The following is a 1,153,433-nucleotide window of genomic DNA, read 5'->3' as shown; positions in this document are numbered from 1 at the left end:
ACATTCCCATCAACCATGAAGGAGGGTTCCTTTTTTCCCACACCCTCTCCAGCATTTGTAGATTTTTCTGATGATGACCGTGCTGGGGTGATACCTTGTTGAAGTTTTGATTTGCATTACTCTAATAACTAGCGACCTTCATCTCCTTTTTGATGTTGTATATAACTTGGGGCTCGGAAGCATGAGACTAGAAGGACCCTTGGGACAACCAGTCTAAGCTTGGATTTAATTGACAAGGCCCAGAAAGAGCAGGTGTTGGCTTAGGGTAGCTGAGCTGTTTAGCGGCTGTCTCGCTGTGTCTGCTGCCCAAGGCTGTGCCGTACTGCCCCGTCTCTTGTCTGGTCTGGAGCAGCCTTGGGGTACCGAGGCGCATTCTGTCTGGAGTGACCTCTTCACTGATCCGTGTCTCTCTTCTGGTTCTCTTGCATCTTTGTGAATGGGAGACCTCAGTATATCCAGTGCCCTGGATGTTGGAAACTAGCACCTTGAATGCCAACAAATGACAGTTTGAAGCTCGACTTTCTCCTAAAAATAGAGCCCTTTTCACCCAGGGTTAAAGGAGACAGGAACAGCTGTAACTGAAATCCTGCCATGAGCCATGGTTTTATGCTACCTTATTGAGCATTTATTTTCACTTTGTCCCTTTGCATTACTTAAAGAATGCAGACATCAAGAACGTGGTGTTACAGAAGTCTGTAAGAAAAGGCAGAGAGGAGAATGAACTGATAGGGTCGGTTACATTACTGGGGGGAGGAGTTGCAGTAGGGGATGAAGCTGGAAGCCTCTGATTCCATCTTCTAGACCAGTGGCACAAACTGTGTGTCGCAATCATTGAGAGGGTTCAGGAAAGCAGATTTTTGGGTTCCGTTGTCAGCTTCCTGATTCAGCAGGTTTGAGAGGGGTCCCGAGAAACTGCAATTTTCTAGCCTGCTTCTCCTGCAGGCTTTGAAAAAGAGGGTCAAGCCCCCTTCCCCATGGCAGTGACCACACCCTCCCTTCCTCTGGTCATCTGGCCATGTTCTCAGACATCAGACAGCTGGATGAGAACTAAGTTTCTCTTGCAATGCTGGATTTTCTTTTTGGTAAGAGGACTTTGGAAACGAGGGCCTCCATTGATGTTTTGCACCCCTAAATGGCCAGGTACTTGAAAATAGTATTGCGTGGGAGAAACAGAGGATGATTTGAAATAGGATGGGATTAATCCACAGCAGCCACCACACTCTCTATGGGGCATCTGCTGTGTGCATCACATGAGTTCTCTAGTACAGCAGCCATGCAAGGTAGATGTTGTTATGTTGCCCGTGTTCTACAGATGAGGAAATTGAGTTCTGCAGAGTCTGCCTTAGTGAGGCCTGGAGCTGGGATGAGACTCTCTCAGACTGTCTGTCATGCTAGGCTTCCCAGTGATACCCTGCAGCCATTCCGGAAGCCCAGAGAGTGAAGGCATCCCCGATGTTGGTGACAGCATCAGCTGCAGCAAGCCTCGTCTTTTGAGTATCTACTCTGTGCCAGATGCTATGCTGTGCTAAAGCATTTCATGTATCTTAAACCATGTTTAAACCCTGTCACTGCTTTGCGTGGGAGGTAGTGATGATTTCTGTTTTGCAGGGGGACAGGGTAGCTTGCCTGAGGTCACAGTTGGTAAGTGGCAGAACTGTACCCAGCCTGGGTATACACAGTTGCTCAGTTATGTTCAACGCTTTGTGACCCCATGCACTGAGCCCACCAGGCTCCTCTGTCCTTGGGATTCTCCAGGCAAGAATACTGGAGTGTGTTGCCATTCCCTCCTCTAGGGGATCCTCCCCACCCAGGGATTGAACTCACATCTCCTGTATTGGCAGGTGGTTTCTTTACTACTGAGCCACCTGAGAAGCCCCTGGGTGTGGCAGATGTTGAAGCCTGGGCTCATAGCTATTCTGTTACATTGACTGGCTGGGCCGCACCTGCACCCAGATTTGTGCCTGGGACCTTAGGGAGCAGTGATGTAGCTGGTGGCCCCAGGAGACTGGGAAGCAGGATAAGTTTGGGGGAAGAGACAAGTTCCCTTTGGATGTGCTGAGTTTAGGGAAATTCACCAACATCTCATCAAAGGCCCTACTGTGTCTTGTGCTAGGAGCTGCATTTGAGATGAGGGTGGGGAAGGATAAGTCTCCTAATATTTTGCTTACAGAGCTTTATTTTATTCTGTGACCCAGGACTGGCCATTAAAACAATAGGTCTTAGTACTGACTTCACAATGATGGTCATCTTTCTTATTTCTTCTGCCTCAGTACAGAGCAGCGGAGAGTAAGATAACCTCTGGAATTTATGAAAAGTGCTAGAGAAGTTGCACTGGAGAAGGCAATGGCACCCCACTCCAGTACTCTTGCCTGGAAAATCCCATGGACGGAGGAGCCTGGTAGGCTGCAGTCCATGGGGTTGCTGAGAGTTGGGCACGACTGAGCGACTTCACTTTCACTTTTCACTTTCATGCATTGGAAAAGGAAATGGCAACCCACTCCAGTGTTCTTGCCTGGAGAATCCCAGGGACAGCGGAGCCTGGTTGGGCTGCTGTCTATGGGGTCACACAGAGTCAGACACGACTGAAGCGACTTAGCAGCAGCAGCAGCAGCAGAGGAGCTGCACAGTGTCGTTACACGTGGCAAACCCACGCAGTGTTTAAGGTGTGTGCTCTCTATGCATTGCTGTGATGTTTGTTTTCCACAGGAAATGAGATGAGAGACAGGAGTTTAATTCTTATTGTAGTGGATGTTACTTCCTAAAAGAAGTTGAAAATAAATCCCGAATGGGCTTTTCATCATTATATCACTGTTTCTTAAGCTTTTTCCCCCTCCTCATTATCACTCTCCTAAGGAGCCTTTTTAGATTTTCTTTTTTCCTATTAATCCCACTTCTCCATGAAATTAAATGGAATCAGAATTTGAGCTTCAGAGGAGCCCCAAACTCTTGTAATAGCTAAGATTATTTTGCCCCTCCCAAGAACAGTTTTCGCCCTTTGGGAGGCGATAGGTTCCTCCGTGGAGGGTGCAGAATTTGTATAAAGCTTTGTAAAGAATGAAGTATCCAGGTTGGGATTTCAGAGCGGGGGTGGAAATCATTCTTCCCCATGGCTTTATTTAATATTTGTTTTCATTGGAAAAAGGCTCTCAGTAAGACTTCTGAAATTTGCCTTTTGCTGTCCCTTACAGCAGCGTATGTTTTGGGGAAAGAGATTTGTCCCAACCATGGTGCCTTTATCAAGACTGCTGGTACCTGCTATACCTACACTCCTTGAACCTCACAGGGACAGTTGTCACCCATCCAGTGATTTTGGAGGAAGGTGGAGCCTGGTTGGCAGTGGGGGGTGGTGTCTGGATGGTGAGAGCCGTGGGGTCAGACCCTGTCCCCTGTATTGGCTGCTGGACCCAGTTCCAGGGACAAGAGGACAGTGCTGACCAGCACCGGTGGGAACGAGGTATGTGCAAGCCTTTGGGGATGCATGGATTTGTGGGGTTGGTGGTTTGCCAGCGTGGCATGGGTAGGGGGTAGTTAAAGAGGGGTGCTTGGTTGCGAAAGCTGACATTTCCTCTCTGGCCTTTTCTCTCTCCCACTCGGTTGTAATCTCATCTCCCCCTTTCCTACAGATCTACCTTCCTGTCAGTCATATTCTTCTTCTTGCCATCACGCCTTCTTCTCTAGTATTTTCCTGTTTTTCTCTCTTTGTCTTAGCTTGGTTTTTCCCAAAGCACACCTTGAGACACGGACCTGGGTGTGAGTAGTTTCTTGTAGAGGGGATCCCAGGAAGCAGGCAATAGAGAAGGGGGTTCATGAGACACAGAAGCGAGGGAAGCCCTGAAGAGTGGGTTAATGAGCGGGTTCCTGCTGTGGGCAGCTGGAGGGCAGTGCTGCTGGGGGCTTTTCAAGAGGTGGTGCCAAATACACCATAATTACCCACCAAGGGGCAGGGAAGCTAGGGTATTTCTCCATCAACTCCAATTCCAGCCTGCCCTGCCCCATGGTCAGATGCAGGTTGCCATTGGTGTAGACCAGGAGATTTCTGCAGGCAGTGACCTTCAAAGGGAGGTGGGCAACTGGCTGACACTGTCTGCCATCCTCTCTCCTTCTCTTAATCTGACCCATTACATCATCGTGTTGGAAGGAAGTAAATATTTTGTTGAATTTTTTGAAAATATACTGATGTCTCCTAGTCCCAGTGTTAAAATTAGGTTGGATGAATATTTCATTTTCCAACACTAGTTATACACACTTAGAAAATTGTCTGGGGTCTCATATGGGATGTCTCTCTGTGTGTGTGTGTGTGTGTGTCAATGACCTCCAATGAAAAGCTGGTTTTCTTCCAAATTTAAGTGTATTAGATATATAATCTGAAATATTTATCTTACCACTTCTGATTTTTTTTTCTCTCCTGATAATTGCCCCTACTCCCATGGCACTGCCAGGCTGCCAGGGGCAGCTGTTACCCAGAGTCAGTGCTGTGCTGACAGTTGTGTTGAATGATCTGAATTCTGAGACCTTTCTTATGTTGTGCCCTTCCCTTGCTTTTGACACCTGAGTGTCCGTGAACACCTAGATTAGGAATTCAATTTTCTTTTTCTTTTTGAAAACATTTATTTTATTTTATTTATTTAGCTGCACTGGGTTTTAGTTGTGGCATGCGGGATCTTTAGTTGCAGCGCATGAACTCTGAGTTGCAGCATGTAGGATTTAGTTCCCTGACCGGGAATCCATCCCAGTCCCCCTGCACTGAGAACGCGGAGTCTTGGCCCCCAGACCCATCAGGGAAGTCCCAGGAACTCAGTTTGCTAACTCACCTTTGAAACAGACAGACTGACAAAAGTAACATAGAACCAGTAATAGGCTTTATTGAGATCTGACTACCTGTGCTGTGATAAATGCTTCACCATATAACTTTTATTTCATCATAAGACCTATGAGGTCTGCATTAGAATCCCCATTTTACAGCTTAGGAGACTGAGTCTTAGGCTGTGTAGCCTTGCCTAAGGTCATAACCAGTAAGAGGTGGAACTCACATCTGCCAACTCCCTGTAATACTATGCAAATTCCTACCATTTAAGCTACAAGTGATCATGAACCTGCTGTGTAGTTTTTAAGGCAGAGTGTTTTGGGTCCATTATCTCATGGAATCTACCCATAGCAAATCCTGTGAGGTCTGTTTTTCCCTTGTACTATTGATGAGAAAGCTGAGGGTTGGAGAACTTGGATTTTCTTATCTTTGTATCCCCTGGAGGTGCGCAGATCAGCTTTAAACTTGGTAATGAGTGTGTGTGTGTGTAGGGCTTCTCAGGTGGCCCAGTGATAAAGAATCTGCCTGCAGTGCAGGAGACTGGGGTTTGAACCCTGGGAGAGATCCTCTGGAGAAAGGAATGGCCATCCACTCCAGTATTCTTGCCTGGAGAATTCTATGGACAGAGGAGCCTGGCGGGGCTACAGTCCATGGGGTCGCACAGAATCAGACATGACTGAGCACACACATGCACGCACGTGTGTGTTTATGTGACATCACAACATTCTAATGTAAAATTAGCCACGTTCTGTCTCTCTGGCACCAGAAATAATTTCCATCATGGGTATTATCGGAACTTGAGATACACTTCTTTGGATAATTTATTGAATCTTTTGCTTTGTCTGGAAACTTTAGTATTGCACCTTTGAATGCCTTAACTGCTGCTGACTCCATCTAAACACACGCATACACACACATACACTCATACATACATAGTCTTGTAAGACTTGCATAATAGATGCCATCCTCTTCATATTTTAGCGCATCCCCTCCCTCCTGGAAACCTTCCTGTTTTGTGCCCTTGTATCACCCAGATGTGTCCCATTCGAGTGCTTTTGTACTTTTTGGCATTGTCTGGTTGTGTGTCTAGTCTGTGAGCTCCATCAGGTCAGCACCTGGGACAAGAGCCCCCACTGTCCCTGACACTAACTCAAGAGTCTGGAACGAAAGAGACTTTTTGTGATGAGTTTGGAAAGAAAACTAAAGATGCAGCCTCGAAGCCTGGGGGAAACCTTCAGGTTATGTTTCAGGGCCTGATGTTTTCATGACGCTTGAACTTGGCTCCTTAGTAACTTTTGTTTTAATTCACAGACAGATTCAGGCATTGCCTGGGTTGAAGGTAAATTTGCGTTGACCCAGTACAACCACTTTACATTCTGGACGTATTCTTGAATTTCTAAAGGAGGTTGTTCCCACACAGGTAAACCTGTATGCGATACGCATAGGTCTTCCTTCCAAGACGGATGTGACTAATGCACAGATAGTGACTGTGTCCCTACTATGGACCAGGCACCGTGTGAGGCCTGTGGGAGCCTCCAGGGCGGGCACACCCTGGTTCCTCAGGGCACCCCAGGCTAGTGGAAGAGAAGTCCCAAGGCCAGGGGCGATGACTCAGCGAGGAAGGATCAACCTCTGTTGGGATCCAGAGAAGGGCAGCATCTCGTGCGGCTACTGCTGGCTGGGTGAGGGCAGTCAGAGAGTATTCTCGATGAACACACTGCTTGAGTTGGGCCCGGGAGGACTGGATTTGCCAAAATGACAGTAAGACTTTTAGAACAGGGCAGTTGGGAAACACCATTTGTAAAGGGGAAGGTGGGGAGGCGAGGATGGAAAATGAGTTTAGGTAAGCTGTGGGAGTCTTTGAAGAAGTGGAAATGGCTCGGAAAGCAAGTTGTCCTATAAACTGACCTTCCTGATGCCTTCAGGAAATAAACCCAGAGCAGGGATGAAAGAGGCCATAGGGGAGCACAGGCTGGTGCAGGCAGACTAATGTATGAGGCCCGTCCCTTCTCTCAGTTTGCTGTGTGTCTTTCATAAAGTGACTTCACCTCTCTGACCCATGCTTCCTTCACCTGCAGCTAACAGGACACCGTTTCTGACCTACTGACCACACTGGGTGTCACGACATTCAGAACAAATGGCGGGTCTGAAATCATCTTGTAAATGCTTAAGATTCCACGTGCCTGTAGGAAATCAGTACTTTTTTTTTTTTTTTTTTTTTTTTGGACCTAGGATATAGAGGATAGGTTTAATCATACTTCCCTGCTCATGGTATAAAGACTTAACATTATTATTATGTATATTACTGTATTATTATTATGTGTGTGTGTGTACATGTGTGTGTTGGGGAGGGTGGATAGGAGATGCTGTTATGCTGCCTTCAGCCAGGACAGACATGGTACAAAGAAAGGAGGCTTGCACTGTCTGCCTGGGGGATCTTTCAAAGAGGTGGTATAAATCCTGCTTATGCCAGAGTCCAGCTCAGCGAGGGATGCTGTGGGTCTGAATATTAGTGGGTGGCAAGAAAAATACCTGTCCGAATGTATGTAGCCAGTTCCCACTACACGCAGGCCACGGGGTGGCTGAGAGGATTCAGAACAGGAAAGCACTTAGGAGTTTCTGAAAGCTGGGTCTGCAATCGTGGAGCATCTAATGTGCTGCACAAGCCAGGGGCCTGCAGTGCGAGCGCTGAAAACCTCAGCCTTCGTAGACAGTGGCTGCGCTGAGCATTTATCCTTGAAGTAATTTTTTTTTTTTTTTGCTTAAACATATAATGTGGTTTGCTTCAAACTATGGGGTCAGCTTCAAAAGTATTGAGTCACTTCTTCATCCTTCAAAGGGCATATTCCGTAAGTTAAGGACAAGTGCTGAGGTTTTGGCACAGTCTTTGAAGATTCTTGCCCCATAGGGCATGGGAGCCCTCAAAAAAGAAAAAAAGTCACATTTTTGACGAATGAACTGACATCACAGAGAGCTTTCTGTTAAATGGATGCTTATAGTATGCCCATGGAGGGAGGGAAAGATAGCCTATATCCTCTATTCATATGAATCCATGTGAGCTCCAAAATAATCCTTTTAAAGGACTTCTCTGGTGGTCAGTGGCTAAGACTCTGTACTCCCAGTACAGGGGGCCAGGTCTGATCCCTGGTCAGGAAACTCGATCCCATATGCTGCAACTAAGAGTTCTCATTCCAGAAATAAAGATCCCGCGTGCTGTACCTGAGACCTGGCACAGCCAAAAAAATAAGTATTAAAAAAAACCCCAAAAAGCCCTATGAAGTAGGTGCAGTTATCTCCATTTTACAGATGAGAAAACTGAGGCAGAGAGATTGACAGCCAGCTGAGACTGGTACCCAGGAAGTCTGGCTTATGGTCTGCGTTTACAGCTGTTATGCTGTGCTGCCTCTCCATGGCTGTAAGCAAAGGGAGTCTATCTGCAAATGAAAGATTTGATTTTGGCCATCATGGGTCTGTGATAAAGTTCCAGATCAGTTTGTGATTTTGGCCATCATGGGTCTGTGATAAAGTTCCAGGTCAGTTTGTCATCAGGCTCCTTGGGGCTCCTTTTCAGCATGGGGGGCATAGGTTGGCTGGCTGGCTTTGCCCCAAACTCTGGAATCCTGGAGGGTCCTGCCTCCAGGACCTTCCTGGTGTGACTGGTTGGCGGGGAGAGGGGGTCTGAGAGGCCAGCCTGGGGATGTCTTTGGAAACCTCCTGGCTCATCATGCATTGCCCATCACTGCACTGCACCTGCATCTTGCCTGAATATTAATGTGTGCTAATTTTCATATAGGAAGGGAAATTTCGGACTGTCAAATCCACATGGAAGACACTTAGTATCACAGAGAGCCTGTGCTTTCGTGCTTTTTGCTCTAAGGCACTCTGGCCTGGGTTCGGCTATCCACTTGCTGCCTGGCAGCGTGCCTGAGCTGGTCCCTTGCCCTCTGGGCTCAGCGTCTCCCTCACTGAAATGAATGTGGGGAAAATGATCCCTGGGTTCCTTCTGGCTCTTGAATTCTGAGAGTCAGGGGAGTTCAGCATTGGGGAAACCTGGCTGCCTGGGTTTGAATCCCAGTACTGTGCCCATAGCCAGCTGTGTATCCTTGGGCAAGTTACTCAGCCTCTGTGTGCCTCCGCTTCTCCAGAGCTTTTCTCCAAATTCAGATGGAACCCTCATGGCATCTTGTCATGGAATTATCATGAAGATCGCAAGAAAGGTGCCCGGTGCAGTGTCTTGCATTATCTCTCATTAATGTGTTTTCAGTGGCCATTACTTTTACCTTCTTACGTCATCATCAGCCTCTTTGTTGTCATGGCTACCATTCTGAGTGGTGCTTGTGGGGCGGGTGTTCACAGTGACCGCATGATCCCTTTGATTTAACCCCATTTTCTGAGCCAGGAAAGGGAGCTTCGGCGACGTGGCTGCGGTCACACGGCCTGTAAGCCGCAGAGCTGGGATACGGCCGGCCTTTCCCTGAGCCCTTCCTCAGGGAGGGCTCGCCCTTCCTCTCAGCTTCCCTCTCCTGTGGTGCTCCTTGCCCCCTCCCTAGGTCTTGCTTGGAACCAGATCCCTGCGAGGCCTGTGTGCGGCCGAGCCGTGTCCTCGCAGAGACCAGCGCTCATCAGTCACCGAGAGAAAGCTGGTTGGCCCCGTGTTCTCTGAGATCCTCCACAGGTGGATTTACGGTTGTCGAGGCCTCCTGGTGTTTGGAAGCTTTGGCTTTTTAATTTAATCTCCTTCAGAGTTACCTGGGGCCTTCGTGCTGTGAGCCCACCCCAGCTGATTTATGCCATCAGGAAGGGGAGCCTGGCACCTCCAGCTTCCTCAGCCGGCAGCCACTTGCCCTCGTCCCTGCCCCGAGGGAGCAGGGGCCTCTCCTGATGCCAGTGTATGAGCCGAGCCATGATGGGCTGGCCTGCCCCCTTGACGCTCTGGGTTCCAGCCCTGTCCAGTCGGCCCCAGGGTCTGTGAGGGATGGACTGGCTTTCTCTGTGCGTCTGGAAGGGTCCTTGTTAGTATTCCGGGCAGGCTGAGCTGTGGGTGGGGGAGCCTGCTGGGCAGGAGCCGGCCAGGAATGGAGGAAGCCATCTGTCTGGAGCTCCCGGGAGGAGGGATGGGGGGCCAGGCCCCTGCATGACGATCTGGCCTCGGTCACCAGGAGGCCCTCCCTGGTGGGCTGACCACTCATCTGTCACCCGGGCAGTGACTGTAGGAGTCTCAGCCCTTCCTCACACGCGGTTTCATGGTTTTACTCGTCTAAGTTTACAAAACCTTGCTGATGGTGTCAGGAAGAGGAGGCAAGTAATATGTTCTTCCATCCCTAGGTGGGAGGAAGTTTTGAATCTAAAGAGCCAAAAAGGTTTAAGAGGTTGAGGGAGGGAGGGAGGGAGAGAGACAGGGAAAGGAGGCAAAGGTGGGAAGGGGAGTGAGCCAGGGGCCTGGGGGGAGGGGAGGGGGGCCCCACCAGCACTTTCAGACCCCCAGGGCCTCCTGGACTCAGCATCCAGAGACTTGAAGGCTGCGGGCCCTGGGCCATGCATGTGACCGCAGGTGCCGAATTCTAATCTTGTCTGTCTGACTACGAACTTTGACAGTCACTTAGCCTCTGTGCTCCTCAGTTCTCAGCTGTAGAGCTGAAAAATAATAACAGTGATTTACCTCTCAGAGCTGGTGGGAGAGATCGCAAGTGGCAGGTGACAGGGTGGAAGTGCCTGGTGTCACTGGGTGTCAATCTGCTTGATAACAGGCTGGGGGACAGGAGCCGGGGCCCCAGGAGTGTTGGCCAGGCCCCAGTTTGAAATGGGCTTTATCCCTCCCCAGGGAGGGGCTGTTGAGGGGAACGCTGTCTCCCCAGCTCCTGAGTTGAGCATGGGGCTTCATCTCCAAGGTGCAGAGAGGATGAGAGCACATCTGGCCTCTCTGCACTCTGAGCTCCCCACGAGCTGGCCCTCCGCCCACACTGTGGGGCCTCTGCACATCCCGGGGATGCCCCTCTATTACAGCCTCCATCCTCCATTCCCTCATCCCTCAGAGCCTGCCTCCAGCATCTCCTCCTTCTGGAAGATGCTCTCCTCTTCTTGAGTTGCTTGCTGTACCCTTCAGTCAGCCCTTTCACAGCTGTTACATAAGCCTGTCTGTAATATTCACTGAACAAACCATGTGTTAAGCATTTATTATGTACAGACTTTGTTCTAAATGCTGGAAATGTAACCTTGAACTAGATAAAGACCTCAGGCAATAAAAACCTAAAAAGATTAATAAGCAAAAGGACTAGCGTTGCTATGAATCCTCTGAAGGAAAGGAACAGCATGAAGGGAGAATCCTGGGGATTCTTTTCGGATGGTGGTGTTTGGGGAGGGCTTCACTGAGGAAGTGGCATTTAGGCTGAATCTTGAAGGCTGAGAAACAGTGGAAACAGACTACTTTTTTGGGCTCCAAAATCACTCCAGATGGTGATTGCAGCCATGAAATGAAAAGACGCTTGTTCCTTGGAAGAGAAGTTATGACCAGCCTAGACAGCGTATTCAAAAGCAGGGACATTACTTTTCCAACAAAGGTCCATCTAGTCAAAACTATGGTTTTTCCAGTGGTCATATATGGATGTGAGAGTTGGACTATAAAGAAAGCTGAGGGCTGAAGAATTGATGCTTTTGAACTGTGGTGTTGGAGAAGACTCTTGAAAGTCCCTGGGACAGCAAGGAGGTCCGACCAGTCCATCCTAAAGGAGATCAGTCCTGAATATTCATTGGAAGGACTGATGCTAAAGCTGAAACTCCAAGACTTTGGCCACCTGATGCAAAGAGCTGACTCATTTGAAAAGACTCTGATGCTGGGAAAGATAGAAGTCAGGAGGAGAAGGGGCTGACAGAGGATGAGATGGTTGGATGGCATCACCAACTCAATGGACATGAGTTTGAGTACACTCTGGGAGCTGGTGATGGACAGGGAGGCCTAGCATGCTGCAGTCCATGGGGTTGCAGAGAGTCAGACATGACTGAGTGACTGAACTGAAAGATGAGAAGGAGGGAGCATTGCCAGGAGCCAGAGAATAGCATTCCAGGAAGGGGGAACAGCAACATGTTATATAATTTACATGTTGCGTTTCCATTTGTTGTATTTGCTTAAATTTGTTGAGACTTTCTCTTTTAGCTGCAGATTATTCTTTAGTTTCACTTCCAAATGTTTGGAGATTTTTTCCGATTGTTTTTCTTTTATTACTTACTGCATTGCTTCCATTATGATCAGAGAGCACAGTTTATATGATTTTAATTCTTTTAAATTTGTTATAATTTATTTTGTGGCTCAGGATATGGCCCAGGTCTACCTGGGTGAATGTTCCGTGGATGCTTGAAAAGAATGTCTAATATGCCATTGATGGGTGGAATGATGTGTGTCCGTGTGGACTGGCTTTATACAGTCATATGTTTTTTTAAGGAGCTTAAGAGGAGGGAAAAAACCCTAATTTTTGAACTTACTTTTATTTTAAATTGTTTTGAGTGCTCTTCATTTTGTCCTTGAGGGTCTCTATGGTGGATGAATAGTGTGATGTGTTCAAGGACCAGAGAGGCAGCTCATCTTGGCTGATGTATAAGGGGTCAGCAGAAGAGCTGGACAGGGACTAGGTCACCTGGCCCTCACAGGCCATGGTTAGGAGTTTTGATTTCATTCCTTACGTGCAGTGGGAAGCCATCAGGGTGTTGAAACAGGGAAGTCACCTGAACTGAGGGGACTTCCTCAGGATCCTTCAGGCTGCTGTTTGGAAGATAGATTAGAGGCTCATGAAGGAAATTGGGTGACAGGTCCCAGAACTGATTTTAGATACTGACCTAACACGTGTGTTGTGTATGCTGTGTGTGTGTGTGTGTGTGTGTGTTTAAGGAGATGTAAGCAGGCATGGGTGCATGCACAAGTCCTCATGTTGTTGAATTCTGGAAACTGGATTTTCTAAGATTCTGTTTTGGAAAAAATAATCCCTCTGGGCCAAAGGTGTATACCTTATAGTGAGATTTGGAAGTAGAGGGTAGAAATAGCCCAGGGCACCTGAAAACTTTTCAAACGTTCAGAAGACTTCCAGAACGGTGGTGGTTGTTGTTTAGCTGCTCAGCTGTGTCTGACGCTTTGTAACTCTGTGGACTGCAGCCCGCCAGGCTCCTCTGTCCATGGAATTCTCCAGGCAAGAACACTGGAGTGAGTTGCCATTTCCTTCTCCAGGGGATCTTCCCAATCCAGGGATCGAACCCGGGTCTCCTGCATTGCAGGCAGATTCTTTACCACTGAGCCACCAGGGAAGCCCAGAATACTTGAATTGTAATGCTGACATAAACGTCTCAGCATTTAGAACCCTATAACCCCTGCCCTGATATCAAAAGAAGATTTGCATGTTTTATCAAGTGGAAAAGTACAGTAGCTTACTTTGTACTTGTTCATAACAAGCACAAAGCAAAAAAGTCTGACCCACCAGTCTCTCTCCCTGGATTCTGCACTTTTAATCACTTGAATTTTTCTTTTAATGTTTGTTCTGTTTGTTTTTCATAAATAACACAAGCTTATTATGTAAAATTTAGAAAGAAAAAAAGGTAAGAACTTTTCTTAGAATTCTGTCAACCGAGCGCAAACATTGCTAGCATTCCTGTGTTTTCATCCCTTTTATTATGTATAGGTTTATTTCTTATGTATAGTGTAATTACTTTGTATGTGTATAGTTTTGTAAGCTGGTTTACTCCCATAATGCTATAAAGCCTTTACTCACTGTATCAGTCAGGAAGGGCTAGGTTAGCCTGCTGTAACAAGTAATCCCCAGGTCTCAGTGGTTTTAAACAACAAAAGCTTCTTTCTCCTTCACTTTCATGTCTATTATGGTGGATTAGAGCATCTGTGCTGCGTCCTCTTTACTCGGCAACTCATGGAAACAGAGCTACTATTATCTGTAATGTTGGCATTCATTACAACAGATGGAAAGAAAGCTCTGGAGTGTCTTGCATCAGCATTTAAATATCCTGAATGGATGTGGGATATCCTTTCAGTTAAATTCTCTAGCCAGAATTAATCACATGGGCCCACTCAACCACAAAGGAGCCAAAGAGTATGTTTCCATCTTAAGCCGAAAGCCAAAAATATTTGGTGAGCAGTGCTGATGTCTACGTACTATTTATGTCTCTCATTTACACAGTTGTTATTACAAAATATTACACGCACATGGAAAATACAGTTTTGCACAGTGCACTATTTCTCATTTTTCTTCCTGAGACTTTCTCTGCTGCTTCTGTATCTAGGAAGCCTCCTGCTTGGCCATTCTGATGTATATACACATTTGGAAATGCCAGGCCCTTGGGACAGCCCTTGATCAATGGGGATTGGAAACCAGTGGGTACCTATTCCCCTCTTCCTTCCATAGGCAGGTGAGTCTCAGAGGGTCCTCAGTGGAATGGAGGCTGGGTATCCCAGTGGTGATCAGCTCTGTTGAATTTCCTTGATTTGACTTTCTTTCGGTTCATGTTCAACCTTCCCAGCCCCTCCACTCCTGTCACCTGGGATTACTTCCCCAAATAAACTATCTCCTCATGTGCTCCTCTGTCTTAACGCTTTGTGTTTTGGGAATACCGGGGCAAGAGAGTTCCTTGCAGAGTTCCTCTGCATTTGTAACTGTGTCTCTCAAACATTCCTGGCCCCAGGGTCAGATGAATTTTCTTTCTCTACCACCGTACCATCAGTTGCTAGGGTTGCGGCATGTTTTTTTGACTATGTTGGAATTTGACTTTCTTGCAACAGCTGCTTTGTTTTCTGTCTTTCATTTTTCTTGGTGGAGGAAGCAGATGCCTTCTTCACCTGAGGACTGGAAAAAGTCTTTTTAGACTTTCATACATGTGGAGTGTGTGCGTGTGTGTGACTCTAGAAACTTAGAATAATTTGCTCCTTGACATTTCAAAATATGTGTGGTTGTCCTCTGATTTCAGTATCACTAATTAGCACAACACATAAAATTTTCATTCCTTTATGGATAATCTGTTCTGTCTTTTCCACACTCTACCTCCCTTAGCATAAGACCATGGAAGATTTTAGGATGTTTTCTTTATGGTATTTTCCATTTATCCTTTTTGGCACTTGATAGGCCCTTTCAATCTTATATCTTTCTGCAGTTCTGTAAAATTTATTTTGAGTACTTCTGTCATTATTTCCTTCTTGCCATTTTCTTTGCTATTTCTCTAGGAACTCCTGCTGGTGCTACTGCTAAGTCACTTCAGTTGTGTCCGACTCTGTGCGACCCCATAGACGGCAGCCCACCAGGCTCCCCTGTCCCTGGGATTCTCCAGGCAAGAATACTGGAGTGGGTTGCCATTTCCTTCTCCAAAGCATGAAAGTGAAAAGTGAAAGTGAAGTCATTCAGTCGTGTCTGACTCTTAGCAACCCCATGGACTGTAGCCTGCCAGGCTCCTCCATCCGTGGAATTTTCCAGGCAAGAGTACTGGAGTGGGGCTAGGAACTCCTAGTAGATGGATATTTACTTTATGGAATGGCCTTTCATGTCTCTTCTTTTTTTTTTTTTCCAACTACAATTTTATTTTTAAACTTTACAAAATTGTATTAGTTTTGCCAAATATCAAAATGAATCCACCACAGGTATACATGTGTTCCCCATCCTGAACCCTCCTCCCTCCTCCCTCCCCATACCATCCCTCTGGGTCGTCCCAGTGCACTAGCCCCAAGCATCCAGTATCGTGCATTGAAGCTGGACTGGCAACTCGTTTCATACATGATATTTTACATGTTTCAATGCCGTTCTCCCAAATCTTCCCACCCTCTCCCTCTCCAACAGAGTCCATAAGACTGTTCTACACATCAGTGTCTCTTTTGCTGTCTCGTACACACTCATTATCAGAGAAATGCAAGTCAAAACCACTATGAGGTACCATGTCTCTTATTTTCCATTTCATTTTCCAAATATTTCGTTCCATGTTCTATATTTTGAGAGGGTTCCTTAAATTTTTCTTCTAGTTTTTCTGTTAGTTTTGGAAGGGTTTGTTTTAGCATGTTCCTAATTCCCATAAACTCACTTCTTCTGGTTCTTTTTCGTTTTTTAAAAAATAGCCACCTGTTCTTTTTTTTTTGCATTATATATGTAATATCTTAGAAAATGTTATTAAGGATTCTTTGGAAGTTCTTGTCTGTTCCTGGGTTATCTCTATTTTCCTTGGAGTCAGTTCTATTGGTTCAGCGCACTCCTTTCTTTGGTAGTGTTTCCCCCCCTCCCCAGGTGTTTGATGATTCTGGTTATTCATTTATTCCAGGAATGCAGGGCTGGGGTGATTGATGCATGGAGCGGGAGTTGTTTTGGTTGCCCACCACCAAGTACATGGGCAGCTGAGTTAATTGGCAGACGTTTATGGAACGAAAGCAGACAGGTTGTGGCACTCCAGAGCCCTCATGCTTAGCTGAAGAATGTATTCTGGGATGATAATCCCCATGCTGGAAGATCACGCATCTCTCTGGGAGGTGGTTAAGTATCCTTAGGATTTTTATGTCCTCTTTTAGCCAAAAGCTCATTTGTTGCTCTTGGGTAAGGAGGTAAGTGGTGATGGGTGAGCAGATGGAGCAAGAGCAACACTTGTAACCGTCTGCAGTTTCCACTCGTTCCTCCCCTTCTTGGTGTCTGTGGCTTGGTTTCTGTGTTGGCAGGCAGCGTCTCCCTCCTTGTTATAGCTCCTTCTCCCCTCGCTGTATACTCTGCTTCTGCTACCAGCACTGTTGCAACTGCCTTCTGGTTTTTGTAAGTTCACCCAAAGTTCACAGTGCTTTTATGACATTGTCCTGTTTGTTCTCATCTACTGTAATATCAGTGGGCTTTGTGGAGAGAGGAGGAAGTGAACACACATCTTCACCTGGCCTTCAGAATCCATTCATTGTAATGATTTAAAACTCTGCAGATTTATGTTAACCATGCCTGGTTGTTGGATGTTAACTTTTTTTTTTTCCCATGGTTTTCTCTTCTCAAACCATGAGGAACAGCTTTATGGATGAAACTTTTAAACCATTCATTATTATTTCCTTGGGACTGGTTGCCAGCAATGGAATGAGGTTAAATGTAGTGGTAAAGAGAAATCAACCCTGAATATTCATTGGAAGGACTATGCTGAAGCTACAGGACTTTGACCTCCTGATATGAAGAGCCGACTCATTGGAAAAGACCCTATGTTAGGAAAGATCGGGGGACGAGAAGGGGGTGGCAGAGGATGAGATGGTTAGATGGTGTCATCAATATCACTGGACATGAATTTAAGCAAAGTTTAGGAGATAGTGAAGGACAGGGAAGCCTGGAGCACTGGAGTCCATGGGGTTGCAAAGAGTTGGGCATGATTTAATGACTGAACAACAACAGAGAGAACAATTGATCACATTCTCACTGCACCTCTTACTAGCTGGAGGTTTTGAGCAAGGTGCTCAGCATCTCTGAGTCTTACTTTCCTCACTTATTACTTGGGGATAAAATATCCATATCTCTTAGGATTGGGTGCATGAATTAAAATCTATGAGGAAAGTAATGAACATTCCAGATATTTGCCCTTTAATAGGCTTTTGAATAAAATAACACTTGGTATTATTGTTATTATTATTTAATTCTACAGGAGAGAGGGATTGATCAACTTTTTTTATAAAGAAAAAATTTTTAATTATGATTTTACTTATTGATGGCTGTGCTGGGTGTTCCTTGATGTGTGGGCTTCGTTGCTGCATTGTGGCGAGTGGGGGCTACTCTAGTTGCGGTGTGAAGGCTTCTCATTGCAGTGACTCTTGTTGTGGAGCACAGGCTCTTGGGCACATGGGCTCAGTAGTCATGGCTCCCGGGCTCTAGAGCTCAATAATTGTGGTGCACGGGCTTAGCTGCCCTGAAGCCTGTGGGATCCTCCTGGACCAGAGATCAAACTTGTGTCTCCTGCTTTGGCGGGTGGACTCTTTACCACTGAGCCAGCAGCGAAACCCTCAACTCTATCTTAGGATGAGAAAGGCACAATTTGGAGAATTTGTCACCTTCTCAAGCTGTGGCTCCCCTAAACAGCAACTTGCACGTGAACAGGAGATAGGGTTGTTCTAGAAGCTAGGCTGCTTTGGAGTGAGGTGTTCTTTCCCTTGGTGAGGAGAGAATCAAATTATTACTCAGAGGTAAAAAATTCTGTGAGGAGAGATGTTTGGAAGGTCACCCAAACCCACTGGTACCAAGCTGGGTGCCAGACGGTGGGTTTGGGCAGTGAGTGTCTGGTGTGGACATCTCTGTCATCAAGCTCTACCTGGGTGACCTCTCAAGTGGCTGTAGAGGGTGGTAAGGCTGGAGGTAAAGGGGCAGAAAAAGGAGGAAGTTAAACTCAGCCCATATCCACTGTGAGTCTGTACTCCGGCTGGCTGTGTAATAAGAGCAGAATCACTCGTGCAATGAGCATGGTGTCATCACTAGGGGGCGCTCCTAAAATGTCGATATTTGTAGAATGTGAAGACGCATGAGTGAGTGCTCCACGAGGGAACTGGGGACCCTGGAATGGGATGTGCTGGGGATGAGGCGAGGGGAGGCCCCCTCCCTCTGATAACCTGGGAAGAGGATGCTGAGGAACCATCTGAGCAGGCTCTGCCTGACTGTCCTTTTCTGCCTCATTTATCAGAATACATGTTGCCCTTCAAGAATTACCCAAGGTTCCTGAGGCATTCCAAAAGTACTGACTTTGCCCAGAGAGCTTTTTTATGTTCCACCTTTGGAAATGTTTTCAGAGCCAGTCTTCAACACACACAGATGCATACACACACACATACGTGCACACAAATCAAAAAAAGTAAAATAATCTGTCATTTCCTGAGAAATTCACCCAGCAGGATTGTTTTCTTTTTGAGTGAAAATAGTACTATCCGAGTTGACCGTTGATGATTTTGAAGTTCAGGTGAGTTAAACAGATTTTGTGGCCCTGCTGGGCTGGGGTCACAGAGTTCCATAGACTAGAGTTTGTGTCCTTGTGTTAAATCTTTGCTCTTTGAAAACCTGGTTCAGATCTCAAAAAATGATTTGTCCCACTTTTTCATATATAAAGAAGAAGGTATGAAGTTGCTCAGAAGGCCCCCCTGGAAAGAAGTCTCATACCTCGTGAACAGTGACAAAGAGCCTCCTGTGAGGCCAGGAGTACCCACTGGGATGTCCCAGTCCTACTTTCTTTAAAAAAACAAAATCAATAAAACAGCATAGATAACTTTGGAAAGTTTTATTGGGGTACAGTTGATTTACAGTGTTGTGTTCATTTCTTCTGTGTAGCGAAGTGACCCGGTTATACATATGTTACTCTTTTTCATATTCTTTTCCATTCTGGTTCATCACAGCATATTAAATATAGCTCCCTGTGCTGCACAGTAGGGCCTTGTTGTTTATCCATCCTGTATGTAATAGTGTGCATAGCATAGATAACTCTTAAAAGTACTAAGTAAAAGAAGGCAGGCTCTGAAGCTATGTACTGTATGATTCCACTTACATGACATTCTGGAAAAGATAAAACTATAGGAACAGAAATTAGATTCATGACTGCCAGGAATTAGGGGAACGGCTGAGCATGAAGAAATTTTGGAGGATGATGATGAAAATGTTCTATATCTCTATTGTCATGATGCTTACGCAATTATATAAGTTTGTGAAAATCCATGAAGCGATATACCTATAAAGGGTGAATTTTGCTGCCTGCAGTAAACCTGGAATCAATGAAAATAAAACCAGTGACATTCCCTAGTAGGCGCATCTCCTATACCTGATTCTCTTACATTTACTATAGGAAGAGCCATTCTTTTCAGCTTTGAACAGAAGGATCAGTAAGCTCTGAGCCTGCTGGGTTTTATTGAGTAACTTTGTATGGATGTGACAACCTAGAGTCGTGGTCCTTATTCACAATTTAGAGTGTTTCCAGGCATTCTGAATCCTCAAAGGAAGATTATGTTCAGAATGGTTTTAAGGTTGAATGTACTTTATTATATTTTTGGTCTTTTGAAAATTAGTAATTCACGCATGGTGGCTTGGATGACTCCCCATTACTGAGTGCAAATTATTCATCAGGCCAAAAAACACATTCCCCTCTAGTGGAAGGTTTTGCTTTGACTCTTGATATTGAAGTCATTTCTGAAATTATTTGACAAAGTAGGATCTTTAGCATAAAATGGTGGCATATGATGTACATTAAATGATTCTTTTGTCGAATGGTGTTTCAGATGGTAAAGAATCTGCCATCGGTGCAGGAGACCCAGGTTCGATCCCTGGGTCGAAAAGATCTTCTGGAGGATGGCATGGCAACCCACTCCAGTATTCTTGCCTGAAAAATCTCATAGACAGAGGAGCCTGGGGTATAGACCCATAGACCCCCTACAGTCTATGGAGTCAAAAAAGAGTCAGACACAACTTAGCAGCTGAACAACTTGATCTTTGTGTGGTTATCTGGAGGGAGGTTAAGAAATTTGGTGGTGACTGGGAATGAAGAACAGAGAAGAGCATTTGCAAGGGAAATGGTACAGGGAAGGAGGCGGGACTGTCCATGGTCTTGTCTCCTAAATGCTTGTCTTGGATCATCAGTAATTCCTGGACCTCTGAGTTCCATAGTCAACTGATAGCCCACACTCACAGGTGACTTTTTCCTAGAAATGTCTTTCATTTCGTAGCTAGAAACAATGTATTCCTTTTTCAAATCCTGTAGACCCTCTGTGTGTTTATCCTTTTGGACCCTTGCTGCCCTGACTTGGAAAGGTACATGGTTTGTTATTAGATTGTAAACTCAAGGAGATGCAGCAAGGTGCTTTGTGCACAGACAGCGCTCAGTTGCTACTTAATGGATAAATGCTTTGGTGAGATTTCTAGTTTATGTGCTAACCAAGCAGCATTTAGCTTTATGTAGAATGTTCTTAGTGATATTATTCAGTATAGTCAAAAATGGAAAAAATGTCCAGAAACTGGGAAATGGATAACCAAAATATGGCACAAGCTTGTAACACAGTACTACTACTCAGGAATACGATAAAATGAAGTATTGATACATGTAATGGTGTGGATGAACCTCAAAGATATTATGCTCAGCGAAAGCAGCCAGATAGACCCTGTATCAGATGATTGCATTTATATGAACTGTCCAGAAAATAGCAAATCAGTGGAGACAGAAAATAGATGAGTGGTTGTCTGAGGCTGGAGGTAGGGACTGAGTTTGACTGCAGAGCAGCAAGAGGAATTGTTTTTCGGGTGATGGAAATGTTTGAAACTGATGTTGCGATGGTAGCACAACTCTGTAAACATAATTCTATTTTGGAATCATACGCTTAAAATTGGTGAATTTTATGGTATATAAATTATACCTCAATAAAACTATTAAAGGGGCTTCCCCAATGGCTCAGCAGTAAAGAATCTGCCTGCAGTGCAGGAGACGTGGGTTCAATCCCTGTGTTGGAAAGATCACCTGCAGGAGAATGGCAACCCACTCTAGTATTCTTGCTGGGAAAACATCCCAGTCCATGGGGGTTACAGAGAACCAGACACGACTGAGTGTTCATGACTGAGAGTCACGACACAACACACTCAAAGCTGTTAAAATAAGAATATTCATAGGCACACTACTTTAAAAAATATTTTTATTGGAATATAGTTGATTTAAAATGTGTTTCTGTCATGTAGCAAAGTAATTCAGTTATGCATATACATATTTCTACTTTTTAGATTTGTTTCCCATATAGGTCATCACAGAGTATTGAGAAGAATTCCCTGTGCTCTACAGCAGGTCCTTATTCGTTATCTATTTTATATATGGAAGTGTGTGTATATGTCAATCCCAGTCTCCCAATTTATCCCCCAGGAACACTATTTGTATTTACCTTCCCCCCAAATGATGGTAAACTGAGAGAAGAATTCTAGTTCTAATCAGTGAGATGCATAAAAGATGATCTGCTGACTATTCCTCTGCTTGGGGTTCTGGGTATGCCAGAAAAAAACAGGGACAGGGATCCCATAACTGATTTGAAACTCAGTTTCCAGACAGTGCCAACATAGAAAATGAAAGGTGAATAATGTCAGTGAGCGTGTATGAAACAACAGAGGTAGGAGCAGCAGTATTGTGAGGAGGAAGACATGGTCATGATATTAAGAGGAGATATTTAGGTATTAAGAGGAAAAACATGTATAAATATGGATCTTTGTAAGTTAGGGACAACCAAGAAAATAATTAAAAAACATATAACTTTATTACTTTCAGAATAGCAGTAGGAAAAAATAAAGGTAGTTGGATTGATTCAGCAAGAGATAGGAAACTAGAAAGAAAAAAACCCGTGGTAAATAGAAAGTACAAAGTAGGGTGAAGAAATCAATCCGGCAGCATCAGTGATTACAGTTCAGATGAGTTAATCTCGCTGATTAAAACACAGGAACTCTTAGACTGTTACAAGAAAGATCCAGCAATATATGGCTTTAAGAGGGTCACATAAATGAAAGCATAGAGCAAGGTTGAGAATAAAAGATAAAAATGGCATCCCAGGCAAATAACCAAAAGAACACTAGGCTAGCAATTTCAGTATCAGATGAAATAGGATTTAAGGTGAACAACATGAAAAGAGATGGAAGTGATTATTCTGAAAATGCCACAATACCACAATATTCCAAGAAGATACAATAGTCACGAACAAATATAACCAACAACACAGCCTCAAACCATACAAAGAAAAAATTGGCAGAATTATAGTAATACATAGATAAAGCCACCATTGTAGATAGGGATTTTAATATATTCTTCTTGGAAACAGATCAGACAAAAATAAGCAAGAATATAAAAGATCTGTATAGCATGATTAATAAGCTTGCACCCAGAAAACACTAAATAAGTATTATTTTTGAGCACATGTGGCATTGTCATAAAAATGGATCAAGTTATAGATCAGAACGTCAGTATCAGATTTCTAAGAATTGATATCATTCAGATCATGTATTCTCTGGTCCAATGAAACGGGAAGGATTGAAATAATAAGACAGGGTAGAAATCAATAAAAGGGGGATTGAAAAAAATGACTCATTCAAAAAGCCAAATATTCTTTGAAAAGATCAGAAAGATAAACAAATCTCTGGTGAGATCTATCAAGGAATAAGGAGAGAAGGTGCTTATATATAAAATAACCACAGATATGGAAGCAACTTAGATTTCATAAGTGAATTGTATGAGCAACTGTACACAAATAACTGTGAAATACCATATGAAATGAACGGGTTTATGGGAAAAATAGGAGATTGCGAAGTTGGCCTGTTGACAAATGGAAACGACTGGAACAATCGCTGCTGAAGAAATTGAAATAGTGATGAAAACTTCTTCCTTCTCCCCAAGTTTTAAGGCCCACACAGTTTTATATGAGTAGATAGACCCTGCCTTATACAAGTTGTTTCAGAGACTTATAAAAATGGGAAAGCTTCTCTTGTTGCTTTCTGAAGCTTAGCACCAACTTTATAGCCTCAGTATTAAAGACTGAATGAAGATGGTACCAGCGAAGGGAAATGACAAGTCAGTTTTACTTAAAATCTGCAATAAAATGTTATTCTCAGTCCAGCATCATATTAAAAAATCATATAGCGTTAGATTTATCCATGGAGTGCAAGATGGCTAATAGATAAGCTCCCGCTGCATAGAGGTCTGTTTCTTGCTCACAAACAGTGATTGGCAGATGGTCTGTGTGGCAGTTCAAGGGCCCTGGCCTCTCATATCTTGGGTTCAGCCAGTCTAAGGCCCCAGAACCCCGAGAGAGTGTGGAGAATCTCCACTTACTTTATAGGCGCTTTGGGCCTCTGGGGATGCACAGCATTTCTACTTATGCTCTGCTGATGAGAACTAGTCCCAGGGCCACCCCTGCATGCCGGTGAGTGCAGTTCCAGGCTGGACAGCCATCTCCCAGTGACAGTGCCCCACCGTGGAAGGAGCAGCGCTCGTCTTTTTGCGATTGGGTGGCTAATGTCTGCTATAGATTTAACCGTATAAAATCTATCAGTAGGCCTCATTGCATGAACAGATTAAAGGAGAATCACCATAGGGTGATCGCGTTAGTGTTAGTCTCTCAGTTGTGCCTGACTCTTGGCGACCCCATGGACTACAGCCCACCAGCCGCCTCTGTCCATGAGATTTTCCAGGCAAGGATACTGGAGTGGGTTGCCATTTCCTTCTCCAAGGAGATAGAAAGGGCACCTATTTATGGCAGCAGTCTAGAGAAAAATAGGAGTAGATGGTGTAGCTGTCAGCGTTTGCTAGGTTATTCTGCAGTAGCAAACAACCCCCAAATGTCAGTGTCTGATATAAAAGAGGTTGATTTCCTGTTGATGTTATGTGTTGGCTCTGAGTTGGCTGTCTCTATTGTCTGTATTCTTCATTCTGGAACCCAGCCTGGGGGAGGCGCCCTCTCTGGGATGTGGTGATTCCTTAGCAGAGGGAATGAGCAGTAGAAGCACCAAGTGATGGCTGCAGGTGTCCGGTTGGATGTGTCATGTGTCGCTTCCTTTCACAATTCGTTGGCTGAAGGAGGTCATATGACCAAGCTTGGTATCAGTGTGGTGGGATCTATACTTTGCGCTGTGAAGATGGACCTGGTAGAAAGGGCAGCAGACAACTGGGAACAATATACTCTATCACGGAGAGGGTGCCTTTAACTTGATAAAGGCCTTCCTCCAAAAGCCTATTGCAAACATCATATTTCATCGACACATTTTAGAAACATTCTTTTTCAGGGTTAGCAAGAAGTACCCATGATTACTGCTGCCACATACTAAATAAGATTTTGGGTAATGCATTAAAACAAAGGCCAAAGGATTAGGAAGGGAAGAGACAAATCATCATTACTTGCATATAATATCATTTACTTGGAGAAAAAATAATTAACAAACCAATCATCAGTATTAGAGAGTTCAATAAGTTTGTCAGATGATAGAAACATACAAATATCAGTAGTTTTTTTGTACCACAATAATAAATTAAGAAATTATGATGGAAGATGTCGTTTATAATAGCAACAACTATAATGTATCTAGGAATTCATCTACTCAAAGAGTGCATACGATTTGCCCTGAGAAAATCTAAAGGGCATAAAAGAAGGCTAAGAAAGTGAAAAGAGAGACTGTGTTTATGGGTGTGAAGGAAGACAGTGTTGTCAGGAAATTTCCTAAAGGAAATCAGTTCCGAATATGCATTGGAAGGACTGATGCTGAAGCTGGCCATCTGATGCAAAGAACTGACTCACTGGAAAAGACCCTGATGCTGGGAAAGATTGAAGGTGGGAGGAGAAGGGGATGACAGAGGATGAGAGGGTTGGGTGGCATCACTGACACGATGGACGTGAGTTTGAGTAAGCTCCGGGAGTTGGTGATGGACAGGGAAGCCTGGCGTGCTGCAGTCCATGGGGTCACAAAGCGTTGGACACGACTGAGCAACTGAACTGAAGTGTTGTCAGGATGTCATTCATTTCAAATTAATCTATAAGTTTAGTGTAGATGAAGTAACATCATAGCATTTCCAAAGGCTATTGGCCAAACAGATCTTAACATTTGTATGGAAGGAGAAATACTCAGTAATAGCCAATTAGAGGAAAAGAGCAGAACATGTGGGGATTTGTCCTGCTGTCCCTAATACGAGTGTAGCATCTGAGAGTTGGTTGCTTCGACTTTCTCGTGAATAGCAGTTCACTGATTCCCGAGTTTGATTCCTTTATTAGAATCTTCTCTCTTATCGTGAATAAAGCCCCACTGTCTAAGCACTCATCAGATGTTTACGTGGTGCCAGCCTCTGGGGAAATAAAGAGGAGAAAGATTCGGACTCTGCCTTCCAGGTGTTCACGGTTCAGGAGGCAAAGCAGAACACAGTGCTCCTTGGCGTGATTGCTGAGAGATTATTGGCTGAGGACGGGGAGAAGGCGAGGGAGAGAAGGGAGCTGTGAGTAAGAAAGTAGAGGTGACGGGTGTCCTTAAGAAGGGACTCTTCATTTCTAGGGGAGGTCTGTGTTCAAAGCATACAAAACTGGCGCAGAGTGAAAAATGGGCCCAGCACAGAACCGCGGAGCACTCCGCAATGATGGAAATGTGATGTGGGGGAAGCCGAGTGGCACGTGTAGTTATGTATGTCTGCTGCGAGCAGCAGGATGGCTAGCGAGCTGCCAGGGAGAAGAGCAGCTTTCCTTTGATCACTTGGAAGCATCGTTTATTTCCCGATGGTTGGCTCTGCCTTTCCTCTGCCACTCAAACTTTATTGGGAAATGGATTCTCTTGCCAAAAGAATATGATTAATACTGCAACTGGTTGTGGGCTTAGCAACAGATTGATGGTTGTATTTTTAAAGGGGAGCCTGCTTACAGTTTATGTCGCCATGGTGTGTTGCGTTTATCATTCCTAAGTGGAAAAGGACTGGGCAAGTTAGATCTTCCTTCCTGTTCACCGGCCTTCCCTGCCACCTTGCATCTGTTATTTGATTTCAGAGAGTAAACATGCCTGGAACAGGAGCTGTCGCATCAGACTTGACGTGTGTGGCATTATCTGCAGGTGCTGTGTTGTTTACCAACGGACACAGTTTTCTGGGTGCCAGAGAAGAGATGGATTCCATGTTAGAGACAGAGGCTACCTAAGAGCCCAAGCTGGGGCCAGTGGGTCACCAAGATCTAGGTCCAATTCCTCATTCTCACAGATCCCCAGACTCATGACTCAGTGTCAGGGAGTTTGATTGCCTGACCGAGTCCATGAGACTCTGGTTCTAAAACCAGATTGATGAACTTGTAATTCATAATGACAAATAGAAGTTTGTTAGGAGGACTGCAATTCTAATTTATTCATTCATTTGTTCAACAAAGATTTGTTGAGCATTTAGTGTATGCTTCAGCTAAGCTAGAAGGTGGAGTGGCCACTAATTAGGCCAAAGTGTGAGGGTTGTGACTGGGGAGGAGCAGTTCAGGAAGCGAGAACAGTGCGGGCAAAGGCCCTGAGGTCTGCTGCCTCACACAGTCTTACTTTCATAGGTTTCTCAACATTGAAAGCCAACAGGGGATAGGAAAGGGCTTGGTGAGCATGGGCCCATCAAAAGGGTTACTGGGAGATGGAATCCTTCCAGGTATTTCCCCCTCCGTGTATACTCAGGGATGGTTGGGAAAGGGAATTTGAGTGGGCGTGTTTTTTAAATTGAAGTATAGTTGGTTTACAGTGTTGTGCCAATTTCAGATGTACAGCAAAATGAATCAGTTTTTCACATATATATTTATGTATGCATCCCTTTTAAAAATATTCTTTTCCATTATAGTTGATCCCAGGAGATTATACTTTGCTGTGCCATACAGTGAAGTGAAGTCGCTCAGTCGTGTCTGACTCTTTGCGACCCCATGGACTATAGCCTGCCAGGCTCCTCCGCCCATGGGATTTTCCAGGCAAGAATACCGGAGTGGGTTGCCATTTCCTTCTCCAGGGGATCTTCCCAACCAAGGGATAGAACCCGGTCTCCCGCATTGTAGGCAGATGCTTTTACCGTCTGAGCCACCAGGGAAGTCCTAGAGTAGGACCTTTTAAATCCATTCTACATGTAATGGTTTGCATCTGCCAACTCCACATTCCCAGTCCATGCCTCTCCCTCCCCACATTGGCAAGCACACGTCTGATCTCTGTGTCTGTGAGTCTGTTTCTGTTTTTTAGACGGGTTCATCTGTGCCATACTTTAGAATCTACATATATGTGATACCAGATGGTGTCTGTCTTTCTCTGTCTGACTTACTTAATATGGTATGTAGGTCCATCCATGTCGCTGCAAATGGCATTGTTTCATTCTTTTCTATGGCTGAGTAGCATTCCATTGTGTGTGTGTGTGTGTGTATATACAGACCACATCTTTATTCATTCATCTCTCGACGGATAGTGAGGTTGTTTCCATGTTGGGCTATTGTGAACAGTGCTGCTCTGAACACAGCGGTGCGTGTGTCTTTTTAAATTATCGTTTGTCTGTGTACATGCCCAGGTTTGGGATTGCTGGATCAGATGGTAATTCTGTTTTTAATTTTCTAGAGAAGCTCCATACTGTTTTCTGTAGTGGCTGCACCAACTTGCATTCCCACCAACAGTGTAGGAGACTTCCTTTTTCTCCACATGCTCAGTTGTGGCCAACTCTTTGCAACCCCATGGGCTGTGGCCCGCCAGGCTCCTCTGTCCTTGGAATTTTCCAGGCAAGAATGCTGGAGTGCCATTTCCTTCTCCATCACATGGAGTGGTTGTATTTTAAATGGCATGCACGTGTTCATCCTGGCCTCCTTCACTTTAGTTGGAGACTTCCTGCTGTCTTTTGGACCTTCTCAAAACCAAACCCTTAACTTCATAAGGGGCTTCCTCTTACACATATGGGAGGTTTAGCTGAAGTGGGTATCATGAGTAGTGCCTGGGTATCTGCAATTAAATTTTGAGTCATATCACCAGATGTAGGTCCCCCAGACCCTCAGTGCTGACATCACGTGGCAGGCAGTGTGGCACAGTGGGGCAGGGCGTGGGCTCTCTCACCTCTGCCTGTGTGCTTAATGAACTGTGCAGCCCGTCTCCTAGTTGACAAATGGCGTACGTAATATCTGTTTTCTAATTACTGAGAAGATTGAGATAATACATGTAAAGCCTTTAGACCTACTCCCCAGAGGAAGCTGCCTGTAGTTTTAATGTGATTGCTGTTATTATCTCTCACTCCTTTTCTTCAATCCCTCAATATCTGAATTCATCAAGTCCCTCTAAACCTTACCTTTAATGGAGTGGAGTTGAAACCGGAAGGTGGTCTGGACCAGATCGCACTGGCCCTCATAGTCATGCTTGGCATCCTGAACCTTTTCCTTTGGCAGTAGGGGTCCAGCTGGTGTTTTCTGAGCAAGGGCTGCTGTGACCCCATCTGTGGTTTAGAACCATCACCCTGGGGACAGAGGGAGGGAGGGCCAGAAGTCCTGTTGAGAGGCTGGTCAGGAATCGAGCTGAGATGAAGAGGGCCTGATGAAAGACTGTGGCTTGTCGAGGAGAGGAGAGGAAGGGGTGGTGTTTAGAAATATTTCAGAGGTACCGTCTTAGCGATCCAGTGATGTGGGAGGAGCAGGAAAGAGAGGACTCAAGCTGCCCCCAGGACCTGTATCATGGATCTGTACCAGGCTGGGCAACAGCGTCGCAGAGTGAAGCGAGGAGAGCCATGCTGATGGGCGCTGCAGATTTTTGCCTCCTCTTTCTCTCAACTAACAAGGAGTCCTGGGTTTTGGGGTTGGGAGTGTATCCTTTGGGATCTTTTTGGGGAGACCCGAGAAGACTCCGGAGAATATTTTTTCTCTTCTCCAATTAAGACCATGTATTTACAGTAAAAGGTCAGCTGAAGACTACATCAAAGTAAAAAACAGCCTCATTAGTGTTCTTCTTTTTTGAGAGGTTTTTTTTTTTTTTTTTAGTTTCATTTGGTTTGCATTTGAAATCAAGGATAATGAGATCAAATCCTATTAAGTATATCACATGGTAACATTTTAGTTTAATTTCATGTTGTGCATAGTTAAGAAGACTTTGTTCAGTTCGGTTCAGTCGCTCAGTCATGTCTGACTCTTTGCCACCCCATGAACCGCAGCATGCCAGGCCTCCCTGTCCATCACTAACTTCCGGAGTTCACCCAAACCCATGTCCATTGTGTTGGTGATGCCATCCAACCATCTCATCCTCTGTCGTCTCCTTCTCCTCCTGCCCTCAATCTTTCCCAGCATCCGGGTCTTTTCAAATGAGTCAGCTCTTCGCATCAGGTGGCCAAAGTATTGGAGTTTCAGCTTCAACATCAGTCCTTCCAATGAACACCCAGGACTGATCTCCTTTAGGATGGACTGGTTGGATCTCCTTGCAGTCCAAGGGACTCTCAAGAGTCTTCTCCAACACCACACTTCAAAAGCATCAATTCTTCGGTGCTCAGCTTTCTTCACAGTCCAACTCTCACATCCATACATGACCACTGGAAAAACCATAGCCTCGTCTAGACAGACCTTTGTTGACAAAGTAATGTCTCTACCTTTTAATATGCTGTTTAGGTTGGTCATTACTTTCCTTCCAAGGAATAAGCGTTTTTTAATTTCATGGCTGCAATCACCATCTGCAGTGATTTTGGAGCCCAGAAAAATAAAGTCAGCCACTGCTTCCACTGTTTCCCTATCTATTTGCCATGAAGTGATGGGAGATTTTGTTATCCCAGGTGAATCAGAGACTGTAGTTCTGCATTCCAGGAATCTTAGCCCTGGACCCCAGGAATCACAGGGAAACTGAGAAGGTAGGGATTTTCTTGGAACAATGAGAGGAAAAGATGTGCATAGGAGAAAAAGACGTTATCTGCCCACCCAATAGGAGGAGGAATTTAGTTACATTCTGGCAACTGCTAGGCTAAAATAAACCCAATTATTGTATTTTCCCAGTTAAAATAGTGGAAATGACTTTTAAATAGGGAATTTAAGATGACTGACAGTCGTGGATGTTTTGCAAACTTAATGAGGGCCAGAAAAAATTAAGCTCTGGCCAGAGGTTCTTCAACTCTGGAACTTAATGGGATTCTGGAATTGGGGTGAGTAAAAAGGGGGGTTCAATGCTTTGAGACCTGAGAATGCACATCTCTTGCTTTGAAAGGGCATGTAAAACTCTCATCACTGCGTTATGCAAAGGCTTGCAAAATCCTAACTCTGTGCACACCTGTTCTCTTAGCAGTTTAGTTTCTGCATGTTTGTCTTCTGCATTCAAAGACGTGCTTTCCATTTCAGATTTTATTTGCTGTCGGGTCGTTCCTGGGTCCAATGCAGATTTAGCCCACAATGTAGCTGTAGATCAGTCAGGGGGATGGCCCAAGTTGCCTGCCCAAAGTCAGGGAGGATTTATTGTGCTTTTATCTTTAAATTGAGTTGTTCACGAGGAAGGAGAATGATTTCCAGTTGGGCAACACATTTCACATTTCCCTTCTGCTGGGGTGCATCTGCGCAGGGATCCTGACTCCATCATAGAGATACAGCAACCAGTGGGATGGAAACTGACACGTGTATATTACAGCAAGCCTGGCTGCAAAATGAATTGCAATAGAAGAAATGCAGCCGGCCGTCTGGTCTGGCTTTTCCAAATACGTGCTGCCTTTCACTCCCTGTTAAGCTCCCAACATCTGGGTGTGTGCCTGGACAGGAGAGCATTCCTCACGGTGCCAGATACATCAGGAAAGATAGACTGGGCCATATGCACTTGAAATGATGCCATCCAAGGATCTTTTCTAAAATATGCCTGTTCTTTCAGCTTAGGGATGCTCATGCTATGCTGAGGAATCCCATGAGGGCTTGTAGTTCTTAAAACTTTCTTTTAATTAGATAGTGGTCTTATGCTGATACATCTCTACTGTTCAGAGCTGAAAAGCAGGACGATGGCCTAAAGAAAAACAATACACTGTTCATTAAGGACTGGATATTTATCTTCTGCATCCAGGCCGTGTTCTCCCCAGAGGGTCTATGCTGGGAGTGAGCCTGAGAAAAAGCTCTGGGAAGTGGCAGAGTGAGATGGGTGTTTTCAGAGCTGAAGTCAGCACATCCTTTCTGGAGAGCCTTGGCTTTTCAGGTGGAATCTCCATAGTGAGGACATGTTGCGTCCAAAATACGGCAGTAGGGTAGGAAAAAAATGCTATTCTTGCATTTTATGGTGGTTTTGACAGCCTAGTGTTTGACCAGTGACTCCAAACACTTAGCTGTTTGACTATCTGAAAACTTGGAATTGCAAGCCCCAACTAGAAATCTAGGCCAACTCTCTCATTTTAGAGATGGAGAAACTAAATTCTAGAAGGTTCCAAGAGCGACTTTGTTAAGGATCTATGGAATTGCAGAAAGAGAACTGATGTTAGGACCACATCTGGGCACTGCCTCTGAATAAAATGACTTTGAGCAAGAATGTAAGTAACAAGTGGAGTCTGTGCACAGGCAGTCTTCATGGAGTTGTGCTGGGGATCCAGGAGGCTTTAGTCAGTGTCCTGCTGAGTTAAGTGAAATGGTGGACATATGGAGCTTGGGAAGTCCTCACCCAGATTGCCAACAAGTAGATAAGTTTCATTTTCCCTGCTTTAATGACTCAGATTGTTGGAGATCCAAACCTGAGGGAAACATAGCTTTTACACTGGACAAGAACGTATGGTCACTAGCAGATATTATACAATTTTGTTTAGTTTTTGCTTTTAGTTAGCAGTCTAATATCAAGCAGAAGTTGAAGTGTATGTTGGCAGGTTTTTCGACAGGATTGGGTTAAGTCATTTATATTCTAGTTATTTACTATTTGGTTCCTCAACCTTTTTTTTTTTTTTTTTTGCATGATTGTCCCCATAAGGAGCCTTTTAGACATTTTCCCCCAATTACTACTCCTACATACAAATTTAATACTACAGCTATACTGTATGTATCTATGTATGTGCTTTATATAAAAAAAGATATTTTTACCCCTCCACACACATACCCCTGAAAGATTTGAGAATGTGTGACCTACACAAAAAGCCCAGATCATCTGAAGTAAACCTCACTTAAGTTCTTATTCTTGCTGGAATAAGAGACACATGCACAGCAGTTTTGAACAATATGGAAAAATGTTGTATTCAGTGATGGAAATGAGGGAAATGTACAGAAAATAGGATCACACTGGAAGATATCCATTGTATGTGTGTGTGCTCAGTTGCTCATTCATGTCCGACTCTTTGCGACCCCACGACTGTAGCCTTCCAGGCCCCTCTGTCCCTGAGATTAGCCAGGCAACAGTGCTGGAGTGCGTTGCCATTTGCTCCTCCAGGGGTTGAACCTGTGTCTCCTGCATCTCCTGCATTGGCAGGTGGATTCTTTACCACTGAGTCACTTGGGAATCCCATCCATTGTATATTCAGCATTAAAAAATCGAAGTCTGTGTTAAAAGTAGTTATCACTAGGGACTTCCCTTGCAGTCCAGTGGTTAAGACTCTGTGCCTCCAATGCAAGAGGTGCAAGTTTGATCCCTGTGTGGAGAACTAAGATCCCACATGCTGTGCAGTGTGTCCAAAGATTAAAATAGACAGATAGATAAGCGAATAAAATGAATATGAGGAGGAAATCTTTATAAAAAGGTGAGTAGTTACCACTAGGTAACAGATAACAGATTCTATTTTTTTCTCCTTTATATCAATCTGTATTTTCCTCCATGTTTTCTGTACTGAGCTTGGATTCCCTTTACAATAAAACAACAGTTATTTTGCAAAGTAAGCAAGTAGTGTTTGCTGCTTCCCTCTTTGTGGACTTGAAAGGATCTTAGCTGGTGACAGAAAGGCTGCCTAGAATCTACGCTTGTAGGCTGATGTCTTTCTGAAGACACAGATGGTCTTTTATTCCTCCTGACTTCTTCACATCTGCTTCTGCCTTGATCTTGTGGGAAGGGACCACACCTGGCCATTTTTTGAGCTTGGTGGAAACTTAACAGGATGTAGGCTTAAGAAGATACAAATTCCAGAATTAAGTACTAATTAAGTTCTTGGACACAAATCACTTCACACACTCCACTTAGAGGATTTGTTTAATTGACTGAGGAAATAGTTTGAAGGGGAAGAGCATTTCTTTTCATTAGTGTTCAAATGAAGTGCAAATTATAGAACTTGGGCTCCATATTTCCTAAAGATAGAAGCTTTGGAGAAAGGAAGAAAAATTAGGGACAGAACTTAGTTTAAAATCAGAAACAAATGCATTTTGGGTAGAAAAGTTTGGGCAATTTTCTACATGGATAATTTGAGAGCAGCCAGCTAGTGCTGGGTTGGAAATGAGTTTTTTTTTTTTTTTATTCCAGAACTCAGGTTTGCAGCCAGATTTTATTTTGTGTTTATTTCATATTCAGCTTGATTCTTTAATAAAAAATGTCTCTCAGGGCAAGAAGACAATGTGAATGTTTGAACCATGTGTCAGGGGCTTGCAAACCTACTTTGAGGAATTAGATGTTAAATGAGTAAAGATGGCATCTGCAATTACATGCACTGGGATGATATTACAGGGGTTATTAATCTGCAGGCTTCGGGGCTTAGGATGACTACCAGGTGAATCAGCAACCAATTTCTCCTGCATATTGCATCCTTACACAATTATAGCCAATGCATAACTATAATGTCTATGAGGTCATTATATTAATTTGTTGCAGGAATTGTTTTTTGGGTTCTTAATTGCATGAATGTTGCCTCCGAGTATCAGAAATGTTGGCCAGTTTCAACAGACAGCATCAGTTCAATCCAATTGAACTCAGTAGAAATAAGTGAGTGCCAGCTATGTGTCATGCCCTGACAATACAGAGATGAGAAAGGCAAGCTCTGGTCTCAAGGAGCTTATAGTCTAGAGAGCTAGATCAGATGTCCAGACTGGCCAACATAGACCACACAAGTAGGTGTGAGATAGCCTGAGGATAAACCAGTGGCAATTCTTGGTGACTGTTTCAGTGGGCAGCAAGTCTTCGAGGTGAGCTGAGGCTTCCTTGTGGGAAAGAAGCAGTTTTCAAGAGGAGCTGGAAAGAAGAGATTATTTAATGTGAACTTTCCTGTTTGGGGTTGGGTTCCCTAGAAACAGACCCAAGATGGGGGCCCATGTGAAGGTAAGTTAATTGAGCACACACTCTTAGGCTGTGCTTTTGAAACCCTAGCATACATAAGAATCTTGGGAATGGCTTGCTTATTTTTTAAATTAATTTTTTATTGGAGTATAGTTGATTTACAGTGTTGTATTAGTTTTTGATGTACAGCAAAGTGAATCAGTTATACATATACACATATCCACTCTCTTTTAGATGTTTTTCCCATTTAGGCCATTATAGAGTATTGAGTTGGAGAAGGCAATGGCACCCCACTCCAGTACTCTTGCCTGGAAAATCCCATGGATGGAGGAGCTTGGTAGGCTGCAGTCCATGCTAAAGGTCGGACACGACTGAGCGGCTTCACTTTCACTTTTCACTTTCATGCATTGGAGAAGGAAATGGCAACCCACTCCAGTGTTCCTGCCTGGAGAATCCCAGGGACGGGGGAGCCTGGTGGGCTGCCGTCTCTGGGGTTGCACAGAGTCGGACACGACTGAAGTGACTTAGCAGCAGCAGCATATTGAGTAGGGTTCCCTGTGCTCTACAGTAGGTCCTTATTAGTTATCTGTTTTATAAGTAGTAGTGTATATGTCCATCCCAGTCTCCCAGTTTATCTCCCCCCCACCATCTCTCTTGGTAACCGTAGGTTTGTTTTCTATGTTGGTGACTATTTCTGTTTCGTAAATAAGTTCATTTGTACCATTTCTTTTAGATTCCACATGTAAGTGGTATCATATGATATTGGTCTTTGTATAACTGAGTATGACAATCTCTAGGTGGGGATGGCTTCTCTAAACCCAAATTGCTAGGCTCCACCCCCAGAGTTTCTGAATCAGAAAGTTTTCAGTGGGTCTTGAGATGTACTTGTCTCACAAGTTCCCAGGAGATGCTGATGTTGTTGGTCTGGGGACCACATTTTGAGAACCACTGCTCTAAGAAGGGAGGTGAAGAAAACAGGTCTGGCAGGGGTAGAAACAAAGCAAGGTGTGACCTTGGCTGGTGTCCAGCTTCAGCCTGACTCTCTGTGCCAATACAGACTGTGCCAAATTTGGTTCCACCTTGAGGTGATGTGGGAAGGCCTTTTAACCCCCTGCTGCTGCTGCTAAGTCACTTCAGTTGTGTCCGACTCTGTGTGACCCTGTAGACAGCAGCCCACCAGACTCCCCCATCCCTGGGATTCTCCAGGCAAGAACACTGGAGGGGGTTGCCTTTGCCTTCTCCTTTAACCCCCTACATCCTCGTGTTTGTCAGTCACTGGCTGCTGTGCTGTGGTGGCAGTGGGTGGTCTGATCAGTGGAGGGAAACTTGGAGAAGGCGGCAGGTGTGAGACATTGACATCTAAGGAATCATCACCTCCTGGTAATGAGGGTCTGTGTGGTCCCCAGCATTGACAGCATCCACTATATCGCTGAAGTTTGAAGGGTTGGGAACACACTCAGATATTTAAAAAACAAAAAGACTAAAAAGCTAGGACCATTCAAACATATCTGTGGGTCAGATTTGATTTGGCATATAAGTTGCCAGTTGGTCACTTCCGGGCTAAAGGTTTTTCTAACAATTTTTTTCTAAGAGGGCATATGCTGGGGCTGGTGGATTTCTTCCAAACAGCTACCTATAATTAACTTGAAGTGGTCCCCTTAAGAGCCCACAATGAGCTTGGATCTCCAGAACGTTTTCCTCAGCAAAATAGGATGCTTTTCTGACTGATATTGTATAAATCACAGGAAGACTGTCTGAAGTCTTCCAAACTGGAGGCACCATTATGCAGGTTGTCATACATGACTAACCCATTATTATAGCCCCAGAGAAGCTGAGGGACTCCCACCTCATTTCTGGGGGAGCCCATTTCACACCTGAATAGCTCTTATTTTAAAAAGTCAGCCTGATCCTTATTACAGACTTGCCTTTGCTAAAAGACATCCCACACTGCTTCTACTTAAACACCTCCCCCCACCAACAAAGTCCCTTCCTTGTCAAACCAGAAATAATTCTTCCTCCTCCATGGTGCTTACCTCTTTAGTTAATGTTATAAAGGAGAGATCAAGGGTGAATAAATATAATGTGGTTTTATTATTTATTACAGCCCTTTTGGATTCCCACTTAGGGTAATAATGCAAGTAAAATTCATTTTGTTTCTAAGGAATCAATTTGCTATTGTATGCCAAATGCCATCATTTCGAAGTTAATGTAATACTGTAGATGATTTGTTGCTGCAAATAGAAACAGTTGTAGCACCGTCCAGTTGGTGGCCACTGATGCCAGAATGGTAGAGGTAACACCAAGCCAGGACTATGAAGTATACCAGCTGGATTGACCCGTTCACCCAGGGGCCCTGGGGTATGCTGAATGTGCCAGGGCTAGAGAGGTCCTGTGTTTTGGGCCCAAGTACAGCCTTGCACCCAGGACTGTAGTCGGGACCAGGCGTGTGTTGGGGTTTGCTTGTGCCATTCCTCCAAGCATGGAGCTGAGGGTCAGGGGAGGACAGAGCTCCACAGCCCTGGAGACTTATGTCTCTTGGATGCTAAGCGGCTGCTTTGTCATCTGTCCTTAGTGTGGCCTCGCTTACCTAGCAACCTCACCTTCTCAGAAGAAAAACTGAGAACCAGGATTTGGACAGCACTGTTGCCCTGCAGCTCCTGTGACCTTCTCACTAGTCCTTCCGCCCCTCCTCCTCCCCTTCTCCCGGGCTTCTGTTGCATTTGGGGCCACCAGTCGCACCCTTTCCATGGCTCTTCTCGCCTGGCCTTCTCCTGACTCTGCCCATGCCCTCTTAGTTACTATTATTTCTGACTGTGCTTTATCCCTGCCCTATATCGACATGCTCCAGTGTTTGCCCCTCTCTTCTCTCCTGGCAACATCGCCACCCTAAGGATGACCTCAGTATCTCTTTCTCTGGCCTTGATCTTGCTCTTAAATCCCAATCCAGCACTGATGACTTTCTGTTGAGATTCCTTTCCCTTGTCTCACAGGCTCACAGACTCAACAGGTGGCCAACTGAGTGCCCGATTCCCTAGTTTGCTGCCTCTCCTTTATTTCTAAGGTGGTGCCCACTTCCAAGGTACTTAGGGGTAAACTGAGGGCTTCTTGTTTTGTAAATACTGCTAGGGTTCTTGCCTGAAAGCAAAGCTCAGATCGTGTCACTCCTCTGTTTCAAAATTCCCTGACTCCTTTTAAAAAATGTATTTTTTTGAATTTAAAACATTATTGAAATGTGGAATTCCCACAACTTAAAAATAACCATCAATGGGATTTCCCTGGTGGTCGGATGGTTAAGACTTTGCCTTCCAATGCAGGGGTGCCAGTTCAATCCCTGGTTGGGGAGCTGAGATCCCACATGCCTTGCAACCAAAAAACCAAAACATAAAGCAGAAGCAATATTGGAACAAATTCAATAAAGACTTTAAAAGTGGTCCATATAAAAAAAAAAAACTCTTAAAAAAGTAACCATCTTAAAGTGAGCCATTGAGTGGCACTTAATACATTCACAGTCTTATTAACCATCACTTCTATATAGTTCCAAAACCTTTCCATCACCCTAAAAGGAATTTTGTACCCATTAAGCAGTTTTTTCCAACCATTTCCCCTTTTCCCAGCCCCTGGCAACTACCATTCTGCATTTCGTCTCCATGTATTTACCCATTCTGAATACTTCATATAAATGGAATCATAACATATATGGCATTTTCCACCTAACTTCTTTTTCTCAGCATCATGTTTTTGAGGTTCGTTCACATCGTAGCAAATATCATTACTTTGCTCTTCTCCTATGGCTTAATAATACTCCACTGTACGTATGTACCACAGTTTATTTATTCATTCATCCCTTGATGAGCATTGGGCTGTTTTCACCTTTTGGTTATCGTGAATGGTACTTCTGTGAACGTGTGTGCATATGTGTTTGAGTAGACACTGACTGTTGCCATGGAATTCAGTTTTAGAGCTTAACAAATATTTCTGTCAAGGTTCAGATAGTAAATGTTTTAGTTTTGGGGAGTCATAGGTTTCTGTCCCAACTACTCAACTCTGCCATTGTAGCACAAAAGTAGCCATGGAAACATAATGTAAACAAGTGGGTTTGACTGTGTTCCAATAAAACTTTATAAAAAGAGATGGTGGAGAAGCCCCTGGCAATCCAGTGGTTAGGACTCCACACTTCTACTACACTGGGCATGGGCCTAATCCCTGGGTGAGAAGCTAAGATCCCAGATGCCCTGCAGTGTGGCTTAAAAAAAAACACAAGAACCCCAAAAAACCAGAGATGATGGGCTAGATTTGGTCCACAGGTTATAGTTTCCTGACTTCTGCTGTAGAACAGAATGAAGCCCCTCACACTAGAATTCAAAGTCCACTCTGATTATGTCACCCTCCCCAACTTTCACCACTCTTTTCTAAGTCCCACAGTTCAAACAGAACAGGGTAGACGTGACCACAGGAGTGGAGCATCGAAGTGAAAGTCGCTCAGTCATGTTCGACTCTTTGCGACCCCGTGGACTTTACAGTCTATGGAATTCTCCAGGCCAGAATACTGGAGTGGGTAGCCATTCCCTTCTCCAGGGGATCTTCCCCACCCAGGGATTGAATCCAGGTCTCCTGCATTGCAGGCAGATTCTTTACCAGCTGACCACAAGGAGGGTGGAAAACAGGGCAGAAATGATGTGGAAAAGAGGAAAGTGTGATTGATGGGGGTATATAGGGGCCAGAGAGAACCCTCATGGGGGGCATCTCTGGTTTCAGCCCCCGAGGACTTGAATGCCAGCTTGATAAATTCTTATAAATTGCGCTCGTCTGCCATCCTTCTTCAGACAAAGCGTGGGCTTCTAAACTAGCTTGGATGAATAAGGCAGTATGGTGATATTCCCACACCTGTGTTAGAGAAATGCCTCTCGTTGGAAGCCATTCACAGACCTTCCACACTGTTCTTGGGTTAATCTCATTTTAAAAGGTGGAAGAAAAGGAGTTCATTGTCTGGAACATCCCCTTTAAAAGAGCTGTAATTCACCAAGCTTGCGGGGAAGTGTTCCTATAGGTGACAGGAAGGCCTCCGGGGACCAGTAAAGAAGCGTTTATGGGTGGAAACTGAGCTGAGTCCTTCCTGCATGAGCAGAAAGCTATCTGGGTGGTACAGACTGAGGGGTGTGTGAGTGTCTTCGTCCTTGTGCCTTGTGCGGGCACCTGCCACGTGAACGGTGTACGAAATTCTGGAAGGAGACACTTTGGAAGAACACAATGTCAGGCTGTTTTCCAGAGATGTTTTGTCTGAGAGAATATTCTGGCAGTCATGTTTTAAGGCTCCCGCTTTGGCAGATAAAAGGATAATGTAGACACCTGACAGGGTGGACGGGGAGTCATAGGATGGCTTTCCTGCTGGCTGGACTTGGAGATGCTTTACGTCTCTGAACCCCTCTGTGAGTGAGAGGTCCCCCACCCTGCGCCCTCTGCTGTCTGCAGAATCATGAGTCTGCTGGTCCCCACCAGCGTGCGTCTACCAGCCAACACAGCCGTTTCCCACCTTGGACCTTCTTGGTCCACTTTGTACAGAGTAAGGTACCTTGTTCTGAACTTGGGTGAGTGTCCACTCACATGGGCCTCAGGGTGGTGGACATCATCCTGGTTTATTTTGCAAAGGTAACTTCTTTCTTTTTTTTTTTCTTTTGGCATAGCTCTGGAAAAGACCATTTTTATGTCGTCAGATCTTTGGATTAAGTCTCTAAAGGCTGAGTGTCTTCTGGGAGAGATTCTCTACCCCCACTGGGTTGTATATGATGGTCGAATGTGTACCGCAAAATCCGTTTCTTTCTTTCCTTGTGAGCCACAGTCATTAGATGTGGTCTAGTTGTTTCCTAGACTCTCTCTCTCTCTTTTTTTAAACGTTGGAGTATAGTTGATTTACAGTGTTAGTTTTAGGTGGACAGGAAAGTGAGTCGGTTCTACATACACATATACCCACTTACTTTTTAGATTCTTTTCCATATAGGCCATTGTAGAGTGTTGAGTAGAGTTCCCTGCGCTCTGCAGTAGGTCCTTATTAGTCACCTGTTTTATAAATACTAGTGTGTACATGGCAGTCCCAATCTCCTAGTGTATCCCTTCCACCTGGCAGCCATACGTTTGTTTTCTTGTTGCTAGCTGTGGGCCTTTGTGGAGTTCTGGCCAGTGGAATGCGGGAACTGCAATGTATGTATATCACTTTCAGGCCTGGCTCATAAATCTGTATTGTTCTCTTCCTTTGCCTGCAGAAGACCGAGGCCATAGGATTTGGCGGGACTATAGGAGCCGAGGTCTGCGAATCTTTGTTACACAGTTGCATGAGCGCAGAGAAGACGTTCTAGTTATAAGCTACCGAAATGCTGAGATTGTTGATGTAGCAGCTCACCCGTGCTGACTAGCACCTTGTGCCTGGGACTGGGGATGCAGAGGGAAGGAGCTGGTTTCTCTCTTCGGAGGTGCCCCTAGTCTAGATCAAGGGTGTTCGGGAGATGGCTTGGAGCAAGTTTTGGCCCTGGGTGGAAGGCTCATCTCCATCAATGAGGACAGGTCTTGTCAGTGTGAGAGGAGAAGACAACTGTGAAGACAGGAGGGAGCCGGGGTGATACTTGCTGGCTTCCAGGCCCTTGACTGAGTCTAGAAATAACTTCTTCTGTTTTCTTAACTGAGCCCTGGGATTTTCCTGCCTACTGGCTTCTGATACATCCCATTAACCTTTTTTTGGGAGACAGTGGAAAAAGCTGTGCTGAGAACCATATGATGAGCAGGTGGTGGGTAATTGAACTGTTACCAGAGGCAGTCTGGGACTGTGGGCTTCCTGTTCTGTGCCAGTCAGCTCCTGTCCGCTGTTGACTTCTTGAAGACTTACTTGAACTTCATGTTTGTGGGGAGTACGGCTTGAGGACACCCGTAGACAGTTCAGAGCTTGAAGCCACAGCTCACAGTCTGACTTATGGTGGGATTTGATCAAGTGACATTTGTCTTGCATTAGCTAGATGTTGGCATTTTGTTGTTTTTAAATTTGAAATCATCTAGTGGAGGTTTTAAGGGGGTCATTATATAGGAGGAAGGTATGTTTAGTCAGGACAGGGTGACTCTTGGAGCAAACAACCTCAGCATGTTGTTGTCTTGAGACAGTAAAAATCTGCTGTTTTCACCCCATCCCATGTCGGTCACCAGAGGAGCTGTGTTCTTCACACTCACTCAGGACTAAGGACTTTTTTTCCATCTTGGGGTTCTTCCATCTTCTGGGCCCATGGAGTCCTTTCCATTCCACTGATGGATGCGAAAAGAGAAGGGTGTAGACTGTAGGACACCGTGGGAGGTTTCTATGGGCCAGGCCTACGGTTTGCTATTATTGTGCCTATCTACAGTTCACCGGGCAGAATTCAGTTACACGGCTGCACCTGAGCCTGACTGCAGGGGATCCTGAGAAGTGGGGTCTCACTGTGAACCCAGAAAGAGGAGGCGATGGGGTGGCAGTCGCAGTCTCTGCTGCAGCTGGGAAGGCATTCTTATCAAGAGTTGTCTGGGCTTCTTGAAAAACTGTTGTTCACAGGTAAATACAAGGAAAACCAAATCATAGAACAGAACCCTCCTGCTCTCAGCAGGTTTATTTCCTGAAAAATCCAAGTGGGGCTGTGCGCCAGGGAGTCTTTATTCCCTGAGACCTCTGGACAGTTAGGACCTGACTTGGCTGATGATGGAGCACGATGCCTGGGGTCTTGCTCAGGGTGCCCTTGGGTTGAAGAGCCATGTGTCAGTGGCTTCTGGCCGGGTGATGACTGCTTCCTTCTTTCTCTGGAGCCTTCCATAGGCCTTCAGAAGGCCCTTGGTCCCCCAGCTGTCATTATGGCACTGAGGGATTTCCACCAAAAGGGAGACAGCTCATGACACGGAGTGATCTGTCCTGAGACTGGCACAGTCTTTATCATTGGAAGTTGGCTCTTCAGCTGGCTGGAGGAGGGACAGGGATGTACCCCAAATGAAGGGTAATTGGAGACCTTTACTGGAAGATGGATTGACTGACCCCACTGGCAACGCTGAGCCCATCACTGTGTGGTCTTTTTCATTCATTTCACATATTGGGTTGGCCAAAATGTTTGTTCTGGTTTTTCTGTAATATCATATGGCGAAACCTGAACCAACTTTTTGGCCAACCCAATAGAATCACCGATATTGCTCCATCGTCTGCAGCTTCACACTGAGAATCTCCATTCTGCTGAGACTCTGGAAACTTTCTAATTCACCTTTGCTCTGGCTCCATAGAAATTATTTGTAAACCTAAATAGAACTAACAGTTTCCTGCAAAGCAATTTTCTGAATGTGGAAGGAGGTGACTGAAAAATAAGGCGATATGCTCACAGCTTCTAGCTTTAAAACGCACTGAAACCAGATTACTATACATTTGAAGTTTGCCATGCTGACCTCTGTCTCATTCCTAAAGAAAGACACTCTTAGGAAGAAATTAATACAAAAGGACTATAGAGTCCAGAATTCTTTTTTTTTTCCCTAATGACCTTATTAAAGAAATTACACCCTGGATAACAATATAGTAGAAAACTCCCCATGGAGTTGCTTAGAATGAAAATCTGATTCCTTGGAAAGAAAATGGTAATTGTCAGCAGTGTTCAGGCTTGAATTAATCTAAGATTCCATGGCCCACATTCATATATAAACATGAATTCTTTCATCTACATACATTTGGTATTCATTCTTGATTATCTGTCCCAGCATAACATTAAAATGATTGCATGCCAGAAAAGAATGTGTGTTGGTTTTCAGTGAGAGCTAATAGCAAGGAACATTTAGCAGTTTTAGATCCACCCAGCAAAGTGCAGTGCAGCATTGAAGCTGTTACTCAGATTATTACTTCTCATTATTATTAATTAATGGTAATGATAGAAGCTATTGTTATTGAAGGCCTACTCTTTTCCCAGGTTTAGGATGTATTATCTCCAACCCTGACAACAGCCTGAAACCAGGGTTCAGATGTGTTAAGGGACTTGCACGAGGTCAACAGCTAGGAAGAGACAGAAGGAGATTGAAAGCAAGGGCTCTTGGCCCCGAAGGCTTTTCTTTGTTTTTGCATTAAAATATCAGCTTTAGTCACGTATAATAAATGCACACTTTTGAAATGTACAGATTGAATTTTGACAAGTGTGAGCATGAAGCTACTACTGGGATCCAGGTGTAGGGCATTTTCTTCACCTAGAAATGTCCCTTATTCCTCCCCACCTCCACTTTGTAGTCTTGCCTCTCACGCTCAGCCCCAGGCTACCAGTGACCTAATTTTGGTCACCGTTGATTAGATTTGTATTTCTAGAACTTCCCAGAAGTGGAATCGTGCAGTATCTACTCTGTTATGTGCATCTCCTTTTGTTCTGCAAATTGTTTTTAAGCATCACCCATGTCGCTCTGTGTATCAGTTGTTTGTTCATCCAAGGCTCCACTGTCAAGCTTTAAATTGAGCTCCTGTTCTGTATATATTGGACAAAGAGTTGTTCTTCCTGAGTTGTGGCAGCTCCTTTATGGTGAAGGACAGGACAGAGATGTGGAGATCAGATTTGCAGATGGATTTTGTGGGATCTGAAAAGACCAGGGTGAAGGGATACCTCAAAGTTCTGCTGGCTCATCTGTAAAATGGTGCTGATGCTAAACTTTTTAATGGATTTATTGTGAGGACTAGAAGAATGAAGATATGTAGCATCCAGGACAGTGCGGGGCATGGTAGTAAATGCTCAGGAGGTATTAGCAATTCTTGTGTTCCAGCCTGAAGGCATGACCTCAGGATGGTGGACCCCACTTCACCAGCAGAGCTGCCCAAAGCCCTGAGTGGAGTGCTACATCCGGGACACATCCTCAACAGATGGCATCCTGCAGCCCTTCTGGGCTCACAGTCTAAGGAGATTTTGAAGCGTTGAGTGTGACTAGTGACATCCTTGGAGATGAAAGCCTTTGAGATGCTTAGATGGAGACACAGTAGATTTGATGGTCAAGACCTCTGGGCTCTGTCAAGAGGAGTGGCTGGTGGGCAGGTTTCATCTTCCTGGGAGTGTCAGGGACCAGGATTCAGGAAGAGAGAAGGAAACACTTTGAGAACTAGCTGAACCATGTATGCCACAGTGGTGTGGGCTGTCTCTGGAGGAGAAGGAGTGGGAATGTTCATTTTGATCCCAGAATTCCACACACGTATATTGAGCCCTTAGCATGAGTTACATGCTGTGCAAGATACTTTCACTGGTTTCTCTCTTTGTCCCCATCCCCCTTTTCTCTCCAGCTATTTAGCTACTAAACTACCTATTTAGGATCTATTGATAGATATGTAGATCTTATAATTATTAATAAAAATGTTTTGAAGTATAATTTACATCCTGTTAAGCACATGGTTCATTAAGTTTTGACAAATGCATACACTCCTGTAAAACCTGTAGTCTTATCAAGACACAGACCATTTCCATCACCCCAGGAAGTTCCCTTGTGCCCCTTTGCACTTAGTCCCCCTCCTCCCAGGAAACAGTCTGATTTCTCTCTGATACTTTGTCTGTTGATCATAGGAACAGAATCATAGAATCTGCACTGTTTTTGTGTCTAGCTTTTGAGAGCATGGAAGCCCTTGCTAAGTGCTGAATGCATGCCAGGCACTGTGCTGGTGACATTTGTATTGATTATTTCATTGAATCTTCACAGTAGCCTCACAAAGTCTGTGTTTTTGCCCCTGAACTGCTGAGGTTCAAAGAAATTAAATAACTTGACCATGGTCATGCAGATGAAAAGTGACAGAGCTTGAATTCAAATTTGGGTCCGTTGCCTGCAGAAGCTTCACTGTTTCTGTAATAATGCAACCCAGGTTTCTTTTTTCCAGTCTTGGTGTATTGCATTTTACGTTCTATGAGGCTGTATTACAAACTACAGCACCTTCTCAAAAGACAAAAAGAAATTCTGATCACAGTTGGCTAATCGGAGCACGGCAAGTGTGAAGTACGATTTCCCTTGGTTGCTCCTAATTTACATCTTATTGCTGACCATATATTTTTGTTTTGCATGAAGTGTTTATTACTTAAAGATAGATAGTTCACATTGCAATACCACTTCAGAGTACAGGCCTAGATCTGTGGAGCGTGACCATGTTCAAATTTGGAATCTTTCTGTTCACTGTCGCTGTGTTGGGGCAGATTTTTTGTTCGCTTCCTCCTTCCTTGTCTCCCATCCCCTTCTCCCATCCTCTCTTTTTCTTCCTCTTTTCCCCTCCATCCCTCCTTTGCTCTTGTTTTCTTTCCCTTGACTTCTCTCTAACCCCCTTTTCTCTCTCTTTCTCTCTTATGTTGCTTCTCTTGCCCTTGTTCTCACTCTCATACTTTTTCTCTCCTCCTCGTTCTCTTTTTCTCTCATATGCTTATTTCCTAAGAAAAAGCAGCTATCAGAAATCCAAGCTATTGACAGACATACGGTGCTACTATGGAAAGGCCTCCAGAGCCCTGAGGGTCTTCACCTGCTTTCTAGCTGTGTGCACAAGTGTGGGTGGGGCACTGACATCTCTGCACACTGTTGTTTGTTTGCAAAATGTGGATATTAATACCTTTCTTTTCTGTTGCTTCATTCATTTGTGCAGTAGAGATTTACTGAGAATATTCTACGTACCAGACGCCAGGTTAGGCATTGAGAGGGGAACAACACAGACATGGTCTCTGATATTTATTTATATTCTGGAAAGGAGACAAAGAATAAACAGGTAAAGGTGGGAGTCCTGTATAATTAAGTGAAAGTGAAAGTGTTAATTGCTCAGTTGTGTCCGACTCTTTGCAACCCCATCGACCCACCAGGCTCTTCTGTCTATGAAATTCTTCAGGCAAGAATACTGGATTGTGTTGCCATTCTGTTCTCCAAGTGATCTTCCAATCCAAGGATCAAAGCTGGGTCTCCCACATTGCAGACAGATTCTTTATCATCTGAGCCACCACGGAGTGAAAGTGAAGTCGCTCAGTTGTGTCCGACTCTTTGCGACCCGTGGACTGTAGCCCACCAAGCTCCTCCGTTCATGGGATTCTCCAGGCAAGAATACTGGAGTGGGTTCCCATTTCCTTCTCCAGCGAGAGCCACCAGGGAAGCCCTGTATAATAAGTCCCCTACATATAAACGAGTTCTGTTTGCAGAGGGTGTTTGTAAGTCCGGTTTGTTTGTAAGTCCAACACAGTTAGCCTAGGTATCCAACTAACACAATCAGTTAAATTGTACCGTACTAGTGAACTAGAATATGGCAACCCACTCCAGTGTTCTTGCCTGGAGAATCCCAGGGACAGGGGAGCCTGGTGGGCTGCCGTCTATGGGGTCGCACAGAGTTGGACACGACTGAAGTGACTTAGCAGTAGCAGTGAACTAGTATACCAGTGAAAAATGAAAGTGTTAGTTGCTCAGTTGTGTCTCTTTGCAACCCCATGGATTGTAGCCGCCCAGGCTCCTCTGTCCTTGGAATTCTCCAGGAAAGAATACTGGAGTGGGTAGCCATACCCTTCTTCAGGGGATCTTCCTGACCTAAGGATCAGACCTGGGTCTCTTGCATTGCAAGCGGATTCTTTACTGGCTGAGCCACCAGGGAAGCCCAGTATTCTACTATCATAGGTTTATAATACTTTTCACACAGACAATAAAATTTAAAGAAGCATTAAAAAATTCAAAAAGCGTTAAAACATTGAAAAAAGGAAACACAAAAAAACAAAGGAAGCATTTTAAATCTTATATAGTACAGTACCTTGAAAAGTATAGTAGCACAGTACAACAGCTGGCATCCAGGGGCTGGCATGGAGTGAGCAGTCCAGAAGAGTCGCTGACTGGAGGAGGGAGAGGAGGTGGGAGATGGTAGAGCTGAAGGACCGTCAGCAATAGGAGATGGAGGGCAAGCTGCCGTTTCATGTGAACTGACTTATGTGATTGGACATGTGAATGCATGTTTGTAGCTTTGACAGTTCACCGCTTGAAGGTTCATACGTAGGGGACTTAGTGTAACTAGCCCCTAAATACTCTGCAGGTCTCGTACTCAGGTGGCTCAATCATGATACCTATTTCCTGACTTAAAGCTTCATGGTCCGGAACTTAGCCTATCCCTTAAAATTTTTTTAACTTTTAATTTTGAAGCAGTTTGAGATACATAAGAAGTTGCAAAGATAGTGTAGAAGATACCCTGTATCTTTTCTCTGTCTTCCCCTAAAGATAATATCTTATGTTACCTTAATATATTGTCAAATCCAGGAAAGACCTTATTCAGACTTTATCAGTGTTAACATGCATTCTTCTCCTCCTCCTATTTTTTTTTCTCCTTCTCCTCCCTGTTCCCCTTCTTCTTCAATTCCTCTTCCTCTCCTTCCTCTTATACTTATTATTTTTCATGTATAGTTCTGTGAAATTTGATCACGTGTATATTCTAGTGACCATCCCCACAATCAGGAAGCAGAACTATTCCAAAACCACAGAACATTTCCCCTGAGTTACTCCTTACTAAGGGACACTCTTCCCCTACCTCTCACCTGTGGCAATTACTTCTGTGTTCTTCATCTACACTTTTGTCATCTCAAGAATGTTATATAAAAGGAATCAGATAGTATATAACCTTTTTCCCCCCTCAGCATGATGCGCTGGAGATCCATCAAAGTTGTTGTGTGAATCAACAGTTCATTCATCACTTTTGAGATAAAAGGAATCAGGTACAGGACACTTGAGAAAGAAATTCCTTTGTGAAAAGTCTTTGTTTTCAAGGCTTACCGTTACTAGTTCTTTGCCCCCCTCAGAGACCTGAACAGTTAATTTATTTCAGTATGATTGGCAAATTGGCGAGTTGGTAGATGATTGATTTTATTATTTGATTTATAAGTGTTTTCCTCAGTCTTACAGCAATTAGTTTTTCCATGGGCCCTAAGTTTCGCACGGATCTTTATGTGTTTGAGACACTCCTTTCAACTATGAAATATTCATTGTATTTTTGAGGTTAATGCTAGGTGCTGTAATGAATAAACCCCTGCAAAGTTTAGTAGCTTCACACAGTAAAATTTTATATCTCATTCCAGCAACAGACCATGTATATATACTCTGTCTTTAAAATCCTTTTCTCTATGAAATGATTTGGAGACGCAGGTCACTTCTGCTATGAACCTCTGCTATCTTTTAAGACCTTGAGGTCCCCTGGAGCCAGCCATCAGATAGAGGGAGAGCATGGGGCGTCACCAGGCTGCAGGTTAGCATGGGTCATACTTGGAGGTGGTGTCCTCCATTTCTTCCATTCCTGTGTCATTGCTAGAACGCAGTTTGACGGCTGGGGTCAGCTGCAAGGTAGTAAACAGGAGTAGATGGAAGGATGGGAAGATGACGTTCCTAATGGCAACCACATCTTTAAGGCAGCACTACACTCCGGAAGAGGGGAAGCACGATTATTGATGGATGGCTGATTGTCTCTGCCTCCATCTCCTGTCGAAGACCCCATTTCAGATGAATAATCTCAACAGCAACCTAACGGGAGGGGATCTAAGAGTTGAAGTTCTAGATTTGACTCTTCTTGAGCAACCAAGGCAAGTCATGTTCACTCTCTGAATCTCAGCCTTATATTATCTACAAACAGTGGGTTAAGTTAAATAATTCTGAAGCCTCCTCTCTTACATTTAATGGTTTTGTGTTGTGACCCTTTATTCGCAGACATATTTGAAAAATCTCTGCGATCTTGGCTGAAGGGGAGGTTCGGTCAACCTGGGTTAGTCTGTTCCTCCAACCCTATGTTTGCCACCATGGACTCATCTTTAACCTAGAGTCCCAGGGAAACAGAAGAAACCCTGGGACCACACAGCACAACTGCTATTGCAATCGGGAGGATTCTGACAGTTTAATCATGAGAGCGGTAAATTCAGCTCCTGATACATTTTTCACTCTGAGGATCAAGAAGCTGGTCTCACTGTGCTTGCCTAGATCACCGCTTGAGAGATAACAGACAATTCTGGTCATGCCAGGAAGGAAGGAAAAAGAAAACTGATCTTTCGTTCTGACCGCCTATCCTCTGTGCTGCTACCACCATTTTAGAGGGAGCCAGAGAGGACCGCTGGTGAGAGCCGCGAACATCTCATGCTTCCAGCCCATGATCACCCAGACCTCTGTTCCTCAGAGTAACAAGTGAGACTTCATATTAGTGGTAATTGTGCTGATCAACACTGTGTTTACATCTGGATGAAAGCGGAGGAAGAACTAAAGCCAGAATGCCTTCTGGGCAAATCCCCTCTTCCTTAATGGACAGGATCTGGAGGAGGCGTGGCTACCCTGTTTCCAAGTCAGGTTTCCTTCGGGGGCTGTGCATTTCTTCGTTTCTTTCAAGTCTCTGAAGTTGCTTTTCTGCATGCCTGGGGAACAGAGCAGGATGGCATTTGGTGCTCTTGTCGTCTGGGTTTTCAGGGGTGGATGAAGCTTGGGTGCTCATTAAGATTACTGCACCTCATCATTTTTAATGTGAGGCCCAAGGTAATATTTAATGAGGCTGAAAAGTATATTAATAAAATTGCTTGTAGTAATTAGCAGGAAATTATAATAGTAGGGTGATGGGGAGATTTTAGAAATCAGTTAGGAGTGATCAAGACCAATCTCGAATGTCACTGCTTATTATTTTTTGCTCTCAATCATCATGAACTACACCTTTGCATATTTACCTTTGAAAAGAAAGTCTTTGATGGGGCTCATGCATATTGCTATTATTTCATGTTGTTTTGTTCCTTGCTGAGTAACATAGAGCTAGAGGAGTCTTTAGAATTACTTGTAAACTGCCTTATTGCCCCCTAGAGGCAAATGGGAGCTCTATTATTTCTGCCTTTATGGCCTCTTACCTGAAAAGAGAGGCTGTCAGAGACCAGAGTCCACAAAGGCTTCTGTGAAGGTGAGATGAGACCAGGAGTCCTTTGTGGGGCTTATTAACCCAGAAAGTGTAAGTAAAGGCAAAAAACCCCAAAAGCTCACAGATTTGGGAGGTAGATTATGATCGAGGGTCCTAAAAGCTGTGCAACATCTTCAGGTTTGACTGTTGATTAACCCTTCTCTACCAGTCTCTATTCTGTTTTACAAGTAGATTTGGAGGTAAAACTTCTGAAATGAACAAGATTCCAAGAAGGCAGGACTTCTCAAGATTACCCTGGTTGAGGCTTGAGCTGGGGTGTGTTGGGGGGTTTCTTTGTTGATGCTCTTGTTGTTATCAACTCTGGCCTTTTATTTTATTCATACTCATCCTTGAAGAATCTGGAGAAAAACCTAAAGGAGGGCAGAAGCTTCCAGTATCTGAGACAATAATTATTTGTTAATTCATAAAATAAGTACCTAAAGTACTGAGATCAGTGTATTCATTTCCTCTGTTCCTTTCTCCCTCTCTTTCTGCAACATATTTTTTGTTGAGATCCTACTCTGTGTCAGGCAGACTGGATGCTGGTTCGTGCAAATATGACAGCAGATACAGCTCCTGTCTTTCAGATGTTCATCCAGCAGAGGTCATTGAATAGTCCGCTAAAGCCACGAGGGCCTGAAGGCTGTGAAGGTGTTGGGCAGATCATCGTTGCAGGGGGAGTGGGGACGCTTGAACTGTGTGGAATACAGAGTGCTCTTTCTAGGAAAGAAAGGTGAGCGCTGGCATTCCAGGCAGGAGGAAGAGCACAAACAGAGGCAGGGACAGAGTTGTGTGAAAGAGTGCAAGATCCAAGGAGCTTTGCGTACCTGAGTCAAGTTTGATCTCTGCATGCCTGTCGTGAATTTTGGGTGATGGAGTCTGGGAGTTTGTATGTGATGCCAAGGGGATTACTCTGGTCTGATCAGTGATGGGGATATGGCTGAAGAGTTTAAATAAGCTTGACCAGATGTTTGTTTAGAGGGACCATGCTGTCAGCTCATGCTTTGAGTGGGTTGGAGGGGAAAGCCCAGGACCGAGGGACCAAGGAGGAGGCTGTAGCAGTCATCAGAGTGAGAGCCGTACTGAGTGGCCTTGAGGGTAGAATGGAGGTGGTGGGTGTGACACATTGGGGATGGGTGGATGCTGGGTTTGAATGAAAAAGAAGACAGAAAGATCACTTCCAAATCAGAAGAAAATATACAGAAATGAAATCATATACTCTGTAGTCTTCTGTGACTGGTTCCTTTCACTTAGCATGTTTTCACAGTTCATTTACACTGTAGCGTGGATCATTTCTTTTTATGGCTGAATAGTGTTCCATTGTATGGATAAATTACATTTTATTTATCTGTTCTTCCACTGATGGACAAATTTCAGTTGTTTCTACCTTTTGGCTACAGTGAATGGTGCTACCATGATCATTTCATGTACAAGGTTTTGTTTGAACACCTGTCTTCATTTCTTTGCGGTATATACCTAGGAGTGGAATTGGTGGGTCATTGGTAATTCTAGGGCTTCCCTGGTGGTTCAGACAGTGAAGAATCTGCCTACACTGCGGGAGACCTGGATTCAATCCCTGGATTGGAAAGATCCCCTGGAGGAGGGCATGGCAACCCATTCCAGTATTCTTGCTTGGAGAATCTCCATGGACAGAGAAACCTGGCGGGCTACAGTCCATGGGGTTGCAGAGAGTCAGATGTGACTGAGCGATGAAAATTAGTTCATTCTCAGATTAACTGTGGTGATCACTACATGTATCTGTGAATATACTGAAAGCTATTGAACAGTACACTTTAAATTGATGAATTGTGTGCTAAGTGAGTTATATCTTAATACATTTTTTTTAAAGAAATAGAATGATTTTATCCTTTTTGAAGTTCCTCCCAGGGCATTAATGAACTTGCAGATTCAAATGTAAAAACATCCATTGTAGTTCAAAATGATACATTTATTTGTACACGTTTGTTATATCATATGATTGAAAGCTCTGTGAGACCAGCTGCCTTGTCTCCAGCCACTTATATGGTGCTTCAGTTCAGTTCAGTCTCTCAGTCGTGTCTGACTCTTTGCGACCCCATGAATTGCAGCATGCCAGGCCTCCCTGTCCGTCACCAACTCCCAGAGTTCACTCAAACTCACATCCATCGAGTCGGTGATGCCATCCAGCCATCTCATCCTCTGTCGTCCCCTTCTCCTCCTGCCCCCAATCCCTCCCAGCATCAGGGTCTTTTTCCAATGAGTCAACTCTTCGCATGAAGTGGCCAAAGTACTGGAGTTTCAGCTTTAGCATCAGTCCTTCCAGTGAACACCCAGGACTCATCTCCTTTAGGATGGACTGGTTGGATCTCGTTGCAGTCCAAGGAATGGTGCTTGGCGCATGCTAAATACCCAACAAACATCTGTTGAGTCATTGAATGATCTGCTTTTATAGTCCAGGCAACTGGTTTATTATATAGGCGTATGATGCTTTGCTTTACAGAGTAGCCAGTTTCCCTGGATTTTGGGTTCAGTACATGTGTTCCTTTGTTCATTTGTGTTACATTTTGAATCATTACCCCGTTATGATTCCAGGTTTCCTCCCAGCTTGATCGCTATAAGCCAGTGGCTGTGACCTTGTGGCGTTAAGTGAGGTGGGGCTGCCAAGGACTGGGCTTTTGGAAGGGACGTTGGGAATCTCGTGAGGGGGACCCAGGGTCTCCTATTACATGCGTTCCTTTTAGCTCATCTCTTACCATTTTGTTTCCAATAGACCATTAGTCCAAGTAGCAAACGTAATTCCAGGGATTTTTCACACATCCATATTTATTCTTTAAAATATAAAATTGAAGTTACCTTTAAATATTTAGGTTTTTAAAGTTGGCTACATTTTCATGTCAAATGATTTTGGGTCATTTTTTAATTCTCTTGGAGGCATGTAATTTCACTTTGAAAAAGCCATTAGAAAAATAGGACATATAGATTGATTTTAGTTATATGTACGTTTGTATATTTAAAGAAGTATTTATACATATCTATATCAATATGTAAAAGTTTTCCTTTAATATTTAGAAGCTTTAAAATTTGCCAAATTTTTAAAGTAAAATATTGTCTTTAATAAAAAAAAATTTTCCTCCGAGGAGAAACAGCTGCAGTTTAATCAGTTACTCGAGAAATTGCATGTGAAACACAGAAATTGGATTCATTTTTAAAATGTCATAATTATTTTCTCTTTGATAAAGTGGCTGAAAGGACCATAAGTGACCGTAATCTCGGGCAGCTTCTTGGAACAGGTGGATTCAAGAAATTTAAGAAATTAAGAGACTGATTTGGCTAAATATTTTCTTACAACCAAATCATTCAGTTTGTTTTTATTGTTTTTTTAATAGGTATACATATATCCCCTCCCTTTTGAACCTGCCTCCCATCTCCCTCCCCACCCCACCCCTCTAGGTTGATACAGAGCCCCTGTTTAAGTTTCCTGAGACATACAGCAAATTCCTGTTGGCTATCTATTGGATTCAAGAAGAACAGGTGGATTCACGAAGAATTTTAAGAAATTAAGAGTGACTTAGCTAAATATTGTCTTATAACTAAATCATTCAGTTTTGAGAGTGTCTGTTAAGAATATCTTGATGGAAGTTTAGGTTTCTACAAATATTTTGTAGATGTCATTGACTCTCAAAGGCCATCCGTATCCTCCCAGGACAAGGACTCTGCAGCACAAAGGGGAAGGAGCATTTATTGGAAGTGGCATGGTGTGCAGTAGCCATGCCACTTAATTAGATCTCATTTAATCCTCGCACACTTGCCTTTCAGAACTCTGCTGCAGATGGCACACACTCAGTTCAGATTGAAATTAGCAAAAGAAGAACACTGTTATTGGGTCATGTGTCTAGGAAGTTTAAACAGTGGATTCGATTTCAGGTGTAGCTGGATCCAGGAAATCGAAGAATGTCACTGGGACGTGCAGATTCTCTTCCGCTTCTCTCCACCTCTTTGTCTTGGTTCTATCATATTTTCCTTTCTGTCTGTTGAGAGTGTTCTCTAGAAGCTTCTATGCACACTTGTGTTGCTTGTCAGGGTGTCATCCCAGAGAAGAGGTGAGTTCCCGCTAAGTTCAAAAAAAGTGCCCTACAAGGATTCAGACTGGGGGAAGCTGGGTCATTTGCTCATCATTGAATGTTGGAGTGCAACTAGAGGATATGATATGCTTTGATTGACCAAGTGTGATGCCTGTGCTTCTGTCAGGGGTAGGCATGAAAGGAAGGAGTTAGGCCTGTCTATATCTTATGCAAACACAATATGGAAACAGCTGACTCATTAGGAAGGACACTGATGCTAGGAAAGATTGAAGGTAGGAGGAGAAGAGGATGACAGAGGATGAGATGGTTGGATGGCATCACCGATTCAATGGACATGAACTTGGGCAAACTCTGGGAGATGGTGAGGAAAAGGGAGGCCTGGTGCGCTACAGTCCATGGGATTGCAGAGAGTCAGACATCACTTGACTACTGAACAGCAACAACAACGAATTTTATGGGATGAGTTCCCCACACCAGAGGGGATTCTGATACCAGAAGGAGTGAATGCAAAGCCTGTTTGCTACTCAGATGAATATTTGCAAGAGTCATATAATTTTCCCACTTTACAAATGAGGCTCAGAGAATCTCAGTGGCCAGCCCAAGATTACTCAACTCTGAGGAGAGAGACCCAGGATCAAAGCTTAAGCCTACCCAGTTTCAGAGATCAAGCACGCCACCATTATTGGTTTCCTATAATGGATTTGGACCCCTGGTATGAGTAGACGTCCACCAGCGCAGGGCTGGGCCTGTCACTGGTCAGAAATGCAATGAATGGGCAAGCTGGCCCCATATGGCCTGTGAATGCTCTGCCAGGGTGACTATGAACTCAGCACTGACTGGGTGGCCCAGACCTCTGTGACTATAATTCTCTCTGCCTGGGCTTCCTTTCCCATCCTCTTCTCCAGCTGAAATCCTACCTAAACTTTGTGAAGCAGCTCAGTATCATCCCTGCCCATGGTTCTTCTCATTACCACAGTTCTCCTGGATTGAAGAGGCTGGCTTTCTCTTGCTGTTCTCAACATGGTCCATGCAGTGCCTACCACGTGGTCAGGGCTGAATTAACCAGGCCCATTGTAAGTGGTTAACTTGTGGGTGGTGCTCTGCAGCTCAGAGGCTGCCCTGAGGTTGCCTGGGCTCAGCTTTCCAGGTCTCCCACTTACCAGCCTCCCTTTCTCACTCGTAAAGTGAGAATCATAAAAGATTGGGAGGACTGGCTGAAATAACCCGTGTCAAATGCTTTGCATAAAGCCAGTAGTAACTCAGTAAATATTAGCCATTATTGTTATCTATGGCCGCTGGCTCAGGGAGATTTCCTGACTAGTCTAAATTCATACAATCGGATTGCAACAAAGCAGGTCCTTGAACCCAAGTCTCCTGGCTCCTGTCTCACTTAGCAGATAGGAGTGTGAGTTAACAGGCCTCATGCTGCTACCTAAAGCATATTTAAATCCAAAAGAAGGTGCCATTCCCCCCAAGAGAGTGAAGCTTCCTTCTCAGAGAGATTTTCCCAGAATACACTTGGTAGGGGATACATAAGATGTGAGAACTGAAAGCCTCATGCCAGTGGTATAATTTAGGGTTTAAACACAGATCTAATCTCACCTTGATTGTCTGTGGCCCTGTTGGCTCTGGTGGGAATTCAGTTCCACATGAAAAGCACATTCTGCAAAGCTCTATGTTTACCTGTGTCTGAGATGGGTGGATGCAGGACTATAATCGGGCTGCATTTTGCTGTTTATCCTCCTATTGCCAACTTCATTCCTCCTGGGAAATACATTGAAAATAGTGTTTTAGACACTGAAGTAGAGAGATGAGTTTGTGTTTTGAAATTTCAAAGGTATTGATGTGTATATGCATGTAGGGATCTCAAAATTTTACCAGACCTCTCATGAATTCTAGAGATCATCAATTAGATATATAAATGTATCCTTCTTTTTCCAAAGAAGATTCATCTTTTCTCATTGCAAGATGGACAGGAAGCTGTGACTCTTAGAAATTTGGATATTAACTCCACCACCTGCTCTGTCACCAGGGGGTTAGTTGGTGGGAGAGAAGAGGTGACTGGTTGTCTTTCCCATGTTCCTGGGATTGAGGGGCAGACAGGATGTGCACAGGGTGACAGCCTCCCAGGTGGGGCCGCCGCTGAATATTCAAGCCTTGCTTCTTTCTCATGTTCAGCCATCACGTATCAGTGCTGACGGCTGCCTCTGACACTCCCGCTGCTCTGCGGAGTCGGGCTGTGGGTGTTGCAGGGAAACGGCAGAGGCAGGGCTATCCCCTGCAGTGGGAGGGTGGTAGCCGGGCAGAGGTGAGTGGGGCCCTCAGAGAGGATCACTTGCAGAAAGGCTGCTGTTTGTCAGTCCCCCCTCCCCCCTCGTGGAGTCAAGGGTGGGACAGGGCTTCTTGGCATGTCACCCACTTTGTCACTTTGTTGACCTTCTATCCCTCTCAGTTATAGAGCAGATGGCAAAGATATGTAAGAAATTCACCATCACCAGAAAAGGAAAAGTAGAAACACTTTTTTTTTTCCAGGAGAATTTGGAAAAATGATGGCGAACATTCATAACTGCCTCCATGGGTGTCACCAGCAGCACCTGCTGTTTCTACTTCCTTAATGTCTCTCAAACACCTGCTCTTTCCTCCCCATCCATGGCCACTGTTGGGGTCAAGCTCTCATCCTCTCATATCTGCCCAGACACCCATCAGACTACCTCCCAGGTGGGTTCCTCTCCCTGCATCCAAAATCCTCGATGTTGGGCACACAGCTGCCTCAGGATTGCTAAATTCTACCACTGGCTGTGCCACTCTGGTGCTGCATCCTTCCTTGCATCTCCATGACTCATCTTTCTTGCTGTTGTTCAGTCCCTCAGTCGTGTCCAACTCTTTGTGACCCCATGGACTGCAGCACGCCAGGCTTCCCTGTCCTTCACCATCTTGCTCAAACTCATGTCCATTGAGTTGGTGATGCCATCCAACTATCTCATCCTCTGTCGTCCCCTTCTCCTCCTGCCTTCAGTCTTTGCCATCATTATCCTTATCCTCTCAGAAAGGATTTTCATGGCTGATTGGTGCCTGCTGGCTCCGCAGCCAGGCTTCTGGACCATCTTCCCACCCACTGCTAGCCCAGCCTCTTCTGCTTGCTTTTGCTGCCCCAGGGATGGCTCACTCTCTCAGGCTACCCCCACCCCACGTTCTTCCTTCTGTCTGGAGCCTCCTTTCTCTCCAGCCCAACCCATCTGCCTTACCAGCTCCCATGAGTTCTGGGAGCGCATCCTTACGTATCCTCCACTTCGAAGGCTGAGCCCAGGACCTGCCTCTGAATTCCCAGATTCCCCTTCCTCGCTTTTTGCAAATGACACGTGCCATTGATCACTGTGTGTTTTGCCCACTACACACCGTGAGTTCCTTGTCTTTGTGCCTCTGAGACAAAGAAGCAGTGTATGGTGGTGGTAGCGAGATGGTCTTGAGTTCCGATTCCACTTCTGTCTGACGGGCTTTGTGTAATTTGGTTACTTTTCTCAGCGGTTTTGCAGTAGGGATGAGACTGCCGCCATTTTACAGAGTTCCTGTGGGGCTTGAATAAGGTGACGCTTGTGGAACTATCCCCGGCACAGAGTAAGTGAGCTAAGTACACACCAGGTGCTCTTATCCTCCTCATCCCTGACACTAGCTTCTGGAAAATGCTGGATACTCAATCAGTTCTTGTTATTTGGAAGGACTGCACAGATGAGAGCAAGGGACCATTTTGTTGAACTCTGACTTTGAAGTGGCATTAATGGAAGAATATTAATGTTCTCATGTCTCTTTTTTCTCTCAAGTTTTTCTTTCCCCCCAAGAGTAGATGTTTCTCAGACGTTAGCAAAGCACTGAACTCGCGTAAGCGACCCAAGGGGTGCTTGGAAGGGGAAGCCATTTTGCCCAGTAAGCTGATAGCGCGAGTCAGGATTCACCTCCCTGCTGGTTGAGTGGCATGCCACATTTCCCCCTCTTAAAAGAACTAAATGACCTATATTTCTTTCTTAAATGAAAGTGAATGAAAATGAGTTTCACAGCTCCCCTGGAGATGCCTGGAGTCACACTGGGATGTCAAACAAAAATGTTGGGAATTGCTGTGTTCAAGCACAGTCTTCCTGGGCTCACCAGAAAGATGAAACCTATAGGCTTCAGCGGGTAGGAGGAAGGCGAAGGGAGAATCAAGGAAAACAGCTAGATTCTGAGGCACTAATGTAGGGGAAGAGGGAGGAGGCGGGGAGGGAGCCCTGTATTGAAACGCAACTGTTGAAGGGGAGTGATCTTTAACTTTGGTGAAAAGAAGCAAAGCCAGCCCAAGACATGCTGAATAATTGCTCAGGAATTATTCCTGGCCGCCTTAGAAGGATTCCTCATATGCTAAAATATTGAAAGCAGAAGGGAAATGATTGTTTTGAGCTTGGGAAATTTCTCAGTTCTCTGGCTTTGCTAATGAGATTTGAGCTCCGTTATCCTTGTCTTGCTGTGGGCCTTCGTCAATAGCAGAACTTGTATCTCCTGAGGGATTGTCTACTGAGTTCATTTCAGTTTAACAAGTGTTTATTGAGACCCAGGATGTGTCTGGGCCTGGGGACCATGCAGCGTGCTGGGGTGGTGATGAGTGGTTCTGTCAGCCCTGAGGGGATTCTGAGCAAGATGAGAGGGAAGGTGTTGGAGAATTGCATGTCCGTGGGCCCCATATCAGTGCCTGAGCCCAGCTCGTCCAGGGAGTATGTTTTCCAGTGGCTTTTGTAGGCCTTCTGGTGGGATGGACAAAGCAGGTCAACTGGTCTGGGCCCCTGAGCACTTCTCCCTGTGTCCCTACAACCCTGGCTGTCTTTGTTGCCAACTGCAGTGATGCAGCGATGGTCTTAAATCATGAAACAGGACACCCCGCCCTGTTGACTCTGCCTTGCACCTGGCTTCCCCTTGCACCTGGAATAAAATCCAAGCTCATTAGCATGGCCCATGAGGACCCTGCATGACTTGGCCCCTAACCAACCCCTCGTCCTCTGTGCTCCCTTCTCCCTGGACTTTGCAGTTACCCTTCCCTACCGTTCCTGAATTCCACATGGGGTGGTCCTCCTGAGTTCCCAGAGTTTGCCTTAGATAACATCTCTTAGCCCCAGAATCTAAATTTGCCTCCCTGGCCCCTGCCCTCTTGTATTCTCTCTCTGTCTCTCATCTGTAATTACTATTTGTAATTATTCTCTGTTTTCTCCCTCTTGTCTTCTTCCCTGAACTTGTGAACTCAAGAGGACAGGGCCTTTCTCTGTCTTTCTTGCTTCTTTGTCCCAGGGACCAGTATGCAGTGCTGTGCTGTGTCGCTTCTGTTGTGTCTGACTCTTTGCGACCCAATGGACTATTGACTGCCAGGCTCCTCTGTCCAGGGGATTCTCCAGGCAGGAGTACTGAAGTAGGTTGCCGTGCCCTCCTCCAGGGATCTTCCTGACCCAGGGATCGAACCTATGTCTCATGCGTTGGCGGGCAGGTTCTTTACCACTAGTGCCACTTGGGAAGCCCCAGGGACGCAGTAGCTGCTCAATAAATACGTGATCCGCCTACTGCAGCTGAGCCATAGCACTAAAGAAATGAGAAGAGGGAGGGATCTTAGGGCCAGGAGGTATGATGGACGCAGTGTTACTAACTCAGGAGACCTGAACCACATCCTCTGGCCCCTTGGGACCTGGGGAGCCTTGTCTCTAAAAGAAATTATGCTCAAGAAGCCTTCCTTCTGTCTCTCAAAATGCATTAAGTGTAAGAACTCTGAGACAAAACAGTTCACTGATTGACAGCTCTTTGGCCTAAGCCTGCCCCAGAAATGTTTTCCATGAAGAGATGTTGCTCGCTGCCTGCCTGTCTCATGCTGACGTTTTCAGGCTTAATTAGAGGCTGTTACCCCTTCTTAAGCAGTCACACACCAGACATGCCAAATAACCTTAGCACCAAGCGCTGGAACAGGAGAGTGGAATAACAATTTGATGTCGGGGAGTTAAAAGCTGAAGGGCTGTACCCACAGTCATCGGCTTCTTTGCTTTAACAAGTTAAGTGAGTTTGGTATGAGCGTTTTTTAATTTGTTCACTACTGTTTGATTGAGTCATCTACACTGGCCCAGAAGCTGTGGGAGGTACTGTTGAGAAAGGCTCCCTTCCTCTTAGAGAGATTGTTGAGAACCCCAGGCTGAGCATTCTATGCCCCCTTGCTCCATCTCGTCCAGCAACTCCAGGGGGCAGGCGCCATCAGCACCTGAATTTTACAGGTAGTGAAACGCACATTTGAGGAGCCTGCCTCGGTAGCAAGGCCCCACATCGAGAGGATGCAGGACTCGAATCTGGGTCCCTGGTTCCAGTGCCAACAACTCTTGAAAGAGGAGATTATTCCATGGGCGTCTGCTTCCAAGGAATTGATAACGTGCTGATTGTAGTCGGAGTGCCCTGCTGGAAAGAATCAGCAGCTGTGCAGTCCATTCTGCATCACTCCGGTTTTCCTCTCTGGAGTGTGAGACCACAGCCTCCCCAGGCCAGTCTCCTAGACCAGCACTGTCACCTCCAGGCTGCAAGAGCCACCCCCACCCCCAGATCTGCAGGTGGCCAGCCCTACTGCCCTTCTTCTCCTGTGCCTGCCAGCCTACGGGTACAGCCTGGTGCTGGGCTCCCTGCATGGATTCCAGGACCAGAGGCTGTGCTGGGTCCCAGATTCTGCCCGGACCTCAGCATACCCTGGCTCTGAGGTCTGGACTCCTGCTGATCTCAATCCCCAGGGACCTCTTGAGCCACAGGTGTGCCAACTCTGGGCTCACTTCTGTGGCAACACTTCCTGCTGGGCCTCCTTTGAAAAGACCCTCCTTCAGCCCAGCATCAAAAGAGGCTAGATTTGGGCATGCAAGCCATTCTCGGGGTTGGAATTTGGGGAAGGAGGAACTGTGTGTCCTGAAACTTGAGGAGCTGTGAGCCTGACAAATCTTACCAACTTCCCTGTGATGTGAAAGTTCTTCATAAAAACCTCATTCTTTGTGTTATTTGGGCCACTACCTCACTGGGTGATGCTGGGAAGGTCATGTTCCTGCCTGGCCCTCCGTGTATCCGTTTGTTATATGCGAAGGCTGAACTAGGTAATTTCATAAGTCTGCGGCCTGGGGTCTCCGTGACTGTTTTTTGGCCTCTGTCCTTGAACTTTCATAGACAGTCATGTGAAGGAACCTAGTATTTAGGATCATTTTGAGACCAGGAGACTTGAGATGGGCTTGGCTGCCTGCTGGCCGTATGATCTGGAGTCAGCCAAGGTCTTAATCTTGCCAAGCTTCTATTTCTCTATTTGTAAAATAGAGTCAACCTTGGAACCTTCCTCAAAAGTCATTTTTGAGGATTGCAGAGAATAATTGAGACAAGATACTTGGCTTATGTCTAGCACACAGTAAACTCTGATTAAACAGTAGCTCAGTGTTAGATGCTATTTATCCTTTCTCTTCCCTTCTTGCCATGATTCCCAACTTGCTGCCCTTTGGTTTCTCTGGATATGGAGCGCTTCACTCTTCTGTCTTTGACCGTGTGGGCTTACAGGAATCAAACCGCCCCACCACTCTCCCAGCGCCTCCCAGGGCCGAGGGAAGGTGTCCATGACTGACCTTTCAGACCTGCCAGGCCCTGTGTGCTTGCTGTTCACACTAACCCTGCAGGTACCAGGTGCCTGGCAGCTGGCAGGCCTGACTGTGGCAGGAGAAGGCTCACCTGTCATTAGGACCAGTGTCCTAGAGGTCAGAGGGATGTGGGTCTATCCCGTCTACCCCCTGCAGAATGTGGCCTGCCCTTGGGATTCCTATGGGCCACATGGGGACCAAGGTCCGCTGCCAGCAGACCTGGCATCTGGGTGTTTGGCATTGATGATTGTAGTAGTTTGCTAAGGCTGCCATAACAAAGTGCCACAAACTGAATACCACGGCCTTAAATCATAGATATGTACTGTCTCAGAATTCTGGAGTCTCAAAGTCCAAGTTGTCAGCGGGGCTACACTCCTTCTGAAAGCACTAGACAAGGATCTGTCCCAGGCTTCTCCCTTACCTTCTGGTGGTTTTCTGGTATCTTCAGCACTTTTTGGCTTGAGAAGCATCAGCCTGATCTCTGCTTTTATGCCTACTTGGTGTTCTCCCTATTTGTGTCTGATTGGTGACCAGCTTTCCACTTTTTTATAAGGTTACCAATCATACAGATTAGGGCGTTCCCTCATGACCTTGTTTTAAACTTGATCGGCGCTATTTCCAAATAAGGTCACGTTCTGAGATACTGGGGATTAGGACTCAAAACTGTCTTTGTGAGGCGTGGGTTGACCCGCAGCAATGATCAGTGATTCCCGCATATGGATAGTAACCTCACAGGGTACAGGCAAATTAGGGGGAGAGACCAGGGGAAACAAGGCACAAAGCACCCTGTTGAGATGATCTGATAGAACAGAAGCTTAGACTGGAAGGAGGAAGAGAGTGGCTTGAACCACTGGAGCTTGGAAGAGGAGTAATCCTGGAGGCACAGGTGATGGGCGGTAGCATGGATGTGTGGGCATGTGGGAGGAGGAACACCCGCTGCTCACCTTGGCCCAAGGCAGTTCTTCTTTCGTGGTTGTTCTTGTACTTGACCAAGAGGCAGATTTAATTCTCAGTTCTCAGGTGGCTGGGGGTTATAAAACCTCCACTTGTGAAAGATCCTAAGGTCACCAAGGAAGGCTCTTTCTAAGTCAGAGATTTGTGGGGACAGAGTGCTTTGGAGTCGGGCCGCTTTCTCTTTCCTCCTGCAGCCAGGATCTGCTGTCCCTAGGAGCCCATTTTTCATTTCCAGGGCTGAGCCAACTGTTGGCTCTGGGCAGGACGGGCTTGGCTTAGGAGATGATGTATGCTTTCTAAGTGTGCTGCCTGGTTAGTAAATTATCCCTGGGATCACTGGACGAGGACATGTTTTAAACCACAGCCTGCGGGCTTTGCGGAGCCTCTGCCTTCTGAATTTGCGGTGGAAATTGGTCTTGGATGATCAGATAGCACCTCTACTATGGGCCAGAGCCATGAAACTCACTGGTCTTGAAGAATGTCTCTACCTAAAAAGGGAAAAGAGGAAGGTAACCCTCGATGAGCACCTACTCTATACCAGGCCTTTAGCATGTTCTATTCCATCTTATCCTCACCCCAGTCCTGTGGAGCCACCACTATACAAATGAGGAACCTGTCCTACAAGTCCTACACGAGGGAGGTAAGACTCTGGTGTATAACAGACCTAGAATTTGAACTCAGCCTTGACTGACTGAAAAATCTCCTCTCTCTGTTGAGGGACACACATGATGTCACCAGGGGTTGGCCATCATTTTCTGTAAAGGACCAGTCGTAAATATTGTGGGACATACCGTTTTTGTCTCATAGAGTTAGCTCTGCCTTTGGAGCATCAAAGCAGCATTGATAACACATAAACAAATAAGCTTAACTATGTTCTGGTGGCTCAGATGGTAAAGTGTCTGTCTACAATGCGGGAGACCTGGGTTCGATCCCTGGGTCAGGAAGTTCCCTGGAGAAGGAAAAGGCAACCCACTCCAGTACTTTTGCCTAGAAAATCCCATGGACGGAGGAGCCTGGTGTCCATGGGGTCACAAAGAGTCGGACATGACTGAGCGACTTCACTTCACTTCATGTTCTGATAAAACTTTATTTCTAAAACAGCCAGTGGCCAGATTTGGCCTATGGGCCATGATTTGCCAGTTCTTGTTTTGGAATATCTAGCCTGACAGTAAACACCGTATTGGCCCAAGTAACCATGAGACAGTCAGGTTTACTTTTTAGAGTGAAAATGATTCCCGCGGAATCTGTGCAGCCGGCTGAGCACCAGAGGAGGCAGGTGACGTGTGACTGCCGTCCCTCCGGGGGATGACGCACTTTCCGGTGCTTTTTGATGACTCAGCCTTGCTGCTCTGGGGAAAGGAGGGCACTTATTCCCGTGGTCTGAACAGGGTGACTGAGAAGAGCACGATTAGCCTGATTTTCTGCTCCGTTGTCACCTTCCTAAATGTTGAAAAGCCAATTCTAAAGCTAATCATAGCAACATTTAAGAATGTTGTAGTTTTATTAGAAGATTTGTATTTACTGGACTAATATCACACGGGCAATGCCTAAGGAGACAGTATAGCAGAGTGTGTAAGAATATGGCTTAGTAATCAGAAAGATCTGGACTCCACTCCCAGCCGGGCAACATGCTAGCTGCCCTGAGCGCATCCTTAGCAGGTTGTTTTAAGCTCTGAGTCTCGGTTTCCTCAACTCTTGTGGTTAGAGTGAGGTTCTTAATCTTTCACACCTTAGAATTACCTGGAGGGCTTGTTAAAGCACAGACTGGGGGCGGATGCCTGTCTGTGCTGAGTTTCTGATTCAGTGGGCCTGGGGCAGAACCAAGAGTTTGTGCTTCTAACAAGTTCCCAGGTGGTGCTGATGCTGCTGGCCTAGGGACCACACTTGGAGAACTGCTGGGTAAGAGGATTCTAAATGTTTCAGATTCTGACTGTTGTCCAACAGAAGAGATTGTCAGAGGAGCATCTAAGTGGGATCGGGAAGCAGGGAATTGACTTCTGCATCCTCGGGACGCTCAGGTAGGGGCAGGGAGACCCTTCCAGCTTTTGCAGCAAAGTAAAACCACCCACGTCTACCCAGAAGTGGCGTTGGACAGACCCAGCTGTCAGTAGTTCCTTAAGAGAAGCTTCTTTGAGAGAAGCTCTTAGGAGGGTTGGGTGGAGGAGAGACCGGGCTTCTTCTTCTGCACTCTCTGGAGAAGAGGAAGAAATGTGAATAGGAGTTTTTTCTTTTAGGATGAAAGAAGGAAGGGAGACAGTTAACTCCCAGCACAAGTAGCCCCGGGGGTTATGGGATGGTGTCTGGATGTAGGTACTGTGTTTTATGACGCTGTGTCTGTCTCCCTGGGTTGCTCACCCCCTGGGCACTGACTGTACTCACTATTTTATCAAAGGGATTTTAGCATCCTGGAATTTTGGTATCTGTGTCCTGGTCCTGTGGGCTAATCCCTTGTGGATACCATAGGACAACTGTATCAGACGTTGTGATTTTGTTTATTGTAAAAAACAAAGCAGGAAAACTGTTCCTTCGTGAGTGTTTTTTGTGAAAGATCCTCTCTCCTTCCTCCCCAGTTCTGTTCTGTATTGGGTAACCACTATCGACAGATTTAGATGTATCTTTCAGGCATGTTTTTTATTGATCCTCATAATTCTTAATTCTGAATAATGGCAAACAGCCATCTAATAGCGTTGGCATTTTAATGCTCTCTTCCCAGCATGGTTATCATCAGTCTTTTTGATCTTTTTATTGCATAGATGAAAACATATTTTAAATTAGTATTCATTGAGTTATTAGGGAGATAGAAAAATATTTCTAAATATTTATTGAAGCTTTTTGCATTTTCTTTTCCTTTCTGTGACTTGACTTAATTGGTTATGCCTTTTGCACCATTCACTTTCAGGTAGTTTTCTGCGTTTTCATTTGTATGGATACCAGGAAGAGTAATTCTTTCTCTACTTATGTTGCATTATTTTTTTCTAGGTTGTTTTCTTTTTACTTGGTTATCGATTATTATTATTTTTGTCACACAGTCGTTTTTTATTGCTTGTTTTAATTTTTAGGTGGTGAACTTTATCAGTATTCCATTTGTTGGTTTCATGTCACCATCAGATTTGCCTTGCATTCATAAAGGAGGTTTTCCGTTTTATTGTGATACCTTTATGGTTTCTTCATCTTACCCTCCCTCCTTTTTTAAAATAAATTAATCTTTAACATATCAGACACTTATTTTGATGTAAAAGGTGAGGTAGAGAGCTGGCTTTATTATTATTTTATTGCATGATGACAGCTAGTTGTCTCAATATCTTTTATTAAATAATCTTTATGTTCCTACTTGTAGGAAATGCAGCCTGACTAGCGTATTCCTGTGTATTTTGGAGTCTAATTAGCTTCTCTTTATTTATGCAGTGGTGCCGTCTTGCTTTACTACTGTAGCTGTTATATGTTTTAATATCAAAGACAATTATTCCCCCATTACCCTGAAATATCAGAAATTTTACAGGTGTTTTTGCATGATTATTCTATTGGAAACATCTTAGAATAATTTTGTCAAATGGCCCCTAAAAGATCCTGTTTGGCTTTTGGTTCATTTTGCATTGGATTTATAGATTAATTTAGCCACCACAGACATTTGTATATCATGCAGTCCTCTTGTCTAAGCATAAGATAAGTTTCACCATTTACTCAAATCTCTTGCACTGTGTCCCTCAGTGGAGTTTAATAGTTTCATTTTTTACGTCTCGCACATTTCTTGTTTATTCCTACATCTTTGTTTCTTTTGTATATGGGATAAATGTATCTATTATTTTTAATTGGCTATTGCTGGTATAAAAAGATGGTTTTTAGGCTTGTGTTTTGTGTCTGGCTCCCATACCAAGATTCTCTTATTGGTTCTAATAGTTTTCAGTTATGCCCTGGGTTTTAAGGTAGACAATAATATCATTTACAAATAATGGTACTTCTGTCATCTCCCTTTTAGTACTTAATTGCTGTGACTTTTAACGTTTTTTTTGCTTGTGCTAGAAATTTCAAAATGAGGTTAAATAATAATGATAATAGCAGATACCCATTTTCTTTTTCCTGCTTCAGTTACAATACTTTCTGGCTTTTATTAAGTACGATGCCTTTTTTTTTGAAATAAATGTTCTTTATCATTGTAAGAAAGCAACATTCTATTATTAAGAGTTATTTTTTTGTATCAAGAATAAGTGTTGAGATCATTTGTGGTTTCTTACCCCATTGACCTATTATTTTAAAAAGTTGTATGACTAAATTTCAAATAGGAAACCATTACAGTAATTAACTTTAATTGGTTATGGTTTATTATTCCTTTAATATAATACTGGATTTGATTTGCTAGTATTTTATGCAGCACCATAATCCCTTATCTAAAACCCTTTGGGTAAAATGTGTTTGCAATTCATATTTTATTAGATTTGAGGAAGGTAATATGATGCATATCCTGTGAATGTTATGTAATAACCCCAGCGGAGTCTGGGGAAGAACCCTGTAATCAAACACATTAATATTTATGCAACCATACATAAAAATGCAAAACTAAGTCAGATAAATAAATGCTAGAAATAGTCTCTGGTCAAGGATGGCTGCAAAGAAGTTTAGGTCAGATTTTCTGTCTTGGGATGGGTTCTCCAGCTGTGGACCCCCAGACAAGAGGTGAGGATGATGGATCAGGAAGTGTTCCCAGGAAAAACAGATGGATGAGTGGACAAGTGTGAGCAGAAAGAGGAGGAGGCAGGGATGTCCTAGGGAGGGTGACTCTGGCTCCGTTTCTCAGGGGAGTTCTGGAAGCTAGGACCCTTGAGCTGCTCCCACGGGACAAAGGAGCTGCACCACAGCCATCAGTTCAGTCCAGTCGCTCAGTCGTGTTGAGTCTCTGTGACCCCACGGACTGCAGCACGCCAGGCCTCCCTGTCCATCACCAGCTCCCGGAGCTCACTCAAACTCATGTCCGTCGAGTCGCGATGCTATCCAGCCATCTCATCCTGTGTGCCCCACATGGATGTGGGTCACAAGGAAGGAAGGGGAGCTTGGATAACACTGACCACTGCCACCAAATGAGTTTTTTTGTAAATAAAAAACAGGTTTCAGAGCTTTTCCACCTTCAGAATTCTAGAAGAGAGGTTGTGAGCTGGTGTTCAGTTTTGGCCCCAGTATCCCCACGTGATGCAGTTTTGCTTCCAGTCTTGTTAACTGAGTTTTCCCAACTGCTTAAAATACACAGGAAACCCTTCTCCCTTTTTCTGGGCCATGGAGTATAGTTTATAAAGCACCAGAATCATTGATTCTATGAAGGCTTTTCAGCTAGCCTGCAAAGCCAACTAACACGGCACAGGTTTTGGAGGTAAATTTTGACAAATAGTGAAGTTTTAAAATAAGAGTTATTCATTTAGTCAGACTAGTTCCTAACTTTATATTTTCCTGAAATATAAATGCCTTTCATTGTGATCTGTTTTCCTGGTGGTGTTTCACAGAGTAGTCTCTCTTAAAATTTGTGTATTTTTCATAACATACCATCAATGCAGTTACTTCGTTCTCTCGTCTCCTTTATAGCGAGTTAAGTTGAAGCAGAGGTTTTGTCTAATTCATCGTTGTGTCACCGGTTTCTGACTCTTAATAAGGGCTCAATGAGTATTTGCTGAATGAAAGAATCTATGAATGAGGTATATTCATGTTCTCAATTCCCAGTTTTCTATATGTATCTTTTCCCCTCTTGCCAAATGTTTATCTATTTTAGGGTCTTTTGAAAAGAACCAGATATTGCTTTGATCAGTCCTGTCTTTTAAAACAAATTCTAGTTCATTAAATACTTCTTCTACTTTGTTACTTTGTTGCACTTTTTTTGAACTTATAAGTTGATTTATAATTTAATAGGAAAACTCAAGGTATGCATTTTCATTTGAATACAACTTTGTCTTCGAGAAGATCCCCTGAAGAAGAGAATGGCAACCCACTCTACTATTCTTGCCTGGAGAACTCCACGGACAGAAGTTACAGTCCATGGGGTTGCAAAGAGTTAGACATGACTGAACGACTAACACTTTGACTTAAAAAACGTCAAAAAAAGTAAAAAACTTTTGTCTTTATCCTGAAAGTTTTAAAAGGTAGTTATTTCTTTCCTATTTTTCTAATTAGCCTATACTTATATTTTGCTTTCTCTTTAATGCAATAGGTTAGCATATTTTAAAGTTTCTTAGTAGTTGAGTTTTTAAATATTTTATCTTTCATAACTTCAGATTTTATTCCACTATGATCACAAGCTAATCTTTGGGAGTTATTTTTATATTTAGTTCTTATAAATTCCTAAAAACAAAGTTAAGTTTTCTTATCTCTTATCTTCACCATACACCCTCAAAAGTGAATGAGAAATTTAGAAAGAGCTATTCCTCTCACCCAAATTGAACATGGGTTAGATTGTGTTTAGATTATGTGCTAGATTCTGTTCTTTTTCCCCCTTCCTTTTGGCAGGGTGGGGTACCATGTAAAAACCAAGTAATACATGATCCACCTTGCCCAGCTCATTCAATTTTGTAATAGAGGTTATGACAGAAATATAATGTCCTCTTTCATTTGCTGTCTCTGATGGAAGCATTCTAGGGGAAGCTTTTTCTCCCAGCCCCATTGGCCTTTGTCCTTGGGGTCAGGCCCCTTACTGGCTGTTGGGACAGACCTGCTGCAGTTCATAGGAAAGGGAGTTACTGGCCTGTCATCGTTGGTCCAGGCGTAGCATCATTGTACAGTTGAGGGTTCTGAGCAGACCTTTTCCACCCTCAGCTTCCAGAGGTGACCATGAAGATTACTCCTCTCAGTTATGGTGATGCCATGTAAATTTTCAATAAATATGCTTTATCTGGAATTTCTCTCAACTGGGCAGCCTGCTGTGAGTATGGAAAAGAGAGATTTGATACAGGAGGGCAATTAACCTTGTTCAGTGGACTTCAAATTCAGTTTTCTTAAACGGTTAGAAGCTTCTTTGCACTCAATCATTGGCTTTCTGCATCCAGCCCCCACCTCAGGATACATCAGGCCTTACCAGCTATATTTATTTACTACTCAAGACAGAGTTCTGTCCATTGAAAGAATATCATGTATTCTAAGAATAATTAAGTATTAGTGTTACTTTTACCTTTTAATCAGTTTAAGTAGTTATCTTTAATTATCTGGTTCTTGACCACAAGCTTCCCCCCATCATTCCATATCATGGAGCACCTGCAATGTTTAGAGGCAAATACAAGGATGAATCGGAACCTTTGTCCTTGAGAACAGGAGACAGAGAATTACAGCCTAAGGGCCATATCCCACAGCCCTAGAGCCATATCGACTTACCCACCTAAAGTTTTATTGGAAAACACCCCTTCATCTGTGTATTTTCTATCTTCCTTATCACAGTGGCAGAGACGAGCAGTTGCCACAGAGACCATCAGGTCCACCAACTTTAAAATACCTACTGTCTGGTCCTTTACAGACACAGTTTTCTGACACCTGATGTAGAAGTCAAGGTCTAGGCAGAGAGAGAACCCAGTCCCCAGAAGTGCTAATGTGCCTGGAAGCTCTGTGTGCTTTTGGAGAGGGTTGAGCCCATTTCATGGGTGTTTTTATTTTTTGAGTGGCTCCAAAATCACTGCAGATGGTGACTGCAGCCATGAAATTAAAAGACGCTTACTCCTTGGAAGGAAAGTTATGACCAACCTAGATAGCATATTAAAAAGCAGAGACATTACTTTGCCAACAGAGGTCCGTCTAGTCATGTATGGATACGAGAGTTGGACTGTGAAGAAAGCTGAGCACCAAAGAATTGATGCTTTTGAACTGTGGTGTTGGAGAAGACTCTTGAGAGTCCCTTGGACTGCAAAGAGATCCATCCAGTCCATTCTATGGGAGATCAGTCCTGGGTGTTCATTGGAAGGACTGATGCTAAGCTGAAACTCCAATACTTTGGCCACCTGATGTGAAGAGTTGACTCATTGGAAAAGACCCTGATGCTGGGAGGGATTGGGGGCAGGAGGAGAAGGGGACGACAGGGGATGAAATGGTTGGATGGCATCATTGACTCGATGGATGTGAGTTTGAGTGAACTCCGGGAGATGGTGATGGACAGGGAGGCCTGGCGTGCTGCGATTCATGGGGTTACAAAGAGTCAGTCACAACTGAGTGACTGAACTGAACCTGTGTGTTTTGGAGCAGGAGGTATTCTTATTGCCTCTTGGGCTCTACTCCTAGCGTGGCCCATTGGAACAGCCTGCTCTGGTCTGGGCAGTGGAGGGGCAGGGCTACCCCCAAGGGGCCCTCTCTCACTTTCCAGGGTCCTCAGGGCTGAGCTGGGTACCCAAACCTAGCCAACCAGAGAGGGTTACTCTGCTTTCTGTTGCCTCTACTGATATTTGCGAAATATCAGCACCTGTTCTAAGCCCAGAGACAGTGCTTTGTGAAGCAAGTGAAAGCCTTTGAGGCCCATGAGGACCTTGGCAGAGGCCAGTGGCAGCTTTGTGTGCCCCCTTCCTTGCCCAGACTTAGGGGATCTCTGCCAGCCAAGCCCACACTGTGCCAGCCCACTGGGCTTCCTCTGGAGATAAGTGAGGGCACGTGGGATGGTCAGTGACCAGCTCTCCTTCCTCTTCCTGCTAATCCACTGCTTTAGCTACAGAGCTGGGTCCACCTGCTCTTATAGCTGGATGACTCTGAACAGTAATGCTGGTAAAATGGTGGTAATAACAACAGTAACAGTACTGATGAGCAGCATCATTATGAGAGTAGCTGACATTCATTGAGGCTTAGTATGTGCCACTTTGCCTTCATCGGGGGTTGCCTTGGAGGCCAGATGCAGCCCATTGCCTATTTTTTATGTAACACTGGAACACAGCCATGAATTGCCCGTGGCTGCTTTCACATTACCAGGGCAGAGTCAAGTCGCTGTGACAGAGACCTTAGAGCCTGCGAAGCCTGAAGTTGTTACTGTCAGGGCCTTTACAGAAAAAGTCTATTGACCCTTGGTCTACATTCTCACTGAATCCCCCGACACCCTCCCTGCCATATGTCCATTTTACAGATAGGAAAGCAAGGCGCGGAGATTAAGTAGCTGGCTCATGTAGTAGAAGCTCAGGGTCTTCCCCTCTCACTTGGGATTGGGACTCTCCTCCTTTCTGGGTTGCTCTGAGTTGTGGGTGTGGGGGGTGTTTTGGGAGCAGAGTTGCACAGGCAGAGGGGAGGGACCCAGAAGGGAGGGGTCACAGTGTGGAGACACCTAGCCTCTGTGGTGCCGCTGCCTTGCACGGTGATATTTTTGGCATGATGGTTGGGCCGGGTTGGGGGACATCAAAGCCCTTCTCTTGCTGACAGGCTGGAGTTTTAAGCCAGGGAGCACCTGGGCTCTGGAAAGAGGGTCAGCAAAGCAGGGACTGATCTAAGGGGAGCCTGTGGTGTCTGAAGCAGAGCTGGGAAGCTTTGCTTTGAATCTCAGCTTCCCTCTCTCGTAGTGCTAAGTCTATGCTCACATTCCCTACCTCCTGTGAGCCACAGTTTCATGCTTTGTAGAATGGAGAGTGGGCTTCCCTGATAGCTCAATTGGTAAAGAATCTGCCTGCAACGCAGGAGACCCTGGTTTGATTCCTGGGTTGGGAAGATCCGCTGGAGAAGGGATAGGCTACCCACTCCAGTATTCTTGGGCTTCCCCTGTGGCTCAGCTGGTAAAGAATCCATCTGCAATGTGGGAGACCTGGGTTTGATCCCTGGGCTGGGAAGATCCCCTAGAGAAGGGAACAACTACCCACTCCAGTATTCTGACTTGGAGAATCCCATGAACTGTATAGTCTGTGGGGTTGCAAGAGACACGACTGAGCGAGTTTCACTTTCTTTCTTTCAGAATGGAGAGAGTTGGGAGAGGGGCATTTTCCTCTCTACCTGTTTTGAGTTCTTGTTGTTGGACTACTAATAAAACTGACTCATGACATTCACAGGAGAAGCAGCAGCTTGTTTTAACTCATGCACACGGAGGTCTCATGGAAAGGAGAAGTCTACGTAAGAATTTGACCGACGAAGGCAACTTTGTACTTTTCAGACAAATAATACATTTGGGAGGAATTGACAGGACAAAGAAACGTAGGTTGTGGATGCTCAGTGAAGTAAGAATCTAGACAGAGTTTGGGCTTGGAGTAATAAAGAAGTAACAGATGTGTTTATATAAGCTTCTAGGCCTGAATTCCCTGTCTCTGACAGTAAGGCTGTTCTACCTTCAGATACAGAGAGGTCCATGGTTCTTTCTTTGTTCTTGTGACTTTTGTTTTTACTTACTGAAGTGTCCTTGATGTACAATATTCTATGTTATATTGTACATCAAGGACACTTCAAAGTGATTTACCATGTTTGAAGGTTACACTCCATTTATACTTTTAAAATATCGGCTATGTTCCCATGTTGTACACTATATCCTTGTGGCTTATTTTATACCTAATAATTTGTACCTCTTTATCCCCCTACCCCTATGTTACCCCTCCCCACTTCATTCTCCCTATTGGTAACCACTAGTTTTTTCTCTTGGAGAAGGCAATGGCAGCCCACTCCAGTACTCTTGCCTGGAAAATCCCATGGACGGAGGAGCCTGGTAGGCTGCAGTCCATGGGGTCGCGAAGAGTCGGACACGACTGAGCGACTTCACTTTCACTTTTCACTTTCATGCATTGGAGAAGGAAATGGCAACCCACTCCAGTGTTCTTGCCTGGAGAATCCCAGGGTCGGGGGAGCCTGGTGGGCTGCCGTCTGTGGGGTCGCACAGAGTCAGACACGACTGAAGCGACTTAGCAGCAGCATCAGTATTCCAGAGAGAGAGAGAGAGAGAGAGAGAGAGAGAGAGAAAGAAAGAGAGTGTGTGTGTGTGTGTGTGTGTGTGTGTGTGTGTGTGTATGCGTACACGCATCATATCTTCTGAATTTAATCTGTTGATGGACTCTTGGGTCACCTCCACATCTTCACTATGGTAAATAGTATTGCTGTGAACATTGGAGTGCTCATATTTTTTTGAATTAGCATTTTTTTTTTCTCTTGGATACGCACCTTGGGAGTGGAGTTGCTCGATCATATGGTAGTTCTGTTTTTTGAGAAACCTCCACTGTTTTCCACAGTGGCTACACCTTTCACAGATGTATTTCCTGCTTTCAGGGAGACAGGAGGGTCAGAGTGTCCACCTTGCATTGACTGTTGCTTAAATAACTTTAATTCAGAATAATCAGGATGTCATTGTGGCGTGTGTGGGGGCAGCCCGCCCTCAGCCGCAGTAGGAGGTTGGTACAAAAGCCCACTTTCCTTTCTCTGGTCTTCTGCAGGTCTGGAGAGAGGTATGCCCTTCACACAAACGCAGACTCCTCCCTGCTGGTTCACAGGGAGGACTGTCCTGCTGAGGGCGCAGGGGATGGGTGGGGCAGAGGTGGGATGGGGAGTCTGGGGGGTCCTCTGGGATCCTGCCCAGGGACCAGCAGGTAAAAGGGTACCTCTGTGTACTTGCTGCAACACCTGGCTCTCAGCCACCGGGGAAAACGACCTGAGACCAGGAGGGGAACTCGGACCCTCCCTCTGCCTTCCCTTTATGCACTGCATCTGCTGAGCTCTTTGTAGATTTGGGGGTAAAATTACCTTATTAATCTTTCTTTTGTAAATACCACTGCGAGAGAAGGGGATTTTGCATTCACTCATCTTTTCATTATTATGGTAATAGCTTTCAATTTATAACTAATTAACGCTGCTCCTTCCTAACCCGGCCTTTATGAGGAGAAGCCAGCAAGGAATCCAGGAGTGGGTTCCAGCAGGTGGGAGTGTGGGTGTGGGTGGAGGAGTGGGTCCCTGTGGCTGCTTCTGAGGTCGTGACCCCGATGCCTTTGTTTATGGGTCCTGGTGGCCGGGAGGTCTGTTCACATCCGCCTTCAGGCAGGGGTTCAGGCTTGGCTGTCCATCTCTCAGGAGGAGATTGGCACACGGGGGTAGGCGGCAGCCAGGGCTAGGGAACAAGGAAACATCCAGAAGTGATTCCTTGAGAGGACTAGGAGGGAGATCCGGAGACATTGCAAAGGGAAAAGGGAAGGCTCAAGGGGACGTAACTCATGTCTTCAAGATAACTGCCATGTGGATCTGAACTTGTTCTCTGGGTCACCAAGGAGAGACCCAAGAGAGATGGGCAGTGGTGACAGGGGGGCAGATTTAGACGTGGTGTGAGAAATGTGCCCAGGGCTGTGACGTTGGTAGGTGTCTGAAATAGAGCTGTCCTCCTTGGGAGGCCTCGGGTGCTGCTCTGCTCGCATCCATACATGCACTCCGGAGACATTCCATTTAGTTCAAGTTTAAAGACACAGTGGCTTGACATGAATAGTTGCGCAGTTGGATCAGATAACCTGCAAGGCTTCTGCGATTCTGTTCCACACACCAAAAATTTATGTTTGGGGGAAGGTGCCTGGAAAGGGAGCTGGATATCTAGCTACAGCTGTTTTGCTCTTATTTATTGGTATTCTTGTGGAGTGACAGCCTCATTCTTCCCTGGCAGGCTAATGTAGGCCAGTCTTCCGAAATGAGAAGCCTGGAAAACATAGGAGGAAAGGGCGGGGGGTGGGGGGGACTTGGTAATGACATGCACGCATTCTCTTTGATCTCAGGCGTGGTTCAGAACACAGACCCTCCTGCTCTGCGGGGGGAACTCAGATAAGAGATTCCAGTTTCCCTGTGGACTTTTCTGAAACTACAGAGTCATTAGCTTTTCCCTGTTTATCAAGCGAACATAAATAGGTACAAAAATGGTTTCCCTTCTCCCTCATGGATTAATTATATGCATTCCCCACCCCCTTCAGGCCCATCAGATTTATTTGCTACTGTGTTTTCTCTGAAAAGATTTGGGACACTGGGTGAGGGGCGTGGAGAACACTTGGATCGTTATTGAGGCCACGTTGCTTCCTCCAGGGTTCCAAGGAAGCCCCCTTTCGATGCTGTCCAATAGAGTGCTCTGCCATGATGGACATACTCTGTATCTGACCTACCCAATATGGTAGCCACCACAGCCACTAGCCCCGTGTGAGTGGATTGGCAGGGAAAGGTAAAGCTGTACCAGGAAGTGTTTTGAACAGTAATAAAGAATACCTAGCCATAGAAAGGAATGCATTTGAGTCAGTTCTAATGAGGTGGATGAACCTAGAGCCTATTATACAGAGTGAAGTAAGTCAGAAAGAAAAAAACAAGTATCGTATATTAATACATGTATATGGAATCTAGAAAGATGGTACCGATGATCTTACTTGCAGGGCAGCAACAGAGACAGACATAGAGAACAGACTTGTAGACACAGTGGGGGAAGGAGAGGGAGGGATGAATTAAAGAGTAACACTGAAACCTATGTATTATCATATGTAAAATAGATAGCCAGTGAGAATTTGCTGTATGAGGCTGGGAGCTCAAACCGGTGCTCTGTGACAACGTAGAGGGGTGGGTGGACTTCCCTGATAGCTCAGCTGGTAAAGAATCTGCCTGGAATGCAGGAGACCTGTGTTCGATCCCTGGGTTGGGAAGATACCCTGGAGAAGGGAAAAGCTACCCACTCCAGTGTTCTGGCCTGGAGAATTCCATGGACTGTATAATCCATGGGGTCGCAAAGAGTTGGACACGACTGGGTGACGTTTCACTTTCAGAGGGGTGTGATGGGGTGGGAGGTGGGAAGGAGGTTCAAGAGGGAGGGGACATATGTATACCTGTGGCTGATTCATGTTGATGTGAGACAGAGGCCAATACAATATTGTTAAGCAGTTATCCTCCGATTAAAAAAAGAAAATAAAACAAAAATAAAACAGTGCTTGGCACCTACACAAAAAAAATACCGTAGAATGAAAAGGGCAACACAGCTAATCGCCCCGGGGCTTTTGGAATCAGTTAGCAGAAAGCATGGCCACTGAAGGTTGGAGAAAGACTCCCCCATCATGCATCTCATTCGTTTCTGGAAGCTGTCATTCTTGGCTGTGATGCCAAAGCCGCCTCTCCCAGTGCTGGTGATGACAGCCAAAACGCTTCTAATCACAGCTGCCCATTGGTGGCCTGTATGCACGACTTAACTGAGTCTTACAAGCAGTCGGCGGACCATGGAGACACTTGATGGATGGCTGCTGTACGTAATTCTGGACCTGTAACTTGTTGGGAGCTGTCAGGGCCAAGACAGCATGACTACTGGACCATCATGGCTTTGAAACATGGCCTTTTAAAGACTTGTTCCAATCAGCCACAGGATGCAATGAGTTGTGGCAGGAGCTGAGAATCCTGGCAAGACAGATCTCATGGTTTGGGGATAGAATTCAAAGCTTGCACCTCTGTGCAGGCGGCTGAGAGGAGGAAGTGATGGATGACCGCCCCAGTCTCATCCTTTCCTGCTCTGACCCGAAGACGCACAGCTTTGTTGCTTGGGGACTCAGAAGGGTGATGCGTAGAGAAATGACCATGGGAAGCCTTATGCTATGTCTTCCTGTCTCTCTGCACCCTCTCATACCATCCACTGCCTCCCTCTTGTTCGACTTCACCTATTCCTTCTAGCTTGGCCCCCAGTTCAGTTCTCTTCTTGGTCTCGAGTTTGGCATTTGCTGGAGGTGTTCTGAGACTTAGCCCTTGCTGCTTCTAAGGCGTTTGGCTCAGATTTGACTCCGTCTGCCTTCAACCGCTAGCTTGCCTTTAGGCTGTAGGATGCTGTGGCCAAGGTAAGTAGCACTGAGCATCTCCTTTGGTGGCCCAGGACCTTTCACTGGCACTTCATCCTTAGGGACATTTCGTGACCCCAGTTTGGCTCCCCTGAAATATCAGACCTCTGGAGGGGAAGACTGTGCTGAAATCTTTTCAAAAAGGGATTGACTTTATATAACAATTCGGTTCTTTCTTTGAGGACTAGGATAATCCATGAGTGATGGCAGCATATGCAGGATGGCGAAGACTTCCAGAACTGCATTGAATCAGAGAGGGTATTTTGCTTGTGACAGTTTAGGGGTGTTGGGATGTGTTTCTGGGTTCAAATGGTAAAAGCGAAAATCTAAGAAGGGATGCTCGTGTCCTGCAGCTTCTGAAGGTGCCTGGGGTTAGCTGTACGAGGAGGGACAGCAGCTCTGACTTACGTCCTTGTGCGGGGACTGTGGCACGCGACCTCTGTTCTCGCTTAGACTTAATGGGCAGTGCAGGAGCAGGGCTGGTAGGTGAAAGCACCTACACAGTAACTCTTGTTGCTCAGGTTTTGATATTCTTGCTTCCCTTGCATGTTTCTTCAAGAACAAAGATCTTCATTTGGGAATTTTTGGCCCATGTCACATAGGGGCCTTTCGCTTTCTTTTCAACAGAGAAATCATTGTTTCTTAAAGAAGTGGACAAGATTGAGATGGAAATGATGCTGGGGCTGTGTGCCCTTCTTGGGAAGTTCAGAAAAGGAGCAGACGATGGCTCTGAGATTTCTTCTAGACAGTATCTTGTCATTCATGTCTTGACTGGAGAGACTGGCAATCTAAGTGCTTTTGGGGGCTGTGTAGATAATATAAATGAGTTCCTCATGTAGTTAACGTGTTTCTCTGCTAGGGCTGCTAAAACAAAATACCCCCAGACTGGGTGACTTAACAATAGACTTTAATTTTCTCATAGCGCTGGAGGACAGAAGTGAGATGCAGGCAGGGTTGTATCTTCCTGAGGCCTCTCTCCTTGGCTTGCAGGCAGCCCCCTTCTTCTCTCTGTGTCCTCAGCAAGTTTTCCCTCTGTGTGAAGGCACCCCTGGCATCTGTGTCCAGATTTCCTCTCTTAGAAGGACACGGGTCAGATTGGATTAGGTCCCACTGTGGTAGCCTTATATTTCTTAGTCACCTCTTACAGGCCCTGTCTCCAAATACAGTCATATTCTGAGATCCTGGGAGCTTAGGCCTCAATATATGAATTTTGGGGGACACAATCCAGCCCCTAGCAGGCAGTGCAGAACTGTGCTCGGGAGGACTAAAACGCCAACTGGAATGACACCTGTTCTTCTGGACAGGCTCCAACTGTATACAGTCTCCAAGGCATTGCTGCACCCTCCTAGGAGGGCAGCAGAGAGTCTTCTCAAGGAGGGTCCCAGATGGTGAGAGGACTGGGGTCCCGGACAAAGGAGGGGACACTGAAGTGCTGGGGAGGGTCATGTTGAGGAGGAAAGACTGGACAGAGATTGTTGTTGTTGGTAGAATGTTGACAGATTTCCATGAGAAGGCTTTGTGTGTTGCTGAGAAAGATTCTGGGATGGCTAGGCAAGAGTCCTGGGAAGCCCTGAGAAGCAAATTTTAACTCATCTGAGGAAGGGACTCTTTGACTCATCAGAGAGCTCTAGAGAGAGTGCAGATGAAAGATAGAAAGTTCCTGAGCACAGGATGTATTCAGCCAAGGGGCTTCAAGTCGAGGATTTCACACAAGAGATTCCTGTCTCACCTTGAGACTTAGGCCCGGTAATGTGGAGGTGTCTCCCTGTCCTGGGACTCGCTCTGTTTCCAAGTGCTTTATAAACTAAGAACCACACAAACCCAAGTGATGCTAAGATTTTCACCATCAGGGTGAAAGGATGGGCTACTTTTTGCAGGCTTAGGTTCCCTTTCTAGTTTTCTGTTGCTTTCAGACAGCCATTCAGAGGCTGTGTGTGGGCACAGGCGTGTATGTACGTGAGCCCAGTGAGATGTCTCTCTAACACCTCTTGCTTTCCCCCAGCAGACCTCTGTGAAGTCTCTGAGAAGCGTCAGTCATGGTGAGCTGAGGATGGGGCTCACTTGAGATCTGCTGCCTGGTGGGAGAGCAGGTCACCTGTAAGTGAGGTGTCTGTGGATCCGGGTGCCTGCAGAGGTTCTGGGACCACAGAAGCTTCTGGCTGTGTTTGTGGCAGCCAGGGATGGCAGTGGAGAGGCAGTAAGATTTGGATGATCTTTAAAAAGGTTTCTGAATTTTCAGGGTGGCAGAGAAGGACAAGAGAGCAGCCTGCATAAAACGTCAGAGACGAGAATGTCTGTGTGAGGTTCTAGGTGCCAAGGCAGCTCCGAGAGGCCACAGAATCAGTTCTCCTGGGAGGAGGCAGAGGACGGAGGTGGAGCAGGTGGCAGGCACGAGGCTCTGTAAGTGCCAGTCTGAGAAATGGCCACACACATGTTCCAAGAGGGGCCTCATTGCCAGCTCTTGGGATCTGACACTGGACCCTGGGCAGGTCCAATGGCACAGAGGCCAAGCCAGCATTTCTGTTAATGCCTGTAATTTTATTAAGAACACAGATTCACTTAAGCATTTTCAGCTACATCTTTGATTCCCATGGGAATGCTTTGGGGACACTGTATACTACCTGATTAGTAGTACTAATACTGATCCTAGTTTACTACCTCTAGTAGTACTGATTCTAGTTACTCATACTTGCACTAATAGCGGTGGGATGGTGTGCCAAGCACTGTGATGAATAATACCCAGGGCTTCCCTGGTGACTCAGAGGTTAAAGCGGCTGCCTACAATGAGGCAATGGCACCCCACTCCAGTACTCTTGCCTGGAGAATCCCATGGATGGAGGAGCCTGGTGGGCTACAGTCCATGGGGTCGCTAAGAGTCGGACATGACTGACTGACTTCACTTTCACTTTTCACTTTCATGCATTGGAGAAGGAAATGGCAACCCACTCCAGTGTTCTTGCCTGGAGAGTCCCAGGGACAGAGGAGCCTGTTGGGTGCCGTCTATGGGGTCACACAGAGTCGGACACGACTGACGTGACTTAGCAGCAGCAGCAATGAGGGAGACCCAAGTTCAATCCCTGGGTCGGGAAGATCCTCTGGAGAAGGAAATGGCAACCCACTCCAGTATTCTTGCCTGGAGAATCCCGTGGATGGAGGAGCCTGGTAGACTACAGTCCAGGGGGTCGCAAAGAGTCGGACACAACTGAGCGACTTCATTTTCACTTTCACTGTCTCACTTAATCTTCATAATAACGCTGTAAGTTTGCCCGGCATCCAGAGGCAGCCATCTTCAGAGAGGTTAACTAACTCACCCACATTCTCGCAGACTGTCTGTTGGCAGAGCTGGGCTTTGTAACCAGGCACTGGGGTCGTGACCACGGTGCATACGCTTCAACCTCCTGCACCTTGGTGCCGCAAAGACTGTGGCTTGAGGAGCTTGCTGTCCTCAGGGCTGTACCCACGGAGAGGCAGCTGATGCCAGGTGATCTGGGGGCCCTAAGCATCCCTGAGAACAAAATATGACAGGGAACCTGTACTTAGCAGAATGCTTACCTCTGGGAGAAAGCTCTGTGGGGCGGGAAGGGGGCACTTTGATAAAACATTTGGGGTAGAGGGTGAGGCCAAGAGATGATCTCAAATAAGAAGAAATAGCCGTTGAAGTGCCCTCTGAGGGGAGGTCATTGCAGTGATTCGGGGTCATTGCAGGGCTTGCTGTAGAGGGAGGGATGTGAGTTTGGGCTCAGATGGAAGTGGTCCGGAGAGGAAAGGAGGAGTGAGAAAGGGGAAGCAGCCTGTGGCTACCAAGTTCCTGCTCAGGACACTCTGCCTCTCCACTAGGTAAACAGAGTGTTAGTTGCTCGGTCGTGTCTGGTTCTTTGTGATCCCATGGACTGCAGTCCGCCAGGCTCCTCAGTCCATGGGCTTTTTAGGCCAGAATACTGGAGTGAGGAGCCATTCCCTTCTTCAGGGAATCTTCCCGCCCTAGGGTTCGTACTCTGGTCCTCCTGCATTGCGGGCAGATTCTTTACCACCTGAGCCACCAGGGAAGCTCCAAGTAAATGTAGACAGTTATAGAATATCAGTAGGAGAAGTGCCAAATAACCAGTCGGCCTGGTGCCCACATGTCTCCATCCACTGAAGAAGAGAGGGGAGGCAATTGGGAAGTCAAATGGGCTTTCTGGGGCTCGAGTGAGCAGGAAGCATCCCTCCAGTGCGTTTGTCAGAAGGGGACAGGCACTTGGTTTTCCTCCACACGACTCGGTCAGCCTCCCCTGCGTGGGCCGCTGCAGCTCTCCATCTGGAGCGCTCAGGCAGCAAGCACTGGCGAGGACGCTTCAGGTCGCATCAAAGTCGCGATGCAAAATAGGTCAAAGTTATTCAAGCAACAGACGCCGAGCCATGGACCCTGTCTGGAAAGCTGGCTCACAGCAGAGGTGTGGGGCAGTGTTCCCACAGGGCGAGTGCTGGTCCTGCAGACCCAGAGCGGCAGAGATCTTGGTCATCATCAGGCACAGCAGCGGTTCTCAGTGTGAGGCTGTTGACATCAAGGTGGAAGTATCATTTCCCCTCCTTTCAGAAGAGACGAGTTGCAAGGACCTGCCTTTGGCTGCGAGGGCCTTTGCCTCTGTGCCATCCTGCCGTGGCTGGACATCTTTGGTGCCCTTGGATGTCAGAGTCCAGTTCCATTCTGTTCCTCCCTTTAAGTAACCCCCTGTGAAGCCATGTTGTTGATTCTTCCAAAATGGCCTCAGCTGGGCAGAAGTCAGACTCGGGAACTGCTCGCCTCCTGACAGCTTTGCCTCCCAACCCCTGGCCTCTTCTTGCCCTTTCTTACCTGTCCTGATATCTACCCCAGGAGGGCTTGATGCCACATCACTGTTTATGCTTATTGCTTCCGGCCTGCCTCCTGATGTGGTGGGGCAAACCCTCCTTCTCTAGCAAGCGCCTGTTGCCAGTCCTCCTTGCCCTGCCTCTATGGGGCTAGTCAGTGAGATGCTGTGGCACATACGCCCCTCTTTCCATTGGACTCAGTGCTCGGAAACGACTCGCGCCCCAGGCACGGAAGAAGTGATCTGACCTCCTCAGTCCTTCCTAGGTTGCTGCTGTACCCTCACCTGAAGTGATCTTTGAACTTCAGGAGAAGGAAATGTACTCAGTATTGTCCTTCCTCAGCTCCTATCTCAGTGTCCAGCATTCAGAAAGACAAAGACTGTTTGGGGAGACCACAGAAGCCAGAATGCAAGTCCCCTTGCCCTCCTTGTGTTGCAAGGCTCTGGGGAGATCTCCCTCCAGTGCATATATTGAGCCTCCAGTGCATATATTTCAGTTCTGAAACTTTCCATGCTGCATGCCACCCATTTCATCATCTATGCACAGAGAAATTCACAAAATTTATTCTCCTAAGTTATCTGATACGATAGACTGCTAGTTGTTTACCAATAGCTATTCATCCCTGAAAGTGTGAAAGTATTAGTTGCTCAGATGTGTCCAACTCTTTGTAACCCAATGGACTGTAGCCTACCATGCTCCTCTGTCCATGGAATTCTGCAGGCAAGAATACTGGAGTGGGTGTCTAGCTTAAAAAATACGTTTCCCAGCCTTCTTTGCAGAGCAAGTAACCATGTGACCCAGCTCTGGCCAATGAGATGGAAGGAGGAGCTTTGGGGCAAGGCTTCCAAGAGAGACCACTAGAAGGGAGGCTGGCTCAGCCACCTCATGCCACTTTTGTCCTGTGTCTGTTCCTTCCTCCTCAGTGAAACAGAGGCTGCATGTGGGAGGTGGAGCGGTCCCCAGGGACAACGAAGACCCTCCCCCCACCCGCCCCGCCATGGGGATAAGAGAATTGCAGACCTCTGACCTTGACAACCTTAAGCCTTTGCCTCAATGGCAACAGACATTTTTTTCTGTGCATTTCACGATGGGAGAAAACTCAAACCTTCATTATTGAACAGGCCGCATTGTTTCAGTCTCTGTTAAAGCTGAGTGCGGTTAAGATTTATACCTAGTGACACTGCTTCCCTTCTTGGAATCTCTTAACTGTATCTCCTTTGTTAGGCACAGCTTTGGAAGGATCCTGGCCAGGATGAGTTAGGTCACCCCTGTCTGAGATCTGCCCTTCAGTCCAGCACAGCCCCTCCTCACATCCAGGAGGGCGCAGGTAGAACCTGCTCACCTGGTCCCCGTGCCCTGCCCTTCTGGGATTATGACTGACTCCGTTCAAGTGAATTCTAATCTGTTTTTGCATCACATATTCTGAATGGGCTCCAAAGTGGGCATGCTTTAGACAAAAACGGGGTTCTTGCCTTTGAGGCAAAAGTGAAGAATTTTCAATAGCCACAGGCTTGGCTTTTACAGCTATGGTTCTTTCAACAAACTGAGCTAAGGTGTATTTTAGGGAGAATCCTCCTCAGGACCTCTTTCTGCAGCCTCTTGGATCTGCACTTGGCAAAGGCGAGGAGGCGTGGGTGAAAGGAAAAGTTTCCTCTCTGAGGGTTCACTTGGTCAGGATCTCACAGTTTCCTGTGTGGATATTGACTGTGTGTTCTTGATTGTAACAGTACTCTGGATAAGTGGTTTTTGCACAGTATCCATGAAACTGGTTTGGTCAGTGCCCTGGGGTATCTTTGGTCGTCTTCGATGCTGCCCAGCAGACCTGCGTTCAGGTCCTGGTGCTGTCACTTAACCCTGAGTGGGTGCCTAAGATTCTTCAGTAAAATAGATGTCATCAGCTTTAAGAGGACCATTGTGAAGACAGGGGAGGTAGAGGCTTAAATGCAGAAAAATGAAGTAAGTAACAGGGACTCATTGTAAGTAATGGAATAATGCCTGAAGGAAAAAGTGAGTCTTCTGTAATCTCTCCCTCTCCCAGTACAACTCCTGTGGTCTCTCTATATTTGTGCTTCCAGTCTTCTCTCTATACATATAAATGTACTCACACACCATAGACATGTGCAGTCTTATAGGGGATCATAATATCTACTTTTCCTTCTTTTGATTATTTTTCCATTATGATAGTTCATATAGATCTCATTCTTCTTACTGACTGTTGTCTTCCTTGCCTGGAGGTGCTATGGTTGGCTCAGGAACCAGTTGTAGGACATTTAGACTATTTCTTTTTTTTTCTCTCTTTCAAACGATGTGATGATGAATAACCTTGTACCCACATCTGTGTGTAGGTGTGCATGTACTTCTGTAGGATAATTTCTTAATAGTGGGATTCATGGGTCAAAAGTAATGTACATTTGACATTTTGATTATTCACAAATTCCTCAATAGGGGTTTATAAACATGTTCACTCACATTAATTCTGTAAGGAATTCTTAGCTCTTTAAACTCTTGATAATAATGGATATTTAATCTTTGCTAATCTAATAGTTGATAAATGATGTTTTGTGGTTTTAATTAAAATTTTGAATACTTGAGGGTTTGGTGTTTTTTTTTTTGTTTTGTTTTTTTACCTTTTTTCTTGTTTATTTGTCTTATGTAAGTGCTTTTCTGTTAATTGCTTGTTCAAGTTCTTCCTTTGTATTTTCTTTTAGGTTAAGACTTTTGTTGATTGACAGACACTCTTCACATTTTAAGGACATTAACCTTTTGTCATTAGAATGCAGATGTGTTTTGCATTTTTCACTTATCTCTTACTTGTGTTTTGCAGTACAAAACCTCTTTAAAAAAAAAAAAAAGTGTGGCAAGGTCAACTTTTTCACGTGCGAGTTTCATGTCATACTTGCTCTGCCTTTACCTTGTGGTCCTTGGGGTGTGTGAGAAGACATTAAACAGATAAAGTGGTAGAAGGAGAGGACTCAGGACCAGGAGTTCAAGGTCCTAAGTTTGAATCAGGCTGTGAGTCCTTGGGCTAATCACTCAGCCCCTCTGAACTGCACTTCCTTCAGTTGCAGAAATAGTCATACCTAAGATGGAGTGTGTGTGTTAGTTGCTCAGTTGTGTCTGACTCTTTGTGACCCCATGGGCCACAGGCCACCAGGCTCCTCCGTCCATGGAGTTTTCCGGGCAAGAATACTGGAGTGGGTAGGATTCAGTTAAGCACAACATGATAGCCCTGACATCCAGAGATGTTAGGCAGATCCTTCCTGCTTCACTTTTGTAACTGCTGTTCTGAGAAGGCCACGTGGAGAGTGGGTTGCCCGTCCTGGGTGACCTGGGTCCTTCCTGCCTTGGTGTTTGTAGTTCTGCCGGCAGGCTTCCTCTGCTGGGGTTTGCCCCTCGCTGTGCTCCTGTCCCGCCCTCTGTGGGGGACTGTAGCAGCAGGCAGCTGCCCACTCGCCTACCTCTGGGACACAGAGCACTTATAGCTCACGATGGGCTTGATAGGAGAGCTGGCAGATGGCTGTGGATCTGGAGGTCTGAGTTCAGAGCTCTTTGAGCCCTGCTTTCGTGCCAGGGGAAATCTGGTCTGCCCTTCCTTTGTACCTTCGGCCATGTTTGGGGCTTGATGGGTTAGCCACAGGTGCAAAGCAGGATGGGAGAGACCAGGGGAGTGGCAAGGGAGAGAGAGAAATTCAGAGTGACACAGGAGAGACAGAGGCAGAGAGGTCCAGGGAAGAAAGAGATGTATGCAAAGATGTATCAGAGGAGGGAGGGAGGGGGACAGAGATTGAGAGATACAGACAGAGACCGACCGAGGGGAAGGCTTAGCTGGGCAGAAAGCAGGGGAGAGACACTGTTCTACAGAAATAGAGAAAAGAAGAAAAGGGGAGAGAGATAACAGGGAGAAAGAGAGGAAGAGACAAAAAGGGAAATGCATAGAAAAGAAGCAGATGGGACCCCAACAGAGGCATTCCCATCCAGGACAACAGTACTGAATCAAATAAATAATATTTCAGTGTAGTGTTTTAAAAAAATCCAATTGGCACAGTCCAGCCCTGACGTTGGCCACCTGTTCTTGTAAAGCAGGCTTTCCAGCAGAAACAGATGAGGGTGAGGCAAGGCGGGTGGTACGAGTACACGGTCAGATTCTGCCTTTACATAGGTTTTTGGATTCTTCATCATGAATGTTTTTGACATTCGTTCGGATTTTTCCAAATATTGCATTAAGATAATATGATTGTTGTTATTGTTCAGTCAGTAAGTCGTGTCCGACTCTTTGCGACCCCATGGACTGCAGCAGGCCAGGCTCCTCTGTCCTTCACTCCCAGAGTTTGCTCAGATTCATGTTCATTGAGTCAGTGATGCTATCTAACCATCTCATGCTCTGCCACCCACTTCTCTTCCTGCCCCAATCTTTCCCAGCATCAGGGTCTTTTCCAGTGAGTCAGCTCTTTGCATCAGGTGGCCAAAGTATTAGAGCTTCAGCATCCATCCTTCCAGTGAATATTCAGGATTGATTTTCTTTAGGATTGATATGATGGCTGAGCTTTGTTTGTTTTTTGGTACTTCCTTAAATTTGTGCCCTTCATGCTAGTCCCTGTCTTGAAACACAGGGAGAAAGCAAGTGAGAGCCTGATGTTCCCATCAGAGAAAGAAGAGAGGAAGAAGAGAGAAACACAAGATGTGATATTATAGGGAGAGCAATCACACGACGCGAGAGAGAAAGAGGAACAAGAGTGTGATACAGGAGGGAGGGCGGGTGGAAGGAGGCTGCATTAGAGCAGTTGTAGAGATGAGCAGACAGAGCAAGCAAGATGGTGGGGAGAGGAGGGCAGGCTGACATAGGCAGAGGGAAGGGAAACAAACAAGAGACTGATGTCTGGTGAGAAAGGACAGAGACAGAGGGAGGGAAGGAGAGAGATCAAGAGCCTGGGGGCAAGTAGGGAAAAGGCTCTTGGGGGCAGTGAGAAGAGGCTGAGGCTGATGGCAGAGCAAGGGATGGTCCTCCTGGAAAGCAAAGCCGGCCTGGCTGATGCAGCAGCGCCCCAGGCTTTAGAGGAGATGCTGGGCCGGAGAGGTGGAGGCTGTGAGGGCTGCTGTCCCAGGATGGCCCTTACCTCCCCCTCCCCCAAACCCTAGACGCTGAGCTGATCTGCAGCCCCCCTTGGACAGGAACTAGGATGGAAGTGGGGGACACTGTCAACTGGGAGCAGGCTAGATTTCTGGCAGAAGAGACACCTCTCAATGCCTGTGTGCAGTGCCTTCTTTTCCTTTTGGCGGAAAGTTTAGTGGACATCCATTTATTCTGTGAATCTTTGTGATGTGAGTATAATTCCCCAGGTCTGTTCCCTTATCATATATGTATGTCTCCAAAGGAATCTACTGACACGTGGCTTATAAGTACCACTGGGGTACCTATAAGCTGGGGAGGTTGGTACTGTGGTTGTCCCCAGCTACAGGTGAGAAAACCAACCCCTGGAAGTCACTTGTCAATGGCAGAGCCTGAAGTCCAGCCAGGGAGGTCTGATTCCACAGTCCCACTGCTGCTGCTGAGTCGCTTCAGTCGTGTCTGACTCTGTGCGACCCCGTAGACGGCAGCCCACCAGGCTCCCCCGTCCCTGGGATTCTCCAGGCAAGAACACTGGAGTGGGTTGCCATTTCCTTCTCCAGTGCATGAAAGTGAAAAGTGAAAGTGAAGTCGTTCAGTTGTGTCCGACCCTCAGCGACCCCATGGACTGCAGCCCACCAGGCTCCTCCGTCCATGGGATTTTCCAGGCAGGAGTACTGGAGCGGGTGCCATCGCCTTCTCCGCCGCAGTCCCGCGCCCAGCTCTTATTTTGTGCTGGAGGTCTGTCAGGTTGTCCGTGCACTGTATGCCAAGGGCAGCAAGCTGGAGAGCACTGCAGTTCAGGAAGCTCGTGTTTCTGTCCATTCCCATCCCTAGATCTATCCTTGTCCCCAGATACCCTCTTTGGGATTTAAAAAATGATTTTATGTATTTGTTTATTTGGCTGCGCCGGATCTTAGTTGTGGCATGCACAATCTTCTATCTTCATTGCAGCATGTGGGCTCTAGTTCCCTGACCAAGGATCGAACTTGGGCCCCCTGCATTGGGAGTGTAGAGTCTTAGTCACTGAATCACAGGGAAGTCTCCTTTATCTTATTGATTTGTGTCTTTCTTTTTCTGCGCACCTAATCCATAGAAAAGTGGGTGTTTGTTTTTCATTGAATTATAGCACCCACAAAATCATGCTTGGCCCTCCTTGATTTATTACTGCTTCAAGGAAAAGCAAAGAGAATGGAAGTGACACTTCTGAATACCTACTATGTTCTGCTGTGTGTTTGACTAAGAGATGGGAATTATCACTCTGTTTTGCAGATGCACGAAGTGAGGCTAGGAGGGTTGGAGTAATTTGCAGTCCCTGAGAGGCAGGGCTGGGGTTTGAACTTAGTTCTATCAGATTTGGTAGTGGTGTCTTCCCTATGCCTCTCTGTTTCCTGAGGCCCAAACACGCCTGGTCTTTATGTACAAGTTCCAAGACCACGACCTTTATGGCACCCTGTGTTCTTGGGGTCGTGTTATAGTGGAAATAGCCAAGGAAAGGTTATGTAGGTTATAAAAGAGAAAAATTCTGTGGTCATAGTGGAGACCCATCATTGTTCCTGTACTGAATAGGATACAGGTGACTGTCAAGGGATATGTCCTGTAAAATCCTAGGTAGGACATGGAAAGTACTCCTTTTCCTTTCAAAGATCTTAGGCCTTATAACTTGTATGCAAATGTTTTAAAAGGCCTCTCTAGGCCCCTGCTTCCACATCCCTTATACTGTTTGACATGCAGAGTGTCATATTCAAAAGCAAATTAGTCTGAAATGAATCCTCTTTTAGCCTTTTTATTTCCAAAATCCAGATTTAGAATTTGGGTTCATTAATATGCACAAATGCTGCTTGGTTGAGCCTGTTTTAATTTCTCTGTGTGCTTTGTAAACAAGGATTACAAAGACGTTTGAATTTTCATGGCAGATTTTGGAGTAGTGTATACATTCAGGCCATTATCACATAATAAATAAATAACCCCCTGAAACTCAATGTTGATGATGCCATTCCCTGAATGCTGATTTTTTTATTCTCCTCCTGGTGTCCTGTGAATATGTGGCTTTGGCTTTAGAAGTCGCTGGGGGTTCTGAATGGGGCTGAAAAAGTCTGCTTTGCTCCTCCGTGTCCATTTGGTGTGCATATTCCAGCGTTAACACTGAGGGGAATGAAACCTCAGCTTGGCTCACGAGTCTGGACTTGGAAAAACACCCCGTTTATTAAATCTTTCACTAAATGGTGACAGTTGTAGGCATTAGTTACTCATGGCGTCTGCCAAATGAGCTGGAAGTGTAGGCTAATCTTGTTCTGTGCAGATAACCAAGACTTGCAGGGGAAGGTTCCAGCCATCAGAGTGAGTGGCCAGGAGTCAGGACAGGGGAGTGCCAGGCAGAAACTGGGTCCTCAGAGAGAGTTCCTTTTCCAGGATGGAGAGAGATGAGATGCATTTTCCTGTGATGCAACATGGCACCAGGCTTTAATCATTCTCTTTGCACTGGTTCTTGAGGGAAGGAATTGTGTCCAGTCGATAACAAAGAAGCAATGAAACCTAGTATATGTACTGAGCATTTTCTGTTAGAAAATGAGCTATTGCCTTATCTTTGTTATTTAATCCTCGCAACAGCCTTGAGATATTTGCTGTGTTACTGTCCTGGTGTCACAGATAAAGACACGAGTGCTTAAGGAACTCACCCAAGATCACAAAGCCGTGGAGAACTCAAACCCTGGCGACCGCCTGGAGCCCATTCTTCTAGCCCTCTCTCTTCCTGTGTTTATGTTGTATCCCAGTGTCCACGTGGTGCCGGATTCCGGAGTAAGTGATGGGAGATGGTTGCTGAGTGGACAAATGAATGAACAAGTAAGAAAAGGCAATAGATCCCTTTCTCTTCTTCTGGCCATGCTAACCCTTTGATGTCTCTGTGACACTGACTTGATGTCTCTCCCTAGAGGATCTATGGGCTCCAGAGTTTAGGGCTCTGAGCAGGGTGGCCCTGGTCATACATACTCCCAGGTATGGGTATCCTCACCTGCTTTCTGTGTTATCTTAGTTCCTGCAACATCTGTTTAATTTAAGTCTTAGCCCACATGCAAGCAGACCCAAGATTCTAACTTATTCATGCTTTCCTCTATCTCTAGGGTGCAGCATAGCTCCTGGGCACGTAGGAGGTGGCAGATTGTATATTTTCTTGCTCTGGCTGGTTTGAGGGTTGCTTGTTGGGAACCAAATGCATTAGTGGTGGCAGAAATCATTTCAAAGCACTCCATGCTTTAGGGGAGAATTTTCAGTCGCACACATCAGTCTCCTAGGTGTGCCTACATTGTGCTAGGTTAGGTTTTCTAGAACATGCATTCTCAACAGGGCTGACCGTACCTCCAGGGTTCTGAAATGGGGTATTTGAGAGTGAAAAGTTCTTGTTCTTTTTGTTTAAAAGGCGCAGATACACATACAGTTGTTATTGTTTAGTCACTAAGTTGTGTCTAATTCTTTGTGACCCCACGGACTGGGGCAGGCCAGGCTCCTCTGTCCATGGGATTTCCCAGGCAAGAATACTGGAATGGGTTGCCATTTCCTCCTCCAGGGGCTCTTCCCAACCCAGGGATCGAACCTGTGTCTCCTACATTGGCAGGAGGATTCTTTACCACCAAGCCATTAGGGAAGCCCATCCATAACCACATAAGTGGTTACATAACCACATGGGTGGTATATCTGTGTTTTTAAAGTATTGTGGGACTGATTAGGGAAACAAACTTCAAATTTCAAGGTTGCTTAGTGAGCACAGTCATGCAAAAGGGGTTGAGAAGCTCTGTTTTACAGGCAGAACCTGAGACAGGGGTTCATGGGAAAGTGATTTATGGATGAATGTCCCCTCAGGAGAAGAATGATGGGAAACAGGTTGTAGCAGCATAGAAAGTTAAGCAAGGAGGTGCTCCTAGCTGGGGGTCAGCCTCAGCCTGATCCCACAGGGAGCCCTGGAGCATGAACTGTACCAGAGTTGGTTCCACCTGGAGGCAGGTGGCTTTTTATATCCCATGTCAGGTGGGTGGATGATGGAGGCATCTCTCAGCTACCCCTGCCTCCCATAGAAACTGGGGGTGGAGTATCCCAACCCTGTAAAGGAGATCTGGGCAGATGCCACCAGCATCCTCTACACTAGCAGTCCCCAACTTTTCTGGTACCAGGGACTGGTTTTGTGGAAGATGATTTTTTCTGTGGACCAGAGTGTGGGGGAGATGGTTTTGGGGGTGATTCAAGCACGTTACATTAATTGTGTACATTATTTCTATTATTATTACATCAGCTCCACCTCAGGTCATCAAGCGTTAGATCCCGGAGACTGGGGACTCCTGCTCTGCAGTACAAAACCTTCCTTCCATAGCACTGGAGAAGTCCTCTGATTTTTTTTTCAATTGTGGTAAAATATACTTAAATGAGGGGCTTCCCTGGTGGCTCAGAAGGTAAAGAATCTGCTTGCAGTGCCAGAGACCTAGATTTGATCCCTGGGTCAGAAAGATCCCCTGGAGAAGGGAATGGCTATCCACTCCAGTATTCTTGCCTGGAGATTTCCATGGACAGAGGAGCCTGGCAGGTTACAGTCCATGGGGCGGCAAAGAGTTGGACATAACTTAGCAATGAACACTAACACATACTTAAATGAACAGAAATTTTACCATTTTAACCATTAAGTGCACAATTCTGTGGAATTAAAGGTACATTCCCATTATCATGCAACCATTCCCTCTTCATCTCCAGGACGTTTCTCATCATCTAAGACTGAAACTCCGTCCATCAAACCATTCCTTATTCCTCCCTCTTCCAAGCCCCTGGCCACCATCATTCTGCTGTCCATCTCCATGAATTTGACTCCTCCGGGTAACTCATAAGAATGGAATCGTGCAGTATTTGTCCTGCTGTATCTGGCTTATCTTACTTAGCATAGTATCTTTAAAGTTTGTTCATGTCTTACCATGTATCAGAATCTCCTCCCTTTTTGGGACTGAGTGATATTCCATTGTGTGTATATACCACATTTTGTTTATCCATCAATGGACAGATGCTTAGGTTGGTTGTGTCTTTTGGCTGTTGTGAATAATGCTGCTGTGAACATGAATGTACAAGCTTCTGTTTGCTTTCTCTAATTTTCTGCTCAGATGCATTGTTATCTTGTTGGGAAGCAGATGGCGGGGGTGGAGTATTGCTACAATGGGAGGTTCTGGTTCGTCATTGCGTCCACACCCTAGGCATAAATCTCCCCCTGTCGTTGGTATCTTTGGCTGTGGAACATGATGACTTTGACAGAGGTGGAAGGGATCGTGTATTTGGACAGGAAAGATTCCTATTTTGGGGAATTAGCATTTTGGAAGTATTTATAGAAATTCAGTTGGGTTTTCCCTTCCATTTTGTAAATATAAGAGGAGAAAATTAAATTTGGTAAGGTTTTAGGAACATTCTTTCTTTGTATTCAGCATATAGGACAGATTCTGGCCATTTATTGCCTGGAGTAGTTTCTTAGGATGGTATACTTGACTTTCTGGTCCTTGTTCTCCAGTGCCTTCTTGATGTTTATAGGGTATAAGCCTAACATAGTTAGGCCTAGCAAAAGCATTTGCATGAATGAATGAATGAATAAGCAAATGAATGAGTCCTAGAGGATGTGGAGGGTGGCTTTGCCTTGGACTCGAGCCTGCAGCACCTCATTGCTCTCAGAGTAAGCAGAGGGCATCTGCCTGGGGAGTAAGTAGAGGGTGGTCTGGGCTTTCACTGTTCCCCAGGCCGGGGGAGAGGGCAGCCTCTAGCTCTCAGGACAGCTGCCTTTCTTCTTGTCTGTATCCTCACACAACCTGAGGACGGTGGAAAGAGATGCTTACCTGTTGCCTCTCTCTCAGGGGACTTGTGAAGCCAAATGGAATGAGATCTTCTCAGCTCTTTAATCTCTTAAGAAGAAAGGAATTTTATGAGGATAATAATATGCTGTCCTTGATACGTGAAAAACCTGCTCAGTGCTCATGGAGAGTGGGGGCATTAATTTTGAAGAGTTTTTTTTTTTTTTTCTCCCTTGTAAGCGGTGACTTACACAACTCTGTCTTCCTAGCTGATGCCAGACATTTGAAAATAGTTTGATGAGGATGATGATTGTTGATGAGGGTGCTGTCCGCTGATACACATTGAGTGCTGCTGAGTTTGAGTCTGGGCTTCCCTGATAGCTCAGTTGATAAAGAATCTGCCTGCAGTACAGGAGACCCCGGTTCAATTCCTGGGTTGGGAAGATCCCCTGGAGAAGAGATAGGCTACCCACTCCAGTATTCTGGCCCAGAGAATTCCATGGACTATATAGTTTATGGGTTCACAAAGAGTCGGACACGACTGAGTGACTTTCACTGTTCACTTTCAAGTTTGAGTCTGTGTGCTAAATACTTTACCTGCATTATCTCATTTAGCCTCATTACACTGTATGGTCAATGCTATAGTTACACCAGTTGTATTAGTGGGGAAATAGGTCCAAAGAGGTTAAGTGACATGCTCAAGATCACTTGGCTGGTAAGGTGCTAAGTTTTACGTGTAACACATGGTTGCAACCAGGCTCATGATAAGAATACCCTAATGTAGATGTAGACTGAGCTCTAACCAATTGTACAAGAAGGGAGTAGATTTTCAATGACTTATGATGAAGAAAGACCTTTAGGAAAGGCTGGCATTTGAATCAGCCTTGAAAGACTAAAGGGTTTTAGGGGATGGAAAGATAGAGAAGGGCCTGCCTTCATGGGTGTTGAGTTTCTGGGGTTATTGAGGATTCAGGTATGGCTGGATATCAGATTTTTTAGGATGGATGGCATGGCACAGTGGATGGTGTGAGGACAGTGAACGCAGAAAGGGAGCTTGGGGCTTAATGATGGGAAGCTGGAATGCTGTGTGTGTGCCTCTCCTTGTGACCACAAACACTTAGGAAATGTTGGCTGACATGAGGAGGGAAGTTTGTGGACATAAAGCAATGACTAGCCGTGAAGAAGATGTGTCAACTCCCTTCACTCATCCCTTCAATGGGCATGAGTTTGAGTAAACTCCAGGAGTTGGTGATGGACAGGGAAGCCTGGTGTGCTGCAGTCCATGGCATCGCAAAGATTTGGACACGACTGAGTGACTGAACTGAACTGACTCTTATTTACAAGAGCAGCATATCAAGAAGCAATTCAAAGGTGATCAAACTTGCATTAGTGGCCTTTGGAATGTAAAAGCCCCCAGAAACCCAGGATTGATGAGACATGGAGTTTTCATCAGAGGGATGGGAGAGCTCTGTGGCTGCCTGCAGAAACATGAGGAGTTTGAGCTGGGTTCTTTGGGGCGGTCTCATTTGACAGGTGAACGAACACTGGCATTCTAGGCTGTGGCACAGGGCACTGTGCGTGTGTTTCCGAGGGCTGCCGTGACAGTGGGCTTCAGTTCGGTCACTCAGTCGGGTCCAACTCTTTGCGACCCCATGGACTGCAGCACACCAGGGTTCCCTGTCCATCACCGACTCCCGGAGCTTACTCAGACTCATGTCCATAGAGTCGGTGATGCCATCCAACATCTCATCCTCTGTCATCCCCTTCTCCTCCTGCCTTCAATCTTTCCCAACATCAGGGTCTTTTCCAATGAGTCAGTTCTTCGCATCAGGTGGCCAAAGTATTGGAGCTTCAGCTTCAGCATCAGTCATTCCAGTGAATCTTCAGGACTGATTTCCTTTAGGATGGACCGGTACATAACAATGTACTAGTTTCTCCTTAAGCAACTGAAGTGTGTTCTCTCAGTTCTGAAGATCAGGCCTGAGATCAAGTTGCTGGCAGAGCAGGTTTCTTTTGCGAGCCCTCAGGGAGATTGTTTTATGAATTTCTCTAGCTTCTGGTGGCTGCCGACAGTCCTTGGCAATCTTTGACATTCATTTGTATCCTTGCCTTTTAAACACATAACTCCATCTGTACCTCCATTGTCACATATCCACCTTCTCTGTGTCTGCCTTTGTCTCTGTGTTTTCTTCCTATAAGGCCACCAGTCATTAGATGAGGGCCCACCCTCATGCAATGTGACTTCATCCTAACCAGTCACATCTGCAAAGACTCTGTTTCCAAATAAGGTCACTTTCTGAGGTTTGGTGGACACTATTTAACCCAGTCCATACTGTGAGCAGAAGGCAGAGTAGGAAGTGCAAGGTGGGTTGGGTGATTTGTTCCACAGGAGGAAGCAGCAAGCTGAGTGTGAGGAAGGAGATGCTGATGGAAAGTATCCTTGGGACCCAGGTGCCTTAGGTGTGAATATCTTACCTAATGGTCAGTCCCACCCTGCTGGGAGTTGGGAATCAGCCAGCTTTGGCAGGGAGTGACTTGGGGGTGGAAGATGAGCTGATGAGAGGGGTATAACTGGTGGCAGAGAGCCCAGGTGGTCAGGGCGGTAAGAGTTCTTGGGCTTGGTCACTGTGGTCTGTAGGTTAGGGGCAGTGGGACTGGGCAGGAAGTGGGGAGGTGGGGACATTTTTGAAAGAGGACACAGCAGGCCTTGGTGGGAGATGGGATGTGGCAAGGAGTGAAGAGGAGTTTTGGAACCTGGGTGACCAAAATACTGAGAAAAGGAAGTGCCCGTTTTGTGGGAAAGATGATACTTTCAGTCCTGGATGTGTTGCTTGGCACCACCTCTGGGAGGCAGATGGAAGATGGGTATCAGCAGCTGGAGATGTGGTCCGCGGCTGGGAGATGCTCTTCCTCTCCGCTCTGCTCGAGTCAACCTGGAGTAAAGGGGCCTGAGGCATGAGGAGCCCCTGCACCGTGAGGGGTCAGATGATCAGACTTTACATAAATGGAGATGCAGCCACAAATGCCCGGTGACTGTGACAAGCCAAGCGTGCACAAGAAGTAAAGATGGTGGGACGATCTTTCAAAAATATAAACCTGAGCGTGTCTCTCTTGCCTGCCCTCCAGGGGATGGTCCCATTTACATCTGCCCTCCAGGGGATGGTGTCAAGGTTCCGCCTACCTCTTTAGCTTGCACGTGAGATCCCTTGAGGCCCGGGGGGCATCTTATGCCATTCTCCCATCCCCTCCTCAGTGCAGCCTCCCTGGACCTTGTACAACTGGAAGAATGCATGGTGCCCCCTGCCCCCTTACTCTGCCATTCTGCTTCTGCCGCCCGCTTTTACCCCCTCCTCTTTCCTGTCCTTCAGCACCCCAGCTGAGCATCTCCTAGCCTGTACCACTCTAGCTAACACGGCTCTTGACAGACCAGCCCTGCAGTAACCTGAGGGCTCCCCAAGGACAAGGGCTGCCCCCTGGGTGCCTCTGTGTCTCCAGCTGCTCTTGCAAGGCTGGGCACGTGGCATGCAAATGTCAGTGGGTGAGTGGCCAGTGAGTGGATAGGTAAAGAGACGAAACACTGTCTGTGTTTAGTCTTTTCCTTGGGGACAGCTCTTCTTAAACTCTAACTCTGCCCCTTTGAAGAACCACTGGAGCTACAGGGCATGAAAGCATTCAGGGTCTGGCCTCTTGTTCTGACTTGTCATTAGCTGTCCAAGCTATCCAGGTCATTAGCTCAGTCACAAGATGCTTGTGGGTCACCTGGCAGGTGTCTGAGTGACCGGAGGAGCTTTCTGTTCCTTCTGACCATCACAGGACACAGGAAATGAGTGAGGCGGGTGGCACGTGTGGTCCAGAGAGACGTCCGCCTTTGCCTCTTTGTTTGAACAGGGCCACGTGCTGACCCCCTGATCTCATAGACTGTAAGGCCATCTTTCTTGTCTTTAAGAAAAGTAATTCCTTAAGTCTTAAGAATGTGACAAAGCTGTCACTGCAGCTTCTGCCTAAGGAACTATAATCGACTAACATTTATTGAGTAGTTATGTGCCACGTGGGCTGGGCTAAGTCAGCATTTTTACTTGGATTATTGTATTTCATACTTGTAGCAGGTTCTGTTTCTTCACCCATTTTACAGTTAAGGAAACCCAGGCATAGAGAGGTTATAACATGGCTGAGGTCACACAGCTGCTAAGCGCAGATAAATCCCAAAGTATCAACGACTCTACTTAATACTTTCTTGAGCCTAAAGTCTTGGAACTATGTAAATTGGGTTGAGGAATGATTCTTCCTGTATTTTAAACAGAACATTTTGATCCTGGAGCTTCCCTGGTGGCTCAGATGATAAAGCATCTGCCTACAATGTGGGTGACTCGGGTTCAATCCCTGGGTTGGGAAGATCCCCTGGAGAAGGAAATGGCAACCCACTCCAGTACTCTTGCCTGGAAAATTCCATGGACAGAGGGACAGAGGAGCCTTGTAGGCTACAGTCCATGGGGTCGCAAAGAGCTGGACACGACTGAGCAATTTCACTTCACTCCACTTTTGATCCTGGTATTAGCGTTAGTAGACAATGTGCCGTGATGACAGACTGAGAGGCACTTAGAATAGGAAATCTTCGGTTTGTGTGTTTGGATGGTAAGTAGTTTTAAATGTCTGCAGAGTTCTGCCCAAATATTTTCCCTACCTGGTTCAAATTGAGCAATTCTGTTGGATTCAGTTGGATCAGCAAAAATCTATGATGAAAAATATTAGTGTTTCTAGATCTTTATCAAAATCATAACGTTTGGTATAGTGGCTTTAATTTACATATCAAAGTCATTGAAAATGAAATGATAAATAACTCATGAAGGCAAAAATGGCTAAAGATAGAAGAATAATAAGATTTGATGCTGCATGTATTTAAAGCCCAGAAGCCAGTATTTCCATTCTGAGAACTGTTAAAATTAAATATGTGTTTCCATTTCCAAGTGAAAAAATCAGAACCCACCCCCACCCCCCAAATACTTTTTTCTTTTTGAGATGATGTTGTTCCCGTCGGAACCCTTCAAATTATCCATGGAAAGAGCGAAAGTGCTTGGCTAAAAGACATCTTTCACTTTTCCTCTGCTGGATGCTTGTTTTTCCACGTAAGTGATGGATACTTTATTTTCGACTTGAGTGATGGTGTTTCAGGTCTCGCTTAACCTTTAGATTGACGGCATAATCTCATGAGGTGTAATCTGCTGTTTCTGGACTTCTTTTGAGGCTGCCCTAGATTCCTCCAATGGCTATGATTATTCCTGGGCAAGATTCATCTGGGTTCTGTTCATGCTGATATACAAAAGCTTTGTCCCCCTGACTTAGAATAAAATATTATTTTTACAGGCTCTGGAGAAGGCAATGGCACCCCACTCCAGTACTTTTGCCTGGAAAATCCCATGGACGGAGGAGCCTGGTAAGGCTGCAGTCCATGAGGTCCCTAAGAGTCGGGCATGACTGAGCAACTTCACTTTCACTTTTCACTTTCATGCATTGGAGAAGGAAATGACAACCCACTCCAGTGTTCTTGCCTGGAGAATCCCAGGGACAGGGGAGCCTGGTGGGCTGCCGTCTATGGGGTCGCACAGAGTCGGACACGACTGAAGCGACTTAGCAGCAGCAGCAGGAACTTCACACTTACTGTAGTCTGTAGATTTCTGGGCAGACTCTAAATTGCCAAACCACACCTTACCCCACAGCTTTTTTCTTAAGATAAGTTTTAATCAGCTTATCATCAATGTCTGTTTATGTACCAAACTACATAAACTTGCTAGACTTCTCAGCAAGGGTGAGTCTGTCTTCCTGGGGGCCTGTCTTGAGGGGTGCTGATGGGCTACTGAAAGTCAGTGACCTCCTGAAACAAAAATAATTTGATTTAGTTCTTTTTGAAAGATGTGAACAGATGATTTTGCTCCTCTGATTTTATTTAATGGGAGGAAACCACAACACTTCAGTAAATGCTTCTCATATATTTTCATATTGTGGCCAATAAAGAAAAAAATAAAAATGTAGCCCTGGGGAGAATAAGGGTTATAAGAATGTCAAGTTCAAAGGGAAGTGGAGGGAAGCTGAGCATGAAACAGACGAGCAGAGAGAGATGTAGACGAGAAACCAGAGCCCAGTGAAGGGGTATTCCGAGCAGACAGTTAAAGGGGAGGAGGGCGGGGAGAGGCAGAACTGAGAATTTCAGGATGTGGTGTGTTTCTGTAGATTTCGAGGTGAAAGAGTCCATGTTAATGATTTTTTTCCTTGGGTTTTGGGAATCAGAATAAATTATTTGATGCTGTTACCATGCTTTGCATGTTGATAGAATCTCACGCAAATTTAAACTGGAGCAATCTTTCTTGATTGGGTGTAGCTGTCTTTTCAAATGTATTTGAAAATAAGTTTTTCTTTCATTTTGGTGGTGGTTGCTGTTTTCAGTTTGTTTTTGAACAGGTATTATGTATACAAATATATCATGGTACCGGTACAAAACTGGAAAAGATACAGAAGGACTTAGAGTGAAAAGAAAATCTCCTTCTCTTCCTAGCTGCCAGGGCACGAGATACTGGGTGGTGTCCCTCAGGCCTCCCCCACTCCCCCCAGCAGGACTGAGACTTTCTTTCTCACGTGAAACCTGAAGATTATACTCAGGGAGGAACCAACTGTTTTCAAAACAGTTTTTAAAAGGTGATGTTTGGTTTTCATTTCTGATTTTTAAAAATTGTACCCTGTTGCTTAATGTCAAAAATTAGAAAATATGTAGAATTAGAAAATGTGGGAAATATATGGAAGAAAACAAAGCCATGACTCAAATTTGGGGCTATTTCTTCTGTTTTACCGATGGAGCTATATGCTCTGTTTCTCTACATTTAGGGTCCAACTCTGTATTCCTTCTTATTCTCTTTTAAAAACTGACCACATTAACATATACTTTATAATCGACTATCCCATTTCAAATTAACTTATTTCAGTGTTTCCCTCTTACTGGGCATATGGGTTGTTTCCAGTTTTTGCTGGTAGAAGAATGTTGCAATGAGAATCTTTGTGTACTTCTCTGATTGTTTCCTTAGGATCGAGTCCCAGAAATAGAAAAAGAGAATCAAAAACATTTCTTTTAAACATGTTTAAAGTTCCTGATGGCACTTTCAACACTTCAAAACTGTGTTCACGTTCATTTATTCACTTAACAGCATTTGAATACTCTCAGCATACCAGCTTCTGAGCTAGAAGAAGCTAGCTTTTCACTGAAGAGCTAAATAGACATAGGGTCTGCTTTCTGGAATATGCATTCCAATGGAGGAGACAGATAGCAAATAAGTAAACGATTAATTAATTTTAAAAATGACAGTTTCTTTTTTTTTTTTTTAATTGTAATGAAGGAGACAGGCAAATACCTGATAATAAGAGGGCAGGGTTGGAGAAGGCAATGGCACCCAACTCCAGTACTCTCGCCTGGAAAATCCCGTAAACGGAGGAGCCTGGTAGGCTGCGGTCCATGGCGTCGTGAAGAGTCGGACACGACTGAGCGACTTCACTTTCACTTTTCACTTTCATGCATTGGAGAAGGAAATGGCAATCTACTCCAGTGTTCTTGCCTGGAGAACCCCAGGGACGGGGAGCCTGGTGGGCTGCCATCTGTGGGGTCGTACAGAGTCGGACACGACTGAAGCAACTTAGCAGCAGTAGCAGCGGTGGATGCTACTAGGAGGAAATACTGTTTAAGCTGAGACTTGAATGATGACAAAACCTGCTCTGAAAATGAGGAGAAAGGAACATTCTAGGTAGTGGAAAACATCACGTGTCAAGGCTCTGAGGTGGGAAAGTCCTGGGAATGATTAGAAGGCTCGTGAAGCAGAACATAGGATGAAAAGGAAAGATGGAATGAGTGGAGAATGGGCAGTGGTTTGTCACCATCATGCAGGGCTTTGTGGCCATCATTGTTGAGAGTTTCCATTTTAGTGGTGAGAGCACTGAAAAGCCAGTGGAGGGGGAGCCTGGATTTAAGGCCCGTTTTTAAAAGAGCCTTCCAGCTGCTGCGTGAATGGAGACTTAGGAGGATGACAGCATCTAAAGGAGCAGTGATGTAGGTAATTGGACAGCCACCTCTGTGTCTGAGTGTTGTCCTGAGGACTCCTGGACTAAAGCCTGCAGAGGCTCCTAGGCAGCCTTGAACCTCACTTTCAGGAAGCTTCTAGTGATATTTATATCCCTGAACCTGTGTGTGTGTGTGTTTTACATACAGGACTGAAGCCTCACATAAATTATTCCATTATCATAATTTAAAATGTATTAGGGTTTCTGTCACTGCTATACATCTTAGCTTTGCATCTGAAATGCTGAAAAATAAATGAAATATTTAAAAATTACATTTCATTCTGCTATGGATACCATAAAAATAATAGATGCCTAATAAATGAGCAGTCAACAAAAACAAGACCAGGAGCTGACTGTGGCTTGGATCATGAACTCCTTATTTGCAAATTTAGACTTAAATTGAAGAAAGTAGGGAAAACCACTAGACCATTCAGGTATGACCTAAATCAAATCCCTTATGATTATACAGTGGAAGTGAGAAATATATTTAAGGGACTAGATCTGATAGATAGGGTGCCTGATGAACTATGGATGGACGTTCGTGACATTGTACAGGAGACAGGAATCAAGACCATCCCCATGGAAAAGAAATGCAAAAAAGCAAAATGGCTGTCTGGGGAGGGCTTACAAATAGCTGTGAAAAGAAGAGAAGTGAAAAGCAAAGGAGAAAAGGAAAGATATAAGCATCTGAATGCAGAGGTCCAAAGAATAGCAAGAAGAGATAAGAAAGCCTTCCTCAGCAATCAATGCAAAGAAATAGAGGAAAACAACAGAATGGGAAAGCCTAGAGATCTCTTCAAGAAAATTAGAGATACCAAGGGGACATTTCATGCAAAGATGGGCTCGATAAAGGACAGAAATGGTATGGACCTAAAAGAAGCAGAAGATATTAAGAGGTGGCAAGAATACACAGAAGAACTGTACAAAAAAGATCTTCACGACCCAGATAATCACGATGGTGTGATCACTGACCTAGAGCCAGACATCCTGGAATGTGAAGTCAAGTGGGCCTTAGGAAGCATCACTACGAACAAAGCTAGTGGAGGTGATGGAATTCCAGTTGAGCTATTCCAAATCCTGAAAGATGATGCTGTGAAAGTGCTGCACTCAATATGCCAGCAAATTTGGAAAACTCAGCGGTGGCCACAGGACCAGAAAGGTCAGTTTTCATTACAATCCCAAAGAAAGGCAATGCCAAAGAATGTTCAAACTACTGCACAATTGCACTCATCTCACACGCTAGTAAAGTAATGCTCAAAATTCTCCAAGCCAGGCTTCAGCAATACGTGAACTATGAACTTCCAGATGTTCAAGCTGGTTTTAGAAAAGACAGAGGAACCAGAGATCAAATTGCCAACATCCGCTGGATCATGGAAAAAGCAAGAGAGTTCCAGAAAACCATCTATTTCTGCTTTATTGACTATGCCAAAGCCTTTGACTGTGTGGATCACAATAAACTGTGGAAAATTCTGAAAGAGATGGGAATACCAGACCACCTGACCTGCCACTTGAGAAACCTGTATGCAGGTCAGGAAGCAACAGTTAGAACTGGACGTGGAACAACAGACTGGTTCCAAATAGGAAAAGGAGTACATCAAGGCTGTATATTGTCACCCTGCTTGTTTAACTTATATGCAGAGTACATCATGAGAAACGCTGGGCTGGAAGAAGCATCCGGAGTTGTGCTAAGTGCTTTCTTTCATTTAAGCCTCTAACCTACTTTATAGAGTAGGAGGTTCTATAATTACTTAATTATAATTACTCAAAGTAGTCTACACTTTGAGTAGCAAGACCCTAAGGGGTTTAAAATACCAATGCTTGGATCCTGTGCTCTTTTGAGAGCATATATGTGTATAGATATGCTATTGTATATATTTAATTTTATTCAAGTTCTCAAGTGTGTTGATAGATGAATAAGTCTTTGAATTTCTTTTCCTGTAACTGTTACCTCCTCATTCTATTTTTTCTCAAGTTTATTTTTAACTGGACTGTTTCATGGTTTATCCAATTTATTGTCTTTTTCTCTAAAGCCAGCTCTTGGATTTATTTATTAACTTTGGTGTTTTACTATTTAAAAAAATGTTGATTTCTACTTTTATTTTTATTAAGTCCATCTTTCTATTTCACTCAATTTTTTATTTTGTAGCTTCTTGAGTTGATTTTCTTAAATAGTTGATTATTTCTTGCTCAGTTATTAAAGTATTTAAGGCTGTGAAATTTACTTTTAGAGCACTGGCCACTTTCCATGTATTTTGATATGAGTTGGTTTCATTATTGCTATTTTCTAAAATTTTGTAATTGCTATTTTGGTTTTATTTTTGACCCAAGAATTGTTTCCAAGTGGTTGGCATAGTTACTTTCTTCTACTTTTGAAATTAATTTCTAGGTTATTATAGTCTGAGTAGAGAATATAATCTGTATTATTATTTCTGTTGGGGGCATTTAATAGGATTTTCTTGGTTGTTTAATATTGGTTTTTTGTAACTATTTAGCCGGCATTCGAAAAGGAACTAAATTATTTGTAGTATACTAAGTATGAATAAAGCTTTTACACTGACTTTAATAATATTAATCAAATCCTCCACTTTCATGCTTATTATCTTCCTGAATTAGTTACTGCTATTATTTTCTTTAATCTTCAACAGTTTTTAAAAATAATATTTGATGCTGCATTATTCAGACGGTGGATATTTAGACAGTTATAGTCAGCGCCCTTTATTCATGGGTTTTGCACCTGCAGAGTCAACCAACTATGGATTGGGAAAAAAAAAAAAATTCCAGAAAGTTACAAAGTTAAAACTTTAATTTCCCAAGTGCCAGCAACTATTTCCATAGCATTTATTAGATGTTATAAGTAATATAGAGATGATTTAAAGTCTACAGGATGTACAGATATGTGATTTTGTATGAGACTTGAACATCTTTTGGGATTTTGGTATCCCGGGAGTACTACATCCAACCCTGTAGAACCAATAAATCTGAAAGTTAGCATGGATTGTGCCATTTGACAATTTAAAAAAATGATTTTTTTTAAAAGATTTTTTAATGTGGACCATTTTTTTAAAGTCTTTATTGAATTTGTTACAATATTGTTTCTGTTTTATGGTTTGGTTTTTTTTACTCCGAGGCATGTGGTATCTTAGCTCCCCTGCTACTGCTGCTAAGTCACTTCAGTTGTGTCCAACTCTGTGCGACCCCAGAGACAGCGGCCCACCAGGTTACCCCGTCCCTGGGATTCTCCAGGCAAGAACACTGGAGTGGGTTGCCATTTCCTTCTCCAATGCATGGTGAAAAGTGAAAGTGAAGTCGCTCAGTCCTGTCTGACTTTGAGTGACCCCATGGACTGCAGCCTACCAGGCTCCTCTGTCCATGGGATTTTCCAGGCAGGAGTACTGGAGTGGGGTGCCATCGCCTTCTCCGCTTAGCTCCCCTACCAGGGATTGAACCTGTACCCTCTGCATTGGAAGGTGAAGTCTTAACCACAGGACCACCAGGGAAGTCCCCCCAAATGAGTTTTTGATAAAATTGAATACTGTTCTCTTTGATGAATTCAACCCAGTTGTCTGTAAGTAGGGTAATCTCTGCTTTCACTTTCTTTGGAATTTGTTTCTGGTATATTTTTGCCTTTATATATATTTATTTTTATATTTTTGTCTGGTATATTTTCTATCTTTGAGTTACAGCTTTAGTCTTCTTCCTGAAAAACATCATGTACTTGTTTTTACTGATTTGGGATTTATTTTTGAGACTCTGTTACTGCTAAGTTCATCCTTTCTGTGCTATTAGTTTTGATGGATATCTTTGCCTTTAAATCTCTTTTCTGTTTGTTATAATATTCATCTTTGCTACATCTTTGCTATACTTTAATTTTAAACTACAGCTTATTTTTTGTATTTTAAGAACAATGAAGTTTTATGCTTTAATATGTTATAGCTACATTTACCATGATTATTTAGACTTAAATCTATTTTTGAGTTTTATCAAGAATTGAAAGTACATTCACATCAGTGCTTACTTATCCTTGAACTCTGTAGTTTGACTGAGCTTTTGATTGTTGTGAGCACGTCTTTGAGTTGTTCTTTTCCTCCATGGTCCATTAGTATGAACCTTCTTGAGTCCTTGTGGTTTTGAGAATATCATGATTTTCATTTTTTTTAATGCATTTTCTTTTCCTTTCCTCTCTCCTTCCCATTTCTACATGATTATCCTTTTCCCTTTTGCTTTTCCACCTTTTTTCCCTTTATACATGAGTAACTGATTGGCTGGGTGTAAAATACCTTCTTCCTTGTATCTCTGTGGACATTTCTCCATTGTCCCTTGAGATCTAGGATGCTAAGGAAAAGTCTTCCTCTCTTCTCCTTTGTATGTCACTGACTGGCATGCATGCTTGTGCAATTCTGTCTTCATCCTTGACATGGTGGGATTTCACTAAGATATTTCTCCATGCTGGTCATATTTCAGTAATTTTGTCCTAACGCCTATGAGTCCTGTCAGTAGTCAGGTTTTCTCTTAAGATCATGAACTTTTTCTTGTCATATCACTGAAAACAATTTCTATTTCTCCAGTTCTATTTTGGGCCTACTCATCTAGATCCCTGCTGTTTTTCTTTCATAGCAACCATTTTCTCCCTGATTGGTTTTATCAGTTTATGATGTACTTCTATGGTGTGCACCCTTAATAGTACCAAGCTGCGCTTTTTCTCGTTGACTTGGCTCATTATGTTGTCTTTAATGCTGTGGTGGACTTGTTTCTATAACTTGTTTTCTTCGCTTTATCATTTCACTTTCTTATGATTTCATTTATTAGATTCAGATTTATTGTTTTCATATATTTTTTTTCAGTTTATTTAAGAGTTCAAACCATTTCTGTCACAATGGTTTTTTTGGTCCATTTCCTGGAGTAAATCTTCATAAGAAATATACTCTTAGAGATGCGTGTGCGTGTGTGTGTGTGTGTGTGTGTGCTTAGTCACTCAGTTGTGTCCAATATCTTGTGACCCCATGGACTGTAGCCCACCAGTCTCTTCTGTCCATGGAATTCTCTGCAAGAATACTGGAGTGGGTTGCCATTTCCTACTCCAGATGATCTTCCTGACCCAGGGATCGAATCCTGGTCTTCTGCTTTGCAGGAAGATTCTTTACCATCTGAACCTCTAGAGAAGCCCTTAGAAATGCATACTTATAATTTACTTAAAAGTTGTATTTACTTCTTTTTGTTAGTTGAAGAAGTGTTGCCTGTGTCTTTTCTCCGCATTTTACTGCCTTTTAAAAACATTTTGAGTCAGTATTTTCAAGTCTCCTTCTTATCCCCAAGGAGTCTGATTGATTTTCCATTGATATCCAAATCGTTTTCCTAGGTACCATCACATTCTCCTGTAGGATCAGGGAGAAGGGTTGTGTCTGAGGTTTATATTCTGTATTGAGTTGTTTAGCTCTTTGTAAGACTGGACAAGTAGAAGGAGGTGGGTCTGTGGTTTCTTGCCACTCGGGAGTTTTGCCTTTGCAGACTTTTAAAAACTTTTTTTTCTCTCTCATCTTCTCAAATATTTCATCAGGCTTCAGAGTCACTGATTTGAGGTCCTATCCTGGCTCACTGGGATGAGAGTCCAAATTGCTCCCCATCCCTCACCTCCAAATTTGTTTTTTCCGTAAAAAACAAACAAACAAACCCACTGAACTATTTATGTCTTCTGTTAGATATGAGCTCAGAAGCATTTTTATTCCCCAGCTCCCTACTACAATTTGCTCTAGTTTTACAAATGAGAATTTCAATTACAAAAACAATGCATTCTCATTATATACATCTCTGAAAGTCTTTAAAGAGGCTCAGAGAGGGAAACAAAAACTCCTTATAACCCACCGTATGGAAATATCCAGTGTTAACTTTTTGACACATATGTTTAGCCTTCTTATCTCTGTGTGTATATGAGTTTGTATTAATACAGTGTGAATAATATGCTTCATGGACAGCTTGTCTTTCCTTAGCAATATATTGTGGAATTTTTCTCATGTAGAGAAATATTCTCTGTCATTAATTTTAATGATTGTGCAGTGCTTTTATTTTCCTCACACTTACCTGTGTTTCTTAATTGTCTGTAAAGAGATGCTATGTATAGTAACTAAAAAAAAAAAAAAGGCAAAATGGCAGGAGGTACAAACTGCATTCGGGTATAAATTTGAAGTTTGTGTGGAATTGATTTACTGGGTTGGTCAATAACTTTGTTGGGCTTTTTCCATAAGATGTAACAGAAAAACCCAAACAACCTTTTTGGTCAATCCAATATTAGAGAAATGGTTGAGGAAATGGTTCGCTATAGCATATCTCTCTGACTGACACTCATGTGGGCACAGACGTTCACATCAGTGGAGTGCGGAGGGTGGGTAATACACCAGATGTCAGGAGTTCCATGGTGAGTCTTCTCTCACCCCAGCCGTGCGACTAGGGGCTAGTCACTTGGCCTCTTACCTTTATTTTTCCCATGTGTAAAACAGGGGATGGAAATACCTGGACTTGCTACTTTACAGACCTATTTTATTCCTAAATAAGATTGAAATGAAAAAAAAGTCTCTGCAGTTGCTTATTGAATGAGTAATTCCCTATACTGCAGAAAGACATTCTTGGTAGCAAAAATTCATTTCATTCCACTAACATTTATTGAGCACCTACTCTGTTCAGAGGCCTGTACAAGAAATCAATATAAGAGGTACTATCCTATGTTGAAATGGCCTTATTATGAATGTTTCATTTTTCTCAAATCAATGATCTTCTGGGTGACACTGCTGGCTTCTTCTCATCACTCTGATATGATTAATTCATTCATCATGTTAGACTGATTTAATTATTTATTATGTCGTTTTGTTTATTTAATTTGCATGTCAATCACCAGGGCACTGCATATCTCAGCTGACTGCGAAATCATATTAAGAAAGGTTTGGATGCTGATGCAGACGCCAGTGGCCTCTCCAGGGGCAAAAACTTTTCTGTAATTGAATACTTAGGTACTAGGATGCTACAGCTAGAATTTTTTTTTTTTTTTGACTCGAAGTTCAATCTCCTCCTTCCTGCTTCTGTCCAAGGAGACAGTTAGGTGTGAATTACGCATTCTTATCTGTCCTGTGGTCAGTGTTTGCATATTTTACTTTTCCACAGAGGGGGCAGCGTTTCCCTGGAGAAACAAATATGTCCAACTCACGGTACTTGACTGAAATGAAAAATCCAGTCATTGTTTTCTTATCCATTATCTCCTGATTGGATTTTTCAACCCAGATTCTAGTGTATTGGCTCCTCAGAGGTACTGCCTGGGTTCTTATTATTTCAGCCTCCCAGCTGGGAGCAGGTGGGGCCCTTGCATCCTTGGACTGGATTTGTTTACCTTCCTGATCATCAGTATAGTATTAAGTGAGACTGGGGGCCTGGACTTGAATCCTGATCATGATTCTTCTTAGCTGTGCGACTTTGGGAAGTTACTGAATAGGTACCGACGGTGATATAGCTAAAGAGCACTTAACACATCCTAAGCTTAAGCTAAATATTTATTTTATTGTCATTTAATTATCTCCCTCGTGCTCCTGTTCTATTGTTTTTTTTTTTTGTTTTGTTTGTTTTTGCTGTACGCCTTGATATGTGGGACCTTGGCTCTCTGACCAGGGATCAAACCCATATCCCCTGCATTGGAAGGCAGAGTCTTAACCATTGGACCACCGAGGAAGGTCCCTCCTGTTCTAGTTATTATTGCTGCATAGCAAGCCGCTCAAAACCTTAGGGGCTCAAAACCCTAGGGGCTCAAAACCCTCACAATCTGTTATTTGCTCATGCATGTTGGGCAGAACTTAGTGGAAGAGCTGCTCTCTGCTCCGTGCGGTGTCTGTTGGGAGAAGTCAGACTGGGGACTAGTTCAGTTCAGTCCCTCAGTCAGGTCCGGCTCTTTGTGACCCCATAGACTGCAGCATGCCAGGCTTCTCTGTCCATCATCATCTCCCAGAGTTTACTCAGACTCGTATCTGTTGAGTCGGTGATGCTCTCCAACCATCTCATCCTGTGTCGTCCCCTTCTTGTCCTGCCTTCAATCATCCCCAGCATCAGAATCTTTTCAAATGAGTCAGTTCTTGAGGATGTCTCATTTGCTTGACTGCCAAGTGAGTGTGGATAGCTCAGCTGGGCTGTGGGTCTCTGCTTCTCTCCACCCATGCCTCCTCTTGCACTGCTTGGACTTCCTTACAGCGTGGAACCTGGGTTCCCAGAGTGAGCATCCCAAGGGAGCCAGGAAGAAGCCGCATGGCTTTTTCTAACCCTTCCTCAGAAGACACCCATCATCACTTCTGCTATATCCTGTTTGCAGAAAGGTTCAGAGACTCACTGAGATTAAAGGGGAGGGGACTTAGTTTCTGTGTTGATGGAGCAGTGGTAAAGAAAGTGTAGAGGACCGTGTGGCTGGGAGACACTGTTCGCCCGTCTTTAGAAAATGCAGTCTGCCAGCACTGCTCTGAGATGGACATTTCTCCCTCTTCCAGAGGGAGGGTTATGAACTTCCTCTATGGTCATACATCTATGGAATCATTCACTGGGTTTTGGTTTCTGTCGATCTGGCTCTAGAAAACACACCCCTCACCCCTGATGAACCCAGTGGAAGTGAAAGTCCTCAGTCGTGTCCCACTCTTTGCGACCCCATGGACTGTACAGTCCATGGAATTCTCCAGGCTAGAATATTGGAGTGGGTAGCCTTTCCCTTCTCCAGGGGACCTTCCCAACCCAGGGATCAAACCCAGGTCTCCCGCATTGCAGGTGGATTCTTTACCTGCAGGGCCACAAGGGAAGCCCATGATGAACACAGGAGCAAACATTTATTAGGCTGTTACTGGAAGAACTTTAAATATATTGAATCATTTCACCCTTCTAACAAACTTTTGTGATGGAGGCTGTCAATATATCCATTTTATAGATGGTGACACTGAGGCATACAGCTATTACGAGGCTTGCTCAAGGTCACACAGGTAAGTGTCAGAGCTGAGATTCAAACTCAGGCCCCAAAGTCACCACATTTAACTGTATTCTCTTCTGATTCTCAAATAACTACACAGATTGGTTTTAATGACCATTTTGTGCCCACCCTCTTCTTTCTGCATCAAAGAAATATTTTTCTAATAGTCTCCCCCACACACCCTGAAGTTTCGTTGGGGTCACTGACTCTTCAATAGCAGGAAGACTTTGGGTAGCAAAGTGTACCTAACCTTGCATACCATCAACACATCCCATCAAGAAGTGTCAGGTTCTCCTTTGAGTGCTATCCTTGAGGGAAACACTCATGGGTACAGCTTCCTCATGTCCCTCCCTCCTTCCTGCTTTTCTTCTTTCCCTCAGCCAGGATTTGAAGTGCTAGGTTCGCATATGCCATGCCAATCCCTCGTTCCATATTCATTTGCTGTTGGGTATTGGCCAAGGTAGCTGCCCAGAGTGAGCCTGGCTGTTCTCACCTGTAGCATAGCACCTGCTTCATAGGGTTCTTGTAAGGGCATTAAAACTGTATATGAAGGAGCCAGACGTATAGAAGTTGCTCACACGTGTGCTGCCTCGCCTCCTCCCTCCTTCCCTCCCTCCCTCCCTGATATTCCTTGAAGCACACTCATTGCTGGAAACTGCCCTCTTGCCCTTTCTCACAGGAAGTCGAGTAGTTGCCTTCCTGATCGAAGGAACTCAGGAGAAGCAAGAGCAGTTGAACTGCATCAGGTGGTGGCAATGAGTTGCATTGGATTGGTGTCATGACAGAAATAAATCCCTGGTCCCTCAAAAAAAAAAAAAATAGAAAAAGAAAAATGAAATAAACAAATGAGAGTCTCTTGCTTTGAGGAGTGGGATTTTTGCCCTGTGTAGAAATGCAATGTATTGGATGCCTGATTCTGACTTGTGTGTGTGTGTGTGTGTGTGTGTGTGAAGAAGACAGTCCTTCCTGCAGTGTCTCAGCAGGCCTGCTTTCTTTCCCCCTTGCAGGGGACTATGCTGCCCACATCTCTCCTAGTGCCTTGGGATGGCCATTTGGGTCCCAGGGTCCCTGAATTTCAGAGCTAGGAAGGGGTTCAAGGATGATGTGAGTCCTCAAGTGGGCGCCCAGATTGGATGAATGCTTGTGCTCATGAGATTTGAAAGGCAGAAACAAGACTACAGTGATCTTTTGCTCCCCCAAGTTCTGATTCTCTTCCTTTTTCTACTGTACTTGCAATATAAACTCTGAGTTAGAATCAGTGGGTTTGTTTCCAGTTCTGATTATTTATTCATTAACCTTGACTGCATCCTCATGAAGGATCCTCTACAAGAATCCCTCAGCAGAGCTGCTCCTGGATTCCTGATCAGAAGAAACTGTGAGGCAATGAATGTTAGTTGCCTTAAGCCACTGAGATGGGAGATGTTTTGTTATGCAGCAGAGGTAGCTAATACAGCAGGAAGTGCACACGTGCCAGTACCCTTTGGAGGCTTTGTCCTCTTACCATGTCGCTGTGTCTCCTTTCTCAGCCTTTTTTGTTCATTTGTCCTTTAAAAAAAGTTATTCATTTAATTAATGTGATAGCATCAGGTCTTAGTTGCAACACTCCAGTTCTTTGTTGCATTTGCGGGATCTTCTGTTGGGGCGCATGGATGCTCTTGTTGGGGCACGTGGGCTCAGTCGTCGTGGCGTGTAGGCTTAGCTCTTCCACAGCATGTGGGATCTAGTTCCCCAACCAGGGGTTGAACCCATGTCCCCTGCATTACAAGGTGGATTTTTAACCACTGGATCTCCAGGGAAGTACCCATTTGTCCTTTTTAAGGACTCTTCTCAAGAGATTGCTGGGGACTCCAAAATTCCTGTTATGTGTCCTAATGAACAATTTTACTTCTTTTTTAAAAGCATTTAAATTTCTCTCAACCTGGCTGTGTCTAGTCAGCCTCATCATTTATAAATACATTCAGGTGCTTCCCTAAGCAAAAGGGCTGGTGGCTTTTCCATGACAAATTTTGCTGTTCTTCCAGGCCAGGAGACCTAAAACTTACCCAATAACAATGGTTCCCCCATCACATAATCTGAGGCTTAGAGAAGGGGAGTGACTTGCTCAGTGAGTCAGTGAGGAAGTAATAGAACTGGGTTTTGTTTCATTCCACAGACTGTCTCTGCCAAATACTTTAGGGTACATCTCTGATAATTCCACTGAAGTCTTCCTAATAGCAGAAGTGAATGCATGTGTGGGTCTTGGGGGTCTGGAGCATAGCCAGTGTAGCCTGCCTCAAGCACGATGTTTCTTTAAAGTTTTGCATTTTAACTTTAAAAATTCATGTGAATTTTTAATTCTGCTCATTAATGTATTCATGTTGATTTTAACAGAATATTATGTGAGTCTGGCTTGTCTCGGGTATACTACAATAACAAACTCTTGAAATCTCAGTGACTTCCTTGATTGGGGAATGTGCCTGGCATCTAGTAGTTGTTAGACTCTTTTTGGCCAAGTCATGTGACATGCACCATCTTAGTTTCCCGACCAGGGATTGAACCCGTGCCCCTTGCTGTGGAAGTACCAAATGCTAACCAATGGACTTCCAAGGAATTCCCATCTACTAGTTTTTTTCAATGTATGAGATAACCTGAGTAACAAGAAGTTTTGTTGCTCCAAATTCCAATACCACCCCAGTTTTGGATGTTTTAATTTGACTCTTAGCTTTGGGGGCAGGAAAGAAAAAAAAATCTCAGTGGCTTAATATACACACACAAAAGTGATTTCTCATTGAAATGACATTTTATTATGGGTTCTGTGGCTCCTCCAAGTGGTCCTTTTGCCTTGTGGCCTCTGAGGTTAGCTTGGAAAGAGAAGAGACAATGAGTGTGAAACATCCCTAGGGTTTTTATGGTCAGGCATGAAAATGGTTTAGAACCCATCTAGTTGACTGCAATCCAGTCACATGGTCCTGATGGACCGTAAGAGAAGACAGGAATGAAGTGGTCTGGGATGCACAGGAAGAGGTCTTTTTAAATGTAAAAAGACTTGATAAATACATAGCATTCCCTATGCCACAAATATTTTAAATTATGATCAAAAGAGTAATGTCTAAAGAGTTTTCTGCTGTTCCTGTTATTCAGTGGTTGAGATCGTGTTGTTCTGACACTGTCACTTGGAAGATTACGTTGAACAGGAGACCTGAAAATGTGTTTTGGGTTTGATGTCCAGACAATTTATCTTCTGCTTGTGTCCCAGTATCTCAGCAGGCTTTAGTCACATAAATTGGTTATTTCACTGTGTCACAAATGATGTCAAGGCAATCACCAAGCAGACAGGTTCTGAGTGCTGCCAGACAGGTGGTATGACGTACTGTTTTGAGCTGACATCTGTGGGTTTTGGTGAGGAGAACTCTGCTTGCTTATGTCGTATGGTTCACTATCCCTGGGAAATGCTTAAGGGATTTTTGAGCAGAGAGAATCAAGAATATTTTTGTAACACTCATACTTTAATTTTATTCATAGGTAAATAAACTAACAATCTCAAATAAGCTTTAGTCCCTGTGGCAAATTATATATTTTAAAAATGCTTGCAACAATAGATTCTGTCCCAGGTGCTTTTCCAGAACCTAATCAAGTTGCTTGCTCACTTGCTCCCCTAATCAAGTGAGCGGTTTATTTCTCTTCCCCTTGATGAATAGAAAGAGGTGGGAATGGTTGTGAGGCTGGGCTAGAAAAGGGCACACCCTTTCCCTTTTATCTCATGAATACTCGCCTTGGGACCCTCAAGCTCCATGGAACACACTCGAGGCAGCCATACGTTAAGGAAGCCCGAGCCAACCAACGTGGAACGACAAGACCCGAGACCGCGTGGAGAGGGAGAGATGTCTGTCAACCCTCAGTTGCCCAGTCCCTGTGCAATCACAGTCCCCCTAGTTACCCCACGCCAGAGCTGCCCAGCTCAGCTGTTCCCAAACTCCTCCTCCAGAGACCATAGACCATATTATCCAGAGAGATAATAAATGATTACTATTGTTTCAGCTCTAATTTGGGGGTGATTTGTTAAATGGCAACAGCAGTTTCCCCTAATCAACTGTAACCTTCCAGTCCTCCAACTTCCTTTTTTGGCTCAGTTATCGTGATGTTTATTATTAAAACACTAAGAGTTTTGCTTTGGTTGCTGGACAAAGATGTTAACTTACTTCTCTGCTTCCTGTTTTCCTGGGTGGCAGGTAGAGAAGGGTGTACATGGCAGCTCTGTTCCTCAGGTCCCAGGCCTGCTTACACAGAGCACCAAAGATGGGTTTTCTCCTTTCCCCAAATTTCCAGGAGGGAATAGGTTAAGGCAACTTGGACACGCATCTATATCGTTTATATGACTTCTAGCAACTTGTCTAGAATCAGCGGGGGAGGTGCTCAATATCCAACCTCCATTTAGTCATTTCATCCAAGACTCAAATTCTTTCCTTCGTGTCCTTGTTCCTGATGTGCCACACAAATAGCCTTAGACTTTCCTCCTTTTTTTTTTTCAGCTGCCTCGTTGCTTGCGGGTTCTTAGTTCCCTGAAAAGCAATTGAACCCAGGTCCTCAGCTGTGAAAGTGCAGAGTCCTAACCACTGGACCGCCAGTGAATTCCCAAGACATTCCTCCTAAGGTTATCTTGTGCAGGGCATGGACATCTATGACCTGGGGGCCAGATGGGGCCAACTTTAAAAAAAAATCATTGGTTTTATTTATCTCTGAAATACTAAAGATAAATATTCCCTATAATTTCAAGAGAACTTGTGTCACTTATGTTACTTTAAGTAAATAGAAAACTAAGAAAGAATAACGATTGTTGTTATTCTTGCGCCAACAAGAAAAAAGAATCTTTACTGGGATTGAAAAGTCTGTTGGCCATATTTGGAAGTGTTTTTAATCTGCCAGCGATCCTGAGAGCTTTTCTTGGGCTGAGTCATTTGTACCTGGTTGTAAAGCCATCCCCATGGTAGTTCTCACTTCATTAGGTGAAAGTTATCAGTGGGATCACAATGGTGAGACATAGATGTCTGCAATATGGCATCTGAGGTGTATCTGTGTGGGTGTATACCTACACATTTTCATGTGCTTAAAGTTTTTTTTAATTGTGGAAAAATTTTTGTTGTTGTTCACTTGCTAAGTCATGTTCAACTCTTTGAGACTCCATGGACTGCAGCACGCCAGGCTTTCCTGTCCTTCACGATCTCCTGGAGTTTGCTCAAACTCATGTCCATTGAGTCAATGATGCCATCCAACCATCTCACCCTCTGTCACTGCCTTCTCCTCCTGCCCTCAATTTTTCCCAGCATCAGGGTAAAATATATATACAACATGAAATTTATCATAGTAACTAGTTTTATACTTAAATCTTTTAGGTCTTGCCTATTATTTATTCTTATATCGTTGTGTATTTTGTGTATGGGGTAAATGTTTCTATTATTTTTTAAATTGGCTATTGCTGGTGTAAAAAAATGTGTTTTAGGCATGTAGTTTGTATCTGACTCCCATACCAAAACTCTCCTGAGTTTTCATGGTTTCTAGTTATGTCCCAGATTTTAGGGTAGACAGTCATATTTTAATAAATGTCCACTGAGAGATGAATGGATAAAGAAGACATACACACACACACACACACATATGTGGGTGTGGGTGTGTGTGTGTGTGTGTGTGTATAGAGAGGGTGGGGGATGTAGTACACACACACAGAATATTACTCAGTCATAAAAGAATGAAATAATGCCATTTGTAGCAACATGGATGGAGAAGGCAATGGCACCCCACTCCAGCACTCTTGCCTGGAAAATCCCATGGACAGAGGAGCCTGGTAGGCTGCAGTCCATGGGGTCGCTAAGAGTCGGACACGACTGAGCGACTTCACTTTCACTTTTCACTTTCATGCATTGGAGAAGGAAATGGCAACCCACTCCAGTGTTCTTGCCTGGAGAATCCCAGGGACGGCGGGGCCTGGTGGGCTGCCGTCTATGGGGTCGCACAGAGTCGGACACGACTGAAGCGACTTAGCAGCAGCAGCATGGATGGACTTAGAGCTTGTCATACTAAGTGGAGTGAGTCAGAGGAGGAGAAATACTGTATGACATCCATTATATGTGAAATCTAGTGGTACTTATATCATCTCCTTTTTAATACTTAATCTGATTTTTAGTTCTTTTAAAACCACATTTAAACATACAATTTTGTGGCATTTTTAAACATACATTTGTAGTGGTATACAACCATCTTCACTGTCCATTTCTGGAACTTTTTCATCAACTCCCGAAACGCTCTGCACACATTTAACAATGACTCCCCACTTCCCCCCGTCTGTAGCTCCTTTGTACCGCCTTTCTCCTTGCCGTCTCTGCATTTGTCTGTTTGAGGTACCTCGTGTAAGTGGACTTATCTGATACTTTGGATAGCTTTTGTTTTTTAATAAATAAGATTTTATTGGAACACAGCTATGCTCTTTCATTTCTGTATTGTCTATGGTTGGTTTTGCACTTTAGCAGAAGTAGGGACTTCTCTGGCAGCCCTGTGTTTAAGACTTCACCTCCAATACAGGACATGCAGGTTCGATTCCTGGTCATGGAACTAAGATCCCACATGCCTCCAGGCCAAAAAGTCAAAACATAACTTAGAAGCAATATTGTAACAAATTCGATTAAGACTTTAAAAAAATACAGCAGGGTTAAGTATTTGGAAGAGATGAGGTATGGACTGCAGATGATGATATGCTATCCATTGGTTTACACAAAAGTTTTGCAGTCTCCTGAATGCAGTTGAGGATGGCTGACCTCTATGATTATCTCATTGGTGTAGGAAAGGAGCCTCTTTTCCAGCCCACTGGTAGTGGATTTTTACAGTATGAAAGTCACTAAGGCCTTTAACTCCGCTTGGTCAAAACCCTACCCTCATTTTTCTTAGTTACAAAGTGCAAATCATTTCAGAATTCTGCCTGCCTTCTCTCCTGAATTTGTTTCTCTCCATAAGATTTAATTGACCTGTGAAAACTCTTCTTCCACCCTTGAATTTAGCAATTTAATGCCCTTTATTTCTGCTTGATAATCTTCATTCCTTTCCCTTCTATATATTACAGAAACACCTCTGATAAATACTGCCCACCTCACATGATTGTTTGGCAGTTAGGAAACAATATCTGCTACATAGTGTAATCTAGACAGCATATTAAAAAGCAGAGACATTACTTTGCCAACAAAGGTCCATCTAGTCAAAGCTATGGTTTTTCCAGTAGTCATGTATGGATGTGAGAGTTGGACTATAAAGAAAGCTGAGCTCCAAAGAATTGATGCGTTTGAACTGTGGTGTTGGAGAAGACTCTTGAGAGTCCCTGGGACTGCGAGGAGATCCAACCAGTCCATCCTAAAGGAAATCAGTCCTGAATATTCATTGGAAGGACTGATGCTGTAGCTGAAACTCCAATACTTTGGCCAACTGATGTGAAAAACTGACTCATTTGAAAAGACCCTGATGCTGGGAAAGATTGAAGGCGGGAGGAGAAGGGGACGACAGAGGATGAGATGGTTGGATGGCATCACTGACTCAGTGGACATGAGTTTGAGTAAACTCTGGGGGCTGGTGATAGACAGGGAGGCCTGGCGCACTGCAGTTCATGGGGTCGCAAAGAGTCGGACACGACTGAGCGACTGAACTGAACTGAACTGATGTAGTCTAACTTTTCAGGTTCCCCTTTTCCTGTAAGTGAGTAATGAATTGGTTCTCCTTATGTAGATGCTGACCTTTGTGTTAACATTTTACCCCCTCCATGAAGAAGAATCAGGCTCTGACCTGGAGTTCTACTACTGTGATAATACTTGTGTTTTCAAAGTCATTTCTCACTTTACTAGGCATTTGTTTAAAAAGGTAATTTAGATGGCCATCTTTCTTTATTTTTCTGAGATTTATCATTTTAGCCATGCTCTTTGATGGAAAGTGATGTCTGTAAATGACGTAGAAGCTTCTAGGACCTTGGGTTTACTGTGGCCTTGACTCACACTAGAGCTCTCAACAATTTTGTCCATTATCGATTTGGGTGCATTTGTGTATAAGTATGCACATTGAAAAAAATCAATCATTTTGCTCTCCTCAGACAATGAACACCAATCCCTTGTACCAGATGATTTGCCACTAGCCACTTACCACTTAACATCTTCATAAATGTCGACATTATAAATATATGGAAGAAAATCTCAGTGAAACATCTCAATCAGGGGTTGACAAGCATTTCTATAAAGGGAGAGCTAGTAAATATTTTTCCAATGAAACTGTTTACAAAAAGAGGCAGAAGGACATAGTTTGCCAACCTCTGTTCTGAATCTTTTATGATCATCCTTCTTCTTCTTTTTTTTTTTAGAAAAATCCTTTTAAATGTCTTCCAAGGTGCACATTATTTTAAAGGTCTTTATGAAAAAGCGATGGCTTCGTAAGGTGATAGATACTTTGTACATGATTGTTGTGATGCTTAAGTCCATTTTTAGCTTCTCTGATAACCTGTAATACCCAATCTGTGATACCCAAGCATCTAAGTGCATCCTCCTCCTGCTTCTTCATACCTTGACTTCTGCTGCTTCTGTTTATTCAGCTGTTCCCTGCCACCCCCCACCCCTGAGGGCTTGTGTTGTTGTGAGAAGCCCAAGTGACAATATGGTTGTTGTGTGATCTGTGACTGGAAGTTTTTCTGGCTTCTCTCCTTGACTTTCAAATTCTCAGTGGTTTCAAGTTCACATCTTACAGGGTCAGTTTTTAGTCACCAGTTTTCCCAGTTGAAAACATACTTAAGGTAAATAGAGCAGAAGTCCCCAAATGCAGAAATCTGTATACTCTTCTGCTGTCAGGGAGTTCATTGAGGGAAGGTGGAGGAAGTGGTTGGGGAAGCAAAACTGAGTGTTTGTGAATAATAAAAACAAGCAGTAAGAATTTGCATTGATCTCTGGGAGCCAGTGGGGTTCTGTGTAATAAGAAAGCAGCGCTTGTTTTCAGTGAGGCGCACCTCTTCCTCCCACCCCAGCTTGGCGGTTGCTCTCAGCCTCACTGGGGAAGCCGGGCTCCCAGCTCCCCTGGTTGGACTCAGAAGGGCACTAGCCAAAGGCCGCGGTGTGCATGGAGGACTCTGACAGGTGACTAAGTTGGTATCCCTGGGTCCACCTCCCAAACCACAAAAATGTCTTCTCATCAGCACTCTTGCCTGGGAAATCCCATGGATGGAGGAGACTGGTAGGCTGCAGTCCATGGGGTCGCGAAGAGTCGGACACGACTGAGCGACTTCACTTTCACTTTTCACTTTCATGCATTGGAGAAGGAAATGGCAACCCACTCCAGTGTTCTTGCCTGGAGAATCCCAGGGACTGGGGAGCCTGGTGGGCTGCTGTCTATGGGGTCACGCAGAGTCAGACACAACTGAAGTGACTTAGCAGCAGCAGCAGCATCTCTTACTGCCCAGAAACGCTCTGGTCTCTGTTTCCATGAAGAGTCATATCATAGCATGCCAATTGGAGGAATCCTGCTGATTGTGCTCGCACCCACATGAAGACTGTTTAAAGGTGTGATGTCATGTGAAAAGGGTCCTGGACTTGAAATCGGACAGTTGAAACTAATACAATTATGTAAAGTTTAAAAATAAAATAAAATTGGAAGAATTAAAAAAAAAAAAAAAGAAAGTTCAAACTGGGCTCTACCTCAATTCAGTTCACATGACTTTGAGCAACAGTATAGATCTAAGTTTTTTGAAGAAGGGAATGGCTACCCACTCCAGTATTCTTGCCTGGAGAATTCCATGGACAGAGGAGCCTGGTAGGCTGCAGTCCATGGGGTCGCGAAGAGTTGGACACGACTGAGCAACTAACACATTTCAGTACATCGACCTAAGTTTTCTGTTCTGTAAAATGAGTGTGATAATATCCATCTCCCATCTACCCATTTACTCACTCATCTACCCATTTACTACTCATTTATAATTCATTTATACAGTGGTTACGGAGGATCTGCTGCTGCTGCTGCCAAGTTGCTTCAGTTGTGTCCGACTCTGTGCGACCCCACAGACGGCAGCCCACCAGGCTCCCCTGTCCCTGGGATTCTCCAGGGAAGAACACTGGAGTGGGTTGCCATTTCCTTCTCCAATGCATGAAAGTGAAAAGTGAAAGTGAAGTCGCTCAGTCGTGTCCGACTCTTTGCGACCCCATGGTCTGCAGCCTACCAGGCTCCTCCGTCCATGGGATTTTCCAGGCAAGAGTACTGGAGTGGGGTGCCATTGCCTTCTCCAATGGAGGATCTACTGTGTGCCAAATACCAGGGGATGATGTCCTGAGACTTTCTGGTACATGATAGGTGTGAACTTATTGTATAGTAGATGTTGAATGGATTAGGGATAAAGGGTATAAAGGGCCTGGATGTATTAAGGTGATTAGTACCTGGTAGCTGTTACTCTTCCATCAGGATTATTCTCATTGTTGTTGGCAATCCCAGGTAACAGGGGGACACAGTTGCCTTGTTAGAGGGCTGCCCTCATTCCTAGCATTCCTGCCAGTTGACCTGTGTCAAGAGTCAATGTTCATCTCAGCTCCAGTGATTGACTGGATCACAGGTTCTGTCCAGGGGGCTCTGTTTCCCTGCAGCCACTGTCTCTCCCCATTTATTGCCTGGGAGAAGCATCTAATAAAAAGTCAATGGCTCTGCTGGTCTTTTGTGAGTGTGCGCTTCCCTGCTGCACGGGACATATACTTTCATTGACTGTCGTGAACCTGTCTGTCCTGTGTGATGCAGGGCAGGACTGCTGGTGGCACCGGGTGCTGGGAACCCTGGACGAGACTGAAGTCAGAGGGAGGAAGCCTCGTGTGTCCGTCCCACCCCAGACCCTGTCCCTGAGCGAGCAGCCCTGGGGGCCACACATCCACACCCCTTCATCTTCATGTCACCAGTTTTACTGGGAGCAACACACGCTCAGAGACCATGCCATCAACATGGATATTATAGATGGGGTGTTGCAGAAGGAGCATGTAACGTTTTCAGGCGTGACTCCTTAGTTTCATAGATGAGGTATGAGATGGGCACTCCCATCATTATTTTTACTTATTTATTTGGCTCCTCTGGGTCTTAGTTGTGGCATGTGGGATCTAGTTCCCTGATCAGGAATCGAACTGAGGCTCCCTGGATCATGAGTGTGGAGTCTTAGCCACTGGACCATCATGAAAGTCCCCCAGTCATTCATTATTTATAGTTACAGAGAACTTAACTCTAGTGCTCAGTACTCTAGGGACACAGTAACAAGCAGGACAACCAGCCTGTGGAAGCCAGTCTCCAAGACGGCTCCCAAGGACTGCCTGCCTTCTCGTCTTTCTAACTCTGCGTGGTCTTCTCCCACCCTGTACCCGGCCTGGTGTGTGGACCTGATGGAATTTGGTACAGGTGATGAGACGCTGCGTCCAAGATTTGCTTATAAGAGAAGACTCAGCAGGGTGCATCTTGGCCGGCCTCTCTGCCAGATACCTTGCTCTACGGGAAGCGGGCTGCCGTGGCATGAGCAGCCCTGTGAGGAGGTCCATGTGATCTGTGGCCAACAGCCACGTGTGTGAGCTTTAAGACGGGCCCCAACACTAGCCAACGTTTCAGATGCCAGCTACTGTCAGATGTGACAAATGTAGCAAGGGCCATGAAGGGAGAGACAGACAACAGGGAGTGGTCAGAATAGCTGCTGTGATGACATGTGTTGGCATATATATGCATATATGTACATTTCGGCATATATATATATATATACACAACTCGGTTGGAGTTTCCTCATACCTCAGTTGGTAAAGAATCTGCCTACAACGCAGGAGACCCGGGTTCGATTCCTGGGTTGGGAAGATCGCCTGGAGAAGGAAATGGCAATCCACTCCAGTATTCTTGTCTGGAAAATCCCATGGACAGAGGAGCCTGGTGGGCTAAAGTCCCTGGGGTTGCAAGATTCGGACACGACTTAGTGACTAAACCACCACCATCACATTTTGGTTTAGGGGGTGTCAGGAGGCTTTGTCCCTCTGACTTCAGGTGACGCCTTTGAGGAGGTGAAGTCTGAAGCAACTCCTGCAGGGTACGGAGGAGCTAAGCCTGAGGAAGTATCGGGGGGAAGTCCAGACCCCAAGGTGGGCGAGAGTGTGGTCTGTTTGTGGATGTGGAGTAAGGACAGGTAGCTGGAGCGTGACAGTGGGACAGATGTTCCATCAGAGGAGGCTGGAGGGGCGAGCAGGGGCCAGATCCCACGGCCTTGTAGGCCTCGGTGGGGAGTTGGGGTTTTACCATGCAAGCCAGCTCTGCCTGGTAGGACTTTCTGTACTCATGGCTGTATTCTGTATCTGCACTGGTCGATAGGGTAACCACTCACCATGGGGCGCTATTTTGTACTTGAAGTGTGACTAGTGCAACTGAGGCACTAAATTTTTAATTTGATTTATTTCGTATTGTTGGACTTAGTGGATACAGGGGAGAAAGTGCAAAGAAAGGGGAGTGTTCCGGGGAGCAGTGGGGCACTGTGACAGGAGCCTGTAGGACAAGCTCAGCTCACTGGCTGCTGTGGGGCGAGTGGATGAAGGTGGGTACCAGGAGGAGGAAGGAGGTAGACGCAGAGGTCCACTGACAGGTGGTGGCCTCTTGTGGCTCCTTGTGACTTCAGAATGACACAAGGTTAGAGATGCTGAAGCTGGGGTGTCAGTGCCCGATCTTCCCCACCTTGTCTAGCGTAATGCAGGGGCATGGCCTCCAAGACATCTGTGTCTTGTACACTACAGCGGACGGACAGGTTCCTCTCACAGAAGAGGGCCTGTCCCCAGCCCCTGGCCCCTGCAGAAGTCCCTGTGCAGGTGTCTGCACAGTCCTCCATTGCAGGCTACTTATCATCTGTGCTTTAGTTCTTCATCTGCAAAATGGAATATTAATACTGTCTGTCTCTAGACATCTCGGGAGCCTCAAATGAGGTAAAGCAGCGTAAACCACTTGCCTCTGAGTGGTGCTTGGTAGACTTGATGCCTGCCTGCTGTTGTTTGCTTTATCGTCAACATCTCTCAGCTAGGAGTCTCTAGCTTCTCATGCTAATTTCATTGGACCTCATATGAGCCTCAGGGCTGGACAGAGCCTGATTCAGAACTGCTTCTTGGGCTGTTATTAAGGGGTCTTCTGACATTGGATTCAAGGGACTTCTGCAGAGGGCAGCAACCCAGAGTGAGCTCAGGTAGAGGGGAGATACCTGAATGTTCTGGTCCATTTTCCTCAAATGTCAGCCATTGTCCCGAAGTGGACAGTATAAGTCCCAGGAAGCTGGCTGGCTTTGGGCACAGTGGATGCTCTTTAGTGAACCATGGAAGAGCCAACAGCCCCCAGGTCTGTGCCCTCAGAGCCGATGTCACTCTGGAAATACTAATTATCTTTGACAAGGAAACCGGGCCCGAGGGTCCTCTCATTTCCTGTGGCTTCAGGAAGGTAACGTGTGTCCAGTGGCATGTTAGTTTCAGATAACGTCAGGTCTTCTGATTACTACCAAGTGTTAGTTAGATATCATGAATAGATTTTTTTCCCCCTACTGCTCAGTTCTTGGGATGAACACTTTCTACAGGTGAATGAAGGAATCACCAGGAACCTCAACCTTTCTATATCATAGTATGAATTTTATTTCTCACTGTCTCACCTTTCCAAGTGCCTGTGGTTCACAGGAGTAGATTTAGACCTGACTGGAACTTCACTTTCCCTTATTCTGTTGGCTTCAGCTGTACTAGCCCCTTGGTTGTCTCTTGAGCGAGGAGGGGGTGCATCCCCTTGTTCAGTCCTCTTGTACGGGCTGTTCTGGGTGTCCCAGTGTCCTCACATCCTTCCCAGGAGGTCTGCAAGGCTTCCTCTCACATCTGCTTTGTTCAGTGTCACCTTCTCAATGAGGCCAAGTCTGATCATCATTTACATCATTTACATTACTTTACATCATTTACAACGATGGCATTCCTGACCCTGATCAGTTCTTTCTTCCCATAGTATTCAACCACCTTCCTGCTATATAATTTACTTTAAAAAACATTTATTGTTTTTGATCTCCCCCACCCCTACAACAAACAGATGAGGTCCACAAGAGTAGGGATCATGACTTTCTTCTGTCCTCTTGACTGCTGTGTCCCCACTTTCTGGAGCAGGCCTGGCGTCCATAGAAGGGTTGAGCCTTACAAGTATTGAGTGCATCAGTATCCAGGCTCTTTAGTGTGTGGTCAAAAGGTCCTGATCGCCAGTGTCAACTTGGACTTCCTTCTTTCAGGATCCATCCTGCTCTTGCTCCCAGCTGTAATAAATTCATTCACTTGACCTCGCTGTCTCTGTATCCCTCATTCCTGCTTCCTCCCTTGCCCTCTGTGTTACCCTTCTCTTTTCCACCCAGCCAGTATAGCCACCCTACAGGTCTCTAAGAGATCCTCAGCTAACCTGGCAGCCTCCCCTTAGCCCTCATTGGCTCTGCTCACCTTGTGATGTTCATGCCTGTAACTATTGACAATTCTTAGGTCTTGAGTTTCTCTTGAACTCTTCATGCTTATGCTTGGTATTACGCAAGGAGAATTGATTTTGGTGTCAGAAAAACCTAACTTCTTCTTCCCTTACCTCTTAGACTAGCTCAAGTTAAAGAACTTCCTCTGAGCCTAGTTGCTTGTCTCCCCAACTGTGGTTAATGATACCTACCCGGGAAGTTACTGTGAGAACTAAGTAAGACTGTACGTGAAAGCACATAGTAGGGGCTCCAGAAATGTGTTGAGTGTCTGTTGAGTGAGCTTAGCGTCCTGGGGTGGGCCTGGGGAGGTAGTATTAACTAAACATGTTTTATTCCAGTGTGCTGATTTTGGAATGGGAGCTTGTTTTTTGTTCCACATGAGAATAATGAGAAAGCTCTTATCTTTATTGGAATCCTTCTGCAGAAAGAGGAGAGCTGTATTTGTGTCAGAGATAATGCGGTCTTTTTACAGGCTTCTGTGTGATAGACAATACTAGGGGTCTTTTAACTGGTGTGTTCAGGGCTTTTTCTGTCTGTCTCATTGCATGGTCTGTCAATTCCAGTCTTTACTTGGCTTCTGAATGACTTTTGTGACATTTTATTAGTTATTTCTTTTTGTTGTGAATTGAGAAGGGCTGTGTGTGTGCGTCTGAGCCCGAGTACTTGCACATACATACCCACTTGTACACACAAGTGCGTGTGCATGTGAACACGTTTGCTTATACGTGGGAGGTGAGTGCTTGTGCATCCGTAGATAAATGCATGTCTGTTAATGTATATATGTGACGTGGGTGAGTACAGGGGTCTTTATTTGCATGTATGTGACTGTGAGTGAACTTGGTGCTTTCCTACAGACAAAGGCCCCATGGGCGTGGCAGACAAAGCCAGGCCTGGGAACTGAGAGCCCAGTGGGGTTGTCTGAGAGGGAGAAAGGGATGATGGCGTTGGGAGGAGAGCAGAGTACACAGCTTGGGGGAGTCTCTCTGACTGTGGCCTTGGCAACCAGCCTGTGGAGGGCTTCACTTTGGTGGGTGCCTGGACTCCCACTGTGGCTCTGCCCTTGGCAGCTCTGTGACCTTGGGAAGTTGCTTAGCTTCCTGGATTTGATCAAAGGATTAAACAGCACAATGAAGTAAATAGAGTGTTTAGTGCAGAGAAAAGTCACTCAGGGTAACAAGAATCTTCTTTCCTGACTTGCTTTCATTGTGATTTCCAATGCTGAGGTTCAAGGACAGTTGGTAGCCAGTGTAGTTCCAACAGGCTGCAAAGTGAATTTAACTTAGTGAAGCATAAGAGGAGGACATTTTAGGGTTTCCTTTTGGGCTCCCAGAATTGACCAGCACTGCCTGCAGAGGACCAGAGAGCTTGAAATAAGCAAGCATAGAAGAGACAAAGCCCCGGGGGGATTAAGTGACCTCCTCACCAAGGAGCCACCAGAGACAGGCTGGCATCAGCTCTGAGATCTGCTGCATGCTGACCCTGGCCAGGTGTGTGACCTTGGGCAGGTCACCTCAGTCCCTCTGGGGTAAAGGGGTAGTGGTTGTCTCTACCTCATGGGTGATGCGAAGTTAGGAGGTCAACCCACAGAACGCCTGGCATGGGGGAAATGGTACCTCTGGTCATCAAATCCCCTGACCTCTGCCCTGCATACCTGAGAGTGATGATGACAACCTGGAACACATCCTCTGGAGGGCAGGTATGAGACTGGATGGAAGGATGGAGGTTGTTCATGCTGGGGAGGCCAAGCCCGAGAGAACTGGCCTACTCACCTCTGTAGCCTTATGTCCCGACCTTCTTCCCCTTGCCCATTGGCTCCACCTACACTGGCTGTCTCTGACTTCTCAGGAGCCTTGTTGCCTCAGGACCTTTGCACAGTTCTTTTTGCCTGAAACTCTTTTTTTTTTTTTTTTGGCCTTTATTTTTGTTTTGTAAAGACTGGCTTTTTCATACCCTTTGATCTTATTTCACATCTCGTCTCCTCAGGTCTTCTGTGACCTTCCTGGCTAAGTGGGTACTATGACTTTGGACTCAGTCACTCTTTGCCAAATGCTATACCTGTTTCTTTCATAATCTTTATTATCTGCTCTCATCATGCTGCTTGTTTCCTCCTTTATGATCTGCCTCTCACACCAGACTCTGAGCTCCATGACGACAGGTGGGTGGCTTCCCAGCTATTGCCATCTTTTCATCACTGAGTCCAATACCTGCTCCATAGTGATGCTGAGGAAATGCAGGTATCTGGGTGCTCATTGCCCAAAGGTAGACATTCCTGGGGTAGACTCTCTGTGTCAGTTTAAGGAAATGTTTCAGTTCTTCAAGGGAGGAACATCCCTTCACCAGGGTGCTTGAGCCAAAAGCAGGACACTCACATATTGATGGTACTAGGTAAGGTTGCTAGGAAATCCACATCTCCTTGCAGAGAGTCCTTTGTGACATCTGCCTGGTTGGAGTTTCTTCCTGTGTGTTTAATTCTGATCTCTGAAGCTAGAGGGAGCTGGTAAAAATACCAGCTACAGACAGCACAGCCTTGTCTGTATGGGCTGGTGACTTTTTTTTTCCCCGCCTAGTGCTCAGCTCTCTTCACTGCCACCAAAAGCCATCCATAATCAAGGGGAAAAGAAGCAAATAAATGCAAATGTACTGCCTGATAATATCGGTTGGTTTTTGCTGTGTAACAAATGAGCCCACAACATATTGCTTTAAAACAAGAGCTGTTTTATTTGGCTCATGATTCTGTGGGTCGTGTAGGTGGTTGCAATAGTCTGGACTGGCTGTTTGGTCTCCACGGAGCTCTCTCATGTGTCTGAAATGCCCCGCATCGCATCTCAGGTGTTTGAGAGGCTGTCATCTAGGTGTCTTGGTTCTCCTCCTTGTGGGTTCTTACCTTCCAGCAGGCTCGCTCTGAGTCATTGCCTGCGATGCTCTCAGGATTCTAAGTGCAGAAAGAGGGCATGCACCAGGCGCAGGTACTTCTGAAAGCCTCTGTTTGCTGCATGTTTGCTGATGTCTTACTGGCCAAAGAAATTCACACGGCCAAGCCCACAGTCACTGTGGGAGGGGATGGCTCAAGAGTGTGGTTATAGGGAGGCTGATTTTGCAAACAGTTTACCACTCTGCTTTATGGTAGGTGCTTTGTGCTTAGTCGCTGAGTCATGTCCGACTCTTTGCGACCCCTTGGATTGTAGCCGTCCCAGGCTCCTCTGCCCGTGGGGATTCTCCTGGCAAGAATACTGGCATGGGTTGCCATGCCCTCCTCCAGGGGATCTTCCCAACCCAGGGACTGAACCCAGGTCTCCCACATTGCGGGCAGATTCTTTACCGACTGAACTACCAGGGAAGCCCTGATTCATTTCTTTAAGATCTCATTCACATCTTAAAATAAGGAGTTTCACTGTTGTTTGTCTTTCATGAATAGAGACTTTGACGCTCAGGGAAGTTGAAGGAGGTGCAATCACACAGTTGAAACTAAGTATAAATTGCAACTAAATATAAACCCACTGGACAAAGTTAAACAATCAAGGAAGATATTATTCAAGACTGTTGCAGCGGAGGCAGGAGGAGAAGGGGACGACAGAGGATGAGATGGCTGGATGGTACCACCGACTCGATGGACATTAGTTTGGGTGAACTCCGGGAGTTGGTGGTGGACAGGGAGGCCTGGCGTGCTGCGATTCATGGGGTCGCAAAGAGTCGGACACAACTGAGCGACTGAACTGAACTGAACTGAATGTTAGTGCAGGATCATTTATACTGAAGGGCTGGAGAATTTTAGTGCAGGATCAATGTTAGTCCAGATCATTTTCTTACCAAAGGAAAATTGACTTTCTTGACTTTCTCACTTAACATTTCATCAGAGCAAGGTGCCCACTGAAGTTAGGCTCGTACATTGCCACAGAGACTGGGAAAGAGGGACTTACCTTCTTTGCTGCTTACCTCTTAAGGAGATGGTTCCCAGGTCCTTGAGAAAGACATTTTGTTTCCTGGGGTGTAGAACTGGTAAGATGGTAAGCTGCTGGAAGAGTTCCTTGCATTTCAAAGAGGCAGAGGGAGAATTTTAAAGATTACAAGTTTTCTAAAGTAGATGCTCTAATGAAAGGGAGATGGGAGGCGTATAGTCAGTAAAGTAAGAAACTTGTGTAAAATGTAGTTAAATCCAGGATAACATTAAGATTATCTGAGTCAGAACTGAAGTTTGAACCCTGGTCCATCTGATTCCAACACTTATGCCTTTCCCCATAATTCACAGTGACCACACACCATGGTTTTTCCAGTGGTCATGTATGGATGTGAGAGTTGGTCTATAAAGAAAGCTGAGCACTGAAGAATTGATGCTTTTGAACTGTGGTCTTGGAGAAGACTCTTGAGAGTCCCTTGGACTTGCAAAGAGATCCAACCAATCTATCCTAAAGGAAATCAGTCCTGAATATTCATTGGAAGGACTGATGCTGAAGGTGAAACTCCAATACTTTGGCTACCTGATGCGAAGCCACTGGAAAAGACCCTGATGCTGGGAAAGATTGAAGGTGGGCGGAGAAGGGGACGACAGAGGATGAGATGGTTGGATGGCATCACCAACTCAATGGACATGATTTTGAGTAAGCTCCAGGAGTTGGTGATGGATAGGGAAGCCTGGCATGCTGCAGTCCATGGGGTTGCAAAGAGTCAGACACGACTGAGCGACTGAACTGACACACAATTCAGGGATATTAGGGTATAAACCTGTTATCATTTAGAGGCAGCAAGGGCAGTGTCTGAAGAATTTGAATACAAGAATGCATCCATTGCACCCATGGCTCCTATAAAATTACAGATGCAACATATAGTTCAGGCATCTTGAAATAAGCTGTAGAATTCAGATCCACAATGTCAGAGTCTGGAGGGCTCAGGAATACAAGGTAATCTATTCTCCAGCTAGCACAGGTGGGAGAAGAGGTCTTGTCCAAGGTCACAGAGTGAGCTGGGGTCAGACCTGAGACTGAGCCCAGAATTCCCTATTCCTCATCCCCAACCTTGATTTCTTTTGGCCCCATCCTCCAAGGCTTTGCATCAACGGCTTCTCCTGTTTTTTTTTTTTTTTTTCATTTCTTTTTAAAAGCTCACTGGCAGCTACTGCTCCAAGGCAGAAAATGTATTCATTTAAATGACTTCGTGTGGAAGTAGAAGCTTGAATAATGATGTTACCATTTATAATTGCTCTGATTAACCACACCACGTTTTGCAGTTTAGAATAAAAAAAGCCTCCTTCCTTTTGTGATGTGAATTTTAATTGCTTTCTCTCAGGAAGACCCCTCCAGACTTACCTGCCTGTTCCCCAGCTCCTGGAACCTCGGCAGGACCCCTCTAAGCATACCTGTGTGCTCCCAGAGTTGGCTGGTGGAGATGCAGGGCTGGGCACAGAGCTGATATTCTGGGAATACCTGGTTGGTTTGCGATTTGGGGACAGAAACTGCCTGCTTCCCACTGGCATCAAGTCTTATGCTCCCTTGGGGGATCACAGCGTTAGGGGCTCCCCAGGCCCAGATTGAAGATCAGGGATAAGGGAGCTTCTCTGAGGTGTTTGATGTTCCCTGTGGTTGTCATCCCTGAGATCACAAAGGGGACAGAATCATTTATAATTTATCTGCCAGCGAATGTGTCTTTTCAGATGGATTTACTTTCTTTTTTTTCTTTAACCTTAAGGATATTTTCACGGATTTTTCTTTTCTTGTTTGAGTTTTCACTCATATGAAACAAGAACCAGCACAGTGCGGTGGGAAAGGGAAGAGTTTAAGAAAATATAGGGGAATATTTATTTGATCTCAGGAGGAACAAGGGCTTTCCAAGTGTCAAAGCCAAGAAATGAACTCTAAGGGAAAGAATGATCGACTTGGTTACATAAAAGTCATAAATATTTTTAAGTAAAAATAAAATGACAGAAATGTTAAAAGACAAACCCTGGGAAAATATTTACAACATATACCATTCAGTATGGTCAGCTATCTTAAAATATATAAAGAACACTATTAATCAACAAAAAACTTGGTGTCTTGGTAGAAAAAAAAAAAAGACAATTAATGAAAGAAAAATTGCCACAGTCAATAAAAACCTGAAAAAAATCAGCTTTACTTGTAGTTATTGAAATATAATTATTACCGAATAAAAGTACCATTTCCGTCTATTTACACTGACAATTTAAACAATGATATTAGTGAGGATGAAATGATGTAGTTGTCAAAAGAGTATAAGTTTCTACAGCCTTTCTAGAGGGCAGTTTGAAATGTGGTTTGAGAATCTTAGATATATATATCCTTTGGACTTATAATTCGATTCCCAGCAATTTACTATTTTACAGAAATGGAGATGTACATAATAGATGGTATAAAAGGGTTTTATCAGAATATTACTTGGGATGGAGAAAAATGAAGTAAACAAACTTCACTTCAGTCGCTCAATCATGTCCGACTCTTTGCGATCCCATGAACCGCAGCACACCAGGCCTCCCTGTCCATCACCAACTCCCAGAGTCCACCCAAACCCATGTGCATCGAGTCGATGATGCCATCCAACCATCTCCTCCTCTGTCGTCCCCTTCTCCTCCTGCCTTCAATCTTTCCCAGCATCAGGGTCTTTTCCAATGAGTCAGCTCTTCGCATCAGGTGGCCAAAGTATTGGAGTTTCAGCTTCAACATCAGTCCATCCAATGAACACCCAGGACTCATCTCCTTTAGGATGGACTGGTTGGATCTCCTTGCAGTCCGAGGGACTCTCAAGAGTCTTCTCCAACACCACAGTTCAAAAGCATCAATTCTTCAGTGCTCAGCCTTCTTCACAGTCCAACTCTCACATCCATACATGACTACTGGAAAAACCATAGCCTTGACTAGACGGACCTTTGTTGGCAAAGTAATGTCTCTGCCTTTTAATATGCTGTCTAGGTTGGTCATAACTTTCCTTCCAAGGAGTAACCGTCTTAATTTCATGGCTGCAATCACCATCTGCAGTGATTTTGGAGCCCAGAAAAATAAAGCCAGCCACTGTTTCTACTGTTTCCCCATCTATTTGCCATGAAGTGATGGGACTGGATACCATGATCTTAGTTTTCTGAATGTTGAGCTTTAAGCCAACTTTTTCACTCTCCACTTTGACTTTCATCAAGAGGCTCTTAATTCTTCTTCACTTTCTTCCATAAGGGTGGTGTCATCTGCATATCTCAGGTTATTGATATTTCTCCCGGCAATCTTGATTCCAGCTTGTGCTTCCTCCAGCCCAGCGTTTATTATGAGGTACTCTGCATATAGATAAGCAGGGTGACAATATACAGCCTTGACGAACTCCTTTTCCTATTTGGAACCAGTCTGTTGTTCCATGTCCAGTTCTAACTGTTGCTTCCTGACCTGCATACAGGTTTCTCAAGAGGCAGGTCTGGTGGTCTGGTATTCCCATCTCTTTCAGAATTTTCCACAGTTTATTGTGATCCACACAGTAAAAGTCTTTGGCATAGTCAATAAAACAGAAGTAGATGTTTTTCTGGAACTCTCTTGCTTTTTCCATGATCCAGTGGATGTTTGCAATTTGATATCTGGTTCCTCTGCCTTTTCTAAAACCAGCTTGAACATCTGGAAGTTCATGGTTCATGTATTGCTGAAGCCTGGCTTGGAGAATTTTGAGCATTACTTTACTAGCGTGTGAGATGAGTGCAATTGTGTGGTAGTTTGAACATTCTTTGGCATTGCCTTTCTTTGGGATTGGGAAAAAACTGACCTTTCCCAGTCCTGTGGCCACTGCTGAGTTTTCCAAATGTGCTGGCATATTGAGTGCAGCACTTTCACAGCATCATCTTTCAGGATTTGAAATAGCTCAACTGGAATTCCATCACTTCCACTAACTTTGTTCGTAGTGATGCTTCCTAAGGCCCACTTGACTTCACATTCCAGGATGTCTGGCTCTAGGTCAGTGATCACACCATCGTGATTATCTGGGTCGTGAAGATCTTTTTTGTACAGTTCTTCTGTGTGTTCTTGCCATCTCTTCTTAATATCTTCTGTTTCTGTTAGGTCCATACCATTTCTGTCCTTTATTGAGCCCATTTTTACATGAAATGTTCCCTTGGTATATCTAATTTTCTTGAAGAGATCTCTAGTCTTTCCCATTCTGTTGTTTTCCTCTATTTCTTTGCACTGATCGCTGAGGAAGGCTTTCTTATCTCTCCTTGCTATTCTTTGGAACTCTGCATTCAGATGCTTATATCTTTCCTTTTCTCCTTTGCTTTTCACTTCCCTTCTTTTCAGAGCTATTTTTAAGGCCTCCTCAGACAGCCTTTTTGCTTTTTTACATTTCTTTTCCTTGGGGATAGTCTTGATTCCTGTGTCCTGTACAATGTCATGAACCTCCATCTGTAGTTCATCAGGCACTCTGTCTATCAGATCTAGTCCCTTAAATATATTTCTCACTTCCACTGTATAATCATAAGGGATTTGATTTAGGTCATACCCGAATGGTCTAGTGGTTTTTCTCCACTTTCTTCAATTTAATTCTGAACTTGGCAATAAGGAGTTCTGAGCCACAGTCAGCTCCCAGTCTTGTTTTTGCTGACTGTATAGAGCTTCTCCATCTTTGGCTTCAAAGAATGTAATCAATCTGACTTCAGTGTTGACCATCTGGTGATGTCCATGTCTCTTGTGTTGTTGGAAGAGGATGTTTGCTATGACCAGTGCATTCTCTTGGCAGAACTCTATTAGCCTTTGCCCTGCTTCATTCTGTATTCCAAGGCCAAATTTGCCTGTTAGTCCAGGTGTTTCTTGACTTCCTACTTTTGCATTCCAGTCCCCTATAAAGCAAAGGACATCTCTTTTGGGTGTTACTTCTAGAAAGTCTCGTAGGTCTTCATAGAACTGTTCAACTTCAGCTTCTACAGCATTACTGGTTGGGGCATAGACTTGGAGTACCGTGATATTGAGTGGTTTGCCTTGGAAACGAACAGAGATCATTCTGTCGTTTTTGAGATTGCATCCAAGTACTGCATTTCGGACTCTTTTGTTGACCATGATGGCTACTCCGTTTCTTCTGAGGGATTCCTGCCCATGGTAGTAGATGTAATGGTCATCTGAGTTAAATTCTCCCATTCCAGTCCATCTTAGTTCATTGATTCCTAGAATATTGACGTTCGCTCTTGCCATCTCCTGTTTGACCACTTCCAATTTGCCTTTATTCATGGGCCTGACATTCCAGGTTCCTATGCAATATTGCTCTTTACATCATTGAACCTTGCTTCTATCACCAGTCCCATTCACAACTGGGTGCTGTTTTTGCTTTGGCTCCATCCCTTCATTCTTTCTGGAGTTATTTCTCCACTGATATCCAGCAGCATATTGGGCACCTACCAACCCCCTGTAATACAAAGTAGCTAAAATAATTATGTGGTTTTATGTAATGGAATTAGTTTTAGACATAAAAAATAATAGTTTCAAGTACTATTGAATGCCATGTGAAAAGTCTCACACTAATGGCAATCCTAGATTGCTTATTGATTTAAAAACAACCAAAAACCACAAAAAATAGTAAAATATAAAAAATAATGTTTTAGAGACGCTGGGAAAAAGAATTTTCAGCACAATACAGAAGTTTAAATCATTCCTTTAAAACTTTAAAGTGAAACTAGCATTCATATGCACTCTATTAATCAGTTTATTTAAATTATATATAATCATACATGAATGGAAGAAAATGAACCAAAGAGTAGGCAGTTCTTATCTTTGAATGATAGATTAAGGGCAATTCTTAATTTCTTCTTCAATAAAAACTTGCAAACTCTTTAAAAAATTTACTGTAATAAACAAGTGTTTCTTTTAAAATCTGGGAACCTAATACAATAATATGAAAATAAGATGCTAGAATAAAAGCAGAATGATAAAGAATCAAGAAATTTGGGGGAGATGAGTCTGGGTTTGGATTGAGTGGCTCATTTCCCTTGTGGACCTTCATGAACCACTTTTCCTCCTGTCTATAGAATGAAGGTAAAAATAGCTCGGCAAAGTTGGTTTCTAAGGGCTAATTCAGAATATAAGTCAAGAACATGGCACTGAATAGACCTTTAGTAAATATTACTTAGGGTTTCTGTTGATCTGTTCGACATTTTGGATTTGGAAGCTAGGGTCTGGATTAGTCTTTGAACTCTCCTATGGTTTTTAAAAATATTTATTTATTTGACTGGGCTGAGTCTTAGTTTCAGCACATGGAATCTTTGATGTCATACCGTCATGCTTTTGTTGCAGCTTGCAAACTCTGGTAAGTTGTGGCATGTGGGATCTAATTCCCTGGCCAGGTATCAGAACCTGGCCCCCTGTATTGAGAGTGTGGAGTCTTAGCCACTGGACTACTAGGGAACTCCTTCTCCTATAATTTTATGTCTATTTGGGATTTCCTAATTATTTAGCCATAGCCAGTTACCCTTTTTCCAAAAGAAGACTAAACTGGGCTGGTTGTCTAGCCTTTGCATTACTATGGTTGAAAATTTGAATGGACATGTTCAGATCATATCATGCTGGGGTATGGACTCAGACATTCTTTCTGTTTTCTCTTGTTAGTTTGACAGAGTATTGTATAGTCGCAGTTTCCAGGGAGGACAGTGAGTTTGATGGACATGAGTTTGAACAAACTCCAGGAGCGAGTGAAAGACAGGGAAGCCTGGCGTGCTGCAGTCCACAGGGTCACAATGAGTTAGACACGACTTAGTGACTGAACAAGTGATGGCAAAGATGTGACTAAATGGTTATTTGTATAACATGTTCATGGACATGTAAAATCATAGAGTATTTTTAAAGAAAAGGTAGGAAATATGTATGAAGAACCTTTAAGCATCTTCGTATCTTTTGATTTAGTATTTCCTTGTTTAAGAACTATTGTTTTAAGATAATACAGATGCACACCTAATTTATAATTCATTCCAATCCTGTGTCCTTTTTGGAATCTGAGGGGGTAAAGCATAAATATGGTTACTTGTCTTCATGAAATCCATAGAGTTTGGGTCCCTTTGGCAGGAGGTACCATGCAGGTGGTGTGCTGGCTCCACTATCAAACACAGTTCTTTTAATCATTTCAATCTAGATTAAAGAAGTCACGTGGGGTAATGCAAAGGGTCTGATCACTGGCATCAGCACACGTGGCTTTGCATCCAGACATTGGTAGATGACTGACTTGGGACCTTGGCAAGATGCTTCTCTTTTCTGTGTGTTCATTTCCTCATCTGTAAAATGGGTATGATAACATTAGCCTTGCAGGAATTTTGTGTAAAGGGTAGGAGAGAATGTAGGCATTGTGGGACAGGCAAGACCAAGTGCTTTCAGATCACATCTAAGTCGGTTACCCCCCCTTTTTTTTTTTTTTGCAAATTGGAGTATAGTTGTGGGTACTGTAGCCTTCTGTGTTGATTCTCTTGGGTTCCTTGGGGAATAGCCAGGCTGCTAGACTCCCCACTTATCTGTAGCTCCCCTGGATCCTTAGCCAATTCTCCTAGAAACTGGGGGTACATATGGGCCTGGGGTCAATTCTGTCTTCTTTCCTCAAACATCATAATGCCACAAGGACACTTCTCACAAAATGAAAAGAGTTTAAAGATTTCAGATAAACTATTTTAAAATAAATGTTTTCTGAATGCAAGGGTTTTGTTAAAAAATACCACAAAGTTTGGAAAATACAGAAAATCAGAAGGACTAAGAAAACAAGGACATATATTTTCTAACTACTCGAAGATAACATTTTCAGTATTTTCTTGTATTTCCCTGTTGGGTTGCCTGTGCATTTTTATATAATCAAAACCATGCTGTATGTATTGTCATGCATCTTCCTTTCTTTTTCATTTGACCCTATAATAGGCACTTTCCTCATGTTATTAAAAACTCTTTGTAAAAATAGCTTTGAATGCCTGCATCTTATTCAGTGGATATTAGATAGAACAATTATTCATTTCAGTTACTTTCAAATCAATGGCAAACAATATTGTTGTCCATATCTGATATTTTCTGTCTCTTATTCTTTGTTCTGTATCAGATATTCCTCAAATTATTTCCTTGTTTGAAATGTCTATATATCAGACTCAAGGCTGGCAGAATTACACCTTCTTTCAATGTCTGTAATGACTCATGGTTAAATCTTTAATACATTCTAGCTGTTTCTTTAATGTTGTCTATAATTTCCATTGGAAATCGAGGTGCTGGAGCAGCTCTGAGGAGGAATCATGCTTCAGAAAGTGAAGAAAATGGTGCATTCTTGAGTTGGAGTGATTGCTGATGGCAAATAGAAAGTGACCATTTCGAGTGGTGCTGGGAACAGCATTTGTTTTCATTTTTGTTAAGAATTGGAATTAATGAGAAAAATGAGCGACATGTTCCATTTTCTGGGTAATGTGAATCCAGTCGTAATTGAACAGATTTTTCTCCTCTCTGTCTCCAGCCTTAGTGGGACTTGTACTAATTTTCTGGAGTTGTTCACCCAGCGCTTAGGATTGCTTTTAGCAGAAACGATCTCATTTCGGGAGCCTGTGAAGAGGAAAAGGAAATGTGTTCTCACGACTGTGAGTCAGTGTAGAATGAAAGAAGCTGCCGAGAGCTCTGCATGTGTCTGCGGGTGTGGAATTGTGTGTGAGTGTGTGTGTCAAGGTGCAGTGCATTTACAGAGAGAATGAAGTCTGTGTGGAAAGGAGAAGGTGAGCGATAACGACAAAGTTGTGTGCAATCCTGCTGGCCTGCTGCAGTGGCAAAAGATCAAGATCTGCTCTGGGGCTCAAAGGTTTTGGGTGATGTGGCTTACCTGAAGTTGGTGAGAAAATACCTAAAAATCTTTCTTTTTGAAAAAAAGGATTTATTGAATCTCTTGCAATATTGCTTCTGTTTTATGTTCTGGTTTTTTTGGCCATGAGGCATCCAGGATTTTAGCTTCCCAACTAGGGATCAAACCTGCACCCTTTGCATTGAAAGGTGGATTTTTAACCACTGGACTGCCAGGCAGGTCCCCAAAATATCTAAAAATCTTGATTGACAGCAAGTGTAAGATGTCCTGATATATACGCAGGGCAGGGGGTTGGGGAGTAAAGACCAGAGAGGCTACTTGACTTTGTCAGAATTGCACAGCTCAGTTCAAATCACTGTCTGCTTAATTGCAATGCTTTCCCCACATCCCGGCTCCCACCACTGCACCCTGCCAGGTAACACCTGTTCAGCCAGGATACAGTCTGCTGCCGGTTGAGGGCACATAGGTGAGCGATGGTGATGGATCCTGCTCCTCAGGGCAGGTAACACTCAAGGATGTTCTGTCCTCTAAAAATGGCAGCCCTGGATTTACCTGTTTTCATTTTGCACACTCTCTGCCCTCTCCTCAATAACTGTTGAAGAGAAACAAGACCAAAGAACTAAGAATCATGTTCTACCTGATAAGCTTCTCACTTTTGCACCTGTCAGAGGAGGTGGATCGTTACCTGGAGATTACTCTCAGTTTTCTGTTTGAAAGGAATACTGGCAAATAACCCCAAACAGCATTGATCCATTTATACCTGGGGCAGGTATGTGATTACACGTTTTCTACTATTTTATGTGGTAAAAATTCACACTGGAAATGTACCTTTTGTGGCTTCAGCCCTGGCTTTTTGTGTTTTTTTTTTGTGAAATAAAGATATTTGTGCCTGTGTCTTGAGTGAATTCCACACATATTGAAGTACCTGCTCTTTGCCACATATCATTCCAGGCAAGAGGGGAATGGTGAGGTCCTGTGTGAAGAGAGTTACAGTTTAGAGAGCAGGGAGACAGTGCGTTAGTCAAATGATCAAATAATTGCAAATAGTAAGTGCAGAGAAGAAAAGTGTCAGGACCCTAAGGGAGAGAGTGACGAAGGGGCGGGTGTTATGTGCAGCCTCTGAGGAAGTGACCCTGGAGCTGACATTTGAGGCCCAAGTGTCATGAAGAGTTGGGGGAGAGGAATCAAGATTTTTGCTGTTGTTAAGTTTTAGTTTCCTCCCTTAAAGTTGCTTCTCTCTCAGCTTTGCCCATATCAAATAATGCCACCATCCATTCAGTTGCTTAAACCAAAAATCTAGGAGTATCTCCATCCCTCATTTTCTCTTTCTCCCTCTCACCCTCCTGGCTCCACCCCTGAAAGATATTCCCAGCTTGCCACCTCCTTCCATCTCTACCTCCACCTGTCAATCATCACCTCCTGTCTGGACTACTGTAAGAGCTTCCTGATAAATCTTCCTGCTTCCCCTCTTGTCCTCTTATAATTACATTTGACTCTTGAGCAACATGGGGTTGAATGCAAGAGTCCGCTTACATGCAGATTTTTTTCTAATGGTGAATACATGACTAGTACTTCTCGGTCATGGTTGAATCTGCTGTCATGGTTGGATCCATTGATGCAGAACTGTGTACATGGAGGAACCTCGGATACAGAGAGCCAGCTATAGGTTACACACAGATTTACAACCCTTCAGAGGGCTTCCCTGGTGGCTCAGCTGGTAAAGAATCCTCCTGCAATGTGGGAGACCTGGGTTTGATCCCTGGGTGGGAAGATCCCCTGGAGAAGGGAATGGCTACCCACTCCCTCCAGTATTCCAGCCTGGGGAATTCCATGGACTATACAGTCCATGGGGTCGCAAAGATTCGGACACAACCAAGCGACTTTCATACATGTCACAGAGTGTTGTAGGACCCCTAACTCCTGTACTGTCTGTATCCTCCACCTAGCAGTTAAAGTAGGTAGACCAACTCTGTGTTGGCATATACATTTACCTTCAGTAGAGTAGAATAAAATAAAAAAATTTAGTTTCTCAATCACATTGTCTGCCTTTCAAATGCTCAAGAGCCTCATGTAGCCAGGGGCTCTTGCGTTTGACAGCATAGATATAGGACCTGTCCATTATGGCAGGATGATCTTTTGGAGCGCTCTGAGTTAGAGAATGGTCTTTCCACATTATACACCAGATCACAACACTCCCTGCTTGAAACCTTGGATGGTTTCATTCCTCACTGGGAATAAAATCCAAACTCTTTATTCTGACTCTGTACCGGGTCCCACGTGACCGGGTCCCATCTGTCCAACCTCACCTCATCAGTCTTCACTGGTTACTGCTCTTTAGCCATACCCTGACTTCCTATTTCTAGAACCCAGAGCTTGTTCACTCCTTGAGGTCTTATACAAGAGTTCACACCTTGGATTCCCTGGGCATGGAATGCCCTGCCTTCCCCCTCTAACTCAAATTCTTTGTGTTGATGGCTCCTTGTTGCCATTTAGATCTCAAAATACTGATAAATATCACCGCCTCCAGAAGCCTTCCTTGACTACCCAATCTAAAGTAGCCATCCAGTCACTATAGTAGAACCAAGTAAAATTGTCTTCAGAATCTGGTAACGATTGGATGTTTTGCTTGTTCATTTTTTGCTGAATTGTGTGTATCAGCCCATGAGTATGTGGGCTTTCGAATGGCAGAAAGCTTGTCCATCGGTTCAAGGCTATAAAATGCCAGCGCCTGGGACAGGGCCTAACTTGTAGTAGGTGCTCAGCTAACACTTGTTTCAGGAATGAATGAGTCATCACAGGGAGGCAGGATGGCTGGCAGCTCATATGGCTCTTTTGTGTGCATTAGAAAAAGGCACCTCTTTGCTGTGGTTGACCTTGTATAGTAAATACCCTGCACGCCTTCTAGCTGGGGAGGGGGGCATCCTCCCAGAATAGCAAATGCAGAGAAGCTGAGGCAGGTCTGTGCTTGATGTTTGAGAAAAAGAAACGAAAAAAAAAAAAAAAAAGACATATATTTCAAATACAGTCTGTAAAGGAGAGAGTAGAATGAAAAATATTGAGAAATATTGAGAAAATTGGGTAGGGGACAGGTCCCCTGGAGCCCAGAAAGCTGTGGTAAGGAAATTATATTTTATTCCAAGTAGAGTAGGAAGTCATTGGAGGATTTTTAAGCAGGGGAGAGGCATCGAATTTACAATTTATTTATTCTTACGATTTTATTTCTTTGCCTCTATGGATAAATATGTTTCAACGTTTTTCTCAGATACATGGTTTGGAGAAACTTTGAGTTTTGAGACTAGTTTTCCCACGGGGTGGGGACATGCTTTTCCGAAGACTGAAAAATCCTCCGATGCTTTTAGGTGCTGCAGTTAGTTTCCAGACACACGTTGACTCTTCTTTGAAATACTTTCTGGCATGTACTGCTGGTAAATTTGAAGGTTAAATCTTCGGCTTCCTCCAAAAGGTGACAGAGGCACAGAGTAAAACTAATTAGGAAAATTCCTGAGTAGTTGATTGCAGCCATTTGTTAAGAGTTTTGAAATGCAAATAAAAATTTGCTCAGCTCTTTCTCTGGAAGGGAGACTTGTTCAGCCTGGTGTTTGGTTTTAGAATTCATCTGCCTGTGAAGGGAAAAGTGTGACCTCTCTGCAGAGAGGCAGTGAGCACAGCTTGAATCTATATCCTGCTCTTGTCTCAAGTCTTTCTCTTGAGAACAAAAGAAAAATGCATTCAGTTCTCCCAATAGTATTATTTATCATATTCTCTCAATTCTAGGATGTGGTAAAGAGAAAAGAGGCCCCATTGGTTAAATTGCAGCTTTCTGGGAACAACAACAACATAAATATTGTACTGAAATTACACATCAATGGCAAGAAGGACTCCAATTTCAGAGAAGTTAAGTGTGAAGCAAAGTGTCTTTCTCTCTGTCATTATCTGTTTAGGAATCAAAGCCTATTAGAGGACTTGCTATATACTGAGTGCTTTAAATGCAGACTCATTTAATCCTCATGGCAGCTCTTGAGATATAGGTATAATTTTTACTCCATGTTCTAGTTGAAGAAACTGTTGCACAGAGAGTTTAAGTAACTTGGTCATGGTCACACAGCCACTGAGTGCCTAAGCCAGGATTAGTTGGACCGTAAAGAAAGCTGAACTCCAAAGAATTGATGCTTTTGAACTGTGATGTTGGAGAACACGCTTGAGAGTCCCTTGGACTGCAAGGAGATCCAACCAGTCCATCCTAAAGGAAATCAGTCCTGAATATTCATTGGAATGACTGATGCTGTAGCTGACGCTCCAATACTTTGGCCACCTGATGCGAAGAGCTGACTCATTAGAAAAGACCCTGATGCTGGCAAAGATCGAAGGTGGGAGGAGAAGGGGACGACAGAGGATGAGATGGTTGGATGGCATCACTGACTTGATGGACATGAGTTTGAGTAACCTCTGAGAGCTGGTGATGGACAGCAAAGCCTGGCGTGCTGCAGTCCCTGGGGTCGCAAAGAGTCGGACATGACTGAGCGATTGAACTGAACAACTGTCTGGCTCCAGGGACTGATCGGACCTCTGCAGTATGGGGATCATGTGATAATTTGGTGTGGGGTGGCCGTGAGCAAAATGATAGATGTCTTTCTTTGCTTCTCAGCATAAACACTCAAGTAGAGATCCTGATCTTTGACGGGTAGTTACCTAATTATGACTGATGGTGTCATTGCATTTGACTCAAAATTTGAAACACACGTCTTTATCTTAGGGTTTGCTTTGATAAAGCATTTTAAACACCATCCTGTTGCTTTTGGGAATCATCTTGCAGCTCAGCTGAGATGGCAAATCCTGCCTTCCTGCCCAGGAGAAAGCAGAGGCTGAGCTGCTGGGCAGAGATGGTGGGAAAGGCATCTGTCAGAGGCTGGAGAGCCCAGTGGCTAACCACACCGGCTCTGGGCAAAGACTGTTGGTTCCAGACCTACACCTACTGTTTTTTGAGCTGTGTGACCTCATGCAAGTTCTTTATCCTCTTTGAGCCTGTTTCCTTATATATAAACTGGGTTGAACAAATTCTCAACCACTTATCTGTAGCCTTGGGGCCAAATGTGTTTCTGAAGTTAGATTTACCTTTTAGGAAGGCATTGGCTTTCCAGGTGGCGCTAGTGGTAAAGAATCTGCTTGCCGGTGCAGGAGATGCGAGAGATGTGGGTTCTATCCCTGGGTTGGGAAGATCGTCTTGAGTAGGAAATGGCAACACACCCTAATATTCTTCCCTGGAAGATTCCATGGATGGAGGAGCTTGTTGGGCTACAGTCCGTGGAGCTGCAAAGATTCAGATATGACTGCGTGTGCACACACAGTCACGCAGTCATGGTCCATATACAGTCAAATGAAGAACACTCCTAGAAGGGTCTGGGATCACGCCCCAAAATCAAGCTTTTTGATTTTTTTGTAGCAGAAGTACAGATATGACCATTAAGAAGGAGAGAGAAAAACTGTAAACAAGATCAGAACAGTTTAACCTAAGTCTTAGCACCAAATACGTTTGCACCAAACTTAGGGAAAGATCTTTTGGCTTTCAAAGTTTTGGAGAATTCAGAATTCTCAGATCGTGGTTGGTGGATCCGTCCCTGCCTCACAGGGTGGTTGCCTGGCTTACGGGAAGGTAAAGGGTTTACTCAGCACGTTCCGTCGTCCAGAGTGAAGTGTTCAACAGCATTATCTGTTGTTGTTTGTATTTTTGAGCATCTTTCGTTGAGCAGAGATGAGTGTCACTCAGCCAAGAGCCTGGTGGTCCTGGTTGGATTCCGAACACCTTCTAGGGGTGGCTGTTGGATTCGGAAACTCTGGTCTGGAGCCCAGAGCGCTTGACCGCTCTCAGAACTCAGGCCCATTCTCTGACTTCCACTGCCATTTTGACTGGCTTTTGGTTGTTCCAGTCAAGAAAGAAGGGAAGAAATCGGAAGGATGCCTTTCCACCCCTCCCCTAGGTAGAGTCATCCTTTCTGCTGAATCTTCTCTTTTCTCTGTGGCTGTAAAATGAGGGAAAAATTGAGCACAACAACAACAGCCAAAAGAGCATTTTCCTTTAGGCAAGCACACGTGTGACACTCCATTAGCGATAAGTGACATCTTCTTCCATCTAGCGGGAATCAACACAATATTCACACTAACCAGTTGTCAGCAGCACCAGAAGCGGATGATGACTTGTCAGCTTCCATCCTGTCAGTCATTTTCAGGCGAACAGTGTGAGTCTCTGGGTTCCACATGGACACAGTCAAATGTTCACACTTCTGTTCGCTTGTCTACAAGTGCCTGATGGACAGTCTGAGACTTAAAGCAGAGGCCAGGTGGCTCCCACACAGAAAGAACATAGACTAAAGAGCTGTACAGACCTAGGTCCTGGTATCCTCACTTGTCCCTCACTGACTAGGAGACCTTGGTTGATGTCCACAAGCTGTCTGGACTCTGGCTTCCTTCCTTGTGAATATAGATAATAATAGTAATTCCTCACCTCACCAGGTCACTGAGAGGAGTAAATGACTTGAAGAATACGAAAGGTATTATAAACTGGGATGCTCCAGGAAATGCCAGTCTTGTTATGATGTATTTATCTTCAGTCAACTTTTGATTCGCCACCTAGAGTTCATTTGTGTAACTCCCAGCTATTCCTCTTGAGTCCTGGCCCCTTTTGCATTTAACTCCTCTTTCAACAAGGTATCCATCTATTGGTTCACTTGGTACTTTGCTGGTTGGTGCACTCATCCACATAGCCATGTCTCCGCCTACCCGCCCACTTCTCTGTTGGGTCTCTGTGTGTGTGCAGGTACTAGGCTATTGTCTGGGATCCAGAGATGAGTCAGATAAGGATGGACCCAGGCCTAAAGGAGCTCATAGGCTAACAGGGAAGTGGATGAGTCCACACACACATGAATGTAAATTAGGTGCAGTTGATGCTGTATCTCAGGGGTGGGCTGCAGACAATGGGGACATGAGGTGTGGAAGCTTCCATGAGGTCTGGAAGTTCTGTTGGGTTGGCAGTAGAGGTAGAAGGAAGGACTAAATGAAGTACTTGAAAATGAAAATAACACTTGAGCAGAGTCTTGAAAGGTATTTACCTGACAGACAAGGGAGAAGATAGTCCTGGCTGGACTAGAGAGTGTTCAGGGAGTTGATCTTGGCAGATATAAGGTGCAAGAGGCAAGCTGAGGCCAGGTACTGGGAAGCCTCAGACATCAGACTGAGAACTCTGAGTTATCCCAGTATCCATAATTGGGTTTCCATCCATTGATTGAAGGAGAGTATCAGTCTTCAGTTAGAAATTATGGAAACTCTTCCTGACATCTTTTTAAAAATTAACTAATTTATTTTGGCTGCACTGGGTCTTTGTTGCTACGTGTGGGCTTTCTCTAGTTGTGGTGGGTTGGGCTGCTCTTCACTGTGGTGAGCGGGCTTTTCACTGCAGTGGCTTCTCTCGTTGCAGAGCACAGGCTCTAGATGCTTGAGCGTCAGTAGTTCTGGCATGCAGGCTCAGTAGTTGTGGCTCGCGGGCTTAGAGCAAGGGCTCCGTAGGTGTGGCGCACCAGCCGAGTGGCCCCATGGCATATGGAATCTTCCTGGACCAGGGATTGAACCTGTGTCTCCTGCCTTGGCAGGCATCCAGATTCTCAACTACGGGACTGCCAGGGAAGTCCCCTTCCTGACATCTTGCAGAGGTAGTGGTCTTGGCTTGGAGGGGGCAAGGCTGAAGGCAGGGAGTCCGCGAGGAGGCTGCTATGAGGGGTCTGAAGATAGTCTAAGGGGGAAAGAAGCAGCAGGAGGGATTGGGGAATACAGGTACTGCAGAAGTGTTCAGGCACCAGTGAGCAAGACTGGCTACTATATAGATTCCCAGGGCCACTGTAACAAATGACCATGAACTTGGGCACTCAGAACCATGAAAGTTTATTCTTACACAGTTCTGAAGGCCAGAGTCTGAAATCAAGGTGTCACTGGGGCTTCACTTCCCTGAAGGCTTTAGAGGGCTGTCTATTCCTTGTCTGGTGCTGCCAGTGGCTCTTGGCGTCCTTGGTGGCTGCATCACTCCAGTCTCTGCCTCCGTCTTCACGTGGCCTTCTCTTCCATGTGTCTGTCTTCTCCTCTTCTCTTTCTTATAAAGATACTTGTCCTTGGAGTTAGTCCTCCCTGCCCCAGGTCATTCAGGACAATCTCATCTCAAGATCCTTAAATTAACATCAGTAAAGACCTACTTTCCAAATAAGGTCACAAGTACACTTTTAAGGGACTAGGATGTACACATATATTTTGGTGGAGGGAAACTGCTTTCCCCACTACAGATACTGAGTGGGTTAAGCAGCTCCTGTTCTTGGGGTCCCCTTAAATAGCTGGGCAGGAAGGGCTGGGCTCTTGCACGGATGCCCTAGCAAGCTTGTATAAACTCCTCATCTGCTGAAGTGCTCTATCATCTCTGTATGGTGCCTTCCCACAGTCTGATGAGTCGTAACTGCCATTCTGAAAGGAGGTGCTGTAAAGACACAACAAATAGGAGTTAAAGAGGGGAGCTCTAGAAATAAAGTAGAAATTCAAGTGACTGCTATTTGCAGAGAATCTAATTTCCTCTGACAGTTTTGCAGGTACCCTGGAATAATCGCTTAAGCAAAATGTATTTTCTGAAGACAATTCTCTTTGAATTTTACAAACGCTCCCCTGCCAGATGATCACGTACAATGGGGTGAACTACGGCCTTGCTCTATTTCTGTTTTTCTCCTTGTTTGTGCCCAGTTGCTGTTAATAATGTTGGCAGGACTGTCTTTGGGAAAGCAGCACCATTTTTTTGTGGTTCTGATATGGCTGCTGCTGACACCCCAGTGAAGAAGAAACAAGGGCTCAAGAGCCTGCTGTGTTGTTCATTTGGCACGTGCTGTCAGAGCATCTCCTATAAGCTGGGCAGTGCTTTCTGCTGCACATACAGGGATAAAATAGACCCAGCACTTCTCCTGATTTGCAGTCTTCAACATACATATGGCCTCGGCACCATGTACTAGGAGTAATAAGATGGCACGGGGGTCCAAGCAAGCTTGGAGGAGAGATGGATTTCCACAAAAGTAGAACTGGAAACACCCAGTGAGTGTGTGAAATATTACCAGCCTTATTAGCCATCAGGCATACTGATTAAGATAAAGTACCATTTCCACTTGTCAAACTAGGCAAGATATAATAAAAATGACATAATGCTCAGCATTGGCATTCATGTTAGAAAATAGTCTTACATACTCAAATGGGTACAGGCTTTTTGGAAAGCAGTTTGATGAAAGATTCAAAGGACGTGAAAAAGCAAATCTATTCAGATGTCACTTCCTTTCTGTGTCTTTTGCAGGCTCTTCAGGGCCCCAAAGTCCTCTTGGCTACCATCTTGGCACTTGCCACATGGGATTGGAATTGCTTGTTTGGGTATCTTCCTGTCCCATGGACTGAAGTCAGTGCTTCTGTTTCTTCACTGCTAGTTGTTCAATTGGCAAGTCACGTCGGACTCTGTGACCGTATGAACTGCAGCACACCAGGCTTCCCTGTCCTTCACTATCTCCCCGAGTTTGCTCAAACTCATGTCCGTTGAACCAGTGATGCCATCCAACCGTCTTATCCTCTGTCTCCCCTTCTCCTCTTGCCCTCAATCTTTCCCAGCATCGGGGTCTTTTCCAGTGAGTCAGCTCTTCATATCATGTGACCAGAGTACTGGAGCATTAGCTTCAGCACCAGTCCTTCCAGTGAATATTCAGGGTTGATATTCTTTAGGATTGGCTGGTTTGATCTCCTTGCAGTCCAAGGGACTCCCAAGAGTCTTCTCCAGCACCTCAATTTGAAAACGTCAATTCTTTGGTGCTCAGTCTTCTTTATGGTCCAACTCTCACATCCATACATGATTACTGGAAAAAGCATAGCTTTGACTACATGGACCTTTGTTGCTAAAGTGATGTCTCTGATTTCTAATGCACTGTTTAGGTTTGTCATAGCTTTTTTTCCAAGAAACAAGTGTCTCTTAATTTCATGGCTGCAGTCACTGTCTGCAGTGATTTTGGAGCCCAAGAAAATAAAATCTGTCACTGTTTCCACTTTTCCTCCATCTATTTGCCATGAAGTGATGGGACCAGATCCTTGGTACCATATTTTTCTGAATATTCTAGCCTGTGAAATTTGCTCAGTTGTGTCTGATTCTTTGCGACCCTATGGACTATACAGTCCATGGAATTCTTTAGGCCAGAATACTGGAGTGGGTGGCCTTTCCCTTCTGCAGTGGATCTTCCTGACCCAGGAATTGAACTGGGGTCTCCCTCATTGTAGGCGGATTCTTTACCAGCAGAGCCACAAGGGAAGCTCCTTCTAGCTTAGTAATAGCTTTATGATCGAGTGCCTCCCTGAGTGTTCTTTGCAGAATTTTCCTAGGTATTCTTGCATGTTTATTTGTTTAATTTTTCTTAAGTGTAGGGAAATTGCTCTACAATGTTGTATCGGTTTCTGCCATACAACAACGCAAATCAGCCATAATTATACGTATATCCCCTCCTTCTTGACCCTCCCTCCGCTCCCCGGCCCCCCCCCCCCAGGTCCTCACAGAGCGCGGAGCTGGGCCCCCTGTGCTGTGCGGCAGCTCCCCGCCAGCTGTCTCTCTGCTTTCTCCACTCGCCCCATCCTCTCCTTCCACTGCTGTGTCCACAAGTCTGGTCTCTCTGTCTGCGTCTCCCTGCAAATAGGTTCCTCATTTTAGCTTAGGTCAAATAGGTTACCATTTTTTCTAGATTCCATAATATATGCTCCCCGCCCCCCCACCCCGTATGCTGATCTTTACAGACCAAATTTAAGATAGCTTTGTCAGCTTCTCTTCCCTCCCCGTGACCGTTGCCCCCAAAGAAAATTAAATTGGGGTATTGTTTGTGATTTCTTAAATGTATAGATGAATCTAAAGAGAATCAATATCTTCAGCATAGTAAGTCTTCCCATCTATAAGCATGATATGTTTGGTGAAGTTTTATCTTATGGCTCTCAGTGAAATTTAGTGATATTTTTGTAAGTGCTGAATCTTTCTGGTTGAGAATTTTTTTTTTTTTTAAACAATGATGTGCTGAAGCCAGTCCATATCTGCTTGCAAGAGTTGAATATTAATATTTCAGTACTTTGATAAGATAGTACTTAACTAAACACAGTCATTCTTAAAACTTAAATAGTATAAAATTACAATGATATAAATTATATTAAAATATTCAGAACTCATGACTTTTTATTATTATACATTATCTATGTTCTTAGAGTTATTTAGCTTATTGTATATCTGTAAGGTAGAATTACTGTATAATGGTATTCCAGGATACATCTCTTTCAAGTTCTATGTTCAATGGCAGCATGTTGGTCATCTTTACTTCATCATTGTGTGAATCCTTAAACCACAGAAATCTACGGTGAATGCTAGAAACCAGGATTTCTTTTTGCAGGAGAGCCAGTAGTTAAACATTTACAAACACACTTTGTGTATTATTGTGTGTGTATGTGTAATTGACTATACCCATTCACATGTGTATTTATAGGTGTATCCATGGCAAATGGGATATTTTTCTCCCCAGCTTTATATTTTGTTATTGGCTGATCATGTTATATGATGAAGCTATTAGTTTATTTACTTACTTCTAAGCTGAATATCTTGTTGAATTTGTATGTTAAGTTATAATGCTTTTCTGTTGATTACCTTGGCTTTCCCAGGTAGATAATCACTTTCAAATAATACCAACTCAACTCTTTTACTAAGAATTTAAATCAAGAATAGATATTTATTCTAATCAAGTATCTTTTGGCATCTATTGATTTACTTGTGTGATTTTTAATTTAAAATTTATTTCACTTTGGATTAAATGTATCAATTGATTTATTAATGCTGCAATATCCTTGTATTTCTGGAATGAAATTTACTTAGTTGTATTGCATTATTGTTTTCATACATAATAGGACTTGGTTTCTTAGTTCTTTTTAAAAGATTTAGGCACTTGATATTGGCTTATAGTTTTATAATTTTTGCAATTTTGGTCACATTTTGGTGTCGTGATTATTATAGAAATTTTATAGAAATTCATTGTGAAATGAATAGTGGTGTGTTCCATCTTTTTCTCTGCTCTTTTAACATTTATCAGTGGTTAAGTGTTATTTAACCTTTGGTTTTGTGATCAGATAATACAGCTTATAAAGCACTTAAAATTTATCTGCTGAGGTTCTTTTGGGGAATTATTATCATTATTTTAAAACCATTTAAAAATACTCAAAGCACAGTAAAAAGAATTCTTTCTAAGAAAAAAAAAACTTTCATTTATCTCTTTTATATCAGCGTTTACAATTATACTAGTGTTTTCCGATCCTTATTTAAATGTTGCCTTTTAGATTGGGCACTCAGCGAGGTACGTTAAATTACCTTACTCTTAGGTTTCTGTTGATTTCTTGATTTCTAACAGTTTGCTTTATGATATTTCAACGTAGTATTAACTTGTTGCAGAAAATGTCATGATAGTTAGGATTTCTTTGTATATTACATCTTGTATCAATATAAAATTACTTCCTTTGTATTTGTTGTTGCTAAGTTGTTTGACTTTGCGACCCCATCAACTGCAGCATCCCAGGCTTCCCTGTCCTTCGCTATTTCTCGGAGCTTGCTCAAACTCACGTCCATCGAGGCGGTGATGCCATCCAACCATCTCGTCAGTCATCCCCGTCTCCTCCTGCCCTCAAGCTCTCTCAGCATCAGGGTCTTTTCCAATGAGTCAGCTCTTCGCATCAGGTGGCCAAAGTATTGAAGCTTCAGCTTCACTATCAGTCTTCCAATGAAGATTTAGGCTTGATTTCCTTTAGGATGGACTGGTTTGATCTCCTTGCTGTTCAAGGGACTCTCAAGAGTCTTCTCCAGCACCATACTTTGAAAGCATCAATTCTTCAGGGTTTAACCTTCTTTATGGTCCTTTATATTATTTAATGCCTTGTCTTTGAATTCTACTTTGATATGGATATTGGTACACCTGCATCTTTTCCACTAATAGGTGCCTATTAAACCTGCCCGTTCTTTCACATTTAACCTTTTTGAATCTTATTGCTTAAGATTGTGTCTCATGGAAAATACTTCATTGTACTCCGTTTTGGACTCAATGTCTTTTACTAGGGAAATGGAGACCATTGATACTCAGTGTCACAACTGCTCTATTCTGCTGACTTTCATCATCTCTGTGTGATGCTTTCTATTTCTTCTGCTTGTTTTTAGAGTTTTCTTTCTTCCCATCTCCCTTCCTTTTTAACTCTAGTGCAGGGCTTGCCAACCTACAGCCTATTTTTGTACAGCACACAGTCCATGAATGGCTTTTTCATTTTTAAATTGTTGCAAAACAAAATAAAGAATATACAGACAATAACTATGTGTGTCTCCAAAGCCTGAAATATTTACCAGCTGGCCTTTTTCTGTAGAAAGAGATTGCGGATTCCTAGTTTATTAATTTGGTATTCCTGTTGCATCCTGCTTTTAGTTTCACTGTTGCATACATTTAGCTGTGTTAGAAACATACTTAAATGTAACTTCCTAACTTAATTCTCAGTTGTTTAGGATATGGGATGCCAAATAGGATTTTTATCTATGTTTCTAATTTAATCATTATTATTTTAAATTATATGTCTTTTTTAAAAGAACTACTAATAGCATTTATATTGTTTATAACTGGATTTACATAATTGTTAAAGAAAATTCTTTTTTTTTTTAAGCTTGTTCAAGCTAAAAAAGTGAGTGGTGCTCACTACCTGGCCTTTGAAATATAACTACCCGTTCTTCATTTAAAAAAAGAAATCCCTATTTGGTTAGGGTGGTCACTTTAGTAGTTTCCTGAGGAGGGTTAATTGTCAGAGGAAATGAGTGGGTGGTGGTGGTGCTCTTTCTGTAGGTGCTTTCTGCATCCTTTTACATTTGGAAATATCTCTTTGATTCTTCCATATATATGAACAAAGAGTGCTTTTAAACCTTGTGAATATTTAATCATTAGCTTTTATACCCTAGTATTGTAGAGGAGAAGTCTGAAAGTATCCTTTAATTATGTAAATGTTTACCCATAGAAATATCCTATTTTTTCTTGTTTGTTGCTTGAAAAACTACAATTTAGGATGTTAGGACTTTCAGGGTAGCTTTTTTTAAAAGTCTGATCTATAATCTTTTGGGCTTTCCTGAGAGCTCAGTGGTAAAGAATCTGCCTGGTAGTACAGGAGACGTGGGTTTGATCCATGGGTCAGGAAGATCCCCTGGAGAAGGAAATGGAAACCCACTCCAGTATTCTTGCCTGGGAGGTGCTATGGACAGAGAAGCCTGGTGGGCTATAGTCCATACAATTGTAAAAGAGTCAGACATGACCTAGCGATTAACAACAACAGTAACAACAAATCTATGTTTTAGGAATGCTCATTATCTGTATATCTCTCTTGTCTTTCATATTCCTGTTTTTCTTTCTTATAATTTTATCAAGGGAGCTTTCCATCTGCACTGGTACCTGTAGTAACAGGCTTATCCAAGAATCCAAAGGCTCTTTGGAAATTCTGCCTTTATCATCATAGTTCGTGTTAGTACTTTAATTGGTGCTAGGAAATCATTGACCCTGTATGTCAGGCATGAGGTACAGAGGCTGAAGTTTATTCTGCACCTCAGTATTTGTCTTTTTTAGTAAAGCACCTGTATTAGCTTCCTATGGCTGCCATAACAAATCACCACAAACTTAATGACTTAAAATAGCATAGATTTATTATCTTACAGCTCTGGAGGTCAGAAGCCTAAAATCAAGGTGTCAGCGGGGCTGTGTTCCTTCTAGAGGCTTAGTTGTGCTGTGTGTTGGTCGCTCAGTTGTGTCTAACTCTTTGCAACCCCATGGACTATAGCCCGCCAGGCTCCTCTGTCCATGGAATTCTCCAGGCAAGAATACTGGAGTGGGTTCCCATTTCCTTCTCCAGGGGTCTTCCCATCCCGGGGATCAAACCCAGATCTCCTGCATTGCCGGCAGATGCTTTACTGTCTGAGCTAGAGGCTTAGGGGGAGACCTATTTCCTTGCCCTTTCAGGCAATGGCTTCTAGAGGCCGTCTGCATCCCTTGGCACATGGTCTACCTTATCCAGACCTCGGCTTCTGTCAGCACGTCTCCTCTGACTCTCCTTCTTCCCCCAGTTACTACTTAGGACCCTTGTGATTACATGGGGTCCATCGGATAATCCAGGAGAATCTCCCCACCTCAGGATCCTTAACTTAATTATAGGTACAAAGTCTCTTTCGCCATGTAAGTAACATATTCACATGTTCTAGCCATTAAGATACAGACTTTTTTTGTGTGTGCGTGAGGAGGAGGACTTTATTCAGTCACCACAGTACACTTCCCGGATGCATGCAGTCACCACAGTGCAGCTAAGGTGCTTCGGTCGTGTCCGACTCTTTGCAACCCCATGGACTGTAGCCTGCCAGGCTCCTCTGTCCATGGGATTCTCCAGGCAAGAATACTGGAGGGGATCTCCATGCCCTCCTCCAGGGGATCTTCTGGACCCAGGGAGGATGTATGCAGTCACCACAGTACCCTTCCCCCTTCACCGATGCTCCCCTGGAGGAGGGTGAGTTGGTCTGTTTGCTTCGCATTGTCCCCCAGCACATCTTTTCTGATTTCTCTCAAGTGTCTGCTGTGTGAATACTTGTCTTGCTAACCCTTTCTTCTACCCAGGACACCTGTTCTACTCCCTCCAGCCAAATGTAACTATATATAACCTTCTTCTTAGGAACTTCTTATTTATTTTTCTCTTCCAAGTAGCACCTTATTAAATAAAATAACTAAAATACCCAGTATTCCTGAGAACAGATATTATAATATATGGAGATTTTCTTTTAATGTGAGGGCTAAAACAAGGTTTTATGTTCCTAGAGAACTAGAAACACCATAAGGATCTTCATCACCTTCTTTTTTCTTCATTTCTGGAAAGTTTTATTTTATATATCACTGCTTCAGGATTCCATGGCCTTGGTTCTGCAACTTATAGCTTTCAAATACGTTAAAGTTCTCTAACCAACTCTTACATTTAAAAACAGTCTTTATATTTAATTACCTGTATTTAATTTTTTAGCCTTTTAGCTACATCCCATTTATCTGTTCATCTCAGTTTAAAAACTTTTTTTTTTCATAGAAACTAGGTTTTCTTAAATATATGGAGAACACAAAGCAGGTAGCCTGAAATTTGATGGCATTTCATGCAACACATATTTTAGAAAAGTTCTGTTTTCTCTGCATACTTTCAGATCAGATCAGATCAGTCGCTCAGTCATGTCTGAGTCTTTGCGACCCCATGAATCGCAGCACGCCAGGCCTCCCTGTCCATCACCATCTCCTAGATTTCACTCAGACTCATGTCCATCGAGTCAGTGATGCCATCCAGCCATCTCATCCTCTGTCGTCCCCTTCTCCTCTTGCCCCCAATCCCTCCCAGCATCAGAGTCTTTTCCAATGAGTCAACTCTTCGCATGAGGTGGCCAAAGTACTGGAGTTTCAGCTTTAGCAATTCTTTCTTAATTTACAAAATATCTTTCTAGGCCACCTATTGGTTATATTTTCTTGTAGTTATTTATAAATGGGGCCAGTTCTACCTATCCTGGTCTGTTCTCCAAAAATAGGGAAATGAATTATTTGGGATGTTGTTAGGGATGCTGAGCGTCTATTCCGATGCTGTTTGAGACCATTCTGCTCCCTTGGCGGACAGAGCTGCTGTGTCACTGTATTCCTGGATGCTTTATCAAGCCACTTGTTTAAAGAGATTTGTATGCGTGTGTGTGTGTGTGTGTGTGTGTGTGTGCATGTGCTCCTGGTACATATACATTAGTGTGTGGTGAGCGGTATTGGTGACAGGTGTTGTCTGATGATTGCACCTACCTAGAGAGGGGATGTGTTTATTGATTTGACTAAATGCAGTATTTTACTAACATTATCAAAATATACATGAATATATATTAAATGTACATACGACCTGGTCAATGACCAGGTAGGTAGTAAGTGAAGTGGGTGGTCAAGGTTCAGAGGGCTGGAGCCTTTTATTGATGGAGGGGAAGGACCAAGTACCAGGAAGTGGGTCAGCTCTTGGAGGTGAGATGCACTATCCCAGCATTGGGGTCGGCTGGTGTGGTCCAGGAGTGAGTTCCCCGTGGAGGACTGAGCTCTGTTAAGGATCAGCAATAGCAGTTCTCTGACTCCTGGGTTTGCTCCCTTCTAGATTCTCCCCTGGGGCTCCAAACATCTTTATGAAGGTTCTAGTGAGTGTCAGCTATTCACAGAGCCCCAGAAGGGCTTGTCAGGGGTCCTGGCTTTGAAGGGAAAGCAGAGTTCTCTGGGTGTAAGTGTTAGTGAATGCTAGAAACAAGAAGAGTGCAAGCAGGTGGAAGTCAGCCTGACACTGAGGTCATTTTTGTTTGTTTTGTTTTCCCCAGTTGTTCCCTCTGGGTTCAGTTCTCGGGAACTTTGGTTTTGTGGTATGGTAGAGGGCAATCACTGTATGTATCTGAGTCCCTGTTTCCTCAGCGGTAAAATGAGAATAATAACTCCTACCTTCCAGGGGTCTGCTGTGAATTAAGTGAGACGATACATTTAAACTACCTACCCTTGTCCTTGGCACTGGAATCTGTGCTTAACCGAATATGATTTTCTTCTCCTTTGTTCTCCTTGAATGAGGGATACTCTGCTTGGTTTGGGGTTAGAATTCAGTTTAAGATCATTTCTTTTGGTCATGACTGCTTCTTTAGCTTTTTTTGTGATTTTTTAAAGTGTAGCCAGTATGTATGTTGCACTTTCTATGAACCGTATATTGTTTTAAGCGCTTTTCATGTATTAACTCGTCTTATCTCTGTGAGAACCCTTGGAGGTATAGGCACTATGTCATCGCTGTTTTACAGATAAGAAAATTGTGGCACAGAGACCATAAGACAACCTGCTCAAAGATACGTTTCTAAAGAGTTTGAATCCAGGTTTTTAATTCACTTTTAACTATTAGGTTAGTCATTAGGATAGGAAGTTTGGTCCAATTTGGTAACATTTTAAAATAGTTGGAAAATGGTGAAATATATAAGATGAAAAAAGATACTTGATGAAGTGAAAAGTATAAGAAAGTGGAAATGTTTTGTATTTCCTTGATGATTGGTGAATTAAACATCTTTTCATGTATATTTTGGCTATTTCTCTGTCTTTAGAGAAATGTTTAAGTCCTTTGCCAATTTTTAAATCAAGGTTTTTTGTTTTTTGCTGTTGCATGGTAGGAATTCCTTATGTGTTTTGGATTTTAATCCCTTATCAGATATGTTTCCAAATATTTTCTCCCATTTTATAAGTTGCCTTTTCACTGTTGATTGTTTCCTTTGCTGTGCAGAATTTTTTTAGTTATTTTGATGTAGTCCCACTTATCTAATTTTGCTTTTGTTACTTGTGGGTTTTGGTGTTATATCCAAGATACCATCACCAAGTCCAATGTCATGAAGGTTTCCCCTAATGTTTTCTTCTAGGAGATTTACATTCTAGGTCTTATGTTTAAATCTCTAATCCGTTTTGAATTGGTTTTTGTATATGATGTAAGATAAAGTTCAGTTTCATTCTTTTGCATCTGCATATCCTGTTTTCCCAACTCCATTTGTTGAAGAGATTTTCCTCTCCCTATTGAGATGTCTCCTCACGCTTTAGGTTGGCTATTATAAAAAACCCCAAAGATAAGTTGTTGGGGATATGGAAAAATGAGAACCCTTGTACATTGTTGGGAGCGTAAAATGGTCCAGCCACTAGGGAAAAGAGTGTGGTTGCAGCCCAAAAGATTAAAAGTAGATTTACTGTATGATCCAGCAATCCCACCTCTGAATGAATATCTAAGAGAATTGAAGTCAGGTTCTAGAGGAGATGTATGTATATTTCCACGCTCACGCGGTATTATTCACAGAAACTAAGATACAGAAACAACCCGCAGGTCCATTGACAGATGAACGGATTTAAAAAAAGGTGCTATATACATGCAATGGAATGTCTTTCATCCTTAAAAAAGAAGGAAATCCTGCTGTATGTGATACCATAATTGTATGGGAAGGACATTACGCTAAGTGAAATAAGCCAGTCACAGAAAAACAAATGCTGCATGGTGCCACTTACATGAGGTGTCTAAAATAACCAGACTCATACAAATGGAGATCAGAATGACGGCTGCTAGGGGTTAGGGCAGGGAATTACGAGGTTGCTATACAACAGATAAGAAGTTTCAGGTGTAAAAGGTGACTAAAGTCTAGAGGTCCGCTGTGCAGCCCTGCGCCTGTGCTTAATGATTCTGTGTTGTGCATTTGTTTCTCATGTGGTGTTATTAATGCAAATGATAGAAAGTGGGAAGAGTAGGGAGATCAGAAGGTGGAGACTGTGTCATATTATCATGAATCAATGAGAATTGGTTTTTCAGGCAAATGTGGGCTCAGTTAAGGCATCAAAGGCAGAGTTGCCACCTTGAAGTGCCTCCCTCTCAGGAGATTTGCAAACTAATAGCCAAAAGCAGAGCGAGCTGGCGTAGGGGGTGATGGGTGGGGTGACATATGTCCCAGGGGGCTGAGGACAGTCCTGGTTTATGTCTTCACCAGCATAATTGTTAGTTTTTTTAAAATAATTTTTGGCCACCTTGGGTCTTCGTTGCTGTGACTGGGCTTTCTCTAGTTGCGGCAAGCAGGGGCTCCTCTTCCCTGCAGTGCTTGGGCTTCTCACTGCCGTGGCTTCTCTTGTTGGGGAGCACAGGCTCTCGAGCACTTGGGCTTCAGTAGTTGTGGTGCACGGGCTTAGTTGACCCCCACCTCTGGAATCCTCCTGGGCCAGGAATCCGACTAGTGTCTCCTTCATTGGCAGGTAGATTCTTAACTACTGGACCACAAGGGAGGTCCTATAATTATTAATAACTGTCCTTTTCTTTCTCCAAATTGTCCTGGTATATATGATTTGTTACATTTTCACCTTAGTAATCAGGTGGGGGAAATGCAGGGAACAGATGAAAAATGTTCTAGATGGACATTCTGAGAGGTGAGGTCTCTTTTCTCCCTGGGCATCAGATCAGTATCTGCAGGTGAGGTGGTTGGACCAGCCCTCGCCTATGCTTCTTTCTTCTTAGTTCCATACTCGCCTAAGCTTTCACGTTTTGGAGGTGAAGCATGCCCAAAGAGTGAGGTGTAATTTGTACAAGAAGCCCAGAGCCTGTCTGTAGGACCAACTCTTTCTGCCAAGCTCTTTTCTGGGCCCCCCTGCTTGACTGATTACAATAAATGAGGTGTCATTTAAGAGCAGATGATGTGGAGATTGCAAGTCTGGGCCCGAAAGAACGAAATATTAATTGATAAAAAAGTAATTAATGAAAACCTAATTAAAGCAGACATTCTGAGCGGGGCGCTCCTGGAACCCTGGGACGTTCTCAATTACCGACTTTCCTCTGAGCTTATAATGTGTAATTGGGAGGTATTAGGCTCTAATGGATGAGATTAATACAAAAATTAATTAATTAAAAAGGAAATTAAATGTGAGTTTGTTAAAAAAATTTCCAGAGGTGGGTATGTTCCACTGGAACAGTAACTGCTGGAAAGTTTATTGATGAAAATCTTCACAGATGACAAAGGCTTGCATGTGGGACTGACATGGGAGGTCCTGTTTTGTGACAAACTCACCCTGCATCATTTGTCTCCGTTAAATAGCATCTGGAGACTTCCCTGATGGCCCAGGTGTAAAGACTCTGCCTTTCAGGGCAGGAGACGTGGGTTCAGTCCCTGGTTGGGGAACTAAAGCCTCACGTTCTGCGAGACAGCTAAGCCTGCATGCTGCAACCACTGACACCCTGGAGCCCTTGTGCCATGACTAGAGAGTCCGTGTGCCGCAGTGAGAGATTCACATGACACAGCGAAGATACCACGTGCCACAGCTAAGACTCAAGCAGCCAAATCAATAGTAAATAAATATATTTTTAAAAATAGCATCTGACATCAGCTTGGGCTGTGGGAGTCTTAATATGGAAAAAATCAGAAGTTTTTCATTTTTTTCTCGAGGAGAGAAAGTTCACTCTGGCCTCCCTCTGATGAGGCGTCACTCCTACAGAAGAAGGTAAACAAAGATGGGGTCTTTTGGTGGCTCAGAAAGGAAATAGACTCTCGGATCAGTGTAGAGTATGGGATTAAAAAGAAATCTACTCTTCCTTCAGCTATATGAAAAATTAACTTCCCTTCATATCCAGGAGACCTGTTTTTACAGATGTTTATGGACTAGTGACGTTTGCGAGGGCCGCTAATGGTGTTGGCTTGCCGTGAGGACTCTCCTCTCCCACGTGCTTCTGCACACCATGACTTGACCTTCTGCATGATTCACTGCTCTGTTCTATTGATCTGCAGTTAATCACTTCTGGGTTTCGATTTTTCTCCCTTGAAATGAGTCAGGGAGTTGAGGCATGCTCAGCACAGTTCACGATGCAGCTCTAGCTGCTTCTGGAATTTAGTGTGCATGAAAGTCACTTGGGGAGCTTGTTAAGAATGAATGGACTCTGTGGTCCCATCCCCTGATTGAAGCTGCTCCTTCAGTTTCGGGGTATGGCCAGGGAATCTGCATTTGAATGTGGTGCTTTAGATACAGATGCCAGGGGCACCGCGATCTTTGAGTCGAATGCTTTTTGCCACTGAATGAACTAGTGCTTACTTTTAATTCAAAGATTTGGGTTCTCTGGACTGAATGTGTCCCCTCAAAATACACGTGCTGAATCCTCACGTCTCGTGTGATGGTGTTCGGATGTGGGGGGTATGCAGGTGATTAGGTCACCCTCATGCTAGGTAAAAGAGGCCCTAGAGAAATTCCATGCCCCTGTCTGCCGTTTGAAGTTGCGGTGGGTTCTCACTAGACACAGAATTTGTCGGTGCTTTGGTCTTGGACTTCCCAGTCTCCAACACTGTGAGAAATAGATTTCTGTTGTTTGTAAGCCATCCAGTCTGGAATATGGTAAGGGCAGCCTCAAAGGGCTGAGACCGTGTGTGTCCTGGACTCAGTTTGTGTGCCCACCACGTTCTCTTGGGCTTGTCTGTCCCCCGGCCTTGACTTCCTGCTCAGCGTACTGTACCCACTTCGGTGGAAAGTGCAGCATCTTTGGTGTCCAAACTTGAGCAGATAGAGCCTGGATGAGTCCTGTTCCATGGAGTGTGATCTTTTTCCAAGGGCTGCCTGGAGGGAATTGAGTATCACAACCTGTGCATGCAGGAGTCGGGACTCTGCAGGGTGAACTTGAATGAGAGAGCCAGGAAGCAAGGCAGCAGATAAATGCCTTTCCCTTGCTTTCCTGGGAGGAACTATCCAGGGCAGAGTGGCTCCATACAGCCGTGCCGAAGCTGCTGGCTGTGTTACCTTGCGAAGCTGTGGCCCACTTAAGGATGTACCACCAGGTGTGGGTTTTTCCTCCTTCGCTGTTTCACGTCTCCTTTTCTTTACTTTTGCTACCCGGGCATTGCATCCAGTGTTAGTGAGAGTGTGTTGCCTCAGCCTTTGTCTGTCCCTGGACTGATAGTGCACTTGCTGGCTGAGCAGGTCAGATAATCTTAGCGAGCCTTCATCTGTCCATCTGGTAAATGGGTACAGTAACGTTTATAATATATTTATTAATTATAATTAATATATTTAATATAATAATAAGATACGGAAAGGAATACAGTATGCCAGGATGCTTGCTCCCATCCCCGGGGGAGAGAGCTTCTGCCTGGAAAGACTCTCCTGTGTCTTCCAACAATCCCTCCTTTAAGTTCTGCTCACTAGGCCTCATCGTGGTTCTATTTCCTCAGAGTTCTCTTTAGGGAAAAATGTGATGATTGAATAATAGGAAAATCTGGTGTGCTTGAAAGGTCTATTTCTCCCGGGAAAGCCGTACTTTGGAATCTAGGTTACACATCAGCCTCTTGTGAGTTGGATCCATTAAGTTAGTCCCGCTAAGAGCAACCAGCTTTGACAGGCTTGGGTTCAGAGCTTGTAGTGCTGAGGGTCTACCTCAGCCTGCGTGACCGTACCATGGGGCAGCCATCCTTTCCTGTGTGAGAGGTCTTGGCGGCCCCTTGGCCCCTGTGATCTCCCTCTGGCCTCTGTGTATCCCTCAGGGTGTGATACATCCATCCAGGGCTGTGATCTCAACTAGGCACTACTTTGTCTTCCAGGGGACGTTCAGTAATGGCTGGAGAGATTTTTGGTTGTCACAGCTGGGAGAGGCACCCATAGAATCTGGTGGGTATAGGACAGGTGTGCTGCTCAACATCCTGCGAAGCACAGGACAAGTCTTCCCAACAAAGAATTATCCAGTTCAAAATGCCAGGAATGCCAGCTCTGAGAAACCCTGGTCTGGACAGGCTAGGTCATCTGGGGTTGCCTTGCAAGGACACTAAAAAGTCACCAAGGGAGAATTCCTCTGTCTCTGCAGAAGTGAGAAGATTAAACTTCTCCATGGGCTGAGAAGCCTCAGATGGATGACTCCTCTGAATCTTGGGGCCAGGCCTTCTTTTAGGAGTCTGGTAAACTCTATTCAGTAGGGGCTAGCTGCATGTGGAGGTGAGAGATGACTTTCCCACTGGTAGTGGAGGTCACTCAAATTCTCCTTCAAACAAGCAGTAAACTGTGGTTTCACTATTAACTCACCGATGACTTAACCCAAGAATGGCAAGGGGTATCACGGCAAGAGCATGGACTCAGACCTGTTTTCCAATCCTGGCTTCACTTGTTATTGAGCTGTGTGACTCTGAGTAAGTTTCTTAGCGTCTCTGAGCCTCAGTCTTCTCATCTGCACACTGGAGGTGGCCACGTCTGCCTTGCCATGTGCTTGTTGATGGAGAGCTTGGCACTGGTGGAGAGGTCCGCCCTTCCCTGACCTTCTGTAGCCTCTGTCCACCCTTCCCCGGTCTTATGTAGCCTCCCCAGATAAGGGAACTGACCTTCAGTTCAGATTTTCTTTCTTTCCCTCCTCCCTATACTCTCAAGTTGTATCTATAGGTTCTGCAGAAGAAGGAATGGTGTTAGAAAGAATAAAGCTGATGGAGAAGGGACCCATTTCATCCATGACCTGAAAGGGCATGAAAATGTCTATTAAGACACTTCTTATTCAGCTCAAGATTTTAAAAAACTTAATATAATTTTTTATTTTAAAGAAAACCTCCCCTCTCTTTAGCTGATGAGCCTGGTCTGCTCTGCATCCTCTCTCTTGACCTTCTACTGCTACTGCTAAGTCACTTCAGTCGTGTCCGACTCTGTGTGACCCCATAGATGGCAGCCCACCAGGCTCCCCCGTCCCTGGGATTCTCCAGGCAAGAACACTGGAGTGGGTTGCCATTTCCTTCTCCAATGCATGAAAGTGAAAAGTGAAAGTGAAGTCACTCAGTCGTGTCCGACTATTTGCGACCCCATGGACTGCAGCATGCCAGGCCTCCCTGTCCATCACCAGCTCCTGGAGCTTGCTCAAACTCATGTCCATTGAGTTGGTGATGCCATCCAACCATCTCATCTTCTGTTGTCCCCTTCTCCTCCCACCTTCAATCTTTCCTAGCATCAGGGTCTTTTCCAGTGAGTCAGTTCTTCGCATCAGGTGGCCAATGTATTGAAGTTTCAGCTTCAGCATCAGTCCTTCCAATGAATATTCAGTATTGATTTCTTTTAGGATGGACTGGTTGGATCTCCTTTCAGGCCAAGGGACTCTCAAGAGTCTTCTCCAACACCACAGTTCAAAAGCATCAATTCTTTGGCGCTCAGCTTTCTTTATAGTCTAACTCTCATATCCATACATGACCACTGGAAAAACCATAGCTTTGACTAGACAGACCTTTGTTGACAAAGTAATGTCTCTGCTTTTTAATTTGCTATCTAGGTTGGTCATAACTTTTCTTCCAAGAAGCAAACGTCTTTTAATTTCTTGGTTGCAATCACCATCTGCAGTGATTTTGGAGCCCCCAAAAATAAAGTCTTCCACTGTTTCCATTGTTTCCCCATCCATTGGCTATGAAGTGATGGGACCGGATGCCATGATCTTAGTTTTCTGAATGTTGAGTTTTATGCCAACGTTTTCACCCTTCTCTTTCACTTTCATCAAGAGGCTCTTTAGTTCTTCACTTTCTACCATAAGGGTGGTGTCATCTGCATATCTGAGGTTATTGATATGTCTCCCAGCAATCTTGATTCCAGCTTGTGCTTCATCCAGCCCAGCGTTTCTCATGCTGTACTCTGCATATAACTTAAATAAGCAGGGTGACAAAATATAGCCTTGACATACTCCTTTCACAAGTTGGAAGCAGTCTGTTGTTCCATGTCCAGTTCTAACTGTTGCTTCTTGACCTGCATACAGATTGCTCAGGAGGCAGGTCAGGTGGTCTGGTATTCCCATCTCTTTAAGAATTTTCCACAGTTTGTTGAGGGAGGTGGATATGATTATCTGCAATCCGCGGCTGAGGAAATTGAGGCTCCTACAGCCTTGTAAGTGGGTGAGCTGAGATTTAGACTCAGAGCCGGGTGACTCAGTCCGTCATCAAGTCCTGCTGATAACTCTTGAATCTACTGCCTCCCTGTATCCACTGCCGTCATGTTGGGCCAGGCTGCCATCAGCTGTCGCCCGGACCACTGACAGACCACGCCTGACTCCCCTGCACTCACCCGTGTTTCCTCTCAGCCCACTTCCTACTCCAAAGACGTTGAAATCAAGGATTGGGACCTTATCTCAAATATCCAGCACTGAATCCCCATGCTTGACATCATTCCTGGCACGTAGTAGGTGCTCAACACTGTTGTAAATGAATAAACGAGTGATTAGATTTGCATTTTGGAAAATTATCCTGGTTAATGTGATTTGCTCATCCATCCATTCATCCATTCCCCATCTCTCTCTCCGTCACCTGTCCCCTCCCCATCCATCCATCCATCCATCCTTCATCACCCTCATTCATCCATCTCTTTATTCATCTAATCAGTTTTATCAGAGCAGTAAAAAGGCAACACACATTTGGTGCTATTAGGTCAGACTGAAATAGGTATTATAAAAGGGCTCTTTGATGCAGAAAACATCATATGATTTCTTTTTTAAGAGTGAATCAAGATAAAAGCAGGCACTTTTCATGAGTTTAACATGTGCCTGAAAATTTGGACCTTCATCTAAAATATTAAAATACAACCTGTGCTTTTTCTAATTTTCTTCGTAGATGATCAGAGGCAGCATGAGTAATTCAAATACAAGCTAAATTCTAATCCCTTGCCTGTTAGAAAGCTACTTGCACCTTGGGGTGCAAAACAGAGATTGCAGACATATTAATATTTAAGAGCTTGGAGACTGCCTAAGCGAAGGTGGAGGCATGTAAAACAAGTACCCGCTTCAGAGCAGATTTTCATAAGGTCCGGTTAAGGGGCTGCACAATCTCACTAAGGGTCTCTGTCCACCATCCCGGCTGCTACCCCACACACCAGGCAGCCCGGCTCTGCCTCTGAGCTTGGAACTCTTGGTACCCCAAAGAGATCCTGGGGATTCTCTGCTGCTTTCACAGACTTTTCTGCCTGTGGTCATAGTTAACAAAGGCAGCTAGGTGAGGAGGGACGAGATTACCAGCGCAAGAGCCTCATAAATATGAGATGAGACGGCTGGGATGGAAATGAAAGTTGAGATGCTCAAAAATAAAGCGTGAAAGAGCCCTGGCCCCGTATAAGAACAGGATTGATCTCTGTACGCTGACAGAATGTACGATTTTCCCTTTGCTTTACTACAGTGCTTCTGTTTCTATAGAAACCACCAATTTTATAGACAGAGAGGCTGTGTGAGAAGGCGCGGGGCGTTCAGTTTGAAGCCAAGTGCCGTCAGGGCATTGGCACTCCCAGCCCTGGGGAGGGGCCTTTCTTCTTCGCTAGCTAACTAGCTCTCCTGGGAATAGTTAATGATTACCTGGCTTGGAACCTGTCGCTATTATTATAATACTTGCAATGCTTCTTCCTTCTGTAGAGCCCCTGAAGATGCGGCTAGTTCTAGGGCTCTTAGAAGCATTCCCACAGAGGGCAGTGGCGCACAGCCCTCCTGCCTTCCATTCATTCATTCGTTTAGCTGATACACACTGATATCTTAGCACCAGACACTGTGTCGAGCCCTGGAGGAGTCCACACCGTAGGAAGGGAGTCAGACAGGCAAGGCGACAACTTCATCTCAGTTCTACTAGAGAGGTTTTTCTGGCCAGGCTCCCTTAGAGAGAAGAGGCTGGAGCTGGTTGGATCTCAGGCAAGGGCTGGCAAGGATAAGCAGGGTCTGAGTGTTTCAGTTAGTTTTTTCTGTATAACAAGCCACTCCCAAGGTAGTAGCATCGACCAACAACTGTTTTCTATGTTTGTGATTCTGTGGACTGGAAATTAGGGCAGGGCGTGGTGGAAAGGTTTTTCTCTGTCCTATGTTTGTGGACTCAGCTGGGGTAGCTCAGAGGCTCAAGATGGCTGAGTAGTAGTTTGAATGTTGATTGTTCTCACCATTTGATATCTTCTGTGTCTGGATTGTCCAAGAATGGATTTTCTACCCACGGGTCTAGCACCTGGCTGGATGGCTAGAACAACTGGCCTCATACCTTCTCTTCCCTAGCTTGGGCCTCCTTCCATCATGGCCTTCTCAGGAGAGCTGGACTTCTTCACGGCAGTGGATGCCATGAGGCTCCTGATGACCTAGCCTCAGACATCCCAGAGCATCATGACCACTGCCTTCTGTTTGGGAAACTAATTGCTAAGACTAGAGCAGACTGAAGGGGAGGGGAGGGATGGGCCCTCCCTTGCAGCAGGGGAATGGCATGCATGTCTGGGGAGGGAAGGAGTTGGTGTCAGACCTTGGAGATGAACTTCCTGAACTTCTGTTTTCAGGAAAGAGGTGAGACTCTAATGAAGAGGAAGTCAAGATTGTAATGTTGCAGCAATGTGGTTGCTGGACAGTGGGTCTGACAGGTGTGAAGAGGATGGTGGGGAGTGGGAGATTGATGTTGCACATGGTGAGGGGCTCTTGGCTCAGGTTTTGACTCAGAGAGTGTGTTCCATAGTGTGTCCATGCGGCAGAGATCATGAAAAATGTCCATGGCCACTTGTGAGTATGATGCTCAGCATGGAGTTAGGCCGGGCGGTCTTGATTCTAGCTGCGGCTGCTGGTTATACACGACAGACTCCAACCCAAAGTGGCATAAGCAAAGAGGGAATAGGTTGGATCATTTACTTGAAAAATCCTGGAGTTGGGCTCTTCAAGCACTGCTGGACCGAGAGTCTCACACGAGTCATTGGTTCCTGGCCTCTCTCGTCTTTTCACTTTGCTTTCTTATGACCCGGCGGAACTCCTAGGCATGCTTTCCTCCTAGGGAAGGAAGAAGGCTGCATCCTTATACCTCTAGGATCAGTACTGGAGAGAAAACTGCTCATTGCCAACCACTCAAAGCGTGGACCAGACTTCTGCTGGCTTATATTGGATCCAAGACCATCCCTGAACCATTTGCTTTAGCCGGGGGTTTGCCAGATTCTGATTGGCTGACTCTGAGTGTCCACACCTGGGGCATGTGAGGGTGGGGAAGGCCAGCTCTCCAGAGTATGACCCGGATGTTCTTAGAGAAGGATGAGGAATGGACATAGGGAAGCTCGAGCAGCACTGTCCTCCCCAGGAGGCAGCTGAGGCTTAGGGAATAGATGAGATGGTCCAGGAAGAGAGTGTTATGAATGAGACTAGGGCCTGGGATAGGGCCCTGAGTGGCATCTAAGGATTGGCTAAGAAGGCAGACACCAAGAAAAAGTCAGGGATGGAGTACCCAGGGCAGGGGTGGGTGGGAGGAGAACCAGTGGTATGTGGCTTTCTAGAAACCAAGGGAAGGATAAGTATTGGAAGTGACTTGTGGAAATCAACTGAGATTCACTCATTCATTTAACAGATATATACTGAGCACCTTCTATGTGTCAGGAACTGTTCTAGTCCTGGGGATACAAAGGCAAACAAATCAGACAAAATCCTCTGCCCTCAAGGATCTTACATCCTAGATCCAGGGACAAGGTGGAGACCTTGGTGAGGACTGTCTCAGTGGCTGGCAGATGGCACTGTGTTGAAGAGTGAGTGGAAGGTAAAATGATGGGAAAGGGTGTGTATGTGTGTGTGTGTGCATGCGTGCGCACACTCAGTCGTGTCCAACTCTTTGGGACCCCATGGACTGTAGCCTGCCAGGCTCCTCTGTCCATGGGATTTTCCAGGCAAGAATACTGGAGCAGGTTGCCAATTCCTACTCCAGGGGATCTTCCCAACCCAGGGATCAAACCTGTATCTCTTGCATCTCCTGCATTGGTAGATTGGTTCTTTACCATTGCAGCACCTGAGAAGCCAGAGGCAAAAAGTGAGTTAGTTCAATTTCTCGCAAGAAGATTGCCAAGGGGAAAAGAGAAAAGGATCAAGGGCTGGAGTGGATGAGACATTGGGTGAATATTTTAGTTTATTCTTTTTTGGCTTAGCAGCTTGTAGGATCTTAGTTCCCTGACCAAGGATTGAACCCTTGCTCCCTGAAGTGGAAGTATGGAGTCCTAACCACTGGACTGCCAGGGGAAATTCCAGTTTCATTTTTTTTTTTTTTTAATGTGAATGGGGCTCTCTCTTTCCGTGTATATTGTTAATTATTTTTTGATTGCCTCAAATACTTTGATCTTGTGTATGGGCTAGTCAACTCTGAGAAGACCTCACCACTTGTCTGTTTACCTAAAGGAGATTCAGGTAGGTATTTGGAGGGAGAGAGGTAGTACTAGAATTTTCCCTGCCCCAAGCAGAAGGTCTGGGTGGTCTTGCCATCCAGAGAGGAGAGGAAGAAACCCCTTCCCACCTCCCTTTAGTACCTCTGCTGTGAGGGGCTGGGGAAAACCTGGGCCGCATTTAAGCACCCACAGTATGCAGAGGGGCTTCTCTGGTGGCTCAGACAGTGAAGGATCTGCCTGCAACGTGGGAGACTTGGATTCAATATGGGTTGGGAAGATGTGGAAAAGGGAATGGCTCCCCACTCCAGTATTCTTGCCTGGACATTTCCATGAACCAAGGAGCCTGGCAGGCTGCAGTCCATGGGGTCACAAGGAGTCAGACACAATTGAGAGACTAACACTTTTGGTATGCAGAGAGGATGTATTTTAACCTGCTCAAGTGTCTCCATCCTAAACAAAACAAATAATCCAATCTCCCTGGAGCCTGCAGTCTTGCTTTTTAAATTCCTCCTTCTCACCCACAGTGCCAACTGCTTGTGAATGGGGAATTGGGCAGACCTTAGGTAGCATGGGGGCAGGGCCGGGGGTAATGTGGATAATTGGCCCCTGGATAATTGAGAGTTGATTGTAATTAACCTATTTTAGAAGCACAGCGCAAGATCCCATACCTGCCCTTCTCATGCAATCTGTTCAGAACCCTCTTTGTAGCCGCTGGCTTTCACCTGACATTCCACGGTTCTCAGCTGAGGTTTATTTTTTGCACTCCCCCACCACCCCCAACCCCCGCTCGGTAACATTCGGCAAGGTCTGGAGACGTTTTGTGGAGCGACACGGCTGGTATCTAGTAGGTAGAAGCCAGGATGCTGCTAAGCATCCTACCATGCGCAGGGCAGCCCCCCAGGAAAGGGGTAACCTACTGAAGTGTCGGCAGGGCCGAGGTTGAGAAACCCTTGTGTTTGTGTGGCAGAGGGAGTGGCCATGATGTTGAGGGAAGGAAGACTTGGAGCAAAAAACTAGATGAATATGTACTGCAAATGATGGTGAGACTCCCACCAGAAGATAATGGATGTTGAGCACTAGGAGAGAATTTTTTTTTTTTTTAACCAGAGAATTCAGCAGTCGCATTTATAGCCTCAATTTGAGGCTCTTGTCTAAGAAACTGATAACATTCTGACTTTGTGTCATGTGCACAGCGTTCTCTGCTGACACCACAGTGGGGTCAGGTCGCAATTTGTTATCCTTGCAGCTAAGATGCAGTGAAATTTAAACTCTTGGGGTTGCTTATTTCTTGGAGTTGCCGCGTTTTGTTTTCTTCAGCAGCAGCATACAGGCACATACATATTAATGTTCCCCTCTCTGTGAGTGCTGGGCCTCCCGGAACCGGGCAGGGCTGTACTCTGGTGCCCCTCACTGGTCTGGCCCTGCCACCTGCCACCCCATGGCACTCCCCAGGTGATGCATGGAGACGGGCTGCATGCCCCCGACCCCCCAGGGCTTTTGCAGCTGGAGAAAGATTTCCAGGTGAATTTGATTCGGACTTTCCCACTTCTCAGGGTATCAGGGGAGGAGAGAGGCTCTCTGCTATGAATTCTCTGTATCCCACACTGGACACTTTGTCATCTTCAACTGACAAGTGGTGCAAAGCCCAGTGGACATACCGATCCATGCTGCAGCATGGTGAACCTCCAGAATGTGATGTGAAGTAAAAGAAGCCAGACGCAGAACTCACACATGAGATGACTCCATCCACGTGAAATGTCCAAAATAGGAGAATCCGTAGATACAAAAGCAGATTCGTGAGTGCCAGGGGCTGGAGGGGGATGGGGAGTGACTTCTTAATGGGTGAGTAGGGGGGATATTCTTTGAAAGTGAAAACATGTTTTGGAACTAGTTCTGGGTGGTGGCCACACAGTGTTGTGAAGGTACTAAGAATGCTACAAATTGTACGTTTGTAAATGATTAATTTTATGCCATGTGAATTTCATCTCAATTGAAAGAAATAATCCGATAGAGAGCTCAGTGGCCCATCACTAGACCACAGAGCCCTGGACCCACTGCAGGGTGTGTGGGCACTGCAGGGGTGGGGGAAGACCCTTCCTCAGGGGAGCCGGCCCCTAGGAGGCCCTGGTGGGTGACGCCCTGCCCTGCTGGACACGGATGCAGGAAGCTTCTGCTGGAGCTTTGTCTCTTTCATGTTCCATTGGAAGTGATAAATGAAGCTTTGCATCTGCTTCACGGCAGATTAGTCCCTGGAGAGGCAGCAGACACTCTGGCAGACAAGTTTAAATCCTCCCCAGTAGCCGGCTTCTTGCAGGATGTAAAACAGAGCTGGGGAGAGGGAGTGACTTGCCAGCAACATCATAGGGGCAGGGTGGCCAGCACGCCTTCTCCCTGGGCTCTAACATCCAAGTTGTCCAGCAGATTCAGGGCTGCAAAAGCAGCCCATTTTACTTGCCACATCGCCCTGTGCTCCACCTTGAGGGATGCATTTAGTTCCAGATCTGAGATAAACTATCCACCAGTGATGGCTGTGATGACAGAAGCCATCCTGCTGTCACTTATTAGCTGTGCGCTTTGGGCAAATTATCGAACCTCTCTGTACTCTGGTTTCCTTATCTGCAAGATGGTCATGATAATGCCTGTCCCACAGGAACCAGTGAAGCTTAGATGAGCATATGTAAATATATGTTCTTATATGTATATAGTGTGTGTATATCATATAAATACAATTATAAGTACAAAAGTCTGTCTAGTCAAAACTGTGGTTTTGCCAGTGGTCATGTATGGATGTGAGAGTTGGACAATAAAGAAAGCTGAGCGCCGAAGAATTGATGCTTTTGAACTGTGGTGTTGGAGAAAACTCTTGAGAGTCCCTTGGACAGCAAGGAGATCCAACCAGTCCATCCTAAAGGAAATCAGTCCTGAATATTCATTGGACAGACTGATGCTGAAGCTGAAACTCCAATACTTTGGTCACCTGATGTGAAGAACCGACTCACTGGAAAAGATCTTGATGCTGGGAAAGATTGAAGGCAGGAGGAGAAGGGAACGACAAAGGATGAGATGATGGTTGGATGGCATCACAGACTCAATGAAGATGAGTCTGAGCAAGCTCTGGGAGTTGGTGACGGACAGGGAAGCCTGGCGTGCTGCAGTTCCTGGAGTCGCAAAGAGTCAGACACGACTAAGTGACTGAACTGGAATGAACTGATAATTATATTAATAACATTGGTAATTATTACAATATATATTTTAATATAAACCAGAAGTATTTATAATATATTGTTGTTGGTTTTCAGTTGCTAAGTCATGTCCGACTCTTTGTGACCCCCATGGACCACACACACCAGACTCCTCTGTTCTCCACTATCTCCTGGAGGTTGCTCAAATTCATGTCCTTTGAGTCAGTGATGCTATCTAACCATCTCATCTCTGTCACCCACTTTTCCTTTAGGGTTTCCTATATAGTGGGTGGGAAGAGGTTTTCTGAGAAGCTGATGTTGGAACTGAGACTTGATTGAAGAGAAGAAGGTGCTGGTCAATGAAACGTGGGAGGCTTTTGGGGTGGAAGATATAGCAGGTGCAAAGGCTCTGAGGTGGAAGAGAACCGGCCTGTTCAAGGAAGTGCATAAAGACCAGGATGGTGGGCGTGGGTACTGAGCAAGGAATGTGACTCCAGAGAAGCTAGAGGAGTTGAAAGGGTGCTTTCCAGGCAAGACCTTATGGGCCTTTGCCAGGGGTGTGGCTTTTATTCCTGGTTAAAAGTGAAGCCAGTGCAGAGTGTGTGTGGCTGGCTTTGTGTTTTAGGAAGGTCATGTTGCTGTTGTGGGAGGGGATGGTTTGGAGAAAAGCAACTTGCAGGTTCTTGCACTTATTCCCAGGAGGGAATCCACCCTTGCTCTTCTTGTCTGCTTAGGAAGATGGAAACGCCAGCAGAGGCCCTTTTAGGTCCTCCAGCTCTAAGATTCTAAGCTGGTATATTCTCTGTGCTCCCATGCCTGCTCTTTAGAACTCGTCATGACTCAGTGGGGAGGTAGTGGGCACAGGGGAGTGAAAGGTGTTTTGGGAGGCAGACAGAACCCAGATCTTTTCTTATTTTGGCTGCTGTCTTCACCCACGTGTTGACCGTAGTGAACGAGGTTCAACTCAGGACCAGACTCTCCTGGAGCAAAGAGGGCTTAAGGAACGTCAGTGGGGTTTCTTGATTTGAGTTATACGGTGAGAGAGATTAAATGGGCGTCTTCAGTTCTTTTAAGCAAGAAGGGGATGTAGGGGATGTACAGCAGGTAAAGTGGGAGATTCTGCCTAAATGGAGGTGGAGCTTCCTGTTTCCTCTGCCTGATTCGCATCATTTCAGAGAACTGAAGCCACTGTCCAGCACCTGGAGGATGGGGGTGGGGGGAGTAAGCTGCTGGGTCTTCAGTGGGCAGCACTTTTCATTAGGCTGGGCTTTCTCATGCCAGCTCAGATCCAGGCGTTGGGCAAAAGTTTCTAACCTGAGGGCTCTGCAGACTTAACCACAAGCCGGGCCCCCAGAGCACTGGCTTTAGAGCTGTTGGGTCAGTCCCAGCACCTGGTAAGCTCTGATCTTGTACTTTGGGCTGATAGCCTCTGGGTGTCTGGAGACCTCTTGAGACACCTTCTACACTCTGACAGCTTCCTGACATCAGCCTTTTGGCAGCCAGAGCACCGGACTTCTGCCTGTATGTCCTTAACATGGGGGTTTTTAAGCTGGGAAGCCCTGTTGAGCTGGGAAGCCCTGTTGAAAGATCTCTTTCCCCTTGAAGTTGTGTCTGGGTTTTGATATAAATAAATGGATGATTGAAATGGATGCTGCAGAAATATGTCACATGGCAGTGAGCCACAAGCCCTTCTCTTGAAACGTGGACGTGCTAAATATCAACCTCTGTGCATGCCAAGGCTCTGTTGCAGAGATTAGCATGCAGTTAATGTAAGTGATTCCCTGTTTATTCAACAAGTCTTTATGGACCCCTGACCAAAGCAAAGTAATGATGATAGACATTTATTGAACACTTCTTAAAGGCCAGTGAGAACCAAAATATTCTGTGCATTTTATCTCTTGGAGTCCTCTGTCAACTTCATAAGGAGGGTACTTCCAATATCCTTTTCAGGGCATAAACTAGCTGAAACTTAGAAAAGGTAGATACCAGCTAAAGGTCATTGAGCCACAGCTAGTGGGAGTACTCAGTACTAAGGATGTGAGAAAAAGTCAGAAAAGGCCCCCTGGCTGTCTTTCATCCTTAGACTAGTACAAAGAGGCAGACTTTAGACAAACACTTAGACAACTACAAAAATGATAAAGGCTTTGAAAGCAAAGTTCAGAAAGAGGCTGTGTTGATGACCTAGCCTGTTATTTTTTGGATGGTGTTTGTTCCAGAAAGGCTTCCGCAGGGGAAAGTCATTGTAGCCGAAGAACATTCTCCGTCTGGAAGCGCAGGCTTGGGCTCCGCCATTCACTTGCACGTGTTCCCTGGGGCCGGTGACTGGGTGGGTGGGGAGCTGGCCTGTCTGTTTCCTCCTCTGGCCCCTGTTGATTTTCACCAGCCAGGGTGGATGTGCCGCACACATTTCTATTTGCAGAATGCCTTTGGGCTAGGCATCTGCAAATCCTCTGTGATACCTTTGGAATCAGGTCCCTATCAGTGGGCGTCTCCGAACAGTGACTCCCCCCTCCCCCCGCCCCAGGTAGCCTGCGTTTCTCTGCAACCACGGCCACAGCGTTTTTGCAGCCTGAGTGTTCTTCTCCTGGGTTTGTCTCCTGCCTCCATCCCTTGGAGAGAGTTGTATTTTTCTGCTTTTAGTGGTAATAATGACTTTGTGCTAAAGAAGGGCTCCTTGGTTGTGGCCTCTTTCACGTCACTCCCTGGATTGTGCTTTTCAGAGGAGTCACTGAAGGCAAGGCTGTTTGAGCATGTCACCTTCGATGTCATGTAGCCTCCCTTTCAGGAGAGTTCATGGACTTTTCTGATTTTAGCATAATTTTCTACTTGTAGGATATTCCCGTTGTACTAACACTTCTTCACCTCAAGGAGTGTATGGCCAAGTAGGGCATATGAGAGTGGCCCATGGAGTTTAAGTCCCATCTCTTTCTTTCTGCCATCTCAGGGAGTGACAGCCTCAAAGTGTGTTTTAAGAAGAGTGATCTGGGGCTCAGAGGGACTGGAGGGTGCAAAGAAGAGGGTGCATGGCTTTCTCCCTCAAAAGGACTGGAGGGAGACTGGTTAAGAAGCCATCACATCCATGTGACTGCAGAGGGCATTATTTCATTCTTGTTTATGGCAAAGTAATATTCCTGTGTGTGTGTGTATGTGTGTGTGTACACATACACACCACATCTTCTTTATCCATTCATCTATTGATAGACACTTAGGTTGCTTCCATGTCTTGGCTATTGTAAACAGTGCTGCTCTGAAGATTGGGATGCCACATGTATCTTTTCAAATTAGAGTTTTCATCTTTTCTAAATCTATGTCCAGGAGTGAGATTGCTGGATCGTATGGTAACTCTATTTTTCGATTTTTAAGAAACCTTCGTACTGTTCTCCATAGTGGATGCACAGGTTTACTTCCCATCAGCAGTGCAGAGGTATCCCCTTTCCAGAGAAAGACAGATATCACATGGCATCACATATTTGTGGAACCTAAAAAATTGATACCGATGAACTTATTTACAAAACAGAAACAGACTCACAGATCCAGAAAACAAACGTACGGTTACCCAAGGGGAAAACGGGGAGGTACATTAGGAGTTTGGGAGTGACACACACTCTACTATGTATAAAAGAAGCAACAGGACGTACTCTACAGGGAACTGTACGTATAACCAGGTCACTTGGCTATACACTTGAAACTAACACAGTCCTGCAAATCAACTATACTTCAATACAAATATTAAAAAGAGAAGCTGCACAGTCCAACTAGGTTTGAAAGGAAGGGCTGGATGTGAGAGACACCTGAGTAAGAAAATGGGCAGGATTTGATGACCCACTGGATATATGTATTGAACTGGATATGGGAAGAGGCAGAATGGTTGCAGGGCTTCTCACCTACCAAGTACCTTTATAGAAGAGGAGAATCAAGGGAGGCAGGTAGAAACTACTATTGACTGAGTACTTGTATCAGCCAGGCGCTGTGCAGAGTCCTTTTCAGGAGGACATCTTTCAGTCTTAACAGTGACTTTTCAATTCTTTGAATCATCGTTTTACTTTACTGATGAGGAAACTGAGTCTCTGAGAGCTTGGGCTGTTTCCATCTGAGTGGGCTTCGGAGCTCTTTTATGAACCTTTATTTTGCTGAGGGCCAGGCTTACCTAGAAATAGAGATAACATTTGTGGAGTTTATGAAGCCAAGGTAGCATCCTGCAACAGAAATCCACTATTTTTGTAGTGAAATGTACCCAGTGTCGAGAGAAGGTAAAACCATGGGCGTGGCGTCCTCATTCTCTGAGCATCCTTATGGCTCTTTAGGCTCTACCCCAAGGAGAGGCACTTCAGGTCTTGGTCCCTTTGTGTCTGAGCTGGCTGTGAACTTGTCCTTTGACCCAAGGTCAGGTGTCACATCTGTTGCTCCGTCTCTTATATGCCTAACACATTGTAGATAGTCAATGGAGTAAACAGTCTCCCTTCCCCTATTCACCTTTGTCTTTAATTTGTAAATCTATTCTGCCTTTATGAACTCATGTCACACTTTTATCTTGCTTCCCTGGCTGTTCCAACTCATCCCCTTTGCTCGTTCTTTAAATACAAATCCTCTTTGCCTTGGTTGTGGCTGTGTAAATATACCTCATTTCTCCACTGGGCTTGCGATCTCTTTGACAGGGTCAAAGGTCACCGTCTGACCATTGTATGTCCCCCATGTATCTATCTGGCATTATGCCTCAGGAGCTGGTCCGGTATAGCATACAGAGGGGCATTTAGAGGTAGAGGAATCTAGACTCACATTATGGCTCCACCATCTGTAGTTAGGTGATCTTGGACAAGGTACTTGAAAGACTTTCAGCCTCTATCCTCAGTGGTAGACCTCAATTAATAAGGATTGTCTCCTGGGAAGATTATATTTTTGGAATTAAATCAGGGAACTATATATAAAAGGTCTGGTACCATGTATGACGTGCTGATGTACAGTAGCCACTCAGTAAATGCTAGCATATTCTTGTCCATTGCCCATCAAAGAGCAACAGAGTAGTGGTGTTGAGCAGGAGATAATGTGCTTTATCTTTATCTCTTTGTTTAACAAGCCCTTCCAGAATGGAAAAGAAAATGCTCAGCAAGTGTTTGCGTGCATGGATGGATAGAAAGAAGGTAAAGTGAATTATCATCACTCTGTCACTCTCTATGATTTTCCCCTACATTTTTTTTTCAGAGCCCTTATTTCTACATGAAATGTTAGTATTCATGAATGATATCATGGATCCATGTTTTTATTTATTAACCTTCTCTCTTACTAAAGTGTAAGCCTTTTGAAAACCAGAACCTTGTCTGATTCACCAGGCTAGCTCCAGCTCTTTGACAAGAACATAACTCATAATAGATAACAATTGAATATTTGCTGAGTGAATAAAAATTGAATCAATGGATTGATTTCCATGTGATTCAGTGAACACTGTGTTAGCACCAGCTTTGGGTTAGTTACTGATATAGATGCTGAATACAGAGATGAACAAGGCAAACCTTGCTCACAAGAAGGAAGGGAGGACTTCCCTGGTGGTCCAGTGGTTAAGGCTCTGCCCTTCCAATGCAGAGGGTATGGGTTCGATCCCTGGTAGGGGAACTAAGATCCCAAATGGTACATGGTACAGCCAAAAATTAAATAAATTTAAAAAAAGGAAGGGAGAAGAGAAAAGGGAAAAATAGACAAGTTCCATTCCTCAGTCAAACGAAGAAGTTGTGTCCAGCTTTTCAAATTTCTGAGCTAGTGATGGTGGAAACACAGCTGAGTGGAAGGAGTAGGAATAAGTAACATCTGGAATGAAAGCTTTCTGTCTTTGGAGTTACATTTTCCTTTGGAATTGGCTCCCGTCCCTCACCCTCCAGGAGCCTAGAAGGCTACCTTATCTGGCAGGAGAAATTGACATCCCATTGAAATTGATGAAATATTTAAGCATTTGTAATCTTAGTATGCTAAGCATTGCCATTTGGGAAAAACACACTTAATAAGAGGCCCTGACCCATGTAAATGTGTGAGAGCTGGTTGGTGTGTCTCCTCTTTTCTATGGATTATACAGAAACCAGCGCCAGTTAAGGGGGCAAGTGAGTTGATAAAAGCATCTCTGGAGAACAAGTACTAAATGGCTTCTTTATTGCTCACCTCTCAAGGAACCTTCTGTTTAAACCGCCAGCAGTTAAGTGCAGGTTAGACCTGTGAAGTTATTATAAATGCCGTTCTTAAGCCTTAGAACTTTATTTTTTAATTGGTTTCTTTTCTTTTTTTCAAACCACTAATGCAATAGGAAGAATGAAATTTTGTAATTCCTTAAGACACAAGAACTATTGAGAGAAAGAGAACAAAGAGGCTATTGAAACACTATAGACTTTCCCTAAAACCCAAACCAGGCGGAACCCCTTACCTCCCTTCACTGTACAATGGAGCCCTCTCTAAGGAGCATGGGGGAGGGGACACAGGCTGGAAATACCCAGCACAACATGTTATTGAATAAGAAATAGGCTGCTAGAAAGAGGAAGGGAGAGGCTATTCCTGACATGGAAAAATGCAGACAGCCAGAGATGTGGTGCCCTTACTGAACTCATTCTTTTTCAGAGCCCTTTTCTGCTCCTTCTTTTTTATGTGGCCAGCAATTTAAGGTCTAACCATTTTCTGACTGAGGCTTAAAAATAAGTCAGTGAATGTTTTAAACAGCTTTTCTTAGAGGTCACTGTGATGAAGTGTTCCATTTCCAGTTCAGTCGCTCAGTTGTGTCCGACTCTTTGCGACCCCATGAACCACAGCATGCCAGGCCTCCCTGTCCATCACCAACTCCTAGAGTCTACCCAAACCCATGTCCGTTGAGTCGGTGATGCCATCCAACCATCTCATCCTCTGTCATCCCCTTCTCCTCCTGCCCTCAATCTTTCCTAGCATCAGGGTCTTTTCCAATGAGTCAGCTCTTCACATGAGGTGGCCAAAGCATTGGAGTTTCAGCTTCAACATGAGTCCTTCCAATGAATACCCAGGACTCATCTCCTTTAGGATGGACTGGTTGGATCTCCTTGCAGTCCAAGGGGCTCTCAAGAGTCTTCTCCAACACCATAGTTCAAAAGCATCAATTCTTTGGCACTCAACTTTCTTTATAGTCCAACTCTTATAACCATACATGACCACTGGGAAAACCACAGCCTTGACTAGAGAGACCTTTGTTGGTCTCTGCTTTTTAATATGCTGTCTACGTTGGTCATAACTTTCTTTCCAAGGAGTAACCGTCTTTTAATTTCATGGCTGCAGTCAACATCTGCAGTGATTTTGGAGCCCAGAAAAATAAAGTCAGCCACTGTTTCCCCATCTATTTGCCATGAAGTGATGGGACCAGATGCCGTGATCTTAGTTTTCTGAATGTTGAGCTTTAAGCCAACTTTTTCACTCTCCTCTTTGACTTTCATCAAGAGGCTCTTTAGTTCTTCTTCACTTTCTGCCATAAGGGTGGTGTCATCTGCATATCTGAGGTTATTGATATTTCTCCCGGCAATGTTGATTCCAGCTTGTGCTTCCTCCAGCCCAGTGTTTCTCATGATGTAGTGTAAAGAGTCATAAAGAACCAAGTTCAGATCCCAGCTGTGCAAAGGTAGGAAGGAGATTGGTGCTTCAGTGAGAAACTAATTGTTTAGACCCTCCATTCTAGAGGGCACCCCTTTGGGTTACCTGATTTTGACTTTGTGTAACTTCTTTTATCGATTGTAGGTACCTAATAGATATGTACATTCTCTCCCATCTGGAAGAGATTCCTGTGACCCATGCAACCTCCCTCAAATAATTTTACCTCCGTTTGTACATCTCTTGAATATTTCTTGCCTATGGATGGGGTTGTTCTTTGGGTTTTCTTAAGAATCAGTTATAGTATCTTCCTAACCTTCATTAATGATAGAATAAAATATATCACTGATATAATAAAGTAATTCATCACATGTTCATTCTATATCTGTATGAGCATCATAATTTCACATTTCTGGATTATCTTTTAACACTAGTTTACTCCCATATTCTAAGTGGCTTAACTTCTGGGTCTTAATGTCTTTATGTAAAGAATTAGAATTATCATGCTGAGTAAAATAATCACAAATTTTATCAAGGGTTTTGCCATTCATCGTCCCATTTGGTACTGATAGCTGAATAATGTTTAGCAATTAATTTTTAGCTATTACGGATGGTGAATGGGATAATGTCTGTGAAAACTCTTTTATCAAGTGTGATTCATAAAGTATGATTCAGCTGTTAGCTAGTGCTATTATTATTAGCATCAAATGAAGATCTAAGGGTTGCTTTTAATTCTCTGAAAACTTGTGATTCAGAAAGGAGAGGAAATTTTCCTGGTGGCCCTAGAAGCTGAACAGAAGCTAATGGAGAGGCACTGTAGGTTCAGATTTTGGTGAAGGCCTCCTACCACCAGCTGTATTGATGATGGCAGTGGGCTGCCTCTTGGGGTAGGAGGTTGCCATCGCTGACAGAGATTAGGTTCTCATGGTAACTGTTGCACTACAGATAGCCCCAGACTTGGACCCCTTCTGAGAAGCTTAGTGTGGAGAAGGCACGTATGGGGATAATAACCTCAGGTTACAGCCAGGGAACCTGAGAGCCATGGCCTTGAGATCCCTAGAGTTCTCGTGAGCCCTATGCCTTCATTACATGTGGATAATACAGGAGCAGCACCTGGAATGGTGCGTGACACCCAAGATGTGTGTGCCCTGGATGCTGGCTTTCACTAATCTATCCGCTTGATCATCTGTTACATCATTTACCTACACAGTAAGACACAGCATGTTTCTACAGCATTGTGATATAGAGAGATGCATGTACAGCTGGAATTTCCCACTGCACAGGTGTGGGCTACTGGCTGAGTCTGTGCCTTCCAAAGGGCCGAGCATTGGTAGGTACAAGGAGGAAACCGAGGCCAAGGGTACCAAGTGAAGCCCACCGAACCACCCTGGTCAAGCTGAACTCACTCTCAGGGTCTCTGACTCCCAGTCTGAAGGTCTCTCTTGTTTTCTGCCATATCCCAAATAGCTCCTGACCTTCACTTCTAACTTGCTCTTCCCTTAACCTTCAGTTTTGTTCTAGGGCCAAAGCCTTGGAGTTGTCACTGATAGCTTTTCTAACATACTCTCCGTTCAACACATCAGAAATCTTTGGCTGTATGTCCAAATGTGTGTGTGTGTGTGTGTGTGTGTATCCATCCATAATCTCAACTCTGCCCTGGGTTAATCCTTCATCAGCTCTCATCTGGGTTAGAGCAGCAGCTTCCTAACCAATCTCCCTACTCTAACTAATCTCCCTCTTTCTGTCCTTGTCAACCTACTAAAATCTGTTTCTACCCATTATTCAGAGGAGACCTGTTAAGCTGTAAGATAGTTTATGTCACTCCTGTGTCCCAAACCCCCAGAAATTCCTTAGTTCTTTCAATGGAAAAGCCACAGTCCTTACAAATGCCTCCAAGGCTTTCTGTGGTCTGCCCCTCACACCCTCTGTCTCATTCTAATTCTCATTCTCTTTTGCTTAGGTCACCCCATTCCCACTGGCTTATATTTCTGCCTCAGGACCTTTGCACCTGCAGCTTCTGTAATGTTCATCTGTCAGATAGCCAGGTGGCTCATTCCCCTGTCTCTTTGATGATTTTTCTCAAATGTCATCTTCTCCCAGGGGCCTTTCCTACCTGCTGTATATTTCCACCTGCACCCCTCATCCCTTCCCTGCTTCATTTTCTCCGTGGAAGTTAGCTCCATCCAACATGTTACATGTCTTGTTTACTGTCTTTCTCTTTCCCTTATAGTATGAGCTGAGGACAGGGGTTTTTGCTTTGTTTACTTCTGCATCCTTTCACCTACATTCAGAACAGTGCTTTGTCCATAGTAGACATTCATTGAACATTTATTGAGAAATAAATGAATGAGCTTCCCAGGTACTGTTATGTGCCAGGTCTTAGATAAGAGGTCCTGGTGATGCTCTCCTGGGGTTTATTTGGAATTTCTGGGGTAGGCAGTTCATGACAGAGTTCCATGACAGAGATCATTCCTGTCTCTCAGTATTTGTGCCCTTTGTAAGCCCTTCCCTTCAGTCATGGGCTAGACCTAGAGACTTGCTTCCAAAGAATAAAATATGTCAAACATCATGGGATGCCACTTCCTTGATTAGGTTACAAGAGACTAACTTTGGCACTGTTTCTTGTCTGGTAATTTCTCTTGCCCATAAGAGTGAGCATGCCAGCTGGCATGTTTTGAGACACTTTGTAGAGAGGCCCAGGAGGTAAGACCCAACCAGTGGGTCTTAAAGAATTGAGACCTCAGTCTAATAGCCCATAAGAGACTGAATCCTGCCAACCACCACCTGAATGGGCTTAAAAACAGGTCCTTTCTTGACCAAGCCTTCAGATGAGACCACAGCCCACACCAGCATCTTGATTGAAGCTTTATGAGATGCAGAGGACCCAGTTAAACTGTGCTTGGATTTCTGATCCATAGAAACTATGAGATAAGCCATGTGTATTACTTTATATTACTTTAAACTGCTAAACTTTGGGAGTAATTTGTTATGCAGCAGTAAATCACTGACACACTTCTGTTTTGACCCTGCCCATTGGAAGATATATATTTTTATTAGAGGGGTTGAATTCTCCTTCCTGTTTCTTTTTTTGGCTACACACACACACATACACACCCCCCCCACACACACACACAACACATACACACTTTAGCTTGAAACATTCTTGACGGTGATATTTGACACAATTTCAGGCCCAGCAAACAGCATTAGTGATGCCTTAATAAGACGGTGAATTCTCAATGCCTTCAGACACTGCTCAAGGCAGAGGCATGACTGATGCTTCTTGGATAATGCTGAGGTGTGTCTTTGCCTGGAAAGCTGTGTGGTATTTATAGGAAACTGAAAGTTAGGCACAGGGGAGAAATGAGTTCCAGACTGTTGCACTTATTTTCAGATAGAATCATATTCTCTGAAAAATTGCGTAGGATGTTGAGCTGATAGGGAATTCACCATGATTGTATGGCTCACGGGGCTCGTATTGTGGTGGAGAAAAATCATCTTGTCCGGTTGGGGAGGCGACAGTCACGTCTCCTTAGCCGGCAGGTGATCGATGTCTGAGAACAGGCTGAAGACGTGGCTGCCTCCTCCTTCTCGCTTGAAGCCACTGAGTGGCATTTTCAAGTAAACCAACAGAACAAAGGGTGCTTTGACAGAGTGGGGAGGCTCACCCCATGGACAGCACAGGCTGGTAGGTCCCACCTGGAAACTTGGAGATAAGCACTTGGAGATTCAAAGAGGCACCTTGTCTGGCATTCCTAATGGCTGAAAACTTGGAGGAAAGTACGGTCTCATTTGGAAGAGTTCGGGGAGGTAAGCTCAGTCAGCCAGCCAGCCAGCCAGCAAACACCAACAGTGTACCTGTTTTGTGCTCAACACCATGCTTAGTGATGGGAAAATATACTTCAATAAGACTCAGTCCCTGCTTTCAAGGAGTTCATAGAATCATAGTGGACAGTAGATATGTAAACATGAAAATATTGCAGTATAGTGAAATGAGGGCTCAGGCTCCACGGGAGGCCAGAGAGAGAGGAGCAGTTGGTCCCATACATAGGAATGGGGAAGGAACAAATGCAGGTTTTTCTGAGCAGGCAAATAAACCCAGTTGGTAAGTGGCAGAATAAGGAAGTAGGGAAACAGAGAGCATTCTAGATTGCGGGACCAGCCTGTGCAGAGACCCATAGGCATGGGTCAGCTTGGCTAAGTTCGGGAACTGAAAAGTGCATCAAGGCAGACATGTACAAGGCAGGAGAGAGACCAGAAGGTTGGGTGTGGCCAGTCTGGGTTGGCCTGTGGGCTGGGCTTAAGCTTAGATTTTGTTCTGAGGGCAACAGGGAGCCCAGGTAGGGCCTCCAGAAGGGTAGTCTCATCAGATTTGGAGTTTGGAAGTGTTGCTCTGAGGTTGCATTTAGAGAAGAGGTTGAGAGAGCAGGGGACAGATAGACCACCGAGAACAGAGATAAAGATATTTGTTTCTGTGCCACTCTGAACCACGCTTATTATTTACAGTTCTTTATTTTCCTACTTGTGGATCAACCACAGCCATTTCTAAGTGGTGGTAGACACCTGTTCGGGAGGTAATTCAGGTGGAGGTAGTCATTTCAGAACTGACCTATGTGTTGAGGGCAGTCACAAGATTTTCAAGTTCCTTCTCAAAGAACACATGAGGGCCCAGCTCAAGGATGTGCTGGCAGTAGGTTGACCAGTTGTCCTGGTTTGCAGGATGCAGGACTTTGAGTGCTGAAATCAGGGATGTCCTGGATGAACCAGGATACCTTGGTCACCCGAGTCAGTGAGTTGCTGCTGTCCAGGCTGCCTGATATGGGAGATCCAGTCCCTCCCCTTTTGTCCCCAACCTCCCTTCTCAGCCAGACCTTCAGATGCTACTCTGTTCTAAATTTTTAAGCTTCTTGGTCTGCATTCCATTGCGGTCCCCTGGTTTCTTTGTCACAGGTGTGTACTGCCTACTTGTAAAGACCTCGGTCTTTACCTGCAACCTAGCTGCAGTTTAGCCCTGAGGGCTTTGTCCTGATCAGGCCTGCACCCAACTGGGAGATGTGGCTGCTTTATTGGAGCTCCCCTCATCAAGGCCCTCCCCTGGGAGCCCAGATCTCCCCAGACTGACTTCTAGCCCTGGACCTGGCTTTTAGCCTCTGACTTCAGCCCCTCAATGTGAGCCCTGCCTTCCATCAGGCCAGGCTTCCCACAGGCCCTGTGGTCCCAAAGTCAGCATCCTTATCTTTGCCTGTCTGTCCTGGGTTTCTAACCCCCTAAGAAGTTTGACTCGGTGGAACTTGTGCCCGAACCAGGCCTGTGTGTGGTGTCCGGGGGACCAGAAGGCTGCAGTGACCTCAGACAGTAGTTCCCAGGCTGTGAGAACCAGGAGCACTGCTGTTAGGGACAGTGTTGACAGGAGTTTGCAGTGCTGTGTGGCTAAGATGGAAAGCTCCGGACATGACCTTCACTCTGTGCGTTCCCAGGCCATGGCTCACGCGTCCCAGTGTTCTGTCTGCCCTCTGAATCCCACTGATGAATTCTGGTAATCAGCTTTGTATGTGCTCACTTTCCAGTTAGAAGGGGAAAATACTCCACAGAGATTTATCGAGTGCCTGTGCCGTGTGTTAGCTGCTCAGTCGCATCCGACTCCTTGTGACACCATGAACTGTGACCCACCAGGCTCCTCTGTTCATGGAATTCTCCAGGCAAGAATACTGGAGTAGGTAGCCACTCCCTTCTCCAGAGGTTCTTTCTGACCTAGGGATTGAACCTGGACCTCCTGCATTGTGGGTGGATTCTTCACCGTGTGAGTCACCAGGGAAGCCCTGTGTGGTCAGCTAATCCCCACGCATGGCAGAGGTTTCCTCACAGCAACGTGTGTCGGTGCTGCTGCTTGCTCCCGCCTCCCCTGACTCACCTCCAGAGGCCTGTGCAGGAGGGTCCCCATCATTCTGTGCACAAGAGTCTCCAAGAGCTCTTTCCTCCAGTATGGGTTCCACTTGTGAGGCACCTTGAAGACCCCTCAGCTTTTAGGAAACAGTGGCTCCTCCTCTTTGGAGTCTGCTTGTCTCAGTCTGCTTTGTGTGCCTTCTGAAGACTGGAAATTCAGATCAAGTTTGGGCAGGGCTGGTTTCTGGGGAGGACTCTCTTGATGATTTGCAGATGGAAGCCTTCTTACTGTGTCCTCACGTGGGGCCAGGAAACAGGGAAGTGTTTCCTGGTGTCCTTTCTTAAAAGGATACTAATCTTGTTGGATCAGGCCCCGTCCTTTTGACCCCACTCAGCCTTCATTACCTCCTAAAAGCTCTTTCTCCGAATACAGTAACACTGGGCTTATTGCTTCAGTGTATCAATTTGGGTGTTGGGGCACAGTTCAGTCCACAGTGCTGCTCTTCCCCATGTCTGGCTCCTTACTTCCACTCCTGGTTGGAGGGCTTGGCACTCTGAGTGGGGCACTACCAGGGTTGTTGATGGTGGTCTTGGTTATGGTGGATGGGGCTGAGGGAGGGTGGACTGGTCCAAACAGCATTAAGATGAACAGAATTTTTAAAAGCTATATTCTGTTGGTATCTAGATATCATGCATGAGCATTATCCTAACCTCAGTTCATTTATCTGGCAGCTATATCATGCCACTGACTGGAAGGTACATTTTGTAGCTCTGGTGCAAGCTTTGTTTCATATACAGAAGGCCAGTCCTGGGAATTGTCTATGGGGCAGTTACATAGGACGTCATTAGTTCCCATCACATTGTTGGGGCTCTCGGGGGAGTTTTGTCAAATGAATGATATGAGGCCAAAGGGCCAGGGTCCCATCGCAGGAGAAGCAGATCCCTGGTAGATGGCAGACTTCTGGTTCTTGCAGGAAGACTTCATAAAATGAAGAAAGAATCTGGCTCCTGTCTACTGGAATGTGGACCTGGAATAGTAGTGATTGGCACCCCCTTGGCTGATAATAATGTTGGCCCCAGGAGAAATCTGTGAAGGCACCTGGGTGGCTTTCTATTGCGCTGATGCTGAAGCCTGGTGTCTGTGGTAGTGGCTGTTCCCAAGGTCAGCTCATCTTTTTCCCCATCAACAAGCATCACCAGGCCTTTGTCCTGATTTGTCAGAAACAAATAGAGGGAAATGATGCTTAAACTTGCCCCAAGTGACTGCTTCCTTGAACGGGTACCAAGCATGCTGATGGCTGCAGCCTAGAGCCAGGCTCCCTAATTCAGGAACCATTTGCAGTCAGATCAGGCACCGATGGGACACAGAACTGGCTGTCATGAGTTAAAAGGACCATTCCAATACCCATTTACTAATCAATAGTGGAGGAGAAATTTCAAGTGCTTTACAAATTGTTTGTTAACACGTTGCCATGGCAACTGCTAATCTTGGCGAGTCCATTCAGGAATGGGTTCTTGAGGCATTTTCTCTGACATATGCTTGCTAGGGCTGAGAACTCTTGTATTCCCAGAAACATCAGGCCAGGTATTATCTGGTAGAATAGATTTAAGGGGAAAAGAACATTGCCGTCACTTGGCTCTGAGGGTTGTGAGAGGAAGGAGAGATTTGCTCAAATCAGGATTTGGACTGTGTTAAGTCCAAGCACTGACCGTCTCTCCTCATCCCTCCATTCTCCTTTATTAGTTTTAAAATATTTTATTGGAAAAAAAATTTGTATGTTTTTTGTAATGCATATTTTCTGTAGAAAATGTACAAAAGAAATGAAAAGCACACAAGAAAATAAAACCATTCATAAGAAGAGAGGTGATTAATGTTCTATTTGGCACACTTCCTTCATATCTTTTTTTTTAATCCTCACGCTTATGCATTTGTATATTTTAAAGTTCAAGTAATTATGTATGTGACAGTTTATTTCACATCCTGCTTTATTACTTAATATTTTATCCTATGTTCCCCCCCAACTTTGGGTTATTTGGAACTTGAAATTTGTGATAACAGCATGCCCTTCAACTGCTTGAGTCAACCACATGTATTCAGCTAATATCCTGGTTTTGAGCACTTCTGAATTCCTTTACAGTGGTATGAGTAACCCTTTCCTGAATGCCCTTGCCTGCAAGTCATAAAATACTTTCCTAGGAGAGAACTACTCTATCTAGCCTGCGTCCCAAACTTCTTGCCAGGAATGTAGCAACTGAGATGTCCTGTGGCAATAACTTTTCCTCTGCCACCTTGCCGAATCGGTGGGCAGGAAAGAACACGGCGAGGTATTCCGTTTTGTTATTTTAGTGTCTCCAGCTTAGAGTTACCTAAAATCACTGATGGCAAAGGTGTTAGATATGAAAAGAATCAAAAGATACAAGAAGGTGAGTCCTTGGAGAGGAAATATCTTTTTGTTCCACGTTGAGGCAAACGAAGAGAGGCTTTAGTGTTGAGTGGCAGTACCTGGCCTGGAATGGTTGTGGGATAGGGGATGTTTCTCACCTGGAGAAGAGAAGGTAGTAGGGGTGGATAGAGGCCCTGGCACCTGGCACGCAGGAGTTAATGCCACAACAGAGACCTTGAAGCCATTCTCACACACCGTCTCTTAGCTGGCTGAAGGCCATCATTCTGACACCTGCTGCCTGCCCCGCTGACCCCTTCTTGGCCCCCCGGGGCAGCTGTGCCCACACTGCTGCCCTACCCACCAGACACATCACGGTAGGACATCCCCACAGTCCTGCTGTCAGCCCTCCACCTTGTCATTTTCACAGGACACACGCCAGATGCACAGGTCCTAAGGCACAAGGACAGGCGCAGCCCAGAGGTTCCCACCTCCTGCTGCTCGATCCCTGACTGTCTCATCCACCCCATAGCTCACAGCTGCAGGTGCCAGGGCTCCCCAGGCAGCTGCAGTCACCACATCCTATCTGCACCGTGTCCTCCCTTCCCCGCCTGCTGCCCCTTCTCTGGGCATCTCTGAGGGCCGCCTAGCTGGGAGCAGCTGTTGATTCAGATTTTCATCAGGACTTTGATAATTAAAACTTGAAGCTCTTCAGACATTTGCGTTCCATTACATTGAAGGAGCAGCTGTTTAAATTTGGGGCAGGGAACCAGAGCTTTGTGCGATGGGCTTGGGTTTAGATTAATCAAGTCTATAGATTCACTCCCCTTCTCATCATCCAGATAGAGGCTTTGGGAGAGCACACCCCTGCCCCCATTTTATGAACCACCACCATGTTCCAGGCAGCGTGCTGTGCGGCTCATGGCTAACAGCAGGCTGCTTTGGAGGCAGATTGTGTGACCTCAGATCTTAACTCTGCCCTTTATTGGCTGTGTGACCTTGAGCAGGTTACTTACCATCTCTGTCAAATGAGAGAACTCGAGTGATGGCTGGAGGACGGACAGAGAAATGTGCAGAGGACTGAGCGCAGTGTAAATGCCTGATTAGTGTTTTAGGCTGTTAGATGCCTATTGGAATTTTAGTTAATGCCCCTTACAGCTCAGTTCACCATATCGTACTGGTTTACAGATGAGGAAACAGAATTCCACGGGGATGAAGTCATGGATAGGAGGCAGCGACTGGGGTGTGGCTTTGGGCCTTGGTTTGTGAGACCACAGGTACGTGTCCATCATGCTGCAAACCTGTCTCCTTGCCCTCTTCTTCCCCTACCATCTTGATGCCTCGTTTCCTTTGTTCCACTTATGAGGCAGTGGCTTCGGCTCTGGGACTTGCCAAACCCTTCACCCAGTTCCTGGGGGCAAGAAGGAATGGAGGAGTGGTGTTTCTTCTTCCTGCCCTCTTCTTGTAGACCTTCAACCATTTCAAGGGTGATGTGAAAACACGACCTTCACATCGTAACCCATGTTGTTTTAGCTTCCAGGGCTGCTGGGACCTTAAGTATGCACACACATATACACACACACACACGTGTGCATGTACCAGCAGGAAAATCTCCCTTTCCTGGTATTAAACAGTCTCTGGATGGCCCAGAGCAGGAGTTGAGATAACCTCACCAGAGTGGTGGTTCCATCAGTAATAATAGAGCTGGTGTTGGCAGCAACTGCCATCCTTTCCCTGGGACACAATATAAGACCGGCTGCCACCCTGCTGGGGTTTGACATATATTATTTAATTGCATTCCCACAACAATCCTCCAGGTAAGTATGATTTCCTCTGTATTGAAGAAGAAGAAATGAGACATGTGGAGATGTGGAGACAGGCCCCTGGACACACTGGGGAGAAGTGTGAGGCTGTGTCCACCCAGAAGGCATGCTCATCATACAGGTTCTGACATGTGGGGAATTCTTTCCTTGGGGATGTCCTCCCATTGGGGTGCACAGCCTGGCCCAAGATTCCCTGGGAAGTGCATCCAGTGGGAGATTTCTGTTCCCCTCAAAACAGGTTTTTTTCTTGATCCCTTCTTTGAGGCTATAAGTTCCTCAAAGGCACCAGGTTCAGGGGAATGAATTACAGGAAGAGCTGTTTTGAAAAATATTTGTTGTTTGCTCCCTGAACCTAATGGTTAGTAGAGAGGAACCCAGAGTGGAGTCCAGGCTAACACTGCTCATCGCTAGGGTCTGTGACCTGGGGAAGAGCTTTGCCAGGGGGTCCAAGGGAGGACCAGTTCCAGGAAGTGAGGAGAGGAGGTGTGGGGAGGGACCCAGGGGAGGGTGAGTCATGTAGGTTCATCAGCTCAGGCTTGGTGAGAGAGGGGGAGCAGACTAGAGATGGTCCCTCGGGCAGGTACAAAAGTCACATCGTGGAGAGAACAGGGTCTGAAGGAGGTGCGTGGCCTGCTGGAGGTCAGGTTCACAGCCTGGCCCCGTCTGCTGATGCAGCCAAGGGAGTCAGCAGGCAACACCTAGCCAAACTTTCTGTCCCCTGCCCACGATGAATTACCACAAACCGAGATAGCCCATATGAAAGCTGTAGCTGGTGGAGTCTAGTTCCCCCTTAGAGGAGGCTTCCTGAAGTGTATTGGAGTCAAGTAATTGAAAGCTTTGGGACAACAGGTTGTCTGATGTTTGGAATCTATAAAGAGGCTATAGAAATTACAAGTACCTGGTACTCACATGCAATTGACAACCACTTATTGGAGTTTGGGAAAACTGAGAATTAAGCCTTCCCTTACTCAGCTGCTCTGTCCTCCCTAAAGTGGGGTCCCTAGATCAGAGGCAGCAGCATCATCTGGGAACTTGAAAGAAATTCTAGTTACCAAGCTCCACCCCCAAACCCCCAACCAATTTTACCTTAAAGATACAAATAAGAGAATTTTAATCCTTTTGTATGTGAGGAAGTTAATTGTGTAATGAAGAATGCAATTTTCTACATGGAAATATAAATGACAAATACAAGGATTGTGAACTACTGAAATTTGCCAGCCTCTTTGGAGTAAAAGCATGTGTCTTTAAGCCTTTTTTCCTCCTCATGAATCAAGGAAAAACTTCTTGTAAGAGAACAGGGAGAAAAGGTAAGATGAGAGGATTTTTCAGTGGGATGATTAAATTGTCTCATGGAAAATTTAATGTTATGTATCAATTTTAATATATGAAGCAAAATTTTCCGTCCAGAATTAAAGTGAAGTTTGTTTAAAGAGGCAACACAAGAATATTTCCCTTAGGTATAGGCTCCATTCACTTGGGATAATATCACAGCAAACTATTATCTTTTCATTTAGTGATTTTTCACCCCATAGATAAGCATTCCCTGGTGGCTCAGTTGTTAAAGAGTCTGCCTGCAATGCGGGGGACCTGGGTTTGATCCCTGGGTTGGGAAGATCCCCTGGAGGAGGGCATGGCAACCCACTCTAGTATTCTTGCCTGGAGAATCCCCATGGACAGAGGAGCCTGGCGGGCTACAGTCCATGGGGTTGCAAAGAATCAGACATGACTGAGTGACTAAGCACACAAGCACCCCCAAACTGACTGAATCAGAAACCAAAGCATGCTGTGATTTTCCAGGTAATTCTAATTTACCCTCCAATCTGAAACCTTAGGGCAGTGACAACCAGATCATGGCACGTGATGGTTTGTGAAGTTTTAGGTAACGTGTGGAATGGGTGTTGGAGAGCACTGAATTACACAGAGCAAGCTATTCATTTCTTATATTATCCCTCCTCTGCAAGGAGAACGTCTCAGTTTAGGGGTACCAGTAACAGCCTGACCTAGTAACACTTACTAGTGCCCATTTTTATCTAAAAGAAAGCATCTTTCAGAATCGAAAACCTAGGTAAGTAAGAGTATCCAGCCAACATTTACTTACTATTTTAGGGTTTCTATTAATTTTGCTTTTAGCCTCATGATATGTTTATGGTCAATGAGAATGGGTTTCTATTTTTGGTATTGATACAGAGTTTCTTTTTAAAGTAAGTTAAGAAAAAGTGAGTCATTAAAAAGCATTAACTAAATATTAGTACAGGTGTACTAGCGTCTGTTGGGGTTTGTGCTGGAGGCGTGGAAGTGTTGAGGCTGCATTAACCAAGTATTAGTACAGGTGTACTAGCGTCTGTTGGGGTTTGTGCTGGAGGCGTGGAAGTGTTGAGGAGGCTGCATTAACTAAGTATTAGTACAGGTGTACTAGCGTCTGTTGGGGTTTGTGCTGGAGACGTGGAAGTGTTGAGGAGGCTGTCTTAGACGCCAGCACTGTTGCAGAGACTCGGCTTATGGACCTGGCATGGATTTATCGATGGGCTTATGGATTCTCATTTTTTGGATTTTCTTCATTGTGGAGGGTGTTTTTCTCTGCTGAAAGGCACCACAATATGGCCACAGTGATTCCCAAATTATGGCCAAGGAACCACCTGCATTGGATTCCCCTGGGAGGCTCTTTAAAAGTAAGGATGCTTTGGTCTCACTCTTGAACCATTGAATGAGAATTCTGGAGCACAGGCTAGGAATCTGCATTGAACAAGCTCCCAGGAGATTCATGTGGCCAATAAAGTTTGAGAATCACCGGTGAGGTGGAAAGAGCACAGATTTGTGAATTCAACAACCCGTGTCCGTATCTTCACTCGGCCTGGCAACTCACCTAACCTCTTAAAACCCCATTTCCTTATCTGTAAAGCGAGGTGAGCAGCAATTGTTTTTCAGGATTGGGGTGAGGCTCAGGCAATTACCAGCTGTGATGTTCTTTGCCCGCATTAGCTATTTTCTGTGAGCTCAATTTTCTTCATCTTGGGGATGTAATTCAAAGCTATTTCATTTATGCTTAAGCCATTCTGGCAAAGACGTTGAGATGTTTGTATGGGGTTTAGGACAAGTTTGGTTCTTCTTGCTAGGTTTGCTCCTGTAGGTATGCTTTTGGGCATCAAAAAAAATTTTTTTTCCCTCAAAATGTGGCTTCAGATGCTAGCGAACACTGCATACTCTGTGTATCAGACCACGGCTGTTGCTTTTACCAGAATAGAAGGCTGTTTTACATGCAAATACCATGGCCTTCCTTTGCTAGTTGTGTGCTGTTTCAACCCCAGGGGTCTCCCAGGGCTTTGCAGCATAGGTTTTCATTGAAAAAAATAAATTGAAGGGTTAAAAGGAAGATTTAAAGTGGTGTTAAGGAGAATTCTTTTGTGGATTCAAAGCCTGAATCTGGATGCACCATCCAGCTTGAGATGGATGGGTGTTGCAGCTCTGGGCTCTGCTGACCCAAGGCAGCCTTGGGTGTCCCTCAGCCTGAGAAGTGTCCTCTGGCACAGCAGTGCACACTGGACCAGGGAATGGTGCCAGGGTTTCTGGCTCTTTCAGGACCTCCTTGTGTGACCTTGTTAAATCATCTGCCCTCTCCAGGCTTCAGTTTTCTCAAAAGCAAAATGGGGATAATAAGATCTTGCCTCCTGGGACTGTTAGAAGATAGATTGAGAAGAGATTTGTGAAAAGCGTGATGTCACCTAGACGGTGATGTGCGGACCTTGTCTGCCCATCTGTCACCTGAAAAGTTACGTGCAGACACTTTCTGTCTGTCAGGAGGCCTTCATTCAGTATTAATCTCCATGGTCTCGCACATTTAGGGACTTTGGATGTCATTTGGTTTAGAGATGGCAAATTCATGGACCATAAGCTCTGCTCATTGCATGGGCATGAATTCTTCTGAGTACATCGTGTTCTTTAAAAATTGCTTCCAGATTCCTTTAGATAGGTGCTGTGTTCTTTGGTTTGCTGAAGTATTCCTGCCTTTCTCTATTACTTGATCAGTGACTTTGTGTATGTATGTTTCCTGTGGACCCAGAAATCCCTGGAAGTGACCTTCTAAAGTCTTGATGTCAAGTATAGTCCCCGGCTGTAGGGGCTGTTACAGGTTTGACTGGTTCTCCTGAAGTCATGGTTTGGCATCAAAATAGCCATGAGTGAGGGGTAGGGAATCACAGGGTGGGATACCACCCCAGCAGTGGGTGGGCGGGTGGTCAGAGAGGGCTGTCCTGGGGAAGCCTGGATACTTGAAGGACGTCTCCAAGGGTGGGAAGACAGTAGGGGAAGGGTGGCCTAGGCTTGACTTGTCTACAAAGACAATGACACAAAGGCATTAAATGCCACTGTGAGTTTGGGTGACCCTCGGGTAAAGGGGGGCCGAGGTGAGGATTGTGAGGCGGGTGGTGACAGGGAAGGAACTCTCTTCTCCAGGGATGTCATGATGTCCTAGTCAGTGGCTCTGCAGGAAAATGGAACTCTACTCAAAGGTGTGTAACTGGAGAGAATCCCATGAAGCAACTCCTGGCGGTGTAGACATGACAAAGGGGATCCATGAGAGGTGCTGAGATACCAGGGGAGGCTCTGAGGAACAGGTCTGGGAGGGTACTAACTTTAAACATGTGGGCTTGACATATCTGTTGGTCACCCATGTGTGTCAGGCAGTTAGACACAAGTCTCAGAGTCCCGGGGACAGGTCTAGAGTAGAGATGTAAAACCGGGAGTAGTCAGTGTATGGATGGTATTTAAAGTCATGGGCCTGGATTGAGATCCTCAAGGGAACAGGGAAAAGAGAAGAAACTCAAGGACTGACCCTGAGTGCTGCAACATCTAGAGATCTGGAAGAGGGACAGAGTCTGGCCTGGAGGCTGAGAAACATGAGGTAGGGAGGGCAAGCGAGAAGAGTGTCTGGAATTTGGAGAGAAGTCAAGGGAATATTCAACTGAGTAGGTACTGCTCACAGGGCCAGTTGATGAGGTTTGAGATTCAGCAGTCTTTGGATTCAGCAACATGGGGGTCATGGATAACCTTGGAGAGTGTGGTTTCACTGTCCTGGGGACAGTAAGAGCCTCATTGGAGCGGGTACCAGATATAGGCGCAATGCCATTAGATGCGATGCAGTAGCTAGACAGAATTCTTTCCAGTTTTGTCTTGTTCCTGGGGGAGCAAAGAGGTAGTGAACATGCATGCCCTTACATGCTTGTGATAGTTTTTTATTTTTAAATTTTTATTTATTTATTTAATATCTTTCCGTGGAACATCTTTTTGTGATCTTTAACTCATGGATCCATAGATATATAGACAATATGCATATTGTTACATAAATTGGACTGTATTTTTTACATAACTTGAGTTAATGCAATATTACATAAGCTTCTTTCTATGGCAATGCATTTGAATCTACTAAACAATTCCTTTTTATTGTTTTGGTTTTTACTGAAAGAAAAAAAATACTAAAGAAATTTTGGGAAATGGAGAAGATGAAAATCATTCCCTAGACCCAGCTCCCTTGTACCAGCAATATTAGAATATATTTTAATTTTGAGCCCCCTTCCTTCACCATGGTTATATATTTTTTATCAACCAGTCCATTCTGAAGGAGATCAGCCCTGGGATTTCTTTGAAAGGAATGATGCGAAAGCTGAAACTCCAGTACTTTGGCCACTCATGCGAAGAGTTGACTCATTGGAAAAGACTCTGATGCTGGGAGGGATTGGGGGCAGGAGGAGAAGGGGACGACAGAGGATAAGATGGCTGGATGGCATCACTGTCTCGATGGACATGAGTCTGAGTGAACTCCGGGAGTTGGTGATGGACAGGGAGGGCTGGCGTGCTGCGATTCATGGGGTCGCAAAGAGTTGGACACAACTGAGCGACTGAACTGAACTGAACTGAATGTTAGTGCAGGATCATTTTGATACCTTGACTTTCTCACTTAACATTTCATCATGAGCGTTTTTCCATGCTGTCTCTTTTTCCACTGTAACTTCGGTAGTTAAAATTTGCATGATCTCATTAGGACCTGTTCCCAACCTCCATATTTCCTGTGGAGTCAGAGACTAATGAAGGGGATGAACAAAATGCTGTAAATATTTTGTTGTTTTGCAAACACAAGCACTCTTAAATCCAGTTTAATGATTGCTCAGTTTAATTAAACACTGTTGGTAGAACTCATTACCCACTTCTCTGCACTGATTACCACCCTGATATGAAAGATTCAGATGCACCTCTCACATTTTCTTTTTTCTTTCTTTCTTTTCTTCTTCCACAAATAAGAGAGGAGAAATCTGAAGGGAAGAATCTGATTCTGCTTTGTATGAGCTTCTGACCCATACTGGTAAATCATTTTGTTTGGGATCAGGTTCTCTAATCTTTTCACGTGGGAGGATTATGAGTTTTTCCCCCTCCTCTTTAAAAAAAAATGCGTTAAGATACAGTTTCCAGGCTATAAAATTTTTAGTGTACATCATAGTGAATTTACATCATAGTACATCAGGGAAAAGAACCTGATGCTGGGAAATATTGAAGGCAGGAGGAGAAGAGGGTGACAGAGATGGTTGGATGGCATCACTGACCTGATGGACATGAGTTTGAGTAAGCTCTGGGAGTTGGTGATGGACAGGGAAGCCTGGCGTGCTGCAGTCCATGGGGTCGCAGAGTTGCACATGACTGAGCAACTGAACTGCTGTGAATTTTGGTCCCTGTATACAATTATATAGCCACCATCCCACTGAGATACAGAGTCATTCCCTCACCCCAAGAAGCCCTCCTCCCCTGCCGTCCCCCTCTTTGCCTCCTGACATGTGCCCCAACTCCTTGCCCCAGGAAACCACTTTTCTGTGTTTTGATACTATAGCTTTTCTGTTTCTACAGTTTTACCTAAAAGGAGTGATATGGTATAGTTATTCGCGCTTGACTTTCACTTAAGTCTCCTGTTTGTGAGTGTCATCCATCTCATTGAGTGTATTAATATTTCATGCTGAGTAGTCTTCCATGGCAAGGATCTACCACAATTTGTTAATCCATTCACTTACATTTTGTTCCCTGTCTCTGACTCAACTCACTCACTTTATTCATCCTTAAATTGCTAGTGACAGAGACAGCCCGAGAGCTTCTGTTCATGTTTTTGATCACCTGGGACATTTCTGAATGCTGACTGCTCTGCCAGTACCTGTGCATGCTGCACTTCCCCTTCTGTGATGATCATAAATTGTAACTCAGTGGACGGGAATCCTCAGTGAGGACTGGGTCTTGAAGTCAGCAGATAAATTGGGACTTGCATACTGTCAAGATTACCCTTGGAAAAATCCCTTCAGGCCCCCGTGATAAAGTGTGTTTGGTTGAGTAATTCTTATGCACGCTGGAGTTTAGGGTCCCTTGAACTAGACTCAAGGACAGAACCAAAAGAAAGTAACTATGCAGATGAGTGGATGAGGAAGGCATTCTGCATTTCATGGTGGAAATCCAAGATCTATTTGGTCTATTTCAGCAGTCAGTCTCTGTGATTTTAAATCAAATGCTTTTATTTATTCATCTTTTTGATGGGAGGAGGATTTAATGAGATCATATGGGTAAAAACAATTAGCCCAGGGATTGGCACGTAGTATGGACTGCAAAATGTTTCATGGATCTGAGTCTATTTCTTACCCAATTAGAATCACATATAAACCCTGTTTTTTTTTTTTTTTTAATTGGGGTATAGCCAATTAGCAGTGCTGTGATAGTTTCAGCTGAATAGTGAAGGGACTCACCCATGCGTGTACATGTATCCTTTTTCCCCCAAACTCCCCTCCCATCTGTGCTCCCACATAACATAGAACAGTTCCTTGTTGGTAGCTGTTTGTTGGTTACTCATTTTATATAGGGCGGTATGTACATGTCAATCCCCCATTTTTTCTTTTTAATGTGGACCATTTTTAAAGTCTTCATTGAATTTGTTACAGTATTGTTTATGTTTTGGCCGTGAGGTATATAGGATCTTAGCTCTCTGACCAGGGATTGAACCCTCACCCCCTGCATTGGAAGGTTAAGTCTTAACCAGACTGGACCACAGGGAAGTCCCCAGCACCTGCTTTTCAAAACAGTTCAGAACTTGGCCCTCTGATCTTGGTCCGCTGTAGCTGCTGGTCTCTGCTGCAGCCCATAGACCAGCTATAACCCTCCTGCCTTTGAGCACTGTTCCCATAAACCCACGTTGTATGTCTGTAGATCAACGTTCAGTCCTCAAAGGGATCTCAGATGGTGGGGCTCAGCCACCCTTGGTTATAGAGCTTTCCTGCAGCCCAATGCCCCCAGCAGTTGTGTTTCTAAAGACGTGCTGTTTGTTTTCTCAGCTGCTAGGCCAAATCAGAGGGTGTGCCCTGATGTCTTTTTTGGGGGGACCCTAGGACTGAAGGGGCTGGAGAGATGATGGGTACCCCAGTGGCTTACAAAGGAGAACATTTCTCCAGAAGTGTTTCATTTGATACACAAGAGATGGATGCATCAGCTTGCACGTGTCTACTTCGTCTCCAGTGTCATTTCGAGTGCCTGAGAAGTCAGAGGTGCTGATGTCCCTTGCCTTGGGAAATCTGTTTTACTGTTTTGGGAGGAGCGTGGTGGTGTGGTGTGAGCTGAGAGGGCCTCCCCTGCTGGTCAGGAGCAGGAAGAGGACAGAAGAGGGAGACGGGACAGAGTGGAGATTCTTGTTCACCGTTCCTCAGAAGTCCAACTGCTGGAGTTGTCAGACATATGGAAATGTCCTCCTTGACCTGAGTTCTTGTGCCTGGACTCCTAATAAAATTGACAGAAGACAGATTCACATGAGAAGAACAAGTTTTAATTCATGCACCTGGAGGTCTCACAGAAATGGGACCTTCAAAGTGGCCACAGCAGGCAACTTTTATACTTTTAGACAAAGAAACAATGCATTTGGGAGGAACTGGCAGGACAAACAAATTTGGTGGTGGGTGCTCAATTAGTGAAGAATCAAAACAGAGTTTGGACTTGGGGTAGTAAGTTAAAGAAGTAAAAAGTTGAACACATATAATAACCATTTGTACCAAAAAAAAAAAAGTGACAAAGTGTTTTTGTCTCTACTTCTAGGCCCAAGTTCTATCTCTGGCTATAAGGGTGTCTTTCTACCTCCAGATGCCAGGGTTGGGTGGGTGTGGTGGGGGGAGAGGGAGTGAACCTTTCGCAGGAGAGATTTATTTCCTGCTTTCAGGGAGACAGAGGGAGGGTCAAGGTGTTCCTCTTACACTGGCCAACTCTTAAATAACTTTAATTCAAAATAACTGGAACTTCCCTGGTGGTCCAGTGGTTAAGGCTTCACTTTCCAATGCAGAGGGTGGTTCAGGTTCAATCCCTGATGGGGCAGCTAAGATTCCATATGCCTCATGGTCAAAACAAAGACAAAAAACAAAACATAAAGACAGAAGCAACATTGTAACACATTCAATAATGACTTTAAAAATGGTCCGCATCAAAAAAAAAAAATCTTTAAAACAACCATTATGCTATTGCAGTGCATTTTGGGGCAGCCAACCCAGGATTCCAGCAGAGCACAGGCAGGCAGAGAAAGTCAAAGAAACAACTGCAAGTTGGACAGTAGCGAGGAGTTTGTCAAGAGGGACGTTTGCAGTTCGTGGAGAAGGGCTTTTGTGAGGGGGCGAACAGGTTGTGATGGGTGGGTGAGCAGGTGGCCTGATCCGTCACAGGAGCTGGAAGTGTTTTTAGGGTTTTTGTTTGTTTGTTTTGCTGTCAACCAATCCTCAGAAGAGCCCTACGGGGACGAAAGAGGCGAGTTAGTGCATGTTTTGTCCGCATTGGTCAGTGGAGATAAATAATTTCAGAAATAATAGAGGAGATCTATGTGGCTTTGTCATAGGTGTACGGAGGGGACGTCTCAAGTCTTAGCCACGTAGAGAAGGGGTGGGTCTTTTGTACTAAGCAGATTCCCGACCACAGAAAGGTAGATTTCTTACCCCTCACTGCTCTCCAGGAACGCAGGGCCCAGGTGAACCTCAGCATCGTCACCCGCGCTCTGTCGCGACTCACCACTCACCCTGTCGCATGAATGGGCAGCACTGGCTTAATTCCCACTGCTGGTCCTCAGGAAAGAGAAGGATGGTGCTGGACCCTGCCCAGGTGGGCTTACTGCACCTGAACTGGGAGGAAGAATGAAGTGGGAGACCAAAGCAGGGTGGAGGACTTGACACCTGAGCTCAGGTAGGCAGAGGCTGTAGACACAAAGAGATGCTACCCCTGAGACACGTGACGGCCCAGTAGTGAAATGTAGCCCAAGGAATGGCCGGCTTACCAATCAGACGGGTAGTTCCCTCCACTCTGGAAGGATGAAAGAAGAGAGATAACCATTCCCACTCACCACACCCACCCACCCCAACCAGCTTCAAACGTCAGCCTTGTTCTTTATTAGCTAGATGGCTTCCAGAGGCAGTTTCCTTATCCATAAAGTGGGGAGAGTGGTACTTGCCTCCCCTGGCAAGCTCCCAAGCATATGAGAATTCTCCTCCATTTGGGATTGATGGGCAGGTAGGAAGCAATGCGATTCCACTGGCTAATTGTTTAACTTTTCGGAGATTTTCCTTTGGTTACAAGTCGCTCCTAGTGAGGGAAATGGCTTTTAAAAGCAACAGCAATTTATCTGTCTCCTGCAGTAAAGCTGTAGACGTCGTATTGGGAGGAGTCCTCTTCAGGCAGCTGCCTCCTGCTAAAACATGGTAACCAAGTGACACAGCATTCGGCACTGCCCGCAACAGAGCGCGTAGGCCAATCTGGACCCCCACCGTGAGGATGCGCCCACATCCTGGGGGCAGCCAGGCCTGTGTACAAACCTGGAAGTGGGAGGTGAAACAGCTAATGCAGAGTGAGTGCCGAGATCTGCTGTCAGGGAAGAGACCCACAGCCCTTATATGTAGCTGGGCCAGGCCTGAGTCCTGCAGGGGGAGTGGGGGGTTCTTAGCCCTGCCATAAACTTTTTAATAGAAGCTCAGATTTTGAAGCACATTGAACATTGTGGTTGAACTCCCAGGGAGGCCCTAAAACGGCAAAGGCTGTCATCCTGGGAGTGATTTTCTCTGGGCTCTGACCGTAAGACATTAGCAAAATCATCAGCATAGCCATTTCCCTCAGATGGGCCACAGTTTGGGCTGCCTCTGTCCTTAATTGCTTCTCTCTTTTCCTCCCTATCTCTTGACTTATTAAGTCATTGGATAGCACACTCGTGAAGCAGGCCATTTAGGGAGGGCTCAGGGCTTGTATGATTGGAGTTGGAGAGGGGGACCCTAAGGCTATGTTTCCGAAGCCCCAGTGGCACGCATATTCAGCCTGTGTGCTTGTGCTTTTAAGTGTATGTTTTTTAAGACCTCAGATGTGTACCACAGAATAATGTAATGAACCCTCATCACCGGCTTCAGTAAGTATCACCTGTGGCCAATTTTAATTTACACGTGTATCCGCGTACCGCTTATGTGGTATTAATATATTTTTCCCGTTATTGCCCAAACTTCCTTATACTGCCCCTTTGTGGACACACCCTTCCCTCACCCTCCACTCCTAGTAATGGCTGATCTGTTTGCACTTCCTGTAGTTTTGAGTGTTAGGGAGAAAGATAAATCCTCTGCGCTTGTGGGTTCTTCTGGCTGGCCCAAGACATAAATTGACATGAGACAGATTAATCAGGGAAATCAAACAGAAGTTTAGTAACATATATACAAGGGGAGACTCAGGAAAACTGAGTAACTCACTGCAATGTCTGAAGCCATCACCTTAGGTACTGTCTTCAGCCAAAGACAAAGCGGTGTTGGGGGAGTGATTTGAGTGAAAGGGCAGGAAGGTCGTTTACCTGGAGGTGGAAAAGCAAAAGTTTGGTAGACAAAGGCTTGCTGGCCCTGCAGCGTTGATGGGACATGGAGTGGATTCTGATCCTCTAGGCCCTGCCAGCTTTCCCCCACTGAACCTGGCCAGATCCTTCCAGACATCTCTGGTGATAGGCCTGTTCTAGAAGTAGGCTCTTTATCTAAATGTTATAAGTAGTTAGTTCAGTTCAGTTCAGTTGCTCAGTCGTGTCTGACTCTGTGACCCCATGAACCGCAGCATGCCAGGCCTCCCTGTCCATCACCAACTCCCAGAGTCCATCCAAACCCATGTCTATTGTGTTGGTGATGCCATCCATGCATCTCATCCTCCGTCATCCTCTTCTCCTCCTGCCCTCAATCTTTCCCAGCATCAGGGTCTTTTCCAATGAGTCAGCTCTCCGTATCAGGTGGCCAAAGTATTAAGGGGGAAGTAAAAAGACTTCCTGAGTCTTTTTTAAAAAGTAATTTTCTTTCTTTATGTCTGAATCTTCATTGCTGTGTGGGCCTTTCTCTAGTTGTGGTGAGTAGGTTTCTCATTTCAATGGCTTCTCTTATTCAGAAGCGTGAGCTCTAGGGCACGTGGGCTTCATTAGTTGCGGCACATGGGCTCAATAGTTGTGGCTCTTGGGCTCGAGAGCACAGCCTCAATAGATGTGGCCCACGGGCTTAGTTGCTTTGTGTCTCATGGGATATTCCTGGATCAGGGATCAAACCTATGTCTCCTGCATGCGCAAGAAGATTTTTTACCACTGAGCCAGCAGGAAAGCCCCAGAACCTTTTTAATTTCTTTTTTTTATCTATTTTTACTGAAGTATAGTTGATTTATATATACTATATATATTGCATATATATTCTTTTTCAAAGTTTTCCATTATGGTTTGTTACAGGATATTGTAGTCCCCCAAGTCTTCATTTTATTAAAAATAATCAGCCTAACAATCCTCATGCCAAAGAGACATATGTTGGGGTGGCAGGTTTTGCACCCGTACATGACTTTTCTAGAATGTCGGATAAATGGAAACATGCATTTTGTAGCTTTGTGAATCTAGCTTCTTTCAATTAACATAACGCATCTAATACTTGCCCATGTTGTTGTGTGAATCATTAGTTTGTTCCTTTTCATTGCTGAGTGGTATTCCACATTTGCCTTTTGAACTGGATTCTAAGGGTCCCAGGATCCATGGAGACTGGTGGTATTGTCCTTTTATGGTTGATTCATGCAAATGTGTGCAACAGGCTAGGCTTCAGAGGAAGAAGGGGTTTTAAGCACAGGTAACAAATCATCCTGCCTTCCTTAAAATGAATTGATGTGATAGAAGATTGTACCAGGCTGGGAGCAGGAAAAGGTACCCTCCTTTTACCTCATACTCAGAGTGGTTCCTAGGAGATACAATGATGCGATTAGATTGCAGAGGTTCACCTAGGGTGGATTCACAAATCTCTTTTCTGAAAAAGTGGCAGCAATCCTGGTTGTGAAATTTGTCAAGGGAATATATAGGGTAGTGTCACAAATGAAGATGGATGCAACCATCAAAATGAAACAACAAAATGAAAGCTCTCGAATTCACTTCAATAGAATTTTAAAGGAATAATGTAGCACTAATGCAACAGGATTTATCCTAGAAATACTGGGAAAATTCAGTATCAGGAAATGCAGTGATATATGTCACACTGATACATCACCATAGAATGATTAGTCCAGGAGTCTCAAAAAGGCTTTTGAGAAAAGTATAACACCCATTTTGACTGAACAAGCAACTCAATACACTAAATGCTTTGGCCAACTAGAAACTGAGAGATGAGTACTTTCAATGCAAAAATAAAAACAACAACAGCAACAAAAAAGCCCAAAGCTTTTCTAAACCTAAAGCTTATGTCATCATTTGCTATGAAAAATTAGAAACATTGACATTAGAGCCAAAATTAATGCCAAGTTGTCTGATACTGCCATCATTCAAGATGAAAAAGGCTGTTATGGATTGAATTGTCTCCAGAAGACTGTAGGTCAAAGTCCTAACCCTCAGGACCTCAGAATGTTACCTTTTGGAAATAGGATCTTTGAAGAAATAACCATGAGAAGATGAGGTCATTAGGGTGGGCCCTAATCCATTATGACTGGTGTCCTTATAAAACAGGGAAATTATGATCGAGACAGGCCTGCACAGAGAGAAGACTGTGTGAAGAGATAACCGTGAGAGCACCATGTGAAGATGGAGGCAGATATTGGAGTAATGCCATGCCTTGTAAGCTATGGAAAACCAGAGGTTTCTGGCAAACCACCAGAAGTTGGACAGAGATGGGACAGATTTTTCCTAAACTGTCAGAAGGAAGGGACCCTGCCAAAACATTGATTTTTGACTTGGGGACTCCAGAACTGTGAGATGACACATTTCTGTTGTTTAAGTCACTCACCATGTGATACTTTGTTATCTCAGCGCCAGGCAACAGTGGTGAGCCTTTACTGAGTGCTCATTGTTCTGAGCACTTTATATCCATGACCTCATTGTTAATTTCCTCCACAGTTCTTTGAGGGAGAGATGATGATTATTGATGTTATGTTGATGAAGAAACTAAGTCACAGAGACATTAGCAAACTTTCCCAAAGCCATGTGTTAAGAGATGGTAAGAGATAGGACAGTGATTTAAATGCAGGCCATCTATTTTCTGAACTAATCCTTAATATTACTACTAATTATGCCATATTCAGGTCCACAATAATTACAGCATGTTGGTACTGATATATTTAGACATGTAGATCACTGGAATAGATAGAAAGTTTAGAAATAGATCCATATGTATGTAAGCATTTAATATATAAGTTATCAGAATGATGCAGATGAATATTTATTTTTTCTGCAGTGACGAATACCAGAGTATCAGATAATCTATGTAGGCAGTTCTACTAGAGGGGGAAATGTTTTACAGATTTTACTTTATACTCAATGATGCCCATCTGGCAAAAATAATTCAGAGGTTAAAAGAAGCTTACAGGAATGTCTATAACTAAAAATGGAGGAAATGGGTTAATGTTTTTAACCTATTAAGAGCACTTATAAGTCAGAATGGATACCCAGTCTGATTATAAAATGAGTGAAGGGCGTGAACAGGCGATTTGCCAATGAAGAAATGCCCATGGCCAGTTGAACTTAGGAAAAACATTCAACTTTCCATAGTATTCAAATAACTTAAAGTGATGGCCTCTGCATTTCCCTAATTAAATTGACAAAGATTAAAAACAATGATTCTGAGTAATGATGAAGATGCAAAGGAAGTGAGCAGCCTCTCATGTTGCGGACAGCAGTGTTTTGGAATAGCTGTTGTGGAAGGCTGTTTCACTATGCATATAAAATTATGCGTGCCCTTTGATTTGGGAAATTCAACTTTCAGAAAATTATCGTAAGGAAATAAAATATTTACTTTATAAATAGTGAACTGTGAAAACAGTAAAAATAAGGAAATGAAATTTGGTTTAGTAAATTATAGACATTTAGGATGACAACCATTAAAATGAGATTGTAGAAGAATGTTTAGTGAAATATAGTCCTGAAATAATAATGCACTTTAAAAGCAGGTTGCAAAGCTTTATGTTCACTCTGTTTTCAATTTATTTTATTTTATTTTTCAATTTATTTTAGAAAGTAAAATTTCTATGTCAGTGGGAAAAACCTCACAATATATAGATCACGAGATAAATACCAGTGACTGTGCTTAAAATTTTCCAGGTTATTTGCAGTAAAAATGTATTGTTTTTGCAATTAGAAAAAAACTAATAAACCTTTCATACACATGCACATACACACATTTGTGTATAAATAATGTGGGGCTTCCCTACATAATGTACACACCCGTCAGATATTAATTACACCAAATATCCCATATTGTCAAATATGTTGGTGCTGTGGAAATTTTGCATATTTGTGACATTAAGGTAACTAGAAGAGTGTCTAGTTAAAATCTGTCAACAGTTGTAACCTGTTACAATGTGGACTGCTAGATTATGAATGCATTTTATAGGCACTCTACTCCTAATAAGAACAATAACAGCTAATATATATTTTGCTCTTAAAATGTGCCAGAATTTTTCTAGGTTTTACATGTTTATTATCTCTTTTAATTCCCCTAAGAAATCTATGAGTGTGTGTGTGTGTGCGTGTGCACACACACCAAGATTCACAAAGTAAGATAAATATGTTAGATTGTGTTTTTTTTTTTGGAGGGGGCACCATGATTTAAGAAAATAGTCTTTCATGAGACATTTCAAAGAATCTTTCGTATTCTGGACTCGCTCCACCTCAGTTTCATCCTTACTTCGTGTGAGGCGCTTGTGGGTACCAGGTGAAGAAGGGAGGCCTCGCGGGACTCCGAGCTGGGTGAAGACCAGCGTGCTGCTCTCAGTGATCTGTGTGGTTTGGTCCTGGAACAAACTGTTGATTCCCTGGGGAGTAGATGGAATGGATTTCCTTTAAGCCTACTCTCTATCAACATCATTTCTTCTGAGTTTTCAGTAAGACCACAATTTTTCCTATCTTACATAACCTCTGTTATTTCTAAAATAATTAGAGAAATGATGAAGGGGAGGATATGGAAAATTGCCATTGATTCTACCATAGGAGGTGTTGCTTGCTTCCCAGCAGATTCCTGGTTTATGGATGCTGCAGACCAGGGCCAGGGCTCTGTTCTTAAGGCTTGCCTTGAGGAGTTTCCCAGGGCCTTGGGAAGCTGTTGAGAGCAATCTATGTAAAAGCTCATAGGAGGAGGTCAGGTCAATTTTAATGAATGTCAGTTCAGTTCAGTTGCTCAGTCGTGTCAGACTCTTTGTGACCCCATGGACTACAGCACGCAAGGCTTCCCTGTCTATCACCAACTCCTGGAGCTTGCTCAGACTCATGTCCATCCAGTCAGTGATACCATCTAACCATCTCATCCTCTGTCGTCCCCTTTTCCTGCCTTCAATCTTTCCCAGAATCAGGGGCTTTTCTAATGAGTCAGCTCTTTGCATCAGGTGGCTGAAGTATTGGAGTTTCAGCATCAGTTCTTCCAATGAATATTTAAGATTGATTTCCTTTAGGATTGACAAATTCAATAAAGACTTTTAAAATGGCTCACATCAAAAAATCTTAGAAGAAAAATTTATTGCGTTAGCCAGAGTTGGAGTTTTTCTATAACATCTTATAGAAAAACCTGAATGAACTTCTTGGCCAACCCTATAGTTTGGGTTAATAGGATGTATATATAGAAATAAAATACGTGCACATACATACGTATGTCAAATATACAGCATATATAATATGCATGCATATATACATGTACTATGTTATATACTATATATGCATACATATGCAATATAGTATACATACACATATATATGCTATACATACTATCTATATCCTATATATTTTTTCCTGTGTATAGTTAAACCATTACTAATTACCATGGTATGAAAATGACAGGAACACAAATGATATCACCAGATCAAAGATTTTTTTATGATTATGCAGTATACAACTATACTTGTAATACCTTGAAGTATTAATAGTATAGAATATTATTGTTCTTTTATTATTCTATTAGTCGCTAAGTTATGTCTGACTCTCTTGTGACCCTATGTTACTTAGTAGCCCGCCAGGCTCCTCTATCCATGCGCTTTCCCAGGCAAGAACACTGGAGTGAGTTGCCATTTCCTTCTCTGGGGGATCTTCCTGATTCAGAGATTGAACCCACATCTCCTGCATTGGCAGGGGGATTCTTTAGCATATACATGAAAGAAAGTTGATAGTGATTACCCCCAATTTGACTATAGTCCTAAAGTCTACACTGTGGAAATAGTGACTGGTGGACTTGAAGGAAACTTTAAACAATTGTTAATAATAATAAACAGCTTCAATCAGCCTGTTAGGATATTGAAGTTTCTACTCCATAAAAAGTGATTCTGCAAAATTATTGTCATGAAGAGGTAACCCTAAGGAATGTAACCAGGAAGGTAAGGGGAAGTATTGTCAGGAAGATAATTAATAAAAATGTTATTTTTCTGGATTGCACAATGTTTGTGGTACCTGTAGGCTGTTGGAAGTTTATTGTTTGTTGTGATTTCTTTTCTCATTTCAAATAAATAGTCCCTTTCTTAGTTTGTAATCTTTTCCCTAAAGAATGTCCCCTCCCCAAATTGTTTAAGCTTCAGGCTCACAACACTCAGACTTACTCCTGGGGTGGAGGGTAGTGATATTATCTTCAGACGGATGAGAAAATTGAAACTCTGAGAGGTTAAGTGGCTTGTCGAAGGTCACATGGTCATAGCCTGGGCTCCAGGATGTTCATCGCCTGTGTGCTGTGCCCTCTTCCTGGTGGGGGGTGATTGGGATGTGGCTTGCTTCCCTCTGTGTTAGTGGAGTTGCAGTTGCAAATTGCCAGAGCCCTGGGAAATGTGGAAGGGCTCTCTGCCATTAGCTCTTTGCAGGCTTTAAGTAGTTGCCCCTCGGGGAAGTGTTCATGTACTCACTGGTGGTACCCAAGCCAGGTACTCTTTCCTCTGGCTTCAGCGTGTCAGCCATGGGAACAGTTATCCTCATAACTGTTGCTGGTTTGGTGGCCGTTCTCGGTCCTCACCGGAAAAACCATTTTGCCATTTCTCGCTTCTCTCATTCTGCCCTGAACTCTTAAGGCTTTCAGACTGTGGACTCTCTCAGATGAGAGAAGCCCCCAGGGCTCCTGGGGAGGATAGGTTAGGGGGGAAAACTCAGCAGCAGACTAATGAGGCCTTAAAATGCTGTTGATGCAAGAAGGGCAAAGGGTATCCCAATTGGGCATCCTTTCTCTCTTCAATAGCTTCTCCCTCTCACAGCCCTTGACACCCAAACTGGCAGATACTACTGGGCTTTCTAGAATTCCATCCATCAGACTGTGGTTCTCTCAAGGATGAGTTGTGTGGTACATGAATTGCTGGCCTTCAAGGTGGGCCCAAGTTGTCTTGCATCCTCTAAGTCTATGGGAAACACATGTAACACTGTAAGTTTCACTATTTATAGTTTCTTTGCTACTTATGTGTGAAATTTTTGTTCAGTTCAGTTAGTGTTGAAGTTGGTGGGTTTGAGAAATCTGCTCCCATGTCACCATCTTTCTCACTAATGTTGGTTTGGATTCTGCTTTTTGCATTCTAACTTTTCCTGAAACTCTGTTAACCCACAGGTCTGTCACACAACCTTGTTGTCTTTGCGTTTTATGTTAGTTTCCCTTTGTAGCTTTCTATCCTTGTTTCATAAAGGGCTGGGTCTCTTTTCATCCTATGAGGATGCTGAATGTTTTTTAAAAGCATTCATCAGGTTCCTATAGTAAGATAATATTTTGGCAATCTTCTGTTCAGTTTCCATGATGACTTTGAATTTTCCTTTTTTTTTAAATCATAATAATTTTTATTATTTTTCCTTAAGATTTTACTTTATTACTGCAGGAGATGGTAAGGAGAGACTCCAAATGCTTGGAACAAGTCTTGTTCATTAGAGGGCCAACAGTGTGGTTTCCTGTTTATTAAAAACTGTATTTCTGAAGTTGGGGGTTGATAGTGTGGAAGGAACACATGGTCTGCCTAGTAAATTCCAGGCAGATGAGGTTTAACATTTCCTTTTCCAGATTATAAAAAGCGTGTCACAAAGTGGTCGGCCACTTGAATATTTAAGTCCATTTCAGTTTCACAATGCTGGTGATAGTTTTATTGTTTTCAGTTCTGTTGGAAGTTTTCACCTTTTTCCAGTGTTTTCTTAGGCATGGTGGTGCGGTTCTAAGAGAGATTGCTAGGAGGTGCCTGCCAGATTGTACTTCAAAGGGAATGTGACTAGGCCAAGGTCATTCAACCAGCTGGTGGCAAAACCATGCCTGTAATGCGGGCTCCTTTCTTCCAGGCAAATCCTCCATCTTCAAGACCACCTGCCGCTCTCGTCCTGTCAGAGCCTGAGCTACGATGTGGCTTAGAGAACTGTGGCTTTGTTAGAAGTTCATTTCTGTTCTGGGAGTTTTAGCCTGAGGGGGAGTCATGTTGGCAGGGGCTGTACTCATAGGATCCTGTCTTGGGCCTTTTCAGATTAAAAACAAATGTGCTTAAAGCTAGAGGTGCCTGAGTGCTTGTTCTAAGATGAGATATGTGTTTATGTGTCTCTGACATGAACTCCTTGGCATTGGCGAGGCGGAGATGAGGCACCTTTAAGGTACTGGGTCTGTTTGTTGTGCCTGGGAATCTTAGTAACGACCCTGTTATCTTGTTTTGAAATGTTCCTTAAAGGCCATGTCCTTGATTGCTAGCAGAGTGCTTGCTTCCTGTCTGTGGGTGCCTCTGTCTTTGTGAGATTAACTTCTCCAGGGAACTGAAGTATCAACATGTGAAGGAAAGATTTGCACAGGGTTAATGATTTAACAGGTTGACAAGCTAGCACAGCTCAAACCATGGTTACCTAAGTCACTGTCAGCATCCCCAGGACCCTCAGAACCCTTCCTCCTGACTCGATCACGACATCCAGGGAATATGAGCTTTCACTTCGTGGAGGCTCCTTTTATCCTCTGTCCTTAAAAACCTTTCCTTTCACATTTAATGCACATTTAACAGGCCATGATACATGGAGCCCAGCTGGCCACCACAGACAGATTTGCCAAAGCTTAGCTGATCTGAGAGAGCCCACACCAACTATACTTAATGATAATATCCAGACCTCAATAAATGTTTTATCTACACAGTGACCCGTTTGGTGATTTATATGGGGCTGGATGCTATTATTAAGTTTAACTGACTATATGGAACCCTAAATTTTTTACTTTGTCATTAGATGTTAATATACACATAGAAACTGAGGACAGAAGCTAATTTCTGTCAACCAGACCTAAATGTGTCTGAGGAATTTGTAGGCACAACATAGTGTAGCAGAGAAATGATAACCTTTGGGGAAAGGACATAGAGAATCCACAAACACAGGGAGCTTGGATTGGATTCTTGTTTTGTTGGAATCTGTTTATCCATCTTTAAAATGAGAGTGATTAATTCCTGGATCCTGGGATGTCTGTTATGATTATGTGGGATTATGTGATGCCTGACAAGGAATAGCTGTTCAATAGGATCACTTAAAATTTTTTAAAAATTAATTACTTTTGGCTGCCCTAGGTCTTTGTTGCTGCATACAGACGTTCTCTAGTTGCAGCAGCAGCGGCTACTCTCTAGCTTTGGTGTGTAGGCTTCTCGTTGGGGCGGCTTCTCTTTGTTACCACACGTGGGCTCTAGGCCCGCTAACTTCAGTAATTGCAGTTCTTGGGCTCTAGAGCTCAGGCTCAGTGGTTGTGGCACATGGGCTTCCCACACCAGGGATCAAACTGCTGTCCTCTGCATTGCAAGGCAGGTTCTTAACCCCGGGACTACTAGGGAAGTCCCAAGGAACACTTTCTTTATCTACCTTATGGATGTGTTTGTCAAGTGCCTACCATATTCAAAGCACGATGATATATGATGAGCCAGGGTGGGTACCTTACTTGCTTTATTTCTTGCCATGCTTTCCATGTCTGACTCTCCCTAGAACATAAACTTCCTGAATGAAGGACACACAACTTTTCATCCCTAGCTCCAAATCTGGTTCCTAGAATAATGTCTGGTACATACTAGATGCACAATTTAGGATTATTGAGTGCCATTCAAGCATGGTTGTTCAGTTCCTCAGTCATGTCCGACTCTTTGCAACCTCATGGACGGGCTTCCCTGTCCATGACTATCTCCCAGAGCTTATTAAAACTCATGTCCGTTGAGTCAGTGATGCCATCCAACATCTCATCCTTTGTTGCCCCCTTCTCCTCCTGCTCTCATTCTTTCCCAGCATCAGGGTCTCTTCCAAGGAGTCAGCTCTTCATATCAGGTGCACAAAGTATTGGAGTTTCAGCTTCAGCATCAGTCCTTCCAATGAATATTCAGGGTTGATTTCCTTTAGGATTGACTGCTTTGATCTCCTTGCAGTCCAGAGCTCGAAAGCGTCAATTCTTTGGCGCTCGCTGCTCAGCCTTCTTATGGTTCAACTCTCACATCCATACATGACCTCTGGAAAAACCATAGCTTTGTCTAGATGTGCTTTTGTCGGCAAGGTGATGTCTCTGCTTTTTAATATGCTATGTAGATTTGTCATAGCTTTTCTTACAAGAAGCAAGAGTCTTTTAATTACATAGCTGCAGTCATCATTCACAGTGATTTTGGAGCCCAAGAAAATAAAGTCTGTCATTCAAGCATAGGTTAAATTAATTCAAAGGTAATAAGGAAGCACGAGAATTGCCAAACTGGAGGTCTATCATAATGTAAGAGACATGATGATAGAGTTGAGAGGGGTTGTGCTTTGGGGTCAAATTGAAGGTAGTTTGATTCCTGCCTCTGCCGTTTACAAACTGTGTAGCCTTGAGGAAGTTACTTAACCTTTCTGAACCTGATTCCAACTTTGCAGAATTGTACCTTGATTCCCAGAGAGCAACTCACAGGGCTGCTGTAAGAGAAATAAGGTAGGGCTTCTAATGATCCTGCCACTTTGTTATTCAGGATTATACAGAGTGAGCAGAGAGGGCTGATTTCTTCCAAAGTGAAACTTGGGAAAGCTTTGAATGTTTTCTCCCAGAGACTGTTGATGTAGTGGTTATGCGAGTCCACTCCTTGCGGGGCCAGTAGGAGCACCTGGCTGGGGCCTCCGCTGAGGTTCTCCAGGGTGTGTCAGTCTTGGAGCGGAGATCTACAGTGAGGCCAGAGGGGACACCAGGGGCCCGGAGAGAGCCGTGTGTGGACCACGTGACTCCTCCTGCCCTTGGACCATCAAGACAATGAGTGGAGACCCAGCTGGCTGACCTTTCAGGCCCTGTTGGACTGGGGCTTGGGATGTGTGGCTGTTTCTTTTTTCCTTTGAAAAAAATTTACGTGCTAAAAATAAGTGAGTTTTGGAAGAAGAGCTGTTTGGCAAGCCAGGTAATCCTGTAGTGACAGCAGTGTTAGTAGTGGCCACTGAGGGTTATGGCCCAGAGACCAAGACTGTGGCGTCCTACCTTGGTCTAGACCCCAGTCCAGCCATTGCTGAGCTGCGAGATTTGGGGCAGGTTGTTTAGCTAATTCGGAGTTTTATCGTGCATAAAGCATGGGTAGTAATAGCATCAGTGTCTGTGGGCTCCTTGAGGATTAAAAGAGAAAGCTCATGGCCATGGCCTAGCACCATGCACAGCACATGGTCAGCACTCAACAAAGGCCAGTTGCTGTCATTTCCGTTTCCACGTCGAGGAGATGGAGGCGCGAGATTTTCTCTGACCCGCCAGAGGTCAGAGAAAGTGCCAGAACCAACCTGGATGTCATCCTTTGAGGCTATCTTTCACTCCTGACACTTCTTTGTACTCAGTTCATTCATTCATGAGGCATTTATTGAGTTTCCCTTAAGCTCTCAAGCATCAAAGTACCCAGGTCTTTGATACCTCCCGACGATTCAGTGGCAAAGAATACAGACATATGCTTCCTGCCCCTGTGGACTTAAACAGGTGGTGGGAAGACAGAAAATAAATAAGCAGATGAGTAGATAAAAAAATTCCAGAGTTCTTCAGAGGATGTGAATAACAACAGTGTCGAATAGAAGTAAGACAGTGTGATAGAGGAGAATTGGGAAAGAGACGAGGTGGTTTCCCATGGAGAGGCTTCTCTGAGAAGGCTGAGCCTGATGTTTGATGTGGAAGATACCCCGTGAATCACTGGGGCGAGAGTATTCCAGGCTAGGGGACCAGTGGTGGAAAGACCCTGAGGCTGTCAAGAGCTGGTTTGGGCTTCCAAAGTCTTGAGAAGATGACTCAACTCCTGCCAGAAAGCAGTAGTCGCCCTTCCTTCTGTGTAGGGGAAACCTTTTCTCACCTTTCCCAGCTGATCTAAAGTTTCCCTGAAACAGGTTATGACCCTTGGCCAACCCTTTCTCTCCTGGCTCCCTCAAAAACAGAAATGCAAAAAAGACATCACCGTTGCATGAGAAAAGATGAAAGATGCTATTCTGACTTCTGAGTGGGCAGAGCGCTGGCCCGGGGCCAGGACAGCTGGCTGCAGTCCCAGTTCTCCACCCCCCTCTCTTTGCAACCTTGTCCTTTTCATGCCTGTCTCCCCACCTGTAAGTTTCAGAGCTGGGCCAGGTGACCCCTTCCCTCCTGACACGTGGGAGAGCAGCAGAATCCCTGAATCCACTCAGGGGTTGTTGAGGGGAAACAAAAGCACGTTTCCTGGGTTGGATGGGGCCGCCATCCAGGCTAGTGGAGCCTCCAGCTGGGTCTCCAGACTGGGCCATCTTCACGTTACCCAGAGATGCCCGGCCGCCCTCGCCCGCCCACCGCCTCCTCTTCTTGGCAGGGTGAGCACTGACCTCGCACATGGGGCCTTCTTTCCTTCCTAGTTGTGATGCACAGCAGCATCTGCTGAGACATTACCCGGGGCACGGCAGACGGCTGTCTTCCCTGCTCTCTCCTGGAGCCTGGGAGGGCTGGCACACGGGAGGAGACATGGTTCTGCCTGCCACGTCCCACTGGGTTCTCTTCTTCCAGGACATTCAGATGCACCAGACTGAGGCCTGTGGCAAACCCCTCAGGGAAGCTGGTCTGAGCAGAGGCTTTTATTTCCAGGGGACACCTGGCCCTCCTGTATCCCAGCAAACATAGCTGGGTGACATGGTAGAGGACAGTCACCATCTCCCAGTGTGTCAGAAATCGAGGTGCCCTCCAAGACACTTTAATTTATTCCTTGATTACCTGGTCACAATCTCTGACCTGAGAGGTTAGGTGGTTCGCCCAAGGTCACACAGCAGTAAGTGGTCAATGAAGCTGGGCTTATCACCCTAGGCACTGCTGATTCATACCGGAGGTGATGCACCAGCTCAGATAGTTTCTTTAAAATATTTTGTTTGGAGATTATGATTCGAGCCTGGGCACATAGAACATAGCTATTTTCCCCATTTCTCGTTCATATGTTGGGATTAAATATTAATGTGTGTGCATGCGAGTCACTTCAGTCGTGTCTGACTCTCTTCGACCCTGTGGACTGCAGCCCACCAGGCTCCTCTGTTCATGGGATTCTCAAGGCAAGAATATTGGAGTGCGTTGCCATGCCTTCCTCTGGGTGATCTTCCCGACCCAGGGAACGAACCCAAGTCTCTTAACATCTCATGCATTGGCAGGTAGGTTCTTTACCACTAGGGCCACCATGTCACAAATACTTACTTGGCACCTACCATGTGCCAGGCTCTGTTCCAAGTCTTTACAATTACTAAATTTTCCCAATTCTGATCACAACCCACAAGAGATGAGCACTGTGGTTTCCTCATTTTATAGATGGGGACATTGAGGTACATAGAGGTTAAATAACTTAGTCGAGGTCATACAGTTAAAAAAAAAAAAGTACCAGAGCTGGGGTGCTGGCTCCAGAGTCCATACCTTTAAGTCCTATGGATGCTGAGTTTCACTGGTCAAAGACCATCATCTGCTAGTCAGGATGGGCATGCTTTAGGGTCACAAATCTCCTTGAACTCTCCAGTTTACACTGGAGCCTGGGAAGGGCATGAAGGCATTGGATCAGCTTCTAGAAGGTCGCTGTTTCTGTTAGCATTGTCTTTTTGTGCTCCACTGTGCTGTCTTGGAAGTCGGAACACGTCTCTGGTCTAAAAGATACCCAGCAGCAAGTTCATTATTCTCCCTTGAAGTCCCTTTGCTAACTTCCACTTTTGTTGTTTTCCTGGATTTATTATAATGGGCCAAATTAACCTGAGTTGCCTCCCAGAGTCTCTGGGAGAAAGAACCAAATGAACAGATCAGACACTGTTTTCTGGGTCCTTGGGGAATGGCTGAGCCATCAGAGAGACATCATCTTATTTATAATACATTCAGTGTTCAAAGAGCTTTAAAACATTTTTTTTTTTTCCTATTAGGAGTATTGTTTCTATCTGTTGAGTCCATGAGTGTTTGACATTGGATGACTTTATAAAACATTCTACTAATTGGATTTGTTAAAGCAAATAAATCAAACACTAATTGGAACGTGCCCTGCCATTATTTTTGCTTACTGAATTAGATATAATGGTGTGAAGGCCTTCTTATCATATTTGTGCACTTATTTAAACACCCCCTTGGCACACACTTCTGCAAATTCAATTAGATATTCCAAAAAGGAATTCAATTTATGCCAGGCTGGTTTACATTCATTCCGGGGGCAAGACTCGCCTACCCATGATAGTCTGCCCATGATTAATAAGCCACTTAGATATCACCCTGCCTTCAGAGACTCTTGTTGGCACGAGGGCAGCATCTTGATGACTTGGGGGGTGTGGGGCTTTATTGCTTGAATGTGTGTGTCCACAGAGCAGGGCTGGCTTCTTGGGCGTGTCACCTGTGCGCTCAACCAGGGCCTGGCACTTGGAAGGGCCCTGTGCTTCGTCTGATGATCTGCAATGGTCATGTTGAAATTCTTCATAGTTTTTTAAGCAAATGGCTTTGCATTTTGGTTTTGTGCTGGCTCTCCCATGAACGTAGTACCTGAGACCTCCCTGGTAGACTTTCTGGCTAGGAAGGGGGTCCTTGATTTGAGTCTTGGCTCTGCCCTCGATTGACTGGGTAATGTTGAGAATGTCACCTGCTCTCGCCTTGGTTTCCTTGTCTGTCAAGGAGGAGCACCAGTCCTTACCCATTGAGAACACGTGCTGTGATGTCGGTGAAGTGTTCCTGCATATGAACAAGTTCTGTTCTGAGAGCGCTGTTGTAAGCCCATCTTGTTCGTAAGTCCGACAAAGTTAGCCTAGGTACCCAACCAATACAATTTGCTATATAGTACTGTCAATTCTAAAGGAACTCGATCGTGTATATTCCCTGGAAGGACTGATGCTGAAGCTGAAGCTCCAATACTTTGGCCACGTTATTCGAAGAGCTGACTTATTAGAAAACACCCTGATGCAGGGAAACATTGAAGGCAGGAGGAGAAGGGGTCGACAGAGGTTAAGATGGTTGGATGGCATCACCGACTCATTGGACATGAGTTTGAGCAAGCTCCGGGATGTGGTGAAGGACAGGGAAGCCTGGTGTGCTGCAATCCACGGGGTCTTGAAGAGTCAGGCATGACTGAGCAACGGAACAACAACAGCTGCGCTGTAATAGGTTTATAATACTTTTCACACAAGTAACATAAAAAAAAAATATTTTTAATCTTAAAGTACCTTGAAAAGTACAGTAGTACGGTACAACTGCTGGCATACAGGGCCTGGCATCGAAGGAACAGGCAGGAGGAGTCAGGGAAAGGAGGCGTGGGAGGTGGTAGAGCTGAAGAATGGTCAGCAGTAGGAGACTGGCAGGGATGGGCAAGGTGCCGTTTCACTCACACCTGACATTGATGGCAAGGTTCTGGTTCCTTGCTGGAACCAAATGCATGTTCACATCTTTGAAAGTTTGCAACTTGAAGGTTCAGCTGTTGGGGACTTAACTGTATTTAAATCCAGTAACCTCTGGTGCTTCTCTCAAGCCTTTATCCTACAGGCTGGGAATGTAGCTTCGAAAGGAAGACAGTGGATGACATGCCCCGCCCCTCTTCCACTTCCTGCAGGAAAGAAGAAACGTTCTACAACTGAGGAATGGGAAGGAGGTGTCAAAAGCACATGACATCAAACACTGAAAGGGTGCAAACATGGTACTTTTCTGTGACCGTGTTAAAATTGTAGAATTTTACAGGATCAAAGCAGAGGTTAGCCAGCTAGAGCCTCCAGGCCACTTCTGGACCTTCACTGATTTTGTACTCCGTCCGCAAAGGAAGATGGGTTTTTACATTTTTAAATGGTTAGACAAATCAGAAGAAGAATACTATTTTGTGACATGTGGAAATCATAGGAAATTCAAAGTGCAGTGTCAGTAAATCCAGTCTGATTAGCAAACAACTCTGCCCATCTTCCTGTGTGACTTGTGGCTGCTTCTGCTACAATGGCACTGCCAAGTCTCAGTGACAGAGACCAAGGGGCCTTCCGTGGTGGGCAGAATACCAAATTGGTCCCCAAGGTTAATGGCCCCTGGTATTTGTGTCTTGTTTAATCCCTGTCCTTTGGGAGGGACTGGGATAGGATAGATTTCACCCTTTTCTAGATTTTTTTTTTTTTTGATGTGGATCATTTTTAGAGTCTTTATTGAATTTGTTATAATATTGCTTCTGTTTTGTATTTTGGGTTTTTGGCTGGAAAGCATGAGGGGACTTAGCTTCCCAGTCGAGGATCGAACCTGCACCCCCTGCATTGGAAGGCAAAGTCTGAACCACTGGACCACCAGAGAAGTCCCAGATCTCACTCTTACGATTAGGTTATGTCAGTGACCAAGGTGAAGGGATTTCACAGATATAATTAAGGTCCCAAGTTGGCTGACTTTAATAAAAAAGGAGATGATCCGGTTTGGGTGGGCCTGACTGAATCAGATGAGCCCTTAAATAGGATGGAGCCTTGCTCAGGAAGAGAGTAGAGAGGATTTATGGCAGGAACTGTGGGTGGCTTCTAGGAACTGAGAGCCACACTTTCATGATGACCCCCAGAGGGCAGGAATGAAAGTGTTAGTCACTCAGTCATTCGGACTCTTTGCAACCCCCATAGCCCAACAGGTTCCTCTGTCCCTGGGCTTCTCCAGGCAAGAATACTGAAGTGGGTAGCCATTCTCTTCTCTAGAAGCCCTGATGCTATAATTATTACAAGGAACTGAATTCTGCCAAACACCCTGCAAAAGTTGACCTGGACTCCAGAAGGGAAATCGGGTCTCCTGTTACTGTGACCTCAGCCTTGTGAGGCCCTGATAAGGTGCACCCTGGCCTTCACTTCTTACCTGTGGAAACCAGAAGATAAGAAAATCAATGGGTTTTGTTTTGAGTTTGTGATAACATGTTGGTAGCAAGAAAAAACCAAAACACCTGCAAGGTGAACAACTTTACTGTCTGACCCTCTATAGAAAAAGATGGTTGACCCTTGTCTTAGGAAGTGGGGTTGGTAAGACTGAACTTTCATGCGTGTGTGTGTGCATGCTCTGTCATGTCCAACTCTGCAACCCCATGGACTGTAACCTGACAGGCTCCTCTGTCCATGGAATTTTCTAGGCTAATACTGGAGTGGGTTGCCATTTCCTCCTCCAGGGGATCTTCCCGATCCAGGGTTCAAACCCTCTTGCATCTTCTGCGTTGGCAGGCAGATTCTTTACCACTGCACCATCTGGGAAGCCCACTTCCATGCATAAACATACATATATAAGTATTAAAAAATGTGTATGTATTTATATACATACTTACATAGCTCAAGTACAGTGCCTCGCATGGAGCAGAAGCCCTGGAAACCTTTAGTTTCTCTTGGGAACTCAATTCTGTTCAAGAATACATAGGATCATATCTGAGAAATGCAGAGGCAGACGCATTTATATTTTTATTGAATTTCTATTCCTCTCATTTTCAAAAGAGGAGCTCATGTTTAAAAAAAAATCCTGATTGGCACTATAAACTTTATTTATGCTTTAATGTATCTTGAAGTATGTATCCTGCACTATTTTTACTTCCCTTACAGATGCCGATATGCTATACATTACCAAACCCAAATGGATTTTCAAAATCCAATTTCCTTGCTACCGTTTTCCATTTCTCTGTTGACTTTTTATGCTTAACTCACATCAGAGCATCTGGGGCCTTTGCTACATTTTGACCTCAACCTGTCCAGGGAAATAGCTTCTCTGTCCCGATGTAGGGAGATACTGCTGAGTCCTCAGCTTATGGCCATATCCACAGTTATCTGGGTCTTCTCCCAGCTGGGACATGTGCTTTGGAGACTGAGCCCAATTCTAGGGGTGAGGGTAGGTTTAGGAGACTTTTTTTTTCTTCCAAATTGATAGTGCTGAGTGGGGCTGCTTTAAAACAGAGCAAGCTGAGCATCCAGATGACTGTCTTTGGGGAATCTCTCCAGTTGTAAGCCTTCCCCAAGTAGCCTGCCATAGACACCTGTGGTCTGGAGCCTCTTCAGCAGGTGTTACGGTGCCGAGGAATTCCACCAAGAGAGGTAAATATAATTTGTGAAAGAGGAGGAGGAGCTGCAATAAGACTTAGGATCATGGGTCTGAATACTTCATGCTGAGGATCCACAGAAAGCTAGCCTTCTTTCCCTTCTCCTCCTTACCAGAGGTTCTCAGTAGCCAGTCCTGGTGCCGTGAAGTGGCTCTGCATCTCTGTGGCTCCTGAGAGTTTCTGGGTCTCTCTGAGTCTTTGGAATCCTTAACTTTGACCACTGGAAGGTTCCTTTGTGATTGATCTTGCACACCAGAAAATGAAGGGCCAAAAAGGAAGAAAGGAGGTGAGCTGAAAAGGCCGTACCCACTGGCAGTGTAGACTGCTGCCAGAGTGTATAATCTGAAGCCCATAACCACTCTTATTTCTCAATGTGTTGTCTGAGAGGAAGAAAATCCAGGGAGAATTGCTTACAAAACATGAATCAAACGTGTTTTCCCCTCCCGAATACCTTTCAAAATTTATCTCTGGGTCAAGTCAGGTCGACAGGGAGCTAGTCTCTAGACTGTACCATATTGGGTTCCAGTGAGTTGCTTTTCCTGAATTGTATATTTGGTTGATGCTCTTAGTTTATATTGAGAGTGATTGTGAGAAATAGTCTCATGAAATTGACCACGCACCTCTTGCATGGATGTTGTTTCAGATATTGTGCATTGTGGGATGGTTGATTTCTGTTACCAGTACCCCTGTGGAGAAGTTCTTGTGTGATCTAGGCACCTGGAATGATTGTAATTTACCAGAGATATTTGGCTTTTATTGTCTGAACACAGAGTATCCAGTAACTGAGCAGATTGTCCTTTTTCTGCTGGCATCTGGAAGCTCAGAGTCAAATAGGTGACTCCCTGTCAGCAGGCAGACTTGTAGGAAATGGCGGTGTGGACTTGTGACTCTCTCCTTCTGTCCTGCCTGTCTTTCTTCTCCTGCCTTCAGTTTGCTTTTTGCTATCTCGTGCTGTATTTCCTGCTTCTGTGTTTGTCCATCATCTGTGGCTGGACTAGAGTTGTGACCTCAGCAGGTTGTTTAACCCCTTAATGCATCAGTTACTTTACACTTAAAGTAAGGATTAAAAAATCTACTTCACAAAGTCGTGAGGATTAAGTGAAAACAAAGGTGACCTCAGCAGTTTTCTGTGATCAGTGCCTAGTATATTACCTGACACAGAACAAATGCTCAGCAGAGCATGCCTCTTATATTAGTCAGCATATGCAAGGCTCCATGTGGTAACAAATAAACCCTAAGATGTCAGTGGCGTTAAGACTAGAAAAGTTGGCATTTTGCGCCTAAAGTGTCGAACAACAATATTATTGATCAGGTGACTGGGTGACTCTCTTTCAGTAGTGTTTCAGGGATCTAGACATCTCTCTTCCTTTGATGCCACTGTCTTCAAGTACACCTTTGAAAGTCTTTGTAGTAGGGCAGGTGAGAAGGATTGTTGGTAAGAGATTACTTTTATGGACTAGTGTGGCACATGTGGCGATCACTTTATGATACATTTCCAGGGTTTACCACGTTGTCTTCCCTGTATGCAAAGTGGCCTGGAAATGTAGAGTTCTCACATGTCTAAGAGAGAAGATCTCAACAGTTTCCCATAGGCCTACCATCCTCTTGGCTGTATGCTCCTCTAAAGACCTGGAGGCTGATCTCCATTTAGGATGATCAGTCAGCTCTTCCAGTGAATGCTTAAGATGCTGCAGGCTCCCCACTCACCATCAAGCACATTGGCATCTGGATGCTGTTGGTGGCATTGACTTTGTTCATTTATCTCCCACAGGCTGGACTTTGGTGAGTCAGGAGTTGTGTAAGGATGGGAAGGGACGGCCCTTCCTGAGCAGTTGGAACTGTTGCTGCTACCCTTTTCTAGGTTTCAAATGGAGTGTGTTATGTCTCATATCTGTGGCATTCACTCTGCTGTTTTGGTTAGCTGAGGTCTATAGACGGAGTGGTTTGGAAAGGCTAGTTTGGAATTTGTCAGACAGGCAGCATGGGGAAGGAGCTTTCTAGGTAGAAGTGGTGAGTGTGAGACCAGAAAGAGCAGGTGGTGTATGGGGGCTGTTATCGGCTCACTGTTCCTGAAATGTAGCTTGGGGTCTGTCTGGTATCCCACTCACAGTTTTAAAAAATGTTCTTTATTGCGGTAAAAGTCACATAATATAAAAATCCTATTTTAACCATATGTAACTGTACACTTCAGTGGCACTAAGCACATTCACATCACTCTGTAACTCTCACCATCATCCATCACCTTAAGTTTTCATCTTCCTAAACTGAAACCTTGTCCCCACTAAGCACTAACCCAATCCTCCCTACTCCCCTGGCCCTTGGCATCTATCGATGTACTTTCTGACTCGATGAATTTGACTTTTCTTAGTACCTCGTGTAAAACAGTCTGACACAACTGAGCGATGAAATCACCACCACCACCAGGTACCTCGTATAAGTGGAATCGGACAGTGTTTGTCTGTAACAGTATGAAAAGGCAAAATGATAGGATACTGAAAGAGGAACTCCCCAGGTCACTAGGTGCCCAATGTGCTACTGGAGATCAGTGGAGAAATAATGAGATGGCTGGATGGCATCACCGACTCGATGGACGTGAGTCTGAGTGAACTCCAGGAGTTGGTGATGAACAGGGAGGCCTGGCGTGCTGCGATTCATGGGGTCGCAAAGAGTCGGACATGACTGAGCAACTGAACTGAACTGAATGTATATTGCAATGCATTTTTAAGGTTAACTTATCAAACAGATTGTACCTTCTTTTTAAAATTTTTTATTTATTAAAAAATTTTTGGTTCATTTGTTGTTGTTTAGTCGCTAAGTTGTGTCTGACTCTTTTGGGACCCCACGGACTGTAGCCCCCCAGGCTCCTCTGTCCATGGGATTCTCCTGTCCAAGGATTGCCATGCCCTTCTCCAGGGGATCTTCCTGAGCCAGGGATCGAACCCACAACTTCTGCACTGGCAGGTGGTTTCTTTACCATTGAGCCACCAGGGAAGCCCACTGGTTTATTTAGTCAACAGATACTCTTTTAGCCCCTCCTCTATGCCAGCGCCATTTCCCAGCCAGTCTAAAGCTTACTGCCTAGTGGCAGCTGGTTGATTGCCCCTCTCCTTGCCTTTCAGAGGTCACCCTTCTTCACTCTGTCTGGGATGCAGTCTCCTCTGCTGTCTGCCCCTGACCTTCCCTGTTATCTCTTAAGACTTCCATCTTTGTATGTTGACCCATATCCATCCACATTGTCCATCCATTCTTCCCTTAGTTCCCCAAAGCACAGTGACACGGCTGCTGTTTGTAGCCAGCTCTCACTGAGGGCTTGGAGGGACTTGATACTACAGGGCAGGGAACTGTTGCCAATTCCTGGTCAGAAAGGCTTCCTGGACCACAGCAACCTGGGAGCCCCTCAGGCAACCCAGTGCCAGCCTTCATAGCGCATTTGGAAATGCAGTTACTTACTAGTTTGCCTATTTACTGTCTGCCTCACTCATTCTAGTGATGGCACACCTCTTATAAACCACTGTATAGATAGCACCTTGTTCTCTGCTCGATCTACCCTAAAAGCTCGATTAAATAATTGTGAATGAAAGAATGAATACATGGAAGCAAACAGAAATTTTAGTTTCTACCAGTGCGTCCGTCATTTCCCATCACAGGAAGTTTCTCATTGTCTCTCACCGTCTGTAGGTGTCTGCTTTACATTATGTTCCTTGGACCTCTGTCTCCCTCCCTTTTCCTTCTCTCTCTAGGTGTCGATCCTGCAAATTCCTGTCCCTGTCTCGTGCAGAGCTATTTAAAACTCTGAACTCAAGCCCCAGACTTGCACTACCGAAATAGATTCAGCCCTCCTTTGTCCAGCCCGACTCGTTGGGGCTGCTAAAGACTGGCTCTTCCAGGTTTCCATACTCAGAAAAAAAGGGAGTGGAGAGAGCTTTGCCCTCGTAGGTTTACTTTAGCAGTGTTGTGACTGTATTCTGTATCAGATCTGTCAACAGGCCTTCCACCACCATTAAGCAGAGGAAACCCCAGGTCTGGGTCCTGAAGAAGGGTTTTGACCTTTGTTGCTGATGGAGAAGAGGGAATGATATTACATGAGGCTGCAGACACAGGCAGGGGTTATTAAGGGATGGTTTCTGTATGTGGATCAGAACCACAGATGTGGTTTGGATGTGTGATAGGGGAACCAGTGGCTGTTTAAGGAAGGGAGGTGATGGTGTGATGAGGTCTGAGCAGTAAGGAGACAAGAAGGGGCATTGGAAATGTGGACCAGCTCAGTCCTGGTGGTCTCTCTCCTTCTCTGTACATCCTGCCAGCTCACCCTGGAGTGCTCTTCCTCCTGCTCCGTGCTGGTGGAGATGCTCCTAAACTTCAAAGCCCTGATTATTTCTCCCCTTCTACCTCCCCTTCTACCTCCCATTCCAGAATATAGTCACCTTTTGCTTCTCTGTTCAGACCAGCATTTCCTGGTTGCAGCCCCTGTTCTATACATCACATCTCTCAGTGTCACCTGGAGGGAACTTTGAGCCCAGAGCATGTGCTCAATCCAGTTTACACAACTCATTGTAAAGTGCTGGTGGTGGATGGCTTGGACTTTTAGGGAGAAGCTTTAAATACTGCCAGCCTTGACTTCATTATCTTCCTGGGGCACAGTTGTCTAATTCTGTACAAATTTGATTTTTACTCCACAAAAACTGCTCTTATAGGGAGGGAGGTGGGTGCTGAGAATTTTTGCTGTGCCAGTTACTTTTCGTATATTACTCCATTTTATCCTCCTAATATTTCTGCCAAGTGGATCTTCCCCTCCGTATTCCAGGTAAGGAAACTGAGACAGATGGTGAAGCATCTGGTCCAGGCTGACCCGGCTTTGCAAAGCTGAGATCCGTGTCTCGTTTTGCAGGACTCCAAAGCTGGTGCTCAGCCCGCTGCCTCGCAGCATCTCTCCACGTTGGAGGAAGCAATTACAGAGGCATGCCCTGGCATTCATTTTTTCTGCTTAGATGGAGACGTTGCTGTTTACTTTCTCAGGAAGGAAGATTGAAATCAATGTAACTAGCCTTATTAACTTTTTTAAATAGGGGGCTTGCAGATGCCACTGTCTTTCCTTAGAGCACCAAAGCAAATATAAAAATCCAGTTTGCTTGCCTTTAGGAAAAGAAAATCTCCTCCAGAGTTTAAAATTCAGAGCTGTAAATGAAGAGCCACTGAGACGGGGGTAACGAACCAAGCCTCAAACATAAGGATATATTTACCCATGTCTCTTTTGTCTGCAGGTGGCTGTTCCTTTGATGAGCACTACAGCAACTGTGGTTATAGCGTGGCCCTGGGGACCAGTGGGTTTACCTGGGAGCAGATTAACACATGGGAGAAACCAACGCTGGACCCAGCGGTGCCTACAGGTACGTGACCAACTGTGCTTGAGGCTCTGATGGGGGTGGTAGCTTTTACAATGACTCATGGAGAAGAATTTTATTCTGGGTTGAGCTGTTGGGAGGGCAGTAGGTAACTCTGTTGGTAGTAAGTTCACCACCCCCAGAGGTACGCAAACCAAGGCTGAGTGCATTCTTAAGGGTATGGTAAAAGTCATGTATCATCTGGATTCAGGAAACTCTTAGATTTCTTTGAGCTTTGAGATTCCAAACTTTAGCTGCAAGTGGGGCATCCTTGAATTTTGTCTGGGAGTCTGAGTCGTGGGACTTTAGGGGAGAAACACTTCTCCATAATTTGAGGTCATTTCTTTCCTCCTGGACTACACAGACACAGCTTGTAAATATACAGGGAGACTTCTACAGTCCAACTATTACTGATAAAGTTGATGTCCCAACATCCTGAATGCCAAATTTATTCTTTACCAAGGGGACTGAAGGCCTACTATGCATATCTGATGAATACCTGCATGAAGCAAGCCTGTGAGAGTTATAGCCAGTGTATTCCAGGGAAGGTGTGCCCGGAGGAAATGCTTTTGTTCTAGTTGGGCCTTCAGAGGATTGGATGATGCTCATCTACACTGGGGCATGCTGTTTGCTTTATTCAGGTGTCCAACTCAAATGCTAGTCAATTCTGGAACCCCTGCCTTAGACACACCCAGAAATAATGCCTTACCAGCTATTGGGACATCTCTTAGTCCAGTCAAGTTGACACACGGAATTAACCGTCACACCATGAATGGCCTCAGCTCTCCCCAGAACTTCAGTTGCCATCAGACATCCCTTAGGAACTTGATGTACGTGACCCACTGCACAGCTGCCTTGTCTTCTCAGCTGCTCTGAGAGACAGCTTTGCCAGGATGTCATTAAGCTGGAGACAGAAAGGTATGCCGAGATGTCCAGCTGAGGGTGTGACCAGCGTGACCATATTGACTCTGAGTTTGGCTCCAAAGCAGGAGGCTTATATCTTGGCTCTATCTTTCCTATTGAGGACATCAGTTGCTTGTGTATCTTTCTCCCGAATATAGTCATAACCCCTCAGGTATCATAAAGCTGTGACATGGTACAAAACTGAGCTTTTCAGATGTGGTAGGATCCTACTTTACATGAGCAGAATGACCAAAACTGCACAAGATGGTTAGTAAGGTGACCATGGGACAACCTCTGTGCCTGTTGTCCCATCATAATTTTTTAAACTGCAGACTTTTACTCTCAGAAATGTCTTCGTTTATGTAATAGAATCACTCTTTCCATTAGGAACACCAGGAGTGTAGCATGCTTATGCTGAAGGTTACTTACCACATCTTCTGTGCTCTGTGTGGCCATCCTTCATGATGTTGGTCAAATAAATTCAGATCTTATGAAAAGTTAAAGTGTTAGTCGCTCAGTCTTGTCTGACTCTTTGCTACTGGATGGACTATAGTCCACCAGGCTTCTCTGTCAGTGGAATTCTCCAGGTAAAAATACTGGAGTGGGTAGCCATTCACCTCTCCAGGGGATCTTCCTGGCCCAGGGGTTGATCCCAGGTCTCCTGAATTGCCGGCAGATTCTGTACTGTCTTAGCCACCAGGGAGCCCTCAGATCTTACAGTGCACATGTGTATGTGCTGTGTGTGTGCATGTGTTGTGTGTGTATTTGCACACACGCAGGCTCTTCTGGCTCATCCTTAGACCACTAGATGCCCTGTGGGGTCATGCAGGCTCTCCAGACTCAACATCTCCCAAATTGAACTCTTGATTCTTCTCCATCTACTCACGCTTTAGTGCTCCTTGTCTCAAAAGGCCACTTCATCACTCTGGTGCTGATTCAGAAACCCAGGGGTCACACTTCTCCCTTCCCTCTTTCCACCTCCCTCTCCTTGTCAATCACTCCATCATATCCCTTCACCTCCTGAGCCCATCTCAGGTCTGCTCACATCTCTCCCTCTCTGCCACCACTGCCCTGGTGCCATGCCATCTACCCTCACCTGGGTCACAGGTAGACTTTCACACAGGCTTTTCAGCTTCCTCTTTTTTTAAAAAAAATATTTCTTTTAAAAAATTAATTTTATTGGAGTATAGTTGCTTTACAATATTGTATTAGCCTCTGCTGTACAGCACTGTACAGCAAAATAAACGAGCCCTACATGCACATATGCTCCCTCTCTTTTGGATTTCCTTCCCCTTTAGGTCACTGCAGAGACCTGAGCAGAGTTCCCTGTGCCATGCAGTATGTTCTCATTAGTTGTTTGTATTATACACAGGATCAATCGTGTTTATATGTCAACCTCAATCTCCCAGTTCCTCCCACCCTCCATTTTTCACCCCTTGGTGTCCATATGTTTGTTCTCCAGGTCTGTGTCTCTAAATAGGATGATTCCACATACATACATTATTGGCTTCCTCTTTTGACTTTAATCCACTCTCTGCACAGAAGCCAGAGATTGTTCTAGAATGTAGGCCTGTTCACCTTACCTCTTCCTTTCATCGCCCCCACCCAGCCTCTGCCTGGAATCCTTTTGAGGCTTTCCTCTTGCTCTGAGAGAGGAGACCAATGCCCAGCAGTGGCCTCCGAGGCCCTGCAGGCCTGGTCCAGCCTCCCCATATCATGATCTCCCCTGTGCTCACTTCACCCTGGATTTTATCACTTATATGACACTGAAAGATGAACTCCTCAGGTTGGTAGGTGCATGATATGCTACTGGAGAAGAGTGGAGAAATAACACCAGAAAGAAGGAAGAGATGGAGCCAAAGAGAAAATAACGCCCAGGTATGGATGTGACTGGTGATGGAAGTAAAGTCCGATGCTGTAGAGAGCAATATTGCATAGGAACCTGGAATGTTAGGGCCATGAAACAAGGTAAATTGGAAGTGGTCAAATAGGAGATGGCAAGAATGAACATCAACATTTTAGGAATCAGTGAACTAAAATGGACTGGAATGGGCAAATTTAACTCAGATGACCATTATATCTACTACTGTGGGCAAGAATCCCTTAGAAGAAATGGAGGAGCCCTCATAGTCAACAAAAGAGTCCGAAATGCAGTACTTGGGTGCGGTCTCGAACATGACAGAATGATCCCTGTTCATTTCCAAGGCAAAGCATTCAATATCACAGTAATCCAAGTCTATGCCCCAATCACTAATGCCAAAGAAGCTGAAGTTGAACGGGTCTATGAATACCTACAAGACCTTCTAGAACTAACACCCAAAAAAGATGTCCTTTGCATTATAGGGGACTGGAATGTAAAAGTAGGAAGTCAAGAGATGCCTGAAGTAACAGGCAAATTTGGCCTTGGAGTACAAAATGAAGCAGGGCAAAGGCTAACAGAGTTTTGCCAAGAGAACGCACTGGTCATAGCAAACACCCTCTTCCAACAACACAAGAGAAGACTCTACACATGGACATCACCAGATGGTCAACACCGAAATCAGACTGATTATATTCTTTGCAGCCAAAGATGGAAAAGCTCTATACAGTCAACAAAAACAAGACTGGGAGCTGACTGTGGCTCAGATCATGAACTCCTTATTGCCAGATCCAGACTTACATTGAAGAAAGTCAGAAAAACCACTAGGCCATTCAGGTATGACCTAAATCAGATCTTACAATTATACAGTGGAAGTGACAAATAGATACGAAGGGTTAGATCTGATAGACAGTGCCTGAAGAACTATGCACCAACGTTTGTGACATTGTACAGGAGGCAGTGATCAAGACCATCCCCAAGAATGCAAAAATTCAAAATAGTTGTCTGAGGCCTTACAAAAAGCTGAGAAAAGAAGAGAAGCAAAAAGCAAAGGAGAAAAGGAAAGATATAGCGATTTGAATGCAGAGTTCTAAAGAATACCATGGGACTTCCCTGGTGGCTCAGATGGTTAAGTGTCTGTCTACAATGTGGGAGACCTTGGTTCAATCCCTGGGTCGGGAAGATCCCTGGAGAAGGAAATGGCAGTCCACTCCAGTACTATTGCCTGGAAAATCCCATGGACAAAGGAGCCTGGTAGGCTACAGTCCATGGGGTCGCTAAGAGTCAGACACGACTGAGTGATCTTCATCTTAATCACCGTAAAGAATACCATGGAGAGATAAGAAAGCCTTCCTCAGTGATCAGTGCAAAGAAATAGAGGAAAAGAATAGAATGGGAAAGACTAGAGATCAGTTCAAGAAAATTAGAGATACCAAGGGAACATTTCATGCAAATATGGGCTCAATAAAGGATAAAAATGGTATGGACCTAACAGAAGCTGAAGATATTAAGAAGAGGTGGCAAGAATACACAGAAGAGCTATACAAAAAAGATCATGATGACCCAGATAATCTTGATGGTATGATCACTCATCTAGAGCCAGTCATCCTGGAATGCAAAGTCAAGTGGGCCTTAGGAAGCATAGCTGTGAACAAAGCTAGTGGAGGTGATGGAATTCCAGTTGAACTATTTCTAATCCTAAAAGATGATGCTATGGAAGTCCTGCACTTAATATGCAAGCAAATTTGAAAAACTCAGCAGTGGCCACAGGACTGGAAAAGGTCAGTTTTCATTCCAATCCCAAAGAAAGGCAATGCCAAAGAATGTTCAGACTACTGCACAATTGTACTCATCTCACACACTAGCAAAGTAGTGCTCAAAATTTTCCAAGCCAGGTTTCAACAGTACGTGAACCATGAACTTCCAGATGTTCAAGCTGGTTTTAGAAAAAGCAGAGGAACCAGAGATCAAATTGCCAACATCTGCTGGATCATCAAAAAGCAAGAGAGTTCCAGAAAAACATCTACTTCTGCTTTATTGCTTATGCCAAAGCCTTTGACTGTGTGGATCACAAGAAACTGTGGACAGTTCTTCAAGAGATGGGAATACCAGACCACCTGACCTGCCTCCTGAGAAATCTGTATGGAGGTCAAAAAGCAACAATTAGAATTGGAAATGAAACAACAGACTGGTTCCAGATTGGGAAAGGAGTATGTCAAGGCTCTATATTGTCACCCTGCTTATTTAACTTATATGCACAGTACATCATGTGCAATGCTGGGCTGGATGAAGCACAAGCTGGAATCAAGATTGCTGGGAGAAATATCAATAACCTCAGATACGCCGATGATACCACCCTTATGGCAGAAAGCAAAGAAGAACAAAAAAGCCTCTTGATGAAAGTGAAAGAGGAGAGTGAAAAAGTTGGCTTAAAACTCAACATTCAGAAAACAAAGATCATGACATCTGGTCCCATCACTTCATGCAAATAGATGGGGAAGCAATGGAAACAATGAGAGACTTTCTTTTGGGGGCTCCCAAATCACTGCAGATGGTGACTGCAGCCATGAAATTAAAAGATGCTAGTTCCTTGGAAGAAAAGCTATGACCAAACTAGACAGCATGTTAAAAAGCAGAGATATTACTTTGTCAACAAAGGTCCATCCAGTCAAAGCTATGGTTTCTCCAGTAGTCATGTATGGATGTGAGAGTTGGACTATAAAGAAAGCTGAGTACCAAAGAATTGATGCTTTTGAACTGTGGTAATGGAGAAGACTCTTGAGAGTCCCTTGGACTGCAAGGAGATCCAACCAGTCCATCCTAAAGGAAATCTTTCCTGAATATTCACTGGAAGTACTAATGTTAAAGCTGAAACTCCAGTACTTTGGCCACCTGATGCAATGAACTGACTCATTTGAAAAGACCCTGATGCGGGCAAGATTGAAGGCAGACAGAGAAAGGGACGACAGAGGATGAGATGGTTGGATGGCATCACTGACTTGATGCGCATAAATTTGACCAAGTTCTGGGAGTTGTTGATGGAGAGGGAAGGCTGGCGTGCTGCAGTCCATGGGGTCCGAAAGAGTTGGACATGACTGAGCAACTGATCTGATTGATTGGGAACGTTCCAGACCCTTTTATGCCTCAGGAACTCACATAAGATTAGAACCCTCCGTACAACCTTTGCCTGCCCCTTTCTCTTGCTCTTCCTCTTGTATCTCCGCTCTTGCATCACTTCCTTAGGCTGGTGCTCCCTAGATGCTCCAGGCTGGGTCACCTCCTTCTGTAAATGTTCCCCATTACACCCTACACTTTTCCTCAAAACATGCATCACTGATGTTACTTGTTCAGTGTATGTTGTATCCCCAAATGAGAAGTTCCATGTCAGCAAGGACCATGACAGTCTTGTTCCTGGCTTTATTTTTAGTGTTTATATCAACGCATCATGCACAGTATGCATGAAATACAATTTTATTGGATGGATGCATGGATGGATGGGCAAATAGTCTTTATCAAGTGTTTCTTTGATGCAGGAATGAATGATAAGCATTCTTAAATGCCTTTGGGCCTTTTATTAACTGATCACACATTTAAAGTCTTCGCAATCATCCTTCCATTTTATAGATCAGGAAAGCAAGGTTCCCCCCAGCCGAGGGGCACTGCTGCTTTTCCCACCACGACACTGTCGCTCCTGGAAGGAACAAGCCTTGCGTCTGATCTTCATTTTCTCAGCCCCTCATTATGGCGCAGTGGCATTTCATAAATATTGGAGTGTGCTAATACAAACTTTTGAGCTGGTCTAAATAGAGGCATTTGATAATGATCACTGAAATTATTCTGTCACGATGCGCCTGTGGATTTCAGCAGCTCCGCGTGCTTCTTAGGCAGAGAGGCATGAAAGTGAATTTGGATTAGGCGAAAGTGTGTGTTCTTCTCTTGGGCAAAGACAGAGATCTTCCTCTTCCTTGGGTACAGCCACTGGTTTCCATCCTCTTGGAAATCTAGTATGATGCCACGTATTCAGATGTCCCACAAGCTTTCACTGAGCCCCTTCCGTGGGTCAGGCTCTGTGCTAGGCTCTGGGTCAGTCCGCCCATGCCCCTTGGGCACTTCCCTGGCACATAGGATGACCTGAACTCTTCACCATGCCTGCCAAGTCTTGGATGACCTAGTGTCTTTTCTGAGGCCTTTCCCTGCTCTCTCAAAATGCTCCAGACACACTGGTCTTATTTTCAGCTCCTGATTCAGGGCCCTTGCGTGTGTTGTACCCTCGCTCTGCAGTGGTTTTCTCTGCTCTTCACTTGCCTGGTTTCATCAGGTCCCAGCATCACCCCTTCTCAGGGAGATGCCCCTCCTTGGTCTGTCTGATGAAAGACCCCCTTGAAGTTCTCTCATAGCATCCTGTTCTCTGCTTTCAAAGTCCTCATCATAGACTTGTTTTGGGCCAGCTTCTTCCAGTCCTACACCATAGCCTGCTGATGCTGGGCCTCCATCCCTCTGCCTCAACTTCTTCATCATTAACGTGGGAACCAGCGTGAGAGTTAAGTGGACTGGTGTCTGTATGAGTATCGGCCTATAGTAGGGTTCATCTGTGCTGCTTTCCTTAAGTTCTTTTCTGCTGCTTACAGGGTCTGAGACTAAGTCCACCTTGAAACCTTGCCCCTTCCTTCAAGCTCACCTGACCCTAGACGCTGATTTGCACAGGTGACCCTTCTAGCAGGCGGTCTACTGTGGGCCCCTGATGGACCCAGAGAGGCTTTTCCATACCCAGGATACATGCTACCCAGAGGGAGGTCACCTCCTCCATCTTCTCTTTTAATTCAGTCCACACTCAGCATCTGTCTTTCTCTTTCCTCATCCCCCTCCTTGAGAAAAACCCTCAGGCTAGCATTCCAGGCTTCACATCTGGTTCTGTCCCCACCTCGTCTTTGCAGGGTCTGTACAGACAGTGGGTGTTACTGCACCCTCAGACCCTCCATCTAAGCTTCCATCTTGCCCAGGGAACTAACTGGAACTGCCTCAGGTTCCCAGCTGTGCCATCCCCAACTTTGGCATGAATTTCTACATGTGGGCAGTGAGGTCCAGCCCTGGGCCCGGCCGGAGGGTTTCTGGGGGGCTGAGGGAAGAGGGAAGTGCCAGAAGCTCTCTTTTAGGGGGGCTGAAGCTGGGAGGCAGTGGGACTGGGAGGTTTCCCTCTATTTCCTTCTGATGCTTGTAGGACATTAAGTGTCAGAATGAACCTCAAGCTGCAAACCCAAGTGCACAAGAAAGGAGGCCTTTGCATCAGCCTGGATGTGACCCTGAGCCTCCAAGGAAGGAAGCCTTACACTGTAGCTGTTCTTTGACCCCCTTTCCCTCGGGGTCTGCGAATGTCCTGGGGCTTAGATAGGTCCTTGTGGTTTCCTCTGAGAAGCCCGCCTTTGTAGTCCTTGTGATCCCTCTGGGTCCACTGATCCGGCTGCTGCTTCTCCAGGTTTGGAGCCCTTGTCCTGAATCTACCCAGCCCAGATATCTCACCCAGGATCTCTTTTGGGGTCTGTCTCCTCCTCAAGTATTACCATTGGGCAGTTTGGGACCAACAGATTCATCTCTTTCCTCTCTTCAGTGTAGGAACTTCTTCCCTCTCCTTCCTAGCCCTCAAAGCCACAGCTCATCTTAGGCCAGCCCTTCTGAGACCCACAGCATAGTGTCTTTAGAGAGTTTAGACTTTTAAAAAAAAAGGAAGAAAGAAGGAACCCTTGACTTCAAGCAGCTTCTTCTCTCCATCCTGTACAAATCTCTAGAACAGAGAAATACAAAGTGTTCTTGCCTGGAGAATCCCAGGGATGAGGGAGCCTGGTGGGCTGCTGTCTATGGGGTCGCACAGAGTCGGACACGACTGAAGCGGCTTAGCCGCAGCAGCAGCAGCAGTTAGTTATCCAATTGGAAAGTGCAGGGGTTGGAAAAGATCCAGAGTAAACATACAGACAGGAATATTCCAGCCAATCAGCTGCCATGGAAGCAGGCACGGACCCCGGATGGTACTGGCTTTTCCTTCATGCCACTGGCCCCTTGGCCAGTTCACTCTAATTGCTAATATTTATAGTTCCTGCCAGTTCACTGGAACTGCTAATATTTACAGACAGAAGGTTGGGGTCTGTTATGGGTTGAACTGTGTTCCCAAAGAGATAAGTGGAGGTCCTGGTCCTTGGCACCTGTGAATGTGCTTGTATTTGGAGATAAGGTCTTGGCAGATGTAGTCAGCAAAGATGAGGTCGTGCTGGGTATCCTGAGCCCTCGTAGAGTGTCTCTGGTGAAGGAGAAGTGCCACACAGACACACGGGAGAAAGCCATGTGAAGCCAGAGGCAGAGACTGGAGTGATGCATTTACAGGCCAAGGAAAGCCAAGGATTGCCAGCAGACCCCAGGAACCAGAAGAGGCAAGGAAGGATTCTTCCTGCCGTCTTTGGGTGGGGGCGTTGTATGGCCCTGCCAGCACCTTGGTTTCAGACTCCTGGACTCCAGAACTGTGAAGGAATACGTTTCTGTTGTCTGAAGCCTCCTGGTGTGTGGTAATTTGTTACGGCAGCTCTGAAAAACTACTCCTGGGTAAATTACACATCCGTACCTGACCCCGTCCCCTTTTCTACAGTTAGAATTCACACCAGAGTTCTGTCAGTACTGGGGCTTTTGCTCTCTTTTAAGGGAACTGGCATTGACTGTGTGATCATTCTAAACATGAATTGGGTTAGGCATGGTCCTGTACATTTCATCTAACATGCCACCATCCTATGAATTCTGAGGTATTGTCTCTTCTTTATTTTTGAGAAAACCAAGCCCCAGAGTGATGAAGTGATTGGTCCAAGGTCACGTAAATTTTATATGAAAGAGGAGCCAGGCTTCAACCCCAGGGTAGAGAAATATATATAGTCTATTTGGTGCTGCCATCAGCTGAACATCTTCTAAGTTATTTCTATGAACAGTCATGATTCATGATGGCAAAAATAATGCATATTCATTGTAGAGAACAGGCACAATAGGGATTGCTATAAAGAACAAAAGTCATCTGTGCACACAAACTTACATAAATATCTATCTTTATATATAATGCTATTTTTAAGAATTTTCCCAGGGATTATGAATTCCTCAAAAGCATGCTTTCTAAAAGCTTCAGAGTCTTCCATTCCAATGACTGTTCTGTGATTGATTTAGCCACCTTGTTTTTGCAGGCTTAAGTTCCTCCCAGTTAATGTGACTCTTCAGTCACATTGCATTTTTGTACAGAGACAGAGATCTCTGAGCTCATCTCTAATAGAAGTTATCAAATCTGCTTGCATCTATCTGTCTATATTTCTGTACTCCCTGGTATACCAAATGCAGAATGGTTGTGTATTATTTTTGAGATCTGGAGGAGGAACATCATCCACATGTCAAATGTGGAATCCTGGAAATTTGCCCATGAGTTGATATGGGGAAAAATGCTTGTGAATTCTGAAGTCCTACGTACAAGTCAGGAACTGGTAATGTCCCCTGACTGCAGTGCATTCCAGCTCTTAGCACAGCAGATCGAGACCTTCTGGGGATGAGCAGGAATTATGTTCTAGATAGTAATCGACCAGAGCAGCCAAAGCACTGGCTAGTCAAGGTGGACATTGGCTAGAAAAGCAAGATGGGGTCTCCCTACTGGATGAAAAGCGAGCCTCTTCATCGTCTTTGTGCTGACTCCTGTTCTTCTCATAAGCTGGGGCACCAGCTTACATTTTACTTATTTTACTTATGTGGAATTTTACTTATGTGGAATGCCGGTGTCTGGGATGTAGGAAGTAGCAGTGAATGTTAAATGACCTGCTCTTATCAATAACTGGATATTCTTCTGATACGACTCCAGTGTCTGTCTCCAGCCTCAGCCCCCTCTCCTGGCCTCTCCTCTTACCTTTGCTCTGCTGAATAATCATAGGAGACAAGCCTTCATGATTTTGTTTTACGAGTCCAGCCTCCAACCCTGCTTCCTAACTTGGGGACTGTTATTGTGTGGGATCTTAGTGGATTGTGGAGCAGGTTGCTGGCAGGTGAAGGTGCTAGAAATTTACCACCCCCAACAGCCTGGGCATGGCTGGACTTGTGACCTGGATTCAGCCAGGAATATCATCTAGGAGGGATGAGTTAGCAGTCAGAGGCTTGGGTAGTAGGTATGTCCATGGAGGGGCAGTGGCTAGGCCACAAGAGGTTGTCCTAAAAAAGGTTGCTGAACTATCTCCTCCTTGGTCCTCTAGAACACCATAGTTTTTGCTTCTTTTTCAACCTATCCTTCAGCTTTCTGTTCAGAACGAGACTCCCAATATTCTTCCAGACCATTCAGTTTTTGAGACAGATTGTCATTATTTTTCTTATTTTTGACCACAAACACTGAAGACCAGACCATCAGGCCTCTGGCTCAAGGGCACCTCCTGTTCCATCTCTTCTTATTTGTAGAGGATGTCACCTCCTCCAGGAAGTCTTCCCTAATTCCTCTGTGCTTTTATGATTGAGTTTATTATATATTTTCCCTGATTTCTCACTAAGACTGTGAGCTAGTTGAGGGCATGGGCTGCCTCTCATTGCTGAATTTCTTGTGCCCTGCATGGGGTTTAGAATAGGGTAGTTGGTCTGTGTGTGAACTAAATTGCCACTGGGATTATTAGTATTAGGAAAATCAAGAGAGAAATGATGTCTGGAAATTTGTGAAAGAACCGTGAGAGGCTGCTTCTTTCTTTGGCATTTTCATGGGACCTGGCACATCTGTAGCTTTCACACCCCAAATACCTCCACTCTGCTTGTTGAGGCTGTGGCCTGGCTGGTCAGGCCTTTGATCTGGGGTTGATTCTTGGCAAAAATAAAGGGACCCTGGGGATTACCCTGTCTTCACTCTGGGTGATCTACTCTCACAGATGTATAGGTCGGCTTATGACCCATGAAGAGGCTCCCGGTTGGAGAAATGTGACTTATCTAAAATCTGAAACTACTTTTTGTTTTTTTTTAATGTCACATTTACATTAAAATGATCAGGAAGAATGGGCCTCTAGGTGGCCTTAATCACCCTTGATATTATGATTGGTTGGTTTAAAGCAGTAAGCTCTTATGTTCCCATTTAGTTACTGTTGCTGCTGCTACTGAGTCACTTCAGTCGTGTCTGACTCTGTGCGACCCTATAGATGGCAGCCCAGCAGGCTGCCCAGTCTCTGGGATTCTCCAGGCAAGAACACTGGAGTGGGTTGCCATTTTCTTCTCCAATGTATGAAAATGAAAAGTGAAAGTGAAGTCGCTCAGTCGTGTCTGACCCTCAGCGACCCCATGGACTGCATCCTACCAGGCTCCTCCATCCATGGGATTTTCCAGGCAAGAGTACTGGAGTGGGGTGCCATTGCCTTCTCTGTAGTTACTGTTGAGTCAATATATTTTCCCCTCTTTAATGATAAAATACAGTATATTCATTCTTAAAGAAATGCTGAATCTGTACATATAAATGAGCTTTCTCCACCCCTGTCTTTGTTCTCTCAAATATTACTGTCAACAAATGGATGTGTATCAAGAAAGAGAGGGAGGGAGAAAGGGAAGGGAGAGAAGGAGGAAGTCAGAGCATATATGTATTTGATAACAGTAACAATGATAGTAGGAAAGTGATATTTGTATAGTATTTATTGTGTGGCAGGCACTATCCTAAACACTTAAGATATATTAGCTTATTTAATCCTGTAACAGTCCTCTGATATAGATATTATGATCTTTATTTTAGAAATGAGGGAACTGGAGGCACAGAAAGATGAAGGCCTTGCCAGGCTTGCTATGGAGCCAGGATTTGCCTGTAGGAAGTACGGCTTCCGGCCCCATGGGTCCTCTTCAGAATCCAGGTCCTGGGTGGGATCGTGGCTCCTGCACAGCTGGGTCACTGGTCTCTTTCAGACCCCCGTGTTCAGCTCTAACTTTCACCTGCCAGGGCTGCGTGGTCTCCTGCTGAATAGATACGCTGTAGTTTGTTTAACTGACACCCAGCAAATGGCAGTGAGAGAAGAAAGGATAAAAGCCAGAATACGCCTCAGATACTCAAGTAAAAGGCGAGATCTCTGCCTCCAAATAGCTCTCAGAAAAGTTCTTACAAAGCATCTCCTATTATGGGATGCTCTTTTATGTTCTGTGAGCTAGAAAATTAATTGGGAAAATGACGTCACCCTGCAGTGACCCCAGTCAGCGCTAGTTTAGGATACTTACAGGGATGAATAGAATTGGTAGGGAAAAAGGCAAGGGAATTGAAGACAAGTTCAGTAGTGTTTTTCAAGGAGAGACCAAATAATGACAAGCTCCAAGAATGGCTTGGAAAAGTTACAGGGGATCGTTGCAGTGATGTGACTTAACGTTTGTCAGATAAATGGGAAAACGTATCTGTTCCAATAGCCACATAGATGCTTGCGTTGACCTTCAGTTTCCTGTGACATCATACCTGGATTAAAAAGTATTGTATCCAAATGGTATCAATGAATTAAGGTGAGGTAGACCCGTGCCGCTCAACTTAAAAAGTGCTTCCTCTGGTGACAGACTGAGATGTCACCGGCAGATGTGATGAGTTTGAAAGTTTCTATTAATATATGGGAATGGATTATAAACCACTATTTTGGGAGCAAAATTTTGTGCTATTTGGGTTGCTTTATTATAAGATACAGAGGAACACACTTTTTTTTTTTTAATTGAAGTATCGTTGATTTAAAATATCATGTTACTTTCAGGTGTACAGCACAGTGATTCAGTTATCCATGCGTATTATTTCAGATTCAGTTCTATTATAGGTTATTGCAAGATATTGAAAGATATTACAAGATAGTTTCCTCTGCTATACATTAAATTGTTATTTATGGAACACACAGCCTTTTAAATAACAGTTGTCAAATTAACAAATATCTCTAGGCTTAAGTAAGGAGAGACTTTATTTGAAGGATTATTGCAAGAGACGGGGACAGAGCCTATGGGAACAGGAGGAAGCCTGTTATTGGAATGTGGAGGTTACCCCTCGCCACCACCATGAGATCTGCAAGGGTCTCAAAGGTCAAGCAGAAAAGAACTTTTTTTTTTTTTTTAACAGAGAGAACAGAGTGAGGCTAGAAGGAACCATGCATGGAGAAGTGGAATAAGCTGGTGACAGATAAACCACAATTTTTTAGCTAATACATGTGTACCACTTACTGGATGACGTTCTAAAGGCTGTATGTGTTTTTAACTCTCTTCATACTTCAGCACTACTGCGAGCTGGGTACTGTTATTACCCATATTTTACACATAAGGAAACTGAGGCCCAGAACATCGAGGAACTCACCTCATGCTTAATAGTAAACAGAGGAGCTGACCTTTGAATCCAGGCAGTTTGATTCTAGAGTCTGGGCTCTGAGCCCCGACCTATTTTTGAGGTAATATGTTATCTTGTGAAACGTGATTTAAATATGGATGTGTAATGAAATTGTTATCTTAGGACTCCATAGTACTAATTTAGATACCATTTGGCTACTGTAGTCATGTGCGGAAAACTGAAGCTGCCTGAAACCTTTTTGTGGGGGTCATCTTTCTGAGAGGATGAGTGGGAAGCCCTACGTCTGGTCACCAAGGGTTGGCCATCCTGCTGGCTTGTTGAGTTGACTGAGGCCGTCAGTGTCTGCCTGAATGCAGACATAACCGGCCTGCACGTTGTTTTGAGTGGTTTTTCAGAAGGGAACATCATGGATGTCTCAGGCATCAGAGACATCTATCTCACTGGACTCCCCTCATGCTTCCTCAGTCTCCTGCGGCTTCCACCCCAGCCATTCCCAAGACAGCCTGAAAGGAAGGTCATGGTGATGCCAGCCCAGAACAGTGTGTGGTGTTTTCTTGGTTTGTTTATCTGATGGGGCTGTTTCTCCAGAGGCCGGGCCTCCTCCAAGTGAACACCTTCATTTTGAATATATGGATTGCCTTGTCCTCAATGAAAAAACTGGCTTTCTTTATGTTTTGAAAATGATAGTAATTTGAATTGTAGTTCCAATTGTTGAATTGTAGTTCAATATATTATGAGAGATTTGATAAGAGAAGGAAAATTATAGTTTAATATAAACACAGTAGTTTTGGGAGGGGGTAATTTAGTGAAATAACATGGCTGTGTGACTCCATAATATAGAGTCCAGTAATCTAGAAAACCCAACAGTACATTGTAATCCTACTTGGGAGTATCCTGAATCTACAGAGTCCAGTACTGTGGCCACCAGCCTTGTGTGGCTATTGAGGACTTGAAATATGGTTGGTCCTTTATGTGTAAAATACACACCAGATTTCAAAAAAAAAAAAAGAAAAAAAAATGTCATTTATAATTTTTATATTGACTACGTGTTAAAACAATTATATTTTAGACATACAGGACTTTCCAGGTGACTCAGTGATAAAAAAAAAAAAATCCTCCTGCCAATACAGGAGATGCAGGAGACACAGGTTCGATCCCTGGGTCAGGAAGATCCCATGGAAGAGGAAATGGTAACCCCCTCCAATATTCTTGCCTGAAAAATCCCACGGACAGAGGAACCTGGCGGGCTCCAGTCCATGGGGTCACAAAGAAATGGACATGACTGAGCAACTGAGCACACACACATTTTAGGTATGCTGGATTAGATCAATAATTATTTAAAGTAACTCATTTCTTTTACTTTTTAATGTTGCTACTCCAAAGTAACACAACCTACATGGCTCACATTTCTGTTGTGCAGTGCTGTCCTGTATTATCGGATTCTGATTGGACCAATTGCGCTGCCACCCACAGGAATGCTTTCCTTTGATAATAAAAACAGCTGGCATTTACTGAGCACTTATTACGTGCCAGGCATTTTAAATGTCTTTTCCTTTATGGTTGACGCCAACCCTAGGTAGTATCAGTACCATTTTGTTCCATATTTGCACCTGGGAAAATGGAGGCACAAAGAGATTAAGTAACTTGACCTCAGTCACAGAGGTAGTAAATGGCAGAGAGGGGATTTGAACCAAAGCCGTCCACCAGTGGCTCATGCCGATGTCTCCCAGAATTACCACCTTTTGTCACACTCACATGGGACTTTGTCCCTCCTCGCGGTGCTGCCTGACCCTCTGAACCTTGTTTTCCTGACTGAGGAGTGGTCTGGGGCATCCCTGGGACCCCTTCGGTGCTTTCTTCCTTTGTTTTCTTTGCATTTCCCCAGCAGGATCATGATGAGGCTGGGAGCAGGCCTCTGTTAGCCTGGCCCTCTGTCACGTGGGTAGGGGGATGTCCCAGAGCTCCTGTCCCAGCTCTGCCGCTCACGTGAGACTCTAGGCAGGCCACGTTTTTCCTCTGTGCCTCCTTTATCCTTTTCTATGAAATAGGTTTAAAAATAAGGAATCCCGAGTTGTAGTCCTAGCTCTGCCATTAATATGCTGTGTAACCCCGGGCCAAGCACCGTCCCTGCCTGGGCCTGTGTACCTTACATATTGAATGGGCCGTCAATTTCCTCTGACTGTAGCATTCTTTAATTTGTAATTTATGATTCAAAAAGAAAAGGAGACCTTTTTTAAATGTAGGAATTAGCTGATAACATTTACAAAGTAGAACATCTGTGAAAAATTCTTTTGTCTTAGAGACTCCTCCCCACCCCCCGCCACCTCCTGCTGTCTGCTGTCTTCCTTAGTATCATGGGTACATCTTCAGATTTAAGTTTCCCAAAATTGCTGATTAGTGAGACATTTGGTCATTGACAGAAATTTTCCTTTTTTTTTTTTCTAAAAAAGACATCCTCTTCTTTTATCTGCTTCTTAATCTCTCTAGTCTCCCCACTGTGCTCTGTGCTTAACACTTTACACTTCAGCTTTGGAAAGTAACAGTTGTTCAAACAAGCTGTTTTAAAAATCTTCCTCAAATGTTCCAATTCTTCTAAAATTGCTTTCTTACCTGAGTGTTCATCATTAAGAAACTCAAGTTGCACTTTCTCAGATTTTAGATCATTACTGTTTATTAGTGAAGCAACTTGTTAAAGCTACAGACAGGCAAAAAATATTCTACGCCCTTTGTTAAGAGTGCTGAGAGTTTTCAAGGTTAGAATAAGATTTATAGGTGGAAAGAGACTTTTCAACCATAGCTGCCGAAACATATAAGCATGATGACTCTGTTAGTTGAAACTTAGTTAGTAGAAACCATCCTAGGTATTTCAATCAGGAAGATGTTTGATGTTGGGTATTATCAAACCTCCGGATAGTCTCATAAAACCTTGGGAAACCCTCACATACATGGTTAAGTAGTCTTCAACAAGGTGCGAAGACCGTGATTGAGAAAGGACAGTCTCTTCAATGACTGTGTTGGGAAAACTAGATATCTGCATGCCAGAGAATGAAGCTAGACTCTTATACCATAACAGCAAAAATGTGTAAGAAATAATAATGTATGTGTGCTTACCATACTTAAAAATTGACTTGAAATAGATTAAAAAGCTAAAAACATAAGACTGAGACAATGAAACTCCTAGAAAAAACATAAGAGGAAACCTTCATAATATTGGTCTTGGCAATGATTCTTTGGATATAACACCAAAAGAAGATTTAACAAAAATAGACAAATGGGACTGCATCAAACTTAGAAACCTCTGTGAATCTAAGGACGCAATAAACAAAGATGACCTATGGATGGGAGAAAATATTTACAGGTCTTATGTGTACTGAAGAGTTAATATCCAGAATAGATGAAAGACTCTTATAACCCAACAATAAAAAAGCAAATAATGATTGAAAAAATGGGCAAAGGGCTTGAATAGTCACCTCTACAAAGAAGATAAGTAGAAGTAACCAACAGACATATTAAAAGATGTGCAATAGACCATTAGAGAAATACAAATGAAAACCACAATGATATATCATCTCACATGCATTAGAATGGCCATATTAGTAATAATAATGGTAATTGTAATGTTTTTAAAAACAAAAAATAATAAGTGTTGGCAAGGATTTGGAGAATTTGGAACCCTTTTGCATTGAGGGTAGCAGTGTAAACTGATGTAACTGCTATGGGAAACAGTGTGAAGTTTTCATTAACAGTTAAAAATAAAATTACAGTATGATCCTGCATTCCTACTTCTGAGTATATATATCCAGAAGAACTGAAAGGAATTGAAGCAGTATTGACACATTTATACTCCTTGCAGCTTTATTCACAGTAGCCAAGAGGTGAGAGCAGCTCAGATGTCCATCACTGGTTGAATGGATAAAGAAAACATCCTCTATACATGCAAGAGACTATTATTCAGTCTTAAAAAAGAAGAAAATCCTGCCACATTCTACAAGATAGGTGAATCTTGGGGACATTCCCTAAGTGAAATAAGTCAGAGAGGATGTGGGAAGTTCTGTTCCAACTGGGTTCAGAGTTTTGGGTTTGCAAGATGAGAAAGTTCTGTAGGTTGGTTATACCACAGAATGCATATAGTTAACACTACTGAACTGTACACTTGAAACATGACTAAGATGGTAAAACTGAAATGTTTTTACCACAATTACCAGGAAGATGTAGTTTCTAGGCTTCCAGCCCCAGTGACGTGTAAGTGTTATTGACCCTTTTGAGCTGGACCCCCAGCAAGGTTCCTCTGGCTTGGTGGTGCTGGAGCCAATAGAACAAGACTGAGTTCATTCAGAAGCAAAGGAAAGCTTTATTCTCGGATCTAAGAATGGAGAGGTTTTGAGTTCATGCTCCAGAGCAGGAGTGCCCAACCTCTGGGATCTAATGCCTGATGATCTGAGGTGGAGCTGATGTAACAGTGCTGCTGCTGCTGCTAAGTCGCTTCAGTCATATCTGACTCTGTGCGACCCCATAGACGGCAGCCCACCAGGCCCCGCCGTCCCTGGGATTCTCCAGGCAAGAACACTGGAGTGGGTTGCCATTGCCTTCTCCAGTGCATGAAAGTGAAAAGTGAAAGTGAAGTCGCTCAGTCGTGTCCGACTCCTAGCGACCCCATGGTCTGCAGCCTACCAGGCCCCTCCGTCCATGGGATTTTCCAGGCAAAAGTACTGGAGTGGGTTGCCATTGCCTTCTCTGATGTAACAATAATAGAAATAAAATGCACAATAAATGTGGTTGAACCATCCTGAAACCATCCCCTCCCTCCGCCAGTCCACGGAAAAATTGTCTTCCATGAAACTGGTCCCTGGTGCCAATGAATTTGAGGACCACTGCTTGAGCACATGCTCTCCCCTAAAGGCCAGAGACGGGGCTGCTATATAGGGTTCTTGTCCGTGGGGCCGTGGGGAGGGGGTTGGAATTCTCACGGGTCAGGTGCAGCTGCGCTGCTCATGGCTCCAGACCTGGGTGCAGCACGCAGCCTACTGCCGCCATCTTGAATTGAGGTGTCGTGCGCAGCATCTCTGCTCCCGGCCCACTGCCACCATATTGAACTGAAGCTTCGTGCACGGTGCTTCTGCACACGCTCTGCCGTCACCATCTTGCATTGCAGCGCCATGTGTGTGCAGGGCTTCTACGTGGATGGCACACCCAGGTGACGTGCTGTTAGGCGCAGCCTTTTCACTCTAGGGACTCCGGTCAGAAGGGTCCAGTGCAGAGCCTCTGCTTGTACCCCACTGTGAGCAAGTGAAATTAGACTAGTGCAAAGGAAAAGAAACCCCAAAAGGTTAGTCTTCATTTTACGGGCTTCCCTGGTAGCTCAGTTGGTAAAGAATCCTCCTGCAATGCTGGAGACCTGGGTTCTATCCCTGAGTTGGGACGGTCTTCTGGAGAAGGGAACGGCTACTTACTCTGGTATTCTGGCCTGGAGATTCCATGGATAGAAGAGCCTGGCCTACAGTCCATGGAGTCACATAGAGTCAGACACGACTGAACGACTTTTACTCCCTTTATTACCACAATTCTATTTTTATCTCCTTAGAATTGCTAATGGACTTTGCTGGTGACAGAAGATCTTAGAAGGGTAGAAATGATGCAAAACACACTAAGACAGTTTCTAGTACAGTGTGTCCTCAGTGCAGAAGGTCCTCTGTGCTCCTTTTATGGGGAAGAAGCGAATGGAACATGAACTTGGAAATCAGAGTGGTCTGAGTTGGATCTCTGTTCCACCAGTGAGGAGCAATCTGCTCTGAGGTCCGCTTGGTAACCTCTGGACCAAGGTCCAGTCTCCCCAGAGAATGAGGAGAGGCAGGGCAGAGAGCAGAACTGGCAATTCCCAAGCTGCGGGGGTGGACAGAGGGCCAGAGCTTGATGAGGAGATAGACCTTTGTCCAGGCTTGTGCCCTGGGGGTGCCCTTTCTTTCCAGGTTCTATGGCTTCTTCCTGTCCTTTTCCTGGGGTACAACCCAGGTCTGAGAATTCTGTTTGTGTCTCCAGACCTGGCTCCAGGCTATGCATCTAGAGAGATTAATGCAGTGGAGCCACACGTAATTTTGCATTTAACACCTCTCTTCCTCAATCAAATATAAGCTCCATCAGGCCAAGAATCAACTTTCCTGTTTAGAGCTTTGTGTCCTCCGGCCTTAGAACCAGCCCTGACAACCAACATGCCGTCATTTAATATTGAGTAAGTAAGTTTACAGAAGATTGAAACATGAGCTACTTGGAAGCAGGATTAAAGGAAACAGAAAATCAGATATGGCTGAAATACAGGCTTTGGTTCAAAGAACTATGAGCCCTGTGGGTTTAAGGAGGCCTGGGTTCTGGGCCTGCTGTGCCAGTGACTAGCTGTGTGGCCTGGAGCAAGTTGCTTAGCCTCACTGGGCCCCATTGGCCTTACGCATACAATGAGGGGCTCTGACTGAGTGTTACCCCCCTCCCACAGTTTTAACTTCTAACAGCGTGCACATTCTGTGAGGCAGTTCTTATTAATTTGTTGTATTACTGGGGACCTCAAGAAACAGAAACTAGGAAAATCAAAAATGTACATGGAAATGAGGTGAGACAGGGTTAGGGGAAGCCGGCTAGAGCAGATGGAGCATGCAAGCCTGTGGGCCACCAGGCCACCCCTAGTATCATTCCAAACTTTGAAAATTTAATCTCATTTTTTTTTTTTGTTGCTGTATAGAGGCAGCAATTAGAAGAAAAAGTACATTTAATACCCATGACAAATGAAACAATTACCCAATTTTGACCATTTCAAGCAAAATGTCAGCCTTCCAAGCTCAAATTTTAAGACTTTGGACTAAACGGTTAGGCTTTTCAGTATGAAAAATAATAACAGCTTATTTGCTTAAATTGAAGAACTGTTTTCCTGCATTGGAAATGAAACGTCAGTAACCTCTGTTCTTAATTCTCTGAATAGTTGATGTTGGAAAGGCTACTCAAAATGTATACAGAGTGTAGAGATGGCCCAGCCAGAGGGACACCTTAAACAAAGCTGTTTAGTTTCTCTGTGACTCTGGGTTTTCCTTAACCTAGAAAATGAAGGTAATGTGATTGGAGGATGTGGAGGTGAAACGAAATGACATAACATGGAACAGATGCGTGGCACACGGGCATGTGGTCAGTGCTCTCTGTGGCCCCCCTGTGCCTCCTGCCTGTCCTGCCTCAGCTGGGGCTCACCGTGGGGGCCGGATGTTAACCTGTCTCTACTGAAGGAACAGCTGAGGTCTTATCAGGCCTGAGCTCTGTGTGTGCGTGTGTATGTGCTGTGACACTGTCACTCCAGCTGGCCTTTGAAACCCTTTTAGACCCTTTGTACTAAGAGAAGCTGTCAGAGGTCCCTTGTCCAATGTGCTTTCCTGGTAGTTGAATGGCAGGGCCTGGTCATTTTCCCCTGGTTGGAGGTGGGAGAGCCCTTACGAAGGCACATTTGCCCGTGTCAGGAGAGCCATACCCCACTGGGGAAGATGGTCTGACTGTAGAGAAGGGACAGGACAGGGGTGGGGAAGGCAAACCCTGTGAACTAGAGCACCGTGGCCAGGTGCCTGGACCCACTTCCTGAACCCCCTCGAGCTCTGGAATCTTCTGACACTGCAGTTCCTCCCTAGCCCCTCTTCCCTGCTTCACGGGGCGCTGGGGAGGTGGGCTGGACCCCAGGAGATGCCCCACCTTGCCAAAGCTACCAACTGTGACTGCAATCTAGGTTTTACGTGGTCTTCCCTATGCCACTCAGATCCCTTAGGGCATAACCAGCTCTTCTTGTTTCTCTTATCCAGTTTGTTATAATTAGGGGGTAGAAGACGAGATGAGGGTCTTGCCATCACTGACCTATCTACTACTTTCATCTTGCTTAGGAAATGAGGTTAACAAATCTGTAAGCTTTTAGGGCTGAGTCCTGTTGATCAGTTGTAAAATTACTCATTAATTCATTAGTATTTATGACCTGAAGTCTGAGCATCACTTGGGCTCGGCTTCTGCTTTCAAGGGGATGAGAGCATCCTCAGGGAGTGATCCTCAGTCACAAGGCTGGACCATGCTTTCCGCTTTCATGTCTAGATAGTCCCAAACAGGGTGTACCAGAACGGGCCCTTCAACAGAGATGTGAACCCTGAAAGTCAGCGTTCTGCAAGGTAGATTCAAGGAAATAAGTCTTCTCAGTGATCACAGATGCTGTGGGCACGTCAGATTTGAATCATTTTAAGATCATGACCATTTCATTTCTGCCAGCATAACTGTAGGGTTTCAGGCTTTGCCAGAGCTCAGGCACTGCCGTGTGGCACCATAGACAAAGTGAGGGGTTTCGTATCTTGTGTATCCAGGTTTCAACTTCACTTCTGCTGTTTCACCAACCTATTACCATGGATGACTGAGGACCTCTCTGAATCTCAGTCTCTTCTTCTGTGACATAGGAATGGAAGTACATGTCTGCCTCACCTTATTACAATAAAAAGCAATCAAGATAGTGGAGGTGAACATGCTTCGTGAGTTCAGTGTCTCTCTAAGGGTTAGTTGTTGTCACTGTTATTGTGACCTGATGAACAGCTGGCCTGATGAATAAGCTTCCTGTTGCAAAGAAATAGAGTTTTCTCTGCTAAAAAGACCACCTCTGCTTACCCAACCCAGCCCTTCTAGGGTGGATTAGAACTGTTGTGGCTGTAAACCCAGCCGATATGGGCTGTAATATAGTAAATTATCACTTGTTTTGCAGTCTTGACGAGAAAAATAAATGCAATTACACTCATGAATGTTGAAAAATGAAGCAAAGCAATGTGGATCGGCACATTTGAGGTGCTTTTCCAAATGAAAAGCTGTGTACAATGAATGCTAATGAGCTCCCTCCCTCCCATTCTTGGCATATGGTGCTGTGTGATCTTTCTGAATTAAGGGAGCAGCTGTGCCAAGTGCCCCAGCCACAGGAAAGGCGACCCTGGGCGGCCTCCACAGTAGGAGACCCAGCAGGCAGACTCCAGCATCCAGACCTGGAATAGACCCAGCTTCCTAAAGCAGGTACCTGAGGGCTCTCAGTGACACTTCTCTGCTTGTAGAACGTGGCATCTCTCTGCAGGTTTTCTGTTGCTCTGTGCATCAAGCTTTCACTGAGCACCTACTGTGTGCCAGGCTTGAGGCTGGTAGCAGTAGAGATGGATCGCACATGTCCTGCCCCTTCTGACCCACCTCCACCGTCATGTGACGGGCATGAGCTAGCCCTCTGCTGGCCAGAACAGTGGCCACCGGCCACATGGGGCTATTGAGTACTTAAAATGTGGCCAGTCCAAACTGAGATGTGCTCCAGATGTAAAATGCACCTGTGTGTGTTACTCAGTCATGTCTGACTCTGCAGCCCCATGGACTGTAGCCTGCCAGGCTCTTCCTTCCATGGAATTCTCCAGGCAAGAATACTGGAGTGGATTGCCATTCGCTTCTTCCTGACCCAGTGATTGAACCTGGATCTCCTGCATTGCAGGCAGATTCTTTACCATCTGAGCCACCATAGAAGCCTGTAAAATGCATACCACATCTCAAAAATGTATCATATATATATATATACACACACACAAACAATGTGTATATATTATATATGTATATAATATATATGTATATATATACAAATTTATATGTATAGTGTATATATACACACATGCAGTCTTATTAATATTTTACATTGTTTAAATGTTGAAAAGATACTATCTTAGGTATATTGGGTTACATAAAACACTTTAAAGGTAAATCTCACCTATTTATTTTTGCCTTTCTTTTTGCTATGGCTACTAAAAACTTAAAATTACAACCCTGTGACTTGCACTGTATTTCTGTCGGGTATCAGTGATCTGGCCCCTGCCTTCCTGTTTGTTTGTATCTTCTACTGCATCCTCTTTCCTGGTGGTCCTTCTGCCAGTTTATCAGCCTCACCAGGCTCCTTCATGCCTCAGGACCTTTGCACTTGCTGCTCTCGCTTTCTGGAAGGCTCTTCCCCAGTGCTTTCTCAACTTAAATGTCATCTTTTGTGACAAACGTTCTCTCCTTTCTAAATACAACCCTTCTGTTACTCTTGGTCAGACACTCTTTCTTAGTCACTATTGTAATATTAAGTATTTTATTATTAAGTAATTGTGCTTGTATTTGTTTTCTGAAGAGAACTTCAGGGGCAGAGAGCGCATCTGTCTTTCTCCCCCTGTCCTGATCTCAGTGCCTACCACAGCAATTAGCACATAGTAGACACTCAGTTTTTTAATTGAATAGGTAAATGAATGAATGAATGATTAAATGTCACAAAGAAAGATATTTTGACCATTTTGAGATGTTGTGAAGACATTTCAAAATACTTAATAATGGGTCCTAATTTATCAGTCCATTAAGGGAGATATGGGTGAGATGTGTATGGCATATGAAGGGCTTGATGAAGAGTTTGATGAAATAGACGTGAGGTCAGGATTAAGAGAATCAACAAGACACAGTGACGAGCCCAGGGGCTGACCACTGTAGTAAGTTGTTCCTACCGCTCGGACTGAAGAGCAATGGTTGTGAATGGTGTTACAAGACAGCCAGACAGGCTATAGAAGAACACGACCACCACCAAAATTCATTCCTCCCACTCTTTGGTCTTCTGCCAGTACTTGCTATTGGTCGACTCAGCCAGAAGCAGAGGGTGAGGGAGGCTGGAAGATGCAGGTCACGGAAATCAGACACTCAGAGGACAGAGCAGGGTGGGGACAGGTCTTTATTGGGGGTGGAGTGCACAGAGAATCACTGTTATCCTGAAAAGGCTTGTAAAGTGATTTTACTAATGTGCTGCTGCTGCTGCTAAGTCACTTCAGTCGTGTCCGACTCTGTGCGACCCCATAGACGGCAGGCCACCAGGCTCCTCCATCCCTGGGATTCTCCAGGCAAGAACACTGGAGTGGGTTGCCATTTCCTTCTCCAATGCATGAAAGCGAAAAGTGAAAGTGAAGTCGCTCAGTCATGTCCGACTCTAGCGACCCCATGGACTGCAGCCTACTAGGCTCCTCTGTCCATGGGATTCTCCAGGCAAGAGTACTGGAGTGGGGTGCCATTGCCTTCTCCGATTAATGTGCTAGAGCATGTTTATTCCAAATCAACAACCCTTATCCTAAAAATGTAAGGATGCATATGAACACTATCACATTCATTCAGGGATTTCTAGTAGCAGAATTGGAAGTATAATTATGGGAAAAAAGAGATAAAGTTATTATTTGCAGAGGAATTATTAACTACCCAAAACCTAAGAGAAATAAGTGAAAAACCATTAGAACCCATTAAAAGCCCAGTAAGGTGACTAGGTAGGGAATAAATATACAAGATCAACTACTTCCTAAATGTTAACAATAATCGGCTTGAAAACATATAAAGGGATTAATTCTATTAAGCAACCAAAATATAAAAGGCAAAGGAATTGAGAGGTACTACGAAAAGTTTTTAGAAGGAAACTATTTCTGGGATGTGAACACTTTATATTTTTAAAGCTTGTCAATTTAATTTGAAATATGTAATATGAATTATTGAGTTGGCCCAAAAGTTCCTTCAGGTTTTTCCATAAGATGTTATGGGGAAAACTTGAATGAACTTGTTGGTCAACTCAATCTAATACAAATTTATAAGCAAGTATTATAAAATGATTTTAAGGTTTATTTGGGAAAATAAATGGTCACAGATCATGAAGCAGATATTAAAAGAGAACAATGGGGGAGGATTTAGCAACTACTTCTAAGGTTTAGAAAAGTATCCTGGAATCAAAACCAACTAAATTAAAGCCCAAATGGCATATACCAGTCCAATAAGAGATAAATGGAAGAAAATATTTTTCTGAAAGGTGTGTGTGTGTGTGTGTGTGTGTGTTATAGATAAAGTTAATATTTCCAGTTAATGAGACAAGTCATGGTGAAATTATAATGATAACTCAGCAGGGAAGGATGTGGATCAGTTGCGTTAGGGTCTTACTTCATATTATATACCAAAATATATTTTAGATAATAACACATTCCAGTTAAGTGTAAAAATTTGAAAGCATCCAAGACATGTCATATGTAAATCTTTAATCTTTGGGAGTAGAACAGTTTTCTGATGTTACCATTAAAGGTAGAAGCAATGCAGAAAAATATTTATGTATTTGTCCCTAAATGCCATAAATAAGATTAAAAGATTCACTGCAAACTGAGTTCTGATATTTGCAGTGCACACACACACACACACACACAACAAATGACTGATATCATTAGTATTGAAAGAGCTCTTGCGAATCAATGAGAACGACCTCAGATCCGTTAGACATATGTTCACTGTTGGTGAGACTTCTGAGAAGCAGGCAAGGATGAGTCCAAGTTACACCATTTAGGGAAGACAACTTAATATCTGCTGGAGATATAAAGTGCACGTATAAAGTGTGAATATCTTTTCATTAGACATTTTTATTTTTGAGACTGTGTTCCAGGAAAATAGTAAGAGATGAATGTAAAGTGAAACATTCTGGGTGTGTGACCTATGACACTTAACCTCCTGGATTGTCCATTTCTCCATTTGTAATACAATAAGATAAATAAATAAGCTTCTTTGCAATGTGGCTATGAGAGGCATTTGAAATGACTGCCCTGGAAAAGCTTTGATGCTATGGAACTGGGAAAATGGTGTGCATTCGTGGTTAATTTGGGCTGCTGCATTTTCCTTTTTTCCTCTCCTCCTCCCAGCCCCTTGGATACCATCTACTGGGGCACCTACGCTTGCTGTTTCAGCTCAAGAGGAGCAAATAAGAGAGAGCTCTGGACCTTTGCTTGAGTTAAGCAAGGCTACTCTGAGCATGGATTCTCAGCTTAGCACAACGAACATTTAGTTAATACCAGCTACACAGCACAGGATTTGTGGCAGACTGGGGGGAACAGAAGACTCCTTGACCACAGTTTAGATTCCTTTGATCCCTATTCTCAACTAGGCCTTGACCTTATCCCCCACTTCCTACCTCCATCTTGTTTTGACTGGCCTAGCCCAATTTTAGGAAGAATCCTGCTAAGCCAATATAGTGAGAATCCTTCCATCCCTTGATATCTGATCACCCTTGATGGTCAAGTTCTTCATCCCTCATCGTTGATATCTGATCACCCTGGCTTGCCATTGGCAAGAACCCTATTAAGCCACTTTAGCGAGATTTCTTCCCTCTTCTTGATGTCTCCTCTTAGTAAATTTTCACCTCTTGGCCCCTTCACACTGCTTCTTGGCTATAAATCCCCAGCTGTCTTCACTGTATTCACAGTTGAGCCTGATCTTGCTCTCCATTGCCATTTTTCTATTGCAATACTCTTAAATAAATTCTTCCCTACAGTTTTAACAAGTGTCAGAGTAAAATTTTTTTAACAGTGGTTACCATGGTGAGTAAATCCCAGCCTGCCCAAAGGGAGCTTTGGGTCTAATGGGTGGACAGATAGGCACACCTGTGATCAGCTGTGTGGAACAGGAGCTCCTTCATTCAACAAATATGGACTGAGGGCTGGTAATAGGTCAGGGACTGTGGGTACCACTATAGCTAAGATGTTCCAGCTCCTGCCTTAATGAAGCCTATAGTCTGATAAGATGGATAGATGAAACATCAAAGGAAAAAGTGCAGAGAGGGGGCAGGTTTCTGGTTCCTAGGGTTGTGGAGGAAGAGGGGGCAGCTCAGGTGAACAGGAAAAACTTCCTGCAAGAGAAGGCATCTTAACTGGTTTCCAGTAAGTTTAACCTTTGCTTGTGGGCTGCAGGTGTTCTCAGATTCAGAGCCTTGCATGAGTATGATGTTTGGTGGCTCTGGAGCTAGCCTACAGTGTGCAGACTGTAGGAAAGATGACAGCTGAGGCTTCCAGAGGCAGCCCAGCTGAGAGGAGACACGGACAGAGAAAGATTATCCTAATAGGATTTCACAAACACCACTTAGCAGTTGCTGAGCTTGAGGGAAAAATAGTTATGAGCTGAGGGTGGAGAAATAGCCACGAATCTGGCAACTCTGCGAAGACTTGGAGAGAAAAGCTGACAGCCAACAGACAGAACAAGATGATGCTTGCAGAAAGGTTAAAAGAATAGACAAGAGGGGAAAAAAAGTACACTGAGAGATATGGATGGAAACAGAAGCACATTATTATAACTTGGGAACATGCACTGAGATCACTCCAGCTCTGAGAAGGAGCAGAGCCCCATCACCGCATCAGGGAACTCCTGGAATGAGGTGTGGGCAGTGGAAAGTCAGAACTGGCAAAAAGAAAGCATAAGTGAATGTAAAACACCATAGGCAGAAATGGGATAACTAAGTCCTAATCCTCCTCTTTGCACATATTAACTAAGACCCAGAGAAAGGACATGAATTATCCAGTTACTCAGTATAGAAAGTGAAAGAGCTGGGAAATTGGAGCCATGTTCGTTGTTGATGGGACTGTGAAGTGTGAAACTTCTTGGCAGCTCCTCAAGAAGTTAAATGTAGGGTTACTCTTGTGACTCCAGTGATCCCAAGTCGAGGCATACACCCCAAGGAATTGAAAATAGACACTCAGACTTGATCCACTGTGGGTGTTCTGTCTACGAGTCCAGTGCTCGTCCCCTTACACCCCAGCTGCTCCTTCCATCTTCCATTCTCTCTCACTCTTATCCCCTCCTTCTCTCCCTTCTCTTTCATCTGCTTTATATGGGGAGAGTTGAGGTTCTAAGTTGCTCTAACACTTAACTAAAAAAATACATGACCTTGGTTTCACTGTCCCATCGTTGCCTGGGACCAAATGCGTGTTCTTCCAGTCCTGAGGGTGTGTACCTTGTTCACACACTTTGCGGGCACATGTTCCGCAACTGCAGGTCTGGTACCGATGGGGAACAGTTCCCTCCCAAACATGCAGAGTCGTGTCTTTTCACCTTTTAATTGCTTGTCTCAAAGAGTTTACAGTCTCTTTAATTTTCTTGAAATTATGAAACAGTTGTCTATGTATCCTTGAGTACCTCTTCTTCTAGAGTCAGTTTAAAAAAAAAAAAAAAAGCTGTCTTTGTATGTATAACTCACCTTTGGGAGGGACACAATATTTTTTGAAGTCTTCCGTGCTTTTCTTTCCCCTCTACTTGACTAGATATTGAAATGGGGCCAGTTCCATTACGGTGTTATTTGATCCACATTGGGAAGGCTGTGGGTTTTTTTTTTTTTTTTTCTTCTTCCTCTGTTTATTTGAGCACAGTTGGACTTCTCCTCTTATGAGAGAGGAAACTAATGTGGACTTGGAAAATCCACTGGGAGCCTAGTCTCTAGTCTCTGTCTCTGAGTCTATCCAGAGCCTTACATGAGGTCCAGCTCCTGGAGGTGAAAGGGGTCCCTGAAAGCGGCTATTTGCTTTTTTTTTTTTTTTTAATTGGAGTATAGTTGCTTTACAATATTGTACTAGTTTCTGTTGTACACCAACATGAATCAACCACAAGTATACATATATCCCCTCCCTCTTGAGCCTCCCTCCCAAACCCCATCCCATCTCTCTGAGTCATCTCAGAGCACTGAGCTGAGCTCCCTGTGCTACGGAGCGGGTCCCCACTAGCTGTCTATTTTACACGTGGCGGTGTATATATGTCAATGCTATTCTCTCAGTTTGTCCTACCCTCTCCTTCCCACTCAGGGCCCCGTGTCCACAAGTCTTTTTTGTATGTGTCTGTTCCTGCCCTGCAAATAGGTTCATCAGTAGCATTTTTCTAGATTTTATATATATATATATGCGTTAAAATAGGACATTTGTTTTTCTCTTTTTGATTTATTTCACTCTGTATGACAGGCTCTACATTCATCCACATCACTTCAAATGACCCAGTTTTGTTCATTTTTATGGCTGAGTAATATTTCTATTTGTTTTTGAGTCAGCTACTTTCATGAGAGGTTTTCCTATTTCACGGACTTTTGTTTTTTATTTTTCTAGGCCTCTTTTCCCCCATTGGAGCCCTGGTATGAGATAACTGGTTTCTGCCTGACAGGTAGTTCTCAGGTAGGATTTGAGGAAAGAGGTAAATCCATAGTGGGGAAAATAAACTCAGCAGAGATATCCCATGGTTTGGAAGTACTTTCCAATGCATCCCTTTCAAATTGAGAGCTGTCATTGAGTTTTCATGTATATCCAACACTTTTCCTTTCCAATAACACTATCCCTTTAACAAAGGGGAAGATGGACATGGGTTCTTCTTCTTTTGTTTTGAACCAGGATGACACTTAAAATGTATGCCATGAAGCTAGGACCCTTTTGTGTTTCAGCATTCAGAGTTTCACTGTATATTGTTTGTTCTTTTCACTTTCTGTTCATTTCCATCAACTTTAGACATGGAACATCCGTGAAATGGTATTCAAGCCACCATGTTTTCTAGAAGACCTGGCATTTTTCCACTCTGCCATGCTGTGTGATTATGAATATCTGCTTGCACAGCTAGTGTGACATATTCTTGTTGGAAAAGGTTTTCAATGACCACATTCACTGAAATGGCCTATTTATATGTCTAGTACATTATGGGATATATGTTTGCATAAGAGTAGAAGAGCATCAAACAAAAGACCCAGTTCCAAGTTGCCAGAAGATTCTGCAAAGCATCTGCCAGCACTCTACCCTAAGTGTTTTTATCACAAGTTGTCCCATATAGTCTCAGTGGTGAGTGCTTTTTTAGCTGGGCAATGGGGTTAGGTTTTTCAGAAGATAATTTCCTTGTTTTCATTTGAATATTTTAATTTTGTTTTTGATGGTGCTGTTGCTGTTGTTGGTACTGGTATAAATGATCTAATTTATGACTTCCTTGTAAAGAAGGTGATCCCTTGCCCAGCTGCTGCTCTGGGCATAGTGAGAGCAGGCAGGCTTGGAGGTGACATCTGAACTTTATCAGACCTTCCATGGTTTATGCTGATGATCAGTGCTTAGAGACTTCAGAAACTTTCCCCCAGTGATTGTTTTAACTACCATATTGCTTCCTAAGCAGCAGAGTATCCTTGTGAGTCTCTATGTCTCTGTCTGTGGGTCCTTGAGGAAGGGGAGAGGCACAGTGAAGGTGGGATGATCCTTCTGGCAGGTCTGTTCCATTGCTTCAAGATGTCATGTGATGGGTGCGAGGCACATTCAGATGGTAGTGTTAGGAAGGGTCTCCTCTGTCCCTTCTGTCATTGTCTGCCTAGGCAAGCTTCACTGTATGTATGCTTTTTTTTTCTTTTTTTAAAATTAATTAATTTATTTATTTTACTTTATAATATTGTATTGGTTTTGCCATACATTGACTTGAATTCACCATGAGTGTACATGTGTTCCCCATCCTGAATCCCCCTCCCACCTCCCTCCCGATCCCATCCCTCTGAGTCATCCCAGTGCATCAGCCCCAAGCACCTTGTATCATGCATCAAACCTGGACTGGCGATTCATTTCACATATATTTTACATGTTCAATGCCATTCTCCCATATCGTCCCGCCCTTGCCCTCTCCCACAGAGTCCAAAGACTGTTCTATACATCTGTGTCTCTTTTGCTGTCTCACACACAGGGTCATTGTCACCTTCTTTCTAAATTCCATATATATGCATTAGTATACTGTATTGGTGTTTTTCTTTCTGGCTTACTTCACTCTGTACAATAGGCTCCAGTTTCATCCACCTCCTTAGAACTGATTCAAATGTATTCTTTTTAATGGCTGAGTAATACTTCATTGTGTATATGTACCACAGCTTTCTTATCCATTCATCTGCTGATGGACATCTAGGTTGCTTCCATGCCCTGGCTATTATAAACAGTGCTGCGATGAACATTGGGGTACACGTGTCTCTTTCAATTCTGGTTTCCTCACCTCAGTGTGTGTGCCCAGCAGTGGGATTGCTGGGTCATATGGCAGTTCTATTTCCAGTTTTTTAAGAAATCTCCACACTGTTCTCCATAGTGGCTGTTCTAGTTTGCATTCCCACCAACAGTGTAAGAGGGTTCTCCTTTCTCCATACCCTCTCCAAGCATTTATTGCTTGTAGACTTTTGGATCGCAGCCATTCTGACTGGCGTGAAATGGTACATCATAGTGGTTTTGATTTACATTTCTCTGATAATGAGTGATGTTGAGCATCTTTTCATGTGTTTGTTAGCCATCTGTATGTCTTCTTTGGAGAAATGTCTGTTTAGTTCTTCGGCCCACTTTTTGATTGGGTCTTTTATTTTTCTGGAATTGAGCTGCAGGATTTACCTGTATATTTTTGAGATTAATTCTTTGTCCGTTGCTTTGTTTGCTATTATTTTCTCCCATTCTGAAGGCTTTCTTTTCACCTTGCTTAAAGTTTCCTTTGTTGTCCAGAAACTTTAAATTTTAATTAGGTCCCATTTGTTTATTTTTGCTTTTATTTCCAATATTCTGGGAGGTGGGCCATAGAGGATCCTGCTGTGGTTTATGTTGGAGAGTGTTTTGCCTATGTTCTCCTCTAGGAGTTTTATAGTTTCTGGTCTTACATTTAGATCTTTAATCCATTTTGAGTTTATTTTTGTGTATGGTGTTAGAAAGTGTTTTAGTTTCATTCTTTTACAAGTGGTTGACCAGTTTTCCCAGCACCACTTGTTAAAGAGATTGTCTTTTCTCCATTGTATATTCTTGCCTCCTTTGTCAAAGATAAGGTGTCCATAGGTGCGTGGATTTATCTCTGGGCTTTCTATTTTTTTCCATTGATCTGTATTTCTGTCTTTGTGCCAGTACCATACTGTTTTGATGACTGTGGCTTTGTAGTAGAGCCTGAAGTCAGGCAGGTTGATTCCTCCAGTTCCATTCTTCTTTCTCAAGATTGCTTTGGCTATTTGAGGTTTTTGTATTTCCATACAAATTGTGAAATTATTTGTTCTAGTTCTCTGAAAAATACCATTGGTAGCTTGATAGGGATTGCATTGAATCTATAGATTGCTTTAGGTAGTATACTCATCTTCACTATATTGATTCTCCTGATCCACCAACACAGTATATTTCTCCATCTATTTGTGTCCTCTGTGATTTCTTTCACCAGTGTTTTATAGTTTTCTATATGTAGGTCTTTTGTTTCTTTAGGTAAATATATTCCTAAGCATTCTGAAGGGTCGCAGGTGCAGAAGGATTAAGTAGTTCTTGATTCAACCCTGGCTGTACCTGCCTAGTTTGTTTCCTTTGTCCAGTTGGGGAGAGTTGCTGAATCTTAGCCTATTCACACATGGTTGAAGAAAGCCAGGTGCCTCCAGGATCAGTGTGTCTCATACCTTTATGTATTCTCAGTACCTAGCAAGGTACCTCATAGAGTAGGCTTGGTAAGTATTTGCCAAATAGATGCATGAATGAAGCAAAGGAAGCAAATACATACTTAGAGAAGGGAAGATGGAATTTCACCCTTGTATCTCCAGACAAAGGCTTGCTCTCCAGACAAGCGCTGTTTGGGTGTAAGGGATTCAAAGTTGTGCTGTGACAAAGGAATTGTGAGCAGTGATGGTGCAGCTTGCCTCCCCAGTGCTACTCCCTGGGCTTTGATTTGGCTGGAAATGATTTGTTGTCATTTACCTAGATGGGTACATGATTGAGAATAGGAGGTCTATTTTTCTGCCTAGTCCTGTCTTAGATTTACTCAGTCTCAGGCCTGGTCTCCAGGGATATATGACTCAACTGTATTTTAGAAGCCCGTCCCTGAAGATGGTAGGGGTTGAAATCAGCCTTCTGACTCATTCTTGGGCTCACCTGAACTGCAATCTCCCTTTGTTCAAAACTGTATTATTCCTGGTCTTTTTGTGAGACTTCTGCCTCACTTGCCTTGGCTAAGACTTGTGATTCCTGAATCCAACAACAACAACAGCAACAAAACCTCAGGGCTGAGCCATGTGAGGCAGGAGGCATTGTTAATGTTGAATTCATCTTGCTGTTTTAGACCAAAGGATGCTTGAGATTCAAATTCCTTTGAAGTTATCTTGAAACTCACAAATATGTGGATGGTTTCTCCATTATCCAGGATCTGGTTCTTAGCATCCCTATCTGCTGATCCTTGATCTGAACCTCTGTTGTCCAGCTCTGTCACTGCTCTGACTCCTACAGTATCTTGGCAGCCTGGGTGCAGTCTGCGTTTGTCGTATTCTAGTCACGTAGATTGAATTTGTGTCCACTCGCTGAGATATCCAGTCTTTCCATTGGGCTTCCCCAGTGCAACCGACTTCCCAGTCATCTTCCCCATCTAACCATGAGTTAGTATGAATCTCATCTAAGCCTCCTGAACCAGAAGGTAAATGGATGCTGGAATCCATTTTGACAGGTCATGTGAGAGGTTTTGTGAAGTAGAGGAGGCATGTAGGCAGGCTGTGGTGGGAATAGAATCCATGGGCGAAAGACATACATCAGAATAAGCCAGTGGAGAAAAATCCTCAAACCAATGAAAAAATGTTGTGGCTCTGAAAGTCAGAGGACATAGTTCTCTGAACAGGTATGATTAGTGTTCCAAACAATGTGTGCAGGAACATCAAAGAAGAACCCATTTGCATTAGCAAGATGTTTTGAGGAACCAAATACAAAATACATTTCAGAAAAAAAAAATGAACATTTTTAGATTAGCATTTTTTGAGTTCTCTTATATAGAACAAAGAAAATCCTAATTATAATAGGACAGAATATTTTTGAAGCCTGGTGCTTGGGATGAAGATAATTTAAAAAAATGTAGGGCCTCCATGAAGACTTTAAAACATGGAGGCACATCAAAGAAGACTTGGAAAAATACTTTGTTTCTGGATGGAGACGTTTAGTCATATAAATATGTCAGTTCTCCCCCAAACTGATTACACGTTTATGTTATTTCAATCAAAATCCTTAAGGAATTGCTGCTTAGAAGTTGACAAAAATTTTTCTAATGTTTATATAGAAACTTACACTTACTAGAATAGCCAAACATAATGTTGTAAAAACAAAAGGGAGATTTACACAGTGAAAAGTTATAAAGGGTTATAAAAATAATTTAACACTATAGCAATTTAGTGGCTGGTGAAATGAAATATAATTGAAACAGAGCAGAAAGTAAAATAATTAAAAGATTTGAGTATATGCAAATATTTATTATGTGATAATGGTGGATTTCAGACCAGCAGGGGAAAGAATAGATTATTTAATTAATGCTGAAAGGAAAATTGGCTATTTAGGGGGAAAATTAGATCATTAACTCAGTCCATATATGAAAATAGATTGCTTGTGCATTAAATGTAGAAAACATAATACATTTGAATTTTATGTGATACTAGAGTAAGAATGATGTTTCAAAGAAGAAAATCAAAGCTGAAAATTGCAGTGGCTGATTGATATTATATGTGAAGATGAATGTTAAAAATGCCAGAAACAGGGGACTACCCTGGTGGTTCAGTGGTTAAACTGCCTTCCACTGCAAGGTTTGCAGGTTTGATCCCTACTCGGGGAGCTAAGATTCCTACATGCCTTGGGGCCAAAAAAACAAAATATAAAACAGAAGTGATATTGTAACAAATCCAATAAAGCCTTTAAAGATGTCCCACATTTTAAAAAATATTTAAAAAATATCAGAAACAAAACCAAAATACCCCCTTTTTCTATTCCCCTTTTCAGCAATGCTCTTTCAGAGAACTTTTATTCTTCTTGCCCCCAGTCTCTCTGCTTGACCTCTGCCTAAGTCACTCCAGGCCACAGAAGTCACTCCGTTTCTGCTCCCACTGCTCCACCAGAACTCATGTAATCAAGGTGGTCTCTGGTGGTCTTCCTTTTGCTGAATACTATGGTCTCATGGTTGGACTGTGAAGAAGGCTGAGCGCCGAAGAATTGATGCTTTTGAACTGTGGTGTTGGAGAAGTCTCTTGAGAGTCCCTTGGACTGCAAGGAGATCCAACCAGTCCATTCTAAAGGAGATCAGCACTGGGATTTCTTTGGAAGGAATGATGCAAAAGCTGAAACTCCAGTACATTGGCTACCTCATGCGAAGAGTTGACTCATTGGAAAAGACTCTGATCCTGGGAGGGATTGGGGGCAAGAGGAGAAGGGGACGACAGAGGATGAGATGGCTGGATGGCATCACTGACTCGATGGACATGAGTCTGAGTGAACTCCGGGAGTTGGTGATGGACAGGGAGGCCTGGCGTGCTGCGATTCATGGGGTCGCAAAGAGTCGGACATGACTGAGCGACTGATCTGATCTGATCTGATGTTCTCATGGTACTTGACCTGTGAGCAGTGTTCAGCTTTTGCTGAAATTCCACCTCTATACTGGCATCACTGACTCAAAGGACATGAGTTTGAGCAAGCTCCGGGAGTTGCTGATGGACAGAGAAGCCTGGCATGCAGTCCATGGGGTCGCAAAGAGTCGGACACAACTGAGCAACTGAACTGAGAAAGGAATGGGGCCACAGCAGATGAATGCCTTCAAGACTGTGTGTCCCACCCTGGGGGCGGTGGTGAGGAGTCTTATAGTGTTGGAGTGATCAGCTTGTGGTCATTCTTCTGATTGGCTGATGGTGATGTAATCTGGAGTCAGCATCATCAGACTTCTGCTTCCAGTAGATCTGGGGTCTATAGGCGTGTAGACTTGATACAGTTCACCCCTGGTCGGGGGTTCAGTACCTGCAAAACAGCTCAAAGGACATGGCTCAGAATATTATCTATAGCTATTGAAAAATAACTGAAGATCCTTGACTTTAATGGCTAGAGTGTTTTTGTCTTGTTTGCCTGTTTTCTTTCTTCATTTGTTTATACTTCTCTAATTAAATTTTTTCTTTGACTAAAGTTTTTCTACAGACAAAAGGCAACTGGAGGACATGGGTGGGGCCTGTTCTGGGAAGGCGCTCTAGGGTCCTGCCTGGCTACAGGTCCAGTTGGTCTCTATTTTTCCTTGAAACTCATTCATTGCTTGGCCTCTCAATCACCACACCCTCCTAGTGTCCCTCCTACCACTTTGATTTTGTTTATTCCCTTTTGTTGGTTCCAAGTTCTCTTAAAAGGTAGAGGCCTGTGGGTGCTCTCTTTCCTCTAGCTACATAAACTCAATGATCTTATCCAGGTCCCTGGCTTATAAAGACCATCTGTAGGCTGGTGACTCACAGTTCTTTACCTCTAGCCAAGGCTTCTCTCAGTCTCTAGCTTGGAATGTCTAGCTGCCAGCATGACATGTTCATTTGGTTATCTGATTGGTCTCTTCAGTTTAGCAAGTTCACCACCAAAAATCATCACCTTCCCATAATGTTGTCCCAACCTGTGTCTGCCATGGTGATCATAAAGTGCAGGAAAACAGTAATCTCACTGTCAAATAATCCAAATACAAATCAAATACCATTTTCTTCTGTCACAGGAGTTGTCAAACTATAGCCTACAGGACAAACCAGATTTTAGAGATAAAAACTGTTTTTGTAGGTAGTTCAGTTCAGTTCAGTCGCTCAGTCATGTCCGACTCTTTGCGACCCCATGAATCGCAGCATGCCAGGCCTCCCTGTCCATCACCAACTCCCGGAGTTCACTCACACTCACATCCATCGAGTTGGTGATGCCATCCAGCCATCTCTTCCTCTGTCGTCCCCTTCTCCTCCTGCCCCCAATCCCTCCCAGCATCAGAATCTTTTGCAATGAGTCAACTCTTCTCATGAGGTGGCCAAAGTACTGGAGTTTCAGCTTTAGTGTCATTCCTTCCAAAGAACCCCCAGGACTGATCTCCTTTAGAATGGACTGGTTGGATCTCCTTGCAGTCCAAGGGACTCTCAAAAGTCTTCTCCAACACCACAGTTCAAAAGCATCAATTCATTGAAATACAGCCATGTCCATTCATTTACATGTGGTTTATGGCGGCTTTTGTGATGCTGTGGCACAGTTGAGTAGTTGCAGCAGCAACAGTGTGGTCTACAAAACTAGAAGTATTTTCAGTCTGGCTCTTTGTGGAAAACATTTACTTACCCCTGCTTTGTCACGTCGACAGCAGAAACTTGAGTAGAAGCAATGGCAGATAAGGGGCTTCCCTGGTGGCTCAGTGTCACAGAGTTCATCTGCCAATGCAGGAGATGTGAGTTCAATCCATGGGTCAGGAAGATCCCTTGCAGAAGGAAATGGAAACCCCCTCCAGTATTCTTGCCTGGGAAACCTCAGGCAAAATCTCCTCTGGACAGAGGAGCCTGGTGCTATATTCCATGGAGTTGTAAAGGGTCGGACACGACTTACCGACTGAACAACAACAAATGATGGATAAACAGCAAGCATGCTGTTCTCTTTGGATGAGTGACAGTATATTTTGTTGTCCTGATCGGGACACTTTTCATAATGAAATGGATGCCCCAGGCAGGCAGGGAGTTATTTTAAGCATACATACCTCTATGTAATTGATCTTTGAGAATTAGATTAGAAAGGGAAAAATGCAAGACAGTGATAATTAGAGTAAGATGAATTCATGAAGTTAGGTCAGAATAACAGAGATCAGATGTTGGTAAAAGCACAAAGTCTTCTAATAGCAGAGGGGGACTTTATGATTCTTGATGTATCTTCAGTTACTGTCAATAGAAAATAGTAAGTGATACAGTTATTCTCAATCCCACACCAGTCAGAGTGCTATTTGTTATGCAACGTAAGAGATGGGAACAAAAATTCAAGTAGTTCTTAAGCTGTGCAGGGAACAGAAGATGTAAGACAAGGACATAATGTTCAAGTCTAATGAGTAGATAAGGACATTAGAAGACCAGTAACTAGGATGCTTGAAATCGTGCTGAATGGCCAAGAGGAAGGAACAACCATAATTAAGTCCACATCTAAGGAAGCGGCAAGAGAAACAGTGCTTTGCAAGTTTGACTTAGCAACGAGCCAGCTACCAAGGACTCTAATGAGGACCAAAGAGGGAAGGCGCTTGTGGTGAATGAAACCTGAATAATCAGCTTGTTCTTTCTCATCTGTGAGCTTTCCTTGTGATGAAAAGAATGGGAGTTACCAGGTAGATTGGACCTGGGGCTGCTCTCTAAGGATATCTGATACCACAGAAGTCCACATGGGCAGGAGGGGATGCTCAGAGGCGAGATTCTGGAGCACAACTTTGCAGATGCAGACTCTGAGCATTCTCCCTGCCACTTGGGAATAAGGACCAGGTCACAGGCTGTGGGTCTCGTGATAGAGTGTGTGAGTGTGGGCACCTTCAGCATGATACCACAAGGCAGTGGTTATACAGCAATTGAACATAAAGGACTTTGGCTTCCTACTGCCAGGGGCTGCCAAAAGGTTTGCCTTGGGAAGATAAATTCACAGCAGTGGACAGTAGCACTCGGCTTCCTAACAGAAACACCATCCTTCTATCCTTGTGGGTCTAGCCTTTGCCAAATGGCCAAATGGCATTCCGTGTAAATGCCTTTTCAAGTTGCACTGGCCTTTACTTATACCAACCAGGATCTTACAGGGATAGAGTTCTTAGGAATTGACTAGTCCGGTGCTTTTCAACTGGAGGAACTGGGGATCTGGGAAGGAGAAGTGGTGTTCCTTGAACCCACTTTTAGTATTTCAAGTTGCTTGTGTGATAATGTGCCTGAGCTACACAGGTTCAAAGAAATCGCAAGTTCCTTGAATTAGGGTTTCAGTAGGATTGACCCAGTGAACAAGGCTGGTGATCTCACGCTGCTCAGGATCTCTGAGAGGGCAGTCCTGTGTTGCTTTGAATAAGAGAAAACAGAGGAGGACTCTTCTGGAAGTCCAGTGGTTAGAACTCTGTGCTTCCACTGCTGGGGGCACAGTTTGATCCCTGGTTGGGAAATGAAGATCCTGCATGCAGTGCAGCCAAAGAAAAAAGAAAGAAAGAGTAGAGGAAGAGGTATATTTTGCTTCAGAAATTTCATTAATGTAGCGGACTTAAATGTGTGGTCCAGAGAGAAGTATACCTGTCAGGAAGGCTAGGAATCACTTGTCTAGTCCATTGAATAACCAGCATCCCCTCCCCCAACTTTGCAGATGATGAAACTTAGACCAGAAGGAAGTGAGACAGGTGACATAGCCCAAGTTGCAGAAGACAAAAAAAAAAAAAAAAAGCCGGATTTGCCAGCTCTGAGTCTGAAATTTCAAGGGAAGACGTGAGAAACACGAACTCGGGCACCTGGAGACCTGGACCACCTGTAGGGCTGAGGAGTTAGCATTGCTTGAGGGCCTCCTATGTGCTACATGCTGTTGTAGGAGATTCACACAACACACATCATCTCATTGAATCCTCCGAATGATCCCATGTGTTAGGGAGCATTCCCCAAAAGAGTCAGATGAAGGAAACAAGGGTCAGGGAGGCTGAGTGACTTGCCTAAGGTTATATGAAGGGTGAGTAATAGACCGAGGTTCAGATCCAGAGTACTGTGGTCCCATGGTTGATGTTCTGCCCACTACTCTATCTTACCTTGGTAAATGTACCTCTCCGAGTTTGGACTGACCTAGAGACAGGTGGGGAAAGGGTTCCAAGATGATCTTCTTGGAAAGAGGGAACCATTGACAGTGCCTGCAGATGTATCTGATCTGTTTTAGTGCTCCCCAGAAACAGCAACTACTTGATTCTCTATAAATGGTGGATTAATTGATTTGATTTATTGTATTATTGCTCCAACACAACAAGACGCTTGCTCCTTGGAAGAAAAATTATGACCAACCTAGACAGCATATGAAAAAGCAGAGACCTTACTTTACAAACAAAGGTCCATGTAGTCAAAGCTATGGTTTTTCCAGTAGTCATGTATGGATGTGAGCGTTAGGCCATAAAGAATGCTGAACACTGAAGAACTGATGCTTTTGAACTGTAGTTTTGGAAAAGACTCTTTGAGAGTCCCTTGGACTGCAAGGAGATCCAACCAGTCCATCTTAAAGGAAATCAGTCCTGAATATTCATTGGAAGGACTGATGCTGAAGCTGAAACTCCAATACTTTGGCCACCTGTTGCAAAGAACTGACTCATTTGAAAAGATCCTGATGCTGGGAAAGATTGAAGGTGGGAGGAAAAGGGGGCGACAGAGGATGAGATGGTAGGATGGCATCACTGACGCGATGGACATGAGTCTGAATAAACTCTGGGAGTTGGTAACGGACAGGGAAGTCTGGCGTGCTGCATTCCATGGGGTTGCAAAGAGTCGATCAGACACGACTGAGCTACTGAACTGAATTGATTGTTGCTCCAAGGAGCTCTTTTGTGGAAGAGTTTCACTGTTTTGCAGAGCTCTAAATTCAGACCCAGAGCAGGTGGGGAAGACTTAGAAGGGAGTTGGTTGTGATTTAAGAGAAGGTGAGACTTATGGAAGAATGGACTTATTTGCACATTCCGCTGACCCAGTGAAAAGCTAGAGCTGTCTTGGCTGTCAGAAGGACCCCTGTTTTCAAATGTGAGGGTGGAAACATCCTCTGCTGCTTGCCCCAAGTCTTTGTCTCTAAAGCTGTGTTGTCCTGAAGGTGAACCTGGTAGGTCAGATTGGTCCAGGGAAGTACTAGGGGAGCAGCGCACCCAGCAGTAGCAACTGCAGGCCTGTGAAGGATGTTGATGTCTAGGGCATCTGGCTCTAAATTCCTGTTTAATGTCCTAATGACCAGGGCTGAGCCCTCGTTTCCCAGGCACTGGTAATAAACAATGTCTTAGGGGTGCTGAGTGCTTATTCCTTGAGCACACCATGTGCTGTGCTGACATCCTCCTTGTGACCCTCTCATCCAGTCTCTTCCCTTCTCCACTCTGCTCACTGCCCTGCAAGGCTGCCTGCTGGTGACCCATGGATGTCCTCTAGCTTCCTCTTTATGGCCAGAGATTGGGAAGAGAATGTGGTCTGGGTATTTATGCCCCTGGACACCTGTCTGTACAGTTGCCTGCGGCCAGCTATGGCCCTGGAGGAAGGCCACTGCTCCACTCAGATGCCCTCCTTTTCGAGCGACCCCTCTGCTTTTCACCAGAGTCCCTCTTGCAGGACTCCCTCCCCAGCCCCTCCTGTCCCCAGGGGTGACGACAGCTTTGCTGCACTTGCGCTTGCCCTGCTTGTGCCTTCGTAAATAGTTCATCTATTAACCCTTGTGTATTCTCCCCATGTGAACATGCCAAGCATGCCCCTGATTGATACCTGTGCATGATCTAATTTGATCTTTCTAACAACTGCAGGAGATAGAGATTACGATCAGCACCATTCTCATTTTTAAAGTGAGGCAACTCGAGTGTAGAATGGTCTGGTCATTTCCCCTAGAGCCCCGTTGTTTGTCAGTGATAGGGACAGAGTGTACATCAGGCTGTCCATATTTTTCACCTCTGCACGAGGGCACTTAATTCCATTGCCACTGTTCTAAGCATGTCTAAGGAATAGGAGAGAAAAATGGTGGGGAGGGGGGGAAATAAAGGAAAAAGCAGGCTATGTAGCCTTTTTGGAACTTGTCCCCGGATCCATATTCTTATCTTGACTGTCCAGGGCTCACTTCTGCAGTTGCTGTTGTTCAGTCACTAAGTTTTGTCTAAGTCTTTGCAACCCATGGACTACGGCAAACCAGGCTTCCCTGTCCTTCACCAACTCCCGGAGCTTGCTCAAACTCACGTCCATTCAGTCAATAATGCCATCCAACCATCTCGTCCTCTGTTGTCCCCTTCTCCTCCTGCCTTCAATCTTTCCCAGCATCAGGGTCTTTTCCAGTGAGCTGGCTCTTCACATCAGGTGGCCAAAGTATTGGAGCTTCAGCATCCATCCTTTCAGTGGATATGCAGGGTTGATATCATTTAGGATTGACTGGTGTGATCTCCTTGCTGTCGAAGGGATGCAGCTAAAGTCAAACTAAGCCCTTCTGCATTTGAGCATCTGAGGCTCAGCAAATGTCAGCAACCTTAGCCCCAGGCTTCCTATTAAGCAACAGAGATGCCTCTTGGCGCCCCTAGAGGCCAAGCGAGTTGCAGCGGTTACTGTGGTTTTCTTGACTGTGAAGCAGGGAGAGAAGCACCCCAGGCCAGAGAATACCTGGTGAGGATGATGCGAGCCCCAGTGCCTCCCTGCCTGACTTTAGTGCTTTGGAAGCAATTGCCCCAAGCCTGACATCTGCTTTGGTGATGCATTTTGCTGAGCTGTCCTCAGAGGGGGCAGCCGCCGCAAGGTGTTTCATTAGGTGTCTTAATAAGCCTTGTAACTGCAGCCTGGCTCGCCTCTCCCCTGCTGAGCAGCTTTCTCCATAAGGCAGGGAAAGGTAGTTGGTTTAGACATCAGTGTGCATTGGCAGCAGGAATATTATATTCTTGCATTATAAAGCGCGGCAGCTGACCTTATCAGAAGTGGGAGAAACAAGCGGGTGTCCACAGTTCCCAGTGATACGTGGAGGCTTGGCGCATCTGGGGGTGATGAGAAGGTGTTACCTCCTTCGAGGTCAGGTTCCATCCTTGGGTGCCGCAGGCTTCTCAGCTCCCCTGTACACCCCAAAGAAGTCTGTCTTTCTCTGGACACACCCTGGACCCAGCTTGCATGGCTGTCTCATGACTGAGGGCAGGGATTTTATGTTTTCCTCGGGAGCCCCCTGAGCTCTGGCCCAGCTGGAGATTTGATTTTTCTTCTGCCCAGGGCTTCCCCGTCCTCATTTCCCAGGGACTGGGGCTGTCTCTCATTTCCAGAGATGTTCTGGGATAATCCAGCCTGCCTTTGAGCAGATGCTCGAGACTTTGTTCGTTTCCACAGAGTAGACCACAGGGTTCTGTTGATGCTCGCCCCGGATTCCTGTATCCAGCCCATTCGTGCATCCTCATGTGCCCTTTCCCCCAGGCTTTGGTCCATGCCTGTGTAGCACATGGGTTGTCGGTCAGTGAAGGTATACTTCCTCTCCACACTCACTGCAGAGGCCATTTTTTCTCAACAATAAGAGTCTGGAATTACTTTTTTTAAAAAAATATTGATTTTCGGCTGCACTGTGTCTTTGTTGCTGCACGTGGCCTTTCTCTGGTTGCAGAGATCGGGGGCTCCTCTTCATTGCAGTGCACAGGCTCTCACTGCAGTGGCTTCTCTGCGTACAGGCTCTAGAGCTCATGGGCTCAGTGGTTGTGGTGCATGGGCTTAGTTGCCCCAAGGCATGTGAGATCTTAGTTTCCAGATCAGGAATCGAACCCACGTCCCTTGAATTGGCAGGTGGACTCTCAACCACTGGACCATCACGGAAGTCCTGGAATTACTTTTTAAAGTGATCTAGTGGATATTCAGCAGGAATCAAGAGTCAGATTTTTCACAGGCCACATTGACCCATATGAATGCTTGTGTACATACACACATTTGCTCTTCAATTTATGATAAGATGGTAAACAGATTTAAACAGAATAATAAGCGCTCAGACGTGGAAAGAATGGCCTTGGAAAATCAACCGGTACAATCCTCCCATTTTACAGATGAAGTGCCTGCCATCCAGAAGGGGAGGTGACTTGCTCAGTGCCAATAAATTAACCATCTGTACTTTGTGCAAGCTGCCCCTCTTTCCACTGCAGTGATTGGAAGGGTGGGGGCAGGGACAAACCAAATAGAAATTACGTACGTCTTAGAATAAGACACGCGTTTGACTGCTGTAATGACCTGGAGAACATTCATATTCTCAGGCCAGGGAGTGGTGGGCTCCTTGCTGAGCACTGTCCAGGCCCTTTGTCCTTAGACAGCCCCTCTCCCTCATGGGACATCTCCATCTTCACCTGCCTATTAACAGGGGATGGGAGCTTAATGTGATGGTCCAGCGTCAAACAGAGCATTAACTATTCCTCGAAGGCTGGATGTCAGAGATCCCAAACTCAGCACTAGCTGAAAAATACTGGGAGAAAGTGCCTGACTAGGGAGGCTGAATGGAGAGTCATGGGTGGACATGCAGAGACTGGGGATCCCTCCAGAGTAGGCACTTGTCAAATCCAAGAATCCTATCTCTTAGTATAGGGTCAGACCCAAAATAGGGGTTCAAAATGATGGGTGGATGGATGGGTGGATGTCAGAGCAGTATTAAGCTAGCTCTGGATCTGTTGGAGGAACCCAAGGATAGTGCCTTCTGATGAATTGGGAGAGAGCAGAGACGGTGGGAAGGAAGCATAGCAGCCATGTGTGGCCATTGTCATAGAAGGGAGTGGTCGGCATGGATACACTTCAGGAGTCCCAACCAGGGGGCCTTCTGCCACTGCAGGTAACCAAGCTGGTTTCCAAACAAAGAATGTTCTGGACCACCAGGAAAAAAGTGAACCCTTGGCATTTCTGAAATCACTAGTTCTGTATACCTAGAAGTCATCTTATAACAAGGACCTCTTAATTCAAATGGTGAAGTGAGACACTTTGGTGGCAGGAATACTGACACCAGGCTCATCTGTGAAGATGAGTTTGAAAGAGTTCTCATTTTCCTGTTTATGCTTTTTGAATTTTACAGACTTCCAACCATGATCCTGTGTTATTTTTTTCATTGCCAAAAAAAAAAAAAAATTACTGCTACTATAACTGCCAAAGCTGCATCACATATTTTTATGCGAGTGAAGCAAAATAATGAATTTAAGGTACTCAGCACTGAGTGCCTGGTACCTAGTTGGCATTCAGACAAAGGTTATCTTCTCTCTATGGTGCATCTGCATAAATGTTGTCCCCAACATGTATTTTTAACTTGAATGTTTTGTTTTGAAGTTCCATGTTTTTCTTCATTATTTTCTATTGTTCTGACAACTATTGTTCAAGTGATCAATCTTGTGGTTTTCTTGGCTGAGTTTCTAAGATTTTTACACTCAAATACAACTCACACTTTTTTTTCCCCCAGCGAGTTACAGATTTTTCTGCCTAAGGAGAGAGATGTACCCTCTGAGGTCACCATCATATGATGGGATATCGTATTCTGCCTAAGAAGAGAGATGTACCCTCTGAGATCACCATCATATGATGGGATATAGCCTAGTCCTCAGCCTTTACTTCACTCTGATAAGAATGTGACATCCAAAATAATCCAGAGATGCTTTTCATCCAGTTCAAAAGCCCCACACACTCACTCCGCTTCTGGGAACCAAAGCCACCGCCATGGGGATGGCCCCCTTTCTCTGTACATCTCAGGGAGCCCATCTCCTTCCCCTAATGTGTGCCTGTTATACCTGCCACTTCCTCTGTGTTTCTCTTTTTTGGATTCAGGCCACCAGAGGTTGTCACCCTTGCCAGCTTTCTTTGGAGAAATGACAACTCGAGATGCTACCATCTGCCACATTTCCCTGAATTACCTCTAGTTCCGGAGTTTCTGCTTCCAAAAAGGAGTAATTCCTTGGGTTGATTTCTGACAGGTCGCTGCTTGTGGCCACTGCTCCAGCAGAGGCCATGTGGGAGCAGCCAGTCTAGGGGGGAGTGGGGGGGTGCAAGGAGCAGACTCCCCCAGGTGACCGCAGAGCCACGCGGGTCTCCTGATTCCGTGAGCACGTGGGGGCAGCGTGGGGTATGTGGTTTGCGCTGTGTAATTGCTTATTTACCTCCTGCCTGTGGTTGCTTATTGGAAGCTATCAATAGCAGCCGTTTGTATTTTCCAAATCTCTTTAGGGAACCAAAGTTTATCTCACACGGGAAGAATCTTTTCATCCTGAAGTTTTTCAGCCGGAAACTCCTTTGGAGGGAATGTAATCTGCATGCTTATTTGGCAGGTAGAGAATTTGAAGTCCAGGAAGTGAATTCCATTCTCCAGGATCACAGGAGACTGGTCTCGATGGGCTTTCCTAACCTTGCCTCCTGGGGTTTAGCTGCTCAGCTGTCCAATAGGGCAGCTTATGTTTGATAGACACAGGGCCCGTTTCCTGTTTGCCTGTCTTCTGGAGTTTTGGAAATGTTCTCAGTGCCAAGCCGCCACAGAAACCACTTCCAACTTGAGGAGGGAGACCTGTGAATCCATGTCTGGCTGCCTTTCCTGAGACCAGGCTGCTGTTGGAGAATATGGGAGTTTTCTGATTCTGAGGATTTTTCTTAAGAGTTGGACTGGTAGCAGTGGTTTGTGCCAAGTTTTAGGAGAAGTGGAATTGAATTAGAGTTTAAGAAAAAAAAAATCACTGATGATTAGAATGGACGTGTCTCCTATAGCATGCTGAGACCTCGGTCTGGGGTTGATGATGAAGTGGCAGGCCGGGTGGGGTGCTGGCACGTGTAGCCATTTCTCATGCAGAGGTTGGAGGCCTTCAGGCCAAATTACTGTGTTTTAAGGAGGGTGGCAAACTTTGGCTTGAGCTAGATTAAAGCTTTCTTTTTTCTTTTCTAGATTCACAAGTAGTTGATTACACTGTATTAGTCATCCTGGAAGGAAGCCACTTGTATATTCTTTCTTATAATCTTCCCCATCCCTTCCATCAGCCAGTGCCTGCCAATGCAGGAGAGGTGGGTTCGATCCCTAGGTCAGGAAGGTCCCCTGGAGGAAGAAATGACAACTCACTCCAGTATTATTCTTGGCCTGGGAATTACCATGGAAGAGGAGCCTGGTGGGCTACAGTCCACAGAGTCACAAAGAGTCGGACACACCTGAGCGACTGAATAATTATATTCCCCAGAAGCTCATAAACTATTTGAGTTAACATTCTCTTACAGATCAGAAATTTAAGAAGCTCTGAAAATGGAAAGTTTTTTTTTTTTTTTTTTTTTAAAGTAGAGCACTAAATTTATTTACCTGCCAAATCTGACCCTAACTGACGTGAAACTATTTATAGTTTTTATTTATCTCTACTGTGTGAATGTTCATGTTTCCCAGTGGAAATATTTGTGTTTGCACATAGAATGTTTGCCTCAAATCCCACTGGGGAAGTTATAGGTACCTACGTTTTCTTTCTAAAACTCTGATCCTTTGCGAATTCTGAAGTTTATCTTGTCTAGAAGGTTTTGGATCAGGAATAAGAACATAGATGGCAATTTGTGTTTTATTTTATTTTTTAAATTCATTTTTAATTATTCATTTATTTGGCTGCACCAGGTCTTAGTTGTGGCACGCAGGGTCTTCGATCTTTGTTGCAGCACCCAGGATCTTTAGCTGCATGTGGGATCTAGTTCCCTGACGAGGGATCGAACCTGGGTCCCCTGAATTGGTAGATCAGAGTCTTAACGACTGGACCACCAGGGAAGTCCTGCAGTCTGCGGTTTAGAGTTAGGGAGACAGAGCCTCAGAGAGGTTAAGTGACTTGCCCAGGGACATGTAACTCATGAATGGTACGGCTGGGTCCAGTCAGTGCAGATTCTGGAGGGGATTTGACATGCTCACGGGGAGATTCTTTCTCTGATCTATGATGTTGCTCAACAGGAAGCAGGCTCCAGGTGCTCAGATAGGGGGATATCTGCTTTGGGGTTAGGCCCTCTCGAGCAGTAGGGTGGGGAGGTGGGAAGGGTCCAGTATATCCCTCATGGAAAGAGGGCTTGGGGAACTTAGCAGCTGTCAGTAGCTCACTGAGCAGTCTGGAGCTGAGGACGCAGAAGCCAAGGGTAAACTCTGACCCAGGGCGAAGGCTTTGGTCAAGTAGCACAGATACCTCCATGGCCATTAAGGAGAAAGGCAGAAGCCCTCTGCACATAAAAGCCACTGGGGATCCCCCAAGTATGTGGGGGCACTGAGGCTCCAGTCATTAACCCCTGCTGTGAGCATGGGGTTCAGACAAAGGACAGGCAGAACCCATGAACCAGAGCTGAGGGGGCTCCAGGAGCTGGGACCTGTACCCATCGTTGTGGGCTGACCCCCAAAACCCAAAGATATTAGCTTCTTCACCCCTGATACTCACAGTGTGATTTTATTTGGAAATAAAGTCATTACAGATGTAATTGGTTGAGTCATACTGGTGTAGATGGGCCCCTAATCCAGTATGCTAACCGATGCTAAGTCACTTCAGTCGTGTCTGATTCTGTGTGACCCCATAGACAGCAGCCCACCAGGTTCCCCCATCCTTGGGATTCTACAGGCAAGAACACTGGAGTGGGTTGCCATTTCCTTCTCCAATGTATGAAAGTGAAAAGTGAAAGTGAAGTCGCTCAGTCGTGTCCAACCCTCAGCGACCCCATGGACTGCAGCCCACCAGGCTCCTCCGTCCATGGGATTTTCCAGGCAAGAGTACTGGAGTGGGGTGCCAATCTAGTATGACTGGTGTCCTAATTAGACGGTGACCCTGGGAAGCCACGGACCAGGAGAGCGCCGGGGGATGGTGAAGGCAGAGAGTGGAGTTACCCATTTGTAAGCCAAAAGATGCCAAGGGTTGCCAGCACATCACCAGCAGCAAGGAAGAATCCTCCCTACAGGCTTCAGAGGGGGCACAGCTCTGCCTGCACCTTGATCTTAGACTTCTGCCCCCAGAACTGTGAGCCGGTAAATTTCTGTCACTGTGAGCTTCCCAGTTGTGGCGCTTCCTTATGGCAGCCCTGCTGCTGCTGCTGCTAAGTCGCTTCAGTCGTGTCAGACTCTGTGTGACCCCATAGACGGCAGCCCACCAGGCTCCCCCATCCCTGGGATTCTCCAGGCAAGAACACTGGAGTGGGTTGCCATTTCCTTCTCCAGTGCATGAAAGTGAAAAGTGAAAGTGAACTCACTCAGTCGTGTCCAACCCTCAGCGACCCCATGGACTGCAGCCCACCAGGCTCCTCCATCCATGGGATTTTCCAGGCAAGAGTACTGGAGCGGGGTGCCATTGCCTTCTCTTATGGCAGCCCTAGGAAACCACAATCCCGTGTACATCACTAGGTGGTGGTTTTCAGCCTCAGTTGACACTCGGACCTTTGGGACTCTTTCCCCTGATGTGCAGGCTACACCCCCCAGTCCAACTGCATTAAAATTTCTGGGGATGAGACCAGACATCAGGGATTTTACAGTTTCCCAGGTGATTGCAAAGCGGAGCAGTCTGAGTATCTGAGAACCATATGGTGTCTGGGAACCACACCCTAGAGTCCTTGCTCTTCCAGGCCCTGGGGCAAGGTGTCGAGGCCCTGTAGTCCGAGTAGGGGAGTCCAAGCTTGGCTCCCACCTGACGCTCGAGACCATGGCACTCCTGATTCAGTATTCCCGGGGTCATTCTTCTTAATCCTGCCTTTCTCTTCTCTTTTTCTCAGCTTTCAGCCACCTGGGTTCAGGAAAATAGCTACTTTTCATCATATGTAAGGCATGTAGCTTGGTTCACAGGAAGCCCTTTGTAAGAGTCTGCTGCTGTGGTTTCTCCAGCCACCTTTATAAAAGCTCTTTCTTTTTTCCTTTCTCCTCGCTTCCTAAAGGGTGACCCCAGAGTAGTAGGATTTTATCCTGGCTAAAAGGGCTACATTTCTCTTATGTGATTGAAATGTGTACCTTACTTTCTTATAATTAAAGTTCCCCCCCCCCCACTGATTTGCTTAAGAGCGGGATCATATGAAGGTGCTTTTTTTCAAGAGAATGAACACTGAGTAAGTGATTGAGCTTTGGAGCATCATTGAGCTGGCTTTTCACTCCAGGACTAAACAGAGCCAGGGATTAGAATCCTGCCTGAGATGGGACGGGCCCATGGGGATTGGGGAGGTTGGGATGTGTGCACCAAAAGCAGGCAGGCAGGAGGAGACCACCTCCTGGCTCCCAGGCCTTCTTCTGCCCGCAGATCCTTCCTGTGTGCGGGGCCTGGGGGAGCAGAGGGAGGAATCAAGCCTGGCTCTGGTCTCATGGAGCTCACGGTCCAGGTGGGGGATGCTGGCACTTAGCGGAGCTGGTGCTGTGCAGTGTGATGCAGGATACCCAAGCACACATCATGGACCAGACCCGGGATCCAGAGGTGTGGGAGCCACAAGTCCCTTCATTCCAGCCCAAGACCCGGGCTCCCCTCCCAAAGTGCCACTAGGCAGCATGAGGAGAAGGGATGCTAGGTAGGCAGCCGACACTGGCCACTACATCAGCGAAGAAGTGGGAAAGGAAGCCTGGCACCCGTTTGTGCTGGACCTTGAGTCCGCAGCCAAGGAGGTCCAGGCCCTCCACAGAGCACTGGGCAGCATCACAGGTTCAAAAACAGAGGCAGGGCACGATTAGTTTTGAATTTCATTCCTTCTTCTTTTCTCTGTTATGAGTGATCTTTGGTCAAGGTCCCTGGCTCATTGCTTTGAGCCCGACATTCCCATGATAATGGAGCTTCAGTGGTGACTTTTTAATGCAGCGATCTGGTCTTTACTGGGTTTCCCTGATCTCAGAGAAGACATCACCTCTTCTGTCTCCAGCTTCACAGAACCCAGTCCCAGCCCAGCTAGCTCAGGCTCTGCTCCCTGATTTAGAATGCCTAGAAAGGGGCAAGGACTTGTATGATGTCCCCGTGTCAACAGGCTAGCTTTTTGCTTGTGGTCTCATTTCATCATCTACCAGGTTTAATCAGAGCCGGATACTCCCACGCTGGCATTCCTTTTGGAAAATATATTCAGTTGCCCCTCCCACTTCCTGGGAGGATGGAATGTACCATCCATCCAGGTAACAAATGAGAATAAAAATCACCCTTGACTCCCCCTTCCCCTCAACCTCCTAATCCTGTTCACTTTTCCTCCCAAATAGCCCTTAGATCTGTTCTCTTCTCTCCTTTGCCACCGGGATTCCATCATCTTTCTTTTCGGTATCTTTTTTACTTCATTCTGCACATAGCACCTGGAGAGAACTTAAACTCTGGGCATGGCTCTTCTGTGCCTAACAGCCTTCAATACTTTCCATTGTTCTAGAATAAAATTCAAATTCCTTAAGAAGCTACAGAGTCCTGGATCGCCTGGACCCACCCCCACCCCCACCCCCACCCTTCATCCTGATCTGAGAGTATTCACCCTGCAGCTCCATGGACTTCTTTGAGTGCCTTGAATGTGTGTTCTCTTCTGCCACAGGCCGTTTGCACATGCTGTTGTCTTGGCTGGGAATACTTTCTTTTTCTGACACTTCCCACCCATGTCTCACATTTTCACTCTCAACGTAAATGTCACCTCCTTGGGGTCAGGCCCTGTCAGTCCTTTTCCTTTGTGGCAGATACCACGATTTGCAGCTGTGTGTTTATCGGAATTCTTGTTGTTGAATGTCGATCTCCTGCTCCCTCCCCCAGTCAAATCATTTTCCTGATTCTCATATTCCAGTGCCTAACATACATGAGGCACTGAATAAATGTTGAATGAATTAATGACTGATGAATGAATGTGTGAAAAAAAAAAAGCCCCGAGGCTCTGTAATATTTAATAATTTGCCCAAGCTCATGCAGTTTGTCTGTGATAAAGCTGGGCCAAATATCCAGGCCTGAGTGTTTGAAGCCCCATGAGTTTTCTGGTGGTAACTACCAAGGGTCTTCTGTCCCAAGTCTTGGCCTTAGCAAGAGGGATTTAACGTCACCTTCTCCAAAAAGCTGGTGTTATGACAGTGCCAGTCATAACCACTCTTGCTAGGATGGTGACCTGGAGGCTTCTCCATGGAGCATCCTGATTCTGTTCTATCCTAACCTTTTGGCTGCTGAGGACTGTCTTGGAGGATTTGCTGATTTATCGGCAAGGATGTCCACATAAAGAGGCTCATTACTCCAACTCCTTTAGAAAGTGATTTTTAAAGTGATACTTGGACCATTCAGGGGAAAAAAAAAATCCTCCCACAAAGATAGTACTCTCTTGTGATCTGACCTGGGTTTATCTACTTGTGGCAGTGTCCCAGAGTCAGAAGACAGGAGAGAAAATCATCACTCTTTCCAGATGCAGTGCGAAGATGGGGATGAAGGGTGGAGCCTCACTGTTTATTCTGTCACTTAACAAATATTAATCAAACTCCTCTTTGTTGCCAGGTGCCATAATAGGCTCTGAGGATCCAGCTGTGGATGACTTCATGGTCCCTGAATCAATGAATCATGACCTTTAGTTAGTGTAATGCTAGGAGGGAGATGAATCACTTGCTGTCAGAGCAGTCTGTAGAAAGTCTAGACTCCAGCAGGCCCGGTGGATTTGTCCCCCACCCTTGGTGGCAGGCATGGGCGGGGCTCTTTGTCAACATGGTGGAGATCTTGAGAGGGGTGGATGAGGGCAGGGGTCAGGATAGGATGGCAAACCCTCGAGGCGTGGCTGAGCATGGCAGGGCCTGGACACCTGTTTTCCCTTCCAAAGATGATGTCAGAACGGGCGGGGGCGGGCGGGGCTCTGAGGGTCAGAGGTGTGGGCAGTTTGGGGCAGCTGGGTGCATTCACAGTGGGGGTGCAGGGGTCCTCTGGATGTGCCTTTGTGGGCTCTGCTGTGGGACAAGAATGAACTGAGGCAAATCATGTGGGCCACCCATATCACTGCCTTAGGCCTTGGTCTTTCCATCTGTGATATAGGGGTAGGGTTGGTGAGCATTCATCTTCAGGAAGTGCCTGTCATGAGAGAAGGTGTAGGTCAGTCTGATCTCATACTGCGTGGGTTCAAAGCCCAACCCTAGGGCCTCCCTCAGTGGTCCTGTGATTAAGACTCGGCATTCCCAATACAAGAGGCCTGGGTTTGATTCCTGGGCAGGAAACTTAGATCCCACCTGCCTCAACCAAGAGTTTGCATGCTGCAACTCAAGATCTCGTGGGCTGCAACTAAGACCCGGCATAGCCAATTAAATGAATAAGTGTTGTTCAGTCGCCAAGTTATATCCATCTCTTCGCGACCCCCATGGACTGCAGCATGCCAGGCCTCCCTGTCCCTCACCATATGTGCAGAGAAATAAATATTAAAAGAAGCCCAACTCTAGTATTTGCTGAGTGATGCACGACAAGTTACGTGGTCTTTCTGTGCCTCACCATCTTTATTTCTAATACGAGGAGGGTAATACCTAATTCTTCATACTGAGTTTGTGAGGACTGAATGAAAGAATGAATATAAAGTGCCTGGCACCATGAAACAGACGAAGCTGGTACTCAGTAAACACTAACTATTGTATAATTCTTTGCTAGACATTTTGCATAGAAAGTAGACCTTTTAAAAATGAAAATTTAAATTTAAATGAACAATAAAATTATCCCAGTTTTATGCATGAGATGTCCGCCAAAAGGTATCTACATTAGTGCCAGGAAATAATGGGCCAACTGGGGATTCCAACCTGGGCTGGTTTGTTCCAAAACTCACCTCATCACCTTCTGTTTTGGTGCTTTCTCTGGCTCATGAGCTCTAGAAACCAGATGTTGCCCTGTGTCCAGGTCTTACAGCTCAAGGACTTGAGTTTCTCCAAAGATGTGGCCTGACTTTTCATGTTTAAATGTTCCACTTGGCTCTGCATTGCCAAACTTGTGAGGGATCTTGAGAATCGGCCTTGAATATGGGAAGGCTTTGCAGAGAATAGAGAACATCCAAGGTATTTGTGTTGGTTCAGCAGCTGGGTGGGCACAGGCTATCAGAAACACCTAAGTCCCAGCAGCCATTTGTGATTGGTTCAGGGAACTTGTCTCCTGGGTGGTGGACAATTGAGAGAAGACAACATTTCCAGGAACCTTGCAATGGCTGGACTGTCTGGTGTGGGACAAGCCTGGATCTGCAGGAACAGTGGGCAGAGGAGGGCTCCTTGCCTCCAGCCTGGGCAGCAGGAGGCTGGGTGACGTGGTCCTGGTAGCTTCCTTGTTGACAGTTTGTAGGAGTTGAATTCTAGAACGAGCGATCTGGCTGACCCCAGTCCCTCATCTTATGGTACAGATGGGAAAACAAGCCCAGCATGGGGCAAGTGGAGAGGGTTAGACTCTCTGAACCCCTGTTGTGTGCCAGGCATCATGGTAGCTACTTGCCCAATCATTCCTATCACGCTGTCTGAGAAACTTCTACCCTGCACCCTGAAATCCCACTTGCTAAAGTGCAGAATTCCTTCTTAAAAAGACATGGATAGTCACTATGTTTTGTCTGATTAAGGAGAAAGAGAAGTGTGTTTTGCTCTTGATCACACACATACACACACACTCTCTCTCTCTGTTTGTTTCTCCCTTTTTGCCTCTGTCTCTTTCTCCCTTCCTTTTGATTATTAAGATACAAAGCTTGGGAGATTCAGTAAATCATGAAGAAAATAATTACCTACGAATCCAATAACCAGAGATCATCATTGTTGTTAATTTGGTATCTGTCCTAGTTACCTGTTCTCTTTTTCCTTTCCTTCTTTTAAAATAATATATATATATATATATATTCTTGTTCAGAACAGTTTAAAAGCAGTAGATTCTATAGGATGTACAGTGGAAAAACAGCCTCCTTCCCATGACTCTCTCTCTCAAGACAACCCGTTTCACTTCTTATTAGCTGTTGTTTCCTCTTTGTGTTTAACACAGCATTTCTAAGCGACATACAAATTCAGCTATTTTTTTTTTTTATTTCATTTTCGTATTACCTGCTGACTTCTTGGGCTTCCCCAATGGCTCAGTGGATGGGAATCCGCCTGCCAATGCGGGAGACGGAGGTTCAATCCCTGGGTCAGGAAGAGCCCCTACAGAAGGAAATGGCAACCCACTCCAGTATTCTTGCCTGGGAAATCCCGTCGACAGAGGAGCCTGGTGGGCTCCAGTCTGTTGGGTCACAAAAGAGTTGGACACGACTTAGCAACTTAAACCACAACAGCTGACTTCTCTGGAAGCTGTCTTAAACTTCCTCCCTATGGTACACATTTACATACCCCAGAATGGTCCCCTCCTTCATCCTCCCAGTACAGTTGGCTTATCAAAACTTGGAAGGAAGCTAGTTTTCTGGGTTGGCCTCATTTTAGATTTATTAACATTATTTACATCTGGGCAATGTAGTCTATTTGGATTACATGCATCACTCCTGTCATAGAGTTAATAACTCCTTTTTAAAAATTGATATTTAGTTTTCTTTTAACTCATCTCTTAAGTTTTTCCAACTCTGCCCCCAGAAGTGTCATCTCGTTATGTCCAAAGTCATCAGGTCAACCTATTGGTTTTATTCTTTTAATTATATGCCTGTAGCCATTTGCATGGAGCCCTCTAACTTCTTTTACTCTGGAGCGCAGACTTTCGGGACCCTGGGCAAAGCAGTTGTCCTGGCGTTTCCTGTTCTCTCGCTCCTTTTTCCAGGTCCCGTGAGTTGTTCTCCTGCTGTTTTCTGCCGTGTTCTGTTACAGCTTAGTGTCTAGGAGCTTCCTGAGAAAGACTTTATGGAAAGTCAATCTTTTTAAGTATCTGTGTGGCTGACAATCATTTTATGCTGTCTTTACATTTGATTGATAGGTTGGCTGGATATAGAATCCCAGTAGATGTAATTTTCCCTCAGAAATGCATTTTTATTGACGTACAGTAAAACTCACTCTTCAGTATATAGTTCCATGTGTGTGTGAGTCACTCAGTTGTGTCTGACTCTGTGACCCCATGGACTGTAGGCCGCCAGGCTCCCCTGTCCGTGGGATTTCCCAGGGAAGGATACTGGAGCGGGCTGCCACTTCCTTATCCTCTATAGTTCCATGGGTTTTGACAAATGCATAGTGAACAAGCCCTCAAAAAAAACCTCTCATATTAACCCTTTGCAGTCAGCCTCTTCCTCTCCTCCTTCCTGCCCTTGGCAGTAACTCGAACGCTTTCTGTTCCCATTGTTTTGTCTTGTTTAGAAGGCTATATCAATGGAATCACATTGTACATAGCCTTTCGGGTCTGACTTCTTTTACTTCGCATAATGCATTTGAGAATCATCCATATTGTATTACTAGTTCATTCTTTTATTGCTGACTAGTATTCTGTTGCATGACTTTAACCATAATTGGTTTATCTTTTCACCATTAGAAGGATATTTTCATTGTTTCTAGTTATGAAGAAAACTGTTATAAACATTAGCACACAAGATTTTTGTAATAATGTAAGTTTTTATTTCTTTTCAGTAAATACCAAGAGTGTGATTGCTGGTTGTATGATTAACGCATGTTTAACTGTATAAGAAACTGTTGATCTGTTTTTAACAATTGGCTATACTACTTTGCATACTCATGAGCAATGTGTAAAAGTTCAATTTGCTGCACAACCTCACCAGTACTTGGTATTATACCTTTTTAAAAAAAAAAAAAAGATTAATTATCAGTTCAGTTCAGTTGCTCAGTCATGTCCAAATCTTTGCCACTCCATGGACAGCGGCACACCAGGCTTCCCTGTCCACCATCAACTCCTGGAGCTTGCTCAAACTCATGTCCATTGAGTCAGTGATACCATCCAACCATCTGATCCTCTGTCTCCCCCTTCCTGCCTTCAGTCTTTCCCAGCATCAGGGTCTTTTCCAATGAGCAGGTTCTTCACATCAGGTGGCCAAAATATTGGAGTTTCAGCTTCAGCATCAATCCTTCCAATGAATATTCAGGACTGATTTGATCTCCTTGCAGTCCAAGGGACTCTCAAGAGTCTTCTCCAACACCACAGTTCAAAAGGATCAATTCTTCGGCCCTCAGCTTTCTTTATAGTCCAACTCTCACATCCATACATGACTACTAGAAAAACCATAGCTTTCAATAGATGGACCTTTTTCAGCAAAGTAATTAAGTATAGCCTTTCTAGTAAGTGTATCGTGGTATCTCATTGTGGTTTTAATCTGCATTCCCTTAATAAGTAATGAGGTTGAGCATTTTTTCATATGTTTATTTTCTTTCCAAATATCTTCTTTTGTGATGTATTTGTTCAAATCTTTTGCCTATTAGAAAAAAAGGGATTGGTTTATTTCATATTATTTGAGCTTTGAGAATTTTTTTATATATTCTGTATACAAGCATCTTGTCAGATATGTGATTTGAAAATATTTTCTTCTAATCACTGGCTTATCTTTTCAGTCTCTTACCAGAATCTTTTACAGAGAAAAGGTTTAAATTTTGGTGAAGTGCAACTGATCAATTTTTTCTTTTATGGTGGTGTTTGGGAATGACATCTAAAACTTTCTAGCTTAATCCAAAGTTATTTATATTTCCTCTTGTTTAATGGTAGATTTTACATTTAAGCTAATGCTACACTTAGAGTTAACTTTTGTGTCTGGTAAGAGGTATGGGTCAAGATTTATTTATTTATGCATATGAGTGTTGAAGTGTTCTATCACCATTTGTTGGAAAGAACCCTTTCTCATTGAACCTTGAGTTATCCTTACTTTACCAGCGCTTCAGACGTTTTCTTCTGTAAACCTTTAGAAACTTTTTTTAATCTCAGTGTTTTGAAGATTTCATAATGTTTTGGAGTAGCTATTTTTTATTTATACCACAGGACTCTCTGGTTACAATTTTCTTCTGCAACTTTGTTATTTTTTAGTTTTAGGCTTTTTTATATTATGTATTTGCTAATGTATTTGATGTACTCTTAGTTTTATCTTTTTTTTATTTTTTATTTTTTTAAATTTTATTTTATTTTTAAACTTTACAATATTGTATTAGTTTTGCCAAATATCAAAATGAATCTGCCACAGGTATACCTGTGTTCCCCATCCTGAACCCTCCTCCCTCCTCCCTCCCCATACCCTCCCTCTGGGTCGTCCCAGTGCACCAGCCCCAAGCATCCAGTATCGTGCATCGAACCTGGACTGGCAATTCGTTTCATACATGATATTATACATGTTTCAATGCCATTCTCCCAAATTTCCCCACCCTCTCCCTCTCCCACAGAGTCCATAAGACTGATCTATACATCAGTGTCTCTTTTGCTGTCTCGTACACAGGGTTGTTGTTACCATCTTTCTAAATTCCATATATATGCGTTAGTATACTGTATTGGTGTTTTTCTTTCTGGCTTACTTCACTCTGTATAATAGGTTCCAGTTTCATCCACTTCATTAGAACTGATTCAAATGTGTTCTTTTTAATGGCTGAGTAATACTCCATTGTGTATATGTACCACAGCTTTCTTATCCATTCATCTGCTGATGGGCACCTAGGTTGCTTCCATGTCCTGGCTATTATCTTAATCCTTTTTTTAAACCCTTTTAGTCAACTTTTGGTCTGCCTAAGCTAATCTTCAGTTTTCTTATCCTTTTCCTTCTCTCTCTCTCTTTTTTCCTCTTTGTTCTCTTTTCTGGACAGTTCTGTTCAGTTGCTCAGTCTTGTCCGACTCTTTACCATGGAGTGCAGCACTGCAGGCTTCCCTGTCCATCTCTAACTCCCGGAGCTTCCTCAAGCTCATGTCCATCCAGTTGATGATGCCATCCAACCATCTCATCCTCTGTCGTCCCCTTCTCCTCCTGCCTTCAATCTTTCCCAGCATCAGGGTCTTTTCCAGTGAGTCAGTTCTTCGCATCAGGTGGCCAAAGTATTGGAGTTTCAGCTTCAGCATCAGTCCTTCCAATGCATATTCAGGACTTTTTTGGACAGTTTTCTCAGATTTATCTTCTTAGCTATCTTTTGTAATTTCTATTTCAGCTTTCATATTTTTAACATCTGAGAATTCTCTTTTGTTTCTCCAAATGCTCTTTTTTTATGGCATTCTATTCTTGGATGAAATATCTTCTCTTTAAGTTTCTTTTTTTAGAAATGCTCTTTGAATTGAATTTTGTTGTCTATCTCTCCTGTTAATCCCTCTGTTTCGGTATCTTTTGCACATGTTAGAGGTTTCCTTAAATGCTGGTGATGATTTACTGTCCATTCATCTTTAAGAAACGGAGACTAAAATGTGTATATTAGGTAGGAGGGGGCTTGTTCACTGAATGGCTTGACTGTACAGAGAAAAGGCAGTAAACTGGCTTTTCACTGTTGACCATTGGGATGCTCAAACCTAAGATGCTTTCCGGTTCAACTCTTCAATTTCCGCAAAGATAAACCCTCTGCTCTTTGGAAGGGCTGGGCAGTGTATTTAAATCCTGCTTTCCAGTGTTCTCAGAGCTAAGTGGAGGATGCTCTCTCCCTCAGTGTGTTGGTTTCCCTGGATTCTCCCTGGTTTTGTGGGGCAATTACCCATCCTCAGCAGGCTGTGAAATCCTACAAGCTGTATCTCTTCTATTGGATCATCTGTCGTTTGTCTAAACAGTTTTCTTCTTCCAAAATGCTATTGACACCTCTCGGTTGTTGCCATTTCCTTTCCTATTCTCTTGGTACTTGTGGGTTTATTCCTTTTTAATTCTTACATTGTCATTTTAATGAGAGTTGCTGGAAAAACGGAGATTAATGCATGTATTTATTATGTTAAGCCAAGTTTTTCTCATCTTTTTTCTATAGATATAGATTATTATCTTCACACATGTGCACATACACACACATGCTCATATTTACTAACTATATACATTTCATTTTGCAAAATTTAGAAACAAGCTCTAACTACTTGCTAGATAGCTTTTCTCTTATTTGAATTTATATCATTAGCATTTTTCTGTCACTGAATATTCTCTATTAACTGAACTTTTCCATCAATTAAATTGTATCATATTGCTGTGTTGTTTTTTATTTAATCATGTTCTTAATCTTCAGCACTGAGATTTTTTCCAGTTTTTTTACTATTATAAATGGTACGGCTATAACATTTTTCATGTAAATCTCAGTTAAAGTTTCTAATAATTTTTCTATTATGTTTGGAGTTGCTTGTTGGATGATGTGAGCATTTGAACCTGATATGTGATTCATATTTTTATGTGTAATACATAATGTGATAAAGTGGTGCATATTGTCAAATTGCCCTTCACAAGATAAGATCTCTTTGCCAACTTTGGTCTAAGCATCATGTGATTAATCCCTAAACCTTTGCTAATATTAGGAATCATCACTGTTTTAAAATTTTTGTTAATTTGATGAAAGGAAAGATACTACATGTATAGATTTGGATTTTCTTTGTCACTTGCACAGCCAGACATATTTTATGTGTTTTGTACTCTGTGCATTATCTTTTCATGAATGTTTTAATATTTATCATATATGTTTATAGGGTCTTTTATGGAGTAAATTTACCTGCTTCCCTGGTGGCTCATATGGTTAAGAATCCGCCTGCAATGCAGGAGACCCGGGTTCGATCCCTGGGTCAGGAAGATCCCTGGAGGAGGACATGGCAACCCACTCCAGTATTCTTGCCTGGAGAATCCCATGGACAGAGGATCCTGGTGGGCTACAGTCCATGGGGTCGCAAAGAGTCAGACATGACTGAGCGACTTTCATCTGTAACCATCTTTATTAAAATATATTTTCTCAGTTTTCACAGTCTTTCCAAATTTTTGATATTCTAGTAGTTTTCATTTTTAAATTGTCAATTATATAAAACAATATATTTTCTTTGGCTTTTGACCTTAAAAAGTTATTTCCCCATCCCCAAATGAGATAAATATTCTCCTGTATTTTTTCTTAGATCTTTAATGATTTGATTTTTTTCATGTTTCACATGTTCAACTCTTTATTCTTTATATTTATGTGTTAATAAGCTGGTTAATTAATTTTGGTTTGTCATGTGGATAGGAATCTAAGTCTGTTTTTTCCAAATAATTAACCAATATTCTAGGACCATGAATTAATAGTCTAAAATTTCTCCACTGATTTGAAGTGAGAACTTTCTTATCAGACACATTCTCTTATTCAAATGTCTGTTGATGTTCTTTCTACTTGCTATTATTAATTTGTCTGTTTTTATGTAGTACAACACTTTTGATTTTTATATGCTAATCAGGTATTGAATACTTGAAAAGACATTGTATTCTCTTTACACTTTAATAAAATGAGAACTGTGGCTCTTTTTGTTTCCTTTTGCATGATCTTAAGAATTATTGGACCAAATTCCAAAAAAACTCTTAGGTTTTATTAGAATTGCAAATATTATATGAATTATTTTTTGTGAGAATTTCCATCTTGACATTGAGTCTTCAGATTTGGAATCATTACATTTATTTCACTTTTTTCAAGAATTGTTTTACTTCCCTCCATAAAGTTTTATGTGTTTCTTCATCTGGCTCTCCCACGTTTCTGTTTAAATTGATTCCTAGGTATTTGCTACTATTGTGATTTAATTTATTTCCTGTTAGAGTTTCCAAGTGGTTATTGCTGCTGTATAAGAAAGCTGTTGTGTTTTATTTATTTATTTTTTTAACTGCTCACCTTACTGAACCCTTTTACCGGTCCTATAGATTTTTGAGTTGATGTTTTGGGTTTTCTATGTGTTTAATCATATCATCAGTCAAATGATTTTATCTCTTAGTTTTTATCATGGATTCCTTTATTCCTTCCTCCCTACTTCTTCCCTCTCTCTCTTTTTAATTTCGGTGCTTAGAACTTGCAAATAAATACTGAATAATGTTGGTATAGCCATGTTTCATTCCTGAAATTAGTAGAAATGACTTCAGTGTTTGACTCCTGTAAGTGATGTTGTCTTTCAGTTTCAGATGGGGACTCTGTGATTCTAAGGAAGTCTCTTCCATGTCTAGAATCCTGACTTCGTTTAACTTGAATGTTGAAATGATTTAATCCAAAGCCACTTCAGCAACAACAGATTGAAGAGCATTTTTCTTACTTCCATCCTGCTGATAAAGCAATCATGTATTAATACATTTCACATTTTCAAACAATCTTTCCATTCCTAAAATAAGCATATTATCTCTGAATGTGCATATATTTTTTTCCTGTAATGACTAATTATGATTGATTCTGGAACTCTTTTTGTGTGTACATGTTTACAGGTGAGACTGCTCTATAGTATTAAGTTAAATTTTCAATTTAAAAGGTTTAAAAAAAAACAAAAAATAAACATGGTTAGCACATCAAATAGCTCAGAAGGGCCTTGTGTTGAGAAGCCCCCAGATGCTGCTTAGCTCCTCTGTCTCCAGATCCTCCTCTTTGAGGCGTCCATTTCTATTTTTCTGCCTTTATGGTTGTGTCTACATGTGTAAATACTTTGATTACAGTGCTTTTCTTGACTTACTAACTTCAGGCATATCTACCAGATATTTCTGTAAAGAGAAATAAGGCCCTGCCTTCTAAGTCACACTCTGCGTCTCATTATAGTAAGATTTTACCCTGTATGCCTTCTGCTGGTTCTCTCAGCCAGTACAGAGAGCACGTGGAAATGTCTGCCTCTGGTTCCAGGCTCCATTGACAAGAGTCTCCTGAGTAAGAGGAGGAGACCACTGATGCTCTCCCTTTGCCCCCACTCACCCCCCTCTTTTCCATCTCTTAGCCTTGTCTTTACTCTTTGTGTCCAAGCTTGGTAATTTTTAACCTTCTCTTTGTAACTGATTCTAAAAAGTTGACCTCTGTGCACAAGTACTAAATTGAATCTCAGAGACAGAGTTCTAAGAAACTCTGTGTCCCATATTGGGAGGATTTGGTGAGCAGTTTTATAGCACTTGGTTCAAAGATGATTTTGCTAATAAGATTAGGTTGTGTTTAAAGGACTACTGTGTGACAGCAAATTTGGAAAACTCAGTAGTGGCCACAGGACTGGAAAAGGTCAGTTTTCATTCCAATCCCAAAGAGAGGCAATGCCAGAGAATGTTCAAACTACTGTACAATTGCACTCATCTCACACGCTAGTAAAGTAATGCTCAAAATTCTCCAAGCCAGGCTTCAATAGTATGTGAACCATGAGCTTCCAGATGTTCAAGCTGGATTTAGAAAAGGCAGAGGAACCAGAGATTCCCATTGACAATCAAATTGCCAACATCTATTGGATCATGGAAAAAGGAAGAGAGTTCCAGAAAAACATCTACTTCTGATTTATTGACTATACCAAAGGCTTTGACTGTGTGGATCACAACAAACTGTGGAAAATTCTTCGAGATAGGAATACTAGACCACCTAACCTGCCTCCTGAGAAATCTTAATGCAGGTCAAGAAGCAACAGTTAGAACTGGACATGGAACAATTGGGTAAGGAGTATATCAAGGCTGTATATTGTCACCCTGCTTATTTAACTTATATGCAGAGTACATCATGAGAAATGCTGGGCTGGATGAAGCACAAGCTGGAATAAAGATTGCTGGGAGAAATATCAATGACCTCAGATATGCAGATGACACCACCCTTATGGCAGAAAGTGAAGAAGAACTAAAGAGCTCTTTATGAAAGTAAAAGAGGATTGTGAAAAAGCTGGCTTAAAACTCATCATTCAGAAAACTAAGATCATGGCATCCAGTCCCATCACTTCATGGCAAATAGATGGGGGAACAGTGGAAATAGTGAGAAACTGTTTTTTGGGGCTCAAAATCACTGCAGATGGTGACTGCAGCCATGAAATTAAAAGACGCTTGCTCCTTGGAAGAAAAGCTATGGCCAAGCTAGACAGCATATTAAAAAGCAGACACCTTGTTTTGCTGACAAAGGTCCATCTAATCAAAGCTATGGTTTTTCCAGTAGTCAGGTATGGATGTAAGAGTTGGACTATAAAGAAAGCTGATACTGAAGAATTGTTGCTTTTGAACTGTGGTGTTGGAGAAGACTCTTGAGAGTCCCGTGGATAGTAAGGAGATCCAACCAGTCCATCCTAAAGGAAATCAGTCCTGAATGTTCATTAGGGGACTGATGCTGAAGCTGAAACTCCAATACTTCGGCCACATGATGTGAAGAACCTACTCATTGGAAAAGACCCTGATGCTAGGAAAGACTGAAGGCAGGAGGAGAAGGGGACGACAGAGGATGGGATGGTTGGATGGCACCACAGATTCAATGGATATGAGTTTGAGTAAACTCCAGGAGTTGGTGATAGACAGGGAGGCCTGGCGTGCTGCAGTCCATGGGGTCGCAAAGAGTCGGACATGACTGAGTGACTGAACTGAGCTGAAAGGCCTAATGCCTTTAATCTGGTCTCAGGTAATCTGATGAATTTCTGTGGGTTCCTTTAATCTGGAATGAAGCATGCGGACATCTTTCACTTGACGGGGGTTTGAGTTCTCTGGAGAGTTTAAGCATTCTGTTCTGTGTGTCCCTTGAGGGGGAATCAGGCCCTGTCCCAAGGCTGCACTCTTGTTTCGTGGCTGTTCCTCCCTTGTCTCCCCATGCGCCCCTGATTAGCTGCTGTTAGAATCTGCCCTTTGGAACTCAGGGAAGGCCATGGAGGGTGGAGCCTGTTCCCTATAAACAAGAAACAGGGCACATGGAAAGGCTTCCATGTCTGGGAGCCCCACAGTGTCCTGCTTGGTTTCATAACTGTTCTTGCCTTTCATGACTGATCAATTGCATGACTCTAAAAGTTGAAAATCCATAAACAGCACTCCTGATTACCGTGACTGTGCGAACCGTGTCACTGCAAAGCCCTACAGTTGTGCTAAGATCCTGTTTTGTCTTCTGCTGGACACAGCCACATCTTCAGTACCTCTCAATGGAGAATACTGCTAGCTTCAAGGCTGAACAATTTTTTTTCTTTTGTTTAGAGTCCACTCTTTACTTTAATCATACCAGCTAAGTTAGCAACTCTTTCCTATTCTGTAAGAGACCTCACTCACCAGAGCCACTGGTCCTGCTGTTCAAATCATTACTTTATACTCTTCCTGGCCATCATCTGAAATGTCCTTTTACAGTTAGTGTCTTTGGCTTCAGCCTAACAAGGAAAGAATTCATCTCCTGCCAGGTACAAGGCTGAAAGTTTATTTGCTTCCAAACACATTTTAAGGATTCACATAACCCTCGTACTAAAATAAAATGAAAGAGGGCACAAAAAATTAAATATTTTCAGTCCAAACAGGATTACATTCTCATGTAATTTCCTAAGAATGTATGTGCGATGTAAAATGTTTGTGACCTTATATGATTCAAAATGTCTGGGTCAGATTTAATCAGTAGTTTTTCTGGGTATATGAATTTCAGCTGAAAATAATTTTCCCTTAAACATTTGAAGCTATGGTGACTTTTCTTTCTAGGATCCAAAGTGGTTGATAAGAAGTCCTGTTACTTGAGATTCTCTCTTGTCCTTGTTTTTAAGCTCATTTACTACTTAAAAATATCCACTTATTTGCAAGAAACCCTAGGTGAAAACTATGGTATGTTTGCTATTTTGGACTGAAAATATTTAAGTTTTTGTTGTCTCTTACATTTTTTCTCAATACTGGACCTGTCCATAACTACTAGAGTGTGCTAGGAAGCAGACAACAGATTCTAGGCTTGGGACTGGCAGAAAGTTCTACCTTGTTGAGCCGAAGCAAAAAGTACAAACTGAATTTATTTTCTGCTTTCCTTTGCCAGATATCAGTCTTTGGTTTCTATCATGGATTGGGCTTTACCTCCTCTTTAGATGTTGGCAGTCTTTATAGGTTTAGGTTAAAACTCATTTATCCACTTGGTGCTGCTGCTAAGTCGCTTCAGTCGTGTCCGACTCTGTGCGACCCCAGAGACGGCAGCCCACCAGGCTCCCCCATCTCTGGGATTCTCCAGGCAAGAACACTGGAGTGGATTGCCATTTCCTTCTCCAATGCATGAAAGTGAAAAGTGAAAGTGAAGTCGCCTAGTCATGTCCGACTCTTAGCGACCCCATGGACTGCAGCCTACCAGGCTCCTCCACCCATGGGATTTTCTAGGCAAGAGTACTGGAGTGGGGTGCCATTGCCTTCTCCGATTTATCCACTTAGTCATCTGGAAAACCCTGAACTCTTACAGGCTACCCCTGTATCCCACTGGATCCCTGCGCCAGGGCTGTGTTTAAATACAGGGAAGCACAACTGATCAACATACTAATATCATGGGTACTGACATCTTCAGTTTCTGTAAATGGATGTGTCTGCTTATTCTTTACTCAGATTTGAATTCATTCATGATTGCTCCTTTCAAAGAACCTACTATAAAAACATCAGTGAGTAGGTAGTGGTGGAAGAGTTAGTTGAGCAATTGTGTCCTAAGCTCTTTGCAGCCCCATGGACTGTATCCTGCCAGGCTCCTCTGTCCATGGAATTCTCCAGACAAGAATGCTGAAGTGGGTAGCCATTCCCTCCTCCACGGGATCTTTCCAACCCAAGGATTGAACCCAGGTCTCCTGCATTGCAGGCAGATTCTTTACTGTCTGAGCCACCAGGGAAACCCTAATCAGAGAGTAAGTAGACTTCGCTAAATATTCCTTGTGTGAGAAGAAAGTAAACTCTTGAGAGCAAACAAATGAAAATTTCTATCAGACTTTTATTTTTCAGTGATAACTCTCATCTCTGTTTCCACTGGTTTTATTTAACTCTTCCTTTTTCTTATTTAGCATTTGGTTTAATTTACTCTATTTCTTTTCTTTCTTCCATTATTTTTTTTCTCCTCTTAATAATGGAAAGCAATTAAGCTTTGCTCAAAGCTTCTGTCCACAAAGTTGCATACCTATACCCAGCATGGTGTTAAGACAAGGGAGCTTGTGAATGATGAGAATTTCCTTTAAATTAGAATATTTTTTCTCACTTATAAAGGTTATTCTTAAGAAGGGTTCTTGTAAATGACATGCTGTCCACCCGATCATGGATGATAGAATTTTTGTGTTGCCTACCTCTTGATGAAAAGTGGTACTAAAGATGATAGCAAAGCATTTGTTTTCTTATGTAGAAAATACTAATAAATGGGACGGGCTACATGGTTTCTAGGATTCCTTTAAGTAATAACATTCTGTAATCCTGTGAATTAGTTAACTAAGTTCATTTCCAGAGAGTAATAACACTCACTCATTCACAAGTACATTTGTTGAAAACTTACTTCAATATTAAAAATTGAGAACTTGCAAAGCAATTTACACATATCATCTAATTTAGTATTCTTAAAAAAAATCCATGAGTTCAGAGTGATAATTATTATTGTCTCAACTTATGTATAGGAAGAATGATTCAGATGTTTAGGTTAAGATCATCAGCAGAAATTGCATTACAGAAATCCTTTTGCCCAATACCTATTGAATCGAGCAAACAAAAATAAAAACAAAAATAGATAAAATTCACCACAACATCTAAACAAGGTAAAGGGAATAATTAAATTCAATAAACTCTTCAAACTGGTAACTTTGAAAAGGAAAGCAACAGAAAACACTGTTGGGATATAGAGGGATAAAGCTGGACTCCTCTTTCCCCATCCACCAGAAAGCAGAGCCTAAAATTACTCACTATCCCAAACATCTGGAACGAAACGTATTGAATGAGTAGCATTAACCTTTCCTTTGACTGAGAACCAAGAAAAGGGCCCTGGGGCAGGTGCGGGGGTAGAGAGGAGTGAAGGGAGAAGGGTTATGGGGAAGGTTAACTTTCTCTGATGATAGCAAAGGCTTCAGGACTGCATACTGGATCGGAGCAATAATATAAAATAAGAGAACATTTCCTCATAGGAAGAGCCAGTGCCTCAAATGGATGGAGTGAATCTGATTATGAGGCTATTTCTAGGAAGAAGGACTAGATCTCCAATATTGTTACCATGACGGAACATCACCTTGGCTGAGCTCTCCCCTACCTGTCACTGTTCCATTAGGTTACAGAAATTGGGTAGAACAAAGAATACTCAATCTTCAAACTTCAGTTTCAAAGGGAAAACAAAATGTTCCCTGCTTTGGTGGGAAGAGAGTCAGGTGTCACTTTGTATATCACAGTGCATAAAGTGTCAGGACAGAGCCACCCGAGCAGAGCAAGGAGACAAATGGTGGGGCAGTGTTAGCGCGTGCCACACAACAAAACAACAACCAGACAAGCAGGGCTACAGCACGAAAGAGCAGTACTGCCAACCCACACCGGGATACAAACCGAGGAGCAGAGCTGAATGATTCACACTCGTTTCACTCTGTGGAATGATATTCATCGAAAGGTAAGAGTTCAAGGATGAGGTGATAAATTCACAGGATGAGATTAAGAGGGACAAAAGGAACATGTTGAGGCCGCTAGATAGCTTTCGTGGGATTAATGAGATAAATGAAGAACAGCAGAAGATGAACTGCAACAGACTCCGAACAGAATTACACTGAGGGAAATAAGTATGAAGGAACATGACAGGCACATGAATGCAGATGAAAGAGTGATGAAAGTCGTCAAGTGAAGCTTAAAGATAGCTAGAGGGAAAAGAAGATTTATCCAGAGATAGGTATGCATACATGTATATAGAAACATGATTTATTCAAATATGTAACATAGCTTAATTTAATTAATAAGAGCAAATCCTTTTGAATTGACCATACATGAAACCCTTTTTTTTTTTAGGTGTTTACGCTTGTTGATTAATTTTTCACAATAAGGGGTATGAGTATTGTCAATTTATAGGTGAGGAGATTAAGACATAGTTAAATGATTTGCCCAAGGCCACACAATTAGTAAATAGAGTAGGACTGTGCTTTAAAAGTGGAGAAGGCGATGGCACCCCACTCCAGTGTTCTTGCCTGGAGAATCCAAGGGATGGGGAAGCCCGGTGGGCTGCCATCTATGGGGTCACACAGAGTTGGACACGACTGAAGTGACTTAGCAGCAGCAGCAGCAGTGCTTCAAAAGAGCAGAATTATGCTATCTGCCTCTAAGTAGAAAAAATTTCCTGAAGTAAATGAATAACTAAATTTGCAGTTCAAAATAGATAGTGTTGCAAGCAATAGCATTGTTTTATTGGTTGACCTGGAGAAGGCAATGGCAACCCACTCCAGTATTCTCGCCTGGAAAAGCCCACAGACAGAGGAGCCTGGTGGGCTGCAGTCCATGGGGTCACTAAGAGTCGGACATGACTGAGTGATTTCACTTTCACTTTTCCTTTCATGCATTGGAGAAGGAAATGGCAACCCACTCCAGTGTTCTTGTCTGGAGAATCCCAGGGACGGGGGAGCCTGGTGGGCTGCCGTCTCTGGGGTTGCACAGAGTTGGACACGACTTAGCGGCAGCAGCAGCATTGGTTGACCAGAAAGTTCATTTGGGTTTTTGCGTAAGATATTACAACCCAATACCTTCCCACCAGCAACGTATGAGGGTTTCCATCTCTCCACATCTCCCCCAACACTAATTATTGTTTGGGTTTTTTTGGATCATAGGATTCTACTTTATCTAGTTTTCTGTGTATCTCTATATATCTGTGTAGAATAGGCAAACTTGTAGAGACAGGAAATAGAAATTACCAGATTGGGGGAGGAGGTTATGGCTTAGATGGTACAGAATTTCTCTTTAGGATGATAAAAAAGCTCTGGAAATGGATAGTGGTGATGGTTGCAAATATTGTGAATGTAATTAATGCCACTAAGTTGTAGGATTAAAAATCATGAAAACAACAATTTTGTATTAGACATTTTACCACATTAAAAAAAAAAACAAACCCATTGTGTTCCAGGAAAATTTGGTACAGAATGCTGAATGCTGAGACATATCCGAGTTAAGCTATTAAACCTTAGGATAAAGAGAGAAATTACCCAGTTTTCCAGACACTGGAATATCCTGGACAAAGAAAAGAAAACAAAATCTGGCTGGCCTCAAGCTCTTCTACAGCAGCTTTAGGTTTGGGGAGACAGTGAAATGTCAAATGGATTTAATGGAAAGAAAGGGACTTCCCTGGTGATTCGATGGTTAAGACTGCTGTTCCACTCAGGGAGCATGGTTTCAATCCTTGGTTGGGGAACTAAAGATGAATGCCATTGAAATAATGAAATAATTTGCCATTGAATGCCAAATGAAATAATGCCATTTGTAGCAACATGGATGGATCTAGAGATTGTCATACTGAGTGAAGTTAGAGAAGGAGAAGTATCTTATGACATCCCTTATATGTGGAATCTAAAAGGAAATGATACAAATGAACATACCTACAAAACAGAAAGAGGCTCATCAACTTAGAGAACAAACTTATGGTTGCAGAGGGGGCGGGATAGTTAAGGGAGTTTGGGATGGACACGTACACACTGTTACATTTGAAATGGATAACCGACAAGGACCTACTGCATGGCACGTGGAACTCTACTCAGCGTTATATGGCAGCCCGCATGGGAGGAGATGGGGGAGAATGGGTACATGTGTATGTGTGGCTGAGTCCCTTTGCTGTTCACCTCAGCAACATTGTTAATCGGCTATACCCCAGTACAGGATTGCTACTGCTACTGCTGCTAAGTCGCTTCATCGTGTCCAACTCTGTGCGACCCCATAGACGGCAGCCCACCAGGCTCTGCCGTCCCTGGGATTCTCCAGGCAAGAACACTGGAGTGGGTTGCCATTTCCTTCTCCATTGCGTGAAAGTGAAAGTGAAGTTGCTCAGTCGCCACCAACTCGTAGGGACCCCATGGAATGCAGCCCATCAGGCTCCTCCATCCATGGGATTTTCTAGGCAAGAGTACTGGAGTGGCTTGCCATTGCCTTCTCCCAATACAGGATAAAAAGTTTAAAAAAGAAAAGTACATGTACTTGTTCATAAAGATAGACCTAGAGTCTGTCATACAGAGTGAAGTAAGTCACAAAGAGCAAAACAAATATTGTATATTAACACATATATGTGGACTCTGGAAAAATGGTGCAGATGAACCTTGTAGGGTAAGGGAGTTAGAGAAGGCAAGGTTCAGAAAAAGAATGAGACCGGCACTTTACAGAAACAGATTGCCGTTAATGAGGCAAGAAGGGGCAGCAGTCAGATTAGTGAGCTACTGCACTAACCCAAGAAAACAATAATATATATACGCATCAACCTTAATGCCCATTTTTTTTTCCTTCGGGTGAGAGAGTTCTTTGTTTTGCATAGAATGGTAGGGAGGACCCGGAGGGGAGTTTTAACTCCAGGCTATTTTGAGCCTGTAACTTTCCTTCAAACTTATTTTCAGCTCATCAGTAAAGACACAGATGAATAGAACGGACGTGTGGGCATGGCGCAGGGGATGGGGGGTGATGAACTGGGAGATGACTGACGCGTGTGCACTGCCATGTGTAACACAGATACACGAGTGGGAGCCTGCTGTGACGTGTAGAGGGCTCCGCTCGTGTTCTCTGGTGACCTAGATGGGTGGGATGGGGGTGAGGTGGGGTGGAGGTCCAAGAGGGAGGGGGTACACATATACACACACATAGCTAATTCACTTTGTTATACAGCATTGGAAAGCAACTATACTCCAGTTAAAAAAAAAACAATACATGTGCTCAGAATAAGTATAACTTCCATGAGATCTTGAAAATGTCCTGAGTCACAAAATCCAGCCAATTAAGAGTGAATAAAAATGAAAGATTCGTGAATGTGCAGCTCATAGTATAAGGACTGATGATGGGTAGTGATGCCATTTAAATATAGAGGTAACAATAAACAACTCGGCAGTTACAGTTATAGATCAGGGTGTGAAGGTTATAAACCCAGGCAGCCACCAACACTTAAAGCTGAGAGATTGAGAGCTAGGGAGAGGGAATTTGAGAGGAAGTGTGTGAGTGCTAATGCTGTCTTTCACAGCATGAAGTCATTAAATAGTGTCTAAAATTAAAATAAATAGTTAAAAAACAACATAATTACTCCAGACTCTTCATGATTTCTTCACAGTCTGTGTTTGTAACTTCAAAAGGATCATTTGGCAAAAAGCTTATGGTGAAGAAACATTTGACGGTCTACATTTCCTTCCATTTGTTTAGTTATATTTTTCTTCTGTTAAATACAAGTAAAAATCAATATCACACATAAAACTTTTAAAATAGTACATGATGTTTTATCCCATATTTGATAGTACTTGGCCACCTCATGCGAAGAGTTGACTCATTGGAAAAGACTGATGCTGGGAGGGATTGGAGGCAAGAGGAGAAGGGGACGACAGAGGATGAGATGGCTGGATGGCATCACTGACTCGATGGACGTGAGTCTGAGTGAACTCCGGGAGTTGGTGATGGACAGCGAGGCCTGGCGTGCTGCGATTCATGGGGTCACAAAGAGTTGGACACGACTGAGCAACTGATCTAATCTGATTTTTTCTTGTTCTTCTGCCCATCCATCTATTTGAGATCCATCCTTCTGTCTCTGCATATATAATAAGATCGGGTTCCCAGGTGGCACTAGCAGTAAAGACCCTGCCTGCCAAGGCAGGAGATGTAAGAGACACGGGTTTGATCCCTGGGTTGGGACAATCCCCTCGAGGAGAGCATGACAACCCACTTCAGTATCTTTGCCTGGAGAATCCCATAGACAGAGGCGGCTGGCGGGCTACTGTCCAGGGGTCCCAGAGAGTTGGATGTGACTGAAGCAACTTAGCCTGCATGCATATCATAAGATACTTACAGTGATGTTAGCCATATGTTAATGATAGCTGTTTACGGGCGGTGAGACTTGGGACTATTTTTAACTTAGATATTTGTATTTTTTGGCACTTCTTGAATTCTTCGAAGTGAATTATGTATCATTTTCATAGTAACAATGAAGTGATCTGTCAAGAGACAAGTATTGTGTATTAAGACATATATGTGAAATCTACAAAGATGGTGTAGATAAACTTACTTTCAAAGCAGAAATAGACAGACATAGATAACAAATGTTTGGATACCAAGCTACCAACAAGGGGGTGGGGTGGGATGAATTGAGAATTTGGGATTGACATATATATATATACACACACACACACACACACACACACACACACACACACACACTACTATGTATAAGCTTGGAGAAGGCAATGGCAACCCACTCCAGTACTCTTGTCTGGAAAATCCCATGGATGGAGGAGCCTCGTAGGCTGCAGTCCATGGGGTCCCTAAGAGTCGGACATGACTGAGCGACTTCACTTTCACTTTTCAGTTTCATGCATTGGAGAAGGAAATGGCAACCCACTCCAGTGTTCTTGCCTGGAGAATCCCATGGACAGAGGAGCCTGGTGGACTGCCATCTATGGGGTTGTACAGAGTCGGACATGACTGAAGCAACTTAGCAGCAGCAGCAGCATGTATAAGCTTCACTGGTGGCTCAGGTGGTAGAGAATCTGCCTGCAGATCAAAATCTGCTGGTTTCAATCCCAGTATCCAGAAGACCCCCTAAAGGAGGGCATGGCTACCCACTCCAGTATTCTTGCCTGGAGAATTCCATGGACAGAGGAACCTGGCAGCCTACAGTCCATGGGGCAACAAAGAGTCAGACATGACTGAGCGACTTTCACTTCCATGTATACAATAACTCATGAGAACTGCCCGTATAGCACAGGGAACTCCATTTAATGCTCTGTGGTGACCTAAACGGGAAGGAAATCAAAGAAGCGGGGACAAGTGTCTAGGTATAACTGAGTCACTTTGCTGTATAGCAGAAACTGACACAGCTCACACAGTAAGTAAAAAGGCAAGCAGATATGTCAAGATGTTAACAGTGTAGATCACGAGTAGTGGAGCAATGGATGTTTATTACAGGTTTCCCCGCTATCCAAAAGGAAAGCGTTCCTATGAGACGTTTCCTAAGTCGAAATGGCACAAATCGAAGAAGCAATTTCCTTAGGACACGTCTTGCTAATGGATACACAAAACAAATGGAGATAAAGCACAGATGCTCACAGACATGGTTCAAAACTGTGTCCACATGATGCTGAGAAGCTCCATCTAGTTCCCAGGGAAGGAGTTGGAGGTGCCTCTCTAACACATCCTGCAAAATAAATGCTGAACCTTATTTTTGCTTTTAGTTTTTTCCAAGAGCAGAAATCCTCTTTGGGTTTCTTTGTATTGGCAAAAACAGATACTAATATAAGTCTTCTGTAAAAGTAAAGTGGTGTAAAGCAAACTGTTGAAAAATGGGGACACCTGTATATTATTCTTTGTTTCTCTGTTTTCTCTGTTGTTTCTTTATTAAATTCTTTGTAAGTTTCTCTATTTTCTGACACTTTAATTTACTAAGATGGTAAATACATTAAAAAATGAGATGCTTGTCCTAGGTTAGATGATGCTTGTCCTAGGTTAAATGTTGGCGCTGTGAGTCAAGTCTTGATGCTGGAGGTTGGGAGAGATGAGCCAGGATGGCCCACGACCTGAGCAAAAGTAGGAAGCAGCGTTGAGAAACTGCTCTGAAATCTGATTTCTCCCCTGTGGGTGAGGGACCATAATCTAGTTGTCATGAATCTGAGGCCTAAACTTTTATTTATTTATTAATTATTATTATTATTATTCTACTTTACAATATTGTATTGGTTTTGCCATACATCAACATGCATCTGCCTCGGGTGTCCACGTGTTCCCCATCCTGAACCCCCCTCCCACTTCCTCCCCATCCCATCCCTCTGGGTCATCCCAGTGCACATCCACAAGCTTCCTGTATCCTGCATCGAACCTGGACTGGCGATTCATTTCTTATATGATATTATACATGTTTCAATGACATTCTCCCAAACCATCCCCCGCCTCCCTCTCCCACAGAGTCCAAAAGACTGTTCTGTGCATCTGTGTCTCTTTTGCTGTCTCGCATACAGGGTTGTCATTACCATCTTTCTAAATTCCATATATATGCATTAGTATACTGTATTGGTGTTTTTCTTTCTGGCTTACTTCACTCTGTATAATAGGCTCCATCCAGTTTCATCCACCTCATTATCTGTGATTCCATTTTTATTTCTAAACTTTTATTGAAACCCTAAAACCATGGACTGTGAGAACTGGAAGGAATCTGGAAACCATCCTTATCCATCCTACATGTTTAACAGATGAAGGGCTGCAGACCCCAGCTTCTGTTTCATCCAGACATTGGTTAGAACTGGGAAATGTTTTTGAGGCCAGGTAGTGCAATCCCGCAGAGAAGGCAATGGCACCCCACTCAGTACTTTTGCCTGGAAAATCCCATGGATGGAGGGCCTGGTGGGCTGCAGTCCATGGGGTCGCTAGAGTTGGACATGACTGAGTGACTTCACTTTCACTTTTCACTTTCATGCTTTGGAGAAGGAAATGGCAACCCACTCCAGTGTTCTTGCCTGAGAATCCCAGGGACGGGGAGCCAGGTGGGCTGCCATCTATGGGGTCGCAAGGAGTCGGACATGACTGAAGCGACTTAGCAGCAGCAGCAGCAGCAGCAGCAGCAGTGCAATCCCGAAGGTGAATTGGGCTTACTTAGCACTGTGTGTAATTGCTGCATGAACTTGGTCTCCAAGTTTTATCCAGTTCTGTGAAATCACTCTGTCCCCAGGGGATGGATGCCTGATGCAGGTTCAACAGACATGTAGCTCATGCTTTTCCTGTGTCTTTAACTGTGCCAAGTAGGTCTCCTTCTCCTCCCACTCTCTATTGTGTTGATATAGAAGTTGAGTCTCAGCATGAAGGCAGGTGACCTGTACAGGGCCACTCAGTATAGTTGTGAAAGTGAAAGTCACTCAGTTGTGTCCAGCTCTTCGTGACCCCATGGATTATGCAGTCCATGGAATTCTCCAGGCTGGAATACTGCAGTGGATAGCCTTTCCCTTCTCCAGGGGATCTTCCCCACCCAGGGACTGAGCCCAGGCCTCCTTTATTGCAGGTGGATTCTTTACCAGCTGAGCCCCAAGGGAAGCCCAAGAATACCAGAGTGGGTAGCCTATCCCTTCTCCAGCAGATCTTCCTGACCCAGGAATCTAACCAGGGTCTCCTGCATTGCAGGCAGATTCTTTACCAACTGAGCTATGGGGAAGCCCAGTATAGTTCTAAAGGGTTGAATAATAAATAACCCATTGAACCTGTGAATGTGACCTAATTTGGAAAACAAAGGTCTTTGCAGATGTAGTCAAGGATCTCAAGGAGAGTTCATCCTGGATTTAGGGTGGGCTTGACCTCCAAATATAGGTGTTTGTGTACAAGAAAGAGATTTGAGACGTAAAAACAGAGGAGAAGGCCACGTGAGGATGGAGACAGAGGCAAGAGTGATGCGGACAGCAGAAGCTGGAGGAGGCAAGGATTCTCCCCAGAGCCGTAGGAGAGAACCCAGCCCTGCAGTCACACCTTGATTTCAGACTTCTGCCCTCCAAAATTGTGAGAGAGTAAATTTCTGTCTTCTGAAACAGCCAGGTTTGTGGTAATTTGTTATGACAGCCCTAGGAAACTCATGTGTGTGCGTGCGTGCTCAGTCGCTCAGTCGTGTCCGACCCTTTGCGACCCCTTGGACTGTGTAGCCCACCAGACTCCTCTGTCCATGGGATTTCCCAGGCAAGAATACTGGAGTGGGTTGCCATTTCCTTCTCCAGGGGATCTTCCCAACCCAGGGATTGAACCCTCTTGTGTCTCCTACATCAGCAGGTGGATTTTTTACCCCTGCACCCCCTGGGAAGCCCAGGAAGCTCATATACGTGGTAGGTAAGAGCCAGTCTTGGCCCATATATATTGTCTTTGCTTTTGGCTCTGGATGCTAATATATCATTTTTGGTCAACACGGAAAAAGCAGATATAGCTTACTTGGTGTAAATGCTGAAAGAAAAACTCAACATCTTGAGACGTGGATGAAGAATCGGAGCCACGTGTTTGGAGTGAAACAAAGGGCACCTGGAGATCACAAGGCTCAGCAACTCTGCTCTGGATGGTCAGAGTCCAGGGTGAAAATCAACTCTGTGGTCCTTTGGGAATCCAGCCTCTTGCAGCTTCCCACGAAAATCCCCCTGAGGACAGCAACAAAGGCTGAGGCCATAGCAACTAAGACAGGTAACCTTTGGACAGAACCTGGGAGAAATGTCCCTCAACCCTTAAGCTGATTGAAATGGTCAGGATAAACAATAGATCAGCCACCTATTCTGTGCCCCCAACAGAAGTGAGATGTGGCTTTAATTCTTCCCTGTTCCTCTCATAGAAGGGATGTCTAACCTGAAATGGGACAGATATCCGTTTGTGGCAAGAACACAGCTTTCTAAAGTGCTCAGAGTTCTATTGTTTTCCTCCCACCCTTTCTTTTTACATCTTGCTGAAGGCTGAAACTCACAAATACAACAGGACAAAAATTAGCTGGAAAATTGTGGCAGAACATTGCCTCTTGGACGGTGTAGTTTTCGCACGTAGAGTGCTATAGGTGGGTTGGGAGGAAAGCTTCCGTGCAATTCATGTACACCATCTGCTCATAGTGTCAGAGAACCGGACAGCAAGCAGAGGAGATGATCCAACCACCAGCCTTCTGAACTGCATTGTAGTTAAGAAGAAGAATACCTGACGTCTATTGAGAGCTTAGTATTTGCTGTAGAAGAAGTGTTAGCTGCTCAGTCATGTCCGACTCTTTGCGGCCCCATGGACTCCTGCCAGGCTCCTCTGCCCATGGAATTCTCCACACAAGAATACTGGAGTGGTTAGCCATTCTCTTCTCTAGAGGATCCTCTTGACCCAGGGATCAAACCTGTGTCTCCTGCGTGGCAAGGCAGGTTCTTTACCATGTTTGCTGAGTATCTCCTAAGTCAGGGATCCACAGACTTCATAGGCTGCCTCTGGCCCCTGTTTTTGTGAAGTTTTATTGGAACACTGCCTCATTTATTTATCTATTTTTATGACTGCCACCACGCTCCAGAAGCAGAGTTGAGTGTTTGTGGCAAAGATTATATAGCTTCCAAAGCCTCAAATATTGATTACCTGGCCCTTTATGAGAATAGTTTTTCAGCCTCTTTTCTGAGCCATTGCATATATTAACTCAGTTAATCCTCATGGTGACCCTAGAAGGCTGGGATTTTTATTATACCCATTTTGCAGATTGGGAAACAAATACATGGAGAGTCTAAGTAATCTGCCCAACAGTGCACTTTAGGAAATGACGGAACTGGAATTTGACTGCAGGCAGTCTGACTCGTGCATCTGGACTGCCTTGTACTCCCAAGTACAAATCTATGGGATGAGATAATCTTCTGTGTGTTAGGATTCTGGGTGTGAGTTGGGCCTGTCTACCTGCTTTGCAGGTGTGTACAGAAGAAGAGGATCTGACACATGAGAGGTCAGCTTGTTCTCCTTGTTCTGTTAGCAAAGTGTAAGAGCATGGGTGTAATTAGAAGTGAATAGGTTGAGATTCAAGCAATTTGGTTACAGCCCTGTGATCTATGCTATAAAAATGATACAGTATCAGAAATACATGGGCTCAGAATATATACCATTCAGAGAGCCTTCCTGTGGAAATTATCACTGAACATTGGAATATCAAAAGATGAACCCCAAATCAGAAACTCAAAATGAAGAAATCATGGGATAAAGGCTGGTGAGCATCCCTGGGAGAGGCATCTACTGAAGCCCTATTCAGCTTGTCCCAAAGCTCTGGAGGAGGATTTCCATCTCAATGAATTCTCTCTGATGAAGCACCCTGGCTGCCTTGTTCGCAGCTGTATTCCCAGGGCCTCCTCCAGCGCCTGGCACTTAACAGGTGCTCAGTGTACATTTGTCCTAGAACAAAGTTGCTACTTAATGAACCAGCGGCCCTGTGGAAGGAAGGCTTGTGCCTTTCCCCGTGGCATCTGAGTGTAGCTGTGGTGCAAAAAAAAAGTCCACTATAAACTGTAATCCCTCATTAAGCCTCTTCTTCGGGAAAGGTTTACAAACCACAGTCACAGGCCCAATTAAATGCCACAACTGCGTAGAAAGCACCAACCCATGCCAGGAAATAAGGCTGCTAGGAAATACTGCAAGATGTTGGTGGTGTTGTCTTTCTATGGTGGGCGATTTTCTCTCCTACATTCTACTTTTCTGTTGTTCTCCCCTGCCCCGGGTTTTACTTTAAATGAAAAACAATGACTGCTACACCACGTCTCCAAGTTTGGTGTTTGGTCATCTCTACCGGAATTCTCCTACTTGATACCTGAAACGCATCTTTGGGTGTTGAGCATCGTAGGGACCTAGAATCTTGTTATGGACTGAAACTTACCTCCCTCCCCCGATTCATATATTGAAGTCCTAGCCCCCCTCCACCTGTACCTCAGAATGTGACCTTATTTGTAAACAGGAATATTGCAGATATAAGGCCCCCAACTCCAATAAGGCTGTGTCTTTATAAAAAGGGGAAATTTGAAGGCAGAGAGATGGGGAGAATTCAGTGTGAATTTGAAGGCAGAGATTGGGGTGATGCTTCTACAAGCCAGAAAATGCTTAAGACTGCCCGCCTCCCAGCAGAAGCTGGGGCAGAGACGTGGGACAGATTCTCCAGGGACAGATTCTTCTCCCTTGGGAAGAACCAGCCCTGCCTACACCTTGACCTCAGACTCCTAGGTTTTAGGACTGGGAGACAAAGCTTTCCCACTGTTTCAGCCACTCAGTGTGTGGTCCTCAGTTACGGCAGCTGCAGAAAAGTAACACAGAGCCCATCGCCTGTGTGGTGGCTTTCAGCCCTGGGGCTTCTTCACCTTGTCCTGCTCCCACCTTGTCCTGCTCCGTCTTTCTGTCTGTGTCTGGGTGAAGCTGGCAGGGTCTTTTCGGTGGTCTGGAATGTAGAGCCGCCTTAACTGGATGGGGGAGGAAACAGGAAGAGGGAGGGTCACCAAGGGGCAGGGAGGTGTTTGCCTCGTGGTCAAGGAGTCCAGAGTGGATTCTGGTAGAAAAAGTGAGACCAGGGAAGGAGGCTGGGGATGGATATTAAGGTCAGATGGAAGTAGGAAGTCAGATTTGCAATCAACAGGACTGGGAACAGGTTGAGAAGTAGAGGAAGAGAGAGGAAGAAGGAGCAGTTTGGGATGAAGGTGTGAAGAATGTCAGAGGGACTTGATGTCATAGCCCTGGTTGAGAGCCAGGGGGACATGCTAGTGGCTTCACAGATACAGGTAAGACTGGGGGACCCTCTGCATCTATTTCTGTGAGTTAGCATTTCCCTCTAGGTATCCCCTTGCTGCCCTCTGATGTGCAGAGCCAACCATGGTTGCCTTCCATGGTGATGAAAGCCCCTGCCCCCTCCCTAATCTGGCCCACAAAGACTGATGCTCAGAAGCATTCCTGGGAGTGAGAATTGAGAAGGCAGTTTCATGCAGGGTAGTGTAGGGCAATGGTCAAGAGCACAGGCTCTGGCCCCATATTACAGTGTTGTGACCCCAGGGGGCCTGTCTGTTCATGGCAAATGCAGGGACCATCCAGTGGACGGGAGCTGGCCTAATCTCCTGGCTTATCATGGTCCACCCAAACAGGCTGGGTCCCTGGGAGCCCGTTTGCACACAAAAAAAGTGGTTCTCAATCTTGAGCGTGCATCCGCATCACCTGGAAGGCTTGTGAACGCATAGTGACTGGCCATGCTCCTGAATTTCTGATGCAGCAGGTCAGGAATCTATTTTTCTATCAAGTTCCCAAGTGATACTGATGTAGCTGGTTTGGGGGCCACATTTGGAGAACCAGTGGCAAAGGAAAAATGTTCCTTGGGGTAAATTGGGGAGAGTCATGGCTCCTGGTGCCTTCCGGAGTCATAATGTGCATGGGAAGTGAGCCTGGAGCGTACCTGATCCTGCTGGTAGGTAGGGCCAACTGTCTTACCCTCTGTTGTAGTCAGATATCCACAGGAGGGCTTGGGGATGCTGCTGCTGCTGCCCATGTCTGTGACAACTGACATTTACATAAGATCTTAAGATGTATTAAGATGTATTAAGCTCAGTTGATAAAGAATCTGCCTACCATACAGGAGACCTGAGTTCAATTCCTTGGTTGGGAAGGTCCCCTGGAGAAGGAAATGGCAACCCACTCCAGTATTCATGTCTGGAGAATCCTATGGACAGAGAAGCCTGGCAGGCTATAGTCCATGGGGTCTCAAGAGTCGGACATGACTTAGCAACTAAACCAAACCACCACCATCCTAAGTACTTACTGTATATAACACATTTAATTATCATAACAAACCTATGAGACAGGTTCTCCTATTACTGTCATTATTTTCACATCACAGTTGAAGAAACTGTGGCCCAGAGAGGTTTAGTAACTTGCCCAGGGTCACACAGCTGGTAGCTGACATAGCTGGAATTTGATCGGCCAGTCTAAATCCATATCCTACCTTACTCCTCTGTTCTTGCAGGAGAGAGAGAGGGCAAGAAATGACCCTAGCGATGTTGGCCATTTCATTTGGCCTCTCTTTGCCCTCGTTCTCACCTCAAAAAAGGAAATAGCTTTTCCTATTTTAAATGAAAGACATGCCTTTACATTTTAAAAACAAAAGCTGTCAGGATTAATTGGATAACAGCTGTCAAATTCTTGTAGTTCCTTAGAGGATGGTAAAAGAGGAGGAATAATTATTGTGCTATTTTCTATGCAGACCCTAGTACATTTGGGGGAGTCAATAAGTGTCTAATGATATTCTTGGTAATTAGCAATGATTGAAGGGGGCTGCTCACATCAGCAGAGAGGCCTCACAGAGGTAGGGCTGTAGAGCGAGGCTCAGTGTTTGATGGTCAGTAGTCAGAGCCCTCGGAGAAGGCGATGGCACCCCACTCCAGTATTCTTGCCTGGAAAGTCCCATGGATGGAGGAGCCTGGTAGGCTGCAGTCCATGGGGTCGCTAAGAGTCAGACACGACTGAGCAACTTCACTTTCACTTTTCACTTTCATGCATTGGAGAAGGAAATGGCAGCCCACTCCAGTGTTCTTGCCTGGAGAATCCCAGGGACGGCGGAGCCTGGTGGGCTGCCGTCTATGGGGTCGCACAGAGTCGGACACGACTGAAGCGACTTAGCAGCAGCAGCAGCAGCAGCAGCAGTAGTACTCAGAGCCCTCCTGTCCCTAAATGAGATGCACAGGGTGAGGCCCTGGAGGAGGAGGGCACCTTCTCCAGCAGGTTAGCATACTTCCCAGTCCAGTACAGAGAGAGGCAGCAAGACTGCTGGCCCACCTGCCCAAGGTTATGGACCCCTTGCTCGTCAGGGTTCAGTCCAGCAGTTCTCAAAGTGTGGCCCGCACATCCACTACATCAACTTCACTTAGCAACTTGTCAGCATTCTCGGGCTTCATCCCAAAACTGGGGGTGAAACCCAGCAGTCTTTCAACAAGCTTTCCAAGAGATTATGATTCACACGCTTCACTGTGGGGACCACTGTTTTAGAGGAAAATAGCACTGACCCTGGAGCCAGACTGTCCTAAGTTTGAATCCTGATGCTGCCACCTTCTGGCTTTGTGACTTTGGACGAGTCACAGTACCCCTCTGATGAGTTCCTTATCTATACAGTGAGGTTGAGAGGTTCGAGAGGTGGTCTACAGGGTACCTGCTCTGTATCTACAGTTCTTTCTGGCCCCGTTATGATCTAGAGACTGTCTTGTTTTTTGGCTTTGAAGGAGGCTATTTGGTCCACTGCTTTCTGCTCCCTGTTCACCTGTCACCTCTCTAACCGTGGAGCTCAGCCTGGAGTTTCTTTGCTCCAGCAAGTTGTCGTTTTCTTTGTTTGTACATCTCCTCCCCCAGTCAAGTCCAGGCTAGATCTCTCTCCATATGCACACCCTGTCACGGAACCTCCCATGTCCCCATAACTGCCTTTTACTTGGCATAATCTCCATGAGGGCAAAGACTGTCTTGCTCACTGCTGCTGCTTTAGAAAGTCAGACCCAGGGCAAGTGTGCAGGTAATATTTGGGGTTAGAACTGAATGTCATTCCATTTACAAAATGCTGGGCTCCAGGGGATTTGGGAAGGAAACAGGTGGAGGAATTAGCTTTCACACAGGTAGCCTCATGAGAAAAACTGAAGCAGAGAGGTACCAGATGACTTAGGGAGGCAGTGGTCAGGAAAAAAGTGGAGAAGGTGAGCCCTGGTGGCTAAGGATTTGAGGGGAGGCTGTTGTGGAATCGGGGTGCAGACAACCTATAGCAAATCTCTGCAGGAACAAAGACCCATGTGATACCAGCATTACACAGTGTAATACCCTCACCCCATCCAACCACAGTCTGGTTTGCTGACCAAGAACAAAATAACGTGAGGACACCTAGGGCAGGCATTTTGCCAAGCTCAGGTGACCTCTTGACTTATGTACATATTTATCTGTTTATTATGGACAGGATTTTGGACCTCTTTGAAAAAGAGGTGGATCCTCTCCCCAGGAAAAGAAGCACAAAAACACAAACCTTCCCCAGAATTAACCTTGACACTCCATGGATACATGATCAGGTTGCTTTCAGAATCACACCCAGATGTTGTGGGGGCAATACAAGTGTCAGGTGAGGCAAAGTAGACTTCAATACTTTATGTCTCTCCAAGTCCTGGTATTTTAAAACTTGGGAAATAATAGCAGTGACCCAATTTAGTAATGTGAAGCCAAGACAGCACTATTTTAACAGGCTTAGTCATCTCTTCATTTTGCATTTTTTCCCCCTCTTCCATTTGTGGCTTTTCCCATTGCAAAAATACGAAGAAATCATCTAGTATTTTCCATGGAGCATGGCAAATATGCTATATATAAAAATACCGTTGAACATTCTCCGAGTGTAATTGGAGCATAAATGTAACTAATCAAAATATTATCATGCCAACGGATGTGTGAAGAGTTTGGAAATTTAAAAAGTATATATATTTTAGTTCCATGTCATTTCGATTTAGAGATTTAGAGCTGCAGAAGCAAAGGCCTCGGCCCAATGAATGTCAAGAACAATTTGGGGTCTGACAAGGTTCCCGGAAGCCCTGTTGTTCTCTTTACTCTTAATGTGACAGGAGCCTGACAACTGATTTCAATTTTGTTCTTTCCTCCCACTCTTTGCCCCTCTTTCTACCTGCACCAGCTTCCCAGGGCAAGGCCAGCCAACCCCAGACAACGTATGATGATTCCTTGGCAGCAGATACAACACGCCTACTTGGGGTTTGGAGCCTAAGAGCTTACAGATGATTAGAACGTCCTCCTGGGTTTGAATCTTGGCCCTGTTGCCAGCTGTGTGGCCTCGGGAAAGTTACCTAACCTCTCTGTTCCTCAGTTTTCTCTTCTGTAAGACAAGGATGATAATAGCAACCACTTCACAGAGCTGATATTAGAATTCTTCTGAATGAATAGAAGTCAAATGTGATAATATGTGTTTGCTGTTGTTATTAATGAGCAAGTGTGACGAATACGAGAAAGGAATTCTTGTGGGAAGATGAAGATGACTTTCTCTTGGAACAAGATCCAAGGCAAAGGGTCTCATCTCCTTCACCCTCTTTCCATGAGGAGCCTAGTTAGAAAGTCCAAGCCAGGAATACACACCGAGGAAACCAGAATTGAAAGAGACACGTGTACCCCAATGTTCATCGCAGCACTGTTTATAATAGCCAGGACATGGAAGCAACCTAGATGTCCGTCAGCAGACGAATGGATAAGAAAGCTGTGGTACATATACACAATGGAGCATTATTCAGCCATTAAAAATAATACATTTGAATCAGTTCTAATGAGGTGGATGAAACTGGAGCCTATTATACAGAGTGAAGTAAGCCAGAAAGAAAAACACCAATACAGTATACTAACACATATATATGGAATTTAGAAAGATGGTAACGATAACCCTGTATGCGAGACAGCAAAAGAGACACATGTATAGAACAGTCTTTTGGACTCTGTGGGAGGGGGCGAGGGTGGGATGATTTGGGAGAATGGCGTTGAAACATGTATACTGTCATGTGTGAAACAGATCACCAGTCCAGGTTCGATGCATGAGACAGGGTGCTCGGGGCTGGTGCACTGGGATGACCCAGAGGGATGGGATGGAGAGGGAGGAGGGAGGGGGGTTCAGGATTAGGAACACATGTACACCCATGGCGGATTCATGTTGATGTATGGCAAAACCAATACAATAATGTAAAGTAATTAACCTCCAATTAAGATAAATAAATTTATATTAAAAAAAAGAAAGTCCAAGCCAGTCCTGGTTCCTTCCATACCACTAACTAGTCATGAGACTGTAGCTCCTTGACTTCTCTGCTTGTAGAGACTTCAGAAGCTCTGGCTGCACACCTGTTTTCCAGGTGAAGAAACGGAGAGAAAATCCCTCACTCACAGAGGCGCCTGTGAGGAAGATGGGGGCACGGGAAGAGGGTTGAGTCTGAAGGGAGAGTGGCATTTCCTGCCCATCAGTTCTGTCCTGACTTTGCCCAAAGAGTCCTGCTAACCCCGCGTCAGAGAGCAACTCAGACAAACCCTTAGATTTCATCATTTATGTCGCCGACGTCTCATTCTGTCCTGTGTTGGGTTCCATTGATTTTCCAACAATCATGCTTATTTTTCCCCTGGGATGTTGAGATGCTGCTGTTGCTGCTGCTGCTGCTGCGATACTGGGGGAGGCGAGTTATGTAACTATAGATGGGGAGAACCTGGTGTGCCCTGTGATGTTTACCTGCATCTGGTTTCATCATATGATTATTGTTAAAGACGCTTACTCCTTGGAAGGAAAGTTATGACCAACCTAGATAGCATATTCAAAAGCAGAGACATTAGTTTGCCAACAAAGGTCCGTCTAGTCAAGCCTATGGTTTTTCTAGTGGTCATGTATGGATGTGAGAGTTGGACTGTGAAGAAAGCTGAGTGCTGAAAAACTGATGCTTTTGAACTGTGGTGTTGGAGAAGACTCTTGAGAGTCCCTTGGACTTCAAGGAGATCCAACCAGTCCATTCTGAAGGAGATCAGCCCTGGGATTTCTTTGGAGGGAATGATGCTAAAGCTGAAACTCCAGTACTTTGGCCACCTCATGCAAAGAGTTGACTCATTGGAAAAGACTCTGATGCTGGGAGGGATTGGGGGCAGGAGGAGAAGGGGACGACAGAGGATGAGATGGCTGGATGGCATCACTGACTCGATGGACGTGAGTCTGAGTGAACTCCGGGAGTTGGTGATGGACAGGGAGGCCTGGCGTGCTGCGATTCATGGGGTCGCAAAGAGTCGGACACGACTGAGTGACTGATCTGAACTGAACTGAACTGAAGGTCCAGAAAAAGAATGTCATGAGAAGGCTTTTGCTTGAATTTGATTTGGGGAGCAGAGGGCGTGAGAAGACGTTAAGGGGTTTAGGTTTTATTCTGCTTTGTCTCCATCACCGTCCTCCTCCCCTCCTCTCCCACCTGGCTCAGTGCTCTTTTCCTCAACTGAACTGCGTTTCTCTCGTGTCACCACCTCCCTTTCGCCTTTCGCCTTCCTCCTTCCCCTCTGCATCTTTCTGTGTGTCTCCTCTCCTCATCTTCCTTGTCTACTCCTAATTTATCCTCTCCTTATTTCCCCCATTCTTTCTCCTTCCCTTCTGTTTTCTCTCTCCCTCTTTCCCTCACTTTTCATCTTTTTCTCAGGGATGGGGAAGGAACGCAGGCACCCAGGTACCAAGTCTTGGGGGGAAAGATTCATGCCGAGAGCCTCCTTCCAGCAGCACCTTCAAATCCAATCACCTGAGTTTAATTCCATTTTTCAGCTACATTATCCACCCCTACATGGATTATCAGATAGCTGTTTCCTGGAGAATTGCCTTAACACATTTGCATATGAAATGCTTAAACCTCAACTTATTGGTCTGAATGAATGATTACAGAAATAGTTATTACTTGTTCACACAAACTGACTCTGAAAAAAAAAAAAAAGCGTTCACAAATGTTCTGTGCCTTTGAAACTTCAGGATGTATTTTCTTTGTTCTAAATAGATATTATGTATCCATTAAGCTGTAATTAATCCCCCTCCTGCCCTGATTGTTGTATTAGAAAGGAAGCACATTTCTTTCCTTTTTTTTTGACGCATGATAATTAGAAAGCTTTCATTGATAGTATGAATAATGTCAAATGCATTTGTTACCCTGGCTATTGGTAGATCCTTATGTTTATGACTGACTTAATGATGTTTAGTTTTCCTGATACTTCTGGTAGAATTGTGTTTCTCTTCCCCATGTATTTTCTTATTATGGTACACTGTGTCTTTTGACACTTTTATGCCCCCTGCCCTTTTATTGTGATCAGACAGCCAAACTTCATCATCCTGGATTTTTAAATTAGGCTGTGTCCAGGAGAGCTATGAGAGAGCCATGGGTAGAGTCAGCAGTGCAGGAATAACCATTCTGTAGGCTTCAGTGAAAACAAAGAGAGAAGTGTATGTAAATAATCTAGTGAAGGACCATGACAGGGCCACGCAGTGTGGACTTCAGAAATGGCAGCACCTGAGCAAAGACCCAGATGCAGAGAAGTCTAGAGAGTGTTTCCCATTGCTGCTGTAACAGCAATTTCTGGTGGTCCAAAGTCCTAAATGGCTTTCACTGGGATACAATTGAGGTGTCTGGAGGGCTGTGTTTCTTTCTGGAGGCTCTGGGGGAGGGGAGAAGCTTTTCTTGCATTTTCTAGTCTCTAGAGGCCACTGCTATTTCTCGGTCTGTGGCTTCTTCCTCCATCTTCAAAGCCAGCAGAGAAGGCTCTTCACCTCCCTCTCTGATTCTGCCTCTTCCTCCTTTCTCATCCAGAATAGTCCAATCGCAGGGTCATCTGATCAGCAATTATATCTGCAGCCTTGGGCATGTAAGGTAACATATCCACAGGCTCTAAAGATAGAAAAGATGCTAAAGCTGAAACTCCAGTACTTTGGCCACCTCATGCAAAGAGTTGACTCATTGGAAAAGACTCTGATGCTGGGAGGGATTGGGGGCAGGAGAAGAAGGGGACGACAGAGGATGAGACCGCTGGATGGCGTCACCGACTCAATGGACATGAGTTTGAGTGAACTCCAGGAGTTGGTGATGGACAGGGAGGCCTGGCGTGCTGCGATTCATGGGGTCGCAAAGAGTTGGACACGACTGAGCAACTGAACTGAAAGATTAGAACATGGGCATCTTTGGGAAACCTGGTTGACGGCTGTGTAGTGGGAGAGTATTCATATACAAGGCAGGAAATAGAAGCCGGATATGGAGGCTTTCAAACATCTCCATGAAAGACTCTGGACTTTATAGGAGACAGGAAGTTTCCTATAAAAAAAGGACTTCCTAGGAAGTTTAAGATATGTCACAGTCAGTTTTGCATCTTAGGGAGATGATGCTACTTGCTGCTACATTGGATGGTGAAGGAATTAAGGACTACACTGGGTAGGAAATTGTTGCAAACATCCATGAAACAGACAGAAGTCCCATAATACAAATGTCCTGGACACAAGGTAGTCTAGTAGCTGTGAGAGTGGAGAGGAAGGAGATGATACAAGAAACACAAGGAGAAGTCAGCCCCAGAATTTGATGACTGATGAGTTGCAAGGGGTCAGAATAGAGCAACAGATTCTATTCTGTTTCTCAGTAGAGTCTTTGCTACTTTTTTCTTCAGTCTTTTGAGGCCTCCCACTATATTGAAAAATTGGGGAAAGAAAGGAGCTTTTTTTTTTTTGAGAACCTACAATACGCAATCCTTATCTAGATACTTTATAAATTGTTTCATTTACTTGTCCTGACTACTAAGATGTATCTTTGTGGAATACAAAAAAGGAAACTGAGGCTCACAGAGTTTAGGTGATTCATCTGAGATCATCCAGGCAAAAGACGGATAGCCAGGCTTCTAGTCAAGACCAGGTAACTGCAGGGCTTCTCTGTGAGTGCCCTGCAGGATCCCCTGTACCTGGGGTTGGTGGCTCAACAGGTAGTGGTTGAACTGCATTTCAGAGCTAGGGCAGTGAGTGCCCTGTGTGTGCATACTTCTCCTGAAAGACATCTGGCCCTGGGATGCTTAAGAACTCTGCCTCCAGGAGTTCCCTGGTGGTCCACTGGTTAGGACTCTGCACTTCCACTGCAGAGGGTGTGGGTTTGATCCCTGATCAGAAACTAAGATCTCACATGCCAGGTGGCCAGGGGAAAAAAAAAAAAAGAACTTTGCCTCTTGGAGGCAGCATTTCCCTTCCCCTGCCCCGCCCCTGGCCCAGGATCTTAAGAAAGTAACTCTTTGTGTAACTAGTGCCCGGCCCATGGAACTCAAGCATGGTGGGCAGAGTTGTTCATGGTCCAAACTGAAGCAGGAGTCAGGAAACCTGACCCAGAGCCTTCACTGTCTTGTGTGACCTTAAGCAAGTCCCTTCCCCGCACTGGGATTTCTAAAATGAGTTGGTTGATTAGTTAAGCTCCTTTGTCTCCCCTGGATATAATTTGTTATGCTCTGATGAATAATCTGCAATTTCTAGGCCAGCACTATTCAATAGAACTGTCTCTGATGGTGGGGATTTTCTCTGTTTTCACTGTAAAACATGGTATCAGCTGAGTCCTTGGAATATGGCTAGTTATGTCTAAGAATATGAATTTTTAATTTAATGTTAATAAAATTTAAGTAGGGACACAATGCTATTAGCTACTAATTCGTAGACTGTAGTTCTAGACTCTAAATTGTCTGCTTATTCAACAAGTGAAATGGGTATGTTTATGAGTTTCTACGTCTGTGGTGTTGTTCAGCTGCTAAGTTGTGTCCAACTCCCTGCAACCCTGTGAACTGCAGCACTCCAGGCCTCCCTGTCCATCACCAACTCCTGGAGGTTGCTCAAACACATGTCCATTGAGTCAGTGATGCCATCCAACCATCTCATCTTCTGTTGTCCCCTTCTCCTCCTGCCTTCAATCTTTCCCAGCATCAAGGTCTTTTCCAATGGATTGGCTCTTCGCATCAGGTGGCCAAAGTGTTGGAGCTTCAGCTTCCACATCAGTCTTTCTAATGAATATTCAGGGTTGATTTCTTTTAGGATTGGCTGGTTTGATCTCCTTGCTGTCCCAGGGACTCTCAAGAGTCTTCTCCAGCACTGCAATTTGAAAGCATCAGTTCTTCAGTGCTCACCCTTCTCTATGGTCCAACTCTCACATCCATACATGACTACTGGAAAAACCATAGCTTTGACTATTCAGACCTTTGTCTGCAAAGTGATGTCTCTGGTTGTTAATACCTCTGTAACTTTGGGAAAAAGACTTCTTTTTTTCCTCTATGCTCCTTGCTTTAGATCAGAGAGAGCATGGCATGACTTCACTGGGATGTGGAAAAATGTCAGATCAAGTTACAGAGGTAGAAAGTTTTAAACATACTAATTACACTTGTTCAATAAGCAGAGACTTTAGGGTCTAGAACTGCATTCTCTGATTTAGTAGCTAATAGCAATGCATGCCTATTTATATTTAATTAAAATTAAATTAAAATTTTATTTCCTAGATCATGCCTGACATGTACTAAGTTCTTAATAAGCATTAGTGACATCAAACATAAATTGCATTTGGCTCGTTGTCACCTGCTGCTGGCCATTTGTTCTGAAATTAATGCTAATTGAGTCAGGTCCAGTGTTTCATGTAATATACACCAAAAAGCAGGCAACAACAAGACTTGGATGTGTAGCTTTCATTATCCCATTTTACAGACGAGGACATTGAGGTCCAGGGAGGCTCACTGACTTGCTCAAAGTGATGCACCTAAGGACTGACAGGTGTGGGACTGAGACCCAGTTTTCTTGACTGCAAGTCCAGGACGTGTTCCACGCCATCACAGCTGCGCTGGCTGCGGGCAGCGTTTGGGTCCTGCCACCATCCGCTCCCTCCTCGTAGGTGCTGGCGCTGGAAGCTGGCAGGGCCACCTGTCTGCAGGGACGGCTCCCAGCTCCAGGCCTTCAGCTGCCAGTTGCGAGCACACTCATGTAATCTTAATGAACAATGTGCAAAGCCATTAAAAACTCAATTAGGGCTTTCTTTTTATTGCCGACGTGAGGAAATGCAATCCTGAGGTGCTCATGTGTAAACACAATGGCCACCATCTGCTGCGGAGAGGCGTTTTTGCCTCCAAAAAGGGGATCTGTGTCGCAGACACATCAATAACGGGGCTCTTATCAAGGCGTTATTATGCACGAAGGGGAAAAAAATGCAAAATTTATGGCCAGCCAGAGAGTACTTCCTGGTTTAATTCCACAGTTTTGGGGACTATGTGTAATAACTATGAGGAAAGTAAGGCTGTTTTATGTTCCTGATCACGCCAGTAGGTTTTTGAAGGGGAGGAAAAAAAAATGGGGAGGGGGGAGAATGTATTTACAGCCTTTCCCTTTCTTGTTTCTGACTGATATCGCATAATGACAGGCTCATTTTTGATCTCCAGGAAACTGACAGCCCCGGGATGGTATTAATTAAGCCAACCTGTTGATCAAAGAGGGCCCCACTGTGCTGCTGATGTATGCGGGCTTTCATTCCTGAGCAGTCTCTATGATGGCAGGCAGGCCTGCACTCAGCCCAGAGATAGCCTTCCTTCCTTTCTAGAGGGCCTGGCCAGACCTCTGTAAGGTGGGCTTGATGTGTGTGGGGCTGTAGATGGCTGGATCCCACCCTTTGCTGAGACACCAGGCTTGGCTATGGACTGCTGCGGCTTCCTGCCTCTGTGCTTTTGCACGTGCTGTTTGATTTACTAGAAATGCCCTCCCAAACTGCCACCAGGAGCACTTCAGTGGAAGGGACTGACCCCAGCTGGGAAAGAGGAGAGGCTTGCATGTTCTGATGTGTGGAGTTCAGAGCTATATCACCTGTATCTCTTTAGATCTTCTGATCTACACTAAACCTGATAGGCTGACAGTACTCCTGTGGAAGGGGCATCAGGAGAGGAAAAGAAAACAGCCCCGTGCAGTGATGCAAATACTGGAGGAAGCCTGTTGCCTGGCCACCGGTGGAGGAAGAAATCCATCATGAAGGATGATGCCAAGTGGAATTAAGAGCTAACTGTAGGGGGCAGTGGTGAGCATAGACCCTGATGGAGGAGGGGGAGAAAAAAAGCCTTGTGGGTTTGCAGAAAGAGCTGGCCCTAGAACCTTCTGGATGTTGGGGCCAAAGCAGTTGTATTGTGTGTCCCCTGAGTCTGTTCCAGGGCAGAGAGACAGGAACAAGGACCCACCCAGTCATCGAGCCATCACAAATGATGGTAGGGGAATATGGGGGAATTTGCATCTGGAAGTGCCCTGAGGGCGAGCGGACTGGTGTCATTCCTTGGGATGCTGTGGGCACTTCTGGAAATATCAATACATAGGGAGTGTTGCTTGGTGCTGGCGTTCCTGCAGGTACAGGAAGGGGCTTTAAGCTTGGTCAGATTCTATTATCAGGGTTCATAATATGCTCAGTGATTGGTGAGGTTTGGCTTCTATTCACTCTTCAGATGCCAGCTCAGCTCAGTCCATTCCTGGAAGACGTCCTGACTCACCCTGGTTGTGTAGTCACCCCTGCCTCTGTGTCTTGTGCTCACGGGCTGTGCTCCACTCCAGCCAGGCTGGGTTTGCTTCAAGGTCCTCTGTGGTCACTGCCTCTACAGCTCAGAGGCACCTTCCTCTGCCTCTGCTACCATGGCTGCTACCCTCTCCACACAGACTCTCCTTCACTGAGCCCTGGTTCAGAGACTCTAGTCTCTAGAGTTCGGTTCAGAAATTGGGGTTGGGTATGCCTGTTTGGTAGACCTGAGATCGTGTGTCTGAGTCCTAGCTACAGAGGAGGCTGGGACAGAGGGCACCTGGTCTTTTCCATTTCCAAAGAGGAAGTGGGCTCTGCTTTAAAACTTTAGGGGTTCCCCAGACATGGGAAGAGAGTTCAGATACTGAGTGGCCAGACTATAGGGCACATTTCTGCTCCAGGTCACAGGTCCGATGAGCTTGGAAGATGGCCTGAGAACATGTGGGAGTGGGTGTCTGAGGAGCCATGGATGACGCAATGGTTCCATGGGCTAGTTGCTCTGAGGAATTTCCACTGCTGAAATGTGGGTCTTCCCTGCTCTTTTCCCAGAACTTTTTCTTTTTCTGTCCAGATTGGGAGCCAAATGGTTCAGCCCTACATTTTGCTTTTTATACCATGCTTCCATTATAAGACATTCATGGTGACAGGATCTAATACTGCAAGGGACCTTTTATACTTATATAGTAGCACTCAGATTCCCTGGGGCACCTGCTGTTCAGGCAGTGCATACCTGCTGGCTTCTGATTCAATCTGCCATCCTTCTTCTATATCTGGTTCAGTAACTTAGCAGTATGTTTGTGGTCATATTAACACAAATATCGGCAAAGGTGCATATGTTACTTTCCATGACAAAAGGGGCTTTGCAGATGTCACTGAATTAAGGGCACTGCAGTGGAGGGATGATCTTAAACGTCTGGGTGGATCCTAATTGTTCAGGGTCCTTTTAAGAAGGAGATAGGAGAGTCAAAGTCGGAAAAAGACGTGTCTGTGGAATCAGAGGTTGGAGTGATGGCCTTCTGAAAATGGAGGAAGGGTCCATGAGCCGAGGAATGCAGGCAACCACTGAAGGCAAGAAAACAGTTTATCTCCTGAAGCCTCCAAAAGGGAAAGCAGCCTTATAACACCTTGATTTTAGACTTCTAAAAGAGAGAATACGATTGTGTTGTATGAAGCCACTGAGTTTGTGGTAATAGTTACAATGGTTATTGGACACTAGTCCAGGTCTAAATCTTATGTCTCCAGGTCTCTACCTGCTTGTCTGCCAAGCCTCTTTCTGCCTTCCTAAGGCTCTCAAGTCACTTGTGAGAATCCCTGGGGCTGGTCTTGAGTGCATGAGTATAAGAACATACTTATATTCTGGACTCCTCATGGAAGCCCACTGCCTGCAGGGCATAGGAGGAGACCCTCGCCACAGTTGCTGGGATGCCCTTCCCAGTGTCACCGTACCCCCCATCCTGTGGGCAGACCAGATGCTGCTGAGCTTCCATCCACGTCCCCAGAGGGTCCTCTCTTACACTCTGTCACCTGGACTCCAAGGCAGCCTCACGGGGACATTCCTGAGCAGGGCTCCACTAGTCCCTTCTGGCCTGACCCTCCCCTCCTTTGCAGGTCGGCTGGGTGGGGAGGCGTGGGCGGTCATCCTTTTCTTCTGTTTGTTTCCGTTTTCTTATATATCTCTCTGATCCTTGCCCCCTAATGTATACCTTTCTGTCTGGTCTACAGGCCTGAGGATGCATGTGAAGTCCCACAAGTTGACATTGGGGGTGAGGGTAGTGGTAGTGGGGAACACGGTTTGCCCTAATGCAACCCACTCTGGTCCCCCTGAGACATGAAGTATCTTAACGAAGGTTCAGGATGTTTCTTTCCTTCTTGAGGGTTTTTTTTCCGTGAACCCATGCTTTTCATTCTCAGCCTTTCCTACTTCTTTTCACCCAAGGACGCTTCTCTCAATGATGTCCCTCTTTGGAGCATCTCGCAACCTTGCTTAGTAACTATCATTGCTCATGTTATCTGCTTAAGTAAAGGGACTTGCAGGAAGTTGGGGTTCTGCAGGGATGCCAAAATAATAACCATAATGCTAGCTGCAGAAGTAAACGTCAGATGTTCAACAGCTTAATGACCTAATAATAGTTTATTCCTTGCTTGAAGTCCACAAGGAGTGTTCCTAATAGTGATGGCCTTCCTTGTGGTCATGGTCATTCGGGGAACTGGGTTCCTTTAATTGTGGCTTTGCTGTCCCTTAGGCTCCTGGAATCCTGTCGTTTCGGTTGGTGGACAGGAAAAAGACAACGTGGCAGTGATTCTGGGGCCTGAATGTGCATACAGATCACCTCATGATATTGATAGAATGCAAATTCAGATTCAGTAGATGTGGGGTGGGGCCCGAGAGTCTGCATTTCTTACCAGCTCCCAGGTGATTCTGAGACTCCTGGTCCAGGAATCATCTTGTGAAGGATGAGATTAAAGGAGGATGAAGCAGTGGGAGCCGGGTGAGGGTAGAGGTTGTCCGCCTTGAAGAATCAAGCCAGGAAGTGGCAGACTTCATCCTTAGGACCTGTTGGCTGGAACCCAGTTGCATGGCCTCGCCAAACTCTGAAAGGAGGCTGGGGAATATAGTCCAACTCTGCCCAGCACAGAGAGTACAGGCTTGCTAGTCAACCAGCAGTTTCTCCTACATGAAGGCTTGATGGAGGGCCATGCACTCATGGAGGCTGCACAATGAAGAGGATTCCTAGACTTGCTGGGGTGGATGTGTGTTACCTGGCTCCATCCCATCAGTGAGCCTACTTCATCACTAGAGCTAGGATGCAAAGAAGGGGGAACCTGAGCTGGTGCATGGGAAACTTTCCTGACTGTGCTGTGGGCAGTAAGAAACCAGGTGTGGGAACTGGCTGGAGGGCAGGTGCTTAAATGTCTCTGGGGCATCCCAGGATTCTGACACCGCTTGTTTCTTAGGCTGCCTTCCCTATCTGCAGATGCACCCCACTCTGTGCCCAGGGGCTTGTGGGGCTTGTGAGTTAGCACTCTCCCCTCCCAGGAAGATCTTTGGAACCCTGTGGGATGCAGATCAGCAAACAGGTGAGGGCACGGGTGCCGACTTCTCTCTGCGCCTCTTTCCCCGATGCAGTGGCGCCTTCCTTGCTGCCTGGAGGGTGTGATGATTAGAGACAACATCTGACAAGAGACAGCTCCCCATGTACCTGGGTTGCTGCCTAGCTGTAAACTAGGAAGTTTGATTTGCTTGGAAACATGGGTAAGATACTGCTTTTGCTCTACTTTCCAAGGCTCCTACTTAGAGGGTGGGTGAGTTTTCTGCTTGGATATTGAAAGTTATTGGATATTAAAAGTCTGGTAGCCATTGGTTCAGGTTGCTGCCTTTATCACCTTGCTTCTTGTTGGCTTATTTCAGGAATGAGCCTTAGGGATCTGGGTAGAGTTGGAAGGAAGGAGTCTTCGATGGTCCAACTACTTTGCATGCTGGTTCAGGGGAGAAAGTGCAAGAAAGCCTAATTTGTCCTCAAGTCCATGTTCCTTTCTCTAATCCAGCTCTGTAATAAAGTGGAGATTTTGAACTCTGTCTCCTGTGTCTATTTTAAAATTTATTCTGAACCCAGAGGATACAGGCTGTAAATGACCGGTACCCTTTAGAACCCCAGGATATGGATTGCCTAGCACTGAGTATCTGGCAACTGTTAGTCTTTTGGGGATTAGAGTGAAAGAATGAGGCTACTGATAGGTATTGAAGTGGCTCATCTTGGTTGAGGATAAGTAGTCTTAAGGCTTCATTCTGATTGAAGATTTTAGTGCCTAAAATAAGATTTCAAAGCAGCAGTGGTTTTCTTGGTGGGAATATTCATTGCACAATCACTTGAGTTTTATCTACTGTGTTTTATGATGCAGTTTATTCCATAGACTCATAAGACTCTTAAGTCACAGAGTTCGGCCTCACAGTTGATGGTGAAAATTCCTTAGACGTCTGCTCAATTTGTCCAGACTCTGCTTAGCCACCTGTGGCGATGAGGGACTCACTTTGTCCCCGGGTAGTCCACCCCAGTTTTGCATCCGTTCTACTTGTTAAAAGGGCCTTTGAACTGAAATGTGCCCCGCTGTGGCTTCTTTCATAGGGCTGCTCTCTCAGATGACCCTCATCAGGGAACTGTTGCCACAATAACGCACCTGGCAAACCAAGAGAGAAGTTACAAGCACACTTTATTCTCACACTCCTGGGTCTGAGCCTCTGTTGTGGCTTGGCTGACCCAGGCTGGGCTTGTTGGCTATGTGGCTACACTCCCAGTTACATGGGAGGCCTGGCTGGGTTCTTTACTCTCCATTGGGCTTATTTCTTTTCCACACGTGTCTGTCCTTGATCTCAAGCCGAAGAGGCAGCAGCAACCTGGGGCACGTTCTTCTCCTGGAAGACAGCAGTAGTGCAAGAGGGCAAGCCTGGCTAGGCAAGCACGTTTCAAGCCTCATTCTCCTAGCATCCTGCTGACCAAAGCAAGTAGAGCCCAAAGCATGGGATGAGGACATGCTCTCTGCCTCTGTTGGAAGTGGGGGCAAGTCAAAGGCAAAGAGTGTGGATCCAGGGAGTCATGTTTTCTGCAGCCCATAAAAATAGCATCAACTTTGAGGTCGAAGAGAATGTGGGTCTCATCCTTCCTTGTCTGAGTGGTCCAGGGTGAGTTACTCAGTCTTTCAATAAAATGAAAAGCCTTCTTCTCCCAGGGTTGTTCTGAAGATTAAATTGAACAAAATATAAATAAGAAACTAAGCCTCACACTGGTACTCCTTAAGTTCTCAGCAAGTATTACTTACTCTCCATTCCATCTTTCAGTCAGTTCTTACATATCTCCAAGGTCTTCTTTGCTTTCTTGAGTATACTGTACTTTTATATGTCCTCCTCTGGTATATTTCTCATATTAATGCAAGGCTCAAGGTGTAATATGTTAGAACAACACCCTGGTGTTGCAGAGCTTCTGCTTCCATTGAGACCACCTGAGCTTGAATGAGGTTTTATTTCACCTCATTTCATCCATGGAGGTTACAGTCAACTAAATTCCTGAGTTTCTATTCCATGCTTCCTGTAGGAGCTACTGGTTTTACTGAGTTTTGTTGTTGTTCTATATGTATTTATAGACTGTTTACTTTCTAGAAATATTTTTTGTGCATTACCTTCTCTTAATTCTTATGAAACCACCTTGGTGAGTAACACTTTATTCCCAGTTGCAGAAGAGGATACTTGAATTCAGAAAGGAAATGTGGGTTCCTGGGGGTCAACCAGACCCTCCTAGAGGGACTGGATTTCTGGCTACTGTGTTTCTGGGTGTGACTGATTTTCAGAAGGATTTTCTTTCTCTCTCCTTGTCTCTACCTCCTGCCCTTTTTGTGGGTCTCCAGGATCCTTCATGATGGTGAACAGTTCTGGGAGGGCCTCTGGCCAGAAGGCCCACCTTCTCCTGCCGACCCTGAAGGAGAATGACACCCACTGCATTGATTTCCATTACTACTTCTCCAGCCGCGACCGGTCCAGCCCAGGGGCCCTAAATGTCTATGTGAAGGTGAACGGTGGACCCCAGGGAAACCCCGTCTGGAACGTGTCTGGGGTGGTCACCGAGGGCTGGGTGAAGGCAGAGCTTGCCATCAGCACCTTCTGGCCACATTTCTACCAGGTATGGTGTTTTATCATAGTTTGACTTTTTTTTTTTTTTTTTTTGAGTAATTATCTATATACCGCTTGCTCTCTTGTTTAGAGGTTTGGTCTAGAAAGGATTTTATGTACTCACTTGTTCACCTCGTGGTTACCAAGCTGCTTCTGCTAATTAGTCCTGGAGGATGTAGGAGAGATCCAGTATAGACCTTGCCTCCCTGGAGATCACAATTTGCAGGAGGAGACTGATTGATACTGTTTATTTATATAAACACAGCATAGTGGAATGCGTGTGGATTCCATGGGATGCTGGAGGGATGCAGACGCTGAAGCCTTCTAGCAATAATTTCTTATAACAATCTTACGAGGGAGGTGCTATTATTATGCCTATTTTACAGATGAAAAATTGAGGTTCAAAAAGGTAACAAGTCAAATACTTCCCCTGGGGAAGAGGGTGTCTCGGGGCAAGATGAGGATGACTCCTAAGAGGACAAGACAGCCAGGCTGAGTCTTGAAGATGAACAAACACTTATTGAAGAAGGAAGGGAAAGGCATTTGCATTGATGGGGGTGATGGATTGAAGGAGTAAGTGAGAGATTTTGGCAGAGTTTGGAAACTAGGTTGCTTATAGGTATATTGAAAGGAAGATATACTGGGAGCTAAACCTGCAGGGCTGGGTAGGTCACGCAGGGCTTTGAATGCCACGCTAAGGAGAGTAGATTTATTCTCTAGCCTACTGCAGCACTACTCAGACCATCTGTGGTGGAAGACCAGTTTTTCCTCCTTAACTCACTGTGGACCAATACTCATAAACTGCAATAAAAGTGTCACAGCAAGGCCAAATTGCTGGAACACTTTCTGAACACCTCTTATCTCATTGTGGACTGTTAACAGACATGGTACATGATGCCACCAGCCCATGGGCACACTTAGAGGAACATAGCTCCATGTTGTCATGGCCCGGGACTGTTGAAAGTTTTTAAATTACTTTATTAAGGTACAATTTATATACCATAGAATCCACTTATTTTAAGCATGCAAGCCAGTGATTTTTAGTAAATCTATTGAATTGCAGAATCATCACCATAAACCAGCTTTAGAATGTTTTCTTCCCTCCTTAAGCTCCTTTGCGCCTGTTTGCAGTTGATATCCATACACACAGATGGAAGGCTTTAAGTCAGAAAGTGACATAGTCAGATCTATTTTTGGAGAAATTTCTCTGGCGTCTAAAGCAGAAGAGGGACCTAAGGGTGGCAAGCTGAATGCCTGGGAGATTCGTAGGCATCCTTCAGTTCAAAACTCACGGTACAGTTCTATCCGATGTACTGTGAAATCAGTTGTGAACAATAAGTAAATGAAAGGACATGGCTGTGTTCCAATAAAACTCTATTGCACAAAAAACGTGATGGACCAGATTTGGTCTCCAGGCCATAGTTTGCTGAATCCTGATGTGGGTGATAAAGCTGAGGTCCAGAGATGGACAGTGAAGTCCAAGAGCACACAGCAATTCATTGGCAAAGTTGGGACTAAAACCCTGGTGCCCTGGTCCTGAAACTGCCCCTGTTTCACTAAGTGTAGCTTCAAGAGTCTCTGTAAGTCCATGGATCCCCTCAAGGAGGCCTTAGCGTTCCAATTTAGAAACCCCCTACCTAGGACCTGATGCAGATGGATACAGGATGGGGGCCGCAGGTGCAAGGAAGGATAAAGAGCAAGAAAAGTGACCCAGGTGAGGGTTAGACCCACCGCTGACCTTGCTCTTTGATGGGTATAGAGGGGGGAAAAGGATGTGTCCTGGGCATCTCTTATGTCTCAGCTCTGTGGTAAGCATATATTTGCTTCTCATTTATCTGATAGTAATGCCTGTGTTGGGTGGCACCATGTCCTGTGTTCCAGAGTAAGGGATATTACTGGTCATTTTAGATCCCCGTAATTCTGCCTAGGTCCTCTGGCTCCAAGCTCAGTTTCCTGCTTTTAGGAGCGGGGGTGGGGGTGGGGTGGGGTGGGGCAGGGGGAGGGAGCGTGCCCATCCTGAGAATTGTTTGCTCACTAGCAGTGCAGTGTTGGGTCTGCCCCATTATCATTCTGAGCACAGTTTTCTCATTTGTAAAATGGAGAGGTGCATGGGTCCGTGGATTAAATGAGGTAGTATGTAACTTATATCAGGCTCACAGTGAGCCCTGCAGTGTTTTGCCAGGAGGAGGAAGTGAGGGGAGAGCAGACAAAAAGGATGGAGTAGGGGGGGGTCCTCTTTAAAGAAACACTGGCTCTGGCTGAGCTCCGAGCCGTCCCTGTGATGAGCAGCCTCATCTGGGAGAAGATTCTGATTTCCAACCTGTTATGCCACAGTGTCGTTTCATTACATCTCCTCTGCTCTGAGCTTTGTGGTGAGAAAGCCACTAATGCGCTGAGAGCAGCAGTTTAGAAAAGGCATGGGCCTCTCAGACACACACAGAGCTGTGAGTGGATAACCCCGTGGCCACACTCACAGGTGTACACACTCATCATCCGGTTCTCAGACTCACCACACACCCAGGGACACCACCCACATGTACGTCCGGGGAGAAAAAAGGGGGCCCATCCGGGGATTCAAAGAAGTTTGCAAAATGAGCTTGAAAATTCATCAGACCCCCAGCTCTGGATCTGCATGTCTGATTCTGTGGATTAAATACCATTTTGGTTCTCAGCGGTGCTGGGCTTCAGACCCCAATGGCTTATGTATTCATTTATTAAAGTCATATTTCACAGTCCTAAAATTGACTTGTAGCTCTGTAACAAACAGGGACTTTTCATCTTGCTTATTAGTGGGCTCTCTGCACCAGGCCTTCAGCAGGGCCTGAGATGAGAAGGCCCCCCTGCCCCGCCATCCACCCCTCACTGGCCTCCTCTCGGGGGAGCAGGGGCTTGTCCAGTGCAGCTGAAGCCGTGCTGCACGTGGCTGCTCCTTTCCAGGTGATGTTAATTCTATTTCAGTTTTTAATGATTCTGAACTTTTCTGTCTCAATATTTAAAAAATAAAAGAACTTTAATTAATTGTGCCACCACTTGCTCGCTCTATTCTCCATCACCTGCCTCAGTGAAATTGCCTTATTATTCAGCTATGTAGACCCCCGAAATTTAAGACTCGCTCGACTTGTATTTAATTGGAACATGAAGCCTAGTCCCTTTCTCAGACGTTCCTCTGGCCTCTGGTGTTCTGTGCAGTTGGTCCCTTCATGCACAGTTCAGGAGGCGTCATGGGGTGGGGAGCAAGGCTCTACCTTCTTTAAACTCCACCCCATCTCTTTCATTCACCCATCTCTCCTCCCTGCTAGGCAGCAAACCCTCCTCCTTCTCTTTTACGCAGGCCTCCTTGGGCTGATGTGGAAAAGAGCTGATGTGGAAAATTTCACCCCAAGCAATCTCCCCATCATAAAAATATACGTAGTCCTCTTCCAAAGGGAAGTTCTGGTTCGCCAAGAGTTTTCTGTCTCTTATCTTTTGAGAAGGTGTTTGCAGCCCCTTGAAATGTTTTGCTCCACCGGTTCTCTGCTTGAGGCCTTCAATGGTGACCAGAAAACGTCAAGTCCCTTAAACTGTGTCCTGACGTATCCACATCCTCCCCTAAACGGGCACATACACTGCTTTTTGGAGGGCTTGAGGGGTGACTTATCTCTGAGCCTCTCTTTGGACTTCCTGGCTTGGCCCAGCAGTTCCTGCAGTGGGAGAGGTTTGTCCCTTTCCAGGCAAGCTCCATTCCCCCAGTACCAGGAGGTCTCTGAGGGTCTGGGACTTGCGGGTGCGTAGTTGATAGGACTCACGGCCGCCTTGGGGTTGAAGACTTTCCTGCAGGGAAGGTGTGGTCCAGTTCTGCGCCCCAGTGTCCCTGTCTCCATACACTGACATGGAGCACCATGGAAGGTCTTCTGTCTCCTCCCACCCACCCTTCTCGTCCCCTGTACGCAGATGGCACTAGAGGAGCCTTCTTTTCTCACAATTCTTCACTTACTCACTTCTCCCATTCCTGACCCTCATTCCTCAAGGGCCTTGGCTGGGGTTTTCTTATGAGCGTGCTTGGCTTGAAGATGACGATTCTGCCTCACTTCAGAACACCTGAGCAGGTCTTTCTGTCACCAAGGGTCTTGACATCACCCTGGCCCTTTGTGGTGTCTCTCCCCAGGAACTGGAGCTGGTAAGATGCTGGGTGGGATCTTCCTGACCAGGACCCCCACACCAGAAGCACGTTGACAGGGTGACCCTTTCCACCTGAGGCCGCAGCCGTCTTCTCAGGCACCTTCTGACCTAAAGAGAGGACTCCAATCATCCATATTCCCCAGAACATGGTCAGTCGGGAACCTGGCCCTGGGGCCCGAGCTGCAGCTGTGACAGCTGCTTTTCCTGAGCCATACAAGACCAAATTCTGTTCTGCTGTTCTGTTTGTTTACGAGGGCTTCCTCTTTTTTATCAGCAGTGAGAATTCAGAGGGGCACTCACATTTCTCCTAATGTTTGAATGTCCCTGGTCATGCTGCTGCCCTTACAATCTTTTGCTGTAGCCAAACCTGACCTCTCTAACCATGTTCCATGGTCCCCTGTCCCATGACTTCTTACAAAACCTCCTTGTGATCAGAAGCTTGAGCCATGAATCCCAGCGATTATTTGCATTGCCTGGATCTCGTTCAGAACTATAAAGCATGCAAGGATGGATAAGGGGGTGTTTGGGGCTTTGGGACTATATGTAATTTCTACAGGCTGTCCTTGCCAACTTCATCTCCGTCCCCATGGCTTCTCCGTGACTCAGGTTTGCAATCCCATAATCTACTGATGGCACATTCTAGCCACCACTTGAGATCTCCCTCTCCAGTGCCTGGCGTTATGCTCCCCAGGGTTGGCCCTTGTTTCTGGAAGCACGCGGCTTACCCAGGCTCATGTGTGTGGGCCTGAGAGTCAGCCCCCTTGTGAGAGTTCAGTGTTTGGGGGACAAGCTCAGCAAGTGAGTCCAGGTAGGCCCAAGCGCATCCATCCTGGGCCTGTTTTCCTTTTCTTTCCTTTCTGGGGAAGGTGGTGGATTTCTTGGCACTCTTGCTGATACCCCCAGCCTTGTGACTCTCTGCTCTCCGGCCACTGAGGGCTCTATCTCGTGGCAGTTTGCATGACTTTTTTTTTTTGGCTCCTGTAGGTTCTGTGAGCATTCTGCTCTGAGCACTCTGGCAGTGATGGGGAGAATATTCCCCATCTGTTCTGGGAGGTAATTTCCTTCTCAGTTGCATCCAAACCTGCCTTGTGTTGTAAACATACCACAGACCCTGCTTCTAATATCTTGTGATCCTGGAGCCTTCATCAAGGATTCTGTGGGTTGTCATGGTCCCCTTCCCCTTGCTTCTGCTCTCTGTGCCCTTCCCCTTCCCAGCTTGCATAGCACCTGCAACCAGCCACCCATGCCTCTTAATTTCCATGTACCTCCCCACATGGACCCAAAGCCCAGCCACCACCAGTGTCCACCTTTCATAGCTCACATCAGAGTCTGGTGAGTGTAGGAACCTTAGTGGAAACTTGGGGTGAGGGCACAAGGGGCTGTCACATTGGGAAGTCCATTGCTTCTCCACCATTCCCTTGAATCTTCCTTCTCATCTCCCATCCCTCTATCCAGAGTAAGGGCAGTAATAACAGTACCATTCATCAGCATTTACGATATGTATTGTCAGCATTTTACAATTATTCATTTACTTCATAAAAAAGCAGTACCTTCTTCCCCTTATTTCTTACAGTATATTACTCTCTCCTATTTGAGAAACCCAAGTCTCACCTACCATGGCGTGTTATAGAAAAACAGTCCCAAGATGAATTCTGATGAATAAAAGATTCTCTATCTCATTATAGAATTCTCATTTGCCGGGGTCCAGCCCCGGCTGATCCAGGGTATTCGAAGGAGAGACGGCTTCGGCGACCTATTTATTTATTTATTTATTTATCAAAGATATAAAGAGTAATAGAATGAGGATAGCTCAGTAGGAAAATCAGTGGAGAAAAGAAGCTGAGTAGCTTGGTTTACATGGAAAATCAATATAACCCGTGACACTAGGTTAGCTCTGACCATGGAGGCTGCAGGCGCCCTCTCGAATAGCGGAAGGTGCCCCACCTTAGACACCTTCTCGAGTGGGTCTTAGAAGCCCAGGCAAATAAATGGTCGCAGAGGATATCCGCGCTCCAGATGGAGACTCAGCTGGAAATTGAGGGGAAGAATGACATGGGGAGACCAAGCTTTGGTGAGCAAGGCCCGTAGCTTTATTTTCAACAGGGGCTTTTATACCCTAAGTTACACATAGAGGATAATAGGGGATGCAAAGTCAGCAGTCTTTGATCCTTATCAAAAACCAGGGTTTCTTTCCTGCAAATTTATCATATACAAATGGTTTAGGTGATTTACATCATCTTCTGGCCAGAAGGCCTATTAACATTTTATGACTCTTGACAAAGACTTATCAACAAAGACTTATTTTCTCTAAGAGTAATTATTTTAAGGTTTGGCACCATCTTCCGAAGATAAAATTGCATTCCTATAGGGCGGATGTATAATGGGTTTACAACAAAGGAAAGAATTTATTACCTTAAGGGTTTAAAGTTACTAACACCAAGGCCACTACTTATTTTTTCTACATACCAACTATATTAATTAATACACATTCAAGGATACAATACAGAGGATGTGGAAACTTGGCAGCAAGCATTGGCTCATCAATGAAATCTTTTACTAGTTTTATTCTGACAGTTTCTAACTCTCTGAGAGGCTCTAAGCTATTTGAATATCTTAAGCTTCCCGTGCCTCTGGAGGCTGGGAGACTGTAAACAATCATATGCATAGCTGTAGGAGTCCGGGTAAACTTGTCAGGTGAGTTAGAGAGCCATCTGAGGGGTTTGGATTTAAACACTCCTACTTGCCCAGGAACTTTTATTAATTGGAGCTGTAAGTTAACTCTTTGTCAGAGAGAGCGAGATGGTGGTTGGGGACAGCCCCCAGTAAAGTCAGAGGTGAGAGCACAAAGCAATAAAGTAGGCAGACTCTGGTTTTTGGGGGGTAGATGCTCAAGAATATCCAGGGGGACTCCTGAGGCTCGATCCCGCCTTTGCGTATGCCGAGCCTCCTTCCTCATGACCTTTGTCGTGAGTGGAATGCCTCACCGACTCCCGGCACTTATTTCTGCTACAGGAAGGACAGTGAGCAGTGAACAGATGTATGTGTCACTATCACACATCCATTCTCTCATGACCAGCCTTGGGTTCGCTCATGGAATATTTGTTAATAATTATGATATAGGTTGCATACTGAGTGATGACATGAGAAGCAGAGTGTTAGAAGAGTATTAATAGAGTTGAACTTAGAGTAACTGGAAAAAAAGTCAAAACTCTGCTTAACCAAGTGTTTTGGTTAAAAATGAGAGTTGGACTGCTTTCCAATAAAGTTCAGTAATGGACTTGGCTGTGAACCAGGAGACCAGGGTCTCAGCCCTCCTACCTGCCTCCGGCTTCTTTTCTGAGCTTTGGTAATTTAGCCGGCCCCACCGCTTAGGGTTGTTGAGAGGCTAGATTGAGACCACCACTAATAAAAGATTAACGTGGTTGACCTTTGTTACTATGGTTTTATTTCTCTATATTTGTTATTATTCAATCTTAGTTGGTGAGGTCCCCCTGTGTTCAGTACCGGTAACTCCACCAGTAACCTGACCACGTTTGACTTTTGTCTCCTCTAGAATCTGTTCCATCAACTCCTCATTCCCTTGTATTTCATGCTGCTTCCCTGACTCATTCCCCTCTACCTAAAACCATGTTCCAATATCTACCATCCTAAGAAAGCCTCTATTGGGCTTTCCAGACTTGGCCTTGGGCCCTGGTCCTCTTCTTTGAACTGTATACTCTGTCTTCCAAGATGACCTCATCTAGTTGTATAGCTTTAAATGACATTTAGATGCCAATACTACCACATTTGTAACTCTGGTCCTAGATTACCCAAGAGCTTCGAAATACAATATCAGCTTCCTCAGGATGTCCATTAAGATGTTTAATTGGCATCTTGAAAAAAAATTGTGGTGTAGCTCGGCCTATGTGCCCAGAGACACACACATTCATTTTCTTTGTCTTAATAAATAACACCAGAATCAGCCTACAAGCTCAAGACTTAAACTGAAGAATCCTCTTTATGTTCTCTTTTCTTCACTCTTCCCCTCTTAATCTAGCAGTAATTATTTTCATCTCTACCTTGAAAATATCTTTCGTATCATCAGCATCTTTATTCCTCATGGCTAACACCATTGTCCAAGCCATACTTATCTTTTGATCGGACCGCTACTGTAGCCAACTGTTCAATTTCATTCTTGCTCAAGCTCCACCTCCTGCCCCAGTCAATGTCCACAGAATAGCCAGAATGAACTTTTTTGAATGTAAATTATGTCACTTTCCAGCTTCAAATGCCTCCGTAATAGCAGAAACTTCAAACTCCCATAAGTTTGAAGCACTCCGTGTCATCTGACCTGCAGCTAGCATCCAGCCTTGCCCTGTGCTTCTCTAGCTTACTTGCTATATCCCAGCCACACCAGGGTCTCATTCTTATATTCCCAGATCATCCTCAAGTTCTTTCCTGCCTCAGAGTCTTTGCACATCCACCACCTCTTCCTTAACTTGCCAGTTTCATCCTTCTGGTCTCCTCTTAATTATCACCTTTTTAGAGTTCTTTCCTGACTACTCTAAGTAAAGTAGACCCTCTCCCACTTAGTTATACTTAATCACAAAATGAATTTAATTTCCTTATTTATCTGTATAATTTCCATTTCCATGTATGAAATGTGAAGTTTATCAGAGCTAGAGCCCTAAGCTTCTTGTTCACTTTTTAGCCCCTCCCCGCGAGTGCCTCAGTCCTTGGTATAGAGGAGAGTCTCTGTAAATATGAATGAATGAGATACTGTTCCTGCTCCCAATAGGTTTAGAGCTTATAGGATGAAATAATTCATGAACAGGCATTTACACTCTGCTGTGATAGCTGTTGTAGTGGAGTTAGTTATGGTACATGACACAGGGGTAGTATAATATGCAGAGAGATATGAAAATGTAATACACTTTAAAGCACTTAATTTTTATTGTAAATAAAAAGAAGCTCATTTTTATTGTAGAGAATTTGGAAAATCTAGGAAAGGGTTAAGATGAAAACATTCATCTGCCATAATCTCCCTAGTGTCATTAAAAACAGTACATTCATTAAACATTACCAATCTTGCTTCATCTTTTGTGAATAACCTGCTGAACTTGCTGATTTTTCTTTTAGAGAGTTTATTTGTTTTGATGATTCTCAAGGATTCTTTACACAGAATAGAATATTTACCTTTTAGCTGGCATATATATTACAGATATTGTTCTCAACTTGCCATTTGACTTTTAATTTTATTTCATTCAGACTTTTGTTAACAAAACATACTTTGACAGTATAGTTATTATGTTTTTAAGAAATATACAATATTTCAACTTTAAGAAATTGATTTTTAAGCTTTTGTCATTAGTTTATGGCTTTAGGGAACTTGGTTAGAAAATATATAGAACCATGCCTGTATAGTTTCCTCTTTGAAGAATTTATTGAAGTTAGATGTGAGCCTATTATATGATCTTTTGTGGTTTTTATATTTTTTTTTAAATTTAAACTATACTTTGATGCTTTAGCATTATTTTTACAACAATAATTTTCTGTTTGTTTGTATTTTCCTATTTTCCTATGTCTTTGGTTTGTTATTTTTAAGGTTATTGAGTCATTCTGTATTAGGTGTTTATCTTATGTGATTAGACTTTGTTCATTTAGACAGTCTGAGAGCTTTTCTTTGTTTTAACCTATTTATATTTATTAACACAATAGAATTTTTTTACTTTTATCACTTTTACTACACAAATTTGAATATTTTCATGCTATTTCTTTTAAATGCATTTTCTGTGTTCGTTATATTTTCTTTTTGTTTTTTTTTCCTACAGAAATTAGTATATTAAGTCCCTTAACATGAATAATTATCTAACAAGGTAGACACTATACTTACAGATGAGGAAACTGAGGTGCAGAGCAGTAAGGTAACTTGCTTAAAGTGGTACACACACAAGGTGGTACACACACAAGGTGACACACACAAGGTTCACACACACAAGGTGGTACACAGACAAAGTGACACACATAAGGTGACACACACACAAGATGTTACACAGACAAGGTGACACACACAAGGTGACACACACAAGGTGGTACACAGACAAGGTGACACACACAGGTGACACACATAAGGTGACACACACAAGGTGACACACACAAGGTGGTACACAGACAAAGTGACACACACAAGATGACACACACAAGGTGCACACACAAGGCGGTACACACACAAGGTGGTACACACACAAGGTACACACACAAGGTGACACACACAAGGTGGTACACAGACAAGGTGACACACACAAGGTGCACACACACAAGGTGACACACACACAAGGTGATACAACCAGGACTAAAACTCAGGCATCCTAACCCAGAACCCAAGCCCCGTACTATTTTCCTTCTTAAAGTAAGATAAAGATTGAAATATATCTATCGGTGTAAGTGGTAAGAGCACCACTAAGAGATTGCTGGCGTCTTCCCTGAATCGATGTTGGGGGTGGTGTCGAGGACAAAGTGCAGGTGACGGGGTTGAAGTTTTGCACTGAGAAGCTGGGAGGTATACAGGGAGTATAATTAAGGCCGTTGAAAAAATGTAAATGTGATTGAAACACAACTGGACTGTAAATACTACTGCTGCCAAAGGGTAGCTTTTAAAGAGGAAGAGAAATCCAAGCATCTGTGTTTGTCCGAGTCAGGAATAAAAGGGAGGGTTTGGAGCTAAGGGATGAAGAGAGAGAACCAAGAAGCTGGGAAACACAGCTGAGGTAGAAGGGCGCTGGGCCGCACCTTGCAGAGAGGACAGTGGTTGGCGTGTAGTCATCTGACCCATGAAGGTTAGGCTGATGGGTAGGAAGTTAGAAGTCAGCCCTTCTGTGGTCCTCTTGTTTCATAAAGATGTGATGCGGTTATCTGTAGGGCAGGTGACCTTGAAAGGGAGACATTTGTGTGGGGATACAGAGGTGGAGAAAGCAGTTTTGCAATAGACTTGCCAACAGCAAAATGAGGAATTGGGGCTTTAGGTGCCATGGATGTGGGTGATTATTTGACAGACTGAGGGGACTGTGTGTTTGTTGAGATTAAAACAAAGATGTCCAGGCAGCATACAGTCTCTAGAAAAGCTGAGACCCAGGGTACCATATGTGCCAAAGAAGCAGATTTAAGGGGAATGAGTTGGGAGAGGAGTGTGGGTGTGCCAAAATGCAGGAAGCTGAAAACTCCAGTGTGTGGGGTGAAGGACGAGTGGGAGCACATGGAGGACGAGCTTGGGCACGTGGAGGGTGAGTGTGGGCACGTGGAAGGTGAGCTTGGGCACATGGAGGTGAGTGTGTGCATGCAGAGGTGAGTGTGGGCACGTGGGGGCGAGTGTGGGCATGTGGAGGGCAAGTGTGGGCACATGGAGGGTGAGCTTGGGCACGTGGAGGGTGAGCTTGGGCACGTGGAGGTGAGTATGGGCATGCGGAGGTGAGTGTGGGGACGCAGAGATGAGTGTGGGCATGTGGGTGTGAGTGTGGGACTGTGGGGATGAGTGTGGGCATGTGCAGGGGAGTGTGCACACGTGGAGGTGAGTGTGGGCACATGGAGGGCGAGTGCGGGCACGTGGAGGGTGAGCTTGAGGGTATGGAGGTGAGTGTGGGCACGTGGAGATGAGTGTGGGCATGCAGAGATGAGTGTGGGCACGTGGGGGTGAGTGTGGGCATGTGGGGGCAAGTGTGGGCACGTGGAGGTGAGTGTGTGCACATGGAGGTGAGTGTGGGCACGCGGAGGATGCATGTGAGTGCATGGGCTGAAGCTGACTGGAAGATGAGGCCATTGGACTTAGGGACATCAAGGGCATTGGTCATGCTGTCCACACAGATGGTCACATCTCCTTTGTGAAGGTGGATATTGGGTGACAAGCTGGTTACTGAAGTAAGCAGTTCGGGTGGGAGTCAGAATGGAGGATCAAAGAACTTGTTGCCCATGGATTCCTGGATAGCAACAGTGGTGTGTGGGGCTTATTTTTAAGGGATGTTATAAGGTCATTCAGATGGACTATATTCCTTGAGGATGTGGAATCAAATCAAGGTAAACCATTCTTGGCTTATAATGGCTTCTCCCTCACCCTGCATAAGAAAGTGGAGATAGTAGGAAGTAATTCTTCTCTGTGTTTTACTTGAAACAATAATGAAAAAGGTGCATATTGAAGTTTCAAGGCCAAGTTTGGGTTGTTTTCCTTTTATCTGAGGGTTATTTCTGAAAGCCATTAGAAATGTTCCATGTGGCTGGTTCTTCTTTTGCTGGTCACCAGAAGGTGACCTTTTTACCTTGTTTTGAAAAGCCATGTCAATTGCCAAGGTAATATCCTAGCCTAATACAAGACCTCTTTGGATAGTTCTAGTGGGAAGCTGGAACATAAGTTGTTTGAAGGTTGGACAACTGTGATGAATGCCTACGACCCCTTCTGCAAAACTGACTCCTGCCTTGTGTGTTGCAGGTGATATTTGAATCCGTCTCTCTGAAGGGCCATCCTGGCTACATCGCTGTGGACGAGGTTCGGGTCCTTGCCCATCCATGCAGTAAGTCTCTTCCCTGCTCTAAGCACAGCCTTGTTTCATGTGGCTTGGAGGCTGCAATCCCCGCTATTCATTCAGCTCACAAACATATCTCACTCTCTCTCTTTTTTAATCCTTCAAAAAATGCTTACATACTCAATGCAATCAGTCCTGAATAAATCCATAATTTCGCTGGCCTGTTCAACAGGCAAGCACCTCCAGGAATTTGCAGAGAGTGGCAAAACATCTTCGTTTGAATCTCTCTTCATTATTAAAGGAGTCTAAAGTCCTGATTGTTTATTAGTGGGATTCAGGCCACTGAAGTGGAAGAATTAGAGGGCTCTGGATAGAATCTTGTGCAATTGTCTTAAAAAAAGAACCGACACCAAAAACACTGAGCAAATTAGCACACTGTTCACTCACAGGGAAAAGTACCACTAAGCTATTAATTCTTTAAAAGTAATTTTAAATACCCTCATCAACTCTGTGTAGGCGTAGGGAGAGATTTCTCACAGTGGTTAGTACTTATGGTACAGGGTTGAGAGTTCTCAAAGGCATTCTACTCCATGCCCAGACCATTTCCACTGAAACTTCTCTCTCTCTACTGTATTTAGGCTAAGATATTTGAATGCATTTGAGCAAGAAACTGTGGGTCCCAGGTTCACTATATACATCTCAGAGGGGACCAGTCCTGGGTACAGGTAGTTGAAAGCGCATCATATCTTGTGACATTTGATGGAGATATTATAATCAAAGGGGTGTGCATATGGATTAAGGTAGCCTATACGAGGGCTGGCTAGGTTGCCAGCCCCATTAGCTAGTGTCTGCAGACTGGAGATTCCCATTAGTTCCTTGGCAGGTATCAGGTAACTAACTTCTAGGAGGGTCCTTTCTCTGCTTCTTGCTTAAAGCCACAAGTCACGCTATGGGCTCTGGTGCAGTTTGCTATTCCCTCAAGAGATGTCATATGTCCTGTATTTTGATGCCTTTCGTTCCTCCCGTTTTGAGGCTGTTCTCATTTCTGCCCCATCCATGTTGCTTTTTATTTTATTTTTAATTTAAATTTATTTATTTTAATTAGAGGCTAATTACTTTACAATATTGTATTGGTTTTGCCATACTTTTTATTTTAGATATTTATTTGGCTGTGCTGACTCTTAGTGTGGCATGCAAACTCTTCATTGTGGTATGTGGGATCTAGGTCTCTGACCAGGGCTTCAGCCTGGGTCCCCTGCATTGAGAGTGTGGAGTCTTAGCCACTTGGAGTCCCCACACTGGGAGGTCCCCATGTTGCTTTCATTGGACTGATTCTTTGCACTTCTACTGAAGTGAATTTGTCACAGGCTCAGGCATCACTTCTTCCTGGCACTCCAGTGACATTGTTTGACCTGTTGTCTTAGAGCACCATCTCTAGAGGAATTTGAGCTGAGTTCCAAGGGGCTTTGGCAAGACAACATTTTGGGTAACTGTGTTTGGGGTCTGTGCAAGAGACACGTCCTTCCTAGAAGTCAGCCAGCATCTCAGGAATGCTGACATTCTATCAGATGATTCTCCATTGCTTTGGCCTGAGGTATCTACCTTTGTGTTGCGGATATACTTAGGAGTCCCTCTTACAAGGATGAAATCTCCGTCTCCCTTGATCTTGGATATCCGCATCTGCTGCCCATTGGAGAATAATTATTGACCTCAGACCACTTCAGGAGATATCTGCTGTACGTGTGGTCCACTTAGCCTCACATACTTTGCATTGCCTGGATCTCGTTCAGAACTATAAAGCATTCAAGGATGGATAAGGGGGTGTTTGGGGCTTTGGGACTATATATAATTTCTATAGGCTGTCCCTGTCAACTTCATCTCCATCCCCATTGCTTCTCCATGACTCAGGTTTGCAATCCCATAATCTACTGATGGCACATTCTAGCCACCACTTGAGATCTCCCTCTCCAGTGCCTGGCGTTATGCTCCCCAGGGTTGGCCCTTGTTTCTGGAAGCACGCGGCTTACCCAGGCTCATGTGTGTGGGCCTGAGAGTCAGCCCCCTTGTGAGAGTTCAGTGTTTGGGGGACAAGCTCAGCAAGTGAGTCCAGGTAGGCCCAAGCCCATCCATCCTGGGCCTGCAAGCCCCCAGTTTTGAGCGAGTCTCTCTTAGACAGGCCTTCTGCTTTCCCCAAGCCCTGCCTGCACCCCATCCTTGGAGCTGCATCCAGCCGCTGCCTACTGCTTGGCCTGCGCAGGACGCTTGCACTAGGTCTTTCTAGTAGGTGACCTTGGGCTCTTCCCCGAAGGATCCGGCTTGGTTCTCTCTCCTGGGATCCCAGAACTCTGTCCTCTACGGAACCTTTGCTTCCCCATGACAGCCAACCTGACCCTGTCTCCTGTCTCAGTCTTGGCTCTGCCTGAACTCTTCACACCGTCCATGGTTTGCTGTTGCAGCCACACGCTTCCTTCTCTCGGAGAAATCTCCACGGGCAAGAGCTCTCTGGAGGGTCTACCCTCAGAGTCTCATGGCTCCTCTTGGAATCCTCCTCCCATCGGGGCTGCCTCTGAGTTTAGGATTTTTCTGACAGCTTCATACTCCCCCTGCTGAGGAGAGAGTAGATGACTTGGTTATGGAATTGCCGAGAGCCAGTTACCAAGCAAATGGGCCATGCGACAGAACTCAGGAAGACGTGCCCCTGACTGTGTTCTTGCATAATGTGCTCCATTTGAGTTCAGCCCAGATGCTTAGGAGGCTTAAGCTTAAACTTCCCAGAAATCAAAATATGAGAACTCTGTGATAGGGGCTGGAATTGGAAAATCCCATTTAACTCTACATACAAATATTGGTGGTGCACATAGTCCTCTGAGATCTATCGTGAGTCATGTTGAGTTGACCAGAGCCTAGCCAAAGCCCATTCTGCATGCTCCGTTCATATCCAGTTTGGGTTTTTATTCATTCTTTCTTTCAATAGTCAATTATTGAGCATTAGTTATATGTCAGGAACTCCTGCTGGACACAGGGGATACTCAAGTGACCAAGATAAATAGGTCTTTGTCCCCATGGTGTATACTTAGCAGATGGTCAGAGGGAGTTCAGACAGTTCAGATGCTCAGTTGTGTCTTACTCTTTACCACCCCATGGACTACAGCATGCCAGGCTTCCTTGTCCATTGCCAGCTCCCGGAGTTTGCTCAGACTCATGTCCATCAAGTTGGTGATGCTATACAACCATCTCATCCTCCGTTGTCCCCTTCTCCTCCTGCCTTCAGTCTTTCCCAGCATCAGGATCTTTTCTAATGAGTCAGTTCTTCTCATCAGGTGGCCAAAGTATTGGAGTTTCAGCTTCAGCATCAGTCCTTCCAATGAATATTAAGGACTGATTTCCTTTAGGATGGACTGCTTGGATATTGCAGTCCAAGGGACTCTCAAGAGTCTTCTCCAACACCATAGTTCAAAAGCATCAATTCTTCGGCGCTTGGCCTTATTTATGGTTTAACTCTTACATCCAAACATGACTACTGGAAAAACCATAGTTTTGACTAGATGAACCTTTGTTGGCAAAGTAATGTCTCTGCTTTTTAATATGCTGTCTAGGTTGGTCATAACTTTTCTTCCAAGGAGTAAGCGTCTTTTAATTTCATGGCTGCAGTCATCATCTGCAGTGATTTTGGAGCCCAAGAAAATAAAGTCTGTCACTGTTTCCATTGTTTCCCCATCTATTTGCCATGAAGTGATGGGACCAGATGCTATGATCTTAGTTTTCTGAATGTTGAGTTTTAAGCCAACTTTTTCACTTTCTTCACTTTCATCAAGAGGCTTTTTAGTTCCTCTTTACTTTCTGCCATAAGGGTGGTGTCATCTGCATATCTGAGGTTATTGATATTTCTCCCGGCAATCTTGATTCCAGCTTGTGCTTCATCCAGCCCTGCATTTCACATTGTGTATTCTGCATAAACGTTAAATAAACAGGGTGACAACATACAGCCTTGACGTACTCCTTTTCCAATTTGGAACCAGCTTGTTGTTACATGTCTGGTTCTAACTGTTGCTTCTTAACCTGCATACAGATTTCTCAGGAGGCAGATCAGGTGGTCTGGTATTCCGTCTCTTTAGGAATTTTCCACAGTTTGTTGTGATCCACACAGTCAAAGGCATTAGCTTAGTCAATGAGGAAGAAACAGATGTTTTTCTGGAATTCTCTTGCTTTTTGTAAGATCCAGCAGATGTTGGCAATTTGATCTCTGGTTCCTCTGCCTTTCCTAAATCCAGCTTGAACATTTGGAAGTTCTTGATTCACATTCTGTTGAAGCCTGGCTTGGAGAATTTTGAGCATTATTTTGCTAGTGTGTGAGATGAGTGCAATTGTGCGGTAGTTTGAGCATTCTTTGGCATTGCCTTTGGGATTGGAATGAAAACTGACCTTTTCCAGTCCTGTGGCCACTGCAGAGTTTTCCAAATTTGCTGGCATACTGAGTGCAGCACTTTCACAGCATCATCTTTTAGGATGTGAAACAGCTGAACTGGAATTCCATCACCTTCACTAGCTTTGTTCGCAGGGAGGCTTCCTAAGGCCCACTTGAGTTCACACTCCAGAGGGAGAAAAAATACTGAATAGGTAACTAATATTAAATCACTAATGTGATTTTAGATCGTGATAAGTATTAGGAATCTAACAAATGTGAGGGACTAGGATGTGGAGGGGCTCCTTAGGTAGAGTGGTCGGGGAGATGTCTTTGAATATGTGGTCTGAGCTGAGATCCAAGTCATAGAAGGAGCTCACTCTATGAAGGTTCAGGGAGGGGGCATCTAGGCAGAGGAAACGGGAAGTGGTGAGACCCTGCAGGGGAGTCACTTTGATAGTGCCAGAGTATCCTGGGCATGGGGATCGTGGAGGGGGAGCATGGAGGAAGGTGTTTCTTGGTGAAACGGAAGCCGGGCCCTGAGCATGGTTGTTGAGTGGTTACATTTGAACCTAAGTGCAGGGAAGTACTACCAGAGGGGTTTATGCTGGGGATGGATAGGATCTCATTTAATTGTTAAGAGATCACTTCGGCCATTCTGTGAAGGATGGGTTGAAGGAGGAAAAGAAAAGAATAAAGAAATCAGGAGGCCAGTCAGGAGGACAGTTCTGGAGTCATGCAAGAGATGGTGTGTCCTGGACCAGGGTGGTGGCAAGACATCCATTCACCATCCAGTATGTTTAGTGAGCATGTTCTCCATGCCAGGCGCTAGTCTGGGTTCATGGGAATGAGCAGGACAGATTCATTCTTTGCCTTCATGGGCAACTTCCATTGATGTGAAGGAGACTAAAAAGAAAACCAAATAATCAGGAAATTATCTGATCTATAACAGATGGTATGTTAGTCCACCAAGGCTGCCATCACAAAGCAGAAACTGGGTGGCTTCATAAGCATTTCATTTTCTTATGGTTCTTATGGGGAGGCCCCCAAGCCCAAGGTAAGGTGGCGTGTGTCCTCCCATGGTTTTTCCTCTGTGTACATGTGCCCCTGGTGTGTCTTTGTGTGTCCAAATTTTCTTTTGTAAGGACAGCAGTCAGACTGGGCTAGAGCTCACCCTAAGAGCCTCATTTGAAGATAGTCACCCTTTTAAGTCTCTGTTACCAAATACAGGCACAGTCTGAGCTATTGAGCGTTACGGCTAAAAAGATGGGAATTGGGGTGGGTGGGGGCACAATTCAGCTCATAACAGATGGTAAGCGGCGCCATAAAGAAATTTAGAGGGGGAGAGAGGTGGTGGACAGATGAGAGATGAATTTAGGAGGTAGAATCCACTCGTCCTATGCAATCAGAGCAGGATCCAGAGGCATCAAAAATGGTGCACTCTTAGATTTATATAATTGGCTGGGTGTTTGATTCTGGGAAGGAAGTGCTGCCTTTCAAGGCACCTACTGCGCACGGGTCCTGGAGTCTGCTCATGAGCCCAAGAGTTGTGCAGCCTGCTCGTAGCTTCTGAACTGACCTTTGAACTGACAGTGCTTTTCCCACAGTCTCAGCCTTAATGCATTTGTGACTTCACTCACCATTGTTAAAAATTTAGCTATATTAAAAAAAAAAATCCTCTTTAGATCCTCAGGCTTCATAATTCTCCACTCCAGTTCTCTAAAACATTTTTTAAAAAATTAACGTACGGTCAGAGTTTTATCAATAAGCAATTCCACTGAATATTCCAAAAATTCCAGAAGGCTTAATGAATGATTTGCAATTGTACTCTCCATCGATTTGAGCTGAAGTAGTGACTGTAAACACTTGCCTCGCAGCTTCCAAAACAGTGACCGGAAGTAAGGTGTGATACTGAACGGAAATTATTTTCTCTTACAAACTGAAACCTCTCCTCTATATTTTATAGCCCATTTAACATTTTTGAGTTATTCTGCAAGTATTTTTGCCATAGTTACCGTCTGCTGCTGGTTCTCTGTGTCACCATTAGCAGGGCCACTGCAGTTATAACCATGGACGATAAATGTCAGCACAATTTTCCACTTGGTTTCTAAGTTTCTAGCTCCTAGGTTGACTTTTAGAGTTTTTTCAACTTTTTCTCCCCCATCATAACCTTGCGGGGCCATGTCACTGAGCCCACGGTCTGCAACACGTTTTAATGTATGTTGTGCGCTTTCTTCTCAATTGTGTGGCTTCCTACTGAGCACTGTCAGGTTTAAAGAGTGAGAAAAAGGGCACAATAATATGTCTTCAGATGCTGCACTGACATCTGTAGGAGCTTAAATGTCACCAACATCAAGGCATTTTGCCCCAAATGCACAGCCAGTTTTCTGTTAATCCCATTCCACAGGGTCCCATTTTGGAGGAGCTGGGTCTCAGTGGGGAGTGAGTGTGGGATGCTTAAAAACCCCACGCTGATGGCTGGTCTGGGCCCCAAGGTTGCCTGTGTTTGTTGGAAGGTTGAGTTAAAGTGGGTGGCCTCATATCTTTCTTGGAGCTGTAGATGCTGGAGGAAAGTCACTGCTGGCAGAGGACAGGGCTCAGGGGGAGACTGGAGTTGGGGGCTGGGCTGGGAGGAGGATGTGGAGGCCAGGAACTTTGAGAACTGGACTACACTGGTCTCCAACATAAGAAACATCTGAGAGAGAGAGAGAGAGAGAGAGATTGATTTGTCAAGAGCTTTGGAGGCATGTGGTCTGGGAAGGTTCCCGTGTTGAGAACCACGATCCAGGGCTGGCGTGCAAGTGATGCTTCAGTGTGACACCTGCAGGGATGGGGGCATCTCTGGACCTAGGGGTTCCGCCCGGGCAAGACTGGCCAGTGGAAATTGTTCCCTGTGAGGCTGTGTCTCAGAGACCACCAACTAGAAGAGTGTGCCTATACTTATGTTTTGTTGAGCCTGCATGATGTTTTAATAAATTCAGTCACAATTTTAGGGACTTCTCTGGTGGTCCAGTGGTTGAGACTCCATGCTTCCAATGAAGAAGGCTTAGATGAAATCCTTGGTTGGGAAACAGATCCCACATGCCTTGGGGTATGGCCAAAATAAATTAATTAAATAAATGATACTAGCAACTATTAAAAAAAAAAAGATTTTAGAATGAGTGCTTTCATCTAAAGCCTGAATTTCTTATTTGCTGTTAGAAGTCAGATGATTGGCTATCTCAAGCATAGATGTATGGCCACCATGTGCTGGATTTAGGGAACTGCTAGCTGCCCCCTTCTCTCAGGTCACAGGGTCCTCATCACTCCTTATCGTGTCCTCAGCGCTAAGGCTGGTGTCGGATTCCAGTTATTAGCGTGCTTGGCTGCTGCTTTTCTGATACAGAGAACTCTTTATTTTCCCCCCAAGTCTCTATGAAAGTGGGGAAATGAAGACGGGGGCAAGGAGGTGGCAGTTTTGTTTTTGTTTGTTTCACACTGAACCACTTTCTCTCTTTACATAACTGTGAGACTCCTGCAGGTGCGTGGGTTCATTATCTCTGCTATATGTAAACCCTTGGTGCTTTACCAGAATTATTAACACCAGGGGCCATGAAGTCTCTAAATTCTCTCTCACTGAACCTGGAAGGGAGGGAGGAAGATGGATTGCAGATGAAAGAATCAAGGCATGAGGTCTGCCGCTTTGAAGAAGGGAGGCGGCAGAAGCAAGCAGGAGACATCGATCCAAAGAAGATCGCACAAGTCCCAGAGGTTTAACCATTTGCCCTGGGTCCCCAAGGGTAGGGGGAGACCTCCCTTTGAAAAACCCAACACAAAGCCTCATAACACAGGCACTAAGACTCCACACCTCCTCCCTGCCATGGAGTAGATGTTCCTCCTGCCTTCAAACCAGTGACATAAACGGGGCTTACAAGGTTCACACTATTCCCACTTAAGAATTGGCTTAAACTGATAGTTCTAAAAATAACATTACAAAATTATCCAGGAGAGTGAAAAGGAAGCCATTTCAGACAATCAAAGCAGCATGACATTTGTCAGGCTGACTAGATGCACAGATCCTCAGCTCTGAGAAACTCGTGGGAGGGCTTCCCTGCGCCTTGGACTCTTGACGCCATCTAGTCGTGGGGGCCCTGGGGGGTGGCACGAGGGGGACTCTGAGCTGTTGTCACTTCGTTTGAAAGCCTGAGCAGCAGGTGTATGTTTTCACACAGGAGGTCTGCCTGATCACACCAAGGTCTTTGGCCTGTGTTGAGCATTGCAGATAGTGACACAGGTTATAGAGCAGATAGTTCAAAGTGTGAAGACCACGGAGACGAATGCCACGGAGAGGGATCTCTCATGATAAAATATTCCAGAGCAATGAGAAGAACCTGGAGAATCAGCACAGCTTTGCCTGGGATCTCTTTCTTTGAACCCTAGACTCCAGGTGATGTCACTGAACTCTTGTTGCCCACAAGGCCAAGAGAATGTGCTGGTTAAATGGTGAAATCTGGGGCTAAAACAGGCATGGACTGAATTCTGTTCCTGTCGTTCATGCCATGTAGCATTGGACAAATTGAACTTGGCGAGCCTTGGTTTCTGCGTCTCTGAAAGAGAAGTAATAGTAGTCTACTTTAGGAATGTTATGACGTTAACTTCAGTAAAACATGTGAAACACCACCATACCTAGCATTGTTGGAGCTTTCAGTAAATGATGTATTATTATTGCTTGTCTGTCTGGGTATTTGAATCCTTCTGGAAAGATAGCCAGGGGCCTTCATTGAACCTCCTTGATCCTCTTAAGAAGTCTCCATTTGATCACATTCCAGAGCTGTTCGTTGATTGGTTCATCATTGATTTAGTTGATGTGATAGGGATCCTTGGCACTTTTGTGCCTTGATGAAGAAACTCATTCTTCTAGACCTAGATTGTCAATCCACCCGTCTTTGGAGAGCTTGCATAGGTGTGGACCTCTCTCCACAAACAAGAAAAGAGATGAACCTGAGTTGTCCAACATAAAACACATGTTTATTTCTAGAATCGATTGCCCAGGGACATCATGAGATTCATTTGAAAGTCCTTTCTCAAGTCCTTGGAATAAATGCCCTATCTCCATCCCATCCTGAGTTACCATAAAGAGTGCACACTCTGAACAGGTCTTGAATTCTCTATGCCTTGGTTCATTCACTGTAAAGCAGAGATAATACCATCACCAACTGCATTGGGTTAAATGAGTTATTGAATGTAGACACGGCACGTGACACCAGGCGAATACTAAGCCGCGAGTGAGTGAAGGCCATTGGTGTTCTCCTCCTCTTTCCCTCCTCTTCTCTTTGCTCCCCTACCCCCACCATTGTCCTCAGTATCAGCATCATCACCAAGGCCAGGTGTTGTGGGGTCTCAGGGGCAAAGGTGTTCACTTCACATTTTTTTCTTTCTGCTTACCTAGGCGACAGGGAGGTGTCTTCTCGGGTGAGCCCTCCACTCTTCCAACTTCCTCTTCCAAACATGACAGTTTTGCCCAGAAGCTAATAATATGGATTTTGAGGCTCTCAGAGACCTGGACTCCTGTCTTGCCTCCCCTAGTTTCTGGCTGTCTGACCATGCCGGATCCCATAACCCTTCAGAGCATTAATTTTCTTATTCCTAAAATGGAGTTACTGCCCACCTTGTGGATTTTCTGTGAGTTTTGAGTAAGGTGATGCATGTAAATGTCTTACAACAGTACCTGGCCCATTGTAAGTGATCAATCCACAGTAGCTCTTCACTGAGCCAGGCCATCTCCCAAGCACAAATGTGCCCACCCAGTGTCCATCCTGAGCTGCCATCCACTGACAGGAAAGCAGTCAGGCTGTCGAACTCTGTCTTCATCTGCTTTTTGGCTTCTCTCTTAGGAAAAGCACCTCATTTTCTGCGGCTCCAAAATGTTGAAGTGAACGTGGGGCAGAACGCCACTTTTCAGTGCATTGCTGGTGGAAAGTGGTCTCAGCACGACAAACTTTGGCTCCAGGTAAGGATGGGGGGGGCACCTGCTCACACCTGTGCAACCCTTTGGGAAGGGAAGAAAATGTGTACTGTGAGGAAGGGCTTGGTGCGGAAGGGAAAGGGTGTTTTTAAAGTGCCAGAACAAGAATTTACAATTATGACCTTTCCAAACTTCTCCCGAGGGGACTCCCCTGGTGGTCCAGCGGTTAAGACTTACACCTTCCAATGCAGGAGGTGTGGGTTTGATCCCTGGTCAGGAAGCTGAGATCTCACATGCTTTGTGGCCAAACCCCCCAAAACATAAAAGCAGTATTTTAATAAATTCAATAAAGACGTTAAAAAAACAAACAAACTTCTAACAAACTTTGTCCCTTAAGCCCAGATTTCTGGGGTTGAGGCAAACTGAATATTTTAGATGCTAAGTACATTTGCATTTCCATATAACTTTTTTGTCAGTTTCTACAAAAAAAGCCTGTTAGGGTTTTGATGGGGGTTTATTGCATTGAATCTGTAGATCACTTTGGAGAAAACTGACATCTTAACAATAACGAAACTTGTCACCATGAACATGGTATATTTCTTTACTTATTAAGATCTCTAGTAATTCCACCAAGCAAGGTTTTGTAATTTTCAGTATCCAGGTCTTGTATATCTTTAGTCAGACTTATCCCTAAGTATGTCCCATTTTTGATGCTACTTACTGTAGAAGACTTCTAGAAAACCCAGTTTCTGATTTTTCATTACTAGTATATATAGAAATACCATTGACTTTGCTATATTGATCATGTACCCTGCAACCTTGTTTAACCTACTATGGCTATTTAAATTTAAATCAATTAAAATACCTCCAATTCAGAACTCAGATGCTCAGCTACACTGGTCACATTTCAAGTGCATGAGAGCCACCTGTTCTCATGGCTACCATGTTGGACACATACAGAGAACATTTCTGACCTTGCAGAGAGTCCTATGGGAGAGTGCAGCTCTTTGAAGTCATCGCCTCCCATTCAAGGAATGAGGAATATGGCTCCAAAGAAGCTGACTCCCATGACCTCAAACTTCGTATACTTAAAGATCTCTATCATCCCTTCTTACTGACATTTTGGATGTTGGTCGTTAACTCACTCCCAGCACATTTTGATGGGAGTTCATAGTGTCATTTCTCTTCTTGCTTTTGAGCCCATTTCCTGCAGTTGGAAGATCCCTGGGCAGAGAAAGCACATCTGTGGATTTATTTCTTGCTTCTTAGCAGTAAAGTAGAATAAAAATAGCAGTAAATAATAATGCCTGTTCCTCCTGCTTCCTAGGGCTGTATGCAGACCACAGGATAGCACAGGAAACGTCCATGTGTCACTCAAGGATTAAGTAATGCTATTTATTCATTATAGTTAGTATTAAATGCATTAGGCTCCCAGGAAGCTCTGTCATTTCAATGGCGTTGCCTCAGTTGGGTCATGAGAATAAGAAGAGACAGTCATAGTACATTCAGCATCTGTATTTGGGCTTTCCAATTATTTTATGAATGTTATTGCTACAGTTCTGAGTGTTGTGTGCTCCAAACCTTGAGTCTAACAGTGGAAGGATGTTCAAGCAGAATGTAATCAAACTTTTGAAGAAAATAGACAGAAACACAAGGTTTAGAACTCTTCTACATCTTTTTTATCTACTTTTCATTGTAAACCAAACCTTATTTCACAGAACGCTTTTCAGGTGGCTTACAGTAGAACATAAAGCATAACAAGATAGCATAAATTAAAAGTGAGGCAACACAAGGCAGGAGGAAAATAACACTTGGGAGCTGATCAGATGCAAAAAAGCCCTGCATTTCTGTACGTCTGCTGCTTCTGGTGAGTCACAGGCAGAGCCCACAGGACCACGGCCACCGACAGAAGAAGGAAAGCTTGGCAGCTACACTGTTCACATTGTCCCTGAGATAAACACAAACCAATTGCTCCAGAAATTCTAGCTGTTGTTCACACGGAAGCCAGACAGGAATTGTTCCCAGGAGTCCTCATAAAGAAAGCAGCGTGTGATGTAGGGAACAACATTTTCCACCGCAGTCTTACGAAGAGCGCACAAGTGATTCATAGGCTTGTTTTCCATAATGATGCTCTGGGTTAAAAGCAGTTTGGGGGGACTTCTCTGGTGGCCCAGTGGTTAAGAACCTGCCTGCCAATGCAGGGGACGTGAGTTCGATCCCTGGTCCAGGAAGATTCCACATGCTGTGGCGCAGCTAAGCCCATGCACCACAACTACTGAGCCCCCACGCTCTAGAGCCCACGTGGTGCAACTGCCAAAGCCCATGTGCTAGAGCCTGGGCTCGGGAGCAAGAGAAGCCAACGCGATGAGAAGCCCGCGCACCACAACTAGGGAGCACCTCCCCACTCGCCGCAGCGAGAGAAAGCCCACGCACAGCCACGAAGACCCAGGGCAGCCAAAAATTAAATAAATAATGCATAAAATTCCTTAAAAAGGCAATCTTAGGAGTGGTCATTGACGGGGGAGATGGGGTTGGCAGTGTGATATGGGAGAGGCCCCTGATTCATCTGCATTCTGGGCTACTTCAGATGTTTCTGGAGAGTGAATAGCTTCCATAACTAGGAAACCACCAGAAATGTTGTCTCTCTCATCTATATTTCAGGAAATATTAGGAGGTAGACGGCTTACGCTGTGCTGTCTGGCAAAACGCCCACTAGGCCAGTTAAGTCCCGGCTTACATGCAACAGTGGTATAGTTGGAAGTAGGTTAACGTCTTCCTATTATGTATGAAATGCCTGTCATGACACCTGCCACCCAGGGGACAGTCGCAGCCCTGATCTGAGACAGGCGGGCTAAGGCAGTGGCAGATTTCTCATGAAATACTGCTTTGGATTTATTCCACCATCTAGAGGACCAGCCTGCAGACTTGCCGAAGTTCTGTTCCATTCCCAGGGCTGGGGCGGTTCAGCCTGAGAATCTCCAGAGTGAGTGAAACAGCCACTTTGTGGCCGAGAGTCCACAGGACACCTGCAGCTGGTGTGTTTTTCAACAATGTTATTTCTTGCTGTAGCGCCAAGATAAGCTGACCAATCACTAAATCACTGAACATGGACTTTTTTTAACTGCCAGTTTTAAGTTGGGAGATAAGGTAGTGACTTTATTCTCAAAAGAGTATGTTAGTGGCCCTTCTTCCTGGCACTGGTTAGGGAGCACTTGTTGGAATCAGAATTAGGGGGTAGATCCCTGTGGCCTGTTTTAGAGAATGCTTGCCTTTTCTATAGAACAGGAATCTATAGCCTGCTTGTCCCTAAGGGCTTTCAGATTATAATTTAGTAAATTAAAAAGGAAGACTACCCACACACCTATTTTGACCCATCTGGAAACTTAATATGTTCCTTGCTATTGTTCAGTCACTAGGTCACGTCCGACTCTGCGACCCCATGAACTGTAGCCTGCCAGGCTCCTCTGTACATGGTATTCTCCAGACAAGAATACTGGAGTGGGTAGCCGTTTCTTTCTCCAGGGGATCTTCCTGACCCAGGGATGGCTCCTGCATTGGCAGGCAGATTCTTGACTGCTGAGCCACCAGGGAAGCCAGTATACTCCTTAGAAGACCCTGTCTGCTGGTGCCAGTTTTCATGGTGTTCATTTCTGCATGAAAATGGGTTTCCCTGGTGGCTCAGAGGTTAAAGCATCTGCCTGGAATGTGGGAGACCCGGGTTTGATCCCTGGGTTGGGAAGATCCCCCGGAGAAGGCAATGGCAATACATTCCAGCACTCTTGCCTGGAGAATCCCATGGAGGGAGGAGCCTGGTAGGCTATAGTCCATGGGGTTGCAGAGTTGGACACGACTGAGTGACTTCACTCACTTTCTGCATAAAAATAGACAGACAGGCTTATCCAGAAATGTGTATACATGGACTTCCCTGGTGGTCTAGTGGTTAAGAATCCACCTGCCAATGCAGGGGACACAGATTCGATCCTTGGTCCAAGAAGATTCCACGTGCCACAGAGCAACTAAGTCTGTGTACCACAGCTGCTGAGCCCATACGCCTAGAGCCTGTGCTCTGCAACAGGAGAAGCCTCCACAGTGAGAAGCCCATTCGCTGCAACTAGAGAGTAGTCCATGTGCAGCATGAAGACCCAGCACAGGCACAAATAAATAAAATCTGGGAAAAAGCAGATAAAAGCTAATTAAAGCCATGAAATTAAAAGACGCTTGCTCCTTGGAAGAAAAGCTGTGACCAACATAGACAGCATATTAAAAAGCAGAGACGTTACTTTGCCGACAAAGGTCCGTCTAGTCAAAGCTACAGTTCTTCCAGTAGTCGTGTATGGATGTGAAAGTTGGACCGTCAAAACAGCTGAGCGCCGATGACTTTGAACTCTGGTGTTGGAGAAGACTCTTGAGAGTCCCTTGGACAGCAAAGAGATCAAACCAGTCCATCCTAAAAGAAATCAGTCTTGAATATTCATTGGAAGGGCTGATACTGAAGCTCCAATACTTTGGCCACCTGATGTGACAAGCCAACTCATTAGAAAAGACCCTGATGCTGGGAAAGATTGAAGGCGGGAGGAGAAGGGGGCGACAGAGGATGAGACGGTTGGATGGTATCACCGACTCAATGGACAGGAGTTTGAGAAGGCTCCAGGAGTTGGTGATGGGCAGGGAAGCCTGGTGTGCTGCATTCCATGGGGTCGAAAGGAGTCAGACACGACTGAGTGACTGAACTGAAAGTTATAAACAAGCTCATCTTGTTCTGGGGTGATTTCTTCCTCAGGTGAAGCATGAAGTGCCACTGTCTCTGGTGCAAGAGCCTCATTCATAATTCACTGATTCCTTATGTGATGTGTTGGCCTAAGGAATTCAAACTTGTGAATTTTTAAGCATTTTTGTTTTCAAGCAGATAAACAGTGTGCATCCTGAGTGGAATGTCTAGTAAGTGAAGCAGCCTACAGTTTGGGGAACTCTTTTGAAAAAAGGGGAAAAAAAAGGACAATATTCAGAGTGAAACTAAGTGGAACCATAGTGACAGTATTATCAGTGTAGCACCATGAAAATGTACCTGGTACATCTTTTTTTGGAAAGCAATTTGGCAGGAGCTATCTAACACCTTTAAATGTACATATTCTTCCAGCAAGTAATTCCACTTTGGGGAATTTACCTAAAAAATAACCAAAGACAGAGAAAAAATTTATCTGCAAGTGTGTTCTACAGGATGAAAAATCGAAAACAACCTAAATGTCCCAACAAAAGGGGCTGGTCAAGCAAATGGGCCAGGCTATGGAAGCATAGTTAATGCCATTCTCACAATGTACATTTTAGTGAAAATAGCAAGCTATAAAACAGTATGCCCAACAGATTAATTCTGTATCAAAAAGCAACCACATGTACGCACATATTTACATAGTTTTATACATACCTGTATAAATGGACACATATAACACTATAAAACACGTATCAGAATACTTAATGATTGATTGTGATGATGGATGATGAATTTTTTTGTAATAATTTTGTTTGGCTGCACCTGGTCTCAGTTGCAGCACACAGGATCCTCAGTCTTTGCTGTGGCACGTGGGAACTCTTAGTTTCAGCATGTGAGATCTAGTTCTCTGACCAGGGATCGAACCTGGGCCCCTGGCATTGGGAGCTTGGGGTCTTCGTTACTGGATCACCAGGGAAGTCCCTACTTTCATCTTTAATCTTTTCTGTCTCATCCAAATATTCTAAAATAAATATAGGTAACTGATGTTAACAGAAAAAAAAAATGCTGTTAAAAGAGGGAAAGATGACCACCTTTTACTAGGTACAGAATATTCTAAGGATAGTAGGAGCCTTCACAGGACATAACAGAATTAGGGGTAGTTAGGCCAGCAGATGCAGGAGGTATAGGAGATGCAGGTTCGATCCCTGGGTCAGAAAGATTTCCCTGGAGAAGGGAATGGCAACCCACTCCAGTACTTTTGCCTGGGCAGTCCCATAGACGGAGGAGCCTGGTGGGCTGTAGTCCATGGGGTTGCAAAGAGTCGGACACGACTGAGCGACTGAGACCACACGCACACGCACACACACGCCAACAGAAGCGGCAGCAGTGGTCCCCATTGGGGATATGGGTTCAGTTACCCTAGCCTCCTCCGACCATCACCACCACGCTAGGTAACTGTTCATTAAGGTGGTAGAGGTTTAGAAGTATTTTTGTGTGTTGCCTGGTCTTTGTAGAAGACTGTGGCCTGTGAGATCCACACACTTCTCAGGGGCTCTGGGGCAGGGCCTGTCAGCCCCACAGCAAGGGGGACTTGCAGGCCTCCCTGCAAAGGATTCACTCCATTGGAATTCATATGGCAAATAATATCTGAAGAGTCTCAGAAATGAGGCCATGCGTCCAGAGCTTCTGCACAGATCACAGGAGGGGCGCATACATGTTTGGACAAATCACGGGCATTGTTATGGGGAGCAGACCCTAATCTGGCAGAAGAGGCTCCTGCCCTGTGAAGCCATCGGCGCGGTAGCAGCACCCCGGAGCTGATGAGATAAGCAGGCATGTCAGTCCTCTGCAGCAGATTCTTCCAGTAAACCTGTTTTTCCCGCTCCCTGAAGGGCTACCTCCTCTCCTGCTCCTCCATCATTATTTTTATTATTCCCTATACTTGGCTTTTCTGTCAGCATTTGATGATGCCGACTGCTTCCTCCTTGAAAATTTTCCTGCCCTCTTGGTCCCATCATGTGTCCGCAACTATGAAAGGTCATTGCAAGCTCATGAGTTAGCCTGCCCATTGTGCGGATGCTGGCAGAAGACACGAGACTCTTGGGTCAGAGACCAAGGACTCTGTTACTCATCCCCCAGTAGGCAGCATGAGTTTCATGTCTGCAACAGTTTCCCTTTTCCCCCACCCACACCCTCAAGTCCTGGTGGGAAGATGATGTGGGGTGGATCTGGGTGGGGTTTACACACAGCCAGTCTGTGCCATCGCCTGGGATCCCCACACTTAGGAAACCCTAGTCTTTTATTATTACCTTTGAGATCTAATTTACAAGCCATAAAGCTCAATGAGTCTACACCTGTATGGGTTTTAGTGTGTCTACAGAGTCATGGCACCATAGCCACAAGCTCGCTCTTTCCTCCTTTTCACCTGCAGGGCCCCCAGACTTTAATTCAAGTTCCTTTAGGGTGACTTAGGAGATGGACATCTAGCTGGGGTTTGGATCTGCATGGGGTTGGGTTCTCTTAGGTTCCTCTGCACCAGATGCATGGTCCTTACCTTCCTCCATCCTGTGCAACTCATCTCTGACGACTGTAGGCAACTCTGACCTGGAAATGTCCCTTCTCATGTGTGTTCTTTGCTCCTTTACTTACGAAAGCACCTTTTAAATATATATATATATATATATTTTTTTTTTTTTTTGACTTCCCTGGGGCTTAGTTGTGGCTTGTGGACTCTTCAATCTTCACTGAAGCTTGTGAGATCTTTTTTTAGTTGTGGCATGTGGGATCTGGTTCCCTGTGGTACCAGGGATCCAACCTGGGCCGTCTGCACTGGGAGCATGGAGTCTTAGCCACTGGACCACCAGGGGAGTCCCTGCTCCTTTAATTCCTGATATCTTGTCTTCAGCATTTTCCCTCGGCCCACTCCCTATTTATGTACATCGGGATTTGAGCCAGCTCACCCCTGCCCTGGCACACGGGCGCTGGGAGGAAGAGTGGTGGGCCTGCTTCTTGCCCTCAGGGAACTTTCCTTTCAACAGTGGAGACAGACGTTAAGCAACTAGTCACGGACTTAAATGTTTCATCACACATGTGACGAGGATCCCAGGGGGTGAAAGAGTCTGCTGAGGAGGTAGGGAGTAGGGAGGGGTGGGAGTACTATGAGTCTCAGAGAAGCACCCTTGGAAGAAGTGGCCTGTGAGCAGAGTTCAGAAAGGTGAACCGAAAATAATCAAAGGGCCATCAGGCCACCCAGGGCGATAGCCCGTGCACAGACCCTTCACCACCGGCTCATCCTCTTTGTTCAGGGCTGACGGATCCCTGTGGGGCTTCTGCCAGGACCTTCCTGCCGCTGCAGGAACTCCGAACCCAGAAATCAACCTGAACTGGGCAGTCAGCCATGCGTGCAGTGGTCCCTTGGGAGGTCTTGAACATAGCTAATCAAAAATGATTTATGTCCACTTCAATTTCTTTTAACTTTTAATAAAGAATAATCAAAAGCTATTCTGTAGAGATTTCCAAAGAGGTACAAATATGGTCTTAAGAGAATCAATGGGCCAGATTTTAGCAAGTTGCTAAATGTCATGCTATTGAAGCAAGCAGTGTGACTAGAAAAGAATTTTCATCACGAATGAATTGTGGGAATTTCACCTAAATATTTTCTAGCCAGGAGATTTCTGGAGCAATTGGAGTAATTTTCAACTGGAAATGGTGGCCTCATTTTACATGGGTGTTTGCACGCACTCACGGCTCTAGGAGCTCAAATCAGCACACAGGAGGCTTCCAGGATCTGAGTGTTAGAATACCTCCTGTAAGACAGGCATAATGTCAGTTGCACAGTTTCCTCTTATTAAAGACAGTAATGTTTCCACTTCTGCCGATTATAAATCAATTGCAAGCCTGCATGCACTCCCTGTAATAATGACAGCCGTTTTTGCAGGCTGTGCCTTATCTCTTTGTGAAGAGAATAATGTCCTGACACAGGAGCAGAGACGATGGGGAATTGCAGAATGGCAAGGCCATTATAGCTACCTTGATAGCTAATCAGGTGGTATGAAAACAGCAGAGTCTCCCTGGCTTTTCAGGTGCTTTTCTTGTCTTCCTTTCTAGATAGTTCCTGAAGATAGAGGGGTTTTCGCCTGGGTGTAAAAGGATGTACAAATGCCACTGGGTCAGAAATGTTCCGATTTAGGCCTTTGCAACCCCTGCTCTTGCAGAGTCTGTGCTCTCAGAACAAGCCGACTTATTCCATGTAACACAAAACAAACTAAGGGAAGGTGGAATTCGAATTGTTTTAAAAGAGAAACAGATGGAAGAGGCGAAAGGGAAAACGATTTCTAAAGGAATTGTTGCCACCATGGGAGAGACATGGGTATAAAAATGGGATTAAGCAGGACTACCAGTGAGCCTACAAAAATGCCTTTGTTCAGCTTAGAACACACGTGCCCTCCTGGATGGATAGATTGGAAAAAGCTTCCCTGTCTGGGCATGTGCAGCCCCAAGGAATATAGCAGGCAGACAGAGCCTTTGGGCAAAGGAAACAGGTAACTCTTCTCCAGGTGGATTTGGTCCGCCTGTGGTCGCGACTCCTGCTTTGCCAATAGAGCAGTGTCTGGACTGGGGTGCCACACCCGTGGTCCCTGGCTCGACATCTTTGGTGTGGTGACCAGTCGCTCAACCTCAGGAAGTGGCCTGGATTTAAGGAATGTTTACATGTTTCGTGGTATTATTTGGACCCTTGCTTAACAATGAGGGACTTAAGATGACATTAGCCTTCAAGTCTTGGAGATGTAGGACAAGGCCAGCAGACTCAGCGTCACTCTGGAACTTGTTATAAATGCAGATTATCTCGGACTTCCCTGGTGGTCCAGTGGTTAAGGATCCATCTGCCAGTACAGGGGACACGGGTTTGATCCCTGATCCGGGAAGATTCCACTTGCCACGGAGCAACTAAGCCCACAACTAATGAGTCCACGTGCCTGGAGCCCGTGCTCCTCTTTAAGAGAAGCCACAGCAATGAGAAGCCTGCCTACCACAACCAGAGAAAGCCTAGGTGCAGCAAAGATGACCCAGCGCAGCCAAAAAATAAATTTTTTTGAAAATTAAGTGCAGAATGTCTAGCCTCACTCCTGACCTACTGAGTCACCTTGGAGGTGATTCTTATGTATGCTAACGTTTGAGAGCCACTGCTTTAGACTGATAGAGTTGGGATAAGAAAACCCCAGACTGGTAGCACATTGGCTATGGTGTCCCTTAATAATATATCCAGAAAGTCTGCTAACCAGGAATTCAGGAAGATGTTTTGCTCCTCCCCACACAGATATTTCTGACTTTGAGACTCCCAAGGTTTCTAGAAAGCTAGGTATCTATCACATCGTTTCCCAAACTGTATTCAGTGGGGCAGTACTTTCCTGCAGGATGGCATGTGATGTTCTTTAAACAAGCAAATGAGTTTCTGCAGCACTGAACACTACCCTCCTCACAGTGTTGCAGGGTAACTGTGCACTGTCGTGTACTGGCCAGCAGCTGGCCGATGTGATTAAGGCCTCAGTGTCTAGAATCAGATCACTTGGGTCCACATCCTAACTCCAGCATCATTCCACAGAGTCTCGTAAGGTTTTGTTCCTCGTCCTATGGTTCATGGACTAGCATCATTGACAAGACTTGGAAACTTGCTGGAAATGAAGCATATCAAGGGATTTTCATGGTGGTCCAGTGGTTAAGACTCCACACTCCCATTGCAGTGGGCCAGGGTTCAATTCCCGGTGAGGAAACTAGATCCTGCCTGCCCAGACTAAAGATCCTTTGTGCTGCAACCAAGACCCAGCTCAGCCAAATAAATAAATTTTAAAAAATGAATTATGTCAAGTAATTCACAGACTCGAGGAATCAGAGTCTACATTTTTAATGAGATTCCCTAAGTGGTCTGTATGCACATTAATATGAAAAGTACTATTTTAAATCATTCAAAAAACTATGATCATGGAATCTGGTCCCATCACGTCATGGCAAATAGATGGGGGAAAATGGAAGCAGTGACAGATTTTATTTTCTTGGACTCCAGAATCACTGCGGACAATGACTGCAGCCATGAAATTAAAAGGTGCTTGCTCCTTGGGAGAAAAACTATGATCAACCTAGACAGCATATTAAAAAGCAGACACATTACTTTGCCAACAAAGGTCCATCTAGTCAAAGCTGTGGTTTTTCCAGTAGTCATGTATGGATGTGAGAGTTGGACTATTAAAAAAAAAGCTGAGCGCCAAAGAATTGATGCTTTTGAACTGTGGTGTTGGAGAAGACTCCAACTTATTGGACTGCAAGGAGATCCAACCAGTCCATCCTAAAGGAAATCAGTCCTGAATATTCATTGGAAGGACTGATGCTGAAACTCCAATACTTGGGCCACCTGATGCAAAGAACTGACTCATTTGAAAAGACCCTGATGCTGGGAAAGATTGAAGGCAGGAGGAGAAGGGGACAATAGAGGATGAGATGGTTGGATGGCACCACCGAGTCAATGGACATGAGTTTGAGTAGACCCCGAGAGTTGGTGATGGACAGGGAGGCCTGGCGTGCTGCAGTCCATGGGGTTGCAAAGATTCAGACACAATGTAGTGACTGAACAATGACAACAATTCTAAATCATGCCATTTGACCTCTCTCTGCCTCAGTTTCCTCATTTGAGAAATAGCAATATTCTTAGGACTTATTTCATGCCTTATCATGCATCAGAATCACCCAGAGGGTTTTTGAAAGCAAAAGTGTCCTTCCCCCACCCTCATAGTGTTCCTGGTTTATTAGGTCCGGTGTGGGGACAGAAAATTTGCATTTCTAGCAAGTTCCAAGGACTGCTAATGCAGTGAGTCTGGGCACCATCCTTGGAGAACCACCACTCTAGATTATTCTAAGAGCGTTGCTCATTCTCTGCTGACCATGTTTTCTTCCTTGAAGGATGCTATTTTAATACTTGACTTTATGTTTATGTTTTGCCCTTTTTGCTGTTTTGTTGGAATCTTAGCCCTGGCCTATAAATTCTTCTGGGCAGAAATTATACCTTCCACACTCCACACTCTCTTATTTTTTGTTTTGTTAAATAATGAGTACATTTCCAGTGTGATTAATAATAGAATGAGGGAAAGGGAAAAGACAACTCAGATTACCAACCCCAATAAACAGCCTCCACAAATGTATAGCAGCCCTCGAATTCTCATTAAAATGAACATTTCTCCCAGGTTCCCAGGTCACACTGATGCTGTTAGTCTGTGCCCCGCCATTTGAAAAGGACTTCTCCTAGGAACTTTAGGTGGATTAAGCATAGGCCACTTAACACAATTCCTGACACAGACTGAGCATTCAGCTATGTACGTTAATGTGACTTCTACTTAATAAACACTCAGACGAATCCCATGCTTTGAACAAAATATTTACCAAACTCTGTTATGGAACTTTATTCACAGGGGATATATTGACTTTTCAGAGGAAGCAGTGTGTTATTGCAGGGGTGCTTGAGCTTCCCCTGTTGTCAGCGTTCTATGGAAATCAGTTCCTAGTCTCTCTCTCTTTAAAAAACTTTTTGAACATAGATTCAGGAGCAGACAACCAGCAAATCTCAAGGCAGTGGCTCATGGGCTTTCCAGAGACCCTATGGGAGGAGGGCATGGCAACCCACTCCAGTATTCTTGCCTGAAGAATCCCACAGACAGAGGAGCCTGGCAGGCTACAGTCCATGGGGTCACAGAGAGTCGGGCACGACTGAAGCGGCTTAGCACGTATGCTCGTATAGAGTACTGGCGGAAGAGGCAGAGATAGGAAGGTGCTGGGTAGAATGGAGCAAAGTATGCTTTACGAGCCAGTGCCCCCAGACCATGCTTCTGTCTGGGGAACCCAACCTAAGACACTGTTTTGAGTGCCCACTGGGAAATTGATTCAGTTGAGTCATCGACTAGAAGATGATTCGTTTTATAACAGATATAGCTCTCCAACACTTGCCACAAGAAGAGGCGTGCCTGGAACTTTCGGAGGAAGGGTGTACTAAGGATGAAAAATATTAGAGGCGGCAAAAGAAGACTTCCAACAAGATGAAGCGGTAACATGGGCCTAAGGGTTTCGTAGAATTTTCCACAGGCTTCAGCGTGCACCATCTGTGTCCTGCACCTCTCTGGCTTTTCCCAGGACTTTGACTTCCCCTCACTGTCCTGCTCTTTCTGAGCATCCTAGCATCTGAATCCCTGTGCACTTACATGGCATTTAATGTCATGGCTGGAAAGCTTTACTCTCTCCCCTTGTCTCCGGGCTGTGGTCCACTTCAGGCTTTTGGCATCCCACCTGTGTCCACTCAAACCTATCCATTACCTGGGGGCTGAGGTTTCTGAGTCCTTTCCTGCACAATAAAATTTCCCTTTGTTTTCTCCCCTTTTCTTCTCTGCCTCTGTCTGGGGCTGATGGTGGCTGATACTTGTGCTTCTTACTCATTCTCTCTGCTTTAAATCCCTTCTCCGTGTTGCCCCAGCATTCTGGCCTCTGAGCCTCTCACCATCCCTGGTCTTCTGGAACCCTTTGCGATCTCTGCCTCAGGGCTCCTCCTGGGTGACTGCTCAGTCGCCTTGACCTTGAGCCTCTGCTTGCCCTTGCGTGTGGGCTCATCTCTCTGAACCTCACCTCCACGGCTCCTTGCCCCGGTCCATCACAGCGCTGTTGCCTTTCATGGCTCTGGGCCCTCAGCTCGTCCCTGTCCGGCTGTTGCCTGCTCCCAATATGACAAATGTGATTATCAAAAGGCCTGTTTTTCCAGAGATTTTATAAGACAACCCACAATTTCTTATTCTTCCATGGGAGAAAGCCTGGTGGTTTGAGGAGCTAAACAGAAAAAATGTAAATGGTTCAAGGGGATGCACTTAATCCTCGCTGGAATCTGACATCATTAAGAAGAAAAGTGAAATAATCCTGGAGGAGACATCAACATAAGACTTAAACGTGAAAAAATGAATATTTTTGCACTTAATGAGTCCTTTGCTGTTTGTGTTAATTCCTTATTACTGATGTAACAAGTTCTGCAAACTGAGTGGATTGAAACAATGGAAGTGTATTACTTTACAGTTGTGGAGATCAGAAGTCAGAAATGGGTCTTATGGGCTAAAATCAAGGTGTCAGTGGGCTGTGCTCCTTCTGGAGGTTCCAGGGGAGAATCTCTCCCCTTACCTTTCCCAGTTTCTGGGGGCCACCCCGCCCTGCATTCCTTGGCTCATGGTTCCTTCCTTCATCTTAAGGAGGTCACACCACTCTGACCTCTGCCTCTGTCGCCACGTCTCTTTCTCTGACTTTGACCATCCAGCCTTCCTCTTCTCCATATAAGTCCTTTTGTTTGATTCGGAATCTCTCTCCATCTCAACATCCGTAATCACATCTTCAGAATCCCTTTTACTATGTAAAGTGGTGTATCTGCAGGCTCTAAGGATTAGAACATAGACATCTTTGAAGGGTTGTTATCCACTTTACCCCACTTCACCTCTAATTTCATGGTTAATTTAGAGCAGCTATCCCCCAGCTTTTAGGCACCAACGACTAGTTTTGTGAAAAGCAAGTTTTTCCACAGACCTTGGGGCTGGGGGTGTGGTTTCAGGATGATCCAAGCACATTCCAGCTATTGTGCACTCTATTTCTATTATTATTAGATTAGTTTCACTTCAGATCATCGGGCATTAGATCCCAGAGGTTGGGGACCCTTGATTTAGAGAGCTCCACTGACACCAGAATATGCTTCAGGTCAAATGTTTTCCATGCCTTCTCATTTATTGGTCACAATAACTCCATAAAGCAAGCCCCAGTATCAGAGCCATGGTTTAAAGGAGGAGCTGAAGGCCAGAGAAATGAAGTTGCCTGCCTGAGTTTGCACAAATGGTATTCACTTGCACTTCTTTTCCTAGCAGTTATTGTAACTTGCTACTGTGAAACAGGGACTTTTTCATACCCAGAATATCACATCTAAGATTCAGGATTGTAAAGACAAAAATGTTGTATTAAAAATGTTAATTCTAGAAATGTTTATCAAGTCAAGAGGCATCAGGGCATGGTGCTGGAGATGAAAAGACCAAAGTCCTGCCCTTGGGCAGCTCACAGTCTATTGAGGGGAACATTTGTTGGAAAAATTGCATGGCAAGCTTGCACCATACATAGGAGAGTGAGGAGCTTTCGAGAAGGTGGTGTGACAGTCAAGGGCACTTACTGGAGATGCCAATGAGCTGCACCTGGGCTTAAAGGCAGCGAGAGTATCTCCAGGCAGACAGGAGGCTTCAGGCAGTGGAAGCAGCATATGCCAAGGAGGAGAGGTGTTGAAAAGCCCCCATCCACACTGTGCCTGGGGGACAGATTGGTCCACGTAGGGGGCACGCAGGACCTGTGGCTGGGGTACCAGCATGCCAGCTGTTTATTGCCACTTTGTGGGCTATGTTTTCACTGACTTACCTGAGTCTGCTCTTGGGGATACCCTGTGGGTTTTGCTTAAGAGATGAACAAAAATGGGAGGAAGCTTAAAGGGCTAAGTGCCAACCTTATATGCAGATGAGCAAGGAGCCAAGGTGTTTAGAAGGGGCTGTGTCCTCTCTTCCTATGGGCAGGCAGCTGCCCTCTCACATCAGCTCCCTAGCAAAGTTTATTCTTGAATCATGTCACCTACCGATACCAGCAATGGAGACTCATTATGGAAAGTCATGGGCCCCGGGGGTGTGGGGGTGGGTGGAGCTTCCACGCTGGGAGCCTGTGATACTATGATTTCTCCCTCCTTTCCTCTGTCCTGCAGCAATGGAATGGAAGGGACACGGCCCTCATGGTCACCCGTGTGGTCAACCACAGGCGTTTCTCGGCAACAGTCAGTGTGGCAGACACGACCCAGCGGAGTGTGAGCAAGTATCGCTGTGTGATCCGCTCTGACGGTGGCTCCGGTGTGTCTAACTACGCTGAGCTGATCGTGAAAGGTGAGTGCCGCCACCCATGTGGTTGGTCTCATAGGGATCCTTTGGCCCCAAGCTTGCATGGTGGGAAGAGCTAAGACTGCTGTTTTCTTATCTGTGGTTCCTTCACTCATTCCATAGAATGAAACAGCTTTAAATTCTCCCCATCAACCCACTTCAAAAAAAATAAATAAATAAAGTTACTGTAAAATCATGCAATATTTCACTGTCATTCAAAGTTGAGTCTTAGATGTAAGATCTGTACATGAAAGCTTATGGGATGGATGACATGGAAGACATCTCCAAATTTGGCTTTTTTTTTTTTTTTTTTTTTGCATTTAAATTTAGAGTGAGCCAATGTCCTTGTGCTTGGGTGGCATTCTGTTACAGTGATCAAGAAAACAATTGTTTCTAAGGGATATTTTATTGAAAACTCGATATCGTGACAATATTTTAGAAGGACTTTTGAAATAAATAACCCCCACCCTACTGACTTTGAATCAATTTTTTCCCAGTTTTCTTGTTCACCTTGAGGAATCTTTGATGTGTTTTTCCATGAAAATATGTACATTGTCCCTTTTCTGCTCTTTCAAGGAGCCGGATATTCCATTCATTTTAAAAAGACTCCATAATCTTTGTTACAGTGCTTAATGGTTGTGTGCTATTTCATCAAGTTCATCATAATCATCCTATTTTTAAAAATCTCTGTCATCATTTAGATAATTCCAGGTGTTTTTGTTTTTATCTTTCCTTTGTGCGTGCAACAATTAACACCTCAATTGAGTTCTTCTGAAGAGAATATTTTTATTCTGCCAAACCAGATTATTTCCTTGGATAAATTCCCTAGAGGTAGAGTTGTTAGGCCAGAGAATATGAGCATCTTTATGGATTTTTCTTTGTGTTGCAATATTGCTTTTGAAAAAAAGAAGGTTGACAGCTTATACTGGAAACCAGCAGTGTATGGATGCTCTCATTTTCCAGCGTTATGTTCACCGGGTAAAATTTTAATATAACGTAATTTAGTGAATGAAACAGTGGAGCTGTTCATGTTAATGCTAGCTGCAGAATGATACCCAGTGTGTTTGAAGATAGAAGCATTGTTCAACCCCTGAGAAGTCTCCTGAGTTGGTTCCCTTGGTCAAAGGGTGGGTTGGTGTGGAACCTTGACTTCTCTTTGCCCGCCTATGTAATGATTACCTTTCCTGGGTGAGTCTGCCATCTGAGATTCTCTCTGCTGTGCTGTCCTGATTCCAGATGGATATTCACATGGCTGCCCCTTTGTCATTCATCAGATCTCAGCTTGACTGTCAACATGCCATCTTCTCTGAGAGAATTACCCTCTCCTAGCTCCCTGCCATTCTCATGGTCACATTCTATCACATTGCTTTGTTTCTTTTCCACTCTTCACATTTCCAAATTCTATATTTTTCTTCATTTTCTTGGCAGTTTTGTGTCCCCCTTTAGGATATAAGCTCAGCGGAGTTTGGGCCATCTTCCTTGTGTCTCATGGTTCACAGTCAGCCCCCTAAGCTTCGCAGAGTGCCTGGCATACGTGCTGAGCATGCCAAGCCATCTGAGATCACCAGCGTTCCATGGTTTTGCCCTGCATGATCAGTCATTTCGTTTGACTCAACCTTAAAATATTTGTTGAGTGGTGGATCAGTGAATGAGTTATTGGCCTCAGCAGGAATTCATCTCATCGTTGGAATTCTGTGAACACTTAAGTTGAAGATCAACAAATTGAATAGTTATGAACAGAACAACTAACAGGAAAAAATCATCTTTAAACTAGTTTACATTGAGTGCCAATATATATCAAAGAAACTATCATTTTGATCCTGTTAGGCTTGTTTCTTGACTTTTTGGTGCTCTATGGCAGAAAGTAAAGAGGAACTAAAAACCCTCTTGATGAAAGTGAAAGTGGAGAGTGAAAAAGTTGGCTTAAAGCTCAACACTCAGAAAACGAAGATCATGGCATTTGGTCCCATCACTTCATGGGAAATAGATGGCGAAACAGTGGAAACAGTGTCAGACTTTATTTTCTTGGGCTCCAAAATCACTGCAGATGGTGACTGCAGCCATGAAATTAAAAGACGCTTACTCCTTGGAAGGAAAGTTATGACCAACCTAGATAGCATATTCAAAAGCAGAGACATTACTTTGCCAACAAAGGTCCGTCTAGTCAAGGCTGTGGTTTTTCCAGTGGTCATGTATGGATGTGTGAGTTGGACTGTGAAGAAAGCTGAGCGCCGAAGAATTGATGCTTTTGAACTGTGGTGTTGGAGAAGACTCTTGAGAGTCCCTTGGACTGCAAGGAGATCCAACCAGTCCATTCTGAGGGAGATCAGCCCTGGGATTTCTTTGGAAGGAATGATGCTAAAGCTGAAACTCCAGTACTTTGGCCACCTCGTGTGAAGAGCTGACTCATTGGAAAAGACTCTGATGCTGGGAGGGATTGGGAACAGGAGGAGAAGGGGACGCCAGAGGATGAGATGGCTGGATGGCATCACTGACTCGATGGATGTGAGTCTGGGTGAACTCCGGGAGTTGGTGATGGACAGGAAGGCCTGGCGTGCTGCAATTCATGGGGTCGCAAAGAGTCGGACACGACTGAACAACTGAACTGAACTGAACTGAACTGAAGGTTGATCTATGTGATAAAGTGGCCATTTCAGGTCTTTCCTATAGTCAGTGAATATGTTACTTCTGAGCTGTGCTTTCTGGACGCTCTCTATACCTGTTGTATGGTGATATCCCACACAGCAATGGAAGCCTCCCTCCCCATCCTGAGAATGGACTGTGTTGTCTCGTGTTGTCCCGGTCTCACTAGCACCTTGCCGTGCCTGGCACAGTGTTGGTAATGAGTGGATTGGATGAATGACTACTGGGGCTAGTGTCGGGCTCTGAACTGTTCACATGCAGACAAATGGAGTCAGACGCTCCATTTCGTCTTTCCTTAGGTCCCCAGGTGTGAAGAAGGAGGTGTGGGGCCAAATGCAGAGGCCTCTTGGACAAAGGATGTGGTTTCCATGGTGAAGCATCATGGCTTTTGTTTGGAGGGGTGGCCAGGGTGTCCTGGGGCTGTGGTTTGTCCTTTGCTGGCTGTGTTCCTTGGGCTTGAGTTCAGCCTGGAGGGGGTAGTACCCTGATACAATCCAGGAGCTGTGGATCTGCTCTGCCCCCTTCCCTGTAGCCCTCACTGGTCCATTTTAAGGGGTGCACTGGGTGACCTTCTTCAGAAGTCTCCTTCACCGTGGGTGAAGTTAGGTTTGTGCTCCTGGTGATGGATCCTGTTTTGTTGCACCTTATTGAAATCCTTAATGGAATATCGCATTTTCTTAGTGCCTGTTTTTCTTCCCTGTTGCACTTCTTCTCTTTTTACATTCACTTGGGGGTCAGCTAGAAACTAGACCCCTTCAATGTAGAAGTCCCTTTACATTCATGATCTTATTTAGTCCTGACTGTGGCTCTGCACCTTGGTTTTATTTTAATTCATTTTACAGTTGTAGGAACATCCACAGCCAGGTTGAGACACAGAGACAGGTCCTTAGGGGCAGAGCGGGGGTTGGCCCAGGGGCTGGATCATGCTATTTAGGCCTCACCTGGAGGACCCGAGGCTTGTGGCCTTGTCAGCATCTGGCAGCATTGTGTCCTGAACAGTGTTAAAAACATCCAGATAGCAGGCTGGGCTCATAGCAGGGGTCCCTTGACCTATTGCTAACTTTCGTTTTTAACTCATGCATCACGCTCCCGTGTTCCCTTCCTGTCTGGAGTGGGATACCAACTGCCAGATTCCAGAAATGGATTTAACCCTTCCCTACACACACACGCATACACACACACAGACACACACACACAGGACTTCCCTTATGGTCCAGTGGCTAAGACTGTACTTCCAATGCAGGGGACCTGGGTTCGATCCCTGATTTTATTTTCTTAGGCTCACTGTGGATGGTGAGCCCCCAAATCACTGTGAATGGTGACTGCAGCCATGAAATTAAAGACACTTGCTCCTTGGAAGAAAAGCAATGACAAACCTAGACAGCGTATTAAAAAGCAGAGACGTCACTTTGCTGACAGAGATCTGTATAGTCAAAGCTATAGTTTTCCCAGTAGTCATGTGTGGATGTGAGAGTTGGACCATCAAGAAGGCTGAGCACCAAAGAATTGATGCTTTCAAACTGTGGTGCTGGAGAAGACTCTTGAGAGTCCAAGGGACTGAATGGAGATCCAACCAGTCCATCCTAAAGGAAATCAGCCCTGAATATTCATTGGAAGGACTGATGCTGAAGCTCTAATACTTTGGCCACCTGATGGGAAGAACTGACTCATTGGTAAAGACCCTGATGCTGGGAAAGATTGAAAGCAGGAAGAGAAGGAGATGACAGAGGATGAGATGTTTGGATGGCATCACCGACTCGATGGACATGAGTTTGAGCAAGCTCCAGGAGTTGGTGATGGACAGGGAAGCCTGACGTGCTACAGTGCATGGGGTCATGAAGAATAGGACACCAGTGAGTGACTGAACTGAACTGAACTGAGGTAGATGGGGCAGGACACTTGTCCAGGTCACAATCTTGTTCCCGTATCTGTGGCCCTGGAGAGATCCTTTGAGGCTTCCTGTGCAGAGTGGGGATGGGTACTTCCCTCATGTGCAGAACATACAGGAGGGAATATTAAAGTGGGGGTCATAGGATTTCCCTGGTGGTCCAGTGGTTAGGGCTCTGTGCTTACCCTGCAGGGGCACAGATGCAGTCCCTGGTCGGGGAAATAAGATCCCACCTGCTGCACAGCACAGCCAGCATTTTTTACATTTTTTTTTTAAAATGGGGCCCAACATGTAGGCTTGGGAACATTTGGGTCCTGGAGTTCCCACTACATCAGTCTCCCCAGATTCCTCCTCTATCCACCACCAGTGAGCCAGGGATCTGGACCAAAGGAAAAGTTTCTGGTCCTGCTTGTGCTCGGCCTCCTGACCTCATGGGCCCACTCCGCCTGGCATCACTCATTTGGAACTCAGGCCATGCAGAGGTTGGGAGGTCATAGGACCCTCAGCTCCCGAGGGTGCCAGGAGCCGGAGGTCCCTCTGATGCTGTCTGCGGCAGGTGCTTGTGCTGGGCCAAGCTGTGGAGGGCGGGGACCTCTGTCTCCATTTCTGTCTCTGTCTCTCCCTAGGCAGGTGTGTTTATGGCTGGTTTGTGGCTCGTTTACTGTCCTGGGACTGTGAGCATCAGTGCTTCAGAAAACACCACCTCATTTGAGTGTAGGAAATACAAAATTTTCAGGGCAACACACAGATTAAAATGCAAGCAAATTGGAATTACTTCATTCCAAAGAGCTGTTTATTGAGTTGTGATAATGTACCTGAGTATACATTAGATTACTCAGTAATTGAGGTTTCACTCAATTGACAATCTGGCCCCTCAACCTACCTGTTCCAGACCACTGCTCATAAATGCACTAATTTGCTGTCTGTTTCTGGGTTTCCTAAAGTCTTTGATTTCAAGGTATTTTAGCTTATCCCAAGGGCTTAGGTTTCCTCAAATATGCAGATGTGGTCTTGATGACAATTTTCTAACTCATAAAAATTTTGTTGGTGGTGGTTTTTTAAAATTTGTCTTCTAACTCCATTTAACAACCTACCATGGTTTCAGAACTTCTTATCAATATACAGATTAGTTCCTCAAAGAAATCCAGTACTGGTGCTGAGAGTCAGATGTTCAGATTTAAGTCCCTTGTGACTTTCTATCAAGGTAGTTGGGCAGGGTCAAGAGTATAGATTTTGTGTATGGATGTCAGCATCCCAAGTTTCAATCTCAGACCTGGCCCCAGGTCTCTGTGTCTTCAGGGAAATTACATGTTCGCTTCGAGCCTCAGGTTCCTCATCTGTTCAATGGGGACAGATATAGCTAGTTGGATCCTTATTACAGGGAGAAAATATATGTATAGCTCTTAGTACAAAATCAGAGAAGGCAATGGCACCCCACTCCAGTACTCTTGCCTGGAAAATCCCATGGATGGAGGAGCCTGGAAGGCTGCAGTCCATGGGGTCACTGAGGGTCGGACACGACTGAGTGACTTCACTTTCACTTTTCACTTTCATGCATTGGAGAAGGAAACGGCAACCCACTCCAGTGTTCTTGCCTGGAGAATCCCAGGGACGGGGAAGCCTGTTGGGCTGCCATCTCTGGGGTTGCACAGAGTCGGACACGGCTGAAGTGACTTAGCAATAGCAATAGTACAAAATAGACACCCACCAAGTCATATCTCCGCTTTTTCATACTGTTCATGTTCCTGGGGTTCTCACAGTAAAAATATGGGAGTGGTTTGCCATTCCCTCCTTCTTTGGACCCTGATGCCGGGAGAAGAGGGTGGCAGAGGATGAGATGGTTAAATAGCATCATGGACTCTATGGACATGAATTTGAGCAAACTCCAGGAGACAGTGAAGGACAGGGAAACCTGGTGTGCTGCAGTCCGTGGGGTCGCAAAGAGTTGGACACGACTTGGCGACTGAACAACAATAGTTATATCTGTAATTATCGATAATCATATTTTACTGTATTCAAGGAGATATTGATCAAATATCAATACACTGGCTACTTTTCCTTGTTCTGCTTCTTGTTCTATGGTAATTTAAACTTAATCACCTTAAGGTCTCTTTTCTCTGGAACAACATTAGGGAATGGCATTGGGGTCATCAAACACAGCCCACCGGTCCAAGTTGGTTGCAGAGATACTTTACTTGGTTGCATTGTCTTTTTTTTTTCTTTTAACATTTTGTTCCACTCCTTAAATTCTTCTTGCAGTTGCGTCAGTTTGGCCACACTGAGCCTGCACGTTAGGGTGGCAGCAGTGGGCTGGTATGGCTGCCCTGTCCCAGACGCTCCACAGTTCACCCTTGCCCTGGCTTGGCCCACCTTGCTCACCTCACTAGGCTTGCTCCTGTAGGCCTTTGAGTTTACAGCCTATGGCTTAAAGATTACTAGACTAGAATAGTTGACTTGTCCTTATTGTTAAGAGCTTATGGAACCCCAACCATGTGTCAAGTAGTGTGATAAGTCACGGTCGAGTAGGAAGAATCATGCAGACTTAATAATGCATGGCCTTTCAGTTGGGTCAGGCACCTACTCTACTATCTTACTAAGCCTGTAAGTAGCCATATGGTACATGTGCTGTAGCATCCCCCCTTTTACAGATGAGGGCATGGAGGATCAGAGAGGTTAGGCAACCATCCCAAGGCCACACAGCTTATATGTGGCAGAGTTGGGATTCCAGCCCATGCCTGCCTGTGCCAAATAGATCCTGTTCTTTCTTCTATACCACATTTCTTAGAAAATCCAATATGATAGACCCTGTAATCAGGTGTGAGCTGAGAAAATATATACAAAGGGTAGAACAGCTAATGCAATTCGGGAAAGCATCTTTAGCCTTCTGAGGTGACCAAGGCTGCTGCCTCCTGTCCCATCAGTGAGAGCAGCCCAGGGGGACCACTACATACCCAGAGAAAAAACAAAGACAGTAACCACTCTGAGCATTCAGCTTGGAGAGCACTGGAGCAAAGTTGCCTTCCTAATCAGACTCCGAGCATCCGTATCTGTTCTCTGCCAGTCTTCAGAGGCAGAGGGGAGCTGGGAGCTGTATGGTGCAGTGGTCAGAGAGCCGGGGCTGGAATCTGGCCTCTGCCCTGTAAACTCCACTGCTTAAGCCTGCCTGGAGCCCCACCACCCCTACCATCTCACCTGTCCACACCCTACACCAGGAGGTGGCAAACCTTTCCTACACAGGGCATGGTTGTCAACGTTTTCATCTTTATGGGCCACCCAGGCTCTGTTTAAACTACTCGACTCTGCTGTTGTAGCAAAAGCAGCCCTAGAAAAGATGGCATGAATGAGTGAGGCCATGTGACAATAAAACTTTATTTAAAAAAAAAATCAAAACGCACAGGCACAGAGCAGGGTTTGGCTCCTGGGTCACAGTTTGTTATCACCGCTTGAGACCACGCCCTTTCTTTGCAATTGGATGAGTTGCCAGCCTCCTTCCTGTTCCACTTCTGCACCGCTGAGGTCTGCTCTCTGTGCAGCCTCAGAGACAGTTTGAAAACAAGTTAAATCTTGGCACATCATTTCCTAAAACTCTGCACTAGCTCCTCTCTTATCCTCAGAATAAAAGCCAAGCCTCTTAACACAGTCTATTTCTGACCCCCTCTCTGTCTCTGATTCCTAGCCTCCCAGCCCCATATTTTTCCTTTCATCCTATTCTCTGGCCACAACTGTCCATTTCCTCTTCCTTGAACTCCAGGAAAGCAAGTCTGACCTCAGGGCCTCTGCACTTGTTACCCTCTTTCAGAGTGAAATGCTTTTCTTCCTGATGGTTACATGGAGCTCATTTGTTTTGTTTGCTGTGGTGTCTACTCACCTATCAGCTCCCCAGAGAGACTCCCCTGACCACACTCCCTCTTGTGACTCTGTAGCAGTACACTAGGCTGTGGTTTTCTACCCAGCTCTTACCATTGTGCACAGTACTCGTTCACATCTGTGTGTTACACGTGGTCTTGAAGGGAGAAGCTCTGTAGGTCTTGCTTCCTCTGGATCCCTGGCACCTAGTACAGTACCTGGCATGCAGAGGATGGCCAGACATTTGCTGTATCCAGGGAGTTCTCAGACCCTTTCTTCACAAGAGGCAGTGGCACAGAAGATTCCTTAGTGCTCTTCTTGTCCCAAGGTTCTCAGTATTCTTCGAACTATAGGTTTTCCTCCTACCTCTGAGCAAGTTCTATGTCCTTTATGAGTGCTTCTTTATTTTATTTCATTTTATTACTGGAATATAATTGCTTTACAATTTTGTATTATTTTCTACTGTACAACACAGTGAATCAGCTGTACGTATCCCCAGGTGGTGCTACTGGTCAGAACCCTCCTGCCAATGCAGGGGACATAAGAGATGTGGGTTTGATCCCTGGATTGGGAAGATTCCCGGGAGGAGGAAATGGCAACCCACTCCAGTATTCTTGCCTGGAAAATTCCATGGACAGAGGAGCCTGGCGGGCTCTAGTCCATGGGGTAATAAAGCACCTTAGCACACACATGCATATATATCATCTTTTACTTTAATTGTTTTGTGCCCTTATTCTTTTTCTTCCTAGTTATGGAAGCTGTGAGCTTTGTAATTCCCTGTGTCCCTCCTATGACTTCCCTTTGTCCTGCCCAGGTCTCTGTTGACCTGCCAGCATCATGCTACTTACCCAGTCTATCATGTGGCCCTGATGATGGTCATTTTAGAAGCTTCTGGGCCTTCCTTAATGGCTGTCAAGGGAAGGCTTGCCTTGAGATGAGTGAGCCCTCGGTGTTCCTCCTGAGTCCTGCCTACTGGTGTGTACCTGCTTCACACTGTGGGCAACACCTTAACACTTCACACTTACCTGCTTCCTCCCTCTACCCCATGTCTAATGTTGGCTTTCCTGGAAGATAGTATTTCAAGAAACCTCAGCATCTTCATCTTCTCTGCAGTCTTCTTTCTAAAAAAATATCCTGATGCTCTTATTTTTTCTTTCTTAGTCATAACTTCAGTTAATGGACTGCCTCATGTTTTTTAACCACAGCTGCTCTTGGAAAGCACTCATAGATCATAAATCATGTAGGTCTTGGGTTCAGATCTGGGTTCTGGCATGTGTTTGCTATGTGAATTCAGAGCCTCCTGAGTTATAAAATGGAGTCATAGTGCAGCTTCTCTGGATTTGGGGAAGGGTCATGGATATGTTCGGGCTTCTCTGGTGGCTCAGTGATAAATAATCTGCCTGCCAATGCAGGTGACACAGGTTTGATCCCTGGACCAGGAAGATGCCCTAGAGAAGGGAATGGCTACTCACTCCAGTATTCTAGCCTGGAGAATCCCATGGACAGAGGAACCTGGCAGGCTACAGTTCATGGGGTCGTAAAGACTTGGACCTGACTGAGTGACTGCCACTTTCACTTTCTTGGGTGTGTTCATCCTTTGTGAACTAACTGTCCATGTGTTTATTTATCTTCATCAGTCTCCATCCTCCCCATTTGCCAGCTGCCCAGTCTTAGCTCCTGACTTCCTCACTTTTAGATGATCTCACTGTTAGCTTTCCAGAGGAGGAAAAAAAATAAATGACAGATGGGAGGAAAGTGGGAAACTTCACTTGAACATATGTGCATGTTGGGGGAGGCAAACTGGGAGATATCTGTGTATATTGTATTCTATATGGGCACAAAGACCAGCTTATTTTTAAAAAAAAACATCAGTGTGGATAAATAAAACCTGACAAGTATTGGTTTCCTTGACTTATTTTGACGACTTCATCAGCTACATGCTCCTGGGTCGCATTAACACTTTTAACACATTTGGAAATCAAATCAAACATCAACTGCGTTAAACCCTTGTTCACATGGAACATTACCCTCCTGTGTTCCAGTGGAAGACTTATCCAGGGTACGGAATGAGCTGCAAGTCTGCAGTAAGGTAACATTTGTAGACTGTTTATTGCATGCCAGACACCGCCCTGTATATTTCACGTGAGATTCTGTTTAATCCTCAGCTGATGAGGATGCTGAAGCCTGTTCACTCAGCCTACTGACCGTCTCAGAGCCCAAGGTCCATCTTAGTCCTATTGTAATTAAGACTTTCTTCCTAACCCTCGTTATGCTGATTTTCCATTATGTTCTATTCTGTGGCAAATATACATGGAATGTTGTTTCTGAGGCCCTAAGTTTCAGGCTCAATCAGACTCAGTTAAACCTCAGGCTCCAGATTTGGACAGGATGATCCAGAGCATTGCCTATGTCCTTTCTCTGGTGCCTAATTTGCCTCTGAAATGTTACAGCCTCTGCCTAGACCAGTGGTTCTCAACTGAGAGTGATTTCATCTCCCAGGAGGCTTTCAGCAATGTTGGGGGCCTTTTTAATTGTCACACTTGGGAAGGGAGCCCCAGCATCCAGTAGGGGGAGGCCAGAGATGCTGCTAAACTTCTGCTATGTACAAGGGCAACCCTCCTCCCCCTGCCCCTAACAAAGAACTGCTCAGCCCCAAAGGCCAGTTGTGCCAAGGGTGAGAAACTCTGACCCAAACCCCTCCTCGCGGGGAGACCTCTTGATCTCTGACACTCTTGTGTTCATCTGCAGCACTGTGGGCTTCTGTCCAGAGCAGGGCATGAGATGTGGGAGAGATAAAAGAGAGCTGATAACATTAGCTGTGGAGTGATTTAGCTTCCCTGAGCCCCAGTAGGTCTGTCTAAAAGCTTTGACATTTGACTTCTGGTTTGTTCTGACCTAGCGAGTGAGATAAGATGCCCTGCTGAACAGTCCATGCCAGCCCAGCTGACCGTGGCAGCTGTCACTGTGCCTAGACGCCCTCAGTTGCCACCTCTTCAACCCAATGTAGTCTACCTATCTACCAGAGACCAGAGACCTGTAGTCGACCTACCTAGAGCAAGCATCACCAGTCATTAAAAATGATCCTCATGAAGAAATTGTGGCAACATGTTTAAACATTTAAAAAGCAAAGCAGCCTGGGTGGAAGGGGAGTTTGGGAGAGAATGGATACATGTGTATGTATGGCTGAGTCCCTTTTGCTGTCCGCCTGAAACCATCACCAACATTGTTAATCGGCTATACTCCAATACAAAATTTAAAAAAAAATTGGTTTTAAAAAGCACTCATGGAGCAGATAGCAGGAGGCAGATGCCCCAAAGCAGTGTCTTAGCAGTGGGGGTGGGGTGGGGTAGAGAGGGGGCTTCTGATGTGATCAGTGGGGTTTCTCATACTCATATTGCACTGTTTTTATTTATTTTAAAATTTATTTCTAAAATTTTTAAAATTAGTTTTTCTTAGCATATAGTTGCTTTACAGTGTCGTGTAAGTTTCTACCATGTCCACATAGCAAAGTGCATCAGCTCTATGTACACGTGTATCCCCTCTTGCCCCATCTAAGACGGGCTGCCATCCTGATCTGGGGAACCCAGAGCCGGGGCTTAGGTGAGATTTATCTTAGAAGGGACAGAGCCAACATTTGTTGCTAGTTAGATTCAAATGACCATTTCTCTGGGCCTCGAGTTCCCTATTTGTCAAAAGAGAACGTATATTCTACAGGTGGGTTTCACACTTATTCCCTCTCCAACAATAGAATGCCATCCTAAAATAGCATGGAAAACAAAGGAGGCAGCTCTGCAGAGTCCTGGGGCTCCTGCAGTAGTGTCAGATTTGAGTTTCCCACCCCCTGGGAAGGTGGATTTCTTTGCTTCTCGAAAGGTTATTGTTGATGTTTTTAAGTGCATGCAAGTTCCCCTTTTTTATGCTTTGCTGGATCCTGGTAGAGAATGTGGCTAGGATTCAGTCTCCTCTTTTCAATGAAATTGCTTGCTCCTTCTTTTCATTATTAGTCCAAGTAGCAGGCCTGTTGCTTTAGATGCGTGTCCAGAGGCAGATGTGACTGGCTTACAGCTCAGTAAATGGAGCTCTTCCTCTCCGATGGAGCTCAGCCTGGTGGGATGGAGCAGACGATTTTTGGCAGAGTGGCTGATCGCCTGCTCTCAGTGAGGGAAAGCCTCCTGTTTGAGTTCATCAGCAGTAGAATGTGCTCCGCGGCTTGCTGTTCTAATCTCTCACACACTTGAGTTGGAACCTGCTGGACCCACCGTGAGACCGGACTGGCCTTTGCTGTGACTTTGCAAGCAGACGGTTGAAAATGGTTTTCCTAATGATAAGCAGTGAGGCTGCCCTTGAGAGGCAGGTGGGGCTAGGGCTGACTCCTCGCTGTACCTAGTTTTTATTTCCGGATTAAACTGCCTGTGACCCAGCCTCAGTTTCTCCATCTGTAAAATGGAACAAATGATCTAGTTGCCTTACATTTTCTGAGGCTCGGTGAAATCGAGTGTGATAATCACAGAGCGGGACCTCCTAGCTGGAGAAGTTCAAGCTCCTGTGACCACGTGACTTGTTCTCTGTACTATTTATTTTTTCCATTTCAGTGAGCAGGAAGGGTACACTTCCTAGACTCCTGCCTCCAGTTGGGGCAGAGGGATATGTGTCAAAGTGATGCACACCCCTTCCAGGCCAGACCTACAGAAAATCCCCCATGTGCGGCCCTGTCTTTCCCTCTCCTGTTGTGACATAGGAGACCAGACACTGGGGCAGGCAGCGTCTCCAGGCAGGAGCTGGGTCCCTGAACGCTGTGTGGAGCCCAGCTGCACCCCTGCCGACCCTACGACTTCACTGAGCTGAGACATGAATGAGCAGTATCTGAACCAACCACGGCTAGTCCAGCTTCTGCCGGGGGAGATGCTGTGCATTACCCTGGGCCTTCCTGCCTGATGGCCTTGAGACCTCGTTCTCAGGTGTCCACACGTACGGTGGACAGAGAGGACCAGCACTGGGACCATTAGTTCCTGCTTTCAGTCTGCATTTCATGGGAACCCAACAGTGACCAGAAGGGGGTTCTCTGAGTCTGGCCTCACAGCAAGGGAAAGCAGCCGGTTCTTTCTGCCCAGTGCTGTCAGGGCTGACTCCTCAGAAAACCATCTCTTCTCTCTGGGCATTGCTGCCCCAGGCATACCTGGAGTCATCCCTGTGACTTTTCTTTCGGGGGCACTGAGCTGACCACCCCTTTTGCCCTTCACCTTTCTTCCCCCTCACTAGGCTGATGCAGTCCGTGAAGTGACCGAGGCAGTTTGCAGGCCTGGGGCAAGGACGACTCTTCCAGTATCTTCCCTTGTCTCTGCTGAATCCTCGGCTGTCCTGGTTTTATTCCTTGACTTCCACAATAAGCAGAGATAAAACAAACTGTAGGATACTTATCTCTAGGCCCTCACCCATACCCAGAAATTTGCTGAGTGTGGACTTAGTCTTTCTGCCTTTGCCTGGGGTCTCCACCTTTATGGCCTAAACCCCAAGCTACCATCTTCCCTTCCATCCTCCTTATCCAGCCAAGACTGAAGGACTCCTGATTGGCTCCTGGGTCCTGATGTCATCAATGGGCTGCTCTATCTTCTCCAGAAGCTCCAGAGAAGCAGCTTATAGATACACCTGCAGTCATCTGTCTTTGCACAGAGGGCCATGCCAGGTACTCCTGGGGCTGGACCTGAGAAGAGCTCCCCTAACCCCAAGGTTATTTGCAAACTGCGTGCTGACAGAAGTTACCCTGCCCTTTGAGATTTGGGTACAGTGAGCTCTCTTTCAAGTTTTTGCATATTCCTAAGGCCTCCTATCAGAGAAGGCGATGGCACCCCACTCTAGTAGTCTTGCCTGGAAAATCCCATGGATGGAGGAGCCTGGTGGGCTGCAGTCTATGGGGTCATGAAGAGTTGGACACGACTGAGTGACTTCACTTTCACGCATTGGAGAAGGAAATGGCAACCCACTCCAGTGTTCTTGCCTGGAGAATCCCAGGGATGGGGGAGCCTGTTGGGCTGCTGTCTATGGGGTCGTACAGAGTCGGACACGACTGAAGCGACTTAGCAGCAGCAGCAGCAGCAGCAAGGCCTCTTATGCTGGTCATTTCTGACTATTTGGTTTCCATTCCGACTGGCTTTCAATGTCAATTACCTCACACTCCTTATACTTTCCATCTGCTCTGCACCATCCAAATTTGGAACTCAGTCCTCTTTCCTTAATTTTCCTTCATCCTTTTCCCAGCATGCACACACACACACATACATACCATATACACACACATACACCACCCCCCACACACATATACACATTCTTTGTGGTGTAGCACTTCAGAGAATTTAGGGTAAGGGAAGGGGAGTCAGCACAGAAACGCTCATGCCCCCAGATGGAATACGAGGTGCTGCTCTGTCAAGCACTCTGGCCACCCCATCAGAAGTTCCTGGTGGGACTTTTCTGGTGGCTCAGTGGTAAAGAATCCGCCTGCTAAAACAGGAGACATGGATTCGATCCCTAGTCCAGGAGGATCCCATATGCAACTAAGTCCATGCACTGCAATTGTTGAGCCTCTGTGCTCTAGAACCCGGGAGCCACAGCTACTGAGCCTGCAAGCTGCAACGACTGAAGCCCGAGTGCCGTAGAGCCCGTGCTCCACAGCAAGAGGAGCCACTGCCATGAGTAGCCCATGCACCAAAACCAGAGAGTAGCCCCTGCTTCCTGCAACTAGAGGAAATCCCAGCACAGCATCGAAGACCCGGCACAGCCAAATAAAAGAAGTTCTTGGTGGCTGTGACCTTGAAGGCTCTGGCATCCTGCTGCGTTGCCCTGGCCCCTCCCCTCTCTTGCTTCCTCAGAAGCTCCAAGGCAGAGCAGTCTGGCAGCAGGCAGTTCCTTGGGACCTGTTTGCACAGCTCATTTCTGCCAGTCCCCCTTGCCAGTGATTCCCCCACTGGTTTTGGACTAGTTCCCTCTGGCAGAGGCATGACTCTCCCCTGGCCCCTCTTTTGCATCTCAGAAGCAGCCCCGTTTCCCTGCTAGCGAGGATCCCATCCTTGCCTTGGTTCTGGAGGTCTCTGCAGGGCATAGCCCTGTCCACACCCTCACACTTGTCCTGCCTGATTGACATAAGCAAGGCAGGAGGGCTCACAGGGACTGATCTGAGCTTGAAGATGGAGAAATAGTGGACCTTTCTCATTCTGGACCCCCCACCCCCAACAGTGGTGAGTGGCAGTAACCTACCTCTTAATTGGGTAGAGCCCCAGAGAGAGATTATTGGCTTGTGCCTCTGGGGTGCCAAGCATGGAAGCACCTAGAATGATGGATCCAGATTTCTCTTTTCTCTGTGTTTCCTGTTTTGCTTGTTTCTTCTTGATGTAATTCTCACACCTGCTCATGGGGAGCTTTGGGGGCAAGTCAAGGATTCCAGATCCACACCTTGCAGTTTAACAAGCTTCAGAGTAAGAGAATTTACTTTTCTCCATTTCTAGACATCAGTTCCTGGAAAGAATTTTCATCCTCCTTGCCTGGGTTGAGTATCCAATGTTGGACCAGCTGTTGGACCCGGTGGCAGGTTGGAAGGGTCGTGTGCCCAAGTGTCAGAGCCGTGTGCCCAGCTCTGCAGCCAGTGGGGCAGGTTGGGAGGAGTCTGGACTCTTCTGGAAGATGCAGGATGGGGCTGGAGCCCTTCCCCTAAAGAGGGATTCTGGGCTGACAAGAATCTGATGGGCACTGGCCAGGCTCCTCTGGTGTCTGCCGATCCCTACTGGGCTTTCCACAGATTTCTGAAGATTTAGGTAGGCTCTTGGTAGGTTGTGGTCCTCAATCTGGATCCCCTGGTTTCAAGCTTCAATAAAAGGGATGTACTTCAGTTCTTTTGTTTGAATGAATTTCCTATGGATGCTACGTCATTTTTGAACCAGATGTGTTCAGAAGTGAATTATTGCTCTATGTCTGTCCCTCTCGGAGTCCAGTCCCTCTCAGCAGCTCTGGTCTTTGCCTCTGTGCCTTTGCTTCCTGATGTCCTTTCTCTACTCCTGCATCATCCTTCCTCCTCCCACGAGTGTCTGCCCAGCCCTGCCTGTCACCCTCTCTTGCCACCTTTCCTGTACATCCAGAAGGTTGCAGATGGGTAACTCAGCTCCCTCTGCCTCGCTGATCAGGTCCTTGGTAGGATATTTCCTCCCAGAAAACACAGCCCTCCCCCTGCTTCCCCACCCTCCTCTCTCCAACTCTGTTTCTTACCCCTTCTCACTCCTTCTGACTTCCACACTCTCCATCTCTCCCTTTTGTTGCTTCTTAATGCTTTATTATATACCAGTGTTTTGGGTCACACCAGAATTGTCCCCACCAACGGAGTTGTTGGAAGTGGCTCCCCGATTCTGATATCTGAGATGCAGGCTGGGGTGCACCAGTGTGTGGCATTAGTATCTTCCTACAGCCACAATCCAATCAAGGGCAGACAGTGAGTAGCGTCATTTGCTCTTTGGCTAAGTCCCTATTAGAGAGATAGACCTGCACAATGCTGTCTCCAGATGCTGCTGCAATACGATTGATCAAGGAGGAAGGTATTCATTAAACACATACTGTGTCCTGGGAATCTTCTAGACATGAGGGGTGCACCAAAGAACCATATGGAGATGAGGCTTCTATTACCCAAAAGTGTACATTCTAGTGGAGGAGAAAAAAAGGGAAATGAGTCGGGAAGAGAGATCATGTCGGAGAGCAGCAAGAATGTGCTCAGGGACCACTCACATGTATCCCTGTGACCCCAAAGCACAGGATGACTTGGAATCAGACCCCAGCTCAGCTGCTGGCCAGCTCTGTGACCTGGGTGTGCCCCTGTGCTTCTGCAAGCCTGCTGTGCCATCTTCAAAGTGAACAATGAGGTTTTCTTCTAATTGTGAATTGTGTGTGTGACAGTGCAGCCAGAAGTGACACGTGACCAGAACCGTAGCTGGCAGCTCCCTGTGCTCACATACCACCTCCCGGCTCTGTCCCACAAGGTGGGGTGAATACAGTTGTTGGGGTGCTGCAACTTGCTCTCCCCAAGGCTGCCAAATGGCTCAAATTCAGTCTACCATTGTATGAATGTCTCAAGGCTGCGAGACAGATGACTGCAAACTGGGTGAGCTAGTTCAGTCCAGTTCAGTCACTCAGTCATCTCCGACTCTTTGCGACCCCATGAACCGCAGCGCTGTCCTCCCTGTCCATCACTAACTCCCGGAGTTTACCCGAACTCATGTCCATTGAGTCAGTGATGCCATCTAACCATCTCATCCTCTGTTGTGCCCTTCTGCTCCTGCCTTCAATCTTTCCCAACATCAGGGTCTTTTCAAATGAGTCAGCTCTTCGCATCAGGTGGCCAAAATATTGGAGTTTCAGCTTCAACATCAGTCCTTCCAATGAACACCCAGGACTGATCTCCTTTAGAATGGACTGGTTGGATCTTCTTGTAGTCCAAGGGACTCTCAAGAGTCTTCTCCAACACCACAGTTCAAAAGCATCAATTCTTCTGCTCTCAAAAGTAACAGGAATTCACTCTCTCACAGTTCTAAAGGTCAGAAGTCCAACATCAACGTGTCAGCAGGGTGGTTCCTCATGTAGGCGCTAAGGGGGAGTCTGCTCCATGCTTCCGGTGGTCACTTGTGATCCTCAGCTTGTAGATGCATCACTCTAGTCTCTGCCTCCATCATCACGTGGGCTTTTTGTCTCTGTGTGTGTTTCTATCTCTTAATATTCCTCTTCTTATAAGGAGACCAGTCCTTGCATGAGGAACCAACCATAATCCAGTAAGACCTCATCACAGCTTCATTCTTCTGCATAGTCCCTGTTTCCAAATACATGTTCGCGTGTACCTGGGGGTTAGGAATTTAGCATGTCTTTCTGGGGGACACAGGTGAACCTATAACACCTTTATATGTTCTACAGATGTTGAATCTCCCCTCCAGCTCCTCCTCAGTTCTTCTTGTGTGTCTTTGCTGCTATGGAATTCAAACACCTTCTTTTTTTCCCATCATGCTTGCTCTCTTTATTTTTTTAGCTTTTTATTTTGTATTGGAGTAGAGCCGATTAACAATGTTGTTAGAGTTTCAGGTGGAGCGCCTTTGTACACATATCCCTTCTCCCCCAAACTCCCCTCCCATCCAGGCTGCCACGTAGCATTGAGCAGAGTTTCCTGTGCTATACAGTAGGTCCTTGTTGGTTATCCATTTTATAGCTAGCAGTATACACATGCTGAACTAAAACTGCGTAATTATCCCTTTTCCCCTGCGTTACCCCCTGGCAACCGTAAGTTCGTCAAATACCTTCTTTTCTGGTGAAAGTGCAGGATGTCTTCCCAGGGTGGTCAGTGGCCACAGTCTCATCTGGGAGCTGAGAGTGGGCGGGGGAGGGGCAGTAAAGCTTTAGCTGGGAGGCTGGCACTGGGCCTTTGCATTCCTTCCTCCATGTCATAGTGTTTGTCCCTCCTCTCCGCAGCCTGCTGTCAGGCTCAAGCCCATCCCCGTCCATGTTCAGTGGCCTCATTGCCTAGAGAAGGAGGCTGCCTCCACCACTTACGCCCCGGGCTTGTCCAGCCACAGCCATCATGGAGCCCTTTGATGAGTACCCTTTCTGAACCTCACTGCGGGCATTAGCCCCCTCTGGCTGGTGACATAGCTATTCCTGTGACTTATGAAGGTGCCTGGTTCCTGGCCTTGCCCTTCTGCCCTGCCCACCCTTATCACCTAAGGGGGCCTCTCTAAACTGCACTTATTTTAGCAAATGTGTCACGTGCATTAGATAGGGCTCCATGAGGACAGGTCTCTCTTGCCCATCAGTGGCCCTAGGACTTGACCTGCTGTAGGCGCCCAGTGGGCATTTATTGTGCACAGTCTCAGTAGCTCTCTGTACTTACTGCCTCTCTGTTTGGTTTTCATGCTTCTCTCCTGATACTTTATTTCTGTAGTTTATTTATTTTCATGTGATGAAAACTTAAAAAAAATTTATTGAAGTGTAATTGCTTTAAATTAAAAAAATTATTGGAGTATAATTGCTTTACAGTGTTATGTTAGTTTCTGCTGTACAATACGGCAATTTGAATACATATGTCACCTCCCTCTTGAACCTCCCTTCCACCCAGCCCCCATCCCACCCCTCTAGGTCATCAGAGAGCACTTCGGAAGGCTGGGAAAGTCCTTTTCATCTCTTCTCTTTGAAATTTTTGCACTGCACCTAGACTGGAAGCCAGTCAAAATGATTATCGTCAGCCTCTGTTCTTCTGCACATGCCATTCCCTTTCCCTGGAATACCCTTCCCTACCTGTTGACCTTTCCTGGCTCAACCAAAGCATGTCCCTGCCCGGGGAAGCCTTTCTTCACAGCTTTCCTCACCATCAAATGTTAGGTTAGGTGCCCCCAGATCTCTCTCCACTGAACAGGAACCCCTGCTAGACTGTCATGTCTCTAAAGTCAAGGGCTATCTCCAGTTCATCTCTTTCTGCTTGCATGAAATCAGGTAGCTCTTTAACATGCACATAATGAAGATGCCCCAACCCCCAACTATTACAGATTCCACTTTTTAAGTGAGAAATCAGAAACTCAGAGGTTGAGTGACCTGGCTAAGAACACACAGCTAGAGTGGAGTTGGGGCACGAAGTGGCCCCAAGTTCTCCTGGGGGAGGTACATACTCAGGCACATGGGAGAGGCAGGTACTAGGGTGTGGGCAGCCCACTGGGAGATGCAGGAAGGTCTGGGGGAGGCCTGACTCCTGGCCACTCCCCTGTGGAGAAGTGGGCACTAGGCTTGCAGCCCCACCCTCTTCGTGATTCTCTGGAGATTTCTGTTCTCTTTGCTCTTTTCCAGCATCGTTCCTGTAGTTCAACGTGTGGGGGACATCGTGTTTGTAGCAACTGCTAATGACAGGGCTACTGAAAAAGACTGCCTATTTTTGGAGTTAAGATTCAGCCTAAAAGAAATAAAAATAAACATTGAGAAGTTGTTTTTTTTTTTTTTTAAGAAAGATATGTTAAAAAAAAAAAAAAAAGTTAATGCCATCTGCACCTGCTTTCTCTCCTAGTGTGGGTGGATTGGGAATTCAATTTAGGAGGTCACGGGCCTGGATATAATGTCCTGGCCTGTCATGAGCTTACTTTTCTGTGGAGCGCCACCATCATCAAGTCCTGCTGGTGGTCCCAAGGACAGCTGCAGGATCAGCCCTTGCCTGGCTGCAGCCTTGTCCATCTCCTTCGGTCACAGCTGGCCCCATTGAGTTCTTAGAGCCAGTCTGGACCACGCAAGAAGGGTTAACCTTTCCCAGGTCCACTGCTAAGTTGCAGCCCCCACCCCCACCCCCAATTCTGCCTCATCTGCCTCAATCTTGTTGGAGCATTAGAGAATCACTAGCTAAAGGTCACTACTAAGAATGACAGTGGAACTAACATTGAACATATCTAATGTGTTCTCAGAGATCACTGTGTGCTCAGCCTTTGCTAACAAGCTCCTCTGGAAGATTGTATTGTTCTGTGCATGATTTCTTTTCCTGGGGCATAAGGATAGCAAGGAGATCAAACCAGTCCATCCTAAAGGAAATCAACTTTGAATATTCATTGGAAGGACTGATGCTGAAGCTGAAGCTCCAATGCTCTGGCCACTTGATGGGAAGAGCCGCTCACTGGAAAATACCTTGATGCCTGGAAAGATTGAAGGCAGGAGGAGAAGGGGGTGACACAGGATGAGATGGTCAGATAGCATCACTGACTCAGTGGATATGAATTTGAGCAAACTCTGAGAGATAGTGGAGGACAGAGGGGCCTGGCGTGCTGCAGTCCATGGAGGCACAGAGAGTCAGATACCACTCACTGACTGAACAACGAGAACAAGGAGCAGATTTAAATGCACCTTGGAGCCAAGCCACCTTGACCCACAGGCCTGAGAACAAGAAACAAGTGTCTGTGAAATTCTTTTGGATTCGTGGATATTTGTTACTGGTACAAAAGCTAGTGACTGAGACAGCACTTTTAAAGGATGATCTTGGATAATTCTCACAGCACATCCTCCAGTGTAGGTATACTTTTACTTCATTTTTCACGTGTGGTTGGACCAGGTCTTTCTCTTCTAGGATCCTACCCAGCTCTGATCTTCGATAATCCTAAGTTTTAGGATCTAACAGCATCAGCTCTTTATTGAGATTCTGGTCAGAGGGCCCTAAAAAAACAGCATCACTGTTAGGGATATTATATTAAAGGTGAACTGAAAGACAGTCTGAAAGCAAGAAGGGCTCCATGTCTTGGGTTCCTGCTAGTGTTTGGAAAAGCCGACTGCGGTCCTCCAGAGAGGAACTGGCTTCTGGAAGGCAGCCCTGCAGAATTGGAGTCAGCAGCACTCCATAGGACTCACTGCTGTCCAGAGGTCCATGAAGATCCTGGTTCCACAGTCCTGTGTCTCAGCTGGAGGGACGGCTTGCCAGAGACGTGGGGCCTGCTGGGCCACCTGGAGAGCTAAGATTCTCCTGGGCCCTGGTGGCCATATGCAGGGCCACTAGAAGCTGGTCAAGGCAGCAAAGGGGTCATCAGGGGAAATATGGGTCTTAGGAATACTGTGTCTGATGCATGAGTGGGAGCCACGGCTTCAGGGTCTCCAGCCGGGACTCCTGAGCCATCTCTGGAACTGCATGAAGGACCTCCCCATGCGGCACTTTTCTCACCGTGGCCTCCTGCTTACATTGCTCCAGTCCCCAGGCCTTGATCTCCACTCCCCACACTTTCCTGGAGGTGCCTCTTTCCAGCTCTGGGCCTTGCTGGGTTGGGAGCCCAGAGGACCGATGTGCCAAGGATAGAATGCCATTTCCTATGAAGTGAAGGTGTGCATGTCGATCAGCCCAAAGATTATCCTTAGAAGCCTGTAGCCTCCTATGGCTGCAAGGTTCGTGGATGGAGTGACTGCAGAAGCATGGTATTGATTGCAGGAAGTAACTGAAGTGAGAGTTCACAACACCTTCTGGAAGGCAGGCAGCGCTTGGCTCTGGTGCAGTGCTAATGAGCTCCCCAGCCAGCTCCAGTTCGACCTGCATCTTCCCAGCAAAAGACGGAGGGCTGGTGAGGAAGAGGACACCAGCGGGTGTGGGCGAGGAGGTGATTCATGCAGAGCAGTTTTGTGGGCTCATACCAGCTCCTCTCCCCGAGTCTTTTGCTTCTTTTGCCTTTTATCTCCACGAGGCAGAGCAAAGAGCCAGGCTTGTACTGGGAATTCCTCCCTGAGTGTATAAATGAGCCAGTCTCTCGGAAGAGACGGAACCCTCTCCTTCTAGAGGGATGTTAAGCCCAAGGATTTGCCTCTTTCCCTCCCTCTGTGATCCTCCCCACCTTCCTGTCTTTCCAGGGCTGCATAATCCACGTGGAGGTCAGGGTGTCCATGTCACCTGGAGCTAAAGTGTGTGTCGTTGTTTGAAAGCAGACGTGGGTCAGCATGTTGAGTGGGCACCTCTACCTCTACTTCAGGTTGCATCATTGTGTGTTTATGCTGAGAAGCCTTCCCAAGAGGTTGGCTTTTTTTTTCCTCTTTCTTCAAAATGTATGGCAAAAAAAAATCACAGTATTAAAAATTCATTATCCTCCAAATAAGTAAGTAAAAATGTAAAACTTATTATTAACTTTTGTATAATTTTAAATGCTGTGTTAGTCACTCAGTCATGTCTGACTCTTTGCAACCACGTGGACTCTGGCCTGCCAGGCTCCTCTGTCCATGGAATTCTCCAGCAGGAATACTGGAGAGGGTTGCCATGCCCTCCTCCAGGGGATCTTCCCAACCCAGGGATCGAACCCGGGTCTCCCACACTGCAGGCAGATTCTTTACCGTCTGAGCCACCATTTATAGTTATGAAAAAATATTGGTTGTGTTCTTCATGTTGTAAAATACATCCTCGAGCCTACCTTACACCCAGTAGTTGGCAGCCACTCCTCCACCCCCATATTGTGTCGCCCCGACAGTAACCTGTAATCGTTGTACTGACCAGCAGTTTGTTCTCTGGATCTGTGCAGCTGCTTGTTTTGTGTTATATTCACTAGTTTGTTGTAATTTTTAGGTTCCACATATAAGCGATATATATATGATATATACAGTATTTGTCTTTCTCTGTCTGATTTATTTCACTTAGTAAAATGCCCTCCACACTTTTCTGTTTCTCCATCCTAAGATTGGTACCTTGCCTTCTGTGCTACCTGTGTGTGCAAAAGTTCAGCGCGGAAGCAACAAGATGCAGAGCAGGAGAAGGGTATGGGGGTCTTTTGTTTGGTCACTAAGTCATATCTGACTCCTTTGTGACCCCATGGACTATAGCCCACCAGGCTCCTCTGTGATGGGACTTCCCAGGCAAGAATACTGGAGTGGGTTGCCTTTCCCTTCTCCAGGGGATCTTCCCAACCCAGGGATCAAACCTGCATCTTCTACATTGTTATACAGGTTCTTTACCACTGAGCCACCAGGGATGTATTTCTTTTCTTTTTTCTTGGACTTAAAAAAATAAAAAGAAAAATCACTCTATTTTTCTTGCTTTCTACTGATATAGTTCATTAGTACACGTTTAAATTCTGGACCCTGAATGGGATATCTCAGCCATGAGGCCCTGAGCATCAGACTTCCAAGGAAGGGAAACCTGAGTCATACTCTCAACCCTGCCACCAACAGGACCACCACCAAGACACTTGTCAAATCCCTGAACCTTAAACCGTATGATCTTTCATCCTTCAGAGCCTTTACCTCTGCCATTCTCCTTGCTTGATGGCTTTTCACCTTTTTCTCTGCTGTCATCTTGCAAAGCTCAGTTTAAATGCCAGTTTCTTTGTGAAGACTTCTTCAACTTCCCTGGACAGGTACGAATATTCTTTTTGAACATATCTCTGTTGGAGACTTTTGTTGTTGATTTGTACTTTGTTTACTCAAACGATTTTGAGTGGCCACGATATGCCCAGGCACAATGGAAGCCATTGGGGAATCAGGGGTTGATCAAAGTGACAAATTGTGTATTGCAGGCCCCACCGTCCAGTAGAACGTTCTCTGATGATGGGGCTGTTCTGTATCTGTGCTGTCAGCTCTCTGTGACTCGATAGCCGTGTGAGGCTACAAGCACTTGAAATATAGCTACTGTGACTGGGGAATTTAATTTTAATTTTTTTAATGTAAATAAACACACAGGATAGGGGCTACCATGTTGGGGAGTGCTATTGTGCAGGAAGAGATGTCCTTTGAAAGAGTTAATGGCCAATATATTATTCTAAGCAGCATGTTGGAATCAAATGGAGTAGAGTGACAAAGAATTAGTTGGTAGACCTATTTTGATAAGTGAATGAGAGAGATTTGGAGGAAGTGATATTTGAGCTAAAACCTGGAAGATGAGACGATGTCAGCTATTTAAGGGAGATTAGAGACTTTTCTAGGGGAAGAAAACAGAAGGAAAAACACTAGAGGCAAGAATGACATTGGAGGAATTGAGGGCGGTTGATAAGATCGGAATGGAGTGGGTGAGTGGTAGGAGTGGAGGCTAGAGAGCTTGTCAGGGGTCAGATCAATAAAGGTATTAGAGGGGGAGGGGAAAAGGGCTTGTTGGATGTCCTCACATGGGGGGAGAAAGAGCACTGAGCCCCCATCTCCTGGCTGTTTGCTCAGTGCTTCTGTTGTGCCATGCTGTCCCAGCAACTCGGGCTCCCAACCTGCTCACATAATGCCGGCCTGGTGGCAAGCCTCATCTGCATTCTGTTTCCATCTCTGTCTCCAGCCTGACTTATTTAGGCCAGTCTAATTTATGTAGCCGCTAAACACGGGTAGGACATGTCAGGCCCAGGGGCCTGCCCGTGTTTGTCCCTGTGAAAAAGAAATACTACCTTCTCCACTGGAACCATCTTTTCTGATCATGCCTGCTTGGTAGTTAAGATTCCAGAAGCATTTAGCACGAGGAGGAATGGCTGTAATGACAAGTGGATCCTTCTGTAACCTCCACTTAATTGGATGAAGTGACAGCCCCAGCAAAGACTCAAATAAAATTTGGTGCAATTAGACTGCGCTGAGCGGCTGGTGCCAGAACCAGGGTGGAAGTCTTGCAGCTGGTTCGTGGGACCGTAGAAGAATCTGATTGGACAGGAGGAGGTGGGGCTTGGGGGCCAGGTGAAGTGTTCCCTCCGCCAGCTCATCCTCCCATCCTTCCCATCAATTCTGTGGATCTCTCCAGAAGTTTCCTTGAAGGGAGTGGTGAGAAGCGCTGAGGCAGAGGAAGTATCTTAGATTGGATTCCCTGGGAACAAAATCTGAGACAGAGAGTTTCATCCAGAAGCTTTTACTCAGGAAAGTTCTATAGAGGTACACCTGTTGGGGAGTGAGGAAGGTGGGACTGGGCAGAGAGAGAAGTTGACTTGTGATGTGGGTGTAGCTGAAGGAGCAGGGCTCCCCCAATCGTTTGGGCAGACCCCAGAGCTTGGGTAATAATTTAGAGTTGTCCTGCACTGAGGCTATAGAACTGGGCCTCTGTAGTCCCATATCAGCCAGTTACTGGCCATGTCCCCTAACCCCCAACAAACATAACCTTGGGTAGAGGAGTTCCCAGAGATGGAGGAAGCTGTGAGCATCAGCAGTTGACACGTCCAGTAGCTGGGGGAGGGGTGCACCTGCCTCCTTGCCAGCAGATCACTACAGTATCCACTACAAGTTCGGCTGGAACTCAGGACCATAGTTCCCTGGGCATTCTGGATCATCCTCAGCTGTAACTCCAAGGCGCTGCCCACGTATTGGACCCCTCTTGCTTCCCTGTTGGCTTAGAGGGTAAAGCATCTGCCTGCAATGCAGGAGATCTGGATTCGATCCCTGGGTCTGGAAGATCCCCTGGGAAGGAAATGGCAACCCATTCCAGTACTCTTGCCTGGAAAATCCCATGGACGGAGGAGCCTCGTAGGCTACAGTCCATGGGGTCACAAGGAGTCGGACGCGACTGAGCGATGACATGCTCTTCTCTCCAGGTCTCTCTACTCTGTCCTCCACCTGTTCTGGGTGACAGGGAGCTAGCCCCTTGACTACTTGGAGTCCAGTTTCTCCTCTTGTCTCTGTTCTGCATGCTTCTGACCCCTCACTGGCCTCCAGGACTCCTTGTTCATTGTTCTTACTAGTGTTCTGCGTGGCTGATCGACTGCATGTGAAGCAGTTTCTCATGACATTTCCCACTCCCACTGTGGTTCTCCCTTTTGGGCGGCCGCATCCAAGCAGTGAGTCTAGGAGCCCAACTCCACCATCTCTCTGAGCTCTCTGGTGTGGTGGTGAAATGTGTGGGCTCCAGGTCAGCCACCTGAGTGAAGATTGCTGCTCTGCCACTCTCCAGAAAAGTGATCCTGTGAAAATCAGGCTTCCTCTTTGTTGACAGTAGTGGTACAGACACGGATTCATATGTTTTGCATTATACTTTGGTCATTTGAACCTTTCACATCTGAAATTGGTGTACACCTACCTCCATCATAGAGCGTCTGTGAGGACTGCACATAGCTTGATAGGCCCACAGCATAGCACGTGGCATATGGAAGGTGTGTCATTCTTTTGTCCTCATGGAAAGCCATGGTCAGCTCAGACTGGCCAAGGGTAGTCCAGGCGAAATCTCAGAGTCCAACTTAGAACTGAGATTCTGAAATGCACTCCTGAGTGTCACAGAGAGTCTTGAGATGAGAGGAGGTAGCCATGGTGAAACAGCTCATCCACAATTTGGTTGTAGGGCCTCCAGCCAAGTGGAATCCCAGTTCCCAAGAGATCTGAACGAATGGGTACCCTGAGGGGTACATCTAGGTGCCCCAGCCAGGGGCCAAGCAGGATTCATTCCTGAATCACTCCTCCTCTCCGCCTCCTCCCACCCAGTTCTGTCCTGATACAGTCGCAGCCTCAGCGTCTGCGTGGGAGAAGGGGGCTGGGAGGGTTGTGTCTTCCCTGTCCCATGATTGTGGCTCGGTGGGGGTGTCCTTCTGTCCTCATGTGTGATGGAAGCCGACATGGACCCCCGCTTCCAAGCCTTGCTCTCCTTCCATTGTTGGACACACAGCAGGACTCCGCAGGCAAGTGGAAAAGAAAAGGCTTGATCACTGTTTATTTTCCTTAATTTTCATTGTGCCTCTTTTATTTTTACCCTTGATTACAAGCAACAGAAAAGTTCCTTTCTGTTTTTTCCCCCTTTTGCAGCTGTTATTAGTTTGAATAGCATCCGCTAGACCAAGCCAACCCCCCCACCCCCCCCGGATGGCTCAGAAAGGAGAGAAATTAGCTAAAAGGGAAACAAGAGAAGCATTTTTAGTTCAGGGTAAGAGACTCATTTTGCCAAACCTGCAGTCTTTTGCCTGGCTTTAGAGCCCTCTTTGAATGCCAGCCCACAGCTTCAGGGGCAAAGTGTTTTTGTTGTCGTTGTTTGGCTTGGTTGGTTTTCTTTATTTGAATACAAACTGGCCTCCTCCAAGCCCTCTGAATTGTTATTCGAATCCTGTTTTATCATTTACTGTTGTTGTTGAGTCACCAAGTTTTGTCTGACTCGTTGTGACTCTATGGACCGCAGCACACTGGGCTTCCCTGTCTCTCACCATCTCCCGAAGTTTGTCCCAGTTCATGTCCATTGAATCCGTGATGCCATCCAGCCTCTGTCGTCCCCTTTTTTTCCTGCCCTCAATCTTTCCCAGCATCAGGGTCTTATCCAATAAGTCAGCTCTTCACATCAGGTGGCCAAAGTATTGGAGCTTCAGCTTCAGCATCAGTCCTTGCAAAGAGTATTCAGGGTTGCTTTCTTTTAAGAGTGACTCATTTGATCTCCTTGCTTTCCAAGGGACTCTCAAGAGTCTTTTCCAGCACCACGGTTCAAACCCATCAGTTCTTTGGTGCTCTGCCTTCTTTATTGTCCAGCTCTCACATCCATACATGACAATTGGGAAGACCATAGCCTTGACTATATGGACTTTTGTTGGCAAAGTGATGTCTTTGTTTTTTATTTACCATTTATTGGGAGTGATACTCTGCTTGTCGGGTGGTTAAGATTTTGATGGTTTTCACTTTATTTACTTCTTCAGTTCTTGTATATTTGTTCATTCGTCAAACAGTTATTTATCTGTGGATTGTTTGCATTTTGCCAGTGCCTAGGGTGCAAAGGTGGAGAAGGCAATGGCACCCTACTCCAGTACTCTTGCCTGGCAAATCCCATGGACAGAGGAGCCTGGTAGGCTGCAGTCCATGGAGTCGCTAGGAGTTGGATACAACTGAGTGACTTCACTTTCACTTTTCACTTTCATGCATTGGAGAAGAAAATGGCAACCCACTCCAGTGTTCTTGCTTGGAGAATCCCAGGGAGGGAGGAGCCTGATGAGCTGCCGTCTATGGCGTCACACAGAGTCAGACACGACCGAAGCGACTGAGCAGTAGCAGCAGCAGAGTGCAAAGGGAAATTAAACCATTTCCCTGACCTTGAAGATACAGTCTGAGTGGGAAGAATTACATGTAAACCAACAGTTGTGCTTAAGGATGAACAGTGTCCCATTTAGAAAATGATCATTGTTACAGCGTGGTCGTGCTGTCGTTTCCCCTTGGCCCCGTTCTAAATTGTAACACGTGCTGCCTTGTAACCTTGGGTAAGTTTCCGTTTCCTTATCAATTATAATACAGGAGTGATAGAATTCCCATCAGAATATCGTGAGGATTAGATGAGATAACGTAAGTGTTGTGGTTGGTGGAATGCCACATGTGGAATAAACTCTTAGTGAATATCAGCTGTTCTCCCTGCTTGTTGAGTAAGGAAGTTCAGGATGTGGTTCCAGAGACTGGGATTCAAAATTTGGCCTTACCACTAAATAGCTTAGCCCATGACAAGTCACCTAACTTCTCCTCCCTTATAAACATGGTAGTATAATTTTACTCTCAGGTAGGCAGGGCTACTCAAAGTGGGGTCATGGACCAACAGCATCAGCATTGTTGGAAGCATGTTAGAAATGTAGATTCTCAGGCCCTATCCCAGACTTATTGAGTCAGAGTTTGGAATGGGGTGTGGGAATCTGTGTTTTAAAACTCCTCCCAGGGAGTATGACACCTGCTATACTTTGAGGAGCACTGGGTTACAGATGAGGTGCGGAAGTTGTCCAGCACACTGTTCACCCAAATATTAATGATTAGTAAAAACATTTATGGCTGTTATTGCACCAATTTATAAATAACAGGTGGTGAGCAAGGGTACAGCATACTTCACAGGAAGGTTTGAGCCATCTCTAGAAGGATCGTTGGGGTTTTGAGCAGAATGGTCCCTTCTGAATGGAGGCATCATGTGGCCAAAGGCACATCGGTGTTTAGACGATGACACAAAACCATCCTCCAAAAATTGGATGCTGCTTAGGCACAAAATTCAAGAAAAGGGAAGGCAGAATGAAAACACAGCAGTAAAGATGCAGCCTGATAGAGCCAGATCACAAGGGTCTGTTTGAACCAAGCCGAGGACTTTGAGCTTTGTCCCAGGGACTATTGAGATGTTTTACACACAGAAGTGACAAGACTCAAATTTCTTGTGAATAAGGTGAATCCTGGAGGCTATAGTATGGCAGCAGGAAGACCCAGTGGATCAGGGAAAACAGTGGTGCCTAAAGTCTCCAGGGGACACGTCGTCCTGAAGTTGGACACTTACTGGTATACCAGTAAGTGTCTGTTCTTCACTTGCTCTTCTAGTTGGCTTCCTGCAAACATTCACTGAGTGCCCACATTGCTCCCAGCATTCATGGCTACACATGTAAGGCAAGCAAAGGAGCATTCTTACCCATCCATAGTCCACAGCCTCTGAGAATCATGATATGATTGCTAGACACTGTGATGAGGGAAGAGAACCAACCCTGTTAACACCTGACACACTACAGATGCTATTGTCGATGTAATCACTGCTAGTTATCCCCTAACAGTGTTCTTGGGGGTCCCACGTGTCCCATGGTCTCATTTAGTTGTCAGAGTAGCCCATTTTATAGCTGAAGGAGCTCAGTAGTATCATGTGTATCAGGACTTGAAAAAGCATAGATATCAAAGGGAATATTAGGTTTGGGGATTTTTTTTTTTTTTTTTTTGCATGCAGGTTGGAGGACAAAGCTGGAAGGGCAATCAGGAGACAGGCACAAGGCCGTCTGAGGTTCCAGACAAAGGAGGCCTCATTTTGTCCTGTCAGGAGCAGGACAGTCTTTAAGAGATGTTAAAAAGGCAGGTGACATGATCAGAGCTGCTTCAGAGAGACACTCTGACATCTCAGAGTATTTGCTGGCAGAAAAAGTGAGGTATTGGGAGGGAACATTTTGTGAGGGGCGCTGACATTTATTCACAGTATTTCTGCTTCTTCGCTAATTCTCTTAAGATCTGTGTCTGTGTCAAAATCTCAGAAGGATGAGTGAGGAGCTGAAGCTCTTCTAGTCCCCCTCCCCTCGCCACCACCCTGAAAAATCCCATTAGTAACAGCTCATCAGTCCCTGGAGCATAGTGATGGCAGCCACTGCGAGGCTGAGCGTGGGCTGCACGTCTGTGTCCTGAGAATGGAAGGTGGAGAGGCTCCAGGAGGAGAGGCGGAGGCTGGGGAGCCCTGCTCTGTGCGGGGGTCTTGACACGCACCAGCTCATGTCTGTCCTCTTCCACAAGCAGTAGACAATGTTTCTGTTTTACAAACAGCAGAGTAATGTTCTGAAAGGTAAAGTGTCTTGCTCAGAGTCACACAGCTGCCAGCTAGCTGGATCAGCCCCTTTTCCAGACTGAGCCCCTTTTGCTCAGTTGCAGAATCCTGGCTCTGTGTGTGGCTCTGGATAGGTGACATTGCTGCTGGTGATGACGTCAGCAGGAAGAGTCTGTCTGTGTGATGGGCAAGCTTCCAGCCCCGCCAAGACCTCTGGGCCCTGTGGCGGGCAGAGCCATGACTCCCCATGATGCCCATGTCCTACTCCCCAGAACCTGTGAATCTGTCACCTTATATGGTTAAAGGGTCTTTACCAGGAGTGATGGTATTTTGAGATGGGAGAATGCTACTGAATTATCTGGGCCTAGTGTCATCTGAAGGGTCCTAATGGGAGGCAAGGGGAACAGAGCAGAGGAGGAGGTGTGAAAATGGAAGGGAAGAGAGAGAAAGGTAGAGAGAAGGTGGAGGGTGGGAGGGAGGAAATGAGGAAGGAAGAGAGGGAGGGATGGAAGGAAGGATGGGGTGCTTGATGGCAGAGGAAGGGGCCAGGGAATGCAGGTGGCTTCTAGAACCTGAGTAAAAGCAAGGGAGCAGCTTCCCCTGCTCCCGCCCCAGACAGAGCCGCCAGAAGAAATACAGTCCTGCTGACACCTTGCGTTTGGGACTTCCTGCTTCCAGGACTGAGATGATGCATTCGTTTTGTTTTAAGCCTCCAGACGAGGCTCATCAGTTATAGCAGCAACAGGAAGGTAATGCAGGTTCCTAGGTTCCCGGGGCTTGTAAGGCAGTGGCACCCGGCCCTGCTCTGCAAACACTGAATTCAGATAACCTCTTCCCCTTCTTCCCCTCTTCCCTTTTCTGAGCCTCACGTTTCCCATGTGTAAAAAGGGGAGAGGGGCTGATCATTGTGCAAGTTTGTAGGTACCTGGCACTCCTTCCCATCCCAACTGAGGTTTGATTTTCTCAGAGAAAACCTCCTCCCTTCCTAGACAGAATTCACTCCTGCATTATGCTTTCTCTGGGCACTTGGCTCTTTCCTTCCTGTGTTTATTTCCTGTAAGAGTTTAAAGATCACTTACAGAGATGTGTGCCTAGTTAAGGGAATAAAGATGCCCGTGGGGACATGGCGTAGTAGAAGACTGTTGCTCTCTGGGATCGAGGGGTAGAGAAAATGAGAGGTGGTCCTGAAGCCCAGTGTGAGCACGGGGACATGGGGGAGCTGAAGTCTTGGAGGAGCAGCTGTTGCAAAGACAGGGCTTTGGGGAGGGGAGGAAACAAGAAAGAAAGACCCTAAGTGTGCTGCTTTTTCACCCTTGGAGCCTCTGCTGTAGCCTCTGGTTGGCCTGGGCCAGAGCCACATTAGGGAGCCAGACCTGCCCCACCCGCTGGGAGCCAGAGAGCAAGGAGCTGAGAGATGCTGGTGATCAGGTTGGATCTCCAGGTACACGGGGCAAAGCAGATACCCGATTCGGGGGCAAACAGAGTAATCGACACAAACATACAGCTGATGTTGATTCCTTTTCATTGCTCTATAATATTTCTTCATAAGATTTATCTCAGTGGTAATATTATACCTATTGCAAAATGATTAGTTTGAAGTGAGGTTTCTGAAAGCAGGAATTTTATTGCTTTGCCTGTCATTATCTCCCCAGGGACAGTAGGGACACACAGTAGATGCTCCAGGAATGTTTGTTGAGTGAAGAGGTGAATGTTTAACTGTGAAAACACTTTGAAAGCTACCAGTTTCTCTGTGCAAGTTCATTTTAATGAATTTAATGAATGAGGACCAACTCCAGAGAAGTCAAGTAATTTGCCTGGGGTCACCCAGGTAGTAAGTCCAGAGCCAGGATTTGAATCCTAGTCTCCCGGGTCCCAGGCAGGGCTGTTCCATCCAGTCCGGCTGTCCCGGCCTTCTGCTCTGCTCATCCTTGTCGGCTCCTTGGGAGGCTGGCTCCCTGTGTCAGGTTCTGCCTCTGAGTTACTGCTGCTTGGCCTCGGGTGCCTTCTGTAGGGAAGCACTCAGAGTGCATTCAGGAGAAGCAGGTGGCATCTTCGGGGGTCTGCTCTGCATTTAGAAGCATGTGGCTTGGCCATATCAAGTGGAAAGGGAAACGTGTCCCTGTGCATGGAGCTGAAGAGGGTGTTCCCCCCAGGCCCTGAGGACCTAGAAACTAAGGAGGGCAAGTCCTTGTCTCCTCCAGGGGTTAGGGCACAGGCCAGAACTGCACGGGACTGGCATCCCCCCCATTGCTGTCTGTGGACCACCCACTGCTTCTAAGGGTGTGGACATCATGAGCTCTGAGAGCACTGTCCCCAGCACCCAGCCTCACTGCCTTCTACTGACACCCCAGTCCACAAGGGCAGTCGCCCTGTGGCTGGGCACGCATTCCACCCACGCCTGCTGGCTGCCAGTTGCTTTGGAGCTGGGCAGAACCGGGTTCAAATCCTAGCTTTCGCTGTGTTCCTGGGGTGATCCCTTTTCCATCGTGCACCTCCGTGTCTCCATGTAAACAAAGACGGTAAAACAATAAACTCCGCTTTTGTAAGACTAGGACAGGATAATAAAAATAGTAACAAGAAGATAGCATTGACTGAGCGCTTACACGTGAGCTTTGCATGTTTTTACTTACTTAATGCTCACAGCCAATTCTGTGGGATAAGTACTGCTTACTATTTTTTTTTTTTTTCTAATTTTATTTGTTATTTTTTTGACTGTGCTGGGTCTTCACTTCTGCATGGGCTTTTCTAGTTGTGGCAGCAGGGGCTACTCTCTAGCGGTGGTGCGTGGACTTATTGTGGTGGCTTCTCTTGTTGCAGAGCACAGGCCCCAGGTGCAAAGCACTTCAGTAGCTGCAGCTCCCGGGCTCTGGAGCACAGGTTTAGTAGTTCTGGCTCACGGGCTTAGGTGCTCCAAAGCATGTGGGATACTCCCAGACCCAGGATCGAACCTTTCTCTCCTGCACTGGCAGGCGGATTCTTTACCACTGAGCCACCAGGGAAGCCCCAGTCCTACTTACTATTAACCTGTGTTGTCCATATGAAGGCACTGAGACTCGGAGAGATTGTGACTTGCTGAAATCACTCACTTAGCAAAATCTGAGGGGGGATTTGAACTCAGACTATCTGAGTCTGACAGGCATGCTTTCCTTTCACTGATATGTACTGCCTTCTGTGATGGCTTTGGAAAACTGTTAAAGTTTGCCGTAGGCCCGAGAAACATCTGGTGTGTGACGAGACTGTCTGCAAGGTATTCAATTCCTATAGATCTGTGCTGTCCGATATGGCAGCCACCAGCCATATGTGGCTCTTTAAATTCAACTTTAAATTAATTAAAATTAAATAAAAATAAAAATTGTAGTTTCTTCGTCGCATGAGCTGCATGTGCCGGGTGGAAGCCATATGGGACACTGTGGGTACAGAGCATCTCTGGTGTTTAGGAAAGTCTTACCCAGCAGCATACAGTGGATGATGCAGAACCGCGAGTTTGGCCAGATAGTGGACAGGCTGACCCAGAGTATCTGAACCTCTTAGAAGGGGCAGTGAACAGGATTCCAGCTCCCAGCTAGGATGGAGAAGATGGAATTGGGCAGCATTTATTATTTTTTTTTTGGAAGGGAGTTCCTGACTAACCCATTTAGTGTAGAAGCAGAAGGCCTGAGAGTCTTCATGGCATTTCAAAAGCAAGGTAAGAGACCCTTTCAGGAAGGGGTAGTTTTGATATTAATGTGCAATGCACTTAGCAGCATGGAGGCCGTTAGTGAACTAAGCCAGTTGTTCTGGTGGTGTGGTGGGTGGCAGAAGCCACATTGGGTGGGTTGTGAGACAGTAGAGACACCAGGTCTAGATGGTTCTTATTTGGCATTGCCTAGAAGCATCTTTGAAATGCAGAATTTTAGGTCCCCTGCCCACAGACCTACTGAACTGAAATCAGTATTTTGAAAAGTCCATCGGGTGATTCATGGACCCACTAACCTCAGAGAAGCAGTGCTCTGGTGGATGTTTGAGTGTTTACAGACAAGTAACAAAGCCAAAGGGGAGTTCAGGTTGGTGAGTGAAGCTGGGACAGAGGACCGGGGATTCTGAATTAGATGAGGAGGAATGTGCAGGGGGCGGGGTGTTGAATTGGAGGAAGTAAAGAGCTTAGTAGGGTGGGGGTTCTGATGAGGTGGAAGTGTCAGGTGCTGTAAGGAAGGGAAAGGAGTAGATGAGAGTTTTTGGCAACTTGGGGGCCTTGGTGTCCTTCCAGAAAGCTGCCCCAGTAGAGGAACAAGACAGAGGCAAGGTCATTGCCCCCAGGAGGAAGTGGCGGCAGCCACTGAAGGGTCACGGGCAGGGTAGGTGCTCACCAGTGGCCTCTCATTGACTGATTGAAACAGGTTGATGAATGGGTGGATGGAGGAGGTATCTGAGAAACGAGATGGAGGGGAGGGATGCATTTGTGTTTGTAAGGAGGGGTGTGCGTGCGTCTTGTGCTGTGCGTTCACATGGAGTGCACAGAGCAGCAGGAGTCTCCTGGGGGCAGGCCATGTCCTTGTCTATGCACCTGAGTCACGATAGGATTAAGGTGGGACCCACCACTCAGTCAGTCCCAGGACCCCACAGAGCCTGCAGATCCGTGTCCTTCCACCCTCTCACTCCAAACTGAACCAAATGACCCTGTTCCCCCAACCTACTTCTTTGTCTGCATCCTTCTCTCAGCATCGCTGTCCACCCATTCATTCCGCCAGAAGCCTGAGGACCAGCCTAGCTGTCCCCTCTGCACCCCTGAGCCTTTTCAGTCACGCAATCACACCAGCACTGTTTCTCAAATGTTCCCGCACCACCCCCACTCTTCCATCAGCTGTCCCGCTGAGGCCTGAATTCTGTCAGCATCTTCCCATCACCTGAGTCATCCTTCAGCCTTCCCTCTCACCCATCCACTTAAGCTCCAGCTCCCATCACATGCTTATCTGTACATTCCCTAGGTCCCTGCCTGCCTTTCAGGGGTTCCCTGCTGCCTTTAAGATCCATTTCAAACTCCTGAGCCTGACTTCAGCCATTTGTTATCAGCTCATTTCCAAGCACCTGCTCCCGGTCCAGGCCCAGGAATCTTTTGTTCTTAAAACTTCCCTGAAGGCACCGCCTCTCCATCCTTGTTGTGCTAATTAAGCCCTGTCTCCTTGGAGCTGTGCTGCCCACTTAGAGGGAACACTCTGTTCTGTTCCCACAGTCCATTTCACACTCTTCTCGTTTGACACTTGTCACGGTTTTTCAGCTGTGTGTCACTTGAGTGTCCTCTCTCACAGCCAGACTGTGAGCCCAGAGTAGCCGAAACGGTGTGCAGATCAGATCAATCGCTCAGTTGTGTCTGACTCTTTGCGACCCCATGAATAGCAGCACACCAGGCCTCCCTGTCCATCACCAACTCCCAGAGTTCACCCAGACTCACGTCCATCGAGTCAGTGATGCCATCCAGCCATCTCATCCTCTTTCGTCCCCTTCTCCTCCTGCCCCCAATCCCTCCCAGCATCAGAGTCTTTTCCAATGAGTCAACTCTTTGCATGAGGTGGCCAAAGTACTGGAGTTTCAGCTTTAGCATCATTCCTTCCAAAGAAATCCCAGGGCTGATCTCCTTCAGAATGGACTAGTTGGATCTCCTTGCAGTCCAAGGGACTCTCAAGAGTCTTCTCCAACACCACAGTTCAAAAGCATCAATTCTTCGGCGCTCAGCCTTCTTCACAGTCCAACTCTCACATCCATACATGACCACAGGAAAAATCATAGCCTTGACTAGACGGACCTTTGTTGGCAAAGTAATGTCTCTGCTTTTGAATATGCTATCTAGGTTGGTCATAACTTTCCTTCCAAGGAGTAAGCATCTTTTAATTTCATGGCTGCAGTCACCATCTGTAGTGATTTTGGAGCCCAGAAAAATAAAGTCTGACACTGTTTCCACTGTTTCCCCATCTATTTCCCATGAAGTGATGGGACTGATGCCATAATCTTCATTTTCTGAATGTTGAGCTTTAAGCCAACTTTTTCACTCTCCACTTTCACTTTCATCAAGAGGCTTTTTAGTTCCTCTTCATTTTCTGCCATAAGGGTGGTGTCATCTGCATATCTGAGGTTATTGATATTTCTCCTGGCAATCTTGATTCCAGCTTGTGTTTCTTCCAGTCCAGCGTTTCTCATGATGTACTCTGCATATAAGTTAAATAAACAGGGTGACAATATACCGCCTTGACGTACTCCTTTTCCTATTTGGAATCAGTCTGTTGTTTCTTGTCCAGTTCTAACTGTTGCTTCCTGACCTGCATACAAATTTCTCAAGAGGCAGATCAGGTGGTCTGGTATTCCCATCTCTTTCAGAATTTTCCACAGTTTATTGTGATCCACACAGTCAAAGGCTTTGGCATAGTCAATAAAGCAGAAATAGATGCTTTTCTGGAACTCTCTTGCTTTTTCCATGATCCAGCGGATGTTGGCAATGTGATCTCTTGTTCCTCTGCCTTTTCTAAAACCAGCTTGAACATCAGGAAGTTCATGGTTCACGTATTGCTGAAGCCTGGCTTGGAGAATTTTGAGCATTACTTTACTAGCGTGTGAGATGAGTGCAATTGTGCGGTAGTATGAGCATTCTTTGGCATTGCCTTTCTTTGGGATTGGAATGAAAACTGACCTTTTCCAGTCCTGTGGCCACTGCTGAGTTTTCCAAATTGGCTGGCATATTGTGTGTGTGCAGACACCATTTAGGTTGCTCCAGTTTACTGAGTTGATTAGAATTACCCCACCCCAGCTCCAATAAGCCAGGGGTGTAAGCGTGTTAGAGACCGTCATTCTCAAAGTGGTCTCTGGACCAGCAGCATCAGCCTCACCTGGGAACTTGTTGGAAACTCAGATTCTCAGCTCCATCCCCAGACCTGCTGAGTCAGAAAGGCTGAGGATGGGCTTAGGACTCTCTAGGAGATTCTGATGCACACATTGGAGACTCATTGACTGAAGGCAGGTGCCATAACCAATCCAAAAAAGTGTCTGATTATCAAAATGGGACAGGTTTGTTGTTCAGTCACTCAGTTGTGTCTGACTTTTTGTGACCCCATGGACTGAAGCATGCCAGGCTTGGGACCGGAGTTTACTCTTTACTAGTGAATTATCTAAAACGGATGCATGTGTGTGAGCTCAGTTGTGTCTGACTCTTTGCAACCCCACTGACTTCAGCCCACCGGGTTCCTCTGTCCATGAGATTTTTCAGGCAAGAATACTGGAGTGCATTCCCATTTCTCCCTCCAGGGGGTCTTCCTGACCCAGGGATTGAACCCCCGTTTCCTGTATCACTTATATTGGCAGGCGGATTCTTTTACCACTGAGCCACCTGGGAAGCTCTAAAATGGATGGCTGTCCTCCACATGGTGACTCAGAGTCTCAGATTCTGTCTTCTCTCCTTTCTGTCATCTGTTGTCCATCTTCACCATGTAGCTTCTAAAATCACTCTGTTCTTCTGCATCAAATGTTTGAAGAGACAGTTAGTTCTGTCTTGTTATTGATTTTTTTGTTTGTTTGCTTTAATGGACCACGCCCTTCCATGGGCTCAGATTCAGCCACATGGCCACACCTCACTGCAAGGAGGGACCAGGAGTGTCGGCCACCTCGTGCCAAAGAAGAAAGGGACCCAGTCTTGTGAACAGTGAGATAATCTCTGCCAAGTGAGATGGTCTTTATTCATTTATCAAAGGACAACTGAGCCTCAACCTGGCTCCAGGCCCAGTGCCCATCTGTGGCAGTGTGACAGTGGAGGCCTCTCACTCACTGTGTTAAATCACTTACTGTATAGATAATATATAGAGATAGCTAGCTTGTTTACGAGAGGCCTCTATCAAGCACGAGTAGGAACCAGATGGTGAATAGAAGTACATTACTCATTTGAAGTATTTGCAATTTAGGGACCATGCTTGATGGGATCAAGGTGACGAAGGGTCCTCTTTATTGTTGGCTCTTTTGTGCCAGATACTGTATTATGGTACTTCTACCATTAAATAAGAAAGACTTATGGATGAGGGAAGCAGTGCTCAGGAAGTTTCAGTGGTTTGTGCAGAAGGGCAGGGGGAGTTGAGTTAAAAGCTTATGACCCTAAAGGGCTTGGATTTCCATCTGTACCTTGATATCCATGTCAGAGTGCATCCTTCTGGAGGCTTCTCCTTCACATCAGTCTGAGGAGCCTAGAAATCAGAACTGGAAGGAAGCCCCTGAGGCCATTTTGCTGAAGGCTCCATCACAGGCTTTGGGCATTCTGCTTCTGAATTCCTTCTTTACAGAAGGATTTGTGGATGTGGTTGCCCCTGCAGCACCCACATGCCAGCCTCCCTCCAGGGTCTCTTTGGCCCAGGATCGGGCATTCTTGGTCTACTTCATAAACTCCAAGGTCACTGCTCCCTACTGTGCTTCAAGCACGTGGAGATTGAGCTGCATCTTATCAAATCTACATAAATACTCATCTAACTCCAAATGTGCCCCAGTTGTTGGTCAGTTGAAGTAGATGCATGTGGGCTTCTTGGTACCGGACAGAATCACTCACAGATGCTCTTCTCCTCCTAACACATGTCTGAGATCTCTCCAAGTGCTAAGTCAATCCTGATCAAAGTCACACTGGGAGGAACGCTTCATTTTGGCCAAAATTAAAGGGATTTCTTAAAAGTTAGGCTGGATTTTTTGAAGATGTCCTTTTCCATGGAAAGCAGTGTTCTCCTAAATGGAGAGGAAAAAAATAAATAAATGAAACCTTTTCTTGATCATTTTTGTTAGAAGAAAAACTCAGAATCTTAAATATTTCTGCCATCTGTTCCCTATTATTTCTGAAACTTTGTGTTGAGTGTCTGGGGTGTGGGAGAGACTCAAATGGCCATCAAAATTGTTTTAAGTAATTAAAACTGATCAAGTTGGTAAGTTTTTACCTAATCTCTGGATGATTGGATTGGAGTCAACCAGATGTAAAAATGCCTGCGACAAATTATCCTGTGCCTATATGACATGCAATTTTGACAAAATATCTTGAAAACAGCTGCTAAGTATGTGATCTGGGGATTTGACAGTGCAGAAGGACAATTCTGTGTACTCAGGAAACCATGGAGAAAATTCAGTATAAGTTTGGTCATAAGAATGAGTTATGCTTATTCAGGGAGGAGCTATATTTTGATAATGGGGCAAGCAAGACCCACAGATCAGTTCCCCCTCTCTGGGAGGAGTAGGCTGTGGGGCACATGTGTTCCGGTAACATCTGAACATTAGTCAACCTTTTCTTTCTCTTGGCTCTGTCTCTTTTGGGAAACTTATTTCAAGACCTAATTTAGTGACTTCCCTGGTGGTCCAATGGTTTAGACTCTGAGCTTCCACTTCTGGGGATGTAGGTTTGATCCCTGGTCCCAGGAACTAAGATCCCACATGGTGTGACCAAGAAAAAACAAACAAATGACCTAACTTATATGCCAGTTTCTTCATTGACCCCTTGGTAATTCCCATGTCAGTTTGTCTGTCTGGGACACCCATCTCACCAGACTGTACTCCGCTACTGGCTTCAACACTCACAACCTTGTGACCTTGGATTAATCACCTACATTTTCAAGTCTTGCTATTTACATATGTAAAGTGAAAATAGTAAGTTTTACCTCCCACACTTCATCGCATGTGGCAAACCCACGGTTTGGGTGTGTTCACATGTTAATTCCTCTTTCCTCCTTATTGGACATCCTGGAAGAATGTAATCTCCCCAAGGGTAAGAACTGTTTCTTACTCCCATACGTCACGTAGTTGGCATTTGGTGTGTGCTTGTCAAATGTGAGTGAGTGGATCAATGAACAGTAAGTGAATAACTGCTGCTGCTGCTGCTGCTGCTGCTAAGTTGCTTCAGTCATGCCTGACTCTGTGCGACCCCATAGACGGCAGCCTACCAGGCTCCACCATCCCTGGGATTCTCCAGGCAAGAACACTGGAGAAGTGAATAACTGAAGCTCATTAGTTCCTGCGATATCTCTAGTACCTGCACTGATTGTCCCCAAAGATGAGGGTCCTGCCCAAAGGCATGTGAGTTCACTGTGGGATTCTTGGTAGGAATGACCCCTTTCCCAGCAGCATTTTCCACCTCTCATCAGATGCGTCTGTCACTGTATCTGTTCTCAACCCATGTCAGAGCAGCAGGTGTTCCCCTCCACCCTGGGCACTGGGGCTTGTCCCTCCCACTTCCTTCCTGGGGACTCCAGTGACATGGCCCTGCTGGCTCTTTCTGCTTGGCCTGTAAACTCAGTCCTGTCAACTCCATCCTGAGAAAGAACACCCTGCTTGATTTGCACCTGCAAGGATCATGGGATACAGGTAATACCCTCTCTGTATTTACTAAACACTATGTATTATCTCATTTATTTCTCACAATACCCTTTGATGTGGGCTTCCCCAGGTAGCAGTAGTGGTAAAGAACCCACCTGCCAATGCAGGAGACATAAGTCACAGGTTCGATCCCTGTGTCAGAAAGACCCCCTGGAGGAGGGTGCAGCAACCCACTCCAGTATTCTTGCCTGAGAATTCCATGGACAGAGGAATTCTGATGGGCTATGGTGCATGGGGTCATGAAGAGTTGGACACGGCTGAAGCAACTTAGCATGCACGCACACACCCTTTAATGCAAGTACTAATAATATTCTTTCCTTAGCACTGAAGAAACTGGAGATAAGAGAGGAGAGATACATTGCTGGGATTACAGCTTCAGAGCTACATACATCTTTGCCTTTCAGCCAGGCTTTTGGAGAGAACTGTCTTGCAATCCCATAGGCTTGGGTTTCCATGGCTGATTCCTCTTGGTTTCCTTCCCGTTGCTGCAGCTGAACCTTTTCTGCCTGGTCTGAGCTCCTGTTTCAGTGTGATGTTCCCCAGAGTGCTGCTCACTTCCCCCTCACGCTCCATGTTCTCTCTGAGTGATTCCATCCAGTCTCATTATTTTAATTATCACCAGGCATGCTGATGTGTCCCACACGCTCCCCCTCGCTCGGACAGTTCCACTGAACTCCCACGGAATTAGCTGCCAGAGATATCCCTGTGGATTGCCACGGGCACTCGGGCTCGAGGTGTCCTTCCTGAATTTTTGATCTCCATCCATGCTCCCACCATTTATTTCACCATCAACACCAGACGGGAACCTGTGATTTGTCTTAGAGTTTTACCTCTCCCTCCATCCTTCCTCCGTGCAATCCCCACATCTAATCAATCAAAATGGACCTGCTGGTTTATTGCCTGAATATTCTTGGACTGTATTTGGTCTCCACCATCACTATTATTACTGCATCAACTCCCACCGATTATCAACTAGACTCTTCAGTGTCTTTTTTTTGAGAGGAAGGGATAGACTTTTAGAGTATAAGTACAGAAAAGGACATGAATAAGAACTAAATATACTAATATAAAAACCACCCTGATCAAGATCTAGAATAGAACTAGTACCAGAGAAATCCTCCTTGTGTCCCCTCCATGGCATTCAGTCTCCATCTCAAAGGTGTTCTGAATACTAGAGTAGTTCTTCCTGTTTTTGAGTTTTATATAAATACAATCATAAAGAATGTATACTTGGTCTTGTTTCAAGTGTTGTATGATAGTTCATTTTTGGTTCTTGAATAGTATTTCTTATGTAAATATTCCACAGTCTGTCCATCCTCCTGCTGATAGACATAATCACACACATGCTTTTATTTATCAGTAGTTTTTGACTATTCTGTGTTCTTTGCATTTATGTAATAATTTTAGTATTAATATTGGTTTTCAAAAAAGAAGGATTTTGACCAAAATTTATATTGAATCTGTAATTTTAGGAGAGTTACCACTTAATAAATTTAATTTTCCTATCCATGAATATGAAATATCTCTTGATTCAGTAAGTTAATTTTTTTCCCTCCACACTATTTTTAAGGTGTTACTTTTAACTTTCTTTTTTTGGAAATTATGTTTTTAGATACTTTTTCTGCCTATTCTATTACCACTCTCTCTCTCTGTGGTGCCAAAAATACATGTTAGATAGACCACTTGATGCTGTCTCATAGGTCACTGAGTCTCTTTATTTTTAAATCAGTTTTTTCTGTGATGTTCATATTTCTGTTTATGTGTTGTCGTGTTTAATAACCCTTTTTTCTACAGTGTCTGAACTGTTGTTAAGCCCAGAGTAACCTTTTCATTTCAGACCTGGTATTGTTTCTGCTGTTCAGTCTCTAAGTTGTGTCCGATTCTTTGCCACCCCATGGACTGCAACACGCTAGACTTCCCTGTCCTTCACTGTCTTCTGGAGTTTGCTCAAATACATGTCCATTGAGTCAGTGATGCTATCCAACCATCTCATCCTCTGCTGTCTCCTTCCACTTTTGCCTTCAATCAAGTGTTGTATAGTCATAGAATTTTTAAGAAGTTTTACTGTCCATTCTTCTGCTGTGATTCCCTACCTGTCCTTTATTCTGTCCAAATTTCCTTTAAAACCTTCAATACGTTTATACTAGTTATTTTGAAGTTGTCATCTGTGGATTCTAACATCTTGAGGCCTGTTTTTTTGACCCTGTGTGTGTGTGTGTGTGTATGTGTGTGTGTGTGTGTATGTCTGTATTTCTTTCATTTTCTTAATGTAAGAACAATGTCTGCTACTCTGTAGGTAGTCTGGCTTGTGTCAGTTTGTTTTAAATGGTATTGACTTTTATCCTGGCAGGCAGTTAAATTATTGGCACGTCCTCCTGAAACTGTCAAGATTGTTTATTCTTTGTTAGGCTGGATCTACTTCGATTTTGTCAGTCATCTGATTGTGCAGTCCTTATTTTCAGATGTGATACTTCTGTGACTTGTTCTTTCTAGGGTCTCAGCCGAATTGCCACTGAAGCTGGACGTAGTCAGTTTCCTAGCCCTGTACAGCCTCTGGTATTTCTGTTTAACTCCTCTCCCTACATCAATTACTTCTGGAACGTACAGAGTTTTGCCTTGCATATATGCAGGCCAGCAGTCACCCAAAGACTGGCAGAAAATCCCCAAGTATACTCTCTGGTACTCTGTCTTACAAATTCCAGATTCAGCAACCCCCAAACTCCAATTCTGCCTCCTTAACTCAGCGAGAATACCCTGCTCTGCTTAGGCTCCACCTCCCTCTACTGGGGTCTAGAAACCACCACGCCCCTGCCCCCAGGACACTCATTGGTGGTCCAGCTGGAATGTTGCCAAATTCGGGGAGTAGCGTGAGAAAGTAGCTGTCAGGACATAGATGCAAAGCTCTCTGCAGGATGTGCTCTTGCCTTTGCTCTATCTGGGGGTCCTAACAAGCCTGTTAGAAGCTAGGTGCACAGCAGAAGGTAAGCAAAGGGCAAGTGAAACTGAAACCACCCCTCCACCCCTCCCTGCTTCATGGAAAAATTGTCTTCCACGAAATCAGTCCCTGGTGCCAAAAGATTGAGGACTGCTGCTCTATCCCATGTGATTCTTAGAACTCTCAAAGATAAAGCTGGGAGGAAGGTGACCGGAGGCATCACCTATTGCATAGACCTTGTTGAACCAGTGGAGAAACTGAGACCCTGACAGAGCAAGGGGCTTGTCCAGTGGCCTCATGGGGAATGTCCAGAGCCTGGTTCTTCTTGCTTCTTTCCATGACTTCTTTTTCTTATATGTAGAATCATTTCCCCAAAACCGAAAAAGATTATGTTAAAGGAATCTTGAGTCCATTTTAGGTTTATGGCGACATTTCTGAAGAACAAGGGTGATAAGACGGCAGATAGTTTAACGTGTATTGGGAAGAGAAGAGAGAGATTTTGTCTGTGAGAAGCCTCTGGGTGCTGGGCTCCAGGAGGAAGATTCTTGAAATTCTAGAATCTTCACAGTGTGCTCCTAAGAATTGTCTTGATTTTTATTCCACCCTCAGCTGACAGTAGTTTAAAAACATCATAATGTTATTACCTTCTTTTTTTGAGATAATGTATTTATCTAAAAAATTGAAAGACACAGAAAAATATGCACTGAAAATTCATCCTTCCATTCCTTATCCCAGCCACGCATTTCTCTTCTCTGGAGAGCGTTACTGTTTTCTTGTGTATCTTTCCAGAGATATTTTATGTATAGATTAATCAAATTCCTAGTCTGTTGTGTTCTTTTTTTTTTCTGCGTAGACTACTGCATATTATACAAGCTCTTTTGAGTCTTACTCTTCCCCCCATTTAATGCACCTTGGATACCTAGCTGTATTTGGACATAAAGAGCTCCCTCCTCTTCCTAACAGCTCCAGCTTGTTCCATTGTATGGATGTAACAAATTAGCCTGCCAATGCTGGAGGCTTGGGTTCCATCCCTGGGTCAGGGAGATCTCCTATAGAGAAGGAAATGGCAACCCACACCAGTATTCTTGCTTGGAAAATCCCATGGACAAAGGAGCCTGGCGTCTACAGTCCATCGACTCGCAAGAGTCGGACACGACTTAGTGACTAAACCACCACCACCATGGATGTACCTTCATTTATTTAACTGGTTCCTATGGGTGAGCATTTGGATGGGTTCATCTTTTGCTGTCAGACAGTACTGCAATGGATAACCTTTTGCAAATGTCATTTCATTGTACAAGCATATCTTTAGTATAATTTCCTAGGTCCAGGGTTGCTAAACATTTTAAACTCTGATAGATATCGCCAATTTATTCACCATAGGGATTGTGCAACTTACATGCCTGACAGCAATAGGTGAGAGTTGGCATCCATTTGATTGTTGTATTTTCAAGTTGGAAATCATCTTATATGGAACCTTTTCCATTCCCCTTGTGCTCGGGATAGAGAATCTGAGGCTCAGAACTATAGCCAAGGTTGTGCTGAAGGGTGGGCCTGAATGCACTGCTCAGCCTGAGTGGTCTGCAGAGCCCCAGGGTGCCTTGATGTGGACTGTCCTGACCAGGTATGTCATCTCCCTGTGTATCCTCTACTCAGTAGAGACGTACACAGAGCTTGACTCTTAGGACCCGAAGCTGTCAGGAGAGACCTCTTTTTCTGGGATGCAGTGTGCTGTTCTCATCTCTTTTGTTGTTGTTCAGTCAGTCAGCTGTGTCTGACTCTTTGCAACTCCATGGATTGCAGCACACCAGACTTCCCTGTGCTATATCCCGGAGTTTGCACAAACCCATGTCCATTGAGTCAGTGATGTCATCCAACCATCTCATCCTCTGTCCTGCTGTACTCCTCTTGCCCTCAATCTTTCCCAGCATCAGAGTCTTTTCCAGTGAGTCAGCTCTTCACATCAGGTGACCAAAGTATGGGAACTTCACCTTCAGCATCAGTTTATCCAATGAATATTCAGGGTTGATTTCCTTTCGGATTTAAAATTGAAATCTTCTCTTTAAATGGAAATTTGAAATTGAAAAATCTTCTCTTTAAGTAAGTGTTAATCTACCCACTGGCAAGCCAGGTGTGGCCTCGGAAAAACAAAGCCAGGCTGGGCAGAACTCACAATTAGATCTTGCAGGACTTGATGAAAGGGGCCTCCTTGGCACCTGGGCAACAAGAGCCTCTTCAGCAGAGAAAAGAGCTGTTATTCATGATCCTTTACCTTGTGATGTCCCTGTTCTGGTCAGAATGCCCTGGCACTTGGCGATTCCTGTATCGTCTCTCACTCGTTAGTCTGGGTACATTATGCTCCTCATTTTGAAGTGGACTCTTGTCAACATCCCTGCTTCCGCTTGAACACAATGTCAGATTATTCAAGCATCAGGATACAGGGGAAGGTTTGCACAACAGATAAGAGTCTTGGGCTCTAGAATCAAACTGCCTGAACTTGAATCTCAGTCCTGTCATTAGGACTTAACATCTGTGCAATATTGAGCCAATTATTTTCTCTCTCAACCTCTTTTCCCCTACTTGTGACCTTACTAGGTAGGACGTGCTTGGTCATGTTGCAATAACAAACAACCCCCAGCTGTCAGAGCCTGAAAATAAAGTGTGTTGTGTTCAGGTTGCTTGGCCGCTGGAGGATGAATGGGGTTTTTACTCTTGTCCTGGTTTTCCCTGAGACCCAGGACAGCAGAGCAGCCGCCATCTGGAACTTTGCTGGTAACTGTGACAAAGATGAAAAGAGGATGTGGGGAACTGTGCACTCGCTCTTAAAGTTTCTATCCAGAAGGACATAAGTACCTTTTCACTCACTTTTGTTTTTTTCAAAAGATGACAGTTTTTAAAAAAATATTTATTTATTTATTTGGCTGTTCTGGGTCTTAGTTGCAGCATGCGGGATCAAGTTCCCTAAACCAGGTATTAAACCCAGGGCCCCTGTATTGGGAGCAGGGAGTCTTAGACACTGGTACGTGCCTGCTAAGTTGCTTCAGTCATGTCTGACTCTTTGACACCCCATGGACTATATAGCCTACCAGGCTCCTCTGTCCATGGGATTCTCCAGGCAAGAATATTGGAGCGGGTTCCCATGCCCTCCTCCAGGGGATCTTCCTGACCCAGGGATCAAACCCATGTCTCTTATATCTGCTGCACTGGTAGATAGATTCTCTACCACTAGCACCACCTGGGAAGCCCCTTAAATACTGGACCACCAGGGAAATTCCTTCATTCACATTTTAATAATCAAAGCAAACCTGATGTTTCTGAGTTTATGGGGGCCATCAGGTTCTTCGGGCTGACAGTCACCAAGACAGCTGCCTCTCTCCACACCTCCTTGGTCAGCTCAACCTGCATTGGCTGTCCATCATCTCCATTGCTCCATGTGAAATGTAGTGTCCTCTCCCTGGAGTTAGGTATGAGTCCTTAAAAACCCTTTTCCATGTTATGCTGGCCTCGCTCTTGTGGAGGTAGGTATGAGTACTTAACAACCCTTTTTCACGTTATAAAACTGAAACTCTCAGAGACTAAGTATCTTTCCCAAAGTCATGCAGCAAATAAGTAGGAAAACAGAGAAGTACAATCTGTCGAGCAATTATCTTCCTAATCTTTATTCTGCTACAGATCTGAGGCCACGGGACATTAAGCAGCTGACTCAAGGATACTCAGAAAGACAGCAACGAGGAGATTTTAGGTTCAAACAAAGATAGAACTAGAGCCCTAAGGGAAAATGGGCTTTGTAAATGTGGAAAGCATACCGACCACCTTAGGCCATTGGCACAGACTACGATTTTAGCCACGAGGGCAGATGTCTGTGTTTCTTCCTCTTGAGCACGGAGGTCAGTGATGGCAGGTCAGGCTCCTGTGGAACTTCCAGGGGGAAATAATTTGTGATGCAGTGATATATTAATCTAACTATGACGTCCCCTCTCTCCAGTGGAATTTTATGAAACCCCAGCTCTGTGTGGCCCTCTCTTTCAAGTAGCTTGAACTCCTGGGAGACTGTGCTCACTCTCAGACCCTATTCTGATCTTTATAGCTTGGGTTGGGGGACAAAAACAATCTTGTTCTTTTATAATTTAAAGATTCTGGAAATGATATTGGAAGACTAAAGACAATTTTGAATCTGCGTTCTTGTCACCCATGCACATCCAAAGTTTCTGATTTTTTTTTTTTTTAATCCACCTCTGTGTGTTTGGCAGAGATGCCATCAGAAGAGGGTACCATTTTAATTTCATATAATTTTAAGTTAAAAATACATACGTTGTACATATATTTAACAATTTTACACAGTAAATATACCTACATGTATTCATTTTCTATGGCTGCAAGACAGATGACTACAAACTCAGAAGCTTAAGAGAATGTGTGATTCAAAATTTTGCAGGTCCTGAGCCCAGGCACTGTGTAGCTGGACTTGCCTTTCAGGAGCGGCTAAAATAACAATGTCAGCTGTGCTGAATTCCTGCCTGGGGGCACTAGAGAGGGATCCGCTTCCCAGTTCATTCTTGTCCTTGGGTGAACCGCTTTCCTGTGTGACTGCAGGTCTGAAGTCCTCATTTCTTAGTTGGCTCTCATCTAGGGGCCACTCTCACCTCTTCAAGGCTACCCACATTCTTTGTCACACAGTCTCTGGCATCTTCAAAGCCAAAAGTGCAGAATCGCCCTTGCATCAAAAATCTTCCTGCATCTCTGACTCTATTTATGTTTTGTAAATAAGCTTGTTTGTACCACTTTTTTTTTTTAAAGATTCCACATATAAGCAATATCATATGGTTTTTGTCTTTCTCTGTCTGACTTATTTCACTCATTATGACAATCCTAGGTCAATCCATGTTGCTGCAAAGGACATTATTGATTTCTTTTTTATGAATTTTCCATTCCTTCATCAGTAGACATTTAGGTTGCTTTCATGTCCTGGCTAATGTAAATAGTGCTGCAATGAACATTAGGGTACATGTATCTTTTTGAATCGTGGTTTTTCCCCTGATCACATATATAGAAAACAAACTTATGGTTACCAGGGGGGAAAGCAGGAAGAAGGGAGGAATAGTTGGGAGACTGGGATTGACATATACACACTTTGTATGCATATTATGTATGCATGCTTAGTCACTCAGTCATGTCCAACTCTTTGAGACCCTTTGGACTATAGCCCTCTAGGATCCTCTGTCCGTGGAATTTTCCAGGCAAGAATACTGGAATGAATTGCCATTTCCTCCTCCAGGGGATCTTCCCCACCCAAGGACTGAGCCTGCATCTCCTGCATCTCCTGCATTGCAGGCAGCTGCTTTACCTACTGAGCCACACTACTATATATAAAATAGTAAGGACCTACTGTATAGCACAGGGAACTCTACTTAATACTCTGTAATGACTTATATGGGAAAATAATCTTAAAAAGAGTGGATATCTGGTATCTGATACATAACTGATACACTTTGCTGTACACCTGAAACTAACACAGCATTGTAAATCAGCTATACTGCAGTGAAAATTAAAGACATAAACAAAACCTCCTGCACTTTAGATCCCTTTCTCGAGGTAGAGCTCCATCTCTTTTAGTCTCTTTTAAGGGCACCTAACTAGATCAGGTTTGAAAGTGAAAGTGTTAGTCGCTAAGTCACGTCTGACTCTTTGCAATCCCATAGACTGTAGCCCGCCAGGCTCCTCTGTCCATGGGATTCTCCAGGCAGTAATACTGGAGTGAGTTGTCATTCCCTTCTCCAGTGAATCTTCCCCCGCCAGGGATCAAACTTGGGTCTCCCACATTGCAGGCAGATTCTTTACTGTCTGAGCCACCAGGGACTCAGGATCATTTCCCTTTTGTAGAACCCACTATGCCACATACCGTAACCTACTCACAGTCCCAAGGATTATACAGGACATAAACCCTAGAGAATGTGATGCAGAGAGCTCGCAGAATCTTACCTACTGCGTTTCTATTATAATTGTATTTATTGCCTAGGGCTGTGGCAATGAAATACCAAAGACTAGGTGTGGCGAAAACAACAGAAATGTATTCTCTCACAGCTCTGGAGGCTAGAAGTCTTACATCAAAGTATTGTCAGGGCCATGCTTTCTCTGAAACCTGTAGGGAACTCCTTCCCTGCCCCTTCCTAGCATCTGTCGGTTTGCTGGAGATCTTTGTAATCCCTTGGCTCATGGGTGCGTGATTCTAGTCCATTATTTTCTTTTTTTTTTTTTTTACTATGAATTCAAGTACCACCTTTATTTTATGTTATTACACACACACACAATGATATTAAAATTATAATATAATGACATCCAATAAGGCAAGTTGTCTCACTATTCTTTTTAATAATGTCCCTGCCTATTCTTTTTTTTTTTATTTTTTTTTTTTAAACTTTACAATATTGTATTAGTTTTGCCAAATATCGAAATGAATCCGCCACAGGTATACCCGCGTTCCCCATCCTGAACCCTCCTCCCTCCTCCCCCCCACCCACCCTCCCTCTGGGGAAGGAGACACGTGTACCCCAGTGTTCATCGCAGCACTGTTTATAATAGCCAGGACATGGAAGCAACCTAGATGCCCATCAGCAGATGAATGGATAAAGAAAGCTGTGGTACATATACACAATGGAGTATTACTCAGCCATTAAAAAGAATACATTTGAATCAGTTCTAATGAGATGGATAAAACTGGAACCTATTATACAGAGTGAAGTAAGCCAGAAAGAAAAACACCAATACAGTATAGTCCATTATTTTCTAATGGTGTTCTCCCAGCGTCACTTACTGTGTCTTCCCGAGGACACCAGTAAGATTGGATTAAAGCCCACTCTACTCCAGTGTAACCACTTCTTAACTAATTATATCTGCAACAACACAGTTTCCTAATAAGGTACTGAGTGTTAGGACTTCAGAATCTCCTTTCACAGGGACAGAATTCAACCCATGATAGACATAGTCTTTTAGTGTTTCAAGATACTGTATGGTGGATAATCTGGTAATTATTGTTGACTATGACATAGTTTCATTCTTCATTATTCGTCATTACTTCTCTATGGTAGAGTTCTTGGGATGAGATATCTGCACAGAAATTCTTTGCATTCGAGGAAGTCGGAACCCAGTTTCTGAAAATGACTAGAAAACTATATGACAAGTGCTGAGGTGGATATGTATCTATATGTTTTATATTGTATTATGTTGGCCAAAAAGTTTGTTTGGGTTTTTCCATAACATCTTACAGGAAAAGCTTTAGTACAATATCTTTAATACAAGATATTATACTTTTGAGATACTAGCAACGTTTCATGAATGAGGAAACTCGAGTGCAGAAAGAAACTTGCTCAAATGTATGTATCTAATGTATTTGTCCGTCAAAACCCAGCGAGGAAAGTACAAGCTCTATAGATATTTCAAACAGAAGGAATTTAATGTAGGGCATTGGTTACAAGGATGAGCTGATTTAGAGATTAACAATGATCAGAAGCTACTACCACCTTTAGGCTGGATGGTTGAAGTACACAGACAGTATTATTAGAGTATTCAGTTACTACAAGGAAGCTGGAACTATGGTGGAAATCCCAGCAGAAGCTTGAGGTGCTGTTGGAGCCCTTACCTGAGTCAGAGGTAGGAAGAAAGGAAGAAAGAAAAAACAGAGAAAGACAGGAAAAAAAGGAAGGAAGGTAAGGAGGCATATATGGATACCTGGGTTACATATATATGCACTTCCCTTTTGTCTGCCCTCCAGTCTATGAGTGCACCTAACTGGTCAAATCAGAAGCCAGCTGACAACAGGAGCTTGGTAAACTTATTTCTACATCCTCCCTGGACCCCACCTAACCACCCACCTCTCCCCTATTAATCAGAGTAGAGTAAGGTCAAAGAATCTGATGGTAAATGGCCTAGACTCATCCTACTTAACAATAAGAATGATGTTAGTAACATAATTATGTTAATAGTTAAAATTTACTACATGCTTATTATTACTATGTGCTAGACACTTTCCATAAATCTCAACTTATATTTTCTCATTTAATCCTCAGAACAACTCCATGAGGTAGGTAGTATTACAGCTCCTATTTGACAGTTGGGTAAACCAAAACTCAGAGAGATCAAATACCCTACTCATCATGAAGTTGATGAGTAGAGTTTGAACTCATATCCAGTTTTATCCGACTTGTCAACCATTGTTCAAACACTGGTGACATTGACTTAACTACATATTTATTCTAATGTATAATGAAAGGCAGGACAGATAGAACTTGAGATTGTAAATGTCAGACACGGTTTCCAGATGACCCTTTGGCCATGGACTCATGAGTTGATGGGTCTGCAAAGGACTTGGAGCAACAACCACCTGTTACTGATTATTCCCTGGTTGTGCCCAGCCTTGAGTCCTCCCAGTGTGTAAGCAGCTTGAAAGTGCAAGCAACCGTGACAGAAGCCAGGGCTGCCATGTGGACTGCGTTACGTGAGATAAGGTAATGAGGACATGCTTTGTAAATCACAGGGCACCCAGCAGATGACACGTGACACTATTATAGCAGACCAAAGCCTGCGTTTTCAGCTGGGCTTTGATTTGCACATTATTATTTTGACTCTTCTTTGGAATGTGAATTGAATTGGAAAGACATTTGGTTTAGTGCAGGGAAAAAAAGCAAACAGCCGGTGTATGGAGCTTCTATTTTGCATCAGCCCCTGCCCTGAACACTGCACATCTCTTTATTTCAAAGAGTTTTGCAGTCTGGTGGGGGAGGGTCACCAAGAGGCAAACATAATTATATTTGATGTGACATGTGCTGTAATCATTGTATGTGCAGCTTAGGGAAGTGAGAGAAGAGAGGATTTATTTTCTCTAGCTGGGGTCAGAGAAGCCTTCCCAAATTTGTCCTCCAGGGGGAAAAAGAAGGGGAGGGGCTTTCCAGGTGACAAAGTCTGCCTGTGGAAGGTACAGAAGGTCCCTAGGGAGTGGAGGCGGATTCGGCCAGGAGGGGCTGGATCATGGATGGCAGCCCGGGTCAGACCAAGGGAGTGGAACATTTTTTTGAGATGCCAATGCCCTCCAGCTAAAGACCACCACAAACAGACCTGTAGTTGAGCAAGTTGGGTTTATGAGTCATTGTGGTGAAGGAGAATACATACCATACTGCATCTTAGTAAAAAGCTGTCAGAAACGACTATAAAACTAGGATTTGGATTTTGGTTGGATGGTTTGGCAGACGGTCCATGGAAATGGGGATTTGCCCTAGACTGAGAGCTATCAGGAAGTGAGGACCATTCTCTAACTTGTTATATAAATAAACTTAATCAAGATGGAGGTAATACTAGGGCAAGAAGAAGGCTGTACCTGGTAGAGATGTAGCAACGGCTCATAGGAGCTGGGGAGGGAGGTACTCGCTGTGTGTGGTCCATACAGTGAACCATACAGTGTGTGTGGTCCATACAGTGAACCATACAGTGTGTGTGGTCCATACAGTGAACAGTGTCTTTGTCTTCCTTAGAGAAAATTATCAACTGATCTTGTTTGCCTCCGTTCATAATGATCACAGAGTGACTTGGTTTGATGTTGGCCTTCTGTGAGATTAAATCCAAGAGGAGGACCACATGCCCTAGCTGGGGGTGCCAGGCCACCTTCCAGGAACCTCACATCCTAGCTAATGATACCAGGGTAGCGTCTGGGTGTCAGGGATGCTCCTCTCTTTCTCAGGGGCAATAGGGAGCCTCTGAGAAATAATGGGTGGGGAAAGTGAGGAGCTCGCCTATTTCTGCACAGCTCCTAGGGCAGATGTGGTGTCTCTGCAGCTGACTCTTCCTCTAAATGGCCCTGGATGAGTTCCTTCCCTCTTTGAGATCAGCTTTGTTCCTGGTAAATAGAAGGAGTGAGGTCAGGGAGTCTGAGCTTCCTCCCCCAGATGGCATGGTTCTCTCTCTAGGAAATTAACAGGTTGCAGTGAAAAGAGCTTCCCTGGTGGCTCAGTAGTAAAGAAGCCACCTGCCGATGCAGGAGACTCGGGTTCAATCCCTAGGTTGAAAAGATCCTCTAGAGAAGGAAATGGCAACCCACTCTAGTATTCTTGCCTGGAGAATCTCCTGAACAGAGGAGCCTGGCAGGCTACAGTCCATGGGATTGCAAAGAGTCAAACTTGACTTAGCAACTACACAACAGTGAGAAGAGCCAATACAGGAGCATCAGTTGGCCGTGAGAACTCTGTGATGCTGGTTGGAGTGAAGGGAAGGGTATGGTGAACATGCGTCATTTGGGCCCTCAACATCTAGTCACCACACTCCTGGTAATCTTATTTTCTTCTTTCCTTCCTCCCTTTTTTCCTTTTCTCTCTCTCTTCTTCTTTCTAGTTTCTGGCTTAATCAAGAGGGAATTCATTGCTTTATAGAAATAAATGACCAAAGCCTAGTTCTCCCAGGCTCCTAACGTGGGCTGATCAAAGTCTCCGTGAACCACGCATTCCAGTCTCTCGCTCTCTCTCCCTCCTCTTCCTTTTCTTTGCTTCTCGACTTCCTTGTATCATGTTCTCCTTCTCTGATCCCACGTGGTTAGATGAAGACTGCAGGGGTACTAACCCTCACCTTCTCTTTTAGTGGGTGAACGAATTCCTCCTGCCAGCCACAGGGCAGGCTTGGGTCCTGTGTCTCTTCCTGCACTGAGGGGTGGGGTGGAGGGTGGGGGCAGGGGAGGGTCACTGATTCTGTGTGAAGGGCACAGAAAGATTCATTCAGCTAAACTGAGCCAGAGCTGTTTCTGGAGTTGATGGCAGGGTCAGATCCCAAGAGGTATGGGCTGGCTGTGGGAAAGAATCTTCAAGAGAAATCTGGGGCAGTGCTTAACCAGAACTGTGAATTGGAATTGAGAGGCCACCCCAAAACTCGGGGTGCCTCCTCAGGGATGCTTAGGCAAGTAGCAGTTGTGGTAGGCAGTGCCTCAGTGGTCCAGGAGGTCTGTAATCTACCCCAGCACTGCCACTGTCTTTCTGAGGGACCCCAGGAAATATCCTCTTGCTGTCTCTTGGCCACCAGATCCCACTAGGTCAATGGGGCTAGCATGATGCTCTCCCAGTATTGAAGATCTTTATCCTAGGCTTCCCTGGTGGCTCAGATGGTAAAGAATTTGCCTGCAATGCAGGAGACCCAGGTTCAATTCCTGGGTTGGGAAGATCCCCTGGAGAAGGAAATGGCAGCCCACTCTAGTACTCTTGTCTGGAAAATCCCATGGATGGAGGACCCTGGTGGGCTACAGCCCATGGGGTTGCAAAGAGTTGGACGTGACTAAGCGACTTCACTTTCACTTTTCATCCTACTGTTCAAGGGCCTTGTGTTCACTGCAGCTATCCCAAGGGGGCTGGAAGCCCTCTGTTCACTAGGATGCTGCAGATCAGATCTGTAGAGGGTGCATTGTGTCAGGGAAGCTCTTATCAGCTGCAGGACAGAGAACCTGTTCAGGATTCTGGAAACAAATGAGTGTTACACCAACCTCTTCCAGCTGCTTCTTCCTTGCAGCCTTGACTCTCTGCTTGTTCTTCACTATTTCCAGTATTTGACCCCTGGGGATGTGACTGAGAAGGACACACTGAGACAATGCGGAGAACACCTTCTGGGGCCAGCAGCATGAGGACTCTCAAAACAGTTCAAAAACTGGATGTCAGAGCAAGCCATTCATTATAAAACCATCAGTCTTGGAGGGCAGAGAATAGTCAGCTCATAAGCCAGCAGGCCCCCAGGGGAGCGTGGGAGAGGCAGGCATGGGTGGAAGGGGCCGTGGTTGGTGGAGGCGGACTGTGTGGGGCAGGTGTGGGAGGGTGGTGATGAGTGTAGAGTCGGGAAACAGGAGTGTTTCCTGTTTGGGCATGAGAGGAGGTGGGGCTGGGGTTATCCTCCGTGATGGAAGGCTGTGCACACTTCCTTTCTGTTCCATCTTCGCCACTTCATAGCTCAGTGGCCTTGGCCGTATCTCTCTGAATCTCAGTGTCAACATCTGTGAACTTGGGAGAGAAAGGATTCTGGTGCCAGCTGTCCCATGGGGCCTTCGGACACTCAAATATCTCCAAGGCATGGAGATGCCTGGAGCCCTGTGACAGACCACCCAGGAGTGAGGGCTGTGGATATGGTGGCGGCCGGGCTTATGATCTAGATGCCTCTGGCCAGGGCTCCTCAAGTCCTTCTGAGCAGACACTGCCTTCTTGGGTCCCTGGGCACCAGTCTGTGCTGGATTCTCCATGTCCTGCTCTGTCTTGGTCTTTGTTTATAAAATTTTCAGAGCCTGGACTCTACATGGCCATCCTAGGACGTGGCTGTGGCATTCATCATTTTTTACACAAACCCCAGGTCCTCCTGTGCCTCTGGAGGAATCTTTATTCCCTGCTGGCTTTGCTTGCTGAGCTCTCTGAGGGCGAGTGCAGGCTTCACAGGTAGCTCAGTGATGAGGAATCCACCTGCCAATGCAGGGGATGTGGGTTCAGTCCTAGGTCAGGAAGATCCTCTGGAGGAGGAAATGGCAACCCAGTCCAGTATTCTTGCCTGGAGAATTCCATGGGCAGGCACCTGGTGGGCTGCAGCCCATGAAATTGCAGAGTTGGACTCAACTGAGTACACATGCACTGAGGCTGAGTTCTAAAAACTCAGTGAAAGATGGTTTCAGAGCCTGAAATCTGGACTGAAAAGGAGTCCTCCAGTTACACACACCATGGTATTTTCTGAGTATTAGCAGGGAGCATCCCACCATAACTCCCATCATTACTGACTAATCCAACCTTGTGTGGGTTATGAACGCCCACCGTTACAGCAGTAAACTTGCCTTCCTCTCCCAGCTCTGTCTTGGATAATTTGCCTTGCTGCTTCAAGATTTTCTCTGGAATGAACAAGGATGATTCACATTATTGCCCTAAAACCCCACGAAAATGTATCACCACTCTCTTCCTTCCCAGTGTGATAAATCTGATTAGCACTTGCGGATGGTCACTCATGGCTGTGCGGTGGTTTAAAATGCACTGAAAGACTCGTTCAGCTAAACCAAAGTTGTCAGGTGGATTGCCAGCGGGGATTCTCGTTGCAGACACAAGTTGTGTTTTGTCTGCTGTAGCCTCGTGGAGGCTTTCAGATTGCTGCTAGGAGATAAATCCATTAATCAGTATGGACCTCCCACACTCGCTCTGCTAGGCTCCAGGCTCCTTAGAGGCACAGTGTGTGTCTTCGCCCTGTCTTATGGTGTCTATCATGATATGCTCTTGGTAACTTATTTTTAATTTTTTAATTTTAACATGAAATTCTTAAAAAAAAAAAAAATAGAAGCACCAGCTATCACAGCTGAAAATGACCACTGAGAGCACCTCCTCCAGCCCCTGGATGCAGGTGCTAAGGACCAGAGAGGACAGTGATAGCTCTCAGGTCACACAGTGAGACCCAGCGAGAGCGGGACGTGAACCCTGGCTCCTGCCTCCGAGCCCAGGGCTCCCACTCTCTTCTGTACTTTTCTTGGCAGTGCCTGTCAAGGAAGGATGCAAGGAATTCCACTTGGGCTTTATTCTACTGTTTTACAGTCTCTTCTGAGTAATAAGGTCGGCTTGTTTAATAAGTTCAGCTTCAAAGTAGGTCAGGGATTTTATTTCTGTGCACGGGCCATTAGCATTCTTAAGTGAGAACACATTTTTTTAACTGAGAAAATATCCGCTGTGTCGATGAGGCGCCCGGTGTCTGCCTATTGCCTAAGCTGTGTCAGATCCTTTTATACCACAAAGCCCCTGCCAGGGGGCTTCTCCGTGGGGGATGCTGAGTCTGGGTGGGAGGGACAGGGAGGGGGCCGCATGCTCTGGAGGGGCCCCAGGAGCTGCGGCCTGTGGAGCATGGGCCTGAAGGGCAAGGTGACTTCCGAGGGCTTCTCGGGCTGGTGGTCCCATTGACAGGAGGTTTGTGTTTTGTTTTGTCGGGCCTCATTCTCTGGGAAACCCCAAACAGGAGTTTAGAGAGGGTGGAGCACCGTGTCAAGAAATTTCTCAGATCTCTTGTGACTTAAGTAAGTGCCTTCCCAGATCCTGTCACCCAGCGGCCAGGCTCGTGGAGCAGAGTCTGCGATGCTGGTCTTGCTGCGGTTTGTCCGGGAGAAGGATTAGGATGCGCCTGAGTGGGGAGCGGGGATTGGGAGGAGGGCGACTTGACACCTCATCTATTTAGGGCTGTTCCTGAGGATCATATCAATTTTATATTTTTAGCCATGACCCGAATTGTTTCACGGGCTCGTTCCTTTGTCAGTTGCCTTTAACCTAAATGTGGCTGGTAACGTGATAGAAGAAACAATGGTTTCTATTCAAACTTCCTGTGTGAGGCCCTGTGCTTGGCACCGTAAGGGGTGGGAGAGCAGCACTGGCCACATTCCCCGGCTTGCAGGGACTATTGTTAGGGAGAAAGGCGCAGACACGAATGAGCAGGACCACGCAGAGCATAATGGGGCCACCGTGGCCTCCGTTTGCCACACATCAGTCTTTGCTGTGCCCCCGTCATGACTTCTTTTCCTCATCTGTTCTCTCGTTTGTTTGACACTCTTGCTTTTGAAAAAGACATACCTTCCTCGCTTTTTCAAATGAGATTTCGTATCATTGTAATAATCACTACATCACTATAATGAACTCAAGTCAGATAGGTTTCGGTTACAAGCAAAGTGCATTTTCAACTATTAAACTAGTTTATAGATACATGCACCTTGGTGTGCACCTGTCTTCATCCCAGGGACCACATTGTGGAACATGTCAGGGAGGCTTTCTGAAGCAGCTGAGATGTTAGAAGGGCCTTGAAGGATGGAGCCCTTTGAGCAAGTGCATGATGACCAGGGATATTTCATGTATGATTCAGTGTAAATAAGCTGGGTGCCTCACTCCACAAGGCTTTTCTAGGGGCACAGAATAAGAGGTGACACATTGGCCCCTTAGGACTGTGCTTGTTACTGCTCTTAGGCTGTTGGCAAAGGAAATATGAGATTGGATTTCTCCACCATCACTTGCCTTTCCTACCTAGTTTTGTGTGTGTGTGCATTATCACTACATAATTGTGAGTTATTGGTTGGGTTAATCAATGCAGAGCTCTCTGTGAATGTTAGAACTCCTCTCTGGATCTCGAGCCGGGAGGAGACAGATAGATGAGGAAGGCCATTCGTTCATTTGTCTTTCATTCATTTAAGTGTTCATTCACTGCTAACCCCAGTGCTGGAACTACACTGGTATACATGCAGTATTGGAGCTTCCCTTGTAGCTCAGTTGGTGAAGAATCTGTCTGCAGTGCAGGAGACCTAGGTTCGATCCCTGGGTTGGGGAGATCCCCTGGAGAAGGAAATGGCAACCCACTCCAGTATCCTTGCCTGGAAAATCTCATGGACAGAGGAGCCTGGTGGGCTGCAGTCCATGGGGTAGCAAAGAGTCGGGCATGACTGACCGACTAATACTTACTTACATGTAATGTTACTAAAGAACAGGGGGTGGTTGAAGGTCACTCTAGAGGCCATGCATATAATGAGTGTTCAGGAAGTATTTTGATGAATGAATGAATGGTGCAGCTCTGTGATTCTCAAACTTGGCTGCACGATGGAAATAACTGGGAAATTAAAAAAAAAAAATGATGCTTGGGCCTCATCCCAGAGATTTTGATTTCATTGGTGTAGGATGGAGACCTAAATGACAGGGGCTTTCAGACCTCTCCGTGTGATTCTAATGTGCAGCTAAGTTGTAAGCCGCTGTTGCAACGCCGAAGATCATTTTCGAGGAGCGTTGACATGTTGATGTACACACACTGCCTCATGTAAAACAGAGACCTAGTGGGAGCTGCTGTATAACACAGGGAGCTCAGCTCAGTGCTCTGTGATGACCTAGAGGGCGGAATGCAGGGGAAGTGGGAAAGAGGCTCACGAGGGAGGAGATATATGTAGACACAGAGCTGTTTCATCTTGTTGTACAGCAGAAACTAAAATAATATTGTGAAGCAACTATCTTCCAAAAAAAAAAAAATTTTAAAGATGGAAAAAAAAATACAGGGGTCCTTTAGTAAAAAAATAGTCCTTTGACCTGTGTGGGGAGTGGCCTTAGACCCAGTCTGTTAGCCATTTAGGGTGAGCAGAGTTTGGCTTTCTCAAAGGACTCCTGTGGGCACAAGGCCCTGCAGAGTTTTAATAGCAATCTTCCCATTTCTTCAAGGGGCTCCATTTATGCTTCTCTCCTGCAAAGGAACTGGTTACTTTAGCTTCTGAATTGGCCTTGAGACCCCCTAGTGTTCCCACATCAGCCTTCTGGGCAGAACATCGATAGTTTGGGGTCAATCGTGAGTACATCCTGACTGTTGGGAAACCTCATTGGGGTTTCCAAGTAGGAACATATAATCAAAGGTACATTTCTTTTCTGTTAGGGGAATCAAAGGTAGGAGCGGAAATTCATGGGGCAATTTAAAGAGGCCATAAAGGCCTTCAAGCTGTGAAGAGCTTGGTAGGAATGATGCCATTAGAGATCAATTTTTTTAAAAAAAAAATGTTAATACCTTGGGAAAATTGCTACATTAAACCTGTTTGTCCTTTGGTATATGGGGCTTTAATCAGACTGCTTTCTTGATTAAGATCTAGATGAGGTTTCAGGCAAGATTTTTTAAAACTTTGTTATTACTTGTGTGTGTGTTTTTCCTCCATGAAGAATGGCGGCAATTTCACCAAGGCCATCAATGTGCCCCCTCGAATAGGCCGTGGTATATCTCCCGAGCAGGGCAAGCTTTCAAATTCACTCCTCATTTTATTACAACTATGACTACAAAGGTGAGTTTTAAACATGTCCTCCATTTTATATCACCCCATTAAGAAATAAAGAGGCAGATTTTAGGGCTAACTTTTATTAGCAAATGATACTCCCACTGCTAGAACATTTGAATTCATCGTTCCTTGGTCTAGACCCCTCTGTTCTACCCCACAAAAAACTTTTGTACATCATCCATTCAGTTCCATTCATGCAAACATCCATCTGTATCTCGTTGACAATTCCTTCTTTATTTAAAGTAATGAGCAAATTAATGCTTTCATAGGTATCAGTATCATATAATATATGGAAGAAATATTTTGAATGGCCAGATGTTAATTCCTGTCTTTGCTTACCACTGCAAAATACAGTACTGGGCTTACCAAGTGTTCAAGTACATTTTAAAATACATTGAAAATGTCTCCTTTGAGGGCGTCCTTCCATAAAAGTAGGCTGCCTTCTTTTATTTTTATCTCAAATAGATATAGCTATGTCTCCCCCAGTCTTTTGCCTAGTTTGTGAGCTTCAACTTCAAAGGTAATACTGAAACTGATCTTAAAGAAGCTTCAGGCATATGTGTGTGTGTGTGTGTGTGTGTGCATTTTGATTGTGCCTCTTTATTATACTAACTCCTAGCCTTTTCAGTAACAAAACACTCTGGTGATGTTCCTCCACATGATTAGTTATCTGTGGGATATGTATGGTGCAGCAGTCACCTGTGACTACAGAGAAGCTTACCCCCAAATGCAGTGGCTTAAACCCACAAGCCTTTATTACCTCACGGGCATGGGCCCGAATCCTGATACAGCTTAACGGGGTGATTCTCCCTCGGGGTCTCTCGTAGGATGTAGTCCTCCTAAGGCTTGATGGATGGAGGGTCTGATCCCAGATGCCTGCACATGGCAGTCTTCAGAAGGTCCTGTGAAAAGACCACTTCCATGGCTATGGGCCTCAGAGTCTCAGTTAGTGGGTGGCCTCAGAGCCTTGTGAATTGTTGGCAGAAGGTATTATTTGTGATGCATGATTCAACTTAAGAAAACTCACAATGTGGCAGAAAGAGGAGGGGAGGGAGGGGTGGAGGAAAGAGGGGTGAGAGAGAGAGGGTAGGGGAAGGGAAGAGGAGCCAGGAGAAAAGGAGGAAAGGAGAGAGAAAAAAAGAGGGAGAGGGGGGAGGAAGAGAGAGAAAGGGGAGGAGAGAGGATAGATGAGACAGAAGAGAAAAAGAGGGAGGGAGGCGAGGAAGGAGGGAAGGGCAGGCAAGAATGGGAAAGGCCGTGGGGAGAGAGGAGAGGGAGAAGGAGGTGGACAGAGAGAGAAGGCATGCAGGATGGCCGTGTTTTTATGACCTAAACTCAGAAGTGCCATCATCACATCACCTTTACTAAACTGCTAGAAGTGAGCCAGGAGGGCTCGCCCACTCTCAGAGGGGCAGCGTTGGCACAGGGATGTGAATTCCAGGAGTCAGTCACCGGGGACCATTTTAGAGACTGGCTACAACCATTGTGGGCAGGTATGGGGGTGGGTGTCTTTAAGCATGGCCATGAAAGTGGTGATCTTTTGCAAATGTTCAGGATTTTCTTGCACAAGAAATACGGAGTTTTAGCTCTTTGCAGCTCTCCAGTAATAGAAGTCACATATTAAATAAATATCTCAGTCTCTCTTACCCTGTCCATATTGAGAGCCGCTTAATAGTGATCACTAATTGAATTCGGGGTCATGTTCCTGTCTTCTTCCCAGTTAAGCTCCATGAAGGGATTCTGAAGGACCGTGTTGTGTTGGATCCAGGCCTTCTAGATTGTTCTGAGTGTTTCTGGCTTACATCTTTTTGATGGTTCTGAGCATATGCTTCCTGTTTCCCGTTTTTAAGCAACTATCCGTCATCTTGATTGAAAACATGCTTTTAAAAATATTATACTTCTAAAAATTAAATGAAGAGTGCGACTAAAACTTTCAAAGCAAAGCAGACATATTTTTCAACATTTCTGTGTTGAAATGAGTAAACTTGTATGGCAGGAAATAGAGCCAAGGATAGTTTGTGTTTGTCAACCGAATGTTTGAGCCCAGTCCGGAATCTGCAATTATTTTTGAGCACTAATGACTTTGAATATAGTCAGAAGCAAAAAAAAAATTAACACAGGCTTGACATCACAGGCATGATTTATAACTGCAAACATTGATAAATTGAGCCTCACTGCAATTAAAATTTTTGCTTTGGGAAAGCTCATGTGAAGAAAATGAAAAGACAAGCTATAGAGGGGGAAAGCCTGCAAACCACCTGCATGACAAAGGACTAATCTCTAGAGTATATGAAGAATTCTTAAAACTCAACAGCAAGAAAATCCAGACAACCCGAAACAACAGTCCAGTGAGAAAATGGGCAAAAGTTATGATCAGATATCTTACTGAAGAGACTAGACTCATGGCAAAAAAGCACATGAAAATCTATCAGCCATTAGGGTAGAATAAATTAAAATGACAGTGAGATAACACTACACACTTATCAGGATGGCTAAAAAATTATAACACCAAGTTCTGGTGAAGAGGCAGAAAAACTGGATCACTCGATGATGGGAGCATAAAATGGTATAGCCACTCTGGAAAGTATTGTGACAGTCTGAAATCTCATATGCCCTAGGAACTGTATACTCCTTGACATTTATCCCAGAGACAGGAAGAATTATAGAAATCGGTATAATTATGATTGCTCATAGCAGCCCCATTTGTAGTAGCTAAAAACTGGAAACAGCCTAGATGTCCTCCAACAGGTAACTGGTTAAACAAGCTGTAGGACATCCACACCATAGAGCAACGCAGCTTAGAAGGAATGAACTGTTGATGCAGACAACCTGAGTGATCTTCAGGGAATCACGCTTAGTGAGAGGAAGTCAAACCCCAAAGATGATATGGACAGGGAAGCCTGGCATGCTGCAGTCCATGGGGTTGCAAGGAGTTGGACGTGACCGAGTGACTAAACTGAACTGAAAGATGATAGATTGTCATTTTTGAAATGTCAGAATTTTAGAATGGGTTTGTGGTTCCCAGGGCTTAAGGGTGAGATGAAGGAGTGAGGATTTAGTATTTATTTTATATATCCCCGCATTTTGTTTGCTAATATAAGGTGTTCAGTTCAGTTCAGTCGCTCAGTTGTGTCCGACTCTTTGCGACCCCATGAACTGCAGCACGCCAGGCCTCCCTGTCCATTACCAATTCCCAGAGTTCACCCAGACTCACATCCATCGAGTCGGTGAGGACATCCAGCCATCTCATCCTCTGTCGTCCCCTTCTCCTCCTGCCCTCAATCCCTCCCAGCATCAGAGTCTTTTCCAATGAGTCAACTCTTCGCATGAGGTGGCCAAAGTACTGGAGTTTCAGCTTTAGTATCATTCCTTCCAAAGAATACCCAGGGCTGATATAAGGTGCAGGATTTTTGTTTCTATGTTTATGAGAGAGATTAGCCTAAAAGTTTCTTTTCTTGTGATATGCTTGTAACCTCTTTGCATAATGCTTACCTTGGGCTTGTAAAATGAGTGTGGAACTACTTCTTCTCTTGGTATTCTATGAAAGAATGTGTCTCAAGGTGGTAGTTCCCTGAAACCTTTTCATGTGTGAAAAAGTTCAAGCTTATTTTACTGTCTGTCTTCCAGTAGAATTCTTTCCCAGGAAGATGTTCCATCCAAAAGCCCTGTCACTTTGTAGATCCCCTTGAAAGTTGCTCTTTATTTCTTTGGACTCCCTGTGCCTATATTTGAGAAGTCCAGGAGTCCAGGTTTCCCTGGTGGCTCAGCTGGTAAAGAATCTGCCTGCCGTGTGGGAGATCTGGGTTTGATCCTTGGGTTGGGAAGATCCCCTGGAGAAGGGAACGGCTACCCACTCCAGTATTCTGGCCTGGAGAATTCCATGAACTGTATGGTCCATGGGGTTGCAAAGAGTTGAACAGGACCTTTGACTTTCACTTTCACATGATTAGGATGTTAGAAACATCTAGACCAGTGCTTGAAATTTGCCTTCTGCTCCTTGTCTCCTCTCTTCCCCGCCTGATGCTTTACCTGGCACAGAAGTACCCAGCTGCAGGTGCCTGCGGTGGGCACCAGCATGAAGCCCTTAATCCTGTTCCCAGAATCCAGTGTCTACCTGGCTGAGCCAGAATTGTGGCTTCTGGGGATGGGGACAGTGGCCCATCCCCAGATGGGACTGTGCATTTTTCTGTTGTTTCAAAGTTCTTACCCCAAGAGCTGCTATTAAGTTCTGCTAAGTTTCTCTCCAGGCTGGATGTGGCAGAGTGCAGAGAGAGCCCGGGGGGATTTGGAAGAGGCTAATTTTTCAGTTCCTTAGCATAAAGGGGGTAATCATCTCTTAAACTCTCCCCACAAACTGAGCAGGCTGTTATGGATAAGCCTCTTAATCCATCTGGACACCCTTTCCTGACACTTCAGAGCAGTTGATACTTCTAGTCACTTCCAGCCATTTCAGCAGCTTAGAGACTAATTATGCATCTCCCCCTTGCACATAGGGATATGCCAAGGAGAGAAATTTGCAAAATGACAATATCTCCAAAGCCCCAGCCCCTTCGTTCTCTCGCTGTGCCTGGCAGTGTAGTAACTGATGAAGCTGCCTGGACTCCCGTTGCCCTGAATCTCGCATTTCTTCCCTTCCTCTCATCATCCCCTCTTCTTCTCTTTTCGCTTTTCTCAAGACATGTTCTGTTAAGCTGGCTGCCATGTTTCCCCCTGCCCCTGGTGCTTGCTGAGTGTGAGTTGCCTATCCTGGTGGGAAATGAGTGGCTTCCTCATGCGTGAAGCTGAAAATGATTTCATCGCATGTGCTACCAAGTACCCAGATGCTCAGAGTGGAGATCAGAGGAGAGTTGAAAGGCTAGATCCAATGGCTCATTAATGGAGAGGGCTATGGGGTGGGGAGAAGGACCAGCACAGGAGGTCAAGAGGGATGGGAGTATTAATAACTCATGCTTATTTAGGGTCTGTCTTGTTTCAGGCATTTACATTTGATCTTCACAAAGACCCAGTGAGATATGATCCGTTATACTGGTTTTACACATGAAGAAACTGAGGCTCAAAGGAGTTCTGTAACTTACCCACAGTCATGCAATTAAGTAACAGAGGTTGTAAGCCAACCTCTATCTGTTGAATCCAACATTCTTGAGTGTTCAATATATCATGCTGTCTTTTGTGAGCGAAAATGAATATGAACATGCAAAGGGATGGAGTGGTGAGCATTGAGCGTAGTGTGAAGAAGTCTGTAGTGCATTGGGGTGCTGGGCAGGGAAAGTGAAGTGGACACCCACTTATATGGACTGGGGGAGCACTGTGGAGGTCAGGGAGAGACTGTGGCCTCACCCAGCCTGTTGACTCCTAGCCTTATACTGGTCCCATCTTCCCTTGCCCCTTAGACCCATTCTGTGACCAAAGTGAAAGTGAAGTTGCTCAGTCATGTCCAACTCTTTGTGATCCCATGGACGGTAGCCTTCCAGGCTCCTCTGTCCATGGGATTTTCCAGGCAATAGTACTGGAGTGGATTGCCATTTCCTTCTCCAGGGGATCTTCCCGACCCAGAGATTGAACCCGGGTCTCCCGCATTGTAGACAGACACTTAACCATCTGAGCCACCAGGAACTCTAACTCTAGTCTGACTCTGCCTATCCAACCCCATGGTCCTCATCTTGGCCCAGACCTCCATCCTCATCTGCTCTCGGTAATGGACACAACTTCTCACTGACTCTAGTCTCTCTTCTTCAGACCCGTTCAGCCAGCACTCAAGAGGAGTGTCCAAAGAGACCTTGTGTCTGTGTTACACCACCACTTTCAAAGCCTCAGGCTCCTCAGGAAGCCCTTCCTGGTCTGGTCCCCACTGACCTCTCAGATCACCTTGCTGCTGTTCCCTGACTCTCATCTGTGTTGTGGAGGAGGTATCCCAGTCTCTTCTCATCTCGGGGAAGGCTCCCTTCTCCCCAAGTGCCTGTCAGACTCTCCCATCATTTCATGTCATGACTGGACTCCTCCAGGAAGCCTTCCCTCACCTGCTTCATCTGATCCACTCTTTGTGTTAGTTTTCTCGGGCTGCTGTAACTGACAACCACAAATTTATTTAGCAGCTTAAAAAAAAAAAAAAGCCCACATAGTTACTGTCTTAAAGATAAGGAAGCTAAAATGGGTCAACAGGGTTGCATTTCCTTTGGCTCTAGGGGAGACTTTTTCCCTCGCCTTTGCCATTTCTAGAGACCACCTTCGTTCTTTGCCTCATGGTCCTTCCTCCGTGTTCAGCTGTGCAGCCTCTTTCAGTTTCTGTCTGAGTCTATTTCTTCTGTCTTCTTATTTCACATACAAAGCTCTTTGTGATTACATCAGCCCTGTCTGGCCATTCCAAGATCCTCTCCCCACTCAAAATCTTTAACTTGATCACATCCTCAAAGGCAATTCCACCATGTGAAATACTGGAGATTAAGACTCCTCCCTAGCATACAGAAGTGTGGATTTGGATGTCTTTGGAACTCAGAGGTCCAAATAGGCGAAGGCACAAGTTTCCTCCACCCTGTTCTCCATAGGTGGGCTGTTGAGCAAAGGGTGGCAGTATGCATACCCTGAACTGCTCTAGAACGAGAAGCTTCTGCAGTGTGGTCTCTGATTCTGAAGACGTAGAGTCCAGGCTCTCCTAGGCCCCTCTCTGGGGGAGATAGACTCTCGAGTCATACTTTCTTAGGACTCTTGATTAGCAGGCAAGGACAGAAAAGGCCCTTCTAGAGTGATGATTCGGCTCTTGATTTTGGAACGTGGCCCAGCAAAGAGTCCTCTCAAAAATGTCAAGTCTGCGGTGGGGACAGTGGAGCCAGGAACAGACCGAGTGTCGAGTGTTGCAGATCACAAACTCTCTCCTGGTGCTAAGTCGTTACTGAATTATGCATTTTTAAATGAATTCATTGGCTGCAGCACGGCCGTGTGAAGTAGACTGAGGCTGAGCTCATAAATGTCCTTACTTGTGGAAGAGCTGGCAGGAGTACACACTGAGAGGACTGTGGCCCCTTTTCATCCTGACACAGCCAGGGGAATGCCTTTAATGGGATCTTTGTGTCTCTCTGTGGGGGGTGCGAAATGGGGGCACCAGCTGTTTCCCACCGACTGCTGACTGACTCCATGGACTCCTGGGTGGGAGGAGGAAGATAATAGTAGCTAACACAGCATACTTGTTATGTGCTAGGACTGTTCCAAGGGTATTGAATGCAATACCTTACCTAATCTTCATAGCACCCTCCATGGGGGAGGTATTATTATTGCCCCCATTTTACAGATGAGGAAACTGAGGCACAGAGAGGTTAAGTAACTTGCCCTAGCTTTTGTAATATTTAAAAATATATATATTTATTTATTTTAAATGGAGGATAATTACTTCACAATATTGCGATGGTTTTTGCCAAACATCAACATGAATCGGCCATAGGCATACATGTGTCCCCTCCCCCCCCCCCCCCCCAGGTTGTCACAGAGCACTGACTTTGGGTTCCCTGTGTCATGCATCAAACTCACACTTGTTATCTATTTTACATATGGTAATATATATGTTTCAGTGCTATAATAAACACATGAAAAAATGCTCAATATCACTCATTATTCAATTCAGTTCAGTTTAGTCGCTCAGTTGTGTCGGACTCTTTGTGACCCCATGAATCACAGCACGCCAGGCCTCCCTGTCCATCACCAACTCCCAGAGTTCACTCAGACTCACGTCCATCGAGTCAGTGATGCCATCCAGCCATCTCATCCTCTGTCATCCCCTTCTCCTCCTGCCCCCAATCCCTCCCAGCATCATTATTAGATAAATGCAAATCAAAACCACAGTCAGGTATTATCTCACACCGATCAGAACAGCCATCATCACAAAGCCTACAAACAATAAATGCTGGAGAGGGTGTGGAGAAAAGGGAACCCGCTTCAACAATGTTGGTAGGAATGCAAACTGATACAACCACTGTGGAGAACAGTGTGGAGATTCCTTTAAAAACTAGGAATAAAACTGCCATAATATCTTAACTGGAATTTCTCCAAACTGAGAATATCCTGAGACAGGGGTTTGCAAATAGTTTATTTGGAATTTGAAGGGAACACTGGTTGAGTGGAGGGGAATTGAGACAGGAAAAGAAGGAAGGCACTTACCTAGTATGTCCAGTGACCTCATCAGAAAAGGGAAATTTGGGCAGAGAGACACAGACAGAGGGGGAAGGCCGTGTAAAGACAGAGGCAGAGCTGGAGGGATGCGTCTCCAAGCCAAAGAAGATCAAGATCAAACACTAGAATCAAAGTGCCAGAGAGGCTTCCCTGGAGCCTTTGGAGGGAGCAGGTCGCCTTTGACACCCTGGTGTCAGACTTCTCAGCTCTAGAACTGGGAGGCTATACATGTTTTAAGCCTCCTAGTTTGTGGTGTCTAGCTGCAGAAGTCCTAGGAAATCAGGATTTGTCCTTGGCTACAGGGAAGTTGCTTGACTGAGGGGCAATGCCTGCACCCCTAAACAGCCCATATCCAATTAATAACACAGGGAGACAAAAGGTTGCCCCCCTTGCCTCAGTGAGGAGCCGTGAAGTGGTGCATTTTCTGCTCCAGAGCACCTCTGGGATGAGGATGGCCTAATCTTTAGACAAAATCACATCCTGGCTCCCTAGTCCACCTTCTTCTGAGAACTTTCCTCCAGTTGGTCTCTGCACAGAATCCTTGTCTCCGGCTCTGCTCCTGAGACCCTGGGCTAAGGCACCCTGCAGCACAGAGCACACAGCTCGACGGTGTCCCAGGGGACAGCTCACTCTTCCTTTTTTCTCACAGAAGTCAGTTAATATTTTTATCTGAAGAACCAGCACTTGTTGCATTTTATTTTTCATTTACCTATACTTAATTTACAATGATGCATTAGTTTCAGATGTACAGCAAAGTGATTCAGTTATACACACACACACATATTATTTTTTAATGGATCATTTAATATGATACCATTTTGTTTTATTATTTTTTTCACTTTTTGGCCACACTACATGGAATGTGGATCTTAATTCTCCGACCAGGGATCGAAACCCACACCCCCTGCATTGGAAGCATAAAATCTTAATCGCTGGCCCACCAGGGAAGTCCCTATATACATATATCTATGTGTGTGTGTATTCTTTTTCAGATCCTTTTCTCTTATAGGTCATTATTAATACAAAATATTAAGTAGAGTTCACTGTGTTGTACATAAGTTCCTTGTTGGTTATCTATTTTATGTATAGTAGTACATCTATGTTAACCTCAGTCTCTTAATTTATCCCTCCTTCCTCTTTAGTAGCCATGTGTGTGTTTTCTATGTCTGTGGGTCTACTTCTGTGTTATATATAAATTCGTTTGTTTTAAAAAAAAAAGAGAGCTCACTTAAAAAATTAATGATATTTGGCAAAACTAATACAATTATGTAAAGCTTAAAAATAAAATAAAATTAAAAAAAAATTAATATATTTATTTTAATTGGAGGCTAATTACTTTGCAATATTGTGGTGGTTTTTGCCATCCATTGACATGAATCAGACAAGAAAAGTGAGATGATAGGGAAGAATGTTCCAGCAGAGGGACCAGCACGGGCAGAAACACCTCCTGCGACCTCTGTATCACTTGTGAGGGGAGCTCAGTAGTCAGGGAACCTGGAGAGGTTGGGAGAGGCCAGCTCTTGGAAGCCTGGTGTGACATTCTGGTGGACAGCAAGTGGAGAAAGACTGTGGTCTGTATTTCAAAGTACTTTCTCACCGTTAAAACTCTTCACTACTTGTGTGAACACCGTAGACTCTGCTCCTTATCTCTGGAGATAAGCTTCAAGCTGAGTCTTAGCTCATGTTAGGGATTTCTGCATCTGGCAGTTAGGGCTAATGTCATTCCATGTATCTTCCATATCTGTGGTTCTGAGATAGTTGACTATGATTGCTGCCAGGTTAACAAAGTACTGACTGGCTAGTTACCAGATCTGGCTTCTTCTCACCAAAACCACTTCTCTGTGACCTTGAAAGATACATCATTTCATCCTCTTTAACTGTGGGGATCCTAGTCGCAATAGACAGTATAATATAGTGATTACAAGCCCTGCTCTGGGATCTCCCTAGGTTTGAAACTTGGTTCCTTTTCTTACTTGTGATTGTGAGCCATTAACCTCCTTAAGCTTTAGGGTTTTTAAAATTAGTTTATAAAATGGGATTGCTACTATCCCTTGCCTGAAGAATGTGCCAGGATTAAATAAGATGATGCATATAAAGTTCTTAGCACGGTGCCTGGCACACAGTGGATCCTAAGTGCTCACTTTTACTCTGCTGAACTCACAGGCTGTGGATCTGAAATATAAGCACGCTTTTTATATTAACACAGCACAAAGAGGGTTGGTGCAGCATTGAGGACAGGGGGCAGGCTTTGGAAAGGCCTGGGTTTGCACATAGTTCTGCTCATTCACTGTGTGAGAGGAGGAAGGTTATCTAAAGTAGCTGAGCCTTGGTCTCCTCACGTGTAAGATGTGTGCTTTGTGGGGCACCAGAGGAAAATGAATGAGGAAACAGGTAGAGCATTGTAAAATATTAGTTGCTATGATTAGGGGTTGGGGGCAGGAGGAGAAGAGGAAGATGGAGAATGAGATGGCTGGATGGCATCATTGACTTGATGGACGTGAGTCTCAGTGAACTCCGGGAGTTGGTGATGGACAGGGAGGCCTGGCGTGCTGCGATTCATGGGGTCGCAAAGAGTCGGACACGACTGAGCGACTGATCTGATCTGATCTGATGATTAGGGGACTTTCAGAAGTGAAGTCTCAACTTATAGTGTAGGTGTCTGAGCCATGCCGAAAGCAGCCATGATTTCTCCTTATTAGGAGGGGAAGAACTGGCTTGGCAAAGCGACACGGATGTGGTTCTTGATTCTTGTTACCTGTCGTCTGGGCAGGTGAGAGGGGAGACTGACTGTTAAATACTCCTGGTGGTGGAGAGCACAGAATCCCAACAGAGGTCCCACTGGTTAGAGAAGTTCAACATTTAAGAACACTTATTTAATATGCTTATCTTTGGAATAAACACCCAATTCAGGTTTATTAGAGGACATTTGCAGAGACACACGAAAAAGAAAACAGTACTCATTTCCCCACAATCCTAAGGAAAAACCAACATTTGGTGTATTTCTACCTAGACATTTTAATAGGCGTGTCGGTGGGATTTTTTTGTTTGTTTGTTTTCCTTTAATTTAGTTAAAATTGGGCCTTTGTACCTTTGGAGAGTCTTATCTAAGGAGAAACTGTTCCATGGAAATTTTTCATGTCCAGTTTCAGAATAATTGCCAGAGTAAGGGTTAACCATTCACCGTGCAATTGCTTACATTTAAGCACAATCTAAATGCCATTGGGATTTCTGTCTTTTTTAAAACTTTGGGTTTTATCTTGGTTTGGCCTGGCATGAGGCAGGGATTCCCTTCTAGACTCTTACCTGAGAAACAAGAGTCTTGCGTTAGTAATCATCCCATGAGACTGATCCTTTTACTGTCCCAGTTTCTCCATCTCAGAGCTCATGATTTCAGTTCACCCCAGTGTGGACTGGGATCTGTCATCAAGTTATATAGATAGTACATCTTCCTGCATTTTTCAGAATCTAAACTTGTCTATCTATTGGCTTTGCCAATGTACCACAACTTAGTTGTCTATAAACATCTTAAGATATGAAATATCCTCTTAAAATCTTGTGTGTATTATACTGTTGTGAGTGGCAGGCAGACCCCCTCAGTACGATTTCTTGGCTGCAATCCTGGTTCTTTAGATTACTAACCGTTTGATGTTGGGCACGTTACTTAATCTGCATCTCTTTCTTCTGCTCAGAAAAATGTGAATCATAATATTATCTATCCCTAGAGTTGCTGTGAAGATTAAGTGAGTTAATACTTTAAGGCACTAAAGCAGTGACCGGTTCATCAAAACAGTGCATCATTTGTTAGCTGCCGCTGCTGTCGTTTGCAGTTACTATTGCTATTATCACCTTCTCTTATATTCCTGTGTTTCAAACTGAAATGATGAAGTATGGGAACTGATTTTTCAGTCTTTTTGTTTTGCATTGATGAAGATCTATTTTTGCCTAGATGCTTGTGGGACTTTTTCTTTAGTCTGGTATTTCAAAATATTGCCAGTATGTTCTTAAGTTTGAGTCTCATCATTGATTATTCCTACAACCCGCTGTGCTCTTCGTAGTCTGCAAATTCAGACTTTCATTTAGTTCAAAAATTTTTTCTTTAGCTACGTCTTTGATTATTGTTCTGTTCCAGGCATTTGATGTCTTCTCCCAGACGTATTCAGTTCTTAGCTTGGATGCCCATCCACTGTTCTCTATAACACTTTCTTTCTTTCTCTTTGTCTTGCCACCCCAACCTCTTATTTTGGGGAAACTTATCCAATATTTTCTCTGTCCATTTAAACAAGTCATTAAATATTTATCGCACATTGGCCATAAGTTAAGGTTAGACACAAAGACTAATTCTAGTTGACATCCACTGCTAGATTGGATGCTAGATCTACTTATTCTGCTTTCTACTTGGGGACCTCATGGGCCAGAGATGCATGAGGTGGTGCAGTCTACTGCTGGCAACATAGTCAGGGTAGAGTCGGTAAACATATTCACATAGAACCCTATGGTCCTTGGGAAAAAAATCAGATATTTTTATACTTTGAACCATCTTTCATGCTAAAGATGAAAATATTGAGAACCCCCAAGACTGGGTGGTGTGTCCAGGGTCACACAGCTAACTAGACGTGGAGGACAAAGACTCAGGCCCTGGCCCCAAACTAGATTTTCTTCTCCTCTTCAATCTTCCGTGCTGTATTTGATATAAGAGCCTTGCATGCTGATTGGTAGAAAAGCTAGCCAGCATGAAGCTTTTTCAATCTCTACTGTGTGCCTAGCCTTGCGGTCTACACGACTGAGGCGTTATGAAGCAGAATTGAAAAGAAAAATGGGCATGGTTTGGTTCAAAGCAAAAGAAATAATATTCTAGTTGGGAAAAACGGCATGTGTGCAAGTGTGGATATGGCAGTGATTAAAAAATAGTCTCCGGGTACATGTGGCATGTTGGCGGGTGGGGCAGACTTGGGCGTTCCTGTGGAATGCTTCTCATATGCTTCAGTAAATGCTGTGCAAATAGAAAGGTGATCAGGAGGGAGGCAGAGGGTGATAGTGTCAGAAAGCAGTTTATGTTCACCTTAAACATACCTAAGAGCTCACTTCAATCTTAGTAGCATTCAGTTTTTCTCAAAATATTTGATTTCTGTCTGGATCAGACAATACACAAGCACAAACTTGCTCTCCAGCTATTTGAAGCACTTTTGCTCTCTGTAGGAATTTCTGGGGAGTCAAACTGTTACAAGTGCTCACAGCAGGAAAGAGAAAGACAGAATTGGTCTGGAGATTGCTGCCTGAGGATGAAGCAGAATTGCATTAAGGGGTCACTTCACCACCTACCTGTTGAAGGAGAGCCTTGACCGGTCAGGGGCAATTGCTGCCCAGGCCTCAGGGATGATGGCTCCTAGGGTTCCTGTTCTCAAAGTTCTTTGATTCCTGGTTGGAGGGAGGTCGGTACCATCTCTCAACCCAGATCTCATCTTCCTGAAAACCAGGCTCCCTCCCTCTTGATTTTGTTCCAACCTTTGTCAGCAAGGAGTACCATCAAATGTCAAACACTTCCTCCTGGCTTTGCACAGTTGATGGTGAGGGGCCAGGTATAGAGAGGTATTAGTCATTTCATATGTGAAAAGACTCATGAAAACACCAATAACAGAGGCCTCATGGACACTGAATCTGCTGGCACCTTGATCTTGGACTTCTCGGCCTCCAGAACTGTGGGACATAAATGTGGTTTAAGCCACCCAATCTGTGGCATTTTGTTATAGCAGCCCAAACACCTAAGACAGCCTCTGTGGAAGATTTCTACATATAACATTAAGTGGGCAGAGTCATGTTTTTTTCCTTTAAATATTTTAGCCCAGCTGTTGAATCTATGAATGTGTTGGGTAGGTCATAGTCATGGGAACCTAGACATTTGCTGTGCTTGGTCTGGTGGAAATCTTAGCATATTTATATTCACCAAATATTTGGGAGCCTGGAAGCACTAGATCTGTGACCCCTACATCAAGTTCCATTTTCTTACATGGTAGTGCTCCCAGGCTTTAGCTCCTGCAACAAAGGGTGGCTTCAGGGTCCCTGAGAAGTGTCAGCTCTTGGGGGCATGTGGGCTGTCAGGAGAATCTCTGTGGATTTCTTTTATTCTCAGCATAGAAACTTTAAGAATTCATGCAAGGTCTTCAAAAAGGTTCATGAATTCCTGAAATGATGTACAAAACTCTAGGTAGTATGCTTATGTACATTTTCCTGAGGAGAAGAGTCTAGAATTTCTCACATTTCCATAGCATCCTGCATATCCGCCAAAGTTAAAGACGACTCGTATAGACTTCTTTTAATGATCTTTCTGGTTATCTGCTTCAGCATCTCCAGTATAGGAGGAGAAAACCATAGACAGAAATGTTACCTGGGCCCTGAGTTCTCAAGCTGTCTACACCTTCTAGCTTCATGGGCTCTTTCTAGTTCTTGGTTTCCTTTCTGCTGACTCTGGTGGTTGAATTAGATGGCTTCATAGAATTCTTGCCGTGTCTGGCTGAATAGCTCATCTCAGAGAAGAAAACTGAAACAAGCACAATCTTTCTGTGCATTATTTAAAAAGGCAAGTACCTACCAAAAAAAAAAAAAATCATTCCTCCCTTTTTTTCTCTTTGATCCACGAGTTCATGTGCCTTCTAAAGAATGCCAATTATAAATCAATAAATTAATAAAAACCGAAAGAACAAAAGAACAATCTGATGGCTTCTTGGGATCAGGTACAGGAAACACTGGGATGTAGTTTGTGATATATTCTTGAGTGATCACAGGGAAGGACAAGCCTGCATATGGACATGTACACTAGTGTGACATTTGAGATGCACACATTTATATCCTTGAGGGAATGTTTGTTACTATACTTGCACCTACCATCAGAAATACATGAAAAGAGACTAAGCATTTGGAGAGACTGATACTTGATTTTCTTTCTGATGGTCAGCAATTTACTGCTAATGCCTAAAGCAGGAGAGTAGAAACTAGGGTGGAAAGTCCATGGAAGAGAACTTATTGTAACCACCTGTTCAAGCCTTAAAGTATTGAAGTCTGCTGGTCTTAATTCTGTCCAGGGCCTGTATGTGAATAATTTTACTAAGGAATTGGGCAGAGTCATCACAGAGCTACAAAAATATCACCTTTGGGGCCTCATTGGAGACTGATGGGAACTCTGGAGAGTAGATAATGGTGATCGAAGGGTCTATATATTTAAAATGCACAAAGGATGAGCCCAGAAATTATGTGCTTGCCAACTTAACTTCTCTACCTGGAACAAATTATCCAAAAATCAAAATGAAACCGCCACAGGTATACAAGGCATCCTGAACCCTCCTCCCCCTCCATGGGTTTGTAACCAGCCCCAAGCATCTAGCATGCATCGAACCTGGACTGGCAACTTTTCCTACATGATATTTTACATGTTTCAAGTGCCATTTGAAATCTTCCCACCCTCTCCCTCTCCCACAGAGTCCATAAGACTGAGAATACATCAGTGTCCTTTTTGTCTTACATAGGGTTATTGTTACCATCTTTCTAAATTCCATTATTGCGTTAGTATACTTATTTAGTTTTTCACTTCTGGCTTACTTCACTCTTATAATAGGCTCCAGTTTCATCCAAACATGAAACTGATTCAAATGCCTTTTTAGGCTGAGAATACTCCATTGTGTATTGTACCACAGCTTTCTTATCCTTCATCTGCTGATGGACATCTAGGTTGCTTCCATGTCCTGGCTATTATACAGTGCTGCGATGAATTGGGGTACACGTGTCTCTTTCCCTTCTGGTTTCCTCAGTGTGTATGCCCAGCAGTGGGATTGCTGGATCATAAGGCACTATTTCCAGTTTTTTAAGGAATCTCCACACTGTTCTTTGTTGCTGTACTATTTGCATTCCCAAAACAGTGTAAGACTACCCTTTTCTCCACACGTCTCCAGCATTTATTATTGTAGATTTTGATGCAGCCATTCTGACTGGTGTTAAATGGTACCTCATAGTGGTTTTGATTTGCTTTCTCTGATAATGAGTGATGTTGAGCATCTTTTCATGTGTTTGTTAGCCATCTGTATGTCTTCTTTGGAGAAATGATTTAAGTTCTTTGGCCCATTTTTTGATTGGGTCATTTATTTTTCTGGAGTTGAGCTGTAGGAGTTGCTTGTATATTTTTGAGATTAGTTTTTGTCAGTTGCTTCATTTGCTATTATTTTCTCCCATTCTGAAGGCTGTCTTTTCACCTTGCTAATAGTTTCCTTTGATGTGCAGAAGCTTTTAAGGTTAATTAGGTCCCATTTGTTTATTTTTGCTTTCCAATATTCTGGGAGGTGGGTCATAGAGGATCCTGCTGTGATGTATGTCGGAGAGTGTTTTGCCTATGTTCTCCTCTAGGAGTTTTATAGTTTCTGGTCTTACGTTTAGATCTTTAATCCATTTTGAGTTTATTTTTGTGTATGGTGTTAGAAAGTGTTCTAGTTTCATTCTTTTACAAGTGGTTGACCAGATTTCCCAGCACCACTTGTTAAAGAGATTGTCTTTAATCCATTGTATATTCTTGCCTCCTTTGTCAAAGATAAGGTGTCCATATGTGAGTGGATTTATCTCTGGGCTTTCTATTTTGTTCCATTGATCTATATTTCTGTCTTTGTGCCAGTACCATACTGTCTTGATAACTGTCTTTGTAGTAGAGGAAGTCAGGTAGGTTGATTCCTCCAGTTCCATTCTTCTTTCTCAAGATCCTTTGGCTATTCGAGGTTTTTTGTATTCCACAAATTGTGAAACAATTTGTTCTGCTCTGTGAAGAATACTGTTGGTAGCTTGATCCCATTGCATTGAATCTAAACTTGCTTTGGGTAGTATACTCATTTTCACTATATTGATTCTTCCAATCCATGAACATGGTATATTTCTCTCTATTAGTGTCCTCTTTGATTTCTTCACCATGTTTTATAGTTTTCTATATATAGGTCTTTAGTTTCTTTAGGTAGATATAGTCCTAAGTATTTTATTCTTTCCGTGAATGGTGAATGGAATTGTTTCCTTAATTTCTCCTCTGTTTTCTCATGGAGTGTATAGGCATGCAAGGGATTTCTGTGTGTTGATTTTATATCCTGCAACTTTACTATAGTCATTGATTAGTTCTAGCATTTTCTGGTGGAGTCTTTAGGGTTTTCTATGTAGAGGATCATGTCATCTGCAAATAGTGAGAGTTTTACTTCTTCTTTTCCAATTTGGATTCCTTTTATTTCTATTTCTGCTCTGATTGCTGTGGCCAAAACTTCCAAAACTATGTTGAATAGTAATGGTGAAAGTGGGCACCCTTGTCTTGTTCCTGACTTTAGAGGAAATGCTTTCAATTTTTCACCATTGAGGATAATGTTTGCTGTGGGTTTGTCATATATAGCTTTGGATTATGTTGAGGTATGTTCCTTCTATTCCTGCTTTCTGGAGATGTTTTTATCATAAATGGATGTTGAATTTTGTCAAAGGCTTTCTCTGCATCTATTGAGATAATCATATGGTTTTTATTTTTCAATTTGTTAATGTGGTGTATTACATTGATTGATTTGCGGATATTGAAGAATCCTTGCATCCCTGGGATAAAGCCCACTTGGTCATGGTGTATGATCTTTTTAATGTGTTGTTGGATTCTGATTGCTAGAATTTTGTTAAGGATTTTTGCATCTATGTTCATCAGTGATATTGGCCTGTAGTTTTCTTTTTTTGTGGGATCTTTGTCAGGTTTTGGTATTAGGGTGATGGTGGCCTCATAGAATGAGTTTGGAAGTTTACCTTCCTCTGCAATTTTCTGGAAGAGTTTGAGCAGGATAGGTTTAGCTCTTCTCTAAATTTTTGGTAGAATTCAGCTGTGAAGCCGTCTGGACCTGGGCTTTTGTTTGCTGGAAGATTTTTGATTACAGTTTCAATTTCCTGCTTGTGATGGGTCTGTTAAGATTTTCTATTTCTTCCTGGTCCAGTTTTGGAAAGTTGTACTTTTCTAAGAATTTGTCCATTTCTTCCACGTTGTATTTTATTGGCTATAATTGTTGATAGTAGTCCTTATGATCCTTTGTATTTCTGTGTTGTCTGTTGTGATCTCTCCATTTTCATTTCTAATTTTATTGATTTGATTTTTCTCCCTTTGTTTCTTGTGAGTCTGGCTAATGGTTTGTCAATTTTATTTCCTTTCAAAGAACCAGCTTTTGGTTTTGTTGATTTTTGCTATGGTCTCTTTTGTTTCTTTTGCATTTATTTCTGCTCTAATTTTTAAGATTTCTTTCTTCTACTAACCCTGGGGTTCTCCTTCCTTTTCTAGTTGCTTTAGGTGTAGAGTTAGGTTATTTATTTGACTTTTTTCTTGTTTCTTGAGGTGTCCTGTATTGCTATGAACTCCCCTTAGGACTGCTTTTACAGTGTCCCACAGGTTTTGGGTTGTTGTGTTTTCATTTTCATGGTGATGCAAATTTTGATTTCTTTTTTGATTTCTTCTGTGATTTGTTGGTTATTCAGCAGCTGTTGTTCAGCCTCCATATGTTGGAATTTTTAATAGTTTTTCTCCTAATTGAGATCTAATCTTACTGCATTGTGGTCAGAAAAGATGCTTGGATGATTTCTATTTTTTGAATTTACCAAGGCTATTTATGGCCCAGGATGTGATTATCCTGGAGAAGGTTCCATGTGCGCTTGAGAAAATGAAATTCATTGTTTTGGGATGAAATGTCCATAGATGTCAATTAGGTCTAACTGGTCTATTGTATGAAAGTTTGTGTTTCCTTGTTAATTTTCTGTTTAGTTGATTAGCCAGGTGTGAGTGGGGTATTAAAGTCTCCCACTATTATTGTGTTATTGGTAACTCCTTTCATACTTGTTAGATTTGTCTTACATACTGTGGTGCTATGTTGGGTGCATATAGTGATAATTGATATCTTCTTCTTGGATTGATCCTTTGATCATTATGTAGTGCCTTCTTTGTCTCTTTTCACAGCCTTTGTTTTAAAGTCTATTTTATCTGATATGAGTATTGCTACTCCTGCTTTCTTTTGGTCCCTATTTGCATGGAAAATCTTTTTCCAGCCCTTCACTTTCAGTCTGTAAGTGTCCCCTGTTTTGAGGTGGGTCTCTTGTAGACAACATATTTCTTGTTTTTGTATCCATTCAGAGTCTTTGTCTTTTGGTTGGGGCATTCAACTTTACATTTAAAATTACTGATAAGTATGATCCCGCCATTTACTTTATTGTTTTGGGTTCGAGTTTATACACCGTTTTTGTGTTTCCTGTCTAGAGAATATCCTTTAGTATTTGTTGGAAGCTGGTTTGGTGGTGCAGAATTCTCTCAGCTTTTGCTTGTCTGAAAAGCTTTTGCTCCTTCATACTTGAATGAGATCCTTGCTGGGACAATAATCTGGGCAGGTTATTTTCTTTCATCATTTTAAGTATGCTTGCCATTCCCTCCTGGCTTGAAGAGTTTCTATTGAAAGATCAGCTGTTAGCCTTATGGGAATTCCCTTGTTGTTATTTGTTGTTTTTCCCTTGCTGCTTTTAATATTTGTTGGAGATCTTTGTTAATTTGAAATATGTGTCTTGGGGTGTTTCTCTTGGGTTTACCTGTTTGGGACTCTCTGGTTTCTTGGACTTGGGTGATTATTTCCTTCCCCATTTTAGGGAAGTTTTCATATTATCTCCTCAAGTACTCATGGTCTGCTTTTTGTCTTCTTCTTCTGGAACCCCTATGATTCAATGTTGTAGCGTTTAATATTGTCCTGGAGGTCTCTGAGATTGTCCTCATTTCTAATTCGTTTTTCTTTTATCCTCTCTGAGTCATTTATTTCTACCATTCTATCTTCTAATTCACTAATCCATCTTCTGCCTCTGTTATTCTACTATTTGTTGCCTCCAGAGTGTTTTTAATTTCATTTATTGCATTATTCATTATATATTACTCTTTTTATTTCTTCTAGGTCCTTGTTAAACCTTTCTTGCATTTCTCAATCCTTGCTCCAGGCTATTTATCTGTGATTCCATTTTATTTCAAGATTTTGGATCAATTTCACTATCATTATTCTTCTTTATCAGGTAGATTCCCTATCTCTTCCTCTTTTGTTTGGTTTGGTGGGCATTTATCCTGTTCCTTTATCTGCTGAGTATTCCTCTGTCTCTTCATCTTGTTTAAATTGCTGAGTTTGGGGTGTCCTTTCTGTATTCTGGCAGTTTGTGGAGTTCTCTTTATTGTGGCGTTTCCACACTGTGTGTGGGTTTTACAGGTGGCTTGTCAAGGTTTCCTGGTTAGGGAAGCTTGTGTCGGTGTTCTGGTGGGTGGAGCTGTTTTCTTCTTGGAGTGCAAAAATGTCCAGTAATGAGTTAGAGATGTCTAAAGTTTTGGGGTGACTTTGGGCAGCCTGTATCTTGAAGCTCAGGTGTGTTCCTTTGTTCTGGAGAATTTGCTTGGTGTCTTGTGGAACTTATTGGCCCTTGTGTGGTGCTTTTTCAGTGGGTATGGGGCATTTGATAGCCCTGTCAAAATGTTCCTTGGAGTCAGGAGTTCTGGAGTCAGGGTTTGGACTTAAGTCTCTCTTCTATTATCGGTCTTATTTTTAAGTAGTCAAAATTCTTTCTAAACAGCACCATGATAAAACATGTACATTAAAGATGATAAGTTTCTCTACAGAGGGTCATTTAGAGAGGTTACAGATTACATGGAGAAGAGAAGAGGGAGGAGGGAAAGAGGTACCCAAATGAGATGTGGTGAATCAATAGTGGAGAGAGTGGGTTAGCCAGTAGTCACTTCCTTATGTGCACTCCCCTGGACCACTCAGAGATGTTCAGGGGTTATTAGAGAAGAAAGAAGGAGGAAGGTAACAGAGGTGGCCAGAATCATAAAAGGGGGGCTGAAGCCCAGAGATCCAGCCAGTAATCAGTTCCCTAAGTGTTCTGTCTGGAACACACAGAAATTCACAGATTGGGTAGAGAGATAGGGGTTAGGGAGTAGACCAGGCGACCTGGTGGAGAAAAAGGAGATTCCAAAGGTAGAGAGACAGTCAAGCCAGTAATCACTCAGTGCAAAATTACTGAAGATTGGGTCCTTAAAGGTAAAAATTGGAACTACATAAAAGCAAATTAAAAATTAGAGTGGAGGTTTGGAATTTCAAAAATACTGAGTTAAAGAAAGAGAAGGTAAAAATGAGAGAAAGAACGAACAAACAAAAACAAACAAGGTCGCTAAAATTTGCTCATACATGTACTGAATATAACAATACCAGAAAGCAATTAAAAATCTAGAGTAGAGTTTGGAATTTCAAAAATACGCTCTTAAAGAAAAGAAGAAGGAAAAGAATTCAGCAAGAACAACAAACAAAAACAAACTGGTCGCCAAAATTATAGAAATACAGGTACAAAATTGATAACTAATACCAGAGAGCAAAATTAAAAATCTAGAGTAGCCATTTGGAATTTCAAAAATTTATGTTAAAGAAATGAAGAAGGATAAGAAAGAGAGCCAAATGAACAAACCAACAAACAAGGTCTGGGAAATAAGGAAAGTACAGGTACAAAATTGAAACTAATACCAGAAAGCAAAAATTAAAAATCTAGAGTAGGTTTGGCTGTCAAAAATACAATGTTAAAAAAAAAAGAAGAAGAAGAAAGTAAAGAGAAAACAAACAAGCAAATTCGAACAATGTCACAAAAACTATAAAGCAAATGCAGGCAAAATTGATTCAAATACCAAAAAGCAAAATTAATCTAGAGTAGTTTGGAATTTCAGATGCACATGTTATATAAAAGAAAGAGACTGAAACAGAGAAGCTGAGAAAACTCATCACAGAAATTATATGAGAACTACAAAATTGATAACATATACCAAAGTGCGAAAAGCTAAAAACTAGAGTAGAGCCTGGAATGAAAAATACAAGTTAAAGAAAGAGAATTAACAAAAACCAACAACAAAAACAAGGTCAAAAAATTTACTTATATACTATCTGGGTTGCTGAAGAAGAAAAAAATGGGTCTTCCCCCATTTTTTTTCAAAGAATAGGAAATAAAAGGAAAATAAAGGAACAATAGAGGACTCTAAAATTTTTTTTTGGTCTAAAAAAGCGATGGAATGATCTGGCAAAAGCACAAAAGATATATCCAGGACTTTTTTGTTTTTTTTAAGGGTGTTGTGGTCCAGTTCAGCCTGGCTAGTTCCTTGGTCTGATTTAGATTTCTCAAGATCTATCATGGCCCCTTCCATGCTACTCCTAGTAACCAAGGGTTTTATCTATTGCCAGTAGCCCAGTGTCCCTGGTTATTCTTCTTCTGTTTGCTAGTCTCTTCAGGATCTGGAGCCGCCCTGACTCAAAGAGCAGGTGGAGGACACTTTTTTCATTTTTTTTCTTGACTCATTAGTCACGCTTGGCAGGGAGAATGGGGCTGCAAACAAATAAGTGGCGTGGGCTTGCAGTGCCTCAGCCACCCTGATCTGCCCCCTCACGATGCAGGTACCTCCCTGTCCACACTGCCGGACTCTAAAATGTTCCGCCAGGACAATGGAGGAGGCTCTGGTCTCATGCACCTCCCAGGTCCAAGCCTCCAGCCAGGCACTCGGGTAGTCCTCAGAGGGCAGACTCAGTTGGGCCTCACCTTGTCTCATCCCAGGTCCGAGCGCCAAAGTTGCTCTCCCAGGCGCTCCAATGCTCGCTTATCGCCTCCCCAGCCACTTTATCTGGATGTAAAACCTGGGCACCTTCTCAGGCAGAGTTGACCATCCAACCCCCAAGAAGCCAAGTTAGCAAAGAAGCCTGCTTACAGTTATAGATAATGTCTCTTGGGCTGCGAATGCCCCCTTCACCTGGCTGGTAGTCACCGGAGGAAGATCTGATCAGCCGGCCTCTGTTCAGACCTTTGTTCCGTGCGAGGGCCTGGCGGTCTTAGGTTAGGGAGGCTTCACATGGTAGGTATCCCACATTGGTTTCTACCCAAATTATTTCCTCAGATCTCGCTCAGGGTATTCAGGCCAGATTCTTACTCTCAATGATGCAGCCCTAGCCGCGCCTTGTGCCCAGAAATCGCTTCCCTAAGGCGGATGCAGTCTGCGCTGCTTCTCTGCTGGGGGAGTTACCGGGGCACGCAATCTGCGAGTTTTAAATTGTTTATTTATTTGCTCCCTGATATGTTGCCCTCTGGGTTCCAAAGCTCGGCACAGATTCGGCTAGTGAGAAGCCTGATTTTGGAAACTTCACTCTTTAGAATTCCAGGCCTGGAGGGAACTCCGTCCCTCCCCATTGTCTCTTGTTATTTAATATTTTTCCTCTCTCCTTTCGAAGAGTTGGGTTCCTTTTCTGGGTGCTCTGATGTCCTCTGCTGGCTTCTGAAGTCTTTTGTGGAATTTACTGAAGTTTAAATGGTCTTTTGATGAATTTGTTGGGAGAAAGTGTTCTCCCGTCCTACTCCTGAGCCATGTTGGCTCCTCCGAAGGGTCTATACATCTAAAATGCAAAAGGATGAGCCCAGAAATTTTGTGCTTGAGCATCTTGTGTTCTCTACCTAGGGCAGAATTATCCAAAAAGCAATTTGCAATTCAGGATTGAGATAATAAGGCAGAGTAATAACCTCTTGTTTGTATGAAAAGCATCTAGCTGGACTAATCTGCTTAATTTCCTCCTCTGACCAAATGGCAGGTTATAATAGTAGCAATGGTGAACTTGCCTGCAGGATCTGCTTGAGTCACTGAGAAAATCTGTCCGTCTCTGCTGCAAGTATTGTTCTTTTTCTGGGAATTTTTGGGAAATAATTCTTAGCCAATAGAATCCGATCACCTTCCCAGAATCCCACTTGAGTTCCAAACTGAAACTGATACCTGCCTTAGTAGCCCAGAGGCCCTCCAAAAGTTCTTGAACGTAGCTTTGGTGTACTGCATCCCAAATGCCTTCCCCACCCTTACTTCCTAGTTCTACACCAAGAATTACTAACTTATTCATACCCTTGGATACATAACCCACTTCCTAAAAGTTGGTCCTAAGAAAATATAAGACAAGAAGGACTGGAATCATTTGCACAAAGATGTTTGTTGCAGCATTATTTACCTTTGCAAAACTTGAAACTACTCATGTGCCCCGTAATCAGAGCATAATTATTGTAATTACCTGATGCACTGTCCTATCACTACTAAAGACAGTGATGTTAAAATCCACATTGTATATAAGCAAAGTCCTTTGGTTGTAATAAATGAGGGAAGAAAAGAAAATCTTCTTTGATTCTATGTGTTACTGTAACTACACACAAAAATGATTTAAGTATATGAATAGAAATTGGAATGGAACATGAAGATATAAAAATGGCAATTATATTGGGTGGTAAGGAAGGGGGATTATTTTCTCTTTCTAATCTCTTCTTTATTGTTGTTCCACTGCTGATTTTTGCTACAAATAAAAATAAATATACCCACACTGGTTTGTAGACAATGGGTATCAAGAGATAAACAGCCTTCCAAAGGGAGAGCTGGTGTTGGAAGGCATCTGCTGGGGCTCCATCAGATGGACTCATGCGTGTCCTCTTCCCTCAGACCTTCTTCCCTCTGCCCACCATACCCAGTTTCTGTGAGTGGTTACCTCAGACTCACCTACCGTTTGACTGAGGGAAGAGGAGGAGAAAAGAGAGTTTTCTTCCTTTCCACCTGCAATGCACAGCCTCAGAGGTTCTCCTCCCAACCTGGATGCCCTGAGTCTCCTCACTGGATACCCTGAGCATGGTGTCGGAGTGAAGAGCAAGGTTGGACACCTCTTAGCAGTCCCTGGAGGGGACATCTGGAAGCCCCTTAACTGTTCTTTCTAGAGTGTGGCAGCGCTTACTCTTCTTGACTTTGTAGCCTTAGGTAAAGTTCCAAAAAGCCCTGTGACACACCCTGTTACGTGTAGATTTTTCTGCCAACCTCTGCTTCCTAGAGCAGCGGTCCCTACCCTTTTATAGCACCAGGGGCAGGTTTCGTGGAAGATAGTTTTTCCATGGACTGGAGCAGAGAGGATGGTTTCAGGATAACTCAAATGCATTCCATTTATTGTGTACTTTATTTCTTTTATTATTTTGTTGTGGTATGTAATGAAATGACTATACAACGCACTGTAATGCAGAATCCATGGGGCCTGAGCTTCTTTCCTTGCACCTATCACGTGCACAGTTCACAGGAGGGTCCACACCCCTGTGAGATTCTCGTGTCGTGATCTGACCGGAGGCAGCACTCAGAAAGTAATGTGAGTGATGGGGAGCAGTGGTAAATACAGATGAAGCTTCAGATGCATGCCCACTCCTCACCTCCTGCTGTGCAGCCCAGTGCCTAACAGTACTGGTACTGGTCCATGGCCTGGGGTTGAGGACCCCTGGCCTAGAGAACTAGGGCCACCTGGGAGGTGAAGTCAGCCAAACTACTCTGGTGAACACTCCCACATCCCTCTTTAACCTTGAAGATTGAGTTTAAAGAAAAAGTGAGCCATAGAGAGGTATTAATGATACAAGCTAACAGTGTTTTTTGTTTATTAAGCTAGCTGGATTAAAGACATAGCCCCCAAATATGTTAAAATTGGATGTCAGTCATTCCTGTATCTATGGAAATGTTGAAATAACAATCAAAGAAAATGGATGATTATAGTAATGAAAACAACAGCTACCCAGCTTGAGTACCTGCCATACTCGAGGCCTGTTGTACTAAGCTTGTTATGAGTACTATTTTACTTGTAATTCTTGCAGCAACCTAGTGGGGTGTGTATAATTTCCTCCACTGACTGGAAGGTAAGTGACTCACCCAAGGCCGTATACCTGCCCAAGTGGCTCAGCTGGGAATTGAACTTTTAATTACATAGTTGTGAAGCTCCAGATCCTTCTCATATTACCCCTGAAACCCAGCGGCTAAATTATGAAAGCATAAGGCATCATGACCAAAAATGCACTGATGAAAAAAGTTGAATATTAGAAAAACTATTGGTCTAATGCTTCGTATCAGTGGGTCAAAAGATGAAAACCATCAGATCTTCTCCAGAGAGACTGAAAAGTAATTTGAAAAAATTCAGCCTTCATTACCGATCAGAATTCTTAGTAAGCTAGGGATGGAAAGGCACTTTCTTATTTCTAGCAGAAAATGTTCTTATAGCCTCAAAGCCTAAGAGAATAAATGAAACAAACAAAAAAAGCTATTAGAACTACTAAGAGATTTCAGTATTATGGTCAGACACAAAGCAAATAAACAAAAATCAATAGCTATATGCCAGTGATCACTATTATAAAAAATGTAGCTATTAGAACTACTAAGAGATTTCAGTATTATGGTCAGACACAAAGCAAATAAACAAAAATCAATAGCTATATGCCAGTGATCACTATTATAAAAAAAAAAATGTATCCTATTCTCAAGTGCAATTAAAATATAAATACTTAGGAGTAAACCAAGAGATATTCAGAAACTATATGAAACCACACACACTTACAAACTTTATTGAGGATGATAAAACAAGGCCTGAATAAATGGAGAGAGATATATCATGTTGCTGGATTAGCAGATTTAATACTGTGAAAATATCAATGTTCCCCAAATTAATTTATGGGTTTAATACAATTATAATCAAAGTCCTAATGAGATTCTTTCTGGAACTTGACAAAGTGATTTCAAAATTGCTCTGAAAGAAGATATGAGAAAAAGTACTGAAGAATGCTTTGAATAAGTGGAGGACTTCAGTGTGAAATATCTGTGTTTATTATAGCTATAATAATTAAAGCCCAGAAAATATTCCAGCATAGAGTGACACAGGCTTTCACAGTTTATATGAATGGAGAATTGCTTAACACATAGCATATTTGTAATTGGTTTATAATTTGGAATTGAAATAGAAGGCATTGCAAAGATATCATGATATGCTAAATAAATTCTGGATCGATTAAGAAGTTAAAAGCAGAAAAAGGCAAGAACCAGAAGGAACTAAAGACAATATTGTTCTGTGCGAGGAGGGACTTACAGTTCATTAAAAGGAAATGCGTACACTATTGAGTGATGGTTTGCAAATTTACTATGTGAAAAAGGAAGAGGAAGAAAGATCTTCATGCTATGCTAACAAAATTCAGAAAGCAAATAGGTGAACTGGATATGGAAAAATATGTGACAAAGCAGAGAAAATAGGGATATATTCTTACACATAAGAGCCCTAGCAAGTCAATAAAAATGTCATCATGCTCATTTTTTTAAAAGGGCTGAAAGATATAAATAGGTAATTGCCAGACAAAATATGAATGGTGAAAAACAAATTTAAAATGTCCAGTGTCACAGATAATCAAATAAATGCATTTTAAACTATAAGATTACCAAAATATATGTACTTTTGAGTGATAATAACCAGCAATGGCAGGAGGGTTGAAGCAGGAATTTCTGCCAATGGGTTAGGTAAGTGGCACAACATTATTTGAAGACAGTTTGCTAATTTTTTTCCTAATGAACTAATCAGAGCTGCTCAAAAAGAGTTGTATACATAGAGGTCATCACTGTATTATTTATAAGGGCAAAAACTTGGAAATCACTTAACTGCCCCAATAGGAGCCTACATATTTAAGTAAATTTTTATGCATGTGCACAGTGAAATTCTACACAGATATTACAAACCATGGTTTCATAGAATATCTAATCACATGGGTCAGTGTTCATGCTATTAGTTAAAAAAATAATAGCTTATGAAACCACATGTGTAATTACTGTCCCAATTTTTTGAAATATAAATACACAGGCCATGTCTCGGCTGGTGCCAGTTTGTGAGAGCTATAAAGTACTGAGGAGAACCCCCCATTCGTGGTCCTGCACATGGTTTGATCCTGCCCCCAAGACACCTGGAGATTCCCAGGCCAGCACATGTGGCCCCTGTTTCCACTGTCTGCCCTGAGTTCCAGAACATCACTCTGTTTCTTCTGGCTGTGAAACCGGCCCCTCTCTACCACTGTCCCAAAGCTGCATGAACACAAAGCTGTGTTCTGCAGCAGCGACAGCATCTCTCTTGGTGCTTGGGGGTGGGGTGGGGGCACAGACAAGGGATTGCACTGCTGTGCTACCTAGCAAACAACTCAAAGTCCTTTCGCAGCCTCAAAAGTCCTTTCAGTCAGCAGGGATTCCCCCCTCTTTTCTTCTCGTCTCTCTCCTACAGGCGTTGCAAAGTCTTCTTTTCATCTCCACAGCAATTTCCAACTTCAGGTCCAGTCTTTTCTTTGTACATCTTTTGAGTTGAAGTGAACATTAAAGGCGAGTGTAGGGAGACTGGCTAAGAGATCTTAACTGAGATCAAAGCCTTTCTTTCGATGAAAACAACCCCCCCTTAAAAAGTCCATTGTCTAGGTACACTCTTATGCACACACAGACAACACATACAATATATATGGTATATATTTTACGTATATAGGAATACATATGTGTGTGTGTGTATGAGATATTGTAGGTCACTGTAAATGTTTTCTTTGTTTTGCTTTGTTACATAAAATTAAACAGCATAAAAGTAGGTTTCCCCCTTAAAGTCAAATTTGAATGTGAAAGATTGTTATACATTTTAAAGCACTTTTGTATAAATGTGAGAGGTTATTTTTATCATAGTTAGTAAATCATTGACATTCTTGGAAGGTGCAGGAACAGTTGCGCATTTGCTGAGCCCTGGGATGCAAACCAAGCTTTATGTTGGGCTCAGATGGAGACGGGGAAAGTCAGATGAGGGGTCTGCCTACAGTTCCATCTGAGTTGGAATCCAGGTTCTGCACTTATAATGCTAGACAGGTTGGGGCAGTTTGCTTAACTTCTCTAAGCCAGTTTACCCATCTGTTAAATGGGGATGATACTGCTTATCTCATTGGATAGAAGTAAAGGTTATCAGTATTAACGATGGCTGTTACTGTGCTGAATCTGCTTGCAGCCCCACAAGGAAGGTACCTGTAACCATCAGCACCATCACTACCAAAGCTTAGAGAGGTTAAGTGTTTTGTTCCAAGTCATGAAGCTTATTAGGAAGTGGCTGAGATTACAGTCTATCAAGTTTGACTCTCATCCTTGCTCTTAACCCACCTGGCTAAATAACTAAGTCCCTGGCACAATGCCTAGAACTTAGTAGGTGCTTAGTAAATTGGACCTTTGGGCAGTTTAAGAGATCCTAGAAGCTCTCTTTCTCTCTCTCTCTGCCCGGACCCTCCTCACCAATAAATCCCAAGATCTTCACTACAACGAGTCCAAGAGGCAAAGGGTAGACACTTGCTTCATTCCAGGAGGGATCTGGGAGGGCTGACAATTTCAAGAGCTTGTTGTGCACCCTCAGCCAAAATTATGTCAGAGCCAGCGGAATCCCAGGGTGTCTTGCCCATCACTGGCATTCTGGATTGTAGAAGTCTCACTGCACTAAGAATGGGAGAGTGTGCATCAGTGAGCAGAAACTTGTCTTGACACAGAGGAGCTGGCTGTACTTGCTGGAAAGGAGGTGTCAATCAGTGGTGGTTTCTAGGTCACCCCCACCACTGGCTTGACCCTCAGTCATTCTGAGCTTCTTAAAGGGAGCCGTGGCAGGAGCTGAGAGAGGGGTGTTGGAAGGTCTATGGGGACTTACCAAATGGTGGTAGATGTCCATCCACCAATGCCACATAGATTTCCCTAGCAGGGGATGTCTGAAATCATTAGAAGCAGGTAACTCTCTTCCTGCGAATCCTTTCCCAGTTGGACCCAGGGCTAAAAGCAGGTGCAGTTGCTGCCACTGCTATGATATGGAGAAAAGGAAAGTCAGATGAGGGCTCTGCCTACTGCTCCATCTGACTTGGAATCCAGGTTCTGCACTTAGGATGCTAGACAGCTTTGGGTAGTTTGCCATTCTTACTTCTTTGTCCTCTTTATCTTCACACTTGAAAAAAAATTAAGCAGCATCAACAGCAAAGCAAATTTTTGAAAACAGAAAATATATCTCCTACACCAATTAATTTTTTTTGCTAGTACATATTCCCTTTCAGTCACTGACCCATTCTTATATAATTACGCTCCAGGTCCTGTTTATAGTCTCCACCTGTCACTCAACACCATGATGTCAATATTTTATACATTCTTAAGGAATTTTCGACACTTTTTAATGGCTCCATAATGTCCCATAGAGTCTAACTGCCAAAATTTGCTTAATAGTTCCTGTATTCCTGGATATTTGGGTGTTTCCAAAATGTCACAACTCTCTGCTTTGTAACCTTCTGTTTGAATGATCCTCTAGGCTGAATTTCAAGGAGTGAGGTATTAAAAAGGTAGAGACATCCTTATGGCTTTTGCTATGTTTCACAGATTGCTTTCAATGAAATAATTATGCTATTTTTTAATGATATGGGCACTTTTAGTGTAACCTTGACAAAATAATATACTATCGTTTTTTAAAAATTTGCCAATTTCATAAGCATAAAGTGATATTTTAAGTCTGCTTTAATTCATGTCTATCTACAACCTCCACTCTGTGTTCTCTCTGCCTTGCTCGCATGTGCCAGCTGCCACGCTAGTCTTTTTTATATTCCTCAAGTCTTTTTTTCCCTTCAGAAACATCACAGCCGCCCTCTTTCCTGCCTCGGGGCCTTCGCCCAAGCTGTTCGCTCTTCCTGGAACTCTCTCCCATTTCACATTCTTCATCCTCCTCCTTTACATGTCCCTTTAAAGGTCACTTCACAGAGAGACCTTGCTTGACACCCCTAAACTAGTCTCCTTCCCACTCCCCTTTCGAATCACATATGACACTGTTCACAGAACTTATCCCAGTTTGCGATGATCTGATTATGTGTTTGCCGTGTGCTCGTCTGTTAGGCCGTGTGCTCCCCCAGGACACTGCCTTCGTCAGGTCACTGGTCACGAGTGCCTGCAATCGTGCCTGTCACATAGTAGGCACCCAGGAAGTCAGTGTCAAATGCGTGCATGTTTTGGCGATGTACCTGCTGCCCAGCAGAAAATTTAGAAAATCAGAAAAATACATGAACAACCGTTTACATGACCCAACAAGGCATTGATTAATGATTAAAAACTATTACCAAGTTGGTGTTTCTAACAGTTTCATGGTTTACATTGAACTCATTAATTAATATGGGCTTTGTGTTGCTCTTTGGGATACAGTTAGGTTTGAAATTGCTTGAGGATTTCAGATTTCAAGAATCTGCCTGCCATGTAGGAGAAATGGGTTCAGTCCCTGGGTCCGGAAGATCCTCTGGAGAAGGGCATGGCAACCCTCTCCAGTATTCTTGCTGGGAAAATCCCATGCACAGAGGAGCCTGACGGGCTATAGACCATGGAGTTGCAAAAAAGTCAGACATGACTGAGCAGCAGCAAGCCATGAGGACTGGGGAGGGGAGGAGGGAATCATTTACGGAGATGGGAAGGAAGCTGGGAGCCTGACCCAGAGAAAGTGTGTCAAAGAAACCCTTTCAGAGGAAGGAGGGCCCTAATTGTGAATCTCTTGACTTAGCATGACGGCAGGGCAGACATTCAGACCACAATCAGGAAACTCAGTTTGGGAGGAAAACACCAGTCCTGTGCAGGTGACCAGTACCACCTGTGTTTGTAAATCCTTTATGATGCTATCTTCCGAGAGCCTTTTATAAACATTATCTCTGTTGATCCTCCTGTGACTCTGAGACTAACCTGGATAATCAGCACCATTTTACTCTGGGGGACACAGAAACTCTCAGGAGTTATAAGACCTTCTGTATATCTCAGATCTTGGGATAACTGTGACATAACATCTTCTGACCCCAGACTTATGAATCCTGCCCTCTGGCCACTTTTGAAGGTTTCAGTGTGCTGTGAATCTTGAATTTACCGAAAGGTGGAGGGGTAATGGGAGGAGGCAGGAGTTCTGACTAATTGATTCTTTTTTTTAATTTGAAGGTTAAGCAGAAAATCCATTTAGAGTTAACCCAGACTATTTATACTTAGGATGGTATATGAACTAAACACAATGAAATTGAGCCCAAAGGAATATCCCCAAGAAGAAAGAAGTCAGTAATGTGACCCATAATTGCCTTTTATGATTGGTAGTGTATGTGCCTGGATCTCTGCACCCACCCCAATGCATTTAATAAAAGCCATTGGCAGCTTAGGCAGCTAAAGGCCTCTAGCAAACAGTTAAGAGCCATCCCACTGTTTTGAGCTGTCTTAGACTCTGAACTCCCTGAGGACAGAGTCTTTTGCATTTCACTGTAGTGTCTGGCTGGTACACCCAGAAGTTTGAAGCAGGGGTGAGCATGCATTCTTCATTAGATGTGGCTAAGAATGTAATGATATTCTATGTTATGGGAATTTTACTGTGATTGCACCATCTCATTGTGGCTTCTCCTTTGTCTTTGGACGTGGGGTATCTTTATTTGGTGGGTTCCAGCATCCACCTGTCGATGGTTGTTCAGAGGCTAGTTGCAGTTTTTGTTGGAGGAGAAGATGAGTACACGTCCTTCTACCCCGCTGTTTTGGAAGTCATGGGGAATTTAGGATTCAGAATGGGCAGTGGGATACCGTATAATGTGACAAGAGCATTAAACTTAATTCTGGCCACATATTTTCAAGATACCAGATGAAAGATATTACCTAGGAGACTGCTGGCCCTCTGGGGATAAGCCATGAACCTTGTCATATGAATGGGATACTGACCAAGATGTTTGCTTGCACGTTAGAGAGACTCTGGTCCCTGAGATTGTTCAGACACTTCTGTACATGGTGGGAAATTAGGGTGGCTCTTCACATTTTCATGGCATTTTGTAGTAATGATAAAAGAAATGTGTTTCATTATTTTTATTTTGGGAGATACCTAAAAACACTGAAATAAAGTACAAATCACCCATAACCCCAGCACTTGGAGATAACTACTCTAAATTTTGGTGTAACTCTTCCGGTGGCTTGTTTTTGTTTTCTAATGCAGATATACACATCTCTTTGCATAAAATTAAGCCAACATGTACGTGTTCTCTAACTGATTTCTTTATTTAGCCATGTATAATGAACATTCCTTTGGGCTCCAAAATCACTGCAGATGGTGATTGCAGCCATGAAATTAAAAGACGCTTACTCCTTGGAAGGAAAGTTATGACCAACCTAGACAGCATATTAAAAAGCAGAGACATTATTTTGCCAACAAAGGTCTGTCTAGTCAAGGCTATGGTTTTTCCAGTGGTCATGTATGGATGTGAGAATTGGACTGTGAAGAAAGCTGAGCACCGAAGAATTGATGCTTTTGAACTGTGGTGTTGAAGAAGACTCTTGAGAGTCCTTTGGACTACAAGGAGATCCAACCAGTCCATTCTAAAGGAGATCAGTCCTGGGTGTTCTTTGGAAGGAATGATGCTAAAGCTGAAACTCCAGTACTTTGGCCACCTCATGCGAAGAGTTGACTCATTGGAAAAGACCCTGATGCTGGGAGGGATTGGGGACAGGAGGAGAAGGGGACAACAGAGGATGAGATGGTTGGATGCCATCACCGACTCGATGGACATGAGTTTGAGTGAACTCCAGGAGTTGGTGATGGACAGGGAGGCCTGGTGTGCTGCGATTCATGGGGTTGCAAAGAGTTGGATACGACTGAGTGATTGAACTGGACTGAACTGAGTGAACATTCTCTTGTGCACTATTTTTTACTTCAATAAAAGCAAATAGGTATTAAGTAGGTTACATGATGAATAAAATAGACATACTCTTGGTTTTTATGGATCCTGAAACTAAGGGAAGGTGTGCAGTACATTGAATGTAGATGCAGACATAAAGTCTGTCAATATTTGCAGACTCTAAGATGGCAAATTCATCTCCTTGCTAAAATGTAACTGTAACACCGAAATCAATACTCATGGTGTTTTCACGGTCAACCACAGGCATGCAGAGAGAGGTGAGAAATTCAAGTTGCGCACACATTCCCAGGTTAAACAAAGAGATGCTCTGCCTTCTTGTCTCAGCCCTCTTCCTGTAAACAATATCCTCTTCATGGTCTATTTAGTGCCATGTTTTCCCCATTTTTGTGCTTTTTGTTGCTAATTTTTCTGTTTAAAATGACCCCCAAGCAGAGTGCCAATGTGCTATCCCTGAGTACAAGAAGGCTGTGACGTGCCTTATAGAAAAGATGCATGTTAGGTAGGCTATGCTCAAGCGTGAGTTATAGCTATTGGCTGTGAGTTCAACATTAATGAATTAACAACATACATTAAACAAGGTATCTTTAAACAAAAGCACATGTAAAACAAGGTTATGTATTGACCATTTGTCAAAAATGTTGTATTCAGGCTCTCTGGAGCCTAGGAACAATGGCTCAGTGTTCGCTAATTCAGAGCCACTTTATAGAACATAACTATTGCAAACAGAGACAACCAACTCTGTGTGTGCACAGATCAGTGAGGTGGAGGGTGGTCAGGAAGATATAATTTGGGTTCTTTGGCTCTTTGTTGCTGTATAGCTCTTAAACCTACTGAAAAATAATTTTCCAGAAAAGGTAAAATCATGACTCTTTCCAGAAGTAAAGATCAACATGATTTTATTTAATTCATTTATGAGGAAACCAGTGAAGTGTCACAGCCAGTATAGAGGAAAATAAAAAAGTCAGACACATTTATAGATGAGAAATAGTGAGGGGAATATGCAAATAGAGGCAAAACTGGCTTTCTTTTTCTCTTTGGGAAGGGAGGAGATTGTTCCTTCTTGGGACAGAACCATTTCCATGTCTGTAGACAAAAATTATTCTGTGTTGCTGTCTGTTATGTAAAACTTTCAGGGCTATAAAGTAGCTCTCAGAATCAGAATCAGATAACAGGACAACCTGTGCCCTAGACAATGCATAAGTGGAAGTGAAAGTCGCTCAGTCATGTCCGACTCTTTGCGACCCCATGGACTATCCAGTCCATGGAATTCTCCAGGCAATACTGGAGAGGGTAGCCTTTCCCTTCTCCAGGGGATCTTCCCAACCCAGGGATTGAACCCAGGTCTTCCGCATTGCAGGCGGATTCCTTACCAGCTGAGCCACAAGGGAAGCCCAAGAATACTGGAGTGGGTAGACTATCCCTTCTCCAGCGGATCTTCCCGACCCAGGAACTGAACCAGGGAATTGAGCCTGCAATTGCACTGCAGGTGGATTCTTTACCAACTGAGCTATGAGGGAAGCTCATAGTTGTCCACAGGAGCTCACTCCCCTCCCCCAGAGCCAGGGCGGTAAATGTGATCTGTCTAGATGAGGCGTGGCGATAAAGAAGGGAACCCTGAACAATGCACCACCACCACCATCGTGAGGTTGGGTTGCAGGTTCAGAGCCAGCAAAGCAGACCGTGAAGAAACAGCTAGAGAGGCAAGAGGAAAACGTGGAACCTTTGGGGCAACAGCAAGATTGAGGATGGAGATAGTGGTCAACTGCCTGAAGGTCGAGTAAGATGCGCTCTAAAAGGCTTGGCACCTTGGTGGCCACTAGTGAGTTAATATGAGTAACTATTATGGGGTGCAAACAGGCAGAAGCCAGAGTGGCCTAGAACAGGTGAACCAGGGGTGGAAAGTGGAAATTTTGCTTTAAGTCTTTGTTTTGAGTCATGTCTTGATATGCTTTTAATATGGATGTACCATTGATTTTATCCTAACTTCTATTTCTGGGCATTTAAGTCTTTTCTAATTTTTAAGAAATTGCTATTAATATCTTTTAAATACAAATATGTATGCACATATTTAGTATCTTTCCTAGAATAAATTCCTAGAAGTGTCCTGTTGCCAGGTTAGTGAGCATCTCTGAGACTTTGAGACAGTCTGTCCACAATTCAGTCAATTTACACCTTGTCCTCGACAGCGGATGAGCTACTTTGTTTCTTTGGACATCTCATCTATAACTATTATAAGTCTGCATCCTCTCTTTGTTCTTCTCCATTTCCCTGAGACAATAACTCTGCAAATAAGTGGTTTGGTGTTTGTAGCTGATAATCAATGACTTTTATTTCTTATCATCACTTACAAGTCAGGGCCCCCTATTTGGAGCAGAATCAATTCTTTCCCTTGTTGGCATTAACACATGTCAAATATTTGCAAGTTCTTATCTTTCTTTAGGCTTGGCTTAGCAGGCTCTGAATTTTTAGCACCTGACATTTTCCCTCCCAGATTCAGTCCTCTATTTTCCTTAGGGGATTGCTGTCTTCCTCAGCTTTTCATCCATTTAAGCACGACCATGCCTCCATATCCTAGAAAAATTCCATGTTACCGGGGTCAGTGGGGGGATTTCCACCCTGACCTCCCTGAGTGCTGCACTGTCAGCTGGTTTCCAAATGAAAACTCTGTCTAGCTTCTTGAATCATATACCCTCTGTCTCTCATCTCTGATTTCTGTATTTGGTGTTTCTTTTTTAAAAAATTAATTTTTATTGGAGTATAGTTGCTTTACAATGTTGTGTTAATTTTTGCTGTACATCAAAGTGAATCAGTTACATAGTTACATATATCCCCTCTTTTTTGGATTTCTTTCCAGTGTAGGTCACCACAGAGCACTGAGTAGAGTTCCCTGAGCTATACGGTAGGTTCTCATTAGTTATCTACTTTATGTTATTGTTGTTCTTTAGTCACTAAGTCATGTCCAACTCCTTTGCGACCCCATGGACTGTAGCCCACCAGGCTCCTCTGACCATGGAATTTTTCCAGGCAAGAATACTGGAGTGGGTTGTCATTTCATTCTCCAGGGAATCTTCCCAACCCAGAGATCAAACCTGTGTCTCCTGCATTGGCAGGTGGATTCATTACCACTGAGCCACCAGGGAAGCGCTATCTGTTTTATGCATAGTATCAGTGGTGTATGCACGTCAACCCCAATCTCCCAATTCGTCCCACCACTCGCTTCCCTCCTTGGTGTCCGTGTGTTTGTTTTTTTATATCTGTGTGCCTATTTCTGTTTTGCAAATAAGATCATCTATACCATTTTTCTAACATCTACATATATATATATATATATATATATTAACATGTGATATTTGTTTTTCTCTGACTTAATTCATTCTGTGTGACAGTCTCCAGGTCCATCTTAGGACTGTGTCCTCTTGCCCATTTCTCTCTTCATTACATATTATGCTCTCTGGGTATGTCTTACCTGTTCCCATTGCTTCAACAAGAGATGGACACATTACCACCTCTTTTCTGAGCTCCAGGTCTATACACTTAACTGCTTTCTCTACCTGCCTTGTATCCATCTCACCACTAAGGTTGAGTACCAAAAATGGCCTGCCTCTGTTTGATAAACAGCAGCCTGCCTACTGCAAGTTCAGAAAGTCATCTGAGATCCTTCCCTCTCTGTCTCCCTCCTCTCACACCAGATCAGCCATCCTGTCTGCAGGGCAGCAAAGGAGATGTGGACATAAAGAACAGACTTTTGGACATGTGAGGAAAGGAGAGGGTGGGATGATTTGAGAGAGTAGTGTTGAAACATATACATTACCATATGTAAAACAGATAGCCAGTGGGAATTTGTTGTATGATGCAGGGAGCCCGAAGCCGCTGCTCTGTGACAGCCAAGACCAATGGGAAAGGGTGGGAGGTGGGAAGGAGGTTCAAGAGGAAGGGAACACATGTGTACCTATGGCTGCTTGATGTTGATGTAAGCAGGAATCAACACAATACTGTAAAGTAATTATCCTCCAATTAAAAATGAAACGAAAAATTTTAAAAATGCCTAGGAAAAACAAAAACTGTCCATTTCCCTGTTTCTGCCCCCTCTTTCCCAACTTTACTCTCCTGTCCACCTACGTCACTGGAGTATTCTTTGCCATCAGAATTCTTTGAAGTCTCATACTGGCCTTTACACCTATTTCCAATCTTGTCTTACCAGTCTTGTGAGACCTGTTAAGTTTCTAAGGTGGATTATTATTTTCATTTCTTTTCCAATAAGTAATGTTATATTTTTTAAATGTAATTTTGTTTTGCTACATCTGTATCTTTTCTTTTTCAATCCATTTCAATGAGCCCTTGCGGGATGGGAGGGGCATCTGCAGACCCTCTTGCCACGAGGACCAAACAGAAGTGACACAGAAATGGCATTATTGGATCCATTGGCTTGTGATGCTGAGACAACAAGCTCGTGGTGACTAAATGAGTAAAAGAATTTAAATGCATAGGACATTAGTACAATAAGATGTTGTCTGTATATCTTTCTTCAATGCCAGTAATACTGATATTCTTGCCCTGGTGTTAGTGGGCTTTGGAAGCAACAAGGTATTGTGGGAAGAGTGTGATTTTCCAGATTCAAATTATCATCTCACTACTTAGCGGTGCTGTGACCCTGGGCAAGTTATTGAACTTCTCTGGACCTTCATTTCCTCATCTGTAAATTTAGAATAACAGTGTCCATCTCCTTGGGCTGTCATGAGGCTTGAATGAACACATAAGTATAAAGAGGGAAAAGTTGTGATTGTGGGGGTGAGGGGCTGATGTTGGCTGGGGGTGTTGGATGGGAATGCAGTGAAGATTTACTTTTTTGTTTCCCATCTCCGTCTCCATGGAAACCCTATGGCCTGAAGAACTTCATGCCCTCAGTGAGCATATCCCAAGGGGGAGAGCAGCCCCGGGTGTTTGGCGTGCTGTGTTCTCACTGTACCTCTTCCCTGTTCCACTGGAGCTTTCAGACATTCTCTCCGTAAGTCCCCTCCCTGCCTGCCTGTCTGGATGATTTGTCTTCTCCATCCTTACACTCACCGTGCTGGGAGGGGCCTTCTCTTCTCTCCTTTGGATCTGCCCTCTAGCCTTTCCTTCCTGTTCCCACTCACAGCCTGGCCTCTCCCCGCTGTGCATCCTCACCACCATCCATCTTCCATGGGACAACAATGATGACTGCTCCAACACAGACCTGGCCTTATTTCTTCCCTTGTTTACATCATCCCCATGTCTTCCCACAGCCCTCAGAGTGACCTCCATACCCTGCCTGCCACTCAGGGCCCTTCACAAGCTCTCCCAACCTTCCCTGTCCTGTCTACCTGCCTTTCCAAGCTCCTTTTCATCCTTTGACACTGTGGCCAGGAGATTTCAGGAATGTTTGAAGACTGGAAAAGCAATTTAATGGCTCAAAAATGTGTAGGAAACCTGTATTGAAGCTAATCAGCCTTTATTTCTATATCTATGAAATATATCTGCATGCCTGTGTTTTACACACACACACACACACACACACACACACACACACACACACACACATCTTCCCTGGTGGCTCAGATGATAAAGCATCTGCCTGCAATGCAGAAGACCTGGGTTTGATCCTTGGGTCGGGAAGATCCCCTGGAAAAAGGAATGGCTACCCACTCCAGTATCCTTGCCTAGAGAATTCCATGGACAGAGGATCCTGGGAGGCTAAAGTCCATGGGATTGCAAACGATCAGACATGACTGAGCAACTAAGCATGCATACATACATACACACGTGTGTGTGTGTGTGTGTGTGTGTAGTCAATTCACTGTTCAAATATTTTATTCCATTTAGCAATAAACTATAGGCTAGCTTTTCTCAAAGACTGAGAATTCCCCAAGGAACAAAATGATTGGAGAAAGCATAGGTGATGATAAGTTACTGTTATTGGGAGTCAAATAATATTGAGCCAATAATAATTGGGAGCCACATTGGGGCAAAATTATTTTTTAAATATTTCAAAATAATTTTATGACAAAAAATTATACTTCATGTTGGAGGTGGAATGGAGGTGCATCTTAGTGTGATATGAAGGAGGGCTCTAAAACTAGACTGGCCCATGAAGATGACAGACAACCTTGCATTTCCTGTTGACCTTGACCTGCAGCCCCTTACTCCCTAGCTGCCTATTGCCACGTGTTTTCACCTTCTGATTATAAGACCACCTACCTTTATTGTTTTCTTCTGAACACTCAGTCCTGTGATATTTGATGCTGTAAACTCCTCAGGGCTAAGAAGGTGTTAGCCTTGCTTCCTGCTGATCCCTGACACAAAGGACAGAACTTTGCACCAAGTGTAGGCTGTCCATGTTGTTAGTTGGAAGAGCATCGCTGGGTGGTCCTGGGGGGAGTCATTATGGAGAAGGGCAGTGTGGAGGAGTCTGCCTTTTTTGGGGTGCTCAGGGCTCAGCATGACTATTTCCAGACCCGTCTAGATCATTCCATCTCACACACCCCATGTGAACAGAAGGGCAGGCTGCTCAGAAACTCTGCACTAGGCAATATGACACAAAGGTGGAAAAGGTGACACCAGGTGAGCGATCTTGGTTAAGAGCCAAGGGGCTTGGCGAGGTGAGGGGCTTGGTTAAGAGATCAGGCCCTTGACTTTGCCTGACCTCAGAAGCTCCTTGGGCATCAAAGTCCTCCATGGCTTTCATGGCAGAAAAGAAAGGCATGGGGGCAGGGTGGGTGCTGAGAGCACTGAATGTAGTCTCCCAGAGGCCCCGGGGATCACGTGTCGAGGGTGAGGCTGCCGTTCCAGGTGGGAAGCAGGACACTGATCTGGGTGGCAGGTGGGGACAAGAGCCATCCCGTGAGTCACTGGCCTTCACCGGACACAGGCTGGCAATCAGTGACCACAGAGTCTCTGAGCACTGCCCCTCAGCAGATTCCTCAAGGGCAGGGACCTCGTGTCTTTGAAGCTCTGGTCCCCTAGTGCCCAGCACAGCCTGACAATGAGCAAGTATTTGGAGAGGATTTGCTGGACTAATGAGCGGTCCCATCACGCAAACAGCAGTACAGTTCAGAGCATACGGTTCCCCCAAAGGAGTCTCTCCAAGTGTCCTAATTTCATAATGAATGTTTCCTGGGCCATTTTTGTCATTAGAATAGAATACAAATATAATATATGGCAGGCATTTTTCCTCATTCTCTAATTAAACATTAATAGCACTTGGAGAGGTATTATCATGCCGTTTTTAAAAATGAGGAAGAAACTCAGAGAAGGAAGTCACTTGTCCACTAATAAGCTAGTGAGGGCAGACCCAAGCTCTTAACACTGGATGAAGCCTCTGGTCTGTCCCGGCTCTACAGTATCACCTCACTTGAATATCGTCAGTAGCCTTCTAGAAAGGAGGCTGCTCTCCAACGCAGGGAATCCTCACTGGATTTGCAGTCACAACGAGTGGGTTTCAGACCTGCCCTTGCCTCTGTTCCTTAATAAGTGTTGCTAATCTCTTTGAGCTTCTGCTTTCTCATCTGTAAAATGGGAATAAAGTGTGACTGCCTCACAGACTTGGAACAAGGACTAACTGGACACCATTTATGAACATACCTGGCACAGTTGTTGGCACAGAGAAGGTAAATGACTGCTAATTGGTTCTGATGTTAGAAGTCAATTCTATAGCATGCCTATGTTTTCCTGTATGTGGCTTTGGTGAGCAGTGAGGTTTGAGCATGTTCATTCATCCCTGCACGGTCCAGTTTAATATTTTTCTCTTGTCTCATGCAGTGTCATCCCGGTTGGACTTTGTCTCTTTAAAGGCATTTATTCTATTCTTTCACAATGATATATGTAAAACCCACTTTCCTTATGAAGTGTTTATTTTTTGCATATAGAATCCTTTATAATCTAACACCATCCAGATATAAGAGCCATTTAGTTGCATATGTAAAAGGACCTATTTGAAAAGTAAAGGAATAAAGTGGCCTTTATGTGCTTGGGGGCCTTTCTGGGGAGGTTCACCAGAGAAATGGAAGTACACACACTTCCTCAAGAAATTCAGTGTCCCTGGGGTCTCTAAATCGTGTTATTTTCTCACTGTACATGAGGCCTCATTGCATTTGCTTTATATCCTAGTCATTCTTTGTCACAGTGGCAGAGATGAATATTTTCTTCACTGTAGTTGTTTTCCTAAGAAGCTAAAAATATTGGAAGGAAATTGGTTTTTTCTCTTCTGCCTTATCTTTGCATAACTATTCTCGGGGATCTCAGAGCAGCGTAGGAGATGACCTCTTTTTTTATTGTCGCTGTAGCGCCAAGACAGAGACACAAGCAGCAGGCAATAAAAGCAACCCTGGCCTCTGCGACTGTCTTTGGAACTGACAAGATGATGGTTGCACTGAATCCACTGGTCAGTTCCAATTTAGTCCAATCCCTGATTTGACATGGCCTCCACCCCTGCAGCCCAGTGACTGATTGTTTTTCATGATTGATGGAGGTGACAGATTTATTTTAAAACTGAGGCTGATTTTTCAGGACCCTGATGAGCTTGGGGAGATGGACGGGGGTGGGGGGTGTATAGGAGGGAGAAAGAATACTCCTTTGTTAATGGTCTCTGTCAGTGACTTCTGTGAGAGCCTCAACAGCTCAGGAAGCCCTCTGTTAGGAAAGCAATTGGCAGGGAATAGGATATTCAGTGGCACCCCACTCCAGTACTCTTGCCTGGAAAATCCCACGGACGGAGGAGCCTGGTGGGCGGCAGTCCATGGGGTAGCACAGAGTCGGACACGACTGAGCGAATTCACTTTCACTTTTCACTTTCATGCATTGGAGAAGGAAATGGCAACCCATTCCAGCGTTCTTGCCTGGAGAATCCCAGGGACGGGGAAGTTGGTGGGCTGCTGTCTATGGGGTCGCACAGAGTCGGACATGACTGAAGTGACTTAGCAGCAGCAGGATATTCGGTAGGAAAACCTGGATTTCCAGTCCTGGTTCTACTGTTTCCTTGGGCAAGTTTCTTAATTCCTCTGCATTTTTGATCACCAATTAAAACAAAGAAATTAACCAGGTAGAAGAGACTGCTAGTTCCCTACCCAATGTTTGTTCTCGCCTTCTTCCTTACTGAGATCAGAACTGATTCTGGCTGTATTTCCCAGCACTGCTTGCAGCTGGGTGTGGCCACATGACCAAGTTCTGACCAATGAGATGTAAGCAGTGTGGTGGGTGGGACTTCCAGGAGAACTTTGCAGTCAAGGAGGAAAATACTTCTTGCAGCAAATGAAACTTAAACCTGTGGGTTCTTCAGATGCTTTCACATATAACCAGAGGACTAAAAAGTTTCCTTAGCCAGTGACTGTACCTTTTTGACTCCAAAGAACCTACAGCTACTTCTGTGGTGTTGGGCTTCAACTAGGTAAGAATGTACGTCAGTTAACTCCGTTTAGCGTTGCTGTGGTTTGAATGTTTCTCCTCACCTGAGTGTCGTCTTCCTACCGCCGTTGTAAACATTAACAAGTGCTTTAATATGAGACAGAAGGTTGCTGAGGCTGACTGGTCCTGTGAGAGCTTCTCTTTCTGCCAGGCCTCGTCTGCTGGGAGGACGAAAGGAGTCTTGGAGAGCTGGAAGGGTGGTGCAGGAGCAGGGAAGACCCCAACACCTCTTTTTTTCTTAATGAAGTATGTTGATGAAGGACCCCCAACAGGAGCGGCAGGGGTATCAGCTTTTACTGGGCCATTTTGTCCCGCAATGGCTCTGCTTTCAATATGGCTGCCAACAACCCAGCCAGTTAAAACTACAGGCCCCAGGCATGTGGGGGCTGTGGAAGAGTGTCATACAAACCCCAGACAACTTCGGGGTCAGCGTCTTCCCCACAGCATCAGAGGAGAGTGTTCTCAGCTGGACTCTGAGGGAATCCCGGCTGAGCTGCTGCTCCCAGGTGTTGTAGATACCATAATGAGGGTCCAGAAGTTTCTTGGGATGCTTAATTCATAGGAGAAAATCCTCCTTTTGATATTACTTACTGATTTGTTTTTCCTCTGACCACCTCAGATGTGATATGCAAAATCTTGTGATAAAAGCAGAAATCAAGATAGTCTTGTTTCCTGATCCTTAAATCTGAGAGAACTGGCCACAAGAGCCTTGGCTTAATGGGCATCGTCTGGTATCACAGATGCTGTCCTTGTTTGTGGGTTCAAGAAGGTGCGGACACAGACACAGCCTCCCTTATCTTATCTCCTGCCTCTCAGAGGCACCGAGGGTGAAATGTCTGCATTGGTGAGGTCAAGGGGCTGAGGACTAAGATCTAGGTGTGAAGCATCCTGAGGATCTGGCCTCTTAGCTGTCCTAAGAATCTGGTCAGCCAAGATTCAGGGAGACTTGCAAATTGAAAGGTTTCATTTATTAGCTGTCACAGCCGGACTTCTGGACAAGGCTGAAGGGCTGAGAAATTTAGCTTGAATCTGCTGTAGGAGCAGGTCAAGAGGAGCTCTGGGCTGTTGGCTGGGCACCAGGAGTACAGCATGTGAAGGGGCCGTTTATTTACCTGATTTATTCGTTCTGTACTTGTTGAATGACTGCTCTGTGCTGGGGGCTAGAGATTTAGGGGGGACGCTGACATTCTCCCCTGTGACTTAGTAGCTCACAGCCTCTGTCACAGGAGAGGGAAAGAAACGGATCTGTGGATGCAATACAAGGATATCAATGTCTTGGGTCAGGCTCCCTAGAAGCTGAGCTTGAAGTAGGGTTGCAGATACTTCTGATTTATTGAAGGAGGGACCTGTAAGGGAAGGAGGGAAGAGGACATGGAAGGGGAAGGGGGAGGGTAAGAATGTGATCAGGGAACATCCAGCCTTCACCTGATTTGCGAACTTAAGGCAGCCCTGTCAACTTCCTGTGATATTGAGAATGCTCTTTGTGCTGTCCAGTAGCAGAGCCACATGTGACAGCTGAGCATTTGAAATGTGATCAGTGTGGCTGAGGAACTGAAATATTAATTGTATTTAATTTTAAATAATTTCAATTTAAATACTTACAAATAGTGAATGGCTGCTGTATTGGATACTACAACACGAGAGCAGATGTGGGCAAACTTCTGTAAAGAGCCAGTAAGTGAATACCCTAGGTTTTGTGGACCAGACAGCCTGAGCTGCAATTCCTTAACTGCTGTTGTAGCAGATCAGCCATAGACAACACCTGACGGAATGGGTGGCTGTGTTTTACAAGTGCCAACACTTGTAAAAATAAGTGGCAAACTGGATTTGGCTTCAGTTCAGTTCAGTCGCTCAGTCGTGTCCGACTCTGCGACCCCATGAAGTGCAGCATGCCAGGCCTCCCTATCCATCACCAACTCCCAGCGTTCACTCAGACCCACGTCCATCGAGTCAGTGATGCCATCCAGCCATCTCATCCTCTGTAGTCCCCTTCTCCTCCTGCCCCCAATCCCTCCCAGCATCAGAGTCTTTTCCAATGAGGCCAAAGTACTGGAGTTTCAGCTTTAGCATCATTCCTTCCAAAGAAATCCCAGGGCTGATCTCCTTGCAGTCCAAGGGACTCTCAAGAGCCTTCTCCGACACTACAGTTCAAAAGCATCAATTCTTCGGCACTCAGGCTTCTTCACAGTCCAACTCTCACATCCATACATGACCACAGGAAAAACCATAGCCTTGACTAGACGGACCTTTGTTGGCAAAGTAATGTCTCTGATTTTGAATATGCTATCTAGGTTGGTCATAATTTTCCTTCCAAGGAGTAAGCATCTTTTAATTTCATGGCTGCAGTCGCCATCTGCAGTGATTTTGGAGCCCCCAAAAATAAAGTCTGACACTGTTTCCACTGTTTCCCCATCTATTTCCCATGAAGTGATGGGACCGGATGCCATGATCTTCGTTTTCTGAATGTTGAGCTTTAAGCCAACTTTTTCACTCTCCATTTTCACTTTCATCAAGAGGCTTTTGAGTTCCTCTTCACTTTCTGCCATAAGGGTGGTGTCATCTGCATATCCGAGGTTACTGATATTTCTCCTGGCAATCTTGATTCCAGCTTGTGCTTCTTCCAGTCCAGCGTTTCTCATGATGTACTCTGCATAGAAGTTAAATAAGCAGGGTCACAATATACAGCCTTGACGTACTCCTTTTCCTATTTTGAACCAGTCTGTTGTTCCATGTCCAGTTCTAACTTGCTTCCTGACCTGCATACAGATTTCTCAAGAGGCAGGTCAGGTGGTCTGGTATTCCCATCTCTTTCAGAATTTTCCACAGTTTCTTGTATCCACACAGTCAAAGGCTTTGGCATAGTCAATAAAGCAGAAATAGGTGTTTTTCTGAAACTCTCTTGCTTTTTCCATGATCCAGCAGATGTTGGCAATTTGATCTCTGGTTCCTCTGCCTTTTCTAAAACCAGCTTGAACATCAGGAAGTTCACGGTTCATGTATTGCTGAAGCCTGGTTTGGAGAATTTTGAGCATTACTTTACTAGCGTGTGAGATGAGTGCAATTGTGTGGTAGTTTGAGCATTCTTTGGCATTGCCTTTCTTTGGGATTGGAATGAAAACTGATGAAACATAAAGCACACTGCAGAGTTGCCCCTTCACCACACCCAGCAAGGGGTCAGCTTTGCATAACCTGAATTGGTCTGATTTGGTGTAGGTCACCTGGAAACAGGATGGTACTTCCTGGGCTAGGTGACTCCGTCCCCTGAAGCCATTTCCCAGAGTGGAGTAAGTGTGGTGTGGGGAGCTATGATGTCTTAGGCACATGGCATCGTGGCCAGTAGGAGTTGTGCAGTGGCCGCGTAAGGAGAATCTCGGGGAACACTACAGTGCTTACTATAGTAATGAATAGTTCTTATGTGTTCACTATGTGCCAGGCACACTGTTAGTGCCTCATGTGGTTTCTAGTCATTCAGTTGTCAGAATAGCCTTAGGAAGACTGTAATGCAAGCATTTGTAGTATGTTCCTATAAAATTCACTGATGTTCATCATTCCAGTTTTGTTGGCTTAGTTACTGGGTATACCCAAGACATTATCCCCCCCCTCCATCCCTCCCCCTCCCTCACACAGACATATGTCATCTGAAATATAGGTATGATGTCACCAAGTGGCAGTTATATACTATTTCCTGTTAGGTAGCTTTGCTGTACTCTCAGAGACCCCAGTGACCTAATCTATTTTGCACTAGTTGCCTCTACTTACTTTGCCTCCCTGGGGTGTTTTTCAGCCCAGATTTCCTCCTTGATAGGAAGCCCATTTCTCTATATCTTATATAGATTTCTCATAGAAACAGATCCTTATTTGGATTCAGGTAGTTTCCTTGGGAGGTGATTTCTGAAAGCCCAGTGACAAAATGGAGAAGGAGACAGGGAGGGAATAAGGTAATAAAGGGCATTAACACATGGGTAACTGGGTGGGCTACTGTTGTGACCAACTGAGACCTGTCCCCACTTGGGGGTCCTGCTGGACACATACTCTAGAAAGTTAGAGTTTCTCCTCCCATGGCCATGGCACACTGGATGAGGGTTACTCCTGGAGGTGAACTTCCCAATACTTTACACAGCCCAGAGTTGAGCATATTTCCTCAGTGTGAACCCCTCCCCCTCAGGCAGGGTGACCCCTGTAACAGGCTGCCTGTGACCTCCAGGCCATGGGTAAGGTGCTGCAGCGTCTGTCATACCCCCTTTTCTCTAACTACTAGCAGTTCTCCAGTTATGGGCTTTTTCAGTTTAAAAGATTTGTTGCCAATTTCTACAGTGCAGTAGACTCTGCTTGACAGTTTGCATAACCATGAAGTTACAGACTTATTAACTTGGGGGTAATGAGATGAGGAAAACACCACATAAGCCTTAAGTCTTACTTCTGGTTGACCTAGCAAGGTTCTGAACTTCCGTAGGTCTTACTCTCGGCTGTGTCATGGAAATGATGGCACGGCTTTTGCTGGGCCTCAGATGAGGTGATGGACAAGCACATACTTAGTAATCTGTGAGGCACAAAGGGTTTGCAAGTTATTAGGGAGTAAGTGCTATGATTAAGGCAGTATAAATCAATTAGTAATCATTATCCTGGGTCTTTCATGTGTGTAGACCTGGGCTCCCTGTTAGGCCTGCATCCCAGACACCCCTGCTTGGTCTCAGGGTCAGGCTCTCTGGGTACACTCAAGACCACTTGGCGAGTCTCTGTACTCGGGAATCATGGCCAGAAGGGAGAGAAAGCCCACACCATGGCTTTCTGTGTAGGAAAGCTTATCCTCTACTCCATCCCACAGCCCCTGTTCCTGTATCTGTACCCAGATACACCCTGCTTAGATGAGAGTCTGACATGGTCGTGAAGAGTGTTTGAACCAGAAAGAGGAGCAGGAACACAAAGGGACAATCTACCCTTTCTTCTGGGAACAAGCTGTTCCCTAGGCCAGGGAGCATCTTCTGATGCCACATCAGGAGGGGACTTGAGTGCTGTATTCAGCTCAGGGACCCATTGCAGATATACAAGTAGAGAGTGGCATTGCTGGTGTGCATCTGGGGAAGATTGTCTGGCCTGAGGTGTAGGATAGATTAGAAAGGCTGCAGGCACCCGGAAAAGGCTGTCACAAAGGTCAGGAAGACAGATGCTCAGGTCTGGGTGAGAACAGTACTGCTAATATTTTAACCTGCTCAGCCAGTAGAAGACTTACTCATGGATTCTTGGAGCTTTACCAAGAAGGAGCAGAAGTGCAGAGTCCTCCAGGGGCCCCTCATGCACCTCACACAGCTAGGATTTTCCGAGCACTGCATCATGAAGAGTACATGCTGCTCTCCACCACTGCAGCCCTGTAGCTTTGGATCTTGTGTCAGTAGAAGGCTTCCTGTCCCGAGCACATTCCTTAATCCCAGAGCACCTTCTCAAAGAGTGAGATGGAGCCACCAGCCCAGGGAAGAAGGTAGCAGGCCTTGACTCACAGTCCCGGGCCTGATGAGGGGAGCCTGCAACTGCTTCTACAGCGCAGCCTGGCTTGGGGAGCTGTCTTGCAGTGTACACGAGCCATTGGTTGGGTGTGAGGGCTGTTAAGACAGCTACTCAGCTTCAAAACTTGTCTCCATGACTTACTGTTTGAACTTGGGCAAGGTATTTAAATTCTTTTTGCAAGATATTCTTGGGCAAGGTATTTAAATTATTTTTTCATTCTGCAGTGTAAGTAATCATAACATGTTCCCCATAGGTTTTTGTGTGAAGCATAAATGATACAATCAATGTAAATTGTTTGGGAAAGTGTTTGTTTACCAGATGTGATTGTCATTATGCCGGAAAAAGTGTCTGTGAGCTAAAAGAACTGGTTGTATTAGTCAGCTACTGCCATAATAATGCTGCATAACAGAAACATTAAAATCTCAGTGACACACACTAACATTTATTTTTGCTCATGGGTCTGTATTTGTCTGGAACATCCTACTGACTTAGGCCAACCCTGGCTGATAGGCATCTTGATCAGCTGGCTAGTTTGATGTAGCTAGATGGCATAGAGTAGCCTCAGCTGGGGTGACTCCACTTTGCTCCACCTGGCCTGACATCCTCCAGCAGGCTAGATTGTTCTCATGGTGGAAGCAGGAGTCCGTGAGGGGAAGGAGAAATGCAGAAGCACTTTGTCAAGCCTCCCTGTGCATAAAGCTTGCTCTTTTCCCATTGGCCGAAATAAGTCACCTGACCAAGCCCGGCATCCAGGTGGAAGGAAGTGCACAGTTACAGGTGTCATAGCTTGGATATGTATAGTCATTGACGTAATCAGTACCACTTTGGTATTTTCAGTAAACCTCCTAGGGGAGCTCAGGTCCTTAAGGCAATACTCATTTCAACAGTCCTGCTTTTCTGCTAACTAATTGGGCTGTTTCTCTTTGTGAATTATTAGTATTGAAGATCATAATACTAGTTATCATTCACCAGGCACCTCAGTCATGATGCCACATACTAAAACTTCTTACCCTAGGAGACTATTTTAAGGATTAAATGAGATAATGTATGAAATCCCTTAGTTTATCTCAGTGCAAATTTATCATATTAACTCAAGAAGTGTTTTCCATTATTTTTCTTGTTATTGTCATCCATCATGACTATGATTAATATCATTATCTTCCATGAAAGCTTCCAGTGTAGGCATTTTTTAGCCTCATTTAACAAATGAATAACTGAGACTGAAAGAACTTAAATAATTCTCCCAAGGTCATACAGCTGATAAGGACCAGAGCTTATCTAAGGATTGATCTTCTTGGTAAATGGTCTGGTGTCATTCCTATAGTGTGGTGTGAAGGAGTGTACTGACCTGGGTAGAAAGTTCTAATTCTGAGCCCAAACCTGAAGCCCTCCAGCTTTAACCCTGTGACCTGAGTCCTGCTTTGTGGGGCCTCAAGGAGTGTGTGGCTCCTCTTCTGAGTGGCAGCCTTGTAGAGACAGAGGTCATTTGACACTCACTTGTTTCTACAAGTCAAACTCCCAGACATGTTTAGATGTGGTTTAGGCCAGAGCACTGCTGAAGGACAGACTGTCTGGTGTCATGCTATTTGTGGGTCCTTGGGTCTTCCAAGGCAAGCTCAGCTGTTTAGTCTGCTCAGCCTCAACCAGCTGTGAGACAGGTGTCCATGTCCCCTAAGAGGGGGCTCAGAGAAGCTGGGGAGTCAGATTGAGGCTGCATGGTTGGTAAAGGGGGGACTAGGACTGGCATTGCTCCCTTCATGGATGCCAGGTCTTTCCAGACACACAGGACCATCCTGCCATGCCACCCTCTCCTTTGCTTGACTCTCCTTATCACTTCTGGTCTTTGGCTGCTTGATCCAACTGCTTTGGGTTCTTCTCAAGGGACCTTCAGTCATGAATGACTCACCCAAGCTATCCGCAGATTCTCTCTCCCCTGGAAAGAGTCACCTCTTCAGCCTTTACAGGCTCCCACAAGAGGGAGAAGTACTTTCACACTGCTCATGCTGTGGCTTTGGGTTATAGGAAAGTTGATTCCTGCTTGCCGTAAAGACCTTATTAGTGGCTATGCGTATGTGTGTGTGTGTGTGTGTGTGTAGGTATAGTGGGGGGCGCTGCTGTGTTGGGTCTTAGTTGCAGCACATGGGATCTTTGCCATGTGTGGGCTTAATTGCCCTGTGGCATGTGGAGTCTTAGTTCCCTGCCCAGGGATGGAACTCGTGTCCCCTGCATTGCCAGGTAGATTCTTAACCGCTGAACCACCAGGGAAGTCCCCCTTTAGTAGTTGTTTAAATGATGTTCTGGCAGGAACTGGTGAGGGAGAAGAGGGACCAGGGGAAGATGTGTGATCCCCCATCAAAGAGAACTCTTATTACAGGTTTAGAATCCATTAAAATACCCTGTACTCTCAGCTCCCACTGCTGCTTGTTCATTGAGGATTCCACACTGTTCAGAGCACACAGTCAGTTCTCAGGGGTATTTTACTCCCCGCCACTATCTGCCTCCCCCCCGCCCCCCCCCCCCACACACACATTGCTGGGACAGTACAGATAGATAATCCTTTTGGAAGGAATTTGAAATGTGTACCAGAGGCCTTAAAAATGGTTCATACTCTTTAACCCAGTGATCTAATATGGGAGAAATTATCATAAGGCATTAATCCAAACCTAGGCAAAAGCTATCTGCAGGGCAATTTATGGTAGCAAAAACTGGAAGCAACATAAATGCCTGACAGTATGGTAAGAGTTCAGTAAATCATGACTCATCCACTTAGTGGAATATTATGCAGCCATTTAAATGGTAATTAGAGATGGTGCTGGGCAACCTGGGAAATGCTTATGATATAATGCTAAATAAACAAGCCACCAAGAGACACCATGAAATGTAAAAAATAATGAAAACCATGCAGAAATGTGTGTTTGCATTGACATCAATGGTGTGGCTGCAGCAACAGTCCACATTCCAAATTTCTGTCTGAAGAGAGGCAGTTCCCAGCTAGAGAGCAAGGCAGGACTGACACAGAGGTGGCTGGAGAACCACAATGTTGATTTAAAGCCCCTCCACTAATTTTAAACATTTGTAACCATTATACATCTCAAAACTTGTGTTGAAGAAAATGAAAGACCGTCTAAATGCGAAGATTCCTCCGGATTCCTCATATTCTAATAGGTATGATGATTCACACTGCACGTGGATGCAAATAACAAAATACCCAGCACACGTATTTGATTTAGCATCTGCTGGTCTTGGTGAGAGCAGGTGCAGTGCAGTGGTGCGGACAGAAACCAAGGCACAGTGGGCCTAGCGGGTGTCGGCCACTGTGTTTTGTTTTGTTGCGTCATGGCTACTGCCCAGATCCACTGCTTGGGATCCTCAGTCCCTTCTTTCTTTATTTTTTTAACTGGAGTATAATTGCTGTACAGTGTGTTGGCTTCTGCTGTGCAGCAAAGTGCACCAGTCATATGCACACAGAGGTCCCCTCTCTCTCCCCTCCCCCCATGCCCTCCCTCTAGGTCATCACAGTACTGAGCTGAGCTCCCTGGAAGCTTCCCACTAGCTGTCTATTTGGCACATGGCATTTATGTCAAACCTAATCTCCCGATTCGTCCCACCCTCCCCTTCCGTCCCTGTGTCCACACAAGAGTGTTTTGACAGGCCTATCGTGAAGTTCAGCTGTGGAAGAAAAGCACGATGTAGGTTCAGAGGGGCATCAAGTTAAAGGTTCCAGCTTCACTTTTTGGGGATGTTTCTGGTTATTTGTAAAGCAGAAGAAGGATAGGCATTGTGAAATGTAGATGGGCTGTGACCAGACTAAAAAGATGGTCTGAATGCCTGCACAGAATGGAAAGAGATCGCCAAATAAGTGGAAAAGCAGCTCCTATCTGAATATCATATGGGCATTGCACTGATAGGCCCTCACAGAGCAGGTGGAATCTTCTGATTGCTTTGTGTCTGCTAGTGTCCTGGTGTATGGGAACAACAGGCCAGGGGCAGGGACATGGGGAAGGGAGGCGATAGGGAAGCTTGGAAAAGCTCAAAGGACCGTGGTCCTAAGGAGGGGATTTTGGGAAGAGTCTTCTGAGCACTTTTCAGTGAAATTCTGTAGGTTGTGCCAGGTGAGCCCACACTTCTGAGTTCTCTGCAAAATCGCAGATTCTTCAGTAGCACTGAGGCCTATCGAATGCTTTGGGGAATAGAGAGACCTGGTAGAGAATGGGAACAGGGCTGCCTGTAAAGACTCAGTGGGCAGGGTTTTGGAAGCCCAGTGGTCCTGATACAGATTTTAATTCTCTCTTTTGCCATAAAGGAAACTGGAAATGAAAGAAGTGCATCTTTTAGCCAAAATTGGTAGTAAAACAAAATAGAGGCCTGAACTTATATTTCAACCGGTGACTTACTAGTGCCCCTTGTTCTGTTATTTTTTGATTTGTTTCAGAAACTATAAATGCCATTGTGAGGCTGGTATAAAGCACCCATAAGAGGATAAAGTTATATTGTGTCTAAAGAACAGTTCTTTGCAAAAGAACTCAAATGAGAATTCAGGCATTTTCCTGAATTGGTTCAAACTTAAAGGTCAACATGTCCCCCTGTTGAAGACATTAATGGCTAAAAGAAACAATTGGGAAGGTAATTTTAAATCTCCGTGTTGGAGTTATAAAAATCTGTCAGAAACCTTATAATTAATGTGCTATGGCAATCTTTGTTACAAGAGATTTTTGTCCTTTCTTTAAATACATGGTATTTAAATCAGCTCTGCCAGTTTAATTCCCTATTAATTTGAGGGTATTTCTTATATATCTTCTTTCTGGTGTATGAGAAAACAGTTTATAAACAGAGTAGGAAACAAATCTAACCCATGTGTTATGGATTTTTTAGTTGGAAAAGACAATGTAACTAAAATTTAAGCAAAAATGTTTAGACAAAGAATAAACCCTAGAACCACCAACTGTGAAATAACCTTTGCTGCTGCTTTTTTCATTCTGTCACTTGTGGCCTTGAGCAGGTACTTCATTCTCTTGCTCTTATGCTTGGGCTTGTACTATTTTGTGCCCTGTCTTTAGAAAATATCATGTGGTTGTGAGTGAAGGAGAGGGAGATTTATTGCCTCAGGTAACTGAAAGTCCATTCATGGGTCTGTCTTTCAGGTTGATTAGTATGAGCCTGAATCATATATTTCGCCCCCAAGATCAAGGACGGGGGCAGTTTCCCCACAGTTCATGTGGGGCAGGAGGGAAGCATGGCGAACACACAACACAGGTGCGTGTCTGCCTGTGCACCTGTGTTAGGGTTAGACTTCTCATGCGGGGCAGGGTAGATGTTCAGCCCCATTGGATGGACATCCCAGAGGAGGATATGGATGAATCCTCCTGTTCTACTGAGGTGTCCCAATTTCTCTCCTTCATTTTGTATCCAGCTCATCAGATGACAGGTCCGTGGGCTTGGCCATCAAGCTGAGTACTGGAACGTGTGTCTCTATGGGTAGAACCAGTGGTGTGCTGACAGACAGGCTCTCTGACAAAAATAAGCCTGATTTTGTAGTGTTTGCCAATTCCTATGGTTTAAATATTACCACCATGGCTAATTGTAAGCTCTCAGTGTAAGTGGGATTGGGAGGAGACGTGCACAGTCAACTCTCCTGAGTGAGCAGTTTATTCTGCCTGCTGCTCAATAAGGTCTCTTACGCCCATAATGCACTTTCATATTTATGGATTGTTTTCATACACCCGGATTTGGTTTGAAAACCTTATACTTTTACCCATTGGCTCTGTCACCTTGGAGGCAGGTTAATTGCAGTGGTTCTTTCTTCATTCTGTCAGTCAATCATCCTTTCATTTCACTAATGTGCACTGAATCTCTACTGTGTATCGGCTACTTTGCTAGCGGCCAAGAGTATAGCAGTGAACCAAAGTCCAGAAAGTAAATATTAGTTTTCTAGGTGAAAGTGATGTGAAAAAATTAAGCCAGGAAAGAGGATAGAAAGTGCTAAGAAGGGGGTTGCTTTGGAGAAGGGGCGCTTTTAAATAGAATGGTTCTGGGAGGCCTCTCTGAATAGACGGCTGAATGAAATGAGGTAGCAGCCATTTGAAGATTCGTCAGAAGAGCCTCTTGAGTTAAGGGGACAGCAGTAGGAAAGGACGTGAGGTGGGAACAAGCTTGCTGTGTTTAAGGAACAGCAGGAGGACCATAAAGCTGGAGAAGGGCCAGCCACAGAGAGGGTTGCAGAAGATGATGTCAGAAAGGTCGCGGGGACCCAGATCATGGAGAGCCTTGCCTGCCATTGTTAGGCCAGGGAGAGAGAGCGGGAGTGGAACACTCCTGCTTCTGGGTGGAGCACCTAGACCAGTCATTTCTAGCATATACATCTCTGGCTAGCAGTGTCAGAATCACCGGAGAACTTGTTAGAAATGCAGATTCTTAGACCTTAACCTAAACCTGCTGCCTCAGAAACTCTGGGGGTGGGATGCAGCCAGTCCATGCTTTAACAAACCCTGCAGGGGGTGCTGATTAAAGCTAGAGTTTGAGATCTAGACTGCAGAGTGGTGCTCTGAGTTGGTTTTATCCCTCCCAGATCAGGGCCAGCATCTTCCCTGAAGGTGAAAGCATTACTTTTCATCACGTGTGTCAATAACTGTTAGGTTCCTGAAAGAACACAAGAGAGTCTGATGACATTTTCACAGGCCGTCAGATCTGTGCCTCCTGGAGTGAGGACTGTCATACACCTGACACGAGTCCACTCATTAATCTCCATTTAAAAATCCTACCTGTGCATTCCTAGAGCAAATGGTGATTAAATCACTCTCTTCTCTAAAGGTTTGCTTCTCCAACAGTTTGCTCAAGTAGTCCCCCATGTTGGTAATTTTCTTCTGTGAGAGAATTCTTTCTTTCTGTTTGAAGTATGGAGGAAAGAATAATTTGCAACACAACATAAAGGTGATATAATTTATATGTAACTGGTATGAATTGTTTCATGACACTGAATCTAAATCATATTAATTATGGCTCAGTCTCTACCCACCTGAGGCTCTTACCCTCCCTTAAAATTATAACATAAACCCAGGGCTTTGGGCAGCCTCTCTGCAGCCACAATGAGCTGAAGGCCCGTGGCTCTTCCCCAGGATTTCTTGATTGCATGTTTAAAAGCAACCAAGTATGGGCTTAATGTATCCTAATATTATTCAAACTGTCATTCGACTCTATTAATTTCACAAGTACCAATTTTTTAGAGATATATTCAACATTAACTCAAGGACTTTCCTTAAAAGCCAAAGGAAGAATTCTCACAGCTTAGTAGTTAATAATTTGTCTTTATGAAATATGTATAACTGTATTGCATGCAAATCCTTGAGTCTGTGTGGATCCTCAGCTTGCAGAATTCTCAAGCTGAATCAAGATGATCCCAAGCTGAAAATTCACAGGTGTTATTCAACAGGTGTTTTGAGCTCTGTTTGGATCTTGTTCTAGTAACTAAATCTAGAATTCAGAATTCATTGTCTACAAGTTGGATTTTTATCTAGCCTTAATCAAAATAAAAAAGAAAACTCAAGATTTCCAGATAGAGAGTTACTAATTAAATATATAATTCCCAAATCCTGGCATTTCTAAAAGAATTATTACTGTAATGTTTCTTCATATATAATCATCCGGGCACATTTCTGTACATATCTGCTATTATTATTATAAGCAATGCAAGCAACAAAAATAATAACAATTTTCAAGGATTATAAATTCGTAAAATTGCATTTTGGTGGAAAATATGGATATCAAAGAATCTAAATGTTGAGATGCAGCACGTTGTTGCCTATTATATTTTTCAATTTCTTGTTCATGAATTTCAGTTTAAACATGTATCTACTTTTTCATAATTTTGCCCTTCTGTTTATGGAGTTCAGGAATAAAATTAACCATGACATGGAATTTAAAGCATTTCTTGATACTGAAATTTTCTACACTATAAAGTGATTTTAAATTTTATTTACATAGTTATCTCTCATCCAAGGACACATTTATCTGTTTTTCAATATACTTACTTCTAAATATAATTTTCCAAAGTTTATTATCATTTATTCATTCATATTGAGGATTTTTCTTGTTCTGTAATGGTTCATTACCCCATCATGACTAAGTTCAGAGGCCCAAAGGACAAGGTCACATCCATAGTACCACTCTCCAGGGTAGGCAAAGCCTCATTCACTTAGTATCTGTGGTGCTGAACTCCACATATGGTTGATTCTACGATCCTGAGGTCATGGGCACTAATCCCTGAACGACACTCTTGATAGCTACCACACCATCATTGAGACATCGTGATTCACTGAGACCTGCTTCTTAATCTCTAATTTTCTTTTGTTTTTGTGCCGCTTGCTAAATAAGTATTTCTACTTTTTCCCTATATGCACACATTGACATAAAGATTGGTGGATACATAATGTACTTTTCAAATTAAAGTCCATTTGAATAAGTTTTGAACACTAAGGAATATTTCAGATTATCTTTACATTTGAAAATAAAATGTCTGAATCAAGCAACACCAAAGCTGAGAATTAGCAAGTGAATGATTAACATGCTGGCCTGGGACCCATTTAGCTGCTTGATGGGGATCAGAAATCATGCTTCAGTTCAGATTAGTCGCTCAGTCGTGTCCGACTCTTTGCAACCCCTGAATCACAGCATGCCAGGCCTGCCTGTCCATCACCAACTCCTGGAGTTCACTCAAACTCACGTCCATTGAATCGGTGATGCCATCCAGCCATCTCATCCTCTGTCATCCCCTTTTCCTCCTGCCCCCAATCCCTCCCAGCATCAGAGTCTTTTCCAATGAGTCAACTCTTCACATGAGGTGGCCAAAGTACTGGAGTTTCAGCTTTAGCATCATTCCTTCCAAAGAAATCCCAGGGCTGATCTCCTTCAGAATGAACTGGTTGGATCTCCTTGCAGTCCAAGGGACTCTCACGAGTCTTCTCCAACACCACAGTTCAAAAGCATCAGTTCTTTGGCGCTTAGCTTTCTTCACAGTCCAATTCTCACATCCATACATGACCACTGGAAAAACCATAGCCTTGACTAGACGGACCTTTGTTGGCAAAGTGATGTTCTGCTTTTGAATATGCTATCTAGGTCGGTCATAACTTTCCTTCCAAGGAGTAAGCGTCTTTTAATTTCATGGCTGCAGTCACCATCTGCAGTGATTTTGGAGCCTCCCAAAATAAAGTCTGACACTGTTTCCACTGTTTCCCCATCTATTTCCCATGAAGTGATGGGATCAGAAATCATGCTTAATTCCAACTATTTCTGCCCCTCCTCCCCACCATGGTGGGAGGGTGGCATGTAGCTCTTGCCCTTCCCAAGTCCCTAGTTTCTTATTGCTGCTAAAACAAATGACCATAATCTAAATGGCTTAGTGGTTACACAGATGTGTTATCTAACAGTAACAAATTACCTTCTGGAGGTCTGAAATTTGAAGTGGGTTTCATTGGGCAGAAATCCAGATGTTGACCAGGCTGTACTCCTTCTAGAAGGTCTAGGGGATAATCTGTTTTCTTGCCTTTTCCAATTGCTCGAGACCACCTGCATCCCTTGGCTCATGGTCCCTTCCTCCATCTTCAAAGCCAGCCATAGTTCAGTTCAGTTCAGTTGCTCAGTCGTGTCCAACTCTGCGACCCCATGGACTGCAGCACACCAGGCTTTCCTGTCCATCACCAACTCCTGGAGCTTACTCAGACTCATGTCCATTGAGTCAGCGATGCCATCCCACCATCTCATCCTCTGTCATCCCTTTCTCCTCCCGCCTTCAATCTTTCCTAGCATCAGGGTCTTTTCTAGTGACTCAGTTCTTCACATCAGGTGGCCAGATTATCAGAGTTTCAGCTTCAGCATCAGTCCTTCCAATGAATATTCAGGACTGATTTCCTTTAGGATGGACTGGTTGGATCTCCTTGCTGTCCAGGGGACTCTCAAGAGTCTTCTTTTACACCACAGTTCAAAAGTATCAATTCTTCGGTGCACAGCTTTCTTTATAGTCCATCTCTCACATCCATACATGACTACTGGAAAACCATAGCTTTGACTATTCGGACCTTGGTTGGCAAAATAATGTCTCTGCTTTTTAATATGCTGTCTAAGTTGGTCATAACTTTTCTTCCAAGGAGCAAGCGTCTTTTAATTTCATGGCTGCAGTCACCATCTACAGTGATTTTGGAGCCCCCCAAAATAAAGTCTGTCACTATTTCTATTGTTTCCCCATCTATTTGCCATGAAGTGATGGGACAACATCCCATGATGTTAGTTTTCTGAATGTTGAGTTTTAAGCTAACTTTTTCACTCTCCTCTTGCACTTTCATCAAGAGGCTCTTTAATTCTTCACTTTCTGCCATAAAGGTGATATCATCTGCGTATATGAGGTTATTGATATTTCTCCCAGCAATCTTGATTCCAGCTTGTGCTTCATCCAGTCCAGCATTTCTGATGATGTACTCTGCATGTAAGTTAAACAAGCAGGGTGACAATATACAGCCTTGATGTACTCCTTCCCCAGTTTGGAACCAGTCTGTTGTTCCATGTCCAATTCTAACTGTTGTTTCTTGACCTGCATACAGATTTCTCAGGAGGCAGGTCAGGTAGTCTGGTATTCCCATCTCTTAAAGAACTTTCTACAGTTTATTGTGATCCACACAGTCAAAGGCTTTGGCTTAGTCAATAAAACAGAAGTAGATGCTTTTCTGGAACTCTCTTCCTTTTTTGATGATCTGTTGGATGTTGGCAGTTTGATCTGTGGTTCCTCTGCCTTTTCTAAATCCAGCTTGAACATCTGGAGGTTCACAGTTCATGTATTGCTGAAGCCTGGCTTGGAGAATTTTGAGCATTGCTTTGCTAGCATGTGAGATGAGTGCAATTGTGTGGTAGTTTGAGCATTCTTTGGCATTGCCTTTCTTTGGGATTGGAATGAAAACTGACCTTTTCCAGTCCTGTGGCCACTGCTGAGTTTTCCTAATTTGCTGGCATATTGAGTGTAGCACTTTCACAGCATCAGATTTTAGGATTTGAAATAGCTCAACTGGAATTCCATCTCCTCCACTAGCTTTGTTCATAGTGATGCTTTCTAAGGCCCACTTGACTTCACATTCCAGGATGTCTGGCTCTAGGTGAGTGATCACACCATTGTGATTATCTGGATCATGAAGATCTTTTTTGTATAGTTCTTCTTTGTATTCTTGCCATCTCTTCTTAATGTCTTCTGCTTCTGTTAGGTCCATACCATTTCTGTCCTTTATTGAGCCCATCTTTGCTGAAATGTTCCTTTAGTATCTCTAATTTTCTTGAAGAGATCTCTATTCTTTCTCATTCTGTTGTTTTCCTCTATTTCTTTGCATTGATCACTGAGCAGGGCTTTCTTATCTGTCCTTGCTATTCTTTGGAACTCTCTCTGATAGTTAATCTCCTGCCTCCCTCTTTCAGTGATAAGGATCCCCCTGTGATTACACAGGCCCACCCAACTAATCCAGGATAATATCCATTTCAAGATTTTTGCCACATCTGCAAAATCCCTTTTACCTTGTGGTGTTTTCACAGGTTCTGGGTATTAGGCCATGAACATCTTTGTGAGGCGTGCATTACTGTTCCACAGTGAGGACCCTATATGAGGTGTGGAATCTAATGCCATCATTTTTTCCCTGGTAGTACAGGTGCTCAGCAGTGGTTGTTTTGAATCATTCCTGGTTCTCCCATGTCCTTTGGATCCTTGGTCTATGGCCGGGCCAGTTCTCTTATTTCTACTCTGGCCCAGTTCTAAATTCTAGCCTCTCTCTAAAGCCTCTCTTCTTTAGAGCTTGTGTGTCAGCCTTAAGTCACTGCTTGCTTAAGCTGTTTGCTTTCTGCAAGGTGGTATCTTTGTACTTATAGTGCTAAGTACAGTATCTTAGGCCCCAGAATAATTGAACTCTGCACATGTTGGAGGAATACCCTGAACATATGCTTCAAACCCAGCAACATTAGAAAATATTTTAAAATAATCAGTTGTTAGGGTATCATAATAGCAAATACTGTTTGAAGCTATAGATTTCATTGGGTGGACGTTTCCATTTCCATTTGGCTTCATCTTCCCCATTTTCCCCTTGCTCGCAAGGTGCTCAACAGCGCTCACCTACCTGAATGTGCACAAGAGACTCGGGAGTATCTCTCCTTACAATGTCATAATTGCTTTAACTTTTCTTCTACCTAGCGCACCATAAATGCAGTCAACTGATCTTTGCGTTCTTTGACAACTATAGTTCCATTTGCTTTATTTAGAAACAAATGTAATTACTTAAACTGGGGAAGACAGAACTACTTTTGCAGCAAAGTCAAAACATGCATCAACACTCATCTCTATAATTATTTCGCCAGAAAAAAAAAAAAGTCCTTACTGGCTTTTCTCACTAGTAAAGAGGGTCCTCACCAGTGGTTGGCAACTCTACTAAGTAATATATGTCAGTTCTGTTCTCAGGACCATAAGCCTAGCCTGACCAGCTTACCCTTAGAGTCCAGGAGTCATGCAGATGAAGCTCAGATACTTCTATCTGTGGCTTATTGTTGAAGAAGATAGCCTTTTGAAGGAGTTGAATCTGAGTTTGTGTCTTTGACTCTGCTATCTTCTTGGAAGATTAGGCAAGATAATTAATTGGCAAAATTAGGGGTGACAGAGTTTTCTGCAGAGAGCCAGATAGTAAATATTTTAGGCTTTGTAGACCACATGGTCTCTTGTAACTATTCAGCTCTGCTAGAATTGTAGCATGAGTTTTTAAAAATGGGCATAATTGTATTCCATTTAAACTTATAAAAATAGATTGGATTTGGCTCATGGGCTATATTTTGCTGAGTCTTGGGCAAGATACTTGCCCTCTTAAACTTTAATGACATTCATAATGAATATTAAGTGCTGACTTTGAGGATATTAAAATATTAAAGAGATACTGTTTATTAAATGCTTAGGACATTACCTGCCATACCGTGAATGGTCAGTATATCTTTTGATGGATGAGTGGATGAATGGATGAATTGATGGATGGCTTAATGGGTGAATGGAAAGGATGGAGAGAGAGATAGGAAGGGGAAAAAAGAGAAAAGGAGCAGCCATACTGAAACTAAATATATTGAATAATACCTACCAGTTTCTGGGAGAAAATACTCTCTTGCTATAGGGATAATGGACCAAATGTAGCTAAACTGATTATGTGAGTCATGTCTTGTCACTTGGAGCAGAGCAACAGGGCTAAACAGAGGCTTGAGTCACCACAGTAAAAAAAAAAAAAAAAAATTATTTCCTTTTCTACTATCTGCTACTTCCCTATCCCACCAGGATCTATTTTCTGTGAGTTAGAGCCATCCCACGGGCCCTAAGCTCCTGCGTGACTTCCTTCAAAGAATCCAGGAAAATGACTGATGTTCCAGCTGTGGAGGCGCCCTGGGAGGTGCCTGTGTTCTGGCCCCACTGCGGTCGCATCTGCCTTTCTTCTCCACACTGAGTATCTGGCTGATGTCCAGATGGTCTGGAAGCTGTAATGGCTCCTAGGCCTTAGGATTTTCAGATCTGTTTCTGTGAATGACTGATCTGTTCTCCCGGGGTCCCCTCAAGCAGTCTAGATAGATGAAACCTTGCTCAGTGCAGTGTACTAGTGTCTAAGAAAAGACCATCAAATGCAAAGGTGTCCCCCCATTCGGTAAAAGAAACTGAAGAAGCTCTCAGATGGGAACTTCTGGCTTTAAATGTTTATCTCTGAAATAGACTGTTCTATCTTGCAACTGACATTTTAGTGAAGACATGAAAAAGAAAAGAGAGAAAACAAGTAAATAAAAACTACCCTGTAACACTGAAAACTAGGCCTGAAAATTGGATCTTTTTTCCAACAATAGGCAGTGAAACTATTTTGTTGAAGTCTGAACAGATATGGATCCAAATATAGGTAAGAAGACTGTTTGGCTTGCCATACTGTCTTAATGCTTAATTCAGATACATGGGGTCTATTCAGATGAGGAAACTGAGTCACTCTACCATGTGAGTGTTGCTTTTTAAGATGAAGATGTGATTAAACACTATAAAAATGGATCCAGAGCTTTACGAGAATTTGAGCAAGAAGAAAAGTAAAACTATATTTTAAAAAATTTGAGGCTTAATGTCACAGAATCACATACATTTATCAGGTCATCCAGGGCTTTGCCTCAAACAGTATATTCATCATTCAGATGGGGGGAAAAAAAAAAAAGATTAAAATGTTACAGAGTTTGCGGAGGTGTGTCCTAGGATGGAGGAGCATGCAGATTCAGAGGAGACACAGAGCAGAGGCTTCTCACCCAATCTTGAAGGTAAGGAGGATCATTTGAAAAATGAGGATGCCTCCCTGTTGGAGTGGCTTAATGCAGTGACCGTATGTAGCAACCATGTGACCCAGAATTTCTAAGACAGCTCCAACTGTCCATTTATTTTTTCTTAAATTAGATGATCCCTTCAAATGGGTCAAAGTAGTTTTAACTTCTAGACCATTGTGAATTTTTTTTTCTTATGATTGGCTTAGAAAATATGGTCACTGGGAACACGAAGGTCCGGTAGTTAGACTCATTCCACTAGCTAAAGTCTGAAAGTATTTGGTACTTAGAGAGCCTGCAAAGTAGAACTTTTCCTCAAGATCACAATGGATTAGCTAGTAAATAACATGTGTTCCAGGTAGAAATATCTACCGTAAATCAACATATTTTAGTATAAGATGGTTCTTTGCTGTAAGCGTTCAGTGATCATCTATCAATTCATAACTCTTTTCCAAGTTGACTCTCTCTCTCCTGCATTGTACTGGTTGCTCTGGTGTCCATCACCATTTGCATCTTCTGTTAATACTCTGACAGTTGCAGATGGGCTCATTCACTTGGGTTTGTGTACTTCTTTTCACTCTAGCATTCTGAGACTGAGACTGCCTTCTGTAGGGATTGAGAGGGAATGGGTGGGGCAGAGGGTAAGAGTGAAGAGAGAGATTGAAACAGCCCCCCAGGGACTTCCCTGGTGGTCCAGTGGTTACGACTTCACTTTCCAATTCAGGGGGTTCAAGTTCAATCCCTGGTTGGAGAGCTAAGATCCCACAAGCCTCTAGGCCAAAAAGCCAAAACAAAACAGAAGCAATATTATAATAAATTCAATAAAGACTTTAAAAACAGTCCATATCAAAAAAATCTTAAAATAAGTGCCACCCAAATGAGAAAACAGGCTGCCATATTCTTACCACCAGATTTCACAGGAAGAATGAAAGCAAAAAAAAAAAAAAAAAAATGTGGGAAAGGACCTAGCACATTTCAAGTTCCAGGAACTGTGGTGGATGTTTTTTTGTTTTGTTTTGTTTCATATTCACCTCTCTTATTATTCCTTTGTTCATTCTTGCTTTCTCTCTCTGACACATGACTTAGCAAAATTAGATATTTTAAAGTCTCTAGTAAGAATATGCCTCAGAGGAATTAAGGATCTTTTCCAGGGCCACTGAGTGTAAGGAATTAAGCTGGACCTTCTCAGAAGGACTTTCAGCTCCAGAACACATATTCTTTCTCCTATATCCTCGTCCCTTCCATCTAATGACAGCTTAATGGGCCTCCATCTTTGCAGTTATCTGAAGGGCCACCATGCCAATGTTCATCTTTTCTTACACTGCTTTGAAAGAAAAACGCTTTAATAGTCCTTGTTAAAGGGAATTTTGTATCTAACTCTGTCTCCTTTTTGCTCTGGCTGCCAGGAAGCTTCAGGTCACATTTGAAACGTGATGGTGGTACCTGTGAGGACCTTATGGTTGGCACACGGGCATCCTTCTTGCTGTGGTGCTCAGAGCTCTGTCTTTAGGCTGTTTTCTTGATGCTTTACTCCTACTGACTTTTTGCTGGTGTTGTATCTTATTCCTTTTATATGCTATCTCAAATCCTTTGTGGAATATGGGGGTGAAAGAATGAAAGTTGAATACCAAATACATCATACATGTACACTAATGATCGTTAATTAGCAATGATCTGTATCTCCTGTCACATTGTCTCCTGTCTCAGCTTTGGAACATTCATCGCTTTTCTCCTTTGTCTGCTTTTTTTTCAGAACATTCAGGACTAAGAGAGTTGGGGAGGAAGATTTCTAGCCCCCATGCTCATTTCAGCTTAAGCAGTTCTGAATAGTTTGTGCTTTCTCCACAGTTCCCTCAAAGTGCTGTTTGGTTCTAGCCTTTTCCTAGATCTGGCTTTTAAAAACCTTTTTTTTTTTTTCTTTTCCCCATAGTTTGAGCACCTCGATGAATGCATTGGGCTACTTGCAATATTAATAACTCATGTCGTTCTAACCTTATGTTCCTGATAAAGGAATTCTCTGCTGTTTAAGGCTCTGGGATGAATAATGGCTGAGTGTTTCTATTGTCCTCTTAAAATGGAGATTACTATATGTTGAATCACAACAGAACTACTTTTTTATAGGCTGTGAATAGCATAAAGGCCCATCATGTTATTCCAGGCAGCGCCAACTGAATGGATAATGGGAAGCCAATTATTATAAATAATGCCTTGTTTCCTTTTGGCCCTGTGCAAACTTCACAGAGCCAGATTCTGTTCAGAGCCGGGAGAGTAAAGGAGACTGTGCACGCCCACACCTAGCACAGTGCCTGGCCCAGGTCAGGGCCGCATCATAGCCCAGTCCTAATCTGATCTCAGCTGTGGTGCTGTAGTTTTGCCTTGTCTTTTCCTTCACTATGATTTTGCTGGGATAAGGGTTTGCAGACAACCATCATTTCCCATTCAGATTCTTTGATAGGGCTGGGGCAAGCTGGATTGGACAGGGGTATGAGTTCAGGCCACTTTGCAGGGCTCCTGGGAACCCAGCTGGGTGAGCAGAATGCTGCTTGGTGAGTCTGGTGGCCGTAGAACCGGAGGAGGAAGAAAACAGAAAGGAACATTCTAGCAGAGTAGACAAGGCTGGTCTGAGAGAAGAGCCAGGGGTGGTTGGGGAGTATGGGTCTAGCATTCAGAAGCCAAGAGGAACAGGGTCTGCTGCCATGTGGGAATGGGATTGGGTAGGATGGAAGGAAGAAGCACATGGATGAGGTGAGTTGCCAGAGATTCGGCTGGGTAGGTGGTGATGCCCTCAGCAAGAATGTTCATACTGAAAGCTCTTGCAGAATGAGGCTGTGTTTTCCAAGCCTCTCACGTGCTGATGGAATAAGCCCCAGATTCTTTCATCATCTCCCATTGCATAGAGTGGGACTTGGAGGAAGTTTACCCATTTTCCTCTCTGGGCCTGAGTATCATGGTTTGCAAAAGGAGGATGCTGGGCTACACGTTCTCTAAGAGGTGTGTGAGTGTGTGTGTGTGTGTGTGTGTGTGTGTGTGTGTGTGTGTGATTAATAATGATGTGAGGCAGTCTCATGTAAAAGCAATTTTTTTTTTCTAGGCGAACATAGTCTTGAAGCCATGAACTTTCTACTCCTAACCATGTTTTTTATTTTGACATCTGTTGCTCTACACAGACTTCTTTGTAACTCCCAGCTACTAGCAATTGAAATTCTATCAGCACTGGAGTCTAGGACCAAACTGAGTGAGCAGCAGGAAGCATAATTTAATATGGATGCTTTGCTTAACACTGTACATTTTTATGGAAAAAGCAATACCTACTCCAAAGCTGGCATTCTGAAATTGGATGACATATCCATGGTTTTCAGTGGACATATGACACATATCCATATGTCAGAGCATTGGCGGAGGGAAAATAAATTTTTTAGGGTAGGAGCATATTTAGATTTAATGCATGTCAAGGAGTGCCCTGTCCTTTAAGGTATAGGCGTACAGAAGGAGTAGCAAGCAATCAAAGGCATTTTGATTTTTTTTTTATTCAACTTTTTTTTTAAATTTTATTTTATTTTTAAACTTTACATAATTGTATTAGTTTTGCCAAATATCAAAATGAATCCATCACAGGTATACATGTACTCCCCATCCTGAACCCTCCTCCCTCCTCCCTCCCCATACCATCCCTCTGGGTCGTCCCAGTGCACTAGCCCCAAGCATCCAGTATAGTGCATTGAACCTGGACTGGCATCTCGTTTCATACATGATATTTTACATGTTTCAATGCCATTCTCCCAAATCTTCCCACCCTCTCCCTCTCCCACAGAGTCCATAAGACTGTTCCATACATCAGTGTCTCTTTTGCTGTCTCGTACACAGGGTTATTGTTATCATCTTTAAAAATATGGAACGCTTCACGAATTTGCGTGTCATCCTTGCGCAGGGGCCATGCTAATCTTCTCTGTATTGTTCCAATTTTAGTATATGTGCTGCCGAAGCGAGCACAGCATTTTGATTTTAAAGTACTTTTTAAAGAAGTATCAAGTTAATCCAACTGACTGTCCTTTAGCTTGCATTTCATTGCTGCTTCTCTTTACCCTGCCAAGAGGATTTTTGCCCATCCTGAGTCTATATCAACCCATTACTCTGTCTACTGCCTGTTAGCTGTCCTCCTTCATAGCTATCACTTGGCGTAGATCATTGAAGGGGAATTTAATATTAATAGTAGGAAGGAGTGTAGACATCTTTAATTCAGGAGCAAGATGTAGACTTGGAAATATAGGCTTGAGAGTCACCAGGATATAGATAGTGATTTAATTTAAGGTAACAGATGAGATCAGAAGGGGAGGAGAAAGATCTGGTACACAACACCAATGTGAAAATTGAACATACGGACAGGGGATGAAGGGCCTGCAAGGCAAGCCAAGAAGGAGACTTGAGAAATCTCTAAGATCACTCAGAAGCCAAGGAATTAAGTATTTAAAGGACACTCAGTTGTTTCTATTTGCGACCCCATGAACTCTAGCCCGACAGGCTCCTCTGTCCATGGAATTCTCCAGGCAAGGATACTGGAGTGGGTAGCCATTCCCTTCTCCAGGGGATCTTCCTGACCCAGGGATCGAACCCAGGTCTCCTGTATTGCAGGCAGATTCTTTACTATCTGAGCCACCAGGGAAGCCCATTTAAAGGGAAGACTGGTCAATTCTATGCTTGCTGAGTGGTCGCTTAAGAAAAGAACTAAAAGAAACCCATAGTTTAGCAACATGGGATCCATGGCAGGAAAAATTCCAATACAGATGAGGACAGAAGTTGAATGAGTTAAGGACAAGAAAAGTAGTGATCAATCTCATTTCACTCTTTCAGTTAATGTGCCCATGAGGTGGGCTGGAGTGTTTGGACAATAACCTGTGAGAAGAATGGAGATAAGAGGATTTTCTCTTTATGGGGAGAAGTGAGGCTTGTTTAAATGCTGATAGGAAGAGACCAATGGAGAGGAAGGTTGAAGACAGAAGGAAGAGGGGTAACTGGCAAGCACGAAGTCCTGAGAAGGCTGGAGGGCTGAAGACCCAGGGGAAGGAATGCCCTGGAATAGGAGACTGGGCGAACTGGGAGAGGGAGGGATGCAAGTAAAGGCTTCATAACAGGGGGATCAGCCCATCCCTTTGTGATGGCCTCTTTTGCTTCTATGGAATAAGAGATAAGATCACCCCCTAAAATTGGAATAGAAAAGGATGCAGGAGCATGGAGAAAATTAGCGAAAGCAGCAATGGGAAATTGGGGCCAGGTGCCCAGGGAACTGGGGAAAGGATGGCTCAGCTAACCTTGGAAACCATCTGTTAGTCTGGGATTACACTATCTTCTGGAGCAGAGCTCAGCAGCCAAGATGGAACATGGTTTGTGACATTGGTATAAGGTGTCATGGGTTGCATTGTGTCCCCCAGGTTCATATGTTGAAGTCATAACTCCCAGAATATCAGAATGTGACTTCTTTGGAAATAAGGTCCTTGTGGATGCAATTAAGATGAGGTCATAGGGCGCTAATCCAGTGTGACTGTTGTTTGGTTGCTGAGTTGTGTCCGACTCTTTGCAACCCCATAGTCTGCAGCATGCCAGGCTTCCCTGTTCTTCACAGTATCTCCAGGATTTGCTCAAATTCATGTCCATTGAGTTGGTCATGCTATCTCACCATCTCTTCTGGTGTGACTTGTGTCCTTATAAGAACATGGAATTTAGACACAGACACATGCCCATGGAGAGAATGCTAAGAAGGCAGGGATTGCGGTGATACTTCTACAGGCCAGGGAACACTTGTCAGCACACCAGCAGCAGTGAGGGGAGGGTCGTAGGATGGACTCTCACTCGTAGACCCGCTCTGCAGATACCCTGGTCGTCCTGGGCTTCTGACCTGCAGACTGTGAGTCGGTACATATCTGTCCTCGGAGACACTCGTCAGCAGTACTTTGTGCTGCCGTCCTGACACACAAGTACAAAAGGGAGCCAGGGGTGTTTATTTTTCTTTTCCCTTTTTTTTTTCTTTTGCATCTTCAAGTTGCTTGTAAAGGACTTCAGACAAACATTTTAAGCGCACATTATGAAAGTGTTATTAAAGAAATAGCTCAAGGAATCCAAGATGAATCAGTAAAGAAGGCAAAAAAATAAAATATCAATAGGAGAGAAAACGTATAAAGAAAAAATAATGAAGAAGTTTGGAGTTGAAATGTTCTTTCAGGTCCTACAGTTGTAACTGCTAATAGTTCCTAGGACCTTAGTTTCTGAGAAAATCTCAACCCTCCTCAGAAGTTTCCTGTAAAGGTTAATCTTAGCCTCCAGGTTCTTGCTAAAGTGATCACTATGTTACTCCTCAAATTAGAACTCAGCTTAGATCATAGCCAAGGTATTTGCAAATAATCATCTCTTGTTAGGCACTGACTTCCATTTACATACTGTAACCACAGATCGAATATATTCTCAGAGGGACTTTCAAGTTATCTGAGCTGTGTGAGTCTTCAAAGGGCTGTGTGGCTTCGTGTGGATTTAATAGGCTCTTGGCCCCGTGTGTGATTCAGCATTTCCTAGGTTCCAGTTCTCAGAGAATTTGCTCATTAGCTTCGAGAGACAGTTTTGAATGGAATAAAATAAAGGGGAGAGTGGGTTGTGGTTTGAAAAGCTGCTGTGATTAAAATCATAAGGACAGCTGCTGTTCAGTGTCACTCAGTGTGGATAAAGAAGTGCTTGCTGTCAGAAAGCCACTGGGCTGTAAATTTTGTTTATTGTACAACTGGCCGCTTTCTGCAGAGTTTAAAGTTTTAGGAAGAGTACATGAATAGACCACGTGGAGCCAAACCAAGTTCCTCTTTTTTAAAATCTTCCTTGAAAAAATAACAGTTTTTTTCATTGAAAAAAATTTGGAAAATACATGAAAGTAAATATAAAAAGCGGATAATTGATCTCTTGAGTTTTAACCTTTTGAATGCCTTTTGATTTGGTCTCCACCCCACCATTCATATAGGCACAGGCATATTTTTATGAACTTAGAAGCATATTACAGTAGTTTTTTTTTAAAATTGAAGTATAGTGCCTTTACAGTGTTGTGTTATTTCCTGCTATACAGCAGAGTGAGTCAGCTATGTATGCATATACATATATCCCTTCACTTTTGCATTTCCTTCCCATTTAGGTCACCACAGAGCACTGAGTAGAGTTCCCTGTGCGATACAGCAGGTTCTTATCAGTTATCTTTTTTATCAGATCAGATCAGATCAGTCGCTGAGTCGTGTCCGACTCTTTTCGACCCCATGAATCGCAGCACGCCAGGCCTCCCTGTCCATCACCCACTCCCGGAGTTCACCCAGACTCAAGTCCATTGAATCAGTGATGCCATCCAGCCATCTCTTCCTCTGTCGTCCCCTTCTCCTCCTGCCCCCAATCCCTCCCAGCATCAGAGTCTTTTCCGATGAGTCACCTCTTCACATGAGGTGGCCAAAGTACTGGAGTTTCAGCTTTAGCATCATTCCTTCCAAAGAAATCCCAGGGCTGATCTCCTGCAGAATGGATTGGTTGGATCTCCTTGCAGTCCAAGGGACTCTCAAGAGTCTTCTCCAACACCACAGTTGAAAGGCATCAATTCTTCGGCGCTCAGCCTTCTTCACAGTCCAACTCTCACATCCATACATGACCACAGGAAAAACCATAGCCTTGACTAGACGGACCTTTGTTGGCAAAGTAATGTCTCTGATTTTGAATACGCTATCTAGGTTGGTCATAACTTTCCTTCCAAGGAGTAAGCGTCTTTTAATTTCATGGCTGCAGTCCCCATCTGCAGTGATTTTGGAGCCCAGAAAAATAAAGTCTGACACTGTTTCCCCATCTATTTCCCATGAAGTGATGGGACCGGATGCCATGATCTTCGTTTTCTGAATGTTGAGCTTTAAGCCAACTTTTTCACTCTCCATTTTCACTTTCATCAAGAGACTTTTGAGTTCCTCTTCACTTCTGCCATAAGGGTGGTGTCATCTGCATATCTGAGGTTATTGATATTTCTCCTGGCAATCTTGATCCCAGCTTGTGTTTCTTCAAGTCCAGCGTTTCTCATGATGTACTCTGCATATAAGTTACATAAGCAGGGTGACAATATACAGCCTTGACGAACTCCTTTTCCTATTTGGAACCAGTCTGTTATTCCATGTCCAGTTCTAACTGTTGCTTCCTGACCTGCATACAAATTTCTCAAGAGGCAGATCAGGTGGTCTGGTATTCCCATCTCTTTCAGAATTTTCCACAGTTTCTTGTGATCCACACAGTCAAAGGCTTTGGCATAGTCAATAAAGCAGATATAGATGCTTTTCTGGAACTCTCTTGCTTTTTCCATGATCCAGCGGATGTTGGCAATTTGATCTCTGGTTCCTCTGCCTTTTCTAAAACCAGCTTGAACATCAGGAAGTTCACGGTTCACATATTGCTGAAGCCTGGCTTGGAGAATTTTGAGCATTACTTTACTAGCGTGTGAGATGAGGGCAATTGTGCAGTAGTTTGAGGATTCTTTGGCATTGCCTTTCTTTGGGATTGGAATGAAAACTGACCTTTTCCAGTCCTGTGGCCACTGCTGAGTTTTCCAAATGTGCTGGCATATTGAGTGCAGCACTTTCACAGCATCATCTTTCAGGATTTGGAATAGCTCAACTGGAATTCCATCACCTCCACTAGCTTTGTTCATAGTGATGCTTTCTAAGGCCCACCTGACTTCACATTCCAGGATGTCTGGCTCTAGGTGAGTGATCACACCATCGTGATTATCTTGGTCATGAAGATCTTTTTTGTACAGTTCTTCTGTGTATTCTTGCCATCTCTTCTTAATATCGTCTGCTTCTGTTAGGTCCATACCATTTCTGTCCTTTATCGAGCCCATCTTTGCATGAAATGTTCCTTTGGTATCTCTGATTTTCTTGAAGAGATCCCTAGTCTTTCCCATTCTGTTGTTTTCCTCTATTTCTTTGCATTGATCGCTGAAGAAGGCTTTCTTATCTCTTCTTGCTATTCTTTGGAACTCTGCATTCAGATGCTTATATCTTTCCCTTTCTCCTTTGCTTTTCACTTCTCTTCTTTTCACAGCTATTTGTAAGGCCTCCCCAGACAGCCATTTTGCTTTTTTGCATTTCTTTTCCATGGGGATGGTCTTGATCCCTGTGTCCTGTACAATGTCACGAACCTCATTCCATAGTTCATCAGGCACTCTAACTATCAGATCTAGGCCCTTAAATCTATTTCTCACTTCCACTGTATAATCATAAGGGATTTGATTTAGGTCATACCTGAATGGTCTAGTGGTTTTCTGTTCTTTCTTCAATTTAAGTCTGAATTTGGCAATAAGGAGTTCATGGTCTGAGCTGCAGTCAGCTCCTGGTCTTGTTTTTGCTGACTGTATAGAGCTTCTCTGTCTTTGGCTGCAAAGAATATAATCAATCTGATTTCGGTGTTGACCATCTGGTGATGTCCATGTATAGAGTCTTCTCTTGTGTTGTTGGAAGAGGGTGTTTGTTATGACCAGTGCATTTTCTTGGCAAAACTCTATTAGTCTTTGCCCTGCTTCATTCCGTATTCCCAGGCCAAATTTGCCTGTTACTCCAGGTGTTTCTTGACTTCCTACTTTTGCATTCCAGTCCCCTATAATGAAAAGGACATCTTTTTTGGGTGTTAGTTCTAAAAGGTCTTGTAGGTCTTCATAGAACCGTTCAACTTCTGCTTCTTTAGCGTTACTGGTTGGGGCATAGACTTGGATTACTGTGGTATCGAATGGTTTGCCTTGGAAACAAACAGAGATCATTCTGTCATTTTTGAGATTGCATCCAAGTACTGCATTTCAGACTCTTTTGTTGACCATGATGGCTACTCCATTTCTTCTGAGGGATTCCTGCCCGCAGTAGTAGATATAATGGTCATCTGAGTTAAATTCACCCATTCCAGTCCATTTCAGTTCGCTTATTCCTAGAATGTCAACATTCACTCTTGCCATCTCTTGTTTGACCACTTCCAATTTGCCTTGATTCATGGACCTGACATTCCAGGTTCCTATGCAATATTGCTCTTTACAGCATCAGACCTTGCTTCTATCACCAGTCACATCCACAGCTGGGTATTGTTTTTGCTTTGGCTCCATCCCTTCATTCTTTCTGGAGTTATTTCTCTACTGATCTCTAGTAGCATATTGGGCACCTACTGACCTGGGGAGTTTCTCTTTCAGTATCCTATCATTTTGCCTTTTAATACTGTTCATGGGGTTCTCAAGGCAAGAATACTGAAGTGGTTTGCCATTCCCTTCTCCAGTGGACCACATCCTGTCAGATCTTTCCACCATGACCCGCCCATCTTGGGTTGCCCCACGGGCATGGCTTAGTTTCATTGAGTTAGACAAGGCTGTGGTCCTAGTGTGATTAGATCGACTAGTTTTCTGTAAGTATGGTTTCAGTGTGTTTGCCCTCTGATGCCCTCTTGCAACACCTACCATCTTACTTGGGTTTCTCTTACCTTGGGCATGGGGTATCTCTTCACGGCTGCTCCAGCAAAGCGCAGCCATTGCTCCTTACCTTGGACGATGGGTATCTCCTCACCACCGCCCTTCCTGACCTTCAACGTGGAATAGCTCCTCTAGGCCCTCCTGCGTCTGCACAGCCATGGCTCCTTGGACGTGGGGTTGGTCCTCCCTGCCACCACCCCTGGCCTCAGGCATGGGGTTGCTCCTCCCAGCCACTGCCCTTAGTGTATATATGTCAATCCCAATCCGTCCCACCTCCCCTTCCCCCCTCCCCTTGGTATCCATATGTGTGTTTTGTGTATCAGTGTCAACCCACTCCAGTACTTTTGTTTGGAAAATCCCATGGACGGAGGAGCCTGGTGGGCTGTAGTCCATGGGGTCGCGAAGAGTCGGACACAACTAAGAGACTTCACTTTCACTTTTCACTTTGATGCATTGGAGAAGGAAATGGCAACCCACTCCAGTGGTCTTGCCTGGAGAATCCCAAGGATGGCGGAGCCTGGTGGGCTGCCGTCTATGGGGTCGCACAGAGTCGGACACGACTGAAGCGACTTAGCAGCAGCAGCAGCAGCAGCAGCAGCAGTCTTTATTTCTGCTTTTCAAATAAGTTTATGACATTTTTCTAGATTGCAAATATATGCTTTAGTATACAATACTTGTTTTTTCTCTTTCTTGACTGACTTCATTCCATGTGACAGTCTCTAGGCCCATCCACGTCTCTCCAAATGGCACAATTCCATTCTTTTTTGTGGCTGAGTAATATTCCATTGTTGTAATACAGTTTTGAAACTTGCTTTTCAGTTAACATTATATCCTTGCTACATTCTCACACCATGAAAAATTATTTCAGTGGTGTTCCAAGGCCCATTCCTATAATTTAATCTTTTCTTCTCCTTGGAAACTTAGATTGATTCTAGATTTTTGCAAAGACAAATGAGTCAATATACATTTTCATGTGTATAAATATATATGTATATGTGTGTGTGTATAAAGTTTGAGGTTTCTGTAATTGCAGTTGAATCTGTTGTAGTTCATCCAGAAATATAGTGGGGCGGTGGAGGGAACACTTCCAAATTCCAAGTCCATCAAGCTGAATTCTTTAAATACGAGGCCTGTTAGCAGGAGAGCACTGCCTGATTTTCACTTCCGTGACAGGCCAAGATTTGATACCAGCAGAACACCAGCGGGAGGTGGCTGCCCAGAGAAGGGGTCAAGTGCAGACTGTTATTGTATGTAATAGGATGGGGGCCTCAGAAGCTGAGTGGCTGCCCCTCTATGAATCCAGGCCGTGCCTCATGGGAGAAGCAGGTTGTGGTGGGGTGGGATTTTTTTCCTCCCATCCTCTCAGTTCCCTCATGATGGAAAATTCATAAACTGTTCCTGGTGACAGTTGTGCAAAATGAAAAGCTCCGTGAATGTGTGGAGAATAGATTATCCTGACTGCTGGTAAGCATTTGACAAATTGGGAGTTTTGTCATACATCAGAGAACAATGGAAGGAGAATAAGGAGCGATGGGCATCATATAAATACAACACACCTGACGGCTCCCGGCGACATGTATCTTCTGGCGTGGTGGGGAGGGGGAGGCGCAGGGAGAGATGGGTGGGCGGTGGGCAGGTCGCTGGCATCTGTGAGGCTGCGGGGCGCATCCCACCATCAAGGCCCCCTTTCACTGAGTGTTAGGAGGCGTCAGCTTGTTTAGGGTCATGCACATCACAGTTTTTTGAAGTAAAGAAATTTTCCCCACGAGTCTGATATGGGGGTGTCCCTGAAGTCACCAAGGGGCTGAACAGAGTCTCATGTGCTCCGGTAAGTGGACAAATAGCCCAGTTGGAGCTGGATCTTGAAATCCATTCACATGGGGATGGACCAATAACAGGGAGGGGTGGGGACAGAGAAATGCATTGGTTTCTTTCCTGGCCACCTGGCCTCGCACACACCATCACCAGTCAGAAGGGGATGCTCTCAAGTGAGGAAGGATGGTTTGGAGAGAGTGTTGAGTTGCTTTCATTCCTGAATATCTCAGCAGTGAGTCACAGGAAGAACAGATGGATCCTGCAGAGGTGGCTGTGGGGTCAGAATGGCCTCAGAGGGCAGGCGGGGCTCCAGGGCACGGGGAGGAGCAGCTGGCAGACCTGACATCAGTCTTCACTCTCTTTTCCCAGTGGTGTGACCTCTGATAGGTAAGTGACTTGACCTTTTTGAGCCTCAGTCATCTGACCTATATAATGGGATGGTGGTTCCTGCTCCAGGAGTAATATTGTGAAGATTAAATGAGATAATATGAGAAAAGTGCCTGCTTGCCTACTAAGATGACTCTGAGCAAAAAGACAATAATGTGTTGGTGAGGACGTGGAGAAATTGAAATCCTCATACATTGCTGGTGCAAATTTAAAATGGAGCAACTAGTTTGGAAAAGTTTGGGAGTTCTTCAAAACGTATAGAGTTATGATCTGTTCTAGTGATCCCGCACTTAACTATATACCCAAGAGAAATGAGAAGGTTCATCCACCGAAAAAAATTGTACTTGGATGTTCACAGCAGCGCTATTCACAATAGTCCAAAAGTAGAAAGAGCCCATTTGTCTATTAACTGATGAATGAATACATAAAATGTGGTATGTCTATACAAGGGACTATTATTTTACAATAAAAAGGAATGAGATTCTTATATATGCTACAACACGGATGAATCGTGAAAACACACGGAGTGAAAAGAGTGAGTCACAGAAGACCATGTAGGCTATGATTCCATTTATAGGAAATGTCCAGAATAGGCAGGTCTGCAGAAACAGAAAGTAGATTCGTAGTTGCCAAGGGCTAAGGGGTTAAGGGACAGTTGGGAAGATGATTGATAAAGTGTTTGGGGTTTCTTTTGGGGAGTGATTAAAATGCTCTAAAACCAGCTATGATGATGGTAGCACAGCTCAACAAATATGCTAAAATTTACTGGGTTGAACACTGGATAAATTGTAGAGTATGTTAATTATATCATAATAGAAGTTTTATTCCACCCCCAACCACCGCCCCATAAAAAAAAAAAGCTTAACAGGGTGTCAGTTTTCAGATTTTTAAGTTCAAGCCTTCCTATTCCTCCCATTAAAATATCTGGTCAAAAGAGAGACAGTGAGCCTTCATTTAAATCAAAAGTACTCCCCAAGGGCTACGCTCCATGTGGAGTGTGTTCCATAAAAAGTGAAATTGTTAGTCACTCAGTGGTGTCTGACTCTTTGCAACTCCATGGACTGTAGCCTGCCAGGCTCCCCTGTCCATGGAGTTCTCCAGGCAATAATACTGGAGTGGGAAGCCATTCCCTTGTCCAGGGGATCTTCCCAACCCAGGGATCAAACCCTGGTCTCTTTCGTTGCAGGCAGATTCTTTACTGTCTGAGCCACCAGGGAAGCCCCACAAAATCCAGGGTATGGACTGAAATCCAGTTTTGATCACCTGGATTCCTTCCTCACACCTCAGGGCAGCACTCCCATTTGTTTGGGTCTGCATTAAGCCCACGGTGCCACCTTGCCAAAGAACCTGGGGAAGAAAGCTGTTGTTTAAAAGAAAGAAAGTTCTTCCCACTGTCTAGCTCAGGTCTTCCCACTGTAATTGAAGTCAGCGTCCCACCGCCTAGGCGTCTATGGCATCCTGGCATCTGTTGAGGCTTGGATGCCTGGAGTCAAATGAAATAAGTGCCTCTTTGGAGAACGGTTCCTGGAGGCCACTGCACATTTGTCACATGTCAGTGGGATCTGCATATGGATGTGAAATGTATATTTAAAAATGTGCACACACTCGGCTGCACACACATTTTGCTCCGAATGTGTTTATTCAATTGCCCATCACAGACCCGCCCTGGGGGGGCTGGGCTGACCTATTTACCTGTACCTGCCAGCCCATAGGCCCCCCGTATGTAAACATCCCCTGACCACCCTGCTCCTTTCCCCACCCCCTAGAGGGAGGGCAACTGGAAGGTTCTGCTGTGCAGAGGGTTCCAGCTCTAAAGATGGATTTCTCACCTTGACTGAAAGGAGCTGGCAGCTCCCACTCTCTGAGACAGCAGTCAAGGAGCAGAGTGAGCCCTGGATTGGAGTCCGTGGAGTTGGCGAATCCTGGCTGCTTCGCTTAGTGGCCATGAGACATTGGGTATCACAAGTGACCTCTCTTGTTCTCAGTTTCCTCAATGATAATGGATCTAGGTCCACCAAGGACCTCAACATTTGGAGAATTCCTTTCTCATGTGCCTATGAGGAGTAAAAAGTTGCCTCCAGGATATTAGAATCTTCTGATTCACCTCCCCGATTGGGTCCAGGGGTGGCGTCTGGGACTAGGATACACAATCCCATTCTAAAGTCCTGTACCGAACTCTGACTCTGTCCTATACAAAGTCATATGGTGGTTTTTAAACATGGCCCCTGATTCTTTGCCATTCCTGTCATTGAGAACTAGATTCTCTGCTCTTTTCCCTGGAATCGGGGCAGGCCTGTGACTGCTCCTTCCCCTTGAGAAAAGCGGGAACCTCGTGTCTTCCCAGGGTGGTCTCTTGGGACCCTTGTTTCTTCCAGAGATGCTGTTTCTCAGAACTCACTCTCTCAGCACTGAGAGGCCTAGGTCACATGGAAAGGCCCCATATTAGTGTTGCAGGTGACAGTCCCAGCCAAGCTGACCTTCAGCCAGCCCAACCCAGGGACAAGACGTGATTGAAATGTTCCAGCTTCTTGTTGGAAATGCATTCCAGCCCTGGGCCATCCACATGACCCCTGGCTGTTTGAGCATTGCTGGTGATGTCCCATACATTGTAGAGCAGGGCATGCCATCTCTGCTGAGTCCTGCTCAAATTTCTGATACTCGGAATCCGTGAGCATAGAAGATGCTTGTTGTGTTATGCCACCGTGTTTTGGAATGTTTGCTACTGTGATGACTGTTTTCACCCCCCACCCCAATTCGTATGTCAAAGCCCAGCCCCAAGTGTGATGGTATTTGGAGGTGGGTCCTTTAGCAGGGAAATAGGTCGTGAGGGTTGGGCCACCATGATAGGATCAGGCCCTTATAAGAAGATAAAGAAACACAGGAGCACACGCATTCTACCCACCCTACCCCTTTACATGCGTGTACCAAGGAAAGCACCATGTGAGTGTGTGGTGAGCAGGCAGCCTCCTGAAAGCCAAGACAGTCCTCACCAGAACCCACCCTGATCTCAGACTTCCAGAACTATGAGAGCTAAGTGAAGGGAAATGTCTATTGTTTAAGCGATCTAGCCTCTGATATCTTGTTGCAGCAGCCCAAGCTAAGACAGCTGTGCGATAGTAGGAAACTGGAATACATCCAGTCTGAGCCCTGTTTGCCAGCTGATCTTCTGGTTACCATGGGTGTGGTCTACACTGCAAATACACCTCCAGGAAGGAAATCAAAGGTTCACTACCCTTGTGATGTGAGTTATCTTTGCTCTCTTCACAAGAGGCCACTATGATGTGTCCTTTCTAGGGAAAGAGTTGGACTGTGTGTGTGTGCGTCCAGCCAGGATGGTGTGGGAAGTCCACGGGTACAGACACAGAGCTCTCTGGATGACCGAAGCCCCAGCCCCCTTCTCCCTTGCCCACACTGTGCTGTGCAAACAGCTCAGCATTGTTTATCCCCAGTCTTCTTCCTCCCGCCCTGCAACAAATCGAAGCTATTATCCAAGGACAATGGGGGGACTGTGGTACTTTTCATTCTGCAACAGAGGCAAAGCTGACAACAAGAGTATTTATATCACACTGAGGCTTTGCAGAGCCCTCATATTCATTAATGAATTGATCTTTTCTAGCAACAGTCCCTTCATGAGGGTGGTATCCTGATCCATGTTCATCAGACAAGGGGAGCTAAGTCTGCTGATGATACATGGGACTCCCTAGCTGGGGCCTTGAGGTCTCACTCATTCTAGGGACAGATGAAACCTTGAGGTGCCAAACACAGAGTTTGAAACTTAGAGCTGGGGGTCTGGATGTGCATCTACCCTCTCGATCTTCCTTGTATAGACAGCTTTACTGCTCTGAGTCTCAGTTGCTTTATTGGTAAAATGCGTGGAGGTAAGAATGCCACCAGGGCAGAGTTTTCGTGATGAGTGAGTCATGGGAAGATGCTCTAATGCATGGCCCATCTCACTCCTGTTCACTGTTGTTGCTTCTGGGTCTGAGTGAAGATGCTCTAAGTAGCTCTAATTGCAAGAGAGATCAGCCCCTGTGCTGAGGGTGAGGGTCAGCAGGACAGAGAGGGGACCCTCCCCCAAGTCCCCCAGGACCATGATGATGATGAAGGCCCTGCAGCAAAGCAGACACCCATGGGTCCCTGTCCCCTTGCACTCCCCCTTCCCTGCACCCCCAGCCCCTGTGTTAATCTGTTGCCCCCTACCCCATCCCTCCACCTCCAGCACCCTCATATGATGGCAGCCTCAGTCATTCAGGGTTTATTTTGTTGCTGTGTGTTCAGGAAGTTCAGGAAACCTCTAGTTTCCAATGGTCTTGATGTCAGTGCTGCGCAGAATTGGATTTTTTTCTTCCATTTTTTTTTAATTGTGGTAAAACACATATAACAAACAATTTATTATAGTGACGATTTTTCAGGTCAGTAGTGTTAAGTTCATTTATATTGTCTTGTATCCAGTCTCCAAATCTTTCATCTTGCAAAACTGATGCTCTATACCCATTAAACAGCATCTCCCCACTGCCCCCTCCCCAGCCCCAGCAACCGTCCTTCTACTTTATGTCTCTTCGTCCATTCTAAGTATCTTGTATAAGTGGAATCACACAGCGTTTGTCCTTTTGTGATGACTTATTTCACGTAACACAGTGTCCTCAAGGTTCACCCATGTTGTGGCATGTCTGCATATGTCACTGTGAAGTTAGGTGCAGGACAAACAACACCTGTGTTTATCCCGGGATGGACAGAGGTCCCAGGGAAGTGGGGGTGTCGGGGGTGTGGTCCCAGTCAAGGGAACTCAGGCTCCAGAGAGGAGCTGAGGGGGCTTACGATCCCATCTGAGTCAGCACATCTCACGCTGCAACATGCATGGGCATCACTGCAGGGCCTGTGAAATGCAGACTGATTCTGTAGGTCTGGGGTGGAATCTGAAATTCCAGGTTTCTAGTAAGTTCTCTGGTGATGCCTTGCTGACAGTCTACCATCTGTTGGACAAAGGCGGACCCACCTCCTTTAGGCTCACTGGCAATCTTGATCTACATGTGTAGATTCCCAAGTCTTGGGCCACATCTATAGAATCAGACTCTCTGGGATCAGGGCCCTGGACCCTGCATAATGAACACATTTTCTGGTTATTCTGATGTGTCCTGGAACCTGATAACTTCTGATCTGTGGATCCAGATATTGAAGGTTCTAGGCTCCTGTACGAGGAGGAGACTCCTTTCTTGGTATCTACATATCACTTCAGAGCAGTGCCCCAGTGGATGGTTTCCATGCCAGGAGGTCAGTCTTTGCCCACACTTTACGTTGGGGCTGACTTCTGAAAACCTCAGTTCTTTAAGTCAGTCTTTCACAAACTTTAGCAAGAGCATCCTTTGCTCTAAAGTCTGAAGTATATTTGGATAAGATAGTGAGACATCTGTGAAAATGGAGGGTGAGAATTGAGGCATGAGCTCATCCATGATTCTGTACCCAGCCCTTGACCTTTCTGCGGAGACACCTGAGAAGTGAGTAAATTAATACCAGCGGGGCGTGACAAGGGCCCGGAGAAACATGGTTTTTCTCCCTCAGGGGCTGATGAGCAGAGCTGGGCCTGGGAGGTCAGTGCTGCTAGGTCTTATCTGGCTTTTGGATCTCTTTGCCTGCCCCTATGCAGGGGCCTTCCCTGGTGGCTCAGAGGTTAAAGTGTCTGCCTGGAATGAGGGAGACCCGGGTTCCATCCCTGGGTCGGGAAGATCCCCTGGAGAAGGAAATGGCAACCCACTCCAGTACTCTTGCCTGGAGAATCCCATGGAGGGAGGAGCCTGGTAGGCTACAGTCCATGGGTTCGCAAAGAGTCGGACACAACTGAGTGACTTCACTTTCACTTTCACATGCTGGGGCCAAGAGCCCCATCCCCAACTGCAGGCCATGTCCTAAGGGTCAGTCCTGGCCTGAGGCAAAGATGGATGGAGCCCGACTGTGGGGCATAGATTCAGCCACTGGGCCTGACTCTGACCAGGTAACCTATCTTCACGGGCTCCAAGGCAGGTATACATGCATTATTTTTTTCCCCCAGCCTTCTTAAGGTACCATTGACAAAATTGTAATATATTTAAAATGTATAATATGATGATTTGATATACGTATGCACTGTGAAAGGATTTCTTCCATTGATTTAGTAATCTGTCACCCCACGTATTTACCTTCTTTGTGTGAATTCTCTTAAGTTCTACTCTCTTTGCCAATGTCAATTGTATAACTCAATATTGCAACTAGACTTACCTCGTTGAGATCCTCAGATGTATACCTGAAAGTTTATACACTTTTACCAACCTCTCCCTATTTTCCCCAGTTCCCCAACTCCTGAAACCACCATTCTACTCTTTTTCTATAAATTCAGCTTTTTAATTTTTTCTTTTAGTTTCCGCATATCAGTGAGTTCACATCATATTTGTCTTTCTCTGTCTAGCTTCTTTCTCATAAGCCTGGTGCCGTCCCGGGAGAGAGAGAAAAGGGTGGGGCATTTTTGTCCCTGCCTTCCTCTTCCTCACCCCCTTTTCCTTCCAACAAGCATATCCTGAGGATCCACTGGGTTCTGGAGGGCACACATTCCCAGGCATCGAGGGGGAGACTGGACTTGGTGACTTCTCAGTGTTCTCATGATTCTGAGTGTATAGGATCCTTTATACTGTGTGTGGGGGGCAGGGACAAGGGATTTCACCTAGCAAGTGGCTGGAGGCGGGGCGGGGGCAGAGCGGACCATGTAGATGGAAAATAGGAGAAGTTCCAGGAAGAAAATGGACTGACTTGGTGAGACCAGTTAAGGAAGGGCCTAGGCAAAAGGGTAGCAGAGTTAAGGAGTTGTTTTTGTTTTGTTTTTTTTACTCGATGTGTCTTCATTGTTCCGCAGTAGCTTTGGTGCAAGGGGATTCTTGAGCTCCTCTTGGCAGCGGTGAACCTTTGGTGTTCATGAGTCATGTAGAGAACAGAGCTGCCTGGCTGTGGGGACCTTAGGGGAGTTTATTGACTTTGATGGGTTTCTGGGCCAAGGGGAGCTGGGGCTCAGTCATCTCCACCTAGCTCTTTGGTGGATGCGTGCACAAGGTAAATAGGAGGCGAGATCCTCCTTCCAGTGCATTCTTTTCAGTCCTCCCTTTTCACCACCCTAGCCTCCCACACTGGAAAGATCATTAGCATTAGAACGCAGAAAAAGAAATGCTTCTGGGACATTATCCTAGGAAATTGCTCACTCTCTTTTCTTTATGAGCTAAAACTAGTGTCCATGAGCTCCTGAGGGTTTAGACAAATCAGATTCCCTGTCTCCGACAGGACTCTGGCTTGGCTGCTCAACTCAGACCATAAAGATAAAGCAGTAATTCAGATGAGTCTCAAAACTGGGCAGGCCCTGCATATCAACAGGGACAAAAGGGAAGGCAAAACATTGTAAACCGGGCAGGTTCTCGCCACATGACTGCTTAAAAGGCCTGGAAATGCAGAGGCGGGAGAAACACGGGAGGTGTATTAACTGGGGCATTGTTGACTAACGGCCATCCACCTTCAGCAGGAAGTCCAGATTCAGCCCTCTGAGTGCCTGAAGCCACCTGCCTTGAACCTCATGGGTGCTGCAAGGCTCAGAACTGCTTGTGCACCCTTGGGTCTCCTCAGTTTTCTTTCAGCTTTTTTATATCCAGTGCCTTCTATTTGATTTGTTTGTACACATATGTTTTTAGAGTGAGACAAAGGAAAAAGGATATGGTGGTCTTGTGGCAGCTGTTAAGTCTGCAGTTCCTCAGGGAGCCCTGGGTTGAGAAGAACTGGATATCCACAGAGGAAGGGAGTCTAGTCCGAAAGGTGGGAAGAAAGTGATTACTCACGTTGGTTCCAATTCCCTCTCTCCTCTGTGTACTGGGAAACTCATCTAGGGAGACAAAGCAGAAATGCCATTCTTGTCCATCTACTGAGTGAAGGTTTGAAATCTAACATTTATCTCAGTCACCAGGTTCTACCTCTCATTGTATTCCACCCGTGTTCTCATTCATTTCAGAAGCTCATGCACTGCTCATCTGCATGAGCTCTGAAAACATAGATCATGTTGCACCCCTGCTTAAAATCCTGTAAGAGTGCCTGTTGCACATAGGATGGCATTCAAACTCTGACTGTGGCCTGAGAGGCCGGCCTGATCGAACCCTGCTTCCCTCTCAAAACTCACCCCGTCTCCTCCCTGCCAGGCATAGTGCTCCAGCTGCACTGGCTCCACTTCTTTCCCTGGCACTCTTCAAGGTTTTTCTGCTGGTTTGCATTTGTTTTTTTCCCTTTCTGGAATGTTCTCTCCACTCTCTTGGCAGACCAATGCTCCTCATTTTGGTCTCAGCTCAGATATTTCTCAGGCCAGTCTAAAGGATCCTCTCCCTCCCCGCTTCCTACTGTTACTGTCTCTCATCGCTAAACAGTAAGCTCCATGACAGTGAGAATTTCTCCAGCACCCCGTGCTGTTCATGGCAGGTGGTCACTTCTCAATAAACAGTTGGTGGGTAAATGAATAACTGAATGAAGGGATGCTCTGTCCCCAGCTCTGCCTTGGGACTTTCCAGATTTGGAACATACAGGACATTTGTTATCTCTTAAGTCTTAAACATTTGCCAAGGTACCTGGAACTGTGTACCATTTTAATTTTTCACATAAAGAAGTTAAGTCTTAAAGAGGTTATTCAATCTGCCCACAATTGCATCAGTAATCTTGGAATAGCCTGGAATGGTGACAGGTTGGAACTGACTATAAATCTCCTTGCTCTTTGTCCCTCTACTATTTGGTGTTGCTTAGGGGGTAGCCAGGAATGCTGGCTGTCCAGTGGGTCATAAGTCATTTTAGCAGAAAAGATGAATAGCAAAGTGGGAAATATATGTGGGACCACACAGCATGGGGGCCCAAGCCTGGCTCTACACTTTTCTGTGTGACCTGCCAAATGTCTTAACCCTCCTGTGCCTTGGTTCTTCCATCTGTGCAATGGACATAATCGTACATTTCTTACAGAGTTGTCATGAAATTTAAATGAAAGAGAATGTAGGAAAGCCCTTTGAACAAGCATCCGGCACAGCTTGGCGCTGCATAGTAAGTGTTTACTACTCTAGTTACCGTTCTCATCTTGTAGCTCACGTGCACTTGGCTGAATTCCCCTTGGGATCTTTAAGGACATCGAATATCATGTAGGGCTCTGGAAACTGCCCCCCCATGTCTGTCTGTCTGTCTCTCTGTCTCAAGACCTACAGGAGCTTTTAGAGGAGTTTCTCTGCTGCCTAGGGTTTTGGAGGCAGTGGTAATGGGCAGCCTATTGTTCGGCAAAGGAACATAAACTTTAAAAGCAGAGAAGGAAATGGATGTGTTAGCGACACAGAGTCATGGGAAAAGCCACCCACTAAATTACATTTCTGCACAAGAAAAGAACTGCCTGCAAAGTGGGAATGAACGACATCGGGGTGGCAAAGACATCAAGAAGTAGAGCCGGTAGCAAGTCATGGAGCCCTGTATTATTTCTAGCATCACGAAAAGTGGGGTTTTATTATTCTTTCCCTAAATGGTCTCCATTCATTTTTCATTGTTGTTCTTTTTATTCACAACCAGTGCAGCTGATGCTCTCTGTCTGTCCTTGTGATCTACCTGGCACAGGCCTTACCCCAGCAGCTTGTCTGGAGGCTGGGAATCTGTAGCTACAGGAAAGAGGGGTCCTGAGGGGTCCTTGGGAATCATTGCACCTAAACATGCTCATTTTCAGATGAGAAAGCTAAAGCCATGATGGAAAGGGCGTTTATTTATTCATTAACTCAAGCAATGATTTATTGAGTTTCCAAGGCCCCGTGCTACGTGCTGGAGAAAGTCGCGAAGTTCTGTAGTTCTGAGGGGAGCACCCACAGTGAACTCTTATCACAGACTACATGAGGAAGATAACACCGAGGGCCTAGGCCTGAGAACTGCAAGTCTTACATTCTAGTCTAAACCACCACTTCTCATCTGAACTGGTGTACTTGCCCAGGCTTCGTTTCCTCATCTGTAAAATGGGGAAGCTGGTGTCTGCCATGTGAATTGCACTAGGATTTTATGAGTATCCAGATAATCATAACGCATGCTTGATGACTTACAAAGCAATTTGTAGAAGATGCTTTTGTTGCTGGTAGGGTTAGCATTTGCAAACAGAGAGTTGAAGCCTCTGGAATAATGTAATAGGAAAATGAGAGGGGCTATTGTAAAGGGTCACTTCCCTGGTGGCTCAGTGGAAAGAATCTGCCTGCCATGCAGGAGATGGAGGTTCAATTCCTGGGTCAGGAAGATCCCCTGGAGGAGGGCATGGCAACCCACTTCAGTATTCTTGCCTGGAGAATCCCATGGACAGGAGCCTGGCAGGCTTCATAGTGTTGCAAAGAGCAGGACAGGACTGAAGCAACTTAGCACATTGTAGAGGGTGGAGGGCAGTTCACATGTTGGGGAGTGGGCAGGGTTCAGCTGGAGGTGGCCCCGAAGCCTTCATTCTAAGGGGCAGTCCTTTGTGTTCTTTGGAATAAACAAGAAATGATTCCTTGATGGGGAGTAGCTCATTCAGCCAGGCAGCAACTCCCACTTCTTTGCCTCTAACTCCATGATATGTGTAAGGATAGAAGATACTGAGAGCTGGCATGGCCATCTGAATGCAGCTCAGAGTTTAGCAGGAAACACCAAATCATAAGCTGACAGGGCTCAGGACAGAGGGACCCCAGGCCCATCTTGTTCAGGATGCAGGCAGAAAGATGGTGTTTGTGGGAGGCCATCCTGCTGTGATAGCTTGATGGCATCGGATCAAAGTCCTTTGATCACAGATGTAATTTACTCAGTCAGTCCTCTCCTCATTGTCGTCTTGGATATCATCTACAGCTCTGTAAAATACGCAACAAGTTCTACAGGAAGGGTTTTCAGGGTGAGGTTGTAGGCAGCCCACAGTGTCCCAGAAGAACGTGCACACTGCTGAGCAGAGCCAGGCAGGTGAGCATCTTCCTGGGGAGTGCAGTAGCAAGCCCTCAGTTGCACAGGAAGTTATCCAACTCATGCAATGCACGAGATTCTATAAGCACCATCCTCTGTCCAGGCTTCAGGAAGTAGTGGAACCCTAAGATAGGGGGTCGTTTTATCCTTGAGGAGGGATGGATGGATTTTACTCATTAGACATGCGTCTATTAAGTTCTTGGGGTTTACAGAATCAGCCATGTGTATATGACATTTGGGAGGGTGACCGAAGAGGCCTCTGGTGGCTCCACCTGGCTCACTCATGGACTTCAAACCCAGCATATCCAAACTTGAACTTGTCATTTCTTCTCTCTCAAAGAGGTATACTCCTTAGTCAGTCAAAACTTGTCCAAATCAAACCCTGGAAGTTGACTTCAGTGCTTACCTGCCCTGAAACCGCAGCCTCATCTTCCCCCGGATCTGCCCTTCCTACTTCCTGTGTGTCTGCCTTGTTATTGTCGTCATGCCCGGTCCTCAGTGCCCCGCACCTTATACCTCGGGCAGTCTGGTCTCCCTGCTTTCCTCCTGAGAGTCCATCCTCCACCACTGCTAGTAAAATGATCTCTGTAACACATAGCTACACTCTATAGGCTTGGATGGCTCCCATGGCCTGCCAGGATTTTCTTCATTCATTTCTGTGGCAACAATGGAGTACCCTCTGTGTGGCAGGTGCTGTGATGGGCACTAGAGATACAGAGGTGAATGAGATGGGACAGAGCCATCACTGCACTCTCCGCCTCATGGAGGAGACAGGGTCAAACCACTGGAGGAATCCTGTGTTCTGTGCTGCAGGGCTGGGGACCAGAGGAGACGCGAGAGGGCCTTTTGGTTCATTCTTTTCCCTGCTTGCAATTCTTTTCCTACATTAAAAGACATACCAGGAATTGATTTAGAAAAAAATAAAAAGAATATGAAAATAATGTTTGTGTTATATTGAAAATGCAAAAAAGCAGAGCTGAAATAGAACCTGAAGCTGTCCCTCATCTCAGTCTCTATCTAGCTTCTATTAAAATATTGTGTCTTTCCTAACAAGTTTTCTCCTTCACATTTATATTTTACGGAACTTGAAATGCCCTTGGGTATACACTGTTTTGTACACAGCTCTTTTTACTAACAGATACCACAGCATTTAAAAAACAGCTCTATTGTTTTTTGTTATACAAAGAATGCATAGCTATTTCAAACAGTTTTATGAAATGAAGATCATATGTAACACAAAGATCACCTACTACTCACATACCTGGAGATACCTTTTATTAACACCTGTGTGTATGTTCTTTCAGAATGTTACGTTCATGTACACACTTAGGAATAAATATAAATATAGGTATAGACAGATGTGATCTTTAGCCTACCTTTTCCACTTAATACATTGTAGCTCTCTGTTTTATTTAAATATATTTGATCACTTGTGCTCTTTTTAAAAACATATATATGATATCCCATGTAGATATAAAATGAATCCTATAATCTCGTCTTTATGGATATTTAGGTTGCTTCTGTATTTTCATGATTTCAGACAGCAGATTGATGAAAACACTTGTGTAAATATATGTAGTCAGTTTATTTCCTTGGAATAAAATCCTGTAAGTGAAATTACTGTGAAAAAAATTGTGAACAATTTACATTTGGGTCTGTACATGTGGTTGGCAGGATTATCAGATGGTCTCTGACCTATCGTTGTATAATCACCTCCCCTTGAGTGTAGGCAGGACTCATGATTGCTTCTAACCTGCAGATTGTGGCAAAGGAGATGGGGTGTCACTCCTGTGATTACGTTATATTATATGGCAAAGGTGAGGGGATTTTGCAGATATAACTAACATCCCTAATTTGTTGACATTAAGTTAATCCAAAGGGATCTTGTCTCTGGAGTGTGTCTGACATAACCAGCTGGGCTCTTTAACAGAAGGTCTAGAAATCAGAGGATCTCTCCTGTTGGCCTTGAAGAAGCAAGCCACAGTGAGTCTACAGCAGCAAGGAAATGAACTCTGCCAATAATCACATGAGCTTGGAAGAGGATCCCAAACTTGAGATGAGATGCAAGCACTGACTGAAGCACTGCAGCCTGTGAGACCTTGAGCAGAGAGCCCAGCTAAGCCATGCCTCACCTCCTAACCCACTGAAACTGTGAGATGACAGATGTGTATTGTTTTAAGCCATTCAATTTTTGATGATTTATGTAGGAATACAAAACTAACACAGTATAGGAAAACTGCCTCTGATGTGCTCCCAACCAGTATAGCAACTCCCATCTTGATGAATTTTTGCCAACACTGCACAGTGTTACCAGACTTGTAAATCTGTGCCAATCTAAAAGGTTAAAAAAGTACTTGTTTAATCTGTGGCCCTCAATTATCAGTACTTTGCACATTTTCCATGTTTTTATATTCCATTTTAAAGCTTATTAATTAATTTGCATGTTACCTAATCATATCCTTTGCTTACTTTTGAGTTTTGCTTATTGGTTAGTGAGAGCTCATTACATATGTGGAGGACAGTGAAGAGGCAAAATTTACATATTATTTTATCTGTTGCGAATGTTGCAAGTAGGTGTTTTCTGTTTCCCTAGCTTGATAGTTTGGTCTTTTATTTAAAATGTGGTTTATCATGTTTGGTGATGAGGGATGTAGATGTTTTCTCATTCTTTGGGGTTTTAGAAAGACCCCTTTGTATGGAAGATTGATGGTAAGAGAGCAGTGAAGAGGCAGTTACATTGGTTCAGGTGGGCTAATGAAGCTAAAGCCTGTACTGCATCAGGCTTTGTAGGGATGGAAAAGAAGGTTCTGAGCCCAGAGACATTCTGGAAGTATAATCGGCAAAGTTTGGTATTCTCAGAACTAAATTTTTACTAGATGAGAAATAGACATAGAGGTAAAGTAAGCGGTGTATAGTCCTGCCTCAATCAGCAGGTTCACTGAGGAAGTGTCTCCCTCATGGAGCTGTATACCAAAGGCTCTGGGCCTTGTAGATCCCCATGAGGGAGCACACATGTCCTGCGCTCACAGCTCTGCCTTTATTCCCATGGGGTAGGTAAATAAATCATTCCTGGGCGCTCTTCTTCCCTTCTACTGAGACATGAAGGCCTCCTTCTTTGCTGTATTTTCTTTGAATCCCTCCCCAGATAGACCTGTGGTTTTGAAGCTGAGCAGATGGGTAGGGATGTTTGCTCAAACATGGATCCAATGGGAATGCTTGACACTGGATCCATTTCCCCTTAAACATCCTAAGCAGCCTGGTCTCCAGGCAGGGCTTGGGTGGGTGGGTGGGAGGAAGAGTGTTCAGCTTTACACTGATCCAGTGAGATGTTGGAGAAGGCAATGGCACCCCACTCCAGTACTCTTGCCTGGAAAATCCCATGGACGGAGGAGCCTGGTAGGCTGCAGTCCATGGGGTCGCTAAGAGTCGGACACGACTGAGCAACTTCACTTTCACTTTTCACTTTCCTGATTGGAGAAGGAAATGGCAACCCACTCCAGTGTTCTTGCCTGGAGAATCCCAGGGATGGGGGAGCCTGGTGGGCTGCTGTCTATGAGGTCGCACAGAGTCGGACACGACTGAAGCGACTTAGCAGCAGCAGCAGCAGTGAGATGTTAGACATCACATGAGAATTTCTGGCAGTTGCAGAGAACAGGTCGCCTGTTCTGTTCCTAGACTCTAGAAGATCCTTCAAACCATCTAAAATGAGGAAATACTTCCCACCGTCTATAATGGCAGAAATTAAGATCTGTTGGGTAGAGAGTTGAAACATGCTTGGGGTCCCCCGCTGGCAGGAGCAGAAGGGAGACACGGGTGTGATAAAACAGATCCTGAAAGCCTTCTGAGTTCAAGTGTGGGTTATTTAAAACCTCATTTATTCCCTTGGTTCATTTCAAGCAGTGCTTCTCAACCAGGGGCCATTTTGCCCCTACCCAGGGGATATTTGATGATATCTGGAGACATTTTTGGTTGTTACAACTGGGAGCATGCTACTGGCATTGCCATGGTGCTTTTAAACATCCTACAATTCATAGGGAAGTCCCCCCACAACAAAGAGTTATCTGACCCCAAATGTCAATAGGACTGAGATTCAGAAGCCCTGGTCAAGTAGGAACAAGAAGGATGGTGTGAATTCATGATATGTCCAAGTTAGAGATGCCTGCAGTATCTCCTCAGGCTCTGGGAATAACCAGCCTCCTGAAACCTTTTCTCTTTCCCTGGGGTCTCTTCCAGGTACTGCCTGGGGGTGGGGTGGGAGTGAGGACTCAACCCTCTAAGCTTATCCCCAGAGTTCTGGCCACAAGCACCACTGTTCATCCCACAGCTGAACAGGAGAGATTAAAAAGCAAATCCATTTGTGAAGGACAGCACAATCTTTTCTCTCCAAGTCTAGCATTCATCAACACACTACGGTTTGGCAGGCTTTCCACATCTTGTACCAATACACAAAAGTACTGACATCAGCTTTGATTCTGGTGATTCGTTCTCTTTGCCCAAATTGAAGCACAGTTTCTGCCAGATGGGGTCAGGAATAGGAGGAGGGAGGAGGCTGGAATTTAGAAATTCTGGCAGTGGATAAATATTTGATGTCTTAGCCTGAGCTGGACATTCTATACGTGAGAATCAGAACAGACTACTTGAATCCTCAACTCCCGAGGCAGTGCTCTTCTGAAGCAGTCTGGAGAAGGTGAAACAAATAAATTAGCTTTACATGCTACCTACATCTCTCAAGCATAATCTGATTTATCTGTGTGTATGTATAGGTATATGTGTACTATATACAGATGTTAAGAGTTTTTTAGATTGACTCCAGATAGAACAAACCTTTATATGTATGTGTGTCTCTCTGTCTGTGTGTTTTAAATGTTTGTTGCTGTTGGCAGCATGTTTTCTGTCCCAAGAAATACAAAACAAACATCGCGAAGAATAAATATTGGCTCTAAACTTTCACCTGTAATGGATAACAAAGCCTGTGTTCTGTTTCTATGAACCAGTTTTACAGAAAGAAGTGTTTTTTGTGTCTAGAGTCTGTTTCTTGGAATGGGTCTCAGTGGAGCAGAATCTGAATCGAGAGTGGCAAATGAGATTTGCATGTAGGCAGTGTCTCCAGCCCACAATCCCAGCAGCGTTCTTTCTCATCCTCCTCATTCTTAATCCCCTTTGGCAAGAGCTACCTTGTGTCTTTCATCCCCTCCCTTAACATTGGTCTCCTAATACTCCTGTTTTAACTGCTTTGACTATTTCTGTGTTTGCTTGTTCTCTGGGACTCCTCCCCTGCTCTGTTCAACTTCTGTCTCTCTGTTATGGATGGCAGTTTCATTAATTTTCAAGACCTCAACCAGTTGACTCCACGGATGACTCCTAAATCCATGTTTTCAGCCTCCATCTCTCCCTGAGCCATAGACCTGCCAGCCAATGAGATGAAAACACATGTATTCGACTCAGTTAATTTCTTCCCAAGGTGAAAAAGTCAAAGTTGATATTTGACTTATTCCCCCCTTCCCTGCCCCCATAGGTTAGGAAGCAACCTTAAACATGTCACTTCTTTGTACTGCTGAGGAGGGTACTGGGTCCTCCATGCGACCAGAGATGCCACTGTGTGCGGTAAAGTTGCCATCTTTGTACTTGTCAGAATCTCTCTTCTCATTATTAACTTGATGGGATTCTGAGCAGTGACTTTCCACTCCTCTATGAGAGTTTATGGTTTCAGCAAATGTGGAAAGAGCAAAGTTCTCCCTCCTCCAAATCTAGTTTTCATAGTTTAGTTAAACAAGCTCCCCGCTCTGCCTCAGTGACAATAAGTGAGCTACATAAGCTCACACTTGTGTGACGCAGAGTGTAGTACAGCACCTAAGACAACTATTAAGACCGAGTAGGACCACGTATCAGACAGTGACCTGGAAGGTGGACAGGCAGGCTTCCTTGGGGAGGTTGGTGTCTGAGTGAGGAACACCACCCCTTGCTGGTACTCTGAGTAGAGTTTCAGGCCTGGAGACTGTCAGAGCCTGGTGGCCACGAGGTGAAGAAGGTGTGCAGGGCATTTCTGCCTCCAGCCAGGTAGGCAGCCTTATGAATCTTGCTCCTCCAGTGATTCTGAGATTCCATGGTTGTGCCAGTGCCTCTTCAGAGACCTGAGTCACACAAAGCCTGGATCATGAGTTAGACGCTGCAGTTCAGTTTTTGTCTCCACCTTGCCATGCATTCACTGCCCTGTTACTTAACTGAAGACTCCCCAGCTCTTTGCTTTGACCCATCAGTGACCTAATTGACCCTGTACTATTCCAATGGCTGAATTTTTCACACACAGGAAATTCAACAACCATTTCACTACACTGGAAATGGAGGAAACGTTTGAGGTCATCCTTAATGTCATATTCATTCCCAAAGATACAGAAATCTCCTAGAAGCTACCTTTCAAATCCTTGATTTAATGTGGCAGGGACTGAAGGCATGGTTAGGCGGAGTCCTTAGAGGCTGCATGATGGAACCAGGAGCCGAGGATGACTGGCAGGCACCCCACATGTAAGCTTTGTTCGTTCCACATGAAGGGTAAATTGCAGGGGGATGAACGGATGGGACCTTCAGAGTGGACAGCATTGCATCTTCTGAGCATGACTCACCCCCATGGCTTTCTTTCTCCACTTTGCTCTAAAAATACAAAGTGATCCACCTAATGCCTCCCCCCACCCCAGTTTTGCTGCATTAAGGGAAGAGTGAGACGTGGAAGCCTGGGTTCCTTGTCTCTCAGCCTGGAATCCAGGGGGTGGCCTGTGATGGAGCATCCTGAGGAGCAGCCCAGTGAGCCATAGGGTTTGTTTCTGGACTTCCTGATATTCCATTGGTCAGTTAATATGTTGATACAACAATCATTAATGAGGCTTTAACTATCAAGGTGTAAATTTTGAGGTTCTACGATGTATTTTTAGAGCTCCCCTAGTGACTCAGTGCTAAAAGTCTGCCTGCTGATGCAGGAGACTTGGTCTTGATCCCTGGGTCAGTCAGATCCCCTGGAGGAGGAAATGACAACCCATTCTAGTATTTTTGCCTGGATAATGCCATGGCTAGAAGAGCTTGGGGGTCTATAGTCCACAGAGTCGCAGAGAGTCGGACATGACTTAGCAACTAAACATGTGTTTTTAAAGGTGGGAAGGCTTTCACGTAGTTTTTGCCCTATCTAATCTTGCTAGTCTTTTCCCCCTAAATTCTTTAGAATGAATCAAAACTCTGTTTCCTTCATCGAATTGACACCGATTAATTCTCAAGACTCAGTTTTTAAAAGTTCTCCTCTGGGGAGGCTTCCCAGATGTCCTCAGCCCTGATTTGTGCCCAGAGTGCCCCACGCGCTCCTCTTCACCTTCTCGTGTGTAGGCCTGTGATCAGCCTCTCTTCTGTCCCCGCCATGGACTGTTCTCTCCTTGAGGGTGGCACACGGTCAACTTCACTACTGCACTTTTTAGCAGAGAGCAGAATGCCTGGCACATAGTGGGTATTTGCTTCAGTATCTGTTGTTGTGTAATAAACCACCTGCAACTTAAGGGCGTAGGACAACGATGCTTAATTTTTTATTCTCTCTCTTGTTGTTTTGGTAAACTGTGATTGGGCTCAGCTAGGTGGCCGGATTTTGAGTTTCTTCCTCATTTCTTCCTCATGTGATTGCACCAGTCAGTGGCTGGAGGTGGACCCATTGTCTAGGCCTTCCTCACTCACCAGTCTCATGGTACTTGCTGACTGCCCACAGAATTGGCTGGAACACGTGCCTACAGCCTCTTCGTGTGGCTTGGGCTTCCTCACAGCATGGTGACTGAGCTCCAAGAGCAAGAGAGCCTAGTGGAAGCTCTATCACCTCTTATGACTTAGCTTCAGAGGCCACATCAAAGTCTACCATACTTTATTGATTGATATAGGCCTGAAAATCCACCCAATTTCAAGAAGAGAGGACATAAATTCTACCTCTTGATAGAAAGTGGCAAGGTAATGTCTGTCTTTGGAAAATGTAAGCTAAACATGTGCTCAAGAGACCTTTGTCAAATACTTGGACTTTCATCATTCAAGATCACTGGGATGGTTCCGTTCCACGTTCAGACTTGAACCAGCACTTCCAACCAAACGACAGAAGAGCTGGTGCCTGAGCCGAGTGAATGTGCTCCTTGCCCACCCCAGGTTGGCTGTGCAGTTCAACTGCTGGGCTCCTGGAAAAGGTCCTGTCTGGGGAACAGTCTTAGGAGCAGTTTGTGGATGGCTGCAGTCATGTCAGTAAAGCATTTTGAGTTCTTGATCTTAAACTTCCTCTCTTTCATTCAAAGTACAGGGTTATTAGAGTTTGTTTTTCCATCTCTACTTTGAAAAGTAAGTGCTTTGAAGATGATGGGTGTAGGAGAAATGACACATTAAGCATTTCTGCTGAAATGTGGGGTTTCTGCTCAAATGGAAGGTGCCGTGTTTCTGACTGGCACGCAAATTGAAGGACTTGAGTTTTGAACGATCAAGTTTATCATCTTTGCTCTCAGAGGTGCTTCTCACTCAGAGGAAGCTGAATGGGTTTGAGGACTGACCCTTTTGATTCTGGCATGTAATGATGTAATGATGACCTGGGCAACACATGAGAGATGCAAGTGATTAAATGAGAAAGCTCCCCACTCACAGTGCGGAGCCTGCTGGGTCCTGACCAGGCTGGAGGACCCTGAGATGCCTGGTAGGGGGTAGGGTGGCAGCAGGTGTCCCTGCTGCCTGTGCTTCAATAACAGCGTTTAACTGGTACAGGCTTCTGCCCTGAAGGTGATTCTTTGGGAAGAAGAGCACCTGCATTCAGCTGAGACCACATTTAACGAAAGTGGCAATTATCTGAGAACGTTGGCTCTGGTTCTAGGCACTCTAGACTCAGATTCTAGTTCTGCAGTGTGCTAGGCCTGGAGTGTGTCGCTTCCCTTCTCAGTGCCTCTTGTGTTCCATCTCGGTAATAGGGACGAGAGCAGTACCTACCTCTAGACGTTGTGAGGCTTGAAGTGAGCGTCTGACTCATAATAAGCACCCAGTAAATGTTGGCTGTCATTTTCAGTATTGTTGTTGCTGTTATTTTCATTGTCATTGTCGCTCATAACCTGCTCTTCCTAGACCTCTAGACCAAACCGTATATGCAATTTCAAATTTTCTTGTAGCCACATTAAAAGAAAGAAAATGAAATGAGTTTCAGTAATAGATTTTATTTAGCCCAGTATAGCCAAACTGTTATCATTTATTTCAATGTTTAATCAGTCACTTCAATGATTGATATAGTTTGCATTCTTTTTTTCATACAAAGTCTTTGGTCTTTGACATATGGTATGTTTCTTACAGCACGTCTCAATTTGGACTGGCCGTAGTTCAAGGACTCAGTAGCCCTTTGTGACCTGTGACCACACTGCATAGCACAGGCCCGAGAGGCTACACTGTAAATTCACCTGCAGCTGACAAGATGCCTAGAAGGTCAGAAAGACGAATTTTTATCGAGTGTCTATCACGTGTCAAGCACTTTACATGTCCCATATAATTTAATCCTTGCAACCACCCTTGCCAGTTAAGTGTTCTGCCCCCATCTCATTGAACCAAAGAACCCTAGCTAGACAGAGCCTGAATTTGAAATGAGATCTATGAAACTGAGGTTCCTTCCCATGGCAAAGCAGTAGCTAGAGACTCGGTTTTAATGGTCGTGGGGCATGAACACTGTCCAGAGCTGAGGCAGGGCTCACACATAGCCCTGGACACATGCACCTCAAGCCTCCTTTGTGACCCTGTTTCAGGAGCACTGTCTGGGCTCGGTCACGACCAGGCCACAGGCTGAGTCAGTGTTCAGGGTAAATCTTGGGCTTGGGGCTGAGTCGTGGTTCTGAGTGAGATTGGGATCTGGGACCAGTCTGTGCAGGGTTCCAAGTTGAATCTGTGTCCAGAGTCAGAACTGAGTCTACGTTCAGGTCAAAGTTTGACCTGAGGCTGAGGTCAGGGATCTGCTTTGAATCAAGGTCTAAACTCATCTTCTGTCCAAGGAGCAGAGTGATGTGTGCAGCAGACTCACAAGGGTTCCCGCCTTGAAGGGTGGTCTTGTCAGCCGGACCGCATGCTCGCCAGTGCCTTTGGAACTGCCAGCACTTTGCTTCCTCTGCCTTGTTGTGGGAGCAAGTGACCAGGGCCACCTGGGGAACAAGGCAAATGCTTGTTTGGAGGCACAGCCGCGGTGAGGGTGGGGTTTTAATAGAAGTGGTAAGTTCCCTGGGGGATGTTAGGGACACAGTGGCCAGATGCCTCCAGCACATCCAGCCTGGACAGGACCAGGTTCTGTGAGACTGATTCCAGCAGCCGTGTCGCATGGAGCGGTCACAGTAAGGTGGAAGGCAAGAAGGGAGGCATTGCTTACTGGGACTCAGCCAGTGTGGCTGGACGACGGTGTGGGTCAGAGCATTTGGGGAGCCCAGGGCTCGGCATGCCACTTGCTCCTGAGGACTGAACTGAGTGAGAGCACCTCTAGCAGGGGCCAGAAGGTTCTTTTTGTTAGAACAAGTCAAGCACCAAGCAGTGGGCCACAAGGAGTCACCTCTGGCACAGATTGCATAAATGCCAGTGTAGCCATCCAGTGAAATACTGTTCAGCTGTAGGAATAAATGGGGCTTCTCTGGTGGCTCAAACAGTAGAGAATCTGCCTGCAATGCAGGAGACCCAGGTTCCATCCCTGGGTCAGGAAGGTCCCCTGAAGAAGGGAATGGCAACCCACACCAGTATCCTTGCCTGGAGAATTCCAGGGACAGAAGAGCCTGGCAGGCTACAGTCCATGGGGTTGCAAAGAGTTGGACACGGCTGAACGATTAACACACAGGAATAAATGAAGAACAATTTTCAAATAAATCATTGGGAGAAAAGCAAGTTGGGGACAGGATGTCTAGTAGGCTCTGTTTTGTGTAAGAAAATGTGGACAAAAACATGTAAACATGAATCTCAAAGGAGGTAGGTGACACCAAAAAATGAAGTTACCGTTACTTAGAGTTTGTTGAGGAGGGTTGTCTTAGCAAGGAGCTTAGCGGAGTCCAGGGACTAAGCTATAGGGTCTTGGAGAGCTTCTTGCCACCCTAAGAACTGGTACTTCTTCACAGACTGGAGGGCTGTGGCACTTCCTCCTGCCACCCCTTCTTGAGGTCTGCATTGTCATCTGAGTGTGGTGGGGACTCCGGGAGGGAGAGTCAAGTGGAGGAGCCCCACCTTTGGAGCCAGATGAGTCCTGATGCAGTGGAAGCAATTTTCTTATGGTCTCTTCCCCACAGCAGGGTAGAAACGTGCTCTGTGAACCTGACCGTAAACTGCTTGCTTCTTAGCTTGAACTGAAATCAAAATGATTTTGCGAGAAACCAAAAACAGTAAAAAGTGAAAAAGCTGAACATCCATACACTGTAGGTATCTCCTCTGGGGTAGAAGAGACTCCTGCATGTGGCTTGGTCATCAGAAGTCTGATGCAAACTGTTTCCCAAAATTGTTGTGCATGTATAATTCAGTTTAGGGCACTTCTGTTTTAATTTGACAGGTAACATGTTGCGTGAGGCCAGCATCAACTGCGTATTTAATCAGGATTTGTATGAAATGACTGGTAATCTTTTTATGTGTCTCCTTTATATTTCTGTATTATAAATTTAGACTTCCCAGGTGGTGCTAGTGGCAAAGAGTCTGCCTGCCAATGCAGGAGACATAAGAGAGAAATGGATTGGGAAGACCCCCTGGAGGAGGGCATAGCAACCCACTCTAGTATTCTTGCCTGGAGAATCCTATGGACAGAGGACCCTGGAGGGCCACAGTCCATGCGGTTGCAAAGAATTGGACACAACTGGGTGTCTGAGCATAAACAATTACACATTTGCTTCACTGCACCCACCACAAAATTATTCAACAACTTAAAGACAGTGCCGTCGACCTGAATATCGGCAAGCACTATATTTGTATGTGTACATGTATGTTTTGTGTGTGCACATTACATATGTAATATTAAAGGTATAATTTTAATTTAGTGGAAGAGGCATAAATTATTCAGTAAACTGTATTGGAGCACTTGGCTATGATTTGAGGGAAAATAATTATATCCTCACCTCATACCAAACTAAAAAAACTCATGGATTACCATTATTAATCACAAATGTTAAAACTAAAATCATTTTTTACCATGATTTTTACAATGCAATTATAATTTTAAAATTCAGTTTATGATCACAAAATTGTAATTTACAATTGTAGTTTTTATACTATATAGATATACATATATAAAATCTTATATAAGAAATTATTTATTTCACAGTGCCTTGCCTTGGGTTCTTCATCTGTATAATGTGATGTAAGTAGTGTCTGTCTCATCACATTGCTGTGAAGATTAAATGAGTTACATATATAAAGTCTTTAGAAAAGTACCTGGCATGTGATAAGTACCAAATAAAAGGTAACTATTATGACTGTTTCTAAACACGATATCAAATAGAGGCACTGAAAACAATAAATGTGACTACACAAAATTTTTAGTTTCTGAATGTCAAGAAATAGCATACACCAAATAGGATGCAGTGACAGCTTCAGATCCAACCTGGATAACAGAAAAAGGGTGAATAGTCTGTATGTGTAGTTATTCCATGTCAGTAAGAGAGGAGAGACTTCACAAAGGAAACATAAGCCAAAGATTCAGTAGGCCAGTCAGAAGACGCTCAGATTAATTCATTCTTTCAACAAATATTTGCTGCATGCCTGTTAGACACTGGATTCTCCAGGAAGCAGGGGTGTAGCTGTGAGTTGAGAGAAGCCTTGTGCTCTCAAGAACCTAAATTCTAGTGGCCAGTAAACGTATGTACAAAGAGCCTGGCTCATAAAGTATCAAAGGACTGCAAAGCTGAATGAAGAGTTAACCTTTTCCTTTTTAGGTTCCCAGATAGCAAATGTTTTTGAGTGACTTTATCATATATCAGCGATGTGAGGAAATTAGCATTCTTACACCTTCCCACTGCGAGCAGAACCCAGTTCAGTCCAGTCTGTAGGGGATTTTGTCAACAAGTGCTAAAGGATTCTCAAATGTGTGATTCCTGCAACTCAGCAATTAACTTATGGGAAGTTATTGTGAGTGATAATCAGAAATGCATAGAAAAAGTTCTACCCAAGAGCACGTTTCATTGATTGATTCATTCATTTACAAATATGTATTGATCAACACTACACACAGGGCACTGTTCTGAGTCTTAGGGATGCAATCATAAACACAGAAGAAGTTCCTGTTCTCAGGGAGTTTATACTGTAGTATGTGCTTTTTTTTTTTTTGATAGGAAGGAGACGTAGGGTGGCTGGACAACAAGCATACACACACACACACATGTAAAGAGCCACGTTTGAATATAGCTGTAGCTGTGTCTATCTGTGTCAGATTATGAAAGTGCTATGAAGAAAAGTAAGCAGGATAAGAAAGGGAGGGGTGTCTCCCAGTTTCCTAAGGATGATGAGATGGAGGGGGACAAATTACTGTTTAGGGTATTAGAGCAGACTTCTCTGATTAATTGATCTTTGTGCCAAGACCTATATAAAGCAATGGACCATACCATACTCACATCTAGTGGTGAGTAGGGGGGGATTTTCTCAAAGAGGACAGTGAGTGGAAAAGTCCTGAGGTAGAAGTAGCATTTTAAAAACATATTTGTATATTTTTGGCTGCATCGGGTCTTAGTTGTGGCAGGTGGGGTCTTTCATTGTTTCGTGCAGGCTTCCCTCACTGTGGCACATAGGCTCCTGAGCATGTTGGGCTTCAGAAGTTGCAATGTATGGAGCTAGTTGCCCCGGGGCAGTGAGTTCCCTGACTAGGGATCGAATCCACATCTCCTGCATTAGAGGGCAGATTCTTCACCATTGGATCACCAGGGAAGACCCTGAAGGAACACGTTTGGCGTGTTCAAGGGGGAACAGAGAGGCCAGTGTACCTGGAACAGGGTAGACCAGAGGAATATCAAAGATTAGATCAGAGAGGAGCAGACAGCAAGATCTCATAGAGATTAATGGACCATTGTGAGGACTGAGAAAGCATCTGGAAGACTGACTGATGCTTGAAACAACAGTCATTTTAGAACTGTCTCATGACGTTGTGGGTCAGGAACGTGGACAGAGCTCAGCTGGGAGATTCTTCTGTGCCGTGTGCCATTGACATACAGAGGCCACTCGGGTGTTCCGCTGGAGGGGCAGCTGGTCTGTAGGGCCAGGATGGTTCAAGATGGGTTCAGCTGCACTGGCCCCTGGGCAGGGATGATTGGAAGGCACTGCTGGACTGGTCAGAGCACCAACCGTGAACTGTCCAGCATGGTGGCCTCTGGATAGCCCGAATTCTTAGGTAGCATCTTAGTGCTCCTGGAGAATGTTCCCAAAGGCAGCAAATGGAGGCTGTCAGTCTTTGAATAGAAATTGGCACAGGGTCACTTTCAGTCCTTTCTTATGATCATGCAGTCATCAAGCCAGTCTGGATTCAGCAAAAGAGACCCCACCTGTCAATGGCAGGAATAGAATTAGCGGTCACATTTAATGTACCATATAGAGTAAGAGAGAAAGGGGTCAAAGAACCCGGCTTATTTCATGTGTTATTTAAAATTGTGACACTGTGGAAATTACCAAAATAGCTAACTGAGAAAAATGGCTAAATATATCTTACATATATTTACACTCACGTAATGGAATGAATGTGTGTGTGCTCAATCACTCAGTCATGTCCGACTTTTTGCAACACTGCAACACTGTAGCCTGCCAGGCTGCTCTGTCCATGTGATTTCCCAGGCAAGAATACTGGAGTGAGTTGCCATTTCCTTCTCCAGGGGATCTTCCTGACCCAGGGATTGAACCTCCTGCATTGGTAGGCAGAGTCTTTACCACTAAGCCACCTAGAAAGCCCCATATAACCGAATGTTTGTCAACTAATAAAATTGTGCTTTCAGAGAAAATTGATGGATAAGGGAAGATAATGCAGGCTGTATATTGAGGGTGCTTGTGTATGTTCATGTGCCCAGGTACACACTCTGAAAAGTTACCAGGCAGGGGACAGTCAGTGTTCAGCCTGTTGTGTCACCAGCCTCTCTCAGTAGTGATCAAGGGTTCCCAGGCTTCTTTGCATGGCCATTTAGACAGAATTTTCCTGAAAGTGGGCCCCTATTAAAGTCTGCTGCTGCTGCTGCGGCTAAGTTGCTTCAGTCGTGTCTGACTCTGTGCAACCCCATAGATGGCAGCCCATGAAGCTCCTCCATCCCTGGGATTCTCCAGGCAAGAACACTGGTTACTGATGGTTAATCAGGGACTATAGGGTTTAGGAGGCAAGCAGGCCATTGGTCAAATAATTCTGAGTGGATCAGATGCCTCTGTCATGACCCTAATCTCAGTGTGTATTTGATTTTAAAGACACTTTTCCTGAATCTATAGAGACTACCAAGTCTCTAAGAAAATGTTTCTATTGTCAAGATCAGGCTCAAGATCATCTATGTGGGCCTGTTCATCAGGGGAAGTTGCCAGTAGTCTCAACATTCATTCATTCATTGGGATCAACCTCCCCGATATTTAAAGGTGCTGGAACAGGGTAAGGAAAGGGCAGCTGTGTGTGTCCAGCCTGGTGCTGAGCCCCAGGGCTATAGAGGTGAGTGAGATGCGTTCTTTGTCAATGAGGAGCTGGCCGCAGGACCAAATCCATCATCTCTGTTCCTTGCCCTGGCCTAGGACCAGCACTTCATAGTAACCCCGTGAACTAGGATGAATGAAATGAAGGAATAATTAGCACCATTTTGGAATGGGTTTGGGAGAGTGGGGAGTCAGATGTGTAGCTCAGATCAGGATTCTAAAAATGACATCTGGAATGTCCCGTGGACTTTCTGTCCGTACACTTAGGTCTTTGAGCAAGTCATTATTCCTGACTTTGCTGGCAAGCTACTAATGGGCAATCACAGACAATTCCAGTTAGCAGAATTTGGGGGGCCTCTGCACATTTTTAAAAGGCAACCCCTCTTGGCGAACAAATCACAGAATGCTGTCCCTCCATCTGGGCTAACCCTATCCATGGGGATCATGGTTCCCAGGCTTATTAGTTTCAGCCCCATTCACCCTCTTAACCTGTGGCTTTGTGCATCGCACAACCCTAGATGGTAGGCCAGGTGTTTCCGACGCTCCTGGTCATTTCTGTGACCTGCTCTGATCCCATTTCTGCTCAGGTGAACACCGTGGTCCAGCCTGTGATTCTGTCTCTAGCCTTGGGGCTCCATCTGACTGGCACTGGGTTTGAGGCTCGTTATTTTTTCCACCGTGAGAGTCTCCAGGCTCTGTCTTTGGGACCAGCCTTCTACGCTAAACCTGCAAGAACCTCTCCACACCCCCTGACAAAGGGGACCTCAAACAGGATTGTTCTCCCTCCTCCCTTCTCTCTGCAAAACAGAACAAATTCAGATGCCCCTGTGGAGACTGGGGAGAGAGGGCTGAGCTGAGCGTCTCCCTGCAAAGCCACTGCTATTATGATCCCCACTTCATGCTCAGCAAGTAACCAGAGTGCTGGGTTCACTTGGGAGGATCAAAACCAGGATCCCTGCCCCTTTGTGCTTTACCTGTGCTCTTGTGTGTTCATTTCACTTATTCCTTTAGAGAAGAGTTTAAGTTGTTTATTGATTTGGGCTGTCGATTGTCCGGTTAAGCGCCACCCAGGAGCCCAGATGGCAGTAAGAATTCTACTGCACCTCACAGTACCCATCCCCCACCCAACCTCTGTGTTATTTCCAGCTACAGTGGCGATGTCTTAAGCATCTTTGCTTTTAGGTGTCACTTCTTTTTCCATTTAAAGGCAATGCAATTTACCCTTCCCAAAAGCTCCTTTTCTAGTCTCATTTCAAGTTTGATTTACTTGTCTATGCAGACTTCTTTGTAAAGGTTACATACTCTGCCCCTCCTATTGAAGAATCAGGGATGGGAGAGAGAGAAAATATGACTTTGTGATTTAGGACTATATCCTCTTATGTAGCTTTAGGCCTTTTTCTTCTGCAGTTAGAGGGACCATCCAGTTCAACAAATATTTATTGTGTACCTAGTAGGTATCAGTCACTGTTCTAGGTGGTCGGGACACATTTGAAAACAAAACAGACAAATCCCTGCCTTCACGGTGCTTATATTCTCATGAGGGAGATAGAAGTATGAGGGAGAATAATAAAGGAGTAAATGTCGTGCTGTCCTAGAAAGCAGTCGGTGCTTTAAGGAGAAAGGCAGTGAAGTAAGGTAGGTTGAGGATGCTGGTGGTAGAAGTGGTTTATAATTTTAAAGAGATTGGCTAATTTCTAATCTCTGCTTCACTGAAGAGGTGATGTATTTACAGACTTGAAGGATCTGAAAATGTAGCCAAATGAATCTCGAAGGGTGGGGAAAAAGGGGAGAAGAGAAGACATTCCTGCCGTAGGACAGCTAGTGCAAAGGCCCTGAGGCCAGAGTGTGTTTGCTGTGTTCTAAGAGCAGTGAAGAAGCCAGGGCCTGGAGCTGAGTATGTAAGGGAAAGAGTAGGAGGGAATGAAGGCTGGCAGGAAATAAGAAATTGGGTCTCTTGAGGCCTCAAAGGCCATCTTGAGGATTTAGGCTTTTGCACTGCATAACATGGGGAGCTGTTGAAGGGATTTGAACAGAAAAGTAAGATGGTTGCTCCCATGTAGAAGCATCACTCTGGTTAGGGAGTTGAGAATAGACAGGAGATGTCCACTGCCAATCCAGGATAGAGAAGATTTGACATCTGCAAGGGGAGAGCAGGTGGAAATGATTGGATTTCAGACTGATTTTTGAACACAAGCCAAGAGGTTAGCTGGTGGAGTGGGAGTGGGAGACAGGCGGTTTATGCTCATGATGCTGGGAGGATGAAATTGTTGCTGACCGAGACGGGGAAGAGTGTAGACTGGTTCACTGGGGGAGACTGGCATGTTAAGTTTGAAATATCCCTTGGGCATCTATCAGACAGCATAAGAAAGTAGAAAAGACAGCTTTGGAGTCAAATAGGCCTTTAATTGCAGTCACAACTCCACCACTGGTTAGCTCTGAGACTTTTGGAAAATACTAAATAACATTTCTGAGTCTCAGATTATATGCTCCGAACATGTAGCTCATTCTCTCCGTATGTACTGCCCTGGAGATTGAGATGAGAATGAAATAATAGAGTGGTTGTGTCCTGGGAGCAAAGGAAGCAGAGGTGAGTCCCTGTTTGTTATGTTTCCAGAGAGGCCAGGGATGAATTCCAGTCTCAACTCACAGACTCTCCAGTAAGTCACTTCCTCCACCCTGGGCCTCTGTTTCCTCACCTCTGAAATGAGAAGTGGCGCGAATAACCTTTCAGGGCTGTTTGGGCATGGAGGTTGCGTGAGTGTGGGGATCTCAGGATTAGAGGAGCTCTACCTTCCAGCTTGCTAGTGTCCTGCCTCATGCAGGGAGCCCACACACGTGTACTCACAGTTGCACGGCCGTGCACAAGTGCACAGCCCAGTGGCGCCCTGCCGGTTTTCTCATGATCCGGTGGCTCTCCTCTCCCTGGGTCTGCCAGTGGCTGCTCAGGCCCAACTCCTTTTCAGTGAGGCTTGTGGGACCCTGTGCTATTGCTCTCCTTCCTCTCTGGCCCGTAATCTGACAGCTCTGGTCCTTCCTGGTGGCCAGACGAGAAGAGAGAGTAGTCCGGCCAGCCACTGTTCACCCAGTGTAACCACCATCACTGCCAGGCATGCACCGCCCACCTCTGTGCAGCAGCTCCGGTGAGAAAGGAGACAGACATCACTGCTCTATGGAGGTGCCGGGGCAGGTCAGGAAAGAAACACCAGGCTTATGTTACCTCCCGTGACCTTAGATCAGCACACTCAGCTCTTCCTCTGTGCTCCCTCTGCCCCTCCCTCGGGTCACCTGCACTCCCCCCCAACCCACCCCCCATATCTCCCCCGCTCCCCGTGGTCCCTCTCAGCTCCCTCCTTCCCTGCATCCCCTTGGGCTGGTTCATGCACTTCCTCTTGGGAGGTGACCTTGATGGGCACCTGCATGGCCCTTTGTGGGGACCGAGTCACTCAAGAGCCAGCTGATTTCTTTGCAAACCACATCACACTTCTGTGATTCAGTTTTGCAAAGAGCTTGATGTTTCCTGTATGTTCTTTCTGTTATAACAACCGTTGGCGTTAACTGACCCATCGAGTTGTATTTTTTTAACTGCCTCTATGTCGGTTCTCTGTCTTGGTGCTAGCCTGCTTTCCTTCAGACTATTAAGTCTACTCATTTCTAAAATACTGCTTGACCCGAACATCCTAGTATACTTTATTGGCAGTTTTATTCTTCCTCATTTTACTCCCTAGTGTAGTCCCTGACCGCTCGTTCATCACAGTGTTTACCACCCTCTATCAAAATGACCTGTCTTTCCCACCAGACAGTGAGGCAGGAATTGGGTAGCAGCCATCTCTGTGGGTGAAGCAGCCAGTTCAGGGGCAGAAACTCTGGGGAGGGGGTGGGGCACGGGAAACATTTGAGGAGTGAATGGATAGTGGATAGTGAAGGAATTAATACATTAATCATACAGAGAAAAAGATGATCATGAATTCACTTATGCTTCTATCCAGAAAAATGTGTAAACATATTAATGCCTTTGTGTCTCTTCAAACCTCAGTCCATTTTATAAAGCACAGAAAGTTCTGGAAGTCAAGTTACTGTTCTAGAAAGAGTCCTCTGGGTTAGAAAACAAGTTCCAGAGCACCCAGAAGAGCGTGTTTCCTTGCTGACTAGGAACCCTGGCTACCTTGTTTTCAGGTCCCTGGGGAAGGATGGCCTGCTGGATATTCTCCGATTTCCCCCTATCCTGAGAAAGTTAACTGACTGACTCACTGACACACCAGTCAGTCAGCAGATGCTTTCTGAACACTGGCTTTGGCTTGGGCGCTGTGGTGCAAGGCACTCTGCATGCCCAGAGGAGGTGCCGTGTGAGGCGGGTGAGTCAGAGTGAGAACAGAAAGGGGCACAGTGTGACAGCGATCTGTGGACCCCCGCCAGGTTTAGGGGCAAAAGTCCAGGTGGGAGAGATCACCTAATGTCCCCAAAGGCACTTCCACCGGCTGGATGACCCAGTGTGAAGGGTGGAGGCAGGTGAATAGACACTGGTTTCTGGAGGGACTGGTTGGTCTAACTAGAGTGTAGACCTCATTGTGAAGGCAAGGGGAGCCCCCTGAAGAGTCTTGTTTATTTTTTAATTTATTTGACTGCTCTGGGTCTTGGCTGTGGCACACGGGATCTTTAGTTGCAGCATGTGGGATCTAGTTCCCTGACCAGGGATCAAACCAGGCCCCCTGCGTTGGGAGCATAGCGTCTTCACCACTGAACCACCAGAGAAGTCCCCCTGAAGAGTCTTAAGCCAAGAAGGGACATGGCCAGAACTGCATCTTACAGTGGTCTCTCGGCTTCTGGGTGGAGAGATAGGGGGACAGAAGTTACTCAGAGCATCCGTGGAGCTGGTATCCAGGGTTGTGGTTATCTCCAGGCCAGAGAGGATCGTGGCCGGACTAGTGGGGTGGGTGAGGGGCCTGCAGAGAAGGGGAGGGTTCGAGAGAGTTTGAGAAGGTGAAATTGACAGGCCTCAGCAATTTGATAGATGAGGGCTTGGGAAACAGTAGTCTGGACCAAATTGGACTCGGGCCTGGCTTTGTAACACTTTATGAAATACATCCACGATGGCAGAATTGAGTTGCTGAGGAAACCTCATGGGCTGCAAAGCCTCGGACATTTCCTCTCTGGTCCTTGAGAACTACTTCCTGGGTTGGATGTAAGATGCTGGAGGAGGGAGGGAGAGGAAGGATTTGAGGGTGACACCTAGGTTTTTAATGTTGGTGCCTGTGGCTGGAAACTCAGGGAGAAGGAAAAGGGGCTGTCTGAGTCCTTATAGCCAGGCTAGCCTTGCTTCTTAATAGATACTTCAATGGACTCTTCCCAGCCTCCTCCCAGAGAGGATGAGCTCTGTCCTCCTCCTCTGTTTAGCTGGAACCTGGTGGAAATTGATCTGGTTCTTCCAAAACAAGACCTCGGTTCCGCCTGACCACAGGATGACCCGCTGTCCCCATCCACCTTGACCAAAGGACAGGGCCAGTGTTCACCTTCCTGGGTCTTTCCAGGCACATGGAACCCTCGTCTGGCACCGGAACTGGACCAGTCACTTTCCCAGCCCTGGGCCAGGCCCACCTCCCCTGAGCCCACCCCCAGCTGTGTCGCTGGATCCCAGCAGCCCGTCCTTCCACTGAGCCTTTGCCAGTGACCCGGGAATCACCCAGGCTGGTGATGCCCTCCATCCTCCAACCCTCTCTCCCTCCGCTGCAGCAGTGGAAACCTGCAGGGACAGGGGCTGTGGCAGTCTTTCTCAGAGGCCAGGGAACAATCCCTGCTGTCTCTTGCTAAGCAGGTCACCCCTGGTAGGTGTGTAAATCCACTTTCTACTTGTCAAAGTGACATTTTCATGATGCCCAAAGTTATTAAGTGGCATCTTTGGGCACCCACTTTTTAAGCAAAGTGGAGTAGGCTGGAAAATGTCAATAGTGATAATGTACAGTTATGTCCCCAAAACCTTTTTGATTGAATGCATAGTGGAAATGGTGCAAACTGCAGAGCCCTTTGCGGGGAATTGCCAGTTAAATAATTTGTTCAGACTTACAGGTGTTTTTGTTTTGTTTTGTTTTGTTTTTAACTGTAAACCCCGAGTGTCTTAAATAAAATACCAGCTGCCACAGTTCTCTGACTGACCAGGGAATGTCAAAGGCTTATCCTGTGACTCTCTGCCTGGCTTGGCAGCCTGCAGCCCCCCAGCTACAGGCTCAAAGCTTCCCTGGTTTGGGAACCAAATGGCCCTCAGTCAGAGGGATGGGAGGAGTTTGTGCTGGTCTACTCTGAGACCATCACCTTGCTGGTAATGGGCTTTGGGTTTTTTGTTTGTTTGCTTTTTGCCCCCACCACTCTAAGCAGAAAGGCCTACCCCGATACCAACACAGGCAGAGGTTTGAATAGAAGTTAAGAAGGAAGCAAGGTCTGGTGAAGTCATTGGCTCATGGCATAGTCACCTGGTAAATGCCCCCAACTCTACACCTGGGCTATCTGCCAGAACTTCTTCCAGACTCTGAGACTGACAGATGCTGGCTTAATTCTCACCACGAGACTGTCAAATGCTACCTCTTTTTTTGAGACCCTTCTCTGGGGTCTAGCAGCTTGTGTTCTTTTTCCAGAAAAGCCCTTTCCTTCTAGGGAAGGGTGTTTGATCCAGACCATCATGGCTAGGGCAGCTGGGGGATTTCCTCCCTAGAGGAGACCCCACCTCCCCCATAGTGGCCCGGTTGCTTGCCTCATCCAGGGCAGGCTGGGTTTGTGCGGCCTGGATCACTCATCTCATCTCCCCGCCCTGCATCCCTGCTGTCCGCTCCTCAGCTGGATGCTGCCCCTGGCTCCCAGTGTGAACATCCTACATTCAGCTCCAGTGCTGCCCAGAGGCCTTCTGACTCCTTCTCTGGGTGAGTTTCATCTTTCAAGACACACCTTTCTTATGTCCATTTCCTGTTGGGCACCTTGCTCGGTGTGCCTCCAGTACCTGGTTGCTCAACTCCTGTAGTGTTAATTGTTCATGAAAATAATGCAGTCTTTTTTTTTTTTTTTTTTTTTTTAACATTTTGGCCACATTGCTCGCTATGTGGGATCTTAGTTCCCTGACTAGGGATCTGACCCCTTGCATTGGAAGCGTGAAGTGTTAACCAGCAGATCACCAGGGAAGTCCTGGCGTTCTTCTGGGGGTCTCTTGAGGTCCTTGGCTTGTGGCATCATATCCCAACTTCAAAGCCAGCAGTGTAGCATCTTACACACTCTCCCCCTTCTCCCCTCCCTACTCCCTCCCATATCACCTTCCTCCCTTTCCCCCCCACCCCCACTCCTGGTCCTCCCCATCTCTCTCTCTCCCCCTACACCTCCCCTCCCTCCTCCATCTTTCACCTATGAAGACCAACATGATTACAATAGGTCCACCTGGAAAATCCAGGCTAATCTCCCCATCTCAAGAGCCTTAACTTAATTAACGTAATCACTTAATTAGCTTTATCTGCAAAATCCCTTTGACAGTGTAAGGTAATATATTCACAGGTTCTGGGGATTAGGACATGGATATGGATATCTTCGGGGAAGGAGGGGTCGGGGGAGGTGCCTGGGGAGGGGCATTGTTCTTTTAACTACAGTAGTTGTCAGGGCCTTGCTATGATGGTTGAAAGTTAGAAACACCCTGTGTCCCTTAAAAGAAAATAGTTAATGTAATCTTTTCTTCCTCATCGCATATGTCACCATTAAAATGTTTATGAGAAGCTACTTATAACATGGACCCTGTTGATGTTGTAATATTTGGTAGAAAATTGCAAATTTGAAAATTGATCATGCTGTGTGTGACATGTTAAAAGTTGAACAGTTATAAATACATTGTTACATATCTGATAGTTGAAGCATGTGGATTTGTTAGTTTGTAACTTTCTGCATTTCCCTAATTTTTCTATAATCAGTTCAGTTCAGTTCAGTCGTGTCTGACTCTTTGCAACCCCATGAATCGCAGCACCCCAGGCCTCCCTGTCCATCACCAACTCCTGGAGTTCACTCAGACTCACGCCCATCAGGTCAGTGATGCCATCCAGCCATCTCATCCTCTGTCGTCCCCTTCTCCTCCTGCCCCCAATCCCTCCCAGCATCAGAGTCTTTTCCAACAAGTCAACTCTTCACATGAGGTGGCCAAAGTACTGGAGTTTCAGCTTTAGCATCATTCCTTCCAAAGAAATCCCAGGGCTGATCTCCTTCAGAATGGACTGGTTGGATCTCCTTGCAGTCCAAGGGACTCTCAAGAGTCTTCTTCAACACCACAGTTCAAAAGCATCAATTCTTCGGCGCTCAGCCTTCTTCACAGTCCAACTCTCACATCCATACATGACCACAGGAAAAACCATAGCCTTGACTAGATGAACCTTTGTTGGCAAAGTAATGTCTCTGCTTTTGAATATGCTGTCTAGGTTGGTCATAACTTTCCTTCCAAGGAGTAAGCATCTTTTAATTTCATGGCTGCAGTCACCATCTGTAGTGATTTTGGAGCCCAAGAAAATAAAGTCTGACACTGTTTCCACTGTTTCACCATCTATTTCCCATGAAGTGATGGGACCAGATGCCATGATCTTCGTTTTCTAAATGTTGAGTTTTAAGCCAACTTTTTCACTCTCCTCTTTCACCTTCATCAAGAGGCTTTTTCCTCTTCACTTTCTGCCATAAGGGTGGTGTCATCTGCATATCTGAGGTTATTGATATTTCTCCCAGCAATCTTGATTCCCACTTGTGCTTCTTCCAGCCCAGCATTTCTCATGATGTACTCTGCATATAAGTTAAATAAGTAGGGTGACAATATACAGCCTTGACAATATACAGTACTCCTTTTCCTATTTGGAACCAGTCTGTTGTTCCATGTCCAGTTCTAACTGTTGCTTCCTGACCTGCATACAAATTTCTCAAGAGGCAGGTCAGATGGTCTGGTATTCCCATCTCTTTCAGAATTTTCCACAGTTTCTTGTGATCCACACAGTCAAAGGCTTTGGCATAGTCAATAAAGCAGAAATAAATGTTTTTCTGAGACTCTCTTGCTTTATGATACATTGATTTAGTAAAATCTATTAGCTTTGAAAAAAAGAAAAAAGAAAGCAGGAAAGCTAGCTAGCTTGCCTGGAGTGGACAGAGATTGGAAGGAATGAGGTGATGTTCAAAGGACTCTCTAGACACAAAGCAGATGGTTGACTGGATACGCTGATGGGTCCTAACTTCCCATTTACCTGTTGAAGTCAAGGTATTAAGCATCTGTTGCTGTGGAGGGGTGGGGGTGAATAATAGATGAAGGACATCATTTGATTTGCTTCCCTAACTGGAGACAATGAACTTGCTACCCAAAGCCAGTAGTGTTTCTTGCAGTGTGGTCTGAGATCCTGGGTCAGAGCTTCCTGATGACAGACTCTATACCCACTGAACAAGCAAAACCTCACTCAGTGGTTCCAAGCAAGGATGGCCGGACAGTACCTACAAATGGACATCTTTAGAACTGCACTGTTTATATACATGCAGTCATTTCCATCAATGCTGATTTTTACAAGCAGTTAAAGTTACTTATTAGTAACCCCCAAAATCACTTGGTTTGTAAGGGAGAAGAAAATGTGTGTTCTTGAACTAAAAGATTAGCTCATTATAGAGCTTTCTGAGGATCTGATTCATTATTCTGCTGAAAGTCTTGGCTGCCTTGCCAGTGCCAGCACTCAAAAAGGTATCTTAAAAAAAAAAAAAAAAAAAAAGCACTTAAAAAAAGGTATCAGTGGATATGCTCACTTATAAATAGTGGGAGTCTCCGCAGTTTTCTAAAAGGCACTTTGTTGTACATCCTAAGCATGGTCTTGGATTAGCTCTCATTTTTAGTAACTTTTTCTTGCATTAAAATATCTGCAAGAGTTCTGTTAGGTTTTACTTTTGTTCCTGTGGAACTGCGGTACTGCTACCATTTTGATAATTTTGTCCATGTCCGATCTTAACGTATCACCAAGTTCATTGTCGGAAAGTGAGACAGGGAAGAGTAGGTGAGCTGAGGGGTCTTTTCCTTTGTCTTTTCAAAGTGAGCTGTGAGCAGAAAAGTTTGAGAACCATGGAGATAGAGGACCAACTTAGGTAGTCAGAGATCAGAGTAAGGTGACAAATAATGTGAATTTCCTTGAAAAAAATTTGGGGACATTTCCTGGAAACATCTAAATGTAGAAGTAAATGGGTTATTAATTATGAACCTCTCACCTTGGTAATTAAGCAATTAAGGCCCATCAGGCAATGCATTTGTGGGCGATTAGAGCTGGGTTTGGTCGAGTCAGAAACTTGCTGCTGGAGATTAAGTGGTTTTCACCACCTGAGAGATGCATTAATCACCTGGAGCTCCCCTACCTGCTGGATTTGGTTGCTTATTTGGAATGACATTTACACATTAAAGTGAAGAATATCTGTCCATGCTGAGAGAGCTCCGGAGTCAAAGGGAGTTATTCAGCAAGGACAAGCAGAGTTTCCAGATGTAATATCCTGACTCAGCATAGCATCTGCCGAAGGGTCACCTCTGTACTACTTTCTGGAGGTACTAATGGGAGAGATGCCCCAAACAATGATGACACACCCTGGGCGTCCTGTCAGATGTAAATGATCCTTCCAAGGGATGAAGGAAGACCACACGGGGTAGGGGTAGTGGGATCACAGCAATGTTAGAGAAACATAGCTCTGAATTTAAATACTTCCGCCTTTACCCTGAGATGTTAGTTAATTTTGTAAATCACTCAGTCTTGCTGATCCTCAGTTTCTTCTTCTGCAACATGGGCTTATGAATTTGCAGTAGTCAGCTCTCACTCTGTAAGAAATCAAGCGTGAGCATCTGTGTAGTTCAGGTGTATGCTGGTCGCAGGATCCCAGCTGAGCTTGTTGACACATCCCCAGGTTGATCAGAGGGTCAGCTGGTCTCAGTGGCTGGGATAGTTCTGGGTTTGGTGCAGTTCTATTGATCTGTATCTGTGCTCAAGTCTCCCTTTCTTCTCTTGGGACTTGTGAGCTCATCAAGGCTTGATGCTCACGGTGAAGGCAGAGGTATTGAAGGTGGGTGGGAATAGACAAGACCTCTGAGACCTAGTATCCAAACTGACATCATCACTTCTGCTTCATCCTATCAGCCAAAGAAGTCACATGGTCAGGCCCAAAGGCCATGCCATTCCTTCAGTGAAAAGAACTGGAGAGTCACTTGGCCAGAGGCCCTGACAGAGGGAAGGTGGTCATATTTTAACTGACAGCACCAACTACCGCATGATGTTTTTATACAACTGTTACAGTGTTTGGAGAGGGGTGTATGCTCTGTGGGAGAAGGCAGTGGCACCCCACTCCAGTACTCTTGCCTGGAAAATCCCATGGACGGCGGAGCCTGGTAGGCTGCAGTCCATGGGGTCGCTAAGAGTTGGACACGACTGAGCGACTTCCCTTTCACTTTTCATTTTCATGCACTGGAGAAGGAAGTGGCAACCCACTCCAGTGTTCTTGCCTGGAGAATCCCAGGGACAGGGGAGCCTGGTGGGCTTCTATCTATGGGGTCGCAGAGAGTCGGGCACGACTGAAGCGACTTAGCAGCAGTAGCAGCAGCAGTATGCTCCATGGGTGCTGGACATAGAGTTCTGAACAAGACACTTTCGTGCAATTCAGAGCTTAGTGAGCTAGTCAGCTGTTAAGCAGATAATCATGTACATGTGCAAAAATGAATTAATGGCAATTATTATAAATGTTACAAAGGGATATTAAGGAATTGTAAGGCTTGCTAATCGGGACTTCTAATGAGGTTCTAAAGTCTTGAGCAGAGTACCCAGCACATATGAGGAAGGCCAGGCTTCTGTGCCCCGCAGTGCAGCGCCTGCATCATATAAAGACTCTGAGCCTGTGCCGTTCGGGGGCCTTGAGGCAGCCTTGCAGTAAAGGGTAGTGTCCTTCCTTCCCAGCACAAAACAGCTCACCAGGTTGATGGTGCACCATTTGTAAACTCATAGTGGGCAGATCGCCTGGGTCCCACATGAGCCTAAACTGGGATCCAGGGTCTGAATGTTCTGTTGAACTGGTCATCTTGGGCCCCGCCTGCCCAGACGCCTGATAGTAGGAGTTAGCAAAGGCTGTGTAATAACGTAAATGGGAAAAGATTTTGAAAAAGGATGGATACTTGTATGGGTATTGCTGAATCACTTTGCTATACACTTGTAACTGACATATCATTGTTAATCAACTGTACTCCAATATAAAATAAAATTAAAAAAAATTAAAAAGCAAACACAGGAAGAAAAGGGAACCCTCTTCCACTGTTGGTGGGAATGCAAACTAGTACAGCCACTATGGAGAACAGTGTGGAGATTCCTTAAAAAACTGGAAATAGAACTGCCTTATGATCCAGCAATCCCACTGCTGGGCATACACACTGAGGAAACCAGAAGGGAAAGAGACACGTGTACCCCAATGTTCATCGCAGCACTGTTTATAATAGCCAGGACATGGAAGCAACCTAGATGTCCATCAGCAGATGAATGGATAAGAAAGCTGTGTTACATATACACAATGGAGTATTACTCAGCCATTAAAAAGAATACATTTGAAGCAGTTCTAATGAGGTGGATGAAACTGGAGCCTATTATACCGAGTGAAGTAAGCCAGAAGGAAAAACACCAATACAGTATACTAACGCATATATATGGAATTTAGAAAGATGGTAACAATAACCCTGTGTACGAGACAGCAAAAGAGACACTGATGTATAGATCAGTCTTATGGACTCTGTGGGAGAGGGAGAGGGTGGGAAGATGTGGGAGAATGGCACTGAAACATGTATAATATCATGTATGAAACAAGTCGCCAGTCCAGGTTCGATGCACAATACTGGATGCTTGGGGCTGGTGCACTGGGACGACCAAGAGGGAGGGTATGGGGAGGGAGGAGGGAGGAGGGTTCAGGATGGGGAACACATGTATACCTGTGGTGGATTCATTTCGATATTTGGCAAAACCAATACAATATTGTAAAGTTTAAAAATAAAATAAAATTAAAAAGAAAAAGAAAAATCTTAGCCAAGAGAAGACTAAGAGGGATGAAGACCAAATCTCATATGGTATATGGGATGGAATCCTAGAACAGGAAAAGGATATTATATAAAAATTTAGGAAATATTAAAAAAATAAATCTTTAGATTACTTATAATACCTAGTGTAATATAAATGCCACCTATATGGTTGTAAATGCAATGTAAGTACTGTGTAAAGAGTTTATGGCCAACAAACTATTTTTCAAGTTTTTATTTTTGAAAAAAAAAAAAAAAAGCAAACACAGGAAGCTTTGGTATAACCCACCATATGCACCTCCCCCTGCCCCAAATAAAAAAGAGAAAAGGATTAGGAAGGGCTGTGGGTAATGGCTTCTGAATCATGGTAAGTGTCTTCAGATGGGACTTTACATGCAAGCCTTGCTCGCTCGGGGCCAAGTGATGGGAGGCCTGAAGAGAACTCATCACCATTTGGCCTCTTGGAGCTCTATCTCCCTGGATGCTCTGGGGGTGGTAGTCATTGGAGAAGAGCAGGTAGAAGTGGGTTGGTAGGTAGGGTGCAAGCTTAGACACCTGACTGATAATCACATGGTCACATAAATCATGAGGTCTTAAAGATGCTGTCATTTTGTAGTTTTCCTGTGACTTTGATCTTTTCATTTTATTCAACTATTTACTGAACCCCTGTTGTGTACAGGACTCTGATATATGCTTTAGACCAAAGATGAACAAGGCAGAGGCTGTCCCTGCCCTCAGGTGGATTGCAGATTACTGGGAAAGGAGACACTGAACATCTGATTTCATGGTGAATTATTTATTCACAGTAATTGTTACCTTATATATATATCAGGCTTAGTTCCTTTATCTTTGAAGTTGCAACAATAATACAGTTACCACCTAAGGTTGTTGTAAGGGTTGGATAATGCTTTGTGTAAAGTGCTTAGCACAGTAATGCTGAAATAGTATTCTTATTCCCAGAGGACTCCAGGACCTCTCAAGGCCCATAGGTTTGACAGCTTAGACAGTTCTCTGTGGGTTGGATGGAGCACCTTTGACTCCAAGCCCCAATTCAACACCTGGACTTCAGTTTACAGCAATTTGTTTGAGTTCTGGCATTCAGCTTTTATTTGAGGTTCAACCCAGAGGAGCATGGAAAAAATTGGATTTCTTTTTATGACAGTTCTTAGTGGAGACTGGCAATCAATCATATGTCAAGATGCTGTTTTGAAAAGAAACGAGTTTTAGGTGGACTTTGCAGACCAAGCCCCACTTAGAAAGTGAGCTATTGTAAACACATCCCTTTTCCTCTCTGCTCCTCAATTTTCTCACCTGTAAAGTGGAAGGTGATAACACCAACCTCAGAGGGTTCTGCTGGATTTCAGTGAAACAATAGGAGAGAAAGCCCCCATCTCACGCTTGCTCGGCACCCAGTAGGCACTCAGTAAATGGAAGCTCCTGCCGGGAATGTCATTGGGTGTTCGATGGAAAGCGTGGAATTGACTATTTAAGCCATTTTGTCACATCAATACTAATTAAGACAACCACACTAATGAGCCCGAGTACCATGTATCAATGCAGACGCTGTAGGCCCCCAGAAAAATACATCACAACTGTAAAGCAGACCTGGTGTTCAATAAATGCTTTGCAACAGATTAATCATCCCTACATCTGTGCAGTACTTCAGAGTTAATGAAGCAGGTTCGCTCCGGTTGGCGTAGTAAATGTTCACAACAAATAGGAGAGGTTGACATTAACTCGTTGGACAAATATCTCAGAGCAGCATGAGGAATATTATAGCTGTGAAGGAGACAGGACTCCCAACTCAAAGAAGGCTTCCTGCGTGCTTGAGAACTGGGCAGATCTGTTAGTTGCTTCTCTTGAGAATGACAGAAGAAGAAAGTGTGCAGTAGGAGGGGCACCTCACCCCCTGGGGATCGCAGAAATCTTCTTAGTGGGGAAAATGCCAAATCCTAGTCTTACAGTGTGATTAGGAACAGTAGAGATGAAGAGGTGTGCCTTGGGTAGGGTAGGCTAGACTGCACTAACTTAAAGATCCAAACATAGAATGGCTCCATACATGTGAACATTTTAAAATTATTTTAATACAATTTAAAATTTGGAATATTTTAGATTTATAGAAAAATTGCAAAAAAATGGTATAGACAGTTCTCACCGTCTCTCCACCTGGGTTCCCCTAATGCTTACATCTCGAATTCTCATACTACATTTGTCAGAACTAAGACATTAACATTAGTAGGTTACTATTAACAAAACACCAGATTTTATATGGATTTCACCAGGTTTTTCTATGAATGCTTTTTCTGTTCCAAGATCCAATCCATGATACCATTTCGCAGTTAGTGAAGTTTACTTTTTGCTCTCTAGGCAGGTAGACAGGACGAACTCTTCTCTGCTCAGTCGCTCAGGGACCCAGGTGGACAGAGTCCCTGACCAGGCTTCTTAGGTCGTCCTGGTCATCTCCAGCCAACAAGCATCCTGGCGGGAAGAGCGTGGAGGTGCGCACGTGCGGGGCTTGAGGGCAGAGCCAGGTCCCGCCTGTCACTCCCACTCACTTTTCACCGGTGAAAACTTGCCTGGAGGTTTTGTACCTGCTGCTCAATTTTGCTATGAACCTAAAACCAGTTTAAAAAATAAAGTCTATTAAAAAAATAAAAAAGGTCTTGAGGCCACTCATAGCTAAAAAAGAGGGTAGAAAATGTATTCTCTAGTGGAATAGCTACTTCCCAGCCATAGCTGTATCATTTAGAAGGGGAGAATGAATGTGGTAGAGAGCTGGTTGTCTATGCCAGAAGTCCCCAACCTCTAGGATCTAACGCCTGATGACCTGAAGTAGAGCTGGTGTAATAATAATGGGAAAAAAGTGAACAATAAATGCAAATGGGCTTGAATCATTCCCAAACCCTACCCCTTCCCTGATCCATGGAAAGATTGTCTTCCATAAAACCTGTCCTGGGTGCCAAAAAGGGTTAGGGACCTGTGCCACAGGTGGATATAGGAGGGTGTTTGGAGCAGAAGAAAATGCATTAACAAAAGCTGAAAAAGGGCAAGTGCCATTGCCATTTTATAGGCAGGGAGGTTACAGGACTCAACCTGGATGGCACAGCTGTTAAGCAGGGTTGTAGCATTTCAACCGCAGGTCTGCCTTGGTACCCAGACCAACCTGTGCTCATTCCCCTGATCCAGGAGGCCTTCAGACTAGCAGGCTGATTGGCCAGATGAGCCACGGGGTTGCGTCTCCGTCTCATTCTGCAAGGGCATTTTATCTGAAGAGTTTTGGTGTAGGAGGAAGGCTTTTCCCCAGATTCCTTCATTCTCCCTTAAAAGAGCAAGAGATGTCAGAGGTTAAGAGAGGCCCTCAGGGTCCACAAATGGACATGCATTTCCCCCCAGGCTCCAGTTCACAGCTGGGTGTGAGGGGGATGCCAGGGTACCAGAGACACTGTGTCTGCCTGCCGTCTCACGTGGGTCTGTTGGTTCCTGGCTGGAATGTAATTACTCCCTGGGCTGACAGTGACAAATGGTGTTGTAGGGCATGCGCTCCTCTGAGTGATGGGATGGAGTTGAGCACCTAGACTGACAATACAGGCGCTGTCAGAAAGCTGCAGGGGGTTTGCTTCTCAGCCTGAGGTCTCCCAGGCATGGAAAGAGCACTGGGCAGGTGGGCTCTGAGCTGCTTCAGAGGCTGGTGTCTGTGTCTCTTGGGGTGTGAGGGGCAGCCTTGGGACAGTCCAGATAGCCGTCACACCGTGTTCGGACACAGAAAACCCAGGGCACCAGTTGTAGCTTGATCCATATTGGAGGAATGTGCCTAATTTCTCTCTGACCATCAAAACGGAAATAGATGGATTGGGCTTTTCCTCCCTTATTTTAAAAGTAATACATATCTGTTGGGAGAAATCCAGACAGTCCAGAAAAGTGAAAGGAAAAAGCAAAGTTGACTCCAAATGCTTCTAGACAGACCTAAGCACTTTGGAATTTTGCTGTTTCTGTTTCCTTACATGAAAAAAACACTGGCTGTTGGGCACAAAGCCAGGCTGCACCCCTCTGCTTCCCACTGGTGTTAGGGTGGCCATGTGGTTGCATTGTAGCCAGTAGCATGTAGGGGTAGAAATGAGCTGTGCCACCCTGAGACCCGACCCTTACAGTGGTTCACACCCACTGTCTTGTCTTCTGATGGCTAGATGCAGAAGACCCAGTGGGGGATTTCAGACTCTGGGGAACAGTGGAGCCACTGATAGAAGGAGCCAGGGCTCTTCAGCGACCAAGTGAAGCAGGGCCTCCTTGCAGACCCATATTTGACTGTGATAGAAGAAAAAAAATGAATAAGAGTTTCTGTTCAGTCTCTGAGGTTACAGGTATTAACCTATCCTGAATAAAATACCTCCCAAACACTTGCTGTGGGTCGATGTGTGTGTATACAAACATACCCACATGTACAATAATGGAGTCATATATTCAGTTACTTTTTGAAACCTGCTTTGGTGTGAACATCTATCCATAAGATTTATTTACTCAGTCACTTTAAGATATACATATTATTTCATTATATTTATGTACCGTGATTCACGTAACTATTCCCCTATCCCTGGACATTTAGGTTGCTTCTAACTCTTACAAGCGCTTCTGTTATTAACAGGCTTTACATGCCTTTGTGCACATATCTAACCATTTCCGTAGAATATAGTCCCAGAAATTGAATTACTTGACTACACTTAAATGGTCTTTACTCTTCACAGGAGTAACTTCTTGGGAAAAAAGACATTGATTTATAATTCCATCAGGAATATGTGAGAGGTGAAATTTCCCCAAACCATCAATTGCCTGAATATGAAACTGATTCATGTTATGCAACTTTTCCATGTATTTTGGATCCTATTTTTACCAATTGCCTCTTCTTTATGCATTTTTTTTCATTGGGGTTTTATACATTTCTGTCTATTTTGTAGCAGCTACTTGCATATTAAGGATAACATATTACTAATATGTCTTTCAAATTTATTTAGTTTTTAACATATATTCTTTGGATTCTTTCTATAGAAAAGCTTTTAAGCATTATTTCAGTTTTATCTTTAGCATTATTATAATTTCTGAAAACTAAGGCCAGAATATGAACATATTCTCTAGATTTTGTAGCATTTTTATGATTTTTTTCTTAAGGCCTTTAATCTTTCTAGAATATATTTCCATAGAAAGATGATGTAGTCATCTGGATTTAGTTTAGTTTAGAGGCCAGGAAGGGAGACAGAACCAGGCATGTTCAGAGCACTTAGAAGAAGGTTGGGACAACTGATCTGCAGTGTTGCAGGAGGACATGTTGCATTGAGGCGGGCGGGGTCGTCAGGCAGGTCAGGGAGGTGAACATGGGGTTCAGCGTGCTGATCCCAAGTGCCTGTGGGCATCCACATATGCGAATGGGAACTCGGATTTTGGATGAAGTTGACGCTTCAATCTTAGAGTCTGGACCTTGGAATTAGACTCATGAGAAATGAGTGCAAGTATACATAAACTTTCTTACATAAAGCTCAGTTGGTAAAGAATCCGCCTGCAATGCAGGAGACCCCAGTTCAACTCCTGGGTCAGGAAGAGCCCCTGGAGAAGGGGTAGGCTACCCATTCCAGTATTCTTGGGCTTCCCTTGTGGCTCAGCTGGTAAAGAATCCACCTGCAATGCGGGAGACCTGGGTTTTATCCCTGGGTTGGAAAGATCCCTCGGAGAAGGGAAAGGCTATCCACTCCAGTATTCTGGTCTAGAGAATTCCATGGACTGTGTAGTCCATGGGGTCACAAAGAGTTGGACACGACTGAGCGACTTTCACTTTCATGTTCATAATAGCCCCAAACTGGAAACAACCCAAATGTTCATCAACATGAGAGTGGATCAACGAACTGTGATCTACTATATCCATACAGTGGAATACTCCAAGGCAGTAGAAAGGGTGTGGGTTAATTTCAAAACCTTTATGTTGAACAAACTAAGCTAAACATAAGGGTATATACTATATGATTCCATTTATATGATGTTCAGAACTACTCTGATGTGGATAAAAGGCAGAACAGTGCTTACCTGTGGGGGTGTAGTATTACCTGAGGTGGGGAATGAGGGTCCTTCCAGAATGATGGGACTAAATGTTCCATGTATCAGTTTGGATGGCAGTTATATGGATATGTAATATATAGAAATTCATCAAACTAGTCACTTAAGATTTGTATATTTTGCTGCATACAAATTATAACTCAAAAGAAAATGTATCTTGGGAATGGATAAAAATGTTCTACCTCATTTTACAGATGAAGAAGCGACTGAAGCCCATAGAGGTGGTGTGATTTGTTCTGAGTTGGTATTTTACAACAGGGTTGCCTGATTTCAAGACTGCAGTCAGTCAGATGAGGACAGAATTGTGACTACCTCGATCAGCTGTAGGATAAAGATGCAGGCCTAGGATTCAAACCGCTGAGAGCACACTGAGGGAACCACAGTCAACTGATGTGACTAGCATCACAGTCAGTGAGATTGCAATGACAACAGAAGTCTGGTGTGGTAAGTAGGGAAGCAGGCATGGAGCGCATGTCATGATGAGCCGGAGGTCTGTGCACGTTGGGCTTAAGGAGCAGAGCTCTCCTGAGCTCCCTGCCCCCGAGGCACATCTCACTTGGCAAAGGCAGGCAGCATGATGAGGTCTGGAGTCCAGCGTTCTAACCCCACCCGCTAAGTCCATGAGCAACAAGTCTTGGCAAGAAACAAGCCAAAGTACATGCAGTTCCAGAGCTAGAGAAGCGACCCAAGAATCTAAATATACTCTCAGCGAGTTTTACACCTGGCTTCACAGGTGCACACCTGTGGGTCATTTGTGCCAGTTTTTTTGTCTTCAGATGTGCCTGTGGCATGCATGGAACACTGATGGTGACCAGAGGGCCTCCTTATAGATATTAAATACTCCTTAGTAACCGTCCAGAAGTAAATCAGACTTCCTTCTGTTGGCTGGAGCCCCAGCCCGGCCTCCAGCTCTCAGCCTCGGCCCTTTATGAGAACTTAGGAATGTAGGCAGTCACTGCAGCCTGTGATTTTCCGCTTGAGTTTGCAGGGGTAGGCCGGTATCTCCTCTTGGAACTCTAAGGAAACCAGCCCACGCATTTACTGACTCAAGAGCAGTTTGCTGCGAAGGTTGTATTTCTGAAAAGAAAAAGCAGTTGTTACCATCCTTAAACGAAGGCAATAGCACACCTCACTTCGAGGCAATTGCTGCATCCTGGGGACTTGCCACCAGCCACAGGTTAACCACAGGGTTCCGGGGCCAACACAGAAGCCTCCTAGACCTTTTGGTCCCTGGGAGGAAATTGCCCACAGTCTCGAAAGGTCATTATGAAAAGAGGCTGGAGAGTGCCTGGGACACTCTCCTTGCACAGAGGAGGAAGCCAGGAAAGAAGCTTTCGGTGAAGCCCCTGGGATTCCAGTTAGACACGTAGAAACACTCCAGGGTGGGGATGTCCTAAATGATAGGCCCTGGTTCCTGTCCCCCAGAAGCTCAGTCTACAGAGGGATACAACAGATCCTCAGTTGCTCATGAGAATCCAGACTGAGGTCCATGCATATTGATATGTACATGCACACGTCTCGGGATCCCAGCTACAGGCAGATGGCACATGGAGTGGGCAACCAAAGGAAGGACGAGGAAAGGCTGTTTACAAATATGAAGGTGGTGATTCTCAACTGGGGACAATTCTGTCCCCTGGGGAACATTAGCAATGTCTAGAGACATTTTTGGTCACATTTTAGTCACCACTTGGGGAAGGTGCTATTGTCATCCAGGGAATAGAGACCAGTGTGAAATACCCAGCAATACACAAGACAAGCCCCCACTGCAAGGACTTACTCAGCTCCAAATGCCACTAGAACTGAGATAGAGAAACCCTGCTGTAGAAGGAGGTAGCCACTGACCAAACCTAAAGAAGCAGGGAGAGAGTGCTTGTCTTAACTTTTCCATCCTCCTGTTCTTCTGTCTCACCCACACTTGTTATGAACTGAACCCAGCCAGAAGCCAGAGACTGAGAGAGCCCAGTGGGGCAGTCTGTAAAAATAGCTTCTTCACTGGTTGTTGACCAGCATCCATTATAAGGCATAAGGGCCAACATTGCAAGGTAAGGGGACTGGGCTGAACCCCTAGCTCCAGGTGAGCCCTGATCTCCACAGACACAGGTGCTCAGCATCCCTGGTGCGAAGACAGCATCCCATGTCTGCTTCCGCCGATGCTCTTTTCATGTTTGATACCAGAATGAGGGCAGGCCCTGGGGGTGGGAGCGTTCTCTGAGTTCAGGGAGGAGAGTGTGTGCAAGATGCTGAAAGAAAGCTCCACGATGCTGCTCAAATGTCTCATGTGGATTTTCATACAGTTCAAAAACTTCTCACCTCCTACCCGGCTTGGATGAGAAAGGAAGAATTAAGGAGTTGCAACATTTTTCTAGCACAATGAACTTTAAAAATGGAATTGCTGTGCAAAGCCATGACTGATATTTCAGTAAACAGGCTAAGTACAATTGCACTATGGTTATTTCAGCTTTGACATTTATTTGCATTTAGAATAGAATTGGCAGGGATGTTTGGAGACCAAGTCATTCTCTCTTTTCAAACCCAGTTTCTTTAAGTCAGGGTTCAAAAGAGCCCCCGTGGAAGGGATTGTAATGTCAGCCAAGCCCTCCAAGCCTCTAGGAATCATTCCATCCTCTTCTGATCGCATACTACCCCTCTCTTAATAAGACATCATGAAGCAGAAAATCAGAATACTTTGGAAATATATTGAATGAGTTTTTTTTTTTTTTTTTAAAGGACGGCATGGGGAAAGGAAATGCAGGTTTGTTGTTCACATAGTAAGCGCCAGGCAGTTTCACAAGTGCTTTAAATACGTATCACTTTTGCCCCAAACAGAGCTTCCTTCAACCACCTTTACTTCCCTGTATGTGTGGCCTCTAGGGTAGCAAAAAGAAAGGTGGCAAGGACAGAATCCAGGGTGGATTTCAGATTCCCAGAGAACTTACATAGTTTGGAATCCCTGTGTATATCACAAAATAGGCAATTTGACCTTAAAATTAATCCCACCTCAAAGGGCAGAATTTTGCAAAGCTTTATAGAGATTAAATCCCTTTGGGGATTGACTGAATGAATCAAGGAATGTGTTCTGGAATGAACACTTCAAACAAGCCTTTGGAGACATTGCTCGAGACCATATAGCTTTTCCATGGAAGAGCTGAGCTTCCAACGACACCTTCCCAGTCTCTGACACACTGGGTTGCCTTTTTTGTTTACAAGATGCTAGTAGTTCCCAGTTGGGAAATGTGTTCAGAAGAGCGAAGAAGAGGGACTCATTCCTTCTCATGGGGCTCTTGGTGGTTTCAGAACCAGGTGGGCGGTAGCCCTGTCTGAATGGAGACAATGACGTGGTTTCCTCATGTACAGAGTCTAGCTTTTCCCTGCATATCAGCTTCTGCCTTTCCTGTCATCAAGTTAGGGATGAATTGATTAAGCAGTGATACTCACTAAACTTCAAACTAACCCCCGTGTGCAGTGTGTTTGGTCACCAACAGCCCTTGTTCTGTATCTTCATAAAAAAATACATGGAGAGCAGAGCCCCATGCTGCACACAGCTTCTAGGGTGAGAAAAAATCTTTGGTTCTAATCTGGCTCTTCTAAGCCATTACATCTTCTGAGAGTTACTTCATGTCTCTGAAGTTCAGTTTCCTCCTCTGGATCATAGAAATAAGAAACCAACTCATAGCATTGTAATAAAGCTTGAATAATCAAGTGTGTAAACATTCTAGCAATCTAATGATATTCATGGATTCAAAACAGCAGGATTTGGCTCCCCAGCATCCACTTCCTGCATGATTTTTAGGACATCGCTTAGGTCCTCACCTTGGCCTTCTCATCTGTAAATGGATGAGGTGTAGATGGGAGGTGGTGATCATCACTGTCCTGCCTTGTCTCACAGGCTTATTGCAAGATTTGGGTGAGATGAGAAGGAGGAGATGGAAGGATTCAGCTGCAGATTCAGTCACACTTGCCTGCACCTGCAGGAGAGAACAGTTTGCCTCACATCACTTGGGGCTGCTGGTTTGACTACTGGGGGCTTGTAACTTTAGGGCCCCCTTAGGTATTCAACCAACTGGGATGGAGAAATATTGTGGTGATGTGACTTTTGTGATCTGAACTAGGCAGGTCCCTGCCTGAGAGGATAGTGCAAACAAACCAGATGGAGGAGTTTCTGGTACAGTCCTTACTTCTTAATAGATGTGTGACTTTAGAAGTTACATCACTTCTGTGAGCCTCATTTGTATGATCTTCTCTTCTTTTGATCTTTGCTAAACGGGCACCCTCTCAGAAAAATCATTTTACAATGATTAGTCTTACTGTGGTAACAAAAACAAAATTATTGTTAGCTTATACAACAAATGTTCTTTTTCCTTGCTCACACGTCCCATAGACACAGGTCCACTGCAGGCTGTGGCCCTGCTACTCGTGTTTTTTCATACCAGATCCCAAGGGATAGGGCCAGCTTTCACCTGGGACATTCAGTTTTCATGGCAGAAGGCAGAAACAAGACACCGAGCTAAACACGTAAGTGCATTTAAACCTTCCTGTTGACTGTGGTGTGTGTCACATCTGCTCATATTCCATTGACCAAAGCAGGTCCCATGACAAGCCCCCTGTCTGGGGCAGGAGAGGATGACAAGTCATGGCAGGGGCTGAATGTAGAACCACCTTGGAGGGGAGGAAGTACGGGACTTTGAACAGTAACTCGACCCATCGCAGCTTCCTGATGACCCTATTTAAAGTTGCCCCCAACCCTGACCTTTGTTTTATTTTTATGTGGCATCACACTCTGTTGTCATTATTTTTATTTTGTTTTGTTTTTAATTTATTTTGTTGAAGTATAATTGATTTACGAGGTGTGTTAATTTCTTCTCTACTACAAAGCAGTTCAGTTATGCAGATATTCCTTCTTTTTCATATTCGTTTTCACTATGGTTTGTCACAGGATGTTGAATATAGTTTCCTGTGCTGTAGAGTAAGGCCTTGTTGTTTATACATTCTACCATATAATAGTTTTCATCTGCTAATCCCAAACTTCTATGCTTGCTAATCCCAAACATAGACTCTGTGTCTATGAGTCTGTTTCTTTTACATAGATACACTTATCTGTCACATTTTAGATTCCACGCATGTGAAGTCACGTGGTATTTGTTTCTTTCTGACTGAGTACGATAATCTCTAGGTCCATCCATGTTGCTGCAGATGACAGCGTTTCTTTCTTATGGCTGAGTGGTGTTGCACTGTGCACATGTGCCAGATCTTCACCCCTTCCTCTGTTGATGGACATTGAGGTTGTCTCCATGTCTTGGCTATTGTGAGTAGTGCTGCTATAGTATAAACATAGGGGTGCATGCATTTCTTTGAATTATATATTTGTCTGGATATTGCCCAAAGTATGATTACTGGATCACTTGGCAGCTCTCTTTTTAGTTGTTAAAGGAAATTCCACACTGTTCTCCATAGTGGCTGTACCAGTTTACAGTCCTACCAACAGTGTAGAAGGGCTTCCTTTCCTCCACACCTTCTCTAGCATTTGGTATCTGTAGACTTATTAATGATGGCCATTCAGATCACTGTGAAGTGGTGCCTCATTTTAGTTTTAACTTGCAGTTCTCTAGAGATATTGAGCATCTTTTCATGTTTATTTAAGCTTTTTAAATTCTCTATCTGTTTCTGACTACTCTAGAGTGTCAGCTCTGAGAGCGCAGGGGTTTTTAATCTGTATTTCCATGGATGTATCCTCAGAGCCTGGGACAGTAACATCAATACTTTGAATTAACCCGTTGTGTGATAGTAATGCTGGGTGATGTGTATCAAGTGCATCCCTGAGCATTAAATCCTCCCTTCCAGGTCCAGTGTGTCCCGCACCCATTTGGTTTGATCTGTCCCCACTTGCTCTAGTATTAGTACCCTGGGTTCTTCTGAAAGTCACACTTCAGAGTGTGTGTGTCACTCAGCACCCTCAGTCTCACCTGCTGACATACTTCCCTCCCTCTGCAGATGAAATGTTAGGGGATGTGATTGGGACAGGCAGCCCCCACTCCAGAACACAATACTTTTCTAAGACTGTGACTTGAAAATTGAATGCCCACTGTTAGAACGAGCTGACATTGCTTTTATTTTTCTTTTTGTTAGGGAGTAAGGGAGCCTATTTCAAGAAATCTAAAAATAACAACAGTCCACCAACTACCCTCACCTTTTAGCGTAAAATCTTGAGTGCTCTCTATCTTACACTGAAAGAAAATGAAGGTATTAGTCTTACATCGAACATAGCCATAGCTTTATGTTCGTGTCATGGACAGCTGGGTGCACGTTCACCAGTGTAAGCCCAGTGAGCATCCAGTGGGGGCTGCATGTCTGCCGCTTTCAGCCGTGCTGGCTGACTCCCATCATGGCCTTGGGTTTATGGAACCACAGTTCTTGTCACAAATGTCAGTGCTTCCATCATTTCACTTCAGTCTTCCATCTTCATATAATAATTATAATGAGTGATAACACGAAAAACAATTTCAGATACTCATTTTTTTCCAGATCTGTTTTCTGAGCGTTCAGTGTGTCTTACCTACTAATAGGTAGATGGTACCCAGCAGGTGAGCAGTGCGATCAGCGTCCCTGCTTGCATGGAGTTTGCAAGCCTTTTAGGCAGAAAATTACATCAATAATATTGTGCAAAGGAGTGATACAGCCAGCATTTAACTGGTGGATGACAAAATTTGCCATCATGTGATAGCTTTTTAAAAAATCTGTTAATGCACAGAGCATAAATTCTGCAGAGAAAAGGGTGTTTTAACTGTGCTTCCTATAGTAATAAAGAGGGAATAGTGTTCAAAGTTGAACAAATAAAACTCAAGGACTGCCTTATGTAATTATGAATCCTTTTCTCTTCATGCAAGAGCTTTCTCTGTCTGAAAGTGCCATAAGTTTTTTCTTATCTTAGGTAAAGTGGCTCCAAGATCAAGGAGCACCCTGGGCTGCTCCTTCTTCCATTTTCCATGGCTCTTGATATTACTTTCTACACTGTTGGCCCAGCCAGAAACCTTGACATCACCCTAGATTCTGCATTCCACTCACCCTCCATCCACACAGTCCCTCAAGCCCATCGATTCCGCCTGCACTGTCTCTGTATTCCTGGCTTCCCTCTCCAGCTTACTGCTGATGCTTTAGTGGAAAAAGGCCAGTTCCCGCCCCCAGGAATATTGCAGCTGCCTTCCTGTCTGAGGTCTCAACCAAGTCCTGGCTGCCGCTGACCCTGTAACACTCTGATCTGGCTATGTCACTCTGCTTAAAATTCTTTGGGTTAGAGAGGGAAAACAGGGAGCTTATGGAGGAGAGAACTTTTTAGTGTGTAGAAGAGTAAAAGTAAAACTGTGGGAGAGAGTAAATGTGTGTGACAGAAAGAAAGTGTGTGGAGGGGAGAGAGAAAGGAAAAGAGTGTGTGTGAGAGAGAAAGTGAACACGTGAGGAAAGAGATTAAAAGTGGGAGGGGAGGAGAAAGTAAAACTGAGATGGAAAATAAGAGTGAGTGAGAGGGAAATAAGAAGTGTGTGGAGAAGGAAGAGAAAGGAAAATTGAATGGAGAGAAAGTCAAAGTGAAAGAGAGAAAGAAAAGGATGTGTGTGTATGTGAGACAGAAATGGTATATATGGGGGAACAAAAGAAAAACTGATGGGGGAGAAAAGGAAAGTGTGTGAGAAGGGGAAAGTGTGAGAGAAAGAAAGTAAACCGGGCTGAGAGAAGGAAGTTGTAGAGGGAGATACAGGAAGTAAGAGTGTGAGAAAAAACTAAAAGTGGGAGAGAGAATGGAGCTTTGGGGTAGACAAAGTGAGAGTGTGTGAGAGAAAAAGTAAAAGTGAGTGCTAGAGAGAAAGAAAAGTTGAGGGAAATTGTGGCTGTAAAGAGAAAAGGAGGGAAGGAGAGTGAGGGAAAAAAAAGAGGGAAAATGAGAGAGAGAGACAGACATAATATCCCGGAGCCCCTTTCCGCAGCGTTGAGCAAGCTGCCAGGTGACCTGGGCAGCTCAATCTGCTGCGTCCCAGGCTTCTGTTTCCTCAGACCAGCCCCGCACAGTATTAGAAGCGAGATACATGCGTGCCTGTGTCCTGCAGAGGTGCTATTGAAAGTGCCATATTGGCACTTCAAGTTTAAAGCTTTCACAGTACATGATTTGGGGTGCAGATGGGGTACATTATTCAGAGATGAATCCTTTCCTGATACTAGCCACCATGGTAGGGAACTCTACAGAGACCCCAGCTCCTGGCTAAGAATATGCAAGTATTTGGAAGGTGACTGAAATGGATTATCCTGGAGAAAAGCAACGGGGATAGTGCCAGCCTAACAAAGTCTGACTTTCAACCCATATTTCTCAAGGAGACATTAGTTTGCTTTCTCTTTGGTTGGCCAGAAAGTTCTTTTGGATTTTTCCATAACATCTTGCTGAAAAACCAGGACAAACTTTGTGGCCCATCCAATATTTAAGCCCTGCCCCAGTTAAGCTTTATGTTTAGGCAGAATTAATGGTTGAAATGTGGGCATCAGTGCATGTGGAGACTGACACGAGTGGAGGTGTAAAAATCTACTCGTGAACAGCTTGCTGTTACCTTACTTCTGTGTGTTTTCTGTTGCTATCGATTGGCTTCAAAATGGAGGTGGGATGTAAGGGCAAGTAGTCATTAGTCTTTAGGGACGGGAGCAAGTGTAAATGTCAAAGCAAAAGTGCAATAATTAAACTATGCCACAGAAAGAAACCATGTCAAACTGGACTTACTAATGAATGCCCAAGTAGAATGCATCGCATAAATCTAATGTGCTATTTAAAAAAAAAAAAAGATAAGTAGTATTCAGTGTTTCAGACTATGTCAGCCCTTGAGACTACATTTTTTGGTTTTGTTTTAAAGAGCTGGATTGAATTTAAAAGGTCTGTGGTTTTATGCAAAGGAGTTTCTATGAGTCGAGTAGATTGACTTTTCCTTTTTTTAATATATTTATCATTGGCTTGTGCGTGGTAATGTTTAAATAGTCAATTTTAAATTGTTTTAAAGTCAGGAGTTCTCCCATCTGCCTCATTTATTCCTCTCACAGTCAGTTTCTAAGCTGAGTGCCTGGCATAGAGAAAACAGAAATCATTAATCTATAGCCCCTGCTTTGGTGAGTGTGAACATTAGTGATCCATTCTGATGTGTCACTGGACAGTTCCCAAGGTGCTTACATGCCTCTTGACTGTCTCCAAAAGATCACACTACATTCTGTAGTTCAGGTCTTAATTTCTGTTCATTCAAAAAAAAAATGATAGGCAGAGACATCCTTCCATAGACACGCCCTATTGTTTGTTGCATTTTCTTGATTCGTGCTGACATAGCTCATGGACTTCTCCCTTCACCTGTGCAGGCATCCTCCCTCACACCTGTTCTATCAGTCACCCCTTGTTCTTGCTTTAGACACAGGCCCCTAATACAGTTGACTCCCCCCACTTTCAACATTTCTGACCTATCTTTTTTTGCTGTTGTTGTTCTTTCACCAAAATATAATTTCCTCTTGGTTGAGCAAAGAAAGATATTTTCTACAGAATGACTGAGAAAGGTTTAAAGAAGGAAAATGAATTAGCAATTCCACCATGCAGGATGAATCCTGCTACTAATTCATTCTATTTGCTACATTTTTTCTCCCATGTATATATTTTCCTCCAAAATTGAGATCATGGTGTGTGAAGTTCTCAGTACACTATTTTTTATAGTTAAAATAGATCAAATTGTTCTCCAGATGGTGACTATTGCTCTGAAGCATCATATTTAGTGAAGGAATAACGTTGTATTTTATGGAGAGCCTATAATGGACCTAAATCCCAGATAGAGGGTTTTGTTTTTTTTTTAAAGATATCCGCAACTTTTCACTACTGTTAAATGTTTGATGAGAGGCATCTTCATCTTCTATCATTAATTTATTAGTTGGAATAAAGGCCAAGAAATTGAATTACTAAGTCAAATTATATTGAATTAAGCCACCACTGGATTTTAAAATTTCTTGTTCATCTGGCCAATAACAAGAAGAAAATGGATCCTTTGTTTATGGTTGTTCTTTCTTAGTTAATAGTGGTGCTGCACATAAGCCATCAGTAATCTTAATGTCTTTTCTGAATGTAGACAATCTATATACAGAGATCTATTTATGTTCTTTGCCTGTTTGTAAAAACATCCCTGTCTTTTGCTTATTGATTTATAGAGATCTTCACATATAAAATAGAAGCATGTTGTTTCATATGTTGCTGATGTCATCCAGCTTTTTATTTTTATTGTATTTTCGATATGCAGAAGAATGTCATAGTAATATTTGTTATTAAATATGCTAATTACAGAAGTAAGTGCATATTCAAGTCAGAGAACTTAGAAATAGATAGGCAGAAAAACCAACCAGAGCTAAGCAATCTTGTCTTTATATGCAGTATTTTTTCTATATTATATAAACATACTTTTATAATGTTTATACATTTCTGTAGCTTTATATATATATATATATATATTTATTTCACAATTTATCGTGATAGCAAATATTCTGTTACAATGTATCTTTTTAAAAATGGGATAGATTATTCTACATAGGTCTTTATTTCACAAATGTAAGTCTACTAACTGCCAAGCACAGCATTAGTACTGGTCATAGAACTGTGAACAAAATAAGCATATTTTCTGTGGTCTGGACAGAGCACTTCAGCAGAGCTAGGTGTTGCAAAGAAGACATTCAGCCTGTGTATATATATGTCTTTGTGTATAAAGGGCCAACAAAAATTGTCTTGGGGCGTCGTGGAAAGCTATCTAAAGAAGTGTGTTAGAGTTCTCCAGGAAAATAGAGCTAATGGGAAATGTATGTATTTATTTATAAAGAATTAATGTACATGATTATGGAGACTGACAAGCTCAAGACCCAAGAATGCTGATGGCTTACAGTTTCAGTCTGAAGGCTCCCAGGCTCAAAACCTAGGGAGAGCTGATGTTTCAGTTCCAGTCCAAAGACAGGATAAAAATGATGTCCCATCTCAAAAGCACTCACTCAGGAGGAATTTACTTTTACTCAAGGCGAGGTCTGCCTTTTTGTTCCATTCAGACCTTCAACTGACTGGCTGAAGCCCACCCACACTAGGAAATGCGATCTGCTGTAAGTCTATCGGTTTGAATATCAAGCCCATCCAGAAACATCCTCACAGACACCCAGTGTCACGCTTGATCAAATATCGGGGTGATCCAGTCAAATGGCCACACAAAATTAACCCTCCCAGGAGGTGATTGGCATTCCCCCTGGAGCCAGAAGAACAGTCACTAACCAGATCAAGGGGTTCCAGGTGTGCTACCCGGGCAGTTGAAAAGACCCTGCTGCTGCTGAGTTGCTCAGTCACGTCCAACCCTGTGCGACCCCATGGACTGTACCCTGCCAGGCTCCTCTGTCCATGGAATTCTCCAGGCAAGAGTACTGGAGTGGATTGCCGTGCCCTCCTCCAGAGGAATCTTCCCCACCCAGGGATCCAGCCCAGGTCTCCTGCATTGCAGGCAGATTCTTTACCACTGAATCACCAGGGAAGCCCAAAAAAACCCTAACAGGGGGTAACCTCTGTGCATCCAAGGACTTGAAGCAAAACCAGGTTCCTCATCAGTGAGGGGGAGAGGGCATGAAGTAAGGATGGAGACCGTGACAGATGCCTGGTCCTGGAAGGGCTCTCGGCCATCGGGATGAATTTAGATTTTCTTCAAATATGATGGTAGTGTCTAGAGTCTTTTAAGCAGAGAGGTGACATGATGTAATTGTTGTATTTGAAAAATCCCTTTGGCTCCTGTGAGGAGAATGCATCAGTGAACATGAACAGAGTAGAAGTAAGGCCAGCGAGGAGCCGTAGGCAGAAATGGTTGTGAATTCTAATGGAATGTTAGAAGAACAGATGAAGACATGTTAGGTGGCTTCCAGAGATTTTGGACTTGGCATTTGGCTGGCTGTGATGGGTAAAACAGGACGAGATCATAGCTGGCTCTGGAGTTTCTGCCTTGAGAAACAGAAGCGGCCAGGGCTGAGGCTGAAGCCCCAGAGGAGAACAACTTGAGCAGAAACTGAAAGTTCATGTGGGAACCTGTGCCTGAGGAACATTCAAGTAGGGATGGTAAGCAGACTGAGAAACTGTAGGTGAGGAGCTCAGAGAAGAGGTCTGACCTAAAGACATCAGCTGATGAGCACGGATGCTTCCCTTTACTGGGCTCTTTCTCTGTGCCAGGACTAGCCCAGGGCCTTAACATGAATTAGCTCATTTTATCCAGACACCAAGCTTAAGGGGTGGGCACAGTTACTGCCCCATTTTATGGTTGAAGACACTGAGGCACAGAGAGGTTAAGTCATCGGTTGAAGGTCACGATACTTGCAGAGGAAAGTATTGAATCAGGTATATCCTGTCTCCCATGGCCTTGCATGAGACCACTTGCTGCTCTGGCTCTTCTCGCTGGCAAAGAGCAACACACTATAGTGGACCTCAAACATTCACGTGCGTCATAGTCTCCGAGAGGAGTCACTGACAGACAGATTGCTAGGTCTGTAAACCTACAGATTTAGTAGGTCTAGAGTGAGGCCCAAGACTTTGTATTTCTGACAAGTTTCCTGATGATACTGATAATGCTAGACCAGAAGCCTTACTTTCAGAAGCACCTGTGCTGAGAATGAATAGGAAAAGGCCTGAAGAATGCCAGTGTTGAATGAGAAAATACAGGTACACTAGCAAGAAAAGAGCACTGGCCATAATTGGCTTGGGAAGTAGAAACTTTCAGGAGAGAAAGGGCCTGGTATGTAGAATGCTGCTGAAGTATCAGATGAACTAAAGATCAAAGAGTATAAAATTTAGTGACCGAGGCCATTGGCAACTTTTTGAGTTCACTAAGACTTAAGGACTGAATGAAGGTTGGTATGGGTTTGGGACAAAACGGGGCATGGTGTTCAGTTCAGTTTACTTGCTCAGCCGTGTCTGACTCTTTGTGAGCCCATGGACTGCAGCGCACCAGGCTTCCCTGTCCATCACCAATGCCTGGAGCCTTCTCAAACTCATGTCCATTGAGTCGGTGATGCCATCCAACCATCTCATCCTCTGTCGTCCCCTTCTCCCCCTGCCTTCAATCTTTCCCAGCATCAAGATCTTTTCCAATGAGTCAGCTGTTTGCATCAGGTGGCCAAAGTATTGCAGTTTCAGCTTCAGTATCAGTCCTTCCAGTGACTATTCAAGACTGATTTCCTTTAGGATTGACTGGTTTGATCTCCTTGCAGTCCAAGGGATGCTCAAGAGTCTTCTCCAATACCACAGTTCAAAAGCATCAGTTCTTCGGACATGGTGAGGAAATGGAAATAAGTTTAAGGAACTCTTTGGAAAAGGCATTTGATTTGAGCTAGCTTCTTTGAATTTTTATGTCATTTCAATTTTCCATTATTATACCATTTCAGAGAGCATTGTTACACATGCATCAATACATATTTTTCATAAAGATTGCTAGCAATAGAGTTGCTGAGTGAAAAATTATCCCTGTTACTGAGGTTTTAGCTGTAGATATAGAATATAGAGAACCAATCTGACCTCTAAAATTGACTGTACCACTTATGAAGGGAGTTCTTTAGTACCCTGCCCCCTCACCAATACCTGGAGTTATTTTTCATGTTAATCCATGACTGTGCATGCATGTTGAGTCACTTCAGTTGTGTCTGACTCTTTGTGACCCTATGGACCACAGCCTGCGAGGCTCCTCTGTCCATGGGATTCTCCAGGCAAGAATACTGGAGTGAGTTGCCATGCCCTCTTTAATCCATGACAGTATTTTATGTCAAAAATCATATTGTTTTAATTTTTAGTTCCTTGATATTTGAAGTGAAATAGTGTTTCATGTTTCCTGGCTACTTGTGTTTCTTCTTTTGTAAGCTACAAATTTACCTTCCTCATATATTTTTCTTTGTAGGGACTCATTTTTTTCTTTTTATTGATTTGTAAGAACACTTTATATATTAGCATCATCAATCTTGGTTGGTTCTATGTATGGGAAATATTTTCCCACTAAGATTTTACTTTTGCATGTATTAAGTCTTTGGTAATGAGAAAATATTATCTTTTATGTGATTAAGTTTATCCATTTTTAATGTTTTGTCTTTGCAAGCTTCCAGTGGAGAAACAAATTTCATATTTACTAAATTGTGTCATTTTTTAATTTGCTTTTGTACTACACTGAGAGTATTATTCTACCTGTCATTTATTTGAGGCAAGGTAAATTATTTTTCATATGTTTAACTATGCCAGTTTGTACTATTGAATAATCCAGCACCATTTTGCTGTTGAAACGGTGCCTTTAGATTCTGATTTTTTTTTTAATTTATATTTGTGTTTGCTTCTGAATAGTACATTCTACTCTCTTTGCTTTTTCTGTATCTACAGCCAGCATCCCTCCTTATTAGGATCAAGGAAACATTGTTCTTTCACATGTAATTCCTAAGGTATCTGAAATTTCTCACAAAGCGGGTTTGAATGTTGTGCTTTTCTTTTAGTCTTTTGTTACAGTCTCATCAATGGCACCCCACTCCAGTACTCTTGCCTGGAAAATCCCATGGACGGAGGAGCCTGGTAGGCTGCAGTCCATGGGGTTGCTCAGAGTCGGACACGACTAAGCGACTTCACTTTCATTTTTCACTTTCCTGATTGGAGAAGGAAATGGCAACCCACTCCAGTGTTCTTGCCTGGAGAATCCCAGGGACGGGGGAGCCTGGTGGGCTGCCGTCTATGGGGTCGCACAGAGTCAGACACGACTGAAGTGACTTAGCAGCAGCAGCAGCATCTTCATTAGGAACCCAGCAAAAAACCTTCCATTTTTTATGCTGTTGCAGGTTTCCCCATATTCACTTAATCATTTACACGAGAAGCAGAATCTGTTGACGAGAATGGTCTAGATGTTAGAAAAGAATTATGTACAGCAGTGCTGGAGTTACAGATCAATATTGATAGATAAGGACCTCACCTTATCTATCTCACCTTATCTACCTCACCTTATCCCTCACCTGCTGATGAAGATTTGAGATCTGTCAGGTTACCTGTGCTACTAAATAAGAGGTCTAAGAATGGAACCTTGGGAAACCCAACAAGTAAAGGCCCAGAAAAACAAAACGTACTCACAGATATGGGTACTTGAAGGTAGAAATCAGACCAGTGTTCATCTAGGAAAGCCAAGACAGGAGAAGGTTTCCAGGAGACAAACATAGGCAACCATATCCTCCTTCAACAAGTAAGGTGATGAAAGGTTTTTTATTTAAGAGAGTTCAGGGAGCAGACGATGGGTTAACACGTTAGAAATTGACAATGCATAATTTGAACTCTGAGATTCCAACTTCTTCCTATCACAGATGCAGATAAGGACACCAAAAGCTAGCTTATTACACTAGATAAGCATTGACTAACACATTTTGCATAAGGGGAAAATGCACTTAGTCAAACAAACAGAGACAACAAAAAATCTCTGTTTAGCCATCCATTTCAAATTTTTATAGAAAATTGTGTAGGCAGCATCAATTATGCTTGGGCAAATTTAGACTAATTAATGGGTTGACTAAGATAATTATTGAAATTTGTCTATGGATGAAAAGAGGAAAGATGAACCATTTAAATTGCTTTTTGTGTGTGTGCCTGATGACTATTTCTAAAAGAATGAGCCCGCTGGGAAGCGTATGAAGTGGGAGTGGCCCCACTCTGCGCAGGGTGTGATGATAGAGTAACAAGGCAGATGTTTTAATCAACACACCAGGATCAATGCCTTAAGAAGTCTAATATGCCTAAATATATATAACACACACCTTATAGAGGGAGATTTACTGAGGGTCATCAACGTGTAGAAATCCTTCCATATGTTCTATATATGTGATTATCTTTCATCTATAAATTTTTTTTTGTATTTTTTATTTAAGCTATAATGTGTTTTTTTTTTTTTCAATTTTAGACCAGACCACATCCCAGGTTTCCCCTCACCCCAAATCTCAACAGTTCACAGGTTCATGCCCATTTTTTATTTGAAGCAGACTGGTCTTTGTCTACACACTTCTGGCTAAGTTCAAAATTATTCATGCAATGATTTAATGAGGTAGGTCCTTGAGATAGAAATGAATCAGGGTGGAGTTGTACCCTTGAGAATGTCCCGACCACAGCTTTCCCTGGTGGTGCTGAAATACCTTAGGTGTGTCTGACCAACGGGAGAGAAGGCACTGGGCCAGCCAGCTGCTGGAAATTGTACATAACATGAAAGACAGCCATTCCCTCCCATTCTGCAGCTGTGATGGTGGGCTGCTACCAAAGGAAATGCCTTTACAGGGTTCTCAGTCAATGAGATGAATGAACAGATGCCTCTTCACGTGGGTGATTTTATGATACTTGCTCAGTATTTATTTTGTGGAGAGAAGATGAAACTGACTTTCCTTTTGGCGTCTAGTGCAGGTAGAGTTAATGATATCCCTTCGTTTATGCTGTCTAATCACACTGGTCTGTAAAGAACTCCTCCTTTTTTAAAAAGTATGTATTTAGCTGTGCTGGGTCTTCAGTTTCCGCCACGCAAAGTCTTAGTTGTGGCGTGTGGGATCTAGATCCCTGATCAGGGATCAAACCAGGCCTCCTTCATTGGGAACACAGAGTCTTAGCTGCTGGACCACCGGGAAGTCCCCCCAAACCCTTCTTCTTTCATTTATTTGATCAGCCCCCTGTCGCATTTCCCCCTCCCCAATGGCTTTTTAATGCGTTTAATCTACATTCCTTTGTTTGTGTGCTGGGGAAAATGCATTTTTAAAAATTTTGAGTATTTTACATTTATACAAAGTAGTCATTGATAGCTTTTTCTGTTTCATCCTTTTTTCCAGTCAGCATTATATTTTTAAAATTTAATCCAAGTTAGTCTTTCACCCATTCCTTCTAGCCGTTGCATTATATTCTGTGTTTTTCTTATCTGTTCCCCCAGAACGGGTGCCTAGATTGTCTCTAATTCACCCCCACATGTGAACATCCTGATACACTTTTACTCACAGGGTTTTGTTAGAAGTTCCTTGGGCTGTAAATCAGGGCCTGAATTTCTGGGTCACGTGTGTTGGAATAGCTACACTCCCAGGTTGTGGTCGCGTGTTCCTAGATTCTCACAGCTCTGCCCTTCCTTGGCAGTATCAGCGTTCTTATGTTTTTGTCGGCCTCTAAGTGTAAATGACAGTATATTGATTTGATTTTCATTTCTTTGACTAGCAATAAATTTAAACTTCAATCCAATGCTTATTAGTGTTTTAGGTTTCTACTTCTTTATTAATGGTCTATTTGTAGAACTTTTGCTTGTTCTTTGGAGGAGGGGCTCCTGTCTTTTTTATTAAATTTTCGCAAATTGAGTTTATACTACATATTATTCAGCTGTTGATTTTAGACTTTGCAGGTAGCAATGTCTCACCTAATTTCCTAATCTATGTTCTGTTCTTAATGAACATAAATCCATAATTTTTGCATAATAAAATTCCTCAATGTTTTGTGAATTGTACCTTTAAGGTTTTCCAGAGTACTCCACCTTTAAATTGCAAAAGTGTTCTCCTATATTTTTTCCTATTATTTTTAGTTTTTTTACTTTGCATGCTTTGGTATTAGATTCATTTGGAATCCACCTTTGTGTATTATATTTTATTTTTCTCCATAGCATGACAGTATTTCTAACACATTTACTAATCTGTCCATTTGCTTATTCATTGATGTGCAATTTAACTTTTATCATTTAATACATTCTTATGTTTTCAGTGGTCTGTCTCAGAGCTCACTGTTCAGTTCTACTATAACTATGCCGCTTCAGTCTTTCTCAGTATTGGATGGGGCATGTTTCCATGCCCCACCTTAGCTAGCCATGGACTTTTATTCTTTCTTATAAATTTTAAACTGTTTATCTACTTCAAAAAAGAACCTCATTTGAATTTTTATGAGATTGCACTGAGTTTATAGATTAATTTAATTAAAAAGCTGGTATATTGGTTATATTATTTTATTCTTTCAAAGAACATATAATGTCTGGATTTGTTTAACTTCTCCATGTCCTTCATTAGATTTTTTAAAACCATCTTGATTGAGGGTCTTGTGAGTTCTTGATTAATTCTTAGGTGTACTTTATAGTCTTTGTTGCCATAGTACATGATATCTTTTTTATTATGTAGTTATAGATATCTTTTTTATTACATTTTTTAGTTAGTTATTGATGGTGTTGAAAAATGCTATTGATTTTTCTGAGTTGATATTGTATCTGGCTACCTAGTAAAATTTTATTTATTGTATTATTTGTTGATTATGTTACACTTTCTGTATATATGATTGTATTATCTGAAAATAATGAATATTGTATCTGTTCCCATCTAGTATTTACACCTTAGTCTGTTGCTTTCCTCTTTTTGTGATAAACAGAACCAGTGATGGTATCTTTGTTTTGTTGCCAATATTAAAAGAATGTTTCTAAAGTTTCTCAGAAATGTATACTATTAACTGTAGGACTTAGGTAAGGATGTTATATTTCATTCTTGGTTTGCTTAGAGTTTTTAATCGAAAGTAGAAGTTGAGCTTTATAAATTTTTTTTATCACTTGGGATAATTTTATGATTTTTCTCTTTCAGTTTATTCTGAGACTCTTCTTTTAATAAAAATCACCTGTTTCCTTATGTGTAAAATAATCTATCTGCTACAAATGTATAGGATTTAACTATGTATTTTCAATTCTTTCCTTTAGTAGTATTTCTTTCACATATATGGAGAGCTTAATTCATATTAATTGAGGAAAGGAATAATTTTTGTGAATGTAGGTACATAGGATCATTCAAAATTAATTTTAATGTTTCTTGGTTTCCGTGTCTAAACCAAGTATTTTCCATTTTTCTGAATTTCTTGCTTAATCTACAACACCTAAAATGGTATATTTAAAAGTTTTAAGTTAACTCAGCACGTTACAATTTTACATAAGTGATGTATCTCTGAAGCTCAAAATTCAAAAGGCACAAAAGAGTGTACAGTGAAAAGCGCCTTTCCCTGCAGTATGTGCCCCTCAGCTGCACCGCTCCCCTTCCTGCGGTTAACCAAACGCAGAGTTGCTAAGTAGAGAAGCATTTATGTGTCTGTAAGCACATGTGTACCTGGCGGCTCAGTAACGAGCCCCCTGCCAGTGCTGGTGACCCAGGTGTGATTCCGCGGTCAGGAAGACCGCCCTGGAGAAGGGAATGACCACCTTCTCCAGCATTCTTGCCTGGAGAGCTCTGTGGACAGAGGAACCTGGCAGGCGACAGTCCATGGGGTCACAGAGAGTCAGACAAGACTGAGCGATTAACACACAACAGACAAGCAAATGTGTACACAGAGTCTCCCAACACCTTTTTTTAAAAGCAAAGATATTAGTAGACTTACTATTTAGCGTGTTGCTTTATTCACTTATTACTATAGCTTGGAAATTATTCCGTCACATAAAGGCACTTTTAGGGCTTTTTATCATGATGTGGATGTAACAATGGATTTGGTATTTTCATGCTAATAGATGTATAACCAGTTTGCAAGTCATTTGTTTTTATAAACACTGTTTCATATATATGTGAGCATATTAGTCAGAAAAATTCTTAGAAGCAAAATTGTTGATCCCAAGGTGTTTGTGGATGTAATTTTCGTAGATTTGCCAAATTATCTTCTCCATAGAGATGGTATAACATTGCCATTTTACAGAAAAATGTAAAAGCACTTGTTTTCTCTACATTCTCACCAACAAACTATATTGTATCCATTTTTTAACTTCTTCAGTGTGATATTTGAAAATTGTAACTCAGTCAAATAGCAGTTTCTATGACTGGAATTGTAAATTAATTTGAGCATCTTTTCAGATGTTTGAGTCATTTATATTTTTTCCTCCTAGGAACTATCTCCTGTACCTTTTTTCTATTGAGTAGTTGGTCTTGATTTTATTGATTTGTGGTGTTTGTTTCTGTGTTAGGAAAACTACTGTGAGCTCTAATTTATTCCAGTTTAGACCGTTGACTTTGCTTTATAGTGACTTTAGCCATGCAGATTATTTTTTATTTTATGGGATACATTGTCATTAATCTTTCCTCTTATGGCTTCTAGGTTTCGTGTCACACTTGTACCTTCCCCACTCTAAATTTACAAATAAATAGAAATCTCTTCTATCACTTTTATACTTTCATCTTTTGCATTAAACATTTGATGCTTTGATCCTTCTGAAGTTCACCTTCATGTAAAGTATGGATCCAATTGCATTTTTCTTCCCCAAGCGGCCACCAAGAACTATTTACTAAATAATTTATCTCTGTTCCCATTGATTTCTGTTCCAGCCTTACCATAGTATAAATCCATGGTGTGTTTTGATCTATTTCTCTCTTTTTTTAATGTATTCCTTTTGTCCACTAGTGTAGCAGAATCATACAAGTTTATTTACTAAAACTTAAAATAGGCTTTAATGTCTGGGAAACCTAAGCTACCCATCCTGCCCCTCTTCACTCCCACCTTAATGTTCTTTTCAGAGTTTTTCAGTGTTCATTTCTCTTATGCATTTATGATCATCTTCGTGGCATTTTTATTGGGATTACGTTACATTTGAATCAACCCAAGGAATGTTAGCATCGTAGTGTGCAGCTTTCTTCATATTTAAACTTTCTTATCCAAGGTGTCCATGCCCAGAATCAAGTTGTTATTCAGTGTGTTTTAGGGGCAGGGATAGGCCCACCCCCTCTCTCCCACTAGCAAGCACTTTTCACCTGCTTATGATTGTGTTAATCCTGTATTTCTAAATTAGCAAGTTTTATTAGTACTTGTAATTTTTCCATTTCACCATTATCTATTTTTAAAAGTATTTATTTATGTGGCTGTATCGGGCTGTCACTGCACCATATAGAGTCTTTTTTGGGGCATCTGAACTCGTAGTTGCAGCATGTGGAATCTAGTTCCCTGGCCAGGGATTGAACCTGGGCCCCCGGCATGGGGAGCATGGAGTCTTAGCCCCTGGAGCACCAGGGAAGTCCCTACCATTATCTATTAACTTCTCACCGAGGAAGAGGATTTAGCTCTTCCTGCTCCCCCACCTAATACACTCACAGGCCTTCCCATCCAGCTTCCCTATCCTTCTAATCAAATTATATCCTAATTTTGGTTAGATCAACATTCACTGTTGACAATATTTTGACCATGTAAATGCCATTCAAAACTGAACCAGGCAGTAAATTATTATTATTTTCCCTTCCTTCACAACTGTTATGTTTTCCCTGAAGCTAACATTTGCCTTGTTTATAGTTTGTTTGCTTCATTTTTGTGTTTTTATTCCTGATTCAGCCCAAACTCTCTGCCAGTTATCTAAAGCTCTTCTCCAGATATTTAGGTGCTTCTTATTTTTTAAAAAATTTCATCCTCCCACAGGAAGCTCTCCCAGAGCCTCTGGCCTGTTCTTTCTGCCTGCCGCACAGCTGTCATCCTGGCATCTTCCTTCGTCAGCCAGGTCTTCTCCGTGCATCACTCCTGTGTCACTGCGCCTGTGACCTCTGCTTCCTTTCTCTTGTTCTGTTGCCTTGTTTTGGAGGGGTACTTCCTTCAGCAGCTTCCTGAGGAAGTGTGTCCAGGAGGTCACCATGTGGAGTACTTACATAGTCAGCCCTTAACTAAATGAGTGATCTGATTGGAAGTACTTTCCTTCCAATGGAAGGTATAGTTCCTGTTGTATCCCAGCACCCGACATCACTTTTTTTTTTAATTTGCCTGTGCTGGGCCCTAGTCGCAGCACATGGGTTCTTGGATCACTAGTGAGGCATGTAGCGTCTTCAGTCGACATATCTGGGATCTAGTTCCCTGGCCAGGGATGGAACCCAGGCCACCTCCATTGGGAGTGCAGTCTTAGCCACTGGACCACCAAGCATATCCAACCCCCCACCCTCCCCGCCAGCATGGCTTTTGAGAAAACTAAAGCCATTCCGATTCCTAATTATTACCTGCTCCCTTCCCCCAGCCCAGCTGTGTTGGATGTAATCAATGTCTCATAGTTCTAACGTTCATAAGTGCGTACCTTAACGTGGATCACTTTTTATTCATTTCTCTTAGACACAGATGTGCTGTTTCATTCTGGCCACACATGCCCTTGACTTTGAGGATACTTCCTTGAACTCTTTTTGCTGATTTTTCTTTCCCTTCCTTTTCTCAACTTTCCTTTTCTAGAACTTTATTATTTGTTGGTTGGAACTGCTGTATTGCTGGCTCCTATTTTTGCTCTTTTCCAGATCTTTGGCTTCTTTGGCTCTGCTTTTCAAGAGATTTCCTCAGCTTCATCTTCTGACCCTTCTATTGAATTTTAGTACACACTACCATATTTTTAATTTCCAGGGGCTTTTTCTTGTTTGGGGAATGTTCATTTTCCACTAACATTTTGTCTATAGTTTTATGATGTGTTCTTTTATGTCTCTGGGGATGTTAATAATAGTTTTCTTTTATAATTTATCTTCACCCCTGAATTATCCATTTCCCTCCAAATTGCTTTGTTCTGCTTATCTTTTTCATGCTTTTGTGTGTGTGTGAAAGTTGCTCAGTCATGTCTGACTTTTTGTGACCCCCATGGACTGTAGCCTACCAGGCTCCTCTGTCCATGGGATTTTCCAGGCAAGAGTGCTGGAGTGGGTTGCCATTTCTTTCTCCAGGGGATGTTCCCGACCCAGGGATTGAACCCTGGTCTCCAGCATTATAGGCAGATGCTTTACCGTCTGAGCCACCAGGGAAGTCCTCACTTTTGTATTTAGTGGTGTGTGTATTTTAATCCTAAACTTCTAATTTATCCCTCCCTACCTTTGATAACCATAAGTTTATTTTCTATGTGAGTCTATTTCTGTTTTGTAAATAAGTTCATTTGTGTCCATTTCTTAGATTCCACATATAAGCTATATTATATGATATTTGTCTTAATCTTTATCTCTCACGTTTGATGCATTTCCTCGATACTTGTGTCTAGTGAGAAATCCTGTGACTTAGACAGCTCTGATAAGAGACCAGTTAAACAGATAGATATATTGAAATTAATCCCTGATTAAAGCAGGGGAAAATAAAGAAAGGGATGGTGATTCCTTAGTTTTTGGATTCACCAGGATCAGAAACACACAATAGGAACATCAGAGTTAGGAGGAAACTGTTTAGTGTGAAAAATGCTGAGTTTGAGTATTCTGTAGCATATGGCTTTTTTTTTTTTTCCCACCTGGTAAAAAGTATAACCAATCTTGTGTGTAGTATTTTCACATAATTCCCTGACAGTGTAAAGTGCACATTCCCTAAATCCATGCCCTTGAATTCAGAACCAAAGTAAGTATGTGCACAGCCTGGAGAGGCAGAGGCAGTCAGTCAGCAAAGTCTGAGCCTTACAGAATGCCTCGCACTGTAATTATTAATAAGATCTGAGGATACAGCAATGAAAACAGCATAGTGTCTGACCCTGAGCTTCTATTGCCAATGGAAAACTGGTCCCATAGTGTTGGTGAAATAGAAGTTTGTATGTATCACTGTGAACTACCCGAGGAGGAGAATTAGAGATAACTCCATGGAGTGGAAGTATGGAAGAGTCTAATGTGTGGGGGAAGGAGGTGGGGGTGGAACAGGTTCTATGCTGCAGGAGATAGGCCTTGGAGGTGACAGATTGCTATTGGTGAAATAGCCCAAATGAGTTAGATGATGAGTTAGCCATCTCTCTAACACACAGCATACTCCTTACGATGCATGAGAGGAATAAATGAGAACACTGGGAAGTCCCTGTGGAGGCCAGTTGTCTCCTACTCTCTATACTGAGCAGTAATGTTCCCAGTGATGGCCCAGGTTAGTCCCTATGTGGCTTGATGTGTAATATTTTTGAGTAGCCAATTAATTCTGCTAATCCCATTAGTGACAATTAGCAAGATGCTCCTCTGATTGGGGTACTGTGGTCAAGAGGCTCTTACACACTTACAGTTGCTGAAGAAAAAGTCAACCTTCTCTGCAGAGCCTCTTAATTTCTGCTAACAGGCGACATGAGATTTAGCCCTAAAGAACCCATGCCTTCATCTTCTTTCCAGCCACCCCTGACTCTTGAAAAAGGAGAGGCAATCTAATACTCAGTGAATATGCTCCGATTTCATGGAAGACTAGGAGAAGGAACCTTGATACGTGCATGTTCTGTTGGGCACTTTGGAGCATTTAACTTGAGGATCTCACATTAGACATCAAGTGTGAAATGTTCCTGCATTGAACTTTGGCTGCAGAATTTGTGAAGTATAAAACCTCAAGCAAATTTTTATTTGTTTCATGTATGTGTGTTTTCATTTCTGTGCCTCACTATCCTCATTTGTATAATGAAAATTGTAATATCAGCTATTTCATAGGGATAACATGAAAATGAAGTGTCAAAGCATTTACATGTTAGATGATGCCTTGCGCAAAATTAATGCTCAATCGCAGTTTTAATTTTGACCACTGATTGAAGAGTCAGTTGGGAGAACCAGAATCTTTGAATCAACAGGCCACACTAGTGGTGGACTTTATGGCAGTGGTGTTGTTTTTCAGTCACTCAGTCATGTCCGACTCTTTGTAACCCTATGGACTGCAGGACGCCAGGCTTCCCTGTCCCTTGCCGTCTCCCGGAGTTTGCCCAAGTTCATGTCCATTATGATGATGTGCCAGACCCAAATCTAGTTGTTTAGCTGTGCTCCCTGTTTTGTTTCAGACATCAGTAAACGGTAAGCTATTCTCTGTGAAGCCCAAGCATAGTCCCTAGTCCTGACAGTGTGTGGGTCTCTCCAGTTTCCTTACCGGACTGTGAGGCAGTGAAGTCAGGGAGCGTGTCCGTCCTGTCCCCCGATGTGGCCCTGGCACCTGGCATGGCGCCCGGGCTCTGAGTCGTGCTCAGACTTGTTGAATGAAAGACGAGATGGAAAGAGAACCGAACTTGAAAGCAGACTGTCAGTTTTCAGCCCTGAATTTTTTCCTTATGCACAGGGCAAGTTGGTTACATTGAACCTTAATTTCGTTATCAGCATAGTGAAGATGATTATTCCTGTTGCAGTTTTCAAAAAGATGGCATATGAAAGTATACTAATTAGAGCAGATACACATACGCTTATTTATTAACTGATCTACTTTATTTCAAATGAAAATGAATACTCAGACCTAGCACTTAATACATTATAATTATTACTACAATTATTTTACCTTTGTAAATACATAAATCAGATGTGAATATAAATTTGCCTTGTGAAAAATTAGAGCAGATTAGATAATACCAAGTCTACTCTGACCTGTGGCCCTCCCCCACTGCTGGGTAGGTACCATGCTTATCAGTATAAAAGGCTTCATCTAGTGCTTTTCATACTTCTCTGTGTGTTGTAAAACCTACTGTCATGTTTGAGTTTTTAAAAGATATTCGTATTCTAGAATTTACTTTTTTCCCATTAACTCTACTGCTTGGAGAATATTCCACATAAGGGATATATTATAATTATTTGGTCATTAGTCATTCAGTAGACATTTTAGTAATGGCTACATATACCAGGACCAACATTTTGGTAATGGCTACCCATTCCAGTGGGCTTCACTGGTAGCTCAGCAGGAAAAGAATCTTCCTGCAATGCGAGAGACCCCAGTTCAATTCCTGGGTTGAGAAGATCCCCTGGAGAAGGGATAGGCTATCCACTCCAGTATTCTTGGGCTTCCTTGGTAGTTCAGATGGTAAATAATCTGCCTGCAATGTGGGAGACCTGGGTTTGATCCCTGGATTGGGAAGATCCCCTAAGGAGGGCATGGCAGCCCACTCTAGTATTCTTGTCTGGAGAATCCCCATGGACAGAGGAGCCTGGCAGGCTATAGTCCATGGGATCACAAAGAGTTGGACAAAACTGAGTGACTTAACATTTTCACTTTCAGACATTTTGGTTGGCTTATACAGTTTTGCCGTTACCAAAATAATTTTTTGTTTCAGCCTCTGCCACACAGCATGTGGGATTTTAGTTTCTCATTCCCCAACCAGGAATCTAATATGTACTCCCCACCCCCCGACCTTTGCAGCAGAGAGAAATCCAATCACTGGACCACCAGGGAAGTCCCCAAAATAAATTCTTTATTGACCCTCCCCTAACCTGCTGCTTGGGGTACAGGGCATTTCCCTGGGGAACTGTATAGAGGTAAAATTTTAGATTTTGCTGCTTCTTAGCAAAGCGCTCTCCTAGGTAACTCTACCAATTGGTGCTTCATTCAGTAGTATAAAAGAGTATCTTTTCCTCCCATCTTTATCAACACTTGAACTTAAAGGAATATTTTCATTTCTGCCAATCTGTTAGCCCCAAACTGGTGTCACATCTGCACAAGTAATAGGGAGAGTGGGAACCTCCTCATGTGTTGTGATGGATACTCTGTGCACATCCTCATTTCATTTTGAGCCCAGTGAGTGAACTGTTACTACCTTCATTTTTCTGCTGCATAGCCAGAGATGCATAAGAGTCATAGCATCCTCATAGCCTGTGAGGTTGATAACAGAAAAATGTCCACACACAGGAGTGCAGTGTCTCTCAACAGGTATGCAGAGGCAGAGTAAAGAAGGATTAGGAAGAGGGAGTAGCGTACGAACTGTGGACAAGAATATTGGAGCTGGATAGCCTTAGGTTCATACCTAGAGTTCCCACATCGCCAGCTCTCTGCCTTTGGGTGAATCATTTAATCTCTTGGGAAAATCACGTTTTGACTTCTGTGAAATCAGAACAAGATTTATCTCATGGGATTGCTGTAAGGATTAAAGATAACATTTAGGGCATAGGCAGCCTTTGGAGCATTAGCTGCTTGTTTTCTTTGAGAAGGAAAAATTGCCTGGCCTGTGGGAAGCTGTTGCTTATGAAATGGTTGAACGTTGACATGCTTGGGTTCCTGTGCCCACCAGGAGTCTCAGGCTTCCATCCCGTGGGACATTTGTTTTTTGCCTTAAACCCAGTCCAGGAAGTTGTTCTTTCCTCTGAGAGAGGTTGTGCGGAATAATCCGACTGGCTCGTCTATGTGAGCCCTCATAGCCTTCTATTGATAAGCAGGATAGGTATCTATTTGCCCAGTTCACAGATGGGGTCACTAAGGGGGCGAGATGAAGTGACTCCTGACAGCCCCTGCTGTCTGTGTGGGGCCCCGATCTACTCCAGCTGCTCCTAGTGGCCTTGGAATGGGTACTGGGTCTTCAGCTGCCAGCCCTTTATGAATCAAGCCCATTTCAAGACTTGTCGTGCCATGAGGGCCCCAGAGAGGTGCCCTCAGTCTCTTCTTTCAGGGTACCATCAGTGCCAGCACCTTCCCCAGGCATCACTACCTAGTTCCGTCAGCCCTTCCCTCTCTCTGGTACCCTTCTCAGGTTGGGAGCCCTTTTTCTCCTCCAAAGCTTAGCACTTATGATAGCTGCCAAAGCAGCTGCATTTTTATTGAGTGCCTTTTATGTGCCAGGGTCTTGAAAAAAGCTTCTTATTTACTAGCTCTGTGGCTGGGCTGGATTCTTGAACCGTCCTTTTTCCTCTGTTTTCTCATCTGCGTGGGGAGGGGGTGGATAGCAGGGCTCGCCGCGCACAGGGCGTGGGAAGGACCAGTGAGAGGGTGCACATGAGGTGTGCACCTGAGTGCTCATGCGTGAATCCTGGGTGCTCAACAAGGGCTAACCATGGTTGCCCTTCCATCCCCGTTTCACCTTACACTTAGACACAATCATTAGCCCCATTGTATGGAGGAAGCTGCTGAGGCACAAGGCAGTTGATGACATGTAGCCAGTAGCAGGCGTGTGCATCAGGCACAGAGAGTAAACAGCTGTGAAGTGAGAACAGGCGCAGCTGTCAGCATCTAAGTCTCTGGTGCTAATGCTGATTAAGTGGCCAGTGTTGTTGGGGTGCCGTCTCCAGCACCACAGTTCTGCATCTTGTCCTTGATGTCTTTGTCCTGTGCGATGCTCGCCTTTTGGAAATCCACACACATGCTCTTCTGGTATTTGTTAGCCAAAGACTCAGAAGACCTCTCAGGGCCAAACCTGGGGGTGGTGAAAACTCCCAAGGAGGAGGCAGTACAGGCAGTGGCAGGCTCAAATAGTGGGAGATTCAAGCAGATAGAGCAGGTTTGACTTTTTCCCCTGATCCTCACCATCACTGGCCTGCAGGGAGGAAATGCAGACCTCTGTCTGCCCCACCTTCTGATTCCCAGATGGGGCTAGCCCACCTTCTCCCTACCTGTTTCCCCACTCAGGTGACCCTACCTTCCCTCCGTGTGGGTCTCTTTGGAAACTTCAGACATGATCAGAGAGGGCAGCCAGCTAGGCAGGATGATCACAGAGTGGGCAGCACGTGTGAGAAGATGGATAGGCTTCCAGTGTTTGTTGGGTAGAAGAAGAAGGCATCTGATTATCTTGAGACATCTTGTTGCCATACCCCAGGCACCAGTTCACCTGGCTACATGTAGGCAGGGCAAGCAAACACACAGAATATTCACCATGACCCAGAGACTGGTCAGGCACGTTAGGCACATATGTATTAAGGCATTTAATCCTCACAAAAACGCCTTGAGGTAGCTGCTGTTATAGTCACCCCCATTTTACAGATGAAGAAACTGAGGCACTAAAAGGTAACTTGCCCAAGGTGACATAAGAGTAATGGCAGAGCCATGATATCAACCAGAGTCCCTTCTCTTAAGTCTCACGTTCACCTGTAGATACAGGCAAGTGCACATCCGAAGCCACGCTCACAGCCTTCATGTCCCAGCCCCCAACCCCTGAGATTCCCCAGTAGATTGACTGACGGGCGTCACAGTGTCATCACAGCTCCCTCTTCAGAAAGGAAAGTGAGACCCTCGAGAGGGACCCCCCACTGCAGGCCAGGGCTGAGAACTGCACTGTATCTTTTGATTGCTCAGTCCTGCAAAGGAACACTGAGTGTGTGGAACAAGCCAGCCCAAATTCCTCCGCTTGATTTTCTGGAATCAAATTAGGCTGGTGAATAGGCCAGTGGCGTTTTCATCAATTTCTCAGCCTTCCTTTGGAACTGAGCCTGATTTCCTTGGCCTCCCGCAACGCTGCCTGCTGTTTACTGAGCAAACCAGCTCCCAGAACCAGCTTCACTTTAGCAATGCAGCAGGGCAACGTGGTAGAGGGAAGATTACAGGTATTAGAGGCCATTTAGGATCATTTAGAATCGAGCTGTTTTCTGAGCAGGCAATTAATCCAGTTGCATTAAAGGAGCTGCTGGAGCTCCCGCACCTCTCCCTGCGTTAAGAGGGGTGTTTGGACGGCTTCTGTTAAACGACTTTACCAGCTAGCTCTGGGGCTTAAAGGGACATCGTTTGGAGGGGAATGTAGTTCTGGGGTCCTCTTGCCCAGAGCTATAGGTGTGCTTTGGGAAGAAGGGAAAGTATGTGTTGAAAGATTGGGTTTGTGCCGAGAGCCTGTGGCTGGCCAAGCTCAAACAACTCCTGGGTTCTTGGGACAGAAGTGGTTGGGGGCAGGGGGGAGGCTGCTCTCAGGTCTGGGGAGATAGATGGGCTCAATACAACACATGCTCGTCCTCGGGACCTTCTCCTTTATTTAAGATGGACCTGTCTTCAGTTGGGTGTGTCCCTGTCATAGACGGATCTGAATGGGTGCCTGAAAGGCTAGAGTTCTTCTATTCACTGGGAGCCTACCATGTTCTGAGCACTTGTGTACCCATTATATCAGCCTCACAAGCAATCTTATGAGGTTTAAACTACAGACATGGGAGCTGAGGCTCAAAGAACTCGAGGAGCTTGGGACTTGAACCTATGAGCCGATGGTGGCTGATACCCCAATTCCATCCATGGCTCTGTATTCAGGAGGCCCCGTTCCCATCTGAAACATGAGACAAAGGGTCACATACCATGCTGTGTGACAGCCTTGTATATTCCCAAACCCAAGTTCATGTACCCTGTACCCGTCATCACTTACCATACCGAAGTACTGCAAATTGTTAGTTCGGGCCTCTGTTTATTTCACCAACTTCCATGAGGATGAGGGCCCTGTCAGATAATTTTTCTAGCTCCAGCATCTGGCAGACAGGTAAAAGCACTAGTCCTCAGATAGCACGTGCTTGACTGAGCCTCTCCTCTTTTCTGTATCCCAGTACAATTAGAGGGCTGTGCTGCGTGCTGGGCCCCTCCCTCTCTGACCTGTGAAGGTTCGTGTCTGCAGGGCAGTTGGAGGACAGGCAACATCTATCCCCAAACTTACTTTTCCGGGAATGCTTCTGTGCTTAGTCTCTTACATGGGGCCTTATTCCTGAGCATCTGCCCCTAGTCTGGTCTGCTGCCAGTCGCTTGCTCTCATGGTTGGCTGCATTCCAAAATGAAAGCACCAGTCATGGGAATCAAGAGGGCCTGGTAGTCAGGAGGCGTTCAATACATATTTGCTCAATGAGTCCCTAAGAATAGTTGTTGACTTTCTTATGAATGTTCCCTGCAGTAAGTCAGGCACATCTGCTATCCCAAAGTGAAAACCGTAGTCAATAAGAAGGTAATCAATTTATAGACGCCTCACTTCTCTTTCAATTTCTGTTGAAGCTCTTCTTTTGACTGTTCATAATCCCTTTTCACAAAGAAGACTGCCCAATGTCTAACATCCCACCCTCAGTAAATTTTCAATTTTCTATGATCTTTGTTCTGTTCTTCAGAATATAAAAGAAGATACGCTCATTGCAAAATGCTAACATTTTAGAACATCTCAACCTAACTTAAACAGCGAAAGTTTTATCCCTGAAGAAACCACTGTTGGCACTTGAGCATCTATTAATAGCTCCTTAACTTTCAGATTTTCAGTTACCAACTTTCTTAGATTCCAAAAAAGATACATTCAAACCAAAGGTGGATGGAATCTACGTACCACCAATCAGGGGGCAGCAGGAGTTGTACTTGGTCTTGGATCTTAAGTTGTCGGCTGCTCTGTTCAGTTTCTTCAGTTGTGTGTTGGGTTTGAAGGTGTGGGACATTGTGCCAGGCCCTGTGTCATAGGGAAGACGATAGGACCATGCTTCTCCAAGTGTGTTTCAGGGATCACTGATATCAAATTTATCTTGTAAATTATATTCTCATTTTTGTTCCTAAAAAGCAAGTGCTGGGCTCCACTGTAGCTCTATCAAATCAGAGGCCATGTTTGCGGATATGTGCCTTGTGTTACGGTTAACTTGAATGCGTGAATCCCACCCTCTATTCCCCTTTCATTTAGCCTCAGCTGACAGCTAAAGGTGATGATTGATCCAGTGAGTCAGGGAAAAAGCCTTGGTCCAAAGAAGCCTTATTCTACAGGGAATGCCTAGGTATTCTCAGAAACATAAGGGGGAATGCCAGACAGGTCACACTGAACTCAGGCTTCCCTGGTGGTAAAGTGGTAAAGAACCAACCCTCCGACGCAGGAAAAATGGATTCAGGCTCTGGGTTGAGAAGATTCCCTGGAGAAGGAAATGGCAACCCACTCCAGCATTCTTGCCTGGAAAATCCCATGGACAGAGGAGCCTGCTGGGCTATAGTCCATGAGGTTGCAAAAGAGTCGGACACGACTTACCAACTGAACAACAACAGTGAACTCAGGGGCTTCTGTTTTCCTTCCCCACATTATCTTCTTCCTCCTAGTTTGACCCCAAAAGTCAGCTCCTCTTCAAAGTCTTCACTAAGATCTCCAGGCTAAGGGAGCTGCTCTGTCTTCAGTGCTCACGTAGCAGTTCATACATCACTCAAACATAGCACCTAACAGATAACGTTGTGATTGTCTGTGTCTGGCTTTCCCGCTGTGCTCTTCATTCTTTATGGATGACTCCCATGTGGCGCAGTGCCTGGCTGACAGCAGGTATGTGTAACTGAGGAATGGATGGCCGGGATAGTAGGAGGGTTCATAGAAGTTCCCAGCTTGGTCCCCCCATTCTGAAGAAGAAGGTCATCCTAGAAGATGTAGTCTCCCTCCAAAATTATTTATCAGTGAATCACTTCCAGTTTCTCATTGACTCTGTGGAAACTAACTCATCAGCCTGTGCACAAGACCTTTATTTTCTCAAGATACATGGAATCGATTAATGACTAGAGGCAAATAGCAAGTCCGTGGCCTTATAAACTCATCCCAAATCAACATAGTTCCATCTAGCAAACAGGCTTGATGTGCTCATGAATGGTGAAGGCTTCTTCTGGCAGCATTCTATATAGCCAACAGCTCATAAAAACATGGAGGAATGAAAAAACACAGAGCTAGAGAGTGGGGGAGAGGAGCTAAATAAACTCATGTCACAGTAGCTCAGGTACTAATGTTTCAATAGAAAGCCTATTCCTTCTGCAAATGGCAAACCCATCAAGTCATTTTTTGGTTCTGACAAGTTGCTCAGAAGTAAAGGTAATTTCTTCAAGATTTTAAAATTTACTTAGAACTGGGCATCCAGAAGGTATTTCTAAACTTGATGGTAACTACTGTCGATAGTAGGTTCCTTTTTCTCCCTTCCTTCCCTCTGAGATGTGACCATTCATGGATCACAGGCATCAGACAGTCTCATGAGACATTGGCAGTCTCAGGGCACCCTTACCTGTGCTGTTTACTGAGGCTTTTCACTCTTGGGATACCGTTCCTTGCTTTGGCCAAACAGATCCTTCAAATGACATTCTTTTTGGGATTCTGCTCTTCTTCTGAATTCAGCAGTTATATTCCACTAGCCTTTACTGAGGACCTGCAGAATGCCATACACTGTGCTAAGATACTGTCTGACTCCATCTTACAGATGAGGAAACCTGATCGGGGTTATGTACTGGAACTGGATCAAGTAAATTTAGAATAAAAAGATCGGTTGTGTTTCACACAGAGAGTTGCAAACTTATCTGAACTCCTTTCTATGAGAGTTAAGCCTGGCAGGAAGCATGAAAGGATTCAGAAAGAGAGCTGTGACAAACTGGGGAGTGACAGGACCATGAATGGACAGCTGCTGGGTTTTATGAGAAAAAAGATTAGGGCTCAGAGCCAACAGGCAAGATGTACTTTCTGAGAGCAAGAGCCCAAATGTTTAAAAAATAAGACTATCAGAAAAGATTTAGCTATATGGCCACAGTTCTATTGCTCAGTTGGTAAGGAATCTGCCTGCAATGCAGGAGACCCTGGTTAGATTCCTGGGTTGGGAAGATCCCCTGGAGAAGGGAAAGGCTACCCACTCCAGTATTCTGGCCTGGAGAATTCCATGGACTGTGACCCCATAGTCCATGGGGTCGCAGAGAGTCGGACACGACTGAGCAACTTTCTGTCACCTCCTATAATGTTGAAGTGGAGACATCTAAGACTGGATAATCTTAAAATGCAATTGATTTTTGTATTTTTTAGATATTTAAAGCTGTGTTCCTGGAGGAATTAGATAATAGTATTTTGAATGACTTTTCAGAATGTGCATATAATTGTAATAAGGGCCACTTGTAGCATTGGTCATCATGAGGATGGAAGTTAGAGTCATATGTAACATAGAAATGGTCCATTTGAGAAGCAGAGCCAAGATATCCAGACCGTTGGCATCAGAAAATTTCTTTGGCTCCAAGCAAATGAATTTGAGTGTAAGAACTCTTGTCTTTGATACAAAAGATTTCATCATTTGTTTGTTTACTCATCTAACACATGCTTAATTGGTATCAACTATATACAGGCACTCTGGAGAAGGAAATGGCAACCCACTCCAGTATTTTTGCCTGGAGAATTCCATGGACAAACAGCCTGGCAGGCTGCAGTCCATGGGGTCGCAAAGAGTTGGACATGACTAAGCGACCAACACACACATATGCAGGCACTATGTGGGGTGTTGGACATAGTCATGAACATACATGAAGACAGGATGGTGTTATTAGAAAGTGTCCAGTAGGGTTAGTTGGCTTGTTTTAAGGTCTATGAAGGCTACCCAAAGAAACAAAGTTTGGACTGAGTTCTGAAGGATGCTGCTACTGCTGCTGTTAAGTCGCTTCAGTCGTGTCCGACTCTATGCCACCCTGGAGATGGCAGCCCACCAGGCTCCCCCATCCCTGGGATTCTCCACGCAAGAACACTGGAGTGGGTTGCCATTTCCTTCTCCAATGCATGAAAGTGAAAAGTGAAAGTGAAGTCACTCAGTCGTCTCCAACTCCTAGCGACCCCATGGACTGCAGCCTACCAGGCTTCTCCGTCCATGGGATTTTCCAGGCAAGAGTACTGGAGTGGGTTGCCATTGCCTTCTCCTCTGAAGGGTGAGTAGGCATTAAAAGGCAAAGTGTGAGAGAAAGGTATTCTGTATCTAAGTGTTCAAAGGCTCTGAGGCTGGAAGAAGTAGGACACATTTCAGCAACAGTAAGAAGGCCAGTTTGAATAATGGTTCAAAAGCAGAGGGGCAGCAGAGTCTGAGCATGGGCCCACTAGGCCTCGTTACTGATTTTGTCTCTAGCTTAAGAGTGTGGGCAAACTACTGAAGGATCTCACACAAAAGAGTGACATAACTTTGCATGTTTAAATGTACTATATTCTACTAGCTAGAATGTGGAATTCATTTCCCATAGAAATAAATAAATGGTAGTTCTGTGAAGCCAGAATAATGCTATTAGCACAATGTATCCAGCTAAACAACCTTTTGAAAAGTTGGCCTTGGTTGCCAACTACCATTTATAACTCGGTTTCTAAAAGAAAATGCATTCCAACTTCCAGACAACCTAATTACAAATGACACTTCAGGGGACAGCCTATAATCTACTCAGACTTGTGAAAAGGCTCCAACATTTTCTATATCAAAAGTGGTTAAGAAAGGTGAGTAACAGACTTCTGATTTTGAGATTGCAGAGTAAAGATCCTTATTCTCTCAGAAATTACTCCTCCATTAAAAAAAATAAAATCAGAAGGAAAGGAAATGCATGTGGTATGGTAAAACTAAGAAGAATATGTATGCTGGACGATAACTGTGAGGACTGTCTGTAGTGTGCTGATCAAGAGTGTGATCAGATACTGTGAGAAGAGATCTGTGGCTGTAGACCTCAGTGTCCATGGGATGACTGATGAGATTGGGTGTCTGCTAATGGGTAAAACCAATCATTTCTTTGATGTCAATGCCAGGAATAGAATAAATAAGATAATCCCTGGAGACAATTCAGCACCATAGAAAAGCAATGAAGGAATGATTGCATAAAAAGCCAGGGAGGCAGTGTGTTAGTGAATCAAGGCAGAACAGACTAAACCTTCTGACATTGACCTTTGCTTGGTAAAACATAAGTTAAATGTATACACCCAACATTCCACCATAAGGGATTTTGCTATAAATTGGGGAGAATTAGCTTAGAATGTGGCCCTGTCCCATTTCTAATAAAACCTTTGAGAAATGCTGGACTGGAAGAAACACAAACTGGAATCAAGGTTGCCGGAGAAATATCAATAACCTTAGATATGCAGATGACACCACCCTGTGGCAGAAAGTGAAGAGGAACTAAAAAGCCTCTTGATGAAGGTGAAAGTCGAGAGTGAAAAAGTTGGCTTAAAGCTCAACATTCAGAAAACGAAGGTCATGGCATCTGATCCCATCACTTCATGGGAGATAGATGGGGAAACAGTGTCAGATTTTATTTTTCTGGGCTCCAAAATCACTACAGACGGTGACTGCAGCCATGAAATTAAAAGACGCTTACTCCTTGGAAGGAAAGTTATGACCAACCTAGATAGCATATTCAAAAGCAGAGACATTACTTTGCCAACAAAGGTCCGTCCAGTCAAGGCTATGGTTTTTCCTGTGGTCATGTATGGATGTGAGAGTTGGACTGTGAAGAAGGCTGAGCACTGAAGAACTGATGCTTTTGAACTGTGGTGTTGGAGAAGACTCTTGAGAGTCCCTTGGACTGCAAGGAGATCCAACTAGTCCATTCTGAAGGAGATCAGCCCTGGGATTTCTTTGGAAAGAATGGTGCTAAAGCTGAAACTCCAGTACTTAGGCCACCTCATGGGAAGAGTTGACTCATTGGAAAAGACTGATGCTGGGAGGGATTGGGGGCAAGAGGAGAAGGGGACGACAGAGGATGAGATGGCTGGATGGCATCACTGACTTGATGGACATGAGTCTGGGTGAACTCCGGGAGTTGGTGATGGACAGGGAGACCTGGTGTGCTGTGGTTCATGGGGTTGCAAAGAGTCGGACACGACTGAGCGACTGATCTGATCTGATCTGATCTGATGAATAGCTAATGCCAGTAAAACTCAACTCAATCAAATATTGGTACTAATACTTATTTTGAAAAGAACCAATACAGATTCTACACAAAGACAGTACAGTAAAATTGAGGAAAGGAACATAGAGAAGTAAACACATATACACAAACACTGCTAGAAAATATTACCACAAATACAATGAAAACTGGGACCAAATGTGTCATCATTTATGTAAGAAGGAAATTAAATAATTACCTCTTTATACCAAAACTCAACACAGAGGAAAATCAATCAGGGAATAAAACATGTTTATGCTATAGCAAAATAAAACCATCACAGAAAGGAAGGAGCCATAGTTGAAGCATTAAAAAGGAGAATGGACAGTCCTAAAAATATTAAAGAGTATGAATAGCAGTGGGGAAAATGAAATGAAATCGACAGAATGTTAAAAAGCATTAGGGAGGGAACAATAATCGTGGAAGACAAAGGAGATCCAATATGTACATATTTGGTGACAACAACAAAAAAATGTAACAACAACAACAAAACATCAAAGATAAAAAACAATAATATACTCTAGAAATTAAAGGAAACTTCAATGTAGAGAATGAAAGTTCACACCGTGTTCTGGGATAGCATCATCCAGAATATTCAAAACAAAGATAGATCATAGTACAATTGAAGAATTTGAAATCTAAACAGAGATTCATTTGTTGGTACAAAGAAACGTATCAAGTGGCCTATAAAGGAAAAAGAAAAGGCTTTTCCATAAAACAGTAAATGCTGAATGACAGTAGGATAATATCTTTAAATATTTCAGTGAAGTAGCTTGACCATCAAAATCTGTATCCAGTCAAACTCCCATCCACATATATATATATATATATATATATATATATATAAAAGACAGATATGATCGAACACACAATTCCAGGAGCACGATCCCCATTAACATTTCTTGTTGAGTTATTAGAAGGTGAACTTCAGCAGATAAATGAATTCAGTGTTCTCTGTGCGTAGCCTTTTTGCTGTAATGTCTCCATTCAAAAAAACTCTTGAAATTAAAATCACAGAAATGAAAATGTGGAAATTACCCAACTGACTTCCACTATGGGCAGTATTGAAAATAAGACATCCCCCCCAATATGCTCCTATAGCATTTACCTATTTGCTGGAAAATCACAAGTGTGCTTTTAAGTGAATAAGTGTGTGCTCAGTCATGTCTGACTCTCTGCAACCCCATGGACTATAGCCTGCCAGACTCCTCCATCTGTGGACTCTTTCAGGCAAGAATACTGAAGCAGGTTGCAATTTCCTTCTCTGATCTTCCTGACCCAGGGGTCGAATCTATGTCTCTTCCACCTCCTGCGTTGGCAGGCAGATTCTTTACCACTGTGCCACCTACAAAGCCCTTGTGTAAGTAAAGGAAATATTCAGGGACAAAAATGAAAGGAGAGCCAAGACTTGAGTAGCAGGCAAATGTCAACACTGTCATTGGGGAATGACAATTTACCGGGGAATTCTCTAGTAAAGAGGACCTAGATTCTGAGTTTTAATAGCCTTGGACAGTTAGATGTAGGGATCCATGCTCAATAAAGCTTACATACTAGAAATGGGTTACTCTTGAGTGAACAACTGAATAGAGGGGGAAAAGATATTTGAAGCATTTAAAGGAGTAAAAGATGGGCTAATGGCTCAAGAAAGCACCAAGTGTTGATGAGGCATATTATAAAAAGCATCAAATAAAATTTAGATACGAAAGTATAAACTCAGCAGACATGTTATGAAGGAAATGAAACATACATGAGGAGAGAATTAATGACATGGAAAATAGAAATTAATAAACTCCCCAAAATGTACTCAGGAAAACAAAAGGGAAACATGGAAGAGGAGAGATAAGACTTGAAACACAGCTGAGAGAGTCTCACAAGGTATCTTCTGCGAGTGGAGTCTTGGGGAGGAGGCATTATTCAAAGAGATTTGGCAAAGGGCTTTCTAGAACTGACAAAAGACAGTTCTGCTTCAAGATGCCCAGTTAATCCTAAACTGGATGGATTAAACATTTTTCTTTTAAGTGGGTGGGGAGATTTCTTACAGAAAATTTCAGAGCACCCAAAAAAAGTCTTCAAAGATGACTGGAAAAATACACATATCACTTTGTCATGCCATGACCAATCCAAAACAGCTTTTTAACCCCGGCAATGGAAAACAGTTGAAAAATCTGCAAAGTTCAGAGGGAGGAGGAAAAAAAGTAAACTGTAAATTGAATACATAATTGAAAATGGGATGAGAGAAAAGTATTCTGATAAATAAAAACCAAGAATTGGCTGCCAGTGAAATCTCACTATAGGAAAGTCGAAAGATTTTGGTTCAAGAAAAAGAACATTGATCTTAGAAAGGCCTAAATGCAAGAAAGAAAGGTGAGCCAAGACATTGGTAAATGATATTGAAGTCAATATTGACAACATAAAAAAACAATAATGCTTGAATTGTTATGTGCGTGTGCAGGAAACAGAGAACTGAACTGTTAGACAATAATAAAATATAAAATGGGAGGGAATTGATTGATAAAAATCACCCTGACCTTTTGGATCATTTGGTAAGTGGAGGGCCTGATAATAGTTGACTTAAATAAAATATGTATAATAAACTCTAGAAGACACAGGAGACACAAAATTAAATTAAAGAGAGTATAAAAGTTGTTTATAAATTGTAGGACAAGGTAAAAATGCAAAAGAAGATGAACTATTTCCAGGTTTATCAGTAACCATAATATATGTCTCTGTTATCATTCTAAATTCACCAATTAAGAGATACATTGTCAGATTAAGTAATTAAAAAAAAAAGGCTACGTGTTTGAAAATGACACTGGTGATGCAGTTTTTGAATTTTCCCCAATTCGTTCATATGAATGGACAAAAAAAAAAACTCAAATAGCAAAACAAAACCCATGGATAATATCTACATAATACCTGGGTGACAAATTCCCCTCATGAATTACAAATTGTGAGCGGAGAAAGTCAAAGTGCTGACAACTGGGATGGCCAACACAGATATATTCGAATAAAATCTCTGTACTTAAAAGTAAATCTTTGTGCTTTCAGGCAAAACAGGCTAAATCACGTATAAAGGAAAGATCAGATTATTATCAGGCTGACAGCTGCAAGACCAGCACAATATCAGAACTGTGCAGGAGGAAGGAAGGGAAAGCAATGAGCCATCACATGGACCTCAGGATCAATGAGAGCCAACAGAACCATTGGAAAGCTTGACAATCAAACTGAGAACAGTAGTGAAAACTAGGAGGGCTTTCACACACACCAATAGTGGATGATCATAAGCAGTCAGCAATAAAATCTAGACCAGTCTGGACCGTGTAAGCTCTGTAAAGCAGCGGTCCCCAACCTTTCTGTCACCAGGGACTGGTTTTGTGGAAGACAAGTTTTCCATGGAGCTGGGGGCAGGGGGATGGTTTCGATATGATTCAAGCACATTACTCTTATTGTGCACTTTATTTCTGTTCTTATTACGTCAGCTCCACCTCAGATCGTTAAACGTTAGATCCCAGTGGTTGGGAACCCCTGCTCTAAAGTAAACCAGCTGAAGTCCCCTCCCAGGAATAAATACTGGGTCCCAGAATCTAAGCTGAGCAGTGCAGAGTCCAGAGTGACCAGAAGTTGGTGGTCTGGTTAAAAGAATATGAGGAAAACGAAGAGGAGGTGTCTCAGAAAGAATGCCACCATATTGGAAAGTTGTCTTTGAACATTACACAAAGACAGCAAAAGCGAGAGCTCTGTGGGGTGAGAAGTTGGATTTTAAACTACTACAGTCTCTTCTCAATATTCTGGAAAACTGATTTCACATAAAAGAGAGGACAGAGTGATTGGAATCAGAACATGGGCAAAGTTAGTAAGAAAAGGGATAGCAACTCTGTAGACAGTAAAAGCAAGCCAGATAATGTGTCTGTAAATCAGATAAAAGCTACAATATACCATGACAAAAAGTGCTAATGACATGAAGTGAATGGTACAAGATGTGAAAGAACAATTAAAAAATCAGAATTGAAAGTTTCTAGAATGAGGTCATGGGACTCAGGAAATAATTAGAAATTTTAAGAAAATATATATGAACTGGAAGTAACCCCAAACTAAAACAACACAACAGATAATGCCTGGGGAAAAAAAAAAAAACACAGACTAAAGAAGGAAACTTTCACAGAAGAAAGCAGTAAGTGGATTAAAGAGAAAATGAAAAAGTTGGAAGACAGGCTAAGAACATCAGAGCTATAATAGAGTCCCCCAAGAAGAAACCGACAGCAAGGAGATAAATATTAAAAAGTACAAGAAATTTTTACGGAAATTAAAAAAAAAAATGATATACTGGAAGGGTACCACATCTACTTGAGAAAGTCAACTTGGAATGGCCAACACTGAGGCGTGTTTTAATAAAAGTTTTTGACTTTAGAAGGAAAAACATCTCTTGTGCTTCCAGGCAAAATGACTAAGTCACATATAAAGGAAAGAAAATCAGATTATTATCAGACTTTTTGACAGAAATGTTTTGTGCCAGAAGAAAATGGAAGAATACATTTATGAAACACAAGTAAAAGCACTTTGTTCATAGCAGCAGACTTTTAAGCATGAAGAATGCGGAAAAATGACTAGCAACATGCAAGAAATTAGAAAATACTGTTTTCCTGGGTTCTTCCTGAAGAATCTACTCAAGAATGGGCTTTTTAAAAATAAATAAAATAAAGAACAGATCAATCAATGTGATTAGAGCACCATCAACATAAGGGCTGATGACATAAAACACATATTTACTTGTATAGAAAAAGCATAATTTTAAATGGCTATATGGTCTGGCAATGCAGATTCAGTACAACTATTTAAAATGCAGAGATACAGGACTTGAATCTATGAGAAAATTTTACTGTTTCAGTCATCAAATTAGGGAGCTAAGACTGATGTCATTACTGTTACCCTGATACTGTTAAATACAGAAAATGGAGGTGGAAAACACATGAATGATTACATGATTTTCTAATTCTCTCGTACTCTTGTCTCCTTTCAAACTAGGATCTTGGTGAAGAAAGGCAACACAGATGTAAGACAGTAAAGTGAAGTAAAAACCTGTAACCCTGAGTATTTGAATCAGAGTGTTATTATGAATTCTAGAGCTATTTTATTCTGACTTCATATGAAATAGCTGAAATTGGTAAGGCAAGAATAAGCAGTGTTTGATTGGAATCAGAGGTACCAGAATGAAATGATAGATTAGAGAGGCAGAGAGAGAGGTGTGAAGGGTGATGGAGGAATAAATATAGATGTGTGTGTAAGCAAGAGTTATACACACATGTATTTCCAAGCACTGTCTACTAAGAAGACCTAGAAGAAATTACAGTCAACAGTGAACACATCTAGCACCCAGATCTTGGTTTCTAAGTACCCTTCTTCCACAAAGGGAGCTAGGCCTCCTTAGAGAATTAGTTGACTTCACAGCTGCAGCAGAAAAGAATACAAGATGAAACCAGAGCAACTGTAGATCCAGTGATCTAGGATTTTAACAAAGAAATTACATTGGGTTAAAAAAAAAAGTAAATGCAGTTGAGGGGGAACCTACAGACTAGGAAAGACTTGTGTATCCTTAAAAAACACACATGTATACCTGTGGCGGATTCATTTTGATATTTGGCAAAACTAATACAATTATGTAAAGTTTAAAAATAAAATAAAATTAAAAACACAAACAAACCAAAACAAGAAAGAAGTGAACTGTAGTGTTTGGAAATGAACATTTGGAAGATAAAGCTGTAAATAAAAGTGAGAGTGATTATCATAAAAGTCAGAATCCTGATTAATTTTCAAAAAGGAAAGAGTTTATGACTGGGACAGGCAGGGCTTTTAAGGTGACAAGCAAATTTTACTTTTTAATTCAAGTGTTGATAGCAAGGATATTTGCTTCATAAACATTTATTTTGTTCTGCATTTGTTTTATTCTGTTTTATTTTTTCTACTACATTTTACAATAAAAATATTTTTAAATTCTATTCTTTTTAAGAGACACATCTCAAATATAAGGATGCAAAGAGACTAGAAGTAAAAGGATGAGAAAATGTTCACTGTTTGTTTGAATATAGGATAAAATATTATGGGCAAAAACTAGCCAGGAGAAAGCTGGTGTACCAATAGTAATAAAGGCAAAACTGGCTTTAAGGCAAAAAAAAAAATATTAAAAAAAAAATAAACTATGATGATGATGAAAGGATACATTCAGTAGCAGATACAAAGAATTCTAAACTTGTGTGCAGGGGAGGAGCCAAGATGGCAGAGGAGTAGGATGGGGAGAACACTTTCTCCCTCACAAATTCATCAAAAGAACATTTAAACACTGAGTAAATTCCACAAAACAACTTCTGAATGCCGGCAGAGGACATCAGGCACCCAGAAAAGCAACCCAAGTCTTCGAAAGAAGGTAGGAAAAAATATAAAAGACAAAAAAAGAGACAAAAGAGGGAGGGACGGAGCTCCGTCCCGGGAAGGGAGTCTTAAAAAGAGAGAAGTTTCCAAACACCAGGAAACCTTCTCACTGCTGAATCTGCCCAGCTTTGGAAGCACAGAGGGCAACATAACAGGGAGGAAAAATAAATAAACAATGAAAACCCGCAGATTGCGAGCCCTAGGTAACTCCCCTAGCAGAGAAGCAGCGCAGACGCCTGCACACGCCACTAGCAAGCGAGGGCTGGGCAGGGAGGCTCAGCGCGGGCTGCATCGCTTAGAGTAAGGACCTGGCCTGAATACCCTGAGCGCTGTCTGAGCGAAATAATTTGGGCTAGCAAACCAGACTGTGGGATATCTACCACGCGAAAAGCCAGCCCTAACCTAAGACACTGCCAGGCCCGCGCACAGAACAAAGGACTGAACAGAGATAGCCGGCTGCAGACTTTCCCCCTCCAGTGACAGGCAGCCAGAACCGGAAGGGGGCAATCACAGCCCCAGAGAGACATTATAAAACTGTAAGCAGGCTTCTTTGCTAACTAAAACTTCTTGGGGGTCTGGACGGTCAACATCTGCCTGAGAAGGTGCACCAGTTGTACACCTAGATAACTGAGTGACGGGGAGGCGGTAAGTCGCAGCAATCACGCTCGCCAAACACCTCATCACCTGAGCTGCTCAGACCTGGGAAGGGCACAAAACACAGACCCAACCGAGTCTGCGCCTCTGAGGACTACCCGAGTGCCTGAACCTGAGCGGCTTGGACCTGGGAGGTGCAGGCAGCCCAGGGCCAGCCACGGATGGTTCCCAGCAGAGCAACCTAGAGCCTGAGCAGTGTGGGCAGGGAGGCTACACGCGCCGTGCGCGGGGGCAGACCCAGTGTGGCTGAGGCACTGCGAGCACACGCCAGTGTTATTTATTTGCAGCATCCCTCCCTCCCTCCCCACAGCTCGACTGAACAAGTGAGCCTAAAAAAAAAAAAAAAAGTGTCCTCCACCGTCCCCTTTGTATCAGGGCAGAAACCAGACACTGAAGAGACCAGCAAACAGAAGAAGCTATAACAGAGGGAACCGCCTTGGAAGCTACAGGCAATAGATTAAAACCCTGTGGTTAGTACCGACTACATAGGAAGGGGCCTATAGATCTTGAGAAATATAAGTCGGACCAAGGAACTAGCCAAAAATGAACTGAACCCAAAATACAACAAAACCAGAGAAAGTCCTAGATATATTTTTACTATTTTTATGATCATTCATTCTTTCTTTTTTTTTTATTTTTTAAAAAAATTTTAAGTCCTCTATTATTCCTTTAATTTTCACTTTTATAACCTATTACTTTGCAAAAAACAAAAGACCCTATTTTTTTTTACAGCAAACTTCATATATATATTTTTTATAATTTTTTGACCTTGTTTTTTTTTTTTTCTTCTTTTCTTTAACATTGTATTCTTGAAATTCCAAACTCTACTCTAGATTTTTAATTTTAGCTTTTTGGTATTTGTTATCAATTTTGTACCTATAGTTTTTTTTATAATTTCTGTGACTTTTTTTTCCCCTCTGTTTCTTTCTCTTCTTCTTTTATATAACATTGTATATCTGAAATTCCAAACTCTACTCTAGATTTTTAATTTATGCTTTTGGTATTTGTTATCAATTTTGTACCTGTATTTTCTTTATAATTTTTGTGACTTTGTTTTTGTTTTTTTTTTCTCTCTTTCTGCTTCTTTTTTTTAACATTGTATTTTTGAAATTCCAAACTCTACTCTAGATTTTTAACTTTTGCTTTTTGGTATTAGTTATCAATTTTGTACCTATATTTTCTTTATAATTTTCACGACCTTGTTTGTTTTTGTTTATTCGTTTTTTCTCTCTTTCTTTTCCTCCTTCTTTTCTCTAACATCGTATTTTTGAAATTCCAAACTCTACTCTAGATTTTTAATTTTTGCTTTTATGTATTTGTTACCAATTTTATACCTTTAAGAACCCAGTCTTCAGTACCCATTTTTCACTAGGGAGTGAGATTACTGGCTTGACTGCTCTCTCTCCCTTTGGACTCTCCTTTTTCTCCACCAGGTCGCCTGTGTCTCCTCCCTAACCCCTCTCTACTCTACCCAACTCTGAATTTCTGTGTGTTCCAGATGGTGGAGAACACTTAGGAAACTGATTACTGGCTGGATCTGTCTCCCTCCTTTTTATTCCCCCCTTTTATCCTTCTGGCCACCTCTGTCACCTTCCTCCTACTTCTCTTCTCTGTATAACTCCATGAACATCTCTGAGCGGTCCAGTTGTGGAGTGCACATAAGGAAGTGATTACTGGTTAGCCCACTCCTCTATTGATTCCACCTCATCTCATTCGGGTCACCTCTAACTCCCTCCTCCCTCTTCTCTTCTCCCTGTAACGCTGTGAACCTCTCTGGGTGACCCTCACGGTAGAGAAACTTTTCATCTTTAATGTAGATGTTTTATCAATGGTGCTGTATAGAAGAAGTTTTGAAACTACTATAAAAATAAGACCAATAACTGGAAGCAGGAGGCTTCAGTCCAAACCCTGACTCCAGGGAACTACTGACTCCAAGGAACATTAATTGACAGGAGCTCATCAAATGCCTCCGTACCTACACTGAAACCAAGCACCACACAAGGCCAACAAGTTCCAGGGCAAGACATACCAAGCAAATTCTCCAGCAACAAAGGAACACAGCCCTGAGCTCCAAGATACAGGCTGCCCAAAGTCACCCCAAAACCATAGACATCTCATAACTCATTACTGGACACTTCATTGCACTCCATAAAGAAGAAATACAGCTCCACCCACCAGAACACCGACACAAGCTTCCCTAACCAGGAAACCTTGACAAGCCACCTGTACAAACCCACACACAGTGAGGAAATGCCACAATAAAGAGAACTTCACAAACTGCCAGAATACAGAAAGGACACCCCAAACTCAGCAATTTAAACAAGATGAAGAGACAGAGGAATACCCAACAGATAAAGGAACAGGATAAATGCCCACCAAACCAAACAAAAGAGGAAGAGATAGGGAATCTACCTGATAAAGAATTCCAAATAATGATAGTGAAATTGATCCAAAGTCTTGAAATCAAAATGGAATCACAGATAAATAGCCTGGAAACAAGGATTGAGAAGATGCAAGAAAGGTTTAACAAGGACCTAGAAGAAATAAAAGAGAGTCAATATATAATGAATAATGCAATAAATGAAATTAAAAACACTCTGGAGGCAACAAATAATAGAATAACAGAGGCAGAAGATAGGATTAGTGAATTAGAAGATAGAATGGTAGAAATAAATGAATCAGAGAGGATAAAAGAAAAACGAATTAAAAGAAATGAGGACAATCTGAGAGACCTCCAGGACAATATTAAACACTACAACACTCGAATCATAGGGGTCCCAGAAGAAGAAGACAAAAAGAAAGACCATGAGAAAATACTTGAGAAGATAATCGTTGAAAACTTCCCTAAAATGGGGAAGGAAATAATCACCCAAGTCCAAGAAACCCAGAGAGTCCCAAACAGGATAAACCAGAGGCAAAACACCCCAAGACACATATTAATCAAATTAACAAAGATCAAACACAAAGAACAAATATTAAAAGCAGCAAGGGAAAAACAACAAATAACACACAAGGGAATTCCCATAAGGATAACAGCTGATCTTTCAATAGAAACTCTTCAAGCCAGGAGGGAATGGCAAGACATATTTAAAATGATGAAAGAAAATAACCTACAGCCCAGATTATTGTACCCAGCAAGGATCTCATTCAAATATGAAGGAGAAATCAAAAGCTTTTCAGACAAGCAAAAGCTGAGAGAATTCAGCACCACCAAACCAGCTCTCCATCAAATACTACAGGATATTCTCTAGACAGGAAACACAAAAATGGTGTATAAATTCAAACCCAAAACAATAAAGTAATGGCAACGGGATCATACTTATCAGTAATTACCTTAAACATAAATGGGTTGAATGCCCCAACCAAAAGACAAAGACTGGCTGAATGGATACAAAAACAAGACCCCTACATATGTTGTCTACAAGAGACCCACCTCAAAAGAGGGGACACATACAGACTGAAAGTGAAGGGCTGGAAAAAGATTTTCCATGCAAATAGGGATCAAAAGAAAGCAGGAGTAGCAATACTCAGATAAAATAGACTTTAAAACAAAGGCTGTGAAAAGAGACAAAGATGGTCACTACATAATGATCAAAGGATCAATCCAAGAAGAAGATATAACAATTATAAATATATATGCACCCAACACGGGAGCACCGCAATATGTAAGACAAATGCTAACAAGTATAAAAGGAGAAATTAACAATAGCACAATAATAGTGGAGACTTTAATACCCCACTCACACCTATGGATAGATCAACTAAACAGAAAATTAACAAGGAAACACAAACGTTAAACGATACAATAGACCAGTTAGACCTAATTGATATCTATAGGACATTTCATCCCAAAACAATGAATTTCACCTTTTTCTCAGCCACATGGAACCTTCTCCAGGATAGATCACATCCTGGGCCATAAATCTAGCCTTGGTAAATTCAAAAAAATAGAAATCATTCCAAGCATCTTTTCTGACCACAATGCAATAAGATTAGATCTCAATTACAAGAGAAAAACGATTAAAAATTCCAACATATGGAAGCTGAACAACACGCTGCTGAATAACCAACAAATCACAGAAGAAATCAAAAAAGAAATCAAAATTTGCATAGAAACGAAAGAAAATGAAAACACAACAACCCAAAACCTGTGGGACACTGTAAAAGCAGTCCTAAGGGGAAAGTTCATAGCAATACAGGCACACCTCAAGAAACAAGAAAAAAGTCAAATAAATAACCTAACACTACACCTAAAGCAACTAGAAAAGGAAGAAATGAAGAACCCCAGGGTTAGTAGAAGGAAAGAAATCTTAAAAATTAGACCAGAAATAAATGCAAAAGAAAAGAGACCATAGCAAAAATCAACAAAGCCAAAAGCTGGTTCTTTGAAAGGATAAATAAAATTGACAAACCATTAGCCAGACTCATCAAGAAACAAAGGGAGAAAAATCAAATCAATAAAATTAGAAATGAAAATGGAGAGATCACAACAGACAACACAGAAATACAAGGGATCATAAGAGACTACTATCAAGAATTATATGCCAATAAAATGGACAGCATGGAAGAAATGGACAAATTCTTAGAAAAGTACAACTTTCCAAAACTGGACCAGGAAGAAACAGAAAATCTTAATAGACCCATCACAAGCACGGAAATCGAAACTGTAATCAAAAATCTTCCAGCAAACAAAAGCCCAGGTCCAGATGGCTTCACAGCTGAATTCTACCAAAAATTTAGAGAAGAGCTCACACCTATCCTGCTCAAACTCTTCCAGAAAATTGCAGAGGAAGGTAAACTTCCAAACTCATTCTATGAGGCCACCATCACCCTAATACCAAAACCTGACAAAGATGCCACAAAAAAAGAAAACTACCGGCCAATATCACTGATGAACATAGATGCAAAAATCCTTAACAAAATTCTAACTATCAGAATCCAACAACACATTAAAAAGATCATACACCATGACCAAGTGGGCTTTAACCCAGGGATGCAAGGATTCTTCAATATCTGCAAATCAATCAGTGTAATACACCACATTAACAAATTGAAAAATAGAACCATATGATTATCTCAATAGATACAGAGAAAGCCTTTGACAAAATTCAACATCCATTTATGATAAAAACTCTCCAGAAAGCAGGAATAGAAGGAACATACCTCAACATAATAAATCTATATATGACACACCCACAGCAAATATTATCCTCAATGGTGAAAAATTGAAAGCATTTCCTCTAAAGTCAGGAACAAGACAAGGGTGCCCACTTTCACCATTACTATTCAACATAGTTTTGGAAGTTTTGGCCACAGCAATCAGAGCAGAAAAAGAAATAAAAGGAATCCAAATTGGAAAAGAAGAAGTAAAACTCTCACTATTTGCAGATGACATGATCCTCTACATAGAAAACCCTAAAGACTCCACCAGAAAATTACTAGAACTAATCAATGATTATAGTAAAGTTGCAGGATATAAAATCAACACACAGAAATCCCTTGCATTCCTATACACTAATAATGAGAAAACAGAGAAATTAAGGAAACAATTCCATTCACCATTGCAATGGAAAGAATAAAATACTTAGGAGTATATCTACCTAAAGAAATTAAAGACCTATATATAGAAAACTATAAAACACTGGTGAAAGAAATCAAAGAGGACACTAATAGATGGAGAAATATACCATGTTCATGGATTGGAAGAATCAATATAGTGAAAATGAGTATACTAACCAAAGCAATTTATAGATTCAATGCAATCCCTATCAAGCTACCAACAGTATTCTTCACAGAGCTAGAACAAATAATTTCACAATTTGTATGGAAATACAAAAAACCTTGAATAGCCAAGGCTATCTTGAGAAAAAAGAATGGAACTGGAGGAATGAACTTGCCTGACTTCAGGCTCTACTACAAAGCCACAGTCATCAAGACAGTATGGTACTGGCACAAAGACAGAAATATTGATCAATGGAACAAAACAGAAAGCCCAGAGATAAATGCACGCACATATGGACACCTTATGTTTGACAAAGGAGGCAAGAATATACAATGGATTAAAGACAAACTCTTTAACAAGTGGTGCTGGGAAATCTGGTCAACCACTTGTAAAAGAATGAAATTAGAACACTTTCTAACACCATACACAAAAATAAACTCAAAATGGATTAAAGATCTAAATGTAAGACCAGAAACTATAAAACTCCTAGAGGAGAACATAGGCAAAACACTCTCCGACATACATCACAGCAGGATCCTCTATGACCCACCTGCCAGAATATTGGAAATAAAAGCAAAAATAAACAAATGGGACCTAATTAAACTTAAAAGCTTCTGCACAACAAAGGAAACTATTAGCAAGGTGAAAAGGCAGCCTTCAGAATGGGAGAAAATAATAGCAAATGAAGCAACTGACAGACAACTAATCTCAAAAATATACAAGCAACTCCTACAGCTCAACTCCAGAAAAATAAATGACCCAATCAAAAAATGGGCCAAAGAACTAAATAGACATTTCTCCAAAGAAGACATACAGGTGGCTAACAAACACATGAAAAGATGCTCAACATCACTCATTATCAGAGAAATGCAAATCAAAACCACTATGAGGTACCATTTCATGCCAGTCAGAATGGCTGCGATCCAGAAGTCTACAAGCAATAAATGCTGGAGAGGGTGTGGAGAAAAGGGAACCCTCTTCCACTGTTGGTGGGAATGCAAACTAGTACAGCCACTATGGAGAACAGTGTGGAGATTCCTTAAAAAACTGGAAATAGAACTGCCTTATGATCCAGCAGTCCCACTGCTGGGCATACACACTGAGGAAACCAGAAGGGAAAGAGACACGTGTACCCCAATGTTCACTGCAGCACTGTTTCTAATAGCCAGGACATGGAAGCAACCTAGATGCCCATCAGCAGATGAATGGATAAGAAAGCTGTGGTACATATACACAATGGAGCATTCCTCAGCCATTAAAAAGAATACATTTGAATCAGTTCTAATGAGGTGGATGAAACTGGAGCCTATTATGCAGAGTGAAGTAAGCCAGAAAGAAAAACACCAATACAGTATACTAACACATATATATGGAATTTAGAAAGATAGTAACAATAACCCTGTGTACGAGACAGCAAAGGAGACACTGATGTATAGAACAGTCTTATGGACTCTGTTGGAGAGGGAGAGGGTGGGAAGATTTGGGAGAATGGCATTGAAACATGTATAATATCATGTATGAAACGAGTTGCCAGTCCAGGTTCGATGCACAATACTGGATGCTTGGGGCTGGTGCACTCAGACGACCCAGAGGGATGGTATGGGGAGGGAGGAGGGTTCAGGATGGAGAACACATGTATATCTGTGGCGGATTCATTTCTATATTTGGCAAAACTAATACAATATTGTAAAGTTAAAATATAAAATTAAATTAAAAAAAAAATAAACTTGTGTTCACCAAGTTAAAGCAGCTTAAAACATGAAATAAAGCTTGACTGTATTAGGAGGGAAAATGTTCAAATGCAGCATCACAGTGAGAGATTTTACATGTCTCAATAATTAGTAAATTAAGCATATAAACCATTAAGGACTTAAAACATTTGGATAACAAAATTAATAAGATCTAACAGAAATATAAAGACTCTTATATTTAGAAAAGAGAATACATATTCCTTTCAGATACACATGTAAGGCTCATAATTGATTAAGGACTAAAATTTTATTATTTTTTAAAAATTTTTATTTATTTAGGCCACACCAGGTCTCTGCTGTGGCATGCAGAATATTCAGTTGCATCTTGCAAACTCTTAGTTGTGGCATGTGGGATCTAGTTCCTGGGCATGGAACCTGGGCCTCCTTCTGGTAACAAGGAGTCTTAGCCACTGGGCTATAGGAAAGTCCCTAAAATTGTAAAACATGACTACAAATGCAGAAATTAGTTAAATGGAATATAAATGTATAATAGAAAAGATTGACAAAGGGAACGTTAGTTCTTTAATAAAAGATAAAAAAATCAACAAACTTCTAAAATTAGCGAGAAAAAAATGAGTAGTTACAAATAAACTCTTTCACATGTGACAAAGAAGACAATTAAAATGCGTCAGTGATATAAAAGATAATAACTTCAGTTAATCTGAAAAAATAGGTTCAGTGAACACATTTTCAGAAAGTATAAAAACTGACTAAAGAAAAAACAGAAAATCTAAGCAGTCCTGAAAAAAACCTGAAATTAAATAATTTACTTGGTAATGTCTAACTAATATCCCCACTAAGAAAACATCAGGCCTAAATGGTTTAATTGGCAAGTTTTACCAAATGTTTAAGGAATAAGAAATTCTAATCTTATATAAAAATCTTACAGAAAAGAGGACTAGCAGAAACTTACCCTGATTGGTTTTACATAGCAAATATAAACTTTATGCCAAAAGTAGATAATGACAACATGAGAAAGAAAATTATAGTTTAATTCTCTCCTGAGCATTCAGAAACCAAAAATTCACTTGTAAAAAATTGTACAAAAGAAACATGATGACTGAGGTGAGTACGTTTTCAGCATAGTACCTTATTATGTAGATGAAATATTAAAATGAATAAGAATGTATCAGTGTTCCTATAAATGAGAATTATTGAAATGTCAAGTTTTATTCTGACTTGATTTCTTACGTACTGAAAGTAAGTTGTAAATTGCTACTGCTACTTTGGAAAACCAAAATCATATGGCAGGACCTAATAATGCTAAAGATATGAATAGCCAGCAATTCTACTCCTAGAAACAAATTAAAAGAAATGAGAGCATAAGTATACAAAAAGTCATACTGAAAAGTGTTCATTGGCAGCCATATCTCCCGAAGTAGAAACTGTTTTAAAAATCTGTCATCATTAGGATGCATAAACTATAGACTGCACGATGTAAATCTGTACAGCAAAGGGAATTTAACAAACTGTAGCTACACTAAACATGGATGGATCTCACAGAAATACAGTGCTGCAGGGAAAAAAACTAGACATGAAAGAATACTTGTTGTATGATTCCGTAAATATAAAAACGATGTAAAACCAATCTGTGGAAAGAAAGGTCAGCATCATGATTATCTTTATATGGAGCAGTCACTGTTGAGGGGAAAGTTCTCAGGTCATCGGATGTTTTGATTTTACATCTGGGTGCTGATTACATGGGTGTTTGCTCTTTGGAAATTCATTAAGCTGTACACATGATTTGTGTACTTTCTGAATATTATATATAATATGCAGAATAATAAAAAAGCTTATACAAAACCAGTTGCACTTCTATATCCCAGCTGCAAACAGAACAGATATTCAAAAGGATAATAAAAGCAATGAAAAATAACTTTCTAGGACTGAACATTTGTACACGATGCTTATGAAGAAAATTATAACATTCTTTTGGAAGACATTAAACATGACTAACAAAAAGATATATTATTGGATAAAAAGACTATGTTTTTTGGGGGTTTTTTTGTAATTCTTTTTATTTTATTTTATTTTTAAACTTTACAATATTGTATTAGTTTTGCCAAATATCGAAATGAATCCACCACAGGTATACCCACATTCCCCATCCTAAACCCTCCTCCCTTCTCCCTCCCCTACCCTCCCTCTGGGTCATCCCAGTGCACCAGCCCCAAGCATCCAGTACCATGCATGATCCAGCAATCCCACTGCTGGGCATACACACTGAGGAAACCAGAAGGGAAAGAGACACGTGTACCCCAATGTTCATTGCAGCACTGTTTATAATAGCCAGGACATGGAAGCAGCCTAGATGCCCATCAGCAGATGAATGGATAAGAAAGCTGTGGTACATATACACAATGGAGTATTACTCAGCCATTAAAAAGAATACATTTGAATCAGTTCTAATGAGATGGATGAAACTGGAACCTATTATACAGAGTGAAGTAAGCCAGAAAGAAAAACACCAATACAGTATACTAATGCATATATATGGAATTTAGAAAGATGGTAACAATAACCCTGTGTACGAGACTGCAAAAGAGACTCAGTATGTTTTTAAGATGTTAGTTCTTTAAAACTTAACCTGTTGATGCAATGGCAATTAAAACAACTCCCAATGCAACTTGACAAGTGGATTCTCTAATATATACAGAAGATGATATCCAAAAGGAGAAAACCATGAAGGATTTTGTCCTCCCCATAGTGAAGGCATACTATAAGTAATAGAAATTAAGAGACTGTGATGTTGGTACAGGATGGAAAAATGGAAATGAAAGAAAGCCCATAAATAGAGCCATACATGTATAGGACTGGTTTGCAAGTTGGCAATAAAACAACCCAGCATATAGGAGTGAGACCAGTGATTATCCACAGGGAAAAAATGATTTGGATACTACCTCTCACAATGCACAGAATTAATTTCTGATGAATTAAGGATGCATATAAAAAAGAAAGCCTTCTTATTGTAAGAAAAATGTACAGAAAATACTTTATGAGTTAAAGATTTCTTAAACATTATACAAATAGTAATGTTTGAATTGATAAAATATGTTAAAACTTTCCTTTTTTGTCCCTCAAAAGACAGTACAGATGCATTAAAAAAATAAACCACACACCAAACAAAAACATTTTCGACATACAAAGCCAGCAGCAAATAAGTGTCTAGAATATATAATGGATCTCAATGAATCAATAAAATAAAAGCATTTACAAAGAAAAGAAAAAATACATTTTACAAAATGTGAATGACCACAAAGAATTGAAAAAGTGCTCAGTTCTACTAACATCATAGAAATGGATATTAAAAAGTACTATGTGACAAGATTGCAAATCCTACATGTTAAAAAAAAAAAGTCTGGCATTGATAAACATGAGGAAGAGTGTGGAGCAATAAGGAGGCTTATACACAGCTCAGAGCAGGGGTACATTGGTAGAACTACTGTGTGTAATATCTGGAATTTTTTTGTAAAGCTAATGATGACTATATCTTCCTTTCTAACAATTCCATTTGAAACCAGGCAACTGAGATCAACTCTCATTTATATATATCATGGGTTATGCCCAGAATATTTTTAGTAAACTTATCTATAAAACTCAAATTGAAAACAATCCAAATGAGTCATCAGTAGTAAAATGAATAAACTGTGATATTTACACTCATAGGATATTATACAGCAGTGAAAATGAATAAACATTATCTATAAATATTACAGTGGTGTGATCACTCACCTATTGCCAGATATCCTGGAATGTGAAGTCAAGTGGGCCTTAGAAAGCATCACTATGAACAAAGCTAGTGGAGGTGACGGAATCCCAGTTGAGCTATTCCAAATCCTGAAAGATGATGCTGTGAAAGTGCTGCACTCAATATGCCAGCACATTTGGAAAACTCAGCAGTGGCCACAGGACTGGAAAAGGTCAGTTTTCATTCCAATCCCAAAGAAAGGCAATGCCAAAGAATCCTCAAACTACCACACAATTGCACTCATCTCACACGCTAGTAAAGTAATGCTCAAAATTCTCCAAGCCAGGCTTCAGCAATACGTGAACTGTGAACTTCCTGATGTTCAAGCTGGTTTTTGAAAAGGCAGAGGAACCAGAGATCAAATTGCCAACATCTCTGGATCATAGAAAAAGCAAGAGGGTTCCAGAAAAACAACTATTTCTGCTTTATTGACTATGCCAAAGCCTTTGACTGTGTGGATCACAATAAACTGTGGAAAATTCTGAAAGAGATGGGAATACTAGACCACCTGACCTGCCTCTTGAGAAACCCATGTGCAGGTCAGGAAGCAACACTTAGAACTTGACATGGAACAACAGACTGGTTCCAAATAGGAAAAGGAGTACGTCAAGGCTGTATATGGTCACCCTGCTTACTTCTATTCAGAGTACATCATGAGAAATGCTGGGTTGGAAGAAGCGCAAGCTGGAATCAAGATGCTGGGAGAAATATCAATAACCTCAGATATGCAGATGACACCACCCTCAGGGCAGAAAGTGAAGAGGAACTCAAAAGCCTCTTGATGAAAGTGAAAGAGGAGAGTGAAAAAGTTGGCTTAAAGCTCAACATTCAGAAAACGAAGATCATGGCATCTGGTCCCATCACTTCATGGGAAATAGATGGGGAAACAGTGGAAACAGTGTCAGACTTTATTTTTTTGTGCTCCAAAATCCCTGCAGATGGTGACTGCAGCCATGAAATTAAAAGACGCTTGCTCCTTGGAAGGAAAGTTATGACCAACCTAGATAGTATATTGAAAAGCAGAGATATTACTTTGCCAACAAAGGTCCGTCTAGTCAAGGCTATGATTTTTCCAGTGGTCATGTATGGATGTGAGAGTTGGACTGTGAAGAAGGCTGAGCACCGAAGAATTGATGCTTTTGAACTGTGGTGTTGGAGAAGACTCTTGGGAGTCCCTTGGACTGCGAGGAAATTCAACCAGTTCATCCTAAAGATCAGTCCTGGGTGTTCATTGGAAGGACTGATGCTAAAGCTGAAACTCCAGTACTTTGGCCACCTCATGTGAAGAGTTGACTCATTGGAAAAGACCCTGATGCTGGGAGGGATTGGGGGCAGGAGGAGAAGGGGACAACAGAGGATGAGATGGCTGGATGGCATCACTGACTTGATGGACATGAGTTTGAATGAACTCCGGGTTGGTGATGGACAGGGAAGCCTGGCGTGCTGTGATTCATGGGGTCGCAAAGAGTTGGACACGACTGAGCAACTGACTGGCATTGAAACATGTATAATATCATATAAGAAACGAATTGCCAGTCCAGGTTCAATGCAGGATACAGGGTGCTTGGGGCTGGTGCACTGGGATGACCCAGCCGGATGGTACAGGGAGGGAGGTGGGAGGGGTTTCAGGATACAGAACATGTTGATGTATGGCAAAACCAATACAATGTTGTAAAGTAATTAGCCTCCAATTAAAATAAATACATTTAAATTTTAAAAAATGGATGAATTATAAACTTTCTGTTGAGAGATAAATGCAGATTACAAAGGAATGCATACCTCATTGTTCCATCAACATAAATGTAAAAAGATTGATTTTGCAATATTTATGCATGTAAATAGTTGAGAAATCAGCAGAAAATTTGGAATAGTGTTTGCTTCTAGTTGTAGAAAAAGGTGTGAATTAGGGGAAGTAAGCAAAGAATCCTTCAGTGGTATTGATGATGACCTGTTGCTTAAATGGTTGGTGAAAACTCCTAGTTAGTAAGGCAAAAGTCTGTTCTGGCAACATTCAAATTTCTCTTCTTCTTGAGTGATCAAGGTCTTCCTGCCCTAGAGTGCTCACTGTTCTTACCTCATACTGGTCTCTGCTAGGATGATTCTGTTGTTCAAGGCTTTTTTTATTATTTGCAGAAAAAAGCAAGGTCTTTGTTAATGCTTTTGCTCAAGAATTATCTTCAGTTCTGAACTTTTGTCAGTTTTTGTCTGAGGAATGGGGCTTTCCTTTCATTCATTCTGAAAAAGAGGCAAGCAGCCTTCCCAGATGCTTACAGGAACCCACAACTTCATCATCGGCCTTCTAAGGGACTTGCTTTCCTCGCTGCCCCTGGGTTCTGCCCCTTTGTCTTAATGTCTTGCCTAAGGAGCTAATGGAAAAGGTCTTACTCCATCTTTTGGGCTAGAAAAATAACTGCCTTTTGGGGAATCTGAGGTCCCCAGTTCCCGCATGATTGGTAATTGCTCTTCCTCTACCATGGGTCTCTGCTGGGAGCTCCTTTTGTTGTTTTTGGTTTTGTTTTGTTGTTAATGCCTTTTTTTTTTAAATTTTAGTTGGAGGCTAATTACTTTACAATATTGTGGTGTTTTTTGCCATTGACTGACATGAATCAGCCATGGGTGTACATGTGTTGCTAATGCTTTATAGAGTATGAATTCATGCATGTGGAAAATAAAATGCAGATAAAATTGAATCCATTGAAGTCCCAGGAATACATTTCAAAAGAAATAATCCAAATTATTCAAGAATAATGTATACTCTACTGTCCCTAGGAAAGGAATAGCCCCTCCTGCAGACTGACTGTGCAGTTGGTCCCATAGGCCATGAAAGTGGAGTGGGTATTAGAAACAGCGTGATCCCAGATTTATGCAAAATGATAGTACTTTTGCACTCATCATGCATGTGCATTTAAGGTCCTTGTCTCTTGTACGTGATGAAATTTAACTTGAAACAACCTTCCTTCTCATCCTTGCTCTGGCACTATGCTGCGTATTTTCATATTCTCAATTTCTTGATTTTTAACAATGAGATATCACCTCACGCCTGTTAGAATGGTTATCATTCAACAGCCTGCAGATAACAAATGTTGGAGAGGATGTGGAGAAAGGGGAACCCTGGTACACAGTTGATGGGAGTACAGATTGGTGCAGTGACCATGGAAAATAGTATGGAGGTTCCTTAAAAAACTAAAAATAGAGCTACCCTGTATGCCAGCAGTTTCACTCCTGGGTATATATCTGGAAAAAAATGAAAACACCTGTTCAAAAAAATGTATGTCCCCAGTGTTTATAACAGCATTATTTTAAAAAGGCAAGACATGGAAGCCACCCTAGTGCCCGTAAACAGACCTGGATAAAGATGTGGGGTGTGTGTGTGTGTGTGTGTAATGGAATATCACTCAGCCATTAAAAGAATGGAATGCTTCCATTTGCAGCAATGTAGATAGTCCTAGAGAATATTATGCCTAGTGAACTAAGTCAAAGATGAATAAATGATACCATATATGTGATACCATGTGGAATATAAAAATTAATACAAATGAATGTATGTGCAAAACAGAAACAAGCTCACAGACATAGAAAACAGATGTGTGGTTACCAAAGAAGGGAAGAGAGTGGGGAGGGGCAGAGTAGGGTATGGGATTAACAGATAGACTTTGCTCTGTATAAAATAAATGTGCAACAGGGATGTACTGTGTAGCACCTATAACTATAGCTGTTGTCTTTTGTGTGTGTGTTCTTTAAACAAAAATTTTTTTTCTTGATGATTCCCTTGATATATAGTAAAGTAACAGGTATCAAGAAATTTATTCACTTTATCAAAGTATAACTGATTTACATAATTGATGAATTGTACAGATGTATGTATGTGCTGTGTAACCACTGTCCCAGTCAGTATACATGGAAGGACTTCTGCCCTCCCTCTTACGCATTTTCATTCCACATGACTCCCATTTCCCTCTCCAAGCAATTGCTGATCTGGTTTCCATCATTATAAATTTAACTTTGTTTTGTAATTCATCTAATGGAATTTTTAGTGGGTACTCTGTTGTGTCTGACTACTTTCACTCAGAGTGGTTTTGTGATTCTTCTATATTTTTGCCTTTATTAGTATTGGTATCTTTGCCCAGCTAAGTAATGTTATATTGTATGAGTCTACTATTTTTCATTTATTATTATTATTTTTTTTAGTATTGTATTGGTTTTGCCATACATCAACATGAATCTGCCACGGGTGTACATGTGTTCCCCATCCTGAACCCCCCTCCCACCTCCCCCCCCATACCATCCCTCTGGGTCATCCCAGTGCACCAGCCCCAAGCATCCTGTATCCTGCATCGAACCTGGACTGGCGATTTGTTTCTTATATGATATTATACATGTTTCAATGCCATTCTCCCAAATCATCCCACCCTGTCCCTTCCCCACAGAGTCCAAAAGACTGTTCTATACATCTGTGTCTCTTTTGCTGTCTCGCATACAGGGTTATCGTTACCATCTTTCTAAATTCCATATATATGCATTAGTATACTGTATTGGTGTTTTTCTTTCTGGCTTACTTCACTCTGCATAATAGGCTCCAGTTTCATCCACCTCATTAGAACTGACTCAAATGTATTCTTTTTAATGGCTGAGGAATGCTCCATTGTGTATATGTACCATGGCTTTCTTATCCATTCATCTGCTGATGGACATCTAGGTTGCTTCCATGACCTGGCTATTATAAACAGTGCTGCGATGAACACTGGGGTACACGTGTCTCTTTCCATTCTGGTTTCCTCGGTGTGTATGCCCAGCAGTGGGATTGCTGGATCATAAGGCAGTTCTATTTCCAGTTTTTTAAGGAATCTCCACACTATTCTCCATAGTGGCTGTACTAGTTTGCATTCCCACCAACAGTGTAAGAGGGTTCCCTTTTCTCCACACCCTCTCCAGCATTTTTTATTTATTTATTTTATTTATTTTGTATTTATCCATAGCCATTATCTTTTAGTCTCTTTTTTCTCTTTTTTAATTTATTTATATTTTATTTATTTTGTATTTATCCATAGCCATTCTCTTATAATCACTTATAATGGAGTATAATCTTCAAAAATACTGAATCACTGTGCTATATACCTGAAAATAATATACTGTTCAGTATTAGAGATTAACTATACTTCAGTAAAAAAATCTTGGTATTTAGGGGAGTAACCCTCTTGTATAGATGGGCTCAGAAGATGGGGTGACATGTTCTTCTACAAGTGGAGGAGCTAGACTTCATGACCTATTTTGTTTTTCTTCTCAAGGATATCTCTTAACTCTGTGATCAGAGGGTCCCAGGACTGCTGGGTCAGGATTGATTAAAACTACCAAGACCTTTTCCCCTAAGAAGTGAAAGTGTTAGTCACTCAGTTGTGTAACTCTGTGACCCCATAGACTGTAGTCAGCCCGACTCCTCTGTCCATGGAATTCTCCAGGCAAAAATACTGGAGTGGGTAGCCATTCTCTTCTCCAGGGGATTTTCCCAACCCAGGGATTGAACCCAGGTCTCCCACAGCACAGGCAGCTTCTTTACCATCTGAGCCAACAGGGAAGCCCCTAGGAAGGAGTAGTTAAAAAGCCACAGAACTCAGAGAGACTATTTAAGTGGGCACTCAGCACATATTTTCTGAATAACGAGAGCTGATAGTTTCTACCCCTTTAAAGTGAAAGTCGCTCAGTCACATCCAACTCTTTGCGACCCCATGGACTATATAGTCCATGGCATTCTCCAGGCCAGAATACTGGAGTGGGTATCCATTCCCTTCTCCAAGGGATCTTCCCAACCCAGGGATCAAACCCAGCTCTCCCATGTTGGAGGTGGATTCTTTACCAGCTGAGCCCCCAGGGAAGCCCAAAATAGGAGGTACAGCTTCATTTTACAGAGTAAGGAACTAAGGTTCAGTGTGATTTGCTTTCCATAATATAGTTAGAGATAATCAGATTATTTAAAATATATATCCTGAACTATTCTGGAGAGTGAGATACAGTGAGTGTGAATAAAGGTCAGTTCTGTACCACACTGAGAAAAGAATCTGTAGAACACCTTATACCACAAGGCAGTTCTATGAGAAACAGGTATTAAAGCAAAAGGTGTTCTGATGCCATGTGAAGGTCAAGCAGGTTGTATATGGAACATCCATGTCCAGTCTAGAAGCCACATCTGTTAAGTCAAAATGGGCTTCTGGGACCTATAACAGCAGCAGTAACAGCTCACATGTTTAGTACATGGGCCCTGGGGGCAGACTGTCTGCATTCTAGTTCCAACGCTGCCACTTATTAGCTGTTGAACTAGCTGTAAGTAGGTTGCTTAACTTGTGTCTTAATCTCAGTTAAGTTCAGTTCAATCGCTCAGTCGTAAGCAGGCATATTCAGAGTACCTCTGCTGGTAAGCTCGTGCTGAGGATGAAAGGAGTTAATACTTAAATCACCTAGAGTAGTTTCTGGTACATAGTTAAGGCTGTTTAAGTGCTTGTTAAATGAAATTACTTTTTAAGCATCTTTCTGTTTCTTCACAGCAACTTTATGAGGAATACTCGTATGCTGTTTTACAGATTTAGAATTCAGCACAAGAGGGGTCATTCGACTGACCCTCCCTCACAAGGCTGGAATTCAAACCCAGCTGACCTGACACCAAAGCCAGGCTCTACTGCCAACCCCAGCTAGTCTATAGGACGCTTGCGTTAGAATCCACACTACCGAATACACCTTCCTTTCCACTATGCAGGCACTACTAAAACAAAACCAAATGCCAAAAATGGCATTCTGAGTGTTCTACCTGAGTCTTATGTTTTCCTCACATACCTAAAAGCCAAAATTAAAAAGGAAACGAAGATAATAATACAACACACACACACACACATACACACAAAGGGTAATTACTGATTTTATTAAAAACATCTATCACGGAACCACATAACCATTGTTATTTCAGGCCTGGGAATACAATGCACACTATTAAGCCATTTGACGATTAAAGATAAAAGCATGATTAAATATGTTAATGAAAGTACCAGGCTGCATTGAGATGCACACCATTCATTGGACTCCTAGAGGTGAGCTACGTTTGTGACCCCTTTGTGAACTTTTTCACCTGAGTTTTCTAGAAAGTTAGTTATTTTCTGCAAAAAAAAAAAAAAAAAAAAATCCTCTAGGTAATGAAATTCTGTCTGATTCTTGGGGCCTGGCTGGCTCCCCTGGCCTCCTGCCCTCTGGCTGCTGTTGTAGCCTGTTTCCATTCTCTTCTCAGTGGAATTGGAAATTGGGCCCTTGGCTTTCTTCTACCAATTTCATCTGTTTTCATATTTAGAGGAAAGGTGACAAAATATAGGCCAGAGGGAACTAATATTTATCAAGTTCAGCCATTGGCCACACATTTGTGCCAGACACTGCTGCTGCTAAGTCACTTCAGTCGTGTCTGACTCTATGCCCAGAGACTGCAGCCCACCAGGCTCCCCCGTCCCTGGGATTCTCCAGGCAAGAACACTGGAGTGGGTTACCATTTCCTTCTCCAATGTGTAAAAGTGAAAACTGAAAGTGAAGTCACTCAGTTGCGTCCGACTCTTAGTGACCCCATGGACTGTAGCCCACCAGGCTCCTCTGTCCATGGGATTTTCATCCTGTACTAAAACATCAGTTCTCACGTATCCTATCTTTATCCTCATCACTGTCTTGTTTTAACAAAGAAGATGGGGCATCTAGGTTAAATGATTTGGAGTGGTAGTCATTCGTGAGGCCTCTCAAATGTCTTTGGTTCTCCTTCCTGGCAAATGATCAGATGACCCTTTCTTTGCTGTGTTGGCTTAGGTGTAGCCACGTGAGTGTGAGTGACGTGTGTTTCATCTGGATGGAACGTGAGATTATGGATTACCATGTGCTCTTTCTCCACACCTGTTTCATCAGTTCGAGTCCACATAACTAAGGCTGAGCAGAGCCCACTTCTAAACAGCCCGTGGATTTGAAACACAAGTGAGAAAGAACCATTTGTTGTTTTTCAAGCCGCTAAGATTTGGAGCTTTTTCTCACTAATTAATACGCCTGGTCAGGTTTCCATAACTTGGGTGGATCTGGGAGTTGGGATCTGAATGTAGTTATTTCTGTTCGCAAAGATTTTGCTCTTTCTACTGCTTCAAGCGATTTTAATGAGGCAGTCAGACCCTGGGATCTGGGAGGACAGGGTACTGTGTTAGCCCCACCATGTGAGGAACATGGAAAGGGCAGAGATGTATAGCTAATATAGTCCCTGGTCAAGGGTTTTCTGTGGGCCCACTGAAGACTCTAGCAGGGACAAGCGTAGCACTCAGAATCTTGGTCAGTTAAAACACATTGAATCATCCTGTAACCTTGCACGAAAATCACCTCATCTCAGTTTTTCACAGATTCCTTGGGAGTAACATCAAAGAGTTTAAAGTCCCTGGCCTCCAGCGAGTGCTGTTGCTAAATGAGATCCTCACTTTTTCTAGAGTCAGGAGACACTTTCAGCGATTATACTAGGTTGCTGTGCAGTATTGTTCACTACTGTGAATGGTAAAATATTCCAGAAATCTCTGGAACTGAGTGGCAATAATCTGGGACTTGGACAAAGAGAACAGGAAGGAAGAGAAGATAGGAGGAAAAGACAGCGTGAATCTGACTGAAAGCTTTAGTGTCATCATAAGGAATTAGGTCAATAAAGGAAGGCCAAGATATGAAATGGGAATATACGGCTGAGGGAGTCCCTAGGGCTGTGCTTAGAATGCTGTGGATGGGCAGTTAGACTTCAGGATCTATCCTTTAAACCAGTGGACTCGTGTGTGTTTGTTTTCTTTTTCAATTGCAAATTTCATCAGGAAAACATTTCTGTTTTCTCCATACATATATTTAATTACTCAAAAATGTGTGTATGTGCATATATATGTATATATATCACTAGAGTAATATATAATGTGCATTATGCATACATTTTTGTGTGTATAAAACATACACCAAAAGAGAAATGTTAAAAGGATGAATAAATAAATAGAAATGGATGATCTAACATTTTCTTCCCACACTCTCCAATGGATCATTGATGGCTCATTGAGCATGAATTAGGATGTATGTAACCCTCTACTGAGTCAGCAGTTTTGTATCTTTCTGCCTGGAAGTGATTCTGTTGCCACCAGTTACAAAACCCGTGAGGAAGGAGCACAGGGAAGATTTTCCGCCGCCTGTTTTGACTCAACCTTTCTCTGAGCTGAATGCTTTTAAAAGGACAGTGAACAAAGTAAAATACTCTTTAATCAAATTCCAATGGAACATACAGTCAAAGGGCAAATATAAACTCATGACGTCTCTTTCCTTTTTCCAATGTCACAGAGGATTGTGAGCCATCTGTGTCCCTTGGAGACCAAGTAGAAGGGTGGACTCATCTTGATACGCAGCAAAGTGTTAATTTACACATTTAAAGCAATAATTTCTGTTGCTCATATCAAACTCTCTCTCCACCTACGACCCTAAAAATCTGTCATCTCAACAAAAAACTGAAGAGTCCAATTTGTTCCGTAGCCATTTAAAGTAATGAGGCCACGAACTCTACCAGACATATTTCTGAAACTTAAGAACCTCTAGATAAACACAGCAGTGTGCTTGGTGACTGAGTTGTTTGGTTGGAGAAGATAAAATAGGGAGAGAGAAAAGGAGAAATCTCCTTCAATAGAAACTTAAAAGTGGTTTTCTTTTTAGGTTTAGTTAATATTCGAATTCCATGAAATAGTATAGTATAACTACTCCTTGCCCAGCTCCCACAATTTAGGACATGTTGAATGGATGCTGTATAAATGCATACAGTTTATGGACATTTCTGCATAATTTATCCCTGATGACCTGCAAAGGTAGTCAAATATATAGGTAAATGACCATATAATGAAAGAAACTGTGTAAACTACTTAGAATTAAATGATAGTGAAGATAGTATGAATAAATTTGGTGGGATTTGGCTAAACCTATGCCTTGAGTGATGTTTTTGCTTTGTTGTTCAATCGCTAAGTCATGCCCAACTCTTTGTAACCCCATAGACTATAGCATGCCAGGCTCCTCTGTCCTCTATCTCCTGGAGTTTGCTCAAATTCATGTCCATTGAGTCAGTGATTCTAAGCATCTCATCCTCTACTGTCCCATTCTCCTATTGCCTTCAGTCTTTCCCAGCATCAGGGTCTTTTCCAGTGAGTCAGCTCTTTGCATCAGGTGGACAAAGTATTGAAGCTTCAGCTTTAGCAGCATTCCTTCCAATGAATATTGAGAGTTGATTTCCTTTAAGATTGACTGGTTTTATCTCCTTGCAGTCCAAGGAACTATAAAGATCTTTACAGCATCATCCCCAGTAGCATACTTGACATCATTCAACCTGGGGGACTCATCTTCTAGCATCGTATCTTTTTACTTTGTCATAATGTCCACGAGGTTCTCCAGGCAAGAATACTGGAGTGGGCTGCCATCTCCTCCCCCAGTGGACCACGTTTAGTCAGAACTCTTCACTGTGATCTGTCAGTCTTGGGTAACCCTGCACAGCATGGCTCATGGCTTCATTGAGTTGTGCAAGACCCTTCGCTCCAACAAGGCTGTGATCCTTGAAGGGGATTATAACTTTGGACTTTAGTAATAAAGAATAACCATGAATTTGATGATTTAGGATCCATCATATATCATAAGAAGACAAAACATAAATAAGGTAATAGAAGAAAAGAAATAATAATTAGAGCAGAAATTAATTAAATAAGAAACCAAAGCTAAAAGAGTATATCAACTAAGCCAAAACAGCCACTTCCCTCTTTTTTCTCTCAAGAAAAAAATGTTAGCAAAAATGAATATTAGAAATAAGATACCTAAAAGTACAACTGATTCCAAAATAATAAACATTTATAAGATTGTCAATAATCAAGCAGCGTGAATTACCAAATGTTGGCCACTCTTCAGAATAAAAGCAACTTTTAAAAATCACTCTTCATGACAATGTAATTTGCTACAAACACATTGATGAACAATTTGCCATTATCTATTAAATGGAAGTTGTTCAGACCATGGTATCCAGTGGGTTCACTCACATACATACAGTCTAGACTAGAGAAACTCTTATTACACGTGAATTCTCAGGAAATATATACATGAACTTTCAGAGCAGCTTTGTTTACAATAGCTAAAAATTGTGCCACTAACATAAATGTCTATGTCAGGAGAATTGATGAGTAAATTATAGTTTATTTGCATTCATGTTGTCACATCATCTTATAGGTCTGTAAAAATGCATGAACCAACATTAAAATGAGTCACTCAGTGTGGATGACAGTCACAAACATAATGTTTGAGTGAAAAATAAGATAAAGAAGTATATATATGATACTCTTCCAATTCATATACACAGGATATCTTTCTGTTTCTTTGCATCATCTTCAGTTTTCTTCATCAGATTTTATGTTTTGTTTTCAGAGCACTTTCACTTCCTTGGTTAAGTTTATTCTTAGATATTTTATTCTTTAGATGTGGTTTTTAAACAGGATTGTCTTCTTGCTTTCTATTTCTGATAGTTCATTATTAATATAAAAAGCAGTGGATTCTGTATATTAATCTTATATCTTGCAACTTTACTGAATTTTAGTTCTAACAAATTTTTGGTTAAAGAGTTTAGGGTTTTCTGTATATAATATGTTATCTGCGAATGCTGAGGGTTTTACTTTTCCCTTACAATTTGAATGTCTTATTTCTTTTTCTTGTCTGATTGCTGTGTCTAGGGCTTCTGATTACTGAGTTAAATAAGAGAGACAAGAGTAGGCATCCTAATCTTGTTCTTGATTTCAGAGGCTTTCAGCGTTCTTCATTGAGCGTGATGTGATAATGGTGTATGCTTCTTTTTATATATTGTTGAATTTGATTTGCTAGTATTTTCTTGAGGATTTTTGCATCTGTATTCATTAGAGCTATTGGCCCATTATTTTCTCTTTTTTGGGTAGTGTCTTTGGTTTTGGTATCAGGATAATGGTGGCCTTGTGGAATGGATTTGGGAGTGTTCCCTCCTCTTCAATTTTTCTAAATAGATAATAACTTGAAATAAACACAGTGTCCCTCAACAATAGAATGAACCAGTAAACAATACAATATCATATAGCAATAAAAATGGATGAAATAATTTTATATGTAATGTTGTGGCAGATTCTTGCAAACTTAAAACTGAAAAAAACAGACACAAGTACTTATTTATGATCCCATCCATATAAAAGTTCAAAAACAGATAATGATAATCTATGACAATTACCTTTTCAGGTATAGGATCTCCTTGGAGAGGGGTAAATGATTGAGAGGGATCATAATGGAGCTTCTGAAGTGCAGATAACATTTTGACAACATTGGTGCTGGTTACACTACAGTGTTCAGTGGGAATGTACCCCAATGCTTGCTTCTTTGCAGTTTTCTGCTTGTATGTGTCAGATAAAAGTTTAAGAAGTAGAAGAGTAGATAGATGAAAGCAAAATTAGGTTTCATTGAGAAAATGCTAACCTTAGATTAACAATATGCTAGCATTAAAAAAATGCTAGCATATTTCTAATCTAATATTAGAAATATGCTAATATAATTACCACATTAATCAACCCAACGACTGATGGCCAAATAGATGCATAAAATCACTTGCCAAAATTAAAAGTCCATTGATAAGAAGGAAAAACTAATAAATCTAGGAATAGAAAATAACTTGGTTAATCCGATAAGGAAGGGATGTCTTCAAAAATCATATGGTAAGCATCGTAATAAATAATGAAATTTTATAACATTGCATTTAAAATAAAAAACGGAGGAAGGAATGCAACAACACCATTTGTATTTAAGTTAATATTGGGAGCGGCCGATATGTTAGATAATTTTTAAAGTATAGTTACTAGAGAGGATGCAAATACATATATATATATATATATATAAACACTTGCATGTAGCATAATTGTCTAGAGAGAAAAAATATTATAAATTAACAAATTTTTAATTATAGCAAATTTTAAATAGTAAAATATTGTAGCAGTGTTGTTACATTTCAGATCATTATAAAAGTTACCTACTAAAATGATAGAAACTGCAGAATGATACATATACAATAGCAATACTACAGTTTTTACGCCTTCACAGTAATTCTTTGTAATTCTTAAGATATTTATATGTGCAGAGGAAACATGAATAAATGCATGGGAATACTAAATCCTAATTTCAGTGTCTAAGGTGCTGAGTTTGGGGGGTGTTTGGTTTATTTTAACTTGTACTTTTCCATGTGTCTTAAATCTCTTGTACTAAAATTATTTTTGAAGCTAAGCTCCCTCCCTCAGGGAGCACTGTGACCCTGATGACAGATGAAAGAGGCTCTGCACACGTTTATCAGAAAGCCTCTTGGGAATGGCCTGTGTATCTTTAAACAGTGGGCAGAGTTGTTTTACTTTCTCTTCTTGTTAATTCTTTGAGCATAAAGACAGGATGCTGCCTTTAAGTACATGCAAAATGAGAAGAGAAGGTCCAGCTGTTGCCTGTACTTGCCTATCCTTCCTGCTTCCTCCAGAAATTGAGTAGACTCTGTGGATGCAAACACAGAGAGCACTGCCCTGTGGCCTAGAGAACAGGGGCCAAAGGTCTGGGTGCTCAGGAAAAGTGCTGGGCCTGCCACAGACTAACCCCATGTCATAAAACAATTTGAGCAAAGAAAACGTGGCGGAGAAGGTAGCATTTCCGGCATTGTGTGTGCTATTGGATTTGGATGGACCACATCTGAGCTTCTCACTGTCCTCATGTTTAAGAGGGAAAGTTACACCTGATGATCTTTATTCTTTCCTACTCTGAGAGTTTATGAGTCCAAACTTCAAGGACCTTAGATGCCAGTGGAGGGAGAGAGGAGACAATAAATGCACACCAACAGTTGCAGTGTTAGGATGACAAAGCCCAGTGCACAATGCAAGGTATGAATAATTATAGGAGATGAGAGGAGGAAGACTCACCTGAGGAAACAGGAAAGGCTTCTAGGAATAAATGATGCCAAACTAAACCTAGTTTTTTCTTTTTTTCTAATCAGAGAAAGAATTTATGCTCACTATAGGAAACTTAGAAATCACAAAAGATCAGAAACAGAGAAACACATTTATTCTGAATATCCATCCATTCATCCCTCTGAATATTTGAATATGTATTATGTGCCAAGTGTGATTCTAGGAACTAGAAAAAGCAGAAAACCAGCTATACAAAGTTCTTGCTCTTGTGTGATTCATTTTTCATGCTAGGAAATCAGGCAAGTAAGCAATTCCATAAATAAATGAATGAGATAATTTCTGCAAGTGACAAGTGCCAAGAAAATGAAGAGTGTGACAGTGACATGGTAGTTTGATTGTGGTCATGAAAGGCCTCTGATGACACATCACTTGTGAACTTGCCACTCAGTTAGCCATTCATATCCGGTGGCTTTCCTTCCTCTGTGTATTTCCTTTCCTATGAGCTTGCCCACCTACCACCCTCCCTCTCCCCCTGCCTTAGGAAAAGGCTTTCTTCCATAGCCCTCACTTCATTACTCTCTATAACTAGGCCTCCCCATGTATTGTCATAACATATGCAGTGAGAAAACTTGTTTCCCTAATTTTGAAAGAGATCAATAAAAACAAATTAAAATAGAGGATTAGAGGTGTCTTTTTGCCACATTATTTTCCCAAGAACAAAAGATATAGTGATCTCATCCTTATTTCTCCAGAGGTCTCTAAGCATAATACAAAGCCGTTTAGTGCAGCTTAACATGGTAATAACTCACTGCTTCTCTCGCATTCCTCCAGGGAACCGTGGGAAGGAGAAACAATGAGTAGATAAAAGGGTTGGGATAAGTGAGAACAGCCCACACTTCCATGTTTAAAAGATACTATAAGTTGCATCTGGCTTCTGATTCTTTTTTAAGGTGGCATTTTCCCAGAAGAATCAGTTCAGTTCAGTTGCTCAGTAATGAGCCCGTGGACTGCAGCACACCAGGCTTCCCTGTCCATCACCAACTCCTGCAGCTTGCTCAAACTCATGTCCATCGAGTCAGTGATGCCATCCAATCATCTCATCCTGTGTTGTCCTCTTCTCCTGCCTTCAATCTTTCCCAGCCTCAGGGTCTTTTCCATTGAGTCAGTTCTTTTCATCAGGTGGCCAAAGTATTGGAGTTTCAGCTTCAGCATTAGTCCTTCCAATGAATATTCAGGACTGATTCAAGTCCAATGCTATAAAGATCAGTACTGCATAGGAATCTGGAATGTTAGGTCCATGAATCAAGGTAAATTAGAAATGGTCAAACAGGAGATGGCAAGAGTGAACATCAACATTTTAGGAATCAGTGAACTAAAATGGACTTGAATGAGCAAATTTAATTCAGAGGACCATTATATCTACTACTGTGGGCAAGAATCCCTTAGAAGAAATGGAGTAGCCATGATAGTCAACAAAAGAGTCTGAAATGCAGTACTTGGGTGCAGTCTTGAAAACGATAGAATAATATCTGTTCGTTTCTAAGGCAAACCATTCAATATCACAGTAATCCAAGTCTATGCCCCAACCAGTAATGTGGAAGAAACTGAAATTGAACGGTTCTATGAAGACCTACAAGACCTTCTAGAACTAACACCCAGAAAAGATGTCCTTTTCATCATAGGGGACTGGACTGCAAAACCTGGAAGTCAAGAGATACCTGGAGGAACAGGCAAGTTTGGCCTTGGAGTACAAAATGAAGCAGGGCAAAGGCTAATAGAGTTTTGCAAGAGAACGCACCGGTCATAGCAACACCCTCTTCCAACAACACAAGAGAAGACTGTACACATGGACATCACCAGATGGTCAACACCAAAATCAGATTGATTATATTCTTTGCAGTCAAAGATGGAGAAGCTCTATACAGTCAGCAAAAACAAGATTGGGAGCTGACTGCGGCTCAGAGATCATGAACTCCTTATTGCCAAATTCAGACTTAAATTGAAGTGGGGGAAACCACTAGACCATTCAGGTATAACCTAAATCAAATCCCTTAGGATTATACAGTGAAAGTGACAAATAGATTCAAGGGATTAGATCTGATAGAGAGCCTGAAGAACTATGGACAGAGATTCATGACATTGTACAGGAGTCAGTGATCAAAACCATCCCCACGGAAAAGAAATGCAAAAAGGCAAAATGATTGTCTCAGAAGAATACAGGAGAGGATCAGCAATGTGAGAGTGTGTGTGTACTTCCCTAGGAAATGGGGAGTTGGAGAAAGTGGTGAAGAGGAAGAAATGAGCTAAGAATGTGAAAACACCTTGGACAAGGGCTAAGGTTGCATTTAGGAGGGTGTTAGCACTTACAGAAAATCAAAATGCTGTACTTCAGATGCCAAGCGATTAGAAGAGGTGATTCCATCAAGTAAGAGAAGAAAAGGACTTCTTTAAGGAGTCCCCAGGATCATTGGAAATACATTAATTCCACCCTCCAAAGACTTGTGTGGGGCTACTTGAAATGTTGTTTGTAAAGCCTCCAGTTGAGTGCAGGAGACCTAGAGTAAGAAAATAAGTTAGGGAGTCCCCAGAGACAGAGAACTGGGAACGACTTTCCTGACAAGAGAAGCCATTTTTGCCTAAGCCATTTGTGATCTAAGCCTGGTCTCAATTCTTGCCCTTGAGGAGGTCTTGGTAATTAATGATCTTTGGCTTGGTTGTATCTGTTGGCTCAACACCCACCGAGAGACAAACCCAGTTTTTGGGTAACACTACGTCTGATACTGTGATTAGGAATGCAGGGTCTTGGAGTCATTACCACTGAGTTCATATCCTAGTTGGGAACCCTGTCTGAGCCCTCTGTAACATTAGAATTTCAATATGTAACTTCTAGAGCAGCTGTGATGATGAAATAGGGTCATGCACATGCAGTTCTTAGCATAGAATCAGAACTTACATAGCAAGACCTTGCTAAATATTAACACAGACAATGATAATATAGAATTTCTTAGCCTAAAAACAAACCCTAAAACTCCTCCAAGGATGGAGAGTTACCCCTCCTTTTGCAAATGAACAAACAGTCTGATAGTAGAGTCATTCAAAGCATAAACTTAAAGGGCAAATCTGCCCACACATCTGCCCATCTGTGAAGATGTCAGCTCTGCCATTGGCTGGGTGCTTGATGTAGTCACTTTGCTTCTAGACCCATAGTTTCCTCATCTGTAAATTGGAAACATTGAGAATTATCATTGTGAGGAGTAAATGCGATATAAGCAAAGTGGTAAGCCAGGTGCCTGGTACACAGACTTTGAAATGGCACGTGAACTGGATAAGCATTTACAAATTATGGTTGTTGTGATTGCGATCATTCTTGGTAGAAGAAAGTTACTGACCAAGCTAGGAGATCATTCTATTTAAATGGAATAATATCAAATAGACAAAAATAAACAGATGTTGAAGGTATAAAAAATATAATTTATAAATTCAAGTTAATTAACATAGTGACAAATTAAGATCAACGGATTTTAATATACAGAACTCTACACCTAGGGAATTCCTTGGCAGTCCAGTGGTTAGGACTCAGTGCTTTCTCTGCCAGGGCCTAGGATCAGTACCTGGTTAGGAAACTAAGATTCCAGAAGCCACACAGGGCAACCACCGCCCCCCACCCACCAGAAAAAAAACAAAACAAAACAAAACAAAACAAAACTCTACACCTAAACAGAGAAAACATATGTTTTGAGGACACACAAAACAATCACAAAAATAGAATATGTGTTAGGTCATAAAGGAAGCCTAATTAAATTCTAAAGAATCCATATCACACAGGCCATGTTCCTCAACTATTTTACAATAAAATTAGAAATTAGTAACTAAAGGACAGCTTTAAAAATCCCATGAATTTGACAACTAAATAATATACTACTGAGTAACACTTAGGTTAAAAAGGAAATCATAAAGAATCATGAAGTGAGTAACAATGAAAGCAGAGCATTTCTATATTGTCGAACAGAACTGAAACAATACTTAAAGGAAAATCTGTATCTTTTAAGTTCATTTACTAGAAAACAAAAGTTAAAAACAAATGAATGTGTATACAGATGGCAAAAAGCACATGAAAAGATGTTCAGCATCATTAGCCTTTAGGGAAATGCAGATTAAAACCATGAGAGACCACTACACACCTATGTGAATGGCTAATAAAAACAATACTGATGGCACTCAATACTGTTGAGGATGTGAAGAAATGAGATGGCTTTTACACCACTAGAGGGAATGTAAACTAGTTCAGACACAATGGAAAATAGTTTGTCAAATTATTTTAAAACTAAAAACTAATTTCCTATACAATTCAGCAATTCCTTAGGCATTTATCACAGAGAAATGAAAACTTTGGTTCACACAGAAACTTGTATATGAATGCCCCAAGTAGATTTGTTCATCATGATCCCAGTGATACTGTGATTTGCAATCAGAAACATATATTTGGTTCCCATTTCTGGCACAGAGCTCCTAAAACCTTTGGAATTTCCTACGTGGTAAGAGCACCGGTGGTGACTTGTGCTATGTGAATGAGGTGACTTTTTGATGTACCCAGGGGTGGGCGATGATTGCCAGGGGGACACTTGCTAGGAGACCCAACCTAGTCCCAACCTAGGTTGGGACTTTCCAATCTTTGGGGACCGGAGAGGGGTTGGAGATAGAGATCAATTGTCAGTGGAGAATGATTTAATCAGTCATGATTATGGAATGAAGTCTCCATTGAAGTGTTTGTCCAAGTGCCTGGCATACAGAATTAAACCCATAACAACACCCAAAGGACAGGGTTCGGAGAGCTTCCAGGTTGGTGAACACACACGGAGGTGCTGGCAGGGTGCTGTGCCTGTAGGGGGCCTGGAAGCGCCACACCCTTTCCCAGACCTTGTCTTGCGCGTCCCCTCCATCTGGCTGCTCCTGAGTTATATCCTTTTGTAATAATCCAGTAATCTATAAATAAAATGTTTCTCCGAGTTTTGTGAGCCACTCTGGCAAATTAACCAAACTTGAGGAGTTGGGGGTCATAGGAACCACTGATTAGTGGCCAGTTGGCCAGAAGTATAGGTAACAATCTGGACTTCCCACTAGCAACTGAAATCCATGTGTGCAGGGTGGGAGTTGGGAAGTATTCTTACAGGACTGAACTCTTAACCTATGAAATCTGATGATATTTCACGGTAGATGGTGTCAGAATTGAGTTGCACTGTAGGACACTCAGCTGATGTTTGGACAGTTACTTGGTGCTGTGTGGGAAAGGCCCCACCCCCACACACTGGAATTGGAACCAAACCTGTTTAACTGAAAACTACCCACATGTCCTTCAGTTGGTGAATAAATAGACAAACTATGGGACACCCTTACCATGAAACAGCACTCAGCCATAAAATGGAGACATCTGTTAATAAAAGCAATGAATTTGATGATTGTTAAGAGACTTAGTTACTAAGTGGAAAAGAAATCCTAAAATGTTACATACTATGTGATTTCATTTATATACCATTCTTGGAATCATAAAATTATAGAGGTAGAGAACAAATGGGTGGTCGTCAAGGGTTTTTGATGGTGGGGAGGAGAGGGTAACGTGTCTGTAAAGACTGAGCCTTATGAGGCGACAGTCCTTGCATCTATATTGGTATTTACATGAAGCACACACATGATAATATTGCATACAATTAAACACAGTTCCTGGTAGTGATGAATTGGAAGCAAGCTTCATGTCCATCAGTGGGAAATGGATGTTATGGAGGATGGTCATGATGGGACACTATGCAAGATGGAGAGTGATGATTCAAAGTCAGACTTTTCTCCTCTCTGGGGACCAAGCCTGTGATGTGTGAAGAAGGGCTGGCTGGTCATGTTACAAATATTGATCTATGATAGTTGGGGTTATCATTCAGCAAATACTCATTTCTTCAACCTCCACTTCCCCACTGTGGGAGGCTCGGCCCTGTAGATGTTGGACTTGCCTAGACGCTTGCTTTGGCCAGTATGGTGGACATGTCCACTTCAGGACATGACATGAGGGAGGGCTTACCAGCTTCTGCACAGGTCAGCTTGGGTCTGGTGCATCCAGTATGGAAAGAACATGCCCTGCATAACCTCTGCCCTTTCACATGGAGCAGACCTGAGCCCAGCCTGGGTCAGACGAGCAGATGCATGAGCTCAAGGATAAACGCCTGTTGTTATAAACCAGTGACTCCGGGGTCTGCTTGTTACCCAGCAACATCCCACTAGCATTTGATCATGTATAATTCCATTCTCATCTCACAAGAATCCTAGGAGATCTGTATCATTAGCTTTACTTTTGATATCATTAATATATAATTGAGACTTAGGAAGGATAAAGAAATTCTTTCAAGGTCACACAGTTCATAAACAAGTTTTGATGGGCAGGAGAGAGAAAGGGTGAAAACATCAGGCATCTGAGCAGAAAGGATTATTTGCAGGTGAAGCGGAGATGAAAAGTGGGAAGGGTTTTTGACTGATAACACTAAGAAAAAGCTCACATTGTATGGAGGCAGGTTTATGAATAAAATGAATAAAAGTTGTGAGAGTGGGCATCTTTGTCTTGTTCATGATCTTAGAGGAAATGCTTTCCACTTTTTATCATTGAGTATGATGTTAGCTGTAGGATTGTTGTATATGGCCTTTAGTATGTTGAGATATGTTCCTTCTGTGCCTACTTTGTGGGGAGAATTTATCCAAAAGGGGTGCTGGATTTTGTCAAACGCTTTTTTTGCATCTATTGAGATGATCGTATAGTTGTTATTCTTCATTTCATTGATGTGGTGTATCACATTAATTGATTTATGGATATTAAAAAATCCTTGCATCCCTGGAATGAATCCCACTTGATCATGGTGTATAGTCTTTTTAATGTATTGTTGGACTCAAAGTGCTAGGATTTTGTTGAGGATTTTTGCATCTGTGTTCATTGATGATACTGGACTGTAATTTTCTTTCTTTTTGTGGTATGTTTACCTGGTTTTGGTATCAGGGTGATGGTGGCCTCAGAATGAGTCTGGAAGTATTCCTCCCTCTGCAATTTTTTCCAGTTTCAGAAGGATAGTGTTAATTCTTTTATAAAAAATGTTTGAAAAAATTCACCTGTGAAACCATCAGGTCCTGGACTTTTGTTTGTTGGGAGTTTTCAAATCAGTTTCAATTTTAGTGCTTGTGATTGGTCTGGTCATATTTTTATTTCTTCCTGGTTCTGTCTTGGGAGATTGTACCTTTCCTAGATCTTGTCTGTTTATACAAATGAACTTACTTAGAAAACAGAAACAGACTCACAGTTTTAGAGGATGAACTTACAGTTGCTGGGGAAAGGTTTGGGGAAGGGGTAGTTATTGAATTTGGGATGGAGATGTACTCACTGCTATATTTAAAATGGATAACTATCAGGGACCTGCTGCATAGCCCTGGGAACTTTGCTCAGTGTTACGTGGCAGCCTGGATGGGAGGGGAGTTTGGGGGAGAATGGATACTTGTATATATAGACTGAGTCCCTTTGCTGCAGACAGTATTGTTAATCAGCTATACTCCAGTACAAAATAAAAAGTTTAAAAAACAAACAAAAAAAGGGTATGTTGATGTTGAAAGTCCAGCGAGTAGGATAGTGACCCCTTCAGGATTCTGATGTGGGGGATTATCATTTGATGGCGTCTCTAAGAGCCTGAGCTAGGATTGTATCCTGCAGTGTCATGACCAGGGGTCCTTTCTGTTAGCAGGGCCAGCTGCGGAGCAGGTAAGCATTTTACCCCCCTCGCCGTTGCGGAGAGGTGCTCATGCTTCACGAGTGAATGAGACGGATAATCGGGGGTAGATGGGTCTTATAGCTTCCTTTGTCCTGTGCTTGCTCTTCTGCTGGAGCCCTCTTCTTGCTGTTCTGCCACAAGGCGACCGGAATAGACACCGTTTGCTTCACCGTGTATCCTTTCTCCTCATGTAGGTGAGTCTCAAATGAAACTTCGGCAGAGAATAAGCCACCTTTCACTGACAGTGGATTTGTTTGAAATGATTCCTTCAGTGTAATGATACTCTTGTACGTTTCCAAAATAGTAAATAAATAAAGCTTTGGGCATCATAAGAAAGCTTGGTAGGCATTTCTGGGGCTGCTGACACAGCAGGGCTCTCCACGGTCCAGCAGTCCTGAGTAGTGTCTGCGGATTAATGTGACTCCTTGGGAGATCAAGATCATCCTGGGAGACGGGCTGTCAGGATCCAGTCAAGAGATACTACTTTTGTTTGTTTGACATATTCTAGGAATAATTTGATTTACATTACAAATGGCTTCTTACCAGTATCACCGTGATGGCAGGTTAGGTGCACTAAGGGCTCTTCCCTAATTCCAGGGCTCATGATGTTCACAGCCAGACTGTGTGTCCCAAGGACAGGTGGTGTTCAGAAGGTGTAATATATACCTTACCTGGGCTCAGCGCTGGATGGCTTTGGATCATCAGATGTTTCAGGTTTTATTCTTTCTCCAGCTTTTTTTTCTTTCCCCCTCTTTTCCTTTTTTTTTTTTTTTAAACAGACAAAGGGACTTACCATGAATTAAGTGTAAATTGAAGCAAAGCCCCACCCCACGTTAAAACTCCTTTCTCCAGAAACTGAAACCATGTAATTCAGATATTGCTTCTCTCTTTCCAACCCAGTTTCCTCTGCAGCAGAAGTAATTTTTAAGCATTCTGAAGCTTTTATTTCCAGGCTGCAATCTTGAGCCTGTGTCCATTTAATTCTTCCTGGCGTTTGAACACCTGAGCCATTGTGGCAGGAGGTGTGGCCGGCCACCCTGCTCCCCACTCAGCAACCGTCCAGGTGGGCCCATCTGTATGGGGCCGAGAGTGAAGAGACAGGTCTGAGCCAGAGCTGGGAAGCAGAGCATGGCCAGCTAGCACATCGAATTTGTGGGCAGGGGTACCAAGGCAGAATGGAGCCCGGGGAAAGGAGGGCAGGGAATGGGGATCAAGTTCAGGCGTTTAGATCTTGCATCCAGACCAGTCAAGGTCGAGTTTGACTTTCATCACACACTTACTTTAATAACAGGGAGGATTGCCTAATAGGAGTTCACCACTGGTGGTTCTCAAACTTTCCTGAGGCAGCCTAGCCTACCACAATGAACTCACAAAGGCACGGCATGAGTATATTTAGAATTTCAGTTTTAAATTAACATGGAAAACAGTGTCATCTGTCAGACACTGTACAGACTACTAAGTTGAGTGATACACAGTTTCAACATAAGACTGGGCTCCCTTCCTTTCACTGACATCGTATCTTTGCAAAGCTGGGCTTACTGTTGTTGCTGAGGTAAAAAGCAAGTAATTGCAGGAAAATCAGCATGGGGCAGGCAACAAGAGGAGCAATTTTTAATCTGAACCCACAGTTTGATAAGGTGTGCAGGGCTTGACAAATGCAGGTATCCTATAAATAAGTGATTGTGGTTATTTAAGAAGGGAATTGAAGTATTTTTTCTTTGGATTTGTGTGTATTGTTTTCTCAAGCCGCTATTAAATGGCTGTGTCTGTTTTAGTCTCTCGGTTGTGTCTGACTCTTTGCAACCCCATGGACTGTAGCCTGCCAGGCTCCTCTGTCCATGGAATGCTCCAGGCAAGAACACTGGAGTGGGTTCCCATGCCCTCCTCCAGGGGAGCTTCCCCACCCAGGGATCGAACCCAGGTCTCCCACACTGCAGGCAGATTCTTTACCATTTGAGGTACCCAGGAAGACTCACTAAGGGTTAGGCGATAAATACTTATGAAATTGCTTGGACCAACTAGTGAATGCAGCTACTGGGTATTTCTTTGGCTAGGAACTTTGCGGAAAAAATGACCGTAACACCAAGGTCACCATGAAAGTTTGGAAACTTCTTGTTAACTCTATATAAGGAATTGGCTAGAAAACTCCAAAGGTAACAGAGAACATGAAAGTATTATACCAGTATATCAGCTCTGAGGACAGGTACCACTGGGGCTGGAGAGAACAAGAGAACAGGCTAGAATCAGAAGCATTTAAAAAGTTGGAAGAAGGAGCACTTTTTGGCTGGTGCTAGTGTCTCTGATGGAGAAGGCAATGGCACCCCACTCCAGTACTCTTGCCTGGAAAATCCCATGGATGGACGGAGGAGCCTGGTAGGCCACAGTCCACGGGGTCGCAAAGAGTCGGACACAACTGACGCGACTTGGCAGCAGCAGCAGCAGTGTCTCTGAGGTTCTGCAGTGAATCCTGCTCTTTAAGTGTTAGAGAAACTGCAAACTAGATCCAACTCCTGGAACAGAATGAACTTCCCTGAGGTAAAGAAGTGATATTGGAGTGATGCCCACGGAAACAGCAAGTACTCTCTTCCTCTTAGAGCAGGGATCCCCAACCCTTGGGCCGTAGACCGATACTGGTCTGTGGCCTGTTAGGAACTGGGCCACAGAGCAGGAGCTGTGTGCAAGTGAAGCTTCATCTATATTTACAGCTGCTTCCCGATCGCTCTCATTACCACCTAACCACTGCCTCCTGTCAGATCAGCCTCAGCATAACAAATATAATGCACTTGAATCATCCTGAAACCATCCGCTCCCCTGTCCATGGGAAGATTGTCTTCCACAAAACCCGTCCCTACTGCCCTGGTGGTTCAGATGGTAAAGAATGTGCCTACAATGCAGAAGACCTGGGTTCGATCCCTGGGTCGGGAAGATCCCCTGGAAAAGGGCATGGCAACCCACTCTAGTATTCTTGCCTGGAGAATTCCGTGGACAGAGGAGCCTGGCAGGCACAGTCCATGGGGTTGCGAAGAGCTGGACACGACTGAGGGACTAACACAGTGCCAGGAAGGTTGAAGACCACTGTCAATTGCCCCCAACTGGCAGAGACTAGCATAGAACCATGTGATGAAGCAGAGATGTGCTTTATGGACTACCAGCCTCAGCATCATAAAGCAGGGTATAGAAAGGATGTTGGAACCATGGCTCAATGACTATCCTAGGGCCCTTGGGTTGTAGCTGTATGTTCACCCTGGGCCTGAAGTCCATGGCCTCCAGCCAGTTGGTTGCCTCTTGAACCGGTGCTGTGTCTGACTCCTGGTTCCCCATCCACACCCTGAGCAGCTAAACTGTAGAGCCCAAGAGATAGGGCTGCTGGACTAGACCTGGTTTTACCCTTCGTTACATTGCAGCCAAATTCACCTGGTTGATTTTTCCATAGAATCTCTAGAGCACTTACTGCCATCTGACATTCTCATTTCTGATGATCTCATATATTATTTAACCCCCTACTCCCTACGAGAATGGAAGCCCCTTCAGGGCAGAGAGGATTTTTGTCTGTTTGGGTCACTCCTACATTTGATGTAGTGCCTGACACACAGTAGAAGCTCAAAAATATTTAAGAGGATGAGTTTGTCCTATGCTTGACTTTTGGCAAAGAATACTGTATCTCTGTTACAATTACCTGAGTTGCTGTTCTCAGTTACTTCTTAGGTGATTATAATGCCCATTATAATGCGTAGCACTCAGACTGGCCTGATAATCACTGCAGAGAGTGTGAGTCTGCCGTGGGAGGCAGGGATTGCTGCTCCCATTGCCTGTCCACTTGTGCATCAGCATCTTGATGGCCATTTGCTCCTTTCATCTTGTGTCTTGGGCTTTATTTTTTAATATGTTTATTTTTATTAATTGACTTGGCTGTACCGGGTCGTGGTTGCCGCGCTCAGGATCTTCCATCTTCCTTGCAGCACGTGGGATCTTTAGTTCCTGCATGCAAACTCTTAGTTGTAGCACGTGGGAGCTAGTTCCCTGACCAGGGATCAAACCCTGGCCCCCTGGTTTGGGAGTGTATGGTCTTAGCCCCTGGATCACAGGGAAGTCCCGCTTATATCTTGGACTTTAAACGTGCTGACACCTTTGCCTGGGGCTTAACCTTCCCTCTCCCTGTGTTCAACTTCTGTTTCTCCACAACTCCACAACTTTTACCTGGTTAGATATCTCTCCTTTGCCCAAGGCCGCCTCCTTCAGGACACCCTTGTTGACCTCTTGACTCCACATTACACTGTTGCTGATTTACTCTCAAATATTTACCAGTGGAATCTTATCATGAGTTATGGGTGAGGTTCTAACCCAGTGCTGCCAGCCTTCCCATCAAGACCGTACTGGTCAGGGAAGGACCCCTGGTATTCTAGTCGATAAGTGCTTTTGATGCTGGTGCCCAGGTGCTTCTGATATCATGTCTTAATCCACAACCTTCATTTTGCTAATCAGCACACCAAGTGCCAGAAATTGATTGTTCTGGTGGAAATCAGGGACCTGTAGACTAGTGTAAGTATTTTAAAATGGACTCTAATTGGTGAAAGTATTCAAAATACACAGGTTGGCCAAAATAGCATGAAAGTGCTTTCCAAATGTACATGATGCAGGAGAACCCAGTAAGGCCTCTAACTCTTAGCCTTAGGGATGGTGTCCAAACCGTGATTCCTAAACAGTCCTGTGTAACCTATTGGATGAGGAGAATCCCTGGTTACCTAATGAATCTGTAATGGTTCTTGATTCTGCCCTTAGGACAGAAGTGGACAAAGTATAGCCACAGCCTTGGCTTTCTTACCTTTATTATTATTATTTTTTAATGGAGAAATATTTTATTTTAAAACATAGCAATGTGTACTCGGAGAAGGCAATGGCACCTCACTCCAGTACTCTTGCCTGGAAAATCCCATGGACGGAGGAGCCTGGTAGGCTGCAGTCCATGGGGTCGCTAAGAGTTGGGCACAACTGAGCGACTTCACTTCCACTTTTCACTTTCATACACTGGAGAAGGAAATGGCAACCCACTCCAGTGTTCTTGCCTGGAGAATCCCAGGGACGGTGGAACCTGATGGGCTGCCGTCTATGGGGTCGCACAGAGTCAGACACGACTGAAGTGACTTAGCAGCAGCAGCAGCAGCAGTGTGTACTTGTCAATCCCAGACTCCCAGTGTATCCCTATCGGAACACAGCCATGCCAGTTGTCTACACGTTGTCTGTGTCTGCCTTTGCATTATGACAGCAGAGACAAATAGTTCCAACAGAGACTGACCCACAAAGCTTAAAGTATTTAGTATCTAGCCCTTTACAAAAAAAGTTTGTCAACTCCTACCTGAGAATGCTGTTGTAACTGCTTTAAATGAACCTCCACACAAGACAGGAACCCGATCACCTAAAAGGACAAGGACAGGTTGCTAGGGCCTCATTGAACTTTATGGGATGGATTGTGTGAGCTGTTTTGTCTCTCCTTACTAATACACTTTTGTATAGTAAATGCTTATCTGTGTAGTAGAGTTTGACCTCAGACTTGCTTTTATTTATAACCTAATAATGTCATTATGGAGGTGTTGTTAACCTTCACTCAACTCAGATTTCTTTGGTGGCTTCTGGTTTCTGTGAAAATGAATGTAAGGCTGTGCGTGAGTCATGACTAAATTGGCTCAGATGAATTTCCAGCGCAAGGCTGTGTCCTTCTGACACTTGTTGCCTGGAAGCCCAGCACCTTCCCTGCAAAGGCTCCATCAGGCGTCATCATTCCGCCCTTCACAGCTGTGGTGTCTACATCCCCGTCTAGAGCATGGATATCATGAAGGTCAGAAATCGTCTATGTCATTCCCCAGCATCCCCAAATGCCTGTCCCATCTCAGTGGTCCGAGGCATGTTTGTAGAAAGGGAAGTATAGATAGCTGTGTAAATATGCGTTAATGGGAACTTGCTAAGTCAAAACCGTCATTTAAAAAGCATGAACCCAGCCACCAGCTGGACCGAGAACCTGGCCAGGGGTCCCCTGTCATCTTCAGGACCCCTGTTCTATCTCAGTGGTTCCCTTGCCTCGCCTCCCTTCTGGAGGTGGGAATTGTATTTAAGGGAACGCAGCTGTGTCACATACCATCCAGGAGCTTGGTGAACACCATCTCCTTAATTCACCCCGTGGCCCTAAAAGGCAGGGAGTACCAGTCTTGATTTACACATGAGAAAAATTATGCAGATGGGACTGGTCACTTGCTTTAGGTCCAGGTGATGACAGAGCCAGCGTTCCTTTTTACCACATCACGATGCCTCCCTGCTCCGGAGCACTGTTTCAGTAGTGGGTGAGCCAACGAACATGTGGATGACATGCATCCTCTATGACACCTCTGCAAGAGGATGACAACTGAGTCAGCTCTCACAAGATAACATGTTCTAGCTTTGGGTGATTTTAGTGGCCGGGGTAGATAGGACCCAGTGACCCTGGATGGTGAGGGTACTGATATCCCGAAATGAAGCCTCTGGATTCCTGTCCTTGCCTACCTTCATAAGGGTGTCTGTGATAATAGTCAACAAATTCTCATCTTCTGCCAAACATCTGCAGTAAATGAGAGGTGGTGGCAGAAAGGAAGCATGAGAGCAGGTTTGGATCATGCTGAAAGAAGATGGATTTTAATTTTGTTCCTTTTACCTTTTTTCCCTTCGTGTATCATTTCCATGCAGAAATTGCAAATTAATGGTCACATGAACTATCTGTCAATGTATTACTGCTCTTGCAGTATCAAATTATGTTGGCAATAATGTTTCCAGCTGCCTAGGACTCCATTGCAATTTAATTTGAAAGGAACTCAAATTGCATCTCCAAATGGATAAAAAATTAATTTTACATACAAGCTATCCACCTCCACATTTTCAGCCCCATGCCCCCAAATTATCTCAATTTAGGTTCAACTTTGAACAGTACATATGTTACAGCCAACTCTACATTCTAAGATGAATACATAGAAAATTCATGAATCGGAAATCTGCTTTGCTAATCCTTTTTTTTAAAAAAAATAATAAGATGTTGCCTTGATTAAGGTCATTAAGAGATTGTTCAGCAATTACCTTTGACAGAAGGGATGAAGGCTTGGTCCCTATGAAAGAAGAAGCTGGAATTCTAACTTAACCACGTGATTACCTTAACTGGAGTGTAGAGAGAGTCCTGATTCACCCCTTCACTTGCTTCATTTCCCCTGCAGGATGTTAGAGCCTTGATTCTGGTTCAGTCTTCAGTTGTCTCATACTTTTTATATTTACTCATACTTATTTATTAATCAGTTATAAGTTCCAGTTATAAAAATGAAGAGATCTAGGTGCTCACGGATGAGCAGGGAGAGGGTGAGTGTGAACCAAACATGCAGACAATTAATCTGCAGTTTGATAAGGACTGTGGAAGAAATAGTAAAGAAAAGAGATGATGATTCATCCTGTCTGGGCAAGAAAGGTTTTTGGAGAAAGTTACAAAGACAGAGTGGCTTTGGAGTCAGGCCTTGAATATACTGAATAGGGTTTTGCCAGTGGCAACCCAAGCAGAGCATGGAGGTATAAAAGGATCAAGGATGCGACACTCTGCTTTAGCAACATAGGGTTCAAAGAATGAACAGTGGAAAATTAGGGAATTTAGAGGTGGGAGGGTGTAAGTTGCAGGTTGCGCTCTGAGTTTTGGGTTGAAAATGGTACTTCATGAGGAAATGGTACTTTAGTAAGATCTCACATGGCAAGGGGGCACATGATTGAGGTGAAGAGGTCCACCTCTCCTTCCAGAGGTAGCTTCAGAATAAAGAAGCTTCTGAAGATGTGAATGAGACACACACACACACACACACACACACACACATCTGTCTCTAACATACGTAATAACACAAAAGAATCTGGGACAAGGTACACACAGAGGCCTGTGGTCTCTGTCCTTCTCCTTTCACCTGACTCCATCCTTCCCCACAAAGATCTGTTCCTCCAAACAGCCATCCTTTGTTCACCCTTTGGATCTAGGGGTACACAGATGGAATATGGTCTGACCTTGGATGGCCAAACCAAGGAAAGAGGTTCAGACAAGCTCTGAAATTGAGTTTGGGGCCATTGGGACAGGGAATTAAGAGGTGTTGGGCATGCAGAGCCTGGTCCAGATGGGCCAGTGGGTTCACAGGGACCAGGCAGGCACAGTGGTGCACTGACTCCTGCTCTAGGAGAAGGGCATGGTCTGCAGAGGGCCAGCGTGTGCTCCCAGTGCATAGGGCTGGGGGTGGGCCCTCACTGCCAAGTCTAAAGGCATAGAGACCGTGAACCCAGAGGTCCCGCCACTGTGATTGTCCATCAGAGGCAGACTTTCCAGCTTCCCAGATGAGACACACTCTGTTCCCACTGCTTGCCATCTCAATGGCCTATAGGCTCTTTCTCAAGAAGGTCATATGGACAGAGCCTTATCTGGAGGCAGAAACCATGGGCTCTGGGCTTGGACATATTTACACGAGGGATATAAATTCAACAAACCAATCTCCACTGCACACACAAGGCTTTCTCAGCAATTTCCAACTTGTTTGTACCAACTGGAATGTAAACCTGAGATTCTCCCCGCTGTAGCCAATTACCAGAGCAGAAGCAGGGTTTGGCATCTGAGGTCTGGGAGGGTCGGAGTGAAAGCGTGAATGCTTCCACCACGCGTTTTGAAAACTAGTTTCCATCACGTAGGATTTCAGGACATTCTCTTGTTTGAATGAAAAAAAATAGATACATTCACCTTAAAGACTTAGTGATGTACTTGCAGGGGACAGAACAGAGAATTGTGGAGTCAGGGGGCCCAAGCCCAGTTCTCAAAAACAGATCACCATCTGTTCATCTCAGTTTAACCAACACAGACTGGGCCCCTTGACGGGCCTGGTGCCATGTGCTGGGTTGCTGGACAAACAGCATATGGTCCCTTACAGCCTGGGAGGAGTGATGGATACAAGAACAAGCAGCTCCTGGAAAGCATGGCAAGCACTGAGCGGATTGGACGGTTGTGTAAGGTGCCGTGGGAGTCCAGAGCTGAGGACTGGCTTAGCTGTGTAAGTCACGTCCCTTCACTGACCTCAGTTCCCTATGCTGAACACTTGTTTTCAGCATGCAGCTGCCAGTCCACAGTTAATGTACAGCCAGTTTTGCCTTGTCTTGAATGGGAGTGCTCGAGCTTACAGAACACTTTCACCCACACATGTCTCACCCACGGGGCCACCAAAGTTCTTGTCTTTTCACTTGAACTGAGTTTTGCTTGAATCTCTGATTCCATAGCCTGAGAAAGCCCCACATTATCTTTCAAGGTGTCAGTAACACACCTGGACATTTTTTTCCGAGTCCTCTTTGCCTCTGGTCTCTTTGTTCCCACGTGGCATCTTACTTGGCTCAAGTGAGGCATTCAGACCTCAGAAGCCACAAGAAATCCAATCATAGCCAACTGTTTGTGGTATCTTGAGGACCTTATTGAAGACTGGGAGTCCCATGAGAACAGTCCCTTTGGGCTCCATCCAGGATCCTACCGTCATATTCACTCTCTTCCTCCCCTATTCAGTCCCAGCAGCCAGTGAGTTTATTTTCCTCTTCCTCTAAAGTCTAAGTACAACTGATCCCGAGGCCCTGGGAGTGAAGCTTCTACTCCAACCAAGCTTCTAAAGGCCTTTCTCCAAGAAAGGCCGTTCTCTCAAAGAGGAATGCCCACTGTTAGAGGCAATTTTCTCTCTCCAGTTCATTTTGTTCTCATTAATAGCCCTCTGTGATTAGTGCAACAATTTCCACTTTATCGACGAAGAAATGGACGCTCAGAGATGAAGTGCCCTTGCCCAAGGTCACACAGCTAGTGAGCGCCAGAGTCTGGCTTCAAGCCGTGCTTTGCCCGGCTCCACTGTTCCCCGTGGCCTGTCTGATGACAGTCAGTCGCATCTGCTTCAGAGGGAGCAAGTCACTTCTCCTGTGCCCTGACCTTCCCACTCTGGGAGGGAGTCTCTTTGCTCTGTGGCAGGCTTGCAACATCTCCGGCCTTCTTTGAAAAGGTGCCCTCGTCTGCTCCTTCCTTGAAGAGCAGTAGAAAGGTGTTCATGTGTACACCTTCCTAGGTGAGCTCAGGGAGAGGACTCTAGTGGCTGAAGGCGAGGAGTGGGAAGACAGGTCAGTACTCAGCTTAGCCCCACTGTGATTAAGTGCCCATGTCACCCTCTGCAGCGGGCCTTGGGCGCCTGTGGATCAAGCCACTTCTGCCTTACAGTTCTCAGGTTTCTCACTGCCTTCTCCCCAGATTCCTGATGACCATGGCAGGCCTCCTGTTTATGTCCTTTCCTTGTTCTCCTTCCTGATATCACAGTACAGAGGAAACACAAGAGACCCTGGACCCAGAGCCTTCAGATCTCAGCTGTGCTGCTCACTCTGCGGCTTTGGGCCCATCCTTTCATCTCACAAAACTTTGGTTTCCTCTAGGACAAGGCTAGTGATACTTTCTTCACAGGTTGTGGTGGTATTTACAAACTAAAGCATCCTTTCAACTGATACGCTGGGCACAGGCTGAAGGGATGAGCAGAGAGCGCCCTTGCTCTCCAAGAGCTTACATTCTAGCGTGCAGGACAATTTTTAAAAAGCTGTCACGCTGAACTTACCTCTTGTCAGTCTGTGTAAGTTCCTGGAGCTCTCTGGCTTCAGTTTATTCATCCATAAAGTGGGATTGGCAGTCAGTTTCTTCCTTGCGGAGTCACAAGTTGATGGGGGTGATAGAATCCCAAACTGAGGCTGCTGGCCATCAAGGTTGTTTTCTTTTTATTGTTTCATTAGTGCTTGAAGGGAGTTTTGAGTGAGAGAGAGTGAAAGTCACTTAGTCGTGTCAGACTCTTTGCGACCCCATGGACTGTACAGTCCATGGAATTCTCCAGGCCAGAATACTGGAGTGGATAGCCGTTCCTTCTCCAGGGGATCTTCCCAACCCAGGGATCAAACCCAGGTCTCCCACATTGCAGGCAGATTCTTTACCAGCTGAGCCACAAGGGAAGTCCAAGAATACTGGAGTGAGTAGCCTATCCCTTCTCCAAGCTCATCTTCCTGACCCAGGAATTGAACCGGGGTCTCCTGTATTGCAGGCAGATTCTTTACCAACTGAGCTATCAGGGAAGTGAAGGAAATATTGGAGATTCCCAAATGTGTATTTAACATGGACTGTGGTACACCTTAAGATGTTTGACAAAATAGGGTTATAACCTTGGATTTTACGGTTCTTAAGTGTTCCTGATCTCACTCTAACAAGGTGAGCCAAGAGGGCATGAGGGCAGTTATCTAGCTGGATAAAGCTCTAAGTCAATTTTGAAGGCACACCCAGAGGAGGGTTCATGAGGTTCCGAGTAGGGTGGGCGGCCTCCCTGCCAGCAGTGTTCTGGCATCTGGGCCAAGAAAAAGGCTCCCACCAGGCAGTGCTGGGGGATGCTCAGGACTTCCCAGGCGAGGAGTTTCTCACTGTTAACTCTGTCTATGTGTCTGTCCTCATGTGAAGCGAGCAGCAGTAGCAGCCATACCAGGTCAGAACTCCCCAGCTCTGGGGACCTCCCTTCTCACTGTTCGATCCATGTGGGCTCCACATAGCAGCTTTTGTTCAGTGTCATCTCTTTGCTTTTGGAACACGGGTTTTCCTTTACATGACCTGAGTTATTGGGCTATAAGAGGGACCGTGAACTCAGTAGTTGAGCAGGGCCAGGCTGCCCCAGTCTCCCCAGCAGTGCATCAGAGGTGTGGGCTGGCTACTGGGCTCCCTGACGTTTATTTCTAAGCATCCTTCTCCAAAGAGAACCACTTCAAAGTGTGTCCCTGCACAAGTCACAGGACATCTGCCCTGCACGGACAGATCAGAGGACTCGGCTCCATCGGCGTCGCCTTCCTTTTCTCTCTTTGGCCATGCCATGTGGCATGCCCTGTCTTAGCTATCCCACCAGGGATCAAACCCACGCTCCTTGCATTGGAAGAGCAGAGTCCTGACCACTGGACCACCAGGGAATTCCCCGCCCTCCCTTTTCATCACTGCATTGGCGGGGAAGCAGCCTTTCCCCTACATGCTCTGAGGGGACCAGAGAGATGACAGACTCCATCATTGTGCGTAAGGATGCTAAACAGTGCTGCCACATATAAGGTGGTTGCGTGGATCCAGCATGCGAGGGCTTGTTATTATTTTTAGTACTTTTCCTTTTACTGCAAAAGAAAAACTGCCAAATATTGAGTGCTTAAATTCCAGGTGTAATTCTAAGAGCTTTTGCAAACAACACCTCATTTAGTGCTCCCCCACCCCATCCCCTGCATAAAGTTAACTACTATCATTATCTCTATTTAACAAATGAAATAGAAAATGGACCCAGGGAGATTATATAAATTGGTAAAGCCCTGTAGGTAGCGTCGGGGGAGATACACTGATTGCCTCTCTAGCCTGTGCTTAACTACTCCTAGCGAAGAAACCCTGACGGAAGAGCTTATGGGGCGCGCTGACCATAAAAGAGGCTGTATTGCTATTGTAATAAATGCTTAAACCTTAGAGAATGAGCTTCACATATGGAGATTTAAAAAAATAGTTTTGTTTTTTATAATCTATTTTGTACAAAAACTTCTACTTAATTTGTATAAAGCATAAATAGAATATTCATAATAAAATAAAGATGGCCACTGTTATATGTGAGGGTCTGGGGCCAATGTAAGTAGGGAGGGATAGAATGGGAGACAGCACTAGGGCGAGAAGGCATAATAAGACCTGTTTTTATTTTGTTTTTCTTTTAAAATTATATATTATTTTTCATCTTATTTTCTGTTATGATTTATTATAGGATATTGAATGTAGTTCCCTGTGCTCTTCAGCAGAACTTTTTTCTTTCTACATATAAGAGTTTGCATCTACTAATCCCATCTCCCAGTTTTTCTATCTCTTGGCCCCCTCCTCCTTGGCAACCACAAGTCTGTTCTTTATGCGTGTAAGTGTGTTTCTATTTTGTAGATAAATTCATTTGTGCCATATTTTAGATTCCACATGTAAGTGATACCATATGGTATTTATCTTTCTCTTTCTGACTTCCTTCGCTTAGGATGATAATCTCTGGGTCCATCCATTTAGCTGCATGACATTATTTCATTCTTTTTATGGCTGAGTAGTATTCCATTGTACCACATCGGTATCCATTCCTTTGCTGATGGACATTTAGTTCCTCCCATGTCTTGGCTATTGTGAATAGTGCTGCTGTGAACATGGGGGTGCAAGTAGCTTTTTGATTTATCAGATCATTTCAGTCGCTCAGTCACGTCCGACTCTTTGTGACCCCATGAATTGCAGCATGCCAGGCCTCCCTGTCCATCACCAACTCCTGGAGTTTACTCAGACTCACGTCCATCAAGTCAGTTATGCCATCCAGCCATCTCATCCTCTGTCGTCCCTTCTGCTCTTGCCCCCAATCCCTCCCAGCATCAGAGTCTTTTCCAATGAGTCAACTCTTCACATGAAGTGGCCAAAGTACTGGAGTTTCAGCTTTAGCATCATTCCTTCCAAAGAAATCCCAGGGCTGATCTCCTTCAGAATGGACTGGTTGGATGTCCTTGCAGTCCAAGGGACTCTCAAGAGTCTTCTCCAACACCACAGTTCAAAGGCATCAATTCTTCGGCGCTCAGCCTTCTTCACAGTCCAACTCTCACATCCATCCATGACTACAGGAAAAACCATAGCCTTGAGTAGACGGACCTTTGTTGGCAAAGTAATGTCTCTGCTTTTGAATATGCTATCTAGGTTGGTCATAACTTTCCTTCCAAGGAGTAAGCGTCTTTTAATTTCATGACTGAAGTCACCATCTGCAGTGATTTTGGAGCCCAGAAAAATAAAGTCTGACACTGTTTCCACTGTTTCCCCATCTATTTCCCATGAAGTGATGGGACCGGATGCCATGATCTTCGTTTTCTGAATGTTGAGCTTTAAGCCAACTTTTTCACTCTCCTCTTTCACTTTCATCAAGAGGCTTTTGAGTTCCTCTTCACTTTTTGCCATAAGGGTGGTGTCATCTGCATATCTGAGGTTATTGGTACTTCTCCCGGCAATCTGATTCCAGCTTGTGCTTCTTCCAGTCCAGCGTTTCTCATGATGTACTCTGCACAGAAGTTAAATAAACAGGGTGACAATATATAGCCTTGACGAACTCCTTTTCCTATTTGGAACCAGTCTGTTGTTCCATGTCCAGCTCTAACTGTTGCTTCCTGACCTGCATACAAATTTCTCAAGAGGCAGATCAGGTGGTCTGGTATTCCCATCTCTTTTAGAATTTTCCAATGTTTCTTGTGATCCACACAGTCAAAGGCTTTGGCATAGTCAATAAAGCAAAAATAAATGTTTTTCTGGAACTCTCTTGCTTTTTCCATGATCCAGCGGATGTTGGCAATTTGATGTCTGGTTCCTCTGCCTTTTCGAAAACCAGCTTGAACATCAGGAAGTTCACGGTTCACGTATTGCTGAAGCCTGGCTTGGAGAATTTTGAGCATTACTTTACTAGCGTGTGAGATGAGTGCAATTGTGAGGTAGTTTGAGCATTCTTTGGCATTGCCTTTCTTTTGGATTGGCATGAAAACTGACCTTTTCCAGTCCTGTGGCCACTGCTGAGTTTTCCAAATTTGCTGGCATATTGAGTGCAGTGCTTTCACAGCATCATCTTTCAGGATTTGAAATAGCTCAACTGGAATTCCATCACTTCCACTAGCTTTGTTCGTAGTGATGCTTTCTAAGGCCCACTTGACTTCACATTCCAGGATGTCTGGCTCTAGGTCATTGATCACACCATCATGATTATCTGGGTTGTGAAGGTCTTTTTTGTATAGTTCTTCTGTGTATTCTTGCCATCTCTTCTTAATATCTTATGCTTCTGTTAGGTCCATACCATTTCCGTCCTTTATCGAGCCCATCTTTGCATGAAATGTTCCTTTGGTATCTCTGATTTTCTTGAAGAGATCCCTAGTCTTTCCCATTCTATTGTTTTCCTCTATTTCTTTGCATTGATCGCTGAAGAAGGCTTTCTTATCTCTTCTTGCTAGTCTTTGGAACTCTGCATTCAGATGTTTCTATCTTTCCTTTTCTCCTTTGCTTTTTGATTTATAATTTTGTCCAAATCTGTGCGTAGGAGTTGGACCGTTGCATCAGATCTGTTTTTAGTATGACATCCCTGGAGAGGCCTGTTTGGTGGAGAATGGAGAGGAGAGAAGGAAGGGTTGAAGTCTGTTGTGGGAGGCTCCAAAAGGATCCGTTGTGTTTTCAGTGAAAGGAGAGGAGATTCCAAGGCGTTGTCCACTGGTCACAGTGACAGCCTGGGTGCTGTGTGTTGTGGATGCAGCTCAGTGTGCATTCTCTGCACTCGAGTGCAGTGAACTAAAAGGAGGGGGCTGGTTTCTCAAGGGGAAGGGTGTGGCCAGATGATATGTAAAGAGATAGGTCAGAACTGCAGCTTCCTTCTCAATTAGTATTTCCCCAAAGCATTGTGTGTGCTGTTGGTGGTACCCACGATGGTCTTCAGTGGTACCCTGATGAACCTCAACAATTTTAACAACTTTGCATTTTTTTCAAATGGTTAGTATTCATTTATGACAAGTGATTCAGGCTTTCCCTTTAAATAGGTTTTCTTTTAGATGCCTGTGTTTAAATAATAGGTTTATTTTACAGAAAAATACTAATTAAATTATATTCTAAGTGGTGAAATCAGGAAGGCAGTGGCTGAATTGGTGAGAGCTGTGTTCCCCTGTTTTAGCAGAGCCCCCACCCCACCTTCCCAATGGCCTGCTGAGAGTCCCGTGTCTTGCGTTTGTGTCTTGCAGACCCGGTGCACGGCCCACAGAACGTGGAGATCGTGGACATCCGAGCCCGGCAGCTGACCCTGCAGTGGGAGCCCTTCGGCTATGCGGTAACCCGCTGCCACAGCTACAACCTCACGGTGCAGTACCAGTACGTGTTCAACCAGCAGCAGTACGAGGCTGAGGAGCTCATCCAGACCTCCTCCCACTACACCCTGCGGGGACTGCGTCCCTTCATGACCATCCGGCTGCGGCTGCTGCTGTCCAACCCCGAAGGCCGGATGGAGAGCGAGGAACTGGTGGTACAGACGGAGGAGGACGGTGAGTCAGGGAGTGGGTGTGCTCCCTCAGGAACTCGGAGGGCTGGACCAACTCAGGCGGCCACGCCTAGCAGTTGCAAGGGTTTATTTTTTTCCAGCATCTTTCATCTCTCTGTCAGTTTATCAGCATCTTCTCTAAGCTCTTCAGTAACACAGCATGCAGGCTGTACAGTACACAACTCCAGGGGGCCCTGTGCCCCTACACAGTGACACCTCTGCCACAGACACACGCTCATCCACATCCCTGCTCTCACTTTATGCCACCTGCTGTGCCAGCATTTAACCACACTGATGCCTCTCAAAAGAGAAGATGTGTATCAATCGTACTGTTGAGACATGTTGAGTTTGGAGTCAGACGGCTCTGGATTCTCTTAAAAATTAGCATCAGAAAATACATATAAAAAGCTTGGCACACACACTGAATGCACCCAGAGCCACACATTCACCTGGGTGTCCTACAGGCATCTCAAAAAAGTATCCAAAATTGAACTCATTTCCTCCTCTATACTGACTTCTCTCCCTCTGTTCAGGTATACTTCCTAGAACACAGGGAGACCTGAGTGATGGTCCCTGGTGGGATCAAGACCCATATCCTCAGCTGCAAAGCCCCACAAGCATATAGAGGAAAGCACTCCAACCTCTTTTAACCTTGTCCCTCAGTCCCTCCATCTTATCCTAGACCTGGAAGTTTTATCACATCTGCCTTTGTAACAAGCCCTCCCCAATCCCGTTTAAAATCATCCTCGCAGCCACTCTCTTTGCAGCCCCTCCAGACTGCTTTTGGGTAGCACGGTGGTGGGGACTCAGCCTCTGTCACCTCGTTCCACCATCTTCCTGTCTTGCACAGAACCTCAGTCTCCTATGGGTACAGCTCTCACCCGGGTCAGCTTCTCCAGAAGATCTTAGTGCCCTGCTTCCTGGGAGCCTATTCCCGTCCAGCCTCCGACACAGGGTCAGGCGTCTCATCTTGGCTTCATTCTGTGGCCCTGGATTTGGCTTCTGATGAAGCTGCCAGAACTTTCTCTAGATTTGGCTCCATTGTATCAAAGATAAATAGCTCCTTCTCCAGCACATAGACTAATACATTGTCTGAAAAGTCAGCCTCTGGAACCAAATATGCCTGGAGAAAGTTGTTTAACCTCTCAGCACCTGGGTTCCTTATCTGTAAAAATGGCGATAGATTGGGAATTCTCTGGTGATCCAGTGGTTAGGACTCTGTGCTTCCGCTGCTGGGGGCCCAGATTTGATCCCTGGTCAGGGAACTAAGACCCCCCAGCCATGTGGTTATTTTTAAAAAAAGGAGATAATCATAGCACCTAACTTCCAGATTGTGCTCATAGAAAGGATGGCATGTATAGAAACTAGAATCATGTCCATCAGACTCTAAAGTTTTCATTAAATGTAGCTACTACAGTTGCACTAAATCAAAAAAAAAAAATCTTGACAAAGAATCCTTTAGCACAATCAACCCAAAAACCACCCACCCATCTCTTTAGAACTGTAGATGTCCACTGTCATAGCTATAGAAAACATGACATCTATATCCAAGGAGTGGCAACGTGGCAGAATTTCACGTTAACTTAAAAATAATCAAATAAACAATCCACCTTCATATTTCCAATAACATTAAACCTGATTTTATATAATAAGGAGATACAGAGTTGGGGCAAGTAGGGTGGTTTGGTGGCTTACTTGCTAAGTTCTGTCTGACTCTTGTGACTCCATGGACTGTAGCCCACCGAGCTCCTCTGTGCATGAGATTTCCCAGGCAAGAATACTGGAGTGGGTAGCCATTTCCTTCTCCAAGGGATCTTCCCAACCCAGATAATCAAACACGGGTCTCCAGCATTGCAGGCGGTCTCTTTACTGACTGAGCCACCAGGGAAACCCAGGGTGGTTTAGTGACAAGAGTTCATGGGGGAACCTGGTTGTTAGACAAGGGGGAGCCAGTGTTGGGAACCAGCATGAAAACTCAGGACGCTGAAGATGAACAGGAGGGTTTAGCCCAGGAAGAGCTCAGGGCATTTCTTGCCAAGATGCTCTGCCTGCCTTGGGCCACTTTTTGAGGATTACCTACATGTGCGACTATACATCACAAGTCCCATATTTAAGGCATGCCCCAACCTCTCCGTTTCTTCTTCTCATCACCAACGGAAAACAAAACAAACAAAAAAAAAACAATCACAAGGTCTTTATCAAAACAAATTGAGAACAGCAATGCTTTGAAATTAAATTTTAATCAAACACCATTAATGTTTGAGAGAGCAGAGGTGCTCCATCTCTGCTCTCTCGAGCTGTGTGGGCATCATCACAGTAGAAGCACCAACATTCAGGACACCAGGCCTCTGGCTTGCAGCTCTCCTGAGGCCCCACCTCACAGACCATGGAGACTACAGGAAGGCCTCAGAAGAGCACTGGACCCTGTGCATGCTGGACTTAGGTTCCATTTCTCCTGAAGAGGGGAGAGGCACCATCTCTGTTTGCTGGGGGCTCATTGACATCGAGGTTGAGCTGCAGATGGAGCTCAGCTCTAGTCCATTAACTGAAACCCCCTTCAGGGAACCAGGGAAGCATCTTGCGGGTTGAGCTGGCTGGAGTCAAGGTGCTTTCATCTGTGCTACAAAATTGTCTTCTGGGAAATGTGTGGAATTTGTAATTCTATCACCCCACTGCCTTTGTGAGGGTGTGAAGTAACCCACCACTGGTGAGAACAGCTTGTGGCCACTGAGCCCCTGTGTTTCATCTGTGAAGGGGTTGTTAATAGGAGGCTAAACAGGTTCTTTATTTTTTCCCTTTTTCTTCACAAATGTCTCAGACAAAAACCACAACTCAGCTTGCTGGGTGGTTACTTCTCTGCCTTCAATCAAACCACAGCCAAGACTGTGAAATGGAATCTCTGAGATTCTGACAAAGGAAAACCAAATAGATGATGGCCTCATTTTGGCTACCCCTTATTGAGACCTACAGTGGGCTAGACACACATGTTATATACTATAATTCAACTTGATTTTACTTTGAAATGTTTCAAAACCATGGAAAAATTGGAAGAAGAGGATAAGCAAGATCTGTAAACCCTTCACGAGACTTAACACTAGTGAACACCTTGCTATCTACTTTTTCATATGCATATATGATACCTGTGTATGATATAGGGCTTTCCTGACAGCTCAGTTGGTAAAGAATCTGCCTGCAGTACAGGAGACCCTGGTTCAATTCCTGGGTCGGGAAGATCCGCTGGAAAAAGGATAGGCTACCCACTCCAGTATTCTTGGGCTTCCCTCGTGGCTCAGCTGATAAAGAATCTGCCTGCAATGCATGAGACCTGGGTTTGATACCTGGGTTGGTAAGATCCCCTGGAGAAGGGAAAGGCTACCCACTCCAGTACTCTGCCTGGAGAACTCCATGGACTATATAGTCCATGGGGTCACGAAGAGCTGGACACAACTGAGTGACTTTAACTTTCACTTTCACGTGTGTGATATATTTGATATGGAAATAACATATATAAATATACATATATTTTTAACTATTTGAAAGTAAATGGCAGAAGTCATGATACCTCACGCCTAAATTCTTTAGCATCCATGACAGTTAATGATAAGGACTTGCTCCTCCATACCCGCAATACCATAGAATATCTAAGAAATTTTGCAGTAATAATCAAATAGACAATCTGCATTCATATTTCCAGTAACATTAAACCTGATTTTATGTGACAAGCCAGAATATGAGACATGTTTGGATAAAATGCTCTATGAGTTGGTGACGTAGGTTTCTCTCTGTAGCATGTTAAGAGGTACATGACGTCAGGGACCCCCTCTACTGGTGATGCTGAGTTGGTCCCTTAGATAAGGTGGGGACCACCCAGTCTCTTCACAATAAATGTGGCACCTTTTCTCTTTGTAAATTAGCTCACCTGTGCAGTGGTATTTTGAGATCTTTGAGTATCTCTAGTCCCCAAGAACTTTAAAAAAAATTTTTTTTATGAAGTATGGTAGATTTATAATGTTAATTTCTTGTGTACAACAAGCTGACTCAGTTATTCATTTATATATTTTTCCATATTCTTTTTCATTACGGTTTGTCAGAGGATACTGAACATAGTCCCCTGTGCTCTACAGCAGGACCTGATGTTCATCCATCCTGCATGTAACAGTTCACACCTGCTAATCCCGAGCTCGCAGGCCTTCTCTTCCCTCCCCCTCTCCCCCTGGGCAACCACGGGTCTGTGCTCTGAATCTGTGAGTCTCTTTCGGTTTTGTAGACAAGTTCATTTGCGCCATATTTTAGATTTCACCCGTAAGGGATACCATGTGATACCATATCTTTCTGACTTACTTTGCTTAGTTCGATAGTATCTTTTGCTCCAAGTGGCATTGTTTTTTTTTCTTTTTATGGCTGAGTGATATTCAATTGTGTATGCATACACACACACACACACACACACATATATACATATGCACAACATACCATGTTTCTTCATCCACTCATCTGTGGATGAACATGTAGTTTGCCTGTATGTCTTGACTGTTGTAAATGGTGCTGCTGTGAACCTTGGGGTGCGTGTATCTTTTTGGATTAGAGTTTTGTCCAGATATATGCCCAGAGTGGGATTGCTGGATCATATGGCAACTCTTATTTTTAGTTTTCTGCGGAACCTTCATACTGTTCTCCATAGGGGCTGCACCAATTTACGTTCCTGCCAGCAGGGAAGGTGAGTTCCCTTTTCTCCACACACTCTCCAGCATTTGTTATTTGTAGACTTTTTAATGATGACCGTCTGACTTGAGTGAGGTGGTACCTCACTGCAGTTTTGATTTGTCTTTCTCTGATAATTAGGGATGTTGAACACCTTTCATGTGCCTATTGGCCACTTGTATCTCTTCTCTAGAGAAGCGTCTGTTTAGGTCTTCTGCCCATTTTTCAGCTGGGCTGTTTGTGTTTTTGTCATTAAGTTGTATAAGCTGTTTGTATATTTTGGAAATTAAGCCCCTGCTGGTTACACTGTTTGCAAATATTTTCTCCCATTATGTAGGACAGGAGCCTGGGGCACTGCAGTGCATGGGGTTGCAAAGAATAAAACCATAAGTAAATAAAAAATGCTTAGTGATTGAGCATGCATGTAGTTAGTCTTTTGTTTTATTAATGGTTTTATTTGCTTTGCAAAAAGTTGTAAGTTTGATTAGGTGCCATTTGTTTTTGTTTTTATTTCTTTTGCCTTGGGAGATGAACCTAAGGAAACATTGGTATGATTTATGTCAGAGAATTTTTGCCTTCAGTCTCGTCTAGGAATTTTATGGTGTCATAGCTTATGTTTAAGTCTTTAAGCCGATTTGAATTTTTCATTGTGTATGGTGTGAGGGCGTGTTCTAACTTCATTGACTTGCATGCAGCTGTCCAACTTTCCCAGCACTATTTGATGAAGAGACTGTCTTTTTTCCATATAGTCTTGCCTCCCTTGCTGACGATTAACTGCCCGTAGGCGTGTGGGTTTCTTTCTGGGTTCTCTATTCTGTTTCATTGGTCTGTACGTCTGTTTTTGTGCCACTACCATGCCGTTTTGTTTGTGTTAACTTTGTGGTGTGTCTGAAGTCTGGGAATGTTATGCTTCCTGCTTTGTTCTTTTTCCTCAGGATTGCTGTGCCAGTCCTGGGTCTTCCCAAGAATTTTTGACCCAAAGATTTTAGCACTCCCTGATAATCTTCACCTGAATCAGCTATTACTGATATTTGCAAAAGGATGTTTTTAAATCTAGCATTCCCTCTACATGTATTGTTTTGCATTCTTCTTTATAGAACAGCTTTCTCTCCTCATCCCCATCCCCATTTTTACTTTCCCTCTTGACACATGGGTCTTTTTTTTCTTTAACTCAATGTATTAAAATCCATCACTGTTATTATTCTTTTCAGTGCTCAAACTGTCTCATATATGGCTTGTGAGAGTCCCTTCTAATTGGCTGCTAGGTCCTTTTGACATGGTCTCAGTCTTCCTTGCTCCTGGTGTGACAGAACATTCCAGACTACCCTTGTAATATCTGTGCCCCAGACCTGGAGTCAACCACTTATTCAAGGATTTCTGGTGTTATTGAGTGGAGATTGAATATTTTGGCACTAAAAGATGCATCTTATGTGTGCTCAATGAGCTATTATTGCCTCTACGCTCTTCAAGAAGGTAGAGCTGGGGAATATAATTTATCTGTTTTAAATAATATTATTGTTGTTCAGTCACTAAGTCATGTCTGACTTTTTGTGACCCTATGGACTGTAGCTCGCCAACCCCTCTGTCCTCCATTATTTCCTAGAGTTTGCTCAAATGCACAGCCACTGAGCATCACCAGCTATGATGCTGATGCTGTCTAACTGTCTCAGCCTCTGCCACCCGCTTCTCCTTTTGCCTTCAGTCTTTCCCAGAGTGTTTTCCAATGAGTCAGTTCTTCGTATCAGATGGCCAAAGTTTTGGTGCTTAAGCTTCAGCAACATTCCTTCCAATGAATATTGAGGTCTGATTTCCTTTTCCATTGACTGGTTTGATCTCCTTTCATTCCAAGGGACTCTCAAGAGTCTTCTCCAGCACCACAATTCAAAAGCATCAATTCTTTGGCTCTCCGCTTTCATTATGGTCCCTCTCATATCCCTATATGAATGCTGTGAAAGCCATAGCTTTGACTATACAGACCTTTGTCAGCAATCATGTTCAGTTCAGTTGCTCAGTCGTGTCCAACTCTTTGCGACCCCATGAACTGCAGCATGCCAGGCCTCCCTGTCCATCACCAACTCCCAGAGTCCACCCAAACCCATGTCCATCGAGTCAGTGATGCCATCCAACCATCTCATCCTCTGTTGTCCCCTTCTCCTCCTGCCCTTAATCCTTCCCAGCATCAGGGTCTTTTCAAATGAGTCAGCTCTTCACATCAGGTGGCCAAAGTATTGGAGTTTCAGCTTCAACATCAGACCTTCCAATGAACACCAAGGACTGATCTCCTTTAGGATGGACTGGTTGGATCTCCTTGCAGTCCAAGTGACTCTCAAGAGTCTTCTCCAACACCACAGTTCAAAAGCATCAATTCTTCTGCGCTCAGCTTTCTTTATAGTCCAACTCTCACATTCGTACATGACTATTGGAAAAACCATAGCCTTGACTAGACAGAAGGACCTTTGTTAGCAAAGTAATGTCTCTGCTTTTTAAATTGCTATCTAGGTTGGTCATAACTTTTCTTCCAAGGAGCAAGCGTCTTTTAATTTCATGGCTGCAATCACCATCTGCAGTGATTTTGGAGCCCAGAAAAATAAAGTCTGACACTGTTTCCACTGTTTCCCCATCTATTTCCCATGAAGTGATGGGACTGGATGCCATGATCTTCGTCTTCTGAATGTTGAGCTTTAAGCCAACTTTTTCACTCTCCTCTTTCACTTTCATCAAGTGGCTCTTTAGTTCCTCTTCACTTTCTGCCATAAGGGTGGTGTCATCTGCATATCTGAAGTTATTGCTATTTCTCCCGGCAATCTTGATTCCAGCTTGTGCTTCCTCCAGCCCAGCGTTTCTCATGATGTACTCTGCATATAAGTTAAATAAACAGGGTGACAATATACAGCCTTGACGTACTCCTTTTCCTATTTAGAACCAGTCTGTTGTTCCATGTCCAGCTCTAACTGTTACTTCCTGATCTGTATACAGGTTTCTCAAGAGGCAGATCAGGTGGTCTGGTATTCCCATCTCTTTCAGAATTTTCCACAGTTTCTTGTGATCCACACAGTCAAAGGCTTTGGCATAGTCAATAAAGCAGAAATAGATGTTTTTCTGGAACTCTCTTGCTTTTTCCATGATCCAGCAGATGTTGGCAATTTGATCTCTGGTTCCTCTGCCTTTTCTAAAACCAGCTTGACCATCTGGAAGTTCACGGTTCACGTATTGCTGAAGCCTGGTTTGGAGAATTTTGAGCATTACTTTACTAGCGTGTGAGATGAGTGCAATTGTATGGTAGTTTGAGCATTCTTTGGCATTGCCTTTCTTTGGCATTGAAATGAAAACTGACCTTTTCCAGTCCTGTGGCCACTGCTGAGTTTTCCAAATTTGCTGACATATTGAGTGCAGCACTTTCACAGCATCATCTTTTAGAATTTGAAATAGCTCAACTGGAATTCTATCACCTCCACTAGCTTTGTTCATAGTGATGCTTTCTAAGGCCCACCTGACTTCACATTCCAGGATGTCCAGCTCTAGGTAAGTGGGAGTGATCACACCTTCATGATTATCTGTGTCTTGAAGATCTTTTTTGTACAGTTCTTCTGTGTATTCTTGCCATCTCTTCTGAATATCTTCTGTTTCTGTTAGGTCCATACCATTTCTGTCCTTTATCAAGCCCATCTTTGCATGAAATGTTCCCTTGGTATCTCTGATTTTCTTGAAAAGATCTCTAGTCTTTCCCATTCTATTGTCTTCCTCTGTTTCTTTGCATTGATTGATGAGGAAGGCTTTCTTATCTCTCCTTGCTGTTCTTTGGAACTCTGCATTCAAATGGGTATATCTTTCCTTTTTTCCTTTGCTTTTTGCTTCTCTTCTTTTCACAGCTATTTGTAAGGCCTCCTCAGACAGCCATTTTGCTTTTTTGCATTTCTTTTTCTTGGGAATGGTCTTGCTCCCTGTCTCCAGTACAGTGTCATGAACCTCCGTCCATAGTTCATCAGGCACTCTGTCTATCAGATCTAGTCCCTTAAATCTATTTTTCACTTCCACTGTATAATCATAAGGGATTTGATTTAGGTCATACCTGAATGGTCTAGTGGTTTTCCCCACTTTCTTCAATTTCAGCTTGAATTTGGCAATAAGGAATTCATGATCTGAGCCATAGTCCATTCCTGGTCTTGTTTTTGCTGTCTGTATAGAGTTTCTCCACCTTTGGCATGGAGAAGCTCTATACAGTCAGCAAAAATCATGAACTCACACTAATTCAAATCCAGCACCTCAGAATTCTTCTCAGTCCATACATATCTACCTCCACCCACAGTGAGAACCCCAGTTCCCAAGCTTCACATTTTTTTTTTTTTGCTTCATAATATAATACATACAGAGTAGTTTCAGAGTTATAATACCAGTTGTCCTAACAAACAGGAAAGCTACTAAATTAGGTTAAAGATTTTCTTTTTAGATTTTCTCTCTTTGAGCAGTCAAGAAGCCATGTCCAAAGGTTCATTCTTTTCTCTGGATGGTTATATTATCAATTTAATACCCAATTATGTTCATTTATTTCAGTTTTAATTTTGTCTTCTCCTCATCCTCTTTGCTTTAATATCATTGTTTTTAATATCAAAAGTTTCTTTGTTTGAAACTCAGAACTCTATAGAAAGGTATACTCAGAGAAGTATTGCCAGCATCTCTCTTTCACACTGTTCCTATCCATACCAGAAATGGAATCACTTGTAAAATATTTATTTCAAATATATCTTTCTTAAATATAGTTCATTTTGCAAAAAAGTGAAAATGATTTTTCTCTTATTTTTATATAAAAGATAACATATTAAGTATACTCTGCATCTTATGTTTTTGTTCATTTAATATGCCATGGAAGTCAGTCTGTGTTGGTCTGTACAGATTTGTATCATTCTTTTATAGCTGTGTGAGGCTTCATTGTGTGAAAATAGCATGAGAATTCAAGCAGGGTCCTCTGGTTGTTCCCATTATTTCCTATGATAAATAGTACTGTAGCCGCTACTGTGCATATTGTGGTGTTGTGGAGCTATATTTTCATGAGAAATTCCTTAAAGTGGGATTGCTGGGGTCAGTAAGTAAATGCATATGCATTTTTGTTAGATGATGACAGATACCTCTCCATAAAAGTCCTATCATTTTACATGTTCATCAGCCATGTCAGTTCAGTTCAGTCGCTCAGTTGTGTCCTATTCTTTGCTACCCCCATGGACCGCAGCATGCCAGGCTTCCCTGTCCATCACCAACTCCCAGAGCATGCTCAAACTCATGTCCATCGAATTGGTGATGCCATCCAACCATTGCCATCAGCAATGTAGATTCATTTAATCTTAACATCAAACATGAAAAAGCAAGCAGAATCATTTTTCTTATTTTACAGTAAGGAATTTAGACTCCCATATAATTTATTGCAGTATAAAAATCTAGTTGACTATAATTAGTAATATATAGGATATAATACATTAATATAATTGATATGTGCTTAATCACATATGGTACATATATTATTTCATTTGAGACATGTACTTTCATTGTAGAGAAGACAGACATATTTCAGGAATGAGTGCCTATATTTTCTGTGCATTTCCAACAAGATTAATTATCTGGTTTCTCAAGTGACAGGAAGCTAGAAGAAGGCTGCATACTGCTAGGGATAGGTGTTTGGACTGTAGCAAGATGCAGTACATAAAATCTGGAAAAGAGGAAAGTAAGAAGAAAAGTGTAAAAAGCAGTAACAGCAAGGCAGTAAGTAATGCAGTCCAGACCCATTTAGTGGGAGGGTAGAAAGCCATACACATCTGAGTAATTCCTGAACCATCATTTACTTAGAGCTCAGTACATGTTTGATGTTTACAGAGATGACCTGGAGCTATCATACAGTAAGGAGGAGTGTGGTTACAGTTTTCAAATGCCCACTATGAGCTATGTGTTGTTCTGATATTCTTCATTCATGTAGTCAGTTCCCAAATACCGTGATGTAGATAATACTGATACTGTGTGAATGAGAAATCTGAGGCTTAGAGAGGTTAAGGAACCTGTCTAAGGCTGCTAGGTAGCAAGTGGAAGAGGCAATAAATAGATCCCAAAATCTTATTTCTGCTTCTTCCCCCAACCCCATCTAAGATGCAGTCCTATCCCTGGCCAATATCTCCCTGAACACTCTGTTTTTTTCTTTTCTGTAGTACTTATCATCATCTGAAATACTGTGTGTGTGTGTGTGTGTGTGTGTGTGTGTGTGTGTGTGTGTATTGTCTGCCTGACACATAGTAGATGCTCATTAACTGTTTGTTGGATGAATGAATATTTAATATCAAAGCCCATGCCTCTTTCATGATATCACTGAACTCTGTTTATATACACTAGTAAGGTAAAGAAGTGCATATGGATTTTATTTATATTCAAACCCAGCTTATACTGGTGTGATAGCGCTAACTGTTAGCCTCTCTTCTGGCCTCTGAATCCAGTAATATCACATTCATTGCTTGAAATCAACCAGGGTGATGTTTATACTATGGAAATTGGCAAACATATTGAGGTTTTATTTTGTTTTGTTTTCCTGGAGAGCTGGCTGTGAAACATTTACTAATACACCACTGTATAGTTCCATTAAAAAGGTATGTTTGACATCTTAAGATAGAAAAATTCATCCAGAAAAAAAAGATCTTGCCTCCAGCAAGACTGGAAATTACAAGGTAGATTGAAATTGTCTAAATCTATCTTTTCTCTATAAGACTTCCAGACTCCTCTGAATCATTTTCAAATTATTTCAATTTTTAAGTTAGTTCGGAGCCTCTATAGTGAACAAAACCCAACTAACCAATAAGTACGGCACCTGGAATGGACAGGCAAACAATAATCAGTAAAGAATACCTAGACAAGAAAGGGAACTTCTGTTGACTCCTCAGGACTCTGTGCTTTTAAATAAACTAATTGTTACTTCTCACAACTACTCTCAAAGTTCACCATTAGCCCCACTTTTCAAATGGGAAAATGGAGGGAAAGGAAGAAGAGGAAAGGGCAAGACAGGCGAGGACAGGAGAAAACTTGTCTTGATAACATTCTGTCCTTCTTTTATGTTGAAATGAAAATTTCCCTTAAATTACCATCTGAGTTTTAGGCGCAAGAAAACATCTGGTTTAATTACAGTGAATTTACATGAACCTACTGACAAGAAGCACAGTTAAAATTAGCAATTTTAGTGTGCTTTTTTTTTGTTTTGTTTTAAAGAGAATGAAATTATAAAGTAATTAACCTTTGTTGTAGAACTCTGTCAAAAGGATGGAAAGTTCCATGCTGTTAGCAAAAGAAATTCTGGAAAGGGAATATGTGGATTCACTAAAGAATTATAAAGAGAAAAAAGAAGGGTAAAGCAACTTAGAATTAGAAGATAAGACAAATCAGGAATCTTTCCTCAAAGAAGTCTTTTCATAGTGGGGTTGGTGGAGTCCTCGTTGACTCTAAAGAAAGTACAGTCACCCCTCCATATCCATGGATTCCATGTCCGTGGGTTTGGTATCCTTGGGTTTCATATTTGTGGGTTCCATATCTGAAGATTGACTTAGAAATCAATGGGCAGTTGGATAAGGCCTCCCATGGGGAGCCCCCAATATGGAGGGTGTGTGTGTGTGTGTTAGTCGCTCAGTTGTGTCCAACTCTTTGCAACCCCATGGACTGTAGCCCATCAGGTCCTTTCTCCATGGAATTCTCCAGGCAAGAATACCACCACACCCTTCTCCAGGGGATCTTTCTGACCCAGGGATCGAACTGCATCTCCTGGATTGCAGGCGGATTGCTTACAGATTCTTTACCATCTGAGCCACTGGCAAAACCCCAGTATGGAGGGTGGTGTCAGATAAAGAATTTGAGCTTCAGTGGATTTTGTTATTTTGTTATCCTGAATCCCATCCCTGCAGACACTGAGGGTCAACTATTAGTTGGCTTCATTGAAGAAGACTTTGTTTGAAAAAGACTTCTTAACTTAGGGAGGAGCAGTGGGATGTGGTGAAAAAGAGCCTTGGCCTAGGGCTGAGATGACCTGATTTTGCCCCTAACTTGACTCTGTTGTGACTTGTCTTTCAGCCTTTCTAAGCCCACATGTCTACCAGGTGATGGAAGAAAGTGGTGATTCAGAAACCAACATGAAATCAGAAAGATCTGGGCTATATCTAGGCTCCATTCACACTTTGCAATTAAATTAGTTGCATTGTGTACACTTTAGTCCCCCCATCAGTAAAATGGGGAGTGGTCATCCTATTGATTTCTATATGGGATCCTACATGAAAGTCTATACATAAAGCATTTAATTTACTGTCTTCCATGAGCCATGTTAAGGGATGTATGGCCAATGCCAGACCTGACAGGCTGCTTGTTGTTTTCACTGCGTCACTTGGTCTGTGGGATCTTTGTTCCCCCAGCAGGGATTGCAGTCTCCTAGAGTGGGTTGCCACACCTTTCTCCAGGGGATCTTTCCCCGACAATGAAAGCACAGAGTCCTAAACCATTGGACCACCTGGGAATTCCCTCTGCAGGATGCTTTTTTTTTTAACTTTTTATCTTGTATTGAGGTATAGCCAATTAATAAACAATGTTTGTGGTAGTTTCAGGTGAACAGCAAAGGGACTCAGCCCCACATATATATGTATCCATAGAAAGGGAAGGGAAAGGGAAGTCACTCAGGCGTGTCCAGCTCTTTGCAACCCCATGAACTGTAGCCTACCAGGCTCCTCCATCCATGGGGTTTTCCAGGCAAGAGTACTGGAGTGGGTTGCCATTGCCTTCTCCAGAAGGTCTTCCTGACCCAGGGATTGAACCCGGGCCTCCCGCATTGTAGGCAGACGCTTTACCATCTGAGCCACCAGGGAAGTCTATGTATCCATAGCAGATTGCTCTTTAATCAAGGGTGTGTGACTCAGGAAAAACACACACACAGGTATCTGTGTGAGATTTCTATTAGTCATGGGTAAGGGACTATCTTATAATTGCTTACAATACTTCTGTAATCCCAGTTTCAAACGTCTCATTCTGACCCTAGAAATGAATGGGTGTGGCAGTGTTCCAGCAGAATTTTATTTACAAAACAGGCAGCTGGTTTCATTTGGCAGTGGCCTTAGTTTGCTGACCCTTAATCCACACTCATTCCTCTAATTATTTCCTCCAATCATTTGGCTTTAAAATCTATCCATAAGCTGATGATTTCTGCAGGTGATGTCTCCAGGTCAGACCTTTCCCTTGCCCTCATCTACCCAACTGCCTGTTGACCCTTTCTACCTGGATTGCTCCTTGGCCCCTGGAATTAGACATTGCCAGAGCTGACCTCCTGATCATCCCTCAGTCACCATCAAACTCAGTTCTTCTCATACTCTTCTCCACCTCAGTTAATGGCAACTCCATTTTATTAACGGCTCAAGTCAGATACCTTGATTCCTCACTTTTATCACATCAAAAGCCCTAGATTGCAGATTCCAGATAACACCCTTCACCCTGTATTCTCTGTGATTGGCACCCTCCCACCCTCAACCCCCGCTTTGTGCAAAGCAGCAACCCTGCTCACTCCTTAATCCCATCCATGAGCACATTCTCTTGACTCATCTTTTAATATATAGCAAGACCTTGATCATATTTTTTACAACCTCTACTGCCAGCTCTTGGGTCCAAACCACTGAGATTTCCAACCTGGATTTAATACTAAAGTGGTCTCCGAAATGGTCTGTCAGCTTTAGCCCTGGTCCCTGCACTCAGCAACCAGAAGAGCTTGAGGCGGATCACAGCATCACCCCTCTGGGCATCACCTTCCAGTGGCTTCTCGTGTCAGTGAGATTAAAAGCCCAAGTCCTTACGGTGGCTCATCAGGTCCCATGTAACCATACTACCACTTCTGATTGCCTCTCTGACCCCATCTTCTTCTATCTCGGCCTTACTGCATCAATCCAGCTACTGTTGTTCTGGAACACGCCAGATGTGTCCTGCCTCAGGATATTTTCCATTTGCCATTTCTTCTAACCAGAATAATCTTTCCACAAAAATACAGGGCTGATTTCTTCACCTCCTTCACATCTTTGCTTAGATGTCACCTTTGAGGAAGATCTTCCTCTACTTTTCTATTAAAAACTGGACTCTTCTAACACCACACTCCTTGTCCTTCTTTCCAGAATTGTGCATCTCCTTAGAGTTTATTGTTTGACATGCTTCCTGTTTCACTCTGCTTTTAATTATATCTCTTCTCCCACTAGCTTGTATACCAAGGAGACAATGATGGGTTTCTTCTATTTTCATTTACTGGTACTTTTAAGCACTTAGAATGGTGCCAGGTAAATAATAGGCATGCAATAAATGTAATATTGAATGGATTAATCTTCAGAATCTCCTCAGAGACAAAATGGGTTTTTAAATAACTTACATAGCAATCAGAAGATTTTAGAAAGCTGTTAAACATACTTAGTAAGCTACAAGAAGATATGGCTTCTCTGATTAGCAATATGACACTACTCAGAGACCATAGATAGATATATGGATACTAAGGGAAATACTAACAATTCTGATTCTGCAGAAGAACCAAATTGATGATCTCCAGACTGCACTAGAGCAGTTCTCAGAGAATGTGATGGGACCGGGGGGAGGAGCAAATACACAAAGGAACAACTTTGCGCCAGAAGCTTTGCTCGGCACGTAACATGCATTCAAATATTGAATCTTCACAATAGCTGTGGAGGAGGTATTGGGTTGGTCAAGAAGTTCATTCAGGTTTTTGTAAAATGGTGTGGGAAAACCCGAATGAACTTTTTGGCTAACCCCATACTATTTCAGTTCTCATTTTAAAGTAAGGAAACTGAGTCACAGGTTAATCAACTTGTCCCAGTTTGTACAACAAATAAGTAGTGAGAATTAGACATAAACCTAGGCAGTCTGGCTCAGCCCATGATGTTAGTACTGTTACAGGTGTGCATGATGAAAAAGAGAGTTCTGATTCAAAGTGGCCATTTGATCATTCTTCCTCAACTAACTCCCCAAAAAGATAGGAAGAAAAATGCCTTTTATTTTGCCCTGAGAGTTATAAGAGGTTGCTGTCCCCATGCTTGAGGAATTTATGCAGAGCAGTGTTGCAGGATGGGGAACTACATGGAGAAAAGATGACAGAGTTGTGACTTCATTGAAAGAACCCCACCCCCGGTCCCTTGGGTCACAAGAAGGGACTTCTAAGCCCAACTGCATAAATACCTTCCAACTCTGCCCAGAGCTAAACGCACAGGTGGGTTTTGGAGCTGGTTGACAGGAATAGGCGGTCAGGGGATCAGGAGGTCTTAATGTTGAGGCATCTTTATACGCCAGTCCACAGAGCAGGGGATGAGAGCCCTCAGTCCAAGCCTGTGTATCATAAAGCAGGAAAGCAGAGGGACTTGAGGAAAGGGCATCTTTTAGAAGAGACATTTCAGTTAAAGGTAGGGGCAATGCTCTAAGTAACATCAGGCTGCCCCCCAGCCACCCAAAGTCAAAACAAGTCCTTTTTTTTTTTTTTAAAGAAGCTTTGTGCTGCCTGGTTATTTCTTTTCACTAATTTCCCCCCATTAATCCAGACATCCAAGCAAGCAGACCCCTTATCTGGCCAAGTACTAATGGGCATATCTAAATTTTACCTTGCCCTCTGGATTGGGAATATTAAAAACAAGAGCTCATATAATCTACTAGCAGGACATATCTCAACGCACCAAATTAGATCAGCCTGCTCGGTTGCATAAACAAAGGTTACTGGACAGGTGAAAATATGTTTTCATTCTTATTAGAGAGATCCAGTCTGATAATGCAAAGCAAATGTCCCCTAAGAAAAAGAGCAAGAAACAAGATTTAAAAACATAATAAAAGCCATATTCTTAACAGGATGTATTGATATAAATTAACACTGGATTAGAACATGTTCGTGGAATGGAAATTACTGATATAAAGAAAAGAGGTTAGTACTCCCAGACTGATCTTTTTAAAAGAATTTAGCACTATTTGTTATATGTATTATTTTTATTTAATAATAAACTCCATAGCACTTAAGGATATATGTTTAAGGTAGAAGAACTATAATGAAAACAAAGTCATGATTATTAAAAAGTTAAGAGACTGATTACTTTTTGAGGGTATGAATTTGTTGATAAATTAATAAGATGTGTATTTGTTTTATATGTTTGTGTAGTGTTTCTATCACAGTAAAAAAAAAAAAAAGATAAAATGAAGATAATTAAATATCCTTTTATACAAATAAATTTTGACATTTATGGGCTATGGAAACATTCCTGAGTTGAGTTGAGTCACTCAGTCATGTCCGACTCTTTGCAACCCCATTAATCCCAGCACGCCAGGCCTCCCTGTCCATCACCAACTCCCAGAGTTCACTCAGACTCATGTCCATCGAGTCAGTGATGCCATCCAGCCATCTCATCCTCTGTCGTCCCCTTCTCCTCCTGCCCCCAATCCCTCCCAGCATCAGAGTCTTTTCCAACAAGTCAACTCTTCACATGAGGTGACCAAAGTACTGGAGTTTCAGCTTTAGCATCATTCCTTCCAAAGAAATCCCAGGGCTGATCTCCTTCAGAATGGACTGGTTGCATCTCCTTGCAGTCCAAGGAACTCTCAAGAGTCTTCTCCAACACCACAGTTCAAAAGCATCAGTTCTTCGGTGCTCAGCTTTCTTTACAGTCCAACTCTGACATCCGTACATGACCACTGGAAAAACCATAGCCCTAACTAGACGGACCTTTGTTGGCAAAGTAACATCTCTGCTTTTGAATATGCTATCTAGGTTGGTCATAACTTTCCTTCCAAGGAATAAGCGTCTTTTAATTTCATGGCTGCAGTCACCTTCTGCAGTGGTTTTGCAGCCCAAAACAGTGAAGTCTGACACTGTTTCCACTGTTTCCCCATCTATTTCCCATGAAGTGATGGAACCAGATGCCATGATCTTCGTTTTCTGAATGTTGAGCTTTAAGCCAACTTTTTCACTCTCCTCTTTCACTTTCATCAAGAGGCTTTTGAGTTCCTCTTCACTTTCTGCCATAAGGGTGGTGTCATCTGCATATCTGAAGTTATTGATATTTCTCCCAGCAGTCTTGATTCCAGTTTGTGTTTCTTCCAGCCCAGCGTTTCTCATGATGTACTCTGCATATAAGTTAAATAAACAGGGTGACAATATACAGCCTTGACGTACTCCTTTTCCTATTTGGAACCAGTCTGTTGTTCCATGTCCAGTTCTAACTTGCTTCCTGACCTGCATATAGGTTTCTCAAGAGGCAGGTCAGGTGGTCTGGTATTCCCATCTCTTTCAGAATTTTCCACAGCTTCTTGTGATCCACACAGTCAAAGGCTTTGGCATAGTCAATAAAGCAGAAATAGATGTTTTTCTGGAACTCTCTTGCTTTTTCCATGATCCAGCGGATGTTGGCAATTTGATCTCTGGTTCCTCTGCCTTTTCGAAAACCAGCTTGAACATCTGGAAGTTCACGGTTCACGTATTGCTGAAGCTGGCTTGGAGAATTTTGAGCATTGCTTAACTAGCATGTGAGATGAGTGCAATTGTGCGGTAGTTTGAGCATTCTTTGGCATTGCGTTTCTTTGGGATTGGAATGAAAACTGACCTTTTCCAGTCCTGTGGCCACTGCTGAGTTTTCCAAATTTGCTGGCATACTGAGTGCAGCACTTTCACAGCATCATCGTTCAGGATTTGAAATAGCTCAAAACTGGAATTCCATCACCTCCACTAGCTTTGTTCGTAGTGATGCTTTCTAAGGCCCACTTGACTTCACATTCCAGAATGTCTGGCTCTAGGTGAGTGATCACAGCATTGTGGTTATCTGGGTCATGAAGATCTTTTTTGTACAATTCTTCTGTGTATTCCTGCCACCTCTTCTTAATATCTACTGCTTCTGTTAGGTCCATACCATTTCTGTCCTTTATCAAGCCCATCTTTGCATGAAATGTTCCCTTGGTATCTCTATTTATCTTGAAGAGATCTCTAGTCTTTCCCATTCTGTTGTTTTCCTCTATTTTTTTTGCATTGATCGCTGAGGAAGGCTTTCTTATCTCTTCTTTCTAGTCTTTGAAACTCTGCATTCAGATGTTTATATCTTTCCTTTTCTCCTTTGCTTTTCACTTCTCTTCTTTTCACAGCTATTTGTAAGGCCTCCCCAGACAGCCATTTTGCTTTTTTGCCTTTCTTTTCCATGGAGATGGTCTTGATCCCTGTCTCTTGTACAATGTCACGAACCTCCGTCCATAGTTCATCAGGCACTCTATCAGATCTAGGCCCTTAAATCTATTTCTCACTTCCACTGTATAATCATAAGGGATTTGATTTAGGTCATACCTGAATGGTCTAGTGGTTTTCCCTACTTTCTTCAATTTAAGTCTGAATTTGGCAATAAGGAGTTCATGATCCGAGCCACAGTCAGCTCCTGGTCTTGTTTTTTTTGACTGTATAGAGCTTCTACATCTTTGGCTGCGAAGAACATAATCAATCTGATTTCGGTGTTGACCATCTGGTGATGTCCACGTGTAGAGTCTTCCCTTGTGTTGTTGGAAGAGGGTGTTTGTTATGACCAGTGCATTTTCTTGGCAAAACTCTATTAGTCTTTGCCCTGCTTCATTCCGTATTCCAAGGCCAAATTTGCCTGTTACTCCAGGTGTTTCTTGACTTCCTACTTTTGCATTCCCGTCCCCTATAATGAAAAGGACATCTTTTTTGGGTGTTAGTTCCAAAAGGTCTTGTAGGTCTTCGTAGAACCGTTCAACTTCAGCTTCAGCATTACTGGTTGGGGTATAGACTTGGATTACTGTGATATTGAATGGTTTGCCTTGGAAATGAACAGAGATCATTCTGTCGTTTTTGAGATCGCATCCAAGTACTGCATTTCAGACTCTTGTTGACCATGATGGCTTCTCCATTTCTTCTGAGGGATTCCTGCCCACAGTAGTAGATATAGTGGTCATCTGAGTTAAATTCACCCATTCCAGTCCATTTTAGTTCACTGATTCCTAGAATGTCGATGTTCACTCTTGCCATCTCCTGTTTGACCACTTTCAATTTGCCTTGATTTACATTCCTAGCAAAATATAAATGTAAAAACTTGACTAAGGGGGCAAATGTATATAATTCTACAATAAACAGAGAAATATAATCAGTATTTTAAACTTTTCCAACAAAAACACACCAGTTCTAGATTGTCCTGTTACTGAGTCCAAGCTCACTCTGCTTGCCACACAGCAGGCCAATGAATCCTAGAGACAAGGTGTTGAGGCAAGGAACGCGATTTTTGGGGGAATGCCGGCTGACTGAGAAGACCGCAGACTAACATCTCAAAATGACCATCTTGTCAGGGTCTAGGTGCCAGGTTCTTTTATAGAGTCAAAGAGAGAGAAGCAATGAGGAACTAAAATCAAAGGCAGAATAGAGAGGGAAAGACAGTGAGGAACTAAAGTAAAAAGGATCTTCAGTCTAGCAAAACACCTCTAGGAAGGACCAGCCTTTGAGTGTTAATCTCTTTTTGTTGTAGCTATTCACAGGTGGGCAGGGTCAGATTATCTTTCTGTGATCGAACAAAGGCTCTTTAACTGTCAGGAAGAGGGGCAGGATCCTCTGAGGCAGGCCATTATGTATGATTGTAATAACAAAGGAAAGTAAGCCAAAGAGTTTCTAGTGTGGAGTTAGAAATGGCTTCTCCCTGCAACAGTCTTACAAGTGCCATCAGACAAATAAAGAAGGCACTGGTAACCACAGTCTTGCATCTAGACTTTCAGAGAGCAGAAGAAGGAACACTCCTGTCCTCCTGTTAGGATGCCAGTTTATCCGTAATAAAGACAGACAAGCTTATTTATGAGAAAAAGGACAATTAGATGCAAATACCCCAAACAAAATATTAGCAAACAATCCAGCACTGTATACAACTAGAGAAAATATGATTTATTTTGGGAAGTTAATATTGGTTCAACATTAGTAAATCCATTAATGCATTCACTACATTAATGAAGTAAGAGAGGATTGTTACTTCAATAGATAACAGGAAAAAAGCTTCAGTTAAACTCAGCATGATTTAAGAAGAAAATATCCTTGTATTCAGGAGTAAAAAGACCTTCTTACTCTGATAAAGGGCAACTATAAGCCCCGTATTAATACAGACACCATGCCCAAGGATGAAATAATAAAATCATTTCCTTTAAAGTTGGAAAGCACACAGATGCTTATCAGTATCTCCATAAAATATTGTATTGGTAGCTTTGGTTGAAGACAAAGAGTTAAAAGACTGGATAAGAAGAAAACTGCCATTAACTGTAGATGCTATGGTTGTTTATATAGATAATCCAGTAAACTTACACATAGTTTATTAGAATTAAAAAGAGAATATAGCATATTTGATGAAGTCAACATTACAAAATAAATTGCATTTCTATTCACTGAACAAGTACATATTTTTAAGATATGATTTATACCAATAAAAATACATGATATTTAGAAATAAGCCATATAAAAAGACTTCAAGATATATAGTATTAATATATATAAATATAAAAAGTGCTGAAGAAGACCTAAGTAAGAGAAATCCTATGTGTATGGATAGGAAAACCCAATTTTTAAAGACATATCAATACATCAATGATTTCCCAATAATTCAGGCAACTTCAATATAAAAATAAGACTTTTTTGGGGGGAGGGGTGGAATTTACAAGCTAGTCTTAAAATGTATATGCAGGAAGAAAAGCCAAAAATAGTAAGATAGTCCTGAACACAGTATGCAGTGTCGCAGGCCTCGCTGTCCCAGTATATGGGCAGTAAGCACCAACAGCTCTGTTACTGTCTTTTTTCCAGCTTTGCTGAGGTATAATTGATAGATAAAATTGTATATGTTTGACATGTACAGCATGATGATTCGATACTGTATACATTGTGAAATTACCACCATCAAGTTACTAAGTCTGTTTTTCTTTCTCCCGTGTGAAAAAAAAAAAAGAAAAGCTGATAAATTTGACTACATCAGAATTAAGAAGTGATTTTTAGCCAAAGGTAATATACGTGGGTAGGGAAGACAAAAACTAAGAGAGTATTTTTATAACATACACAGCCAATGAAAGGATCAATAAGAAGGATATATAAGGAAACTCTAAAAATCAATAAGAAGAATACAGTAATGTGTAGCAAACACTAAAAGATGGTCAGCCTCTTTAGAAAATAGACAAAAGCAAGTAAAATCTTAATCAACTGTCATTTCACACTTACCGTGTGGTGTAGAATATAAAAATCTGACAATACCTAGTGTTTGTAAGGATGTAAGGATACAGGAACTTTGAGAACATTATTGGAGGGAATATACACTGCTGCTGCCCCTTGGGAAGACCACTTGGCATCACTCAGGAAAGCTGGAGACAGGTATTTCCCTTAGTCTGTCCATCCCGTTGCTAGATATACCTTAGTGACATCATGTATATTTTCAACAAAATGTTTTCATAGGAGCAATGTTGTAAGGTACCTTTATCAGGAAATAGTTTTAATGTCTGTCTACAGTGATAAATAAGAAATTTAGAAAATAAATAAGATTCTATTCATAAAATTTACATGAATGAAATACAGCTACCTGCATCAGTGTGAATGAATCTCAGAACAGTATTGAGTGATGAAAGCAGATGATGTAATACAAACACTCAATTTTATGTATGTGAGAGAAACTGGGATAAGCTAAATGATATTTTATCTTGAGATAAATGTATATATTTATAACTCCAAAATAAAAATAAAGAATGAGTAACATACAATTTAGAATAATATGCATTTTTTATTGGAGTATAATTGTTCTACAATGTTGGGTTAGTTTCTGCTGTACAGCAAAATGAATCAGCCACATATATAAATGTAACCCCTTTTCCCTGGACTTCCTTCCCATTTAGGTCACCATGGAGCATTGAGTAGAGTTCCCTGTGCTACACAGTCGGTTCTCAGTAGTTATCTGTGTTATGCATAGTAGGGTATGTGTGTGAATCCCAGTCTCCCAGTCCATCCCACCTTGCCCTCCCCGCCTTGATAGCCATGCATCCATTCTCTACGTCTTTGTCTCTGTTTCTGCTTCACAAATACGTTCATCTGTACCATTTTTCTATATTCCATATTTATGCATTAATATATGATACTAGTTTTTCTGACTTGTCACTCTGTATGACACTCTCTAGGTCCATCCATGTCTCTGCAAATGGCACAATTTTATTCATTTTACCTGCTGGGTAATACTCCACTGTATGTACCAGTGCACTGGTTTTTGGTGGGGAAGAGAGGAGCCGAGTGTGAGGTACATAGGATGCCTCCATGATACAGTGATGTTTTATTTCTTATAGTGGATAGTAGGTGCATGTGTGGTCATGTCATAATTATTATTTAAAAATCCATTTGTTATATATAATGTTTCTATATGTTTCATAAGAAAAATTTCTTAATACAAAAATAATATGAGCAAAAGTAACAAAATCCTAGGAATATAGTTTATAAGAAATGAAAAAAACATAACTTTTAACTGAGAGACATAAAAAGAAACATTAATAAATGTGGATTAATACAACATTACTAATAGAAGGACTTGTTATTAAAGAGTATCCTTTGTCCCCCAGGGAAGTGAAGAGTGCAACTGAAATTAAAATTCTGATGGAACATTTTGAAGTTTTGTAAAATTATTCCAGTATTCCTTCAGAAGAATACACAAGTAGTGATAGTCCAGAAAACTTTGCAAAAGAATGATGGTATTTGGAAAGGACCTGTTCTACTGAATATTAAAATATGTTATATCAGCACAACAGAGAGATACTATCGGAATAGAAGCTATGACTCAATGAAATAGAAGAGAAAGCCAACAACATATGCTGGAATATAAAATAATTTAATGTGGTAATAAAATGGCATTTTAAATCACTGGGGAAAGTTTTGACTGGTCAATTTATTGTCCTAAGAATATTGTCAGGAACTCTAGTCAGATTTCCACTTTGTACAATGCATAAAGTTGATCCCAGATGGATTAAAATGTTAGATTTAAGAAGAAAAAGATGGGAATAAAGCATGAAACAGAAAGAAGAAAACACAGATGACTGTTCATCTGGGTTGAGAAGGAAAATTTGCTCTGAGCTGGTATGGAAGGAAAAGCCCAGATGGGGGTCCCAGCTTGATGTTCCCCCTCAGAATCTGCAGCCCATAGACCTTGCCTTTCCTTAGAGCGTAGCACAGGCACCTCTCCGTTCAGCATTCTCTTCACCTTTAAAACTTCTCCCAATTACTGACGAAGCTCCTCCTCCAGGACACCTTTGATAAATAATTCCTCTCTCTCTTCTCAAGAAAGCAGGAGTCATTCAAACACCTCAACCCCCTTCTCCAAAGCATCTGTGCATTTTCTTCCTCTTCTCTTGTCTCAGAGAGGGAAGGATGCTCTCTTCCCACCCACCCCTGCCCCAGCATTTTCAGGACCCTACTAACATCAGTTATTTCCTCTCTCTTTCCCATCCTTCTATTTCTTACATCAATTTCAGATTTTTCCTAGTTACCTTGAATCATGCCATAACTTCTCCCGTCTTTGGGAGGAGCAGTACTTTGGTTGCGTGTCTCATTTCTGTTCCATCTTGCATTCCCTTCACTTTCATAGCAAAAATAATTACTTGTCTCAACACAGTCCCTCAACTTCCACTCTCTTCTCTACCCGCTAAACGATGGCTTGACGCCGATGTTCTTAAGTTACTCTTGGTCAGCTCACAAATAACTTTGAAGACACTACGTCCAATGAGCAAATGTAAGGTTGCTTCTCACTCAGCAGCCACACCTGTCACAGTAACTTCTTGAGCCTCCCATGGCTGCTTCAGTGACAACCCACTTTCTTGGTTTATTGTTGCCTCTATGAATACAGCTTCCCTGTTTCTAAATTTCTTTGTTTTTCTCCTTGAGGTTGGAGTTGCTTTTTGTCTTAGTCTTATACTTGCTACTTTTGTTCTCTTCTGCTACAAGATCTATTCCCTGCCCCTGGTTTCAGTGTCTAAATATTGCTACTCACCCCCTGCCCTGCTGGTCCTCAGCATTGCTCCACATACTTGTCCAGTGAATTATGACAGAACTGAGCTTGCCAGCTTCCTTGCCAGCTAGGCGTCCTCTAAGGTTTCTTCTTATGACAACCCCCTGATCCATCCTGCTTGTGTAGAACAGAAGAGCTGTGGTCTTCCTTGATACATCTCTTCCCTCCATCACTACCAAATCATACATGCTTAGGCCCCCCCCTCCCCTAAATTTCGGACACGCTTGTATTCTCCTTTATACAACCATCACCATGGTCCAAGATACCATCTTTTCTCCCCAAGGTGATATTTTTCCTTCCACTTTTCCCCTACAAAGCCATCCACCACACTCTTAACATCCACTCTCCCCAAGCTTGTCCTAATAGCTTCTTCTTACCTATAGACCCTAACTTACTTTCCATGTATTATCCTGACTAAATAATATGCCAGACTAGATTTTCTCTACTGATTATAATTCTTCCAACACCTTGTGTGTTTACCTTAAAATCCTAATAATGACTTTGAAAAACTAATTATGAGTGCAATTATTTATTTAATGTAGTTTCCCTTTACAGAATACAAGCTTTATCAAGGATTTAAGTATGTCTTTCTTTGTTATTGGTGTATCTGTAATGTCTATCACCAAGTCCCTTGGTCATATTAGGTATTGAATAACTATTTGTAGAAAGGATAACTGGATAAGGAAAAGCAATAAGAGATCTGAATATTTAGAAGCTTCTACATACCTAAAAGATTTATAAGCAAATGAAGAACTGACCAAAATTATTGTAACCTATGTAAAAAAGCCTAAGTCCCTAAAAACAGATTATAAGTCATAAGACAATGATAAACAGAAATGAAGAGCCATGCAGGAAAGTGAGCACAGGGCGTAGAGAGCATGTTCATGAAAGAATCAATGCAAATAGCCAATTAACCAGAAAAACAAATCTGCATTCTCTGGTATTCTAAAAAAGATATGCATGCATACACTTAATCTTTTAAACAGTCATTGTTGGCATGGATTAGGAATCGACATATTCTTCTCTTTGGGGAACCCAGAATGGTGCAAACTTTCTGGAAGGCGATCTGGTAATATGTGTCAAAAGCGTTAAAGATAAAATAATCCATCTGTTTTGACCCAATAAATTAATTTCCAAGAATTTATCTAAGGGACATCAGCAGAGTTGCATGCAAATACTTATTTGTAAGAATACTTATTATAATGTTACTTATAAAGAATTCAAACCAACTTTAATGCCCAATAATGAAGGACTGGTGACTAAAACGGGGCATATCCTGTTCTAAGAAGCCATTAAAACGCATGGCCCCAAAGAGAATTTAAGGATTTTTTTTTAATATAAATTTATTTAATTGGAGGCTCATTACTTTACAATATTGTATTGGTTTTGCCGTACATTAACATGAATCCGCCATAGGATTTTTTTTTTTTTAACTGTAATTTGCTTAGCTATAAAAGAAGGTCGTAACACAATATGCAAGGTAGGAGTTTAATTTTTAAAAATAAAATATGTATATGCAGAGACATAAAATTACTAGAAAAAATATCTAGAGTTACAGGGATTAGAATGATTTTGTTCTTTTTTAAAAACCTTTTTTGTAGATTCTTAATATTCAACAAATTCTGTGTATCACGTCTGTAATGAGAAAAACTAAATATATTTTAATTTAACAATAGGGAACTGATTGCAACATATGGCCGTGGCTATATCTAGAGAGGCATAGCATGATGATTAAGAGTATATGCTTTGAAGCTCACAGACAGGTGTTCAGTTCCCTCTTTACAACTTAAGAGCTGTATGACCTTGAGCAAGTTATTTAATTCTCTCAGCCTCAGTTCCCTTATCAGCACAAAGGAGATGATATACACTGGGCAGAGCTGTTCTGTGGCTTAAATGAAATAAGGTATGTAAAAGTCTGATCAAAGAGTAAGTGCTTAGTAAAAAAGAATACTTGCTTTTATAATGCCAAAATATAAATAGATTCCATAATGATTTACATGAATTCATGATGCTCTAGGGAGTTATAACAGCAGGTTTGGGGAATCATTATTTTATGGTTCAGCATCTTCCAGGCTGTCATAATGGTGGAATTCAGCAGGAGGATGCTGGCAGGAAGACTTTTCTGGGTACAGAAACTGCCCAGGAAAGGTTTTGATTTAGGGCAAAATGCTGGCAAAGGTCATTGACTCACCTATGAGTCCAGCCAGCAAATGGTTATCATGCGTCTACCATGTGGCAGGCGTCGGAGACTCAGAAGGGAGACAAATAAGCTGCATTCCTGGAGCCTTCTAATTAGATAGCGGTTTCAAGGCACATGGTTCCTGGTGGATTCAGGGATAGGAAACTATGGAAGCGCTTCCTGCAGTTGGAGAAACCTTGACAGGTTTAGAAAAATGATAGTGAAGTTCACGTTGCACTCCTCAAATACCAGTCCTAAGCCAGGAATCTCATTCTGGGATCCCACCTGTCCTAAGCCAGCAATCTCATTCCGGGATCCCACCTGTTGGCTGGTCTGGGGCCTACAGCTGTCCTCTTAATCCTGGTCAGCTTTAGTTCCAGGATAGACTTGCTCAGAGTCTGCAGATCAAAAGCCATTGGCCTTACAGGAAAACAGAAAGCCATGGCCCATGCGTCAGCTCTAACCTTTGCCTGTTTCTGAAAATGAAGGGGATTTTTTTTTTTTTTTGGCACACAGATATGCCCACTTGTTTATGGATTATATGTGGCTGTTTTTGTGTTACAAGTACCAAAATGAGTAATTTCAATAGGGACTGTATGACCCACCAAGCCTGCAGTATTTATGATCTGATCCTACAGAGTGATTTTGCTGACCCCCATTCTAGGTCATTGAGGCTGGGGAGATGAGATGAAGGGTGACATCAGGTTCCTGACCTGTTTCCTCCTGTAGTTCCAGGAGCTGTTCCTCTTGAATCCATCCAAGGGGAGCCCTTTGAGGAGAAGATCTACATCCAGTGGAAACCTCCCAATGAGACCAATGGGGTCATCACACTCTATGAGGTAAGGAGGCCACTTTGGCTGTATCACTTGGTTTTATTCAGTTTACTTCAGCCTGGAGTTGGCAGATAATACTGCACGTAGAAGCTCCATCAAAGGCACAAAGGCGAGTGAGACACAGTGAATTAATACAGAAGGTTTCTGATAGTGCAGTGGGAGCCAAACACAGGACATCAACTGAGCTGTCTTGATAGCCCCGATGACAAAGACAATTGGGTGTATCATGCATGGATGGGATTATTCATCTCTTTAGCAAAGGAGTCAAGACCCAAGGAGTCAGATTGTCCTGGCACAGCCAAGCAGAGCCAGGCCTGGCAAACTGTCCTCTGGAAAGTCGTAACAGTCACATGATGCTCATGGTACCCATCAGTCCCTAGGCTTCTGAAAGGATCCCAATGTCATTCTCTAGCTAGGAGTACAACATTCTTGAGCTTTAACATTGCTTTGTGGCCAAGGTATATTGTATTGCCACCTAGGTGATAGTGTTGAAAGCCCTTCTCCCAGGATTAGCAAGGCCTTCTACCAGAGACAGAATAGAATGTTCTTGGACAAGACAAAATGCAGCCTCCCTGAAAACTTTCAAAATTAGAACAAATGTTAGAAGCTCATTGCAGAGCAAAAGCAAATAAACAGTAAAACTCCAGTAAGGCTGCTTTAGCAAAATGATAATAGTAGGATATGGGCAGGATTGACTCTCTTCCCACCCCTTATATTCTGAGATACCATGAGACTGTGATTCAGGTACAATAGAAACACACAGCATTGCAGATGGAAGGGCATGAAAGCTGAAGCTGGAAGGATGGAGTCTGCTGCCCTAGTAGCTCTACCTCAGTCTCAAGGGACCCTTGGCAGGTTCTTCCTCTCTTTAAGCCTCAGTTTGCTTATCTGTAAGATTGGACAGTTGGGGAGCAGTGTTAACTGTTGCTTCAGGGTTTCTCTAAGGAGTCTGAGGGGGAAAAGGTGATAAGCATCCCAGGCTGAAATGCACTATAGGCTCATAGAGGGACTAAAGATTCTGGGTGCTCATGCAGAAGGGTACACCTGTTGAGAGTGAGCCTTAGGAAGCATATCCCTGCCATAAGGGCAGATGAGCTCTGGGGAGGAAAGTCAAAGAGTGTTGATGAGGGAGAAATATTCAGGGTGAATCTGATGGACACAGAAATTATCTGGAGAGACCCGGACAGACCTAAGAACTCTCTGAAGGAGGAGAAAGCTGTCAGTCACGTACAGGGTGCTGGAGAAAGCGCCCTGAGGACACACCTTACGCCACTCCATCCAGTGTTTCTCAGAAGCAGAGGTCTCTAACATCTCCGTCTTGGACCATGGGGTTGGGAGAAGCATCCTTTTGGGGATGGTGCTGAATGAGAGGGGGTATTCATACTGATGGACCTCTCCTGGGACACATTCATGACCGTGTCAGGGAAGAGGGCGACTGGACAGTCAACTGAAACGAAGCCCAGTCATTTAAAAGCTGCACAGTGTTCTTTGTAAAGCACAGGCCGCACACTCACATACACATAGATGAGCTAGAGATCTACCACCTGCTCTTTGTAAAGCAAAGGAAAAGGACCCAGGACTTAGAGAGATAAAGTGCTTGCTGCTGCTGCTGCTGCTAAGTCGCTTCAGTTGTGTCTGACTCTGTGCGACCCCATAGGCAGCAGCCCACCAGGCTTCCCGTCCCTGGGATTCTCCAGGCAAGAACACTGGAGTGGGTTGCCATGTCCTTCTCCAGTGCATGAAAGTGAAAAGTGAAAGTGAAGTCACTCAGTCGTGTCCAACTCCTAGCGACCCCATGGACTGCAGCCTACCAGGCTTCTCCATCCATGGGATTTTCCAGGAAAGAGTATTGGAGTTGCTAGTGTTATATAAATGGCTGTCGGTGGCAGATGTTGAAGACTTTTGGAATTCATAGGCCAGTAAAACCTCAAATGTTGTGGGGGAACCAACAGAGTATTTTACCATGTTTTATTAACATCATTTTACAAAAGACAATTACAAAAATATAGAAAGTACAGAATCTCAGAATAAAAGGCAGTCCTTTAAATTGAATAAATTTAACTTTATGGGCAACTCATTATGATCACCTTAGTTTTTTTCTCATTTTGCCTTGAATTGAGGACACTTCTGGCATTAAAAGATCCTGGTTCTTGTACCTACCTGCAATTGGAAACACTGGTTGAGGCTATGCTGCAGGTAGAGGCATATCCCTATACAGATTTTTTTTCCTCAGGAGCAATATCCCTCTTGCTCTCATCAGATTATGCACTGGGCTTGGTTACGAAACTCTTGATGATAATTCCACAATAAGAAGAAATAGATGGAGAGAGAACAAAAGAGCAAACCTAACTGTGAGTTAGACACTGTTTGAGCAGTAAATCCCCTGAAGGTATTACTCAAGTCAGGTTAGGCTGCTTGCTGCTCCACAGCCCGTACTCAAGAGAAAAAACTTGAAAAGAGTTTTCAAGACTCTGGAAAAAAAAAGTCTTTCAAGAGTCTTTGGTTGGAAAGAGAAGGTTGGTTTACTCAGGAGGCTGGTAAACTGGGGGAGAAGGCAGACTCGTGTCCAAAAGCCACTTCCCCCTGCAAATTAGGGGGAAAGAGCTCTTAAAGGGGAGTTTCAGGAGTGTATAGGCGGAAAGAGGAAATTATGTGCAGGAAAACACAGTGATCTCTGATAATCATCTTAGAATTGGTCATGTTGGTCAAGGGGTGGTCTGATTGGCATACTGATTTTTTTTTTCCAATTCTATTCATTCATCTATTGGGCTGTGCTGGGTCTTAGTTGCAGCATGTGGAATCTAGTTCCTTGACCAGTGATCAAACCTGGGCCCTGCCGGGAGGACAGAGTCTTAGCCCCTGGCCAAGGAAGTCCCCATGTTAATTGTTTTAAGGACAGTTCATCTTCAATTCTAGGGTCAGTTTGTTCCCATTTCCTCGAGGCCAGTTCTTGGACGTGTGTCAGGCGGATCAGCTTATGTCATGACTGCAATCTGGTCATCAAATATTAAGTCAACTTCTTCTACCTGGTGAGGGTTTCGGTATCTGAATAATAGTTCAAAGAATGTAGGTCAGAATACTATCTGTTGGCTCTTTGCTTAATGGCTAAACTCTTATTACTTTGCCTTAGTTGACTGCATTCCTTTGTTTCTGCATTTCCTCACTTCTTTGATTAAATTTATTCTTTGGCTACAGTTTTTCTACAGACATGAGCCAGGCAGAGAATATGGGGGGGGTCCAGTCTTGGGAAGGCCCCATAGGGTCCTGCTCTGTTACGGAAGTGAGGACTCGTGTATCGTACACGGTCAGGAGCTGCAGCACAAAGGTGCCCCCGGGTGAGAACAGCGCTGCCTTCTTTGCACTTCTCCGTGAACCCAGTGCCTTGTGAATGTTCAAAGCCCAGTTGCTGAGATGTTGGCATTCCTATGAGGGTGCTCTACTAGAAACAGCTGTTGTAAGAAAACTTCATGTAATTTCTTGGCTGCTCCTTGGGCTGTAATAGAGAACCAGAGCTGCCACTGTCTGACTTGTTTGAGCATTTAAGGTTACCTTGTGGGAATATGCCAAAGTTCTTGGATGATGATCTGAAGGGACCTAAGGGATGATGACCTGAAGGGAGGACATGGGCTAGGCCTTGTATTTTGACCATGAACGTGGCTGAGACCATGTGTGTCACAAGCCAGTGAAGCCTCAGAAGGTAAGAATGTTGACTTTGGAGGTCAGGCAGCCTAGATGTAAATCCCAGCTCTGCCACTTCCCTTGCTGTGTAAACTTGGGTACATTAAGTAACTGCTAATTTATACTGCTTAATAAACACAAATATATGTTTAGTACTGTGTTTGGCATTTAGAAATAGCACTGATAAATGTTAACTCTTAACATTACGTAAAAATGAGGCAGTGGAGCCTTGGAGAGGTGAAATGTAAAGACCAAGGGTATACAACCCTTGGGTCCTGAATTCAAGTGCGAATGTCTTGCCTCTTTCTCAGTGTGATCCACGGACCGGCAGCGTTGGCTCTACCTGGAACCTGGTTAGAAAAACAGCATCTTAGATTGTGCCAGACTTCCTGAATCAGAGTTTTCATTTTAACAAGATCCCTGGGTGATTCGTATGGGCATTAAAAAAGTTTGAGAAGCACTGCTCTAGATTTCACTGTTCTTTAGAAAGTTTCAGGACTTCCTTGGTGGTACAATGGATAAGAATCCACCTGCCAATGCAAGGGACATGGGTTTTATCCCTGGTTCAGGAGGATTCCATGTGCCATGGAGTAGCTAAGCTTGTGTGCCACAACTACTGAGCCTATGTGCCGCAACTGCTGAAGTCCACGCGCCTAGAGTCCGTTCTACACAACAGGAGAAGCCGCCATGATGAGAAGCCTGCATCCCTCCATGAAGAGTAGCCCCCATTCGCCGGAACTGGAACTAGAGAACGCCTGCACATGGCAGCGAAGACCGAGTGCAGCCAAATAGATAAATAAAGTTTCAGCAACTGATAAGAGAGTATGTCCTTCTGAGCAGAAAGATGGGACGTCTCCTCCTCTCAGCTCAACCCAGTCCTGCCTCAGACAGTAAGCAGGAGACCTCCATGGGAAATAGATGGGGAAACAGTGGAAACAGTGTCAGACTTTATTTTTCTGGGCTCCAAAATCACTGCAGATGGTGACTGCAGCCATGAAATTAAAAGACGCTTACTCCTTGGAAGGAAAGTTTGACCAACCTAGATAGCATTTTCAGAAGCAGAGACATTACTTTGCCAACAAAGTTCCGTCTAATCAAGGGTATGGTTTTTCCTGTGGTCATGTATGGATGTGAGAGTTGGACTGTGAAGAAGGCTGAGTGCCGAAGAATTGATGCTTTTGAACTGTGGTGTTGGAGAAGACTCTTGAGAGTCCCTTGGACTGCAAGGAGATCCAACCAGTCCATTCTGAAGGAGATCAGCCCTGGGATTTCTTTGGAAGGAATGATGCTAAAGCTGAAACTCCAGTACTTTGGCCACCTCATGTGAAGAGTTGACTCATTGGAAAAGACTCTGATGCTGGGAGGGATTGGGGGCAGGAGGAGAAGGGGACGACAGAGGATGGGATGGCTGGATGGCATCACTGACTCGATGGACGTGAGTCTGAGTGAACTCTGGGAGTTGGTGATGGACAGGGAGGCCTGGTGTGCTGTGATTCATGGGGTCGCAAAGAGTTGGACACGACTGAGCGACTGAACTGAACTGAACGGAACTTGTTTTTAAAGACATTTATAAAAGAATACGTGTTTATGAGGCAATTTCCAAATTTAATTAGATGAAACCAATTTGATTTTTTTAAATGAGGTTCTGGTTGTAATTTCTAGAGAGAAATCCATAAATTACAAATTACCCTCTCCTGTTCTCAAAAAGTTTATTTTGTGGCAAAGAAAAATCAGATGACACAAGTGGAAGAGAAATCCAGGACTGTCAGTGCCTTCCTGTGTACAGCCTTGGACTCCAAAAGGCAAAAGCCAAACAAATGAGGGAGTGAAAAAGAGTTGTGACTTTGTAAATAGTGTAAAAATTGTTAATTGCAGCAGGTCTAACTAGTATGTCATATGTTAAGATTAAATTCCCTTTCCCATGGGTCCATACCACTTCCTGAACCACTTTTCCCTTCCCCCAGGGGAAAAAAAAAAAGGGCTTCCCAGGTGGCCCTAGTGGTAAAGGATCCACCTGCCAATGCTGCAGTACTCAAGAGACGCAAGTGCGATCCCTGGGTTGAAAGATCCCCTGGAGAAGGAAATGGCAGCCCACTGCAGTATTCTTGCCTGGAGAATCCTATGGACAGAGGAGCCTGGCAGGCTACAGTATGGACATGACGGAGCGACTGAGCACACGCATGAGCAAGTCTTGGTACATCCTTGGACAGTTCTGCCTTCCAGAATCAGAATGGCTTTGATTATGTCTCATCTGTTCTCTGGGCTTCAGTCCCCTCTTTGTAACATGAAGGTGTCAGACTGTTCTAGGGTAAAAGTCAAGAGAAAAATAAATCTACATCAGACCCACAGAACCAAAGTTTTTTTTTTTTTTTCCCTTTTTTTAAAATTTTTTTATTTTTTTAACTTTACATAATTGTATTAGTTTTGCCAAATATCAAAAGAACCAAAGTTTTATACCTCATTTTATATTTGTTCCACTCTTCAAACTGTGCCTGGGCCAGAGATTCAAAGCCAAAACAGTCATGAGGCTCACTTGAAGGACAATAGCCAGTGTGCAAAGGCCCTGTGGTAGAATGACGGGCTTGTTTGAGAAAAGGAAGGAGGTCAGAGTGACTGAAACCTCGTGAGCAAGGTGGACAATGATGAGGCCATGTGGGGAGGGGGTGGGCAGGGTCAGATGATACAGGGTTTCTAGAGTCTGCGCTTTCTCCTGAGAGGAGCAGAACACCAGAGGAGGATTTTTAAGCAGAGAAATGAAGGAATCAGATTTACATTCCTAAAATACCACCTGGCTGTTGTGTGAATAATGGCCCTGGGCACATAAGCATCTCAGGAACACCTGGAAAATCTGCCAGGAGGCAAGGATATTGAACTCATGTATGATACTGCAGTGTTGTTGTCTGGGAAATTGCATGCTGGGCAGGCTACTGTCCATGGGGTTACAAAAGAGACATGACTTAGTGACTCAGCCAAAACAATAGATATTGCAATAAGGGCTCAACTATTTATTGGAAGACCCGGTATCCAGGTGGAAGAGGAAAAACTGTCACATCTGCTTCTTCCTTGCTGCCTCTTTGTGGGCTTGGATGGCTTCCTTTAAGGCAGTAAAGATAAGATAAGGAGTTCTTATCTTGAAGAGCTCCATGGAGCCCAGACTGCTGGATTCTGGCCTCTAGCCCTAAGGGCTGGGAACTGAAACTGAAGCTCCAATACTTTGGCCACCTGGTGTGAAGAGCTGACTCATTTGAAAAGACCCTGATGCTGGAAAAGATTGAGGGCAGGAGGAGAAGGGGACGACAGAAGATGAAATAGCTGGATGGCATCACTGACTCAATGGACATGAGTTTGAGCAAGCTCCAGGAGGTGGTGAAGGACAGAGAAGCGTGGTGCGCTGCAGTCCATGGGGTCACAAAGAGTTGGACAGGACTGAGCGACTGAAAAATAATAGTAATCCCTTGGAAGGAAAGTTATGACCAACCTAGATAGCATATTCAAAAGCAGAGACATTACTTTGCCAACAAAGGTCCGTCTAGTCAAGGCTATGGTTTTTCCTGTGGTCATGTATGGATGTGAGAGTTGGACTGTGAAGAAGGCTGAGTGCCAAAGAATTGATGCCTTTGAACTGTGGTGTTGGAGAAGACTCTTGAGAGTCCTTTGGACTGCAAGGAGATCCAACCAGTTCATTCTGAAGGAGATCAGCCCTGGGATTTCTTTGGAAGGAATTATGCTAAAGCTGAAACTCCAGTACTTTGGCCACCTCATGCGAAGAGTTGACTCATTGGAAAAGACTCTGATGCGGGGAGGGATTGAGGGCAGGAGGAGAAGGGGACGACAGAGGATGAGATGGCTGGATGGCGTCACTGACTCGATGGACGTGAGTCTCAGTGAACCCTGGGAGTTGATGATGGACAGGGAGACCTGGCGTGCTACGCTTCATGGGGTCACAAAGAGTCGGACACGACTGAGCAACTGAACTGAACTGAAGGGCTAGAAGTCCAGTGGCTTCCCTGATGCTACCCCAGAACCGTGCAGCAGCCTGATTCTCCAGCAGCCACGCCCTCTCTCCCTGCCCACTGGAGCCAGCCTCACCTCTACTGCAAGCAGCTTGTATCAGAATGTATGGTCCCTGACCTCAGATCTCAGCAAGGTGACAGAGAGTGCATGGAGAAAGGTCACATCAAAGGCCTCATGTCTACACACCAGCAGATCAGTGTCACCTGGGAGCAGTTCAGACATGCAGTATTTCAGGCCTCAACTCAGACCCACTGAATCAGAGCCTGTGTGTTAACCAGCTGATTCACACACACATATGACATTGGGAGAGGCTCTGGTCTAAGACACTTCCTAAAGTGTCCTAATCTGGATCTGGAGAGCTCTGTTTGACACACACCCACAGTCCTTGGGTGAGTAGTGTGGCCACTAAATGAACTGAGGGATGTGCCTGCTTACAAGGGATCCAAAGAGCTGAGACTTTCACCAGCAATGTGAAAACCATGCTATTTGCATAGACTCTTCTGGAACCCTCCTTGGGTCTTCCCTTGTGGCTCCGACAGTAAAGAGTGTGTCTGTAGTGTGGGAGACACAGGTTTGATCCCTGTGTCGGGAAGATCCCCTGGAGAAGTACATGGCAACCCACTCCAGTATTCTTGCCTGGAAAATCCCATGGACAGGGGAGCCTGGTGGGCTACAGTTCATGGGATTGCAAAGAGTTGGACACGACTGATGGACTAACACATACACAGGGCGTCCTGATCAGGGCCTGTATGTGAAGTGGGCTGGCATGGCCCTTTCCACTCCGACTCTGCTCTTGTGCACGACAGGACTCCCTGAAAGCAGACCAGGCAACTGCAGACAGGCTCACACAGCCCAAATGTGGTCACGGGGGAAACAGTCCAGCCAAACAGTTGCCTAAAAGCTCCTCAGTAAAATCGTTTAGAGGCAAGCTGTTCAGAGTTCACGAAAAACAGTAATCAATACGTGTTTCAATTCAATTAGTTTTTCTCGTCTCTGTCCAAAAATAAATATCACACAGTGTGAGGGAATTGGGCCAGAAGATGTTACACTGGCAACTGGGTTAACGATGTGTGAAAATATTTAAAATGCAGACATGTGAAGCTTCCCAGTAAGCCTTTATGTTTAGCAGTCAAAATCACCAAGTTTCTAATTACAGTGTATAAATCTGAGAAGCTTAAACGGAATGAGAGGACCCTAATGAGGCAGGAATGGGTGTCTTGATTATGCTAGCGTTGACTGACATTTATCTTGCAAGCTATTCTAGGCTCCTGGTGTTCAGAGTTAAATAAAACACAGACTTCGCCTCCATAAAACAATGTGGCCTTCCTGTGCCGAAGCCCCTTTGCAAGGTAGCCTAGGTCAGAGGGTCATTGATATTTTTCTGGCATACAGATGGTAGCATTTGCTCTGAACAGAAAGCACAGGCCCCAGGAATCAGCATTCCATGACAGAGCGTTGCAAGAAAGCTGGGCGCATGTTCTGAGCTAGAAAGTAGTTCTGAACAGGACTGGGGCAGACACGTGTTGATGGAGACAGGGGCTGCTGTATGGATGAGCTCAGAGCAAGCTCTCAGAGGTGCCAGGAGGTGCTGGCTTCATGTGAGTGCTCAGACACACTGTGGCTTGGCCACAGTGGCCTCTCAGGGCTCCCTCACCCCGGGCGTGCAGATGGCTCTGGTCCACAGAAGGTCAGTAGGGAGAATGGGATCTGGTCCTTGATGGGCAGGAGGCCCTAGAAGCAGGAAATGGAAAACCCAGCCCAAAGCAAGAATTTGCATAATTCAAGCTGGATTTCTGTTAATTAGGATGCATAGTTTGCATAATGCAGGCAGCTAGTGGGTATAAATTGAGTCAAACTGGTAACCAGGAAAAAAGCTTTTGTTTCTTCTGAATTCTTTAAGCCATAAATGTAGGAATCCCCATTCTTCCACACTTGCAACACATCAAATGCTCTAGAAAGTTCTATCTCTTCTCATGCTAGTATAGACAAAGGTCAGGTCACACGGCCCCATCTTCAACACCATCACGTTCTGAACACTCATCTGATGCCTAAACCACTTCAGAACTTCTCTGCGCATGCTGCGTCCACACTTTCCTATTTCACTTCCCCACACTGTACCCAAACAGAACATCTTGGAAGGTAAATTCAGTCATATTGCTTCTCTGCTTTTGCCTCAGCTTAATTTTGGAGCCTGGAATGGTCTGGCCCCTCTAACCTCATTCCGTGCCTCTCTTCCTGCTGTTTTCCATGCACCAGCCCCTCCAGCTTTCTAACACTTTCTCAAGCTGATTGAGTTCTTTGCAGCCCATGTGATTGCCGCATTTTGTTAATGTCATCTCTTCTGCCTAGAATACTTTTTTACTTATATTTCTTAGGTTCCTACCCATTCTTTACCTCCAAGAGGCTTTTACCCTGGACTCTCCACTTTATCAAGCCATTTTCTTATTTCTGTCATATTATTTTCACAATCTGCACTCATTTTGTTGGTATGCTTTAGCATCATCTAATCCCCTACTGGACTTCAACCTCATAAGGCTAATGGGCCATGTGATGGTTATTGTATGTGTCATCTTGGCTGGGTCATGAGGCCCAGATAGGTCAAACATTATTCTGGATGTTTCTGTGAGGGTGTTTTTGGATGAGTGGACTTTGAGTGAACCAGATTGTCCTCCATAATGTGGGTGGGCCTCATCTAATCAGTTGAAGCTCAGAATAGAACAAAAGACTGAGCTCCCCTAAGCTAGATGGTATTTGCCCACAGTCAGCCTTCAGAATTGAATTGTGACACTAGCTCTTCCCTAGTTTCTCAGCCCGATGGCCTTTGGTCCTGAACTGATACTGGCCATATTTATTTTTGCTTTTTAGCGTGTCCTCAGGATCTAAAAGAAAATTTGCACATAACATGTGCTCGATAAATATTACTTATATGAATTTGTGGATTTGTACTTTATCTTGATAAGGGGTAGTGGTGAAATCTTTGCCTAACAAGTTTAGTGGTTCTCAAGCCTGGCTGAAGATTTACAATCATACCTTGACAACCTCCAAACGTATTGATAAATACATATCTAGGTAGACACGTAAGTGGTTGGGTTTAGGCATCATTGCATTCCAAATAAATCAGAATCTCTGGGGGTGAGGTTCTATCCAAATGGGCTTTTTAAGAAGTGCTTTGGGATGTTTTACTGTCCATCCAAGTTTGGGAAGAAGTACTGCATAGCATGAATCCAGTCAATGCACTCTGATATATTATCCCAGACAAATACTTGCTAAAGAAACACAGCCGTGACTCTAGCTTTCAGATCAGATCAGATCAGTCACTCAGTCGTGTCCGACTCTTTGTGACCCCATTAATCCCAGCACGCCAGGCCTCCCTGTCCATCACCAACTCCCAGAGTTCACTCAGACTCACGTCCATCGAGTCAGTGATGCCATCCAGCCATCTCATCCTCTGTCGTCCCCTTCTCCTCCTGCCCCCAATCCCTCCCAGCATCAGAGTCTTTTCCAATGAGTCAACTCTTCACATGAGGTGGCCAAAGTACTGGAGTTTCAGCTTTAGCATCATTCCTTCCAAAGAAATCCCAGGGCTGATCTCCTTCAGAATGAACTGGTTGGATCTCCTTGCAGTCCAAAGGACTCTCAAGAGTCTTCTCCAACACCACAGTTCAAAAGCATCAATTCTTCGGCACTCAGCCTTCTTTACAGTCCAACTCTCACATCCATACATGACCACAGGAAAAACCATAGCCTTGACTAGACGGACCTTTCTTGGCAAAGTAATGTTTCTGCTTTCGAATATGCTATCTAGGTTGGTCATAACTTTCCTTCCAAGGAGTAAGCGTCTTTTAATTTCATGGCTGCAGTCACCATCTGCGGTGATTTTGGAGCCCCCCAAAAATAAAGTCTGACACTGTTTCCACTGTTTCCCCATCTATTTCCCATGAAGTGATGGGACCGGATGTCATGATCTTCGTTTTCTGAATGTTGAGCTTTAAGCCAACTTTTTCACTCTCCTCTTCATCAAGAGGCTTTTTAGTTCCTCTTCACTTTCTGCCATAAGGGTGGTGTCATCTGTATATCTGAGGTTATTGATATTTCTCCCAGCAATCTTGATCCCAGCTTGTGTTTCTTCCAGTCCAGCATTTCTCATGATGTACTCTGCATATAAGTTAAATAAACAGGGTGACAATATACAGCCTTGACGTACTGCTTTTCCTATTTGGAACCAGTCTGTTGTTCCATGTCCAGTTCTAACTGTTGCTTCCTGACCTGCATACGAATTTCTCAAGAGGCAGATCAGGTGGTCTGGTATTCCCATCTCTTTCAGAATTTTCCACAGTTTCTTGTGATCCACAGAGTCAAAGGCTTTGGCATAGTCAATAAAGCAGAAATAGATGTTTTTCTGGAACTCTCTTGCTTTTTTCCATGATCCAGCAGATGTTGGCAATTTGATCTCTGGTTCCTCTGCCTTTTCGAAAACCAGCTTGAACATCTGGAAGTTCACGGTTCACATATTGCTGAAGCCTGGCTTGGAGAATTTTGAGCATTACTTTACTCAAGGTAATTACTTTACAGCGTGTGAAATGAGTGCAATTGTGCGGTAGTTTGAGCATTCTTTGGCATTGCCTTTCTTTGGGATTGGAATGAAAACTGACCTTTTCCAGTCCTGTGGCCACTGCTGAGTTTTCCAAATTTGCTGGCATATTGAGTGTAGCACTTTCACAGCATCATCGTTCAGGATTTGGAATAGCTCAACTGGAATTCCATCACCTCCACTAGCTTTGTTCATAGTGATGCTTCTTAAGGCCCTCTTGACTTCACATTCCAGGATGTCTGGCTCTAGGTCATTGATCACACCATCGTGATTATTTGGGTCATGAAGATCTTTTTTGTACAGTTCTTCTGTGTATTCTTGCCATCTCTTCTTAATATCTACTGCTTCTGTTAGGTCCATACCATTTCTGTCCTTTATCGAGCTCATCTTTGCATGAAATGTTCCTTTGGTATCTCTGATTTTCTTGAAGAGATCCCTAGTCTTTCCCATTCTGTTGTTTTCCTCTATTTCTTTCATCGATCACTGAAGAATGCTTTCTTAGCTCTTCTTGCTAGTCTTTGGAACTCTGCATTCAGATGTTTATATCTTTCCTTTTCTCCTTTGCTTTTCACTTCTCTTCTTTTCACAGCTATAATCATAAGGGATTTGATTTAGGTCATACCTGAATGGTCTAGTGGTTTTCCCTACTTTCTTCAATTTAAGTCTGAATTTGGCAATAAGAAGTTCATGGTCTGAGCCACAGTCAGCTCCTGGTCTTGTTTTTGCTGACTGTATAGAGCTTCTCCATCTTTGGCTGCGAAGAATATAATCAATCTGATTTCGGTGTTGACCATCTGGTGATGTCCATGTATAGAGTCTTCTTTTGTGTTGTTGGAAGAGGGTGTTTGTTATGACCAATGCATTTTCTTGGCAAAAGTCTATTAGTCTTTGCCCTGCTTCATTCCGTATTCCAAGGCCAAATTTGCCTGTTACTCCAGGTGTTTCTTGACTTCCTACTTTTGCATTCCAGTCCCCTATAATGAAAAGGACATCTTTTTTGGGTGTTAGTTCTAAAAGGTCTTGTAGGTCTTCATAGAACCATTCAACTTCAGCTTCTTCAGCATTACTGGTTGGGACATAGACTTGGATTACTGTGATATTGAATGGTTTGCCTTGGAAACGAACAGAGATCATTCTGTCGTTTTTGAGATTGCATCCAAGTACTGCATTTCGGACTCTTTTGTTGACCATGATGGCCATTCCATTTCTTCTGAGGGATTCCTGCCCGCAGTAGTAGATATAATGGTCATCTGAGTTAAATTCACCCATTCCAGTCCATTTCAGTTCGCTGATTCCTAGAATGTCAACATTCACTCTTGCCATCTCTTGTTTGACCACTTCCAATTTGCCTTGATTCATGGACCTGACATTCCAGGTTCCTATGCAATATTGCTCTTTACAGCATCGGACCTTGCTTCTATCACCAGTCACATCCATAGCTGGGTATTGTTTTTGCTTTGGCTCCATCCCTTCGTTCTTTCTGGAGTTATTTCTCCACTGATCTCCAGTAGCATATTGGGCACCTACTGACCTGGGGAGTTTCTCTTTCAGTATCCTGTCATTTTGCCTTTTCATACAGTTCATGGGGTTCTCAAGGCAAGAATACTGAAGTGGTTTGCCATTCCCTTCTCCAGTGGACCACATTCTGTCAAATCTCTCCACCATGACCTACCCGTTTTGTGTTGCCCCATGGGCATGGCTTAATTTCATTGAGTTAGACAAGGCTGTGGTCCTAGTGTGATTAGATTGACTAGTTTTCTGTGAGTATGGTTTCAGTATGTCTTCCCTCTGATGCCCTCTTGCAACACCTACCGTCTTACTTAGGTTTCTCTCACCTTGGGCATGGGGTATCTCTTCACGGCTGCTCCGCAAAGCGCAGCCATTGCTCTAGCTTTACCCTGCCTTTATTTTTCACTCTTCTGGAATTCAACACTGTCTGATGTTACACTATAAGCAACTCTCAAGCCCATGCAGGTGCTAGGCACTAGTTATTTTAAGGCTCAAATTCATGACGCATTAGCCTTTTCCCCTCAAGATTGCTAAACAAACAGTTTGTGGAATAATTGAAGACACACAAGGCCATATTGGTCTGTCAATATCCTTTTGCAGTTCACAAATGGCATCTTGCAGCTCTGGCGTCAGACTTCACCTTACAAATATTTTCCCCTCTGCTTTTACGGTAGAAGTTAGTTCTGTTGTTTATTTGTGAGATTTAAAAGAAAAAAGATTTATATACACACAAAAAGCTTCATAGATTTGCCCAGAGGCTTTTCCAAAGTCTTAAAAGTCAGAGCCCTGGGATGTCAAGGAACCATTTTTCCTAACCCTCAGCCCATCACTCAACCTCCATAGGATGTTTCTCTTCCAGAGACTTGAAAAATGCAGGCATCCCTGGATAGAAGCCATACATAGGTCTGCCGAGCTGACAGGTCGGTTGACAGGTGTTTCAATAGAAACAGCTCTGGGTTGAAAAGAATGATTTCTGGCACTGTGTGTCTAGAAGGAAGTTGCGTTCTGATGTGAATAAGTTGCATTTATATAAGTGGGACCATTAGAGCTGCCTGTCAGCCACTCGTAGCATACCAGGAATGCCTATGTATTTGCCTTGGGGTGTTTCTTTCTTTTGTGTTACAACACGGGTGTTTGTGATGGAACCAGATAATGTGACAGGAGGAATCAACAGATGCATAGCACTTGTTACCTGAAGAAGAGCAAATCGTGTTTTCCTGGCAATAAAAAGGTTTTCACAATAAACATTAATAATTCATCTTAGCTGTAAAAAAAGAAAAACAGCAGAAGTTACTGCACAGAAAATATTCCTACAGTGAGCCCAAATAGATCAGTGTATTTGTCTTTGTATGTGTGTGTGTTAACATGTAGGTTTGTGAGTTGGTGTAGCGACACTGATACGTGTATGGACATCTGTATCTCTGTGTTTTTTCTCATGTACGTGTAAAGCATTTACCCTTGGGCTGTACCCATAATCTCAATTGCATCCTTGGAATTGCTCTATTTTTTTTTTTTTGGAGAATTAACTCTAGTAGATTTCAGAGGCACAGGGCTATGTCTGTTTTCTCCTTGCCTGGAGAAACTCCAGGTCACTTCCTATCCATGTCATAGGAATCTCTCCATGGGCTCCCAGCTGTTTCTCATGAACTTCTGCCATAATTCCTCTCCAGATCTTTTGCCAAAGAAAAATTTTGAATTAAAAAAGATAAAACCTGCAGGTTGAGTTTAATCTGTGCATATCTAGTTGTCCTAGGAGAGTGGAGGGAGAGACATGAAAAGTTAGTTCTGCCTATGGCACAGTCAGGACTCTCCCTGACGTCCTTTCTGTGGAAGGCAAACCTTGTTTTGATGCTCTGCACACCCGAAGGACTTAGGAGCGGCCTGTATACACAGCCACGTGGCTAGTGACGGAAGCCTCTCTGTGGCTACATGGTCCTTTCAATAAACCATGCCCAGAGGCGGTGTTTAAGCTGCTGAGTGTCTCTTTCAACATCAGAAGTTGTTCTCTTTTCATCTCAGATGTTCTACCTTGTTACTCCTGTTGGAATTCCACCTGGACAGGGCAGTGCAGCATGGATCTGCTGCTTTTAACTGACTTCCTTTCTGTTTTGGTCAGAACAGTTCTTTGTTTGGGACTTAAAAAATGAAGGAGGAAGTGGGTCTTCATCTACCATCAGAGTATTTGGATCCTTCATCCTGAAGTCTCTGGAGGCTGGAATTCAAATTTATGATTCAGAGACGATCCTTTCATTGGCTGTGGAAGATGGCAGGTGGATTTCTTCCCCTTACTCCAATCCTTTTCTTTGGCTACTTTTTTAAAAAAATTAATTTTTTTGACTGCGCTGGGTCTAAATTGCTCCATGTGGGCTTTTTTAGTTGCCACGAGTGGGGGCTACTCTATAGTTGCAGCGCGTGGGCTTCTCACTGTGGTGGCTTCTTTTGTTGCAGAGCACAGACTCTAGGGCCTGTAGACTTAGTCACTGTGGCACATGGGACTAAGATGGCATGGGGACTCTTCCTGGACCAGGGATCAAACCCATGTCCCTGCACTGGCAGGCAGATTGTCAACCACTGGACCACCAGAGAAGTCCCTTTGGCTACTTTTTCTTCCCTCTTCACCAAGAGAAGAGTAGTTCCCTAAATTTTACATCCAAGTATGAGACCTTGGCCTATATCATTACGGACTCCATGCAAGCTTGCTTGCATATCAGGTCTTTTTCAGAGCCCTTCAAAATATATGTCATAAAAATCCCCACTGCTTTGCTTTCTTGGCATCTGTTTTATTTTTTGTATTGTTTTAGCATCTGTGTATCATTGCAAGTCAAATAGTGAATTATATTTAGAAGGCATTTATACTTTGTTAATGTTAGTGACATTATAGCAACATTACATGGTGTTAGAAATATGGGGAGTGCAAAGTTAGCCCCCATTTCCACTGCCTAGCAGACCAACCATTTTCACAGGAGTTTATTTTTTTTTTTCTTCTAGTTTTTGTGCATTGACATCTTTTAGATAATTATGACCACATTGCAAAATTTGGGTTTTCACTATGTCAGACGTTTTACAGTTTCAATGTAAACTGCTTAACTATCCCATCTAATGGCTCTCTGATCCCCTGAGCACTTAGGTCACACTTTACTTTCTAATCATTCTATTTTAGGATATGTGGATTGATCTTCCAAGAAGGTAAGACACAATTTTTAGGGTAGAGTAAGAGGGCCCTGGATCTTTTTAAATACCTGGTCATCAAAGTTTGAACTATGCCTTCCTTTTCTTTCTCAGTGCGTTTGTTAGTATCAATCAGAGCCAGTTGCATGCCTTCCATTGATCCTAGAACTGTGCTCAAAATAATAGCTCCCTCTGTTCAATAGGAATGGATCTAAGGGAGGAGAGTAAAACCATATGTACAAATTCAGATAGAAATCTATAAACCCAAAGTTAGAAGTGGTGGCCATATTTTCCTCCTTGTTTAAAAAAACATGTCTCCATTTGCTTGTTTCTTGACAATTGAAAGTGATATATGGCCTGTGCATTCCCCTCTCTTCCCTAATAGATGATAGACATCCCATGATAGACATCCGTAATTGTTCAGGACACATTCTTCCTTTGAACTCTGACATGGCTTCCCCCTTTTCTAAGAAAAAAACATATTTTATTTTTGGCTGTGTGGGGTCTCGTTGCTGTGCACAGATTTTCTCTAGTTGTGGAGAGCAGGGGCTGCTGTCTCGTTGCAGTGCATGGGCTTCTCATCGCAGTGGCTTCTCTTTTTGTAGAGCTTGGGCTTAGTTACCCTGAGGCATGTGGGATCTTTCTGGACCAGGGATTGGTGTCCCCTCCATTGGCAGGCAGATTCTTAACCACTGAACCACCAGGGAAAGTCCCAGAATCCCTCTTGACTTGGCACTCTAGGTGGTCATGGCATCATCTGTGATGCTCAGCTGCCATCTTTGTCTTTGCCCTGCCTTCTGTGTCAATGTGCTATCTGTGATTCTGGAGGGTAATTCTTTTTAATATCTGTGCTACTTCTTGGAATAAGAGACCACTGCTCTGGGGTGTTTCCCAAGGAAGGTGCCAGAGGTGAGAAAGTCTGTACTAGAACAACTCTTGTACAGAGTTTTCAGGATTATGTCTAAAACACAGAGCCACAGGAAACAGGAACATGTGTAGAGGTTTCAAGACCATATTGGAACTTTCCTTAAAGACCTTATGTATATATATGTATATACATAAATATATGTGTGTATATACACATGGCAAGTCTGTGCCTGCCCCACCAGTACACACATTCTGTAATCCTAGCCTTCCCCAGCCAGTTTTTATGACAGAATTACAGAAAGTTTGGATATCAGAGAGAAAAATCACCTATAATCTCTTCTCATAGCACAACAATTATTTTGCCTTGTCTTTTATCCTTTGTTAATGTGCCTACATCTTTTACCAAACTATAATTACATAAAATTTTTTACTGTAATTTTTTATTAAGCATTTTATCATGATCATGATGCTTTTTATAGCACCATGGAAACTGCTTATCTTTTTTAATGATTGCCTAATTGTCCACTGAGTGTATATACCCTAATTTACTTACGCATTCCTCTCTTGTTTTTCCATATTTTTGTAACGCTGTAATGAACCTCATGTATATAGTGGTGGATGTATCATGGTGGAAAGAACATGGACTTCAGAACAACGACTTGGATCTAGAATCCTGGTTCTAATGTTATCTGGATGGGAGACTTTAGGGACACATTAACCATTCTGAAATTGAGTTACCATTTATGCATAATTTTTTTTAAATGCACATGGAAGTAATACCAAACCTACAATTTGGGAGTTTCATAAGAATTAGATGTATGTTGCCAGTAACCCTTCAATGTCACGGCTGGTTTTCTTTCCCTATTTGGTGTATTTCTCTTTTTATTGACTGCACTGGGTCTTAGTTACAGCATGAGGACTCTTAGTTGTGCCGTGTGGAATCTAGTTCCCTGACGGGGATTGAACCCAGCCCCCCTGCACTGGGAGCATGGAGTTTAACCACTGGACAACCAGGGAAATCCTTTTTCAGTGTATTCCTTTTTTAGACATTCACCCATGTGAAATTAACCAGGGTTGAATAGAGCAAACACTTTTGTAACTCTTGAAGCATGTTGGAAAGTTGTTCTCCAAATGGATCGTACCAGTGTGGGTGTGTGCTTTGAGTCCTGTGTTGAGCCGGTCGCTGTATCTGGGAAGCAGGCCTTTGGCAGCCCAGCAGGGATTTGAGTCAGGTTCCCCAATCCCTTGTGCAATGCGGGAGACCTGGCTTCGATCCCTGGGTTGGGAAGGTCCCCTGGAGAAGGGAAAGGCTACCCACTCCAGTATTCTGTCCTGGAGAATTCCATGGATACAGTCCATACATCGGAAAGAGTCGGACACGACTGAGCAACTTTCACTTACTTACTAACTTACTTACCCCAGTCCCTTCAGAGCAGACTATTCTGTGAAGAGCTCATCACACATGTTGACAGAACCATTTGTCCTCTCCAAGGACGCGCCGGAAACACTTCCACCTCATTAACTTACTGTTCACACTTTTGCCTTCAAGGAGCGAGTACAAGGCCTGGCCTCCAACAATCTCCCAAGAAGGTCCTGGGGACCACACAAGAGCTCTGAACTGGGAGACTCTAAGCTAGTTCCTATAGGCTGCACCTTTGCTTAACTCTGGTATACCACCCATCAAGCCCTCTCTTGGCCTCTCTTAGCTCATCTGTAAAGAAGATTGAGGCAGTTAGTTTCTAAGGCCAAACCACTCAAAGTATGTCCTGTCGTCAGCATTATCTGGGAGCTCTTTAGAAATGTGCCATCTTGGTTACTTAGCTATAAAAAGGAACAAAAGTGGGTCATTTGTAGAGACCTGGATGGACCTAGAGACTGCCAAATAAAGTGAAGTCAGAGAGAGAAAAATATATATTAACACGTGTATGTGAAATCTAGAAAAATGGTAGAGATGACCTTATTTGCAAAGTAGAAATAGAGACACAGGGGTAAAGAACAAACATATGGATACCAAGAGGGGAAAGGGTGGAGGGGGAGGAATTGGGAGATTGGGACACTGCGTATAAAATAGACAACTGATGAGAACATGCTGTAGAGCACAGGCAACTCTGCTTAATGCGCTGTGGTGTCCTGAATGGAAGGAAATCCAGCAGGGAGTGGTTAGAGTATATCCATGACTGATATGTTTCGCTGTGCAGTAGAAAATAACACAACATTGTAAAGCAACTATATTCCAATAAAAATTAATAATAAAGAGATGTGCCATCTTGGGCTCCATCCCAGATCTGCTGAGTCAGAGTATGCATTGTTATAAGATCCCCAGGTGATCCGATGCCCATTACAGCATGACAAGCACAGCTCTAAGTTATCTTCTGCCTGAGGTTTGCTGTCGTTCTAGGAACATTTGCTAGGAGCCTCAGTTTTAGAACCATGATCTCCCTGCCATATGCCTACACTATCTCAGGATTTCCCTGAGCTGCAGTGAGGTTCTTCTCCTGCCTAGTTACATCTATGGACCTAGATGCCACTTCTTAGTGTCAGGGTCATTAAAACCAATACCTTTTTCCTTGAGGTGAGAACCATTTTTGTGAAACACATATCTTACTAGTCATTCCACAGTTTAAGAAATCCCGCTGTCGATCTCAGTGGCTCTCGAGAGGGAAGAATCTGAACTCTTCTCTAACTTGACTAACAGGTCCCTGTATGAATGACCCAGCTCTTGCTGGCCTCCCCAGCATCCTCCCCTGTTCTTATCCCCTCCTTCCCAAATCTAGGTTTTACCTGACAGCCACATCATGCTCCTGCTGTTCTTGTCTGCCTCTGTCTAGGATATGCTTTCTCAATACCTCCTTCCTTGCTTTTGAAGACAGTCCTTCCTTCAGCACCCTGAGGGCTCAGGGTTCTTTCAGGGACACTGGTTTTCGGAAACACCTGATCTCGAGGTTTGCCGGGGTCCAGCCCCGGTGGATCCAGGGAATTCGAAGCAGGGACGGCGTCGGCGAGGATCAGGAAACAATTGTTTAATTAAGCATTAATTAAGGATATAAAGAGTGGTTAAATAAGGATAGCTCAGTGAGGAAATTCAGTGGAGAAAAGAGGCTGAATAATTCAGCCAGAAGGTGAGAGAAAGAACGACATGGGGAGACCAAGTTTTGGTGAACAAGGCCCGCACTTTATTTTCCAAAGTAGTTTTTATACCTTAAGTTATGCATAGAGGAATAATGGGGGAAGGGGTAGAGTCATGCAGCAAGCCAGGCTTTCTTCCTGCAAACTTATCATATGCAACAGTTTAGGTGATTTGCATCATCTTCTGGCCCAGAGGCCTGTTAACATTTTAAGACCCTTTCTTCAGAAAACTTATTTTTCTCTAAAGGTGATTAGTCAAGCGCCACCCTCCAAAAGCATTAGATAAAGTTGCATTCCTATAGGGCAAAGGTGTGGTGGGCTATAACAAGAAAAAGAATTAACTCAAGGGTCCAAGGTTACAAACATTAAAGCTACTACTTACACCAATTATATTAATCAATACACTGCCAGGGACACAGCAGGTAAGGGATATGGAGACTTAGCAGCATACATTGGCCCAACAAGTGAAAAACCCTTCACCAATACAATTTCTAATCAATCTTTTAACTGCTCAAAGGAATCTGTATTTAGACAGTTTAGAACATCTCATGCCTCTCACAGTTGGGAGGCTCTGAACAATCACATGTGGCCGGAAAAACCTATTCAGGCAGGCTAGAGGACTTCCAAAGGAGTTTGTAAGTTGAAACACTATCACACCCAGGAACTTTATTAACTGGAGCTGTAAGTTAGCTCTTTTTTCAGAGAGACATAGTGGGGGACAACCCCCCCACCCCCCATCCCCCCCACCCCCCGTAAAGTCAGAGGCGTAGGTGAGAGCACAAAGCAGAAAGTAAGTAGACTCTGGTTTTGGGGGTAGATGCTCGAGAATTTCCAGGGGGACTCCTGAGGCTCGATCCCGCCTTTGCGTATGCCGAGCCTCCTTCCTCATGACCTTTGCCATCGGCGGAGCTCCTGCTCCCTACAGAGGTTCTTTCTTGTTATGTTACAATAGCATCTATTGCCCAACGCTGGTATCGTTTGTTTCTATATACGTCTATGACAAAGCTCAGAATTCTTAAGAATTTGAGAATCTATTGGGTTGGCCAACATCTTATGGAAAATCCCAGACAAACTCTTTGGCCAGCCCAATATTTTGTTCTCTTTTGAGTTCTCAGGAGCTGGCCTATGGCAGGTCTTCCATGAATGGCAGTAGCCAGCGCCGCAGGAACCTCCCCTTCCTTCCTCGAGGTCCGTCCATTCTTCTGTACCTGCTCTCTGACTCAGGAGACAGACTCTCAGGAATCACTGACCTGTTTTGACTTCTTACTTTCTGTTTAGCCAAAGGAGTGCCCTGGAAAGGGCAGGAAGAGAGGGGAAAGGGTATGATAACCGCTCCAGCAACCTCAGGGAGGGTCACGGTTCCTCTCAGGGTGACCTTCTAGGCTCTTGAATCTACTCCTTCCTCCACTGCTCTCTCCCTTACTAAATGCCCCCTCACTGCCTGGGCCCTTGTTCCCATCATCTCCTACAGTGTAAATAGTTCCTTTATTAAGCTCTGCTTGGATTACAGGTCTTTATTTTTTTTCCCACTGGGACCCATCAAGAGCCCTGTTATCGTTATCATGGATCACTGAAGGTGCTTCTCATCATGGACTTTATCTTAAGCCTTATAGCCCTTCAAAGGGAGGGTCAGTATCCCTGTTGACACTAAGGCTTAAAGAAACAGTATCATTTGTTTAAGATCACCTAACTGGTAATTAGATGATAACTTGTCATTAGTATTTCTTACCAGCTTTGATTACAAAGTCTGTCCACTTACCTAGGTAGTCACTGTGCTTTCTCCAAAGGCAGCCAGTAAACAATTGTGCAATGGATCTGAGTTTCCCAGTCATGCCCAACTCACTTGACTGGGTAGCCATGAGCTTGCAGATGGGGGTTAGAGCGGCAACCTTGGGACAAAGAGGGGACTGAAGCCTTGAACCAGCCTCGGCCTAGAAACTCTCCACATGGTGTCTTCCCAACTAGATCTGTCAACACATTGAGCATAAGTTCCACACTCAGTCACTCAGTTGTGTCCAATTCTTTGAGGCCCCATGGACTGTAGCCCACCAGGCTACTCTGTCCATAGGATTTCACAGGCAAGAATACTGGAGTAGGTTGTTCTTTCTTCCTCCAGGGGATCTTCCCAACCCGAGGATCAAACCTATGTCTCCTGATGCATAACCACTATTGATGGACAAGGGCAGGCACAGGGCGGTGGGCAGGGAAAGCGGGTGTATTTAGAGTGGGAGGGGGAGGCTTCATGGCCCTCAGTAGAGGTGGCTTCATCATCATGGTTTCTATTTGCAAATCCCATTCAGCTTGAACATTTCTGCAGCTGAACAGAGATATTCAAAACCCCACCCTTCCCCTCTTAGGCAGCTGAATAGCATGCATGACCCAATGGCTATTTTGGGGGACGGAATGGTTCTGACATGAATATCTGACACAAATATGCACTGTCTGGCATGTCAGTCTCAAAGGAAAACTGCAGACTGCAAATTGGGATAATATTTCTCAGTACTGGAAAAAAGTTTCCATTTCAAATCAACTTTGGGGTGGGGGGGGGAATCTTTTCAAACATCCAGCAATGTCAAAACAGGCGGGGCTCTCTGTAAACAACCATGGTGGTTTATTAAGTTTCATATTTTCAAATCAATTACTGTCTTTAAATAAAAGGACACCTGTCCTGGGCCACAGGATGATAATTTCTATAATCAAAATACTGACAGGAGAGCCTAGTGACCATGTTCAAGCTGAAGTTTCAGTCAGTGTGGAACAGATCCAGCCCCTGATATTTTATGATGCTCAGGGCAGTGCTTCTCCAGCTGGAATCCTGCAGCATGGGGTATCCACACGTCTGTGTTTAAGAGCATGAAAGTTCTTCCATTTGAGAAACACTGAAAGGACGAATGAGGCTTTCCTGGTGGCACAATGGTGAAGAATCCGCCTGCCATCGCAGGAGACACAGGTTAGATCCCTGGGAGGGGAAGATCCCCTGGAGAAGGAAATGGCAACCCCACTCCAGTATTCTTGCCTGGGAAATCCCATGTACAGAGTAGCCTGATGGGCTACAGCCTGTGGGTTCACAAAGAGTCAGACATGACTGAGCGACTGAACAACAAAAGGATGAATGAATGGCCTTTTCCTTTTCCTTTATTCTACTTCCATGGTACTTTTTAGCTCTGTAGAAGTGATTAATAGACAGTTCTAGAAAGGAAGGAAGAGGGACTTCCTGGAGATCCCGTGGTTAAGACTTCGCCTGCCAGTGCAAGGGTGTGGGTTGGATCCCTGGTCAGGGAGCTAAAGTCCTACATGCCTCACAGCCAAAAAACCAAAGCATAAAACAGAAGCAATATTGTAACAAATTCAATAAGACCTTAAAAAAAAAAAAAAAGAAGGAAGGGGAAAAAGGAGAGCAGACCTGACAATTCAAATCAGCTACTTTCAGACCTGGCTGAGTTTTCAAACCCTGGAGTTTTGCAGAGACGGGGAGGTCAAGGTCCTGCTTAAAGCTACTGAATCAGAAAATTCAGGCACAGAGCCAGGCCACACATATAATTGGAGCCCATAAGAGTCCGTTGTGTAGCCAGATCTGAGAGCCACTACGGTCTCTCTGAACTTCCCCCTCCAACCTACCTTGGCCTTGGTTGGGGCCTCAGCTTCTCCAAGATTCATGCCTCCATCACCTGCTAGATATTCCTGTGCTTGGTCATATTTCTCCAAGCTCCAGCCTCCACATCAGCTTTCAGAGTCACCTGTCAACCACACAGGCCAGCAAATGCTGGCCTCCTTCCACTGGCAGAGAGTAGCACGAGCTCCTGACTGTAGCCCCCCGGACGTTCCCTGTGCTCCGTGACCTCTTTTGTCTCCTTTCTGGACATCTCTTGCTTCTAGCTCAATATTCCAGCAGCTCCAGACTGTATATTGGCGGCTCCTTACAGAAGCTGCTGTTCACCTCTGTTCCGTTGTGCGCTTGGATACCCTGCTTTCAAGGTCCCTCTGCTTTACCCTCTTCCTGTTTGCTGGGGTGATGCCTGCCCCCCAAGGCATCTCAGGCACCAATTCTTCAAGGAGATTGCCTCTCACCTCCTCCAGCTGGTTTCGACACTCCCCATACAGTACTCTGGAGGGCATTTGTCATCGCATTATAGTGATGGGCGGGTGTCACTGGACCTCATGGCAAGAACTTTGTCTTACTCACCCATGTTCCCCCAACATCCGCAACAGTACCTAACACATAATGGATGCCCAAGGGATGTTTGATGAATCGCCTGACTTTATTTGGTCTTTCTTTCCCTCCCCTCCCCCACCGAAACCAACCTATTAAATTTCAGCTGGAGGGGTAAGTTACTTAAAGTCAAAAGAAACATGGGAAGGAAGACTGCCTGATATTTTCTTTTGCTTTGTGCTTTTCTAGTCCTTGTCCGTTTGCCTAACTCCATCCTCTTTCATGCACATATCACATACCTTCACCCCTCTTTAATTTAGAATTCTTACTAGAACCATCTCCCTGTGTAATGTCTTGATGCCATCCTCAGTTCCCTCCTGCATTCCTGTCTTGGGAGGAAAGATGTAGCTACAGACTGTTTTCTATTTGTGTCCTCACCTGAAAAAAAAATGCCCATGGCAGCAATGGCAAAGTCTATTTCACCATGCCCAGGAGCACTGCAATTTGCTGTAATTGCACTGTGCTTGGTGTGGTCTGATGGCTGTCACATCATCCCCACAGACACTGAATTCAGTGACACCAGTTAATCATGCTAGAACTTCAGTCACACGCATAAATGAGAACATCATCCCCACATTAGGCCCTGAGTAGGTCATCATGATTGCTATTTGAGGCTTTTGAGAGACAGAATTCCCCCTCTACCAACCTGCCAACTCCATCAGACCCGTATCACTCAGCTGGAGAGTGAGATGGAGCTGTGAGTCCTTAATGATCAACCCTGGCGTTTTCTGCCAGGGGCTCAGGAACCCACGGGTGTGAAACACATCCTGACCTATGGGAGTCTCAGGTAGCAACATCCTTGGTATACCCTTGAATGCTGCATTTCCGTCTTTGTTAAGTCTCTGTCAGTGAATTGAGACTGTGGCCCAGAAAAGAGTGCACCTGTGACCCTGGATTCCAGCTGAGAAATTCCAGGTTTCTTTTGTGGAGGTTTGGGACAGCCTGGGTGTCCAAAGTCACTGACAGAGCAGCAACAAAAATATTTGCTGAGGCAAAGAAATGTCTTGAGGTCGGTCCCTCTCACATCTCCTTATCATTTGGTTGGTTCAGCAGATGCCACGTGAATTGAGATCCACGCAGAGCTGTTAACTTGGATTTTAGCACAGACCTTACATTTGTAATCAGAAGTTAGTGGCTTATATTTATAAAATGTGAGAATAATAACAGAGAAGGAAAACAATTTCAGTTACTCAGAATCTCACATTTTTCTTTCCCCACTCCTCCTCCTAGTTGCTGTCTCTCCGTATGAAATTTTTATCTAGTTGTAATTATTGCATCTCCATAGTTTTTAATGATTTTTTCCCCACTGAAAAGTATATCATAGTTATAACGTTATTAGCATTTTAACGGCTGCATAATGTCCCATCAAGTGGCCTGACCACGATTTACTTAGCCGCACCGTCTGTGACATTCACTCAGTCTCCAGCATTTCTCCAGTATAAATGAGGCTTCAGTAAACAGCTTTGTGTATTTGCTTTTTCCTTTTACTTTATTTCCTTTAGATACATTTGCAAGCTATGATTATGATATCAAAGAGCAGAGCCACCTAATGTTTTTCTGGGTGTACGCTCTCCCCCATTAGTGGTGTATCATAACCCACGCTTCTGGTCAGAAGGGCTGTTGGCCCAGAAACCTCAGCTGGAAGGAGGCTGAGGTCAGTGAGGTGCCTGGAAACAGGTGAGCCCTGCAGGTTAGGACAAATGGAGGATGCCTTAGAAAGGACAGTGGACGATGAACCATGTAATTATTCTTCCCATATATAGGCCAGATCCCCATCTCCAAAAATGACTGATTCAACATCACCCAGAGTCTGTGGGCAAGTCAGACTGAGTCTCTCCTCTTTACATGATTCATGGGCCACGTTCTCTTTGGGGAGAGGGTCTAAAACAGAACTGTCCTCAAACAGGAGAAACTCTAGATACATATTCACCTGCGCTCCACAGCCCAGTCTGGCCCTTCTCTGCTGGCACCTGGGCGCTCCTTCCTGCCGCTCTCAAGGCCGAGTTGCTCCTGCGCTCAGGCAAATCACGTACATGTGCAGCCGGGCTTGGACTTGATTCCAGCCCTGGCAAGGCAGGCTGGACCTCGGGCTGTAACACACTGGGCAGGGTGGACCTGCCCGAGCAGTTGTAATGCTGAAACACACACAGTACATGCACGCACAAAGCCACACGTGTACTTCCACAGCAACACCAACCTCACAACTGTCACAGTCTCTCACCATAGGCAGCACCCCATGGGAAGTCATTCATTCATTCATTTGCTCACTCATTCTGTTTACTGAGCAGTTACCATGTGCTGAGCCTCTGTCTCCTCCTGAAGCTGATGTTCGAGTTGCAATAGGGGGCAGCCCTTATGATGGCTTGGGAGCCTTTGTCAAAGGCAAGAGGAGACAGATGTGAGTTTTTAGTAGCGTCTACCTCCACCGACCCAAGGACCACATGGCAGTGTCTTCCAGCCAGGATAGCCTCTCCCATGGATGAGGCTGGTGTATGGGCCATCGCAGGGACTTCCCCGACTTGGCTGGTGCTGCTGACTGGCAGACCCCTTTCTCTGAGCATCAGATGTCCTGATCATCTAGAAGCCCTGCTTCCCCATTCAGGTAATCTGCATCTCTCTGTTCTGATCTGATTTAGACATTGATTCTGAGAGCAAGCTGATCACCATGTTCCTCTTATCTTTCATTGTAGCAGCCACAAACCACACATTGATCGCAGACTAGGTTCATTTCTCCCCCTTTTTTTGTTAATCGTTTGTACATTGTTTGTGAAACACTGTTTTCTAACTTGTGTTCTTCACTGTAGAGGCAGAGACCTAAGGGGAAACACATGATCAGTCTGGGAGTCCTAATTCTGGATCTAACACAGACTCTTGTTCTTCTCAGCTCTGTCTTGTTAGAACACCTTTCAATAGAGTAACATTGGGACCTATGGGTATAAATCCAATCGTTTCTAGTAGCTGCATTAAACAAAGAAAATTAAAGAAACAAAAAAATGTTAATTTTGGTAATGTTTTCCTAACCCAGTAAATCCAAAATAGTATCATTTTAACATGTAGTTAATATAAAAATACTGAGATATTTTTTGCTCTTTTTATCCACAGAGTTTGAAACACGGTGTGTGTTTTCCACTTATAGCACATTTCAATCTGTACTGTCCACAGTTGAAGTACTCAGTAGCCAGATTTCAGTTTCCTCATTTGTACAAGGGGGATATGAATGCCTGACTATATCACTGTGAGGATGAAATGAGTCTGTATATAAAAATCCCTGGAACATTGTAGGGGATCAATAAACATCAGGTTTCCTTACCTCCATATTATTCATGCATTTTGACTGTGTTAGGCAGGAACTAATGTTTGCCTCAAAATATAAATGAGCTTTTAAAATGTAATAGGTATTAGTTTCTCCATTATTTTGCGCTATATTGTTATTTTTATCTAGCTGTTATTTTCTTACTTTATCTCTAAAAAGTACAGGAAGCGCACTGTCTGTGGTAGTTTGAATTGCACCTTCCCCAAAAAAGAGAAGTTAACATCCTAACCTTTAGTACTGTGAATATGACTTTATTTAGAGATAGGACCTGTGCAGGTGGAGTTGCATTATGGTGAGGTGATACGGGGTGAGTGGACCTGCTGTGGGGAGAACAGGAAAATTTGGACACAGACACACACGTAGGGAGAAGACCACATGACAACAAAGGGAGAGACAGACTCATGCGTCTAGAGCATCAGGGTTGGTTGGCAGGCACTAGAAGGATCCTCCTCTAAAGCCTTCAGAAAGATCATGGTCCTGCCCATCTTGATTTAAGAGTTCTAGAGTCCATAACTGTTAGAAAATAAATGCCTCTTGCAAAGTCACCCAGATGGTGGTAGTTTGTTACCGCAGCTGGAGGAAACTAATACATTCTCAATGAACTGTTTCCACTTCCTCTCCCTCCCATTCATTCGTCAGCCCACTACACTTGGACTTTTGCCTCCATCACTCATTCATAAGGTGCTGTTGGAGGTCTCCCTGCCCTTGATATCACCACAGGCCATGAACCTGAAAGTCTAGCTGCCCTGAGGTTTTCTGCACCTGGCCTGGGATATTGGAGAGGCAAGACCAGGGAAGTGGGCCAGTCTACAAGATTCTGAGCTGCAAGTGACCTCGTGAAACAGGGTGTATTTTTAGAACTCTGTCTATCTGCACAAACCAAAGATTTCTTTTGGAAGCAAACTGACCAGGGAAATCTCCAGAGACTTAAGGGTGGGTTTGTACTCAAGCTAAACCTTGAAGAATAGCCAGGTAGCTTTTTTGGTTCCAAAACAGAAGAAGAGGTAAAGGGATAGCCCTTTTAAGTCTGTTTGCAGGGAAGAAAAAGAAAGGGGGGTGTCCGAGAATTCAGGAGGAATTCTCATGAGGAAGAGCACAGGAGTTTGAGGCAGAGGTGAGATCCAGGAGGGCCAGGTCATGGACAGCCTGGGACACAGGGTGACCTGAGGTTGTGTCATACCCAGTGGTTGGTCACATTTACTAGGAATTTGCCAATCCAAGCTTGTGTATGATAGACATGTGCAAGCTCAATTGTGTCTGACTCTTTGCAACACCATGGATTGTAGCCGACTAGGCTACTCTCTATCCACGGAACTTTCCAGGCAAGAATACTGGAGTAGGTTGCCATTTCCTACTCCAGAGGATCGTTCTGACCCAGGGATTGAACTCACATCTCCCACGTCTTCTGCACTGACAGACAGATTTTTTATCACTGTAAATTTGTCAATCAGAACTTGAGTCTAATTCAAAAATACAAGACTCCATACTCAACGGTTGTCTGAGGAGACCTTACAAATAGCTGAGAGAAGAAGAGAAGCTAAAGGCAAGGGAGAAAAGGAAAGATACACCTATCTGAATGCAGAGTTCCAAAGAATAGCAAGGAGAGACAAGAAAGCCTTCCTCAGCGATCAATGCAAAGAAATAGAGGGAAACAATAGAATGGGAAAGGCTGGAGATCTCTTCCAGAGAAGGCAATGGCACCCCACTCCAGTACTCTTGCCTGGAAAATCCCATGAATGGAGGAGCCTGGAAGGCTGCAGTTCATGGGGTCGCTGAGGATCGGACATGACTGCGCAACTTTACTTTCACTTTTCACTTTCATGCATTGGAGAAGGAAATGGCAACCCACTCCAGTGTTTTTGCTTGGAGAATCCCAGGTACAGGGGAGCCTGGTGGGCTGCCGTTTATGGGGTCGCACAGAGTCGGACATGGCTGAAGTGACTTAGCAGAAGAGATCTCTTCAAGAAAATTAGAGATGCCAAGGGAACATTTCATGCAAAGATGGGCTCAATAAAGGACAGAAATGGTATGGACCTGACAGAACCAGAAGATAATAAGGGAGGTGGCAAGAATACACAAAAGAATTATACAAAAAAGATCTTCATGACCCAGATAACCACAATGGTGTGATCACTCACCTAGAGTTAGACACCCCAGAGTGTGAAGTCAGGTGGGCCTTAGGAAGCATCACGACGAACAAAGCTAGTGGAGGTGATGGAATCCCAGTTGAGCTATTTCAAATCCTAAAAGATGATGCTGTGAAAGTGCTGCACTCAATATGCCAGCAAATTTGGAAAACTCAGCAGTGGCCCCAGGACTGGAGAAGGTCAGTTTTCATTCCAATCCCAAAGAAAGGCAATGCTAAAGAATGTTCACACTACCTCACAATTGCACTCATCTCACACGCTAGTAAAGTAATGCTCAAAATTCTCCAAGCAAGGCTTCAACAGTATGTGAACCAAGAACTTCCAGATGTTCAAGCTGGATTTAGAAAAGGCAGAGGAACCAGAGATCAAATTGCCAACATCCTTGGATCATAGAGAAAGCAAGATAATTCCAGGAAAACATTTACTTCTGCTTCCTTGACTACGCTAAAGCCTTTGACTGTGTCAATCACAACAAACCGTGGAAAATTCTTTAAGAGATGGGAATACTAGACCACCTGACCTGCCTCCTGAGAAATCTGTATGCAGGTCAGGAAGCAACAGTTAGAAATGAACATGGAACAATGGACTGTTTCCAAATAGGAAAAGGAGTACATCAATGCTGTATGTTGTCACCTTGCTTATTTAACTTCTATGCAGAGTACATCATGAGAAATGCCAGACTGGATGAAGCACAAGCTGGAATCAAGATTGTTAGGAGAAATATCAACAACCTCAGATATGAAGATGATACCACCCTTATGGCAGAAATTAAAGAGGATCTAAAGAGTTTCTTGATGAAAGTGAAAGAGGAGAGTGAAAAAGTTGGCTTAAAACTCAACATTCAGAAAACTAAGATGATGTCTGATCCCCTTGCTTCACAGCAAAATAGATGGGAAAGCAATGGAAACAGTGACAGATTTTATATTTTTGAGCTCCAAAATCACTGCAGATGGTAACTGCAGACATGAAATTAAAAGATGCTTGTTCCTTGGAAGAAAAGTTATGACCAACTTGAAAAAGGTCCGTCTAGTCAAAGCTATGTTTTTTCTAGTAGTCGTGTATGAATGTGAAAGTTGGACTATAAAGAAAGCTGAGTGCCGAAGAATTGATGCTTTTGAACTGTGGTGTTGGAGAAGACTTGAGAATCCTTGGACTGCAAAAAGATCAAACCAGTCCATTCTAAAGGAAATCAGTTCTGAATAATCATTGGAAGGGCTGATGCTGAAGCTCCAATACTTTGGCCACCTGATGTGAAGAACTGACTCATTGGAAAAGACCCTGATGCTGGGAAAGATTGAAGACAGAAAGAGAAGTGGACAACAGAGGATGAGATGGTTGGATGGCATCACCAACTCAATGGATATGAGGTTGAGCGAGCTCCAGGAGTTGGTGAGGGACAAGGAAGCCTGATGTGCTGCAGTCCATGGGGTCGCAAAGCATTGGACGTGATTGAGTGACTGAATTGACAACTGAAAGACAGTGTCCAGCCAGTCCTCCTCAACAGTTTGGTAGAGCTTTGAAACAGTGCCTTTTGCTTGGTGATGTTTTGGTTTTGTTTGTTTTTTAAAGATTTTTTTTAAATGTGGACCATTTTTAAAGTCTATTGATTTTTTTATAGTACTGTTTGTTTTGTGTTTTGACTTTTTGGCCACAAGACATGTGGGATCTTAGCTCCCCTCCCAGAGATAAAACCTGAACCTCCTGCATTGGAAGGTGAGGTCTTAACCATTGGACCACCAGTCCCTGCTTGGTGATGTTCTACTACCCCCTACTTTTGTTTTTAAACTTTATCTTCTGATGTATTTAGGAAACCTGTGGGCTTTGGTGACCTTTTTGTTTTCTATTTTACCCTAGCACAAACACCATTACATCCCTAAGACTCTAAATGCAAGGAGAAAGAAACATACCCACCTTCCCAGGGCCTAAAAAAAATCAATCTAAGTCCAGGCTTACATGTAGGAAGAATTTTTTTCATGCTTATTATTAAACTGTAGATATGATCTGATAACATACTTTCTTTCACTCAGTGTTACATCAAAACCCTTTTTTCCCCCACGCTGCTAGTCTTTATCATTATCTTACTCAGGGCCGATGTAATATTTCATCAAGTTGATGGACCCTAATTTACTTACCCATTTCCCTATTATTGGACACCATTGCTCTAATACAGATACCACTATTATCTCTCTAACTGGTGAATCAAAAGCTGACAAAGCAGATACTGGCAGACTCAGCCATGAATTGTGCATACGGTCAGGTCACAGGCAATTTCTTCTATTTAACTTATGGGCAACAAATAGAAGACCAGTGGGTTCTAGGGTGAGAGAGTAGGGAGAGGAGCTGAAGGACATGGTGAATGAGGGGATTTTCAAAGACAAATACTGGGATTTGATGAGGTTGGAAAGTATGCTAGTTTCCTGTGACATTTGTAACAAATTACCACAAATTTGGTGGCTTAAGAAACAGCAGACATCTGTTCTCTCACGGTTCTGGAGCCTGAAGTCAAAGTCAAGGTATTACAGGGTTGGATTCTTAAGACTCTGGGGAGAATTTGCTTTATGCCTCTCTCCCAGCTCCTAGCGGCTGCCCACAGTCCTTGCATTTCCCCAGTTTGTGTTCACATAAGCCCAGTCTCTGCCTCCATCCTCACATGGTCTTCTCCTTCCTGTATCATATACCCCTCTTTTCTTTCATAAGGACACTTGTCATTGCTTTTAGGGCTCACCCAGATCCAGGTCAATCTACTCCTGAAATCCTTAACCTAGAAACATCTGCAAAGACCCAATCTCCAAACAAGGTCAGAGTTGCAGCTCCCCTGTGGACATATCTTTTAGGGGTCACCATTCAACCCACCATAGAAAGAGAAGGCAATTAAATTCATGAACACAGTTGTATGTTGCGGGTTCCTGTTACCTGCATGTCACTGTATCACCTGAATACAATATTTGTCTTTATTCAGCAATATTCTAGGAGTGGGAGGGAGGTCCGATAGGGAGGGGATGTATGTATACATATAGCTGATCCACTTTGTTGCACACCAGACACCAATAAAACTTTGTAAAGCAACTATACCAATTTAAATAAATATGGTTATAGTGCAGAATAGACCAACAGGAAATACAACAGAATAGAATCCAGAAGTAGAACAAAATTATATATGTAATTTTATACACACATACACACACACACACATACATATATAAATTCAGAGTGTGACTGAAAGTCGCTCAATAGTGTCTGACTCTTTGTGACCCCATGGACTATACAGTCCATGGAATTCTCCATGGAGAATGGAGAAAAACAAAAAAAAAAACAGGTATCTTTCCATATCAGACTGTAGAGATCGCCCAGATTCATCTTTATTGACTGCTGAGTACTGCATAACGTGCAGGTCACATGTTTGGGGGTTTCACAAGTGGCACAGTGGTAAATAATCTGTCTGCCAATTCAGGAGACGAAGGAGACGTGGGTTCAATCCCTGGGTTGGGAAGATCCCCTGAAGTAGGAAATGGCAACCCACTCCAGCATTCGTGCCTGGGAAATCCCATGGACAGAGGAGCTTGGCGCACTATAGTCCATGGGGTCGCAAAGAGTTGGACACGACTGAACACTCATATGCTACATGTACACTTACCAGATTTTTCTTAACCTTGTGATCTAATTATGTTTCATCATCATAAATAAAGGTGGACATGAACGTCCTCATGCATGCATCACAAGCGTGTGTGCAGTTTGTCCTGTTGTCTTAACGCTATATCTTTTCTCTTCAAACTTGATTTTATATATAATTATATATATATTAATTTGTATGTATATATGTGTATAATATTTATACACATAATATTTATTATGTTATTAATAAATAACATTTATTTATTATATAAATTATTTACTAAATGTCCGATGTCAGGCCTTATGGTATATTTGTGTGTGTGTGTGTGTGTGTGTCCATGCACTAAGTTGTGCCTGACTCTTGTGACCCTGTAGACCATAGGCCACCAGGCTCCTCTGTCCATGGGGTTTTCCAGGCACGAATATTAGAGTGCATGGCCATTTCCTCTTCCAGGGAATCTTCTTGACCTGGGAATCAAACCCATGTTTATTATGCCTCCTGCATTGGCATGCATGTTCTTTACTGTTGAGTCACCTGGGAATCCCAATATTTTTATACATGATTTTCTTTGATTATATCAAAAGCTTTCACAGCAGTTACTACCATTATTCTATTTTTCATTCACTACACAGGAGAAGAATACTTTCCAAAAAGTCAAGTAACTTTCCTATCATCCCATTGCTAGAAGAGGCAGGGCTGGAATTACAACCTAGAGCCCAACTATTTAACTTATAATCTCTATTATTGCCCATTCTCAGCTGGTAAAGAGTCTGCCTGCAATGCAGGAGGCCCCAGTTTCATTCCCGGGTTGGGAAGATCTGCTGGAGAAGCGATAGGCTATGCACTCCAGTATTCTTGGGCTTTCCTGGTGGCTCAATCAGTAAAGAATCCATCTGCAATGTGGGAGACCTGGGTTTGATCCCTGGGTTGTGAAGATCCCCTGGAGAAGGGAATGGCTACCCACTCCAGTGTTCTAGCCTGGAGAATTCCATGAACTGTATAGTCCATGGGGTCACAAAGAGTCAGACACAATGAGTGAGTTTCATTCACACCCTGAATTTATATATATATATATATATATATATATATATATAATTCTGTTCTACTTCTGGAGTCTATTCTGTTTTATTGCCTGTTGGTCTATTCTGCACTATAACCATATTTTTTAAATTGGTATGGTTACTTTACAAAGTTTTGTTGGTTTCTAGTGTACAACAAAGTGGATCAGCTATATGTATACATACATCCCCTCCCTATCTGACCTCCTTCCCACCCCTCTACAACCCACCCATCTAGGTCACAACAGAGCACCAAAAGTAAGTCAGAAAGAAATAAACGAATATATTAATACATATGTATGTAATCTAGAAAAATGGTACCGATGAACTTATTTGCAAAGCAGAGATAGAGACACAGCTGTAGACAATGGACACATAGACACAGGGTGGGGACGTTGGGGGTGGGATGAATTGGAACATTGGAATAGATACTTGTAATTTTAACTTTGGACTTTTGCAGGACACTGCTAATATCTGATAGACCTATCTCCTTTCTCTTTTTCAAAAACTTGCTGGATATTCTCACCTATTTATTTTTCCAGATAAGTGGTAAAGAATATTGTTAAATTGCAGTATAGTTCAGTTCAGTTCAGTCGCTCAGTCGTGTCCGGCTCTTTGTGACCCCATGAATCGCAGCACGCCAGGCCTCCCTGTCCATCACCAACTCCCGGAGTTCACTCAGACTCACATCCATCGAGTCAGTGATGCCATCCAGCCATCTCATCCTCTGTCGTCCCCTTCTCCTCCTGCCCCCAATCCCTCCCAGCATCAGAGTCCTTTCCAATGAGTCAACTCTTCGCATGAGGTAGCCAAAGTACTGGAGTTTCAGCTTTAGCATCATTCCTTCCAAAGAAATCCCAGGGCTGATCTCCTTCAGAATGGACTGGTTGGATCTCCTTGCAGTCCAAGGGACTCTCAAGAGTCTTCTCCAACACCACAGTTTAAAAGCATCAATTCTTCCGCGCTCAGCCTTCTTCACAGTCCAACTCTCACATCCATACATGACCACTGGAAAAACCATAGCCTTGAGTAGACGGACCTTTGTTGGCAAAGTAATGTCTCTGCTTTTCAATATGTTATCTAGGTTGGTCATAACTTTCCTTCTAAGGAGTACTGCTAAGTCACTTCAGTCATGTCCAACTCTGTGCGACCCCATAGATGGCAACCCACCAGGCTCCCCTGTCCCTGGGATTCTCCAGGCAAGAACACTGGAGTGGGTTGCCATTTCCTTCTCCAATGCATGAAAGTGAAAAGTGAAAGTGAAGTCACTCAATCCTGTCCAACTCTTCGCAACCCCATGGATTGTAGCCTGCCAGGCTCCTCCACCCATGGGATTTTCCAGGCAAGAGTACTGGAGTGGGTGGCCATTGAGTAAGCGTCTTTTAATTTCATGGCTGTAATCACCATCTGCAGTGATTTTGGAGCCCAAAAAAATAAAGTCTGACACTATTTCCACTGTTTCCCCATCTATAAACCCTATTGAATTTATATTGTACTTGCATTGAATATATATATTAATTTAGGAAGATTTAATACCTTAATAATACTTTCTTATCCAACATCTAGTTAGGACATCATAAAGACATTTTTTATCTTTCTGAATAGATTTGCATAGCTTTATTCCTATAGCTGTTTTCATTCACATTTCTATTTAAGTTTGTTTCTAGATTTTTTTCTATTGACTTTCAGGTATAGTATTTTTCTTATATTAAATTTTCAAACAGGTCATTACTTCCATTATATTTTCTATTTGTTGTACATTGTGAAACTATTGGCTTTTTTCATATTAATTTTGTAACCAGCCACCTTAGTAAATTTTTCTGTTGTTTTTTTTTTTCCTGATTTGTTTTCCAGCTGACTCAACAAGGCTGAACTTAAAAATAATAATCATTTTACCTCCATTTTAACAACAGACATACCTTGTATTTAATCCTCTTGTTTAATTTCTTTGGCAGTTGTGCCCAGAATAGAGGTCATTGTCATCTGGTTCTAATCTAATGGAAGATCTTGCATTATTTCAACATTAAATATGAAGCAAGATTTGGACTTAAGATTTCTTTCTTTTGTATCATGTTAAAAAGCAGTCATTTATTTCCATTTTACTAAGTTTTTTAATCAGGAATTTATATTGAATGTTTTTAAAGAGCCTTGGAGATAACTATTGACATTCATGCAAAGTAATGATTGAGTGAGTGGGGCCAGGCAATCCTGTAAGCAGTAAACAAAGCCCTCTGTCTTCCTGGTGAGTGACAGTGTGAGGTTGGAAGGGAGGTGAAATTTCAAAGAATTTAGTTTGACAAACTTCTGGTTACCAGAGGGGACAGAGAGGGGGCAGGGACGGATAAATTAAGAGTTTGGAATTAAATATACACACTACTGTAGATAAAGTAGATTGCCAACAGGGACCTACTATGTAGCAAAGAGAACTATACTGAGTATTTTGTAATAACATATAATGAAAAAGAATCTAAAAAAGAATATGTATGTCAATATTTATATATATCTGAATCATTTTGCTATAGACCTGAAGCTAACACAGCATTGTAAATCAACTATGTGCATGCTAAGTCGCTTCAGGCACACTTGACTCTTTGCAATGCTTTGGACCGTAGCCCGCCAGGCTCTTCTGTCCATGGGATTCTCCAGGCAAGAATACTGCAGAGGGTTGCTATGCCCTCCTCCAAGGGATCTTTCTGACCCAGGGGTCGAAGCCATGTCTCTTATGTCTACATTTGCAGATGGGTTCTTTACCATTAACACCACCTAAGAAGCCCAAATAAACTATACTTCATTGAAAAACAAAGAATATAGTTTGAGAAGGCTGTGCTGAGGAGGTGATATTTAAGCAGAGTTCATTGCAGGGGAGCTGCATGAGATATGTGGAAGGATAACAAACTGGAATCAGAAACCATCTCTCTGACCTCTTAAATGTTATCATGAAAGAAGGCACATTTCCTAATATTGAATCATCTTGTACAGTCATAATGAACCTGATTTCATCATAAGGTATAGTTATTTTAATGGGTTATTAGGTTGACAGTAATTAACTTAGAACTTTTTACACCCATGTTTCTAAGTTTAGCCTGAGGATTTTAAAGTGTATCTTTGTAAAATTTTGCTCTGTATGTTAGACTGGCTTTAAAAACAGGAATTCTTAAGTTTGTGTTTCCTTTTTCCATGGCTTAATACCATTTCATTGATACAAACATTATGTTTCTTAAATATCTGAAAATATTTGTTCATAAAAGTATGTCCCTGGTTCTTGGAGGAGGAGAACACAAGTCATATATGGTTTAGTTCAGTTTACATTTATTGATTTATTCAGGGTTTCCCCTTTTCAGTTAAATTGGTTAGTTTCTGGTTGGTTAGAACTTCATCAAGATTTTCATATAGAATAGTGGTAGAGTTAGGGAAAATGCTGGGCAATATCATTTTAATTTCATCTTTGTCCACATTATTTGCCTTGTCCCATAAAGTATTAATTAAGGTTTTTGAAAAGTATTACTTGCATATAATAAAAATTACCCCTTTTAGCAGGACAGTTTAATGTGTTTGGAAATGTGTGCGGTTCTGTAATCACCACCACTATAGTGACATAGAATATTTCCACCCCTCCTCCAAAGTTTCCCCACTCCCTTTTGTGATCAATTCCTCCTTCTCCCCAAGCCCTAGAAACCACTGATCTGGTTTTTCTCCCTACAGTTTTGCTATTTCCAGAATGTCATGTAAGTAGAATCCCACACTGTAGCTTTGTGAGTCTGATTTCTTTCATGAGGCATAGTGCTTTCAGGGTTTATCCACGTTATTGTATGTCTCAGTAGTTTCTTTTTCTTTCCAGTTTTATAGAGAGATAATTAACATAGAGCCTTGTTTTAAGATGTTCAGTGTAATGATTTGATATATGTGTACATTGCAAAATAATTACCACAGTAAGTTTAGCTCGCACTCATGTCATTTGTTTCCTGTTTGTTGAGGAATGTTTTATTGTCTGAAAATGCTCTGGTTTATTTATTCATGGGTGGCCATGTGGGTGGCTTCCAGTGGTTGTCTACTGTAAACACAAGTGCCGTGAATATTTGTGCAGGAGACATTTAGCTTTATTTCTCTCATTTCAATATCCAGGATTGAGTGTGTTGGGTTATATGTAAAGTGTGTTAATATGTTTAACTTTATCAGAAACCACCTTTATGTTTTGCAAAGCAGCTTTATTGTGTGTTCCCAATAGCATCCCTATTATTGCACATCCTTGTCAGGACTTTGCATTTTTCACTCTCCTTTGGCCATAGGAATAGGTGAATGGATGAGGGCTAAGATCTCATTATGATTTTAGCTTGGTTTTCCCTGACTAATTAATGGCGGTAAGCATTTTTCATGGGTTACTGTTTTCTGCACATCTTCATTAGAGAGATGTTTGTTCACATCACTTGCCCATTTAAAAAATTGGATTGTTTTCATATTATTGAGTTTCAAGACCTTTTTATATAATATTCTGAATACTAGTCCTTTCTTCAGATGGATGTTTTGCAAATATCTTGTCCCTATCTCTTTTTATTTTCTTGATCGCATCATTGGAGAGTAGAAGTTTTTAATTTTGATGAACTCCCAATAATCACAAATTATTTTTGTTGTATGCTTTTTGTGCTTTTTTCATATCTTAAAGAAAAAAAAGGTTGACCTAACTCAAAGTCATGAAATGTTTTTCCTGTGTTTTGTTCTTAGCTGCTTATTGTATATGGTGTTGAGGTAAGGGTCAAGGTTCATTTTTCACATATAGACGTTTGTTCCCAGGTAGCACTAGTGGTCGAGAACTTACCTGCCAAGGCAGGTCAGCTGTAGGAGACCTGGGTTTCATCCCTGGTTGGGAAGATCCCCTGGAGGAGGGCATGGCAACACACTCCAGCATTCTTGCTGGAGAATCCCCATGGACAAAGGAGCTTGGCAGGCTGCAGTCTGTGTGAAGCAACTTAGCATGCACACTTTTATTCCAGCATCACCTATTAAAAATACTCCATTTCTCTTCTATTATTTTTTTCCTTAAATATTTGGTAGAATTCTCTAATGAAACCATTTGGGTCTGGATGTTTCTTTGCGGAAAGGTCTTTAAATTACAAATCCAACTTACTTAATGAGTGGATAATTGGGGTTAGCTAATTCTTCTTGAGTGAATGTTGGTACTTAGTCTTGCAAACAACTTATTTAATTTATGCTATCAAATTTATTGACATAAAGTTGTTTATAATAGTCCCTTTTTATTTTTAATATCTCAAGCATATGTAGTGATGTGTCCTCTTTCGTTCTTGATATTTATGATTTGTATCTTTCCTCTTTTCTTTGATGGTCTGTCTGGCTAGGAGTTTGTCATTTTTATTTATTTTTTAAAGAATCAACTTTTGATTTTATCACTTGTCTCCATTGGTTTTCCATTTTCAATTTCATTGACATCTCTTTATTATTTCCTTTCTTCTGCTTCCTTTATATTTAATCTGCCCTTCTTTTTCTACTTTCTTAATGTTCAGCTTAAATTTTTGATAGAAGAACTTTCTTATTTTCTCATACAGGCAATTTAATGCTATAAATTTCTGTTTAAGTACAGCTTTCACTGTCTCCCACTATTCCACATAATTGAACATTCTGTGTTTTCATTTTCAGCCAATTCAGTACAATTTAGCTTCACTAGTGATTTATTCTTTAACCCATGGAAAGAATTTTCAAGTGTTTTTTGTGTTATTTACAAATGTGGAGGTACTTTCAGATATCTTTCTGTTGTTGATTTTTAGTTTAAGTCCAGTGTTATCAGAAAGCACATTTTCTATGATTGCAGTTCTTTTATATTTACTGAGATTTTTTTTACGGGCTAGTATATGGTCTATTGTGGTGAATGTGCCAAGTGCACATGAAATAATATGTAATTTGCTATTATTAGGTAGAGTGTGCTAGAAGTGCTAGTTAGGTCAGCTCGGTTTATGGTTTTGTTCAGGTATTCTCTAGTTTAAGTGATTTTCTTTACTGTTCTATCAATTACAAGGAAAAGAGTCATGGAAGTCACCAACTATAATTGTGGATTTGTGTATTTCTCTTTTAAACTCAGTCAGCTTTCGTTGTATGTTTTTGGTGGTGGATATATTTTTCTTTAGTTTTATGTAGCTCTGTTGTTAGGTGCATTGCAAAATATTTTATATCTCTATTTTTAATTGATTTTATTAGCTATTGGCTCATCCTATCCTCTAATCTGTTTGCTTTCCAACTATTAATCTTACATGTCTTTTGAGCCTACTTTTTCTTTTTTAAAATCTCCTTCTCTACTTACCTCAGATTTTCATGTTTTCTTTTCTTTTAATTAAATGCCTTCAAAAATTTATTTTCATTCTTTATGTAATGAAATATGTAGTTTTGGCAGCATATTTTTTTTAGGAAGCATAATAGGTATTGCTTTTTTTCTTAAATTCCTGGTATAAACTGTGGTTTTGATTTTTTTCTTTGTATTAAATTTTGATTAGATTTTTTAAATTTCCAAGTGGTTTGGGTTTTTATTTGTTCCCACTTTTGTAATTTCTTCCTAAATTTATTGAGTTGTCAGAGATTGCAGTCTGCTCTGTTTTTAAAATTAAACAAGCTTACTTTTAACCCAAATACGTAAAAACATGAATGTGAAAGCAGTCATAAACAATAGGTAACCAACGTATGTGGTTATATCCCAATAAAACTTTACTTATAAGAGCTAGAGGAGGCAGTATTTGGCCCAAGGGCTGTAGCAAACCGTGTTCTGAAGGGACCAATAAAATGTTAACTCACATTATTCGTCCTCATATTCCCTTTAATCTTTCCTTCTGAAACTAAATCAGAAAACAATATACGTTCACAAATGATTTGTGGCTGCTTCATCTTTCAAATATTTTGCTTTCCAACAACCTGTTGATACTTTTCTAAAACATGACCCTGTGTGCGTGCTCGTTGAACCCATATCTCCTGCATTGTCAGGCAGATTCTTTACCACTGAGCCACTGGGTGAAATTGTTAATTCATCAGTTTTTACAAACACTTCATTCAGTTCAATTCAGTTCAATGGCTCAGTCCTGTCTGACTCTTTGCGACCCCATGAACCACAGCATGCCAGGCCTCCCTGTCCATCACCAACTCCCGGAGTTCACCCAAACCCATGTCCTTTGAGTAGGTGATGCCATCAAACCATCTCATTCTCTGTCGTCCCCTTCTCCTCCTGCCCTCAATCTTTCCCAGCATCAGGGTCTTTTCCAGTGAGTCAGCTCTCCGCATCAGGTAGCCAAAGTATTGGAGTTTCGGTCAGCATCAGTCCTTCCAATGAACACCCAGGACTGATCTCCTTTAGGATGGACTGGTTGGACCTCCTTGCAGTCCAAGGGACTCTCAAGAGTCTTCTCCAACACCACAGTTCAAAAACATCAATTCTTTGGCACTCAGCTTTCTTTATAGTCCAACTCTCACATCCATGCATGACCACTGGAAAAACCATAGCCTTGACTAGACGCACCTTTGCTGGCAAAGTAATGTCTCTGCCTTTTAATATGTTGTCTAGATTGGTCTTAACTTTCCTTCCAAGGAGTAAGCATCTTTTAATTTCATGGCTGCAATCACCATCTGCAGTGATTTTGGAGACCAGAAAAATAAAGTGAGCCACTGTTTCCACTGTTTCCCCATATATTTCCCATGAAGTGATGGGACCAGATGCCATGATCTTCGTTTTCTGAATGTTGAGCTTTAAGCCAACTTTTTCACTCTCCTCTTTCACTTTCATCAAGAGGCTTTTTAGTTCCTCTTTACTCTCTGCCATAAGGGTGGTGTCATCTGCATATCTGAGGTTATTGATATCTGTCCCGGCAATCTTGATTCTAGCTTCTGCTTCCTCCAGCCCAGCGTTTCTCGTGATGTACTCTGAGTGTAAGTTAAATAAGCAGGGTGACAATATACAGCCTTGACGTACTGCTTTTCCTATTTGGAACCAGTCTGTTATTCCACGTCCAGTTCTAACTGTTGCTTCCTGACCTGCATACAGATTTCTGAAGAGGCAGGTCGGATAGTCTGGTATTCCCATCTCTTTCAGAATTTTCCACAGTTTATTGTGATCCACAGAGTCAAAGGCTTTGGCATAGTCAATAAAGAAGAAATAGATCTTTTTCTGGAAACCCGTTGCTTTTTTGATGATTCAGCAGATGTTGGCAGTTTGATCTCTGGTTTCTCTGCCTTTTCTAAAACCAGCTTGAACATCTGGAAGTTCACAGTTCACGTATTGCCGAAGCCTGGCTTGGAGGATTTTAAGCATTACTTTACTAGCGTGTGAGATGAGTGTAATTGTTTGATAGTTTGATCATTCTTTGGCATTGCCTTTCTTTGGGATTGGAATGAAAACTGACCTTTTCCAGTCCTGTGGCCACTGCTGAGTTTTCCAAATTTGCTGGCATATTGAGTGCAGCACTTTCACAGCATCATCTTTCAGGATTTGAAATAGCTCAACTGGAATTCCATCACCTCCACTAGCTTTGTTCATAGTGATGCTTCCTAAGGCCCACTTGACATCACATTCCAGGATGTCTGGCTCTAGGTGAGTGATCACACCATTGTCAATTTCTGGGTCGTGAAGATCTTTTTTGTACAGTGATTCTGTGTATTCTTGCCACTTCTTCTTAATATCTTCTGCTTCTCTTCAGTCCATACCATTTCTGTCCTTTATCGAGCCCATCTTTGCATGAAATTTTCCCTTGGTATCGCTCATTTTCTTGAAGAGATCTCTAGTCTTTACGTATTTGGGTTAAAAGATGCACTATTTCTTTGCACTGATCACTGAGGAAGGCCTTCTTATCTCTCCTTGTTATTCTTTGGAACTCTGCATTCAAATGGGTATATCTTTCCTTTTCTCCTTTGCTTTTCACTTCCCTTCTTTTCACAGCTATTTGTAAGGCCTCCTCAGACAGCCATTTTGCTTTTTTGCATTTCTTTTTCTTGGGGATGGTCTTGATCCCTGTCTCCTGTACAATGTCACGAACCTCCGTCCATAGCTCATCAGGCACTCTGTCTTTCAGGTCTAGTCCCTTAAATCTATTTCTCACTTCCACTGTATAGTCATAAGGGATTTGATTTAGGTCATACCTGAATGGTCTAGTGGTTTTCTTCACTTTTTTCATTTCTCCACACTTCATTCAGTTTGATGTTATTCCTGATTTTGTTCCATTTTTTAAAATATAAATTTATTTATTTTAATTGGAGGCTAATTACTTTATGTTCCATTTTTTAATTGAAATTTTATAACTCCATCTTTGGATAGTAGTGTTAGTATCCAGACCACCTGACCTGCCTGTTGAGAAACCTATATGCAGGTTAGGAAGCAACAGTTAGAACTGGACATGGAACAACAGACTGGTTCCAAATAGGAAAAGCAGTACATCAAGGCTGTATACTGTCACTCTGCTTATTTAACTTCTATGCAGAGTACATCATGAGAAATGCTGGGTTGGAATTAGCACAAGCTGAACTCAAGCTTGCCGGGACAGATATCAATAACCTCAGATATGCAGATGACACCACCCTTATGGCAGAAAGTAAAGAGGAACTAAAAAGCCTCTTGATGAAAGTGAAAAAGGAGAGTGAAAAAGTTGGCTTAAAGCTCAACGTTCAGAAAACGAAGATCATGGCATCTGGTCCTATCACTTCATGGGAAATAGATGGGTTAACAGTGGAAACAGTGTCAGGCTTTATTTTTTTGGGCTCCAGAATCGCTGCAGATGGTGATTGCAGCCATGAAATTAAAAGACGCTTGCTCCTTGGAAGGAAAGTTATGACCAACCTAGATAGCATATTGAAAAGCAGAGATATTACTTTGCCAGCAAAGGTCCATCTAGTCAAGGCTATGGTTTTTCCAGTGGTCATATTGGTAGTGAGAGTTTGACTATGAAGAAAGCTGTGTGCCGAAGAATTGATGCTTTTGAACTGTGGTGTTGGAGAAGACTCTTGGGAGTCCCTTGGACTGCAAGGAGATCCAACCAGTACAATCTGAAGGAGATCAGTCCTGGGTGTTCATTGGAAGGACTGATGCTGAGGCTGAAACTCCAATACTTTTGGCCACATCATGCGAAGAATTGACTCATTGGAAAAGACCCTGATGCTGGGAGGGTTTGGGGGTAGGAGGAGAAGGGGATGACAGAGGATGAGATGGCTGGATGGCATTACCGACTCGATGGACATGAGTTTGAGTGAACTCTGGGATTTGATGATGGACAGGGAGGCCTGGCATGCTGTGATTCATGGGGTCTCAAAGAGTCGGACACGACTGAGCGACTGAACTGAACTGAATGGATCTACCAGTTAGCATCGTTTCCCCTATCATGTTGTTATTATATTATAAGATAAATAGGTCTATTATCAGATTTAACTCTCTGGTCACCCATGTATAAGCAGCATATCATTTCCTCTTCACAGGAAAGGAATTCAGGCTCGGTTTAGTACAAAGGGACCAGTTTCCTGTCTAAGGGAGGGTTGGTTCTTTCGGTGGGATCATTCATAATATGCCTTGCAATAAATTTTCTAAATATATTTCCTAATTCTTTTGCCAATAGAATAGTTTTGCCTTAAGTTTATCCAGAAAACTTCATCTTAGATGATAACCAAACTTCTTCAAATAAAATACATTTATATTTAATGTTTCACTGAATTAAATTTCAGTCTTTGTGACTTATTATGTGCTCGTATAAAGTTTGCATCCACTCTAGGAAGACCTGTTTTATTCCTCTGAATTATTATCTGGGCCAGTAATATATTGTTTTATTTTTAGTAACTTTTTTGTAAGTTTAATAAAGGAAAATGGTTGTTCTTACTTTAAAAAAATTTTTTTAGATTCCACATGTAAGTGATAGCATGCAGTATTTTGTCTTTCTGTGGTTTATTTTGCCTGGCTTATTTCACTTAGCATAATTGCCCGCAGGTTCACCCATAATGTTGTAAATGGTTGGATTTCCTTCTTATTTTAAGGCTGAATAATATACCATTATGTGTGTGTGTATATAAATATTATATATAATTTTTTCTTTATCCTTCAATATACACTTAACACTGTTTCCATTGTTGTGCAGTCGCTAAGTCGTGTCTGACACTTTGCAACCCCATGGATTGCAGCATACCAGGCTTCCCTGTCCTTCACTGTCTTCCAAAGTTTGCTCGAATTCATGTTCGTTGGGTTGGTGATGCTATCTAACTTGTGTTTCCGTACCTGGGGTGGTGTGAATGATGCTGCAGTGAACATGGGAGTACAGATATTTCTTCAAGATAATTATTTTACGTTCTTTGAATATATACGCAGTAGTGAGATTTCTGGGTCATACAGTAGTTCTATTTTTAATTTCTTGAGGAACCACCATACTGTTTTCCGTAGTGGTTGTACCAGTTTACACTCCTACCAGCAGTGTACAAGGGTTCCCTTTTTTCCACGTCCTTACCGCCATTTGCTATTTCTTGTCTTTTTGATAACAGCCGTTCTGATAGATGTGAGGTGATGTCTCATTGTGGTTTTGATTTTCATTTCCTTGATGATTAGTGATGTTGAGCACCTTTTCATGTATCTGTTGGCCATATGAATATCTTCTTCAGTAAAATGTCTATCTTAGTCTTTAGCACATATTTAAATTTGATTTTTTTTTTTTTTGGCTTTTGTTATTTTCTGTTGAGTTATAGGATTTCCTTATATATTTTCTATGCTGCTGTGCTGTGCTGCAGAGTTGTGTCCGATTATTTCCAAACCTTTGGACTGTAGCCTGCCAGGCTTCTCTGTCCATGGGATTTTTCAGACAGACATACTGAAGTGGATTGCCATTTCTTCCTCCAGGGGATCTTTCTGACCCAGGGATTGAACCTGCCTCTCCTGTGTCTCTCCTGCATTGCAGGCAGATCCTTTCCCACTGAGCCATCGGGAAAGCCTGTGTATGTGTGTGTGCCTGTGTGTGTGTATTAACCTCTTATTAGACATGTGGTCTGCAAATATTTCTTGGTTGGAGTTGTTGGGGTTCTTTATACGTAAGATTGTGTCATTTGCAAACAAAGACCATATTCTTCCTTTATGATTTAGATGGCTTTTATTTATTTTCCTTGCCTAATTGCTCTGCCTGGGACTTCCAGTTGTGGATTAGTTGCTAAGTCATGTCCAGCCCTTTGAGACTCCATGGAGTGTTGAATAAAAGTGGTGAGAGTGAGCGTTCTTATCTTTTACCTGATTTTAGAGGAAGCTCTATCAGCTTCTCACTGTTAACATCGACTACAGTGTTAACAACGAGGCTTGTTATATATGGTCTTTGTTTTATGTTAAGGTACGTTTTTTCTGTACCTAATTCCTACAGAGTTTTTATCATGAAAGAATGGTGAGTTTTGCCAAATGTTTTTCTGCACCTACTGAAATGATCACATTGATATTAATCCTTCCTTTTATTAATTTAGCATGCCATATTTATTGATTTGTGTTTGTTGAACCATCCTTGCATCCCAGGGAGAAGTTGCTTTGATCATGGTATAGACTCTTGAGAGTCCCTTGGAAGCAGGGAGATCAAACCAGCCAACCATATGACTCAGTCAGATATGACTGAGCTACTGAACAGAATGACCAGAATGACCCTCTTAATGTACTGTTGAATTCACTTTGCTAATTTTGTTGAGGATTTTTGTGCTTATTTTGTTGAGGATTTTTGTGCCTGTGTTCATCAGGTATGCTGCTACTGCTGCTGCTAAGTCGCTTCAGTCGTGTCTGACTCTGTGCGACCCCATAGACAGAAGCCCACCAGGCTCCCCCGTCCCTGGGTTTCTCCAGGCAAGAACACTGGAGTGGGTTGCCATTTCCTTCTCCAATGCAGGAAAGTGAAGAGTGAAAGGGAAGTCGCTCAGTCGTGTCCGACTCTTAGCGACCCCATGAACTGCAGCCTACCAGGCTCCTCCGTCCATGGGCTTTTCCAGGCAAGAGTACTGGAGTGGGGTGCCATTGCCTTCTCCGTATTGGCCTGTAATTTTCTTTTCCTGCAGTGTTCTTGTGCAGCTTTGGTGTCAGGGTAATGCTCAGTAAAGTGAATTTGAAAGTGTTCCCTCTTCTTTAATTTTTTGAAAGAGCTTGAGAATGATTGATATTAATTGTTCAGATGTTTGGTGAAACTCACCAGTGAAGCCGTCTGATCATGGACTTCTATATGCTGGGAAGTTTTAGATTGCTGACTCCGTCTCTGCTAGTAATTGTCTGTTCACATTCTCTGTTTCTTCATGATTCACTCTTAGTGGGTTGCATGTTTCTAGGAACTTGATCATTTCTCTTAGGTCATCTAATTTGTTGGCATAAATTGTTCATAGTACTCCTTCTGACCCTCAGTATTTCTTTGTTATTGGTTTTAATGTCTCCTTTTGCATTTCTGATTTTATTTATTTGAATCTTCTCTTTTCTTAGTTTGTCTAGTTAAAAGTTTGCCAGTTTTGTTCATCTCTTCAAAGCTAATTATTAATTTCATTGATTTTTTTTTTTCCCTACTGTCTTTCTAGTCTCCATTTCTTGATTTCTTAGGCTTGTAGTCTTCTACATAACCTTTAAAATAATTTGGTAGTTAACTTTATGAATTAAAGTCATAAAAATTCTGAATAAAATTATGTTCCATTAATATATTGGTTTAGAAAGGACTGATATTTTTTATTGTGTTTTCTCCTTCATACATACGATATTTCTACTTGTTCAGGTCCCATTTTTATGCCTTCAATAAAACTTATGGTTTGCTTGTGTTTTTTCCAATGTAGATCCAAAATCATTACTATCAAATGTATCCTTGTCTTATAATTATTTTAGTTTCTACTGTGAAATGACTTTCCACTTCTTATTGCTATTGATTTTTGTGTCTTTAGATCAGTTCTAGCCAAATTACAGTTCCTGTATAAATGTAAGTAGTTTTTATAACAGACTCTCATTTTATAAGTTTACTGTCACATCATTTGCAGATAGATATAATTTTATCCCTTCTTTCTCAGCATTTTTCCTGAGTGTTTCATTTCTTATCTAAGTTTAAGCATTGGCTTAAACCACCAAAACAATAATAAATAGAAATGGAGATGGTGGGCCTGTCTATCTTTTTCAGGATTTTAGAAGAAATGTCTTCAGTATTTTAACCTTTAATATGAGGTTTACTGAGGTTTATTTTTCAAAACAGCCTTATTATATTTAAGAAGTGCCCATCAATTCCTATTTTAGTTAAAGCTTTGTTAGGTTATACTGGGTTTTGTCAAATATATCTTGGCTTACATAGCAATGAGGATTTCCTCTGTGACAACTGCTAAGAAATCTTAACTCAAATTTGCTGAAGCACAAAGTGAATCTGTTGGCTTTTTTTGTTGTTGTTGTTGTTCCCTTTTAACAATCCCCTGGAGAAGGAAATGGCTACCTACTCCAGTATTCTTGCCTGGTCAGTTCCATGGACAGAGGAGCCCTGCTGGGCTACAGTCCCTGGAATCACGAAGAGTCAGACACGACTGAGCAACTAACAGTCCTATCACTACCACTTTTTAAAAAAAAAATTTTATTGAAATATAGTTACTTTACAGTGTTAGTTTCAGTTGTAAGTAAAGTGAATCGGTTACATATATACGGCATATATCCCCTCTTTCTTAGTCTCTTTCAGGCCATTGCAGAGTTTTGAGTAGAGCTCCCTGTGCTCTATAGTAGGTTGTTATTAGTTATCTATGTTATCTGTAGTTTATAACTAAAAATGCTCAGGATGAAGTTGACTTGAGGCCAGCTTCATATCAGGGCTCAAACTGTGTCACTGGGATCTGGTTAACTCTTACAGACTGTCTCCCTGTGACTACTTGATAGGCTGCAGCTCCTCTGAAACTCATGCGTCCAGTAGCTTCAGATCCAGTGATGGGAAAGTGAAGGGTATTCCTAAGACTCCAGAAAGTATCTTATTTCCTCTCACTGGCTTTTGAAGCGCCATACCCTTCTGTATGAGTCACAGTGTCATTATAACCAGGGTAATGTGACGGGATGATGTAGATCACAAGTTCCACTGTGGAGCTGAGTCGAATCCCATCCAGTACTCGTTTGCTGAGAGGAGACAAGCAGGTGCATCCTGAGGAAAGCTTTGGCTTCAGTTACCAGAACAAGAGAAAACAAATCCTGGACGGCACAATACCAGATGTCATTTCAGCATCTATTGATTCAAGCATATGGCTCTTCCCATTAATTTCTGGTTGTAATACATTGTCTTGATACATTTGTTGATGATAAACCATCCTTGGAATCATCCTTGCTTAGTCATGGCTTATCCTTTTGATGCACTGATTAATTCCATTTGCTTAAAATTTTCCATCTGTATTTCTAAGTAAAATTGATGGCTGACTTAATTTTTTGCAGTATACATGCCATGGTTTGCCGTTAAGATGATGTTTGATACACAATATGGATGAGAACATTTTGTTTATTTTTATATTGACTGAAATAATTTAGGTATTATTAGGATTATCCTTTTTAAGAAAGCTAGATTTTAAGAATCAGATGGGAAAAAAGATCTAGGCCTGATACGGGTTTTGTAAGAGATGTCAAGTGACTTTCTTAAACTCTTCCATGGCTTTCTGCTCCTTGGTTGAATTTAATTTTTTTCCTAGAGATAGCATCATTCTCTAGATTAAAAAGATTTTTTTTACTTGAGAGTTATACCTAATAATCTCTTTACAATTATAAATGCATTTAATCTCTTTCTTATTTATGGTTATTTTGCCTTTCTCCTTTCTAGTGTTTTATATTATACTTTCTTTATCTTTGCTTTCTTCACCAGATATGCATATGTTTTTTGAAGGGCCAGCTTTGAGGTTTTATTTGCATATATAGGTTTTCCTTTGTTCTGATTTTTTCAGTCATCATGTTCTCCTAATTCCATTTAATTCATTTTGTTACTTTTTTCCAGTTTGTAAAGTTGAAGATCTTGGATCACTCTACTCTGAATATAGCTTTATTTCCTGCCACATGTTTTGGCATAAAATAGCTTTTGGCATAAAAGTTTTAAATTCATTACTTTCTCAGTAGCTTAAAATTTCCATTGGATCTCCTGTTTGATCTAAGATTTGAGTATTTAGAATACAATTTCTTGATTAGATTATGACTAGAAATATTACCTGTAAACAATTACTCCTGGTAAAATTTATTATGACTTTCTTTTCAGCCAATTATCATATATATATTCTTTCTTTACATCATATATGAATATATATATTTATGACTTAAGCAAAGAATGTAAATTCTTAGGACTTCAAGTTCTTTAAGTGCATTAGTGTTCTGCGTGATACATTATGCATTTGTGTGTGTGCATATTTATGCATATATAATTTTATTAATTACTCCTGTATGTACTGCATATTTTTATACCTTTTCAAATTCTGGAAAAAAAATTAAAATTTTGTACTTCAGTTGTGTTCATCACATTATCTTTGAGCTTTCAGGGATTTTATGTTTGGCTTTCATGTTGTTTGTCACTCAGTCGTGTCCAGTGCTTTGCGACCCCATGGACTGTAGGCCCCCAGGCTCCTCTGCCATGGGATTCTCCAGGCAAGAATACTGGAGTGGGTTGCCATTTCCTTCTCCAGGGGAGCTTCCCCACCTAGAGATCAACCCTGAGTCTTGTTACGACACCCACATTCCAGGCAAATTCGTTATCATCTGAGCCACCAGAGAAGCCTGTTAATCTCCATGGGTCCTTTCTGGGTCTTCCCTGGTAGCTCACTCAGCTGGTAAAGAATCCACTTGCAATGCAGGAGACCCTGGTTCAATTCCTGAGTCGGGAAGATCCACTGGAGAAGGGATAGGCTATGCAGTCCAGTATTCTTGGTCATCCCTGGTGGCTCAGCTGGTAAAGAATCTGCCTGCAATGCGGGAGACCTGGGTTTGAGCCCTGGGTTGGGAAATCCCCCTGGAGGAGGGCATGGCTACCCACTCCAGTATTCTGGCCTGGAGAATTCCATGGACTATTCCATGGGGTTGCAAAGAGTCAGAGATGACTAAGTGACTTTCACTCACTTCACGTTGTTTATATGACCCTTATACCTTATGTTTTTCATGGTATACAATTCAAATATTTTCCCCTTACAGTTAAAGTTTTGTGCACTTAAGAGTTCTTGAGTGAATAAAATGTTAGGTCTAGAAAGTCTCACATGTGATGTCGACTAGCCTCCTGGTTATACTAGTGGAGAAACTTAGACCAAGAAATGAGAGGGCCTTTCTCTGAAGTCACAAGTAAATGTTTTGAATCTGGGCTCTTTCTTACAGACCAGATCCTCCAAGTGCTGTGTGATCAAAATGCTTCTGTATGAATAGATGGTCTGATGTAGGTGAAAACTGGAGATAATGGCAATGTAGATATTGGTCTACAACAAGTAAGTGAATGAATATTGGAGAGTGTGAGGGTTTGAGATCTCCATTCAGTTGCAGGGTCCCGGTTCTTTCTATTTGGTGTCTCTGTCATCCTGTGGGGTGTCAGGTCATCACAGGATCTGGCTGGCACACAAGGGAAAAGAGAGAGGAATGGATTCTATTGGGTTGGCCAAAAAGTTTGTTTGGGCTTTAAAAAAAAAAAGGAAAAACTCTTTGAGCAACCCAATACATGAGGTTTTATGAGCTGGCCCTAAGAGTGGGATACATTCCTTCCACCAGCTCAGGCATAGTTATAGCTCAGTGCATAACTTTATCTTGCTGTGTGGCCAGGAGAAGGATGGAGCTTGGAAAACATCTAGCCAACATCACTGCATCCTGTCCTCGGGTAGAGAACAACACTCAATTTGGATGTGGGGGAAGAAGCTCAGCAGAGCCCAGGGCCCCTGTTGATCTGGGGATGAGGTTCCAAACTGCTTTTGAACAATTGAGGTTTTGTTGGAAACTAGGAGAAATGCCCAGAGTACCTAGAAGGATGAAAAGGTGGAGTCCCATACGAATGGACACAAAAGAGCTCAGTGTTTCCCTAGGTATCAATACAAAGACATCAGGAAACTTCCTGTACCATCAACTGAAACTAGGTCGCCTGTCCCCACTAGGTTGCTTTGGATGTGGCCAGACGAGAAGGTCAAAGACTTCAGTACTGTGAGTGAACGAGGGGGGAGCTGGTGTGAGGAGGAGAGTGGTGGGGAGAGGGCTACGAAACATAGGTCCCTTTTCTGTAAGACATTTTTGATGGATCTAGTCGCTGAATAGGATCATCATATCTCAAGACATCCCTTAAAATGTTTGCATGTTAAAGGGAGCAATTGATGATTGAAGGTCTTCAGGACAGAAAGGAACAAGTGCTTTAAACCTACAGGTCCCAAAAAGGCCATCCACAGACCATGTCACCTGTCACTCACACGTTGCTAGTAAAAGTAGTCACCTAGGAAACACTTGAGAAAGGTTGTTGTCTGTGATACACTCATTAATACAAGTCCAGCATAGGCTTAAGAATAAACACGTGTGCTAACAAAGTGAATCATTGTGATGTCACTTGTAACTGTGAAACAAGGAAACTACTGCAAAACCAAGAAACAGAAGCTTTTTAGGTAAATGAGAGTACTTGGTGTGATGGAATATTTCGGAGTCATCAAAAAGGTTTATGAGGAGGTTCAAGAATTGAGGCTGCAGGTTTATGTAATAAAACCAGTAACAAAGGCACAATAAACATTCTGTGTCTAGAGTGACTGAAACTATGTAAGAATGAATAAGAAAAGTGGAAGAAGTAGAAGTGTAAAGACATTGAGAGCAGCTGCTTGGATAATAGGAGCAATTCTTTTTGTTTTCTTTCTTCTTTTGTGTATTTTCCAAATACTCTCTGTATTGCATTTAGGGTAATGGAGCTAACACTTTTTTTAAAAATTGTGTCTTTGTTGGAGCTGCACATTTTGGCCAGTCATGTAGTCAAATGGGATTGCATTTCTTGCAAAACTCACATATTTGTGCATGAACTCACATAAGCATGTGTGCATGTGCAAGCACACATACTCACACACCACAGTCCTCCTGAGACAGTCTAGACCCCAGGCAGCATGAGTAGCAGATGTTCTTGCAAGTTCCTCAAGATTAAATGCCTTATAATCCACACTGTGCATTATTATCTGTTTTACTTCGTTGGAAACCAGATTGTTGAGTGCCCTTCTCTCTCTTTCTCTTTCCCTTTCTCTCTCTCTCCCCTCCTCTCTCTGCATATTAATGGATAGAAGTCATTGGGTCAGACTTAGTTCCATTCAGAACTGACTCAATACTGTTGCCGACTTTTCCCTTTTCACCTGCTCTATCCTTCATGAGAAAATAAGCCATCTTTCTAAGAATGAGCATGTAGATTTCTTTGCATTTTTCACAAATATGTTAGTTGTGTGCTTGCCTCCAACCTCTTGGGCCCAATTATGTGAAAATAGGCTCTCATCTGTTTTAGCCCAGGCTTGGTTGGTTGCAAATAATAGAAACCTAGTCCACCTGGCTTAATCAAGAGTGGAAGATTTGCTGGAAAGGTACAAGGATAACTCACAAATCTCAAGTCAGTGAAGCTTCAGGGAACTAAAACCCACAACAGAAGCGGAGGCAGCAGCTGGCTCTGTCTCTCTCTCCTTGCGTTCTCCCTTCACAGCTCCGCTGCTTTCTCTGCAAACCTGCTTCATTCTCTCCACTGATCACTTTCCTCTGTGCTCCCCCCCTCCTCCTTTGCATGGCAGAATGTGCCATTCTAGCCCTTTTAAACTGTTTCTAGCTTGGTTAGACTCATAGGGACCCAGTTCCAAATTCTCAGGACAGAAAGTCTGATTGATAGACCAGGTGTCCACCAGCTGTGTCCAAAGGGCAGATAGAACACTCCAGACAGCTGAGGACCCCTGCTGCCCATGCCCAGCCAGGCAGGATCAGTAGTTATGAAATACTTCAATATGATCTTAAAAAGCACCTCTGAGACGGTCCATTCCAGCGGCTTTGAGCTTGTTTCCACTATCTGCCTCTACCTCTGCCTAGTTGATCAAGCTTGCTGTAACAGTGGCGGTGCCTGGGATTTGAGCATACTGTAGTTAAGCAAGGGCTGCACACATCCATTACAGCATGTGATCCTCTCAGCGATACTAACCGCGTCTTATAGGATAGCCTTGGGCTTGGAAAGAGTCATGTTGCATCCAAGTTCACATGTTGCATCACAAGAGACATGTTGCATCACAAGAGTCATGTTGCATCACAAGTTCACCATCTGCAGAGATGATGTTTGAATGTAGCTCTTAGCTCAGGCTTCTTCCAACACCCCATGACTGTCTTTGTGTGTTATTGTGTGTGTGTTCTTATCTGTAAAATAGCAGTTAAGAAATGCTCCTCATATTTTCCTTGCTGTTTAGTCACTAAGTTGTGTCCAACTCTTTTGCAACCCCATGGACTATAGCCTGCCAGGCTCCTCTGTCCATAGGATTTCCCAAGCAAGAATGCTGGGCTGGATTGCTATTTTCCTCTCCAGGGGATCTTCCTGACCCAGGAATCGAACCCACATCTCCTACATTGGCAGGCTTATTTTTTTTTAACCACTGAACCACCAGGGAAGCTCTGTATTTTCTTTACTGGCTTGTTATTACAGTGAGTTGGATTGTGTAGAAGTATATTGAAAACTACAGAATATGATATAAATAGTATTACTATCACTCTATCTACTTACCTAGCTGAGCCAAGGTTTACATTTAAATGGTGACTTTATCTTGCAAAGCCTTCTTTGTACATTGTCTTTTTAGGGGATATTCAGAAGGGATGAGGGATGGAGTGGGGGGAAAAGAGACTCAATCAGTAAGCTTCTGAGATATTAGGTTAGCAGTACATTAAGATGTCAACCCTGGTAGAAGTTATATGTTATATGTTTTGTTTTGTTTTTTCCTAAGTAAAAGTTGGGTGCTTTTTGTAAAACCATCTTAACATTTTTAGTTATTCCAAGTTGAAACCTGATTTATCAAAGTTGCCTCTCCCCTGTATTTCTGTCTTGGTGTAAAAAGTAGACGCGCTGTCCGCAAGCCAGAATCCTGGGAGCACCATGGACTGGCAGCCCTCTTCTCTACACCTGCATCCAGCTGGCCACCAGATACCTATTGCCTCAGTGTAGGTTCATCATCTAAAATCCAGATGATCCCTTGACCCCACTGTATAAATAGCCCTGCACTGTTTGGCTGCCTTACTTGAAGTCATTCTCCACTTAACTAATAACTTCTTAAGATGTGCATGGAATTGCCTCCCGTGGTTCCCATTCTGCAAGCTCTTAGTGTGACTTGCAGGGCCCGCCCTTTCTGGCCTCAAGCATCATGCCCTGAGTGTACCCTGAGCTGCCAGCTCTGGCCTTTGCAAAGATGCTCCTTCATCCTCTCTCTACTGTACAGTCTTCCTTATCCAGCAGGTCGTGACTTCTAGAGAACATCCTTCATGACCCTCTTAGAGAGGCTAGTTGTGTCCTCATCTAGACTCCTCTGGGCTCCCCTAGTTTTACAAATGCCTTTGCATTGCCTCTTCTTAGAACACACAGCAATGATTTAAATGACATCGTGTCATCTCTGGACTTGAGCTTCTTGAAGGCAGAAATGACAACAGCTGTACTTGTAGCCCTAAGACCTAGCACAGGGCCTCAAGGAGATGAGTTCTCAGTAAAAATGTATTAATCAGCTGTGCCCATCTAAAATCAAGCTTCCCTAGAGGAAAAAAAGCCATATTAAAGCCCCATTTAATTCTAACAACGATGGCTCTGAATCAGACACCAGCCGAGTTTTGCCTTCAAAGTCAGTGGTCATTTTACTCCACGTTGCCGTCTCTTTAATAAAGAGAAAAATGTAATCCAGCCTCAGAAACCTGCGGTGGCTCTGACTTGGGTTAAAGACAATATGATGTATCTTAGGACCTTGTCAGATGTTGATGCGGACAGTACTGATGGGTGCATTCCAAAGTGGACTGAGGCTGTTTCCTGTCTTCCTGGAATGACCATCTGGATTCAAATGTTAATGTTCAATCCAATTTGTTGCTAAGGCAACCAAGTTACAGGCCATCTTCAATTTACAAAAGGTGACATTGCCAGAGTCATTTTATAAGGCAGATATTTGAAAAATACACCACATTTTCCAATGGAAAAGTGATGTAAATGGTAGCTGGAGCCTGCCAAATTATATTTAACCCATATTGTTGCGTTACTTCTGCAAGATGAGTCAGTAAAAACATTCCATGTCTCCCAGGCAGGTCACAGGAGCAGTCTTAAAGCAATCTGGCTGCATATCCAAGACATGGGAAAAAGAAACCCCTCTCAGTGTTCCCCACCTAGCCTGAGCCCTCAGGACATCCATGTTTAGTCCAGACATTCTAAAACCTGGTTCAACATCTGGATTGCCTGGAAAGAATTTCATTAAAAGAGGCATTGGTTCCACTTCAGACCCATCCCATTAAAATAAAATTCCACAGTGGGCTCCAGGAATATATCTGTATATATGTGTTCCCCTGCCCCACCCCATATTATTCTGACGCTATGCGTGAACTGCTAATCAGATTTCTTGGAGAGCACTTCAGTTTTTCTCCTCTGATTTGGCACTGGGAGTAACATCTCATATCACAGCCCGAGGTCAGAGCTGTAGTTGTGTGGGTGACAACCTCTACGGGAACCATAGTTCCTCTTGCCAAAGGATGATATTGGGTATTTTTGGAAGGCGTTGACACTGAACTAATCATGATGTCTGGATCAGTACTGCTCTCACAAGGGCAGGCTCTTCCATCCCTGCTAACGAAGGATGACTGATAACCTGAACACCGAGCCCAGCGATGCTACAAGTACCCATAGTGTTATCAAGATCCTGAGAATCCACTTTTAAAATGATTAAAACAGCTCTTTTGCTCCCCTGCTCCTTATATCCTAGGAATTAGGCTGGAGTCTCTGGGGCAGCCTGAATATAAAGCACCGTATCATACTCGCAATAACTCCTCCCCAGACACTAACCCATGATCATTGGGTATTACATCATTTCTGTAACTATCTTTGCTCTTGTAATAAGCTACAGTGATGAGCCCACTGTGCCTTTTGTGCATAACAAAGTCCTGGGGGACCCACCTTACCATTTCCTAGAAAATCCCAGACAACTAAATAAAAAAAATGAACCTAAATTGGGTTTAAGAGAGGCTTCTGAAGACACCTATTAATTTTGGAGAAAATTAAATCATTTGTTATAGCTAATCTGTTAGATTTCTTAAGAGTGCTATAAGAATGGTTTTCAGTGAATCATAGCTCCCTGTGCCCATGCCCCTTTTAATTTAATTTTTTTTTCTGGGCCACACCACGTGGCATGTGGGATATATTCGATCCCCAGCTAGGGATCGAACCCGGCCCCCTGCAGTGGAAACATGGAGTCTTAACTACTGGGAAGTCCCTCCCATGCCATTTTCTAACATGATGTTGCCAATCTTCCCAGCAAGAGGCAGGATCTAGTTTCTCCACCCCCTTAAACTGGTGGATTGCTTTGACTGATAGAAGGTGGGAGAAGTAATTACGTGCCAGTTTGGAATCTGGATCTTCAAAGGTCTTGACGTGAAATGTTCATTCTCGCCTCCTTGGGCCCTGAGGCCACCATTCTGTGAAGGAGCCCAGACTAGTCTTCTGGAGAGTGAGAAATCAAATGAGGAAAACCAGGATGTCCTCACCAATAGTCAACACTAACTGCCAGACATGTGGGTGAGGCTGTTTTGGAAGCTCCAGCCCAGACAAGCCTTCAGAGGACTAACAGCGGCCACCTGAGTGATCCTGAGCAAATCCAGCATGACAAATCTAGATTGCTAACTCGGAGAATTATGGCAAATAATAAATTTGCCATAATTAAGCCACCTATATGTTAGGGTATCAATAGAGATCTGATTTGGTACTATGTTTTCATGTAAAAAATACATAAATGTTGACTTGAACATTGTCACACATAATCTCTCTATGCAGAGGTAATTTTTAAAACTTATATCATTCCAGAAGTCTAATATTCAAATGGAGACATATACAAAGTGTTTTTGTTCTTGTTGATGCACAATTGGAATTCCACTGTACATCCTGTTTTGTAACCTGCATTTTCTGTGTAATAATACACTCATCATTTTCATATCTCATAAATACTCTTTTATATCATTTTAATGACTTCATAATACTCCATCATTAAGATTACATAATTTATGTAACCAGCTTCTGTTACTGGATATTTTTTCACTGTTATAATCAATGTTGTTATGAAAACCCTTGCACACAAATCTTTCTACACATAAATGATCAGTCTTTTAACATATTATGGGCATTATTGCTTAATTCTTTTTGCCAGTATAATATGAAAGGAAGAATTTCTCAGTGTTTTAATACTTTCATTTTGCTAACAAGAAGTTAATTAGGTTTATACATGTCTGATGGCTATTTCTATTTACCTGTTGTTAAGGAATGGTGCTTTCATTTATGCAAAAAGACTTTTTTTTTTTTTTTTTACAATTTGTAGTAGGACATGGAACGCACACACATATATTCAGCTTGAAGCAGTGAACCACAGAACATGGAACCTTCAAACCAGATAAAACTGCATCACTTCCTGTTGTTAATACTTTGCCATTTTCTAGCTATTTAACCCAGAGTAAATTAATTACATTTTCCAAGCCTCAATTTCCTTATATATAAAATGGAGATAATAGTATCTATTTTCTAGTAGTGTTGTAATATTGATGAGGGATAAAAATGCTCAACAAAGTAACTGGTAGACAGTGTTCAATAAATATCACCTTTTAATATACACTGTTTTACAAAATCAGGGCCATCCATATTTAATTTTTATTTTTTGTGTTTAAATGAATAATTATTTTCATTCCATTCAATAAATACTTAAATACACATTGTGGGTCCAGGATTGTCCGAGGCACAACAATAGCAGCTGAAAAATAGACAGAATTTTGATTCTGATGGAGCTTACATTCTAGGGGAGAGAGACACATAATCAATAAGCAATTAAGTGTATAGCATGCTGAATGGTGATAAAACTATGGAAAAAATAAAGTAGGTAAAGAGAATATGGCATACCGGGTGTCTGTGTGGGAAGAACTTATGTTAAGTGTGATGGTGAGGGAGGTTCTGGCTTCAGTGGTGGCATCTGAGCAGAGATGTGATAGAAGAGAAATGTCTCTCTGGAGGATAGACTGTTCCAGCAAAGGGTCTTATGAGGGAACGTGGCTGCTGCATTCTAGGAATTATAAGATCTATGGTTGGAATAAGTGATTGAGGAAAAGAATGGAAGACAAGATTTGACTTTTGTTTTAAAAGGACCACTTTGCTTTGCTGAGAATAGCGTGAAGGAGAGTTAAAGTACAAATACTGATTGAGAGGCAATTGCAATATTACAAGTAGAAGATGATGTCTTAGACAAAGGTAGAATGGAGTGATGAGAACTGGCAGAATTCCAGATTTATTTTGAAGGTAAAGTCAGTCGAATTTGGAAACAGATTTAGGATGTGAGACATTAAAAAAAAGGGGGGATCAAAGATGACTCCCAAGTATTTTGGACTGGCTGAAGAGAAGGATGAAGTTGCCGTAAACTGAGATGGGAAAGATAGGAGAAGAAACATTTTTTGGGGAAAAGATTAGGTTTAGATTTTAGGGTATGTGAAGTTTCAGAGTAATGTTAGATATTTTGGGCAAGATCTCAGGTAGGCAGTTGGGTATACCAGTCTGGAGTTAGGGAAGAAGTACAGAGTGGAAATGTTAACTGGGATGTCAGTCTATAGATGTAATTCATGCCTCTGAAACAAGAAGAGCTGCAAAATCCAACTGTTCTGAAGCTCAGTCCCAGCAGCTCTCTATTCAGTCTGTTGGAAGTTGGAGGCAGAATAATTAAATGAGACTGAGAAAGATAAGCCAACGACGCAAGAGGTCCAACAGAGGTCAGGGTCCAGGAAGTCAAGTGAAAAAAGTAATTCAAGGAGAGATTGATGCTCTGGATGAAAAGCTGTTTATAGTTCATGTAAGAGAAGGACTGAGAATTAACCATTGGATTCAGTCATGTAGAGATCACTGGCGACTTAACAGGAGCAGTTTCTATAGAAGGGAGGGTAATGAAACCTTATTGCAAAGGGTTTTTGGCTGAACAGGAGAGGAATGGGATGAAATGAGTAAAGAGGGGGACAGAGACTTGAGCCAGTAGCCAGAGGCAACCTTCAAAAGGGGAGAGTCCTGTATATTTTTAAAAACAAGAGCAATACTAGAGCTGATGAAAATGATCCAGTGAAAATGGAAAAGTCAATCCTTAGAGTGAACTTTACTGTTGAAATATCTTCTGGCAAGTGAGAGGAGTCTCACGCACCTGTGGTGCTGGCCTTAGATAGGGGCGAGGCCATTCTTCCAAATGGGAGGGGAGGCAGAGTATGGGCTGTTAAGTTGACCTATGCCATGGTTAGAGCGGTGGCACTTCCATTTTCTCAGTGAAGTAGGGAGCAGGATTATTAGCTAAGAGGGAGGAGAGAGCAGAGGTGTTGGAGGTTTGATGAGACTCTGTAAAGCAAAAAATGGTTTGAGAATCTAGGAAAGTGACTGGAATAGGAAATATCAAAGGATCTCCAGGAAATACCAAGGGATCACTTGAAGTTAGTGGACAGGGGTTATAATAAGACTAGTTAGCACAATTCAGTATTTTTCTCATTTCTGTTCAGCAGACTCAGACTAGATGAGTAAAATGGAGGAAGAAAGGACAAGAACGTTTTTAACATTTCTGCTGTCACTATTTATACCATCCTATCATCCTAACTAATGATTTTAGAGGATTTTGTAAAATGAACTCAACCTAATTTAGCCAATCTCTGCAACTTGGACATTGAGTTTCTCTGTTGCTCATTACCACAAGTAATGGTTCAGTGAATTCCCTTTTATATCAACTTTTGCTTGTATTTTCCATTCTTTCTCTGGAAAATGGTGTTGCTAAACAAACAGGATAATAAGCAGGATACTGTCAGTGGCAAGTAACAGAAACGGAAACAGTTTCTGTTAAGTCACTTAAACAGTATGCCAATGTGTCACATCCTATACAAGGCATCCTGTGATAACTTAAGCTTCGGACTTGCCTTATTCATCATTTTAAAGCCATCACCACAGACTCAGAGTTTTCTGCTCTGTCAACTCCAGTGTGCCAGCTTTGTCCCCAAGGTAGACCATCCTCACGGTCAGAAAGTAGCCACCATGATCTCACACATCACATGTGGATATGACAATATCTGTGAGCAAATGTTCCCAGAGGCTCACAGGAAACCTCTCCTCACATCTCATTGGACAGAACTTGGTCCCATGCCCATCCATAAGCTAGCCACTAGTGAAGGAAACAGTTTTCAAGATTAACAGATTATTCAGTATTTATCCCTGAAATGGGCATAGGGTCCCCTTTGCTGAGTTCATGGCCTTACAGAGAAGGGCAGATACCCAGCCAGCCAGTGTTTGCCGGAATGGAAGAGAAGGTAGAGAGGAAAAATAACACCTCATAGGTAAATGTGTTGTCTGTCTAGAAAATATGTATCTTTATGGTTTTTGAAGGCATATTGTCAAATCTTGTATCGGTCTTGTACTCATTTTTTGTACTCATTTCAACTTTGAGTAGTTTAATTTTTTTTTTTTTTAATGACTTGTAATGTCTTCACAGACTTGGTACATTTTTACCCTCCATCATTTGACAGCAGGCCTGTCCTGCTGGGCACTCTGCAGTTTGCAGGAGTCTTCCCTGACTCTTCCAGTGGGATTCTGTTTATCTTCCCACCTTTACTTACCTGGCACTTGGGAATGCAGTCGGTACTGGTGTAATGTGACTTACGTATTCCTAATTATCACTGTGCTATGCCAAGTTGCCCAGTGAAAACCACATGGATTAATGGAAAATTGGGATGAGGGATATAACACTCAAAAACTTTTATCAATCACAAAAAAGAAACAAAAAACAAAGGAACCTAGTAAAAGTAGGAGCATAGTTTTACACGTGTGAAATGGTTATGAAATACACAACTGCTGCTATATATGTGATGCTTTACCTTGAAAAAGCTGCAGCTTTTGAGTCAATGGCAAGGTAGGGGAAGAGAAATTCATCTGAAATGGGAAGGAAAGCTGGAACAGCAAATGTGGCAGATAGCCTGTTGTGAACTAAGGACACAAGCTGATATTTGAGGTGTGTGCATTTTGTGTATTCCTACCTGATTGGGTTCATTCAGATGCAGTTTTCTGCATCTCCTAGTGTTTTCTTATGCATAATGACACATAATCAAACACTCATGTGATGTTCAAATTTCCCCCTAATACACAAGTCTGTACTTTTTATTATAAGTGTGATAGCAGAGCTGACTATACTGAGTTTTCCACCTGTGTCCCTTTTGATCCAGTTCCATCTACATCCCACCTCGTGAAAGTTCATCAGAGTTCTTCCTTACATGCGGATGGTGGCTTCTCCAAGTTTCCAGGCCCTGTCCAGGCTTTTTGCTGTCCTTCTGCTGTGGAGCCCTGACTCTCTGGGGATATGAGGAGAGCTAAGCAACTGTGATTATGTTGCTGTTTTGCTAGAAACCAAACCTACTTCTGACTCTGTAGCATCTCTCTCCTTCCTATGCCAAGCCAAGTGACTGTAGGTCACCACAAAGTGACAGTTAATTTTTTTCAGGTAAATATGTGGGCTAAGATTATTTTTAACCAAGGGGAGTTTTTTTAAAAAACTTCCAAAGAAAACGTCGACCCCTATTTTCTTATAAAAACATTATTTCATTTCCCCCCTTTTTCTGATATATGCTAACAGCCCTCTTAGCTTTTAGGTCTTCAGTGGACTCACAGCTAGAACAGAGGGAGGGAACTGAGGCATTTCATGCAAGGGCTGAGAAGAGGTAGGGGAAGAAACGTTTACATTAGAACCAAGTGAGTGTAAGGTAGGTTGTTGCAGTCAGAATTAGCTGAAAGGGAAGCCAGATAGGAGGAAAACCATAGAGCCTGTTGGGATAAATGAGCTACAAGGGTAGAGAGGTGGCATCAGGTGTGAAGAGTGGGATAGAGCCAGTGGGATGCAAGAGGGGATGGGCAGGGGGGAGGGGGGGACAGGGCAGAATGTGGTGACAAGGGCAGGGTGTCCACTCTGCCATCCCCCGTTAGGACAGGAAGAGCATAGCCCATGGAGCTCTGGGCAATTTGTCGTTGACACATGTAGGACATCAGACCATTAGAAGCTCTTCTACTGAGTAGCATCTAGACTGTAGCATCAGTGATTAAGATGCTTATGCTCAGCATCTAGAAGAAATCCAATGGCATTTCATTAAGTGACAGAGTGTTTCAGTTGGTTTTCTACATGTATGACTTGCTCAGTGATACCCAGAGGCAAGGCATATCAGGTTTATTATACTTTAGTGAAATCAAATGAAACATCTCAACTTCCACCAGTGTGGCTGGCAGCTCATCCACATCCATTTATTGTTTCTTTTCCCTCCTCCCATCCTGTAGGATTGTAAAAGAACCTTAGGGTGACCAGCTGGCTACAAGAAGATCCAAGAAGGGGTCTGGTCCCTCTGGGTTGTCTCTGAGATCTGAGTCCTCAGATCTGGGTGGGTCCTCAGTGCCCTGGAACTGTTACTGACAACATCCTTCCAGCTCACCATGCTCAGTGACCAGGATACTGACCAGGGCTGAGGACAATGAAGCCACAGAGCTCAGCGCTCACCCACTCGCCACCTTAACATTAGGGGAGCATGTCTGTGTCTGGGCAGCTCAGATAGTCCTGCTCCAGCCTTCCAGGCTTCTGCACTTGTGTTCAGGCTCAAACCACACCCGTCTCCACTTCCTGCAACAGCACAGAAGTATCCTCTTCCCTCTCTGTGAAGTGTAATCGAGGGGTATTAAATAGAAACTTTTCATTCCTCCCTGGTTGAGGGAGCTCCGAACTCAATCAAAAGGACAATTTTTCTTTTAAAGAGTTCGTAGTAACCGTCTTCTCTTTCCTTTGTCCAAAACCCAAATACCTCTTCATTTATACATAAGACACCCCACTATATATTTTTCCATTTATTTATAATTGTGATTCTTAAAAGTGATATTATTCTTACTTTAAATGTAATAGAGCTCAGTAGTTTACTGAGGGTCAATTACAATGCAAGAGTAATTTTAAATTAAAAAAAGTTTTCATACTCAAGGATGACTTTTCTTACCCCTACATGGCAACTTCCTGGTCAGCCCTTGAGGTAATCCCTTTGGTTAACTTTTTCCCATGTTAAGCAACAAATATCTATTATCGGACACAGTTGATGAAGGCTAGAAATTTGAGAGTCCCTGGGCTGAGTGGTTCAGACTCAGGGGTCATGCTGTTGCAATCTAGGTGTCAGAGGGGCTGGATCATCTGAAGGTTTTACTGGGGCTTGGAGGATGTGTTTTCAAGATGATGCCTCACATGGGTTTAAGAAAGAGACCTCAGTTAAGGTCATCACATGGACCTCTTCTCACCACATGGCAGGTAGATTCCACCAGAGCAAATGATACAAGAAAGAGCGAAATCACAGTATATTTTATGACCTAGCCTTGGAGGTGGGAGGGGACTACACATGGGTGTGATTACCTGCAGGCAGAGTCCACTGGGGCGACTTACAAGCTGACTATCTCAGGGTGTTTATTTTGGTTCATTTTAGTACCATATGTATCTGCAGCACCAGAGTGAAAAATGATTCCTGGTTTATATTTTTAATTAATGTATCAATCAATTTATACTTTCCATTAATTTTTCCAACTGAAGTGGTGGAGATGTGGATAATTTCAGAGGCACAACCCACTGATTAATTTCATTCCGTCTTTCATTATGCACTGGCTCATTCATCAACCCTTTATTGATCCCCTACTATGTGCCACCGTAGGAGCTGCCTGGATACAATGAGTAGGTAAACAAATGCTCTCCCAGCTCCCTTAGAGCTGTCAGTCAAGCAGGGGAGAACGCCATTAGACACATAATCACACAGATGAATAGACCACTGCAAAATGGGATGAGCGCTGTGAAACAAGGGTGTAAGTTGCTATACCTGTCATGGGGATCTGATTTAATTTGAAAGTCATGAAAGGGCCTACAGAGGGTTTTTTGACCTCAGAACAATTGACGCGTTGGACTGGGTAATTCTTTGTTATGGGGATTATCCTGTGCCTTGTAGGATGTTAGCAGCACATCTGCTACATGCCCTCCACTGCTCCCCAAGTTGTGATAACCAAAGATGGCTCCAGACATTTCCAAATGGGGCTTCCCAGGTGGCTCAATGGTAACGAATCCTCCTGCCAATGCAGAAAATGTGGATTCTATCCCTGGGTTGGGAAGATCCCCTGGAGAAGGAAATGGCAACCCACTCCAGTATTCTTGCCTGGAAAACCCCATGAACAGAGTAGCCTGGCAGGCTATAGTCAGTGGGGTCACAAAGAGTCAGACATGACTTAGTGACTAAACAATAGCAAAAACAATTTCCAAATGTTCCCTAGGGACAAAATTTTCTTCAGTTAAGAACCACTGGTTTATAGGAAGTTTCCAGATGAAAGATCTGGAGAGAAGGGGGCATTTCAGGAGGAAGAATGAAGATGTTGGTGAGATTTTATCTTTTATGTTAACAGATTTTTCCAAATAATAAAACAAAAGCAAAACACTCTATTTTCTTAATTTTAATTTTCAAGTTTAAATTTTGATCAGACTCCTGTATGATTTGCTGGTGCCCCTTTAATCAGAAATTCACACTCTGTAGCCAGCCTGCTTGTGCTGAATCAGGTATCCCCATATAATTACCCAGGAAAAAAACAGGTCTGGCCTGGAGCTCTCTTCCAAAATGTATTTTAACTTATTGAATCTCTGGGCTAGCTAAAGTTGTTTGGCCTTCAGCCTGCTGGTTTATATCACTGCCCGGAGCAGAGGATTATCACTCAGAAATACATGGCCTCACTTTTATTGGAAAGATATTTATAGGTACTTCTTACACTCTATATGAATATGTTTAATGTGGAAAGAGTATATAACCAGGCCAGGTATAAAGTCAGATTATTTTCACCAAGACTTGGCTTATTTCAATTTTGAACAGACAAGAATTAGCTTTGTGCTTAGAATCGTGAAATCTTGAGTGAAAAAAGAACTTAGGGGACTCTTATGAGAAAAGTGTGATGTGTGAGACACAGACACTTCTGGGCCCGATTCGGCTTCACCTTTATGATCCTGAACAAAATAACGTAGCTTCAATTTTCTCATGCGTAATGAAGATAATAACTCTTACCTTGCAGGTCTGTTATGAAGGTATAGAAGCTCATAGCAATGTCTGGCATCCAACGATGTTCAATAAATGAAATGTCCCTCGTTTCCTTTAGATTATCCAGAAGACGGATAATCCCATTTGATTATGAAAATGCAGCCAGTATCACACACTAACAAAACCTCTTCTTCTTCAAGAATTCTTCCAATTATTCCTGGTGTGACATAATGTCCTCTCAAGAGACATCCCCAAGAGACAGTCCCCCAGAAATCTGGGAACTAGCCTACGCTAAGTTCTTCCCTCACTCTCCAAATCCATAGACTCATATTCCCCCAGTGTTACCTCCATGTTTTAGTTAAGCCCATCATAATTTATTGTTTGGATTCCTGTAGTGATTTTCTAGTTGTACTATAGCCACTATAGATAAAGTCTAGTCATATCTCCCCTTGATTGCTACCTTTTATTGGTCCCTTAGGCTCCAAAATGGGATTAGTTGAAGCTTCAAAATGGGATTCTGGCTCACTTCTCCAGTCTCATCTCTCTTAGGCCCTACCTTTCATCCTGTTTTCTAACTATGCCAGTCTTCTGGCAGAGCCCTACGTGCTCTTTCATATCCTCATGCCATTTTAGATATTGTTTCCTTGGGTAGAGATTCACGCCTCTCCCATCCTTGTACACCCCTCAGAGTATTACTGAATCATCATCCAGGACCAGCCCCCTGCCATAGCATCTTCTGACCTCCCGCTGGCTGCCTCCTCTGCTCCATCACCTCTTTGGTTTGACACAACATTGTGTACATTTCTATTCTGATGTGTGTCACACCTCATTGGTTTAAGCATTTGTTTACGGATCTGTCTTCTTCCCTGGAGCATGAATTACTAAAAAGCAAGACTCGTATCTTATTAACCTTTGTGTTCCCTGCTGTTTCACTGACCCTGTCCGGGTCCATGTTCCATAAGCATGTGATGAATGAATTCACATTTATCCTGGATCCCTACCACGATGGGAACTCACAGCATTTCAAGGCAGCAACCTAATTTTGACCCTGTGGCTTGTGTCAAGCTCAGATGGATACATCCTCCATCTTTATTGCCATATATATCTCTCTACCCGCCTCCACTCATTGGTCTTACTTAGAAAGAAGACAGGTAATCCCATTTGATTATTAAAATGCAGCCAGTATCACACACTAACAAAATTTCTTCTTCTTCAAGAATTCTTCTAATTATTCCTGGTGTGACATAATGTCCACATTCCTCATCTTATCTCCCTGATCTGGATCTCTTGTGATTATTGTGTCTAGAACTAAACTCATAATGCTTGATGGATTCAGACAGCATGGAGAGCTTTTGTCCTAAACAAGATTTTGTGGCAAGCAGAGGATAAAACGAAATATATTTGCATTTATTCCAATATTTTTCTGTAATAGTTGTAACAGTAGCTAACATTATGCAATTCTTACCACATACCAAACACTGCAGGACCAAAGGTGTAAGATGGGTTAGCTTCTCTTTAGCCCCTGAGCTTGACTGTTGAAATATCTTGTCCTCTCAGATACACCAGGAGCTCCCTGGTGAGTCATTGCTTCAAGGTCATCAACCAGGGTGGTGCAAACAAAAGGGTTAGTTTTTGTCTAATAGTTTAGGAACATCCTTCTACCCATCTGGCAAAAATAAACCTGCAAGAGCTCATGGTGTTTACAGTCACTTGAGCCACCAAAGCACCCAGACAGGGCACTTAGGAAACCAGAACGTGTGCAGCCTTGAAAAATCACTGCTGAATGCATCACTCATGGGTCACTCAGGTTGGAGATACCCTGTTCCATTTCTCCACTGGGGCTCCTTTGGTTTCCAGAATACATAGCTCATTTCAGATATCCTGTGCTCCATCCAAATTGCTAGTATTTTAAACCATACAACTTTAATTATACTTATAATCATTCACATGTATTGAGTGTATTTTAGACACTGTGGATTGCATTTCACTCTTCACATGCATGATCTTGCCTAGTCCTCCCAGCTACCTACAGACAGATACATTTTTCCATCAAGGAAACTGAAGTTCAGGGACCTTAATTCACTTGACCCAATACACAGAGTTTATCCTTAGCAGAGAGTTGGGATTTGGACCTGGACATAACTCCAGTCCTCAGACTCCTAAACTTCATACACACTTCCTCCTAAGTCAGTTTATTCTCATACTAAAGGGATAGGTGGGGATCCCATGAGCAATATGCAGCTGGAAGCCTCTGCCAAGGAAAAATTTCAAGAATACCTGTAGGTGAGACCATTTACACATGGTGGGTATGAGGACAAGACAACTGGAACAGCAGTTACTTTCCTGTTGGATTTCATCTGGGTGTCGTACCCATACCCTCGGGGTCCTCTTCTACCCACCATGGTATCCCCCTTGTCCCTTCACTCTACCATTGTTTGCTTGATTGCCATTATATGTGACATCATTTATTCCACCTTATCCCCCATTTGCAACTTCTTCCTAAGCTGTAGAAACATCATTTGTTCTCTCACCTTTGCCCCTAGATGTTGTTGTTTGGTCGCTCAGTCATGTCCAACTCTTTGCTACCCCATGGACTGCAGCACACCAGGCTTCCCTGTCCTTCACCATCTCCCAGAGCTTACTCAAACTCATGTCCTTTGAGTCAGTGATACTATCCAACCATCTCATCCTCTGTCATCCACTTCTTATCCTGGCTTCAATCTTTTCCAACATCGGGGTCTTTTCCAATGAGTCAGATCTTTGTATCAGGTGGCCAAAGTATTGGAGCTTCAGTATCAGTCCTTCCAATGAATATTCAGGGTTGATTTCCTTTAGGATTGACTGGTTGGATCTCCTTTCTGTCTGAGGGACTCTCAAGAGTCTTCTGCAACACCACAATTCCAAAGCGTCAATTCTTTGGCGCTCCTGACTCCCTCCTTTTCCTGGAGAGACCTGGCATCCCCCACCCCCATGACTCTCTCCACCTGGACCAGACAATCTGTCCTCCTGAAATCCACTTCTTATATCGCAGTCCCAGGGTTGCTTTACCTTTTCCAAAGGACCGTGAGAAATACTGCGAAGGGTTGTCCCAGGGACCAGAAGTAGCCCCCCAATGGTGTACTCGTGCAGGAGGCAGTGTGGACCTCTGCAGTGTGGACCTCTGCAGGTGTACTCGTGCAGGAGGCAGTGTGCACCTCTGCAATCTGAAACATTTTGATGCTTTAGGACACGTCAGTCCAAAAAGACAGAAAACCGCTTCTTCTAGTCAGAAAATGTCCCTGAATCCCAGCCCCCAAGCAAAGGCCAACTCAGGCCCAGAGTCCATCAAAACTTCAATTTTATCGAAGTCTCCTCTATAAGATGCCATTTTTATATGCTATTAAAACAGCACAATGCAGCTCGCCAGTAAAATCATTTGCAATAACAGCCCATTAAAAGCTTTCCTTTAATATGGAACTTTCTAATTAATGTAAATGGGGTGCAAAGCTTGGAAAAGCCAAGTTGATTCTAATGTTCAGGAAGTAGGTAAAACGGGAAAAGGGTCTTATTTTTCATTAGGAGTCTATTAGAGAATCTAATGAAATCTTTATGGCTTGGATGTATTACCAAAAAAGTTCCAATTGCTTTGTTTCCTGCCTCATTTCTCTGCCGCCTTCCTCTATAAATATTGCTATGCTACACATTAGACTTGGGAAAATAGAATTCTGCATGGATTCTGTGTCTGACTCTTCTCAGGTTCTCCGAGTATTGGAGGTGGGAGGGAGCACAATAATGATTAGCTCTAGTCTCCAGATTTCTAAGTTGGAAACTGAAACCCAAAGAGAGGTGAAGACTTCCACAGCTACTGACTTCCTCCTCCCTTCCTCTTTCCCTCCTGCCTTCTCTTCCACCACCTCTCCTTTCCTCTTGCTCTCTGAAGTATTTATTAGTCAGGTTAGGCTGGATTATGCTGTAATAATAAAAAACCCCATAGCTCGAAAGTGCAAACACGTAACATCTTTCAGCCTTACTGTACAGTAGAACATCTGCTCGTCACCTCTCTCCTGCACTGCCTGGCCCATGTGGGTCCGCTGGGCAGCAGAGTTACTCAGAAACCCAAAATGATGGGGCAGAGGTGTTCAGGGACCATCATGTCAGCAGGAGAAGGGAAAGTGGGCTCTGGCTCTTAAAGCCTCTACCTGGATATAACAGGTGACTTCCTCTCACGTTTCATTGCCCAACATCAATTGTAACTTCAAAGGGTTATCCTACAATGAATCTGAAAGCTGCTCCCATGAGCCAGCTCACAGAATAACCTGGGATATCAAAATGAATGAGAAATAGACGAGCTCAGAGTTCAGTGGGAGAACCAGAAAGCAAACACATTCAAGACAGAGCATGGTGAGAGGTGTGGAGTCTGAGGACCAGGTAGGCTCACGCTCTGCTTTGCCAGCCTTCTCATGGGACTAGCTTGTTGAATAACAACCTTCCTTTTTCTTACTGGAGTCCAGTATCCTGGAGGAAAAGTCATGCTCAAAGGCTGTTCCCCAGGTCCCTGTCCTCAGTTTATGGACCCTCCTCCTTCCTTAGGAGAAGGAGAACCATCTGAGACCAACCAGCCCAGGCAGGCCTGAGACTCAGGGAAGCGAGGATCCCATGGAGGGAAGGCCCAGGTTCCGAGGTATCACCAGGCTGCCCCTGACATCATCACAGTCTGCTGCTCGGTACCATGTTGTAGAAGGTGCCTTGTTGCCTCTCAGTGCAGGGAGTCAGTCATCTTAGAGGGCAGAGCTCTGTCACCTGGGGGAGAGGCTGGAGTGATTTAGAGCAGGGGCCTGGTGAGGGTAGGGGTACCTGAGGCAGGAACCCAGCAGAGGGCAACCTTGAAGGTGAAGTCTCTCCCTTAATCAGACTGCAGTTAGCAATTCGACCCCAAACCTTTCTGCTGAAGTTGGACTTAAGTTCTTAGAGGACTGCTGACCACACAGACTGACCCTCCAGGCCTTGGGCAGGATTGGACAGTGGAACTCAGGGGAGCAAGCGATTAAACCTTAGGAAGCAAGGGAGTCCTTGGCTTTGGCAGGTGTCTGGTGGGTTTCATGCACTAGATGTCCCTCTGCAACAGGCCTTTTAAGGCCCAGGCAGAATGCTCTGGCTAACTTCATAATCATGTTCCAATCGGCCTTACAGAACTGTGAAATTGATTATCCTGCTGATCTCACACAAGCTTTAGAGCAAGGCGGGGGCAGGGGGCACCTTGATTCTTTGTTGAGTCCATACACTGATTTGAGGAGACTTTAGCTTTTCCACCCATCCCCAAGAGGAAGAGAGTTCAAATTACCTTGAAATTACAATTTAGGACCATCAAGCCTTGGCCAGTTTCATTTTCCCAATCACCCAGCCGGGGCCAGGGCCAAGAAGAGAGATAGCTGGCATATTAACTCCTCTTTAGATACATAAAGAGTTGGTGGGTGAGCATGAGCTCAGGGTGCCCTACTTGGGCTTAGGCAGCTGCAGGAACTGTAGAGTGAGAGGATCTAGGAAGCATGGCTGTGGGCACCCAAATCTGGGTCTGGTGGTACAAGGTCTACCGACAAGATGTGCGATTGGGGTGTCAGAGTCAACTGAATTGAATACAGTTTTTCTTTGTTTTCATCTTCTGTCTAGAAATAGTTGGCATTTATTATATTGCTGCAGGGAAAGGAATAGAACTTGGTAACATGTGTTTTACCAGCCTGGGGGTTCAGGGAAGTCTTCCTGCGACACAGGAGCCTTATGTGGGTCTTGAACAATGACCAGGAATTAGCCAGTTGGAGAAAAGCGGGAAGTCCACTACAGATGGAGGGCCACAATATGCCAAAGCCCAGAGACACTTTACCAGAACAAGAAGAGTGAGGGGAAGAACAGTGGGCATGAGACTAGGGAAGTTTGACAACCTAAAGATCAGAGGCAAAAGCTTTGTAGGTTAAAAATGAAATGTGGGATTCCAAATGGAAAAGTGGAGGTGTGGATGGCCTAGCAGAAGCTCAAAGTGTGGAGTGGCCATCACAGAGGCTTGATGTAGCAAGTTGACTTAATATCACATCTGTCAACTCATGTCTGGACTTCACAAGGAATTTCTTTTTGCTCTACATTTCCTACTTAATTATTAAGCAGTGACAGTCCTATTATAATGGTTGGTGGGTAGTAAGTGCTTTTTTATACATCAGGACTAGTCTAAGAGTTTTGCGTGAATTATGTAATCTTTTCACAGTCCTGTGAAGCGAGTATCATTAGTATCCCCATTGTACAGATGATGAAACCAAGTCTCAGTGAGTTAATCAATTTACAGAGGGTCCTAGAGCCAGTAAGTTGTGTGATTGATATTCAAGCCTGAAGCTTGAGCCTATAACTTAATCATTCATTATACTGTGATGCCTCCTGCTATATTTTTTCTTTAATGTTTATTAATTTGGTCGTTCCAGGTCTTAATTGTTGCATGTGGGGTCCAGTTCCCTGACCAGGGATTGAACCTGGGCCTCCTGCATTGAGAGCACAGAGTCTTAGCCACTGGACCATCAAGGGAAGTCCTGCCTCCTGTGGTCTTGAGAAAATAGAACCACCCAATCCTACCTTCATTTAACAGATATCCACTAAGTGATAATATACAACAGGCTCATTGCTAAGTGTTGGGAGGCCAATGTTGAGCAAGATGGCAAGTTGTGTCGTCACATGGAGCGTCAGCTTCTGTGGGGAGACAGAAAATTGGTGAATAGTCAATCATCAAGAGAATATCAGATTGCAAAGAAAAAGTAAAATAGGGCATCCGGAGAGAAAATACCAGGGCTGGAAGGAATCTTCAATGCCATGTGAAGGAATGGAAGCCAAGAAGAGTGATCTCAGAGCCACACGGTAAATTGGCAGCAGGGTTGAGAAAAGAATCCCAGACCCCTAAGATATTCACTAGCTACGTTTCTCATTCCCACTCTGTACCTCCTGCTGTTCTAGGTAACAGAACCAGACAGCCACGGCCCCTCCCCTTTGGGTCACTTCTTTCCCCCATGCTCTGCTTACCTGAAACTTTGCAGCACACAGTTTTATTTCATCAGTTGTCAACTCTACTGGAAAATGTCCTCCATTTGATTTCTCCTACGCTCAGCTCATGGCAGGAAAATCTAAATAGGGGTATTCCGTTCTTTGTATGGCCCAGATTCCCCTGCCACGAGTAAAGCATTTGGAGAACTAAGTGCCAGGGGCTTATCCCTTCCTCCAGCTTCCCAAAAGGGAGAAATCTTTAATGATTATATACACTTTTTTTTTTTAACCTGCCACACCATTCTTTTGAGGGAATTAACAAATATAGTGTTGATTATCTTTCTTGAATAGGAGAACAAAAAAAAAGGGTAAGGTGCAGAAGACCAGAAGTATTAGACTTTGGCTAATACTTCAAAACTTTCCCCTCATGTGTATGATGACCTTTCCTTCCCATCTCTTCTGTTCAGACAAGGAACAAGGCACTGAACCCAGGCTGTGGCTATAGCCTCCCGGATTCCCGTATGAGGTTCCCCACCTCTTAAGACTCCATCAGGCAAACTGCCAAGGCCAAGAATAAGAGATTCCTGTAGATCAAATCCTACTGGTGTGGTGCAGCAGGGAAAGCAGACTTCTTTGGCTATGGAATAATTCATGTCCTGTTTCTAAGAGCTTGGTCCCTTTTCCTTCATCTTGACCTCTCCTTTGTATATACAAATTTAAACCCCACAACCACCTTAGAACAAAAAAAACTAGGCACAGAAACATTAAGCAACTTTCCTAAAGTCACATAGCTAATGAGTAGAAGAGTCGCTGTTAATGTTTAAATCCAGGCGGTTTGACTCCAGAGTCTCGATTCATAAGTAAGTGGTGAGATATACCGTATCTGCCACTCCTGTGCTGCCTTCACTTCTGCTGCTGACACTATCCTGCGGGTAGGAGGGCCCCAGTCCTACTTCCGTACTATTAGTAATGATGATGCTAGCTTACTTCTGCGTCTGTACAGGTGCTCCTGTAGGATTTGTGACACTGTCACTGCCGGGCCTGCCAGTATTCTTATTGAAAATAATCGCATTTACTGCTACCAATTCCTGCTCTTTCTTGCTCCTCCACTTCTCCCCACCTTGCCCCCAAAGCCTCCAGTATTTATTGCCCTGGTTCTAGATCTCCTCCAGGCCTTCCAGAGGCACTGTATACAGATGGGGATCTGTGTCTCGTGTAGTCATAAGGCAGATAAAGTACAGCCCAGGATGTTAGCCTGGGTCATTTATTTCAAATCTGGTGGCCTTTCAAGTGGATACCAAGGACTTGCAGCTGAGACCTGCATTTAGAGAACCTTGCATTTAGAGAACCTGTCTGTGTAGGAACGGCCTGTGGAACACCTGGGAATGTGCTGGAAATGCAGACTCTCAGGCCCCACTCCAGGCCTACTGGAGCGGAGGCTGGACTGGCTGCTTGTTAAAGCTTATAAAGCACTGCAGGTGCCCATAAATCCATGGTGACACTTAATCCTTACAACCCACAGGAAATAGAGCAAGTGGTGCTGTTCACTCTTGGGTTGTGCAAGTAGTTGAGAGCCGTGTGTGTGAACTCAGACATGTGAGTGTGAACAGCAAGCTAGGATGACAACCTCCTTTCTGTGGGGGCCAAGAGAAAGAGGTGAGAGGCAGGGTCTGCAGGGAGGCACGTGGAGCCGCTGGACAGGTATCAGAGGTGAATCTGAATTTGTGGCCTTTGTACTTGAACTTATGGAAGAATATTTGTTGGTATTTTAGATAAGCTGGTGGAGGTGATGTGTGTGTGTGTGTGTGTGTGTGCACGCACACATGTGTGTGCAGTGAGGAGTATAATGGGGGACAGTAAACCAGCACTTGCCCAGGGGAACCATGGCTTGAGCATCTCTTCCCCTGGGAACACTGGGCTTGAATTCCAGTCCCTAGGATTTCTGGCCATAGCTCATCCAGGGCCGCAGTGTGCCAGGAGCCCTGAGCTCACGGAGAGGTCTTCTTGGCCTTCTCCTCCATGTGTGGCTCCGCCCTGTGCCCGACGGCTGTCATTCTTCACTGTTAAGCACTGGTGAGGACTGTTTACCATCAGTGCCCTTGGAAGCTCTGTTTTCATGGCCTGGTGCACAGTGAAATGTGTGCTTTGTTGAGAAGGAAACACAGTGGTAAGAATGGCATTCATTCACAGTATCAGAGGAGGGCGGTAATTGCAAACCCAACTCAGAGACAAGCAGCTGACAGCCTCGCTTCTTCCTTGCTCGGTATCTTCTCTTTACAGGGATTCAAACTATCACTGCTGTGTTCTTTCTCTTAGAAAGGAAAATACGATAACGTCACTGTCTGGTTTAATTCCCAAGCTGGTTGCCCACTGCTTCTGCCCTAAAGCCTGAACCCCTTATCTTGCCTTCTAAGGCCCTTTACTGTTTAACCCCAACTCACCACACTACCTCATTGGCCCTGCCATATCCTCCACTGCACAGAATTTCTCAGCATCCTTCAGACTCCACAGCTTTTGTGACCCAGGATCTTTCCTCAGGCTGTTCTTTCTGTTTGGAAGTCATTGCCCCAGTCTGCTCTGAAGCTTCGACTCCTGTTTTGTGTCATAAGCAATGCCAACATCTAACACCAAGGGCTTCCCAAGTGGCTCAGTGGTAAAGATTCTGCCTGCCACTGCATGAGACACAGGAGACATGGGTTTGATCCCTGGGTTGTAAAGATCCCCTGGAGGAGGGCATGGCAACCCACTCTAGTATTCTTGCCTGAAGAATCCCATGGACAGAGGAGCCTGGCGGGCTACAGGCCATGGGATCTCAAAGAGGTGGACATGACTGAGTGACTGAGCATGCATGTATGTCCAGCACCAAAGTTGGGTTCCTTACCCTGGCACCTCCTGAGACTTGCCTTTAAGAAGGAGCTAGTGAAAGAGTGGGGTTCTCTGACTGGGGAGAGGGATAGGGTTCCTTGTGAATTTCCCCCAGAAGGGCCACCAGGTTTGTGCCCAGGAGCACCCAGGCATGTCTGTTCCAGAAAGGCAGCTGGACTGTCTGGTGGACGCTGCAGAACAAAAAACAAATCTACATAATGGAGCCATTGATCACTGTCACAACATGCAGCCAGCTGTGGCCTGGAGAGAATACATTTTCCAGAGAAGTTCTCCTGGGTAAAGAATATTCGTTGACATGAGGCTCTTAAGGGTTAGTCAGTGTGCAGAAGATTCTTTCCTGATGACATTTCAGAGATAGTTTTGCATGGAATCAACTTTAAAATGTCTCTCCGTCTGCTCTTGGAACCTGGGATTGCTGTTTCTTCCCTGGAGGGTGGTAGCGTTTGCTCTCCCATCCGGCAACCTCCTGTCTTTTCAGCCCCATTCCTCACAGTTTTCTAGTCGAACGGGCGATGCAGTTCTCCCCATCCATTGTGATAGTTTGCTGTTGGCAAATGCCAATATCTAGATTCTGAACGACTTTAATTTGTATAGCTCTCACACTTTCTCCTTCAGAATATTTTGCCATCTTTACACTCTCCCTTGCTGCTTTATTTGTTACTGCTGCTGTTTGCTTGTTTATTTAATTCTGGGTGCTTGCATTTTGAGAGCAATGTTGGATAGAGATCTGAGTAGCCACCGTCCTGCCTGCCATGGATCTGACTTTCATGGGACCGGCCTGACTCCTTCACCACCAAATGTGAAGTTGGCTATTCATCCCTCTAAACCCTCATCCTGATTTCCTGTTTTAGCATCTATCACTTACTTTAAAAAAATGTTTCTAGTCCTCTGTTTCCTTGGTTACTGTCTCCTTCACTAGAAAGTAACCTCCATGTGAGCAGGCACTTTGTCTCACTCCTGCTGTAGCTGCTGGCACATAGTGGGTACGCAGTAAAGGATTGTGCGTATAATACGTGATTTTCCCCTTTGCATTAGGAAAGCCTTCTTTCTTTCCTATATTATAAATGTATTGCTATTTCTATGTAAATTGATATTGAATTTTATCAAATACACGACATCTTTGAGGATGAACGTCAACGTATGGAAAAGATTAGTGACTTTAGGAGAATCTTGATAGTATTAATTATTGAATTTCTGGAATAGGTTCTTCTTGGTTGTAGTATATTATTCAAATAAATATATATATAGACATATATATATATATATGTATGTACATACACACATATACAGAGAAGGCAATGGCACCCCACTCCAGTACTCTTGCCTGGAGAATCCCATGGACGGAGGAGCCTGGTAGGCTGCAGTCCATGGGGTCGCAAAGAGTCGGACACGACTGAGCGACTTCACTTTCACTTTTCACTTTCATGCATTGGAGAAGGAAATGGCAACCCACTCCAGTGTTCTTGCCTGGAGAATCCCAGGGACGGGGGAGCCTGGTGGGCTGCCGTCTATGGGGTCACACAGAGTCGGACACGACTGAAGCGACTTAGCAGCAGCAGCAGCAGCACACACATATACACAAATACACCTACATATATTACATGCTGGTCTGTAGATTTGGTTTGGTTATTGATTTGGTTTGTTATAGTCCTGCTTTCTGTCAGCCTCTGGTTTTACTAACTTCTTGAAGGAAGGCACCAGCTGTGAGATCAACCCACCAGCAATGTACAAAGCTGCCAATTAACTCTCCCTCTACCAAAACTCTCTATTATCATTTTAAATTCTCCTTACAACTTAGAAACCTAGATATGTATATTTGCTTGTACTTGATTTCTAGTGAAATTGACTCTCATCTCCCCATTGATACATACCTTTGTGAATTTCCAATTCATGTCATTTATTATTTGTTTCCTGTTCACATATTCATCCTTTTATTGATCTGCAGGAACTTTTTCTATATTAAGGATATTGATTTTCTCTCCCATATCTATTTATATAGTTCCCATTTTGTTATTTCTTTTCCAATAGTATTGATTAAAATTTCTTAATAGTAGATTTTAACATTTTTTAAAACCTGATTTTAAACTCTATCTCTCTATTATTTTAAGGTACATTTTCTAACACTTATGTGCATATTTAAAAAGTCCAGACCAGAGATCAGATAACTAGCCACCTTTATTTACTTCTAATTAGCTTATGATTTCATTTACTTTACATGTGACTAGTTAATTGAGGGTGATTTCTCCTTGTCCACAGATCATACCCAGCTTTCTCCTTGAATCTCAAAGCACAGCAAACCCGGCCTCTGGAAGGTTTATGGGAAAATAAGTTGGTGCTGCGAGTGAGACAGAAGGGGCGGCTTTCTCTTAGTACAGGGCACTCTGTACTGAGGGCAACTGCTGGGTTTCCCTAGGGCAGGACAGAGGTCACATACTGCATACTCCGTGAGATCATCACATTCTCATTCAAATGTGATGAAGTGGGGTGAGGCAAGTGAGGTCCCCAGAGCACAGAATTTAAGGAGGTGCTTACTCTTGTGTGCAGACTCGCAATAGCTTTCAGTTCTGCTCCCTGGGTTGTTACTTGTCTCCTTATATCCCACCCCCAACCCCACTGCCAAGCTCTGTGCAAGAGCAGCTCCCCAAACTGGAGCCCTAGTCCCTCCCCACCACCCCTAAGCTCCCCTCTGTCCTCAGCTCAGAATCCTCCTGGGTCCTGAATGACTCATGTTGTGAGGTGGCCCTGCCGTCTTCCTTGGCCTGCAGTTCCATATGTCACAGGTTTCAGGAAAGGTGTAGAGCGGTGCCATGAGCACTGAACTTGGAGTCAAATGGTGCTCGTGTGATCTCTCACCCCCTAGTGGTGACACGCCCATGGTTTTCACCTCCTGACACTCTGTCCCATGATGTCACACCCATTCTGCTGGCCACCCGGAGCCATGGTCAGGGTCGAGTTTGATCTGTACTTTGCAAATGACAAAGCCCTGTACATATGTCCATAATTTCGGTTATAGCTACGGCAAATTAATATTGGCATCAACAGGCTCATTCACATCAGAGGCTGCTGCCTCTGGCCAGTGTTTGAAGCATTGACACAGCAGAGAGGTCATTTGAGGATGTGACAATCAAAAAGGAGTGAATTCTGTTCCCTCTGAGAGTTCCTGTCAATGGCAGAATCCTGCAAGTCTGTAAGTGAAAATCTAAATATTTAGAAAGCCTAAGCCCCTGTCTGAAAATAAGGACTAAAAATGAATATTTATGAGCTAATAGTTGTGTAATTCTGTCCTCAAATGTTTCCTTCTGTGACACACACAAGCCTGCCATCACCTGTTCTATGGGCAGGAGCCAGAGCCCTGCCGGGCAGCGTATCAGTAGCTCTGCGACCTAGACGAAGTCACTCACCTTCTCTGAGTCTGTCTCCTCAGCAGTGAGTTAAACAAGTAATACTTATCTCATAGTGTTCCTCTGCAAATTAAATACTACAGTGTATACCTGGGAGCCTAGCAAAGCATCAGATATCCAGCAGGTGCTCAAAACAATGTTTTCTGCCTTGGCTGGGATCACTGACATTTTCTCTTACCAGAACTTATCTGAGGATTCAGTGTTTTGTTTTTTCAGTTTTCTTTTTGTTTGTGTGGTAAAATACACATAACAAAATGTACCGTACTGTCTTAACCATTTTTACACATACAGTTTGTTGGTTGAATGCATTTCCAATGTTGTGCAACCATCACCACCATCCATCTCTGGAACGCTTCTCATCTTGGGAAACTGAATCCGTGTACCTGTTAAATGATAACTCTCCATGCCCCATCACCCCCTGGCACTGCCTTTCTTCTTCCTGTGTCTGAATTTGACTGCTCTAGGGACCTCACGTAAGTGATTTCATACAGTATTTGTCTTTTGTGACTGGCCAAGAAAGTTAGCATAATGTCCTCAAAATTCATCCACGTTATACCATATGTCAGAAATTCCTTCCTTTTTACGGCTGAATTATGATCCATTCTGTGTATACACCACATTTTGCTTATCCAGTCATTCATCAATGGACACGAATTGCTTTCACATAGATTTCAGTTTTGTTTTTTTTTAATGTTCTATTTTGGTGTACTCTAAATTAAATGAAGGGCCTTTTATCAAAATTGAGCAGAGCCTCTCTTCTTTTTACCAGAATTCCTGACTTCCTATTTCTCTGCAGTCCAGAATTCCTGTTTCCTGCCCAACTCCCTTGCTGATCTGTCTGTTTACCCTTCTTCAGTTGGGAACACAGCCAAGATCCGAGGGGAGCTTCTCATCTTTGAAGGTTGGGCTCATTATTCCTTCATTACATTTTGGATTCATAGGGAAGTAAAGGAACTTTGGAGCCTCCTGGTCCCAGGTCTCAACTATCTGTATCTCTTCCTCCAAAAGTCTGAAGACAGACTGCATCATGATACCAGGAGTAGGGCAGGCTTGCCAACAATGCTCATGCCCTGGCCACATTCTAGACACTTAGTTGGAACCTCAGCCTTGACCACTTCATCTGATCCTTCCAGGGTGATCGTGGTCTTGCCTTCTGGTTCACCAGGCAGGGTTTGGAAGACTCAAACCCAGCAACTCATCTGCACACAACTGGCAACACCTTCCTCGATGAAAGGACTGACTCTGGAACTTACGAATCAATGTGATTAAGGCTCCTGACTCCCCTTCTCGAACCAGCGGCTGGGCTAGAATTTGAAGAACTGGGCTTGGCAGTTTGGGGCTGGTAGACAGCTGGGCACAGAAAACTGAGGCTTATTCATTCATTCACTGGCTGTTTATTGAGGGTCTATTCTTTGCCCGTGTGCTGTTTCCACTGTCGCAGGTGCAGCACATGCGATCCCTGTTTGCTTATTACCTGCAGTCTGGTTGGAGTGGCAGGCATTAATCAGGCTAATAAATTTGAAGTTGCATATGTAAGATGGGCTTCAAGGATTTGCTTCCAGCTTTAGGGGAGGATTTGAAGTAGAGTGTCAGTCGCTTTTTCGTAGTGTACTCTTTGCGCATGGTTGCTTGGCTATAGATGTTTAGGTTGTACAGTAAGTCCTCTACATACGACCTTCAAGTTGGAAACTTTCAAAGATGCAAATGTGCGTGCCAGCCCCTGTATGCCAGATGTTGTACTGTACTACTCCACCTTTCAAGGTACTGTACTGTAAGATTCAAAGTGTTTTCTTTACTTTCTGTGTTTTCCTATTTTTTCAGTTCAATTCAGTCACTCAGTCGTGTCCGATGCTTTTCGATCCCATGAATCGCAGCACGCCAGGCCTCCCTGTCCATCACCAACTCCCTGAGTTTACTCAAACTCATATCCATCGAGTCGGTGATACCATCCAGCCATCTCATCCTCTGTCGTCCCCTTCTCCTCCTGTCCCCAATCCCTCCAAGCATCAGAGTCGTTTCCAACAAGTCAACTCTTCGCATGAGGTAGTCAAAGTACTGGAGTTTCAGCTTTAGCATCATTCCTTCTGAAGAACACCCAGGACTGATCTCCTTCAGAATGGACTGGTTGGATCTCCTTGCAGTCCAAGGGACTCTCAAGAGTCTTCTCCAACACCACAGCTCAAAAGCATCAATTCTTCGGTGCTCAGCTTTCTTCACAGTCCAACTCTCACATCCATACATGACCACTGGAAAAACTATAGCCTTGACTAGACGGACCTTTCTTGGCAAAGTAATGTCTCTGCTTTTGAATATGCTATCTAGGTTGGTCATAACTTTCCTTCCAAGGACTAAGCATCTTTTAATTTCCTGGCTACAGTCACCATCTGCAGTGATTTAGGAACCTAAAAAAACAAAGTCTGACACTGTTTCCACTGTTTCCCCATCTATTCCTCATGAAGTGATGGGACCAGATGCCATGATCTTAGTTTTCTGAATATTGAGCTTTAAGCCAACTTTTTCACTCTCCTCTTTCACTTTCATCAAGAGGCTTTTTAGTTCCTCTTCACTTTCTGCCATAAGGCTGGTGTCATCTGCATACCTGAGGTTATTGATATTTCTCCCGGCAATCTTGATTCCAGCTTGTGCTTCTTCCAGTCCAGCGTTTCTCATGATGTACTCTGCAAATAAGTTAAATATGCAGGGTGACAATATACAGCCTTGAGGTACTCCTTTTCCTATTTGAAACCTGTCTGTTCCATGTCTAGTTCTAACTGTTGCTTCCTGACCTGCATATAGGTTTCTCAAGAGGCAGGTCCGATGGTCTCATATTCCCATCTCTTTCAGAATTTTTTTGTGACAAGTATTGTAAACCTATTACAGTACCATATAGCCGATTGTGTTAGTTGGGTACCTAGAGAAACTTTGTTGGACTTCTGAACAAATGGGCTTATGAACGCACTCTCCAAACAGAACTCGTTCATTTGTAGTAGGGGACTTACTATAGTGGAAAGGTGGTAGAAGAAGCCGTGTGAAGCATAAGACTGAGTCATCAGTGCATAGACCCTGAGTCACCAAGAGAATGTTGCCTAGTGGGGTATCCTTTTAATGTCCTTATCCCTTCACTGTCCAGTGGCACAGTGCTGTGCAGAGGGAACAGCGTGGCCACAAGCCCTCAGCTGGTAAATTCAGGGCATTGCCTGTAGGGAGAAGGCTAGTGTGGTCCAAGTGTAAGGTCATGGGGCGCATGTGATTGTTGAAATGCGAGGGAGTGACAGTAGCGACAGACCATGCCAGATGCGTGGGCCGTGGTGTAGACAGTTGTTTTATCCTAAGAGCAATGCAACACCACTGATGGACTTTAACAGTTTTCACAGTAATTTTAGGGGATGCCTTTAATGAGCGCCTACTCTGTCCCAGACCCTGTTCAGAGGGCTTTACAGTACCATTTTGGTGATTTCCTCAATCAGATCTATGAGGTAGGTACTTCATTATCCCCATTTAACAGATGAGGAAATTGAGGTATCAAGAAGCTAAGCAACTTGTCTAGAGCTTCACAGCTAGTAAGTGGCAGAGCCCGCCTTCTTAACCACCACTGGAAGCTGCCTCCTGCTATGAGAAGGGGTGAGTAGGTGCCAGTGTGGTTTTGGGGAATAGCAGGAGAAACCCCACCCCATGAGGGAATGCCCAGTCCTCTGCCATGGACCTGGTCAGGCAGGGAAGTCTGGTGTGCCTGTTGTACATGTGGCTCAAGGGGAAGACCTGGCGCCTGGCAGAGGTGTCAGCCCTGCCCCTGGCCCTTCTCTGGAGCTGGCGCCTGAAAACTCTGACAAGTCAGAGATGCCCTTATTGGCTGCTTCTTGGGCAGTTTCCCCCGGGCGATTACACAGCAGCTAAGTGAAGGCACCAACATTCAGTTTTGCTTTCTGGACCAGCTGTGCTGACTTGGGGAACACAGGTTGCCCCCTCGCATTAGTATGGTTTTGGAGTCTGCACTTTGGGTGAATCCATGGCTCATAGCAGGTGGGGGGTGGGACTTGGGATGGGGAAGAATGGGCCACAGACTCTGATTGAGGAGAGGTCACGGAAGCAGCTGCTGAGATACGGGAGCCAATATCTTTGGGCCGTTCGCTGAGGAAAAGCAGGGTAAGGATGGAAGATCTAAATGAACTGATTATTTAGATGAGATCTTGTCATCAGGGAGATATACTTTTAAGGAACCAAAGTCATCAGAATAGTTCAAATGGGCTTTACAGACTATCCTGGGCAGTGGATGAGAAATGGTTTGGTGTCCTGGACGTGAAATTGGAGAGTCAGACACCCAGCTTTCTCTCGTTCCTCCTCTTCTCCTTCATCTTTGCTTCCTGCTTCCTTTGCTCTGTCTGTCCCCATCCTTCTTTCTGCACACTGACTTCTCTCTTACTTGGCTGTTGGTTTCCCTGCCACCTACTCTGTAGAGTGTATTTCCACAGCCTGCAGCAGGACTCACTCTGGCCCCCACCACCTCCGTGCCTTTGAGCTCCACCCCGCCCTTTTGGCTCAGCACAGTCTCTGTCCTCCGAGCAATTGAAGGCAGGTCGGCAGATGTGTCCGTGACACATGGACTCCATTTACTCAGAAATGGCAACAGTGGTTCAGGGAATGGGGAATTAGCTCTTAATACACAGGTGAAGGATGGAGAGGGCGTTTTGTTGTTGTTCAGTCACTATGTCATGTCCTACTCTTCGTAACCCCAGCACTACCTCACATCAGGCTCCTTTGTCCCCTACTATCTCCCAGAGTTTGCTCAGATTCATGTTGATTGAGTCATGAGCCATTTGCTCAGATTCATGTCTGTTGAGTCATGAGCCATCCAACCATGTCATCCTCTGTCGCTGCCTTTTCCTCTTGCCCTCAGTCTTTCCCAACATCAGGGTCTTTTCCAGTGAGTTAGCTCTTCACATCAGGTAGCCAAAGTATTGGAGCTTCAGGTTCAGCATCAGTCCTTCCAATGAATACTCAGGGTTGATTTCCTTTAGGATTGACTGGTTAGATCTCCTTGGAGTCCAAAGGACTCTCAAGAATCTTCTCTAGCACCACAGTTTGAAAACATCAATTCTTTGGCACTCAGCATTCTTTATGGTCTAACTCTCACATCTGTACATGACTACTGGAAAAACCATAGCTTTGACTATACAGACCTTTGTCGGCAAAATGATGTCTTTGATTTTTTTTTTTTTTTTTTTTTGCCATTCTCCCAAATCTCCCCACCCTCTCCCTCTCCCACAGAGTCCATAAGACTGATCTATACATCAGTGTCTTTTTCACTGTCTCGTACACAGGGTTATTGTTACCATCTTTCTAAATTCCATATATATGTGTTAGTATACTGTATTGGTGTTTTTCTTTCTGGCTTACTTCACTCTGCGTAATAGGTTCCAGTTTCATCCATCTCATTAGAACTGATTCAAATGTATTCTTTTTAATGGCTAAGTAATACTCCATTGTGTATATGTACCACGGCTTTCTTATCCATTCATCTGCTGATGGGCATCTAGGTTGCTTCCATGTCCTGGCTATTATAAACAGTGCTGCGATGAACATTGGGGTACACATGTCTCTTTCCCTTCTGGTTTCCTCAGTGTGTATGCCCAGCAGTGGGATTGCTGGATCATAAGGCAGTTCTATTTCCAGTTTTTTAAGGAATCTCCACACTGTTCTCCATAGTGGCTGTACTAGTTTGCATTCCCACCAACAGTGGAAGAGGGTTCCCTTTTCTCCACACCCTCTCCAGCATTTATTGCTTGTAGACTTTTGGATCGCAGCCATTCTGACTGGTGTGAAATGGTACCTCATAGTGGTTTTGATTTGCATTTCTCTGATAATGAGTGATGTTGAGCATCTTTTCATGTGTTTGTTAGCCATCTGTATGTCTTCTTTGGAAAAACGTCTATTTAGTTCTTTGGCCCATTTTTTGATTGGGTCATTTATTTTTCTGGAGTTGAGCTATAGCAGTTGCTTGTATATTTTTGAGATTAGTTGTTTGTCAGTTGCTTCATTTGCTATTATTTTCTCCCATTCTGAAGGCTGCCTTTTCACCTTGCTAATAGTTTCCTTTGTTGTGCAGAACCTTTTAAGTTTAATTAGGTCACATTTGTTTATTTTTGCTTTTATTTCCAATACTCTTGGAGGTGGGTCATAGAGGATCCTGCTGTGATGTATGTTGGAGAGTGTTTTGCCTATGTTCTCCTCTAGGAGTTTTATAGTTTCTGGTCTTACGTTTAGATCTTTAATCCATTTTGAGTTTATTTTTGTGTATGGTGTTAGAAAGTGTTCTAGTTTCATTCTTTTACAAGTGGTTGACCAGTTTTCCCAGCACCGCTTGTTAAAGAGATTGTCTTTAATGCATTGTATATTCTTGCCTCCTTTGTCAAAGATAAGGTGTCCATATGTACGTGGATTTATCTCTGGGCTTTCTATTTTGTTCCATTGATCTATATTTCTGTCTTTGTGCCAGTACCATACTGTCTTGATGACTGTGGCTTTGTAGTAGAGCCTGAAGTCAGGTAGCTTGATTCCTCCAGTTCCATTCTTCTTTCTCAAGATAGCTTTGGCTATTCAAGGTTTTTTGTATTTCCATACAAATTGTGAAATTATTTGTTCTAGCTCTGTGAAGAATACCGTTGGTAGCTTGATAGGGATTGCATTGAATCTATAAATTGCTTTGGGTAGTATACTCATTTTCACTATATTGATTCTTCCAATCCATGAACATGGTATATTTCTCCATCTATTAGTGTCCTCTTCAATTTCTTTCACCAGTGTTTTATAGTTTTCTATATATAGGTCTTTAGTTTCTTTAAGTAGATATATTCCTAAGTATTTTATTCTTTCCGTTGCAATGGTGAATGGAATTGTTTCCTTAATTTCTCTTTCTGTTTTCTCATTATTAGTGTATAGGAATGCAAGGGATTTCTGTGTCTTGATTTTATATCCTGCAACTTTACTATAGTCATTGATTAGTTCTAGTAATTTTCTGGTGAAGTCTTTAGGGTTTTCTATGTAGAGGATCATGTCATCTGCAAATAGTGAGAGTTTTACTTCTTTTCCAATTTGGATTCCTTTTATTTCTTTTTCTGCTCTGATTGCTGTGGCCAAAACTTCCAAAACTATGTTGAATAGTAATGGTGAAAGTGGGCACCCTTGTCTTGTTCCTGACTTTAGAGGAAATGCTTTCAATTTTTCACCATTGAGGATAATGTTTGCTGTGGGTTTGTCATATATAGCTTTTATTATGTTGAGGTATGTTCCTTCTATTCCTGCTTTCTGGAGAGTTTTTATCATAAATGGATGTTGAATTTTATCAAAGGCTTTCTCTGCATCTATTGAGATAATCATATGGGTTTTAGTTTTCAATTTGTTAATTGGTGTATTACATTGATTGATTTGCGGATATTGAAGAATCCTTGCATCCCTGGGATAAAGCCCACTTGGTCATGGTGTATGATCTTTTTAATGTGTTGTTGGATTCTGATTGCTAGAATTTTGTTAAGGATTTTTGCATCTATGTTCATCAGTGATATTGGCCTGTAGTTTTCTTTTTTTGTGGGTTCTTTGTCAGGTTTTGGTATTAGGGTGATGATGGCTTCATAGAATGAGTTTGGAAGTTTACCTTCCTCTGCAATTTTCTGCAAGAGTTTGAGCAGGATAGGTGTTAGCTCTTCTCTAAATTTTTGGTAGAATTCAGCTGTGAAGCCGTCTGGACCTGGGCTTTTGTTTGCTGGAAGATTTTTGATTACAGTTTCAATTTCCGTGCTTGTGATGGGTCTGTTAAGATTTTCTATTTCTTCCTGGTCCAGTTTTGGAAAGTTGTACTTTTCTAAGAATTTGTCCATTTCTTCCACGTTGTCCATTTTATTGGCATATAATATCTCTTATGATCCCTTGTATTTCTGTGTTGTCTGTTGTGATCTCTCCATTTTCATTTCTAATTTTATTGATTTGATTTTTCTCCCTTTGTTTCTTGATGAGTCTGGCTAATGGTTTGTCAATTTTATTTATCCTTTCAAAGAACCAGCTTTTGGCTTTGTTGATTTTTGCTGTGGTCTCTTTTGTTTCTTTTGCATTTATTTCTGCCCTAGTTTTTAAGATTTCTTTCCTTCTACTAACCCTGGGGTTCTTCATTTCTTCCTTTTCTAGTTGCTTTAGGTGTAGAGTTAGGTTATTTATTTGACTTTTTCTTGTTTCTTGAGGTATGCCTGTATTGCTATGAACTTTCCCCTTAGGACTGCTTTTAAAGTGTCCCACAGTTTTTAGAAATTAACAATAACACAATAATAGTGGGAGACTTTAATACCCCACTCACACCTATGGATAGATCAACTAAACAGAAAATTAACAAGGAAACACAAACTTTAAACGATACAATAGACCAGTTAGACCTAATTGATATCTATAGGACATTTCATCCCAAAACAATGAATTTCACCTTTTTCTCAAGCACACATGGAACCTTCTCCAGGATAGATCACATCCTGGGCCATAAATCTAGCCTTGGTAAATTCAAAAAAATAGAAATCATTCCAAGCATCTTTTCTGACCACAATGCAGTAAGATTAGATCTCAATTACAGGAGAAAAACTATTAAAAATTCCAACATATGGAGGCTGAACAACACGCTGCTGAATAACCAACAAATCACCAAAGAAATCAAAGAAGAAATCAAAATTTGCATAGAAACTAATGAAAATGAAGAGAAACCATGTAAAGTTTAAAAATAAAATAAAATAAAAAAAAAAAGAAACTAATGAAAATGAAAACGCAACAACCCAAAACATGTCTTTGATTTTTAATAAGAGCACTATAAAATTCTTCATGGGGACCCAGACCTAAAGACAGGTAGTGTACCCCTCCCCGCATAAGGGTCCCATGTGTTATTGGAGCACTCTTATGGTTCCTGACTCTTTCTTTGGAGGCAAAATCTGAGTCTCTCGATTATTTGACATTGAAGGAAAGAGCAGACCCAGAGAGGCAGTAACTCTGCCTCTGGGAGGACTCCCCCACCCCCACACTGGTTAGGCAGCCCAAACCAGTATGGAGGAGCCATTCTATCAGCCCACTGGAGCCTGACAATGAACTCAGCAATATGGTGATAAGAGGAGAAGCCAGGCCGAACAAGTCTCCCTGGGAGTGTTTCCTTGTTTATATTCAGAGCACTTCAAAGAACATTTCAGTTGCTGTTACTTTAGCAAATGTCTTCCATGGAAACTTCGATACATTTAAATGAAGAAGCCTTCATCCGAATCGGTGGAGTGATTGTTTCCACCTTCCGCATGAAATACCGTGCCTTGTAGAAGCATACCTTGTACATGCTGCAGAGAGTGTCTCTAAGTTGCTTCTTCACATTTGAAGGGTTTGTGGGCTCTGCATCTTAATGGGATGCCAGGAGTGGACCTTGGGAAGAGTTTGTGCTGCCTTAAATATTAGCCTAGCAGGATGCCTTGTCACTGAAGCTCCACCAGGTCACAAGCCCTAACCCCTCTACTTAGAGAGCAGTGGGTCTCAACCTTTCAGGCTCCATGGAGGCGAAAACTAAAGACTACACCTGCCAAAGCTTTGGGGTCAGTGCCTTCAGAGAACACTGCTTGTAATAACCTTGGATGTCTTTAAGTCAGCTCCACATTCTTGAGGTTCAGCTCCGGGCTGGCCATGCCTGGTGAGCAGTGGTCATCTTCCTAGATTCCTCCTTAATGTCCTGGATTTGCATTCTTGTTTCTTGCCCAGGCCTAGTTCACAGTCCCTGTTGTCCCCTGACTCACCCAGCTGGGGCCCTGGCAGGAAGCCTGCTAGGGGGTTATTGCATCAGGCAGCTGACATGGACGCAGGATCCAGGGGCTGAGCTCCACAGCCCTTATGATCCCAGAGGGCAGGGACTAGCCTGTCCTCCCAGGTTCCCGGGGCCCAGAGCATTAGCGAGGTGTCACAGGCCCTGCATCTCTGGCTTGAGTTAGAACAGTCATTAATCACCTTAGCAGACAAAGAATCAGTCAGTCCAGTGAACCAGTTCTCACCCCGAGATCTGTCTCAGGGCCTGATTCCCGACCTGACGCTGTTCATGACTCACAGGGGCCCCCACTCAAATTCATGTCCATTGAGTCGGTGATACTATCTAACCATCTCATCCGCTGTTGCCTCTTTCTCCTTTTGCCTTCAGTCTTTCCCAGCATCAGAGTCTTTTCCTCTTCACATCAGGTGGCCAAAGTATTGGAGCTTCATCATTCCTTCCAATGAATATTCAGAGTTGATTTCCTTTAGGATTGACTGGTTTGATATCCTTGCAGTCCAAGGGACTGTCAAGAGTCTTCTTCAGCACCACAATTTAGAAATATCTATTCTTTGGCACTCAGCCTTTATGGTCCAACTCTCACAACCGTACAGGACTATTTGAAAAACCAGAGCTTTGAATAGACCGATCTTTATCTGTAAAGAAACACAAGAATCCTAGACTTCACTGTGAGGCAAAAGAAAGACAGAATCCCAGAGCCAGTTTCCCTTCCAGCCTGCAGCCTGGTGTTTCTCTACAGTGACACCTAGTGAGGCAGGGCTCTGGGAGACCAGGAGATCAGATGTCCACCATGTAGTGTTGACTCTGCCATCCCAGCTGAGGACACCAAGTCATTGTCTTTCAATAAGCTCCACTCACATGTGCCATGTTGACTCAATGGAATCAGAGGAGGAGTGGAGTCAGTAAGAGGGACTGAGGTCCCTGCGTCCAGAGGCATTCTAGATGATTCCCCAGTGGCCCCTGGCATTGCCTCTAGGGCATCTATCACTCAGGTGGGACAGAAGGAAGAACTAGGTAGAGATGGTTGTTGATTACAAGTTAGAACTCCTTTGCAGAGATGGAGCCTACTGGCTACTGGGAAGGAAAGAAGGCCTCAGAGTCTCCAGGGAGCTGGGGCACCAGATCTATATCTTCATCTGCAGAGGCATGGTCTTATAGAAAGGGAAGAAGCCACCATAGCCCACACTTAGCAAACTCTCAGTTCTGGAGAAGACTGCAGGGGTGGAGTGGTGGGGGGGCGGGGAGTAGGATGTATGGCAGGTGTCTCTGCAGAGATAGCCTGGATGCCACCCCACCAGTGAGCATCCAGGGGAGGGAGAAGAAGCCTGAGCCAGGTGTCCTTCAGGGGTGTTGTCTTGCCCTTCAGCATCAATTCAGCGTCCAGTAGGGGAGGGACAGCATTGAAACCATGCTCCACAACGGCCTGCTACCTGCAAGCTGAAGGACAGCATCCGCCTCTCAGCTGGGTGGAGTCCCCTCCAGCAGGAGAAGAGCACCTGGGCAGATAGCACACAGCTTGGAGCTGCCTGGAGGGGGCAGCCTAACTCCTGGGCACTGCTCCCCACATGGAAGGGAGCAAGGGATTGGAAGCACCAATTCAATCTGGTTTTTAGCATCAGTGCCACTTTCCACACTACTCAGTGTGTTCCCACCAAACCTGCCTCATTTTTTCCACTCACGAATCCTTATTTTATAGCTAGAAGCCCAAAGCTCAGGTTTATTCCTACTTGTTCCAGACCATGCGTTCTTAACAAGGGTGCTTCACCCCCAAAAGGTGAAACTTTATTCTTGGGGTGGGGGTGGTGAAAAAAATCTCCTTGTCATGTGCATATACACAATACTTGAACCAAAACAGCTATGCAGATAAGTGTAGAGTCCATACACAGCTACACAGCGTACCTATTGAAAAATTTCACGGGGGAAATTTTACTCGTGACACTTGACTGTTGAGTACGTGATCTGTGATTAGTCCAGATCAAAACATGCAGGAAGTATAAACTGGGTTTCAACTAGTAGGAAAACAGAATATAAAATATTTCATTAATGACTGTGTGTTAATCATGTTAAAATAATAACCTTTGGCTATGTTAGGGTAATAAGTAAAATGTATTGTTAAAATTTATATCACCTGTATCTTCTTAATTTTTTTTAACATGGCTCCTAGGAAATATAAGATTGTAAATGGGGCTCACATTCTGTTTCCGGTGGGCTGGGCTGCTCCAGACAAACATGTGTTAAGAGGAAGCATCAGGGTTTGCACTCAGGTTTTCTGATTCCCTCCCAAACTGTTTTGTTATCCCACAGCTGTCTCCTCAGAGAGGATCTACCTGCTGTGTGACCCTAGATGTGCCTCTTAACCTCTCTGGGCCTTAGTTTCTCCTGTTTGTAAATGGAAAAGCTCCTTCTAGCCCTGAGGTGCTATTCTGGACCCAGCCGGGGTCTTGGGGTCACCACAGAATAGGAGGGTGTGGGTTCCCGAATGACATGTCTTACCAGAAATCACAGTCCCATAAATAACAGTGTTACCTGCTCTGTGTCCACTACTGAGGAAATACAACATGGGCAAGATTAGCAAAGGAGCTTTTCATCTGGGACCAACAGAAGAGAGTATTCGAATAAATCATCGTTTTAACCGAAAAGGGAGAAGAACAAAAGCTTTCATCTCTTGTGGGAAGGAGGAGATAAAATTGCAAAAAATAGACTTTCACAAAACCTTCCCATAATAATAGAGGCTAATATAACATCTTACAACTGCTGTTCTGCTAGTTGGAACTGATGCTCGGATCTCCAATGTGCCCACTCTTTTTATCCCCCTTTCCTTATTCCTAGTTTAGGGGAAGTGGAAGGTGGAAGAGAAAATCAATTCAATTTTAATTTCATGAGAAAAACGCTGAATGAAAGAAAAAGGTGATGGAGTGAAACTTCAGTCTTCAGCCCCTTGCTGACTCAGAATGTGTGATTATGCAACCCATTGATCCGGGGAAAGGCTGCTCAAGTCTGCCCCCTACCTTCACCTTCTGAGAAGGAGGCAGGACCTTTGGAGCTGGAAGGAGAAATGCCCTGGGGGGCGTGGAAAGCTCCGTCAGGCAGCAGCCCTGGTCTCCCTCCAGTCTCCAAATTTACCTCCAACCCAGCTCTTCTAACTTTGGTGTCCCTGTCCCCAGCTCTCTCCCTGTCCTTCCAAACTCCAGGTGTGTCCTCTTATGCCAGCTGCTTTTGCCAGACAGCTTTCCCACAGCACTTTCTGTCTCCCAGCCCCTGGATTCAAGACTGGCCACTGGTCATGGTGACAGCAGAGCCCTGAGGTTAAGCAGAAAGACTCCAGGTTCCCACCGCCTGAGTTCCAGGTCTGGTGCTGCCACTTGCTAGCTGGGAGAACCCTGCAAAGCTACTTACTGTCCCCCAGGCCTTGGTTTCCTCATCTGTAAAATGGGAATAATAATGGTACTAGACTGAGGAACTTATGATGATTAGATGAGGCATTCATGGTCAGTGCTTGGCATGGCTCCTGGCAGAGTTGAATGCCAGCAAATATGAACTCGTATTGTTGTTATGACAGTGAATTTTGACAAGGCAGTAAGAAGCAGAGGGTTGAGCCTTTGAATTCTGACCTGTGGTTTCATGATTTCAGATTAGCCAATCAGTGCGACTTAGCACACATTTATTTTTGTTCTTCCATTTCTAAAATATTTAATTTTATTTTTTAAATTAATTTTTATTGGAATACAGTTAACTTACAATGTTGTGCTAGTTTTTTTTGTATAGCAAAGTGGGTCAGTTATACAGATACATATATTCACTCTTTTTTAGATTCTTTTCCTATATAGGTCACTACAGAGTATTGAGTAGAGCTCCCTATGCTCTACAGTAGGTTCTTATTAGGTATCTGTTTTATATACAGTTGTGTGTATATGTCAATCCCAGTCTCCCGACTTATCCCTCTTTCCCTTCCCCCTTGATAACCGTAAGTTTGTTTTCTTTTAAAACAGTTAATTTTAAAATACTTTAGACTTACTGAGTAGTTGCAAAATTAGTACAGTTCCCATATACCCATCACCCAGCTTCCCCTAATGTGAGCATCACACATAGCCACAGTGAAATGACTGAAACCAGGAGATTAACACTGATCAATATGTTAAACTACTGATGACATCTGATGAATACTGTCATCTAGAGACCGTATTTAGGTTTTACTTTGTTTTCCCACTGTTGTCCTTTTTCCAATTCAGGATTCTACATTGATTGCAGTTGTTATTATGCCTTCGTTTCCCTTAGTCTTTGTTTTTGGTGGCTTTGGCACTTTTGAAAACTTCTGGTCAATCATTGTGTAGACTGTCCTTTGGTTCAAGTGACGCATTTTTGGGGCAAAGCTATAGCATAAGTGGTATGCCTTTCTCAGAGGCTCTTATCAGAAGACACCTGATGTCTGCATTTCTCATTACTGGAGTCATTAACTTTGATCTCTTGGTTAAGAAGGTAGCATGTATCTATTGAGCATCTATTAATACTGTGTTTCCTTTTGGGGCTCCAAAGTGAATAAAATTGTATCCATACTCTTAAACTCTCAAGTCTAATGGACAAATGATGTTCTAGTTCTTATTGCCATGTAACAGACCATCCCCAAATTTAGTGGTGTAAAACAACAACCTTAAAATGCTTAAAAACATGGCTTGTTTCAACCTCACAACATCTTAGGGCTCAGCCGAGAAGGCTGAAATGGCCAGGAATGACTAGATAGCTGAGAACTGGAGTTATCTGGAGACTTGCTCACTCACCATTCTGGTTCCCAGACTCTGGGACTCAAAGGCTGGATTCAGCCAGGCCACTGACCAAAGCATCTATGCATGGCCTCTTCAAGTGCACTGTGCTTCCTCACAGCATGGCCATCCAGGAGCTTGGACTTCTCTCTCCACAGCTTAGAGGCTGTAGACATGAGTGACCCCTGTGAACAGGTCAGAATCTTCATTGCCTTTTATGACCCAGTCTCAAAGGCCACACAGCACTGTTCTATTGGTCAAGTGGTCATAAGTCCTCCTGGACTCAAGGGGGTGACATAATCTCTACCTCTTGATGGGAGGGCTGTCCAAAGTTGGGTGGCCGTTTTTATAAAACATCAAAAATAGGAAAGCAGTGAAGGGCCTTCCTATTTATACAGATTTGGATACAGACCCAAGAGGACAAGAGCTTCAGCAACTTGGGCCACGTTAATTATTAAACACAGAATTTAATGGAGTGCCAACTGTGTGCCAGACAGGCATGGACCCAGCTGCAGGGTTGCTGCCAAGTCCCTCTATAGGGAGACAGGCCCAGAGGGACCCACTGCAGAGCCTGGGGGCTGAGGGTTGCCGAAACCCACAGCAGGTCGTCCCCCTGGCAGCAGGTCACATGTGGACATGTGCAGAGGGCTGAGGGCAAGTTGAGCTCAAGGTGGGAAATGCTGGATTTGGCATCAGAATGACTTCATTTCAAACCCAGCTGTGCCATATTCTGAGTTTGCTACATTTTCATCCTTAATCCTCATTTATTCGGCAAACCTCATTGACTTCCCCTCCATGCTAGGCTGGGTGTTGACAGTGATAGCAGTGAATCAGTAGCTTCCTGGCCTTGCCCTCATGGAAGGATTTCCGCAGGCTGTCTCTGCCAGAAAGGCCACTGGTGGGGCTGCAAGATTCCAGGAAGCAGGGTCAAGGGATTGTTCAAGTTCTCTCGCATCTCCATACCCCAAAGCCAACCAGAGAGGAATTGGTCACCCAACTTAACCAGGTTAAACTCAGCAGAACAGAAATCAGCTGCATGTGAAGTGGGAAGGCAAGCAGCTGGCCTTTAGAAACCCGAGAAATATTGCAATGCAGACTAAAAGCAATTGGGAATATCACTAGACAGACTCATTAAGCCAAAAGATTTCTGTGAAAATAATAAAATCATAGCACCCAGGACACCCCAGCATGAGATTAAAAGCTGAAAGGTTTAAGCTTCATATTATTAAGCTGCATTATGACAGTTTAGGAAGAAAAAGCTTAGAGCCGTCAGAATTGATGATGGCCCTGTTATGGGAATCTGACGGCATCTTTGAAATTCAGAGCAGTTTGAAAAAGTGAAACTGTCAGACTATCCCTCCCCTGTGGGACAGAGACAAGGAGAGGGGGAGACAGAGAAGTAACCCAGTGGTGAGATTTGGCGGGGCTGAGGTACTAGTGGGGGGGATCGTGTATTAACACACTCTTCCTGAAGTCTGGGAGCTGACGGGCCAGGTGGTGATTTAGGAAATAGAGTGGGACACACACAGTGAGCACTCCGTGCATGTTGATCCTTGTTATTATCACCTCCTGGCCAACCTTGCTGTTTTGGTTGCTGGATGGTGAATACTAATGACCCTGGACCAGCTGGATTCTGAGCTTGGTTTCTCCTCGTGTTTGATCCCAGAGCCACCAGGCTACCAGCTGAAATCAGAGAACAGGATATTGATTGGAACTGAGCAGAAGCCATGTTGGGCAAACATCTTTGATCTCTGGCAGCCAAGGGAGTCCACATAAGACTGGAACAAGCTCCCCGCAGGCGGCAGCGTCAGGACTATCATGCCCAGCAAACCGTGGACATCACTGCCCATGCTGGCAGCCCCTGGAAGGGAGCAAAGCCCAGGCAGACCCTGGCTCAGCTGACCCAGCCCATGGTCTGGGCCTCTGACCTGGGAGCTCAGCCTTGGGAACCAGAGAAGCTTGGCAGTGCCTGCCCAGGGATTTGCTGCCCAGTCAATTGTGAGTAGAACACTTTGGCTGGTGAGGTTATATCCTAGTCACACAGTTCTTAATATGTGGTGGATCTGGGTTTCAGCAAGGTTTGCAAGACTAAACTCCAATGGTCTCCTCTCCCCAACTCTTCTCCTACCTGCATATCAGTAGCCTTAGAAGGATCAGGCTGGTGGACATTCACAGAGCTTCTCCAGTAGTTTCCTGGAAAGGCTCATCCCCCTTCTGGCCCGTTGTCATGTGTGGGCTCTGCCTTATTCCTGCATTTCTAGAGACCTCTTCCTTCACCTGCCAAAACTCGACTGCTCTCAGACCCACCCCCTTCTCTCTATCCCCTCAGCTTCCTGTCTGAACCAGGCCTTCTTTGTCATCTGTCATCTGGAAGAGAGCCAGTCCTTGACTCTTCCTCCAGGCAGTTTAATCCCCCATCCTCTCACCAGAGAATGGGCCTCTCCAAATTCAGCATGCACTATATCCAGAGAAAATCATGACCTTAAAGGATACATGCATCCCAGTGTTCATCACAGCGCAGTTTACAATCGCCAAGACATGGAAGCAACCTAAGCGTCCATCAACAGAAGCACGGATGAATAAGATGTGGCCCATATAGTCAATGGAATATTACTCAGAGATTAAAAAGAGTGAAATAATGCCCTTTGCAGCAGCGTGGATAGACCTAGAGGTTGTCATACTGAGTGAAGTAAGTCAGACAGAAGAGAAACACTGTATGCCATCCCTTATATGTGGAATCTTAAGTGATACAAATGAACTCAAAAAACAGAAAGAGAATCACAGAGAATGAACTTACAGTTGCTGGGGAGAAGGGATAGTTAGGGAGTTTGGGATGGACATGCAGCCACTTCTGTATTTAAATGGATAACCAACAAGGACCTACTGTTTAGCACAAGGAACTCTACTCAGTGTTATGTGGCAGCCTGGATGGGAGGGGAATTTACGGAAGAATGGATGCGTGTATATGTATACCTTAGTCCCTTTGCTGTCCGCCTGAAACTGTCACAACTTTGTTCATCAGTAATATGTGTTAGTCACTCAGTCATGTCCAGTTCTTTGCGACCCCATAGACTATAGCCCACCAGGTTCTTCTGTCCATAGAATTCTCCAGGAAAGAATACTGAAGTGGGTTGTCATTCCCTTCTTCAGGGGATCTTCCCAACCCAGGGATCGAACCCAGGTCTCCCACATTGCAAGCAGATTCTTTACCATCTGAGCTACCAGGGAAGCTAATATCTCTGATGAGGTATCAGCTAATTAGCTATCAGTTCAGTTCACTTCAGTCGCTCAGTTGTGTCTGACTCTTTGCGACCCCATGGGCTGCAGCATGCCAGGCTTCCCTATCCATCACCAACTCCGTGAGCCTGCTCAAACTCATGTCCATTGAGTCGGTGATGCCATCCAACCATCTCATCCTGTCGTCCCTTTCTCCTCCTGCCTTCAATCTTTCCCAGCATCAAGGTCTTTTCCAATGAGTCAGTTCTTCACATCAGGTGGTCAAAGTATTGAAGTTTCAGCTTCAGCATCAGTCCTTCCAATGAATATTCAGGACTGATTTCCTTTATGATGGACTGGTTGGATCTCCTTGCAGTCCAAGGGACTCTCAAGAGTCTTCTCCAGCACCACAGTTCAAAAGCATCAATTCTTCAGCACTCAATTTTCTTTACACTCTAACTCTCACATCCATACATGACTACTGGGAAAACCAAAACATTGGTAGACAGACCTTTGTCAGCAAAGTAATGTCTCTGTTTTTTAATATGCTGTCTAGGTTGGTCATAGCTTTTCTTCCAAGGAGTAAGTGTCTTTTAATTTCATGGCTGCAGTCACCATCTGCAGTGATTTTGGAGCCCACCAAAATAAAGTCTGTCACTGTTTCCATTGTTTTCCCATCTATTTGCCATGAAGTGATGGGACTGGATGCCTTGATCTTAGTTTTTTGAATGTTGAATTTTAAGCCAGCCAGATAAGAGAAAGACTCTTTCATCAAGAGGCTCTTTAGTTCCTCTTCACTTTCAGCCATAATGGTGGTATCATCTGAGTATCTGAGGTTACTGGTATCTCTCCCTTCAGTGTTGATTCCAGCTTGTGCCTCATCTGGCCTGGCATTTCCATGATGTACTCTGCATATAAGTTAAATAAGCAAGGTGGCAATATACAGCCTTGACATACTCCTTTCCCGGTTTGGAACCAGTCTGTTCCATGTGCAGTTCTAACTGTTGCTTCTTGAAGGAGGCAGGTAAGGTGGTGTGGTATTCCCATCTCCTGAAGAATTTTCCATAGTTTGTTGTGATCCACACAGACAAAGGCTCTGGCATAATCAATAAAGCAGAAGAAGATGCTTTTTCTTGAATTCTCTTGCTTTTTTGATGACTCAGTGGATATTGGCAATTTGATCTCTGGTTCCTCTCCAGCCTGAACATTTGGAAGTTCACATTTCATGTACTGTTAAAGCCTAGCTTGGAGAATTTTGAGCATTACTTTGCTAGCGTATAATTAGCTATCAGAGCAGAGCAGATCAGATCAGTTGCTCTGTCGTGTCCGACTCTTTGCAACCCCATGAATCGCAGCACACCAGGCCTCCCTGTTCATCACCAACTCCCAGAGTTAACTCAGACTCACGTCCATCGAGTCAGTGATGCCATCCAGCCATCTCATCCTCTGTCGTCCCCTTCTCCTCTTGCCCCCAATCCTTCCCAGCATCAGTCTTTTCCAATGAGTCAACTCTTCGCATGAGGTGGCCAAAGTAATTAGCTATACCCAATACAAAATAAAAAGTTTTAAAAGAAAAAAAAATCACCAGGCATGAGAATCACTTGGAGAACTTGTTAAATGCAGATTCCTGGGTCCCAGACATTTTGATCAATAGGCCTGAGATGGGCTGCTGAATCTGCATTTCTAACAAGCCCCCTGGTGATGGCTGATGCTATTTTGTCTATGGACCAAAATTTTAGTAGCAGTATTCTTAAATACTGGTGTGATGCTATGTCCCTCGCCTTTAATGACTTGAAACTGCCCTCAAGATAAAACCCAAGCACTTGAAGATTCACATAAAGGCTTCTGTGACCTGACCTCAAAGCAGGACTGTCACAGATGGTTGCATGGGTTGTGTACTATACGACCAAGGAGATGAAACCCTCTACGTTACTTCCTATATCTGTCAGGAGGACTATGACTAGACATTAAGAAAGGCATATTTTTCCTTCTCACAAAGGTACTTTAAGCTCACTGAAGTGTACAGGGACTGAGGCTGAGGGGCAGTCACCATCTGCCCAGAGAAGGGCCTTTTTCCAGGTTGCACAAAAGCGACCATAGGCCAATAGCCATCCTGCCCAGGAGCGTCTCTCTGGCCTCCTCTTCCTTCCCCCTCCTCTGTCTCCCATCACTCCCCACACCCTCCTCACACCCCTGCATCTGTTTAACACCATCACACTCTATGAGGAAGACTGTGAGACACGAAAAGCCTCTAATACATGCTCCCAAGAACCACTTTCCCTTCCTTCAAAGCAGTAATCTACATATACCTTTACAACTCCTTGTGGTGGTCATGGCTGCCTCCCACACTGGACTGTACATTTCTGAAGACTCTCCAATTCTCAGCACCAGGCCAAATCCAGAGCTCAGTGAATATGTGGTGTAGATTCTATCCTGCAGCTACAGGGACCTCATAGGTACCAAACCCCAGCAGGCCACATTTTGTGGTGGTTTCTTAAACACTGTATTTTGAAATAATTTTAAATTTACCCAAAAAGTTGTGAAAAATAGTACTGAGAGTTCCTTACCTTTCACACTACTGCTCTGAATGTTAACATCTTCCCTAACTGTGGTATGTTTATCAAAACTGAGATTTCACATCTGTTCATTACTACTGACTGAACTTCGGGTTTTTCTGTGAGAGTTTCTTGGTCTTCTTTATCTATCTATATGATATTGACATTTTCAAAGAGTGATGATCAGTGCTCATTCTGGGCTAGTCTGATATTGTCTCATGAATGGATGGAGATTCTGGGGAGGAAGGCCATGGAGGTTGTGTATGATTCTCATCCCCTACAGGGAGCCCTCCATCTCAACATGACTTAACATTGGCAATGTTGACTTTAATCCCTTGGTTAAGCTCCTGTCTGCCTGATCCCTCTACTTTAAAGCTACTGTTTTTCCCCTTTCTATCATGAGTCAGTACGTCCAGCCCACACTCAAGGAGAGAGAAATTAGCCTCCACTTTCTGGAAGGAGAGATATCAAAGAACTTGTGGTCTGATTACATTTGGGGTGTCAGTTCAGTTCAGTCACTCAGTTGTGTCCGACTCTTTGTGACCCCATGAATTGCAGCACGCCAGGCCTCCCTGTCCATCACCAACTCCCGGAGATCACTCAAACTCATGTGCATCGAGTCAGTGATGCCATCCAACCATCTTATCCTCTGTCCTCCCCTTCTCCTCCTGCCCCCAATCCCTCCCAGCATCAGAGTCTTTTCCAATGAGTCAACTCTTCACATGAGGTGGCCAAAGTATTGGAGTTTCAGCTTTAGCATCAGTCCTTCCAAAGAACACCCAGGACTGATCTCCTTTAGGATGGACTGGTGGATCTCCTTGCAGTCCAAGGGATTCTCAAGAGTCTTCTCCAACACCACAGTTCAAAAGCATCAACTCTTCGGCACTAAGCTTTCTTCACAGTCCAACTCGCACATCCATACATTACCACTGGAAAAACCATAGCCTTGACTAGGTGGACCTTTGTTGGCAAAGTAATGTCTCTCCTTTTGAATATGCTATCTAGGTTGGTCATAACTTTCCTTCCAAGGAGTAAGCGTCTTTTAATTTCCTGGCTGCAGTCACCATCTGCAGTGATTTTGGAGCCCCCCAAAAATAAAGTCTGACACTGTTTCCACCGTTTTCCCATCTGTTTCCCATCAAGTGATGGGACCAGATGCCATGATCTTCGTTTTCTGAATGTTGAGCTTTAAGCCAACTTTTTCACTCTCCTCTTTCACTTTCATCAAGAGGCTTTTTAGTTCCTCTTGACTTTCTGCCATAAGGGTGGTGTTATCTGCATATCTGAGGTTATTGATATTTCTCCTGGCAATCTTGATTCCAGCTTGTGTTTCTTCCAGTCCAGCGTTTCTCATGATGTACTCTGCATATAAGTTAAATAATCAGGGTGACCATATACAGCCTTGACGTACTCCGTTTCCTATTTGGAACCAGTCTGTTGTTCCATGTCCAGTTCTAACTGTTGCTTCCTGACCTGCATACAGGTTTCTCAAGAGCAGGTCAGGTGGTCTGGTATTCCCATCTCTTTCAGAATTGTCCACAGTTATTGTGATCCACACAGTCAAAGGCTTTGGCATAGTCAATAAAGCAGAAATAGATGTTTTTCTGGAACTCTCTTGCTTTTTTGATGATCCAGCGGATGTTGGTAATTTGATCTCTGGTTCCTCTGCCTTTTCTAAAACCAGCTTGAACATCTGGAAGTTCACGGTTCACGTATTGTTGAAACTTGGCTTGGAGAATTTTGAGCATTACTTTACTAGCATGTGAGATGAGTGCAATTGTGTGGTAGTTTGAGTGTTCTTTGGCATTCCCTTTCTTTGGGATTGGAGTGAAAACTGACCTTTTATAGTCCTGTGGCCACTGCTGAGTTTTCCAAATTTGCTTGCATATTGAGTGAAGCACTTTCACAGCATATGGGGAGAGATAACTTCTAGTACAGGAGATGCAGGAGACATGGGTTTGATCTCTGGGTCAGGAAGATCCCCTAGAGAAGGAAATAGCAATCTGCTTCAGTATTCTTGCCTGGAAAACTCCATGGATAGAGGAACCTGGCCAGCTACAGTCCATGGGTTTGCAAAAAGTCGAACATGGCTGAGCCTGCACACAAGGATATTCATTGGGCTCCCTGATGGCTCAGTGGGTAAAGAGTCTACCCGCAATGCAGGAGACACAAGAGACTCAGATTCAATCCCTGGGTCAGGAAGATCTCCTGGACAAGGAAATGGCAACCCACTCTGGTATTCTTGCCTGAAAAATCCCATGGGTGGAGGAGCCTGGCGGGCTATGGTCCGAAGGGTCACAAAGAGTCGGACACGACTGAGTGACTAAGCACACACACAAGGCTGTGCAAATACTCCATTTCTCCTTGGTTTCACGCACCGTTAGAACTCCACAGTGAATCTTGCCTTCAGCAGCTGTCACCGTGATGTGCCAGTGGTGAGTTTCCACTTCCTTCCAGCAGGCTGTTCTAGGACACCTTTCTCTGGCACGTGCCACATTCACAGTTCTGCTTAATCGCCTTCATGCTTTAGGGCTCAGTTCCAGCATTCCCAGCTCTGGCTGCCCAATCAGATCTCCTGATACTACTGCTGCTAAGTCACTTCAGTCATTTCCGACTCTGTGCGACCCCATAGATGGCAGCCCACCAGGCTCCTCCGTCCCTGGGATTCTCCAGGCAAGAACACTGGAGTGGGTTGCCATTTCCTTCTCCAATGCATGAAAATGAAAAGTGAAAGTGAAGTCGCTCAGTCTTGTCTGACCCTCAGCGTCCCCATGGACTGCAGCCCACCAGGCTCCTCTGTCCATGGGATTTTCCAGGCAAGAATACTGGAGTGGGGTGCCATTGCCTTCTCCAATCAGATCTCCTGGAGAACTTTGAACATGTACTGATTGCCAGACTTTTGTCATCGAAACATTCGATTCAGATGGTGTGGGCTGAGTGCAGGCCTCGGTACGTTTTAAAGGTCCCAGAACATATGCTCTGGAGCCTGTGCTGAGGACCACTAGCCAGCCCAGTGCTCTTGCAGCTTCTCTGGGAGGCTGCCCCACTGTCTTTGACAGAACTGGTTACTCCCATAACTGTTCCCAAAGACCTCAGTTTCCTATGGTACCCACCAGTGCCTCTGTGGGTCTTCAAAGTCAAAAACTGGGTCTTAGCCAGTGTTTCCCAAGAGCCCAGAGCAGAGTCCAGCACAGAATGGGTTATTGGTGAGCATCTGTTGATGGAGAGAATGATACAATCACAATGGAAACAAAAGCAGGAACTGTCTGCAAGATGTGGCAAGTTCCTGCCCACCTTCAACTGAGTTAGAAACCCAGGAACACCAGTGCATGTGTCAGTCATAATCATTTTTTCCACTGTTACTCTGGTCCTCAGCTTTCTAGGAAAAACTAAAGTCTCATGGCCAAGAAGTCACTGGCACATATACTGCAGCCATCTGCGCTTTCACTGGGATCTTCAGAAGGGACTTGTTCACATTTTGCCTTGGAATTGTCAGTAAACCAAAGCATCAAGGCTTCACTTCTAACAAAAGGAGATTACCTTGAACTGACCTCCTTTGGTACGTTTGCCTTGGAAGTCACAAAGATGGCAAAGACCATGCCTGTAAACGCTTAGAGTAGAATGCTGTGACTGGTGTTCCAAATGAGTTTTATTTACAAAAACAGATGATGGGCCAAATTTGGCTTTCAGGCTTTACTTTTTCGGACTCTGGGCTTGAAGAAAAGGGAATCATCAATGAAATCATTGCAGGGTTCGTTATAAAAGTAGTGGTTCAGAGGAGACCCATGTGACTCTGGGAACGTCAAACAGGAGGACCTGAGAGTCAAGGAAGGTGCTCACGGCAACAGTCCTTTTAGGTGAGAGCTGAGGGTGAGGAGTCATTAACGAAGTGAAGGGAAGGAAAAAATCACCTGAACTGACAGAACAGCTGATGGAAAAGCCCTGAGGCCACAGAGACCAGGGCTCTTTTCCGACGCTGAAATAAGGCCTGGATGCAAGCTAGGAAGGCCAGAGGGGCGCGTGCATGCAGAGAGCTGGAGAACGACAGGTAAGGATGTGGTCCTATCCCCAAACCTGTGGGAAACTGTTGCTCTTTTGATTCTAAGGCAGAGGTCCCCAACCTCCAGGATCTATATCCTAGTGATGGTCTGAAGTGGAGCTGATACAATAATAATAGAAATAGGTGCAAGTGAAAGTCGCTCAGTTCAGTTCAGTCGCTCAGTCGTGTCCGACTCTGCGACCCCATGAAGTGCAGCACGCCAGGCCTCCCTGTCCATCACCAACTCCCGGAGTTCACCCAAACCCACGTCCATCGAGTCGGTGATGCCATCCAGCCATCTCATCCTCTGTCGTCCCCTTCTCCTCCTGCCTCCAATCCCTCCCAGCATCAGAGTCTTTTCCAATGAGTCAACCCTTCGCATGAGGTGGCCCAAGTACTGGAGTTTCAGCTTTAGCATCATTCCTTCCAAAGAACACCCAGAACTGATCTCCTTTAGAATGGACTGGTTGCAGTCCAAGGGATTCTCAAGAATCTTCTCCAACACCACATTTCAAAAGCATCAATTCTTCAGCGCTCAGCCTTCTTCACAGTCCAACTCTCACATCCATACATGACCACTGGAAAAACCATAGCCTTGACTAGGTGGACCTTTGTTGGCAAAATAATGTCTCTGCTTTTGAATATGCTATCTAGGTTGGTCATAACTTTCCTTCCAAGGAGTAAGCATCTTTTAATTTCCTGGCTGCAGTCACCATTTGCAGTGATTTTGGAGCCCCCGAAAAATAAAGTCTGACACTGTTTCCACTGTTTCCTCATATATTTCCCATGAAGTGATGGGACCAGATGCCATGATCTTCATTTTCTGAATGTTGAGCTTTAAGCCAACTTTTTCACTCTCCTCTTCATCGAGAGGCTTTTTAGTTCCTCTTCACTTTCTGCCATAAGGGTGGTGTCATCTGCATATCTGAGGTTATTGATATTTCTCCCGGCAATCTTGATTCCAGCTTGTGCTTCTTCCAGCCCAGCGTTTCCCATGATGTACTCTGCATATAAGTTAAATAATCAGGGTGACCATATACAGCCTTGACGTACTCCTTTTCCTATTTGGAACCAGTCTGTTGTTCCATGTCCAGTTCTAACTGTTGCTTCCTGACCTGCATATAGGTTTCTCAAGAGGCAGGTCAGGTGGTGTGGTATTCCCATTTCTTTCAGAATTGTCCACAGTTTATTGTGATCCACACAGTCAAAGGCTTTGGCATAGTCAATAAAGCAGAAATAGATGTTTTTCTGGAACTCTCTTGCTTTTTCGATGATCCAGCGGATGTTGGCCAATTTGATCTCTGGTTCCTCTGCCTTGAAAGTCACTCAGTGGTGTCCAGCTGTTTGCAACCCCATGGACTGTAGCCTGCCAGGTGCCTTCTGTCCATGGAATTCTTCAGACAATAACACTGGAATGGGTAGCCATTCCCTACTCCAAAGATCAAACCCAGGTCTCCTGCTTTGCAGGCAGATTCTTTACTGTTTTAACTACCAGGGAAGCCCAGTAAAAAAGGATGATTCAAGCATATTACATTTATTTTGCAATTGAAATAAGTGAAAGTGTTCGTCACTCAGTCGTGTCTGACTCTTTGCAACCCCATGGACTGTAGCCTGCCAGGCTCCTCTGTCCATAGGATTCTCCAGGCAAGAATACTGGAGTGGGTTCCCATTTCCTTCTCCAGGGGATCTTCCTGACCCAGGGATTGAACCCGGGTCTCCCACATTTCAGGCAGATTCTTTACTGTCTGAGCCACCAGGAAAGTGCACAATAAATTGGATGCCCTTGAACTGTCCCGAAACCATTCCGCCCCCTTACACCCAGTGTGTGGAAAAATTGTCTTCCACAAAACCGGTGCCTGGAGCCAAAAAGATTGGGGACCGCTGTTCTAAGGGGTGATGTGATTGAATTCTCTTTGGAAAGTTCTCACTCCAGCTTCTGTCAGGTATCCCACTGAGAGCACCCAGGCGTGAGAGACTAGGGTGGTCCAGAGCACTTTGTTGCAGCAGAACCCCGCGCCTGAAGCCCAGGGCTGATATGCAGCTCAGCCCTCTTTCCCCACCACTTCCTTCTTTTATGTTTGCTATTCTAACAAATCTTCCTCTCTCTCCACCTCCAAATGAGGAGTCACATTGCTGGATGCATTTTACAGTCCCAGCTCCATCCCATTCAATTTCTCTCACCTTCCTTCTTTCCCTCCCCAGCCTGATCCCCCACTAACTTCGTAAAACTTGCAAGTTAAATTTTTCAAAGACTGGTTCTGACAAAGCAGAGGGAATTAGATTTGGCGAAACCCTTCATAAAAAATTGAAGACACGCTATATTAACATACATTGATTTATTCATAGTGTTTCATTACAAGTAAGTGAGGATCCTGTAATACCAGGAAAGGTGAGGAGAGCAGGCGAGCACGGTATATTATATTGACAGCTTGGTGGAAATTGAGTCGCTTTTGGATTGAATTTGGAGCTCAGAAAAGGAATTGGCTAGTAAATAAGGCATGAGTTTTACCACCCAGTGTCTGTATATCAATGTAGTTGCCACCAGCCCAGGCAGGGGATGGGGGCTGAATTTCAACAGGATGCTCCAGCACCCCGGGGTTCACAGCCACGGGCAGAACTATTCGAACATCTGCCTCCTCCTTCCACCAGGAAAAACTGGATTCCAGCTGCACACAGCTCTCCAGTCAACACAGGATTTTTCTCCGTTCTCCCAAGCCTTCTCCCACCCTAGGTCTTTGCCCACTTAGTTTTCTCTGCCTAGAACCTAGAATGCTCCTTTCTCTGCTCTGACTCTGTATCATCCCCGGGTATTATTGATAGTTCAGTTTTCCCCTTAAGATACAGCCCTGAGCACTTTGTCTTAGTTTGACATTTCTCAGGAGCAGAGCCCGAGACAAGGATTTGAGCATGAACAGATTATTGAGAACTTTGGGAAACACTAAGAAGTGGGGAAGGAAAAGGAAGGTAGCCAAGGATGGGTGTGTTTTCCAGCCAGCTACCTATGGAGACACATGGCGTGACATCCCTCAAGGAAATCCCCAGGGATGCAGCAACAGTATCACAAGAGAGGAGCCAGGAATGTATGTTTCAACTTCCATCAGTCCAGTTTCTGGGGGTGTAAATTACTTGGCTTGCTTCTGGGAAGGGCTGAAGTGGGTGCAGTTATCGGAGAGAATGCTGTGACCAGGGGCCCCCTGGAACCTGAGGAGTGGGTGCCCTGCCAGCTTTGCTTGCAAAGTGCCTGAATGCTTCAATTCTGTGCATGGCTCCTCCTGGACTCACTGTGCTCCAGGCAAAATCTGGGCTCTCTCCTCAACCTGTGACATCAATTGCTATACTGCTGCTGCTTCGTAGCAGAGAGAGAGGTTACCTCTTTCTCCAGAATGGTTGGTGTCCTAACCAGAAAGAGCCAACTACTACTTTCTTTTAACTATTTATTTATTTGGCTGCATTGAGTCTAAGTTGCAACACGTGGGATCTTTAGTAGTGGCATGTGAACTCTTAGTTGGGGTCTGTGGGATATAGGTCCCTGAACCAGGGTTCAAACCTGGGCCCTCTGTATTGGAAGCATGGGGTGTTAAGCTCTGGACCACCATAGAATCCCAGCTGCTTATTTTTGAAGCAGAGTTGGTATGTTCCCTTTTCTGCCTGGCTTTGGCCTTCCTGACAAGCATGATACATTCCTGATGGAAGACAGTGATGCAAGGTGGCTGTGTAGTTAACTTACCTCATTCTGGAACAGAAGACCCTGAGGACAGGGCCTGACCGGTGTTCACTGCATTCATTTGCTAGGGCCTGGCCACACAGAGTGCACGTCCTAGAATATGGGAGTGTGCAGGGATTAGTTGTCATGGAGTAAGTGAGTGAGTGAATGAACGTATTCTTTGGTTACTTAAATTCGTTTTCAGGCCAGCAAGTGTGGTTTGAAATAAAAAACACAGGTTTCAGAGTCCAACAAATCTGGGTTTATCTTTGGTCAGAGATAGGACATGGGATAACCTCAACAAGGCCTGATCTATGGCCACACGTGATAGCCTCTTGAATCTCACACACATGATGTTGAGCAAAAGAAGCAGACACTGAAAAGTACAGCCTGTACAATTCCACTTATATAAAGTTCAAAGCCAGGCAGAGTTAGTCTGTGCTGTTAGAAGTCAGGGTAGCAGGGGAGGAGGGGGGGATCAGAAAGGAGATGTGAGGGGAAAACCTCGGGTCTGGTAATGTGTCTCTTGATTAGTTGCTGGTCACATGGTCCTGTGCAGTTAGTAAAACTTCATCCAGCTGTCTAGTTTTCTGAATATAAATTGTGCTCCAGTAAAACACTTTTAATGGAACGAACTAGATAAACCTGGGCTTCCCTGGTGACCCAGATGGTAAAGAATCCACCTGTAATGCAGGAGACCTGGGTTCGATCCCTGGGTTGGGAAGATCCCCTGGAGAAGGGAAAGGCAACCCACTCCAGTGTTCTGGCCTGGAGAATTCCATGGACTCTATACTCCATGGGGTCGAAAAAAGTTGGACATGACCGAGCAACTTTCACTATCGCCACATTGTCCAAAGTGGTGGCCCCAAGCAACACAGGGTCACCACACTTTTGAAATGTGGCTAGTTCAAGTGGAGATGTGCCATAGGGTAAAATATACACTCGATTTCTAAGACCTAATATGAATAATAGAGTAGAACATATTTCATTAAATTTTTATGTTGATTGCAGGTTTAAATAATAATGTTTTAGATCTGCTGAGTTTAACCAAATAGATTATGAAAATTAATTTTACTTTATGGTCTTCTTTATTTTTTCTGTAATGAGTGTGACCATTAGAAAATTGAGAGTTATGTATGTGGATTAAATTCTGTTTCTACTACACAGCAGTGCCCCAAAGCATGGACAGTGAAGTATTTGGAGGCTGGAATCATCTGTAAGGTGGATGGTAATGGCTAAACTCGTGACCATGCTCGCCTGCCTTCTGCTTCCCTCCCCTGATGCTCCTCCTGGTGAGCTCCACTCAGCTTCCTGGGCGAGGCACTGATTGGTTTGTTTGCTGGCTTCTTGCACAGATCAACTACAAGGCCGTGGGCTCATTGGACCCGAATGCTGACCTGTCCAGCCAGAGGGGCAAAGTGTTCAAGCTTCGGAATGAAACCCACCACCTCTTTGTGGGTCTGTACCCTGGAACCACCTACTCCTTCACCATCAAGGCCAGCACTGCAAAGGGCTTTGGGCCGCCTGTCACCACCAGGATCGCCACCAAAATTTCAGGTATCTGTCCTAGAAAGGGGAAAGGAAGAAAGGTGATGGTGTTGGTTTTTATCCACTCCTAATACACCTGGGAGTGGAAAGGGGCGGAGCCGACCATCACCGTGTGATCTTGGAGCAGCAAGGACAGTGCAGTCCCTCATCTATCACCACCGTCATCTCATGAAGAAAACCCCATCCAGGAGCTTCCTAAAATATAAAACATATATCACCTACACTAGACCAGAGGGAATGCTGAGTGATTTACTCAATAGTTTACCGAGCACACAGTTGCACCAAATAGTACATACGATTTCATTTGTAAAAATGTGATTCATTTTCAGGAGTATTCCTTTTGGCAGTGCAGGGCACAGCACGGGTTCTCATGTAACCTCCAATGAATGAGCGAATGAAAAAATAAGTGAATGCCCAGAGCCAGAGCGGCCCAAGATGTCACCTGCCCTCAGCTGTCAGGCCCCCTCCCCCGCCGGACAGCTTCAGAGCGGAATTATCTCAGACCTCTGTTTACATTCACACTGTTTCAGCATGCCCATGCACTTCTGGTCTGCATCCACACAGACTTTGCATAGACGCAGACCCCTGGTAGTTTTTGTAGCTTAACGTTTCCACACACCCTTAAACCATGAGCATCTTCCAAGTTGCTACACTGCTTTCATTACAATTATCTGTCAAGCGGATGGACGTAATTTAATTAAACCTTCCCCTGTGGTTGGATATATTTGGCGCCTCCATGTTTTTAATAAAATAATGCTTCAATGAACATGTTACCGAATAAAGTTTGATTTCTTGGCTTGGATTATGAATTTAGGATTAAATTCCAGAAATTGAAATACTGAATTAAAAGGAATGTAAGTTTAATAGCTCTTAGTACAAATGGCTAAATTACCTTCTCAGGGGATTAGGTTTAGTGATGTTCCTATCAGAAGAGAGGGTGTCCTGAAGGGAAAAAAAGAAAAGATCAGAGCAAAGTTCATCACTGCTGTAATTTGCATTCTATTTCTTTTTTATTTTAATTTTTTAAATTGTATTTGCATTTTAAATGTGTTTAAGGTTGACTTTACAGTCACACCTTTAAGTACTTATATTTCCTGCATTTATCTATGTGGTATGGAACTTTTTGATCCATGAAGGCTACCAGCCACATCATTGTTCCCCTCTCCAGACTCTTCTGCATCTTGAAGGAACCTACAGGAAGGTTGAAAGTCAGGGTCTTCTTTGCTGAAAGCCTCGGATGCCACGTGACTCATCCAGTGCTTCCCCAAATAGCTCCCTCCTAGGCAACCTGGGTGTCTTGTGGGAGGTGATGATGGGGTGGGGTTGGGACCTGTGCTCAGCTCCCTTCTCTCTGTTCTCTGTCCAGCTCCGTCAATGCCTGAATATGACACAGACACCCCACTGAATGAAACAGACACGACCATCACGGTGATGCTGAAGCCTGCTCAGTCTCGGGGAGCCCCTGTCAGGTGAGGAGGGGTCTTAACCTGACGTTTTCCATTTTCTTTCTCTTCACCATGCACACCTCCAGCTGAATCATGCCCCTGGCAATGCCTGTGGGCAAGACTGCCTAGGAGCAAGGCTTCCTGGAGGAAAAGGATCAGCAGCTTCAAGCCCAGTTCAGAGGGCCACTGAGCCAGGAGCCCTCTCTCCCCACCATGGGGCACTGGGACTGGCTTAGTGGGAAGGTGTGGATAGGGATCTGAAGAGGGCTGGGAGAGAACTTTCTGGAACAAGCCTATGGTAAATTTATTTAGTCAGGCTGGAGGCCCCGGGAACACAATATCCCAGCAACATGGCCTGTACACGCCCATCTGCCATTAACAGACATATAGACAGATGCACCAAATGATCAAAAGGACCTGCTCAGAAATTTCAAAGGAGGCACGACCTCAGCGCTAGTCCCGTTTATGGCCTTAGTGTTCCACAGGGGGCTTGAAGTCAGAGTCATACAAGTGTATCTATAGCCCAGGCAGCGAAGGCATCTCTGTAGCCAAGCTGACCCCAAGCAAGTCCATGGGCTTCTGGCTGTCAGGAAGGTGGGCACCTCTTTTATATAAGCTACCCTTTGTATCATGGTGGCCAGAAAGTTCATCTGGGTTTCCCATAAGATGTTACTGGCTTTTGCTCAGAGCTCAAGGGACTACAGACCCTTGAAGCCAAGCAGAGTGTTCGGTGGAACAGCTTTCAAATTGGCTCAGTTCAGTTCAGCAAGCATGCATGGAGTGTTTTATGTGCCAGGAATGGAGCAGAGTACAGGGGATGAAAGCAATCCGTTGATTCCTTCGTTCGACAAACATTTCTTGAGCTCTCTCTCGGTGCCAGGCACTGTTTAAGTGCTTGGAACATGCCTGTGAACTAGCTGCAAATTACTCCTGCTCTAAAGAAAGCTGGACTCTAGCTGGGGAGACAGAAACATGAAAACTTAGTTACAGTACAATTCAATTCATGCTTGTGGAGATGCACGTAGGCACTCAGAGGACAGAAGTCCCAGAGGAGGTGACAGTGAGATGTAACTTTGTTGTTCAATCACTAAGTCATGTCTGATTCTTTGTGACCCCAAGAACTGCAGCATGCTAGGCCTTCCTTTCCTACACTTTCTCCCGGAGTTTGGTCAAACTCATGTCCATCGAGTTGGTGATGCCACCCAAGCATCTCATCCTCTGTTGTCCCCTTCTCCTCCTGCCCTCAATCTTTCCCGGCATCAGGGTCTTTTCCAGTGAGTAGGCTCTTTGTGTCAGGTGGCCAAAGGATTGGAACTTTAAGAGATATATCTTAAATGTTGTATGAGATTTAAGCGCAGTAAGATGGTCCAGCATGAGCAAAGGCATGGAGTCAAGAGGGAGCCTGATGTCATGGGGAGTGACCAGGAGCAGTTATATTTGCTGTAGCATAGAGGTCGAGGCAGGAGCTGGGAGCTACTAGAGGGGGCACTGGAAAGCCACGGAATAGCCACATTCAGAATCTCTTGTATGATACTGGAGACTGGGAGATCAGCCAAGAGGAGGCTATGGAGATGGTCTAGTTACCTGTTTTCCACCCTGGTCCTACTCCAGAAATTATGGACAGTGGAGCAAATAGAATCATTTGCCAGCAATTTGAATTTTCTGCCTGTTCTGTAGACTTTGAACAGTGTCTATGCTAAGTCAGGTGAGTCTTCAGGCCATCAAACAGGTATGTGTAGCATTTGTGAGAGTATAATTTTTGCCTTATATTCCACACATCAGTTGTTCCAGGACTGTCCTAGCTGTGATGAACCAGAGTAGATGGTGGCTTTTTAACATCAGATAAGGATTATCATACTGTTACTGTAGATTACTGAACTGCTGTGTTTCTTCCTGTTATTCTCAAGCAACATTGTGACTATTTTTCCCCTATGCACTAACATTGGACTTCCCTGGTGGCTCAGATGGTAACAAATCAATCTGCAATGCAGGAGACCTGGGTTCAATCCCTGGGTCAGGAAGATCTCTTGGAGAAGGAAATGGCAACCCACTCCAGTATTCTTACCTAGAGAATTCCATAGACAGAGGAGCCTGGTGGGCTTCAGTCCATGGGGTTGCAAAGAGTCGGATGTGACAGAGAGACTAACACCTTCACTCTCATGCACTGAGATATCACTAAACTTTAGTTCAGTCGCTCAGTCGTGTCCGACTCTTCACGACCCCATGAATTGCAGCACGCCAGGCCTCCCTGTCCATCACCAACTCCCGGAGTTCACTCAAACTCACGTCCGTCGAGTCGGTGATGCCATCCAGCCATCTCATCCTCTGTCGTCCCCTTTTCCTCCTGCTCCCAATCCCTCCCAGCATCAGAGTCTTTTCCAATGAGTCAACTCTTCGCATGAGGTGGCCAAAGTACTGGAGTTTCAACTTTAGCATCATTCCTTCCAAAGAACACCCAGAACTGATCTCCTTTAGAATGGACTGGTTGGATCTCCTTGCAGTCCAAGGGACTCTCAAGAGTCTTCTCCAGCACCACAGTTCAAAAGCATCAATTCTTTGGCACTCAGCTTTCTTTATAGTCCCAACTCTCACATCCATACATGACTACTGGAAAAACCATGGCCTTGACTAGACAGACCTTTGTTGGCAAAGTAATGTCTCTGCTTTTGAATATAACTAAACTGGTTCACCCAAAAAATTAGGATGAACCTCATTGGTTCATTGATCCCTAATGTGGGACCATTCATGTGCTAAGTCACTTCAGTCGTGTCCAACTGTTTGCACGCTTATGGACCATGGACCAGGCTCTTCTGTCCATGGGCTTCTCCAGGCAAGCATACTAGAGTAGGTTCTAGTATCTTTGCGATCTCCAGGGGATCTTTGCGACCCAGGGATTGAACCCACATCTCTTACGTCTCCTATTTTGCAGGCAGAGCTTTACCATTGAGCTACTGGGGAAGCCCTTGAGAGCCCACATTTTCAAGTTGAAAGAGCTGGCTAACTTCCATTTGATGAGCACACACTGGCTGTGTGCCCGTCACTATACATAAACTGTCTGCCTCCTCACAGCACTGCAGTTGTAGCTTCCCCATTTCGCAGATATGGAAACTGAGATACACAGAAACTAAGAGCATTGACCCAGCCGTGAAACATGTAAGTGCTGCAGGCAGCCTTCAAACCCAGTCAGCCACCCCTAAGCCAACACTCAGTCAGTCTGGCCATACCAACTCCCTAGGAGAAAAGTCATACGTGATGTATTTTAGTGACATTTCCATTGGAAAAAAAATTAAAATAAATGTCACTGCTCAGAGGGCAATGCCTGGTGTCTGGAAAAGTCTGGCCGCTTTTCTTCTTAAGCTGTAGATCACTGAGGGTGGCTCAACACTCATTTTCTGGAATTATTTTCAGACTCTTGCTTGGGCATTTGCCAAGAAGGGAAGAGACTAATCAGTGCCATCAGCGAGGCTTTCAGGACAACCGTGGTGACAGCAGAAGCGGTATCACATAGAAGTCAGCTACCTTAATCCTGTGTCACCTTGAACTCTGGGCACTAGAATGCCCCTGTGGGAGGCGGTCGACCATTAAGTCATTTAACAAATATTTTTTGAGCAGGAACTGAGCTAAGCCCTGAAGATATAGCAGGGAACAAGACAGACATATACCTGTCCTCTAGAATCTTTGTTGCTGTTCAGTCACCAAGTCATGTCTGACTCTTGCGACCCCATGGACTGCAGCACACCATGCTTCCCTCTCCTTCAACATCTCCTGGAATTTGCTCAGACTCATGTCCATTGAGTCAGTGATGCCATCCAGCCATCTCATCTCCTGTCACTCCCTTTTCCTCCCACCCTCAATTTCTCCCAGCATCAGGGTCTTTCCCAGTGAGTCAGTTCTTCACATCAGGTGGCCAAAGTATTGGAGCTTCAGCTTCAGCATCAGTCCTTCCAATGAATATTCAGGACTGATTTCCTTTAGGATGGACTGGTTTGATCTTCTTGCTGTCCAAGGGACTTTCAAGATTCTCCTCTCGAACCACAATTCAAAAGCATCAGTTCTTTGCACTCAGCCTTCTTTATGGCCCAGCTTTCATATCTGTACATGACTACTGGAAAAACCATAGCGTTGACCAGATGGACTTTTGTCGGCAAAGTGATATCTCAACTTTTTAATACACTGCCTAGGTTTGTCATAGCTTGAGTCTTACCATCCGTTGAATATGCATGTGAATGGGGCAGGGAGGCATTGAGGAAGAAAGGAAACAGAATAACGAAACCAGCAAAGCAAGATAACTTGAAGCCAGTAAGGACAGTGACTGTATTGGTTGACAGAAGGAATAGTCAGGCTGGAGAGATGAGCACAAACCAGGCAAGTGGACCAGCATGGAGTCCTGCAGGCTAGGAGAAGCAGGAGCCTTGAGAAAACAGCCAAGAAAGTCTGTGACCCCTGGACACAAAGAGCTCTCTAGATGCATTGGGTCAAGGATGCCCAGAATCATGTTTTATATTAATAGCTAATAGTGCCTATAATTCCGTCATAGCATCTGATTGTCACTTAGCCAGTGAGTAAGCTGTGTGGGAAATGCCATCTCCATTTCAGAGGGGAAGCTAAAGACTAAGATATTAAGTGACTGGCCCAAGGTCAGGGACCTAGCTTCCTGCCTCTGAGTTCGTTGCTCCACCAGGAAGTTCTGAGTTTTCCCCCTAGCTGGGATGTCAGGTGATGACAGGGTGACCTTCTGGTGGGGTTGCTGTGGAGTGAACCTCCACCAACTAGGGAGTGAGGGGTGGACAAGACAGTTCTGATTGTGTGCAGTAATTGATGAAGCCCGGCATGACTCTGAGTGGAGAGCCTTCCTGTTCTCCAGCAGACTCATACCTGAGCCTCAGCCTCCAGGCGACCCCCAGGTAGGCTGTTCTTCCTCCTTCTGCCAGTGATGCTCTGATCCTGGCTGAGCCAAACTCCAGCCCCTGGTAAACTGCCTGCTGCCCTGTGCGTGAACCCATACAGCTCTGACTCTGTCTGATAGGACTGAGCGTGGCAGGGTAGGGGGCGCGGATTGGGAAAGGAAGGATTGCCACTGGGGGCTCCTGCACCCTCATCCCTCCAGCCAAACCACCTTGGCAGCCTTGGCCTATTTTTCTAACATTCCGCAATGGAGATTTATTGCTTTTGCATTGCTTTCCCCAGGCCTTCAAAGATTTATTGGTTTTTAAGTGACAGAATCCCAGAATTGCTTAAAAGATCAATCAAATAGTGACTAGAATCTAATATTCAGCTCCAGCTCGCACACGCCGAGCCTTCTTCCCTCACGCCCTGCCTGTCGTGCTGATGTATCTGTAGTAACCTTCATGAGAAAGTAACTTGGCCGTGAATTAATCACCCATAATGCAGTCCTGGAAGGGATGCCCAGGGCTGAGCCCCCGGTTCTGGAGCAGACCCTCCTCTGGATCCCCAGCTGGCTTCCTGAGAGCTGTCCTCCACACTCTCACCCTCCACTGTCTCCTTCCTGTCCCATCACTCACTGGGACCCACCCACTCAGCTTCTGCATCAGTTTTTTTTGGAACTTCTTTACCGGGGATCGAACCCATACACCCACTGCAGTGGAAGCATGGAGTCTTAGCCACTGGCCTGCCAGGAATCAGCTTCGGGATTAGCTCTTTCTCCTCCCTCTGCCACTGTCCACCCTGCTCTCCTGACCTGCCAGGGCGGCTTTCTGGTCTGCCTGTCATAAGTTCCTCTTCCTTCAGTCGTCCCCCACAGGGTTTTTGAACTGATCCTTTAGAAGCACAAATTTCCTGCTTAAAATTCTTAAATGGGTCACTGGCTTCCTACTGCATTAAGTTCAAGCTTCTTAGTACAGAATTCAAGACCCATCCAAATCTGTTTCTAACCTTTTCTGGCTGTTTCCTCTTACTCTGTCCCTTTAATGGGCTTTGCTCAGCCATGCCATGCATGCTTCCTTCATCATTCTTTCATGAGCTTTTAATTATGTTATACATTTGCTTGTATATTTTATTTGGTTTACTTGCTTACATGCCCCCTCACTAGACTGTGAGCTCCAGGAAGCCGAGAAGTTTGACACTAATAGATCCCTTCTTGGAACAGGGTCTCACTTTAGTAGATACTCCAAAAAAGAGAGAGAGGGAGAAAAAGAGAGAAAGGAAGGATTGGGAGGGTGGGGTACGGATAAAGAGAGAGACAGAGAAAGAAAGAAAGGAAGGTTAAATTCAGCAACTCGGGTGGTAGCTGGCAGAGGCAGGCTATTGGAACAGTGGAGATGCACTTTACAGGCCCTGCTTTTACCTGTCTCCTGTGTGTGAGGGCACAGTCCAGAGCAACTGCCTGTGATGACGCAGATGCCCTGCGTTTACTGTCTGATAGACACCACTAGCTACACGTGACTGTTAAGCACTTGAAATAGGACTAGTGAAACCAAGGAACTGATTTTTTTAAATTTTATTTGAATTAAAGAGTCATATATGCTAGCATTTGGACGTGCCACTCTATAGGGAAGACAAACAGAAACAGAAAAAGTCCAGATGAGCCTGTGTATCTGGTCAGTGGTTTCCATGAGAGTTCAGAGCAGAGCCTTCCATCATTGGCTCCGTGAGCTCAGTTGAGAAGAGGGCTTCCTGGAGGCTGTGTTGCCTGAGAACTGCCAGACGAGGGGGAACTTGACTCAGGAGGAATGGTGTGTACAGGAGCTGAGGTAGAGCAGATGCATGTTAGGTTCAGGGAATGTTGGGCCAGGGCACAGAGATGGGAATGAGGCAGAGAAGTGGGCAAGAGCCAGGTAAGGTCTTCATTCGGGGTTTAGACTTTGTCTTGAAGGGTATGGGGAGCACTGGCAGGAAGATGCTCACGTTTTTGTCCTTCTCTAAGCAGTCAAGCCCTTGTCTGTTCCATTCTCTCTGCCGATCATGGCATCCCACCTCCCCAACACCCGGGTCAGATCTGCCGCATCCAGGACCATCTCGCATCCTGCTGCAGGATGTACCAGCCCCACCTTGGGTTCGCATGCTGCCGGGCCCCTCCTCGGTCAGGGACTTGCATTTTCAGTCTTTACCAGCCTGTGACCTCTTTGGGGGCAGAAACTGGGTCCCACAGGCTCAGACCTGAGATCTCGTGCTCTTGCTACCACAGCTGACATCCCAGATGGAGACACTGGTGCAGCAGAAGCTCCTGGAATCAGATCCCCTCATGCGATTGACTTATTTCATGGCTTAGGGTCAGATTCTGAATTTCTCTGATTCAAGCTGCTTGTTGATAAAATGAGAATACCCATATCACAGATTGTTTTAAAGGTCAAATAAGCTAAAGTGCATAAAGTGCCAATCGTAGTTGTTCAGTTTGCTCCTGAGGTTGACCCAGCTGTTGAGACAAGTGGTGGCTGCCTGCCCTGGGTTGGCCATAGCAGGATTATTCTTTGAGCCCTGCTACAGTCGATGCCTGGGTGCCCTCTAACACTATGTATGATTCACTGCAGGCTTGTGCTGGTGGCCTGTGGCATGTCAGGGAGCGTGCAGTGGTCTCCAGAGGTGTCACAAAATCCTCAAAATGATTCTCAAAAATGGATTCTCAGTTTTGAGTGCCTTTCAGAAACACCAAATCAATCAGACAGGGCTAGGAGGTCTCAACTACTGAAGGGCCAGCAAAACGAGGGCCGAGAGCAATGCCCCCAGCTTGGAGGAGAGGCCGCTCAGTGTTGTGAAATCAAAGCAAACAGGTCCACAGCCCCCTCAGGCAGGGGTGTGGGGGCTCCCTGAGCTGAAAAGTGCAAGTGCTAGTCGCTCAGCTCTGACTTTTTTCAACCCCATGGATTGTAGCCACCAGGCTTCTCTGTCCATGGAATTCTCCAGGCAAAAGTACTGGAGTATTCTTGCCATTTCCTTCTCCAGGGTATCTTCCCGGCCCAGGGATCAAACCCATGTCTCCCTCATCACAGGCAGATTCTTTACCATCTGAGCCACCAGGGAAGCATGAGAAGAGACCTTATAAATACTAGGACCAGAGTGGGGACACAGAGTCAAAAACCGTACAGGAGAGATGAGACCAGATCCTGGGAGATGAATGGGGTTTATCTGTTAACTCATCTGTTTATCAGTTCATCAACTAATTAAGCAATAACCACCTACTTTGAATTTCAACAAAAAACCACATGCCAGACCCTGTGCTGAGCACCAGAGACCCAGAAATGAGCGAAACAGGCCCACCAACTGCTGACATCCTAAGGGCAGATACAACTCTGAACTAACAGTGCCACTGACACTCACAACAGACTGTTACCAGCTGTAGCTGAGTCTTACAGGGTCCATGTCACCTCACCATCCCTTCTCTGATTTCAGCCGTCTGAGCTGGGTAGTTCCACGCAGAGTTATAGGATCCCATCTCCAGCATCAACACCCACCCTTTGTTGACATCCTTTTGCCACAGTTCCTTCTCCAGAGTCCCATGTATCTGGTTTAGCCGGAGCAAGCAGGTTCAGCTCAGGAATGCAAGTGATTTAATGTTACTGATGCCTCATGCTACAACTTCTGAAGTTCTGTGCTCCTTAGAGCTCGGTAACAAGAGAAGCCACCTCAATGAGAAGCCCATGCAGTGTAACTAGAAAGACCCAGTGCAGCCAGAACAATAAAAAATGAAGGTGATGGAGATACAGTTGTTGAGGAGGTAGAATGGGTGAGCCTTGGCGATGACTTCTCTCTGGGGCAGGGGACAGGTATGAGGAAGAAGACGCTGTCCAGGATGGCTCCCAGGTTTCTGGATTGGTTAAATAGATGGATCATGGTGCCATCCTCTGAGCCGAGGAACACAGAGGAAGGGAAAGGTCTGTGAGGGACCTGAATGGGGGAGTCAGAAACCACTTGGGCAAGGACAGGCTGGGACCTGAGGCATGGTCCAGGCAACCTTGGAGGGGCCTGGACCAATTGGGAGCTTCTGGGGGACCTCCTCCAAGGTCACTGGGACTTGTGGCTCACTTTCCTGGGCTACTTGAGGCATAGTGCCCAGAGGGTAGGGCTGTAGCTTGGAAGGTCAGAAGTATGTCACACTGAATACTGGAGCCAGTGTAATGTGGCCAGTGGCTTCTAAGGTCATTGCAGGTTCTCTTCACTGCCTGATGAAAACCCATAATCCAGCTGCCTTTGACAGGTACAGCTCCTTAAGACTAGAGATTCTGAAATACACACTGATGAGCTACAGGGTGAACAGGAGTTCCAGCCAGCTTTTAAAGAAAGAAGAAGGTTTATTGAGAAGTAAAGGAAACAACTGCCAAATTTCCTCTAGGATTCCTTTAATAACTGTGAAGCCCAGAGTGGGATCATGTGAAGCAACCACAGGAGGGTTTTGCCAGTCTATGGAGCTGCAGCGAGCAACATTGGCATCATTACCATCTGATTCTCAGATACCAGCATGCAATGGCATCCTATTAGGGAGGGGAAATGAAAATTTGGAGGATTTATTAACATGGGGCAGCCTGAGGAGTTCACAAGTCCCTGTCCACGTTGGTAGAGATGAGAAACCACAGTTACATTTAGAAGCTCTTTCTCTAAACATCATTTGGTTCACTGAGTTCCCTGCTCTCTGGGCCACCTCCACCAGGGCCTGGAGATGAGGAGTCCTACGTACGATGTGGGGGGATGGGAAAGAAGCATTCCCCCCAAAGCTGTGAGATTGAGTTCTGCACATAATACCACTTGTTGTCAAGTCTCACAGCCTGCTGGGATTTCATCACACCAGATTGGGAAAGAGCAGGAGCCACATACAAGAAGCAGCGACCAGAAATAAGGAAAAATGGGATAAATGCTGCTGCAGAGCTATTTCCGATGGGGCCGCCCCACACTCTGAATATGACGGCTAATGGAACATGGAACTGTGATTAAAGAGACTTGTAGCAACTTCTAGGGAAACCGCCAAGGAGGCTCCGAGTGTAACCCAGAGCTGCACTCAGAACAGTCATCCAGGAAAACAAAAGGCACAAAAAGGTGCAACTCGAAGAGCAGAGGTGGGTTTGCGTTTGCCTTAGCACTTCCTGATTGCATCGCAGCTCTTCTTTGATCAGCTCCTCCCCTGCCCACCTCCCCCTACCCACCCCCCAACCCCCGAACGGCCCAGCTTACCAAGAATGAATTGGCTCTGGTGTTACAGGGTTCTGGATCAGTTTCCTTAGGCTCAAACCAAAGAGGAAAGACAGGTGTTTCAGGAGGAATATTTTAAATGGAGCAGGAGCAGTTGCTGGAACATGAAGCACGAAGGAGTGTGCTATTTTGGACCGTCTGCCATCTGGAGAGATGGAAGCAGAGACTGTTACTGGCGTGAGGGAAAGGAGAGTGTGGTTGTCATGTTCACCTCCTACCACAGGCACTATTTAAATTCCCCCAGAACTGGAGTGCTGGAGAGGCCTCGGAGCAGGGGGCTTGGATTTGGGAATCATTAACATCCAGGTGATATTTAAAGCATGGGAGGAGTGGAGAGCTTATCTAGGGGGATTGTAGACTGTAAGAAATGAGGAACAAAACAGAACTCTGTGAAACTCTATCCAGGTACCACCCTGGAGATGGAGAAGGACTGGTCAAACACGCAGAAGAAAAACCAGAGCAGAGTTAAAACATGAAAGCCAAAGGAAGACTCATTTAAAGAAAAGAGACGATTGACATTTTATGATTTGATTTTGTCTAAGTCACAGCGGTTTCCAGTCATTCTGGCACCAGGAACCGGCTTCATGGAAGACAGTTTTTCCATGGACCAGTAAGGTGGGATGGTTTGGGGATGATGTGAATGTCATGTGCATTACACTTACTGTGCACTTTATTTCCGTTACTGGTTTATCAGGTCCACTTCAGATCATCAGACATTAGATCCTGGGGGTTGGGGACCCCTGCTCCAAGAGCTCCAGTCAGTTTTTACAGTAGAAAAAGAAGAAAGACACATAGCTTGACCCAGGACCATGGAAAAGGAAGGTGATGATATCAACAAAAGTGCTTAAAAATGGACCATATGGTCCAGGCTTGATTAAAAATGCCTATGCAGGTAGCTGTGCACATGATGAAAGTCCTGAATGCCAGATGACCTCAGTACTATTGAGAATCTGTGCCGAGGGTCCAAAGCTGGGAGAGGCTGAAAAGACAAGAAGTGATATTTAGATGGACATATACACACTGCTATATGTAAAATAGGTAACTAATAAGGACCTACTGTGTAGCATGGGAAAACTCTACTCTATAATGGCCTAGATGGGAAAAGATTCTAAAAAAGAGTGGATATATGGATATATATAACAGATTCATCACTGACTCAATGGACATGAGTTTGCACAAGCTCCAGGAGATGGTGAAGGACAGGGAGGCCTGGTGTGCTGCAGTCCATGGCGTCTCAAAGAGTCAGGTATGACTGAATGACAATAGTTTCACCTTGCTGTACCCCTGAAACTAACACAACATAGTAAATCAACTATACTCCAATAAATTTTTTTTTTAAAGAATTGATATTTAGAGAATAAGATAATCGAAGTTTCAATAATGGAACCCTGCTGTGGGATGAAGTGGCTTTGAGTCTGACTGTTGGCAGTCACATTAGATAGATGGTAATGGATTCAAGGTGAAGCCGAGTATTTTCAAGAACAAAGAGATCAGGCTATGGAGGGCACAGCTATCTAAGTAGATACAGTTCTTCTGACGCTAAACCTCCCACCCAGGGGAACTGGTGAAGACCCTTCCTAAGAGCAGAAGTGACTCTGCATGCTGCCTTCTCCTGGGTCTCACCTGTTCTCCAGCCTGTTTTCTGCTGACCTTCACTTCTCACTGTCCTGGTCCCTGTGGCAGCTGGCACCACTGCTTTGTCTCAGATCTTGCATAGCTGATGAGTGATGGCTCTCAGTTTCTCTACCTGCAGTCACCCAAAGGTCAGACTTTCAAGTCAGCCTCCATCAGGTGCATCTCTATAGTCCCATCTCCTGATGCTCTTCTGAGCTAGTGCATGGACCTGTGCCATGTTAGAATCCAGGGAGGTTTTCTCTCATCCACAAAGCTTTCTGCTCAGTACTCGCTCCTGCTGCCTGCAGCTGCTCAGAGTTGCCTCCTCTTGGCAGCAGTAAGAGGGGTGATCCTGAATGCTCTGGCTTTTTAGTAGGACTGGAACTATTTAAAGGTTAGAGTCTCCACCATGAGATAGAAGAAATTTGTACTTACCCCTTTCACAGTGCAGCCCATCCTTTCCTTGCCTGGCTGCTGGGGTTTTCTGTTTAGTGCATTTCCACTTGGGTGTAGGCTCAGTAAGCAATTTATAAAGGTTATAAATGTATTAAGTAAATATTCTTGGCCAGAGCAGGGAGTAGCAGTAGCACAAGGAGGAATCAAGGGCCAGGGTTCAAACCTACACAGCCCAGCACCGTAGCCAAAGCTCCATGAGGCTATTGAAATTTAAATTAGTTCAAAGTAAATTAAAACTTCAGTTTGTTAGTTGCACTATCCACATTTCAAGTCCTCAGTAGCCAGATGTGGCTAGCAGTTATCATATTGAGCAGCATTTCCATTATCACAGAAAATTCTCTTTGACTGCATTGCTGTAGACTCTGGGAGGGCTGGTAAAAATAGGTCAGGGCCCATATTTGGTTTCAGACAGGCTATTATATTAATGTAGGCATTTGAGACCATTGGTAAAGGCCAGGAATCCTGTCATAAGAAATACAAAATATAATGGGGGCTTAGAAGGCAGAAAATATGTCTCCCCAAAAGCCGGAGGGGACCTTTGACTGGGCTAACTTGCTGCTACGACCCTGATCTACTAAACTGGACTTCCCAAATTCCACTGCGTCACTCTGGCCTGGGAATAAAGTCTAGGGAATGGTTTAAGCCCAGAGTTTTCAAACTTTATTGACTAGAAGACTTACCTGGAGAGCTGGTAAATATGAAGATCCTTGCCCATCACTAGTGGTAATGAAATTAGACCTGAGAATCAGTGTTTTGAACAAGCTCCCCTGTGATGATGATTCCGCTGGTCGTGAACCACAACTTGAGTACCATCGGTTTAGCCTCTACCCCACTCCAGTACTCTTGCCTGGAAAATCCCATGGACGGAGGAGCCTGGAAGGCTGTAGTCCATGGGGTCGCTAAGAGTCAGACACGACTAAACGACTTCACTTTCACTTTTCACTTACATGCATTGGAGAAGAAAATGGCAACCCACTGCAGTGTCCTTGCCTGGAGAATCCCAGGGACGGGGGAGCCTGGTGGGCTGCCGTCTATGGGGTCACACGGAGTCGGACACGACTGAAGCGACTTAGCAGCAGCAGCAGCCCTGGGTGTGGAGAAAAGAGACTGTACAGGAAACCAAATACTTTCTTCCTGGTACCAGTATTTGTTCAGTGTGACAATACAGAGAAGCAGTTGTTTTGCATTTTACTGTAGAGTTGCCCCTGTGGGTTTTACCGCTTTTGGAACCCTTATGTCCCTTTTGGTGTATATTTCAGCATGAAGATAATCAGTTTTCACTTATAAGAGCTGAACTAGGATTTCTGCCAGCTTACTTCTCAATCCCTGTCCACCAGGGGCTCAAAACACACCCCTGTTTTCTTATGATGATGACAATGACTGGTGTCTGAAATACATGTTGTGTTGTTGCATGCTGATAGCATATCTGAATGTATCACTTCTGTACAGATATTGGGGCTTAGGTAGAAAATGGTTGTTGGGTAAGACTGAGCATCAGTATCAGAACAAATCTGTATTCTTTCTCAGAAGGCTAGAGCAGCCTGGGAGAAACAAATCCATTTCCAACTTTCACTCTATAAAAAGTTCCATATTTTCTCAGATCAGACAAAATATATTGAGTGCCAAAATGCTGCAGCAATACGGACGCGTCCCTCAGCTGGGTTGGAATCTGTACGCATTGTCCCCCCGGGCCAGTTTTGATTATGTTCTTTTTCCTTTTATTGCAGTCAGCAAATCTGAATTTGCTATTGTGGGGAGAGCAAGAAGAAGAGGAAAAAAATGAAGGTTTTTAACCTTCAGAAAGTTCAGAGGTTCAGTCTGAATAAGCACAAAAACTTTTCAGTGTGCTTCTGAATTCCTTGAATTTGCAGAACTGCTCAGAATCCCAAGAGAACTACCTTGCACGTAGGATTCAGGCCCCGCTTTGTAGCTAAAAGGCAGAGCTGCAGTTATGAGAAAGGAGCAGAATTAAGGAAAGAGGGAAGAGGAATCAGAGAGGGGAAAAAAAAAAGAGTTTGGTCCCCATCCAGGCTAAGTTTCAGCCTATTCAGTTTCTTCAATTCAAAGCCATCTGCTTCCCACGACTCTCAGATAACGTCTCCCCTGCCAGGACACCCTGTTCCTGCTTAATTGAAATTAGTTTCCAAGAATAGTTGTCCAATGCAGTTTCCAGTGGAGGGACTGTTTTGAAAGTCACAATAGGAGTCGAAGCTTTGGGATGCAGATGTCCACACATGAGCCAGATGTTTGAAAGGCATCACATAGCAGGTCTATAGCAGCCTTCACATTTCCAAAGCCAGGAGTTCTCTCAGTGGCCTCTGCCACTCACAAATGGCTCCTTTGAAACTGCCACCATCTCTCCATCAGGGACCTGTAATCCCACAAGTGTGAAGGGAAACAATCACTTTGATTCAGGTTTAGAGCTATGTGTTTCCCAGGCTTAATTATACCACAGGTATATAAATTACAGAAACATGTTAATGCTCCCATGATTAAAATTATAGAGTGCCTAATTGAAAAAGCATAAACTGAATTGAAGAATTCCTAATTATAGTTTGCTTTGAGGTGTTAATTTCCTCCATAACGAATGTGTAATTTCTTGGAACCTAAACAGGTAGCCTCTTGCATCAGCACGTAGGCTGCAGACAGGTGGGATAAGGTTGATTTTTCAGTTCAGAAAGTTGACAAAGGAGGCTTGGTTCAGGCGGAGAGGATTGAAAGGGAGCTTGGAAAGGAGGTAAAACTAGTGAAGGCCATAAACCAAGGTTGGGACCAAGGACTGATGAGGAGCCCCTACAAAAATTTTTCCACCTGCTTTTCTCTTTCCAGAGTCTCAACTTTCATCCCAGTTAGTTTTAGTAATTTTTGTGCCTGTAAGACAGTGATTCTTAAAATTTGGTCTGGACCAATGGTAATATCTGGAAATTTATTAGAAATGCAAATCCTAGGCCCCGCCCCCAATCTATTGATTCAGGAGCTCTGTGGATGGAGCCCAGATGGCTGTGTTTTAACGAGACCTCCAGAAGATTCTGATTCATGCTAGAGTCTGGGGAGCACAATTCAGAATGGGTCCCAGATAGCCAAAGTCACATCCAGCTGAGCTTTCTTGGGCTCCTTCTCTGGATCAGAAGCTGTGATTGGTGGCTTCCCAAGCATCATTTCATTCTATATTCTTAACATCACACTGGAGTAGGAAAAAAAAAAATGCTCCTTCTTTCACAGGTGAGAACATTGAGATCCAGAGAAGTTGGCTTGTCCAGCTCATATTATCTTTGATAGCTGGAGGCCTTGCCTGTAAGCTCTGATGGAGACTCAGATGGAGACTCAGCATCATGCTGGCCATTTCTTTCATTGCTGTGACATAGTTTCCATTCATATCTTTACTGATCAATGCATTTTCTAAGCACTATAGAGCTGGAGGCTAACTGCTGCTGAGAATGGCTTCTAGGTGACCCACGACTTTGCTAATGTTGAGTCTGACTGTAGCAGGACGAGGAAGGGGCTCCTAAGTATTGGGTTGGCCAAAAAGTTAGCTTGAGTTTTTCCATAAAATGTTACAGAAAACCCCCAATAAAAGTTTTTGGTCAAGTCAATATTTGTAAAAATTGCTATTAATGGCATAGATTGGTAGGATGCATTCTTCCTGAACAGTGATGTGAATTCTAAGTATGAAAGGCCACAGCTCAAAAAGATACTCCTTGAATTCTGGCAGGAACTCTCCTTGCATAATGACCCAAACAGTTGTGAGCCCCCTGTTAGTTACTCTGGGGACCCGATGAGTAAGATGCACTCTATCTCCATCTCCTCTGTCCAGACATATTGGTTTTCTCAGGTTTCTGTTTTCTAGTCTAAACAGAATAGGTCAGAGACCTATTCTGTGTGTGTGTGTGTGTGTGTGTGTTTGCATTGTCATAGGTTTTAACCAATCCACAGCCATCTGAAACAATAAACTTATGTTCCTGGTTTACAACACTCTATCAGGTTTTTGCACAATTCTTAACCATTCCCATACAGTTGAAAATTTGGGTCATTTCTAGTTATTTGTTGTTATAAATAACCCAGCAATAAATATATTTATTCGTGCTTTTCTTTTGGTATTGTATCTTTAAATGGGAAAAAAAAAAACAAACCCAGGAGTGGAATTACTGAAATAAATAAAATGGAACTAAAATGTATTGAGTGCCTACACTTATATGCCAGGCACTGACAGCCAATTCATATATATTAACCTTTTTCATTCTTTAATTAAAAAACCTCAAAGTAACAAGCACACATAGCTGGGAAATCAAATAATCAAACCATTCTCTGCTCCACATTTTTCAACCCCCTAGTCGTGTGCCCCATAGGCAACTGCATTTTAATTCTTTGCTGTTTCTTCTGGGAATTGGCAATGTCACTACATAATGTGCTATTCTAAAGTTATTGATTACAGACATTATCTATTTACTTCCCACTATTATAGAAGAGAATTTGGCTGTCTTGAATCATCCAGCTTCCCAATGTAGTTAGACTCCTGGTTTTAGTTAAATAAATGCACAGTAGCTAATTTTATCGTTCTAAAAGTAGGCTTCAGTGCCAAGTGGTATACAATTTTTATTATAGTATTATATAATTAACCACAGGCTTACTATGTACTCAACACTATTTTAAGTCCTTTACCTAGATCAACTCAGTTAATTCTCATCAAAACTCTATGAGGTAACAACATATAGTATCTCTGTTTTAAGATGGGAAACTGAAGCACTGAAAAATTAAGTCACTTTCCAAGGTCATCCAGCTAGGAAGTTGCTAATTTGGGATTTGAACATGACCTCTGACTCCAAAGCCTGACTCTTAACCATTATGCTCTACTACCTCTCATCACTCGTCCTATTTTGTACAATTAAAAAATATTCATTATAGAAGGTAGTAGTATTCTATTTTGCCCAAGTAATAGCTTTATTATTCTATTAATACATTTTCTTTCACAGAGCTCTACCATTTCAGATTTATTATTACTCTTTTTTCTTTGATTTTCTTGTTGTTTGTTGTTATTGGTGGTGGTAGTGGTCATGTTGTTGTATGCCAGCCTTGTTTAAAATTTCAGCAATCATAGTTTTTCCTTTGAAGAGCTATTTACTGTTGTCTGATTTTTTTTCCCCCCTCATAGCAGCAATTCTTGCTTATGGAAGCAATCATTTCTTTTCTGAGGATGATGTTTTGATTTGGAGAGTAATAAAGGTTTTGTTGACTCCTATATTATCTCTGTTTCCTCTGGAGTCATTTTTTCCTGTTTTGAATTGACTGCTCTCATTCACGTTGGGACATTTCTCACCTAGTTGGTGAGTCTTGGTAATCCATGTTTAAAAGTCAGGTGTTGTAGAAGTTGAATGAAAGTGATGTTTTGGGGAGTGAAGGCTTTCAAACTCTCCAGAGCTGAAGCCTCCTGTCTCCTTCCAGAGGGGTAGGAGTTAGATATATAGAGGCCCATGTTCCAGGGTTTGATGGTTTCAGGCATAGACTTTTGATCAACACCCTTGTTTTCAGCCCCACATTTCACTTTCACACCCTCCTTGTTTTGTTGCTACAAAACTGAAATCTCACTTGAGATCCACTGGACAAATCACCTCCATTTTTGTTCACATCTGTTTATAATTTGACTTTCCATATCCTGCCACAACAGATACTTCTCTTCTGACCTTTATTAGTCTTCCAGAAGTTTTGTGAAAACTCTGATCCACTAATAGCCCCTCTCCTGTTCTTTAGTTCCTTGTGGATTTATATGCTTTTTCATCTTTTACTGTCATGTTAGTGGGCTCTTAGGAGAGAGAGGAGGTAAATGGAGTGCATTAAATCTTCCATTTTAACTAGAAGTTCACTTACATTATTATCTAATCCAGTTCTCACAGTAGTCATTTATGGAACATTATTACTGTCTTTGGATTTCCAATATTATTTAAATATTTAAAGGGAGGTCATACAACTGGTAAGATTCAGAGCCAAAATTCAAATCTGATGCAGATTTTTAGAATCTATACTCTTTCTACTTCCAAGTCATAAAAGTGTTTATAAATCTTGAAAGCCATTGCCAAATTATTTCCCCAATTTGGTGAATCAATTTATAGTGCTTCTGGAAGTATATAATCCTACCAGTTCTACCATAACGTCACCAAGATGCCATATTATAATTATGTTTACTTTTATAATTCAGTGGGTTTTAAATGGGGACATATTATCATTTTGATTTGAATTTCTTAGTATTCTGGCAAGGCAGAATTTTTCACATGTTTTATATTGTTTACATTTCTTTTTCATGAGTTAACTTCTTAACATTCTTTTCCCATTTACCTACAGAAGTGATAGTGGTTCTCAACCAGAGTTAGTATTGCCCCAGAGCCAATGTCTGGAGATACCTTTGGCTGTTACAGCTTGGAGCTGGGCTCTGCTACTGGCATCTATTTAGTAAGTGAAGAGAGCCTCAGATGCTAAATATCCTACAGTGTGCAGGACAGCCCCTCCAACAAAGATCATCCAGCTAAAATTCTAATAGTGCCAAGACTGAGAAACCCTGGAGGATCTTGATAGCACTTCTATTTTTAATTTTTTTATAATGCATGATTAGATCCGAGATTCTCAATCTTTTTAGCTTCAAGATCCCTTTACATTATTAAAAAATTAAGATCCCTAAGAGCTTTTTGGATTTGTCTATTGATATCATTGTGCTCTATTAGAAATTAAAGTTACATTTTAAACATATCATAATTTTTAAAATAGTAGTAAACTCATTACATATTAATATAAACAATGTATCCATATTTTAAAAACCAATTAGAGAGAAGAGGTGCATTTTTTCACATTTTTGCCAGTATTTTTTAGTATTTTTAAGACCAACTTGTAGACGATGAGTAGATTTTATACTTTTAAAACTGGGTTATAGAAGATAACTAGATTCTCATATCAATTATGTATCAATTTATGTTTCCTATTGAATGGATATTTTATCTTTGACTTTATCCTTGATATTTAGTCCTTATTTTGTAATTTTATGCATTGGTCAGCTAAAAAAGTTCACTGAATTATATCTTCTAAATTATATCTTCTAAATGTTGACACATTTCATTATATAATATCAAAGCATTTTATTTGCTAATATCACCACCAAATCTCATCAGTAAAGTTTTTAAGTATTGGGAACCTGCCAAATTCACAGGGACAGATAACAAGTTTTCCAAATTATTATTTTCAGCTACAGCTCAGTTATAAACAAGTACCATCGGTTTCCCTTAAAATGACACATAAACTTCATTTATTTTGGAGAAGATATTTATCAAATATCCAGATGTGAAAAACCATAATTTTTTAGTCATTCTTTCAAGAAACAACAACCAAAAAAGGTGCTTCATTAACAATATGGCTAATTTAGCACGTAACTCAAACAGTCACAGAAAGGAGTTTTCCTTACGAAGCCATTGCACTTCAGTAAACAGATGACATGATTTAGGCTTACTTCCTGTTGTGTCACACGAATATTAAAAAGCCATGTACTCAAGCCCTGAACATTTTTCCTGCTTCATCCAGGACATTTTTAGGTAAAACTGGCATTTTTGGTTTTTTAGAGCAAATTTTTATTTGTTGGTGAAGAACACAATGACAAGGCAGTTGGGTGCCACTGCCTTGATTCATGTGAAGGCACCCACTATTGCATTTGCAAATATCAGCAGCGTAGAAATGGCAAATAAAATCATACACTGTTCAAATCATTTTGATATTGCCACATCACTGAAAGGATCTTAGGGACTTAAGCTTTTGTTCATTTGGGCTTTATCAATATTAACATGCTCTATTAGAAATTAAAGCTACATTTTAAACATATAATTTTTAAAAGATAATAGTACAGAGATTCACAGACCACACTTTGAAAACCACTGAATTAGGTGATAATATTGTATATAAGGATCTCTTTACCTCACATCACAAATTCAGGGCTAGGCTTCCACAGGAGGGTCTCTGAAATGTGTTGTATGTAAGAATATCTAGCAAGTTTGTGCAAAGTTCATATTTCCAAGTCCTACACTGAAAAATTCTTAGTAGGACTCTGGAATTCACAGGTGGTTCTGTTGTTAGATGGAGACCTGGCCCCTACAGTTCTCTGCACATAGGTGATTTTCAGCTCACTGTATTCCTGCAAATAGCCTCATCAATAGGTTACATTTTCTTATAGGAAAAAGCCTTTAATTGGTATTATAATTCTTCTCTAGCATTTATTTGCCCTATCCCCTATCCTATGCCAGTTATTATGATAAACTTAATGGCTAATTAATAATCATTCTATTTACCTTTTTAGAGCTTAGAAGGGCTTCTTTGAGGACAATTGATTTCAGATGGTCTTATAAAAAAAGTGCTTAGAGGATTCTCGTCAGTTTCTTTTCCATAAGCAAATGTCTTTATTGCAAGTAGAGACATCCAAGGCACCCTATTGATTACTCTTTTAAAAACAGCCTCTGTTGCATCTTCCTCTGTGAAAGCATCACTGTGGGTTTTAGTTGTGAAGTTTGGAGACCGACTCCCTGTGGAAGCTAGCCTTGTTCAACTTATTTTTTTTTTCCTTTACTCCATTCACAACATAAAGCAACTCTGGAAAACAACAATGACATTTCAGCTGAGAACTTGGCAGGAGGGTAAAGGGGTTGCTTCCCAGGACATCTGAGGAAGAAGAAAGTATTGGGAAGCCTGGGGTGAGGAAAACAGCCTGACTTTCCAGCAGGGAAATAAAAAGCTTCAGAATGTTTATTAAAAAACAGAACAAGATAAAAATGGAGTATTTTTCAGTTCCCCAAAGTGTTTTATTTCACTTTATGGATTTTTCAAAATTTAATATGTAAATATAGTAACCTAAAGTTTTAAAAATGAGAATTCTGGTTCAGTAGTTCTGGCATACATGCTTAGTTGCTTGGTCATATCCAACTCCATGCAGTCCCATGGACTGTAACCCACCAGACTCCTCTGTCCTTGGGATTTCCCAGGCAAGGAAACTGAAGTCCATTTTCCAGGGGGTTCTTCCAAACCCTAGGATCAAACCTGGGACTCCTGCATTGCAGTCAGGTTCTTTACCATCTGAACCACCAGGAAAGCTTATCCTGCTTGCTGCCTGAGATTCTGCAGTGCTAGCACATTCCGAGGTGATGAGGACACCACTTATTCATGGGCCAATAAGTAACAAGACCTTAGAGCATTCTGCTTCTCCTAGCAGTCGTTTGTCTAAACACTGTTTATTGGTTAAGTCTGCTTAAAGTTTTCGTTTAAATAAGCCATTAGTATTAGCTATTAAAGCTAGTTGGTCAGTGGTGATTGTAAGTTTTTCTTTATATATTACTGTATATTTGATTGATTAAAATGATACTTTTCACCGTGTACCTGGAAAATAACACTTCTGAAGTTAGGTAGGGGTGGAGCATGTTTATTAAAAATTCAAAAGTCACATTCCTCAGCAAGGTAGACGTGTATTAGGCATGGATCATGCCATGTCACCCATATGAAGATATCCATTTGTCAATTAAAAATATGGTACAATTTCATTAAACAATTTCATGAATTGTTTAACAATTCATGAATTAATTAATTCCGTTAAACAATTTCATGCCTTAGAATTGCTATGAGCACTAAAGAGAATAAAGAGGATTTTTGCCCAATTCATAGTATACATCAGTAATTATTAGCTTCTTTTCTGTGGCTTTTTGTTTTGTTTTTTAGAGGAATAAAGCTTTATTTTTCCCCCCCCACTGGGGGAAAAAATATGCTGCAACTAGTGGTAATATATTAAATAATTATTTTCAGAGTTATTTCATGTTCTTAATTATCTTTGATCGTCATCACAGTAGTGAGGTAGTGAATATAAGTATAACTTTATCATTTTATTTATTTATTTTATTTTTGGTTACGCCAGGGCTTTGTTGCTGGGCATGGGCCTTCTCTGGTTGCAGAGAGGAGGGGCTACTCTCTAATTGTGTTACGTGGGCTTCTCACTGTGGTGCCTTGTGTTGTTGTGAGCACAGGCTTTAGGGTGCAGGGGCTTCGGTAGTTGTGGCCATGGGCTCAGCAGCTGTGGCCCATGGGCTATAGAGTGCGGACTCAATAGTTATACACGGGCTCAGGTGCCTTGCAGCATGTGGGGTCTTCCCAAACCAGAGGTGCAACCCCTGTCCCCTGCGTTGGCAGGCAGATTCTTAACCACTGGACTACCAGGGAAGCCCTACCATTTTATTTACCATAAAGTTTAATTTAGATTTGTCACAAAAATAATATAAGCTTATAGAAATTATATGGAAAAAATTAAAGGAAAATGTCATTGTGATCCATCATAAAATATTGATATTTGGGGTGGATTTTTTTCATATTTCTTTACCAAATTAAGTGGAATATAGATTTGAGCCTCCCTTACAAAGTTGCATTCTACTTTTACCTCATATCATAATAACTTATCATTTTAACATAATAACTTATTTTAACATAATAATGATGTTTATTAGGTACATATTATTTTATTTCTCCAAATTATTAGAAGATTCGCCCCACGTTTCTTGAATACTTCTTACTGTTCTGCTGACTTGGGATTCTGCCTGGGTGTGTTTGTGTGTTTGTGGATATCTCACTATATTCTTGGGCTTCCCAGGTGACACTGGTGGTAAAGAACCCGCCTGCCAATGCAGGAGACATAAGATATGTGGGCTTAATCCCTGGGTTGGGAAGATCCCCTAGAGGAGGGCATGGCAACCCATTCCAGTTTTCTTGCCTGGAGAATCCCATGGACAGAGGAGCCTGGCAGGCTACAGTCCACGGGGTTGCAAAGAGGTGGACGCAGCTGAAGCACGTTAGCACTCATGCACTATATCCTTAGCTCGCCTTCACTGCTCCATTAGGTGTCTCTCTGTTGATTACTGCATCTGTACCACTCATTTAAGTTACAGTTTTACAAGACATTTTAATATCTGGTCCTCCTAATGATCCTTGTTGTTCCAACTGTTCTTACCTATTTTTACTCTCTTCTGTTTCTCTGTGAAGTTTAAAATAATTTTGTCACTTTGTTCCCTAAATAATCCCCAATAGAATTTAATTTTAATTGATTCAAAACTCTTATTACTTAATCTGAAATGGTTACATGAGCATGAGCTTTTCCACACTGAAAGAGGGCAGGCCTCTTTCCCCTCCCAGTCTTCACTGTTTCTCAGGAAATCTGCATCATCCCTCCATGTAGATGACATCTGGAGCTACTTTGTTAAAATTGTGGTATTTTCTGCTATCTTTCCACCATTATGTTTGCTAACTGGGTTTTTCTGATATTTAGGGGAACCTTGTGTATGTGTGTGTACATGTAATATCCATTTTGTTTGCTGAAACCTCTTGTGAGTTTCTTTAATTAAATTTTAGTATCTGGTTCACCAGTCTAATAATCACATCATCTGTAAATAATTTTATGTCCTCCTTTCCCAGTTGTAATAGCTCTTTTTTTGGTTTTATGTTGTGTTGCACTGGGGGCATTGTTCCCAAATGATGCCAATACTTGACCTGTCTGTGTTACTGCAACCTCCAAGACTTACCCTCCAGTAAATTTTCCCTTTGTGTGATGTTAGTGGTAGGTTTGAAGCAGATATTTTTAAACATCATAATAAAAATATCTCTGTTTCACCCGTTGCCTTTGTGCCTGTTTAAATCAGAAAGGGATGTTAAACTTTATCAAATGCCTTTTTGCCATCTATCCATGTGATCATTTTGGTTTTCTGTTTGGCTTTATTTATATGTTATTTTCCTGAATTTTTTTTATTACTAATCTGTCTCGTGTACCTGAAGTAAATTATCTGCTTATGGGGAAACGAATTTAATAGCATATTAGAGGAATAATTTGCAACAATTCGAGATGTTCCCCCTCTTTTTCTGTCTTATGTAATTGCTTATATAACATGGGAATTATCAGTTGTTGAAAGATTGAAAGAAATCTTTGGAAAAGCCATCTGGCTCCAGTGTTGTTTATTCTAATTTTCTTTTTATGGAATGCTTAATTAATTTATTGTCATTCTTTTTTGTTTAATAACAAAGGCTTTTCAGATTCTCAAAACAGGTTTTGTCCTATCCCATAAGCATTAAACACCATTGTTCTCATTGTAATAGTTCTAAAGAGTATGAAATTGTGGTTTTGATTTCCTATTTGATATGAGAGTTACTTAGGAAAGTTCTTATTTTCCCCAGTTGGAAGTTTTTATTTGTTTAGAATTTTGGTTTAATAATGTCTGGTTCTATCTCATACAGAGGTAATACAGTGTGTTCCTTTTCATGTACAGAGAATTTTTGGATTTTTGTAAATGCCCCATCATTTTGATATTCTGTCCCAAATATTTATTACTTAAGTATAAAATATTATTTCCTCCTCTATCATATCTTCTGAAAGTAGAGTTCCTGTTTTTTTTTTATTTTTTATTCATATAGTCGGACATTTCAAATGTACACATACAGAGCTTTTTCCTTTTCTCTTTTGTGAATTGTTCTGTTGTTAGGCTTAAAAAGACTTTTTTCAACTCAAGACTATTTTTTCTCAAATCTCGACTGTTACAAGCCTGGCACAATAAGCATCCCTGTATCCTTCCCCTGGATTCACCTGTTGTGAACATTTTGTCAGTTTACTTTGTGTCCCTTTTTCTGATCTCTTCAAATCCTTGCTCAGTTAGCTATAGTAATCATGACTCTTCAAAGGCTCTAGTTTGTATATCCTCAGAAAAAGTCAGTCTTCTCCATATCCACAGTAGAGTCATCACCCTCAGGAAATTGCAAATCCGGTATCCAGTTAAGAATCACACGTTGCATTGGACTGCCATGGCCATCCTGAAATTTTTAAATAAACACATTTTGAGCCATTCAAATATAATGTAGTTTTTCATGTATGCTACTGCTAAGTCGCTTCAGTCGTGTCCGACTCTGTGCGACCCCGTAGACGGCAGCCCACCAGGCTCCGCCGTCCCTGGGATTCTCCAGGCAAGAATACTGGAGTGTGTTGCCATTTCCTTCCTTCTCCAGTGCATGAAAGTGAAAAGTGAAAGTGAATTCACTCAGTCCTGTCCAACTCTTAGGAACCCCATGGACTGCAGTGCACCAGGCTCCTCTGTCCATGGGATTTTCCAGGCAAGAGTACTGGAGTAGGGTGCCATTGCCTTCTCTGAATATGCCCATAATATGGGCTATTATCTAGTAGTGATTTTTCACTCATATTCCTTTGTTTAAAAATGGGTTCTTGACTATATTTCCTATTCTCAACAAAGAAACCAAAATAATCCCATTGATATTGTTAAGATTTCAAAATTGAGGTGATCTATATCTTCAGGGCTTCAAATTGTCACCTAACTGACCTCATATTTTATACTATTTACTTTTTCCCAAAGAAAGAAAATATCAATTGGGCAATAATTGACTCTTAACAATATGTGGTGCTTTCATCCAGGACTTAAGCATTTCTGTCCATTTATTCATCTTTAGTTCTGCACAATAATTTAACACCCACTCTGCCAAGCCCTGTGCTGGAGACTAGAGATATTCTTTTGTATCACTTGGTTGAGGTTGGTTTTTTTTCCCCTTCTCTTGTCAGGTCTGTATATTTCTTTCTTTTTTTAAAATATTTTGTTTATTTTTAATTGATTGATTGGTTTACAATATTGGCTTGATTTCTGTCATATAGCAACATGAATCAACCATTATTTGTGTTATCCTTAGCTGTTTTTTAAAGGACTTCTGAAAGGGTTTTTTTCCCTTAAGTCTTCTAGCTTGTTTTTCATGGTGTACAGTTTATTTATCTCTATCTTCTATCAAACCACTTTACTGAATCCTTTTATTAATTTTAAAAGTCTTTCACTTGATTCTCTTCAATATATTAGGTCACAGTCATACTATCTACAAATGATGATAAATTGCTTTCCTCTCTAAAATGTGCATCTCTTCTGTTTGGTGTCTTATTGCATTGGCCAGAATTACCCCATTTTAGATACAAGTCCTAGAGGTGAAATGATTTGCTCGGCATGTCAGACAGAGCTAGTGAGTGGTAAAGCTAGAACTAAAACCTCAACCTTGCTTTTTTAGTGCAATAAAGGTCACTAAAGCATGGCCATCTATCTAAATATCAGCTAACTGGCCTCATATCTATCCAGTTGCTTTTTACTCAAGGAAGGTTGACATTTGCAGTGCTTATAGTCCTTTCTTTAAATGACTTAACCTGCTAGATGCATACACACACAGAGAGAGCAGGCATGATGATGATAAATGATACTGAGAAAAATTAAGCAGGGAAGTTTAATGAGGTATAGTGTGGTTGGAGTTGCTATTTTATTTTTTATATTTATTTATTTATATTTATTTATTTGTGCCAAGTCTTAGTTGTGGCACATGAGATCTTCAGTTGTGGCATGTGGGATCTAGCTCCCAGGCCAGGGATAGAACCCAGGCTCCCTGCACTGGGAGCATAGAGTCTTAGCCACTGGACCATCTGGGAATCCCCAGGGTTGCTGTTTTAAATACGGTGATCATGTATGATTTCACTGGCAGAAGTGAAGAAGCAAACCTTCCAAGGGTTGCATATATCTGAGGGTAGAGCATTTCAGGCATCAAGGGTAGCAAATCGAAGGCCTTGAGATGAGGACATGCCGAGAGGTGTTCAAGGAATAGCAAAGACCTCTCATAAGAGGGCTTTGGAGACATTATAAAGATACTGCCTTTTCCTCTAAGTAAGGCTTCCCTGGTGGCTCAAGTGGTAAAGAATCTGCCTGCAATGCAGGAGACCTGGGTTTGATTCCTAGGTCAGGAAGATCCCTTGGAAAGGGAATGGCTACCCACTCCAGTATTCTTGCCTGGAGAATTCCATGGATAGAGGAGCCTCGGGGGCTACAGTTCATGGGGTTTCAAAGAGCTGGATGCAGCTGAGGCACTAGCACTCACTCAAGGTGAGTGAGCCTTTGAGCACAGGAGTGTCATGACCTAGTCATGTTTTTAAAGGGTCACTGCAGCCACTATTTTGAGGTTGCTGGAGGCAAGATTAGAAACAGGAAGACCAGTTGGGAAGCTATGGCAGTAATCCAGTCAAGAGATCATGGGGGCTTGGTAGGGTCATAACTTGGAGATGATGGAAGGGGTCAAATTCTGGATATATATTGCAATGAGAACCCTGGTAGTTGCTTATGTGTCATATTGTGAATGAGAGAGGACTGATAATTAACAGAAAATATGTGAGGGCCAGGTCTTCTGTATTTTGATGTGAAATATTTCTCCACCCCAGTAAATACATGCTCAGTTGAAGCTAGTTATACTTTTAAATATTAGAGAAGAAGATATGGCATCATCAGAAGGCTGTCTGGTTTCTTATTTTAAGATTTCTTTTGGTTTCATTTGATAATAATTAAAACTTAATGTGAACTCTTCAGTTGAATTGTTGTAGCCCCTTTACACAACATGATGGGTTGGCCAAAAAATTCATTTAAGTTTTTGCTTTACCTCTTGTAGAAAAACCTGAATGCACTTTTTGGCCAACCCAATATTAAGTCCTTTAAATTTTTACTCAAAATCCAATTTTGTTAAATTTATTAAGTACAATTCAGTAACAGGAGATGAGTTCAAATGAAAAACTAGGCAAATCTTTGTGGTCTGGTTTGATAACACTGTAATAATAATGCATGCAGCAGTTCAGTTGGCTCCAGCCAACTTCTATAAACAGCACTTTACTCTTAGAAAGAACTCTGCAGACGCATTATCTCCTTTAAGCCTCACCACTATCCTGTAAGCACGCCTCTTCTCAGAATCCTTCCCTGACCAAGTTCCTCCTTCTGTCCTCCCCTCACTGAATTGTACTGAGCAGTTAATATGTCTCCCCATCTCAGTTCTGAGCTCCCAGTGCCCAGGAGCCATGTGGCATTCCAATTTTGACCTCTACACTGTAGTCATGCAATAAATATCTGATGCATAAATGAATAAATACATGAAAGGCAGAGTGGGCAGTAGATCACACAGATGTCAGAAGTCAGGAAAGGATGCACACACACATACTCTGACACTAAAAATGTATTCCTCTCCCCATTTCTTCTCTGATGGCTGTTGTGACTAAGCAAATCATGAGCAAAAACATATTCCCAGAGTCTAGAAGTAAAGGTTGGCTAACTAAGACACGTACTTGTAAATTTCAGTTTCATAGTTCCGAGTGACCTTAATGTGGGGAATGTAATTGGAAAGCTAGATTCTGTGGGGATTACAACGCTCATACTTGTTTCTTAGCCCATCTTGTACAATAACAGCAAAGGTTTATCATCACATTTTTGTATTAAAATGTGTACATAGTTGAATGCTAAAGCACAGACTCTTTTGAAGGTGGAAAGACATCCAAGATTATTCAGTCCATTTCCCTCATTTCTTTAACAGCTTTATTGAGGTATAATTTTCATAGCATAAAATTCACTCATTTTTAAGTGTACAATTCAATGATTTTCAGTAAATTTGTAGGGTTGTACAACCATCACCACAGTCTCACTTAAGAACATTTTTATCCTACCATAAAATACCCTGTGCCCAAGTGCAGTTGATTCCTGTTCACACCTCCAGTCCCAGGCAAATACTAGTCTGAGTAATGTCTCTATAAATTTGCATTTTCTTGACATTTCATATGAATAGAGTCATATAATACAGTCCTTTTCATCTGGCTTCTCTCATTTAGCATAACGTTTTTGACCTTCAGCCATATTGTAGAGTATATCAGTAAGTTGTTTCTTTTATTGTTGAATAATGTTTCATTAGATGAATATATCACATATGATTTCTTTAGTTGTTTAGATTGTTTTAATTTTTGGCTATTATGAATAGTGCTATTAATATTTGTATATGTTTTTATATACACACACTTAGGTTGAGATCTAGAAATGGAATAGCGTGGTGAATGGTAGCTCTGTGTCTACCTTTTTTTTTTTTTTTCTAACTTTATTTTATTTTTAAACTTTACATAATTGTATTAGTTTTGCCAAATATCAAAATGAATCCGCCACAGGCATACATGTGTTCCCCATCCTGAACCCTCCTCCCTCCTCCCTCCCCATACCATCCCTCTGGGTCGTCCCAGTGCACTAGCCCCAAGCATCCAGTATCGTGCATCGAACCTGGACTGGCAACTCGTTTCTTACATGATATTTTACATGTTTCAATGCCATTCTCCCAAATCTTCCCACCCTCTCCCTCTCCCACAGAGTCCATAAGACTGATCTATACATCAGTGTCTCTTTTGCTGTCTCGTACACAGGGTTATTGTTACCATCTTTCTAAATTCCATATATATGCGTTAGTATACTGTATTTATGTTTTTCCTTCTGGCTTACTTCACTCTGTATAATAGGCTCCAGTTTCATCCACCTCATTAGAACTGATTCAAATGTATTCTTTTTAATGGCTGAGTAATACTCCATTGTGTATATGTACCACAGCTTTCTTATCCATTCATCTGCTGATGGACATCTAGGTTGCTTCCATGTCCTGGCTATTATAAACAGTGCTGCGATGAACATTGGGGTACACGTGTCTCTTTCCCTTCTGGTTTCCTCAGTGTGTATGCCCAGCAGTGGGATTGCTGGATCATAAGGCAGTTCTATCTTTTTAAGGAACTTCTCAACTGCTTTCCATAGTGACTGCACCGTTTGACTTTCACATAGCAATGTATGAAAGTTGCAGTTTTCCAGTACCTTTGTCAACACTTGCAATCGTCTGCCTTTTTACTGATAGCCATTCTATTATGGTTAATTGTTGTTGTTTTTTCTTTTGTGTTTCTTTGTTTTTATTGTTTTTATTTTTATTGAAGTATAGTTGAGTTACAATATTATATTAGTTTTAGGTGTACCGCATTGTCAGTATTTTTACAGACTGTACTCCATTAAAAGTTATTACAAGATAATGGCTATAATTCCCTGTGAAATACAGTTTATCTATTTATAAAATACACAAACTGTATTGTATATCTACTTCATACATAGTAGTTCGTATCTCTTTATCCCATAGCCATAATATCCCCACCCCCCCCCCCGCCCCCGCCATCTTACCTCTCTACTTTGATAAGCACTAGTTGGTTTAGTGTGTGAATTTGTTTCAGTTTTGCATATATTACATTTGTTTGTATTACTTTCTCAGATTGTATTACTAATCTCTCAGTTGTGCCCTATTCTTTGTGACCCCATAGATGCAGCACGCCAGGCTTCCCTGACCATCTCCAACTCCCAGAACTTGCTCATACTCATGTCCATCGAGTCAGTGATGCCATCCAACCATCTCATCCTCTGTCGTCCCCTTCTGCTCCTGCCTTCTGTCTTTCCCAGCATCAGGGTCTTTTCCAGTGAGTCAGCTCTTCACATCAGGTGGCCAAAGTATTGAAGTTTCAGCTTCAGCATCAGTCTTCCCAATGAATATTCAGACTGATTTCCTTCAGAATGGACTGGTTGGATCTTCTTGCAGTCCAAGGGACTCTCAAGAGTCTTCTCCAACACCGCAGTTCAAAAGCACCAATTCTTCAATGCTCAGTTTTCTTTATACTCCAACTCTCACATCCATACATGACTACTGGAAAAACCATAGCTTTGACTAGATGGACCTTTGTCAGCAAAGTAATGTCTCTGCTTTTTAGTATGTTGTCTGGGCTTGTCATAGCTTTTCTTCCAAGAAGCAGTTGTCTTTTAATTTCATGGCTGCAGTCAGCATCAGCAGTGATTTTGGAGCCCCCCAAAATAGTGTCTCACTGTTACCATTGTTTCCCCATCTATTTGCCATGAAGTAATGGGACTGGATGCCATGATCTTGGTTTTCTGAATGTTGAGTTTTAATTCAGCTTTTTCACACTCCTCTTTCACTTTCATAAAGAGCTCTTTAGTTCCTCTTCACTTTGTGCCATAAGAGTGGTTTCATCTGCATATCCGAGGTTATTGATATTTCTCCCGGCAATCTTGATTCCAGCTTGTGCTTCATCCAGTCTGGCATTTCTCATGATGTACTCTGCATATAAGTTAAAGAAGCACGGTGACAATATATAGCCTTGACGTACTCCTTTCCCAATTTTGAACCAGTCTGTTGTTCAATGTCTGGTTCTAACTGTTGCTTCTTGAGCTGAATCCTGATTTCTCAGGAGGCAGGTAAGGTGATCTGGTATTCCCACCCCTTGAAGAATTTTCCACAGTTTGTTGTGATCCACACAGTCAAAGTCATTAGCGTAGTCCATGAATTAGAAGTAGCTGTTTTCCTGGAATTCTCTTGCTTTTTCTATGATCGAGTGGATGTTGGCAATTTGATCTCTGGTTCCTCTGTATTTTCTAAATCCATCTTGAATATCTGGGTTCTCAATTCATGTACTATTGAAGCCTAGCTTGGAGAATTTGGGGCATTGCTTTCCTAGTGTGTGAGATGGGTACAATTTGGCATTGCCTTTCTTTGGGACTGGAATGAAAACTGACCTTTTTCAGCTCTGTGGCCACTGCTAAGTTTTCCAAATTGGCTGGCATATTGAGTGAAGCACTTTGACAGCATCGCCTTTTAGAATTTGAAATAGCTCAAATCCCAGTGGATAGGATTCCATCACCTCCACTAGCTTTGTTCATAGTGATAACTTTCTAAGGCCCACTTAACTTCGGATTCCAGGATGTCTGGCTCTAGGTTAGTGATTACACCATCATGATTATTGGGTCATTAAGATAATTTTTGTATAGTTCTTCTGTGTATTCTTGCCATCTCTTCTTAATATCTTCTGCTTCTGTTCGGTCCATACAATTTCTGTCCTTTATTGTGCCCATCTTTGCCGAAATGTTCCCTTGGTATCTCTAATTTTCTTGAAGAGATCTCTAGTCTTCCCCATTGTGTTGTTTTCCTCTATTTCTTTGCATTGATCACTGAGGAAGGCTTTCTTATCTCTCCTGGCTATTCTTTGGAACTCTGCATTCAGATGGATATATCTTTCCTTTTCTCCTTTGCCTTTCACTTCTCTCTTTTTTTTTTTTTTCTCAGCTATTTGTAAGTCCTCCCCAGACAATGATTTTGTGTTTTTTCCATTTCTTTTTTTGGAGATGGTTTTGATCCCTGTCTCCTGTACAATGTCACGAATCTCTGTCCATAGTTCTTCAGGCACTCGGTCTATCAGATCTAATCCCTTGAATCTATTTGTCACTTCCAATGTATAATCATAAGGAATTTGATTTAGGTCATACTTGAATGGTCTAGTGGTTGTCCCTACTTTCTTCAACTTAGGTCTGAATTTTGCAATAAGGAGTTAATGATCTGAGCCACAGTCAGCTCCCCGTCTTGTTTTTGCTGATTGTATAGAGCGTCTCCATCTTTAGCTGCAAAGAATATAATCAATCTGATTTCAGTGTTGACCATCTGTATGTGTAAAGTCATTGTCTCCTGTGTTGTTGGAAGAGGGTGTTTGCTATGACCAGTGTTTTCTCTTGGCAAAACTCTGTTAACCTTTGCCCTGCTTCATATTGTACTCCAAGGCCAAATTTGCCTGTTATTCCAGGTATCTAGGTATCTCTTGACTTCCTACTTTTGCATTCCAGTTTCCTATGATAAAAAGGATATCTTTTTTTGGTGTTAGTTCTGGAAGGTCTTGTAGGTCTTCATAGTACTGTTCAACTTCAGCTTCTTCAGAATTAGTGGTTAGGGCATAGACTTGGATTACTCTGATATTACTGTAATATTGAATGGTTTGCTTTCTAGATTCTGCATATGAATTTGGTTTCTTTCTTATATCTTCAGTTTTGGAAAATATTGTCTGCTAGTCTTCAGGTCATTTTCATCCATAGCTGCTCTGTAAGTAGTGGTAATTTTGGCATACCCATGGGAGGATCTTTAGCTCTGGGTCTTCCTGCTCCACCATCTCAGTCACAGCTCTTTAAATTGACCATCTTTTCCATGAGTTTATAAACTACTTGTATGTTATCTGTAGTGAAATGTCTAGTCAAATATTTTGCCAACTTTTAATTTGGGTAATTTGTGTTTTTATTATTCACTATTAATGGATCATTATGTATGTTGGATGAGAGCATCATACATACAGTTTACAAATATTTTCTCTCAGTGTGTAGCTTGCCTTTTCATTTGTTGAATAGCACCTTCTAAAACCAATTTTTTAAAAATCTGATGATATCGAATTGATCTTTCCCTCCCTCCATTAGCAGATCATACTTTTGGTGGTATACTCACACACCCTTTCCATAATCCAAGGTCATGAAAATTTTCTCCTATGTTTTCTCCTAGAGAATTTATAACTTTAGCTTTGACAGTTAGGGTTATGATGTGTTCTCTCTGTTTTTGTGTATAATGTGAACTTATTTTTTTTTAATTTTTATTTTTTGTGAACAGGGTTTTTTATTGTATAGATTATTATGTTGTGTTAATTACTGCTGTACAGAGAAATGTCTAATGTGAATTTAAGTTTAGATTCTTGTGTGTGGATAGTCAGTTGACCTAGCGTCATTTGCTTAAAAGATTATCCCTCTATCGTCAAATTGTCTTGGAATTTTTGTCAGAAATCAACTGACCATGGATGGATTCAGCCTCTGACTAGAAGCCTCTTCCCCGGGTAGAGAAAGGGTATCACAGGATATGTCTGTGATGGGGTCATGGTCTGAAAGGATGTTGGTACCCTCAGTGGTGAGTGGTCAGAGAAGCATGAGTCATCATCTAACCTATCAGTCTGAACAGCAGAAGAGGCATTAGGTCCAGCTTCTCCAAAGCTTGCAGAGGTGCCTACAGGTTTTGCTTTTAAAGGCATCTAAGACAACTCCTCTAAGAGCTGGGGTCTTGGATCTGGGGCCAGAGTAGAGGTGTCTTGTCTCAGGAGACATTGAAACTAAGATACAGAAGTTTCCAGTGAGCCTGGGTCTGAAAAGTCAAGGAAGGAGAGGGGTGAGGGTTGTCAGTCACATTAGAAAGAGGATGAATGATGGACATTAAAGGTGAGGAGATGAAAAGAGGTGCAGATGAGCCTTGGCATTATGCATTGAGATGAAGCTACAGCCCAGGTTTCAGGTCCTATAAGAAGAGACCCTTAAAAAAATTATGAAGAAAATATGGTCATCAATGTCCATCTTCTCATTGAGAGAAATAGAGAAGGTGTCGCAGGAGGGGAAACATGAGTAAATGTTGTGCAGTGAGCATAGAATAAGAATACGTTATTCTCTCATCGGAGAAGGCAATGGCAACCCACTCCAGTACTCTTGCTCATACTCCCCGGGATTTTCTACTTAAAAAATAAAATCCTTTCTCTTTACAAACAATCCTGAATAGTTTATTCCAACCCTAGAGGTATGATTGCGGGAGGTGTTCTCATTTAGGTGTGATTTAATTATCCCCAGCACGCCGAAAAGAGCTTCAATAAATATGTTTTCAAGAGAATTATGATGAGAGTGAAGATAGCACAGAAACACAAATAATGCCCACTCTTTTGATTCTTTCCCTGACCTCGTCCTTTAAAGCATGTGTGCCAAGGGAAGGAAGGTTGCACAGTTCGCGTGACTCTTTCTTCCCTTCCTCCTCCTTAATCAGAGCTCCCAGATCTTTCAGAGAGGCCAGATTCCTGGCAGAAAGATTTATATGACAAAATAGTTTACAGCTTTCCGGCTGCAATTGCACGTTTGCCTCTGAATGGACAAGCTGCAGACACAGTGGGCCTCAGGGGGCTGCTGGCTGTGCTCTGGCACATTAATCCCAATTGTATGGAAACCGTATGTTGACAACACAGTTTAACCCCCAAAAAAATATCCTTTGCTAGCCTTTGTGATTTCAGACGAGGCGGGGTGGGATGGAGCTGTGCAACTTCAGCCGCTGAGGAAAACAAACACACAAAATGCTTGCAAGGCCCTCTGTTTGTTTCGTTGGCTTATGGAGTAGGAAGGGAGGTAGAGAAAAAGAAAGGATACTGAACTATGCATTGAGAGTCTGGATCTCTACTCTTGCTGCAGTTTGACACTCATGGGGCATTCTGCCTCGCAGCCTCAGCACCCTCATCTCTAGTCTGGCTGCTGAGTTTGGTTGAATTGACAAGTGAGTCCTCAGTAACCAGATTGGTGGAGAGGAAGGGGCAGTGGGGTTGCTGACTAACCCCTGGAGAGATGATTTGCCTCTCTCCCTAGCCTACACATTTGGCTTATGGTTGGTGTTTAATAAAGGCTTGGGCATCTCTCTTCACACATTAACAGCTTCTTACATCCTTCTAAGTTGAAAGAAATGTGCACGATCACTAGACAAGAGCTTAGAGGAATCACTTTCACTTGAATTGGTTTTCTACATTTCATCAGATTGGATTTTGGGCTTCTTTTCAATTTAGTTCAGTTTGGTCCACTTGAACAAGTATTCACTGATCAGCACACAGGTATCAGGCAATCTGCTGAACAGTGTGTGGACAGAGAGAGAGTGAAGCGGAGATAACTAAGCCACAACTGCCACTGTCTTAAAGGTCACTGTCCAGCCAGAGAAACAGCAGCTCCAAGCTCACATTGTTGCTGTCCCAGGCAGACAGCCATTAATCAGTGGTAGGAGAGTTGAGTAGGGGGAAAGTCATTCACATTTGGAAGACCTCGACCTGCTGCATGGAGGAGATGAAAGATAGGCTCAGCTTTCAGAGAAGGGCTTCCACAGGCAGAAGTGGGTAGAATGAGAGGGCACTGCAGGTGGAGGAAGCACCAGTTGGTGATGGCATGGGATAGTTTCCAAAGGATGTTTGTGCAGTAGCAGGGGTTCTGGAGCAGCTGCAGTCAGGGGCCTACCTACCATAAGACTCTTTGAGAAGTAGTTTACAAACCAGACACAAAGTGCCCCCAAGTGCCAGGATGAGGAATCTAGATTGTCTCATTCGGATAATGGAGAGCCTGTGAAAGTGCTTGAAGAGTGACAGTGTTTATGTTTAGGGAGGTCAGTGGATTGACTGGTGAGTTGATCACATAAATTAGAGGCAAAGAGACCTGCTGAGTTCAGCTAAGAGATGGGGAAGTGCCCCACCTCTACAATATAAAGGGAGGAGAACAAAGGGGAAGGGCGGGTGCAAATTGCTGATGTCAAGTCAACAGAGCTCGCTGATTAGAGGAGCAGAGTGAAAACCGAGGAGGTAGGAAATAAGGATGAGGCCCCAGAATCAAGATCTAGCCACTTGATGAACAGTGCTCCCCTCACTAAGGAAAGAAATGGAGGAGGAGGAACATGCAGGTTTGTAGGGGTTGAAACTGAGTTGCATTTTGGGCATACCCAGTGTGAACCAGCCCTTTGGAATATCTAAATGGAGATCTATTTCTGCAAAGCAGCAGGTTTAGAAGTCTGAAACTCTGGAGGGAGGTTTCAGTCATAGAAGTGATGATGGTAAATAACAAATTCATCCCTCCAGAGAGTTGCTCATCTGCCTCTCCTCTTTCCTATTCAGTGTTTATCAGCTGGTTGTCAAGGAGGAGCGACTTCAGAAGTCACGGAGGGCAGCTGACATCATCGAGTGCTTTTCAGTGCCAGTGAGCTACAGGAACGCTTCCAGCCTTGATTCCCTACACTACTTTGCTGCCGAATTGAAGCCTGCCAACCTGCCTGTCACCCAGCCATTTACAGTGGGTGACAACAAGACATACAATGGCTACTGGAACCCTCCTCTTTCCCCTCTGAAAAGCTACAGCATCTACTTCCAGGCCCTCAGCAAAGCAAACGGAGTAAGTATGGCCATTGGAGGCCATTTCTTGCCTTGTTTTCCCATTCTTAAATGAGAAGGCAGCATCGCCTTAGAGAGAGGTTGACATATTAAGGCCCATGGACCAAAGCATCCAGATCAGCCTTTTGTTGGGCGGAGGGGGTTGTTTTTTTTAATACAGTGATGCCTACTCATTTTCATAGTGTATGGCTGCTCTGATGCTACAGCAGTACACTTGAGTAGTTGCAACAGAGATTACTTTGCCTCCTAAAGTATTTACTCTGTGACCCTTTACACAAAATGTTCTCAGACAGCTGAATTAGAGGATGGAAAGGTGTTTCACTTGGGCAGATCATATTCACATCTGAGTCTTAATTTTCTCATCTATAAAAGAATACCTATAAATGTGATTTCTATGAATGCCCTAAGCATACATACTTTAGTTAATCAGTGACTACTAACCCCTTTCTCATTCCTATTAGTCACATTAGAAAATATTTTTCTCCCAAAAATAAGGTAACCTTTTCTGTGTCAGTTGTTTCTTTGCTGTTGTTGTTAATAAGAGGTGTCAGTCATAACATCACAAGATCACAGGGCAGAAAAGAATCTGAAAGGTCATCCAGTATCTCCCTGCCTTCCCCTACATACAAGACAGTGCTTCAGTCAACATAACAGTGTCACAGTTAACAGATGTTAATGTTTATTCCTTTGTTAAAAAATTGAAGTATAGTTGATTTTCAGTGTCATGTTATTTTCTTGTATACAGCAAAGTGATTCAGTAACATATCTATATCTATATATATTCAGTTATATATATATATATATTTTTTTCACATTCTTTTGCATTATGGTTTATTACAGGATGTTGAATCTAGTTCCCTGTGCTATATAGTAGGACCTTGTTGCTTATTTGTCTTTTATGTAATAGTTTCTATATGTTAATACCAAACTTGTAATTTATCCTTCTGCTACCCTTTTTCCCCTTTAGTAACCATAAGTGTGTTCATAAGCGTGTTCTTTACGTCTGTGGGTCTATTTCTATTTTGTAAATAAGTTCATTTGATCTTTTTTTTTAGAATCCACATATAAGTGTTATATGGTATTTGTCTTTCTCTGCCTGACTGGCTTCACTTAGTGTGATAATCTGTAGGTCCGTCCACGTCGCTGCAGACGGCATTATTCCATTCTTTTCATGGCTGAGTGGTATTCCATTGTGTGTGCCCCACGTCGTCTTTATCCATTCAGCTGTCCATGGACATTTAGATTGCTTCCATGTCTTGGCTATTGTAATGTGCTGCTGTCAACATTAGGATGTATGTATCTTTTCAGATTAAGGTTTTCTCGGGAAATATGCCCAGGAGTGGAGTTGCTGGATCATATGGCAACTCTACTTTTAGTTTTTTTAAGGAACCTCCATAATATTCTACACAGTAGCTGCACCAATTTACATTCCCATCAGCGACATAGGAGGGTTCCCTTTCTTCCACACCCTTTCAAGCATCTGTTAATTGACGATGTCAGTGCTTATTCTTGAATAACTCCAGTAACAAATTCGTTACTTTTTTATATGATAACTTGCTGATATTTGTGGGGGCTGTGACTGAGGGCTTTTTTTTTTTTTAACTGACTTAAGTATATCTTTTATTAACGCTTCTACCCATTGCTCTTAATCCATACTTTTAGGTCCCAGTAGAGCCAATGCAATCACCTTCTTAGGTGGTATTTTTTTTCAGTTCACTTTTCCTCTAGACACACACAAACCCATCTGGTCTTATGTTCTGCAAGCTAACTATCTTTAGTTCCTCTTATACTCAAGATTTTCTGCCTATGATGTTTTTATGGACATATTCCAGGTTGCCATATTTCATTCAGCAGATATATAATGAACAGTGACATATGCTAAGCCCTGTAGTTCATATTAAGATTATGTAGTATGTGCCCTCGAAGAGCTTCTATAATCACAAGGGAATCTGGTGTGTGTCATGTTCCACAGTGTGTCTGGAGAAGTGAGAGGCTCACTGGGGTAGAAAAACCTGAAACAAAAGAAAAATTTGTTGTTGAAGTTCTTAGAGAATAGCCTGTGTAGGTGCTGGGTGGCCAAGATAGTCTAGTCTGTTAGTGGCAGTCGTTACTTTATGAGAAACCTGGATTGAGAAACTACTTCACATTTAAAATGTCCACATAACCATTTATAGATTCCAAATTGGTATTTCATTTCTGCATTCATTACTGGTTCAAGGAACATTCCTCACAGAGAGTATAAAACTACAAAAAGAAGCTGCCAGACTGCCTTGCACCTGTGATCTGGCCTCTTCATACAACGCTCTGAGGTACTGAGGAGGAAGAAGTCACGATGGCCAGAAGCATCTGGGAGCCCATCTCTGTATCCCATATTAGCCAGTTTCTTGGTTCAGCACAGCCCTAACAAAGAGTGGCTTTCCCTGCTCTTGGCAACATGTCAAGAAGTGCTGTTGGGTTTCCATGCTGTGGAACAGAATCATAGCTGCATTCACGTCACCTGCTATCACATTCCTCCCAAGATTCTCCTAAAAACCCAACAACAGACAAAGTCTACAGAACCTAGGAAACTGGACCCCAGGAGCAATTTCTCCAACCTGAGCATGGTAGGTCCTAGAAGAGCAGCAGATGAGATAGGAGGAATATTGGAAGTCTTGCTCCCCAGACGTCATACAATAGATCCCCTTTTAAAAAAAACTAGTTTGGCTGTGCTGGGTCTTCTGCACGAGCTTTTTCTCTACTTGTGACAAGTAGGGGCTACTCTCTAGTTGTAGTGTGTGAGCTTCTCATTGTGGTAGTTTCTCTTGCTGTGGAGCACTGGCTCTAGGCGGCCAGGCTTCAGTTGTTGCAATGCGTGGTCTCTAGAGCAAAGGCTCAGTAGTTGTGGCACATGGGCTTAGTTGCTCTGAGACATGTGGTATCTTCCTGGACCACAGATAGAACCTGTGTCTCCTGCATTCGCAGGGGGATTCTTTACCACTGAGCCACCAGGGAAGCCCTAGACTCCCCTTTTCAAGACATGAGGGTTTGCCTTTAGGGAAAAAGGTCACCCCACTCTGAAGCTATCTAAGAGGCAGTTTCTACTCCTGGTTCCAAGATAAACACAATCATTTAGTTACTCATGCCTTTGATCCCACACCATGTGTACCCTCATCTGAGACCTAAGATTGGCTGCAGTGAAGCCTGAGCAGGAGTAGAATTGGGTGGATGCTTATGCCAGGAGTCTTGAGGGTGTAGTCGGCCTCACAGGAACAGAGAGGGAAAAGCTGTGGGAGCCGGGCACTCAGAGTATTGTATCTTTCTAGCAAGAGAAAAACTATGCACCATTTCAAATTATTGCATAGTATTAACTTTTACTGAAAAGAGTTGGGTGAAAGAGACATAGGAATGGGAAAGTCATCCTCAGTCTGACAAGTCTTTGCTTGGTCCCTCAGCTTGCTCCATATCATAAAGGGGAGCAGACAATGCAGTTAAGCCTGGAGGATTTTTGAGAAGAAAACGTTATAACCTGCAAATTTCTTATCAGCCAAGTTGTTGCTCTTGTGTAAACGCATCACAAAGACATTCTCACCATCCAGAGGCTCCCATTGGCCCTGCTTCTATAAAATCATACAGACAGTAGTTGAGCAAGCAATGAATCAAAATAAAGAAATTGCAAAGAAAGAAATATGAAATAAAAAGACACACAGTGAACCTGGAAACTAACTAAATATCATATTAATGCTAAAATAATTGTTCTAAACACATTGCAAAGAGGTTAATATTAAAAAGCGATTACTTAAAGAGAAAATATAAAAAAAAATTTACAGCTGTTATCTGGGGCTGTAATTCACTCTTGTGTCAACAAAAACTGAGAAAGAGTTGAAGAATTGATGAATGTAAATAAAAATCTGCTAATTTTCCCACTTTGGACAGGATGGAATAAATAATGACTACTTTATTTTTGATACCAAGGTTTTTTTTAAGTATTCTTTTTTAAAACATAAAGGCAGCCTTCCAATCTATCATAGAAAGCCAGAAAACAGCAATCTACAAAGAAAAGGGAAGAAACAAAGGAAACTATAAGTAAACATGAAAATCAGTAACTATAAAGCAAGCCAGAAAACAGAAGCACTCTATTTGATTTTTTTAAAGTGATGCTTAGCTCTCTTCATGAAGGGGTAAAATGTCTTGAGTCAAGTAAAAACCAGAATTCAGCAAATCTATATCTCTAGAAGACTAAAAACAAAGGTTAGGGCAAAGTTATATTACATTAAAATGAATTAAAGCAAAGCAGAAATGGCCATTTGTTGCCGGATGGTTGTGGGCAAGGTTGAATGATTTACTATCAATCAATTTCATTGCTTCCATTTCCATCTAAAGTTTCAGTGAGAACATCAGAACAAGATAAGAGAATTTTAGGGACAATATATATATATTCTATGAATAGTAAAGACAGTTTTTCAGCTTAGCAGAGTGTCTTGATATTTAGCCTTTACAGTCAGACTACTTACACATAAAACCCTAGTAACTGTGTGACTTTTAAGTTAATTAGATATGATTGATTAACTAAGTAAACATCTAGCAAGCACAATATGTGCCCCACCAAAAGGCACTTTTGTCTCTGAGTGCCTGGAATAAAGCAGTAAGCCAGACAGATGAAGAAATCCCTACCCTCATAGCAGTTATATTCTAGTAGGGAAGAGAGGGAGGGAGGGGGAGGGAAGGAGGGATGGAGAAGTAAAATAATATGTCAGATTATTAGGTTTAGAAATGTGGAGGTCACTCCTTTACTTTTAACTATTATTAGGATGAGAGTAAAGACACTTGGTAAACTCCACAGTGAACTATATAAATGTGGAATAATTCAGTCCAGTCCTAAAAACACTATGGAGAGTCCATGTATTATGTCCGTTATGAGACAAGGTACTCAAGAGTCTCCTCAGCCACTTTCATGAAGTGTGAATTGTTTACAGGCACTTAGGTTGGGAATTTTGATCACATTAGTAATACCTCATTTGCCTATTTATGCTTTCTTACAAATATTAATAGCAAAGGGCAGTCCCAGCTGTTGAAGCACTGTCCTTGGTGCTGAACTTTCAGCACCTGTCTTAGGAATTAGGCCATATTGTAACCATTTGTTTTGGGTACAACCATTACAAATCTATAGCACTTTAGAATTGGATGATTTTGAAGTGTCATCTTATGTACACCAGAAGCCAACACAGAAATCTCTAATAAAATGTTCTTGGCAAGGCATTATATAGCCTCAGCTTGACCACTGCAATTCTTTGGAGGAAAAAGTTGCTTCCTTTGTTAAACAAGTACAATAGTTAGAACTTTCTCCTTTCTATAAAGCCAAATTCTGTCTCCTTAACTCTGTAGTCTTGGACACTTGTATTGATTTGAACAAATCAAATTGTTCTTTACTATGTCAGCCTTTTGGAGAAAATATGACAGTATTAACCAGAATCCCTGTCCACCCAGACCATCCTGCATTGATATTTAATATGCAGTTACTTCTATTTCTCATATACTATGATTTCCCCACTCCAGTACTCTTGCCTGGAAAATCCCATGGATGGAGGAGCCTGGTAGGCTGTAGTCCATGGGGTCGCTAAGAGCCGGACATGACTGAGCGACTTTCTTTTCACTTTTCATTTTCATGCATTGGAGAAGGAAATGGCAACCCACTCCAGTGTTCTTGCCTGGAGAATCCCAGGGGCGGGGGAGCCTGGTGGGCTTCTCTATGGGGTCGCACAGAGTTGGACACGTCTGAAGCGACTTAGCAGCAGCAGCAGCATGATTTCTGTACCTCTTTCATTCTGTTTATCTATTCTGTTCTCTCATAGACAGACTCCTTTTTACAATGCTCTCCATGAAAGAAATGCCCAGAACCTGGCATTGCGCTCCGGATATAGTTAAACCGTGCTTGCTACATTTCAACTACCTTTCCTCCTTTGAACCATTTTCTAAGACACTATTTCTCATACATTCCAAGATATTTTTCTCACTCCAGGGGTCTCACACAGGCTGTTATTTTATCCTAGACTCTCTTCTTCAGTCCTTGAAGAACTAGGACCTTTTCAGTTTTCAGGTCTCATCTTCATTGTCATATTCTCTGGGAACTTTCCAACCATATTATCTAAGAACCATCCACATCAGCCCTCACTATTTGTTGACCTGTTCTTTACAACACTGTGTGTATTTTTAATTGCACTTGTTTTTGTTTGTTTGTTTGCAGTGCATGCCTCTCTTATTAAACTTAGAGCTCCAGGAAGTAGGAACTCTTGTTTGCTGTTGAATTCTCCATACTGAGTACAGTATTTAACACATAGTATAACAGTCATCATTTGATGAATGGATGAGAGTACAAACTGTTTCTTGTTGTCTGTGAATCTCGATTTCCTCACTTATAAAATTGAAATCGCAATACACACTTCACACAGTCATTTCAAAGATTAAATGAGAAATGATCTTGAATACTGAAAGGCACCAAGTAAGTGTGAGTCAAGTCTGAATTTCCATTCAGTGTAGCATGAGAAAGATGGCTCAGAACTATTTTCCCCATAGACAGATGAGCCATAAAGGACCTTCCTTCCATCATAGCAGTAATACTTTGCCCAGCTGTCTCATTTCCCAAGCTTCAGGCTCCTGGGCAGCCTCAATTTCCTCCAGATCTTCCAAATGGTACCCCAGAGTAGCTGTCTCAGTTGTAAACAGCGGGTGGGTGCAGTTTTACATTGTTTCTTTCCCACTCTTCCCAGAATGAGGTCTGCTGAATCCACTGTTCTCTGCATCCCCACCACCATTAGCCATGATTGTGAAGCTGAAAGGACCATAATTAACGGTTGAATGCAAAACAAGTGTGGCAAATTCATGCAAATATCCTTCAGAAGCCCCCATTTTGGGGGCAGTGCTGTTGTGTCTGTTCTGTTTGTGCAGAAAGAAGACTCTTTCCTTGCTAATCCTTTTCATCATGCAGGGGCATATTTAACCTGCATGATGCCTCTGCCAAATGGTGAGCTAAATAAGAGAAGTGGGAGGTAGAAGGGTGATCATTCTCTATGTCTCATTTCCTCTTCCAGCTCCTGAACTCTTGAGAGCAGTTGGAAGGCAGATGCTATTCTGAATGAGTCCTCGTGTTTGCAGTATAATCACGTTATAATAGTTGGGATGATCCAGGTAGAGCTGGGTTAGGAAAAATTCTCTCTCTGAATGAATTGGAAGAAACTATAGTTGTGTCCACCCCCTGTTAAGCCAATATTTGCACATGGGTGGTTTTAGTGAGGCACGGGATAGAAAGAAGATCAGGCAGCAGACAGGCTTAGCTTTGAGTTATGGTTGTTCCCAGATGTGTGGACTGGAGCTGGTTTCTTAGCATCCCAAGATATATAATATGATTAATGATATACCTCCCCCAAATGTGGGGAGAGTAAATGAGACAATACATATAATGCATCCATGACCGTTGTTGTAGTTCTGATTCTCTCTCTCTTTTTCACTGATTTCCTGACGCTCCTGTCTTGAGGGAAAGGAGGGTTGAAGCATCCTTCACCTGATACATCGCCATTTGTCCCATAGACTTCACACAGAAGCAAATCACTTCCTAACTCTGGAGGGCCTCAGGAATTGGACTTCATGTCTTTACACGTCATTACAGCTGTTGACTGCCTTAACTCCCCATGACCCAATTGCTTTATCAGCCCACCCCAACCTTTATTTTCTTAGTTTAACTTTTCATACACGATTCCAAGCCCAACATTTGTTTGTGTTGAATCTTTTGATATAGTTGATTGTGTCTTTGGAGAATGATCTTGCCCCTCCCAACCTCATCTCCTGATTCTGTTTTTACTTTAGTGACTGTTCACATGTCACATGAAAAAAAGCTCAGATGGACCATAGAATGAGAAGATGTGGAAATCCCAAACTTGAATGGGTTAGAGTTAAGATCTCACAGGAGGTCACATGGCTTGAGTCTTAGAGATTCCATGAGGGAGTTTGTAAAAAAAAAAACTCATATATTGGTTGGTTAGTTAGTGTTATTCACTCAATCATGTCCAACTCTTTGTGACCCCACGGGTAGTAACCTGCCAGGCTCCTGTGTCCATGGAATTCTCTAAGCAAGAATACTGGAGCAGGTTGCCATTTCCTTCTCCAGGAGATCTTCCCACCCCAGGAATTGAACCCAGGTCTTCTGCATTGCAGGCAGTTTCTTTGCCATCTGAGCCATAAGAAGCCACCAGGAAGTCTGTATTGGTTAGGATAAACCAATTTATGCTGTAGTAACAAGCAACCATGAAATCTCAGTGTATTGACAAAAAAAAAAAAAAAACTTCCCCCTCCTTCTGCATTTTCAAAATGGGTCAGCATAGGGGTTCTGCCTATCCTAGTTACTCAAGGACTCAAGATGATGGAAAGTCTACCTTGATCTGTGCCTCCACAATCACCAAGGCAGAGAAGGAAAATGTGGCAGTTAAGGCACTGATTTCCACACAGAATGATACACAGCAGGTTCACATTTCAATGGGCAAGACTGGTCATGTGGTCATGCTTAACTTCAGAAAGGAATGAAGCAGTGCCTTCCTGCTATGTGCATAGAGGAAGGACCGGGATGCTTGAAAATGTCCCTTATGGCCAACATGTTTCCCCTTGTGCCCTAAGCTTTTCCTTCAAGTTCTCATAATTGAGAAGACTTACTCTTGAAGTACCTGTGCAGTTTCTATCACAGAGCCTGAGAACTTGCTGTTATTGAGCGCCTCCTGCATCCCAAACACTAGTAAATGTTTTCATGTACACTGGCTCTTGTTTGGTCTCACAAAGTGACTCTATTTAAATCAGTGCATGGGTTGTACCACCAGAAGCATCATGAAATCTCATAGTATCTCAGTTACTTCACACAGATGGAAGAATTTTGCTAACAACTTTCTGTTTACCTCCATGGGGATATGGTCAATAAATGTCTAGCACTCCCTGTGACACTGTTCCACTTTATTATTGTTTTAATATAAATTTATTTTAATTGGAGGCTAATTACTTTACAATATTGTATTGGTTTTGCCATGTGTCAACATGAATCCGCCACGGGTGTACATGTGTTCCGCATCCTGAACCCTCCTCCCACCTCCATCCCCGTACCATCCCTCTGGGTCATCCCAGTGCACCAGCCCCAAGCATCCTGTATCCTGCATCAAACCTGGACTGGCGATTCGTTTCTTATATGATATTATACATGTTTCAATGCCATTCTCCCAAATCATCCTACCCTCTCCCTCTCCCACAGAGTCCAATAGACTGTTCCACTTTAAAAGACCATGGTTCTTCAAAGTCTACCATACAGTGTGTTTGAGAGGCATCTGAAAACCTTAGATCTCTCCTAACCATCAGTGGCTGAGCCAATGTAGCAAAAAACTGTGAATCAAAGGCCTCCATATATCCTTTTTCAGACTCCGTTGCCATAGTCCTATGTCAGGAACATATTTCTGGATTTTATTAGCTCTGTGAAAAATGGGAAGGAGAACTGAAAAATGAACATTAGGAATCCAGGATTATCATCACATCTTTCTGTAACCACTTTGGAAAGCTTTGGCCTGCTAAACGTCCCTGCCTAGTTCTTATCTGTCCCCAGAGGCTGGGTTCCATGCCCCATCTACCTGCCCAGGCCTCCTTCCCAGTCCTCACTGGATTCTCTCTCCTGGGGATCACCAAACCCCTTGGGCATGTCTCCCTCCAGGTCTCCATTCAACCCTTTGAGTCTTATCACTTGCTCTAGAAAGCTCTGAATTTCTGTTGAAGCCCTGTTAGGTCTCAGACTTCTCTTTCCACATGGAGAGAAATTCCCCAAGTGTCACCTTGTACAAATACCAAGATGAGCTCTCCCAGGTTGCTAATTTATTATTTCACTCACTTACAGTTCCTACAGATTTTATTATCATGGTATGAGAGCTGAGGGACCAAGAACATTTTCTTTTCAATGCAATATTTTAAACTCATTTGGATAAGGAAATGAAGGTTACTCAAATGTTGACAGCTGATAATCTTGTCAGTCTGAATCAAGGTGTCAATGCTCCAGACACCCATCCCCCAAAGGTTCATGGAAATGGCAGCCTAAGTTTCCATACAGCAGATTTTCTGCCTCTATCAGGCCCCTTCCAAATGGAGAGTCTCCATGAAGTTCAGCCCAGTTGGCTCCCAAATGGTGAAAAAGTGGGGAAAACTCTGAATTTGGCAAATGGATTCATGAGTTTAAGTCATTTTATAGCCACATGAAGTGGATGTTGGTCTACTAAACTCCAGTTTCCACATCAGTCAAGTGGGGATGAGATATGACCACCCAAACTCACAGGGATCTTTGTGAGGAATAAATAAGAGGAATGATAACTCTTTGCACATTCTTTCAAAGGAGGGTGTTGCTAACATGGATATGTATGAATTTGTGGGTAGAAATTCAGCATTATGTGTATATACATATCAACTTCCATTCACATAAACATTTTAGCATGTGGGTGTATGTATGTACATATTCATGTAAATATTCATGTACATATGTGAGTGTACTCATGTACATATGAATATGTAACCATATTCAGTTAAAATTTTAACCCAAGAATCTTACTGGTAGAAAGGTTATCATTGGGCCAGAGTTATAGTCTATGTGGCTAATGAAGGAGAACATTGCTTCTACTTCTTGAGCTTCCTAGAAGCCAAGGCAAAAAGGGGCATATGGCAGGTTCGCATAGTTTCTCTTACTGGATAGAAACACGTGCCTGCTTTTTATGAGAGGGATGTATCGCATGTATCCTTATGTAAGGAACCTTGAGGAGATACCAGTTAACATCACAGTATCGTTTGTGCTCACACACTCCATGAGTTCCTTCTCCAACAGTATTGTCATACAAGAGTAAACTGAAATTTAACGAAGCCACTTACACTCAAGGATTCTGTTTCTTGTGCTGTATAGCAGCATTAATACATTAATGCCATTAAATAAGACTAATGGTTCTCAAAGCTTCCCCCCCCCATAATTTTTTTATAAATATGCCTAGCATGGGGTCTTTCCAATTGCGTAGATTGGCAATGACCTTATGCAATCTTAGACAAGTGATTTAGACTCTCTGAGTCTCATTCTCATTCAGAACATTTTGATGCCCATAGTATCAACCATATAAAAATGTTTGTAAATTTTTAACAAGATGATGCATTTTAAAATGCCTATCATAGTGGTTTGTGGTCAATAAGCACTGAATTCGTGTCAGATATTATTAGAATGTCACTGGTGATAAGTATGAGGCAGGATGTGGGGATTTACTGAAGAAAGAAAAAGCAAAATCTGAGTGCACAAACATTTGAATAGACAGATGGGGTAAAAATGTTTGCTCAATCAGGAATGAGAAGTAAAATCAGTGAAGTCCAGGGTATGCAAAGGTACCAGCTGACCTACCTGATACATCAAGGAGAGAAAGAGGGTGAGATTCCAAAAGAAAGGTCAGGAATACTGTGTTTATAGAAGGACATGTGTGGAAGTTAGTTCTTCTGTAGGCCCTCCTTGAAGGCTAAATTTGGCTCAGGTTCCATCTTTTTCATCATGGCTCCCAACTTTGCAAACTCAAAAACTCAGTTTTGTGAGGAAGCATTTTTGAGGGGAGATTCAAATAAATCTACCCAAGACTGAGGGAAATAGTAGGCAGTTTAAAATAATTCCTTCCCTTCAAAAACATCTCTCAGATTTTTCTATCTCAGAAGTCTGGGTTACCCAAGATATACCTCACTATCTATTTCCAATTGTCACGAAGTCCTGCTGGTTCTCCACTCTAATATTCTCTCCCATCCACATACATTTTTCATCTCCAGTGCCACCATCCTCATTCTGAATACCATCATCTTTTCCTTGGGAAACCTCAGCAAGCCCACCCCCACCCCCACAAGCTGGTCTTCTCACATCCACTTTTACTTACCTCAAAGCCATTATCCAGCCACAGCAAACATGATACTGTATGTATCTTCATTAAACAGATGAGTAAGCCAAGACTCAGAGCAGCTCTGATTTGCTGAAGCACATTCCAGAAGCAAGAGATGGACCTGGATTTGAACCTGTACGTGTAAGAAGCTATGAGGTGGTCCTGTAGTTATTGCCATGCTTCATGCTGAGTCACAACCACACAAAGTAGAATCCGGCTGAACTGCGACCAGCAGGAGCCCCTAAAAGACCTCCAGCCCTCCCCACCACATCCACATTTGTTCTCTTTCTCCCTGCAAACATGGCCAGCCTCAGTCCCCTGCTCAATCTTGAAACACCTGCTGGCCCGGCCGTTAACATCAATAAATAATGTGGAGCTGTACTAATAACAATTATCATAATAAATTGGCCTTTGATTACATCTGTCACCTGAGAATTTCAAAGACTTTACAAACATCAATTAGTAATTACAGCTCAAAGGATCACTCACTGAGAGTGGGGATCATTAAGGTCAGATAAGAGCTGTGCAGGGAGGCATGAAGGACAGCTCAGGTTTAGTCCTGAGAGTCTCCAGTCCCTGGTGGAAGATTGAAGCCTCTCTCCATGAGGCCCAGAGGAACCACGGTTCTGACATCCCAATTAGGGGATAATTTATACAGCTGCTCCATCAAAGTCCTGATGCTGAGGAATGGGAAGCATGAGATGTAGTTTTGGAAGGGAGCTTATAGGGTGTGCAGTTCCTTTCTTTCTGCAGAATGAGTAACTGAAGTCCGGAGTGGGGAAGTGATTTGTCCAAGGTCAAAGCCATGTCTTGAACCTGGTTTCCCATACCTTGTCCATATTTGTTTATTCTGAAAAATTGTGTCATCGTTGGTCATGCTCTTCTCTGATGATAGTGATGAGGATAAAAATCCAACAATCATTTATTCAGGGCTTGCACTGAGCAGGTGTGGGGATGAAAGTGAAAAGTGAAATGAAAGTGTTAGTCACTCAGTCATGTCCGACTCTTTGTCACCCCATGGACTGTAGCCCACCAGGCTCCTCTGTCCATGGAATTCTCCAGGCGATAGTGCTGGAATGGGTTGCCATTTCCTTCTCCAGGCGATCTTCCCAACCATTATGTCGATGTATCTTAATGTACTCAATCACTTTGTATGTGTGGACGTATAGATTGTTTCCAATATTTTTCAAATGCAAATTTTGCTGCAATAAAGTATTGTGTACATATATATTTTTTCTAATATATATTGTTAAAAGTGTGTCTTCAGGGTATATTCCTGGAAGAGGAATTGTTGGATCAAAAGGTAGACAAATATCTAGTTTTGATAGATGTGTTTAAATTCCCTTGCTTAAAGGCTGAATCAATTCTCATCCAGCAGTGTTTCAAATTGTTTCTCTGTGGCCTCACCAATAGTTTGTGTGGTCTAACTAATTTTTGTCCAAGTTATAGGAAGAAATTGTATCACAATGTAGCTTTAATTTCCTCTCTCTTATAAAAAATAAGATTAACATCATTTCATATATTTAGGAGATATTTTTATTTAATTTTTAACTATATGTGTTTGTCTTTGCCCAATTTTCTATCAGGATTTTTACCTTTTTCCCCACAATTTTTAAGATATTAACTTTCTATCTGTGATATATGTTGTAATTTTCTGGACTTTGCTTATAATATTTTTGTCCCACCCCTGAAAATGTAGTCAAATGCATCAGTTTTTCAAGTTACACCTAGACTTTGAGACATTGTGAAAAAGCCTTTCTTATACCAAGATTATAAAAGAATTCACCCTGTTTGCTTCCAGAACTTATACAAGTTTAAATGTTTTTCACATTTACATTTCTGATGTTTGGTGTTTATTTTTGTGCATGGTATAAAGTATGTGTCTAATTTTATCTTTTTTTCCCAAATGTCTGTTTAGTTGTCCTAGCAACATTTATTAAAAAATCCATCTTTACCCCAATAATTTGAGGTGCCATTTTCCTCATGTTTTAAATTTTCATATGTTCTTGTGTCTTTTTCTGGAAAAACCTGAAATTGTATTCCACCCACCTATTTGACTATTTATGCACTAATACCACACTGTGTGTGTGTGTGTATGTGTGTCTGTGTGTGAACGATCAGTTTTATCCAGCTCTTTGTGATCCCATGGACTATAGCCCACCAGGCTCCTCTGTCTATAGAATTTTCCAGGCAGGAATACTGGAGCGGGTGGCCATTTCCTTTTCCAGGGAGTACCACCTAGTTTTAATTGTAAAGGCTCAATGCCTTGACATCTGATAAGGCAAGTCCCCGAACCTGGATTTTCTCTTCTAGTGCTTTCCTCGTTCTTCTTGGGTGTTCATTTTTTCATAAAAGTTTTAGCGGTAACTTTTCTAGCTTCATGAAAAGCCTATTAGTAATTTAACTGGAATTGCACTAAACTTTTACATTAATTAGGGTGAACTAATATCTTTAAGATGTTGAATTATCCTAGCTGAGAACAGAGAATGTCTTTCTGTTTGTTCAAGTCTGCTTTTGTGTCTTTCAGGAGTGTCGTTAAGTTTTCTGCATATAGATTTTGCAGTTCTTGCTGAGCTTAATACCAAGTATTTAATCTTTGTTGCCATTGTGGATGAGATTTGCTGCATGGCAGCCTCTATGTGAGGTCAATTGTGTTTGTGGTTACTATTCACTTTGTATGTTAATTTTATATCCTGCTACCTTTATCATTGACTCTTTGTTAATCTTCAGATATACTGTTGCATCATCTACAAGCAAATGTTTTAAAGTTTATTTTCCAATCTGTATGCCTCTAGTTGATTTCTTTTATCCAATTGCACTGACCAGAACTTCCAGTATGATGTAAAGCAGTGGTGGAAATGGAGGTCATCCTACCCTAGATCTTAAAGAGAATGCCTTTAGTAGATTTCCATTAGTGATCGATTTCTGTTTTCTTGAGCTTTTTTTTTTTTTAAATAAGGAATGGGTATAAATTTTGTCAAATGCTTTTTCTTCCTTAGTAGAGATAATATGAGTTTTCCTTTTATCTGCTAATATAGTATACTATATAAGTAGATTCCTTAACATCCAACCACTCTTGCGTTTCTATGATACATTCCACTTGGTCATGGCATTTTTTTTTTTTTCTCAATGCAGTGTTGAATTCTGTTCACCAACATGTTATGTAGTGGTTTTACACATTCAAAATTAAGATTGGTCTATAATTTCTCCCTCGTGTTTGTTTGTTTGTTTTGGTATTATCTCCCCTAAATTTAGGTGTCAATGTTATACTGGTTTCTTTTAAAAATGAGAACATTTTTGGATAGTTGGGGAGCGTGAGACTGACATGTACACACTGCTATATTTAAAATGGATAACCAGCAAGAACCTGCTGTATAGCACAAGAAACTGAGATCAATACTGTGTTAACAGCCTATGTGGGAATAACTGAATCACTTTGCTGTACACCTTTAATCATCAAAACACTGTTAATCAACTATGCTCCAAAATAAAACAAAATTTTAAAAATGTATTAATTAAAAAACAGAACTCCATTTTCCATGCTGTAAAACAATTTCTGTCAGTACTATCTTATCTTTAAAAATCTACTAGTATTACTCAGCCATTAAAAAGAATACATTTGAATCAGTTCTAATGAGGTGGATGAAACTGGAACCTATTATACAGAGTGAAGTAAGCCAGAAAGAAAAACACCAATACAGTATACTAACGCATATATATGGAATTTAGAAAGATGGTAACAATAACCCTGTGTACGAGACAGCAAAAGAGACACTGATGTATAGATCAGTCTTATGGACTCTGTGGGAGAGGGAGAGGGTGGGGAGATTTGGGAGAATGGCAATGAAACATGTATAATATCATGTAAGAAACGAGTTGCCAGTCCAGGTTCGATGCACGATACTGGATGCTTGGGGCTGGTGCACTGGGACGACCCAGAGGGAGGGTATGGGGAGAGAGGAGGGAGGAGGGTTCAGGATGGGGAGCACGGGTATACCTGTGGTGGATTCATTTTGATGTTGGACAAAACTAATACAATATTGTAAAGTTTAAAAATAAAATAAAATTAAAAAGAATAAAATTAAAAAAAATAAAAATTTACTAGAAAATTCCCTATGAAAACAATTCAGCAGGGTGTTTTTCTTCTGAGGTAGTTCTTTCATATCTTCTTCTATTTATTCTGTGAAATTAGACCTGTTGCTTTTATCTCTAATCAAATCTATTTTATAAGCTATACTTTTCTAGGAAATTATCAAGTCCATTTAGTTTTTCAGAATTATTTTCAGAGGTCTGAAAAGTTGTCTCATTTTTAAAAGTTTCTTCTTTTTCAGTGGTTATTTCCTTCTTGCCATCCTTATATATTGATGCTTCCTCTTTTTTTTTCCTTTTTCTAGTATCTTTTTCTTTTCTATTTCAATAACCTCAGCTTTTGCCTTTATTATTCCCTTCTGTGCTCCTGTTTTCTTTCTTTTCTAGATGAAAACTTATTTTTTTCATTCTTTCATTTTACTGATATTATTTAGTCACTGCTTAAATGGTTTTTATAGATTCCAATATGTAGCATTTTCATCATTTTGTTTAAAAATATTTAAATTTTTGTTTACACTTTCCCCTTTCACCTAGAAGTTAGCCAAAAGAAATTATTTTGTGAATTTCCAGGTGGATGGACCTATTTAGGTTTTTTCTTTCATACTCTTAATTATCACTTTACTATATTATATCCATGGAATATTTCTTAAAATACTTCTACTTTATTCAACATAGCAGTGCTTTCTTAATTAGCTGATATATGGTAAGTTTTCTGAATGCTTCATAAGCTCATAAGGAGAAGGCCTTTCTCTGATATCAGGCTGTAGGGTTTGACACATAGCCACAAGATCTGCTTAATTATTTTAGCTCTCTGTATCCTTGCCTTTTTTTTTTTTTTTTTTTTTGCCACTTGATCTGTCTTATATTGACAGTAGTCTTCTATTATTCTGGTATCTTCTGTAGTTTTTACTTCATCAGTTAAGTTCAGTCACTCAGTCATGTCTCTTTGTGACTCCAGGGACTATAGCATGCCAGGCTTCCCAGTCCATCCCCAACTCTCAGAGCTGGCTCAAACTCATGTCCATCGAGTCAGTGACGCCATCCAACCATCTCATCCTCTGTCATCCCCTTCTTCTCCTTTTACTTCATAAAGGTGATCATTGTGGCTTTTGGTGCATAGATTCTCACACCTGCTACCTTTCTTTTTAATTGTGGATTTAACAGTAAAGTGTTCTTTGTTTTATATATATATATATATATATATATATATATGTATATACTTTTTAAATTGCATTTTATAACTCTGATATCAGGATCACTGCTATAGCTTTCTTTTGTTCATTTGTTTATTCTTTGGTTTTTTTTGCCACTTATACTTTCTCTCATTCCTTTATTGTTGTCTTTCAGAATGACTTTGTTTTAGATACGAAAGTGAAATAGAAACTGTTAGTCTCTGAGTCATGCCAGACTCTTTGTGACCCCATGATCTGCAGCCTGCCAGGCTCCTCTGTCCACAGAATTCTCCAGGCAAGAATATTGATAGCCATTCCCTTCTCCAGGGCATCTTCCCAACCCAAGCATTGAACCCAGGTCTTCTGCATTGCAGACAGATTCTTTACTGTCTGAGCCACCAGGGAAGCCCTTTATATACCAGATAGTTGGGTCTTGCTTTATGAGACCTTTGAAATCTTTCCCATGTAATTATATGGGTTAAACCCATTCATGTTTGTTGATGTGACTGTTATGTTTGGTTTCAAATCTATCACATATTCTTTATATCATAATTTACTACGTTAATTCTGTAATTCTTGCTGATGTGTTTTCTTCTTTTATTTTAAAATTTCTTTTGATGTTTAGAAAGCTTTTTATTTTTGTTCTAATAGTTATCTTTTTTCTTATACTTTTCAATGTATTTTATCCTTTCTTATTTAACCTCTTCCTGCCAGCATTTTTCCCAGCATTGTTGAAGTGTAATTAAAAAATAAGAATTGTGTATATTTAAGATGTACAACATGATGGGCATTATGGTTTGTTTTGGGTTCTTTTTGAAGTTATTATAAATTATAAATTTAAAATTTATAAATCTCTTTATAATTTAAAATTATAAATCTCTTTTCAGTTGATTTATAATATTATATTAGTTTCAGGTGTACAGCATAGTGATTCAATGTTTTTGAAGATTATACTCCATTATAAGTTATTATAAGATAATCGTTGTAATTCCCTGAGCTATACAGTATATCCTTGTTGCTCATCTATTTTATTCATAGTAGTTAGTATCTGTTAATCCCATACCCCTAATTTGTCCCTTCACCCTTCCTTCCATTGTGAAATGATTGCCATAATCAAGCTAATTAACAAATTCATCACCTCTCATAGTCACTGTTGTGTGTGGTGAGAGTACTTAAGATCTACTCTCTTAGCAAATTCCAAGTATGAAAAGCAAGTAATATACAAACCTCCAAAACTTATGCACCCTGTTAACTCTTGGATCAGCATCTCCCCATTTCCTCTACGCTCTGGCCACTGCAACCACGACTCTCTGCATATGTTCAGCTTGCTCCAATTCCACATAGAAGTGAAATCATATAGTATTTGTTCTCCTGTGTCTGTCTTGTTTCACTCAGTCTAGTGTCCTCCAGGTTCATCCATGTTGTTGCAAATAACAGGTTCTCCTACTTTTTAAGGTCATTAATAGTCTATCATCTGTATATACTACATTATCTTTTCCCAGGTCCTAACTGCCCCATGCTATTCATCCGTGCTGATCCGCTCAGTTTTCAGCAGATAACTGAAATGATGATAGAAATAGGCCTCTTGGGCAGCATCTGGCATAGCTGGGGGAGTGGGTCACTCCTGACGCTCTCGTTTCCCCTGTGGGGTCTCCCGTGCCACTGAGCTGGGCCACTTTGGGAAAAAGGTAAAGTGTGACTGTTTAGTGCTTCTGTTATGAGACTTTTCGCTCCACTGGGGGGCTGGGTCCTCTCTTCTGGACTTCCAAATTCCCACAAAGGCACTGTCATCCAGGGGTGGTTGTCAAAATGATGTTTCTTTGGAAAGAAGAGTGTACAGGCTTATTCTGCCATCTTGCAGACATCACTGCTTTGTCCGTTTTTTATGGTGTGCCTTGACTTTCCTCTATTGCCCATACAGCAGTCAATGAACTTACTCCACTCTCATCTTTCTTCTCTTACCCTGTTTCTTCTCTCTCTCATTTTTACTTCCATTATTTTCAAGAAACTATAACATTTACATATTCTGCTTTCAACCATGCCCCTACCTTCATTTAGTCTGAGATTTACAATTAAATATATTAAACGCTTACCATCAAACCTTTTGCCAAAACTTCCTCAGTCATCTCTTTGTTGAATGAAGCTTATCTTCTGTTATATTTCTCAAGGAAGACTCATGAGTACAGGAATCTCTGAGTGATTGAATATTGCAAGTTGTTTTCCTATAGTTTTGATAATTGAAAAATACTTGGCTAGCTATAAAATCCTTGGCTCATAATTTCTTTTAGTTTCTTGAAAATGCTGCTTCATATTTTTTGTCCTGTATGTTGCTTTGGAGACAGCTCATGATAGCCTAATTCTGTTGCCCTTGTAAATTGTTTGATCCTTTTTGCCTTAAGTCTTTGGAAACTTTTTTTTTGTTTTAAGTTCAGTAGTTTTTCTAGGATCTTGGAATAGATCTTTCAGGTCTTTGAATCCTTTCAGGGTGTAGCCTCAGGTCATCTCTTCATATGTTTTCCTCAGATTTTTGTTACAAATTTTTGCTTATTTAATTACTTAATCTGCCTTCTCAGGGATTTCAAGTATACATATATCAGATCTTCTTTCTCTTCTCTTTAAGCCCTTTTTCATGGACCCTTGTTACTTTATTCTTGATCTCATTTTCATTCCCTTGGTTGTCTTTCTCTTTCTTCAATGCCCCTTATTAAAAGTTTCGCTTGGATATCTTGTCATTTAATCTTCATTTCTGAGTGCTTTTATTTTTGTTTTCTTTTCCCCTCTGAGTTCAGTCAGCCCTCTTTTTTTGCTAATTCTTTATGGATTTCAGTTGTTAATATTTACATTTCTAATTCAAAGTTGTTTGAGAAGATTTAATTCCGTTTGGTGTACTGTGTTACAGTTTTCTTCTGATTTTTAATTTTGGGAGAGGAGGTGGATTTTTATCACTTGGGAAGTTTTGACTTTTATTTTATGTTTTCTTCTTATTTAATAGCTTTATTTGCTTCCTTCCACTTACTCATTTTGTAAATTTGAGGTTCAAAAACACAGTAGTAGGTGGATATGTGAGCCTGAATCTCTGGAATACCACTGTTAGAAACAGAAATTTGAGGATCATAAGGATTTAAGACTTAAAGCCTTGTAACTAAATGTAATCTTTTATTGAGAAAATTGGGATACAGATGAAAAGAGATATAAAATGAGACCACGCCAATATTTGGAGGTCAAGCAGATGAAAAGTGTCTGGCCAAATAAAATAAAATTTAAATTTAAAAAAGGATTATATATTCTGATAAGGTAGTGCTGTGTCTTTTTTTAATGGATGACTGAGTTATTTGTATTACGACAAATGACGGTTTGTGTGCTCTCTGACTTGTTGTTGCTGTTGTTATTCTCTCTTGACTACAGAGTCTTAAAATTCCCCCCTTTGCCTCTTTCCTTTTCATTATCCAGTCTCCCAGAGACACTGCTCCTTTCTTTTTACCCTATTTCCCCCCATAAGTGATACCTATGGAAGATTACCACCTTGAATTATGTATGGCTTTACAAGTTGTTTTCATGTAGTCAGTTCCTTATTCTGGCAGGATTCTTTTTCAGAATTTTCACACATAGGAGCTTGGTCTTTCTGAAGATCATTTTATAAAACCTTATGACCTCTACCAGCTTACCTTTTCTCTCTTTCATGTTGTTTTTCCTTACAGCCCTGGCTCTCCGCAAAAGCTTATGATGAGAGCCTTAGAAATACTTCATTCAACTGCAGTGCTTGTTACCAACAGGGACTGTGATGTTTTGAGGGTTCTATGTATTTTAATGATCTTGAGGTTGTGAATTATGTATAACTTTATTTTTTTCTTGTTTTCCTGTTTTGTTTTTTTGAAAGATAAGTTGGGAGATTTGATTTTAGATGGTTACCATTTTCTTCAACTATTAAGAGTCAGCAGGAATTGACTGTGGATTGCTTGTGGGAAATTATGGAACTAGAAGAATCAAAGATGACTCCCAGGTTTTTTTACTTAATCAACTGGATAGATAGTGGTTACATTTACTGAAATGGGGAAAACTGGTAGATATATAACATCTGGCATAGAAAGGAAGGGAGTAACAGAGTTCTCTTTTGGAGATTTGTAAATGTGCCCGAATCTCTGGAATACCATTGTTAGACATTTGAGCATCCCACTCCAGTACTCTTGCCTGGAAAATCCCATGGGCGGAGGAGCCTGGTAGGCTGCAGTCCATGGGGTCGCTAACAGTCGGACACGACTGAGCGACTTTACTTTCACTTTTCACTTTCATGCATTGGAGAAGGAAATGGCATCCCACTCCAGTGTTCTTGCCTGGAGAATCCCAGGGACGGGGAGCCTGGTGGGCTGCCGTCTATGGGGTTGCACAGAGTCAGACATGACTGAAGTGAATTAGCAGCAGCAAGGATTTAAAAGGTCCATCTAGTCAAGGCTATGGTTTTTCCAGTGGTCAAGTATGGATGTGAAAGTTGGACTGTGAAGAAAGCTGAGTGCTGAAGAATTGATGCTTTTGAACTGTGGTGTTGGAGAAGACTCTTGAGAGTCCCTTGGACTGCAAGGAGATCCAACCAGTCCATTCTAAAGGAGATCAGTCCTGGGTATTCTTTGGAAGGACTGATACTAAAGCTGAAACTCCAATACTCTGGCCACCTCACGTGAAGAGTTGACTCATTGGAAAAGACCCTGATGTTGGGTGGGATTGGGGGCAGGAGGAGAAGGGGACGACAGAGGATGAGATGGCTGGATGGCATCACCAACTCAATGGACATGAGTTTGGGTGAACTCCGGGAGTTGGTGATGGACAGGGAGGCCTGGCGTGCTGCAGTTCATGGGGTAGCAAAGAGTCGGACATGACTGAGTGACTGAACTGAACTGAACTGAAGGATTTAATACTTAATGCCTTGTAACTAAATGTAACCTTTTATTGAGAAAATTGGAACACAGATGAAGAAGGATATACAATGAGACCACTCCACTCCAATATTTGGAGGTCAAGCAGATGATAAATGTCTGGCCAAATAAAATAAAATTTAAATTAAAAAAAAAAAAGGATTAGGAGCAGACAGTGAGGTAAGAGAGAGAGCTGAGAGTTGAGTGATCTCAAAAGCAAGAGGAGAAAGAGTCAGAGAGAAAGTGATCAGTTGCAATTGATGAGACATTAAAGATAATGTGGTTGGAGATTTTTAGAGCTGACCATATGAAAGCCTTCACTGCCCTTGATGAGAGCAGTCAGATTGAGGGAAGTTCCAGAGCACTAGTGAGTTAAGCCAATTGAGTCTGCATCCAGAGAGATAACACAAAAGATTTTCAGAGCTTGAGTCTAATAGTGACTTTTCTGAATAAATGGCTTGCATTTATAAAATGCAATAAATGACTTGGGAGTTTCATTCCCTAGAGTCGGGGTCAGGGCCACGGCTATTGCCTGAAGCAGGGCCTGTTGCCTTCAAGGAAAATCTAATAAGGTTGGTGATGAACACCTATCAGTGAGAAGAATATGTCACCAACAGCCAAGTCGCCTTCACCTGGCAGCTGTACTTTGCCTCTTGTTGGTGACTGCAGGTTTGCAGATGGCAGCATACGTATTTATTAGGAAGTGATATCTCAAAGGGTACTGTGTCCCTTTCATGCCTTGAAAGGCATCCCTCACGCATTTTCCTCCAGAGGATGGGCCTGCCAGGTGACCTAGTTCTAATGGTTCTGGGCTGCTCGGTTTCCAGAGGCAGATCTCTGCTTTCCTTTTCCATCACTGGCTTTCTGATTTCTCAGGGTCCTGTTTTGGGTCAAAACAGAATTTCTTCATACAAATTGCTTGGCCTGTTTTTCAAAATGTGGCTCTGCCCTATCATCACTGTCTGCCTGTGGACAAGCCAAGAAAGCAGGGCCTCTGACCTCATGTCAAAGACATATTTGCCAAGATACCTCAGAAAAGAAGGCCATTTGCTTAAAGGGTATTTTGCTTGGCTTACTATCTGAGTAACCCTGGGAAATGTTATTTAATTTTGTTTCACAAGAAAAGAGAAGTGGGGCATTGTGCTATCCATTTCAGCCTTGTTATAAGAATGAAAAATACAATATTCAAAACACGTACCTTAGGAAAAGAGAGCCTTCCTCTTTTCTGTTTTTTTCCTTACTGATGCTTTCAGGGACTGTCATGCTAAGTGAATGAGCCACATTGAGGTCAAACAACAGCTTAGGGATCAGGGCGCTGGAAGGGCATCATGGGAAATTGGGCTGCAGAGAGCCTAGACTGAGGACCCAACGTGTATCAGCCCCAGAAGCATGGGGGGAGGGGGGAGATGGTGAAGGACTCTGGGGTCAAGCAGAGCCAAGAAAGGCTTTCCAAAGGTGAGAGGCAGGCAAGATCTCTGCAGCCAATCTCCTGGTCCAAGGCACTAGCGTCTCTCAGTTAGATGTCAGCATCACCTTCTCCCCAACAACTAGCTTCTCTTGCAATGTAAGTCTGTTCTCTCTACAGCAGCCTCTGCACTTTAAAAAAATAAACATCTGAAAATTTTATTCTTGCTCATTAATCTTTGATAGCTGTCTGTTGTTCTTAAAATATATACCAAAACCCTGCAGTCTAAAGGGCTCTACCAAGCTTATGCCTCTAGCTTCATCTGATCTCATTCTCTGCGTACTTCATGATGGTGTAAACACCCCGGACTTCTTTATGTCTTTGACTGCGCCTCGTGTTTTCCCTCTCCCAGGCCTTTGTGCATTGGTCCCTGAATCTGGGACACCCTTCCATGATACTTATCTTACAGATATTAGGTTAAATAGTTCTTGCTCAATGTGGTAAGCCCTCTTTCATTCCCACCCACATCCCTTGTCGTCTTCTGGACACATACATAGCACCCAACACCTCTCTTAATAGTGTTTATTGCAGCTTGTAATCAGGTGTTTACTCATGAGAATAGTTATCTGTTGTTTGCTGCAAGTGTTAGAAAGATAATGTTTGCATGCTTCATGAGGATGGGGACCATGTCTGCTCTGCTCATCCCTGTGTGTGCAGCTCAGTGCCTGGCACGTAGTGATAATTCAGTAATGATGAACATTTTCAGTGACAATCATATCAATGCATACTTGTTGATTGACTGACCAAATGAATGAGGAGTGAAGTGGGGGTCCCAGTCTAAGAGAAAAATGAAGGCACAAGCCTAAGAAGATGTGAAAACTGTAGAAAGACTCGGGGGTTAGGGCTAAATCTCATAATATGAGCTGAGACAGCTTAGTCTTAGAGAAGGCAAAAATATGAGTTAGGGCAACTGGGAAAAGTCTTTGAAAATGATGAGATCAGGGCTAAATCCCCACCTTATTAAGTAGGGCAGTCCGATGGTGCAATGAGAATTTTATGTATTCCCCAAGTACGGGGGCTTCTTGACCAGCTTGGGAGTACAATGTAACCTAAGTCCTCCTGGATAATAGACAGAAGTTCCTATAAGCCCTTCAATTAGATAGCCTATAATTTCAGTTAAGTAGTTGAAGGATGGATGGATAAGTGGATGGTTGAATGAGTCAGACTTGGCCTAGTCTCTAAATGGAGGTTATACGTAGGTAAGTAGATATAGGTATAAGGCATTTTGATTTAAAAAAAAAAAAAAAGCCCGTTTGTTGTGAGTTGGATGGATGATATGATATGACGTCAAGAAGATAGTGTACTGAAAGAACTGGAAGCAACCTTAGAATATCCCACTTACTCTACCAAAGTGGGCTTCCCCATCCCTTTCTCTGTCATTTGATTGGTGGCGAAATCGAGCCACAAAGAGGGCCAATGAGCTGCTCTGTTGCACAGCACTGGCAGATCCTTTTTTTTTTTTTAGCTTTTTGGCTCTGCCACGCAATGTGTGGTATCTCAGTTCCTGACAAGGGATTGAACCTGAGCCCCCTGCATTGGAAGTGTGGAGTCTTTAACACTGGACTGCTGGAAAAGTCCCAGCACTAGCAGATCCTTGAGTAGAAGCAGGTCTCAACAGAAACCCAGCAGTTAGGACAGTATATTACCCCAAGGTGATACATTCCTGTGTGCAGATTTGCAAGTCTAGAGTAGGAAGTGGAATGTGAGTGAGGCTAAAATAATGGGAACATGAAATTGTCTTGTACTGTGGAGATGGAACATAAAATACACCAAATGCTTTTTCTCTTTCCAAAGTCTTATATAATCTGACACACGGAAAGTACTCATTTCCTTTTTACAGAACTGATTGGGTAAATGTCCACAGGCCAGACTTCCTGTGTGATCAGATGCAGAATTTCCAGTGTGTTCCTGACTTGCTTGCTAACAGTTCAATCACCTAGAAGGTCAAGGGAGTGACTTAGGACTTTGTTATTCTGTACCTGATTCTAACCAACAAAGACAAATTGGTTATGGAATTAAAGATGTCAGGAACTTGGGAGAAAACAGATATGTCAGTGTCATGTTTGTGAGAGCCGAGGAGAGTTAAACATAATCAGACAAGTGCTTTAGATGATAGAAAACAGTTTAATAGATTCAGGTGGAGGACGTAGTGTTAGGAAATGGCTCACTTTCATGCATGCAGCTTTGGCAGTGAAGATGATTCTAAGGAGAATTAGAAAGTTCTATAAATGATCCAGTGAAGAAGGCAGTAGAATAAACCGTTGTGGTTACCCAATATTCCCTTTACTGGGACACATTTTTAAATGAGTTCAGTTCAGTTACTCAGTTGCGTCCAACTCTTTGTGATCCCATGGACTGCAGCACACCAGGCTTCCCTGTCCATCACCAGCTCCCAGAGTTTACTCAAACTCATGTCCATCAAGTCCCACAAAAGACACATTAGCCTTCACCTTTGTGGGGAGGAAGTGACCCAGAAGGAGCGTGAAGGGTTTTTCGGAGGTGCTGGTAATTTTGGGTGTTTTGATCTGGATGCTGGTCATAAAGTGTGTGTTCACTTTGTGAAAGATTTGGCATTTAAAATTAGTGTGTTTGTCTGCATGTATCAATATGTTATACTTCACTGTGCAACCATTTTTAAGATTTAGTATATTTCTTTAGGACTTATTTTTTAAATGCTTAGATTGGCATGTTAAATAAAAACTGTGCTTTATTCATTAATTATTTTTTATGTGTATTACTGCATGTTATTACATGGCTCTCAACCATTTTCATCATCAGCCTTATAAAACTTCACTGTGTAAAGAGACCTCCACTTTCTTTACCATGACTATAGAGTTGGGCAGATATGTTTGTCTTCGTTTTCACTTTTATAAAGAGTACTGGAAGCAATGACTTTGAATATAAAGATTCTTCTGCATTTAAGGTCATTCCATGAGAATAGATTCTTAGATACAAAGAGATTAGGTTGACTCTCTTTAAAGTCTAGACACATATTTACAAATTACCCCCATCAGTAAAGACCTCACTATATTGCCCATTGCTATATTTAACAGTATTGCACAGAATTGACAAGTTTCCTGATACAGTACATGCAAAATCTTTTTTTTTTTCTTTGTATTAGTATAAAGTTGGAGATATCTCTTGGCACTTCCCATCCAACACAATTTCTCAGTTCTCTGGATGTCGTGCTTTCTTCTTTAGCCATCTCAGTGTCTAGTTCACTGACCTCTGTTTAAACCAAAGAACAGACATGGAAGCCAACAGGAGTTGAAGAACTTTGTTCTACCTCCAAACATGAAAACAAACAAAAAAAATTAGTTTGTTCACTTTTATCATCATTTTTAAGTTTTAACTCATTTGTGACTTGAGCTTTTTTGGCATCTCATTTTTAAAATTTATTTTTGTAGTATAATTGCTTTGCAAAGTTGTATTAGTTTCTGCTGTACAACAAAGTGAATCAGCTATATGTATATGTACATCGCCTCCCTCCGAATCCCACCCACCTAGGTCATCACAGAACACCGAGCCAAGCTCCCTGTGCTTTGCGGCACCTTCCTGCCAGCTGTCTGGTTCACACCCAGCAGTGTACACAAGCCAGTGCTACTCTCCCAGTTCATCCCATCTCATTTAGAGAGTTCTGCTTTTTTCTCTCTTCTTTCTTTCTGTCTCCTGGATATGTTCATTAAACAAAAAACTGTTTTTCTTGAAATATAAGCACCTTCAAATGAATATTTCATGTATTTGAATCATAATATGTCATGCTGTTTTAACATTTCTGCATTTTCCATTTTTTTAAATAAAACAATTATTTATTTTAAAAAGTAACACTTTCAGCACAGAAAAAAAAAAAAAAAAGGAAACACTTGTTCCAAAGAACAAGTCATGTCAACCCAACCTTCTTTAAGATAGTTCTTGAACTGATTGGGGAAATGCAGTAGACAGAGCATCAGTACCTGAAGTGATTTTTGACCCTGTTCTCAAGCTATGTTTTTAGAAAAATACCACAGTAGAGTCTGAGTTCTGAAGCAATTGAGACAGCGAGTAACTGTTGCATAACCAACCAGAGATTCTGATGAACAGGTGAATGCCAACCTGGAAGACGGATTCTAGTGCATGCCACTGAGTCTGTTACTGGCATTTTCTAGGTTACTACTTATATTAGTGATCTGGATAAAGTTGAAAAAGCATGTCCCCAAACTTGCAGATAGTGAAGATAATAAGGTAATAGGCTCTGGTCACCAATTCAAAGATGATAGGCTTTGACAGTTCCAAGTGTGACTCTGTACTTGAGTCTCATAGTAGGACCACGTATGTATGTAGAAGCAGGCAAATTTTTTTCTTTTTTTGGTGGGAAAGAGTTGCTGACATATTCATTGTGATCAGTGAAAATGTGAAATGTTGGCTGTGTTATTAGAAATGCAGTTTAAGTAAGAAAAAATGGAAAATAGTGATAATCTAGGTAATCTATAATAATACGTAATAATCTAGGTAATCTGGGTAGTCTCTATTGACAAGACTACACATAGACTGTTGCTTTATGTTCTAGTCCCTTCTCATTAAGAGGGACAAACTGGAGGATGTCCTGGGAAGAGCATTAATTTGGTTCAGAGGACTTGAGCTTTTATCATCTGAGGAATTGTTGAAAAAGAATGTTAATGAACTTGAGAACTGTCTTTCAGTATCTGGACATCTTTCCTACACGAGCAAAGGCAGACTTTCTGTGGGCTACAGAACAGAATCAAGACCACTAGGGAATCATACTTGGGTTTGATAGGAGGGACAGTTCCTAGCATTCAGAGGTGTGCATGGATGACATAGACTCTGCTGTAGACATTACCACTGTTTCTCTTTCTGGTTCTTGGAGCACTCCAATTCCTGTGTCACTGAAGTCAGGCATGGCCCTTAGACTCGCTCTAGCTGATAGAACCTGTGTCAAAGGAAAAGCGTTACTTCTAATGTCAAGCCTTTAGTTGCCAGTTCTTACTAAACTCATCATCATCCCTTTCTCCAGCCTCAGTGAACACTGATTATATTAACATGGAGGTAGCAGCCTTGGTCTTTGAGTGGCTACAATGATGACAGCATCCTCCAGCCACCACCATCAGCTCCCCCTCAGACCCACCACACTCCTCTATTGGACATGTTGTTTGAGTGGAAAATAAACCTTTGCTGTTTGTAGCCCCTGGATTTCTTGGGTTTTATTCTGCATATTCCTGACTAAGGCTTCCCTGTTGGCTCAGATGGCAAAGAATCTACCTGCAACGCAGGAGACACAGGAGATACGAGTTCAATCCCTGGATTAGGAAGATCCCCTGGAGATAGGAAACGCAATCCACTCCAGTATTCTTGTCTGGAGAATTCCATGGACAGAGGAGCTTGGCAGGCTGTAGTTCATGGGTTCGCAAAGAGTGGGACATGACTGAGCAACTAAACTAAACTAATCCTGATTAATACAGTGCCTTCAAGATTCAGTGGTTCTTTACATGTGGGCATTAGCAAGACAGGCATTGGATTCTGCAGATCAAAACTACACTGGTCAGAATGGCCATCACCAATAAGTCTACAAATAATAAATGCTGAAGAGAGTATACAGAACAGGGAACCCTTTTGCACTGTTTGTGGGAATGTAAATTGATATAGCCACTATGGAGGACAGGATGGAGGTTCCTTAAAAAGCTAAAAATAGAACCACATGACCCAGCAATCCCATTAAGCTTCTCACAGATGCCCTTGATACCACCTGCTAACCATGTAACTGAGTGAAGCACACACATGCCACACTCACTTAGTGTTACGGTTATTGTTCTGTGCTGGGCAGTATTTATGAAGTAGTTCTGTCTGGGGAAGAAACTGATAAGGTGATGAGAGCCAGGAAGTGGAAGTAACACCAATGTAAGAATAAATGAAGAAATAGAATTAAAAGGTGATTCCCCTGGAGGAAAAACCTGGAAGGGACAAATATTAAATTATAATTAAAAATATAAAAGCAAGCCTATATATGCAAATATGTATACATATATTTTTGTATATATTAAAAAACCAAACACAACAAATTAACTGGAATCTCACTTTTGTTATTCACAGGAGACCAAAATCAATTGTGTCCGCCTGGCTACAAAAGGTATGTTGGCATGCGCTGTCTGTCTTCAGTTATTGAAGTACTTCTCTCTGTAGCAACACAGGAAAATTTTAGGCAACAGTGACTAAAAATAACAAGAAAGAATTGTTATTTTCACTGGAGTCATTTGCATCTAGGTATTATTATATGCTTACGGTATATATTAATATCACAGTGCCTAAAGCATAGGAAGAGCTCAGAACATATTTGCTTAGTCGATGGATGGATGGATGGATGCACAGACTGGTACATTAATCAGTGGTAAATATAAATTTGCTCAAGTACTCTTCCACTATATATTTGCACTGTATTTGGGTCTATGTTTATGTGGGTATTTTTTTGCATGTCAGTTAGACCAATCTTCTGGTGTTGGATTTTATTCCGTTGCCGCATAGCTTTCAAAAATGAGGTGATTAGTGTTAGTGCCTTGTATAATGAGAAAGCAAACACTGCATTGTTGTGTAGTTGGCATTTTCAATACTTATCCCCAAAACCAAGGCAGCATTGTTCAGGCTCATCACTTTTTGTTTCCCTAATTATTATTGAATTGCCTGGCTCTTTGAATTGGTACATGTTTCTGTTTATTACTCTTTAAAAAAAAATCAATGAATGGTTTGTTATCATTTAACCTATTACAAGGTTGAATGGTTAGAAATCAGGTTTATCTTTTTTGTTATAGAACTGATATTTTTAACAGCTATCCTCCCTGTATAAACACACCAAAACTGGGCAACTCATTCTAGTCCCTGCATTTATTGAGAGCATATATGGTTTCATAGGTGACTTCCACAGCAATGAAAAGATATAAGTAGATATGTAATGATAGGCATAAACTATAGACAAAGACAATGGCTCAAGTATGTATATACATATGTCAATGCATACACACAAGCACACACAGCAGAAAACAGGGGAGAGAGACAGGAATATTTAATGGTTATTTGACAGAATATGCACCAAGACCTATCACCCATTAGTTTTATAACTTTGAAGAAAGTCACGTCAGTTTGTAGACAGCAAAGGGAAGATGCAGGAGGAAGAAGACAAGCAATCAGGGCTCACTGTGATAAGAACTCACTCTGCTCTCCCAGAAGTCAGGAGAGGTCAGCATGTCCCTAATGTGTTCTCTCTCGGGAGCTCAGGCTTCTGGACAGAAAGAGATAAAATACTGCTTGTGAGGCAAGGAGAATTGATGGCCTGAAAACAAAAGGGGCACAAATTATGGGCCTCAGCAGAGTTTTCCTCTGAAGAAAACAGATCGTCTAGAAAGAAGACCCTTATCTCTGGGCTAGCACTAGAGCTGTGATCTCGGGCCGGACAGCTCGGTATCTGCAGCAACCCCCTAGAGTGGGCAGGAAACTTACAGAGAAGCCTCCCCTGTGATAGTAAGCTCCATGGCTCCCTGCGAGCTTCTGATGCCTGGACACGGGAGGGCTGATGGCAGTGCCGTCCCCTGCGGGGGCAGAGGGGGTTCTAAGGACCATCCCCTGGGACAGAAAGCCCTCCTAAAAGGGAGTTTGTTGAATTGTAGGATGTGAACTGGGAATTGAGAACACGTGATCAGACAGGCAAAAGGTATCTGTGGGGACTCTGAGTGAGAATGTTATTTAGTTATTTATTTTTGGCTGTGCTGGGTCTTCACTGCCACACGGGCTTTTTTCTAGTTGTAGTGAGTGGGGTCTTTTCTCTAGTTGCAGCATGTGGGCCTCTCATTATGGTGGCTTCTCTTCTTGCAGAGCATGAGCCAGGTCTGTGCACAGTCTCAATAGCTGCGGTTCCTGGGCTCCAGAGCACAGGCTCCATGGTTGTGACGCACAGATTTAGTTGTTCCACAGCATGTGGGATCTTTCTGGATCAGGGATTGAACCCATGTCTCCTCCATTGGCAAGCGGATTCTTTACCACTGAGCCACCAAGGAAGCCCTGAGAGAGAGGAATTAAAAGCATATGTTCTTGGCAATTTCAGGACCCACTCTCCATGTACATAGACAATACACCATGCCATGTTTCTCCAGGTTCCATTGCTGATCTGCGAGATTCATGTGAGCTTTAAAGAACTAGAGCAAGAGTTGTCTACTTCTTCTTAGCATGAGGATTTCTCTTCTTGTTTGATGTTTAGGATACAACCTTCCTTTAGTGGAGTGTGTTGTGTGCATGTGCCAGGTGTGGCAGGGGAAAGGATGGGAATGCATTCGTGAGTGTGAATACCCAGCTGGCCATGCCCAGGCAGGGCTCAGAGGAGTCAGGAGTCAGACGTGGATTCCAGGATTCCATGCCTTTGTTTTCCAGGGCCATTGCCCCAACCAGAGAAGCGGGCTCTAGCACCTCTTGGCAGTAGGATAGTGAGCAGAATGCCAGTCTCCCTCAGGTCAAGGAGTGATTCTTTCTCAGCATCACATCAGATAAATAAGCAGGATGCTTGGTGATGCAGAGAAAAGGCAAAGCGAAGGAAAGCTATATTTGATCAGTGTCTGCTCTGTCCCCTTGGAGCATCCAGGGTCAGCTGAACGAGAACCCTATCTGAACTCATACCCTGCCCATGGGGACTGTGTATCAAGGAACTAAGTCCAGGCTTCAATATTTGACCCATCCCTTTCCTGATGTTGTCAATCAAATTTCCCTCTTTATAGGTTTGCCAAAAATGCTCTTCTTTTTAACAGAGGAAAGTATGATGGTGGGAACCTTGCAGGCATTAAGGGTGTAACAAATTCCAGTGACAGATTCCATGGCCCACTGTCTCCCTCAGAGCTCCTCCACCTCTTTGTCATTGTGGCATTTTCCTCATGGGTCTGCCAGCGGGCAGCCAGTCTCTGGAGTGTGGTCACACGGGCAGGCTTGAGGCCAGTGCTCTGGTGATAAAGCAACTTGCTGATGTCCTGTCCCTGACCCCAGTGACTCCAGACAGTGTCTGTGGTCGGCTGTGTGAGTCCCATGGAACTGGGAGGGCTGCTACTCAGAATGGAACAGCCTGAGCTGTTTGGGGTCATTCTGACCTGACCAGAAGCCCAGGGCATCTTCTATCAATATTAGATAGAATCCCTGGCTCTAGTGTGCACCTCTAACCCTTGTCTGTCTGTAATGTCACTGTTCGTCACCCAAGCTCTAATGAAGCACTGCCAGCCGGGAGGTCTTCAAAGCCGGGGACCTGTGTTAGTTTTCAGCGACTGCAGAGTTCACAAACTAAGTGGCTTAAACAAAGCATAATTTATTGTCTCACACTTGTGAATGCTAGAAATCCAAGATTGAGGTGTCAGCAGAGTTGGCTCCTTGGAGGGTGTGAGGCAGAGTCTGTTTCATGCCTTTTCTCCAGCTTCTGGGGGATTGCTGGCCGTCATTGGTGCTCTCTGGCTTGTAGATGCCTCACCTCATCTCTGCCTTCATCTTCTCATGGTGCTCTTCCCCTGCGTGTCTGTCCAAATTTTCCCCTTTTCTATGGACGCTGATCATATTGGATTGAGGGTCCACCTTACTCCAGTATGACCTCATCCTAACTCAGCTAATCACCTCTACAGGGACCCCGTTTACCAAATAAGGTCACAGTCTAAGGTTAGGACATTGACATATGAATCTGAGGAGAACTCAGTTCAAGCCATAACGGGCCCCATGCAGTTAGGGGCAGCGTCCACATGGTTCCCATTGAAGCCTTTCACTGCTCACCATTCAGTGGGATCCCAGCAGTCTTGGGGGCTGTGCAGGAACTGGCCCTGCCAAAGAGGGCCCCAGGTGCAGGCTGAGGTCCAGATGTGGCTCCGGGTTTCTGCAGAAGCAAAGCAAGGCTTCCTCAAACAGAGGAGCTGCTTAATCTATGAAAGGATCCCAGGGCAGGGGGTAAATGTAGAGGGCCACCCCCACAAACCAGACACTGGGTCTGTGGCAGAGGGCCCTTCCCAGAACCCACGTGGTGGTGGAGCATCAGGTCCTGGGCAGGGCCAGGCCTCCTGGGGTAGGTGCCAGCCCTGCTGCTGTTGAGGGGAGCTCTGATGAGGAACTGCTTGGTCCTTGCAACTGATTTCCCAGTCACATTTGGCCGTGGCAGGAAGTTCCTGGCATATCGTTGACTCTCGAACAATACCTACTGAGATGAGGGAATGCATTTGGTCAGAATCTCACTGCAGCAAGACTCAGAGATCCTGAGGGTCATACTCCCTCTTCCGAAACTCAGAAGCACCCTATTTAAAGTAATCCCAGGATTCCCTGGCAGTCCAGTGGTTAAGACGCTGTGTTCCCGATGCAGGGGGCACACGTTCAATCCCTGGTTGGGGAACTAAGATCCTGTTTGGCACAGAGGGTGGTCAAAAAATTAAAAAATAAAATGAAGTGATCCCCATCTACCCATTCATTGGAAGGATTGATGCTAAAGCTGAAGCTCCAATACTTTGGCCATCTGATATGAAGTGCTGACTCATTGGAAAAGACCCCGATGCTGGGAAAGATTGAGGGCAGGAGGAGAAGGGGGTGACAGAGAATGAGATGGTTGGATGGCATCATTGACACAGTGGACATGAGTTTGAGCAAACTCTGGGAGATAGTGGAGGACAGGGAGGCCTGGCGTGCTGCAGTCCATGGGGTTGCCAAGAGTTAGACACACCTTAGTGACTGAGCAACAACATAATCTACCCATTCACAGAAAATTTTTGAACGTAATTACTGCCTGTGGTTTGCTGATAAACCTGCTCTTTGGAAAAGTCTTTTATTTGTAGTCTTTGTCCATTTCTAGGGTGTAAATATCCCCACAAATCCAATATCAAGTTATTGATAGCTTAACAGCAGCTGGCTTATAAGAATGTTATGAATGTTCAGCAACATTTCTTCTGCAGCAAGCTAATGCAAGCCAGCCCCAGCACACCAAAATCTCAGTTTGTTATGAGGACCGAATGATAACATACATATAAATGGATTTTTATTTACTGTAAATTGTTTTGGAAATTCTTAGAAAATCATGATTGATGACCATTATGTCTCTCGTGGTTAGCTCACTCACAGTGCACCTGGGAGCCAGGTACCTTGTAAGGAACTGGGGATTTTCAGTGAACCAGCAGTCTTGCTTCCTGTCCTCAGGAGGCTCACAGTCTAGTGTGGAAGCAGACATGAAGTGAATGATTGTGAGAGACTGCGGTGGGGTTGTGACTGTGATCAGTGCCCCTAAAGAGAAGTGAGGTGTACTGAGTGAGGACAGGCAGCGGCAGAGCTAAAGCCCTGGGGCAGCCCTGGGGATTACTCCTCTAGAGTGGGTGCATGTGAGATACTTTGTGCCCCCCGGTCCCGTTCCCACTCCTTCTCAGCCACCCCTGGGAACTGAGTCATATCCAGCGTGAGGGTGGCATTTGAGAAGCTAGCTGAATGATTGTGAGAGGAGCCACACTCTTGGCCCAGACTCCCTGGGAGAACCAAGTCCCCTCTGTTTACAAAGAGTCTGTTGGGTGGATCCACACACCACCAGGGGTCAGTATTTATTTATAGAGCTGGGGCAGAACCTCCAGCTTAAGGTGCTGCTAAGGAACGCTGGGGTGGAAGTTTGTATGAGCTGCTAGATTTAATGCTAGGATTAGGACAGGTTCATCTCAAAAGCCTGGAAGGCAGTCTTTTTCACTGATGGGGTGAAGAACCTGTGTACACATATTCACATTCTTCTTTACCTTGTTCCTCAGCACCGGGTTCAGTTCAGTTTCGCTCAGTCGTGTCCGACTCTTTGCGACCCCATGAATCGCAGCACACCAGGCTCCCTGTCCATCACCAACTCCCAGAATTTACTCAAACTTATGTCCATCGAGTCAGTGGTGCCATCCAGCCATCTCATCCTCTGTCGTCCCCTTCTCCTCCTGCCCCCAATCCCTCCTAGCATCAGGGGCTTTTCCAATGAGTCAGCTCTTCGAATGAGGTGGCCAAAGTATTGGAGTTTCAGCTTTAGCATCAGTCCTTCCAATGAACACCCAGGACTGATCTCCTTTAGAATGGACTGGTTGGATCTCCTTGCAGTCCAAGGGACTCTCAAGAGTCTTCTCCAATACCACAGTTCAAAAGCATCAATTCTTCGGCGCTCAGCTTTCTTCACAGTCCAACTCTCACACCCAAACATGACCACTGGAAAAACCATAGCCTTGACTAGATGGACCTTTGTTGGCAAAGTAATGTCTCTGCTTTTGAATATGCTGTCTAGGTTGGTCATAACTTTCCTTCCAAGGAGTAAGTGTTTTAATTTCATGGCTGCAGTCACCATCTGCAGTGATTTTGGATCCCAAAAAATAAAGTCAGCCACTGTTTCCACTGTTTGCACATCTATTTACTATGAAGTGATGGGACCAGATGCCATGATCTTCGTTTTCTGAATGTTGAGCTTTAAGCCAACTTTTTCACTCTCCTCTTTCACTTTCACCAAGAGGCTTTTTAGTTCCTCTTCACTTTCTGCCATAAGGGTGGTATCATCTGCATATCTGAGGTTATTGATATTTCTCCCGGCAATCTTGATTCCAGCTTGTGCTTCTTCCAGCCCAGCATTTCTCATGATGTACACTACATGTAAGTTAAATAAGCAGGGTGACCATACACAGCCTTGATGTACTCCTTTCCCGATTTGGAACTTGTCTGTTGTTCCATGTCCAGTTCTAACTGTTGATTCCTGACCTGCATACAGGTTTCTCAAGAGGCAGGTCAGGTGGTGTGGTATTCCCATCTCTTTCAGAATTTTCCACAGTTTATTGTGATCCACACTGTCAAAGGCTTGGGCATAATCAATAAAGCAGAAATAGATGTTTTTCTGGAACTCTCTTGCTTCTTCCATGATCCAGCAGATGTTGGCAATTTGATCTCTGGTTCCTCTGCCTTTTCTAAAACCCGCTTGAACATCAGGAAGTTCACGGTTCACATATTGCTGAAGCCTGGCTTGGAGAATTTTGAGCATTACTTTACTAGCATGTGAGATGAGTGCAATTGTGCGGTAGTTTGAGCATTCTTTGGCATTGCCTTTCTTTGGGATTGGCATGAAAACTGACCTTTTCCAAGTTTTGCTGAGTTTTCCAACTTTGCTGGCATATTGAGTGCAGCACTTTCACAGCATCATCTTTCAGGATTTGAAATAGCTCAACTGGAATTCCATCAACTCTACTAGTTTTGTTCATAGTGATGCTTTCTAAGGCCCACTTGACTTCACATTCCAGGATGTCTGGCTCTAGGTCAGTGATCACACCATTGTGATTATCTGGGTCGTGAAGATGTTTTTTGTACAGTTCTTCTGTGTATTCTTGCTACCTCTTCTTAATATCTTCTGCTTCTGTTAGGTCCATACCATTTCTGTCCTTTATTGAGCCCATCTTTGCATGAAATGTTCCCTTGGTATCTCTGATTTTCATGAGGAGATCTCTAGTCTTTCCCATTCTGTTGTTTTCCTCTATTTCTTTGCATTGATCGCTGAGGAAGGCCTTCTTATCTCTCCTTGCTATTCTTTGGAACTCTGCATTCAGATGCTTATATCTTTCCTTTTCTCCTTTGCTTTTCACTTCTCTTCTTTTCACAGCTATTTGTAAGGCCTCCTCAGACAGCCATTTTGCTTTTTTGCATTTCTTTTCCATGGGGATGGTCTTGATCCCTGTCTCCTGTACAGTGTCACAAACCTCATTCCATAGCTCATCAAGCACTCTATCAGATCTAGTCCCTTAAATCTATTTCTCATTTCCACTGTATAATCATAAGGGATTTGATTTAGGTCATACCTGAATTGTCTAGTGGTTTCCCTACTTTCTTCAATTTAAGTCTGAATTTGGCAATAAGGAGTTCATGGTCTGAGCTGCAGTCAGCTCCTGGTCTTGTTTTTGCTGACTGTATAGAGCTTCTCTGTCTTTGGCTGCAAAGAATATAATCAATCTGATTTTGGTGTTGACCATCTGGTGATACCCATGTGTATAGTCCGCTCTTGTGTTGTTGGAAGAGGGTGTTTGTTATGACCAGTGCATTCTCTTGGCAAAACTCTATTAGCCTTTGCCCTGCTTCATTCCATATTCCAAGGCCAAATTTGCTTGTTAGTCCAGGAGTTTCTTGACTTCCTACTTTTGCATTCCAGTCCCCTATAATGAAAAGGACATCTTTTTTGGGTGTTAGTTCTAAAAGGTCTTGTAGGTCTTCATAGAACCGTTTCACTTCAGCTTCTTCAGCATTATTGGTTAGGGCATAGACTTGGATTACTGTGATATTGAATGGTTTGCCTTGGCAACGAACAGAGATCATTCCGTCGTTTTTGAGATTGCATCCAGTACTGCATTTTGTACTCTTTTGTTGACCATTACGGCTACTCCATTTCTCCTAAGGGAATCCTGCCCACAGTAGTAGATATAATGATCATCTGAGTTAAATTCTTGGAGATGGTGATGGACAGGGAGGCCTGGCGTGCTGCGATTCATGGGGTCGCAGAGTCGGACACAACCGAGTGACTGAACTGAACTGAGTTAAATTCACCCATTCCAGTCCTTTTTAGTTCGCTGATTCCTAGAATGTCCATGGTCACTCTTGCCATGTCCTGTTTGACCACTTCCAATTTGCCTTGATTCATGGACCTGACATTCCGGGTTCCTATGCAATATCGCTCTTTACAGCATCGGACCTTGCTTCTATCACCAGTCACATCCACAACTGGGTATTGTTTTTGCTTTGGCTCCATCCCTTCATTCTTTCTGGAGTTATTTCTCTACTGATCTCCAGTAGCATATTGGGCACCTACTGACCTGGGGAGTTCCTCTTTCAGTATCCTATCATTTTGCCTTTTCATACTGTTCATGGGGTTCTCAAGGCAAGACTACTGAAGTGGTTTGCCATTCCCTTCTCCAGTGGACCACATTCTGTCAGACCTCTCCACTATGACCCGCCCGTCTTGGGTGGCCCCACGGGCATGGCATAGTTTCATTGAGTTAGACAAGGCTGTGGTCCGTGTGATCAGATTGACTAGTTTTCTGTGAATATGGTTTCAGTGTGTCTGCCCTCTGATGCCCTCTTGCAGCACCTACCATCTTACTTGGGTTTCTCTTACCTTCGACATGGGGTATCTCTTTACGGCTGCTCCAGCAAAGCGCAGCTGCTGCTCCTTACCTTGGACGAGGGGTATCTCCTCACGGCCGCCCCTCCTGACCTTGAATGTGGAGTAGCTCCTCTCGGCCCTCCTGCGCCCATGCAGCCGCCGCTCCTTGGACGTGGGGTAGCTCCTCTCGGCCACTCCTGCCAGGGGTTGGCTGTTACTAACTTTGACTGCAGATTGAGAGGAATAAGAGCAGGAGTTCAGCCCGTAGTGGGGAAGAGGAATTTTTCAGTGAGCAGATGAAGAATGGGAGTGTCTTAAGGCAGATTCCCTAGAAGCAGAGCCTGAGGCAGGGTTTTGGGTGCCTGGGGTGTATTGAGGGAGGGCTCTTAGAGGAAATGTGTAAAAGCGAGAGGGAGAAGGCTCAGTGAGAGTCTGCTGTCAGACAGTTAAGTCTAGGCTAGATCCCCAGTGGAGTGTAAATTTCTCCCAAGTTGTTCTGCTTTGAGGTGAGAATTTCTGCTTCCTACCCCATCACAATCAGTCCTTGGTATTTCCTTCCTTTACCCTCACCTTCCCCTCAGGAAGACTCTTAGGTAGCTCCAGAGGAGGTGGTGCCCCTTGCACAAGTCTCTGGAGATAGGAGTAACAGCGGTAGAGGTAGGGATCAGCTGCATGACCTACAACCCCCACTAATGCAAAGACCAAGCAGGCTCTGCTTGGATACCTATAATGACAAACACCTCACTACTCCCCCAGGGAGTATTTCCCACCACTGGACATTTCAGTTCCAGGGAGCCTCAATATCAGGGGTCCAAACTGGCTCCCTCTTATTTCTTCCATTCAGTCTTTGGGGGCCACATAAATCTGCCTTTTCTCCTTCCAGAAAATAAACTTGGCCTCCTCGGACTTGTTCCCCCTGCTCTGATTGGGTTCCATCAAGCCCTTGCTTGTCCGCTGTCTTCCCATGGGAACCTCTGTGGCTGCCAGCAGGCAACCTCTCTCCCCACTCAGGCGCCAGCCTTCAAGGCAGTGCAGCTGGCTCCGCAGACTCCCGCTGGGTGCGCCCAAGTGGCAGTTAGAAAAATCAGCTTTGATTTGATTTGCAAACTGAGCCGAGTCATTGAGACAAAATAAATCCGGAAACCCATAAAGCCATTTGCCGAGTTGCTTTTGCAGAAGAAAGTCACAGTTTTAATCTGGTAAACACTCTCTAACGATCCCATTAAAACAACCCCCTCAGAGTAGGTGCTGAAAGCCGAACTCCAGGATAATGAAGCATGAGATAAGGGGCCAGTGTCACAGATAGTCCCTTTCTGCTTCGTGGGGGTGATGATGATGGACTAAAACTATTGTCCCAGGGCAACAGGAGGCGGGGGTGATAGTCTTTTGTAAATGTGGCTTCTTTTTATAATGCCTAAGCCTGAGGTAGAACATTTCATCCAGCCTTTTCTCCCATCTTCCTAATGGATTCTTGCCCCTGCAGGGACAATAAATAGCCATTCTCCAGTGAGATGTCCTCATTTCACAGATGCTAAGACTGGGGCCCACGAGGGGAGTGATATGTCCGTGGCTTTTTTAGCTACAAGAATAACCTGCCACAGGTGATGTGAGAAGCCAAACAAGAAGTAGGTATTGTCTACTATCAGCTAGGAAATACCCCCGACCTGCCCTCCCCACCCCTGTTGATCCTTCTGTATGGAAGGTTCTGTTTTATATAAAGCTTCCTCAAGAACTTGCTTGAAATAATGCCGAATCAGAGACACCTGGATTCAAATCCCACTCCAAAATTTACCTCTTTGACCTTGGACAGGTCACAGCCTCCAGGAGTCACTTTTAGGCCTAAGATCATTAGTTCTTCCCCCTGATTACTTGGGATAATGTGCATAAAAGGTCAAGAACATCATAGATGATCCAGTTTGAGCTTCCTTTCTTCCTTCTTCTGGGTCTTCTTTGAGACCGGGAGACCCAGCTACTAAGCATATGTCCTTTTTCTGCTCTTCCCCAAGAAGGAAAACCAAAACCTGAACCAGAGTCGCTTCTCATACGAATCAGACTCAGGCTGGATTCAGAATGCGGAAACTGAGAGCAGACAGGAATGATGCGGGCCTTGGCTCTGAGCACTTGACCTCTTCATCTACAGGCCATTGTGTTGGGGTCAGATCCTGCATAGCAATAATGTTCTTGCATTGACTGAGTGTAAGATTTCCCTCGTGCACTTGCTGACTTTTGACTCTGGCACTTTTCCCCCTCTTGTCATCGGCCCAGCAATTTCAGGGGGAACTCAGAATCACAGGGTGCTCAAATAAGGGGGAAAATGTGGCGACGCTAGAGATGAGGACTAGAAATACAAAAGAATTAAGTTCCATTAGAGCTTTCTCTGATGGTTCTTCAATGGATTGTTGTGGGTGTTAGCAAAAATTAACCACCTGTTAAATGCAAGTCAGAGAGGGCTGTGCGTTCACTCGAGTCTGCAGTGCAATGGTAGAAGTAAATAAATCTTGTCATATAGTACACACTAAATGAACAGTGGTCATCATTATTATCCTGACTTAAGGAATGAAGCTGTGTAAGCTCAAATGGATTAAGTGAGGAACTTAAGGTCCCTCAGAATTGCCACTCAGGTGTAATGCCAAAGCTCATGGTATTTCCGTGGCACCATTTTGAATCCTGTCCATAATACAGACTGGGTGAGATTCTAATCGCCACCGTTAGGGTCTTCTGTCTCCTATTTGTTAAACACTTCCCATGCCTCTTTTCCAGTAATAGCTGATGGTAGAACCTTTAGGGTATGGTGGGTCTTTGGCCTGTCTTCAGTGGTATCCAAGCTAAGTCCTGGGATCTGGAGCAGAAGGTGAGGTGCCTCGAGGAGCCCTCTACTTTATTTACTTCCACAGTGTATTGAAGCTAATAAATCAAAAAATTAATTTATTTTCAAGTTGATCTGTTCCAGTGCCATCTTTATCCCATCAGCATCTCTTTCCACTTGACATCCATTGCTTTAGAAGACAAAATAATGAGAAAGGAAGTCTGAGGCACTCAGTATTCAGACCTCCTCCTTCTTTACATGGTCTCAGTGTTTTTGTTAATGGCCGGCATGTGTACATATGAACAAGCCCTGGAAACTGTAAAGATAGAAGTTTTGTGAATCTTCCAGCAAAAATGCCATACCGTAGGGGGACCAGATGATAGAGGAGAAAGCAAGGGACTTCTGTCTTTTGTTCTGCTGGATTAGTCAGGATAGGCTAGGCTTTGCTGCAACAACAACTGAATACCTTAATCTCAGTAGCTTAATGCCACAAAGGTTTCTTTGTTGTCATGTCATCTAGAATATTAGTGGCCTCAGAGGGGGAAGAATAAATATGGAGATGGTAACCTGGATCTTAAATACCTCTCTTGGAAATGACTCATGTCTCTTCGACTTTCATGGTGACTGAGATTCTTTCATATGCCTAAGGGTAAATGGAGCAGCACCAGTAAATACCAGTTATCTCTAGTGCTAAATACATGACTCCTTTTCCTATTGTTCTTCCTTTTGTGTCCTGCCACAACCAATGATCCATCACCTCTGCTACTCCACCCACTGGGAAAACCTTGTCCCATCCCAGTATCCAGATATACTTCTGTTCCTACCCCTTGTAGCTGCACATTCCCACTAAAAAGTGAAAGTGAAGTCACTCAGTTGTGTCCAACTCTTTGCAACTCAGTGGACTGTAGCCCACAAGGCTCCTCTGGCCATGAGATTCTCCAGGCAAGGATACTGGAGTGGGTTGCCATTTCCTTCTCCAGGGGATCTTCCCGACCCAGAGATTGAACCCGGGTCTCCTGCATTGCAGGCAGATGCTCTACCCTCCGAGCCACCAGGGAAACCTGAGCATTCCCACTAGGCAGTTATAGCCTTGGATCATAGGGTAGGGAGGTTCCTTTGGGTCTGCCAACCAAACTAAGGCTTTAACTGTTTTTCACTTAATCCTTGAAAGAACTTCATGAGATCTTGGATTAGCTGAAAAGTTTGTTCAAGTTTTTCCATAACATTGTACAGAAAACCTGAACAAACTTTTTGACCAAATACAATATTTTTTTCACCCCCATTTTATAGGTAAAGATATTGAAACTGAGAAATGTGTATGATTTTCCAAGTGACACAGCTAGTAAATGAAAAATACACTCACCTAGAGGCAGACATCGTGGAGTGTGAAGTCAAGTGGGCCTTAGGAAGCATCACTACGAAGAAAGCTAGTGGAGGTGATGGAATCCCAGTTGAGCTATTTCAAATCCTGAAAGATGATGCTGTGAAAGTGCTACACTCAATATGCCAGCAAATTTGGACAGCTCAGCAGTGGCCACAGGACTGGAAAAGGTCAGTTTTCATTCCAATCCCAAATAAAGGCAATGCCAAAGAATACTCAAACTACCACACAATTGCACTCATCTCACACGCTAGTAAAGTAATGCTTAAAATTCTCCAAACCAGGCTTCAGCAATACATGAACCATGAAATTCCAGATGTACAAGCGGGTTTTAGAAAAGGCAGAGGAACCAGAGACCAAATTGCCAACATCCACTGGATCATCAAAAAAGCAAGACAGTTCCAGAAAAACATCTATTTCTGCTTTATTGACTATGCCAAAGCCTTTGACTCTGTGGATCACAATAAACTGTGGAAAATTCTGGAAGAGATGGGAATACTAGACCACCTGACCTGCCTCCTGACATATCTGTATGCAGGTCAGGAAGCAACAGTTAGAACTGGACATGGAACAACAGACTGGTTCCAAATCAGGAAAGGAGTATGTCACGGCTGTATATTGTCACCCTGCTTATTCAACTTATCAGAGAAGGCAGTGGCACCCCACTCCAGTACTCTTGCTTGGAAAATCCCATGGACGGAGGAACCTATTAGGCTGCAGTCCATGGGGTTGCTAAGAGTCAGACACGACTGAGCAACTTCACTTTCACTTTTCACTTTCATTCATTGGAGAAGGAAATGGCAGCCCACTCCAGTGTTCTTGCCTGGAGAATCCCAGGCACGGGGGAGCCCGGTGGGCTGCCATCTATGGGGTCGCACAGAGTTGGACACAACTTAAGTGACTTACCATAGCATTATTTAACTTATATGCAGAATTCATCATGAAAAATGCTGGGTTGGAAGAAGCACAGGTTGGAATCAAGATTGCTGGGAGAAATATCAACAACTTCAGATACGCAGATGACACCATCCTTATGGCAGAAAGTGAAGAAGAACTAAAGAACCTCTTGATGAAAGTGAAAGAGGAGAGTGAAAAAGTTGGCTTAAAGCTCAACATTCAGAAAACTAAGATCATGGCATTCGGTCCCATCACTTCGTGGTAAATAGATGGGGAAACAGTGGCTCACTTTATGTTTTTGGGCTCCAAAATCACTGCAGATGGTGATTGCAGCCATGAAATTAAAACACACTTACTCCTTGGAAGGAAAGTTATGACCAACCTAGACAGCATATTAAAAAGCAAAGATATTGCTTTGCCACCAAAGGTCCATGTAGTCAAGGCTGTGGTTTTTCCAGTGGTCATGTATGGATGTGAGAGGTGGACTATAAAGAAAGCTGAGCACAGAAGAATTGATGCTTTTGAACTGTGGTGTTGCAGAAGTCTTTTGAGTCCCTTGGACTGCAAGGAGATCTAACCAGTCCATCCTAAAGGAGACCAGTCCTGGGTGTTCATTGGAAGGACTGATGTTAAAGCTGGAACTCCAATACTTTGGCCACCTGATGTGAAGAGCTGACTCATTTGAAAAGACCCTGATGCTGGGAAAGATTGAGGGCAGGAGGAGAAGGGGATGACAGAGGATGAGATGGTTGGATGGCATCACCAACTCGATAGTCGGGTTTGGGTGGACTCCAAGAGTAGGTGATGGACAGGGAGGCCTGGCGTGCTGCAGTTCATAGGGTTGCAAAGAGTCAGACATGACTGAGCGACTGAACTGAACTGAACTGAAGCTAGAATATCATTTATCCATTTAGTTTTGAGTGCCACTTAATATTGATATGTGGTCCCTCATCCCATAGAGGTTAAGAACTTGAGATTTGAACAGTCTTTGACTCTAGACTGGAAAAGGTACTTAACTGCTGCGTGTCTCGGTTTCCCCATCTATGAAATAATGACAGTAACACCACTAACTTCATTGGTCTAATTAAGAATTTAATGAGCTAATGGACTTAGTGCGTCAGAGCCATGCCTGGCTAATAACAAGCACTCAACAAGTAGTAACTAGTGGGAGAGCCAACCAGTAGTAACTCTGTCAATCCACCAAGATAAGGGCTATGGTGAAGGTAAAACCAGGACATGGTGGAAGCACATAAGAGAAGAAGAAACAGAAGAGAAGAGAAATATAAGGCAGTGTAGGGTGTGGGTTCCCAGGTAGGTAGTCACTGAGACGAAGCTTTGAAATAGGAGTAGCAGTTACCGTATGGAACAAGGCTAGCAGTGAGACATGGAAGCCTTCTGAGCTGAGCAAGTGGTACATGCAGATGACTAGTGGTGAGAGAGGTAGCCATTGAGCTTGAATGGGACGAGGCAAAGGAACCATGGCTAGAATGCCAGTGTGAACAGAGGAGGCTGGGAGCGGTGAGAGTGGGGGCTAGAGGGCTGAGCACGGCCAGGACATCGAGGACTCTGCATCAGCCCCATGGCGTATCGCGGAACTGTGATTGTCTCGAGATAGTGGGAGCTGTGGGTGGAGCTTAGAGGGCTGCCTTTGTCACAAAGGCCACCCTATTACGGCTTAGAAAATGGGTCAGAAAAGGGAGACTGAGGCAAAGACAAGAATAGATACAGGGAAGAACAGGTAGGAAGCTGCTCGGAGAGGCCAGAGAGGAGCGTGTGAATCACCTTTTCTCTCAGCCTTCTGTTTCTTTTTCTGACGTCAGGCCAACAGTCTTTGTCTTACCCACCTCAGAAGGTTGTGGGGGGGAATGTAATAAAAATATCCACTTAAAACAGGAGTTGGCAAACTTTTTTGCAAAAGGCTGGATAATTACATTCAGTTTTTCAGGCCATATGGTCCCTGTCACACTACTCATCTTTGTCATGGTGGCACAAAAGCAGCCATAGATAATACATGTAAAATGAGCATGGCCGTGTTCCAATAAAACTTTATTTATAGACACTGAAATTTCATTTCTATGTAACTTTCATGTGTCATAATACATTGCTCCTCTTTTATTTCCCACCCCCCACCCCAGCCATTAAAAAATGTAAAAACTATTCTTAGCCATTGAACACACAGAAAACAGTGGGTGGCCAGATTTGGCCTACCAGCTTTCGTTTTCTGAATTTGGACTTAGAATATGGTTTGAGAATGGTGAAGTTTCCCAAACCTTTGAGGGAGGGATATCCTGATTACTATTTTATTTTTTTTAATTTTTATTGGAATATAGTTGCTCTACCATGTGGGATTAGTTTCTGCTGTACCACAAAGTGAATCAGCTATAGGTATACATATATTATCATTTCTGTTGACTGGTGGTTATATTTTGTAGTATTTCACAGTTGTTGGTAAAGTTTGCCATTTGTGCAGATTTGTGAAGTTATGTATTTCCTGTTTATCAGTCGGTCTGGGATGTCCTGCCCCTCTCTCCATTTTGCGTAAGAACTTTATACAGTCTTGTTGATGGATCACTAGAGAAATATGTGCAGCCTTTGACCAAGCGTAGGACACCTTCTTCCTTTTTGTAGCATATTCTTTAGAGAAGCAAAAAGTGAATTTAAAAGGACAAAACATTAAAGTCATACAAACCAGAGTACTGCCTCTGCCAGTTCAGAGTCCTGTGACCTTCAGCAAGTTATATCAACTGTCTGATCGATCCTTCCTTCCTCCATTCATTTATTCGACATAGTCACTGAGTGCCTACTATGTGCTAGCTCCAGTGCAAAGTCACACCAGGACACTAGAAATGAGCCAGTGACTGCCTTCAGAATTGCAGGAGACTCAGAATTGCAGGGGAGGCAGCCACTTAAAGTACAGCGAGGCTATTGCTTGGAGAAGGGACAACCAGGGTGTTAGGGGAGACAGAGGAGGGGCTTCTGACCCTTGTACAGTGAAACTCCCAGAGAGGAGTTCTGAGCTGACACTTGGAGGATGAACAGTCTTCATCCAGGTGAAGAGGCAGAAAGTGGGTATTTCCACACCAAGTGAGCCTCCTAGGTAAGGCCTCCTGACAAAAAGGTGGGGCAGGGGGCACGGTTGATGATGAAAAGGAGTTTACTGTGTTTGAGGCAGAGTTTACTGTGCTTGAGTGGGAGTGGGGAGAGCCTGGAGGGGCAGGAACTGGGTTAAGGGATTTGAGGTTTACCTGGAGCACAACAGGGTCACTGGTGCATTTCAGCTGAAGGATGGAGAATAGTCTGAAAGGAAACAGGACTGGAGGCAGGAAGTCCAGCAAGGGGGCTGCTTCAGTAACCCAAGTGAAACAGGAGCCTGGCTTGAGTTGGTGGCAAGGGGAAAACTTCAAAACCTTTTCTAGAGTAAAGTTAATAAGGCATGGCAAGTGATCAGAAGTTGGAGGTCAGTAGAAAGGAGAGAGAAAGGATGACCCCAGGTTTGTAGATGGCATAGCCACATGGATAGTGGCACCGTTTACTGAGAAGGTGGGGAGAAGGTGTCTGGGTGGAAAGGTGATGGCACATTTATAATAACGCTGACCTTTCTGGGTTGTTCTAAGTCTTAGAAACATTGTATGTGAGGTACCTGGCAGAGTCCCTGGCATGTTGTGGGTGCTTGACAAATGGGGACTCGTATCCTTGTTTCATTTCTAAAGATCTATTTCAGGCCCTGTTTTGTTAGATCATGATGTTCTTTTGCTGTTTAGTGTGAGCTCTTCAGAGCCACAAGAATTACAGTTTTGCTCACCATGCCACACGTGTTCATGTGTGTTTCTTTCTCTCCTTCTCTTCTGCATGCTGCCTGGGGACTGGCTTCCTTGTGGTCAGCACCAATGGGCAGCGCCCAGGTGACCCCGGGGACTCCACTCTGCCTCCTCACCACAGGTGATCACCAGAGCCCTGGGCTGGGGAGGGGGGAAGGGAGTAAAGAGCAGCCCATGCTCAATGGTCCCTCCAAGCTAGGTGCACCAGAGAGGAACTGGCAGCCCATCCACCCAACCCATGCATCTACCCACCCAGCCATCCCCCTGCCCCCTCCCCATCCTTCCATCCCTACCTCCATCCATCCGTCCATCCATCTATCTAACTCATCCATTCACCCATTCTACTAATGCTTACAAAGTACCTACTGTGTGCCAGGCACTGTTCTAGGCATTGAGGTATTCAGTGGTGAACAAAAGAAAGCATATTCCTGTGCCTTTGCGGGAGGGGAAAGAACCATTAATCCCCCCCACCACCACAAAAAAAATAAAAACTACACAAATGCGTATACAATGGCAAGTGTGAGTCTTGCTACAAAGAAGAGCCGTGTGGTATTCAAAATAAACCAACAAGTACACCTCAAGTTTGGGGGATGATTCCCAGGAGAAGAGATAACTGAGCTATGATCTGAGGTTGGGGGAGAATTGGCTTAACATGTCTGTGCTTAGGAAATGAATAGATCTGGCTATGACTCCCTGTCTGCTATTTGTCTTGGACAAGTCACTTGAGTATGATGAGTCCCACCCCTCCTATCTGTTAAGTTAGAATAATAATGCTTCCGTTTTGGGGAGCACCATTTTCTTATAGAGTTTGCACACACAGGCTTCTGGAACTGTATCCTGAGAAAAAATAAGATAGTAAATGTGAAAAAGGCCGCTATGGGAACACCCCAGTCTAGAGTAGATATTTGTTTGAAGTAAATACCAGCCTTTTCCCTCTAACTCATGATAGTTCACTCTCATTTCATATGAACTCTTCAGAGATCATGATGCAGAGCCTATCAGAGGCTAATGCCCATCATGGGGCCCCAGACACAGAAGAGACCCTCCCAACAGAGAGAGCTCTACTGCAGGGGCGCTGTCTGGTCGACCAAGGTTTCTTTGGAGATTTCAGATCTTTTACCTGGCACCTCTCTCCAAGTTGTTGCCAAGACAGTGGCTTCCTCTCTACTAGTCCCTGGCTGGTCAGTTTGTCATGGTGGGAAGGGGAATATATGAGGCAGAGATGACAAGAATCCAGCCATCCAGGAGCCCATGGTCCACTTCTGTTTACCCGCTTCCCAGGCTCAGAAACTCTGCTGTTGGTGATTGTCTTAGGCTGAGTTTCCCTGGACAGAGCCTAAGATGGGGGATTCTTGTGCAGATTAGTCATTGATGAGTATTCTCAGAAGAAAGAAGGTGAGGGCAGGGCAAGAAGCCAACGGAGGATGTGGAGGCTGTGTCAGCTGAGCCCACAGGGGCTCTGGAGTGTGGACTGTATCACAGGGGTGCCCCTACTCCATGGCAGGGGCCAGCATCTGTGCTGCTGTGTCAGTCAGCCACTGCCTGTGTCCTGGTGGGGGTTGGGGGGCGACTTCCCTTGGCCTGATGGCAGTCTGCAGGGAAGGGGGTACCTTAGCAGCCAGCACCTCCATCTTAAGCAGCTGGAGATTGGTGCACCAGCCCAGGAAAAGAGATCTGGGCAGAGCCTCCACCGCACTCATGACAGCCAACTCCTGTCCCCACCTCTGTGTCTGCCGTCAACCCACAGCCCAATGTGTCACCATCAACACCCCCAGAATGTCATCTCAGCCACTCCCTAGTTATGTGACCTTAAGCAAGTTGCACAGCCTTGTTTAACTTGCAAAACCGATTGTCATACCTCCTGCAGAGTCATATTCAAGATTACGTTCGGTGACTCTCCAGAGTACCCTGCTCTCTCGGCCTTCGTCAAATGTCAGTCCCCTCTCACATCCTGTTTTTGGCGAGTCTCACTCTTGCCCTGAGGGAGGTGGCAGTTGCGGACAGATGCCTGGTGCTAGTGAAAGGAGAGTGGCTCCTACCACGTGCCCACACCCAACTTACCACGAAACAGCACTTCTCCCGGGCTTGAGGGCAGCTCCCTTTCCGCCGGGCCATTGTTCTCCGGGCCCTTTTCAAGTCAGCAGTCCCGTAATGTTTTCTTTAAACAGCGCCAACCCCGTATCAGGCACATTTGTTTTACCTCTTGCCTCCTGAGACATCTGAATGCTCCCTCTCTGACAGGTTTATTTCATTGCTTTCCATTTATTTCCATGCCTTTCTCGGTTTCATTTGATGGGTGAGGTGTCCAAGAGTGTTTCTTTTGGAGCAGGCTGTCCCTTTCAAAGGGAGTTTTTGTTAATGCTCATCCCCTGGTAGCAATAACGGCTGATGTGAATAATAACCGACCAGGTCTGAGTGATGGGAACGTTAGACTGTAAACAAAAGCAGCCTCTTCACATCAGCACCAGCTCAGAGGTCTGTGGCACCTGTTTGTGGAGTGGGAGACAGGCTGGCCTTCAGAGTGAGTGCAGGGCTCAGCTCGGCCACTTTCTGCCCCGGGGATCTGGGCATTGTTCTTCTCTGGGCTCCATTTGCTTCATGGGGCAGAGCAGGGATACCGACACCCCTGGCCAGAGTTCACGGTGAGAACTGTGTGTGACGGCTTCCACTCGCTCTTCAGGTCTAACTTACTGGACTTTGCTTCAAGGGATTCACGCTCTAGGGTAGGGTTTCTCAACCTCAGCACTAGCGACATTTGGGGAAAGGTAGTTCTTGGTTGTGGGAGGCTGTTCTGTGCATTGTAGGATGTTTAGCAAATCCCTGGTCTCTACTCGTTAGATGCCAGGAGCACTTGATTACCCAAGTAGCACAACCAAGTTTATTGCCAGACACAATCAAATATCCCCTGGGGACAAAAGCACCCTCCTGTTGAAAACCTCCAGAATTACACTGTGTTCAAGAGATGCAGATCTCAGTTACATATGTACTTTGAAATTTTCTAGAGTCAGATTTTTAAAAAGTAAAAAATGGGGACTTCCCTAGGGATCCAGTGGTTAAGACCACACTTCCACTGCAGGGGACACAGGTTCAATCCCTAGTCAGGGAACGAAGATCCCATATGCCTCAGGGCATGACCTAAATAAATAACATAGCCTATTAAAAAATTAAAATTATTTGTTAAAGTAAAAATTAACAGGTGACATTCACTTTAATGTATTTTAACTAACCCAGTGTCTACAAAGTATTATCATTTTAACATGTAATCAATATTTTAAAATTATTAATAAAAGATATGTTACTTTTTTTTTTTTAGCACTAAGCCTTTGAAATCTGGTGTGAATTTTACACTTACTGCACTTTGCAATTCAGATGCTAAACTTTAAGCAGTTAAAAATGAAATCTAATCCTAAAAAGATAAACATTGTGTTTAACAAGTAAACATACTTTACAGTGTTCCAGTGTTAAAATTTAAATTCATGGAGACAAATTTTAAAATTCAGTTCCTCTATCATCCTAGACACATTTCAAGTGCTCCATAACCACGTGTGGCTCAGTGGCTGTCATCGTGGGCAGCACAGATGTAGAGGTAATTAGGAGTTTGGGATTAGCAGATACAAACTACTGTATATAAAACAGACAAACAACAACAAGATCCTACTATCTAGCACAGGGAACTATATTCAGAATCTTGTAAAAAACTATAATGGAAAAGAGTCTGGAAAAGAATATATAAATCTGAATGGTTTGCTGTACAGCAAAAACTAACACAGCATTGTAAATCAACTGTACTTCAGGTTTTAAAACTTTACACAAATAATCCAACAAAACGTCTTGACCCTCCTTGGACCGTCGTTGGTGCACAGAAGTCGAGGCTCAGTAAATGTTCAGTTCTTTTGACACCCCGCCCCCAGGAGACATTTGACAATATCTGGGAATGTATTTGGTTGTCACCACTGGGTGTGAGGGCTTACTGGCATCTGGTGGGTAGAGGCCAGGGATGTGTCCATTGAAAAATACAAGGTAAAACCTCTGAGACCCCATGGACTGTAGCCCGCCAGTCTCCTCTGTCCATGGGATTCTCCAGGCAAGAATACTGGAATGGGTTGCCATGCTCACCTCCAGGGGATCTTCCCGACCTAGGGATCAAACCCATGTCTCTCATGTCTCTTGCATTGGCAGGCGGGTTCTTTACCACTACATCACCTGGGAAGCCCAGCCCGTGGGTAGAGGCCAGGGATGCTTCCACTGAAAAAAATAAAGTAAAACCTCTGTGATTAGAGTTTGGTGTTTTTCTGAAGTGGGATAACTTGGGACTGCAGTGGACAAGTGACTAGTTATTTAACATTTCACCTAAACGACTAACCCACTATCGCTGAGAGAATGCTTCCCCGGTCCCTGCCCCTGCTCAGCCAGGCCTCCAGGCTGCACTCAGCGAACTGAGCCCAGTAGGAAGCTAGCAGCACCCAGACTGAAGCTTAGAGTCGATGCTCTGAAGGTCAGCCAGGCAGCCCTGAGCTGGTCTTAACCCCTTGGGCTGACCCAGATTCACTGTCTTGCCCCATGCCGAGCCCTTCTCCTTTGTCCCCAGGGAGAAGGGCTTTGGGACAAGCCCTTGTGTAAAAAACTAGGGAACTTTGGCAAATCATTCAGCCTTTCAGAGCCTTAGTTTCCTCGTCTGTGAAGTAATAAGTATGAGCCCGTGCACCGCCAGGCTCAGTCTTGGCCAGGGTCAGCAGAGAAAGTGAATTCATTTCCAGCAGGGCTCCTGGCTTGAGAGGCTGGCAGGCACAACTCCATCCTTTCATTTCTACCTTTGTACTTCATGTTCAAACTCTATTGTTATCTCCCTGGCAATCCTTAAAAAAAAGAAAAAAAGGACAATAATTGCTTTACAATATTGTGTTGGTTTCTGCCATATATCAACATGAATCCGCCATAGGTACACGTATCTCCCCGCCCTTGTGAAGCTCCCACCCCATCCCTTCCCTTCAGGTTATCCAAGAACACTGGATTTGAGCTCTCTGGCAACTCTTTATATCAGGGCCTTGCCGCAGCGACAGGATTCGGGCCATAATACTCTCTCTGAGACTGCTTTGCAGCTAACCGCCTCTAAAGCAACTTCCCCGGGATGTCTTGTAAATCTTGCATCCAGATAGAAAGAGTTTGAGCCTTTGGGGCAAGACTGTGTGGCTGAGAGCAGATGGGGCAGCAGCCTGGCAGACTTAGGGAAGACCCAGCAGGATGCCTTGTGTCCCTGGCAGGCTTGGACGTCCTGGGGAGTGAGGGACCCTCCCAGAGAGGTTGTGTCCTCTGGCAGGTACGGATGGATGGAGTGAGAACAGGAGCCAGAGGCGGGAGGACCTCTCCAGAAAAGGCTTAAACCTGTAAACCCACCAAGATGGCAGCTACGCCTGGCAGAGAGAGGTGGAAGACAGGCAGTAGGAGCGCAGTCTGCCAGGCGGGCTGGAAGGAGGTGGCAGCTTTGGGGGACAGTAGCACCAGGGCTTTCCATGACGATGAAAAGAACAATACAACAGCAAGCATGTGTTACATACCTCTTACCTTCCATGGAAGGCACTGAGGGCTTCATATTATTAATGTCCTGAATCTTCTCAACAGCTCTGCCGTTTAGGGTCCCGTTGTCATTCTCATTTGGTAGATAAGGAAACTGAGACTCTGGTGATCGAAAATCACACAGCTCAGAAGTGATGAAACAGGATCTGAATCCAGGAAAGTCTGTAATCTTACCCACTATGCTTTATGCCAGTGGCCAATATTAGTGAGCACCTATTATGTGCCCTGGCTTTCCTGGTGGCTCAGCTGGTAAAGAATCTGCCTGCAATGCGGGAGACCTGGGTTCAAGCCCTGGAATTTAAGATCCCCTGGAGAAGGGACCAGCTACACACTCGGTATTCTGGCCTGGAGAATTCCCTGAACTGTATAGTCCATGAGGTTGCAAAGAGTCAGACATGACTGAACAACTTTCACTTTTTCTTTCATTATGTGCCAGGAACTGAGAATTACCATGATCCAGGACTGTGCCTCCAAAACTAGCTGTGGGACTTTGAGCCTCAGCTCACGTGTGCCCATTTCCTTGTCTGCAAACTGAGGATACCAATAATTACTAGTTGTTGAGAGGAGTACTTGAGAAATACACCTGAAGTATGTAGACTTGTGCTGTGATTATTATTCTAAACCCATTTTAAGATGAGAAAACTGAAGTCCAGAGAAGAGGCCAGTGGTGACATTCAGGCAGGTGGCTGGGCCAGAACAGTGGCTCATGGGAAATGAGGTGGGAAGTAAGAACCTATCTGAGCACCAGGAGTGCTCAGCAGGATTCACAAGCCAGGGCTTATTGGGGAATTCGGACATAAAGCTGGGAGCACGGCAGCCCCAGTCGCAGAGATGGCCCAAGACAAGAGCGGGATGGAGAGTAGGGCAGCACAATCCTGAAGCCCCCTCACCCGGGCAGCCATCCAGGGCTGCACCTGCAGAATAAGGGCAGAGACCACAGCTGGAGATCAGGGAGGCAGGTGACGATCAGGAGCCAGGTGGCCACTGCAGAACCGCCTCCATTCTTCCATTTGGCTGCTCCAGGGGCAGCAGGCAGACTCTGCGGAGCAGGGACGGAGTCTAGTACTCAGTCAGGTGCGCCAGACTGTCACCATTGTCAGTCTGGTAGATGTTCACGGCCTGACGGACACCAGGCTCTTGGTACCAGCTTCTGTTATCCATCTCCCAATGGAATCGGTAGACAATGCAGACCAGGAAGGCGTCTTGCTGGAGTGCCCCATCTCCTGTGGGGTGTCCTTCTGTAGCAGGCGAATGTCTTTGCTTCCTACAAGACAAGCGTCCAAGCAAGGAGCAAATAAGACAGGCTCTCACCACGCCTTTTCTCTCTGGGGATGTACTTCTTAGACCAAGGAGCAGTCAGTCTCCAGTCTGCTATGCAAACTGCCACTAAATTCAGATTCAGAAACTCAGCATCACTTTGACCTCTCTCTCCCTGTCTTCAATATGCAGTTAGTCATCAGATCTGTCCCGTATTATCTCTGAAATCTCTCTTGAATCTCTCCCTGTCCTTCATTGCTGCCCTCATGCTTGAGATTCACAAAGCCTTGGTCAGATAGTGTAACAGATTCCAAACCGGCCTTCCTATCGTCACACTGGTCCCTTCTAATGTATGCTCCGCTGAAGCCAAGTAATTACTATAAAAGTCTGATTCTGATTAAAATGCTCTCAAGGCTCCCTTTGTTCTCGGGGACAATTAGCCTGAATCACAGGCCCTTCACTCTCTAGGCGCTGTCCCTTCCCTATATCGCCAGCTCTATTTCCTCTTTGGTGGCCAGTGCCCCACTCACACTGGTTACATATGCAGAACCTGCCTTATCGGACTCTGCTGGGTGCTCTTCCTCCGATGTTTACCTTACTCACCCTCTGGGGTCAAGTTCAGACAATGTGGTCTCTGCAAAGCCTTCTCAGAATCCCATTATCTCAGTTCAGTTCAGTCCCTCAGTCGTGTCTGGCTCTTTGCTACCCCATGGGACTGCAGCACACCAGGCCTGCCTGTCCATCACCAACTCCTGGAGCCTACTCAAACTCATGTCCATCATATCAGTGATGCCATCCAACCATCTCATCCTCTGTTGTCCCCTTCTCCTCCCACCTTCAATCTTTCCCAGCATCGGCGTGTTTTCCAATGAATCAGTTCTTCGCATCAGGTGGCCAAAGTATTGGAGTTTCAGCATCAGTCCTTCCAGTGAATATTCAGGTTGGATCTCTTTGCAGTCCAAGGGACTCTCAAGAGTCTTTTCCAACACCACAGTTCAAAAGCATCCATTTTTCGGCACTCAGCTTTCTTTATAGTCCAACTCTCACATCCATATATGATTACTGGAAAAACCATACCTTTGACTAGATGGACCTTTGTTGGTAAAGTAATATCTCTGCTTTTTAGTATGATGTCTAGGTTGGTCATAGCTTTTCTTCCAAGGAGCAAGCATCTTTTAATTTCATGGCTGCAGTCACCATCTGCAGTGATTTTGGAGCCCAAGAAAATAAAGTCTGTCACTATTTCTACTGTTCCCTCATCTATTTGCCATGAACTGATGGGACCAGATGTCATGATCTTAGTTTTCTGAATGTTGAGTTTTAAGCCAACATTTTCACTTTCATCAAGAGGCTCTTTTGTTCTTTTTCACTTTCTGCCATAACGGTGGTGTCATCTGCATATCTGAGGTTATTGATATTTCTCCCGGCAATCTTGATTCCAGCTTGTGCTTCATCCAGCCCAGCATTTCACATGATGTACTCTGCATATAAGTTAAATAAGTAGGGTGACAGTATACAGCTGTGACATACTCCTTTCCTGATTTGGAACCAGTCCGTTGTTCCATGTCCAGTTCTAACTGTTGTTTCTTGACCTGCATACAGATTTCTCAGGAGACAGGTCAGGTGGTCTAGTATTCCCGTCTCTTGAGGAATTTTCCACAGTTTGTTGTGATCCATACCATCAAAGGCTTTGATGTAGTCAATAAAGCAGAAATAGATGTTTTTCTGGAACTCTCTTGCTTTTTCGATGATCCAGCGGATGTTGGAAATATGATCTCTGTCTCCTCTGCCTTTTCTAAAACCAGCTTGAACATCTGGAAGTTCACGGTTCATGTACTGTTGAAGCCTGGCTTGGAGAATTTAGAGTATTACTTTACTAGCATGTGAGATGAGTGCAATTGTGCAGTAGTTTGAGCATTCTCTGGCATTGCCTTTCTTTGGGATTAGAATGAAAACTGACCTTTTCCAGTCCTGTGGCCACTGCTGAGTTTTCCAAATTTGTTGGCATATTGAGTGTAGCACTTGAACAGTATCATCTTTTAGGATTTGAAATAGCTCAACTGGAATTCCATCACCTCCACTAGCTTTATTTGTGATGATGCTTCCTAAGGCCCACTTGACTTCACATTCCAGGATGTCTGGCTCTAGGTGAGACACACCATTGTGTGGTGTGATCATCATGATCACACCAGTGTGGTTATCTGGGTCATGAAGATTGTTTTTGTATAGTTCCAGGATATCTGGGTCATGAAAATTGCTTTTGTATAGTTCTTCTGTGTATTCTTGCCACCTCTTCTTAATATTGACAAATGGATAAGAAAGCTGTGGTACATATACAATGGAATAAAAAGAATGCATTTGAATCAGTTCTAATGAGGTGTATGAAACTGGAACCTATTATACAGAGTGAAGTAAGTCAGAAAGAAAAACACCAATATAGTATATTAACACATATATATGGAATTTGGAAAGATGGTAATGATGACCCTATATGCAAGACAGCAAAAGAGACACAGATGTAAAGAACAGACTTTTGGACTCTGTGGGAGAAGGTGAGGGTGGGATGATTTGAGAGAATAGCATTGAATCATGTATATTATCATATGTGAAATAGATCACCAGTCCAGGTTCGATGCATGAGACAGGGTGCTCAGGGCTGGTGCACTGACCCTGAGGGATGGGATGAGGAGGGAGGTGGGAGGGGGTTCAGGAAGGGGAACACATGTACAGCCATGGCTGATTCATGTCAATGTATGGCATAAACCACTACAATATTGTAAAGTAATTAGTCTCCAATTGAATAAATTTTAAAAAATATCTTCTGCTGCTGTTAGGTCCGTACCATTTCTGTCCTTTATTGTGCCCATTGTCTGAGGCTGCACCTAAAAAAGATGGTTGACAGGCCCCACCAGTGGGCACTGAGTTGAAGGTACAGAACCCTAGGTCCCGAGTGAGGATTCTTGTAGGAGAGGGCGCACATTCTCATTACGAGCACTTGTCTTGGAGTTGTTTGCTTTCTGTTACCCTCTGCCCAGCACATGTACAGTGCCTGTTCACCTGGCCCCAAGTGTGAGTAGACTCATACGTGAGCAAGTAGCTAACATTGACAGAGGAGCGTGTGCCAGACCCACCCTCGGCCTCCACCCCGTGATGGTTCAAACCCCCATCTACCATTTTATTAGGTTTATTGTGAGTCACTGAGCCCTGGTTTTCAGTCTAGCATTTGAACTCCATACAGCCTCATCTGCCAAGCTTCCTAGAGACTGATTCTCCGGAGTCTTTGAATAGGGCTTCCCCAGATCTGCCAGCCCCACTGAGCTCAGTACCCAGCCTGGGCACACATGATGCTGACCCAGGAGAGGTCGGGCTGGGGGCAGGGAGCATGGAGATCACAAAAAGACCTGTCCCCAGACTCTGTGTCCGCGTGAGCAAGAACAGACCCTGCCAGCATCCGGAGCCTCATCTTCTTCTCTCTCTTACCTCCTGCTAATAGCAGAGCTGCTGTTCTGTCCATCCTTTGGGGAGGGGGATAGATCAGCCTTAGTACAGAACACAGCAATTCAGTGTTTCTGCTTTCAAAAGCCAAGGGGCAGAGGCTGGAAGAAAGAAAACATGTTCATGGTGGATTTGGCTGGAATCTCAGCAATCGATGCGGCTCCTGCTGCTGGTTTTATTACCCTCACTCAGCTGCGTTGCCTAATCTGAATTCCGTGCTGCGTGTTCTCTCTGATCCTGCTCATGGTTCCACTAATCCCTGCTATAGATTTCTCGCTTCCTCCCACGAGCCTTCTCTCCTTTCCAGGCACTCCGATACGTGCTGGAAGCTGCATGTTCCAGAGACATGATCTGGGCAGAACTGCCTGGCTGGGCAGATCTTTGCCTTCCCTTCCTCTTGCTGCCCCTTTGGGATGGGGTGCTGTGGTCACCCCATAGGGGATCAATTTGGTTGAAATCAGTTGGAAAGAACTGGATTATGTTTCTGAGTAAGAGCCTTAGAGACACCTGGGCCCCTGGTACATCTTGCTGTGCTGTTCAGACAAAGCCAGGACTGAAACCTCCCTGGTGGTCCAGTGGCTAAGACTCCACACTCCCAATGCAGGGGGCTTGGGCTTGATTCCCGGTCAGGGAACTAGATTCCACATGCTGCATCTGAGAGTTCATATGCTGCAGCTAAAGATCCCGCATACCCCAGTGAAGACCAAAGATCCCAAGTGCTGTAACTAGTGCAACCAAATAGATGAATAAATATTAAAAAATAAAAAGCCAGGACATCCTGTCCTTCTATAAGCCTCCTGTTCCACTCAGCCCATGACCAAACAGGAGTCTCCCATCCCTCTTCCTACACGCTCTCCTTGTAACCCTGAGCCCATTCGTGTTTGATTTTACTTCCTGAAATGTTAAGCCTGCCCTCTCCTTCCCAGGCTGCTTGTAACGTGACTCAGCTTGATACAGAGTATGGGTTGTATCGTGCCCCTCACAAAGGATGTGTTGAAGCAAGGCTCACCCCAGTTCCTGTGAAGGTGGTCTTATTTAGAAAGAAGGTCTCTGCAGGTATAATTAGTTAAGATGAAGTCGTGACGGTGGACCCAGATCTATAATATGACACTGTAATATGACTGGTGTCCTTACAAGAAGAGGAAAACATCAGGTGAAGACAGAGACACAAGAAGAACCTCTGTGATGACAGAGGCAGATATTGATACGATACATCTCCAGCCTAAGGTGTGCCAGTGGTTGCCCGCAGATGCCAGCAGCCAAAAGAGATGAAGAAGGATTCTACCCAGGGTCTCAGAGGGAGCATGGCCCTGTTGACGTCTGGACTTCAGACTTCTAGCCTCTAAATTTCTGTTATTTAAGTCACCCGGGTTGCAGTACTTTATTACAGCCCTGGAAATGAACAGACTTGGAAGTGCAGTGATCCTGAGCATGGGGCAGCAGGCAGGGGTCCACCTCGCAGAGCTGTGCCTTTGCAGCGAAAGACCTCAAGGAGACTGAAGCTGAGAACTGCCATCCTGGAGAATCCTTTTGGCGCACCCTCCCCCTGCTGTGGGGTCTCCATGTTGGCTGGATTCTGCACTTGGCTCACAGCAGGCCTCTTCTCTGGGGCTCTGACCCTCCCCTCTGTAATCGGCCTGCTGCGTTTGAACAGTCTTAGCATCTGCTGCCAGGCACATCCTGGCCTTGGCCTGGGCCACGCCAACCAGGCCGTTCACGTTGTCCTGACCTCATTTGACCCATAGGCCATCCCTGATAGGTTTTTGTGCTCGCCTCCGGACTGACTGCTCCTGCGTAGGCCTCCTGTGTTCCACAGCTGCCCAGGACTGCTCTGAACTCTGCAAGAAGAGTTAACCATCCGTTCAGTGCGGCCAGTTGTTCTCTTGCACTGGCTGTCGGAGGATGTCTAAAGGGACTATCACTTTGCCGCAGGGCACCCGAAAGAGTGTGTGTTCTCTTTTACATCTGCTCTTCAGACTAAATCCTTAATCCCCAGCGCAGGCCCTGGGTGCTCCTCTCTCCCGCAGCTAAGCAGCTTTGAGCCCCCAGGGCTCCAGGCTCAGCACACAAGTTCTGCAAGCAGGGAGCCAGCACTGTCAGCCCTGAGCTGGCTCAATTTCTTCATCCTCATCGATGGAGCAGGCTTCGTCTGGCACACAGGGAGCCAGGGTGGGGAGGAGACCACTGGGTGGTCTTAGGGACGTCCACAATGTGTCCCACACCAGCGATGGCATAGGGAAATCTGACTTATAGTCTAGCTTGGCCTAAGCAGAGCCATACATGCCCTTCTCTGTACAGACTTCTGTGTTAGCATCCATCACACTGAGCTTTGATTTTCAGCTTGCACGTGTGTCTGCCATTACGCGGTGAGTTCTCAAACAGCAGGGTGGTCTCCTAATCGCCTCGCATGCCCAGCACCTTGTTTTACCCACTATTATCTTGATAATCCCAGCAACCACTCACGCCACACCAGTCGACGTCTAGGACTGGCCGCCTAGACAGCCAAGGGTTGAATGGGTGCTAATGAGGCCAAGGGAAGGGGTCTAGTCCATTTGGAAGTCACTTAGCTTTTTCTAGTTCCCTGACCATGGGCAAAATTTTCCTTCTGGCCAAATCCACACATAGCTCTAAGCATACGTTGCCCCCTCACAGTAGGTGCAGGCTGACCAACAGACGCTCCTAAACCCCAGCCACAGACTGGCTCCTGATCTGTCCTTCAGATTTAACCCCAACTTCAGCCATATTCAGTCTTTAACCCTACCTGTGACCTGACACCTAAGCCAGTTCAAAAAGTGCACCTACCTCTGGCTTCTTAGAAGTATCACCCCCAAATTCAGCCAGGACTTAGGATCCTTGTCTGACCACAGGCTAAGGTCCAGCTCTAGGACTCCCCTGGGCACAAGAGGGAACAGTTGAGACCTTGAGACAGTAGAAAGGCTTTCTCAGCCCACTGATGGTGAAGCCCTTTAAAGGGCATGCCTTCCAAGTGATGTGTCAATAATGACCGTAGCTGGCATCAACCAGGCACAACTGCTCTTAAGTAAGTCTATCGTGCTAAATTCTAAATGCATGAAACATTCTTAGCATAAAGGAGTTTACTTGCACCCAGAAGAGATTCACCGCAAAGATCTTCTATAGCATCACTTTCCTACTGTCTGTAACTGAATTAGAATCTGACCTCCACAGAGCATTTGCTATGTAAAACAAGGTCCACCTGGAAACACAGATCCAGGAGATGCATGGAACCAAGCAGAATCAGCGCTTGAGGAACCATTTATTTGAGTGTCCAGAATGCTTTCAAACAATCAATTAAAGCTATTGCTATCTCACAGAGTGCTCACCTCCACTTAAGGCTGAAAAAAAAAGGTCAACCTCTGTCAGCAATATTTAGCAGTTTCAGTTGTATAGGTTGTGAAGTCAATTCCAACCTCTTAAGCCTGCCCAGGTAATATTGAGGGGGTCTGGGATACTAGAAACCTGTATCTACTTTACACGTAACTCAGTCCTCATTAAATGGTCTTCCCCAGCAAGGGCAGAGCTGTCTTTGAAGAACCTGAGTGTCTGTAGTGTTTTCTAGCTACTTGACATTGACTTTGAGTTAAATCTTGGCTAAAAGCAATTACTGTCATATGATGAATTGAGGCAATTTATTTATTACTTGAGAAACATCCTAGGTGATGTCACTTGGAAGAATGATGGAATAATCCTTCCCAAGTAGTCCATTATCAGCCAGATCTAGTGAGGGGGGCCACTGTTCTGAGGTGTGGGGGAGAGCAGTCAGCAGTTTTTAAAAATTAGTCATCATGAGATCAAAGAAAAGAGAATTGGAAATAAAGCAGAAAACAGTTGCCTAAACTTGAGCTTGCTTGTCTCCCTGTGGGATTATATGGCATGCTTGGATTGCTAAATATCAAGAAAGGTATTATAGAGAAAGCCCAGAGATTAATAATAAAACTAAACTCAATGTATGAAGTGCTTGGAGATGGTGGTTGATGTACAAGGAAAGTGAAAAGGATGGGGAAACTTAAGTTAAAAAGGTCAAGTTTAAATATCATTTGAGCAAAGTCTGTACAATTTGGCCCATATAACAAGATTCGCATGACATGTTCATCCATCCCTTCGATATTAGAATGTGATATATTGCTGGAAGGGCATGAGGGGAGATAATCTTCAAGAAAAGCAGGTATGAAATAGAACTTCAGGACACAGCAGGTGGCCAACTCAGCAGAGATGGCCATAAATACAGCAACGTCATAGTCTGGCTGGTCACAATAAGATTCTTGATCCCCGGAAAAAACAGTCTGATTCTTTCTTCCAGGTGTTTGAGAAAAGACAACCAGATTTCTCTGCTGAATAATCCTTTTCCCTGTTTATTGAGGAAATGGCAGAATAGAAAAGTGGTTTAAAGAGAATAAACTCTGTACCAGACTGCCAGGGTTCAAATCCCATCCCTGGCACTTGCTTCTGTTACTTAGCCTCTCTGAGCCTCAGTTTCCCTGTCTCTGAAATGGGTATACCGAGGGCTTAACACAGCAGCCTGGCTCATAGTGGACGTTCCAAATACGTGTCAGCGCTTTATTATAAATAACACAGCTGCTTTACATGTGATCAGGTGTCCAGACTCCACTGTTACCACCTTCTGGATACAATCCAAACACCTGGCTATCCTGAAAGCCAGTCACTATTTCTGCACCTTGGCCAGGACTCTGCTGCAGTGAAGATGCAGTACTGGACATTTTTCCTGAATCATAAGTCCAGACACCTCTCAAAAGCAGCAATGAGGTGAACCTAAGCTTCCCCTGGTCACAGGAAGTGAGAAGCCCATGCTGGCCCTGGAGCCATCTGGCCTCACATCCATCCTTTGCTTCCCCCTCCTGTGCAGGTGCCCCCATAGGCTGTGTTTCCTGGGCCCATGTCAACAAGCGTCTGCACGTGGCCAGGAGGAGACAAGGGTTGTAGAGCGAGAGGAAGGAGAAGCCTTCTCCCTCTTGGCCTCAGGCCCCTTCTTTGGCAGTGACCGTGTCCCCTCTGTGGCTCCAGCCTCCCATAGGTCCACTGGAGTCCCAACTTCTGTTGGGTGGCCCTGACCTCTGGGCTCTGAAGAGCCTTTGTCTCTCTAGTGTGGGCTAGGTAATGGCCCCTGAGGTTGCTACCTTCTGGGTTGCCTCACCATCCTCTCTTGATCTCTGGGTACCCAGTTCTCTGGTAAATTCACTCTGGTTTGAATGTTTGAAACAGTTTCCTTTTTCCTGGTTGGATGCTGACTGATGTGGAGCCCATGCTCGTTTCTAGTGATTAGTCCCTCCTTTAGTAAACGGTGAGGGGAAAAAATAATCTGATTTAATCATCCAGTCTATATTTTTTTCCTGTATCAACATCACACTTGTGTGAAATATCTGGAATCTACATTTTTCCATTTAAAAAAGTCAACAACAGCATTTGTTTCTCCCCAGGCTTCTCGCACCCCTCCTGTTTGCTATAATTTCCATCCTTAAAGACTGCCAAAGTAGTTCATGATCACAATTACAAATGTTCTCAATGCCTTGGGATGCAATTTGTAAAGTCTAGAGGCTTGAAGCTAATGAAGTATCCAGATGCTTTCCTAGCAACTTCTTTCCTATCGTGGACTTCAATTCCATCTTAAAACTAGTCTACCATTCTGAGAATTCACTTCCAGGAAAAGTCAGAAGGGGGATGATGCATACCTCACTCTAGAAGAGCCAGAAACCTGCCCAGCTTCCCCAGCTTTCCCCTGCTGCCTCCTCTTGGCAAAAACCCCCATAATCAGAGATACCTGCCATGCTTGAAACCTTCGCTGGCATAGAGGTAGCATCTCAGAGTCAGAATTTCAAAGGTTTGCTCTACTGGGTGCCAGATGCATGTAACGCCAGAGAAAAGACAGAAAAACAAAAGAAGTCATTAAATAGATGGGCATAAGTAAGATGCCAGCTCAGTAAGATGTGGGGATAAATGCCCTTGGATAGTGAAGAGGCGACTGCGTGTTTGAAAGACTGGAGCTTTTAGGAATTCTGTCTCCGAGAGCCAGCTTCCTTTCTTTGCCTTCAGCAATGATCACCAGCATGGGTTATGCATCCACTGGGGTGTGCTTGGTTTTATCAGTTGCAATTAGATGTTCTTTATCTGAAACTTCTATTTTTTGCTCCATATCTTTACAGGGGAAATTCTTTGAAGTAAAGCTATAGAATTAGGGCTATAGCAAGTGAGAGTACTTGGAGAGAAACTTATTAATCCCTTGTTGCCAAATTACTTATTGCTGCCATTAAGTGATCTGGATGGAAACTGGTCTTGCCTAGAGGAGAAAAGATAAGGGCATTCCTCCAGGGACTCTGCCTGCCTTCATCCTAAGGATGAACCTGGGCAGTGTGTTACAAGGAGGCAGGACCCCAACCGCCACTGTGCACCCACATTTTACAGACACAAGAAACCATGCTGCCTCCTGGAACCAGTCCTAAGATCATGCCATCGTGATGCCACATGAGTGGGCATATTCTCAGAGTTTGTCAAGTGTTTTTACTTCCATTATTACATTTGATCCCTAGGAGATCCCTGGGAACTTTGTCGTTCAGTCGCTCAGTCATGTCTGACTCTTTGTGACCCCATGGACTGCAGCACGCCAGGCTTCCCTGTCCCTCACCATCTCCCGGAGTTTACTCAAACTCATGTCCATTGAGTTGGTGATGCCATCCAACCATCTCATCCTCTGTTGTCCCCTTCTTATCCTGCCTTCAATCTTTCCCAGCATCAAGGTTTTTTCTAATGAGTTGGCTCTTCGCATCAGGTGGCCAAAATATTAGAACTTCAGCATCAATCCTTCCAATAAATATTCAGGACTGATTTCCTTTAGGATTGACTGGTTTGATCTCCAAGGGACTCTCAAGAGTCTTTTCCAACACTGCAGTTCAAAAGCATCAATTCTTTGGCTCTCAGCCTTCTTTATGGTCTGACTCTCACATTCATACATGACTACTGGAAAAACCATAGCTTTGACTGTCCGGACCTTTGTTGGCAAAGTGATGTCTCTGCTTTTTAATATTCTATCTTGGTTTGTCATAGCTTTTCTTCCAAGGAGCAAGTGTCTTTTAATTTCATGGCTGCAGTCACCATCTGCAGTGATTGTGGAGCCCAAAAAAATAAGTTGATCACGGTTTCCATTGTTTCCCTATCTATTTGCCATGAAGTGACGGGACCAGATGCCGTTGTCTTCATTTTTTGAATGTTGAGTTTTAAGCCAGTTTTTTCACTCTCCTGTTTCACAGTTTCATCAAGAGGGTGTCAAATCATGCTGTGGTTAACACTTTGCTCAAGGTCACATAACTAGTTGATGATAGAATCCAGGTGCAAGTTTGTATATTTCTGATTCAAAACCCCTTGCTTTTGACCGAGCTCATCAAACCATAGCATTTCATCCTCAGAAGGGGTGTAAGAGGTCACGTGGTCCCTTGTGCTTGCTGGGGAGCACACTGAGTGCCCAGACAGAGCCTTTCATTGTTGGTGACACATTCTCCTGCCACTGTGGCTAACTTGGGGTTTGCGGGGTGGAGCCCAACTGAAGTTTCATGGCTCTAAGGATAACAGGGAGACTTTCACTCACTTAGAGCATGAGTGTCACTGTAATCAAGGAACACTGGGTTGAGGTGGAAGGTGGGCTCTATAAGTAGAGAAGAAAGGCCAGCATCCTATGAAAGTGAGCTATTAAGGGCCTGGCTAAGCATTTAAGAGTATGGCTCAGCTGGCAAAACCTGGGTTCGATCCCTGGGTTGAGAAGATCCCCTAGAAAAGAGAAAGGCTACCCACTCCAGTATTCTGACCTGGAGAATTCCATGGACTGTATAGTCCATGGGGTCACAAAGAGTCGGACACGACTGAGCGACTTTTACTTAAGCATTTAAGAAGCCCAGGAGGTGAGAACAGGTGAAGACAGTAGACAGGGAAAAGGGAGGAGGGCTGACTCTGAAATGGGACTTGAATCACGACTGCTTCATGCTCCTCACTACGCAGTAGCACTGCCTTCAAAAGAGTGGGGCTTTAGCCTCCGCTGGAGAGTGCCGCCATATTAAAATCTTTTCTTACGTTGGCCCCAGCCTACTCTTGTCACTTCTCCTGGTTTGCATTAGTCCTGCTCTTTAAAGGGATCAAATCTGTTCCATCTTTCACTGTGGCCTTTCAACTTTTTTTTTTTTTAATTTTATTTTATTTTTAAACTTTACATAATTGTATTTGGCCTTTCAACTTTTTGAAGACAAGAATTAAGTCTCATCTGAATCTTTCCTTCTCTAGGCTGAAAAATCCCCAATTCTGACTGCCATTCCTCCTCAGTCAGTGATCTTTGGATTTTTATGTGCACAAGAATCACCTAGAAACCTTGTCAAATGCAGGAGCAGACTCAGCAGATCCGGTGTGGGGACCCAGACTCTGCATGTGTAGTAGGTTATGATGCAGATGCTTCTGGTCACTGAACCACATTTTGAGTGACAAGCCGCTTGTCCTGGCTTTACCATGCCACATTGGAATCTTTTCTCAGGTTGGCCCCAATCTACTCTTCAGGGTCAGGGTCCACAAATGAACAAGCGTCACCAGAGTGGTCTGACCAGGGCAGAGTAGAACAGAGAGGCATTGTCCTTGTTGGGTCTCAGGAGTCCCTGAGGAATATAAACTGGGATGATTGTTTGGTACCCTAGGAGGAGGCTAGAGGTTGGGGCAAAAAGAACATGGCACCTGGGCCTATATATGGAGCAGATATCGAGGGAGAGGGGCAGGCTTCAAGAGACTGTGAGCCCGCCTTGGGTGCCATGTTTCCATATGCAGGGGTCAGTAGGTATCACATTGAATTGAAAGCCAGATGTGAATTCTGAGCAGGAGCTCAGAGGGGACTGGATTCTAAGCTGCTGTAGCTCAAGTGGAAAGAGTCAAGGGCAATGGGCAGTGGCAGCTGCCCTTAGAGGACTGTCTGGCCTTTGGGAGTGCTCAGAGTAGGAAGGGCACAGCTGGTGGGGGTGTGAGGTTGGACAACCTTGTGTTGGAAACAAATCTCTTCTCAGTGCCAGCAGAGTTCACAAGATTCTCTTTGATGAGTTCATCACACAGGGGACTAACGTAGAGCCTTGAAGCTACTCCTGTTGGATACACCTACCACCTGGTACCTACTTGCCAGTTCTGATTTACTTGAACTATTCTCAGGTTGGTTCCTAGTAGGGGGCGGAGATGACAAGGATGCATCCAAACCCCTCCCCTCTCCAGTCTCAGACTCCGGTCTCCACTTAGTAGACAGATGTCACCCAAGGCCAGAGACAGAGCTTCATAGGGATGAGGGACTGATACTATGTTTGACTCTCATGAAAAGAGTGGGCTTAGGGCAAGAGTAATGCAGTTACCATCTTACTGATGGGCTTCCAGTTCCCCCTTGGATTTCTGGTCAGTGAGTCAGACGGGGACCCAGAGCCGGTATTTCCTGAACAGTAACTGCATCAAGGAGAGTTCATTGGAATGACAGAGCGTGAGGCTTGCACAAAGAATCCCAGCTCTGACACTGAAAGCCAAGTATATGGCTTTGGAAAAGCCACTTCACCCATTTGTGGAGTTTCCTAATCTAAATAAAAGGGAAAATAAAACTAGCATCTCCTGTGTCAGATCTTGTGAAGATTAAATGACTTAATATATAAAAAGTGCTTATTAGCACATTTTTTGGTCACCCAGTGACAGACTGGTGAAAATGGGCTTCCCTGGTGGCTCAGATGGTAAAGGATCTGCCTGCAATGCAGGAGACCCAAGTTTGATCCCTGGGTTGGGGAGATCCCCTGGAGAAGAGAAAGCCTACCCACATCCAGAATCCTTGACTGGAGAATTCCATGGACAGAGGACCCTGGCCGGCTACAGTCCACGGTGTTGCAAAGAGTCAGACAAGACTGAGTGACAAGCACTTTCGCTCTTTTTCAGTGGATTGATGTTTAGGCTGAATTTTTAAAAACAGTCATAACTGAGCTTCCATTTGATGAGGCGCTCAGTACCTGCCTAAAAGAGCTGGTTGCATTGCTAGGAGATCCCATCTTTAGTCAACCCTGATGTGTTTCCCGCGAGTCCAATTGCAGGTTCTCATGCGTACTTACAATGTGAGCCCTGTGGACACGCTCCTGAGTCTGCCATGGGGGCAGGACTAGCCCATTCTGACTCTGTCCCCGTCTTCTTCCTTGGCAGGAGCCACAGGTAAATGCTATCTAGCCTTTGGTCCCAAAGCTAGTTCCTCCACACCTGTGTTGCCTTCAAACACTGTCAACAGGCTTTCCTTGTGGACAGAGGGACACATCTCTGGTGGCTCAAGCCAGTGCCCTGAAAAGGATGCTTAAGAAAAAGTAGAATTTGCCATGTCCTGGGGCAATTCCTGTATAGTTCTAGTTGGACTAGCCAAGCATGGCTATTCCTGATAACCTCACTGTGCAGAGTCTGGGATTTCAGTTCTGATGTCGGTGAGCTGAACTCATGAAATTTGTCTAAAGCGCTGGGCTATGGCCTTTCAGATGGCCTCTCTGAATGTCCTGCTTGGTCATCTGTGACCCTCAGCTGTGTTCCATTGTTGATTCATGGTCACCACTGAAGGTGCTTCTGTTTAGGAACATCTTGGAGTTTACTTGGGAAAGGTTTTCTAATACTCATCCAAGATCTTCACTTTCCTTTGGGTAGAGAGCTAGATTCTATCCTAGGAGAAGCATTTGACATAGTCAATTGCTCCTGCCTTCTTGAAACCCCCTCTTCCCCTGGTTCTAGGACACTATACTCTCCTGTTTTTTTTTGTTGTTGTTGTTTTGTTTTTTTACTTGTCTGTCCACTCCTTCTCTGCCTCCTATATGCAGGCTTGTCTTCCTCTACCCACTCACTGAATATTACAGACCCTCAAGTCTCTATCTGGACCATCTTCTCCATCCAGTCTTCATTCTTTCCCTGGCTGACTTCATCAGCCCCCATGCTTCATATATCATCTATGTGCATATGACTCACACATTCTTACCTCCAGCTTAGACCTCCTTTAAGAGCTTCAGACCTGCGTTTTAACTTCCTCCTCTTGTAGAGTATCTTCCAAGCTTAAATTACCATAAACATATATTTCCCTTCTAATTTCCTTTTTTTATTGGCGTACAGTTACTTTACAACATCATGTTAGTTTTTGCTGTGCAACAAAGTGAACCAGCTGTATGTATGCATATATCCCCTCCCTCTTGAATCACCTTCTTACTGCACCCACCTCCCCAACCCCTTCCTAAAAGGTTGGCCAACTCTGCCAGGAGTTCTTTGGTGGAGTTGATAGGCAGAGCCTGCTCAGACCGTCCTGCAATGTGATGAGTTGGGTTTTTGTCTTTAGCTGGTGAGGGGAACTGAATAAAATCCCTTACTTGTAAGTCCTGCCGGGAGAAGGAGCTCTGACCCCATTGATGTCTTAGTTGGGCACACAGAACATGGGTGCTCAGTAGCCAGTTAGTGAATGACTGAATGAATAAATGAGGCAAACAGCTGTGGTCCACTCGCCTTTATGCCATTCACCCGTCATCTGTAAAGCAGCAGTGATGAGGAGGAAGGCCTGTGTAGACAGTGACTTTAGAGAGATGACTAGAACTCTCTCTGCTCTTAGTCTTGGAGACAAAGCCAACCCAGCTTTCCTAAGTTACAAGAGAGTCTGGGGAAAGTGCTGTAGTAAAGGGACTGCATGAGTACAGGAGGAGGGGATGTGCTGATGGGCTGTTGTGAAATATCTGTGAGTTTGGAGAATCAGAATCATAGCTTGTGGGCATTAGTATCCCTTCAACTCAGCCGAGTTCTGTGAACACAAGGCTGAAAAAAAGGAGAAACTCAATTTGGTTTCATAAGAACAAATGGGTGTGGGTAGAGCTATCATCCCCTCAGCTAAACATTAAACCACCACAGACATTAAGGGAACACCTATTACAAGCCAGACCCTGCACTGACATGAGGAAACAAAGATAAAGAAGGCATCATCTTGCCCCCAAGGAGCTTGCAGACCACTGAAGGAGACAGATGGGTAAACAAATAACTAATAATGTCAGCACACTGAGCTGCACCAAGTATTACAGAGAGTTAGCAGAGTTTGGAGGGGAACTCTCCTGGGGCAACCAGGGAAGGCAATGTCACTGATAAAGGATGAGCTGGTGCTGATGTTGGTAGAAAAGTAGGGATGGGTCAGGGCAAGGATGCTTTGGACTTCAGCTGCCTCACACAGAGCTGGCATCCTTGGGAGGAATTCGCGGTGGTGTTAATCCTGGACCATACTCCAGAAGGTTCACACAGGTGCTAGAATGAGAAGTTGCCTCTGTCCCCAGGTCATTGCATGAAGAGGCCAGGCTTAGGCATTCTCTGGCTCCTGACTGTTGCTATCGCCTTAGCAAGTGGTTGTCTGGGAGGAGTAGGATTGGGGGACTGCTGCTGCTGCTGCTGCTAAGTCGCTTCAGTCGTGTCCGACTCTGTGCGACCCCATAGACGGCAGCCCACCAGGCTCCCCCGTCCCTGGGATTCTCCAGGCAAGAACACTGGAGTGGGTTGCCATTTCCTTCTCCAGTGTATGCAAGTGAAAAGTGAAAGTGAAGTCGCTCAGTCGTATCCGACTCTTAGCGACCCCATGGACTGCAGCCTACCAGGCTCCTCTGTCCATGGGATTTTCAGGCAAGAGTACTGGAGTGGGGTGCCATTGCCTTCTCCGAGGATTGGGGAACTAGGGGACTTGAAAGTTGAACTCAAGGCTTCTGACTTCTGAAACCTAGACTTAGAGTCAAAAAACCAATGGAATTCTGGCTCTGAGCTTTATCAGCCACGTGACTTTTAGCTAGCTCCTTTGTTTTCTCATCTATAAAATGGGACAATCCATAGATACTTCGGGGAACATTTGCAAGGATTGTCCAAGCTGGGTCCATGAAACGGCTCAGCACAGGGCTGAGGATGTAGTAAGTGCCCAGTTCCCAGTTTTCCTTGACATGGAATTGAGTCAGTGAGTGAGTACTGGCAGAGCTGGTAATATCAACATTAAATTTCAAAAATGGACTTAGCAGATTTAAGTGTTTTCTGAATCCAAAGCAGTTCTCTTTAATGCACTAAATTTATACCTCAACCATTTGTTTAATATAAGGCGCAAAATGAAAGCATTATGTTTTTTGTCTTTAAAAACCTAGCGATTTCAGTTGTGCTACCCTTACAAAGGCTGATGTTTTCACCATTTACCTGGAAGAATTAAGCAGGGTTTGGAATAATTCCATGAGCCTAAGGATCAAACTGTAGCCCCATGGTTTGATCCTAGGGACAGAATGGTCTGAGGGATAAAAATCATCTGCTTGACCTCACGAGAGGAGGAGAAGGGTGCCTCCAGCACAGCAGTTGTGTAAGTTCGGGCAGCTCACTCAGTTTCTCTGCACCTCAGTTTCTTCATATGCAAAAAAAAAAGGGCTATGATAATAACCTCAACCTCACGAGGAATTAATGCTCAAAAGTGTTTAATTGGTCAGTGTGTGTAGTGACCTCAGCACAGTGCCTGGCACATAGTTAGCACTCAGTAAATGGAAGCTGTTGTCACTGTGATTGTGTCTAGTCATGTATGTGAGCCTTTTCAATATCTTTCCTCTTCACCTTTGCCTCCAAGGTGCGTCCACTCAGAACTCCAACACTGTGGAGCCGGAGAAGCAAGTGGACAACACCGTGAAGATGGCTGGCGTGATCGCTGGCCTCCTCATGTTCACCATCATCCTCCTGGGCGTGATGCTCACCATCAAGAGGAGGTGAGTGTGGGTTGCTGCCCTGCAGATTCTGCCAACCCCAAGTGGCCCCAGCACCACCATATGGCCAAATCCTTTCTCTGCTGACCACTTCCGAGCAGGGACCTTCTGGTACAACTGTTGAGGTCCTGAAATTTGGGGCCAGTTGTGGCTCATCGTGTTGGTGTCCAAAGGGTGTGTGCTGCCTGCGTGGAGAGCAGCCGCAGGATGGTCAGTGTCTTGCGGGGCAGCTGTCCCTTGGTGTATGATGCTCCTCAGCGATAGCTTCTCTGTTGTGATTGGTCACATCATCAGGATTACGGGGGAGCCGCAAGGACACAGCTGAGCCTACAAAGACAGATGCGGGAAAGCAGTGCTTCATTCCTTCCACCTTCATCCATTCCCTTTTTGTCTTTGGTCAAGGAACAGTGTCCCTCTGCATCAAAGGGTAGAGCCTCCGATGGTGTGACAGCCCTCAGGGAAGTCTCCTTCCTACTCCATGACCTATAAAACCTTCCCTGCTGGATTGTTGGTGCTTGTCACCTCTCAGCAGGATATCCTCCTGGCGCCTCTGGTCAAGGCACAGTTATCTTGTATTGCACGCATTGCTCATGAAAGCCAGGATCCAGGTTCCTTCCTGATCCACCAAATTCATTACGCCGACATCTTGTGTTTATCAGGCATTCACAGGGCTTGAGGACCAGCCAGGGAATTGCAGAGAGGAAAGGGAAGGTGGGTGAGTATCAGCTCTCACTGTCCCTGGGGTGCAGGGCTGGTTCTTCTAAATAGGGGGTCCTCCCACCTTCACACATTAGCCACTGTGTCCCCATGCCTGCTGCCCATCTCAGTTTCAATGCCAGGATTCCAATCTTGGTCTCCACCCTCCCACTCCCCAATCTGCCAAAGCAAACAAAACACTTTATCTACATTATAATGACATGTGCTGCAACCTGCCCTGCCCCCAGTTTAAAGAGTTATATTTATATTCTTCAACAAACTATTTAACTCCTCAGCCTGAAGCTCTGGGTTTGGTTACTCAGAGTTCAAGACAAGCCCAGTAATGAGGACTAGGGACTTGCTGCCATCCCTGGGACAAAACCAGCTCATGAAACTTGTTCCCCCCAGAACAAAGGGACAGAATGCCCCAAAGACAAATTCCAGCTTCTACTCTAAGGAGTACCATAAACAGAAATGCACAAAGTAAAAAAATAAAGACTGTGTCCTTATTTCCAGCCATTGATTTCCACTCTGCTACTAATCAGCCTTCTTTTAGCCATTCTGGCCCCAAAATATCTCTGTATGTCACATGGTTCCATCCTTTGATCAGGACATCTTATTGGTAGGACCTGTTCTTTCTTTTCTTCTGAATATTTATTTATTTAGCTCGTTGCCCTGTAGCTCAGAGTAAAGAATCTGCCAGCAATGCAGAAGACTGGGTTCAATCCCTGGGTTGGAAAGATCCCCTGGAGAAGGGAATGGCACCCCACTCCAATATTCTTGCCTGGAGAATCCCATGGACAGAGGAGCCTGGCAGGCTACAGTCAATGGGGTCACACAGAGTTCAGACATGATTGAGTGACTAACACTCCGACTACTATCCAGTCTTAGAAGGATATTTTAGTACAGATTGTGGGATCAAGTTCCTTGACCAGGAATCGAACCTGGGCCCCCAGAAAGACTCTGTGTGGGAGCACAGAGTCTTAGCCACTGGACCATCAGGGAAGTCCCAGGATCTGTTCTTTCTTGACATGTCTGTTCTATAGGATCATTCCTTTCCTTAGGCTCCCAGCAGAATGACAGAAGAATTAAGATTCTCATCCAACTACTGATTTTCTGGTTGGAGAGGCAAGGGAGAAGGAAGGTCCATGCTAATGCTGGGGGTCAGGAGCCCCCAGAGTCATCATCATCTGTGAAGCCAGGCTATGTGTTATGTCTCAGTGACAAGCCAGCTGCTATTGGATGAGGTCAAACATGAGTTTTTATTTCTCTGGGAGATAGAGAGCACGTTGCACGTATAAGATCCTCGATGCATTCTTAGAGTCTCAGATGCTTTAAAGACAGAGGTGAGTTTGAGAGAGTCTCTTTGAAAAAAGTAACTCATTTAATAGAATTGCATTCCTCTTTGATAGACCCCAGAGGTTCTTATTCTTTGCCACTGATTTGTAAGTCAGATATGCTCTTCCAATTTTGCTCTTTCTAAAGCCTGGCTTAACCCACGTCACCATCGTCTGTGAGCTTGTGAAGAAATTTCACTTCCCTCTCAACAGCTATTTCTGAAATGTGTGACTTTCCGGGAGGGAGGGAGGGGCTTTCTGGTTTCAGGATGAGAGCAGGAATAAAGTGAGCCCTTTGTGTGGTTTTATCCTTCTCTGAGTATCTTCATCAGCTGTCAGTTCTATCAAAACCATCCATCAGTCCCAATCAACAGGCATCACCTGATCACCATTTCTTCCCAAGAAGCAAATCTCAGATGTTGTGGCAGTGAGCCAGGGGGTGGGTGGGGGTGCTGATCAGCATTTGCATGTACAGCATCTTTTGGAGAAAATAAGACATTTTTCTGGCTTGGTTGATGGTCATATTTTACAAATGGGTATAGGGAATGGAAAACGGAGGAGTGAAGAGGGGAAAGAGGGAGAAAAAGAGAGACATAAGCCTGCTATGTTTAACTCTTTCCACTAACCCCTTGCCCCAAAGGACAGTGAAGAGCTTGAGGGGCTCCTTTCCCTCTTCTGACCCAAACCCCATATATAAATACGGGGAAAACGTCATTGGTCGATTGAGTCTGTCCCTAACTTACTTAGGGCTCGCCAGAATGCTGTCCATGTGTGTTGTGTGCTCAGTTGCCCAGTCATGTCCGACTCTTGGCAGCCCACCAGGCTCCTCTGTCCATGGGATTCTCTAGGAAAGAGTACTGGAGTGGGTTGTCATTTCCTCCTCCAGGGGATCTTCCCAACCTAGGGATCCAACCCATGTCTTCTGTATCTCCTGCATTGGCAGGCAGATTCTTTACCACTGTACCACCTGGGAATGCTGTCCACAGCCACCTAAAGGGAATAGATAATTAAAGGAAAAGAAACCCCAAAATAATAGGGAAACCATCACAAATCAGAGTCCTAGGGTCAGCATCTCTTCAGTGTCCCTTCATGACCTTGAGTTAGTTTCTGCTTCCAGGAGCTCTCAGAAGTTGAATGCCAGCCACACTTCCTGCACTGGCCTGAGCTGGGGCTTCACTGTAACCTCCATGGACATGGGCATGGTGGCTCCCTCCATCCCAGTGGGTTCAGCTGACTCAAAGTCTTCCCCAGAGCTGCAGCCAAGTGTTTCCAGCCCACTTAAGATGCTCCTAGTTTCCCCCTACAGGCCCTGCGGCTTACCTGTCACTGTCCACAGAGAGTCTTGCTCTTGTATTAGGTGTTGTGTGTGTTGTACTGAACTAGAAAGCTGGCCTAGAAAGGGCTAAAGATGCAGATGACCAAGGAAAGGGCTTAGTGAAGTCAATTTACATTTGGAAGACTGGGGAAAGAGAAGGAAAGAGAGAGAGAGATCAGCATACCCTGAGGAGTGTTTTCTTGTTGTTTGTTTGGTTTTTTTTCATGGCTGGAGGGCATATGGAACGATGCAAGGTTGCAGGAGGGGACGCGAGACGTTGATGATCCATTTAAACAGAATTCCCTTCAAGTTTGAAAAAGATGCAAATTCAACTTTGGACTTCTTTTAATAGTACCTTTGGCTGTTTGGACTGGGCTTCTTTGAATGCAGGATGATACAGAATCAGGGCTGCATATGTTTGGAGGGTTGCGTGAGCATTTTAAGATGGAACTTGAAGCTCCTTCTGACAGAGTTAACCCGTGTGGTTCTAGCCAAGCTCATTACAAAACATCCATTCTTAGGCTGTCACTGTATAATGTCTCCATCTTTTTCTCCTGGCTTGTCCGTCACATCTAGACCTCAGAAACAGTCTAGAATGGATTTGTGCATGCCATCATGTAGTAAAACACACTCCCTCTTCATGAGTGCCCTTTTGAGTCCTGAAATGAAGAAAAACTGTCCTGTCTGCAGTCCTGGTCATCTTCTTCCCTGACCTCCTTCCTTAGAATTACTGGACATCCTCTCCCAAAGGAAAGGGCAGCCAAGGAGTTGCTAGGCCACCTCTCTGGTCCCTTGGCTTAGTGTTACAGAGCCCTGGGTGCCTTCAGTGTAAATTGAGGTGGAAAGCTCCAGCCTTAGTGCCTTAACCCAGGGGTCCCCAACCTCTGGACTATGGACCTGTCAGATCAGCAGCGGCATCAGTTTAGAAATAAAGTGTACAATATATGTAATTCACTTGAATCATCCCCAAACCATCCCCATACCTTCCTGGAGCATGGAAAAATTTCTTCTACAATGCTGGACCCTGATGCCAAAAAGGTTAAGGACCACCACATTAATAAGTGTATCTTGATGGTTGAAGGTGTTTATTAGCCACACACATATGGAAAGTTGTTGCATATGCCTATAAGCTTCCTATCATCATTTATTCCTTGGGACACAGTTCCTGAAGTTTGAGTGTGGTTCTCCAAGGCTTAGGGCATAGCGATACACTTCTGATTGGGGAAACGTGGAGCCAGGTTAAGCAGGATAACTTGGTAGATCTGTACCTCAAGACGTGTGTATTCTACATGAACCTCTCCATCCCTTCTTACTTTTCAAATGGAAACTAAGCAAATTTTAGGCAGATAGTTTCAAAATCCTTCAGCACACACAGTTCCATCCTCCCCCATCTCCTCGTCTCATCTCCCTGCCCAGGGCTTCCTGGTCCAGCCTAAACTTACTGCCAGTCATACTTGGCCTGTCCAGACAGTACCTTTCCCACGAGTGCATTTGAAGTGTCTTGAGTTTGAGATATGAGAGTCTGCTTTGAGATAAATGTGCATCTCTTGCTGTACCTTGATTCTCCATGTCTGCCCTCCAGTATTCTTGCCTGGACAATTCCACGGACAGAGGAGCCTGGCAGACTACAGTCCATGGAGTCGAAAAGGGTCAGCCATGACTGAGCGCCTAACGCTTTCACCTCCCAGTAGCTCCCAGTCTAAGGGGTATAGACATCTTGTTAGCTGTGTACTGGGATACAGAAAAACTGGGTCTGAATCTCTACAGCCCCATGTATCTGCTGCTAACCTTGGAGAAGCAATGTATCAAAGCTCAACCTTTGCTTTCCCATCTGTGAGATGCAGCCAATCTCATGAATCTGCTCTAAGAATCAAATGAGCTAATGGTTGGGACAGGCTTTACTTCCTGTACCTTCTAACAGGACTATAGTGCATGATATCAACAGGGATATTCATCTTACACATGACCAACAAGTGTACCAAGTCAGCTCCAACCCCATCACCAATATGCAGAAGGCAGTGCTGCCATCAACACACACACTCTGACCTAACTAATTTGTTTGTTTCCCATTTGAACTGCTGCAACTGCTGCCATATCCTGATTTTAATTCAACAAATAATCGTAGAAGATAGGACTCTGTTTTTTGAAAAGAGGAAACTGAGGATCCTATCTTCTATGATTATTTGTTGAATTAAAATCAGGGTATGGGCAAAGTTGAAATACAAACCAGGCTCTGTGACTCCAGGCCCCTTGCTGTTAATTTCTGTCCTAGCAGTACATGGAGACTGGTAGAAATGTGAATCCTGGAATAGGGCAGAGGTGACCCAGATTCACATCATTTTCTCCTGTTCTCTGCCTTGGTGCACGCTGTTTCCCTGAATCAAATGTCCAGACATTTCCCTTCACCTGCAAGGCTCGTGTTACTCTCTCTCAGCCCCAAGTTCTTCCGAGTAGAATTCCTTCAAGTATTACCTTCTGTAAGCAGTATTCCTATAAGCACCCACCCCAAGAAGATCCAGTGGTCCCCCCGTTGCCTGCAACCACTGTGTCAGATGCGTAGACCCCCAGTTGTAGTTTTGTGGACTGAACTGGCCTGGGACAGCAGGCCTTCTGCTTTGGTCCTGTCTCACCAGAGCTCCACTGCCCTGTATCATCTGCCCCTAGATATTTACCCGCAAAGTGTTTATGGTCAAAGCTAAAATCATCAGCTCCCCACCAACCTATTCCCAATTGTGTGTCCCCATCTTAGTGACAGATACACCCTGTCCATCAGCCAGACCAACGGGATTCCATCACCCCAGTACTTCTGACCCTGCGTCTTTACTTTCTCTTGGTCACATCATCTCCTCTCCCCCTCCCCACTGCCTCCTCCCTGGTGGAAGCCTCTATGGCTTTGCTGTAGGAGTCTCCTCCCCAGCCTCCTCCTCTCTCTTTGACTCTGACCCCACCCCTCCAACCCATCCTCCACTCTGTAGCCTAGGTGATGTTTCAGAAATGAAACTTGTACTCCCAAACCTGCATTCTAAAATCCTTCATTGGCTTCTCCTCCCCAGTATCCATGGTTCATGGGGAGCAAATGAGGGAAGATACACATGCTTATTAGGTCATCCAGAGAGCTGTGAAGCTATGCTGCCCCCTTGCTCACGGTGATTCTGGCAGATTTCCTAGAGTCTCACCCACTCCGGTGCCTTGGCTGGTGAAGTTTCCTCCTCTTTCGATGCCTGTGTGTTCCTCAGTTCCATCTGGCCAGATCCTGCCCATGTTTAAGGTCTGATGTAAAAGACACCTTCTCCAGTAAACCCTTTCGACCTTCAGTCTAGACAGTCTCTTCACCATCTGGGGTTCTCTCTGTGAGGATCCCTGTCGTGTTCTGCCTTGCACTTGTCATTTGTATTCACAGCTTTTCTTCTTCAGTGGACCATCGGCTGCCTGTTCTTATTCATCCTTGTCACAAATGTGCCTTGCAGATACTGGGGATTCCCTAAAAACATGTTGAATCCCAGTGAAATGAGAACAGATGGAGTCCACGATTGCACTCCATCTCTCGGGCAAGAAAGCTTCACTCAGATTACAGACCCAAATATCAACATTGAGCATCAAGGGTAAACCCAGCCCTGTGGTGGGAGGTGTTAAGTCTGGAAGGGCAGCATGCGAAAGATGTACCATGATCTGAGATTCAAGGAACACCTATATATCCAGGAAAAAAAAAAAAAAGACAAAAGGGAAAGATAACTACCGGGTCAGCCAAAGAGGCAGGGTCACAGTTAGATTGGACTGCGCTACAGGTGACAAAGTGAAGCAGGTAGAGCCTAAGGAAGGTGCCCCAGATCACATAACTAATAAGCAGCAGAGCTGGGTCTGAAACTTGGCCAATCTGATAACAGAGTCTGCCCTCTTAGCACCGCCTAACCTGGGTGAAATGTAAAGCAGGATTTGCTGATACGCTGAACTGCATGACATCATTTTGAATGGTTTGTCAAGATGGGGAAGCATCCCCAAATAAATTTTGTATCTTGTTTTGTCCACCCCATTCTAAACTGCACCGCACCCTGGGAGGTTACTCCCTCTTGTGTTTGCACTCACTTGGGTAGCCTCAAGCTAGAACCTTGGAAAGCAAAAGCGTCAGTTGCTCAATCGTGTCCAACTCTTTGCAGACCCCATGGACTGTAGCCCTCCAGGCTCCTTTGCCCATCGGATTCTCCAGGCAAGAATACTGGAGTAGGTTGCCTTCTTTAGGGGATCTTCCCAACCCAGGGATCAAACCTGGGTCTTCTGCCTTACAGGCGGATTCCTTATCATCTGAGCCACCAACCTTGGAAGTCTTAAAATGCTCACATTTAATCACCTGTTGCTTTTGTGTTTTAACCACCTTTCACATTCACCTCTTCTCCTTCCTCAGGGCGATTTCAAGATCTGCCCCCAGCGTCTCTTGCTTTGACTCTTAGAGCAGCTTTCACAACCCCAGTCCCTCTCTCCTCCAACTGTTTTCTCAGACTCCTGCCAGAATCATCCATCTAGAAAAATATTTGGCCACTTGATCCTTTGGGTTCTCCCTGTGACCTATGGTACTGAGGGTAAGCAATTTAAGTTCTTTGGGAACTAGGCTCTGCCGACATCTTTCCTGCCCCCGCAAACTTTAAACTTTTTATTTTGTATTTGAGTATAGCCGATTTACAAAGTTGTGATAGTTTCAGGTGAACAGCAAAGGGACTCAGTCATAGAGTCCCCTTTATACAGCTTTTCTCTCCCCTCCCAGCCAGGCTGGCACATAACATTGAGTAGAGTTCCATGTGCTGTACAGTAGGTCCTTTTTGTTTATTCATTTTGAATATACGTGCTGACATCTTGATGTTTCCACCTTGATAACCAACCACCCACCCAGTCTGTAGACACATATTCAGCAGCCTGGAAGTACCCTCCCTCCCACTCCATCTGGGTGTTCCTTGACTTTACAACTGAGGCGTCACAGACTTTAAGCCAAATTACCTCTCCCCTCTCTACCCGTTACCCCCAAATATGGTCCCACAGCTCCTTGTGTTACTGCCTCATACCATGTATCACTCCAGACGATAATAGCATAGTGCTTGTTATGAAGGCTCTTAAAGTTAGATTTCTTAGATTCTGATCCTCATCATTTTGCTTGGTGTTGGTGGTAGTGGTGGTTTATTCGCTAAGTCATCTCTGACTCTTGTGACCCATGGACTGTGGCCTGCCAGGCTCTGCTGTCCATAGAATTTTCCAGGCAAGAATACTGGAATGGATTGCCGTTTCCAACTATGTAAACTTAACCTCTCTGAGCTTCACTTTCCTCACCTGTAAAATAGAGATAATAATACTTCTAATGAGGATTAAATAAACTAGTTCACATAAGGTACTGAGAACAGCACCTGCCACATAAGTGAGCTCCTACTATCTAAGCGGCAGGTATTAATTATCATCTAAATTGTATTTCTTGTCTGACTCTCCCATCAGACATACTGGCTAGATTAAGATGGCATTCGTCTTTCTATCTCTGGTAGTTGGCGGAGACAATCATTTAATAGGCCCTTCAAAAGTTGTAGCTGAATTACGGGTGGAAAGATGGATGAGTGGATGATGGATGGAGTGTTGGATGAATGAGTAGATGAGTACATGGATGAACAGATGAGTGTGTGGAGTTATGATCTAAATGGATACGTAGATGTACAGATTTTTAAGGAGGTGGATAGATGGGTGGAAGGATGGGTGGATGGAGGCAGATGGATGGATGGATGGATGGAAGAGTGAATGGGTTGGTTTAAGAAATGGATGGACGGGTAGATGGTTAAATGGATGGTAAAGTAGACAACTAGTCTTGTTTAAATAGCATGAAGCAAGGGGAAGCTATGCCTCAAGTCATTCTTGTCAGCCAGCTGAAGAGATTCTGCAGTATGTGATTTATAAAGTTTGGGGTTTTTTCCTAAGCACAGCTGTCTTCCTGCTCAGAATCTTTGGTCTCAGGCAATCTGTTACTTGCAATATCACTGTATCCTTGTAAATTTAGACCTTCAGTAAATCTTCTTCAAGCCTGAGAGAAAGGACACATGTATACTCTGTTTTGATCACAGAGTAAAGAAGTATAATCCTTGCCCTGGAAGGCCCTGCAATTGAATTTGGAAAACAAATTCAATTAATAGACGCTTGCCAGCTTCTGTCATTCTGGGGTTGCCTGGAAGCTTGGTCAGGGATTGCAGTGGCTTCTGGTGACATCCAGGATAACTCAGCCACTTGGAAGAGGTGAATCAAAGGGCGAGGAAGCATGTTGTCATGAGGAGGTGGCCAGGCAGAGGGGAATCCTGAAGGTTGAGAGCAGACCGCCAGAGGTTGTGAATGTTGAGACCCAAGAGTGCAGCTTGGAGCTGCTGATGGTGAAAAAATCCTGGCTCAGGATGGAGGCCTTGCAACTGGTCCCAAAATACACAAAATATTAGATCTAGTGAGGGGTAACCTCATAGCATGCAAATAAACAGAGCTGAGATCAGAACTCTGGCCTCTCCATTCTCAGTCCCATGTTCTTGACAATATAGAGAACAGAGATGTCTGTGAGTCTTTATCAAATGCAGCCTGAACTCTCTGCCCCTGAGGAATCATATTCCCAAGCTCTGGTCCACAGAGCCCCCAGTGAAGAAGAATGCCAACCTGTATTATATGGGCTTCCCAGGTGGCACCATTGGTAAAGAAGCCGCCTGCCAGTTCAGGAGACACAAGAGACTTGGGTTCAATCCCTAGGTTGGGAAGATCCCCTGGAGGAGGAACCCACTAGAGCAACCCACTCTAGTATTCTTGCCTAGAGAATCCCACGGACAGAGGATCCTCGAAGGCTACTGTCCGTGGGGTCGCAAAGAATCAGAAACGACTTAAGTGCCTTAGCACAACACATCACGTGGTTGGTAGAGGCATTGGATGGCTTGCGTGGGCTGTTCTAGATCCCACCCATTGTTGGAAGTTCTTCACCCCTTTCTCCCATCTGGGGCCACTGTTCATTTGGCCAAAGATATTCAACAGTTTTATGAGTGACCAGATTTGCTGGCTGTGGTTGCCCCAGTTCAGCCTCCCAAGGAGGCACAGAGCTTTCCTTCTGCCAAGGTGTCTTGGCGTTCAGATGTCACTTTCCTTCTGGACCTATAGAATTTGGCTGTCCTGATAAATGAGAGAAAGCCTTGGGGTGGGCTTACCTTGGGGGCTTTGGCCAGTTCCTACTTAAGAGGGGGAAGCTTGGGGCTCTGAGGTCACGTTCCCACCCTGTGGATGTAAAGACCACATCTTTCTGTGTCAACAAAACTGGATAGCAGTTGGAATTAACCACAGAACTCAAGATGGGAACAAATTATTCTTGCGTGCTTAGATGAGTCTTTGAGGACCTGAATTATTCTGCAAGTTTTCTCAGTCCACAAATGTATTAGTTATTGTCAGTATAATTAAGTCAGTAAAAGAAAAGTTTTCCTATTTATTTTCCTACAGAACAAGAAAAATTATAACAAAGGGAATATCACAGACTTACTTGAGTCTTCCTTTTTTTTTTTTTAATTGTTCAGAAGCCAAGAGCTAGAAGAGACATCAGAGAAAGACTGCAGGCAGTGATTTTTCAACCATTCTTTTGGAGAGTGGAATCTGTTTTTCAGTCATGTGAAATCTTAAGTGACATGCCAATTTATGAAATAGATTAAGATGGAGAAGCTCTGCCTTTAATGGCTGGCAGAGGGCCAGCAGCCCTACCTGTTCAGTAACCCCACATGCTCCCTCATTACAGTGAGTCTGCAGAATCCTGAGAATGTGTTGTTTGAAAATTCATGATTTAGTTCAACTCACCTAAGAATCAGATAATAAAAGGAAGGCACAGAGAGTTTATTCAAGTTGTAGTCTGTTCAAACTGATGTTTGCAATTCTTCTCTTTTAGTGCAGTGCTCTTTCATGATGAAATTTGAATGCTCTTCCAGTTTTCTACCAGTAATGTAACAAAGTACTTCCCAGAATTTAGTGGCTTAAAAAAATAAGCCATGAGATTTAGTGATTTTTCTCATAAATCCGTACTTTGGCTAGGGTTTGCAGGGAATGACTTGTTCCTGTTCTATGATATCCAGGGTCTTAGTTGGTAGAATCCAGTTGGCTGGGGGTTGGCTGGAAGCATCTCTCTGTTCATACAGTCTTAGAGCCTCTCCACATGGCCTCTTCTGACCACAGCAAGCTTGGGATACTTAGCCTTTTTACATGGAGCCTCAGGACTCCAAGGGAAAGTTCCAAAGACGCAGACAGAGCCACAAAGCTTCTGTTTGTCCTATGCTAGAAAGTCCCAGAATGTAACTCCTGCTGTGTTCTATTGGTCACCTAGGGCCAACCCTGATTCCGTGTGGAAGGCACTGTGCTTGGACATGAGTCTGGGGAAATATGGATCACTGGACAGCCATCTTGGATGCTGACTACACGATTTCCTTTCTTTTGGTGTGATCTTACTGCACAGATTCTGATGTAGTTTAACCTTAACAGAGAAGTCATTATTTTTTTCCTTAGATCTCAGGAGCACTGTCATAAATTAGTTCTAGAAGGCCACAGAAATCTGACTTAAGACCAAAACATCATAATTACCAGGAGACTAGTTTTAGTAACCATAAGAATTTTCAAACCATTAAAATGGCCAAATGCGATCTGGCTTCCTCTGCATGAATAGTGAGTTTCTCCATCATAGGAGAGGTCTCCTTCATTTCTTCTACCACCGCAAGTGCCTGATGCTCAAGGACGCTGACTAGTTGAGAAACTTGCATCTCCTTGAGCTTAGGGAGTAATACTATGTGCATTTCTAAGAACCAAGATTTCTTATAAATCTAATTCTTGTTTGTTTGTCTTTTCTTTTCCCCCACTTTTGGACATTTCCTTCATCTGACTGCCCATCAATATATAGAAGAAATGCTTATTCCTACTCCTATTACTTGTAAGTATCGACCTGGGGTGACTTTGCTTTGTGCCCTGTAAGGCAACCTGTAGCATGCATTTCCTGCACCAACCAAGTGTCTGTTGGTTTCTCATACTCACCTCTGTCTAAGTCACCTGCAGCCACAGCGTTTTGATTTTGCCTTGATGTTTTCCATTTGAAAATGCACTGTCACCGTTCATGTCTGTCCTGTTTCTTCCATCTTGGATCCCGCCCCCCGCCTGCCCTTTTTGTTTTTGGAGCCGTGAAGGGCTGTTTCTCCTTTGTCAGTATAAGTCTCTAGTTAGAAATCCTCCATTTCCAACAAGAGGAAAACCTGATCCTCCTGTAGGATTTGCACACATAAAACAGAACCACTGATCTCAGCAACTTCAAAGCCCGTTTATGTCTGCTTGGGAAATGCATAGCCCTAAGAGCTGAAAGATTAGAAAGAAATTCATTGGCTATTTCCACTATTTCAGGAAGTCTATAGGGAATCGTAGCTTTATCTAGAACCAGCTTCACAGCAAGGTCTTTCTCTGGGGCTAGAATTATCCCAGTCTAGTGTTTATCATCAGTTACATCATGTTGTCAGTGCACTTTGCTGGTAGTTATAGATGATTGACTAACAATTTTTTTTTTATGGTTTTTCTTATTACCTAACCAGACGTTTTCACAACATGAGGGTAAAGGAGAAAAATTCCATAAATAGATCCTTGGTAATGAAGAGTTAGAAAACCACTGAATTAGTCTCACATTTCTAGTAGGCATTTTCCATATTTGAAAATTCAGGTCCAGAGAAGTATGTGAAGTACATGAAATCACGCATCCAGTCATCAAGAGAGAGGGATTAAAACAGAATGCCTCACTCCTTGTAAAGTGTATTTTCCATCATTCCATGTCTTGCTCCACCTCTGGCAAGCCCAGCCTTGTGAGAGAGACCATATCTGTTAGTGATCATCTTCTGAAGCCTTCACAGATGAGGAGGGAGCCAGCCTCCCCATCTCTCTGCTCAGTATTTGGGTCCCTGCTCAATAGGTCCATGCAGTGAGCAGACAAGATTCTGGGATCACCACCCTGATGTTATATAGGAACCAAAGAACCCCAGCCACCAGCACCAAAAGTACCAGACAGCCTGCTTCATTTGATCATTCATTCATTTGAGAAACATGCGTTGAACATGCACATTATGACCCAGACACTGTGGATGGAGGGATGACCAGGACTTTGAACCCTACCCTCATGTGCAGATCTATCAGAGAGACTACCCCAACATTACATACTTGCTAGCTCAGCTGAGAGGTACCTACAGGGACAGGTACTGTGCTATGGGGACACTTAGTTGTGTGACTGATTTTTTTTAGTGGGCAGGGGATAGTTATCAGTGCTTTTAGAGATGGGTTTATCTAGGGCTGAAGAAATAAGAATTCCGAGCAGGGAAAGCAGTAGGTGCAAAGACATGGAAGCGTGAGACAGTATGGGGTACTGTTGCCGCCGGAAAAAGTCAGAGTTCTGGATTCAAGTTACGTCTCTGTCACTCAGCAGTTACATAGCCTTTAGCAAGTTTTCTGAACTTTTTCAGCCTCTTTCCTCTTAACTCTAAAATAGGGATAATAGTGCCTAGCTTGTAGGGAATGAAGAATTTTGTAAAGTGCCTTGCAGATAAATGGGCACTCCTGCAATGTAAGTTTTCTTTTGTTTCCCCTTTCAGAAACCATGAGGAGTCAGGGCTGAAGTGGTGGCCCCTGATGGTGCCTCTGGTCTTCTAGGAGATTCTTACAGGATCAATGTGCTACATTAGGTATGGGCATGCAATGCCTTCTGGGCAACTTGCCGCCTCAGTCTGTTAGCCAATGTACATAGCACTGTCTGGAGGCCCACTTTGTACCATTCTCTGTCCTGGGCCCTGTGATGAAATCAAACACGAATGGTATGGAGGTATAGAAGAAGATACACAAGTACTCGTACTTCAAGTTGCAGTGATAAGCAAGGGTCTTTAAATCAGTGCAGACTTGGAGTTCTAAGTGACAGATCCTAGGGTGTGACACTCATGCCAGCTCAGGAATGGGGCATAGTTAAAGATTCAGAGGAGGAGGAGAACTGGCAAAGCAGACAGAAAGGTAGGAGGAGAACCACAGAGAACCAAGTGAAGTCCACTGCAGAAGGAAGACTTGACAGTAGCCGGTGCTGCAGAGAGATGGAAGTGGAGGGCTCGGGCATGGCCCTGGACCAGCAGAAGTCACTTGTGCAGGTCCTGGGGTAGCCTTGAGGGAAGAAGCCAGCCTGCCTAGGGCCCATGAGGAGGGGAACTTCTTCTTAACCACTGGGCCCTAAAAGAGAGGAGAAACATGAGACCGGCCACTTGAAGGGCCAGAAAGTCCTGGAATGTATATGTAGAGGAGCCTGTGCAGAATGGAGTGGCTGAAGATGCTGGAGGTGGGGTACCCAGAGAAAAGGAGGATCTGGAGGCTAAGTGGCGACAGGGAGCCAAGGAGGGTGTGTGTGACCAGTCTTGTGAAACCAAAGGATTGAGGGATGCATGTAGATGGTGAAGGGTGAACAGAATGGAAATGATGGACCCCCGTGATCTCCAGATTCAAAATTCCATTCCGCCACATCTTAGGTAGAGACCCTGAGTGGGTGCTTTAAGCCGTCTCTGTTCAAATTGTGGGTCACAGACCTGCAGCACTGACATCACGCAGGAGCTTGTTAGAAACACAGCACCTGGGACTTCCCTGGCAACCAGTGATGGGGACTCCTCACTCCCAAAGAAGGATGCACAGGTTCCATCCCCAGTCAGGGAACTAAGATCCCGCACAGCGCAGCCTAAAACAAACAAGCAAAAAACTAAATGCAGCACTTCCATTCCCAACAAGATCCCTAGTTCATTCATGTGCACCTTTAAGTTTGAGAAGCACTGACTTACCCAGGCTCAGTTGTCTCCTCTATAAAACAGGAAAAATAATTCCCTCCTCGCAGAGGTTATGGAGTCACCCCATCCCTCTAAAAGCTTCGAAGTCATCCACTGAAAGAGAAAGCCTCCAACATACTCTGGCTCAACAGTGAAACTCATATGCAATCCCCAAGTTGTTGTGGAGTTCCCACTTACACGTCAGGTACTGGTCAGGGTTCTGGGATGTAGGAGTTCGCTCAACAAACAAAAATCCCTGCCCACATGAAGAGTTTTAGTGGGGGGAGACAGAGAAAAAACACCATATATAAGAAAAGCAGTATAGGTGTTATGTGATGGCCAAGAGAGGTAAGGTGAAAAACAGATAAACTATAGAAAGAGAATGTAAAGTGTGGGTGGGAGAGGAACAGAGGAATGTTTTTTCAAAGCCAAGAGGCCCTCAATGTCTCTCCCACATTGAAAGGTCCCATACACAGGATCAAGGGTCCATAAACTTCAGTAAGGAATCAGTAGTAAATATTTTTGGCTTTATGGACTCTCTGTTGCATCTACTCAATTCTGATGCTGTAACATGAAAATAACCATACAGTATGTAAATGTATAAGCAGGAATGTGTTCCAATAAAATTTTACTTGATTCAGAGAGTGGGCCAGATTTTTCCTGAGAGCCATAGTCTTCCTATCCCTGCTTTTGAGATAGGGAGAGAATGTGGTTCAAGATTCATCCTGTTTATGAGCTTCTATGATGTTCACTGGTGGCTCAGACAGTAAAGAATCCATCTGCAACGCAGGAGACCCAGGTTCGATTCCTGGGTCGAGAAGGTCTCCTAGAGAAGGGAATGGCTACCCACTCCAGCATTCTTGCCTGGAGAATTCCATGGACAGGGGAACCTGGTAGGCTACAGTCCATGGGGTTGCAAAGAGTCAGACACGACTGAGCAACTAGCATGCACACACACACACACACACACACACACACACACACAATGCATTGCACCCTTGCATGGCAACTGGACCAGCCTAGAAGGAAGCTGGTAGCTATGTTGTTTTTAGCTGGTGTGATGTGTGGGGTTCATGTAATGCTCAGAGAAAGCCTGTGAGGTACAGTTAATGTGTTGAGTCTATTCAGACCTTGAGACTGAGGTTTGAGGACTTGTGTATACACACAGCCAGGATGTGGCAGAGCTTGGGTTTGAATCCAGGAGCCCATACCCCCAAGCCCTGCCCATCCTTCTCATTAGACTTCAGGGCGCCTACCTGGACTGTGTGCTTGGAGGGCCCTTGGCCAGGCTGTGGGAGGGCCGGGATTTGAGTGCAGGTTTTTCTGCCTGTACATCCTCTGTTCTATGCAGGGACAGCAGTGCCTTGCTCAGGACAAGAAGTGGCAGCTGTTCCTGGCTGGCAAGGAGGCCCTTGAGGTAATCCTGTCTTTGCTGTCCTGGGGACTTGCCGTGAGATCAGAGCTGAGAGTGCTGGGCTGACAGATCAGTGGTAGTTGAGGGGTTAGAGTAAGAGGTGACCAAAAGGAAGTTAATGTCCCAGGTAAACAGAGCTATAGATAGAAGGCACTTTGGGATCTAGGGGCAAAAGAATCTAGAGTGGAGTCCTTCACTGCCTGGTACACATTTTTAAAACAAAAATAATGTGGGTTTTGGTACCAGACTCAGATCACAATTTAGGTCTGCCTCTTCTGTCCAGTTGTTCAGACCTCGAGCTGTCACGGAACCACTCTGAGCTTCAGGGTCTTCATCTGCAAAGTGGTAATAGCAACTTGCCAGCATTTTCGTGAGGCGTAACGAACAAACGTTATCTGTAGAATGACTGACACAAAGTAGGTATTTTATAAAGAGCGGCTGTTATTCCTCACATCCTGAGCTAACAGAAATGCTTCTCTCAATTCCTTTTTGTCTTTCTGTTGTAACACAGCAACCAACAACTTCAGCATCTGCTTTTTAAAACGATATTAAGAGTCAGCATGTGTTCACGGGTTAATTTACCTCAAGGCATGTGATGGGCACAGTAATTGTTTTGAACAGAGATGGTTTAGTGTAGTAGTTGTTGAAAAGGCACTAAGGTGTCTACCAGCCGTTCTGACAGAGAGCGCTTAACTGTTTCACTTAGCTTTGTTTGAGTATCACAGAGGAGGGTACCTCCTGGGTTGGTCTCTGTGTGCAGACACTCTGGAATGCTTGGACTTTTCACGTCCTTTGACTTTCTCCCCATTCCATCATGTGTATGTATTTATTTATTTTGATTGGGCTGTTATGTTATACAACAACATGAATCAGCTCTAAGTGTACATGTATCTCCTCCCTCTTGACCCTCCCTCCCACCCACAACCATCCCAACTACCTAGGTCAGCACAGAGCACAGAACTGAGCTCTCTGTGCTATACAGCAGGTTCCCACTTTAAATCCTACATTTCTTCTTCAAGGTCCAGATCAAACATCAGCTCTCAGAGGAAGATGTCTCTGACTCTTTCTACCTACAGGAATGTCCCTTTTCTCCAACTCTGACTGCAGTCACTGCGTTATCATGGGCAGGAGCAAATGTGTCTTAAGGATGTTTCTTTTTCATTATCGTGTTCCCCATGGTGTCCTGACACTCACAGTGAACCCCCAGTACATGTTTGTGGAATGAATGAACAAGATGAGATTAAAAGACCTAACAGCTAAAGTCAACAGGGAGATGATCTGTTCTTAAACAAACAAACCGAAAAAGGTAACAGTTTTTAGATGCCTCCAGACCCTGTCTGTTGCTTGCTTCTGTGGCTTTAAGGCAACTTTTTAAAGTCTGTTTCCTAATTTATAAAGTGGGAATTAACAGTGCATTCCTTAAAACTTATTTACAAATCAGAAACAGACTCACAGACTTAGAGAATGAACTTATGGTTACCAGAGGGGAAGAGAGGGGGGTTGTCAGAGAGTTTGGGATTGACATGTACACATTGCCATATTTAAAATGATTAACCAGCAAGGACCCTTTGTATAGCATAGGAAACTCTCCTCAGTATTCCATAACAACCTAATTGGGAAAAGAATTTGAAAAAAGAATAGGTACATGTATAACTGAATCACTTTGTTGTACACCTGAAGCTAACATAACATTGTTAATCAGCTGTGTTCATATATAAAAATAACGCGTTTTAAAAAATGCATTCCTTACAGAGATCTTGCAAGGATTCAGGGAGACATTGTTTGGAAAATGCCTCGCCTTTAGTAGGCTTTCAGCCAAAATAAGAAACTGCCTCCTTTTTCTGAAATGCATACACCTTTTCACACCAGAGGCTGTTGCAAATCAAATGTCATTGCCTCAGTACATTTAAAGAGGAATTTGAAATGATGATATCAAGAGATACTCAAAAAGTAGTCTATGTAATTCGTCAGTCACTTCAAATAAAAATGAAGAAAAATAGGATTAGAAGGAAACCATTTAGAGATGATAAGTATCAATTACCGAAAGCTGACAGCAAACGTGTTGTCAGTGAGGATAGACGGTGTTACCGTGAAGGCGAGTCAGAGGTGTCTGCCATGCTACAGCTCTTCAGCCAAGGGGAAGGCCTCGGTGAGAACTCTGAGTCCTGGGCCCCACCACCGACCTACTCAGTTCCTTTGGAAGTGTGAACTGGGAATCTGTGTTTTACACACAACTCAGAGTAATATTTTGCATGCTGACTCTCCTGATCCTCACATCACCCTGATATAACTGTCCTTTGTTCAGGGTCCCACCTTGGCAGCTGCAGTCCCCTTTTCCTGGAATGCCTACCCACCCTCCATGCCTGGAAAATTCTAGTATCATTATCTGCTTTTAATTTTATTGAAATGTAGTTGATGTACAATGTTATGATTTCTTCTATACAGCAAATATATATATATGTATGTATGTATGTATAAACACACACATATATGTGTATGTGTGTATATATGTATATATATTCTTCTTCATTATGGCTTATAATAGGATAGTGAATATAGTTCCCTGTAGGATCTTGTCTACTCATCTTATATATAATGCTCTGCCTCTGTGCATCCCAAACTCCCAGTCCGTCCCCTCCCAGCCACCCTCACCTTGGCAACCGCAAGGCTGTTCCATGTGTCTGTGAGCTTCTCTTGGGTTCATAGATATGTTGATTTGTATCATATTTTAGATTCCACATGTAAGTGATATTATACGGTATGTGCCTTTCTCTTTCTGACTTACTTTGCTTGGTGTGATCATCTCTAGGTCTATCCACGTAGCTGCATAGAGCATCGTTTCATTCTTTTGATGGCTGAGTAATATTCCATTGTACACATGTACCACATCTTCTTCTTTATCCATTCATCTGTTGATGGACATTTAGGTTTGTTTCCATGTCATGGCTCTTGTAGTGCTGCTGTGAGCATAGCAATGCATGTATCTTTTCGAATTATAGTTTTGTCTAGGTTTATGCCTAGGAGTGGAATCACTGGATTATATGGCAACTTTGTTTTTTGAGGAACCTCCACAGTGGCTGCATTAGTATCTTTAAAAGGGGAAATTATTCTCTCTTTTAGATGGCCCTCCTGGACTCCCACAGACCAGTACTGGGCTCGTTTATAACTTTGCTGTGCATTCATCTTTCATCCATTCACCCACCGACTCACCTTCATGAACCGTTCTCAGATTATACTGCCCTGGGTGTATTTGCACATCTTTCTCCTTGTCACTCTATTGATTATGGGAATGAACACTCACAGGTGGGTGTGTGTGTGAGGTAGATAACCTGCATTTTGTTTCATCTCTCATTGACTTAGAGTATTCCATTCTTATCCATTTTCAGTTATTTTGGCATATGGTGATGGTAGGGCTTTCAGATAATCTGTTTTGTAATTTTTTATTGGTTTTAGTCTAGAAAGGTACTCGCATGTCACAATTATAAATGCATAAAATTAACCAGTGCTGTTGCAACAAGACAGATATTAACGCACTGGTCTAGACTGTGTGCACAGATGGAGTTGGGTAAGGATTGCAACTGAATGGATGCTTTATTGTTTATTCTATTGAATTAGAGTCTAAACACATCCATCATGAATACCAACAGACCAAATCTATAAGTCAGAGCCTCTGTCACCTTAATCAGGGGAAATACAAATGAGTGTTTCTCTTCAAAGGTGGCAAAAGATGTTTATACTTGTTTCAAATTTATACTTTAAAGTTTTGAAACCAACCAAGTATCAGTGATGCCTTGAGACTTAGAAAGGTGTGTGATTCTACACGTTTCTATTCCGTAAACACATTTGAACTCTATAAAGAAGGTGAAAGAGTGGGGGATTCCCTTGTGATGGAGAGGAGTGACCTAGCAAAAGAGGGATGGAAAGAGAAGTTTCTGTGGACACTGTTGAGATTGCTGCTCAGATCCACCTTCAGGGATGGACTTACCCCTCAGGTGCTACAACTGTTGACAGACAGTTCTTGGCTAACTGCCCTCTTTGGGATAGCTTGGTCTTCAGAACTGCCTCACCCAAGGTCCTCCAATAACTGGTCAATAGCTGATTTTACAGGATGTAAAAATCAGTCCAATATCAGAGTTGCCCAGGGGGTTGGCTTAAAATAAACCCTCACAGCAGCTACATCACCATTCAGATTCCCCTCTGCCCACTTTTTCCCCTCTCCTCCTCTGTCTACCCCTCCCCTCCCTTTACTTCTCTTTCCTTCCTTCTCCTTCCCTCCTTTCCCCCTGCCCTCCCCTCCCTTCTCTTCCCCTCCCCCAGACATTGACCCCCCCCACCCCAAGAAGCTCCTTCTAATATATCTCCTACATGCCAATCTCTGAAAGTCAGATTTCCAAGAGCCCAACCTATGACACGCCCATTCAGTTTGCTCACTCTACACTGACAAGTAGATTTAAATATATATGTATGGCCCCCTACCACTTGAGCATGCATACTTCATTGTCTGTGGACACTGTTTACAAACTAATTGGGTTACCACTTTTGTTGGCCACTGATAAGTAAAATCTAAGAAGTCCTTCCTTAGGCAGTCATTCATTCATCAGCATTTGCTTCTCACCTGTGCCTGTACTGGGCAGGAGGACTGTGGGCATCTTCCTATACTGCTTCTGCCTCGGGAAGCTCATGGTGTATCCCAGAAGAGTGTAGTAAGATCCTGTTTCTGAATCAGCCAGAAGAGAGAATTAGGGTCAGCTAAAGAGAACTATGAGAAATGCTGGGCTGGAAGAAGCACAAGCTGGAATCAAGATTGCCAGGAGAAATATCAGTAACCTCAGATATGCAGATGACACCACCCTTATGGCAGAAAGTGAAGAGGAACTAGAAAGCCTCTTGATGAAAGTGAAAGAGGAGAGTGAAAAAGTTTGCTTAAAGCTCAACATTCAGGAAACAAAGATCATGGCATCTGGTCCCATCACTTCATGGCAACTGGATGGGGAAACAGTGCAAACAGTGTCAGACTTTATTTTTGGGGCTCCAAAATCACTGCAGATGGTGATTGCAGTCATGAAATTAAAAGATGCTTACTCCTTGGAAGGAAAGTTATGACCAACCTAGTTAGCATATTCAAAAGCAGAGATATTACTTTGACAACAAAGGTTCATCTAGTCAAGGCTATGGTTTTCTCCAGTGGTCATGTATGGATGTGAGAGTTGGACTGTGAAGAAAGCTGAGCACCGAAGAATTGATGCTTTTGAACTGTGGTGTTGGAGACGACTCTTGAGAGTCCCTTGGACTGCAAGGAGATCCAACCAGTCCATTCTGAAGGAGATCAGCCCTGGGATTTCTTTGGAAGGAATGATGCTAAAGCTGAAACTCCAGTACTTAGGCCACCTCATGCAAAGAGTTGACTCATTGGAAGAGAGTCTGATGCTGAGAGGGATTGGGGGCAGGAGGAGAAGGGAACAACAGAGGATGAGATGGCTGGATGGCATCACCGACTCGATGGACATGAGTTTGGGTGAACTCCGGGAGTTGGTGATGGACAGGGAGGCCTGGCATGCTGTGATTCATGGGGTCACAAAGAGTTGGACACGACTGACCGACTGAAAGAACTAAGTGCCCAGCCATGGTGCCCCCTTAACAATGTGTCACCAGGGCAGGAACAGATTTCAGCTCTGAAAGCACTTACCTTCAGCAAATATCCTCAAACTGAGAACAACTCTTGCTGCTAGGGCTGTAGCAAAGATAAGATCCTGAGATGCACAAAGTGGAAAATGCCTTTCTAAGTGTTTCAGCAAAGTGCTTTTAATGGAAGGAAGTACTTTAGTTAAGCTTTGCAATGTTGATGATGATGATAATGATTGCATCTTGTTTGTGTATATAGCTTTATCTCTTCCAAAGTGCTTTCCCACTTACTACCTAGTTGTCTCTTTGGGCTTGGAGGTACTTAGCAAGATATTATTAGACAGGTTTCTGTGCTTTGTAGGAAAAAAACCTGGGCATTCTGGCTCCAGTTTGTTAAGTGACTTCATTCCATCTCAACCTCAGTTTCTCATCTGTAAAATGGAAGTAATAACGCCTACATTTCATAACAACTGTGAGGTTTAAGTGGCATTCTTTTCATTCACGAACATTTACTGAGCAACTCCTTTGTACTAAGCACTGAGCTAGGTGTAAATAAGCATTTTGAAAGAAATGGCTTCCCTGGTGGCTCAGACAGTAAAGAATCTGTCTGTAATGCAGGAAACCAGGGTTCAATCCCTGGGTTAGGAAGATCCCCTGGAGACGGGAATGGCTACCCACTCTAATATTCTTGCCTGCAGAATTCCATGGACAGTGTAGCCTGGCAGGCTACAGTCCATGGGGTCACAGAGTCAGACAAGACTGAGCAACTAGTACTTTCACTTGAAAGGAATACCCTTCTCTCAAGGAGCTTAAAACGTGACTTGGACATGTTAATAGTTATAAAATAATATTGTAAATACATGAAAGGGGAGCAGTGAAACATGACAAAGGAAGGAAGTATCTGATTTCTGCTTTGAGGAAAGATATCATGGGCTAAAGGGCCGAACAGGATGCTTGGTATAGAACAGAGGCAAGATGTTTTGCTGAAGAAATAATACATTCTCTCCCTTTTTTCCTTTGCTCATTATCTTGAAATACACACACACACACACACACACACACACACACACCTTTTATAACCAGGTAGGTTACATGCTGGGAAAAGCTTGGACAGGGGAAAAAAAGAGGAAGAAAGGGCTGGATTAGGAAGGAGAAAGTTTGAATCCTAGGTCCACTGCTTAGCAGCTGTGAGTTCTAAGCACTCGGAGCCTCAGTTTCTCATCTGTAAAATGGAAATGATAGTGCTCAAGTCATGGGGTCATCTTAGCAAATTAAATGATAGAATGTACATCCCTTTGGGTTTCCATTTCAGTTGCATCTCATTAGACTGTTGTCATTTATCAGATGGTAGAGCTAAGCTAGAACAGCAGGAATGGGGGAAGACAATGTTTTATCAACTTCAAGCATAAGTTACATGAAAGAAGAATTTGCCAGATAGAATGAAGGTAGGGCAGTTGTAGATGGTGATTCTTAAACTTCCAAAACTTCTCCTCTGAGCAGTTGGATAGGACACCCCCTCTTCTGGTTTCCATCTCTTCTGGTTTCCATCTCTGCTGATTTCAGTGAGAGCTCAGAGTCAATGAATGATTCTGGCAAAAACCACAAAGGTAGACAATGTCATTTGAGCACAAGAAGATTTCATGGACCAGTGGGCAGAGAAAAGGTTGGGGTTGAAAGTAGAAGGGCTGTCATATTTCTGAATATAGGGGCAGAGGGACAGGTTTGCCCTGTGTGGTGTGGCTGTGAAAACCTGCCTTAAATGAGGCATGGTTCTCCAAACGTGGAAGGGGCTACTCTACTCAGGGCAGTGTCGGGAATGTTCCCTCTTTCCTGGGAACAGGGCTCAGATGAATTGGTGTATGTTTCAAAAGAACAGCCACACAGGGAGGGGACCACAGCCACAACCTAAAAAGAAAGATTAGAGAACCGACCGATTCCACTGTTCTCGAGTGGTGCCTAGGCATTTTAAAGTTCTCCAGGTTCTTCTGATCTGAAACCTTTGTTGAGAACCACTCATGTGGGAGAATTTGAGAAGCCAGGATAGTGGAATATAGGCATTTCTTGGTCTGGCCACCTAACCCAGAACCTCAGATGAAAATTTAGCCCTGCGAGATTATCAAACAGATACAGCTTTGGTTAAAATGTTGGAACCTGAGTTTGGAGGGCAGGGTCCATAGAAGATAGATCGCTATTTGATAGCACCATTTCCTTTCTATAGGTATTGAGGTAGACAGTCCTTATGCTGTTCATAATTGTGTATAGACCATTTAATGAATGGCAAAACACCCCAGGCACATTTTAAAATAGTATTTAATATCTCTTAGCAGTTACTCCTCATAGTGGTATTGGTGGAATAAAGACCCCTCAGCCACGATCAATCCCCTAAGAATTATTTGTTCATAAGCATTCCCTTCATTAATGAAACCTCAAGAAGCTCAATACTTCTTATGAGATCTTTCTTATCAGAATAAAAGAGTGTTGGATGAGCTTCTTTTTGGAACAATTTTATTGTTTATTGGTTGAAGTTTTTATTGTAAATAGTTGACTTACAAGGTTCTGTTAGTTTTGGGTGTACAGCAAAGTGATTTGGTTATACATATATAAATATATATCCTCTTTTTTTTACATTCTCTTCCATTATAGGGTTTTGCAAGATATTGAATATAGTTCCCTGTGCTGTACAGTGGGTCCTTGTTGGTTATCTGTTTTATATACAATAGTGTGTATATTTTAATCCCAAACTCCTACTTTATCCTTCCTCCCTCCTGTTCGGTAACTTTAAGTTTGTTTTCTATGTCTGTGAGTCTGTTTCATGTTTTGTAAATAAGTTCATTTCTGGAGCAATTTTTCCTTCCAATGGCTTTGAACCACTATGCAGAACATTCTGAAAAAGTGGGAAATATTGGGCATATTACAGCCACCCATGTTTTTTAAGAGGAAATATTGAAAGATTAGTCTGACCAATACCCTGTTTTTACTGGGAGGATTTTGTTTTTGTAAAGAGTGAAAATATGGTTTTATTAAGGTTATAAGCCAAATTGAGCCTCAGGATTAAAGAAGGCTTGTTTTGTTTTGGAAAACAGCTTGGTGACAATACGGTTTCCTAGAAACGGAGAAAAGCTAAGAATGCCTATACTTTATTTTACTTCGTTCTTGCTCCCCTGTGCCATTTATTATTTGGACATCTACTGATGAGGGAGAGAACTTCTGGTGAAATATCTAAGTTTAGATATGGTTGATGTGGGATTTCATACATTCTTTTATCTTTGCTTTACACAGTAAACCTACCATGAAAATGGAGGATCTAAGGTTTTTCCAGGAGATGCATGGCTGATGCAAAGTGTATCCATCCACTATATTGCCAGGCAGGTGTCTTCCGGCCATCCAGTCTGGGGGCAGTTTACTGAATAAATCATACTTCTGTAATCTCATCTCCTACTCCTTAAGGATTTTAAACAGCCTTAGCTTTGAACAGTGAAGAGAACAGTACTTGAAACTTAGGAGCAGCATTGTAGTAAAAGAACATGGATTCCATTTGCATTTGAACCCTGGACTCCTACTGTCTAACCTAACTTCTCCAAGCCTCTGTTTCCACATCTTATAAAAGAGGAATAGTAAGACCAAATCTGGAGGGTTTCTGTGAGAATTTATCAGGATTACACTTGCAGCATCTGTTCTGTGTCTAGTACATTAGAAGGTGCTCAGCACATTATAGTTATTGTTATTTTTGTATTTTGTTTTATATTAATATGTCCACTCATGTTGTGCAGTGTATAAAGTACTTTCTTGTAGACATCTCTTGAGTTTTTTTTTTTTTTTTAGTCTCTTCAGTGAGGAAGTATCATTTTAAGTGTAAGGAAATGAAGGCTCACCACAGTGCCCAGGGCACAGACTATAGGAAGAAAGAAATCTCTGAAACAGAGAGTTGCCAGTTACTAGTGCTGTGATCTTATCATGGGTTGGGAAGTGGATATGACAATAATTCTGAAGAATTTATATGGCAGCAAAACTGATAAGAGTTATACCCTCTAAGACCAGGTAGGATAAGTGATGAATAAGTCAGTCATCACTTATCCCATCAAAGTTAGTCCCTACCTGAAAGTTTATAAAACATTGTTCCAAAGTGTAAGGAGGTTGGGGGACATTCCTTTCAATACACTCACTGCATAAAAGGGACAAGAATCAAACAGGAACAAGATTGATCATCTGTTTACAATTTTATGATGTTTTATAATCTGCTTTGGAGAAATACAGACAGAGATTAAAGAGGGATAGGATTAGGATTGCTTTGTGACTTTTTTAAAATAGGTCTCTTGAGTCCCACTTCTAATTTTATGGAGCAAACTTTTGTCTCTTAAGATGGTCTTGTTTAGAGTGTCCTATAAATAGGGTTGTGCCATGGAGGGGATTTTATTCACATTCAGCTCTGCCAGACATAGAGAAATAATTTTATTTAAAAATGTACCCAGACGATTATGATAGTTAACATGACAACAGGTGTCACGTTTCATTTTCTGAACAGTTAAGGTTTGAAGGCTTTTTTCCCCCCTTCTTTCTTTAAGAATAAATGTACAATAGCATTTTAGAATCAGCTTGTTTGTGTCTGTAAGAAATCCTGATGGGTTTTGATTGGGCTTGCGTTGAATCTGTAGATCAGTCTGGTAAGATCTGTCATCTTAACAATATTGAGTCATCTGGCCCGGGAACATGGTGAAAGTGAAGTCGCTCAGTCGTGTCTGACTCTTTGCAACCCCATGGACAATAGCCTACCAGGCTCCGCGGTCCATGGGATTTTCCAGGCAAGAATACTGGAGTGGGCTGCCATTTCCTTTTCCAGGGGATCTTCCCAACCCGGGATCGAACCTGGGTCTCCTGCATTGCAGACAGACGCTTTACCGTCTGAGCCACTGGACATGGTATGTCTATTCATTTGCGTGGGTCTCCTTCAGTGTCTGTAATCACCCTCTTGTAGTTTTTGGCATGCAGGTCCCGTGCATATTTTGGTGGACTTATACCTGAACGTTCCTTTTGTGTGTGTGTGCAGTTATAAATGGTACTGTTCTTTTTATTTCACATTCTAACTGCTCATTGTTAAGTATAAATTAGACTGACTTTTGTATATAAAAAATAAATGTGCATGTAAACAAACCAAAAAAGAAAAGAGAGGTCTTGGGTGGAGAAAGAGTAACTTACTTCACATACACAAGGCCGTTGCATGAAAAGATGGAGGAGGCTAACCCAGACCAGGCAGTTAGCAAAGTACCCAGCACATGTTCAAAACGTTAGTTCCCATCTGTCTTGCCTTCTTATGTTCTGTGTTGCTCAAAAAAAGCCAGGCAGTGTTAAGAGGATTTTGGAGCTTGGAACTGTGTAATAGTTAAGACGTTACAATTTAGTTCTAAGCAGACCTGGGTTTGGGTCTTGCTCTGCCGTATACAAGCTGTGTAATCACGCTGCCGTATACAAGCTGTGTAATCCTGAGCGTGTTTCTCACCCTTTCCGGTCTTCCTTTTCCTACACTGTAATATGGGGCTGATACAAGAAAGGTGGTAACCTGACCAGGGCGCAGCGCCTGGCACCCAGCAAATGCTCAGTGAGCTTTAGCTATTCTCATTACTTTGGTTGTTGTTAAGTTCCCAGAGGAAGATGCTGGAGGAGTGTAAAGAACTTCCTAACAATGCTTTTCCCACAGAACCAGTTGAATGTGAGGTAGTGAGCCTCCCATCACCAGAGAATGGACCATCTCCTCGTAGGATGCCACAGGGGAAGTCAAGCTTCCTGAGAGCTTCCCCCTGTGTTGCTGTTGCTGTTGCTGTTAAGTCGCTTCAGTCGTGTTCAACTCTGTGTGACCCCATAGACGGCAGTCCACCAGGCTCCCCTGTCCCTGGGATTCTCCAGGCAAGAATACTGGAGTGGGTTGCCATTTCCTTCTCCAATGCATGAAGGTGAAAAATGAAAGTGAAGTCACTCAGTCCTGTCCGACTCTGAGCGACCCCATGGACTGCAGCCTACTAGGCTCCTCCATCCATGGGATTTTTCAGGCAAGAGTACTGGAGTGGGGTGCCATCACCTTCTCTGCCCCCTGTGTTGAGGGACTTCTTTACCATCATCACCCTCCACCGTCACGGTAGCATTAGAAGCAAGTGGTAGCCATTCCAGGTTTCCCTGGAGTCATCTAAGACAGGGGTCCTCAACCTCCAGGAGTTAATGCCTGCTGATCTGAGGTGGAGCTGATGTAATAGAAATAAAGTGCAGAATAAATGCAATGCACTTGAATCATCCCAAAACCATCTCCTCTCATCCATGGAGAAATTACATTCCATGAAACTGGTCCCTGGTGCCAAAAAGGTTGGGGACCAGTGCCCTAAGACTCTTGGCCACAGACACAAAGAGTTTGGAGCAGTAGACAGAAATGGTACCTGGGAAAAAAGCAAACACAGACCACACGTTCTTTCCATCAGCTGCAGTTTATGACTGCACATTAAACTCCATTGCTTTCTTTCGGCGGCTGGTGTTGAGACCCGTCATCTCCAGCCCAGTGCCATCCATTCTGGCTTTCCCCAGGAGCACAGACAGACCAGCCGCCGTTCTAGTGTACACTAATTAATTTATCTCATGCTTGTGATTTTACGGTGCATAAGTGCTGGAGCATTTCTGTTTATTCTTCTCCCCGCAAAGCACCTCACATTGCATAAAGACCATGAATCTCCATGGCAAACGCCGGCTGTTTTGGGCTCAGGAACAGCCCACCGGCTGCCTCTCGTCTTGCCGGTACTGCCTCTTACAGCCACAGGAACAGCTCCATTCATTTATCCTTAATGACATTTTGACGTTTCAATCAGTTCATCAGATGTTCCTTGTGCAAGACTTCTCCCACACAGCCAGGCCAGGACGCCTGGCCACTCTTAATGCATAATGCATGAGACCATTGCGCTGCTCAGTGAAGTGGACCTCTGATGGACCGATACCTCTGCTCTGCACAAACTGTGTGTTCCTAACAGCCCTGGCTCCCCAGGTGACCCACACCGCTGCTTCCAGAGCCATTTTCTCTATGTTTCCAGCTGGCTGAGCTCAGAGAAAGCTGGTCAGCTCTAGGAAAGATGTGCTGGTTCAGAAACATACCAGCCCCAGTGCTTTTGGGTGTGGCGGGGAGCAAGAGTGTGCCAAAGCCCTGCCTCACTCAGGGATTTAGAGCAGCTTGGATTCCACTAATTCAGATGGAAGACACACCTATGACAAAGCTAACATCTTGAATTTCATTAAACTGGTGCTGCTTAAAAATAATGATCGTAAAGACATTCTGATAACAATAATGGATATCAAAGAAGAAAGGAAAATTATCCTTAATACCTTCAATCTAACACATCAGCTTAGACATACTTTCTCATAGTAGTAATCACAGTGTAGACACGGTTTTATTTTCCAGTTTTTTTTTTAACTTAATGTAATCCAGTTAGCACTTTCCTATGTGGTGACATAGTTATCATTTTTAATGGTGCTCCATCATTTTAATAGCTGCATAATATTCCATGCAGGGATGCACCATAATTTCCTGAATGGGCTCCCTATTGTTAGACATTTATGAGGCTTTAACTGATCATTTTCTGTCCAAGAGAAGAATCTGAGGAGGCTGAGAAAGAGAGAGCAGAGCTCTTCAGGCTGAGGAACTGAGGGTCAGATCCCACCTGGTCCCTTTACCTGTTTTAGGAGTTTAGGATTAACTCCGTGAGCCTCAGATCCCTCATCTCTGAAACAGAAGAAATAATCACCACTTTGAAGTGTTACTCTATGTGAGGATTGCAGGTGGTTTCAAGGTACCTAGGACATGGTGTGAGTGAAGTGAAGTCACTCAGTCGTGTCTGACTCTTTGCGACCCCATGGACTGTAGCCTGCCAAACTCCTCCACCCATGGGATTTTCCAGGCAAGAATACTGGAGTGGGTCACCATTTCCTTCTCCAGGGGATCTTTCTGACCCAGGGATCGAACCCTGGTCTCTCATACCACAGGCAGATTCTTTACTGTCTGAGCCACCAGAGAAGCCCTCATGGTAGCACATGCTAGTATTTACTAAATGTGAAACTATTATGTCCATAGCTGTTCGTTCACCAGTGGATCTCGATCAGAGTCAGGGCAGGTCTGCCTGCCCTACACTCCCCTCCCCCCAGGGACATTGAGCACTGTCTAAACAAATTTTTTTAACTTTTTATTTTGTATTGAGTATAGCTGATTAACATGTTGTGATAGTTTCAGGTGGAAAGCAAAGGGATTCAGCGATGCATGTACATGTATCCATTCTCCCCAAACTCCCCTCCCCATCAAGGCTGCCACCTGACATTGAGCAGAGTTCCACGTGCTAGACAGTAGGTCCTTGTTGGTTTATCCATTAATGTGTGCCTGCCCATCCCAAACTCCCTAACTATTCCTTTCCCCTATCCTTCTCCCTGGCAACTGTAAGTTCTTTCTCTAAGTCTGTCTCTTTGTTTTGTCAGTTAATTTGTATCACTTCTTTTTAGATTCCACATATAATATATGTCATATGATATTTCTCCTTCTCTGTCTGACTGACTTCACTCAGTATGACAATCTCTAGGTACGTGTTGCTGCAAATGGTGTTCTTTCTTTCTTTTTAATAGCTGAGTAATGTTCCATTGTGTGTATGTATCACATCTTCTTCTTTATCCATTCCTCTGTCGATGGACATTTTGGTTGCTTCCATGTCTTGGGTATTGAAAACGGTGCTGTAATGAACACTGGGGTGTATATATCCTTTCAGATCATGTTTTTGTTTGTATATATGCCCAGGAGTGGGATTGCAGGGTCATATGGTAAACTGTACTTTTAATTTTTTAAGGAACCTCCATGCTGTTCTCCATAGTGGCTGCACCATTTAACATTCCCACCAACAGTGTAGGAGGTAAACACATGTTTGATTGTCACACCTGGGGGTGGGAGAAGCTACTAGAATCTCTTGGGTGGAAGCTAAGGATGCAACTGGATATCTGCAGTGCACAGCACAGCCCCCTCAGCAAAGCATCATCCTGCCCAAAAGTCAGCATGCATGGTTGAGAACCAACCCCCAGCATACATGATGCTGTGTTTTTCAGTATTATCTACATAATATATTTTCCTTTTTTACTATTATTTTATCGGGATAAAATCTCAGGAAAATGGGAATGCTCAACTAAAGGGTATATTATGCTTATTGGCATTTTTAGGAGACCTGGGATGGGGGTGGGTGATGGGAAGAAGGTTTCAGGTGACTGTTGGTGAAAAGACAGCCAATAAAGGGCATGTGTTCCCCCAATGGGCAGGAGATGACATCCCATAGACCCATAGTTCTCCAAGATAGTCCCAGCATCTCCTAGAAAGTTGGAAATGCATATTTTCAGGCCTCACCTCATACTCACCAAATCAGAAACCCCAAGAGTAGAGCCCAGCCATCCCTGTATTAACACGCTTCTGAGGTGATTCTAATGCACTCTCGGGTTTGTGAATCACCACCACGCACCACTTGTAGTGAAAGGCCAACTTATAGAAGAGCAAGTAGATCCCTGGGTCAGGAAGATCCCCTGGAAAAGGGAATGGCTGCTGCTGCTGCTGCTGCTGCTAAGTCACTTCAGTCATGTCCGACTCTATGTGACCCCACAGACGGCAGCCCACCAGACTCCCCCGTCCCTGGGATTCTCCAGGCAAGAACACTGGAGTGGGTTGTCATTTCCTTCTCCAATGCATGAAAGTGAAAAGTGAAAGTGAAGTCGCTCAGTCGTGTCTGACCCTCAGCGTGTCTGACTGCAGCCTACCAGGCTCCTCCATCCATGGGATTCTCCAGGCAAGAGTACTGGAGTGGGGAGGGAATGGCTACCCACTCCCATATTCTTGCCTGGAGAATACCATGGACAGAGGAGCCTGGCTGGATACAGTCCATGGGATTGCATAGAGTCAGATACAGCTGAGTGAGTAACACTTTCACTTCAAGGAAGAAGGAATGCAGATGACCAGTATGAAGAAGGAGGAGAAAAAGAACCAGCATTTGCTGAGTGTCTGTTACAGGTCAAGACTATGCTTAGGAATTAACACATTATTTCTAATCATCCTAGAAACTCTGTGAACTGGAGCTTATCAAAAATCTTCCTACACATGAGTCTCATGGAGATGAAGACACAGTCATGATCTGGTTCGAGCCAATCTAACCTGGGGCCAAAGTGCATGGTATTTCCACAGCACCAAGAATAGAGGGGGTGTTCGCCTAGCCCAGGGCTTTGGAGCTCAGTGACCTGAGGCCATTCAGGAAGTTCCCACTATCTGAGCCATAGATTCTGTCCTCACTTTCCTTCAAAGCATTGATTTCCTTCCCATTGCTTAGTATTTAACAAAGACTTACATGGAGCTTCTTTGGTAGGTGACAGATCCTATTGTAAGGACTTTAGTATTTGTAAGTCAGCATCTATTGCAAATGCTTGTTGTGAGAATTCACTGTATTATTCCTGTTTACCAGATGAGGAAACTTGAGTTACAAAGAAGCTAAGTCATTGTCCAAGGCCACATAGCCAGTCAGTGGTGGAGCCAGCAATGGACCCATGCAGTCTGGCTTCAGAGCTTGGAGATGCTGTTCCCACTAGGCTCTGCTTCAGGATCTGAGGGGTAGGGTGACCAGATGCCCAACAAGAGGAGATCCTTGCATCTGTCTTAGGCCTTCTGCTGTACTGCTTCCCTTTCCAGCTTCAGGGGATGGTCAGATTGGGTCTGACTGTGTACTCAATAGAAAGAGAGCCCATCCAGGGGAAGACAGAGAGGCAGATGCAGGCTGGTGAGAGAAGCAGGGACAGGCGGGTGGAGGCACAGACATGGAGAGCAAGAGAGATGGAGGTGACAGTGGCGGTGCCCAAGGTCCCTTGACCTTTTGAATTGTGGTAGTATGTGCTACTGTTGCTTCAGTAACTTTGCCATTCTGGTAGAAGCATGAAGAAGCCCCAAGCAAGGGTGATGAGAGTAGGAGAGGAAAGAAAGAAAGATAGCCCTAAGTTGTATCAAACTCTTGCGATCCCATGAACTGCAGCCTGCCAGGATCCTCTGTCCATAGGATTCTCCAGGCAAGAATACTGGAGTGGGTTGCCATTTCCTTCTCCAGGGGAACTTCCAAACCCAGGAACTGAACCCACTTTGGTACCCAGCAGAGGTAATGAGCAGACAGAATGTGTAGGGACTCAAGGATGTGAGTGGGTTTGAAAGTGAGCTTTCTGGCTGCATGTATGTGCTTATCCATGTCAGTGTGTGTTTGTCTGGAGAGGAGAGGAGCTGGCTGGTAAAGCTTGGGCACAAGGATATACACGCATGGGTCCTTAGCTGAGTGAGACCTAACAAGGAATCTTAGAGGACACTCAGGAGCCTGACTGCCTGGGTTTAAATCCCAGCTCCATCTCTTAAAGCCTGGGTGGCTTTTGGGGAGTTACTTCAACTCTGCCTCACCCTTTCATCTGTAAAATGGAATTAGTAATACTATTAATCTTCCAGAGTTATTAGGAGAATTAAAGAAGTTAATTGTGTTTGTAATAGCCTTAAATAATGCCTAGAAAGTGAGCCGATGCGGGTTGTGAAAGAATTCACAGAAGGTTTTTATTCCCTTTCCAAGAGAGGAAAAGGGTCAGTCACACAGAGCTGAATGATTGAGTTTCAAAGGGCATGCTGTAGAAAAGGGGGGGTGGTTCATAGTTGTATCTGGCCTGACCGTTCTGCAATAGGATGTGATTTTTGTGAGAATCTAATTTCTTCAGTTATTTTGCAGTCCTTGGGTGTCTGAAAGAGACTGGATAGTGGACCTTGAGAGGCACTATTCTCTTCTGAACAGTGTTAGATGGTTTTGCAGAAAGAGAGAAGTGCTATTTGCATGTTTATTAAATAAATACACCAAACTTAGGATTTATCATTTCATGGTTAGTATATTCAGTTCCTGGGATTGCCATAATAAGATACCATGGACTGGGTGGCTTAAAACAACTAAATGTATTCTCTCACAGATCTGGAGGCTTAAGTCCAAAATCAAGGAGTCTGTGGGTCATGCTCCCCTTGAGATTCTGAGTAGACACTTTCTTGCCACTTCCTCATTTCTGACGGAGGCTATAAACTCTTCAGGGTCCCTCAACTTGCAGTTGCCTCACTCCATTCTCTGCCTCTGTCATTACATGGCCACCTCCTTGTGTATCTCTAGCTAAATTCCCCTCTCCTTGTAAGAACAGTAGTCATACTGTATTAGAGCCACCTTAACTGCTTTACATCTGTAAGGAGACTATTTCCAAGCCTGCATTGGCCACCAATTTTTCTTGTAGAAAACTTAAGATCAATTGTAAGCATTCTCATTTTTCTTGTATTGTAGATATTTTTGTAGGATTTGGGGAGAAGTTTTAGAAACCATCATCTCATTAAGGAAATACTTCACTATTTTAACTTGAGGTTGCTGAGAATGGATATGAATGAACAAAACAATTGGTACTAAATTGACTTTTTTCCTGTTGTATTAGTAAAATATTTCTAAAGTTGTAAAATATCTAATTCTATAAAGATGCAGTAACATTTTTGAGATGATTAAAAAAAAGACCCTATTTCCAAATAAGGTCACAGTCACAGAATATGAAAGTCCTAACCTCTGGCATGGGGAGGCTTCAGTATATCTTTTAGGGCAGCAGTTCCCAATATTTTTTGCACCAGGGAATGGTTTCATGGAAGACAGTTTTTCCAGGGATTCAGGTAGAGGGAATGGTTTGGGGGATGATTCAAGGGCATGGCATTTATTGTGTACTTTATTTCTCTTACTATTACATCAGCTCCACCTCAGATCACCAGGCATTAGATCTGGGAGACTGGCGACCCTTGTTTTAGGGGAACACAGTTTAACTGGAAACTGTCATTTTAAAAGCATCAGTTCTTGCAGTGGTTGTTAGATGCCAGTTCCCCACCCCCGTAGTGACAACAGTACCAGAAAGCGGCAGCGGTATATCCTTGGTAACTCGCTGAGAGACCTGAACACCTGGAAATGGCACCCAGCTGTCGTAACTCCTGGCCATGCTCCTTCTATGGGGTAGGGACTCTTCATTAATTCCGATCTGCTGAAGACCTTGTTCTCAAAAACGGGGATATCAAACTTCGTTATGCATTAGGATTGCTTGGAGTGCATATTACTCATCTAGAGTTTCTGATTCAGTTGGTCAGGGATGAGGCCAGAGAAATTGTATTTCTAGTATGTTCCCAGGTAGAGCTGATGATGCTGGTTCGGAGACTACTTGGAGAACCACTGTTCCACATTGGTGGTGCTTAAGCTTGGTGGCACATTACAACCACCTAGGGAGCTTCTAGAAACCCAGATGCCCAGGCTGCACCCCAGACCAATTAAATTAGGATCTCATCAGTAATTTTAAAGCTCCCCAAATGATCTGTGCAGCCAAGGCTGAGAAGCACGGCTCCAGAATACATCAAAGAATGTTTTTAGAGAAAAGCCATTCTTCAGGGTATCTATTTTAGAGGATTTGTATTTAATAAATAATGAACCCATTTAAATCAACATGGCTGTGTGCTGTATTTAAAAGGTTACCAGAGAACATTTATTGAGTGCTTACTGTGTACCGTGCACTGGGGGAAATGCTTTGGTAACTACTACACACCATTTAAATCTTCACAAACACCCTCCCTTCCTGGGGCGCGCTGGTGCTACCTGCAGTTCTGCAGGCAGGAGGAAACTGACATGCAAAGGATTGAGTGACTTGCAAGAGCTCACACAGCAATTCTGAGATGGAGCCAGGTTTTGATGCCAGGCTGTCTGGCACCAAAGCTGATGTTAACTGCTGTGCCATCCTGCCTTCTGAAAGAAGAGGAAATGGTGTGTTCGCCTTTTAATCCTGCAGTTCTCCATATCCTCGTTTACACTGTCAGCTCTGCTGCGGGGTAGCCCAGCTTCTGCCTCAGTTATAGTCATTCTGACTTACTGGGATTTGGATTAATGAGGTTTTGCCGTATTCAACGAGGACTGGAATTGTTACCATGGACAGAATTTGCACTTCTGATTTTGTCCCAAAAGGAGAAGTGGAGGAAAGTTAAAACAGGTGTCCTGAGCTGGCAGGCAGAAAGCAGGATAGGGCCCTGTGACTTCTGCCAACATGCCACATGCCTTGGCTAAGCACCCCCTCTGTCTGGGCCTCAGTTTCTTGTATAAAATGAGAGAATGATGCAGTTCCCTTCCAGTTCTGACGTGTAAATTTAATTAGATATTCAATCATGTCAGCACAGAAACATCCAGGCTTCACAGAGTACAACACCGGCTTTTAATAGGAGTAGAGTTTCAGCGGAGTTTTCTCTGTCTGCCTCCTGTGGATGGACATCTCTCTGGCTCCAGGGTTCCAGTCTTTGTGTTTAAAGTCTGTCCAGAGATGCCAGTGGAGGGTGGGTCAAGGAAAGCCCTATGGGAAGGGAAAGAGAGCCTGGTCAGTGTCTCCCCTGGAGAGTGGGCATGGCTCTTCTCATCCAGGGAAGAGCCCTGTGGAATCCCAGCACCCTCTCTCACTTGGCGGGGGTCTCCTGTTCTCTGTTCACACACGCAGGATTTTACAGGATCCAGATGCTGGAATCATTTATCACCTCTTTTCCAGATAGTTTCTCAGTCTCTACTTGAATTCCTCCAATAATGGGGCGCTTATTACTTCCAAAAGCTTACACAGAGCATGAGTCTTGTCTGGCTTTCCACATCATGGTATCCTATGTTAACAGCCACTGGTACAAAACAGTGTACTGTTAAGTACACTGTTAAGTGCTCATTAAGTATTTTTTTCAACAAATTAATATGCAGGGAGAAATAAGCTACTACCTTTGAGGAGGAGATGATGATTTCTAACAGCAGTGGGCCTTTGAGTTGGTCCCTAAAAGGTGAAGAGAAAGTAGCTGAAGAACAAAACATGGGAAAGTCAATGCAGGCATTAGGCTCTTCTAAAGGAGACCCAAGCAGTTCTACTTTATTTTTTTATTTGTTTTGCCTGCACTGGGTCTTTGCTGCTTTGCAAGGACTTTGTCTAGTTGCAGCAAGCGGGGGCTGCTCTTCGGTGCAGCACCTGGGCTTTTCGCTGTGGGCTTCTCTTGCTGCGGGACCTCAGGCTCTGGGTGCGCTGGCTTTGGTAGCTGCAGCACTCGGGCTCGGCAGCTGCAGCTGACGGGCCCTCGAGTGCAGGCTCGGTAGTTGTGGTGCAGCAGGCTTAGTTGCTCCGTGGCATGTGGCGTCTTCCAGTACCAGAGATCAAACCCATGTCCCCTGCATTGGCAGGCAGATTCTTATCCACCAGGGAAATCAAAGCAGTTCTACTTTACTAGAAATTTCTTCCTTGTGTCCAGCCAACATAGTGTTTCTAATTCTGCCCCCTGGGGCCACATAGAACCAGGTACCACAGATGTGAAAAGAGCATTCCAGAATATTTCCTTTCCATGAGAAACATCCCTGTGTGTTTCAGACACTCTTCTTCCTCCTGTCATAGCACGATTCTGGAACCTCTCACAGCCTACAGTTCTCTCCCTTGAGCCATTCCACCCGCCACCCTCCCTTACAAAGACTGGTACTCAGGGTTCACAGAACTCATAGTCCCTTGTGGACACATCCCCAGCCACCAGCCCTCACTCAGCTAACAAGCAAAGGTCAGGGAGACCTCGCAGTGATCTGTCATATCACACTGTCCCAACCTGTCAGAAGCAGGAAACTTGGATCGCTATGCCTTGAAACGTTCTTCAACTCTCCAAGGACCCAGCAGAGAAATAGATAGGCTTGTGCAACGCCTGCTTTCTAACAGCTCTCAGTACCCCCTGCTGGTAAAATTGTGTGACCCAATTGGAAGGAATCTCAGAACAACTAGAGAAAAAAATTCCAAGTTCACAAAGTTACAAGTACTAGAGTCTTACGGGATCTGAGGACTACGTGAGTTATGCGACCCATGCTGTGTTCCATGTGGCTGTCATAGAAGGTTTTTTTTTTATTTAAAGCATTCTATAACTATGGCCATTCTGTGGGCTCTGAGGGAGAAAAAGAAGTCTCTGCCTTCTATGTACATTCCATCATTTCTTCAGACATCCTAGGAAGGAAATGCTAAGTTGTTAGATAAAACTATTTATTAAATAGAAATGTTTCAGGTCCCCAACTAATTTCATGCAGCTTTTTCTTCCTCTTTCCTTGCATATATCTGTTTTTAAGTGGTTATAATTTGTAGTCAGAGGAGAATGACAGTCTTTTCTGCACTTCAGATTGTAGACTTTAAAACATAAATTTGCACAGCAAATTTATTGAGCGCCGGCTACATGCCAGACATTCAGCAAGAGGTTGGAGTAGATCCAGGAGGTTAGAAGAGGTTCACCCAAGAGGTTCTTGCCTTCCTGGGTAAGAGAGTTGAATCACTGCAGTTGGGTTAGTCAAGTGCTTAGTTCACATGGCAACGAGGCCCTCGGTGATCCCCTGACAGGGTTCAAACCAGCTATTTGCTGCTCTCCTCTCGCCATATGTATTGTTCCTTCTTGGCTTTCATCATGTTTGTGATTTTATATCGATTTCTGTATTTCCCTGTCTAGTGCCTGTCTCTGTCATTAGTCTCTGTGTCCTAGGAAGGTGAAGGTCATGTTGGTGTTTGACACCGTCATCTTCCATCGAGCAGAGACTGGCACATGTAGGTGCTAAATAAATGTGTTCAGTGGAAGCATCCACCCAGAAGAGAGAACCATATATCTTTTGGGGGAGCAAGAGAAGATGTGACATCTGAATGCCACTGAGTCTTGAAGGATAAAGGAGGTGGTCCAGGGAGAATAACAGGGGCATACTGAGGAGTGAGGAGTAAGTAGTAAGGAGTAAGGAATGCTCAGGAGAGGGGAGTGCGGGAGCTAGCGTTCCCTAAAAGGAGATGTGTGTGGAAGATGAGGTCGAGTAGAAGCCTGGAGCCATACGCTTGAGGGTCTGATATGCCCCACTCATGAGTTTGGATGCTCCCCTCTCATTAGGAAGAAGAGGGAGGGGAATCGGCTAAGTTCTGTGACCATAGGAGTGAATATGATCTCCCCTAAATTATTTTTTTTAATTATTTATTTATCTGACTGTGCTGGGTCTTAGTTGCGGCACACAGGATCTTTGATCTTCATTGCAGCATACAGGATCTTTAGTTTCAGCTTGCAAACTTGCAGCGTGTGGGATCTAGTTCTCTCACCAGGAATCGAACCTGGGCCCCCTGCATTGGGAGCATGGGATCTCACCCACTGGCCTACCAGGGGAGTTCCCCTAAATTACTAGGATGGTTTTTAATACTTAAATTATGAATAAGACCCCCAAAGTATGGTTTTGTGTTTTATTCCTTCTACATACCTTTCATTTCCATTTTGTAGCTGCAATACCTGTCTACATATTTTTAAATTTTAGGTAGCATCATCATTACCATGAAAACATCGTGTCAACCATTGGCTAAAAACTAAGAATGTGAAAAACCTTAGTTGTCCAATTTTTAAATATATGCTTTGGAGAGGCTCCATTTAAAAAAATTTTTTTACTCAGATGTTCAGAGCTACCCAAACATTACTATAAAATGCCACTTTTCATAGAGGCAGCCAAGGTCTTTTTATTATATTATGCCTTTGGAAACCAATGATTTGTGCCTAAGACAATTCTCTCCATATTATTTTACCCTGAATAGAATGAGGTTGGTTGGGAGTTCTGCCCTAAGGAAATATCAAAACCCCAATACATACTCATTTATAGTTCGAAAGTGAACTCTCTTATCAGATTTCCTTTTATTTCCTGCTGGGGCAGTATGAACAGAACTCAGATGGAGGCAGAGGGTCTGCTGTATATCTTTTCAAATTTATGATTAAGAAGGTCACATATACATTTTTAAACACACTCCTTTTTGATAATAAATGAAGAATGAAACTGTGAAATGTCATCAGAAGCCAAATTACTCGTTTTTCGTTCATTCACATACCCCTGCCTGCTGGCTGATTGCCTGCCAATGGTGAGAAAGGCCCAAGTAACTGAATGCTTCATTTCTTATGGTTTTGCTGTCTGTCTGGAATAGTCTCACTGGTGGAGCAGCGTGCATGTGGCCAGAGCATTTTAACCGAAATATGCACTTCTATTCCTGAGCCCCCTTCCTTGCCCCAGGCCAATTTTTAAAAAATGAATAATTCCATTTTAGGCTGCGTTTGTCTTCAAATTGTGGCCAGAATGAGAGAAGTGAAAGCTCTTCTCTTCCCAAGTCCAGATCCTCTCTAGATGCTTCTCTTTTATGTTCTCTGTCTGTAGAGCAGGCTCTAAATGGATGCCATGCCTTTGGCATGAGCCCCTCTAACAGATCATGGTGGGAGGGGAGGATATAGTCAGGGGATCTGTGCCTGTGGGTCCCTTCCTGCTGGATCCTTTGAGAGAAGATCACTGCTTCTATACAGGCGGCCTCCTCTTCACAACACCTTTTGGGTCCTGGTGGCTGCTCCCTCTTCTTGTGCCTCTGGACCCACAGGTGATAAACAGCTCTCCTGTCACTGTATTATACCTTGGGTTCCATAGAGTTGCAAAGAGTTGGACATGACTGAAGTGGCTTAGCCTGCAAGCGTGTATACAAAAGTCTCTAAAATATCCCTGTGTGTGTATGTGTGCGTGTGTGCACACACAGATATCAGTCATATCTGACTCTCTGTGACCCCATGAACTATAGCCTGCCAGGCTCCTCTGTCCTAGAATTTTCCAGGCAAAAATACTGGAACTGCTTGCCATTTCCTGCTCCAGGGGATCTTCCTGACCCAGGGTTCGAACCCACATGTCTTGCATCTCCTGCATTGGCAGACAGATTCTTTACCCCTGTGCCACCTGGGAAGCCTAGGTTTATCACTGCATCTAATACCTCCTCTGACAGGGGCTCATTACCTCTTGAAACTGCCTATTTCATTGTCAGATGGGCTCAACTTTGGAAATTTTCTATGCAGTGCTGAATTTGACCTCTCTGGAACATCTGTTCTTTGTGTGTTAAAGTAAGAGTGACCAGGATTGAATTTGAAGTCAAGCCCTGTGAAAAATGGAGCAAGAGACCTGAAAGAATTTACCCTCTAGATATTTCACGCGCAACCCATAGGTTTGCATATCATAGGAACAAAACTACTGTATTTAGGTGGGTGCGTATTGGGTAAACTCAGAGGGACTAGGTCTTTTTTTATTTACAAATATTTGAAGAACTGCCATAGGTTATGACTAGGTTAGTCATAGTTTTATATCTCTGACAATAAATCTAAGACCCAATAGTTGATATATAAGGGGAGTAGATTTCAAATCCACACAAGAGCTTTTAACTCTCAGTCTCCTAGTGAGGTGGCAAAGTCTCCATCACTTGATATAATCCAGGGTGGGTTGGGGGTGGGATTCCACAGCAGGACTGCTAGAGAGAGGACTCCCACAGTAGAAGGCAGTTGAATCAGTGGTGATGATACAAAAGCCAGAAGAGCAGCTGCCGCATGTTCAGCATTCGCTGTGCGCCAGGCACCGTGCTCCATACACATTATCTCACTTAGTCCTCATGTAATTCCTCTGATGTTGCCCTGTGAAGTTCAGAACTTAATGAGGTTAAGGAAAGTGCCCTGCCTCGTGCAGCCACAGGCTGCATGGAGGGTAGATATGAACCCAGGTCTGTCTGATGCCAGAGCTGATGGTTTTAATCCCAGTGGTTGGTGTTAGAATCACCCGGGGAACTTGCCATACAGACATTTAGTCCTTGTCCTGCTTGTATGACTCTAGGATCCGTGGGCTTTTTCAGCTGAGTGATTCTGATGTACATGAGTTTGAGCATGGCTGTTCCAGGTCATTGTCATCATTGTCATCATCATCATTATTGTAAATGCCCATCTGGCTCTGAGGGTTGCTATAGGGATAACTGTACATCTAGTTCTGCTTTAACTTTTAACCTTTTGAGCTATAGGGCTGACTAACGTCCACTCTTACTCCCTGCCCCCACCAGCCCCTACTTCAATCCACCATTGTTTTGTGGGTTGTTTCATGAGCTCAGTCACGGAGAACAGCCAGACTTCATTCATTATGAATATCCTTCAGAGCCCCACAGGACAAATTCCACATGACCGTGTCTTCCTTTTAAAGGTAGAGAAGTGTTATGGACATCTCATTATTTCCCATTTTAAGCTCAGTAAAGAACACCATTTGTTGGGGGTGAGGCAGAATGAATGTCATATTTCTGAAACTGAAGCCATGAAAAGTTTCAGGATGACTTAGGCTTATCCCACCTTGACCTTGGAGGACCTTCCTTGACCCTGTTTCTGGGCAATGCGCCAGGGTTTGGGGGTTGAGGATGTGTGGGAAAAGAGCAGTCTGATCTTCCAGCCCATTGAAGCAACTGTCACCATCTGACTGTGATTTTTCCCCTTGCACATGTCCCAAAGGAAGCTGGCCAAGAAGCAGAAGGAGACCCAGAGTGGAGCGCAGAGGGAAATGGGGCCCGTGGCCTCGGCCGACAAACCCACTGCCAAGCTCAGCTCCAGCCGCAATGATGAAGGCTTCTCCTCTAGCTCACAGGATGTGAATGGATTCGGTAAGTTGAGCCAACCGAGGGGAAGGGGATATCTGTGGTCCGGCTTGACCCTGGTACCTCTGCTATTGACCCCTCCCAGTGTCAGGTGCTGTAGGACATGGGGGCCGCATGCTTCCCTGGGATCATCAGGATGAAAGTGTTCCCTGGCAAAGACTGGGGCCACCCATCCTGGGTGAAAAGGAAAATTTCAGAATCCATCCCAAAGCAGATGGAAATAATGGCAAGTCATCTTAACTGCTGCTTGTGCACAGAAAGCAGGTTAAAACTAAGAAACAAGAAGGAGAGCATGATTACACACTTAAGGAGAAAAACATGCCGTACTGAATTGAGCATCGTAGAGCTGTCAAAGCAGTGTTTCACATAGACCGTGAAAGGTAAATGACTTATGGGTTACGACTGTCTCCATTCCTCAGCTTAGGAAACTGAGGCTCAGAGACGTGCTTTCTCCAAAGCCCCGTGGTTGACGAGTAACTCATTCTGTCCTGGAAGCCGTGCCTTCCCAGCCTTGCCCAGTTCCCAAGTGGCATTAAGTCAAAAGCAATGGTGTTCTTATGCAGACTTAACACAGGATCTCAAGCTAATAGAAGTGGCCACGGTTTCAGGGTTGACCCCTATCCAAAGGAGAGCCTCAGGACTAGTTACCTAAAGGTATCTTGGCAATCAGACTCAAGAGAGCTGACTTTTGCTCTTAAGTTTCTGAAAGCCGGTTCTTTTTCTAGTTTTCATAGAAATGCTGGATTCCCCAGCCTCTGCTCCAAATTGGGGAAAGCAGGAAATCTAAAGGAATATGAACAGAGACACATGTTCTCTCCACACTGTGCCATTGGCAAAGGGAAGAAATCATATTTTGTAAAAATCACTTTATTGTTGTTATTTTTCATTGTTCAGTCAGTAAGTCGTGTCTGACTATTTGTGATTCCGTGGAGTGCAGCATGCTAGGCTTCCCTGTCCTTCACTATCCCCCGCAGTTTGCTCAGACTCATGTCATTGAGTCGATGATGCCATCCAACCATCTCATCCTCTGTCATCCCCTTCTCCTCCTTCCCTCAATCTTTCACAGCATCAGGGTCTTTTCCAATGAGTCTGCTCTTTGCACCATGTGGCCAAAGTATTGAAGCTGCGGCTTTAGCATCAGTCCTTCCAGTGAATATTCAGGGTTGACTTCCTTTAGGATTGGCTGGTTGGATCTCCTTGCAGTACAAGGGACTCTCAAGAATCTTCTCCAACACCACAGATCAAAAGCATCAGTTCTTCAGTGCTCAGCTTTCTTTATGGTTCAACTTTCACATTCATACACGACTAGTGGAAAAACCATAGCTTTGACTAGACAGACCTTTGTCAGCAAAGTAATGTCTCTGCTTTTTAATATGCTGTCTAGATTGGTCATAGCTTTTCTTCCAAGGAGCAAGCGTCTTTTAATTTCATGGCTACAATCCCCATCTGCAATTATTTTGGAGCCCAAGAAAATAAGAAAACAATGTTTCCATTGTTTCCCCATCTATTTGCCATGAAGTGTTGGGACCAGATGCCATGATCATCATTTTTTGAATGTTGAGTTTTAAGCCAACGTTTTCTCTCCCCTCTTTCCCCCTCATCCAGTGGTTCTTTAGTTCCCCTTTGCTTTCTGTCATTAGAGTGTTATATTCTGCATATCTGAGGTTGTTGATATCTCTCCCTGAAATCTTGATTCCAGCTTGTGCCTCATCAAGCCTGGCATTTCTCATGATATACTCTGCATATAAGTGATATAAGCACAGTGACAATATACAGCCTTGGCGTACTCCTTTCCCAATTTGGAACCAGTCCATTGTTCCACGTCCAGTTCTAACTGTTGTTTCTTGACCTGCGTACAGGTTTCTCAGAAGGTAGGTAAGGCGGTCTGGTAGTCCCATCTCTTTAAGAATTTTCCACAGTTTGTTGTGATCCACACAGTCAGAGATTATAGCATAGTCAATGAAGCAGATTTTTTTTTGGAATTCCTGAAACCCATGAACAATTTGAAAAGGCAAAAACCAAAACACATGGATAAGATCAATCTGGGATGACGGGGATCTATGAGAGGATGAAGACAGAAAGGAAACAAGCATTTATGGACCACCTTTGTCCACACCACAGCCCGTGAGATGCTTTCTATGCTTGTTCCCATTTTATAGAAGATGCATCCAGAGTTCAGTGTTTGGCTGACCTGCCCACTGGTACACAGCTGTTTCCTGGTGGATCCAGGGTGCAAGGCTACCGCAGACCCCTGATTCCTAATCTTACATGCAGCACAGCACCTAGCTGTGGAAGTTTACAAAAGCCGCATGTCTAGGCCCCACACCTTACTCGCTGAATCAGAACCTCCTGGGGCACCAGGAGTGGGAGTGGGACTCAGGGATATAGGTTTTGTAAAAGCCACTCAGGGGTTTCTTACAGGCACCTTGGTTAGAAGCACTGCACTTTGAAAGAGGCAGCAGAGGTTTTCAAATACTGACATGCTGCCTTGGGAAAGAGATTTTGCTTTAAACATATAATGATTGAAAAAACATTAAAATGAATACCCTTTTACCTAGGCTCTCCAGTTGTTCACAATTTGCAACATTTGCACTCACTCTCCCTCTCTTTCTCTCTCTCTCATACACACACACAATACACACACACAATATATACACACGCACTACACAATTTTCTGAACCATCTAGATGTAAGTTTTGGACATCATGAAACTCCCACCTCCAGAAAATTCAGCACGTTTCCTGAGAATGAGGACAGCTCTTCAGCATAATTGCAGTAAAATTACCTTACTCTAGAAATGTGACCTTGTTTCAGTCTCTGATAGACCAGTCCATAGCTGAATTTCCCCCATGGCCCTAAAGTATTCTCTCTTTTATTTGTTACTATCTTTTGGATCCAGGATTCAGTCAAGGTGCTCACTTTATATTTGACCACATTTTCCATCACCTTTTTATCTACAATATTCTCCCACCTTTAGTTTTTCTTTCAGGATACTGACATCTTTTAAAAATCCAGGCCAGCTGTCCAATACTCCTGAGTCGAGATTCTTTTGAAGTTTTTCATCATGATCATATTCAGTTTAAACATTTTGGCAAAAATGCTGCACAGGTGACGTTGTGTACATACTTCCCTTTGCATCATGTCAGTAGAAACTGTCGCTCTGATAAACTATCACCAAGCTATCACTTTGCCCACGCTTGGTGATGCTGAGTTTGAGCACTTGTTAAGGTTGAGAATTGGGCAGAGTCTTAACAGTACATACTGATTATTTCATGAGCAAATATTTAGCTTGTTTTTCTCAGCAGAGCAAGTTTACAGTCTGCCTAACCACAAAGTCAGTTCTTTATTTAAAAAAGTAATTTGTTTACTTTTGTTTGTGCTGAGTCTTTGTTGCTTCCAGGACCTCTCTCTAGTTGCAGCGAGCAGGGTCCACTCTCGGGTAGCAGTGTGCGGGGCCCGTGGCTTCTTTCAATGGGGAGCACAGGCTCTGGGCCACATGGGCTCAGAAGTTGTGGCTCCCGGGCCCTGGAGCTCAGGCTCAAGAATTGTGGTGCCTGGGCTTAGTTGCTCCTCGGCATGTAGGATCTTGCCTGATCAGGGATCGAACCCACGTCTCCTGCATTGGCAGGCAGATTCTTTACCAGTGGGCCACCAGGGAAGCCCTGTCTCCCCACAGAGTCAGTTCTTAATCCATTCTCCACACAGGTGAATTTCTGGGATTTGTACATTCCAGCAGAGGGCAGGAGAGGCAGAAAAGGGGATGGCAGGGAACTGGGCTTGCTTTCTCCTTATAGGTGCACGCTGAGCACCCCCCGACCCCACCCCCTGCCTCTGACTGTGTTAACTTGTCACTGACTCTCCTGCTTTTGTTCTGGGCAAGGGAGTTTACTAGCAGGTCTAGCTGTTGGCACGTGCTGGCCAAGTGGTACCTATTCACCAAAATCTTTCCTGTCCAGGCCAAGCTCTTGTGCACACTTACTCCATTTGTAAAAGTGTTGTGGGAGGACTCTGAAGACCAAAGAGATGTGGTCAGAGACACACGCAAACATCATGACACCCAATTTATAGGTTTTTGACCTCAAGTCAAAACCTGGGGAACACCAGTTTCTTGGATTTCAAGGGGAAAATACCACCTCCATTTCCCCCATGGGCTAAAACTTAGACTGTTTAAGATGAAAGCACCCAAGACCGGGATAGATTGGCCAGCCAGTGAGGAAGAAACAGCAGATCCAATAAAATCGAATTAGACGTTTTAAAGTCCAGACACAATCTTTCCAAGATTGATATGTGTGTGTTTTATATTTATATACACACAGGCATAACATGCATACATACACAAACATATGTGTATATATACATATTTTTATGTACATTTATTTTAATATTGTTTTTATAAAGAAGTTCAACATTATACTCAATCATTAAGACATTTTGCATTTTTCTGAATCAATGAGTAATTAGGATTCTGTCTATTCATCTGGTATCCTCAGGCTAGAACCACAAACATGTTCTGGGGATTCTTTTGAATGCCCTGAAATGCATCAGGTACCTTTTAAAATGCTCTGTGGACCCACTTGGATGTGATTTGAAGGGGGGAAAATGTAAGTAATGCTTACATTGGAGATGTGGAAATTGCTCCTGAAATCACTCTGATGTATGTAAAATTGAATCTATTTTTGTGACATTAGGAAAGTGACTGGCTTCTGCATCAGTGTCTTTAGGAGGCCCTGAGATTATTCACAAATGTTGAGGAAGCATTGAGCAGAGAATAGGTGTCACATTGGAAAAGATTACAGAAAAACCTGCCCTGAGCAATTATTTCATTATGGAACAGGTGGTCCCTGACCTAATTCAACCTTGGCACCCAACTGTATGAGTTTGTTTTCCCGAATTTTCAATTCCAAGTGACTGCTGAGTTCTACAGCATCCATTCCATCAAGCCTCCCAATTTTGTAGAGGGCTAGTGACCTCCAGGATACAGGGGTGATGGCTGGCTGTCAGGGGTGGGCTATTGCTCTGGAGAGCTTTGGCATTCTTGAAAAAGGAGTGCTTGTCAACAGTGTGCATCGTCTTCTGTTTAAAGGATTGCTGCCTTTTATTAAGTAATCTGATTTTGATCGTATTGCCCTGTTTACCTGCTTGTTCTTTTTCTGAGATCTTTGGCTCACTGGGATCATTTTCTGGGTCTTTCTTCTGGTGCTTTCTTTTTTATATTCCTGTTTAAATCTTGCTTATGTCTTTTGTTCATAGTCTAACCCTCTGCTTGTTTATTTTCAATCCAAATCAAAATGCTTCAAAACAAATCACTGTTGAATTCTGTGATACAAGGCTTAGCCATCTATCCTTCCTGTAATAACATTTGACAGACTCACTTGCCCATTGGGTACTATTAGTAACTCCATCTTCATTTTTTGCTTCTATTCTATTGAATGGTTTCATGTCTGGTGGGTGAAGACAGTTTATCTCTTAGGAGCATCCCATGCTGGGCCATCAAGCTATCTGTTCAGTAAAGAAGCAGGCGTGGTTGAGGGCTTGAAAGAGACATTCAGTGGCCATTTTCTTGTTGCTTAGTATATGCCTGTCCCATGCTGAGTCCCGAGCATAGTTTGGGGAGGGGTATAATTACAAAAATGAATAAAATGGGGCATCATCGCAAAAATAACAGGTGTTTCTACTTTTAAATTCTTCATAGTTTACAGAAGTTCTTTTGTAAAATCCTGGAGCTGTATATCCTTATTCCTGCACCATAAGAGAACTAGCACATTTATTCTTACCCCCATTCGACAGATGAAGAAACTGAGGTTCACAGACTCCATACCCCAAATCACACAGGCATTATTTGCAGCATCATAATAAGGATCCATCTCTCCTGACATCGGTTAGGTTTTATCCACTTAGTTCTACAAAAAATTTAGAAAAATATCCATAAAAGTACCTACAAAAAATAGCTGTATGAGAATTATATGATCAGAATCAGGAAAACACAAATGAGGACAGGAGGGTCAAGACCAGGTTATTGTAAACTATAGCTCCATTGTATGAAAATTTAGTCTAAATATGCAGGCTGGCAACTTTCAGATTCCAATTTGGCTCTGTGTTCTCTAGTAACAAAAACCCAAATAGGAAGATCATTTGTATTGGCAGCTACAATGTGCTAGACTGTATGCTTTATATAAATCCTACTCTTAAGCCTCCTAGGAACCCTATAAATTAGGTATTAGTCCCATTTCGTCAGTGAAGAAACTGAGTTTCAAAGAACTGGAGTAAATAAACCCAGTGCTGGAGAAGACTCTTGAAAGTCCCCTGGACTGCAGGGAGATCAAACCAGTCAATCCTAAAGGAAATCAACCCTGAATATTCATTGGAAGGACTGATGCTGAAGCTCCAGTACTTTGGCCGCCTGATTCAAAGAGCTGACTCATTGGAAAAGACCCTGATACTGGGAAAGATTGAGGGCAGGAGGAGAAGGGGACGACAGAGGATGAGATGATTGGATAGCATCATAGACTCAGTGGATGTGAGTTTTGAGCAAACTCCAAAAGATAGTAGGGCTTCGCTGATAGCTCAACTGGTAAAGAAGCCACCTGCAATTCAGGAGACCCTGGTTCAATTTCTGGGTCAGGAAGTTCCACTGGAGAAGGGATAGGCTACCCAGTCCAGTATTCTTGGTCTTCCCTGGTGGCTCAGGTGGTAAAGAATCTGCCTGCTATGTGGGAAGCCTGAGTCCGATCCCTGGGTTGGGAAGATCTCCTGCCGAAGGGAAAGGCTACCCACTCTAGTATTCTGGCCTGGAGAAAGATAGTAAAGGGCAAGAAAGCCTGGCATGCTGCAGTTCATGGGGTTGCAGGGAGTAGGACATGACTTAGTGACTGAACAACAGCAACACACATATGCATAGCATGGAGATGGGATCAGAAGCCAAAATCGAGTTATCTGACTCCAGAACCCAAGCTCCCTCTCCTACACTAGGAACGTAGCTATCACCACTCAACTGGTCTCACCATGTGAGGCTGCTAATGGCTGGAGAGAGGGAGAGTTCCACACCTCTCCTGATGCTCAATCAGCCTTTCTACCATGTGGGCAGAAGCTGCTACCACCATAGTGTCCTGCATGAAGCCAGTCAGATTCCCACCAAGTGCCAGGCTCTGTGATGAGCATGTCCAGATACGGATCTTATTCTATTCCCACAGTAATCCTCTCCAGTTGGTATGTTTATTATCAAACCCATTTTTCACGAGAGGAACAAGGTCTTCCTCAGGTCACACGACGAATAGATGGTGAGGTTTGGACATCAGATCGGATGTTCTACTTTTGAAACCAAAGCGTCCTGTCTTTCCTGCAACCTTAAGCTTTCTCTCCATCACAAAGTCGGAGAAGGAAATGGCAACCCACTCCAGTGTTCTTGCCTGGAAAATCCCAGGGATGGGGGAGCCTGGTGGGCTGCTGTCTATGGGGTCACACAGAGTTGGACACGACTGACGCAACTTAGCAGCAGCAGCAGCAGCAGCAACATCACAAAGTGGGTGAAAGAAAGAAAGGAGATCAATGTTAATAGCCTTTCTGGCTGATGGGACAGGGCCTCTGCTTGGTTTCTGTATGCACTTCAGAGCCCAAAATGCCTGTCGCAGAAAAGCAGCTGCCTAGTAGTCCAGGAAGGACCCATGAGAATTGCCCCACAAGAAGCTTCTTAGGAATTGGAGCCATAGACCAGATGGTCCCATTCCATCCTCGGGCATTCCTGAGCTGGTCCCCACCCAAGATAGATAACATAGAGAGAGAGCTCACAACCTGTTGTGGGAGACACATGATCCAACAATGAGCATCTCTGCATTATCTAAATATGTATGTATGAATGAATGATAGACCTGAAATTCATCTAAGATCTTCTAGCTCCAATCCTGTATCTGGTTCCAGCTCTTCTGGTACTGAATTCTATCTTCTTTTAAGCTGAAGTCTACTCTCTGTAACTTCCATCCATTCACTCCTGATTGTGCACAGAAGTATGGATTGGCCAGCAACCAGACGCTGGCCCATGCCTGCCCTCTGGTGTCACACAGGGTAATGAAATCAGTCTTTCCCTTCCTGCTGCTCCCAGCCCCAGCTATTGGACTGCTGCCAGCTGTGTGCCCTGCAGGTCCTTCCCTCAGGCTAAGCAGCCCCCACATCAGCTATCAGCCTTCCTCAGTACACATTTCTGTTTTCCAATCTGTTCAAAATCTTGATTGGCACATCTGTCTCCATTTAGTCCGTGTCTGTGGAGTGTGTGGTTTCCAAGTCTGTGCCGGGCCGAATTAACTGGGAGTTCAGAGAACTGTTACCACCCTTACTCTCTACACACCTGGGTTCAGAACGCCCTGCTCACGTTTGAATTAACCTCCAAATGCCCATCACGGATCTGCCTCCTGCAGAGCTTATGCAGGAGGGATTTGAGGGCCCCAAGTAAAGACTTTCTATTTCATCTGTGCTGTGCCTTCTTGTTGGATTTGACCCTGTTATCCCAGAGTACTAAGATATTTTTGATTCCTGGTTGTGTCAGCCAAGGAGCTCACTTAATCCTCCCGGTTTGGGGCCTCAAATTATAATAATTATTAGATTACTAATATTCAACATACCAGCTATTATCTATTGAGCATTAATTGTGAGCTCGTTTCCAGCTGAGCATTTTATGTGCATTATCTTGTCTCATTGGTGTGCTGGGAAGATTAAATAACTGTTATGATTATCCCTGATGATTTACAGGTGAGGAAACTGAGGTTTTAAATAATAAGGAGCTTGCCTAAGGCTTCATAGTTTTAAATAGCAGGCTTTTAAGCTCGAACTTAAACCTGGGTCCGTGAGACACCCCTAAGCCCATAGCCAAGATCATTCCTATATACCGCCTTCTGTAAGAGAAATGTTATTATCCCCATTTTATAGAGTTGTTGTTCATTTGCTCAGTCATGTCCGACTCTTTGCCACCCCATGGACTGTAGCACGCCAGGCTTCCCTGTCCTTCACCATCTCCTAGAGTTTGCTCAAACTCATGTCCATTGAATAAGTGATACCATCCAACCATCTCATCCTCTGTTATCCCCTTTTCCTCCTGCCCTCAATCTTTCCCAGCATCAGGGTCTTTTCCAATGACTCGGCTCTTTGAATCAGGTGGCCAAAGTACTGGAACTTCAGCATCAGTCCTTCCAGTGCATATTCAGGGTTGATTTCCTTTAGGATTGACTGGTTTGATCTCCTTGCCGTCCAAGGGACTTTCATTTTATAGAGAAGGAAACTAAAGTTTTCAGTTTCAGACAGACATTGAGACATTTGCTCCAAGTGTGGTCCCCAGATCAGCAGTATCAGCATCACCTGGAAACTTCTAGGAGGCAACTTCTTGCGCCCTTCCCCAGGCCTACTGAACCCAAAACTCTGCAGATAGGGCTCAGCAATCACTTGTGGCTTGTGGGGTCTTAATTCCCCCAACCAAGGATTGAACCTGGGCCCACAGCAATGAAAGTGCTGAGTTCTAATCACTGGATGGTCAGGGTATTCCCAGCAATCACTCTTTTTAATATTTATTTATTTTATTATTATTATTTTTAAAAGCCTACTAGGTAATACTGAGGCATCTTAAAGTCTGAGAATCTCTGGCTAGTAGTAAAGCCCAGGACTATCAGATTCCAAAGCCCTAGTTTTTATGTGTGCCAGATTGACTCTGATAGTACAGTTGCAGGCACACCGAGAGAGAAAAGCTAATTTCCCCTTTCTCAAGGTGGATCCACCAAGAAGAGGAGCTACCTGGAGATGCTGGACCTGAAGGCTGCTAAAGCCTGTATATAGCAGTGACGGCTCCTAAACCCAGGGGTCCCTTTGAAACCATCTCTGGAACTTTCTCTCCTTTTGTCTGAACGGCTAACAACCTGAGAGTCAGACTAGAAGAAGTGGAAATTTACAAGGAAAAGCAATCATGAGTCACACGTTGAAACTAAAAGCTCAACAGAACATCGTGAAAAGGAATAAAAAGAAAAACACAAAATTCTGTCTGCAGGGACAATTATATTTTCTGGTTGCTCCAGGATTAAACTGAATCCAGAAGAATTGAATGTTACAAGCTTGCCATCTCCAGGTTTATTGAATATCTTATTGCGATTATTGAATATTTTGCAATCATCCTCTTGGCTGACAGATTAAAGGACACACTTATTAAGTTCCTGGCAACCCAGAGTTGACTGGAATTGTTCATTCCTTGGAAATGGAAATTTAAATGCCTTAAGAAAGTAAACAAATTCTTTCACATACATTAAGGAATTAAACTGTCAGAGAAGGATATTAGACTCAAAAGGGGACATAATAGACCATCAAAACTAAGAATTATCTTAGACACCATCTGTCCCTGCCTTCTCATCTTAAAGATGAAGAACTGAGTCTCAGAGAGTTTTCTCAAGGTTACCCATTGAGTCAGTAGTAAAACCTGGGCTAGAGTTGGGAGCTGTAACCACTCTGGTCCTTGTCCCCTGGTCCCCTTCAGAGAAGGGAAGTATGATCAAGAACGGTTTGTCTTTTGATTTCTGTAGACCCCCAATCTGATTTCTGCACAAATCGAACCTTCTCAGATTGAATTATACTTTTCATCTCCTGGTTATGGGAATAGCTGAGGTGTTCCTTTAAATATTCATTGACTGCCAACTATATGCCAAGCAGGGTAGGGATTGTAAAGATAAATAAGACATGGTCTGTGCCTTCAAGGATATTACTGTCCTCCAAGAGGAGACCTGTAAGTGGATTAGTTTCAATAAATGTGATAAGTGATAGAGAAAAGGCATGTATAGAGCCCTAGGAACACTGATCAGAGACTCAGCAGGTGATTAATTCTGCCTAAGTGAGTTAGGCAGTACTGTCTGTGAGGGAATGGATTTTGATTTGAAGGAAGTGCAAGAAAAAGATCCTCCCAGATAGAAGGGAAAAAGGCTTGTAAAGGATATGGTGAGCTAGAGGAAGGGGCCTTGAGGTATAGGGTGCTTTGTTTTGAGATCATTTTGGCCAGAAATACAGCTGGAACAGTAGCAGGAACCTGCTTGAGAAGGGACTTACATTTCCTGATTTAAATTTACTGACTTAAATTCACTTTCCAAGAAGGGTCCCAGTTTGGAAATTAGGATGATCCCAGTGTTAGGTGCTCTGGCATATTGTTGGAACCTGGCCTCATATTCTCTTCAATTTGTATAGATTCTGCTTTCCTGAGCTGGCCAGCCATTCTTCCTCAGGAAGAGGAAGAGATTCAGGAAAGCTGCAAAGCCGAAGTTGCTTTTGACAATTTATGCTAGGCCACTACATCTTGAGAAGAAAATAGAATTGTTCTCTACACCTCACAGGTGGTCCTGAATCACAACAGGGCACTTAGGAAGTGCTTGTTAAAGTAATCAGGGATAAAGAAGTGATGTTGAAAATGTAAATATATAGTTGCTAGGGAGCAGAATGATCTGAGCTTAGAGACCAGACTTTTTTTTCTTTTCCCTCAGCTCCAAGCTACAGCCTCGACAAGTTGAAAAGATTGACAATAATTCTACTATCTAACGTTTTTTGAGTAATTCCTGAACAAAGTACTTTATACGTGTCATTTCCTTTCCTATTCTCAGCAGTTCTATGAGGCAGATCAGGGAAACTAAGGTTCAGAGATTTTAAGTAATTTGCTAAAGGGCACGCAACTTCCAGTAAACCAGACCCAGGATTGAACCTGGATTTATATGATTTACCTACGAGCAGCCTGTCCTTGAATATTTTCTTTGCCTGACTTTTGTTGTTGTTTAGTTGCTCAGTCATGTCCAACTCTTTGTGACCCCACGAACTGCAGCATGTCAGGCCTCCCTGTCCTTCACCATCTCCTGGAATTTGCCCAAGTTCTTGTCCATTGAGTCGATGATGTCATCCAACCATCTCATCCTTTGCCGCCCTCCTCTCCTTATGCCTTCAATCTTTCCCAGAAGCAGGGTCTTTTCCAGTGAGTCGGCCCTTAGCATCAGGTGACCAAAGTATTGGAGCTTCAGCTTCAGCATCAGTCCTTCCAATGAATATTCAGGGTTGATTTCCTTTAGGATTGACTGGTTTGATCTCCTTGCTGTCCAGGGGACTCTCAAGAGTCTTCTCCAGCACCACATTTGGAAAACATCAATTCTTCAGCACTCAGCCTTCTTTGTGGTCCAACTCTCACACCCCTACATGACTACCAGAAAGACCATATGGCTGTAGCTTTGACTATATGGACCTTTATCAACAAAGAGATGTCTTTGCTTTTTAACACACTATCTAGATTTGTCATGGCTTTCCTTCCAAGAAGCAAGCATCTCGACTTTTACCCTCCTAGATTTTCTTCTTCCTCTCCAGCCATTTCTTCTTATGCTTCTTTCTTGGTTCTTCTTCTATCCATTCAAACATCCCAGGACTTAGTCCAGAATCTTCTCTTTTTCTTCTTATGCTCAGTCTAAGTGGATGGTGATGACATTAAATGAGATAATGAGCATAATAAGAGGCCAGAGTTGAAGCAAAAGAAGAATTCAGATCTAGACAGGTAGGTTTGAAGTGTTATTGAGTCACTGAAGAAATGTCAAGTTGGCAGTTGGATTTTTGGGCTTGGAGCTCAGCAGGGGAGTCTGGCCAGGACATATAGATGTTGCTACATTATATATACAAAGTGATTGAAGACTTCCGTGAATAAGGAAACTGAGGCACATCGAGATGGAACACATTACCAGGTGTCACTTAGCAAGTTAATGGAAGAATAAGAACATTGAACCAGGACTTAGCTATTAGAACTGGCTACAGAAAAGCAGTCAGTTAAAGCTGAGGGCAAAACAAGGGTCTATGAAAGGGGCTATGTGACTTGTCCAAGTACAGACCTTCTGGTCGTCCGCCTAGATCCTGTGATGGAATTTAGAATGTGTGACGAAGTTAATAGATTAGATGGCCTCCTGGTTGTCTACTCAGCCAGGATTATGATAGGATCTCAGTATTCAAAGCATACTTTTCTGAATCAAAATAGAAAATTTTAAATTTCTAAAGTCTGATTTATATATCGGTGGTTAGGAGTGGACCTATATACCTTGGAAATTCAGTGAAGGGGCCATAATGTTAACATAATCACAAAAGTTGAGGAGCCCATGTCAAGTTCTTGCCCAGGTGGTCGGTTGCCCCATTGCCCAGAGAGGGAACATCTTTGCAAAGCAAAATTCAAGGAAATTGGAAGACCAGAAATGCCAAGGACAGGCAAAATCCCTTTGTCCCCTACATTACCATCTCCATCATTTTCCAGATAGTCTTCTACATACTTCTGAAGGAATATGCCATGATGTTTAGTTAAGCTGACTCAGTAAGATGCTCTTGACTGGATTGAGAGGAACTACCTAAGCCACCAGATATCTATTATATCTCTAACTCACACCTATCTGTAGAGTGGACAGATGTGAAGTGAAAAGATCCCCCAATCACAATGCTAAGTGTTGGTAACACAGACAAGAAAAAGACAGCTCTACTCCCCCAAGTCCCACGATATTTTAGGGAACACAGACACAGCGATACGGCATGATACCTCTAATAGAGGAATGTGCAGAAGCTACAAAGAAAATGGCGTCTGGTGAAGGGAGGCTATTCTGGCCCATTAACCATGTAATTCATCTCTCTTCGGGTGATTTACTCTTCACTTTGCCAGCCATGTGAATTGACTCCCTAATTATGTGGAGGCTGGAAATGAAAGTAAAATTTCAATCCCTTGGCAGTAAAACAAGAGGAAATGTGTTAAACATGATATCAAAGATACATTTAGCAGAGATACGGTATAGAGTAATCTTGACACGTTCCTTTCCCTTACCCTCCACGTCTAGTTCAACACCGTATTTTGATTAGTCTGCATCTTCGATATATCTGGAACCCATCCACATCCTCTGTCCCCATCCTTGTCTAAGTTATCCTCATCTCCGACCTCAGTAAGATCCCAAGCACCTAAATAATCCTTGTATTCATCCTTGTCATCCTCTCATTCATTTTCTTAAAGGCAAATGTGAATATGTTGCTTCATATCTCCTTGGTTTAAAACAATTCTGTGGCTTCTGATTTTTCTTAAGCTGAAAACCAAACTCCCCATTCAGATCTTATATACAAATCTTGCCCTTCTCATTTCTTCCAAGTTCTGCATTTCACTCTCCCTCTTTCTGTGAACTCCAGCCACGCTGCCTTCGCTAAGTGCTCCACCTTTTCTGCACCCGTTCCACTTCAGGGCCTTTGCTGTGTCTACCCCAGGGTGGACAAACTGCAGCTCACAGGCCAAATCCAGTCTACTCTTTGTTTTTATAAGTGAAGTCGCTCAGTCGTGTCTGACTCTTTGTGACCCCATGGACTGTAGCCTATCAGGCTCCCCTCTCCATGGGATTTTCCAGGCAAGAGGGCTGGAGTGGATTGCCATTTCCTTCTCCAGGGGATCTTCCCAACCCAGGAATCGAATGCAGGTCTTCTGCATTGCAGGCAGACACTTTACCATCTGAGCCAATAAAGCTTTATTGGAAAAGAGCCATGCTTATTTGTTTATATCTGAGATAAGATGTGCATAGGTGTTTTTGTGCTGCCATCGGTAGTGTTGAGTATTTCCTATTGAGACCATCGAGCCCACAAAACCTAAATATTTACTCTCTGGCCCTTAAGAGCAATGTTTCACGACTCCCCATTTAGACAACTGGCTATTCCTACACTCTTCCTCTAACTGACTCCTTTAGATCCCGATTCAAGAATTTCTTCCTTTTCTCCCCAAACCAGACTGGATTCCTCTGTTAGGTGCTCTCACAGAATTCTGTTTCCTCAGTACAGACCTCATCTTCCCAGCATGTTTAAGGTACATCTCTTCTGACAGTTGGAAGGATCCAAGAGGGGAGGACCATTTCTGTTTGTTTACTACTGTATCCCCACCCCAGTACGTGGCATGGTGTGTGACACAGAATAGATACACGGAAATTCTTATTTAGTTGAATAGATGGATAAATGGATGGATGTATAGACAGATGGGACTCAAACATAGCAATGCTAAGAATAAAAAGGAATATCTAGAAAGCCTGATATAGCTGACACTATACACTGTTGACCTACTTTTTGCATTCAGAATTGAGTGCAGCAGAGAAGGGAATCAAAGAATGTTTCTTTGCCAGACAGTTGATATCCAGATCTTAGCATGTCTTCACCCCTTGCCACCAACCTGTAGTCTGCCAACACTGAAGGGAATTTTTCAAGTCTCTTTTCTGCAAAATTGGGAGCTGCTACTCAGAATATCCACAATAGACAACTGTCGGCTGGTCTGGTAATGTGATACAATCATTCCTCTATTCATAGGAGAAGGGAAGGATAACAGCCAGTAGTCTTCAGACCAGACACAAATAGAGGCAGAGACTTGGAAAGGCTTCTTATATGGCTCTGTCAGTGGAAGAAAAGTCAGGAGGGAGGTATAACAGATGGTACTTATTCACTGGCTGGATGGCCTCACAGGTAGCCATGAGAACATCAGTTATCTGGGAATGTTCTGGGAGACGATGGGCATCCATTACATGGATCCAATCTCTATAGTCCAGGAGATCTGGCTTCTTCACGTGATTTGTCTTGGGAGCTGAGATGTTTCATTAGTTACTGAAACTCACTTGCTAAGTAAAAAGGAAGAAATTTGAACTGTGTTGGTTTTTCAGATGAGTAGAAGCCAAAATGAGCTGATAGAATATCAGTGGGACCTGGGATTAGGCTTCTTGGAATGCTTCAAGATGATCCAGGAAAGTCTTAGGAAGGAGATGAATCTTAAAGAATAAGCAATCAGAGGTTGTCAAGGCAGAAAAGAAGCGTGTTATTGCTGTCTGTGCTTTGTTATGAGACATCATGTCAACACTTAATGGCATAAAACAACCGCCATTATATTTTTGCTCTCAATTCTGTGGTCCAGGAGTTGGGGGAGGGACCAATAGGAATATCTTGAAAATGAGCAGACTCAGATGGAATGACTTGAATGGCTGGAAATAATGAGGATGACTCTCCAAGGGCCATATGTCTGGGTCTTCACTTCCTCCTCAAGTGGCATCTGCTGGGGATGAGCCCAAATGGCTCCTTTATTTGTATGTCTGACCCCTTGGTTGAAATGACTAGAACATCTGGCGATGGCTGGCTCCTCTTTCTATGCATCTAACTTGGTCTTCTTTGTAGCATGGAAGATTCATGGTAGTCAGACTTACTGCAAGATGGTTGACTTCCCCCAGAGCAAGTGTTCCGAGAAAGCCAGGAGGAATGCCAGTCCTCTTAAAACTAGGTTGAGAACTGGCCAGCATTATTTCTGCTCCATATTAATGTTAAAAGTAGCCACAGGTGAGCAGTACAGAAGCAGGTTCCACCTGTCCATAGGGGAAATGGCACGTGCCTATAAGAAGGGAAGGAATGAATGGTGGTCATCTTGGAGATAAACTACCATGTTGTCCTAAAAGAGAATATATGTACCTGGACACAAAGGTGTGAGAGGTCTATTTGGCTGATAAAATGAGGACTAGGAGTACCAATACTTTCCACATCCCCAGTTTCCACTTAGGCTGCAGTGATAACTCTTCCATTACTAGCACCTGGTTGTCAAGGTCTCTAAAGATCTTCAGAATCTTTAAAGAGCTTTTGCTCTCATGCACAATTTCTTGTGAGTATAAATGTATTCCCTAAAAGACATAGTCCAAAAGACATCAATAAAATTAACTCTTCCCTAGAACTTGAGAATGTGAATGACAAGAGACGGATGTTGGTGTCTTTGTCCAAAGTGCTGTTTCTCCTTGAGATCAGGCTGACCCTGATCCCTTTCTCAGGAAGTCCTTTCCCTAGGACTTGTAATCATGCGTGGTTTGCCGTCCCTGGAGTATTTGGATTATTAACTCCCTGGGGTTACATGGTGGGAAATGAACCTAGAAAGATAATCAAGGACTGTGTCTTAAAGATTGTGAAAAACTAGAGAGTTTGGAAATTGTAATGTTTTCTGCAAGGAGCTTCCACAGATTTTGAGATGTGGAGAAGCAGAATTGAGTCCAGTTTCAAAAAGAGCATCCTAGTAATAGTGAGGAGAATGTATTGGACTGGGCTGGGAGTTAATAAGACTAACAAAAAGTAAATATTGTGTCTGTATATATCAGATTCAAGGAAAGTGACTTAGCACAAAACTCTGGTGCACATGGACATTTTGTTTTACACACACATCCACACCCACACATACACACTGTTTACAGAATTAATAGTCACTACAAACAGATTGGTGTGGCCAGCTCTTTGTAACAAAGCAGGTGATAGAGGCTGTCCTAGAACATTCCATTCTTGGGACTGTTTTTAAGCCTAGCAGTATTGATTAAATTTCCATCCTTGCTCTATATTTTCTTTTTCAGTCAATATTTTGATGATTTGGTGCCTGAAAATACTTGGACATGTTTGATTTTTGAAATTAGTATCCTTATTCAGTTAATGTCTCATTGGGCCAGTTCAGTTTTTCCAAGGTGAACACCCCTTTCATCTTCAGGGTCTTTGATCTGAGTTGACTGAAATTCCCTCTGATCTATAGATGTGACAGAGGATCAGAAAGTAAGCGAGTCCTTCCACACTAGCAGAGTCACTTCTGCTTCTGCTACAGTGAAGACGCGTGTGGTCCTCCAGTGAGTGTTCAGCCAGCTGTGCTCTAGCAAATGCATGTACTTGTAAAGCTGGTCCCTGGGCACTCTTATTAATAACTGTTCTTTCACTGTCCCCGCACTCTCCTTGCAAATTGACCCTTCAGCAGAGGTTTACCTAGTAATTCAATATTGTTAATATGCTTTACTTATAAAATAGCTACTTGCCAAGCCTGTTCTGCAATGTAAAAATAAAAGTCTCACCATGCCACTGTCCATCTAAAAATCTATCATTGGCTCCCTCTTGCTCTCAAAATGTAGTTAAAATGCATCTCATCGCTGATGCTAAAGCTGAAACTTCAATACTTTGGCCACTCTGATGCAAAGAACTGACTCATTGGAAAAGACCCTGATGCTGGGAAAGATTGAGGGCAGGAGGAGAAGGGGATGATAGAGGATGAGATAGTTGGATGGCATCACCAACTCAATGGACATGAGTTTGATCAAGCTCCTGGGAGCTGGTGATGGTCAGGGAAGTCTGGCGTGTTGCTATCTACGGGGTTGCAAAGAGTCAGACACAACTGAGCAGCTGAACTGATGGCCTGTAAGAATCAGAATGATCTGATTCCTGTCTACATCTTTGGTCTTATCTCTCACTTCTCTTGACTCCTCAATATAGTTCAGTCTTATTGGCTTTCCTTCTATTCTTGGGAAACACTAAGTATTTTCTCAACAGCATGGCTTCCACAATTCCATTCCCCCTCCTACAACATTCTTTCTATCATTCATTGTTTACTCTTATTAATAATTTAGATGATTCTCTGCCATCTTTTTGGAGAAGGCGATGGCACCCGACTCAGTACCCTTGCCTGGAAAATCCTATGGATGGAGGAGCCTGGTAGGCTGCAGTCCATGGGGTCGCTAAGAGTCGGACACGACTGAGCGACTTCACTTTCACTTTTCACTTTCATGCATTGGGGAAGGAAATGGCAACCCACTCCAGTGTTCTTGCCTGGAGAATCCCAGGGACGGGGGAGCCTGGTGGGCTGCCGTCTATGGCGTCGCACAGAGTTGGACACGACTGAAGTGACTTAGCAGCTGCCATCTTTTAGAGGGCTCCCCAATCTCTAAACAATGACCATTTTTTCTAGTCCCCCTTATTACAAGTGTGATGCATTCAAATATTTATTTAAGAGGTTTTGTTGTTTGATTCTTTGCTAATTTGTAAGCTCCAGACTACAGAGACTACTTCTGTATTGGCTAGCACTGCAACCCTGGAGACTAGCATTAGGAGCCTGATATATGGCAGATGCTTGATGAGTATTTGTTGAATAATCATTATGTTAATTTTGTGATCAAGATGGATCACAACAATTCGCTTTTAACTATGCTGTATTCAACTGGCTATTCTTGTCCATTGCATGAAAAACGAGGTCCTGCAGGCATGGAGATGACTAAGGTTGCTCTTAAGGTTTGATTCCATGGTAGAGGTGGGGAGATGGGAGGAGATCATTGCACTAGTCTGGGAGAGGTGGATGGGGTGCTCTTTGCAACTCTATTTCTTAGGAAGTCCTGATCCTAGTATCTTTGTCCTCATGATTTGTGTGTGTGTGTGTGTGTGTGTGTTTTAATTTACTTATTTTTAATTGGAGATGATTGCTTTGTCATTTTATGTTGGTTTCTGCCTTACATCAACATGAATCCACCATAGAGGGAGGGGACATACAGATACCTCGTGTCTTCATCATCAATTCTAAAGACCTCATCCCCAGTAATGGCATCCTTGGATTCCGTCATCCAGTGGAGGCCTGGGAGACAGAAGGAACATTCTTCAGAACTGCTCTGTGGCTCCTGCTACCCCTACCCCTGTGACCTGTCCTGTCTCCTCCAGAGGCCTCTGTGCTTCTAACTTTTTTTTTCCTCCTTCACCTCTTTTCCCAGTCACTGCTTATTCACTTATGGATATTCCCAATATCTGGGAAAATCTAAAAAGTCAATTTACTCTTATATTTAAGGAATGTGCCTCATTGTCTTTAAAGAAGAAAGCAGAAGAAACTAACATTTATTTGGTCCTAACTGTGTACCCGGGGCTATGCAGGATGTTGTGATATGTTATATCTTTTGATTCTGACAATATCTGAACTGACAGTTATTATTGGCAGCAGGCTTCTTTGACAACTATAGAGACTGGGGTTTAGAGATATTAAAGTGTAACTTGTTCAAGGTCACATATGTAGTAAGAATCAGGGATTCAAACCTAATATTTCTTTTACATATGATTCAACTACTATACGGTACTCCCTCCCAAATACTGTGAGATAACGCAGACACTTCTGAGGCCACTGGGGAGATGGCATGTTCTGATGACGTCTTTAGCATTGCTCTCTTCAGTGGCTAGAACATAGTGAGAACCCTCCTGCATGTGTTCATTCAACACTGTTTGCTGAGCGCCACATACACTGTTTGTATGTGCTAGATACATTTCAGGCTCTCATACCCCATCAGTGAATGAAGTGGGGAAGAGTTCCTTGTCCTCATAAAGCTAGCAAGATATTGGTGGTAGGGAGTAGAAAAAGAGAGACAAGAAGTATAGAATGGACAGTAAAAAGATAAGTGAATTTTATGGCATTGTAGAAACTGACAAGTGCTATGAAAAAAAGATGGAATAAGATAAGTGGTGTTTGGAGTTAAAAGCGGAGAGCATTGCAGCTTTACAGAAGATCATATTTGATCAAAGACTTGAAGAAGACAGAATGTCAGAAGTGTTCCTGTGGGAGGTTCCCAAGGCAAGAGTGTGCCTGTTGTTTTTAAGGAAAAGGAAGACCCTATTCTAGCTGCAAAGGTTCAGAGTTGTTGTTGCTGTTGTTCACTCACTAAGTCGTGTCTGACTCTTTGCAACCCCTTGGACTGCAGCACGCCAGGCTCCACTATCTCCCGGAGTTTGCTCAAACTCATGTCCATTGGATCAGTGATGCTATTCAACCCTCTTATCTTCTGTCTACCCCGTCTCCTCCTGCCCTCAATTTTTCCCAGCATCGAGGTCTTTTCCAGTGAAACAGCTCTTCACATCACGTAGCCAAAGTACTGGAGCTTCAGCATCAGTCCTGAGTAGTCAAGGTTTATTTCCTTTAGGATTGACTGATGTGATCTCCTGCAGTTCAAGGGACTCCCAAGACTCTTCTCCAGCACCACAATTGGAAAGCATCAGTTCTTCACCTTCTTTATGGTGCAACTCTCACATCCATATATGACTACTGGAAAAACCATAGCTTTGACTATACGGACCTTTGTCAACAAAGGGTCCAGAGAACAAGGTTTTAATGATGAGCAATCTATACTGTTCTTTGTTGGAGAGAAGTTGGAAGTCCAAGCTAATGGGGCCCACAAAAACCATAGACTTACCTCAATCCAGATCTTTCAGAAGACATCATGGTAAATGAGTTAATCCAACCTGCTTCCAGAGGACTACAAGGATCCTTGTACCTATGAAGCCACTGCTTTCCAAGTCTCTCTGGTGCTGAGTCTGACCTTCATTAGCCCATGAGGTCTGGCATTGAAGCCTTCCTCCACTTTCCCATTCTCACTTCTGCTATGACTCCAGTCTGGCTATACTGGACTTTGCAGATTCTCTTTTAACCTAGTCACTCATGCTATGACCATGGTGATTTTCCTCCCCTCCCCACCCCCCAGTCTCATACGTCCACCTCAGTCAGACATATTCGCTTGGTCCCTGCTTGGCAAGGAGCCCAGTGTAATGTCGTTAAGGGGGTTAGCTTCACAGTCACTTCTGTCATTGTTTTCTAAAAGCACCATTGCTTTTTCAACTGACCCCACACATGGTGAGCATTTAGTCACCATTTCAAGTCATTTATTTAGCGTGAAAATTTGTTAGACCATTGTTTAGCAAATTCATTGCATTGAACTTTTTACTTAGCAGAATCACTTAATTAGTATTTTATTACTGGAATCGACTGTCAATTATGTGGCTAATTCATTTACTTAGGGAGTGAATGTTTTATCTGGGTAATGCAATTCAGAGTGCACTGTTAACTCTTTAATGATTAAATATTGTTGTCAGTGGCAATTTATGTTATAAGGAACATTAAATCATTTATTTCCCTTGAAGTATCCAGGTGTTGGAGAAATGTGTAGAGAGAATAGTTTAGAACCACTTATGAATTAAAGGACTTTCATTAACTGACTGCTAATGAAAGCTAAATAAAAGTAGCTGGAGAATTTTGATTGGACCCCTTGAAATAAATTGTTATAATATGTATACTTACATGTCTATATTGCTGTAACACATGTAAATGCTCTTGTACTGACATGATTCCTTGGGCTTTCACAAAACCACTGTAGAGTGACGTTGGGGTTTGTATGTGGCAGTCTCTCAAATGACTGCAATGATTCCTGCCTGCTTTCATATATCCTGGTATTATCCCTTCCATTGAACACAGACTGTTTTACTGACTGACTTCTAATGAATAGAATGTAACAAAGTATGGACATGTCACTTTCAAGATTAGGTTATAAAAAGACTGGGGCTTCCTTCTAGCCTAGTCTGCTCGCTTTCTCTCTCTCACTTGCTCTGTGGGAAATCAGCTGCCAGGTTGTGAGTTGCCCTACGGAGAGACCCACTGGGCATGGAACTGAGGACCTTACTCCAGTAACCCATGAGAAAGTGAATCTGCTTGCAACCACATGGGTGAACTTGAAATCAGATTCTTCCCCTCAGATGAGTCTTCAGATGCAACCATAGTCACACCAGGCAGCTGGAATACAGCTTCATCAAAGACCTAGAGCCAGAGGTACCCATGAAATCTGCACTCAGATTTCTGACCGACAGAAACTATGAGTAGGTGTTCGTTGTTTTAAGTTGCTGAGTTTGGGAGTGGTTTGTAATGTAGTGATAATTAATAGCTTCCCAGGTGGCTCAGTGGTAAAGAATCTACCTGCTAATGCAGGAGATGCAGGTTCACTCCCTGGGTTGGGAAGATCCCCTGGAGAAGGAAATAGCAACCCGTTCCAGTATTCTTGCCTGAAAAATCTCATGGACAAAGGAGCCTGGCGGGCTACAGTCCACAGGGTCTCAAAGAGTCGAACACAGATAAATGACTGGGTACACACGCATAATAGATAATTATTACATGACTTAACATGTGAGATGTTATAAGAATTTACCAAAAACTTTTTGGTTCATAAGTAGTAGAGCCAGGATTTAGCCTTGGTTCTTCTGATGTATTTCTATAGGAACTGTGGTTAAGACCTCTCACTGCACCTGTCAGGAGTCCTTAAAGCTTTGACATCTAATGAGCGCTGCTACTCCAAGGCAGTTTCTCTATAACAGTGATTCCCTTGTGACCTGCACACTGTTATTCCCATGAGAAGAAGCCACTAGAATTCTGGAGAAGCTTGTGAGCAGCAAGCTCGTAGGACTGATCTTCTTTACTATGTTTTAATCAGGAATTGAGTCAAAATTTCCCTTTGTAACATCAGTCACTGCCCAACCTGCATTAAATGATTGCATATGCAGTTCCCAAACATGACTGGTCCCAAACTAAAGCTACTAAATCCTTGGGTCTAAAGAAGAAGTCTGTATTTAACATGTTTCCTGAGTGACTCTTAGGTAACATCAAGATTTGAGATCCCCTACATAACACAAAATAGATTCCCATTCCAGTGAGCAGATTGTATAATTCAACTGAGCATCTGCCATGCTAACCTTTGATGTACACACTCAGCTTTATTCTTATGAGAATGTTAGGTATCTGTCCTTCCCAGAGTAAAGGCCATCAGTTTTGGTTGCTTGAATGTTTTTGTCTAGTTGGTTTTGAACAACACTAAGCTGTACTACTTCATTCGTTCACTAAAAGCAGAAAGGACAGTGCTTGCTTTTTTGAGTAACTCTAGGACCATTAATGAACCAATTATATTTCTTAACTGGAAGTTCCCTTAGAAACCATCTAATCTCTCACTACTCAAAGCACAGATCCATGAACCAACAGCATCACCATCACTGGGGAGCTTGTTACAAGTGCAGTTCTTGGATCACTGAATTAGAATATGCATTCTTTACTCTCTGGCATGTATATTAAAATCTGGGAAGCAGTGGTCTAATTTAACGGCATAATTTTAAAGCTAAGATCCAGAAAGGTGAAAGTCATTATGCAAGACAATTTAGTGGCAAAACCAGGATGGTCAGTCTTGCAACTCCACAACTGTGCTGCTGCCCCTCTATTTGTGTTCAGTTGTCCCTGTACCTTATTATATCCACACACACTGCTTAAGGATCCAGGGGCATGGTTTGAAATGGAGAAATCGGGCACCTTTCCACCCAGGATAATGGCAAACTTGTTTCAAACAGCTGTTGCACATGTAAATTTCCTCTCCCAGACAAGTTTAGTCATTTCATTTTCTCTTTGTTATACGTCAACAAAAGACAGAGTCACCTGTCAGGCTGAAGATTGTAAAACCTGACAAAATTGAGTTTTTCTAGTTTGGCTAAGTATTACTCAGCAAGTATTTTGCATACCTTTGTCTTATGATGATTTTGATGAATGAAAGAGAGGAAATAAGACAAGCCGATGTTTTCAGTGTGATGCATTATTTACCTTTTTTTTCTCCATCAAACACCTTCCTGTGAAGATGAGGGTCTTGGAATGCAAGGAAAGATACAGAACACAAAATGTTCAGCTGTTTAGTGTGAGCACAACTCTCGAGCTAGAGAGAAACACCATCGTGTCCCACCCAAGCAGGAGTCACATCAATGCTGCAGCCTTCAGCCTTAGATAAACTCACCCTTCCCCTACACAGTCTGTCATCCCCCCTGTATGAACCTCTCTCAATAGCCACTGCAAAATCCCTCTTTCCTGCTTGCAATAGTATCAAAACCATACAATTTACTTTTCTTTATTATTTCTGCTTCAAGTAACTTACTAAGCAGGACATGTTCTATGTTCTTCGGAATATTCTATCTATTATATATTGACATGACCAACCATATACAGAACTTTCTGCTGATGGTATTAAATAACCTCACAATGGTGATAATCTTTCAACATTGAGGAAACGCACATTTTCTTCTTAACATACTTCGTTCTCTTCTGCTAAGTGTACACTTCACAGGAAGCCATTCCTTATCAGCCAAATGTGTACCATGCTGTATCATCTGTTTACAAAGGTTTTTTAGGCACATATACCAAAACTTAAGTGCCTCTGAAAGTAAAAGTGGATGGTGAATATGCAGTGATTAAACACTGGACTTGGGCTTCCCTGGTAAGCTCAGCTGGTAAAGAATCCACTTGCAATGCAGGAAACCCTGGTTAAATTCCTGAGTCAGGAAGATCCATTGAAGAAGAGATAGGCTACCCACTCCAGTATTCTTGGGCTTCCCTGGTGGCTCAACTGGTAAAGAATCCACTCGCAATGCAGGAGACCTGGGTTCAGTCCCTGGTTTGGGAAGATCCCAATTACCACTCCAGTATTCCGGTCTGGAGAATGTCATGGACTATTATAGTCCATGGGGTCACAGAGTCGGACATGACTGAGCAACTTTCTCTTTAGGTATGATGGAAAAAGAGTTTGTGTTTCCAATGAGCTGAAACACATTAAAAGTCCAGAGTGACATCCTTTCTCCTTTGTGGTTCGGCAGGACATTTGCAAGACCCCACACAGCCCCACGGCGGTGTTCCTCTCATATCCTAGTTTGCTCACTGAGCAGTTAAGACCAAAAAGCATCTTCTTGTTGCTACAGGTCTTGTGCTTCTGGCACAGCAAGTAATCTGCATTTTTGTTTGAATTAAGTTCATAAAACCTACTCTGTGAACCCTGGCTGATATCAGCACTTTTGCTGTTTTGACGTTTCCCCACTGATTTTCATGCAATTGTGACAAAATGGGGGGAAAAAAAGAATGACTTTCATAGTTTCTTTTTAATAGTGAAATCCTTTCTTCAAACACAACCATACCTAGAAATAAGTTTTATAAAACAGATTAAAAAAAAAAAATTTCCCTCTGACTGGAGCAGAGGTGAGGGGACACTCATGTGTTTGCTGAGTCTTGCTCACGTGCATACACACATACACACACGCGCACATGTGCACATATGTACAAAACCCCTCCTGAGGGTCCAGTTCACTCCTGACCCACAGGAGAGACTCTAAACAGAGGTCTCCCTTCCTAACTCTGGCTCAGCTCTTAGGTCCCTAAGCCACAGACTAATAATTCACTTATTCTTTCCCCAGAGACCACATGGGTGAACCTTTTCATTCTATGATTTACCCAAAGTAAAAATAATGATCCCCGCCACTGGTCACTTGAACAGCTAAAGACTGATTGTTGTCATTTTTGTTCAGTCGCTAAGTCCTGCCCAACTCTTTACAACCCCATGGGCTGCAGCACACCAGGCTTCCCTGTCCACCATCTCCTGGAATTTGCTCAAACTCATGTCCATTGAATCGGTGATGCCATCCAACCGTCTCACCCTCTGTCATCCCCTTCTCCTCCTGCCCTCAGTCTTTCCCAGCATCAGGGTCTTTTCCCGTGGGTCAGCTCTTGGCATCAAGTGGTCAAAGTTTTGGAGCTTAGCTTCAGCAGCAGTCATAAGAACAAGGCTAGTACTTGAATGGCTCTGCCTAAAATCAAGCAGTGCACAGAGTGCATGACCATGCATGGAAACCCTGTGGACCCCTGGACTGGAGGAGCATCAGGAAAGATGGAGCCCCAGCTTGTGGGGCTCTCATAGATCACAGGGTATCACCAAGAGACACTTTGCTGCAACGGTCACCCTGCGTCCAGGAGTCAGCCCTCAGCCTAGAGACGAGAGAAACTCAGAGGCCAGTGTTTGGTCATGTGAGGGATCCTTGGGCTGGAAGTGCTTCTGCATCTTGGCTCTGCCACCATGGGAATCAATACCTGTGACTAAATTACATGCAACTATAAACATACATGCACAAGTTCATGTAGAATTGGGAAATCTGAGTAAGGTCAGTGGAGTGTATTCATGTCAATGTCCTGATCACGATGCTGCGTGTCAGTTATGTAGGACAGTAACACTGGGGAAGACTGAGTGGAGGGTATAAGGGACCTCACTAAGTTATTTCTTACAACCGCATGTGAAGCTACAGTTATCCCAAAATAAAGCTTTCTGTTAAGAAAAAGCTGGTGCTCTGGTAAAGGACCAGTAGGTAACCTCAGACCCTGGCCAGGCTCATCCGAGTCTTCAGATGTATTGCATGGTTTTCCTAGGCATTTACTCACTTGCCAGACCAAGTGTGTGATAAAAGTGTTCCACCCATTTCTGATGATTGTAAAGTGGTTTATGTGTGTCATTTTTGCTTAATCATTTTTGGCAGAGGCTTGTCTAATTTTCGGTGTTTTCAAAGGAAAGAGCCACTTTTTATATTTCTTCAGCTTCTCTGTTGTGTCCTTAACTTCCATTATGTCCCATTAACATCTGTTCTTATATTTATTTACTTACTACTTCCACTAACTGTATTTTTCATCTCTAGAAGTTAGATTTGTATTGTGCAAAGCCACCCATCTTTTTCCCATGATGTGTTGCCTTAAGCTGTGGTTCATGATCCTTCCATTTTCTCCTTAGTCAGTCTAAGTGTATTTATTTTATTGTCTCTTAGACAGTTTTATTATTTTCAATTCTTGGTAGGCATATCTCTTTGTGTATCATGTCTGCTGACTTTCTCTCGTGGGGATAAGCTTCCTCACACGGCTTGTCATTCTTTGTATTTTATTTTTCCACTTTGAATTCATCTTTAGTGGAGGCTATTTTGTTCTGTGGGAATTAACATGTCTTGGATTGTGAAAACAGTCCTATAGGGTGGTTCTCATTTGCTTTTCAGGACAGGAAGATTTTCTGTGATATTGCAAGATTTTGTATGCTGACTGCTAGATTGGCAGTTGCTGTCTCACACACAGAGAACAGATGTGGGACTAGACACTGGTGTGATTGGGTCCAGAGCTTCCTTTGTATGTTGTCTCTATCTGAAAGCTGTACACCCTTCTTTTTATTGTTTGGTTTTTATTTTGTATTGGCATATAGCTTATTAACAGTATTGTAATAGTTTCAGGTAAACAGCAAAGTAACTCAGCCATACGTATACGGGTATCCATTCTCCCACAAACTCCCCTCCCATCCAGACTGCCACGTAACATTGAGCAAAGCTCCCTGGTATATACGCTTCCTTTTATTCTACTAACTGAAACCTTTAACTTAAGGGTGTTCACACACACACGCACAATTGACACAGATATGCAAACACGTGCTTAAAATTAGATCCTTCACTTAAGAACAAGATTAAAATAGTATATATTGGCTGTCCACTGCAAAAGGTAAAGAAGTTAATATATATACATTTTCTAGTGATTCATCAGTCACCATTTCCTGGTTTTCCTTAGTAACATTTCAGAAGTTAATCCAGTATTTTTAGTTTAGCTGTTTTTACATCGTTTCTCTTTAAGAATTCTTTTTTACAGTTCATTCTGTTTCAACTCACATTTATTTTGGTTTTCATACTCATATCTCTGTTTAACTGATTTTGTTGTATAACAAATTGGTTCTTTTATAACATGTTTGCCTCCAATCTTATGCGTTTTTTATTTTATTTTTTTAACTAAAAGATTTTTTTCCCCTTACCTCCCCACACCTCTAGAAAAGAATCAGAGCCAGTATAATTCCTGAGTCTTTGTGCATCAGGGAACATCTTTCTGTAGCCTCATAAATGAAAAACAACTTTATCAGTGTATGATTTTGGAGTCACAGCATTTTTCCCTCAACAATTTTATTCCAGTGATTTTGGGCATTTAAATTTAGGCAACAAAAAATATGGTTAGCATTTTTTCTTTTTCTTTATAGATAGCCTTTTCTTCCAGCCTAGATGTTTATCTGCATTTTTGCGCATCAATAATGTTTAATAATATTATCAGGAGATTTGTTCTATTTTTAAGTAGTACAATGGAGAGCTCTTCACATTTGAAAATTTGGGGTTTTTATTCTGCCAAAGAGCTATTTTTACATTGTATCCTTTATTATCACATCTATTTCATGTCTTCTGTTCTCTTCTTTGATAACAGCAATTATCTGTCTTTATGCGTCTGTTTTCTTCTCTCTGAAAATGTCTTTTTGGTGTCTTCACACATGAACACACATGAGCAGATGATAGATACCAGGAAAATAGGAGTCTTGCTGTTCTCATTCCCTTGTATATTCACTGCAAAGTTCTCTAATTCTTCCCAGTGTCTGCCTGTTGCTTATTCTCAATACAGATTCCAGTGTCCTTTCTGGTTTTGTTAATACGTTTTGGTTTCATCTTTCTTTGCCTTGCTCGATCCATATTTTGAAACATCTGTCCTCATAGTTAATCTTTTACTACCTTTATTGTTCCATGTTTTCTTGAATTCCATACCAACTCAAATGTCTTTCTATTTTCTATTGTGTAAGTTACAGAAAAAAACCAAATGGGCTTAAACAGTAGGTTAATGTACTATCTTACAAAAGAGGAAGTCAGGACTTAGAGGAGGTTCCATGGCTTGGTGGAATGATATGAACAAGAATGTCATTAAGGCTCCAATTCCTTTCAAGTTCTCCACTTTGCCATCTCATATTGGCACTGTCCTCAGCCTGGATCCCCTCTAGGAGGTAAGATTGCTTTAGCAGTTCCAAGCATCAAGCCCACACATGGTAGTATCCAGTAGGAGACGGAAGTTGCTGGAGTGTCCTTCTTAGAAGCAAGGAAATCTTCCCTAGAAGAAAGTAGAACTCCCCTAATAAAACATCCCTCCTAGCTCACTGAAAATGTTCGAGAGTCAGCAGAGATGATAGAAACACCCAAATGGCTTGAGGAAATCAGGATTTGCCCCTAGGTCTTGGAATAGGGCCATCCTCCTCTGAGTCACATGGAAAATGTGTGGGCACCCGAGCTTATTTGGGAGTTCTGCCAGAAAGGAAGAGTTTGGGGGATGACTGTTGAGTCAGTAGTCACCACAGAGTACTCTTTTCTCTTGAAAACGTTATTTTTCTCAGCATCCAGAGTGTTATTTTTCTTCTTTTTCACATCGTGGGTTTTTCTAAGACTCCGTGCTGTTTTGTTTCTGTTTTCTTAACTCTGAAGGAGAAGCGGTCTCTCCAGGACCCGTGTTTGCGAATAAGCAGAGAAGGCAGGTTCTTACTGTCGCTTTTGCTGTTCAGCCGATCGGAATCCTCTTCTTGTGGCTGAAGCAGAATAAGTAATGCATGTCCACAGTTCCGTCTTCTGTGTGATGTGTCTTCCACCATCCTTCCATCTCATGAGAGCTATGGAAGAAGAAATTCATCCTCTCCCCACAAAGAGAAAGATTGATTTCTTTAAGCAAAGGAATCCAGAAGCACGTTCCCATGACTCTTCCCATGACAGCTTTTTTTTTTTTTTCTTAATACTGAACTTGCATTCTGGGGTACAGAGGTGTTTATCTACCCTCTTTTGTCTGTATTTTTTTTTGGCTGTGCCAGGTCTTAAGCCATGCGGGATGTTAGCTCCCCAACCAGGGATCAATCCTGCATCCCTGCCTTTCAAGGCAGATTCTTAACCACTGAACCATCAGGGAAGTCCCACCTTCTTTTGTCTTTGCCAATAAAAGGGACTGAGGAAGAGGAAGGACTTGGAGATGCATGATCCCTGTATTGGCTTACTAGATTCTCTGAGCCCAGGAAAGAAAATGGGAAAAGATGAAACGTTTCTGTCCTTTGAGCCAATGTTACCTCAATAACAAAGTATAGAAGTGTCAATTGCCAACTATATTATGACCATTTCAGCTCTTTAGAATGTGGCACAGTGAGGTAGCACTGCATTTACTATTAGTTTTACAAGTTCAACCCTGGACAGTTGGTCAGATTTAAGACTGGGAGACAAGGTAATTCTGTCTGCCATTACATTGGGTAAGAACACATTCCCGAGGGAGATATGAGATGGGGGTATGGTGTGAACATAACACTTTCTCAAAGGTCACAAATCTGTGCACACCTATCCTGTTTAGTCACTTGAAGTGAAGTGAATTGAAAGTCTCTAAGTCATGTCCAACTCTTTGCAACCCCATGGACTATAGAGTCCCTGGAATTCTCCAGGCAAGAATACTAGAGTAGGTTGCCATTCCCTTCTTCAGGGGATCTCCCCAACCCAGGGATCGAACCTGGGTCTCCTGCATTGCATGCAGATTCTTTACCAGCTGAGCCACAAAGGAAGCCCCTATCCTAGTTTAAGTCAAAAGTAGCATATTATGCCTATGATTTTATATTTCACTATCATTCATAATGAGATAAAGTAAAACTGATTCAAAGTTGATTTAAAGAAAAATTTTGAAAGCATAACTATGTAGATATGCACTATTCAATGAAGTTGCCCCTGGCCACAGGTGGCTATTTACATTTAAATTAATTGAAATTAAGTTAAAAATTCAGATCTTCAGTCACATTAGCCATATTTGAAGTGCGTGCTAGTCATAGGGGCTTCCTAGGTGGCACGATGAGTGGTGAAGAATCCATCTACCAATGCAGGAAGTGGCTGCCATATTGAATGTGCAGATGTAGAGCACGTCCATCCTTATATGCCATTCCGCTGGACAGTGCTCTGCTAGAGCCGTATGGGTAGGTGCCTTTTGGAGTTCACTCTAGCTCTAAGTCATCTCTCTTTGGAACTTGATTTGACTCTGGATGTCTGTGTATACCCACCCTGCCCAGTACTGTGGCCACTGACCATATGTGTTGTTGAGCACTAGAAATACAGCTGAGTTGAAATGCTTTATAAGATCACTTTGGATTTCAAAGCCTTAGTATGAGTAAAGAATGTCAAATATATCATTAATAATTTTATACCAGTTTTGCATTGAAATGTCATTTTGATGCATTGGATTCAACAAAATTTCTTACTGAAATTCATTTCACTTGTTGTTTGTTTTTTTTTACCTTATTTAATGTTGCTATAAGGAAAGCAATTTACATACGTGGCCCATGCTGTATTTCCACTGGCCCTCTTTACCCTTCTATGTAACTCCAGAATGTTCTCCCTCTCCCTGTATCTTTCTCTAGATCTGCGGTTCCCAGTCCAGGAGCTATAAGCCACATGTGGGATTTTAAATTTAAGTGAATTAAAATTAAGCAAAATGTGAAATACAGTTTGCCCATCACATTAGCCGCATTTCCCATGCACAGTAGTCACATTTGATAAGTGGCTACCATATTGCACAGCAGAGATACAGACTATCTCCGTCACCATGGAAATGGACAGAGCTGATACAGGCTGTACACAGTGACAGCAAAATCCACAGAAACGGATGTGCTGCTTAAAGCCTGAGGAATGTTTCCACGGAGCCTGACTCTGGAGCATGTTACCTTCCACCTCCCAGAGCCCATCGCCTCTCACTTTTGTCAGAAGTGTTTACGCACCTTCTCTCCTACAAGTGGCAACTCCTCTTCCTCTGAACATGCTTTCCTCCACCCTCCTGTCTGTACTTGTATCTCACACTGCGCTTTGACAATGTGGGTACTCAGTTCATATTTGTTAGCTGGTTGGAGTGGCTATTCCTAGCAAGTGATTAGAAATATGTAGCTGACATTAGTGGAAGATCTGTAATGACTGGAAGCAGGAGAATAAAAAAGAAAGAGAAGGTTCCCAAGGAAGAAGAGACAGGAAAGAGGAAATCAGAGGGAGCATGGTAACCCGGCAGCTCATACACGTCACCATAAGCCCTCTGCTCGCCATGCAAGTGCCTCATAGGCAGCAGCGAGACTCGTTGAGGTGGTCGGGGGTGGGGAGGGAATTCAAGCCCTAGACAACAGCTATAGAAAAAGTACAGAAGAATCCAAAATATTATTATGTGATAAATAAACATGCAAGATCCATAAATGAGAAGTTGAAATGCCATGAAAGGGTCTGATGAGGAGAAAAATGAAAACTGTTCTCTCCCTGGGCCAGCTGGTTCGAGTTACATTTTATGAGCAGCATGTGGATTCCAGCGCCCTTGTTGAATTAGCAACAGAATCACACATTAGTTTTAAGGCTCCCTCTCGAATAGGAACATCATAATGCTTTTTAATTGGGGCTGATAAAAACGTAGCGTTACTTGTAGGTTCCTGAGAGAAGTGAGTTGTGAAATTGGGTTTTCATTAAACCTAATGATGGAAAATTAAGTATAGTGCGTCTGGTGAAATGGGGTGTGATAAAAGGCATCACTTCTGCATTATCAGAGGTTAATAAGGGAATAGGTGAAGTAAGATACATTGGAAAAGGGAGTCCAACTAGTTGAATTAATAAACCTTGAAAGTCCCTTGGTTCAGAGTCTTCACAGCATCATTAGCACCAGCACTGACATTATTACAAATGTTACAGCAATACAAGTTGCTAAATTTCAGACATGTTTATTTTCCATTCCAGCGTTGGTTTTGCTGACACTGAGTTTACAGTCTGTCTAGCAATGTGTTTAGAGGAAAACATCCATATTGGTAGCTGTTTGGTTTTGGAAATACTTGGCATCTCACAAAACTCATCAGGTGCTTGATCCTAAGAAGCCTATCTCTGCCAGGCAGCTGGTCTCCCAGGCCGCTCAGGCCCATGGGTCTCTGAAGATATCTGTCCCCGTATATGATGGTGGCTTAGGTAGGAGACACTCCCAGGGCTCCAGGCACTGACTCTGATTCATCCTGTCCTGGAAAACCATGAAGTACAGCATCTGGAGAAGCAAACCCAAGTGTTCCTTTCTTCTCCAGCCCCATGGGTGATATTCACCAGAAGGATGCCACATATCCATGGCAGCTGGGATACCAACAAGGCATGTGTGCTAAGGCACTTCCATCATGTCCGACTCTTTGCGACCCTATGGACTATAGCCCGCCAAACTCCTCTGTCCATGGGGATTCTCCAGGCCAGAATCCTGGAGTGGGTTGCCATGCCCTCCTCCAGGGGATCTTCCCAACCCAGGGATTGAACTCACATCTCTTATGTCTCCTGCATTGACAGCCTGATTCTTTATCACTGAGCTACAAGACATAATGTGTCTTTAAAAAGAAGGCATCTTCTTAAAATCCTTCCTACTGGCTTGAAGGTTCGTAGACATTCACACCTCTCTAGGCCTACCTCACACCATCTCTTACAACTTTGCCCCCATCACCTCGCCACCCTCCACTTCTGCTCCATCCCAGCCTCCTTGCTCTTACATAGATGTGCTTGGCTTTTCCCACTTCTCTTCTCGTGCTTCCACTGGGTCTCCTTGTCTGTCCACCTTACAGGGGTTCCAAACCCCTGGGCCACAGATTGGTACCAGTTCATGGCCTGTTAGGACCTGGGCTGTACAGCAGGGGTGAGCAGCCATCGAGTGAATGAAGCTTCCTCTCTATTTACAGCCGCTCCCCATCACTCTCATTACCACCTGAGCTCCACCTCCTGTCAGATCAGCTGGGCCATAATAAATGTAATGCAATTGAATCAGCCCAAATCCATCTTCTACCCTGGATCCGTGGAAAATTTGTCTTCCACAAAACTAGTCTCTCGTGCCAAAGAGCTTGGGGACCGCTGTACTAGACTGTCAAGGGTGAAACCTGTCTTCCGAGCATTTCCAGTGCCTGCCAGAGTCCCTGGCACAGGGTGAAGTCTCAGTAAACCTTAACTCCCAATTACAAGGGTGTGATGGAGAAGGGACACAGTGCCCACATTTGCCAGCTCTGTGTTGAAGCAGTGCCAGTGCAGATGAGTTACCTATGACCTCACATCAGAGGAGAAAAATAAGCTGTATTTTCCTCATGCTTGCCAGGAAACATGTGCTTACATCTCACCTTCTTACGTCATGTGCTTACATTTACATCTTCCTGGTGCATAAACCTGTAAGTTCTAGATCTTTCTGTTGGCAATCATTTCCTTACAAGGAACAGCTTTGCTCACGGCAATGCATAGGAGGAAAGTTCACTTTTACAGAATCAGTGTTTGATGGCTTATTGTGACATCGAGACAAACTGAAAGATGCATTCTGAAAAGACAGGTTGCAGAAAATGAGGAAATACATGCTAAACCTCCCAGGAAATGAGTGTGGCATAGACCTCGTGGGGTCTGCCTTGGTGCCTTGCAGTGTCTGAAAACATCTGGGTGAGACACATTAAATCTGGCAGTCCTCATCATGCACATCACAAACACAGTGGTCTGGGGCATAGACTGTCCACGTCTCTGGGAGGAGAGACCAAGCCTGAATGGTTCTGGATGAGATGCACTGGCCCTAGAAGATTGACAGTGTGTGGCTGGCAGGGAGTTCAGAGGGTAAGAATGTGGTTTTACTGGTACAAGGGGAGCAGAAGAATTCAAATTCCACCCTCAACAGGCATCAGTTTTGAGGGTGGACCAACTAATACCGGGCAGTGAACTCAATTCAGTGTGTCTAAAGATTGTTAGCAGGGGAGATTATAGATCTTATGCCAAGGAGAGGTGATGAAGGAGATCAGGTATACGGCCCAGGCCTGGGAGAAGTAGCTGAAGGAGGAGGTTCAGGCCTCTCTACTTGTGAGGTGTACAGCATCACTCCTGGATTAAGAGTGTTACTTGCTGGGGAAATCAGACAGTAGGCAGAAAATGATCACACTGCAGATGCCATAGCTGGAGAGAGCAGCTGAGAGGGTGAGGGTCCCTGCTTTTTACTGTGGATCCAAGACTGGCTCCAGTGCCTCCCAGGTTATAACCTGAAGGAAACAAACTGGTAGAGAAATCAGGTCGCAAGGATACAGTCAAATGGACCAGAAGCAGACAAGTAGCTCTGATCTCCAGGGACCACCAAGACATTCCAGGCAGGCTGCAGGAGGGTGCTCCCAGTATCCAGCCTGCCGGCTTCTCACTGGTTCTGGACTGGCCTGGATTGGCCACGACCACCCTGACAAGTCTGGAGGACGGACAGAGCTGACAGCCAGCCCGGAAGCTTGGCTTTACTCCCTAAAGATGCACCCTTGAAGTAGAAACAGACCGCAGGTTATTGCGTCACTGGTTGGTTGGTTGTTTATTTTCTTAAACCCGCCACTACAGCCAGGCCAGGGAAACCACCATCTCTGTTCTTTCTGAAGTTCCCTGATCAGCCGTCCTGAGTTAGCTCCCTCGGTCCTCCCCATGTCAAGCTGGGGGAGGGACAGAGGACAGAGGACAAAGCTCCTATAGGTGATGGCCTGTTCTGCTCCTTCTCTTTGAAGCAGATGGCAGCCGCGGGGAGCTGGCGCAGCCCACCCTCACGATCCAGACTCACCCCTACCGAGCCTGCGACCCCGTGGAGATGAGCTATCCCCGGGACCAGTTCCAGCCCGCCATCCGGGTGGCTGACCTGCTCCAGCACATCACGCAGATGAAGAGGGGCCAGGGCTACGGGTTCAAGGAGGAGTATGAGGTAAGAGACCACCCTGCAGGAAACTCCCTGGTGGGCGCAGAAGCCTCCTGGATGCTGGTCTCGCTACTCAAAGTATGGTCCCTGGTCCAGCAGCATCAGCAGTCCCGGCAGCATGTCAGAAATACACTGTCCCAGTTCCCACCCAGATCTGCTGCATCAGTTTGGAGTCACATCTTCCTTCAATAGGAAGAGAGAATGGCTTGAGCCCCCATCCTACACATTGAAGAAAAACCAGGAGATGTCCCCTGCCTTCCAGTGATTTCTAGGAGGTCTGCTTGCTCCTGGTCGCCTCTTGCCTCATGGCCATGCTGCTGTTGTGTTTTCAGCACCTCCCCCCCAGTCAATATCTCATCTGGTGACTGCCATCCCCCCTTTCTCTGTACCTCCTCTGCATCTTTGCCTTGGACATCCCTTACCTTGTTCCCCAGCCTGTCCCTATTGCCAGGGACTTGTGAGTAGCAGTTGTTACTGAGGTTTGTGAAATCACAGGATTGCAGTACAGGAAGCACCTGAATGCAAGTCCTTCTGAGGTTCTGGTCTCTATCCACTTCCTTCCCCAAAGTTCTTTTTAGTGTCCTCAAAATTTCCTTTTTTTCCTCCTCCTTTTTTTCTAGCAGCCAAAAAAGAACTCCCACACTCCCTTTACTTTTTTTATGTGGAACAATTTAGCTTTCTTTATCTCACTCCTTTTGTTTCACTCCTTGCCCATTAGGCCTCACCTTTTGCAAACAAAAAATCGAATGAAAAAAGGAGAAACTCATTAAGATGTTTTCTTGCCCTAAAGAGCATCTCATTCCCCTGGAGGAATTTTGCACCCTTCCTGTGCCAGTCAGAATACAGCTGCAAGCAGCTTTGGAAAGAGCATCTCTTTCTTCTCTTTTCCTCTCTCTCCCTCTCCTCCTCCTTTCCCAAAATATCTTTTGAGCATTTACTGTGTGCCAAGCTCTGGGTTATTTGCACTAGGTTTTCTTGTGGTGGTCGTGTGTTTTTTCTGTTTCACATGCAGCATGTGGCCCAAATATGCTAGGTTCAGTTCAGTGTGTGCAGTGAAAATGCGTTGACTCAGATGCTACGCATTTGCAATTCTTGGTACTGAGGACTAAGTTTAACTCTCAGACTGTATTCTGAGAAAGAGCTTACACAGCAGTATTTCAGAAGCTGTGTGAGGTCATGAAATTGTGCCAGACTATGGGGGAGGGGTCCAGATTCCAATGCAACAAACTGCATGGCCTCTGGTTTTGCAATCTGACTTTTAAAAGTCTTTATTAGTTGAATGAAGAGTTTGGATACGGTGATTACTAAGAGCCTGTCTGGTCCTAAAACTTTATGAGAGTGTAAAACATGGTAGCAAGGGGAACGTTTGACACATTTATGAGAACAAAAACGTTTATGTCAATGAATGTAAGTAATTACCAGCTCAGGAGAGCTAGCAGTTAATTTCAAATATGGTCTAAGTGAAACAGCATTCTTCACATATTCAATCTATAAATTTTGGGAGGATATTGGGTAAGAATTGCAGGAGATAGTCCCATCACCTCGCCTCCCTGGGCCTTATGTCCTAGGAGGTTGCTTGAATGATCTTTGTCTCAGGGGGCTGTGGGGTACAGCAGCTGGAAGCAGGACCTCAGTCCTTGTCTGCTTTGAAAAAAGAGTTCAGCAAAGAGACAAAGATTGTGAAGCAGGTAAAGCGTTTATTAGAAGTGACATACATGTGGAAGAATCCACAGGTGGATTCAGAGTTTTTCGCCCAATAGGAGTGGCTTAGCTCTCTTGTATGGGGGAATTTTCCAGGTCCTGTCAGCCAGTCACCTTGCTCATGTCCATATTTGGTCTGACTCAGGGCCCTCTCCAATGTGCATGCACATCTTTCAGCCAAGATGAATTTTCTAGTGTGAGGGTTGAATTTTCTAGTGTGAGGGTTTCTGGGAGGTTGGCAGGACATATTATGGGCTGGCACCCCCCTCCTTCCTCTGACCCCTGAGTATCTTTTCTGCTCACATGTGGTCTGGGATGTCTCCTTGACCACAAGAACAAGAAAAAATGTGATCAGCTTATCTTTTATTCAAGCAGGGCTCTGTTGTTACCTCTTGTTCTGAAGTGTCAGGGGGAGACTGTTGGAGCTGCTCAGCCTGGGGCCCGTCTATCTCCTGCCTCAATCCCGAGCCCTGAACTCGTGTGTGATGGGGGGAGGGGGACACACGTATGCGCTTGCACTCACTTGTGTAGATCTGTCTGCTGAGTGAATGTCAGGAGAGGGTGTGTTGTTTATAAAGCTATAGTCAATATCCTGAAGGTTGAATAAGTCATCAGTCATAATTTTTGTTTTAAATTTTCAAATAGCATTAAGGGATCGATCTGTGTGACTTATCTGAAAGGGGGCCAAGTAGTCAAAGCCTGAGAAACACTGTTCTAAGAACTTGCAATCTAAAATTTGAAAACAGAAATACAAATATATTTGACAATTTTGGTGCATTGACACCCAGAATGATGTCACTTTTAAAAGCATCCATCCCTGTGTGGTGGAATTTGGGTTGATATTTTTTTTCTTGGTGTGTGTGTTTGTGCTTTTTTATATTTTCCAAACTTTCTAGCATGGAAATTAACTGCTTTTATAGTGAAAGAGAAAACAATACATGTTGTTCCATCATTTGGACTTCAACCAGAAATAGCATTAAGTAGAATAGACTTGCCCTCAATCGTTTCAAATTATATTAATCAGTTAGCTTGAATGCTTAGCTTCTAGTTAACAGTATTTCCTGATTAACTGGAGGTTAATTGGAAAACATTACTTAATAGGAATCTTTCCACAGCGTCTTTCCACTAACGGAGACTGTAGCTGGATGTTGTTTTGATCGTCAAGGCTCCTGTGATGTCTGGAAGCTGCAGACTGAGCAAAGCATCACACATCTACCTGAAGGCCATTTCCTGTTGCAGACAGAAGATCCCCGGGCCTCCAGGCCTACTCTGGAGCCACACACCGTGTGCTCTGTTGCCTGTCACTCCCCTACTCTGCTCAGTTTTTTCATACAAATGAGTGGATTTGACAAATTGACATATAAGAGACCTCTCAGCTGTAGCAAGCTGTGTCTTATAAAATTCAGTTAAATTTTTCTGTCACTTACAAATTTGTTCATTAAATATTTACTGAGTATTTACTATTCCCGAGGACTGTTCTAGATATCTGGGATATGCCAGAGAACAAAAACGGACGAAGATGCTTGTCCTTGTGAAACTTGTGTTCTAGCAGAGGAACCTCAAAATAAACAATAGACTTAATAAGGTTGTTATTTTACAATAACTTATTGTAATGTGTTAGTAAATAATATAGTATGGTAGACAGTAAAAACATACTGTGTTACAAATTACCCCAAATCTTAGTGATGTAAAACAACCAATTTATCATGCATGTTGATTCAGTGAATCAGGAATTTGGACAGGATACAGCAGGGATAGTCTGTCTCTACACCGTGATGTCTGAAGCCTTGACTTGGAAGGCTCTATGGCTTAGGGCTGAAGTGGTCTGGAAGTGTCTTCACTCACATGGCTACCAGCTGATGTAGGCTGTCATCCGGGATCTCAGCTGGGATAGCCAGCTGGAACACCTACACTCAGCCTCTTCAGGTAGCCTGGCTTCTTCACAGCATGCTTGCCTCAAGATCCTTGAACTTCTTCCGTGGTGGTGCAGGGCTCCATTGGTGAGCCTGCTAGCGAACAAAGTGGCAAGTGTGTTACCCCTTGTGACCTACCCTTGGACACCACACAGAACATTCTTACCACCTTCTATTGGTTATAAGCAAGCAATAACTGCCTACATTCTACGGAAGACGAATTAGACTCCATCCCTTTTTTAAAAAATGTATGTTATTACTATTTATTTGGCTGCACCAGGTCTTTGTTGCGGCACATGGGGTCTTCCGCTTTCTTTGTGGCATGTGGGGTCTTTTAGTTGCAGCGTATGAGCTCTTAGTTTGTAGCACGTGGGATCTTGGTTCCCTGATCAGGGATTAAGCCCAGGCTGCCTGCATTGGGAGTGCAGAATCTTAGCCACTTGGACACTTAGCCACCAGGGAAGTCCCTAGACTCCATCTCTTGTTGAAGGGAGGGGCAGCTGCAAGATTCTAAAAGGTAATACAGAACAGGAGCAATTGGAAAATATAATCTGTGGCTTATACAATCTTCCACAAGTAAGTACCATGGGAAATGAAAGAGTACAAGGAAGGGAGAGGGTATATTCCAGGAACATGAAGTGAAAGAGGTTCCAACCCTAAAGAGACTGAAAGGGCCGTCTTTAATTATGAGATGTGGGCAGAGACTTTGTGAAAAATATCCAGAGTAAGAGTCCAGATCAAGGGAGTAATATATCTGGCATGTACATGGAGGTCATGGAGTAAGCAGAGTATGTGTGGAGAAAAAGTAATAGAAGGTGTAGTTGGAAAAATAAAAGGAGCCTGACCAAATAGTGCCTTATAAGCCATTATAAGGACTTTAGGCTTTTACTCTGAATGGGATAGAAAGCCACTGCAGAGCTTTGAGAAGACAAGTGATAATTTCCGGACATTATTTTGAAAGACTGATTCTAGTTACTATTTGAAGAATGGAAACAAAGGAAAGAACGTGTAAAAGTAGGGAAACCAGTTGAGAGGCCACTGCAGGAGCTCGGTGACTCACCTGGACTGTGGCAGCAGGGGTGGTGAGAAGTGGTTGCACTATGCATGTATTTTAAGAGCCAACAGACACATTATACATGGCAACTGAGAGAAACAGAGGAGTCGAGCGTAACTCCAGGGCTGTTATCAGAGACACTGGAAGGATGGAGTTGCCACCAGTGGAGATGGGAACCTGCAGGTGGAACAGTGAGGATAAGGAAGGAATGGGGAGTTCCTTTTTGAACTAAGCTGTCCAATAGATATCCTAGTGGAGATGAAGAGTGGGTAGCTGGATGTATGAGATTGGAATTTGGAAAAGAAGCCTGGACTTTGCAGAAAATCTGGGGAATCATTGACATAGAGATGATATGTGGCTGTTCAAAGTCAGTGAATATAGACAGAGATGAGGACCGAGGACTCAGTCTCACAGAATTTCAACTGTAAGATGTTAAAGCACTTTTCCTGGACCAAGCATTGTACTGGTCTCCAGGAACTGAGGAGACAAGGTACAGTCTTTGCCTTATGGGGAAAGTGAAAGTTGTTCAGTCATGTCTGACTCTTTGCGACCCCATGGACTCTACAAGCCATGGAACTCCCCAGGCCAGAATACTGGAGTGGGTAGCCTTTCCCTTTGCTAGGGGATCTTCCCAACCCAGGGATCGAACCCAGGTCTCCCGCACTGCAGGCAGATTCTTTACCAGCTGAGCCACAAGGGAAGCCCAAGAATACTGGAGTGGGTAGCCTATACCTTCTCCAGCAGATCTTGACCCAGGAATCAAACCGGGGTGTCCTGCATTGCAGGCAGATTCTTTACCAACTGAGCTCATAGAGCTTATTCTTAGAGATGGGCATATAAACTGACTAGTTCACTATTTAGTAAAATGGCACAATAGAAGCATCCTCAGAGCACTATCCAGTCCCATCACTTCATGGAAAATAGATGGGGAAACAATGAACACAGTGACAGACTTTATTTTCTTGGGCTCCAAAATCACTGCAGATGGTGACTGCAGCCATGAAATTAAAAGACGCTTGCTCCTTGGAAGAAAAGCTATGACAACCCTAGACAGCATATTAAAAAGCAGAGACATTTATTAATTGACAAAGGTCTGTCTAGTCAAAGCTATGGTTTTTCCAGTAGTCATGTATGGATGTGAGAGTTGGACCATAAAGAAAGCTAAGCACCATAGAATTGATGCTTTTGAACTGTGGTGTTGGAGAAGACTCTTGAGAGTCCCTTGGACTGCAAGGAGATCCAACCAGTCCATCCTAAAGGAAATCAGTCCTGAATATTCACTGAAAGGACTAATGGTAAAGCTGCAGCTTCAATCCTTTGGCCACCTGATGTGAAGAACTGACTCACTGGAAAAGACCCTGATGTGGGGAAAGATTGAAGGCAGGAGGAGAAGGGGATGGCAGAGGATGAGATAGTTGGATGGCATCACCAACTCTATGGACATGAGTTTGAGCAACCTCACAAAGAGTCACAAAGAGTCGGACATGACTGAGCGACTGAACTGAACGAAGTGCTATCAGAACCCGTGGAGGTGGCATGCATTGAGCCTAGCCTGAGAGGTTGGATGGCCAGTGGCTTTCTGGAAGACATGAAGTCTAAGTCAAAGCTGAAGAAGTAGGAGGGAGCATAGAAGGAGATGAGACTGGAATTGTTAACAGTAATGGGGTTGGGGAAAGGGGGTCTTGTCAGGCTGAGGAGTTTGAATTTTACTCCAGGAGTAATGGGGAGCTACTGAAAAAAGCAGGATTTTTTAAGTTGGATTCACATTTTGGATGCAACTCTTTGTCGCAGACCAGAGCAGGGGAACCAGAGACAAGTAGGCAGCTAGAACAGTAATTCAAGGAAAGTATGAAGTTGCCTGAACCAGGAGACTGGGCCCTGAGCCCAGTTAAGCCCACACACATTCTTTCATATAGAGCCATAAAATCATCTTGTTCTCTTGAGCATGTAAACTTGAATATATACTATATTTTAAGTTCAGTGACTTGAAATAATGCATGACTGGTCCTAAACTGAGAGTCAGAATGCCTAGGTTCAAGTCCTGTCTCTTTCATTAAGTATCTGGGTGACCTTGGGCCAATTACTCCTCCTCTCCAGGCCTCCCTTTTCATATTTATGCAATGAGAGTGCAGGCATTGGTCAAAGGGATCCAAAGAGTGCTCTGTCCGTGCAGGGTTGGGAGTCTCAGTAGGAACCAGTTGTCCAGGCCAGGTGGCTCCTCCATCCTACCTGTATCTCCACTAGACTTCACTCTCTGGGGCTCCCACCCTGCTAGTTATGTCTCAAGCCTTAGCTGCCATGACTGACCAGGGGGCCTTGTGTTCCTAAGTACTCAAGGAGGCCTAAGGCAAATTAACTGCACTTCCCATACAGATCAGAAGCTTCCAACATTGACTGCATGTTAGAATTACCCAGGGAAGTTTTAAGAACACCAACACCCAGGCCATCTTTCAGACTAATTACATCAGAATCTCTGAAAGTGGGATCCAGGGATCAATATTTTCTAAGCTCTCCAGATGACTCTAATGTACTTTCAAGGTAGAGTCGCTGGTCTCAGGAGACCCATGGAGTCCCCAGCACTTGCCTTTCTTGTGCCCACAGACCCCTTCCCTCACCCGCAGAACTGACTGCTGGTGACGTTCGTTGCCTGTGAAAGCATGTGGTGACCCCTCAGATCTACCCTGCTGTTGAAACACAGCCATATTAAAGTCAAGGGGCTTCTGCACATGATCTTGGATCTCAGAGTCTTCCTTCCTCCCCTTCCTATCACCCCCAGCCCAAATTCCCCCAGCTTCCCCCAGTTATAAAACAGAAACCCTAAGTGTACCATCAAATGTTAACAGATGTTGACTGGAGAGTTAGGTTTGTCTGTGAGTCCTAGAACCCCAGCCACCATCAGGGTCAGCTGAATATCAAGTTTGGGAAGGATGCTGGGAAAGAAGATGCGGTGACTTTGTGATGGAGAGAAGGAAGAGAATTGTGTTAATCCCTGTCCAATCCAGCCAGCCTGTTGTCATAATGAATAGAACAAGCCCAGTAGGGAAACCAGAAGGTATCTGGTTATTACAGCTCCATTAAGACTATTTAAGGCAACAAGGAACAGCTGTGAGGCATATGATACAGCCTAATGAACAGCAAACATTTGTTCATCTTCCAGCTCTGGGCAGACACGCTGTGTGCGTGGCTTGTGTGGGGTGAGGCCAGTGGCCAGTGTTGCCATCTTTGTTAGTCGTCTGTGGGTGGTGTTGGGCGGGCAGCTCTGATGGAGTGTAACCATGGAGATGGATGCTTCAAATCACCCCCAGGTGCCCTCTGCTCTGCTCAGAGCCACCCAAGCAAAGACAGAGCCGACCTTCTGCTTCTACAACTTTTTTTTTCCTCCCTTCTCTTGGTAAGAGAGTGACAAAACATCCCACTGTAGGTAACCTCTGGGTTCTGGTCCAGCTCTTCAATTTGCAAATAAGTGATTCTTGGGTAAGGACACAGGGAATTAGTGGCAGAAGCCCAAATCATGAAAGGGAATACCATGCTTGTTCTCCAGCTCTGGAAACTCATAACGACCAAAATAGAAAGACCTGATTCCACCTGCTTATTTCAGTCCATGTTCCATGGATTAAAATAAGGAGAAAGTGGGCCATTTCCAGAGGTGTCCCAAACACATCATGTGGTTTCAGACTTGGAAGTTTTCCCTGTTAAGAAAGGGCTCATGTTCAAGAGACTATTAACTGAAACTTTTCCTTTGAGCTTATTTTTATTTTTCCACTTGGTATTCTGTTTACAACATAGCAAATAGATATTTTCTATTTAATTGGAACCCTCCCCAGTCAAAGGAGCAATTTTGAGGTGCTACCATAGAAAACTATCTCAACTGAGAATCAAGCCCTGGTTCTCAATTTGCCCCTGACACGATGGGTAGACTTGTGTGAGACTCTTCCATCTCTGGGTCCATGTTTTATCTTCTGTGAAATGTTTATTATATATCATGGACTCCTGAAGCCTGATGATATATGCTTATGCTTCATTTGGCCAGAAACATTTATTGAGTACCTACTGAGTACCTTACACTGAGTAGAGTACTGGGGATAGTTAGAAAGATAAAAACAGTAAAGACCATACTTTAAAGGAAGGACATGGTCTTACCACACCATGTAATTATATAAAAGAACTCTAGTTAGCATGCTTTGAGAAAGGGCAGTCCAGGGTGAAAGCAGGTTTTGTTGTTTAGTTTTGCTTTTTGTCAGTTATTACTTCAAGAACAATTAGAAATTTTCTAAAAGATGAGACACTGAGTTGAAGAAAAGAAGAAGGCTGAGTTGAAAAAAAGTATGCATGACAAAGCAAACCACACATTTAGGGGCTCAGAAACATAAAGGGATTGAAATATTGCAAGTCACCTCTTACATGGGAAACAAAGATGCCTGTCTAGGAAATGAGAAAACTCAAAATGAAACTAGTTGGGGAGATAAATAGGAAGTTTTCACAGTTTTCCTGAACAGAATTAACCAAAAAAAAAAAAAAAACAATTAACATACCCTTTGCCAGTCCACCCCTTAATTCTAGCTGAACTCAAGTTTAGGGGAGAGCTGTTGATCCAGAGACACCTCCCAAAAGCTCACATGTGAAGATGGAGAAAATGTGTGGACAGGGCCAACAGGTTATAGCTTGGGATGGGATTCAGGGGTCTCTGAGATCACAGACGCAGGGATGGGAGGAATAGAGGTATCCTAGTATGAGCGTTCCCAGCAAACCATAGGCCTCTTGGAGGTAAAGCCAGCATCTTGCTCTTCTCTGTTCTCTGAAACATCTGGAAAATAGTATAGTAATCAGTTCAGTTCAGTCACTCAGTCATGTCCGACTCTTTGCAACCCCATGACTCGCAGCACGCCAGGCCTCCCTGTCCATCACCAACTCCCAGAGTTCACTCAGACTCACATCCATCGAGTCAGTGATGCCATCCAGCCATCTCATCCTCTGTTGTCCCCTTCTCCTCCTGCCCCCTATCCCTCCCAGCATCAGAGTCTTTTCCAATGAGTCAACTCTTCGCATGAGGTGGCCAAAGTACTGGAGTTTCAGCTTCAGCATCATTCCTTCCAAAGAAATCCCAGGGCTGATCTCTTTCAGAATGGACTGGTTGGATCTCCTTGCAGTCCAAGGGACTCTCAAGAGTCTTCTCCAACACCACAATTCAAAAGCATCAATTCTTCAGCGCTCAGCCTTATTCACATTCAGACTTTCACATCCATACATGACCACAGGAAAAACCATAGCCTTGACTAGACAGACCTTTGTTGGCAAAGTAATGTCTCTGCTTTTAAATATGCTAGCTAGGTTGGTCATAACTTTCCTTCCAAGGAGTAAGTGTCTTTTAATTTCATGGCTGCAGTCACCATCTGCAGTGATTTTGGAGCCCCCAAAAATAAAGTCTGACACTGTTTCCACTGTTTCCCCATCTATCTGCCATGAGGTGATGGGACCAAATGCCATGATCTTCATTTTCTGAATGTTGAGCTTTAAGCCAACTTTTTCACTCTCCACTTTCACTTTCATCAAGAGGCTTTTGAGTTCCTCTTCACTTTCTGCCATAAGGGTGGTGTCATCTGCATATCTGAGGTTATTGATATTTCTCCCAGCAATCTTGATTCCAGCTTGTGTTTCTTCCAGTCCAGCATTTCTCATGATGTACTCTGCATACAAGTTAAATAAGCAAGGTGACAATATACAGCCTTGACATACTCCTTTTCCTATTTGGAACCAGTCTGTTGTTCCATGTCCAGTTCTAACTGTTGCTTCCTGACCTGCATACAGATTTCTCAAGAGGCAGGTCAGGTGGTCTGGTATTCCCATCTCTTGAAGAATTTTCTACAGTTTCTTGTGATCCACACAGTCAAAGGCTTTGGTGTAATCAATAAAGCAGAAATAGATGTTTTTCTGGAACTCTGTTGCTTTTTCCATGATCCAGCGGATGTTGCCAATTTGATCTCTGGTTCCTCTGCCTTTTCGAAAACCAGCTTGAACATCAGGAAGTTCACAGTTCACATATTGCTGAAGCCTGGCTTGGAGAATTTTGAGCATTACTTTACTAGCATGTGAGATGAGTGCATTTGTGTGGCAGTTTGAGCATTCTTCGGCATTGCCTTTCTTTAGGATGGGAATGAAAACTGACCTTTTCCAGTCCTGTGGCCACTGCTGAGTTTTCCAACTTTGCTGGCATATTGAGTGCAACAGTTTCACAGCATCATCTTTCAGGATTTGAAATAGCTCAACTGGAATTCCATCACCTCCACTAGCTTTGTTCATAGTGATGCTTTCTAAGGCCCACTTGACTTCACATTCCAGAATGTCTGGCTCTAGATGAGTGATCATACCATCATGATTATCTGGGTCGTGAAGATCTTTTTGTACAGTTCTTCTGTGTATTCTTGCCACCTCTTCTTAATATCTTCTGCTTCTTTTAGGTCCATACCATTTCTTTCCTTTATTGAGCCCATCTTTGCATGAAATGTTCCCTTGGTATCTCTAATTTTCTTGAAGAGATCTCTAGTCTTTCCCATTCTGTTGTTTTCCTCTATTTCTTTGTATTGATAGCTGAGTATAGTAATACCAAATATTAATGTAATTGATTTACAAAGTACTGGTGAAAACAATTTGTGAATAAGAATAGTTCCATCCAGAACTTCCCTGGTGGTCCGGTGGTTAAGAATCTGCCTGCCAATGTAGGGGACACAGGTTCCATTCCTGATCCATGAAGATCCCACATGCCACGAGGCAACTAAGCCTGTGCACTGAACTGCTGAGCCCACACTCTAGACCCACGAGCTGTACTTGCTGAGCTCGCGCACCCTGGACCCCATGCTCAGCCACATAAGAAGCCCAAGATGGCTGGATTGCATCACCAACTCAACAGACATGAGTTTGAGTAAACTCCGGGAGTTCACGATGGTCAGGGAGGCCTGGTGTGCTGCAGTCCATGGGGTCTCAAAGAGTCAGACACAGCTGAGCAGCTGAACTGAGCTGAACTGAACACCATAAGTAAAGAGTAGACCTCACTCACCTCAGCTAGAGGTACCCGCCATGCAGCAACAGAGACCAGCACAGCCAAAAAAAAATAATAATTTTTTTTTTTAAGAAAAGAATAGTTCCATTCAGAAAGTTAAAAGGCAGTATTTCTTAAAGAAACTGACACAGAAAGACCCTTATATCCATGGGCTATCTCTGTAGGTGTGTAGAGTGTCCTTAGGGTCAATCTTCCCCAGGAATTTGCTGATTCCATCTACCTTCCTACCCAAAGCAGTGGTCCTTTTTTATTTATATGTATGATTTTATTTATGTATTTGTGTGTGACTTTGCTGGGTCTTCCTTGCTGCGTGGGCTTTGCTCTAGTTGTAGAGAGCAGGGGCTCCTCTTCATTGTCATGCACAGGCTTCTTATCGCTGTGGCTTCTTTTGCTGCAGAACCCAGGTTCTAGGGCACCTGGGCTTCAGTTGTTTTGGTTCCCAGGTTCTAGAGCACAGGCTCAGTAGTTGTGGTACACAGGCTTAGTTTCTCTACGGCGTATGGGATCATCCCAGACCAGGGATCAAACCCATGTCTCCTGCACTGGCAGGCAGATTCTTTATGACCAAGCCACCAGGGAAGCCCCCAGAACAGCAGTTCTTAAACGGTGCTATGTGTCAGAACCACCTGGAGTTAGTAAAGAACATAAGACACTGGTTCACTGATGCGGGACAGGGTGCAGGCCTCTGCATGCTACCAAATTCTCTAGACTGTCTGGATCCCTACTAAAGTGTGAGAACCACTGACCTAAAATTTGTCGTTTAAAGGAAATCGTGTCACTTTTAATGGGGCCTTTTAAAGAGAGCTCTTTGACTCTCTATGCAGACACATGTTCAACTCTTCTGCTTGTTCCAAGCTTCTGTCACAGACAAATACCCCTATCTTGTTGCCATCTGATTTTCAACTCAGCATCTCCTGCCGAACTCATAAATTACCGTCTACTTAGTGACACGGCACACAATAATATTTGCTCTCCTGATGCCACTCTGAGCAGACGTCATTAGTCATCCTCCCCTGCCTTCTCTGTCCACATTTATAATCTCTGAGGTGTGCTCTTTTCAGCAGAGGAGGAGGCATTTGTTGAAAGCATGGCCTCTGCCAGGGCCACTGCTAACTCAAAGAGCACCTTAGAGTGAAATAGCAAAAAATACACCTGTCTCAAGATACTTGACTTTATCACCTTCCAGAAAATGTTCATAATATGTACAGAAATCTCTCATGCCTACCAGATGCATGGTGTTCACTTAGGTGTGATGATTTTGAGTTATGTACAACCTGTACAACCATCCATGATGTCTCTTGCCATCCATCAGCTAACCATGGTCTTCAGTAAATATGGGTATTTATCAAACTCTTGGACCACAGTTGAGACCAGACCTTAGGCTTCCAATGACCGATGAAACTCCTTCTCACTCCCTGAATATGTGTCTTGCTGTACCTAGGGTGACCAACTTGTCCCAGTTTGTTTGGGGTGGTCCCTGGTTTTTTTTTTTATTTTTGCTTTTATTTATTTTTTTCCAAACTTTTTATTTTGTGTTGGGGTATAGCCAATTAGCACTGTTGTGATGGTTTCAAGTGAACAGCGAAGGGACTCAGCCATCCATATACATGTATCCATTCTCCCCCAAATTCCCCTGCCATCCAGGCTGCCACATAATGCTGAGTAGAGTTCCACGTGCTGTACAACAGATCCTCATTGGTTATCCATTTTAAATATAGCAGTGTGCCTGTGACCTCAGGATGGTCCTGGTTTTAAACAAAAGTCCTGCATCCTGGGAACCCCTTTCGTCTGAGGCAAACCAGGAAGGATGTTCAGGGAGCCTCCTGTCTTTGATCTGGTGACAATAAACTGTATGTTTCTGCTCAGTAGGAAGCAGGAGAATGAATTCTGGGAGTGAGCCCAGGAGGCTTGATAGCTTATCCTTGGGGCAGAAGAGTCTGAATACCTGTCATGTGCCAGCTACCTGTGAGCACTATCTCTGGTCGTCACTAATCATCGTAAAACTCCAAGGGTGTATTATGTTTAATTTATTAATACATGCTACAATATTTATTGGAGGGATGCAGTGTGTACAGTTCTATGAGTTTAAACAAATGCATGGAGTCATGTAAACACCCAAACAATCAGGATACAGAAGAGTTCCATCAGCAAAAGATTCACTTGCTGCCCCTGTGTAGTCAAGTCTTCCCCTCTGCCCCTCACCTGAAGGTTTCATTATTGACTTAACTGTCAGAAAAGTTCATTGAGATTTGGAGTGGTGAAATGATTGGCAGTAAAAATATGCAAACACTCTAGTCTGTCTGCCTTTTGCAAAGCTCTGCCTGTCCCTGTCTCATATGCATGGCCAGAGATTTTTTTTTTCACGCTATACATGAGGGAAAGACCCAGGTAAGATGGTTCCTCCTTGGTGAAGACTGTCCAGGGTCTTCCCTGCACCAGAAGAGTGGAATAATGGGGAGAGTCATGGGATCTCCTGCCCAGGGAAAACCTGGCAGGGTGGGCTCATCCTGGAGGAAGCAAGCCCTCAGCTGTGCCCTGGAATGTCAGCCAGGAACCGCCTAGTCAACAGCGCCTGGGCCTGGTTTTGCTGCATGCCAGGGCATATCATATCCAATTATCTCCAGGGATATAGCCAGGCTGAAGGGATTAAGGAGGGCATCATAGCTGTAAAAGAATCTGCTAGGGTTAGTGAATGAACAGGTGAAAGGAATGGATCAGGGCACTCTCAGCTGTGGATCGGAGGTGAGCTGCTCTTGGAAGCCCTGTGTCCTGATGTCTTACTGCTGGGGGCCTAACTCAAGGAGGCTTGAGCAGAGTGTCCAAAGAAGGGTGGCAAGTTTCAGAAAAGACTTTCATATTTCAATAGGATCAAACCAATAGGTAGGAAGAGGAATCAGCCAGGCAAGCATGAGGGCCAATTCTCAGTTCTAACAGGAAATTGAAGTGTGAATGGGGGAGACCATGGTAGCTTACAGAGTGCTATGATTCAGCAGAGTCGGGCAGTAGAAGCCTGAGACGTGTGGTCAGGGGATCCGAGCTCCCACTGGCTCCAGAGGACCTCAGCTCCATGACTGGGAGGGATGGTGGGTGGGTGGGTGGGTGGAATGCAACCAAAAGAAGAGTTGATCTGGGACAAGTAACAGGTGATAATCTTATCCTTCAGTCTATGAAGCCTGTCAAGAAGGATAAAGGGAGGGTTCAAGAGGCAAGTGCTCTTAGCCACTTGTCATGATGCTGGTACTGGTTAGCCTCCCTATTAAAAAAAAAAAAAATGTCCAAAGTATCCCCGTTGACTTAAAATATCTTGTATCTTTGGCTGTGGTTCACAAGACCTCAACTGAGCAACACACCATCCTCATGATATGTCACTTACGTTCTCTCAACTCTGGAGAGCCTCCCTTCAATTTCCAGAACACACCAACCTCATTCCATCTCAGGGCCACTGTACCCACTGTCATTCTGGAACATTCTTCCCCCAGCTCTTGTCACTGCTGGCTTCTGCTTATCATCTATTTTTCAGCTCAACCGTGAGACCTACTGGAGTTGAACAATCTAGACCTAGAAACTGTGGGACATCTCAGGAAGAGGATGTCAGAAAGGACTTCTAGGACGTGGGCTGTGTTAGGCGATGTGGGGCTTTGTTCTACTGGACACCATCAGGAAGTGGTAGGATTGGGTACCTTAGTAAATCTTATTAGAAGGGGCACAAGCTTGAGGCTAAAGCTGAAATTGGCACAAGGAGCAGCAGTCACTCATAGGAGCCAGGATAGGGGTGGGTTTTGGCATGGACAGTATTCCTGCCTTTGTTTATGTTAGAATAGGCTTCCTTGGTAGCTCAGATGGTAAAGAATCCACCTGTAGTACTGAAGACCTTGGTTCAATCCCCAAGTCAGGAAGATCCCCTGGAGAAGGGAGCGGTTGCCCACTCCAGTATTCTTGCCTGGAGAATTCCATGGAGAGAGGAGCCTATTGGGCTACAATCCATGAGGTCAGAAAGAGTCGGACACGACTGAGCAACTAAGCATAACCACAGAGTGGTCGTGTTTTTGCCTTGCTCCATCTGGGTCTCAGAGTTGCCGTGTCTGATGTTGGCATTCAGGGAAATTATGTTCAGCAGGAAAGCACCAAGGTCCAGCTGGGAGTGCCAGGCGAGCTCCCAGAAGTCAGGGGCTGCGCTTTTCCTTCTCAAATGTCACTTTTTCAGAGTCCTGCCCGATTCAGCCAGCCTAACTTGGTCCCTTATCCTGAGTCACTGTCTATCCCAGGACTTCGTTTGCTGCCTTTGTAGCACTTGTCATAAGTAAGAATTATCTTGTTTATTGTTTGCATCTTCATACAACTAGACAAAAAGCCCATGAGATCTCATCTGCTGTGTCCATTTTTATTATTTCTGGGACCTAGCACGGTCCTGGTACTCAGATTGTCACCAGGAAAGAAAGGAAAGAAGAAGGGGTAAAGGGAAGGTGAGCTCACCTGATATGTATTCTTGGGTCAGTCATTTCCTGTTTCCGGACTTCACTGTGCTGATCTGAATCCTTTTGAGGATTCAGTGGTTGCTACAGCTGCCTCCAGAGAGGCAGGCATCCCCAAATGTACCTTGTAGGACTGAAAAAACCTGACCACCTGAGAAAAGCAACACCAGAGGAGTTAGAAGCATTTCCACACTCAGGGAAAAGTGTAAAAATAGAGCTCAGCACTCTCAGGAGAAGTGGGTGAGAAAAGGAAAGTGGAGATTGATAATGGATGAATGTAATGAGATGGCAATTTTGGTTTCAAAAGAATGTGATTAGCTCCTAATGACTGCCACCATTCCTTGGTCAATCTACTGTAACTAGCCACTAATGCAAAAATAATGCCCCTCAGCTGGCTCACTTTGAAGATGGAGAGGAGTCTCCCTTTCATACTTTCACCCCCTCGTGTATTTTCCCTTCCTAAGATTATCCCCTATTAGACTGTAGCTCCCTAAAAATGGAAATGGGTGTGTGATCAAAGTCTGCAATTTAAGGAGTCATAACCACTCCCTCCTAGGCAGCTCCGTGGTGTTTCCTCTCTGCCTTTGTCAACATCATCCCAGCCCCCGGGCCCACCCATTCTCCTTCATCCCGCCCCCCCACTCCCAGGGGGACACAGAGGCTCTCAGAGCTGTGCCAGCAGTCTCTGTGGTCTCTACGGAGAAGTGCCACTCAGCACAACTCATCAGGACCATTTAGGGTTTTTCAGAGGAGATCGCCACACTGGGTTTATCCTGAAGAGCATGGCCTGGATAAGGACTGCCAAACTGTGCCATCCCGGGCCCCAGGTGGACACACGCCTGTGTTCACCCAGGGGGTGGACGGGGACATTCAAACCTCTGCAGTGTCGCAGTGCAGAGGGAGCATGCGAGGGGCCCCATGGATCAGGGCAAAGGCAAGGGACATGGAAACAGGGTAAATGAAAAGCCCCAGTGGGTCTGTCCAAAAGTGAAGCAAAAAGCTTTTGTGTGTAGTGAGCTCTCCACCACTGAGGGCATCCAAATAGCAGATGTTAGGGATCACTTTATCAGCTGCCTGGAAGCCCATTGTAGGAAGGAGCACAGACAACTTATTTTAAAGGTCACCTCCAGTTCTCAGATTCCAGGATCTTTGCCTTCTGTCTGCACAGCATCCACCTCACCCACTATTTTTTTCATCTATCCATCCATTCATTTATTCAAAGGCGGTGATTCAAGCACATATGAAATACAAAGCATTGGTTTATGAAGATACCATCGTGAATAAGATGCTACCACTTATCTAGAGTAAGTTACCTAGATAAGATATTCAAATCATCAGATGTAAACAGTCCGTATAATAACAGAAGTAACTGACTAGCTGGGACACAGTGGCATGGTGGGAAGGTAAGCAAGGAAGGTTTCACAAAAGAGAAGGTGCTTGAACCGGGTTTGGAAGGATATGTAAGAGTTTTACCAGGCAGACTCGGGTGGGAGAAAACTTCAAACAGAGGGAACAGCATGTATCTAGTCAGTCTCACAAGTTTATAACACCTGAAATTGTGGCATTGTGTTTAGTTGCTAATCATTGATATATTGATTTAAGCGTAAGCAATGAGATTGGAGGGGCAGCCGGGGTGAAATCATTAAGGATCTTGTATTTAAGAGTTTGGAATTTATCCTGAAGACAGTGACAGGGGGAATAACTGGGTCCTATTCACAGTTTGAAAGATTTCTCTGATTATACAAGAGAATGGATTGGAAGAGGCAAAACCAAGGCCAGAGGAGACTTGTGGGAAAGTGTTTCTCACTTTTGATAAATTTGGTACATTCACTATTGCAAGAATCATGGCCACACATTAGAATCACTTGGGGAGTTTTAAATACTACTGGCATCTGTGTCCCTTAGACGCTGATTTAGTGGTCTGGGGTAGGGCCACAGCTTTGGGAGTTTTAAAGCTTCCACAGACAATTCTAATGTTCAGCCATTACGAAACCTTAAGCTAACTGTAACCTGAGCCCTGGCACATAATACGTGGCCAGCAGATTTTTATTTTTCAAAAAAAAAAAAAGAGTATGAAAACATTCCCAGGGTGCTCTGCTTGGTTTCACACTACTTTGGGTGGATGTAATTAATTAGATAAACATCAGGAAGTCCATCGCTACGACTGAGACCAACACACCCCGCCCCTACAAAGACCCAGGAATATAGAGGCCTGGCAAGTTGCCTGAAAGAGCTGGGATGAGAGGATAAGGCCAAGGCTGGAATCTGGCTTCTGAAGAGTTCCATGCAAAAGCAGGAACCATTTGCATTCTACAGGTGGCCTGTGCTGGTGATGACAGGGATGCAGGGTGATGGTCAATTACAATGAGGAGTAAGCAGAGGATGAAGAGAAGGAAAAGGAGACGCAAGTCCTCCACTTGCAGAATGAGCACTCTCTTATCTCCCTAACACTTTTTTCACACGCAGATTTAGCGTAGAGCCTCGTGCCTGTTTGCTTCTCCAGGATACAAGTCGAAGGGTTTCTGACACCCAGAGAACTACATTCTGATCAAGTAATAGCTGGGAAGGTGCCCTGTTATCCCAGTCTAAAACCCTGGGCAAAACTAAGTTGGAGAACATGGCTTAGCCCGGGCAAGCACCTGTCACCCCATCTCCATTCACTCTGGAATGGCTTGGTAACAGAATGGACACCCATTCTATCTACCCAGCCACCGCCTAGCTGAGGAACATGATCATGCTTCTAGAATAAAGCTCAGTAAACTACAGCCACAGGCTGAATCCAGCCCAGCACTTGTGTTTGTAAATCAGGTTTTAGTGGAACGCAGCCACGCCCCTGTGTCTGCACTGTGTCTACGACTGCGTTCACTTTCGCTCCACAACACCGGAGTTGAGTTTGAGTCGTTGGAACAGAGACTCCCTGACTTACCAATCCCATACCGCCTATTATCTGACCCGCTATAGAAAAAGCTTGCCAACTCCTGCACCATGAAAAGACCCACCTAGGCTGGCTTGAAATAGACATAGGAGACTGGAAGCGGAAAAGGGGGCATCCTGAATGGTCTGGGCTTGGAAGAGATAGTGGTCCTGCCTGCCTGTAAAACATCGCCTGCTGAATGGCTGAATTTCTGACCAATCGGGTCACAGACTCCTCCTTGCTCAGAATGTAGACCTGGTAAGAAATAGGTAGGCACAGTGAATGCTGGTGTATTCAGATGGCTGGGAGCTCCTCTCTCCTGCCCTGCTGACAGGGAGCTGTGTAGGCTGAAGAGGTGACAAATCCAGTCTCAGAAGCAGTGCAGGGGCCAACCGAGCGGGACAGCTAGCTTGTTCTTCCAGAGGCAGGAGAAGGGCAGTAATCAAGAGGTGGTCTGACATTCACGCTTCTGAAGCTGCTCCCGCTCCCTGAAACGCCCCTCTTTCTTCTCTGTGAAATAAGTGGCTGCTCCTTCCCCAGTGTTTCCATGATACTTGGCTGGTAACTCTGTTAAGTCACTTCACACGGTTCATTCCTTGTCTGTCTTCTCTCTCTCTCTTTCTCTTTTTAATTAATTAATTTATGTATTTATTTTTGCCTGCACTGGATCTTCATTGCTGCACGAGGGTTTTCTCTAGTTGCGGCAAGCAGGGGCTCCTTTCTGCTTGTGGTGCACGAGCTCCTCGTTGCCGCGGCATCTCTTGGTACAGGGCACACGCTCCAGAGCACAGGCTCAGTAGTTGTGGTATACAGGCTTAGCTGCCCTGTGGCATGTGGAATCTTCCCAGACCAGGGATAAAACCCATGTCCCTTATGTTGGCAGGGAGATTCTTAACCACTGGGCCACCAGGGATGTCCCTATTTTCTCTTAAACTGATGAGTCTCATCTCTTCCTTCCTTCTTACTCTGACCTTCTGTATCCAACTTCATAGTCAGAATCTCAGGTTGGATGTTGACTAATCATCTCAAACTTGGCGGCTGCTGCCACTGTTCTTATTATTTTGAACATGTTCAGAAGCGAGTGCTAGGCATGGTTCTAAGTACTTTATATACCCAGAACACAACACTTAATTCCTGCTTCCCCATCTGTTTCTTCTCCATTGCAGTAAAAGATGTGACTCTCCACTCAGTTCTGCCAACCCACCGCCTGTAAGTCAGCCTTCACCTGTCTCTCTCCATCATAACCCATGTCTGAAGTAGACGTGTTGGTGCCCTGCCTGCCTCCCTTCCACTCACTGGTCCCATGTATGCCTATCCAGTGCCCGCCTCTTGTGTCTTTATGCCTCAGGACTTTCTGAAGACAAAAAGCATATGCGCACCTTGCCTACTGCGCATGACAGAAGCGCCAAGGGATTTCCTAAGAGCTGACCTCAACAGTGACTTACGGGAACCGGTGGATGAACACCCCAACTTCCTTCTCCCACTGGGAGGACAACTCTGAGGCATGAGATGGGCCCATGAGATTAAGCCCAGTTGCAGTGGTTACTTGTTCATGGATCTACCCTCTATTGATTTTCTTCCGTTGATTGTCTGACTCTTCCCCCAGCTGCCCCACTGTGTTCCTTAGGCTTACCTCCCAAATAAATCTTGTACTAGAATCCTTGTTTCTGAGTCTGCCTCTGGGGGGAAACAAAAACCTGCAATATCCAACTGAACATCCTAAAAGTAATCCCTTCTCACTGCATCCACTGCTCAGCACCTTGGTCCAGGGTACCGTCATCTCTTGCCTGCACTATTGCAAAACCTTCCTAACTGATCTCCCTGGTTCCTCCCTGGGCCTCCTAGAGTCTGCGTTCCATACACGAGCCAGAATATGCTTTATGAAACAGATAGCAGATCAGCTAACTTCCCTGCCCAAAACCCTCCAGTGGTTTCTCATCACACCCAGAATACCACTCCGCTTGTTACCAGCAACCACAATGCCTCATGGAGCCTGAACTCGTCCCGCCGCTCCAGATGGCTTTCGTCACTGCTTTCTCCACCTCATCCTTGACTTCGGTTACCACCTTTGCATCCACTGTTCTCTCTGCCTGGACCACTCCCCACTTCTCTTGGCATTGCTGCCTTTTTCATATCAGGAAGGAATTAGTTTAAATGTCACCTTCTCAGAGAAGCCATTCCAGACTGTGCAACCTGAAATAATTCTCATTCCCCCATCACTGAACCTCTACCCTGCTTTATTTTCTTCATAGCAGTTCTACTATTTAAAATTATATATGTTTTCTTGTTCCTTTGCTATGTCTCCCAGTCAACTGAAAGCTCAAAAGAGGCTCTATTTCTTTGTATTCTGAGTACCTACAATAGCGCCCTACACATATTAGGGATTCAGATACTCATCAAGTGAATGAATAAGCAAATGACTCTCCTCCTGGACCAGATTTGATCTCATCTCACACACAAAAGATATCAATAACATTTGAGTCAGCGAACAGGTGAATAAGTCAGCGGGGCCAAGTCTGTATTTTTCCCCAGGCCCCATCCAAGAGCATACAGGCTTTTACACTGCATGACCCATCACAGTGGGTCTCCCCACTGGCTCACCTATACCCAGATAAGGCTCCTACCTCAAGCCATTCTAATAACTCTGTCCTTTCTGTTTAGGCCTTACCAGAGGGACAGACAGCTTCGTGGGACACAGCTAAAGAGGACGAAAACCGCAACAAGAATCGATACGGCAACATCATATCCTGTAGGTGACCTTCTGGGAGGACCGCGGGCTTTGGGGATGTAGACTTAAGGAGGCCATCACTGTTATTTACCTGGAATTTGTTACCAGATAATCCTTGATGTTTCCAACTTCGGGTCCTCATGCCAGGCATGGAGCTCTGGCTCGGACTCCCTGTCATCCCTGGGCTGGATGGCTGATCTCAGCCAGAGGCGTTGGGCAGGGAGCTAGCTCCAGGCACAGTGGATTCAGGAAACCTCTCAGGCTTGTGTCTCGTCTGGTGTTATCAACTCAAGAATTCTTCAGGTCAGGGAGGAAGCGCAGACGCAAGGGTGTTCCTAGCAGGCCCCCACTATGCAGAATCCCACCATGGCAGCAACGCTGGGTGGAGAGCAAGGTCTACCCTTGAGGGATGGGCTGAGAACCCCTCGGTGAGAGATGCTGCTACTCCAGGAAGGTAGAGTCCTAAGCAAGGACTGATGCTTAGAAGGAAACTCTGAGCCTAAGCCTGAGGGTTTGGGAAGCAGCCAGCTCAGGATTCAGAGGAGCCCAGGGCTACCCCGTTCACACAGAGGCAGGGCTTAGGGCATCATGACTCCCTCCAGACCCCACGGCTGCTGGGGACAGAGCTCGGTAGTAATGTGAGTACCTGCCACTCAGGGTCTATGTCGGTGCGGGCGTTGCGTGACACTGAGCCTGCAGGAAGGAAGCTGGTTTTGTGTGGACCTGGGGGAGGCCCGAAAGGACATTGCCTTCTGCTCAGCAGTGAGCTCTAGCATCCCTGGAGGCACCCCGTCATAGTGCGTGATTTGATGAAGACAGTGGCACGGAGTAGCTCAAGCCCACAGAGTAGTTGAAGCCTTGGGCTTCTCTTCCAGCTATGGGGCCTTGGGCTGGTTACCTGACCTCTCTAAGCTTCAGTTTTCTTGCCTTTAAAACGAGGAGAAGAATAAAGATAGAATGGTTGGGGACCGGGGAAGGTACATAAAACCCTTGGCACGGTACCTGGCACCATTACTCCAGCCACAGAGTTACTCTCTCAGCGTCACTGATGAGCAGTGTGGATACACCAGCCCTTCTTATCATAAGCAAAACGCACTGAACATCCACGTGGGGATATGGAACAAGCTGGATTGGGGCAGGGAGGCATGATCAGATGTCTGTTTTGGAAAGATCACCAGGGCAGCACTTTGGGAGGGTGCATGAGATTGGGGGAGGCTGGAGGCAGAGAGACCAGCGAGGAGGCTACTGCAGTGGTCCTAGCAAGGGACAGTGAGCCCTTAACAGGGGCAATGACAGTACTTGGATGGGACCCTGCTTGATATTCAGTGCTGGGAGGAGAGGGAGAGACAGGTATGATCAATGTTGTCCACAGCCTTCTACACAACAGAATACAGAGAACAAAGTTTCCTCATACAAAATGTGGAGCATATACTATGATTAGAACAGGAGTCTACAACAGCCCCTCTCCTATGGTGCAGCCAATCTGGACCTTCTGACATCTCATCAGTTGGGTAATAACCATCCCTTGGTCTCCATTCTCAGAGTAACCCAGTTCAGCCAAAAAAAAAAGAAAAGAAAAAAAAAATCCTGAATAACAAGTTATTTCTAGTACGGTTCAGTATTTTGTTTTCTTTGACTGTCTAGACATTGCCTAAGAAAAAGCTGGGAGGAAGAAAGCATAAGATACAGGCAGCTTGTGAAGGAAGAAAGAGGCAGAAGTTTTAGCTTAGCTGTTTCCTGTGCTGATTCAGAAATCGACTGTGAATGGGAGCACTAATCAGAAAAGCATTTATAATTTGTCTCTTGGAAGAGAGTAAGGCAGACAGCAACATTTCCTGCAAATGAAGTGTTGGAAAGAGACGTTCAAGTGCTCAGGAATGTGTATTAAGACCTAAGATGTGTGATTCTGCTCTGAGCCAGGCCCTCTGCTGCCAGGGAGCTCATATGCTCGGCCCAGGTTCTGCTGGCTCTGACCGTTCTGTGCTCTAGTACAGTTCCATGTACAGCTCTAGTACACAGTATGTTCCATGCGTACTGTGCCTTAAAACATTTGGTCATTTGTGCATTCCTCCTACTAGATGGTGAGTTCAGATGGAGTCCACTGAATTATAGGCTGTAAGGCTTTGTGTGCTCACTCTAAGCCTCAGTCTTCTCTCTGTAAAATGGGTATAATAATGAAGTATTATAATGGAAAATAATGATAGAAAAAATTAATGACTAGAGCACAGTAAAGAGACCTGCCTCCCTGGGAGACAAGGGTATCCAGGTTAGGCCAGGTTTCTTTGGAAGGAATGATGCTAAAGCTGAAACTCCAGTACTTTGGCCACCTCATGCGAAGAGTTGACTCATTGGAAAAGACTCTGATGCTGGGGGGGATTGGGGGCAGGAGGAGAAAGGGATGACAGATGGCTGGATGGCATCACTGACTCAATGGACGTGAGTCTCAGTGAACTCCGGGAGTTGGTGATGGACAGGGAGGCCTGGCGTGCTGCGATTCATGGGCTCACAAAGAGTCGGACACGACTGAGCGACTGATCTGATCTGATCTGATCTGATCTGATGGTCCAAAGCCTCAGGGGCCAAGGTTGGGAAGTTTTGTATCTTTCCGGACCTCCTGGTGCTCACCCTCTGTGCTCAGCATGCTTGACCAAGCCATCATCTGCTCTCATTTGGCCTAAGCCTTCCTTCTTTCTGGTGGTTCCACATCTACTTTGGCCCCCAACCTTATGCCTCTCTCTAACAGAAGCCAGAGGGACCTCCTCAAAATACGAGTCAGATCACGTCCTTGTCCTGCAGAAAACCCTTCAGATGGCTCCCTTCAGTATTGAGCCCTGCATATCCAAAGGCCTCAGCCCTCTCTCCTCCTCATTTCTCACTCTCACTGTGGTGTTCTCTCCACCGCAGTCTCCTCAGTTAAGCCCCACTGCCCTTTATTCCGAACCTTGAACTTTCCCCACTCATCATGACACAGGGCCTTTGCACGTTCTCTTTGCTCTATCAACATGCCCTTCTCTCCTCTCTTTGCCAAGTTCTCCTTGTTCTTCAGATCTTTGCTCAGGTGCCACTTCCTCGGGGAATTCTTCTGACCATTATAACTCAGCCAAAACCCCATTATTCACTCCAAGAACACAATGCATGTCTTCTCTTAATTCTCCGTGCTGTTGTGATTTGCGAGCACATGGATGGCCATCTCTTGGCTGCCTGGTCTCCTCACTGGAACAGATGTCCTGGGATAGCAGGGCCAGAGCCATCTTGCACTTCTGTGGCCCCACACCTGACTTGTGGCTGGTGCTCGGTAGACAGGACTGAATGTTGGAACTCACAGACTCCCTGCTGCTGCTGCTAAGTCATTTCAGTCGTGTCCGACTCTGTGCGACCCCATAGACGGCAGCCCACCGGCTCCCCTGTCCCTGGGATTCTCCAGACAAGAACGCTGGAGTGGGTTGCCATTTCCTTCTCCAATGCATGAAAGTGAAAGTGGAAGTGAAGTCGTGTCCGACTCTTTGCAGCCCCATGGATTGCAGCCCACCAGGCTCCTCCGCCCATGGGATTTTCCAGGCAAGCGTACTGGAGTGGGGTGCCATTGCCTTCTCCAACAGACTCGCTATAAGACCCCAAAGGGCTTGAGCCATGGGTCTCTCCCTTCTGGCTCCCCTCTCCCCCGCTCAAAATAGAGAGCACCCAGAAAGGATGGATGGAGGAGGGCTGGATCCGGATGACTCTAGGAGCAGTGATATTCCAGCAATGAAGACATAATGAGCCTATGTGAAGAGGGTAGAGAGACGGGAGAAGGGAAGGAGAGAGCACACTCATGTCCCCTCCAGGATCCCACGTCTGAGAAGGCAGGATCCCAGGAGTGAGAACAACAGTGAAGGGGATTCACCTCCATGGAAAGGGGATAGAAGATGCTGGCAGCGTCCCGTCCACACCCACAGCCGCGCTGCTTCCTTGTAATGAAGCCTATAACTCACACTCTCTTAATTGGGATCACACACCTGGTCTCAGGACTTAATGAAGCTCAGGTTCTTGATGTCTCATCACAAAGAATTCAGGGAGAGACAAAGTGATAGGTAAAAAAGTGGATTTATTTAGAAACAAACACACTTCACAAAGTACGGGCCATCTCAGAAGGCAAAAGCGGTAGGAAAATATGGCGTGGTTAGTTTTAGTGGGCTGGATAATTTCATCGGCCAATGAGTAGGAGGATTATTCCAACTGTTTTGGGGGAGGGGCAGAGATTTCCAGGCATTGGGCCACCACCCACTTTTTGGTCTTTATGCCTGGCCTTGGAACTGTCATGGCACCTGTGCGTGTGTCATTTAGCTTGCTAGTGCATTACAGTGAGCATATACTGAGGCTCAGGGTCCAGTGGCTGCTGCTGCTAAGCCGCTTCAGTCGTGTCCAACTCTGTGCGACCCCATAGACGGCAGCCCACCAGGCTCCCCCGTCCCTAGGATTCTCCAGGCAAGAACACTGGAATGGGTTGCCATTTCCTTAGAAAAGTGAAACTGAAGTCACTTAGTCGTGTCTGACTCTTAGCGACCCCATGGACTGCAGCCTACCAGGCTCCTCCATCCGTGGGATTTTCCAGGTAAGAGTACTGGAGTGGGGTGCCATTACAGCATATTAAAAAGCATAGACATTGTTTTACTGACAAAGGTCCGTATAGTGAAAGCTGTGGTTTTTCCATAGTTATGTATGGATATGACAGTTGGACCATAAGGAAAGCTGAGCACCAAAGGATTAATGCTTTTGAACCATGGTGTTGGAAAAGACTCTTGAGAGTCCCTTGGACTGCAGGGAGATCCAAGCAGTCAATCCTAAAGGAAATCAGTCCTGAATATTTATTGGAAGGACTGATGCTGAAGCTGAAACTCCAATACTTTGGCCACCTCATGCGAAGAGCTGACTCATTGGAAAAGACCCTGAGGCTGGGAAAGATTGAAGGCAGGAGGAGAAGGGGACGACAGAGGATGAGATGATTGGATGGCATCACTGATTCAATGGACATGAGTTTGAGCAATGTCTAGGAGTTGGTGATGAACAGGGAAGCCTGGTGTGCTGCTGTCCATGGGGTCATAAAGAGTCGGACACGACTGAGCGACTGAGCTGAACTGAGGGTCTAGTGGAAAGCAGCTCATCTTGGACCTGTTTGGTGCTAATCAGTTTATATTACGGAGAAGGCAATGGCACCCCACTCCAGTACTCTTGCCTGGAAAATCCCATGGATGGAGGAGCCTGGAAGGCTGCAGTCCATGGGGTCGCTGAGGGTCGGACACGACTGAGCGACTTCCCTTTCACTTTTCACTTTCATGCATTGGGGAAGGAAATGGCAACCCACTCCAGTGTTCTTGCCTGGAGAATCCCAGGGACGGGGAGCCTGGTGGGCTGCCATCTATGGGGTCGCACAGAGTTGGACATGACTGAAGCGACTTAGCAGTAGCAGCAGCAGTTTATATTATGTCCTCAGGCTATGTTATTCTTTTAAAGGTAGTGCCCTGGCCCTTCCGCTCTAGTTTCAATAACACCACTGGCATCTAGGGATGCAGCTAGGGTGAGGTGGGCGACCTCCAGGATGTGACATTCTGGGGGCCGCTTGGCCTCAGCTGTTGACTCGGCACCTTCCTGACTCTGAGAGCAAGCACCTCTAAAGCGTGTGCCCTGGCGCCTCACTGGTCCCCACACACACTCACCTGGAGTGCTGCCCTGTTTGCATCTCTTTGCCTGAGGACTTTCTCCAAAGCTGAGGCAGGATGCTCTGTCCAGGCTCGAGACCATCTCTCCCTGGACCACAAATAGCCCAGCTCCTCACCTCCAACCCTGCTGGGGTGTATGGTCTTCACCTTTTTCCAGAGCTTCCATGGGGAGTGGGCTGCAGCTGCCCACAGTAGTAGTAGATTTGGAAACTCACCCTTCCTGGGCTCCTTCTTTTGGCTGTCTCACCCCCCCCCCAACCCCCTACTCCCCCTGGTGTCCCCTTCTCTTCCTACATAAACTGCTTGCACTGGAATTCTCATCTTACATCTACTTTAGGGGAAGCCCAAACAGAGACAGAGGAAATTTAGACAGCTAGTGATACCACTTTGCTGGATTTGTGTGTGTGTCCGTGTGTGTGTTAGTTGCTCAGTTGTGTCCGACTCTCTGTGGCCTCATGGACTATAGCTCACCAGTCTCCTCTGTCTGTGGGATTTCCCGGCCAAGAATACTGGAGTGGTATTTCTTCTCCAGGGGATCTTCCCAACCCAGGGATTGAACACGGGTTTGCTGGGTTTAAAGAGAGTTGAATCTCCTTTGTAAAGTAAGTATCAGTAATTCTGCAGCAAAACTGTGGCTGGACGGGTCTGCACTCAGTCCTGAGAGTAGACAGTGCCAAGTAACCAGTGCATCCAAAAGCAGGGCAAGGCACAAAGAGGACCGAGACAGAAAGAAAAAAGAAAAGCGTCCTGGAATTGAAATGAGAAAGGAAAAAGAGAAGCAGCCCGAAGGATTGGAAAGTGTTCCTGCCCTTGTATGTGTCCCTCCCGAAGGCGAAGTCTGCCCTGGCTTGATAAATAGAAATATTCTTGGCGCAAGAAGAGCACCGGGTATGATTAGCATCCCAAGGAACCCAGGGCTCTGGGAGGCTGGTGTGGAGGACAAAGGCCCAGGCCAGGAGGACAGAGAAGATGAAAGGAGGGGAGATGGAGGGAGGGTGCTGCCTGCAAATGAAACAATGCAAGAGAAACCTTGGCTAAATAAGCCCTTTCTTCCAAATGCTTCTGTTTAGAATTTAGTAATAGAGACAGTGGGGTTTCCAGGGAGTAGAAAGGAAAGAGAGTGAAAGGGAAGGAAATGAATGGGAGAAACAGAATAAAGGAGCGCTTTGCTTTTAAGCAACCCCGGGGCACAGGCAGTGGACGAGGGGAAATTTCTAGAATACTGCAGCATTCCTCCTGTGCAAGTTGGAGAGGGCCCTTCTTGGCCTGTCAGGAAGGAGATTGCAGGAGGCGAGGAACTGATCCCAGGGGGCGCACATGTTATCAAATGAGGCTTCTCTTTTATCAAATGACAGGTTCTCCTGGACTCTGTTGGGGTCCCAGTAGAAAACTGATGGGACCTTCAAATAGGGTGATTTGAAGAGAACTTAATCAAGTGGTTTTTGTTGGTTTTTATTTTTCTCATGAAGATGTGAGCTAGCTATAGGCAGACTACAGGAATAGTGCAGTGCCCTGGGGCTAAATGCCACACCTGGGGCCACAGAAGACTCTGTAAGAAGTTCCCAGGACCCAGAGGAAGGCAACCTAGCTGAAGGCATGACCTTTTAGTGGCCTTGCAGGCAGCCTGTGGTGGCCCCAACAAAGAGCTGAAAGGAGAAGTGTCGATGCCTCCCAGGTATCGATTGATACCACCCCCCCAACTTCATCCAGTCTCTGCCTGTGCTTTCCAATAGCTAAACCAAGCCAGAGGCAGAGGACAAGGAAATCTGTAGACAGAGTCCCGTTGTTCTCAAAGTGTGCTTCCTGGAGCAGCAGCACCTAAGAACTGTTTAGAAGGCTCATTTTTGCATCCCTCTGCAGACCTGTCACAGCAGACATTCCAGGGGTGGTACCCAGCAATCTCAGTTCTAAAGATATGTAGATCAGATGCGCTGGTGACACCCATACACTTCTCAGGGTTACGAACCTTTCATCTTATTTTCTTTTTTCTTTTGATGCATTAATATAATGTTACGTTAGTTTCAGGTGTACAACACAGTGATTCAGTTACTTTTTAGACTATATTCCATTGAAAGTTCTTATAAAATATTGGCTACCCCCATCTTGCTCCTCCCCCTTTCCTCTCCCTGCTGGTAAGCACTAGTTTATTCTGTACATCTGTGAGTCTGGTTCTGTTTTGTTATAATCATTTGTTTTATATTTTAGATTCCACAGATAAGTGATAATATATAGCGTTTGTCTTTCTCTCTCTTTCTTCACTGAGCATGATGCCCCCCAGGTCATGCAAATGGCAAGATTCCATTCTTTTTTATGGCTGACTAATATTCCTCTGTGTGTGTGTGTGTGTGTGTGTGTGTGTGTACACCACATCTTCTTTATCCATTCATCTCTTGATGTACACTTGGGTCGCTGTCATATCTTGGGGTGCATATATCTTTTCAAATTAGTGTTTTCATTTTCTTTGGATATGTATACCCAGGAGTAGAATTGCTGGATCATCTGGTAGTTCTGTTTTTAGTTTCTTGAAGAATCCCCATACTGTTTTTCCACAGTGGCTGCACCGATGTACATTCCTACCAACAGTGTACAAGGGTTCCCTTTCCTCCACATCCTTACCAATGTTTGTTATTTGTGGTCTTTTTGATGATGGCTCTTCTGACAGGTGTGAGGTGATACCTCATTGTGGTTTTAATTTGCATTTCCCTGATGATTCGCGATGCTGAGCATACAGACCTCTCATTCACAGAGATTAGCTCCCAGTTTAGAGAGGCAGGTGCAGAAGTCTGACTGGCAAACAAGAGATCTGGGATATTTTCTGAGACTTCCAACCGCCTAATTTAAACAAACCTCTAGGCTCAGGTGTAATGGAGTACCAGGTATGGGGTCCAGCAGACCTGGGTGCTAGTCTCAGTTCTGCCTTTGACCTCATGCATGACCTTCAACAAGGTCACTTCGTCTTTCTGACAGTGTCTTATCTTTCAGTGCAAAGAGGGAAAGCTAAGATGAATAATTGTTGACTCTGAAGCTGACTGTGTAGGCTTTTAAATCTAGATGAGACCAAGTCTAGCCTCTCTCAGTTCACAGGCAATAAGCAGCGGTCCAGAGATGTAGAACCCTTGCCCACGGTCACACAGAGGGTCTGAAGGACAGAGAGGACCAGAGCTCTGGGCTCTGGCTGCCTGGATGCCATGAGCTCCCTACCAAGGAGTCCCTCTGCACCTGGACACACCCGTGCTTTTAGGGGAAAATGTGTTGAGGTCTCTGACCTCAGGACAGATAGCAGACTGCATGAGCTCTTCAGAGAAGCCATTTTCACTTGTAGGGAGAGACTCAGGTTCAAAACAAACCCAAGGGCTTCGTCTCATAGCTTTCTCTCCTGATTTCTGGGTAGACTGAGCTGGATGTCAAAATGGGGCTCCCAATTCCTTCTTCTCCTTTGCCGTCTCTGAGGGTGGCTCCTGCCTGGGCCTTACAGAGAAACCTTGTGCAGCAACCCTCAGTGTCCTTTTTATCAGAGGCCTTGTTCCAGTCACTGTATCCCTCTCTGCCTGCTTGTGGGGCAGGTCAGGACTCCCAGGAAATTGGATGTCCCCGGAGCAGTTCTCAACGTATGACTGGTGGGGGATGGAATATAAGTTCCCCAGGCACCTCCCCGCTAAGGTGGAATTATCTTTGGGATGTGTGTTCACAGTCTCCCCTGGAGTTCCCTAACAGGAGTAAGCAAGCCCAACTATCTTTGGTGATAACTTGCTTAATGACACACCCCTTATTGAATTCCTTTCTTTCTCCTTCCTTTCTTTCTTTCTCCTTCCTTTCTTTCTTTCTCCATTTCACTTCCCATCCCCTTTCCAGTGTTTCCTGGGGTCATCTCCTAGATCAAGTCTTTACACTCCATCTTTGTCTCCGATTCTGCTTCTAAAGTAATCTAGATCAGAAACCTCCCTTCCTTTCTTCAGAAGATCCCCTTCGTGGAGTGTAGGCTGGCCACTCTGCTTGGAATGAAGCCACAAAGTCATCAGTTAGGCCACTGTCCCTCTAACTTCTCTCGGTTCTCTGTTCATCGGTGCTTAAGCCCCCTGCAGAGCCCCAAAGGTTTCATCCATCAGAGCAGCTCCCCAAAGGGCCCTGCAGAAGGGAACAGTTAAGCCCCAGCCAACAGGGAACTGGCTGCCCTGGGAGGTGCACCGAATGCCAGGCTGTTTCCCTGTGGTACCCAGGCCACCTCTCTCCCCTGATAATGGTAATTCAATCAAGATTGAATGTGGAGACCTTTAGCTTCAATGGGATACCCAGGCAGTCTCGGCACAATTACCTGCCTTCTCCCTCTCCATTCGTGCGAGATGATGGCATTAACATTTCCAGTGCTTCTAAGAAATGATTTTTCAGGTCCACAATTCATTGTAATGAGTCAGATCTCTTTTCTCTGAAAAATCGCACCTTTCCTTTACCTTCCTCAGTGCCCAGAAGACAGGGGAGAAAAGAACATCTTGTATCCAAGTGATAGTCCCTCCCCGGCCCCACCTCTCTGAAGTGATTCTCTCTTAAGTGGATATGACTTGAGAAGACTGATTTATTGGGTTACCTTTGATGATGGAGGAAGAGAGGAGGAGTTGTGCTTTGTTTAAGAGTTAGTGCCATGCAGACAAGGAAACTGAGCCCTCTCCTCTGGCCCGGGATGGATGGGGGCAGGGGGGCACACAGTGGGATGGGATGGTGTCAGAGTCAGAACTGGCATAGAGGGGGTGTGGAGACAGTGGGTGTCAGTGGTGGGGGTTGGAGGGGTAGGGTCCCTACCACTTTATAAGGAAGCTCTCAACCTTACACCTTCTCTTTAAGTTATTCAACTTCTTGGAGCCTTGATTTTCCTCATCCATAAAATGGGTTACTATGAGAATCAAATGGCATGGCATCCATGGGCTTCTAGAATAGTACCTGGAACACCTTACACATTTCACAAAGATAAATTTTTGTACCTTACACGCAGTGCAGGTGGGTCTCTAGTCTCATGGGCCAGTTTCAGTAAGATATTTTCGTCTTGCCCAAGACATATTGAAGTGCCATGGCACCCCTATGTTAAATAACTGAACATTGAATGGTCTGTACATTCACACCTGAGTGTGCAAAAGAATCTCCTGGAGGGCTTATTAAATGCAAATTACTCATCCCCATCCCAGAGTTTCTGATTCAGTGGGTCTGGGCTGGGACTCAAGTATTGGCATTTCTAAAGAGTTCCCAGGTATCATTGATGCTATTGGCTATTTTGAAAACCACTGGTCTAAAACAATAATAAAACTGAATTTACATATTTGCATTGAGCTCTTAAAATACAGCGGGTACTTTTATTTCTTACTGCTTTTCATCCTTACAAGTTTGCAGAGGTGGAGAGGGTTTTGATGATGTCATTGGGTGAAGTGAGGCTCGGGGAAAGTCAGTCAGCTGCCTCAGGTTGATAGAGTTAGTGATAGACCTCAGGTCTGCCTTCAGAGCCTGCCCGTCCCCTGCCTCTCTCCTGTTGGAGGCAATAGCTGGCAGTCAATCTTGGGTCTGCAGGTGGGGTGAGGGTCAGCTACAAGGAGAGGAAGAATTTGAGCCGGGATCCAGGCTTACTATGCCAGCCTTGCGTACAGGGAAGAGCCCGGAACTCAAGCCAAGTTACCTAAAATCAATTGTATGGCTAAAAGCAAAGGACCCAGCCCCTTTCTGGTTCTCAGCCTTTCAAACACAGTATAATTCATATATTGAACAGATAATTGTTGAACACCTACTTTGTGCCGTACCCTGTAGAGGGTTTAGTAAATGGGGTGCCCTTTCTTAAATAGGGTGTGGAAGAGAGCCATGGGTTAGTCCGATAGTCTCAGAAATACAACTGTCCTAAGAGCTCTGAAGACAAATACAGGAAGCTGTCAGAGTCTAAGATGGAAAGATCACAGAAGGCTTCCTGAGAAAGGAAGATTGAGCTGAGAGCTGAAGAGTGAGATGTTGCCAGCCTGTGGGGTTGAGGGTGTCCCTTTACACGTGCAAAGGCCCTGTGGTCAGAGCAGATGTCATTCATTTGAACAACAGAAAGATGGGTAACGTGGGGAGGGAGGCATGGGGCTGGAGTGGGAAACAGGCCCCAGACCCTCAGATCATGCAAAGCACTGTGGGGTTTGGTCAGGTCAGTGGTGTCCTGGAGCTGATGGGGAAATTTTCAGGAATTCTGTGAGCTTTTTGATGCCATGTTGGCAGCTTGGTATCAGTCATGGTGGGAGTACTTATATCACAGAAGTCAGCAGATGTTACAGATCAGGGCCACTGCTTTCTCCAGAGAGCTATTTGTTAAACTTCTACAACCTCCCGCTGGGCTTTGTCCTAAAACCACAAGGAACAGGTTGATTCTAGAGGGACAGTGTTTCCTCTTGAGTTGTGTTGGGGCAGGGGGTGGGGCGCTTTTTGGATCTCCGTGGCTTTCCAGTTATGTCTTCCTTCTACTGGAAGGAAAAAACCTTCCACTGGTTTTTTCCTCCCCTTGAGCCAGAGCTGGCCCTTCATCTCCTGGCCAGGCTCTTGCAGTTCCTCTTACATCACCATCGAGGAGCTTGTTTCTCCTCTATGTGACTTCCTCCCTCGTCTTGAATATCAAACAAGGAGTACCAGATTAGCTATTTCTCAAGCTTGCAAAATATAGATAAAGCATAATGAACGTTCTGGGCTGCTTGTAAATTACTTTGTATAAATTCCTTTACATTGCTGGCTGCCCCATCTTTCTCCATGTACGTCTGGATAAACACAATTTTTTATCCTTCTAATTATATAAAGTTAGAAGGGGAAGGAGACACAGAATAATATTAGCATCTCCCAGAAGGAATAAATAAACCATGAGGGCAGTGCTACTCCTTGCAATGCCTTTCTGGTGGACTCATAGCTGAATTCTGCCCTTTCATGAATATACACAATAACTCTGCCTCTGCAGAGAGATGGATTGACATTTTGTACGGAAGGACAAATAGGAAGCATAAAGTTTCTAACCACCTCTGCCATCAGCTCACTGTCCACCTCACACCCAGCCCAGAGCCATCATTTGTCAAGCACCTGCTGCATACCAGGCACCGTTGTCACACTTCTGTTTTTTAAAGAGCAGTTTCAGGTTCAGAAAAGTTAAGCAGAATGTCCAGAGCTCCTCTCTACCCTCTGCCTCCCTCCCACATTCAGCTCCCCCTATTTCTAACAGCTCGCGTCAGTGTGACACATTTGTTACAGGGGTGAAACAAAATTGATCCATTATTATTAGCTGAAGTCTGTCCTTTGCATTTGAATCCACCCTGTATTGTGCAATTCTACAGGAGATGAACAATGTATAATGACAGGGATCCACCAGGAAAGGATCCTGCAGAGGTTTCGCTGCCCTAAATACCCTCTATGCTATGCTATGCTATGCTATGCTAAGTCACTTCAGTCGTGTCCGACTCTGTGCGACCCCATAGACGGCAGGCCACCAGGCTCCTCCATCCCTGGGATTCTCCAGGCAAGAACACTGGAGTGGGTTGCCATTTCCTTCTCCAATGCATGAAAGTGAAAAGTGAAAGTGAAGTTGCTCAGTCGTGTCCGACTCTTAGCGACCCCATGGATTGCAGCCTAACAGGCTCCTCCGTTCATGGGATTTTCCAGGCAAGAGTACTAGAGTGGGGTGCCATTGCCTTCTCTGAAATACCCTCTGTGCTCCACCTATTCATCTCTCCCCAGAGGTCCCTGGAAACCATGGATCTTTTTACTGCCCCCGTAGTTTTTCCTTCTCCAGAATGTTACAGAGTTGGAACTGTACAGTATGAAGGCTTTCAGGCTGGCTTTGTCACTTAGCAGTGTGCATGTATATTTCCTCCATATCCTTTCATGCCTTAAGAATTCATTTCTTTATATTACCAAGTCCCATCATTTGGAAGAACCATGACTTGCTTATCCATTTGCCTATTGAAGGACATCTTGTTCATTTCTTAATTTTGGCAGTTGTAAGTAAACCTGCAGTAACCATTCATGTGTAGGTTTTGTGTGGACGGTCAGTTTCAACTCATTTGGGCAAATACCAGACAGAAATTGTTGGGTCATGTGATAAGAGTGTGTTTAGTTCTAGAAGAAATGACCAAACTGTCTTCCAGACTGGCTGTACAGATTTTGCTTTCCCGTCAGCAATGAATGAGCATTCCGGTGGCTCCACATCCTCACCAGCATTTGGTGTTATCAGGATTCTGAATTTTGGCTGTTCTGGTAGATGTGTAGAGGTAGCTTCTTGTTTTTTAAGTTTTTGGTTCCCAATGACATATGCTGGGAAAGATTGAGGGAAAAGGAGAAAGGGGCGGCCGAGGATGAGATGGTTAGATAGTATCACTGACTCAACGAAAATGAGTTTGAGCAAACTCCAGGAGATAGTGAAGGACAAGGAAGCCTGGCATGCTGCAGCCCACAAGGTCACAAAGAGTCAGACACAACTTAGTAATTGAACACCGCCACCAACAAATGACATATGATACTGAACATCTTCTCATTTGCTCATCTTTTGTCTGTACATCCTTTTTGATGAGCTTTCCATTCAGATCTTTTGCCCATTTTTTAATTAGACCGTTTTCTTATTGTTGAGTTTTAAGAGTTCTTTGTATACTGTGGATACAAGGCTTTTATCAGATAGTCTTTTTCAAATATTTTCTCCCAATCTGTGGCTCGTCTTTTCATTCTCTTAACATCCTCACACTTTTCATGCCTGCATTTTCTCATTTAATCCTCCCAATATTCTCGGAGCTGTATAGCATTTTGCTAAGGAATCCAAGGCTTAGGGAAACCAATGGACTTGCTAAGTGATGGAACTAAGATTTGCCCCCAGCACCGGCTCCTAGCTTCAGACCTCCCATTAGCAGGTCTGCTGTCCTGCTTGCCACAGGGTAGCCTGTGTGAGAATAAATCTTGATCATTTGGTACTAAAGTATGCTCCCACTGTCTCAGAAAAGAGTCTCTATTTGGATGCTCTGCGGAGCCTGGCTTGGTGACTTGCATCTAAGTGCCTGAATAGGGAATAAAAAGCCCTCTGTAGCCTAAGCCCCACCCACCTCCTCTGCTTCTTATCTGGCTGCTAGTCCCCAGCCACTCCATGTTCACAAGACAAGAAACCCTGTTTGTAGCTCATCCAATATGCTTGTTTTTCCAGGACCCCTGCTGTCGCTCTTGTGTTTGTTCTCTCTGATGAAAAGACCCTCCTTCATTGTCCATTGGTCAAGTCTCACTTTCAGTGCCTCATTCACATATCACTTCCCGAAGCTATTTATTTATTTGGCGGTGCCAGGTCTTACTTGCAGCACCTGGGTCTTCCATCTTTGTTGCAGCATGTGGGATCTCGTTCTCTGACCAGGGATCGAACCTGGGCCCCCTGCATTGGGAGGTCTTAGCCAACGGACCAGCCACAAAATCCCCGGACTTGTTCTTAATAAATGAAGAGGTGATACTGACAAATACCTGATGTAGAGACACCACTCATCTTTAAGAACAGATAGCTAAAAGAAATGTTTCTGTTTCTTTTTAAATCATATTTGCTTTCAGACTTTAAATTCCATTTTATATTAAAGGAAATACCCTTTCAACATTTTAAACCTCTGTTCCCAGTGCTCTAGATCTCAAGGGCAGGCATAACTCAATAAATAAAGGAGATTTTTGAATTAGTAAGTCACTAGACCAATGAGTGAAAACGCATTTTGCATTTTTCACTTTTTTGAGGCTTGTAGTTTTTTGAAACCACTGGTAATAAGGCTTAACAATCTGAGCTCAGAGTCAGGTGCTGGATGTCTTTTGAAGCCCTGCTGGGTGGATGTCCCCCCAGGAAATCCCACTGCAGGAGCTAGGAACCAGACCCTTGCACAGCCTCCAGTGCCTGCAAGATGGTAGAAGTCCAGGGACAGCATATTGTGTGGACAGAGCAGAGATTCAAGGGCAAACAGTCCTGAGAGAATCCCAGCCTTGCCACTTGCAAGCTGTGTAACATAGGAAACTTGCTTAACCTCTGTGAGCCCCAGTTTCTTCATCTGTGAAATGGGAAGAATATTACATCATTGTAATATTAGCATATAAGAGTGATATTAGCATAATAGTCTGTAGAGCTATTTGGGGAAATATATGATTGTAAAGCCTTCAGTGTCTGCCATACACTCCAGAAAGATTAGCTTCAAATTCCTTCCCCACATCACAGCCTACTGCCCCACTCACCCACAGAGATAACTTACATCTCCTTCCCTGCCTCTGGTCGCTTCCACGGAAACTCCTCCCTACGAGGAGTAAGAAATGTGTCATCCAGTGTAGCTCAGTGTCTAACATGGTGCCTGGCACACGACGGATGCTCAGTGAATCATTGTTTATAGTGGTTAGACTCACTGAATGTTTATTATTTTATTTATGGCTGTGCTGGGTCTTCACTGCTGCTCACGGGCTTTCTCTGTTTGCGGTGTATGGGCTTCTCGACGCAGTGACTTCTCTTCGCAGGCTTTCATGGTTGTGCTCGGGTTTAGTTGCCCTGCAGTATGTGGGATTGAACCTGTGTCCCCTGCATTGACAGACAGATTCTTAACCACTGGACTACCACGGAAGTCCTCACTGAATAATTTTTGAATCGACTCTTTAGTTAATGAATGAACGGATGCAGGGTGGTAGCCCCAGCCTGCTTGTCCATCCTGGATCCCATTCTTTGCCTTCTCCTGCTCAGCCTTCCGTCACAGGGAGCTAACCCCTCAGGTTGCGTTTCTCACCACCTCTTGACAACTTGCCACTAGCTCGGTTTGGCCAGTGATGGGCACTGGTGTTGGAGATTGTTTAAGGTGGGAGAAAGGAAAAAGCTGGGGTGTCTCTCCCCTCTGTCCCCATCACAGGTACCTTCCTGAACAGCCAGGGAGTCTCTTCCTTTTCTCCAGCTCCCACCAGAGAGGCCACCGCAGCTCCAGCTCCCACAGGTGCCCCCTCCCCGGGCTCCGGGGCCCTCGCCTCCTCCCTCTGTCCCACCTTCCCTGGGGAGGCAGTGTCTCCTTGTGAGTGTTTATTTCCGAATTGCTCCTCCCTCCTCCCTTTGGCCTCTCAACTCTTCCATCACCTAGGTAACCACTTCACTGTCGTTAACGCCTCTGCTGTGCACCCATGGAGAAGGAAATGGCAACCCACTCCAGGATTCTTGCCTGGGAAATCTCATGGACAGAGGAGTCTGGCAGGCTACAGTCCCCAAGGGGTCGCCAAGAGTCAGACACAACTGAGCGACTAAGCACAAGGATCCTTGAAGTGCTTACTCCTATCCTGCTTAGACTCCTCTTGGGAATCAGGAGTGTCTGAGCTCAGAGTTAAGAGAACCTCACTCTCCTAGGCTCCACCATCCACTGACCATGTGGCCCATCAGCCCTTGGGAGCCTCAGTTTCCTCATTTGTAACAAAGGTTAACAGCATCCATCCTGCTTCTCTCCCAGGTCGTTGTGAGAGTCCAGAGAGATAATCCACTCACCTGCTCACCAAGTCCTTATTGAGTACCTGTGCAGAGGATAGAACAGGGAGCAAAGCACGCTGTGTCCCTGTTCTTGGGGGTTCCGGTTTGTAGTAGCAGATATGCTTATAAACTGCAAAGTTCGGGAAAAGGCCCACAGGATAAGCTGACCTGACTTCATAGACCCTGTGGGTGCCCAGAGCTCCCCAGTCCACCTTTGGGGACCCCAGCCCTGCCAGTAGGTGCAGCAACACTCGGTGATGTGAACCCAGTGATGGGGACAGCAAGCTGAGCCTCTCCCCCCGCCAGACCCAACCGGACGTTCTGTTTGTGTGTCTTTTAGCGTGTCGGAGCTCACTTGAATTAACTGTAAAGGATTAGCCTGATTCTTCTGCTGAAGACCGTTTTTTTTTTTCCTTAATTATTTTTATTTGGTGTTATTTGAAGTAAGCGTGCCATTGACTAAAGCCTGCACATCTTGTTTATGCCTAGATTGTGTTTAAAATGGTATTCTCTGTAACACGATTTTTAGTTATTGATGACCTCTTTTATAATGACTTAGTCAGCTTCACTTGAATGATAGTATTGATAACAATATGTGGCTGACAATCTGTTTGCAGTAATACTCCAAGAGGCAAAAGGAAAGCATTTGTACATGCGTAGAAAATAGATACATTTGCTGGTTTTAAGAAAGCATGAAAATGGAGCATTTTAATCCTGATCTCACTTCCCGAGACACTTGCAGAGTGTTTTCATGTGGTCTTTCTTGCATTGTCCTCTGCAGAAGGCATCTCTACCTGCTTTTAATGACAAAATCTCTAAGATTTAAAGAGACAGGTGACTCTCCCTAGTAAGTAATGACAAAACCAGAACCAGAAGGGCAGGTGGGAAAAAAGAGGAGCATATACAGGCCCTTTGTACGGCAGAGTAATCTCCCTGAGCCTCAACTTCCTCATCTGTAAATGGGGATGATAACTGAGGGTGATGCCAGGGGTTCCAGGAGAATGTGTGTCACTGGCATGATGCCTGGTGTGTGCTGATAGATAGATGGTAGCTCTAAAGCAGGCAGGGCTGGCTCCTTGCCCGAAGCCCTTGGATCACTCACCCCCTGGTTTTCTGCTCTCTCTGCAGATGACCATTCTCGAGTGAGACTGCTGGTGCTGGATGGAGACCCACACTCCGACTATATCAACGCCAACTACATCGATGTGAGGCTCTCCGCGGGGCTGGGGGGCTGGATTCTGGGTGGGCTGCAGCAGACTCAAATCTGTGACTCTCCCCCCAGCCAGTCCCCTAGACAGTGGCCCTCCTAGAGCAAGTCCACAGGGTCTGGCTCCTCCCTGTGACTCTTGTAACCCAAGTTGATTATCCGTCTTAAGATGTACCCATTTTCAGGCTGGCTAGAGTGGTCTGCTCTGTGGAGCCCAGGGCTGACAGCCTTGTGCATTCGCCCATTAATTCTTCAATTTTAAAAAAAATTTTATTTATGTATTTGTTTGCTGTACTGGATCTTTGTTGCTGTGCAGAGGCTTTCTGTAGATGCAGCAAGCAGGGGCTACTCTCTAGCTGTGGTTCGGGGGTTTCTCACTGCAGTGACTCTTGTTGCAGAGCCCAGGCTGTAGGGCTCACAGGCTTCAGTAGCTGTGATGCAGAGACTTACTTGCCCATGGCATGTGGAATGTTCCCAGACCAGATATCAAACCTGTGTCCCCTGCTTTAACAGATGAATTCTTAACTGCTATACCTCAGGGAAGTCCCGTTAATTCTTGTTTGTCTGTGTGTGTGTTTGCCTATTCATTCATTCATTTGAAGGTACAGCCGTTTATGTAATGAAAATTTCAGAGTTGGATGCTTTGGGAACCAGAAAGCTAAAAATGCCATGGTCTCTACCTTCTAAAACCTTAGCGGGAAGATAAGCTGTGCACATCAATAATTCCAGGGCAAACCAGAAAGTGGGTGTCACAAGTTCAGATAAAATGCCTCAGGGATTCAGAGGTGGAGGGGAAAGTCACCCTTCCATCAGGAATGCGAAGTGAGATGTGAACCAAAGCTTTAAGCACAGGTAGAATTTAAAATCAAAGACGGGGGAGATGGGCCTCTGGCCAAAGCACTGCACAAGCTGCGATGTGGCAGAGGATATGGCACAGCAAAGTGTGAGGGGAGCAGAGACTCTGTAATGAGAATAGAGAAAAATAAGGTTGGCGCCGGATCATGGATGGTTTGTGATCAAACATGGGAAGTCGGACTTTATTTTGTAGGCAAGAGGAAGCTGTGGAAAGTGTTTGATCAAGGATGTGACCAGTTCAAAGCTGAGCTGTGGGATGGCTTATCTTTTACTGAGGTTGAGGCAGATGAGAGAGAAGAGGGTCTGGGATTAAGACCCCCAATTAGGAAAGGGGCCGCTTCAGTGTTTCAGAGAACATGGAGGAAGGGACTAAATACAACAGGAACCGAGACAGGTGTACATGGAAGTGAGCGAGTTTGTAAAAGGGAAGTGTGGTCACTGGGGCCAGAGAGACATCCCAGCAGGACTGATGCAAGCCAGGCTTCCCAGGGCCTCAGCTGGGAGGCCCAGGAACCTTGACGAAAGGCTCAGAGTTCGTCCGGGCCCTTCTGACTCCCAGGTGTTTTTATAGACAAGCGATACGGTACTGCGGCAGGCTTTAGAATTTCCCATAATCTAAGCTGAGCCAGATAATTCACTGATTCAACAAATATGCATTAAGCCTCACCTTAGACATTTACCTTTTGCCCTCTGATATATTCCATGTCTTTCCCCGTTCTGCTTTGCATTGCTGGTGTGTATGTGGGCAGAGGGAGGTCGGTGGGGGGGAGGCGTGGGTTACAGAGAGGAGAGAGAGCTGACCCCTTTAAGGAACGTGCCATGGGAGACAGGAGGGTGAGAGGAAGGGAGAAACCATCGTATTTCTCCACCTCTTTTGCTTCCTGGGGTGGCAGCTCCAGCAGTGGCTCCAGCTTCATCCACCAGGACCACCAGGGTGGTCCAGCCTCAACAAGGTGGCCCCAGCTCCTGGGCTCTGGTGGCTTCTCCGGCTCCCATTATACCTGCTGGTTCTAGGGGTGGCCATAGCCTCTTGCTATTGCCGATCTCTGGGCGGCCCACTGTTCTCTGTTTTGCATCTGAGCTCCACCATCACCTGTATAACCAGTTCCCTGCACTGAATTCCCTCTGTCTGAAATGCCTGGTGTGGTCCCTAGATCCCCCTGCCCTGGACGCTGGCTAACAAAGGGCCTGGGTGTGGTCAGGAGCTGGGTCTGGAGCTTCCGTAGAGGTCTAGATAGACACAGCCTCTGTCACGAGCAAGTCATGGAAGGGAACAGAGGGTCAGTGGAGGGACAGAGAAGACACCAAGCATGGGCTTCCAGCACAGTGCTAGCAGTTCAGGGTTGGGGGGGACTGCCCCAGGTGTGTGGGCCTACTCTATACTCCAGCAGAGTCGCGATTCCCAGGGTCGCTATGGGGATGCCTGGCAGGATTCGCCCTAGGTAGCTATCGGGCTCACCCCTTGGCCCGAGTTTCCACCCAGCCAGAAATGCAGCCCTCCAAAGGGCTGACTGCCCATGCTGGAATCATTTATCCAGTTGGATCTTGACAATGCATTAAAACAACTCCATCTGGATAATGAGCTGAAAGGGCCAGCCCTGCCTAGGCCTCCAGACGCCACAGTTCCGGTGTCATCCCACTGGCAGGCCTGTCTCACACCCGAGGATGCACTGGCCACTTGAATCTGTTATAAATTACCAATCTGGAAATAAATATCATATCTGGGTCCCCGGTAAGTAACAGATGCATGAGTACAGAGTGAGATAAATGCATTTTGGATGCAAACCTCTTTCCCATTGCTCACAGACAGATGGAGGCAGGCCCAGGCAGGTTTGCGGTTGATCTGTGTGCTGTGTAGGTGGGACTTCAATGAACTCAAAGTTCTTTTAAGGTTAGGAAGTTTCTGTACCAGCTCTTGGCAGATGCCCGGAGGAGCCCCGAATGAGCAGTCCGTTTCCTTTTATCTCCAATTGCTAGAGTCTGGTCATTGGCATGTTTTCTTTCAGGGGACCATATGGGTTCCAGGAGCCAGAGAGGCTCTCTGGACTCGGGCGCCATGTGTGGACAGGCCCGCAGCAGGCAGGCGTTCGTTCCATATGCATTTATCAAGGTGGTGGCCAAGGCAGACTTCTCCACGCTGGGGACACAGCCACGAGCCAGCCCATTCCAGCCCTGCCCTGCTGGAGCTCTCATTCAACCAGGCAAACAGACGGGAAGCATGTAAATAAACAAAGACTTTGGTGTTAAGTGCCCTGAAGACAAGTAAAGCAGAGAAAGCACTCCCCCCCCCAAAAAAAAAACGAAAAAGGTGTCAGGATGGACTGTCAGTGGACGTGACTGCTGTCCCAGCAGAAGCCTGGATGGGAGGGGAGAGCAAACCCCTGAGTTATGTGGGGACAGACACAGCTGACGCAGTCCCAGGGAAGGGCCAGCGCTAAGGCCTGTGGATGGAAACATGACAGCCAGCAAGCGTGGGGAGAGTGGGAGGAAAGCTAAGAATATTGCTTCAGGGATGAAATGGGAACCACAGGGGTGTTGGGATGGGCAAACCAGGCTTAAGAGGTCCATTCAACCGCAGTGAGCTCACAGAGAACACTTCTCTGGCCTCCTTAGTTGAGTCCACTCCCCGGCGGGGCTCCCCAGAGCCCTAGATCTTTTCCTCAGTGGCCCTTATCTCAACTTGTTGACGTCTACAAGCTGCTTAGAACCTGAGCCCATATTCATCTGGTCCACTTTTGTATCTCTAGGGCCTTATACCGAGTAGTAGATGCTCAGTTAATACCTGTTGATTGAATATTGAAGGACCGAGTGACCAAACGAACAAAATAGCGAACCCAAGTCATGGAACCTCCACAACTGAAGTGAATGCCTTGCTCAGAATTCCATCCCATTGATGTTGAAGTGCGTTGTGAGTGAAGTGAGAGTGTTAGTCGCTCAGTCGTGTCCGATCCTTTTGCCAACCACATGGACTGTGGCCCGCCGGGATCCTCTGTCCTTGGAATTCTCCAGGCAAGAATACTGGAGTGCACAGCCTTTCCCTTCTCCAGGGGGTTTTTCTGACCCAGGGATCAAACCCAGGTCTCCTGCATTGCAGGCGGATTGTTTACCATCTGAGCCACCAGGGAAGCGCGTTGGAATCGTCCAGATTCCATGCATTTTGTCTTTTGCCTTTTGTCTGCCAACCGGGGCATTAAAGGAGTGCCCCAAGCTCACCTCAAAAGACGTGTTCATGCATGTATGCCACAACCATCCTTTGCTGAAAAAGCTGCACCCAGCTCTGGGTAGCCTATCCAATGGCCCAGAAAGAGAAAGTATTAAAAAAAAAATACTTACTGTAACATACATTATAAGGGTGTTGATTGGGCATCTCCCAAGCCCTGCAGGACAGCTCAGGAGGAGAATTCATTTGAAGTGCAGTGTGGGAAGCTGGGGACGTAGGGTACCTGGAAGGGCCTCAAGAGGGTCAGCTGGGAATGAGTCTGGAGACAAGGATGGAGACAGGTGATCAGTCCCACGCTAAAGCACCTGGACGTTATTATATAGGCAGCAGGGAGCCACTGCAGGCTTAAGTGGAGAAATAATAACAATAATAATAATCAGGTGGGCATTGGGACGTTTACCCTGGCAGGAAGCAGACGGGCTGTGGGACCAGACGGGAAGGTAGGAGGCAGGGAGGCCAGCGTGAGGCCTTGGCCCAGATCAGGGAGGACGAGGGCTGGAAGAAGAAATGATGGTGGGGATGACAGAAGACCATGGACTTGAGAGACCCCGTCTTTCCACACTCCAGGGTACTATTTTCTAGTCCCAGACTTACTCTGGGAAAACTCCCAGAATCTGTTTCTCCTGTGATCCTGAAGAGCACGGGCGGTCTTGACTGGGAGGAACAGAGCTCTCTGCCTCTGATTGTCCTCCCCACCTCTCACAGCTCAGAGAGGGCCTCAGTTACTACATCTGGAGGGAGAGCAGAGAGAAGGGAATGATCAGAAGAATCTCAGAATCCCTCACGGCCAACGCAGACTTTGAATCGTGGTAGGCACTCGATAAATGCTTTCCAGATACACAGTAAAATAATAATAGCAAGGGCGTATATGTTAAACTTTAGACTACTGCCTGACACATGGTAACGGCCATCTATTAACTCACTTAATCCTAACCACAAGGCTATAATGTAAATGCTGTTATCCCCGTTTAACAGCAAAAATCAATTAAGGCCCAGGAGGTTAAGTAACCTGCCCCAGACCACACAGCCTGTAAGGAACAGAGCCAGGATTCACACCCAGGCTATTAAATTCAGAGTCAGCACATAACCACCATGCTATGCTGCTTTTCTTTCTGTTTTAACCATTTATTTTATTGAAGTTACTGCGTTGGTGTTCATTTCTGCTGCACAGCACAGTGACTCAGTTGTACAGCTCTTTATGTTCTTTCATATTATTCTCCATTATAGTTGGTCACAGGGTATTGAATGTAGTTCCCTGTGTTCTACAGTGTGTATGTGTGCCCCATGGGCTGCAGCAGCCGGGTTCCTCTGCCCATGGAATTTTCCAGCCAAGAATAGTGGAGTGGGGTGCCATCTCCTTCTCCAGGGGGTCTTCCTGACCCAGGGATCAAACCCGCCTCTCCTGCATCTCCCGCACTGGCAGTCAGATTCTCTGCCACGAGCGCCTCCTATACAGTAGGACCTTGTTGTTTCTATATACATAAAGAAAAGTTTGCATCTGCTGAGCCCACTCTCCCAGTCCATCCTTCCCGCACGCCCTCCCCCTTGGCAACTACAGGTCTGTTCTCTGTGTCTGTGAGTCTGTTTCTGTCTTGTAGATGTGTTGGTTTGTATCTATTTTGGATTCCACATACGTGACATCATATAGTATTAGTCTCTCTCTGACTTACTTCAGGCCTCCCTTGTGGCTCAGCTGGTAAAGAATCCGCCTGCAACGAGGGAGACCTGGGTTCAATCCCTGGGTTGGGAAGATCCCCTGGAGAAGGGTATGGCTACCCACTCCAGTATTCTGGCCTGGAGAACTCCACGGACTGTATAGTCCATGGGGTCGCAAAGAACCAGACAAGACTGAGCAACCTTCACTGACTTCACTTAGTATGATAATCTCTAGATCCATCAAAGTTGCTGCAAATGGCATTATTTTGTTCTTTTGTATGGCTAAGGGGTATTCCATTGTCTAAATATACCCCATTTTTTTTATCCGTTCATCTGTCCACAGACATTGTTTCCATGTCTTGGCTATTGTAAATAGTGCTGTTATGAACACAGGGTACATGTGTCTCTTTGAATTATAGCTTTGTCTGTATATGTGTCCAGGTGTGGGATTGCTGGATCATATGGCAACTCTATTTTTAGTTTTTTGAGGAACCTCCATACTGTTCTCCACAGTGGCTTGCTCCAGTTTACATTCCCATCAACAGTGTGGGACTGTTTCCTTTTCTCCACACCCTCTCTAGCATGTGTTACTTGTAGATTTTTTTAAGTGTAGACCATTCTGACTGGTGTGAGGTGTTGATTTGCATTTCTGTAATAATTATATGCCGCCATCCTGGTTGGTCTCTCTCAAGAGCTTGTTTATTGGGCATTCACTCTGGGTTTCACACTGTACTAGGCTCCACGAACAATTTTTTAAAACTTAGGAGGCAGTGTTTGTCCCCAAGAAGCTGACAACCTTCCTAAGAAGATAGGACCACTCATACAAAGAGTCTAGGTGGGCGGATTGATTCCTGGTGGTTAATCCAACCATTGTAGCCATGACGCTGGCCTTGGGTTGAGACTGACAGTTTATTTGTTCATTAAACTTTATGACTTGTGTTCTCCTGAGATTAAAAGCAGAATTTCAGGACTTTCCAACAACTTTCCACCAACAGGCTCCGTATTTGGCATCTATATCTGTTAGACATACCCATTCATTCGTTTACTCATTTAGTCATTCAGTTATTACTGATTATGTTCAATGTCATGTATTAAATACAGATCTGTCTCCAAAACTTGAACTTCTACCCCATACGATACATTTCCTCTCTGCACCAAGAAAAGGGACCCTCCATGTAGTCCATGCCCAGACAGAAGAGAAAGTAATCCTCAACCTCTCCCCAATGATTAGGCTGATGAGGCACCAGAGTAACCCCGCATCAGAGCCCAGCAGGGTCTACTGAAGACCCTGAAATGTACAGGAAAATATCTCTGAATTAGAGAATGGCTTTGTCAGTCTCTGGGTCACACCCACCTGGGGCCCTCTCCGTGAAAGGAGCCTCCGTTCCAAGCCCAGCCCTGTGGCAGACAGGCAGTGCGGCAGCCTTCCCAGCTCTCTTTTTCTAATTGTTACTCACGCAAGGGGTCAGCAGTGCAATTGTTGTTTTCTCTCTGGTGCCCTCTGGGGCCTTGCCCAGTGTTCTGCATGGAATCATGGCTCGGGAAAGGCTTGGTGGTGGGTGATGTCCCACAGAAACCTGAAAATTCCTTCTCCACCTCTTTCTGGGTGTGCCTGGCCACAACTGATGCCCATCCAATCTTGGCTCCCAGTCCATGGCTCCAAGGCAAGCCTGTTTGGGGCCCCTCTCAAGGAACCATAAGAACAGCTAACATTTAGCAGTTGACTCAGCACTTTATGTGCATTAGCATATTTAATCTTCGCCACTTGTCTGGGAAATGTCTAATGCTAGCCTTATTTTGTTTATAAGGAAACCAAGCCTTGGAAAGGATAACTATTAGTACTGGGCCATTTGCAAGCTTAGACTAGAGGCCCTTCACTGTGCTTTTCTCTTCTCATCCAGGGGTACCATCGACCTCGGCACTACATCGCAACTCAAGGTAAGAGCTGAAAGGGCCCTTGCCTTACATGGGGGAAGTGGAATAAGCTTCCACCAGCCAAGACGTTACATAGGAGCAGGGCTGTAGAGGCTCCAGAGGCCTTTAGTTTGCCCATTTGTTTGTTTGGGAAGGAAGGAGGTGACAGGTTCAGCAGTGGAAGTGGGGGAGGGATGTAAGGGAGAAAGGAGGGAGGTATCACTGGGAAATGGTCAAGAGAGATTGGACCAAAAGCACTGGCCTCAGGCACATGCCATCAATACCCAGCATCCCCAACTGGAGCTGATGGTGCCTTATCTCCTCAATGGCTGTACACCTGGAAGAGACAGGATGCCGACTCTCCTCGAAAGCAACTTACTAGGGTGTTATCAGATCTAAAAATTACTCTCCCTCTCAAACTGTTCTGGGAGGAAATCCTGTGGGTGATTATATATGTGGGCAATGACATATATAAAGATACCTACCCTTCATAGTGTTATCTACTAGGAAAACAAGTGAAAAATCTTCAGCGCCCAACAAATGTTAGATTAGTTAAATTGTGAAACTTCTATATTATGGAAAATTATGCAGCTATGACAAATTTCATGGTAAGAATTTTTAAGGGCATGGAGAAATACATGTAGTAGGTATAATGCTTCTTATAATAAATACATACATACATATTTATATAGAGAAATGGCATTCCAAATTTTGTATCAAAAGGATGTATTACTCTTATAATTTTAAAAACAATGAAGGCCCAGGACATTAAAAGAGAAATTTCCAAGGAAATTGCTTTGGACTCTCAGATCCTATCTCCCATTTCTTTTTTCTTTTTTGCCCTGCTTTCTGCCCAGGCTCCAGGCAGATGCATTTGTCAAGCTGAGAACTGGGCCTCTTCCGTTTGTGTTCTCAGCATCTGACTCCTGGTGGCTCTTCTGCCCTCTAACCCCACCCTCACCTCAATTTCCTTCCCATCTCTCACTGAGGATCTAGAGCCCAATTTTTGAAAATTCCCTTAAGCTATGTTATTTACCCCGAATACAAGATGGTGGGTTGGTGGGAAAGTGGAGCCTCTGGGAGGAGTCTGAGCAGGAGGACAGTGAAGAGGAGAAGCTGCGGACATGCAGACCCTGCACGTTGGAGCGCGGCTGTTCTCATGCCCCAGTTTCAACTACTTGGGTGTCCGACAGGGAAGGCTGACCTCACTGTTATTCACCCATCCGGAGCCTTCACTGACCAGCCACAAGGGACAAGCCTCTTGTCTGTTTCCTGGCAGTTTCAGCCTTTGACCCTGTCCCGTTCTCTGTTGGCAGGTCCCATGCAGGAGACCGTAAAGGACTTCTGGAGAATGATCTGGCAGGAGAACTCGGCCAGCATCGTCATGGTCACAAACCTCGTGGAAGTGGGCAGGGTAAGCCCCTCCCATGGGTGCCTGGATAGAGGATGCTGGCTGGCGAGCCACTGCCCAGCATCTCTCTGTTCCAAGCGCCTCTCGTTTGCATTTCACCCTCATGGCCCCTACGAGGGAGAAACCCTCCCTCCTGTTCACACTCGAGGAATAAAGGTCTCTACCCTTCAAACCCCACCCCCACCCCTTTCCCCACCCTCACACTCTGCTGATGCCATCATCTCGTAGACTGAGGAAATCACAGCCATCAGATGTGAACTCTCATCTTCACACTGCAAAGCTGCATTCTACTCATGTCTACAACCATCTTCTCATTCTTCCCCTCTATTATTGGGCTGGACCTGGCTGTTTCTGTTGACCTTCAATGGTAGACTATTGGCTCTTTCTTACGGCCCAGCCTCATATGATAAATCCCAGTGCCCTGAATCACAGATTCCACTCAAAAATTTCTCATCCTTCCCCTCTCACTCGGAAAGTATTTCTTTCCCATTGCTAGATCATTTTCCTCTGCATGCAAACATCCTGAGTACCTTCCCCCTTAAAAATGGAAAACAGGCAAACAAAACTCCTTCCTCTTGTCCCTGCTTTTCCGCCCAACCCTGAAGACCCACACACAGGTTCTGCTTCTTCACTTCCGTTCTCTTCCACCCACTCCAATAGCTGTTTCCTCCATCCCAGCATCAGTCAGTGTCCCCAGCATCCTTCATGTCGACACATTCATGCCTCTTCTCATGGCATTCAGTCTCTCAGCAGCATCTGACCCTCTGTTCCTCGAAGCTTTGACATTCTTCAGGGTCCAGACCTTGGTCTCTCACTCTGTTCAACTTGACTCTCTCCTCTGTGGTCCTTAGCGACTCCTAGGGCTTAAAAATGGGACTGCTCTTGCCAGTTCGCTTTCATCTACTTGATGTGGTGTGGGTGGGCTGCTGGGTTTAAAGGCAGGGTGCACAGACGCTAGAATTAAGGAGGGCTCTTTACTTATCACATGCGCTAACTAAAGAGTGTGCAAAAAAATAAATAAATAAATAAAGAGTGCGCAGGTAAGTTTGTGTTTTGGAAAGAACCAGATAATCCAGTAAAATTAAAGGAGTCCCAGCCTCCAAGATAATGGGCAGGGGGAGGATCTGGGCTGTCAGTTGTAATTCACGGCTGTGGACATCTCATGACCTAACAGGAGTTTAGGGCCAGAAGAGACTTTGTTCTTGAGCCCACTCTTATTGAGTCCATTCCCCAGTTTTACAGATGAGGGAACAGACCCCAAAGGGTGGAGTAACTGCCATAAAGTCATTTAGACAGAACCTAGCCACTGTCTCTTGACTATTGACTCTCATTGTAGAGGTCATGATCAAGACCGCTCCCCAGGGACTCTGGCCCAGGGAGCAGCTACTGTGGACCACACATCCAGCCCAGGATTTAAGAATTCGGGGGCACATTCTAGCCTGTTCTACAGATGTCCCCACTGGAGACAGATTCCCTTGATTATGAGTCTGATTTGATTGGGGGAAGGGACAGGAGAGCCCTCTCTTCACGGAGTTCCGAGAAGGAGCTGAGTTCTCTGCCAGACACGGGATATGCATTGTGTCACTTCACCCTCCCAGCAGACGTCCGGGACGATGTTCCTGGTCATTATTCAGATGGCCTGGCTTTGCGTCCTGGCTCCCCCACCCTTACTGACAGTTGATCCTGAGCCATTTTCTTGGGTTCCCTCTGCTTCCGATTCCTCATCTGTAAAACGAATAGGGCTAATGATATCTACTTCATCAGAGTATGGTGACCAGTCATTAAAGTAATCTGTGTAAAGCATTCATAGAAGACTTAGTCAGCAGGGCCAGAGAGGGTAAAAGCCATTAGACAGTGTTAGCTACCGTTTTCATCACAGGAAGCTGAGGCTCAGGGAGGTCTCAGGACTTCCTGGAAGCCTCACAGCTTCACAGCGTTAGAACAAACAGTGCGTCCATTTGCCTCCACACCCTGTGGCACTAAACCAGCATTTCCCTAAGTGGGTTCCATGGGCTGCTCGTCTGCAGGATGCTTAGCTAGCAGAGGGTTCCATGGTTAAATACGTTTGGGAAATGCTGTGGACTCTTCGCCCCTTTCGGAGAAAGTGCAAAGATGTTAGCGTTAGCACATTCAAGCAGCTGAGCAGTCCTGTAGCAAAAGCGGCCTATTTAACTTTGTTTAATCCAGCATTTCCCAAACTCATTTGACCACAAAACCTGTTTTTGTTTGTTTTTGTTTCTTTTTTTTTTTTTTTTTTTTTTACCTAACACCTATCAGCACCCAGCGGGACACACTGTGGGAAATGCCACTCTGGGCCGCGCGGCGTCCCCTGGAATGGTAATACTTTTGTTCTTTTAAGGGGAAAACCATCTCTTTCTCCTCCCGCGGCATGTGACTCGCAGCCAGGTGTGGGAGTCGCTTGTTCACAGCGCCTGCACCCACGCGCGGGGCAGAGAGCAGTGGCAAATGTCTTCCTTCAGAGCCCAGCACCTGCCTTCCTTTGCCCAGCCACGAGCCTTTCTCCTTAAGGCCCACAAGCCCCACCTCATGTTAACGTCCCTCTCCCAGCCACGTCCGCTTCCACCTCTGCACTAATTCCCACCTTTTATTTTCATCTCTGCTGATATTACTCAGCTGCCCCAGCCTATCACAGAAAGAGGGCTCTGCCAAGGGCAGAAAACTGGCCACGTGACTTTGGACGAGTCACCAAACCTCCCAGTTTGAGTGTGATGCTCACCTGTACCATGGGGAGGGCTTGCCCAGACCTAGTTGATCTCTTAGTGTGATCATGGGTTTGAAAAGTACCAGGAACTCTGCCAAGGAAGGTACCCCATTTATTCCCCACACCTCCGGCTCTTCCAGTAGCCAGCTTGTCCCTGTGCATTTTGCCCCTCCCCAGCCCTCCCTGGCCAGCTGGGAGGGACTCCCTGGTGGCTCAGTTGGTAAGGAATCTGCCTGCAATGCAGGAGACAGGTTCGATCCCTGGTCAGGAAGATCCCCTGGAGAAGGGCATGGCAACCAACTCCAGTATTCTTGCCTGGAAAATCCTATGGATAGAGGAGCCTGGCAGGCTGCAGTCCATGGGATCACAAAGACTCGGACATGACTGAGCAACTTAACAGTTTCACTTGGCCAGCTGGGAGTCCCTTGACTGCAAGTCCACTGAGGTTGCCCTTGAGTTTATTATGACGGGAAGGCCAGATGAGACGGCCGCTCATACTTGGCATCCACTCACTCGTACTGTCCCTGTCCTTTCCTGCAGGTGAAGTGCGTGCGCTACTGGCCCGATGACACGGAGGTCTATGGAGACATTAAAGTCACCCTGATCGAAACAGAGCCCCTGGCGGAGTACGTCATCCGCACCTTCACCGTCCAGAAGGTGAGTGGCCCTGCAGCTGTGCACAGCCTGCCCCCACACCAGCCAGCTTGTTTGCTCATTCAGGACTCGTGGTGACCGAGGGGCTGCTCTGCCCCCATCCTGTACTGGGCACCAGGGGGAGATCAGGAGTCAGCATAGATGTGGACCCTGCTCCAAAGGATCTCACCGCTAGTAGGAAGGACAAATGGAATTCACTAGATTAAGGAATAGAATAAGGACATATAGCAATAAAAGTCACAGAGGAAACATGCCAAGGGGGGAAACACAAATCCACGGGAGGATGAGGTGACCAGAGAGGGCTTCCCAAAAGCAAAGGCATTTAAGCAGACAATGAAGGATGAGAACGAGCCAGCCAAGGGAAGAGCAGGAGGAATATTATCCCAGGCAGGGGGAGACTCATGCAGAGTCTGGAGGGGAAAGAAAATCTTGACATGTGCTTCTCAACTGGGGGTAACTCCGTCCCACCAGTGTCTGGAATCATTTTAGTTGTCAAAACCATAGTTGCCATTTTATAAAAACACCAATATTGATGATCCAAGTGGCCACAGGACTGAGGATGCAAAAGCATTGGGATGTCAATGCTTTGAGAACTGTACACTAAGCCTAACTCCACTGCATATCCACGAGGGTAAACCATCATCCTGGTTTGCCCCAGGACCACCTGGCTGAAGCACTGAAAGTCCCATACCCTGGGAAACCCCTCAGTCCTGGGCAAACTTGACCAAGTCACTTAGTCACTGAATGCCAGCTGCCTGTCGCCTGCTCCCAAGGGGCATGGCTCCTGTACAGCTGAGGGCAACTCTGTGAAGCAGGGGTAACTGTGAGCTGTTCACAGCCAAGGTCAAGGGAGCTGGGGATGGTGCAGTGGCCCAGGAAGGAGTATCTGGGTGGGCACCAGCGCCTTCTACACAGCCTCCTGACTCACCCAACCATACCCATCCTCCACGTAGCAGCTGCCGTGATCCTCCCCAGGTGCCCATCTGGTGATGCCCTTCCCCTTCTGTGCTACCACCTGGGAATCCTTCCCACGGCTCCCCAGTGCCTCTGGGATGAGGTCCGACTATGGCTCCCCAGTGCCTCTAGGATAAAGTCTGGAGGTCTTAAAGTGGAATAAAAAGCCTTTCAGGATCGAACCCCTGCCCCACCTCCCATTCCCTAGGCCCTGCTGCTCATCATTGCCTGTCTTCCACTCTCCTCTGGAGCTGCTCTGGGCTGTTTGTGATTCTGTTCAGGTACTAGGCTCAGTCCTGTCCCTGGGCCTTTGCCCCAACTGCTGCTTCGCCTCGGAATCCCTCCATCTCTTCGCTGTGTATCGCTCAGGCCTCAGTGTATCATAACATTAGGAGGACGGACTGTGGAGCCAGCCAGCCAGGCTTTAGATTGTAACTTTACAGCTTACTGGTTGTGCAACTTTGGACACATTCCTTAACCTTGCTTTAGCCCCACTTCCCTCATCCCTAAAATAGAGATGATGATATGAGGATTAAATGAATGAATACATTGAACTCATCAGAAGAGTAACAGGCACATAGTTGATGCTTCATAAACATCAGCTATATATTTTCACTGTTAATATGTTTCAAGACTCAGGTCAGGCACCCCCTCCTTCAGGAAGCCTTCTCTGATTTCTCCTCTCCCTAATGGGGTTACACACTCCTTTCTGTACTTTAATGGAATTAAAGGTCCACTTTGGGGCCTGTCTCCCCCATTACACCATGCTCTGTTCCAGGGATAGGGACTATGGTTTTATTTCCACCTTCCTAGTGCCTAACACAAGGCTGGGCACAGATAACCCACTCTGACTATCTTGGAAAAATGACAATCAAACACCCTTCCTTTTCAGCACCTCTACTATCTGCAGGAGATTGCTAAGTAGAGAAAGGCGGTTGGGGGGCATTTGTCTGTGGACTAGTTGAGAACCACCCTTTAACCTGAAGCGGGAGAGGAGGAGGAGGATGGGAACGTGAGGCCTCACCGTCCCCATCAGCCAGAGAAGTTCTGCTTTGCTTTGTTTCACATTTTATCATCCCAAATAAGAATCTAGTTCAGAAGAAGTCTGCCTTTCTGACTTTGAAAGTCATGGAGACTGTGGTAGACAAGACTGGAGAACTGAAGAACACCAGTCCTCTGACACCGAAAGGCCTCGTGTTCCCCTGGAAACAGCTTGAACTTGGAGTCAGAGGCTGCCATCTTTCTGAATCTGTTCTGCTGAATACAAGTCCCATAAACATTTATCAAAAGAGGGTCCTGTGGGCAAACAGCATGGGTGTTATCAGAGCCCTTGGGAATTCAGCGCATACGTTAGCGCAGCTCAGGCTCTGAGAAGTCCTGCCGCGGAGCGGTCAGTTTTACTGTATGTACTCCCAAGTTCCCGGATGTGGCAGATGTGGAATCCCTCCAACACCTATTAACCCTCAGAGGGCCTTGTTCTCCCGGACAGCAGGGAGGCTGGATGTGGCTGCTCGTGGCCTCGGGGTTCGCTGTGGGTGCTGGGTAGGGCGGGGAGAGGGGCAGCAGCTGGAGGAACAGAGGCCCGTTCTCTCCTCAGAAAGGCTACCACGAGATCCGGGAGCTCCGGCTCTTCCACTTCACCAGCTGGCCCGACCACGGCGTCCCCTGCTACGCCACCGGCCTCCTGGGCTTTGTCCGCCAGGTCAAGTTCCTCAACCCCCCGGAAGCCGGGCCCATAGTGGTTCACTGCAGGTAAGTGAAAGGCCCCCCAAAGCAGGGGGCCTCTGCCGCTCTGCTGTCTCGGCGAGGGGTGCTCCAGTGGCCTTTATTCTCTGCTGTCTCGGCGAGGGGTGCTCCAGTGGCCTTTATTCTCTGCTGTCTCGGCGAGGGGGTGCTCCAGTGGTCTTTATTCTTTGCTTTAAGTGCACCCTGCCTGTGTCCCCTCTGTCCAGCCCTTTCTGATGAGACCAGGGTCCTGAGGTCTAAACAACCACAGTAATAGTAGCAGTAGCAGCTTGTCATTATTGCTGTTGCCCTGAGGGCACGGCCTTGGCACTGACAGCATCTGCTCCACACGCACTTCATCCACGTCACTTCATTTACTTCTCACCCAACCTTAAGAGGTGGCTGTGGTTATCATTCCCATTTCACAGATGAGAAAACCAAGGCACTGAGAAGGTAGATGTTTCGTTCGGGTCACACAGGTATGAAATGGCAGAACCAGGGTGTTAAACATTTTTCCCCAGATGCTCCCTTTCAGCTCCTTGGTATGGTGGTGGGGTGCCCCCTGGAAGTATGCTTTTCTTCATTTCTGTCATTTTAAAAATCAATTTCTGGCCTACAGGATCCTTCATAGAGAGAAAATGGACAGTGTCAGGTTTTACCTTATTATGGAAAAGGGATATTTTCAGCTCTGACCCAGAAAGTCACATTGGGAATGACAGGCACGTCTTAGAATCCTCCTGGATGGAGATGCAGTGTCGTGTCAAGGGCATCCGGAGTCAGAGGAGGGCAGATGTCCGGACCTGAAGGCCAGCGTGCCTGCTCCCTCTCTCCCAGCGCCACTCTTTTCCAGTGTGACCTTGGGCCCAGTCCATCTTTACAGACCCTGCATGCTCTTAACTGCATGCAGGTTACTTCTGCCCTGACAGTGCCCACGTCACTCAAGGTCTTGAGCCAGATCAAGGAGAGACGCACAGGCTACAGCTGTCTCAGAGCCCCTTTCTCAGGCGGTCTCCTTGTGCCTTTATCACAGCAGCAGAGCGTGAGTCAGAAACCCCATTTCGCAGATGAGGCCACTGAAGATACTGATCACCCTCAGACTCTGAGCATTCTGCGTATCTCTCTGCTTTACATCTCATGACAGTCCAAGGGCAGTAAAATGTTCACCCTCAAAGGTTGGATGGCATCATTGACTCAATGGACATGAATTTGAGCAAGCTCCGGAAGACGGTGAAGGACAGGGAAGCCTGGCTTGCTGCAGTCCATGGGGTCACAAAGAGTCAGACACACCTGGGCGCCTGAACAAGTCCCATATCCCAGAGAGCAGCCAGAGCAGGCATAAGGAAGAGAGGGAGACAGTGGCAAGTGTTTATCAAGCCCTCCTTGCATGATGCCACATGTCTGTGTCTCCATAGCAACCCACCCTGTCACACCTGAGCCGGGTGGTACCCAGTCCCGAGGCTGTCCTGAAGATTAGATGGGTTGGCCAACATATACTTTGTGGGCTTCCCTGATGGCTCCGATGGTAAAAACTCTGCCTACAGTTCAAGAGACCTAGGTTCGATCCCTGGGTTGGGAAGATCCCCTGGAGAAGGAAATGGCTACCCACTCCAGTATACTTGCCTGGAGAATTCCATGGACAGAGGAGCCTGGTGGGCTACAGTCCACGGGGTCGCAAAGAGTCGGACATGACTGAGCAACAAACACACGCTGAGTGATACATTATGTACCTAAGAGAATTCCAGACATACAGTAAGCACTTAAAAATATTACTTTTCTCTGCTTCTCCGTGCTGTCCCCTCCCCAGACTATTAATCCTTCAGGGAAAGAACCATGTCTGACTCATCTCTGCATCACTGCTCCTGAGCCCAGCATCCAGTGCTCAATAAATATTTGTTGACTAGAAGTAGCAACCGTTTATGAGAAATGGCTGTGTAGCCAGGTACAGGGTGAAGCAATTTGCACGTATTGTGCTGTATCAACATAATTTCATGCAATTTACATGGATTGTGCTATTAACGCTATTATTATCAGCCTCGTTCTATGGATGAGGGTATTGAAACCCAGAGAGATTAAGTCATTTACTCAAGGTCACACAGCTAGTAAGTGGTCAAGTCAGGATTTGATCCGAAGGGTCTGACCCCAAATAGTAAGCGCTTAATTGCTGTGTGAAGCTGAAATGAACAGATCAGTTCTCCCAAGCACCCCGTAGGAAGGAGTGTTACGTGTGAGAAAACTAAGGCTCATAGAAACTAGGCAGCTTGTTCAAAAGAGAGAGCCGAGGCTCAGTTTAGTCACTTGCTCAGGATCTCCCACCAACACTGGGATTCTGTCTGAATCCCAGACAGTGCATTCTGTCTGACCTGTGCAGCATACTGCCTGTGTGCAGGGTCCTCGGGGACAGAGCTGGCCCCACCCCAGGGATCCTAACGCAGGCCCCTGTCCTCTCTTGCAGTGCTGGAGCCGGAAGGACCGGCTGCTTCATCGCCATCGACACCATGCTCGACATGGCCGAGAACGAAGGGGTGGTGGACATCTTCAACTGCGTGCGTGAGCTCCGGGCCCAGAGGGTCAACCTGGTGCAGACAGAGGTGAGTCCTGGGGCGGAGGCTGGCCTGGTCACCCACAGCCCTGGCCACCCACAGCCCTGGCCAAGGAGGAGCCAGGGCTGGAGGCATCCTACAGAAAGAGACCTGGGCATGGGAGAAACAGGAGGGGCTGGATACATGGCTGGCTATGGTGAGACCATCACAGAAGCTAGGACAACCCTGCCAGCCTGAGGTCCCCCAGGTCAAGGACTCCCACTAGTGAGGGAGGTGCTGGGGGCCCCATCTCCAAGGGCGTCTAAGCAGTGACTGAATGGCAAGTGTCAGGCATTCTCTGAATAGAGTCCCTGCCTTGGATGAAGGAGGAGAGCGAGAAGGAAAGGACTGGGATTGACTTACTGTGTGCTGAGTATCCTGTGAGGCCGTGCAGGAATGGCTCCGTCGGTAGAGTCAGTGAGTTCCCGAGCCAGGCTCCAAGGACTCCAAGAGAGAGAACACACAACCCCTGCCCACAAGGGAGAGGCAGGCCTCCAGGGGTCCAGATGGAGAGTCCCAGATGTGAGGGACAGGGAAGGGGTTCATCTTTATTGCCAAGCTCCTACTTTGTGCCAGGCATCACCCCAGGTCCTCTGTATTCAGGGTATTATTTAGCTCCTGCTAGTACCCCGATTTTATAGATGAAGAAACTGAGAAATGGTGTTGCCAAAGCTTCACATAGCCACATAGTGGTAGGACTTGGGACCCGGTGACCCCAAGGCCCATGTGCTTTCCCCTGAACCGCACTCCTGGAAGCCCTGGTCTCCCCATCTTCTGGTTCTAATGCAGCTGGAGGTGCCCAGGCAGCACAGCTGGGGCAGACAGCTGCATCCATCATCTGCCTGCCTGAAGAATTCCCCCCACAGCCCTGGGCCTGGCCGGTCACCACTGGCTCTGCAGGCATTCTCCTCACTTACAGGCTGTTAGACCCTAGGACCCTGCTGCGGCCTCCGAGCCAGCTCCCACAGGCCAGGCTGCAGGCTGCTAAAGCCAAGAGGCTGCTTTATCTGTTGCGAGGTTCATGCGTGTGGAAGGCAGTCTGCTGCCTGGCGTTAGATGCATCGTGGTCTTTGCTGTCAGGTAGAGGAGACAGACGTTCTAATAAGAGCATCATGATGCCTCTGGTAAACATTTCATATGAAGAGATGGGCCGAGTCCTACAGAAGAGTCACTCAACAAATGTTTGTTAGGGGCCTGGAAGTAAAAGCACCAGCTTCTGCCTGGTGGGCTTGGAGCAGACTCTCCCGAGGGAATGAGACCTTGAAGGCGTAGAGAAGGGGGATGGTGTCCAGGAGGATTGGAGCAGGTGCAAAGAGCTGGGCTGGCAGAGGGGGGTGACCTGCGCTTCCCGAGCAGAGCCTGAGGCCAAAAGTGGAGCGCCAGTGGTTTAGCTGGGGGCTGATCCCAAGGCTCCCAGGTCAGCGAGTGAGGAAGTGAAAGACGGGCTCGTTAACATTGCAGAAGTATTTTACAAGCTGTTTGACCCTGTGGACAGCTGGAGCCCAGTCGTGCCGGGGGAACTCTGAGATGGTGAGATGGTGAGGAGCAGCTCTTCAGGTCTCCCACCCAAGAGACAGGGAATGCAGGCGTTCACCCCCAAGTCTCCACCTGGCATTGCTTGAGGCCTCCTTCCCAGGGCAGGAACTGTTCAGGTCTGCTGGCTTGCCCTGCACGCACAGCCCAGGCGTGCCCTCCAGGGCCAGAAATAAAGGCCCTCGGCATGAACCTTGGAGGATTTGCAGTGAGTGGCCTTCAACAGGGAGAGGTGAAAGGGTGGGCCACGGGCTGGACACAATTAGCCCCTTTCCAGAAGTTTCTAATTTTACACAGGCACTCTTACACAGGGAGCAAAACTCAGCAGAGCTCAGAGAGCTACCAAGAAACACAGCTACTTGGCCCTTTAGGTCGTAGGGTAGAAAACAGTGATTCTGGAGCACCCCAGTGAATCACGCCCACCCTTGAGAGGCGCAGGGTGGACTACGGACAGCAAGCTCCAGGCCCTGCTTCTCCCCCAGTACCCTGACTCTGCCCGCTCCACCTGGCAGGAACAGTATGTGTTCGTGCACGACGCCATCCTGGAAGCGTGTCTCTGTGGCAACACGGCCATCCCGGTGTGCGAGTTCCGCTCCCTCTACTACAACATCAGCAGGCTGGACCCCCAGACCAACTCCAGCCAGATCAAAGACGAATTTCAGGTATGAGCACATCCCAGGCTCCGTGACCCAGCCAGCTTCAGTGCCACTGAGCACAGTCCCGGGACTTTCCTTGCAGGAACGGCTGTGTCTGTATCCTTCCCGTGTCTGCAGCTGAGAAGGAATTTCAGAACAGAAAATGCACAGCCATGAGCAACTACTCCCCGGCTGGTCACTCAGTGACTGCTGACACCTGGTTATTGTTTTCTTTCTTTTTTTTAATTTTTTTTTTAAATTTTATTTTATTTTTAAACTTTACAATATTGTATTAGTTTTGCCAAATATCGAAATGAATCCGCCACAGGTATACCTGTGTTCCCCATCCTGAACCCTCCTCCCTCCTCCCTCCCCATACCCTCCCTCTGGGTCGTCCCAGTGCACCAGCCCAAGCATCCAGTATCCTGCATCGAACCTGGACTGGCGACTCGTTTCATACATGATATTATACATGTTTCAATGCCATTCTCCCAAATCTCCCCACCCTCTCCCTCTCCCACAGAGTCCATAAGACTGATCTATACATCAGTGTCTCTTTTGCTATCTCGTACACAGGGTTATTGTTACCATCTTTCTAAATTCCATATATATGCGTTAGTATACTGTATTGGTGTTTTTCTTTCTGGCTTACTTCACTCTGTATAATAGGTTCCAGTTTCATCCATCTCATTAGAACTGATTCAAATGTATTCTTTTTAATGGCTGAGTAATACTCCATTGTGTATATGTACCACAGCTTGCTTATCCATTCATCTGCTGATGGGCATCTAGGTTGCTTCCATGCCCTGGCTATTATAAACAGTGCTGCGATGAGCATTGGGGTACACGTGTCTCTTTCCCTTCTGGTTTCCTCAGTGTGTATGCCCAGCAGTGGGATTGCTGGATCATAAGGCAGTTCTATTTCCAGTTTTTTAAGGAATCTCCACACTGTTCTCCATAGTGGCTGTACTAGTTTGCATTCCCACCAACAGTGGAAGAGGGTTCCCTTTTCTCCACACCCTCTCCAGCATTTATTGCTTATAGACTTTTGGATAGCAGCCATTCTGACTGGCGTGAAATGGTACCTCATAGTGGTTTTGATTTGCATTTCTCTGATAATGAGTGATGTTGAGCATCTTTTCATGTGTTTGTTAGCCATCTGTATGTCTTCTTTGGAGAAATGTCTATTTAGTTCTTTGGCCCATTTTTTGATTGGGTCATTTATTTTTCTGGAGTTGAGCTATAGGAGTTGCTTGTATATTTTTGAGATTAGTTGTTTGTCAGTTGCTTCATTTGCTATTATTTTCTCCCATTCTGAAGGCTGCCTTTTCACCTTGCTAATAGTTTCCTTTGATGTGCAGAAGCTTTTAAGTTTAATTAGGTCCCATTTGTTTATTTTTGCTTTTATTTCCAATATTCTGGGAGGTGGGTCATAGAGGATCCTGCTGTGATGTATGTCAGAGAGTGTTTTGCCTGTGTTCTCCTCTAGGAGTTTTATAGTTTCTGGTCTTACGTTGAGATCTTTAATCCATTTTGAGTTTATTTTTGTGTAAGGTGTTTGTGTAAAGTGTTCTAGTTTCATTCTTTTACAAGTGGTTGACCAGTTTTCCCAGCACCACTTGTTAAAGAGATTGTCTTTAATCCATTGTATATTCTTGCCTCCTTTGTCAAAGATAATGTGTCCATATGTGTGTGGATTTATCTCTGGGCTTTCTATTTTGTTCCATTGATCAATATTTCTGTCTTTGTGCCAGCAACAGAAAGAATAAAATACTTAGGAATATATCTACCTAAAGAAACTAAAGACCTATATATAGAAAACTATAAAACACTGGTGAAAGAAATCAAAGAGGACACTAATAGATGGAGAAATATACCATGTTCATGGATTGGAAGAATCAATATAGTGAAAATGAGTATACTACCCAAAACAATTTATAGATTCAATGCAATCCCTATCAAGCTACCAACGGTATTTTTCACAGAGCTAGAACAAATAATTTCACAATTTGTATGGAAATACAAAAAAACCTCAAATAGCCAAAGCTATCTTGAGAAAGAAGAATGGAACTAGAGGAATCAACCTACCTGACTTCAGGCTCTATTACAAAGCCACAGTTATCTTTTTTTTTTTTTAATTAAAAAACACTGTGTTCTGGAACTAAGGTCTTACTTAGTTCTAGTCCAGGTTGTGGGTGGAGACACACAGGTGTGAATTTCATGCTCTTTCATCCCTGGAAGGACTCAGGTTGTCTCAATGTTTCTGTACAATTGGAACATGTCCTCGATCCTCACAATTCAAAAGTGGAGTCTCGAGACGAGTGGCATCAGCTTCACCTGGGAGCTTGTTAGAGACGCAGAATCTTGGGTCCCATCCGGCCCAACCAAACGAGAGTCTGTGATTTAACATGCCTCCAGGTGACTCAGATGCACATCAGACTTTGCAAAGCATCACCTGAGGGCACAGCTCAGGCAGAGCAGATGCCCCTTGGAGCCCAGGATGGTGGCAGCTTCGGTCTGGAGGCCTGGATTTGAATCACTGAGTGAGGCAAAACCAGAGCCCAGCCCATTGTCCTGAGGTCAGTGTCAGGGTCGTGTCTGGGCAACAGGAGCTGAGAACAGGCAGGGGGAACAGGGACACTTCAGGACTAAAGGGGCCAACGCGGGTCCCTGGTTCCGTGGGCAGACACCCCAGCCAGGCCAATGTCTAGTGCTACTTCCAACAGGTAGACTCGGTTGATTCCAAGTAGAGACTGAGCACTGAGGGGGGAACAGGGGAGCACTCAGAGCCCCGATGTTCACAGAGCATCTAGTCTGTTGGTTGAGGCTGTTCAGTTCTGGTCCCACACTTGCTGGACTTACTCTGCCAAACACAAGCCCTGAAATTTTGTACACATGCTGGAGCTCTCTCCCAGGGGGTCCCTCACCCATCCTGGGCAACTCATCTAAGCATCCTTCCATTCTCACACATTCTGTCTTAGGGGCATGCTGGCAAAATCCCTCCCCTCAGTCTGTGACACTTCAAGTGAGGCTTAAAAGTCATTACGGGATTCCCTACCCCCATGCCCCGCCTTGTGACCTCTGTTTCACGCAGGATGGCTGAGAGGAGTAACTTAGGTCAAATGATGGGCAGGTGTTCAGAGACTGGGTCTGAGCCCCCACGAGGGTATGCCATCCCTGTAATTTTGGCCCTGCAGAGGCGTCCCCCAGACCCTGGCAGAGGCTCTCAGCCCCAGGGCCCGGATCAGCCAGCAGGAGATGACAGCATCACCACAGACGAGAACAGTTCTGGGAAAGGGTCTGGAGGGCAGGCTTGGAGGATTGATGGAGGGAGGTCAGGCTGAGTTTGTTCAAGGGAGACTGTCTACGCCACGCCTGCCGATCTGCCTCTGCACCCCTCAGACCCTCAACATCGTGACTCCTCGCGTCCGGCCCGAGGACTGCAGCATCGGACTGCTGCCCCGGAACCATGATAAGAATCGGAGCATGGACGTCCTGCCTCTGGACCGCTGTCTGCCCTTCCTCATCTCGGTGGATGGAGAATCCAGCAACTACATCAACGCCGCACTGATGGACGTAAGCTGAGCCCTGCCGGGGAAAGCTCCTGGCTGCATTCCCGGGAAAAGCTTCTTCCCGAGGGGGAGGCCACTGCAGCCTGGGAGGATGGGCCCTGACTCCCCCTCTACTCCCCGCCCCGACTCCAGTCAGCCTCTCCCTCTGATCTCGTTGGTCCCAAAGACATTTCTCCCCCTGAAGGCTCTGGTACAAACCTGTATCTAAGCACTGTGCTTTTAATTGCTTTGTATTTATAAAGATCCTGGAAAGAATAGATCAAAAGCTTAAAGTGAGTCCCATGACATTACAGTGAGGCTACAGACCTGACCAGTCCCCCTTCCTGCTACCTACAAGCTGAGTGTCAGCCTGAAGTTCAGTCCAAGAAACATTCTGCATGCCAGCCAGGTTCCTACTGTTCTGTTAGCGGCCCTGCCTCCTGCTTTCTCAGCGTCAAGTCCCAGAAGGCCTGGTTTGGGATGAGGGGTCGTGTTCCCGCCCGAGAGGGTCCGTGCTCCTGACTCGAACACACCTCTCTGGGGTCCTCCAGCTACTTCCGGCTGTCACCCCTCCAGTTCTGGGTGTACAGATGTTTGTAGCAGGAAGGAAGCGTGTATCATCTGGTCTTGTCCACACACTTTCCAGCAAAGGAAACTGAGGCCAGAGAGAGAGAGACTTGCTCAAAGACTCCCAGAGCACTAGTCACAAAGCCGGAACCTAAGACTCCTATCTTACATTTTAGAATTTATTCCTTGAGCCTCCCCTCAGTTTGCTTGATCCAGAAAGACACAGACATCTCGCCTCCCAAGATTGCAGACCAAGAACAACATAAGCCTTCCAGGCCCTTCTCCCCATCTATGCCTGAAATCAAGTCCATCCAGCCCACATGAACCTCCATCTTACTTAGAACAGGAAGGAACATGGGGTACTTTCTCCTGAGGTCAAGGCCAACCAACTCTCTGACCCCCTGATTCTCTGGAACTTTCTCCCCAAGCATCCTAAGTGTTGGAAGCAGAGGGATGACTAGAAGTCAGTGCCTATCTCAGCTCTGGGGGGCCTTCCCTGGCCTGTGCCCATAGGGTGCCCAAGTCCTCCATGGAAACATGGCTCTGGGTCCAGAAGCAAGGAGTCTTGCTTTCTTGATCAGTAAAACGGATGGATGTGGAGGGAAGACCTCTGGCTTTAGCTTGGAGTCTTCTGAGATCAGTTATGTGTGTGTGTGTGTGTGTGTGTCTGTGTGTGTGTCTGTGTGTGCATGTGCGTGCGTGCGCGTGTGCAGATGTGTGTGTATATGTGGTGAGAGATGGGGTCTGGGGTGCACCCACACTTCTGAGCTCTTCCCAGCTTTGTCTCCCACTTGTCCCAACTCCCCCTCCCTGCCTTCCTCTTCCAAGGATCAAGCACGCTCCTGGCCTCTGCTTAGGAGGTTAGATGCCGCCCAGAGTCAAATGCCTTCTGCCAGGCTCTGATGCTGATTGTATTCTCTTTGCCCACAGGGCATTTCTCTTGTGAGCCATCACTGGGGTCTTTGCCTTTCTTACAGGAAAAAAAAAAGTCCTTATCTGTATTCCAGCACAGTCTGTGCATTATCTGGTAACCATGGCAGCTTTGCTCCTAGCAGAAAAATATGAAGTCCTCTGGGTTAATTTTTAATGTTTCCCCTGGTAAAGGATGATGTTATCCATGAAATGGATTGCTGGCTGATCCCCGAAACCCGGCAGGAGCACGGATCTCGAACATATTTTCAGATAAGGCTTTGTCAGGCGTGCTGGCCTAATAGAGCGTTTATCACAGAGACAGGGAGAAAGGAAAAGAAAACCAGCATTCACTGAGTGTTGGGCAGCACGTCAGACCCTGGATGTAGACTGTCTCGTCCTGTATCTGGGTATGATTGTCCCCGTTTTTCCAGAAGAGGTAGTGAAGGTCGGAGAATTTCCATGACTCTCTGCAGGTCAGCTGGCTCAGAAAGGGTGGAGCCAGGGGTCTGAACCCCAAGACTTTCGACTCTCAAAGCCTAGATTCTTTCTCATGTCTCGAAACGTCTGCAGACCAGCTGTCTGCAGCTGGAGCCTGGCTTTGGGGGAAACTCCGTATTCATTTCTCCTAGATTCAGTTCTCCTAGACCCACTGGTAGGAGAAGGCCCTTGGGGACAAGACCCCACAGTGCGTCTATGGCATCCACAGCTTCAAGGCATTTCTTTGCTCCCAGGAGACGACAGAACAATAGAAAATGCTCTAAGTGTCCTATGTAGCAGAGGTTTTTGCCAGAGATTTTTTCCTGGTTGCAGTGTGCAAACTCTTTCCCTCACCATCCTCCTGCTGGTTTGTAACTCCACAGAAAACAGGCACAGACCATGGTTCAAGATAGCTTGCTGAGAATGTGGGTTACTTCTCAGATTCTACAAACCATTAACCAAGCAGAGACACTCCCCAATCTTTTCAGACACCTTCTTACAGATACTGCAATGACTAGCACCCAGGTAACGCTTCAGATGTAGTCCAGACTCACCCAGTCCGTTTTCTCTGGGCCTCGGCTCCCCAGCTGTAACCCAGGACCGTTTATTCAGTTGTTTCTGGACCTGTACTGGGCATCCATTGTGTTGGCCTCGATACTGAAGCCAAGGATGGAGAACCGAGTGAGGGATGTTCCCGCCCGCCGGCGGCTCATAGCTGGCTCATTGCTGCTCTTTTCATCTGCATATCTGTTCAGCCTGCACCACAGTCATGCCTCTGGAGTTATGAATCCCATCTTCCAGTTGAAGAACCTGAGATCTGGAGCGATCTAATAGCTTGCCAGTGCACAGCACTGATTTTAAAAAGTCACTCTCTAAATGCGCGTGAATGAATGAATGGCTGGCCGGATAAATGTATGAATGGGTGGTTTATAATGTGCAACTGGCAAAGCTGGGTTTGAACCTGGTCTGCCTGATTCTAAAACCTGGGCACTTTCACCGCCCCATTGGCTCACAGAACACCATGCCCACCTTCTGCCAGGCCACCTCAGCCCTCATTCAAGCCTTGGGCAGAAGTGAGCCTCTTGAACCATAAGCCCCTTCAGGAGGCTCTCTGGACTGAGCCACGGTCCCCTCCAGCACTGTGGGCACAGGGGCACAAAATATCCCTTTTATCCCAGGAAGTGTCTTGGCCAGCAGAGCAAATATGCATCCAGGATCTTTCATATTGTAATGTTGATTCTTTGCTGAGCTCCAAGACATAAATAATTTATTTGGAAAATCCCCCTCCCAAGTGACACCTTGCCAATGAAATGTCTGAGTTGGGAAGAGAATGAGTTCATTACGAGAAGGTCCCCTTTGCCACCAGGGCACCCAGAGATAAGAACAGGCGGGGGCTTTGTGTCATCTCTCTGGCAGACTCAGGGGCCTCTGGCAGCCTCCTGGGCCACCTTCTTGTCAGAACATTGCTGAAGGGTGTATATTTCACGAGGCCTGTGTCCTTTTCAGAGCCACAAGCAGCCTGCCGCCTTCGTGGTCACACAACACCCTCTCCCCAACACCGTGGCAGACTTCTGGAGGCTGGTGTTCGATTATAACTGCTCCTCTGTGGTGATGCTGAATGAGCTGGATACTGCCCAGGTAAGAGAACGCCTGGCCCGGCCTGGCCCTGGGTGCTCAGGTGTGTTAGGGCAGCCGCGCCCAAGGATCGGAGGGACAGCCCTCTGCTGCCTCTGCCCAACCCAGGTGCCCCTCCAGTGGGCACTGTCTGGCAGGGAGCACCAAGCCAGTCTGCTCAACTTCTGGTAGATGCAGGGGGATCCCCTGCCAGGCCCCCCATTTCCAGCAGTGACTCCCCCTGCCTATGGGCTTTATCCAGCCCCCAAGCTTCCCAGGACCAGACTCTGTTGCTCCACCCTCCCCGGCGCTGGTTAGAGCCTTGCTCCAAATCACGTAGAGCACGCAGAGAAAGCTACCCCCTCCCCCAGCTCTGAGCACCTCCAGGGCTGCAGACTAGCTGACTCCTGGCCGCACTCAACCACTCCCCTGCTCTCTGATGCGGCCTGACAGAGCCTGGGGCCTGAACCATGGACCCTTTACCCCGATCACCCCACCGAGGCCTGGCTTTGTCCTGGGTGAGCCTTGTGTCCCAGCAGCCTCCGTGTCTTAGCTCCCCTGCGTGTGTCAGCTGCGAGCACAGTGTGCCTCCAGCACATATCTGTACTTGGGACGTCAGGCACGGGTTGTGGGGCAGCTTCTGGGGCTCACACCCCAATGGCAGGGCAGCCATTTCTGGGTGGAGGTGGTGATGGCCTTTGAGGGTTTTCAAAAGCAATCCCATCCCCTTACTCTTGTCTCAAAAGAGCCCAGAGTAACTCAGAGGGCTCCCTATGAGCACTCGCCTTGGGCAGGCCTGGTGTGGGGAGAGGGAAAAAATGGGCCTGTGCTGTGGTCTCAGCCCTCCAGGAGCTCACAGTCCCGCTGCAGAGACAGATGAGCAAACTGTCCTCACCTCGTGTGGCAGCAATCTAATAGAGGTCAGCCGCCTAGTGCCTTGCTGGCCGGGAACAAGGAGCAATTAATTCTGCCCAGAGGGTGAGGGAAGACTTCAGAAGGAAGGTGACTTTGGCCTTGAAGAAGGCAGCAGAGATCCGGCGTGTGGGGGATGAAGTCGCCAGGAAAGGGTGTTCCTAGCGGCGGGACAGCAAGGGCAAAGGCCTGGTGGGGTCACCGTGTCCACCTGTCTGCAGGACGGCTTCGGGGGCAGCGTAGCAGGGCAGGGGGGTATGTCAGGAGGAGACGAGGGTGGTGATGCTGAAAAATAGAGCCAGGCCAGCTTGCAGAAGGCTGCCCTTGCGGTGGGTGTCTTGGCCTGCAGCATGGTAAACATCAGACTATTACTCCATAAGCAATAGCATCCTTTCTGAGAATGGAAGTTTTCATGCACGCCCAACCTTAGAAACAGGTACGACCCAGTGAAGCAGGGGTGGGGTCTGGAGCTCCACCCACACCAGTCTTTGGGCTTCCTGATGCCCAATCAGGAACGTTGGCCACGCTGGCGCTTTTGTGGAGCCCCTGGTATGCCTTGGAGCACAAGTGGAAAGTCCTTGCTGTGCAGGGAGGAGAGACACTGCAGAGTTTAACCAGGCATAGGGTGGAGGCAGAACTTCTTGTTAGAAAACAGGACCTGGGGAAAACCTGGAGACCAGGAGACTGAGGAGGGGATGGTTGTAAATGTGCAGAAGATGCAGGGGTTGACCTGAACTGAGGAAGTGGCTGGGAGGAGGCAGGAGAATTAGGGTTGGACGTGGAGAGGTTTCCAGGGTTGAGGTCTACAGGTCTGGGGAGCTGTTGGTGAGAGAGAGCCATGAGAAGTCATGGTGGTGACGGGGGTTCTAGCGTGGGCCTCAAGCCTCTTGGATGAGACTGGCCAAGATGGGGAAGCTGGGGAGGGTGGGAGAGGCAGCAGGAAGCTTGGGGAGACCCGGAGGGAAGCTGATTACAACTTGAACAGCTCAGAAGTTAGGGGTGTCAATCATCCATGCAGTCAAAAATTCACTTACAATTTATAGTCAGTCCTCCAAGAACAGGGTTCCTCTGTGATGCAGCTCCTCCATCTTCACGGTTACTCCAAATCCATGGTTACTCTGTATCCGAGGTTCCTCCATATCCGCTATTCCGCATCCCGTGGATTCAACCAACTGTGGATCCTTTCTGTGTGTGCTCAGTCGGGTCTGACTCTGGGACCCTATGGACTGTAGATCCTGTAGCACCATATTATTTACTGTTGAAAAAAAAACTGCATAAAAATGGACCTGTGCCGTTTAGACCCGTGTTGCTCAAGGGTCAACTGTAGGAGGGGACAGAGTTGAGCACAACTTGGGATGTGCACGTAGGAGTCGTTCCTTCAGGACAGCATCCATTTGTTCCGTCCACATCTGTCGAGGAGCTGCTATTTGCCAGAAGCTATTCTCAGTGCTTGGATTAACATGACAGAGAAAGCAAAACAGAAAATGTCCATCTCTTGTGCAACTTGTATTCTAAAGCAGGGGAATAAATAGCAAGCACTCTGTAACGGCCTTAATTATATGTTAAAGGTAACAAGTGTGTGGAAAAAGAAAGATAAGAGGGCAGGGATGAGGCTGGTCTGGGGCACGGGCCACACCTGTAATTGTGTGATGAAGGTGGGCTGCATTGAGGAGGTCACAGCTGAGCACAGAGCTCGAGGAGGTACAAGAATGTACCCCCATGCCCATCTCAGGGAAGAGCACCCCAAGCAGGGGGACGACCCACACCAGGGGTGTACGATGGAGGGGCAGACGAGGCCACTGCGCCTGGGGCAGCGCAGCAGCCGGCAGCAGAGACACAGCAGGGCCAGGTCCTGGGGGCCTTGGCGGGCTGGGGCCACAGGAAGGATTTGTATGTTTACTCTGAGAGAAATGGGAAGCCATCAACAGGTCCTGCGCGGAGGAGGGACTTGAAAAAGTAATTTGACTTTTTAACACAGCTTCCCTGTGGCTACTGTGGTGAAAGTTGCCAGAAAGGGGGAGGGTGGCTGCTAAGAGTGGAAGCAGAGGACAGGAGGCCCCTGCAGTCCACCAGGGGAGAGGTGATGCTGGCTTGAGCCTGGGTGGTAGCAGCGGAGTGGATTCTGGGTATATCCTGAACGTAAGCCCAACAAAATATCCTGCTGGATTGAATAGGGAATGTGAGAGAAAGAGAGAGGGGAAGCAAGGATGACGCCACAGTTTAGGACCCAAACAATGGAAGGTCTGGATCTGAAATAAGCACGAAATATGACAGACTGCCATAGAACAAAGACCCCTGCAGAGTTCCAGAGTCAGAAGGTATCACCACCCTATCCCTTTGCCTAAAAAAGTAACACATGAACCCATGAAAGCATGAGGGAAGCAGAGCCCTTCTTCCAACACTTCTTTTTGCAAAACCAGAGGCCAGGCACAGAGGAGGAGTTTCAAAGCACCTCACTTAGGGATATTTAAGAGAACAAGAGGGGCGAGGCCACTGGCTCTAGGACCCCCTTGTTCAAGGGCGGCTCTCAAGTGAATGAAGATCTTTCAGCCCCAGCTGTTGGTGCAGGCTTTGAGAGCCGAGTCTCTAAATGCACAGACATCAGGCTCAGAAGTGCCCTGAGGTTGGCTGCCATATGCAGCTGGCAAGCTTCCCCTGAAATCAGCAGATGAATGGAGCACTTATTGATATAAATATCATCACCACAACAGCTGGGCGCCTTGCGAAAATAAACAATGACACAGCGTGAGCGTCAGAAAAGCCACCCTCAGCACCTGGCGGGGCGGTGCTTTGAAGTGGCATCCACGTTTGTCGCCAGCGTGCCCATGTCGAGGCAGCCCATGGTGGCTCTGGCCAGTCCTGCAACAAGGACAGGTCTGCCACGGGTCCCGAGCATTGTTAGATCGCTCCCAAGAGGATCAGTGCCACATCTTGAGGTTTGACTGGAGACCAACTGGTAAGGGCATGTGTTGCTGACTCTCTGTAATTTGTAGCAAAATAAGGTAGCACAGAGGATGAGATTCCCGAGTGCTTTATTTTCTTGCACCACTGGTCAAATCTGTCTGCTTCCGCTCAGAATCCTATACCAAGGCATTCAGCCAGCCACCCCCAGCCACAGGTGTCTTTCCATTCTCCATAGTGGCTGCTATTCAAAGATAATGATGAGCAGTGGGGGCTTAAGATAAAGACTCCCAAAGCAACTTCATTGACCTTAGAGGTTTTTTTTCTTTTTAAAAGCTCTTTGGGACTCCAAAGGGCTGTGGTCAGATTAGTCTGGTAGTATCTTAACCACAACATGTAGCGAATGATGCTGTGGTTTCTGATGGGCAGGTCAGGCAGAACCTCTTCAGTCATACCCAGTACATTGACAAGATCTCTTCCATCTTTGTGGGCTCTACAGTTAGACCAGAGTCCATGGGGAGCAGACACCAGAGAGATGCCCTCTTCATGGCCAGGCCGCACCCACCATGTGGTTCAGAAGGCTCAGGAAATCCTCAGTGCCCCACTGTGGGCAGGGACCATGTGGCAGGCAGACTGTTGCCCCCCCGAAGGTGTCCACATCCAAATCCCTAAATGTGTGAACTTGTTATCTTCCGTGGTAAGCAGGACTTTGCAGATGTGAAGTTAAGGATCCTGAAATACGTGGACTGTCCTGGGTTATCCATGTGGGTCTGCTGTTAGGGTCTTTCAGGAGGCAGGAGGATGAGAGTCAGGAACAGATCGTGATGATGGGAGCAGGAATTGGAGTGATGGGGCCACAAGTTGAGGGATGCTGACAGCTGCTAAGACTGGAGATGAGGACTGGCCTCTCCCCTGGGGACACCAGAGGGAACACAGACAGCTCAGCTGACACCTTGACTGTAACCCTGCGAGACTCACTTCAGACGTCTAACCCCCAGTTAAGAAATTTGTGTGGCTCTAAGCTACTACATGTGTGGTCATTCAGTATAGCTGCCCTGGGAAGCTCAGACAGACAGCAAAACTGAAAACGGAAATTTGGACCTGGAGGTGTGAGGGTCAGAGACCGCACAGAGTATGAGGTTGAGATCCTGGGGACATCCAGAATCAGCCTGGGGTACAGGACTTGGAAAGCAGTTTGAGCTGGAGAAATCCATGTCTGAGTCAGGGTCCATCAGGAGCAGGGTGGGGAGAGCCAAGGAGAAGGCAGATGACCATCCCTCCAGCAGCAGGAGGCTTGCAGAGCCAGAGGGGGGTCTCTTAAATGTCCAGGAGCAGGCTTTCTGGGCCACATTCAATCAGGCCCTCATCAGCACACATTTATGGTAAACCTTCCACGTGCTGAACACCAACCTAGACACAGCAGTGCACAAAACAGGCACCAAAAACCCCGCAATACCCATGGAGCTGCTGGTCTGGTGAAGGAGTGTCTGCCTCCCAGACTCCCTTGGGCATCAGACATGTTGGAGACATCTTCAGCTGAAACCATGACACCAGGACCCTCAAGCCACAGGGAGAAGCTGAGCTGGAGGCAAAAGGGATGGGAGAGCCAGGTCCAGGCAGCGTGTCCCACTGCCCCCAAGTGCTGTGGGGAGCACTGGAGGGACCAGCAGGGGATGACCAGCACGCCCCCCATCAGCCCGGAGTCAGGTGTGGGGTCAACGGGACCCAGCTCCTTCTCTTGTTTCCATAGAGTAAATGCTGGGGCTCTTCTTGTTGTTCAGTCACTAAGCCGTGTCCGACTCTGCGACGCTGTGGACTGCAGCACACCAGGCTTCCCTGTCCTTTACTAGCTCCCAGAATTTGCTCAAACTCATAGGGTTTGGCATGCTTGAATATTCTGCTCATTTATTATATTGGCTGTGCTTGAGGATCCCCTGAGCCTCTCAGTATTTACTTGTCATTTATTCTAGGGAGTACACTTTACCTCACTGAAATCTTAGAGATTTTATAAACACCTTACAATATTTCCTATCTTCCCTCCAAAGACCTGCCACTCTGTAAGCCTTTATTTTCCAAACTATATTTACTAATTAATAATTTGTTCATCTTCCTGTATCTTTTCCACCATCAAAAGGGTCTCAATGACTCTAAAACCAGAGTCTTGGTGTCCTCCACGAGGACAATGGTGTGACCCCCTTTGGCTTTTGAAGACCTTGGAGATAGCCCGTTGGCTGTTCCTGCCAACTTCACAGCCATCACTGTGGAATCCACTGATCTGACCAGGCCCCCTTCCTCTCATTTTGCAGGTCAGGAAGCTGCGGCCCAGGCAGGCTTTGTCCAGAGTCCCACAGCCGCCCCGACCCAGGCCCAGGGCCCCCTGCCAGGGATGGTGAAGACTTTCACCACCATCTAAACAATAGGGCTTCCAGGGCCCCGGGATCTGATAAGCACCACTTGCTGGTACCTGGGTATACGGAGCAGGAAGGAATGTGTCTCAGTTTAAAGCAAGCAAGAGCCCCAGCTTGTGTAAGAGCTGCATCGCCCAGTTCTGAACTCCTACCGGGGGAAGTCTGAGACCTCATGTGATGCAAATCCAGGTGCAAAGGTGAGGGGGTGGGCGCCGAGGACATGCATTCCCACCGAGCTTCTAGAAGTGAGAGAGGCAAGCTTGTCATCCTCCCAGGAAAAAAGCGGGGCTGATGTTTCAGAGATGTCTTTTCCTGTCATTGTGCCTGGAAGGCAAATAGCAAGTACTTCTAGCCCCATTTTTATCTCAGCTTGTAAAAACACAGCCTGGCATGCCATCAAAATACACACAACCCCCAAGTCTGTGTCTCTGCAAGTCCCAGGTCTGACCTTTGCAAGGGGCCATATCTCTGTCTCTAAACCCACTGGAACAGAAGAATAAGGAGTCGGGGGTCAAGAGACCTGAGTTCAAGTTCTAGCCTTGCCACGTACTTGCTATGTCACCTTAAGCCAGTTAACTTGTCAAAGTCTCAATGTTACCACCTATGAAACTCGTATACCTCAGATGGCAGCCAAATCCACTGTCTTTGAAGGTTTACATCAAATGGGCTTTGTTTCCTCTTCCCCATTGTGTGGGAAAGCCCACTGTGCACCCCCAAGATTCCTGGGGACTCCAAGGAGGTTCTGCGTTCATGTCCACTTCTGAGATCCAGCTCAGACTCTACTGGCGGCAGCGTGGGGCTCACGTCCCAGCAGGGCCCGTGGCTGAAGGCTGAACACCACGCATCCTCATCCCTTGCGTTTGTGTTGTAGTTTGTGGCTGTGCGGGCTCCCTCTAGTTGCGGCGCGTGGGCTTCTCATCAGAGTGGCTTCTCTTGTCATGGAGCACTGCTCTCGGGCGCATGGGCTTAGTTGCCCCAAGGTATGTGGAATTTTCCCAGACCCAGGATCGAACCCATGTCCCCTGCATCGGCAGGCGGATTCTCAGCCACTGGACCAGCAGGGAGGTTTGACACATCCTCATTCTTAAACCCCACCTCGCTCCTCACGCTTGGCGGCCGGCAGCATGTCTTCCCCCCACCCTGTTGCCCCAACCACTTTTTTCCTCCCTCTACCTTCTCTCTCCCTCCTCCAGATCTTCCACCCCTCCTCCCCCCAAAGCCGTTCCCTTATTAAGCTGAGGAATCCAGCCATCTCTTTGTTATCTCTTTCTGAAACCGCCCCTGAACCTTTGCCTTCCACCCACCCTACCTTCCTCTGTAGATATTTTCCTAAACTCCCTGGTTCCTTCCCGGAAACAAGCTCTGATGCACCCATCGTAAGAGTGAGTTTCCACCTACTTCATGGAGTTGCAGTATTTATCTTGTGAATGGAGAGGTGGACGGAGGAGGGGGGCGCATGTGCTTTTCTCTCTGCGCCCCCCGCCACCCCACCCTCACATCCTCCTCCTCAACCCTAACAGTCTGTCTTCCTTACTGGCCACAGTATTAAACCCAATAAGATGTTTTGACCTCTTTGTGGAATTTATTTTAGGAAGTTTCATCATTACTGATCTGAATTTCAAAACCAATTTAGGTAACACTTTTCTCTTAAAAACACTAGTAATTCATTTCACCTTTAGGTGGCCTGGGATTGATTCCCTCCTATGGATCACAAGGACCTTGATAACACAGGCTTTCATTTCTGGAATCTGTATTACTTCTGTATTACTTGGCTTTTCCATTTTATCAAAGTACTTATTAATTAATGAAAGTCATAACTGAGGTGCACAGAAATACACTTGAGGATTGTTTATTCCAAAAATAGGCCCATATTGCCAGATTTAAATCATCAGAACGTGTTTATTTCAGCGACTAACAAGCTTTCTGATTCCATCAGCAAGAAAATGATGTCTAACTGAGAGGCGACCTTCATGTTCGTTAGATTTCACGTGTGAACACGCACCCCCGTAGGACATCTTTCCGTGGCCCAAGCAGCAGTGGAAGTTACTAGGTGGAATAATGCATGGCAGCTGTTCCAGGACTGTCCACACAGGCTTCATGACTTTCGCTTGGTTTAACTTGTTCTGACAATAAATAGCAAAAGTCCCTCTGCTTTTCCAGAAGCACAGCCATTTCAAAATCAGCAGCAGCTGCTGCACCAGCCTCCCTCCCTGACCCCCCAGGTGTGGTCATCAGCCCACCCGAGTGCATTTGCAGTGGCGAGGCCCTCCCTATGAGCAGACAGCACCACCCCTCCCAGAGGGATGGGTAAGGAAGAGAGGCGAGCCCTGGGATCAAGGTAGGAAGAGGCTGGGCTAAAGAACTGGACTCTACCGTGGAGACATAGCCACTTAAAGTCTCCCATCTAAGGAACAGAATACCAAAGTGTTTCTATGTGTGATCCCAGGTCAGCTGGGTCCTTGTGGGTCTAAAGAAGCAAGTGGGCTTCTTTGAAACCCCTATTTCCAGGGCCTGAAGAAACCATAAACTCTTCTCCCCAAGTTTCTATAACCGTTTGTTTCTTTTGTAAATTTAAGTTTTTTATGTAACTTTTTGGGTGAACTATTTTAATTAATTTTATTGGAGTATAGTTGATTTACAATGTTGTCTTAGTTTCTGCTGTGCAGCGAAAGCGAGTTGCTTATACAGGCACACATATCCACGCTGCTTTACATTCTTTTTCCATAGCGGTCATTACAGAGTACTGAGTAGAGTTCCGTGTGCTATAGAGTAGGCATTCATTAGTTACTATTTTATATATAGTAGTGTATATAATGTCAGTCTCCCAATTTATCCCTCCTGCCCTTTCCCCCTTCGTAAAATACGTTGTTTTCTATGTTTGTGACTCTATTTCTGTTATTACTCAGCCATCAAAAAGAATGAAATAACGCCATTCGCAGTAGCATGGACGGACCTAGAGACGGTCACACTGAGTGAAGTAAGTCCAGCGAGAGACAAATACCGTATTATATCATGTATACATGGAATCCAAAAAACAACGGTACAGATCAACTTACAGAATTTTAAAGGTTACTTTCCATTTACAGTTATTACAAAATGCTGGCTGGATTCCCCATAATCCGTCCTTGTGCCTGTCTTACACCCAGCACTCGGTCCCTCCCACTCCCCCACCTGTTGGTGACCAGTAATTGGTTCTGTATGTCTGAGACGTCTTTTCGTTATACTCACTGGCTTGTTGTATTTTCTGGATTCCACGTGTAGGTGATATACCACACGGTCATCTGCAAACAGTGACAAGTTTTACTTCTTCCTTTTCCAGTTCTGATTGTCTTTTTCTTCTCTTGATTGCCATGGCTACGATTTCCAGTACTGTGTTGAATAAGTGTGGAAAGAGTGGGCGTCGTCTTGTTCCTCACCTTAGAGGAAATGTTTTCAGGTTTTCACTGCTGAGTGTGATGTTAGCTGTGGGTTTGTCCTATACGGCCTCTATTATGTTGAGGTATGTTCCTTCTATCCCTACTTATTGGAGGGTTTTTATCGTAAGTGGGGGTGTTGGGTTTCATCATAAGCTTTTTCTGCATCTATTGAGATGATCATGTGGTTTTTCCTCTTCGGTTGTTTACGTGGTGTATCACACGGATTGACTTGCAGATATCAAAAAACATCCTTCCATCCCTGAGATAAATCCCACTTAATCATGGTGTATGATCCCTTTAATGTATCATTGGATTTGGTTTACTAGTATTTTGTTGAGGATTTTTGCATATACATTTAATCAATGATATTGACCTGAGTGTTTTTTGTCTTCTGTGATATCTTTGTCTGGTTTTGGTATCAAGATGATGCTACCCTTATAGAATGAGTTCAGAAGTTTTCCTTCCTCTGCAGTTTTTTCGAATCGTTTCAGAAGGACAGATATTAACTCTTCTCTAAATGTTTGGTAAAAGTCAACTGTGAAGCCATCTGGTCCTGGAATTTTGTTTGTTGGGCATTTTATAATCACTGACTCAATTTCATTACTGGTAACTGGTCTGCTCATATTTTCTGTTTCTCCCTAGCTTGGTCTTGGGAGATTGTACCTTTCTAATAATTTGGCCATTTCTTCTAGGTTGTACATTTTATTGGCATGTTATTGTTCATAGTAATTTTTTTTGATCCTTTGTATTTCTGTGATGTCAGTTGTAACTTTTTTCATTTCTGATTTTGATTTGGGCCATCTCCCTTTTTTTCTTGATGAGTCTGGCTCAACTTTTACCAGTTCTTTCTTTTCAAAAAAAACCCAGCTTTAATTTCATTGAAAATTTAAGTCTCTATTTCTGCTCTGATCCTTATGATTTCTTTAATTCTCCTATTGATAATTTTGGGGGTTTGTTGTTCTTTCTCTAGTTTCTTTAGGTATAAGGTTAGGTTGTTTATTTAAGATTTTTTGTGTTTCCTCAGCTAAGTTTGTATCACTATAAACCACTCTCTTAGTGTTGCTTTTTTCTGTGTCCCATATGTTTTAGATTGTCTTCTTTTCATTTTTCTCTAGATATTTTTTATTTCCTCTTTGATTTCTTCGGTGATCCATTGGTTCTTTGGTAGCATATTAGTTAGCCTCCACGTGCTTCTGTTTTTTGCAGTTTTTCTTGTCGTTGATTTCTAGTCTCACACAGTGTTGTGGTAGGAACAGACACTTGATATGATTTCAACTTTCTTAAAGTTCTTGAGTTTGTTTGTGGTCTAGCACGTGCTCTATCCTGGAGTACTATCCTGGGCTTCCCTTGTGGCGCAGCTGGTAAAGAATCTGCCTGCAATGCAGACCATTCCCCAGGCACTTGAATATAATGGATGTTGTGCTGCTTTTGGATGGAATACTCTCTGTGTGTTAATTAAATATATTTGCTCTAAGGTGTCATTTAAGGACTGTGTTTCCTTATTGATCTTCTATCTGTATCATCTGCCCATTGACGGGAATGTTAAAGTTCCCCACAACTATTGTGTTCCTGTCAATTTCTCCTTTTGTGTCTGTTCATATTTATGTTATACTTAGATGCTTCTGTGTTGGGTGCATATTTACAACTGTTGTGTATTCTTCTTGGATTGACCCCTTGATCATTATGCTGTGCCCTTCTTTGTATATTGTAACGGTCTTCAAAGTATTTTGTCTGATGTAAGTATTGCTACTCTGGATTTCTTTTTATTTCCATTGGCATAGAATACCGCTCTCCATCCCCTCACTTTTAGTCTGTATGTCTCTCTAGATCGGAAGGGAGTCTCTTGTAGGCAGTATGTATAGGAGTCTTGTTTTGTATCCCTTTAGTCTATGTCTTTTGGTTAGAGCATTTAGTGCATTTACATTTAAGGTACTTAGCAATATGTATGTTTTTATAGGTTTTTTTTTAACCCCCTTATGGATTCTTTTTTCTTTTTTGTGTGTATAGATTTTTGGTTTGTGGTTACTATGAGCTTTTTGTATAGTAGTCTATATGTGATTATTTTAAGTTGACGATCCCTTGATTTCAAATGCACCTTTAAAACCCTACATTTGTACTCTCCTCCCCTCATGACTACTGTTTTTGATATATTTTATATTGCTTTCTGTATCTTTTAAGTGCTTATTATGGATATAGATGGTTTTACTCCTTTTATCCTCCCTAATAGCTTTGTGTGGGGCTGATTGCCTACCTTTATACATGTTTGCCTTTACTGGTGAGCTTTTGCATTTTGTAATGTTCTTGTTTCTTGCTGTGGCCTTTTTTTTTCTCCTAGAGATTCTTTAACATTTGTTGTAAAGCTGGTTTGATGACGCTGATCTCTTCTAGGTTTTGGCTATCTGTAAAGTTTTTGCGTTCTCCATCAAATCTGAATGAGAACCTTGCTGGGTAAAGTATTCTTGGCTGCAGGTTTTTCCCTTTATCGCTTTAAATGTATCATGCCACTCGCTTGTGGCCAGCAGAGTTTCCACAGAAAAGTCAGCTGACAGCCTCATAGGAATTTCCTTTCTGTTGTTTCCCCCTTGCTGCTTTGAGCATTCTCTTTTTATCATTTGAATTGGTGTGTCTTGATGTGCTCCTCTTTGGGTTAGTGCTGCACGGGGCTCTGCTCTTCCTAGACTTGAGTGATTGTTTCCTTTCCAAGGTTAGGGAAGTGTTTAGCTATTGTATCTTCAAATAAATATTTTCTCAAATATTTTCTTCAAATTTTTTCTCCTCCTAGGATCCCTATAATGCGAATATTAGTGCACTCTGTGTTGTCCCAGAGGTCTCTTAAACTGTCCTCACTAGCTGCTGGTTAGCCTATTTAGTCATGAGGCGACAGAACCCTAGGGGGTCTTCTGGGCTAGTGCTGGCTCACTGGTGGCTGGAGTCAGGGTCTTGAAAATTTTCAGGCTGTTACCTACCCATTGGCAGAGCCAGTTCCTGGCTGCAGAGCCCAGGGATGCCCAGGCTTCTTTCAAGTTTGGGGCGGGGGGATAGGGGGGGCACAGTTCCTGACACAGTTGGGTATAGGGTTCTGGGTACCCCAAAGCTTGTATTGGCCTGCTAGTGGGTAGGGCCAGGGCCCACAGGCTGTGGGATCATAGTTTTCTTGTACCTGGTGTTTGTCCCCTCATGGGTGAGGCTGTCTAGAAGCTAATTTGGGCTTCCTGCAGAAAAAGGGATGGGTCTGCATCCTCACCTGTTCAGTTGTCTGGCCTGAGGCGCACTGGCATCTGCAGGCTTTTGAGTGGGGCTGATGAGCCAGGATGGCAGCAGCAGTGTTCACACAGCAGAATGCTCCCCAGGATGGCTGCCACCGGTGTCTGTGTCCCCAGAGTGAGCCAAAGCTGCCGCCCCGCTTTGGCCTTGCAACCCAGTGTATGTGAGATTGTGTGTGGACCCTTTAAGAGTGAGGTCTCTAGTCCTGTGGGACTCCCAGAATCAAGCCCCATTGGCCTTCAAAGACAAATGCTCTGGGGGATTGTCTTCCCAGACCCTCAGGCTGGGGAGTCCAACATGGGGCTCAGAACCCACTCCAGTGAGAGAACCTCTACAGTATAATTATCCTCCAGTTTGTGGGTATGGGATTTGATTATACCCCAAGTTCACCCATTCTGCCTCTTTTCATTATGAGTCCTTCTCTGTGTCCGTAGTTGTAGAAGATCCTTCCGGTAGGTCCCAGTCTTTTTCCCTGGTGGTGGTGGGTCTGCAGATAGTTGTGATTTTGGTGTGCTCAGGAGAGGAGAGGAGTTCGGGGTCTTTCTACACCACCGTCTGAGTCGCTGTCCTATAAACTGTTGATGCTTATGTGCTCATGGTCTGGTCTCAGCTCCACTCTTAAGTCATCAAGGGAGCAAAACTCAGCTTCTTGCTGACGTCTACAAGAAAGCCATGCACACTGAGCATTGTCTATGTTGTTATAAATTTACTTAATGTTTAGGAGCGGAGTCAGTCAGATGACACCCTGACTCACCTTCAGCCCTTTCAGTGGTTCTCTTATGCTATTTTTCCTCTTCCATCCCTGGGTCCCTCTCCAGAACCACCCACAGGCCTCTCCCCTTTGACATGCAGAACAGTTCCCAGAACCTATCCCAGATACCATCTGTCCCCGCTGCTCCATCAGGCTGGCTGGTCAGGAATTTTCACAGGGGCAGTCCTTTGACTATCCTAAAGAGAAATTTTCATACAGGCTGCTAAGTGGGAAGGAAAAGACCCTTTACTTTAGCCATCTTGTTTTGTGTGGCCCTCTTCCACACCACCTAATAATAACAGCTGCCATTTATTGAGTGCTCACTAGTTACAGATCCTTGTGCTAAGTAGGCACATTCAGGTTCACAGCCATTCATCACTTAACCTGGAGAAGCTAAAGGTTTGGCCAAGTCACTCAGCTAGAGAGTGACAGGGCTGGGATTTGAACCCAGGGTGCTTCAGCCAGGAGCCCCATTAACCTTCTGCTAACTGCATTCACAGGCCCAAATGGTGGTACCCACTGAGGCACAACCCCAGCACTTGGACACAGGACGGTCTTGAGCTGAACCTTAGAGGACACTTCTTACTGATGAGGATCATTTCCCCGCCCCACAAAGGCCCCCAGGAACAGCACACTGGCTTCCCCCATTCCCACTCCCATCTCCCACGGCTAGGTTAGGTGCAGCATCCCAGGCTTGGGGAGACCCTGATGATCTCTGACAGCTTAGACACCACATCTGCCCACCCATCACCCAGCTGAGCATCACCCACGCCACTGCTGATGTGGACTCACAGATTAGGGAACTTGAGTGAAAGGCCAGCTCCGATGCAGCATCAGGAGGACCCTGCAACCTTCCCCAGGCCTCTGGGCAAGATGGAGAGTGACCTGGAAAGTCAAATGCAGAGATGTGTCCCAAAATATAGGAGTCTTGTTTGAGGCAGAGTAGAATCTATTAGTTTGAGAAATTGGTCTGGAAATCTTATTAAAAGAGACAAATCATCCCACATTCTCTCCAGACTGAGAATATTGGAGATAATAGACTTTCCTTGACACTTCAGACCCATGGAGCTCATGTCAGGATCACAGCCAACCTCTGGCAAGGCACAATTCAAAGCAGGTAATAAAGGCAATTATTTTTTTTTAAATTGGCAGTTCTGATTAATTCTGATTTCTCCGGCCAGCCACAGACTTATCTGTACCGGTCCCTCGTTACTGTGAAGGTTGAGGGCATAAGAGCCAATGGCAAAGAGAAATGAAGTTCAAGCTGTGGATTTGTCATTACTGCACAGCCCAGCAGATGACTGTCCAGCCACAAAGGCCACTGTGTCCAGCACTTTCCACCTACACACACGCACCCTTTCTCAGTATTATTAATTAGCAGCCAGTGGGGACGCCGGGAAAGCCAGGCACCATTGCATCATGAAACTTAATCTTGCTTACCTTTGCCATTTAAGACGGGTGATAAGAGGAAGACTTCTTCAAATCTGTACATTAGCTATGATCATTACTGTTATTTTTGTTGAACACTGCAAGGTTCGAGAATGACATGAATCACTGGAATGTGGTGGGTGCTGGCACCCTGCTAAGGGCTTTCTTCCCACGTGTTTTCTCTTTATCCTGAAAGCAACCCTACAGGACAAGGGTTGCCAATGTTCTCTGCAGAAACAGGAAATACTTTAGGTTTTGCGGGCTCTGTGGTTAAATCTACCATTAGAGCTTGAAAGAAACCATAGAAAATATGTAAATGGAGAATATACCTGAACTTCCTTTACAGATTCAGACAGCTGGCCAGGTTTGGCTAGTGGGCCATGGTGTGCATGAACAAAGGGTATTCCTAAGCTGGAGTCTGGGCCCCACAGCTGGGAGACATGTTCTTCTCCTCTCTCCCCCACCGCCGCCCCAACTCATCCATGCTGGCTCTAGTTCTGGAGGAAGGACAGAATCAAACAATGTTTTGCATGTGATGCCCAGGGTGAGTTGGCTGTCATCAAAAGAAACACTGATCACTTTCAGGAAACGCCTGCCTCCGTGGTGGCTGTGAGGAGACCACCAGATTGCTGGGGTTGCTGTGGGTTCCCTCTGTCCATTTAGCTCCTCATCTGCAAGCTCAGCCGAGGCAGACCCCACTGAGACTCCTGCATCTCCAAACGTTTAATGGGTCTTTGAGTCTCAGCTACATCTTCTGGGCAGTCCTCAGATGAAGAGGCTTTCTAAAATATGGCCTCTTCGTCCATGCTGGGGTGGTCCCCGCAAGCCTGCAGCCCAACCTTAGCTCTCCTCTGTGCCTTGGACAGTGTCCATCTCTGATCACACCTGGGAGTTGCTATAGGCAAAGATGCCTATAGGCATCTCAACCAGGAGTTGAAGGATCAGGCTTTGCCTTTCTCTGAGCCACATCCCCTGCCACCAACCTTAACATTCTTTCCTGAACTAAAGTCATCCAATGAGTCAACAGAGACAGGGGCATCAAGTGTCTGTCTCTTACTCTTGATGACACTACAGACTTAAGAGACAATTTAGGATCTTAGACCAGACTCTCTCAGTCTCTGCACTATGAGACGTGGGGCCAGATTCCTCTCCAGAACACCATCACAGACACTAGAGGGTATTTAGTGGCATCCTGACCTCTACTCATTAGATGGACATTTTTGACCATCAAAAATGTCCCCTGGGTGACAAAGCAACCTCTGCTGAGAAGCGTCATCTTGGGGTGAGAAGCAACAACTGCTCTTTGCTCCCTGCTGCAGGTTCTAATTTCCAATTCCCCCCAAAAGGAAAAACAGCAGCCAAGCTCCCTCAGCACCACAGTACCATGTTACATTAGCTCTTGGTGCGAGGTGAGCATAATTAGCCCCATTTTACATACAGGAAAACTGTGTCACACAGTTAGTAAGCAGCAGAGACTGGACTTGGACCCAAGCCTGTCTGATGTCAAAACCTACATATATATTTAAATCTACTCATGATCTGATGATGAAATGAATGCTCTGAAGGTTTTCCTAGAACAGAGAAAAGTTGTAGCTGCTCTTCCCTCAGTGTTCTAATCCTGACAGTAGCGTGTCAAGGTAGCCTATATCCTCCCCATTTTACAGATGGGGAAAACCGAGGCCCAGCAAGCCTAACAGATGGTTTGAAATCAGCACAGCAAAGATGTTTAAGCCCAGTGTTTCTGTGTTCAGAGCTCCGACTTTTCAAACCTGCCCCCCCCCAAAAAAATGGTGGCTGTTGCCCAGTGGGAAAGCTGAACCTGATTTCCTACACAGTACTCTACCTTTCTAGCCAGCGTGTCCCACAGGCTTGGGGATAAGTGAAACCGACACCCTGCCCCAATCCATGTCCCTGGCCTCTTTCTGTGAGCCCTCTCCTTGCCTCAGCTCTGCATGCAGTACTGGCCTGAGAAGACGTCGGGGTGCTACGGGCCCATCCAGGTGGAGTTCGTCTCGGCAGACATCGACGAAGACATCATCCACAGGATATTCCGCATCTGTAACATGGCTCGGGTGAGTGTCCGGCCACTGCTGCGTCCTGGGCTCCTCCTTCCGAAACAGATGGATGCTGCTGGGGAAGTCAGTGCTATGCTCGCCTGATCCCCCCATCCTCAGGGAAGTGATGCCTCTGCCAGTTCCGGCTCCAGACCCAGCAGTTGTTCCCACACACAGAGCCACACGGGGGGCATCCAGCCAGCCATCTGCCTGTTCCCTGACACGCTGGCTGCTGTGTAGACAAAACTTCTCAGAGCACGGCGCTTCCCTGCCGTGCCGCGTGGCATGGGCATGAGTTAATGCAGCCTTTGAGTGGGTCCAGTAAGCTTTGGGCTAGCTGGGAAGTAAGTTGGGAAACAAGTTTCTTTCATGAGGAATTTCACTGCTGGGTGAAGGAGTTATTAGGCGGGAGGGAAGAGCTGAGGGGCTAAAGTGACCGTGGTCTTTACTAGAGGCTCAGGGTGAAGAGAATTCAGTTCCTGTCCTCTCAGAATTCACTCACGGGAAAGCAAACTGTGTTTTGGCAGATGAACAGCAAGGAGAGAGAATAGTCCCGCCCACTATTCAGGGAGGCTTTCCTAGCAAAAGGGACACTTGAGCTGGGTTTTGAAGACCGCATAGAAGTTTTTCAGGTAGAAGAGGGACGCAGGGCAGCTGGAACAGGAGGATCAGTGCACAGAGGTGGGCGTGGGGCTGGCGTGTGACTCTCACCGTGAGGACGTTACGGCTTAGACCCCATTTACCCCATCTGTCACTGCAGTGCTGCAGCCCCAGCAGACCACCCTGACAGCCTCTCTGTTCTCAGCCCCAGGACGGGTACCGTATAGTCCAGCACCTCCAGTACATCGGCTGGCCCGCCTACCGGGACACGCCCCCCTCCAAGCGCTCTCTGCTCAAGGTGGTCCGACGGCTGGAGAAGTGGCAGGAGCAGTGCGACGGGCGGGAGGGCCGCGCTGTGGTCCACTGCCTGTGAGTACGACGGGGAGGGCTCCTGGGCAAGGGGGCGGTGGGCAACAGGACACCCTTGGTGCCGCCGGCCACAAACGCCGTCTTAGGCGTCCCGGACTATACCACGCCCTTGTGGGCCATTCAAGGCATTACAGTCCTTCTGTGGACTAGGGGTGCAGCCATAAAGCTATCTGTGGGACGTCCTACTGGCAGGCATTCCCTTTGCTCCTTAGAATTTAAAAGGGTTTGGGGAGAAGTGATATGAGGGCCTCATTCTTTAAAAAGGAAGTTGAATCAAGATCTTCCCCATTGCAGAACAGTATTTCTGGAGCAGGTAGAGTCAGTAATAACATCTTGCCCCAGAATTGAGTTCAGTTGTTTCAAAACCAGGAACTCGTTCAAACAGGCAGTGCACACCTGGAGCGCTTAAGGGAGAGGTGTGAGGCAGGGGAGGTCCCTGCCCACTCTCGCCCATGGGATTGTTTTTTAGCCTGCTTTTTTTTGCAGGAGTACCTTTTTATTCATGTCTTCCCTCACCAAGGTGACCAGCAGTTTGAGATGTAGGAAGGCACAGGGGTGTCCTCCTGTCCACAGGGACCTTGGCATCATCCTTGGAGGGCAGAGACGCCGAAACAGACCCCAAAGTACAGGTGCTGGCCAATGAAGGGAGGGCGACTGTCTGCACTTGGAACATCTGGCCGATGAGTGTCCTGTGGATGAAACATCTGGGAGGTTGCCTGAGAGACTTAGTTTCCATCCAGATGTTCTTTAGACACAGACCATTACATGAAATCATTAGTTGCTCTTGGCAACACGCCCAGGAGTTCCAAACCTTGCAGATTCCTAAATAGACTTTCTGTAAAGAGCTGGAGGGGTGTGTCCATGAAGATGACTTACAGGGCCTCAGAGAGAAGGTGCGATGGAGGGATGACCCTGCCAAGAGCCCTGTATCTCTATTTATACATCCCGAGTTATGCAAGATGTCCTGATTGAGAAAACAGAGATGAGGCCTCTCTCTCAGGATCCAGCATCTCACACCCATCCCAGCCCCACCCGAAACCCAGTCTGGCTGACCCGAGACTCACAGAGCCGTGTCTGGTAGCGTTGTCCTTAGTGGATGGGAAGAACTAGAAGCAAAATCACATGCACCCTTCTGTGGTCTTCGCTGGGTATGCAGGTGGACCCAGAGCATCCTTTTGGCCAAGGAAGCAGGCAGCACATGTCCAGACACTCTTATCTGTCTGTCCTGGGGGTTTGGGTCCATGTGCCATGGCTGATAGTCACATGCTCCTAGAACCAAGGAAACATCAAGCTAAGTGAACTCTCCAAGGCCATCCCCTTTATGATACGAATGAAGAACCTCAGACACAGGAAGTGACGTGCCCAAGGTCAAAGCAGGTTCATGGCACAGATGGGACTCAACTATGGCTTGGGCTTTCCAGCACCACCTTCCCTTGCATTTGCCAGGGCGGGCAGCCACCCCCGCCCCCACTGCCGCAGACATGGCCTTGGGCTCAGCAGGTGCCTGAGGGGTACCCAGGAGTCTGCTCACCTCCTTCCTCTGTGTTTAGGAATGGGGGAGGCCGCAGCGGAACCTTCTGCGCCATCTGCAGTGTGTGTGAGATGATCCAGCAGCAGAACATCATCGACGTGTTCCACATCGTGAAGACATTACGGAACAACAAGGCCAACATGGTGGAGACCCTGGTGAGTGGCCAAGGCTGTCCTCTGAGAGCCAGGGGCTGCTGGTGGTTCCCTGGACCTGAACAAAAGAGCATCCAGAAGGAAAGACAGCGGCCACTGCTTCCTGAGCACCTGCAGGCCCGCCCTCTGCACCCACCTCACCTGCTTCCCTCCCCTCCAGCCTCTCTCCTGCAGAGCAGTCCAGATAGTCCTCTTGGCACACGCTGCTCTGTGTTAGTTTCTTTCCACTCCAGAGGGAAGTATCACTCACTCTGGTTTAGGGGATGGGATGCTGGGTTAGTAGAATGTGAATTATTGAGTTGACCAGAACATCCATTCAGCTTTTTCCAAAAGATATTGCCCAAATGTTCATTCCAGTTTTTCTGTGCTATGTTTTTGATTCAGTCCTAAACCTATTCTTGGACTTCCCTGGTGGCTCAGATGGTAAAAAGAATCTGCCTGCAATGCAGGAGACATGGGTTCAATCCCTGGGTCAGGAAGATCCCCTGAAGGAGGAAATAGCTACTCACTCCAGTATTCTTGCCTAGAAGATGCCCCAGACAGAGGAACCTGGCAGGCTATAGTCCATGGGGTTGCAAAGAGTCAGACACAACTGAGCAACTAACACTTACTTTACTTAAACCTATTCTCATTAACTTTTGCTAATAATTACCATATAAAGCATCGAGCTAGGATATCGTAAAGGACAGGAAGAAACTTGGTGGCCGAGTTCCAAAGGTTAAGACCTGGTGCAGAGATAGAGACATGCCATACACTGAGAACTTTAACATGAGTCTTTACATCTATGCCAAGTGTGGTCTTAGCGAAAGGGAGGGCCTGCTCCAAGGCCGGTCCACAGGCCAGCAGAAGCATCCTGTGTGAGCCTGGCAGAAATGTAGACTCTTGAGCCCTACTCCAGATTAACTGAATCCGAATCTGTGTGGACATTTTGACTCGACTCTTAGTACAGACATAGATAACATTCTCCACACTCTGAACTAAATGCACTTTCCATCTCTCGCTCATTGTCTCTTCTCCTTCTCTGCCTCTCCTCCTCTCAGGACCAGTATAAATTTGTATACGAGGTGGCGCTGGAATATTTAAGCTCCTTCTAGCCCGATGGCTCGGGGAACCTGCCAGAGTCCAGAGGCTGCTGCGGCCAAGCCCCCTTTCTGTGAACGGCAGCGACTGGGCTCAGGGGCAGCACCCTGCCCGACTCCAAGGAGAAGACTGGCGGTCCTGTGGTCCACGGCGGGCTGGCACCTTCCCAGGGTCTCCGGGTGCTGTGGAGGCTGTTAACCCCGACAGGCCCCGGCGTCTTTTGCATACCCCACCAGCCACGGGCCCGTGCAGAAGTGCACCCTGAGCAAGGCCGGATTTTTCAGTGCCCAGACCTCTTGCTTTCGCTCTTTTCAGTTTGTGACTCTCACGGCAAGCCGGCTGCGTAGGTGCGGGTGGCTGTGACTGGGCTCATGGGGTCACCGCTCTGCTGCCCCCATCATCTCCTCCCGGGACCCCTGGCATTGGACACCCGCCGGTCTGGATCACTGGGACCTCGGATGCTCCCGAGTGCACAGCAGAGGCCCCCACCCTCCTGCCTCACCTGCATGGGGCTCGGCCCAGCGCCACTCTGTACCCCTCCCCCAGCCCGGGGCCTTGACCTTCTGCCATTCCCAGGCCAGCCCCTGTGTCCGTGGCTCTCCTGGATCCAGGTTTCCTTGGCTTGTCTGTGCTCGGTGGGGCAGGGTGGGACTGCAGGGAGCCTGGCTGCCCTCCTCTCTCTGTGAAGAAGGACCACCTCCTGGGGCAGGGCTCCGGCTGGCCCTGTGTGTCCTGGGTGGTGAGTCCTCGGGGAGGGATGAACAAGATTGATGATTTTCCAAAGTGTATGTGAAAAGAAACTTTCTTTTGGAGGGTGTAGAGTCTTAGTCTCTGATGTCAAAAACTGGTGGGGAGGGAAGTTCGGTTGTGTAGCTGTAAGACCAATCTCCTGGGCCTGTTATCTCCCTGGCAAGGTCCCCAAAAGGTCCCCCCACCGAGGGACAGCACAGCGGCAGAGCAAGGGGAGTTTCATTTGGGGCTGACAGATTTGAATGCCTGCCTAGAGCAACCCAGCTGCCATCTCAGAAAGGGTCACTGTGGACCCAATGATACTCCGGTTTAAAACAGACCTCGGGGTTCAGGCCTGGGGATCTTGCCCAAAGTGTGGGTCAGTCGATGACAGGGAGCCGACTTTGACTAAGCATCTACTATGTGCCGGACTTGGCATGTTCCACCCCCACCCTACCCTGGGAGCTGTTCACCTGTGATCACCCTGATTTTACAACTGAAGACACTGAGGCATCTTCCTCAGGTTTCCAAAAGGCAGATTATAGTGGTGAGACTTGTACTGTCATCCTTTCATAGCCAAGCAATTATTTTATGGAGGGAAAATGAGGCCAGAAACTTCTGAGCAGCAAACTCCACAAACGGCAATGTAGTTTTTCTGACGCCCGTGTTTCCGGGAAGCTCAGCGTTTCAGATGTGTTTTAGTAACTCATTCCCGGCTCCCCAGGAGAGCTAGTCCCATCTCATACCTTGGCCAGTGAAAACCGCTCCCTGGGCCCTCAGACCCTGAGGTCTGCGAGCCAGGGACACAGTCTCGTCTACCTGGGTCTCTAGCTGGTGCTCTGGTACAGTACCTGGCAGCCCGGGGTGGCCTGGGATCCAGGACGTGCCATCCTGGAAGCTGGTCTGGCCCTAGACAGGGCGTGAGCAGCACAGGTTTCCCTCAGAGCTCACTGTATCCTGGGGAAACAGAACCTCAATGCAGCATCAAGTGTTATTCGAGCCTCACGGCCAGGCTTTCTAGAGGAGGTGACATCCCTTCCACCGGGTAGAACAACGAAGAGAAGGAAATTCAGGCCAAGAGAACACGTGCAAAGACACAGAGGTGTGCAGAATCCTTGGGGGTGGGCGAGAGGGCGGGAGGTGAGCCCAGTCGGAGCAGAGCCTGGTGGCGCTGGGGCCAGGGTGGAGGGAGCGGCGAGCCCCACCAGCAGGGCGGACTTGGCACCTGTGGGCAGCACGGGGCCCGGGGAGCTCTGAGTGATGCACTCAGCTCGGTGTTGAGGAGGGCCCCTCTGGGGCCAGTGGGGCTGCCTCTCTTCTGTTCATCAGACACTGTGAACACATTCCCTTAAGCGTATCCTTTTTAATATCACATCTATTTGTCTGTCTGCTCATTGTTTGTTGCTGGAACAAAATACGCAGTACTTTAAGAGGCCCAGCTTCTGTGAAGAAATCAGGATCTCTGCTATGTCACAGAGCAGGGGGAACCAAGCCAGACCCCAGGGCCCCTGAGGATGGAACACAGCAGGAGCTGCTCCTGTCGGCACAGGTTCCGGGGCTGTCTCGAAGCCCAGGGACCCCAGACTCGATCAGGAAAGAAGCCCCGCCACAAAGCCTGCTCTTCCCTTTCATGGCTCGTGCCCTGGTCCCAGGCCCCCACCCCACTGGGCCTGCCGGCCTCCCCGGCTCCAGCCTGCTGCTCCAGCCAGCACTCCCCGGCCTTCCCCAGCCTTCAAGAAGCCTGTAGCACAGGAAGTCAGCCTGCTCTATACTTCTCGCTCAGATCCGGGGCTCATCTGTGCAAAACAGGAGCCAGGGAGAGGGGTGGTCTCCAATACAAATAAACCCCAGGATTTATTCTGCTCAGGAGGGGGTGAAATTGCTGGCAGATGAAATGACAGTGGCTTCTACCATTTCAAATGGTAGGAATTTAGAATGTGACTTCCAGGAGAAGGAAGCTTGTGAAAAGCACAGAGCCTCGTGGTTCTCACCTCCTGGATGTGGACCCTGTTTGGAGAAGGTAGAAGGAATTAACGAGAAGCCAGGAACTGTCCCACCTGCGTGCATGTCTGGCCTACACAGCTTCAAGATGTATCCTAGCTGTAACCTAACTCGTCCTCTCCTCCTTTCTGGTGTGAAGGTCCTGGGGCCAGGGGCTCTGAGCCTCCAGACAGTCACAGCGCGCCTCCCTTTGTGGGAATGGAAGGCATCACCTTGCTTTTCCATCTTCTCTTTGGATGTAGCCCAAGTAGCAGCCTGCCTGCCAGGTATCACCCATCCTGTGCAACCAGCAGACCCTGTGCTGGAGACTGATGTGAGCTCACCCAGTTCTCCAACACCCCTAAGATGTGCTTTCAACTGTCCCCATTCTACAGATGAGGAGACTGAGGGGAGAAATCACTACCCCCCCACCCCCGCATTCCACCACAGCTAGTAAAGGAGGGAGCCAGGGTTTAAATTGGTTCTTTTAACTTCAAAGACAGTCTCTTTCCACTACTGTGTCTCAGATTTTCCCATGACGGGGTGCACGGGGTGGAGGTGGGAGGGACCCTTAAGAGCCAAGACTAGAGTGAAGCAGGCCCAGTGGATCTCGCAAAACCCAAAGCAGACAACAATAAGCTCAAAACTCCAGTTTCATGTTTAACAATTCATATAGTATTTGCATTCTTCACTAATTTAGCCTGATTTGACAAGAGTGTACCAATAGTTTTTTAACCACATGTGCCTGATCCCTCATGTGGCTTTGCCCCCCTCCGCTCACTACGATGTCCCTAGGGAGTGACCACCCAGTCTGAGAGGCACAGTGCCTGGCCACGCTGCTCCCTCCTAAAGCCGATGCCAGACTTAAGCTCAAGTCCAGCTCACCTACTGCCCCTGGTGTGGGGTTTCCCTGACCTCACTGTTGATGGGCTGATCTCAAGTCTCCTTCAGTTGCATACTAGGAAAAAGAAAGCTTTGACATCTACTATAATTATAGACATGCCCATCTGGAATGGCAAAGGCTGAGCCCATAAAACCCTAAAGGGAAAAGAGAAGATGACACTGTCCTTCTCAGCAGACTCCTGAATCCTGGGGCCTCTAGACAGTGGTGCCCTCTGTCCACATGGAATCGTGCAATTGCTAATCTGGCCCAATCTGAGGACACGCTTCACACAAGGGGCTGGAAGCCTCCCTGCACTTCAGCCCTGCAGACTCACTGGGATGTTAGCACACACAGGGCCCTGGAGGGGGTGCCACCAGGAAGCGCAGTTTACTATGGCACAGTCTCTCCCTTGGTGAGACATGGGGTTATGGTAGCAAGAGCTCAGTCTTCAGTTCTAATCTAGCCCAGTCATTTCCTGGCTTTAGAATGTTGAACCAACTAATCAGTGGGAAAAGATGTGGAGAGAGAAGCCTCAGACGGGCAGAAGTAGGCAGATTTGGGGATCTTTGGGTAGGAAGACAGGAAGGCAAAGCCAAGACATTAGGACCCAATAGGAATCCTCAGACCCAAGAATGCATAGCGTCTGCTGGGCAAAGTGGTCACCTCTGTGATGCAGTAGAACAGGCAACAGGGAGGGACGGGTCAGAACCACTTGGAACAAGGATGCTGCTTTAGAACAAGTCTCCCTCTGGGAGAAAAGATGATTAATGCTCCCTGTGACTGATCGATTGTGTTCATTCATCACTGGGTCCCCACTGTAAGCCAGCTCTTTGGTGTGTGTCCTTTCCGTGATCCAGATTTTCTCAGGACAGTGTGAATACCTGTTGTGTGCAGAGGGGTCAGTCTAGCAAGGATGCTGCAGAGAGAATGAGGCACAGGGAGGAGCAAACAGGAGCATATCAGGTCATCTTTGCAGGAATAACTGCCCAGCCCAGATCCAGTGACACTGGAAGGAGATGGTAGTTCCCCTGAACCTCATTGCCTTAGAACAGGTTGAAGAAAACCACCTTCCTTTAGCCTGCATCTGGCCTCTCCTGGGGCATCAGCAGCAAGCTGAGTCAGGAGTAATGCCCTGGAAAACACAGGTGAGCCCAAGGGTAAGATGAGCTCAATGCTAATCCTGAACCATAAAGCCAACACGCTGTGCTGGGCCAAGATCCCTGGGGATGGATGGTCAACCGAAGCCACAGGGAGGAAGATGAGACATGAGTCTCCTGGATGGCCCTGACTTTCCTTCCCCCCGTAATCTAACTAGTCTGAGCTCCTTCTCAGCCAGTGATGCCAGCTCCAAATCACAGCCAGATACGACAGGGAAGTGAGCAATGCGAATCCAGCTGGAGGGAACCAGCTGAGACTCAGCCTTGTTTCTGGGTCCCCATGCAAGGGTTCCATGTTGGAGCTGTCCACAGAGACATGCCTCACAATGATAAAATGCAAGCCTTGGCTTCATCTAGCCAGGATCTGCCTTTGAGGAACAGCAAAGAGAGACGTCAGTGGCAGAGAGCAGAGGGGGCTCCAGTGTCTCAGAACCATGGATATGATCCTCAGAAGCACAGAGAGATGTCTAAGCCATATTTGCACACATGCGTGCACTCTTCCGGTTTCCTGGGGACCAGAGGTAGGTTTTCGTGTGACTCTGGCTGGTGTACGATACTTGCATAGATACCATTCCTCCCATCTACCTCCAGAAGAGGTGGAAAGGAGACCATCCCTCCCACCTACCTCCAGAAGAGGTGGGAAGGGTCAGAGAGGCCACACACACCCCCTCAAATCCACCCATGAAAGATCCCCAAGATGCAGAGTCAGTGCCTATAATGGGAGACCACAGACTTCGCATCCTAGTTATCGAAGAGATTGGGGTAGTCACTGCGGCTGACGCAAAGGTGTAGAAGGACTCAGAATGGGCATACTACAGGAAAAGGCTGTTCAGGCTGGGTTACCGTGAACTTCCATAAGTGTCTGAGAGTTGTTCTTAGCAGTGGAATTTGGACCCTGGTTCTTGGTAGAAATGCCCAGAGAATGACAGTCTAGTGTCGTTGGAGTGTAGGACAGAAAGGTATCGACATGAAGGTCTGGAGCTCAAGGTAATTAATTTATGGTTCCTCAGTGGGTGGGATGCTTAGAATCAAAGGAGGAAAGGGAATATGAAGCAACCTGTCAAAACTGCAAAACTGAGTTTCTATACACTTACTTCAGTGCCTTTGCACTTGTGAATATAAGTCAGTGGGCCCGTTTTGTGATGTGCCCCTATCTCTCCTGTGGAAGATTAATGGTGTACGGTGTTCTTCGGACCAAAGCTTCCAGGGCAGTCTGAAGGCTCAGAGAGGCAAGGGGTGACTTCCCAGGTCAGATCAGACTTCTGATGGGTCAGGCAGAATACCAGTACCCACACCCTCCGCAGGCCTGCAGACAGTTAGATAAATTCTCATGGTCACTCCCATGAGCGGAACCAGGACCAATGGGTGAAACTTCATAGCTCTAAGAGAAGACCTGCTATCTGCCAGAGAAGCTGAGCTGCCCCATCTTAGGAACTGTCCAGCAAAAGCCAGATATCCTTTTAAAGGGAAGAAGGAGCTTTGCTGAGATGGACTTTAGGTTTCTTCCCCCCAGATGAGTGAGATGCTACAGAGCTGGGACCTTGCTGGAACGCCTTCCTTCCTGCAGAGCACAAAGCCAAACAGGTTGTGCTCGCTTGTGTGAGCTAAAGCCCCCAGTCCCCTGCTGCCCCCCACCCCGCACGGGCCGAGAGGCTGCTCTGGCCACACATCCAGGCTAGGTATAACCAGAGAGAGTACACCCAGAGAGAGCAGCTGCTGTGCCACAGAGCCCATGCCCACCAAGATCTCTGATGAGACCAGTCACAGTGTAGACCCACTGGCCCACAGGGCCATCACTGACAGCAGAATCAGTAACGGTCCAAGCAGGACCCAGAGCAGGGTTTTGCACACCACACACCTTAACTCCAGAGGTGACGTCTACACCCCTCCCCCATACCTGAGACCTGCTAGAGCAGACTGCAAAAGCACAGTGACTCAGCTGACAGATTATCACCATCCCCAGTACATCCCTTTCATTGCCAGACAGACCCTGAACTAGCCCAGGCTAACCCACACTGGTGATCAGACTTGAAAGCACTTTCTACCTTCACTTTCACCCTACATCTCACCAGCCAATGAAAGGCAGAGAGTCGGGGCATCTGCCATTGCCTTGGCTACTGACACCATCGTAGCCCTAGAAGGGCCATCACGGGGTTCCCATCAACTCCGGGGAGACTGACGTTTTCACGTCCACTGGGCACATAATACTGCACGAGACCAAAGTCTCCACACTGTCGGCAGCCTCCTCCGTGAGTCCCAGCGGCCTGCACTTGTACAGTTTGGGTGTTTGATAGATAAAGCACGTATGAGAAGAGAAAACAAAATAAATCAACTTTTAAAAAAGCCAGCACTGTGCTGTCAATGTTTTTTTTTTTTTTTTCCTTTCCAATTCTAGCTTAAAAAAGCAGAAGGTAAATAATGTCAGGTCAATGAATATCAGATATATTTTTTGACTGTACATTACAGTGAAGTGTAATCTTTTTACACCTGCAAGTCCATCTTATTTATTCTTGTAAATGTTCCCTGATGATGTTTGTAATATGGCTGTGTTGAAAATCTATACAATAAAGCTGTGACCCTGAGATTCATGTTTTCCTAACATCTTCGCACTGGTGTCTTCCTGAGGTTGGGTGAGGTAAGGTAGAGACAAGTTGAAGGAGGAAGAAAAAAGCCTATTATGGACTAGATTTTTTTCCGATTAAAAAATTTTAGGCCACACCCTATGGAATGTGAGATCTTAGTTCCCAACCAGGGATTGAACCCATGGCCCCTGCACTGGGAGTGTGGAGTCTTAATCACTGGAACACCAGGGAGATCCCTGGACTGGATTTCTTTAGGTTCATTTAATCATCACATCAATGATGCAGGAAATATGTATTATCCCTTACTTTCAGATGAGAATAGTTGAGGTTCATGAATATTAAGGGATTTCCCAAGATTCCATACTGCACCATAAAAGAGTTGGGTCTTAAATAGATTTTCTCAAGTGGAATCCACAGAATGCTGGCATCAGAATCACACCAGAAGCTTGTTCAACAGACAAATGAAGACCATACAGAATCACAGTTTCGGGAACTGAGTACTAACACGCTGCCTGAGCGTATCAGCTAGCTATCGCTGTGTAACATACCACCCAAAACTCGGTAACAGTCTTTCACGGTTGTCGACTGAAGTCTGAGCTAGGCTCAGCTCAGCTAATCTCTGCTGGCCCACTCGTATGTCAGCCAAGGGCTCTGCTCAGGGCCAGGCTTGCCCAGGCCACCCTGGCTGGTGCATATCTGCTCCTCGTGCCTCACCCTCCTCCTGGGACCAGCAAGTCAGCCTCAGCGTGCGCTTCTCCTGGTGACAGCGGGAGCATGAAAGGGAAAGTCTGCGCACCAAGTTGTTCTGAGTCGTGTCTATAACATCCCATTCAACAACACTGGCTGCACGGCATACTCAGAATCAAGAGGCAGGGAAAGATGCCCCACCTCTTAACACAGACCTTACTTCTCAATGTTGCGATAAATGTGGAGACTATGTCCCAAACTGTTGGTGCCAGGTGCATGCGTTAAGCCTGTCATCATCTCAGAGTGCGGGCCACAGACCACCCACATCAGTTCACCTGAGAAACTTCTAAAAAAGCAGGGTCTGACTGAGTAGGTCCAGGATGGGCCCCAGGAATCTGCCTGCTTAGCAAGTGCCCCAGGTGATAGTAATGCCTGCTGAAGTTGGGCAAGCATCTTCAATATACTCTCAGAAGGGGACAGATAGGGGACAAGACAAATCAGATCCCAAACTAGAGTGTGAGACTGCCAGCCTCTGACACACATGATGCAGTGCTCTCTGCTTTCCAGGTGAGCAGAAGGAAGAGCTGCAACCAACCTCTTGTTATTGGCTGGTTCCCTAGTTCTTTATATGTATCCAGACATAAGTACAAGGGGCGTGTGAGCCATTGGGCCAGAGCCCAGGTTCACTTTGCTCTTGCTCAGTCTTAGGGAGCCTGGCAAGAGTTCTCCAATCTAAGGGGCCTCTATGCAGTACTGGAAGAAGCACAAGCTGGAATCAAGATTGCCGGGAGACATATCAATAACCTCAGATATGCAGATGACACCACCCTTATGGCAGAAAGTGAAGAGGAACTCAAAAGCCTCTTCATGAAAGTGAAAGTGGAGAGTGAAAAAGTTGGCTTAAAGCTCAACATTCAGAAAACAAAGATCATGGCATCTGGTCCCATCACTTCATGGGAAATAGATGGGGAAACAGTGGAAACAGTGTCAGACTTTATTTTTCTGGGCTCCAAAATCACTACAGATGGTGACTGCAGCCATGAAATTAAAAGACGCTTACTCCTTGGAAGGAAAGTTATGACCAACCTAGATAGCATATTCAAAAGCAGAGACATTACTTTGCCAACAAAGGTCCGTCTAGTCAAGGCTATGGTTTTTCCTGTGCTCATGTTATGGATGTGAGAGTTAGACTATGAAGAAGGCTGAGTGCCAAAGAATTGATGCTTTTGAACTGTGGTGTTGGAGAAGACTCTTGAGAGTCCCTTGGACTGCAAGGAGATCCAACCAGTCCATTCTGACGGAGATCAGCCCTGGGATTTCTTTGGAGAACTGATGCTAAAGCTGAAACTCCAGTACTTTGGCCACCTCCTAGGAAGAGTTGACTCATTGGAAAAGATTCTGATGCTGGGAGGGATTGGGGGCAAGAGGAGAAGGGGACGACAGAGGATGAGATGGCTGGATGGCATCACTGACTCGATGGACGTGAGTCTGGGTGAACTTCGGGAGTTGGTGATGGACAGGGAGGCCTGGCGTGCTGCGATTCATGGGGTCACAAAGAGTCGGACACAACTGAGCGACTGAGCTGATGCAGCATCCACCTGGCTAGCCAAGCGCCTGGAGAACACGTGCTTCCCAGCTCAAGTCCTGAGAGAGGAACCGGGTGGCCAGGCAGCTAGTAATCCTCGTCCCCTTTGTCCTTGCTCACGCTAACCTCATTTATTCTGCCTGCTGTATTTATTTTGTCACAAAATGTAATAGCTGATATTGGGAAAATTAAATTAGAAAGAAGGGGGAAAAAATCTCACATATCTCCTAATAAAACTACTGTGGGGAATATCATTTTCCCTCAAAATAGAAATGCCTTTTAAAGAGTTATTATAAAAGTAGCATATACTCCCTTGAAAGAATTCAATATCAAGTTGTTTGAGGCATGAGGTAAAAGCTACTACTTCTCAAAGGTACTTGTTAATATTTTTTGCCATTCCAGAGCTTTCTATACATATATAAATGTACATAAATTTTCTATATAAAAGGCATCTATATATATATGGAAATGTATATATATATAAATTCTGAGACAGGCTTCTTTTCACTTAACACCATGCTGTGGTCAAATTTCCATGGAAATATGCTTAAATACCCTTATCTTTTTTTACACCTTTCCAGGACTCCTGAACACTCAGGCATGTCAAGACTCAGGTGCTCTATTCTATAGCACAGGGAACTGTACTCAGTACTCTGGTGACTTAAATGGGAAGGAAATCCAAGAAAGAGGGGATATATGTACACGTACAGCTGATTCCCTTTGCCTCACAGTAGAAACTAAAGTTTGTAAAGTAACTAAACTCCAGTAAAAAAAAAAAAAAAAAAAAGACTCAGGCACTCTCACAGTGATGCTCTTGAATCCCCAGGGACACCCACCCCATGTGCACCAACCCTGGAGATGGGCCAGAGGGACACAATTCTCTTTGCATGTCTGTTGGAGGCCTGACCAGGCCCTCCTGTCTGGCTAGACCTAGAGTACACATCAAATCTCAGAGCACTTTAGTCAGACTCTGACAGGAGCTCTCATTCAACCTAAGATCTTCCTCTACTTCCAAAGGCTCAAGCCTCTGGTCAGAACTCCAGGGGACCTAGAAGGCCTCAGACCCTTGAGGACATGGCATGAGGTCCCCAAGATGCCACACACGAGGCAGGAGGGGGCATTTGCTTTTCTTTGGCAGGGCTTGGAACAGGGGAGTAAGGAGAACAGAACCAGGAGAAATACAAAAGAAGCCGGCAAGATATAGTAAGGAAGCCACGCTTGGTTAATTTTAGAAGAATTTTGACCACGTAATCTTTAGGAAGCTCAACTCCACGAGGATTTGGTCTAAGTAGCTTCGTCTTGAATTCCAGCAACGGGACTGGGCCTGAAATCTCCAATCCTCCATGCAGTAGGGATGTAGCACCACACAGAAGACATCCACAAAGTCAAAGTCTGGAGACAGAGAGGGGCAGAGGAAAATAGAGGAAAGAAATTAACGGAATCTGAGGCGAATTTCAGTGTTCACAGTCCATGGATTAGGCCTTGGAATGAAGTTGAACTAGTTACTCAAGGACATTTGGAGTGTGGATGGATAGGCAAGCATAAAGAGAAATATAGATGCACAGGCAGAAAAAAAAATATATATATATATATATACACAAGTGAATGAAAGACTATATCGGTTATTAACAATGAATATGTCTCACTCCAGGGGACATAGGTGAATTTTGTTCTTGATGACTTTCTGTATTTTCTAAATTTGATATTAAGAAAACAAACTCTATTAAAAGGTGAGGACAGAAGAACCGAAAAATGAAAGCAGGACAGAAAAGATGATGCTGAGGTTGAAACCATACCCCAAAGACTGCCTTACAGCTGGATCAAGAGGTTCAAAAACTTGGCACTGCTGTCTACCCAAGGAGGAGAACACAGTCAATCAACTCGGTGTCCAAAGGGGAAAAATGATCCAGTTGCTCAGCACAAACAAAGTGTTTCTGCTACAGGGGCTGAGGTTATTTTTCCGTGGATCCCCCTAATAAAGAACGGCTTCACACAACATCCTTAGCAAAATGCAGCACATCTCCCTCCCTTAAGGCTGACAGTGCCATGCCGCAGAACAACTCAGTGAAAACCCTTTCCTGCAGGACCAAACCGAAGGGGCCCAGGCACATGGTTCTCCGCAAGATGCAGGTCTGCAGAATCTGGGGTATTACTGGCTTGAGCATCACACATTGCTCTCCTCTCTGAGTGTCTGCAAGCTAGAGACTTTTTTCCAGACAATAACAAGCAAAGATGCTATCTCGGTTGTTGGCTGAATTTGGATGCAGGCTTTATATGAGCCAGCTGAGCCAGGAAGAAGACTCCAATCTCCTTTAGAATGATGAGAACCCTAATGACTCTGTGTGCCTCAGCAGAATGTGAATCCATCTCCCAAAGGGGTGGGCAGGGCAGGATGAACAAGCCACCCTCATTTCAGGTTATAATCATGGCTGACTCCATCTCAGGGGTCCCCAGCTCCCAGGATCTAATGCCTGATGATCTGAGGGGGAACTGATATAAGAATAATAGAAATAAAGTGCACAATACATGTAATGCACTTAAAACATCCCCAAACCATTCCCCTACCCTGGTCCATGGAAAAACTGTCTTCCAGGAAACCAGTCCCTGATGCCAAAAGGATTGGAGACCACTGCTCACACTACTCTCCTCTAAAATACCTACAGATACACACTAAACACTGGAAGCTTGGCGCTGAGCCAAGTCTGAGAGGCGGACACGAGGAGCTAAAATGAGGATCACCAGTGGATGGTAGTGAAACGTCCTCCTAGATGTAAAGAAGCATCAGAGAAGAGGCAGTGCTCCACCCCTTGAGACGGTCTGCACTCAGAACATTGGTCAGTCGTCCATGTCTATCTCCTGGGAGATGAAATGACATTACAAGAGACCTCTATGGAAGGGAGAATGGCAGGGAGAGACGTGCAGAAAAGCATCTGAGGATTTTAGCCTCCACACTCTCATCTGTTCAGAGCGCCCCAAAGCCAGACAGGGAGAGAAGGGAGCTCGTTGTCTGCTGAGTACCTACAAGACCAGGTGAAGCAGACACCTGCTGTGTCATTTCAAATACGTTCAACTTCACCTCTTTCCTCCTATGTGGCTGTGATGAGCATTTCCAAGCAGATCTGCAGGTCTCACTTGGGAGCAGCCCACAGTGACAGCAAGTCTCAGACAGCCTCTGCACTTGTTAATTCCTGCCCCACTGTCTCTGATGTTGTCCTCTGAGACGCCCACAGGAACCCACTCAGCACTCAGGGCCACCCAGAAGTGCGGGGTAGCCACTTTTGACCAATAGGAGACTGAAGACAAATACTTCCTCCTTTCGCTCTTCTATTTTAGGTCACTTTTCAGATGGCCCAGAACAAGCAACCTTGCCCTCCCTCTTCAGATGTCCACCCCTAACCTCACTGCTCCTGGGAATCATACTGCGGAATCACTTTGCATCGGGCTGTTTCCGGGAACACTAACTGAGAAACTGGGCTTAAGCTGTGTCCACAGCACTCCGTCCTCCAGCTGTGAGTCTGGGATGGGCCCCTGCCAACAGGCAGAGAGGGCTGCCAACCGTGAAGCTTTTTTGATCCAGGGACAAAAATGGACTTGTTGTAAAGTGATTTATACGGGAGAGGCTCTGCTCATGTACTAGGGTCATCCTATGTGATGTGATGTTAATTTTCTACTGAGATTTAGGAAAAGGCGTTCTGCCATCTCATATTTTTGTTGAAAATAGCTTGCCCAGTAGACGATAAGGCCCACGGGTGGCCCAAGGCGGCCCTACTGTGAGCACTAGCACAGTGGTGGGGGGCTGACCAGAGGCATGGGGGAGGACATGGATGGGGGACCCATGCCCACAAAGTCGGGAGCCCACAGCTACTCTGACTCTCAGCCTCGGCAGCACATGAGTCCTGAAAAACCGCAGAGGCAGTGAGCTCCTAAAAGCAAACATGTTTCAGGGAAAGACGGGAAAGGGGCATGTTCCAGACAATGCTAAATGCCGATATGAACCTCTTCAGGGTGCTGAATCCCCCCTGTGCTGAGATCCCCAGCTCCGACTAAGCCTCTGCCCTCCAAGATGGTCAGATTTCTGAACTAGCAGGAAAAAAAAAAAATAATAATAACAGTAAATCTCGCTTTCCTTTCCTTCCCCCTTGTCCCTTCCACTGTGCTCTCCGGGCGCTCCCAGCTCTGAGCAGGCTCAGAACTCCCCTTGTGAGGATGAGCAAACAGGAGAACACCAGACACATGAAAAGATGCAGAGAGTTCAAAGCAGAAGTGTTTACTTTGAGGAAAGAGAGAAAGTGCCTGCCTATGAAATCAAGTCCCTGCCAGGAAAAGGAAGACATTTTACAGCAAATACAAATGCAGAAAAACACTGGATTTGATAACGGACTCCAAGAAAAATAATTTTTTTGTTGCTGTATCCAACAAAACAAATTGCTGATAAATTTAATCAAGATAAAATGCAAATACTCAAAATAAGGAAATAGCAAAGGGATATAGGAGCCAATGAGGAAATTATACAGCATTATGAAAGGATATTCTGAATAACTCTGGCTAGTAAATTTTAAATTCTTGATCAAGTGATCATTTTGGAAATGTATGAACATTAACAAAATTGGCTCAAGAAATAGAAAATCTGAGTAGACCAATTATCAGAGAAAAAAATATAAAAGTTGATATGTATTTCCTAAAAGACATGAGAACAGATAATTTGGTAAGTGAACTTGATCAAACTTTCCAACAAAAAAATAATTCTTATGTTGTGTGTACTATTCCAGAAGAAGGCAAAAAAGGAAAAAATAACAGACATCAAATCTGAAAGAGCACACATATATTCCTAAAACCTCTAGACTGGTCACATTTATAAATGCAAATATTTTTACTTAACATTATATATAACTGTTATCTGCTTTTCAAAAATTACATATCATATCCAAGTGGCCTATATACCAGGAAATCAAGGATAACTCAGTATTAGGAAGCCTATAGGTTAGAAGAGACAAGACATACAGTCACCTTAATAAAGACTGAAAAAGCACTGACAAAATTTAACATCAATTTCTGATTAAACACAATACTCTGCATAAGCTGGTTATTGTAGGACACTTTGTGGGCATAAAAAGTTAAAACCATGACTAGCAGACCTTTCTCGAATTCACCCATATCCACTTCTCCATTCCATCCTGGCATAAAGAAGAGTTACACCTTCCTGTCCCCCTTGAAATCAGTGGGACTATTTCTCAAGTCCTGGCCAATAACCTTGAGCAGAAACAATGTGTATCAATTCTATGCCAAAGTATTTCATTGCTGGTGAGAGAGCCTACGAGTCTTCTTTCTTCCCTCATCAGTCCAGGAGATCTTGTACTCCAGATGGTGCAGTCACAGGACAGGGAAGCCCCCATCAGCCTGGGTCACTGAGTCACCACATGGAGGGCAGCTGCACCTGGGAACCACCTGGAGCTGCAGAACTCTGGGAACTTAGCTACTGAGCGTTTGGAGTTCTGCATTACCACAGCATGCCTAATATAACTAGCCCATGTCTTATAATAGAGAAAATTAAGTATGTTTCCATTCAAGTCATGCATGCCTGTATCATTGCTATTACTTAATACTTTTGGCTAATGCTAATGCAGCTAATGCAATGAGGCAAGAAAAGGAAAGGAGAGGCTGCTGTACTGGTTACCATTACACTGTAACAGATTGACACAAAACAATCATTTTGTGGGTCAGAAATTCAGGGAGGGGTCATCTGGCCATTCCTGCTGAGGGTGATTAGTCAGATGTTGACTAGGGCTGGAGTCATCTTTAAGCCTTGACTGGGCTGAATGTCCTGGATAGCACAAGAACATGGCTGCTACTGACGCTGCATGTTGACTGGGAGGTCAGCTGGGCTATCAGCTATGGTGTCTACGTGTGACCTCTCCAGCATGGTGGTCTCAAGGTATCCAGACTCATTACAGGACCCCTGCCTTCACCCAGAGTGAGAGTTCCACTAGATTCTGTGGAAACTGAGTGACCTTTGCTGACATGGCCTTCTAATTTACAAAGTGTCATTTCTGTTGGATTCTGTTGGTTGTGGGGGATTCACTGAGGTCAGCCCTGATTTAAAGGAAGAGGACATACACTCATCCTCTATAAAGGACTGCTAAAGAATGTGCATGCGTGCTTTTAAATTGCCACAATTACTTTGAATGATGATTGAAAATTATCACAGTCAAGTTTACATGCATAGTAACCCTAAGCTTATTAAGAATAATAAGGATAAGGGGTATGACCGAGATAGCAAAGTAGGAAGGACCCTGAACTTACATCCTGCCATGGGCACACTAAATTCCAACTACTTATCCAGCAACTATCTTTGAGAACAACCTGAAGGCTAACAGAAAGATTTTCCACGATTTTTCCACAGCTAAAGATATAAAGCAGAGAAGGCAATGGCACCCCACTCCAGTACTCTTGCCTGGAAAATCCCATGGACAGAGGAGCCTGGTAGGCTGCAGTCCATGGGGTCGCTAAGAGTTGGATACGACTGAGCGACTTCACTTTCACTTTTCACTTTCATGCATTGGAGAAGGAAAAGGCAACCCACTCCAGTGTTCTTGCCTGGAGAATCCCAGGGATGGGGAAGCCTGGTGGGCTGCCGTCTTTGGGGTCGCACAGAGTTGGACACGACTGAAGTGACTTAGCAGCAGCAGCAGCAAAGATATAAAGAAAGAATTGAGTAGGAGGGGCAGAGAGGCAACACAGTCATGCCCTACACCCTCCAGGTTGGAGACCCACAAACAGAAGGAATGTCACAGCTGCAGAAGTTCTCCCCAAGGTCTGAGGGGTCTGAACCCACATCAGGCTTCCCAGCCCAGGACACCTGCAGCAGGAAGACGAGCTCCCAGAATATCTGACTTTGACATCCAGCAGGAAGACCCGGAGGGCTACTGGAAACAGAGACTCCACTCTTAAAGGGCACACACAGAATCTCACACACTGCGAGTCCCAGTGTCGAGGCAGTAGTTTGAAGAGTCTGGGTCAGACCCACCTGTTGATCTGAGAGAGACTGTCAGAGAAGCGGGAAGCAACTGGGAGTCCTGCTGGGGACAGAGACTCCGTGGAAGCCACTCTGGGCGCTCCTCCTTCTGCAATGACACCAGCACCGATGAGTGTCCTTTTGGAATCTTCCTGTGGGCCTGAATCACCAGGAACTCACTCGCCCACCCGCAGGCTGACGCTAGCCCCAAGGCCCAGCCAGTGCACCCAGCCATACGGGGACCCAGCCCCACCCAAGAGCAGGTCAACACCAGCCCCAAGAATCTCTGCACAGGCAGCCTACCCTGCCATCTGGCAATGCCCCATCCACCACACAAGGCTGGACCTCTCGATCACTGGGGTGGGGGGGGAGGGGGGCAGCCCCCTCTACCAGTGACCTACAGTTGTCAGCCCCACCACAACAGAAGGACCACACAGCCCACACAAGAGGCACCCCTACAGCATACAGCTTTAGTGACCAGAGGGGAGTATGCTACCAGACCCCACAGAACATCTCCTACATAGTCACTTCTGCAAGACCAAGAAACATAAGTGAACTACCAAAGACATAGAAATAAACACAGAGAATTAAGCAAAGTGAGGAGACAGAGTCAGTCAGTCAGTCAGTTCAGTCACTCAGTCGTGTCCGACTCTTTGCGACCCCATGAATCGCAGCACACCAGGCCTCCCTGTCCATCACCAACTCCCGGAGTTCACTCAGACTTACGTCCATCAAGTCAGTGATGCCATCCAGCCATCTCATCCTCTGTTGTCCCCTTCTCCTCCTGCCCCCTATCCCTCCCAGCATCAGAGTCTTTTCCAATGAGTCAACTCTTCGCATGAGGTGGCCTAAGTACTGGAGTTTCAGCTTTAGCATCATTCCTTCCAAAGAAATCCCAGGGCTGATCTCCTTCAGAATGGACTGGTTGTATCTCCTTGCAGTCCAAGGGACTCTCAAGAGTCTTCTCCAACACCACAGTTCAAAAGCATCAATTCTTCGGCACTCTGCCTTCTTCACAGTCCAACTCTCACATCCATACAAGACCACTGGAAAAACCACAGCCTTGACTAGACGGACCTTTGTTGGCAAAGTAATGTCTCTGCTTTTGAATATACTATCTAGGTTGGTCATAACTTTCCTTCCAAGGAATAAGTGTCTTTTAATTTCATGGCTGCAATCACCATCTGCAGTGATTTTGGAGCCCCAAAAAATAAAGTCTGACACTGTTTCCACTGTTTCCCCATCTATTTCCCATGAAGTGATGAGACCAGATGCCATGATCTTCGTTTTCTGAATGTTGAGCTTTAAGCCAACTTTTTTCACTCTCCACTTTCACTTTCATCAAGAGGCTTTTTAGTTTCTCTTCACTTTCTGCCATAAGGGTGGTGTCATCTGCATATCTGAGGTTATTGATATGTCTCCCGGCAATCTTGATTCCAGCTTGTGTTTCTTCCAGTCCAGCATTTCTCATGATGTACTCTGCATACAAGTTAAATAAGCAGAGTGACCATATACAGCCTTGACATACTCCTTTTCCTATTTGGAACCAGTCTGTTGTTCCATGTCCAGTTCTAACTGTTGCTTCCTGACCTGCATGTAGGTTTCTTAAGAGGCAGGTCAGGTGGTCTGGTATTCCCATCTCTTGAAGAATTTTCCACAGCTTCTTGTGATCCACACAGTCAAAGGCTTTGGCATAGTCAATAAAGCAGAAATAGGTGTTTTTCTGGAACTCTCTTGCTTTTTTGATGATCCAGCAGATGTTGACAAATTGATCTCTGGTTCCTCTGCCTTTTCTAAAATCAGCTTGAACATCTGGAAGTTCACGGTTCACGTATTGCTGAAGCCTAGCTTGGAGAATTTTGAGCATTACTTTACTAGCATGTGAGATGAGTGCAATTGTGTGGTAGTTTGAGCATTCTTTGGCATTGCCTTTCTTTGGGACTGTAATGAAAAAGGACCTTTTCCAGTCCTGTGGCCACTGCTGAGTTTTCCAAATTTGCTGGCATATTGAGTGCAGCACTTTCACAGCATCATCTTTCAGGATTTGAAAGAGCTCAACTGGAATGCCATCATCTCCACTAACTTTGTTCATAGTGATGCTTTCTAAGGCCCACTTGACTTCACATTCCAGGATGTCTGGCTCTAGGTCAGTGATCACACCATCGTGATTATCTTGGTCGTGAAGATCTTTTTTGTACAGTTCTGTGTATTCCTGCCACCTCTTCTTAATATCTACTGCTTCTGTTAGGTCCATACCATTTCTGTCCTTTATTGAGCCCATCTTTGCATGAAATTTTCCCATGGTATCTCTAATTTTCTTGAAGAGATCTCTAGTCTTTCCCATTCTTTGTTTTCCTCTATTTGCATTGGTCACTAAGGAAGGCTTTCTTATCTCTTCTTGCTATTCTTTGGAACTCTGCATTCAGATGCTTATATTTTTCCTTTTCTCCTTTGCTTTTTGCCTCTCTTCTTTTCACTGCTATTTGTAAGGCCTCCCCAGACAGCCATTTTGCTTTTTTGTATTTCTTTTCCATGGGGATGGTCTTGATCCCTGTCTCCTGTACAATGTCATGAACCTCCATCCATAGTTCATCAGGCACTCTATCTATCAGATCTAGTCCCTTAAATCTATTTCTCATTTCCACTGTATAATCATAAGGGATTTGATTTAGGTCATACCTGAATGGTCTAGTGGTTTTCCATACTTTCTGCAATTTAAGTCTCAATTTGGCAATAAGGAGTTCATGATCTGAGCCACAGTCAGCTCTTGGTCTTGTTTTTGTTGACTGTATAGAGCTTCTCCATCTTTGGCTGCAAAGAATATATAATCAATCTGATTTCGGTGTTGACCATCTGGTGATGTCCATGTGTATAGTCTTCTCTTGTGTTGTTGGAAGAGGGTGTTTGCTATGACCAGTGCATTTTCTTGGCAAAACTCTATTAGTCTTTGCCCTGCTTCATTCCGTATTCCAAGGCCAAATTTGCCTGTTACTCCAGGTGTTTCTTGACTTCCTACTTTTGCATTCCAGTCCCCTATAATGAAAAGGACATCTTTTTTGGGTGTTAGTTCTGAAAGGTCTTGTAGGTCTTCATAGAACCGTTCAACTTCAGCTTCTTCAGCATTACTGGTTGGGGCATAGACTTGGATTACTGTGATATTGAATGGTTTGCCTTGGAGACGAACAGAGATCATTCTGTCGTTTTTGAGATTGCATCTAAGTACTGCATTTCGGACTCTTTTGTTGACCATGATGGGTACTCCATTTCTTCTAAGGGATTCCTGCCCGCAGTAGTAGATATAATGGTCATCTGAGTTAAATTCACCCATTCCAGTCCATTTTAGTTTGCTGAACTAAATGAATGAATAAACTAATGAATGTCCTAGAATGTCGACATTCACTCTTGCCATCTCCTGTTTGACCACTTCCAATTTGCCTTGATTCATGGACTTGACATTCCAGGTTCATATGCAATATTGCTCTTTACAGCATTGGACCTTGCTTCTATCACCAGTCACATCCACAACGGGATATTGTTGGAGACAATTGAGGAGACAGAGTAATATGCTCCAAATTAAGGAACAAGACAAAAATCTCAGAGAAAGAACTAAATGAACAGGAAACAAGCAATCTTCCCAATAAAGTTTCAAGATAATGATTATAAAGAGGCTTACTTAGCTCAGGAAAGAACAGATGAACACAGAGAAAACTTGCACAAAGAATCAGAAAATATAAAGAAGAACAAGACAGGGAATTCCCTGGTGGTCCAGGGATTAGGACTCAGTACTTTCACTGCCAGGACCCGGGTTCAATCCCTGTCAGGGAACTAAGATCATGCAGCCATGTGGCACAGCCAGGAAAAAAAAATAAGTAGAAGAAGACAAAAATGATGATGACAGAGATAAAAGACACAATAATTGAAATTAAAAAAAAAATACACTAGAAGTAATCAGCAGTAGACTCAATGACACCGGGGAATTGATCAACAATCTGGAAGACAAAGCACCAGCAATTATGTAATCTTAACACAAAATAGCAAAAAGAAATTAAAAGAAATGAGGATAGCTAAGAGACCTCTAACACAACATCAAGCATACTAACAATTCACATTATAGGATCCCAGAAGAAGGAGAGAGAGAAAGGGGCAGAGAACTTATTTGAACAATTACTAGCTGAAAAACTCCCTAACCTGGGAAAGGGTACAGACATCTAGCACCAAGAAGCACAGAGTGCCCCAAATAAGATGAATCCAAAAAGTCCACACTAAGACACATTATCATTAAAATGGAAAAAATAAAGGTGAGTAGAAAATCTTAAAAGCAGCAGGAAAAAAGCAACTACTTGCATATAAGAGAAATCCTGAAAGGCTATCAGCCAGCTTTTCAGAAGAAACCCTACAGGCCAGAAAGGAGTGGCAGATTATATGCAGAGTGATGAAAGAATAAAAAAAACCTACAACAAAGACTATCTGGCAAGGTTATCATTTAGATTTGAAGAAGAGGTACAGAGTTCTAAGGAAAATCAAAAGCTAAAAGAGTTAAGCACCACTAAAGACTTTACAAGAAATGTTTAATAAACTTCTCTAAGCAGAAAAGGCCACAACTAAAAATACAAAAAGGAAAGGAAAAAACCTCACTGGTAAAGGCAAACATACAGTAAAAGGAGATCAGCCACTTACAAAGCAACGGTGAGGCCAGGGAGCCCCCTGCTCCTCGAGGCTCCAGGGAAGTGGATGGGCCCCAGGGCAGCCAGCAACAGCAGAGAAGCCAGAGAGCCATCCACTCCTGCGCATCCCCCAACATCAATCGGCTCCAGCCAACAACTCCAGCAGGGCCTTTGCCCAGGCCCCGGGGGACACGAGGACCAACACCTAGCAGCTGATGAAGGTTCATCCGCTCAAGAGGACCAGCAGAGGGACAACTAGGGCGCTGGGCATGTCCTCTGGCTACTTGGAGCCACTGAAGGGCATGTCCCTGCTAGTCAGAGCCAGACAAAACGTGATCCACTGGCAAAGGGTATGGCAAGCTACTTCAGTATTCTTGGCTTGAGAACCCCATGAATAGCATGAAAAGGTAAAAAGATATGACACTGAAAGATGAGCCTCCCAGGTTGGTAGGTGTCCAATATGCTACTGGGGAAGAGCAGAGAAATAGCTCTAGAAAGAATGAAGAGGCTGAGCCACAGCAGAAAGGATGCCCAGTTGTGGATATGTCTGGTGGTGGAAGTAAAGTCCGATGCTGTAAAGAACAAAATTGCATATGAACCTGGAATGTTAAGTCCATGAATCAAGGTAAATTGGATATGGTCAAACAGGAAATGGCAAGAGTGAATATCGACATTTTAGAGATCAGTGAACTAAAATGGATGGGAATGAGCGAATTTAATTCAGATGACCCTTATATCTACTACTGTAGGCAAGAATCCTTTTGAAGAAATGGAGTACCCCTCATAGTCAACAGAAGAGTTCAAAATACAGTACTTGGGTACAGTCTCAAAAACAACAGCATGATCTCAGCTGGTTTCCAAGGCAAACCATTTAATATCACAGTAATTCAAATCTATGCCCCAGCCAGTAATGCTGAAGAAGCTGAAGCTGAACATTTATATGAAGACCTACAACACCTTCTAGAATTATGACCAAAAAAGACATCCTTTTCATCACAGGGGACTGGAATGCAAAAGTATGAAGTCAAGAGATACCTGGAGTAACAGGCAAGCTGGCCTTGAAGTACAAAATGATGCAGGGCAAAGGCTAATAGAGTTTTTGCCAAGAGAAAGCACTGGTCATAGCAAACACCCTCTTCCAACAACACAAGAGATGACTTTACACATGGACATCAACAGATAGTCAATATCGAAATCAGACTGAACATATTCTTTGTAGCTGAAGATGAAGAAGCTCATACAGTCAGCAAAAACAAGACCTGGAGCTGACTGTGGCTCAGACCATCAGCTCCTTATTGCAAAATTCAGACTTAAACTGAAGAAAGTAAGGGAAAACCAGTAGGTCATTCAGTTCAGTTCAGTCGCTCAGTCACGTCCAACTCTTTGCAACCCCATGGACTGCAGTATGCCAGACTTCCCTGTCCATCACCAACTCCCGGAGCTTACTCAAACTCATGTCCATTGAGTCAATGATGCCATCCAACCATCTCATCCTCTGTTGTCCCCTTCTCCTCCCGCCTTCAATCTTTCCCAGCATCAGGGTCTTTTCAGATGAGTCAACTCTTCACATCAGGTGGCCAAAGTACTGGAGTTTCACCTTCAGCATCAGTCCTTCCAATGAATATTCAGGATGGATTTCCTTTAGGATGGACTGGTTGGATCTTGCAGTCCAAGGGACTCTCAAGAGTATTCTCCGACACCACAGTTCAAAAGCATCAATTCTTCGGCGCTCAGCTTTCATTATAGTCCAACTCTCACATCCGTACATGACTACAGGAAAAACCAAAGCTTTGAATAGATGGAATTTTGTTGGCAATGTAATGTCTCTGCTTTTTAATATGCTATCTAGGTTGGTCATAACTTTTCTTCCAAGGAGCAAGCATCTTTTAATTCCATGGCTGCAATCACTGTCTGTAGTGATTTTGGAGCCCCCCAAAATAAAGTCTGTCACTGTTTCCATTGTTTTCCCATCTATTTGCCATGAAGTGATGGGACCAGATGCCATGATCTTCGTTTTCTGAATGTTGAGCTTTAAGCCAACTTTTTCACTCTCCTCTTTCACTTTCATCAAGAGGCTTTTTAGTTCCTCTTCATTTTCTGCCATAAGGGTGGTGTCATCTGCATATCTGAGGTTATTGATATGTCTCCCGGCAATCTTGATTCCAGCTTGTGGTTCATCCAGTCCAGCACTTCTCATGATGTACTATGCATATAAGTTAAATAAGCAGGGTGACAATATACATCAAATCCCTTATGATTATACAATGGAGGTGACAAATAGATTCAAGGGATTAGATCTGGTAGACACAATCTCTGAAGAACTATGGACAGAGGTTTTTAACACTGTGCAGGAAGGAGGTGGTGATCAAAACCATCCCCAAGGAAAACAAATGCAAAAAGGCAAAGTGGTTGTCTGAGAAGGCCTTACAAATAGCTGAGAAAAGGAGAGAAGCAAAAGGCAAAAGAGAAAGATATACCTAACTGAATGCAGAGTTCCAGAGAATAGCAAGGAGAGAAAGGAAAGCATTATTAAGTCAACAATTTAAAGAAAAAGAGAAAAACAACAGAATGGGAAAGTCCAGAGATCACTTCAAGAAAATTAGAGATACCAAGGGAACATTTCAAGCAAAGATGGGCACAAGAAAGGACAGAAACGGTATGATCTTAACAGAAGCAAAAGAGATTAAAAAGAAGTGGCAAGAATACAAAGAACTGTACAAAAAAGTTCTTAATGACCTGGATAACCATGATGGTGTGGTCACTCATCTAGAGCCAGACACCCTGAAATGTGAAGGCAAGTGGGACTTAGGAAGTATTACTACAAACAAAGCTAGTAGAGGTGATGGAATTCCAGCTGAACTATTTCAAATCCTAAAATACGGTGCTGTTAAAGTGTTTTACTTAATATGCTAGCAAATTTGGAAAACTCAACACTGGCCACAGGACTGGAAAAGGTTAGTTTTCATTTCAATCCCAAAGAAAGGCAATGCCAAAGAATGTTCAAACTACCTCACAACTGCACCACCTCATGTGCTAGCAAGGTAATGCTCAAAATCTTTCAAGCTAGGCTTCAACAGTATGTGAACCAAGGACTTTCAGATGTACAAGCTAGATTTAGAAAAGGCAGAGGAATTAGAGGCAAAAAGGCAACAACCAATTTGTTGAAATAAAATTGCCAACAAGTTGGATCATAGAAAAACAGAGGAAATCCAGAAAAACATCTACTTCTGCTTCATTGGCTACACTAAAGCCTTTGATTGTGTGAATTAAAACAAACTGTGGAAAATACTTAAAGATATGGAAATACCAGACCACCTCACCTGCCTCCTGAGGAACCTGTATGCAGGTCAAGAAGCAACAGTTAGAATTAGACATGGAACAGTGGACTAGTTCAAAATTGGGAATGGAGTACATCAAGGCTGTATATTGTCACCCTGCATATTTAATTTACATGCAGAGTATATCATGAAAAATGTCAAGCTTGATGAATCACAAGCTGGAATCAAGATGCCAGGAGAAACATCAATAACCTCGGGTATGCAGTTGACACCACCCCAATGGCAAAAAGTGAAGAACTAAAGAGTCTCTTGATGAAGGTGAAAGAAGAGAGTGAAAAAGCTGGCTTAAAACTAAGATCATGGCATCTGGTCCCATAACTTCATGGCAAATACATGGGAAAACAATGGAAACAGTGACAGACTTTTTATTTTCTTGGGCTCCAAAATCACTGCGGATGGTGACTGCAACCACAAAATTAAAAGATGCTTGCTCCTTGAAAGAAAAGCTATGACAAACCTAGACAGCATATTAAAAATCAGAAACTCACGTTGCCAACAAAGGTCCATATATCAAAGCTATGGATTTTCCAGTAGTCATGTACAGATGTATTAGGTGGACCATAAAGAAGGCTAAGCACCAAAGAATTGATGCCTTCGAACTGTGGTGCTGGAGAAGACTCTTGAGAGTCCCTTGGACAGAAAGGAAATCAAACTAGTCAACCCTAAAGGAAATCAACCCTGAGTACTCATTGGAAGGACTGATGCTAAAGCTGAAACTCCAATACTTTGGTACCTGATACAAAGAGCCAACTCATTGGAAAAGACCCTGATGTTGGGAAAGATTGACAGCAGGAGAAGGAGACGACAGAGGATGAGATGGTTGGATGGCGTCACTGACTCAATGGATATGAGCTTGAGCAAACTCTGGGAGATGGTGAAGGACAGGGAATCCTGGCCTTCATGGACAGTGAAGTCCGTGGGGTGGCAAAGAGTGACTGAGCAAACAACACAACTGAGCTACTGAACAACAACAAGGAAAGTTAAAAGACAAACTAGTAAAAATCATCTATATCCACAATAAGTAGTTAAGGGATACACAAAACAAAAAAGTAACATATGTCAAAAACATCCAGTGTGAGGAAGAATGTTCAAAATGAAGGTTTATCAGAAGTGCTTAAACATAAGAAATCAACTTAAAATGATCATGTACCTCATATATACGGTTACATGTATCAACAAGAAAGTATAACAATTGCAAACATAACATAACACCCCACATAAGAGCAACAAAATATGTAAAGAAAATGTTAACAAACTGGGGGGAAACTGACAGTAATAATATAATAGTAGAAAATTTTAATACCTCATTTACATCAATGGTCATATCATCCAAATAGAAAATTAAAGAAACACTGGCCTTAAATAACACCTAATGTTGTTTTTCAGTCACTAAGTCACATCTGACTCTTTGCCAGCCCTTAGATCAGATGACATAACCCCTTAGATGGATGAAAATATATATACCCACACAGAACAGCTCACCCCAAAAGAGCAGAATACACATTATTTTTAAGGATACTGGTAGCCTTCAGAATAGATTACATGCTATGCAAAAAAAACAAATCTTCATAAGTTTAATATTGAAATCATATCAAGCATCTTTTCCTACCACACCACTATGAGACTAGAAATCAACTGCAAAAAAAAAATTTTTTTTTAAACTGCAAAAAAAAAAAAAAATGTGGAGTCTCAAATAATATGCTAAAAACAACCAAACAGACACTTAAGAAATCAAAGAGGAAATGAAAAAATATCTGGAGACAAATGAAAATGTAAACACATCTATCCAAAATTTATGAGAAACAGCAGAAGCAGTTCTAAGAGGGAAGCTTTACTGATTAAAAAAAAGTAAACAATCTAATATTATACTTGAAGGAAAGAGAAAAAGAGCAAACAAAACCTCAAGTTAGTAAAAGGAAAGAAACCATTACGATAAGAGCAAAAATAAATAGAGACTAAAAACCAACAGAAAAGACCCATGAAATTAAAAGTTAATTCTTTGAAAAGATAAATAAAATTTATAAATGTTTAGCCAGACTCAAAAAGAGAGAGGGACCAAATAAAGAAAATCAGAAATGAAAGAAAAGTTCCAGGCAATACCACAAAAACACGAAGAAACATGAGAGACTATTACAACAATTACACACCAATAAAATAAACGACCTGGGTAACAGAAGACATGGGTAAATTCCTGGACATGTACAATATTCCAAGAATAAAGCAGGAAGAAGTAGAAAATATAAACATACTGATTACCAGTAACAAAACTGTATCAGTTAAAAACAAACAAAAAAATCCAACAAAGTCCAGGACACAGATTCAAAGGTTAATTCTACCAAACATTTAAGGAAAAGTTAACGTCTATCATTCTAAAACTACTCTAATAAAACTGAAGAGGAAGGAATGTTTAAGAACTCATCCTATGAAGCCAGTATCACACTGATACCAAAACGAAACAAAGATGCCACACACATAAAAAGAAAATTATAGGCCGATATCACTGATAAGCATAGATGCAAAAATCTTCAAAATCATAGCAAAACAAATTCAACAAAACAGTAAAAGAATTATATACCAGGATCGACCAAAACCATCCCAAAGAAAAAGAAATGCAAGAAGGCAAAGTGGTTGTCTGAGGAGGCTTTACAAATAGTGGAGGCAAGAGAGAAGCAAAGGCAAGGGACAAAGGGAAAGAAATCCCCAATTAAATGCAGAGTTCCAGAGAATATCAAGGAGATATAGAAAGGCCTCCTTTTATGAAAAATCCGAGGAAAATAATGGAATGGGAAAGACTAGAGATTTCTTCAAGAAAACTGGAGATATCAAGGGAACATTTCATGCAAGGATGGGCACGATAAAGGACAGAAACCATAGGACCAATTAGAAAGAGAAGAGATTAAGAAGACGTGGCAAGAATACAAAGAAAAACTACACAAAAAAAGGTCTTAACAACACAGACAACCAGGATGGTGTGGCCACTCATCTAGAGCCAGACAGCCTAGAGTGTGAAGGCAAGTGTGCCTTAGGAAGCAGTACTATGAACAAAGCTAGGGGGGTGATGGAATTCCAGCTGAGCTTTTTAAAATCCTAAGACAATGCTGTTAAAGTGCTACACTCAATACATCAGCAAATGTGGAAAACTCAACAGTGGTCATAAGATTGGAAAAGGTCAGTTTTCATTCTTGTCCCAAAGAAGAACAATGTGAAAGAATGTTCAAACGACCATACAATTGCATTCATTTCACATGCTAGCAAAGTTATGCTCAAAATTCTTCTATCTAAGCTTTAGTAGTATGTGAACCAAGAACTTCCACATGTACAAGCTGGGTTTCTAAGACGCAGAGGAACCAGAGATCAAACTGCTAACATTTTCTGGATCATGGAAAAAGCAAGGGAGCTTCAGAAACCCATATACTTTTGCTTCACTGACTATGCTAAAGCCTTTGATTGTGTGGATCACAACCAACCATGGAAAATTCTTAAGGAGATGGGAACATCAGACCACCTTATCAATCTCCTGAAAAACCTGTATGAGGGTCAAGAAGCAACAGGAAGGACTGAACATGGAACAATGGATTGGTTCAAAATTGGAAAAGGAATACATCAAGACTGTATATTGTCACCCTGCTTATTTAACTTATATGCAGAGTGCATTATGCAAAATGCCAGGGTGGATGAATCACAAGCTCAATTACGGCAATCAAGATTGCTGGGAGAAATATCAACAACCTCAGATATGCAGATGATACCACTCTAATGGCAGAAAGCAAAGAGGAACTAAAGAGCCTCTTGATGAGGGTGAAAAAGTTGGTTTAGAATTTAACATTAAAAAGTAAGATCGTGGCATCTGATCCCATTATTTTGTGGCAAACAGAAGGGGGAAAAAGTGGAAGCAGTGACAGATTTTATTTTCTTGGGCTCCAGAATCACTGTGGATGGTGACCACATTCATGAAGTTAAAAGACGTTTGCTCCTTGGAAGGAAAGCTATGACAAACCTAGATAGCATATTAAAAAGCAGAGACATCACTTTGCCAACAAAGGTCCATATAGTCAAAGCTATGGTTTTTCCAGTAGTGTATGGATATGAGAGTTGGACCATAAAGGAGGCTGAACACTGAAAAATTGATGCTTTCGAACTGTGGTGCTGGAGAAGACTCTCAAGAATCCCTTGGACTGCAAGGAGGTCAAACGAGTCAATCCTAAAAGAAATAAACCATGAGTATTAATTGGAGGAACTGATTCAAAAGCTGAAGCTCCAATATTTTGGGCACGTGATGCGAGGAGCCAAGTCCTTGGAAAATACCCTGATGCTGGGAAAGATTGAAGGCAAAAGGAGAAGGTGAAGGCAGAGGATGAGATGCCATCCCTGACTCAATGGACACGAGTCTGAGCAAACTCTGGGAAACAGTGGAGAGAGGAGCCTAGTGTACCTGACACAACTTAGCAACTGAACAAAAACAACAGCATACCACAATCAAGCAGAATTTACCCCAGAGAGGCGAGGATGTCTCAGTACCCACAAATAAACAGATATGATGACCACATTAACAAACTGAAGAATGAAAATCAGACCATCATCTCAGAAGATGCAGGAAACTCTGACAAATTTCAACATCGATTTATGATAAAACCTCTCAATAAACTGGGTATAGAGAAAACATATCTCAACATAATAAAGGTTGAGACAAAACCACAACCAACACCATACCAACAGTGAAAAGCTGAAAGCATTTCCTCTGAGATTGGGAACAAGACAAGCACGACCACTCTTGCCACTTTTCTTCAACATAGTATTGGAAGCTCTAGTCACAGCAATCAGAGATGCAAAGAAATAACATGCATTCAAATTGAAAAAGGGGAAGTAAAACTGTTACCATTTGCAGGCATGATACCATATAGAGAAAATATAAAGAAACCACCGAAAAGTATTAGAATTAATGTGACTTCCCTGGTGGCTTAGACGGTAAAGCGTCTGCCTTCAATGCTGGAGACCCGGGTTCAATCCCTGGGTTGGGAAGATCCCCTGGAGAAGGAAATGGCAACCCACTCCAGTACTCTTGCCTGGAAAATCCCATGGACGGAGGAGCCTGTTAGGCTACAGTCCATGGGGTCACAAAGAGTCGGACACGACTGAGCAACTTCACTTTCACAGTAAATTTGCAGGATACAAAATATATAGAAATTTGTTGTACTTCTGTATACTAATATATACTAATATCAAGTATCAGAAAGAGAAATTAAGAAAACAATACCATTCACAGTAATGTAAAAAAATAAAATAAAATACTTCAGAATTTTGTTAAACAAACATACTACTCAAGGCAATCAACAGGTTCAATGCAATCTCTATCAAAATATCGATTGCTTTAGGAACAAATAATCCTAAAATTTTGTAAAGAAATGCAAAAGTTCTGCAATAGCAAAAGTGATCATAAGAAAGAAGAATAAAACTGAAACATCACACTCCCTTATTTCAAACTCTACTAAAAAAACTCTACTACAAAAGATCAAACCAGTCAATCCTAAAGGAAGTTAGTCCTGAATATTCATTGGAAGGACTGACGCTGAAGTTCCAATACTTCGGCCACTTGAGGTGAAGAACTGACTCATTGGAAAAGACCCTGATGCTGGGAAACATTGAAGCCAGGAGGAGAAGGGGACAACAGAGGATGAGATGGTTGGATGGCATAACCAACTCGATGAACATGAGTTTGAGTAAGCTCTGGGAGTTGGTGATAGACAGGGAAGCCTGGCGTGCTGCAGTCCATGGGGTCACAAAGAGTCAGACACAATGGAGAGACTGAACTGAACAGAGTGCTATCAGAACCCTTGGAGGTGGGATGCATTGAGCCTAGCCTGAGGTTGGATGACCAGTGAATATCTGGAAGACAGGAAGTCTAAGTCAAAGCTGGAGAAAACAGGAAGAGCTGGAGAAGACAGGAAGTCTAAGTCAAAGCTGGAAAGGAGATGGGGCTGAAACTGTCAGGTAGGCATGAGGTGAGGGCAAGGGCATGTTTTGCCAGGCTGAGGAGTTTGGATTTTAATCCAGGAGCCATGGGAGCCACTGAAAAAAGCAGGATTTTTTAAGCCGGATTCACATTTTAGATGCAATTGTTTGTCATAGACCAGAGCAGGGAAACCAGAGACAGGCAGGTGGCTGAAACAGTAACTCAAGGATAGGGAGGCTCGGAAGAGGCTACAGCGACCATGCGCAGCAGGCAGGACAGACAGCGACCAACACAGATGGTCCTGGCCACCATGCTGCACTTTCAGGTATGCTCAGTGGCTGGGTGCTCATATCATGCTTCAGTGGACAGACCTGGGGAGAGGACTCAGTCTGGCTGTGCAGAGACATCCTGAAGGGTTTGGGATGTGTTGCAGGCTACAATTGGGGTTGTGCACAGGATGGAGCCCAGTTCTGCCTTAGGAGCCCCCGTTGTTAACACCAACAGAAAGGGAGGGGTGTGGTCCCACTATAGCAACCTTATTCTCAATGTGCTCACAGCTGGCACAGCTCAGCTGCTACAAGCTTTGGCAGCATGTAAGAGACGGTAGACTGCCAACACGTAGAGGCAAGGCTGAAATCTGAGCTGATTCCCAGCAGGTGCATGACTTTAGGAGATTTATACCTGCAGCAGTTCCTGGAGGACATCTGAGCCCTTTGAGACCACAGTAGATAACTGTTTCCCCTAAATTCACAGAGTCAGAGATATAAAAGTAAAATGAAAAATCATGGGAACAACTCCTGGTTAAAAGAATAAGAGAAATCCCCTGAAAAAACAAACAATGAAACAGACCTCTCCAGTCTACTAGACCCCAAGTTCAAAAGGGGGGAATGAAAATGTGAAAGGACCTAAAGACTGCTGTTGAAAGAAATGCAGGTCATCGTAAAAACAAACAACAAACAAAACCTAGAAATGATAAAGAGAAGTCAATAAAAATTAGACAACTCAAAAGCCAAGATAAAAACTGAGCTAAAGTCAATAAGTAGCTACTAAATAATACAGATGAACAAATAAGAATCTGAGAGATAGAATAATAGAAGTCAATCAGAAGAGCATACATAAAGACAAATGAAAAAACTGAAAGCAACCTATAAGACCTATGAAATAATATAAAGTGTGCCAGTCTACAGGTAATAGGGATCACAGAAAGATAAGAGGTAAAAAAGGAAATCAAAAGTGCATTTGAAAAAACTATGGCTGAAAACGTCCCAAATCTAAAGAAGGAAACAGATATCCAGGAACAGGAAGCACAGAGGGTCCCAAACGAGATGAACTCAAACACACTTGTACTAAGACATGTAATAATTAAAATGGAAAAAGTTAGGATTATAAATGCAGCAAGAGAAAAACAAAGGATTAGTTACAAGAGAGCCCCGTAAGACTATTAGCTGATTTCTCTACAGAAACGTTGCAGGCCAGAAGGGAATGGCAAGATATACTCAAAATCCTCAAAGGGAAAAAATGTAGCCTAGGATACTCTTCCCAGCAAGATCATCATTAAAAGTGGAAGGAGAGATAAAGAATTCCTCAGATAAGCAAAAACTAAAAGAATGCAGCAATACTAAACCTCTCCTAAAAGAAATATTGAAAGATCTTCTCTAAATTTTAAAAAATAAACAAATATGAAAGTCATAATAGGAAAAGCAATTCTATAAAAGAACTGACGACCACTTAAAGAAGCCAGTACATAGATTTTTTAAAAAATAATAAAAAAAAAAATTTTGGATTAACATGAAGATGTAAAACAGGAAATCAAAATCATAAAAAATGGGGAAGGATAACAAGAAAATGTAGATTTTTTTAGAATGTGTTTGAGCTTATATGACTACCAGTCTAAAGCAAGTAGATATAGTAATGGGTTAACATACTCGAAAACCAGGGTAACCACAATCAAAAACATACAGTAAGTCCACAAAAACCAAAAAGAAGAGAACTCAAACATAATACAAAAGAAAACCATCAAACCACATAAAGAAAAACAAAGGACAAAAAAGAAATACAAAGTCAACTGGAAAACAAAGTTTAAATAGACAATACATACAAACCGATCAATGCTGCTGCTGCTGCTGCTGCTGCTGCTGAGTCGCTTCAGTCGTGTCCGACTCTGTGGGACCCCATACACGGCAGCCCACCAGGCTCTCCCGTCCCTGGGATTCTCCAGGCAACTACCTTAAATGTCAATGGACTAAATGCTCCGATCAAAAGATATAGAATGGAAGACTGGATAATAAAACAAGAGCCTACACGAGACCAACTTTAAGGCAAAGGACACACATAGATTGCAAGTGAGGGGACGGAAAAAGATTATTTCACGCAATGGAAAGGACAGAAAGCAGGAGTAGGAAAAATCACATCAAACAAAATAGACTAAAACAAAGACCACAGAGAAAGGAGGACACTATATAATGATTAAAGGATCAAAACAGGAAGAGAATTTACCCTCATTAACATATATGCACCCAATATAGGAGCACCTAAATACATAAATACCAGCAGACATAAAAGGAGAAACGGACAGAAAGACAGAAATAGTAGTTGACTTTTAACACCACTGACGTCATGGACAGATCTTCCAGACAGAAAATCAATAAGGCAACAGAGATCCTAAATGACATAGCAGAACGGTTAGACTTAATTGATACTTTCAGGAAATTACATCTCCCCCCAAAGAGAAAACACATTCTTTTCAAGCATTCATGAAACTTCCTCTAGGATAAAGCACATGTTAGGACACAAAATAAACATCAACAAATTTAAGAGGATAGAAATTATTTCAAGCATTTCTTCTGACCACAACAGCATAAAATTACAAACTAATCACACAAAGAGAAACCAGAATAAAAACAGCTACACAGAGATGAAACAACATGACGTTAAAATACCAATGATGAAATCGAGGAGGAAATGATGAAATCGAGGAGGAAATTTTAAACACCTTGAGACAAATGAAAAGGAAAACACAACCATACAAAATTTATGGAATGCAGCAAAAGGAGTCCTAAGAAGGAAGTGCACAGCAATATAGGCCTTCCACACACAAAACAGAAAAATCTCAAACATCCTAACCTACCACCTAAAATTAGATAAAACAGACAAAACCCAAAGGCCACAGAAGGAAGGAAATAATAAAGATCAGAAAGGAAATAAAATATATATCATGGTGATCATTTCATACTGTATGCAAATATCAAATCACTGTTAGTACACCTGAAAATAACATAATATTGTATATAAACTATATTTCAGTAACAAGGATATTCAATAGAGGTACAGGCTATAAAACAAGTATGCAAAATAAATGGTTTCCATATTCATGCCTAAAGAATAAAGAATAAACTAGTGAATTCAGTAATATAGCATCCATTATGTTATTATAGAAAAACATAATGCAAGAGAAAGATTGTATTTACAAAAGCAGCACAAAATACTAAAAACCTAAGAATAAACTTAAACGTCCAGGACCCACATAAAGAAAACTACAGAATTCTGTCTCAGGACCTAAAAGATGAGAATAAATGAAAAGATGCAGCAAATGGGGAGAATAACTATAGCTAAAGTACCACTTTCTAGCAACATTTAAAGAACAAATTTAATTCCGTTTCAATCAAAATCCATATGAGTCTTTTAATAGGTAACTAGAAACAAATCATTTTAAAGTTCATCTGAAAAAAAATTAACACAAGAGTAACTAAACAACTAGCACCAAAGCAGGAACACAATCCGTTCATTTCCTTGGGATTTCTTGTCACACTAGACATTAGGAAGACAAGTTTCACATCTGTTAAGATACAATTTTAATAAAACTTGTTTAATATTATCAAGTCTCCACTGACCAAAGGCAAGAGAAAATGAGAGGGAAAACTTCTCTCTCTTACAAGTCACCAGAGTTTTTGCTGTCTTTTGGGTTTAGTTCAATTCAGTGCATTTGACTGTATGCAGTTCAGTCTAACACCTCAAGTGTTCGATTATTCATTCACTTAATTTTTAATCACACAAATAATACATAAATATACCCTCCTGGCAAAATAAACAGAACATTAGTGATAAAGAAAGGTCCTCTTTGGCCACCATTCCCAATCCCTGAACACTACCCCGGTGGAAACAGAAAAGTCTTGGGTCTTTCCATCTACTAGGAGTGCTCTCACTTCTCTAGGCAATCATAGGGCCCATGGGCTCCAGAGCACTGCTCTAGGGATTAAAATCAAAGGAAAGAGGGGGTTTCCCTGGTAGTCCAGTGGTTAGGACTCCAAGTTCCCAGTGCAGGGTCCCAGTCCCTAGTCGGGGAACTTGATCCCACAGCTGCAACTAAGAGTCCATTCGCATGCCGCAATTGAAAAATCTCACATGCGGCAATGAAGATCCTGCATGCTGCAACTAAGTCTTGGTGCAAATAAATATTAAAAAAAAAAAAAAAAGGAAAGAAAAAAATTGCTTTACTTGGTTGAGAACATCCCACTTGAAGATGGAAGTAAGCAGAGAAGGACCAATTTTAATATACTGACCTGTGGATGGGAATGGCGGTGAAGCCTCCCCCAGGGTTTATGCTAAATTCCACCATTCGGTTCTAGCAACTAGTGATGTTAGTCATTCAGTCATGCCCAACTCTTTGTGACCCCATGGACTGTAGCCTGCCAGGCTCCTCTGTCCATGGAATACTCCAGGCAAGAATACTGGAATGGGTTGCCATTTCCTTCTCCATTGATCACACCAAGGTCTCCTGCATTGGTGGGCAGACTCTTTACCCTCTGAGCCACCAGAGAAGCCTGCAGATTCTATGCAAAATAAGAAGCTGGGTGCAGAATTTTCCTTAGAGGTGAATACATCTGTCTCTTTGAGAGTGGCCTATGAAAGCAATCATCCATCACTAATGGCTCCAAGTAGGGCCCTAGGGGCAAGCCAGACAGCCTTGACACCCAAGTCCCCAGAGACAACTAACTGCCCTATAGCGATAGAATAAATGAAAAAGCTAAAAGATCCACAGAGGGGCACCATATGTCCAGACAGACTGTGGCTGCCTTCAGCGGGAAACGTGCTAGAGCAACTCATGTCCTGTTAGAACCAGAAAGACAAAATATGGGGGTCACAAGATTCAAAGAGGGCCATATAGTATATGGAGAAAGAAAAATGTTGGCCAGTTTTCCCAGACTGTGCCACCAGAGAGATAAAAGACCTGAAATCATGAATATGATGAGATAAATGTTCTAAATTCCAAGCCTCTTGGAGAAATTAATATTAAAACCTACTCTTTAAGTCAACGCATCAGGATTTACGTCTTTACAATCCCAACCAGGTAAGTGGAGAAGAAATGCCTTGTCTCCAAGGAGCGAACTCCAGATTGATCACAGGATCTGAAAACGCAGGCCGAGTAGTTATCTGTAAAAGTCGTAACTCCCTGAGAAGCAGTTCACCTTGACTCTCACAAGCCCAGCTCAACTGGTCCAAAGTCTGAAACAGGTTAAGGAGACTGGAGAATGAAGATTACTGGAGAATCTGCTGAGCAGAGAAAATTCACAGTAACGGTGATACAGGGCCCTGACCCTGGTACTTTTCCAAGAAGACACGGGGAGAGATGCCTCTCTCTGGGGTTGGGCAAGAGATGGGTTCTGGGCACTTTTTGGTGGTCCAGTGGCTAAGACTCTATGGTCTCAACGCAGGGGGCCCAGGTTTGATCAGTGGTCAGGGAACTAGATCCCACATGTCACAACTAAGGGTATGCATGCTGCAACAAGGAATAAAAATCCTGCCTGTTGCAACTAAGACCCAGCACAGCCAAATAAATGTTTAAGAAAAAAGAGAGAGAGATGGGTTCTGCTGTGGGACTGGGGGTTGAGGCATTTTTGTGAAAGAAACACCATGCCGAGAGGTCCTGGGGATGGGGGGATTCGATGCATGATGTGGGGTATGCTGTCATTATGGTCTTAGCTCTACAGACTGATGAAATCCCTCTGCACAGACACTCCCCAAGCACACACCCGAGATCCCAGAAAGGCATCTACATCTGCTCTCAGAGAGATGGATCCAAAGCAGAGAATCGCAGCCTTGACTCTTCCCAATGTCCCAAGGGCTTGCTTTCCCAGGAGGACTCCAGGCCCCTACTCTTCCTTACAGGTTCTGGAATTCTTAGCCAAGCTCACTCTGCTCCACTTATTTCCTGACAAATGCACTTGCCCTCCCAGCTGACTCCCTTCAAAAAATCACAGAGTTTGCACCCTCTTTGTAGAGCTTCGGCTGAGCACTTCTCTTAAAGGGAAGGGGATCAAGGGGCCTACCCTACAAGGCCTGTCAAGGTGGGAAGTGGAAAACTCAGGCCTAAGAGTCTTGGGGGCTGGTGGTGGCACCCCGCTGTGGGTACCTGTAGCAATGGTCAGCCCTAGTTGGCCCTTCCCCTCAATAGGACTTCTGTTAGCCATAGCCCAGGTTGGCTTGCTACCAACATTCCCTAATTGTCTTCAAAAGGCAAAGTTACCCATGTCAGAAACCCTGGATTTTAAAACATTCAGCATCTTGGGACTTCCCTGGTGGTCCAGTGACTAAGACTCACAATGCAATGGGCCGGGATTCGATCCCGGGTCATAGAACCAGATCCCACAGGCCACAACTAAGCGTTCGCATGCTGCAACTACAGAATCCACCCGCTACAACTAAGATCCAGTGCAGCTAAATAAATATTTTTTGAAAATAAAACATACAGCACCCTGCATCAGGCCTTGAGGGACTGTCAGTGGCAACATCTTTCTAACAACTCAAGCATGCAACTATAGAAGAGAATCAAAGCTGCGGGGAGGCTGAGCCCTGGAGCCCCTACGCATCCCAGGGTGAGATTTCCGAAAGAACCAGCAGACTCAATCCCAAGGAGGAAGCTGGGGCAGGAACACAGTGGCTTCTAGACTTCTCAGATGTTGGGAGGGCTTCTCACTCCTACCGTCCCTGCCAAACTGCTTCTTATTGGTTGTGATCAAAACAAAACAAAATGAACGAAAAACACAAAAGGATAAAAAGACATAAAATTTTAAGCCGGGAGAAAAGTAAGAAATAATAAACAGGAATAAAATACAAGACTGCAAGAAGATTAAACTATCAACATAAAAAAAAAGAATCTTTTTAAAAATCATATTAATTTTATATTTAACAAAACTGACATACATTGGCAGAGACAATGGCATTCACCCAGTAGTTCCTGCATTTCCAAGGCTCCCTTGTATATTATTTGGGGCCCATGTGACTGACAGAATGAAATAACAATTTGTTTTCAAAGCAGAGCATATATGTGCATGCTCAGTCATGTCTCACTCTTTGCAACCCCGTGGACTGTAGCCCGCCAGGCTCCTCTGTCCATGGAATTTCCCAGGCAGGAAAACTGGAGCAGGTTGCCATTCCCTACTCCAGGGGATCTTCCTGCCCCAGGGATCAAACCCACTGTCTCTTATGTCTCCTGGATTGGCAGGAGGATTCTTTACCACTGAGCCACCAAGAATCTGCCTGCAATACAGGAGACCCGGGTTCAATCCCTGGGTCAGCAAGATCCTCTGGATAAGGGAATGGTTACCCACTCCAGTATTCTTACCTGGAAAATACCATGAACAGAGGAGCCTGGAAGGCTACAGTCCATTGGGTCGCGAAGAGTTGGACACGACTGAGCGACTAACACTGTAACATGTGACTGATTCTGGCCAATAGGCTCTGGGGGGAGATGAGATCCATCACTTTCAGCAGGAGCTATTTGAAACTGTGGAAACCATGTGTTGAGATGCTTCACAAGATGAAGGGACTCTGGATCAACTGAGTCCAACATGGAGAGCTCCGGAGGGTTACCTGACCCTATCACACTCAGCATGAGTGAAAAGCTAAACTTTGTTGGGTGAAGCCACTGAAATATGGGGGTTTAGGCAATGGCACCCCACTCCAATACTCTTGCCTGGAAAATCCAATGGACGGAGGAACCTAGAAGGCTGCAGTCCATGGGATCGCTGAGGGTCGGACACGACTGAACGACTTCACTTTCACTTTTCACTTTCGTGCATTGGAGAAGGAAATGGCAACCCACTCCAGTGTTCTTGCCTGGAGAATCCCAGGGATGGGGGAGCCTGGTGGGCTGCCGTCTATGGGGTTGCACAGAGTTGGACACGACTGAAGCGACTTAGCAGCAGCAGCAGCATTGGTTTCCCATCCAAGTACTAACCAGGCCTGAGCCTGCTTAGCTTCGAGAGGTTTATTGGTTTCTATAGCATTTATTGGTTTGTTGGTTTCTATAAACACTTAACTAACATAAGTGCTTATAATTTATAATTCTCTTAATCCTTATAATCTTACAGCATAGGCAACACTGTTATCTTCACTAAGGAGAGAAAGGCAGAGAAAAACGCATTAACTTTTGTTCAGGCTTTGTATTTGGTAAATTGCAAACTGAAAATTTGGATCTAGGCAGTCTGTGTCCATAACCACCAAGCCAGGCTGCTCTTACAAAAGATATATCTTAAAGTAAGATGCAAGGAACTTCATGGCCATGCACCTTCTTCAACAGAAGATTTGGGAATGTTGAAATAGGGCAGAAAAGGGGCATAAGGAGGAAAGACAGCCCTAGACAGGTAAATTAACTGTTAATCCCTTCTTTCTATTCCTCTGGGATAAGTCCATCAATATTCATATGATAAGGTAAAGGGATGCATAAGGTAGATGCATAGAGTCAACTCTAAACCCCAGCCTTCTGGATTGAGCCTTCTCTTTTTAAATTTCCAGCCCAATATAGTGGCAAGACTTTCACACTCAGGAGTTGGGAAATCTGAAGTCTAGTTCCAAGTCCACCGCACAAAACGTTGTGTGGCTTGAATAATTGCCTCTGGTCTCTTTGAGCCTCAGTTGTTGTATCTGAAATGGGGGAATAATTGCTTCTGTCTCATCAGGATGTAGAAAGTTTAAGCCAAACAACATACGTAATGATGCGTTGGGAGACTGTGAAATGCTTTGCAAACGTAAATTATCTTTATTACACTGAACCAGGTTATCACAACTTCATGATTCAATCTCAGAAAGATCAGACCCCAGGTTCTCAGGCTAACCATCCTTCTATCTTCCCTTCATCTTCTTTCATCCACATACAAAGCTCTGGAAGGAAGGCGGAGCAAAGGGCAGCCCCATGTCGTGGAAAGGGTCAGCAAGTCAGGAAGCCATTGCCTTCCTGTGTGGCCAGGGACAACTTCATCTCCTTCTCTGGTCCTCGGAGTCCTAACCCAGAAAGGGGACTTTTTTTGGATGAGATTAACAAAAGTTCCTACTCCTCCCCATGCAATCAAATCACCTAGGAAACTTATAAAATGCAAATACCCAGACCTCTTGTAGGGATTCATTTTTAATAGGTCTGAGCATAGGCACCTTTGAAATTCTCACCAGGTGATCATCGTGGGAAGCGGGGTCTAAAAGAAGCCCCTTAATGGATGATCCAAAGACCTGCTGACTGGTCACAATGACTTAATGTCTGAGGAAGCCTGAGAACCCACATGAGGCTCCAGGACTGAGGGAGATGAAGGGGTGAGAGAGCCTTGAAAAGGGTCCGAGGCCTCATCAGACATTGGGAGTGGGGCTGCTGAACCCTAATTTCACACGCCCTGCTGTGTGAAGGAGGCCTCGGCTCCACTGGGGCCTAGCTGGAAGGCCTTTCATTTGGAGAAAGATTTCCTCAAGGTGTCTCTCCGCCTCCTTTGCTCATCCGGGGAACTGAAGCTTTTCATTTTAATTAACAAAGTGTTGTTGCAGCCGCTAGAAATGAGACTCTGTTCTTGTTTTCCTTTACAGACTGTCAGCCGAGATGGTGACAGAGGGGGTGGGGAAGTGACTCGGGAGCTGTCGTTTGATGCAATTTCTGGGCTGGTGGGGGGCTCGGAAGATGTGAGAGCGGCTGAGGTTGCAAAGGAACCAAACCGTACACTTAAGGCAATGGCTTTGTGGCTTCAGGATACAGCGACTTGGGTTCCAGCCTCTTGGTAAGACTGCCCAAGTTATGCTGCGGGGAAGATGAAGTGTTATGAGGTCCACCCAGGCCCCAGGAGCCCCGCAGACAGATGGATCACATCTTCAACCCTGGAAGCCTTATGAGAAGGGGGCGGGGGGGAAAGCAGGCTTTCAACAAAATACCTGTAAATGAAGAGAAATGAAGATGGCATTTGTCTGATGCATATTTTATAAGCCTGTGAACTCTCAGAGCTAGAATGAGCGCTCACTGGTCATCTTGTTAGCACCAGATGGATGGCAGAGAGGTAGCCTGCCCGAGGTACCATAGATCTCAGGAAGGCCCTGTCCTGCGTGTCCAGCAGGGGGGAGAAACGGTCCACGGGACTCAGCTTCCACAGCTCTCTCTTAATAAAAGCACGTTTTCTAGAACTAGCCCTTGTGTTTCTTGTATGAGCCTCCTTGGTTGTTCAGCTTTTCCAAAACTAAGGGAACACTTGATCCAGATGAGGAGCATAAAAAGAGATGGGTAATCAGAAGAACGCCCTTAAGCAATGAGACGGATCAGTGACAGGACCAAAAGGAAGGATGGCACACAGATACTTAAGAGTTCAGTCACTCAAATCCCATTCCAAGAAAGGCAGGTGAGGCTGCTGCAGCCCAAAGACCACAAGGCGGGACAAACCCTCAGGATGTGGCCTCCCCCGCCACAGTCCCCTCCCCTCCCCTCCCCTCCCACAGTCCCTGCCCCCCCGCCACAGTCCCCTCCCCCGCAAGTCCCCGCCCCCCGCCCTCACAGTCCCCTCCCCCCGCCACAGTCCCCTCCCCCCGCCACAGTCCCCTCCCCCCGCCAGTCTCCTCCCCACCTACAGTCCCCCTCCCCTCCCCAGTCCCCTTCCCCCCTACAGTCCCCTTCCCCCACCACAGTCCCCTCCCCTCCTGACAGTCTCCTCCCCTCCCCACAGTCCCCTCCCTTCCCACAGTCCCCTCCCCTCACCACAGTCCCCTCCCTCCCCACAGTCCTCTCCCCTCCCCACAGTCCCCTCCCCCCGACAGTCCCCTCCCTCCCCACAGTCCCCTCCCCTCCCCACAGTCCCCCTACCCCATGATCCGGCCACACCAAGCTGTTTCTACTGCCCAGGGCACCAACTTTGTACCAGACCCTAAGCCAGAATACTGATTTCAGATCCTTCCCACTTCTTTCTTCAGGCACCTGGCCACCCGGCTAAGCAGGATAATACAGTGGCTCCCTAGCCCCGCCTTATCCGTGGTAAAGGCTCTAAGACCCCTGATAGATGCCTGAAACCACGAAAAGCAGCAAACCATATATATACTACGATTCTTCCTGTGTATATATTAATACACTCTTGTGTGTGCGTGTGCGTGCTTTGTCATGTCCAACTCTTTGCAACCCCATGGACTGTAACCCACCAGGCTCCTCTGTCCATGGAATTGTCCAGGCAAGAATACTAGAGTGGGTTGCCATTTCCTTCTCTAGGGGATCATCCCGAACCAGGGATCAAACCTGTGTCTGCTGCATTGGCAGGTGGATTCTTTACCACTGAGCCACCTGGGAAACCCACATTCCTATGATAAAGTATAATTTATAAATTAGGCACAGTAAGAGATTAACAATAATAATTAATGATGAAATAGAACAATTATAATAGTATACTGTAAATAAGTTATGTGAACGTGGTCTCTCTGTCTCTCAAAATACCTTACTGTCCAAATGTAATGCCTTTTCCATCTTAACTAAGCACTTATCATGCACCATGGCCATAACTTTTGCAGTTTGAGGTGCAACAGCAAAACGAGCACAATTTCTTTTTCCTTCTTCACAGTTTCACAGATAGAAGATTCATTTTACCATGGGTCTTAGCAACCTCAGAGCACAATTGTTTTTCTTTCCATAGTCAGCCAAGAATTTTCACCTTTTTAAAAGAAGCACTTTAAGGCTTCTCTTTGGTATATGTGAATTGCCAGCATCATGACTCTTGCACTTGGGGGCCATGATTAAGTAAAATAAGGGTCACTCGGACACAAGCACCGCAAAACCACAAAATGTGTCTGATAACTGAGATGGCTACTAAGCGACTAACAACAAGCAGGACCCACTGGACAAAGGGACACTTCACAACCAGGGCAGGACATAGTGGGACGGCATCAGATTTCATCAGCTCCTCAGAGAAGTATGTGATTTAAAACTTACGAATTGCTTATTTCTAGAATTTTCCATTTACTGTTTTTTGGACTGCAGTTGGGTAACTGAAACTGCAGAAAGCGAAACCACAGGTAAAAGAGACTACTGTGTATCAAGGATCAGCCCCTTCACTCTTCCAGTATTTACTGAATATCCATTTATGGTAAACAAAACTGTCATAGATGGCCCCATCCTCAAATTGTAGAAGGCAGATATATAATGAAATGCTCATGCAAATGCATGTAAAGTCATCTCCTTGGAAGTGCTTGGAAGGAAAGATGTATGTCTAGTCAAGGCTATGGTTTTTCCTGTGGTCATGTATGGATGTGAGAGTTGGACTGTGAAGAAGGCTGAGTGCAGAAGAATTGATGCTTTTCAACTGTGGTATTGGAGAAGACTCTTGAGAGTCCCTTGGACTGCAAGGAGATCCAACCAGTTCATTCTGAAGGAGATCAGCCCTGGGATTTCTTTGGAAGGAATGATGCTAAAGCTGAAACTCCAGTACTTTGGCCACCTCATGCAAAGAGTTGACTCATTGGAAAAGAGTCTGATGCTGGGAGGGATTGGGGGCAGGAGGAGAAGGGGAAGACAGAGGATGAGATGGCTGGATGGCATCACTAACTCAATGGACATGAGTCTCAGTGAACTCCGGGAGTTGGTGTTGGACAGGGAGGCCTGGCGTGCTGTGATTCATGGGGTCGCAAAGAGTCGGACACGACTGAGCGGCTGATCTGATCTGATCTGATGTGTTAGGGGAAGCACTGACTGAAACCACCTTCCTAGGCACACACAGGCTTCCCTGGTGGCTCAGTGGTAAAGAATCTACCTGCCAATGCAGGAGATGTGGGTGCAATCCTTGGGTCAGGATGATCCCCTAGAGGAGGAAATGGCTAACCACGCCAGCATTCTGGCCTAGAGAGTTCCATCAACAGAGGAGCCGGATGGACTACAGTCCATGAGATTGCAAAGAGTTGGACACGACTGAGCAACTGAACACACGTGCAAACACACACACACACACGGGGCCTCATTCTTGTGGCCCATGATCCAGACCTTATTCACACTTTGATGCCCCCCACAGAGCACAGCGCTGGCACATGCATACGCAGGTGTTTGGTAACTGATTTTTGAATAAGTGAATGATGCAGAGATAAAGCATCTCAGACCTCTCATGCCCTCCATCGCACTTTAGCTGTCTATCTGTCATGCCTCCGTAATGCTCCAAAGCACATTTGGTGTGTATTTTGAGTTTGTGCAAGGGCCAAGGAATCTGAAATATATTTTTTCCACAGTCTGACTTGGCCCCACAAGTTGACAAAAGCATCATCTCATTAGAAGCTATTTGAATAGAAATTATAGGCTTGTTCTCTGAGAGTGAACTTGAGAGCACTTCATAAGACAATTACTGCTAAATATCTGAAGAGAAGCACCCTCATTGGCTTCTAAAAGCCCATCTCAGGTCAAACCAACCTAAATTCCTCTCAATACAATTAGAATTTCAATAAGAATGAGAGAAACAACAAGCTTCCAAGAACACCAGGACCTCAAAGGGACGATAAACAACACTGCTGGAAGACCGAGGTGGGGAAAGAACAGGGAGAGAGCAGAATATTCTGGAAGGCAGCATAAAACATGTGGAGCACAAACCTAACCAGGCTTTGATCAAGAATGATCAGCCCAACTCCCACACAGGAGAGCAGACACAGATGAACATGGATCACAGCCTCTTCTCTGCTCTTTCTGCTTCCATGGAGGACCCAGAAGTGTACTCTGGCCCAGTCTGAGCTTCTAGGCCTTCCCAAATGCAGTTTCCCCTGCTCCAAATGCCCTACTCTTCTTTTCACACCTTATTTTCTAGGATGCTTCCCATTTCCCCCAGCCCCCAGTGGTCACCCCTTTCTCTAAGGGTACCATGGCCCATGTACCATCTCCCAGACTCATGCAAGGAACCTGAATGTGCCAGGGGGAGATGGCCAAGGGGAGACGAGAGGGAGAGACAGTGCTTGACGGGGAAGACTGCACTGCCTGCCTCCAGGGAGCGCCACTTACAACGTGCTGTGCTTACTTGCTCAGTTGTATCCAGCTCTTCGCAACCCCATGGACTGTAGCCCACCAGGGTCCTCTGTCCATGGGTATAATACTGGAGTGGGTTGCCATGCCCTCCTCCAGGGGATCTTCCCAACCCAGGGATCTGGTAGGTAGTCAGAATAGGAAAAAAGGAGTCCAGAATGGTGGTGGCTAAAAGACAAAGAAGGGGAAAGCCTGCAAGAATAGAAAAAAGGAAGGTCGGAGAACCAGAGTGAGAACCTCAGGTGAAGCAAACAGCCCTCCTGGCTCCCCAGTTTACCTAGGGTAGGCTCAGGGGGAGGAGAAAAAACATATAAAAAGAGGAGCCAAAATTGAGCTGCTCTCTTCTCTTCACGTCTTTTGGGTCGGCCTGCCCTCACGCCTCGAGGATGTATTTTCCTTTGCTTGACAAATAAAACTGAGCTGTAACACCGAGCTGTAACACTGGTCCATCCGTTACTTCAAATTTTTGCTGTGGCAAGAGAGAACTGAAGAAATTACAAACTCCCCTGACAGATGGAACCCAGGTCTCCCACACTGCAGGCGGATTCTTTACCATCTGAGCCACCAGGGAAGTGTATGTAAGTAGAGCCCCCAGAGCACAGGTATTTAAATATGCTCTTCAAAAAACCACTACTCTGCTGACCTGGCTGCTTAAGCTCTCCGAGTTCTGGCCCCTCTTTCTCTTGCCTCCTCCCCTAGACTCTAAGAATCTTAAAGATAAGCTAGAAATCCAGTCTCCCTAATATCTATGCTTTGAGCCCTTAGCCCAGTTAACAAAAGATGAAAGCATCTGAAGGAGGAATAAATTTAAAACAAGAATGTGCCAATAAACTAGGTTATTGATCCCACCTGAAGAAAGAGACATCACAAAAATTGGGAGAAAACATTGCAAAATTATAAGTGCCATTTGGAAATTCTCTTTTGTTTCCTAGAAAAATAAAAGGTGACTGGAGGTATAAGGCTGGCAACACCTGTATATCCACCTAAGCCCACCTTCTCAAAAGAAAAGGAAAAGTAATGTAACATATGTAGTGAGAACCTTCTTTAAAACGATTCCTCTTCCACAGTGTAGGTCTCTTGAAAGACGGAAGGTCTCTCCAGGAGCCAGGGCTCCACCAGTCTGTGCCCCTTGCTGCCCACGTGTCCACAAGAAGGATGCTACAGCCACTGCATTGAAAGGCACCTATTCTGCATAGCCTCTGACTCACTTCTCCTCGGGTGATGCTGACACCAATACCCAGCGGGACCCTGTGGGACCTCTGGGCATAAAAACCTTTCTTTGTCCCCCATTTCTTGATTACAGGAAAATAGGCTTCATTCAGCCTCCCTGATGTTCCCTGAGTTCAAGGGCAGTTTCAAACAGATGTTAATTAGGGAAGGGAGGGGAGGCGGAGACAAAGGAAGAACATTCCAAAGAAATGCAGCCTTGAGGCAGGGTCCTAGTTCCCCATCAAGGGATTATATGTAACAATATCTTTGAATTGTTTTATAGATACTGAAACCCCCACCAGGTGGGAGAAATCAATGGTATGCTGCCAATAAACGCACAGACCCCAGACCAGTTGGAACCTGAAGGCTGATGATGCTGACTCACCACCAACCAATCAGAAGAATATCCACAAGCTGATCTTTGAACCATTACCATAAAACTCCTCACTACCCCCTCCAGGTTGGGACACACAGTTTTGAGGGCATTAGTTTGCAGTGGCACCCTCTGCCTGGCAAAGCAATAAAGTGATTCTTTTCTACTGCACCCAAAACTCTCCAGAGAATTAATTAATTAATTCAGAATTAACAGAGCCCAGATTGGGTTTCAGCACCTGGACACTGGTGAAGAGTCAGGTAGGTCTTCCCTGAATGGGCAGAAATCCTCGTTCCCAAGGGAGAGACAGAATGTGGGGGAAGAGGGCTGGGGTGGAAGGTGGGAGCAGGGAGAAGAGGTAGGGCACTCTTCCTAACTCCCTTGCTGTCTTAGACCATACAAGGGACCCACACACACCCCAAGTCTGGTATCTCCACAGGCACCATCAGAAAAATGGAGGATTCCAGAGAGTACAGTTTAAAGACAAATAACCAGAACCATCCCCGGGTGGGCCCCCTTCAGCTTTGACATTCTGAGATGTTAACATGGAAAAATATTCAGCTAAAACTGCTGGCATGGTTAAGCAGTAGCTTAGCAATTCCTTTTTATGAAATTACTGTTTCTCTAAATGCAAGACTTCTTTGTGTGTGGAACTCTGATTCATTCTTAAGATGAAGCTGATCTTTAAATCTTACAATGGCTTTCACCCCAAAATCTATTTAGCAAAAAAAAAAAAAAAAAAAGGGTCTTTTTGACCAGATTACTCCCCTGACTATGCTCACCTCAATGGTCAGAGAATACTGTAATGAGGAGAAGATATTCTGAACTGCTACTAAGTCCCTTCCCCACATTGTCGAAGGTCACAGGGCCCTGTTACTTGGGAATGTAACTATCATAGTTAAGATTAATGTTGCAGGTCATGAGAAAGACAACCAAGGATGATGTCCACCCATATTCATGCCACTTAAGCAATGAAGTTCAAGGAAATGGATTGGTGTGGTCTTGAGACTTTCACCATGTTTCTTGACCAGAGACTGATCTCTGATCCTGGGCCCCAAGCTGACACCTGATACAGCCCAGAGTCCTGCCCCCAATTAACCTGTAACTCAGATGAAAGACTGACCCCTCACTCTCCCGTCACTCATAGCTATATTACCTCGGCCACATGAATCACAGTAAAGATAAAGATAATATCTGAGTCAGCTGTATTTCTTGAATGCCAGAACAGGAGTTGGCTCCAAACAGGTGCTAAATAAATGCTAATTGAATACATGAAGGAAAAATGAAATGAATGTACAAGTGAATGAACAAAAGGTTCAACTGGAAAATGGCTCAGCCTAGTCTTCTACTAATAGGTTGATTTTTTTCAAAGACCTGGGGCCAAGGAGATGGCCTGTTTTCAAGGTACCCATCTCTCAGATCCACTCCAGGGAGCTCCATGCTCTCCACCATGTGACTTACGAACATTCTTGTCACTGGGCTTACCTGTGGAGTAGACAGTTCCTCCTGAGCTATATAGCAGGTGATTGAACTAATGCCATTGTCCAAGCCCACTGATGCCCACAGCTGAGCTCATCATACCCCTGGCTTTCTAGGGAGGGTCTCCTGCTCCAGAAGTCCCTAAATGGGCAGGTGGAAACAGAAGGGATCCTGGATGGGGAGGAAGACCAGAGCTCTGCTCCCAGTTCTGCCACTGATCCCATTGTGTATCTGTTGTAGGTACAGTAGTAAAAGCAGATGACTTGTACAGCACTTCTAGCTATACTTCCTAATGATCCATGAAATTTTAAGAAATACAGATTTGTGGGTACCAACCCAGAGCCACTGATGCAGATCCTCTGGATATGGGACCTAGAATCTGGACTTTTGGCATGCACTCAATAAATGACTGCAACCAATGTAACTACTCTCAGAGTTGAAACTCTAATTCAGGGGTTAGCAGAATATGGCCGGCAAGCCACATCCAGCCCACTGCTTATTTTTGTAAATGTTTTACTGGAACACAGCCACACTTAGTCATGTTGTCTAAGGCTTCTTTCAAACTACGTGGCAGAGGTGAGCAGTTGCAATAAGGACCACGAGGCCCACAAAGTCTAAAATAGTCTGGCCCTTTACAGAAAAAGTTCGCCAACCCCTATTGCAATTTACAGATGCTTTCAGTAGTTAAGGAGAAAGAGGTGTCTGAGCCTGGCCCAGGTTTTTCAGTAGAGAAGAGCACATTATCTCTGACCACCATATAAGAATAAAGGAGAAGTACCCTAGGCTTCAGGAGCCCCAGTGCTGACTCGTATAGGGAGGGCCTTGGTCTACTGTGTGGCACTGCCAGGTGGGAGGGGGAAGGCACCTGCAAGATGAGAACAAGGGGCCAAGGTGAGCCCAAGGCCTATCTGAAAACTGAGCTCCAGGTCTCATCAACCCAAGTCCTGGTGAGCTGAGTGCAGAGGATAGACCCAGACATGGGTTAGCACCTTGGTCTTAAATTCCCATGTCTCTGTCCCTGTGTTAAAGGCTTGCCTGCAAGGAGATCCAACCAGTCCATCCTAAAGGAGATGAGTCTTGGGTGTTCACCGGAAGGACTGATGCTGAAGCTGAAACTCCAATACTTTGGCCACCTGATGCGAAGAGCTGACTCATTTGAAAAGACCCTGATGCTGGGAAAGATTGAGGGCAGGAGGAGAAGGGGCTGACAGAGGATGAGATGGTTGGATGGCATCACCGACTCGAGGCACTTGAGTTTGAGTGAACTCCGGGAGTTGGTGATGGACAGGGAGGCCTGGCATGCTGCAGTTCATGGGGTCGCAAAGAGTCGGACATGACTGAGCGACTGAACTGATGGACTAAAGAAGGTGTGAGAGGAATGAGGGAGTAGAGAGGAAAGCAGTCTAGAGGCAGCTCTTCAAAGCTGCAAATTCTCAACAGACCCTCCTACACTGCTGGTGGGAATAGTGGTGGAAAATACTATGGAAAACAGTATACAGGTTCCTCAAAAAACTAGAGTTTACATATGCTCCAGGAATCCCACTTTTCAGGGATATTCGGAAAAGATAAAATGCTAATTCAAAGATACATGCACCTCAATGTTCATAACAGCATTATTTACAATAACCAGGACAAGGAAGCTGCCTAAGTGTCCATTAACAGAAGAATGGATAAAGATGTGGTATATACACACACACACTGGAGAAGGCAATGGCACCCCACTCCAGTACTCTTGCCTGGAAAATCCCATGGATGGAGGAGCCTGGTGGGCTGCAGTCCATGGGGTCGCTAAGAGTCAGACATGACTGAGCGACTTCCCTTTCACTTTTCACTCTCATGCACTGGAGAAGGAAATGGCAACCCACTCCAGTGTTCTTGCCTGGAGAACCCCAGGGACGGGGGAGCCTGGTGAGCTGCCGTCTATGGGGTCACACAGAGTCGGACACGACTGAAGCGACTTAGCAGCAGCAGCAGCAGCACACATACACACACACACACACACACACACACACAATGGAATATTAGACAGCCATAAAAAGAATGAAATATTGCTATTTGCAGCAACATGGATGGATCTAGAAAATATCATGCTAAAAAGTAAAGTATGTTAGGCAGAAAAAGACAAATATCATAAGATATCACTTATATGTGGAATCTAAAAAAAAAAACAGTACTAATGAACTTATTTACAAAACAAACAGACTTACAGACATAGAAAACAAACTTATGAGCACCAAAGGGGAAGGGAATGGGTAGGATAAATTAGAAGTATGAGTTTAACAGAAACACACTACTTTATATAAAATAAACAACAATTTACTGTAGAGCATAGGGAACAATATTCAATATACTGTAATAACCATAGTGGAAAATAATCTGAAATAAATGTGTTCATTTGTTTTCAGAGTCTTCTACATAAATATGCATGCACGCTCAGTCTCTCAGTCACATCTTTGCAACTCTATGAACTGTAGCCCACCAGACTCCTCTGTCCATGGGATTTTCCAGGCAAGAACACTAACTAGAGTGGGTTGCCATTTCCTCCTCCAAGTATCTCTCTGACCCAAGGCTCAAACCCAGTCTCCTACAATGGCAGGTGGATTCTTTACCACTGAGCCACCTGGGAAGCCCTTTATATAAATATATATGTACTTATACATATATATATATATACACACATACATATATAACTGAAGTATTTTTCTATACACCAACATTGTAAATCAATACACTTCACTAACAGCAACAAAAAAAGGCTCCAACTATATGACACTGGGCATATCCAGAGAAAAACACATTCCAAAAGGATACACACACCCCAGTGTTCACTGGAGCACTGTTTACAATAGCCAAGACATGTGACCAACCTAAATGTCCACTGACAGAGGAATGGATAAAGAAGACGTGGTACGGGGATACAATGGAATATTACTCAGCCATCACAAAGAATGAAACAATGCCATTCGTAGCCACATGGATGGACCTAGAGATTGTCATACTGAGTGAAGTAAGTCAGACAGGGAAGGACAAATACATGGCATCCCTTGTACATGGAATCTAAAAAGAAATGAAAAAAATGAACTTAGCAAAAAGAGACTCACAGACTTAGAGAACAAACTTATAGTTGCTGGGGGGAAGGACCAGGGAAAGAGACCGTTAGGGAGTTTGCGGTGGACATGTATACACGGCTATATTTAAAATGGATAGCCAACAAGAACCTACTGTATAGCACATGGAATTATACTCAACGTTACGTGGCAGCCTGGATGGAAGGGAGTTTGAGGGAGAAGGGATACATGTATATGTATGGCTGAATCCCATCGCTGTCCACATGAAACTATCACAATACTGTTAAGCAGATATCACCAATACAAAATAAAAAGTTTTTTTAAAAAGCTCCAAATTTCAAAAACAGAAGCAACTGAACTTGGGACATCACTGAGAGCCACAGGATTTCTGAGGGGAAAAGAAGCCACTTAGGTCAACTGTGTCCCCAGTCATCTGCCTGGTCAGTCACACTCTGGGCCCTGGGAAAGCAGGTCTAAGATAAGTCTACCATCCCACCTGCACTCAGAGACAGGCCTGGCAGAATCCACTCGGGGCACCTGGAGTGCCCAGCTGGGCGTGTATGAGCCCAGGACTGTTTCAGTTGTCAGGCCTTCCCGATGAAACTGGCCGAGCCAGGTCTGGCTTCTGCCTGTGCTTCTCGGCACACCCAGGCCCTCCACCCTAGATGTGGGGGAACAAACTGCAGTCAGTGTTGGGAGTGGTGGCAGATTTGCATTACTTAAACATGAGTTGAAATACACACATCAATCAATGTAATCTGCTCAGCTGGCAAATGGCAAGAGGCCTTGGGGAAATTCCAGACTGAACAGATCCACCAGGAGCTAAACAATGAGGGAGCTGTGTCTGGAAATAGCTGCTTGTGTGCCAAACTTTGGAAAATGTGGTCTCCCACAAATGAAGACGCCAGGTCGCTTCAACTTGAGAACTCTGCAATTTTGCAGTAGTTCCAGGGAAAAACTGTGACTTAATTTTGATGTGAGTTTCAAGACATATTTTAATTGTATTTGTACATATGCACCAACAACAGGCCAAGCTGGAAATCCAGGATATGATCTCAGTATTTAGTGAGCTCGTTTCTTGCTTTCCTCTCCTCCAAATCAGTAGCAGGGTTCCAGTCATTCCACATCTGACTGAGGGTATCAGCCCATCCCTTGCTCCTCAAGCCACCTTCACTGAGGGGACCTGCCTATTGTCATAATAACCCCCGAAAGGAGGCTCAGACCATGGCTGCTGAAGACTGGATCCCTCAAAGCACGATGGGATCGAATTCTCATCATGCTTTTCCTTCCCTGTCTCACTTCCCTAATGCCCTGCAGACCCACTACCCAAAAAAACTACTGCATGCATTTCTTGTCTGAGAGTCTACTTACACGGAAACTCATCTGAGACAGCAGGACTGTAACTGAGCAGGATCCTACAGGGTCTTCCGGGGCAGACCTGCCCCCATGTCTCCCACATGCCTCTTATTTATCGAAAAACTGTAACTTCCTAATAAGCACTTCCCTGAGTGCCAAAGAAAAAATTTAATCAGAGAAGTGAGAAAATGTAAAAACAAAGGAAAATAGTCAAGCGAGACAAAATAATAATAGTTTAGCCATTAAACCAAGTCAAGGACCTTAAGCTCCTCCTCAAGGGCTATTATCTATGTTCTGAGCCATATCCATTGAGCTGCTGAAACCCTCACCAGGTGGAAGGAGTTAACTGCATGCCACCCACAAGCCCACAGACCCCAGGCCAGTTGGAAACAGAAGGTAGATGATGCTAACTCCTGATTACCTCACCACAACCAATCAGAAGAACATCCATGAGCTGAGCCTGCACCCTGAACCCCCTCCCTCATCCTGTCTTTAAAAACCTTTCCCTGAAAGCCACTGGAGAAGTCAGGCCTTCTGAGCACTAGCTGCCTGGACTCCTTACAATAAATGCTCCACGTTCCTTCAGCACCATCAACAGATGTCAGGCGTCACTGGCTTTACTGCACAGGTGAGAAAACCCAGGTTTGGTTCAGTAACAGGACTATGACCCCCAGTACAGACCACTGGAATGAATCAGCTGACACCCTCTGCTGTCTGTAGGTCCTGGGGAAGAATCCGGGCTGTGCTCACTTTTGATACTCTGGCCAGAGTGAGTGACAAGCCAGGATCAGACTATGTGCCCAAGCCTGTCCACTGGTCTTGGTGATGGAGCTGAGATAGGATCAGTGCCCCTCGCAGCATCCTGGAGATGATCTCCGGGCCTCTCCCATGGAAGGCATTTACAGCAGCCACACGAGCTCTCTTTCTCCCATTTAGTTCTCAGCAGGGAGCGTCAATGCCGCTTTTCTCTTCCTAGTTGAGCCAGTGTTTCTCCACAGGGAGTGCTATTTTCATAAATTTGTGTTTTTGGATCACCCATAATTCCCAGCCCTGCTTTTGACTTGTCAAAAACAGGCAGCGGGTCCCTCTCGGGGGGCACAATGACTCAATCAGAGGCACAGCTCTTCCTCCCCTGGATGGGCAGGAACTTCCTCGCCCCTCACCCCCCTCTGTGACTAAAGACAGGAGCAGCTCTCCTCCTGGTCCAGTCAGGGCTACACCGAAAATTTTCACAAGGAATAAAAGCTCTGCTATGACTCACACCTTGGGACAGGCACACTCCTTCACTAGGAACATCTGCTGGGCTGCAGTGTGTCAGGCACTGTTGGAAGTGCTGGAGATACAGAAGAGAGTCTGGTGAGGCAAATGTCCCTGGGATCACATGGTCAGACTGGGGAGGCATTCCAGTTCACAGCGTGCCAGGCTCAACACTCAGAGGGAGAGGGTGCTTGAGAGCCGACTCAGAGCTGGACTTCCTGAGTTCAAAACCAGTCTCTGCCCCCTCAAAACCTCGGTGACCTTGGGCAAGGTACTTAACCTTTCTGAGCCTCAGCCAGCTTCCATGAAAACAGAGGTATTCACATCAAGGGCACAGAACAGTGCCTGGATTTAAAATAGGAATCTATGGTAAATGTATCCACCCTTTGGAAGAGGTCAAGGGCCCAAGACAAGCAGAATGATCCCAGGTAGCAGCTCCGCTTGTGTGCAAGAAGCTACATCCTCAAGAGACAGGAAAGGGGCGACACCTTCTACTCAGAGAACAGTTGCTAAATTCACCAACAACAAAGGGATGTGACTGAGACCCGCAGACGGGCGGTAGTGGAAATACTCAGGCTGTGCACGCAAGTGCCCCTGGAATTCTCAAATCAAGAGGAGTCCTAGGAATAGGCAGAATGCCTGCTCAGTGTGCAGACGGGGGCTCAGAGCTCTTCTGTGGGCAGAGGTGTCATGAGCTGCCCATCCACAGGCTGGTGGAGGGACATGGAGGCATCTGAGTTACGATGATGAACTGGAGGGAGCACTGCACTGGGAGCACCAGCCAGACCTCTGCATCAGCTCCCAGAGGGACAGCACTCTCCGTCCCCCTTGGAGCACCCTCCCTTCCCTAGAGGGTCCTTGAGCTCTGAAACCTAGAATACAGAGTCTCCATGTGATAGGACGTCAATCTCTCTTTGAGATTCTGCTTTTAATTCTTTTGGATATATAACCAGGAGTGGGGTTGCTGGATTATATGGTAGTTCTATTTTTAATTTTTTTGAGGAATCTCCGTACGCTTTGCATAATGGCTGCACCGATTACATTCCTGTGTACAACATGTTACCTTTGCTTTTTTAAAACAGCCGCCATCCTGATAGGTGTGAGATGATGTCCAACTGTGGTTTTGACTTGCATTTCCCTGATGATTAGTTATGTTGAGCATCTTTTCACATACCTGTGGGCCATTGGTATGTCTTATTTGAATGCCCATTCAAGTTCTTTGTCCACGTTTAAATTTAGTTATTTGGGTTTTTCACTATTGAGTTGTAAGAGATCCTTATATACTTTGTATATTAATGCCTTATCTGATACAGTCTGAAAATACTTTTGCCTTTCAGTCTATTGTTTTCATTATTGGGCAGCTCTTTAATTTTATGTAGTCACATTTCCCTAGCTTTGCTCTTGTTACCTGTAGTTCTGGTTTCATATTCAAGAAATCACTGCCAAGACCAATATCATGAAGATGTTTCCCTATGTTTTCTTCTATGAGTTTTATGGTTTTAAGCCTCATATTTTTCTTTAATCCACCTAGAATTGATTCTTGTGTATAAGTATCCAACTTCATTCTTTTGCATGTGGATATCCAGTTTTCCCAGCATCATTTGTTGAAGAGACTATCCTTTCTCCATTGTGAATTCCTGGCACTCTTATCAAAGGTCCATATATACAGCTGATCATATATGCATGGGTGTATGTCTGGGATCTCAATTCTTTTCCGTTGCTCATATGTCTGTTTTTATATCTGTACCACATTGTTTTCATCACTGTTGTTTTGCAATGTAATTTAATATCAGAAAGTGTGAAGCCTCCAGCTTTGTACTTCTTTCTCAAGATTGATTTGGCTACTCAGGATCCTTTATGGTTCTGTATGAATTTTAGGAGTATTTTTCCTATGTCTGAAAAAATATTCCAGTGGGATTTTAATAGGATCTGCATTGAATCAGTAGATCCCTTGAATAGTATGGACATTTTAACAATATTAAGTATTCTGATCCATGGACATGGGATATCATCCCATTAACTTGTGCCTTATTTGCCTTCTCATCTACAGTGCCGCATTATTGGCAATGGCAAAGACGCGGAAGCAGCCTGTATGTCCACTGATGAATGAATGAAGAAAATGTGGTATGCAGACCCAAAGGAACGTTACTCAGCTTTTTAAAAAAGGAAAGCCTCCTATATCCAACAACATGCAAGAACTTGGAGGACACCATGCTCAGTGAAAGAAGCTAATTACAGAAGACAAATATTGTGAGATTCTATTTATATGAAGAATCTAAAATAGACAACCAAAGCAGAGTAGAAGGGTGGTTGCCAGCAGCTGGGGTAAGGGAGAAAGAAAGAGCTCCAAGTCAATGAACAGAGTTTCGGTCAGGCAAGATGAATACCTTCTATAGATCTGCTGGACAACCACGTGCGCGTAGATGACAATACTGTATATTCAAAATTGTGTTAAGAGAGCAGATCGCATATAAAGTGTTCTTACCACAGTTTAAAATGGGGAGATCAAAGTATCTAAATAAATATTTCTCTTAAAAAGATAGGAAAATGGCCAATAAGCAGGTGAAAAATGCTCTCATTAGCCGTTAAGGAAATGCAAATCACAAGCACAATGAGCTTCAAAAGCACACTTCACACCCACCAGGATGGCTATACTCAAAACAGGCACATAATACCAAGCACTGGCAATGATGTGGAGAAACTAGAACTCTTGTACGTGGTGGGGACCACTGTGAAGTGGCGCAGCCACTCTGTAAAACAGTCTGGTTGTTATTCAAAGGATTGGCCACAGAGTTACAGTATAACTCAGCAATTCCAATCTGGGAAAATATATACTCAAGAAAAATGAAAAGAGAAATGAAAACATATATCCATGTAAGAATTTGCACATGAATATTCGGAGAAACATTATTCATAATAACTAAGAAGTAGAAACAATCCAGATGTCTGTCAACTGATGAATGAATAAATTGTGATATAGTCATAAAAGAGAATATCATTCAATAAAAAGTAATGAAGTACTGATAATACTCTGAGATGGTTAAACCTTGAAAACATTATACTCAGTGAAAGAAGGCATTCAAAAGACTGCCTATTATATGATTCCATTTATATGAGATGTCCAGAATAGACAAATCTACAGAGATAAAAGTAAATTAGTGGTTGCTTAGGGCAAGGAGAGTAGGGAGGAATGGGGAGATAACTGCTAATGTGTATAGGATTTCTTTTTGAAGTGATGAAAATGTTCCAAAGTTGATTATGCTGATGATTGCCCAACTCTACGGATATACTAAAAATCACTGAATTGTATATTTTAAATGGTGAATTGTATGATATATGAATTGTATCTCAATAAAGCTATTTTTTTAAAAATTCAGTGGAATGGAGGTGCTTGTTTAAAAATCAGGATTTCCAGGCCACACAAAAGTATTTACTTCACATTGGGGCCCAGAAATCTGCATTTTTGGCAAGCTAAGATTCCAATACACTTTGAGAGCTACTGCCCTAGGAACAGGGGAAATATTTTTTTTTTCAGTTAACTGCACTTAGGCCCTGGGGGCTGATTCTTTATTTTATAGAAGTAGCTTCAGATTTCCTTTAAGAATTCTATTTATGAAACTTGCCTTCAGCCTAGCAGAAGTTATTAAGGTGCTAACAGAGGGGTTTTATGATTTTAATTAGAAACAGGCAGTGGAGCCCATGTAAAACTTCCCTATTGACTTTGCAGTAAAGGTCCCTGTTCTCCAAAGAACAGGCCAAGAGACATGGGAAGGGCCTTCTGGAATGGCGGGAAACCATGATTTGCTAAGAACCTACTGCCTGCTGGGAGGTTCAACATCACCCTCATACCTGCGAGGTGGACACTGTCTGGCTCTGTTTGGCTCAAACAATTTAAGGGTCTAATTCCAAGCCATAACGATCAGCAAACATTTCAGTTATATTTTGCTGCATTAAAAGCTACCCTAAAACTTAGGGGTCTTAAAACGACTATTTTATTATGCTTACGTACTCTGTGGATCGGGAATTAGGCAGGGCAGAGGCGGGGTGGGTTGTCTGTATTCCTTCACGTCCAGGCGTCCTGAGTTTCCTCACAATATGACAGCTTCAGTACTTCTATGTCATGGTTGAGGGAACAAAATGTGACTATCGCAAAAGAACCAGGAGAAAGCTCTATCTCCCCTTGTGACCTGCCCTTGCAAGTCACAAAGCAACACTTGCATCCTACTCTGCTGGTCATCCAGTCACAAAGTAAATCCGGGTTCAAGGAAAGGGGCAGACCCCACTTTAATGTGAGGACCATCAGAGAATTTGCAGGCATATTCTGAGCCTATATCTGGGCTCCTCCTCAAGATTCAGGAAGAACTGACTTTTCCCATAAGAAAAACATCATGTCTGATTTTTTATTATGAACTGTATTAGTCAGGGGTTCATCCTTTTTTTCATGAAATTAAAAGACACTTTCTCCTTGGAAGAAAAGCTATGACCAACCTAGACAGCATATTAAAAAGCAGAGACATTACTTGGCCAACAAAGGTCCATCTAGTCAAAGCTATGGTTTTTCCAGTAGTCATGTATGGATGTAAGAGTTGAACTATAAAGAAAGCTGAGTGCTGAAGAATTGATGCTTTTTTTTTTTTTTAAACTTTACATAATTGTATTAGTTTTGCCAAATATTAAAATGAATCCATCACAGGTATACATGTGCTCCCCATCCTGAACCCTCCTCCCTCCTCCCTCCCCATACCATCCCTCTGGGTCGTCCCAGTGCACTAGCCCCAAGCATCCAGTATCATGCATTGAACCTGGACTGGCATCTCGTTTCATACATGATATTTTACATGTTTCAATGCCATTCTCCCAAATCTTCCCACCCTCTCCCTCTTCCACAGAGTCCATAAGACTATTCCATACATCAGTGTCTCTTTTGCTGTGTCGTACACAGGGTTATTGTTATCATCTTTCTAAATTCCATATATATGCGTTAGTATACTGTATTGGTGTTTTTCCTTCTGGCTTACTTCACTCTGTATAATAGGTTCCAGTTTCATCCATCTCATTAGAACTGATTCAAATGTATTCTTTTTAATGGCTGAGTAATACTCCATTGTGTATATGTACCACGGCTTTCTTATCCATTCATCTGCTGATGGGCATCTAGGTTGCTTCCATGTCCTGGCTATTATAAACAGTGCTGCGATGAACATTGGGGTACACGTGTCTCTTTCCCTTCTGGTTTCCTCAGTGTGTATGCCCAGCAGTGGGATTGCTGGATCATAAGGCAGTTCTATTTCCAGTTTTTTAAGGAATCTCCACACTGTTCTCCATAGTGGCTGTACTAGTTTGCATTCCCACCAACAGTGTAAGAGGGTTCCCTTTTCTCCACACCCTCTCCAACATTTATTATTTGTAGACTTTTGGATTGCAGCCATTCTGACTGGTGTGAAATGGTACCTCAGAATTGATGCTTTTGAACTGTGGTGTTGGAGAAGACTCTTGAGAGTCCCTTGGACTGCAAGGCAATCCAACTAGTCAATCCTAAAGGAAATCTGTCCTGAATATTCATTGGAAGGACTGATGCTGAAGCTGAAACTCCAATACTTTGGCCACCTGATGCAAAGAACTGACTCATTGAAAAAAATCCTGATGCTGGGAAAGACTGAAGGCGAGAGAAGGGGATGACAAAGGATGAGATGGTTGGATGGCATCACCAACTCAATGGACATGAGTTTGAGCAAGCTCTGGGAGTTGGTGATGGACAGGGAAGCATGGGGTGCTACAGTCCATGGGGTCACAAAGAGTTGGACATGACTGAGTGACTAAACTGAACTGAACATCATTTTCTTACCTCCCTCAGGGCCTAGGCCCCCTGGCCCTGCCCAGCCTCTGAGTTGCTCCTTAGAGAGAGGATCGAGGAATGAGTCAAACTCTGAGCCTCAACTTATAAAACCCAGAGAGCAGACTGGAAAGCCCAATTCCTGGTGTCTTCCTCTGCAGTGCAGAGTTGGGAGATCTTGAAGCCCTCATTCCCACCTCCCTTTCCATCCCATCTTCTCCAGGGCAGAACCTTCATTGCCTAAAGTCTGTACCAAGAGATCGATTAGGAAGGTGAGGTGGAGGAGAGATGGATAGGGAGCTGTCTCATTAGAAAAGACCCTGCTAGGAAAGATTGAAGGCAGGAGGAGAAGGGGACAACAGAGGACGAGATGGTTGGATGGCATCACTGACTCAATGGACATGAGTTTGAGCAAGCTCTGGGAGTTGGTGATGGACAGGGAAGCCTGGTGTGCTGCAGTCCATGGTGTCAAAAAGAATCGGACACGACTGAGCAACTGAATAACCACAACAATAACTGCATTACTTTGCTGTCCACCACAAACTAATACAGCATTGTAAATCAGCTATACTTCAATAAAACAAATTGTTTAAAAAAAGACTAGGAAGGTGATATCAAGCCCTGCTTCCCTTGATACTAAAAGGTAATGGCCATGGATTTTAAGATGAGCCTCTAGGACCCAGTATCACTCAGGAAAGACATCGGACAAATTTCCCAGGATAATTAATTAAGAGTAGCTGTTTAACTGTAACCTCAATGCTCAGGATCTTGTCCTTATCCATAACTAAATGTTGTGGCCATCCCTCAAGGCTAGACTCTCATTCACCAAGCTTACAATAAGTTGATGCATATACTCAAATGCCATCATTTAAATTTACCATGAGAAGTGCAATGGCTACATCAGCCATTATCTATCCACAGGGAATCTCTAGGGGAAGCCAATTCATCAGCAGACAGTTGTCATGTGATTTGGACTCAATGCAAGTGGAGCTGACTATGCGACAGGGTAAAGTGACAAGTTGGATGGCGAGAGTGTAGTGGTCTGTCTCCTAAGGAGGTGCTTATCTCAGCAGCAAACTCTCTGATAGGACAGACAGCAATCCCCCAAAGAAGATCACACATTCTCAGACAACAGCCTTCAGGGCCTCCTCTTTGCTAGACTGGGGCTCATTCTAGCCCTTGACCCTTACTCCATCAAGTCAATACATTTTCTTTAGACACGGCAGTGTCCCCCACTGGGCTGAACCAAAGATCTTTTCCCATTCCTGGTCCACTATGTCGTCGATTTTTTTCATTGGAGTGTAATTGCTTTACAATTCTGCGTTAGTTCCTACTGCACAGCAAAGCGCATCAGCTCTAGGGATACACATATCCCCACACTTTTGGATTTCCTTCCCATTTACATCAACACTGAGCTGAGAGTTCCTAGTATCAACAGTGTATACATTAAAAGACATTATATATTTAATGTAGGGCTTCCCTGGTGGCTCAGTAATAGAGAATCCACCTGCCAATGCAGGAGACATGGGTTCGATCCCTGGTTGGGGAGATCCTCTGGAGAAGGAAATGGCAACCCACTCCAGTATTTCTTGCCTGGGAAACACCATGGACAGAGGAGTGGGACAGGTACAGTAAATGGAATTGCAAAAGAGTTGGACACAACTTAGTGATGAAACAAAACAACAATTTAAGGCAACCTCGCAAACAGGGCTTTCTTGATCTTGGCCAGTTATTTTTTCACACTAAATTTCCATTTTCCCCCGGAGAAGCCGGGTAGGTCTGATATAAGAATTAGCTCACATGGTACAGTGCAGGGCTCACAGGAGGCGCTCAGTAAATGGGAGCCAGTGATTCCACGTGATACATGAGTGACGGTATCAGATACCCCAGCTCATTTCAGGGATACGAACTGCCATCCCTGGTCGCCATGGTGGCCCCAGAGGAAATGAGTCCCTTAGGCATGTTTCTGTGGCTGCAGGCGAGCCAGGCACCCTGGCTACACCCCCACCCGATCCCCCGCCCTCCCCCGCAAACACACACCCTTTCATATGACAACCTTTTCAGTGTGTACACGTAACCAGCTGTGTTCCTCCTTAGCCTAACAAAACAAATTGATCAAGAGTCAATGCAGGTCCTAATTACAGGCTCTGCACTGGAAGATTGATGGCGGAAGATGAAGAGGGAAGCAGAGGCCCTTGATGGGCGCCTGTAATGAGGTGTCACTGGTTCCCACTCTAAGTCGTTTATAAACATGGTCTCCCGTCTGCGGCTGTCAGCATCCCCGCCAGAGCTTAATGAGCTGCTCCTTCCTGCCCCGGGGTTAATGTCAGAAGCTGATCATGTTTTCTGCTGCAAGAGGCACTGCCTGATGGTTGGTGACTTTCATCTACAAATGTCCCCATTCTCTCAGGAAATGCTTTTCCCAAAACTCCTGGCAAGCATAGGCACGGAATTTCCCATCAGGCCTCTTGATATCCAGCATGTGCCACTGCTGAATTCTCCATTGGCAGCCTCTTGCCTTGGCTTGGGTGGATTCAGGAGACATGTCAGGCAAGCCTAGAGTTTGGGTCCTGAAGCGAAGTGGTTAATAAGGGAGACTTGGCATCTGACTTTGCAGGTTTGGATCCTGGCTCCACTATTCACTAGTTACATGACCTATCTAGGTCTCAGCTTCCTCATCTGTATATTGAGAGCAAAAAGAGATAAAAGAAGGCCCTTCCATTTGGGGCAACAGCACTGAGTGCTATGTCTTAGCACCCTGGCTATTATCAGCTGTAGCTAATAAACCATCTATGGACTTGGAGAGACCCCAGATCAAAAGACCATCCATAGACCTAACTGAAGGCTCTGTCTTGACCAATACACAGCAAGACTCATATTAACTGACCATGTACAAACCAACAGATGCATCTGTCCAATCTAGGGTGCAAATGGCAATTCCTAATTCACATAGTAACAAACTTCCCTTCCCTAACACGTAAAACCCCCTGACATTTTCCCTTCCAGAAGCCACCTGATGTATTTCCTCCACTGCATGTCTTCCCTTGACAAATAAGTCAATGGTGCTCAACTTTCTAATTGTGGTAGTAGCGCTTGTTTTTCCTTTAATAACACCTCTTTCATTAACAGTACTTTCTCATGTAGGCACAATAAGGCTCCCCAAAGATGTCCATGTCCTAATCCTCAAGGATCTGCATGTCAAGTCACCTAAAAAAGGATAATCAAGACGGCAGATGGAATTAAGCTTGCTGATCTCACGATAAACAGATTAGCCTGCATGATCCTAGTGGGCCCAATGTAAACACACGCATTTCTAAAGGGGGAAGAGGGAGGCAGGGGAGAACCAAAGTGTTGGCAGCTGAGAAGAACTCAACTGATACTGCTGGCTTTGAAGATGGAAGGGATCACGAGCCAAGAAATGCAGGTGCCCTCCAGAAACTAGCAATGGCAAGGAAATGAATCTCCCCTAGAGCTTCCAAAAAGGAAGACAGGCCTGCCAAAACCTTGATTTTAGCCTAGTGAGAATCAGACTCCTGAGCTCCAGAATCGCAGAACAGTAAGTCTGTGCAGTTTTAAGCCATTGTTTCTGGTGCTTTATCACAGCTAGCACGGGAGATGAATACAAGTATCCCCCTCATGGGGTTTTTGGTGACCTCTGTACAGGTAAAGTGCTCAGGCCCATGCCTGGCAAATCCTAAATATTCATTTAATATTACTAAGAATTTTAATAATTCTCATCAATTTCTTCATTATAGAGCTTCTCACCTCCTCTCTCCCTCTGACCATTCCCACAGCTCAACTCCAGTCAACAGAAGTGACCTTTCCTGAGCACTTCCTATGACTAGGCACCAGCACTTGGCACGTGCCCTCCTCCGTGGGTGAGTGTTCTGGAATCACCCTCTCTAGAAAGCCAGACCAAGTCTGTGCTTTAGTGATGTTGAGAGCCCTGTTACAAATCATCAGCCAACTGGGGTATCTGAACCAGCATCATCAATTACACTCACCCCACCCTCCTCCAAGCACAAGCATGAGGCACCACTCTGTGAGGCTCTCCCATCGTCGTCTGCCAGGGGAGCTGAGCTGGCCTCTCCTCGTCCTGACTCCCGAGCTCTCGGCTCATCCCCTCCTTTCAGAACCAATGGCCCCATGATTTCCTTATTCATCTGCCTCCTCGTTTGACTGTGTGATCCCCTGGAGAAGGGATAGGCTACCCACTCCAGTATTCTCAGGCTTCCCTTGTGGCTCAGCTGGTAAAGAATCCACCTGCAATGCAGGACACCTGGATTTGATCCCTGGGTTGGGAAGATCCCCTGGAGAAGGGAAAGGCTACCCACTCCAGTATTGTGGCCTGGAGAATTCCATGGACTATATATATAGCCCACGGGGTCACAAAGAGTCGGACATGACTGAGCGACTTTCATTTTCAGGTTAGTCACAGCTAGTGCCTAGCCCTGACAGGTGAGTGTCAGCAAGTTTTTGCTGCATGAAGGAGGGTGAAGGTATAGATCATGTTTATTTGTTCCTTGAAAGAAGCAGGAGCTCCCAACACCCATGCTGAGATCAATAGCTTGGGCTCTTCCAAGGTCCTTTCCAGAGCCAGGACCAGGGTGAGGCAAGAGAAGATCCCAGGGTGTGAAATTTAACGAGGCGCTTCCTCCCCAGGACTGACCCCGCACTGGGACAGACTCGAGAGTGAGCACTCCTGACGTCTGACACCCTGGTGTCCCAGCCCCACCCACTGCCGTCAGGGACTGGGTCACCAGGCACTGTCACTGGAGCTTGAAGAAAATCTCATTACACACACTGAGAGATGACGAGTTTAGCCTGGATATTGGTAGGGGTAATGCTAGGCTGTGATAACAGGGCTTCCTAGGTGGTGCTAGTGCAGGAGACATAAGAGATACAGGTGCACTCCCTGGGTTGGGAAGATCCCCTGGAGAAGGAAATGGCAACCCACTCCAGTATTCTCGCCTGGAGAATCCTATGGACAGAGGAGCCTGGTAGGCTACATTCTATGGGGTCACACAGAGTTGGACACAACTGAAGCGACATAGTACACAGGCTGTGATAATAAATTTATCCTGAAATTTTAGTGGCTTAACACAGCAGCTGATTTCTCACTCACATGCCATGTCCACAGTGGCTCAGCGAGGGGCTCTGAGGGGTCTAGAGAAGTGATTCTCAAACCTTGGCGTGTAGAAGCATTAGCTAGGACTTTGGTTAAAAATTCAAGTTCTTCATCCCTAACCCCCAAGCTTCTGATTTGCTAGGGCTTGGGAAAGCCCAGGCAAGTTTTTTTTCACATTCACCAGCTAATTCAGATGCAGGTGCTCTGTGATCCAGCCAGATAAGCCCTTTTGACCACAAATGGGTAGAAGCTGGGGCACCAATGGCCTGACCCCCGAGTACTCTGAGGTCATGGCCCCTCACATGGATCCAGTAAAAGGGTGGGAGTTTTGGTAACCTTCCTGAAGGTACAGACTGGGATGGGCTGGTCTTAAGTGAGGATGACCATCACTGGGTCTTCTCAATGGGTAACTGTAGCATAAGGCATGGAACCCCTGTTGTAAAGACAAATGTAGACAGTGGGGAGGGGGCCACCCATCCCCAGAGAGCCCGATACCACACCCTGGGCATCTCTAAGTCAGGAGGGCTTGGCACTGGACAAAGCAAATTCTGCAGCATGAGCTGCTGTGAGTTGGAAGACAATCCAGAATTGAGTACAGTTGAAAACACTGATGATAAAGCTGGTCTGCGAGGCAGAAGGCAATGACCCCCAAGGTGTGGTAACCCCATTTTGTGCAACATAGGAAGAAATGTTTCTCAGCAGCTGGTATGAGAGAGAACTCGTTCATAACCAGGGGTCTCCTGTGTTAAAAAGCAGTTCTGATGGGCACCTTGGGGGTCGAAGTGAGCAAGATACCAGGGGACAGGCAAAGCATGGAAATGATTCCAAATAACCAAAAATAAGTAAAAGGAAAGGGAAGGAGAAAGGCTGAGGGAGGCCTCCAGGAAGAAGATGAGTGGGAAGAGAATCCGAGTACGCTTTAAAAAAAAAAAAAAAAGAGTGTTTCTGAGATGGTTTGCTGCGTGTGTGTGCTCGGTTACTCAGTCGTGCTCAACTCTGTGTGATGCCACGAACTGTAGCCCGCCATGCTCCTCTGTTCATGGATTTTCCCAGGCAAGAAAACTGGAGGGGGCTGTCATTTCCTACTCCAAGGCATCTTCCCAACCCAGGGATCAAACCTGCATCTCTTGTGTCTCATTGGCAAGCAGATTCCTTAACACCGCACCACCTGGGAATGAAAGCACATGCTCGGTCTTATCTCCAGAAAAACCTCCACTGCTCACCCATGTCGGGCAGGCTGGGTTTTCTTCTGGGGGGGGGCGGGTGGAAAGCTCCCACCTCGGAAGGGCTGAGCCCTGTGTCAAGAGTGCAAATCCACAGGCAGCGAGCCATTCTCCCTGCTCCACTCTGGACCACGCTGCAGTTAGAGGCTCTGGCCCCTCCAATGGTTCTGGAAGGACTCCCAGACTGTCTGAGCAGAGCAAGAGGCAGTCACACCTGGAGATGGCAATGAAGCCACCCCAGTGTCTGGCAGGACTGAGAGGGACAGGGGTGATTAGCCAAAGACTGTGCCTGCCAGGACATGTGTGTAACCCAGGAAGTGGGCTTGATGCCATGTGCAGGTGAGGTGGCCCCTGGGAGCTCTCCAAATATCGGGGGCCAGGTGAGCTTATGGGGCTTGGAGCTAATGCACATGCAAGAAGCAGCTGGGAGCCGGGGTAATAGCCTAAACAATTGACCATGAGAGTAAATGTAATAATAATAATAGTAGTAGTAGTTGATGCCTATGTAGATCTATTAGATACATGTCTTATTATCCACCCCACAATAAATTGTGACTTAAGTATATAATTGTCCCCATTTTGTGGGGAAAAAGAAAAACCTGAGCCCAGGGAGAGCAAGTTTCTCAGGGGTACACAGCCTACAACAGCAAGCCCATTACTTGAATGTGAGCAGCGTGTCTTCAATATCTATGTTCTAAACCACTACAATCTGATATATGCAAAAGTGCTTTATTAAATAAATAAACGTTGCTGAGCCATGTTACGTAGCACAAGGCTCCTGAATGTCTAGACAAGAGCTATTAAAACATAAGAAAGCAAAAACCAACCCTTCGCTCTTAAGGACTTTCAGAGAGGCTGAGAAATTTTTGACTTCAAGAAACCCCCACCTTGCCTACAACCTTCCCCTGAAGTGGGCAAAAATGTTCACCAGGCCCAACATCTCTGCCCTGTTTCATAAAAATAATAATTGCCATTCCAGGCACTTCTCTTTGGCAGATTTTTTAAAAAGCAATCAATCCTTAGGAATTGCTATAAACCAGATCAAGCATTGTTTATACCCAGGAAATCACAGACCTGGGCAAAGAAGACAAAAACAGAAGCCTGGAGGGTCAGTACTTGAGCTTTTGCAGCACCAAGAATCAGTAAATAGAGATGGTTTCGGTAAAAGAGGGAAAGTGAGCACAAACCAATACAGAAGTCAGCAGGAGATGCCAAAAAAGAATATGAGCTGAGTTTCAGAAGCTGAGGATCCCTTGTGAGCACAGCCAGGAGGAGGACAAGCCGCAGCAGGCAGTCTGGCCAAATCTGCAGAGCCCCGCCCACTGGGAAGCCCCTGGTCCCAGGCGCAAAGGCTCTGCCCAGCATCTGAAACACGGCACTGAAACGCCTCCTCCAGGTGACTCAGGGCCCAAAGGTCAAAGCAACCCAGGCTTTGCCTGCACCGTTAGCCAAAGGCCCGGCCCCTGCCGGCCTGTGATGTGTCCCGCCAGCTCTGCCAAGGGAAGGAGATGGCATGGGAACATGCTTTGCCTGGTATGAGAAAGGCTTTCCTGATTTCTGTGTCTGCATTTCATCTTTGTTGATATGTTTATGTCAGATCTTGATCATCACACTTGCCTATAATTTAGGCTGTTTTCCTTCCAAACACACTAAATACATGTTATTACTAAGAAATTGAGTTCTCAATTTACACTGTTTTGCACTCATTTCGTAAAACATCTTGGTGACGTTTCAGTGTGAACCACAAAGCCAACCCTGACGGTGTTGGATCTGGACCATGAAGGAAGCCAGCAGACATCCTAAAGAGCTCCTTGAGAGATGTTCAGATCTCTATAGTCATCTTTGGGTCCATAAATGCTAGGAACCAGAAAGAAAGGCAAAAGGGGCCTTTGTGCAACATTTTAAAAATCCAGATAAGCAGACCTCAGGCCAGCCCATCCTGACTGCCAAACACCCCAACTGTCTACCCTGACTCCCATATTCTGTCCTGGCTATCTCCCACGGCTGAACGCTCTCACACAACCTAAAGATGTCTCTTGTGCTATATTTCCCTTGAAGAATGGAGCACTTGGACCTTAACTAGAACAGCAACAAATTTCCTCTGGAGACTATGCTCTCAGCAGCAAAACAGGAGGCAGATTAATCCAGGCAGCCAAGTCTCTGTAGTCAGACAACTCCGCTCATCATCCCCCCACACCCTGAAAACACAGCAGGACTCCATACCTGGGCGGAGAAGGGGGTAGAAGGGTACTCAGGGAGCCATGGAAGCCTTCCCAGCACTCAGTGCGAATCCCACACTCCTCTCTGCCCACGTTCACAGCCACTTCCCACTGAGTACCAGGGCCAGATTTCTCCCCCTGGAGCCCTCCATGTTTGCCCCAGCTCAATCATCTTCCTGCTCCCTTGCATCTGCCCCAAGGCAGGTGCCCTTCCACCCGCATTCCACCTTACCCATCCTTCCAGGACCCGCTCAAACCTCTTCTCCTCCACGATTCCCTCAGGCATCCCCTACCTACCCCGTGAGGCCTGGTGGTGATGCAGTGAACGCAAGCAGACCGAGTGCTCAGAAGGGCCCATCAATGTTAGCTTTGGTGGCCGGCAGCCCCCTTCCCTCCCAGAAGGTAGGGCCACGCCTCCCACGCCACGGCAATCCATGCCTCGCCCAGCATTCCACCTGGTCACAACAGCTGAACCGAGTCAAACCACAATCACCCACCTCCGTCTTCCTCCAAGCCATGCGCCTCCAGCCAGCAGGAAGATTTTTGCCAAACGCAGTCAAATGACACGTCGTCACATCCCAAGATCGCAAAAATCACAACAGTTTAGCCATCTCACTCCATCGTGCATTTCATAGGTGGGGAAGGAGGAGCAGAGAGACCAAGAAACTCTCCGGGAGTCCCACGGTAATTACAGGTCCTCTCTGCCTGACTGTCCCAGCAGGGTGGCCGCCCTTGTCTGCTTCTCCCCTTCTGCTCCAGTCCTCGCTCCTGGGACGTTGTTGGGCATTGCTCACAAACCAGGGGGTGATATTTGACTCCCAGCTCCCGCTGATGGCCGCCACTCAGCACACGAGCAGAGCGCTTATGAGAGGCTCCTCCTTCTGGTGGGAGGGTCCTCTGTGCCCGCCCCACATCACTGGCTGCAGCTGTGGGCCCAGAATCCCTTGTAGGTTGGGCTGCATCGGCGCTAGGGGTCAGTGCCACGTGAACTCTGCACCAACTGGGGGCTGGGCGATCAGCTGCAGGTTCACATCTGCCGAATCTGCCAACTCCTTTTACCCTCACAGCCCGCACAGCAAGGCAGCATCTCTCTGCTGTCTACAGATGAAGGTGATGAGGCCAGGGGCCGGGGGAAGAACCGACTTGATCCCCTTTGCACAGTTCACTGGGAGGCTCCCAAGATGCGTGTGTCAGTGGAAACGATCAGTGCATAAGTGAGAACCGGATTTGCCCATCGGTTCTGCTGTGTGGTTCTGGGGGAGCGATTGCTTACTGCCACACTCAGTTTCCCATCTGAACCATGAAGACTTGGTCAGAGGATCTACAAGAGAGGGTCCTTTCAGCTCTGACATCACCACAAAAAGGGCGAGCCTGTATATATGGCAACCCATAAACCAGGCCTGCCATCTATGGGGTCGCACAGAGTTGGACACGACTGAAGTGACTTAGCAGCAGCAGCAGCAGCCACCCCCAAATGAGTCATTTCAGCTGCAGATCTAGGGGTCTCAGTTAGTTCAGTTCAGTCGTGTCCAACTCTTTGTGAACCCATGAACTGCAGCACGCCAGGCCTCCCTGTCCATCACCAACTCCCAGAATTTACTCAAACTCATGTCCATTGAGTCGGTGATGCCATCCAACCATTTCATCCTCTGTCATTCCCTTCTCCTCCTGCTTTCAATCTTTGCCAGCATCAGGGTCTTTCAAATGAGTCAGTTCTTCACATCAGGTGGCCAAAGTATTGGAGTTTCAACTTCAGCATCAGTCCTTCCCGTGAATATTCAGGACTGATTTCCTTTAGGATTGACTGGTTGGATCTCCTTGCAGTCCAAGGGACTCTGAAGAGTCTTCTCTAGCACCACAGTTCAAAAGCATCAATTCTTCGGCGCTCAGCTTTCTTTATAGTCCAACTCTCACATCCATACATGACTAGGGGTCCCACTGATTCTTTATTGCCCCTTCCATTTGGTACACTTAAAAACAAAAACAAACCTCTTTATGCTGATTTGCAAGTTTCCTCTAGGTGCAGCTGGAGGTGTTCTCTGCCCTTCCTGGGGCACCCAGCGGATCCTCCTGTGTCCTGATGCACTGTCTCCTGCTTGGCTCTGACTGTAGCCCCTTTGCTCGGAGTTTCTCTTTCCTGCTTCTTTGCCTTTTCACTCTCTCCCAGCCTGTGGCCACCCCAGGCCTAGACCTCCTAAGGATGCACTTTTTAGTGGTCTCCAGGATTCCTGCTGTTATCCATTTTTAAACCCAATCGTCATCATCTGTAAAGCACTGTTAGAGGTGGAATGAGCACCCGCTGAGAAATCAGACATCCCCAGGAAGGACGCCCGGGCTCTGCCACTCAGCAGCCTGGACAAGTTAGGTAGCTTCTCTGAGTCTCAGTTTCCCCGTCTTTAAAATGGGGCTGATGGTACCAATCCCATGGTCGTGAAAACTATCAACACATAAAACCATACACATGCCTGGCACATAGCAAACTGTCAATAAGCTTCAGCTGTGAGTCTTATGAAAGCGTTTGCCACCCAATGAGAAGTAAGCAGATTCTCTTGACACCTCGCTCTCACATTCCCTTGTCCTACTCCAGAGTTCATCTACAGTTTCCATGTGCACCAATGGCTGCAGGACAGTGCTGGGGAGTTAGTGGCCCAGGAACAGGAGAAGTCACCGAGGAAGGGGAGTTGGCTGATGCATTTCTGAGCTTCCTCACCCCAGCCCATCAATCCTGAGCTGGGTTCCAGCTCACCTGTCCCAGTACTCCAGGAGGATGGAGCTGCAGTTACACAGCCAGAACCTGCTCCCTGCTCACCGTCTCCCCTCAGTCACAGTTCATCCTGCTGTCCCCGCCCCCATAAACGACTTTGCGCCCAGACATTTATCTCAAGGTCTACTTTGGGAAGAACACAAACTAAGGCAGGAGGCCAGTTGAAAGAACATTCTATGGCCACCCAGTGAGGTTGGTGCTGTAATGGAGAGAACACAGAACTCAGGGCATCATTTCAGTTGGGTGTTGTCATTATAGACATGTGTGAACCAGCTAAGTCTGCTCCTGCCCCTAAAAAGGGCTATAAAAAAGCTGTGACCAAGGCCCAGAAGAAGGACGGCAAGAAGCGTATGCACAGCCGCAAGGAGAGCTACTCCGTGTATGTGTACAAGGTGCTGAAGCAAGTCCATCCAGACACCGGCATCTCGTCCAAGGCCATGGGAATCATGAACTCCTTTGTCAATGACATTTTCGAGCGCATCGCTGGCAAGGCATTGCACCTGGTGCATTACAACAAGCGCTCGACTATCACATCCAGGGAGATCCAGACTGCCGTGCGCTTGCTGCTACCTGGGGAGCTGGCCAAGCACGCCGTGTCTGAGGGCACTAAGGCTGTCACCAAGTATACCAGCTCCAAGTAAATATAATATGCCTTGCCACTGTTAACGGAGAAGGCAATGGCACCCCACTCCAGTACTCCTGCCTGGAAAATCCCATAGACGGAGGGCCTGGTGGGCTGTAGTCCATGGGGTCGCTAAGAGTCGGACACGACTGAGTGACTTCATTTTCACTTTCACTTAAAGCAACCAGTTCTGGAAGGTCCTGCTGGGAAATGGCTACATCATCCCCTAAGCTCCAGCCACTTTTACCAAGTGCCTGTTTGGTAGCAGGCACCCTGCCAGGTGCTGGTGATGGTACCCAACTCCTATCCTCCAGAATGCATGCTCTGGGGGTGAGGCAAACACTTATAACCCCTTGCATCTGTGTTGTGGCAGGAGCCTGCTCAGGGACTGGGGTGTGGTGGCCATGTCAGAGATGTGGCCGCCAAGCTGAAGCTTGGGGGATGGATAAGCACTGGCTGGGCTGTGGGAGGGGAGGACGTAAGACTAGGCCAGGGTGGGAGGGGGTCTCTAGATCCTCATTTATTAGAGCCATCTCCAGGGACGATAGATGTGGACACTATCCTCCATGATTAGGACTCATTAGAAGTCCTGGCTCTTGGAAGCTGGTCCTGAGCTCTCTTTTGGAAATTTCCTAGAATTTGGACTTCCCTGGTGGCTCAGACAGTAAAGTGTCTGCCTATAATGCAGGAGACCCGGCTTCAATCCCTGGGTCAGGAAGATCCGCTGGAGAAGGAAATGGCAACCAACTCCAGTATTCTTGCCTGGTAAACCCCATGACAGAGGAACCTGGTAAGCTACAGTCCGTGGGGTCACCAAGAGTCGGATACAACTGAACAGCTTCCCTTTTCATTTTCACTTAGCATTTGGAGTGTCATGGACTGGAATTCCAGCCCTGGCTCAGCCTCCTGCTCCCTGAGTCACTGCATCTCTCTGGATCTCAGTTCATACTTCATAACTTGCCGTCAACAATGTATACGTCTCCTGACTGTTATGCAGAGGCCATGAAATTCTGTAAACACACAGGGACAAGGACCACATAGTTAGTTGAAGGACACATACCTGAGAGAGCAGTGAGCACTGGAGGAGACGCTGAATGAAAATTTGAATGTGGGCTTAGCTGACCTCTTGTGTCTCAGACGTAATATGAGCTTCTTGAGAGATGCCTTTGGGATGGATGCTCAATGTGGCATCTGAGCGGTGGGGACTCCACTTGTTCTCCTAATCCTGCTTTGGATTCCAAGGTCACTTCCCTTCTGTGAACCTTCACCCCTGAGCCAGCTCCAGAGAAATTCCCGACAGGGTCCTAAAACTCTGATGGGATTGGGATTCAAAGACCTGCTGATGGGCTAAGTGGACGTGTGACCACAGAGTCTGAATGGAGAGAATGACTAGTGTTAAAGCTCCAGAAGAGGGCTTCCCTGATGGCTCAGTGGTAAAGAATCCACCTGCCAATGCAGGAGACACGGTTTTGATCCCTGATCTGGGAAGATCCCATGTGCCTCGGAGCAACTAAGCCTGTGCACCATGACTGTTGAGTCTCTAGAGCCTGGGAGCTGCAACTACTGAAGCCAGAGCACCCTAGAGCTCATGCTCTGCAAAAGAGAAGACACTGCAATGAGAAGTCTGCACACTCAACTACAGAGCAGCCCCTACTCGCCGCTACTGGAGAAAAGCCTTTGTAGCCACAAAGACCCAGCACAGCCAAAAATAAATAAATATCTTAGATCTATAATGAACCTCATTACATTCACCCCACTTGTTTTGATATTAAAATTGGAAATCAACCAGAAGCAGCCTCATCAAGTAATTTAAACTTTTCATAGGATTTTTCAACATAACAAAAGATCACCCAGTATAAAATAATCTCATCGATCTAAAGTAACCCTTCTTATTAATGCACACCTCCACACACAGTTGGGCAGAGGAGAGGAGAGATTAGGGACTGGGGTAGAAAGTCATGGTACTTAAACCCTAGGTCAGTGCTGAGACAGCCTCTTTTCCTGGTAGCTCTTTCAGCCATCACTCTGGAGAGGACCCTACCTGAGGGTGCTTATCACAATGAGGACCAGAGTCTGTGAACAGAGACTCAGTCTTCAAGTGTTTGGAGAACAAGAGATAGCATGGACTCTTGCCGTGGGAGCAAGTGTTACTGAGCTGTGAGCTTTTATCCTCTGTAAATCCTACCATGCTGATATCACTATATATGCCAATTGTACTTCTACCCATCTGGCTGTAGGTTTTACATATATGCAAATTAGGCCACTGGCATGGTAGGCAAGCTCATGACATGGTCCCCGATGATTTCTGTTACATGTGCGTCCTTCTGTAATCCCCACCTCTTGAGTGTGGGCTGGATCCAGTCTTTCACTTTTTTCTTTTTTAGTATTGTGGAAACTCTTCAAAAAATATATTTATTTATTCTTGGCTGTGCTGGGTCTTCATTGGTACAAATGGGCTTTCTCCAGTTGCAGCAAGCAGGGCCTACTCTCCAGTTGCAGCACATGGGCTTCTCTTGTTGTGGAACATGTGTTCTAGGGTGCTCAGGACTCAGTAGTTGTGGAACATGGGCTTAGTTGCCCTGCAGCATATGGAATCTTCCTGGAGCAGGGAGGGAACCCATGTCCCCGCATTAAAGGTGGATCCTTAACCACTCGGCCACCAGGACATTCTAGTCCTTTCTTTTTAATAAATAGAATATGGCAGATATGGTGGGATTCCACCACTGAGATTAGGTTACAAAAGGTCATAACCAAAAAAAAAAAAAAAAAAAAAGGTCATGACTCTCTTGCTGGCATTCTCATTCTGACTCTTGTGTGCTTGCTCTGATGAAATGACCTCATGGCAAGAAACTGGGGGTGACCTCCAGGCAACAGTCACCAAGGAATTGAGGCCATCAGCCCAACAGCCTTCAAAGAAATGAACCCTGCCAGCAAGAAGTGATCTGGGAAGCCATGCTTCCCCAGCCAGCCCTTCATATGAGGCTCTAGCCTTGGTCAACACCTTGACCACAGCCTCTGAAAGACCCTAAAGTCAAGGTTAGGTTGTGCCCAGATACCTGACCCACAGAAACTGCGTGATAATAAATGCGTTGTTGTAAGCTACCTCATTTTGGGGTAAATTGATATACAGCCATAGATAATAGTACATCCAGTCTATGGATTCTGATAACATGTAATTAGGACTTAGAGTCATGAGTCATACACCTAATCATTCTATGGTCAGCAACAGGGGAAAGGCAGGACAAAGAAAATAAGATTGAGTGGGAGAGAACCTTCCATCGCATCACAGATAATGGTGACCAATATTCCTGGCAAGGATATCCTGTCCAGGCACACCCCTCCATCCATGTCATCTCATTTAATCCACAGCACAAGCTGTAATGTTGGCACAACCCCAATCCATGTTTTATAGGTGAAGAAATTGAGACTGAGAGGGCTTAAGTTATCCAAGCTCACTAAGATGGTGCAGAAAACCAGGATTTTAACCCAAGCCTCTCTGACTTCACAACCTTTCCACTAACCACCGCATTATAACCCCAACTAAGCTGCAAATAGGGTAGGAGCCCTTTACAGGCTATGAGAAGGAGGGCAAGGGTCTATTTCCGATTCCATTTTCCATATCTATGACGTGAAGTGCAGAAGTTCCAAGGGACCCCTAAGATCTATGTCTGAGACTGTGGGGGCTGTACAGTGTCAGTAAGTCTTTGGTTGGGCCCCATAATCATGAAATAAGCTACATGCATCACATTTTATTATAACATTAATGACAATAAAGAATAATTTGAAGAATAAAATAAAACTCCTGAGGCAGAGAGGACTGTAGCCTTGAAAATCAGTTGCAGTGAAGGCTGCTGAATTTACAGGCTTAAAGGGCCCAATATTCCAAAGATTTTTCTGATTCTTGGCCTTCCTTTACTTTCTCATTCGGATAACCCACCCAAATCTCTGCACAGTAATTCATGAAGGGAAATCTGATTTTGTAGTTGAAACTCCTTAGCCTATGTTACACACTTATTCACTTTTCTGGCCTCATCTCCCACTTTTGCCCCAAACACACCTTAGAGACACTCTACGTACCATCCAGTTCAAATTTTGACTATGTACTCTGGTTTCTATGATTATTCCGGTTTATACCCTTTCTCGCTTGGCAAAATCTGTTGCTTTACATCTCAGTTTGACTATAACTTCCTCTCTAAAGCTTCTCTGGAAAGGCCTTTTATGCCGTCACGTATTAGTTATCTATCGCTGTGTAACAAACAACCCCAAATGTAGCAGCTTAAAATGACAAGTATCTATTATCTCCGGGTTTCTGGGAGCAGCTTAGCTGGGTGCTTCTGGCTCAAGGTCATTCTTGAAGTTAGAGTGGAGGAGTCAGCCTGGTCTGCTGTCATCTCAAGGCTCAACTAGGGCCGACAGATCCACTTCCAAGCTCACCCCTGTGGTTGGTGTTGACAGGTTTCACTTCCTCGTGGGTTGCTGTACAGAGGGCCTCAGTTGCCCACCACTCCTTAGGGGCATCAGTCTGCTCACAACATGGAAGCTTGCTTCCCTCAGCACATGTGATACAAAGAGACAGAAAGAGGAATGCCACATGCCACAGTATTTTTATAACCTAATCTCAGATTCAACATTCATCATGACCACTGTATTCTATTCTTTAGAAGCAAGTTTATAGATCCAACCTATGCTCAAATGAAGGGATCACACAAGGATGTGAATTCAAGAGACAGGGAATCCCTGGAAGAAATCTTAGAGCTTGCCTCATACATAATCATTCTCATGATCAAGACATTATGCTTCTTACTTTATCTGTCTTCTTCCCCCCAGGACTGGACTATGACTCCCTTAAGGCAAGACTATGTCTTTTTATATAGTTTCCCATTTCTGGCACCTGCCAGGTGCTCAGGCAGTAAGGAATGAGCGGCCTGACACTTCCCTGCCCATGACCTCCTCTCCCAGAACCCGATCAGCATGGGGATGGATGGCCTGTTTACCATCACACTGTCTCTTGGATGTTAAGTGTCTGTCCCTAGAATAATTCCATTTGCCCAAGAGCTCCCTTCTCTACCTACTTTCTCCTGGGCCATTGAATGGAGGGATTATCTTCTTTGAAGACAGTCCCCAGCCCAGGTTTTAGGGTGATCATTACTTTCCTGGCCAGCCTGCTCTCCTCTACCTCATGACCCCTCCCATGGACAACCCCACATCCCTCCTTGTGCTTTCTCTTTCCTCTTGAGTCTGCATCTCTTTCTTTCCCTCCTCTCTTTACCCAGGCCTACTTCACTGAGTCAAATTCCATTTTGAATGATTTCCAGAACATTCTGTCCCTCAGTGTAGCAACTGTGTACAAGGCAGAAATGGAACCAGACTGCTTAGCTTAGAATCCCAGGTCTGCTATTTACTAGAAGTGTGACCTTCAGTTCAGTTCAGTTCAGTTCAGTCACTCAGTCGTGTCCGACTCTTTGTGACCCCATGAATCGCAGCACGCCAGGCCTCCCTGTCCATCACCAACTCCCGGAGTTCACTCAGACTCATGTCCATCGAGTCAGTGATGCCATCCAGCCATCTCATCCTCTGTCATCCCCTTCTCCTCCTGCCCCCAATCCCTCCCAGCATCAGAGTCTTTCCCAATGAGTCAACTCTTCGCATGAGGTGGCCAAAGTACTGGAGTTTCAGCTTTAGCATCATTCCTTCCAAAGAAATCCCAGGGCTGATCTCCTTCAGAATGGACTAGTTGCATCTCCTTGCAGTCCAAGGGACTCGCAAGAGTCTTCTCCAACACCACAGTTCAAAAGCATCAATTCTTCAGCGCTCAGCTTTCTTCACAGTCCAACTCTCAACGTCCATACATGACCACTGGAAAAACCATAGCCTTGACTAGATGGACCTTTGTTGGCAAAGTAATGTCTGCTTTTCAATATGCTACCTAGATTGATCATAACTTTCTTTCCAAGGAGTAAGCGTCTTTTAATTTCATGGCTGAGTCACCATCTGCAGTGATTTTGGAGCCCAGAAAAATAAAGTCTGACACTGTTTCCACTGTTTCCCCATTTATTTCCCATGAAGTGATGGGACCGAATGCCATGATCTTCATTTTCTGAATGTTGAGCTTTAAGCCAACTTTTTCACTCTCCACTTTCACTTTCATCAAGAGGCTTTTGAGTTCCTCTTCACTTTCTGCCATAAGGGTAGTGTCATCTGCATATCTGAGGTTATTGATATTTCTCCCAGCAATCTTGATTCCAGCTTGTGTTTTTTCCAGTCCAGCATTTCTCATGATGTACTCTGCATAGAATTTAAATAAACAGGGTGACAATATACAGCCTTGACGAACTCCTTTTCCTATTTGGAACCAGTCTGTTGTTCCATGTCCAGTTCTAACTGTTGCTTCCTGACCTGCATACAAATTTCTCAAGAGGCAGGTCAGGTGGTCTGGTATTCCCATCTCTTTCAGAATTTTCCACAGTTTCTTGTGATCCACACAGTCAAAGGCTTTGGCATAGTCAATAAAGCAGATATAGATGCTTTTCCGGAACTCTCTTGCTTTTTCCATGATCCAGCGGATGTTGGCAATTTGATCTCTGGTTCCTCTGCCTTTTCTAAAACCAGCTTGAACATCAGGAAGTTCACACGGTTCACATATTGCTGAAGCCTGGCTTGGAGAATTTTGAGCATTACTTTACTAGCATGTGAGATGAGTGTAATTGTGCAGTAGTTTGAGCATTCTTTGGCATTGCCTTTCTTTGGGATTTAAATGAAAACTGACCTTTTCCAGTCCTATGGCCACTGCTGAGTTTTCCAAATTTGCTGGCATATTGAGTGCAGCACTTTGTGTGACCTTAGGCACGTTATTTAGCTTCTCTGATCCTCACTTTCCCTATCTGTAAAACTGCAATAACCATAGTAGACACATCTCATAGTGCTGTTGGGAAGATTGTGAAATACTTAGAACAGTGCCTGATGTACTGTGCTATAAAAATGCTTGCTGGATGAATGAATGATCCTGCTGAAGAATGTGCCAGAATAAAATTAATAATTATACCTAAGAGATTAGATGACCCATCCAAGGTCCTGCGGAGAGCTAGTGGCAGAGGTGGAAGGAGGCCCAGGTCTCCAGAGCCCCGTTTCTTTGCATCAAGCAGGAAAGCAAGATTCCTCCAAGCTGATGTACAGGTCATTCTCAACTCACTGCATTTCTTATTCTCTCATGAGGATAAACAGTCAGACATGACTGAAGCGACTTAGCAACAGCAGCACCATGAGGATAAATCAACACTTAAATGAGCAGCATGAGGTTGCTGTAGAGGGAATCAGCTCACAGTAACATCTTTTTCAGTGTGTTGATTAGTCAGAGGAATCTTGAACTGCCAGTGAGGCTGGGAAAGCAGGTGATTCTATGTCTATCATGAACTAACTCAGACATGGGGCCCAGGGGATGCTATAAAGGTTCAGATTGGATCCACACCTGTCTATCTTGAAGAAATCTTTTGCTGTCACTATATATTAGCTTTCTTTATTTTCCTTTTCATGATGGCTCTGCTGAGAAATGTTGCCAAATTGGTTTGTCATCTGTAAAATGAGGCTGAAACTTGTTCCCACCTTGAGGGAAAAGATTGTTTCTCATCTAATCCAGTGTCCAGCACACCTGAGTGATTACACGTGCTGACAATCTACTGAGGAATGATCTCTGAAATCCCTCCCATCTCTAGCATTTAAAAACACTGATAGAAAAGGCAGAGACAGAGAAATAAAACTATTGAAAAATAGACACAGTAACTCAATGAATAGTTCTCTGGGGTCACTCATACATGGGCAAACAGGCTCCAATATCTTAGTAGATTCTGAAGGCATCAGTGCATTCACTACTTGGTCAACAAATGTCCACTGTGATGATCCCAACTCATACAGAGAGTCCACGTTAGTTTAAGGAGGCACTGGCTGGTGGTGTAGGACTGCCTAGGTGTCTCAATAGTAAGGAAGCCTCATGCTAACGCAGAGATGCTGGCTCGATCCTTGGGTTGGGAAGATCCTGTGGAAAAGGAAACGGCGACCCACTCCAGTATTCTTGCCAGGGAAATCCCCTGGACAGAGGAGCCTGGAAGACTACATACAGTCCATGGGGTTGCAAAAGAGAGTGGGTCATGACTAAAGCGACTGAACAACAACTGCAGATGTTGTATGATTAACCAACCACATTAACCATAGAACCCATGGACTGAAGAGATGATACATAAAAGACCATATCTGATGACCAGTAAAGTCACAATAAATTCAGCTCAACTGGCATTTTTTTGGTATCAACCATGCATCAGATGGGCTCTCCGGGTGGCATCAGTGGTGTAAAAAAAAAACCCACCTGACAATGCAGGAGACATAAGAGACGGAGATTCAATCCCTGGGTTGGAAAGATCCCCTGGAGGAGGGCACAGCAACCCACTCCAGTATTCTTGCCTGGAGAATCCTGTGGACAGAGGAGCCTGGTGGGCTATGGTCCATAGGGTCACAAAGAGTTGGACAGGACTGAAGTGAAACACATATACATCAGATACACTGTGAGTTTTGGTTCTCTGAGAAGTAGACACCTAGATTGGATTAGATGTGCAGGACACTCTTGGGAGAAATGCCTATGAAGAGTAAAGAAAGCATGAGCAGAGAGGGAGAGCCCTCAGTCTCGGATGAAACTTTGACACCCGAGAGAGAGGGAAGGCAGGACAGAGATTAAAAAAACAAACGCTCAGATCACAGGTGCCTCTGAGATAGAGTCGGCCCAGCCGATGGAGAGAACTCAGGCAAAGGCTGCTCCCTGGAGAAAGTCCAAGTTAGGCAAGAAGTTATGGCTCTGGTCCTCCTCAAGTGTTGAGTCTTGGGCCAGAAGGGGTAGGGAAGCTTGGCCCAAGCCTCAGTGCAGGGAGAATCCACAGATACAGCAAGGAGGCTGCCAAGTACCCTGCAGCTGGTGCTTTTAAAGGTAGCAGGACACAAACATGGTGACCACAGACCCTCTTCTGTTTCAGAGGTACAGACCTGCCTAAGACCCAGAACTTTCCTTTGAAGAACTTTCTTTTAAAGGAAAAAGATTTCAAGGGCTTCCCTGGTGGTCCCGTGGTAAAGAATCTGCCTGCCAATACAGGGAACACCGGTTCCATCCCTGATCCAGGAAGATCCCACGTGCTGCAGAGCAACGAAGCCCATACACCACAAGTACTGAGCCCATGTGCTGCAACTACTCAAGTCTGTGTGCCCTAGAGCTTGTGCTCCGAAGACCATGGATGTTAATGAAGGGTAGCTCCCGCTCACTGAAGCTATAGAGAGCCCTCGAGAGGCAACGAAGACCCAGTGCAGCCAAAAATAATTTTTTAAAACTTGTCAAAAAAAAATAAAAGATGCTGTAAAAAAAAGGGCAGGGGGCAGATCATGAACAGTGAAAAAAATATGAGAAGGAAGTCACGTGTCTGAGAAGAAGGAATCCTTAACTTCCTGGGACAAACGATGGTGCCTCAGAGGAGTTTTCAGAGAGGACGTGACCACGGGTCACGGTGTTGAGGCACCATCGCTGGAAAAGGGCAGCAGACTAGATGACCAGATGGCCTGCCCCCCACAACAAAGAAGAGATTGTAAGGATCAGACTGCCTCAGTTCTGTGAAGAGGTGGCCCGAAAGGGGTCCTAGTCAAAGTGCACAAATTCACAAAGAAAGGTAGCAGGTGGAAATGAATCTGCTCATCAAATTCTACAACCAAGAGAATGAAGAGAGAGGGTTTCAGAGCAGATGAAAAAAGGCCTGCTTTACATCGAGGGCTGTCACCTTTTACAGCTAATCGGAAGGAGCTCAAGAGGCTGTAGCAATATCCCAGTCATCCAGCCTTCCCAGGAGAGGAATTTTTCCATGCCTATAAAACGTCCCTATGACAGGATGCGGAGAAGGCAATGGCAACCCACTCCAGTACTCTTGCCTGGCAAATCCCATGGATGGAGGAGCCTGGTGGGCTGCAGTCCATTGGGTCGCTGAGGGTCGGACATGACTGAGCAACTTCACTTTCACTTTTCACTTTCATGCATTGGAGAAGGAAATGGCAACCCACTCCAGTGTTCTTGCCTGGAGAATCCCAGGGACAGGGGAGCCTGGTGGGCTGCAGTTTCTGGGGTCGCACAGAGTCAGACACGACTGAAGTGACTTAGCATCATGACAGGATGAGATTCTTTAAGGGGAAACTAAAACAAGATCATGTTGGAGAGAAATCTTTCCAAAATAAATCGATCAATGCCCTGCCTTCTTAAGCACCTTTTAAATGTTTCCCGGTGATTGTGATGAGCTTGCTCTTGCAAGAGTGACCGTACTCAGACATGGTGATATACTTACATCAAATCAAGTGTGGAAGTGGTGGAGCTCCTGCACCAAATGGCTGCAAATACTCCATCTACTTCTGAAATCGCCTGGTCACCATCTCCCTCCACTGTCAAGCAATCAGTAGATCCTTCCTCCTGCTTTCAAGGAATTTGCTTATAGGAAATTGAGACACACTATCCCTTCTAATTCATTGCTTCTAATTTCCTTTGGGGTGGAAAGCAATTACCATTCTCATCAAACTTACATTTAATACAAGACTAAGTGTGTTCTGAATAAAGAACAGAGGTTCTCTTCCATAAGTTGGCTGATCCATGGGGAGGCCCTGGATTTGATGGCATCTATTTTTGCCTCAGACTTGCATTTGTTTGCATGCGTTGGTGGTAGAGGGAGGGGTGTTGTTTATTTCTTTCTTGGTCCTGAGCTCTGTTCTAGATAACTGAGGTCACTGAGCACGTGACAAGTGACTTCTGGATAAATGAGCTCCTAGGTGATCCCAGCATCATGGACAATCAAGGGAAACGAGGACTGTTATTACTTCTTATGCCCCTTATAATCATGATCAGATCTTGAAACATAAAACCTGGCTTCCCCCCTGCTTACAGTTTGTGCCCTTTACTGAAAAGAGTTTAGAAAAGCAGGAACAGCCATGACTGGGACTGGCATTCCTGCCTGTGTGCATGTTAAGTCGCTTCAGTCGTGTCTAACTTTTAGTGACTCTATGGACTGTAGCCTGCCAGACTCCTCTGTCCATGGGACTGTCCCGGCAAAAACTCGTGGAGTAGGCTGCTGTGACCCCCTCCAGGGGATCTTCCCCAGACCCAGGGATGGAACCTGAGTCTCTCGTATCTCCTGCATTGGCAGGCGGGTTCTTTACCACTAGTGCCACCTGGGAAGCCCAGTGTTCCTGACGTAGGGCTTATTTACAAGGACCATGGATATGCTGCTGCCCCACCCCTCACCGCTAAGTATGTCAGTGTTTGAAAATGAATGAGCAAAGACTGCTAGAGTTGCAACTAGCTAGAACTGGGTTAGCTGCTTTAACATACATTCTTTCACATTAAAGATAAGGAAACAGATGCCCAGAGAAATGAGTGGAGTTGCCCAAGGTCATGTAGTCGGTAATGGACAGAGCTAAAGGTAGAAGTATCATTGCCTTTTCCTTTACATACAAGATCTTGAGGAGACTGGAAAGCCCTTCCCACATGGAAGCAGACTGGCTGAAAGGACAGTATTAGCAATTCCACTGTCACTTCCAGGCATTTGACCTCATCCCTTGGCGTATCCACAGTGGCCAGCTCGGAGTCCTGCTCCCTGTTAGCCCCCCGGTTCCAACTCTCCAGTCTTGCTCTGCTTGGAGAAGCATTATATGCCCCGCAGCATTTAGCAACTCGAAACCAGACCTGTCTCTACCTTTCTCATTTCCCTCCATTATTTCCAGCTCACCCATTCTGACCTAACCAAGAAAACCTGCTCACAAACCCTTCAGATGATTTTGCTTCTGCTTCTTTCTACACCTTCTCATTGGGTATGCATCTGGCTCAGGAAAAATACATGTCTTGTGTACACACTGCTATATTTTAAATGGATAACCAACAAGGACCTACTCTATAGCACAGAAAACTCTGCTGAATCTTATGTGGCAGCCTGGATGGCAGCAGAGAATAAGGGAGAATGGATACATGTATATGTATAGCTGAGTCTTTACACTGTTCACCTGAAACTATCCCAATATTACTAATCGGCTATATGAGAGTGCTAAGTCACTTCAGTCATGTCCGACTCTTTGCAACCACATGGACTGTAGCCCGCCAGGGTCCTCTGTCCATGGAATTCTCCAGGCAAGAGTCCTGGAGTGGGTTGCCACTTCCTCCTCCATGGGATCTTCCTGACCCGGGGATGGAACCCACGTCTCTTACGTGTCCTGCGCTGGTAGGCAGGTTGTTTACCACTAGTACCACCTGGGAAGCCCCAATACAAAACAAAAAGTTTTTTAAAAATACATGTCTCTGTCTCCCTTTATCCACCTGGGCTCTTCTCCTCCTTCAAATCTGTCCTCAAACTCATCTCTGGGAATAACTGGTTAACTCAGCTAACTCTTTATTTCCTTGTACTCTTTGTGCTTAGTCGCTCAGTCCTGTCTGACTCTGCAACTCCATGGACTGTAGCCTGCCAGGCTCCTCTGTCCATGGGGATTCTCCAGGCAAGAATACTGGAGTGGGTTGCCATTCCCTTCTCCAGGGGATCTTCCCAACCCAGGGATCAAACCAGGTCTCCTGCATTGCAGGTGGGTTCTTTACTGTCTGAGCCACTGGGGAAGCCCTAGCTCTTGGGAAAACACATAGACACTCAAGTCAGAAAGAACTGGGTTCTAGACCTAAAGTGACCAGCAACCAGCTGTCTGAAAGGTGAGTCACATTTAAAAATAATAATAATAATAATAATGATTCCTTAGCTGTAAAACAGATGTTAATACCTACCCCTTGCCTAGTGACAGCAGATGCAGTATGATCTGGTTGAGTGATTGATCTCAAGAGTCAAACCACAAGAGTTTGAATCCTGATGATAGTGCCTTGAGTCAATTACTGACTTGCTCTAAGCCTCAATTTGCCCATCTGCAAGGTGGGCTCATCTGCAAGCGGGCAGCAGAGGATGAGAAGGTTGGGTAGCATCACCGATTCAATGAACACGAAGTTGGGCAAACTCTGGGAGATGGTGAGGGACAGAGAGGCCTGGTGTGCTGCAGTCCATGGGGTTGCAAAGAGTCAGACACGACTGAGCGACTGAACAACAGCAACATCAAAGTGGACTGAGAGTTGCACCAACAGGGTTCTGAGAACTACAAAATGAGATAATACACGTAAAAGACTCAGCAGAATTATCTGCATATTGTAATTGCTCAACAAACGTTAGTTGTCTGTTATTATTTATCACCCACCTGGTCAAGGGAATGTGAATAATTAAAATAAAAAGCAATTAATTAAAATAAATGTAATAAATAAAATATATAATCATAAATAATAATAGATTAAATAATATATTAAAATATATAATTATAAATGATAATCAAATAAGTAATGGATAAATAAATAATTGAACTAGTTAATTAAAATAAATGTAATAAATAAAATATATAATCATAAATAATAGATTAAATAATATATTAAAATATATAATTATAAATGATAATCAAATAAGTAATTGATAAATAAATAATTGAACTAATTAATTAAAATAAATGTAATTAAAATGAAAAACAATTAAAAAGTAAAATGAATCAGCAGTGGGCTGAAGCTGACTTGTATCAGTTTGTGAGACTCTGTCTTGATTTTTTTTGTTTAACTTTTTGATATTGGAGTACAGTTGATTAGCAACGTTGTCATAGTTTCAGATGTACAGCAAACGGATTCGTGTAGCCATTCTTTTTCAAATTCTTTGCCCATTTAGGGTGTTAGAGACTCCGTTATTTAATGATAGGAGCTTTGCAAACAGATCGATGGCAAGTTAGTAGCCTGAGATCAGCTGTGACATCAGGATTCACTGCAAATATCAACAAATACTAGATAGTGGGGGTGGTGACGCTTTGTTATTCTTTTTTCCAAGAGTCTATTTTCAAGCATTTACCAGCACCATTGACCTGACCCAAGAACACAGCAGATACTCTGTGAGCAAATGTGTGAGTTTTCTGTCCTTCTGCAGTGATTCTGACCATAATTCTTTGCTTCAAGTCCCCACTCATGATAAAGCAGCCAGCCTGCGTGTCTTTCCTGGTGGCACAGTTGTGAAGAATCCAGCTGCCAGTGCAGGAGACACAGTTCCATCGCTGGGTTAGGGAAGATTCCTCTGGAGAAGGGAATGGCAACCCACTCCAGTATTCCTTGCCTGGGAAGTCCCATGGACAGAGGAGCCTGGTGGGCTACAGTCAGTGGGGTCGCTAAACAGCTGGACGCGACTGAGCGACTAAACAACAACAGCAGTGATTCTGGCTCTAATTAATTTGTTCGGGTCTCCGCCCATGATAAAGGAGCTCGGCCTCCTCACTAATGGAGGGGCGCCCTCTAGCGACATAAATAGTAATACACTCTGAAATGTCTTCACTATAATAAGGATGAGTATAAACTACTGATCCCTATTGTTAGGGCTTCCTTGGTGGCTCAGACGGTAAACGTCTGCCTGCAATGCAGAAAACCTGAGTTCGATCCCTGGGAAGATCCCCTGGAGAAGGAAATCACAACCCACTCCAGTACTCTTGCTTGGAAAATCCCAGGGACAGAGGAGCCTGGTAGGCTACAGTCCATGGGATTGCAAAGAGTCAGACATGACTGAGGGACCTCACTTCTTATAAACTGCCACCTGGAGGCAGATCTAGCCCTCTCCCTGATTTGAGAAATGAAGTTTTATTGGCATACAGCTACATTCATTCATTTACAAATTGGTTTTGTCTATTTTTACACTACAAAGAATTGAGTAACCAAGATCATATGGCCTGTGTGTGCATGCTAACTTGCTTCAGTCATGTCCAACTCTTTGCCACCCTATGGACCTAACCCACCAGGCTCCTCTGTCCATGGGGATTCTCCAGACAAGAATACTGGAATGGGTTGCCATGCCCTCCTCCAGAGGATCTTCCCGACCCAGGGATCGGACCTGAGTCTCATGTCTCCTGTACTGGCAGGAAGGTTATTTACCACTAGCGCTTCCTGGAAAGCCAAGGAAAGCAGACTCCACGTGTAACTCTAGGGCCTACGAGGTCTAAAATATTTACTATCTGGCCCTTTACAGAAAATGTTTGCAGACCCCAACCTGTAGTACAATTGTGTAAGCTACTTTCTTTACTTTACCCACCTATTTTCATAGACCTCAATCCTCAAATTTATTGGCTGCATGGTATTTCTTATCCTATGGTTGTAGACATAGGTCATTTCCAACATCCGTATTATAGACAGTCATGTAGTGAATCTGTTGTCATTTCATTGGCAGAATGCTGAGATATCCCCAAGGTAAAGAGCTCAGTGTGCTACTGAAAGAAAGCACTCAGCATTTGTGCTGCTCATTGCCAGTGGGGTTTGAGGTAAAGCTCTTAACGCGTTCTGAACCTCAGCTCCCTCATCTGTTAAGTGGGACTAACAGTATTATTTGCGTCCCTGAGTTGTTGTGGGGAGCAAATGAGATCATTTATTAGCTGGTCTTTCACAAGCTACAAAACAGTTCAGTAATGTTGGTTTTTATCACCTACATAGCTGAGGGAGATGTATATGATTTTCCTCGTTAATCACTTAGGACTCTGTGTGCAGAACACAAATTCTTATTTTGAATGTGCCCCTGAAGCCATTTCCAACCTCCCGGGACTGGTCCCTAAATCATGCTTGTTTCCTCAGAATATAAGCTCTTGCCAGTGCTAAAAGGCAAAGTTTATACCTGGGGGAGGGGAGTGGAAGATGAAGGGAGATAGGAGACACATGGAACATGATGTCTTCAGCCTCATGGTGTATTAGAGGCTGAGTCTAAGAAGTGAGCCTTGTTGCTAAAAGGAAACAGGTCTGGGGGCTTTCTGCTTAGCCTGGCAGAGAAGAGGCATCTGGGGCACATCCCCAAGAGAGCAGAGAAGCCAGGTGAGACTGTGACCTTCAGGGATATGGTCTGCTCCTCCTGCCTCAAACCAGTCCCTGGGCCAGCTGCTCCCAGCAGTGTCGCTGGGGAGGGTGGCCCCAATCCCTGAGGTTTTCCTTTTTTCTGCCAGTATCTTTGGCATCCCCCTTCCTTTGTCCTTGCTCCCCTCATCCCCAGCAGGCATATGTGGCTTAGAGATGGGGTATCAGATGCCCACCATAGTGATACCTAAATGCCCCGTGAGCAGTCCCTCCACATGGTCTATTCGCAAGCACACAAGCCGGGAGACTTCTAACTGAAAACACACGTGATACCACCTGCTTAGTCTTCTGAGTAGGCCACAACGGAGCATTCATGTCTCCCATTCTCAGGAGCAGCTTTCAACTACTGACTGATGGCAACGGCAGAAGAACACCTCTGCTCCTCACCTCTATGCATAAGGAGGGACTGGACATTCCCTCCCAGAGGTTTTCTGAAGGTTTGAGCCCCGGTTGCCTGAAGCAGTAATCTGCAACATGTCTTCCCTTTATTAGCTCCTTTCTTCCCCCTATCCCCCTACATATATATTGATGCCTTCCAAGATCCCTGCCCAAAGAAAGTGCCAGCAATTACTTTCTTATCTCAGGGTCTGTTTCGAGGGCAGCCACCCTAGAACTTCCAGTTACTATCCCCTGCTTTATGCCAGACCTGCCATCAAGCAAACCATAATACAAAGAAGAAACACAGGGACTTCCCTGGTGGTCCAGTGGTTAAGAATCCACCTGCCAACGCGGGGGACGCAGGTCTGATCCTCGGTTAGGGAACTAGATACTGCAGAGCAACCAAGCTGTTGGCCACAACTACTGAGCCTGAGTTCTGCAGCTCCTGAAGCTCATGCACCTAGAGCCTGTGCTCCATGACAAGAGAAGCTACCACAGTGAGAGGCCCATTCACTGCAATGAAGAATAACCCCGCTCTGCACAACTAGAGAAAACCCACGTGCAGCAGTGAAGACCCAGCGCAGCCATAAATAAGTAAGTAAATAAAGAGGGAACACACACTCCTTACATGGCCAGCATGAGCTCCCTTTATGATCTTACCTTTAACCACTGCCCCCTCACTCACTTCTTTCAGCCACACGAGTGCCTCTGAGGTTCCTCCAACATGCCAAGTTCCTTCTGACCACAGGCCCTTTGCACATGCTATTTTCTCTCCTTGGAACGCCTTACCCATCCCTTAGCCCAGATTTCCAACTTAAATGCAACTTCTCCAGAGAAGTCTTTTCTAATCACCTTGCCTAAGCACAGTCCTCCAGTATTCCATCTCAGTATTTTATTTATTCACGGATTTTCTAGCATTCATCAAAATTTGTAACGATGGGCTTCACTGCTTATTTACTTCTCTCTTAACTATCTACCTTTCTAGACTAGGCAGGGATGAAATCTGCCTTGCGTGCCTGTGTGCTTAGTTTGCAACCCTGTGGACCGTAGCCTGCCAGGCTCCTCTGTCCACAGGATTTTCCAGGTAAGAATAATGGAGTGGGGTGCCATTTCCTCCTCTGAGAGATCTCCTTGACCCAGGGATCGAATCCCCATCTCTTACGTCTCCTAGCATTGACAGGTGCGTCCTTTATCACTAGTCCCACCTAGAAAGCCCTGAAATCTGTCTTATTTACTCTTACATCACTAGTGCCCACTAGAGTACTGAGCACATAGTATTAATAATAGGCACTTGATATATACTTATTGGATCAATGAATAAATGAGCCAATGAATAAGTGCAGATACTTTCTGTATTCCACTATCCCTATTTGTGAACTCATCTAACTTGCCCTCACCAAACACTCACATGCATGATTGCAATGTTCTTAAATATATTACCATTTTTTTTCTCTCTTTGCCCCCAAAGAACTTTATTTTTTTAACTTTTTATTTTATATTGGAGTATAGCCAATTAATGGGGGCTTCCCAGGTAGCACTGGTGGTAAAGAATCTACTTGCCAACGCAGGAGACATGGGTTCAATTCCTGGGTCAGGAGGATCCCCTGGAGTAGGAAATGGCAACCCACTCCAGTATTCTTGCCTGGTGAGTTCCAGGGACAGTGGGACCTGGCGGGCTACAGTCCATGCGGTCACAAAGAGTTGAACACGGCAGAGCACAAACTGCACTGCATTGCACTGCGTAGCCAATTAACAATGCTGAGAGAGTTTCAGGCGGACAGCAAAGGGGCTCAGCCACACATGTATCCATTCTTCCGCAAACTCCCCTCTCATCCAGGCTACCACAGAACATTGAGCAGAGTTCCCTGTGCTATACAATAGGTCTTTGCTAGTTATCCATTTTAAATATAGCAGTGCGTACATGTCTATCCCAAACTACCTATCTCATCCCCCGCATCCTTCCCTCGGCAACCATAAGTTCCTTCTGTAAATCTGTGAGTCTGTTTCTATGCAAGTAAGTTCATTTGTACAGTGTCTTTTTAGATTCTGCGTATAAGGGATACACCATATTTCTCCTTCTTTGTCTGACTCACTTCACGCAGTATGACCATCTCTAGGACCATCCATGTTGCTGCAAATGGCATTATTTCATTATGTGCCCCCAAAGAACTTTAAATCAGTTATCAAAATATGTTTGTTGAGATGACAAATGTAAGTATAAAGATGAATAATTCAGAAGTTCAGAGTCATATATCTTCCTTTAGTGCAATTCTACAACCCCAGAACAGGAAATGTTTTCCACGTCTCAGTTTCATCACCTGTACAATGAGCACAATAATTTGGCCTCAACACCAAGGATGGGCAGACGGTGTGTGTGAAAGAGGCTTGTGAACTGCAAGGCCACCCCCCAAGACTCTTACTGAATTCCCTTGTAGGGTTTTGTACACTGCCACACCAATCCCTTACTTTCAACATGGCAAATAGCAAAATGCTGTAAGCCTTCAGAGTTCGCTGACAGTGACTGGCTGTTCCCCCCCTATTTCTGCCTCAAGTGCACTTGAGGCAGAAAGCCAGAACAGAAGCTTCCTGAACCAAATGAGGCTTGTCGAGAATGCGTCCTTAATTGACTCCATCTGGATTCACTAAGCCAGTCTCTGGGTGGGTTGTTTCAGGACCCTGGACAGCCCCAGGACCTGCAGCAGAGCCCAGACGGGGCCCCAGGGAGGCATCACAACCTGGTGTAGGATCTGATCCAGGGGGAGCCTGGCTTGATGGGATCTGTCAGAGAAAAGTCAGTGGTGAGAGCAAGGGTAGTAGATGAGGTGACTTTGGTTTTGCATGTAGTGAATCCAGGGAAGGCCACAGTTTGAGTGAAGGAGGAAAGTGGGAAATCTAGACAAATGAGGGCTTCCCTGCTAGTCTAGTAGTTAAGAATCTACCTGCCAATGCAGGGGACATGGTTTGATCCTTGGTCTGGGAAGATCCCACATTCCACCACAAATACTGAGCCCATGCACTGCACCTACTGAAGCCCACACACCCTAGAGCCCACGCTCTGCAACAAGAGAAGCCACCACAGTGAGAGAGTAGCCCCTGCTCACCACAACCAGAGGACGTCTTTGTGCAGCAACAAAACCCAGTACGGCCAATAAATAATAGGCAAATGAATCTTAAATTTTGCTGTCAACTTATCCTCATCTGAGGACCACATGAATAGATGTCTGAAAAGATTTCAATGGCCTCCTGAAGTTAGAATTCATAGAGTTCTCATTAGGAATCAGAATCAAGATGGAAAGTATGACTTTTTGGTGCCCAGTAAAACTGGACTTGAATCTCATCTCCATGCCTTACTTTCTGTGTGATTGGCGTAATTAGTTCAACCTCTCTGAAATCATATTCCTCATCTACACACTGAAGGTAATAGTACTCATATTATTGAATACCGTCCCCAATTCAACACTTCTTCCTGCATCCACAACTGGCTATGGCCTTGTCACGGATCGAGAAAATGTCTCTCCTTTGCTTTTGTATTGGTCACGTGACTTTTTGGTCAATGATATATGAATGGAAGTGCCATTCACATGAGATGAATGGATTCTGGCTAGCTGATTGACAAGAGGATTAGCAGAGAGATGTGTGGACCAGAGCCACAACAACCAACCCACAGACTTGCAGTGAGAAGCAAAACTGTTCCAGCCAAGCTCTGCTTGAGTAAGTCAAGCTCCAGCCAATCCACAGACATGTCAGTGATAATAAACTATTGTTTCAAGACACTGAGTTGTGGGGTGGTTTGTAACACAGCAATAGCTAACAGATACAATAACTAATAATACTAACCTGTAGACAATATATGAGCTTCCAGTATAGTCACACATATGAGAAGGCCCATAGAGAAAGGCCATTTCTTCCCCTCCCCTTAACGTGAAGTTTTTCTGGTGGTTGCTGCTTCTCCAGATATTCCCAGCTTCTGCTTCTGAGACAACCCTCAATGACATTAATGAGAAGAATATTTTCCTCCCTGTTTCATTTGCCTGGTGCCAATTAACTCCAATTTATGGAATTTTTTCTGGTTGGTAATTACCCTGGGAAATGTATTTTGGACTGTTTCAGAAGATATTTCACCCTCCTCCTTGAATTTGCTGGCTATGGAACAGAATTATGACTGCTAAGTCTCAATTGCAAGGGAAAGAGACTACTGCATTATTTATTTCTTTGTATATATCAAGTCAGGTAAGAGATATCAGGCTATTCAAATCTCTTATTAGAGAAGAGAGAAGTCTCAAGGCTTTGGTTTCTCAAGCTGCTATAATTTCCCTATGACCAAGTTCCAACTGAAGTTAATTATATCCCTAAGCCCTGAGCGGCCCTACAAAGCCAGGTGACTCATTCGTTTATTCTTTTATTTATTAATTCTTCCATTTCCTCTGCTGTATGAGACAGTGGTGATACACATGAGATCTGGAGTCATTGCCTGGGTTCAAACACTGTCTCTGCCAATTGGCACATGTGCGATATTAAGGAAATTACTTAATCCCTATGAGAGACTCAGTCTCCTTGTCTGTAAAACGAGAATAATAATAGTGATCATCTCATCAGATATGAAACTAAAATGAGATAGGGCGTATAAAGATGCAATGTGTTCAACACAGAGCCAGGTTTAATAAAGGCTTACCCCCCCCATTTCCTGTGAGCTCTGCTCTGCCCTGGGGATACAGGAATGAATAAGACAGCACCCACGACAAGGGAAAGCCACAGTCTTGTGGCAGGAACAGAAAAGTGAGTCAGGTTAAGGACGGAGTGCTGTCGGGTCAAAGACAGCCCACCCAACCCAGCCTGGGGTATAAAAAGTCAAAGAGGGCTTCCTGAAGAAGGTGATACTTAAACTGAGTTTTCCAGAATTGCATCTTATTTGTCTTGATCCCTACCCAGGATCCCACAGTCCCCAGACTGTACTTCCACATGCCCCAGATGGAATGGGAGAAGCACAGAAGGGTCTAGAAAGAAAGACAGTTAATTCATATTTATTAAGCCCCTAGGATGAGTCATATGCTTTAAACTTGATCCTCACAAGCCTACAACATAGTTTTGTTGATTTCCTTCTACGTGTGAGGAAATTGAGGCTCGGGGAGGTTGTCTTACCCTGAGTCACACAACTAATAAACAGCAGATCAAGGATTTAAGCCCAGATTTCCCAGGTCTATCTTTTTGATGCCCTCGAGAACATTCTGAAAGGAAAAGAGAACCAGTTATTGGCTTGCTAAAGATGGAAGAGCCAGATCTGCCAATGCATTTCCTCTTAACTGTAATTCTACAATGCAGTTAATAGATCATCTGAAAATTAATCAAAATCCATAATCAGAGTCAGAACTAAAACTTTAACATTCCCAGAGCTTTTGCAAGGGTTCCTGATTCCCTCAGCCCTTCAGGGGAAAGTAAAAGTCAGAAATCCCATATAGAAAGCATCTTGGTTTAGGGCTGTTATTATTGGGATAGTAACTTCCTTTGTTGCTCCAAGAGAATGAAATATCTCCATTTCCTTTGCCTTTAAATTCAGGACACAAAACACAAAATACTAAACATATAACAAGGATGCAAATGTCTTTCATTTTTGGGACTTCCCTGGCAGTCCAGTGATTAAGACTCTGAGTTCATAATGCAGAGGAGTCCAGGTTTGATGCCTGGTCAGGGAACTAGATCCTACATGTGACAACTAACAGTTCAAATGCCTCAACTAAAGATCCCGTGCGCTGTTACTAAGACCCAGCATAGTTAAACAAATAAATACATTTTTAAAAAAAGAAGAAGAAAGGAGAGGGACAAACGCAAGAGAAAAAATTGGGAGAGTTAAAGAAGAGAGGGAAGGTGGTGGGAAAGAAAGAGACAGAAAACGCCAGGCTTGGAGACAAAGTTTCAGCCTACTATGAAGCAATTTCAAGCATGACATTGCACTTGGCCGTGCCTCTCCCAATGCACCCACCTGTTTCTCCTTTAAAGGACCTTTATCCAGCAGTGCATCCTACAGGGAAGAAAATTATTCTCAGAACAAATGCAAACACACCCTGAGAAATGGATGAAATAAAATATGGGGCCAGGGTTTCCCTGTCTATTAATTTGAGGGCATTGGTAGAAAATTATTTCAGTGCATTTTCAAGACACTTCCTGGGAGACCAAAGCAACAAACTGATCCCCCTGAGGCCCTTTTAATCTCTATGACGTTGAAAACATCTCCAACAAAATCATTTCTTAGGTCAAGAAGAGACTGAAGAGACATAGCTGAAATCAATGGATTTTTCTCAAATCCATCAGGTTTTCCCCATGAGCTGAGAAAACTGGCCATACTGGCTGACTACACAGCCCTCTTCTGAGTCTTTAGGCATTTATTTTTTTCCTCCAGGAGCTCAGGCTCTTGCAGCTGTCTGTGAAATGTAAGCAGAAGGACATGCTGGAGACCAGCGAAGGTGAATAAATCTGGTCTGACACCAGAACCAGTTCTGATCCACCAGACCTAAACAGCCAAGGTGTGACAAAGCTTGAGAAAGTCCCCTTGACCTCCCAAGTCCCTCCGACTCCTCCCCTAAGCCTTCAGGCAGTCCGTCAAGGCCAGCTTGGATCCCCCATATGAGAGGGTCAGGAGTGGTAAAGACCCGGAATTTCCCTTACTGTTCCGAGGCCCTACCCCACCTAGGTGAGGAGGAAGAACCTAAGATGTGTGTGTACTCAGCTCCCACCATAGACAGACCCCAGGGGACACCACCATCTAGGATGTGATCAAAGCTAAGAGAATCTTGGGACTTCTTCACCAAGAATCTACCTGCCAATGCAGGAGACACGGGTTCAATTGCTGGTCCAGGAAGATCCTGCATGCCACAGGCAACTAATCCTGATGAGCCACAACTACTGAGCTAGCACTTGAGAGCCCGAGCACCGCAATAAGAGAAGCCACCACAGTGAGAAGCCCGAGCACCGAAACAAAGAATAGCCTCACTCACTGCAACCAGAGAAAGCCCGAAGGCGGCAGTGATGACCCAGCACAGCCTATATATATATACACTGAAAGAATATTTAGATCACAGTCTTGCTTTTTGTTACCATCTCCCCCCAAAAGAAAAACAACGGAACAAGTAACGTACTAATGCAATATCAAATAAAGCTATGGCGAAATAGAGAAAGTGAAAAGTGAAAGTCCCCCATGATCCACCACTCCCATTCCTTCCTTCTCCCCAGAAGTAACTCTTCATCAGAACTTGGCGTCCTAGCCTTCTAGATCATTTTTATGCATTTGCCTATATGTCCCAATACCTAAGTAGATTTAGGGATAATTTTGGGCAAGTAGATTGAGCTATATATACAGTTCTGTCGCTGTCTTTGATATTCAACAAGGTATCTCTCCTTGTTTTCTCATATTTCCATGTCAGCACATAAAGTTTCCCTTCGTTATCTTTATTCACTATGATAGTTTGATAGATAATTAGATCATTGCCAATTTTTCATTATTACAAGCCTGGTTGCAATAAACACTCCTAGTACTTAGATCTCTGCACGAGAGCTTCAGGATTTCTGCAGGATCAACAGATATCTCGAAGGGGAATTGTTGAAGTGATTTTCCACTTAGGGAAACTGCAGTCCAGAGACAAAGAGTTTATTGAGTTTATGTAACATGTTAGGGGCAGAACTGGGATGAGACGTGAAGGGTTCCAGGTGCCTGGTCAGCCTCCCCCATGACACCATCCTCACCTGGACTGTGAATTTAGACACGCCTAATCCACTCCCATGGAGAAGGCAATGGCACCCCACTCCAGTACTCTTGTCTGGAAAATCCCATGGACGGAGGAACCTGGTAGGCTGCAGTCCATGGGGTCGCTGAGGGTCGGACACGACTGAGCGACTTCACTTTTACTTTTCACTTTCATGCATTGGAGAAGGAAATGGCAACCCACTCCAATGTTCTTGCCTGGAGAATCCCAGGGACGGGGAAGCCTGGTGGGCTGCTGTCTCTGGGGTCGCACAGAGTCGGACATGACTGAAGCGACTTAGCAGCAGCAGCAGCAGCAGCAAGCCACTCCCAAGGGCTGTGTAATTTCAGACTCTGTATTGAGCAGACCAGAACAAAAGTTCAGAAGCAAAGTAGAGTGTAGCAATTTTAGCATCAGGAGGAAAAGGATGAGGTGGTCAGAAAGGTGTCCAGCAGAGGATAAGGGAAGGAGCATTGAGCTTAGAATTTAAATCCTCCAATTCTAGTCTTGGCTCCACACTCCCTGACCTTCCCCCGCTAACCTGAGTCATTTCACATGACTGAGCCTCTGGGTTTTTTGCTGCAAAACAGATGAAATTTCTACCTTCCAGTTTATTGTGAGAGCAGAACCAAGTGATCGGCTGACAGCATGATAAGGGCTTGCAGTGCTTGAGTTCAGCTGTGTCTCATTCTTTGATCCTCACAAGTCTATGAGGTCAGTCCCGCTTTTGTCCCCATTTTACAGGAAGGCAACTGAAGCACAAGAGTAAATCCTTGCCCACGGTCACCCAACTAGCAAATGACAGGCCCAGGCGCTGAAGCCAGGCCACCTGGCTCTAGAGCTCAAACTCCCAGCCCTATAAGAGGTGCTTGCAACTCGTGGGTGCCCCAGCATAGGCACAGAGTCCCCCAGAGCAGGCCCAGAGTAAAGACCAACTGCAATGTGCTTGGCCTCAGAGGTTCTGCAGCCCAGCCTGCCACATGGGCCTCTCCCCACGGCTGTCCTGTGTCATAATTAACCAGCCCCGCAGAGGTTGCCTGTACCTGGGGCTGGCAGGGCCCTAATGGAAGCGTGCTGGCCATAATTGCCTCCATCCATCACCCTGGCCCTTGGAAGTGGGGACAGAATCTGGCTGGAGATTTAAACAAGCTTTTTCTCTGCAGAAACGAGGGGCCAATGACACAGCCCGGCTTGTGGGGAGTTTGAACACACAGTGCAGACCAAAAGACCAAGCAGTCTTTCTGGTCATAAAAGAAGGGGAGAGAAGGAGGAGGAAGAGAAGAAATGGAGGGAGAGAGAGGGGCAAGATGAGAAAAATCAGAGATACAGAAGGATGATGAGCTTGATAGAAGAGAGAGAAAGGCACTGTGTCAGGGAAGTGCCTCTCAAACTAGACCCCCTTGGGGATAGAGTGATGGGGTAGGAGGGGGATAATGTATGTGTGTAAGAGACATGAGTTTGATCCCTGGGCCAGGAAGATCCCCTGGAGGAGGGCAGGGTGACCTACCCCAGTATTCTTGCCTGGAGAATCCCATGGACAGAGGAGCCTGGTGGACTGTGGTCCATAGGGTCGCAAAGAATCAGACTCGACTGTAGCAATTATGCACACACACGTGCATGTATGTGTATGTATATTATATGTATGTTTGTGTATATAAGCAAACACCTATATACATGTATTTATGTGTTCTCATTTTGATGATACTTTAAACAAATAAGTATGATCACATTCTGTGTTATCATATTCTGAATTATTCCACCTACAACTCTGGAGCAGAGTATTGCCATAGAATTGAACTGCCCAATCCCCTCCCCATCCCGACCCCAATCTTCCCCCAAGCCCTCCCTCCTCCAGCCTGGGAAATAATGATAAGAACCCTTCCTTTTTCAAGTGAGTGTGGACACTAAGACAATATATATAAAGTACAGAGAACATGATCCTTAAGCATCTGCCATTATTACTATCCCTATTTACAAGATGTTCATAAGGAATAGTTATCCATGCAGGTCAGGAGAGTGTATTCAGAGGAAGGCACTGTGAGCTGGGCTTTGAAAAATGAAGAGATCACCAGGACAAAAAGGAAAGGAGTCAGCTTTTCAAGTAGAAGAGAGGAGGCCCTTGAAACAGGAGTGGTCAGATATGCTCCAGAACAGCTGGAATGTTGAAAATGAGGGGCAGGTGGTGGAAGATGAGGTGAAGGAGGTCAGCAGGAACCAGACTCAGGACCTCTGGCTTTATGTCCTTGGCTGTGGGAGCCAGAGGCTTCCCCAGGCCCAGAAAGCTCTCCCCACACTCACCATGTTAGCAAGTAGGTAGACTGCCATGGAAGACAAAAAGAAAGGCATTAAATAATAGTAGTATTCCTTTTAGAGCTTCCCAGGGGCTTCCCTAGTGGCTCAGACAGTAAAGAATCTATGTGCAATGCAGGAGATCTGGGTTTGATCCCTGGGTTGGGAAGATCCCCTGGAGAAGGGAATGGTACCCACTCCAGTATTCTTGCCTGAAGAATTCCATGGACAGAGGAGCCTGGTGGACTACAGTCCATGGGGTCACAAAGAGTCAGACATGAATGAGCAGACACACAGGGGCACAGCTCCTTTTAGAAGTTTGTCACTATAAACAGGAGCTAAGTTGTACAATTTACATTTTACCCAGAACACATGGGGTCTTCCATCCTCCCTACCCCACATACACAGTCACTTATGCTGGGATAAGATGGGATAGTTACTTATGCTGTGTTTAGTGCATTTAGAGACAAAAGGGAGTTTGGCTGAGTATCATGTAAAGACAAATGTGAGGAAGACACTGCCGTAATTCACCCAGACCCATGTTTTTCTCTTCTTCCTGAGGATACAACTGGATTGCATTTCTTACTGTAGCAGTTAAGTGTAGCAGACACAGTGCATGCTTTGCCCCATCCTCTTGGATTCCATTCACTTTTCCTGCATGTCTACCCTCCTGTTTCTGAGTACTCTAATTCCAAGGATTTTCCCCTGCAACTTTCTTTTGAGGATGGTCCTTAGCTAATGGAGCCCTGTACTGGCAGAGCGTCAGAAATGCTGGGAGCTCCCCTGCCCCTAGAAGAGCCCTTAGCCAATGTGTGAAAGCCTGGAGCCCTTGCCTTGAAGTGGGACCTACTCTCAGGGGTAATTCACACTCCAGAGCTCCCCACAGGATCATGCCAATTTAGGGGGGAGTTGTCTGAAATTATGTCCACACTCACCCTCTTTCCCTTCCCTTCCCAGTCCTGCCTACTTCTTTGTTGGTTTCTCCTGGGAAACACTTGGGACACGCTCATTTGTGTCCTACTCTTTGTCACCCCATGGACTATAGCCCGCCAGGCTCCTCTGTCCATGAGATTCTCCAGGCAAGAGTAATGGAGTGGGTTGCTATTCCCTTCTCTAAGCTATCTTCCTGACCCAGTGATCGAACCTGGGTCTCCTGCATTGCAGGCAGATTCTTTACCATCTGGGCCACCAGGGCAGCCCTCCTAAGGAGGTCACCTGCACATGAATCCTTGCTGAGCGCCTGCTTCTGGGGGCCCCAGCCTAAGCCACCTTGTGACTAAATGGAGTAAGACTGCTACTTCTTGACTTTGCAAAAAAGCCCATGTATGCTTATGTCTGCTCTTTTCCCTTCAAGCTGATGAGAATAGAAATAACCTAGAGGGTCACCTTAGAAGACACTTAAAGTAAGTCCCACACACAAACAAGTTCCATTCCGAGAGTGATTTCCTAAGTCCAGTTTGTTTGAAAGTCCAACAAAGTTAGCCTAAGTACCCAAGTAACACAATCAGCTATAGAGTACCACACTATAATAGTGAAACACAGCAGACCCTATAGTCCTTGCCCGCCCCTGCCCCATGCCTTCTGCCTGCCTTTTGCTTGTGGAAAACTTTAGTCAAAGAATAAGTTTAACCAGAGAAGTGAGAAATGGGGAAACCAAGGAAAAGAGTCAGAGGAGACTAAATAATAATAATACAGTCATGAAACATAGTTAAGGACCTTTAGTTCTTTCTCAAGGGCTATACTTAATATTCTGAGCCACATCCTGTGAGCTGTCTTATAGATACTGAAACCCCAGGTGGAGAAGTTAGCTACATGGTGACCGGATTATACCCAGGACATGAGCTGCCACAATGCAGAGAATTGTCCTCCAACAAATGGGAACAAATGGACCCTGGAAATGAAAATTAACTGTACCTAAAACAACCAAGATGATGCTGGTCAGAGCACTAATGACCAATTTGAAGATGACTGCTGTTTCTGCATGTAGCCCACCTCTCCCACTCAGTCTATAAAAGCTCTCACCCCCTGCTTGGAGGGTGGGCAGCAGAAGGAGTTGGCCTTTGGACAGATGTCTGCCACCCTCCCCAACCCCCTTTCAGTTCCATTCAGTTGCTCAGTCATGTCCGACTCTTTGCGACCCCATGAGCTGCAGCCTGCCAGACCTCCCTGTCCATCACCAACTCCCACAGTTCACCCAAACCCATGTCCACTGAGTCGATGATGCCATCCAACTGTCTCATCCTCTGCTGTTTCCTTCGCCTCCTGCCCTCAATCTTTCCCAGAATTGGGGTCTTTTCAAATGAGTCAGCTCTTTGCATCAGGTGGCCAAAGTATTGGAGTTTCAGCTTCAACATCAGTCCTACTAATGAACAGCCAGGACTGATCTCCTTTAGGATGGACTGGTTGGATCTCCTTGCGGTCCAAGGGACTCTCAAGAGTCTTCTCCAACACCACAGTTCAAAAGTATCAAATTTTCTGTGCTCAGCTTTCTTTATAGTCCAATTCTCACATCCATACATGACCACTGGAAAAACCATAGCCTTGACTAGACGGACCCTTGTTGGCAAAGTAATGTCTCTGCTTTTCAATATACTATCTAGGTTGGTCATAAATTTCCTTCCAAGGAGTAAGCGTCTTTTAATTTCATTGCTGCAATCACCATCTGAAGTGATTTTGTAGCCCCAAAAAATAAAGTCTGACACTGTTTTCACTGTTTCCCCATCTATTTGCCATGAAGTATGGGACTGGATGCCATGATCTTAGTTTTCTGAATGTTGAGCTTTAAGCCAACTTTTTCACTCTCGTCTTTCACTTTCATCAACAGGCTCTTTAGTTCCTCTTCACTTTCTGCCATAAGGGTGGTGTCATCTGCATATCTGAGGTTATTGATATTTCTCCCAGCAATCTTGATTCCAGCTTGTGCTTAATCCAGCCCAGCGTTTCTCATGATGTACTCTGCATATAAGTTAAATAAGCAGGATGACAATATACAGCCTTGATGTACTCCTTTACCTATTTGGAACCAGTCTGTTGTTCCATGTCCAGTTCTAACTGTTGCTTCCTGACCTGCATATAGGTTTCTCAAGAGGCAGGTCAGGTGGTCTGGTATTCCCATCTCTTTCAGAATTTTCCACAGTTTATTGTGATCCACACAGTCAAAGGCTTTGGTATAGTCAATAAAGCAGAAATAGATGTTTTTCTGGAACTCTCTTGCTTTTTTGATGATCCAGCAGGTGTTGGCAATTTGATCTCTGGTTCCTCTGCCTTTTCTAAAACCAGCTTGAACATCTGGAAGTTCATGGTTCATGTATTGCTGACCCCCCCCCCTTATTGGCATCTGAAACAATGCAAACTTTCCTTTCCACCAACCTGGTTTGTTTACTTGGTTTTGAGCAGCAAGCAGCTGGGCCCCACACACCTTTCGGTGACAATCAGATCAGATCAGATCAATTGCTCAGTCGTGTCCGACTCTTTGCGACCCCATGAATCGTAGCACGCCAGGCCTCCCTGTCCATCACCAACTCCCGGAGTTCACTCAGACTCACGTCCATCAAGTCAGTGATGCCATCCAGCCATCTCATCCTCTGTCGTCCCCTTCTCCTCCTGCCCCCAATCCCTCCCAGCATCAGAGTCTTTTCCAATGAGTCAACTCTTCACATGAGGTGGCCAAAGTACTGGAGTTTCAGCTTTAGCATCATTCCTTCCAAAGAAATCCCAGGGCTGATCTCCTTCAGAATGGACTGGTTGCATCTCCTTGCAGTCCAAGGGACTCTCAAGAGTCTGCTCCAACACCACAGTTCAAAAGCATCAATTCTTCAGTGCTCAGCCTTCTTCACAGTCCAACTCTCACATCCATACATGACCACTGGAAAAACCATAGCCTTGACTAGATGAACCTTTGTTGGCAAAGTAATGTCTCTGCTTTTGAATATGCTATCTAGGTTGGTCATAACTTTCCTTCCAAGGAGTAAAGTGTCTTTTAATTTCATGGCTGCAGTCATCATTTGCAGTGATTTTGGAGCCCCCAAAAATAAAGTCTGACACTGTTTCCACTGTTTCCCCATCTATTTCCCATGAAGTGATGGGACCGGATGCCATGAGCTTCATTTTCTGAATGTTGAATTTTAAGCCAACTTTTTCACTTTCCACTTTCACTTTCATCAAGAGGCTTTTGAGTTCCTCTTCACTTTCTGCCATAAGGGTGGTGTCATCTGCATATCTGAGGTTATTGATATTTCTCCTGGCAATCTTGATTCCAGCTTGTGCTTCTTCCAATCCAGCATTTCTCATGATGTATTCTGCATATAAGTTAAATAAACAAGGTGACCATATACAGCCTTGACAAACTCCTTTTCCTATTTGGAACCAGTTTGTTGTTCCATGTCCAGTTCTAACTGTTGCTTCCTGACCTGCATACAAATTTCTCAAGAGGCAGATCAGGTGGTCTGGTATTCCCATCTCTTTCAGAATTTTCCACAGTTTATTGTGATCCACACAGTCAAAGGCTTTGGCATAGTCAATAAAGCAGAAATAGTTGTTTTTCTGGAACTCGCTTGCTTTTTCTATGATTCAGCAGATGTTGGCAATTTGATCTCTGGTTCCTCTGCCTTTTCTAAAACCAGCTTGAACATCAGGAAGTTCACGGTTCACATATCGCTGAAGCCTGGCTTGGAGAATTTTGAGCATTACTTTACTAGCTTGTGAGATGAGTGCAATTTTGCGGTAGTTTGAGCATTCTTTGGCATTGCCTTTCTTTGGGATTGGAATGAAAACTGACCTTTTCCAGTCC

At 44.2% G+C, this 1,153,433-nt stretch overlaps 2 protein-coding genes, 4 long non-coding RNA genes and 2 other non-coding genes across 14 annotated transcripts in view; 3 read left to right on the top strand and 5 right to left on the bottom strand.

Annotated features, from left to right (window-relative positions):
* Nucleotides 1–360,790, top strand: part of LOC133258790 (receptor-type tyrosine-protein phosphatase T-like) — a 447,290-nt gene extending 86,500 nt beyond the window's left edge. Inside the window, exons 2-6 of the mRNA XM_061435510.1 lie at nt 223,553–223,678; nt 321,784–322,055; nt 334,659–334,740; nt 344,968–345,083; nt 360,542–360,790. Coding sequence (XP_061291494.1) covers nt 223,553–223,678; nt 321,784–322,055; nt 334,659–334,740; nt 344,968–345,083; nt 360,542–360,790 — 845 coding nt within the window. The remainder of the gene's footprint in view (nt 1–223,552; nt 223,679–321,783; nt 322,056–334,658; nt 334,741–344,967; nt 345,084–360,541) is intronic.
* Nucleotides 124,505–127,368, bottom strand: LOC133259739 (uncharacterized). The gene is made up of 2 exons (XR_009740502.1): nt 126,629–127,368; nt 124,505–124,776 (listed from the first exon to the last, which is right to left on the bottom strand). It is a non-coding gene; the product is annotated as an uncharacterized LOC133259739 (long non-coding RNA).
* Nucleotides 127,555–130,516, bottom strand: LOC133259738 (uncharacterized). Of its 2 annotated transcripts, none has more exons than XR_009740500.1 (3): nt 130,278–130,516; nt 128,911–129,001; nt 127,555–127,909 (listed from the first exon to the last, which is right to left on the bottom strand). It is a non-coding gene; the product is annotated as an uncharacterized LOC133259738 (long non-coding RNA). The 2 variants fall into 2 exon arrangements; XR_009740501.1 differs by having other exon boundaries at nt 130,328–130,516.
* LOC133259743 (uncharacterized) lies at nt 307,199–309,054 on the top strand. The gene is made up of 2 exons (XR_009740506.1): nt 307,199–307,424; nt 307,983–309,054. It is a non-coding gene; the product is annotated as an uncharacterized LOC133259743 (long non-coding RNA).
* A 103,355-nt stretch (nt 360,791–464,145) lies between the features above and the next one.
* Nucleotides 464,146–1,058,228, top strand: PTPRT (protein tyrosine phosphatase receptor type T). 5 transcript variants are annotated; one of them, XM_061437619.1, is made up of 27 exons: nt 464,146–464,998; nt 635,460–635,756; nt 663,428–663,537; nt 773,784–773,985; nt 775,343–775,445; nt 812,056–812,329; nt 841,979–842,015; nt 859,979–860,035; nt 883,892–884,027; nt 896,287–896,316; nt 926,677–926,825; nt 962,636–962,826; nt 984,590–984,677; nt 1,002,957–1,003,033; nt 1,010,668–1,010,704; nt 1,011,997–1,012,094; nt 1,014,369–1,014,428; nt 1,015,354–1,015,470; nt 1,018,019–1,018,173; nt 1,020,599–1,020,734; nt 1,022,771–1,022,920; nt 1,026,296–1,026,469; nt 1,029,907–1,030,038; nt 1,047,041–1,047,166; nt 1,047,954–1,048,117; nt 1,049,668–1,049,803; nt 1,050,841–1,058,228. In XM_061437619.1, exons 2-27 carry the CDS (start codon nt 635,672–635,674, stop codon nt 1,050,892–1,050,894), a joined length of 3,078 nt encoding a protein of 1,025 aa, XP_061293603.1. In that variant the 5' UTR covers nt 464,146–464,998; nt 635,460–635,671; the 3' UTR covers nt 1,050,895–1,058,228. The 5 variants fall into 5 exon arrangements, with proteins under 5 accessions (XP_061293603.1, XP_061293604.1, XP_061293605.1 ...); XM_061437620.1 differs by having other exon boundaries at nt 464,147–464,998; nt 962,639–962,826; XM_061437621.1 differs by lacking the exon at nt 896,287–896,316 and having other exon boundaries at nt 464,147–464,998.
* On the bottom strand, nt 488,732–488,838 carry LOC133259959 (U6 spliceosomal RNA). Its single transcript, XR_009740623.1, has one exon. It is a non-coding gene; the product is annotated as a U6 spliceosomal RNA (small nuclear RNA).
* Nucleotides 737,529–737,602, bottom strand: TRNAE-CUC (transfer RNA glutamic acid (anticodon CUC)). The gene has a single exon. It is a non-coding gene; the product is annotated as a tRNA-Glu (tRNA).
* Nucleotides 1,038,115–1,047,042, bottom strand: LOC133259742 (uncharacterized). Of its 2 annotated transcripts, XR_009740505.1 has the most exons (3): nt 1,044,459–1,047,042; nt 1,043,670–1,043,863; nt 1,038,115–1,043,574 (listed from the first exon to the last, which is right to left on the bottom strand). It is a non-coding gene; the product is annotated as an uncharacterized LOC133259742 (long non-coding RNA). The 2 variants fall into 2 exon arrangements; XR_009740504.1 differs by having other exon boundaries at nt 1,038,115–1,043,863.
* Nucleotides 1,058,229–1,153,433: the final 95,205 nt, after the last annotated feature.

The sequence above is a fragment of the Bos javanicus genome, chromosome 13 (genome assembly GCF_032452875.1).
Source record: "Bos javanicus breed banteng chromosome 13, ARS-OSU_banteng_1.0, whole genome shotgun sequence".
Lineage (NCBI taxonomy): Eukaryota > Metazoa > Chordata > Mammalia > Artiodactyla > Bovidae > Bos > Bos javanicus.
This window is presented reverse-complemented; position numbering and strand designations above follow the sequence as displayed.

Excerpts from the sequence above, each read along its gene's own strand:
- PTPRT (XM_061437619.1), top strand. The coding sequence starts at position 635,672 with ATGACCATCCGGCTGCGGCTGCTGCTGTCCAACCCCGAAGGCCGGATG. Across the intron at positions 1,003,034-1,010,667 it reads TCAACGCCAACTACATCGAT|GGGTACCATCGACCTCGGCA; the intron begins GTGAGGCTCTCC and ends CTTCTCATCCAG. Across the intron at positions 1,030,039-1,047,040 it reads ATGAGCTGGATACTGCCCAG|CTCTGCATGCAGTACTGGCC; the intron begins GTAAGAGAACGC and ends TCCTTGCCTCAG.